General features: G+C 42.6%; 1 protein-coding gene across 2 annotated transcripts; it reads left to right on the top strand.

Annotated features, from left to right (window-relative positions):
- The first annotated feature begins 549712 nt into the window (after positions 1 to 549712).
- Positions 549713 to 1026375, top strand: LOC140732005 (synaptotagmin-6-like). 2 transcript variants are annotated; one of them, XM_073054069.1, is made up of 8 exons: positions 549713 to 549816; positions 816570 to 816915; positions 845549 to 846107; positions 963124 to 963244; positions 978379 to 978550; positions 1009419 to 1009548; positions 1015247 to 1015321; positions 1016946 to 1026375. In XM_073054069.1, the coding sequence occupies exons 2-8, from the start codon at positions 816746 to 816748 to the stop codon at positions 1017015 to 1017017; spliced, it is 1299 nt and encodes a 432-aa protein (XP_072910170.1). In that variant the 5' UTR covers positions 549713 to 549816; positions 816570 to 816745; the 3' UTR covers positions 1017018 to 1026375. The 2 variants fall into 2 exon arrangements, with proteins under 2 accessions (XP_072910170.1, XP_072910171.1); XM_073054070.1 differs by lacking the exon at positions 1015247 to 1015321.
- The last annotated feature ends 127058 nt before the right edge of the window (positions 1026376 to 1153433 follow it).

Here is a 1153433-nt window from a genome sequence, read left to right as displayed (position 1 = left end):
AAAACCAATACATAAGTACAGCAGTGCAAAAGGGAGGGATTCCGGGATTCCCAGGATGTGTGGAATACACAGGTGTTATATCCCAGCTGTTAAAGGAGGCCAAGGCAACCTGACGGTTGTGTGGTTGGATTTAGCCAATGCCTATGGTACAGTGCCGCACAAGCTCATCGAGACAGCACTGAAACACTACCATATCCCGCAGAAGGTCACCAAGATCCTGGCGAGCTATTTCGAGGGGATTCACCTAAGGTTCCGCGTGCAAGACTACGTAACATCATGGCAGCGAGTAGAGAAGGACATTGGGACTGGCTGCACTATATCAGTAGTCCTCTTCGTCATAGCCATGAATCTACTTATAGAGGCTGGGGAAAGAGACCAGAGGGCCAAAGACAAGCACCAATATCAGACAGCCGCCAAGCAGAGGATTTATGGATGACCTTACAATTACAACCACAACACATATCCAGGCCAGGTGGGTACTCCAGGCAATGGACGAGACAGCCCCGTAGGCGCAAATGAAATTTAACCCTGCCAAATCAAGGTGTTTGGTGATAAAGAAAGGCCAACTTGTCTAGAAGTTCTCTTTGAAGATCCAGGATGAAGAAACCCCATCTATCATAGGAAACCCCATCGAGAGCCTGGGGAAATGGTATGATGACAGCCTGAAGGATATCAACAACAGCAGGCGCCTGGAGCAACAAACAACAGAAAGGCTGGAAAAGATCGACAAATCAGGTTTACCAGGAAAGTTCAAGGCATGGATCTTCCAACATGGGCTCCCACCCAGACTAATGTGGCCAGTGATGCTGTATGACATCGCCCTGTCACCGATCGAGGGTGTGGAGAGGAAGATCAACCGGTATCTGAGAAGGTGGTTTGGAGTACCGCAGTGCTTCTCTTCAACAGGGCTCTACAACAAGTCAGCCAGGCTCCAGTTGCCCCTCTCCTCGGTTGTACAGGAACTTAAGGGAGGGAAAGCACGCCTCATCATGACCCTCAAAGACTCCAAGGACGACAAGGTCAGTGAAGCAGGAGTCAGGATACAGACAGAGAGCAAATGGAAGGAGGCAGGGGCAGTAGAAGAAGCAGAGTCCCGACTTCGCCACAGAGACGTTGTCGGAAGAGTGTGTAAGGGCAGACAGGGCCTGGGATGTGAGTCAACAACCAGGTGGAGGGAGGCCAACCCTAAGGACAGATGGCACTTGCTCCAGCAGGAGATAAGGAAGAAAGAGGAGGAGGCTAGATATGTGCAAGCAGTGGAGATGGGGAGTCAAGGGACCTGGACAAAGTGGGAAACAGAACAGAGAGTGTTGACATGGGTTAACATATGGAAATATACATCTTTCCAACTCCAGTTCTTACTGAGGGCTGTATACAATGTATTACCAACTCCAACAAACCTGTGGAACTGGGGAATAACAGAAGACCCAATGTGCCATCTGTGCCAGAAACCAGCCAGCCTTGAGCATATTCTTTCCTCATGCCAGGTTGCCCTTTCCCAGACGGTACAGATGGAGATATGACCAGGTTTTGAGAGCACTCGCCCACACTTTGGAGACAGAGAGGAAAAAGGATCACAAAGAGGGCAGCCAACCAAACTTCATCAACTTCATCAGGACCGGGGAACATGCTGCAGCAACAAACAAGCACAGAGACGGTATCCTGAGCAAGGCAAAGGACTGGGAGATGAAGGTCGATCTTGGAAAGAAGCTGGTGTTCCCACCAATCGTAGAGACGACACTTTGACCAGATGTTCTACTATTGTCAGAGCATGCATAGAGCCTCGTGGTGATAGAGCTAACAGTACCATGGGAGACCCGATGCCAAGGGGCTCACGAGAGGAAGCTTGCGAGGTATGAAGACCTGGTGGTGGACTGCAGACGGCAAGGCTGGCAGACGTGGAACTTCCCTGTCGAAGTGGGGGGCAAGAGGATTTCCCGCCATGTCATGCTGGAAGATGATGGCACCTTTAGGGATACAAGGGAGAACCAGGAAGAGAGCAATTAACACCACGGCCCAAGCAGCAGAGAGATGTCCAGTTGGCTTTGGCTGTGAAGGGACAATAGTAGCTGGATGTCTGACCGTCGGGAGGGTAGAAGACTGATCACCTTCTGCTGTCCCACCATCCTGAGGATGTTCCGGGTTAGGGGTTGAAACGTCTGGAGACAGATGGACCCGGCTGATGACTCGACGGTCCAGCAGCAGAAGCATCACAGCTGTTTAAGGTAATGTCATGAACTCAAAGGAACGGCAGAGACCGATACAATTTGGCACCAGTAGCATAGCAGGAGTTGTCAGTCAGCCTTGTACTCAATGTAGAACTGTTTTAGGGATTCCAGCTCCAGATTTTTCCCTTGGGGTTTGCTCCCAAAGACTACCTATAGACTTAGGCATAGCCGTAAGGCAGCAGAGGTTTGGGATCAGCGTTTTCCTTCTCCTAGATGAGTTGCCAGCCACGGCTGAGAAGCCCAGTCTGACTGGTGAGTACTTTTAAGGCACCAGTAACCTGCCTCTCCACTCCTTCTCCTCTCAGTCTGAACGGTTCCACTGGGCTTTGTAGCTAAGCCACACGTAAAGGCCAGGAACTGATCTTAGTTGTCAGGGTGATTTGGGTTTCATATGCTTGGAAGCATTTAATAGGCAGCGGAAGATTATCCCCCTTACCACCCCTGGGTATAACAACCTTAAGGAACCATAAGTGCTTTTATTCAATGGCTGATTCAGTATCAGCTTATTAGGTCTAATAAAATAAAATACTACCGTCAGAAATTACTGTAACTGTGCAGACAGTGGGGTATGGGGATGGGTGCTCCCTCTAGTCTATCCTTCCTCTGAAATTTGATCAGATTCGTTTTTAATACATGAGGTAAGCTAATCACATTAGAAGGTGAAGTTTGATTTAAAGTCTGACTTTACCACACTTGTGACTTTGCTCATAAATTATACATCCGCATTGACAAGTGTAACTAGGCCGCTTACATTAGCGATTTACAAAAATTGGAGTTGGTTTCACCATGAGATGATGGTGTTTATGGAATGCTTTCAACTTGCATTTTTTATTAACCATGTATATATATGTGTTCAAAGATTATTTCAGAATTGATGTCCAAATATAAATTCTGCAGTTCCTGAGATTTTGCTTCTGATTTTTATTTTAAAGCGTTGAATTAATTTGCAGTTTTTTTCATTTCCTTTGGTCCAATAAACTTTGAGAAGTTTCTCCCAAAGCACACAATATTTCTATCTTAATTTTATTTTAGCAGCCTCAGTTTGTTGTAGTGCTTCATCAGTTTTGAAGTGTCTCAATTTATGACTGACCTTTCTCCATCTCTGAGGTTGGTCATCTGAAGCCAGGTGAGCTTCCTTGTAGTTCTCTTAGACATATTTCAGTCCGCTTCTACTTCTGTTCAAAGTGCAATATAAAAAGGGGTATTCACGAGGGAGATACAGAAAGTCATTCATATCCCAAATTCATACACAGCCCCGAGAGCTTGAATATTTCAAACAAGTGCTTTCAATGGCCATGTTTGGAAATATATAGAACAATACCAAAGCCTCAAAGAAACTTGGTTTATTTCTCTGTTTATTTTGTACATAGAACTAGAAATGTCTAATAACTCACACCTAAAGTTTACTTTCACAACTATTTGTGTCAAATTATTTTCTGTTCTGCTTTAGTATGGGTATTCCATCTAGTGATGATTCGTTGTTCTATTGAAAGGGGAAGATTTGCCCAGACATGGTCGTTATGTGAGATCTCTCCATTATCTTCGGTCTGGTAGGCTCTGGTTATGCAATTATGATGACTTTCTATTCAGAAGCAATGGGTGACTCTCTTTGCCAGTGTTGTATATGAATCGCATAAAGTTAAAATAGTGATAATTTTATTGAAATGTAAAATCTTGAGATGGTTTGTCAAGACAGATGCAGAGAGGATTTCTACATAATGGAGAGAAGGAGAACTAGGAGACACTTGTTTTTTTTAAATCTCTTCAGGAAGGAGGAAAGAAGTTTTTTCTCTGAAGATCACAGATCTTTAGAATTCTCTGCTCCAGAGATCTAGGGAGCTGCAGCATTCAATATATTCAAGGCCATGATGGACATATTTTTATTTTCTTTAGGGAAACTGAGGGTTATAGAAAACAGATCAGAAAATGGAGCAGAAGCTGAGATCAGAACAGTCATAAGCTTACTGATGGCAGAACAGACTTCGAGACAATATTCTTTCCTTCTATTTCTATTATTTTTTGAATTAGCTGTAAGAGTGGTCTTGCTGAATTTTTAGTGGGATTTGCCCAAAGAACTATGTAGAGCTTTGATATTACCCAAAGGAAGAATGTACTAGCATTCCCTGGGGTCTTGCATGTAAGATCTTGAGAGACCTTAATTGGGTGGGTATGGAGAAGATACTTCCCTTGTGAGAGAGTCTAGTATGTGGGATCGCTGTTTAAAAAGAAGGCATCTCACATTTAAGAAATGGGAATTATTTTTCTCTGAGGATTGTCAGTCATTGCAAGGAAGTTAGATGCAGAATATTTTTCTTCTCTTCTTTGAAGGAAGTTAGATACAGAATCTTTGAATATTTTTAAGGCAGAACTGGATAAATTCATGATAATCCAGGGACTGATAGAGTGCCACAGGTAGGTGGTTCTTAAGTTCAAAGAAAATTTACCATCAATGTACGTATATACTATCTTGAGATTCATTTTCAAGTATTTACAGGAAAACTATATGCTGAAGAATCACCGTATTGATTTGCTCAACAGTAGTGGTGTCATCAGCAAACTTAAATATAACATTGGAGCTGTACTTAGCTTCACAATCATAGGCACAAAGTGAGTAGAACAGAGGCTAAGCACACAGCTTTATGGTGTAGCAGTGCTCCTCATAGTGATTGTGGAGGAGATGCTTTGCCAATCTGTACTGACTGAGATCTGCAAGTGAGGAAATTGTGGTTCCAGTTGCACAGGGAATTATTGAGGTCTAGGACTTGGAACTTAGTGATTAGTCTTGAGGGGATGATAGCATGGAATGCTGAACTGTTGTCATTAAAGGGAATCCTGACGTCTGCACCTTCATTGTCCAAATGTTCGAGAGCTGAGTGAAGAGCCAATGAAATGGTATCTGCTGTTGACCTGTTGTGATGGTTGGTAAATTGGAGTGGATCCAGGCCATATCTCAAGGAGGAGTTGATATGCTTCATCACCAAACTCTTCTGAAAACTCATCACTACAGTGGGTGTAAGCTCTACTGGATGATACTCATTGAGGCAGGTTAGTGTGGTCTTCTTGAGCACTGGTATGGTTGAAGCAGGTGGGTTGTTACCTTGGACTGCCAAAGTGAGAGATTAAAGTCTTTGTTAACAAAGTAAACATCTTTATTAAGATTAGCACGGGTCTTGAATACTTGGCCTTCATCCAGTTGCTTACTGTGGATTCATCCTACTGAAGGATGTTCTCACTTCAGCCTCGGAGACTGAAATCACAGGGTTGTTGGGGGCTTTGAAAGCTTGGTTAAGTGCCTCCCTGTCATGTTGGTCAAAGAGCTCATAAATGGCATTGAAATATGGCATTGGAACTGTACTTCCACACAATCATAGGTATAAAGTGAGTAAAGCAGGGGGCGAGGTGCACAGCCTTATGGTGAACTTGTGCTCATGATGAGTGTTAAGGAGATGCTGTTGCCAATCCATACTAACTGGGTCCTGCAGGTGAGGAAATCGAGGATCCAGTTGCACAGGATGGCACTGAGGCTCAGGTCTTAGAGCTCAGGGGATGATAGCGTTGAATGCTGAGCTGTAGTCAATGAAGAGTCTGCATCTTCATTGTTCAGGATATCCAGAGTTAGTAGAGTGAGGAGCCAATAAAATGGCAAATGCTGTTGACATGTTATGCTGGAAGGCAAATTGGAGTGGATCCAGGTAATTCCTCAGATAGGAGATAACATGCTTCATAACCAACCATTTGAAGCACTTTATCCCAGTGGACTGAAGTACTTCTGGATGATAGTCGTTGAGGTAGAGCACTTCGTTCTTCTTTGGCATTTGTATAATTGAAGCCTTCCTGAAGCAGATGGGTATCTCGGACTGCCAAAGGAAGAGGTTGAAGTTGTCCATAAGTCCATAAACACTCCATCCAGTTGATTTGCACAGGTATTCAGTACTTGGCCAGATACAGTCTGTGCCAGATGCTCCCTGTGGATCGAGCCTCCTAAAAGATGCTCTATGAGACTGAGATCATAGGGTCATCAGGGGCTTGGGGGTTCAGGTAGGTGGCTCCATGTTCGATCTGTCAAAGCAAGTATAAAAGGCACTGAGATCATCTGGGAGTGAAACCTTGTTGACACTGATGTGGCTCAGTTTTGCTTTGTCGGAGGTGATGGCATTCAAGCCCAGCTACAGTTGTTGAGCACCCCTGTGTGATTCAAATTTAGTCCAGAATTGCCAGAATGTGTGTGAGATGGCTTTCCAGAGGTAATATGTGGGCCTCTTGCACTTCCCTGGACTGCCAGTCCTGAACACCACCGATCTATCCATCAGCAGATTTCAAATCTCTTGGTTCCTTCAGGGCTTCTGATTGGAGTAGACTCTAGATGACTTTGTGGGTACACACTCGTACACGTGTCTTCATAATATCTGTGACAACAATGGCATATTCATTCAGGTCCTCGGAGTCCTTGAACCTCACCCAGTCCACCATAGCAGCTCCTCTGACCACCTCATTGTTGTCCTCCCCTTTGCAGCTTTGGTCTTTAAACTTTGCCTGTGTGTAGCCAGGAGGAGTTTGTAATCAGATCAGCCGTGATCATATTAAATGGCTGAGCTGATAGTAGGTGACCCTGACAAACCAAAAGGACTGTTTGTGGCCCTGAATGGAGATGAATGGACCGTTGTAGCACTTCCTCCACATGCAAGGATGAGTGCCAAGAAGGAGATTAGTGGTGAGGTACAAGTGGACATGGAAGTCATGGAGGGAGCAATCCCTGAGGGAAGTGAAGAGTGGGGTGGTGGGGGGAGTAGGTAAAGATGTACTTAGTGGCAGAGCCCCTTTGCAGGTGGTAGAGATTGCTGAGAATGCTGTATTGGATGTATGTGGAGGCTCATGGGGCGGTAGGTGAGAAGAACAAGAACTTTCCTGTTAAGGTGGCAGAAAGATGGAGCAAATGTGGATGCCTAGGAGATGGAGGAGATGCTAGTGAGGGCAACATCAGTGGTGGAGGAAGGGAAATAGAGACAGAGAGATCGAGAAAGGGAGAGAGGTGTCAGAAATGGACCAAGTAAATCTAATGGCGTGGTGGAAATGGAGGCAAAGCTAATGAAATTGATGAGCTCAGCATGGATGCATGAAGCAGCACCAGTGCAGTCATCAATATGGGCTGGAAGAGTGAGGGAGCATTACCGGGGAAGGATTGGAAGAGGGATTGTTCCACATAGCCAATGAAAAGGCAGAGATTGCCGGGGCCCATGGGGTGTCCATGGCTATACCTTGAGATTGGAGGAAGTGGAGCCAAAGGAGAAATTGTTGAGCGTGAGGACCAGTTCTGCCAGATGGAGGAGGGTTGTGGTGGAGGGGAACTGGTCAGGTCTGTGGTCAGGAAAGAAGAGCAGAGCTGTAAGGCCTTCTTGATGGGGTACAGAAGTGTATAAGTACTGGACATTCATGGTGAAAATAAGGTGATCAGGGTTAGCAAACTGAAACGTGTTGAAGAGATTGATAGCATGTGAAGTGTCACGGAAGAACCTGAAACAAGGGGGGTAGAGTGGAGTCAAGGTATGCAGACATGAGTTCAGTGGGGCAAGAGCAGGCGAGACAATGGGCGTATCCAGACAGTCAGGTTTGTAGCTCGTGGATAGGAAGCAGAAATGAGCAGTGTGGGGTTTATGGCAGTGGATGGGAGTTCTTCAGAGTTAGTGAGGTTTGTGATGGTGTCGGAGGCAATGTCCTGATGGTAGGGAGTGTGATCCTTTTCAAGGGATAAGTAAGAGGATGTGTCTGAGAGTTGTCACTTGGCCTCAGCAAGGTAGAGGTCAGTCTTCCACACTACAACTGCACCCACTTTCTTGGCAGGTTTGGTGGTGAGTTTAGGATCGGTGTGGGGAGAACTGATAGCGCTGAAGCAGATTACACATACTGTACATTCCATTAGGTTTTGGGATAAAGTTGATGACATTGAAACATTTGAAATCTTTATATGGTTATAAAAGATGGAAGTTGTTTTCTGTAACAGAATAATCCGGAATTAAGCATCCACATTGATATGTCTGTGGAAAATAGCAATAACAGGAAGCTTGATGAGAAGAGGAAGGACTCGAGCAATAATGGAGTGGAAGCCATTGCCAAATTTGGTGGATATGATCATCTCAGGAGACACAAAACCAGCAAGTGTAAGTTCCCTTTGCTGGACAACACGGCAGGGTCTTTGGTGCAGAATAATGTGTAGGTAGTTAGGAGAGATGTCCAGAAGGGGAAAAGGTGAACTCTGCTCGTGGTCACTGAAGAGGTTACATGCTCCCGATAGAATTCCTATCAGATAAATTGCTGCTTGGAGGTGTGTAAAAGATTGATGGAGATATAGTGTGCAAGATGTCCTTCTGGCCCTTCATTCCAAACTGCCCAGCAATTCCCCCAATCTAACCCTAGCCTAATCACAGGACAATTTACAATGACCAATTAACCTACCAACCAGTGTGTCATTGGACCATGGGAGGACACCAGAGGGTTCCCATGCAGCCATGGAGAGAGCATACAAACTCCCTCCAGGAAGTGGTGGGAATTGAACCCCAGTCCCCTGTACTGTAAAGTGTTGTGCTAACCACTAGGCTACCGTGCTGCTTGGAAGCGCTTTCTGATCCTACGTTTACTTGTTCAGAGAAAATGTGGGTGTAAAGCTGTGATTTGACATGAGGCAATAAATTCTGAAAGGGAACTTTGGCCCCCTGGCCAGCAGCCTTCCCTTTGTTCTGCGTGGAAATGATGATGTCTGGTTGCAAAGCTTCTCCTATACTGAGGAAGATGTGCATCTTGACACAACTTCAGTTTGAGAAAAGAACATCACATAGCAATAAAGAGAGTTAAACAGTAAGACAGCCAGTGTGCCTGAGGCTTATTCTATAGTGGCATTAGCAGAATATTCAGCATACTAATGACTCTTTAGTAATTAAACTAGGACAGGCAGCTGTTGTAAGGTGATGTCTAATTTTATTCCCATCAACGACCTGATCCATTGCCTAAAATTAGAGTTGTAAAGTGGCCCTCTCTTTTGCGAGAGCTGATGAAAAATAAACAACTCATTATTAGCAATGACCTACTAATCGGCAGGTTCATTCACGTCCTTCATGGGAGGAAGTCAGCCACGGTATCTTGTTCTTATCCACGTGATTCTGGATTCTGGTCCTGAAACAACAAGTCTTCCATTCATTAGATGCTGCCTGACCGGCTGAGTTCTTCCAGCATTTTGTGTGTGTTGTTCTGGATTTCCAGCATTTGCAGAATCTCCTGTGTTTATGGACACAGAATAATGTGGTTGACCCTTAAAATGTCAATTCAGATGCCCTCAGAAGCCATCCATTTGTACTTTAACTGCAAAAGAAAAAGAATGGTGTTACTGTTCAAGCTTGCTTTGGTCCTTGTTATAACAATGCAGGAAACCACTTATAAATAGGTCAAAGTGGGAATGGGATGGAGAATTAAAATGCCACTGTCAGGAACGTGGCCGGATGGACCCAAACGCAGGACGCAGACACTGAAGTACTAGGGGGAGGGCAGGATGGGGATGCCATGGCATTTAAAGGTAGAGCTGGGGTTCAGGTAGATAGAATGTCTGGCAGGCAGAGCGGAGCGGGCTCCCGGAGTTCGAGTTCAGGTAGACAGGCTCCCGGGGTTCAGGCAGACAGACAGGTCCCCGGGGTTCAGGCAGGCAGGCAGGTAGGGGAGATCTGATAGATGTTTCTAAGATTATAAGAGGCAAAGATAGAGTAAACAGGGAGTATCTTTTTCACAGGGTAGAAGTGTCTAATTCCAGAGGGTACGAATTGAAGGTGAGGGGGGCAAGTTCACGGGGATGTGAGGGGTAAGTTTCTTTACTCAGAGAATGGTGAATGACAGGAATGCACTGCCTGGTATGGTTGTAGAGGCAAATATGTTAGAGGCTTCTAAGGCACTTTTCGACAGGCACAAGAATATAAGGAAGATGGAGGGATATGGACATTATGTAGGTAGGAGGGATTAGCTTTGGGGCTTTTTTAAATTTACTTTTTAGCTGGTTGGGCATAACTGTGGGGCAAAGGGCCTGTTCCTGCACTGTACTGTTCTCTGTTTACAAGATCACTCAAATATTACTGAAATACCACATACACAACAAAAGCTTATTTACTTCAACATCTTTTCTGTTGAGGCCCTCTTGCTTTCAGCTCCATCCACATCCCTTGCCTACTAATTGGTTTTAAACAAAAAGGTAAACATCTCTTGCTGTCATCTTTTTCTGCTTGCTGGTCATTGGTAATTTCATGTAAGAGTTCTCCAGACTTTGTTGCAAATTTGACCTACTTTCATTTTTGATGCGGAATCATCGAATGATTGATAAGTTCTCTTTATAACCCTTTTCCTTGCCCATTGAACGAGCAATGAGCACTCAGCAAGAACATAAACATTTCACAAGAGTTACTTCAAGCGTGATAACATACAAAACATAATTTAAACACAGCTAGGAAATGAGTACTGTTGTTAAAAACCATTTCAGTTAAAAGACGTAAACCATGGGCTGCTTCTGTCAACTGCACGAGCTAATTAAAGGACAGACAGAGAATCCTATCTCTGGGGTAGGTGAAGCCAGTTTAAATTTAGGTCTGAACTATACATGCTGAATTGTTGACGGAATAAATAAGAAGTACAAAGAAATCAAACTAAGAGCAACTGTAAAAGGCCTCAAGGGGATTGATGTCTGTCAGCACCCAGTGATCTGATGGAGCCTGTTTCACACTTGTTGTCCAACAGACACTTATTCTGTTGACTGTTTTACTTACTTTCAGAAAACACCTTTTTTTCAAGCTCACATTTACTAACTGGTTGGATTTCACAATCCATTTCCTGAAGTGGAGAAGTTGAAGTCCAAGTTGTTATGTTTTGTAACTCCAAAAACTACGTGAAAGAGAAAAACCATGGGATCTTGGGATAGCATGTGTACTTCCTTCCTTTTTCTTCAGTGAGGCACTTACATGTGACGGGGTGGCATCATAAGACCATAAGATATAGGAGCAGAATTAGGCCATTTGGCCCATCGAGTCTGCTCCGTCATTTCATCATGGCTGGTCCATTTTTCCTCTCAGCCCCAATCTCCTGCCTTATCCTTGCAACCCTTCATGAACCGACAATCAAGAATCTATTAATCCCTGCCTTAAACATACAAAAAGACAGCCTCCACAGCTGCCTGTGGCAAAGAATTCCACTGATTCACTACAGTCTGGCTAAAGAAATTCCTCGTCATCTCCATTCTAAAAGGACCACGCTCAATCTGAGGCTGTGTCCTCTGGTCTTAGACTCTCCCACCACAGGAAACATCTTCTTCACATCCACTCTATCAAGGCCTTTCACCATTTCATAGGTTTCAATGAGGACACTCCTCAATCTTCTGAATTCTGGTGAATACAGGCCCAGAACCATCAAGCGCTCTTCATGTGACAAGCCATTCAATCCTGGTATAATTTTTTGTGACCCTCCTTTGAACCCTCTCCAATTTCAGTACATAATTTCTAAGATAAAGAACTAGAAACCCTGGATCAATAACTCCGCGTGAGCACACTTACAGCGCGACATCGAGCTTACATCGCTGGAGATCAACTAGAGCTCAAGAAAACCAGCTATGATCTGCGCAAAGCTATCAAGACTACGAAACAACAATATAGGGAGAAGACTGAGTCAAGATTCACAACAAATAGCACACGTGACTTGTGGTGAGGACTGCATACCATCGCAGACTTCAAAGCCAAAGGCTGTGGTGCCAGGTACTATTTGAAATGTTTTACACCCCAAACCAGACTCAAGGCCCCTCTGTCAATCTGAGAAGAATTTTTTTTTCCTGCAGCGGTAAAGGAACAAGACATAAACGCTATGGGGTGCTCACTTCCATCACTCATAACATGTGACATGACTGTACCTAGACCATAGGTGAGGTATCACAGGCAAGATTCACTGGACGATGTGGATTATAATGCATGAGTACAGTGGCTGGCATCACCATTCCCTTTACCTTTTGGAGAGCCATCTCACACTGCTTTCTCCATTGTCATTTCATCCCAATCTGTAGTAGGGAGTTCAAGAGGCAGAGCACAGTCGCCAGGTTTGGCAGGAACCTGTTACAGTACTTGAAAAATCCTGAAAAAGGACCACACTGTGACACATTTTTAGGTCTTCACACTTGCACCACTGCTTGAATTTTCTCAGCACACCTGCATAAATTCTTGTGTGTCAATGCTGATGCCTGGCTTAAAGAATTCAAGCTTGTTGCGTTGTGCTCTGAGCCCAGAGCACTGGACAACAAATTCTTTGAAGTGTCGCTTCCTCAGAATTTTTCTTGTTTATGACAGACTGCTTGAAACTGAACACAAACATAATTTCAGACTAATTGTATCACGTAGGAATGTGGAGAAACGGGAAAACAACTTTTATTGAATATGATATGTTTAATTGCATTACAGTGCTGCTTTGCAATAGTTCAACTAAGTTAAAATGTTTAGTTGATGGTTTTTATTTGTACTCAGTGTCTGAGGCTTCTCGCTTAAGTGTCTAACAATAATCAGCCAGCATTGATGGATTCCAGTTGCCCTGATACCATTTCTCCATGACCACAATGTACTGGTCAAACTTTTCACTATGCTTGTCACTGGCAGTGCCAAGATTTGCAGGGAGGAAGTCTAAATGGGAATGCAGTAAATGAATCTTTAGTGACATGTTGCACTTCATGGTTTTGTATGCTTGAAGCATGTTGTCAACCAGCTGCATGTAGTTTAATGCTCTGTAGTTGTCAAGAAAAATTTCAACATCCTTGAATGTTTTTCATGCAATTTTTTCCATTCCCACTAGAGGTTCTTCTAATTGCCTGCAGTTGATTATGTGTTTGATTTGTGGACCAACAAGAATGACTTCCTTGAAATTTGATAGGGAGAAAGTAAAGTCTGATGTAGCAGTATTTCAGTGGAGTAAGGGAAACTACAGCGGTATGAGAGAGGAGTTGGCCAAAGTAAATTGGAAGGAGCTGCTGGCAGGGATGACAGCAGAGCAGCAATGGTGTGCGTTTCTGTGAAAAAAGATGAGGAAGGTGCAGGACATGCGTATTCCAAAAATGAAGAAATACTCAAAAGGTAAAATGGTACAACCGTGGCTGACAAGGGAAGTCAAAGCTATTGTAAAAGCACAAGAAAGGGCATACAGCAAAGCAAAAATTAGTGGGAGGATAGAGAATTTGTAAGTTTTTAAAAACCTACAGAGAGCAACTAAAAAATCATTGGAAGGGAAAAGATGAAATATGAAAACAAATTAGCAAATAACATAAAAGTGGATAGTAAAAGATTTTTCAAGTATGTTAAAAATCAAAGGGAAATGAGAGTGTATATATGACCGCTAGAAAATGAGGCAGGAGAAATAATAATGGGGGGGGCAAGAAGATGGCTGATGAACTAAATGAGTATTTTGCATCAGTCTTCACTGTGGAAGACACTAGCGGTGTGCCTGATGTTGTGGTGTGTGAAGGAAGAGAAGTGGGTGCAGTTATTATTACAAGAGAGAATGTGCTCAAAAAGCTGAAAGACCCTAAGTCATCCGTGCCTGGGTTGAATGTCGAGCTAGCAACTCGACCTTGTAAAAAACAGCCTGGAGAGGGATGGGCTCCGGCAGGTATCAGGTGCCCAAGACACACCGTATGATGAGCAATCACCAAAAAAATCGGTGCAAGAAGCTTGTCATGACAGAGCTCCAACGACTCCACCAGGAGTTACGGGCGCATGTTCGTTTTCTCTCTCTCTCTCTCTCTCTCTCTCTCTCTCTCTCTCTCTCTCTCTCTCTCTCTCTCTCTCTCTCTCTCTCTCTCTCTCTCTCTCTCTCTCTCTCTCTCTCTCTCTTATACCCGGACTAGAGGAACTGCACCCTAGGGTTCTGTAGGAGGTAGTGTTAGAGATCGTGGTGGCATTAGAAATGATCGTTCAAATGTCATTAGACTCTGGCATAGTGCCAGAGGACTGAAAAATTGCAAATGTCACACCACTCCTTAAGAAATGAGGAAAGCAGCAAAAAGGAAATTATAGACCAGTTAGCATGACCTCCATGGTTGGGAAGATGTTAGAGTCAGTTGTTAAGGATGAGGTGATGGAGTACTTGATGACACAGGACAAGAGAGTACAAAGTCAGCATGGTTTCTTTCAGGGAAAATCCTGCCTGACGAACCTATAGGAATTCTTTAAAGAGATTACAAGTAGGATAGATAAAGGGGATTCAGTGGATATTGTCCATTTGGACTTTCAGAAGGCCTTTGACAAAGTGGCACACATGAGGCTGCTTACCAAGTTAAGAGCCCATGGTATTCCAGGAAAGTTACTATGATGGTTAGAGCATTGGATGATTGGTAGGAGGCAGCAAGTGGGAATAAAAGGATCCTTTTCTGGTTTGTTGCCAGTGACTAGTGGTGTTCTGCAGGGGTTGGTGTTGGACTACTTTTTTATGCTGTATACAAATGATTTAATTGATGGAATAGATGGCTTTGTTGCCAAGTTTGCAGATGATATGATGATTGGTGGAGGGGCAGGTAGTGTTGAAGATACAGGTAGGATGTAGAAGGACTTAGATTAGGAGAATGGGCAAAGAAAGTAGCAAATGAAATACAATGTTGGAAAATGCATGGTCATTCACTTTGGTAGTAGAAATAAATGTGCGGACTATTTTCGAAACAGAGTGAAAATCTAAGAATCTGAGATGCAGAGGGACTTGGGAGTCCTTGTGAAGGACACCCTGAAGGTCAACTTGCAGGTTGAGTTGGGGGTGAGGAAGGCAAATGCCATGTTAACATTCATTTCAAGGGGTCTAGAATACAAGAGCAGAGAAGTGATGTTGAGGCTTTATGAGACACTGGTGAGGCCTCTCCTTGAGTATTATGAACAGCTTTGGGCATTTCATCTTAGAAAGGATGTGCTGGCATTGAAGATGGTCCAGAGGAGTTTCACAAGGATGATTCCAGGAATGAAAGGGTTAGCATACAAGGAATGTTTGATGGCTCTGGGTCTGTACTCACTGGAATTCAGAAGTATGAGGGAGGATCTCATTGAAACCTTTTGAATGTTGAAAGGCCTAGATCAAGTAGATGTGGAGAAGATATTTCCCATGGTCGGAGAGTATAGGAGAAGAGGGCACAGACTCAGGATAGAGGGCGCCTATCAAAACAAAGATGCAGAGAAATTTCTTTAGCCAGAGGGTAGTGAATTTGTGGAATTTGTTGCCACATGCAGCTGTGGAGGCCAGGTCGCTGGATGTACTTAAGGCAGAGGTTGATAGGTTCTTGATTGGACATGGCATCAAAGGTTATGGAGAGAAGGCCAGGAAGTGGGGTTGAGGAGGAGATAAAAAAGGATCAGCCATGATTGAATGGCCTAATTCTGCTCCTAGGTCTTATGGTCTTAATCAGTTAATTTGGGAAACATCTATCTCAAATATCAAACTCCTTCACAGAAATTTAGAGCCTTTCTAAAACCTGCCTTGCCATGCAGCTTCCACCTTGCCTAAGCATGCCCAGAAGAAGAAAACTTGTCATCTTACATTGTGGGCAACATTTTAATTGACTTGAATTATGAATTCAAATAAGAAATACAGGTGATTTTTTAAAAAAGTGCACAATAGGGACATTTCATGGTGGTTTTCATGATCAGCAGCCCCAAATCCATGAGACATGCCCAAACGCATTCAGGAAGCAAAATCTTTGAGTCCAGTGTAACCTTCTACTCTTTTTTTAAACAGTCTTGAGATTTTTGAGATGTTCCTTGTCATCTTCACTGGTAACAATGATGTTATGCAGGCAATACTGTGTGCCTTGCAGCACCTGGTCCATGGCTTTCTGCCAGGGCACAGGGGCAGATGCTACACCAAAAAGTAAGCCTATTGTAGTGATAATGGACTACTGTAGTGTTTATGGTAAGAAACACGTCGGATTTTTCTTCCATCTTCATCTGTAGTTAGGTGTCAGCTAAATCCACTTTGCTGAAAGGTTTGCAAAGATATCCCCTATCCTGGGGAAAGGGTACTGATCTACCTTCGGTTGATGTTGACCTAAACTCTAACAAACCTATCCTTCTTGCCTCCTGGGACATTGGTGTTGTTCATGGACTCCACTCAACCTTCAGCCTCTACCTCATTGGCTACTTTATCATGGATGGTATAAGAAGCCAGATGGGCTTTGTAAACCTTGGGTGTGGCATTTTCATTTAACACCATTTTACCCTTGATATATTTGAGTTTTCCAATGCCATCCTTGAACACTGCCTTGAATACATCCAGTACCTGTCTTAATTCACTTTCAGTTGACTCTATTGCAGGGGATGTGGCATTCAAATTGTGGACAGATCTCCAATCAAGTTGTAGCCAATTATGGCACCACAATGCTGGCCCTCTTTTTTTTTAATCACGTACAAGGCCAATGTGGCTTGTTGGTGTTTGTATATCACTGTTATGGATGTCATTCCCACTGGAGTTATGTTTTCTTTAGTATAGGTTCTTAACTGAATTTCTGCAGGTGTCAGTTCAGTATCTTTGAAATGCCATTCTATCTCATTTTGGGGAATGACTGAAACAGTGTCCAATTCCATTTCAATTAATTTGCCATTAACTTCTGCTGTAAGCCATATTGCTCGTCTCTTGTTAGTTTTCACAAAGTAAATCTCGAGGCTCTTCAGTCCTGTGTCACTCACATCATTATCAGATTTTTCATCAATGACATGCAGATTGGTTCTCTTTTTGAAACTGTGACTTGACTTTTTATCTTCAACTTTTCCCCGTATAGTCCATTTATATGTGTCAGCCTGACAAGCTCTTTGAATGAGTCCTACTTGGTTACATTTTCTGAAACTATCACCTTGAAACCTGCATTGGCCTGGTGTATGTGAGCCCTTGCCACAACAGTAACACAATGTGTTTGGCCAGGTGGGTTTCTGTTTAAATGTTGAAATTTTGTTCACGTTCACTTTCGTTCTTGACTGTAAATCAATTGCGTCTCTGGCTGCTGTTTGCATTGATAAGAAATTTCAACTGCTCTTCTTAATGTGAGTTGGATTTCAGTGAGGAAACACATTTCAATGCTTTCTTATAAGATTCCCCAAACTAAACTATCTCTCAGTGCATCATTAAACCCATTACTGATAATTCTCAGATAATCTCTTCTATTCAGCCATGTATGCTGAAATGGACTTCCCTTCCTTTTGATTCTGCTTATGAAACCAAAAGCATTTTGCAATAACAATGGTTTTGGATTTAAGTGTTCCTGCATTACGTTCATGATATCAGTAAAGCTCATTTTGTCTGGTTTGTTTTGAGCAGTTGCATTTCGATGCTAAATGTATTCCTTTCCACCACTTGCACTTAGTAACACTGGCAGTCACTTTCCAGCTGCTATTTATGGCTATTTCAGTTGCTTCAAAATACTGTTCAATTTGTTCAGTTTACATCATCCATTTAGCTGCTATATATTCCAACGTTGCTATCTTTCTGATGTAGTGAGAAATTTCTGCTTTTTAAAAAAAAATTATTATTATTAGCCAGTACTCACTGTTTATGAACCCATGAATTTAAGAATTTTATCTTTCTGCCTTTTATTTTTAACACAAACATCTCTCTCTCTCTCACCTTTTGAAGAAACCCATGCTGTAGCTATCACTATCACTGTCACTCAGCCTCAACGACTTAATCTATTTAACTTCGGCTCTCGAATCAAATCAAGTTTAATTATCATTCAAACTATACACAGATAGAGCTAAATAAGACAGTGTTCCTCTGGGGCCAGGTTGCAAAACATTCAAAATAGCAAGCAAACATTCAAAAACTGTGAGAAATACAATTCAAAATAGTGAGCAAAGAAGCATATTCACTCAAGAAAAGCATATATAGTCCAAGAGTGACAATGTCCAGCAATCGATGGTACAGTCACCTAGCAGTGTGCAGATGCACGCAATCCAGCCTGTCATTCTACCACTTGAACACAGGAGGGCAGCACTGACTTGAGAGGCCAGGCCCCAACTGAGCTCAGATGCTATGCTCTAAATGGTTTTGCGTCTCTCATCTGGTCTGCAGCTGCAGGCAAGCCCGAGGCTTGAGGCCTAGTCCTCGCAACAACCAAGGCTACACAGCTCCCATGTTGTCTGTCTCTCCACCAGACGAGGGTAACAGGCCAACAGCAATTTAAATTACCAATGTGCTTAAATCAGCTGAATACCAGTTAATTTTTGGCTCTCGAGCCTGAAGCCTGCTGTTTCAATCTGACCCGAAGTTTCAATCGGCCCAAAATCTGCACCAGCAACGGCCACTGTAGTGTACCTACATTATCCAGAGGCCAGTTCAGAATACTGCAAAAACACCAGGTTGTACAGACAGTTCAAAAACACAATTCCTGAAGCAAAATTACAGGGTTGTAGTCCAGAAAGGAGTACATTTAGTCAATAGCTAGTAGTTTTGTTAGCTGACTACAAAATTTTGCCGTGTCCCGGCAGCTCCATCTTGGGCCATCTCATATAGAACAGGTCCAGTTTAATTCTGGTCCTTAACTATCATCAAACATGGCTGTGTGGTTCTACGCAGTTATCATTATGGCATCACTGAATTATCTATAGAATGCTGGCTGGTGGAGAGAGGCTTGCTTTGCTGTGAAAGGCAGAACACCCGTTCTGACCAAGTGGAACAGCACAGCAGCGTAGGGGTTAGCCCTACGCTTTACAGTACCAGTGCCCCGGGTTCAATTCCCACCGCTGCCTGTGAGGAATTTGTATGTTCTCCCCATGACTGTTCGGGTTTTCTCCAGGTGCTCCAGCTTCCTCCCACAGTCCCACAAATGGACAGCTTAGTCATTGTCAATTGTCCTGTCATTAGGCTAGGGTTAAATTGGGAGTCACTGAGTGGCACAGTTCAAAGGGCTGGAAGGGCCTACTTTATACTCCATCTCAAGAAAATGAATCTCAGCATTGTATATGGTGACATATATGTACCTCCATAATAAGCTTAATTTGAACTTTGATAATGTATTGATAGCTGTGAATTAAGGATACTTGGCTGCAGCTCTATCTTATTAAATTGAGCTATTAGGTAATATTAAAGAATGGAAACTAAGGGCGCTTTGCTTCTCTACAGTCAAACACACTTTCAGGGGGATGAGCCATCAAAGACACCTGTTTCCCTGAGAGGCAAGGTATAGTCCTAATTGGGTGCATGGTGTGAGGCAAAGTGGTCAGCATAGACGTGATGGGTGAAGGGCCCATTTCTGTGCTGTATATATATCGTGCGAGACCTTGCCCTCCCCTGGTGTGAAACCCTCCCTCTTGGGTGCTCCTGCAGTAATGAGTCACCCATGGATTGATGGGGAGAGACAGCTTCTGGAAACCAGCATTGAGCAGATATGGGTGAGCAATGTCAGAGCTAGGAGTTCTCTGCTCCTAGAGATGATGGAAGCCTCAGGGATGTGTGCTCTACTCTCTCTGCACCCATGACTAGGCACAGATTAAACATCATCTATAAATTTGCTGATGATGCAACCATTGTTTGCAGAATCTCGGATGGTGAGAGGGCGTACAGGAGTGAGGTATATCAGCTAGTTGTGTGGTGTCACAGCAACAACCTTGCACTCAATATCAGCATGACCAAAGAGCTGATTGTGGATTTCAGAAAGGGTAAGACGAGGCAATACACACCAGTCCTCATAAATGGATCAGAAGTGGAGAAAGTGAGCACTTTCAAGTTCCTGGGTGTCAATGTCTCAGAGGACCTGAGCTGGACTGAACATTCCAACAGAGCTATAAAGAAGGCAAGACATAACTATATTTCATTGGGAGTCTGAGGAGATTTGGTATGACACCAAAAACACTTGTATGTTTCCACAGGTGTACCATGGAGAGCATTCTAACTGTCTGCATCACTGTCTGGTATGTGGTGGAGGGGTTGGACTACTTCGAGCTTATCTATGAAAATAGCTGAATTTCTACCTTTAATGCCTCTCTTTTTCCTTTACAAGGTGGATGGGGTTCTGTCAAAGACCCTGACCTAGAGTTACACACAAACCTGGTTCTTTGTGGCAATGGGAGCCTCTCCCGGGGCTCACCGACCATTTCCCTTTTCGACGAGCGTGCCCTTGGGGTTCCAAGGCTTTGTGGCCCCGAGGAGGAGCTGATTCTATGCTGGTGCCACTGGCTGAAGCACCATGGGTAAAAATAGAGCATCAGGATCAGCTGTTGGAAGCTGTGAACTTGGATGTTGCTCTTTCTCTTGTTGGTGGGGGAAAGTTTGTTGCCGATTCTTGAGTAAGAGACCTTGGGGAAGAAAAGGCGACCAGCAGATTTTGTAAATCAGTGAGTTGTTTATTTTTGTTGACTTCCCCTCTCGCTGTGAAAGGGTGACACCTCTTTGTCGCTTTATGTGAGTGAGTGAGAGTGTGAAAGTGTGAGAGAGAGAGAGGGAGATATAGTTTCATGGATGTCTGTGAAGATCAAGACTTTCAGGTTGTATATTGTATACTTTCTCTGATATTACATGGAACTATTGAACTATTGAGTGGTGCCACAAAAAGGTGTCACCCATCACCCAGGACATGTCCTCTTCTCCTTGCTACCATCAGGAAGGAGGCACAGAAGCCTGAAGGCTTCTCAGCGATTCAGGAACAACTTCTTTCCCTCTGTCATCTGATTTCTGAATGGACATTGAACCCATGAACGCTGCTTCACCACTTCTTTTATTTCTATTTTTTGCACTACTTATTTAATTTAACTGTTTTAATATATGCAGTATATTCATACAGTGTTACGAAAACCCCGTAACCAGGTAACTTACCAGCAAAGATAGATGGGTCAGCTGAGTCGGATGCTACTATTTTCAAACGTTTTATTCAAAAAGGGGCACAAACGTATGGTTAATACAAAACATTCAGATCGTCAAAACTCAATCTAAAACACCGGTGTAACCATAATCAATCAGAAATAAGCTCTACAGTTGTCTAGGGGGTAATACTGAGTCCAACGGAAGTCTTAAGAGTCACTCAGAAGTTTGCAGGCTTTTTCCTTTATAATTTAGAAAAGATGCACACTTGCCCGTCATCTTGGCAGAGCAAATCCTTGGAATCAGGGGAGCAGACTTCCCCGTTGTTATTTTAAAAGCAGTCTTTCGTTGGTTTTAGCCACAGATTCAAATTCGGAATCTAGCGTACGTGGCTTCCTTCAAAATGGCGTCCCGCTCCCACGGGAATCGATCTCGTGTCTCCTGGGTGCATCTGAGGTGCATCTGAGGGTCCTCCCCTCAGACCCGCCTTTATACTTCTTCACGGGATCGCAGGTGTCAATCAAGTTGCAGGTAATGCGATCTCTCTCTCAACCAGCCCACTTTGCCCGAGGGCTTTTCAGGTGGTCTCCATGAGACAATAGTCAAAGTCATCTTTATTCTGCTTCTTGGGAGAACGTGGTCTTCCGCACGTCTCTCTCTCTTGGGTCAGTTGACCCCCCTTAACTAGAGTTCTTGCGATTTTCACAAAGGAGGGGGCCAACGGCATAACACCTCCCCCCATAATGGGTTTTTAACCAGCGGTTAAAAACAGGTTGACACAGGAATTTTTTTTTGAATCTACATACTACAAAAGCTTTTCTCTTCACAGAGTACTACTGTTATACATTCAAGTCAGTATCTAAACAGGTAACAAGTACAGTGCCCCTTTTCTTTAATACCTTAACCTCATGTGCCATACTAACGCCTGGTAGCATCAAACTTCAGCTCAATAACCACCTTATTTATTTGCTTTCTTCAGCAACATACATCTTAGCTTAGCTTAGCTTACATACATCTACAAAGGTTCATGCAAAAGACAAATTTTTATGTTACTTTCAAACTTAACAGTCAAGCTTCCATGGGTGTTGTCTTTATTATTCACATACTTTGTCAAAATCCCTTAAAACCGGCTTCTGCTATTTTAAAAATCGCGTCCCCATTAACCCTCACCTCTTTTCCGGTTAATTCCCTCGTGGCGATCTTGGGCACCCTGGCGAAATAGGCTTTCGCCCGCTCCTTTCATAGGAGTTATTTTATCAGCGTGTTCCAAACTTAGACCACCCAATTCCTTAATTTTAGGCAATTTGTCGTTTTTCTCTTCAGGACCCGTCATGCTATTAGTTTCCAATTTAAGATCCGCAAGCGATCCCGCTTTGTTCAGACAGCATTTCAAATTCTGCCTTTTCACACCACACTCTGGAATAACAATAGCGTGTGGGGCCCCTTGACCTTCCAACACAACCTGTAATTGATTCACAGGTTTTGTGGTACCAAGCCATTGTCTCTGTAGCCTGGTTGTTGCTTTTGATATCAGTCCAGCCTTTAAATTTTCTTCATTCAATTTGGGAACTACACATTCCCCTTTCCCTTGAGTTCCGTGACTAGGTTCAGCACCATGTGCATCCCCATCTTGGACACACTCAAACGGGACATTGGCCTCTTCCAGGCTTTCAACACCCGTACCTTTTTCAAATTCTAACGTCCCCCCCTCCTTCCAGTTACTCTCCAGGCAGCCCCCTGTTGGGGAAGGCGCAACCCTGCGAGCTGAAACAACCTCCTCGGCCATGTCAGCTGACTTCTCCACAGCAAGGATACCCTTCTCCTCTAAGACTGCCCTCATTTCACTCTCGGGACCATCGAGAACATCTTTAGAACTCTCAACTTCTCCAAACAATTCTGCCAAACCAGACAGATCAACCACGTCCAACTCTGGACGTTTTAACAGCTTTATCTGTTTCTCATCTTTATTTCCTACCTCTAGGACCTTTCTCTTCACTAAGGGGGGAGCTATCTCCTCGCCCTTACCCCCTTTTACTTTACTACCTTCCGTTTTACCACCCTCTGAACCCTCGTGGTGTAGGGTCGGTAAAAACGTCTGGGCCAATTTCAAACTGCGCGCTGTCCCAGCCGCCGCTCTCGACAGGCTGCGAGTGACCGCGCATGCGCGATAGCTCGGGGACTCCATGGGCGGGGCCTCAACTATCAGGGCGGTTCCGATCTTCCCACCCGCGAGGTCATTACCCAACAGGAGGTCCACGCCCTCCCCCGGTAACTCCGGCAGGACTCCTAGCTCCACAGGTCCCAACACCAACTCGCAATCGAGAAAGACCCTATGCAAAGGCACAACCGCGGTCTGGTTCCCGATTCCTCTCAGGGCAACCTCCCCTGTCCGAGGGCCGAAATTTAACACATTACGGCTAATTAACGATAGTTCCGCCCCCGTGTCTCTCCAAATTCGTACGGGAATTGGGGGGTCCCCTTCCTTCAAAGCCACGGTTCCTTCGGACCTAAATGTCTCCCGCCCCTCCTGTATTCCATCTGTCTGGGGCCTGCTTGTCGATTTTCGGATCGACGCAACACAGCCTATGGAAATAGCTGCTTTCCCTCGTTCCGACTCCTTCCTCGGAGCAGTGCATTTTGATGCAATATGTCCCACCTTTCCACAATTAAAACAGTTTAAACCAGGAGATCTCCAGGTTTCCTGTCTGTTATCCTCACTTTTTCTGCTAGCTCCCGGCGGAGTTTCTCCCTTAGCCGGCAGACTTTCCCTACCATTCCGACGGTCTCTCGGGTAACTTTTTGGCGAGGAAAACTTTGACTTGTGGGTTAGGGCATATTCATCTGCGACCCTAGCCATCTCTGAGATGGACTGATTCGTCCTCTCATTTAAATACATTCGGATCTCTTCCGGAACGCAACCTTTAAATTCCTCAATCAAAACTAACTCCCTGAGACGCCCATAGTTCTCGGCCACCTTTTCAGCTGTGCACCAACGGTCCAAGAGCACACCCTTCTCATGGGCTAGCTCGGTATACGTTTGATTCCACCCTCTTTTTAAATTTCGGAACCTTTGTCTATACGCCTCAGGTACTAACTCGTAACCTCGGAGAATGGCCTCCTTTACTTGAGCATAATTTCCGTCCCTTTCCGGGGGCAGCGCGGTATATACCCGCTGTGCTTTTCCTCGTAACACACTTTGTAACAACGCCACCCATTGCTCTCTGGGCCACTGCTGATTCCCTGCCACCTTTTCAAAAAGCAAGAAATAACTATCAACATCCGTCTCCTCGAACGGGGGGACCAACCTCAACGCCCGACTAATATCAAACCCCTCCTCTCTCTCTTCCCCTTGAGTTCTTCGCTCTTGCTTTCGCCTGTCCAGCTCCAATTCATGGCCCCTTTGTTTCTCTTTCTCTTCTGCTTCTAGCTGCTTTAGTTTGAACACATGCTCTCTTTCCACAGCCCTTTCCTTTGCGGCTCTCACTTTTTCCCTCTCAGCTCTCTCGGCTTCTTTTTCCCTCTCAGCTCTCTCGGCTTCTTTTTCCCTCTCAGCTCTCTCGGCTCTCTCTCTCTCTCTCTCTGCAGCCTTCTCAGCTGCTTCTACTTCTAGCTGCTTTATTTTAAACTCATGTTCCAGCCTTGCTTTCTCCAACTCTGCCTGATTTGTCCCACTCACTAATCTCCCTTCGGGAATATTTTCCAAATCCTCAGCTGCAAACACCTACTTCCCAACGTAATGCTGTTGTATGACCCTTCGCACTTCCTGCTTTTTCATTGCTGGCTTCACCGCTGTGAGGTCTAATGCCTGCGCCAAATTTACCAAGTCTGATTTTGTAGCCTTCCCTAGCGCCTCTACCGTCGGGTTTCTCCTAAATTCCGACACATCCATCTTTGCTGGTTTCCCGTCTGGCTACCTGCGTAACCAGATTTAAGTTTGGACTTACAGCCCGATTCACTGACCCTCCCGTTTGGTTTCAAATCCCGGACGAGCCCCCACTTGTTACGAAAACCCCGTAACCAGGTAACTTACCAGCGAAGATAGATGGGTCAGCTGAGTCGGATGCTACTATTTTCAAACGTTTTATTCAAAAAGGGGCACAAACGTATGGTTAATACAAAACATTCAGATCGTCAAAACTCAATCTAAAACACCGGTGTAACCATAATCAATCAGAAATAAGCTCTACAGTTGTCTAGGGGGTAATACTGAGTCCAACGGAAGTCTTAAGAGTCACTCAGAAGTTTGCAGGCTTTTTCCTTTATAATTTAGAAAAGATGCACACTTGCCCGTTGTCTTGGCAGAGCAAATCCTTGGAATCAGGGGAGCAGACTTCCCCGTTGTTATTTTAAAAGCAGTCTTTCGTTGGTTTTAGCCACAGATTCAAATTCGGAATCTAGCGTACGTGGCTTCCTTCAAAATGGCGTCCCGCTCCCACGGGAATCGATCTCGTGTCTCCTGGGTGCATCTGAGGTGCATCTGAGGGTCCTCCCCTCAGACCCGCCTTTATACTTCTTCACGGGATCGCAGGTGTCAATCAAGTTGCAGGTAATGCGATCTCTCTCTCAACCAGCCCACTTTGCCCGAGGGCTTTTCAGGTGGTCTCCATGAGACAATAGTCAAAGTCATCTTTATTCTGCTTCTTGGGAGAACGTGGTCTTCCGCACGTCTCTCTCTCTTGGGTCAGTTGACCCCCCTTAACTAGAGTTCTTGCGATTTTCACAAAGGAGGGGGCCAACGGCATAACAACAGTAATTCACAGTTTTCTCTATCATGTATTTCATAGTACTGCTGTCGTAACATTATCAAATTTCTCAACATATGGCAGTGATATTAACCCTGATTCTGATTCTGCAGTCTCCCACTACCCACCCCTTCGGTGCATTTGATTATAGGCACAGGTCTCCCATTCAGCTTGTACTGTGGAGAAATTTTTCACTTGGGGGAGCTATGCCAGCGAACAAAGGGAGGATGTTGGGATGACTGTAGGGTGATGAAGTGGGAGGGGTGGTTATCACCATTTGCAACAGATGCTGTCAGACCCAGTACTGGCCCATAGCCAATGATGCTGTCAATGGGCAGCCAGGGTGCTGCCCGGGCTGAGTGGTCACCCTAGGGCAAGCAGTATGACCACTCACTCTGGACATCACCCTGCTCCCAGTGATTATGCTACTCACCCTAGCCCTCATGGCAGTCCCTCCGTCCTAGTAGAGGTTCAAGACTGCCAGCAATGGACCAAGACTTCTCCCAGTCTCCAACAAATAGTTTCCCCACACATCAGTATGGAAAATAGTCCTTCACATCACATTTCTGGCTGCCAGGGTCCGAGATACACAGCAGCAGGGAGTGCAGGAGTTTGCACCTCATTCCTGATGCCCAAGCACCTGACACAGTGAAGGGAAGGACAGATATTTGCCCTAGCTTCCCATCACACAAGCACTGTTTGTCCGAGTGAGTATTCTTTTAACTGTACACATGTATACTGCCAAAGGAAACAATGTTTCTCCAGACCAGGGTGCACAACACAGTACATATAACTCACACACAAGTAATATTGCCACAAGTAAATTAGCAAATAATAAAATTTATTCCAGAAGATTAACATTTAACATAGAAGTACATTTGCAACACAAATTAAAAAGTAAACAGTATAGCACTATAACAGGATTAATACCATCCACAAGCCCATAAGGAAGCTCAAATCACAGCGTACGTGGGTCAAAGATGACTTGGGAGTCAGATCACCTGGGGTTTACAGGATTCCCTGTGAATGAGAAGCAGCGTTTGTCAGCCAGACAGGATGAACAGTGGAAACCCGCATCAAAGAGCACAGGAGGTATATCCGTTTGGGTTACCAAGGACAACTCAGCAGTGGTCATAGGAATCACTTCAACTGCACAAAACTAATATGCCATGCCAATGGCTTTTGGGACCACCTGGTGAAGGAAGCCATTGAAATAAAACCTGATGAAAAGAATTTTAACAAAGATGAAGGCCTCACTCCAAGTAAGAACTGGAATTCGATTGTAAACAAAGGAGAGTGGAAGCCTGATTGAATAAATTCTAACCAATCAGGAGGGATGGACGACAAGGGTATAAATACCACAGACTGGATATGCCCAAGCATTGTCACTGATGAAGATGGCAGAGCTTGTCATTGAAACAGCAGTTAAAATCAATACCTGTACCTGGCTGGAAGCCTGAGAAGAGTTTATTTGTCCTATACGCCGGGAAAGCACTAGACCCTTCTTCAGTATTACACTATTGGTGCTTCATACGTGGAGAGAACTGGGTGGAGGCAGGGAGTTCTCTAGTCTCACGACTTGGGGGAGGAAGCTGTTTCCCAGCCACACACACAAAATGGAAATGAATCAAGTGTTTCTCATGCTAACAGTCCTTGTGCTAATGCTACGGCATCTCCTGCCTGATGGTAGGGGGGACAAAGTGATTGCTGGATGGGTGGAAGGGATTGTTGACAATGCTAAGGGCCCTGTGTATGTAGTGCTCCTGATAAATACCTCTGATGGGTCTAAGAGAGACCTTGATGATCCTCTCAGCAGTCCTTGCAATCCTTTGTAGAGACTTGTAGTCAGATACCTTGGAATTTCCATACCGGATAGTGATGCAGCAAGTTAAAATACTCTCAATGGGTCTCCTATAAGGGCAGCATTTTCCAGGTCTGATAGGACAGAGTGGAGAGCAAAGGCTGTAGCATCATCAGAGGAGTCATTTGAGTGATAAGTGAACTGGAAAGGGTTCACTTATCAGTAACAGGAAGATGGGATTTAATGCGATCCATCACCAGCCACTCAAAGCATTTCATTATTGTTGAGGTCAGTGCCACTGGACAGTAATCGCTGAGGCAGTTACTCTCGCTCTTTTGGGCATCACAATAATGGTGCCTACCTTGAAGACTGTGGGCGGGCACAGTGAACTGCTCCAGAGAGATGCTGAAGATGCCAAGAATAATGATTTCTCTACATGCAACGTTTCCTTTCATGCTGACTCCATCAATATTCCTGTTCCTGGGAAGGCTAAACCAGACACCATAGTTGTAATTCTATAGTGACCAAGCTGTCTTGTGTCATCTACAGAGATTGATGGGGTCCTTTTCTGAACCTATCTATACTGAGAATCACTCCTTGCATTCATTCTACCTCCTGCCCACCCTGATGTCTCCCTCCCAGTTATCCTTTATAATTTAGGACTCAGTTTATATGTTTTATATATCCCCTCCCGATTTCACCAATTGCCTTATATTTTTTCCTGCCCTTCCCCCACCTTCTTACTCTGACTTCTCATCTTTTATCTCCAGTCCTGATGAAGAGCCTCGGCCTGAAACTTTTCCGTAGATGCTGCCTGGTCTGTTGAGTCCCTCCAGCATTTTGCTTATATATTTTCATATGATCCTATTACTCTCATCGCAATGTCATCGCCCCCCCCCCCCCAACTTTCCCTGGACAGCACCTTCTCTAACATGTTTATTAATTCTCCTGCCAACCGTCTCTGCAATGTTTTACAGTTGTCAATTAACCTGATAACAAGCGCGTCTTTGGGAGGTGAGCGGAGACAAGGGCATCCAAAGGAAACCCCGTTGGCTCCCAGAGAGAACGTGCAAACTCCACACAGGCAGTAGCAGAAATGCTCTGATTCTCCCCCTCCCTTCTGCCAGCTTTCTTTCATTCTATTCTCTCTGCTGACCCAAATACAGCAGCTTTGTTACATCTGCCCCTGTACATAAGGTGGCACTTACTATCTCCAAAACCTTAAGGTTCTGACAACCATTATTAACACGATACAACACGTTAATGATTCTGTTTTGCATTTGCTGTGCATATACATTATGCAGCAGAGGTCTGTGAATATAATACACATTCCTGCTGAAACGGAATGAATAAAAGCAAAAGCTAATTATCCTATTAAGTGTTTCACTGTAAGTGCAAACTGATTGCAAAGCAAGTTACATCAAGGATTAAGGATACACTTTAATTGCCAAATACATTTACATGTATTAAAAATTTGCTGTAGTGTATCATTGTGACTTGCAGAAAAAACAACATTCAACCAGTATAAGGTGAAAAATATTAAGAAAATATAAAGAATATAAAACTAAACCTTGAGGTTTAAGTACAGAACTGAAATAAAATGTGCATAAATACATAAATGTCAGCATGTATTTACAATGTAAATAACATTATAAAAACTGGTTTAAAGTATTTATGCTGCAGTGACTGGGGTTATAGACAAAGGAGGGTGGAGAGGGGCTAACTGCATTGGTTGATCAGATTTACTACCTCAGGGAAGAAATCTGTAAAAATGGCTTGAAGCCTTTGTTTTAATAGCCCAATAGTGCTTTCCAGAAGGGAGCTTTTGAAAAAGAGCAGTGTGCCGGGTGGGTAGTGTCTGCAATAATTAGATTGGAACTGAATTTCCTAAGTGAAATTGGATTTGCAAATATCACCATGCAGTGTAGTTGGTGTCACTAAGGGAGAGTGAATTCCTCAGCAATGGAGACAGAACTAAGATTCTCTCAACACACACAAAATGCTGGTGGAACACAGCAGGCCAGGCAGCATCTATAGGGAGAAGCGCTGTCGACTTTTCGGGCCGAGACCCTTCGTCAGTCCTGAATTGCCAGCATTTGCAGAATTCTTCGTGTTTGCTCTAAGATTCTCTCAACCTGGAAAAATGGGCAACAAATATAGGAATTGATGGGCTAAACTTCCCAGCATAACAATTGCTGTGGCTCATATACTGAAAGTGAAAACTAAAATCCATGTTTGGTTTATTTCCAAGCCCATAATGCATAGAAAATACTTTGGAACAAGAAGCGACTCTACCATTCTGTCTATATCAGAACCAACTACTGTACAAGGGGTGATTGATAAGTTTGTGGCCTAAAGTAGAAGGAGATGAATTATACAGTTCTTGTTAAATGCACATGCAGTTCAACTCTTTGAGTGATTATGCAGAAAGTTTGAAGTTAATAACTCATCTCCTTCAACTGTAGACAACAAACTTATCAATCACCCCTGCTGTGGACCACTTCTGGAGGTCCAAGACGCCAACTTCTACAAAGAAGGATCCGTATGCTCCACGACCGCTGGACTAAGTGTGTAAATGTAGGAGGGGACTATGTTGAAAAATAAATGTGTTAGGTTTTCCAAAATTGACTCCTTCTACCTCAGGCCACAAACTTATCAATCATCCCCCCCCCCCCCCATCGTATATCTATCAGTCATCCATCTGTGAATCCGCCCCAAGATTGGACAACAGTGCAGACACTGTGGAAGCGCTCCATGCAGTTCTGGAATGGGGCTTGGAATAGCAGCCAGTTTTCAGTGGGTGTCTTTGACTGGACTGCGGCACAGTTGCAGTAGGAGCATTCCCGCACAGGTCCAGAGAGGAGCTTGAAAATCTCCATTCTCCAGGTACCGACTAGCGGAGTGATCATCATCAGAGCGGTCATCATGGGAGTGGTCTGAGTCAGAGTAGTAAGGCTCAACAGGCAGAGGCGAGGTAAGTAGGTAAGTTTATTTCTTATTTAACTCTTGAACTCTTGAAAGAATAGAGGGCGTATCTGCAGGACCAGTGTTCTGTTCTGGGTGTCAGCTATGGGATTCCAGCCTCCCCGGTGTCCATGTCTGCACCAGGTACATTGAGATGCAGCTTCTTAGAGACTGTGTTAAGGAAATGGAGCTGCAGCTCGATGACCTTTGGCTTGTTAGGCAAAGTTAGGAGGTAACTGACAGGAGTTACAGGGAGGTAGTTACCTCAAGGCTCACCTCGAGATAGATAAATGGGTGACTGTCAAGAGAGGGAAAGGGAAAATGTTAGATAGTGGAGAGCACCCCTGTGGCTGTCCCCCTCAACAATAAGTACCTCATTTTGAGTATTGTTGGTGAGGGGGGGAACACAATCAACCTGGGGGAAGTGGTCGTGCCTCTGGTACTGAATCTGGTCCTGTGGCTCAGAAGGGTAGGGAATAGTAGAGGAAGGCAGCAGTGATAGGGGACTCTATAGTTAGGGGGTCAGACAGGCGATTCTGTGGACGCAAAAAAGAAACATGGATAGTAGTTTGCCTCGCAGGTGCCAGGATCTGTGATGTTTCTGAATGCGCCCACAATATCCTGAAATGCAGCCAGAGGTTGTGGTACATATTGGTTTCAATGACATAGGCAGTAAAAGGGAGGAGGTCCTGAAAACAGACTACAGGGAGTTCAGAAGGAAGTTGAGAAGCAGGATCTCAAAGGTAGTAATCTCGGGATTGCTGCCTGTGCCATGCCACAGTGAGGATAGGAGTAAGATGAGGTGGCAGATAAATGAGTGGCTGAGGGATGGAGCAGGGGGCAGGGATTCAGATTTCTGGATCATCGGGACCTCTTCTGGGGCAGGTGGGACCTGCACAAAAGGTATGGTTGTACTTAAATCTGAGGAGGACCAATATCCTTGTAGACAGGTTTTCTAAAGCTGTTGGGAGTGGATTAAACTAATATGCAGGGGGATGGGAACCAGTATGATGGAGCTGAGGATGAGCCAGCAGGTTTACAAGTAGATGATGGGTGTAACATGATTGTAAGGAAGGACAAGCGAATGATTGGGTACGAATGCAGACAGTGCAAAGAGTTAAATTGTACCACTGAGTCAAAATTCAAAAGGGCGCAGAATGGAGGACTGAACGTAGCATTCAGAATAAGATGGATGAACTTGTGGCCCAATTAGAGATTGGTTGGTATGATGTTGTGGGCATCACTGAGTCATGGCTGGATGAAGGTCATAGTTGGAAGCTTAACATCACAGAATATGCTTTGTATCGGAAGGACAGGCAATGTGGTGTGTCTTTGTTGGCAAGAGATGGTATTACATCTTTAGAAAGAGGTGACATAGGGTCAGAGAATGTCGAATCTTTGTGGATGGTGTGAAAAAACTGCAAGGGTGAAAAGAAACATTATGCAAATCATATGTAACCCTCAGGTTCAGCCAGCTGCATTAATCTAGGGGGAGACAACCTCCGGCCCAGCCAAATGAGAAATCTTGTTTCGGTGGATGCTGCGTGATGTGTTCCCCTGTTACAAATCAGTACCCTGAAATAACAGACAGTTTACAATATGCAGTTAAATGATTGAGCTTTATAATTCTTAATTTGACCAGAGGGTTAGTAAAGAAAACAAAAAGAAGAAGGGCCCATTTTCATGAAACAGTCTAATGTGCATGTTGGAGCTCGGCAACAGTGACTGACAGGGGAAGTTAAGGACTGCATAACAATCAAAGAAAGGGCATTTAAGGTAGCAAAAGAAAGTGGGAAGTTGGATGTTTGAGAAGATTTTAAAATCCAACAAAAAGCAAACTAAAAAAGCCACAAAATGGGAATAGATGAAAAATGAGGGCAAACCAGCCAATAATATAAAGCAGGATACTAAAAGTTTCTTCCGTTATATAAAGAGTAAAAGAGAGGTGAGAGTTGATATTGGACCACTTGAAAATGATGCTGGTGAGGTAGTAATGGGGGACAAAAAAATGGCAGATGGACTTACTAAGGACTTTGCATCAGTCTTCACTGTGGAAAACACGAGCAGTGTGCCAGTGGTCTGGAAGTGTCAGGGAGCAGGAGTGAGTGCCGTTGCTATTACAAAGGAAAACGTGCTAGGCAAACTCAAAGGTCTTAATGTGGACAAGTCACCTAGACCAGATGGACTACATCCCAGAGTTCTGAAAGAGATTGCTGAAGAGACAGCAGATGCTTTGGTTATGATCTCTAAAAAGTCACTTGATTCTAGCATAGTCCAAGAGGACTGGAAAATTGCAAATATCACTCTACTCTTTAAGAAGAGAGGAAGGCAAAAGAAAGGAAATGATTGGCCAGTTAGCCTAACTTCAGTGATTGAGAAAGTGTTGGAGTCTATTATTAAGGATGAGGGTTCAGGGTACTTGGAGACTAATGATAAAATAAGTTAAAGTCAGCATGGTTTCTGTTAAGGGAAATCTTGCCTGACAAATCTGTTGCCTGACAAATGAGTTCTTTGAGGAAGTAGTAACAGTGGTATGAGAGAGGAGTTGGCCAAAGTAAATTGGAAGGAGCTGCTGGCAGGGATGTCAGCAGAGCAGCAATGGTGTGTGTTTCTGGGAAAAATGAGGAAGATGCAGGACATGTGTATTCCAAAAATTGAAGAAATACTCAAATAGCAAAACAGTACAACCGTGGCTGACATGGGTAGTCAAAGCTAATATAATAACAAAAGAGAGGGCATACAACAAAGCAAAAATTAGAAGAAAGATAGAGGATTGGGCAGTTTTTAAAAACCTACAGAGAGCAACTAAAAGAATCGTTAGAAGGGAAAAGATGAAATATGAAAGCAAGCTAGCAAATAATATCAAAGTGGATAGTAAAAGCTTTATCAAGTAGGTAAAAAGTAAAAGAGAGATGAGAGTGGATATAGGACCGCTAGAAAATGAGACAGGAGAAATAATAATGGGGACAAGGAGAAGGCAGATGCATCAATCTTCATTGTGGAAGAGACTAGCAGCGTGCCGGATGCTGTGGTGTGTGAAGGAGGAGAAGTGGGTGCAGAAACTATTAAGGGAGAAGTGCTCAGAAAGCTGAAAAACCTAAAGGTACATAAGTCACCTGGACCAGATGAACTGCACCCTAGTGTGCTGAAAGGGGTGGCATTTGAGATTGTGGCAGCATGTGAAGTTGCTTAGCAAGAAGAAATCCCTTGGTGTTACAGGAAAGATACTGGCATGGATAGCAGAATTGCCGACTGGTAGGAGGCAGTGAGTGGAGAAAAAGAAGGCCATTTTTCGTTGGCTGCCAATGACTAGTGGTGTTCCTCAGGGGTCAATAATGGGACCGCTGCTTTTCACATTGTTTGTCAATGATTTAGATACCATATGGAATTGATGGTTTTGTGGCAAAGTTTGCGGATGATATGAAGATAGGTGGAAGGGCAGGTAGCGCTGAGGAAGCAATGTGATTGCAGAAGGAGTTAGACAAATTGGAAGAGTAGACAAAAATGTGTCAGATGGAATACAGTGAAAAAAGTATGCCCTGCAACTCTGTAATTACACAGACAAAAAAAGCATAATTTTCCTCTGACTCCACCTTAATCTATTTGGCCTATCAGGGCCATTTTCCTGCCCCATCCATCCATCCCTCCAACTCCTTAGCAATATAAAACTGTTCCCAGGTTATGACCATCTGATGATAGATATATGAACAAACTTCCATATTATTAAGTTTAAAAGTCTATGTTTGTGCATCTTTGTTCCAATTAATAGCAAAACCCTTTTTCTTTCTATACTCTTTAAATAATTGTTCTTATTAGTCTCTGATACTTATTAGTCATTCATTACAATTCTGGGGATGTGATTACCGTATCAGGCGATCTTTGTGTACTTCCCAACTTACGGATAAAATCAACTTAGAGATGTCTAAAATAACAACCTGCTTGTCAACTCAGGATGGCCAATGACTGGTTTTGTCCCTTTCCCAGTTATGATAAGGGGTTTCTGATCTGAAATGTGGGCTGTTTATCTCACCACAGACACTGACTCACCTACTGATCGTTTCCACAATTTTCTGTTTTTATTTATTTTCAGATTTCCAGGATCTGTAACTTCTGTTTTTAATGTTTGGAAACAGATTTATTATCACCTGCTTACATGATGTCAAATGTGTTGTATTTGCAGCAGCAGTATAATGTGAAGATTAAAAATCTCCATAAATTCTGAAAACAAACAGTACAAAAAAGGCAAGAAATAGTGAGGTAGTGTTCATGGATTGTTCAAAAATGCGATGGTGGAAGGGGAGAAGTTGTTTCTGAATTGTTGAGTGTAGCTATTGAGGCTCCTGTATCTTCTCCCCATTGGTACTGATGAGAAAAGGGAAAGCCCTAGATGCTGAGTGCCCAAGGTGATGGATGCTGATTTTGTCAGACACCACCTCTCGAAGATGTCCGTGATTGTGGGGAAGGTTGTGCTGTGATGGAGCTGGCTGAGTCTACCACCCTTAGCAGCCTCTTGTGATCCTTTGCATTTGAGGCTCCATACTAGGCTGTGATGGAACCTGTTAGAATGCTCTCCATCATACATCTTGAAAGATTTGTAAGAATCTTTGGTAACATAGACTTAACATAGGTAACATAGAACTTAACATGTGGTAACACAGACAGAGACTCCTCAAAATGCTACCAGAGTTAGGAAAGAAAGCTGGTGAGCTTTCCTTTATGGCAAAGGTACATTTAGTAAGTGGGAAGCCTTCAAAATTAAAGTTTGAAGAACAGGGTTTGTTCCTGTCAGAATAAAAGGCAAGAATAGCAGGCTTAGGGAACTTTGGATTTGGTCCTGGTTAAGATAAAGAAGGAGGTGCATAGCAGGTTTAGACCAGGAAAGAGCAATTAAGGTACTTGAGGCATATAAGAATTGCAAGAGAATACTTATGAAGGAAATCAGGTGGGCTAAAAGAAGGTATAGGTTGCTCTAGCAGACAAAATGAAGGAGAATCTCAAGGGTTTCTACAGATATACCAAGAGCAAAAAAGTTAGCAATGGACTGAATTGGTCCTCTGGAAAATCAGAGTGGTAATCTATGCCTAGGGCTAAAAGTGATGGGGAAATCTTAAATGGATTTTTTTTTTGCATCTGTTTTCACTCAGGAGACAGACACAGAGACTATATAAGTGAGGCAAAGCAGCAGTAAGGTCATGGCCCCTATACAGATTATGGAGGAGGAGGTGTATGTTGTCTTGAGATAAATCAGGGTGGATAAAACCCTAGGGCCTGACAAGGTGTTCCCTCAGACCTGGGGGGGGGGGGGTGTGGGGGAGGGTAGTGCGGAAATTGCAGGGGTAGTAGCAAATATATTTAAAATCCTCTTAGCCATGAGTGAGGTGCTAAAGAATTGGAGGATAGCTAAAGTTGTCCTGTTGTTTAAGAAAAGCTTTAAAAATAGGCCAAGAAATTGTGGGCTGGCGAGCCTGATATTAGTAGTGGGTAAGTAGTTGGAAGATACTCCAAGGAACTGGATATAGAAATATTTAGATAGACAGGGAATGGTTAAGGATAGTCAGCACAGCTTTGTGCATATAACCAATTTTATACATTTTTTTGAGGAAGTTTCCAGGAACGTTGATGAAGACAAGGCAGTGGATGCTGTATACATGGACTTTAGTAAGGCCTTTAACAAGGTCCTGTATGGAAGGTTAGTCAAGAAGGTTCAGTCACTTGGCATTCAAGGTGAGGTGTATAGGCCTCCATTAGTCTTGATAGATCATGGATTTGCGCCTTGGAAAGTTTCCAGGGCGCAAGCCTGGGCAAGGTTTTTTTTATAGAAGACTGGCAGTTGCCCAAGCTGCAAGTCTCTCTCTCCATGCTGCCGATGTTGTCCAAGGGAAGGGCATTAGGACCCATACAGCTTGGCACCGGTGTCGTCGCAGAGCAGTATGTGGTTAAGTGCCTTGCTCAAGGACACGCATGCAGCCTCAGCCAAGGCTCGAACTAGCGACCTTCAGATCACTAGACAAACACCTTAACCACTTGGCTACGCACCAACACCAAGGTGAGGTAACAAATTAGATTAGACATTGGCTTCATGGAAGAAGCCAGAGAGTGCTAATAGACGGTTGCCTCTCTGATTGGAAGCCTGTGGTGATGGATCAGTTGCTGTTTGTCATCTATATAAATGATCTGGATGTTAATATGGTAAATTGGATCATTGATGATTCCAAGATCAAGGTGTAGTGGACAACAAAGAAGATCAAAGTTTGCAGCATGATCTGGGCAAGTTGCAAAAATGGGCTAGAAAATGGCAGATAGAATTTAATGTAGTCAAGGTGTTGCATGTTAGGAGGACAAACCATGGTAGGACCTACATGGTAAGAGATAGGGCACTGACAAGAGTGGTAGAACAGAGGGATCTGGAGATGCAGATCCATAATTCCTTGAAAGTAGCATCACAGGTAGGTGGAGATCTAAAGAAAGCTTTTGGCACATTGGCCTTCATAAATCAAAGTATTGAGCACAAGAGTTGGGATATTATGTTGAAGTTCTATAAGACATTGGTGAGGCCTAATTTGAAGTGTTTTGTGCAATTTTAGTCACCTACCTACAGGAAAGATGTCAATAAGAATGAAAAAATATGGAGAAAATTTACAAGAACCTTGCCAGGACTTGAGGACCTGAGTTATAGGGGAAGATTAAATAGGTTAGAAGAATGTAATCTGCACCCTGTAATTTCTCTTTAAGCAGCATGCTTTTGAACTGTCTTAATAAACTTGCGATTTAACAATCCCTGAAGGACTCGCAGATTTACCTCTCAGGCATGCAGGTACAGCAGCTTTAAGCGGACGAAGGCACATCACCATGGCTGGAAGAGAATGAGGAGAGGAGGACTCTAAGCCTGGCTGAAATGCCAAGAAATGGAAGCTCCTCTACCCAGCATCTTGTTAACAAACGCACAGTCACCGGAAAACAAGACTGAGGACTTATGGGCCAGATTGCTGTATCAGAGAGAAATGAGGAATTGTTGTGTCTGTGGTTCATGGAGATGTGGATACACTGGATATGTCGATAAGACCCAGAGGCTTCTCGATATCAGGATGAATCGAACTGTTGATTCAGGAAGGCAAAAGGTGGGTGTCAATATCTGTGTTTCATGATAAACTCTTTGTGGTGCTTGAACGCGATGGTTTCATTATACACTTCTTCTCCCGACCTGGATATTAAGTGCCAACCTGTCTACTTAACAAGAGAGCTCCCCTCCACGTTCCTGACTGCAATTTACATACTGCTGAAAGCTAACATTAGCTAGGTACTTGAGATATTAAATGCTACCATCACCAAACAAGAAACAGCCCATTTGAACACATTTCAAATCATAGTTGGGAACTTCAATCAGGCTTATTTGAAGAAACCTCTGTCCAATTACCATCAGCATATAACCTGTAGCACCAGGGGTCCCAACACACTAGACTACTGCTGTAATGCATTGAGGAATATCTACCATTCCATGCCCAGACCACATTTTGGGAAATCCGATCACATGACTGCCCTACTCCTACTGCATACAGGCAGAGGCTAAAGAGCAAAGCTCCAGAGATAAGGACAACAAGGAGGTGGTCATAGGAGGCAGAGAAGTAGCTTTGGGTTTGCTTTGAGTTGGTAGACTAGGCCTCGTTCAAGGACTCATCAGAGTACACCACAGGGCTGTGTGCTTATCCCCCCGCTCTACTCACTTTACATTTATGACTGTATGGCTAAGCACAGCTCCAATGCCATATTTAAGTTTGCTGATGATACCACTGTCATTGGTTGAATCAAAAATGGTGATGAATCGGCAAATGGAAGAGAGTTTGAAAATCTGGTTGAGTAGTGCCATGACAACTTGTCACTCAATGTCGACTAGACCAGGGAGCCGATTATTGACTTCAGGTGGAGGAAACCAGAGGTCTATGAGCCAGTCCTCATCACGGGATCAGAGGAGGGGAGTTTAAATTCCTGAGTGTTTTCCTTCCAGAGGGTCTGTCCTGGATCCAGCACGCAAGTGCCATTACATAGAAAGCACAGCAGCTTCCTTAGAAGTTTGTGAATACTTGGCGTTGTTACGTACCCCGTAACTGGGTGTCTTACCAGCAAAAATAGAAGTATCCATTGGAGTCTGGTACTATTTTCAAAACAGTGTTTATTAATAAAATATACAAATCAATATCAACAATGCAAATATACAGATAATACACGTTAGCAATACTAAACCTAAAAGTGTGGGTATAATAATAATCAATAATAAACAAGCTCTATCGTTGTCTAGGGAATAATGAAGTATCATGGGAAAGTATAAAGTTCAGTTCAGTTCATACAGGCTGAGGTAGTTGTTGGTCGATGTGTTGTAATTGTTGGAGAGGGAGATAGAGAGAGCGAGCAAACAGTAACAGCTATTGTCTTGCAAACCTTCCTTTACTTTCTTGATCCATCGATGTGTTGTTGTGGCCATTCAGGTATGACCCCTCTGTCCTTTAGCTAGACCGTTCTTCTATGGTGGACTCGTCACCCGGGCAAGGATGGACACACACACAAGCCCCCACCGGCCTCGCTATAAACACTGTGAGTTAAAATTGACCGATCCTTCATTCGGTCTCCGATGCCCCCACACTTTATCGTGGGTTCCAACTCTTAAACAGTGCTCACTATTGTGTCTCTTGGTGCATTTCCTGGTGTGTCTGAGGGGTGTCTCCCCAGACCTCACTTTTATCCCTACTCACGGGGTCTTAGGGGTCAATCAGTTTTGAATGGCTTAGCCCATCAAACCAGCCCACTCCAACGGTCCACTGAGGAATTTTAATGAACAGAATAGTACCAAGTAAACAGCCCTCTCCGGAGCCATGAGTCTTACAGGAGTCATAATATGGTCTCTCCCTCCTGGTGTTATCTCACCCTTGTCTGAAGCAAATGTTCCAGTCCAAGTATGTGGTCTCTTTCTCTCTCATTAACAGCCTGGCAACAGTAATTGTTTGTAATTCTCCCAGGGGAGGGGGACATGGGCAACCTTGCACCCTTCTGCCCATCAGAGCTGTTCATCCTTCATAACACCCCCATCCTTCTAGGAATTTTCACCATAGGGGAAAATTAACTAGTACAGCGTTTTACAGGATTACAGAGTTTAGCAAAAAAAAATACAGAAGTGTTCTTAACTATAAAGGAATACAGATATACCTTCACTTAGCATCTAGATAAACAGTCAGCGATTACATTGTCACTTCCTTTAATATGGTGTATCTTAATATCTTGTATCTTAATAAATTCCTGTAGCATCAGACTCCAATTTAATAACCGCCTATTTTATTCCTTTTCGTCAGCAAAAAAAAACTAAAGGGTTGTGATCTTAGCTTAAAGGTATATTACAAAATGTGAACTAATACATGTGTGATTATACTATGGTACATTACAAAAGTTTGTGCAAATACTAATCTCTATTTTACTTTTAAACTTAACAGTCAATCTTCCATGGTGTTTACATCTTTCACATGCTTTGTCAAAATCCCTCAAAACCAGATCCTGTGGCATTTTGTGAACCTTTGGCCCTTTTCCATTTAACTCTCACATGGTTAGCTTGCTCACCAGTGTGGAATAGGCTTTCACATACTCCTTTCATAGGAGTTATCTTATCACCAATGTTTTCCAAACTTAGCCCATTTTCTGAACTTCCACACAATTCTTTATTTTTGAGCAAGTCATTAATTTTATCTTCAGGACCCTTCATTTTATTAGTTTTCAGTTTAACATCTGCAAGTGATCCCTCTTTGTCAAAACAACTCTTTTGATTCTGTCCCTCCAAATCACATCCTTGAATAACATCAGCGAATTGTTTACCTTTACATTCCAAAACAAACTGTAATTGATTCACAGGTACCTTGTTAACAAGCCATTGTTCCTTCAGCCTGGCTACTGTTTCTAAAACCAATTCAGACTTTAAATTTTCTTTATTCAATTTAGGAACAATACTTTTCCCTTCTCCTTCAATAATATTCACATCACCACCTTTCATCTTCTCACTAACTTTTAACACACCTTCTAACACAAACAACTGAGAATTCTCACTCTCCACTGGTACCAAGGTTAACCCTTTCTTCACTGAACCAAGTCCATCTGACCCAAAAGGCCTGCATTCCTTTTCAAATAAATCAGATACCTCAGACTTTTCCTGAGCTTCAATACTAGGTTCAGTACCCTGTGACTCCACACCCTTCACATCCTGAACACAAGCAAACGGGACATTTATCTCTTCCAGGCTTTCCATACCAGTCCCTTTTTCAACTTCTAAGTTCCCCTGATCCTCCCAGTTACTCTCTGGGCAACTCCCATCCGGAGTAAACTCAACCCTGCGGGTTAAAACAACTTCATCTGCTAACTCAGCAGACTCCTTCAAGGTAATGGCATCCTTTTCATCTAGGACTACCCTTATATCATTATCGGGAACACATTTAAATTCTTCAACTTCAAACTGCTCTGTCAAGCCAGACAAATCATCCATGTCCAACCCTGGACCTTCTAACTGCCTTATCTGTTTCTCATCTTTACTCTGTGCCTCTATAAATTCTCTCTTGGCGAAGGGCATGTCTACCTCCTCTCCTTTACTCTCTTTCACCTCCCTATTCTCCGCTTCACCATCCCCTAACCCCTCTTGGTACAGGGTCGGTAAAAACGTCTCAGCCAAATCAACAATGGATTCATTTAAACTGTCCTCTTTCTCAGCCGCCTTTCTTGACATGCTGCAAGTGATTGCACATGCGGGATAAATCTTAGAATCCAGGGGCGGGTCCTCAGCACTCACAGGCTTGCTCGTTAATTTCACTGCTGCACACATGTCACCACCTGCTAAATCATTACCAAGAAGGACGTTCATGCCGTCTCTCGGTAATTTTGACCGCACCCCTACTTTGACTGGTCCAGATACCAGGTCACATTTTAAAATGATCCCATGCAAAGGCACAGCTTCTGTCCCTTTTCCTATACCTCTTAAAAATACCTCTCCAGTCTCAGGACCAAAATCTAGCACCTTACTTAGGATCAGCCCCAGTATCTCTCCAGATTCTCACTGGAGCTGGGGTCTCTCCTTCTTTCACAGACACCATCCCTTCTGAAATAAATTTCTCATGCCCCTCTCGTACTCTATCTACCTTTGCCTTCCTCGTCGATTTGCTAATCGACTCAATACACCCTGTAGGGACTGCCGTTTTCCCTTTTCCTGTCTCCTTCTTCGGAGCAAAGCACTTAGATGCAATATGACCAACCTTTCCACAATTATAACAGGTCAAGCCAGGAATCTTCCTGTCAGCCTGCTTGTCTTCCTCCTTACCTTTACCACTAGCTCCTGGCTTATTCTCTACCTTAGCTGGTGGACTTCCTCTACCGTCCCTACTGCCTTTCTGATAACTCTTATTCGAGGAAAACTTTGTCTTGTGGGTTAGGGCATATTCATCTGCGAACCTGGCAAATTCCGATATAGACTTATTCGGCTTCTCGTTCAGATACATCCTGATATTATCTGATCAGAACCTTTAAATTACTCAATCAGAATTAACTCTCTGAAACGATGGAAATCCTCCTCCACCTTTTCTGCAGCACAACAGCGATCCAAGAGCACACCCTTTTCATAGGCAAACTCTGCATACGTCTGATTCCGCAGTTTCTTTAGATCTCTGAACTTTTGTCTATATGCCTCAGGTACCAACTCATAGGCCCGAAGGATAGCCTGCTTTATTTCCTCATAATCCTCAGACTCGTCTATGGACAATGCCGCAAATGCCCGTTGAGCCTTCCCTTTTAATGCACTTTGTAACAACGCCACCCACTGATCTCTGGGCCACTTCTGATTCACTGCCACCTTTTCAAAATGCAAGAAGTAACTATCAACATCTGTCTCCTCGAACGGAGGTACTAACCTAAACTCCCTACTAACATTAAACTTCTCCTCACTTGAGCCTTCCTCTCGGTCTTTTCCCTGTTGCTTTACCCTCTCTATTTCCAGCTCATGTTGCCTCTCTATCTCATTCTCCTCTGCTTCCAGCTGTTTTAACCTAAGTTCATGCTCCCTCTGTTTCTCTTTCTCCTCTGCTTCCAACCTTAATTTTTCCAACTCTAACTGAACCACCCTAACAACTGGTTTCTTTTCAGGGATAAGTTTCAATACCCCCGGCGTGAACACATCCTCAGATATATAATACTGGGCTATGGCCCTCTGTATCTCCCACTTTTTCATTGATGACTTCACCTCTGTGATATTTAAACCTTTCGCAATATTCACCAAGTCCGTCTTTGTGGCATCCTTTAGCGCCTTCAAAGTTGGGTTTTGTATAAATTCATCTACATCCATCTTTGCTGATTTCCCATCTGGTTACCCATGCAACCAGAACAAATAATGGACTTATAGCCCAATTCACTGGCCCCCCCCCCCAAATTTGGTATCAAATCCTGGATGAGCCCCCAATTTGTTACATACCCCGTAACTGGGTGTCTTACCAGCAAAAATAGAAGTATCCATTGGAGTCTGGTACTATTTTCAAAACAGTGTTTATTAGTAAAATATACAAATCAATATCAACAATGCAAATATACAGATAATACACGTTAGCAATTCTAAACCTAAAAGTGTGGGTATAATAATAATCAATAATAAACAAGCTCTATCGTTGTCTAGGGAATAATGAAGTATCATGGGAAAGTATAAAGTTCAGTTCAGTTCATACAGGCTGAGGTAGTTGTTGGTCGATGTGTTGTAATTGTTGGAGAGAGAGAGAGAGAGCGAGCAAACAGTAACAGCTATTGTCTTGCAAACCTTCCTTTACTTTCTTGATCCGTCGATGTGTTGTTGTGGCCATTCAGGTATGACCCCTCTGTCCTTTAGCTAGACCATTCTTCTATGGTGGACTCGTCACCCAGGCAAGGATGGACACACACACAAGCCCCCACCGGCCTCGCTATAAACACTGTGAGTTAAAATTGACCGATCCTTCATTCAGTCTCTGATGCCCCCACACTTTCTCATGGGTTCCAACACTTAAACAGTGCTCACTAGTGTGTCTCTTGGTGCAACTCCTGGAGTGTCTGAGGGGTGTCTCCCCAGACCTCACTTTTATCCCTACTCACGGGGTCTCAGGTGTCAATCAGTTTTGAATGGCTTAGCCCATCAAACCAGCCCACTCCGACGGTCCACTGAGGAATTTTAATGAACAGAATAGTACCAAGTAAACAGCCCTCTCTGGAGCCGTGAGTCTTACAGGAGTCATAATATGGTCTCTCTCCCCCGGTGTTATCTCACCCTTGTCTGAAGCAAATGTTCCAGTCCAAGTATGTTTTTGTTCCATCTCTTTCCCTCTCATTAGCAGCCTGGCAACAGTAACGGTTTGTAATTCTCCCAGGAGGGGGACATGGGCAACCTTGCACCCTTCTGCCCATCAGAGCTGTTCATCCTTCGTAACAGAGTGACATCTAAAACTTTGACAATCTTCTGTAGATGTGTGGTGGAGAGAATGCTGACTGGTTGCTTCACAGCCTGGTATGGACACACCGATGCCCTCGAATAGACAAGCCTACAAGATGTAGTGGATATGGCCCAGTCCACCACAAGCAAGGTCCTCCCCTCCATTAAGCACAGCCAAACAGAGTGCTGTCGCAGGAAAGCAGTATCCATCGCAAAGGACCCCCACAACTCAGGCCATGCTCACTTCTCACTGCTGCCATTAGGAAGAAGGTACAAGTGCCTCAGGGCCCACATGGCAGGTTGAGGATCAGTTATCAACAGTCCCCTCAAACATCTGGCTCAAGAACCAAAGGGGATTACTTCATTCGGCCCATCATTGAACTGTTCCCACAACCTTATGGACTCACTTCCCCAATGACTCCATCTCATGTTCTCGATATTTATTGCTTATTTATTTTTATCATTAATATTTTCTCTTCTGTATTTGCACAATTTGCTGTCCTTTGCACATTGGTTGTTTGTCCTGTTGGGTGCGGATTTTCATTGATTCTATTGTGATTCTTGGATTTACTGTCTATGCCTGCAAGAAAATGAGTCTCAGGATTGCATATGGTGACATATATGTACTTGATAATAAATTAATTTGAACTTTGAGAAATGAGGGGTAATATGGTAGAGGATTACAAAATTATGAAGGGTATAGATACAGTAAATGCAAACAGGCTTTTCCCAGTGATGTTGAAATATATTAGAACTAGATGTCACAGGCTAAGAGTGAAAGGTGAAATGCTTAAGGTGAACATGAGGGGGAATTTCTTCACTCAGAGGGTGGTAAGAGTGTGGAGCAAGCTGCCAGCTGAAGCAGGTTTGATTTCAACATCTAAGAGAAGTTTCAATGGGTACATGAATGGGAGGAATATGGAGGGCTATGATCCAGCTGCAGGTCAATTGGACTAGACTGGTAAATATTTTGGCATGGGACTAGATGGGCTGAAAGGTCTGTTTCTGTGCTGTAATGTTCCATGTCCCTATGACTCTTCATTATTGTATCAATGTTTCGGGCCCAGGATAAATCTTCCGAGATGTGTTGGGCCAAAGGACTTGAAGCTGCTCACTTTACTCTTTGCACCACTGACCCTTTAGTGAGGACTGGGATGTGTACTCCCAACTTTCCCTTCCTGAATCCATGATCAATTCCTTGGTCTTTCTGACACCGACATCACGCTGCAGCGGTCTCAAGATGGCGCTCATGGAGTAAACCGCTTCTAGGCTTTGCTCCAAACCTTTTACGTCTTTTTAACCTACAAACACCCCTTAAACTTATTCTAAAGGGGTCTAAACATACAGAATTTTTCTTTTTAACTATTTGAATTATTCTCAACTTGCTGAAATGTCTAAAGCAAAAGAATCGAAACAGACGAAAGAACCGATAACTTTAGAAACAGTTGTGAAGCTTATAGAAGTCAAATTTGAAGAACTGGAGAGAAAAATATTCGTAAAGTTTTTACAGTATGACGAACGTTTGAAATCACTTGAAGAAAAGTTCCAGACCCTTTCATTGGAATCACAAAAACAACAAGCAAGTATTTTGGCTCTTGAAGAAGCCGCTCTTAAAAAAGATCATATAATCGAAAAAATACAAGAAGAGCAAACTTCGACGTCCCAACAGATGGATCGCTATAAAGTTAAAATTACTGATTTGGAAAATCGCTCTCGAAGACAAAATCTTCGGCTAATTGGGATTCCGGAAAAATTTGAAAGCGGTGATCTTACCGTTTTCTTCTCTAAATTTCTAATGGAGGTCCTGGGTTCAGAGGTACTGGATATTCCCCCGGTAATTGATCAGGCACATCGGGTTTCCCGGTTTCAGGCGGATTCAAGTTTGAAACCACGACACGTAATTCTCCGGATCCATTATCCCCATATCAAAGAACATTTGATTCGGGCAGCTCATAAAAAAGGTATGATAACCCATCAAGATTTCAAGTTTCGCATTTTGGAAGATTATAGCCCTGAGGTTTTACGGGCTAGGCTGGCTTTTAGATCGGTTATGTCGAATTTTCACCAGAAAGGCTACAAGCAAGCGCTGTTATTTCCAGCACACTTGAGAGTCACTCTTCAGGATGGAACTTTTCGGCTGTTTAAATCGCCAGCGGATGCTCAAGGTTTCCTGGAACAATGACATTCTATCGGGCTGACCAATGTAATCTAGCCTATAGATTTGGATCTGTTATAGATTGACGTTTGGTTTTTTTTTTGGATACGGTTTACATGTATTTCTTACATACGGTTAAAGCTTTTTTTTTTGCTGGGTTTATTTTGACTTTATATTTTTTCATATTATTAATCTATTAGCGTTGAAAATAACTTAATAGGGTTTTTTCTTCCTTTTTGCTTTTCTTTTTTTAAATCGATATACGCTCTCTTTTATACTTTTAACATTTGAATATTAAGATTGGAAAAAAAATAAAATGGCGTTTCTTCTTCCCGACAGACTTCAGTGTTTGGAGCGTCATAACTGTTTGGATGTGTTTGAAAGTTTTAAACTTTCATTTATTGTTTTAATTCTTTTTTTAACCCTTTTGTTTATATACATTTATAACACTAATTTTATATTTTGTTATATCAACCCTTTTTTATAATGTGGGTTGTTTGTATTTTTTTTAACTTTGTTACGTTCGAGTTGCCGTCTTGAGACAAGGGGGTAATTCTAGTATTAGATCGCTTGCTTGCCTCTTTTTGGCTTTTTTCCTGGGGTTTTGAGAGTGGTGGGAGGGGGATTTTTCTTTTTTCTCTTTTTTTCACTTGCTTTTTGCTTAGTTTTATTTCATGGGCTTATATGAAACTACAAAAATGGCTGCAGTGCTGTGACTTCCGGTTTCCCCTTGAACTTACTTCCTTCCTTCTTCCGGGTTCATGAGTTCACTTTTCTTTCAAACTTATGTGTTAACTGTAATATATATTGTCAATATGGATAAGACTATTAACTTTGTTTCTTGGAATACTAATGGTTTAAATCATCCGATCAAACGGAAAAAAATATTCAAAGTATTCCATAGAATGAATGCTAATGTTATTTTTGTACAAGAGACTCATGTAAGGAAGGTGGATAGTCAGCGGTTGTTTAGGTTTTGGAAGGGCCAACAGTATCACTCAAATTCGCAAGCCAAAGTGAGAGGTGTTTCTATTTTTATAGACTCATCAACTGCTTTTATACATCATGAAACAATTTCAGATCCACAAGGTAGATTTTTGCTTATTACTGGTTTACTTTTTAATCAAAAAGTTGTTTTAGTTAATATTTATGCTCCAAATACTGATTGTCCTGAATTTTTTAAATGCTTATTTACATCCTTTTCCAATCTGAATCAATATAGATTGATAATGGGCGGGGATTTTAATTGTTGTCTAAACCCTTTGATGGATAGATCCAAGCCCACTCAAACTTTTCCGAATAAATCGGCTTCTCTTATTAATTCTTTTCTGATTGATTCAGCTATTTGTGAAATTTGGCGTTTTTTACACCCCAATGACAAAGAGTTCTCATACTTTTCCCATGTACATCATAATTACTCAAGAATTGATTACTTTTTCATTGATCAGCATTTACTTACAGATGTTATGGATTGTAAATATGACTCTATTACTATATCTGATCATGCACCTTTGAAGTTATCTATTAAGATGACAGATTCATATATTAGTACTAAAGGTTGGAGGTTTAATCCTGTTTTACTGCAGGACTCTGACTTTGTCAACTTTATTAAACAGCAAATTGATTTGTTTTTCTCAATAAATTCTACAGCAGAGATCTCTAGTGGAATTTTGTGGGATACTTTTAAGGCATATATTCGTGGACAGATTATTTCATATTCTGCTGGAGTTAGGAAACAAACTAATTCTAAAATATTAACATTAGTTGATAAAATTAAGGCAATTGACAAGATCTACTCATTGACCCCCAGTAAAGAACTTTATAAAGAAAGAGTGGAACTTCAAATGGAGCATAGTTTATTATTATCCTCCTCGATTGAAAGTCAGTTAATTAAATCGAAAGCTCAATTCTATACATATGGAGACAAGTCTGGTAAATTACTAGCTAACCAATTGAAAATTGCTTCGGATAAGCAACAGATTACTAGGATTCGCAAACAGGATGGTATTCTGACGATTGATCATAAAGAGATAAATAAAGCCTTTCAAGATTTTTATAATTCCTTATACCAATCAGAATGTACTAAGGACTCTTCTATAATGAATGAATTTTTAAGGAAATTGAATATTCCAAAAGTAACTGTTGAGGATAGTGTATTTTTGGATACACCTATTACGGAGTCTGAAATAGAAAAGACATCACGCTGCAGACAATTTGCCCACCGACTTCTTCATTAACTCTGTTTTACTGGTTGAAGAGTAAGGAACCTTTGCAACTGGAATTGCATTTGAATTTACTATTCAGAAGTGTCCAGAATTAAGAGAATCATATTTCTTTTTCTTTTAAAAACCATTTTATACATCTCATAAAGCTTGATCTGCAGAGTGACAAGTTGAAGAGATTTATTATCTGAAAGGCTACTTTCAGGACAATAAACTTATAAAGGTAGTGTGCTGATTCTACTTTTACCTAATTGAGTGATAGGACACAGATCCTTTCCTCCAAATGCAGGTTTTATGCCCAATGAAACAAATGAAATAAAATATACTGGGTAGAAAGCAGATATATCAGCTGGCTAGGAGTTTGTTGATAGCGCAGTTGGAAAGATAAACCCACATGGGCACTTTGACTTCACAACAAACAAAACCACTTAGCTCGTACCACTGCAGCAACAATGACTTGCATGCTCTGTAATGAAAGATGCTCCCAACAAGCTAAAAGAAAACAAACTTGTAAACAAATTTATTGCAAAATCCTAACCAAAGCATGTGGATTTCTACACAGAGTGCAGAAAGAGATAGATAATTTCATAAAGTCAGCCTAACTCACAACAATTCAGTGTTCAGTAGTACAGTAAGCGGAACATGCCTAGTTACTGCTAGTCTTACCATTAAATGTAATGTTACCATGCGTAATATTATCATCATTATGTGCCATGCCTTATGACATGGGCCATCGTGGTCCCATGACCGTGATCGTCCTGGGCAAATTTTTCTACAGAAGTGATTTGCCATTGCCTTCTTCTAGGCAGTGTCTTTACAAGATGGGTCATTATCAATACTTTTCAGAGATTGTCTGCCTGATGTCAATGGTTGCATAACCAGGACTTGTGCTATGCACCAGCTGCTCATACGACCAAACACCACCTGCTCCCGCGGCTTCATGTGATCCTGATCAGGGGGCTAAGCAGGTGCTGCACTTTGCCCAAGGGTGACCTGCAGGAGTGAAGGAGCATCTTACTCCTCTTTTAGTGGAGATGTATTTCCACCCCACCACTCATTACTATGTGTAGCCACGAGACTGAGTAAATTGCAGACAGTGCTTGTTGGTATAGGCTGGAATCTTAATTAACAATGCTGTTTTGGCTTTTGTAGAAATCCCTAGGGTCGAGAGTTAATTAAGAGTCAAGGCTATATTGTCTGGAGAAGACAAGGGATTGTCTGCACTGGGTGTGCCATACATCATTGAGAAAGTATTAATCCTGAGACTAGATGCTGGTGGAAATTTACTTATTCTCCATTAATGATGTTCATGACCTTCCTGAGAATAAATTCTTTAGGAGGATGTTTGGATTTGAGCGGAACAGGCTCATATTGTGTCTGGAAAGCATAGGGTGATTGATATGCAGTACTGAGAATATGAAATCAAAACTAATGTTCCTTGTTAGCTTCCAACACATGGTGCAGCCACATGACCGCATTCTGATGCTTCATTATGCCACTTACGAGTGATAACTTCGTAACGGATATGATCTTCATTTTCCTGACATTACAAACATGAACAGGCTGTGCAAACAGTTTTTTAGAGATTTTATTTTCATAAGATTTAGTTAACATCCACTTTGATGTATGTCAGTATTCATCTGCAGAGCATTACCTGGATTTTCTGCGCAATTATAATTAAGCAGAATAAACTGTTAAGGTGGTTTCTTGAATTAACCCAGCAGATACCTCAAGCACATGAAGCCATAAACCTTCACTGGTAAAGTAGTTTATTATTGTCATGTGTACCAAGGTACAGTAAAAAAAAAAACTGTGTTTTGTGTGTTATTTACACAGATAATTTTATCAGCTCATATAATACAAGGGAAAAGCAGCAACAGGATGCAGAAGACACTGTTACATTTACACAGAAAGTGCAGTGAGGGCAGACAATAATGTGTAAGACCATAGTAAGGTAGACAGTCCTTATTGTCGTAAAGGTACATTCAGTAGCCTTACAACAGGGGAGAGAAGCTGTCCTTGACCCTGGGGGTATATGCTTTTGAGCATTTATATCTTCTGTCTGATCTGAGGGGTGAAATGAGAGAATGTCCAGGGCTTCTCATTCTACAACACAAAGAGAAGTATAGACACAGATAATGACCTCAGTCTACCTACTTAAAATCAATACAAATCTGCCACCATCTCTTCACACTTGGAGTCTAACATGCTGCCACTGCATGACTGAAACCAACAGTGGCTTTCCCAGCAATGTCTTGCACCCCAGGATTTGGACAGCACATCACATCCATATTCCTGCATTAAGACATATTCTTACATTCAGTATTTCAGCCTGCCTCTAAGTGTGTCAGGAGATCCTGATTCTAACGTATTCATATGAAGAGGAAAGGAGCATGAAATCCTTCCTTGGGAAAAATATGTAATAACACTTAGGCTCTATCTTTCAATGGGAGTACATAGGTCAGTGAAGTCTGCGATGGAACTCTAAGTCAAGACTGGTGTTTATTTGTAATTCATTCCTAATTAAAAACTGGCAATGTTCCTGAAGAGAAGACGTGAGTGAGTCATAATTTGAAGCAGCGAGTGAGAGAACAAGATTGCTGCAGAGTGGGAGCCATTTAAAAACAATGAGTCTCATTGGGAGTGAGTTTTATTTGAACTAATAAAAGAAGTTAGGTTTAGGTGGAGTGGCAATTGTGGGAGTGGGCCAAGGTTAGAGTGGGAGGTTTTAGCTCAACAGGCCTGGGTGACAACAGGTGGAAGCTAAGGGTGCTGATTAATTTGGAATAATTTAATTGATTTTGGAAGCTAGAGCCAAAGGTATAAAAAAAACTCAGCAAGAAGAAGCTGAATAAGTGACCTAGGTAAAACTCAAAGTTTCAGAAAGAAGGCACGGTTAAGAACAGGTGAGGTATTTTTGGCTGTCTGTGAATCTTTGGTCCTTGATTCAATGTAGGTAGGATGGTAGTTAAGGTAGCGGAATGTTCCTCCTCTAAGATGTGAGTTTTCTGCATGCCTAACCATTTCTCTGATGACTACATCTGTAGGAATTGCCCCCATCTTCAGCTTCTGACCGACCAAGAACTGGAGATGGATTACTCAGGACCATATAGAAGGCTGAAAACCTCAAGAACTTAAGTGTTATTGAGATGGTCACACACAGAGTGCAGGCTTCTGTTAGGAGATGGGTGACCACAAGAAGAAATAAGGGGAGTAAGCAGTCAGTGTGACCATTCCCCTTACCTGCAAGTATACCCCTTTGGATACTACTGGGGGGGAATGACTTACCAGGGCTCAGCAGCAGCAATCAGGTCAGTGGCAATGTAGCCAGCTCTGAGGCTCGGCAGGGAAGGGTAAAGTTAAACAGAGTCATAGTGATAGGAGACACAATTGTTAAGGCGACAAACAGGAGAATCTGTGGCTGCAAAAGAGATGCCAGGATGGTGTGTCTCCCAGCTGCTAGGCTAGGCTCCAGGATGTCTCAGAATGGCCCTAGGAGACTCTAAAGAGGGAGAGTCAGCAGCCAGAAGTTCCGGCGCACATTGGCACCAGTAATATTGTTTGAAAAGAGGTATATGTCTTGTGCAGAGAGTATAGGCAGTTAAGAAAAAGACTGCAGAGCAGAACCTCCTCAGTAGTAATCCCTGGGTTACTCCTGGTGCCACATGCTGGTCAGGGCAAGAATAAGATGATGGTGCAGATGAATGGGTGACCGAGGAATGAGTGCAGGAGGCTGGGTTTCAGGTTTATGAATCATTGTAGCCTCCTCTGGGGCAGAGGTAACCTGTCAAGAGGGGTTGGTTGCACCTGAACTGGAGAGGAATTAATATCCTCCAGTTGGCAGGTTGGGAGGTTCAATAGTCATTCTCGGAAGGGTTTAAACTAGGTTGGCAGGGGAATGGGAACTAGAGAAACAGGTCAGAAAGTGGAGGGATGGAGAGGAAGGTCGATGTCAGGGCCAGTGAAAACAGGCAGGAGCAAAGTAATAGATACAAAGCACAGTTATTTTGAAGTGTGTGTATTTTAATGTTAGGAGTAATATGAGTAAAGGTAATGAACTCAGAGCATTGATCAGTACGTGTTGTGGCATTATGGAGATTTGGTTGAAAGAGGGTCAAGAATAGGTGCTGAATGTCCCAGGGTCTTGGTGTTTTTCAAAAAATAACGAGGGAGGTAAAAGAGGTGGGAGAGAGTTGCACTATTAATCAGGGACAACATCATAGAGGGGACATAATGGAGTGTTCATCCACTGAGTCTATATGGGTAGAGCTCAAAAATAGGAATGGTGCAATCACTCTGATGGGATTGTACAATAGACAGGATTGTACTGATAGCCACTGGACAGTGACAAACAGATATGTAGGCAGATTAAAGAAAGTTGTAAGAAATATAGGATGTCTTCATGAGGGACTTCAACTTCCTTAATATACTGTAAGCTCGAAGCTTCTTAGTGCCAGATGTTTAGATGGGTCAGAATTTATTAGGTGCATTTAGGAGGGTTTCTAAGATCACTAGGTAGATAATCTACGAAGGCAAGGGGCTATGCTGAACCTGCAGCTGGGTAGTGATTCCGGCCAGGTCACCAACTTTTCAATGGGTGAGCAGTTAGGGAGCAGTGACCACATCTCCTTAAGTTTTAAGATAGCTATAGATAAGGATAAGTACGGCACTGCAGGGGAGCATTAAATTGGAAAAGGGCAAATTTCAAGAGCATTAGGCAGGAACTAGAGAGAGTTAATTGGGAATAGCTGTTTTTGGGCAAGTTCACATCTGACATGTGGAGGGTGCTTAAAAGCCAAATGTACAGAGTACAAGACAGGTATGTTCCAGTCAGGAGGAAGAACATGGATGACAAGGTAAGAGAACCTCGGATATCGAGGGAGGTGAGGAATTTAGTCAAGTAGGAAAAGGAAAAGTTTGAAAAGCTTAGGAAGCTAGAATCGGAGTTATTGAGGAGTATAAAGAAACCAGAATAAATGCTAGAAGGGAATCAGGAAACTCAGGAGGAGCCATGAAAAGTCCTTAGCAAGAAGGATTAAAAAGAATCTCAAGGCATTCTGCACATCCATCAAAAACAAGAGTACAATTAGGGAGAGGATAGGATCACTCACTGATAAAGCAATGGGGGAGGGGGGACATCTTCTTGGATGCAGAGGATGTGGCTGAGGTCCTCTATGAGTACCTTACATCGGTCTTTACCAGGAGAAGGATCTGGAGGATAGCGAGATCAATGCTGAGAGTATTAATATTCTGCAGCATTTCAAAGTAAAGGAAGAGATACTGTTGGGTCTTTTAGAAAGCATTAAGATGGATAAGTCTCCAGGGCCTGATGGATATACACCAGGTTATTGAAAGAAGCAGCAGAAGAGATTTCTGGGACACTAACCAATATCTTTATGTCCTCTCTTGCTACAGACAAGGTCCCAGAGGACCAGTGAGTAGTTAATGTTGTTCTATTATTCAAGAAGGGAACAAGGATAATCCTTGAAACTATAGACTGGTGAGTCTCATGCCAGTGGTAGGGAAGTTACTGGAGAGAATTCTTAGATATAGGTTTTATGAGCATTTTGAAAACCATGGTTAATTAGGGAGAGCCAGGATGGCTTTGTGCGGGGCAAGTCATGACTTACTAAATTGATTGAGTTTTTTGACTAGGTGATGAAGGTGATTAATGAAGTTAGAGCCGTGAATGTTGTCTACATGGAATTTTTGTAAGGCACTTGGCAAGGTTCCTTATGAGAATCTTAAATAGAAGACTAAGATGTATGGTGAGTTGACAGTTTGGATTCAGAAATGCTCCATTGCACTCATCTTGTGTAGTGTCCTGTGTAGTGGAGATTGCTGAGAGATATCAGACCTGTCACTTGCACTAAGACCCTGTACTCTGGCAGGAACACACATAGCCTTTCACAGGAGACCCAAACTAACTCACAGAACAACTGAAACAAATTCATTGGGATGCTCTGATTCACATCTAGTTGAGTTAATAACTCAAATAAAAACAGAATGTGTTGGAAACACTCAGTTAATTGGATGGTATCTATGGAATTAGAAGCAGAATTAAGAATCTGAGATGAAGACGCTTCATGGTGGTTTTGATAATGTTTTTGGTTAAGATGCTGTGAAGTTCTTTGAGATGAAATATTAATTTACTTTCTTCACATATTCATCTCTATTTTAAGATTGATTTATAGTTAAAATACTATAACTTGTCTTAGACCCTTTCAGCCATTGACATTAATGGGAGGAACTCTTCACATCAGGTTTGACCTAGCACTAGTCATTTTAGCATACTCATCAATATACACAATTCCATAGGCCGTCATGATACTCCTTGAGGGGCTGGTAGTTGTAATGCAATTGACAAAAAGGACAAATAACGAGGCTTTAGTGTTTGTGGGGAATATCCAAAGTTGCAGCAGTTAATGTCAGTATTCACATGAGCAATATTTCTGTGGTTCAAGAGGTTAGGTTATGACCTTTCATAAGAACTTATTTAATTGCAAATGAATTTATTGAACCAGCACTCTTCTTTCCTTCCTCTATATTCTGAAGATTAGGCAATGAAATCAGGTTAATGACTTGGGACAGAGATTAATTAGGAGGGCATATTATGTTAAAATCAATGGATGTCTCAGATGCAATTACTTTTCATTTGGTCTGATAAGAAACTGATTCACTTGAAAATGATTTTCCAGATCAAGTTTCATAAGTTAATCTTTGTTCCTATCACTATTTCTACCTTCACACACAAAATGCTGAAGGAATTTAACAAGTTTGGCAGCATTTTTAGAGGGTCGCAAACCCCTGACATTTTGGGCCAAGGGTCTTCATCAAGACTCAGGAACTTCGTGTGTGTTGCTCAAGATTTGTAGAGTCTCTCGTGTCACTTTTTCTACTTTGATTCTTGTTCATTTATACTTACATTCTTTTGATTACATTTTCATTATAGTGTTCTGCAACCATTGTTTGTCCGTGCACCACTTAGTTTTATGCACCTTACACCCTGTACTCTAAACCTTTACCTTTCACATTAGGTGTTTGCTTGTGCACTCCTGCCTCATCTCACCCTCCTTCCCTGCATCTCAAGCTGATGCTCATCTTCCTTCCTTAGCTTAGACAAGGAGAGTTGGACCTGGAATTGGCCACTGAGATCAGAGAAGGCAGCTTATCACTCAGGTTTTCTAAATCTTGAGAATTCTCTACTCCAGAGGACGATGGCTGAACAATATTTTAAAGTATATGATTGAAAACTGAAGGATTGTCACCAAATAAATCAAAGAAAATGGGGAATAGGTATGAAATTATGTGAGATGCAAGAACTTTGGAGTTGTGAAGTAGGTGCAGGAGAGCGCAAAGTCTTGTCTTCTCATCCCATAGCCCTGCTGCTTCTTTCCAAGCTTTCTCCTTTCTTTCTTTTTCTCTTCCTCTCTTATCTCCTACCGTTCTACCATCATCTTCAGCTACTTTCCTGATATTTGACTTCTCAGTCTTACTATCTCATTCTGTTTGTTTCGCTAACTACCAAGAATGGATGAACACACAGAGTTAAATAAAACCAACGTTGTGAGCCAGTTCAGAGCTCAGACACACAGCCCAGCTCTGGTCCTATGTTCCATGGGTAGAGGAATAGTGGGTGCCTTTGGCTTGTCCAGGGGTGTGTTGACATGCTCAAGGTCAGGTCGTGGCATGGTAGTGGAATTCTCAAAGCCTTGGTGGGCCGGTTTAAGGCAATCTAGTGAAATGTATCAAGTTTCATCCTTCTGATCAATGATAAAAGTCTTTTCGCCCAGTTCCAAAACACGGAATGGGCCATCGTAAGGGGGCCCAAGGGGATATTGGTGTACATCATGGTGGACAAAAACAAAGGAAGCAGAATGTAGGGGACCAGGAACCCGAGGGTGCTGTATGCCATGACTGAAAGTAGGAACAGGTGCAAAGGAATTGAATTTGCTGAGGAGGGAGCAACATTGGCAAGAGGCCGACCAAGCCGTGATGACATGAGGAATAAAATCACCTGGCCGTCCATTCACCAACTCAGTCACGGTGGCTGCAGGTCCTCTTTTGGAGCTGTTCTGAGCAACCACGGTGACAAAGAATACCTCAACCACGTGTGCGGCTGTCATAGATACTAGAAGAATGACCTCTGGCCACCCGATGGATGGTCCAACATGGTAAGGTGGTCCATGAAACCTCAGGATGGGTGAAGAGGACCAACAAGGTCCACATTGACATGATCAAACTGTCATTAAAAAGGTGCCGATGGCACCTGAATATGATAGTTAATTTTTGCCCGTTGGCACTCCCCATGGGCTGCTGTCCAATCACACATGCCCTAAGGCCATGCCATGCTAACTTCAGTGCAACTAGTTTCTATGAGGTCTTCTGGCCCAGGTGTGAGAGGCCATGTATGGAGTTAAAAACAGGATGCTTCCAGTTTGCGGGCATGCTGGGGTGAGGACAATTAGTTGAAACATTGCAAAAGAGAGAAATCCCAGCTTCCTCAAACTTAATGTCAGCCAGCCGCTGTTTGGTACCCATGGACCTCTGGTTCAGTGACTTGGTCGGCTGCAATGCCAGCATAGTCAACATCTATTTGCATAGCCCCAATGGTTGGCTGTGAGAGGCAATCAGCCAAGGCATTATTTTTCCCTGTAATATATTATGCAACAGTTGTGAGCTCTGATAGGTAGGCCAGTTGGTGTTGCTGCTGTGCAGACCAAGGGTCTGATATTTTGGCCATTGGGTGCATGAGGGGTTTGTGGTCAATGAACGCTGTGAAATTGCAATCCTCTAGAAGAAAACAAAAATGGCAGACAGCCAGTTGGAGATTGTGAAGCTCACGGCCGAACATGTTGTACTTCTTTGTCGCAGGGATGTGGCTGCCGGCTGAAGGTGGAGATCAACTGCTTGTGCACAGCACTCACAGCATAGTCTGAAGCATCAGTGGTAATGACTCTGGGTGCATTGGGGAGCAGTTGCACCAATAGGGTTACGTTGGAAAGAGCTTGTTTGGTATCATGAAATGCCCTGGTCATGTCTGCTGACCAGTCAAGCAGGTGATTAGGGGTATTGCCTTTAAATGCACTATACAGGGGGAGCATAAGTTCAATAGCAGAATAATGTGGTGATAGAAATTAACCATACTTAAAAACTCTGGTAGTTATTTTTGTAGTGCGGGGCTGTGGAAAATCCATAATAGCAGCTACTTTTGATGGAAGGGGTTTCACACCTTCTGCGGAGATGCAATAGACAATAGGCAATAGGTGCAGAAGTAGACCATTCGGCCCTTCGAGCCTGCACCGCCATTTTGAGATCATGGCTGATCAACTACTATCAATACCCGGTTCCTGCCTTGTCCCCATATCCCTTGATTCCCCTACCCATAAGATACCTATCTAGCTCCTTCTTGAAAGCATCCAGAGAATTGGCCTCCACTATCTTCCGAGGCAGTGCATTCCAGACCCCCACAACTCTCTGGGAGAAGAAGTATTTCCTTAACTCTGTCCTAAATGACCTACCCCTTATTCTCAAACCATGCCCTCTGGTACTGGATTCTCCCAGCATCTGGAACATATTTCCTGCCTCTATCTTGTCCAATCCCTTAATAATCTTATATGTTTCAATCAGATCCCCTCTCAATCTCCTTAATTCCAGCGTGTACAAGCCCAGTCTCTCTACTCTCTCTGTGTAAGACAGTCCAGACATCCCAGGAATTAACCTTGTGAATCTACGCTGCACTTCCTCTACAGCCAGGATGTCCTTCTTTAACCCTGGAGACCAAAACTGTACACAATACTCCAGGTGTGGTCTCACCAGGGCTCTGTACAAATGCAAGAGGATTTCCTTGCTCTTGTACTCAATTCCCTTTGTAATAAAGGCCAACATTCCATTAGCCTTCTTCACTGCCTGCTGCACTTGCTCATTCACCTTCAGTGACTGATGAACAAGGACTCCTAGATCTCTTTGTATTTCTCCCTTACCTAACTCTACACCGTTCAGATAATAATCTGCCTTCCTGTTTTTACTCCCAAAGTGGATAACCTCACACTTACTCACATTAAATGTCATCTGCCAAGTATCTGCCCACTCATCCAGCCTATCCAAGTCACTCTGAATTCTCCTAACATCCTCATCACGTCACACTGCCACCCAGCTTAGTATCATCAGCAAATTTGCTGATGTTATTTTCAATGCCTTCATCCAAATCGTTGATGTAAATCGTAAACAGCTGTGGTCCCAATACCGAGCCCTGTGGCACCCCACTAGTCACCACCTGCCATTCCGAGAAACACCCATTCACTGCTACACTTTGCTTTCTATCTGCCAACCAGTTTTCTATCCATGCCAATGTCTTCCCCCCGATGCCCTGAGCTTTGATTTGACCCACCAATCTCCTATGTGGGACCTTATCAAATGCCTTCTGATAAATAGCTGAGAAAGTCAAAGGTCAACAACCCAGCCTAGCATTTTGCCGAGTTAATAATTAACCCGTGTTGGCATAAGTGTTCAAAAAGTGTGCAGAGATGAGATATGTGTTCGGGTTTGAATGCACTGGTGACAAGTATGTCATCCAGGCAAACAAAAAGAAAATGTAAGTCTTTTAATACAGAGTCCATCAGCCGTTGGAACATCTGTGCTACACTTTTCAATCCAAATGGCATGTGCAGAAACTCAGAGGGGCCAAATAGGGTTACCACAGCTGTACTGCAAATGTCCTCCATGCACATTGGCACCTAACTAGACTGACTTGGTAAATAATTTACTTTTCAGCTAAATGTGCTGAAAAGCCTAAGATGTGGGGGACTGGGTAAGAATCAGGGTTGGTGGCCTTGTTAAGGTGTCAGTAATCACCACATGGGTGACAGCCGCCATTATACTTACAGACCATATGGAGGGGTGAAGCCCGGGGACTAGTTGACCGGCGTACAATTCCAAGTCTTTTCATTTTGGCAAACTCAGCCTTCACGGTTGCCAGCTTATCTGGGTCCTGTCTACACATGCGGGCATGGACTGGTGGGCCAGTTGTGGGAATGTAGTGTTCGACCCCATGTTTTTGACTGTAGCAGAGAATGTGGGCTTGGTGAGGTTTGGGAATTCACCCAGCAGTCGAGTAAACTCACATGCAGTGATAGAGTCATTGTAGTAATTTACTGGGGGAACAGAGTAATGACGCAAAGTCCTTGATATCCTCAAGCCAGCAGCTTTTAAGATTGACTAATAGTCATTGGGCACACAGGACATCTGTACTGAGCAGAGGTCCAGCCACATTAGTCAGGACAAAATCCCTTGTGTAATGTCACCCATGGAAGCACAGCATCACCCATTGTGTCCCACAAGTTTGGATCCTGCTGCTGCCAGTAGTCTCCAGTGAGGTTTCAATGCTTCTTGCCTTCTCATTAATAGGCAATGCTGGCAGCACTGTCACTTGACCACTCGTGTCACACATGAACTGTTGCCCTGAAAAGTTGTCCGTAATGAACAATAGACAACGCTGGTGGCTGGAACCCATGGTATTCACAGACCTCTGATGTCCCTGTTGAAGCTGCAAGGCAGTTCCTAGCATTGTACCAAAGTGAGTGTGGTTAAAACACAGACCTAGTGTTGTCTGTTTTGCTGCATTAGTTAGTAGTCTGTTTTGTCTGCTAATGTTGGAGGACTTGCTGTCTGGACTTAGAGTCAGGGAAAAGAGGAATAATGCACCACTGCCTGCTTGAGTGTAGATAATCAGTCATTTTAACAAACTCCCCACAGTCCTTCACAGGCGCATTAGTGAGGGCTATGCAGACTTGATCAGGAATTTGCTGCATGAAGAATTCTGTAAAAATAAAACAAGGATGGTGATTTCCTAGGAGAGACAACATGTAGTCCATTAGCCCCGAAGGCCTAGCATCACCGGGTTCGGGCAAGGAGAGCAGCTGTCCGGTACTGGTGCTCAGGCTCTGACAGTACAAAATCTAAATGGTAAGATTTCAGCGATCGGTAATCATGTTCAGGCAAGTGTTCTAGAAGACTCACCACTCTCACAACCGTGGAGTTTCCAAGTGACGCTACCAAATAGTAGAATTTGGTGCTATCAGCGGTGATTTCTCACAGCGTGAACCGGGCCTCAGCTAGTACAAACCAAGCAGCGGCATTTTGCTCCTAAAAGTCTGGCAGTTTTAAAGCAACTAATTTGGTTGACATGTTCAATAACTCTGAAATCGTCCAATGCAGGTTTTTTCAGATAAAACAATGTGAGGCATTTTAAGTTGAAGAAAAAAAACGTAACAATTCATTTACTGAATTCCAAAAAAACTGAACACAAAGCACGGCTGAAGTCCTTTACATAATACACCGTCACGTCAGACTAACCTCTTGAAGTAAAACCACAACTCAATGTTGGTGGTTTTGAATTATGTACATTTCCACCAACTACATTACCCTTTAGCATGAAGCCATTGGAGCAGGTGGTGGATGGTTATATGAGCAGCTGGTGCATATCACAAGACTTGGTTATGCAACCACTGATGCCAGGCAGACAATCTTTGAAGGTTATTGATAATGGCTGGGGTCACCCGTGTTGTAAGGCACTGCCCAGAAGAAGGCAATGGTGCCAAGAACAATCATAGTCATGAGACCATGATCACTCATGTCAAAACAATGTAGCACATAATGATGATGATGACTAGTAAATACAGGTCTCTTATCATTTATCCTAGTTGTGCTATACTAATGGGTACTAGTCTATCACCTGATTACAAAACTGGAGGCCACAAGTTTGTCACAATATAACAGGTGGAAACAGGTACTTCACTACTTAATGCTAGTAATCACTACAGATTGCAGGCCTGTTACCATCATAATAATAGATACCAATATTACAGGGCACCAATCTAGAACAGCTGATAGGCACAGGTAGGCCACTATGTAGCAAATGGTACACTGTGAACTTGTTTAACCTTAGGGTATGGAACTGATGGGAACAGGTTTGTCACTGCTTAATATGGGTAGAGTATTTCTTGGATTCATAGAGTCATACAACATGGGAATATGTTCTAAAGCCCAACTCATCCAAGCTGTCTACTTGAGATGGTCCTAATTGCCAGCATTTACTGATTGAGATAGAGCATAAAATAGGCCCTTCCAGCCCTTTGAGCCTCACTGCCCAGTAATCCCTGATTTAATGCCAGCCTAATCACGGTTTACAATGACCAATTAACCTACTAGCTGATACGTCTTCCAGCTGTGAGAGGAAACTGGAATACCTGGAAGATATCCAGGCATTCTACTGGGAGGATGTGCAGATTCCTTACAGATGACTTTGGGATTCAACTCTGAGCTTCAATGCCCCAAGCTGTAAAAGTGTCTCAATAACCTCTACACTGCTGTGATGCCCTGGCCCATATCACTCTAAATCTTTCCTATATACATATCCAAATGTCTTTTAAGTGTAATTATATATGCTTCCACCACCTCCTCTAATAGCTTGTGTCATATACTTATTATCCTTTGTGTGAAAATTTGCCCTTTCTGGTACCCTTTAAACTTTTCCCTTCTCTTCTGTGTATTCTAATTTTAGAGACACCGCCCTATCCACCGCCCTGAGAAAAACATTATACTATCTATGTTTCTCAAAATTTTATAAACCTGTGTAAAGTTACACCCAGCCTCTTTCACTCCAAGGAAAACAATCCTAATTTATCCAATCACCTCCTATAACTCAAGATTTCCAGTCCAAATCAAATGGTTCAATTTAATATCAGAGAATATATACTGTATACAACTTGAAATTCTTACTCTTCACAGACATCCATGAAACAGGAAAAAAAATCCCGAAGGATAAATGATAGAAACATCAGAACCCCAAAGCATCCCTCTCCCCTCACACACACTTTTCTTCTTCGGCTGTCCATCGATTTTGATGTTGACTGAGGCCTGGTCAAGGTTGTATGGAAGATCGGCAGTTACCCATGCTGCAAGTCTCCCCTCTCCACGCCACCGATGTTGTTCAAGGGAAGGGCACTAGGCTGGTACAGCATGGCACCGGTGTAGATGCAGAGCAATGTGTGGTTAAGTGCCTTGCTCAAGGACACAACAGCTGAGTCTCGAACTAGCGACCTTCAGATCACTAGACCAACGCCTTAGCCGCTTGGCCACGCGCCAATGTACACGCCTCACATGCACAAGGAACAACGGAAGCATTGACCCTCCCCCTCCTCCTACTTGCACCAGAAGATTCACTGCCCCCCCCCCCCACCCGGCAACAATCCTGTGAATCTCTGTAGCTTAATTACATCCTCCCTGTCATGTGATGACAAGATATGCACACAAAACTCCAAATGCAACATAGCCAACCATTTGCACAGCTGTAGCATGACACCCAAATGTTTGGTGTCTCAGTGGGTGAAGTCAAGATTCTAGATACTTTCTTCACTACCTTTCATTACCTGGGTCACAACTTCCAGTGAACTCTGTACTTGTGCCCCAAACTCTTGCTAATCAATAACACTACCAAGGATCCAAATAACACTCGTATATATCCTGGCATGATTTGACTTTCCAAGTGGTATAAGAACAACAACCTCTGACTCAATGTCAATAGGACCAAGGCACTCATAGTAGATTTCAGGATAGGGAAACAAGAGGTCCATGAGCCAGTAATCATCAGAGGATCAGAGGTGAAGTGGGTCAGTAACTTTAAATTTCTGGGTGTCACTATCTCAGAGGACTTGTCCTGGACCCATCATATAAATATAATTGCAAAGAAAGCACAACAGTGTCTCTACTCCCTCAGGAGTTTGCAGAGATTTGGCATGTTGTCAAAAACCTCAGCAAACTTCTTTAGATGTGTGGTGGAAAGTGTGCTGACTGGTCGCATTATGGCCTGGTATGGGAACACCAATGCCTTTGAGTGGAAAATCCTACAAAAAGGTATTGGATTCGGCCCAGATCTACATGAATTATTGTTGTAGAAAAGGAGCATCCATCATCAAAGATCGTCACCACCCAGGCCATGCTCTTTTCTCACTGCTACCATCAGGAAGAACAGTTACTACCCCTCAACCGTCAGGCTCTTGAACAAAAGCTACACTCATTTAAGGATTCTTATCTTGTTATTTTATGGTCATTATTTATTGCTATGTATTTATTATCTGAATTTGCATAATTTGTTTACAGTTTACAGTTCCTGATGTTTACAGTTTACAGTCACTGTTCTTGATTTGCTAAGTATGCCACAGAAAAAGAATTTCAGTGTTGTATATGGTGACATGTATGTAGTCTTGACAATGAATTTTATTTTGAACTTTTACATTGGGTTTATCACTGTTTAACATGAGTACAGTATTTGAAAACATTGGGTTTATTGTTGTTTAACATGGATACAGTATTTGAGAACATGGGATTATCACTGTGTAACACTAGTACAGTGTGTGAGAAGATAGGTTCATCATTGTTTAACATGGGTATATTATTTGAGAACGTGGTTTATCATGGATACAGTATTTGAGAATATGGGTTTATCATTGTGTAAAATGGGTACAGTGTTTGAGAACATGGGTTTATCACTCTTAAACATGGGTCCAGTATCTGAGGACATGGGTTTGGACAGAGTACCTGGACGAATACTGAAGACCTGTGCTGACCAACATGGTGTATTCATGGATATCTTCAACTTCTCATTCCAGCAGTGTGTGGTGCCCACCTGCTTCAAGCAGGCTTCAACTTGTATTGGTGTCCAAAACGAGCATGGTAACTAGGTGTTTTGAGAGGCTGGTGTTGAAACATATTACCTTCTGTCTGAGTGGTGACTTGGATCTGCTCCAATTCGCCTACCAAAGCAACAGGTCTACAGTAGATGCTCTCTTGTTGGCTCTTACACAATCCTGGAACATCTGGACACCAAAGAAGCATACATCAGATGCTCTTTATCGATTATAGCTTGGCATTTAAAACCATCATCCCTTCAAAACTTATCAGTAAACTTCAAGACCTAGGCCTCAGTACCACCTTGTGTAAATGGATCCTGGATTTCTCCACTTGTCACCCTGGTTAGTTTGGATCAGCAAAAACAACTCCTCCACAATCTCCATCAGCACAGGAGCACTGCAGTGATGTGTACTTAGCCCCTGCTCTACTCGCATTACACCTATGACTGTGTGGCTATGTACAGCTCCAGCACCATATACAAGTTTGCTGATGACACCACTGTTGTGGGCATATAAAAGGACACGATCAAACAGCATACAGGAGAGATCAAAAATTTGGATGTGGTATAACAACAACCTCTCACTGAATGTCAATAAGAACAAGGAACAGATAGTAGACTTCAGGAGAGCGAAACCAGAGGTCCATGAGTCAGTAATCATCGAAAGGGTAGAGGTGGAGAGGGTCAGTAACTTTAAATTTCTGAGTGTCACTATCTCAGAGGATCTGTCCTGGACCCATCATCAAATATAATTCTGAAGAAAGCACGGCACCTCTACCTCCTCAGGAGTCTGTGGAGATTCAGCATGCCATCAAAAATCTTGGCAAGCTTCTATAGATGTGTGGTGGAAAGTGTGCTGACTGACTGCATTATGGCCTGGTATGGGAACACCAATGCTTTTCAGTGGAAATTGTACGAAAGGTATTGGATTCAGCCTAGTATATCATGGGAAAACTCTCCCAACCATTAAGCACATCTACATGAAACCCTGTTGTAAAAAAGCACCATTCATCATCAAAGATCCTCATTACCCAGGCCATGCTCGTTTCTTGCTGCTGGGATTAGGTTGAAGGTACAGGTGCCTCAGGACTCGCACCACCAGGTTCAAGAACAGTTACTACCCCTCAACCGTCAGGCTCCTGAACAAAAGGGGATAACCACCCTCATTGAAGGAGTCTTTTATCTTGCTATTTCATGCTTGGGGGTTAAATTTGTTTCTGCCCTCTCCGCCTCGGCCAACGCCTCATCCAGCCACGATGGTGATGTCAGGCGAGCATGCTGCTGAAGGCGCTCCGGTGTCAGTGCCTTTACTAAGGCATGGAGGGCAACCTCTTCCCGGGCCACGGGAGGGAACTGGGGGTAGCTATGCCGAGCACAGTGATGAAGATCAGCTGCCAGTGCCCCCAGGCCTTCTCCCATACGGCGCTGTCTGCTGCACCGTTCTTCCCTCATTGCTTCCACCAATGGCCTCTGCTCGAAACGCCACTCTGGCGCCACTACGAGGGCCCTGTAGTCATGCTGCTCTGCCGGCGTTAGGTCGAAAAGGGCCTGCAGGGCTTTTCCCTCTAGTACCAAGGCAAGGAGCACCACACTCTCGGTAGGGCTCCACCTGTTGTACCACACAGCAAGTTTGACTTGTGACAGGTAAGGCTTTAGGCGACTGGTACCGTTGTACCTGGGGAGCTTCATGGTAGACCTTGAGGCACAAATGGTCGAAACCCTTTGGTCTTCCAGTTGTTCCGGCGGCGTCTGCCATGGTGCCCATCCTCCAGTGGCTAAGGCATCTTGGGTTCTCCGGTGCGGGTTGCAACGGAGGTGAGTGATGCGCTCCGCTCTGTCCCCCGGTTATTACCCCTCAACCATAAGGCTCTTGAACCAAGGGGGATAACTTCACTCAGCTTCACTTCCCCATCATTGAAATGTGCCGACAACCTATGGACTTCCAAGGACTCTTCATCTTATGGTTTCGGTATTTATTGCTTATTTATTTTTGTTTTCGCACATTTTGTTCCCTTTTGCACACTGTTTGAACACCCAAGTTGGTGAGATCTTTCTTTGATTCTTTTATGATTAATCTCCTACGGATTTATTGAGTAAGCCTGAAAAAAATTAATTTCATATATGCATTTGATAATAAATTTGCCTTGAACTTTGAAGTCAGAAGTAGAGTGCCTGATAGATACTGTATTTCTACCAGAGCATCAAAACTTTAAATAGCCTGTAAAGTTCAAATGGAGTTCAGGCCCAAAATAAGTAAGGTTCCTGATGGACACTTAGAAAGGGCAACAGATCTACACTGTAAATCTGTGAGATCTGAGTGAAATAGGAATTAACTTCTTCTAAAGACCTGCTTTTAAAATAATATTTTCTTGAACTAATGCTTAAACAGTCACTTTGTACTTTGAAACTATGTACACTCAAAGATAAGATTTATGTCTTGAGTTTCTTTTATTTCAAAGCTCTCTCATCTTTATTGCAAATAGTTTCATATTCTGCTCTCTGCATGACAGTAATATAGAAATAACTTCTCATTTTTAAATCTCTGTAGAAGTGACTCTGAAAATTTGTATCTTTTGGTCTTGCTGACAGAAGTAGACAGGTGAGAACGTGTTTACAGTACTGAAACCCACTTTCTCTGATAATGGGCTGGTTCCATTATCAGCTCATTTATGTCTCTTGTTAACTCCATTTTCCTGTCTCTACAGATGCTGCCTAACCTGCTGGGTATTTCCAGTATCCTGTTTTATTTCAGATTTCCTACAGTTGCTGTATTCTGTATCACACAGTCCTATTGTTGCTATTAACCTCATTCTTCATCTCATCCTGCTCACACCTTCTCCATACAGCTCATGCCTTCGTCAACCTCACCCAGCCAGCACCAACACCAATGCGTTGTTTTTCTTGACCTAGTCCTTACCATGGACATTTCCTTTTAATTTCTGAAATCCTTTGGGCTCCTCCTGTCCATCATTCCTCACCGTTCCTTATTCCACCACTCACTGAACTGATACTTTGCTTTCTTCTTTCTGCACCCTGATGCAGGGCCTTGATCTGGAGTCTGGACGATTCCTTCGCACACCACAAAGATTTTCAACAAATCTTAAAATCTTAGGCCATTTTCTTGCTGCCTTAAAGTTCTGACCTGCTCTTTCATTCACATGAGTTCAAATTCTTGTGCTTGAAATACCCAACCTTCTCTCTCCTTCTGTAAATGGTCAAAAACTCTTATCCAGCTGTTATCCAGGTCCTGATGAAGGGTTTTGGCCCAAAACATCAACTTACTCTTTTCCATAGATCCTGCTATGGCCCGTTGAGTTCCTCCGGCATTTTGTGGGTGCTGCTTGGATTTCCAGCACCTGCAGATTTTCTCTTGTTTGTTTCCAGATGTCTTGTTCTTGGTTTACGTTCACAGTTTGTCCTCTTGTTCATTCACTGCATTAAACTCTCATCTGTCCCTCACTGATGTCTCTCTCTTGGTCTGCTCTTGCTCACTCAGTCTGTTAGTCTTCTACATTTTGATGCATTTTTACACATTTGTTTGTTTGCAGCTTTAATCAAGTTAATAATATTACCTGTATCTACATTGTTAACTGTAATTACACCCTTCTAATTGATCACTGTAGTTTAACCCACAATTGTTACACAAACGGGGAAAAATACTATTTCATTAACAGCACTCCTATAATCTATCTCTTTAACTTCTGGTTTAAGATGGTGCTACTGAAACTGGGTGACAGCTCACTGGTGGTTAATAAGGCAAGAACTATGACAAACTACTTTATTAGTAACAATTTTACTCTGATAAATTGTGGTAAACTATCACCATTAAACAATGAAGAGGCGACCAAAAGCGAGGCTGACTCAAGGGTTGGGTGTGCGGGTGTGATGCAAAGTTGGAGCATGGCTTGTTTGAGGAGAAGTGATGTTGAGGCATGTTCGAGATGGAATTGGAGTGAGCGAGTCAGAAAAGAGTCGGAGAAGAGGAGGTTCGAAGCCCGTCCACTTAAACTGAGAGCGAGGTTGGATTGGTCTAGGAGCCGAGCTGATTTGGAAAGATGAAGAACAACCTTAGGCTGTGTATCAGGGTAGAAGTCCAGAGTATATCGCTCCAGCAGGGGATGACCCAGTGTTTAAACATTGGACCAGATAGACGAAAAAGGCAGGTGTCAGGACCATAGGTAAGGTTCGGACCAATTCCACACGCTCTTCTGTGTTGTTTGCTCCTCTCCCCATGGTGCTGAGTCTGTCAGACTGCCCTGACTACAACGCGCTCCGTGTTTGTGAGCTGTTTGTGAGTGTGATGAACTCAGACTAAGGCTATGGGCCTACTCCGGGTCTATCGACTCAGTTTGGTACTAGATGCTGTTGATGCTTTTATAGTTTGCATGATCTGTGTTTTTTTCCCCTCATTCTCTGTGCATTGGGTGTTGGTCATTTTTTAAATTGGGTTCTATCAGGTTTCTTGCTTTGTGGCTGCCTGTAAGCAGGCAAATCTCAAAGTTGTATAATTTATACATTCTTTGATAATAAATATATTTGGAATTTTTGACCTAATCTTAATTTGACTTATTCTGACCCTCACTGCTTCAAAAGCTCATTGTTTCCGTATCAGTGAACTGTTCTCACAACCTATGGAATCACTTTCAAGGACTCTTCATCTCCTGTTCTCCATATTTATTGCTTATTTATTATTATTACTTTCTTTTTGTAGTTCATAGTTAGTTGTCTTTTGCACACTGGTTCAACATCCAAGTTGGTGCAGTCTTCCATTGATTCTGTAATGGTTATTATTCTATTATGAATTTATTGAGTATGTCCGCAAGAAAATGAATTTCAAGGTTGTATTTGGTGACATATATATATATACTTTGATAATAAATTTATTTTGAACTTTGAACTGTTCTCTCTTGATCTCTTGCTGGTTTAAAAACCCAAGCAACTTTCTTCTCTTTTTCCTTGTAAGAAATCTCAACTGGTTGCTTTCTCTAAATGGCTTACAATTCAAACACCATTTTTGCAAGTGTAACTCTCTCACGGGGCTGTGTACACCAACTTGGCTCATTAGTTAACTCTGCCAACAGCCACGTGACTTGGTGGTCACCTTTCATAAGCAATAGATATCTCGGGTCGATATGATTTGGGGTTCAACCAAACAGGAATGTTGCGATGTTCCAATTAAATGAGCCTTGATTTGAGCAAATGCTGTATAAGTACTGCCCATACATAGTTCTCAGTAGCCCAGAAATGACAGATCATTCACCAGCATAAAATTATAAAGAAAGTACATTTACCAAATTTAGAGTTACAGAAAAAAATTAAAAAATCAATGGGTCCATCACAGCTAAACCAGTCCAATGTGCACATAAACATAGGAGATTGTTTCTGGAGTAGTCACGGGGGCGGGGGGGGGGGGGGCGCGGTGTATCACTATACTCACACGCTAGACCCACAGTCTGTGGGAAAGCACCTGCCACAGTCCGAATTTCCCTCGAAGATCAGCTCGAACTGGGGCTCCCTGGAGCATTGGTCCTTCTTCCTTGGAGCCTGCATCTGTACAAAGCACACCTTGCAGCGGGGACTCACCTTCCAATGGCATTCTGCAGGATCTTCCCTTCTGCCTTGCTATGCAACTCCCATGCAAAAGGACCCCAAATCAGACTACTGTCCTTCAGAAATCTCTTCCTGCCCAGCTCTTTAGAACCTTCTCCACATCCCACAATCCAGAATGGTTGACTCAACAATCCTAAATTGGACAACGTGGCTCCTCATCTCTAGCCGAAGCTGAAACACTCTTACTAGCAGGACACGCTGCTTTTACAGAAAACTGCTAAAGTAAAGTAACTCACAGCTTATCAGTAGGAATCTTAACCAGGGCATTACACAAGAAAGAACATAATTAGAACAAACTAAAACAAAGTCTATTTCAGTGCAAACTCAACAGTGTTACAGAACTATAGTGATTAGGATTGTTCCACTTGGCTCAAGAACTGAGTGGTTGAAGGGAAGTAGATGTTCCTGAACCTGGAAGTGTGGGATTTCAGGCTTCTGTACCTCCTGCCTGATGGTAGCTAGGAGAAGATGGCTTGGTCTGGATAGTGGTAATCTTTGATGGTAGATGTTGACTTCTTGAGTCAGTACCACTTATGGGTATTTCCAATGGTGAGGAAGGATATGCCCATGACATATTCGGCAGAGTCCACAACTCTGTGCAGTTTCATAAGTATTCGAATTGCAGTACCAGGCTATGTTGCAATTAATTAGGATCCTTTCAGAAGACCTTTTGTGGAAGGTTATTAGGATCTTTGGTGACAAGATGAACTTCATTCTTATCATTTTGTTGTTCAAACTCTCAGACTCATCCCCTGTTCTCTCACTGTTATAATACTTGTCGTTCTTATTTAATCAGTGGTTTTCACCAGCTGTAACATTGTGCTTAATACGCACCTGACTCCACTTGTGAGGTTCCCATATAATTCACATTTTCAGAGGAAAGGGTGACTTCATCCCATGTACCAAGTGCAACAAGCTTCTTGTTTCAAAGTTATAGACACCTTTTTTCAAAGCGCTAATGCCTCGTGGAACTATACTAAAATGCAGAGGCTTTTAGGATGTGTTACAATTGATGGAGGTTTCAAATGGGAAACGAATGTTGGGTACAAGAATCTGAATTCCACCTTTAAGAGGTTCAATTTCAAGGATGCTCTGACTACCAGAAAAAAAATGCAAAATGTTGGTAATTAACAGTCCATAGAAGTTTAATCCATGACTGCTGGGTCAATGTTTATTTTGTTCCAAGGGTTAAGTCAAAGGCAGATGGAATGAAAACTGATGAGTGTTCCTGCTGGAAATCAATGCTCATTTCTAATGATGGGTCCCAGATCTGAAATATTAACTTCCTAAGCATGTCACCGGACCTGCAGAGTTTATCCAGCTGTATCAGCCTCTCACTGATTCATCTCCCAAATTTTCTGCTGGTCCAAAGGATCAACTACTCCTACATTCTCTTATGTTACGTACCCGTGACACATGACAGTGATACCCTTGTCACGTGACTGGGGTTGAAGTTATACTGGACTTGAGGTAATGGTCTTGTGATGGTGGAGTGATGTCATTTTCCCACCAGTAGAGGTCATGTGACAGTTTTTTTTTACAGGTTATAAAAGGAAGATCCCACCCTGTGAGGTGGGGCAGTTCGTGGCTGGATTTGCTATGTTGACTTCATGCCACTGCGTGATTTAATGTGATGACGCAGTTTAGTTGAAAGATGAAGTTTTATCTAATGCCTAAAGTTTAAAAGGTCATTGCCAGCAGTTTCTTTACAATACTGCTAGTTTAAGAATCAGTGGAGAGTGAAGATCGGTGTTCGGGAGTTAAAGATCGAGGAGAATCAAATTTCGACGGTGAAACGGGTTCGACCTTATTTGATCCTTATTCGAAAGGAATTCGTTGACTGTTCTCATGTTAATCTCTGCGGGATAGCAGAAGATTGAGGACAGTGTGATAAAGGAAAGGTCAGTGCCTTTAAGCCGTTTTGTTTCGTAAATTCTTCGTAGGAAAAGTTCGACGCCGGGGATCGAAGCAAAGCGACGTGAAAGAGAATTTAAATCGCCTTAAAAAGTCTCTCCTTTTAAATGGACTGTGAGCATTTTGAACTTTTGGCAATACCATTTTAAAGAACTGTTTTTGCAACATCGCTTTAAGAACTGTTTGAGCTGCATCGCTTTAAGAACTGTTAAGCTGCCGCACAGCAGCTGATTTCCGGTTACGTTAGTGTTTGTTTACTTTTGGGGGGTTTGTTTTCAGTGTTTAATAAAAGTGTTATTTGTTATAAAAACCCTTGCCTAACTCACATATATTTATTGTTGCCTGAATACGTAACACTTACTAGATTAATGTATCAACTAAATTCTCTTGCAACTTATCAACCCAGTTGCTTGGTCTCTTGCCAGTTAATACACTCTACCTGTTCCTTCAATCTTATAATTTTTTTGAAACATTGAACACCACATCCAGTTTGCCACTGGTTAAACCATCAACCAGTCCTCTAATTCCTATTTTTTCATTGATCAATCTATCTATTTACAGGCCCTTCTAGCCCAACAAGCTGCACTACTCAACAGCCCACCTATTTAATCCTAACCTAATTACAGGACAATTTACAATGACTGATTAACCTACTCAATTGGCCAACTCTCATTCCGTTGTTGATTTTTCAGACATCATCTCCACATTTTCAATTGTTAGGTATTGAATTACACCAGGGTTGCATTAACCCTCAAGATTCAGCCCCTCAACTCTATTCAAAAAATGGCCTGTAAATCATCTTCTCTAGTTCTTGATGGTATTTTTTCATTCGGGCTAATAATTTCAAAGTTCCGAATTCAAATTATTATCAAAGTATGCATACAGTGTACCACCCTGAGATTCATCTTTCCACAGACAGCCGTGAAACAAACAAACATCATGGAACCCGTTCAAAGTAGGCATCAAATTTAATGTAATAGCTGACACTACAACTTTCAAGAGACTGCAGATGCTGGAGTCTGCAGCAGAAAAATAGAAAACTGAAGGAACTCAATGCGTTAGGCAGCTTTTGTGGAGGGAAATGGAAGTTAGCATTTTGAATCGAGACCCTCCTTATGAACAGTCCTGACTCAGGATGCCAGCTGTCTATTTCCCTCCACCCATGCAGACTAACACATTGAGATTGTTCAGTGTTTTGTTTGTTACTACAACTTCGAACACCACCTCTACCCAAGTTCTGTGTGAAACCATGCACACTGGTGGTCAGTTTACACCCACTCCGGAAGGCAGTGTTGGTGGCTCATTATCAAGTCCTCATAGCTTCTTGTTATCCTCCATCTTGCTGGTTTAACCAGCTTTTTTGGTCCCTGGAGGGATGAAGCATTCAGCCAGATGACCAGCTTTCATGCAACCTTGGCCAGTGTACATAGAACATAGAAACATAGAAAACCTACAGCACAATACAGGCCCTTCAGCCCACAAAGTTGTCCCGAACATGTCCCTACCTTAGAAATTACTAGGCCTACTCATAGCCCTCTATTTTTCTAAGCTCCATGTACCTATCCAAAAGACCTCTTAAAAGACCCTATTGTATCTGCCTCCACCACCATTGCCAGCAGCCCCTTCCACGCACTTATGACTCTCTGAGTAAAAATCTTACCCCTGACATCTCCTCTGTACCTACTCCCAAGCACCTTAAACCTGTGTCCTCTTGTGGCAACCATATTAGCCCTGGGAAAAAGCCTCTGACTATCCACATGATCAGTGCCTCTCATCATCTTATACAACTCTATCAGGTCACCTCTCATCCTCCGTTGCTCCAAGGAGAAACGACCGAGTTCACTCAACCTATTCTCATGAGGCATGCTCCCCAATCCAGGCAACATCCTTGTAAATATTCTCTGCACCCTTTCTATGGCTTCCACATCCTTCCTGTAGTGAGGTGACCAGAATTGAGCACAATACTCTGAGTGGGGTCTGCAGCATAACATCTCACCTAAATTTAGTCAACCTGCTGTTACATACCTCGTGGGTATTTTGTGACTGTCTTATGAGCATGATATAATTGAATGTTTTGTGAGCATGATGTAATTGTCTTGTGTTGGTGGGGTGATGTAATTTTCCCGCCAGTGTGAGGTCACATGCTGTGATTTTCCCACCGGTGTTAGGACATGTGATGGCCTGCTCCAAAAGGTTTAAAATGGGAAAGCCCTGCTGTGATGTGTTGTGTTGGTTTGTCAGTTAATTCCTTAGTTTTTAGTTTTGCTGCATATTCGTCTCATGACACAGTTTTGTTTTAAAGTGGAGTTTTACTTTCTATTGTAAGATAAAATCGTTCTGCTGGCAGTTTGGCCAATCACTGCCAGTTTTGTTTGGGGTATTTTTGACTTACCTTTACAGTCCAGGATTGGAGAGTGAAGAAAGAAGTGGGGAAAGTTGGTGTCGTTCGACGGTTTTATAAAGGATCGACCTTATTGAATCTTCTTTCAAGAACAGTGGCTTGCATCTGAGATAACCTCTGTAGGAGCAGAAAGGCTTGGTGCAGTGTCTATCCTCCAGAATAAAAAGGTCAGTTCCTTTAAACCATTTTATTTCCTTCATCATGAATCCTTTTGGACAAAGCATATTTCAGCTGGAATCAGCAGTAACGTCACATCATCCAGGAATTCTTTACTTCAGGAAAGTCTTTCCTAATTGACTGTATAAATCACTTGGACTTTCGAATTTACCCCTTTAAGACTGTGTTTGCACTTACCACATTAAGAACACTTCCAGAGTTGCCGTATAGCAGTTAACTTACGGTTAAGTTAGTCATCTGAATACTTTTTGCTATTGTTGAGCAGAGTTTATTAAATGTTTATGTTTGTTTATAAAACCTGACAATTATATTTTCATTGTTGCTGGACACATGACAAAATTGGGGGCTCGTTCTTGATATGTTCCATTGTTGAGCTTAAGTTTCTGTTAATTATCAATCTGATTTGGAAGAGGGAAATACCCAATTCTTTCATTTGATTGATCAGTGGGTGGTATTCAGCAGCAATAAATATTGATGAGTTTATGGCATCGCCAGACCCGGAGATATTAGCGAAGGCAAATAGGGTGATGTATCTAAGATTGCTAGAAGGTTGGACCTTTAAGGAATTTTGAAGGTTACAACAAAGCCAGTAATTCAGAGAAAAATCACGTCAAACTATGTAGAGTCGGGTGATTATGGTGATGAAGTGTTAGATATGTTTCCAGTAAGTAATCTAGAGATGCAGTTACAAATCGAACAAATGAAGCTAGAGCAATATAAAGTGGACTTGGGACGATATCAGTTCAAAGATGAAAATAAAAAGAGAGAATTTGAAGCTAGCGAAGCAGATAGAAAGAGGGAGTTTGAGCTAACAGTCTGTCAAGAGCGGACATGGAATGGACCCAAATCCCAGATGTCAGGCAGGCAGGGCAGGATCCCAGAGTTCAGGCAAGGCAGGAGGATCCCAGAGTTCTGGTGAGGCAGATGGAGCAGGCAGGCAGAGCAGGATTCCAGATTTCAGGTGAGGCAGGAGGATCCCAGAGTTCAGGTGAGGCAGGAGGATCCCAGAGTTCATGGCAGGGCAGGAGGATCCCAGAGTTCATGGCAGGGCAGAAGGGTCCCAGGCAGGGCCACCTCCCAGGCAGAAACATGGATGCCTGGGCAAGGCGCGGACACCTGGGCAGGTGCGGGGCACAACCCATCGGAAATGAGGGGCAGAAAGTGTAGGAGTCCTCAGAGCGGGCCACATCCTTGGCAGGACTGCCTCCCAGGCGGAGACATGGAGGCCTGGGCAAGGCGCAGACAACTGGGCAGGTGTGGGGCATCTGAGGTGAGGGGTAGGAAGGGGACCGAGTCCCCCTGCCAGGCAACGGCAGACAGCCTGGCTTCCCCGATGGAGGAAAGGGACAGGAAGGGACAGGACCACCTGAGGGGTAATGGCGACGGCCTGGCTTACCCGACGGAGGCAAGGGACAGGAAGGAAGCTGGGTCCAGGGTGAGCAGCAGGACAACCGGGATACACTGGTAAATAGGGAGAAGCAAGCAGACAGCATGACAGCGCGGGCAAGGCAAATTCGGCGGAACAGCGGGACCAGTGCACATGAGAGAAGCAGGAAAACAAGACGAACCTGGACAGAACCGATACAGAGCAGGTCAGAACCCGGGAAGAACAGGATAGAAAGCAGGCCAGCAACCAGGGCAGAACTGGATTCAGAGCAGCTGGCAACCAGGGCAGAACAGGATTCGGAGCAGACAAACCAGGTACAGAACGGGTTAAACCGGCTTCAGAGCAGGACAACCCCCGCAACGAGGCTCAGTCCCCAGGCCCCTTATAAACACCTGCCCCCTAATAGGCGACAGGTGTTCCTCCTTAAGCCAAGATGATCCAATGGCTCCGGGTGACAGGAGGGCTGGCTGCAACGCCCAGAGTCCAGAGTCCGCGGACCGGAGCAAGACCCGGAAGGCGGGCTCCGGACTGGACCCCAACACGGTTGGAGAAATTAAAGTCCGAGAATCAGTCCTCTGGTTCTAGGAAACAGTTTGTTGCTAGTCTGGAAGTTATATTGGCTCCTCAATTTAATGAAACAGAAGTGGAGAAATACTTCCAACATTTTGAAACTGTTGCTCTGATTTCAGAGTGGTGGAAAAAGAAATGGCCGTTGATGTTACAAAGTGTAATTAAAGGTAAAGCACAACAAATTTATACTGTTTTAACTGCTGAGCAAGCACTTGATTATGATATTGTAACGCAGCATATACTGAAAGCATATGAACTGATTCCAGTAGCTTATAGAGAAAGATTCAGAAATTTGAAGAAATCCGTGGAAAAAACTTACGTGGACTTTGCCTACTAAAAACTGTGTGTTTTCAGAGATGAGTTTCCTCTAAAAATGTGAATGGGAAATGTGATAACTTAAAAGAGTTTTTTTTTAATGGAGGAATTTAAAAGGAGCATCCCTATTGAAGTAAGAACATACTTAAATGAGAGGGACACTGCTACATTGCAGGAGTCTGCTAAATTAGCAGATGAGTATGCGTTAATCCATAAGAGTAAATTTCCTCAGGGTAGAGCTTTTAAAAGGAAAAATAGCACAGAGAGTCAAAGTAAACCAGAAATTAAATCAGAACTTAGTGAGAAAGGCAAGGATGAAGAGAAACATGTGAAGGAAAGGCAGTTTGGTCCTATTTGTAATTATTGTAAGAACCCTGGTCACGTAATAGCTAACTGTTTCTGATTGAAGAAGAAGGAGAAGGAGGCTGTCCCAGATGCGTGTGTGCAACATACTGAAACATCTGTAAGTCCACAGGGTTCGATAAATACAGGTGAAGCTTTGTCAGAGTCTGACCAAGTTAAGAGGGAATATGATCATTTTATAACTGAAGGATTTGTATCCTTGAAAGAGGGATCCACTCCAGTGCCAATAAAAATCCTTAGGGATACTGGAGCAGCTCTGTCACTTATGTTAGACAGTGTTTTAAAGTTTACTGATGAGTCTGACACTGAGGAGGTAAACTATATACAAGGTGTTGGGAGTGCCCTTATGCCTGTACATTTGCATAAAATAAATTTAAGGTCAGGGTTAGTTACAAGACCTGCTAAAGTAGGACTAAAGCCCAGTTTACCCATGAATGATGTTTCTCTATTGTTAAGGAATGACTTAGCAGAAGGACAAGTTTTTCCTGAAGTGCATTTGACGAATAAGCCCATTTCTGATGAACCAAAGATGGATTCTAACATGGATTCCTCCTGTGTTGTAACCCAAGCTATGGCCAAAAAAGATGGATGAGGAGGATGGGTCTGTTACCCATATCTGTTTAACTTGGGACTCAAATTTTGAGGATGTTTCAGAAACATTTTTATCTTCATTGTTTGATCAAGATTCTTGTAGTAAGTATGACCATGAAGATTTGTCTCTGTCTCAGAAGGAGATGATAGCAGAGCAGAGTAGAGACCCTGAGATTAACAAATTAAAGGAACAAGCTCTTCCGGATAGTGAAATTGAGAAGATGCCAATAGGACATTATTTTGAGAAGGGACTATTAATGAAGAAGTGGAGATCACCTACAATTCCTGCAAGTGAGGAATGGAAGGTTTTTCACCAGGTAGTAGTTCCTAAAGTTTATCAGAATGAAATTTTAACTATGGCTCATAGAATGCTCTTGGGTGGCCATCAAGGTGTGAAGAAAACTGTGAGCAAGGTTTTTAAACATTTTTACTGGCCTAGTTTAAGAAAAGATGTGACGACATTTTGCAGAATGTGTCATACTTGCCAGATTGTGCGTAAACCTAATCAAGTTACTCCAGTGGCCCCACTGCAACCTATTCCTGCATTTGGTGAACTGTTTTCCAAAAGTATTGTAGATTGTGTAGGCTCATTGCCAAAAACAAAAACTGGCCATCAATATTTGCTGACCATCATGTGCACAGCGTCTAGTTTCCAGAGGCAATACCACTCAAGAATATAACGGCTAAAACTGTAATAAAGGCTTTTATAAAATTCTTTACTTATTTTGGGTTGCCTAAGGAAACACAATCCGATCAAGGTAGTAATTTTATGTCTGGATTGTTCCAGCAGATAGTTTATAAACTGGGAGTTAAACAGGTTAGTTCGTCTGCACACCATCCAGAATTGCAAGGAGCCTTGGAGAGGTTCCATTCTACCCTCAAAACTATGATTAGGACGTATTGTGTGGAAAATGAAAATGATTGGGATGAGGGGGTATATTTACATCTATTTGCAGTACGGGAGTCAGTGCAGGATCCCTACTTTTTAGTCCTTCTGAAATTGTGTTTGAGCATAGAGTTAGAGGACCTTTGGCCTTGTTAAAAGAACAGTGGATTAATAAAGAGGTACATACTAGTTTGCTGGATTATGTTTTAAAATTTAAGGAAAGATTGCATAAAGCTTGCAGATTAGCTAGGGAATAATTAAAATTGGCTCAGGAGAAAATGAAAACCTGGTATGATAAGGAAGCTAAATGAGGGCACTTAAGCCTGGAGATAAGGTGGTTTTTTCCCCCAGTGCAAACGAACCCTTTACAAGCTAAATTTCATGGTCCTTATGAGATTATATCTAAAGTTAATGATGTGGATTATGTGATAAAGATACTAGATTGAAGAAGGCCATCACAGCTTTGTCATATAAATATGATAAAACCATACTATGAGAAACAGTCTGCTACTATGACTGTTGTGGTTAATAATAATGAGACTGATCCCACTAGGAACTTAATGGATGATTTGTCTGAGTCTCAGTTTAAACCAAACATTATTTCTGCCAGATTACCAAACTCAACAATTCTGGAAAATATTGATGAGAAATTAGCTCATTTACAGCAAGAGCAGAGGCAGCAGATGAAGCAGTTAATTTTAAAATATAGGAATTTATTTCCAGATGTTCCTAAAAGAACCACAGTAGCTTCACATGATGTAGATGTTGGAGATGCCAAACCCATAAAGCAACATCCATATTGGATGAACATGAAAGAATGTAAACTTGCTGAGCAAGAAATTAAGTATATGTTAGAGGATAAAATTATTAGACTTTCTAATTCAAATTGGAGTTCACCTTGTGTTATGGTGCCTAAGTCAGATGGTAATATTCGGTTTTGTACTGATTACAGGAAGGTGAATGTTGTAACAAAAACAGATGCGTATCCAATCCTAGGGTAGATGATTGCATGGTTAAAGTCAGACAAGCAAAGTTCCTTACAAAGATTGAATTGTTAAAATGGTATTGGTCTGTTCCATTAATGGATAGAAGTAGAGAGATTTCTGCAGTTGTAACTCTATCTGGATTATATGAATATAATGTTCTTCCTTTTGGGATGAAGAATGCCCCAGGTGCTTTCCAGTGGATGATTAATTCTGTTATTCATGGGTTAAAAGATACAGATGCCTATATTGACGATTTAGTTACAGGAAATTATACTTGGGAAGCACATATTACTGCGGTGGAGAAACTATTCAAAAGGCTTTCAAAAGCTAACTTAACTATTAACTTAGGTAAAAGTGAATTTTGTCATGCTACACTGACTTACCTTGGTTATGTTGTGGGTCAAGGTAAGTTAGCTCCTGTTCAGGCAAAAGTTTGGGCAATTTTAGAGGTAACCATTCCAACTGGTAAAAAGACTCTCAGAAAATTCTTGGGAATGATAGGAAATGATATTACCGAAAATGTTGTAAGAATTTTGCTGACATTGCCCTTCCATTAACTAACCTCTTGAAGAAAAATAAAACGTTTCCATGGACAGTGCTTTGTCAGGAGACATTTGAGAAATTGAAAACCATGCTATGTCATCAACCTGTGCTCAGGGCACCTGATTTTGAAAAACCATTTTCATTAGCTGTAGATGCTAGTGATGAGGCTGCAGGAGCAGTATTACTTCAAAAGAATGAGAATGAGGATGACGAGGTTGAGCATCCAATAGCCTACTTTTCTAAGAAATTTAATGAGCATAAAAGAAACTATTCAACCATAGAAAAGGAATTTTTATCTCTTGTAACACACACAAAATGCTGGTGGAACACAGCAGGCCAGGCAGCATCTATAGGGAGAAGCGCTGTTGACGTTTTGGGCCGAGACCCTTCGTCTTGTTTTGGCTTTACAACATTTTGAGGTGTATTTGGGTACAACTCAGAAACCACTCATATTTTACACCAATCATAGTTGTTTTTGATTAAGATGAAAAACAAAAATGGAAGGTTACTAAATTGGAGTTTGATGTTACAGGAGTATAATATTTTGATAACTCATATTAAAGGCAATGATAATGTGATTGCTGATTGTCTATCTAGATGTTAAATGTACAATGTAATTTTTTTTACAGAGTGGTATTTTAACATTTGTAATAATCCTACTGTATATTAGTTTGCAAGGTTCTGTATGATAATACTGTGTATAGTATGTATGTTGTAGATTTTCTACATTTGTATTTTTTTTGTAAATAGCTGTTAAAATTTTGCTCATAAAAGAACAAAATTTTCTTTTTTTGGAGGGAGGTGTTACATACCTCGTGGGTATTTTCTTTCTTTCTTCTTTCTTTTCTTTCTTTCTTTTTCAATCTTTTTATTAATATCAACATGATAAGATTAGTACATAGATAATGGGATTACAAACTTACAAAATTAAAATGAACATAAAAGGATACACAAGCAATAAGTACAATATAGTTAAGTCTTCCCAAATCATGAATGATACAAATGTCATATAAACAAAACAAAAAAAACTAGGTAAATCATGATGAAAAAAAAACAGAAAAGAGAAAAAGAAAAAAAAATATTAATACCCTAAGAAAAACTAAACTAACAAACTAACCACTAACTATTAAAGAAAAAAAAGAAGAAAAAAATGGGCTGTTTATAGTATCTATAAAAAAAATTACAAAATCGTCAGTGTCCCCAACTCCGATCCTCTCAACATATATATATATAGATATATATAATCAAAACCGGAAAAACAAATAGGATTGGAACAGGGTCAAATTACATCATGTGAAAATATTGAATAAATGGCCTCCAAATCTTTTCAAATTTAATAGAAGGGTCATATATGACACTTCTAATTTTCTCCAAATTTAGACATAACATAGTTTGAGAAAACCAATGAAATATGGTAGGGGGATTAATTTCTTTCCAATTCAACAAAATAGATCTTCTAGCCATTAATGTAAGAAATGCAATCATCTGACAAGCAGAAGAAGATAAATGGATTGACTCCATCATTGGTAAACCAAAGATTGCAGTAATAGGATGAGGTTGTAAATCAATGTTCAATACCATGGAAATAATATCGAAAATGTCTTTCCAATATTTTTTCAAAAGTGGACATGACCAAAACATATGAGTTAAAGAAGCTATCTCAGAATGACATCTGTCACATATCGGATTTATATGGGAATAAAAATGAGCCAATTTATCCTTGGACATATGAGCCCTGTGCACAACTTTAAACTGTATCAATGAATGTTTAGCATATATAAAGGATAAATTAACTAATTGAAGAATTTTATCCCAATTCTCAATAGGGATAGTAAAGTTAAGTTCTCTTTCCCAATCATTTTTAATCTTATAAAAGGCTTCTGAATGTATTTTCATAATTATATTGTAAACATTTGATATTACACCTTTCTGAAAAGGATTTAGTTCTAACAATTTCTCCAAAATACCCGAAGAATCAAGATTTGGAAAGGTAGGAAGTACAGTGTTTAAGAAATTCCTAATCTGTAAATATCTAAAAAAATGAGATCTGGGCAAATTATATTTATTAGATAATTGTTCAAAAGACATAAAACAATTATCCAAAAATAAATCAGAAAATCGTAGTATTCCTTTAGTCTTCCAAGCTGAATAAGCTTGGTCCATAATAGAAGGATGAAAAAAGAAATTGGATACAATAGGAATAGTTAAAACAAATTGATTCAACCCAAAAAATTTCAGAAATTGAAACCATATATTAAAGTGTGTTTGACTATTGGATTGTCAATCCGTTTATGCAATTTAGAAAGAGCAAAGGGAAGAGAAGTCCCTAAAATAGAACCCAATGAAAATCCTTGTACAGATTTAGTTTCCAGATTTACCCAATGAGGGCTAGGCAATAAATCCCAATCCCTTAACCAACATTTCAAATATCGAATATTAATTGCCCAATAATAAAATCTAAAATTAGGCAATGCCAATCCACTTTCCTTCCTTGCCTTCTGTAAATATCTTTTACCTAATCTAGGATTTTTGTTCTGCCATATATATGAGGAAATTTTTGAATCAACATTGTCAAGAGAGGATTTTGGAATAAAAATTGGTACCGCTTGAAATATATATAAGAACTTAGGTAAAATAATCATCTTAATAGCATTTATCTGACCTATCAGAGATAAAGACAATGCTGACCATTTAGTGAGCAAACATTTAATCTGATCAATTAAGGGTAAAAACTTAACCTTGAATAACTCCTTATGATTTCTTATAATTTTAATCCCTAAGTATATAAAAAGTCATTTACTAATTTAAAAGGTAAATTTCCATAAATTGGAACCTGTCTATTTAAGGGGAACAATTCACTCTTATTAAGATTCAATTTATACCCGGAAAAATTACTAAACTGAGCCAACAATGATATAGCTGCAGGAATAGATTTCTCAGGATCAGAAATATATAATAACAAGTCATCTGCGTATAATAATAACTTATGTATATCCATCCCGCGAGTAATGCCAAAAATGTTAGGTGATTCTCTAATAGCAATTGCCAAAGGTTCTAAAGCAATATCAAATAATAATGGACTAAGAGGACAGCCTTGCCTGGTACCCCGAAATAAACGAAAAAAGGGAGATCTTTGATTGTTAGTAAAAACCGAGGCTACTGGAGTATGATATATCAACTTAATCCAGGATATAAATGTCAGACTAAAATTAAACTTCTCAAGCACAGTAAATAAATATGGCCATTCAACTCTATCAAATCCTTTCTCTGCATCAAATGAAATGACACATTCTGATGTGCTGTGTGAAGGAGTATAAACAATATTCAATAATCTCCTAATATTGAAAAAAGAATAGCGATTTTTAATAAAACCAATTTGATCTTCCGAGATAATTTAAGGTAATACCTTCTCCAGCCTGGTTGCCAGTAACTTGGAAAAGATCTTGGAATCTACATTCAATAAGGATATTGGTCTATAGGATGCACAGTCAGTAGGGTCTTTATCTTTTTTCAATATTAAAGAAATGGAAGCTCTATAAAAAGATTGTGGCAATTTACCTAGTCTAATTGCTTCTTCAAAAACCTTGCATAACCAAGGAGAAAGAGTAGAGGAAAAACACTTTAAAAATTCCACTGTATACCCATCTGGACCTGGTGCTTTCCCAGAATTCATAGAGGAAATAACACCTTTAATTTCTGCATCCGTAATAGGAGTTTCTAATATTAAAAGTTCTTCTGATGATAATTTTGGAAAATTCAATTTCCCAAGAAAATCATGCATGGTATTATGATCATGAGGAAATTCAGAATGATACAGGGAGGTATAAAAATCTTGAAAAGATTTGTTTATCTCATCATGGTTAACTGTCAGTTCACCATTCTGTTGATGAATCTTAATAGTTTGACGTTTAACCGAAGCATTTTTCAATTGGTTAGCTAACAGTTTACTTGATTTATCACTATGTATATAAAAATCAGTTCTGGTTTTCATTAATTGATTTTCAATTGAAGATGTAAGTAATAAACTGTGTTCCATTTGAAGCTCAACCCTTTGTTTGTAAAGCTCCTTACTAGGAGCAATCGAATATTTCTTGTCAATTTCTTTAATCATATCAACCAATAAAAGAGTTTCCTTCTTAATACATTTTCTCAAACCAACAGAATAGGAGATAATCTGTCCACGTATATATGCTTTAAAAGTGTCCCAAAGTATTCCGCAGGAAATTTCATTCATGGAATTAGTTGAAAAGAAGAAATCAATCTGTTCCTTCATAAATGTAATGAAATCCGGATCTTGCAGTAAGGTAGAATCAAATCGCCATTGCTTAGTACTAGAAGCTGTATCCATTAATTTAATAGGAAGTTTCATTGGAGCATGATCAGAGATGGCTATAATGTCATAATTACAACCAGTTACAGATGGGATAAAACGAGAGTCAATGAAAAAATAGTCAATTCTCGAGTAAGAATGATAAACATGTGAGGAAAATGAAAACTCTTTGTCCTTAGGATGCAGAAATCTCCAAATATCAAAAATTCCATTATCAGTCAAAAAAAGAATTGATGTAAGTGGCCGACTTATTTGGTAAAGTCTGAATGGATATAGATCTATCCAGCAAAGGATTTAAACAGTAATTGAAGTCACCACCCATTATTAACATATATTCATTTAGATTAGGTAGAGAAGTAAATAAAGACTTAAAGAAATCAGGATAATCCACATTTGGAGCACAAACATTAACCATAGCAACCTTCTTATTAAAAAGTAACCCAGTAATTAACAAAAATCTACCACTCAGATCTGAAATAATATCGTGTTGAACAAATGTAATAGAGGAGTCAATAAAAATTGAAACCCCTTTTACTTTAGCATTCAAATTCGAATGGTACTGTTGACCCCTCCAAAACCTAAAAATACTTTGATTATCCTCTTTCCTCACATGAGTTTCTTGTACAAAAATAATATGCACATTCAGTCTTTGGAATACTTGAAACATCTTTTTCCGTTTAATTGGATGGTTTAAGCCATTAGTATTCCAAGAGACAAAATTAATGGTCTGAGCCATATTTCTAAAATCAACCCTTTGGTATATAAAGAGTTAACCAAAGTATGAACTCATGCACCCAGACGAGGAACAAAAATAAGGGGAGGACCCGGAAATGACGACACGGAGGACATTTTAGTAGTTTGAAATCAGCCCAAATGACAAAACTAGAAAAACTAATAAAAAGAGCAATAGAATTAGAAAGGAACCCCCCGCCCACCATCCACAGAAAAGAGATCCTCCTGAGCCTAAAGGAGGCCAGGAAAAAAAAGTGTGAGACTAAATCTACACCCATGTCTCCAGAAGGCAACTCCAGATATATAAAGGAGAAAAAAAAGATCCACCCAAAATCCTAAAAAGTAATTAACACTATACTAAAACAGACTTCTTAATATAATTCCTAGTAAAAAAAACAAAAATAATATAAACACTGGTAACTTATAAATTGGGTTAAAACCCAAATAAATAAAAGTTAGGATGTGATAAGAAAGGCATTATAGGAAGAAGACGACAAAAAAATGGTGAAATTTTTTAAAAAAGCAAGAAATATTTTAGAAAAGAAACCGTCATCTTAGTTACACAAAAAATGAAAAAGATATATATCAAGATGTTAAAAAAAATTCACCTTCAAAGGATTAATAATAATGACCAAAAATAAAATACAATGGTTAAAGTAAGTAAATTAAAAAGATTAGTACGTCGATAAAGAAAAACTTTAATTGAATATAAAATGTAAAATAAACCTACACCAATAGTCAGAAACAAAATCTGGTTTTGGAAACAAAAACTATCTTGTAATGATCAAAACCATGCATTTATTAGAGACGAGAATCCGAAGCAGTAGGATAGTTCTCATCCAGAAAGCTTCGAGCATCAGATGTGGAGAGAAAAACACGTCGTGGTGCATTCAAAGGCGAGATTCTAAGTTTTGCAGGGTATAAAAGTGCTGGTTTTAGGTTTTTCTCATAACATTCGGACATCAAAGGTTTAAAAGTGAGCCGCGCCTTCATCACTTCTGGGCCGAAATCCTCCACAAGCTGAAATTGGAATTCTCTCAATTTAACCATCCCTAAACGCCGAGCCAAACGAATAAGGTGCTCTTTAACATGCACGTAATGAAATCGAACAATTACAACAGGTAATTTAGATGAAGAACTTGGTGATCAGCGCATAATTCTATGGGCACGATCAAGTAATGGAGGACTATCTGGGAATACAGAAGGGAATGCATCCTTTAAAAGTTGAGCGAAATACTTCGAGGGGTCCCCTTGTTCGATATCTTCCGGGAGACCAAGTATGCATAAGTTCTGTCTTCTAGACCGATTTTCAAAATCGACACTCTTGGCTTTAAGTATTTCCAACTATTTAATTGCCGAAGATAATTTCTGCTCCAGTTTCTCGATTTTCAAGTCTCGCTTCTGAGCGTCCTCTTGCAGAGTTGCGATTAGAGTTTGATGCTGTTTAACTTCATGATCAGTCTTATCCAGAGAATCCTGGAAAGCCTTTAAATCTGCTTTGAAAGTTTGTCATTGTTCTTCAAATTTTTCATTCAAGAGCTCCAATAACGTATCATAAGTCAATTCAGTACACTTAGGATCAGTCTTTTTTTTCTTTCCATTGCTGTTAGAATCTTTCCTAGGGTCTCGCCCTTTAGATCTTAAAGCCATTTCAATACTCATTTCTTCAAAATTCACAGTACCCTCTTAAAGATAAGTCCAAAGAAGTATCAAGAATCTTCTGGTGTAGGTAAAAATAAGTTAAATAAAGGTGATCATAGGTTAAAAAAGTAAAGGTTATGGAGCGAATCTAAAACAGTGCTCACTCCATGAGCATTTCCTGGTGACCTCCTTCACGTGGGTATTTTGTGACAGTCTTATGAGCATGATGTAATTGTGTTGTGTTGGTGGGGTGATGTAGTTTTCCCGCCAGTGTGAGGTCACATGATGTAATTTTCCCACCGGTGTGAGGTCATGTGATGACCTGTTCTGACAGGTGTAAAACGGGGATGCTCTGATGTGACACTGGAGTTTTTGTGTTAGTTGGTTTGTCAGTTACTTTGATAGTTTTTAGTTTTGCTGCATATTCGTCTCATGATGCAGTTTTGTTTTAAAGTGGAGTTTTACTTTCTATTGTAATGTAAAATCATTCTGCTGGCAGTTTTGCCAATTGCAGCCAGTTTTGTTTGGGGTACTTTTGATTTACCTTTACAGTCCAGGATTGGAGAGTGAAGAAAGAAAGAAGTGGGGAAAGTTGGTGTCGTTCGGCGGTTTTATAAAGGATCGACCTTATTGAATCTTCTTTCAAGAACAGTGGCTTACATCTGAGATAACCTCTGCAAGAGCAGGAAGGTTTGGTGCAGTGTCTATCCTCCAGAATAAAAAGGTCAGTTCCTTTAAACCATTTTATTTCCTTCGTCATGAATCCTTTTGGACAAGGCATATTTCGGCTGGGATCAGCAGTAACGTCACGTCGTCAAGGACTGCAAAATCACTTGGACTTTCAAATTTACCCCTTTAAGACTGTGTTTGCATTTACCACATTAAGAACTGTCCTAGGGTTGCCGTATAGCAGTTAACTTATGGTTAAGTCAGTCGTTTGAATACTTTTCACTATTGTTGAGCAGAGTTTAATAAATGTTTGTTTATTTATAAAACATGACTCAATTATATATTCATTGTTGCTGGACACGTGACACTGTGCAGCTGCATTGAGCATCCTATGGACTCGGACTCCAAGATCCTCCACACTGCCAGGAGTCTTACCATTAATACTATATTCTGCCATCATATTTGATGTACCAAAATGAACAACCTCACACTTATCTGGGTTGAACTCCATCTGCCATTTCTCAGCCCAGTTTTGCATCATATCAATGTCCCGCTGTAACCTCTGCCAGTCCTGCACACTATCCACAACATCTCCAACCTTTGTGTCATCAGCAAACTTATGAACCCATCCCTCCACTTCCTCATCCAAGTCAATTATAAAAATCACAAAGAGTAGGGGTCCCAGAACAGATCTCTGAGGCGCTCCACTGGTGACCGACCTCCATGCAGAATATGACCCGTCTACAACCACTCTTTGCCTTCTGTGGGTAAGCCAGTTCTGGATCCACAAAACAATGTCCCCTTGGATCCCATGCCTCCTTACTTTCTCAATAAGCCTTGCATGGGGTACCTTTTCAAATGCCTTGCTGAAATCCATATACACTACATCTAGTGCTCTTCCTTCATCAATGTGTTTAGTCACTTACTCAAAATATTCAATCAGGCTCGTATAGCATGACCTGCCCTTGACAAAGCTATGCTGACTATTCCTAATCATATTATACCTCTCCAAATATTCATAAATCCTGCCTCTCAGGATCTTCTCCATCAGCTTACCAACCACTGAGGTAAGACTCACTGGTCTATAATTTCCTGGGCTATCTCTATTTCCTTTCTTGAATAAAGGAACAACATTCGCAATCCTCCAATCCTCTGGGACCTCTCCCGTCCCCATTGATGATGCAAAGATTATTGCCAGAGTCTCAGCAATCTCCTCCCTCACCTCCCACGGTACCCTGGGGTACATCTCATGTGGGCCTGGTGACTTACCTACTTTGATGCTTTCCGAATGATCCTGCACATCCTCTTTCTTAATATCTACATGCTGAAGCTTTTCAGTCTGCTGCAAGTCATCACTACCATCACCAAGATCCTTTTCCATAGTGAATATTGAAGCAAAGTATTCATTAAGTACCTCTGCTATTTCCTTCGGTTCCATACACACTTTCTCACCGTCACACCTGACAGGTCCTATTCTTTCATGTATTGTCTTCATGCTCTTCACATACTTGTAGAATACCTTGGGGGCTTCCTTAATCCTGCCCGCCGAGCCCTTCTCATGGCCCCTTCTGGCTCTCCTAATTTTTCTTAAGCTCCTTTCTATTAGTCTTATAATCTTTTAGATCTCTAACATTACCTAGCTCTCTGAACCTTTTGTAAGCTTTTCTTTTCTTCTTGACTAGATTTATTACCGCGTTTGTACATCACGGTTCCTGTACCCTACCATAACTTCCCTGTCTCATTGGAACGTAGCTATACAGAACTCCACACAAATATCCCCTGAATATTTCTTCCGTAATTTTCCCTGAGAAAATGTTTCCAATTTAATTTCTAACTTGTCTGTTCCTATCTCTCTCCAATGCTATTGTAAAGGAGATAGAATTATGATCACTATCTCTAAATTGCTCTCCCACTGAGAGATCTGACACCTGACCAGGCTCATTTCCCAATACCAAATCAAGTACAGCCTCTCCTCTTGTAGGCTTATCTACATATTGTCTCAAGAAACCTTCCTGAACACACCTAACAAACTCTACCCCGTCTAAACCCCTCACTCTAGGGAGATGCCAAATGATATTTGAGAAATTAAAATCTCCCAGCACGACAACTGTGTTATTATTACAGCTTTCCAGGATCTGTTTCCCTCTCTGCTCCTCAATATCCCTGTTACTATTGGGCAGCCTATAAAAAACACCCAGTAAAGTTATTGACCCTTTCCTGTTCCTAACCTCCACCCACAGAGACTCCATAGACAATACCTCCATGGTGTCCAGCTTTTCTGCAGCTGTGACACTGTCTCTGATCAACAGTTCCATGCCCCACCTCTTTTGCCTCTCTCCCTGACCTTTCTGAAACATCTAAAACTTGATACTTGAAGTAACCATTCCTGTCCCTGAGCCATCCGAGTCTTTGTAATGGCCACCACATCATATCTCCAAGTCCTGATCCACGCTCTAAGCTCATCTGCTTTGTTCACAACATTCCTTGTATTAAAATAGACACATCTCAAACCTTTGGTCTGAGCACATCCCTTCTCTATCACCTGCCTATCCTCCCTCACACACTGTCTCCTAGCTTTCTCTATTTGTGAGCCAGCTGCCTTCTCTTCAGTTTGTTTTCAAACCCCCAACAATTCTAGTTTAAACTCTCCCCAGCATCCTTAGCAAATCTCCCTACCAGGATATTGGTCCCCCTGGGATTCAAGTGCAACCCGTCCTTTTACAGGTCACACCTGCCCCAAAAGAGGTCCCAGTGATCCAGAATTCTGAATCCCTGCTCCCTGCTCCAATCCCTCAGCCACGCATTTATCCTCCCCCTCATCCTATTCCTATTCTCACTGTCGCGTGGAACAGGCTGTAATCCTAAGATTACTACATTTGCGGTCCTGCTTCTCAACTTCCTTCTAACCTCTTGTAGTCTTTTTTCAGGACCTCTTCCCTTTTCCTACCTATGTTGTTGGTACCAATATGTACCATGACCTCTGGCTGTTCTCCCTCCCACTACAGGATACCTTGGACGTGATCTGAAACAACACAAACCCTGGTACCTGGGAGATCAGTCAGTCTGTTAGCTTTCATGCGAGCTGTAGTGTTCTTGCTCAGGTGTAAGAGAACTCTGAACTAAACACCGAGGTAAACCGTAGTCAATGCAAACAGGATCGCAGTAAGATTAACCGTTTACTGTTCACTCTTCCACATTAACGTATGGTGAAAACTGTTGATAAAACAATACAAAATTTGTACAGTATTTGTTTCCTTCTTGATATCACATTTACATCGTAAATACTTGCAAAAGTAAACTACAACAACTACATTACATTAAAATGCAGCATACAGTCAGAATCTACCTACGTCATTGACTGCTTTAAATACACTTCAACACAAACTATCCGCAACTCTTTAACTAACGAAAACATAAACCTTATCAACCGTCATTGCTTTTAACAGAATCAGTGTTAACATTTTAATTCAACATATCGATTATCTCATGAACATACGGCGTTGCTTCACTATGTTTCTAGTGCGTAGAAAGAAAACTTTTCTTGCGCTGATCCTGCACATGTGAGCCCCCTCCTTCCCGTTTCTCCAAACCGGTATTTTCCCACAAGATGCGGCGAAACCGGATGTGACGTCATCGCATGCCGCGATATATTGCAGACAACGAATTTACTTTAAACAATCCTACCTTTAACTAGAAAATGCTAACAAACGAATTACTAAAGCGAAAATATTATAAACTAAACAAATGCCATAAAGGCAACACACGAGCTTAGGGACAAGATTGTTCAGTCAGTCTGCCAGCTTTCATAGGACCCTGGGGCAGGGTGGTTCAGTCAGTATATCAGCTTTCATAGGACCTTGGGGCAGGGTGGTTCAGTGAGTCTATAAATCAGCTTTCATAGGACCCTGGGACAGGGTGGTTCAGTCAGTATATCAGCTTTCATAGGACCTTGGGGCAGGGTGGTTCAGTCAGTCTATAAATCAGCTTCCATAGGACCCTGGGACAGGGTGGTTCAGTCAGTCTATAAATCAGCTTTCATAGGACCTCAGGGACAGGGTGGTTCAGTCAGTCTATAAATCAGCTTTCATAGGACCCTGGGACAGGGTGGTTCAGTCAGTCTATAAATCAGCTTTCATAGGACCCTGGGACAGGGTGGTTCAGTCAGTCTATAAATCAGCTTTCATAGGACCCTGGGACAGGGTGGTTCAGTCAGTCTATAAATCAGCTTTCATAGGACCCTGGGACAGGGTGGTTCAGTCAGTCTATCAGCTTTCATAGGACCTCAGGGACAGGGTGGTTCAGTCAGTCTATAAATCAGCTTTCATAGGACCCTGGGACAGGGTGGTTCAGTCAGTCTATAAATCAGCTTTCATAGGACCTCAGGGGCAGGGTGGTTCAGTGAGTCTATCAGCTTTCATAGGACCTTGGGGCAGGGTGGTTCAGTGAGTCTATCAGCTTTCATAGGACCTCAGGGACAGGGTGGTTCAGTCAGTCTATAAATCAGCTTCCATAGGACACTGGGACAGGGTGGTTCAGTCAGTATATCAGCTTTCATAGGACCTCAGGGGCAGAGAGATTCAGTGAGTCTATCAGCTTTCATAGGACCCTGGGGCAGGGTGGTTCAGTCAGTATATCAGCTTTCATAGGACCTTGGGGCAGGGTGGTTCAGTGAGTCTATAAATCAGCTTTCATAGGACCCTGGGACAGGGTGGTTCAGTCAGTATATCAGCTTTCATAGGACCTTGGGGCAGGGTGGTTCAGTCAGTCTATAAATCAGCTTCCATAGGACCCTGGGACAGGGTGGTTCAGTCAGTCTATAAATCAGCTTTCATAGGACCCTGGGACAGGGTGGTTCAGTCAGTCTATAAATCAGCTTCCATAGGACCCTGGGACAGGGTGGTTCAGTCAGTCTATAAATCAGCTTCCATAGGACCCTGGGACAGGGTGGTTCAGTCAGTATATCAGCTTTCATAGGACCTCAGGGACAGGGTTGTTCAGTCAGTCTATAAATCAGCTTTCATAGGACCTCAGGGGCAGAGAGATTCCGTCAGTCTATCAGCTTTCATAGGACCTTGGGGCAGGGTCATTCAACCAGAACTTTCATGGGATTTCAGGGGCAGGGTAGTTCAGTCAATCTTATCGGCTCATCTCTTCTTTCTTTGATTGAAAATGTCTAACATATTTTCACACACATATAAAATATCAAACAGCACTATTGGTCTTTCATTGGCTCTTTTTTTCCTTCATAAATCCACCAACTCACATTATTGAATGATCAGTAATGGCAGTTACATAATATAATGAGCTAAAAATGAAGTCCAACAGCATCTCTGACAATCGTGCATTCTTTACTGGTGAGCTTAATGCATTACAGAAATGTTTTGAACAGAATGGGAATGCAATGTCACCAACTCACTCCAATAATCTCCAATGTACCAGAAACTACAGTCACCATCAGTCAAAATCAGTTTTCCAGAGAGTGAACCTGCTGAAAGTGAATCCCTTAGATCCTGCATAAATCAGCTGATGGGTATATTTTCAGATATTTTTAACCTCTCTCTACTTCATTCTGAGATCCCCACCTGCCCCAAGAAGACCATTATCATCCTTGTGTATCTAAGAAAGATAAGGTAACATGCCTTAAGGACTAGCACTGAGTTACTTTGAGATCCACCATCATGAAGTACTTCACGAAGCTCATTAAGGCACACAACTCCAGACAACCTCGCAAAGACCAATGAAACAGGTCCACTGCTTCTGGACAGTAATGACACCTATGTTCGTTAGACTATTTTTTATTGACTACAGCACTACCTTCAGTAAACAATAATTCCAACAATTTCATTTCCAAGCTCCTAACCCTGAGAATCAATGCCTCCCTTTGCAAATGAATCCTTGACGTTCGGACTAACATCATAATCAATAAGGATAGACAACAAGCATCTCTGCCACAATTTTCCTCAACGCTGATGCCCTACAGATTGCGCCCTCTACCCCCAGTCTACTTGTACACTCATGACTGTGTGGCTAGATTGTGCTCTAACTCCATCTACAAATTTGCAGATGATACAACCTTTCTGGACTGCACCTCTACAGGAAGGGGATGGAGAGCCTAGTGACATGGTGTGATTGACAACAGCTTTTCCCTCAATGTCAGTACAACAAAGGAGCTGGTCATTGACTTCAGGAATGGGGAATATATGCATATGATCCTGTTTGAAACAACTGCACTGATTCCAAGAAGATTGAGAGCTTCAGGTTGCCATGAGTGAACATCACAAATAACCTGCCCTGGACCAATGACATGGATGCCATGGCCAAGAAAGCCTACCAGCACCTCTACTTCCTCAAGAGGCAGAAGAAATTTGTCATGGTCCCTTGGACCCTCAGCAATTTGTATTGATGCACCATAGAAAGTGCTCTGTCTAGGTGCATCACGGCTTGGTATGATAATTGGTCTGCCCGAGGTGGCAAAAGCTACAGCATGTGTGAACACAGATCAGCACGTCATGGGGACTAGGCTTACCTCCGTGGATTCTCTCTACACTTGCTGTCTTGGTAAAGCAACCAATGTAATCAAATGCCAAAACCACCTTGGACATTGCCTCTTCTCCCCTTCTCATTGGGGAAGAAGGTACAAAAGCCCAAAAGCACATATCAAAGTGCACTGCCCTCACTGAGGTGTTGTAACATCAACTAGATTGTCAGCCAAACTCCATTCAAAAATGTCACGAGAGTCAGGATATAGACGCCTAGCTCTTTAGTTTTATTGCAGACTCAATAGCGTGACATAGTGAGTAAGAAATGAGACCGAAAAACAACAGAATACAGTACAATTACTGTGTTGTTTCATTCATACAAGTAAGCATGCACAGGTAAGTAATAACTTAGTTAAGTTTCCTGCAGGTAATTATAAGATTTTGACAAGTTAATTCTACAAGTATATAGTACGTTCAAGCCATTAGTGTCACGAATCCCATGACAAGTTGAAAAGGACCAGCAGAAATGGAACACACCTGGAGTCTGGTTTACTATAAATTAAGACTATATTTATCACTACTACAAATTAATATCATTAAAACCAGATAATACAATACAGGTTATAAACTATTTTATTTATATATATATCTCCGTAAATGTGTGTGTGTGTGGATACAAAGATAATAGTCCCGGAGGTAGATATCAGTCTTACGGTGTCAGGTAAATTTAACCAGTTCAGTTCACTTTGTGTTGCGTCGAGTTGAATTGATGGAGAGAGAAAGTTAATTGAGTTGATGTTTACGTTGGCAGCTTTAGTTGTTCTTGCTTTCGAAGTCTTTAGAGTCACTTCGTGTGAACCCCACACAGACACAGACAGATAGAGCCCCTTCTAGGGAACGGTCTACTAACCCACGGCATGGGTTCACCACCAGCAGACCCCCACAGGCAAGCTCTTACCTGCACTGGTAATCACGGGTCGAAATTAATCAGTCTGTGGCCTCCACCCTCATGGTGGTCTTAAATTCTACCAGTGGTTTCTCGGGTAGCTTCCGCAATTCTCCCGTGTCATGTCTCCTCTGTTGTTATCAGACCAAAAGCCTCAACTTTTTATAATCCATTCAAAATTCCAGCTGTCCATTAGCTCAACTGCTCTGATCTGTTACCATGGTGACTTCCCAGCTCGTGTCTCAGCTGGCGCCGTACTCTCTCTCTCTCTCTCAAGGTCACAATTAAAAGTGTTATCAAAACCAAGTCAGAGTCCTCTCTCTCTTTTAATTACCTCCTTGTTCATTAGACTGCTGAATTTTCTAGCAGTTTCTCACCTGCGTGACATTAGCATCCAGGTTGGTTTCTAATAAATTCAAAAATAACATTTTTTTTCAGCAAGATCTTATTGATACCTTTAGATTAACTTCTAAACAATATAAGGTCAATTTCTGCTGGGTAAATAGCAGAATCGTTTTAGATAGAGACTTCTTTTACTCCAAACATAAACCTATGACCTTCTGCCTGCCAATATGCTTTCCTACTTACTACTTCCTGACTGCACAGCAAGTGGACCTAATATAGACTGAAACTGCTAATTTCAAAATAAAAGCTGAATGCACTTAATTACATAGTAAACCACAAACCAATTGCCTGAAAGGCGGAAAACAAAGGCTCAATGACGGTGTCTATCCTGCAGTTATAACACTACTAAATGGTTTACATTAATATAGACTCTTGACATCACAATCTCTCTCATTCTGACTAATGCACCTTATTAGCTGCCTGCTCTTCACATTCTTTGTAATTGTGATACTTTATTCCACATCCTGTTCTTTCTTTCCTTACCTCTACCTCAATGCAATGAAATGATCTCCATGGATGGCATGCAAAAGTAAGTTTTTATACTGTGCTTCAAACTAACTAATTTGCCAATTTCTTGTCAAGTTAAACAATTCAGCAGCCCGTCAACTGCTGCCTTGATTTTAAGCATTGATTAGCTCTTTGTTCTTTGCTGGTTTGAACAATTAACACCAAGCTTTCCAATTCCCTGCCTGGCTTAAGTACTTAACTAACCCTTTCATTCTCTTGTTGTTTTAAGCAGTTGACTGACAGTCCCCTTTTCTTACAACTTCAAGTATGAATGGACATCTTTATTTTTTATATTGCTTTACAGTGTCAACGGGTTCTCTTATACTTTCTCCAGCTTCAAGAAATAAACAGCACTCTCAGGTTTGAATAACCCCACTTGGTAGCGCAATAATATCAGCACTGGACTCCGGAGCGAAGGTTCCCAAGTTCAAATCCAAGTCAGTTTGAGCATCGAGCTAGCAACTCAGCCTCGTAAAAACAAGAATAGCTTGCTACGGAAACACCGTCAAAAGATGGTGTCACGATAACTCCACTGCCAAGTTAAGGGCTATTCTTCTTCTTCTTCTTCTTCTTCTTCTTCTTCTTCTTCTTCTTCTTCTTCTTCTTCTTCTTCTTCTTCTTCTTCTTCTTCAGGTTTGAACAAATAACCAGTATTTGTATCTGTGGCAAAATATTGAACTAATTTTGCATTCAGCCACTTTGTCAATTGGCTTGATATCTGTTGGTTTAATTAGTTGCAAAGTTTCTATATTCTCTTGCTTATTCAAATGATTGATCAGTTTTCTTACTGATTAAATAATTCACCAGCTCCCTCGATTAGCTTGCTCATTCAATTTCTACACCGGCTGTCCATTTTCTTATTGATCTAAGATGTTGAGCAGTGCTCCTTCCCTCTTGCTGTTCAGAACCAGTCTACCAATCTTTCCTCCAGCACCCCCACCCCGACATAAGTACACAATTGTTTTTTTCTGAATGAACACTAAACTGGCAGGGTGTGGTGATTGAATCTGAAGGCGGTGTTGGTTGGAGAGTATCAAAGAGGATTTGGGGTCATTGGGTCTTTGGCAATCATGAAGGGGAGTGAGGACACTGATGTCAGACTGCATCAGTGGGGAGGTCCTGATTGGCTGCTGTGTGTCTACAGCTCCTGGGTTTGTTTCAATCACTTTCAGCATTAATATTCAAAAGAGAATTGGATAGCAACTTGAAGAGAAGGCAATTACAGGGCTGTGAGGAAGAGGTAAATAGGTTGCACTAACTGGGTAACGTTACCAAGGAGTCGGTGCAGGAGCAAGGGACCAAATAGCCTTTGGTGCAGCAACGTTCCAAGATACCTTGATTCTGTTGTTCATCAACTCCATCTCACACATCAACCACATGGTTTCTGATGCAATATATTTTTCCATCAGGAGCAACAAACAATCTGCTGGTGGAACACAGCATCTGTGGAAGGGAAAGGAATTGTCAACCTTTCAGGTTGTACCTCTGCTTCGGATCTGATTGCAGGGTTTCGAGCAGAAACATTGACAATTCGTTTCCACTCTTTGACTGCTGAATTCCTCCTCCTTTGTTGCCCCAAACTCCAGCCTCTGCAGTCTCCTGTTGTCCATCCTGGGCTGTGATGCACCACCCACCTCACTGAAAATGCCTCAGTGGTTGTGGAGTGCTCTGAGATACTCTCACATGGTGAAAGGTGCTAATAAAAATGCCAAGTTCTTCCTGTCACAAAATATTAATGCACTTCCCCAAGCCTGCAGAGTAAAATATGTTTGAACAAGTAATCCATCATTGTGACAACTACCTTGTTAGAAAAGGGGTTTGTCACCTTTGTAAATGATAATTAGACTAGTTAAATAAAAAAATCTAAACTTTGATAGTTATTTTTACCTTGATTTATTACTCCTAAGTTATTCACTGGGACACACAGATACAACCCAAGTATTACATGAGCACTAGAATACAGCTCTCTTTTGTAGGTCTCAGTGTAAGTGGAAGGTACAGTCCTGCTTGAAGTTTCCTTATGCCTTTTAAACTGGATATAGTCTGTGAAAAGAGTGTTAAGCAAAATAGTGAAGGTGAGTATGAATGAAAAGAATAAAGGTCAGATCATGTGGGAACTTAAACAGGCTGCTGAATTTGTGAAGCAAATTACTGAAGGAATTTACCTACTGTTTGACACCCTGGCTTATTTGCCTATTCAGTGAACTGTGTATTTTTTCAGGGTTTCAGTAAAGCTGTAAATATAGTAAATAAAGGACTATTTAGTGAAACATTTTTGACTGTTTAAAGTTAGGCCTCAGGCGAATGATGATCTTGCTATAGTACAGTTTATTCAGAGAGAGAGAACTAAAATTGTCCCAGACTCTGCTTGTGGAATCAGAATCATAACCAGGTTTAATATCTCTGGTATATGTTGTGCTTCTTAATGTTGTTTCTGAGGGGCTTGCCTTTGATATGCAGACTCTTGTCTCCAAACTGGACTCATTTGCACTTGTTTATTTTTTCTCTCTGCAACAGTGCTTGTTAATATTTCAACTTTCACCTCAAAAGCATTCTATCCCTAAAATTCAAAGTAAAAATATATTATCAGAGTATATACGTGTCACCACATGCAACCCTGAGATTCTTTGTGAGCGTGCTTAGCAAATCTATAGAACAGTAACTGTAAACAGGATCAATGAACAACAAACTGTGCAAATGCAAATATAATTAAATAACAAATAATAACAAGAGCATAAACAAGATCAGCAGTCCTTAAAGTGAGACCATTGGTTGTGGGAACACTAAAAATTCAATGAGTGTGGTTATCCCCTTTTGTTCAAGAGCCTGATGGTTGAGGGGTAGTAACTGTTTGGAACCTGGTGGTGAGTCCTGAGACACCTGTACCTTCTACCTGTTGGCTGCAGTGAGAAAAGAGCATGTCCTGGGTGGTGATGAACATTGACGGATGCTGCTTTTCTCTGGCAAGGTTTCATGTAGATGTGCTCAATGATTGGGAGTGCTTTACATATCATGTACTAGGCCAGATCCACTACATTTTGTAGGATTTTTCCACTCAGATGCATTGGTGTTCCCATACCAGGCTGTAATGTAGCCAGTCAGCACACTTTCCACCACACATCTATAGAAGTTTGTCAGTGTTTTTAACAACATGCCAAATCTCCACGGACTCCTCATGATGTAGAGACACTATTGTGCTTTCTTTGCAATAATATTTATATGCTGTGTCCAGGACGGGTCCTCTGAGATAGTGACACTCAGGAATTTAAAGTTACTGACTCTCTTCACCTCTGATCCTCTGATGATTACTGGCTCATGGACCTCTGCTTTCCTACCCTGAAGTCTACAATCAGTTCCTTGGTCTTATTGACATTGATTGAGAGGTTTTTGTTATTACATCACTCTGCCAAGTTTCCATTCTCCCTGCTGTATGCTGATTCATCACCACCTTTGATACAGCCCACGACAGTGGTGTCATCAGCAAACTTGTATATGGTGTTGGAGCTGTACTTAGCCACACAGTCATAGGTATAAAGTGAATAGAGCAGGGGCCTAAGCACACATTGCTGTGGTGCACCTATGCTGATGGACATTGTTGAGGAAATATTTATGTCAATTCGAACTTACTAGGATCTGCATGTGAGGAAATCCAGGGTCTATTTGCACAAAGGGGGTATTGAGGCCCAGGTGTTGAGTATTCCCATTGTTTTCTCTGTTCTTCCTACTTGCTACAAGATAAAATATGAGATCTTTTTTCTTAGTTTGCCGATCCTTCTAGTGAATTAATGACATGAACCATGAACTCTGTCTCTTTCTCCACAGATGCTGCCTGACTTTCTGAGTGTTTCCACTATTCTCTTTTCTAATGGAAAGTTTCCATCACTGAGTCCCAGAGATGGCAAAGGAACATCACTTGTGATTGGAAGGAGAATTTCCATCCACTGCAGCATTGGGTTTTTAATTCGAAACTAACATCCAGCTGCCCTGGTGAACATTACAAGTTCTGGACCAGGTAAGCTTGCCTAGGTAAACTACCTAGCTTCTCTCTTAATCCTTATGTTAGTCTCGGATTATGAAACTTCAACAAATGCCTTGGTCAGAATAATCACATGCTTGTAGTATCTTTCTTTGGGCAGTGCTATAACTGGTTATTCAATCCACCGTATACAAGCATTCCAGTAGATTTCAACCCAGAATCAAGGCTTTGAGTTTATATTTCTGTCAAAGGTGAGGTATATACAAGTGGTGTTGAGACAGTGAGAGTGCCATTGTAACACAGGCTTCCCTTCCTTATTTTTCTTTGTGGACTGCTCTCTATAAGTTTCCTGACAGTTGATCTAAATCAGGGAGTCCCAACTTTGGGTCCACGAACAACTTGAGTAATGTTAGGGGCCCATTGCAGAAAAAGGTCAAGTTATCCATGGTGCCAAAGTTGGGATCCTCTAATTTAGATCAACTATCAGGTTGGGAACCCTTGATCTAAATGGTTTTTGAGTGATAAGTCTTGTTCACGAGCCTGTTGCCTGCAAAGGCATATTGATGTACAGCTTTAAGCACATACATATAGCTGTGGTGCCTGAGACTTTTGCACAGTACTGTAGTAATTTTATGTATTGCACTGTACTGCTGCCACAAAACAAGACCAAATTTCATGACATATGCTATATGAGTGATGGTAAACCTGATTCTGATATGGGTCTCAATTGTGGACCGACAGTGGAAAGGGGGCAGGGAAAAGGGAGAAGGCAAAGGGGAAGCGAGGGGTGTGAGTGGGAAACTCAAGAGAGACATTCTGTAATGATCAATAAACTAATTGTTTGGAATCAAATGACCTTGCCTGGTGTCTCAGGGCTGGGTGTGTCTGCATCTGCACCAGCCCTGTATGTATATGTATGTGGTGGTTGTAGCAGTTGACTCTGGGACTGCAGGAAGTGGTTCTCACTGTTCTGGACACATCTCTTCTCTAACAATCGACTTTCCTCTTCTCATCTGATCAATGAGTTATCTGTAAATGATATCAGACACAATCTGCACTGTGTAGGAGAGTGGTCTGGTTCTGTCCTTAATCTTTCCAAGTTCCCATTTTTGATCATTTCTCGCCGGCACTGCTGGCGCAGGAGTGAATCATTAAACCTCCTTGTTTGAGGAACCGTCGGTTTGTCTCAGCTACTCCTTCGGAGGTTGAGTTTAAGGAGATCCAAGCATGAGTGCAAGGGTCGACCCAGGAACAGTATAGCTGGAGAGTTGTGGAGTGTACTGTAGATGTAGTATGTCTTATTCCACTTATTTCTTAGAATGACTGAAACTGTTCCACAACAAACTGTGGTCCATTGTCACTGACTAAGTGTTCTGGAACACCAGACCTTGAGAAGAGGCTTTGCAACTCATCAACAGTGTGTGAGGCTGTAGTGAAGGCTATTGGGAACACTTCTGGTCACTTTGTAGCTGCATCCACTATAACCAAGAAATTTGTGCCCATGAACATTCAGACAGAATTGACGTGAATCCTTTGCCAGACAATGCAGGCCACTCTGAGGGATGGAGACTACGGGATGTGTTAGCATACTGAACGCTGCATGGCAAGCTGCTTGATTTGCTGATCAAATTCGCAGGCCACCAGACAGAGCTTCAAGCCAATGCATTCATTTTGACCATGCCTAGATGACTGGCATGTATTTGTAGCTCCTTTGGCTCTCAGCTTGGACGATACAAAAATCTCAATCTCCACATAAAGCAACCCTTCTCAATGGCAGGTTTATCTCAGTGCTGGTAAAAAAGGGAAAACCGGAATTTCGGCTGCACATTTCAGCCATTTTGGGTTGCCATGTAGACCTGAGACAGTGTGGAGTCTTTCCTGATTTCCCTTTGGATCTTCTCTGCTATACTAGGGAGACTTATGATTTGCATTAGTAATTTGTAATTTTTTTATTGGCTTACCTCCATTTCGTCCTGTCTAAGTTTAGAGAAAATAAGAAGTCAAGCATTTGATAAATCCTTTAAATTTGAACAAACCTGGCAACCTTTTATTCAATATTTTCATATGGTTTGATTTATTGCTCTTCCAGTTACTTTCTCAAAACTTTGGATTTGATCAGAAAGTTTCTCTTTTTTCTTGTTTTTACTCTCAGTATGGGCTGCCCAGTTCTTTTTTTTTCTTTTTCTTTTTTTTAGTGGGTTTTTTATGTATATAAAAATTATAAAAGTTTCTTTATCTTTTTTCTTCTTTTCATGGAATGATAAGAGGAGAATTGATTCTTATTTTTTATTATATACTATTAGATTAATACTATGTATGTTCTTGATCATGTTTATTTTACCTTTTCTATGAATTATCGATATATGTACTTTTTTAATTAATAAAAAGATTGATAAAGAAAGGAAGTATTTGTAATTTTTTTCAGGTATTTTCTTTCCAAGGGTAAACTGGACAATCCACAAACACTTTTGAAAATCCGGACTCTAGCACCATCAACACGAGTTCCAACGACCGTGGACAGCTTCAAAGCGATTGTGCAACCACCGACTGCCACTCCAGCCTTGAACTCCAGGTCGGATCTTCACATGCTGCGATTGTGACTCCCGTCTCCCCTTCCCCCACCACCATTCTGCAATCCCCTCTCCCTCAGATCCCATCGTCAGCTCCTGGGCCCTCAGAGGCTCCATCTTCCTCTCACCCCAACCCTTCCCTCTCCACTGACACTACCAGCCTCCCTCCCCACTCTGCTCCCATCTCTCATCCGTGCCAGGTCTTTACCATTCCCTCCAACATTCAACTCTCTGAGGCAGAGTGCTCTGTCCTCAGTAAGGGCCTCAGCTTTGTCCCCCTTTGCCCACACCTCAGCGAGTTCCGCATACGCCATGACGCTGAACTCTTCTTCCGCCGGCACTGTCTCCGAGCTTACTTCTTGGACAAGGACTCTCCTACCCCCACCGATGACCCCTTCTCCCGTCTTCAACCCTCCTCCTCTTCATGGACACCCTGCTCTGGTTTTCTGCCTGCTTTGGATCTCTTTATTGCTAATTGCCGACGGGACATCAACCGTCTTGACTTCATCACACCCTGTTCCAATTCCAACCTCACTCCTTCCGAACGCTCTGCTCTCCGCTCCCTCCGCACCAATCCCAACCTCACTATAAAACCTGCTGATAAGGGGGGAAATTTTGTAAATTTTAGCAATGTGTTTCATTATGGCAATCAGCAATGTAGAGTCCTTTTGTTGGGTTAGTGCTCATGTGTTCTGTTAGTGTGATGCTAAACGTTAGGATAATTTATGTCTGTAAACTCAGTTTTGTCATCAGAATTCTGTGGACGCTCTGTATCTGTGTTGTTGCTATTACTATTAGGTTGTGGTGCAGTTGTTGAAGTAATTCAATTTTCATTAGTGCTTCAGGGGATGGTATCTTCATTATTTTATTGTATAGCATTGTCGTGGTCTTCAGGTTTGTTTCTTTACAGTTCGTACGCAACTTCATGTTTTATTAGGTTTAACATGTCTATGGGGATCACTCTATGTTGATCTGCTATTCATTGTACATTTACTTGCATGGAGGGATTTTGTGATATAAACTATTGAAGTTTGTCCCTGTATCTTGTTAAGTTAGTCTCAAATTCCGTTATTTGGCAATGTACAAACTTTATGAATGTGTTTACTTCTAATGATCCATGTCATATGGATCTTTCTTCTCTTAACTGCTTGAGTGTTCTCAGTTGTAAGTGGACTGCTCCCCTGAGAAAACCTCTGTTTGGTAGATTTTTGTAAGCCTTGAGGTAAATTCTGTTGAGAGTTTTCCCTTTATCAATGTATAATCTATTTTCTTTGCTTGTGGTTATTCCAGATACTTATGTTTCATACTTATCCATTGGTTGTATTGTGTCCTGCTGCTCTGTTTCATATTCTACTAGTTCTGTTGCATCTTTCTATATGCATAATGTTCTGCACTTATCTACTCCAACGTTCATGTTTATATCTTCCGAAAATAGTTCTATTATTTCAGCTAATCGCTTTAGCTTTACTGATGAAGGAGTGTAGCTTTTGTTGTTATACTCACTACTTTTTGGTAGTCAATTTAACAATGTGAAAGATTAATCAGAATTAATATTTTAACAGCCTTTGGCTTAAGGATACTGCCTTTTTTTTCTATAAGCTTGGGAAACTTAGGTGAGGAGTACAGATAGGGTGAATGCACACAGCCTTTTCCCCAGAGTTAGGGAATCAAGAATGTTTATGGTAGGCGGGGAGAGACTAATAGGAACCTAAGGGGCAACTTCTTCACCCAGAGGTGGTCCGTATATGGAATGAACTGCCAGAGGATGTGGTAGAGGCAGGTATTTTAACAATATTGAAAAGACATGTGAACAGGTTCAAAGTACATTTATTATCAAAGCATGTATATTATATATAGCCCTGAGATTAGTGTCCCTTACAGGTCACCACAAATTAAGAAACCCAACAGAACCCATTAAAAAAAACTGTCGAACACCCAATGCATGGATAGGAAAAATTTAGAAGGATATCCAACAAGTTGTTTCAATTACAACAAGCTTAGATAGGCATATTGGTCAGCATTGAGCTGAACAGGTAGTTTCTGTACAGTTCGCCTTATGAGTCAGCAAGTATACAGCATCTAGGTGAGAGAGAGTGAACCAGATTTAGATTTCAGGAATATATGAATGAACCAGCCTCTTTTACATTCATAACACACCTTAATGGGCCTAGAGCATCCCTGTTTAAACTGGAGGTGGACAGGTTTGATTACAGCTTCATTATAAAGGAAATTACAATGGCATGAGAGGGGAACTGGCTGAAGTTGACTGGAAAAAGACATTTGCAGGAAGGACAGCAGAGCAGCAATGGCTGGAGTTTCTGTGAAAAATGAGTGAAGTACAAGACAGATATATTCCAAATAAGAGGAAATTTTCGAAGGGAAGAAGGACACTACCATGGCTGGCAAGTGAAGTTAGAGCCAAAGCAGAAGCAAAAGAGAAAGCATACTAGGAAGCCAAAGCTAGTGGGAAGATAGAGGATTGGGAAGCTTTTAAATACTTGCAGAAGGTCAATAGTAAGGAAAAGATGAATTCTGAGACAAAGCTAGCAACTAATATCAAAGAAGATATAAAAGCTTTTTTAAGTATATAAAAGGTAAAAGATAGTCAAGGGTAGACATAGGATCAATACAAAATGATGCTGGAGATATTGAAAATGATGCTGGAGATATGGCCGAGGAACTGAATGCATATTTTGCATCAGTCTTCACAGTGGAAGATATTTGCAGTATACTGGACATTCAAGAATGTCAGGGAAGTGAAGTTTGTGCAATGAAAATTACTACTGAGAAGGTGCTCAGGAAGCTTAATGGTCTGAGGGTGGATAAATCTCCTGGACCTGATGGAATGCACCCTCAGGTTCTGAAGAAAGTAGCTGGAGAGTTTGCAGAGATCATTAACAATGATCTTTCATGAATTGATAGATTTTGGCATTGTACTGGATGACTGGAAAATTACAAATGTTACTCCACCATTTAAAAAGGATGGGAGACAGCAGAAAGGAAAATATAGACCTGTTAGCCTGACAACAGTGGTTGGGAAGTTGTTGGAATCCATTGTTACGGATGAGATTATGAAGTACCTGGAGGCACATGACAAGATAGGCCAAAACCAGATGATTTCCTGAAAGGAAAATCTTGCCTGACAAACCTACTGCAATTCTTTGAGGAAATTACAAGTTGGGTAAACAAAGGAGATGCAGTAGATGTGGTGTACTTGTATTTTCAGAAGGCATTTGATAAGGAACCGTACATGAGGCTGCTTAGCAAGATAAGAGTCCATGGAATTACAGGGAAGTTACTAGCATGGGTAGAGCATTGGCTGGTCAGCAGAAAACAGAGAGTGGGAATAAAGGCATCCTATTCTGGCTGGCTGCCGGTTACCAGTGGAGTTCCTCAGGATCAGTGTTGGGACCGTTGCTTTATATGATGTATGTCAATGATTTGGACCATGGTATTAATGGATTTGTGACTAAATTAGCTGATGGTACAAAGATAGGTGGAGGAGCGGGTAGTGTTGAGGAAACAAAGCCTACAGAGTGATTTAGATAGTTTCGGGAAATGGGCAAAGAAGTGGTAAATGAAATACAATGTTGGAAAGTGTATGGGCATGCACTTTGCTGGAAGAAATAAATGGACAGACTATTATTTAGATTGGGAGAGAACTCAAACTGCAGAGATGCAAAGGGACTCGGGAGTCCTTGTGCAAGATACCCTAAAGGTTAATCTCCTGGTTGAGTTGGTTGTGAAGAATGTGAATGCAATGTTGGCATTCATTTCTATGGGCTTAGAATATAAGAGCAGGGACGTGATTTTGAGGCTCTATAAGGCACTTGTGAGACCACACTTGAAGTATTGTGTGGAGTTTTGGGCTCCTTATTTTAGAAAGGATATACTGACATTAGAGAAGGTTCAGAGAAAATTCACGAGAATGATTCCAGGAATGAAAGGGTTACTGTATGAGGAATGTCCGGCAGCTCTTGGGCTGTATTCCTTGGAATTCAGGAGAATGAGGGGGATTTTCATAGAAACATTCCAAATGTTAAAAGGCCTGAACAGATTAGATATGGCAAAGTTATTTCCCATGGTAGGGGATCCTAGGACAAAAGGGCACGACTTCAGGATTGAAGGATGTCCTTTTAGAACTGAGATGTGGAGAAATTTATTTTAGCCAGAGGGTGGTAAATCTGTGTAATTTGTTGCCACTAGCGGATGTGGAGGCCAAGTCATTGGGTGTACATAGGGCTGAGATAGATAGGTTCTTGATTACGTACAAAAAAGCTGGATGAACTCAGCAGGTCGGGCAGCATCCGTTGAAGAAGTTACCTTGAAGAAGTTTAAATTGACTGCTCCTTTCAACGGATGCTGCCCGACCCGCTGAGTTCATCCAGCTTTTTTGTACGTCTTGATTTGAGCACAGCATCTGCAGTGCACTTTGTGTTTAGGTTCTTGATTAGCCAAGGCATCAAAAAGTATGGGGTGAAAGCAGGGGAGTGTGGATGACTGGATGAAGGGGATCAGCCCATGATTGAATGGTGGAACAGACATGATGGGCCAAATGGCCTTCTTCTATTCCTATATTTCATGGTCTTATATTATAATCTAACCTCAGCCAGGACCTTAATCACTGTTTTAGGATTCAAGATTTACCTTTTGGTGTTGTTCTGAATTGGGTTTCAAACTTTACCCCAACCAAGTTATAGAAACACGCAAAAAGTGCTGGAGGAGCTCAGCAGGCCAAGAAAAGAGTACAGTTGACGTTTCGGGTTGAAACATTTCAGTAGGACAGAAAAGCCCTTCTGCAGATTCTCTCTTGTTCCCAACATAGTTATGTTCTTTCTGTCAATCTAGGTACATATGGTCTGAATAAAATGAAGGCAGAAAAACCACAGAAATCAGTCAGCTGATGGAGTTTCACATTCATGGCATTTCATTAGCCCCATATGGAGCATCAGAACTAATGCAGAGAGCACTCGATAACTGGATGTAGACTGGGCAAAGTGAAGACACGAGGCGCAATGAACATGCACTCCAGTTTGGGTGAAGCAGGAAAAGCTGAGAAAGCAAAGCAAAGTGAGTTAGCTGTGGCGGGACAGAGGTAGCGAGTGGCAAAAAGAAGTGCAGGAGACAGCAGGCTGATCTGGAGTGCACCCAGCAAACTGAGTGTGGATCGGGCAAGGTGGAACCCTCATAGACCTGAAAGGGCGATGGTCTAGCAGACCACGTATGGTTAACAGAAGGACAGGGCCAAGGATGAAGATGGCAATGTGACCAAGGGTGACATCCTTCAGATGGTTCACAAGACTACTTTGTTCATTTTTCTTATGTCTTTTTCTTTCAAATGTACTTCTCCTACTGTTGGAGCCTGTGAGCTATAATTTGGTGGTGTGTTTTCAGGCTGCTTGAGCTTTGCTGTCTCCAAGGGAGTTCGGTGAGGTTTCAAGTGAAGTGTGCAGCCTTATGGTCAAGGAGCCTGGAGATGGGGCACAAGGCCATGAACGACTCCATTCCTCACTGACTAAAGCATTGGGGAAGATTGAAAATCATTGAGGACATGAACGGAAGGTGGGTGGATGTTCATTGCTGTCTCCCTACGTGTGTCCAGTCCCCCTCCTCGGTCTCCCCTGTTGCCCCTAGAGGTGGTTTTGAATGATCTCTCTCTCCCCCTCACTCAATGCTGCTGGAGTCCTGGGTCTTGGGCAAGGTTTACTCAACGTGGTTTGTGGATTGGGCTCTGTAGTTCACATTTTGATGTGCTTCTGGTTTCTGGTCACTCCTTTTCTTGCTACTTTGTGCGATTTTGATCGGGGCAAACTGGCCCTGCGGCCCAAAGTCAATGAACAACACAGCACTAGATTGAACTGAACAGACCTAATCTGAAGTTGCCTGGACTCTTTCAATGACTGCAGGTTGCTGTTTATATTCTGTGTTCTTCACTTTTTTTTTGCTGTTTGCGTCATTTGTTTTTTTTATGGTGTGATGCTTTTCTTTGAACAGGTTTTCTTTGTTTCATTGTTGTCTGCAGGAAGATGAATCTCAGGGTTGTATAGAGCATATAAACTTTGATAATAAGTGAACTTCGAATCTCGGACAACTAACAAAGGAAGGCAGAACAAAAGTCATTGGCAGAGTGGAGCTCAATCAGACCTAAATGAAACTGGTAGGGTGGATGCTGACCTGAAAGGGTGATAGTCAAGTGGGCCATGCAGGGTGAATCAGGAGCAGGGGCTGAAAGGGTAAAGGGGCAACTAACCAAGGAGTGTGCAACAGTAATTGGTCATAAAGTGAATCGGGAAGGCAGAGTCATTGGGACTCGAGTGACAGAGTGGAAACACATGGCTTGATACACCAGCGCATCAGGAAAGATGAAGCAGGAAAACGCCAGGAAGGCAGAGTGAAGAGAGAGTGAGAAGTGAAGGCACAGGGGTAGTGGGCAACAGGAAGAAGCGCAAAGGTAGCAGGCTGACCCAGAGTGGACCTGAAAGGACGATGGCCTAGTGGACCATATTGGGTGGACCCCACCAGAGACAGGAAGGGCAAAGGGGCAATTAAGCAAGGGATACGCAAGAAGAATTGGCTGCAGGGAGAGTGAGGTGATTGGAATTAGACCATGAAGTGCAAAGTCGGTGCAGACATGGCTGGGTGAATCAGGAACCGATGTGGGTAAATGGAATTAGAATAGATGGGTGCACAGATGGCATGATAGGGCCAAAGGCCTGTTTCTGTGCTGTGTGATACTGTAACTAAACTAAATACTAATGTCCCTCCAACATCTTTCAGGGCTTAAATGCATTTTGGTTCCATATTGTTCATGCGCAAAGTTGAATGATTTTATGTTGGTATCCCACTAGTGCACCAGTAGGTAGAGGTCCTCTCTCACGCCTGCAGTGGCTCAAGGTCTATACTGATTCTGATGCTGTCTGCATGGAGTTTGTGTATTCTTCCTGTGACCACATCTGGATTCTGCAGTTTATCATGTCTCAAAGTAAATTTATTATCAAAGAACTTACAGTATATGTCACCATATACAACACTGGGATTCATTTGCTTGCAGGCATATTCAATAAATCCATCAAATAATAACCCTAACAGAATCAATGAAAGACCACACCAACTGTTCAACTGCTGTGCAAAAAAAAACACCAAACAGTGTAAATACAAAATGAAGGAAATAATAATGAAAAGCAAATAAGTAAACAATAAATATTGGGAACATGAGATGAAGAGTCTTTGAAAGTGAGTCCATAGGTTGTGGGAACATTTTAATGTTGGGGTAAGTGAAGCTGAGAGAAGTTATCCCCATTGGTTCAAGAGCCTGATGGTAGCTGTTCCTGACACGAGGTACGAGAGATGTTGGAAATCTAGAGTAATACACAAAATGTGTTGGAGGAGCTCAGCAGGTCAGGTAGCATGTGTGGATTGAATAGACCATTGACATTTCAGGCTGAGACCCTTCATCAGGCCCAAAATATCACCTGTTATTCTCATCCATAGATGCTACCTGACCTGCTGGGCTCCTGTGTGTATAACTGTTCCTGAACCTACTGGTGGGAGTCCTGAGGCTCCTGTACCTTCTTCCTGATGGCAGCAGTAAGAAGAGAGCATGTCCTGGGTGCTGGAGATCCCTGACGATAAATTAAACTTTCCTGCGATAGCATTTGATGTAGTATATGTCTTAAGGTTAATTGGCCACTGTAAATTGCCGAGCTTATAAGAGATCCGTAGAATCTGGGGTATTAATGGGAGTACTGGGAGAATATAACAAGGGTTAGTGGTAGATTAGTGTAATGGGTGACTGATGCTTGGTATGGATTGGTGGGCTAAGTTTCTGACTTGTGTGCCTTAAGATTCAAATCCCAATGCATCTGATTAGAGGGATCTTGTTCAGCTCTATCTGCACACACTCTCAATAGTACAGAGGCTGAGCTGTCCATCCTAATGCACACTTTGAAACTTCCTTTTGTTTCACGAGAAATCTAACCTAACGCATGCTAGCCACAAAATCTTCGAAGTTCAAAGTACATTTGTTTTCAAAATATGTATGCATTATGCAGCCCCGAGATTCATCCTCTAGCAGAGAGCCGTGAAACAAAGAAACCCAAAGAACCCATAAAAAAGAGAAGTTTGTCAAACTCCCACTGTGTGGAGAAGACAGCAAAATAAAATAAAATCATGCAATCAATAAAAGTGAACAAAGAGCATTCTGAACTGAAATCCAAAGAGAGTCCTTCCCCAGACCCTGAGTTCAGCACAGAGTGGAGAAGCGAGCTGAACTGGCCCATCCCTCAATTTAGGTCCGACCCCCTGAGCTCCTCAATTTGGCCCCATGCAGGGATCATCGCCCAAATATCAGGCTGAGCCATTTCAATGCACACAGGGGCCTAGACAGCCCTGTCTTGATTCGGCCGGTACCTGTCCTTTCCAAATCGGCCCAGCACTTAGAACATTGTCGAAACATCAGGCTCAGTTACTTCAATATGCTCTTGGGCCTAGACTCTACTGCCTCGATTTGGCCTGTCTCTAACCTTTCCAATCCAGCCTGGTGCTTAGATTGTCATCCAAACATCAAGTTCAGTTTATTGTCGTCACCACAAACTTGGTGAGAAGCAGGTAAATCGAAAAGCTTATTTCCTCTCTTTGTGCCTCTCAGACGGCCCCTCCTGAATGAGGTTAACTCGCTTCCATTCTGCGGGTTCTAAGGTACCTGCTGACGGCAGTGTGGAGGATGCAGACTTTTCCTACAGAACCACCCACATGTTGTGAGAGTCCCAATGCTGGTGGTGTTGGCCTGAAGGAGGAGTCCGATGTTGGTTAGTTTATCTTGACAGTTGTTTTGGAGGATTTTGCAGATATGGCTCCTTTTGATCTACTGCCCAGTAGGTCTACTCTTCCTGGTTTTTGAACACAGCTGCTTCAACTGATGTGCCTTCAAACAATGAGCTGTGTCCAAACTAACCTTACAAAGTATTGAATGATTTAAACATTAAGGTGTGACCCTGCAGAAGAGATCACTGTGTGTTCCCATTGCATCTACACTACAATCGTTCAATCACGAAACCAGACCCTTCCAGCATGTACTGCCACCATCCATCAAACAGTGGAAGCCAGCTTCTCCAGAGGAAATCTCTTCAACTATATTCTGCTTAGTTACTAACAGTCTCCGAGGGCAGCTTTCTGTGGGTTCATTGACCAGGTTCACAATGCATTTGTAACCAAGTCTTGTATAGCTAAGTCAACAGTGGTTTAAACAAGATGTTAAACCTGGGCTCATTCTGCCTGTATAAAAGGTCCTATAAATCCTAGTTCTTAGTGTTAGGGAGCACTATAGCAGAGAAACAGGCTCTTCGTCCCATCCAGTTCTTGGTGAACTGTCAACCTGCCTTTAGTACCATTGACCCACACCTGGACCATGCCCTCCACACACCCCCATCCCTCACCATCCATGTATTTATCCAAGCTTCTCTGAAATGTTGAAATCGAACCCACACCCACTGGCAGCTCGTTCCATACCTTCACCACTTTCTGAATGAAGAAGTTCCCCTTCACGTTCCACTTGAGCATTTCACCTTTCATCCTTAACCCATGACCTCAGGTTCTAGTCTCACCAACCTCTCTCTTTAGTCCCTTCTTAAATATTCATTCCATCTTAACAAAGACTTCCTTGCATTTAGTAATTTCCTAGAAACAACTTTGAGACCTGATGTGTAGCTTTCAGTGCCCGAAGAGGTGTCTGTGGCTTGCCCCGACTTAAACATCGATGTTATTTTCCTGCTGCATGTGATTATAGTGTCCTGTTTGTCCAGCACACTTGCCAGTTGAAGCACGATCTGCCGAAAGCAGATGGCATTGACGTAGTGGGCCAAGGTGCACTAATGGCTTTGCTGGGAAGAGTGAGCCGGATGCATTGTGTTTTCTTGTGTTCTGGATCTCCACACAAGCACACCGCAGAGCGGAAGCATAGAATGTTCTGGAGGTCGCAGGCATTCCATGATGCCTGAAGTGAGTGCCTTAGATACTGTGTGTTGTGGCTGTACCACTACATATCAAATAAATAAAGGCGCACACTCGGAGGGGAAGTTAACTTGTATATTCACTTTGTAGAGAGAGGAACAAATCAATGTGCGTGGGCAAGATATTTGTCATTAATTAGTACTAAGGGGAGTCGTTGAACTAAAAGAAATAGATCTGTATACTACACTTCCTCCCCCTTTAGATTAATTAATGTAACATAAAACTGTATAGAAACATAGAAACATAGAAAATAGGTGCAGGAGTAGGCCATTCGGCACTTCGAGCCTGCACCGTCATTCAGTATGATCATGGCTGATCATCCAACTCAGAATCCTGTACCTGCTTTCTCTCTATACCCCCTGATCCCTTTAGCCACAAGGGCCATATCTAACTTCCTCTTAAATATAGCCAATGAATCGGCCTCAACTGTTTCCTGTGGCAGAGAATTCCACAGATTCACCACTGTCTGTGTGAAGAAGTTTTTCCTCATCTCGGTCCTAAAAGGCTTTCCCTTTATCCTTAAACTGTGACCCCTCATTCTGGACTTCCCCAACATCGGAAACAATCTTCCTGCATCTAGCCTGTCCAATCCCTTTAGAATTTTATACATTTCAATAAGATCCCCCCTTAATCTTCTAAATTCCAGTGAGTATAAGCCTAGTCGATCCAGTCTTTCTTCATATGAAAGTCCTGCCATCCCAGGAATCAATCTGGTGAACATTCTCTGTACTCACTCTATGGCAAGAATGTCTTTCCTCAGATTAGGGGACCAAAACTGCACTCAATACTCTAGGTGCGGTCTCACCAAGGCCTTGTACAACTGCAATAGAACCTCCCTGCTCCTGTACTCAAATCCTTTTGCTATGAATGCCAACATACCATTTGCCTTTTTCATTGCCTGCTGTACCTGCATGCCCACCTTCAATGACCGGTGTACAATGACACCCAGGTCTCATTGCATCTCCCCTTTTCCTAATCGGCCACCATTTAGATAATAATCTATTTTCCTGTTCTTGCAACTAAAGCGGATAACCTCACATTTATCCACATTAAATTGCATCTGCCATGAATTTGCCCACTCACCTAACCTATCCAAGTCACCCTGCATCCTCTTAGCATTCTCCTCACAGCTAACACCGCCGCCCAGCTTCGTGTCATCCGCAAACTTGGAGATGCTGCATTTAATTCCCTCGTCTAAATCATTAATATATATTGTAAACAACTGGGGTCCCAGCACTGAGTCTTGCAGTACCCCACTACTCACTGCCTGCCATTCTGAAAAGGTCCCGTTTACTCCCACTCTTTGCTTCCTGTCTGCCAACCAATTCTCTATCCACATCAATACCATACCCCCAATACTGTGTGCTTTAATTTTGCACGCTAATCTCCTGTGTGGGACATTGTCAAAAGCCTTTTGAAAATCTAAATATACCACATCCACTGGCTCTCCCCTATCCACTCTACTAGTTACATCTTCAAAAAATTCTATAAGGTTCATCAGACATGATTTTCCTTTCACAAATCCATGCTGACTTTGTCTGATGATTTCACTTCTTTCCAAGTGTGCTGTTATCACATCTTTGATAACCGACTCTAGCATTTTCCCCACCACCAATGTCAGACTAACCGGTCTATAATTCCCCGGTTTCTCTCTCCCTCCTTTTTTAAAAAGTGGGGTTACATTAGCCACCCTCCAATCCTCAGGAACTAATCCAGAATCTAAGGAGTTTTGAAAAAATATCAATAATGCATCCACTGTTTCTTGGGCTACTTCCTTAAGCGCTCTGGGATGCAGACCATCTGGCCCTGGGGATTTATCTGCCTTTAATCCCTTCAGTTTACCTAACACCACTTCCCTACTAACATGTATTTCCCTCAGTTCCTCCATCTCACTAGACCCTCAGTCCCTTAATATTTCCAGAAGATTATTTTTGTCCTCCTTAGTGAAGACAGAACCAAAGTAGTTATTCAATTGGTCTGCCATGTCTTTGTTTCCTATGATCAATTCACCGGTTTCTGACTGCAAAGGACCTACATTTGTCTTGACCAATCTTTTTCTTTTCACATATCTATAAAAGCTTTTACAGTCAGTTTTTATGTTCCCTGCTAGCTTTCTCTCATAATCTTTTTCCCCTCTCCTAATTAAGCCCTTTGTCCTCCTCTGCCGGTCTCCGAATTTCTCCCAGTCCTCAGGTGTGCTGCTTTTTTTTGCTAATTTATATGTTTCTTCTTTGGACTTGAACTATCCCTAATTTCCCTTGTCAGCCACGGGTGCACTACCTTCCCTGGTTTATTCTTTTGCCAAACTGGGATGAACAATTGTTGTAGTTCATCCATGCAATCTTTAAATGCTTGCCATTGCATATCCACCGTCAACCCTTTAAGTATCATTTGCCAGTCTATCTTAGCTAATTCACGTCTCATACCTTCAAAGTTACCCTTCTTTAAGTTCAGAACTTTTGTTTCTGAATTAACTATGTCACTCTCCATCTTAATGAAGAATTCCACCATATTATGGTCACTCTTACCCAAGGGGCCTCGCACAACAAGATTGCTAACTAACCCTTCCTCATTGCTCAATATCCAATCTAGAATGGCCTGCTCTCTAGTTGGTTCCTCGACATGTTGGTTCAGAAAACCATCCCGCATACATTCCAAGAAATCCTCTTCCTCAGCACCCTTACCAATTTGGTTCACCCAATCTATATGTAGATTGAAGTCACCCATTATAACTACTGTTCCTTTATTGCACGCATTTCTAATTTCCTGTTTAATGCCATCCCCAACCTCACTACTACTGTTAGGTGGCCTGTACACAACTCCCACCAGCGTTTTCTGCCCCTTAGTGTTATGCAGCTCTACCCATATTGATTCCACATCCTCCAGGCTAATGTCCTTCCTTTCTATTGCGTTAATCTCCTCTCTAACCAGCAATGCTACCCCACCTCCTTTTCTTTCCTGTCTATCCCTCCTGAATATTGAATATCCCTGGATGTTGAGCTCCCATCCTTGGTCACCCTGGAGCCATGTCTCTGTGATCCCAACTATATCATATTCATTAATAACTATCTGCACATTCAATTCATCCACCTTGTTACGAATGCTCCTTGCATTGACATACAAAGCCTTCAGGCTTGTTTTTACAACACTCTTAGCCCTTATACAATTATGTTTAAAAGTGGCTCTTTTTGCTTTTTGCCCTGGATTTGCCTGCCTGCCACTTTTACTTTTCACCTTACTACTTTTTGCTTCTACCCTCATTTTACACCCCTCTGTCTCTCTGCACTTGTTCCCATCCCCATGCCACATTAGTTTAAAGCTTCCTGAACACCAGTAGTAAACGCTCCCCCGGAACATTGGTTCCAGTCCAGCCCAGGTGCAGACCGTCCTGTTTATACCGGTCCCACCTCCCCCAGATCTGGTTCCAATGCCCCAGAAATTTGAATCCCTCCCCCTTGCACTATTTTTCAAGCCACGTATTCATCTGAAATAACCTCCTATTTCTACTCTGACTAGCACGTGGCACTGGTAGTAATCCAGAGATTATTACCTTTGTGGTCCTACTTTTTAGTTTATCTCCTAACTCCCTAAATTCACCTTGTAGGACCTCATCCCGTTTTTTACCTATATCGTTGGTACCTATGTGCACCGTGACCACTGGCTGTTCACCCTCCCATTCCAGAATGTCCTGCAGCTGCTCAGAGACATCCTTGACCCTTGCACCAGGGAGTCAACATACCATCCTGGAGTCTCATTTGTGGCCGCAGAAATGCCTATCTATTCCCCTTACAATCGAATCCCCTATCACTATAGCTCTCCCACTCCTTTTCCTTCCCTCCTGTGCCGCAGAGCCACCCATGGTGCAATGAACTCGGCTGCTGCTGCCTTCCCCTGATGAGACATCTCCCCCAACAGTATCCAAAGCAGTATATCTGTTTAGGAGGGAGATGACCTCAGGGGACTCCTGCACTACCTGCCTACTGCTACGCTGTCTAGTGGCCACCCCTTCCCTTTCTGCCTGTGGTGTGGCCAACTCACTGAATGTGCTATTCATGACTTTCTCAGCATCGCGGATGCTCCAGTATGAATCCAATCGCAGCTCCAGACGCTCAGTGTGGTCTGCCAGAAGCTGCAGTTGGACACACTTCCTGCACACATAGTCGTCAGGGACACTGGAAGTATCCCTGATTTCCCACATGCTGCAGGATGAACAAACCATGGGGCCGATCTCAGCTGCCATGACCTACCCAATACTTGCCTCAACTTTTGAAACTTTCTCCTTTGAAAGGAACTTACCCGGCCTTACCTCACTTGGAGTGAAGCTCATCCTCCGCCTCTTCTCGTTGAAGCTTCTTGAGTCAAAGCCTCAAATCTCCACTCCTTTTATGTAGCAAACATTCAATTTCCCTTTAACAGACCATGTTCAAATAAGCACAAAACAGCGTTTGCTTGATTTTTCAAAAACATAACAGTCCATGACTAACTTCACTATGTTAAAGATCCAGTCTTTTGGGTGGCACTCTGTTTCTTTCAGGATAGTGCCTCTGGACCTGTGGAGTGGAATCAGGTTTGGCCAGTGTCTTGTCAAAGACAACTTCCTCTGTTGCAGGTGTCATGTTGCTGTAGTGACATGATCATCACTGAGAGGTAAGTCCAGTGGATGCAATGTGTCTACTTTGTTGGATGCAGATGACTCAGGTGTGTTCTTCGGTTGAGCACGCAGTATCTGGTCCTCATGATATCTCCATGTATGATCTCCAACATCCACTGTGTACATCAGTGGATCTAATTTTTGTAGCTGTCCTACCAGGTGTCCAATGGACTCTTCAGTAATCATGCACTAGGATTTTCTGTCCAAACTCGAAGCTGCTCACTGATTCAGTTGGCAACTGGCTGAACTGTTTATTCTGCACTTCCCTCCATAGATCTGGTTCCAGAGGGTCTATGTGAGATTTCAGATTCCTGCCCATGAACAGGATTGTTGGTGCTTCATTTGTCATCAAATGAACAGAGTTCCGATACATGAAAAGGAAGTTGTACACCTAGTGCTGAAGAGGAATATCCTCCTTCCTCACCGCTTTAAAGAACTTTGTGAATGTTTAGATAAACCTTTCAGCTAACTCATTCATTGCTGGGTGGTGAGGAGCTGACTTGGAATGTCTGATGCCATTATTGATCATGAACAGTCTGAATTCTTCTGACATGTATTGTGGTCCATTGTCACTTACAATTTGTTCTGGTGAAGGTAGTCCTCAGAGCAGAGACAGTCTTTCCTGAGGTGGTTGACTTCATTGGTATACTCAGCCACTTTGAATGAACATCCACAGCAATCAGAAACATGGAGTCCACTCATGGCCCGGCAAAGTCAATATGCGTTTTTCCCATAGTGAAGATAGCCACTTCCATGGGTGTAACAGTGCCTGTGAGGGTACATTTTGAACTTTTTGGCATCCCGAACAGCTTTTGGCCAAGTCTTCAATCTGTTTATCTATTCCTGGCCACCACAGGTAGCTCTGGGCAAGACCCTTCATGTTGATTGTGCCCAAGTGTTCCTCATGCAGACTCTCTCACACTCTGGTGCGCATTTTAGAGAGAACCACTACACAAGATCCCATACATCAGGGTTCTTTGACATACAGACAAATGGTCTCGTCTCACTGAGAACTCTGGAAGCACAGGATTGCCATAAGCTGGCCATCCTTGTATGGTGATATCATAGAGTTCTAACAATGTCAGGTCATTCATTGTTTCTTTTTGTTCAGGCAGTCCCCGGGTTACATACGAGTTCCGTTCCTGAGTCCGTCTTCGAGTCGGATTTGTACGTAAGTCGGAACAAGTACATCCGGTATTATTTAGTGTCAGTTAGTCAAACGTTTGTCTTAGTATATAGTATATATTTTACCTTTCTATGCATATAAAACACTTAAGAAACGTATGTATTCCAATAATTAAACCACTGCATTGCTTAGTAATAATTGTAGCTTTCATCGGGGCAGGGCCTTTCACATGCTCCATTATTCCCACTTTATCCTTTAAAATTGTTCCGATCATTGACCGACTGTAGCCTAACACTTTTCCAATGACCGATGGCGTTTCAACTCTTTCCAAACCCTTTATTTTTTACATTTTATTTTCAATCGCGTTCGCTTCCCGTCAATGGAACAGAAACACTGCGGGCGGCGTGTCCTGATCTCCGCCGGCTCCCGAGGTCCACTGGGTCCTAAGGACCACCGCACTATAATACCCGGGTCCGAAAGTCCACCGCACTGAGACAGGTTAAATGGGACAAATGGGGGCTGTGCTGGGTTTGGGTACTGTATTTGATCCTCCACAATATTCCACATGGGAATTTAAACAGGAGGTGGCAGTGTTTTTTTTACAAGGTTGAGTTGCGCGCTCGATATTAACCCAGCATGGTTGGTACGGGAGTCACTGGATCGACATCAACCCGGCACAGGAGCAATTTATACTGGAACAGTCCTTGGTGAGTATTGATTGTGAGGAACTTCCTGCTTGACTCCTCCATCTCCATTTCCAGATAGGCTGTGACAAGTCAATCTTTGAAAACCTCTCTCCCCCACTCACCTGCCAAAGATTCAAAAATGTCTCTATTCACAGCAGGGGATACTGCACAGTACGCAGCATAGGGTTGATGATCACTTTGAAGTCCATGCAAATGTGTACAAATCCGGCAATCTGGCCTTTCCTTTCTTCATCACGGGGACAATGGGTGTGGCCCAATCGTGCCACTCATTCTTGGACAGAATGCCAGACACCTCCAAAGTCCAAAGTTTAACATCCACTTTAGGACATAGTGTGTAAGGAACTGGATGTGTTTTATGGAATCTTAGTGTTGCTGCTTCATCCAGTTCGATTCTGGCCTTCATGCCTTTGAGTTTACTTCTCATAAGCTCCTTAAACACCTTTTCATTCGCATTAAGCAGCTGACAGTCTCTGCTTAGTGTTATCACTTGCCTGTTGATGACACATTCAGAGCTTTGATTGTTTGCCAGTCTAGTTAGATTTAGCTCAACCATTCACATCCAAAAAGTGCTGGCCCTCCACTTTTCAATACATAAATCTCTAACTGCTGTATTAGCCTCCATTCATCACATTCACTTTCAGTTTGTCTTTGGGGAGACCCTTTTTCAGCTGTGTAGGTCTTTTAGCATCACCAAGGTCTTTTTTAATGATAGCTTAGTAAATAGTCTGTTGTACTCAGCAAGCAGCTGAAATTTCAAACAAAGCTGACCCTGCATCCAGCTCTACTTTTAGTTTTACACCAGACACATCTGTTGTGGTCCATATGATCTTTCCTCTCACTGTCTCTCTCCCTTCCTCCGAATTCTGTCTTCTCGTAACTTTCAGTGCAGTTGGTGATATTCACTGACATTCAGGTTCGTGCTCATCGCCAATCTGTTGTGTCTGTACAACTACATATCAAATAAATAAAGACACACATTCGGAGGTAAAGTTAACTTCTATATTCATTTTGCAGAGAGAGCATCAAGTCAACGTGTATGGGTAAGTTATTAGTGAATAATTAGTGCTAAGGGGAGTCACTGAGCCCAAATAAATAGACCTATACACTACAAGAAACACCTTATATCTGGCTTGAGCTTCACATGTCATAGCTGAGAGAGCTACCACTATTGTCATAGTAGTGTGATCACTTGAGTAAAATAAGCTGTTCATCCAGGAGGATCTCTATTGGTGGTCTTTAAGTGGCTATGGACACCGATGTGGGATCCACATATTCTGGAGCAGTGTGGATATGAGTAAGTGGTAGCTTGGTACTGTTTGGGTCTTTTGCTTGTTCAGTCTCTCCTTCTGCAGTTGGTCTTTGTACAGTGCAAGTCAACTCTCAAGTAACGTAGCTCCCTCTAGAGCAGATTTTCTCCAGGTGTATCTATTGAGAGCAATGTCTTCCCAGTTTTTAGATGAAATGTTGAAGATCTTCAGGCTGATTTTGATGTTATTTTTGAAGTGTTTCCTTTGCCCATCAGGGACTTGATGACCTTTCTTCAACTCGAAGTAAAGGATCTGTTTCTGGAGACGTGAGTTAGGTATGCAGATGACATGAACTAGCCATCGGAGTTGGTGTTGCTTTATCGTGGTGGAGATGCTGATCATGTTGGCCTCCTCCAATATGTCTGTGTTAGTGCATCTGTCCTTGCAGCTGATCCTCAAAATGTTTCCTAAGGCTGTTTGGTAGTATTGTTCCGGGGCTTTCTGATGTGTACTATAGGGGATCCATTATTCAGTTCCATTCAGTAATGTAGGATGATGACTGCTCTATAGACCAAAATTTTGTGGTCTTCTTTTTGTTAATCTTGCATAGGCTCCACTACCACTACTCAGGTGTACTGAGGCATAAGGTAAGCAGATGGATATTGTTAACTTCATTTTAAATAATGTTTGTGTTTCAATTAAATTAAACCAGTTAAAGGTGTTTTAGGAAAATTTGCCTTGATAATTAATCTTTTTTTCTAAATATACTGTATATTTCCCTGTTGTCTCTAGATGGCCTTGATCACCAGAAACTTTTGGAGGAAATCACAAGTCTTTTGACAAGACTAGGGAAGCCAAGGACACAAGAGATTCTGCAGATGCTAGAAATCTTGAGCAATACACACAGAATGCTGGAGGTCAGGCAGCAACTTTGGAGGGAAATGAACAGTTGGCATTTTGATCCTGAGACCTTTCATCTGGTCCTATCAAACCCAGGGGTTTTCTGCTTGTGGCCTAGTTGCCACTCTGTCTCATGTGACATCCACAGCAGTGCAAATAGAGCAATGTGACCAGAGAAGGTAAGTTCTATAATGGACTTCCCATATAAGAGTGGTCTGCATCCAATTTAATCCCTAAAGATTAATTTGCAGGTTCAGTCAGTGGTGAGGAATGCAAATGTGATTTTAGCATTCATTTTAAGAGGACTAGAATATAAAAGAAAGGATGTAATGTTGAAGAATTATGAGTATTGTGAGCAGGTTTGGACCCCTCAGAAAGGATGTGCTGAAACTGGAGAGTGTTCAAAAGAGGTTCACGAAAATGGTTCCAGGATTGTAAGACTTGTCATATAAAGAGTGTTTGATGGCTCTGGGACTCTACTCACTGGTATTCAGAAGAATGAGGGGTGCCCTAATTGAAACTTATTGCATTTTGAAATGCCTCCATAGAGTGGATGTGGAAAGGATACTTCATATGGTGGGACAGCCTAGGACCAAAGGATGCAGCCTCAGAATAGTGGGGCATCCTTTCAGAATGGAGCTAAGGAGAGTGGTGAATCTGTGGAATTCTTTGCCCCAACGTGGCTGTGGAGACCACATCTTTATACATATTGAAGGTAGAGGTTGATAGATTCTTGACTGGTCAGTGCATGAAGGGTTTCGGGGAGAGGGAAGAAGATTGGGGCTGAGAGGGAAATGGATCAGTCATGATGAAATGGTGGAGAAGACTCAATGGGCCAAATGACCTAATTCTGCTTCTATATCTTATGGAAACAACAGGACAATAGTAGGGAAGGGCTAGACACTTGCATTGTGTTCTCCCTGCCCTGTGCACTGCAGTGTGGAAGTGTGTAATGCTGTTTGCTCTCTGTATGGTATGGTGTAAACATAACTTAACTAGTACGTGGAATAATGATAACCTGAATTTAGTTTACAGGTTGAATATGGTGGATGAGGAAAATTGAAATAATACAATTAATGCTGAAATATCAGGCAGAGTAAAAAAAAATCCAATTTGCATTTGATATTACTAAGTTCATCAGAATTGGAGGTGCATTTTCATACCTTGCATGGATCTGTTTTCAAGAAGGGCAGCTAATTCTCTGAAATGTTTTATGCAAAAAATTAGAAGTGTTCTTGTCAATTTTCTGAAGCATGTCCTGGGCACCAAGGGGTTCATTAGCACAAGCTATGAAGATTCATTTTGCCAAATTTCCATTAGAGTTTGACACTTTCTTCCACAGTGTCATACTCATATCATATGCAGATTAAGATGAAAGGAACTAGACATCTTTACTTAGTGTGAACCTGCATCTATTTAAAAAAACCTGTCCTATTAACTGATCCACGCTTTCTTGTTTCAGTGTCACGTTGGTGGAAAATGGTGTTTCTGAAGAAGGAAATGTCCAAATTAAACAGAAGTAGACTGCAAGCTAGAAGTGACTGCTACTGGAGTCATTACCTGTCTGTCGCATGGCATGTTTTGTGTCTTCAAACCTCAGGAATAGCTACGCAAATGTGCTTGCTCCCTGTCTTACTGATAAGGGTCACAGCTAAAATGAGTTCCAGCTATTATGTCAGATCTCCGTCTGGGCACAAATTCAGAATTCAGCTGCCTGGGATTTGGTAATTACCAGCTGCCCAGTAATTCCAACACAATGGAAAATAGGTAATAGGTTTGGCCATCACCATATTGCAATATGAGGGACAATTATTGCACTCATAGGGCTGATAAATTAACCCTTGGTTCAAGGAATATTATTTCTGCATCAGAATCACTTTATAAATTAAGTGCAACCCTCTCACCAGGGCTCGTATCCAAACTTGGCTTATTAGCTAACTTCACTAACAGCCATGTGACTCAGGGGTGAGAAATCTACTTTTCATAAATAACATACATCAAAGGTCGATATGATTTGGGGTTCAGCTAAAGAGGAAAGTTAGGATGTTCCAATCAAGGAATATTTATTGCAGGGAATGCTGTATAACCACTGCTCATACACAATTATCAGTCACTAAGGAATGACAAATCGTACACTGGCATAAAATTATAAAGAAAGTATATTTATAAAGTTTTCAGCTTTATCAAACAGTCAAAAGGAAAAGAAAAGAAAGATAAAAGGGCCCATTACAGTTAAACCGCTCCAAATGTGCGCATAAACGTTGGAGCTTGTTTCTGAAGTCGTGGGGATACTTTGCTTACTCAGGTGCTGAACCCATGCTCTGCATGAAGGACACCTGCCACAGTTCGAACTTCTCTTGAAGATCATTTCAAATGAACTAGCGAACCCAGGAGTATTAGCACTCCCTTGTTTGAACCATTCATCTGCACAAGGCGCTATTTACAAAAGGGTCCAATCACAAACAGGAGAGAATCTGCAGACACTGGAAATCCAAGCCACATACACAATATGCTGGAGGAATTCAGCAGGCCAGGCAGCATCTATGGAAAAAAGTAGTGTCGACGTTATGTGCTGAGACACCGACTGTACTCTTACAATCCAGTCTCCCCTTCAGGTGGGGTCCTTCGAGCACCTTGCCCTGTGCTCTCTCCTCACCTCCTCACAAAAGTTATGACAGTTACCAAGCCAACCCCGATTGGCTTTTCAACTCAGGATATTCCTGAGTTGAACAACATGGCTCCTTATCTTTAGCTAAAGCCAAAACACTCTTGCTAGCAGGACACACTGCTTTAAAGAAAACTGCTAAAATAAAAATACTTCACAGCGTAGCAGTAGAATTCTTACGCAGGGCATTTCATGGGTAAATGGTGATGGTATATAAGGGGAAAGGAACGCTTTGAGGCTTAGTGATATATGTGAGAAGCAATGAGATGGAGATCAGTCCCATGTGTGTTACTTTTTTTCTAACATGAGATCTGAGAAAAGATTTGCTTTTGTATGATACCCTTTATGGTTTGTGGACAACAGATGCAATCTCACTCCTCTCCAATCAGTGTTGGACCATCTGGACAATAGCAACATCTGCATTAGGCTGCTGTGTATTGATTTCAGCTCAATGTTCAACACCTTCATACCCACAGCACCAAACAACAAGCTCCAAAATCTGAGCCTCTGCAACTGGATCCTTGACTTCCTCATTGAGAGATTACAGTCAGTGCAGATCAAAAATACCATCTCCTCCTTACTGAAAATCAACACTGGCACGCCTCAAGGACGTGTGCTTCGTCCACTAATCTATTCTCTCTTCACCCATTACTGTATGGCTAGGCACAATTCAAATGGCATCTATGTATTTGCCAATTATACAACCTTGTTGGCAGAATTTCAGATGGTGACCAGGAGGCGTTTAGGAGTGAGATAGATCAGCTGGTTGAGTGGTGTTGAAACAACAACTTCACAATCAGTGTCAGTAAGACCAAGGAATTAATTGTGGACTTAGGACAGGGTAACTTAAGGGAACAGCTACTAGCCTTTATCGAGAGATCACTTCTCTGAAAATCTATCCTGGGTCGAACATACTGATTCAGTTGCAAAGAATGCACAACAGTGGCTCTATATCATTTGGAGTTTGAAGAGATTTGTATGTCATCAAAGACTCTAGCAAAATTCTATAGATTTACTTTGGAAAGCATTCTAACTGGTTCCGTCACCCAACACAAGAGATTCTCCAGATGCCAGAAATCCAGAACAATACACATAAAATGCTGGAGGAACTCAGCAGGTCAGGCAGCATCTATGAAAATGAATAAACAGTTGTTATTTCGGACCAAGATCCTCCTTCAGGACTGGAAAGGAAGTAAGTCAGAATAAAATGGTGGGGGAAGGGGAAAGAGGACTAGCTAGAAGGTGTTAGGTGAATACAGGTCAGTAGGAGAGGTAAAGGGATTGAGAAGATGGAACTTGATAGGACAGAAGAGAGGGCAATAGGAGAAAGAGGAGGGGCAAGAGGGGGAGGTGAGAAGAGGTTAGATGCAGAGTGGGAAATGAAAGAAGAGGAATGCAGAGGGAATATTAGTTACCAGAAGAAAAAAATTGATGCTCATGTCAACAGGTTGGAGGCCACCCAGATGGAATATGAAGTATTGCATCACTTTCTGATATGGAGGGGCCACTATGCAGTATTGGAAAAAGCTGCAGAAAGCTGCTAACTCAGCCCAGCTTCACCATAGGTACTCACTTACCCAGCATCAAGGTCATCTTCAAAATGCAATGCCCTTGGTCAGGACAACAATTGGAACTGGACTCTTACAGTTAAATAGGTATGCTCCAGTATTCAATTGGATTATGCCCTGATATGCATCTCAATATTTATCCTTTTTATAGCTTCATCTTAACAAATCTAATGAGCTCTGATTTATAAACGAAAATTATTCAAGCATTAAACCTACTGAATTTTGTTATGCTTGCTTTCTTGAAGGCAAGCGTGTGCCATCCTACCCCTAGTATGTCAAAAGGAAAAGTTTGCTTCAGTACTGGTAAAACTGAAAGTGATCTGGAAACTCTTGGAGTTAAGAATTAGCATATCAAATCATTGTAGAGTACCAATTAATTAACACAGCAATGGATATCAGAATAAAGATTAGTGAAACTCTATATCTGTGGTAATACTTATTTGATGCAATTACTTTCAGTCTGTTAGTAAACATGCATCAGGTAAAGGGTTGCGAAGAAGTTCTTTCCTCCTAAACCGAGCAAACAGTTTATCAATTGTGGTAAGATGCATCAGTCTACCTCTACTTCCCTGTTGTAGGAAGTACAGTATACAGCTACTGTGTTAATAACTCAACAATCTGCTCTTGAAATTGTGATGAGAGATGAGCGTCAACCAGGACACCAGAGATAGCTCTCATTCTCTTCCTTACAGCAATTACATTTAAGAACTTGTTCATTGGTTGTCAAATGTTTTTGGACACTCTAAAACAGATGCAAAAGGTGCTAAATAAATAAAAATGTTTCTTTTAAAATTGAATGACATGAGGGTTATTCTCTTTGTTAAGATAGATTACTGCTGTAATATCAAGACCTTAAGGTATTTACTAATGACAGCCTTGCATCTCTATCTAAGAGGGCATACAAGAACCTTGGATTAGTATCTCATAGAAAGTATGGTACACCTGTCAACAGAGAACTGCCTCAGTATTGTCAGTCTGGATATTTGTGCATGGATTCCTGGAATGTGGCCTGAACCCAGGACCCTAATAGAAAGAGGGATTTTGAAGATCCGGCTATTGAGATCAGCACTAATCTTCTGGTCTATAAATCAAAAGTCCTCCCTTCCTTGCCAAATGGGGCAGAGTCATGGACGACATACAACAGGCATATAAAATCCCACAAAACTTGCTATCACAGATGTCTCTGAAAACTTCTGAGTTTTAGCTGGAAGGACAGGTATACTAACTCCACCATCCTGGAGGAATCTAACATTAACTCCATGGCCACAATCATGACTCAACACTAATTGCGATGGGTCAGCCACATCACCCAATACCTGACTCCCGCCTCCCTAAACAACTGCTGGAGGGAAGATAAAGCAGTTCAAAGACAATATCATGACCTACCTGAGGAAGTGCCACATCAACCTGAATGGATGGGAGAAATTAGCACAAGATAGGAAAAGCTGGAGAAGAACTATCTGTGAGAGGACAGCCCAACTTGAATAATACCTCCACTGTGTCACTGAGACTAAGTGGCTTCAACATAAGCGGAGACTGAGAAAGGCCCAATCAGCAACATCCACCACCACTTCTAGACCCACAAGTGAGCAGATCAACCACAAGGAGAAGAATCATACTTAACTATGGGTGATCGCTGCTGCTGCTGATGCTATAATCAGTGTGGTAATGAATGTACCTTCTTATCATATCTGTGCTGAGTCTCCATCAGGTACCTACCTTTCATTCTTCTGCGTCCCACTCTCTAGGACAACTATACCCCCAATCAAACCAACGTTGTCACAGGCTTCCAAGACCCAGGTCTCAAACTTAAACCATCCAAATCTCCACTGGACTTACCAGGTTATCTCCTTAAAATCCCCATGATCAATCTCTATGCCTGCCCCTTCAACACTTCCTACATCACTTCCTGATCATTAGTCCAATCCTATTCCCACTCTTCAGTCTTGTCCCAATCCCAATCTCTCCACCCAAGTCAGAACACATACCTGATTCCTTTGACCAGCTCTGTCCCAACCCGATCACGGCAGAGACGTGTCATGAATCCTGTGGGCCCGTACACCTGTATTTGTTCATTGCTGTGTCATCTAGAGTCGTTAATCTCTCATGCCTTTTGTTTAATCTTGTCAAGTTTATTTTAACTGGCTCAGGTTTTTGGTGTACTGTAATCCCAATTCGTGCTTATCACGGTGTCCTTGTGTGTTTGGAGAATGATTCATCTCGCAGTGTCGCTCAGTTGTGTCGCCAATGCTCTGCTGGAATTCTTATGAATAAACTCTTGTTTCTATCTCTATTGGGAGTCTGTCATTCATCCACACCTGGGTTCAGTCATCTGTAAGCACACACCGTGGTAAGATGCCTGAAAGAAGAGATTCTGCAGATACTGGAAATCTTGAGCAAAATGGATCAACACCCTTATGAATGGTCTTGGCCCAAAATGTAAGCTGCTTATTTCCACCCACAGATGCTGCCTGACCTGCTGAGCTCCCCCAGCACGTTGAGTGACAGACGCCTAAGCCCTCATTCAACTCGGTCTGCCAATCACTGTGCTGCTCCTGATCCCTGTTCACCTCCTCCCTGTGGCTTCCATCCACATGTTCATAAGGAGCGAAGATATGTGAACTACACACTGGCTGCACCGGAGCTCTGGATCGTCCAGCCATTGGGTCTGTGAGGTAATAGTATTACCCACTGCAGGCGCCATCCCGAAAAGCAGCACTCAGAAGGGATACGTAACTCCAAATGGGAAACTATCGGGGAGCTCAATGTTCCCAACTCTCAGCATCTTGGGTCCCTCAGAGTCTCCAGAGAGAGTGTTTATACTGCCTTTGAACCAGGTACTTTACCTTTCTGTGACAGACTATATCAGTCCAGTCCACAACATTATTTTCTCCAGAGTGTTCTTAAAAGATGTGATACATGAACAAAAAAAAATTGAATTCTCACATTATGCTTCATTAGCTCTGGAGATGTACCTTTAAATTCTGTGACACTCTGCTGAAGGTTGGTATTTTATCATGAACATTTGTTCATTCTGTGCTGTGTCATAGGACGTGGGCGATCATGGTCTATCCAAGATTTTTCTACAGGAGTGGTTTGCCATTGCCTTCTTCTGGGCAGTGTCTTTACAAGACGGGTGACTCCAGCCATTATCAACACTCTTCAGAGATTGTCTGTCTGGCGTCAATGGTTGCATAACCAGGACTTGTGATCTGCACCGGCTGCTCATACGACCATCCACCACCTGCTCCCATGGCTCTGATCGGGAAGCTAAGACCTTGCCCAAGGGTGACTTGCAGGCTACCAAGGGAAGGCGCACCTTACACCTCCTTAGGTAGAGACAAATCTCCACCCCTCCACCCAACTATGTTACCATGACAACAGTTTGGATTTCTGTGCAGAACAGTGAAATGCTGAAGAACTTTGGTTCTATTTCATGGATGTTGGCAAAATACAAAGTAAGCCTGTTAACTAGCAAATGAAATTTTATCATCCTGTCATTGTCAAGAGCATTAATGCTTTCCACACTTCTTCCTTAGATCATTAGTTTTGCTTCTCATCGAGATTTATGTCATGCTTTTCACTGTAGTCAGAAGCTGTAGCCAGAAAGCCATTTCAGGAAGACTGATCAACATGTAATGATCATTATTGGTGTGGCAGAAAAGAAGGTGCATATTGTTTGAAGCTGGGCAAAGATTATTTCGGAGAACCATGGGGGAATTGAAGGTTCAGATGTTACTTTTCATAACAGTGTTCATGGAGAAACTATCCCAAGATACCTAGACATCATCAGTCCATACCTAATTTATCATAGATTTGAGATAAAGGTCTCAACTGTCTATCTAATGCATTTAATTTTAACTGTATGGCTATAGGGTCTCATAGGTAATTTCTGCAGTAACTTCCATCACTTTCCAGACATCCATCTCGCGGCTCAGGTGCAGGTAACATCGATTCCTCTTCACCCTCTGCAGATGAGCACCCAATTGTTTTGAAGAAACTACTTTAGCCTTCCCCCATCTCAGTCAGCCTCTTGAAGGCTCATTGAAGATCGATGTTACAGCTTCATGTTGCCTTAGCAGTTGAATCCTGTCATTTCTCACTGTTGCTTCTTGTAATCCATTTTATGACGTGCTTTAGTAGTTCATGGTTTTGCTTTTTTTTATATATACTGAAATTTCTTTAGCTGTGAAATATGAATAGAAATATGTTTTCACATCAAAAATGTATGCTCATCTCACATTCATAGCCCATGGTTGCAGAAAGCACTTAGAAGTGTACAGTTAAGGAGCAATTTATCAGCTAGTTTCAGTGAAAGACGTTCCACTGCAGGGAATGTTACATGTCTTCATTGTACTTTTGACAGAAGCACTATATCCTGAACTTCCAAGAGTTTCAACAGAACAGGCAGAGCTTTAAGGGAATTCTTAGCTAAATGACTTTAAGCTGTATGTGGTGCTGAGCCAAGTGAAGAGGGAATTGAAAATGGAAAGTGTTACATATTGGCTGAGGAAAAACATCACAGATTTATATAGTGCTTACAAGTGGCAAAGCACAGTAAAATGATTTCTCAGGAGAGATATTAGACAAGATTACCCTTTGTTTAAAATTTCATTTATCTACTTCCTTCATTCAGGATTTTAGTCATTAGTTCAAAAATTAGTTACAAACTACGTTTGTATTAAAGAGTAATACAATCTGGAATATCACTGAGACCCAAGCAGGAATATTAACATATTAAAGGTGTTATGAAAATATTATAATGGACAGTGAAGATATTCCAAGCTAAGATAAATTTCTATCTTATACTGTGAATTACAAACACAGAATTTGTATTGCCATATATCCTTCCACAATTAAATTAACTAGATGGAATTCAGCAACACTTGCTAGCCTGTTCTTGAGTTTATGAGAAAAGGTATAGTGAAACACAGGAGATTCTGCATCTGCTGACAAATACAGAAACACACAATATGATGGCAGAACATAGGACTGATGAAAGGTCTCAGCCCGTGACATCAGCTACATAGATGCTGCCTGACCTGCTGAGTTCCTCCAGTTGGATGTTGCTTAAGGATACTTAATTTGTTTTGGCCTGGAGAAATTTATGTTCTTGCTGTTGAACATTTAAAGAGAGGTATCTTTGATAATCTACCTATTATCTCAAACTCTGAGATAAGAGTAGGCTGTTACTAGTTCACTGATGGGCCAAGATGGGTTTCACATTGGTTAATATATGTAAAATGATGCTGTGAAACAAGTGTGAGTGTGCAAATACAATGGTGGTAAGTTGGATAATGAGTATGTGAATACGCAAGAGGATTTTGCAGTGAACAGAGGGCCTCACACATGCATATTTTGTTATGATTTATTTAGCACAGTGGAAAGAGACTGTAAGACTGGACTAATAAAATCATCAAGGGCCTGATGTTCTGTAATGCAACTGATTTTGAACCATAATTCATGGGTAACTCATGGGTATCTTAGGGTTTCAGAAGAATGTAGATTTTAGATGGAGGACATTGAAGTCTAAGGTGAGATCATAGCTTAGCACAAGAATATTAGAAATAACATGTTTAGCCATTCCTTGCCCTGATGTTTACTCTGCCATTGAAATAAGATCATGACAGATCTTTAACCTCAGTACCCCTTTTCTTCATTAATCTCAGATTCCTTGGTTCCATTAATATCTACAACTCTTTTGATCTCTGTCTCTGAATATGATTAATGACTGAGCTTTCACAACCCATTTGGGAGGAAAATTACAAAGATTCACAACTCTATAGATGAAGATATTTCTCCTCCTCTCACTCTTGTGTGACTGATTCTACTTTGACACTTTGGTAACTCCATCCTGGATCTCCCTTGCCAACTCGATATACTTCAGTGAGTTCACATCTCATTCTTCTAAACTCCCTCTCGACTCAGCCTGCTTAACTTCTCATCTCACGATAACATGGCTTGGATGAATGTAGAGCATATAGCATAATGCAGCACAGGAACAGGCTCTTTGGCCCAAAGTGCTGTGCTGAACTAATTAAACCAGTAATTAAATACCTAACTAAGCTAATCCCTTCTGACTTCACGACACCCGTATCCCTCAACTCTCAGCACTTACCGAAGAATGTGCTGGAATTGGAGAGGGTCCAGAGGAGATTTATGAGAATATTCCTGGGAATTAAAAGATTAATGTATGGGGAATCTTTAAAGGTTTTGGGCCTGTACTCACTGGACTTTAGAAAAATAAGAGAGATCTCACTGAAGCCTATTGAATATGGAAATGCCGAGACAGAGTGCACATGGAGAGGTTATTTCCAGTAGTCAGAGAGTCTAAGACCAGAGTGCATGGCCTCAGAATAGAAGAACTTCAATTTAGAATAGAGATGAGGAGGAATTTCTTTATCCAGAGGATGGTAAATCCTTGGAATTCATTGCCACTGACGGCTGTGGTGGCAAAGTCATTGGATACTGTATATTTAAATCAGAGGTTCATAGGTTCTTGATTTGTAAGGTAATCTAAGGTTACAAGAGAAGGCAGGAGAATGGAGTTGAGGGGGCAGATAAATCAGCCATGATCGAATAGCAGAACTGACTCGATTTGCCAAATGGCCTAATTCTGATGGTCTTAGGGACATCATGTTGTTCACTTGAAATGTGTTTTAACTTACTGTGATCTGGGAAAATTTCCCCATGTTGGTCTTTGGCTTATAGATGATGATGATGCTTGGGAGCCAGTCACAAGGACCATGGATGGATTATTGATTGATAGATACAGCATGATAACAGGCCCTTCTAGCCCAATGGGCTGGTGCTGCCCAATTGCACCTATGTGACCAGTTAACTTACTAACCCAGATGTCTTTGGAATGTGGGTGGAAATCAGTGCACCAGGAGGAAATTCACACAGTCACAGGCAAAACGTACAAACTCTTTACAAAAAGCAGCAAAATGGAACCCCAGTTACTGCTGCGGTAACAGTGCTCCACTAACCACTATACTATGGTGCCATGTTGGGCAATGTAGAAAGAGGAGTGCTCTTGGGAGTTTAAAAACATTGAATTACTAAAAGTGGCTGGATATGAGATTACAAGTTAAACTACGGACAGTATTTACCATCGATTATGGACAGCCAGCTTGGAAAGTGATGCCCCACCTTTTGAGATTTCCTGTTTTGTTTGTGTTCTGCTGTCAATACTGTCCTGGGCCGTGTACCTTGGCAATTAGACATAAAGCAATGCAGAGGTGCTTCCAGCTGGCGTGAATGTGCAACAACCTTGACAATTGCTGCTTCTTGTTCAGTTCACACAATGACTGTGATTGCTCGAGAGCCAGAAAAAAATGCACATGGTTGTCTGATTTTTAAAAATGGGGTATCTCAATGAAGCCACCGGGAAAAGAATAGACTGGATGGATTAGTAGGGATTGTTTAGAGTCTGATAGGATTTTGAGGAGACACTGAGCACAGCTGAATTTATATCACTGCATGTAACAGGAGTGAATCAATCATCTGCTCCAAATGGCTCTATTATTCCATTGCATCAGACTTCAAGTAGGTTTTCTGTGTAATTGTGATATATTTATACAACAGTAAAGTTGTTATTAATAGAAAAAATGGATAATGTCTACATTAATGCCAATCCAACCCAAGCCTTTGGGGATGTTTTAATACACGGATTTGGGGTTAAACTGATCCTCCAGAAATTAACTCCAGTGCACCAACTTCCACACTTCAATGCGCTCCTCCTGCAGCTAAACCTATTGGAAAATGGACTGGCATTTCTGAAAGTTGTGTCATCTGGCCCATAATTAAAATAATCATTCCTAAAACAATTTCTTAAAAGATTCTATTTGTTATCCTTATTTTTTTTAATATGTGAGGCATTATTGGTTTTAAAAGAGGTATAAAAATGTGTAGTTGTCAGTGAATGCTGGGACATTTACAAATTAAAAGTCTAAAAGGCAGATTTATCTTTTTAGGCAACTCAAATGTCTGTGTATTCTTATTATTTGTGTTACACATCAAGAATTCAGCTGTCTCAAATTCCCTCTGCACACCATTAAGCAAGCTAAAAATACTCCAACTATTGCTGAAGTCCAACCTTTTATTCAATGTAAGCTGAGATCTCTTCTCAAGACATTTTTTTCTGCAACAGTAACATTGTTTCATGATTTCACTCATTCAAAAATGCAAAAGTAGAGAGAAGCTGAAAGATAAAAATAAATTTCTGGAAATTTAGAAGTTCCTTGAAACTAGGTAACATATTGCACAGTTTTGAACTGAACTTGAGATTTTTTTAGTTATAGGAGCACTTATTAAAATGGAAAAATAAGGTATTTTGTTTACTGTGGAATGGAATTCAAATGCATCCACTAGTTTCAATATTTGCACACGTTGGTTGGGAGGGAAAGTACTGAGATGTTTGATGTTATTGTCAAATTTGCATTTTGAAATATCATAGAAAGGTAATAGATATTAGGTTCTCAATTACATATTGTGAGTCAAAGGTTGTACTTCCAGAGAATGGGGACATCTACACAAGAGGGTAAAAATAAACAGCTGCTGCGTCTGAACTTGTGACCCATCACGAGATTCAATGTGTTTTCACACACTGCTTTCAATCATTCAGCTCAGAGCAGGCAGTGAGCTCTCAATCTATCCATTACAATATGAAGAGTGATAAGTTAATAATACTCGGGTACATCGAAACTATCATTAAGTTGCACTCTTACAGGCAGGACTGTGTGGCTGCCTTGATGCGTGTGGTTTGAGATATTGACAGTAATGGGAGGTTTGCTGAAGCATTTATCTGAGGGATGAAGTAACTTTTAAAAGCATTCATCCCATGTTGGACTGCGCTCACATTTATAGTGCTCACCACATTACAGCTAATATAAGGAGAAGGCTTCAGAGTAGTTTAGAAACACAATTCCTTTCTCTGGAGTGAAAACAATCATTCTTCTGTGACAGGCTTCAGACTTCTGTAGCTGCCTTTCCTCCACTTTCTACTTTCATTGTTCCTCTCATATCTGTCCCTCTCCCTCTTTCACTGTCTTCAAAGTTCAAAAGTTCAAAATTAAATTTATTATCAAAGTACAGTACATGCATGTCACTATGCACTACCCTGAAATTCTTCTTCTTCTGGGCACTCTTAGAAAATGGAAAGAAACAGAACAACGTCAGTGAAAAGCTACACACAACAGAGACAGGCAAACAAAGTGCAAATGACAACAGACGGCAAAAATACAAAAAGAAAAATAATAATGATAAGTAAACAAAAATAAATAAATAAGAAGTAAATAGCGAGAGCATGCGTGGAGAGTCCTTAAATGTGAGCCCATAGGTTGTGGAATCAGTTTAGTGTTGGAGTGAGTGAAATGATCTCCTCTGGTTCAAGAGCCTGATGGTTGAAGGGTAATAACCTGAACTTGGTGATGTGGAACCTGAAGCTTCTGTACCTTCTTCCAATGGCAACAATAAGAAGAGAATGTGTGCAAGGACTATTTCTGCATCCACTGATTTTCAAGGCCTTCATCTCCAGCTGGTTCTCATGCCTCTCACTCTGTTACTGATCTTGTCTCCAAATGAATTGTCTCAACCCGAAACATTGACTGTTCACTCCCCCCGCCACACACTGTCTGACCTGCTCACTACCTCCAGCAGTTCCTATTTTGCTCCAGATTCTAGCATACGTCGCCTCCTTTTATCTCCATCTTGATCTTGTGTCTCTCTCACTCACTGTCTCACACTTTCTGACTTGTCTTGCTTTTTTTTTCTTAAGCTCTGATATTTTGTCTTGTTCTCTCCTGATTCACTCCTGAATCAGTTTCACTTTGCCTCTTTTGTTATGAGATTTATGATTCTCTTTCTGCCTTCATCTATTTCTTTTATTCAGTATTTCCCTTTATCTCATGCACTAAGATGAGTAAATCCGGGAGAATTCTCCTTGCCTTCAGGAATCACTGGTCTAGCCACAATGAATAGTGTCTGCTAGCTGGACAAGTATAGTTGCTGCTGTGTCCCTGTGCCTTTAATGGCTAGTTGAGTAGTTCCTAGCTATATATCTAGGTACTGGTAGTGGTGAGAATCTCAACCAGAGTTTACAACACCATTTTTCAAACAGCATAATATGAAATGAGGGGTGATTGTTATGTTATTGAATTGCACAATAGTGCTTTGGAAATGCTGTCAGGACTTATCCAAAGATGCTTTAATGCTGAAAATAAAATGGTGCAAACAAATTTTCAGGACCTTATTTTCTGATACAACAGGAGATGCAATGTCCTTTGGTAATTTTTGTCCGCAGTTTTTACAATTAAGTTAATGCTTCACAGTTATACATTGTAAAATGAATCTAGAAATGGGACTCACTTTTGCATACTTTGGAAATAGATAATTACTCCTCACAGGACAACTCCACTACACTTGAAGAGGTTCATTTATGTGAAGACTGTGCCGATGAGCAATAGTTGCTTATTCAGTCAACAAGCTAAATTAAATCAGTTCAAGAAGGAATGAAGAGAATAAAATAGGTTTGGCATGAATGGATAATAGAGCTTTCGGTGCCGTTGCCAAGGATCTGACAAACCAATGAGCTCATCAAGCTTACCCTTCAATTGCTTTGAAATGTCAACAACAGACATTCTGATGAAGTTTTTCTCTGTCGTCAAAAAGTGAAATCTACGTAGAGATCTACGACAGTGGAAGTGATGGATAAGAATGGCATTTTATTTTCAATATTTCAATCATTTCCTGGTGAATCATAAAGGACCGCAGAGTGAATATGATATTTTGGTGTTGACGCCCTGCTGGGGATGAATTTACAATGATAATGATTATTTTGTTCCAACTTCCCCTGTGTTCTGCCTCTCTGTGTACTAATTAGCCAACAGGCTTGAAGTGATTGCTCTTCTCAAGTAGTTCACTGACTGCAAAGTTCTTTGGGGTAATTATGAATGGCACTACACAAAAGCAACTCTTTCCCTTCACTAATTGCATTTGTAACTTACATTCAGTAGCCACTTCAATAAAAGCAGATGTGGAACCTTTCACCGCTGTATTCATCCTCTTCAAGGTTCAACGTGTGTTGTGCATTCAGAGATGCTTTTCTGCACACCACTGTTGCAATGTGTGGTTATTTGAGTTACAGCCCCTTTTCTGTCAATGAACGGATTTGCCAATTCTCCTCTGACCTCTCTCATTAACGTGGTGTTATTGTCCACAGAACTGCCGTTCACTAGATGTTTTTTTTTTAACTTTTCGCACCATTCTCTGTAAACTCTAGAGACCTGTGCATGAAAATCCCTTGAGATCAGCAGCTTCTGAGATACTCAAACCATCCTGTCTGGTACCAATAATCATCTTCGCAATCAAATTCACTTAGATCACACTCTTCAGTATTCTGATGTTTGGACTGAACAACAAGTGAACTTTGTGACCGTACCTGCACCTTTTATGTATCGAGTTGCTGGTACATGATTGGCTGATTAGATATTTGCATTAATGATGCACAGGTGTACCTTATTAAGTGGCCACTGAGGTGTATTTGTGAAAGGCATCCTGTTGTCGATCATGATTTTTAATCCAAAATGCTTCTCATCTTTAGGACTGCAAGTTCTCCATATCTACCTGACCGGTTGCTGTCAGTTTTTGCATCGATGCCCCAGACAGAACCAAATGGTGTACTGACAGTATAGAATACAAATAACACCGGTGTTCAATATCACTGTGGTTGAAGAGAAATGGATATAATTTAACAAAGCTCTCTTGCTTGGCACAAGATTCAAAAACTCATTTTTGGACAAAGGATTGAAAATTGTCCAATGGCTCAGATTTATTGCTATTGCTATCAGAGGCTCCATTCCTGCCACATTGGACACTCACCAATATGCTTTCCAACAGAACCACTGTGCAACAGATGCCATAGCATCTGCAAAAACACCTGCCCCGACACACCTAGAAAACACTTATATCAGAATGCTGTATCTGAATTTCAGTTCGGCACTCAACACTATTGTCCCACAAACCTTGGTGAACAAACTTGGTCCAACCACTGCTCAACTGGATGTTGGATATCCAGTTGGAAGGTTGGAAGGTCAAAATGCACAATTACTCTTCCCTCCCCCCCCCCATCCTCAACACGGGTGCCCCCCCTACCCCCAGGGCTGGTGTCCATTGTTGTACACTCTGAACACACATGATGATGTGACCAAACACTCGAGTAACGTCATTGACAAGTTTGTCGATGATCCGACCGTGATGGGTCTCATCAGAAACGATCACCTACAGAAAGGAGTTGGAAGAGCTCGAGGGCTGGTGCCAGGCAAATATCCTCTCCCTAAATGCCGACAGGACAAAGGAGACGGCTTTCAGTTTCAGGAGGACTCACACCACTCACATCCCTCATTATATCGGTGGCAGAGCAGTGAAACCTGTGAGCAATTTCGAACTCCGGGGAGTGCACGTGCCACATAACCTCTCATGGTCCCAGAACACATTCTATACAATCAGGAAAGCTCACCAACCCCTCGACTTTCTGAGGAGGCTGAAGTGAGCTGCACATCTATGCTCACATTATTCTATAGATATGCAGTGGAGAGCAGCCAACATGCATCATCACTGCACGGTATGGAAACTGCACTGTGACGAAAAGGAAGGCTCTACAACAGGTAGTCAAAACTTCCCAATGAATCACTGGCACCAGCCTACCACCATCAAGGACATATATACAGAAAGGTGCGGGGAAAGGGCCAGCAACATCATAAGGGTTCCCACCCACCCAGCTCTTAGGCTGCTTGTCCCACTCCCAGTGAGGAGGAGGCGGCATAGCATCCACACTAGGACCACCAGACTCAAAAACAGTTACTTTCCCCAAGCAGTAAGGGTGATCAACACCTCCACCAATTAACCCACCCCTCCACAACCCAAACCACCAGTACTTTATCATTTCCTGTCAGAGTCACCTCATGTACAGACACTTCTGTGCTTAGTGTTGCTTTATGGTCATACAATCTATTTATGTATGTAAGCTATGTATTTATAGTGTTATGATACCAGCCCCCTCCTTTGCGAGAATCGCAAGAGCCCTAGTGAAGGGGGGGGTCAATGACCCAAGAGAGAGAGAGACGTGCTGAATAGACACCGGAAATGGGAGAGAGAGGGAGACATGCTGAATACCACGTCCGGGATGCAGAATAAAGCGACCCTGACCATTGTCTCATGAAGACCACGTGTAAAGCCCTCGGGCAAAGTGGGCTGGTTGAGAGAGAGATTGACACTGCGATCCTGTGAGGAAGTATAAAGGAGGGTCTGGGGGGGACGACCCCTTTAGACGTACCAGAAGACACGCTAGAAATCCTGCGACAGCGTTTAATAGCGACAGCCGGTGGTGGGGTTCGTGTGCGTCTTTTCCTTGCCTGGGATTGGCGACCTCACCATGAGAGAACGGCTTAGCTACAGGGGAGGCCACCAGCGAGCGTCCATTCCCCAATGAGACAAAAGACGGAATCGAACCCCTAAAGGTTGGACAAACCCGGTGGGTAACTGTTTCATTCAATCTCTCTCTCTCTCTCTCTTTCTAACAAAAGTGCACCAACGCGACACCACCAAAGACGGCAGCTGGTGGAACTGCAGTGACCGCAAGAGACTTTCAGATATACAGCGGACAATATATACATTACCCCTAGACAACGATAGAGTTTATTTCTTATTGGTTATTACTATACCTACGCTTCAGACTGAGTAGTGACGACTTATGGTATCTGAATGTTTGTATTAACCTTACTTTTGTGCCCCTTTATAAATAAAAACGTTTGAAAATGGTATCATCAGACTTCAGCGGACCTCTCTATCTTTGCTGGTAAGTGATCCAGTTATGGGATACGTAACAATAGTTATTGTGTTTTTTATTATTGTATTCTTTATCTTACTTTTTTGTATTGCGTCAGATTCAGAGTAATGATTATTTTGTTCTCTTTACTGGACATTACGTTAAACAATTTTGAAACTTGAATGTTGAAATAACATTAAGACAAGTGTTTCTGCAGATGCTGGAGATCTTGAGTGATACACAGAAATGCCAGGGGAGCTCAGCAGGTTAGGCAGCATCTATGGAGAGGAATAGAATGTCTTGGCCTGAAATATCACCTGCTTGCTTTTCACTATAGATACCGCCTAACCTGCTGAGTTCCTCTAGCATTTTTCTGTGTGTTGAGCAGAGCAACTGTTTCTGGTTTTTGAAAACTTGCAGATTCTGCTTTAACTCCATCTCCAAGTTTGCAGATGATACCACTGTAGTGGGCTGTACCTCAGATAACGATGAGCCAGAGTACAGGATAGAGATAGTGAGCTTAGTGGCAGGGTGTTATGACAACAACCTTTCCCTTAATGTCAACAAAACCAAACACCAGGTCATTGACTTCAAAAAGGGGGATGGTGCACATGGTCCTGCCTGTGAACATCTCCAATAGCCTGTTCTCGTTCAACCACACTGATGTCGCAGCCAAAAAAAGCTCACCAATGCCTCTGCTTCCTCAGGAGGATAAAAATGGGTCGATTTTTATTGATGTACCATAGATAGCATTCTATCTGGATGCATAATGGCTTCGTATGGCAACTGTTCTGCAAACAACATCAAGAAGCCACAGAGAGTTTTGGACACAGCTCAGCACATCACAGGAACCAGCCTCTCTTCTGTCTATACTTCTCACTGACTTAGTAAAGCAGCTAGCATAATGAAAGACCCCACCCTCCATGGACATTCTCTCTTCACCCCTCTCCCATCGGCCAGAAGGTACAAAAGCCTGGAAGCATGTACCACCAGGCTCAAGGACAGCTTCTATCCCACTGTAATCAGACCCTTGAATGGACCTCTTGTATGATAAGATGGACTCCTAGCCTCACAATCTCCATCGTTAAGATACTGCACTTTGTCTTTTACCTGTTCTGCACCTTTTTGACGGCTTCAACGCCTTTATTCTGCATTCTGTTATTGTTTTACCTCATTCTACCTCAATGTGTGTGTAACAATTTGATCATTATGAACAGTAAGCAAGAAAACCTTTTCACTGTATCTTGCTGTACGTGACAGAAATAAGCTAATAAAAATACCAATTTTTGTAATTGTTATTGGTACAACTGTTATCACTGGATACCCAAGAGAGATCCGTTTTATCAATCTGATGCCTTTCAGAAGAGTTTATCCAGGTAGAAAATTGCTAGACACCATCCTACCTTGTCGAGATTGTATTTGACTTTCAAATCTTCTCAGGGTTGAATCATTAAGCAAGCAAATTCCTCCCAGGCATTGGCTCTCAGAGTCTCATTGCACCCATAAAGATGCAGCTGGCCAGATTTTCCTGTCAGAAGAGCTCCTGAACAAGTCTCTGGAAAGAAATGGACTAAGTGAGAACTCTAACTAGTTATTGGAAACCATTAGCAATTGTGCACTCATTCCAATGTTGTGTTTTGCCTGAGGATCCTATATTCCATTTGGGTTGCTCAGTGAGTAAAACTGCAGCAACTTTATAGCATATTCCACACGAGCTCTGCTGAATATCTTACACATTAATCAGGCAAGATTTCTCATTTTCCTAATATGACCTCTGGTGCCTCTGTTTAAATTTGATTATGACAAAAAGGGGAAACAAAACACGTACCATAAATACATTTCAAACCTGCAGCATCATTCATTATTTTTAATGGTTTTCAGTCCTGCCACTGCGAAAATAATATAAGCTGAATAATTGATCAAAAATAGATCAAATCTCTTTGCTCCCAATCCACCAATGGACATGAAGATCATTTCAGAAAGACATGCTTCATCATAACATTGACAAAGCCGTGCTGCTTCAGCTTTAATTAGTTTCATTGCATTGGGATGATTGAATTACCTACAAAAATGAGTAAGATCAGCTGTGTTCAGAAGACACACAGAATCACTCAAATGTATTATCACAGGGAACATACACAGAACGGTACAGCACTGGACAAGCCATTCAGGCCATAGAATTAGGCCACTCCCCCCATCGAATCTGCTCTGTCATTTCATCATGGGTGATCCACTTCCCTCACAGCCCCACTCTCCTGCCTTCTCCCTGTATCTCTTCATGCCCTGACTAATCAAGAATCTATCAACTTTTGCCTTAACTATACCCAATGATTTGGCTTCCACAGCCGCCTGCAGCAATGAATTCCACAGATTCACCACTCTCTGGCTGTGAAATTCCTCTTCATCTTTGCTCCAAATGGATGAAACCAAACCCTATTCTGAGGTTGTGTCCTCTAGTCTTAGACACCCCACCACGAGAATAATGTTCTGACCTTGATGTTAATTTACTGTATATTAAATATTCTCTTCCTATTGTGTATATCATCCATATCCCTCCATTTCCTTTATACATTTCCTTTGTATCAAAAAGCCTCCTAAACTCCAAGCATCTTCTCAAACAACGGAAAATCTGCAGATGCTTGAAATCCAAGCAACACTCACAAAATGCTGGAGGAACAGGCAGCATCTATGGAAAAGAGTAAACAGTCGATGTTTCGGGCCAAGACCCTGCAGAGTCCTGATGAAGAGTCTCGGTCCGAAATGTCAACTGTATTCTTTTCCATAGATGCTGCTTGGCCTGATGAGATCCTCCAGCATTTTGTGTGTGTGCCTTAAACTCCAAGTTGCCTACTTCCACTACTATCCTTGGTAACTCATTCCAAGCATCTACCTGCAGCACAAAGCTGTGCTGAACATGTACTTACTTTAGAAGTTACCGAGGGTTACCCACAGCTTTCTACATGTACCTATCCAGGAGTCTCTTAAATAATCTATCGTATCTGCCTCCATCACCATTACTGGCAGCCTACTCCATGCACTCACCACTCTCCGCGTAAAAAACTTTACCCCTGACATTTCCTCTGTACCTACTTTAAAACACCTTAAAACTGTGCCCTCTCATGCTAGCCACTTCAGCCCTGGGAAAAAGCCTCTAACTATCCACATGATCAATGCCTCTCATCATCTTACACGACTCTATCAGGTCACCTCTCACCCTCTGCCACTCCAAGGAGAAAAGGCCGAGTTCACTCAACCTATTCACATAAGGCATGCTCCCCAATTAGGCAACAACCTGGTAAATCTCCTCTGCACCTTTTCTATAGTTTCCACATCCTTCATGTAGTAAGGTGAGCAGAAATGAGCACAATACTCCAAGTGGGGTCTGATCAGGGTCTGATATAGCTGTAACATTGCCTCTCGACTCTTAAACTCAATCCTTCGGTTGATGAAGGCCAACACACCGAATGCTTGCTTAACCCAGGATCAACCTGCACAGCAGCTTTTTGTGTCCTATGGGCTCGGACCCCAAGATCCCTCTGATCCTCCACACTTCCAAGAACCTTACCATTAATACTATTTTCTGCCATCATATTTGATTTACCAAAATGAACTACCTCACACTTATCTGGGTTGAACTCCATCTGCCACTTCTGAGCCCAGTTTTGCATCCTATTGATGTCCCATGGTAACCTCTGACAGCTATCCACACTGTCCACAACACCCCCAACCTTTGCATCATCAGTAAATTTACTAACCCATCTCTCCACTTCCTCATCTAGGTCATTTATAACAATCACAAAGAAAAGGAGTCCCAGAACAGATCCCTGAAGCACACCACTGGTCAGTGACCTCCATGCAGAATATGACCCGTCTACAACCATTCTGGATCCACAAAGCAAAGTCCCCTTGGATCCCATGCCTCTTTACTTTCTCAATAAGCCTTGTATGGGGTACCTTATCAAATGCCTTGCTGAAATCCATATACACTACATCTACTGCCCTACCTTCATCAACGTGTTTAGTCACATCCTCAAAAAATTCAATTAGGCCCGTAAGGCACAATCTGCCTTTGACAAAGCCATGCTGAAAATTCCTAATCATATTATGCCTCTCCAAATGTTCATAAATCCTGCCTCTCAAGATCTTTTCCATCAACTTACCAACTACTGAAGTAAGACTCATTGGTCTATAATTTCCTGGGTTATCTCTACTCCCTTTCTTGAATAAGGGAACAATATCTGCAATTCTCCAATCCTGTGGAACCTCTCCCGTCCCCATTGATGATGCAAAGATCATTGCCAGAGGCTCAGCAATCTCCTCCCTCGCCTTCCACAGTAGACTAGGGTACATCTCGTCCAGTCCTGAAGACTTATCCAACTTGATGCTTTCCAAAAGCTCCAGCACATCTTCTTTCTTAAAGTCTGTATGTTCAAGCTTTTCAATCCACTGTAAGTCATCCCTACAATCGCCAAGATTCTTCTCTGTAGTGAATACTAAAGCAAAGTATTCATTAAGTACCTCTACTATCTCCTCTGGTTCCACACACACTTTCCCACTGTCACACTTGATTTGTCCTATTCTGTCATGTCTTTTCCTCTTGCTCTTCACATACTTGTAGAATGCCTTGGGGTTTTCTTTAATCTTGCTTGCCAAGGCCTTCTCATGGCCCCTTCTGGCTCTCCTAATTTCATTCTTAAGCTCCTTCCTGCTAGCCTTATAATCTTCTAGATCGCTATCATTACCTAGTTTTTTGAACCTTCTTTTCTTCTTGACTAGATTTTCAACAGGCTTTGTACACCACGGTTCCTGTACCCAACTATCCTTTACCTGCCTCATTGGAACATACCCATGCAGAATGCCACGCGAATACCCCCTGAACATTTGCCACATTTCTGCCGTACATTTCCCTGAGAACATCTGTTCCCAATTTATACTTCCAAGTTCCTGCCTTCATATTTCCCCTTATTCCAATTAAACACTTTCCTAACTTGTCTCTTCCTATCCCTCGTCAATGCTATGATAAAGGAGATAGAATTGTGATCACTATCTCCAAAATGCTTTCCCACTGAGGGACCTGACACATGGCCAGGTTCATTTCCCAATACCAGATCAAATACAGCCTCTCCTCTTGTAGGCTTATCTACATATTGTGTCAGGAAACCTTCCTGAACACACCTAACAAACTTCACCCCATTTTCACCACTTGCTCTAGGGAGATGCCAATCAATATTTGGGAAATTAAAATTTTCCACCATGACAGCCCTGTTATTATTACACCTTTCCAGAATCTGTCTCCCTGTCTGTTCTGCGATGCCCTTGTTACTAATGGGTGGTCTATAAAAAACACCCAGTAGACTTCTTGATCCCTTTCTGTTCCTAAACTCCACCCACAGACACTCAGTAGACAATCCCTCCATGATTTCCTCCTTTTCTGCAGCCGTGACACTATCTCTGATCAACAGTGCCACACCCCCACCTCTTTTGCCTCCCTCCCTGTCCTTTCTGAAACATTTAAAGCCTGGCACTCTAAGTGACCATTCCTGCCCCTGAGCCATCCAAGTCTCTGTAATGGCCACAACATAGCTCCAAGTACTGATCCATGCTCTAAGCTCATCTGCTTTGTTCATAGTATTCCTCACATTAAAATAACTGCATCTCAAACCATCGGTCTGAGTGCATCCCTTTTCTATCACCTTTTTTATCCTCCCTCTCACACTGTCTCCTAGCTTTCTCTATATGTGAGCCAACCTCCCTTTCCTCTGTCACTTCAGTTCGATTCCCACCCCCCAGCGATTCTAATTTAATCTCTCCCCAATAGCCTTAGAAAACCTCCCCGCCAGGACGTTGGTCCCCCTCGGATTCAAATGCAACCCGTCCTTTTTGTACAGGTCACACCTGCCCCAAAGGAGGTCCCAATGATCCAGAAATCTGAATCCCTGACCTCTACTCCAATCCCTCAGCCACACATTCATCCTCCATCTCATTCTATTCCTATTCTCACTGTTGCGTGGCACAGTCAGTAATCCAGAGATTACTACCTTTGCGGTCCTGTTTCTCAATCCCTTCCTAACTCCCTGTAGTCTCTTTTCAGAACCTTCTCCCTTTTCCTACCTATGTCATTGGTACCAATATGTACCAAAACCTCTGGCTGTTCTCCTTCTCACTTCAGGATATTGTGGATGTGATTACAAACATTCTGGACCCTGGCACCTGGGAGGCAAACTACCATCCGTGTTTCTTTCCTACATCCAAAGAATCGCCTGTCTGACCCCTAACTATAGAGTTCCCTATCACTACTGCCTTTCTCTTCTTTTCCCTACCCTTCTGAGCCACAGGGCCAGACTCTGTGCCTGCTTCCCCCAGGTAGGCTGTCCCCCCGAACAGTACTCAAACAGGAGTACTTATTGTTAAGGGGGACAGCCACAGGGGTACTCTCTAGTGTCTGACTGTTGTCCTTCCCTCTCCTGACTGTTATCCCCTCATCTGTCTCCCCAGGTCCTGGTGTGATGACTTGCCTATAGCTCCTCTCTATCACCCCCTCACTCTCTCTGACCAGATGAAGGTCATCGAGCTGCATCTCCAGTTCCCTAACGTGGTCTCTAAAGAGGCTGGGAGTCTCCTGGACTTCCCACATCTGACACCCAGTACTGAACATCAGTCTCACAGGTAACTTACCTCGCCTCGACCCATTATCGCCGAAGCCCGAATGAGCCAAAGCCCTACCACCCTGCCTCAGCTCACTCCGTCAATGACCGCTCCACTAGGCAGTGCCTTCCTTTTATGCCTGAACCTTCCCTGCCATCTAACTCATGATTGGTGCTCCGGTTATAGCCACTGATCGGTCACGTACAATCTTATTTAAAGCCATTTATCCTGCCAGTCAAGCACATAGCAGCTGCTATTGAAAGGATATTTTGAATCTAAATAAAAACAAATTATATTTTTATCCATTTTCTTTTTAGCAATTCTAGAAGAAAATCCACTTTATGCAGATGCATAACGAAAGATTAAATACATTTATAAAAATAGCATTCTTTTACACTCATAACAAATACTCCCCAACAAGATCACAAGAAGGTTTGAGGGGAAACAACTCTTGAGCTCCTTCTGATCTTTCTGGCCGAAGGGATTTACCAGGTTGAAAAGTTTTCGTTAGGGGTAAATGTGGCAACAGGGAGAGTCTGGTTTTGCTGGTGAAGCACTCCAGCACATCAAAGTGTACTTACAGTGATTTTCCTCCTATTAAAGTCTGGAATTTATCTGGATCAATTCATTTTTCAGTTCACTTCATTATTCCAAACCTTGATGAAATCTGGCCATTTCTAGCCCTGAACTGTTGGCAGGTCCACACCGAGAAAGGAATGGGGGTTTATCACACTTTAAATTCAGGAACTGGATTATGAATCTCAGCGGATGACAATTTATAACCATAACAGGGGTATTTGATTGAGGAGCTTCTTTCGAAGGAATACCTTTCCTCTTGATGATTAAAGTGGTCGTGTACAATTGCACTAATCTATAATATTAAATTCCTTTATATTGGTCAGAGAGTTCCTTTCCCAGTCTGCTGACACTGGAGGTAACGTCTTTGACCTGTTATTCTCACCATTGCTGAGTACTTTCAGAATTTCTAGTTCTAAAAAGTTGGAAACGAGAAGGAGAAAGGCAGATCAGAAGACAGTGGAGCAGAAACAGATGAAAGCCACTCAAATCAGAAGTAGTGAGAAAATATGTAAAAAGTGGACTAAACTAACATTAAACTACTAAAATAATATATGTGAATGCAAGTGATACCCAAAGCTCCAACATCCACTAATTCAGCTAATTAAATAAATGAAATGCAACCTGAAATTAATATTACAATCAATTGCACTGAACAATTAGAATTCGTCCAAAAGACTAATCACAACCTCAGTTCTATATCCCCGAACTACCTGCAGTAACCTTTCACCCCTCTGTTAATCAGAAACAAATATTGAAATATTGAAAAAAAATGCTCCATTTATTTAAGGAGAGAGTTCAAAAGAGCACATCAGCTCCATCTGACAAAAGCAGAACTTCCCAATAGCCAAACATTTAAATTCCCATTCTCATTCCCATTTTGACATGTCAATCCATGACCTCCTCTTGTGCAACTTCAGGGTGGAGGTGCAGTATCTTATATTCTGTTGAGGCAGCCCCAAACCTGATGGCATGGTTATTGATTTCTCCTTCTGGAAGAAAAGCTTTTCCCTCCACCTTCCCTCTTCTATCCCCCACTCTGGCCTCTTACCTCTTCTCACCTGCCTGTCACCACCCCCTGGGTCCCCTCCTCCTTCCACTCTCCTCTGCAATCAGATTGCTTCCACTTCAGCTCTCTACCTCTCCTACCCACCTGGCTTCTCCTATCATCCTTCACCTCCCCTCACCTTTTTATTCTGGCATCCTCCCTCTACCATTCCAGACCTGAAGAAGGGTCTCAGCCCAAAACATCAACAGTTCATTCATTTCCATGGATGTTGCCTGGTCTGTTGAGTTCCTCCAGCATTTTGTGGGTGTTGCCTCAAAAGACTCATGATCCTTTGAGAGTGAGATAAACAAAAATGCCTAATGTTTGTCTTCAGTGGGTGTCCCTTATTTTTAACCAGTGACTCCTGATTCTAGATTCTGGCACAAGTGGAAACATCTCCATATCCACCATATCAAAACCCCTCGGGTTGCTAAATATTGCACTCACTCAGGCTTAGGCTGTCTCACACAACAATCAGATAATGTTAATTATTCTTTGACTGAATCTACTCTGAACAGCTTCCAAAGCGCTAATGTCCTTCTTTAAATGATGCAAAAACCAGATGTGGTCTCACCAATGTCTTACAATACCGAACCATGTTCTTTCCTCTTGTGTACTTATTTCCCAGCAACAGAAGATAAATCTATGGTAGCTTTCCTAATTTCTTGCTGCAACTGCATCTTTGATATTTTTTGTTCTTTGAACTTTGATGTCATTTATGTTTAAATTTTATGGCATCATGCACTTCCATACTATAAGAATAAATTGGAGGCATAGTGTTTAGCAGGAAGAAAATTGGTGGTCAGTCAAAGCAGACAACAAATAATTATTCAATAACTGAAGATAGATTTATTGAATTGGGCTTTTGTTTGAATCTTCAATTTTGCACAAAAATTAGCACAAAGTTCGGTATAACACTCACAGTGGCCACTGCATTATGATCAAACATGCCTGTTCATATATGGCGTTTACATTGTGGTCTGCTAATGAATTTATTACTCAGACTAGTGGACCAAAATCATAAGATTATTGGACTGGTACAGCTCAGAAAGATGTCATACCGGATTTATCCATGAACAATCCAACGGTCCCATGGAATCATAGAATCGTTGAACACAACAGCACAGAAACAGGCCTTTTGGCCCATCTAGTCTGTGCCAAATCATTAACCTGCCTAGTCCCAACAATGAGCACTGGACTATTGCCCTCTATATCTCTCCCATTCATGTACCTATCCAAATTTATCTTAAATGTTAAAATCGACTCCACGTCCACCATTTGCGCAGACAGCTCATTACACACTCTCCTCACCCTCTGAGTGAATGTTCCTGTTATGATACCAGCCCCCTCCTTTGTGAGAATTGCAAGAGCCCTAGAAAAAGGGGGGGTCAATGACCCGAGAGAGAGAGAGAGAGACAGGCTGAATGGACACAGGAAATGGAAAGACATTCCACTGGGACAAAAGCTGGAGACTGGCATTGTTCTCAGGAGACACCTGGGAACTGCAGACGTGCCAACTCGCAGGGACATTGTAAAGCCCTCGGGCAAAGTGGGCTGGTTGAGAGAGAGATTGCATCACCTGCAACCTGATTGACACCTGAGATCCCGTGAGGCAGTATAAAGAAGGGTCTGAAAGAGGACGACCCTCAGACGCACCAAGGAGACACCAAGAAGCACGATGCCGCTTCCCGTGGGAACGGGAAGCCATTTTGAAATAAGCCACGTGCGTTAAATTCCGAATGCGGGGTTTGTGGCTGGAACCAACGGAAAACCGCTTTTATTTAACACCAGGGAAGCCAAAGCCTCTGATGCTGAGGATTTGATTCATCAAGACAACGGCAAGTGTCTCTTTTCCTAACAATCTCTCTCTCTCTCTCCAACACGTGAAACCAAAAGAGAAAAGCCTGCAGACTTCAGAGTGACTCTTTATATTTCCAATTGGACTCAGTATTATATACCCTAGACAACGAAAGAGCTTATTTCTGATTGATTATGGTTACACCGGTGTTTTAGATTGAGTTTTGACGATTTGAATGTTTGTATTAACCATACGTTTGTGCCCTTATTGAATAAAACGTTTGAAAATAGTAGCATCCGACTCAGCTGATCCATCTATCTTTGCTGGTAAGTTACCTGGTTACGGGGTTTTCGTAACAAGTGGGGTTCTCGTCTCGGGATTTGACACCAAAAAGGGGGAGGTCAGTCAATCGGGATTGTAAGTCAAAACAAAATAATTTGGATCTGGTACGCAGGTAGCCAGACAGAAAAACCAGCAAGGATGGACGTGTGTGAATTTATGGAAAGCGCGACTGTGGCGGCGCTAGAGGTGAGCACCAAAGCAGACTTGTTAAATTTGGCGAAGGGGTTAGAGATGGAAAACGAGCAGAATCAAGCGGAGAGGCAAAGACAGCATGAAATTCGGATCAGAGAGTTAGCAGCAGCCGAGAGAGCGGCAGCGGGGAGAGAAAGAGAGAGGGAGGAGCTAAGGAGAGAGCGGTTTAATGTTAGTCGGGAGCTGAGAGTAGTACCTCCGTTCGAAGAGACGGATGTTGATAGTTATTTCTTGCTTTTTGAAAAGGTGGCAGTGAACCAGAAGTGGCCACAAGAGCAGTGGGTCGCGTTGTTACAAGGTGTGTTAGCAGGAGGGAGGATTTGGGCAGCCATGATGCCGACCCGCCGACCGGCGAGTGCGGTGGCCCCGCCCCTAGAGTCCCAAAGCTATCGCGCATGCGCGGTCACTCGCAGCCTGTCGGAAAAAGCGGCTGAGAAAGAGGACAGTTTAAATGAAGCCAGCGGTGATCTGGCCAAGATGTTTTTACCGACCCTATACCATGAGGGTTCCGAGGGTGGTAAAACAGAAAGCAGTAAAGTAAAAGGGGGTAAGGGAGAGGAAATAGCCCTGCCCTTAGTGAAGAGAAAGGTCCTAGAGGTAGGAACTAAAGTTGAGAAACGGATAAAGTTGTTAAAATGTCCAGAGTTGGACATGGTTAATCTGTCTGGTTTGGCAGAATTGTTTGAAGAAGTTCAGAGTTCTAAAGGTGTTCTCGATGGTCCCGAGAGTGAAATGAGGGCAGTCTTAGAGAGGAAGGGTATCCTTGCTGTGGAGAAGTCAGCTGAAATGGCCGAGGAGGTTGTTTCAGCTCGCAGGGTTGCGCCTTCCCCAACGGGGGACTGCCTAGAGAGTAACTGGAAGGATCGGGGGACGTTAGAATTTGAAAAAGGTACGGGTATTGAGAGCCTGGAAGGGGCCAATGTCCCGTTTGAGTGTGTCCAAGATGGGGGCGCACGTGGTGCTGAACCTGGTAACAGAGCTCAGGGGAAGTCTGAGGTGTTTGATTCAGGGGGACGGGGCGGCCGTCTTTGTGGATCAGATAGGGTTGGTTCAGTAGGAAAAGGGTTAACCTTGGTAACCGTGGGAAGTGTGAGTTCCACGGTGTTTGTGTTCGAGAGTGGGGCCAAGGTTAGTGCCGAATTTAAGGGGGGAATGAGGATTGTTACTGAAGGAAACGGAAAGTCTGTAGTTCCCAAGTCGAAGGAAGAAATTTTAAACCTGGCAGATCGCTCACAGAGTGAGTCGGGAAATAGCGGGGCCCCCCACTCTATTGTTACGCCAGGGTGGGGTGTGAAGAGGTTGCATTCGAAATGCTACCTGAAAGAGGAGTTGGAATTAAAAACAAATAGCCTGAAGGGTCTTGACAGTCTGGGGCATGGTGTTGGAAAAATAGCCCCGATGAACGAGGCGGGCGGGAGTTCACCACGCCAAATTACTCAAAGTCCCAACGGGGGGACTCGCCAGAAGAGAGGTGATGGTTAATGGGGATGCCATTTTTTTTTTAAAACAGCAAAGCAGGTTTTACGGGTTGCGCCAAAGCCTGTGAATAATAAAGACAGACCTTTGGAGACCTGCTGGCGAAGTAAACCGACCGAAACGATTAGTATTCGCATAAACTTTTGTAGATGCACCTAAGCTAAGATCACACCTCCGCAGTTTTGTGGCTGAAAACAATAAATAAATAAGCTGGTTATTGAGCTGAAGTCTGATGCTGCTAGGCGTTAGTAGGGCACATGAGGTTAAGGTATTAAAGGAAAGGGGCACTGTACTTGTTAACTGTTTAGATGCTGACTTGAATGTATAACTGTATTACTCTGTAGTGAAAAGAAAAGCTTCTGTATTGTATTAGATTCAAAATTTCTGTAAGACTGTACCACTCTGGGTTTTAACCGCTGGTAAAAACCTTTTTAAGAGGGGAGGTGTTATGATACCAGCCCCCTCCTTTGTGAGAATTGCAAGAGCCCTAGAAAAAGGGGGGGTCAATGACCCGAGAGAGAGAGAGAGACAGGCTGAATGGACACAGGAAATGGAAAGACATTCCACTGGGACAAAAGCTGGAGACTGGCATTGTTCTCAGGAGACACCTGGGAACTGCAGACGTGCCAACTCGCAGGGACATTGTAAAGCCCTCGGGCAAAGTGGGCTGGTTGAGAGAGAGATTGCATCACCTGCAACCTGATTGACACCTGAGATCCCGTGAGGCAGTATAAAGAAGGGTCTGAAAGAGGACGACCCTCAGACGCACCAAGGAGACACCAAGAAGCACGATGCCGCTTCCCGTGGGAACGGGAAGCCATTTTGAAATAAGCCACGTGCGTTAAATTCCGAATGCGGGGTTTGTGGCTGGAACCAACGGAAAACCGCTTTTATTTAACACCAGGGAAGCCAAAGCCTCTGATGCTGAGGATTTGATTCATCAAGACAACGGCAAGTGTCTCTTTTCCTAACAATCTCTCTCTCTCTCTCCAACACGTGAAACCAAAAGAGAAAAGCCTGCAGACTTCAGAGTGACTCTTTATATTTCCAATTGGACTCAGTATTATATACCCTAGACAACGAAAGAGCTTATTTCTGATTGATTATGGTTACACCGGTGTTTTAGATTGAGTTTTGACGATTTGAATGTTTGTATTAACCATACGTTTGTGCCCTTATTGAATAAAACGTTTGAAAATAGTAGCATCCGACTCAGCTGATCCATCTATCTTTGCTGGTAAGTTACCTGGTTACGGGGTTTTCGTAACAGTTCCTCTTAAACATTTTACCTTTCACCCTTGACCCATGACCTCTAGTTCTAGTTGCACCCAAACTCAGTGAGAAAAACCTGCTTGAATTTACTCTATCTATAGCTCTAATAAAATACTTCTATAAAATCTCCCCTTAGTCTTCTGGGTTCCATGGAATAAAGTCCTGACTTAGAAGCATAGAAACATAGAAAACCTACAGCACAATACAGGCCCTTCTGCCCACAAAGTTGTGCTGAACATGTCCCTACCTTAGAAATTACTAGGCTTACCTATAGCCCTCTATTTTACTAAGTTCCATGTACCTATCTAAAAGTCATATCATATCTGCCTCCACCACCATTGCCGGCAGCCCATTCCATGCACTCACCACTCTCTGAGAAAAAATCTTACCCCTGACATCTCCTCTGTACCTACTCCCCAGCACCTTAAACCTGTGTCCTCTTGTGGCAACCATTTAAACCCTGGGAAAAGGCATCTGACTATTCACACGATCAATGCCTCTCATCATTTTGTACACCTCTATCAGGTCACCTCTCATCCTTCATCACTCCAAGGAGAAAAGGCCGAGTTCACTCAATCTGTTCTCATAAGGCATGCTCCCATACCCAGGGAACATCCTTGTAAATCTCCTCCACACCCTTTCTTTGGCTTCCACATCTTTCCTGTAGTAAGGCGACCAGAACTGAGCACAGTACTCCAACTGGGGTTTGATCAGGGTCCTATATAGCTGCATCATTACCTCTCAGCTCCTAAATTCAATTCCACAGTTGATGAAGGCCAATAGTGTATTCTTAACCACAGAGTCAACCTGCGCAACTGCTTTGAGTGTCCTGAGGTCTCGACCCCAAGATCCCTCTGATCCTCCACACTGCCAAGAGTCTTCCCATTAATACTATATTCTGTCATCATAGTTGACCTACCAAAATGAACAACCTCACACTTATCTGGGTTGAACTCCAACTGCCATTTCTCAGCCCAGTTTTGCATCCTATCAATGTCCTGATGTAACCTCTGACAGCCCTCCACACTATCCACAACACCTCCAACCTTTGTGTCATCAGCAAACTTACTAACCTATCCCTCCACTTCCTCATCCAGGTCATTTATAAAAATCATGAAGAGTAAGGGTCCCAGAACAGATCCCTGAGGCACACCACTGGTGACCAACCTCCATGCAGAATATGACCTGTTTACAACCACTGTTTGCCTTCTGTGGGCAAGCCACTTCTGGATCCACAAAGTAATTTCCCCTTGGATCCCATGCCTCCTTACTTTCTCAATAAGCCTTGCATAGGGTACCTTACCAAATGTGTTGCTGAAATCCATATATACTACATCTACTACTCTTCCTTCATCAATGTGTTTAGTCACATCCTCAAAAAATTCAATTAGGCTCGTAAGGCACGACCTGCCCTTGACAAAGTCATGCTGACTACTCCTAATCATATTATACCTCTCCAAATGTTCATAAATCCTGCCTCTCAGGATATTCTCTATCAATTTACCAAACACTGAGGTAAGACTCGCTGGCCTATAATTTTCTGGACTATCTCTACTCCCTTTCTTGCAAAAAGGGGCAACATTCGCAACCCTCCAATCGTCCGGAACCTCTCCCATCCCCATTGATGATGCAAAGGTGATTACCAGAGGCTCAGCAATCTCCTCCCTCACCTCCCACAGTAGCCTGGGGTACATCTCATCCGATCCCAGTGACTTATCCAACTTGATGCTTTCCAAAAGCTCCAGCACATCCTCTCTCTTACTATCTACATGCTTAAGCTTTTCAGTCTGCTGAAAGTCATCACTACAATCACCAAGATCCTTTCCCATAGTGAATACTGAAGTAAAGTACTCATTAAGTACCTCTGCTCTCTCCTTTGGTTCCATACTCACTTTCCCACTATCGCACTTGATAGTTCCTATTCCTTCACGTCTTATCCTCTTGCTCTTCACATACTTGTAGAATGTCTTGGGGTTTTCCTTAATCCTGCCTGCCAAGGCTTTCTCATGGCCCATTCTGGCTCTCCTAATTTCCTTCTTAAGTTCCTTCCTATTAGCCTTATAATCTTCTAGATCTCTAGCATTACCTAGCTCTCTGAACCTTTTGTAAGCTTTTCTTTTCTTCTTGACTAGATTTATTACAGCATTTGTACACCACGGTTCCTGTACCCTACCATAACTTCCCTGTCTCATTGGAACGCACCTATACAGAACTCTACACAAATATCCCCTGAATATTTGCCACATTTATTCCATACTTTTCCCTGAGAACATCTGCTTCCATTTTGAGCCTCCAATTTGCTGCCTGATAGCCTCATAATCCCCCTTGCTCCAATTAAATGATTTTCTAACTTGTCTGTTCCTATCTCTCTCCAATGCTATTGTAAAGGAGACAGAATTATGATCACTATCTCCAAAATGCTATCCCACTGAGAGATCTGACACCTGACCAGGTTCATTTCCCAATACCAAATCCAGTACAGTACAGCCTCTCCTCTTGTGGGCTTGTCTACGTACTGTGTCAAGAAACCTTCCTGAACACACCTAACAAACTCCACCCCATCTAAACCCCTTGCCCTAGGGAGATGCCAATCAATATTTGGGAAAATAAATCACCCAGCATGACAACTCTGTTATTATTACACCTTTCCAGGATCTGTTGCCCTACCTGCTCCTCGATATCCCTGTTACTATTGGGTAGCCTATAAAAAACACCCAGTAAAGTTATTGACCCCTTCCTGTTTCTAACTTCCACCCACAGAGACTCAGTAAACAATCCCTCCATGATTTCCTCCTTTTCTGCAGCCGTGACACTATCACTGTCACACCCCCACCTGTTTTGCCTCCCTCCCTGTCCTTTCTGAAACATTTAAAGCCTGGCACTTTAAGTAGCCATTCCTGCCCCTGAGCCAGCCAAGTCTCTGTAATGGCCATCACATCATATCTCCAAGTTCTGATCCATGCTCTAAGCTCATCCGTTTTGTTCACAACACTCCTTGCATTAAAATAGACACATCTCAAACCTTCGGTCTAAGCTTGTCCCTTCTCTATCACCTGCCTATCCTCCCTCTCACACTGTCTACAAGCTTTCTCTATTTGTGTGTCAACCTCCTCTTCCCCAGTCTCTTCAGTTCCATTCCCACCCCTCAACAATTCTAGCTTAAACTGTCCCCAGTAGCCTTAGTAAACCTCCCCACCAGTATATTCGTCCCCCTGGGATTCAGGTGCGACCTGTCCTTTTTGTACAGGTCACACCTGCCCCAAAAGAGGTCCCAATGATCTAGAAATCTGAATCCCTGCCCTATGCTCCGATCCCTCAGCCATGTATTTATCCTCCACCTCATCTTATTTCTATTCTCACTGTTGCATGGCACAGGCAGTAATCCCGAGATTACTACCTTTGCGGTCCTGCTTCTCAACTTCCTTCCTAACCCCCTGTTGTCTTTTTTCAGGACCTCCTCCCTTTTCCTACCTATTTCATTGGTACCAATATGTACCATGACCTCTGGCTGTTCTCCCTCCCATCGCAGGATATCTTGGATGCAATCCGAAACATCCTGGAACCTGACATCTGGGAGGCAAACTATGATCCGAGTTTCTTTCCTGCATCCACAGATTTGCCTGTCTGACCCCTAACTGTAGGGTCCCCTAACACTACTGCCTTCCTCTTCCCTTCCCTACCCTTCTGAGCCACAGGGTTAGACTCTGCGCTGGAGGCTCGACCACTGTTGCTTCTCCTGGGTAGGATGTTCGCCCCCAACAGTACTCAAACAGGAGTACTTATTGTCAAGGGGTACAGCAACAGGAGTACTCTCTAGTACCTGACTCTTCCCGTTCCCTCTCCTGACTGTGACCCACCTGTCTGTCTCCCGTAGCCCCAGTGTGACCACCTGCCTGTAACTCCTCTCTATCACCTCCTTGCTCTCCCTGACCAGGCGAAGGTCATCGAGCTGCATCTCCAGTTCCCTAACTTGGTCCCTTAGGAGCTGCAGCTTGACACACCTGGTGCAGATGTGGCTGTCTGGGAGGCTTGGAGACTCCAGGACCCACCTCCCCCACATCTGACACCGAGCACAGAAAACTGGCCTTACACACATATTACCTCCTTTCCGCAATTAACACAGTTAAACCTACCTTGCCTCGTCCCATTGCTGCCTAAGCCCGTTGAGCCAAAGCCCTGTCACTCTGCTGCCTCTCACTTCGCTGCCCACTCCGACACTGCCTGCTGGATACAGTGGTCTTCTTTTTAAACCTTTCACGTGCAACTGGCTGATGTCACGTGCCTGCGCAGTCTCGCCTCTTTTTTACGCCAAGTAGTAAAAAAAAACTCCCTTCGCTCCAAAAAAACAGCCGGTCACTCGCAACCTTCTTGCTCTGAATCCTTACTCAGTCTTTCCCTGTAACTCACGTCCTCAAGTCTTAGCAGCATCTTTATAAATTTTCTCTGTATTTTTTCAGACATTGATATCTTTCCTATAGGTAGGTAAGCAAAACTACATACAATTATCAGAACTCCACATGGCAAATGATCCCCTTAGAGTCATTTGAACCTTCACGTCCACACTAAGCAGTGGACACCCATCTGTGTGTATTTTTCTTGTCAGTAGAGAGCCAAAAATGCACACAATATTCCAAATTAGGCCTCACCAATGTCTTATATAATTTCAACATAACATCCCAACTTCTGCACACAGTACTTTGATTTATGAAGGCCAACGTGCCAAAAGCTTTCTTCATGGCCCTATCTACCTGTTACACCACTTACAATGAACTATCTACCTGTATTCCTGGATCCTTTGTTCTACTGCACTCCTCAGTGCCCTACCACTCATCATGTCAGACCTATCCTGCTTGGTCTTCCTGAAGTTCAACACTTCACACCATATTCTATCTGCCATTTTTTAGCCCTTTTTTCAAGTTCGTTTAGATCCCACGCAAGCCTTGACAGTCTTATTCACTGTCCACTACACCCCCAATGTTGGTGTCATCCCGCAAATTTGCTGATCCACCTTACCACGTTATCATCCAGATTATTGAAATAGATGACAAATAACAATGGACCCATCACCTAATCCATGTGGCACTCCACTAATCACAGGCCTCCAGTCAGAACAGCAAACCTATACTACCACTGTCTACTTTTCCCACAAAGCCAATGTCTAATCCAATTTACTCCCTTATCTTGACTGCCAAGGAAATGAACCTCTTGATCAAACTCCTATGCAGGCCTTGCTAAAGTCCATGTAGTCAACATTCATTGCCTTGCCTTCATCAACTTTCTTGGAAACTTCTTCGAAAAACTCTATCAGATTGGTTGGACATGATGAACCTTGCACAAAGCTGTATTGATGATCCCTAATCAATCCCTGTCTATACAAATACTTATATAACTGGTCCCTCAAAACACCTTCCAATAACTTTCCCACTACTGATGTCAGACTCACTGGCCTATAATTTCCTGACTTATACTTGCGTTCTTTCTTAAGCAACAGAAAAATATTATCTATTCTCCAATCCTGTGGCACCTCAGCCGTGGCAGAGGATGTTTAAAATATCTCTGCTAAGGCCCCTGAAATTTATGGTCTGAGGGATCACCTTGTTCACCCTAATTTGCCTTGAGGCAGCAAACTTCTCCTTTGTAACCTGTACAGGGTCCATGACCTCGCTGCTGCATTGCCTCACATCCGTAGACTCTGCCTCCATCTCCCACGTCAACACAGATGCAAATGTATCACCCTCTCTTCTTACAGCTCTCATCAACAAAGACAAAGACCCAGCACTCTCCAGAACCTTCTCCCAATTCCACTATCCTGATCGGCTGACAGCACATTCTTAAGTTGAGTAACAAGCCTCTTATCTCAGTTCAAACCCAAGTCGGCTGAAAGCAGAACAGATTGCTCTTACAGAACTGCTAAAATGAAATACCGGTAAAAATAGTGGTAAAAATCTTAACCAAGCCATTTAAGATCTCTCCCATTATTTAGGCTCCTGCATAAATTACCATTCTAATCTTCCAGAGAAACAATTTTGTCCCTTGATCTCCTATTGCTCTTAACATATCTGTAGAAGCCCTTAGGATTCTTCTTCAGCTTATCTGCTGGAGCAATCTCACATCTTCTTTTAGCCCTCCTGATTTCCTTCTTAGGTGTTCACTGGCATCTCTTGTACTCCTCTATACCTCATTTGTTCCAACCAGCCTTTACCTGCTATGCACCTTATTCTTTTTCTTAATCAATATCTCTTGAAAACTAAACCTGTTATCCTTGCCTTTTATTCAGATAGGCACATACAAACTCTGTACTCTCGGAATTTCACTTTTGAAGGCTTCCCATGTACTAAGTATATCTTTGTCAGAAGACAACCTGTCCCAGTCCATACTTGTCAGGTCCTTTCTGATACCATTAAAATTGACCTTTTTTCCAATTTAGAATCTCAACCGAAGGACCAGACCAATCCTTTTCCATATTTACCTTTTACAGTATGGGAGTTTCAGTCAATATGTGGAAAGTCAAAATCACCTACTATCACAGCCTGATGTTTCTTCCAACAGTCTGTGATCTCTCTATAAATTTGCTTCACCACAATCTGTTGGGTGGTATATAATATAATCCCATTAACGCGGTGATGCACCATCAATAACTCTTGGAGACGTGAGATAGGCTTTTATTAGCTGGAAGAAAGCACTGTCAGCAGCAAGAGACCATCACACAACATCATGGAGACTGAGGGAGGAGCAGTGCCTCCAATCGCCTTTATACAGGGGTCTGTGGGAGGAGCCACAGGAGCAGTCAGCAGGGGGGCGTGTCCAGACAGGTATATGTAGTTCACCACATGTGGTCATTCCTTTCTAATCCACCTTTCTGACAACACTCCTTCCACTGAAATAAACACAGATCAGAACATTATTTTCTCCATGCTCTACCTTCCAATTCCTGACTTTGTATGCAGGATTAACAACGTCTTTCTCCACAACCACTTCACTATCTGTTGTGGTGCTCTGATTCCTATCTCCCGGCAACTCTAGTTTAACCTCTCTCCCTCAACTTGCAGCACTAGCAAAAGTTCCTGCTATATTAATCTCATTCTTCCACCCTTGTCTCATTGACTTTCTTGGTGAGGTAGCAGAGTTGATGAGGGTAATGTTGCTGATAGCCTCTGATTTGGTGCTATATTACTAATGGCGTGATTAAAGGTAAATAAACCCTCAAAACTAATCAACAAACTCATGATCTTGCCCTCGATATCTCTTTTTGCAATTGGATCCTGTGTCTCCTCACTCATAGACCACATAGTTCAGATCAGCAACAAAGCTGCAAATAGTGAAAGGGTGAGCAGTGGCAAGGCAAGTTTATGGGATGAGCCGAGTTCATGGGGTGTTGCAGATGGAGTTCCGATGCCTGCACCACTGGCCCGGGTGCGAGACTGGACTGCACTGGGCATCGAAAGAAGTCAAGGCCTGGGCAGAGAAGATCTAATGCTCTTTCAATTGGCCCAGGTGTGAGGTTGGGTCGCTCTGGGTGCTGAGCTGATCTGAAGAGCTTGAGAGTGGCTTCAGACTGGGCAATGGAATCTGGATCCTGAGCGAGCAGCTGGGTGGCGAAATCTGGGCCCGGAGCGAGCAGCTGGGTGGCGAAATCTCAGCCTGGAGCGAGTCAATGAATGGCATGGTCTAGGCCTGGACACTTCTGCTGCAGCTGGCTCCAAGTGCAAGGTACAATTCATTGTTTAGACAAGTTAAATGCCAGCCCAGATCGGAGGCGAGAGCTGATTTTGCTTGCTCTCATAGGAAAGGCAGAAAATAGTGCTGAAGATAAGGTAGCTGGTTTACAAACAGAAACAATGTGTAGTGAGGAGAGGCTGTTGATAGGGTAAAATTACAGTCAGTGGGATGAGTTGCAACGTAAAAGGTGGACAAAATCAAGAAGTGGGAATACAGAACTGAAGGTGTTATATTTGAATGCTGCAGTATATGGAATAAGGTAGCACAGTTGCAGATTGACTGGTATGATGTTGTAGGCATCACTGAATCATGGCTGAAAGAAGATTATAGCTGAGAACTTAATGTCCAAGGATACACCTTGTATCGTAAGGACAGACAAGAAGGCAGAGGGGGGCGGCATTGCTCTGTTGGTAAAAATTGAAATCAAATCATTAGAAAGAGGTGACACAGGGTTGGAAGGTATAGAATGATTCCGGATAGAGCTATGCAACTGCAAAGGTAAAGAGATCCTGATAAGTGCAGTATACAGACCGCCAAACAGTAGTAAAGACATGGCCTACAAATTACAATGATCGATAGAAAATGCATGCCAAAAGGGCAATGTTACAGTAGTCATGCGGGACTTCAATATGTTAGTAGATTGGGAAAATCAGGTTGGTGCTAGATTCCGGTGGGGGGACTTCTGGAGTGCCTACGAGATGACTTTTTAGAGCAGCTCATGGTTGAGCCCACTAGGGCATCAGCTATTTTGAATGAGGTGCTGTGCAATGAAGCAGAATTGATTAGAGAGCTTAATGTAAAACAACCCTTTGGAGAAAGTGATCATAATATGATCAAATTCACCCTGAAATTTGAGAAGGAGATGCTAGAGTCAGATGTATCAGTATTACAGTGGAGTAAAGGGAATTACAGAGGAATGAGAAAGGAGTTGGCCAGAATTGATTGGAAAAGAACCCTGGCAGGGATGATGGCAGCACAGCAATGCCTGAAATTCCTGTAAGAAATTCAAGAAGGCACACGATATATACACCCCAAAGAGGAAGAAGTATTCTAAAGGAAAGATGACACAACCATGGCAAACAAGAGAAGGTCAAAGTCAACGTAAAAGCCAAAGAGGGGGCATATAATAGAGGAGAAATTGGTAGGAAGTTAGAGGATTTGGAAGCTTTTAAAAACTAACAGAAGACAACAAAAAGCTCATTAAGAAGGTAAAGATGGAATATAAAATTAGTGTAAAAGAGAGGTGAGACTGGAAAACTATGCTGGAAAGGTTGTAATGGGGGACAACGAAATGGCAAACAAACTGAATTAGCATTTCATCAGACTTCACTATGGAAGACATTAGGAGTATGGTGGAAGTTCCAGGTGTCAGGGGTCATGAAGTGTATGAAGTTACAATAACTGGAGAGAAGGTTCTTGGGAAACAGAAAGGTCTAAAGATAGACAAGTCACCTGGACAGATGGTATACACCCCAGGGTTTTGAAAGAGGTGGCTGAAATGATTGTGGAGGCATTAGGAATAATCTTTCAAGAATCACTAGTTTCTGGAATGTTTCTGGAGGACTGGAAATTTGCAAATGTCCTCCATTCTTCAAGAAGGTAGAGAGGCAGAAAAAAGAAAACTTGGCCTTTTCTCCTTGGAGTGACAAAGGATGAAAAGTGACCTGATAGAGGTGTATAAGATGATGAGAGGCATCGATCATGTGGATGGTCAGAGGCTTTTCCCCAGGGCTGAATTTGCTAGCATGAGAGGGCACAGTTTTAAGGTGCTTGGAAGCAGGTACAGAGCATATCTCAGGGGTAAGTTTTTTACGCAGAGAGTGGTGAGCGTGTGGAATGGGCTGCCAGCGACGGTGGTGGAGGCAGATACAATAGGGTCTTTTAAGAGACTCCTGGACAGGTACATGGAGCTCAGAAAAATAGAGGGCTATGGGTAACCCTATGTAATTTTTAAGGTAAGGACATATTCGGTACAGCTTTGTGGGCTGTAGGTTTGTGCTGAAGGTTTTCTATGTTTCTAAAGGCCAGTTAGTCTGACCTCAGTGGTTAGGAAGACGTTGGAGTTGATGAGGTCTCAGCGTACTTGGTGGCACACGATAAAATAAGTCATAGTCTGCATGGTTTCCTTAAGGGAGAATCTTGCCTGACAAATCTGTTGGAATTCTTTGAAGAAGTATCAAGCAGGGTGGACAGAGGAGATTCAGTTGATGTTGTGTACTTGGAGTTTCAAAAGGTCTTTGACAAGGTGCCACACATGAGGCTGCTTAACAAGCTATGAGCCCTTGGGATTACAGAAAAGATTTTAAAATTGATAAAGCAATGGCTGATTGGTAGGAGGCAAAGAATGGGAATAAAGGGATCCTTTTCAGGTTGGCTAGTGGTGTTCCACAGGGTCTGTGTTGGAACTGATTATTTTTATGTTATATGTCAATGATTTGGATGATGAAATTGATGGCTTTGCTGCAAAGTTTGTAAACAATATGAAGATATGTGGAAGGGCAGGTAATTTTGAGGAAGTGGAGAGGCTACTGAAAGACAGGCAGATTAGGGGAATGGGCAAAAAAATGGCAGATGAAGTTGTTGTGAAAATGTTGTGAAGTGTATGGTCATACACATTTGATAGAAGAAATGAAGGGGTTGAATATTTCCTAAATGAAGAAAAATTACAAAAAAACTGAGGCACAAAGGAACTTGAAAGTTCTTGTGTAAGATTTCCTAAAGGTTAATATGAGTTTGAGTCTGTGGTGAGGAAGGCAAATGCAATGTTAACATTCATTTCAAGAGGACTAGAGTATAAAAAGGATGTAATGTTGAGACTTTATAAAGCATCGGTGAGGCCTCACTTGGAATATTGTGAGTAGTTTTGGATTCCTTATCTTAGAAAGAATATGCCGAAACTGGAGGGAGTCAAAGGAGGTTCACAAAAATGATTCCAGGATTGAGTGGCTTGCCATATGAAGAGCATTTGATGGCTCTAGGCCTGTATTCACTAGAAGAATGATCAGTAGAATAAGTAGTGACCTTATTGAAACTTTTCAATCGATTGTTGAAAGGCCTTGATAGGGTGGATGTGGAAAGGATGTTTCCTCAGAATAAAGGGGCATCCTTTTAGAATGGAGATGAGGAGGAGTTTCTTTAGCCAGACAGCGGTGAATCTGTGGAATTCTTTGCCGCACACCAGTAGAGGCCAAGTCTTTATGTATATTTAAGGCAGAGTTTGATAGATTTTTGTTTAGTCAGGGATGCAGGGAGAAGGCAGGAGACTGGGGCTGAGAAGAAAATAAAACAGCAATGATGAAATGGCGGAGCAGACTCAATGGGCCAAGTGAACAAATTCTGAATTCTGCTCCTATATATGGTCTCTCCACAATCTTCACTGCTTTTACCTGGCACTAGAGCCTTTTGCTGTTCCATTGTTGGGGCAATTCAAACACCAGCTCAGGTAGACTGCAAAGTCAGGATGTCGGTTGGGACAAGAGCCAATTTTACACACTGTCCGTGATGGTCACTCCTCTCCTCTCTCCATGGTGCTGAGGCTTTGAAGATTGCCCCAGCCGCTGTGCTCTGTGCCTGCTAACACAATTAGCAAAATTGAAGCCAGTGATAAAATCAGCATATAGCAGGGAGATTAAAAATCTGGCTGAGTGCTGTCATAACAACGACCTGTTACTCAATGTCAGCAAGACCAAGGAACTGATTCCAGACTTCAGGAGAAGGAAACCAGATGTCCATGAGTCAATCCTCATTGGAGAATCAGAGGAGAGAGTGAGTAACTTTAAATTTCTAGGTGTTATTATTTCAGAGAACCTGCCCTGGGCCCAGCAAGTAAGTTCAATTGCAAAGAAAGCATGGCAGAGTTTGCAAAGATTTGGCATGATATCTAAAACTTTGACAAATTTCTATAGATGTGTAGCAGAGAGTATATTGACTGACTGCATCATAGCCTGGTACAGAAATGCCAATGCCCTTGAATGGAACATCCTACAAAAAGTAGGGTATACTGCCCCGTCTATCATGTGTAAAGCTCACCCCTCCATTGAGTTTATCTAATATATCATGGGTAAATCCTTCCCGACCATTGAGCACATCTACAGGAAACGCTGTCACAGTAAACCAGCATCCATCATCAGGGATCCCCACCACCCAGAATATGCTCTCTTTTCACTGTTTCCATCAGGAAGAAGGTACAGGGGCCTCAGGACTCACACCACCAGGTTCAGGAACAGTTACTACCCCTCAACCATCAGCTCTTGGACCAAAGGAGATAACTTTACTCAACTTCACTCACCCCATCACTGAAATGTTCCCATAACCTATGGGCTCACTTTCAATGACTCTTCATCTCATGTTCGAGATATTTATGCTTATTTATTTATAATTATTAGTATTTCTGCTTTTTGTATTTGCACAGTTTGTTGTCTTCTGCATTCAAATTAAACACTGGAGTTGGGTGGTCATTAATTGAATCTGATATGGTCATTATTCTAAAGATTTATTGAGTATGCTCTCCAGAAAATGAATCTCATTGTCGTATATGGTGACATACTTGTATGTCAGTATCACAGTTCTTGAACTAAAGATGCTTTACTTGTGGATAAAATATTGTGATGTTTATAACAGATGTGGTGAATTGTACTGCTCAGACATCTATTGGTACTGAGAAAATTAAAAAGACAGTGAAAGTTGCAGAAATGTATCTTGGTATAACTGGCGTTATATGGGTAGTTGTAAATGAGCTCTGATGGGTGGGGTATCTGTATCCCAGTCTACATGTGAAGGTACATAATGGAATTAAGAATATTGCAGTGGAGTGCATGAACCCTGATTTCCAATGGTCTAGATTTTAAGAAGTTACTTCTGAATTGTCAAATTGTCTAGATGTTATATGTATTCAGTGTTGGCGCGTGGCCAAGTGGTTAAGGCATTCGTCTAACTATCTGAAGGTTGCTAGTTTGAGCCTTGGCTGAGGCTGCGTGTGTGTCCTTGAGCAAGGCACTTAACCACACTTTGCTTTGTGATGACACCGGTGCCAAGCCGTATGGGTCCAAATGCCCTTCCCTTGGACAACATTGGTGGCGTGGAGAGGGGAGACTTGCAGCTTGGGCAATTGCTGGTCTTCCATAAAAAAAAACCTTGCCCGGGCTTGCACCCTGGAAACTTTCCAAGGTGCAAATCCATGGTCTATCAAGACTAACAGAGGCCTACATACTACATATGTGTTCAGGTTATTACCACGTTTAAATTTTTCATTGCAGGATTATATTGTTATTAGGTTAGCTGGTAAAGAAGTTGGTGTTGCCAGTTTTAGAATCAGAATCAGGTTTATTATCACCGGCGTGCGATGTGAAATTTGTTAGCTTAGCATCAGTTCTATGCAGTACATAACCAAGAAGAGAAAAAATAATAAATAAAATAAAATAAATAATAAATGCAATAATAATAATTAATAAATTACAGTATACGTATATCGAATAGATTTTAAAAACCATGCAAAAAACAGAAATACTGTATATTAAAAAAAGAGGTAGTATCCAAGGGTTCAATGTCCATTTAGGAATCGGATGGCAGAGGGGGAAAAAGGTATTCCTGAATTGCTGAGTGAGTGCCTTCAGGCTCCTGTACCTCTTACCTGATGGTAACAGTGAGAAAAGGGCATGCCCTGGGTGCTGGAGGTTCTTAAGAATGGATGCAACGTTTCTGAGACACTGCTCCCTGAAGATGTCCTGGGTACTTTGTAGGCTAGTATACAAGATGGAGCTGACTAGATTTACAATCTTGCAGCTTCTTTCAGTCATGTTCAGCAGCAGCCCCCATACCAGACAGTGATGCAGCCTATCAGAATGCTGTCCAAGGTACGTCTATAGAAGTTTTTGAGTGTATTTGTTGACATGCCAAATCTCTTCAAACTCCTAATGAAGTATAGCTGCGGTCTTGCCTTTACAACTACATCGATATGTTGGGACCAGTTTAGATCCTCAAAGATCTTGACACCAAGCAACTTGAAACTGTTCACTCTCTCCACTTCTGATCTCTCTATGAGGATTAGTATGTGTTCCTTTGTCTTACCCTTCTTGAAGTCCACAACCAGCTCTTTTGTCTTCCTGATGCTGAATGCCAGGTAGTTGCTGTGGCACCACTCCAATAGTTGGCATATCTTACTCCTGTACGCTCTCTCATCTCCATCTGAGATTCTACCAACAATGGTATATCATCAGCAAATTTATAGATAGCATTTGAGCTATGCCTAGCCACACAGTCACGTGTATATAGAGAGTAGAGCAGTGGGCTAAGCACACACCCCTGAGGTGTGCCAGTGTTGATCGTCAGCAAGGAGGATATGTTATCACCAATCCACACAGATTGTGGTCTTTCGGTTAGGAAGTCGAGGATCCAATTGCAGACGGAGGTACTGAGGCCCAGGTTCTGCAACTTCTCAATCAGGATTGTGGGAATGATGGTATTAAATGCTGAGCTATAGTCGATGAACAGCATCCTGACTTAGGTGTTTGTGTTGTCTAGGTGGTCTAAAGCCGTATGAAGAGCCATTGAGATTGCATCTGTCATTGACCTATTGCGACAATAGGCAAATTGCAATGGATCCAGATCTTTGCTGAGGCAAGAGTTCAGACTAGTCATGACCAATCTCTCGAAGCATTTCATCACTGTAGATGTGAATGCTACTGGACAACAGTCGTTAAGGCAGCTCACATTCTTCTTCTTAGGCACTATAATTGTTGTTCTTTTGAAGCAAATGGGAACTTCCATTCATAGCAGTGAGAGGTTGAAAATGTCCTTGAATACTCTGCTAGTTGGTTGGCACAGGTTTTCAGAGACTTACAAGGTATTCCATCGCGACCTTCTGCCTTGTGAGGGTTCACTCTCTTTAAAGTCAGTCTAACTTCGGCCTCTGAGACGGAGATCACAGGGTCATCAGCAAGGATCTTCACAGCTCTACTTGTGTTCTCCCTTTCAAAGTGAGCATAGAAGGTGTTGAGTTCATCTGGTAGTGAAACATCGCTGCCATTCATACTATTGGGTTTTGCTTTGTAAGAAGTAATGTCTTGCAAACCCTGTCAGAGTTGCCATGCATCCGATGTGGCCTCCAACCTTGTTCAAAATTGTCTGTTCACCCTTGAAAAAGCCCTCCTTAAATCATACCTGTTCTTCTGGTACAGGCCTAGGTCGCCAGACTTGAATGCCACAGATCTGGCCTTCAGCAGATGATGTACCTCCTGGTTCATCCATGGGTTTTGGTTTGGGAATGTACAGTAAGTCTTTGTCGGCACACACTCATTCACACACGTTGTAATGAAGTCGGTAACAACGGCAGCATACTCATCCAGATTCGAAGATGAATCCCAGAATACAGTCCAGTCCACCGATTCAAAGCAGTCCTGCAGGCGCTGTTGTGCCTCCCTTTTCCAAACCTTCTTGGTCCTCATGACTGGTGCTACAGTCTTCAGTTTCTGCCTATACTCAGGAAGTAGAAGTACAGCCAGAAGTTCAGACTTCCCGAAGTGAGGGCGTGGAATAGCACGGTAGGCATTCTTGACGGTGGTGTAGCACTGGTCCAGTGTGTTGTTTCCTCTGGTATTGCAAGCGATCTGTTGATAGTAATTGCTTAGTGATTTTTTCAGATTGGCCTGGTTAAAATCTCCCAAAATGATGGTAAAGGCATTAGGGTACACTGTTTCATGCAAGTTGATCCCATTGCTCAGATCATCTCATTGACATTGACCTGAGGTGGAACGTATACTGCTACCGAAATGACCCCGGAGAACTCCTGTGGTAAGTAAAAAGGGTGGCACTTAACTGCTAGATATTCCAGGTCTGTTGAGCAGAATTGGGCCAGGACTCATATATTTGTGCACCAAGAAGAGTTGATCATGAGACATACTCCTCCACCTCTGCTTTTGACAGACTCTGTAGATCTCTATAGATGGTGTATAGTAAACCCATCAATTTGAATCACTGCATCAGGTTGGGAAGGGGTTCACCAGGATTTTGAAACAAAGGAAATATGTGGTCCTAATGTCCCTTTGATTCAGCACTCTAGCTCTGAGATCATCAATCTTATTCACCAGAGAATAAAATAAGGAAAGGGGTAGAGGTAGAGTGTGAATGATTATGAAACCTCTGAGGCATTGTAATAGAAATATTTGATTCAACAGGTGGGGGTATTAAAGTGATTTTTTTACAATTTTTGTGGAAAGTATATGTAGCTCTAGCTTACTAAGGCTTGTATGTTGGGGATTTTAACGCACATAGTTCATTGTGGGGTTGTTCAGAGAATGATGATAATGGCTTGATTATAGAAGAGTTTTTAGATATTTCTCATCTTGTGTGTCTTAATGATGGGAGGGGTATGAGATTTAATGTTCATAATAGCTTGAAAATGGCAATAGATTTAACTTTAGTTTTTGTTAGGGAAATTGATTTGCTAAGGAAATTCAATTAAAGTTGATCACAAATAAATTGGACAAGGACTTCAAAGAGACTAGAGAATGCCTTTATTCATGAAGAAGAGAAAAACGACCCGCTAACAGTGTGACAGTTAACAGCTAAGTCTTCCAAAGAACAATAGTCACAGTCTTTTTTTATACATGTGTACAGGAAGTCAATTGCATCAAAGTTAAAAAAATTAATCCTGTGTGATTTATCAATTCCCACACAAATGCCAGAGATGGTCCATTGTCTGCTCACAACACACAGAGATGGGGGGTTTTACATCCTTGAAAGTAAGATAGATTATTGCAAGGATATTGAGAACCAAGACCGAGCGGTGAATCTTTATTGTTAAATCTGTATAAATTTGTATTATACAGTTATACAATCTGTATTATATAGATCTGTATAATCTGTATAAATCGTTAAATCATTAGATCCAGTAAATCATCAAAGTACAAAGGTATAATTTGTTTTATATGTTTCTACCTGACAGGCGAAGGAGGACCTGTATACTTTTTTTAATTGTCAGAGATTTGATAGCCCACAGGGTCCTCCCTACAATTTATGACCTTCACTGTCTTCATCTTATTTACACAGCACTAAGGCCAGCACTAGGCATATTGCTAATTAAAGGATGGTGCAGGGTGTTAACAACTCATGCGTTTTAACCCTTTATTTAGAATTTTCTTCCACAGTTTTGAACATACTGGCTAGAGTGAGTGTGTGGGATATTACCGGTGATGAAACATTGGATGATGTGGGTTCTGGTGATGAAAGGTTATGTCACATTATTCATCAAACTGCACTGGAAGGGCTTCCTGTTAAAAAAGTTGAGAAGTATCATTCGCCAAGTGACTTTATAAAGTGTAAAAGGGCGCAGGCTGTGAGGAAAGTGGTGAAGATTATAAAAAAAGGTTTACTGGAGGTCATATTGTGATAATATTGAAAGAGATATTAAACTTGGAGATGCTGGGGAATGATTAAGAAAAGGGGGGTGCAGGCAGTGTTCATAGGGATAATAATATTCCAGAATTGATTGATGAGGGTAAAATAATTGTCACTGAAAAAGGGAAGGCTGGGTTACTGGCTGGGTCATTTGCTGCAAATCATAACAAAAATAATATAAGTGAAGAGGTTAAACGATACAGTGATAAGGTTCTAAGTGAATACCCTGATGGGCTGGAAGTCAGCTGTAGCAATGAAATTTTATTACTGATGTAGAGATTTCTTTGTATGCATTTAAGAAGGTTATTATTAATGCAGACTAGACGTCTCCAGGAAAGGATTAAAAATATTATGTATTAGGCATGCGACTGTAAACTCTCTTGAGTTAATATAACATTTTAAAATCATATTTGGACATTAGGCCATCTTCCTTCCTCATGGAAAATGGCAGTAGTAGTGCCTATTCAAAAACCTGGAAAACTCCTGTCGGATCCTTCTAGTTATAGGCCTATATCATTACTACCTCTTTATGTAAACTTATGGAACATATGGTAATAGAGCATTTGAATTATATTTTGGAAAAGAGAGGTGGTATACCATTTTATCAGAGTGGATTTTGGAAGGGTTGAATGACATTGGATTCAGTTTTATGTTTGAAAGATGATATTAAGAAACCACAGGCAAATAAATAAGTTGTATTAGCATATGATATGTTGTGGAAGGAAGGACTTCTGATTCAATTATGGAAAGTAGAAGTGAGTGGGAGAGTGTATTATTTTTTTCCTGAGGTATTTATTTGGCTGGTCCATACCCGGTAAGGGTGGGCAAGGTATATTCGGCTTTCTATGAGACAGAGTATGTCACACTACAAGGCAGTGTTTGTAGCCTTTTATTGTTTAATATTATGATTAATGATATTTTCTTTGAGATAGGTACTGGGGTGGGTAAATTAGCAAATACAGATGATGGAGCTTAAAAGATTAGGGGTATAAGTTGCAATTTTACTGCATATAGAATGCAATTAGCAATTAATATGGTCGAAGTGGGCAAGTAGACGGGGATTTAAGCTTTCAGTAGCTAAAACTCAAGTTATGTGTTTTCCAAAGAGGATTAATAGACCTGCAGTTGATGAGGTCAAATTCGTGAAGAAGTGTCGGTGGTAAGGTTTTGAGGCATGTGGATGGATAATAAGCTGACATGGAAGCACCATATCAGTAAAACAGTTGATAAATGTAAAGGAGCATTAAACAGTCTCAGGTGTCTATGTGGGTATTCTCGGGTGCTACACAAAAATCTTTGTTAACCATTTATATTTGTTTAATTAGGTCTGTTCTTGATTATGGCTGTGTGGCTTATGGATCAGTGTCATCTTCAACATTAAAATGTTTAGAAGGTGATTGAGGCATAGGCTTTAAGACTATGTGCTGCAGTAATGTCGTCCTCTGTTTCGGCTTTACTGGTTGAAATGGGACAATTGCCCATACAGTTGCGGAGGGTGAGGTTGACGTTAACATACTGGATTAGTTTACGGGGGCAAAGAAATAATCATCCTGTTAAAGGTGTGTTGGAAGATGATTGGGGACACCACAAGAAGAGTGCTTCTAGTTTTGGATGGCTGGGTTTTTATCATGCTAGGAATATTGGTTCAAACAAGCTGGAGGAACTCAGCAGGTTGGGCAGCATCCATGGAAATGAGCAGTCAACCTTTTGGGCCGAGACCCTTTGTCAGGACAAGCAGTCAACGTTTCGGGCCAGGACCCTTCATCAGGACTTCCTCCAACTTCTTTATACGTGTTGCTTTGACCACAGCATCTGCAGTGCACTTTCTGTTTAGGAGTATTGGTTTGTTGGATTATGAAATATGTCCCACAGTAGCTCACTGTAGCTTTTTCGGTCATCTCACCTTGTTATTTTCCAATGACTTTATCCAACGTTAAAGAAATGACTTACCAAACATTTTTCAGTATATACAGCAGAAAGTGTCACCATCATTTTATGCTTACAGTGGGTGGAAGCAATCTATCCATGTAAAGTTATAATTTGTTCAGATTACTTTTCAGTTCTGATAAGTCTTAAATCAGGTCATTCTGGCAGTAGATCAGATTTACTGTTGGAAGCTCATCAAACATTATTTCATATTCAAGGTATTGGTTTACATGTCTTCTTCTTATGGGTCCCTGCACAGAGAAGTCTTGGGGGGAATGAGCAGGTCGATTGTTCAGATTAAAAAGCTGTTAAAAGTTCAACAGTGGAAATAGACCTTCCACTCAGCAAATCAGAAGCAAGGGGTTGGTAGGGTTAAGAATTAGGTCGTTATGACCAAGACTTGTGGGATAATGGGCATAAGGGGAGATGCCTTTATAGAATACATGAAACTGTTGGGTTTATGGGAGACAGAGGTAAAATAAGAAGGGAAGGAATTAATTTGACGTAACTTAGAATTGGACATACTAGGCTTAATTATTCCTTATATCTTGTTGGAAAACATCATTCTGGGTTGTTCAGGTTTTGTCATCATTATGAAACAGTTGAATATATACAATTACGATGTGAATCATATGGGGTGGAAAGAAATCAAGTGTAGGCTGCATTATAGTCTTTAGGGTTGATAGTTTTCATTTAAAAATGTTGTTCAGTTATCAGAGTGACTTTAATTTAATTCACAGAATTGTCTTTCATTACTTACAACCTATAGGACTTGTTGGGATAACTTAGCTTTCATTTAAAAGAGAATTAAGTTTTTTTCCCCCAACTCTCTCCAGTCCAATTGGTGATGGTAATGCACCTTCTAAATCAAAGCAAACAGCAGAATGGGGAAGAAATATGACCTAAGTGACTTTGACTGTGGAATGATTATTAAAACCAGATTGTTTGAGAGTCTCAGAAACTGCTGACCTCCAGGGATTGATGCACGATGGTCTCTAGAGCTTACAGAGAATGGTATGAATAGCAAAAAACATCCATTGAGAGGCAGTTCTGTTGGCAAAAGTGCCTTGTTAATGAGAGCAGTCAGAGGAGAATGGCCAGAACGGTTCAAGCTGATAGCAAGGAGACAGTAACTCAAATAACCAACAGTGGTGCGCAGAAGAGCAATCTTCAAAGCACAACACATCGTAGCTTGAAGTGGATGGGCTACAGCAGCAGAAGGCCATGAACAGGATACAAGAGATACTTAACAAAGTGGTCATGAGCGTAGAATAGATGTACTGTTCTAAATGGGGTTCAATGGCAGAGTGACCTGGGGTTATGTGTGCAAAGTTTTGTGTGAGTGGCAGCGTTGATCTTTATTCACCACTTACATAAATAAAGTGGTTAATGGGGCACAATTCTGGGCTTTATTGATGGAGACAGAACAAGAACAGGGAAGTTATTCTGAACCTTTCTAAAATACTAATCCAGCCTCAACTGGAATAATTTTATACAGTTTTGAATGACATGTTATAGGAAGGATGTGGAGGCATTGAAGTGGATCCACGTGACACTTATGAAAACAGTTCCAGGGCTGAGGGACTGCAGATACAAGGATAGAATGTGGAGGCTGGGACTGTTTTCTTTGGAGAAGAGAAAACTATAAAATAGTGAGGAATTAGCACAGAATAGATGGAGGGAGGATGTTCCTCCTGATAGATGTTTTGAGGAATAGAGGACACAGGAATAAAACAAAGGGGAAGAGAATAATTAATAACACGAGGTAAGACTTTTATATAAAGTGTGTGGTTGGGATCTGGGATAAATTCAGTACAGATGTGGGGAATTTAGGTTCCATTCCAGTCTTTAGGAAGGAATTAGGTTAATATGATAGTGTTGAAAAAAAATACAAGGCTATGGAGAAAGAGTTGGGGATAGAGCTAGAGAATTGGTCCAGAAGAAAGCTATCATGGACTTTTTGGGCTAAATGATCTCCTTCTGGCTATAAACATTCTAAGATGAACACAAGAGATTCTGCAGATGCTGAAATCCAAATGAACACACACAAAATGCTGGAGAACCCTAGCAGGTCAGGCAGCATCTTTGGAAATGCATAAACAGTTGACTTTTCAGGCCGAGACCTTTCTTCAAGACTGAAAAGGAAGGGAGAAGATGCCAGAATAAAAAGAAGGCAGAACGGGAAGAGGATTATAAGAACATTCTAAGGTGCTAAGGCACTATGCACATCAAATATCCTTTTGATTACCATAACTGAATCATCCTTCAATAGCAGAAGATCTTATAAGACACCAGTATACTTTTTATGTAAACTGCTTTTCACTTTCTGACAATCCATTGACCTATCCCTTGAGATAGTTGCTATATCTGTTCTCTCTGTCAATGAAAGAGTGAGAAAGAGAGAGAGAGAGAGAGAGGGAGGGAGAGAGAGAGAGAGAGAGAGAGAGAGAGAGAGAGAGAGAGAGAGAGAGAGAGAGAGAGAGAGAGAGAGAGAGAGAGAGAGAGAGAGAAAGTGAGAGATTTTGCTGCTACTAGCATTCTGTGTTTTTATGTACATTTTGTGTCAAACAAAAACAATGAATGCTTTTATAAGATGGAGATATCCTGACAAGTCAGCTTCCCAGTAAAATGTACTCACAACCTGGAGCTCAGTGTCTATGAGGAGTTATAGACTCATAGCCATTTTACATCACTTTGCCATTTAGTGCTCTTTCAAAGTTCCTCAGTGGATCTCCTGAACAACTGCAATAGGAGAATATGGGCCCTGACAGAAGTTAGTCAATGATACACATTAAATGAAAGATAATGATATTCTCTGCATAAATCTAAGATGCCTTTTACATAATTTATCTCGTTATTTTACAGAGAATATTTCCATGCTCTTTTAGAAGGAAACTCAATGATCATTTTCTGGCATCTAGAATTAAAGTCAACTTGTAAAGTTTCAATCTTAACCATGTTTCCTTTGCTAAGTTACTGAAGATTTTATTTTGTATTACTAAAAGACTTCAGATTCCGAGCGGCATCCATCTTCTTTTGTACTTTGATCCCATGCCTCCTGTGTTTTAAAATTCCTAACCTTGTTCACTTCTTCAGCCTTCAAAAAACCTCATCATCATCATCATTGTGTGCTGTATCATATGACGTAGGCGATCATGGTCACCATGAATATTCTTGGGAAATTTTCTCTAGAAGAGGTTTGCTATTGGCTTCTTCTGGACAGTGTCTTTACAATACAGGTGACCCCAGCCATGATCAAGACCCTTCAGAGACTAGTTGCCTTGCGCTAGTGCTCGAATAACCTGGACTTGTGAAATGGACCAGCCGCTCAACTGACCTTCCACCATCTGCTCCCGTGGCTTCACGTGACCCCGATCGGTGGCTAAGCAGGTGCTACACTTTGCCCAAGGGTAACCTGCAGGCTAGCAGAGGGAGGAAGTACCCTACACCTCCTTTGAAAGGGGTGTTTCTCCAACCCTGCCACCTATTAGTAAGACTAATATCCCAGGGACCAAACATTTGGTTGGCAGTGAAAGTGCCACATAGTTAGCACATGGATGAAAGAAAAATGGAAGGTTATGTGGGTGGGAAGGGTTAAAATGATCTTGGAATAGGTTAAGAGTCTGGATAACATAGCGAGCTAGAAAGCCTGTACTATGCTGTTCTATATTCACCATTTGAGTTAGAATATGTCATGAAAATATCCAAAGTAAGAGGACTGTCTGTTGATTAAGGGGAGTGAAAATTCATAGGGAAATCTTCTTTACTTACTATAACACAGAAGGAGACCATCAAGTCTTTGTATTTCTTTCCTCTTTAGGCAGGGAAGCAGACTTGCAGTAGCTATTCATCAAGTGTTCTCAAAGTATTACACGTTTATAATGAGGAAGAACACAAATGCACACTTCTTGAACACCCAAGTTGGAGCAGTCTCTCATTGATTCAGTTATAGGTATTATTCTATTATGGGCTTATTGGGTATGCCTGCAAGAAAACAAATCTCATTGTTGTATATGGTGACATCAATGTATTTTGATTATAAATTTACTTTGAACTTTAATATTACATGAAGAGTTAAAGAAAGTACAGGGAACATAAATGTTGGAATGGACTATTTTTGAGGCTGAATAGCCTGTCTCTGTGTTGCACAATCTGTGTATGTCTACTTCTACAATAAAGGTCCATTTCGATTTTTGCAATCCAGATATCTGGATCTAAATTATGTTTACTCCAATTGACAGTAGAAGTTCTGTTGTCATCCACTCAAAGTCTACATCACTCTTAGTCTATATACATTGATCGGTAATATTTCAGAGTGAAACCTTGGCTAACAGCCCACTGCAGGATGATGGAAGATGTGCATCGTAAGAAAGAAAGAGGCTTAATATACTGATGTAGGAATTTTGCTTTCTTGTGATATCCAAAGCACTTCACAATCAATTAAATACTTCAGAAACGTGGTTATGTTGTAATATGCTTGGGAAAGCATAGCCCTGGGAATCTGGAAATGATTTCAAATTTTGTGAACTCTCATGCTTTCAGTCAAGCAAGAGAAGGTCTTCCTGATGAACACTTTTCCTCAGTTGATGAGTTAGGGCTACTCTTTGTTGACTTGCAACTTAGAATTGACAAACTTTTCCAGTTCATCTGCAATACTGTCACCAGTCAACAATGTGGAACTTGCCCGGTTCACAATAGTGCCAGAAACCCAATCCACTCCGTCTTCTCTCAATCATCAGTGAAGAGATGGATGGTATTTTTAACAGAGCTGCCAAGCCGCATTTTATTACAAATAACCTCCTCACTGCTGCCCACTATTCTGCACTAGCCTTTGTTCAGCACATATAAAGAGTAGAGTAACAGTGGGAAAGTAAGAGTGACAACCCTTGGTATTAAGGCAGCATTTTTCAGAGGATGACATATGGAGTTCTGGGTATCAGAAGGAAAACACTTCAAGAGTTGGAGTCCTAGCTTACAAAAAGGAGGAGTATTGTGGTTGCTGGAGGTCAATTGTCTCAGCCAGGCCATCTCTGCAGGATTTCTTTGGGCAGTATCTGAGATCTAGTTATCTTTGTCTGTTAGTTGAATGACTTTCCTTTCATTATATGATCAGAAATTGGGATATTCACTGATTTTTGCTCAATGCTCAACTTTCAAAACTCCAAAACAATTAAAGCCACCCTTTCTCAATTGTAGCAAAACAAAGTTTTTTTTAAAAACTTTTAAACTTTGTTTAAAAGTTGTTCATAACTCAAAACATCCCCCACTCTCTCTCTCTCTCTCTCTCTCTCTGCATCTTCACAAGTCTCTTTCTCAGTTCTGATAATGGTTTGCAACTTGAAACGTTACCCCTGTTCTGCTGATGCACCATGACCTGCTTAGTACCTCCTGCATTTCCTGTATTTATTTTATATTTCCAGCACCTGCAGATTTTGATCTGATTTTCACTAGTGTCATAATTCCTTTCATTACAAAGGTTTGGATTAGAATTTGAGCTTTCCATTTCTGAAGGTATTCTTGTCTTTTAGGAATAACATGTCACTTTCCATGCATAGGACTGCAATGAGTTCAAAAGCCTACTGTAATTAGGCTTTTTAATTCACCTATTTCAACTTAATGAAACATTTTTCAGAAATGCGGCCCTATTGTAAAATGGGGAATGGCTATGAAGTTCAGACCATAAAGTTACCAGGAAGGCCCACTTCATGATTAACTACCTTCACTCCCATCAGTAAAGGTAGCTCGAGATTCAATGTTGAATTTCCAAGATAGCAACCAAGATTGGAATTCAATAACTTGATGATGTTAAATATTTTCTTAATAGGGATAGTCCACCATTTATGTCTAGTTCCTGTGAATATCCCTTCTGCGTGCTCCTTATGCCAAACATGCTGTCTGTCCACAGAATGTATTGTTGCAGGTACTCTGTCTACTGGAATCTGGTGGTCTCAGAGGACTTAATTTGTACATTTGAATCAATAGCAGAAAGTGTTGACATCTGACATCTGTGTAAGATCTCCAAGGTTGAGCGAGGACCTGGACAAACAGAGGCAGGTGATACACAGGTTTATGATATTATCAATGTTATTGCATGAGTGACATAGATTTGGCAGCCAATGCAAGCAGAGCTTTGTGGAACTGTGGTAAGCAGTACAGACCAATTGGAAGACAGAGAGATGGTGGGCCAATGGCAGAACAAAACATAAAGGTTCGAGATAGTTGAAAAAGGGAGAGATGAAATTGCATTTCCATATCTCACCCTACATGAAATAATTATAATATACAATTTACAGATTACCTAAAACTTTCTTGTAGAGCATTACAGGCCATAGAATCACCAGATATCTATATGTTTATTGAGATTCAGCACAGAATAGGCTCTCCCGGCCCTTCAGGCCACACTGCCCAACAATCCCCTGATTCAATCCTAGCCTAATCACGGGGCACTTTACAATAGCCAATTAACCTACCAACTGGTATGTCTTTGGACTGTGGGAGGAAACCAGAGCAACTGGAGGAAACCTATGGGGTCACAGGGAGAACGTGCAAACTCCTTACAGACAGTGGTGGGAATTGAAACTGGGTCACTGGTACTGTAAAGCACTGTGCTAACCATGCCACCTCATGGAAGACATGATATCCCTGACTTTATACTGCTTTCAAAATTTATTGGAAATTCATAAATTAACAATCTGAAGGAAAGACTGCAGATATTCATTACTGAAAAAGCAAAAGGACTGATTTTATTGCCGGAGAATTTTACTGAAGTGTACAATATGGACAGTTACAAAGAACAATAAAATGTGAAAATGGAATGTAGTATCCTGATTCAGATTTCTACTGTTATGCTGTGGGGTAGTTTATATTAGCAGCTTTCTGTAAAAGCAGTGTGCCAAGCTGGGAAGTGTGTTTTGGCTTCAACTAAGATAAGGGACACATGCTGTCCAACTGAGGATTGTGAGTCAACCGATCAGGATGGTGGAATGGGGAGAAAGTTCTGGAAAGAGCAGGGCGGAGAGAGATTTGTGCCAGACAGCAGTCTGTTTCCAGGCTTTTGGCGGGAGCTGCAAGGGGAGACAGAAGGGAAGATGTCGCAGGATGCCGTGGGAAGGAGAATCCCCGTTGCAAGAAGTGTGCTTTATGCAGATGAATGGCTCCAAGGAAGAAGAGCCAGAACTCCCGAAAGGGAGCCTGCTTTTTTGAGATGGATTTCAAGTGAAGTTCGGAATGTGGTGTGTGCTTTAACGTAGACTGTGGGTCCAGCGTGTGAGTAAATGAAAACTCCAGGCTGAATTCCAACTTCATGTGCACATTGGATTGGTTAAACTGTAAAGGGCATTTTTTCTTTCTTTTCTCTTTCCTACCAACTGTCTGATAAAGCTGAAATTTGTAAATATACTTTCTTTATAATTTTATGTGGTGTATGATCTGTTATTTCTTGCCAAGAGACACTTGTGTATGGGTAGTATTTACACAGCATTTGCTCAAATTGAGGTTTCTTAATCAGAACATCACAGCGTTCCCATTTGTTTGAACCCCAAATCATACCGACCCTATTGTGTGTGAAAGGTGACCTTCTCACCACTGTAGCTGGTAGTGGAGCCAGCTAATGAGACAAGTTTGCATACAAGCTCGCTGAGAGGGTTATATTTGTGTGGATCATTGTCCTGGGAGTCTTGAATGCTGTGTGACTTGGTTTTAGAATTGATTAACCAGTTTGTGTGTCTTAGTCTGTGTTTAAACTGGTGGCAGGGAAAGTGACTAAGGTACTTTATTATGGACGCCACAGTGATTAAGGTTTGGTGTGATTCAAAGAGATGATCCACAAATAACGCTTGTGTTTTAAGTGGGGTGGATGTCCAAGTTCCAGATGAACTGTTACTCAGAGTGCTGAATTCCGTAGAAGTTTTGGGGAAAGTTAGACTGATTGAATGGTGTTTTGACCAATTGGCTGCTAAGGATGAACTGAATTGAATTGAATTTATTTCTTACATCTTTCACATATATGAGGAGTAAAAATCTTTATGTTAAGTCTCCATCTAAATGGGCAATGTGCAATCATAGTAATTTATGCTAATTTATAGTAAATAGAACAGTCAATGTAATGTAGAGTTCAAATCAGCGCGAGTTCATCAGTGTGATGGCCTGGTGGAAGAAGCTGTCCCGGAGCCTGTTGGTCCTGGTTTTTATGCTGCAGTACCACTTCCCGGATGGTAGCAGCTGGAATAGATTTAGGGTGAGGCAAGTTTGCAAACAAGCCTGGTGAGAGGGTTACAGGAACATGATAGAGAAACATATCAGAAGTTTGGGTTTAGCTGTCAAAGAGTAAACACTTATTGGACTTAAAAGAAAATTTTGAACTGCTAAAAATACTTGGAAAAGTCAATAATGTTTACGCCACTTAATGAACATTTGTGCATTAATGCTAGACGGTGTATGACAGGCAGGACGTGTCACTAACATGCTAATTAAGGTTTGCCACAAATAATATTCTAGCATTAGAAAATTGTACTTGTTTGTAGGATCCCCAGATGTTTTGCTCTGTAATTAATCTACAACTAATGAGACAGATTCAGTATGGAACGAGTTCTTGGTGAGGAGAGATCAGGAATTGTAAATTTTCTTATTCTTCAAGTGTGTGATATAAATCTTGTTAATTAGCACATGTAATGTTATTCTCAGAGAGAGTGTCTATGTTTGGTCTGTCTTTATTTGAAGTTTGTTTGGGAAAGGAATGACTAATGATCAAGCTTAGGAAAGATCACAACATGGTTAACTAAGGATCTGAAAATCCTAATCCTGTTTTTATTTGTTCCTTAGAGTGATTGAAACTCTAATAACATATGCCACAGAAAGCTGTTGCCACATTCTTTAATGAGTTGGCCAAACACTGTGGGATCACCATGGTATGCATAAATTACAGTTAAATTAATGAATTTCTGTCAGTTTCCAAATTACATCGTTGATGCCAAATACGTAGATATTCTCTTACAGCCACCGAAGTCAATGATGATGAATTCCTCATGTTCTACGTCTGTAGTTTGACTGGAAGAAGAGACCGCCCAGGGATTTGTTGCTGCTATTTCAAATTATGAAGAATTCCCATTGATGCATTATACCTTTATATTCTGAGGGGATACGCTTGTGCACTCACTTGTGACCATTTTCAATGACTAATTACAGACCACCACAACCTCCCAGTTACTTGACATCTCCCTTGGTTATTCTACAGTAATACTAAATGAATTCTGAACATTTACCAAACTGTTTGCTTCTGCAGACATGCATTTTCTGAACCCTTTATTCTTGCTTCATGTTTAGGATGACTTCTTTCTTTATTAGTTAGTACCTGGTATGCTGCTGGTAGTTAGGGCAGCAATAAAGCTCCTCTCCTGTCTGTCTTGGACTTGGTGATGTTTAGGGTTTCCTTCATTGTGCCAGTAGCTTCCCCTCGGTACTGTCAGTCATGTAAATCCTGGGTGTAGACTCAGTGATACCAAGAACTCACAGATATAGAAGGATACTTAATTGCTGTTTCAATAACAGTTCTTTTTAATTTGTCAGTGTCGTTAGCCCTGAGCTGAGCCTCTCAACCTGGAGGACCAATGGACCACTCTTGGTCTGACCTCTGCCCTTTGACCTTCTTGGCATGGGTGACCCTACCAAGAGTCAAAGCACAAGCCTTGAATTCAGCCAACATAGCTCTCCGGGTCATTGAGGTACACAAGCCTTCAAACCCCACAACAAGTTTGTGGCCCTCTTGGAAGATCTCTTCCTTAATTTTGCTTTTAATTTGTTTTGATTGTACTTGGTTAAACTTTTTTTTATCCTTGTGCTGGAGATCTACCATTAAAGATATTGTATTTATCTGCTGCAGATATACTGGCACACCAGCTCCAGCTACTTTAATACTTTAAGCACTCAGCAGATTAGGAATGAAGAGAGATATAGAGCCGATGTTACAGGTTGTTGCCATTTTACCAGACTGGAAAAGGTTAAAGATGAAGTGTGAAAGGATTGGGAGAACAGGAGGATTATCTTTGATAAGATGCAGAGCAAGGCAATGATTAAGTACGGTTAAATACAACAGGGTGGTGGAAATAAACAAAAGACAAACTGAAACTGAACTATGTAGAAAAATGAGCCGAATTACCTGCGATTATTGAATTCAATACCAAACACGAAGGGCTGCAACATTCCAAGAAAGAAGATGACCCCACAGGCAGATGGGATGTGCTTTTGCTGGTTAACACAGCTGGCATGGACAAATTTGGCCAGAGGGCCTATTTTTATGCTTCCTGATTATCACTCAATGAGGTATGAATACTCTAAACTTACACTGGGCATCATTGAAACAGTACAGAAGGCCAAATATTGAGAGAAAAACTGGAAATCCAACAGAGAATGAGAGAGAATAAAGTGACAGACAAATGAAAGCTCAGGGTCACCCTTACAGACTGACTCTAATCTGTTAGTCCCTAAGGCAATCCGACGCTGTCTTCATCCTCGTTCTGGCAACTCCTGTGACAACACTGGTGCCAAGCTGTATCAGCCCTTGCCCTTCCCTTGGACAACATCGGTGGCGTGGAGAGGGGAGACTTGTTGCATGGGCAACAGCCGGTCTCCCATACAACGTTGACCAGGCCTGCGCCCTAGAGAAAACTTACCAGGCACCGACCCATGGTCTTGCGAGATCAGCGGATGCCGTACATACATAATCTGTGTGAATTTTCTTTTCAGTGTAGGCTACTAAGATTAGTTTTGAATACCACAATTTTGTATAACACAATAGATTAGAGGAAGTACAGGTGAATCACTGCTTCATCTGGAAGGACAGTTTGAGTCCCTGGATTGTAGCAAGAGAGGAGGTAACAGGGCAGAGGTCACATCTCCTGTGGTTGTGTGAAGGAGTGTCTTGGGAAGGGGAGTGGTTGGTGGAGATCAAAGGGAATGGCTCGTTTGGAATACTGGAGAGAAGATGAGGGCAGAAGAAAATGAATCTAGAAGGTGACAGGAATTAGAAATGATCATTGAATGTGAAGTTGGTGGCCTGGAAGGTGAGGTTATGAGGAACCTTACTGGTGGGAAGGAGAGGGCTGAGAGCAGAAATGTGGGGTGTAGAGGAGATTTGACTGAGTTCCCTTTCAAATAGGTTGAATGGAAGCCATGGTTGAGGAAAAAGGATGACATACAAAGACTCTGGTACATTTTCTCATTACTGGAATAGATCCAACAGAGATGGCAGAATGAAACAAGGAGAGAGGAGGAGGAGTTGAGGCAGCTGCAACAGCCCATGGGATTGTTATGGATATTGGACACTAACCTATCCCATTTGTTGGAGATGGCGATGACAAGAAAAAGAAGGAAATGTCACATATGGATCATTAGAAATTGAAAGGAAATTGGAATTTGACATCATAGGATAGTTCTCTATGAGTACAGGACATAGATGCAAACATTAATGTTACTGAGTCCTGGGGAGCTTGTTCTTTCCCTCAGTTATTCCTTTGATTTGTAGAAAGTGAGAGGGTTACGGAAGAAGTTGTTCAGTGTGACGGAGAGTTCAGCCGTGTGAAGGAGTATGCTGGAGGAGGATGATTGGTTGTGCCTCTATTGAGGGAAGGAGGAAATATCCTCGAGGGTGCTGGAGTTGTATAAGAGATGAATCATCTCTGGGGAAAATGGACTGCCTGCAACTAGAGGACTCCAAACTGTCAAATTACAGGACCATCAGAGCTGCCATGGATGTTAGTGGAGGCTTCAACGGAGGAAATCTTTTATTTCCACCTGCTCAGGAGAAAAATTAATGGGAAATAACATTTATCTTTTTCTTTAAACCAATCCATTTCATGGTGTATAATGGCATTAAACCAGGGAAGTGAGAACAGTTTTACAGCAAAGGTTGATAGATTTAATTAGCACTGCACTCCAAAAGTTGCTCATGAGTAGAATATGGTCTGATTCGCATAGTCTCTTTAAATAAACAGTTGAAGATGTAATTATCACTACTAATCAAAATCAGTATAATTAGATTTTGAGACAAGGATTGTTGCAGTTCTATTGACTGTTCAAAATTATTCACAGAGTTCTTTCTTTTGATGTTTTGAATTATAAGAAATAAATTATTGGAAGGTTCCAGATTAGATTGCAACATCAATTCTTCAAGATTCAAGTTTGTTTATCATGTGTACATCGAAAATACAGTGAGATGCATCACTTGCATTAACAACTAACACACCTGAGTATGCGCTGGAGGCAGCCCACAAGGATTGTCAACATGGCATGCACACAGTGGCCAGCAAAACTATTAGGTTTATGTCTTCATACACTTCCATCACAGAGACAGCTACCTATAAATCAATAAGTGACTTTATAATGAATATACCGTGAAATGCAGCGTAGGTGCAGGAAGCGTTTGAAGGATCAGAGAAGAATGTTGACAGTTATTCACATCGAAAGTCACATATTCCTTTGAGTTGAAATATTTTTGACCTTGAGTTCACCAAGGTAAAAACGACTTCAGCACATAGGAGAGGGATTGAAAATCTGGCCGAATGGTAACACTACAACAACCTCTCATTTAGAGTCAGCTGAACTAAAGAGCCGATCATTGACTAGAGGAAAGGAAACTAGAGGTCCATGTGCCCGTGGTCATCAGGGAATAAGCAGTGGAGAGGGCCAGCAGCTTTAAGTTTCTTAACTTTATCATTTCAGAGCTCCTAGTTCCAGCACATAAGGGCCATTATGAAGGGAGCACAGCAACACCTCTACTTTCTTAGAAGTTAATAAAGATTTGATATTTTGTCTAAAACTTTGATAAAGTTCTATAGATGTGTAGTGGAAAGGATACAGACTATTTGCATCACAGCCTGATATGAAAACACCAATGCCCTTGAATGGTGTAGAAAAGTAATAGATACAGTTCATTCCATCATGGGTAAATCTCTCCCTATCACTGAGAACATCTACAGGGAGCATTTTCACAAGAAAGCAGGAACCCATTCACTCAGGTCATGCTTTTTCTCACTGCTGTCATCAGGAAGAAGGTACAGGAGCCTCAGGACCCACACTACCAGGTTCAGGAACAGTTGTTCCCCTCAACCATCAGGCTCTTGAACCAAAGGGGAAAATTTTACTCAACTTCACTCACCTCGACATTGAACTATTTCCACAACCTATAGACTCACTATCAAGGACACTTCACCTCATGTTCTCGATAGTATTTATTTGTTTTGTTTTTTTCTTTTTGTATTTGTACAGTCTGTTGTCTTTTGCACATTGGTTGTTTGTCCACCTTGCCTGCGGTTTCTCACTGATTCTATTGTGTTTCTTTGTATTTACTGTAAATGCTTGCAACAAAGTGAATCTCAGGGTAGAATATGGTGACATAGATGTACGTTGATAATAAATTTACTTTGAAAAAACTTCAGTAGATTGTTAACCCCTTCCAAAGTCAGCCGTGAAACCCACGTGGTAGGTGAAGTCAGCTCTGGCTGTGTTCATTGTCCGTTCTGACAAATGATTTCAGTGGACAACGAGCAGAGGCAAGGCTGCAGCTCCGAATGCAGCATCAGTGATTGTTTGTAATACCAGGAGCTTCCAGACATACTGATAGGAAAGAACTGGATCATCAAGTACTGCAAATCCAAGTGCAAACTCAGATAAGAGGTCGGCACAGTTTATTTGTTCAGGGCCACTTTGATACTTGTTATTGTTTACTGTCAGTTGTCTATTACTTAAGATATGTTTAAACTGTTTGGTTAAAAAATAAAAAAGGAGACGAAGCCCTCTTCTCACTGCTACCATCAGCGAGGAGGTACGGGAGCCTGAAGGAACAAAATCAGCAATTAAGGAACAGCTTCGTCCTCTTGGCCATCCTATTTCTGAATCCCTAAACACTACCTCACTACTTTTTTTTCTTTTTTTTTGTACCTACTTATTTGATTTAACATCTTAAATATATTTATACTTACTGTAATTTACAGTTTATGTATGGCATTGTACTGCTGCCGCACAACAACAAAGTTCATGGTATATGCCAGGGATAGTAAACCTGATTCTGAATAGTCATTTCATATGACATGTGATATGAAATTCTCATGCCATATTACATGACAATTTATCATGTTCTCCTTGAAAAGGTGATGGAAGTAGGCAGATTCAGTATCAACTTTTAAAAGAAAATTAGTCAGATACGTGAAAAGGAGTGATATGCAGAGTTGGGGAGAACTGATTTCAATGTTCAAAGTACATTTAGTATCAAAGTATGTATACATTATGCAACCTTAGGATTTGTTTTTTATAGCCAGCCACAAAAACAAGAAACCCAAAAGAACCCATTATAAAAAAGACCAAGAAACACCCAATGTGCAGAGATAGAAAGAAGACAAATCATGGAAACAATACAAGTAAGCAAATAACATTTAGAACAAAAGTGAGTTCATGGGCATGAAGCCCAGAGCAGCTGAAGCAGGCCCATAACCTCAGCCTCAGTTCATCACACAGTGGAGTAAAACATCACAGAGCCTGCAGACACGAAGCTCACAACAGCAGGACCAGGCCCGCAGCCTCAACCTCAGTATGGCAAAGAGTGGAGTAAATGTTGTGAAGCAGTGAGCAGGATCAGTGGAACCATCACCTCTGGTCCTGACACTCGGCCTTTTCAGTCCATCCGACCCAGCGCTTGAATCATCTGAATATCGGGTTGTTCCTCACTCTAAGGCCCAGGGCCAGTTGCATTGATATGCTCTTGGCCTGGACCCCATGGTCACATTTCAGCCCATACCTGAATTTTCCAATTTGGCCCAGCTCTTAGATCGATCAAACTTCACTCTCACTTTAGGTGAATGGGCTCCTAAACTCTTTTGTTCCGCTCGCTCAAACTCTCTCTCTAACTCCACCCATCCTGAATATGCCATTTTCTTGCCTCCCCCACACACACTCCGACCCTCAACTCAGCGTTGCCTTCATTGTTTGCAATGATTGCTTATCATAATCTTTACAGAAAATGTGTTATTAATAAAGTACTTAGTTGTAAATCTTGCTTTGAAAATCATCAGTCAGCTCTTAATCTTCAGTAATGCTATCTTAGACCAGAAGAGGAGGCAGAGCTAATTAAAATTGTTGTAACCTTTATAGAGTCAATGCAATCATCCTGTGTCACAGTCTTGTTGAAAGGCAGAACAGACCTAATGGTTGAATAAACCACTTCTCATCCTATAGTTTGCGTTCTTATGCTACTTTGAATAACAGGTTGGTAAGTGTACTCTGCTACTGCCTCCCTGAAAGGCTGTTGTCAGTCTTGCCATGAAATTTGGTACTTTCCAAGGAGGTCATGGTGGGCCATTCGTCAGCTGAAATCCACTTAATGAAGCTGTCCCACATTGGTGCTAGAGAAGATGTAACAGCTTTCTGACTCAATAATGAAGGAATGTCTATGTATATCAAAGTTAGGGCAACGTGCAACTTGGAACAGAACATGATATTCCCATCAATCTTTTGCCTTTTGATGGTCATCGGGGTTATGGGAACAGTACCATAAGAAGCCTTGGTAACTGTGGTGAACTACACATATCTGTCTGGCCACGCCCCCCCAACCCCCACTGACTGCTCCTGTGGCTCCTCCCACAGACCCCGGTATAAAGGCGATCGGTGTCACAGCCCCCTTCCTCAGGCTCCAGGATGTTGTGTGGTGGTCACTTGCTGCTTGTTCTTTCTTCCAGCCAATATAAGCCTATATCTCGCCTCACGTCTCCGAGAGTTATTGATAGTGCATCAGTAACCTTCTGTAAAATGCCTTGTCTCGAAGTACAAACTGTAGCCACAGTGCTGTGATACTGAGTTGACCTTTGCGTGGGTGAATATAAGGCTGGGGATCCCAACCCTTTTTCTACGCCATGAGCAGTACCATCAAGGAAAGGGTCCGTGGACCCCAGGTTGGGAACTGCTGATTTAAGGCTTATCATACGGATTGCTTTGCGACTCACAATGCAAGAGCAGCAGCACAAGGCCAGTGGGGGGAATTCATTTACACTCCTAATATATGGATTCAAGATGTAGTTCAGAGACACAGTAGATGAGCAGAATACTTCACTGCTGACTTGTCACAGCATTTCGTTAGTTGATGGTTATGATCCGGCCAATAATAAGAGAATTATACAAAGTTAAATGAACTGTGTTTCTGTAGTGTAAATCTTTTTTTCAGATTTAGTAATCTAAATAACGACTTTTTTTAGTCAGTGTAGCCATTTATATTTAACATTGTTTAAGAGCTAATTAAAGCATGGCAATTGCTTTATTCCATTTTAAGAGGCCCTGAAGAAAAATAACTTCTAAAATATGTCAGTAATGATGTGAGGCATAAAATGAAGGAGTGGTGATTATAATTTAGCAAGCATAGCCCAATCTACAGGCCCATTGCCCTCCTAGGTGGATATGCTGTGACAAGCGCAATTAACGGATATTATTAACAACCAAATGTTGAAAACTATTGGTTCAAAAGAAACATCCTGAATTACTGAAATTGCAATGATGATTAAAGTTTTCGATGTTTCAATCATTCAACACATTCACTAACATCAATAATTTCTTTCTCAGATTACTTTTTAAAATTTTTAATTACACTTGAGAATAAAAGTTTTGGTTCCTGAATGCTTTTAGATAGATAGATAGATAGATAGATACTTTATTCATCCCCATGGGGAAATTCAACTTTTTTTTCCAATGTCCCATACACTTGTTGTAGCAAAACTAATTACATACAATACTTAACTCAGTAAAAAATATGATATGCATCTAAATCACTATCTCAAAAAGCATTAATAATAGCTTTTAAAAAGTTCTTAAGTCCTGGCGGTTGAATTGTAAAGCCTAATGGCATTGGGGAGTATTGACCTCTTCATCCTGTCTGAGGAGCATTGCATCGATAGTAACCTGTCGCTGAAACTGCTTCTCTGTCTCTGGATGGTGCTATGTAGAGGATGTTCAGAGTTTTCCATAATTGACCGTAGCCTACTCAGCGCCCTTCGCTCAGCTACCGATGTTAAACTCTCCAGTACTTTGCCCACGACAGAGCCCGCCTTCCTTACCAGCTTATTAAGACGTGAGGCGTCCCTCTTCTTAATGCTTCCTCCCCAACACGCCACCACAAAGAAGAGGGCGCTCTCCACAACTGACCTATAGAACATCTTCAGCATCTCACTACAGACATTGAATGACGCCAACCTTCTAAGGAAGTACAGTCGATTCTGTGCCTTCCTGCACAAGGCATCTTTTGGGTGCATCTTATTGATTCTGGGCTGCTGATCATGAAAATCACTGTGAAATTTCCCTATCACTCACCATTTCTTTAAAATCACCTGTATTTGTTATTTGAATTAATAATTCAAGTCAGAATTACTGATGCCAGGATTAAAGAAGAAGAAAATCACATGGAAAGCATTCAAGGATATTACTGAAAATTTTCTTGGCAACTACAGAGCACCAAACTATGTGTAGCTGGTTGACAACATGCTTCAAGCATACAAAACCATGAAGTGCAATATGTTACTAACGATTCATTTTCTATATTCCCATTTAGACTTCCTCCCTACAAATCTTGGCACTGTCAGTGATGAGCATAGTGAAAAGATGCACCAGGACATTGTGATCATGGAGAAATGGTAACAGGGTAACTGGAATCCATCAATGCTGGCTGATTATTGTTGGACCCTTAAACAAGAAGCCTCAGACACTGAGTACAAATGAAAATCTTCAACAGAACACTTACAGCTTTGTTGAAGTTTTGCAAAGCATCAGCACCGTTATGCAATAGAAAGCATTACATTCAATAAAAGTTAATTTCTTATTTCCCCATATTTCTATGTGATAAAAGTATTCTGAAATTATATTTCTGTTCAGCTTCAAATGGTCTGTCATAAACAAAAACATAAACAGCCTACATTAATGCAGTCCTTCCAGTACACTGACATAACAGTAAACATTCTTTGGCTTTGCTTACAGTAAACCAAAATCAGGGGGTCATACCTTGTTGTATGGCAGTATACTGTACTGATGTGTCTCTCTTCTATTTTTAAGTGTCTCATTGTTGCTGTTGTTCGTCCTTCGGAGTCGAAGACAACCACGACTTCTGTCAGGTGGAGGGTTTGAGACTGTGGGTCCGGAGGTGACTGGTGATGCCAATCCGGGCCCTGAAAGCTCGCCCACATGTGGGACACATGAGGGTAGGTGCTGCAGTGGAAGTGGAGGTGGTTCGAGCCTTGCGCGCGGCGCGTTTCCTCTGAGCCTCTGCGGTGCGTCTGATTTCTGCTGCATACACTCCTTTAGTGGTCCTGCTCCACCAGGTTGGGCGGTCCAGAGCAAGCGATTCCCAGCTACTGGGATTGAGGTTGAGGTCTTTGAGGGACACTTTGAGGCAGTCTTTGAAACGTTTCTTCTGCCCTCCAACTGACCCTTGACCTGGCTCAGCTCTCCATACAGCAGCTGTTTTGGTAGTCGACTGTCAGACATCCTGACGACATGGCCAGCCCATCTAGCTTGGGCTTTCTGCAGGAGGGTGTAGACGCTGTGGGTGCTAGCCCGCTCCAGGACCTCCGTGTCTGGGACTTTGTCCTGGCATCGTACGTGGAGAAGTCTGCGGAGGCAGCTCAAGTGGAAGTGGTTGAGCTGTTTAGCGTGTCTGCTGTAGACAGTCCAGGTCTCGCTGGCATAGAGGAGGGTGGTGAGAACCACTGCTCGGTAGACCTTCAGCTTGGTGGTAAGGCTGAGTCCTCTCTGCTCCCATACACTCTCACGGAGTCTCCCAAAGGCGGCACTGGCTTTGGCAATTCTGTTGCTGATCTCTGCATCTATGTTCACCGCTCGTGATAGAGTACTGCCCAGATAAGTAAAGCTGTCGACTGCCAGTAGCTTCTGCCCCTTTACTGTGATGTGTGGTTCCTGGTAGGGCTTTCCGGGTGCGGGCTGGTACATAACTTCAGTCTTTTTGGTGCTGATAGTAAGTCCGAAGTTGTCACAGGCTCGTGAGAAGCAGTCCATTTCTCGCTGCATCTTCTGCTCTGTGCTGGCGTTGAGGGCACAATCATCAGCGAATAAGAGGTCTCTGACGACGGTCTCCTTTACCTTTGTAACAGCCTGTAGACACCGGAGGTTGAATAGCCCACCGCCAGTCCTGTATCTGACGTGTATACCATCCTGACAATCACGGAAGGCGTCATTCAGCATAGCAGAGAAGATCATGCTAAAGAGTGTAGGGGTGAGAATGCATCCTTGCTTCACACCGTTCGTCACTGGGAAGGCTTCTGACTCATCACCATCATCCAAAACTTTCATCATCATGCCATCGTGGAACTGCCGAACAATCGTGATGAACCTGCTAGGGCAGCCAAACTTCTCCATTATCTTCCATAAGCCATCTCTGCTGACCGTATCAAATGCCTTGGTCAGATCGACGAAGGTCATAAAGAGGTCGCTGTGCTGCTCTTGACATTTTTCCTGGAGTTGGCGTGCAGCAAATATCATGTCGACAGTTCCACGCTCTGCACGAAAGCCACACTGGCTTTCTGGGAGGAGACCTTGCTCAAGGTGTTGGAGAAGGCGATTAAGCAGGACGCGAGCCAAGATCTTCCCAGCTATGGACAGGAGGGAGATGCCTCGGTGATTGTCACAAGGCTGGCGGTTGCCTTTCCTCTTGTAGATGTGGACTATGCTGGCATCTTTCAACTGTTGCAGGACCTTTCCTTCGTTCCACATAGACGAAGAGTTCAGTCAGCTTCTGCATCATGAATGGGGCTCCTGCTTTGTAGACTTCAGCAGGATTGCATCTGATCCTGGTGCTTTGCTACAAGAAAGTTGCCTGATGGCTTTTCTGACTTCTTTCTCTGTGGGGAGGTTGTCAAGATCCAGGTTGATCTCCACCTGAGGTAGGCGAGCAATGGCCTCATCATTGATTTCGGCAGGGCGGTTGAGGACTTGGTTGAAGTGTTCAGCCCATCTCTCCAAAATCTGCTTTTTCTCTGTCAGCAGCCGAGTCCCATCTGCACTGAGGAGGGGGGAGGAGCCAGAGGACTGAGGTCCATACATAGCCTTCAAAGCGTCGTAGAAACGCTTGGTGTCGTGACTGTCTGCGTAGCCCTGGATCTCATCGACCTTATTGCTGAACCAGACATCCTGCATCTCTCAGAGTTTCATCTGCACTTTCGGTCTTGCACTGGCAAAGTCATCTATCTTTTCTTGTGAAGTGGGATCGATCTGGTGCGCTCTGAACAGTTGGCGTTTCTCTGACAACAGTGCCTGTATCTCCTCGTCGTTCTCATCGAACCAGTCTTGATGTTTACGGATTGCCGGTCCGAGGTGTTTGAGAGCGGTAGAGTAGACCACATCTCTGAAAGCCGTCCACTGCTCTTCAATGCTGGTGTGGTCATCCTGGGGTGTGTCAAGCAGCCTGCTATCTAGGTCTTCACGAAATTCTTCTGCAACTACGCTGCTCTTCAGCTTGGAGACATTGAGCCTCTTTGCATTCTTCTGACCTTGGGGTCTTCTCACAGGCAGGATGCGAAGTTTAAACGTGGACACTATGAGTCGATGATCCGTCCAGCAGTCGGCACCACACATGGCCTTTGTCACTCTCACGTCTTGCCAGTCCCTCTTTCTGGTGATGACATAGTCAATCAGATGCCAGTGCCTAGAGCGTGGATGCATCCAAGATGTCTTGTTACGGGTAGGGAGGCGGAATAGGGTATTGGTGATGACAAGGTCATGCGTAGCGCATGTCTTGAGGGACAGCAGGCCATTGCTGTTACACTTGCCAATACCATGTCTTCCAAGAATCCCTTCCCAGGTCTGGTAATCTCTCCCCATCCTGGCGTTAAAGTCCCCGAGGACAATAAGCTTCTCTGACTGTGGGACTGCTGCTATGAGGGTGTCAAGTTCTTTATAGAACTTATCTTTGATGTCATCTGGGTTGGTCATTGTTGGGCATATGCGCTGATCAGCGTTGCACTCCTCTTATTGCCAAGTGGGAGCCGAAGCGTCATCAGGCGATCATTGATGCCCTCTGGAAGCTTGGCAAGTTTACGATTGAGGTGGGATCAGATGGCAAATCCAATGCCAGCCTCTCGTCGTTCAGTGCTGCTGCGACCGCTCCAGAAGAAGGTGTACCCACCACCACGTTCTGTAAGCTAGCCCTTGTCTGCTAGGCGTGTTTCACTGAGTGCTGCAATGTCCACGTTATAGCGGGCTAGTTCTTTGGCAACCAGTGCTGTTCTTCTTTCTGGTCTGACAGCCTTGGTGATGTCAAGCAGAGTTTGCACGTTCCACGTGCTAAGGTTGAGCACCTTCACTTTCATCTTCTTTGTAGTTCGACCGCTGAGTGGGATCCCCGCCAGCCGCAGTGTGCTGGCCAGGGTAAGATGAAGCAGGCTATGTTTGAGGCACCTTTTCTAGCCCCTTCCTCCATGGAGGTGAGCAGAGCGATTCCTAAAGAGGACTGCTCAGACACCCAGGGGGCTGCTGAGCTCCACTGCTGCTTCATTCCAGCGGAGAACGACCCAATGCCCTGGGCTGCCTGTGTGCAGGTTTGTGACTACAGCTTCCAGTGTATCCACACCTGCTGCTTCACCACTCGCCCATCGCCACAGGACTTGACGTCTTTTTAGCGGAATGGGTTTGGAGTCGTGACTTGCGCTTGACTTGGATTAAAGTGAGGGAGAGTTGTGCAAATCGTCAGCCTTACTCTCTCGTCCCGACCTATCTGTATCCAGTTGCAAGACGGAGTCGAGACAGCTGGAGATAAGTCGGGATGCAGTGGATGGCCAGCAGTGTCCTACGTGTCTCACTGTGCCCTGATTGCGCTCCACAACGCTTTGCTGGGTCCGCCTTTCTACTCGTTGGACTGCCAAGTGGTGGTCTCCTCCGCGTAGTCCGCCGAATTCAGTCTTCGCATGCGAAGGTAGACAAGCCCTAACTCACCGAGGGTTTGAGGCCCATCGGCTACCCTCACCAGGTTTTGCCGGCCAGTCGAAGCCGTTGCCCGGGGTGTGGCCGCTGTTGCATGCAAACAGCTACGAGGAACCACTGGTGAGAACTGAGTGTCGGGTGAGGACCAATGTGGACGAACTACTCAGAAGAGTACGACATGTTCCCTGTCAGAGGTACTACCTCTCCCTGACACCCCATACACTCATTACAGTAACAATAATAGCAGCAATAACGGAGAACTGGAGAAGCCAAAAGGGTCTACCGATGCTAAAATCTAGAACTGAGCAGATCAGTCAGCACCCTTGGAGACAAATGATGTAAATCAAAACTTTTTCAGGTTGAGACGCCGCATCGGACTGCACATTAGTGATGCTATTGATAATGAGGATGATAGACTTTGGCTGCAGAAAAATATTGATGAACTGATAGATTGGGCAGGGCAGTGACAAAGAGAATTTAATCCTGATAAGAGCAAGGTGATACATTTTGGGAGGTCAAGTAAGGGTAGGATATACACAATAGGTCATAAGGCCCTAGGTGGGACTGAGGGACAGAATGATCTTAGTGTAGAAGTCAACATATCTTTAAAGGTCACACAGAGGTGGGCAAGGTGGTGAAGAAGCCATACAGGGTGCTTGTCTTTATCGCTCAAGGCAGAGAATGAAAGGGAAGAGAGTCCAAGGTGCAACTTTATAAAACTTTTGTTAGGCTACAGCTGGAATATCGCATGCAGTTCTACTCATTGCATTTATAGGGATTGCATTGGAGAAGGTGAGAGAGAAGGTTTACCAGGATGTTGCCTGGGATGGAATATTTCAGTGATGTGGAGGGAATGGATGGGTGGGGTTTGATTTCCTTGTAGTGGAGGAGGCTAAAGGGTGACCAGATAGAGGCATACAAAATTGTGAAGGGTAAATATCAGGTAGATAGTAGGAATCTTCTTCCCTTAAGAGAAGAGTCTAAAACTAGAGGACAAAGATTTAGAACAGGGCTTCTGAAAATTTTTATGCCAAGGACCAATACGTTAAGTAAGGGCTCTATAGATCCCAGGTTGGGAACCGTTGGTTTAGAGGTTATCCAAAGGAAGATTTTCTTCACCCAGAGGGTATTTGTAATCTAGAATACACCTGAGTGGCGTGTAGATGTTTTTAAGAAATTTCTGGATGAGAATTTGAATTGCCAAGGTATAGAAGGCCACAGACCAAGTCCTGGAAATTGGAATTGGTATAAATGAGTCCCTGTTGGACATTATTTCTGTGGTGGGCTGAAGGATCTGTTTTCCTGTTGTGTGGTTCTGTGGCATTTATGATATTTTATTGCACTCCTCACATTTGCACAGATCTCATTGTGTCCTTGAAGAGAGAATTCAGAGAGGACAGGAAAAGGTTTAAAAAGGGGCCAAGTGTGATGAGAAGAAAAACCTGTTGAAGGTACCAGCAGGTAAAGTTGAAAGGTGGCTGCATTGATGAAGGTTTTGAGATTGGTTTGCAAAGTCACTGATGGGTCACTGCTGTTGGTGGAGTAGGGACAGGAAGATAAACGTTCAGGTATAGGTACAGAACACAATCAACGTGAGGGATTGATTAAGGCCTTACTAAGGAGATAGCAACATTAAAGCCAATTCTGTCAATTCTGCTCCATTTCAGTTGACCATGAAAAATCCTCTTAATCCAACAGCTGTGGACTAGAATCCGAATTGGAAAAGCTTTTGCATAGTACATGGACTTGCAAAATGATGTCTTTCCACTGGTATCTGAGAGAGTATGTCCTCTAGAAATAGTATGCAGTGAAGGAGGAAAGGCACAGGAGTTTTTAGGAATACTCAACCAGTGCAGACCCACAGCAATGGAGTGGGTGTCTCATTCACTCACTCAGATAGAGTGCAATGCTTCAGCATCATACTGAGTCGTTGGACTCACGCTTGGTTCTTAGGTGTGTCCACTACTTTATTTTGGCTTTTGAGTGAATCAAATTGGCTGAAGTCTGGCCACTTCAGGAGGAAGCCAAAAAGTTCCTGGCCCGGGATAAGAGTAATGATGGGGCTGTATTACCAGCCCCTATCTCAAAGAGTCATAGGGGATTACGACACAGACAGAGGCTGTTTCGTCTTTGCATATGAATGCAAGTCAACTTTGTGTGTGCAGGTCACAAAATAAATTCTTGGTTCTAAAGCTTGGTATTGCTCCTCTTTTGACTCTCTATTTTCAGAAATCTGGTTAAAGGAAGGCAAAGCATGACAAATACTGTAAAGTATTTGATGACAGCAAAGTAATCCTCAAATCTGGAATGAAATCACATTAAAAGGTTTGTGCCAGATTTCAGAGCAGAATGCAAATTAATGTTCATTGGTTTATTAGAATAACTAGCCTGTAGCAAGATCATCCTGTTGACTAATGCTACTCCACAAAATATATTACTTTTTGTTTCGTCCATTTGTTGGAAACATTCATCACAAATAATTAGCCTAATGAGTTACAATACCAATGGGTCATTGAAGAGATAACAGGGGCTCATTAATTTCCTGAGCTGGCTTAATTTAAAGGACCATATCAGGATTACCTTTCCAGTGGGAACAGAAAGCAGAGACAGGCAAAATAATGTCTGTTCTTGATTCCTGCTTCTTTGACAATGGAAGTTTTGGCATTCAAGGAAATAAACGGATTAAATATAGGAATGAAGGGAATTGCAGCTATGGTAATAACACAAATAGGAATAAGCTTAAATTGATGAGATTCATGGAGTTCTGCTGAGAAGTCAGAAATATAGTGTGTAATGCAAAAACAGAGCAAAGTACACACACTGCCAATTTATCAGAATCACGTGTTACACAGACAAAAGTATTATAAACACCAGGGTGTATTAAATTCTTGACATGAAAGAAGTCACAAAATAGAGCTCAGTCATGGAGTCATTCAACATGGAAGTAAGCCTTTAAGCTTATCAAATCAGTGCTAACCATCAAACAGGCAATTACATCACTCCATTTTCCTTTGTTCCCTGTATTTCCCGTCAGCTCTCTCTAGATTCTGCCACTCTACACATTAGGGGCAATTTTCAGTGACCAATCAACCTCTCAACACAAGGCCTGTTTCCATGCAGTATAATTCCATTACTCGGAGCTTGGGGTGTGGTTAGAAACATGAGCCCCTCAGAAGAAATCCATGTGGTGTAAGAAGAACACACAAACTCTGCCATTCTGTCCTCAGTTGTGCAAAACTGCCCTTCACACAAGCAGATCATCCTGACCAATCTACACCGTCGATTCCTTCATTGGTTCCTTCAAGTCATTATAGTCCAGGATGGTAATGGGGCCAAGCTCCCACCACGTATAAATGGTCCCAATGACATAGGACTCAAATAGCCTTTGACAACCAAGTCTAGTTCTTGGCTTTCACATGTGGCTTAGCTACCAAGCCCGGCAAAACTATTTCTACTGATAGGAGAAGGGACAAAGGTGAGTTACTGGCACCTTAAAACCAGTTGCTTCGGGCAGATGGGGCTCATCAAATGTGGGTGGCAGCTCATTTAGAAGGAGGAGAACACTGATCTCAAACCTTGGCTGCCTTGTGGCTATACCCACTCATGGGTAAGGCTTTGGGACTAAACCCCAAGGGAAAAATCCAGACCTGGAGTCACTAAGGCAGTCCTATGTTAAGTTCAATGTCGAATGGCAACTCCTGTGATGCCACTGGTACCAAAATGTATAGGTTTCTGCTGTTATTTTGGGTTCATTAGATGCACAGAGAGAGGGAGCTTGCTACACGGGCAACAGCTTGCTCTTCATATCCTACTGCCCTGGCTTGTGTATCTAGGCAGCTAGGATGCAACAACCATGGTCCATCCTGACCAATGGAGACCTCCTCCTTCATCTAGGTTTCAATCATCTAGTCACAAATTCCTACAACCTTGTGGCATTGTGTTTTGAATAATTAAATATGTGGTTGTATGCAGTTCAAAGTCATTGAAACAATTATTCTATCCTAGTTCACTCCCTGTGATGCTCTTGTCATCAGCGGAAAACGACTCATTCACGGCTAGGATGTGATTCTTTGTCACAGTTCCATAAGGAGCAATGTTGTACTTCCCACTGATCAACTGAAACTACTGCTTAAGTCATAAGGTAATTAATCACCACACACAGAATGCATTGCTGTGTCAGTAGGCGTACTTTACAATAAGAATATATTTCTGAACCATTGTTCATAATATTATATTGATGCCCTTCGACCTTCATATCACAATACACTGGAGGAATGGACAATGTGGGCTTCCTCTGGGTATCTTCTTTCCAACCTCACTCCGAGCTCAGAGTCATGGAACTATATAGGATGAAAACAGGCCCTGCGTTAATAATTAGAGTCCAGAAGATCCCACTTGCAGGTGTGACAGTAATTATTTTGATGGGTTAAGGATCATGTCTATTTCAATATGACCAAGGCTTTCTATGCAGTCCTGTGTAATACAGAACTTCAAAAATAAAGTGAAAATACCAGTCTAAATTCATTGCTGTGTGTTTTTAGAGTATGTGATTAACCCAATTAAATTAAGTTTGCTACTGTATCCAGTTGAAATCATGCAATGGAAAATACAACTGTACACTCCATACTATAAGTCACCCTTGCGACCCTGATAGGAATCCCAAATCAGGACCACACTAAAAGTTTATGGTCATTATAAGGGAACCTAGATCACATTGCCCTGGGGATGTCTTTCAAAGGTGCTGTTGACAACTAATCTGGCTAGAATTCAATACTGAGGCTTTATAAGGTATTTGTCATACCATATTCGCAGTATTGCGAGCCTTTTATCTAAGAAAAGAACTGCTGGCTTTAGAAAGGGTCTAGAGGAGGTTCATGAGAAGTATTCCGGGAATGAAAGGGTTAACCTACGAGGAGCATCGGATGGCTCAGCGCCTGTCCTCACTGGAGTTTAGAGGAATGGGGGGGGGGGGGGGAATCTCATTGAAACCTGTTGAATATTGAAAGGTCTAGACAGAGTGGATGGAGAGGAATTTTTCCTATAGCAGGGCAATTCAGCACCAGAGGCCACAGTCTTAGAATAGAGTGACATCCAGTTAGAACAGAAAGGAAGAGGATTTTCTTTAGCCAGAGGCTGAAGAATCTGTGGAATTCACTGCCACAGACAACTGTTGAGGCCAAGTCACTGGATATATTAAAAGCGGAGGTTGATAGGTTCATGGTTAGTCAGAGCATCAAAGGTTATGGGGAGGAGGCAGGAAAATGGGATTGAGAGGGGTAATAAATCAGCCGTGATGGAATCATGGTGAAAACTTGACAAGTACAAGTGGCAGCTTGATAACTCCACCCCCTCCACTTCTGCCAGCCTGATATTCTCCCCAAACCTTGGACTATGGAGCAAGACACCATCACTGCTGTTAGACACATCAAAGATCATCTCCCCCAGCCCCTGATGAATTTCCAACCCAGATTCAGGAAGGGATATTCACAGGAAAACTTTACCAAGCAAAAATATACATTGTTCAGTCAACTGGAGATCCCTTGGTTACAGTTGGAATTGATAGGCTGAGGTCACAACCGATGACTATCACCTTTTCACCTCACCTATAGTATTTAAGCGTAACTTTTAAAACACACCGAGACTTCAAGGTATTGATTACACTTTATCATGGAGCAAAATTATTTATAAGTTATTGAGAAAATCACAAGCATCGGGGCATTCCTTTGTAAATCATCTCCTGTATCGTGCGTGATTAGAAGTTGTATTAAAGTTCAAAGTTCAAAATGCATTTATTATCAAAGTATGTGAACCACACACAACCTTAAGATTCATCCCCTTACAAGCAGCCAGAAACCAAAGAAACACAGTAGAACCCATTAAAATAGAAGACTGCCAAACACGCAAATGTGCAGAAAAAGAAACAGATCATGCAAACAATAAAAGTAAACAAATAGCATTCAGAACTGAATTTCATGAAAGTCCACGTCTCAGTTCAGTGCAGAGACAAGTAAACCTCTCGGAGCAGTGAGCTGAACAGGCCTATCCCTTCCCTCTGGTCCTGACACCCTGACCTTTTCAATCTATCCAGGTGTTTAAATCAGGTCATACCTTGCTCTTAGATCCGAGCCATGCCACTTCGATATGCTCTCAGGCTAGGGCCCACTGCTTTGACTTGGCTCACACCCACCTTTCCAATTTGGCCTGGTGCTTATACATTGATTAAACCTTGGGTCTTCCCTCGCTCTCGTGTGTCGCCTCGATTCTGCCTCACCTCCTCTCTCCTCGCCTCAGTTCTGCTGCTTAGAATCACCTCCAAGTTCACTCCAGCAAAGATCAAACATTGGCTCATTCCTCTCTCTCATGACGGGGCTAAGCCCAGGTGGTAAAATAATTGATGAAAGTTGCTTTCATCTGTGTGGAACCTAAGTGTTGATTAACCTTTTGGTCATCTGTCTCAATATAGAATAAAATGACTTAATAATGTTTTGAGAAATTCCTAAAACCATCTTACTACATTGAGGTGCTACATAGATTCAAGTTTTTTTCTGCTTTGTTGATTCTACGTTGCTAAAATGCTAATAATTTTACATATTGTTATCTACTTCTAATATGTTAAGATACACGTTATCTAACCTTTGAATATCAGTGGTAAGTATTCTTTTATTGGTATTTATTTTGTTCACTTTATTACAAAGACAATCAATGCAAGAGCAGGTGATGTAGCAGTATATAGCAGTTATTATTTTAGAAAGTTAATGTAATGTAACTTTCGTTGAAATTTGAAGCTTCTGCATTTGAGATATTAGCTTCTCGGTAGCAGATATTTATACAAAGGATTCAAGTTAAAAAGACGCCAAAACAATGGGTGAATAAAAAGTAGGTTTTCTGTGTGAGTGGATACTTAAATAGTTTACGTATTTAAACTTCAGAAAACTGATTGTTTCAGCAAACAGTGAAGCCCCCGATGTAAATTGTATCTTAAATCCACGAGAACATACTCCCTGGGATCAGAGCCAAAATAGGATAGGTTCAAGTGGGAAATAAAGGCAAATCTGAGTGTGCAGGCTTACTGGGCAGGTATTCCTTTGTGTCTTCCTTATCCATGGTAAACCTTGGAGATGGGCATCCAACCCATTGACCGAGTCCTAACACAGAGAAACAGGTCAGGTTGGGGCATATTTACAGGGATAGATATCCTGCCAAAATTCAAAAGACCAAGGCTGTTGCAGGAGTTCAGAATAATTCAGACAACCCAAATGGAAACAAGGAGAGTAATCAAAAAATCTTGTTCTATTTGGTCAAGATAACTACTTACCACCAAGCTGTCAGTACACTATAAGACCATGAGACCATAGGTGCAAAATTAGGCCATTCAGTCCATCGCGTCTGCTCTGCCATTCAATCATAACTGATTGATCTTCCCTCTCAATCATATTCTCCTGCCTTCTCCCTATAATCTTTGACATCCTTACTAATCAAGAATCTATCAACCTCCACTTTAAATATAATCAATGATTTGGCTCCACAGCCATCTGAAAGCAATGAATTCCACAGATTCCACAGCCCTCTGGCTAAAACAATTCCTCCTCATTTGTGTTTTGAATGGATGTCCCTCTATTTTAAGGCTGGTCTTACTCTCTCCACTGTGGGAAATGACCACCATGTTCACTCTATCTAAGCCTTTGAATATTCAGTATTCGGTAGGTTTCAATGAGATTCGGAGCAAGAAGGCTGCGAGAGAATGGCTGATTTCTGGAGTGAAGGGATTTTTTTACTACTCGGGGTAAAAGAGAGGCAAGACTGCGCAGGCACGTGACATCAGCCAGTAGAGCGCGAAAGGTTTAAAAAGAAGACAGCCGTATCCAGCGGGCAGCAGAGTGAGAGGGAGGCAGAGTGATAGGGGTTTGGCTCAATGGGCTTAGGTGGTAATGGAACAAGGTGAGGTAGGTTTACCAGTGTTATTTGCGGAAAGGAGGAAGTATGTGTGTGAGGCCAGTTTTCTGTGCTCGACGTCAGATGTGGGAGGTCCTGGAGTCTTCCAGCCCCCCAGACGGTCATATCTGCACCCAGTGTGTTGAGCTGCAGCTGAGGGAATTTCTCCAGTTAAGGAACTGGAGATGCAGCTCGATGACCTTTGCCTGGTCAGGGAGAGTGAGGAGGTGATAGAGAGGAGTTACAGGCAGGTGGTCACACTGGGGCCACGGGAGACAGGCAAGTGGGTCACAGTCTGGAGGGGGGAGGGGAAGAGTCAGGTACTAGGGAGTACACCTGTGGCTATACCCCTTGACAATAAGTACTCCTGTTTGAGTACTGTTGGGGGGGAACAGCCTACCTGGGGGAAGCAACAATGGCCATGCCTCTGGCACAGAGTCTGGCCCTGTGGCTCAGAAGGGTAGGAAAAGGAAGAGGAAGGCAGTAGTGATAGGGGACTCTATAGTTAGGGGGTCAGACAGGCGACTCTGTGGACGCAGAAAATAAACTTGGATGGTAGTTTGCCTCACAGGTGCCAGGGTCTAGGATGTTTCAGATTATGCCCACAATATCATGTAGTGGGAGGGAGAACAGCCAGAGGTCATGGTACCAATATCCTGGGAATGGGGTGGGGGGGGGGGTGAGGTTTGCTAAGGCTGCTGGGGAGAGTTTAAACTAGAATTATTGGGGGGTGGGAACTGAACTGAAGAGACTGGGGAAGAGGAGGTTGGCTCACAAGTACAGAAAGCTTGTAGACAGTGCGAGAGGGAGGATAGGCAGGTGATAGAGAAGGGACGGGCAGACTGAAGGTTTGAGATGTGTCTATTTTAAGGCAAGGAGTGTTGTGAACAAAACGGATGAGCTTAGAGCATGGATCTGTACTTGGACATACGATGTGGTGGCTATTACAGAGACTTGGATGGCTCAGGGGCAGGAATGGTTACTTCAAGTGCTGGGTTTTAGGTGTTTCAGAAAGGACAGGGAGGAAGGCAAAAGAGGTGGGAGCATGGCACTGTTGATCAGAGCTGCAGAAAAGGTGGACGCCATGAAGGGATTGTCTATGGAGTCTCTGTGGGTGGAGGTTAGGAACAGGAAGCGGTCAATAACTTTACTGGGTGTTTTTTATAGGCCATCCAATAGTAACAGGGATATTGAGGAGCAGATAGGGAAACAGATGCTGGAAACGTGTAGTAATAACAGAGTTGTTGTGATGGGAGAATTTAATTTCTCAAATATCGATTGGCATCTCCCTAGAGTAAGGGGTTTCAACGGGATAGAGTTTTTTGGTGTGTTCAGGAAGGTTTCTTGACACAGTATGTAGATAAGCCTGCAAGAGGAGAGGATGTATTAGATTTGGTATCGGGAAATGAACCTGTTCAGGTGTCAGATCTCTCAGTGGGAGAGCCTTTTGGAGATAGTGATAATCATTCTATCTCCTTTACAAAAATATTGGAGAGAGATAGGAACAGACAAGTTAGGAAAGCGTTTAATTGGATTAAGGGGAATTGTGAGGCTATCCGGCAGGAAGTTGGAAGTTTAACTTGGAAACAGATGTTCTCAGGGAAAAGTACAGAAGAAATGTGGCAAACGTTCAGGGTTTTTTTTGTGTGGAGTTCTGCATAGGTACGTTCCAATGAGACAGGGAAGTTATGGTAAGGTACAGGAACCGTGGTGTACAAGGCTGTAATAAATCTAGTCAAGAAGAAAAGAAAAGCTTACAAAAGGTTCAGAAAGCTAGGTAATGTTAAAGATCTAGAAGACTATAAGGCTAATAGGAAGGAGCTTAAGAAGGAAATTAGAAGAGCCAGAAGGAGCCAGGAGAAGGCCTTGGCAGGCAGGATTAAAGAAACCACCAAGATATTCTACAAGTATGTGAAGAGCAAGAGGATAAGACGTGAAAGAATAGGACCTATCAAGTGTGACAGTGGGAACGTGTGTATGGAACCGGAGGAAATAGCAGAGGTACTTAATGAATACTTTACTTCAGTATTCACTATGGAAAGGATCTTAGTGATTGTTGTGCAACAGACTGAAAAGCTTGAGCATGTAGATATTAAGAAAAAGAATGTGTTGGAGCTTTTGGAAAACATCAAATTGGATAAGTCGCCGGGACCGGATGAAATGTACCCCAGGCTGCTGTGTGAGGCAAGGGAGGAGATTGCTGAGCCTCTGGCGATGATCTTTGCCTCATTAATGGGGATGGGCGAGGTTCCGGAGGATTGGAGGGTTGCGGTTGTTGTTCCTTTATTCAAGAAAGAGAGAAGAGATACCCCAGGAAATTATAGACCAGTGAGCCTTACTTCAGTGGTTGGTAAGTTGATGGAGAAGATCCTGAGAGGCAGGATTTATGAACATTTGGAGAGGTATAATATGATTAGGAGTAGTCAGCATGACTTTGTCAAGGGCAGGTCATGCCTTATGAGCCTGATAGAATTTTTTGAGGATGTGACTAAACACATTGATGAAGGAAGAGTAGTAGATGTAGTGTATATGGATTTCAGCAAGGCTTTCAATAAGGCACCCTATGCATGGCTTATTGAGAAAGTAAGAAGGCATGGGTCCAAGGGGACATTGCTTTGTGGATCCAGAAGTGGCTTGCCCACAGAAGGCATAGAGTGGTTGTAGATGGGTCATATTCTGCATGGAGATTGGTCACCAGTGGAGTGCCTCAGGGATCTGTTCTGGGATCCTTACTCTTCATGATTTTTATAAAAGACCTGGATGAGGAAGCGGAGAGATGGGTAAGTAAATATGCTGACGACACAGAGGTTGGAGGTGTTGTGGATAGTGTGGAGGGCTGTCAGAGGTTACAGCAGGTCATTGATAGGATGCAAAAGTGGGCTGAGAAGTGGCAGATGGAATTCAACCCAGATAAGTGTGAAGTGGTTCATTTTATTAGGTCAAATATGATGGCAGAATATAGTATTAATGGTAAGACACTTGGCAGTGTGGAGGATCAGAGGGATCTTGGGGTTCAAGTCCATAGGATGCTCAAAGCAGCTGCACAGGTTGACTCTGTGGTTAAGAAGACGTATGATGTATTGGCCTTCATCAATCATGGAACTGAATTTCGGAGCCCAGAGGTAATGTTGCAGCTATATAGGACCCTGGTCAGACCCTACTTGGAGTACTGTGCTCAATTTTGGTTGCCTCAGTACAGGTAGGATTTGGAAGCCATAGAAAGGGTGCAGAGGAGAGTACAAAGATGTTGCCTGGATTGGGGATCATGCCTTATGAAAATAGGTTGAGTGAACTCGACCTTTTTTCCTTGGAGCAATGGGGGATGGGAGGTGACCCGATAGAGGTGTACAAGATGATGACAGACATTGATCCTATGGATAGTCAGAGGCTTTTCCCCAGGGCTGAAATGGTTGCCACAAGAGGACACAGGTTTAAGGTGCTGGGGAGTAGGTACAGAGGAGGTATCAGGGGTAAGTTTTTTGATCAGAGAGTCATGAGTGTGTGGAACGGGCTGCTGGTGACGGTGTTGGAGGCAGATACGATAGGGTCTTTTAAGAGACTTTTAGACAGGTACATAGAGCTTAGAAAAATAGAGGACTATAGGTAAGCCTAGTGATTTCTAAGGTAGGGACATGTTCAGCACAACTTTGTGGGCGGAAGGGCCTGTATTGTGCTGTAGGTTTTCTATGTTTCTATCTCCCCTCATTCTTCTAATCTCCAGTGAGTATCAAGCTTATATTTATACATTAACTCTTCATTCCCAGGGTCATTCTTATAAACCTCCTTTGGATCCACTCCTACACGAACACATTTGGATACAGTTCGCAAAACTACTCACAATACTCCAAATATTCTCTGACCAACCACTTATTAAGCCTCCACATTACATCCTTGTTTTTATATCTACAAGACACTCTGCAGATGCTGGACATCTTGAGCAGCACATACAAAATGCTGAAGGAACTCAGTAAGTCAGTCAGCATCTATGGAGGGGAATAAACAGTTGAAGTTTTGGGCTGAAACCTTTTACCAGGACTGGAAAGAAGCCAAATAAGAAGGTGCAGGGAGAGGAAGGAGTATAACTGGCAGATGATACCAAGAGAAGGGAGAGGGGATGAAGTGAGAAATTAAGAGGTGATAGGTGCAAGAAATAAAAAAACTGAAGATAAGGAATCTGATAGGAGTGTCACGATGTGCGCTGGTAATATTGCAGAGGAAAGACAGACTCCCAATATAGTGAGAGCAAGGAGAGTTTATTCATAATAATTCCAATAGAGCAGCGATGGCTCAGCCAAGCAACACTACAAGAAGTAACATTCTCAAAACTAGGGCCCCACGATTAGCACTAACCAGACATCCACTTAAACAATACAAGTAACATAGCATCCCCAGGCCTATCAAAATAAACTTAATAAACTTAACCAAGAAGCATCAGCAGACCGCATTACAAAGGAGTGAGTTGCTTGAGAAAAGCACAAGGAACTCTAACCAATTACCACTCTCATTAAGCAACAATTAACTGCTTCAGGTGCTCCAAAAACTTCAGAGCCCAAGACTCTCCAATGCCGCACACAGGGCCGAGAGCTCATTGTAAGGAGAGGACAGTGGACCAAGGAAGAAAGGGAATGAGGAGGGGGAGAACAAGGTGGTGATGGGTAGGTGAAGAAAAGAGAAGGGATGAGAGGAGAACCAGAATGGGGAATGGACCTAGAGAGAAGGGGGGCAGTGAGAACTGAGTGGAAATGAAAGAGACCAATGTTCATGCAACACAGAGTATGAATGTTGCTCCTCCAGCTTGAGTCTGGCCTCATTGTGGTAGTAGAAGAGGCCATAGACTGTCATGTTGGAATGGGGATGGGAAATCAAATTGAAATGCATGGCCACGGGGAAATTTCATCTTTTGTGGCCTATAGAGCGAAGATACTTGACAAAGCAGTCACCCAATCTGCAATCAGTGGCCACGTTACTCGGTACCTCCTGTACCTGATAAAGAGGCCCTGAGTCTATGTGTGTGTTCTTCTGCTGCAGCTCATCCTCTTTAAGGTTTGATTTGTGTTGTGCTTCCAAAGGTACTCTTCTGCACACTACTGATGTAATGTGTGGTTATTTGAGTTACTGTTGCCTTCCTGTCCACTTGAACCAGTCTGCCCATCTCGCTCTGACTTTTCTCATTAACAAAGCATTTTCACTCACAGAACTGCACATCTCTAGATTTTTGTTTCTCACATCACTCCCTATACACTCTAGAGACCGCTATGTGTGAAAATCCTGAGATCAGCAGTATCTGAGATACACAAACCCTCCCCATCTGGCACCAGCAATCATGCCATGGTCAAAGTGACTTAGACCATCATCCTTCCTCATTCTGATGTTTGGTCTGAACAACAACTTGACCATGTCTGCATGATCTTATGCATTGAGTTGCAGTCACATGATGGACTGATTAAAGATTTGTATTAGCATACGGGTGTACCTAATAAAGTAGTCAATGAGTGTATGCTGGCTCTTGCTGATGCAAAGGAGGCTGCACCAGGAGTATTGATATATCTGATGATAGAGATGATCTCAAGAGACTTACAGGTGAAGTGTTGCCTCACTATCTGGTGATTAGAAAGGTGGTGTAGGGGCAGATATAACACTTGCCACATTTGCAGGGATACGTGCCGGGGGGAGATCAGTGGGGAGGGACAAGTGAACAAGGGAGTCATGTAGAGACTGGTCCTTGCTGAAATCAGAGAGTGGTGTTGGGGGAGGGGGTTACGATGACTGGAGGATGGGGTGAGGGCAAATGTGTGGTAAATGGAGATGTGGGTGAGGGTAGCTTTAATAGTGGTGGAATGGAAACATGATTATTTGAAATTCTTTGTTTTATGTCCTAGTCACCTTGAAAGGAATGTTACTATACTCCAAATATGGCCTGACCAATACCTTACATCCTTGCATTTATGTTCTAGTCCTCTCAAAAAGAATTGAATGCTATTATTACATTTGCCTTTCTCACACCCACTCAACCTGCAAGTTAAACTTTAGTGAATCCAGCACGAGGACTTCCAGGACACTTTACACCTCTGATTTCCGAATTCACTCACCATTTAGAAAGTAGCCTATGGCTTCTACCACAGTGCATGAGCATATGCTGTATTCTTATACAGTATTACCAGTACTGTATACTGTCTGCCACTGCTTTGCCATTTTTCTAATCTGTCCAAGCTCTACTGCAGACCCCCTAATTCCTCAACGCTATCTGCCCCTGCATCTATCATCCTCTGGTACACAGTCAGTTCAAATTGCAGTCAGGACATCATATGAATTTGCAATAATAGTTGGTTTTGTCAATCACCAGCTGAGTAAGGAACCTTTGTCCTTGATGCTGTTTCTTCATTTTCAGGCACTGATTAATTGCCCTGGAACAGAGCCCGATCTGCTTTAAACAGGTTGTGAAGAATTCCACATGTCAGTGATTCTGTCGGAAGCTCATTAATGAGTAACGTTAGGAGTCGGGAGCTCTTATCAAAACTCACCCTTACTTTAATAAATAGTGTCTTATGAAATCTGCACGGAAGAGATTGAGCAGTTTAATGGTGTCTCCTACTGGAATATAGCCAGCAACCATTAGCATGGATGGAGCCCTCATTTGTTTCCTGTGACAAACATAAAGGTGAGGGAAAGGCGCATAAATATTATGATATGTTGCCAGCCATGGTGTCATGTCTAATTTTATATGTTCAAGAAGATATCATCAAGAAATGTGCTTCTTGCCTAAACCATAACCTGATTACTGTTCTCTGTGGAAAAGAAGCTAATGATTGATTTTTAGCTGTAGGCACATTCATGTTATATCTTTCCCTTTAAGGTTGCATTGTATATCTCTAGTGGTTTTTAAAACTTATATAATCAAATCTCATGAGGTTTTGTGAGCTTTGCGTGAGCAGATAACAAAATACTTGATGTCAATGGGAATCAAATTAACAAGGAGATGTAAACACCCTGGAGCCTAAATGTTTTAACAATAAACATGGTTATGCTTCTGTTATGTGTCTAATCCTCTCCCGGAGTGGGAGTTTGAAGCTCTGCTTTCTTTTACAGTTATTTATGCAAGGCTGGATGCTTTTATTATTGTTGCTCCTCAATGCAACCTATATATCTATCAACAAGAACTTCACAATTATTAGTAAGATGCATAATCAAGATCTTCACAATCAGCAATGGCTTTATGATCATAAACAGGAGATTCATAGTTCTTAACAAATGCTGTATCATCCTCAATATCTATACAGCTTTTAACAAGCTTTTCAAAAGTATCTTTAAACCTCACATAATCATCAAGATCTATGCAATACATTAACAAAATCTATACAATATTAAACCATTAAGTGCACATACATGAAATACTGTCGCAGGAAAGCAGCATCCATCATCAAGGACCCCGACTGTCCAGGACATGCTCTCTTCTTGCTGCTGCAAATAATAAAGAAGCTACAGGGATCCCAGGACTCACACCACCAGGTTCAGAAACAGCTATTACCCCTCAGCTATTAGACTCTTGAACCACAGGGGATAACTTCACTCAACTTCACTTGCCCAAACCAATGGACTCTTCATATCATAATCTTGATATTTATTTCTTGTTTATTTATTATTATGATTTCTTCATTTTTGTATTTGCTTTCTGTTATCTTCTGCACTCTGGTTGTACACGCAAGTTAGGTGGTCTTTCATTGATTCTGTTATGGTTATTATTCTATAGATTTATTGAGTATACCCACAAGAAAATGAATCTCAGTGTTGTATATGGTGACACATATGTTCTTTGATAATAAAATTTACTTTGAACTTGGAACAAGATATCAACATAAAAAGACTTACACAGCTATAACATAGAGTCAGAGAGCTTATGGAGCTATGTAGAATAGAATATAGAATAGAATAGAATACAACCCAACACATCAACATGAGCAACACAAACAAAATGCTGGAGGAACTCAGAACGTCAACCAGCAGCTACAGAGGGAAATAAACAGTTAACATTCTGGCCCAAGATGACGAATATTAATTTTCCTCCATAAATGCTGCCTGACCTGCTGAGTGCCTCCAGAATTTTGTGTGTGTTGATCAAAATTTCCAGCATCTGCATATTCTCTTGTGTCACATTGATCCTTATCAAATTGTCTAACTGAGCTAATCCAATTTCCCTGCTTTTGACCTATAACCCTTCTAAACTTCCCTATCCATAAGTCTGAAAATCAACAAAACTATTCCAATTCTTAGTAAGACCAATATAATTCAGAACAAGCTGTTACTTTTGACAAGGACTTCGAAATTTATGAGCACTTTCATGCTCATGATTAAATTCTTGAGTTTCACTAATTGCATTTTGACCATTTACAAAATGGAACAAAAGCTGAGCTTTACTAGAAACAGACTTTATGGCATGTTCCTGATAGTCATTTCTCTTTGTTCAATTAATTCATCTTTTCACTTTGCTCCTGTTTCAGTCAGAGATAAATGCATTATTGTTTTGAAGTTGTGTGAGGTTTGATATTCAGGTACTGTGATACTATGACCAATTCATAATTACCAGGAACATTTTACTGTAGGAATAAATTCAAGCAGAACTTAGTTTGGGTTGTCTATGTGACAACTTACACTTTTAAGGTCATTGACTGATTTTATGTAGATATATCTAACAACAATTGGGCATACATACATATTGCTTTAACATTAATAATGTGTATGAATGCTCGATGTTGCTTTGATGAAGTTGGTTCAGGAAGGGCTGCTAGTTGTAACCTGTCTTCAGGGTGGATTCTTAGCATTCTACTGAAGCACATGAGGAAGAAGATTGGATCTTGCTTTATCTGATTCCCCAAAGGATTTTACCCACATTTCTTTCTTTTAATACTATTGCAGTGAATGCTAGCCAAACATGCATCCATTTCCTGGATTGAATGAGAGCCACTGGTGCTTCAAAGTAAGCCAAGATAACCTTAATTATTGAAGAACCTTAAAGAAAAGATGTCATAGAAAAAGTCTTATCCACATTTCTCCCGAGATTATGGTGGTATTTAGTAGCATTTTCAGATCATTAACTGCAGAAATATCCTGCCAGATTTAATTATTGCAGAACTATTTTGCCCTAGTTACCTGAAGAAGTATTTGCAATTTGTTCTCAGGCTCTGGCAGAGCATGGGACACAAAAAAAAGATAGGTTAAATGCAAGTAGGCTTTTTCCACTGTGGTTGGGAGGAACTGCAACCAGAAGTCAATGGTTAAGGGTGAAAGGTGAGAAGTTTAAGGGGAAACATGAGGGGAAACTTCTTCATTGAGAGAGTGTGGAACAAGCTGCCAGTACATGGTTGATGAGAGTTCAATTTCAACATTTAAGAGAAGTTTGCTAGGTACATGGACAGTAGGGGTATGGAGGGCTATGGTCCCAATATAGGTCTATGAGAGTAAGCGGCTTATACAGTTCGGCACAGACTAGATGGATGGAATGGCCTGCTTCTGTGTTGTACTCTTCAATGACTCTTTGACTATCAAAGCTTGCAGCAGGATCTGGACCAACTGGGAAATGGGCTGAAATATGGCAGATGGAATTTAATGCGGACAATTATGAGGTGTTGCACAGACAGACAGACATACTTTATTGATCCCGGGGGAAATTGGGTTTTGGAGGACAAACCAGGGTAGAACTTTCACTGTGAGTGGTAGGCCACAGAGAAGTGCAATAGGTCAAAGGGATCTGGGAATACAGGTCCATAATTCATTGAAGGTAGCATCACAAGTGTATAGAGTCATAGAGTAAGTTTTTTGGCAATTGACCTTCAAAAATCAAAGAATTGGGTACAGGAGTTGGGATGTTATGTAGAAGTTATATAAGATATTGTTGAGGCCTTATTTGGAATATTGTGTGTAGTTTTCATCATCTGCTCTCTGCCAGGTCCTCTGAAATTATTTGATTTCTCTGAGGAATTTAAAGTTGCTGACCCTCCCTACCTGTCATCTTCCAATGAGAACTGATTTATGGATTTCTGAGTTCCTCGTCCTGAAGTCAATAATCAGCTCCTTATTCAATAGATTAATCTAATATCACCATCAGTTCACTATTGATGGATGCCAGTTGATATTATGCAAATAATACACAAATTATGGTTCCTTAAGGTAACTATAGCCAGGGATGGTAACGGGAACAATTCTCCACGGCCTATTAAATGCTCCCAATGACCTGCACCACTAATATACAAGTCCAGCCCCTGGTCTTCCCGTGTGGCTTAGTTGCTAAGTCTGGCGGAACTGTTTCTATTGAAAGGAGAAGGGGCAAAGGCAGGTTACTGGCACCTTAAAACCGTTCATTTCAGGTAGATGGGGCTCATGGTTGGCAGCTCATCTAGAAGGAAAACTTTGATCTCAAACCTCTGTTGCCTTGTGGCTATACCCACTCTCAGGAAAGTCTTCAGGAATAAACCCTGATGGAAAAATCCGGAACCGAAGTCCCCAAGGCAGTCCTACATTGAGTTCATTGCTGACTGGCAATTCCTGTGATGCTACTGGTGCTAAACTGTATGGGTTTCTGTCATTCCTTTGGGATAATTAGATGGATGGAGTAGGGAGCTTGCTACATGAGCAACAGCTTGCTCTCCATATTGTACTGCCCTGGCTTGCGTACCTAGACAGCTAGGACACCGTATCCAAAATTGACCCTAATTGATGGAGGCCTCAGATGCACAAATTTGTGGGGTCAGCTGAGAAGATCATCGGGGTCTCTCTTCCTGCCATTACAGATATTTACACCACACGCTGCATCTGCAAAGCAAACAGCATTATGAAGGACCCCATGCACCCCTCATACAAACTCTTCTCCCTCCTGTGATCTGGGAAAAGGCACCGAAGCATTTGGGCTCTCACAACCAGACTTTGTTTCTTCCCCCAAGCCATCAGACTCCTCAATACCCAGAGCCTGGACTGACACCAACTTACTGCCCTCTACTATGCCCATTGTCTTGTTTATTATTTATTGTAATGCCTGCACTGTTTTGGGCACTTCATGCAGTCCTGGGTAGATCTGTAGTCTAGTGTAGTTTTTTGTGTTGTTTTACATAGTTCAGTGTAGTTTTTGTATTGTTTCATGCAGCACCATGGTCCTGAAAAATGTTGTCTCGTTTTTACTGTGTACTGTATCAGCAGTTATGGTCGAAATGACAATAAAAGTGACTTGACTTGACTACTTTAAGGGAAGAAACATATTCTTGATTGAAGGTATCAAATATAAATTTACATACATAGCTTACACGTTTTATTCTAAACAGTAAAACAATACAACACTGACAGAAACATATCAGTTGTGGTAGTTATTTACAAGGAAAGGGAATCTAATTTAAAAACAAAATCAGTGTTCAGAGTTCAATTCTAACACCAGCTGTAAGGAGTTTGTATTTTCTTCCCATGACCTCTTGAGTTTCCTCCAGTTTTCTCCCACAAACCAAAGACATACTGGTTAGTACCTTAATTACTCATTGTAAATTGTCCCATGATTAGGCTGGGATTAAATCAGGGATTGCTGGTCACTTGGCTGAAAGGGCCACAAGGGTCTATTCTATGCTGTATTTCAATGAATAAATAAATTTACCTATGACCCCTACAGGTCGATGGCAGATGCAATCTCACTGGATCTCCACTCAGCCTTGGATCACTTGGACAAAAGCATTATCTATGTCAGGCTGCTGTTTATTGGTTACAGCTGAGTGTTCAACACAATCATGCCCTCAGTTCCTGTCAACAAGCTCAAAAACCTGGGCCTCTGTACCTCCCTCTGCAACCAGATCCTTGACATCCTCACCATGAAACCACAGCCAGTTCAGATCAGAACTAACATCTCCTCCTCGTTGACAATTAACACTGGTGCTTCTCAAGGATGTGTGCTTAGCTCACTGCTCTACTCTCTCTACATTCGTGACTGCGTGGCCAGGCACAGCTCAAGCACCATCTATAAATTTGCCAACGACACAACTGTTGTTGGCAGAATCTCAGATGGTGACGAGGGGGTGTGTAGGAGTGAGATTGATGGTTGAATACACTGGCACTTAACATCAGTAACCCAGGGAACTGATTGTGGACTTCAGGAAGAGGAAGTCAGTAGAACGTACCCCAGTCCTCACTGAGGTATCAGCAGTGGAAAGGGTGTGAAGCTTCAAGTTCCTGGGCGTTGCTATCTCTGACAACCTATCTTGTGTCCAACATATTCATCCAATTATGATGAAGGCATGCCAGCTGCTATATTCAGTTAGAAGTTTGAGGAGATTTGGTATGTCACCAAAGACTCCAGAAGTACAGTTGAAAGTTTTCTGACTGGTTCTTTCATTGTCTATATTGAGGAGCACTGCACAGAATTGTAAAAGGCTGCAAAGGGTTGTAATCTCAGCCATATCTATCATGGGGAGTACTCTTCGCACCACTGAGGACGTCTTCAAAAAGCAATGCCTCAAGGAAGCGGTATTCATCATTAAAGACCCTCACAATCCCGGACATGATCTCTTCTCATTACTACCATCATGGAGGATGTACAGGAGCCTTGAGGGCACACACTCAACATTTTTGGAACAGCTTCTTTCTCTGCACCATCAGATTTCTGAATGATCCATGAACACTACTTTACTATTTTTTTTCTTTATGCACAATTTAAATAAAAATTCCTACTGATCCTCTGATCCTCTGATCTCCAGTCGTCTGTCGATCACGAGCACTCCTTACTCCCGCTCCGCTGCCCGCTCCTGAAAGTGGACCGCTTTTTAAAGCCCGCACTCGCCGCTGACGTCACCCGTGCTTGCGCAGCTTTGCCTTCCTCCTCAGGTACTGTCCAGGTAGGTCCACCAAACAGTAGCATGGATATTGGGTGCAAGTTGAATAGGGAGTTAACATTGGCATGTGGCAAAGGTAATGTCGCAGTAGTTATGGGGGATTTCAACATGCACGTGAACTGGGAGAATCAGGTTGGTGCTAGACCACAGGATAGGGAGTTTGTAGAGTGCTTACGGGATGCATTCCTGGAACAGCTTGTACGAGAGCCGACCAGGGACAAGACTATTCTGGATTTAGTGTTATGTAATGAACAGGATTTGATAAGCGATCTTGCAGTAAAGGAGCCATTAGGAGGTAGTGACCATAATATGATAAGTTTTTATCTGCAATTTGAGAAGGGTAAGGGCAGCTTGGAGGTGGCAGTGTTGCAGTTCAACAAGGGAAACTATGGAGCCATGAGGGAGGAGCTGGCCAAAGTTGAATGGAAGGATAGCCTAGCAGAAAAGACAGTGGAACAGCAATGGCAGGTATTCTTGGGAATAATGCACAAGGTGCAAAATCAGTTTATCCCCCAGAGAAGGAAGGATTCAAAGGGGAGAAAGGGACCACAGTGGTTGACAAAGGAAGTCAGAGATTGCATAACATTAAAAAAAAAGGAAGTATGACAGAGCTAAGGTGAGTGGGAGGACAGATGATTGGGAAGTTTTTAAGGAACAACAGAACTTAACTAAAAAGACAATATGGGGAGAAAAAATGAGGTACGAACGCAAGCTAGCCAGGAATATAAAGGAAGCTGGCAAAAGCTTTTTTAGGTATGTGAAGAGAAAGAAGATAGCTAAGAACAATGTTGGGCCCTTGAAGAATGAATTGGGTGAAATTGTTATGGGAAACAGAGAAATGGCAGAAGAATTTAATGAGTCCTTTAGATCTGTTTTCACTAAGGAAGACACAAGCAATCTCCCAGATGTATGGATGGGCCAAGGACATAGGGTAACAGAGGAAATGAAACAGATTGACATTAGGAAGGAAACGGTGATGAGAAGACTGATGGGACTGAAGGCTGACAAATCCCCAGGTCCAGATGGTCTGAATCCTAGGGTACTAAAGGAGGTGGCCCTGGAAATTGCAGATGCATTGGTAATCATTTTCCAATGTTCCTTAGATTCAGGATCAGTTCCTGAGGATTGGAGAATGGCTAATGTTATCCCACTTTTTAGGAAAGGAGGGAGGGAGAAAACAGAGAACTATCGACCTGTCAGCCTGACATCGGTGGTGGGGAAGATGCTAGAGTCCATTATTAAGGATGAAATAGTGGCACATCTAGACAGCAGTGATAGGATTGGGCCGAGCCAGCATGGATTTACCAAGGGTAAATCATGCTTGACTAATCTGTTGGAGTTTTTTGAGGATGTAACCAGGAAGTTAGACGGGGGAGATCCAGTGGATGTAGTGTACCTCGATTTTCAGAAGGCATTTGATAAGGTCCCACATATAAGATTGGTGGGTAAAATCAAAGCTCAGGGCATCGGGGGGAAGACATTGGCATGGCTAGAAAACTGGTTGGCAGATAGAAAGCAAAGTGTAGCGGTGAATGGGTGTTTCTCGGAATGGCAGGTGGTGACTAGTGGGGTGCCACAGTGCTCGGTATTGGGACCACAGCTGTTTACAATTTACGTCAACAATTTGGATGAAGGCATTGAAAATAACATCAGCAAATTTGCTGATGATACTAAGCTGGGCGGCAGTGTGACATGTGATGAGGATGTTAGGAGAATTCAGGGTGACTTGGATAGGCTGGGTGAGTGGGCAGATACTTGGCAGATGACGTTTAATGTGAATAAGTGTGATGTTATCCACTTTGGGAGTAAAAACAGGAAGGCAGATTATTATCTGAACGGTGTAAAGTTAGGTAAGGGAGAAATACAAAGAGATCTAGGAGTCCTTGTTCATCAGTCACTGAAGGTGAATGAGCAAGTGCAGCAGGCAGTGAAGAAGGCTAATGGAATGTTGGCCTTTATTACAAAGGGAATTGAGTACAAGAGCAAGGAAGTCCTTTTGCATTTGTACAGAGCCCTGGTGAGACCACACCTGGAGTATTGTGTACAGTTTTGGTCTCCAGGGTTAAGGAAGGACATCCTGGCTGTAGAGGAAGTGCAGCGTAGATTCACGAGGTTAATTCCTGGGATGTCTGGACTGTCTTACGCAGAGAGGTTAGAGAGACTGGGCTTGTACACGCTGGAATTAAGGAGATTGAGAGGGGATCTGATTGAAACATATAAGATTATTAAGGGATTGGACAAGATAGAGGCAGGAAATATGTTCCAGATGCTGGGAGAGTCCAGTACCAGAGGGCATTGTTTGAGAATAGGGGGTAGGTCATTTAGGACAGAGTTAAGGAAAAACTTCTTCTCCCAGAGAGTTGTGGGGGTCTGGAATGCACTGCCTCGGAAGGTAGTGGAGGCCAATTCTCTGGATGCTTTCAAGAAGGAGCTAGATAGGTATCTTATGGATAGGGGAATCAAGGGATATGGGGACAAGGCAGGAACCGGGTATTGATAGTAGTTGATCAGCCATGATCTCAAAATGGCGGTGCAGGCTCGAAGGGCCGAATGGTCTACTTCTGTACCTATTGTCTATTGTCTATTGTAATTTTAGGTGGTGGGTTACGTGAAGCCATTGAGGCAGGTGGTGGATGGCCATATGAGCAGCTGGTGCAGATCATACGCTCTGATTATGCAACCACTGATTAGGCAATCTCTGAAGAGTATAGATAAAAGCTGGGGCCACCCGTCTTGTAAAGACACTGCCCAGAAGAGGGCAATGGAAAAACAGTTCTGTAGAATAATTTGCCAAGAACAATTATGGTCAAAGACCATCATTGTCTATGGCATATAACCTTAATGCACAGATTGATGATGGTGATGATTGCAATTTATAGTCATTTTAAAGTGTGTTCCAGTGTACTGTTGCTGCAAAGCAATACATTTTGTGACATATGCCAGAATCAGAATCAGAATTAGGTTTAATATTACCAGAATATGTCATGAAATTTGTTAACTTTACAGTAGAAGTACAATGCAATACATGATGAATATAGGAAAAACTGTAAATTACAGTAAGTATATATATGTATATTAAATAGTTAATTAAGTAGTGCAAAAACAGACATAAAAACGTAGTGAGGTAGTGTTCATGGGTTCAGTGTCCATTCAGAAATCGGATGGCTGAGGGGAAGAAGCTGTTCCTGAATCGCTGAGTGTGAGCCTTTAGGCTCCTGTACTTTCTTCCCGACGGTAACAATGAGAAGAAGAGATGAGTTATGAGTAATCACCAGCCATGAGCTGAAGAAATGTCTTCCTGCCCCTGACCTGATTGGTCAGCATTTTATTGTGATCCCTGGCTTTAGACACCATGTCCGTGGGAAGCATTATCTTCGCACTGACCCTGTCAAGCCTGATGATGAGGTCCTCAGTGATAGATGCTGCCTTTTTGAGGCATTGCTCCTTGCAGATGTCTTGGATACTATGGAGGCTAGTACCCATGACGGAGCTGACTGATTTTACAACTCTGAGCAGCTTTTTTGATCCTGTGCAGTGTCCCACACCCCATACCAGATGGTGATGCAGCCAGTAAGACCGCTTTGCATGGTACATCTGTAGAAATTTTCGAGTGTCAGTGATAATAAACCTGATTCTGATTCTTATTCTCACTGAGTGTAGAGTTTATGCAAGCATGCACCAGCAAAGCCTTTGCAAAAGAACTATAGAACCCATGTTCTGTCAATGGGGCATCTGGGGAAAGATGGGAGAATGTAAAATAACAGCAGCCACATTTAATTGTGTCTGAATATTATTTAAAAGTCACTGTCCACCCTTCTTCTTCACAACAAAACACCAGTGTATGATTGTAAGATCATTACTTTTAATCTGATCCTGTTATGAAGAATTGCAGAAGGTGCGAAGGACCTGGAGGTCATATGTGACTGAATGAAATGTGAAATCCCTGGAGTTGCATTTTATTTGTCTTTTATACTCTTTCTATCCAAAGAAGGACTTACAGAAATTGCATTTTGGAATGATTCGTCATAAATGCCCAGTGCAAGAAATTTAATTTTGTATTTCACCATAAGTCAGAGCTCTACCATCAGAAATAATGGTGAATTTGTGTCATATATATAATCCTCAATGAGACTGTACAAATAGTTTACTTGGAGAGGTGATTGATTTGGGAAGATGCAGCACATTCCAGAAATCTTTCACTGAAAATCAAATGTGTTTATATTCTCTTGTAATGGGAACAAGTGTAGCATTATTCAATGATGTTGTAACTAGGCTCACCTAAAGACCATCTAATTTGTCTGTGTTCTGACAGATTTCCATTAGTTGCCAACGTGGCTCCTGCTGATCTCCCTGTCATTTATTCTATTAATCCAGTGGAACAAGCATTGCATAAGAGCATCAAAACAAAAAAAAGAAAAGACTTAAAAGGCCATTCAGCTCCTTCATAGATTCTTCATCATTCAGTAAGATCACAGCTGACTTTTCACCTCTCCACCACTTCCTTTGCATTAACCCCTATATCTGCTGAGTCCCATAACATCTAAAAAACACATTAATGTTTGATTTGAATATACTCAACGACTAAACCTTCACAGTCTTCTTGAACAGATAGTTATGATGATTCACTACCATGAGCTGAAGAAATTTCTTCTTATCTCTAACCTGATTGGACAGCATCTTATTTTGATCGCTAGTTTTAGCCACTATGTCTGTGGGAAGCATTATATCCTTGCACCTCCCCTGTCAAGCCTGGTAGCAGTCCAGATGAAAGTCTCAACCTAAAAGGTCAACTATCCCTTTTCTTCACAGGTACTGACTGATCTATTGAGCTCTTGTTTTTTCTTTTGTCCTGGATTCCAGTGTCTGCAGTCTCTTGTGTCTTCTGAAAAACAAAAAAATCATAATCTTCTAAATGTAGGAGACAATGAACCACCTGCAAATCAAAGTTCAAAATTCAAAGTAAATTTTATTATCAAACTATGTATGTGTCACCATTTGTGTCACATTCCACATGTGTCAGGAATTTAAGTTGGGGAGTTATATGGGAGGCAGGCACAACATTGTGGGCCAAATGGCCTGTAATATGCTGTACTATTCTATGTTCTATGTTCTATGTTCTATATTCTACCCTGAGGTTCATTGTCTTGCAAGTATTCACAGTAGAACAAAGAAATACAGTAACATCAATGAAAAAGACTACACATAAAGACTGACAAACAACCAATGTGCAAAAGAAGTTAAACGGCGCAAATACAAAAAAAGTAAATAAATAACTACTTAGATAGATATGTAACCGTCAGGCTCCCCCAGCCCTTGTTCATCTAGGTGAAACAGCCTTTTGCCCCGCCAAACTGGGAAATCATGTTTGTGTGGGTGCTATGTAATGTACCACCCAGTTACAAACCCACAATGCAAAATATCAGACAACACACCCTATGCAATTAAGTGATTGAACTTTATGAATCTTAATCTGAATATAGGGTTAGTAAGGAAAATAAAAAAGGGCCCAATTCAAGGAAAAGTCAAAAGTTCACGTTGGAGCTCACTCAGTAGTCATCCTTCCACCATCGATCTCCTCCAAGCGTCACACACATCCAGACTCTCAGATCCCAGTCCACTCCGTCTGGTGGTCAACCAGCTCTCTCCACACACGTCTTCCCTCTTCATCTCTCCTCAACAAAGACCACAAAAAAAAAAAATCCTTCCAGATTCACAAGGCAGAGTAACAATCTCTTATTGGCTAACATGCATACCACATTCCTGTTATCTCCAGCCATAACCCAAACATTGCTGCTAGAGAGAAACCGTTATCTCAGCAGTAAACATTACAAGGAAGCCATTACATTAATAGTGGATCCTTACGGTGCGTTACAGATAGGTAGATAATACTCTGTGAACATGAGTTGTAGAGACTTTGAAAGGGAGTCCATAGGTCATGTTCAGTGATCAGTTCAGTGTTGTGGTGAAGTGAATGTCTCATCAAATGAGAGAACTGCCATCCCAGCACCTCATTTGGTGATCATCTGTCGCACCCTTTTTTTGTAAGGTCCTTCCTAATGTAGGCTCACCAGGTCTGTATATAATGGTCCAGATGCATCAACAAGGCCAGCTGTCTCAACTACTCTTTCAAAAAAACGGACACACTTCTGTTTAATGGATCTCTGTACCCTTCTGTGTGTGTCTCACCATGGCTATGGAATACTAAAGTCAATCTTAACACCATGAGACCAGAAGACATAGGAGCTGAGTTAAGCCATTTGGCCCATCAAGTCTGTTCTGCCATTCCAATATGGCTAATTTATGATCCCTCCAAACCCCATTCTCCTGCCTTCTCCCCGTAACTATTGCTGCTCTTACTAATCAAGAAGCTATCAACCTCCACTTTAAATGAATTGGCATCCATAGCCATCAGTGGCAATGAATTCCACGGATTCACCAAGCTCTGACTAAATAAATCCCTCCTTATCTCTGTTCAAAAGGGATGTCTTTCTGTTCTGGGGCTGTGCCCTCTGGTCCTAGACTCCTCCACTATAGGAGACATCCTCTCCATACCCACTCTATCTAAGCCTTTCAATATTCAACATTTTTCAATGGAATCCATTCTCATTCTTTTAATCTCCAGTGAGCAAAAACTCCTCATATATTAGCCCTTTCATTCCCGGGATCATTCTTGTGAACCTCCTGTGGACCCTCTCCAAGGCCTATTCTACCTTAGGTATAGTGCCCAAAATTGCTTACAATACCCAAACACAGTCTGACAAATGCCTTATAAAGCCTTAGCATTACATCTTTGCTTTTATATTCTAGTCCTCTTGAATGTACGTATTTGCTTTCCTTAGTACTGAGTCAACCTGCAAATAAACCTTTAGGGAATTCTGCACAAGGACTCATAAGTACCCTTACACCTCTAAATTCTGAATTTTATTCTCTTTTAGAAAATAGCATGTACATTTATTCCTTCTGTCCAGGTGCATGACCATACACTTCCCTATATTATATTCCATCTGCCACTTCTTTGCCCATTCTCCCAATCTGTCAAAGTCCCCCTATAGATTCCCTGCTTCCTCAACACTACCCGTACCCCCACTCCACCTACTTTTGCTTTGTCTGGAAACTTGGCCACAAAGCTATCAATTCCGTCATCCAGATCATTGACATATAACATGAAAAGGTGCAGCCCCAACGTCGATTACACAACTAGTCACTGCCAGCCAATCAGAAAAGCAACTTGTTTGAGCTCATCTGCGTAAACAGCTTACTTATACCTTTAATGTCTCTCTTTTCCCTTTTCAAGGTGGATGGGTTTCCGATCAAACTTTAGTTCTTCACGCTGTGGGTTCTGTCTCTTGGTGCTCACTAACCAGCTGTTTCTCAATATCACAAGGAGGCAGCCCAGGAGACAAGTACACCTTCAGGGTTCCAAGACTTTGTGGATGTGGGGATGAGCTGATCCTATGCTGGTACTGCTGACTGAAGCAACGTGGAAGAAAATGGAATATCGGGAACAGCAGATCAGCTGTTTGGGCTTCGCACTCAGATCACATTCTCCCTCTTTCTCTTGTTGGTGGGGGAGAGTTTGCTGCCAATTCTTGAGTTAGAGAACTCAGAAAAAAGCAACGTGGCAGGCTTCAACACCATAAATCAGCAAGTTGTTTTATTTATGTCTCCCCTCTTACTGAGTGATGCTTTTCCTTTTATTAGGGAGAGAGAGAGAGACAGAGAGGGAGAGATAGAGAGACGGTGGTATATCAAATTGTTGGATAAACAATTTTTGTTGTACTGCAGATCATGGTCTTTCTAGGGGGCTTTGCTATTGCTTGCTTGGTGAGTAGAAGGTGCTGATACTTTTTCCTGAAATAAAGGGGGGAGTGGAGGGTCAATGCTTTGCTATTGTTGGTGCATGGAAGGGGGAGTAGGGGGCATTGGGGTTCTTACATTTTTACTGTTACTCATTCTTTGGGGTACTCTTCTGTTTACATGGATGGCTGCAAAAAGAAAAGAATTTCAGGTTGTATATTATATAGATTCTCTGTTATTAGTCATTTTTACATGCCTTTTCTACTTTCCATTTTAATTTGTACCCTACATTCTAGCTATTGTCCGGAGGCTTGTAAATAGCTCCCATAAGAGCCTTTTAACCATTGCAGTTGATTTGAAGACCATATCAATAGAATTTCAGCTAAACGCATTTAGTGATGTGAAAGAAAATCCTGTAGGCACACTCAGCATGTGAGACAGCATTTGTGGATGGAGAACCAGAGTTAATGTTTTAGGGCTGAGAACTGGGAAAAATGAGACAGGGAAGGTAATAATAGATTGTACAGTAGATGGCAAGAGGGATCAATAAGATGACTAGAATACAATAGCTCTATTAGTACAATGTGAATGTCCCACACTCTTGATATTAGTAGCACGTAACACAGGAAAATAAGCATAATCAAACTGCCTCATCAACACATTTGACCTAAGTAACCATATCACAGATATTCCCTTTGTTCTGTCTTTCACAGCTGCTTTCATGCTCTGCAACTTAAAACAGTTTTTTTTTTAAACTTCTCTGCCTCACATCTGACAATGAATCTTTGACCTGAAATAGTAATGCTGTATCTCTTTCCTTGGGAGTTGTCTGCCCCCCTTGTTGTTTCCAACATTTTATGTCTTTGTTTCAAACTTCCAGCATTTGAGAGTTCTTTTCTAATTTTTCTCATTCCTGGCAACGTAGTTGGTAACTTAGGCTCAGCTGAAGTGCAATAAGTTCTTCATACCTATTTGTGGAGCTGGAGAACATTGGGCTCTGAGGTTTTTAGAGCACCTGAATTGGTTAATTGTTGTTTAATAAGAGTCGTTAATTATTTAGAGCTCCCTGTATTTTTCTCGAGCGACTTGCTCTTTATAATGTGGTCTCCTGGTGCCTTCTGTTTAAGCTTATTAATTTATTATTATTGGCTCAGGAAAACTGTGCTGCTTGTATTATTTAAGTGCACACCCAATTAGTGATAATCACAGGGTCCTGGTTTAGAGAATGTTACTTCTCGCGTTGTCGCTCAGCCGAGCCACCGACATTCTTTTGTAATTATTATGAATAAACTTATTGCCGTCCCTCCATTGGGGTCTGTCTGTCTTTCCTCCATGTTAGGGGTACAATATTGCCCGCAAACCAGCATCTATTGTCCCCTTTGTGTTGTGGCAGAGTGGAGTGACTTCCTCTAGTCAGATTCTTGGATTGGGCTGGCGTGGGGGTGACGCAGAATCATAGGGCCATTACTACAGCTATGGTTCTACTGCTAGGTCAGGTTGCCAGATTTGGACCACTGCGCAGCACCAGCACGTGGATTCTGGATTATCACTGAGTAAGATAAATGAGCATCTTTCGAAGGGCTTGGTCTAAAAATGACGATCACGTATTGGTTAGAATGCAGTCAGGAGAGATAATTTGTGCATTGGGACACAGTAACAAAAACAGTCCATAAGACCATTAGACAGAGGAGCAGAATTGGTCCATCGATTCTGCTCTGCCATTCCGTCATGCCTGATTGATTATCTCTCTCAACCCATTTCTCCTGCCTTCTCTCCATTACCTTTGATGCCCTGACTAATCAAGAACCTATCAACCTCTGTTTTATGTATACTCATTGGCGTGGTCTCCACTGCTATCTGTGGCAATGAATTCCACAAATTCACCAACATATTGTCATGTACCCCGTGACAGGTTAAAGAACCCGCAGAAATGGAAAACGCATTGGGGTCTGGTATTGCTGATAACTAATAGTGTTTATTAGTGACTACGCAATACAGTAATATAAATGCAGATATATTAAACCAGTTAGCAATGATATATATACACATAAGTGTGGAAATAGGATCAAAACTAGGCTCTTTCAAACCTAGGGGTGGATGGATAGAGTCTTACGATGATGAAGAGAGTTCAGTTCAGTTCGAGGTAGTTAGTTGAGTAATGTTGGAGAGAGAGAGAGAGGTGAGAGGTGAGCTGATGCCGTCGAACTTCCCGCTGTCTTCCGAAATCCTGCTGTCGTTACCGACTATGACCGTAACATGTATGACCGTTTTTCATTGATGGAATTATCACCCAGGCGAGGGTGGACACACAAATAATTCCCCACCGGTCACACCTTTTCACACTGCTAGGGCCGCTGATCGATTTCCCCGAATCAATCCTCCAAAACTCCACCTTCCTGTGGGTGCAACAAAGCTCATTCAGTGTCCGAAACCATGTGTCTGTCTGTTTCTCAGCAGGCCTGGTTTTTATCTCCACATGTTGGACACCAGCTGTTCATCATCCTGCTCCGCCCTCCTCTCTCTGCAAGAACTTTGCAAGCAGGCAAGTGTCTTTGGAAAGGTAAACAACTTGTAGAGAAACCATAACATCAATCTTTCGAGCAGTTTCTGTCTCTGTCTCTCTTAATAGCAACACAGTTCATAGGGTCAATTCTGGACCCCACCACAAACTAGGGTAATTTCTGAACCCCATCACAATATGGTTAAAAGAAATTCCTCCTCATTTTTGTTCCATGTGATCCCAGGTTCCTTAAGGTTGTTAGAGCTGGGGGTGGTAGTGGGGATAAGCTCTGACTGTTTGCTAAATGATTCCAATGGCATGTGTTTCAAGTAGCCTCTGACAACCAAGTCCAGCTCTCGGCCTTCACATGTGGCTTAGCTACTAAACCCTGTGGAACCATTTCTACTGACAGGAGAAGGGACAAATGTGGGTTACTGGTGCCATAAAACCAGTTACTTTGGACAGATGGGGCCCATCAGCCATGGTCACCTAGGAGAAGGAAAACTCTGATTTCAAACCTCCACTGCCTTGCCGCTGTACTCACTCATGGGAAAGGCTTCAGGAGTAAACCCCAAGGAGATATCTGGTGCTGAAGTTCCTAAGGCAGTCTAAATTTGAGTTCAACTCTGACGGGCAACTCCTGTGACGCTGCTGGTGCCAAAATGTATCGGTCTCTGCCTTTCCTTTGGATTCATCAGCCATGTGGGGAGAGGGAGCCTACTGCATGGGCAACAGCTTGCTCTCCATATCGTAATGCCTTGGCTTGCATAATTGCTTGTGTATTACATAGACAGCTAGGATGGAATATCCATGGTCAATTGCGACCAATTGAGGGACTCATTATGATCCAATATATTCATTTTCATTGTGAATAAGGGATGGTTTTTCCCTGATTTACCACACTTGACAGCACAGAAGCAATCACACACTAAAATTGGTGAAAGGATATTTTATTTGTTGTCATCTGTAGATTTATATAATGAGCATTAAGATTTCATGTGGAGATTTAGCCAAATCTTACATTTCCCAAACTGATTGACTACTTAAAAAACATACAGAATTCTGAATGAATCTGAAAATCAATGAACTGCATATGCAGCAAATCAGTTATAAAAACAGAAACACTCAGCATGTCAAGCAGCAGCTGTGATGAGCAAAATGTTAACATTTCCTGTCAGTGACTCATCACTGGAATTTCAACAATGAAACTATTAACAAAACTAGGAGATCTATGTAAATTTCTGTCCACTTAACTGGATACGAAATGACGATTATGTGTCTCCACCCTCTGTTGTGTATTTAATATTTCAGTAATTGAGTAATCTTTGTAAATGGTTGTTGATTAAGCATTCTTTGTTTGTTTAAATTTGATTTTGTCATTTGCAGGTTCGATTTTGTCATTAAAAAAAAAATTGGATAGGTATATGGACAGGAAAGGAATGGAGGGTTATGGGCTGAGTGCAGGTCGGTGGGACTAGGTGAGAGTAAGCATTCGGCACGGACTAGAAGGGCCGAGAGGGCCTGTTTCCATGCTGTAATTGTTATATGGTTATATGTTATATGGTTAAATAATTCATTATGGGTTATATGTATAAATACACTATCACTTAAAGCAAACTCAAAGTTAGACCTGCATCTTTGGACTCCCACGTCTTCTTTTGAATTAGTTTAATACTCTGAAGTTAAAAAACCTAAAACCCTCGAGATTCAATATGACAAGAGAGGGAGTTAACAAAATGTGTTGCATCATCTCCACACAATATGCACACTAACCAACATACAAGGGAGAATTGCTTTATGTACTGTGGATTTTTTCCAAATTCATTAAAAGAATGTGGATTTTGCAGCCTGAGCCAGTATTTAATTGCTCTTAGGAAGATGGTAGGTAGCTGCCTTCTTGAACTGCTGTAGGCCTAGAGATGCGGCTATACCCACAATGCTATTAGGGAAGAAGTTCAAGGATCTTGGCCAGAGAATGGTCTATTTCAAAGTCAGGGTGGTTTGCAACATCTAATATAGGAAGTTTGGATGCTTTTGCTGCCCTTATCTATCTTTTGAGGTCGTGGGTTTGGAAGGTGCTGTTTAAGGATTGATAAACAAGATGTCTTAGCTTATGAATTCTCATTCACATCTGGTCCCATGTGCTTCTGAGAGCAGAAGTAGGAGGCTCGGTCAGATGAATGCATGGCTGAGGGGATGGTGCAGGAGGGAGACCTTTAGATTTGTTTATCACTGGGCCAGGCCCCAGGAAAACTTGGACATAAATGAACCAAACAATTTCATCTGAGGATTTTGCAAGTGGCATTGTTAGAGCAGTTGAGCAAGGTTTAAAATAATCTTTTAGGGAAATAGGAAAATACAGATAAGTATCATAGGTGAAAATATGTAAACATAAAAAGACTCGGGTAATTCTTTTGGGGGAGCATACATAAGTTTGTTAAGATACATGGGAGGCTGGATCCCATGTACGGCATCACAAACATTCTGACAAATAAGGCAGATGAACTGAGGTAGTTGTTGTTGATGATATTACAAATAGGTGGTTCTAAATAGAATGCCAAACAATTAGATGCAATTTTACCTTTCACAAGAAAGAGGTGATCGACAGATACAGAACTGTGCAAAAGTCTCAGGCACTTATATATAGCTAGGGTGCCGAAAACTTTTGCACAGCACCTGGAAGGATTAGGTAGATAGAACACAGTGCAGGGAAGTGTATGCTTATGCACTATAGTAGAAGGAATTAATACATTGCACTAAGTTAAAAAAAATAGCCAAATTCAGAAATTGGAGGTACAAAGGGACAGGAATCCTAGGGCAGGATTTCCTAAAGACTAACTTGCAAGTTGAGTCAGTAGTAGGGAAGACAATGTTAGCTGTCAATTCAAAGGGATTAGAATATTTAAAAAAAATATGTAATACTGAGGTTTTATAACAATTTTGTCAAACCACATTTTGAGTATTGCGAATAGTTTTAGGCTTGTATTGGAGAAGATTTAGGCGAGGTTTTCGAGGATGGCCGTGGGAATGCAAGGGTTAACATATGATAAATGTTTAATGGCTTTGAGCCTGTTCTCATTAGAATTGAGAAGAATGAGGGGATCTGCTTGAAATCTACTGTATGTTGTAAAGTCTGGAGAGAGTAGATTGGGAGAGGAGAGGATGGTTCCAATAGTGGGAGACTCTGGGACTATAGGGTACAGCCTCAGAATAGAAAGACATGCCTTTAGAACAGAGATGAGGAGGGATTTCTTTAGCCAAAAGGAGATGAATCTGTGGATTTCATTGCCACAGAATGCTGTGGAGGCCAAGTCTTTGGGTATACTTAAAGTGGAGGTCGTTATGTTCTTGATTAATAAAGACATCTAAGATTATGGGGTGCGGGGGAGGCAGTAGAATGTGGTTGTGAGGGAAAATAAATCAGAATGATCAAATCGTGGAGCAGATTCAATAGGTTAAATGGCCTAAATCTGCTCCTTTCTCTCCCATTCAGTCCAGAAGCAATATCACACCAATTCAGACTGAGTTGTACAGTATTGCATAGTTACAGAGTAAAAGTCTAAGCTCCAGACTTTTGTTGACACCATCACATAAGTGAATGAGTAGAAGGGTCTTCACCAAGTTGATCCTACTGTACACCACCACTCCAAACTATAGTGATCAGGACTTATCAACACTGGATATCTCCCATATCTTGGGAGCTCAGCAAGGACATATATGAATGAAAATATCCACCAATGCCTTGAATGTACAACAATGCCTTTGTCTGGCTAGATGGAATGTTTGAAGAGCCATTCCTAATAATCATTATGAACTTCATGGTCCTTAAGGTAGCTGTGATTTTTATCATTGCATACTTTTGTGCATTGAAATCTTTCTGTAGAGATCTAAGAGAGAAGTATGACCCAAGACTGCTTCTACAAAATCAAACAATGTTACTTACAGGATAAGCCAATACTCTCCCAGGACACTTCCCACATATAATTTCCTGTTCGGACTTGTCGTCATTTTGAGATGACTACAGGCCCAGTCCTCTCCTGTGCCATTTCTATTGACACTTCGGAAGGTCAAAGTTGAAGGCAGAATACAGGGCTAATGGCAGGATTCTTAGCAGTGTGGAGGAATGGAAGGATCTTTGGGTCCATGTTGGTAGATCTCTCAAAGTTTCTGTGCAAGTTGATAGGGTTGCTAAGAAGGAGTATGATATGTTGGCCTTCATGAGTCAGGGGATTGAGTTCAAGATCTACAAGATAAAGTTGCAGCTCCATAAAATCCTGGTTGCCTCATTATACGAAGGGCGCGGAAGCTTTAAAGACGGTTTAGAGGAGATACACCATACCTGGGCTAGAGGGCATATCTTATCAAGATAGATTGAGCATGCCAGGGCTTTCCTCTTTGGAGTAATAGAGGATGAGAGGAGAATTGATAGTATACAAGATGATAAGAGGCATAGATCAAATAGATAGGCAGACGCTTTCTCCCTTGGGTGGAAATAACGGATACAAGGGAGCATTATTTTAAGATGATTGGAGGAAAGAAAGGAGGAATGTCAAAGGTAAGTTTTTTACACAGAGTGGTGAACACCCTACCACGGATGGTAATAAAGGCAGATACATTAGAGGTATTTAAGAAACTCTTAGATAGACACATGGAAAATGGGAAAAAGACACTGTCTGTCTACTCTATCTATGCCTCTCATAATCTTATAAACCACTATCAGATCTCTCCTCGCCTCCGCCGCTCCAAAGTAAGCAATCTATATTTATCTAACCTCTAATTATAGCACATGCCCTCTAAACCAGGCAGCATCCGGGTAAACCTCTTCTGCTCCCTCTCCAAAGCCTCAACATCCTTCCTGTAATGGGGTGACCAGAACTGTGTGCAGTACTCCAGATGTGCTCCAACTGGAATTTTATAAAGCTGCAACATAACTTCCTGACTTTTGAACTCAGTGCCTCGACTAGTAAAAGGAAGCATGCCATATGCCTTCTAAACCACCTTAAGAAGTGTAGCCACTTTCAGGGAGCTTTGAACTTGGGGCCCCAAGATCCCTCCGCTCATCAACACTGTTTAAGATCTTGCCCTTAACAGTGTACTGTCTCTTTACATTTGACCTACCAAGGTGCAACACTTCACATTTGGCCGAGGTTAACACCATCTGCCATTTCTCCTCCCATATTTGTAACTGATCCATATCCCACTATATTCTTTGACAGTCTTCTACACTAAGCACAACAAAATCAATCTTTGTATCATCTGCAAAGTTACTAACCTAACCATCTATATTTTCACCATGTCATTTCTATACATCACAAACAGCAGACGTGCAAGTACAGATCTCTGCAGAACACCACTAACCACAGACCTTCTGCTAGAATAATTCCCTTTGAACATATGAATATAAGAAATAAGAGCAGGAGGAGGCCAACTGGCCTGTCGAGCCTGCTCTGCCATTCAATACAATCATAGCTGATCTGACCATGGACTCATCTCCACCTACCTGCATTTTCCCCATAACCCTCAATTCCCCTACCATGCAAAAGTCTATCCAACCTTGTCTTAAATATATTTGCTGAAGTAGCCTCCACTGCTTCATTGGGCAGAAAATTCCACAGATTTACCACTCTCGGGGAAAAGCAGTTCCTCCTCATCTCCATCCTAAATCCACTCCCCTGAATCTTGAGGCTATGTCCCCTCATTCTAATCTCACATACCAGTGGAAACAACTTTCCTGCCTTTATCTTATTTATCCCTTTCATAATTTTATATGTTTCTGTAAGATCTCCTCTCATTCTTGTGAATTCCAGTGAGTACAGTCCCAGGCAATTCATCTTTCCTCAGTCTAACCCCTTCATCTCTGGAATCAACCAAGTGAACCTACTCTACATTGTCTCCAAAGCCAGTATACCATTCTTCAAGTAAGGAGGCCAGAACTGCATGCAGTACTCCAGGTGCAGCCTCATCAGTACCCTGTACAGTCGCAGCATAACCTCCCTGCTCTTAATTTCAATCCCTCTAGCAATGAAGGCCAACATTCAATTTACCTTCTTGATAGCCTGCTGCACCTGCAAATCAACCTTTTGTGATTCATGCACAAGCACTCCCAGTCCCTCTGCACAGCAGCAGTCCTACCCCACCCTGTATGCAATGTGGAGGAAGCTCTGTATGGAAAAGCAAGAAAGGGAGAATGCTGAGGGTGTAGGGTCTTTCTTCAGATCCTCTGCAGAGAAGGGTTCCTTTCATCCTTGGTCAGATTCCTCGCATTCCATTCGGCGTTCCCTGCAAAGGTGTAGCCATATGCATCAGTTTGCTTGCGTGTGGACTTTGCCTTCAAGCAGCTCTGTATATGTATTGGGTCCTGCTGGGAGGGAGCAGTCTATTCCAGCCAACCTCAACCCAGAGTATGGCTAAAGCCTTAAGCGATCTGAGACTCAATAGCCCTGGTGGAGTGAGTGCTTTAAGGGCTCATATTTCCCTATGTATCATTTGTTTAATTGGAAAGTCCTGACTCTTAAAGTGATTTCTCCATCTGACAGAGTGTTGGTGTAGATGGTACAAGGTGAAAGGTCGATGGCAAGTGTGAGCAGGGGCAGTCTGGGATGGCTGTGTCTATGCCAAATGGTGTTGTGAAGCTGGGAACTTGTTGGAAGCTGAATGGCACTTACTGGATATGCAGTTCCTAGGCTTACCTGTTGTCCTCACAGGGTGTTGTGGTTGATATGTGGTGCCATACGTATGCCACCCCAATCCCCTGGATGAGCACCTGGTTGGTAGGAGGGCTATTACAAAGGAGGAAGGTTTTGAATGATAGCTATTCTCAGCATGGTACAGCTAGACTGTCCTGGGAACTGATTTTGAAGGCCTTGGATTACCTGCTCACAAAGGAAGGTGACACTTGTACTGTTATTGGTCAAGAATGCTGCACCTACATTCCTGACGGGTTGGATAACATCACTCACCTGGTTGGTCACATCTCACAGTCAGTGTAGAAGATCAAGTGGGGGACCAGCTCATTGGCTATTACACTCTAGAGTGGGGCTGGTGGCCATTTGCAGCACAGGGAGGCTGGTGGATTACTGTGGTGTCCTGAGAGATGACTGTTTGGTTTAGTCACCCGAACCCAGTACTGGGTTTACAGTACTGGGTATTGCACTCTTATGATCTATGTATAAGTTAGTTGAGCGTTCATGAGAGTCATGCTAGTCAGAGGGCTGGATCATCATGCTCACAACTTTCGAGGGGTGGAGTGTCCTGCGTGGGATATGCCTTATTCTGATTGTCAAAAGTTGCTTCCATCATGATTAGTTAGTTTAGAAACTGCAGCTGCTTTTCCCATTGGGTAACTGTCTGGTGTCCAGTTTCAAATATCCTGGGTATATAAAATAGCATGTTGAAGGGGCTTGGTCTCTTCTTCCTGTGTTTAAGGCAAGACCATTGGGAAGGTATGCTTTGCATACACTTGTAACTATGTAAACTTGATGAATGTATGTCTGTCTGTTGAGTATTCAGCTCTGTAGTGTCTGTAACTTGGGGAACATGAATGTTTGGTCGAATTTTTACTGTTTGCAAATAAATGAGTAATATACCTATTTGAAGTCAGTGCATTTCCCCTCTCACTTGCCCGACCCGTGAACCCGGTTGAACATTACACTATGGTGTGAGTCTAAGACCAGAGGACACAGCCTCAGAATTGAAGGACTTCCTTTTAGAATGGAGATGAAGAGGAATTTCTTTAGCTTGAGAGTGATGAATCTATGGAATTTGTTTCCACAGGCAGTTGATTTAAGGCAGAGGCTGATTGATCAAGGTATGAAGGGATATTGGGGGAAAGCAGAAGATTGGGGCTATGAGGTAAAAAGGATCAGCCATGATTGAGTGGCAGAGCAGTTTTGATGGGCCAAATAGCCTAGTTCTGCTTCTATATCTTATGGTCTTATGCATTAAAATTTTTGATTGACAGATCTACACCACCCTTGCCTGTTTGCCTATGCTTTCATTACAATTTGTATCCTTAGACATTGAGCTCCCCACTAAGATTTCCTTTTAGCCACGACTCAACAATGTGCAGAACTTCATATCTGCCATATTCTACCTGCCCTACATATCATCTGTAGCCAGTGTGTATTCAAATATAACATCTTCAGTACTATATTCAAAATTATTTTCAACTTTGCCCCCATGTTGTACTTCAGCTCTGCCCACTGACTGCATTTTTGCCCAATGATCTGCTTGCCCTTCCTCACAATCTCACCTCACACAACAATGAGTCATATACAAACTGTCCCATCCTGAGCCCTATCACACCGATTCTCATCTCCTGCCAAATTAGTCTAAATCATCCCCAAAAGCACTAGCAAACCTGCCTGGAAGGGTATTGGTCCCCCTCGAGTTTAGGTATAACCCGTCCTTTTTGTACAGGTCATACATTCCCCAGAAGAGATCCCAATGATCCAGAAATCTGAAACAATTGGCCCCTGGCACCAATTCCTCAGCTGCACATTCACCAGCCAAATCATCCTATTCTCACCCTCACTGGTGCAAGGCAGAGATGGTGCTACCCAGAGATTATTACCCTGAAGGTCCTGTTTTTCAGCGCTCTATCTAACTCCCTATATTCCCTCTCCAGGCACTCATCACTTTTCCTATCTATGTCATTGATCACGATATGTACCACGACTTCTGGCTGTTCATCCTCCCCCTTTAGAATGCCATGGACATGATCTGAGACATCTTTGTCCCTGGAACCCAGGAGGCACCTACCATCCAGTTGACTCTTCCACATCCACACAATCTTCTGTCTGCTCCTCTCACTATAGAATTTCCTATCACTACTGTACTCCCCTTCTCCCTCCTTCTCTTCTCATCTACAGAGCCGGACTCAGCTGGAGACCCGGTCGCAGCAGCTGTATCCTCAGTAGTTTTTACTGAGGGGAAAAGCCACAGGGGTGCTTTGCACTGTCTGCCCATTCCCATTCCTTCTACTGACAGTCACCCAGCTATCTGCCCCCTGCAACTTCTGGGTGACTACCTCCCTGTAAGTCCCATCAGATCCAGCTCGAATGCTCACAGCGGTTTCTACAGGGTCAACTAAAGGTGCTACCGTTCTACTTAATTATCATGTTAAAAACTCAAGTACTGCAGGTCTAGACCATCAGCAAGTTGCTCACTGGCAGAGATAAAAAAGGAGGTGCTCAACGTGCTGCTGCCTGAATCGATGGAGGCTTACACTCAAATAGATTTAAAATGGGCAGAGAGGTCTGGACTATATACACATATATTTACCTAAGTGTGGTTCGGCTATGCAAAGACTGAGCCGCAAAGCCTTGGATTCACTTAGAGACCATTGGGGGCCAGTTGACAGATAATATCAGTGGGCTGGGTGTATGGACTATATATGTCTCATTTGGCTGTATTCATGATTATTCATGTATGGTTAAGTGACAATTAAACTGAATTGAATCCATCCCCATTTCATTTGCCTGTATGAGTTGAAGGTCATCGAGCTGCAGCTCCAATCCAAATATGGTACACAATCATGGGCACAAAGCCAGTAGAGTACAGGCCTAACCACACAGGCTTCTGGTATATCTGTGCTGATGGTGACTGTGGAGGAGATGTTTTACCAATCTATACTGACAGGAGTCTGCAGTTGGGGAAATCTATGATCCAGTTGCACAGGGAGTTATCAAGGTCTAGGTTTTGGAGCTTAGCAACCAGTTTCAAGGGGATCATAGTGTAGAATGCTAAGCTGCAGTCAATGAAGGGCATCCTGATGTCTACATCTTCATTGCCCAGATGTTTCAATATTAAATGAAGAGCCAATGAAATAATATCTGCTGTTGACCTGTTGTGATGGTAGGCAAATTGGAGCAGATCCAGTCACTCCTCAGGTAGGAGCTGAGGTATGTCATGACCAAACTTTCAAAACACATTATCACAGTGGATATAAGTGCTACTAGACGATAGTTAATAAGGCAAGTTAACATGTTCTTCTTGGACACAGGTAAGATTGAAGCCTGCTTGAAGCAGTTGGGTAGGAACCACAGACTGCTGAAGAGAGGTTGAAGATGTCCATAAACATCTTTGTTGTACAATTGATTAGCACAAGTCTTCAGTACTCGGCCAAGTACACCATCTGCATCCAGATGCTCTCTGTGGATTCACCCTACTGAAGAATGTTCTCATGCTGGCCTCAGAGACTGAAGTTACAGGGTCATCGGGGGCTTTGAGGGTTACATGTTCTATTGCTCAAAGTGAGCAAAAAAGGCATTGAGATCATCTGGCACTGCTCTTTCATTGTTGCCAACTCTACAAACAGTAACTTGGTTTCTGCCAAGAGGCAGTGATCTGCTCTCCTGTCTGACTTGAATACTTAAAAGTTTAGTCCATAGCTCTGTCAAATAAAACAATCCAATTTCTTCTTGCTGGTCCTGACTGACTGTTTCAAACCTATGGAAATTAAAGTTACATAAAAATATCTACAAACTTATCTAGTGACAGCTCCCCAACTGCATTAAACCACTTAACCCTTCAACTGTGCCTGGGTGGAATACCTATTGAATATTAAAGTGACTTCTCCATCACTGGCCACTGGAATATTAATGGACGAAGCTGTACCACTGAGAGCATTACCAGAGTACAACAGGATTGTGATGTCAGGGACACCAAGCCCATTGTCACAGGGAGCCTTTTAAGACAAGAAAAAGTTCTTTAATTGTCAGTTCCTAAGCTAACTGAACACTGCTCAGAGCCAGAGATTGACAAGGCCAGACATCACTAGAAAAACACATGTGGTGAGAAGCTGTCTCTGCCTTTAGTTTAAGGTGTCAAGATCAACAAAGGAAAAATGTTCATTTATATATTAAGCTTTTCCAGAACAAATTCAAGGACAATATCTGCAATTGTTATCTAAAATAAACATTGCTGCCAAGAAATTCTATTGCACTCGAATGGGTTGGGTATATGGTCTTTGTAACGTTGTCATGGTGGCTATCCTTCGCGGTCGAGGATGATGGTCTTTGTCTGGTGATCTGTCACAGAGCGAAGACGCCTGTGCGTGTATTTGTTTAACGCGTACTTGATATTGCACTCCAAGAAGCACACGATACTTCACAAATCAACCAACTGATTCCAATGGCATGGAAACCATGACGGCTGGAGCTGATGGATTTGTTGCAGCCTTCATCCACCTTCACAGCCGTTGAGTTTGAAGTAACTTCATCCGCCTCTTCCACCGTTGAGGTCTTGGTTGGATTGTTCTTTGTCAGGGACCTCACCCTCAACCTTACAGCCATGGGTGACCCTACCAGGAGCAGAGCTCCAGACGGCATCACTCTCGAGATCTCAGGACCACACAAACTTCTCCACCACAACAAGGTGACAATCCACGGAGAAGGGTCTTTGTTGCAGCATTATCAGGAACTGTTGAGATCTTGATTTAGTTTTCCAAACCACAACAGCTACAGAGATCAAGGCTTCTACTTACCAAAGGGTCTAACTATGTCCCAGCCAAAACTGAGGTCAGATCTAGGGACCAGAGGGTAGCAAATCAGCACCAATGGATCAAATTAGTGTGATCAGATCAATTCAGCAATTAATTTTGTAATATGGATTGCTGATGGACGAATAATTATCAATCGGGGCTAAGATGTGTGTCAGCGAATGATGAAGGGGAGATGGCCGAGAATTGAGGAAGTCCATAGGACAGAAGTCTTTGAGTCGTCATTGCACCAGGAAGGTCCTGTTTTCTTGAAATTGCCCAACAAGAGTCACTGATGAGACGTGCAAACACATTTCCATCTATAATTCTCTGGAAGAAGCCCTGCGTGGAGATAGAAGAACATTAATTCAAACCAACCCAAGCAAGATTTAAATAACCAGCTGTACTTCCAGATTAACACAGAAGGATCAGAAATGGTTGCTGGTGTATTTAATTATGTGATAAGTGTAGGTTGGATTATAGGGAGCAGAAATAATGTCTAATTTCCAAACCTACCTTCCTCTTTCCATCATCCAAAATATGAGACATCCAGGCTTAATTTGAATTACATGGATGGAACTGACAGTACCTAGACAATGTATGTCACCATCCTTTGACTGCACACTCTCCTGTGTCTTTGTCTAGAAGTCTGGCCTAGTAATAGTCAATCATGTGATAAAGATGAGGCCATCAGTCCATTAATGATTTGCTGTTTCTTTGAAAGTGATAGCTCATTAGTCCCATTATAAGTATATACTCAATTTCCAATTGGATGATTACACAAGGTCAGTGTCTGATCTTTGAGAAATAAGTCAGCCAAGTGGCTTCAAAGGGATTACAAGTAAGAAGAATATTCAGCCCTACTTTTCCACATGAGGGACCTAATACATTACCGGCCACTGTCCCTTTGGATGTAAAGTCACAGTAGATCTCTGTCAGTACCTCCAGCTGAACTCTGTCTTGTTGTGTGTTTTTCCCCCTAGCTGTCAGCCTGTGGTTTTGTATTGCCATGTGCTCCTGTCCCCAATCCTGCTCTACTCCGGCCCCTGTATCACTGAGTACTCCGTCTCTCATCTGTTTCTCATTATTACCTGTATTGCTGCCACCCGTGTCTCATTGTGCTCCACCTATCATCTGCCTTTCTGGTTATTGCTCTGTGTATTTCAGTCCTGTGCTTTCAGCTGTTTGTTGCCAGATTGTGTCGGTGATTTTTCTGAGTCTTTCCAGCATTTGTATCTGTACTCTGTCTGTCTGAATATCGACTCTGCCTGTTTCCTGATTCTGGTTTTTGGATTTCTCTGAATGTTTTGATCTCTGCCTGAACTTTGACGCCGACTTTGTTTGCACCTTGGGATTTGTTACCCAATTAATATCACAGTGTGCGCAGTACTGGGTCTGCAATTGGATACCTGCTTCAATGTCCTGATAGTCTCACAGTGCCAACAAGTGGAATGATTGCTCTGCTTCAGTGTTGTCCTTTGTTTCTCAATATTGAAGTAAAGATGAGTTTGAAGAAACAATTAACTAGTCTGTTTCTGTTCTAGCCTACATCCCCCTAGCTATTGCTTCATTACAGAATGGGCCTGTTCGGCTTGACCATTTGAACTTCAGTTGAGGACACCCACGGTTGTTTCCTTGCTAACGTACACAGGATGATGAAGCAACACAGCAGGTTATGTTGCATGAAGGCTCTCAGTCTGAAATGTAGAATGTTTATTCCTCTCCATAGATATTATATAATCTCCTGAGTTTCTCCAGCATTTTGTGTTTGCTGCTCTGCATCTCAGCATCTGCAGAATCTCTTCTGTTTGTTATTTACACTTTGTATTTCTTTGCCTTTTTCAAAACCTAGTTCCTACTTACGCCATTATACAGTATGATTGTCACTATCCACACATGCTCGTATATGTGATGCCTTTAATAGAGGACTCCAGCCCATGGCTGATGTAGCCCTGGGCTGACTCTGCACCATTTACATTGGTAGCTCAACTAGCCTCTCTCAAAGTCCAGGTCAAAAGCTAATCAGTACATCTAATATGTACTGGAGTGAGTTCAGTTTCAAGTATATAAACCTTTATTTTCAACAGGGACACTGGAGCAGATGGTTTAATTTCTCTATTCCTATGACAGCTGTAGAGCACTACAGTGGATATACAGAACTGTGCAAAAGTCTTAAGCTCCCTATATATTATTTTATATAAGGTTTCAAATGGAATGGCCTCCAGAGAGCTCTGATCTCAACATCATCGAGGCTGTCTGGAATTACCTGGCGAGGCAGAAGCAAGCAAGACAGCTAACGTCTGCAGAAAAACTGTGACAAGTTGCCCAGGATGCTTGGAACAACCCTACCAGCTGAGTTTGTTATAAATCTGTATGATTGTGTACCTGAGAGAATTGATGCAGTTTTAAAGGCAAAAGCCGGTCGCACCAAATATTGATATGATTTAGTTTCTTACTGTTTACTGCTCTTCATGATAAATTTTTGATGTTTAGAAGCTTTTCATTTCATTACTTTTGAAAGTATCTTTGCTTTACAGAATTTCTTCACATATACCAAGGACTTTTACACAGCACAGTAACTCACTGGATCATACACCTTACATTGACAGATGCAAATAGTGTTCCAGTTATCTGACGTTCAGCTCCATTCCTAAAGCAATGCAACTAGAATGTTCCAGATTACTCATGTGCACACCCTATACAGAATGGATAACTATCACCGTCATAGATACCAGAGATTCTGTTGATGCAGGAAAACTTGAGCAGCACACACAAAATGTTGGAAGCATTCAGCAATTCAGGATAGGAACCGGAGGGGAATAAACAGATGCAGTTCTGAGCTGAGATCCTTCTATTTACCATTGGTACAGTTTATCTTCCCTTGACTTAAACTGTACATTCACTTGCCTCCAATTTGCCCAGTTTACCATCTTACTGGTCCCACCATGAGTCAGTATGTGTGGGCGGCACTTGTCCTGTAATGTCATGCCTTCACCTTTGCTGTTAAAAATCCATTACGTTGATGAAATCAATTTCAGCAAAGTGTAAAATCGGAAAGAAATTTATCATAGCTTAATTATGCTAAATGTTTTTTCATCACCACAGCTCGTTAGATTTTATTGGCAATTAGTAGAGGATATTTGACAAAAGCCTCTATATTTTATGAAATAACGATATAAAGAACCAGATTCTGCGACATAGCAATAATAAACACAAAAGTACTGCTTAATTTAAAGACCCATCTATAATCAAACAAGCTCTTTAGGTGCATAATTCCAAAATGTTAATGCAGGTGGATCAAGTAATGGGGTCATCCAACAGAATGCTACCTGTAATCTCAGGGTGAACCGAAAACAGAAGTAGGAAAGTCCTCCTTCACTTATGTATCCCAGTGGTGAGAGCATATCTGAAGTACTGTAGAGCAATTGTCTTTATTTTCAGAAGGATATTAAAACACTAGCTGCGGTTGGCAGAAGGTTTACTAGACGAACAAATGGAAGGAATGGGTTGTATTATAAGCTAAAGGCTTGGGTCCACTGGAATGTGGAACTGAAAGATGACTTCATTGAAATCTGAGGAGTCATGATAAGGTAATTGTGGAAAGAATTTTTCCACATGAGGAAGACTTCAGAACAATAAGTCACTCTTTAAAAGTAAAGGATCATCACTTTAGACAGGCAGCAATCCATCCCCTCCCCTCCTCAGTAGCCCTTTGGGCTTCAAATTCACGTCCTCGAAGAGTGGTGCAAGGAGAGTCTTTGAATATTCAAGGAGGTGACAGACAGGTTCCTGAGGAGCAATGGAGTGAAAGGTGGACAGGAATGTACAGTTCAAGTTACATTTAGATCAATCAAACTTATTAAGTGATGGTGCAGTTTGAGGGACCAAGCAGCCTTCCCCTGAACTTAATTTATAAATTTAGCAGACTTAGAAATTCTGGTTTTAGTTTTTAATTATTTTGTCTGGGGAAAAATCCTTTTTTTTTTGGCTTTTCTTAATTTTATTGGTTAAAACTTTCAGTATTCCTCAAAATAATGGACAGATAGTCAATCAACAGTATATCATAAATGTCATTAAAATCCAACACCTGTTTCTGTGTGCTTAGCTATAATATGAAACAGGTTAGCTCAAAGTCTGTCACTTTGCAAAGAGAGCAGGATATTATCTGTCAGAGCTGGTTCCAATGCTAAGCTCCATTCCTACAGCACTGCTCTTTTGTTGCACTGTTCCATCCTTTCAGTCCCACCGCTTTACTAGCTATTTATGCAGCCCCCTGCTTCAAATCTATCCAGCTTACAAGAGCCATTCTGATGCCTTGGATCACTACGATGAATTATGTGTGCGTGTGGCTTGCTCTGCAATGCCACTGTTTGGCCAGTCCAGCTCAAAGTTACCCATAAAATCAAGTATAGCAAAAACAATCAGGCAAATATTTTCCATTAGGCAGTGCTATTAGTTGTGTATAGTTAACTAGTAGTAGACAACATATGAGCAGAGGCTTATCCTTGATACTTGCCTTAAGCAGTGAAAACATACCAGCTGTTTACCTTGTGTGGTTTAGAGGATTCATTTGTAAAATGTTAGGAGTACTGGTGAAGAAGGTTATTTGGATAAATATCATGGTACCATTTATCACAAGCAGAGTTAAGAAGTAGGAAGTTTAAGCCTCGGTTCTAGAGGCAATTCTTGGGACCATATCTGGAAAATGGTGTACAACACTGGTCATATTTAAGGAAGTCTGTGAGTACATTGGAAGATGTTCCGGGAAAGGATCACTGGGCTAATATTTGAAGTGTACAGGGATGTTGCCTTATGAGGAATGTTTGGGAGAGCTTTTCTTGAACTTAGTAGAGTTTAAATATTTCCTCTTCTGGGAAATTGAGAGCTAGAGGTCACTTTAAAAATCAGATGTCACAAACTTGAGAAGCACCTGGGGCACAAATCTTCTGCCAGAATGTTTGTCTATGGAACTCAATTTCTCAAATGTGTGGTAACTCTGTTTAAATATGTATATTTAAAGCAGGCAGAGGTAGATTCTGATAAGCAAGGGTGTGACGGGTTACAATGAGTGGGTGCGAATGCAAATCTGAAGTTGTGCATACAAGACGTATTTAATGATGGAGAAAGTTAAGGAACTGAACTGTCTTTTACTAATCCTTACCTGTACCATTGTTTGTCAGCATTAGAAACACTGTCTTTGTTTAATTATTGTGACTAAGAATATCAGTATTTATTTTCAGGCATTTATTTGTGTTTATTGATAGGAATTTTCAGAATTCCTCAGAATTATGGACAGATAATTAATCAATAACAGTGTACCTTAATTATAAAATTTACAATCCAAAATCTTAACTGTTCCAGTGTGCTTACCTGAAAATCGACACCGGTTAGCTCAAAGTTCACCACTTTGCAAAGAGAGCAGGGAAACAGCTGTCAGAGTTGGTTAAGTTCCATTCCTGCAGCAATGTTCTTTTGTGGCACTGTCTCATCAAATTCACTTCTACAAGAACAAAAAGTGATGCACAGTTGGTGTAGATTGTCCTCCCCTGTGCAAGCCTCCTGCTTTAAAAGTATCAATTTCACAAAAGGCCTTGTGATGCCTTGGATCCTGGTGATGTATAATGTGAGGGTGGGGCTTGCTCTGTAATGTCATTGCTTGATCTCTCCAGGTCAAAGTTGCTTATAGAATCAGGTTGAGGAAAAAAATGCATTAGGTAAATACTGTTCCGTTTGGTACTGCTATTAGTTGTGCATATTTAAGCAGTGGTAGAGAACATGTAAATAAAGGTTATCCTTGTTACTTGCCTAAAGCAATGAACATATAAAGAACAGAGCTTCGACAATAGGGCAATGCTGATCATGATGCTAACAGTTTTGGACAGGCTAATCTTGTATTTAGTACAGTTTAGAATCAGGTAAGAGGCAATTTAGCTGAACCGAAGAATTGTGAAAGGATACACGTGGAGAGGATATTTCATCTTCTGGGGAATCTGGAACTAGAGGTCACTTTAAATGTAAAGTGACAAACCGGAGACAAACCTGAAACACATATTTTACCGCAGCATATTTGTCTATGAAACTCTATTCCTCAAATGGCAATGGAGACTCTAGTTAAATATGTATAATGCATTTGGAAATAGCTTCTTAACAAGCAAGGGTAAGAAGGGTTACCACAGGTGGATGGGAATGCAAAGCTGAAGTTGAGTGAAGTTATCCCCTTTAGTTCAAGAGCCTGATGCTTGAGGGGTATTAACCATTCGTGAACTTGGTGGTACTGACTCCTGAAGATCTTGTACCTTCTTCCTGATGGCAGTAGTGAAAAGAAATCATGTTCTGGATGGTGGGCTCCCTGATGATGGATGCTGGTTTTCTAAAAAAGCATTTTATGTAGATGTGCTCAATGGTTGGGAAGGATTTACCCACGATATACTAGATAAGCTCAATGGTGGGGTGAGCTTTACCCATGATAGACTGGGCCATATCCACTACGTTTTGTAGGATTTTCCATTTAAGGACATTGGTGTTTCAGTACCAGGCCGTAATGCAGCCAGTAAATATACTCTCCAAAACACATCTATTGAAGTCTGTCAAAGTTTTAGATATCATGCTGAATTTCCTCAAACTCCTAAGAAAGTAGAGGCACTGTTGTGCTTTCATTGTAATTACACTTACATGCTGGGCCCAGGCTAAGTCTTTCAAAATAATAACATCTAAGGTGCTAACCCACTCCACTTTCTGATCCTCTGAGGACTGGCTCATGGACCTCTGTTTTCCTTCTCCTGAAGTCTATAACCAGCTCCTTAATCTTGCTGACATTGAGTCAGAGTTAATGAGTGAGTGAGTGTTCAGAGTGAGGGAATGTTATTGAGGTAGATGGAGAAAGTAATTGGGATAGTTATCATAATGTTATCAGGTATTACGAGCTGAATTAAATAAAGAAATAGGAATGTAAGGAGTTGTTGAATCCTGATCTGGAGTACAAGTGTGCATGGCTAGACTCATTTAATGAAGTTTGGAAGTGATTCAGGGAAGAGAACCCCTACAGTCCAAAAGCATATGGGTTGGTTGGTCATTGTAAATTGTCCCGTGATTAGGCTGGGATTAAATTAGGGGACTGCTGGGTGGTGCAGCTCAAAGTGCCGGAGAGGATTGTTCTGCACTGTGTCTCACTAAATAAATAGATAAAAGTGGACTGAGGGTTACATCTTGAGGATAAGTCGGCTTTATTCCATTGGAGTTTAAAATAGAGTGAGTGGCAACTTGATTGAAACATGTAACATCCTGAGCGATCTTAATAGGGTGCATGTGCTGAAGATGTTTCCTCTTTAAGATTCAAGATTGTTTGTCATTCTTCAGTAAACAAGTGTAAAGGAGAACAAGATGATTATTATTCTGGATCTGATACAGCATAGTAAAAAAACATCAAGGGGAGATTCCTCTTCCAGGGGAATTTATAGGGCCATTTTAAACTGAGGCGTAACTCAGTTAATGCAAACACGAGGCTCAACATATCCTTCAGTGGTTTGCGTGTCCTTGGAATTCTATTCCTCAAATGAAAGTACGATGAAAGTAAGGAGATACAGGAGCCTCAGGACCCACTCCACCAGGTTCAGGAACATTTATTACCCGTCAACCATCAAGCTCCAGAAGCAAAGGAGATACTTTCACTCAACTTCACTTGCCCTATCATTGAAATGTTCCCACAACCTATGAGCTCACTTTCAAGAACTCTTCATCTCATGTTCGCAATATTTATTGCTTACCTATTTACTATTATTGTTTCTTTTTGTATATGCAAATGCTATTGTCTTTTGCACACTTGTTGAATGCCCAAACTGGTGCTGTCTTTCATTGGTGCTATTATGGATTTATTGAGTATGCCTACAAGAAAACAAATCTCAGGGTTGTATATGGTTACATATACGTACTGTGATAATAAATCTACTTTGAACTTTGAAATCTATTTTGAATAACAAGGGTGAAAGTTTACCACAGGTGGAAGGGAATGTAGAGCTGAACTTGCAGTTAGGTCACCCAAATCCTATAAAACAGTAGAGCTCCTTGAGTGGCTGAACAACCTACTCCTGATCCTAGCCTGTAAATCTATGGGCAGCTATTGCAAAGTTCTGCTTTTCTTTTAATTATCATGACAGAAAATTAAAACTACTGTTTAGTTTAAAATTTTCTGTATTGTTCAAAATTGGGAAATTTATCAATGACAGTATAGCCATCAAATATAAAAAGTAAATATGCCCAATTCAATAAATCAGTAGTAAATCATACTTGCTTTGGTGTTTGTGTTAAAATTGACACTGTTTGCAAATCACTGAAACTGCTCATCACTCAATCACTCCAGCATTGCATCAGAACACATCTCACATGTACTCTCTGGGTGGGTTCAAAGCTCAATACATTGCAAGGAGTTCAGGAAGTAGAATTACAAATCCCGGCTGCTATTAGTGGTTCCATTTCTTGGCTCCATTCTTACAGCAACGCTCTTGTGACCTCTGTCTAATTACATTCGCTCCTACAAAGAACAGACAATCGTTCACTGCACTGCCACTTCATGCTTGCACTCCACACCTCATAGTTTCACTGACCTGCTGTTATCTAAAGACTTCCTCGTGCCGAGAGTCACTGTATCACTTCCTGTCAGTCACCTTATGTTCAGATATTCCTGTATTAGCGTCACTCTATATATGTACAATCAGTCTATGTATATAAACTCATCTTATTTATTAATCTTACAGCCACACTCAACACTTAGTTGTATAGTGTGCTTCATAGGAATATTTTTACATTCCTATTTATCGTGTTTTCATGCTTATTGTGGTTTTTTTTTGCACTGCATTTTATTTGGAGTAACAATCATTTCGCTCTCCTTTACACTTGAGTACTGAAGGATTACAATAAACAACCTTGAATCTGTACCTGGTGCAGGTTGCCTTCCCTAGACCAGCTGCTTGCGTTGCTCCCCGCTGTAAATTTATCCAGTTTACAAACTTTTGGTGGTGATTTACCTCATTGTGAGACATCGTGTGAGGACGCAGAGAGTTATGTGTATCATATCTTCACCTGTCCAGTGCAAAGTAACTCATAGAATTAAATTTAGCAAAAAATACAGTAACAAAGTTTTCTTCGGCCAAATATTATTATGTTAGACACTACTGCTAGTGGTGCAAATATCTCCTCGTCCATTAACAACAGTAAGGACCTCCACCAATCCAGAAAGCCCATATCCTTTGTCAAAGCTGGAGACCAACCACACCCTTGGCTCAGGTTACCAGCAGGCTTGCTCACCACGATGTTTGACTGGCAACTGAAAATCGATTTTGGCATGCAATTAAAGTTCCTGACTTAATCACATCATCATCACTGAGGCCTGACATGGTCACTCTGTCAGAAACCTTGAAGTATGTTTTGATGGTAGAATTGAAGTTCCTTGAGAAGACCGGATTGAGGAGGTGTTCGAACGTAGGAAGGCCATCTACTGTGAGTTGGTAGAGCAGTTCCAGCAACAGGGGTAGAAGGTACAATGCAAGTTGGTGAAGGTGGGTTTAGAGGTTTTTCTTGGAACTTACTCTACAGACCCTATTTTCTCCATGGGAGCTGCAATGAGAAGAGGCATCAGCACTATCTCTGAGGCCTCCAGTTGGCTACGGATCAAGAGGTGTGACCCATGGACCAATGCTGTTGGGATACAAGCTGTCTTCTGATCAACCCTAGCTCGGTCATCTGAGCTAGAGTGTCTGACATTGAAACACCTGAAACACCCATTGGCACCAAGTTACATCGCTGATGATGTGTCCCAGCACATCCTAAAATATATCTTAGCAACGGTGGGTGACTAAGAAAACTTAGATGTCAGCATGCCTGAGAATTGTTTGTGGGAAATGGAGCAGTCCCAATGTCCTGGAAATAGTTGAAATGGACATTGAACCCATGAGCACTACCTCACTTTTTTAATATGTATCATTTCTCTTTTTGCACAATTTTTAATCTATTCAATATATGTATACTGTAATTGATTGATTGATTTTTTCTTCTTCTATATTATGTATTGCATCGAACTGCTGCTAAGTCAACAAATTTCACGACACATGCCGGTGATAATAAAACTGATTCTGATTCTGAAACACAACCTTTAACTTAAATATGATGCTTACAAAGTATAAGGTAACTAATGGAGAGACAGTGGACAGCTCGGAAAGATGTCACCAGGGCAGGAAGGGCCAGCAATCCAAGCTGCAGCTTCGGAGAGGATGAAGCCCTACGTAGACCTGCAGAGACATACTTCCAGGGGAGCTCGAGAGGGGGTAGGACCTGCGTGGCCTAAAAATACATCAGGCCAAGATGAAATGCCTGGAGCAGGAGAGAGCAACGCCGTGCACCGGATTCACTCCTGGTGAGACACAGGAGGAGCACGGCCCAGAGTCACCCCACAGTGCCCAGAACTCCCACTCCATGCAGAGCAGCAGATCACCAAGTCCTGCCAAAGGGTTTCAGGCCGCTGTGTTGACTGTACTTTCTTCCCTAGATGCTGCCTGGCCTGCTGAGTTCCTTCAGCATTTTGTGTGTGTTTCTCAGATTTCCAGCATCTGCAGATTTTCTCTTGTGTGTAGCGGATCGCCGGTGGACTAAACCTGTGGAGGGAGTGGCTGCAGCTTGAGGAGGATCGAGTCCAAATCATTGAGGCAGTAGCTAAGGGAGATGTTGATAGAAGATAGCCAGACCATGCAGCTTTGCTACTGACAGATCAAAGTCCCTTACACGGTGAACCGTAGAGTGGCCTAAATACACCAGCTGCACCAAAAGCTCCGATCGTTGGCTAAACAGTAGAGGGAGGGTGAGTGAGCAAGAAAACCCACCACTAGCTGAGATCCATAACATCCTCAGTAGTAAACTAATGACTCTGCATAGGGCAGAATGGCATGGGAGGGAGGGAGGGAGGGAGGGAGAGAGGGAGAGAGATTCCAAACCACAGATGCATAGTTAGCACCTCACATCATCCAAATTAGAGATGGGCCTACACCTTCCGAACTCCTGCACTGACTCAGAGAGGGAGTGGAAGCTAGGAAATCATATAGCACCCTAGTAAATCCTCCCTTCCCGTGGCTGAGTTCAAAGGCACGGAGCCCAGCTGGAAGGAGATCCGGGAAAAAGAGCAGCCAGAGCTAGTTCTGCCCCTGGTCCCAGCGGGGTACCCAAGCACAGCCCTCAGCTCCTCCAGCTACCTCGGAAATTCCCTAGGGTTTTCTGACATCAGGGAAATATTGCAGACTAGCTGAGTGGTGCAGAGGGGGTGTGGATCCCCAAAGAGAAGAACCCCAAGGATATTGAGGAGGTTAGATTCATCTCGTTGCTTAGTATGGAATTGAAGGTATTTTTCAATATCGTTTCCCTTCAAAAACGGTTGAGTTTCTCTTCAAAAATTGCTACATTGATACATCTGAATAGAAAAGGGATTCCCAGAGTACCAGGGTGCCTGGAACACACAGATATGGTTTTCCAGCTGATCAGGGAAGCACACCATGGAAGGGGAGACCTACTCGTACTACGGCTAGACCTTGCCCGTATGCACGGGTCATCACCACATGAGCTGGGGGAGATTGAGGTGAACAGAAATCGTGTTCCAAGGAAGATGAAGGACCTCATCCTGGATTACTGTGGGAAACTCATACTGAGAGTCCCCTCAGGAATGAGCACATCAGGCTGGCAGTGGCTCGGAAAGGGAATTAAAACCAAATGTACAATTGTAGTGATCCTCTCCTCCCTGAGCATTAAGATGCTCCTTAAGGAAGCTGAAGTGGAGTGCAGAGGCCCTCTGCCTAAGACAGGCGTACGGCAGCTCCCAAGCAGTGTTCATGGATGACCTCACAGTGACAACTACATCAGTCTCCGGCAGTAGATGGACGCCCCAGGAGCTAGAGAGGCTCACTGTGTGGGAAAGGATGAGCTTCCAGCCAGAGAAATCCAGGTTTCTGGTGTTAAGTCAAGTCAAATTACGTTTATTGTCACTTAACTATATATGAACAAGTCTACTGTCAAACGAGACAACACTTCTCCAGAGCAGGGTGTAAAGCACTGGAGTACACATAACACATATACAACACATAATAACTTAGGAAAGTAATGATAAAATCTACAGGTGAATTGCACATAAATAAACAAAGTAAAGTGCATAAATTAAATATTGTCAGGTACAGAACAAATTAAACAGTGAGAATTCAGAAGCCTGATGGCCTGAGGGAAGAAACTGTTTCCCATCCTGACCACCCTAGTTTTTATGCATCATAGTCTCCTGCCTGATGGTAGAAAGTCAGAGAGGATGCTGGAAGGATGGGTGGGATCCTTGGTAACACTAAGGGCCCTGCGTACGCAGTGCTCCTGATAAACGTCCCTGATAGATGGTAGGGAGACCCCTATGATCCTCTTACTCATTCTCACAGTCCTTCATAGGGAATTCCGGTCCAATGCTCACAGATCCCACACCAGGTGGAGATGTAGCTTGTCAGAACACACTCAATTGTGCTCTATTAAAATTCAGTTAAGATGGTGGTTGGGGGGAGGGGGGGAAGCCTTGCTTGCTTCAATCTTCCTAGGAAGTGGAGGTGCTGCTCTGTCTTCTTGTTTAGGGAGATGACGTTGAGGGACCAGGTGATGTCATCTGTGATGTTAACTCCCAGGAACTTGGTGCACTTAACTCTGTCTACAAGGAACCATGTATTCACAGAGGGGATGGTTCATCTGCACCTTCCTGAAGTCCACAATGATTTTCTTTGTCTTCTCCATATTCAGGCTTATGTTGTTCTTCTAACACCAGTCCACCAGCCGCTCTACTTCCTCCCTGTACTCCAAATTGTCATCGTTATTGATAAAGCCAACCACTACTATGTCACCTGCAAACTTGATGACACGGTTTGACCTGGATCCTGCGATACAGTCATGCATCAGCAGTGGGTTGAGCACACGACCTTGGTGGACACAGGTGCTCAGAGTAATGGGACAAGAGATGTTGCTGCCCAGAGAAATCCAGGTCTCTGGTGTTAAGTCAAGTCAAGTTACATTTATTGTCACTTAACTATATATGAACAAGTCTACTGTCAAACGAGACAACATTTTTGGGTAAATTCAATTTCTACTTGGACGGTATTGTCTTCCTGTCCATCTCTGAGAAACCAGTCAAGAGCTTGCAGAAGGACTTTGACCACAGCCTCAGAGATACGGCTGCCATTCAGAAGACCACCAAGTTGTTAGAAGTCTGGCCCACCAATGTGGACAAGTCACATTCAAGGCCTGGAGCTACCAGCATGGCATCCTGCCATGAATGCTCTGGCCAGTGTTGGTATATGAGGTACCCATGTTAACAAATGAGGTGCCTGAAAGAGAGATCAATGGCTACCTTCAAAGATGGCTGAGGCTCCCATATAGCCTGGGCAGCATTGCTCTGCGCGGGAAGAGGAATAAACTGCAGCTTCATTTCAATGGGCCGTACAAGTAGTGTATGGTTTCTCATACAAGAAAATTGCTGCTGTAGAGAGATTCCAGTGGCCCCAAAGTCTCGACAGCAGGCTGGAGGACTGGACTGGCAGGAAGTGGAGGACCCGGGATGCAATGAAAATGGCTGAGTTTCGTCTGAGATCTGGTAGTGTCAATGGTGCCTGTGGTAACTTGCACTTTACAAAAGACCATTCGACAATTTTATGGTGAAAAGAGCATCTTTATCTGGGACGGCAAATGATATTTACAATACAGAGACTTCTAGGTACCTCGTGTGGTATGGGTGGTGGAACTATATACAATGCATACTGGGAGTAAAAAGAGTGGAAGTAAAAACCCCGCCAACTCCGGAACCCGCCTCTTGTTGCCAACAGCTTCCTGATTAGTATTAATTTACTTTTAATAATACTCACATTACAACACTTCTCCCCCTTTAAAATCCAACATTCCCCAAATATAGAAGAACTGGGAAATAAAAACAGTGGTATCATTAGCAACAGGTTACCAATACAAAACACCTAAAAAAAAATGGCAAATTCAATATCCAATCTAACAACAAAAAAACTATCCAACCAAAGATTCAGTCTGTCAGGAGGTTTGTGAGTGCGCTGTGATCTGCACACTACCCCTAGTGACCCAGCAGGCACCGCTGGTGAGGGTGTTTTGAGTGGATCTGGTGTTGGGGGCATGAGAGGGGTCTGTGTGTCTGCGTGAGAATGTCCATCCTCTTCAGGGGACTGCACCCTCTGCCAGCGTCTCTCTCTCTCTGGCAAAGTCACTGGTGGACGTGCTTTCCTGGTATGCAATATGTGGTCATTGCTCCTTAACGGTTTTGGACTACTGAGCTTCTTTGAAATCGGTGACAAGCTATTCTCAGCATTATTGGGATAAATGACATCTGCAGATTTGCCACCTGGCTTGGAACGCTCTGAAGAAGGAACTTCGGTTTTTGAATCATCGTCACGACCGTGGCTCAGAATAGACCCAATTGCAAATTTTTCATAGAGTTCTTTGTTATAACTTGGAACTATCTGGTGTTCAACAGCAGGAAATTGCAGTGCGTTTCCGAAAACCTCTTGTGCTTGAACAAAGGTCTTGTCTGTTAAATCACAGTCATTGATTTTAATGATACATTCATTCTCCTGGACCAGGTTCGCTTTTCTTGAACGGCTGTTCTTTTCAATACCACGAATACTCAGGCCAAGGAATCTTCCACTCACCATATGGATTCCCAGGGGGCTACCATCTCCAAAAAATTCTACCTTCTTTGTCAAATCACTTGGAGTGCTTTCTGAATGCTTGTCTGGTGGTCCTGGAGGCTCTGTCTGTGGGTGCCCTGTTTGCTACTGTTATGATTGGCTTCACATGCAGTTTCCTATTAGTGGGATCATCAGGCTGAGATGCACCTTGCTGTAACTGGGCAGGTGGTAACAAGAGATGGGTCACTGCTTCGCCGTACTAGAAGTGGCGTGCTGGCTTTCAGTGCCGAGGGGGTAACGTCAATTGCTCTTGTAATAGGCTGAAGAGCCGCAAGCTGCACTGTGAGCTCACCCTCAAATGTATCCGGACTATGTCTGTCGCTCACATTGCCATCGGCGACTTCATCTGCAAGTTGCACCTCTTGTTCTTCATATACTGCAACAAGCATTTTGTCTGCCCTCAAAACTGGAGCAATGGGAGCCGCCCACCTTGAAAACTGGACGGGCTCAATGATGCCCAGCCCCTGTAAATGTTCCAGCTCCTCCTCAACTTTGCCTTTCATGGCATAGGGCTTGGGCTTGGGCTTGGGCTTAAAAAAACGTGGTGTGGCTTCAGGGTCGATATAGGGTTTCAAGGTCACCCTCTTAAGTCTGCCCAGCTCATCCCTGAAAATGTCACTATACCACTGCAGAATGTCCCCCGTCGTGTGTGCATACTTAATTTCATGCCAGTTGAGCCGGATTTTGCAAAGCCAATCGCGGCCCAAAAGACTGGGCCCACTGCCCTTAGCTATCACCAGCCTGGCTTCAGCCTTCTGACCCCCGGCTGAAGTATCCACATATAACACCCCTAAATAAGGTATGGGCTGCCCCGAATAGGTCCTGAGTTTGAGCTTAGATGGTCTGATGGGAGGCAGGTTGGATCCCCATGTCCTCCTGTAGGTCTCATCACTAATGACCGATGCAGTAGCCCCTGAATCAATCTCAAACTTAATGTCCTTTCCCCTGACAGTAACTGTGGCATAATATGGTTCAGGTGGCTCCTCATCCGTTTCCACCCCAAACATGTTGTAGGCACACGCTGCCTCCTTGTCTGCTTCTCCTAGGTGGTGTGTGGCTGCCTGAGTCTGTTGAGCTTTCCCCTGCCCGGGCTTAACCTACCCCTTTAAGCTCCTGCACTTTTTAGCTAAATGTCCGTTTTTGCTACAAGCACGGCAGACATTATCTTTGAATTTGCAAACATCTGCATAGTGCGTCCCTCCACACTGAAAACATTCCACCCGCTTTGCCTGTTTACAAGTCTCCCTCCTCACTTGGTGCACTGCCGCCGACTGCGACCCCCATGTCCTTTCTGAATATCCTTGGCATTATTAGCAGCCATCTCCATGTCTTGGGAAATCTCTAGCGCTTTCTTGAAAGTCAACAGTGGGATTACCATCAGCAAACGGTGTTGTATGGCGTCATTTTCAGAAGGCATTTGATAAGGTCCCACATACGAGATTGGTGGGTAAAATCAAAGCTCATGGCATTGGGGGGAAGACATTGACATGGATAGAAAACTGGTTGGCAGATAGAAAGCAAAGGGTAGCGGTGAATGGGTGTTTCTCGGAATGGCAGGTGGTGACTAGTGGGGTGCCACAGGGCTCGGTATTGGGACCACAGCTGTTTATGATTTACATCAATGATTTAGATGAAGGCTTTGAGAATAACATCAGCAAATTTGCTGATGATACTAAGCTGGGTGGCAGTATGACATGTGATGAGGATGTTAGGAGAATTCAGGGTGACTTGGATAGGCTGGGTGAGTGGGCAGATACTTGGCAGATGACGTTTAATGTGAATAAGTATGAGGTTATCCACTTTGGGAGTAAGAACAGGAAGGCAGATTATTATCTGAATGGTGTAAAGTTATGTAAGGGAGAAATACAAAGAGATCTAGGAGTCCTTGTTCATCAGTCACTGAAGGTGAATGAGCAAGTGCAGCAGGCAGTGAAGAAGGCTAATGGAATGTTGGCCTTTATTACAAAGGGAATCCTTTTGCATTTGTACAGAGCCCTGGTGAGACCACACCTGGAGTATTGTGTACAGTTTTGGTCTCCAGGGTTAAGGAAGGACATCCTGGCTGTAGAAGAAGTGCAGCGTAGATTCACGAGGTTAATTCCTGGGATGTCCGGACTGTCTTACGCAGAGAGGTTAGAGAGACTGGGCTTGTACACGCTGGAATTAAGGAGATTGAGAGGGGATCTGATTGAAACATATAAGATTATTAAGGGATTGGACAAGATAGAGGCAGGAAATATGTTCCAGATGCTGGGAGAGTCCAGTACCAGAGGGCATGGTTTGAGAATAAGGGGTAGGTCATTTAGGACAGAGTTAAGGAAAAACTTCTTCTCCCAGAGAGTTGTGGGGGTGTGGAATGCACTGCCTCGGAAGGCAGTGGAGGCCAATTCTCTGGATGCTTTCAAGAAGGAGCTAGACAGGTATCTTATGGATAGGGGAATCAAGGGATATGGGGACAAGGCAGGAACCGGGTATTGATAGTAGATGATCAGCCATGATCTCAAAATGGCGGTGCAGGCTCGAAGGGCCGAATGGTCTACTTCTGCACCTATTGTCTATTGTCTATTATTGATGCCGCATAACAATCTATCACGGAGCATGTCATCCATCTCTGCTCCGAAATCACAATGCTCCGACAGCTGCCGAAGCTCGGCCACAAAATTGGCCACAGACTGACCCGGCTTCCTGAAATGTCTATGAAACTTACACTGTTGGAGTGTCACCGAAGGTTTCAGATTATGGTCGTTCCCCACGAGCTGGACCAGTTCATCACATGGAATTTCTCCCGGTTTCCATGGCGCGACTAAGTTCCTTAACAACTTGTAAGTGTTTGCCTCACACACACTCAGGAGAACAGAGCGCTTCTTAACTTCCTCAGTAATGTCATTAGCACAGAAAAAGTGTCCCAACCTTTTCTCATACTCCAGCCACTCCTCGGTTTGCTCTTCGGATTCACCAATAGACCCGAACGTAGCCATCTGCACGCGAGGCTCCTCGTCTGCTCAAAGCTCTGGACCGAAATGGGCCGACACGTCCACAAAACCAGTTCACCTCGTTGCCAAAAAATATGTGGTAACTTCTACTTTACAAAAGACCACTCGACAATTTGATGGCCAAAAGAACATCTTTATCTGGGACGGCAAATGATATTTACAACACAGAGGTTACCATGTATCTCGTGCAGCATGGGTGGAGGAACTATATACAATGCATACTGGGAGTGAAAAGAGCGGAAGTAAAAAACCTGCCAACACTGGAACCCGCCTCCTGTTACCAACAGCTTCTCGATTAGTATTAACTTACTTTTAATAATACTCACATTGCAACAGTACCTGCTCAGGCAGGACTTAGCAGCTTCCATTTGACCTACTTTGTCAGAGCTCAGGACAAGGATAGACACAAACTGGTCCAGGACAAGGTATGAATAGCTGTCGAAGAAGTGCGTACCACCAGGAAGGTAGGAATAGGACAGCATGGAGCTTGGACATTGTGGGAAATGGTACTGAAGCCAATGATCTCTCGGTCCATCTTCTGGAAGACAGAACCCCAGCACATCCATTTCATGATCCAGGTTCTATAGGGCGTCCTGCCTGGGGTAATGAAACTGAGGCATCCTCTTGTCCTCTCTGCCCTGGCAGAGGGACTCTGGAACACGTCCTCAGAAGCTACCCAAAAGCCCTGTGTGAAGGTCATGACCAGGCAGTGAAAACATCTCCTCGGTCGTTAACAACAGTAAGCACCTCCGCCAACTCACAAAACCCATAGCCTTTGTTAAAGCTGGAGACCAATCACAGCCTTAGCCCAGATCACCAGTAGGTTTGCTCACCGCGGTGTCTGACTGGAAACTGAAAGTCAATCTTGGCAAATAATTAATGTTCCCTAACTTCATCGCATTATCATTATCACTGACCTTCTCACTATGCCAGAAACCTTGAAGTAATTTTTGATAGTAGAACTGATAGTGCCTTTGGAAGACTGGATTCAGAAGGCACTCGTGTTTAAGAATGTAAAAGACCAGTAGATGGTAGAATAGTGCCAGAGATGGGTGGAGGGCACGATGCAAACTTATAGAGTTGGGCTGTAGAGGTATTTCTGGCTGTTCACTCCACAGAACTTACTCTCCTCCTGGTGTTACAGGGGCTGCAAGGAGAAGAGCCATCAGGACCGTCACAGAGGATGCTGAATGAGCCTCCAGATATCTGTGGGTCGAGAGCTGTGACCCGTGGACCAATACTGCTGGGACATAAGCCGGGGCCTGATCAGCCCTGGCTGGGTCCCTTGGGTAAGGATGTCTGATGTTGAAAGACCCGTAACATGCAATGACCCCAGGTTACATCACTGATGATGTATCCCAGCGCATTCTAGGATATCTTATCTTCAGCAGTGTATTCGAGCATTACAGCACAGGACAATCCCTTTGATGTGCCAAACTTTTAACCTACTCTAAGATCAATCTAACATTTCCCTCCTACATATCCCTCCATTTTCTATGATCCATGTGCCTATCTAAGAGTTGATCAAATACCTCTAATGTATCTAGCTCTACTACCACCCCTGGGAGGGTGGTCCATGCACTCACCAGTCTCTGTGTAAAAAAAAATTACCTCTGTCATTTCTCACATACTTGGCAACTTGAGTGGCAACTTTGAGGAATCTATAGACATGGAGCCCAAGAACCTTCTGTTCCTACCCACTGCTCAGAATTCTGCCATTCATTATTATCATTATTCGCCATGTCATATGACATAGGCGAACGTGATCTCATGACTATGATTACTTACTTACTGCCCATTACACCACTGGCGTTTAGGGCAGCAATGAAGGTCCTCCATCTCTGGCGGCATTCAGGGCTTCCTTCATCATGTCAGTAGCTTCCTCACTGCCAGTCATTCAAGTCCTGATTAGAGACTCCAGGAATACCGTCACACTCAGATGTAGACTGATTCTTCATTGCTGTTTCTGTAACAATTTTGTTTTACCAGTCAGAATTGTTAGCCCTGAGTTGAACCTCCAAACCTGTAGGACCATTGGTTCACCTTTTGTGGCCTCTTCCCTTTGACCTGTTTAGCATGGGTGATCATACCAAGAGCCAAAACATAAAGCCTTGCCTCAAGCCAACATTGCTCTCATTGAGATCATTGAGGCATGCAAGCCTTCTAACCCTGTGGTTCTCTTGGAGAATGACCATGACTGCTCTTGGCAAATTTTTCTATAGAAGTGGTTTGCCATTGCCTTATTCTGAGCAGTGTCTATAAGACAGGTGAACCCAGCCATTATCAATATTCTTCAGAGATTGTCTGCCTGGCATTAGTGGTCAGATAACCTTTCGAATGTTGAAAGGCCTAGACAGAGTCGATGTGGAAAGGATGTTTCGCACGGTGGGAAAGTCTAGGACAAAGGGTCACAGCCTCAGGATAGAGGGGCACCCTTTCAAAACAGAGATCTGGTGAAATTTCTTTAGCCAGAGGGTGGTGAATTTCTGGAATTTGTTGCCATATGCAGCTGTGGAGGCCAGGTCGCTGGATGTACTTAAGGCAGAGATTGATAGTCTTGACTGGACATGGCATCAAAGGTTACAGGGAGAAGGCCGGGAACTGGGGTTGAGGAGGAGAAGAATAGGATCAGCCATGATTGAATGGTGGAGCATACTCGATGGGCCAGATGGCCTAATTCTGCTCCTATGTCTTGTGGTCTTATGATCTTATAACCAGGACTTGTGATATGCACCAGCTGGTCACACGGCCATCTACCAGCTGCTTCCATGGCTTCACCTGATCCTGATCGGGGGGCTAAGCAAGTGCTACACTTTGCCCAAGGGTGACCTGAAGGCTAGCGATGGGAAGGAGTGCCTGACACGACCATTGATAGAGACATATCTTCACCCCACCACCCAAATGTTTGGATAGGCTCAGCATTTCGAAAAAAGTGTGAGGAGTCAACAAAACATCCAATATATGAACCTGTAGGATCTTAGCAGGGTGCAGGTGGAAAAGATGTTTCCTTGTGGGAGAATCTGGAACAAGGGGCCACTTTAAAAACTTTAAGTCACAGATTTAATACAAGCATGAGGCACAATTGTTTCTCTCAGCAAATAATGAGGCTTTGGAACTCTACTCCTGAAATAACAGTGGAGATGATCTTTGAATATTTTTAAGACAAGAGATAGATTCTTGGTAAGCAAGTGTGTAAAAGGTTACCCCTCAGATCATCAAGCTCTTATTAGGTTGAGTGGCTACTACTCCTGATCCTAACCTGTAAATTGGTTGAGAAACTAAGCATAATTTTTAATTACCTTGACAGAAAAAGAATCGGCATTTATTTTTAGGCAGTTATCATTGTACATTGATTGGAATTTTCAGTATTGCTCCAAACTGGGAACTGAGACAAAGTTCCAAGTACATATACAACCCCGAGATTTATTTTCTTGTGAGCATGCTCAGTAAATCCAGAGAGTAATAACCATAACAGAATCAATTAATAACCGCACCAACTTGGGCGTTCAACCAGTCTGCAAAAGACAACAAACTGTGCAATACAAAAAGAAATAAATAATAACAATAAATAAACAATAAGTATCGGGAACATAAGAAAGTGAGTCTTTGAAAGTGAGTCCATAGATTGTGGGAACATTTCAGAGATGGGGTGATTGAAGTTACCTCCTTTGGTCAAGAGCCTTATGGTTGAGGGCTAATAACTGTTCTTGAGCTTGGTGGCGTGAGACCTGAGGCTCCTGTACCACCTTCCTGAAGGCAACAATGAGAAGGGAGCATAACCTGAGTGGTGCTGTTCCCAAATGATGGATGATTTTTTGATCATCTATCATCTTGATGATTTATCAATGAGAGACCCATCAAAAGTAATATTATAAATATGTAGAAACCAATAAATTGGTAGATCATACCTGATTCAGCGAGCTCACGTTGTAACTCTCATTGGTTGAAGATTGCCATGTCAACAGCCTGCTTATTTCAGCCATATCACCTGTAACATCAGTGCACTTCCCACATGCACTCAGTGAGTCAGGTTGAAGTTTAACACTTTACTTAAGCTGGTCGTGCAGCCTCCTGCTTCAGGGTTGCTCAATTTACAAACTTATTGTGATATCTCTTCTTACTGTGACGCATGATGTATGAGAAGGCCTTGCTCTATGTCACAGGGGTTCCCATCCAGGGATGCATAGGCCCCTTGGTTCATGGTAGGGGGTCCATGGCATAAAAAAAGTTGGGGACCTCCTGCTTTATGGTGTAATGGCTTGGCTTATACATTTCAGTTTTCCTTAAATTGATGAAATCAAATCAAGTTAATTTATTGTCATAGTCATACATGCCCAAGGTATAAGTACCATGAAAATTAGCTTTTTGCAGGATTACAAACTTGTCAGGCATCAATTAACATAAATCTAAATTAACATAATTTATATAAAACTTAAATGACAAAATAAACATAATGACATTAGTGCAATTTGAGTTTCAATACAACAATAAAAAGGGAAATTATTGTTTAGTCTTAAAGCTAAATGAGTGTGTGATAATGCTGTAATACTCATCTCTTGCTTAATGGAGCAGCTGTAGTTTCTAATTCTTGGGTATAGATCAGCAATAAGCATTTATATTGCAGAATCTCACAGACTATCGCCTCCGCCCAGTCTGGCAGTATCTCCATTTTTAAATTTTTCCCGCTTCTTTGGTCTTTCAGCTTACTATTTTTCTGTAATGTGCTTTTCTTTCCTAAAATGCAACAGACCTTGCAAGAGTGTGTTCACTGTTAGTTATAGCAGTGGGAAATAAAGAGATGGTCTTTCTTCAGTGACTTTAATGTAGTGGCAGCATCAAACAGATTCTGCTCCTCAGCCCTATTTACTATCCAGGGGGAACAATTTCAAAGTTCAAAGTTCAAACTAAATTTATTATCAAAGTACATATATGTCACCATAAACAACCCTGAGATTCATATTCTTGTAGGAATACTCAATAAATCAAAGTTCAAAGGTGCAAAGTTCATGTTACTAAATGTGCCCACTTTATTTTAGTTCAATCCTACCGGCAGCTCTATGTTCAGAGTAGACCATTTTGTATACATATATGGTTTTACTTGGGGCCACACCCATCAAACTTCATCTTAGGCAAATCCTTTAAAGTCTGAATTGTAATAACACCTACACCCTCCTAATTTATACACTTATATTATTTTCTTGGTCATTTATACAACAGATGATATTTGTGGCATCATTTAAGCCTTCTTTGTCCATTCCTCATCATTAGTCCGAAATGTACTGATTCTGTTGTCTCCTAAGACTTACAGGATTTCACCAGTCGCTTTGCCAGTGCAGCCAAAAGCTTCGGACTGACAATCAGCCTGAAAAAGACGGAAGTTTTGTACCAATGGACTTCTGGCTCAAACTACGAAGAACCAACTGTCCTCATTGATGACACTCGTCTCAATGCTGTCAACAAGTTTTGCTACCTGGGCAGCATAATAACACCCTCAGCTTCTCTGGTTGTAGATATTGAGTCAAGAAACAGAAAAGCCTGCTTTGCCTTTGGTCAGCTGAAAGATCGAGTTTGGTCACGCGACATCAGGTTGGCCAGCAAGTGCAAGGTATGCAGTGCCGTTGTCATATCAACCTTGCTATATGGATGTGAGACGTGGTGCCCATACCAGAGTCACTTACACCAGCTTGACCAACTGCCGCAGCGTCACCTATATTCTCTGATGAAGATCACCTGGCGAGACAACGTCTCCAATACCGAGGTCCTCTCTTGAGCCGGAATGCCAGCAGTTTTGACCTTGGTGATGTCAGCCCAACTGCACTGGGCAGGACCTGTTGTCAGAATGCCTGACAGAAGACTGCCCAAGGACATCTTGTACGGCCAACGGTCCAGTGGTACCCGAAAACAAGGAGGCCAGCTACTATGGTACAAGGATGTTCTGCACAGGAGCCTCAAGAAAGCTGACATTGCCCCATCAACATGGGAGGATCAGGCTCAAGATCGCTGACAGTGGAGGGATGCCATCAGAAAAGGTGTGGACACTGCTGAGAACAAGCTCATAGAGGCAACAGAGGAAAGGCACAGGAAGAGCCACAACAGAGCTTCTGCCCCTGCTGCCCCTCCAGGCTTCACCTGCCAGGTATGTGGCAAGCCATGCCTGTCAAGGATCGGCCTGTACAGCCACTCCAGGACACGCATATCAAACCCCACTAACTGACTGAAAGGAGCCATCATCATCCTATGGGATGGATAGCCAGAAGAAGAAGAAGAAGAAGAAGAAGAAAAAGAAGACTTAGTTCCTGTGCCACTTGATGAAAATAGTTTTCATACAGTTCAAAATAGGTTACATTCAAATGGGTTTAACTAAATTCTTAAACTAAAAGCCTCTGTGTTACAAAACTTACCCATACCCTGGGTCCTTAGCTATTTGAAATCGCCACTCAGTTGAAGGGCACACAGGTAATATAAATCCTGGTCTTGCCAGTAAAATCCACAATCATAAACATATTTTCAAAATTAAACTAACTTCACATTAACTTATATAGAATAACTTACCCAAGATTGTCATGTTACACCAAAACTACTCAGGTCAAGCCTAGAGATATTTCCACTGTTGCAGGAGATTGTGGACATTATGGCCATTGATAGACCCATACATTTGAACAATTTACAATGACCAATTAACCTGTCAACCGGTAGCTCTTTGGACTGTGGGAGTAAACCAAGCCACCCAGAGAAGACCCATGCAGACACAGGGAGAACATATAAGCTCCTTACAGGACACGGTGGGAATTAAACCCGGGTCACCGGTACCGTAAAGCATTGTGCTATCCACTATGCTACCATGCCACCTCACATGCATGAGGTTCAGAGCAATGGAGATAACGTTTGCTGGAGCTGGAAGAATGTAAGGCTCTTCTCCTTCAGCTTAATGTAATAATGTATTTGTACCTGTCCAGCGATAATCTCCCCCTCCCTGGTACTGGGTCATGAGCTGGGGTCAGAGGTGGTTGTCAGGTGAAGATGAGGATTATTTCAAACTCTACACTAGCATAGCAGCTCTTTCCGGATCATCCCAGAATGTAGGTTAGAGTTCAATCACTGGCCTCGTTTCACAGCTGACACAATGAAAGCAAAGTAATAGCCCCTGACACACACAATAGTCCTCTGTGGATTGGATTCAAACATTAGAAAAAGTCCTGGCCTTATAGGAGGAGTCTCTGCTTGTTCTACATTTGGACAATGAGTATGCTTCAACAGGAACTCAGTGGCTTCAAGTTTTTTTCTCATGCCCTAATCCTAATGAACGATCTATGAATGCAACTTTATCTTTAAACCATAAAGCTAGTGAGATAAAGGCAGTATTAAAAGCACGGAACAGCAAATTTTTTTGAAAGTGCTGCTTCCTTCAGAATGTTTTATTTTTGGTTATGATAGACCACTTGCAATTGAACACAAGTATAATTTCAGCCTATTTGTATCACGCAGAAATTTGGAGAAACAAGAAATTAGCTTTCCCAGGAAACTTCCTGCAATTATGGACAGCAGCTCGGCAAAATTCACTGCTTCTTTAAGAGGTGCCAGCTAAGTGCTGGTCACCCATAAAATTGGTCACCAATCAAGAGCGCAGTCCACACTGGGTTGGCAGTGAAATGAGCAGAGGGTATGAAATTGGCATGCTGCCTAATTGCAATCAAGGGAAGCTGGCTAATCATGCATAGTAATTGTATTGTCTGTTATGGGAGCCCAAGGGATTTCCTGGATGATCATGTGTATTCTTCCCATCAAGGGAAGTAAAGTCTATTGAAAGATAGTCACAGTCAGGAATTAATCCTGATGTTTTAATTCCTTTATTTGAATATAGAAAGGTAAACATGCTTAAGAATACAGATACAGATACTTGTGATTACATTAGCTATAATCAGTTGAAAGCTGATTCAACAATCTTTAAATGCCCAATACCAGTCATCTCAATTTAAAAGTGCCCATTACGCTCCTGTTTGTCTAATTTAGATAAATTTGCATATGAGTTCTCATTGACTGCTGCATGGATTCCAAGAATCAAATGTATCTCCAGTTGTTTCTTCCTTGCATTGGAAGTCTGTGGTTATAAATTATTTGTGATAAATTTTTAAAACAACCTGAGTGCACTGGGTCTTCCTGTTTGCTGATGCACATTGGTTTTCAGAAGCTTTTAGTCTTTATCTTCTGAAGGTGTTTCTGATGAAACCTTTGAATGAAGTATCAGTTTATCTGCTGAAGGAGTGTGGTGAAAAGCCAGGACTTAGTATGCAAACCACATCTGAAGCAGAAGCAGGGGTTGAGTGGTAAACATCTTTGGAGCAATAATCTTGCGGAGTGTGGTCAGAAGAGAAAGATTTAAATGCATTTTTTCACTCGGAAATTGATGGATGCATGCAGTGAGGTGAGTATGATTATAATGTTTAACAGACATTTAGAGAGATACATGGATAGGAAAAGTTTAGAGGGAAATGGGCCAAACAGAGGCAAAGGGAAGAAATACATAGAAGGACATTTTGGTCAGTATTATTGAACTTGATCAATGGAGCTGTTCCCATGTTGTATAACTCTATCAATCTAGTATCAACAGGTGAACATTAAAAATAAACATCTTCCTTCCTCTTCTGTTGAAAAATTTGATATCTATAGCTAGATCATGGTACATCTTGGCATTTGTGCCATTGAACCTTGGCTGTGCTACGTTGGTAGAAATGCAAGCCTTCTCCTGACTTCAGATGACATTTCTATTTGATGATGTTCCAATCAAAGTAGACAGATAAATCTTCCGAAAATAATGAAGGAACTCAACAAGTCGGGTGACATGGAGGGAATAAGCAGTCAATGCTTCAGGCTGAGCCCTATCATCGGGACTGGGAAGGAAAAGGGCAAATGCCAGAGATTGAATTTTCAAATGGTGGTTGTGGGGGTGCTGAATCTTCCCTTTCCAAAATATAAATTCCTTTGTGAATATTCATGGCAGGAACTGGGTCTGGGAATTTTAATCTTGATAGTGTGGCATTTTACTCTATCAAATTGTGAGTCAATTTATATGCCATGGACCAATACCATTAAGCAAGGGGTCCATGGACCCAGGTTGGGATCCCCTGCCATTACAGGAGACAATTAAGGTTATTTTGAAGGAAGATGTCAACATGTTACATCAGGAGTGTTTGTACTTTGGTAGAAAACAAATGAACTTACATTGACATTTGGTTGCTGCAAAGCCAAGCCGTGTTCTATTCAGGTATTGATGTTGGAGACGCATTAACAAATTAATCTCCTGTTTAAAATCCGATTTTATTGACATACTGTAGATCATGCAGCCGCTGTCTTTGATGCTGAGGATTGCAAGATCAATGAGAGAACAAGGGCAAGCAGATGACAGTGGCTGGCTTCATTCTGAGGGCTTGAATAGAGTTAGATGGATGAAGCAGGGGGTGGGTGAGTTAGTGCTTTATCCTGACGGGACTAATTTACCTTGCTTGCTCTGAAGAGCGAGTGCAAAAAGGATATGTAAATAAATCTAATTTTCTATTCTTCAGGAGTCCATAATATTTTTCTCTTATGTACTGCCCTCCAATACTAAAGCAAATCTTAAAGGTGCCCAAGATTTAGGAATTTCTGACAGAGAGAGCTTCTCTGCTCCCTGAAGACATTAGGATTTAATGGGTGGCAGATGCGAATGGTACCTTATCCCAAATGTTATTTTCTATTTTACTGTCAGCTATAGATAACCCTAAAAATGATGCTTGATCCTTCTAACCTTCTTGTGTACAAGTTCCAGGGTGGAACACTGGGCAGCAATCTACAGGATCAGTGTCCAAATAAGAAATGTTGTAAATGATTAGCCAGCGTGAGACAAATTGTACAACATGAACTTGAGAAGCTGGATTTGATCTTTTAGGCTGCAAAAGCCAGGAGGAGAATTGATTTAGGCACTTAAAATGACAATGTTTACTGGGAGGAGAGCTCATACAGCTGTGGTGAGTGGGGGAGCAGATGGTGACTGGGTAACCATCTGGCCCAGACGCTCCTGATGGTGGTTGATAGGAATCTGATGGTGACAGAGGGGAATACATTATAGCTGGTGAAGCCTGCTTGTGGGTAAAGTGGGATTTGTGCTCCATGCAGAGCCTGTTGGACATTGAAGAGATCTGATAGTGTTCACTTATCAGGGATGTTCAAATGCCGGAAGTATTTCAGTGGTAAATGGTATGTTCAAATGGTGGCTGTGGGGCTGTGAACAAGGATGGAAAATGGTGGCCAGGAGTTGCTGATGGTGGTAAGTGGAAAGCAGGAAATTCCAGGGGAATATTGCTTTCTTGGTTCTAGAGGTGTTGCAACGAACGAGGTGAACCCAAACGCAGGACACAGGCACGGCATTGAGTTAGGATGCAGACGTGGGCGTGAGCGTTGAACGGCAAACAGAAGGGAGTGCAGGAAGGCAGGAGACAGGCAGAACTTGTCTTGACATGGAGCGTAGAAAGGGAAACAGCAGGCAAAACTTTTCTTAGCACGGGGAGACAGAGTTACACAGGTAAACCTCTGAACTGGAGTAAACTTAAAATCCTTATCTTGACATGGAGAGACAGAGTTTCACAGGTAAACCTCAGAACTGGAGTTGAACTTAGAAAACTTATCTTGACTCGGAGAGACTGAGTTGCACAGGTAAATCTCAGTACTGAAGCAAAACAGTACACACAATCCTAAGTGGCCGGGAAACGTTAATTACCACAATGGCAAAACCAACGATCTGGCAACTAGTGGGTGCAAAGCTGGAGTTCTTATGCTGCAGGTCTTGATGAAAACCAGGTGTGCCGCCATCAAAGGAAATTAGGAGTAAACGGGTAATTAACGGTTGGAACTGTGGCACAAACACAGGGAATTAGGAGAAAATGGGGAATTAATGGTTGGGACCATGACAAGAGGAAAGATTGATTTTTCACACGGCCTGGAAACAGCAGCAGAAATGTTCCTAACTCATATGTTCAAACTTCTAGATTTGCAGTTTTGATCTTTCCCAGAACCCAAGAAGCCCATGTACCCATAGAGAACCTTAAACTGATGAAGGAGGCCATAACATCAATGTTAAATGACCAGGCCACTTCCCACAAGGAAATTAACCAATGGCCTCTATTGACATTGGAAGACAGTAGAAAAGATGCGGGTGTAGGACTGGAAATGAACACAAGGTAGGAGCAGCACAAAAATCTGGAGGAACTCAGTGAGTCAGGCAGCATCAATAGAGGGAAACAGACCATCAACGTTTTCGATCAAGTCTCTTCATCTGGTTTACTAACAGCATTTTGTTAATACAGCCTCTCACAAAACCACCTATTCATCATTTCTTGGGATTCAAGCTTCAAAATCTTTGCAACCTTGGTCTTTTTCATCTTCCTTCAACATCATAAAAATTGCTTTAGATTGTGGCAGAACAACAAAACAAGTAGGTGTTAGAGCTCTTCATCGAGTGACAGGCTCGGAGTTATGTTATGTGAGTTAGTCCAAGTTGTGATGTCCATTTTTTTTCAGAAATGAGAGAAGATTCTATGGAGAGACACCTCAAAGATGTACATTAGTACATCAGTTTAAAGGGGAACTTGCTTTGGGAATTTGGACAAAAAAATAGAGTTAGGTTTGTTATGTTGCTTTGCACAAGACATAATTCAGTTAATATTTGCCATTCAATGAAGAAGCTGGATTTAACAGAAGGTTTCGCTGAACTTAAATATTTGATTCACAAGTAACAATATTTACAAGTATTTCTTGCACCACAAGTTCAAGTTTATTGGTTGTCTGACTTTACGTATATACAACCAAAAGAAACACTGTTCCTTTGGACCACGGCACACTCACAAAATGTATATCATACAAAACGCATAATACAAAATATTAGCACAAATAAGTTAATAAAATATAATTCAAAAAGCATGTGGTGAGTTGCACAGGTAAACCATAAATAATGCAGTAAAGAGTAAACAGTTTGCTGTCCTAGTGGCAAGACCGTGGTGGTGGCAGGGTATTCATTAGTCTCACAGCCTGGTCGAAAAAGCTATTACCCATTCTGGCAGTCCTGGTCCTGATTCTAGTGTACTTCCTTCATGTCAGTAGTGCATCAACGAGATTGCGGGATGGGTGGTAAGCATTCTCAACAATGCTTTGGGCCTTCGTATACAATGCTGCTCATAAATGTCACAAATAGAGGGGAGGGCAGTGATCCTCTGTTGGATATTGCAGTTCGATGCCTTGCAACTTCAATATAATATACCGCATATACCAATATACCACACATACCACATACACACTTCAATATACCACATAATGATGCAGCTAGCAAGACCCGCTGGATGGTTCTCCTGCAGAAATTTGTACGAATGGAGTCAGGGAGACTTGCACTTCTCAATCTCCTCAGAAAGTGTAGTCGCTGCTATGCCTTCCTGACTAGTAAGGTGGTGTCGTGCGTCTAGGTTACGTGCACACCAAGGAACTTCATGCTCTTCACTCTCTCAATAATAGAGCCATTGACATGCAATGGGGGGTGGTCGACCTGTGCCTTCCTGAAGTCCACAATCATGTCTTTTGCCTTGTCCACGTTGAGACTCAGGTTATTGTTCTCATAGCATTCAACAAGCCTCTGTACCTCCTCTCTGTATACTGTCTCATCACTGTTGCTGATGAGGCCATCCACTGTAGTATCATCAGTGAACTTGATGCGGTTTGAGCTGGACATGGCAGATCTGGCATGAGTCAGCAGCATCAACACCAGCGGACGGAGCACACAGCCCTGGGGGCCTCCAGTGCCCAGTGTGATGGAGCTCGAGCTGTTGCTGCTAACTTGGACAAAATAGCTTATTTCCATCAAGAAGTCCAAGATCCAGTTACAGAGGGAGGTGTAGAGTCCGAAGGACAGTTTACCCTCCAGCCTCTGAGGGATGATGATCATGTTAAGTGCTGAGCTGAAATTGATAATCAACATCCTGGTGTATGAATGGTTGTTTTCAAGGTGGGACAGGATGGAATGGGGGCCGAGCCTATGGTACCATCAGGGATTCAGTTTGAGTGGTAGGCGAATTGGAAAGGGTCCAATGTAGCTGCAAGGTTGGATTTTATATTACCAGCCACTCAAAGCACTTCATGATTGGTGATGGTCAGTGCCACTGGATGATAATCATTCGGGCCCATTAATGTCTCTCTCATTGTTAGTGGTGGCTGCCTTGAAGCCAGCAGGGGCGGTGGAGTGTTGCAAAGAGATATAAAAGATGTCCATTAAGACCTCCGTTAACTGGGCTGCATAGTCCCTCAGCACCTGACCAGGTATGTTGTACGGCCATGTAGCTTTGCATGGGTTTACCCTGGCTAGGAACCTCCTGACCTCGGCTGTGGCCAGACATGGTGCCTGTTCCTCAGGAAGAGTACGGGCTTTCATCAATGTCACACCTCATTCATTGCCTCAAATCGTGCATAGAAGGCACTCAGCCTATCTGGAACTGTCATTGATGAGCAAGGGGGACTTGCAATCAGTTATGCTTTGTATACCTTACCACATGTGCCACGTGTTACAAAAGTAGCTGTGAATTTTCTTTGAGTCCTGTCACTTTGCCTGTCTGATGGCACTAGAGAGTACAGGTCTTACTGACCTTAGAGTCATCTTATCCCCCGATTTGTAGGTAGTATCTGATATCTAGGCAGTGTCGAGACCTCTGCAGTCAGCCATGTTTAATGACAGTAATGTCCTCAGTACATTTCCTTGTGTAGCCTGTCACCAATCCCACATAATCATCAACGTTGTTGAGATGATCGTAGGGAGCTGCTTTCCTGAATGTGCACCAATCTGTGGTCTCGAAACAGTCCTGGAGCCCTGTGGTGGCACCTTCTGGCCGGGTCCTGATCTCCCGGTAAACTGGTTTGATTTGTTTAACTCCTGGTTTGTATGCAGAGATGAGCAAATTGGGTATGTGGTCTGAGTATTTGAGGTGGGGTCGGAAATCAGCCTTGAACGTTGGCATAAACCGAGTCTCTCTTCTTGGTTGTGAAGTTGACATCTGCTAGAACATTGGCTGGACTGTTTTGAAGGTGGTGTGATTGAAGTCACCAGCCACTATAAAGAAACCATCGGGGTGTGGTTTGGAGGTCACACTATAGAGCTCACACAGCCCTTCCCTAGCATTAGCACACAGGGGTGTGAATAGTAACAGTCACAATGCCAGTGAAATCCTTCATTGATTAGAAGGCTCTGCACTTTGCCATTAACAACTCTGCCTGCGGTGAGCTTTGGACCGTTACTCCCAGTTCTTATTGACGTAGACACACAGACTCTTCCGTGGGCCTTACTGGAGATCGTAGCATTTCTGTCTGCCCAAAAGGCCTTCTAGCTGGATGGTCAAGTCTGGAGTGATGGGCTGGAGTCACATTTCTGTCAGTTCGAGTGAACAGCAGTCCCTCATCTCCTGAACATGCAAAATGCAAATCGAGTCTTGTCTTGAGTTCCCCAATCTAACAAATTTCTGCATGGAAATTGGATCATACAATGCTGTAGTTTTTTAGTGCTGGATGATATAAAATCAGTTTAACTGATAGTGAATCGGGTTCATGGTCAGTGCAGATTACTGTCTTGACAAAAATAGATGTGGCTCTTCCAGTCCAAATTCAACCCTTATGCTTGACTCCACGCAGTTGAAACTTGTGACTTCTCATAACAAGCACTGTGCTTTGACCCTCTCCAGAGTGAAATTTAACATCCTACATCAAAACAACCAGCAGTCCGAAAAATACAAGAAATTCAAATTTTCAATGGGACACAAATAAAAGAATCTCCATTCTGACTCAATGTTTAGACCACAGCATTTTGTAAAATGTTATTCCAATGGTTAAAATATGCCTCAATCTGTTTTTCTTTGCACTGTTGCTGTTTGCAGACTTTATATTTAGTGCTTCCTGGCATAACATGCTTCACTGCACCTGCACATGGAAGGGGCATCAGGCCTCTTGTAGTAGGAAGACTCGATCTAGGAAGAACATTGTGTAAGAGAGGGTTACCAACCCCAGGAATGCACTGTCCATCCACACCATGTTTATCCTTACCTCCCTGTAGGCAGCTTGTTTGTGGCTGTCAATATGAATGAGTTCTTCCAGTTCTAATGATCTTCCCTATGCAGATCTAGCAGTCAAAATTACTCTTTTTAACTTCTCCTGTGGTAGTAGCAAAAACATGCTTTCAATTGTCCCTGGGAGACCTAATGTTTTGAAACCGTCCCAATGACTCTTAAACATATCTAATGAGACCCAATCTGATATCTAGCCATTTCATGTAATCCCTGGTATGTCCTGTCTTGGTTGAATGTCCTGTCAATAGCCATATAATTGTAGAATTTTGAGGGTGCTATGCTTTTGCAGTGCAAGAATAGATAGGTAGCTTTAGGAGAAATTTGGTGTATAAATATCTTGAATTGAAATATGTAATTTTGATGGCATTCCATACTCATACGCAAATGTTAAGATGGAAATTTTTAAAAGTAAATCCTCTAATTCTACTTCAGAAAAAATCATAATAAACAATTATAGGAGGGAAAAGAGTTGTACAACAGATTAATGCTTAATAAATGCACAGAGCCTGAATAAGTAAGACCAAATTTTTCGGGCTAAAAACTGCCAACACTTCTGTTCATTCCTGTTAAATACTATTTACAGGAAAGCAGTAGAGGTTCACTGAAGCAGTTGAGAGATGTAATATTCAGGTGTCAAGTTGTCTCTGATGTTCCAAAATTATTGGTATGGAGGTTTAACTCCTTACAATCCTGAAGTGCTTCATGTTGGCAAAAGCAATTAAATTATATTTGTGGTTTTCTCACCTGAAAGCTACGATCAGCTCTGAGCAATTTAGCAGTCCACACCTGAGTGCTGTGCAACCAAATTAATAATGCCCATCGTCACTACCTCTCCTTAACTCTACCTACCTGTCTGTCCCATGGCAGATCCCAGAGGAAGCCAGGATCCTTTCCTGGGCTGGCTTAAATCACTGATCCTGCACAAATTCACTTTTCATCTACAACACTTCCCTCACTCTGTATCCTAAGCACTGATCCTGTATGACAGGAAAAGCAATTAAGTTCTGCACTTGGGCAGTGGGAATTGGTTTTGCATTGCTGACTGCTCTCCGTGATGTATCCTGCATTGCAAACCAGTTAGAAGACAATGATTCACCCTCCATCTGTTCCCTGATTGGGTCCCAGAGCTAGAATCTAGGAAGGTGGCCAAAAGCAAACAGAGCCTGCCTCACAATACATTGGTAATTTGCAGATATAAAGTTTGGTGTCTCTGTCTTCGTCCTTTTTATGATGGAGCGTCTTGCAGGCAGTCCCTCAGATTCAGTGAGGCAGAAAGGAAGAGGTGGTGGGATACTCGCATCTTCCACTACACTGACTGGTATGGGAGTCTCTCAGCAGCTGCTCTGCCACATGACACGACATGGAAGGAAGATACTAACTTTCACTAGCATGCTCGGGTCTTTCCATGATGCTCTTTAATTGCCATTCCAAAATCCATGGATCTAAAATCTACAGACTGTTGAGAGATTAAAGTTAAAGAGGACAACAGGTTGCTACCAGAGGTGGAGGTGGATTGGATTTGGTTGGCTGAAGATGGTAGTTAAGATGGGCTGGATTTAACGTGCATAGCAGGAGTGGAGACAGGCAATAGCTTGTTGTGACGGACATGGAGAAAGGGGTTGTCAGGAGGATGCCAGATGTTAAGGAGTGGTGGAATGGACTTGTGGTTGACAGATGTTGACGTGAGGTGGGGTGGTGAGGTAGCTTGGGTGCAGAGGACAAATGTTTAGATGACTGGCTGGTGGTTGCCAAAAGAAAGCGAAACAGGACTGGGTGGAGATGACAGATGTAAAGGCTGGGATTGATTGAACATGACAGATGTTGATGTGCGGCAGGTGTGCTGTGGAGAACAGATGCGGTGGGGAGGGAATGGGTGTGGAAGACTGATGTTAAGCAGGGTGTCATGATTTGATCTGATCACCAGGGGGCGCCAGAGCCCTCCAGGTTCTGACACTCCTCCCCTAATTATTGGTTGATTATTTTCACCTGCACTTTGTTTTAATTATCAGTAATCTGTGCTGTGTTTTGTCTCACTATCTATGTCCCCTCTGTTTTGCTTGTTTTTGAGTTTTCTTACCCCATGTGTAGTGATTCCTGAACCCTAGCCTATGATCTCTACAAACCAATGCACAAGTAAAGATCACAGCCCTGGATGAAACCCGACCTGGCACTAATGTATGTGGCAGCTAGACCCAGCAGAGGAGGAGCATCTCTGAGGAATGCTAGCCAGCAAGGAAATCACAGTGCAAACACAAGAAAGTCTGCAAATGCTGGAATTCTAGAGCAACACATACAAAATGCTGGGGGAACTCATCAAGTCAGGCAGCATCAAAGGAAAAGAGTAAACAATGGATGTTTCGAGCTGAGATGTTGCTTCAGGGCTGGAGAAGCATTCTGAAGAAGGGTCTTGGCCCAAAGCATTCACTATTTACTTTGTTCCGTAGATGCTACCTCACCTGCTGAGTTCCCTCAGCATTTTATGTGAGTTGCTTAGGAAATCGCAGTGAGCAGACATGAGCACATGGTGCAGAAAACTTGATTGCCCTGCAGACACTCACTGAGATCATCCAGCAGAGCCAACAAACCCCTGCTGCCTCCCCAACTCCGGAGTCTCCAAACCTCCCAGTGCCCAAGGGATCTGATGGCAACCCAGGGACTTGGCAAAGTTTTCTTACTCTGTGTTCTCTGGTTTTTGAGCTGAAGCCTATCAAGTTCCCCTACAACTGCTGCAATGTGGTCTATATCTTCTCTCTCCTCTCTGGCAAAGCTCTTGCCTGGGATTTGGTGCCCTGGAAGATGAACTGTCCAAATGGTGCAGACATATTCTTCTTCACCAGGAAGATGAAGAAGGTTCTTGATCACCCAGTCAACAGACAAGAGGTGTCCAACTGACTCCTCCAATTTTGTGAGGGTACCCATAGCATAGCTGACAATTGAGTTCCACACCCTGGCGGTAGAGTGTGGTTGGAATACTGAAGTCCTAATGGCTATGTTTCACCAAGGGTTATCAGGTGAAATTAAAGTTGAATTGATAGCTAGAGATGCTGTTGAGAATCTCAAGACGCTCATCACCACCTCCATCTGGGTTGACAATTGTCTCCAGGAAAGGAGAAGAGAGTGCCCCAGTGAGTCCTCTTGGATGACCAATCTCCACACCTCTCCAGTCTAATTGTCCTCGATGCGATCATACATGCCCCCAGCTCCCCTCAACTTCCTACAGAGGGGTCAATGCAATTGGGCAGAACCCAACTTTCTCCAGAAAGAAGGGAAAATGCTACCTCTACTGTGGTGAGCCAGGCTATTTCCATTCTGCCTGTCCCGAGTCATTGGGAAAACATCCAGACCCTTCCAGGAAAGGGAGGTCTGTGACAGGTTTTACCTCCCAGGTCTGCTTCATCTAGGGTTGTGCTGTCTATCACTATCTCCTGGGGAAAAAAACAACTTCTCCTTGGAGTCTTCATGAATTGTGATCCAGCAGGCAACATCATGGATCTCAGGTTAGCAAGACTCCTAAGTTCTTCGACCAATCAGTCATGGCCATTTCCATGGGCAGCAGACATCTGGGCCCCAGAAGGATCTGCCACCTCACTGCTTCCATCTGTCTACATATAGAAGAGCATGCCAAGCCTGTCCAGTTTCGCCTTATTCATTCTCCTGACTTCCTGTTGATCCTAGGACACCACTGGTTAGCGCCCCATGACCCACAAATTGACTGGTCCACCATTGCAACTCCACGGATGGTCTTCTTGCTGCCAGGCCACCTGTCTGCAAACCTCTCCCAACCTGCCTTCTGCCACTCCTGAGTTGTACCAAGTTCCTCTTGAATATGCAGACCTGCTGGACATTTTTAGTAACTAAAGGGAAACAACAATCCCACCTTATCAAATCTTTGATTACACAATTGAATTGCTACCTGGCACCAGTCTTCCCTGAGGAAGACTCTTCGCCCTGTCAGCTCCAGAGTAGGGTGTCCATGGAGGAATACTTCCATGAAGCCCCAGTATCTGATTTCATCCGCTCCTCCACGTCTACAGTTAGTGCAGGGTTCTTCTTCCTGGCAATAAAGGATGGTGGACAATGACCAATATATGGATTATCGTGGCCTCACTAAGATCATAGTGAAGAACTAGTGCCCTTTGCCACTGATGAGCATGGTTGCAAGTGGCAACCATCTTTACTAAACTAGACCTCTGAAATGCACAGAGCCTGGTCCACATTTGGGGGGGGGGGGGGGGCGATGAATGGCAGACTGCTTTTAACACTCCCACAGGGAACTATGATTATTTTGCAATGCCATTCAGTTTAGTTAAGTCCCAGTGCCTTCCATGCCTTCATCAAAAATGTTCTCCAAGAAATGCTAAATCACTTTGTCTTCATTTACCTACATGATATACTCAGCTTCTCCATGACGTACAGTGAACACGTCCAGCATATTTGACGGGTGCCTCCATGATTACTCCAGAACCAATTATTTGTCATACTGGAGAGGCAATTTCCACATCTCCACAAACAAAGAGAAAATCTGCAAATGTTTCCTCGGGTTTACTGTCTCCAAGGGGGTTCTGTAGATGGACCCTACCAAGACTGAGGCCACCAGGGATTGGAAGGAACCCACCACGGTCAAGCAGCTCCAGTGGTTTCTGGGGATGCTTTTCAGCACCCTTTACTGTCCTGAATGGGGGAACCGCTGGTCCTTTTCCTTGGACCCCAGATACTGAGGGAGCTTTCTAGGAATTGAAACATCACCACAATAGTTCCTGTCCTTGTTCTCCCTGAACCAGAGTTGCCATGCATTATTCAAATAGATTCCTTAGACATTAGCTGCCCAGTAATCCCTCGATTTAATCATGGGACAATTTACAACGACCAATTAACCTACCAACTGGTACGCCTTTGGACTGTGGGAGGAAGCCGGAGCACCCAGAGGAAACCCATGCCTTCACAGGGAGAACGCACAATCCCCTTACAGGCAGCAGCAGGAATTGAACCTGTGTCACCTGTACTGCAAAGTGTTGTGCTAACCACTATGATACCATATATACAAGACAGTACCCAGCTTACGAGGGAGCAACATTTCTAAATCCTACTAGCTCATGCAACTGAGAAACACGATTGCTGGACAGAATTGGGCTCATGTTTTGTCTGTAACATTGGGTTTTGTTTTACCAGCTCCGTGTGAATGGTGCTTAAATGCCAAGAGACCATTGGGTAAACACAGTGAAACTCAAGGGCATTCAATGTGTGCTTTCGTTATATTTATTTGAATATTCTGCAAAGATGCAGAGTGTTGCACTGCATATTGAAGGGCCATCTGAATGAGGCCTATTTTGCTGTTCATTAAAGGGGTACAATCTTACCTGAAATGGTGCTGGGTCTGTCTGAGGTCTCCACCTTCTTTGAGGCAGATCCTGCATTAAGTGGTTTTCTTAGCATTGCTTCAATCCCACCGACCTTGCTGCAAATATCTTCAAACTTCTCAATCTTCTACACAACTGATTCACCTTCACTGAACCCTCCCAGTTTTCACTTCAACGATTCCCCCATTCACTCTGAATCTCTCTCTTTGGCAGCAACTCCTACCTAATTTCACTGACCAAATAGGCTTTTTCCATCTCTTCACCTTTATCTTTCTGTGAGTTTCTATCCCTAATGCTCTCTGCTCCTATTAACTTAACAATGTTTGTCCTTCTTGTATGGAGGGCTCTAGACCAAGAGCAGTTTGATGAGACCAGGCAGAGTAATGGTTCAGCATCGACTAGATGGGCTGAAGGTTCTGTTTCTGCGCTTTAGTGTTCTTTGATTCTTCCGTGCAACTCATTTTATTCCCTGCTAATGTGATCACATACCGAACCAGCATCCTCAGGAGCTTCATATTTGTAATAATGTCATTGAAAGCCCATGTACATCTGCAAGTTCTGTCCTTCCCTGCAGAATGCCTTGGGCTTCAGCCCCAGCTGACTGTCATCACCCAAGGGTCTCGCCTGAAACTGGTGAGGACCTCCACACGGTACTGTTTTAATGTGTCCATCCAGGCAGAATGCAGTCTTGATCCTTGACACTTGCCTCTCCGCACTGCAGGTTCCTGAGCCCCTGAAAGGTTTCCTGCATGCTAAGATAGGGCTTTCTTTCTTTCAAGTTAAGTGATGTGTACAATATTGCCTGCCCTGCAGAAGCAAAGCACTTCAGGAATTAAAGTAAAGGTCCCAGCGATGCTCAGATACATTCTACAATGCACTGAGACACATCATCAGTGACGTAATTTTGGATCATTTGGTGTTTCAGGTCTTGCAACATCAGACATGCTCACCTTGGTGACCCAGCCAGGCTTGATCAGGTCCTGGCTTGTGTCCCAGCAGCATCTGTCCACGGGTCACACTCCTTGATCCATGGCCATCTGGAGGCTCACTCAGCAGCCTCTGAGACAGTCCAGATGACTCTTTTCTTTGCAGCCCCGTAAAGCCAAAGAGAGAGTAAGTTCTGCAGAGTGAACAGTCAGCAAAACTTCTACACCCCACCTCGAGTGGCACTCAATGTGCCTTCACTCCTGCTCTTCTAACTCCTGATATTGCGCCCCCTTGTGCTCAAATGCCTCCTCAGTCTGGTCTTCCCAAGACACTGTCAGTTCTACCATGACCGTCTGCTTCGAGATTTCTGTTGGGCCTCAGTGATGATGCGATGAAGTCAGGGAACTTCAACTGCTTGCCAAGATCGACTTTCAGTTGCCAGTCAGACGCCGTGGTGAGCAAGCCTGCTGGTGATCTGGGCTAAGGCTGTGGTTGATCTCCATCTTTGACAGAGGCTATGGGCTTTCTGGGTCAGTAGACAATGATGGTTGCTCTCCATATGCATGGTTGCTCTCTAAGTTGAGTTTGTGAGACTTTCTCTCTGATAACCTGGGGTATTTGACATCTTGGAGCACTTTGAAGAAATCTTCAGCATTTCACTCAGTGCAGCTAAAAACCACCAAGAGATGATTCAGTTTTAGTACTCACCAGAAGGTTATGAGTTCAGAATTCACTCCAGAATCCCAAGCAACCAATTTAGCTCAACACAGCAGGCAGCACTGGCTCTGTTAGAGGTGTTATCACTTGGATTCGATGAACTGAGATCCCATATGCCCTCTCAGATATACATAAAAGATGTCTGGGCACTAATTAAAGAAAAGCAGGATGGCTTTCCTAGGGTCCTGACTAAAGTTTTCTCCCTCAGCAAGTATAACTTAAAGCAGATTAACCCGGCATTTATCTGTAAGGGAGGGGTGAATTGCTGCACACAAACTGGGTGCCACTTTATCCTTGATTATGGGAATGTGTGTTACTGGCAAATGGGTGGTGAGCTTGCTGTACATCTCTACTAAAGGAGGTGTAAGGGGCTCCTTCCCTCTGCTAGCCTTCAGGTCACCCTTGGGCAAGGTGTAGCACCTGCTTAGACCCCACCCCCCAGTCAGGGTCACATGAAACCATGGGAGCAGGTGGGGGATGGTCATATGAGCAGCTGGTGCATATCATAAGTCCTGGTTATGCAACCACTGATGCCAGGCAGACAACCTCTGAAGAGTATTGATAATGACTGGAGTCACCCATCTTGTAAAAACACTGCCCAAAAAAAGGTAATGGCAACCCACTTCTCCAGAAAAATATTGTCAAGAACAACCTTGGTCAAAGACCATGATTGCCCATGTTATATGACACGGGATGATTGGTGAGAAACTCTAATCACCTTTGGGTCTATTCAAGTTGATAAGAACACTAAATAAATGTGGATTATCCTTTCTTGCCCAGAAGACCCGATTTTAAATTTTATAAAGCAGGGTTTCAAAGTTTGCATCTGCCTTTAAGATTCTGTCAGTTCCAGTGTTTTAATATCCAGCTTCAGGTGTGAGATAAGAGAACCCTCCCCAGCTCTACCTCCACCAGTTATTGCCACAGATTTCTCCCATATAAGCTTCTCTCTTGTCCTAACAACGGCAAATGATACCCAGTCAACTGAGACCAGATACAAATTTTATTTCAGTCAGCTAGTGAATGCACAGAGTAAGAAATTCCACCTTGAGTCATTTACTTGAGAAACCCTCAGGAAGAACAAAAGAAATAACAAATCAAAGTTCAAAGTAAATTTTATTATCAGAGTACATATATATCGCCATATACAACCCTGAAATTCACTTTCCTGTGGGCACATTCAATAAATCTACAGAGTAATAATTACTATAGAATCAATGAAAGAACGCCCAACTAGAGCTTCCAACTAGTGTAAAAGACAAAAAACTGTGCAAAGACAAACAGAGGAAATAATAATAGTAAATAATATGCAATAAATATTGAGAACATGAGTTGAAGAGTCTTTGAAAGTGAGTCCATTGGTTGTGGGAACATTTCATTGATGGGGCAAGTGAAGTTCAGTGAAGTTCAAGTTGAGGAATAATAGCTGTTCCTGAACTGGGTGTTGTGAGTCCTGAGGCTCTTATGCTTTTTTCCTGAAGGCAGTAGCAAAAAGGGAGCACATCCTGGGTGGTGGGGGTTCCAAATAATGGATGCTGCTTTCCTGCAAGTGAATTTCATGTAAATGTGCTGGGGAGGGCTTTAACTGTGATGGACTGGGCTGTATTCGCTACATTTGTAGGATTTTCCATTCAAGGGCATTGTTTTTTTCCATACCAGGCTGTGATGTGACCAGTCAATATAAAATCATACTCGCCGTTAAAGGTTTCATGTTTCATTTGGTCAGCCTCTTTCTAACTGACAGCATCTTTATGAGTGCCTTTTTTCCCTGCAATGAACCCTTCATCCTGCCCATAACTTTCTTTCTGACTGATCTTGGGTAATTTTTATTGTGCTTTTCAAACATTCCACTTACATTAGAAGAGATCAAGGAGTGACTTTGATCATGGAGTTTCAAGTCATGAACTGTGGGACAGGGTTGGTGGAAATACATTATAATTGAAAACTCCGGGGCTGGAAAAGAGTTTGATGCCCAGAATGTTAATTATATGAAGTTACATCTAATCAGTAATGTGCAATCAAAGATCAATTGCCCCAGGATGATTTCAATCACAAACATTTCCCATTTCTGTGTTAGGACACATAGGGTGAGATCATTCATTTATAATGTCCTGGAGAGAAATGCACTTGGACAACATTGGCTTGGAAACACCTTCATTGGAGATACCTGGTATAAATAAGACCCCTCCATGGAAAATAGAACCGCAACTGTGGTCAATCATTCTGCTCCTGTTGACACTTCCTTCCATCTTGATGACGAACTGATTTCTTGATTTCCCCACACACAACTCCACAATCCCCTCAAGGCCCAAGCCCAACATAGCTGACTGAGTCCAACTAGAGATTCAGTGTTGGGGATTTGGATCTGGGAAAACAGACTTCCATTGTTCTTCCAGTGAATTTGGAGCTGTTTGCATATGCAATGTTAATGATTTTTTTTATCAACGGCTACGTTATTGTTGCCTGGTAGACTGTAGTTTCGTGCCAGGTCTGACGCCCTGAACTTCAAACTCTATTTTGCCTAATTGACTAATAACTGTACAGCACATTGAAGATGATGGTACATTAACTCTCCCTATAAAGATGTCTTCATCTCAGGAACCAATCTCAGTGAATCCACAGTGAAGTGGTTGCCTTAGGCTTTGCTTCATGTAGATTACACAACGCTTTGGCCTTCCCTCATAGCCCGCAGATTTTCTTTTCAATTATAAAACAGCAACTTAATAATGCTTGTTTTGTTTTCTGCAAACAGTAAAAAGGATCACAAAAGCTTCATATTATTGTTAATTAAGAAACACCAAAGTAAAACAAAGTAACCTTGCATTTCAGTCAGATTTTGTGGATTTATTTCTATGATCTTTGTTTAGAATGTTGTACTAAATCTTATTGCTAGTTGGGATTGTGTTATTTTAAAATTCTTTCTCTGTAAATTATTTAAATACATGCCTCCCTAGCGTTTCTGTGACATGAGGTTGACAACAGATTAAACTGCCCATTTGCTACACAGCGGTAAGCTTTGTAATATTTATGCATCAGCAAGTGACATTTCCCTCTGGTTTCTTTAACAAGGTTGTTTATTGCTATTGCCATTGAATTCCAATAAGATGAGCAAAGGATGCTGTAACTGCAGATTTCTGCTAATACAGAAAGTCCTGCAAATCCATCTCTGTTCGACATTGCCCACAGATCTCAGGATGGAATCAGAGTGGGAAGTAACATAGACCTACGGAACAGATGATTCAGATGAAGCCCCTCCAAAAGCACTTGTGATATCTCAAGCTTAAGAGTTTGTATGCTACAGGTCCTTATCAATCGATGCTATTGAAGAGCCTTTCACACGAAACTCAAAGAATTAAAAAAGATTCATTCAGGTAAATGGTAAGAAAGATCTGAAATGAAGGGGTGTAATCAAGTTTCACGCTTCAAGTTTATTTATCACATGCACATTGAAACATACAATGAAGTGCATCACTTACATTGACAATGAACACACCAGAGAGTGCGCTGGGGCAGCTCGTAAATGCTGACACACATTCCATCACTAGAAACAGCAACAACAAAGCACGCCCCTTTCCTCCCTCCCACTTATATACATACACTGCTCTTTAACCCCAGAACAGGCCTCCAGCAGGCTCAGATTTGGACCCGGGCTTGCAGACATTCAGCTTCCACTTCCCCAGTGAACTCGTAGAGATTCAGAGACCAGGGGCTCCGGCCAACGAGCCTCGGCTTCTGATTTGACCCTCGGGTCTCGATCCTCAGCATCGATCCCAGGACGTGCTGGTTACTGAACAGTAGACCTTGAATTCCGGACTCACTGATTCATGAACTTAGGGTGTCATTGGAACTTCTCCTCTTGACGGCATGAACACTGGCTCTGGAACTCACCAACAACTCACTGACCTGGGGGCCCTCATCTATTTTCTGACAGCCCAACATCTGGCATTCAACCTCTGACTATGGATGTCCCACGCCCACATTGCAGACCTCCAAACATGGAGCTGAGACTTAGACTCCAGCCTGACCTCTAATTCCCCCACACCCCTGACTGACTCCTAACTCCTCTCTCTGTCCCCAAAACCAATGTCAAGGCAGTGCTAAATGGGGACTCTCTTGCATGCATCTTCAGAAACAGCTCTATTTCTATCTTTGATATCTCTTTTTTTTCCTTTTGAAGGTTCTTTTGAAGACCCTGACCTGGAGTTACACTCTGACTTTGGTTCTTTGCGAGAATGGGACCCACTCTCAGGGCCTCATGACCAGCTGCTTTTTAATATCCCAAGGACGTGGCCTGGCAGATGAGCACGCCTTCAGGGTTTTGTATTTTCTCTGGCTCTGGAGATGGGCTGATTCAAAGCTGGTGCCCCTGACTGAGGCATCACAGGAGAACATGGAACATCAGAGCAACGGGTTAGCTGCCGTGCGTTGTGTGTTCAGAGATCTGCGCTTTTCTGGGGCCGTCTCTCTCTGGGTGCAATGCAACAGACTTTTAATGTAGTAAATAAGCGAGTGGTTTGTTATGTCTCACTCTCACTGTGAAACAGGGATACCTCTTTTTCCCTTATTAGAGAGAGAGAGAGAGAGAGAGAGAGAGCCTGTGATATGTCGAATTACTGGGTGAACGAGTAGTCTCTGGGATGTTGCAAATCTGTGTCCTTTTTGAAGCTTTGCTGCATGCTGGAGCGCTCAGTGGAGGGTACTGATGCTTTTTGCTGGTGGGAGTTGGGGTGGGGGGGTAGTTGCCTAGATGCTGCTTATGTGTAGGAGGGGGGATCTGGTGGGGGGGCTTGGGGTTCTAGCACTTGACTGTCATTCATTCTTTGATGCACTCCTCTGTTTTCATGGATGTCTGCAGAGAAAAAAAAATTCAGGATGTATATTATATACCTTTTTCTGACATCAAATGTACCTATTGAAAAGCATTCCTACGAACCTAAAAGACAATTTAAAAATAAATATTCTGAGCCATGACTCAATGGAAAATGGTAATAGAAGTTGGTCTTACAGGATTCAAGAAGCATGTTTATGCAGATTGGCAGCAGAGTTTGTTCCTCACTCCCTTCCTGAAAGACTATGACTCTTTTCAGACTAATCAATGAATCAGTCCAGAACTGTGCTCCTGAATTCACTGTGCCTCAAGCCAAGATGTTCCAATACAATTACAACAAATATAGAAAACTGTTCAACCATGTCCCATTCACAAAAATAGTAGGGAAACTTCATCTGCCCAATCAGAACAGTCCCTTTCGTTAGCAAAATGATGGAAGCTTTCAACAACAGTGTTATGTAATGCTTTCTCAGCAATAAATTATACACCGAAACCCAGGCTGGTTTCTTCCAAACTGCTCTCTTGCAGATCATCTTACAAACACGGTCCAATCACAGACCTAAGACCTGAATTTTGGAGGTGAGGTGCCAGTCATCACTATTGACATCCAGAGAGCATTTCATTTGAGAGTGGTATCAAGATGGTAAGAATGAAGTCAATGGGGATCAAAGGGGAAAACACTCCAGTGGCAGGAGCTATGCCTCACAGATAAGAAGATAGTTGAGATTTTCAGAGATGTAACATCTCATTAGAAGGACATCAATGTCAAAATGGTTGTTGTGACACATCTAGTGTGCTGGTGTAGTGGATAGTGCTTGTTGCTCTCACTTTCATCTGCCACCGGTAGCTAGCAGTTTTGAAAAAAGGAAGGATGAATGTGAAAGTCTCTCCCTGCCAGTACGTAGCCTCTCCAACAGCAAGCCTCATTCAGTGCCTCCTCACTGGTGACACACTGAAACTGAACTCCATTGGACTCGGGCTGAACTACAGAGGACGGGGAGCAGGTCTGGCCCCAGCTCACATAGCAGGCAGGCTGACCAGTGTGTGTTCATGAACCAAATCTCCGGCTACAGGCCTATAACTCCTTTACCTTGTGGGCAGCCTTGGGAGAGATGAAGGCTACAGGAGTAAACTCAGACAGCAAACCTGGAATGGAGCCCCTAAGGTGGCTGACATCATTGAAGATCCTTACAGCAGCTCCTGCAGCCAAGCTGCTAAATGTTTTACTTCATATTTTTCCTTTGGACTACCCTGGTGAGGTTGAGAGGGGGATCTTGATGACTGGGCATTCCATGACAAGTATCTCACTTCCTGACACACTAAGTCTTTTCAAAGTTGAAAGTAAATGCATTATCAAAGTGCATGTATGTCACCATTTAAAACCCCAAGATTCATTTTGTTGTGGGCATTCACAGTAAAATAAAGTCAATGAAAGACCATCCCCTGTGCAAAAGATGACAAACTGCTAATACAATTATTGAAGAAAAGAGAAATATCAATAATATCAAGAACAAGAGCTGAAGAGTCCTTGAAAGTGAGTCCATAGGTTGTGGGAACAGTTCAGTGATGGGATGAGTGAAGCCTCTGGTTCAAGTGCCTGATAGTTGAGGGGTTATTGCTATTCCTAAACCTGGTGCTGTGAGTCCTGACACTCCTATGCTTCCTTCCTGATGGCAGCAGTTAGGAGAGAGCATGGCTGGATGGTGGGTTAACTTCACGATGGATGCTGCTTTCCTGCAATAGTGTTTCACGTAAATGTGCTAAATGGTGGGGAGGGGTTTACCCGTGATGAAATAGGCTGTATCTGTTACTTCTTGTGGCTTTTCCATTCAAGAGCATTGATGTTTCTGTACAAGGCTGTGATGCACTTCTATAGCAACTAGTCGAAGTTTTAGATGACCTGCTGAATCTTTGCAAACTTCTAAGAAGTGTCATTATGCCTTCTTCATATTTGGCATTTATGCTGGACCCAGGGCAGATCCTCTGAAATGAATACACAGAGGAATTTAAAGCCATTTCAAACAAAAAACAGCCTATCCTGATGCCTTTCAAATCATTGTCGAGGATTTCAATCAGGCTTATTTGAAGAAATCTCTGCCCAATTATCATCAATATATAACCTGCAGCACCAGAGGACCCAACACACTTGACCACTGCTATACTACAATAGAGAATGCTGACCGTTCGATCCCTGGACTGCATTTATGGAAATCACTTGGCTGTCCTCTTCCTACCTGCATACAGGCAGTGGCTAAAGTGCAAGGCTCCAGGAGTAAGGACAATGAAGAGGTGGTCATGGGAGTAGAGAAGTGGCTATGGGTTTGCTTCAAGTTGGTGGACTGGGCCATGTTCAAGGACTCATCAGTGGAAGTCTTTTCCACCATCTATATGTCATGAGTATGATGGTTTACTCCCCACTTGCTTGTATGAGTGTGGCTTCAATGACTCTCTAGAAGTATGAGACAATTCAGAACAAAGCACAATCTTGATTGACAACGCACACAAAATATTGGAGGAACTCAGCAGGTTCAGGGAACATCTATGGAAATGAATAAATGGTTGATGGTAGTTCTTTTGCTCTCGATTTCCATCATCTGCAGAATCTCTTGTGTTCATAGTTTGGTGCTCTTGATTAGCTGTCAATCACCCCGAAAATCAATTCTCTCCACACTAGCACAATTGTGTTTGCTGTGTGCACTTTCTACAAAACGCACCGCTGTTACTCCCCTTGGCTAATCCAAAACCACCTCCCAGACATCCTCCCTCTACTACCAAGCAGCACAAGAGCAGAATCTGCAGGGAACACAATCACTTGCAGGTTCCTCTGAAGTTGTGCACCATCCTGACTTGGAACTAGTCACTGGTCCTTCATTATCACAGGATCTAAATCCTGACACAGCCTACCTAATAGCACCATGATAGTGCCTTCACCTGAAGGACTGCACTTGTTTAAGGCACCGCCTGCTACAAGAAAATTAGACATTGGCAATGAACAATGTGTTTTCTAGCAGGAAAATAGAAAAAAAAAAGGATTTCCCTGGAATGAAGGGTAATGGAGCCAAGGGAGATAACTGGAGCAGGGCTACCAGCCTGATTGAAAGGCAGGGCAGGCTGGTAGAGCTGAATGGTTCCATCCCATTCCTGTGCTTCCATAATAAACACTTGTCTGTGTGAGTCATTGATAGTAAAGAAAGATCATTCATTCTATTGCATACAGCACAACATCAAGATGTTCCAAAGTATTTTCCACTCATGAACTGTGATTGGTAATAGCTTTATTATTGTCACATGTAGTGGGGAACAGTGAAAAACTTTGTTTTGCATGCCATCCACATATGCAATAATGGAAGCCTTTAATGACCTCAGGAGGAGGACACATGAGCCAGTCCTCATCAGAGGATCAGTGACTTTATTTTGGAGGATCTGTCCTCAGCCCAGCGCTTAAATGCAACTACGAAGAAAACATGGCAGCGCCTCTACTTCCTTAGGAGTTTACAGAGATTTGGCAGGACGTCTAAAACTTTATCGACAAACTTCTATAGATGTGTAGTGGAGAGCATATTAACTGGTTGTATCACAGCCTAGTATGGAAACACCAATGCCCTAGAATGGAAAATTCTCCAAGATGTAATGGGTAAGGCCTAGTTCATCCCGGGTAAAACTGTCACCACCACAGAGCACATCGATAGGGTCTGCTGTTGCAGGAAAGCAACATCCATTATCAGAGATTTTCACCACCCAGGTCATGCTCGCTTCTTGCTGCTGCCATCAGGAAGAAGGTGCAGGAACCTCTAGACTTGCACCACCAGGGTCAGGAACAGTTATCACCCCTCAATCATCAGGACTCACACCACCAGGTTCAGGAACAGTTATCACCCCTCAACCATCAGGACTCACACCACCAGGTTCAGGAACAGTTATCACCCCTCAATCATCAGGACTCACACCACCAGGTTCAGGAACAGTTATCACCCCTCAATCATCAGGACTCACACCACCAGGTTCAGGAACAGTTATCACCGCTCAATCATCAGGACTCACACCACCAGGTTCAGGAACAGTTATCACCCCTCAATCATCAGGACTCACACCACCAGGTTCAGGAACAGTTATTACCCCTCAATCATCAGGACTCACACCACCAGGTTCAGGAACAGTTATCACCGCTCAATCATCAGGACTCACACCACCAGGTTCAGGAACAGTTATCACCCCTCAACCATCAGGACTCACACCACCAGGTTCAGGAACAGTTATTACCCCTCAATCATCAGGACTCACACCACCAGGTTCAGGAACAGTTATCACCCCTCAACCATCAGGACTCACACCACCAGGTTCAGGAACAGTTATCACCGCTCAACCATCAGGACTCACACCACCAGGTTCAGGAACAGTTATTACCCCTCAATCATCAGGACTCACACCACCTGGTTCAGGAACAGTTATTACCCCTCAACCACCAGGCTCCTGAACCAAAGGGAATAACTTCACTCAACTTCACTTCCTCTTCATTGAAGTGTTCGCACACCCAATGGACTCAGTTTCAAGGACTGTTCATTTCATGTTTTCAGTATATATTGCTTTTTTATTTATTATTCTTACTCATTCTTTTTCTATGTTCACATTTTGTTACCTTTTGCACAATGGTTGAACAATCTAGTTGGGCTGTATGTCATTGATTTTATTATGGTTATTATTCCATAGATCTACTATGTCCACAAGAAAATGAATCTCAAGATTGTATATGGTGACAAGTATGTATGTTGATAATAAATTTACTTTGAACTTTGAACTTTAAGGTAGTAGGCTGCTTCTGCTCCTAGTGGTGCTAGCTCAGCTCCTGTCTGCTGCTGATATCTGCTTTCCTTGCTGTTTTGCTCCTAATCTGAGATCCAAACTTACAGGACAAACAACAAGTATGTACTGATAGAAAGGTGGTCCATAGTGCACATCAAATGTACAAATCTCAGAGTAAAACAGAGAACAGTACAGAACAGGAATAGGCCTTTCGCCCTGACCATGATGCCAATTGAAAGAGATTCTGCAGATGTTGGAAACCTGGAGCAACACACACAAAATGCTGGAGGAACTCAGCAGGTCAGGCAGCATCTATGGAGAGAAATAAGCGGTAAATGCTTCGGGCTGACACACTTCTGTAGGATATGGCCCATATTCCATTAGCCCCTGCTTGCTCATGTGACTGTCTAAATGCTTCTTAGACATTGCAAAATAAATATGTCAAAGTAATCTCGTAGCACAAAATCATTAACAAAATGATAGCAGTGTACTTGGATACAGCAGCTTCTACGGGGTCAACCAAAGGTGTTATGGTCTTTTTGAAACATATTTTTTATCATTGCAAGACATAATGGACATTAAGAACTTAAAGCACTGCAGGTCTACTTTATTAGTGAGTTACTCTTTGGTGGAGAAATTGAAGGACCTGGACTTGATGTGGATCATATTGCCATCTGCGTTAGAAAGTTGGAGTCAATGCACATAGAATGTATGCAGTCTAACAGTGAGTTATAGTTTTAGCCGCTTTTCTTGTGATTGCAAGGCCCTGTTGGACATTGATGGGGTGGAATGCTGCAAGTCCAGTCCTTTGGTTTATTAGTGAACAGCAGGGGAGCTGGGTGGCTTTGGTCGCAGCGAGGAATAGACCTCAAGCTGCGATGTAGCTTGTTTGCAGCCCCCTCCTCACGACGGGGAGATATCAGAGTTGGGCACTCCACTGGAGTGCCCGAGTCAGTGTAGCATAACATCCAAGCTGGAGCCAGTACTGCCTCCTATTATTCACTCAGCAGAGCCAAAGTTGTGCTGTATTCGACTGCAGGTTGCTGCAACATTCACAGACTAGGGCAGGGGTGTCAAACTCATTTTAGGTCACGGGCCGGATTGAGCAAAATGCAGCTTCATGCGGGCCAGATCAGTCGGACGCGTGCGAACGCAGCTTTCGTTGCCTCCGTTTTTTCAGCCTGCTCTCATGTGTCTCAGTCTCTGCTATAACTACAAAGTGTTTCACTTTACAAATTCCGTTTCTTATGAAGAAGACTGCCGAGCAAGACTGCCGAATAAACACTAAAAACCCTGAAAACCTGGTACCTGAATAAACTCAGCATTAGCCATATCATACGCCATAGGCGCTTCGATTACTGGGGCCAGCTTTAATAGTAATTAGATATTATCTCGCGGGCCAAAGATAATTCCACCGCGGGCCTTGAGTTTGACATATATGGACTAGGGACGAGTTAGTTTTTTCATGTGACTGTATTTTACGGCTGTCTTATAAGTACTGTGTGTGACTGTTGGTACTGTGTTTCGCACACTTGCCTCAGGGTAATGTTGTCTCGTTTGTCTGTATTCATGTGTGGCTGAATGTCAATTAACCTTGAACTTGAACATGAACTTGACCTTAAATGTGAAACACTTCACAGGAGTAGCCAAGAAAGCAGCTGGGAGATATCTGCAATTATTGACATTGTTGCAGATGTATATTTGGTCCCTTCAATTGTCAATGTTCATATATTGCCAGGAGATTCATGAATCCCCAGACATCCATCCGGCACATGGATGAGAGACAAATGGAGGGCTATGTGGGAGGGAAGGGTTAGATTGATCTTAGAGCAGGTTAAAGGATCAACACAACACTGTGTTCTGTACTGTTCTATGTTGCAGAAGTTAATATCATTATTGTTGTGTAATTAACATACTGAATTTAACAACACGTCTCTCAGAATGATGCAGTGATGCTAATATTTACAATTTACAATTGAGCGTTTTGGACCTAGTTTCCCAACATACTGCAGCTTCCTGGGCTTTAACACTCCCGTCTGTTCCCTGATTCATAAACTCCTACCTTAAAAATCAGCTTGAATGGTCTGCACTGACTGATTTTAATGTTTGAACACACTGCCATTATATGGCTGAGACAAGCAGATTTTAGTATATATTTCTTCAATAGTCTTAGCAAATGCAGAAAGAAATTAATTTCCATAAATGCATTGTGCAGAGAATCAAACTAAATTCTTTAAAAATAAAATAGGGGCTTTTTTTCTAATATGACAGTTTGAATTTATTAGCAGGAAGTTTGCTCCTATAAATTTCAATTTATATTTATCATTAAGTTTTACCAAACTACTCAAAGAGGTTGAAGTATAATTTCTTTCACGCAACATACATCACAGACAGACAATTATTTATTCTCAGATAACACAAAGAAATATCAGAGACAGTTCTGCTTACAAGGGCCTGTGTAGGAGCTGGGCAAGGAGAGGTTATCTGTACAGGTCAATCAAAGACTCTATGAATCACAGGTCTAGTGCATTTGGAGTCATACATTAATACTACACTGAAAGAGTTCATTTAGCCCAACTGGTCCATGCTGAACACAGCATTCTTCCTGTTGATCCCAGTTGCCCACATTCAGCCCATGACCACCCCCCAAGCCCCTTCCCTCTGCGTACCAATCCAAATGCCTCTTAAGTGTTGCAGTTGTATCTTCCTCAGCCCCTGCCACTTGCAGCTCATTCAGGTACTCACTACCCTCTGTGTCGAGAACTTGCTTCTCAAGTCTCTTTGAAGTCCTTCCCTCTTTTATCTTGGATCCGTGTCCTCTAGTTTTGGACTACCAGCCCTGAAGAAAAGTCTATGACTGCCCATTTTATCCATAGCCTTCATGTTTTTTTTAAATTTCCATGAATTCACTTCTCATTTTCCTGTGCTCCAAAATACAAAGATACAGCCAACCTCTCCCTAACTCACTCCTTCGTGTCTATATGCAGCATCCTTGTGAATCACTTCTGCACCCTCTCCAGCTTGACAATGCTAGGTAATTAAACTGTACACAATGCTCCAAGTATAGCCTCACTAATGACATATGTAGCAAGAGAGTGTCACTACTCTGAAACTGATACCTTGACCGATAAAGACCAGCATGCTAAACACTGTCTACTTGCACGGTAATATTAAGTGAAATGTACATTGTCCCAAAGTCCCTCTGTTCCACAACACTCATCAGTGCCCTGCCATGCACTAAGTCCTACCTATTTTTGACTGTCCCTGCTTGCTTAGCCGACTGTCGTACTCTCGTAGACTCATAACTGTGTGGCAAAGCACAGTTCAAACAGGTTCATAAATTTGCAGATGACAGCACTGTTGCTGGTAAAATTTTAAATGGCGATGAGGAGGAGTGAGATAGATCATCTGATTGAGTGGTCTTGCAATAACAAACTTGCACTCAATATAAGCAAGACCACAGATTCGATTGCGGACTTCAGGAAGGGGAAGTTGGAACAACACCCACTGCCCACAGAGGAAAGGGTGGGCAGCCTTAATTTGCTGGGTGTCAACATCTCAGAGCATCTGATCTGGGCCCAACACACTGATGCATTCATGAAGAAGGCACAGAGTGGCTTTGCTTTGGTAAGAGTTTGAGGAGATTTGGTATGTCACCAAAGTCACTTGCAAAGATTTGACATTGTTGTATATTTAATATTTGAATAATATTATATATATATTATTTGATTAAGCATTCTTTCTTGTTTACCTAATTCATTGTGGGTAATATGTAGAAGTATGTAAATGGCATATGTCTTCATACCACCATGTTATACATATGGGCGTTGCTAAAACTAAAGCTAAGAATGTACATGAGTTATCCCCAGATCTGTGATTTTGCCTTTGATTAGTTTTATGTTTTGGGTTTGCAAAATATAACAGTAGCAATGAGGAAGTTTACAATGAACCTGAACTGACTATCGCCTTGTTGAAGAACAGCGAGAAATGGTTGAGTAAAACAAAAACGTGCAGCATGTGCTTCTTTGTGAGGAACAGATATTTGAAATTTAAAAAAGGCAGAAAATGGACAAATTCACAGGTTCGTTAACTGTGCAGGCCAAGTGATAATAATCATAAATTTAAAAAAAACACAGAAATGACTGGCTACATCAGAAGATAGACCAGTTTGATTGCAAAAGACATAACTGGATTGAACAGTACTTTAAAGCAAATGGAATAGCCAATGAAAAAAAAGTACCAATTTTAATGAGAGGATTGGATTGTAAGCAATACAGTTTTCTTACAACCAAAACATAGTTTGCTCCAACCAAAGCAACCAAAATGAGCTTTGCCGATTTCATGTAAGTAATGTAGGAACATTTAGAATCAAATTTATTGTTGATTGAAGAACACTTTAGGTTTTATAAGTGGAATCAAAAAGAAGGGAAGTCCATTTCAATGTGCATGGCTGAAATGAAGAGGTTGTTTGAGCGTTGTCAGTTCAGCAATGGGTTTAATAATGCACTTAGAGATTGTTTAGTTTGTGGAATTTTGACCATTCAAAAGTGGCTCCTAACTAAAAATCAACTTACATTTAAAAGAGCAGTTGAAGTAGCTGTATAAATGGAAACAGCACACAGAGATGCAACTGAGTTGCAGTCAGAAATGAAAATGAACATGAACAAAATTTCAACATCTAAACAGAAACCAGCCTGGCCAAAAAACTGTGTTATTGTTGTGGCAGGGGCTCACATACACCAGATCAATGAAGGTTTAAAGGTGTAACTTGCTGAAAATGCAACAAAGTAGGACATATACAAAAATTATACTGGGCAGACAAAAACAAATGGAATGCACAGGGAAGAGCTAAAGATAAAAGGTCAACTTGCAGATTCAAACAGAGCACTATTCTGCATGTTGTTGATGAAACATCTAATAATGATGAAAATGACACAGGATTGGATAGCCTTGAGATTTATATTGTGAAAACTAATATTAGACAATCAATGTGACTTACACCAGAAGTGAAAGGCAAATTAATTAAAATGGAATTGGATCTGGCTTGCCTATTGCAGTCATTCCACAAAATGTCATTTCAAAGATACTGAACTGATGCCTGCAGATATTCAACAAAGGACTTATAATGAAGAAAAGATAACTCAAGTGTGAACAATATTTGTAACTGAGATACAACAACCTAAAAACCACATTGGGCTTGTTTGTGGTTAAAACAGAGGGCCAGCATTGTCGCTGTTATTGACTGAGGCAACCACAACTTGATTGGAGATCCATCCACCATTTGCATCCCACATCCCCTGCAAAAGAGTCGACTGAAAGGAATTAAGAAAGGTACTGGATGATGCGACAGCAGTGTTCAAGGATAGCATTGGAAATTACAAACATATCAACAGTAATATAGAATTAATTAAAAATGCCACAACCAAGTTTTACAAAGCCCATCTCGTTCCTTGTACCCTCCTTGATAAAGTAGCCAGTGAGTTGGATCGCATGGAAACTGAAGGAATTCTTTTGGAGTTTGAGTGGAGCCTATGGGTAATGCCAGTTGTCCCAGTAGGTGAGAAGACGGTGTCTGTGGAGGTTTTAAGGTCACTATTAACCCAGTACTGAAAGTAGATCAGAAGCCTCTGCCCAGGGTAGAGGATGTGCACCTGCGCTCTGGCAGAAAGCTATGAACCAGGTGCTGCAAGACTGCCCTGGCACTCAGTGTTACCTGGATGAAATCACTGTTACTGGTAAGCATGACAAGGAACAGCCCCAAAATCGCAAGACAACTTTAAAAAGATTTGAAGATTATGGGGTCAGAGCATGACACAACAAATGTGAATTCTTTAAACCAAACATTGTTTTAACACACAAGTATTACATTAGTGTGCTGAGAAAGTTCAAGCAGTGGTGGATACCCAAGGCCAAAGGGTGTGTCAAAGTTTGGTCCTTTATAAGATTTGCCAAGTTACTATAACAGGTTCTTGCCAAACCTGCCCACTCTGCTCCACCCCTTGAACTCACTACTACAGACTGGGACGAAATGGCATTGGAGAAAGCAGTGTGAGATGGCTCTCCAATGCTGACGTCAGCCAGTGTACTCACACATTATGGTCTACATCATCCAGTGAAGCCTGCTATACCCTATTCAGGATACCAACACATCTAGAAGATATCAGAACTACAAACGTACTTCCATTAGTCCCTGAGTCAACGACCATGGAAGAGGCCCCAGAACCTGAGATTGCTTCATAGCCACAAATCCTGCCTAAACCTAACCCGAACTCCGAAACTCACACCTGTGTCAGGAAAGACATTAAACCACAATCCTGCACAACAATTAAAACTTTATGCCTGAATGGGACAATTTAGAAGTTACTGAGCTGCATATGTATATGTAGTATTTTTTATTATATAGTGTTCTGTGTACTATATATGTATATGTTGAGATACGTTCTATTTTGAGTTGGAATTTATATCTAAGCAGGGAGAAGTATTGTGTATTTAATGTTTCAGTAATATTTGAGTAACATTATAAATATATTCTTTGATTAAGACTTCTTTTTTGTTTATATAATGCAATGTGAATTATATGTACAAGTATGTAAATGACATATGACATCACACCACCACGCCATACGTATGCATCTCACTAAAAGTAAAACTACGAACATACATGAGTGATTCCCAGTTCTCTGTTTTTGCTGGGAATTAGTTTTATGTTTTGGAGCTACGAAGATGTGTGTCATGAAGATCACTTACAAAATTTCCACAGATGTTTGCTGCAGACCATTCTGACTGGTATGAAATGTCCTGGTATGGAATCTCCAATGCACAAGAGGCTGCAGATGGCTGCAGACTCGATCAGCTCCCTCAGAGGCACAATGTTCCTCACCATCAAGTATATTTCAAGAGATGGTGGCTCAAGAATGTGGCATCCATCATTAAGGACTGTGATTATCTGGGACATACCCTGAAAACCATTATTCAGTGCTATAGGAACAGCATCTTCCCCTTTGCCATTGGATTTATGAATGTTCCATAAACCCATGAACACCACCTGATTATTCTTTTTCTTTGCATTATATTGTTATTTAGTACTTTATAGTAACTTTATGTATTTGAACTGCACTGTTGCTGCAAAACAACAAATTTCATGTCCTATGAGAAAGAGAAATAAACATGATTTTGCTCCTATTCTGATGGAGGAGACTGAATACATTGCACTTTACTTTGTCCTACTAAAGAAACTTTGTCTCAAAATTTCTCACTTTGTCACCTCTGATAAGTGAGGTTGGCAAAGAGAAGGAAGACTGGGCAGGCTTGTTCGTAGTCTCTGGCTCATTGACAGCTCTGATCGACTGTAGACATTCATGGGAGGTGTGGAGCGATAATCTAGCAATGTTTAGTAGAGGTCCTTTGCCTTCTGGAGGAGAATCAACAGTTTGAACTGCTCTTTCCACTTCTTCCTTTGCTTGTGGGTACCGTGGACTGATTGTTCCTAGCAAAGGTTTTGGATTCTGAGCAGCTGAATTGTGGACTGTTGTCTGACACAAGTGACTCTGAAATTCCATGGTGAATGAATAAAGCTCTCAAGTGCTGTATAACCGATGCTGAGGATGTAGAGGGCAGCCTGGACACCTCAACATTATGTGAGTAGTAATCCACAGTGAGAAGATATTTACCCCTTTTCAGCTCGAAAATGTCTGTGCCTTCAATTTGCCATATGAAGTCTGGGAATTCTGTGGGAGAGAGAGGTTCAACATGATTTTTGTGCAGTTTTCTGCATGTTTCACATTGCTTTACATAATCTCCCAGCTGTGTGCACAGACCAGGTCACCACACGGATTGCCTTGCTCCCAGCTGACATTTTTTGATGCCTTGACGTCCTTGGTGTATTTGACTGATGATGTTGGCATGCAGAGAAGCAGGAATGATGTCCACAGCCCTCTATCAGCAAACCATCATGAATGCCTTTGCCTTTTGGTCTTCCTGTGGTCTTCATTTGAATTCTTCCATGTATCAAAATGTGTTACAGCCCTGGTCAAAGCCTACTTTTGAGATCTCCAATCCTCATTGATAACCGCAGAGTACAACACAGCCTGGTGGCCTATGGAGATAGGCATATTGGCAGGTTGCATCATCTTTCCACTGGCCTTCACCATGGCAATGCAAGTAAGAATGGAGCTTCTAAATGGGTAGTAGGAGAACGACTGAAGTTAGGACTACACCTACCACCAATCGGGCATTTATAAATGACTTAACCATCCTGGCAACTACCATCCCATGGACCAAACAGTGCTTGAAATGCTCCATTCAAACATCAAATGGGCCCAAATGACAATTAAAACAAAGTAGTCTAGGAGCATTTCTATAGTCAAGGGAAGGCTGGTCAACTACAAGTTCCATGTGGATGAAAAAGTAATTGCCACATTGTCAAAAATGCCAGTTAAAAGCTTGAGGCGTTGGTACGATGCAAACCTTAGTGATACAAATCAAGTGAAACTACTGAGAGAAGAAATCAAAGGGCTTTAAGCCATCGATAAGACCTTGCTGGCAAAAAACCTCAAGCTCTGGTGTCTTCAGTTTAGACTGCTTCTTCGTGTGTTGTGGCCACTGACTCTCTATCAGATCCCCATCATTCATGTCTCAGACAAACAGGGACAGTAGACAAGGTGGGAAAACATCGGGAAAAGAAAATTCAGCTGGAAATACATATGGGAAAAGGAAGGAAGATTAGATTCCTCATAAGAGCAGTTTATGATGTTCTTCCAACTCCCAAAAATCTGAACCAGTGGCTCAGTGAAGACCCAGCTTGTCCATTCTGTCAAAGAAGGGTGAACCTCAAGTATATCCTCTCATCTTGCAGAGTAAGCCTCACTCAAGGAAGATATACATGGAGGCACAACCAGGTCCTCAGATGTTTGAAATCCGTTGTGGAGAAGCAAAGGCTGACTAACAACTCCAAGCCCCATATGTCTGGAAGAACCATCATCCCCTTTGTCCAGCAAGGACAGACAGTGCCACCACAGTGACACGGTTGGTGTCAAGCATACTGGAGCCTGCTCATGACTGGAACATGGCTGTCTACCTTGACAAAATGTTAATATTTCCCCTGGAGATGGCTATAATCATCCTTAGACCAGACTTGGTCTGAAGGTCCAGCAGTCTGAAGGCTGTAGTAGTCTCAGAGATCACAGCCCTGGGAAGTAGCAGTCTGCGAGGCGTACGAGTGGAAGATACGCTGAGCTGGCCGCAGATGCTAAGCAGTGAGGATGGAAGGTGCCAATTTTCCCAGTACAGGTTGGCTGCAGAGGATTTGTGGCACTTCCATGATCAGATTGCTGAAGGGATTGGGAGTCTGAGGCCAGGGCCAGCGGCAAGCTACAAAAGACCTCTCGGAGGTAGCCGAGCGATGCATCCACTGGTTATGGATGAAGAGGAGTGACAGCAGCTGGGCCCTAAAATGACCCATGGGTGGCCAGATGTGAAGGGGGGGGGGCACCTGGGGTGCTGGGTCACACTGTTGAGCCCTCTGGAGATGTAGTGGGCTTAAATTGACTAAACATCTTAGAAATGGCGTGCCCACCTGATGACCCCTGGGAAACATCTGCTGCCTACCAAGCCCCACCTCAAGATCTTTGTGCTATGACCTGAGTTAGGATCTGCTTATCAAAGGGATTGAAACACCTAGTCCTATGAGCCCAGACTATTTATTTGGACCACAAAAGTCTTATTTTCTCTCCCTGAGGGTTTGACTGACTTCTCTGCTGTGTCTGTGCCTCTGTGCACTTCCCTAGGCTAGTGGGCCACAGATGATTGCAATGTATCCATTTTTGGGTGTAGCTTGGAGGCATTGTGGAGAAACCCAGGTCTGTTTCTCAGACTGTGCTCTACAGTTTAGGTGGATAAGCCTCTGGATATTTTTCATAGATATACGCGAACAAGAACTCTTACTGTAAATTCTTTCTTGTTGGGGATCTTACTTGGTGAATGGTAGAGTCGGTGGGGAGTGAAGGAGAATGTGGTAAAATGAGATTAATGCAGGATTAGTATAAAATGGGAGGCTGATGTGGGATCAATGGAATACAAGATGTTCTTCATTTCTCTTTGACTCGAAGCATTGATTGCAATTTCTGTGTTGTTTGGAGTCCCTATAACATCAGATTCCCTTTTAGTTTAAAATTCTGTTCTCCTCAGCGCTTAAATACACCATAAAGCACTAATTTGCTGAAACTCTGAAACAAAGAGAGTGCTGGACCTACTCAGCAGGCAAGACAGCATCACTGGAGAGAGAAAAGCTAAATTAATTTCCCAGGCTTTAGCCTTTAATAAAAGTTCTGAGGTTTCCTTATGGTAGCCAGCTCTGATAAAACAGGGAATGGTAGGTTATCAGCATTTTGTGAATTTCAAGCTGTCAGCTGTAACATGATCAGTCATAAAATAAGATGCTGTTGCCCCGGTTTATACTGGTGACAGTTGAACAAAGGGGAAATATCTGAGGTAGACTAGTTGGTGAGGGAACAGGATGGAAAATTGACATGTCAGCTACCTGGAAGATGAGAGTCAACCATGTGGAATGAGTAGTGGTGCTCTATAAAGTTTGAAGTACGATGTTTAAGATTAATGTTTCAAATTTAATGTTAAGATTTAATGCTTTAAAGTTTAAAGTTAACTATTTAAGGGGAACATGAGGGGGAACTTCTTCACTCAGACATTGGTGACAGTGTGGAACAATCTGCCAGAGGAAGTGGTGGATGTGGCTTCGATTTAAACATTTAAGAGAATTTTGGATAATTTCAATGATGGAGAGATATGGTCCAGGTGTGGGTTGATGGGACTAGGCAGAAAAATTGTTCAGCAAGGACTAGATGAGCCTAGGGGGTTGTTTCTGGGCTGTACTGCTCTATGACTCTATGACTATGACTAAGAGGTGACATATTCCTGGTTGTATATGAGACCAGATTGCGAAGACAGTGTGCAGAATGGAAGGATTGCTTGGATCCTGGTTGGTGGGAAGCGATGAGGTGAAAGGGCCTATGAGTAATTAACCAGAAGGGTTTACTTACTTACTGCCCACTACACCACTGGCATTTAGATCCTTCATTTCTGTCTGTCCTTGGTCACACACAGGTGTAGAAGGATTCTTCATTGTTGTTTCCCTAAATTTTTTTGACTAGTCAGTGTTGGTAGCCCTGACCTGAACCCCCGAACCTGGAGGACCAGTGGACCATGCTTAATCTGGCCTCTGCCCTTTGACCAGTTTAGCATGTGTGACTCTATCTAGAGTCAAAAGCACAAGGCCCTGACTCCATAGCTCTCCAGGTCATTGAAACATTCAAGCCTCCAAACCCTGTGACAAGGCTGTGGTCCACTTGGAGGAGAAGATTTTTCAATACACAAATAATGACTACACCTCTACATTGTTTAATTGATGATATGGTGCTTTGAGAATCAAGACGGGCATTATATTAATGCAAGCTTGTTCACTTTTTTCCTGTAATTATATTAGAAACAACTTTGTACTGTTTCAACAAGGGACCATTTTAATTGCCTGAAATTAAGATATTGTCCAGCAACACAATAGCTTCACGTTTCAGGTCAGCAACTTTCTATCAGGACAGTATTTGAAATGTGATTTGCTTTTGAGCACATATTCAGAACCGGGCAAACTGTGAGAGTTGTGCAGTGAGGAGTAAAGGGAATGCTCTGTAACAGTGTGAAGAGAGAAGTGATTAAACACAGGAACAATGGAGCAAGTATGAAACAACTATCACTGATACAAGTCCCACTGGGAGCGACATCAGACAGCTAGAAAGCCAGAACAGAAGAAGTCTCCTACTTGTTATGTGTATAAGACAGTATTCATTATCAACACCACAACTTAAGATTATTACATAGTAAGAAGGGAGCATTAGTGCAATCCATTTTTTTTCTCTTGCACAGGCAGCTTCTCATTGTATTCTCTTCATTAAAGATAGATGATTTAAAGTGTCTTTAGCCTTGATCAGTAAGTGAAAGGACAGTGTATAAAGTCACTAAATTGGACAGGAGGTGTTGCTGAAGTATTTTTATATCTATCATTAAAACCAGTCTCAGTACATCTCAGCTAAGGGCGGACATAATCAATCTTCTGAATCACAAAAGGCCTGAATACATACATAGGATTGAAGAATAATTTGGATCTGAGTATTATTAATTCCTACGTGACAAGAACGACCACCCTTCAAAATACTTATGTGGTTTCTAGCACTATGGGGCACAGTGAAAGATGCAAAATAAATGCATTGCTTTTCTCATCTTCAGAACCTGGTGATTTCTTTTTCCCCCTGTGGGCCCTGAACCTGAAATAATTTGCAAACTTTGCCATTCATGGCCACATCCTGACTTTTGTTTTATTCCCCACTGTCTCCTTTCTCCAAATTCTGCTGGTTTGAAACCCACCAGATTGGTTTCACTAGTTTGCCACTAGTTTGCTGGACATTTGCTGAGGTTATTGGCAGCAGGACCACCGTAATGCTACCACTGTACTTAGTGGGGCAGTATGCTAATGATACTGATTTCATCTTTAAAATGGATTTTGCTACAAGTGATAAGGAGGATTTTATTCACAGATAATATAAAAGATTTTTCATTGTATCTCGTGCTTAGCATACGTCACTGATTGAAGATCCAAAGTTTAGTCTGAATCCCCAGTCCATTGAAATAAGCAAGTTTAATAAAAGATGAGCTGTTGCCATTCTAATACCAGTGTACAATACGAGGACATAAACATGCTATAATTAGCCCTGGCTCATAATATGAGCTTAAGAGGGTCTTAATATGTTATTACTTGAAGATTATTTTTAATTAAGCCAATTATTGGGGCTAGGAAACAATTAATTTTATGCATTCATTCAAAAATAACTGTGAGCTGGATTACTTGAGTGTTTTTTTGACATTTGAACCAGTCAATTCAATTGCAGTCAATGAAAAGCAATTATATTTCACTGTTTGAAAGTCCATTGTGAGAATCCATGGATTCCTGAGAAATCCGTGGTGCACACAGTAGGTACAGAGCACAGACAAACATGCCCTGATGGGACTTAAGGTCAAATACTGTACACTCGGTGACCACATTTTTAGGTACATCTATACACCTCTCATTAATGTAAATACCTATAACCCAATCATGTGGCAACAACTCAATACATAAGAGTATCAAGGCAGGGTCATGGGGTTCAGTTGTTGTTCAGACCAAACTTCAGAATGGGGAAGAAATGCATTCTAAGTGAATCTGACTGTGGAACTGGAATTTCCTGGTGCCAGATTGGTTTGGGTAACTCAGAAACTGTTGATCTCCTGGGATTTTCATGTATAGCAATTTCTAGAGTTTATGTAAAACAATAAAACAACAAACATCCAGTGAGTGGCGGTTCTATTGGTGAAAAATCCTTGTTAATGGAAGAGATCAGAGGAGAATGGGCAGATCAGCTCAAGCTGACAGAAGGGTAACGGTAGTTCAAATAACCATGCGTTACAATAGTGGTGTGCAGAAGAGCACTTCTGACTGCTTAACATGTTGAATCTTGCAATGGATGGGCAACAGCAGCAGACCACTTTATTAGGAAAAATCAGTAGCTACTGAGTACATATTACAACAATGGTATATTGCCTCCCAGCTGCCAGGGCCAAGGTGTTTCTAATCGAGTCCATAGTATTTTTAAGGGGAGGTTCAGGAGGTTGAGGTTGTGGTACATATTGGTACCAAAAACAAGGATAACTAGGTTCTGCAAATGAACTTCAGGGAGTTAGGCACTAAATTATGAGACAAGGCCTCCAGGGTTGTGATTTCAAGATTGCTACCCATACCACATGCTAGTGATGCCAGAAATGGAAGGATAATCCAGATTATCCTGTGTTTAAAGGAGATGGTTGGATGGCAGGGTGGAGTTAAGTCCCTACCAAAGGAGGTGTGAGGTACTCCTTCACTCCGCTAGCCTGCAGGTACAGCAAGGTGTAGCATCCACGTAGCCCCTCAATCAGGGTCACGTGAAGCCATGGGATCAGGTAGCACATGGTCCGAGAGCAGCTGGTGCATATCACAAGTGCTCGTTAAGTGACCACTGACACCAGGCAGACGGTCTCTGAAGATATTGGTAATGGCTGGGGTCACCCTTCTTGTAAAGACACTGCCCAGAAGAAGACAATGGCAAGCCACTTTCAGAAAAAGTTGCCAAGAACAATCATGGTCATGGATAGAGAAAAGAATAAGAACAACAGCGTGAAGAGAGCCTATGGCATGATCACCCATGCCATAGGACACGGCACATAATGGTGATGAACATCAACATCAGGAGGGAGGACTTCAGATTTTTAGATCATAGGTTCTCTTCCAGGAAAGGTGAGACCTATACAAAGAGGAATGCTAGCACCTAAATTGGAGGGGAGCAATTATCCTTGCAGGAAGGTTTGCTAGTGCTGCTCCAGGGGTTTAAACTAGAGATGCAGGGAAGTAGTAACCAGAATGAAAGATCAGCAAGCTGAGTGGCTGTGGGAAAAGATTTTGTTTAGCTCACATAAAAAGACAGAAACTGAAAGGTTAAACAAGGTGAGACTAATGTTCTGAGTTTCATATATATATATATTGAAGTGTTTGCTGCATACATGATTGAGGGGGAGATATTAAAGGTGGAAGGGTTGCATTATTCATCAGGGAAAATGTCATGGTAGTCCTGAGAGAGAACATCTTGAAGGGCTTGCCTACAGAAGTAGTATTGGTAGAACTGAGGAATAAGAAAAGCATGATCATGTTAATAGTGCGATATTACAGACCTACCAGTAGTCAGCAGGATTTAGAGGAGTAAATTTGTAGAGGGAATATAGACAGTTGCAAGAAAAATATAGCTATGATAGTAGATGATTTTAACTTTCTGAATATTGACTGGGACTCCTATAATATAAAAAGACTAGGTGCGATAGAATTTGTAAGATGTGATCAGGAAAGTTTTCTTAATTTTATCTATAGATCCCATCTAGGGGGGGGTGCAATATGGGAAGTAGATAGGGTGAATGACAGAAATGTGTGTAGGGGTACACTTCTGTGCTAGTCCTGATGAGTCTCAATTAACCGGAATCTACTGTACAGGCAATTAATTTTAAAGCTATTGCACATGAAGTGCTTTGAGATGTTTTGGGGATACTGTATAAATGTGATTCTTTAATCTTGCTTCAAATTGGACTAAATATCCCAGGAACATTTACAGATAGTATTTAAAACCAATCAAATGGCCCCATCTCTGACAATGCATTTCTGAGGAAGAAAGTTTGCAGAACATTAGCTATAATTAAGTACTGCTACCATTCTATGGCACTGAACTCATTGTAGTGCCCTCATTTAAAAAGACCTGACATTAAGGCTGAAGTAATAGAAGCTATTGTAAAGGTACTTACTGAAAATAACTACTTCTTAAACAATACGAGTACAGACTACTGGCTCAAATTCGAAGATTCCTCATGACTTGAAAATAACTGGTAAACAATGGTGAAATTCCTATTTTTCCAATAATGTCAGCATATAAAAATACTTACTTTTGTGATAGACATTGGGTCAAATTTTTCATTCAAGTTAATAGGTTGATTGGAACAATCTGCTGGGCAGAATGGAGGGACCTCGGGAGCACATTGAGAAACATTATACTCGTGGTTAAATGACTAAGCCATAGTTGCCAAGGCTGAAAGACTAACTTCAAATCCCAGTAAGCCATTTGCAGACTGTAGAATGAGTTAATTACATAAATGTAGAATAAATTCTATTTTACTGATTGTAAATAGATTTTCGTAAAATCCTTAAGCAGATTCTGCAGTTGCTGGAAATTCAAAGCAACACACGGAATGTTGGAGGAACTCAGCATCTATGCAGGGGATTAAACAGACAACATTTTGAGCTGAGACCCTTCATTAGGACTGGAAAGGAAGGGGAAGTAAGAAGGTGGGGTGAGGGAGAAGAGTACAATTTAGCAAGTGATAGGTGACACCAGATGAGAGGAATGGTGTATGTGTTTGGAAGACGGATGGATTCAGAAGCCGGGAGGTGATAGGAGGAAAAGGAAAAGGTCGGAAGAGGAAGGGATCTTATCGGAGAGGAGAGTGGATCATTGGAGAAAGGGAAGAAGGAGGGGCACCAAAGAGAGAGGAAATGGGCATGTGAGCAGAAGAGAAGTGATAAGAGGGAAGCCAGGATGGAGATTTTTTAAAAAAGAGATGCTGAAGGGAGGAGAAATTACCGGATGTTATAGAAATCAATGTTCATGACATCAGGTTGGAGGCTGTTCAGACAGAATATGAGTTGTTTCACCCCCACCTTGAGAGTGGCCTCATCGTGGCAGTAGAGGAGGCCCTGAACCAACATATTGGAATAGGAATGGGAAGCAGGATTAAAATGCGTAGCCACCAGGATAATTCACCTGTTGTGGCGGACGGAGCAATAGTACTTGACAAAGCACCCTGTCCTCCAGACTACATCTGGTCTTATACAACTCAAACCTATCTGATTGGCACACGGAGAAAGGGATTGCAGCTTATTTACCATTTATGATCAAGTACTTTACATCAGACCTACTGACTTAACTGACTGCTGAGGTGTACCAGGAAGTCACTCGGTGATGGCAATTCTATCATACGGTGAAAGATTATCGAATGACCATTCACCCAGAGATGGTAAGGTTTTCTTTGCAAATATTTGGGGATATACTAAGGGTTGGGTGAAATGTGGAGGTAAGTCTCTACCAAAGGAGGTGTAACACTCACCTTCCCTCCGCTGGCTTGCAGGTCACCCTTGGGCAAGGTGTAGCACCTGCTTAGCCTCCTGATCAGGATCACGTGACAATGGGAGCAGGTGGTGGATGATCATATGAGCAGCTGGTGTATATCACCAGTCTTGGTCACGTGACCACGGATGCTGGGCAGACAATCTCTGAAGAGTATTGATAATGGCTAGGGTCACCCATCTTGTACAGTCACTGCCCAAAAGAAGGCAATGTCAAACCACTTGCCTTCTTGGCAAGAGAGACTTGCCAAGAACAATCATGGGTCATGGAAAAACCATGATCGGCCATGTTATATGACACAGCACATTACGAATGAAAGATACTAAAGGTAAGAGAGCTGTTCCATAAATGCATCAAGATTTTAGTGAACAGTTAAGAGGTTAAATTAGCAGTTGTGCCTTTCCTGTTCAATACAGTAAATCTACATTCTTTATCCAGTAGCACAACTGAGCCAATCTGCTCATACTGGTGCTTTCTTAGGTTCCTCAATGGTGGTTAAAACTATTCAGAACATTTTAAATCCTGTGCTATCCCTTAAGGAGGAGTTCATTGTCACCACTATAGTGTTGCCAAAATAATCTGAAGCTGCACGGGTGTGTGGGATGTTAAGAAGAGAAGCACCTGTGAGGGTCCAAAAGGATCAGAGCATTTTCAGGAAGCAGTCGGAGTTGACAGATGAAGCAATCAGTGCCAGAAAGACCTGGACACAATCCTACAGGAGGTTCAGTGACCTCTCACATGTAGCCAGGGTCAGTAAGCATCAACTCCCATCCTCTACCCCAGCAAAATGGCTCAACACTCAATTCACCCACCTACCAATGGTTTCCTACAGGTTAGGGTGACAATACACTCACCCACACTAGGCAATGCTGAAGGTTTGAGGGTCATGTGGCCTACTTTTGCTCCTGTCTGCTTATGTAACTGTCTTCTTGATGATTCAGCTCTAAAAGAAAATGTAGAAGCACAAATAATTATATTTTCTGATTCAAAAAGCCTTTGGATCTATCATTTGGAAAAGACTTGGAGGAATCTTCTCACATTACCTGCCTTCATAAATGTAACTCCATCTTACATGTGCTATATGTTAGCATTTAAGTCCCAAACTTAATGAACATGCCTGCAACAGACCCAGTTTCAGTCCAGCCTAGTGCCAGGGAATTGCCCTAACAATTTTCTGAATCTTTCTCTCCAAGTGGCTACACTTTACTGACAGTTCCCTGGTGGTGGAGTTAACCTGCAAGACAAAATAAAAGAATTGTTCAATCTTTGTCACCTCCACTCCAGCCAACTAGCCAACCAGTCATTTGCAGTGCCTAGTGTATATTCATTTTCCTTTTTCTTCAGCTTTTATTGCTGAGTTAGTAATCAACAGCACTTGATAAGGTCCTCCACACTGAGTGTTCAATGGCTCCTTATGTGTCTTTTAATCAGGACTATTCACCAGGAATCAAGATGAGTCCTCCTTCTGGATTACTCCAAGCAGCAGAAACCTGTTGAGAACCAGGTGAACATCTTGGCTTTGTTTTACACAATGCATGGTGTGGCTATTGGCATATAAGTACCAATGCTCCTGAAAGGAAAATCCTACAAAAACTAATAGATACTATGCAGTCCATCACAGGTAAATCCCTCCCCACTGTTGTGTACATCTACTTGAAATGAACTTAGAGCTTAGGAGGACATTGGCACCTAACGGTGTCTCCTTCGCTTGAATTTTTGGAAACAACTCAATTTCTATCATTGATATCTCTTTTTTTTTCTTCACAAGGTTTTTTTGAGGAGCCTGACCTGGAGTTACACTCTGACTTCAGTTCTTTGTGGGAATAGGAACTGCTTTCAGGGGCTCACAACCAGTCGCTCTTCAATATGCCAATAACACAGCCTGGAAGACTAGTGTGCCTTCAGGGTGCCGAATTGCTTCTGGAGGCAGGCAGATTCAAGCCCGGTGCCGCCACTGCCTGATGCATCGTGGGACATGGAAGATCATAAGTAGTAAGCTGGCTTCTGGCTGCATGCCCAGAGACCTAAGTTCTTTGGGCACAGAGCTCGGAAGAAGCGACACAACAGATTAGCACCATAAATCAGTGAGTTGCTTTGTTATGTCTCCCCTCTTGCTTTGAAATGGAGACACCTCTTTTTCCCTTATTAGGGAGAGAGAGCCTGTGGCATGTTGAATACATGTAGTCTTTGGGGTACTGCAAGTCTGTGTCTTTATTGATGATCTCTGCACGGTTGAGTGTTCGATGGGGGGTACCGATGCTTTTTACGCTGGTGGGGGAGGGGGGTTGTTGCTTTGCTGTGCCCATGCGTGGGAGGGGGAAACTGGGGGGGCTTTGGGGTTCTAACATTTAACTGTCATTCATTCTTTGGGGCACTCCTCTGTTTTCGTGAATGTTGGTGAAGATAAATTTCAGGGTGTATATTGTACACATTTCTCTGACATTAAATTGTACCGATTGTACCTACCTATTGAAAAGCTATCACAGGAAAACAGCATCCAACATCAGGGACCCTCACCACCCAGGACATGCTGTCTTCTCACTGCTGCCGTCAGGAAGAAGGTACAGGAGCCTCAGGACTCACACCACCAGGTTCAGGAACTGTTATTACCCCTCAGCCATCAAACTCCTGAACCAAAGGGAATAACTTCACTGATCTTCACTTGCCCCATCATTGAAATGTTCCCACAACCAATAGACTCACTTTCAAGGACTCTTCATCTCATGTTCTCAATATTTATTGCTTATTTATTAATTATTGCTATTTCTTTCTTTTTGTATTTGCAGTTTGTTGTCTCTTACTCATTAGTTGAACACCCAAGTCGAAGCAGTCTTTCAGTGATTCTATTGTGGATTTATTCAGTATGCCGACAAGAAAATTAATCTCAGGGTTGTCTATGGCAACTAGAATAAGAGGACTAGAATGTAAAAACAAGGATGTAATGCTGAGACTTTTTAGAGCTCTGGTGAGCCCTCACTTAGAGTATTGTGAGCAGTTTTGGGCCCCTTCTCTTCAAAAGGATGTGTTGAAAGTCAAGAGGATTCAAAGAAGGTTCACGAAAGCTATTCCAGAATTGAATGGTTTATCATGTGAAGAGTGTTTAGTGGCTCTGGGCCTGTATTCACTAGAACTCAGAAGAATGAGGAGTGACCTAATTGAAACCTATTGAATGATGAAAGGTCTTGATAGAGTGGATGTGGAGAAGATGTTTCCTATGGTGGGACAGTCTAAGAGCAGAGGACAGCCTCAGAATAGAAGGACATCCTTTTAGATTGCAGATGAGGAGGAATTTCTTTAGCCAGCGAGTACTTAATCTGTGGAATTCTTTGCCACAGGCAGCTGTGGAGGTTGATAGATTCTTGATTGAGCAGGGAACAAAGGGATACAAGGAAAAGACAGAGATTGAGGCTGACAGAAAAATTGAATCAGTCATGATGAAATAGCAGAGCAGGCTCAATGGGTCAAATGACCTAATTCTGCTCGTATATGTTATGGGTTTTTGGTCTTATATATATGTACTCGGATAATAAATCTACACTGAACTTTTAGAAATCTACACTGAACTTTTAGATAACTAAACGGTCCATGATAATCAGCCTATCTGAGTTCAATAGCTCTTGGCAGTGACACATGTATCCCTCAACACATGAAATGGGCTTAATCTGGTCTTTTTCTTTAAAATTGTTCTGATGCTACATAAGACCATGAGGAGGGTTTCAGGCCATGGTATTCCCTTTTTTGTCACACTTGGCCAGTTGTTACTTGGACATCCCACTTGTTCCAATGCCTGTGGATGCTGTGAACAATGGGAGGACCATTCAAGGTTCATCAGATGATATAATTCCTGACAAACACCTCCACTGAAGTGTTTCCCTTGGTCGCAGTCACTGCGACACAGCAGCCAGCACAATTCCCGATGATTCTAAGAACCGTCTTTAATCAGGATTTTGGTGCATCTGTTTGCAGTGGCTTTCCTTGCTGGGATAACTTCCAGACACCTTGAACGTTCTTTCACTATTACCAGTGCATCTGGGTAGCCTTGGCACTTTAGTAAAGCAATGTAATCTTCAAGTAAATGCAAAGACAGCCCTGGTGTGTCAGGAAAACTTCATTGTGATAGCATTTCTGCTGCACCAAGATTAGCTTTCTGGCATGTCGTGCATCTTTTCAATATTTCTTGACCTTGTGCTCTGAAATTTGGATCCTACTACCACTGGGAGAATCTGCTGATCATCTTTACCACTCCGAAATATCCTAAGGATTTTATCTGCTGCGCCTGACAAGGAAGCAGGGTGATTGGTACTATCTGTCTGTGACTAAAGCCATGCTCCATGCTCCATCACAGTTTAATTTCTTACTACTCTCCGTCCAGAACCAGCTTTCTTCACTGGAGTATTGAGCTTGCATTTCTCAAGAATTCTGCATGTTTATCTGTGATAGAGAGTTCAAGTAAGTTTCCACAACCTCAGATCTTGTATTCACTTTATGTATTCCTCGTATTTCTTCTACCTTTTTGAGCATGCCTTATGAGAATAGGTTGAGTGAACTTGGCCTTTTCTCCTTTGAGCGACGGAGGTTAAGAGGTGACATGATACGGTGTATAAGCTGATGAGAGGCATTGATCATGTTGATAGCCAGAGGCTTTTTCCCAAGGTTGAAATGGCTAACACAAGGAGGGATAGCTTTAAGGTGCTTGGAAATAGGTACAAGGGGGATGTCAGAGGTAAGTTTTTCACACAGAGTGGTGGGTACGTGGAATGCACAGCCAGTGAAGGTGCTAGAGGTGGATACAATAGGGTATTTCAAGAGACTTTTAGATTGGTACATGGAGCTTAGAAAAATAGAGGGCTATGCGCTAGGGAAATTCTTGGCAGCTTCTAGAGCAGGTTACATGGTTGGCACAATATTGTGGACTGAAGGGCCTGTAATGTGCTGTAGATTTCTATGTTCTATGTTCTGCTTTTGCCCTTTCATCCACAAATCAGGGGTTCCCAGACTCAGGTCCACGGACCCCTTGGTTAATACTAGGGTTCCATGGCAAAAAAAGGTGGGGAGCCCCTGTCCACAAATGCATTTCCACAGCATTCAATTGTGTTCACTTTGAATTGGCCTCTACATTGCGTTACGCTGCCTCTGACAACAATTATACAACTTACATAAATTCTTGTGCTAACTGCCATACTTGATTGATGTTTCTACAGCCATAAGAAATCTCTTTTGCCTCCATAAATTTCCGAAGACGTGAACTACTCCTAAAGCCTATCAATATTAGCTGACATTCCTTCTGCCATCTTACAGGGCTCCATTAGGGCTTTCAGTTCTGCCTGTTGTGCAAAGGTACCAGGAGCCATATTACCTGTGCCAGAACTTCAGTTTCAGAAACAGTCCATACAGCCATTTTAACATCTCCCTCAACTATTTGCTCATTCTACTTCTTACTGTCTCTGTTATACTGATTTCATAATTTGTCACAGTTCTCCTCTTTTCTATTTCACTTTCTCAGTTACCACACATAACTGCCCTTTATATTTTTCATCATATTGGTCTTATAACTGAACACGTTCCCTTATATTAGATGTTCATAACAAGAAATAACAGTCATCAATTCACTGTACTGCAATGAAGAGAGAGAACAAAGAAAGAAGAATGAACAAAGAAGCCTGGATCACCTTATGCTTAAAACAAGCCCAGGCTAGAAGATAAGAGACATTCCATTGACAAGGACTAACCGATGAGACAGTTGGGTTCAGTGACATTACACATGCTTCAGAGAAACAGCTGGAAAAATACAGAACCAGCTATACCAAAATTATTGAAACTTCACCAAACATGACAGATACTGTTGGTAAAAAAATGAAATTAAATCCTTAGAAATAGGTGACATACGAGCGGAAAATGTAGAAGCCTTGTGGACAGAGTTAAGAAACTACAAGGGTATAAAGACCCTTCGTCAGGACTAAAGAAGGAGGGGGCAGGGGCCCTATAAAGAAGGTGGGGGGAGGGTGGAAAACCAATCAGAGGAAAGATCAAGGGGTGGGAGAGGTGAAGAAGGAATCTAAGGGGAAAGCACTATGGGTAGTAGAAGAAGGCAGAATCATGAGAAGTGTTAGGCAGCTAGAAGAGGAGACAGAGTGAAACTGGGATGGGGGAAGGGAGAGGGAGGATGTTCATTGGAGGATTCGATGTTCATACCAAGGGGCTGGAGACTACCCAGATGGTATATGAGATGTTGTTCCTCCAACCGAAGTTTGGCCTCATCATGGCAGTAGAGGAGGCCATGTATGGGCATATCCGAATGGGAATGTGAAGCAGAGTTGAAGTGAGTGGTAACCGGGAGATCCTGTCTGTTGTGGTGGACGGAGTGTAGGTGCTCGACGAAGCAGTCCCCTGATCTGCGTTGGGTCTCGCCGATGAAGAGGAGGCCGCACCGGGAGCACCGGATGCAATAGATTACCCCAACAAACTGACAAGTGAAGTGTTGCCTCACCTGGAAGGACTATTTGGGGCTCTGAATGGTGGTAAGAGATGAGTTGTAGGGACAGGTGTAGCAGGGATAAGTGCCAGGGCATTTGGTGGTTGTGTAATGATCCATATTTGATTAGGGAGAATAAGGTAAAGGAACTATGAGGAGACAATGATCATTTCCACAATCCTGATTGAGAAGTTGCAGAACCAGGGCCTCTGTATCTCCCTCTGCAATTAGATCCTTGACTTCCTAACTGGAAGACCACAGTCTGTGCGGATTGGTGATAACATCTCCTCCCCGCTGACGATCAACACATCTCAGGGGTGTGTACTTAGCCCACTGCTCTACTCTCTGTATACACATGACTGTGTGTCTAGGCATAGCTCAAATACTGTCTATAAATTTGCTGATGATACAACCATTGTTGGTAGAATCTCAAGCGGTGACGAGAGGGCGTACAGGAGTGAGATATGTTAACTAGTGGAATGGTGCCACAGCAACAACCTGGCACTCAAAATCAGTAAGACAAAAGAGCTGATAGTGGACTTCAGGAAGGGTAAGACGAAGGAACACATCAATTCTCATAGAGGGATCAGAAGTGGAGAGAGTGAGCAGCTTCAAGTTCCTGAATGTCAAGATCTCTGAGGATCTAACCTGGTTCCCAACATATTGTCATAAAAAAGGCAAGACAGCAGCTATACTGTATTAGGAGTTTGAAGAGATTTGGCATGTCAACAAATACACTCAAAAATTTCTATAGTTGTACCGTGGAGAGCATTCTGACAGGCTGCATCATTGTCTGGTATGGAGCTGCTACTGCACAGGACTGAAAGAAGCAGAAGAAAATTGTAAATTTAGTCAGCTCCATCTTAGGCACTAGCCTACAAAGTACCCAGGACACCTTTAGAGAACAGTATCTCAGAAAGGCAGCGTCCATTATTAAGGACCTCCAGCACCCAGGGCATGCCCTTTTCTCACTGTTACCATCAGGTAGGAGATACCGAAGTTTGAAGGCACACACTCAGTGATTCAGGAACAGCTTCTTCCCCTCTGCCATCCGATTCCTAAATGGACATTGAATCTTTGGACACTACCTGACTTTTTTTAATATACAGTGTTACTGATTTTGCAATTTTTAAAATATCTATTCAATAATATGTAATTGATTTACTTGTTTATTTATTATTTTTTTCTTTCTCTGCTAGATTATATATGCATTGAACTGCTGCTGCTAAATTAACAAATTTCACGTCACATGCCAGTGAGATGCTGATGATGTTCTATAGGTCAGTTGTTGAGAGCGCCCTCTTCTTTGTGGTGGCGTGTTGGGGAGGAAGCATTAAGAAGAAGGACGCCTCACGTCTTAATAAGCTGATAAGGAAGGCGGGCTCTGTCGTGGGCAAAGTACTGGAGAGTTTAACATCGGTAGCTGAGCGAAGGGCGCTGAGTAGGCTACGGTCAATTATGGAAAACCCTGAACATCCTCTACATAGCACCATCCAGAGACAGAGAAGCAGTTTCAGCGACAGGTTACTGTCGATGCAATGCTCCTCAGACAGGATGAAGAGGTCAATACTCCCCAATGCCATTAGGCTTTACAATTCAACTGCCAGGACTTAAGAACTTTTTTTAAAGCTATTATTAATGCTTTTTGAGTTAGTGATTTAGATGCATATCATATTATTACTGAGTTAAGTATTGTATGTAATGAGTTTTTGCTACAACAAGTGTATGGGACATTGGAAAAAATGTTGAATTTCCCCATGGGGATGAATAAAGTATCTATCTATCTATCTATCTATCTATCTATCTAATAAACCTGATTCTGATTCTGATTCATAATATGATAGAACTTTCCCTGCAGTATGAGAGGGAGAAGCTAAAATCAGATGTTTCAGTATTACAGTGGGGTAAAGGGAATTACAGAGGCATGAGAGAGGAGCAGATCAAAGTTGATTGGAAGGGGACACCAGCAGGGCTGATGGCAGAACGGCAACAACTAGTTTCTGGGAGCAATTTGGAAGGAACAGGATAAATACATCCCAAAGAAGAAGTAATATTCTAAAGGCAGGATGACACAGCGTGGCTGACAAGAGAAGTCAAAGCCAACATTAAAACCAAAGAGAGGGGGTATATCATAGAGCAAAAATTAGTGGGAAGAGAGAGTATTGGGAAACTTTTAAAAACCAACAGAAGGCAACTAAAAAAGTCATAAAGTGGTTAAAGATGAAGCTAGTCTCTAATACAAAATGGATACAAAAAGTTTTATCAGATACTGTATATAAAGAGTAAAAGAAAGAGAGATGTGAGTGGATATCATACTGCTTGAAAATAATGCTGGAGAGGTAGTAATGGATGACAAGAATTGCAGAAGAAATTAATGTATTTTGCATCAGCTTCACTGTGGAAGACACTAGCAGAATACCAGAAATGTGAGAATGTCAGAGGGCAGAAGTAAGTATTTTGCTATTACTAACGAGAAGGTGTTTGGAAAGATGAAGAGTCTGAAGGTAGATAACCTGGACCAGATGGATTACACCCCAGGATTTTGAAAGAGGTGGCTGAAGAGCTTGTGGAGGCATTAGTAATGATCTTTCAAGAATCACCAGATGCTGGAACAGTTCTTGAGGACTGGAAATGTTGAAATGTTTCTCTACTCATTCAGTAGAGCAGGAGGGAGAATAAAGGAAATGATCGACCAGTTAACCTGACTTCAGTGGTTGGGAAGATGTTGGACTCCATTATTAAGGATGACGTTCTGGTACTTAGAGGCACATGTTAAAACAAGCCGAAGTCAGGTAGGTTCCCTTAGGGAAATCTTGCCTGACAAATCTGTTGAATTTTTTAAAGGAATAACAGGCGAGGGAGATAAAGGAGAGTCAGTGGATGTTGTTTACTTTGATTTTCAGAAGGTCTTTGACAAGTTGCCGTGGATGAGGCTACTTAACAAGGTGAGAGCTCAAGGTATTAAAGGAAAGGTACTAGCATGGATAGAAGATTGGCTGTTTGGCATGAGGCGAAGAGTCAGAATAAAGGCGGCCTATTCTGGTTGGTTGCTAGTGACTAGTGGTGTTCCACTGGAGTGTCTATTGGGATCACTTCTTTCCACAATACATGTCAATGATTTGGATGAAAGAATTGATGGCTTTGTGGATGATATAAAGATAGGTGAAGGGGAATGTAGTGTTGAGGAAGCAGGGTGTCTGCAGAAGGACTTAGATTAGAAGAATGGGGCAAAGAAGTGACAGTTGGAAAATAATGTAGGGAAGTGTGTGGTCATACACTTTTGCAGTAGGAATAAAGAAGTAGACTATTTTCTAAATGTGATAAAAAAATCAAAAATCAGAAATACTTTCATTGGGAGTCCTTGTGCAGGATTTCCCAATGATAACTTATATGGTTAAGTCAGTGGTAAGAAAGACAAATGCAATAAAAGACGATTTCATTTAGAAAGGACTAGAATACAAATACAGGATGAAATGCTGAAACTTTATAAGACATTTGCTTGGAGTATTGTGAGCAGTTTTGGGCCTCTTATCCAGGAAAGATGTGCTGGTATTGGAGAGGGTCCTGAGGAAGTTCATGAGAATGATCCCAGGAATGGAAGTGTGAAGGAACTTATGAAGTGTGTTTGATGTCTCTGGGGCTGTACTTGCTGGAATTGTAAGAATGAGAACAGATCTCATTGAAACTTCACAAATATTGAAAGACCTAGACAGAGTGGTCGTGGAGAGGATTTTTCTTCTAGTGGCAGCATCTAGGACCAGTGGGAACAGCCTGAGAATACAGGGACATCAACTTAGAACAGAGACGAAGAGAAATTTCTTTAGCCAGAGGGTGGTGAATCTGTGGAATTCATTGCCACATACGATGGCTGGGTATATTTAAGGGAGAGATTGATAGGTTCTTGATGGCTCAGCATGTGAAGTGTTACAGGGAGAAGATAGGAGAATGGGGTAGAGAGGGATAATAAATCAGCTATGATGAAATGGGGGAGCAGACTCAATGGGCCAAATTTCCTAATTCTGCTCCGATGTCTTATGGTCTTACAAATACATTATATATAAATACAGGCAAGCATAAAGAAAAATAAACTATATGGAAAATAGCAGTTTAGAATCTAATCCAACACTACAAAATTCCTCAGTAATATTAGATTTAATCAGCATTGTGCTCAGCCTCATAATTTACTTGCAAAGCTATGAAATCATATTTTTTACTGATGTGCTGTGCTGTTATCTCTATTCTATGTAGATAAGATTAAGTGCTCTTCTTCCATGTACAGAAGCAGACAGAACTTCACTTCAGCAATAGAAAGGCCAATCTAATTGGCTCCATACAGAGCTGAAAGCAGCATATCTGCCCTGAAGCTAAGGTTGCCAGGGGGTTCAGAGAGAGAGAGAGAGAGAGAGAGAAACTGACTATAGTTCACAGACTTTAATACTAACAAGATTTTAAGGGAAGGGAAAACAATAAATGCTAGGCCAGACAGGGCTGTTAACAAAAACTCTTTAATGGAAAACTAGATGCCAACACTGCGGATGAAAGGAGTATCTAAATGTAAAATGAACACTGCTAGTCTCCAGCATCAGTCGACTTGGATGTCCACTTTCTCAGACAAGGCTGAATGCGAGTAGGCAGCTTAACATTGCTGTGCTTTGCTCAAGTCTCGACAAGTGTTACAATGAAAAGAGGGAGTTAAATACCACCAAAGCAAGACAGTAATTAGCTGACCTGCATATTCGCAAGCACAATTGCCAAGTCTGTTGTGCACCCGCCTACGGGGGTGGGCGGGGGGGTTCATATCGATCCTGTAGCAGAGTCCGTGGTTGTGACACAGGGTTATGAGCTGACCAAAAAGGAGCAAAACCTGATTTATGCTCTGGACCAGCAGGTTATTCTAGCTTTAGGGTCTCACCATTCTTTGCTGCTTTTGTATCTCTTTAGTAGGATATCTGAACTTCATGCAGTAAAAGACAAATTGTCAATGGGAGATGTGCAGAGTGTGAGCATATGTAGAACTGGGGCAAAGCAAGAGCTGAAGTCAGATTAATGCTGAAGCAATGTTTTGTTCAGCTATTGGTTTTTTTAATGAAGCTCCCTAATTTTCTAGTCTTCATTTTGGGTTGTCAAGAACAATACAATTACTTTTTTATGCACGCTGTGCATCTAGTATGTAGCATTTATACCAGAGGTTAAATTTCACCACAGTGTTTCAAAACTAGATTTGTGAAATAATTGGTTCTGCAGAGATTTTATCCAAATATGTTAGAGCCCCATTCATCTTTGTGTATAACTAAATATTTCCATTAGTCACTCGTGGTAAGCAAATTCACACTAGGTGTGAGGATATTAGAAATAAACTGATTAACATAAGAATGCTTCTAAAACATATTCTTCATTCATAAGTTTCAATTGCAAGTGGGATTACTGACAATCTATTATATTAGATTAAATCCCATATGATTATGGCTTCAGTGTAATAGCTATATAAATCTCTAATGAGTTAGTTCTTACTTAGACTTCCTCTTATCAATAGAACTGACTGACTGATTAAAAATAATGTTGAAAGTGGGAATACAATTGGCCAATCCATTTCCTGTGTGCTTATATATATATATTAAGGCCCTGGTATTGAATTAGTGTCTGGTTTACCACTTAATCAGGAATGCTGCAAGTCTGGTTCACTGATCTGTTGGTGGGACCAACGCAAGAGGGCTGTGTGGCCTTGCTTGTGGGACAGACTACGACTCATGTTGCGGAGTGTTTGCAGCTGCCCTGGAGAGAGGTGTTGGGGTGGGTGCCTGGAGGCGCTGTGGTGTAGCACCTGTGCCGGTGTTGGGGCTGCTGTTCAGTGTTTGCTCGATGGAAGACAAGGTGGATTGCTTACATCTTCAGACTTATGCATACTGCTGCAGGCTTGCTCTTGCCAACAACACTCTTGTGCTTAAGAACTTGGGCTTTATTACATTTTTTTAGTGACTGTATGTTTACTGCTACCTTATATGTGCTATATGTGCCTTCTGCTGTGTATGACTGTTGAAGCAGTGTTATGCAATTTGGCTGCAGAGGAAAGCTGGTTCATTTGGCTGTATTCATGGGTATTCATATCAGCTGAACGACAATCAAACTTGAACTTGAATGGTGAAGCTTAGGGCTGCCGATATAAGAACATTTTTTTTTTGACAGAACTTGGAAATTATTCTGTTCTGTCAAATAATCTTGAACTATAGAAAGCAACATTAATTTAGGCCAACTTTTGCCAGTTTAATCTCTTTGAGAGGAGCGGTGAGGAGTATGTGGTCTGTTGTTGGGATGGAGCTTAAGAAGGTAACATCTATCATTGAAGATCCACACCATCTGGGCCATGCCATCTTCTTGCAGCTACTACTGAGCAGCAGGTACAGAAGCCTGAAGTCCTACACCACCAAGTTAAAGAATAATTGATTCCCTTTGAGCACTTGGCTCTAGAAACAACCAGCACAACACTTATCACAATCACAGCATCGCAACACATTGACAACTTTGAATTAAAGTAGAGTTCACTCAGTTTTAATTGCGTTATTTCTTGTAAGAATTGTTTATAATTTATATTTGTCTTGTGAACGTCGCATATCTGATACTATGTGCATGTGCTTTCTCTGTGTGTAAGTTTTTCATTGCACCTGTGCATATGACAATGTTCTTATCTTTGACTTCTGACTTTTAAATTCATCAGTGGATAGTGTGGAAAATGGAAAATGCTACTCCTGTGTTAGAGTGAAAGCTTATGGAGGGTGGATCTGACTCATGCCCTTGGAGAGGCCAAGTCTGCACAACTTGGAATTATACAGACACTGAGCTTCCAAAATAAAGCATTTCCCAGCATCCTTTTAGCAAAGCTCTCATTGGAAACAAAACTTAGCAATAATGAGTAATGTAGCAAATTATACAGACACCTGACGTCCCTTTCATTGGTCGGTCATCCATGGATCTTGTGCCCCAGCTGTCTGCGTCAAGGTCGATACACAAGCCAGTATGCAAGCTAGAGAATTAAGATATGGAGAGCAAGCTGTTGCCCTTGCTACAGGCTCCCCCTCTCCACGCAGCTGATGAATCTAAAGGAATGGCAGATCGATAAGAGTTTGGCACCAGCAGCGTTGCAGGAGTTGCCAGTTAGCATTGAACTCAATGTTGGACTGCTTTAGGGACTCCTGCTCAGGATTTTTCCTCAGAGTTTACTCCTAAAACTTCTGCTCAAGACAGCAGAGGCTTGAGATCAACCATTTCCTTCTCCAGACACCAGCACTTGCATTTATAATGCAATAAATACATACCCATATGCAGAAGATTATCAAACACCTTTTCACTATGCATTACAACAAGCAACAATTAACTCAGAGTGGATTAATCATCAATGCAGTTATTTTACCTACTGCAAGGGGGGACTATCACCACACAAGAGTCGGTGATAGCTTCATAAAAGCAAACGGCATGGTCAGTCTTTTCTACCCAAGTGTTATTTACCAGTGTCAATTCAGGGACAGGGTGTATTTTGTTAGTCTGCTTAATTAGTGTATGCAGACGTCTTTCTGCAGCTTGTCGTTTACTCAAGGTACATCAGCATAAAGATGCATGAACACTATTAGCAAAGCAACCTGGTACAATACAGGTTCCATTTTGTTACAGACAAAAATGCCATTTTGTTACTACAAGTAAAGTACATTTCCACATTCCCTCATTTTTGTCATTTCATGACAACATTACATTTCATCAAATATAGTAATTGAAGTATGCATATACCTGTATATAAAGCAATGATGCAGTTTCAGAGCCCTACACATAATTCCCTGTTCATCCATCCACTTCAATGAGTACCCATTCCTTTCCTTAATATCCTCCCCTTCATCCTATTATTTCACACAAAAATCATAAAAAGAAACAGGCATTCTCCAGTCCCTAGCACTTGTGTTTAGAGGTAGATACATACCCATATGCAGAACTTAACGCATACGGTTGTACCAGCTTCATGTGTACATGAATAAAGATACAGTGTTGGTAGGCTTCAACATGTCAGCTGACTCATCATCATATGGTCTGACTTTTTCAAAAAAAGGCTAAGCATGAAAATGATTTCTAAATTCCATGAACTTTAGAACAGTTGAAAAATTGACATTTTAACACTGGTGTAGTGAACAAATAGGGTGAAGGGTTTAAAACTGACATCACAGGTCTGAAGCAAAATTCACTAACCTCACAATCTGATGTTGGAAAATGATCATGGATACTTCTGAATTTATGCAAATATCTAATAGGATTACTGATATTGTTTTGAATGGAGTCCATTGTCCCTGACTGGTCTGTGTATTCAAATCCAGATTTTAATGCCCACTAAAGGGATTCTTTCATCAGAAGGCCGTCCACTATCGCCCCAGGCATGCAAGGGTGAATGCACAGTTTGGTAGTGCCAACATCAGTCTTGTGCAGAAAATAAAGTTGATAATTCTAACTGTATCAAGCAATGTTAGCTTTCAGTTAACCGGCCTGTGCTAGTCTCACCTGCTCAGCCCCTCATCTGTGACAAAAAATGAAAAAATAAAGCTCATTTATCTACCTCAACATTCTGCCAGCTGGTTTTGGTCTAACTGAGAGAAAAAAGGAGTTGAAAATGCAGCTGATGAACTGAAACTGTTTTATCAAGAAAGGATCTGTCTCTTTAAATTCTTGTGCCTTCAGCTGTGATAGTGCAGGTCAAAGATAAGGAGCACACAGGGGAAATGATTGTTTTAGCACCAAGAAGCAGCTGGGAAAGTGTTTGGATTCTCTCACTCACTTGGCTCTGTTCAGCAGAAAAATTCTCCTGTGTATAAATGTTTCTTCTTGCAAACTCAGTACTTCATTAAATCCAATATAATGGGCCCCCTTATCTTCTGCACAGGCTTCTGAATAAATGCATGATAAAATAGTTCAACCTTTGCAAATGCACAGTTGGGGTAATTCAGTTAGTGGCAGGGTGGAGGTACGTCTCTACCAAAGGAGGTGCAAGATGCACCTTCCTTCTGCTGGCCTGCAGGTTATCCTTGGACAAGGTGTAGCACCTGCACAGAACATCCCCCACTGTGATCAGGGTCACATGAAGCCATGGGAGCTTGTGATGAATGGTTGTATGAGTGGCTGTTGCATATGCGACCACTGATGCCAGGTAGACAATCTCAAGTATTGATAGTGGCTGAGGTCATTCATCTTGTAAAGACACTGTCCAGAAGAAGGCAATGGCAAACCACTTCTATAGAAAAATTTGCCTAGAACAATCATGATCATGAGACCATGATCTCCTATGCCGTATGACACGGCACAAAAGGATGATGATGTTGCGACAATTGCAGTATCTGTCCTTTAATACATCTAATATGTGCTCTTTATTAAAGTAAATGGAAAGACAACTCTAGCATTCAGAATATTAGCCAGAGTTTTCAGTCATTGAGACAAGGATAATGTTCATTATTAGAGTTTTGGTTTGGAAGCACATGGTTCCAAAGATACAGATTTGTAGGATCACATTGGATTTGTGTAGAAACAGGCCATTTGGTCCAATCCTGACTCTCTTCACCTAAGTCTATCAGGTAACCCTCTATTCCCTGATTCCTCTGTGTCTGTTCAGCTTTCACTGGAAAGTATTTGTCACCTCAACCACTCTTTGCAGTCATGAATACCACATATAAGCAAATAAGCAAATAAATAAGCAAGCAAACAAAAAATAAATAAACAGACAAACAAACAAACAAACAAACAAATAAATAAATAGGTGGAATATTAATTAAATATAAAATATTAGCTTTATTTGTCACAAGTACATTGAAACATAAAATGGAATGTGTCATTTGTGTCATATCAAATCAACAACTATATCCTTCCCATTATTTGTGTGTGAAAAACTTTACCCTTATGTTGTTGTTCCTTCTCATGCCTTGTGGTGCATTGGGCAGCATTTTTGCCATTCTCTTAACATTTGTCTGTTTTCATACGAGTTGCTAGCTTGATACTCAACCCAGCACAAGCTGAAAGCATACAAGAAGCTAGCTGGATTCAAACTCGAGACTATTTGCCTCAAAATCCAGAGCTGATGCCACTACACCACCAGCCAGCCAAGACTTATAGTGATAACATTTGACATACTCTTCTCCATGTGGAAACTGTCTCTGTGCCTGTTCCATCAACTTACCTTTATAGCATGCTAAAAAGTCTTTATTGCATTACCCCCAAACCCAGTTGTCCCTCCTAGCCTGGTTGAAATCAATCCTAATTCATTAATTAATCATAAGGACATTTTGGAAATCTAGCTAATTTATGATAATAGTTTGATTTACCATATTCTATGCTTTTTTTTTTACCTCCTTGAAGAATTCAGTATAATTGATCAAACAGGATTTGGAAACCAGTCCAATTTTCAGTATATTCTGCTTTATTTTCTAAAAATTCTGTCCCATAGCTATGATTCTATTGTGCATTCCGGAGGTAAAGTCATATTCTAGGGCATGTTCTTTCCCATCCTTAAAGTGTTATACTAGTTACCTACCAGTCCCCTGGCTCCATATTGCTTTTAAATAAATTACATGTATATCAACTGTGATGACTCTGCTAAAATCAGAGCTGATATTAATACATTATTGGACACTGAGGGAATGAATAGATTTAGAGATCAGGAGATCACACTGAGCTACGGCATCAGCCACAATTCTGTTGAAATGTTCTGCAGGATCAAGGGGTTATGTGGTTGGCTCCTTTATTCTTAAAGTACTCTGATTCACTCTGGTTAAAATTCCTCTATTGGACCAAAGATGGTCTGTTCCCTAAGCATAACAACATTTCCATTTACTTTGTCCTTAACTCACAAACATTTGAACTCTCCAAGAACTTGCACAAAGAGGAAGTCATACAGTGAAGTGCCTCCTGTTGAGATTTGCCTGCTACACGTTGCATCAGAGGAAAGAGTCGTCTGTGTAATGGACCTCAATCAAAAGGCTACACTGTCCACTATAACCATAGCAGGAAACTCCTCTCATGGGCAAATACACCACATTGAAATGAGGACAATTATATTAGCATCACCCTGGGTTCAGTGCTGTTGCCCATGATTAGTACAGGTCAGTGCCAAATTACCAGGTTAATTTCAAAACATATTGACAGTGTGCATTTGGAGGTTAGACTCTAACCTCTAGGTACACATTATCACCCATGTGTCCAAAACATTGAATGTTTATTCTTTTTCATAGATGCTGCCTGACCTGCCGAGTACCTCCAGCATTTTAAATGCACTTCTTTGGATGTTCAACATCTGCAAATCTTCTCATGTTTCCAGTGATTTATTTTTGATGAATTGTTCCTGTGCAACAAGTGGACAGGTTATTTCTGTCCATAATATGACCAAGGGCATATTACTCAGGAGGTTACTAGCTCTGTATTTCAAGCATTGAATAGTTATTGTATGTTGCCCTTACGGTGAATACACTGCAGAGGATATGATCAGAGTCTCGCATTGTGTGGTAGAAAGGATCTTGTGACACTTTGCCATGGTAACACATCCCAGCAGCCTGGAACAACTAATTCTTCAGTCACAATGAGCTCTGATTGGCAGATCCTTCTCAAATGGTCTGAACTCTCAGCAGAATTTAACGGTCCCTCCTCTTGGCTCTTGCACTTCCAACTACAAAAGCACATCCTCCTGAAAGGAGCTTTTCCCAGTCAGGACGTCTACTTTCCAAGATGTTTTTTCAACGTTTTTCCAAGATGTTGCTGAGCTGTCATCTCCATTGAGGGTGCAGTTCAGACTTAGTTGTGTTTGAATTTTTTTAGGTTGTAACAGATTATTTATGTGACAGATAATTTTAGGAGGAAGGAACAGGGCTGTTTTGTCGCTTGGCACATTCTGTTTAGTTGCATTCTGTGCTGTTCTGCCCGAGCATTGTATGCATGCTATGCTGGTGCTGAAGAGTGTGACAGCACTTGCAGGCGGCCCTCAGTACTTCCTTAGATGTGTTGGTTGTTAATGCAAATGGCACATTTCACCGTATGTTTTGAAGTACATGTGATAACTAAAACCTGAATTGAATTAAAAGGCATTTAAATGTTTACATATTTGTCATTTATTTCAGTTCCAACTCGGTTCCCACTAGAATATTTAATTTGATCAACAAATTGATTGTTTCAATATTTACTTTGATTTTCAATTGGGTAATTCATCTGTCATTTTTAGAACAGTTGTATAATTTTGTGGAGCTCATTTCTTCCACAGGTGATACATATTCACCAATCCTCAGTAGACCCTGGTACTTGGCTGCATCGAATCACGGTCCCCACCAAGTCGAACCCTACGACTGGTTCTCTCCAACATCTTCTCTCTTCATCTCCTGCTGAACAAAGGACCCCACCTCACACTGGTGTCAGGCACACATCACAAGAACACACTCCTTTCATTGGACGGCTCACATTCCAAAGCCCCCATTATCTCTAACTGTAAACAAACACGGCTCCTACAGGAAAGACCATTACGTCAGAAGTGAAACCTTTCCCAGGGCGTCTCTCTCTCTCACATACACACACACACACACACACACACACACAAATACATAAACACACACACACACACACACACACACACAAATACATAAACACACATATATATAAAACCACAAATAAATTAACAAATAATAGGGTGCATTTATGACACATGTTAAAAGAGCAAACTGGTGCTTCATACATGATGAGACCTGGGTGGTGGCAGGTAGTTCAGCAGCCTTACAGACTGAGGGAAGAAGCTCTTTCCCATCCTAACAGGTCCTGCCCTAATGCTATGGTACCTCCTGCCTGATGATAATAGACAATAGGTGCAGGAGTAGGCCATTCAGCCCTTTGAGCCAGCACTGCCATTCACTGTGATCATGGCTGATCATCCACAATCAGTACCCCGTTCCTGCCCTCTCCCCATATCCCTTGACCCCGCTATCTTTAAGAGCTCTATCTAATTTTTTTCTTGAAAGCCTCCAGAGAACTGGCCTCCACTGCCTTCTGAGGCAGAGCATTCCATAGATCCACAACTCTCTAGGTGAATGGGAGGGATCAATAGCAATGCCAAGGGTCCTGCGTACGCAGTGCTCCTGATAAATATCTCAGATGGGTGGCAAAGGATCTACGATGATCCTCTCAGCAGCCTTCACAATCCTTTGTATGGTGTTGTGGTCAGATGCCTTGCAATTCCTGTACCCTATGCTGATGCAGTGGTGAGGATGTTCTCGATGGAGCTCCTGTAAAAATTGGTTGTAATGGGGGGATGGGGGAGAACCACTTGCATGAATCTCATCAGGATATAGAGACACTGCTGTGCTTTATTGGCTTAATGAGCTGGTGTTGAGGGACCAGGTGAGATTGTCTCTTATGGCACTCCCAGGAACTTGGTGCTCCTAACTCTCGCCACTGAGGAGCCGATTATGTAAAGTGAGGAGTGGTCAGCCTGCAGCCTCCTGAAGTCCACAATCATCCCATTGGTCCTGGCCGAGCTGAGGCTCATGTTATTGTGCTCACACCATCCTACCAGCTGCTCTGCCTCCTCTCATATGCCATCTCGTCACCGTTGTTCATGAGGCCTGCCACTGTTGTGACATCAGTGAACTTGATTATTTGGTCTGTTGAAGATGCCTGTAAGACCTCTGTTAACTAGGCTGCACCATCACTCAGCCCCCAACCCGGAACGTTATCTGGCCCCACAGCTTTATGTGGGCTGACCCAGGCTGAGGCCTTCATCACATCAGTTACAGCCAGAGTTCTTGCTCCTGGTGGGGGTAGAGGGGATCCTTCCTCACTGGCATATCGTTTCATGCATGAAATTAAGAGCAACAAAGACACTCTACCTATCGGGAAGAGAGACGTCACTGTCGTCGATGTGCTGGGTGAACTTGTGGTCTGTTATGGTCTGAATGCCCTGCCACATGTGCCTCGTGTCTCTGGTGTCACAGAAATGGCTGTATATCCTCTGTGAATAATCCCATTTTGCCTTTCTGATGGTGCAGGAAAGCGCAGCTCTTATCCCCCCAGTCTGAAAGTATGTCTCAGATGTGTCTGGACCCCTGCTGTAAGCCATGGCTTCTGATTTGCCCTCACAGAGATGTGTTTAATAATGGTGAAGTCCTCAAAACACTTCTCTATGTAGCCAGCAACAGATCCGGCACATTCATCAATATTAACGTGACGGTAATAGGTAACCGACTCCCTGAACACACTTCAGTCTGTGTTTTCAACTTAGATAAGGGTGAGATGATGCATCTTGGACGTTTAATCTCAGGTAGGACCTATTAGCGATCTGCAGCACAGAGAGTGTTGTGGAACAGAGGAGGCTGGGAGTACCAGTGCAGAGTTTACTGGAAGCAGACAGGGTGGTGAAGAAGGCACTTGATGTGCTGACCTTCATCAGTCAGCATGTCAGATTTCACAGTAACGACATTATTTTGTTGTTATATAAGAAGCTGTTGAGACCACACTTGGAGTATCATGTACAGTTTTGGTCACCGTGTTATAGCAAAGAGATGGTCAATCTGGAGAGGATGCAGAAGAGATTTACAAGGATGCAGCCTGGGCCAGAGGTCTGAGTTGTAGGGAGAGGTTAGCCAGATTGGATCTTTTCTCTGGCGTGCAGAAGAATGAGTGGTGACCTCACAGAAGTTTATAAAATCATGAGGGGTTGGAGAAGATCTTTTCCCTAGGATTGGTAGTCCAAAACTAGAGAATCAGATACAAGAATATAAAGGAGAGGTTTATTTTCATTTTTAAAATCTTTTTATTGGTACATAATCTTCTACAGCTATAAAATGATACAAAACTTCAACAAATTAATATGTATACAATTAATAAAGCTGAAGGAAAAAAAGCTGATCGTAATATATAAAAATGGAAAAAAAAATATATATAGGAAAAAGAAGGAAAAAAAAGAAACCCGTCTAACAAGAAAAAAACCCCACTGACTACAAAAAAGGGGGAAAAAACCCATTAGGAATCAACCCCCCCAGAGCAATACGTTTAACCATCATCTAAAATATATAAAGAAAAAGAGTCATCAAGCGCCAATTTATGTTTATAAAAAAAAAAAAAATTGGAAGGAAACCATATGGAATAATTCAAATTAAATGGTAATATTTGGCAAAAGAGCCCCATCTTCTCTCAAAATCGAATTGGGAATCAAAAGTTCTACTTCTAATTTTTTCCAAACTGAAACATAACATTACTTGAGAAAACCATTCAATTAATGTAGGGGAAGAGATATCTTTCCATTTTAATAAAATAGCCCTTCTTGTCAATAATGTAACAAATGCAATTACATGTTGGTCTGAAGATGAAATACCCTGAATATGATGCAGAACTATTCCAAATAGAACAGTCAATCTATTAGGTTGTAAATTAATTTTCAGAGCTTTAGAAATTGTAGAAAATAAAGATTTCCAAAACAATTTTAATGAAGAACATGACCAGAACATATGTGACAAAGTAGATACTTCAGTTTTACATCTATCACAGTAGTTGTCTATACTAGGAAATATTTTAGACAGTTTCTCCTTTGTTAAATAATAACAGTGAACAATTTTAAATTGAATTAAATAGTGGTTGGCACATATAGAAGAAGAATTTATGTTTTTTAAAACTTGAAGCCTATCTTCATTAACAAAGGTCATATTAAGTTCTCTCTCCCAATCTTGTTTAATCTTTAGTGGTAGGTTCTCTTTTTGTAACAAAAATAAATAATAAATTCTGCTAATGGAACTTCTCACTAAAGGATTTAACTTCAAAATGGTATCCAACAAATCAGATTCTTGTAAATGTGGAAACTTAGGTAAATATTGTTGTAAAAAATGTCTAACCTGAAGATATTGCAGAAAATGTGTATGAGCGAGAGAATATTTGTTAATTAACTCTTCAAAAGTAATCAATTGACCATCACAAAATAAATCTGTAAAAGAACGGCTCCCTTTATTTCTCCATAGGAGAGAAGTGGGATCGGTTATTGAAGGTTTAAATGAAAAGTTTCGATATAAAAAACTAGACGGGAGAGGTTTAAAGAGACCTGCGGGGCATTTTCTTTATTTCAGAGACTAGTGACTAGCTTGAATGAGCTGCCAGGGGAAGTGGTTAAGTGAGTACAATTGCATTAGAGGCATTTTGAAAGGTTGAGTTCAACAGATTTTCACCTTTATCAGTCAGTAGCAGCAAGATATCATGGTCCATGGGTCATTTTAAAAAGGGTTAGCAATATGGAGATCAGGGATAGTGATTTGGTGTCCTGCAGATATCAAATGCACTGATTCATATCCATTCTCTTTCATTTGAGCACATGCAACTATAACAGGCCTAGTCATAGTTCCCCTCCCTCTCCACCTCACCTGCTCTTTAGACTGAGGCACAGACCCCGAAGGAGCCCTTTTGAAGCCAGTAGTTCCTGCCATCAGGCTGTCTAAATCGACTAAGAATTCTTGGTGGTGTAGGGTAACATAATTGTTGGAAATGTACATAATTCATAACCACCAACACTGAGTTGGGGTTTCACTTTAAGAAGCTGGTCTGATATGAAGACGTAATTACATAAACGATTTTTAGTGTGCTTTGTGTTCAGTTTTTTGGTGTTCAATAAATGAGCTATTACGGTTTTTTGAAATGTAAAATACCTCCGTGGTTTTATTTGCGAAAATCAACACTGGCGACTCCGATGTTCTCGGATGATTCCAGAGTTATTGAACATGTTGGCCAATTCAGTTGCTTTGAAACTGCCAAAGTTTTGGGAGCAAAATGCCACTGCTTGGCTTATACAAGCTGAGACTCAATTCGCGCTTCGACCGACAACACCAAATATTTCTATGTAGTCACATCACTCAGCAGCTCCACGGCTGTGGGAGTGGTGAGTCTGCTTGAACACCTACCTGAACTTGATAAATACCGATCGCTGAAAACTCACCTTTTATAGACTTCTGGTCTATAAGAGTCTGAGCGTACCAAACAGCTGCTCTACTTGTCCGGCCTTGGCAATGCTAAACCTTCAGAGCTAATGGACCACATGCTATCAATCCTAGGAAATCACTATCCTTGTTTTATTTTTAAAGAACTCTTCATGCAACAAATGCCTGATCCAGTTTGCAAAGCCCTCACTAATGTGTCTGTGAAGGACTATCGGGAGCTTGCTAAACTGGCTGAAGGTCTACACTCAGCCAGGCAGCGGTGCATCATTCCCCCTCCTTTCTCTTCCTCAGTAAGCCCAGTCAGCAAGGCCCCCACTATAAGGACACGTGCAGCTGCAAAATAGATGACGCAGGGCCTGTGCTTTTATCACACTCGCATTGGTAGGAATGCTCAAAAGTGCTGACTGCTTCGCAGATTCAACAGTGCCAGTCCATCAGGACATCAGAGGTCTGTGAACACCGTGGGTTTCAGCTGCCAGGGTTGTCTACTGTTGATCACAGACACCCTCTCAGGACAATGCTTGCTGTGTGAAATGGGTGCTCAAGTGAGTGTGCTGTCAGCATCACCTATTGATGAGAAGGCAGAGAGTGATGAAACCTTTCTGGAGGTCACCAATGACTGCAAGATCCAGACCTACGGAACACAACAAGTGATGCTCTGCTTCAGTGGGCGAAGTTACATTTGTCCTGGCTTAAGTGGTTAGACTCCTGTTTGGTGCAGATTTCCTGTGTGTCCAAAGACTGTTGGTTGATCTTAAGAACTGCCGGCTTGTGGATGTCAAGGACTTTGCGTCGTTACACTGTTCCCCCAGTAAGTTCCGCAAAATGACTCTAACAAGCGCATGCACCACAGCACTTTTCAAGCACTTAAGCCAAAACGGGTTGATTATTAACTTTGCTAAATGTCACTTTGGGTTGTCAACCATTGATTTTCTTGGCCATTGCATTTCTACAGAAGGTGCAGAACCCCTTCCATTAAAAGTTGCTGTTAATTATGGATTTCCCACCGCCCCACATAACTGAAAAACTACAGGAGGTTTTTCTATCGCCGCTTCATTCTGTGAGCTGCTGAACTTATGTTCTCCCTGCACAGAGCACTTAAAGGCAAAATCCCTAATCATGAGGTTGACTGGTCAACGGATATAACCAGGGTATTTGATGATAGCAAATGGGCTCTTTCTAAAACAATCCTACTGGCACACCCACCCTGCAATGCTCCCATAGCCATTACTACAAATGCTTCTGACTGTGCTGTGGGTGCTGTGCACAAACAGTTGCTATGACAGGTGCCATGACAGAAGCCACTTGCCTTCTTCAACCGGCAGCTCTGTCCCCTTGAGAAGTACAATGCGTTTGACTGTGATCTTCTTGGTCTCTAACTTGCTGTCTGTCATTTTCGTTTTCATCTAGAGGGTTGCCATTTCACAGCGTTCATTGACCACAAACCCCTCGTGCACACGATGGCCAAAATATCAAACCCTTGGTCTGCATGGCAGTAACACCACCTGGTCTACATATCCGAGTTCACAACTGATATACAATATGTCATGGGGGAAAATAACGCCATGGCTGATTGCCTCTCACAGGCAGCCATTGAGGCCATACACATAGGGGTTGACTATGCCAGCATGGTAGTTGATCCAGAGGTTCAGCCTTACCAAACAGCAGTCGTAGGCCTGTGGTTAGTTGATATTAAATTTGAGGAAGCTGAACTGTCTCTCCTGTGCAATGTCTCGGCTAGTTGCGCTCGCTCCATCGTGCCCACAAACTGGAAGCAGACTGCTTTTGCCTCCATGTATGGCCTCTCGCATCCGGGCTGGAAGGCCTCACAGAACTGGTTGCACTGAAATTTATGTGGAACGGCCTTAGAAAGGACGTGTGTGATTGGACTGCAGCCTGTGTGGATTGTCAGTGGGCAAAAATTAACTGTCATGTTCAGGCACCAGTGGCACCTTCTGAGGTCTCTGAGTGATGGTTTGACCATGTCAATGTGGACCTTGTTGGTCCTCTTCCCCCTTCCAACAGATTAATGCACCTCCTTACCGTGATCGTCTCTCTAACAAAGAAGATGTCTGCAGGTGTGGTTTGGCCATTCATCAGCACCTGGGTAACTCGGTTTGGCATCCCATCTGATATTTCATCTGATTGCCATCTCTAATTTATATCAAACCTATGGATACAATGGCCCAGAACTTCAGCATTAAGCTACATCACACCACAGTGTATCACCAACGGCCTATGCAAGCAGTTTCACCATTCCTTAAAGGCTGTTCTGAGGTCTTCCCTGATTGATGAGTGTTGGCATGATTGTCTCCCGTGTGTCCTGCTGGAGCTCAGAACAGCTCCAAAAGAGGACCTGCATACGGTCAGCTGTTACAAGTGCCAGGTGATTTTATTCCTGATGCCACGACTGCCTGGTTGGCCTCTCAACAGCTTTTCTGCCCTCCTCAGTAAATTCAATTCCTTTTCACCTATTCCTACCTCCCATCATGGTGTACAGCACCCTTGGGTTCCTGGTCACCTGTATTCTGCCTTGCTTGTTTTTGTCTGCTATGATGCACACCAGCATCCCCTGAGGCCCCTTTATGATGGGCCGTTCCATGTTCTGAAACGGGGAGAAAAAACTTTTATCATAGATAAGAGGTATAAACCTGAATGCATTTCCATAGATCGCCTTAAACCAGTCCACCAGGATTTGGAAGATTCTGCTACCATGCCTCTACCATCGTGACATGACCATGAGTATATCAACACACTTCTGGATGAGCCAGAGGAACCTGTTGTTACTCCACCCATGAACATAGGACCCGAGCCGGGGAGCTCCGCCGAGCTCTGGACTGGTTCCCAACGGCATGGTGAATTATGGGGGGGTGGCGCTATTAAAGGGTGATGTAATTAGGAGAAATGTACATAAATCACAACCCCGGACATTGAGTTGGGTATTCACTTTAAGAGGCTGGTCAGAAAGGATACCATAATTACACCGTGTTTTTAGTGTGCTTTGTGTTCAGTTTTTTGATGTTCAATAAAGGATTTGCTACAGCTTTTCTGAAACATAAGATGCCTCTGCCATTTTATTTGTGGAAACCTACAGTGGAATCTGGATATCTGATGGTAGAAGTCATGTCAACACAGACATTAGGATATCCCAGCTTACTGGCTCTCTTATCTACCTCAACTATAGCTCATCTCAGAGACACAAGAGCAACAGACACAAAATGTTTGAGAAACTCAGCAAGTCAGGCAGCAATATGATGTAGGGTCTCAGTCCAAAACGTTTATTTTCCTCCCTACAAGTACCAGGTGAAACGTCAACTGTTTATTTCCTCCTTAGATGTTGCCTGATCTGCTGAGTTCCTCCAGCATTTTTTGTGTGTTGCTCTAGTTTCTCTCATCCTGTCTCCTATATTGATGTCACTTTATTCCCTCAGTAATCCATCTCCATGTATTTGCTTCATTGGTAAAACTTTCCACAGGGAGTATCTTCCTTCAATCTCAGCCATCGTTTGCTATCTGTATCCTTGATCACATCACCTGTGTTTCTTTCATCTTTGTTCTCACCCATCACCCATTAATGACTCAGGTTGAAACTCTCTTTATCACACAGGAGTTCACTATAGTTGATTGGAGTCTTCACAACAAGGCTTAAAAGAATGTGAAAAGTGCCAAAACAAATAAAAAATAGGCAACCTTCAAGTTTACAGAGAAAAAAGAATTCCAAGCAATTTAGAATGAGAACTTATATTTATTTTCCCTTCAGTTATTTTTCATTATCATCATTATGTGCTGTGTCATGTGACGTGGGCAACGATGGTCTTTGACCATTATTGTGCTTGGCAAATTGTTCTACAGAAGTGGTTTGCCATTGATTTCTGGGCAGTGTCTTTATAAGGCAAGTGACCCCAGCCTTTATCAATACTCTTCAGAGATTGTCTGCCTGGAGTCAATGGTGGATTAACCGGCTACTCGTATGACCATCCACCTCCTGCTCCCATGGCTTCACGTGATCCTGATCAGTGGCTAAGCAGGTGCTACACATTGCCCAAGGGTGACCTGCAGGCTAGCGGAGGGAAGGAGCAATTTACGACCCTTTAGGTAGAGATTTATCTCCACCCTGACACCCATATTTGTTGCTTGGGTCCTTCAGATGCACCAAGTTAATGTGTAACACTTTAAGACATTCTTTTGGTGTTGGCACCATAGCAGTTGCTACAAAATTAAGTTGCAATGTAGGATAAAACATTCAGAATTAGTTGTTTAAAAATAACCAGGCAGCACACTAAAGTCAAATTTTTATCTATCTTTTTGCTCCAGGTAGTTAAAAGCATCCATTCTGAATTAGTTTCTTCAGTGGTTTTCAGGTTGGTAGCATAGAAATTTTGGGCAGGTGGGGCTTGTTCGTCCTGGTCGACTGCCCACCTAGGAGAAGGAAAACTCTGATTTTAAAACCTCCGCTGCCTTGCGACCACAGCCAATCATGGGAAAGGCTATGGGAGTAAACCCTGAGAAGAAATCCGGAGCCGGAGTCCCGTAGGCGGTCAATAGGGAGGACTTTATCAATCTATTGTCCGGCAACTCCTGCAGCCAAAGAGACCACCAGGTGTAACGATCTTCGTGCCAGTGGATCCTGACCTCTGAGGCCGAGAGAGTGGGACTGTCTCCATGCTAAGGCTTTTTCACTATAATATCTTTCACGCACAGGTCCTTGTGTTGTGCATCTTCGTCTTCTTTCTCTCTTCAAAAGTCCTCCGGTGATGGAAGAGCAGCGAATCAACAGGTGGAGGTGATCACTGAGTTGCAGTTGCAAACCTGCACGTAGGCGGCTCTTGGACAGATGGTCGTTCTCCTCTGAACCCAGGGCAGTAGGGGGGTCCGGCAGCATCCAGGGTGACTGGGCAGCCCTTTTTAGGACAGTGCTGCCCACCCTGTAATCAGGGAGGAGCCTAGAAAAGGTGGCCTGAACATCGCCTGCCCTAGATCATCCGGCCAGTTAACTGCAACTGACGGATTACCCAATCATTGCGGTCGAAATCAAAATCAAAAGAAAAGGATTCTCCGTATAGGAGCATGGAATGTTCACACCTTAATGGATAAGGAAAACACTGCAAGACCTGAAAGGAGAACAGCTCTCACTGGTAAAGAACTTGCTCACTACAACATTGACATCGCAGTGCTGAGTGAAACCAGGGTTGCAGATGAGGGATCCATCACTGAGCTTGCTAGCGGCTACGACTTCTTCTGGAGAGGAAGGGTGCAGAACAAAGACAGGATCCACGGAGTGGGCTTCGCCATAAGGAGTACCCTGATGAAACAGCTCCCCGACCTGCCTGTTGGCATCAGAGAAAGATTGATGAAGCTACGCCTGCCCCTCAGCCAAAATGGACCTGTAACTATTATTAGTGCCTATGCCCCCAATGTGACCAGCCCTACTGAAACCATAGAGCAGTTTTACGCCGACCTTGACTCCATCCTGCACTCAGTGCAGGCCAGTGATAAGCTGATCTTGCTGGGAGATTTTAATGCCCCAGTCGGCAAAGACCATGATCAGTGGAGTGGAGTGCTTGGCAGACACGGAGTCGGGAAGATGAACAGCAATGGCCTTCTGCTTCTCAGCAAATGTGAAGAGTATGACCCCACTATCACGAACACAGTGTTCAGAATGGCCAACAAATTCAAGACAACATGGATGCACCCTAGATCCAAACAATGGCATCTGATCGATTATGTCATTGTCCGTCAAAGTGACATACGAGACGTGGTCATCGCACGAGCCATGCGAGGAGCAGAGTGTTGGATGGACCACAGACTTCTCTGCACCACCCTCAAGCTATACATCGTTCAATCTCACAAAAAGCATCCAAAGGCAGTACGGCCATCCTTTAACACCTCCAAACTTCAGCACCCTCCATGTCTACGCAAATTTCGAAATACTCTTAAACAGAAACTATCAACAAACCAGCCATTCACGGGTAACCCAATCCAGAAATGGAGCCACTTCAAAAATGTTGTAACTGAAAGGGCAAAATCAACCCTAGGCCGCAGAAAGTGCACCCACCAAGATTGGTTCAATGAGAATAGCACCATCATCGATGACCTACTCACCCAGAAGAACAAGGCATTCAAAGAATGGCAGGACGACCCGAACTCCACCTGCGAAAAGGACAGATTCAGGTCCTATCAGGCACTCGCTCAAAGGGAAATCTGTATAATGCGCGACACATGGTGGAATAAGAAGGCGGATGAGGTTCAGCACTATGCTGACACAAACAACACCAAGCAGTTCTTCAATGCCATCAAGTCTGTCTTTAGTCCCTCAAGGTCAAGCATAACTCCTCTGCTTTCTGCAGATGGATCCTCACTTATCAAGGACAAAAAAGGCATCAACACCAGATGGAAGGAACACTTCAGTCAGCTCCTGAACCACCCCTCCACTGTTGACCAGTCAGTACTCGACCAGATTCCCCAGAGCCCAGTCCACGAGCACCTCAACAACCCCCCCTCCCTGACCGAGGTCAGCACAGCCATCAAACAGACGAGCTGTGTCAAAGCACCAGGCAAGGATGGCATTCCCGCAGAACTGTTCAAAGCCCTCAACCAGGAGTCACTCGAAGCATTCCAGGACATCCTGGTCAGTATCTGGGAAGAGGAAGTAATGCCCCCCGACCTTCGGGATGCTGCAATAGTCGCTCTATACTAAAACAAAGGCCCGTGCACAGACTGTGGGAACTACCGGGGCATCTCCCTACTTTCCATCGCCAGCAAAATCCTGGCTCGCATCATCCTCAATAGACTTATTTCAACAGTATCCGAAGGAAACCTCCCAGAATCGCAATGCAGTTTTCGGCCTAAACGCAGTACTGTGGATATGATCTTCACTGTTAGACAAATGCAGGAGAAATGCCTGGAGCAGAGCATGAACTTGTACTTTGTCTTCATTGATCTGACTAAAGTGTTTGATACCGTCAACAGAGAAGCCTCGTGGATCATCCTCGGGAAACTTGGCTGCCCTCCAAAGTTCATCAACCTCATACGCCTCTTCAAATGCAACATGACTGGAGAGATTCTCTCAGCTGACGAACTCTGAGAAATTTGACATCTCCAACGGCATTAAACAGGGCTCTGTGCTTGCACCAGTACTTTTCAACCTTTTCTTCACTCAAGTACTAATGCATGCCATCAATGACCTAAACCTGGGCACTTATATCAAATACCACCTGGACGGGTCACTCTTTGACCTATGTCGCCTTGCAGCACACACAAAGACCCTCCGAAAGCTGTTCATAGAAGCGCTCTTCGCAGATGACTGCGCACTCATGGCGCACCAAGAGGACCACCTACAAACAATGGTCAGCAGATTCTCCGCCGCATCTAAATTGTTCGGCTTGACAATCAGCCTCGGTAAAACAGAGGTCCTCCTGCAGCCTGCACCTAACAGTGCCTCCCCACAGCCATGCATCACCATCGATGACACACAACTACGGAACGTTGACAACTTCAAATACCTGGCGAGTACCATCTCCAGCGATGGTGCCCTCGATAAAGAAATCACGTCAAGGATCCAGAAAGCAAGCCAGGCACTCGGAAGGCTCTGGGTCAAAGTTCTGCAGCACAAAGACATTCGCCTCTCCACTAAACTGAGGGTTTACAGTTGTGGTCTCATCACTTCTATATGGCTGTGAAACCTGGACACTGTATCGCAGCCAAACAATTCCACAATTGCGTTCTGCGATCAATCATGCAAATCCGCTGGCAAGACCATATCTCCAACCTGACAGTCCTGGACCGAGCCAATTGCACAAGCATTGAAGCCAAGGTTTTGAAGGCTCAGCTCAGAAGGATCGGCCGTGTGATCCGCATGGATGAGTCCAGAATGCCGCGCCAGTTGTTCTACGGAGGACTGGAGCAGGGCAACCATGCCCAAGGTCGCCCAAGGAAGAGGTACAAGGACAACCTCAAGTCAAACCTTAAGTGGGCCAAACTCCAGCCCCGCAATCTCGAACACACTGCTACTGATCGGCCCAAGTGGCGCAATCTATGTTCCAAGGCAGCAAACAACTTCCAAGCCAGCTGGCGCATGCAGCGCCTCAAGGTGAGTCAAGAAAGACACAGGAAGGCGTCCGCTCCTGCCCCAACAGGCGGTGCTCCTTGCCCCATCGGCAACCGTATCTGCGCTTTGGACTTCGGCCAAAGAAGTCATATGCGTGCCCACAGACGTTGACTGCGCAACACATTCATCTTCCTCGGACTTCGAGAGACTACTACTATAGCATATAAATATTAATCATATTTTTGCCTGTGATTCTCTAACATGATGCATTGTGAGATTATAATTAAAGCTGTGAGCTACTGTGATATTGAGAGTTTATAAGAGGAGGTGGGTACATCCCTATGAATTTCAGCGGAATAAAAAATCAAGTTAATCATTTATTGCATTTATTTCTGTTCCTCTGATTCTTTGTAAATTTGTTAAGTTGTCCATTTAGAAAGGAAATTATGCAAGCTTTATAAATAATTTACAAACTTGGGAATGCAGCAAAATATAATTTTGTTCAACCTATCTACACAATCTGGGTCAATATAAATGGGTAGATGAAGGAATAGCAGGTAATACTGTAGATATTGTTAACTCAGCCAGTTGTGATTGACAAGAACCAATGATGTCATAGTTTGGATACGAGGATCATGATATATCTGCAATTGTAAGGAGAATGCGCCAGCATCTTCACTTTCTAAGGAGACAAAGGAGGCTTAGATTGTCACCCAATACCCTAACATACTTCTACAGAGGTACTGTTGAAAGTGTCCTGGCTAGTTGTATCATAATCTGATGTGTAGGAACATAAGAAACCATGGAGAGTAGTGGGCTGTGCCCAATTATATCACGGGCATATTCCTCCCCACTACTGATATTATCTAAATCCATCATCAAAGATCCCCCTGCCTGGGCCATACAATCTTCCTGCAATTACCATCAGGCAGGAGGTACAGAAGCCTGCAGTCCCATTCCAACAGTTTCAAGGACAACCACGTCCCTTCAACCGTTCAGTTCTTGAACGAACCTGTACAACTAGAGAAAGGATCTAGTGTTTTCCTGGCATACAGTATAAATAAACTCGTCTTGGGCTTCCAGCCAGGTACAAACAGTGATATTAGTCAACATTTCGATGACAAACTCTGCCACCTTCATCAGGGATGATGCCTGGGCATGTCTAGTCTGGTGGTATTTATACCCCCGCTGTACAACCCTCCTGATTGGGTATCCTCATCCAATCAGTTCCACTGTTCCACCTTGTTTACGATTGAATTCCATTTCTTACTTAGAGCGAGAGCTTTGTCTTCGTTAAAATCTTTTGCTCTAGCTTTATATCAGTGGCTTCCTTCACCAGGCCCGAAAGCCATTGGCATGGCATGTTAGTTTTGTGCTGTTGAAGTCAGTCATATGGCCATTGCGGATGCAGTGTTCTGCTACCACCGATTTCTCCAGGTAACCTAAACGGACACACTCCTTGAAGTGGGTTTCCACTGTGCTGATATACACTGTTCCGAATTTACAGGGAGTTCTGTAAATGCCAGCTGTCCTGAGTCACAGATCAACTTTGATCCGCCCAAGTTGAAAGTTGAACTTTCTTATGGGTTTGTGAATGGTATTAATATGATATTTCTTCAGAATCCTACTGATCCTTCCAGAAACACATGAAAGCATAGGGAAGACAGGTGGTAGTGATGGATTCCTCCTTGTTGTCAGGTTTCCTGGTTTCTCTGTTGGCTCTTTTAAGAGCCCACGAGATTCCCTTTACCTTGTAGTCATCCTGGAGGAATATCGTGCATAACCATTTTATTTCCTCGCAGAGACTCTCTGGGTCTGAAATAGTTTTTGCACAGTTAGTCAAAGAGACACGATGGTGGCTGTTGTTGTTGTGGCTATTGGGATAGCAGAAACCTAACTGGATGAGGACGAACCAATTAGGAAGGACGGATAACGGGGGTATATATATAAACCATCAAACTAGGCGTGTCCAGGCATCATCTGTGATAAAGATGGTAGAGTTTATCATCGAAATATTGTTTAAAATCAATACTTGTACCCGGCTGGAAGCCTGAGAGGAGTTTATTCGTCTTATCAATAGAGTCCAGCAACACTCTGACCACTTTGATCACTGTGCACAATGTGGACTGGTTTTTGTCCTAGTTGTGTTTTTTTTGTAAAAGGATTTTTTTTTGTTTACTTTCTGGTGAATGGTGCTCATATGATGCTACGTGCCTGTGATGATTCGGCAATATGATTTTTAATGCACCTGTGCACACTTGACAATAAACTCCACTTTGACTTTGGCTTTTCTATATATTTTCCTCCTCATCTGCAACTCTTCAGCACTATGTAGAATAAAGGGCTTAAAAGAGAACACTGGTTTGTAGTGTTGCAGACCAATTAGTTAAACAATCAGTGAGAGAGCTATAAATGTGGAATGTCACTTGTTTCTTCTTTGAACTTCATTGTTTATAATGAAGCAAAATGTGAATGCTTCCTTATATTGTTATCTATTATTTAAATGATTGCTCAGAAAAGCATCAAAATCTTAAGTAGGTTTTATCCTTGAATATTAATAACTAATATGAAAATATTTGCATTTGTTGTAATTTTCATAATTGAATTACTCTAAATATTTAATCACAACAAACCTGGTCTTCAGATTCTTAGTGTCATCCTGTGTCATCCAGAAGACCACGAGACCATAAAGACATAACAGCAGAATTAAACCAATTGCCCATGGAGTCTGCTCCATCATTTCATCATGGCTGCTCCAGTTCCCTCTCAACCCCATTCTCCTTGTTTCATGCCCCGACCAATCAAGACCTTATCAACCTCTACCCTAAGTACAGCTGGTGGTCTGGCATCCATAGCCGTCTATGTCAATGTATTCCACAGATTCCACACTCACTGGCTAAAGAAATTCCTCCTCATTTCATCTCTGTTCTAAATAGACCTCCCTCTATTCTGAGGCTGTGCCCTCTGGTCCTAGACTTCCCCACCCAAGGAAACATCCTCTTCACAACCATTCAACTAGGCCGTTCAATATTCAATAGGTTTCAATAAGATCCCCCCTCATTCTTCTAAATTCCAGCGAGCTGAGGCCCAGAGCCTTTAATTGCCGCTCATCTGATAACCCTTTCAGTCCCAGGATTGTTCTTGTGACCCTCCTCTGAACCCTCATCAATGTCAGCACATTATTTCCTACCCTTGCCCAGGACCTCACTCAGCCAGAGTTCCCCCACCACTCGGTACTGAAGGCACTTTGAAAGATCTTGGCAGAGCCTAGATTGCTGCCGGTGGAGATCACTGGTGGTGGTAAGACTGGCAGTCTCCCTGCTCCTAAATGATAGAGGGAAGAACCAGCTTTTCTGATGAATGTTGACGACAGGTCACCACTCTGTAAGTGTTGAGCCACGCCAGCTACCTGTTGATGTAAAAATAAGACAGGTCTGTCAGCATTTACTGTTAGGGTCCGGTCCGGAGCCCGCCTTCCGGGTGTTGTTCCGGTCCGCGGACTCCGGACTCTGGGCCTTGCAGCCAGCCCTCCTGTCACACGGAGCCATTGGATCATCTTGGCTTAAAGAGGTACACCTGTTGTCTATTAGGGGGCAGGTGTTTATAAGGGGCTCGGGGACTGAGCCTAGGTGTGGGGTTGTCCTGCTCTGAAGCTGGTTTAATCTGCTCTGTACCTGGACCACTGGCTCTGAATCCTGTCTGTACCTGTTTTGCCTGCTCTGGATCTGGTTCTACCCTGCTCTGTATCCTGCTCTGCTCTGCTCTGCTCTGGTTGCTTGGCCTGCTCTGTATCCTGTTCTGCCCTGGTTGCTTGGCCTGCTCTGTATCCTGTTCTGCCCTGGTAGTTGCCCTGCTTAGAATCCTGTTCTGCCCTGGTTGCTGGCCAGTTCTATATATGCTCTATCTGCTTGGTCTTTTTCCCCTGCCTCTCTCCTGTGCACTGGTCCTGCTGTTCTGCCTTATTTGCCTTGCCCACGCTGTCGGTTGCCTTTACCAATGTACCCGGTGTATCACGGTAGTCCTGCTGCTCACCCTGGACCCAGCTTCCTTCTGATCCCTTGCCTCCGTTGGGCAGGTCTGGCTGGACTGCTGCTGCCTGGCGGGGGTTCTGCCCTTTCCACCTATTGCTCCCTAAGGGTTGTGCCCCGCACCTGCCCAGGTGTCCGCGTCTTGCCCAGGCCTCCGTGTTTCTGCCTGGGAGGCGGCCCTGCCCGGGATCCATGCGGCCCGCCATGAGGAATCCTCCTGTCTGCCATGAACTCTGGGATCCTCCCACCTCGCCTGACCTCCGGGATCCAGCCCCGCCTACCTTACCCCTTGCATGCCATAGCACCCCCTTCCTGTTCTACCCCTAGTATTTCAGTGTCTGCGTCCTGCATTTGTGTCCAGTCCTGCCCCCGTCCCTGACAATTTACATAAGTGTGATTTAGCATATCAGCCTCTCTGGCCCACAGAATCTCATGTGCTGGCTGACAATGGACTGAATGGCAATCAGATCCCAAAGAGAAGTTAATCATTGGCAATGACCATTGGGGAGGGAGAGGTGGAAAGTGAAGGAGAGTAGGCCTGTATCTCAGCTGGAGGAAATCAGGGGACCAGAAGCTGCTTGCTGAAAATTGCAGGAGGTGGATGAAGGAGAGTAGGCCTGTATCTCGGCTGGAGGAAATCAGGGGACCAGAAGCTGCTTGCTGAAAATTGCAGGAGGTGGAGGCATACTGAGCTCCAGGAGAGTTGGACCCTGTGGAGCAGGAAAATTGCCTTTTCACTGGAGCATAACAGTTACTTCTCCAAATAGGATAGCGGTTCATGTAATGCTTTTACAGTGCCAGCAATCGCCGATCAGATTTAATTCCTGCCGCTGTCTATAGGGAGTTTGTGTTCCCCAAGATTGTGTGGATATTCTGACTTTCTCCTACATTCCAAAGATGTACCGTTATGTTCATGAGTTGTGGGTATGCTATGTTGACAATACTGTACAACTTTCAGTGTAATGGGATAAATAATATGTAACATGACATACAACACAGTATGGTCCCTCTGTGCCCTGACATATACAAACCTATTCCATGATCAATCTACTCCTTCCACCTACGTGGCCCATAACCCTACATTTTTCTTTCACTTATGTGCCTATCTCACAGGGTATTTCAAGGTTGGGAGATTAGAGCATGATTAGAAAGTCATCATCAACTTGGACCTTGCATACTTTGTGAGCAATGTCTTACCCATTCCAAGAATAACTCCTCAAAACCCAATTCTGCATCATTTTAAAGTGACATTTAGAATGTGAGCAGCAGATGAGGAAATTGTTGGCAATGGAACCATTTACTAAATCTCTCTCCTGTGATCTACATCATAAATGCCAATTATATAGATGGTAATCCATTAACATGCATAGAAGCTTTAATAATGATAGTTATGCATAAAGATGCTTATTTATGCCAGTTTATTACACTTAATGATCCTTCTGCATACTGTGTCAAATCTTAATGAAGCCAGAAGATGATAAATCAGACTCCTCATTGACGTATGTACACTCAGAGTCATCCAGACTGTTTGGTTGATTAACACAAGGTAAGAAAGCAATGCCTTCACCATTACATTTTCACAATTCCATGGTGAATCAGAATAGTTAGTCCTTTACTGGAACAAGAACAGCCATTGTAATAATTTACATCCAAGCTACTCAGAGCTTCAGCTGTGAAGTTGTCATTGCATGATGAAGCATTTGTAGACTAGATTGAGAAGTTTTCCAAATCACATTGTAAGGGATTACTAGTGAATTTTGCCTTTCAGACTCAAATGGTGTCAGAAGGGGCAACTAATGCTCCCTATAAGAGGAAGCCATAGTATACAGTATTGTCCTCAAGTGTTTCACTAGACAATGATATTTTTCTGATGGCACTTAGAGAGAGAGCAGTTTGTCTGCACCCTCCTCAGTCACCCCTTCCATCTCTTCCTCCTTGCTTTAATTATTCATATTTGTTTTTATTTAGAGGTGCAGGGCAGTATCAGGCCCTTCTGACCCAATGAGACTGCGTTGCCCAGTCGCACCGTGTGACCAATTAAATGTCTTTGGAAAGTGGGAGGAAACAGAATTACCCAGACGAAACCCACTTGGTCACGGGGAGACATACAAAACTCCTCACAGACAGTGGCTGGAATTGAATCCACTTTGCTGCCGTTGTAATAGCATTACACTAACCACTTAACTCATCTTCTTCCCACTGGTTAGCTTTAGGTAATCACCAAGATGTTCTGATTGTGAGGCTGTGCACCACGAGATCACAAGACAAAGGAACAGAAGTAGGCCATTCGGCCCATCGAGTCTGCTCCGCCACTCCACCATGAGCTAAACTATTCTCCCGTCTAGTTCCAATTTCTGGCTTTTTTTCCCATCTCCCTTGATACCCTGACTAATCAGATATTTGTCAATGTCCTCCTTAAAACCTCCAATGATTGGGCCTCCACAGCTGTATGTGGCAACAAATTCCATACCTCCACGACCCTCTGGCTAAAAGAATTTCTCCTCATCTCTGTTTTAAATGGGTACCCTCTAATTCTAAGACTGTGACCTCTTGTCCTGGACTCACCCACCAAGGGAAACAGCCTTTCCACATCTACTCTGTCCAGCCCTTTCAACATTCGAAATGTTTCTATGAGATCCCCTGTCATTCTTCTATACTGTAATGAATACAATCCAAGAGCCAACAAATGCTCCTCATATGTTAGTCCCTGCATTCCAGGAATCATCCTAGTGAATCTTCTCTGAACTCTCTCCAACATCAGTACATCCTTTCTAAGATAGGGGGCCCAAAACTGCACACAGTATTCCAAATGGATTCTCACCAGTGCCCCATAGTGCTTCATCAACACCTGCTTACTCTTATACACTATTCCTCTTGAAATGAATGCCAACATAGCATTCACTTTCCTTACTGTCGATCCAACCTGGTGGTTAAGCTTTAGGGTATCCTGTACTAGGACCCCCAAGTTCCTTTGCACTTCCGATTTTTGAATTTTCTCCCCATCTAAACAATAATCTGCCCAATTGTTTCTTCTTCCAAAATGTACAATCATACATTTCTCAACATTGTATCTCATCTGCCATTTCTTTGCCCACTCTCCTAAACTGACCAAGTCTCTCTGCAACCTTTCCGTTTCTTCAACACTTCCTGCTCCTCCACCCATCTTGATGTCATCTGCAAACTTAGCCACAAAACCATTTAATCCATAATCTAAATCATCGATATACAGTGTAAAAAGAGGAGGCCCCAACACCAACCTCGCAGAACGCCACTAGTGACCGGCAACCAACCAGAATAGGATCCCTCTATTCCCACCCTTTGCTTTCTGCCTGTCAGCCAATGCTCCACCCATTCCAATATCCTTCCTGTAATTCCATGGGCCCTCATCTTATTAAGCGGCCTCTTATGCGGCACCTTATCAAAGGTCTTTTGAAAATCCAAATACACAACATCCACAGCCTCTCCCTTGACAACTTATCTGAGATTACCTCAAAAAATTCCAATAGGTTGGTGAGGCAGGATCTTCCCTTCATGAAACCATGTTGGCTTGGGCCTATTTTGTCATGCACCTCGAGGTAATTCATAATCTCATCCTTAAGGATCAACAATAACTTTCCAACTACCGATGTCAGACTAATAGGTCTGTACTTTTCTTTTTGCTGCCTCCCCCCTTTCTTAAACAACAGAACTACATTTGCGACCTTCCAGTCCTCCGGAACCATGCCCGAGTCTACTGATTCCTGGAAGATTATTTCCAATGCCTCCACAATCTCCAAAGCCACCTCCTTCAGAACCCGTGGATGAACTTCATCCAGTCCGGGAGACTTATTTATCCTTAGTCCATTTAGCTTCTCAAGCACTTTCTCTCTAGTAATCTTGACTGTACCTAATTCTATTCCTTGAGACCTCTGGCTATCAGGGATGTTGCTAATGTCTTCCACTGTGAAGACTGATGCAAAATACTCATTTAGTTCCTCTGACATCTCTTTGTTACCCATTATAATTTCTCCAGCATCCTTTTCAATAAGTCCTATATCTACCCGTGTCACTCTTTTACTCGTCATATATTTTTAAAAATCTTTTAGTGTCCTTTTTTATGTTAATTGCAAATTACCTTTCATAATTCATCTTTTCTTTCCTAATGACTTTCTTAGTTTCCTTCTGTAAATTTTTAAAATTTGTCCAGTCCTCAGTTTTCCCACTAATTTTTGCTTCCTTGTATGCTGCCTCTTTTGCTTTTATTTTAGCCTTAACTTCTCTCGTTAGTCACATTTGTGTCATTTTTCCTTTAAGGATCTTCTTTTTCCTTGGAATATATTTTTCCTGCACTCTCCTTATTTCTTGTAGGAATTTCATCCAATTCTGCTCTACTGTCCCTTCATTTAGCTTACTTTTCCAATCAACTTGGGCCACTTCCTCTCTCACACCACTGTAATTTCCTTTGTTCCACTGAAATATTGATACACCTGATACCAGCCTCTCCTTTTCAAATTTGAAACTGAACTCGATCATATTATGATCACTACTTCCAAGGGGTTCCATTACCTCTAGCTCCCTAATCATCTCAGGCTCATTACACAGCACCCAATCCAAAACAGCTGATCCCCTGGTGGGCTTATGGACAAGCTGCTCCAGAAAGCCATCCCGTAGGCATTCTACAAACTCACTCTCCTGAGATCCAGTACCTTCCTGACTTTCCCAATCCACTTTCACATTAAAATCTCCTATAATTATCTTGACATTTTCCTTCTGACACACTTCTTCTATGTACTAGACATGTGTGGTGACCAAGTTTCCAACCATTCCTTGGGTGCTTTTCAGGCCTTTTCTAGAGTGGTGTAGTCATTCTGAGCTTGTCAGCATCATGGGCAGTAAAGGCAATCCCTTAAATCTTTCCTTTACATTGACAAAAAATCCATTTTTGAATGAGTATAGTCTTCATTTGAAGCTTTAAGGGAAGTGTAACAGAAACCTCATTGGTGCCTAAGCTATAAGTGGCATACACTTGAAGTTATGTACTGAAATGCTCTTGTTGGAGACAACGCTGGTAGTGAGTCTCACACTCCACTAACCTATCAACACTGAAGTTTTGTTTTTCTCCATTCAAGGGACATGGACTTTGGAGGCTGAGCCAAAGTTACTTAGTTACTCATCTCCAGCTGCTCTTGGAAAGAAGGTGGCGACTTCCCTTCTTGAACAGTTCTTGAAGTGTGGTTATACCCACATGCTGTTACAGGGAGACATCCAGAATGTTGACCCACTGACACGGGAGGAACGGCTCTGTATTTACCATTCAAGTTTTTGACTGCTCCATGAGCCCAGGAACACCACCCACTATTCTTCTTTATCACTGTTAACTTTTGTTATTTAGAGTGTTCTTTTTTAATTTTGCACTGTACTGCTGCCACAAAACAGACAATTTCATAACATATATCGATTATAATCAAATAGATTTTTATTCTTATTCTGAAGTCAGAATATTCTGTGACTAAGGGGAAAACATCCAGGTGGTGATATTCGCCTGTGGTTGTTCAAGGCTCAGAGCCAGGAATTAATGAATGTCAACCAAACCGAATTTCTTTCCCTGTGGTGGACATCTCTGTAATAGTTGACATAGCATTTCTCTTAGCTTCACTCTTCAACTTACGAGCTTAAGTCCACATTGGCAACCTGCTTTACTAGCTAATCTTCCAATGATATATTGGTTCTTTGCCTAGTGGTGTTCAACTTGGTCTTACACAGGGAGTGGTAGGGCACTGAGGAGTACTGTAGAACAAAGGCATCTGGGAATAGTGGTCTATAATTTATTGGAAGTAGCAGCACAGGTTGATGGGGGTCATAAAGAAAGCTTTTGGCACATTGGCCTTCATAAATCAAGGTATTGAGGACTGGTGTAGAGATGTTATGTTGAAGTTGTATAATATAAAGCATGCATTGATACCTGGAAATATGATGTTGTAGCTATTAGTGAAACATGGTTGCAGGAGGGGTGTGATTGGCAACTAATTATTCTGAAATTTCGTGGCTTCAGGTGTGATAGAATCGGAGGGGCAAGAGAAGGAGGTGTTGCGTTGCTTCTCAGAGAAAATATTACAGCGGTGCTTTGACAGGATAGATTAGAGGGCTCATCTAGGGAGACTATTTGGGTGGAATTGAGGAATGGAAAAGGTGTAGTAACACTTATAGGGGTGTATCATAGACCACCTAATGGGCAGCGAGAATTGGAGGAGCAAATTTGCAAGGACATAGCAGATATTTGTCGTAAGCACAAGGTTGTGATAGTGGGAGATTTTAATTTTCCACACATAGACTGGGAAGCCCATTCTGTAAAAGGGCTGGATGGTTTGAAGTTTGTAAAATGTGTGCAGGATAGTTTTTTGCAGCAATACATAGAGGTACCAACTAGAGAAGGGACAGTGTTGTTCTCCTGTTAGGGAATGAGATAGGTCAGGTGACGGAGGTATGTGCTGGGGAGCACTTCGGGTCTAGTGATCACAATGCCATTAGTTTCAATATAATTATGGAGAAGGATAGGACTGGACCCTGGGTTGAGATTTTTGATTGGAGAAAGACTAACTTTGAGGAGATGCAAAAGGATTTAGAAGGAGTGGATTGGTAAAATTTGTTTTATGGGAAGGATGTAATAGAGAAATGGAGGTCATTTAAAGGAGAAATTTTGAGGGTACAGTATCTTTATGTTCCTGTTAGGTTGAAAGGAAAGGTTAAAAGTTCAAGGGATATTGGAAATGGTTTGGAAAAAGAGAGATATCTACAATAAATATAGGCAGTATGGAGTAAGTGAGGTGCTCGAGGAATATAAAGAATGTGAATAGAATCTTAAGAAAGAAATTCGTAAAGCTAAAAGAAGATATGCGGTTGCTTTGGCAAGTAAGGTGAAAATAAATCCAAAGGGTTTCTGCAGTTATATTAATAGCAAAAGGATACTGAGGGATAAAATTGGTCCCTGAGAGAATCAGAGTGGACAGCTAGTGGCAAGTAAGGTGAAAATAAATTCGAAGGGTTTCTACAGTTATATTAATGGCAAAAGGATAGTGAGGGATAAAATTGGTCCCTTAGAGAATCGGAGGTGGACAGCTATGTGTGGAGCCAAAAGAGATGGGGGAGATTTTGAACAATTTCTTTTCTTTGGTATTCGCTAAGGAGAAGGATATTGAATTGTGTAAGGTAAAGGAAATAAGTAAGGTAGTTATAGAAAGTATGATGATGAAAGAAAAAGAAGTATTGGCGCTTTTAAGGAATATAAAAGTCTCTAGGTCCTGACAGGATATTCCCTAGGACCTTGAGGGAAGTTAGTATAGAAATAGCAGGGTCTCTGACAGAAATATTTCAAATGTCATTAGAAACAGGGATGGTGCCGGAGGATTGGCATATTGCTCATGTGGTTCCATTGTTTAAAAAGGGTTCAAAGAGTAAACCTAGCAATTATTGGCCTGTCAGTTTGACGTCAGTGGTGGGTAAATTAATGGAAAGAATTCTTAGAGTTGGTATATGTAATTATCTGGATTAACAGGGTCTGATTAGTAACAGTCAACATGGATTTGTGCGTGGAAGGTCATGTTTGACAAATCTTATTGGATTTTTTGAAAAGGTTACTAGGAAAGTTGACGAAGGTAAAGCAATGGATGTTGTCTATATGGACTTCAGTAAGGCTTCTGACAAGGTTCCACATGGAAGTTTAGTTAGGAAGGTTCAATCATTAAGTATTAATATTGAAGTAGTAAAATGGATTCAACAGTGGCTGGATGGGAGATGCCAGAGAGTAGTGGTGGATAACTGTTTATCAGGTTGGAGGCCAGTGACTAGTGGTGTGCCTCAGGGATCTGTACTGGGTCCAATGTTGTTTGTCATATACATTAATGATCTGGATGATGGGGTGGTAAATTGGATTAGTAAGTATGCAGATGATACTAAGATAGGTGGTGTTGTGGATAATGAAGTAGGTTTTCAAAGCTTGCAGAGAGATTTAGGCCAGTTAGAAGAGTGGGCTGAAAGATGGCAGATAGACTTTAATGCTGATAAGTGTGAGGTGCTACATTTTGGTAGGACTAATCAAAATAGGACATACGTGGTAAATGGTAGGGCATTGCGGAATGCAATAGAACAGGGTGATCTAGGAATAATGATGCATAGTTCCCTGAAGGTGGAATCTCATGTGGATAGAGTGGTGAAGAAAGCTTTTGGTATGCTGGCCTTTATAAATCAGAGCATTGAGTATAGGAGTTGGGATGTAATGTTAAAATTGTACAAGGCATTCGTGAGGCCAAATTTGGAGTATTGTGTACAGTTCTGGTCACCGAATTATAGGAAAGATGTCAACAAAATAGAGAGAATACAGAGGAATTTTACTAGAATATTACCTGGGTTTCAGCACCTAAGTTACAGAGAAAGTTTGAACAAGTTAGGTCTTTATTCTTCGGAGCGTAGAAGGTTGGGGGGGGGGGCACTTTATAGAGGTATTTAAAATTACGAGGGGGATAGATAGAGTTGACATGGATAGGCTTTTTCCATTGAGAGTAGGGAAGATTCAAACAACAGGACATGAGTTGAGATTTAGGGAATAAAAGTTTAGGGGTAACACGAGGGGGTACTTCTTTACTCAGAGACTGGTAGCTGTGTGGAATGAACTTCCAGTAGAAGTAGTAGAGGCAGGTTCGATATTGTCATTTTTTAAAAAATTGGATAGGTATATGGACAGGAAAGGAATGGAGGGTTATGGGCTGAGTGCAGGTCGGTGGGACTAGGTGAGAGTAAGCGTTCAGCATGGACTTGAAGGGCCGAGATGGCCTGTTTCCATGCTGTAATTGTTAAATGGTTATATGGTTATAATATGTTGGAGAGGCCTAATTTGGAGGATCACGTGCAGTTTTGGTCATCTACCTATAGGAAAAATGTAAACAAGGTTGAAAGAGTACAGTGAAAACTTGCAAGGATGTTGTTGGGCTGGAGGATTTGAGTTATAAGGAAAGACTGAATTGGTTAGGGTTTTATTCACTGGAACTCAAAAGGTTGAGGGGAGATTTTATAGAGCTATACAAAACTATGAGGGGAACATTTTCACTTAGAGGGTTGTGAGAGTGTGAAATGAGCTGCTGGTGTGGGTGGTGCATGGAAGCTTGATTTCCGTGTTTAAGAGAAGCTTGGATAGGCATATGGATAATAGGGGTATGGAGGGCTATGGTTTGATTGCAGATTGATTAGAGTAGACACCGATTAGATGAGGCAAAGGGTCTGCTTATCTGCCATACTTTTCTGTGAGTCTATTTTATGATTCTATTAGCATTTCCTAAGGTTTTGGTGATGAATTCACAGCAGTAACACACACAAAATGCTGGAGGAACTCAATAGGTCATACAGCATCCATGGAGATAATAAACAGTTGAAGGTGTCAGCCTCACATGTTGACTACTTATTTTTTCTGTTTCTGATGTGGTTTCTCCAGGATCACAGGGTGCTGGTGACACTTTTCGCCATGCTTGTCACTGACAGTGCTAAGATTGGCAGAGAAGTCTAAATGGTAATGTAGAAAATGAATCTTTAATGGTTCATGGTTTTGCATGCTTGAAGCATATTGTCAACCAACTGCACATAGTTTCATGCTCTGTGGCTTCCAAGAAAGTTTTCAACATCCATAAATGTGATTTTGTGATTTTCTCTCATCTCACTAGAAGGTCTTTGAATTGCCTGTCATTGAAGACCTATTTGATTCGTGGACCAACAAAAATAACTTCTTTAATCTTGGCATCAGATATTCTGACTTGAATTATGAATAGAGACAACAATTATTGGTGACTTTTTTTAAACAAAGGTGTGTGATTGGGAAATTTCATGGTGATTTCATGATCAGCAGCTCAAAATCCATAAGATACAGCCAAAAGTATTCAGGAAGTAAAATCTTTGTTGTCCAGTGTAATGTCTGAAGCTTAAAGGACAGATTTGCAAATAAACAGCACCGTCTGTAGAGCCCAGAAAGACTGCCTACAGCATGAGGCTGACTGCAAAAGAGCTCCAGTGTAAGACAGTTGGGTTATGTTAATTGACCGGTATCAAACCAGACAAAACTGCAAAAGTTATTTAGTTCAAGGAGGTTAGCAGATCAGATTGTTGCTATCACTTAGCACATTAAATAGCTGATCCATCAATAGTTGGATGATCTGTGAACTCAGAGAGTCAGCATTTGGAGCATTAACCTTGGGTATCTGATATCTCTGTCCCCAGAAGTTTTTAGACCATCTGTATAAAAAGGTATCTGAAAAAGTTATCACATGTATGAAGTCACATCAAATGGCAAAATAAAACAGTATAAACGTAAGAGAGCTGTCAGGTTTGTTAGGAATTTCAAGAAACAGTATAAAGAATGTCAGAAAGATGGCATGAACTAGAATCCATTCCATTGTCTTCGATTTTTGCTTCAGACAACTCATTTTTCTGTAACTTGTTGGCAAGTCTTTTCTGCTTATAGTGTTACGTACCCGTGACACGTGACAGTGGTACCCTTGTCACGTGACTGGGGTTGAAGTTATACTGGACATGAGGTAATGGTGGAGTGATGTCATTTTCCCGCCAGTAGAGGTCATGTGACAGGTTTTTTCTACAGGGTATAAAAGGAAGACCCACCCTGTCAGGTGGGGCAGTTCGTGGCTGGATTTGCCAAGATGACTTCATGTTACTGTGTGATTTAATGTGATGACGCAGTTTAGTTAAAAATGAAGTTTTATATAATGCCTAAAGTTTAAAAGGTCAGAGCCAACGGTTTCTTTGCTAAGGGAGAGTGAAGAAAAGTTTGGGAACTGGAGATCGAGAAGAATCGATTTTCGATGGATTGACTTCGACCTTGTTTGATCCTCATTCGGAAGGATTTCGTTGACTATTCTCGCTGTTGACCCCTGGGATGACCAGAAAGGGTTTGAGAATAGTGTGGAAGAGAGGTCAGTCACTTTAAGTTGTTATATTTAATAAAATTCGACGTGGGAGTTCGACGCTGGGAATCGAAGGACATCGACGTGGAAGAGAATTTACATCGCTTTAAAAAGTCTCTCCTTTTAAAAGTACCGTGAGCTTTTGAACTGTCGGCATATCATTCTTTGAACTGTTTTCATTCGGAAATTCGCTTTGGAGAACTGTTTTTTTCAATACTACTTTAAAGACTGTTTGAGACTGCAAAGCTATTAAGAACTGTCTGACCAGCTGTCAGCAGCTGAGCTCGGACCATTGTTTGGGTTTGTTTACATTTGAAGGGGGTTTGTTATCAGTGTTTAATAAACGTGTTATTCGTTATAAAACCCCTTGCCTAACTCATCTATATTATTGTTGCCCGAATACGTAACATAAATATGGGGGTACGTCCGGAATTGAATTATTTGAGTTTTAAAAAGTTTTTTGAATTTTGAATCGGTGTTTTGGTAACGGGGATTGCTCGATTTTTTTTGTTTGATTGGCTTGTGAGTGGTATTCGGCAACGATGAATATTGATGAGTTTCTGGATTCGCCAGTCGCGGATTTGTTAGCGAAGGCGAAAAAAACTGAAGTCTCTGAACTTGCTAATCGGTTGCATATTAAAGGGATTTTGCCAACTACATCAAAAGCTGTAATACAGAGAAAGATCGCATCACATTTTGTGGCTTCGGGTCATTTTGAAGAATCGATTTTAGAATCGTTTCCAATAAGTAATCTGGAGATGCAGTTGCAAATTGAACAAATGATGTTAGAAAGGTGTAAATTGGAATCTGAGCAGAAGCAAAGAGATTTTGAATATGCAATGGAGAAATTAAGGTCTGTAGAACAGTCTGCTGATTCTAAAAAACCATTTGTTGCTAGCCAAGAAATTAAATTGGTCCCTCCATTTAGTGAAACAGAAGTGGAGAGATATTTTCAACATTTTGAAACTATTGCTCGGATGTCAGAGTGGCCGAAAGATAAATGGTCAGTGTTATTACAGAGTGTAATCAAAGGCAAGGCACAACAGGTTTACACAGCTTTAACTGCTGCGCAAGCATTAGATTATGATATTGTGAAAGAAAATATTCTCAAATCGTATGAGTTGGTCCCAGAAGCGTACAGGGAAAGATTCAGGAGTTTGAAAAAGTCTGTGGAAAAGACTTATGTGGAATTTGCCTATGATAAAGCTATGTGTTTTGAGAGATGGGTTTCTTCTAAAAATGTAAATGAGGACTATGAGACTTTGAAAGAGCTGATTTTGATGGAGGAATTTAAAAGAAGCATTCCTGTTGAAGTAAGGACCTACTTAAATGAGAGGGATACTGAGAAATTGCAGGACTGTGCTAGATTAGCTGATGAGTATGTTTTAATCCATAAGAATAAATTTCCTCAGGGTAGAATTTTCAAGAGGAAAAATAATATGGAGACTCCAGGTAAATTAGAAATTAAATTAGAGGTTAATGAGAGAGGTAAGGAGGAAGGAAAACCTGTGAAGGAAAGACAGTTTGGTCTTATTTGTAACTATTGTAAGAAGCCTGGCCATGTAATAGCTAACTGTTTCAAATTGAAAAAGAAAGAGAAGGAAGCAGTTCCAGATGCTTGTGTGCAACATACTAAAGCACCTGTAAAGTTACAGGGTTTGGTAAACACAAATGAGGATTTGTTAGAGTCTGACAAAGTTAGAAAGGGATATGATCATTTTATAACTGAAGGGTTTGTATCCTTGAAAGAAGGATCTACTCTGGTGCCAATAAAAATTCTTAGGGATACTGGAGCTTCTCAATCACTGATGTTAGATAGTGTGTTGAAGTTTAATGAAGAGAGTGATACTGGTGAGGTAAATTACATAAGAGGTGTTGGAAGTGATTTTATGCCTGTACGTTTACATGAAGTAAATTTGAAGTCAGGGTTAGTTACAGGATTTGTTAAGGTAGGATTACAGCATAGATTACCTGTGAAGGGTATTTCTTTATTGTTAGGTAATGACTTGGCAGGTGGACAAGTTTTTCCTGAAGTGCATTTGACAATGGAATCAGAGGAACCAGAGGTGAATTCTAACACAGATTTTTCTTGTGTTGTGACTAGAGCTATGGCTAAAAAGATTGATGTGCAGAATGAGGTTGTTACTCATGACTGTTCAACTCAGGATTTGAGTTTTGAGGATGTGTCAGAAACTTTCTTATCTTCGTTGTTTGAACAAGATTCTGGGAGTAAGTCTGACTATGAAGATTTATCTCTGTCTCGGAAGGAGATGATAGCAGAGCAGAATAGAGATCCTGAGATTGTAAAATTAAGGGAACAAGCTTTACTAGGTAGTGAAATGGAGAAGGTGTCAGTAGGATATTACTTGGAAAAAGGAGTGTTGATGAGGAAGTGGAGGTCGCCTACAATTCCTGCAAGTGAGGAATGGAATGTTGTTTATCAGGTGGTTGTTCCTAAAGTTTATCGGAATGAGATTTTGACTTTAGCTCATAGTGTGCCTTTAGGTGGACATCAAGGGGTAAGGAAAACTGTGGACAAGATTTTAAAACATTTTTACTGGCCTGGTTTAAGAAAAGATGTGGCGATGTTTTGTAAGACGTGCCATACTTGTCAAATTGTGGGTAAACCAAATCAGGTTACACCAGTAGCTCCATTACAACCTATTCCAGCATTTGGTGAACCGTTTTCTAAAGTTATTGTAGATTGTGTTGGTCCATTACCAAAGACAAAAACTGGTTATCAGTATTTGTTGACTATCATGTGTACTTCGTTTAGGTTTCCAGAGGCAGTACCACTTAGGAATATAAAAGCTAAAACTGTGACGAAGGCTCTTATAAAATTCTTTACTTATTTTGGATTGCCTAAGGAAATACAAACTGATCAAGGTAGTAATTTTATGTCTGGATTGTTTCAACAGATAGTTTATAAATTGGGAGCTAAGCAAATTACTTCGTCTGCATACCATCCAGAATCGCAAGGTGCCTTGGAGAGGTTTCATTCTACTCTCAAGAATATGATTAGGACATATTGTGTGGAGAATGAAGGTGACTGGGATGAGAGTATAAACTTACTTTTATTTGCAGTAAGGGAATCGGTACAGGAATCTTTAGGGTTTAGTCCATTTGAACTTGTGTTTGGACATAGAGTTAGAGGACCTTTAGCTTTATTGAAGGAACAGTGGATTAGTAAGGAAGTGCATACTAATTTGTTGGACTATGTTTTGAAATTTAAGGACAGGTTACATAAAGCTTGTAGCTTAGCCAAGGAAAATTTGAAGTTGGCTCAGGAGAAAATGAAAACTTGGTATGATAAGGAAGCTAGGATGAGGATGTTTAAGCCTGGAGATAAGGTGTTGGTTTTTTTCCCAGTGCAGACAAATCCTTTACAAGCTAGATTTCATGGACCTTATGAAATTGTGTCTAGAGTTAATGATGTGGATTATGTAATAAAAACTCCAGATCGTAGAAGGTCAACACAACTTTGTCACATAAATATGATTAAACCATATTTTGAGAAACAATCTGATACTGTGACTGTTGTGGTTAGTGAGAATGAGTTGGATTTAACTGGGAACATGATAGATGATTCATCTGACTTTCATTCTAAATCTAACATTGTTTCTGTTAGGTTACCTAATTCGACTATTTTGGAAAATATGGATGAGAAATTAGCACATTTACAGCTAGAGCAGAAACAACAGATGAAGGAATTGATTTTTAAGTATAAGGATTTGTTTCCAGATGTTCCGAGAAGGACTACTATAGCTTCACATGATGTAGATGTTGGAGATGCCAAACCTATTAAACAACATCCATATAGAATGAACATGGAAAAATGTGAACTTGCTGAGAAAGAAATTGAATACATGTTAGAGAATGATATTATTAGACATTCTAACTCGAATTGGAGTTCGCCATGTGTTATGGTGCCAAAACCTGATGGTAGTATTAGGTTTTGTACGGACTATAGAAAGGTGAATGCTGTAACGAAAACAGATGCATATCCAATTCCTAGAGTAGATGATTGTGTAGATAAAGTTGGGAAAGCAAAGTTTCTTACAAAGATTGATTTATTGAAAGGGTATTGGTGTGTTCCATTAACGGACAGAGGTAGAGAGATTTCTGCATTTGTAACTCCATCTGGGTTATATGAGTATAATGTTCTTCCATTTGGGATGAAGAATGCCCCAAGTACTTTTCAGAGGATGATTAATTCTGTGATTCAGGGATTGAAAGATACTGATGCTTATATTGATGATTTAGTGACAGGAAATGATACTTGGGAAGCACACATTATTGCGGTGGAGAAATTGTTTGAAAAGCTTTCAAAAGCTAACTTGACTATTAATTTAGCCAAGAGTGAATTTGGACATGCTACTGTGACTTACCTTGGTTATGTTGTAGGTCAAGGTAAGGTAGCTCCTGTTCAGGCAAAAGTTCAGGCAATTTTAGAAATTCCCACTCCGACGGGGAAAAAAACTCTCAGAAGGTTTTTGGGAATGGTAGGATATTATCGAAAATTTTGTAAGAATTTTGCTAATGTTGCCCTTCCATTAACTAACCTTCTGCAGAAGAATGTTAAGTTTGTATGGACAGTGTTTTGTCAGGAAGCATTTGAAAAATTGAAAACAATGATATGTGAACAACCTGTGCTTAAGGCACCTGACTTTGAAAAACCTTTTTCATTAGCTGTGGATGCCAGTGATGAAGCTGCGGGAGCAGTATTGATGCAAAGGAATGAGGGTGATGAGGTTGATCATCCGGTAGCTTACTTTTCTAAGAAATTTAATAAGCATCAAAGAAACTATTCAACAATAGAAAAAGAATTGTTATCTCTTGTTTTAGCTTTGGAATATTTTGAGGTATATGTTGGTACAACTCAAAAACCACTTATTGTTTACACTGATCATAATCCGTTAGTTTTTCTGAGTAAGATGAAAAACAAAAACAGAAGATTGTTAAATTGGAGTTTGATGTTACAAGAGTACAATATTGTGATAACTCATATTAAAGGTAAAGATAATGTGGTTGCTGATTGTCTATCTCGATATTGAATGTACAATGTTTTTTTTTTGGAGTGGTTTTTTTTATTGTAACACTCCTACTGTATTGTGTATTGTGTATGTTATATGATTTATACATTTGTTTTTTTTCTTGTAAGTAATTGTTAAAAATTTTTGTTCTGGATAGACCAAAAATGTTTTTTTTTTGGAGGGAGGTGTTACGTACCCGTGACACGTGACAGTGGTACCCTTGTCACGTGACTGGGGTTGAAGTTATACTGGACATGAGGTAATGGTGGAGTGATGTCATTTTCCCGCCAGTAGAGGTCATGTGACAGGTTTTTTCTACAGGGTATAAAAGGAAGACCCACCCTGTCAGGTGGGGCAGTTCGTGGCTGGATTTGCCAAGATGACTTCATGTTACTGTGTGATTTAATGTGATGACGCAGTTTAGTTAAAAATGAAGTTTTATATAATGCCTAAAGTTTAAAAGGTCAGAGCCAACGGTTTCTTTGCTAAGGGAGAGTGAAGAAAAGTTTGGGAACTGGAGATCGAGAAGAATCGATTTTCGATGGATTGACTTCGACCTTGTTTGATCCTCATTCGGAAGGATTTCGTTGACTATTCTCGCTGTTGACCCCTGGGATGACCAGAAAGGGTTTGAGAATAGTGTGGAAGAGAGGTCAGTCACTTTAAGTTGTTATATTTAATAAAATTCGACGTGGGAGTTCGACGCTGGGAATCGAAGGACATCGACGTGGAAGAGAATTTACATCGCTTTAAAAAGTCTCTCCTTTTAAAAGTACCGTGAGCTTTTGAACTGTCGGCATATCATTCTTTGAACTGTTTTCATTCGGAAATTCGCTTTGGAGAACTGTTTTTTTCAATACTACTTTAAAGACTGTTTGAGACTGCAAAGCTATTAAGAACTGTCTGACCAGCTGTCAGCAGCTGAGCTCGGACCATTGTTTGGGTTTGTTTACATTTGAAGGGGGTTTGTTATCAGTGTTTAATAAACGTGTTATTCGTTATAAAACCCCTTGCCTAACTCATCTATATTATTGTTGCCCGAATACGTAACAATAGGAATTGGCCTTGTGCTTTGGAAGTCCTTTGTGCTTCAGAAATTAGTTATAGGTTGGAAATATTATATGATAGAAATCCTCTGTGAGTTTTAAATGTATTTTAAAAATTTTACCTAAATTTAAAATTGTATCTCTAAAAATAAATAAGCTGTGTTTAAACTACTTTGTTAGTTAGAAGTATCTCCTCCTTGGTAGGAAGGGGAGACCAGCGCTCAAACAGAGGGTATTGGCAGCTTTAATAGAGAATATATGGAGAAGTGATCTAGCTATTGAAAATAGGTGGCTACAGTATAACCTCACTTTAGAGATGATACCTGTAGCTGTATATATCTGATACGGCTTAACATCTTCATTTGAGTTAGGATTCGAACCACAAACCCAATGTCATCACATCCACAGATGCTGCCTGACCTGCTGAGTTCCTCTAGCATTTTTGGTGTATTGTTCTGAATTTCTGTAGAATCTCTTGTGTTTAAGACTCTCAGTGGATTTTTGAGTTTGTAAACATAACAATGTCTTCTTCATTCCTTTCAGCTCACAGCTTGTTATTTGCAAGTTTATGATAGAGACGTAGAATAATAAACCCTTTGGTCCATCTAGTCCATGCCAAAGCAATTAAGCAGCCTTGTTCCATCGACCTGCACCAGGACCATAGCCCTCCATTCCCCTACCATCCATGTACCTGCTCAAACTTCTCTTATATGCTGAAATCAAGATCACATGCACAACTTGCATTGGCAGCTCATTTCACACTCTCTTGACCCTATGAATGAAAAAATTCCCCTTCATGCTTTCCTTAAACATTTCACCTTTCACCCTTAAACCATGATGTCTAGCTGGGTAGTCCCACCTAATCTCTGTTCAATCAGCATGCTTCCATTTCCCCTATCTATACCCTTCGTAAATTTGTATATCTCTATCAAATCTCCCCTCAATCTTCTATGTTACCTAGAAACATAGAAAACCTACATCACAATAGAGGTCCTTCGGGCCACAGTGCTGTGCTGAACATGTACTTTAGAAATTACTTAGGGTTACCCATAGCCCTCTATTTTTCTAAGTTCCAGGTACCATTTTCCACGGTATGAAGTCCTAACCAATTTAACCTTTCTCTATGACTCAGTCCTCAAGTCCTGACAACATTGTCTTAAATTTTCTCTGCACTCTTTCAATCTTATTGACATCTTTCATGTAGGTTGGTGACCAAAATTGCACACAATACTCCAAAGCAGGCCTCACCAATATCTTATACAATTTCAACACCCCATCTCTTGTACTCAATACATTGATTTATGAAGGCCAATGTACCAAAAGCTTTCTTTACAACCCTATCTACCTGTGAGATCACTTTGAAGCAATTATGAATTTGTATTCCCAGATCCCTCTGTTCCACTTCCACCCTGCTTGCTCTTTGTTTGGCCTCCACTGATATCCAACATCTGCTCAAAGAACAGCCGATCCTCCGCTGCCTGGATACACTGCAGTCCTTGAGACTTCGTATTGAATTCAACAATTGCAGGTAACACAACTTTAGTTTCTTTCTCTGTAAACAGCCTTTTTGATTCAATTTACTTTTTTCCCCACTTCTGTCTCTGTCCATCGTTATAGTAATTGCTACCTTCTAGCTGTCGCAATCTTTTTGCTTGCTTCGTAATTCTTTCTCTCCATAACTAAAATTGAGCTAGTTTTCACATGATTTTCCAGTTCTGATGAAGTGTCCTTGACCTCAGATGTTAACTTGGTTTTTCTCCCCACAGATGAAGCCTGATTCAATGCCTTTGTTTTCAATTTGCAGCTTGGCAAGTATTATTTGCTGCAAAGAGTAAGATTACCGCTCAAAAGCAATATGTGTTAATCAAGCCCAACATGGCTGTACCTCAATGAGTGAGCAACAACATAACATAGATTATTCTGTTTTGTGTAATGGTGGTATCCAAACTTACAGAACACAATGGGAGGAGATATTCCTCTTTCTTCACTCACCATTAAGTCTCATGTTGTAAGACGTGGGCAGGAATGGTCTTTCCATGGCCATGATTGTTTTTGGCAATTTGTCTACAGAAAGGGTTTGTCACTGCCTTCCTCTAGGCAGTGTCTTTTACAAGACAGGTGGCACCAGCCATTATCAACATTCTTCAGAGATTGTCTTCCTGGCATCAGTGATCACATAACCAGGACCTGAGATGTGCACCAGCTGCTCGTACGACCAACCACCACCTGCTCCCGTGGCTTCACCTGACCCTGATCAGTGTGGCTAAGCAGGTGCTGCACTTTGCCCAGGCTAGTGGAGGGAAGGAGCGCCTTTGGTAGAGAAGTATCTCCAGCCTGCCTCCCAGTCACTTACACTAAATGCATGAAATAGTATCAGCCACTAGCTATACTCAGCTCTGTTAGCTTAGACTTCAGTGTATCTGTATCCATGCAGACATATACAGTCAGTAGGTATGAACTTCTCATCGACTCAGTTTTTAGTACGAGGAATATTCATGCCATTTTCGGGCATTATCAGTCACTCAACTAACAGTTATCCCACTTGTTTATAATATCCCTGTTATGGAAAGCATTTGGCAAACACGTTCCTTACAAACGTGCAATCACTCACATACAAACGTTACCTTGTCATTCTGCTGTTGTTGGGACAGTGTACACATTTCAATGTCTTCCCTGGTATATTCTCATAATTAACCCATTGTTTTCCCTCTGACATTCAGAGTCAGACAGCAAAGTTTAGCTGAATTTTATTCTTTATTTGTGCTTTACTAATGGCGTTGGGTGTTCTGCTGTTTCACACTGTTGTGTCCCAACAGTCACATGGCATCTGCTGGGTCCTAAACAGAGCTGATGCGCTCAGGGTAGTTTCATAGTGCCTTTCCTGCCATAAATGCTAGAATACTCCATTTCTTTAGTAAAGGGGATGTGCAAATATGTATATGTTGCTTGAACACTGTATTTAAGGTAGATACTTCTGTTTGTTTTGTAATATGATTGTAACAACATTGCGTGGTGCATCAGATTCTAATTCATGTGCAGTCTTCAGTTAACTTTGTGCGTAATTAAAGGTGGTCCTCAAAGTTCCTAATAAAAGGAACTCACTGCCCTCAGTTAGAGAACTAGGGGCTGCCAGGAGTTCACAGTGGACAAAAATAAGTTCAGAGATGTTATTGTGTGCTCTTGTTGACATTATTGTGCATTTTGTAAATATTGTCATTTTCCTTTTCACTATTTTCTGCAAAGTTTTGTAAGTTTGATTTGTGACACATGTAATAAACACTAAAATGCTATGAGACTCCAGCCATTTTTCCTTGGTCATAACCCACGTTTCTAACATTCTCTAAACATAAAATCTTGGACAAAAGAGAAGCTATCCCAGAAATTAATACTTTGTACATTAACTTCTGGGATGCAGATGGGGCTGTCAAGGCCAGCATTTATTGCCCATCCTTCACCTCCTGTAGAAATGGTGGACTATGCTTTAATAATTGAGCAGACCTTCTGCTCAATGTTGCTTCAGAATTTTCTTGGGTAGGAGTAATAATATTGACAATGGAGGAATAATAATATTGTAGGATTTTGTGAATAAAACACTTGAGAGTCGCTTTATGTGCTTAACAAAAGTGCCAGCCCGTTATTTCCGGTCGTGAACAAAACAAAAGTAATCACCATACACTGACATTATTGCATCAGACACCATCGGTTAAAGTTCAATTCAATGACGCCGTTTATGAATTATGTAGAACAATTTCGATAATGATGAATATGTGTCATCTGTCACTTAGTACATTATCAAGTTATTACTCATTTTCCCCACATAATTCCTGGTTTTCTAAAACTTGTTTACGTTTACAATTTATAATAATTTTATGTCATTGCACTCTACAAACCAACAACTGCTGCAAAAATCAAACTCTGTTCCCAGTCAGTCAGTGATAATAAATCTGGATCTGATTCTGAATCAAATGTCTTTCCTGTAAAATCTAATCCCTCTAGAACGCCAGCACATCGCATTAGCAGCTGACATCCAGAGAGCCTTTGAAGATTTATTGCAAAGCAGGAGTAATTTGTTTCATAGCATACTGTATGTTTCATATGAAAAGTGATACACAGCCTTGTCCCACTTTCCATCGCTCAGCCTGTAGCTCTGCGGTTCCTGGTTATTCATCTCCAAGACGGCACTAGGAAGTGGTGACTGTTTGCTGCAGCTCCGTTGTGAATCATCAAGTATTCCCATTTAAGACTGTTGCAGCTTAATTCCACGGTCACAGCCATGTGTACCTCAGTAAGCAACTTCGTTTTCAAATGATTAAGAAAGTCTATTGATCCTCAAAATTGACAGACCTTGGATGGCAGTCTAAGGTTACGAGTGCAGTTCCCCTGTAAGAAAATGGAAGTGTTGAAGGTGCACTGGTCTGCACGTGCAATTGAAATGCCAAAGCCTTAGACTCCCACTCCCAACTATCCTGCTGGTGAATGTAGTCTCCGGAAAATGAAATTGAAGACCCCAGAGTAAAATTGCTATACAGGAGGGACATCAGGGACTATTGTGCACTTTGCTTCATGGAAACATGGCTCACCCCTGCCATTTCAGATGCAGCGGTCCGCCTGAGGGCTTCACCATTCTCCAAGTACAAAGGTTAGTTGAGTCACTTAAAGGTAGAGGAGGGGAAATATCCTTCATTGTGGTGCAAATTGTTCTAGAACATCTAGTAGGTAGGTGTGGCCCATTTTATCTGCTGAGAGAGTTTTTTGCCCTCATCCTGGTAGCATTGTACATTTCACCTCAGGCTAATGTCAGTCAGGTATTAGAGTAGCTGAGCACTATGACCAATAGTTTAATGGTGTGTTTGCGAGCTAATTGAGTGATCTGGTGCCTTGCTATCTCCGAGAAGATTCCAGGAGATGAGCAGCCTTGAGTCTCTCTCTCAATGCAGTCAGAGGATGGTACTGAAATTCTGGGACTGTGGTTCACTTGCAATCTTCCAATTTTATTTTTTTATATTCTCTATTTTTGTCTATTCTTTCTTGTTGCTGTTTGTGTGATTTGCTTTTTGGCACATGGGGGGTTTGATGTTCTTGTTGCCGATGGTGCAAACTGCTTTTTGGATGGGGGCTGGGGGCTGGGGTAAAGTTCTTGTTTTCATTTGTGAAATTGCATGTCAATTTCACAAGCTTGGCGGGGCCAGGTATTGTCTTCAGTCGACGGAACCTGAGGGTTACATAAAAACTATAGGACTGAGAAAAAGTCCATATTCTAAGTCCATTTTCAGATCCATATCAAAAATATAGAAAATCTGGGTAACATTCTCCAGGCACAATGGCAGCCTCTTTCTTTTCCAGCAGTGGAACAATCACAGCAGCGATTAAAAGGCAGTCTCCCCTCTCCAGAAGGAGAGCAATTTCACCAGCAATCAGAAGGCAGTCTCCCTTTCCGATAGCAAAGCAATTCCGCCAATGATTGAAGGGCAGTCTCCCCTCTCCAGCAGCAGAGGGATCCCACCAGTGATCAAAAGGCAGGCAGTCTCCGCATTTGCCTTGACGTTTCACTCTCCTTTGTCACTTTAATTGGTGAACAATGGAAGCTTTAATCAGCAAAATTGAGTCAAACATTGGCTCGCAGCCTTCTCACCACGACGTCTGCACATGCTGCGTCGGCCTCCCAGAATCCTCAGCACAGCACAGAAATAACCAAACAATCTCCAAACGCCAAATCAAAGGCTCCAACAGTTCCAGAATCACAATCAGGATGAAACACAGACATAAAAGGGGTAAAAGAAGTGAAATACGTGGTTTCATGATCAATCCAGTAGATAAGATATATATGTATTTAATCGTAATTTATAGCTTTTTTAAAAAAAATTTAAGACCATAAGATACAGTGGCATGCAAAGGTTTGTGCACACCTGGTCAAAATTCCTGTTACTGTGAATAGTTAAGTGAGTAGAAGATGAATTGATCTCCAAAAGTCATAAAGTTAAAGATGAAACATTCTTTTCAACATTTTAAGTAAGATTAGTGTATTATTTTTGTTTTGTACAATTTTAGAGTGAAAAAAAGGAAAGGAGCACCATGCAAAGGTTTGGGCGCCCCAAGAGATTTGAGCTCTCAGTTAACTTTTACCAAGGTCTCAGACCTTAATTAGCTTGTTAGAGCTATGGCTTGTTCACAGTCATCATTAGGAAAGGCCAGGTGATGCAAATTTCAAAGCTTTATAAATACCCTGACTCCTCAAACCTTGTCTCAACAATCAGCAGTCATGGGCTCCTCTAAGCAGCTGCCTAGCACTTTGAAAATTAAAATAAATGATGCCCACAAAGCAGGAGAAGGCTATAAGAAGATGCAAAGAATTTTCAGGTGACTGTTCGTCAGTTTGTAATGTAGTTAAGAAATGGCAGTTAACAGGAACGGTAGAGGTCAAGTTGAGGTCTGGAAGACCAAGTAAACCTTCCAAAAGAACTGCTCGTAGGATTGCTAGAAAGGTAAATCAAAACCCCTGTTTGGCTGAAAAAGACCTTCAGGAAGATTTAGCAGACTCTGGAGTGGTGGCGCACTGTTCTACTGTGCAGTGACACCTGCACAAATATGACCTACATGGAAGAGTCATCAGAAGAAAACCTTTCCTGCATCATCACCAGAAAATTCAGCGTCAGAAGTTTGCAAAGGAACATCTAAACAAGTCCTGTGGACTGATGAGGTTAAAATAGAACTTTTTGGCTGCAATAAGCAAAGGTATGTTTGGAGAAAAAAGGTGCAGAATTTCATGAAAAGAACACCCCTCTGACTGTTAAGCACGGGGGTGGATCGAACATGCTTTGGACTTGTGTTGCAACCAGTGGCATGGGGAACATTTCACTGTTAGAGGGAAGAATGAATTCAATTAAATACCAGCAAATTCTGGAAGCAAACATCACACCATCTTTTAAAACAGCTGAAGATGAAAAGAGGTTGGCTTCTACAACAGGATAAGGATCCTAAACACACTTCAGAATCCACAATGGACTAGCTCAAGAGGCGCAAGCTGAAGGTTTTGCCATGGTCCTCACAGTCCCCCGACCTAAACATCATCAAAAATCTGTGGATAGACCTCAAAAGAGCAGTGTATTCAAGACGGCCCAAGAATCTCACAGAACTAGAAGCCTTTTGCAAGGAAGAATGGGCGAAAATCCCCCAAACAAGTATTGAAAGACTCTTAGCTGGCTATAGAAAGCGCTTACAAGCTGTGATACTTGCCAAAGGTGTTGTTTCTAAGTACTGATCATGCAGGGTGCCCAAACTTTTGCTTTGGGTCCTTTTCCTTTTTAGTTATTTTGAAACTGTAAAAGATGGAAATAAAAAAGTAATCTTGCTTAAAATATTAAAGAAATGTGTCATCTTTGACTTCATGCCTTTTAGAAATCAGGTCATCTTTTACTCACTTAGCTATTCACAGTAACAGAAATTTTGACCGGGGTGCCCAAACTTTTGCATGCCACTGTATAGGAACAGAATTAGACCATTTGGCCCATTGAGTCTGCACCACCATTTCATCATGGCTGATCCATTTTCCTCTCAGGCCCAATCTCCTGCCTTCTCCCCGTATCCCGTAATCCTGACTAATTAAGGATCTATCAACCTCTGCCTTATATATACATAAAGACTTGGCCTGTGGCAATGAATTCCACAGATTTGCCACCCTCTGGCTTAAAGAAATTCCTCCTCACCTCCATTCTAAAAGGATCCCCCTCTATTCTGAGTCTGTGTCCTTTGGTCTTAGATTCTCGCACCATAGGGAACAACTCCTCCACATCTACTGTATCAAGGCCTTTTATCATTGGATAGGTTTCAATTAGGTCACCCTTCATTCTTCTGAATTCTAGTGAATACAAGCCTAGCGCCATCAAATGCTGTTCATAAGACTGTTCAATCCTGGAATAATATTCATGAACCTCCTTTGAATTCTCTCCAGTTTCAGCACATCTTTTCTAAGATAAGGAGCCCAAAACCTGCTCACAATACTCCAAGTGAGGCCTCACCAGTGCTTTATAAAGTCTCAACATTACATCCTTGCTTTTGTGTTCTAGTCCTCTTGAAATGAATGTTAACATCGCACTTGCCTTCCTCCCCACAGACAAGGATGCACTTCTTGCAGTTGTAGTCGTCAGGAACGGAAGAGTTCTCCCTGCCTTCCCACACCCCGCAACAGAACATTCAACTATCCTGAATGACGGCTCTCCCTGAAAGGAGGGGAAAAAAGAACTTCTGCTTTCTCTGACTGAAGCCGCTCTTCGCAAAAGCCTCAAAGAGCTAAAGACCACCACTCTGACTCTGTTCACTCAGACGATGGCCCCCTGCCTCCCTTTAATTTGTTCTTGCTAATCAATCCCAAACACTGATGGTCATTGTCAAACTATTTCTCGCTGTAGCATCCTGCTGATGTCTTTTGTACTCGGGCAGTGGTTGAAGTCGCCTCCTCAAAACTTTTGATGTCTGTAAAGGCTGCTCATCAAAGCTCTGTTTTTTTTTTGCTGAAACAACCCATTTAACTGCTGCAAAATGAGATATTATATAATATAAGCCAGTGATATTAATCCTGATTCTAACGTACACATTCCTTTTAAAAGTGATGGGGCTTCTACCCTTACCACCTTTTCAGGCAATCGGCCCAAAACCTTCTATAGATCTGGTTGGAAACCTCATTTCGCCTCCTGTTGTAGACAAATTACTTCTTAATCCCTACAAGAAAACGTTTTAGACTTATACTACCGAAGGTTCTCATACTTGTCTACACCACCCCACCCTCTCTGTTCCAAAGAAACAACCTTAGCTTGTCCAGTCTTTCTTCACAGGTCTAATGTTCCAGTCCTGGCAATGTGCTCTCCTCTTCTTTTGCAGCATCTCCAAAACATCTTTTTAGTGATATGGTGACCAGAATGGTCAAAGTCACTTCGATCTCATTTCATATCCATTCTTATGTATGGTGGGTACAATAATTATTTGTATTTTTTTTTACTTTTTTTTATTGAGATACAGTGCAAATAGACCCTTCCAGTCCATTGAGCCACGCTGCCCAGCAACCTACATATTTAACCCTAGCCTAATCACAGGACAATTTACAATGACCAACTAATCTATTTACAGCACATTACAGGCTCTTTGGCCCACAATGTTGTACCAACCATGCAACCTACTCTAGAATTTCCCTAGCGCATAGCCCTCTATTTTTCTAAGCTCCATGTACCTATCTAAGAGGATCTTAACAGACCCTATTGTATCTGTTTACACTGCTGCCACCGGCAGTGCATTCCACGCACCACCACTCTGTGAAAAACTTATCCCTCACAACCCTTTGGTACCAATTTCCAAGCACCTTAAAACTATGGTCCCTCGTGTTAGCCATTTCAGCCCTGGGAGAAATCATCTGGCTATGCACACCATAAATGCCCCTCATTATCTTATACACCTCTATCAGGTCACCTCTCATCCTCTGTCACTCCAAGGAGAAAAGGCCAAGTACACTCAACCTATTTTCATAAGGTACACCCTCTAATCCAGGCAACATCCTTGTAAATCTCTTCTGCACTCTCTCTATAGTATTCACATCTTTCCTGTAGTGAGGTGACCAGAAATGAACACAATACTCCATGAGGTCTGACCAAGGGCTTATATCACTGTAAGATTACCTCACGGCTCTTGAACTCAATCCCATGGTTGATGAATGCCAACACACCATACACCTTCTTAACAACACTGTCAACCTGCACAGCAGCTTAGCGCGTCATATCCACATGGACCCCAAGATCTCTCAGATCCTCCACACTGCCAAGAATTTTACCATTTGTATTATATTCTGTCTTCAAATTGGATGAACCAAAATGAACCACTTCAAACTTATCTGGATTGAAGTCCGTCTGTCACTTCTCAGCCCAGTTTTTCATCCTATCAATGTCCCGCTGTTACCTCTGACGACCCTCCAGACTATCCACAACACCTCTAATCTTTGTGTCATAAGCAAACTTACTAACCCACACTTCAACATCTTCATCCAGGTCATTTATAAAAATCACAAAGCGGAGGGGTCCCAGAGCAGATCCCTGTGGAACACCACTGGTCACTGACCTCCATGCAGAATATGAACCATCTACAACCACCCTTTGCCTTCAGTGGGTGAGCCAGTTCTGGATCCACAAAGCAATGTCCACTTGGAGCCCATGCCTCCTTACTTTCTCAATAAGCCTTTCATGGGGACCTTATCAAACGTCTTACTGAAATCCATACATATTACATCCACTGCTCTACCTTCATCCAAGTGTTTTGATACATCCTCAAAGAATTCAATCAGGCTCGGAAGACACAACCTGACCTTTACAATGCCATGCTGACTATCCCGAATCATATTATGCCTCTCCAAATGCTCATAAATCCTGCCTCTCAGGATCTTCTCCATCATCTTGCCCACCAGTGAAGTAAGACTCACTGGTCTATAATTTCCTGGGTTAGCTACACTCCCTTTCTTGAACAAGAGAATAACACTTGTAACCCTTCAATCCTCTAGTACTTCACCTGTCCCTATTAATGATGCAAAGATCATCACAAGAGGCTCAGCAATCTTCTCCCTCACTTCCCACAACAGTCTGATGTTTATCTCATCTGGTCCCAGTGACTGATCTATCTTAATGCTTTTCAAAAACTCCAGTGCATCCTTTTTCTTAATGTCTATATGCTCCAGCATTTCAGTCTGCTATAAGTCATCCCCACAATTGCCAAGAATTTCTCCCTAGTGAACACTGAAGCAAAGTGGTTATTAAGTACCTCTGCTACCTCCTAGCAACCTTATAATTTTCTAGAGCTCTAACAGTACCTAGTTTCTTGAACCTCTTGTAAGCTTACTGGTATGCCTTTGGACTGTGGGAGGACATCAGAGCAAGTGTAGGAAACCCACGCGGTCAGTGGGAGAATGTCTAAACTCCTTACAGACAGTGGCAGGAGTTGAACTCCAGTCACTGGTACTGTAAAGAAGCCTTGTGCTAACCACTTCTCTACTGTGCCCACCCTCAAATGAACCTCTTGACCATGTCTGCATGATTTTATGCTGCCATCTGATTGGCTGATTGGCATTAACAAGCAGGCGTATGGGCATACCTAATAAAGTGGCCATTCAGTGTAGTTCCTACGAAACTGAATTGCCATCACTGGTCTCAATGGGAATGAAGCCATGGAGTGGTGCCTGACCTTCCCCAGTCTCAGTCCTCTTCTGCCTGAGTTGTGTAAACGCTCGCACAGGTTACAACTTTGCTGCAGGACTGTTGGCTGTCTAGAATCACTACCATGAAGCCAGAAATGGGGAGGGATGCTGCTGATGACAGAGCCAAATAAACTTAAGAGAAATCCAAGTCCCTCCAAATCTGCATATTTCTGTCATGGCGTTATCAAAGAACCAATTCAAAAATGCTGTTTAAATCTGACTATTAAATTTTACAGGGCAGATTTTGCTATAATTTTGCTCTTTATTCAATCCTCATCAGATTGTCTGAATGATTTAGATGTATTTGCCTTTCGCTTTACACACAATGTTTCTGTAAGTATGGGACTATCTATGGCTTCAATGTTTCTTGAGCATCTGTACTAACTGTTACCTTAACCGGAGCTGTTAAATCCTTGTGCTTTCGGTGTAATGTTGTCAAGTTAATTGTGACTGGCATGTGTTTCCTGCATTCCATGATTATTTAAAGGGGTCTCTAGTTAGCTCTTCAGCAGAAGCCAGCTGTGTTATAGAGAATGACTTGTCTCACATTATTGCTCAGTTGTCCCTCCCCAGCTCTGCTGGTACTCCTGTGCCTAACCTCTTCTTTTCATCTCTTCACGGAGATTCTGCTGTTCCTCTGCTCCTGGATCGAGTCGTGAGCCTGCCATCCATTGCTCCTGGGTTGAGCTGGCACCAGCGACCGTTGTGACAGAGGGAGCCTGCCGTTCCTCCACACTGTGACATGAGGCAATGGAAGGTATGAAGCATCTGAGATTTTGGTGAGCAACAGGACAACGATGAGCATAGAATACTGGGAAATAAACAGAAAGCTGGGCTGGACCTGACGTGAATTCTTATGGCCAAATCAGATACAAAAAGAGGAAATGAAGAGAGTGAAAGACAGCCAAGGTAAAGAGAGAGACAGTAAAGGGAAAAGATCATGAAAATCTCCCGAAATAAGTCCTGACAGAATGAGTCTCTGTATTATTGTCCACGTTCTTGTCATGGCAGATTAATTGAAACTAATTATACTGGACACAATTTTTTTTTCAGAAGTATTGCTGCCTCAGAATTTTTTTGTTATGATAGATCGCTTGAGGCTGAACACAAATATAATTTCAGACTACTTGTATCACGTAGGAATCTGGATAAACAGGAAATTAACTTTTATTGACTATAATACATTTAATGGAATAATGATGGTGATGTTTTGCAATTTTTCAACTAAGCTAAAAATGTTTTGTTGATGATTTTCATTTGTACTCAGTGTCTGAGGCTTCTCACTTAAGTGTCCAACAATAATCAGCCAACATTGATGGATTCCAGTTGCCCTGATACCGTTTCTCCATGAACACAATATCCTGGTGAAATCATTAAACATGTTCATCACTAACAGCGCAAGATTTGCAGGGAAGAAGTCTAAATGGGAATATAGAAAATAAATCTTCAGTGACATGTTGCACTTCATGGTGTTGTATGCTTGAAGCATGTTGTCAACCAGCTGCACATAGCTTGGTGCTCTGTAGCTGCCAAGAAAATTTTCAACATCTTTGAATGCCTTCCATGTGATTTTTTCCAGTTCCACTGCAAGTTCTTTGAATTGCCTGTCATTGATGGCCTGTTTGATTTGTGGATCAACAAAAATGCCTTCCTTAATCTTGACATCAGTTATTCTGACTTGAATTATGAATTGAAATAATAAATATAGGTGATTTTTAAAAAAATGTTGTGTGATAGGGAAATTTCCTGGTGATTGTCATGATCAGCAGCCCAAAATCCATAAGATACACCCAAAAGTATTTCGGAATCAAAATCTTTGTTGTCTAGTGTTATTAATGTCTAGTTTATCTATTGACTGATGTGAAATATTAATTCTGTTTTTCTTACCACAGCTTTTCATATTGGTTTTTCCAATGGTTAATGCCTCATTTCAGATTTGCCCGACACCAGCCCCCTAGGCCTGAGTCAACGTAGTAGTAGTCAGATATCCAGTGATTGTAGGCTTTTGCTTTTTAATTAAATGAGCTACACTACTTATAGTAGAACACATTTACATTGCTGATACCAAGTTTAAATGTTCCATAGATAGTTTAATAACTAGTTAATGTGAAAATGAAACAACAAGATTATAAACACATGGAGATTAAGAGTGGTTTATGTATTTTTTTTTTTGCAAATATAACAAGAGAACTGTTTTTGCCTGCAAAGTGTGGCTGCTAACAGCTCCCAGTACAAGTTCCTGGCTTATTTTAAAACAACACGTGTTGTTCACAGATGATTAATTTCCTTCATTAAACTTGTGTCTTTTAAGTTAGAGAAGTAGAAAGATGCTGGTGGATAGTGTGACTGTCTGCACGTGTAAAATAGATTACAACCACCTCCCGCCTTCAAACACCCTACAATGTTTATGTAATTCAATGAAAATAAAATGTAAGGGAAGCACAAACTAGGCTGTCAATTCCTTATCACTGACAATTGTCCAAAGGTCAATCACATACTTTGGCTATTGATTGGACTATTGGTTGTAAACTTATCTACAAAATACTTAATGAATCTTTCAATATCTGATGTCTCATTTGGTGTGGATTCACTACAGAAATCTGTGCACTCCCTGCTATTGTGTCAAATTAAATCAATAATATTACAAACACCCTAGATTGTAGTGGAAGAAGCAATGGTTATTGGTCCTTTAAATTAATTAGAAGAAACAGATAATATTTTCCTATTTAGTACTAGCAGTGAATATCTTCCCTCATCCCCCCCCCCCCACCCCCCATCATCCCCAGCAGCTGAAACAGGGAAGGCAGCAGAAACAGTGGGCAGGACTTTACCGAATACATTCTACTTCTCACACTTGCTGCAGGTATACCCAATTGACCCAGCAGGCTGAGCATGTTGCACTAGACCTCTTAAACTGATTAGCCTAGTGGGACCGCTGGGTGCTCCTAAACTGATCCTTTTGGCATCAGGACATGTGGGTGGATTGGAGCAAGCACCTCCTACAAAGTCTGCAGAGAAAACCTTCTCTCGATGCCGCATTCCCGACTATGCTGTGCGTCATGGCTAGCAAGCTTTTGGAATTCCTTGGGTTGTCCAGAAGTTACTGAACATGAAATAATTACTTTAAAAGGCAAGAAGAATTTTTGAAGAGCCACTATGGGTCTGTTGTCAAACTTCAGTGCTGGAGGGTTTCTTGTCTATAGTTTGCATGGACGTTGATAAAGGCTCCTTGTTGACCTCAAAAGCAAGCTGCCTATATTAGGGAGAAGTCTTGTCTCATACCAGGAGTCTCTAACTTTTGTTAGAAAACAGAATCACAAGGATCTGTGTTCCTATCTACGGTAGTGAAAGTATTTATTTTAGCTGTAGCAGAGTATTTATAACAAATCTTGACTCATATTGCATTTTGTTTTCTAGCGCTAGTGCTTCATCAGTGATTTCTTCCAAAGCCATTGCCCTGTTGGTTTTTCCAAGTCCCACTCCTCCCCAATGTCTCAGCTTTTTTATTCTCATTTAAGTATTTCTCTAACTCTCTTAGAGGCATACTACTTGAACTGTAGTTATTGCCCATCAAGTAATGTCTTTCAAATCCCAACCACACGATGCAACCCTTTTCCCTGGTGCATTTGCCAACTATTTGAAATCCGTTACCCATCCGCCGTTGATCCTGCTATGTGTGCACGGAACAGGAACGGCAGCAGAGTACTTGGATTAAATGTTTCTATTGAGTCATGTTAGCCACTGAAAATGCTGGGAAACTTACAGACCAGGAGTGATGAAGCGGGCCCACCAAAAAGAAAACATGCACATGTGAAAGCCCGTGCCAAAAGGTAGATAGGAGTCACAATCATTTCATTGCACGACTAATCGGCCACATGTACTCTTGCCATATTCTTGCAATTGATCTGATGAAGTTCATCCCTTCCCCCATTGATGAGAACCACAGAGGAAAGGAATAAGTGAGGTAAACTGAGGGAAAAGTTATAATGACTATTCTGCTTGGTACCTGATGCACCATCAATAACTCTCGGAGACGTGAGGTGAGAGATAGGCTTTTATTAGCTGGAAGAGAGCACTGTCAGCAGCAAGAGCCCATCACACAACATCCTAGAGACTGAGGGTGGAGCAGTGCCTCCAATCGCCTTTATACAGGGGTCTGTGGGAGGAGCCACAGGAGCAGTCAGCGGGAGGGGGGGGGGGGCGTGTCCAGACAGGTATATGTAGTTCACCACAGTACCAAACCATCAGCCGCATACATACTTGCATAATCCTTGTGGTCAATCTGATGCGGTTCATTTACTAGAAGGTATTTCCCTTTATTTACTCAATAGTAATTACCTGTCAAATGCCCATCTAGTGTCTCAACCATAATGAGAAGAAATACACCTCATCAAGCCATCCCCTGATGTTAATCTGTCAACAGTGGAACTAATCCAACAAACCTCCTCTGTATCTGTCTCATAAGACATGTCCTTCCGATAACCTGGTGTTGAACCAGTACAAGGGAAAGCCATTCACCCCAGTTGTCTTCTATTCCATTACCTAGTGTTGGGTAAGATTTCTACGCTAATCTTTGTGATGCTAATGAGCCAGCCCAGTATGTGCGTACTGTAATTTGTGCAAGAACATCTCACTATGAATGACATTGGTGAAAGCTAACCTTTGCATGAGATAGATATACATTGACTGACATTAGTTCCAGTGTATTTGAGGGGGATGTTTGCTTCACACTGTCCTTGGGAGCTTAACAGGCAGAACTGGGACAGTTTAACTGGTACCCAAGCCTCAACATTTGGAAGAGATTTGACAGATAGAGTAACTGACTATAAGTGACCTAACCAGTCTGATCTGTTACCTCATTAAAAGGCGCAGTCCAGTAGGTATACTTCCAAGTAATTTGGCCTTGGAAGTATAGCAAAGCTCTGTTCAAGGTTCTGGTAGTGCTGAATGAACTGCTAGGTTTTCTGAACAATTAGATTATTATTCATACAAATACTCTAACCCTATTTTAATTCTCCTTTTAAAGATTCTTTGCATAGTTGTAAAGTGAAGGGTTAGTTTACCCGCCGGTCGAAGGCCACTTCTACCATGCTGGTTGCTGATCGACCCATTCGAGGGATACAGAGCTCTTTCCCATAGGTTTCCTTGTGTTACAAAGGATGAACAACTCTGATGGGCAGAAGGGTGCAGAGTCACCCATGCCCCCTCCCCTTTTTGGAGAATCGCAAATTGCTACTATTTCGAGTCTGCTAACAAGGAAGTAAGAGAGACAAAAAGAAATCTGCCAGGGCAGTTGTTATTGATAACAGCTCATGAAAATTAATGAGAGAGAGGCACAGCTATGGTGGAATGTCTCCTACTAACAAAAGAGGAACAGAACCATTGATTACTGCTATTGTCTTTTGGAGAAGGATTGTTTACTTGGTACCAGAGTGGGCTGGTTTGATGGGTTACATCACCCTAACCTGATTGACACCTGAGACCCCGTGAGTGGGGATAAAAGTAAGGTCTGGGGTAACACCCCTTAGACACACCAGGAGGAACGCTAGTGAGCATCCGAAACCCACGAGACAGGGTGGGACATTGAAGACCGAACAAAGGGTCAGTAAATTTTAACTCACAGTGTTTATAGCGAGACCGGTGGGGGCTTGTGTGTGTGTCCACCCTTGCCTGGGTGACGAGTCCACCACGGAAGAATGGTCTAGCTAAAGGATGGAGGGGTCATACGTGAATGGCCACAACAATAACACATCGATGGATCAACATCATAAAGGAAAGTTGGCAAGATAATAGCTGTTACTGTTCACACGTTCTCTCTCTCTCTCTCTCTCTCTCTCTCTCTCTCTCTCTCTCTCTCTCTCTCTCTCTCTCTCTCTCTCTCTCTCTCTCTCTCTCTCCAACAATTGCAACACAGCGACAAGCAACTACCGCAGCCTGCATGAACTGAACTGAATTTTATATTTCCATCTGACAATTAATTATCCCCTAGACAATGATAGAGCTTGTTTCATTAGCGATTATTATTATACCAGCACTTTTAGGTTTAGTATTGCTAACGTATATTCTCTGTATATTCGCATTGATATTATTTTGTATATTTTTGCTAATAAATATTGTTTAAAATAGTATCACCAGACTCCAATGGACACTTCTATCTTTGCTGGTAAGACACCCAGTTACGGGGTTCGTAACACTTGTATGCCACGGCACCAGTGTCTCAGGAGTGTGAGAATACCTGTGAGAGACTTGCTGGCTTTTTCTTTGTCTCTGTAGGCTTATCTTTACTCTGAAGTCATGACCATTCCTCAAGAACTTCTGGGAAAGTATGCTGCAGATATAGGAAGCTCCACATGTTCTCTTGGCTGAGTATCTGCTGAATTTTTGATTTTGTAGTTGTGTTACCAGTGGAGACTTAACAAAGTACCTGTTGAGTTTGAAGTGTTTTTGTAACTTAGGGTGACTTTCATGAGTACTTGTCTGACTTAAATGTCTCATTGAAAGCTTTATTGTATGTCTGTACATAAATGGTTATGTGCTTATTCATAATCAGTATCTGTCTCACCTACCAAACCTGTGAATCTGCTTTCCGATAACAATAGTAATGTGTTAAATTCAAAGGAAGAGTTGGAAACAGAACAGGGCTTCAACAGAGTGTGGCCAACAGAAATGGGTGAGTTTAAAGCAAGCACAGGAACCAGGGTCCTGGCAGGTGGAAGGGAGATAGAAACCAGGGCTTCATTGGGTGTTTGGGGTGTACCAGCATCTGAGCCCTAGTCCATGTCAGTAAATGCCGGGACTCAGGAACAGTAAATGGTTGGGGAGCACAGAAACCTGGATTTAGTGAATAGGAAGAGAGCACAAAAACATTGAGCCGTTGAATGGAAATTGTAAATATCATCTGATAAAGCCAGCTACTGAAGCATCATGATTTCTAAGAGTTTGGATAATAATTCATCAGTTTTACTCCACAACTCTGAGCAGTGCTTTGTTAATCCCTGCTTATCCAATTGACAATAATTATATTTTTCTCTCAAATGTTTAAAGAAATTTCCCAACATTTGACACCACGTTATGATTTTCACATGATAATAGTGGCTATATTTCAAAAGTTCCTTTATGGACAATGTTCTGGCTGCACTGAGTTTGAAGTAGTTTTGTATAACAGTAAAGCTTTCTTTCCTTTTTGATTGATCTGCAATTGGCAAATGGATCTCTCCCCTGCTTTTTCATTATGGATGTAACATTTGCTGTTCTCCAGTTCTCTCTCAATTATACACCCTAGCCCTGCTTCTTTCGGCAAGCAGGATGTGTCCCAGCAGGACTAGACAACCTACCAACATTTAACACTGCCAACCTCTTGAGAACTTCCTCTCAGTCAGTTGCAAGTGCAGCCAGTTTCCTGGCAAATTCAATGTTTATCGTAGCTTTGGCAATCCTCTTCCTTGGTAAACGTTGATGCATTTTGTACCTCAGCCCTGCGTTTTGTCTCCACCATAAGATTTCTGTTTTGACTCCTGTGGTTGATCTCCAGTTTGCTCTGTTACTCACTCAGTGGGGAATCCCAGGAACCAAAAGGTATCCCCCAGTTTGACACCACTTTTACTATTGGGTATTTTGAGTTCATATTGTACCTTTGATTCTTCTATTCCATACTTCTTCTCTCGTCTGCAATTTGTATTCAGATGAATTTTCTTCTGTATTATAAAGGCTTGAGTGGTGGGGTGGTGGGGTGGAGTTACGTCTCTACCAAAGGAGGTGTGAGGCACTCCTACCCTCCACTAGCCTGCAGGGCACCCTTGTTCAAGGTGTAGCACCTGCTTAGAACCCCACCACCCCCGATCAGGGTCACGTGAAACTATGGGAGCAGATGGTGCACATCACAAGTCCTGGTTATCCACCACTGAAGCCAGGCAGAAGATCTTTGGAGAGTAGTGATAATAGCTGGGGTCACCAGTCTTGTAAAGACACTGCCCAGGAGAAGGCAATGTAGAAAAATTTACCAGGCACAATCATGGCCAAAAACCATGATTGCCCACATCATATGACAAAACACAAAATGATGTTGATGATTATGAAGGTTATATACAGATTTTTGTGACGGATCCTGTTCTCTCTTTCTTCATATCCGGTGGTTTGTGTTCTGAGAGGCATGGATTAGGTAGACAGTTGTAAACATCAGCACATCCACACTCTGCACACATACCACCCAACTATTCCACACACACCATGTTACCATCCTCCCACCCCCATGCATATCCCCTATACACACAGACACACACAACAACACACAAGTTAGTGCACGCATGCACGTACTTCACATACCTTACACAGCTCACTCCAATTTTCCCTTTAATAACACTGACAATTTTTCCTTGAGTTTTTGCTTAATGGTATGACAGTTTCCTTGCTTGTTCATGCAGGCTTTGTTTTAATGTTTTTTTGAAGGGGGGAACTGCTGATAGTTGTTTCTTAAAATGAGGATGTCCCAAGGTTATGATTTGGTTTCTGACAGTCATCCCTCTTTCTGACAGTGTAATATTTTCCCCAGTTGAAATTGTTTCTCCTTTATACTTCCCCTCCACCTCCACTGAATGTTGTTGATCTGCCCACAGGGATACTGGGCCAACAGTCTGTTTTGTGCAATCCAAATTGGACAGGTCATTCCTGCAGCAGAGCCTGTCCTAGCGTTCTAGCGCTCTGAACTGTCTCCTCCCATGTCTTCTGTCTCATGCAGTATCTATAGATTTCTCTCTTTGAGGTCCTGCTTTGCGACTTCTTCCCTAATTACCTCAGACCAAGGGCATGACCTCAATCCTCTTTCTTTCTTTTTGTCGGCACCATGTGAACCACAGTCCCTGTGTTTTTCTGTTGCCTCAGGTTTTGATGAAAGAATAACCCATTCCCAAAGGGAATTGCTTTTTCCAGTAATCCTTACGAGGCACGAGAATCAAAGCCATTCCGTCAGTCCCTCAGCCATACACCTCTCGACTACAGCATCGAACTATCATCTCTCATCTGGGATACTGTTGCTGAAAAATGAATGAAAATCCACAAGCTTACTAGATATCGAATATTCTATGCTGCATAATTGCAGAAGTGTATATAATAGATCTCATCTGACATACGGGGGAGGGGGGGGGGTGATTGATATGTTTGTGGCCTAAGGTAGAAGGAGTCAATTTTAGAAAACTTAAGCACATTTATTTTTCAACATAGCCCCCTCCTACATTTACACACTTAGTCCAGCGGTCATGGAGCATACGGATCTTGGACCTCCAGAAAGTGTCCACAGATGGGTGATTATGCAGAAAGTTTGAAGTTAATAACTCATCAGGGGTGATTGATAAGTTTGTGGCCTAAGGTAGAAGGAGACGAGTTAACTTCAAATTTCCTGCATAATCACTCAAAGCATTGACCTGCATGTGCATGTAATGAGAGCTGTATAACTCATCTCCTTCTACTTTAGGCCGTGAACTTAACAATCACCCATCTGTGGACATTTTCTGGAGGTCCAAGATCCGTATGCTCCATGACTGCTGGACTAAGTGTGTAAATGTAGGAGGGGACTGTGTGGAAAAATACATGTGCTAGGTTTTCTAAAATTGACTCCGTCTACCTAGGCCACGAACTTATCAATCACCCCTTGTACTAATGTTATATATTGTGAAATTCGTAGAAAACACCATTCTATTCATCGTACTCATTGAGTCATAGGGTACTAAAACAGCGAAACAAGTTCTTCAGCCCATCAAGTCCATGCTGTCTTGATCTGCCTAATCTCAGACTATATCCTTTGAAACCCCTCCCATTCATATACATATCAAAACTTCTCTTAAATTTTACAATTGAACACATACCTACCACTTCTGCTGGCAGCTCTCACACTCACCTTACCTCTGTAGTCACTGCAGCTTCTAACTGTCCCTCCAGAATGAGTGGCAGGGAGTTCAGTAGCCTTCTGGCCTGGGGGAAGAAGCTGTTTCCCTTCCTAACTGTATTTGTCCCAATGCTACAGTACTGACTGACTGATGGTAGTGGGTTGTTGCATAGATGAGAGGGATCACTGACAATGCTAAGGGCCCTGATAAATATCTCAGACGGGTGGCAGAGAGACTACTATGAACCTCTCACTGTCCTTGCAATCATTTGAGAATCTCACCTGGTTCCTCAACACCAGCTCCATAGCCAAGAAAGCCCAGCAGCATCTCTACATTCTGCGAAAGCTGAGGAAAGTCCATCTCCCACCCGCCCATCCTTACCACATTCTACAGAGGATGTATTGAGAGCATCCTGAGCAGCTGCATCGCTGCCTGGTTCGGAACTTTCACCATCTCGGATCGCAAGACTCTGCAGCGGATAGTGAGGTCAGCTGAGAAAATCACTGGGGTCTCTGTTCCCGACACTACAGACATTTACACCACACACTGCACCCACAAAGTTAACAGCATTGTGAAGGACCCCATGCACCCCTCATGCAAACTCTGCTCCCTCCTGCCATCTGGCAAAAGGTACCGAAGCATTCGGGCTCTCATGACCAGACTGTGTAACAGTTTCTTCCCCCAAGCCATCAGACTCCTCAATACCCAGAGCCTGGACTGACACCAACTTACTGCCCTCTACTGTGCCTATTGTCTTGTTTACTATTTGTTTATTTATTTATTAATTATTGTACTGCCTGAACTGTTTTGTGCACTTTATGTAGTCCTGTGTAGGTCTGTAGTCTAGTGTAGTTTTATGTAGTCTAGTGTAGCCTTGAGTTGTCTCACATAGTCTAGTGTAGTTGTGTGTTGTTTCATGTAGCACCATGGTCCTGGAGGAACGTTGTCTCATTTTTACTGTGTACTGTACCAGCAGTTTATGGTTGACTGCTGGTAAATGTGAGAATGGTAAAAATCAATGTGACTTGACTTGTATGGTTTTGTGGTCAGATGCCTCACAATTCCCGTACCAGATGGTGGTGCAGCTCCTCAGGACACGCCCAATGGTAATCCAGTAAAAGATTGGTTATAATGGAGGTGGAGATGGGATAAGGGAAGGTGGCCCTTCGGTACTACTAACTGGGATGTACTGCAAGGGGGGCTCTGTGGGGGCGTTGAGGAGGTCACTGAATGCACAACGGACTATATTAATTTTTGTGTGGATGCGGTTGTTCCTGTTAGAACTGTTCGCTGCTATCCCAATAATAAGCCCTGGATCACTAGTCACATCAAAGGCCTCCTAAACCAGAAGAAGAGGGCCTTTAAAGATGGTGATCGGTTGGAGCTTAAAAGAGTTCAGAAGGAACTCAGAGTACAGATAAGGGGGGCAAAGGAGCAGTATAGGAGAAAGTTAGAACAAAAGCTGCAGGAAAAAAGCATGAAGGAGGTGTGGGATGGGATGAAGATCATCACCGGATGTGGTGCAAAGCGGGGGGCAAACATAAGTGGAGATGTGGAGAAAGCGAACCAGCTGAACAACTTCTTCAATAGATTCGACAGCACAATCTCACCCTCACTGCAGAACTCCACACCAGGCTTACTTCCCTCACAGGAAAATATCCACTCACAGGAGACCTGGCCCACGCCCAGGTTTACGGCTGCACAGGTGGAAGGTCAACTGAGGAAGATCTGTACCAGCAAAGCGGCTGGACCGGATGGAGTTTCCCCACGATTACTGAGGGCCTGTGCGACTGAACTGGGAGAACCACTACAGCGCATCTTCAACATGAGTCTAGATCAGAGAAGAGTACCCAGACAGTGGAAAACATCTTGTATTGTCCCGGTACCGAAGAAACCACAACCAAAGGAGTTGAATGACTTCAGACCTGTTGCCTTGACGTCGCACGTGATGAAGACCATGGAGCGGCTGATAATACAGAATCTGAGGCCACAAACCAGGCACGCCCGGGATCCGCTTCAGTTTGCGTATAAGGAGAAGGTGGGAGTGGAGGATGCTATCACGTATTTGCTGCACAAATCACTCTCTCACCTAGATGGGGTCAGTTGTGCTGTGAGGATTACATTCCTTGACTTCTCTAGTGCCTTTAACACCATCCAGCCCAAGATCTTAAAGCACAAACTAACGGAGATGGGAGTAGACTCTCACATGGTGGATTGGATAGTGGACTACTTGACAGATAGACCTCAGTATGTGCGGTTGGGAGACTGTAGGTCTGACACAGTGGTCAGCAGCACAGGAGCGCCACAGGGAACCGTACTCTCTCCGGTCCTGTTCACCCTGTACACATCTGACTTCCAATATAACTCGGAGTCCTGCCATGTGCAGAAGTTCGCTGATGACACGGCCATAGTGGGGTGTGTCAGGAATGGACAGGAGGAGGAGTATAGGAAACTGATACAGGACTTTGTGATATGGTGCAACTCAAACTACCTGCGTCTCAATGTCACCAAGACCAAGGAGATGGTGGTGGACTTTAGGAGATCTAGGCCTCATATGGAGCCAGTGATCATTAATGGAGAATGTGTGGAGCAGGTTAAGACCTACAAGTATCTGGGAGTACAGTTGGACGAGAAGCTAGACTGGACTGCCAACACAGATGCCTTGTGCAGGAAGGCACAGAGTCGACTGTACTTCCTTAGAAGGTTGGCGTCATTCAATGTCTGCAGTGAGATGCTGAAGATGTTCTATAGGTCAGTTGTTGAGAGCGCCCTCTTCTTTGTGGTGGCGTGTTGGGGAGGAAGCATTAAGAAGAAGGACGCCTCACGTCTTAATAAGCTGATAAGGAAGGCGGGCTCTGTCGTGGGCAAAGTACTGGAGAGTTTAACATCGGTAGCTGAGCGAAGGGCGCTGAGTAGGCTACGGTCAATTATGGAAAACCCTGAACATCCTCTACATAGCACCATCCAGAGACAGAGAAGCAGTTTCAGCGACAGGTTACTGTCGATGCAATGCTCCTCAGACAGGATGAAGAGGTCAATACTCCCCAATGCCATTAGGCTTTACAATTCAACTGCCAGGACTTAAGAACTTTTTTTAAAGCTATTATTAATGCTTTTTGAGTTAGTGATTTAGATGCATATCATATTATTACTGAGTTAAGTATTGTATGTAATGAGTTTTTGCTACAACAAGTGTATGGGACATTGGAAAAAATGTTGAATTTCCCCATGGGGATGAATAAAGTATCTATCTATCTATCTATCTATCTATCTATCTATCTCAATCTCCACAGGAAGTGGCCACACTACTGTTCTTTCTTGACCAATGGGGTGTTGTGGAGGGACCAGGTGAGATTGTTATGTACACTCCCAGAAGCCTGGTGTTCCTAACTCCCTCCAGGGACCAATAATATGCAGTGAAGAGTGGTCAGTTTGCACCTTCCTAAAGTCCACACTCATCTCTTTTGTCTTGTCCACATAGACGCTCAAGATGATGTGTTTACACTGTTCTACCAGCCACTCTATCACCTCTCTATACACCGTCTTGTCATCATTGTTGATGAGGCCAACCGTTGTTGTGTTGATGACGCGGTTTGAATTGGATCCAACAGTGCAGTCATGTGTCAGCAACAGGCCGAGCGTGCAGCCCTGGAGGTGGCTACCAATGCTCGGCATGATGGAGCTAGAGTTGCTTCTGCCAACACGGACTGAATGCGGCCTTTCTGTCATGAAGTCCAAGATCTATTTACAGAGAGAGCTGTTAAGACCCAATGAGGACAGTTTACCCACCAGCTTCGGAGAGATGATCATATCAAACACTGAGCTGAAGCCAATCAACAACATTCTGGAGAATGTGGCACCATTTTCCAGACTGGGCAGTACGAGGTGGAGTACAAAGGCTATGGCATGATCAGTAGACTGATTTAAGCGATCAGCAAACTGGAAAGAGAAAGCTGTTATAGCTCTTGCTCATCTGTGAGCCATCTTGTTCCTCAGTCTAAAGACAACATCCAAATCTCTCAACTGTGCCCTGACCTCTGTTGACAGCGTTGGCTTCTGATAATGGCAACGTCCTCAGTGCACTTCTCAATACAGGCAATCACAGATCTAGCATATTCATTGATGTTATTGTGATGGTCGTAGGTAGCCATCTCCTTGAACATTTTCTGGTTTATATTTTCAAAACAGTCCTGCAATGCAGAGTTTGCTCTTTCTGGCCAGATCCTTATTTCTCTTTAAACTGTTTTAGTCAGTGGTCCGTGTGCGGGAATTAGCATAACGGAGAAGTGGTAAGAGTATCTGAGGTGGGGTTGGGGAACAGCTTCGTATGCACCAGGAGTGTTGGTATAAACCAGGTCTGATGTGTTCTCACCTTTGGTCGTAAAGTCAACATGCTGGTAGAACTTAGGCAGGTCTGTTTTCAAGTTAGCATGGTTGAAGTTTCAGTATCAATAAAGAAACCAGTGTGGTGTGTGGTTTGCAAGTCTCTAGTGCTGTAGACAGTGCTTCCCCAGAACTAGCAAATGGGGTGGGGAGGGGGAGGAAGATAGGTACAGCCACAATCACAATAGCAGTGAGCTCCCTCAGTAAATAGAAGAAAGAACACTTCACTGTTAAAAGACTCTACCAGAAGTAAGCAATGGGTTGTCACTGCATTTACACACCAGCTCTTATTATTCTGGATACAGGCACCTCCACCATAAGTCTACCCTATGAGCAACTTTTTTACATAGCTATCCGTTAGTCTCGCAAGACCATGGATTTGCGCCTTGGAAAGTTTCCGGGGTTCAGGCCTGGGCAGGGTTGTATGGGAGACCGGCAGTTGCCCACGCTGCAAGTCTCCCCTCTCCATGCCACCGATATTGTCCAAGGGAAGGGCAAGGGCTGATACGGCTTGGCACTGGTGTCGTCGCGGAGCAATGTGTTGTTAAGTGCCTTGCTCAAAGACACAACACGCTGCATTAGCGGAGGCTCGAGCTAGCGACCTTCAGATCACTAGACCAATGCCTTAACCACTTGGCCACGCACCAACTTATGGCATCAAATCATCATCACCCCTCTGTACCTATATGTCCAGCCTATCCAACCATAAGATCATCTCTCTCTCTTCCAATACATATCTCCAATTGTCTCCATCCCCAGATGCCAGAGCTCATCGATAGCCATTGTTTTATCTGATAATTGCCGGCCAGGTCATTAGTTTGATCAACCACTTTGTGAGAGTCACACAGAAATGCTGCCATTACCTCTGCCAGGATTTCTTTAGTGAGCTTGTTTGCTTTTTGGGTAATTTCAGCCAGCCATCCCTAAAACACCAGGATGCCATCAGTATCTGGATTTCCTGCTAAATCTCAGAAGTAACAACACAAGGCTGTTGTTTCTCATTAGTTGCTTGAGATGCCGTGCCATCAGCAAGAATCCATAGCTCGCAACGAACTAAAAATCAAGATTGGTTAAAATACCTATTTCAAGGTGCAGTTGAAGAGCTGAGTGTCAGTGCCGAGCTTTTCAGGCAAGTATTCATTTATACAAATACAAGCTTGAATCTGGATCCCTGCTATGTGACGATGTCAACAAGATTACAAGTTGTCACAGAGACAATAAGACAGCTTTGGTGGCTGGATCCTCATTCATCACTGTGGGTGTAAATTACAGCGTTAAATATGCAACTGGAACTTTTTAAACTACGAGTACACTCAATCCACTGTCCATCAAAACATCTTTGTTGTTCTAATGATCAGACATCAAAAATTCCCATTTCAGACAAACTGCATGGAGATGATACGTTGGTAGGGGAAGATGTTTTCAATCAAACTGTCATGGGTGTGATTTTTGAAAAAAAAAGTAAGGTAGCAGTTAGTATAACAATACTGTAACACTGTGACCTGGGCTCAATTCTGTTAACTCCTCCCACATTCCAACAGTAGGTCAACTGGAGACGTGGGTGCAATAGGGTGGCTGTTGGTCATGGAGGAATTAAAATACGGAAGGAAACATCAAACTTGAATGGGTCAAGGACAGTGGAAGCAGACAAACCAATTGTCTCTGTTCTTGCCATGAGGTTGAAGAAGAAGGAGGCTGCCATTTTGTGAAGCTGCTCTACATCTTCCATTTTGTGGATTGAAGTTGCTGGCATGGACCAGAGCCAATAAGAAGGTTTTAAATAATCAGATGATCATGGCCAGTAACACTGAAATGCAATATTTGAACTAGGAAGGATGAATATAAAAGTATAGATTTTCAGATACAAGATGGCAATAACTCTTCTCAGAGACCCACCATCGCAAGGAGGGACCCCCATGCCAGGGGCTGGGAGAAGAAGGACCCATTGTCTGGCCAACAGGAGATCCGCTATTTCAGTGTTATAAATTAGAAAAATGGTCTGAGTGAGTATTGGTACAGAGAGAAGAGTAGAATTCACGTTCCAAGTTGTCGGCCTGGGGTCAACATAGTTACATGTTTGCTTGTGCTGAGATAATAAAGTGCGAGCTTCGATTAATTAAGATTTACATAGTGGGTTTCCTAACCTGGTTCCATTAATGAATGGTCAGCATATTCTGGCGCCCTTGAGTGGGCTTGAAAAAACAGAATAGAGATCTGGGACCCTGATTTAAATAGGAAAATGGGAAAAAGAAAGGGCAAGAAGCACTTAGAGGGTTCAGAGGATTGGAGAGATTACTTTCTTAGTTACATATTAAAAATTGGTCTGATTATGAGGAGTAGATAGGAAAGATTGGGAGTGGAATGTAGGGGACTCTGGGGGTCCTGGATCCATTGTGGAAAGGGGCTAGTGAAAAGAAATCAAATAAATTACAAGAGATTAAAACCGCCGTTATAATTGGATGTAGACGGGAAGATCTAAATGAAGTGAAGAGAAAAAGAAACAAAATCAGATAGAGGAATTGTGCAAGTGTAGGGTGTGGTGAACCACATATACCTGTCTGGACACGCCCCCTGCTGACTGCTCCTGTGGCTCCTCCCACTGACCCCGGTATAAAGGCGATTGAGGCCTGAGCCCGGCCGTCAGTCTCCAGGATGTAGTATGGTGGTCAACTACTGCTTGTTCTTTCTTCCAGTCAATAAAAGCTGATATCTCGCCTTCACGTCTCAGAGAGAGTTATTGATGGTGCATCATAGGGAAGAGCTGGAGAGAGAGGGAAAAGGAGAAAACTAAAGAGGAGTATAAATACAGAAGTAGACAATTGAAAAATCAGTGTCAGGATTTATGCACAGCTTTGAATGTCACAAAGAAACTGGCAGCTGAGAGGAAAGGCAGGCCTGATCACCCCAATGTTTAAAACACTTTGAAAAGCTGCAGAGTCAACTCTCAGCTCAGAGGGGAGTGATATGTTCATCTGGTGCGAGGGCTGAGGATGATGGTGATGTAGCTTGAGGTAATTTATCATATGAGGCAACACACTGCAATAGCGAGGATGATTGAGGAAGTAGCCCTTCTTCCCATGGATTTCCAAGAAGGGAGTGGAACCTTCAATACCTCCTGCCCCAGTAGTGCCTGTGGTAATGGAGAGAGTTCAGGAGATGCCACAGCCAGGGGGACTGGTAGTGACATGGTATTCTACGCCGTTTGATGAGGCCCATTTAAGAGCTATAGCTGCAAATATATCGAGGTGTGGACCAGGAAATGATCCTTGGGAACTTTTCCAGTGCATTCAGCAGCACAGGATGATTCACATTTTAGATGTCCAACTTCAGTGTTCCACTCAGCCCTGTCGGTGGAACAGCCCTAAGGCTAGGGGACACTTGCTGATTTACTGGAGGCTATATTCGAAGCTGTAGGGGCTAATCGAGGTGACCCGGCAGAAGCTTTGCACCAAGTGCAGACAGCGGACAGGGGAGCACCCCTCTGCATTTGGGATGAGGTTAGGACTGGTTTTGACTGCTCTGTCATTGAGTCAAATTTTGTCTATCCCTACTTTGACACAACGACAGAGCAATAATTGGCTGAGGAACTTGGTATTGCAGAGTACTGAGGAGAGCAAAAGAGTGTTAGAACTGCTTTAGGTGTATAAGATGATGAGAGGTATTGATCATGTGGATAGTCAGAGGCTTTGTCCCAAGGCTGAAATGGCTAACACGAGAGGGCATATTTTTAAGGTGCTTGGAAGTAGGTACAGAGGAGATGTCAGGAGTAGGTACTGAGAGTGGTGAGTGTGTGGAACGGGCTGCTGGTGACGGTGGTGGAGGTGGATACAATAGGTACATGGAGCTTAGAAAATTACAGCGCTATGGGTAATTTCTAAAGTAAGTACATGCTTGGTACAACATTGTAGGCTGAAGGGCATGTATTGTGCTGTAGATTTTCTATGTTTCTATATCCAAGTGATCCCACACACACTGAGACATGGGTACTTAGGAAAATTATCAGGGCTTGGGAGAAGAACGAGGAGGAATTAGATTTTAATTTTAGCAATACTTCAGAGGCAACTAAACTGTTGTCCTTGAAAGATATTATGTACAACATTTGTAGGAAAATGCAAGTCAGGATAGAAGACAGCTTAGAGGTTGTGTGAACAAAGTAACATAGCTCTGGAGTTCACCTCCATCCAATTAGGGAAGCTGTTGTCAGGGGCAACCATCCCAATATAGTGCTTAAATCTGCTGTTTCAACTGCAGCAGTGTGGGTCATTATGTCCAGAACTATACAGCAAAAAGTTCATTTAAACTGAATCCTAATATAGATCAAAGGTTTGAGTTACAGACATGTAGGGACATGTTGGAGTTTTGGTTGTTGTGGAGATTTCATGCTTTAAACTTGTTTAATGTTCTTTACTTGTATATGATGAATAACTTACAGCATCTCTTTGTTTTTAAGTCTTAGAGTAACACATTTCCTCAGTTTTTTTTCAGAATTGTAACTGAATATCTTGGCAATAGTTTAACTCTTAAGAACAAGAGAGTTCCTGAAATTATTTGAAGTGTGAATGGTTTGTATGTTTTAATTATGCTTAGTGTGGCCACGTGTGAGTTCACTTGAGAGTGTGCATTTATCTGTGAGAGAAAACGAGTACAAAGGTTGTTCTGTGTTTACACAATCAATGCTGGGAGGAAGTTTCAGATCAAAAGGTGATTAATGGAAACAACACACACAAAATGCTGGTGGAGCACAGCAGGCCAAGCAGCATCTATAAGGAGAAGCACTGTCCACGTTTTGGGCCGAGACCCTTTTGGTACTTCTCCTTATAGATGCTGCCTGGCCTGCTGTGTTCCACCAGTATTTTGTGTGTGTTGTTTGAATTTCCAGCATCTGCAGATTTCCTTGTGTTTGGTGATTAATGGAGATATTTTCCTACTCTGGAGGGAATTTGCTCTTGTCTTTTAAGGAGCTGTGCCTTTAAGAGGTTGCATCCGTGTGTTAATGCATCCATCCAGCATTTATTTTTCTTCTCCTTGTTCTTTGGAAAACATGTGAAAGGATTTCATGGTGGGAATTAACTATTTATTCTACGTTTTGTAGTTACTTGTGGAAGGTTCTGAAGAAAGAATAGTACAAGCATGGATTTTGGTTTTGTCTTGTCTGTGTTTTTGGTTTGTATTTTGTTAGTTGTTTTCCATGGAATTGATATTAGAGAAACCCAGATTCCACACTGGCCATGTGTAATCTAGGAAATTTATGTATCTTTATTCCAGATATGGAATGCTCAAAATTCAGAGGGTATTGGGCACTTTGGGAAATTGCTTATTGGTAGACAGTTAAATTGGGAAATTGAAATTAATAATTCGTGGAAAATTAGAGTATTTGGGGAGAAATTCTAAAGTTGTTTTACTAACAAGACTGTTTTCTTTTACAGAACCTAAAAGATGTTGCTCAAGACTTTTGACATATTGACTTTGAGTTTCAGATTCCTTGGAAATAGTTTTGAAGCAATCAGCATTTTGTCATATAAATTGAAAATGCAAGTTCAATTTAAATATTGGAATCATCCAAACAACATTTCAGCATTAATTTTCTCATCATCTTAAAGCACACATTTTTCTAGCTACTGCTAGATGTTTGAATTAAGATGTCTTGGTCAGTCATTCTAGGCACTGCAGGGTTGGGATGTAGTTGAAAAGGGTATTATATTTTCTGCCTTCCTTGCAGATAATCTTCATTGTACTGGAGTGTCCAAGGGACTGTTTGTATCATTATCATAGTGGGGAAGTGGAAGGAGATCAGAAAGCAATATCCAAGAACAAAGACACAAACTAAGGGAAAACTTTTTTTGTTGTAATTGTTTCCTCATGAATACAGAAGAGGGGAGTCAACTGTGAGCTATAGGCAAAGATTAAAAAAAAAACAATTATAAAGGTGAAAGCTCACATCAACTATTCCAGAGGAATATAGTCAGTTTTTAGGTTCAATTACTGAGCACCCCTTAGGTAATAATGGCCATGGTAAGATTAAGAGTTCTGTGGTAGCATTCATATGAATGTGAGAAGGGCAGTAATTCACTCAAGGTATATCTACTGGGATGGTTACAGACAAGTATTTTCAAAGGATGCTTTGATCAATAACAGTTCACAGGAGAACTTTGTACAGGGGGCAAGGAGAGTGAAAAGGTTCACAATGTAAGCAAATATCATGAGAATCCTTGGATATCCTTAAGTAATCCACCAACACATGCTTTGTAATGCCTGATATTGGAAAAGGGATAGAGTTATCAAGATGCCATTAAAAGGGATACCACTGGGTTTTCCCAGAAGAAATGACAATGCAGAAACTTACAAGTTGTCTTATCCATACTTATGGACATTCTTAATTGTCTATATTACATATGAATAATCCGTTTTTCTTACACTGCATTAATGGAACAGACATTATTTATCAACAGTAACAATGCCCTTTGGAAAGTCACAATGTTGCAACTGAGAACATGATTTTAGATAATATAAAAGACATATAAACAGCAATAGTAAAAACAAAAAGTATATAATATCAAAATCAAATAAGTAAAATAGTATGCTGTTATATATACAATAGTAAAAAAAACTACAACTCCTCATAATAATCATAAAAAAAGATTGGAAATTTTATTGATAAGGGAAAAAACCCACTAACTAAACTGAAATAAAAAACAAAAAAAAGAAAGAGAAACAAAGGAAAGAAAAAGAAAGATTGGGCAGTCCAACTGAGGATGAAATTGGAAAAAAAAGAGAGAGATAAAAAACACATCCTTCCAGTCATCTCTGAACCTTCATGGATAAGGATTTTCCCCAAAGAAAATAAAGGAAAATAAATAAATAAAAATAAATTAAATCATGTGAAAATATTGAATAAAGGGTCGCCAGACTTGTTCAAAATTAAAGGATGTATCAAATGTCCAGCTTCTAATTTTCTCCAAGCTTAGACATGACATAATGGAGGAGAGCCAATAGAAAACAGTAGGTGGATTAGATTCTTTCCAGTGTAGCAAAATCGCTCTCCTAGGCAGTACAGTTGAAAAGGCTATCGCATGTTGGGAGGAAGCAGACACTTTGCTTGCTTCCTCTGGAATAATCCCATAAATTGCTGTAAGTGGATTAGGTTGAACATCCACATCTATAACTTTAGATAATATTCCAAACACATCCCTCCAAAAATTATTTAAACTTACACATGACCAAAACATATGAGTTAGAGTAGCCATTTCTGCGTTACATCTGTCACAAATAGGGCTTATATTCGGAAAAATATGCGCCAATTTATCTTTGGATATATGGGCCCTATGTACTATCTTAAACTGAATTAAGATATGGCATGCGCAGATAGATGAATTATTGACTAAATAATAAATTTTACTCCAATGATTATCTGAAAGTGAATGCTGAAGTTCTACTTCCCAGGTACATTGAACCTTATCATTAGGCAACATGCAAGCATTCATTAACTGTTTATAAATAATAGCTATTAATCGTTTTTGAAAAGGTTTGAACTGAAAAATAACATAAGCCAAATTTGAAGAGCAGGCCAAGGGGTAATTCAGTAAAAAATCATGTAAAAAAATTCCTAACCTGTAAATACCTGAAAAAATGTGTATTAGAGATATCATATTTATCCGTTAACTGTGAAAAAGACATTAAACAGTCGTGTAAAAACAAATCTAAAAAAGTTTTTATTCCGTTAATTTTCCATGTTAAAAAAGCCTTATCCAAAGTTGATGGTTTAAAAAAGAAATTAGAATAAATATTACTAGTAAGTAAAAAATCATTTAATTCAAAAAATCTACGAAATTGAAACCAAATTTTTGAAGTATGTTTAACAATAGGGTTAAGAGCTTGTCTACCTATTCTGGAGAGCGAAAACAGAAGAGGAGCTCCTAATAAAGAAGCTAACGAAAACCCCATTACTGAATTTTCCTCCAACTGTAACCATGAAGGGCGATCTTGGTCGTTTATATCATAATTCCAAAAAGTAATATAATGAATATTAATTGCCCAATAATAAATTCTAAAGTTTGGTAAAGCCAGTCCTCCATCTTTTTTTGATTTTTGCAATAAAAGTTTATTCACTCTAGAGCTTTTATTATTCCAAACATAAGATAAAATTAAAGAATCTATTTTATCAAAAAATGTTTTTGGAACAAAAGAGGGAACTGCTTGAAATATATATAAAAATTTCGGTAGAATAACCATTTTTATAGCATTTATTCGACCTATCAATGACATCGACATAGGTGACCATTTAGAAAGCACCTGTTGAGTATATTCAACTAAAGGGAAGAAATTATACCTATATAGGTCTTTAAAATTTTTTGTAATTTTGATACCAAGGTAAGTAAAATGATTTTTGGCAATATTAAAAGGTATTTGATCATAATAACCAGAATAATTATTAATAGGAAATAATTCACTTTTATGTAAATTAAGTTTCTATTCAGAAAAAGTACCAAATTCCATAAATATAGATAACATAGAAGAAATAGATTTCTTAGGATTTGAAATGTAAACTAATAAATCATCCGCTTATAACGAAACCTTATGTAATTTATCCCCTCTCCTAATACCCTGCACAGAATTAGAATCCCTATGAGCAATAGCAAGTGGTTCTAAAGCCAAATTAAATAATAAAGGGCTAAGGGGACAGCCCTGACGGGTACCTCTATATAATCTAAAATAAGGAGACTTTTGATTATTAGTTAAAACCGCAGCTACCAGGGCATGATAAATCAATTTAATCCAGGAAATAAATCCTGGACCAAAACTGAACCTCTTCAAAACCTGAAATAGGTAAGGCCACTCCACCCTATCAAAGGCTTTCTCTGCATCCAAAGATACAATACATTCAGATTCTTTGGCTGAGGGGGAATAAATGATATTTAATAATCTTCAAATATTAAAATGTGAGTACCTATTTTTAATAAATCCTGTTTGATCGTTTGAGATAACATTAGGCAAGATAGTCTCAAGCCTATTTGCTAGCGTCTTAGAGAGAATTTTAAAATTTACATTTAGTAAAGAAATAGGTCTATAGGATACACGTTCCAGTGGGTCTTTTCCTTTTTTTGGAATCAATGAAATTAGTGCTTCATAAAAAGTTTTAGGAAGGTTCCCAGAGGAGTCAGTAAACGTTTTATGAAGATGTGGTATAAGCATTTCATGAAAGGTCTTGTAAAATTCTACCGTATAACCATCAGGTCCCAGAGCTTTACCTAATTGCATAGAGGATATAGCCTTGGCTATCTCCTCTTGTTTAATAGGTGCATCTAACATATCGGCATCTTGAATCAAAATTTGGGGTATGTTTAACCTTTGCAAAAATTTATTCATAGTCATAGTACTATCAGAGAATTCAGATTTATTAAGATTAGAATAAAAGTCCATAAATATTAATTTCATAAGGATCTAAAGTTTCTGTTCTATCTGGTCGGTGAATTTTTAAAATCTGTCTTCTGACCATCCCAGCCTTTAACTGACCCGCTAAAAGTTTAGCAGATTTTTCCCCATGTATATAAAATAAACTTTTAGATTTAAAAATTTGCTGTTCAATGGGGAAAGGTCAGAAGTAAATCATACTGTGATTGAAGTTCGACCCTTTCTTTATATAGGTCTTCAGTAGGTTTAACTGAATACGCTTTATCTATCTGTTTAATTTTATTAATAAGCACTGACAATTCCGCTTTAGTTTTCTTTCTCAAGGCTGCTGAATATGAGATTATCTGTCCCCTAAGAAAAGATTTCAAGGTGTCCCTATCGACAAGGCCATATTCTAATAAAAAAGAGTTAATACAAGCTGCCGCTTTATTTGGAAGCAACGGATTGGTTGATGACCTGTCAATCGCTGGATTTAAACAACAATTAAAGTCACCACCCATGATCAGCTTATGTTCATTGAGATTCGGTAACTGAAAAAAGTTCCTTAAAAAAATCAGAATTATCTACATTAGGTGTGTATACACACACCAGAGCTACCTTTTGCTCACATAATAAACCAGTAACAATTAAGTATCTTCCAATTGAATTAGTAGTAGTATTAAGGTGTACAAAAGGGATTTTGGGACTAAGAAATATAGAAACGCCTCTTGTTTTACTATCCGACAGCGAGTGAAATAGAGGCCCTTTCCAGAAGCAGAAAAACCTGTCCTCGTCCTGTTTTCGTATATGATTTTCTTGCGCAAAAATAATATCAGCATTAAGTGTTTTTAATTTCTTAAAAATCTTTTTACGCTTCTTGGGATGATTGACACCGTTCCAATTCCAAGATATTATATTGATTTTATTAACATCCATTTTTAAAATTGAGTTTAATATTATATAAAAGAAATGTTGCACAAGTACAGATTAAACCAAAAGGCATGGGTACAACCAGAAGGAGTGACGCATTTACGAAAGAAAAATCCATCAAAAGAACTGTCCAATCAAGAAAAGAACCTACTCTAATAGACCCCTCCCCCCTCCCCCTGCCCAGTAGATAGAAAGGAAGGAACCAATAGGCTGGTCCCATGCTAACTAATAACCTTTGACCCTGTTCTCCATCTTGCAGCTCCGTATAATAAAAAAAAGCAAAAATCCCACAGAAAATAGCCATAATAAAAGGCACAAACAAAATTCAACTACTATAATGTTATGTCTAACATTAATAAAAACATAATCAACAACGGCCATCTTAGAATCAGCTAAGGTAGCGTAAACATATATTCAAAAGAAGGAATAAATCCAGGCAAATAATGTTACAAACAATATTTTTTCTCTCGAAAAAGAAAAGTAAATATATATATATATAACACACCTAAAACTATAAGTATTGAAGCAAATAAAAGAAATAAAAAGATTAATACACAACAGGTCCTACACGGACCACTAAAGTACAATACTATAAAGGTTCCCTACAAGACAGTTATATATGTACTAATTATTAATGATTAAAAAAATTAAAACGACCATGTCCCATACCAGAGAATGAAAAGGTATAACATGTACTTAACTCAAAAGCTCCATAAACAACTCATACAGCAGATACTTCAAAATTGCCTATTGAGTAATCAGAGTAACTTTAATATTTTATTCAGTAGGCTTAACTTTAAGGTTTTTAATATACTCCCATCCATCCTGAGGAGAGTAGATTCTCAATGATTGAGATTTTTCAGGAAAAGTTATCAGCTTTGCTGGAAAGTGAAGAGAGGGATTTAAATCTAATTTATATTAGATTTATAATCTAATCTATCAATGGGCTCAACACACTGGTGATTGGAAATGATTGGTGTTGGAATACTACTGATAAGTGACCTCATAATGGTCGAGGGTTACATGTACAATGAATGAATTTATGAAGAACTGAGTTGAGATTGTGTAAAGGAGAATTCCAGAGGATTTATTTAAGAATGATGTGACAGATTGTGGGTTTGTTCTTATGATAAATATTCTCTAGTTTGCTTGTCAATGATGGGGCATTCCTGAAATTTGCTTGGAGAATGATACTTATTACATCGCTACTTCAAGCCCACATTAGAAGAAGGGATTTGTGGTTTTCAATGTTCCAAGGGACTGAGTTTAGCTGGCAAGTATTACCCAAACCTGTTGTAAAACCACCTATTCAACTGTAATCACTGCTGAGGGATGACTTAGATGTGTACCTTTTGCTCTGGCACCTAGCTTATATTTTATGGCACAGTGGGATAGAGTTACATGCCATAATAAAGCTATTATTAAACAATGGGATAAATTGCCTAGTCTATGAACAATCATGTCAATTTAACTAATGATGTTTTGCAGATTCCATTCCTTTTAGAGCAGGAGTTCCCAACCTGGTGTGCCCGCACCCCCAGGGGGTGTGAGATGGAATTTCAGGGGGTGCGACAAAGAGTGGCTTGTGACCTTGAGTGACAAGTCACGAGTCACACTCAGCCAGTTGCCAGTGTGCCTTGAGAAGTGGTAGTAACGTTTGTCCCAAGCACACGCCAGTCTCCTGCTGCCCAAGTCAGTGTTGTGGATTCTCATCAGTGTTACCTGGGAAGTTACACCTTCTCAACTCTGAGTCTCATCAATGTTAGCTAGAAGGTTACATCTCAGAGTTAAAAATCATCTCATAATGCCAAAATCTTTATACATCCCGAATCAACCATCGAGTAACGTTAAAACCAAACCCGCAGACAGTAGGTAAATTATTCAATTATAACATTTTAAAAAGCTGCATTTTGATAAAAAGCAGCAGAAGTCATTCATTCGTATTTGTCTCAATGCATTAAAGCAGATTTTGAATTTCAAAGATTTTTTTTTCTCTTAAAAGGGTTTTTTCCTTGAATCGTTGATAATTTTGAATTGTGTTAGTTGAGGAAGTATCATGGTTAGCACCGAGGACTTTGAATAGTGTGATGGGAGTTCATATCTCCGGTAATCATCGGAAATAGGTGTGTAAATTCAGTAGACAGTAGCCTAATAAGTCATGTCGTGTCCCTGTAGCATTTCCACCTAACGATTTATCTTGACGTAACCGCAGATAATATTGTAATATAATATTCGAAAGTGTACTTCTCGCGATACTTTGCTATAGGCGTATCTGGTTGAGTAAAGTGGTCATCCCTGACTTAGTCAGATAGTTTTTCTCATATTAGCTCATATTTTTCTCTTTACCCTTAACCCTTCATTAACCCTTCATCATGTCAGAAAGAAGGAAATGGAATGATGACTATGTGTGCTTTGGTTTCACTTGCACAACAGGAAATGATGGCTTGCAAAAACCCCAGTGCATTCTTTGTAGCGTTGTGTTTTCCAACTCAAATCTGAAGCCATCCAAGCTTCAAGAGCACTTGAAGAACAAGCATGGCAGAGCTGGTGTTGAAGGACATGATGTTGGGTCATTGAAAATCAAAAGAGCTCATTTTGATTCACAAGGAACTCTTCCAAAATTGTTAAAAAACCACTACTTCTTGCTTCATACCAAGTGGCATACAAAGTGGCCAAATCCAAGAAGCCCCATACAATTGCAGAAGATCTCATCAAGCCATGTGCACTGGAAATGGCAACAATTATCCTGGGCAAAGAAGCAAGAAAAAAAATTTGAACAGGTGCCTATCAAATGTCATTCACAACCGAATCAGTGATTTGAGTTAAAATATTTTGGACCATGTCATCTCAGATGTCAGAGCTAGTCCTCTTAAAATCTCTATTCAGCTGGATGAATCAACTGATGTCTCCAGTTGTAGTCAACTCATCACATTAGTGAAGTATGTCAATGATGGTGCTGTGAAGGAAGATTTCCTGTTTTGTAAAGATCTGAAAACAAACACAACTGCAAAGGATGTGATACAGCTGGTGAAAGACTTCTTTGCCAAACATGATTTAGATATCAAAGTCATTAGTTCTGTGTGCACTGATGGGCACCTGCAATGTTTGGAAATAAATCTGGCTTTTCTGCATTGATGAAAAAGAAGATTCCAGACTTGCAAGTTACCCATTGTTTTCTTCATCGGCATGCTTTGGCATCAGAAACATTGCCTCCAAATTTGAAGAAAGTCCTTGATATTAGTGTGAAGATCATCAAATGGATCAGGGGGCGTGCTTTGAACCATCGGATCTTCAAATAATTTTGTAAGGATCTGGGAAGTGAGCATTCAGTTTTGCTTTTCCACATAGAAGTCCGTTGGTTGACACGAGGACAAGCTTTAACCCGCTTCTTTGAACTGCGGGAAGAAATCAAAGATTTTCTGGAGGACTGTGAATGTGATCTGGTTGGGGCAATGGAATCACAGGAATTCGCCCAAATGCTGGCTTACTTAGCTGATATTTTCACTCGTATAAATGACCTGAGTGTTTCTCTTCAAGGAAAAGGGATAAACATATTGAATGCCCTCAAAAAATTTACGTCTTTGGTGTCGAAGGATAGAAAGAGGCAGTCTCTCAAATTTTCCTTCACTAGAAGAGATGGTTGATGATGCTGGATCCATAACTCCTACTGTGCGTGAAGAAATTGTGGCTCATTTGGAAATGCTGTCAGAATTGTTTGATAGATATTTTGCTGCTGGAGACCTGAAGATTTCAGAAGAATGGATCATGAATCCATATTCTTACAATTTGCAGAAAATGTCAGATGATGAAGAGCTGAAGGAAGATCTTATTGATTTGCGGACAAATCGAGTTCTTGAAATGCAATTTGAAAGCAAGACTTTGGAGGAGTTTTAGTGTACAGCACTGGATATGTTCCCAAGACTTGGTGGAAAAGCACTCCGTGTCCTCATTCCATTTGCAACAACATACTTGTGTGAATCTGGATTCAGTTCTCTTTTGTCAATCAAGACAAAATGTAGGAATCACCTGAATCCACAGGCAGACCTGTGGATTGCAGTCAGCAAGAAAGTTCCACGTTTTGACAAAATCATGAATGAGAAGCAGGAGCAAAGAAGTCATTGAATTTTACGTTCACATTTGGAATTGATTTTACTGAATAAATTAGAATCTAATTCCTCAATTTATATTTGCATTTTATGCGCTGAGTTAAAAGCTTATTTTTTTAAGTTCAATTTGTTCACCGGCAGTATTGTATGTGGATCAATTTTTGGTTCAAAAATGAGAAATTAGACTTCTTCATCTTCAAATGTGATATTACTTTTGTCGGGGGTGCGAACATTAATCAAATATTTCCTGGGGTGTGGGGCATGGAAAAGGTTGGGAACCACTGTTTTAGACTAAAGTTTGGAACTGAGGTTTAAATGTTAATGCACATCCTTGGATGTGTATTATTTCATATTTTTATTGTTCTGCTCTTTATTATAATAGCTATCTGATTTCTTTTCCTCAGTAGTTCTTTATGGCAACATAAATAACATAGATTCTGTGGTGATATCACGTGTAAGAACGTGATTGGAGAGAGTCCTGTGCATCAAGACAAGTCAAGACAAGTCGCTTTTTATTGTCATTTTGACCTTAAACTGCTGGTACAGTACACAGTAAAAATGAAACAACGTTCCTCCAGGACCATTGTGCTACATGAAACAACACAAAACTACATTAGATGAAGCGAGACAACTCAGGGCTACACTAGACTACGTAAAACAACAGAAAAACTACACTAGACTACAGACCTACACAGGACTACATAAAGTACACAAAACCGTGCAGGGAAGTACAATAATTAATTAATAATAAACAAGATAATAGGCACAGTAGAGGACAAATTTCAATATGACAATATATTATAGACTCTGGGTATTGAGGAGTCTGATGGCTTGGATAGTCTGCTCATGAGAGCCCAAATGCTTCCATAACTTTTCCCAGATGGCAGGAGGGAGAAGAGTTTGTATGAGGGGTGCGAGGGGCCCTTCACAATGCTGTTAGCTTCGTATGTGCAGCGTGTGGTGTAAATGTCTGTAATGGTGGGAAGAAAGACCCCAATGATCTTGTCAGCTGACCTCACTATCCACTGAACCAGGCAGTGATGCAGCTGCTCAGGATGCTGTCAATACAACTCCTGTAGAATGCGGTGTGGATGGAGGGTGGGAGATGGACTTCTCAGCCTTCGCAGGAAGTAGAGACACTGCTGGGCTTTCTTGGCTATGAAGCTGGTGTTGAGGGACCAGGTGAGATTCTCTGCCAGATGAACACCAAGAAATTTGGTGCTCTCAATAGAGGAGCCGTCAATGCTCAGCAGAGAGTGGTCACTCCGTGCTCTCCTGAAGTCAACAATGATATCTTTTGTTTTGTTCGCATTCAGATACAGGTTGTTGGTTCTGCACCAGTCTAATAATTGCTGCACCTCCTCTCTGTAAGCTGACTCATCATTCTTGCTGATGAGACCCACCACGGTCGTGTCATCGGCGAACTTGATGATGTGGTTCGAGCTGTGTGTTGCAGCACAGTCATGGGTCACAGAGTGAACAGCAGTGGACTGAGCACACAGACCTGGGGGGCCCCCTGTGCTCAGTGTGATGGTGTTGGAGACACTGCTTCTGATCCGGACTGACTGAGGTCTCCCAGTCAGGAAGTCTAGGATCCAGTTGCAGAGGGAGGTGTTCAGGCCCAGCAGTTTCAGCTTTCCAATCAGGTGCTGAGGAATGATTGTGTTGAATGCTGAGCTGAAGTCTATGAACAGCATTTGAACGTATGTGTCTTTTTTGTCCAGGTGGGTTAGGGCCAGGTGGAGGGTGGTGGCGATGGCATCATCTGTTGAGTGGTTGGGACGATACACAAACCGCAGGGGGTCCAATGAGGGGGGCAGCAGGGTCTCGATGTGCCTCATGACGAGCCTCTTGAAACACTTCATGATGATGGATGTGAGTGCAACGGAACAATAGTCATTGAGGCAGGACATTGAAGACTTCTTCAGCACAGGGACAATGGTGGCGGCCTTGAAGCATGTTGGAACGGTGGCGCTGCTCAAGGAGATGTTGAAGATGTCGGTGAGAACATCTGCCAGCTGGTCTGCACATCCTTTGAGCACTCTACCAGGAATATTGTCTGGTCCAGCAGCTTTCTGTGGTTTGACCCTGCACAGAGTTTTCTTCACATCGGCCATGGTAAGACACAGCACCTGGTCATTGCGAGGAGGAGTGGTCTTCCTTGCCAACACATCAGTTTCCACCTTGAAATGAACGTAGAAGTTATTCAATGCATCTGAGAGTGAGGCATCACCAGCATGCGTTAAATGATAAAAAGATCGAAAAAGATCTGGAAGCATGGTGCTGTAAGACACGTGTGGTTGTTGTTGTTAAATAAAAGTTCTATTCCTTCCAGAATATGGTTCGTTATTAGAAACCCACAGAACGTAATAATATAAAGAACACAACATGGTGTCAGAATTCGGTCTGGAAGAATAATACGTTACCTAACACGGGAGAATTGAAGATAATGAAAAGAGTTCAAACTGTTTTGGTGTGCTAACAGTTTTACAAATGGAAGGGCTGCAACTGCCACTGGCACTTCAATTGTTTGGGAACGTAGCTGAGAACTGGAGAAAATTTAAGCAATGTTTTCAATTATATTTATTGGCGATTGAAGCAGATAGAAAACCGGAAAAAACGAAAACTGTGCTTCTACTCCATGTAATAGGTGACGACGCAATTGAGGTATATAATCATTTTACTCTTGAAAATGGAGATAATTTAAATCTAAAATTGATAATGGACAAATTTGAGGAATTTTGTATACCGAAGTATAATGTGATGTATGAGCGGTACAAATTTTTTACGTGTCGACAGAGAGCTGGTGAAACTATTGATCAATATGTTACTGCGTTGAGACACTGTAGTAAAACGTGTGAATTTGGAGAACTGACAGACTCTCTCATTAAAGACATAATTGTTTGTGGCATTCTGGATAATGGTCTGAGAGAAAGACTGTTAAGAGAACAAGACAGCTTTGGAAAAAGCTTTGATACTCTGCAAAGCTTCAGAAACAGTGATGTCACAGGCTAAAAAGCTTTTCATTGAGAGCTGCAATGTAGTTGCTGTGAAGAAGGGCGAACATATTAGAAAAAAATAATAAAATGACAACAAACCCGACAGAGAGCAAGACGTCATCTGAGAGAAAAAAGCTATGTGACCGCTGTGGGCAGCAGCAGAACAGTGTCCAGCGTATGGGAAAATGTGCAATGACTGCATTAAGAGTAATCATTTTTCACACTGTTGCAGAAGTAGAAAGAAAATAAAACAAATAAATGCAGTGCTTGAAAATGAACGTGAGGAGTTTTATATTGATGTGCTTTGTGAAAATAAACAAAGTAAGAATGACTGGACTATGCCATTGCAAGTGAACCAAAACAATTTTCTGTTTAAATTGGATACTGGAGCACAATTAAAGGTTCTTGCAGAATCTGAGTTTAATTCATTAAAACCAAGACCAAAGTTACATAAGACAAATATAAAAGTGACTGGGTATTCAGGTGCAGACATACCAGTTAAAGGAACATGTGTGGCAAAAGTATCACACAAAAACAATGTGCACACACTTTCATTTGTGGGTGTATCAATACTGGGTTTATCTGCCTGTGAGAGACTGAATTTGCTGAAAAAAGTCTTAGTCCTGGACAGTGACACAGAGTCAGAATACAGTGACTTGATGAAAAAGTATGAGGATTTGTTCAAAGGGCTTGGTAGTCTTCCAGGAGAGCACATGATTAAAATTAACAACACAGTGCCACCCGTAGTACATCCAAGTAGAAAAGTGCCTTTTGCATTATGTCATCAACTGAAAACAAAGCTTGACAGAATGGAATGGCTAGAAGTCATAAAGAAAGCTCCCAGATCCATCCCTTGGTTACCAGCATCCGACAAAGCATTGCCACCAAAACCAGGAGTTGCAATTTTGCCCTCTGGAAGTAACGCACATGCATCAATGGGCCATGCATTCCATCACAATCTCACCTCTGCAGGAGGACAGAGGCCAGACTTGCCAGTACAGTGCAATACTGATCTGAAGCCAAAGAATCAGGATCCAATTGAAGAAGTGAAAGCACAAGTGAAGGAATTGAGAAGTTTTATTGAAATGATGAAGTCTCAGCATAAAAAAGAGATTGCACAGTTAATGAATGAATTAGAAGAAGAAAAGAAGATATGTATTTCATTACAAATGGAAGTGGAATGCATTAAGAAAGCTACAGTACTTGAAGAAGTACAACCCAGACCATACATGGTCCAAACAGAAGGAGCAGTGTTAAGAATTCGTAAAGACCTCAAGAAAGAGCCAACTTCAGAGTTCCAGTTAACTGATGCAGACCAGACAAAACATGGAAATAACAATAAAACACAAGAACTGTGTGAACCACTGAGAAGGTCTACTCGTGTTCGTAAACCCCTAAAGAGACTGATAGAGACATGTTAAATTATGCATTTGTTATGGTCAATGTTGTTAATTGTTTTTCCTTTTAAGGAAAGGAAGATGTGGTGATGTCACGTGTAAGAATGTGATTGGAGAGAGTTCTGAGTATGCGCAGAAATGATAAAAAGATTGAGAAAGGTCTGGAAGCATGGGGCTATAAGACACGCGTGGTTGTTGCTGTTAAATAAAATTTCTATTTCTTCCAGAATATGGTTCATTATCAGAAACCCATGGTATGTATTAATATAAAGAATGCAACAGTTTCCATGCTAAATACCATTCCAAATCTCTTTTTGGTGACTTCTTTCTGTCTTCATACCATGATATTGTGTTTAAGTATTATTAATTGCCATTAAATGCCTTGACAAATGGTATGAAAGTGGGTATGTTTTTATCATGTTTATTTATGCTTTTGTACAGATAATATTTTAAAATACGTTTGTATTTATAGATATTATTTGATGTGGTCATGAATGCTGGTGTTCCTTTTGCGCTGTATTCACTTAGTCATGTCAACAGTAGTTGGCCATGGAGGAATCGAAATATGGAAGGAAACGTCAAACTTGAATGGGTCAAGGACAGTGGAAGCAGACGAACAAATTGTTTTTGTTCTTGCTATGAGATCGAAGGAGATGGAGGCTGCTATTTTGTGAAGCTGCTCTATATCCTCCATTTTGCAGACTGAAGTTGCTTAGCTTGATTACTGATTTAAAGTAGACACAATGATGCTCTGGGTAATCTGCTGAGCTAGAAATCATTTCCAAATAAGAAGATATTTGTGAGGTGCTCTTTGGTTGGATCTAACATGCACGTTTGTGAATGCTGGTGTCTGTGGCTTGAGCTGGTGCTGGTTTGGTAACTGATGTAAAACACAGAGCCATAAATTAGCAGTTGTCAGTTGTCACTTCCGGAAGTGGGACAATAAATGGATGTGGGTTGTACCAGAGCCAATAAGAAGTTGTTAAAGGTCAGTCAGATGACCTGTGGCCAATAACACTGAAATATTTGAACTAGGAAGGAATGAATATAAAAGCAGAGGTTTTAGAATACAAGATAGCGATAGCTCTTTCTAGAGACTCACCATTGCCTGGAGGAACTCCCACGCCAGGGACTGGGAGAAGAAGGATCAATTGTCTGGCCAACAGGAAGTCCCCTATTTCAGTGCTATAAATTTGACAACTGGTGGGAGTGAGTATTGATACAAAGGCAGCACTAGATTTCATGTTCTAAGTTGCTGGCCTGGGGTCAACATAGTTATGTGGTTGTTTGTGCAGAGAAAATAAAGTGCGAGCTTTGATTAATTAAGATTTGTGTAAGACCACAAGACCATAAGACATAGAAGCAGAAGTAGGCCATTTGGCCCATTGATTCTGCTCCACCATTCAATTGTGGGCTGATCCAATTCTTCCAGTCATCCCCACTGCCCTGCCTTCTCCCCATACCCTTTGATGCTTTGGCCAATCAATATAATTGATTATATTGATATAATTTCAATATAATTATGGAGAAGGATAGGACTGGACCCAGGGTTGAGATTTTTGATTGGAGAAGGGCTAACTTTAAGGAGATGCGAAAGGACTCAGAAGGAGTGGATTGGGACAATTTGTTTTATGGGAAGGATGTAATAGAGAAATGGGGTCATTTAATGTGAAATTTTGAGGGTACAGAATCTTTATGTTCCTGTTTGGTTGAAAGGAAAGGTTAAAGTTTGAGAGAGCCATGGTTTTCAAGGGATATTGGAAACTTGGTTAGGAAAAAGAGAGATATCTACAATAAATATAAGCAGCATGGAGTAAATGAGGTGCTCAATGAATATAAAGAATGTAAGAAGAATCTTAAGAAAGAAATTAGAAAAGCTAAAAGAAGATATGAGGTTGCTTTATCAAGTAAGGTGAAAATAAATCCGAAGGGTTTCTACAGTTATATCAATAGCAAAAGGATAGTGAGGGATAAAATTGATCACTTAGAGAATCAGAGTAGACAGCTATGTGTGGAGCTGAAAGAGATGGGGGAGATTTTGAACAATTTCTTTTCTTCGGTATTCACTAAGGAGAAGGATATTGAATTGTGTAAGGTAAGGGAAACAAGTAGGGAAGTTATGGAAACGATGACGATTAAAGAGGAGGAAGTACTCGCGCTTTTAAGGAATATAAAAGTGGATAAATCTCCGGATCCTGACAGGATTTTCCCTTGGACCTTGAGGGAGGTTAGTGTAGAAATAGCAGGGTCTTTGACAGAAATATTTCAAATGTCATTAGAAACAGGGATGGTGCCGGAGGATTGGCGTAATGCTCATGTGGTTCCATTGTTTAAAAAGGGTTCAAAGAGTAAACCTAGCAATTATAGGCCTGTCAGTTTGACGTCAGTGGTGGGTAAATTAATGGAAAGTATTCTTAGAGATGGTATATATAATTATCTGGATAGACAGAGTCAGATTAGGAATAGTCAACATGAATTTGTGCATTGGAAGGTCATGGATGACAAATCTTATTGAATTTTTTTGAAGAGGTTAGGAGGAAAGTTGACGAGGGTAAAGCAGTGGATGTTGTCTATATGGACTTCAGTAAGGCCTTTGACATGGTTCCACACGGAAGGTTAGTTAGGAAGGTTCAATCGTTAGGTACTAATAATGAAGTAGTAAAATGGATTCAACGGTGGCTGGATGAGAGATGCCAGAGAGTAGTGGTGGATAACTGTTTGTCATGTTGGAGGCCGGTGACCTGTGGTGTGCCTCAGGGATCTGTACTGGGTCCAATGTTGTTTGTCATATACATTAATGATCTGGATGATGGGATGGTAAATTGGTTTAGTAAGTATGCAGATGATACTATGGTAGGTGGCGTTGTGGATAATGAAGTAGGTTTTCAAAGTTTGCAGAGAGATTTAAGCCAGTTAGAAGAGTGGGCTGAACGATGGCAGATGGAGTTTAATCCTGATAAGTGTGAGGTGCTACATTTTGGTAGGAATAATCCAAATAGGACATACATGGTAAATGGTAGGGCATTGAAGAATATAGTAGAACAGAGTGATCTAGGAATAATGGTGCATAATTCCCTGAAGGTGGAATCTCATGTGGATAGGGTGGTGAAGAAAGCTTTTGCTATGTTGGTCTTTATAAATCAGAGCATTGAGTATAGGAGTTGGAATGTAATGTTAAAATTGTACAAGGCATTAGTAAGGCCGAATTTGGAGTATTGTGTACAGTTCTGGTCACCGGATTATAGGAAAGATGTCAACAAAATAGAGAGAATACAGGGAAGATTTATTAGAATGTTACCTGGGTTTCAGCACCTAAGTTACCGGGAAAGATTGAACAAGTTAGGTCTTTATTCTTTGGAGCATAGAAGGTTGAGGGGGGACTTGATAGAGGTATTTAAAATTATGAGGGCGATAGATAGAGTTGACATGGATAGGCTTTTTCCATTGAGAGTAGGGGAGATTCAAACAAGAGGACATGAGTTGAGAGTTAAGGGGTAAAAGTTTAAGGGTAACACGAGAGAGAATGTCTTTACTCAGAGACTGGTAGCTGTGTGGAACAAGCTTCCAGTAGAATTGGTAGAGGCAGGTTAGGTATTGTCATTTAAAGTAAAATTGGAGTGGTACATAGACAGGAAAGGAATGGAGGGTTATGGGCTGAGTGCAGGTCGGTGGGACTAGGTGAGAGTAAGCGTTCGGCATGGATTAGAAGGGCCGAAATGGCTTGTTTCCGTGCTGTAATTGTTATATGGTTATATTATCAAGAACCTATCTATCTCTGCCTTAAATACACCCAGCGACTTAGCCTCCACAGCCACTTGAGGCAACAAATTCCACAGATTTACCGCCCTCTGACTGAAGTAACTTTTCCACATCTCTGTTGTAAATGGACGTCCTTCAATCCAGAAGTCATACCCTCTTGTCCTGGACTCCCCTACCATGGGAAATAACTTTGCCTTATCTAATCTGTTCAAGCCTTTTAACATTTGAATTATCTCTATGAGATTCCTCCTCATTCTCCTGTATTCCAGGGAATACATGTCAAGCGTTACCAGACATTCCTCAGATGGTAACCATTTCATTCCTGGAATCTTCTGAATTGTGGATCTTCCCTGAACCCTCTCCAATGTCAGTATATCCTTTCTAATCTAAGGAGCCCTTTATTCCCACTCTCTGTTTTCTGCTGATTAGCCAATGCTTCACCCATGCTAGTAACTTCTCTGTAATTCCATGGGTAGCTAAGAACCCTAACCATCGATTCCAACAACTTCCCAACCACTGATGTCAGGCTAACAGGTCTATAGTTTCCTATATGCTGCCTCTCACCCTTCTTAAATAGCGGAGTAACATTTGCAATTTGCTAGTCATATGGTACAATGTCAGAATCCACTGATTCTTGAAAGATCATTGTTAATGCCTCCACAATCTCTCTAGCTACTTTCTTCAAAATCCGAGGGTGCATTCCATCAGGTCCAGGAGATTTATCCACTCTCAGACCATTAAGCTTCCTGAGCGCCTTCTGAGTCGTAATTTTCACTGCACATACTTTGTTTTCCCGACGCTCTTTAATGTCTGGAATACTGCAGATATCTTCCACTGTGAAGACTTATGCAAAATATGCATTCAGTTCCTCTGCCAGCTCTGTATCTCCCATTACAGTATCTCCAGGGTCACTTTCTGTTGGTCCTATATCTACCCTTGACTCTCTTTTACCCTTTATATACTTAAAAAAAAGCTTTTAGTATCTTTGATATTAGTCACCAGTTTCCTTTCATAATTCATTTTTTTCCATCCTAATAACCTTCTTGGTTTCCTTTTGCAAGTTTTTAGAATCTTCCCAAACCTCTATCTTCCCACAAGCTTTGATTTCCTTGTATGCCCTCTCTTTTGCTTTTACTTTGACTCTGACTTCACTTGTCAGCCACAGTAGTGTCCTTCTTCTATTTGAATATTTCTTCTTATTTCTTCCCTCATTTTTTCAGAAACTCAGTCTATTGCAGCTCTGCTGTCCTTCCTGCTAGTGTCTCTCTCCAGTCAACCTTGGCCAGTTCCCCTCTCATGCCATTGTAATTTCCTTTATTCCACTGAACTATCAACACATTAGATTTTAGTTTCTCCGTCTCAAATTTCAAAGTGAATTCGATCATACTGTAATCGCTGTTCCCTAAGGGTTCCTTAACCTTAAGCTCTCTTATCACCTCTGGATCATTGCACAACACCCAACCCAGCACAGCCGATCCCCTAATGGGCTCAACAACAAGCTGTTCTAAAAAGCCATTCCTTAGACATTCTACAAATTCTCTCTCTTGAGGTCCAGTAGTGACCTAGTTTTCCCAATCCACTTTCATTTAAAATCCCCAATGATTATCATGACATTCTTTTCTGACATGCCTTTTCTATCTCCTGCTGTAATTTGTAATCCACATCCCGGCTGCTGTTTGGAGGCCTGTGTACAACTGCCATTAGAGTCTTTTACACTTGCCATTTCTTAACTCAATCCATAGAGACCCTACACCTCCTGATCCTATGTCATCCCTTCCTAATGATTTAATATTATTTCCTATACACAGGGCCTGACCACCCCCTCTGCCTACTAACCTATCTTTCCGATACACTGTATATTCTTGGATGTTCATCTCCCAATGGCAGCCATCCTTTAGCCAAGTTTCAGAGATGGCCACAATGTCATACTTGCCAATCTGTAGCCGAATTTCAAGATCATCCATTTTATTTCTTATGCTGCGTGCATTCAAATATAACACTTACAGTCCAGTATTTGTTGCTTTCTGTTTTAACTGCACCATGCCTCTATTGCACTGTAACTCGTCGCACTGGCTATGATTATGCCTCATCTCCTGCCTGTCCTTTCTATAATCTCTGTTGCATGCTATCTTTGAGTTATTTCTGTTTTCCCCTTCCTCAGCCCTGTCACTCTGGTTCCCATCCCCCTGCCAAATGAGTGTTTCCTAACCTAATTCCGTTGATAAATGGCCGACACCACAGTGCGGGCTTGTTGTGCCAGTAAGGCCCGTTACCGTGCTGTATCTCTAAATAGAGTCCACTGAGAGAGTTGTGACAAATTGGAAGGAACTATAGGCTGAATATCCTGAGAGTTAAGATGGCAATTTCAGTCTATATATTTCTGTCTCCATATATATATATGTGGCGACCCACTTCCCAGCGCACTTGAACCGGCTCACAAAGTGGCGTGCGCCGGCATTGAGGCCGGTCCCAAAGAGGGCACCAAGCCTGCTTCACCAGCAAGGGGAAAAGCCCGCGCGCAGGACGGGACAGTGAATACGCAGGGGAGGGTGGGAACAGGAAGGCTTTAAAGCGAGGCCGCAAAGTTTGAATAAACCTCTTTTGCAACTGCAGTTCACCAACTGCATGTTGTTATTTCAGCGCTGTGTGTAGCACACCGCTACAATTGGTGATCCCGACAGCCCAAATGTTATTTGGACCGGTGATGAATGAACAATGGTGTTTCTACCACCAGTGGTGGGGCGCAGAAACCCGCTGCTGTAGCCCGTCCTGCAAGTTCCCGGGGAACGCCAGGGCCAGCCGCCGCTGGGCATGGCTGCCGTGAACTGCGGCGACAGAACCGATGGGAAATTCGCCAGGACTCTAGTGAAGTCATTGTCGGACAGCGTGATGGAGTCTAGGTGTGGGGCCGGCAAATGGGCTTCACCCAGGGAGAACGTTTGAAAGGTCTCGGCGTGGACCAGTCTCTTCCTTGGCAGGTTGACCAGTAGGCTGGTAGACCAGTAGACCAGCAGCCATGCCCAGACACAGCGTACAGCACCACATCCCGACACAAGGACCACCCATCCATGCTTTTGCTCGAAGGCTTCCCCCGGACAAGCTCCAACTGGTGAAGGAGGAGTTCAAGAGGATGGAGGAATTGGGGATCATACGGTGGTCCGACAGCCCATGGGCCTCCCCCCTGCACATGGTGCCCAAAGCGACAGGTGGCTGGAGACCATGCGGTGACTACCGCAGGCTGAACGAGGCTACAACACCGGACCACTACCCTGTGCCGCACATTCAGGACTTTGCAGCAAACCTGCACGGCGCACGGATCTTCTCCAAGGTGGACCTCGTCCGGGCATACCATCAAATTCCGATGCATCCGGACGATGTCTCCAAAACGGCACTCATCACCCCGTTTGGCCTTTTCGAGTTCTTCCGCATGCCATTCGGCCTAAAGAAAGCCGCACAGACGTTTCAGTGGTTAATGGATGCGGTGGGACGTGACCTGGACTTCATTTTCATCTATTTGCTCATGGGGAAATGTTGAATTTCCCCATGGGGATGAATAAAGTATCTATCTATCTATCTATCTATCTATTTGGATGACATCCTCATAGCCAGCAGCAGTCGTCAGGAGCATCTGTCCCACCTCCATCAACTCTAAGCCTGACTGACTGAATACAGCCTAACAATCAACCTGGCCAAATGCCAGTTCGGGCTCAACACCATCGACTTCCTGGGCCACAGGATTACTAAAGACGGGGCAACCCCTCTGTCTGCCAAGGTAGACGCGGTCCGCCATTTCCCCCGACCCAACACAAATAAAGGCCTTCAGGAATTCGTGGGTTTGGTAAATTTCTACCACCGCTTCCTCCCTTCAGCTGCCCGAATCATGCGCCCTCGTTTGCACTGATGTCGGGTAAGGGCAAGGACATTACCTGGGATGAGGAGTCCATCACTGCTTTCATTAAAACCAAAGAAGCCTTGGCAAATGCTGTGATGCTAGTGCACCCCAGAACGGACATCCCTACCACCCTCACAGCAGACGCATCTAACACGGCAGTCTGTGGAACAACTCATCGAGGGTCACTGGCAACCCCTGGCATTTTTCAGCAAACACCTACGACCACCCAAGCTCAAATACAGTGCTTTCGACCGGGAACTGTTGGCGCTATACCTGGCAATCCAGCATTTCAGGTACTTCTTAGAAGGTAGGTCCTTCACCGCGTTCACGGACCACAAACCTCTTACCTTTGCATTCAAGAAAGCATCTGACCCCTGGTCGTCCCGCCAACAGCAACATCTGTCCTACATCTCCGAATACACGACGGATGTCCAGCATGTCTCAGGAAAGGACAATGTCATGGCGGACGCCCTCTCCCACCCTAACATCGAAGCCCTGTCCCAGGGGGTAAACTATGAAGCACTGGCAGAGGCGCAGCAGGCAGACGAGGAGATCCCTAGTTACAGAACTGCAGTCTCTGGTTTGCAGCTCCAGGACCTCCCCGTAGGCCCAGGTGAGAGGACCCTACTCTATGACGTCATCACCAGCCAACCCCGTCCCGTCGTCCCGGCAGCCTGGCGGCGGCGCGTTTTCAACTCCATTCACAACTTAGCGCACCCCTCCATCAGGACAACCGTCCGGATGGTAGCCAACAGGTTCGTTTGGCTCGGACTCCACAAGCTGGTCAGTGAATTGGCCAAAACGTGCATGCACTGCCAGACAGCCAAGGTGCAGCGGCACACCAAAGCCCTGCCGCAGCAGTTCCACCCCACCCACCGGCGTTTCGACCACATTCATGTGGATATTGTGGGCCCCCTGCCAGTGTCACGAGGAGCGCGGCATCTCCTGACTATCGTGGACCGGTTCACAAGATGGCCAGAGGCAGTCCTGCTCACTGACACTACCTCCGAATCCTGCACCCGGGCACTGAATGCAACCTGGGTATCTCGCTTTGGTGTACCAGCCCACATTACCTCCGACAGTTCACCTCCAGCCTGTGGTCAGCTATGGCCAGCCTTTTGGGAACACAGCTACACCACACAACTGCCTACCACCCAGAGTCGAACGGAGTAGTGGAGCGTTTCCACCATCACCTGAAGTCGGCTCTCATGGCCCGCCTCAAAGGGCCTAACTGGGTGGACGAGCTTCCCTGGGTCCTGCTCGGAATCCGCACGGCGCCCAAAGAGGATCTGCACACCTCGTCGGCCGAGTTAGTGTACGGCGCACCCCTGGTCTTCCCAGGGGAGTTAATACCAGCTCCAAGGGGGCAAGAGGAAGAACCCGCAGCAGTCCTGGTCAGACTACGTGAGAGGCTCGGTAACCTGACCCCCGTACCGACTTCACAGCATGGGCAGAACCCGACCTGCGTACCCAAAGACCTGCAGAACTGTAAGTTTGGTTTTGTACGATGGGGCGGACACCGGACACCGCTACAACGGCCCTACGAGGGGCCATTTACGGTGATCAGAAATAACGGGTCCTCATTCGTGCTGGACATTGGGGGGAAGAGGAGGTTTTCACGGTGGACCGACTCAAACCAGCCCATGTGGACTTGGCGCAGCCGGTCAAGTTTCAGGCACCGCGGCGCAGAGACAGACCTCCCAAACAGAGGCTGATCCAGACTGTGGACATTGGGGGGTGTATCGCCGGTTCTGGGGGGGGGGTGGTTATGTGGCGACCCACTTCCCAGTGCACTCGAACCAGCTCACAAAGTGGCGCGCGTCGGCATTGAGGCCAGTCCCAAAGAGGGGACCAAGTCTGCTTCACCAGCAAGGGGAAAAGCCCGCGCGCAGGACGGGACTGTGAATATGTGCCACCTACAGCATTCCCGCCCGGGGAGGGCGGGAACAGGAAAGCTTTAAAGCGAGGCCGCGAAGTTTGAATAAACCTCTTTGCAACTGCAGCTCACCGACTCCGTGTCATTATTTCAGCGCTGCGTGTAGCACACCGCTACATATATATATCTGGAGGATAGAGATGTCATGTTTATCATTTACTTTTACCTGGAAAAGAAAATGCACACAGTAAGTCATACAGAACAGAAACAGACTTTTCTATCCAGTGTCCCTGGTGATGATCTATTTTAACTTATTTTTCCTCTCATGCCTTCATTTCATCCCCTCCCATTCACTTATGCCAGGGGTGATTTAATTACCAAGCAGTGCATCTTTGACCCATAGAAGGAAACTAGAGCATGCAGAGGAAACTCATGCAATCAGTAAGAGAATGTGAAAACTTCATACAAACATCAACCCAGGGCAAGTCCAAATCGTGGCCTCTGGACTGCCATCAGATGCGCCATCATGTGCATACTTTACCATGTCAATGCAGAATGCAGCTCAGGAAGAATCAGGCGTGACATCACTGGTTAAGCAATATGAGCAACAAGAGATTTTTATATACCTAATGAGAGATTTACTTAATTTAGATTTAAAGATTGAATTTTAAATATCCACTCAGTGGGAACTTTATTAGGTACACCATATACATGCTTGTTAATGCAAATATCAAATCAGCCAATCATGTGGCAGAAACTCAATGCATTACAGCACGCAGACATGGTTAAGAGGTTCAGTTCTTGTTAAGACTAAACATCAGAAGAAGGAGGAAATGTAATCTAAGTGACTTTGACTGTGGAATGATTGTTGGTGCCAGATGGGGTGGTTTGAGTATTTCAGAAACAGCTGATCGTGTGAAATTTTCATTAACAACAGTCTCTAGAGTTTCAAAGACTCAAAGTACATTTATTATGAAAGTATGTATACAGAATACAGCTCTGAAATTCATCCTCCTGTAGGCAGCCACGGAAAAAAGAAACACAGCAGAACCATTCAAGAAAACGTCAAATACCCAACACAAAAACAGAACAAATTGCATGTTGGCAAAATATGAGCGAAAAACATGTAGAATATCAAATACCAACCAGGAGCTCAGTAGTATTCAGTTTCGTTTAATTCAGTTCAGCAGCACGCTGCTAGCCCACTGCAGACCGCAGGGGCATTGCTCACAGAAACTCCATAGACCACATCGATCCCAGAGTAAATAGAATCTAGAAACAAATGCAACATGAGCCCCAAAGCCTTCAAGATGAGTCCACAGGCTTGATAATTGATCCTTGCAATGTTAATCCCAAGACTTCCCTCCAACAGCAGCTAGTGACAGGGATAGGAAGACCGGTGAAATGCTCGAAGATAGCACTGCACACCTGCCGTCCTCCACTCTCGTCCTCAACAAGCTCAACTTTGCTTGATGCCTCGTTCGGAGAGAAGCAGTGGAGTCAGTCAATGGAGTCTGCAGGCTTCTAGGGTTCCAGGTCACACACTCAGCTCCAGTCCTCACCAACCTCCCTCAGACACAGCAAAGCCTCAGATTGCTCATCTGGCCAAAAAGCACACTGTCAAAGTGCAAATCACATGTTCCAGTCACATGCAGCTTAGTAGTAGAATCATATTTGAAAGAAGAAGAACTAAAAGAAGTGAAAGAAGCAGTTTTGTGAACTGTACCAGGACGTCGCTGTTGGCCACATTGTTTGCTAGCACCATCTTTAATTTTACAAAGAATTGTGCAAAAAAAACAGAAACAAAATATCCAATGACCGGCAGCTCTATGAAGGAGAGAGGTCAGAAGAGACTGGCCAGACTGCTTCAAGCTGACAGGAAAGTGATGGTAACTCAGATAACCACATGCTACCACAGGGCGGTGCAGAAGATCATCCTTGAATGCTCAATCAGTTGAACTTTGGTGAGCTACGCTGGGCTCCATTCCTGTACCAAATAAAGTGGCTACTTTATAGTAGGAATAATTTGAAGAACAGTGTGATTCTGAGAACTGTTTTGCTGTTTGATGTTATCCATTTCCATTCTGAATGGGCTCACGTATTTGTTTAAGAAATTATATTTCCTATTGAGCGTTTTGAACTGCATTGAGGAGGTAATTTTACATCACTGCTCTCACCGACAAAACTATTTTCACTATCTCAACTTGATTTGAAACCCTTAGTTGCTATAAGGCAACTGATCTGTGATTGATGAATTGACCCCTACTCTGATTTATGGATAAAATGTGTTATTTCTTCTCAGAAATCTATGTTGCAAATTTCTCCCAACAGCAGGGTTCTCCTATCACCTTCTGCAACAAATGTTTTCACACACCTGATTAAATTAAAGGCAGTGGGTACTGCTTTAAAATTAAATGTGTTTCTTGACTGTTGTTTGCCTCGTAATCAGCACTAATGAAACAAACCAATTAGTTTTTTTTGTGTGTGTGGGAACTTGTCTTTGCTTGCAGGCTTACCATTATTTGCCTACAATGCAGTGGTAATGTTTGTGATCACCTCAAAGGTGCTGATGTACATCTGCATCCATCACTTCTGCTGACCGCTCATTCCACCCTCAGAGTTCCCCCTCATGCTCCCCTGAAGTGTTTCACCCTTAACCTATGACCTCTAGTTCTAGTCTCAACTAAACATAGGAAAAAGCCTGCTTGCTAATACCCCTCATAATGTTGTATATCTCTATCAAATCTCCCCTCATTCTCTTAAGGTCCAAGAGATAAAGTCCTAACTTCCTGAATCTTTCTCTATAAATCAGATCCTCAATTCCTGTCTGCACCCTTAGAAATTTCTCTGCACTCTTTGATTTTTCCTGTAGGTTGGTGCACACCAGAACTACAAGCAATACTCCAAAATTAAACCCATGAAACAGATCCCATCCATTGGACTGCAGTCTTCCCTTGATGCTGGACTTTGAACGGATTTGGAATAATGAGAAAGACAGATGGTTTGGAGATTTAAAAAAAAATCATTCCTTCTCTTTCAAAGAATGCATTTCTTCTGCTGTTTCAAACAGTGGTCATGGGTTGTTAGTCCTGACCGTCAGGCTGGTCGGGCAGCATTGGTTGGAAACAAACAGTCAACTTTTCAGACTGTGACCCTTCATCAGGACTGAAGAGGGAGGGGGCAGGGGCCTTATAAAGAAGGTGGGGGGGGGGAGGGTGGGAAGGAGAAGGCTGGAAAACCAGTAAGGGAAAAGATCAAGGGGTGGGGGAGGAGATGCATGGAGAGGATAGGCAGGAAAGGTGAAGGAGGAATGTAAGGGGAAAGTACTACGGGTAGTAGAAGGAGGCGGAACCATGAGGGAGGTGATAGGCAGCTGGAGGAGGAGGCAGATTGAAACTGGGATGGGAGAAGGGAGGGGGAGGGAATTACCGGAAGTTGGAGAATTCGATGTTCATGCCAAGGGGCTGGAGACTACCCAAACGGTATTTGAAGTGTTGCTCCTCCTACCTGAGTTTGGCCTCATCGTGGCAGTAGAGGAGGCCATGTATGGGCATACCTGATTGAGACCCAACGCAGATTGGGGTCCTCGCGTCCAAGTTCAATAATTGTACTTCAATGCCACATGCTTACATTTATAATATTTCTGTTTACAGATACTGTTCGGGTCATTAGTAGCATTTTTGTATACAGCAAATGTAAACCGTTGCTTTACCAGAGATCAAGGTAAGTAAACACAGCTGCCTTCTGTGGAAAACTTCATCTGTAATGAATCTTGCCTGTAATCTGATTTTGGCCCCCTTTGATCCAAGCTTCAACCATATCCAGATGTTTCCATTGCATTATGGAAGTCTACAGCTAATCCTTCGATTCAGCCAGGAATGCTTTAGGAAAGCTTCTCAAAATCAGACAGGGCTTAGGCATGTCCATTATGCAAACAAGATATTGAAACAGCACCTGCAAAACAAAGGGTCAGAATTTTATTTCAAAACACTATGAGTTCCACCAAAAATGTTAATCAGTAAGGAACAGAAACAAATAACCAACTGGGGCGGCATGGTAGCACAACGCTTTACAGTGCCAGCGACCCGGGTTCAATTCCCACCGCTGTCTGTAAGGTGGTTTTGCACCTTCTCCCTGTGGCCGCGTGGGTTTTCTTTGGGTGCTCCTGTTTCCCCCCCACAGTTCAAAAACATGCCAGCTTGTGGGTTAATTGGCCAATGCAAATTGTCCCATGAATAGGTTGGCATTAAACCAGGGGACTGCTGGCTAGTGTGGCTCGAAGGGTCAGCAGGACCTATCCCACACTGTTATCTTAACAAATAAATAAAAATAAAATTAACACAAACTATTCCACTGGATGGTACCAAATCATGAGTATTAATCTGTTTACTTTGGATGGGAACACAATTTTGTTCTTTTCAATATCTACTGTAAATGGTCCTAAAGTACTTCTCAGCCAATGAAGTACTCAGGCATTATTGTAATGTGGGAAACATAACAATCAATAGATGACAATTGCACTGAAGTTTCTATTTAAATATTGTGGCCAATATCTTGATATCTGGCTTGGCAACGAGCATTATGCAGGCTTGCATCCAAAGCTTAGATGCATGTACTGTATATACCATTGCAAATGAGTCATGGGTGTGTGATGTAAGCCTGTTTTGGCATCATCATTGTTGTTAGGCCTCGAGTCTATGTTATAGGGATGCCCAGTAATGAACATTTTATCTCACACCAATTGAAGAGTCAGAAATAGAAAGAGTGCCTTTAGCTCAGGAGCTGTGAATAGCCTGGCCCAGAAACATTGCTATCTCTCTTGTCCAGCAGCATCATAACAGATAGTAGGAGTCCTGAAGGCAGAGGATTATCAATACAGCTGTAAGACAGAAAAATTCCATTACTGAAGAAAAAAGGAAATTTCTCTCTGAAGGACAGTTGTCAGACAATACAAAGATAAGTTATGATTATATACCATGAAAGCATCGAAGTCTAAAATATTGCAACCAATAAATTGTAAATCTCCCTGAAAGTCAATCCTCAAAGCTGCTAAGTCCCACAGAACAGAACAGAATAATCTTCAAACCTTAATCCGTGTTCTTGTTATTGATCCAGTAATTTACCGCCATACCTCAGACTAGGGAAGAGAATAAACTTTACCCAGGGACACTGATACCTTTACTGTGCTGCAGATTTATGATGCATAGCTGACTGGTCTGCTCCTGATTCTGGGATTCATTGCCCATGGTCTCTCCAAATCTTGGAAAGATTTAAAGTCCTTACAGAGATCTCTGTGTTAAGAAGTCCAGCCATATACCCTGAATGACTTGGGCGACTCTAGATCAGCAATTCTTCCAAAGCTCTTTGACAGCCCGTGAGGCCGTAAAATATTCTTTGCTAGTGGTAAATGATGTGATTGACTTTAATGGTTTTTAAATATCTTGGACTTTCAGATATCCTTAAAAGGAATGATGATGAAACAAACCATTTGAAAAGTAGACAAAGTCAAAAACCTTATAACAGAACTTCCATTTCCAATAATTATTATCATAACTTCACTGACCTTAATGCTAAATTGGCTCACTTTCAAGGACTCTACAACTCATGTTCTTAGTATTATTTTTTTTAATTATTTACATGATTTGCCTCTTGCATATTGGCTGTCAGCTTTTATTTGTGTATAGCTTTTCATAAATTGTATTGTAATTCTTATGTTCCTGTAAATGCCTGCAAGCAAATGATTTTCAGTGTAAAAGATGGAGACACGTCAGTACTTTAATAATACATTTACTTTGCCTTGGAACTTGCCCTTGTCTCTCTTTATTGTTTACCTTCCAAACCCTGTTGAAATCTCTGGGACCCAGACTCTGTGATGAGGCTTATCTAAGTGCAGAAATAGAGGGATTGATTCTCAATGTTCCTTAAGAAGCTGGCACCAGTGTCAGGGGGCTGGCAGTAGCTGTCCAACCACTCAATATGTACGATCCCACCACTAAGCTAGCCCTCAACATAGATTAAGAGACAGGAAGCCTTGTGCACCATGGCAGGACTCAGCTAATTCACTAGGTCACATGGAAGATTCTTTAACTGTTTTAAAATTCAAAAGCACTATGTTGAGAAGATTTGGGGAAGGGGAGGGGAAGTAAGAGATCCATATTTTTAATGTGTGTATCTTGTAGCCCAGGAAAGGTTGTGGCTAGGGTGAATAGTTGGGTGTTTAAACATAGCATGCAATCATCTTTTGTCTCAGCATTACATCTCATTGCAGCTCAGGCATTAAAATGGCCAGTCATAGATGGCATTTTCTCCTCCAAAGTTTTAAACTACAAGAGGGGAATTTAATAGTTGAGCATTTTGAAATGTGTTTAGATAGCTGGCTTGCCATGCAGAATACAGGTTGGAGAGGTGTATTCTGACACATTAGGTCAGATAAGTGGAATGCTTGAATGGGGCTTAAAGGGGATTTTTATTAGTTAAGTAATGGAGTATTGTACTGAGCAGTGAGGAAAAGAGATTTATGTATTTACATATTGAGATACAGCGTGGAATAGGACTTTTCTAGCCTAATCATGGGACAATTTGCAATGCCCAACTAAACTATGAACCTGTACGCCTTTGGACTGTGGGTGGGGGGGGGGGGGTGGGATCCGGAGAACCTGGAGGAAATTTCGCGTGGTCATGGGAAGAATATACAAACTGCTTGCAGGCAAAGGTGGGAATTGACCCCAAGTCACGGTACTGTAAGCTCTGTGCTAACCAGTACATCACCATGCTGCCGAGGGTATGTCACTGATGTTTGTCGTTCATGGGTTGTCAAAAGTTCAGATATCTTCCTGTCTGTGGCACTCACTATATTGTAGTAGCTTCCGTAGCTTAATATGAATTTAGCCATGTATTTAAACTGTAAGCTAATGAAGATGGTTTTGAGTTACCTCTCACACTATTGCAGTCCTTCCATGAGCTATTGAGTCAGGTATTCCAAGGTTCGGACCAGCAATGAAGAAAGACAGTGTAATCAGAGTGGTATATGCTTGGGTTGTAAATGATTTGGATTAAGTTAGCAGGCTTGGGAAATATGGCTGAAGCTCCCACAGTGAATAACACCAATGCATTTTGTAGATGGTGTTCACAGTGCACAGGTGACAGAGAAAAAAAAGTGATAGACTCTAGAGCAGAGGTTCCCAACGTGCAGTCAATGGACCCCTTGCTTAAAGTTATTGGTCCTGGCATAAAAAAGTTTGGGAACCACTGCTCTAGAGTAATATAAATGGCTGTGAACTAGTCCATTGTTTTCTTCTTGATGATACTGACCTTCAGCTGCATTCACACAAGTATTCCATCACATTCATTAATGGAGCCTTGTAGATGTTGGAAAGGCATTGATATGAATTGAAGTGAATATTAGCTTTTAGTGGCTGCTGCATTTGTGGCTTGGATCAATAATAACTTTTGTTGCATTGATTGTACGGGCTCTGATGGCAATGAAGCTGAACAGTAAGGGAAGTTGGCTACACTTTCTCAGTTTCATCGCTTGTTTTTTGTGTTGTGTGAAGTTACTTATCAGCCAGTGTTTGAATGTTATCTGGGTCTTGCTGCATGGGCTGCTCCACTTTCTGAGCAGATCAAATGGAATTGAGCATCGTACAATCATCAGCAAAGCATCCCCACTTCTGACATAACGATGGAAGGAAGATCCATGATGACAAAACTGAAGATGGCTGGGACTCAGAACTCATTCAGTAATGTCCTGAGACTGAGTAGCTAACAACCAGAACCATCTATATTTTTAATTGGTATGGCGCAGTCCATGCAGTCTTTTCCCTTTGATCTTATTGATGTTACATTTACAGGGGGTTCTGGAAACCATGAAGTTCAAAGTTTAAAGTAAATTTATTATCAAAGTACATATATGTCATTTACAATCTTGAGACTCTTTTTCTTACAGGCGTACTCAATAAATCCATAATAGAATAATAACCACAAGAGGATCAGTGTAAGACTGCACCAACTTGCACATTCAACCCGTGCAAAAGACAACAAACTCTGCAAATAAACTAATAATAATAATAATAAATAAGAAAGTAATAAATATCAAAAACATGAACTGAAAGCGTTCTAGAAAGTGAGTCTAAATGGGAACATTTCAATAATGCAGCAAGTTAAACTATCCCCTCTGGTTCAAGAGCCTGATGATTGAGGGGTAACAGCTGTTCCTGAACCTGGTGGTGTGAGTCCTGAGGCTCCTGTACCTTCTTCCTGATGGAAGTAATGAGAAGAGAGCATAGCTTGGATGTTGCTTTCCTGCAACAACACTTTGTGTAGATGTACTCAGTGGTGGAGAGGACTTTACCCATGATGGAATTAATGAAAGACTGCACCAACTTATGCATTCAACCAGTGTGCAAAAGACAACAAACTGTGCAAATGCAAAAAGAAATAAATAATAGTAATAAATAAATAAGATATAAATCTCAAGAGCATGAGATGAATTCAATTACTCGAACATCAAGGACAATCACTTTGACTTCTCATCCCAAGTTCAGAATCTTACTGGGGTTTGACTCAAGGCTCAGTGTGGTGCTGAAGGTTGCTCATCTCAAAGGCTGCGGATGGTGATGGTACGTAATGCCTTGTGGATGGATGTTAAAATCAGTTCTAACTCTACAATGACGTTCACAAAAGCGATTTCCTCATTAAATTCACTGTGAGGTTTACCTCTAGCAAATAGATATGCAAGGACTAGTTGAACATGCACTTTTCTCTTCTATTCATTCCTTCACCATCTGCCTCAACTGGCAATTACATTCAACAACACACTTAGTCGTGGTACTGCTGAACCATTTTGAAGTCTCTTGCTGAGCACATTCTGTCTATGTAGACAGAGTGGCTGAGGGCTTTCATGCCACTTGTACATTTGAAAGTAATGGTTCACCAAGAGCTGATGAATGACCATTTGTGTATTTTGTGGGAACCAGGAAAGTAATACAGACCATAAAGATCAGGGAACAAAAATAGTACAAACAAAGAGAAACTGCAATTGAAAGAGCCTCCTCTATTCAAGAGGAGCATTTGCAATTTGGATTCAATGTACCAGATTATTGAAGATTTTGTTAAACAATTGTCGCAGAACAGTATTTCTGCCTAGCAGAAATGTTATCTGGATCTGTCATTGCAAAATGTAGCTTGTATCTGCTTTCATTCCAATAATGTCATTCAGCCTTCACTGAAGTAATCAATACCTTTTCTGGAACACTGATCACAGTTGAAAACTAATTAGCCAATATTTCCAAAACAGTAATTGAAAAGCAGAGAGAAAAAAAAATGAGGGTGATTGGTTTTACAGAACCACTTCTCTCAATTGTCTGTCAGTTTGAATTGGTAAACTGGTTTATTATTGTCACGTGTACTGAGAAACAGTGAAAAAAATTGTTTTGCATGCCATCCATGCAGGTCATTTCGTCACACATTGAAGTAGAACAAAGGAAACCTATAAGAGTGTAAAATGATGTATTACTGTTATGGAGAAAGTGTTTTTCTGGCGGTCAATAAGGTGCAAGGCTATAAGAATATTAATTGAGATCAACAGTCCACCTTGTTGTACTCGTAAGCATTCAACCTGGTGTAGAAGCTGTCCTTGAGCCTGCTGATGCCTGTTTTAGGCTTTTAAGACCATAAGACATAGGAAAAAATTAAGCCATTCAGCCCATTGTGCCTGCTCCACCATCTCATCATGGCTGAACTATTAACCCTCTCAACCCCATTCTTCTGCCTTCTCTCTGTAACCTTTGAAGCCCTATTTAATCAAGAACCTATCAACCTCTACTTCAAATATATTCAATGACTTGCCCTCCACAGCCAGCTGTGGCAATGAATTTCACAGATTCACCACACTCTGGTTTAAAAAAAAACTTTCTCATCTCTGTTCTAAAGGGATGTCCTTGTATTCTGAGGTGGTGCCCTTTAGTCCTAGACTTCAATCCTCTCCACATCCACTGTATCTCGAACTTTCAATTTTCAATAGGTTTCAACGAGATCCATTCTCATTCTTCTAAACTTCAGTGAGTACAGGCCCGAGCTATCAAATGCTCCTCATACACTAACCCTTTCATTCCTGGAATCATTCTCACGAACCTCCTCTAGACCCTCTCCAATGCCTTCCCTTCCTTTCTTAGATAAGGGGTCCAAACCTGCTCACAGTACACTAAGAGTGGTCCAACCAATGCCTTATAAAGCCTTAGCATTATTACATCCTTGTTTTTATATTCTAGTCCTCCTGAAATTAATGGTATCTTTATGTTTTCCTTGCTTACCACTGACTCAACCTGCAAGTTAGCCTTTAGGAAATCCTGCACGAGGACTCCCAAATCCCTTTGCACCTCTGAACTTTCTCCACATTTAGAAAATAGTTTGTACCTTTATTCCTTCTACCAATGTGTGCGACCATACACATCCCTACATTATATTCTATCTGCCACTTCTTTGCCCATTCTGCCAATCTGTCTAAGTCCTCTGTAGATTCCTGCTTCCTCAACACTGCCTGTCCCTCCACCTAGCTTCGAATCATTTGCAAACTTGGATACGAAGTCATCAACTCCATCAGCCAAATCACTGCAATATAACTTAAATAGAAGTAATCCCAAAACTAATCTGTGCAGATCACCACTAGTTACTGGCAGCCAACCAGAAAAGCCCCTTTTCTTCCTACTTTTTTGCCTTCTGCCAGTTGGTCTACCTGCTATCCATGTTAGTAACTTCCTACTCATGTTTCTTTGGCTCTAATCTTGTTTAGCCACCTCATGTGCAGCACGTTGACAAAGACTTTCTGAAAATCCAAGTCAACAACATCCACTGCCTCTCCTTTGTCTTTACCAACTGTGTATGACCCATGCCTTAAGGGAAGGGGGAGAAGAAACAACGTGTACATTGAGGGCATTCACTGTAGAACAAAGAAATATAATAGAATCGATGACAGACTACGCGCAAGCACAGACTGACAAATGACCAACATGTAAAGGATGGACTGCGCCAAAGTCAAATAATAATAATAACAATAATAATAAATAAATATTGCTGAGAATATAAGTTGTAGGAGTCCTCAAAAATGAGTCCATAGATTGAGGGCTAAGTTCATTGTTAAGATGAGTGACGTTATCTGTGCTGGTTCAGGAAGCTGTTGGTTGAAGGGTACAACTATACTGGTGCTGGGGGATGTAAGGACGTAAGAGAGCGTGGCCTGTGTGGTGAAAGTTTTTGATGCTGCTTGCTTGTGCTAGTGCTCCTTGTAGATCTGCTAAATGGTGGAAAGGGCTTTTCCTGTCATGGACTTGGGCTGTATCCACTAACTTTTGTGGTCTTTTCCATTTAGGATGATGGTGAAGATTGAGAACTCAGGTTGATGTATTTGAGCTTGTGGAGTTTGCCGAGCTTGGCAATTAACTTGCAGACATTTCATCACCATACAAGTTGACATTCTCAGTGAAGCAGAGAATGCATCAATCCCTCACTTCCCTCTGATACAGCAATCTTTCCCTTACATCCTCTATCTTGTTCTCCAGTTACTGTATATTTGCCAACAATGTGCTTGGAAGAAGCAATCTTATACATTGGCACTTTATTCTGGCCTGATGCCTGCCCTGTCACTCTCTCTTCTGGTGATGGTTGAGCTTTGTCCAATTCAAGGTGCCAAACCTGCAATTCTGAGATTTCAAGTTCACCGATTCCTTCAGGAGAGAGGAATACTCTTGTTCATTCAGAATGCTCAGAAGTATATTTCTTAAAGGGAAATTACAGGCTGCAGACTGCAGTGACTGTAGCTCAAAAGCAGTATATCTAGTAGTTTGGTGAGTTGCTGGCAATTGGTCGTCGTGTATCGCCAGCACCATCTTGGTTTCATTGTTGGGAGGTATAGTTCACAGTGGTTCATGAAGACATTTAACCAACAATTTCTTAGTGGTAATTTGGGATAGACAGTATATGCTGACCCTGTTACTTACTTGGGCCATTAGCTCCTACATGGGGCATAGACCATCAATGACTTTCTGTCTCCATCGTACTCTGAAGTCGATGGTATGGCTAGGGTTCTACAATGCGTCTACAATCCATTGCATCCACTGTACAGAGGATTGGCCTGTACAATGCTGGCCCTATACAAAAAATTAATAAACGAAACAATATTTTTTTCCCAGAACATTTCTTTGTAGTTTCCACATAATTATTACAGAGTATTCAATGAGACATTTCACAGTGTACGTGATAGATTATTGATGAATTATTTGGCAGAGGTATTGTTCACACATAATTCCTTAAAACTGCCAAAAGCTATCTGGAATTGAGCAAAAACTTTCAGTGGTCTTGCAACCATCTGTAGACCATACTCATAGCAGTCAAATAAGGGAATGCAAGGAATACAGTAAATTAGGAAATGATCTATTGTACTCATTGGTTTACAAATTTAAACTAAATAAAAAAGGAATATAGTTATCTAAATAGCAATAGGTAATGATGATGAGAAGCATTGATTGTGTGGATAGTCAGAGGCTTTTTCCCAGGGCTGAAATGGCTAAAGTGAGAGGGCACAATTTTAAGGTGTTTGGAAGTAGGTACAGAGGAGATGTCAGGGGTAAGTTTTATACGTAGAGAATGGTGAGTACATGGAATGTGTTGCCGACAACGGTGACAGATATGAAAGGGTCTTTGAAGAGACTCCTGGATAGGTACATGGATCTTAGAAAAATAAAGGTCTATGTTAACCCTGGGTAATTTCTAAAGTAAGTACATGTTTGGCACAGCATTGTGGGTCAAAGGGTTTTCTATCTTTCTATAAGTAATGGATGAAAAAAAACATAAATCTCACGATGATTTCTGAGGTTCTACACTTTCCAACATGATGTATCTTCCTTGTTCCTCACTTTAACATCAGGAGGAACTGCTCCCTCTCTGATATTCTGGCCCCTCTTCCATCTTCAAAAATACTCAACCCTAGTTTCATGGTACATTCCCCAGGGAACTGGACAATACTTGACATCTGCCCTTCTCCAACTCCCACCCCCCTCCCTGGTACCCAGGGACCCAGACAGTCCTTCTGGATGAAGCCATAATTCATTAACATTTCTTTCAGTATGATGCTGACAATGTAATGATCTCTGTATCGGAGGAACCAAATGCAGATTGAATAATGTTCTGTTCAGTATGCAAGTGATTTCTGAGTTGCTGGTTATTTATAACTTGACTTCCTTGTCCCATGCCCACTTTGATTTCTCTTCAGTAGCCCAAAATAAAGAAAATTGGAGCTCTCGGATTGCAAGCATGTCAGTGTTAAGGAAAGAGAAGCCAACTCATGAAGCTAAAATGAGATATGAGAGTAAAGTGTCAAGGAATACAAAAAATGATTGAGTTTCTATTGCTTTGAGTTTCGCATTTCTAAAAGAAATGTGGATCATTACAGGTTGAGATGGATGAATTAATAGAAATAAAGAAAAGACAAAGAAATCAAACAAATATTTTGTCTATCTTGGAAGAAGAACTGGAAAACCAAGGGTCCAGTGCTGATGTAGATGAAAAATAATTAGTATTAGTGAAGAAATACCGACAGAGGAGTTAATGTGTTTGAAAATTGACAAATCCCAAGAATCTGATTATATGCCAGATCATTGAAAGAATTGCCTCTAAAGTTAATGGATGATATGATTATCATCTTCTGAAATTCCATAGCACCTGGAATAGATTCAATTACAGATTTATTCAATAGTTTCAAGAGAGTCACTGTGATATCTTTATTTGGTAGGAATGAATGTGTTGAGGGAGCTTCTAGTGTGTCTGAAATTGGCCATTGAAAGGTCTTTTGGCTGTCATCAACCTAATGAATATTGACAGAATGCGTTCCTTACCTGTTGCAGAATTTCTGTCAATTGCTGTTGTCACATTAGCATAGATTATCGATGCCTGCTCTCAGGGGCAACAGATAAATACCCACACAGTCTATCTGCTGTTTCGAGCTGAGGCAGAAGTAGGAAACATCTTCTCATTGAGACAGAATCAATGCCAGTGGTGAACAGCGCAATATGAGATGTGGTTTATAGGACGATAAGAGTGAGGTGACCTTTGAGCTTGTCCTTAAGATCAGTGAAGACTGACTTGTGGAAGTGTAGGCTACACTGGGGCAGTTTTTAGACTTCTCAAAGGGGGCCATGCTCCACTTCTACAGTACAGTGCAAAAGTCTTAGACACAGATATATATAGTAGCTAAGGTGCCCAAGACTATTGCACAGTACTGCAGTAATTTTATGTATTGCACTGTACTGCTGCCACAAAAAAAAACAAATTTCATGGCATATGTGAGTGATGATAAATCTGCTTCTGATATGGATTTCTATTGTGGATGGAGTATGGGAAGGGGCCAGGGAGAGAGGAATCATGGTTGGGAAAGGGGGACGGGAGAGAGAAGCACCAGGGAGTCATTCTGTAATGATCAATAAACAAATTGCTTGGATTCAAATTACCTTGCATGGTGTCTCAAAGCTGGGTGTGTCTGCACCTGTACCACCACCACCACCTTCTCCCCTGCCCCAGCGCTCCTTCTCTGCCACCTGTTCCACACACCTCCCACGGTGCTCCACCCTCATTATTCCCAACATCCATTGCTCCCACCAGATTTACAAACTCACTCTCCGCTCCGCACTGACAAATGCAGTACTGTGCAAACGTCTAAGACACCCTAGCTACATTTAGGTGCCTAAGAAGATTGCACAGTACTCTATGAAGCATGAAAGGATAAGTTCTAGTGTGCTAAGCCTCAATCAGTTGTGGTTCTCATCGGCAGCTGGAAAGATCAGTTCCAATTCCATATCATCTAGGAGCCTTGGGACTTAATGAAACTGCTTTGTAGGTTTAATTTTACTGCACCAAAATGGTCACAGGCAAAAGTAAGGATCATTCTTCTGTCTGGAGAGCACCCATTTCCCTTGATAGTAGCATACAGCAGGCTGATTGTGGTTGGTGGATGAACCAGGAGATTTGCAGTCTGCTGAGGGTTGGATCTGTGATGTTCAAGTCTGATGATTCAGGACTACAAAAGGATGTGAGGTAGGACTTAGGGTGGAATATCTCAAGAACAAAAGAACAATTCCAATTGAGGTTGTTACCTGCTTCAAAAGGGCAACAGCCATACCAGTGCCCAAGAAGGACAGGGTGAGCTGCCTTAATGACTATTGTCCAGAAGCACTCGTATCTACGGTAATGAAATGCTTTGAGATGTTGGTTATGGCTAGAGTCAACTCCTACCTAAGCAAGGAACTGGACCCACTGCAACTTGCCGATTGGCACCACAGATCTAGAGTAGATGTGATCACGTTGTCTCTTCCTGTGTCCTTGGATCATAGGGACTATACTAATACTTACATCAGGATGCATTTAACACAATCATTGCTACTGTTCTGATCAAAAGACTCCAAGACCTGGGCCTCTGGACCTCCTTCTGCAATTGAATCCTCGTGGGGACTCCAGCATGAACACTAGCCTCCCCAGCATCGAGGGCATCTAGAAGAAGTGAGGCATCCATCATTAAGCCCCCCATCTCCTAGGTCATGCCTTGTTCTCATTGCTCCATCAAGGAGGAGGTACAAAAGCCTGAAGGCACACACTCAATAATTCATGGATGACTTCTTCCCCTCTTTCCAACCAATTTCTGAATGGACGTTGAACCCATGAACATTACCTCACTATTTTTTTCTCTTTCTGCACTACTTACTTAATGTAAAGTTTTGAATATGTCTGCCAGTGATATTAAACTTGATTCTAATTCTGATTTTTTAATATTTCTGAGAAAGCGGTCTTGGTAAAAGTCAGTTCCCCTGAGCGAATAACAAACAATGCAGTTGAAAATAACAACAATGATGGATGTTATGTGTTGGTGTCACTAGAGTGTGTTTGATTCCCGAAAGGCAGCACCAATGAATGCAAAATCTGTGCCACTGCAGTTGTTAATTAGCCCAACACAATTTTTCTGGCATTCTGTAGATGCAGCACCCTCGGTCACTATCTCTTAGGTAAAATGATTATCTGATTCTCTTCTTTGGGGCAGATGTAAAATTCCACAGTACTATTTGAAATAGGAGGAGTTTTCTGTCCAATTTTCTGAACAGAATTTTTTCATTCAATTTGCCTTCCAGAGCAACAGATCCACAGCAGATGCCATCTCATCAAATGTTCACTCAACCTGGGAACGTCTGGACAGTGAAGATGTGTACATCAGGATCCTCTTTATCGGCTACAGCATGGCATTCAATGCTATTATCTCCTCAAAAATAATCAATAAGCTTCAAGTCCTTGGCCTCAATACCTCCTTGTGCAATTGAATCCTTGATTTCCTTACCTGTAGACCACAGTCAGTCTGGATTGGCAACAACACCTCCTCCACAATCTCCATAAACACAGGTGCACAACAAGCCTGTATGTTTAACCAGAAACTCGAGGAAATCTGCAGATGTTAGAAATTCAAACAACACACGCAAAATGCTGGTGGAACGCAGCAGGCCAGGCAGTATCTGTAGGAAGAAGTACATTCGACGTTTCAGGCCGAGACCCTTCGTCAGGACTCTTTAAAAAATTAACAGCGCCCCCCTTATCAGCGGATTTTATAATAAGGTTGGGATTGGTGCAGAGGGAGTGGAGAACACAATGTTCAGAAGGAATGAGGTTGGAATTGGAATAAGGTGTGGTGAAGTCGAGACGGTTGATGTCCCGTCAGCAATTAGCAATAAAGCGATCCAGTGCAGGCAGAAGACCAGTGCAGGGTGTCCATGAAGAGGAGGAAGGTTGAAGATGGGAGAAGGGGTCATCGGTGGGGATAGGAAAGCCCTTGCCAAAGAAGTAAGGTCCATTACAAACGGCGAAGAAAGTGTCCCGGAGGCATGGAAGGGGCTTGGATAGGGACGCCAAGTATCTCCTCATGGCGGAGAGTGTTGCTCTCATAGCTCAACAGGAGAAACAATGGGAGGCAGAGTCAATTAAATGTGAGTACCTGGGATTCTCAGAAGGTCCAGGAACAGTTATTATCCCTCAGCCATCATAGTCTTGAACCAGTGGTGATAACTTCACTTAACTTCCCTTGTCCCATCGTTGAAATATTCCCACAACCAATGGACTCTTTTTCAAGGACTCTTCATTTCATGTTCTAAATATTTATTTATTCATTCATCTATCTATCTATCTATCTATTTATCAATTTAGAATTTCTTTCTTTTTGCATTTGTACAGTCTTATTGTCTTTTGTACACTGGTTGAACATCCAGATTTGTGAAGTCTTTCAATGATTCTGTTATAGTTATTACTCTGTTATGGAGTTATTGAGTATGCCCACAAGCAAATGAAACTCGGATTGTATATGGTTACATATATGTACTTTGGTACTAAATTTATTTTGAACTTTGACTTTTGAACTGAGCCACGCTAAGATTATGGAACAATTTGGTTTATTCATTTTTCAGTATTTGAGCATCTTTGGCTAGCAGTTATGGATTGCTAATTCCTCATTGCTCTAGGAAAGGTGGTGGTGAGCCACTCACCTTGACGGCTATTTTCCTTCCAGTCAAAATTCTCGCACATTATGCTGAGTAGAATTATGTAGTCCTAATCTGGGTTAATTAGTCCTAATGGTGGAACATTCCTAAACATAGATGACATATGACTTGTTGGGCAGTTTCAGGCAGTGTTCTTAAGTACTTTTCATTTTTGTTCTTCAATGGTTACATAGAGAAAAAATAAATTTAACATCAGGACCTTGAAGTTATTTCAGGATCCTCAATTTTAATGTTGCACAATTATCAGAAATGAAACAAAGGTTCAATGTTTAATTTTATTATCAAAGTATGTATGCAGAATACAGCTCTGAGATTTGTCTTCTCCAGATAGCCGTAAAATACAGAAAACATCTTGAAACAAAGAAGAAAAACTAACAGTTCATCCACATGGAGAAACAAAAAGAATATCAAGCGCCAAACCCCCAGCCCGCCAATCGGCAACAAGAAAGAATGGGCAAGAATGTTAAAAAAAACTTAAGAACTGAAAGCAGCCAAAATTAACTACAGCAAGCTCTTTCCTGACTGGGAATTGATCCCTGGCCACAGTGGGAAAGCACTGAATCCTAACCACTGATATATAATATTGCTAAGACTGGTTGTGGACATATGTTCTTACGCGTGTAGTGGTTGATGTAATCTAGAAAAGGTAATCAGCTCAAAGATCTCAAATGGTAGAATGTGAAGTTTTGAGAGAAGCTATAGGACTAGTTTCAATGAATTATTGAGTCCACTTTTTAGATTGTAGACCTCAACATCCACACATTGATGATGGTTTAGCGAATGAACAATTGAGATAATGAATGGAGTACTAATCCGGTGGACCAAGAATACCAAATATAAATGTAGATCTCTCGTTTTCCTTCAAGGTCCAGAAAAAATTGGAAGCTCACTGTGTCCTATTGATCAGACAAAGACACAAAAAAGACTACATTTTCCATCCAACTTTGCTGGAAAGGTGCCCTTGGTACTAAGAAAAGTAGGACGGCCTGGTTGTTGTTGAGAGGGGTTCTTTATGGAGCAGAAAGAAAAAGATTTAACAGTCTAATGGAATTCTAGAATGATTATAGAGTGGGAAAATGTTGCAACCATTTCTCAAAAAACAAGAGATTTATAAGAAACTAACTGCAGTGAAGCGTATTGCTCTCTTCAGTTCATGTGAATTTCTGGAGATTAGAAAGAGTTTTCCTGCTTTGGCACAAATTGATCCAGCTCTGCAGGAGCCAAAGCCAACATGCCATCTGCTGATCCAAACTAAATCTTTGTTTCCGAACACAAGAGACTGTGGATGTTGGAATTTGAAACGATACATCGGAGATCCCAGACATCGACAGCCCATTTTTCTCCCGAGCTGCTGAATTCCTCCAGCACCTTGTTTGAATCTTTTTGTATACTTTGGAAATGTTTAAACTGGTTTGCCTTTCCTGGCTTTCATTAAATACCTTGAACATATAAACACACCCAGCATGTGCATTTTTATACATGGGGTTATTTCTGCCAATACTTCAGTATTAATAAAACTGAGGATTCTGAAAAGGATTTAAGGTCCTGCCATTGCCTCAAACTTCCAGGCTTGCTCTACCAGACTATCATAGGATGAAGCCATATTGATGCAGCTATAAAGAAGGCAACACAGTGGCTATTTTCTATTAGGAGTTTGAAGATATTTAGTTTGTCACCTAAAACATTCAAAAACCTACAAATGTACTGTAGAGAGCATTCTGATACGCTGCATCACCGTCTGGTGGCAGGGGGTGTAGGGTGGTGGCAGTGGTGGGGGTGGGGAGGGCTCCTGCACAGGATTGAAGTAGGTTGCAGGAAGTTGTAAAATTAGTCATGGGTACTAGACTCCATAGTATCCAATACATCTTCAAGGAGTGGGAACTCAGGAAGGTAGTGTCCTTCATTAAGGACTCTGTCCACCCAGGACATGTCTTCTTCTCACTGTTACCATCAGGAAGGAGGTACAGGAGCCTGAAGGCACACACTCACAACTCAGGAACAGCTTCTCCCCCTCTGTCGTCTGATTTCTAAATGGACATTGAACCCATGAGCTCTACTTCACTACTTTTAAAAAATTATTTCTGTTTTTGTACTACTTATTTTAGCTTAGCTATTTAATACATATACATATTAATACACACACACACACACACACACACATATATATATATACACACACACACACTCTTAATGCAAAGTCAGTTTTTTTCCTACATTTATCATGTATTGCGTTGTACAGCTGCCACAAAGTTAACAAATTTCACAATATATGCAGGTGATATTAAACCTGATTCTGATTCTGATGATTCTGAATAATTATTTCCTAATCTGGTGGATTCTTACGTGGCAAAGTTTCTGACAATCCGACTGGAATTTGTTAAGTTGATGCAGTTGGGGTGCAAGCATGAAGCAGGAGTTTGGGATGAGGATACAATGTTCAGCTAGCATTGCTCAAACTATATTCTGCAGTTGGCTTTACCTGGTAATAGATATAGATTAGTGTAGGAGAGTGGTGCTGAGGTAAAAGATCAACCATAATGTTGCTCAGCGCAGACCAGGTGTGAGAAGCTATATGTATTCTTTGTGTTCCTACAGAATCCCTTAATGATTTGGCATGTATGTTATTGTTGATTGGAAAGTTAAATGACAACATAAATTTCACAACGTTGTTGACATATCAAGAAAAATAGGTTGAGTGCCAGATTGGACATTGATTACTTTTCCAATTAGAACCTACTGATGAAAAATTTGAAGTTGAATTTTGAATGTTAAAGTGAGTGCTCAGGTCAGAACTATTGGACTAACTTAATTCAATGTGCCCATAAACTCCTTTAATACCACAGTTAAGTCAAGCTGAAGCAAAACCAATATTTTCTTCACAATTTTAGTGAATGATGGACTTGCCCAAATTACAACGTGATTTAGTGGAATAACTGGCAAGAAATTGTTTCATCCTACAGAGAGGTAGATAACCAAAGGATAAAATTTGACAGTTTTATCCACTCTATTCTGAACTAGAATAAAATATTTGAAAGGAAGGCAGAAGAAATTAATAGGTATTTTTGAGAAGGAGTTTGACATATCCTTTTAAAGGGAAAACAATACAGGTCAAGAGGGAATTGCAAGAAAGTAAAACTAATTGAGGAGACTGTGCAAAGTAATCCCCCCCGGGCCTGATGAAACTCCGCTGTTGACAATTCGATGACTGCATGTGAACAGATATGGCAGGAGCATACAGACTGCTGGCAGACATTGAGCTGTAAGACAATTAGTTGATGTGAAAAATGCTGAGCAGAATTCAGGAAGTAATAACTTATCTGCGTTGTGGCCGTTTTGAATTGCGCATATGAATTAACTCTGCATTTGATTAGCATTCTTAAGTTTTAATTTATTCCTAGCCTTTAAAACGTTGACTTGATGCGAGGCTCCTGATTTTTGAACCTTGAATTGGATTCATTAAAATTGCGTTCATCAAATTTCATTTATTGCTTTCCAGCACACTTACAGTTCAGAAGGTAATTGAGCAATTTAGCAACATACATTCTGATGGGCGATGAACCTCTTGCCCTATAGTCATCATCAATAGTAATGAAGTGGAGCATCAAACTATGCCTTATACAACAAGGGCAGAGTTGCAGAAATATGCAAATATTTCTCATCACTACAACCTCCACAAAATTTTGTGAATCAGATGGCAGATCCGGCCTCTTTCATACCTCACTAAACAGAAATAATGGAGCAGTAACATCATTCTGGAACAGTTTAGGGTAATTGAAGGCTGGAGTTGAATGAATGATAGAAATGAGATTCAGGGTCATTAAGGAGCATAATGATTGAGCCAATTGATGGACTGTGTTTTGTTATTGAAAGTGCTAATTTCCTGAGGCTCTGAGCTTACTTTGTTTAATTTTTTTTCAAATTATCTGAACTGGTTTTGCAGTGACTGAGAAAATACACATCAGTATTTCAGTTTGTTGGAGGTGAGCTCTCAAAGTCTGTCAGGAAATGTAGAGGAGGCTTGACCTTAAGGATCAGTAGCAGAGACAATGGTATTTTACTAATAATCAACTGCAAAATAACAGCCACAAGGGGCCACAAAATAATAGAGAACTGATACTTAACACGACTGGACAACAATGTAACTGAAGGCTAGGAACAACTCATTCAGGCTGGCTGGTTTGATGAGTGAACAAAGGACAGTGGAAGAGAACTGGGTTTAAATAGGCTGCAGGTGATGAGTTGGAAATAACTGGCAGGTGACTCCTGTTGACTGGGGGTGCAGACTGGGAGATGTCTGTCTGTAGAGGTCTGAGAGGACTTCTCCCCTTCCTATAGCTAGCACCTGATGCCCCAGGATGATCTGGATGTGTCCAGTGGAATTCCTTGATGACAATGAATCCTAGACGAAACTGGATGGTAACAAAGGCCTTTTCTCTGGGCCATACACTTTCCAGTCAACCAGGTACTGCACACCCCAGCCACAGCGAAGTGAATCTATATACCAGCAAACTGTGTACACTGTTGGAGCTCACCTCCAACAAACTGAAATACTGATGTGTACTTTCTCAGTCACTGCAAAACCAGTTCAGATAATTTGAAAAATAATTAAACAAAGTAAGCTCAGAGCCTCAGGAAATTAGCACTTTCAATAACAAAACACAGTCCATCAATTGAACCTTCCATCATCCCAGGTTCTGGAGGTGGGCTGAGTGGTCCATGGACAACAGACATGGTAAGTGAATCAGTTGATGTGATGGGTGATGTGAAAGAACTAATGAACCAGGGAGAGCGCTTCTGGGAGTCGGTGCACAGGGGCAGATCTCAGTTGGACTTCCAGACATGGTCCCCAGGCTGGACAAGTCTGGCTGGGCACCAGTGGCAGTTAGCCTGGTGGCAGGAGACATGGTTGGCAGCTAGAATAGGTATCCATGCTCTTTTCCAAGCATTCTGTCATCAGAAAACCAGGGGTTGGCAGATGTGACATCCACCATTGTCTACTCAGTGGGGAACCACAGGTGGTGATAGCCGTGAAGTAATTCAAATGGTGACATGTCTGTGGCAGAGGAGATGTGTAGATAATGGGACTGTTCGACTCAGGGCAGATACTTCTTCCATGTGGAAGGATTAGAGGTGGGAAAGCATCACAGAAACTACTCCACCTGCTGATTGGCTCTCCCTGACTACCTGTTGGTCTGCAGATGACAGCCAGAGGACAAACTCACTGAGGTATGGAGGAGGGAGCAGAAGGCTCACTAAAGCTGAGAAATAAACTGTGGGCCCCAGTCCGACAATGTCTTGAGGAAAACCATGGAGACAAACTACATGTTGAGGAACCAGTTCTGCCGTCTCAGCAGCTGACGGAAGTTTTGGGAGGGAAATTAAGTGGGCTGCCTTGGAAAAGCAGTCCGCCAATGTTATGATCACTAAAAAGCAAACCTGTAAAGAAATCCACAGTAATGTGAGACTAAGGGCATCAGGAGAGGGCCGCTGGTTGCAGGAATTGCACTGGGCGTATTGAGGGCAGGCAGCGCAAATATGTGATCATGGTGGGCCACCAGAACTGGCGTTGCAGAAAATCTAGAGTCCATCGTGCACCTGGATGTCTGGAGTGAGTGAGGAGTAGGCCTACGGGAGAGCCTCAAAGCAAATGGCCATCAGTACATATGTGTGATTGCCAGGGGTGTCACTGGAACAAACTGTAGGGCCTAGCAGATATGGTTCTGAAGATTCCAGACAATTGGGGCAAGGATCTGCAAGGAAGGAATGATGGGCTGAGGATCAGTCTCCATTTCAGCTGGTTTGAACTACTGTGACAGGACATCACCTTCATGTTCTTGGAGTAGGTCAGTAAGAGAAGGTGAAGTTGAATTGCTTGAAGAAGAGGGGCTGATAACTCTGGTGTGGATTAAATTGGTAGATTACAGGCGACGTGTGCGCTGTGACTGTCCCAGACCTTGAGGGATGCTTGTCAACGACCATGATACAGAAGGGATGAGCGAAAGGCTCAGTAGAGAGTCCAGTCGTGAAAGTTGCCTGCTGCACTTTTCGTGTGTGTAGAGCCATGGGGGTGTAGAGGAGGAGGAGAGAGAGTGAGAATGATTCGGCCTGTAATGCTGGAATGACAGGCTGGTGGGAGCTTAGCAAATAGAAGGCCCGTCACCTCTACCTGGTGGTGCTGTTTTCCTGGATGCAGTGGACATTTGATGTGTGAGTGATCAGCAACTCTGCAGAAAGTGCACAAGTTGGTTTTTCACCGATGCTCATATTCCTGAGGGGAGGGGGTGTTAATGCAGCCCTCCCTACCAACAGGGTTCTGGAGGCGTTGATGAGGGCACTGGAGCCTGAACTGGTTCCGAGATCTGGTTCTCGCTGAAGATCTGGAGCATTGGTGTATAAGTCATGTCAATTCAGAGGGCCAGAGTGATGAGGGTTTGGAGGTCAGGTAGCATCTCCCAGCTAGAGAGCTCATCTTTCAAGCCCTCTAAGAGGCCATGATGGTAATGAGCCAGCAACACCTCTGTATTCCAACCACAGTGCACTGTGAGTGTCCTGAATACCACTGTGTAATCCCACCTTGGCGCAGGCAAAGTATCTGATCTGCTTCCCCCTTTTCATTTCCTGGATAGTCAAAAGCCCGGCATGTCTCAGTAAATTAATCATATTCATTGCAAACGGTAGTTTTATTCTCTCAGTTATCAGTGGCCCAGGTCAGAGTTTGCCCAGTCAGGAGAGAGATAATGAAAGCAATTCTGACACAGTCCTTAGGATGCACGGCTACCTAGAGCACCGAGTGTAAGATGCACCGAGTCAGCAAGTTGCGGCATCAGGTTGGAGATCTGTTGAAGTGTTAGGGCACTGGATTCCGGGCTCTGAGGGAGGAAGTTGACTGGCGTGGAGTTGCTGTATCAAGTCGGAGAGTAGGTTGAGAGTCGAACAGAAGGTCAGTGTTTTCCTGCTGCCACAGGATTGTAGGTTCCTGCCGATGCATGACTTCCTATTTAGGCCAGGCACTCTACTGGGTAAATCATTGACTCACCTAACCCGTCAGGAAATGTAGACGAGGCTTGACCCAAAAGCAGAGCATCAGAGATGGTTTAGCTGTAAATGATATTTTTCTAATAAACTGGGAAGTAACAAGCCATAAGGGGCCACAAGACAAGGGACCAGGCAACAAGGTAAATGTAGGCAAGGAGCAACTCATTGAGGCTGGCAGGTTTGATGGGTGAACAAGGTCTGTGGATGAGAGTTGGGTTTAAATAGGCTGCAGGTGATGATTTGGAAATGAGTGGCAGGTGACTCCTGTTAGCTTTCTGGAGACTGGGAGGTGCCTATCTGTGCAGATCAGGCAAAGTTTTGTTTTCCGAAGCAAATATATTTGTTTTAAGCATTTCATTTAAAATATGCCAAGAGCAGCATCAAGTAAGTGTGCCTCAAATAATTATGAGATTATAAGAATGCTAACGAAATATTGCTTTAGGAAATAGTTTTTAGAGAGCATCTTAGAGGAGAATTCAGAAGTCTTAGGGTGAGGATTGTGAACTGATTAGGTGAGATGCTGACCTTTGGAGTAGAGCAGCTTGGAGATCCCAGAATTTGAGGGTTTCAGAGGCAGGATATTTGCCTAATATCACTGAAGAGTCATGAGACAGAATCTGTGGACAGCAGTGACAATTATGGCTGTTGACTATTGTGGAATTCAATCAGCTTGTCTGCATGTAGCAATCAGTAGAGATTCAATCTTTTATTTAATAGTTTATTTGTGCATATACGAGGAAACGCCTTAGATACAGAGCTCAAAATAGCCATAACTCACACAATAGTAAAAATCTTATTGTATTAAAGGACCAAAGAATTTGGTTCATGAAGTAGACTTTGCCATATATAGGCCAGCTTTGCTCACACAAACTAAAGCACTGTTGTATGCTTTCACAGCCATGTTGACCAGCAGCCAGCCAGATACAGAACTTTGAGGAGACCTACAGACTCGTCCTGTGAGTAATAAGCAGAATCTTATGAGACCTGTATCTTCCAATTCCAAGTTTTCACAATGGAGATGAGATTTACTTGACCTGTATCGAATTGTCACTTCTTAACCTGTATTGAATTGTCACTTATTGACAAATCCAAGCTGAGATTCCTGCCCCTGTCAGTATTTGATTATAACAAAACATCTTTCTGATTCAACCAATGTCTCACTCCACTGAAGGTCATTTGTATCAGCAGGCCTGTTATTAGTGACTACATTTCCCCTGGTGATCACCAGTGTTCACAGACTTATCACTTCTCCATTGATTCCTGTGGAAACTAATTGCTTTAGCAACAAACTTCTGTTTTTACTTTTTTTAGCATTCAGAGTCTCTGACCAGCTGGAGATAACAGGACAATTATGTTTTTCCTATGCATTTCCATATGTAGGTGCTGATCCAAGCCATGGATATAATGACAAAGATTTCACGTTCCTCCAACATCCAACAAAAGAATGCTATATTGAAAGGAGTGATTCCAATAAAAATTAATTTGTTATTATTCAAACTGTCAAGCCTGATAGCTCAATTACATAAAACAAGGCAGAAAGGGTGAAAATATTCATTCTGCTTACATGTAGGATTTTCTTGGTACCGTTTTAAATTAAATCTCCCTCAAATTATATTGACAAGTGTAACCCTCAGGCTCACCCAGCTCATGTTTGTCTAGAGGAAACAGCATTCGTCCCCGTCAAACTGGGTAATCACATTTGTGTGGATGCTGTGTAATGTACCCCCAGTTACAAACCCACAATGCAAAATATCAGACAGTACACCATATGTAATTAACTGATTGAACTTCATGGATCTTAATCTGAATATAGGGTTAGTAAGGAAATTTTTTTAAAAAAGTACCCAATTCAAGTCAAAAGTTCACATTGGAGCTCACTCAGTAGTCATTCTTCCACCATCAGTCTCCTCCGAATGTTGCCGACCTTCAGACTCTCAATTCCCAGTCCACTCCGTCCGGTGGTCTACCAGCTCTCTCCACACGCGTCTTCCCTCTTCATCTCTCCTCAACAAAAAGACCGCAAAGAAACATCCGTCCAGATACACAAGACAAAGTAACAAATCTTCGACTGGCTAACGTGCATACCGCAGTCCTGTTATCTCCAGCCATAACCAAAACATTGCTGCTTCAGAGAAACCATTACCTCAGCAGTGAACATTACAGAGAAGCCAATACTTTAGCCTTAACAGTGAAACATTACAAAGAAGCCATTACACCAGCAGTGAATCCTTACAGTGCTGTACACAGGAATGCTGTGTGCAAAATGTACCTGCAGTTTCAATCACACTATCCTTGTTCCTAATGCAGAAATTTAATTAAACCGGGTTAGTAACACTCTTTAAAGGACAATAAGAACAACCATTGCTGAAGTCTGAGATCCGAGATTTTGGCTCAAAAGGCTTTGGCAAGCAGGAATAGGTAAGAATGGGGAAAGATTCTTATAGCAGTTAATTCGAAAGTAAACTAGTGGGGGGGGGGGGATGGACCTTCAACTTGTACAAGAGTAGATTAAGTAAAGGGAGGGCAGGAGAGGTTACACATGTCTCCAGAATAAAAATTGATACAATTTATAAAGGCTTATGAAATTAACTTAAGGCAACATGGAGACAAAATTAAACAGAAAGGTGGTGAATGTAGGAATGAAGGTGTCATATTTGGATGCACTCAAAACACAGATTAAGATAGGTGACCTTGTAGTGCAGTAAGAAAGTGGCAGATATGATGTTGTGTGCATCACAGAGTTGTGGTTCAAAGAGCTTAATCATATACGTCATATTAAAAGAACAGGACAAATGGGGAGGGGGTGACTCTGTTGATTAAAAATGATAAAATCAAATTCTTAGAAAGAGGTGTCATAGGGTCAGGAGATGTATAATCCTTCTGGGTAGAGTAAGAAACTACAATGGTAAAAAGACCATGATGGGATTTTATTTGATACACCTGGACACCTGCTTGTTAATGCAAATATTTAATCAGCCAATCATGTGATAGCAACTCGTTGCATAAAAACACGCAGATGTGGTCTAGAGGCTCAGTTGTTGTTCAGTTCAAACATCAGAGTGGAGAGGAAATATGAGCTAAGTGACTTTGACTGTTAAATGACTGTTGGTGTCAGATGAGGTGGTTTAAGTATCTCAGAAAATTCTGATTTCCTGGGATTTTTCATGCATATCAGTCTCTAGAGTTTCCAGTGACTGTCAGTTTTGTGGTTACAAATGCCTTGTTAATGAGAGAGGTCAGAGGAGAATGGCCAGAATGGTTTAACCTGACAGAAAAGCAACAGTAATTCAAATAATCACATGTTGCAACAGGGATGTGCAGAAGAGAATCTCTGAATGCACAACACTTCAAACCTTGAAGTGAATGGGCTATAGCAGCAGACGGCCATAACCACACAAATAATGGCCATATTTTTAGGTATAGGAGGTACCTGATAAAGTGGCCACTGAGTGAATATCGATCTCTGAACAGTAGCCAGAGTGTGGGGTATAAATTACAATGGGAGATAGAAATGCAGGATGGTCATGGGGGATTTCAGTATGCAAGTAGATTGGGAGAAATTAGTTGGGTGCCGGATTCCAAAAGAAAGAATTGGTTGAATGCCTATGAGATGGCTGTTTAGAGTAGCATCTGGTCCACTAAGAAAACAGCAATTTTGGATTAGCCATTGTGTAATTAACTAGATTTGTTTAGGGAGCTTAAGGCAAGGGAACCCTTAGGAGGAAGTAATCATAACCTAATGAAATTCATCCTGTAATTTGAGAGGGTGAAGCTAAAATCAGATGTATCAGTATTACTGTGAAATAAATGGAATTATAGAGGCATGAGACAGCAGCTCGCAGAAGTTAATCGGAAGGGGACACTAGCAGGGATGACAGTGTAGCAGCAATGGTAGAAGCTTCTGGGAGTAATTTGGAAGACACAGGATCAGTTCATCTCAAAGATGTGTTCAAAAGGGAGGATGAGGGAACCATGGCTGTCAAGGGAAGTCAAAGACAGCATAAAAACCTAAGTGAGGCCATACACTCGGTGGCCAATGAGTGTATGTTTTTGGTTTTTTGCTGCTGTATTGCATCCCCTTCAAGTTTGTAGGTTTAACAGACTGGCAGAACACAAGCAATGGGAACAAAGGAGCCCTTTTCTGGTTGGCTGCCAGTGCCTAGTAGTGTTCTGCAAGGTTTGGTGTTAGGACCGCTTCTTTTCACGTTATATGTCAATGACTTTTTGATGAAATTGATGGCTTAGCAGATTTTTGCAGACTATACAAAGAAAGGTGGAAGGGCGGGTAGTGTTGACACAGCAGGGGGTCTGCAGAAGAGCCTGGATAGATTAAGAGAGTGAGAAAAGAAGTGGTAGATGGATTATAGTATAGAGAAGTGCATGGTCACACACTTTGATGCAGACTATTCTGTAAATAGGGAGCGAGTTCATAAATTGGAGGTGCAAAGTGACTTGGGTGTCCTTGTGCAGGATTCCTGAAAGTTTAGCTTATAGGTTGAGTCAATGGTAAGGAAGGCAAATGCAATGCTAGTATTTATTTCAAGAAGACAAGATTATAAAAGCAAAGATGTAATATTGAGGGTTTATAAGGCATTGGCCAGACCGTATTTGGTGTATTGTGGGTAGTTCTGGGCTCCATATCTAAGAAAGGATGTGCTGGCATTGGGTAGGGTCCAGAGGAGGATCATGTGAATGATCCCATGTATTCAAAGTGCTGACATATCCCGTGCATTTGATTGCTCTGTGTTTGTGCTCTCTGGAGTTTAGGAGAATGGGGAGGAAGGGAGGAATCTCATTGAAACCTACTAAACATTGAAAGGCCCAGAAAGAGTGAATATTTCTAATAGTTGGAAAGTTTAAGACAGCCTCAGAATAGAAGAACGTCCTGTTAGAAACAGAAATGAAAGGAATTATTTAGCCAGAGGGTGGTGTATCTGTGGAATTAATTGCCTCCAAGGGCTGTTAGAACTCAATCATTCAGGATATTTAAAGTGGTGGTTGATAGATCTTTGATTAGTAAGGGTGTTAATGGTTAAGTTGAGAAGGCAGGAGAATGGTGTTGAGAGGGAAAATAAATCAGCTATGATCGAATAATAGATCACATTGGATGAGTTGAATGGCCTGATTCTATTTATGGTATCATAGTAACGTTCAAACTGCACTCTACAGCCTTGTAGAATGGTGAAGCTGATTACTGGGGATCTGTGACCTCAAACTCAACTTCATATGCCCCTTGAACTTATCTGTGGAGGTCAGTCTCCTGGTGTCAGGACATCCCAGGCTGTTTAATGTCTCAGTCTGCTGGCCTTTTCTCCACTGGGGGGGGGCATGGGGGGTGGTCACTGATCCCCACGCTCAAGGGGAGAGACTGCATTTAGATTTCCTGCAGTCCACAGAGCAGATGAGCGTTGATCTGCATTGCAGTCTTACCCACAGCGCAGGTATTCAGAGACTGCAGCTGTGCTATTGGAAACCTCCCTGGCAACTTTATGCCAAGATTACCTAACTGTATCTCTGGAGGATGCCCATGGCTCCCTATGCACAGTGATCTCTCCACCTTGAGCATTATTCTGCATCATATGTAGGTCCTTTTGGCTACCGGGGAACAACCTCCTCAGCAGCTTGTTTCTAAACAAAATATGCATTTATATGGTTAAAATTTGCATTCTCGGTGTGAACTGAAGGATTCTACAACAAACGAAATGCATTCTATCATTATTTCTACAGAACTGGAAGTGCAGCAATTTATAAACATCACCCATTGGCAGCAATGAGATCAGGTACCAGGTGATCTGTTTGTGATTTAAGTCGAGGACTAAACATGTCTTTGCTCTTTTTCTAAAACTGGGTATCTCCTGTTTCTGTAGGTTTGACGTGTTGTGCATTCAGAGATGTCCTTCTGCACACCACTGTTGTAACGTGTGGGTATTTGAGTTACTGCTGCCTTCCTGTCAGCTTGAATTATTCTGGCCATTCTCCTCTGACCCCTCTCATCAGGAATGCATTTTTTGCCCACAGAACGGCAGCTCGCTGGGTGTTTTGTTGTTTTTCGTACCATTCTCTGTTATCTCTAGAGCAGGGTTCTGAATCTTTTTAATGCCATGAATCCCTACCATAAACAAAGGGGTCCATGGACTGCAGATCAGGAACCAGTGCTCTAGAGATCATTGTGCATGAAAATCCCAGAGAATAGCATTTTATGAGATGCTACAACCAGCCCATCTAGCACCAGCAGTCATTCCATAGTCATAATCTCTTAGATTACATTTCTTGGAGGAGCTCAGCATGCCAGGCAGCATCTATCGAAAAGAGCAAACAGTCAACATTTTGGGCCGTGACCCTTCATCAGACCTGAAATGTTGACTGTTTACTCTTTAGCATAGATGCTGTCTGATCTGCAGTTCCTCCAGTATCTTGTGTGTGTTGCTTTAGATTTCCAGGAGCTGCAGATTTCTTCCCCATTCTGGTGTTTGGTCTGAACAGCAACTGAACCTCTTGACCATGTCTGCATGTTTTAATGCATTGAGCTGCTGTCACATGATTGGCTGATAAGATATTTGCATTAATAAGCAGATATATAGGTGTACCTATTAAAGTAGCCTCTGACTGTATTAGATCCAGGCTGTAGCTGTATGAAACATTGGTTAGACTGGCCTTGACATCTTCTGGGTATCACACTAGAGGAAAGATGTGGTTACAATAGAGAGAGTTCAGAAGAGATTCACAAGGGACTGCAAGGAATGGAGGGGTGTAGTTAAAAGGAGAGATTAGATAAATAGGGTTTATTATCACCAGAATATATGACACTGAGATGTAACCTTAAAGGTTCATAAAATTATGAGGGCAAGCTAGGAAAAATGATCAAAGATTCAAACACGTAAAGTACATTTATTGTCAAATCATGTGTAACATGCTGTAAGGTTTCACTGATAATGTAATGGTGTACAGTATACAACCCTGAGATTCGTCTTCCCTACAGACAGCCATAGAACTCTGGAACTCACTCACAGAAAAACAGCAACTCCACCCCACCCACGTGCAAAAGAAACGAACTGCACAAACAGCACCAAAACAATGAGTGTGAAGCACAGAATATAAAACACAGTATCAAAAGAGTCCAGGCATATTCGGTTCAGCTCAGTGTTCATTATCTGCAGGCTACCCTGATTCAAAATTGCCCGAAATAGCAATGAATAAAGGGGCAACCAGAAAGCAGGAACACATCATAATGTGAACTGCGGAGGCCAATCCACAAACCACTTCTCTTAAACCTTGCCCAGGACCCGAACTCCAGCACCATTCTCCAACAGCATCGAGAGAGAGAGAGAGATACTCTTCAAATGCAGGAACCTTCCTTCAGAAGCAGTGAGTAAGAGGGGGAGAGAGAGAGACAGTCACACACAGGCATCTTCCTCCAGCAGCGGTGAGCAAGAGGCTGGTAGACGGTGCTGAACACCCGCTCACTCTTCGCACTCGCGAGTCTTTTTCCCGGAACAGGGAAGCCTAATACTGGCGGGAACGGGCTTAAGATGTGGGGGAAAATATTTAAAAGGAGATCTGAGGGGCAAGATTTCCCACGCAGAGGATGGTGGGATAAAAATGCAACATTTGAAAGCCTTTTGGACAGATTCTGAGATAGGAAAGAGTTATGGGCCTAGTATGGGCAGGATAGGTTTGTGTAGATAGACAATATTGCTGCCATGTAAAGGATGGGTCAAAAGAGTCTATTTCTGTATTTTATGTTTCTCTGATTCACCTGATGTAGGAAACGGAAACAGATCTATCTTTTTCTGGAGACAATAAAGTAAATTAAATCTCTACTAAAGAGGAGAATGTGGTGAAAAATTGCATTGCTACATGGAATTTTGGGGGGCTGGTGTTTAAACTGAAATCATTTGTAATCTGAAATATTTTATTTGTAATCTGATTAACAGTGGCACTAAGGGATAAAATAGCAAAAAGGTTATACACAATGAAATGAGGATGTGTTCAAAGAAAGCATTAATTTAATAGTAAAGATAGCAGGAGGAATGGGTGTAGAGATGACCATCAGTCATTCAGTGAAGTGGTAATTAAGTCTTCTACTCACGTTCCAGGATGGATGTCATTGGATCCTGGTTATAAATTAAATCTTAGAAACTCCATAAATCATCGGGAGAGCAAGATTGGTAGTATTGTATGCTTTTCTGAGCATGTTATCATCAAGAAGACATAAATCATATGGGACCAAACAGGGTGAAGACTGGGAACCTAAAGATAACTTTCAATATCTTGTAATGAGCACCATGTTTTGTGTGATAATTGATTCAATTTCAATGAACTATTGAAATGTAAGGGAAATTGGTCTCTGACTTTGAGTTGGGGGTCTTCCTGTTTCTTTCTAGAGTTCGGGAATGCAGAGAGCCATCCAATGGAATGCAAATTTCACCTGGACACTACCTCCAAGATTTTTATTCACACAGCCCTGGCTTTCCATGCTTGTGAGCCTTTCTGCCCTACTTAAGGGGGATCTGTCAGAAATAGGACACAGCCCAAGGGGTAAGAGTTGAAGTCCCCTCAAAGCCAAGATGTGAAGTTTCCGGCTTTTGGCTGATTTCTGGTCTTCAAGAGTATTAAATCTTGGCCTTGACAATGGCTTTCAAGTTTTTGATCTGCTATTGGAGCAAAAAAGGCCCTGTGGGTTACTGCTGTTGTGGCTGGAGCTGCAAGCTGGTGATCTTCAGGGACATTGTGAAGGAAGCTGGAAAGTTTAGTGTTCAGGATTTGTGCTCATATGCTATAGGCTAATATAAACGTGACAACTGGAGCAACTCTATAAAACTGCAATGGACACTCAGCCTGAGTGGTAACTGGTGCCACAGACTTTGCCCTCAAATATACTTGATAATTATTCTCTTAGTACCTTTATTTCTCAATGTAATATCTTTATTGAGAATTATAAAATAGTTCCTTCATCTTGCCATTAGGTCCTGATTCTGTGACCTAATGTTCCTAGTCTCTTCAACATGTCATCCTATTCCCTCCTTTGAACTCCCCTCTTCCACCTGTCCTTGCCCACTGACTTCACCTCCAATTCCTGACTTGCCCCCGTTTTTTTTTCTCTTTTTCTGTCTCTGTCTGTCTGTCTCTCTCTCTGACCCCTGTAAACACCCCCTCCTCATAAACCCCAACCCTCGACTCATCCCTGGAATTATTTGGTTTATATCTATACTTTGGGTGCCAAGGTAGAGTTTTGTCTCTACCAACGGAAGTGTAAGGCACTCCTTCCCTCCGTTAGCCTGCAGGTCACCCTTGGGCAAGGTGTACCACCTGTTTATTGCCCCACTCCCCAATCAGGGTCACGTGAAGTCATGGGAGAAGGTGGTGGATGGTCATATGAGCAGCTGGTCCACATCACAAATCCTGGTTTTGTGACCATTGGCATCAGGCAGACAATCTCTGAAGAGTATTGATAATGGCTGGAGTCACCCATCTTGTAAGGACACTGCCCAGAAGAAGGCAATGACAATCCACTTCTGCAGAAAAATTTGCAAGAACAATCATGGTCATGGAACATGGCACATAATGAACAAACAATATCCATACTCTGTAAAGACATATTGAAAATAACGACATTCCCTGAAGAGCCAAGGCCCATTAAAAGGTGTAAGATGCTCAGAATTTCACAGTGGAGGGCCCAAAAAATGCCTTCATTGACCAATTGACAACAGTCTGAGGTGTCTAAACTAGCTCAGGCAAGTGAGCCCTGTGCAAGCAAACAGTGATATTTTTCTCAGAGCTGAATTAGATGAACGGAATGGATTCACAATTAATATTTCATAGACTATCAATATTTCATAGATTATTAAAATTTTAAACTGTTGGATGTAAATTTGAAATGTATACATTAAAACTATTTAGCTCCAGAAATGTTTGGAAATCCCAAGTGTTCAGAGGTTTTGCTGACTCATAAGTGATTAGTCTTTGTGTTTCTCCATTTGCAAGGTTGCCTGCTCATTGTTGAGAGTGTTGAATGGGTACGTGGTCAGGAGCACGGTTGAGAACAACAGCTTAGGAGTGTGTGCAGGTTCATAGTCAGACCCAGTGCCTACAGATGTCTGGTTTCTGTTTCCCACAATTCCAAACAAACCCACTGCACTCAATTTCCTACTCCCGTTAAATTCACTGAGTTCACTGCAAAATGTATTGAACTATTGGGTAACCCATAAAATAAACATTAGAGTAACCTTGGATAGTTCAGAAAATTTGCTAGTCTGCTTATGCCAAGGTCCATAAGGGGCCATATAAATGGAGTTTTACTGTGTTAACATGTATGTTAGGATAAGTTGGAACATCATTGTGATTCAGTTGGCAAGAGTCACATTTATGAGTCTGATACCAACAACTGAGACCAATGCAAGCAAGCAAAAACACACACACACACACACACACACACACACACACACACACAAACACACACACACACACACACACACACAAACACACACACACACACACACACACACACACACACTCACACACACACACACACACACACACACACACACACACACACTCACTCACACACACACACACATCCTAGCCACATGCCCACCTCACACTCTCAGCAATAAGCAGACATCCTTGCAAATGCAGCTTGATTCCATTGCCAGGGTTCATATATGGCGGTCAATATACCCTCAAGCTGCACATCCTAGAGAGATGGCAGAAAGCAGAGCACCTCAGGGACCCTGCACCTTGTGAAATACTCAGACAGCTCTGGAGACCAGTATTGAAATCTGTTCATTGGAGTTGTAAAGCAGGTCACAATACCTGCTGCTCCATTCAATGTTTAAAGTAAACTTATTATCAAAGTACATATGCTTCACTGTTTACAATCCTGAGATTCATTTCTTTGTGGGCATACTCAATAAATCCATCATAAAATAATAACCATTTTAGGATTAATAGGCATTAATAGTACAAAAGAGAACAAACTGTGAAAATACAAAACAAGAAATATCAGAAATAAATAAATAAGCAATAACTATTGGGAACATGAGATGGAGAGACCTCGAAAGTGAGTCCATAGGTTGTGGGAATGGTTCCATGATGGGGTGAGTGAAGTTATCCCCTTTGGTTCAAGAGCTTGATGTTTGAGGGGTAATGACTGTTCCTGAACCTGGAGGTGTGAGTCCTGAGGCTCCTGTTCCTTCTTCCTGGTGGCAAAAGCAAGAAGAGAGCATGACCTGGGTGGTGGGGATCCCTGATGATGGATGCTGCATCCTTGTGACAATACTTACTCTAGATGAACTCAATGGTGAAGAGGGTTTTACGCATAATGGACTGGGCTGTATCCATTACTTTTAGAAGGATTTTCCATTCAAGGGCATTGGGATTTCCATACCAAACTGTGATGCAGCTTGTCAATATCATCATCATCAGCGATCACTCTTAGTCAAGTATGACTCTTCTCCTGGTTCATCGGGTCTCTTGTGGATCTGGAGATTACTTCAGAGGCCGATCTGTGATCCACAAGTCCTACTGCAGTGTTGGCAGGTGTGGGTCATTGAAGTGGTGGTGAGTTAACAGTCTCTCCTTATGTTGAGTCTGAACGGCATGGTGGAGGTATTCTTCGAGCAATGCAGTCTTCTCATAGAGAGTCCTTCTTCATCCTTCCCTATCCCATGCTAATTCTTCCCATCCACTCAGGTTAATGTGAGACTTCCTCAGGTGGGTCTTGAATTTGTCCTTCAACTATCTTTTCTTCCCTCCAGGAGTGCGCTTTGCATCTTCCAGTTGGCTGAACAGGAGTTGTTTAGGGAGGCGGGAGTCAGGCACACAGGTGACATGGCCGACCCATTGCAACTGGTGTGGAGTCATGATTGTGGTTACGGAATTAATGTTAACTTCCTCCAGGATGCTGGAGTTAGTACGCCTGCTCTTCCAACTAACACTCAGAATTTTTCAGAGGCCTCTTTGATAGCAAGTTTCTAGGGATTTTATGTGCCTGCTGTATGACTCCGCTCCTTATTGCAAGGACAGGAGTGCCATAGCTTTATGGACCAGAAGTTCAGTGTTGGTCTTGATGTCCCATTCTTCAAAAACCCCCTTTCTCAGCCTGGTGAAAGCTCCACTCACACATCCTATTCTGCAATTTATTTCAAGGTTAACATTGGCTCTTGAAAGAAGGCTGCCAAGAGATAGGAAATGATCTGTGGGAATGTTGTCAACTTGGATGGTTGGCAGTTTAGGAGCTTGATCTGGAGCAGGTTGGTGCAGGACTTGGGCTTTCTTCATGTTTAGATCAAGTCCTAGGAGCTTCTACTCTCTGGCAAAAGCATCCATTATGAACTGCAGATCCTCCTCAGAGTGAGCTATGATGGTGTTGTCATCTGAATTTTGAAGCTCCATAATGGAAGTAATTGACACCTTGCTCTTTGCCTTGAACCTGTTGAGGTTAAAGAGCCCTCCATCTGTCCTATAGAGAATCTGAACTCCTTGTGGGAGGTCTTGGCCTCTGAGGTGAAGAATAGTTGCAATGAAAAAGGCGAACAGAGTTGGGGCAATGATGCACCCCTGTCTGACCCTGATATCAACCTTAAAATGAGCTGTTTCGAAGTCACTGTTGCTGATGACTGTTGCACTCATATCATTGTGTGAGAGCTGCAGGATCTTGAGGTATTTCTCCGGGCACATGATTTTAGACAGTACCCACCAAAGGGCAAGATCATTTACAGAGTCAAAAGCTTTTGAAAGGTCTATGAAGGCCATATAAAGTGAGAGATTTGGCAGATCTCTGGCCAGAGGTGAAAGCTGGTCACATAAAATTCAGTGAATACCTTTCCTGTTGTAGAGAGGAGGGAGGGAGAGCAGGGTCAGTTTTGTCACCACAAAGTGCACTGCAGATGCTGTGGTCAAATCAAGACGTACAAAAAAGCTGGATGAACTCAGCAGGTCAGGCAGCATCCGTTGAAAGGAGCAGTCAACGTTTCAGGTCAAGACCCTTCGTCAGGACTAAAGAAGGAGGGGGCAGGAGCCCTATAAAGAAGGTGGGGGGAGGGTGGAAAACCAATCAGAGGAAAGATCAAGGGGTGGGGGAGGGGAAGCAAGGTGGGGATAGACAGGAGAGGTGAAGGAATCTAAGGGGAAAGCACTATGGGTAGTAGAAGAAGGCAGAGTCATGAGAGGTGATAGGCAGATCCGGCCCCTTGGTATTCTCATATACCATCTGGGTAGTCTCCAGCCCCTTGGTATGTATGTCCATACATGGCCTCCTCTACTGCCATGATGCGGCCAAACTTCAGTTGGAGGAACAAGATCTCATATACCGTCTGAGTAGTCTCCAGCCCCTTGGTATGAACATTGAATTCTCCAAATTCCAGTAATTCCCTCCCTCTCCCTTCCCCCATCCCACCTTCACTCTGTCTCCTCTTCTAGCTGCCTATCACCTCTCATGACTCTGCCTTCTTCTACTACCCATAGTGCTTTCCCCTTACATTCCTCCTTCACCTCTCCTGCCTATCCACACCCTGCTTCTCCTCCCCCACCCCTTGATCTTTCCTCTGATTGGTTTTCCACCCTCCCCCCACCTTCTTTATAGGGCCCCTGCCCCCTCCTTCTTTACTCCTGACGAAGGGTCTCGACCCGAAACGTTGACTGCTCCTTTCAACGCATTCTGCCCGACCTGCTGAGTTCATCCAGCTTCTTTGTACGTCTCAGTTTTTTCACCCTGTTTGAAGAGACTGACAATCAGGGCATCCCTGAGTTCAGCTGGAATCTTCTCCTGGTCCCAGATCCCGATAAGCAGGTCAAGATTATCAATATATTCTTCACTACACATCTATATAAGTTTAAGCTGCCATGGAAGTTTTAGATGTCATGCTGAAACTTTGCAAACTCCTAAGGAAGCAGAGATGCTGCCGTGATTTCTTCCTAAATGCACATAAGTTCGGGGCCCTAAGACAAGTCCTCCAAAATGATAACATTAAGGAATTTAAAGTTGCTGATCCTCCAATGAGGACTGGCTCATGGACCTCTGGTTTCCTCCTCCTGATGTCAATAATTAGATCCTTGGTTTTGCTGACTTTGAGAGACCGATTGTTGTTGTGGCACCATTCAGCCGGATTTTCAATCTCCCTCCTACTGTATATGGCCTTATTGTACTGGAATGCCCTGTCCCAGGGCTTTATAAATAACAAAATGATTTATTTTATTCTATTGTGGCCATAGATGGACTAGATTATGTGATCTAGGCAGTAAAGTTGATTTCTGCAGAAGTTGCCCTCGCTGTTATGAAATACTGTGGAGCACAACTGGGAATCAATGAGAATATTGAAATAAAGCTGTTTCTGTGCCTGGTTCATCAGTCAGGATGCACCTGATGAAATCTTTCATGTGTAGCAGAATGAACACAAGCTTCTGTATGGAATGTTTGTTTCTTTCTGACCCAAATTAGCGCTCACTTGTCACTGTGGTGAGGCTTTGTGAGTCTCACTTAACCATGCATGTAATTGTTGTTCATTCTACATGGATCTACACAATGTAATTCAAGACAGGGTATCCTTTTCCTGTCAGCCAGATCAATCCATAGCAAAGTAGAATAACACAGACACGTAGACAAATAGCTTTCAACTCCCCTCTGATGCTACACTCTATTTCCTGTTTCTGACCTCAATGCATTCAGGGGAAGTTCAACTGGGCAAAGCTCACCAAAGCAGTTCACAGCACTGTAGTAATTTTATGCATTGCACTGTACTTCTGCCGCAAAAAAAAACACATTTCATGACATATTATATGTGAGTGATGATAAACCTGATTCTGATATGGGTCTCAATTGTGGACTAAGAGTAGGAAGGGAAGGGAGAGAGGTATCATGGTTGGGAAAAGGGGAAAGGAGGGTGGTGAGTGTGAAAAACCAGAGGGGCTTTCTGTAATGATCAATAAACTAACTAGAATCAAATGACCTTGCTTGGTGTCTCAGGGCTGGGTGCGTCAGCACCCCGTGGCCACTCTCCACCCATGACACTCCCACTCTGCCATCTGTCCCACAACTCTCCACCCTCACCACTCCCAACAATCTTTGCCTCTGGCAGAGAGTGGTGAATCTGTGGAATTGGTTGCCACAGTTGGATGTGGAGGCTAAGTCTTTGGGTATATTTAAGGCAGAAGTTGATAGGTTCTTGATTAGTCAGGACATGAAGGGATAAGAGGAGAAGGAAACAGATTGGAGCTGAGAGGGAAAGTGGATCTGCCATGATGAAATGGCAGAACAATCATGAGGGACCAAATGGCCTAATTCTGCTCCTATATCTGATGGTCTATCGTCTTACTGTACCTAAGACTTGCACAGTACTGTATGGACAGGTGATCTATCCTGTTTGTAGTTTCCTTAAAAGTTACTGAAGATTATCTTATACTCTCTTTGTTTAAAATAAAAAATCACTTCTATCTGCCCCACCACTTCTGTTTGATTGCAGTTCCTTTATTCTGCCTGTTTGCCACATGTTCATGTGCTCCTGTGAATTAGTTTATTTCCTCTATAGGAATGTTGTCCTTTTTGATGCTTTGAGCATTATTGAGCAAAGGTGCTTTGATGAAAAGGATTTGTGGCTCTTCAACATGTTGAAAGGCTGACGAGAAATCTGAATGGACACTGAACCCATGAAAACTACCTCCCTACTTTTTCTTATTTATTTTTCTTTTTGCACTGCTTATTTGAATTAAATATTATATATATATATATTTTATTTTGATTCACTCCTGGAATTATTTGGGTGTTAATATTCTCTAAGACAAGTTATTGGAGGAGTTCGGATTTGGTTGAATCATGATTGTTATTTATTGCCAGGCTTGCAAGTCTGGTGGACAGCCTGACCACAGGGATTCAGGGAAGATAGACGGACAATTTGACTTAAATAAACAGATGTCATTATGTGGTCCAAATTCTATTTCTTTACTCAGTGTGAGCTCAGTCCTGTCTGTGTCTTTATTTGACTACTTTCAGCAGTATTTCCTTAGGTTCTCAAACTATTTTAAAAGTTCATTTAAAAGCCAGTTGCTTCCTTATGAAATGCTGGGAAATGAAAGCATTAACTTCTCTGTATGAAGGCACCAAGTAATTTAGAAATACTTATCCTTGAGCTCTTTTCTTATTTAAAGGAATCTTTTCTACAGGTCTGGTTGCACTTTTTTTCAGGCAATGATGGAATTAACACTTTTTGTGTAATTCTAATTGCATTTAAGTCACAGTCATGTCAATTCCTGACTGTTCCATCACAGGGTCTCTGCTCAGCAGTGAAATTGGAGAGGCCACCCAATTGCCATTCGTGAAGAAATGTTTTCATCTGCTTTGATTTCAAGGAGGAGCAGGCACCATCTTGGGCATTGGGATTTACCAGCTTTGTTGGTTTCTGTATGTTGAAGCAGTCCTTAACTTCTCTGTTAGAGCCCACATTAATAACTTGTATCTTTTGTGCAAAAGAGAGAGGTTTCCATTCCTCTAGTGTGCAGGTATCTGTGGGTCACAGTTTGGCCTTCTTCAGCAAAGGTCATATTTCCAGGAAAAAGATATGATTCCTATATCTCAAAGGTGTTGGCACCGCATGGCAGGTAGAATGACTGCATCTGCCCGAGGTAGTGGTGGATCTCAGAAGTAATCTAGCTTCTTCTTCTCTGGCTCCTCACAACAGTGCTCGGAAAACATTGAAAGACCCGAATTACGACATTGGCATCTTTCACAGGAGATGTTGCCTGCATCAGTTTGTGGAGACACTTGGAGAAATGTGCAAGGCAGATGTAATATCTTTATCATTGCCCTCTGGGCTTTACGTAGCCTTTGAACATGAAGGTGGGTGTTGGAATGAAGGGAAGAGAGGCAGAAGGATTTGGAGGCTTAGGGCCATGAGATGGAACCTGGGAAGCAGCAGAAATAAGAGGAACAGGAGAAAGGCAGCAGCTGCCAATGCAATGGATTTGCTAATTGGGAACCGTTTTACCTCCCAGCTCAGAGGAAGAGACTAGCTGAATGGAGCACTATCATAGATAGACAATTTACATAAAGCATCTGCAGAGTAACATTAGCCAGTGCAAACCAAGAGACTGGAACCCTTAATGCTAACATAATGCACCAATAATCCCTTCCCATCATGCTGTGCAGAGCAATCAGCAGTAAATAAAACTTTCCAGAGTGTAATTCCCTGATTCAGTCCCATACATGGCTTAGTACAGGTTCTCTGTATTTCCTGATGAGTACACCTTGAACAAATAACCATTACCTCTGAACAAATTCCACTTTCCTCATGTCAGCCCAACTCCATCTGCTGCTTAACGTCAACATTGGACAGTTACTTTTGTAACAACAACAGTTGAGAGTCTTTCATGTGACAACATGGTGAGCCTAGTGGTACTGAATGCATCGAGAGGCTAGCAACTCAAGTAAAGGAAGCTCACTGCCATTCTGCAATGAGAAATCTCTCATGAGCTTCCAGTTTAGGCTGAAGCCATTGCACCAAATGACCATTTCAAGGTGCCCAGTGGGTCATGACTGACAGAGTCTCGGCATTAATAGCACAACACCTCACTCGGCTTGCAAGAGTTAGACCTGTTGTAGTGGAATGTCACACATTCCTCTGTGTGTCATCGCTTTTCACTCATAAGCGGCTCAGAAGAATCTGTTGCATTTGATCTCACTCATAAAGGGAGTTACAACAGAATGGGGCAACATATGGGAGTGGAAACAAATCCTCTGTTTTTCTCCCTCTTCGAGGAGACCCTCTCAGAGGTGGGCTTCTTGAGCACAGGCAGGGAAGAAAAGAAGTAAAATAAATAGGAAGTGTGAGGTCATGCATAATCCTTGACAAAATAAAGTGACAATTATGGAATGTGCACTTGTAAAATATGCACAAAATATCTGTAATTCTTCAACATTGTTGATTATGGAATGCTTAGTACTTTATAGCACGTACAAACCGTTTCAAAATATTTCTTGATGAACTTGTGACCTCTGTTTATAAGGGGTATGATTTGACATTGGGAGGTAAGTGAAGCAGCATTTAGCACATCATAAATAGTTGAAACCCAGTCTCAAGACAACAGCGCCCAGTGAATTTTCATTCTCTACAGTGGGGTATATTGTAGGGAATATGTCTTCCTTACCTCAAAGTACGCTAAGTTTATTCCGCTGTGGACAATGGCTTGGGCAGGATGCTTGATAAACTGTTGCAGCCTAATGCCTTCGCCCAAAAGTTGAGGTGGGCATTAAGACATATATTGACACAAAGCATAGTTTCTAGCCATCATCTGGTTATCAGTTCACAGCTTTGAGGAATTAATTCTCCCTTGTGGATCTTATTCAATATTAGGCATCATTTCAATCACCTCCTTGCTTGTTTTAGAGAGAATAAAAAAATGCCTGCTTCTAATCCTTTCTCATTCAAATTAGTCAGATATCTGAGAGGAGATGGCACTGACATGAGAATATTGCATCAAGCAATGGTCAGAATGATTAACAAAGTATCTTATCCCAGCATCACCTCAGTAACTTATGAAGCCAGCTTCAAATACTGCTTTTTAATCAGCTTTCTATTTCTGTTCATTAATTATTCTGCAATCAGCTTTGAAGTGCAAAGTTTCTGAACAATCTAGGCGGAGGTATCCTGGGGGAATGGTCTGCTGACTGGTTTAGTTTATTTTCAATATTTGATCTCTGCATTAAATTCTAACAAAGATGTAAAAAGATCTTTAGGTGCAGTGGCAGGCTGGCTGGATACTGTTTCAGTTCCTATGTATAATAAAGCATTTAATGAAACTTTAATTTAATTACAACACTGCCTACTGCTTCCACACTTGGCAAAATGCCTCAAAAATTTTCTTCTGTTAATGTTAGCCATAACTACTCACTGTTTTCCCTGTAGAATCCAGCACATAATGGTGTCAAGTATAGACTGAATAAGCCAAGGATTGTATTCCATGCAATCATTATTCAGTGGCTGTCAAGCAGGACAACTTTCTAATCTATTTGTAGTAAGGTCTCTCCAGTGGTGGCGTTGGAGGATTAAGTGGATGCAGAGTTTATGGCTAGAATTAATTTTAAACTACCTCTGTTCAGCAAGCTTGCAATTGGTTCAATCTTATTTTCCCCATTAAGTTTCTGTGAAGGTCATTTTCCTCAAATTTTACAACCCAGTGAGAAATCCCGAATGTTCTGGATGCGGGAGGAAAGTGGAGGACCCAGAGAGATTCAGTGGTCACATGGAGAATGCACAAGCACCACACGGACAGCACATAAGGTCAGGAATGAGCCTGGTTCGCCAACTGTGCTAGCTGTACTAACTCTGCTGCAAAATGTGTGTTGCTGTGGTAACAGCTTCTTCATTCACAGTATAGATGTATCATCTGCTTTATGAGCCCATAGGATATATTGGATTGCTGTAGTGGTTACTTGTCGTTGGACTCTATAGTACGGGAGCAAGCTGTTTGGCCCAACTCTACCTGAACTAGTCCAGCTGCCTGTGTTTGAACCATATCCTGCCAAACCTTTTCCATCCACGTACTTTGTAATTTTACCCACTTCTGCAGGTTCCTCTGGTAACGTTCCATATAACTGTCACTGTCTGTGTGGTTAAATGTCACCCTCGGGTCCCCTTTAAAACTAGCTGCTCTCAAAAACATATGTCCTCTAGTATTAGACTTCCCTTTCTTGAGAAAAAGGACAATAATCATTCAGATCAGATATGGTTTTATATCACTCTGTAGGTCATCCTTCAGCCTCCTGTGCTCAAGGGAAAATAGTCCCTGTCTATCCAGCTGCTTCTTATAATTCAATCACTCCAATCCCAGTAACATCCTCGTAACTCTTCTCTGCTTCATTCCCAGATTAAGTATATCCTTCCTGTAGCTCAGTGATGGGAATGCCACACAATACACCAAGTTTGGGCCCAGTGGCTTGGATCTATATTCTGACAGAATGTTAGATTGAATTCCAAAATGATTGAGAGTTTTATAAAATCTACAAGTTAAAAGCTGGTATCAGTAAAATTCTCTATTAAAATCTATTAAAATAAATTTACTGATGGTAAAGGCCCTGTTTCTTGATGTCCTTCCAACCTTATCTGATCCAGTCTATCTCAGACTCTGAACATAAACCAAAAAAATTGACTTTTGTCTCTTGACTTACTCTGGCAGCCAACTGAAAGCATTGTAGCAAGCTGTTATTGCAGAAGCCTGAAGGAGATTCATTGTCACTTTTCCAGGACAAGCAGCCCAAGGCGAAAAATGCCAATTTTGTATAGATTGCCCAGACCCTATAATGAAAAGGCAAAAATGTACACCCCAGGCTGAGTACTTAATTTGTTCAGTTCAATTTGCAGTAATGTAAGAAGTTGGCACATTCCTGGGAAGTTAAGCAACAAGGGGATGAAGCGGAAAATATCAAAGTAATCTACTTTACAGGAAGTAAAGGCAAATTTGATTAGAGTGTGATATGAAATGGATCTTAGAGATGGTGTTCAATGTGGGGCTACTTCTATGCTGTAGCTTTATAATGCAACCAACCAGGGATGTCATTAACTTCAGCAGCGAGGTGATTCTGTAGAGGGATGCACTGGCATAGGCATCATGTCTATCTTTTTAACATTCAGAAACTTCTCAATCCAACCAGATTTTAATTCTCTCTATGGATTCTCAACTGCTTTATTGAAGGTGTATCTATTAATTTTTCCATATGTATATATTAACAGATTTATTACACACACACACATATATATGTATATATACACACACACACACACACATATATATATACACATATAATATTATATAATATTGGGTGATGGGGTGGAGTTACATCTTTACCAAAGGAGGCATAATGTGCCCCTTTCCTCTGCAAGCCTGCAGGTCACCCTTGGGCAAGGTGTAGCAGCTACTTAGCCCCACGATCAGGGTATGTGAAGTCATGGAGGCAGGTGGTGGATGGTCATAAGAGTAGCTGGTGCATATCACAAGTCCTGGTTATGTGACTAGGCAGACAATCTCTGAAGAGTCTTGATAGTGGCTGAGGTCACCACTCTTGTAAAGACACTGTCCAAAAGAAGGCAATAGCAAATCACTTCTGCAGAAAAGGTTGCCAAGAGCTATCATGGTCAAAAGCCATGATTGTCCATGTCACACACATTGTGCATAATTATGATGATGAATTATATCATATAATAAATAAATAAGGCCAATGAATGACCCTCCTCTCCCTACCATCAGAAGCATTTCATAAGATCTTTTAAATGTTTGACTCACTTTCATTGTCAAGCTTTCCATAAGAGGCTTATCTGGGGTTGATGGGAGGAAGGGGAAGGGACGTTTAATGTCTCTTTAGATTCCCACCTCCAGTGCTGTCTTCGTGCGGTTTGCTTATTCTCCTTGTGACCACAGGTGTTTCTTCATTTCCTCTTGCATCCCACAGGCATGGGCTGTTAACTTAATTGGCTGACGTAAATTCTCTCTGGTATGGGTGAGTGGAAGAATTTGAGAAACAACTGAGAGAGATGTGGAGAAAGTAAAATAGGTTTAGTGTAAAGATTTGTGTAAATGGCCCACTCAGTTGTCAGATCACTTTCTGTGCTTATTCTGTGGGTTTTACCTTTTAGATTTCCCTTTCGTTGGGGGTTTAATGGTATTTTTCTTACCATCTGCAGTTAAACTGACTGGTTATTGAACTTGTTCAGTGCATCATTTGAAGTGATAGCTTTCCAATAATCCTCCGTGTCCATATCTGCATTTATGAGATATTAAATACTTGTAAAAATGCCTCCGGTATCCCCTTTTCTAAATCCTTTTCAAATTTGTAACGTAATCCATCTAGAGATCTTTCCATCTTTGTGTTTGATTACTTTATTTGAAAAATAGAGGAGTTTTGAATCATTTCATTTTCATTTGCAGTAAAGTTAATCATGTTGATGCAGTGCATCTTAAATCATCAGATTTCAAATCAAACAAGATGATTATCCATGTATAATTCATTTAGCAAAATAATTTTAGGATATTATGAATATTCTTAGGCATAGTTCTTTATATTGGCTAAAGAGAGGAAAGAAGATAATGCCAGATGTCAGATCTATGCACCATAAAGAAACTATTTGGAAAAATAATGTTGTCGAGGTGATTCTAGAAATGAGAACAGATTATGTGTATAAAGTGCTGAGTCTGTACTGAGTTTCTTTTTTTTAAGCTCTGCAGTATTGCCTGCCAATGTGCTGCTGTTGGCTCTGCTTATGGATACCTTGTCTGGAATAAGAAAAGGAAATGTGCAGCGAATACTAAAGTATGTGCTTGGCTGAGCCATTGGCTCTGTGTAAGCTGTGAGTTATGCATGAGTTTCAGAACAGTCATAAATGAATGGAGGAAAGGCAGAGCCAATGAATGACAGGTAACAGCTCTGAATGATTGTGTTAGTAAATGAGTTATGTTGGGCTAGTGCATTGCTCAGTGTTGGAAGCTCGAGCTGGTGATTGGTGGAATATACATTTGGAGCCAACTTGTTTTAACTTCCAAATGGAGTATAAGTGGGAAGAAAAATGAATAGAAACTAAAGTGCTTTAAAGGTTTGTTGAGATTGCAGTGGAACGCCCCCATTCTATTTTGGCTGGAGCACACAAACATTTCTGTAGCAGAGAGCAAAAGACTTTGACCATACCTACAAGATCCAGGAACAATTTATGACAATGCACCCATATTCCAGAGGGCAGCATCACTGCTCCAGTCTCTATTGCTCAAACCTCTTTCTACCAATTTACTGCCTGTCTAGTCCCTTTGTTTCCCAAGCAACTCTCATTTTCACAACCCCATTGATCCAATGCTGAGTTGGAAGATTATGGAACCCCTTTTGGCTGTGTGATGCTTCTCTCATATCACTGATGAATTACACTACCTGTTACAGTCACAATGCAACTCCACTTTAAGAATATTCTGTGTGGTCTAGTCAAGATGGAATGGGGACATTGCACCACAATCCCAGTGTATCTCTACAGCATAGTAGTCATTTTCTTCCTCTTCCTACTTATTCTTCATTTGCAAGTTGAAACAAGTTGGCTGGCACGGTGGTATAACCATGCGACTCCAGGGATCCAGTTTCAATCCTGACCTCTGACTACAGTCTGCAATGAGTTTGCCTCCTTTCCTTGTAAATGCATGCATTTTCTCCTGGTGTTCTGATTTCTTCTCTCATTCCAAAGTCATACTAGTAAATTACTTGGCTACCATATAAGTGCAGGCTACACCTCAAATAGGTGGGTGGCAGGGAAATCTCGGGAGCTTATGGCCACCTGGAACAAAATGTTTTTCATGTAAATATGGGAAGTTGGAAATGACAAGATTTCTCTTTGAGGAAGCTTAGACTCAATGGAACAATAGCTTCCTGCTATGGCATAAGGAGAGACAAGAAGAAAATTAATTAACATTTATTGAGAGCAATTCTAGATGGATAATATCTCTCAATCTCCATAACTCTGCTGCAGCTATGAATTACAAGATGAGAATTTGCTTTCTTTATAGTGAGAGATCTTCCTCCATACAATGCATGCTGTATTTTAGGGAGCTTAATTTAATCAATTATTTTAGGGAGATTAGTTTAATCCATCTGGATTTCTGTGCTAATGATCTGAGTTTGTTATACTGCAGCTGAATTCCTCGATACAATGTGCAATATGAACAGAACAGGTGGAAGTGATTTTCTCAATAACCATTTCATTTTCTGTGCTGGTGGACACAATAATGGCATTAGAATTTTCATGAGGAACATTGGGTCAACTAGACAAAGTGCTCAATAATATCAACTCTACTGGTCCATCATATCAACACATTGCTTCTCTCCCCAAGTACCCACTTATACTGAATTTTTTTTAAAATACATTTGACAGAAATTGAAAATGAAATCAAAAATACAGGAAATATTCAGCAGATCAGGTACAATTGTCAGATATAAAATATAATGATCAAGAGATAGAAACAGAAATGGGGTTTTTGGTCCATTCACTTTGCAATGAACATTAAACACTAATTTTTTGACATGAATCCTACTCTAACCTATTTCACCCACATTCTCACAATCTCTTTCCAGATTCTAATACTTACTTACACACTAGTGAAAATTAACCTGCCAACCTGTACACTGGATATGGGAAGAAACTGGAGCATCTGGAGAAAGCCCATGAAGTTGCCGCGAGAACATGCAAACTCCTCGCGGCACTGGAGTTTTGGGTTGACCCACCTCTGGAGCAGGGAGTGGGGGAGGGCAGTAGCTCTACCAGCTGCACTATTGTATCATTTAAGATTAATGACTTGAAATATTAGACTTGTTTCTCATTCTACAGCTGCTGCTTGACCTGCTGATTGTTCCAACACTTCTTGTACCCACTACTGTGCTCACGAGAAGCTAAATCTTGCTTCCTTAACCAGCTAGTTAATTCAACATTAAGAACAATCAGTGGGAAGATGGAAAATCTACAGCTGTCTTGGAAGTCATTGTATTGCCATGAACACTTGGGAATGTTTGTAAATATTTGAGAGCGCGGCATAGCTGCCCGCTCAGTGGAAATTCACGCCATCACACTTATTTGCATTATCGATGGCAACATTGTACTTCTTGTGAATATCATTGAGCACACATTCATGAACTGAGCTACAGTGACTACTTAATGTATATTAGAATTCTATGTAAATAAAAAGTGAATAGGTGTAATCAATATGATGGGTGTCATGATGTATGCTGGCAATACCAGAACCCAAGTGCAGAGGAAAGACAGACTTTGATGTAAAGGCAGTGGCTAGAGTTTATTATAATAATTCCAAAAGGACATCAATGGCTCGGCTGAGCGACACCATGAGGAGTAACATTCTCAAAACTATGATCCCATGATTAGCTCTAATCAGGCATCCCCTTAAATAATACAAGTAACACATAATCCCCGATTATGTCAAAATAATCTTAACAAGTTTAAACAGAAAGCACCAGGAGACCACATTACAAAAAGTGAGTCGCTTGAGAAAAACACAAGGAACTCTAACTGATTAATGACTCTCATTAAACAGCAATTAACCAGTTCTGGTGCTTTAAAAACTTTGGAAATTTGGAATGCTCTCTGGTGCCCCACACAAGCCTGAAGAGCTCATTACAATGATGTCAATATTCTGGGCATATTAATGGAAAGGCACACATCAATGATCTCAATCTACATTAATGTCCAAGTATATGTTGGTATATAAATGAGCATAAATTGCCCAGTTGTCCTGCCAAAGGGTTTCATCCGGACATGTCGACTGTGTGTTTTACCACAGATACTGCCTGGCCTGCTGAGTTCCTCCAGCATTTTGTGTGTGTTGCTCGGATTTCCAGCATCTGCAGATTTTCCCTTGTTTATAAATTGTCCAGTATTCATTTTGTGTCTGAGATACCTTAGTGGCACTGGTGGCATCTATTCTGAATCCATATAATGGCAAGTATCAACCTTTGCACGTTTCCATTGAAATAAATGCCAATCCCAATCTATCTCTAGTAATTAAGGAGAGAGACTACAGAAACTTGGATGTGGATGGAAATTTATTCTCAAATTGGGTACAGCACACTAATTCAATTCTGGACCAGCAGTATGAGCAAGAAGTAAGATATTGGTGTGTGGACTAAAGACAGGAGTTTCATCAACATGGTGGTTCATCTTTAGAGAAAGATGAGTCAGCATGTTGAGGTGAGGGTTGGGCCAGTTCTGCTCACTGCTCTGTGGCGTTTACTTGGCTCTGCGCTGAACTGAAGCTGAAGATGTGGCCTGCTCCGGCTACTCCAGGATCCATGTCTGTGGACTCACCTTCATTCTGAATGCTATTTGCTCACTTTTGTTATTTGGATGATTTGGTTTTTTTTTAATTCTCTCTGCATGCTGGGTGTTTGACAGTCTTCTTTTTTGTGGCATTAACATAAGAAAATCTGCAAATGCTGAAATCCAAGCCACACACACAAAATGCTCAGCAGGTCAGGCAGCATCTGGGGAGAAGAGTAAACAGTCGATGTTTACTGTTTTCCATTGATGCTCCCTGGCCTTCTTTCCTTACAGGCTCTTTTGGGTTTCTTCATTTTGTGGCTGCCTGTAAGGAGCTGAATCTCAAGGTTGTATAACATATACATACTTTGATAATAAGTGTACCTTGAACTTTGAACTTTGAAATATGCTAATGTCTGTGCAATAATTATTCTTGCCCTCTAACATAGTTACCTGCTAACCTGAATCAAGAGGAGATCTAAAGCAAAAGAGAAGGTATGAAGAAACTAAGGCACTTTAATTTTGGTTTTGTTGCCAATATTTATTTTGCTAACAATTTATCAAAAAGCCAAGATTTTGCCACCATTTGTATATTATATACATGTATTTCTTTAGATCTTGTGCTCAAATTCATTAGTGCTGGCCCAGCAGTGCCATTTCATTTAAAGCCAATGTATTCAATAAAACTGTAGTGTGTCTTACCTTTGGAAAGATTTACTGGACAGAAGTTAATTTACAGCTTTTTTTCTGTCTTTCTGGAATTAAGCACCTGATCTTACTTATTTCTAATTAACTGTGGAGAACAGCTGATGTATTAAGACACAATCTGGAGATGTACATCTTACATACAGTACGTACTGCAAAATGTGAACAATGCTTCTGTCTCTGAGAATCCTCTGTCCAAGTGAGCAAAACTTAATTAATTGTTCATCCATCATCCTAACAATATTTGGTGATATATCCAATACCCTAAAGGATCAGTTAATTTCTTTGCCTCGGTGCCGTGGACAGAAATGTGTTAATGTTTCTGGTTAATGACCTTTCTTCAGGGGCATCAGCCATGCCAGATATTCTTGCCTTCAAAGGTCTTGAAGACCTTAAAGGATCAGTTAGTTTCTTTGCCTCAGTGTAAAAATTATAATTAAATTAAATGCTTCATAACAGACATCTTCTTGCCAAAAGCAGTGCTTCAGGATGTCCTGGAGAACCAAACTTTCCGGCACGTCCAATTTCAAATTATTTTCTTCTTGCTCACTGTCACGCAGACTGCCTAGATTGTTGTCGATACCTACCTGTTATTGGGCCTTGTAGTCTATTCAGGTGCAACTTTGCTCAGACCCTTCTGATTCCAAATGTCTTCTTAACATATTGTCAAACTAAATATGAGTTTCATTGTGGAGATGGTTAGGAAATGTGGCAATCCATTTGCTTAACTTTAATTACATACAGTGCATGGCTTATACAGTATCTATCATTGTGTGTATATATAGAGTTAATCAGATCACACAGGTTCCTTAAAGTTGTCAAAGCCAGAGGTGGTAATGGGGCAAGCTCCCACTATTAAATTATTAAATGCTCTCAATGGCGTACATCTCAAATTGCCTCTGCCAACCGTCCAACTCCCAGCCTTCATGTCTGGCTTAACTGCTAAGCCTGGCAGAACTGTTTCTACTGACAGGAGAATGGGCAAATGTGAGTTACTGGTGCTTTAAAACCAGTCACTTTGGGCAGTTGAGGCTCATCAGTTGTGGTTGGCAGCTCTTCCAGGAGAAGAAAAACTCCCTCTGCAATTGGATCCTCGACTTCCTAACCAGAAGACCACAATTGGTACGGATTGGTGATAACATCTCCATCTCCAATCTCCAATAATGATCAACACCGGTGCACCTCAGGGGTGTCTGTTTAGCCCACTGCTCTACTCTCTATATACCCATGACGGTGTGACTAATAGTAGTGGGCATGTCACATCCGGAATTATTTCCGGGTAGCAGACGATTTCCTTCCACGCCGCTCTGACGTATTGGGAAATCGCGTACTAGGCAAGTTACAGTAGTGCTTTGCCATTGCCTTCTGCCGGGTGAGTTTTTTTTTAAAGAGATCACCAGCTCTTAATGGGAGCCGGCTGGATTCAAACTCAGGACCTCTTGCTCCAAGGTCCAGCACTTATGTCACTACGCCACCAGCCGGCTTGTGTGACTAGGTATAGCTCAAATACCATCTATAAATTTGCTGATGATGCAACCATTGTTGGCAGAATCTCAGATGGTGACAAGAGGGCGTACAGGAGCGAGATATGCCAACTAGTGGAGTGGTGTCGCAGCAACAACCTGACACTCAATGTCAGTAAGACAAAAGAGCTGATTGTGGACTTCAGGAAGGGTAAGACAAATGAACACATACCAATCCTCATAGAGGGATCAGAAGTGGAGAGATTGAGCAGCATCAAGTTCTTGGGTATTAAGATCTCTAAGGACCAAATGCGGTGCAACATCGATGCAGTTATAAAGGCAGGACAGCGGCTATACTTCATTAGAAGTTTGAAGTGATTTGGCATGTCAACAAATACACTCAAAATCTTTTATAGATGTACCGTGAAGAGTATTCTTCATCACTGTCTGGTATGGTGGTGGTGGGGGGGGGGGGGCGGGGGGGGAGGGTGGTGAGGTGCTGCTGCACAGGACAGAAAGAAGCTGCAGAGGGTTGTAAATCTAGTCAGCTCCATCTTGGGTACTAGCCTACAAAGTACCCAGGACATCTTCAGGGAGCAGTGTCTCTGAAAGGCAGCGTCCATTATGAAGGACCTCCAGCACCCAGGGAATGCCCTCTTCTCACTGTTACCATCAGGTAGGAGGTACAGAAGCCTGAAGGCACACACTCAGCGATTCAGGAACAGCTTCTCCCCCTCTGCCATCCGATTCCTAAATGGACATTGAACCCTTGGACACTACCTCAGTTTTTTAATATATATCCTTTTCTTTGCATGATTTTTAATCTATTCAATATATGTACGTATACTGTAATTGATTTGTTTATTTATTTATTATTATTTTTTTTCTGTTTACATTGCTTTACTGGAAAACAAATCCTCTCCCAAGTCACTGTTCTCTTGCAGACTGCATCAGGTTTCACTCCAGGATTTTCCTACCTTCACAAGCCTTCCAGGGCCTGCTGCAGTGAAGCTTCCCCACAGCATTGTGCAGTCACCACTATGCTTCACATTCTGGATGGTGTGGTTTTGATAATGTCCAGTGTTTGACTTAAGCCAAACATAGGGTTTAGTCTGATTTCCAGAAGGTTCAATTTTGGTTTCATCAGACCATAGGACTTTCCTCCAGCTGACTTCAGAATCTCCCACATGCCTTCTGGCAAACTCTAGCTGAGATTTCATGTGAATATTTTGCATCTGTGTCTTTCTCTTTGCCACTCTCCCATAAAGCAGTGACTGGTGAAGCACCTGGACAACAGTTGTTGTATGCACAGTCTCTCCCATCTCAGCCACTGAAGTTTGAAACTCCTCCAGAGATGTCATAGGTCTCTTGGTGGCCTTCCTCACTAGTCCCCTTCTTGCATGGTCATTCAGTTTCTGAGGATGGCTTGCTCTAGGCAGATATATAGCTGTACCATATCCTTTCCATTTCTTGATGCTTGACTTAACTACACTCCAATGAATATTCAGTGACTTGAAAATGTTCTTATATCCATCTCCTGACTTGTGCTTTTCAATAACCTTTCCATGGAGATCTTTAGAGTGTTTGTTTGTCTTTGTGGTGTAGTTTTTGCCGGGATACTGACTCACCAGCAGTTGGACCTTTTTTACTACAATCAGCTGAAACACCTTGGCTGTACACCAGTGGTCTCCATTTAATTAATTATGTGACTTCTGAAACCATTTGGCTGCACCAGTGGTGATTTGGGGTGTCGTATTAAAGGGGTTGAATACATATGCAATCAATTATGTTGTGCTTTATAGCTGTAATTAATTGAAATCTCTTTGTAGAGATCTGTATCACAAATAAGACAGAATTTGCAGAGGAAATCCAAGCAACACACACAAAATGCTGGAGGAACTCAGCAGGCCAGGCAGCATCTATGGGAAAGAGTACAGTTGACATTTCAGGCTGAGACCCTTCAGCAGGATGGAAGCGGCCTGTAGAGATCTGTTTTCACTCTGAGACAAAAAAGTCTTTTTCTGTTGATCAGTGTCAAAAAAGTCAAATTAAATCCACTGTGATTCAATGTTGTAAAACAATAAAACATGAAAACTTCCAAAGGGGGAGCTGAATACTTTTTATAACAGTAAGTTATCTTCTCTTGGGAGTGATTGCTGTCGGCAGTTAATGTTTCTATGTGATTTCATTTAATACCTCCTAAGTTTGTTAAAGTCAACAGATAGTGTGGTGCTTGGCAATTTCCTAAAAAAAAATTGTTTTGACTTCACATATTTTGCTCCAATTTTCCCAGATATGCATAAAATTATTGTGTGTGTGTGTGTGTGTGTGTGTGTGTGTGTGTGTGTGTGTGTGTGTGTGTGTGTGTGTGTGTGTGTGTGTGTGTGTGTGTGTGTTCGTGTTCATACCTTCACAGCTGGAAGTTCTGTAGGAGCAGCATGTTTTCAGCTTCTGTTTGGGTCATTGCTGAAGGTAAGAGATAAGAGATGAGGAGAATGCGTGTCATCTAATTAGGATGCTTGAATTTGGAGGAGGTTTCTCTGATGAGGAACACTAAGGTTGGACTTGGGGCTTTTGGTTCAAGAGGAGATGAGGAGGGAAGACACTGGAGAGAAGTAATCAAAGGATTGGACCCAGAGCGGGACTGTGATTTGATGAAGCTCAGGGTGAGATTGACTGAGATTTGGTGACTATGGAGAAACTGTGAACTCCAGCTTGTGCACATTAGACTGTTTCATTTCCTTTTTTTTGTTCTTTTCTTTACTAACCTGTTAGTCAAATTAAGAATCGTAAATATAATCTTTTAATCGTATGCAGTGTACTGTCTGTTGTTTCATGGCACTAATTTGTAACAGGGTAGCGAATTGCACAGCATCCACACAAACGGGGTTTGGGGCGGGCTTGCACCTCGATCTCACAAGTTTGGCAGGGCTGGAGGTCGTCTTCCCTAGACCTACGCAGCTGAGGAAAGCAGGGTGCTTCACATATAGAGAGGTAGAGGGAGAGAGATAGAGAGATGGAGAGGGATTGGGAGAGGAATGGGCAGAGGGAGAGAGAAAGATGAGATATTGAAGGAAATCATGTATGTGATTTTGTTACATCATGCATGCAATGTTTATACATGTGTTACTTGATACTAGTCTGCAGATAAATGCATGCTCCTGTTCTGAAGGTGTGTCCTAAATATGACCATAGTTTGCCTCACAGACCACTACTGAATAAATACACTACATGGGAGTTCCCATGGTTGGGAAACTAAGACAAACATTCAGCGTGTAGGACAAGGTGTTGGAAGAGGGTGAAGGACAAGAACATGAAGAGATGTTAGCAGGTGGATCTGAGGAATACAGAGTGAGCAGAAGTCGAATACTTACTGTAGCCAGAAATATAATTGCGCTGCTTCCAAAGAAATGCATCATTCGTGTCTGTTTAACTTAGAGATGGCCCTTAACTTCCATACATTGGAATTCCACTTGTAGATGAGTTATTTTAGATATTTTCAGTATTTTGCAGTCTGATGAACTTTGGCCAAGGAGCATTAGTGAGATCCTTTTGTACAAAAGGAGGTAATTGCATCTGATTGGCTCCTACTGCAGACAGAACAATCCCTTTGGCAAAGCTGGCAAGCTCATTCACAACATGATAACATGAGGTGCAATTGAATGCAATTGCTTTGCGGGTGCGTATTTCACCGCTATGCCCCAACAAGAAAGAACTCAACTTGATGTTTCATTGGGCTGAGACCATGCAGATGAACATTCAGTATCCTGGCAGCAATGAGGTACCTTCACTCCTGGGGAGATTACAGTGCCATTTGTACTTGGGTCACCAAGTTACACTGAGGGCAATTGACTGATGGAGGGATATCCAGTGATACCAATGTTTTCAATGCTCACAGATGTGAAGGGAGTTTCCATGGAATAGTGCAGTAATTCTAAATGAAAAGTTCTAGAGCAGGTGACTGATGTCTGAAACATCAGGGGGAGGTTAGTTTTATGACCAGGTACCAATGCGCTCTCTGGACTGCTGAGAGTTTGTTTCATGGCCATTTACCGGCTAAGTCACATGTTGCCTTATAATTACCTCTCACTCACTTCTCCATTTACCATCCATTCCAAAATCCACCTTCCTTCTGTGCTGATCAATTAGATCAATGAAAAACTAAAAGCCAACTTAAAAGAAACAATATTCCAAAGAAAATTTGCAAAGCAAACCAGGCCAATTTCCGTAGAAAGACCAAGTCATTATCCGTTCATTTTCCCTTACTGCCGAATAGTTTGCTGATGTCTCATAAATGGGTGGGAGTGCAGTCAGTGATAAGCATGATTGCCTGAAATAGAAATTGGGTACGTTAGATAGTTGGGCAAAAACATGGCATATGGAGCTTAATGAGGGAAACTAAGAGGCCATGCACTTTAAAAGTTCAAAGTTAAAAGTAAATTTATCATCAAAGTACGTACTGTATATATCATCATTTACAAAGCTGAGATTTATTTTCTTGTGGGCATAATCTAAAAATCTATTATAGACTAATAACCTTAACAGAATCAATGAAAGACCGCACCATCTTGGACATTCAACTCTGTGCAAAAGACAACAAATTGCACAAATACAAAAAGAAAAAGAAAGTAATACTACTACTACTACTAATAATAATAATAATTAAACAATAAACATCAAGAACGTGAGTCCATAGGTTGTGGGAACATTTCTGTAATGGGGCAAGTAAAGTTGGGTGAAACTATCCCCTTTGCTTCAAGAACCTGATGGTTGAAGGTAATAACTGTTCCTTACCCTGGATGGTGAGAGTCCCTGATGATGGATGCTGCTTTCGTGTATAAGTCCACAATGGTAAGAAGAGCTTTACCTGGGATGCCTTGACCATATCCGTTACTTTTTTAAAGATTTTCCATTCAAGGGCATTGGTGTTTCCATACCAGGTTGTGATGCAGTCAGTCAATATACTCTCCACTACACATCTGTACAATTTTGTCGAAATTTTAGATGTCATGGTGAATCTTTCCAAACTCCTATAGAAGGAGGAAGAAAGGATTCTTCAGTAAAGAGAATCAAAAGGAGGACAATTATCTTAATGGAGGGAGGTAGGAAATGAGTGGAATGCAGAAGGATCAAAGAGCTCTTGTGCATTAAAGTTAATATGCCAGTACAGAAAATAATTGAGAAGGCCAAGGAAATCTTTTGCCCTGTATTGCTAGAGGATTGAATATAGAGATGTGTTGTTTGAATTACATAGACCGGTGAGTCTGCACCTAGAATGCTGCATACACTTTTGATTCTCTTAATTAAAAGAATGTATACTAACAGTCAAGGAAGTGTAAAAATGATTCATTGGGCTAATTCCGAGTTTAATAGAGTCGCCCAATTATAAAGGGATTTAAAAAAACCGTTAATTCTAAATTATTTGGAGCTGAGATGAATGGATGGTAATATGATTGAACCATATGGGATCCTAAGAGTGTTTGACAGGATGGGTTAGAGTATGTCCTTGCAAGGGATTGAATAAATTCTCTACCCTGAAGATTTATTGAGGCTAGATCACCAGCAATATTTAAAGAGGAGGTAGATAATTTTTTGAAGGTTAGTGGCATTTTTGAGCCCTGTAGAATTAGCAGAGGCCTGAATTTTCACGCACAAATTCAGCCACAATCGCATTGAATGACATGGTAGACTTGAGGGATGGAGTGGCCTACACTTGCTCCTAATTCATATGTGCCTTCACCTGTCCTGCCGGCTGATGATCACTTAGACTGGTGGGAGGGTGTGGGGGATTGTTCTTAGAGGAGCTGCAAGTGGCCTAAGACATCTACATACAGCAGGACCATGAATAGGAAAGGTTCAAGGGCAATGGGCCAAGCACAGGCAAATGGGATTGTTTTGCTGGTCAACACAGATACATGGACTAATCGGTCTCTGGGGATTGTTTCCATGGTGTAGAAACTCTATGACTCTAACTATTCTCTTTGGACTGCACAGCATCAGCATGAGTGGCAACAGCCTGGGCTAGAGGCTGGGAACTAAGGTGGAATTATGAGTGCAATAATTGCAAAAGAAGACAGCTACATTTGTCACTTTGTGATGGCAAGTCCATGGAATGTTCTAGCAATCTACAACTTACTTAAACGTAGACATCAAAAACATTGACAAACTTCTATAGATGTGTGGTGGAGAATATATTCTTGCTTTGTGTAGAAGCACCAATGCCCTTGAATGAAAAATCCTTCAAAAAGTAGTGGATACGGCCCAGTCCATCACGGGTAAAGCCCTCCCAACCACTGAGCACGTCGACATGTAACGCTGTTGTAGGAAAACAGCATCCATCATCAGGGACCCCCAACACCCAGAACATCATCCCTTCTCGCTGCTGCCATCAGGAAGAAGGTACAGGAGCCTCAGGACTCACACCACCAGGTTCAGAAACAGTTATTACCCCTCAACCACCAGGCTCTTGAACCAGAGGGGATAACTTCACTCAACTTCACTTGCCCCATCACTGAACTGTTCCCACTGCACTGGATTCACTTTCAAGGACTCTTCATGTCACATTCTCAATATTTATTACTTATTTATTATCATTTCATTTTTTTTTGTATTTGCACAATTTGTTGCTTTCGCCACTCTGGTTAAACACCCATGTTGGGTGGCCTTTCATTGATCCTGTTAAAGTTGTTATTTTTTAAGTATGCCCACAAGAAAATGAATCTCGGGATTGTATACGGCGACATATCTGTACTTTGATAATAAATTTACTTCGAACTTAAAATAGCAGCCGTCTCAGTAGCATGATTGAAGTCAGAACTTCTACTGGCAATAAAACAGGTCTTGTTTGAGATCTGTTTGTGCTATGGTGGCAGCTAGCAGAAGCTGAATTATTGCTAATACACTGACTCTTTTGGTAGTGCACAGACAGCAGCCTTCTCCTATAGGCTGCTTCAACAACATTTTGTGCAGCAGAACCCGTGAACATGAAGGGATCTATGTGAAAATGAGGCAGAATTGTGCTGAAGAGCTGCAAACATTTTGCCTCCGCTGCTTGCTAAATGGAAGAGACTGTGGGAAGCAGGAAGTCAGATGTCAGTGGGAAGAGCAGATTTAAAGAAACAAAGTTATTATTTAATTATTTAGAGAGATAAAGTAGAACAGGCCCTTCCAGCCCAACGAGCTGTACCTCCCAGCACCCACAGATCTAACCCCAGTCTAATCACAGGACAATTTTACAATGATCAATTAATCTACTAATTAGTACACCTTTGCACTGCTAGAGGAAAGCAGAAGACCCAGAGGAAATGGGGATAATATACAAGCTCCTTCCAGCCAGTATCACAGTTGAACTCTGGACTCTGATGCCCTGTTCTGTGATAGTTTTGCACTAAGTGCTACGCGGGATGTTCTTTTGGTGGAATCCCCTCTGGGAGTAAGTTGATGCAACTACTTCTGCAGGAGAAATGATAATGTGTTGGCGTTGCTTGAGTGATGTGCTTGTCATAGTCATAAAGCTAATGGTGTAAGTAAGCTGTGAGATGGTGATATGAGGTTGGCTTGGATGTAATGGAATTTATGAACATTGGATATGATTCAAGTTTAATGGTTATTGTTGGTAGGTGTGATGGAATAAGCCAAGTCGGAGATGGTTAATGGGAGTGGAGGCCGTATTGTATCACCGGATGCAATGCAAAAAATCAGAAGAAATGAGAGTGAACTGCCTCTTCAACTGGATAAATAAGCTGCCATCTTTTTAATAATCTGCTCCACGTCCACCCGAACCTCCTTGTCCTCTGTCCCTACTTGGTCCCAGTGATAACCAAATTTAACTGGAAGGACGTCATCCCATCTTCCACCTGAATACAGTGTAAACGTAAGAACTAATGCCAAATTTAACAGCTTTGGGTATTTCTCCGCGATTCCATTCTTCTTTGTTGCTCTGGAGCTGAGGCTGTGAGCTTGCTCTGGGTGCTCCAGTTCCATGTCTGTGGGCTCTGCGATGTTTATTCCAGTATGTGCTGAACGGAGGCTGAGGCAGTGGGCCTCAGTGTGTTTCATGTCTGTGGACTCACTTTCGTTCTAAACGCCATTTGTTTACCTTTATCCTTTGCAATTTTTTCTTGTTTCTGCACATTGGGTGTTTTGTGAGTGTTCATTAAAACATTTTTTTTGGGGGTTTCTTGTTTTGCGTCTGCCTGCTAAGGGGCTGAATCTCAAAGTTGTATAATGATACATACTCGGATAATAAATATACTTTGAATTTTAAACTTTTATATTGTCTCTCTTCCAATTCCTAATGTTGATGTCGTAGCCCCGATAAAGGGATATGGCAAATGAAACATCGATATGCTATGTTCATGCATGAGTCACTTTATGGAACCAAAATAAGTTACAGCACATTTAACAATAGCAAGTGAGATGTACATTTCATCAAGTTTAAATCCTCTTCCCATTTATACTGTTCCTCATTTAACATTCAAGCCTCTGCCCCGCCCCAGGCCTACTGGCAGGCATGAGCAATCAATCACATGCTGAAAATCGAACACCAGACCTGACAAGTCAATGGCCGACAGTGCTCAATACTATAAAAGACTACCTTGCATACAAATTCACCTGTTTTCCAGTAATACCCTTTTCCTTTCTCAACATAAATGAGATTCACATGAAATAAATTATTTATAACTACATTGAACAGATTTCAACTTGTCACACTGAAATTCCAGCAAAGAATTGCTTTTTTTGTAATTCAGATATCTTAAATATTCCTTGTAAGTGCAGATGCTTTTGTTGTTGATGTAAACCAGAGCATGAAAATTCCTCTAGTAACTAAAACTGTGCAAGCTGAGATACTGAAATTAAATTCCTATCAGTGACATCTCTAAACTCTCCTCATTGATAGTAGCAAAGATTTTCAAATCAGTTGCTGTTTCTTTCTTTACCACTGCATGCCTGATAACAACAGCAACAAGCAAACAAATTTGCTTAATTTCTCTAGCATTTTACAACCTGAACCAATGGAATGTCTGTTTGCTGTAATAGTATTTTATGCAGTGCAGTGTTCCATAAATAGCAAGGCAAATTGACTAATCTTCTCAGTAGCATAAGTCAAATAATGAATTTTTACTAGAAGCTTGGAAAGAAAGCTCAGCCTTTTTAAAATAATATAATAGAGTTACTTATATTTACTTAAGCAGAAAAGCGAGTCCTCATTTTTACCTAACATGGTATATGTAGCATCTTTCACTCACAAAATCGAGGATCTATGTCATTCTATTCATCAAATCAAATCCCAACCATGGCACCAAAGTGTAAACATTATCAATTATCATCTCCATTCACTTAGTAACCAAGGCTAAACCTAAATCTTCCAAATCCCCTTCTGCAGTTTAAAAGAAAAGGCTGCTTATTTCCCAGTGTTGGCTTATTGAAGATGAGAACAAGAAGAGAAAGCAGAAATCAACTTGTCTTCAGAAATGAGACTGAATCCCTTCCAATGACATGCTAAATTAAAAAAGTGCAGAGCTTGTGTGACAATTTCAGGGATTTATTGTCAGGTGCTAAAAGCATTGAACCATTAGCACACAGTGCAGAGCTTGAGAAAGGAACACTTTTACTGTTTATTAACCTCTCTGAGGCACGTCAGATATTATGTTTAAAATCATCTAAACCTCCACCTGTCACTTCCTCTTGTCAAGTATTTCATCTTCATGTCTTTACGAGTGGTTACATCTCCAATCTATGTTTAGGTGAGAGAGAACGAAACAAGAAAGAAATTAAATATTGAAATCCTACAAGGACTGTTGAACCACTGGAGTAAATAGAGAGCTTTGTTATTTGGAACTGGAATTTATAGCACAAAAATAAACCATTTGGTTCCATTGGTCCATGTGTATAACCCTCTATTACTATAAAACAATTTCAAATTAAATTTATTATTAATGTACATAGATGTTACCATATACAACCCTGAGATTCATTTTCTTGTGGGCATACTCAATAAATCTATAGAGTAATAACCATAACAGAATCAATGAAAGGTCACCCAACTAAGGTGTTCAACCACAGTGTAGAAGACAACAAACTTTGCAAATACAAAAGAAAGATCATAGAACATAAAAAATCTACAGCATATTACAGACCCTTCAGTCCACAATGTTGTGCCGATCACGTAACCTACTCTAGAAACTGCCTATAATTTCCCTAGCTCATAGCCATCTATTTTGCTAAGCTCCATGTACCTCTCTAAGAGTCTGTTAAAAGACCCCATTGTATCTGTTTCCACCACCACCGCCTCCGGCAGCCCATTCCACACACCCACCACTCTCTGTGTGAAAAACTCACCCCTGACATCCCCTCAGTACCTGTTTCCATGCCCCTTCATGTTAGCCATTTCAACCCTGGGAAAAAGCCTCTGGCTATCCACACGATCAATGCCCCTCATCATCTTATACACCTCTATCAGGTCACCTCTCATCCTCTGTTGCTCCAAAGAAAAAAGGCCAAGTTCACACAATCTATTCTCACAAGGTATGCCCTCCAATCCAGGCAACATCCTTGTAAATCTCCTCTGCACCCTTTCCATAGTTTCCACATCCTTTCTGTAGTGAGGTGACCAGAACTGAACACAGTACTCCAGGTGGGCTCTGACCAAGATCTTATATAGCTGCAACATTACCTCACGGCTCTTGAACTCAATCCCATGGTTGACGAATGCCAACACACCATACGCCTTCTTAACAACATTGTCAACCTGCACCGCAGCTTTGAATATCCTAATGGCATGGACCCCGAGATCTCTCAGATCCTCCACACTGCCAAGAGTCTTCCCTTTAATATTATATTCTGCCTTCAAATTTAACCTACCGAAATGAACCACTTCTCACTTATCTGGGTTGAAGTCCATCTGCCACTTCTCAACCCAATTCTGCATCCTATAGATGTCCCACTGTAACCTCTGACAACCCTCCAGGCTATCCACAACACCCCCAACCTTTGTGTCATCAGCAAACTTACTAACCCATCTTTCAACATCTTCATCCAGGTCATTTATAAAAATGACAAAGAGGAGGGGTCCCAGAACAGATCCCTACAGAACACCTCTGGTCACTGACCTCTATGTTAAATACGAACCATTTACAACCACCCTTTGCCTTTAGGCAAGCCAATTCTTGATCTACAAAGCAAGGTCTCCTTGGATCCCATGCTTCCTTACTTTCTGAAGGGGCCTTGCATGGGTAACCTTATCAAATGCCTTACCGAAATCCATATACACTACATCCACTGCTCTACCTTCATCAATGTGTTTTGTTACATCCTCAAAGAATTCAATCAGGCTCGTAAGGCATGACCTGCCCTTGACAAGGCCATGCTGACTATCCCTAATCAGATTATGTCTCTCCAAATGCTCATAACTCCTGCCTCTCAGGATCTTCTCCAACAACCACCACAAAGTTAGACTTGCTGGGTCTATAATTTCAGGTTATTTCTACTCCCTTTTTTGAACAAGGGAACAACATTTGTAACCCTCCAGTCCTCTGGTACTTCTCCCACCCCTATTGATGACGCAAAGATCATTGCCAGAGGCTCAGCAATCTCCTCCCTCACTTCCCACAGTAGCCTGGTCATCTGGTCCTGGTGACTTATCCAACTTAATGCTTTTCAAACGTTGCAGCACAATCTCTTTCTTAATGTGTATATGCTCAGACATTTCAGTCCTCTGTAAATTATCCCCACCATTGCCAAGGTCCTTTTCCCTGGTGAATACTGAAGCAAAGTATTCATTAAGTACCTTTGCTACCTCCTATGACTCAGTGCACACATTTCCATTATCACCCCTGATTTATCCTATTCTCACGTGGATCACCTTCCTGCTCTTCACATACTTGTAGAATGCCTTGGGGTTTTCCTTAATCCTGCTCATCAAGGCCTTCTGATGTAATCTCTAACAGTACCAAGATTCTTGAACCTTTCGTAAGCTTTTCTTTTCTTCTTAACTAGATTTTCTACATCCTTTGTACACCATATTTCTTTAACCCTATTATCCTTTCCCTGTCTCAATGGAACATACCTATGCAGAACTCCAAGTAAATGTTCCTTGAACTTCTGCCACATTTCTGCCATGCACTTCCCTGAGAACATATGCTCCCAATTTATGTTCCCAAGTTCCTGCCTAATAGCTTCATATTTCCCTCTACCCTAATTAAATGCTTTCCCAAATTGTCAGCTCCTATCCCTCTCTAGTGCTATGGTGAAGGAGATAGAGTTGTGGTCAGTAGTTCCAAAATGCTCTCCCACTGAGAGATCTGATGCCTGACTAGGTTCATTTCCCAATACCAGATCAAGTACAGCCTCTCTTCTAGTTGGCTTATCTAAATATTGTGTCAGGAAACCTTCCTGAGCAGACCTAACAAACTCCACTCCATCTGAACCCAAGATGCCAATCAATATTAGTACAGTTAATATCTCCCATCACAACAGCCCTATTATTATTGCTCCATTCTAGAATCTGCCTCCCTATCTACTCCTCGATATCCCTGTTACTATCTGGGGGTCTATAAAAAACATGCAGTTGAGTTATTGCCGAATCCTGTTTCTGTCTTCCACCCACATTGACTCAGTAAACCATCCCTCCATGACTTCCTCCTTTTCTGCATCTACGACATTATCCCTAATTAGCAACACCATGTCCCCACCTCTTTTGTCTCCCTCTCTGTACTGTTTGAAACATCTAAAGCCTGAGACACTCAGCAACTATTCCTGCTCCTGAGACATCCAAGTCTCTGTAATGGCCACAACATCATAGTTCCATGTATTGATCCACACTTTACGTTCATCCACCTTGTTGATGATACTCATTGCATTAATATATACATATCTCAAACCATCAGGCTGAGTGCATCTTTGCTCTAACATCTGCTTATCCTCCCTCACAAGCTCCCTACAAGCTATCTCAATGTGCTCAACCTCCCCATCCTCTGCCTCTTCACTTTGGTTCCCAAATAATGATAAATAAATATAGAATAAATGTCAAGAACATAAAATGAAGAGTCTATGAAAGTGAGTCTATAGGTTGTGGGAACATTTCAGTAACGGGGTGAATGAAGTTGAGTGAAGTTATCCCATTTGGTTCAAGAGCCTGATGGCTGAGGACTAATAGCTGTTCCTGAACCTGGTGGTCTGAGTCCTGCGCAGGTAATAGCAGCAAGAAGACCATATGCACTGGGTGGTGGGAGTCCCTGATGATGGATGCTGCTTTCCTGTGACGATGTTTTAAGTAGATCTGCTCAATGGTTGAGAGGGCTTTACTGTGATGAAGGGCTTTACCCACTACTGTAATGAGGTTCACTTTTTAATCACTCACAAGAAGTTTGTTCTGAATTGCCTAGTAACATTCACTAAGAGAAATTACCCAGCAGCAATTTCATCTACCATAATTATGTGCTCCAGTGGTTGGGTGTGGCTGGTATTTATTCTTCCCTGAGTAAGGACCAGTAGCCACTGCAATTCATTTACCACTACAACAGGTCCATAGTAGACACAATCTCATTGGATCTCCACACTGCTAGTGGTACCTGAACAGCTCGACCTAATCTTCCCTCATTACTGATTACTAGGCTTTAAAACCTGGGCCTTTGTTCTTCCTTCTGCATCTGTATCCTTAACTTCTTCATTGAGAGTCCACAGTCAGTGTAGATTAGTAATTACATCTAATCCTCACTGATAACCAACACAGCTGCACTTTAAGGATTTGTGCTTAGCCCTCTGCTCTAATATCTCTACACTCTTGACTACCTGACTAAGCACAGTTCAAATGTGCAAAGCCTTTGAATTTCAGACTTGCCAACTTGTCAAACCATCTCAACATCTTCTCTGCTGCTTCCCCTTAGGGTTTTGTATACATCAATAAAATGTATCTAAAGCTAATTTTCAAATGTTAAAGCCATCAGTTGTCTTGATATCCAATAATTGTCTGTCTGATCTTCTGCAGATTTTCCCTCTGTTCAATAAAGAAGACTTCTTTCTCTCCAGTTTCCCATTTGGAATGAAAATTGCAACCATGGCACTAACTTGTTAGATTTTCTGATTTTGTTTCACATTTTCAGTGTGTACACTGATAAGTCCATTGTGTTCTATTCAGCGTTCCACCAAGGATGTCCAGGATGGTTTACGTGCACCAGAGAGAGCAAAACATATATGTAAAACTCCTGCAGTATTTTCATAGCTCCAATAAATAAATATGTGCTGCATGTCAAGCGTAGTGAGTTGGTGGTTTCCAATCACTCTTCCTGTAATGTTGCTTATCAGGAGTCCCTATCCAACAAAGGTTCATCTCAGAAGCGAAAGATGTTGGAAGCCTTGAACAACACACACAAAATTTTGGAGGAATTCAGCAAGTCAGGCAGCATTTATGAGGAAGAGCAAACAGTCAACATTTTGCGCCAACCCTAAATCGGGCTGGAAAGGAAGGGGACAGAAGCCAGAATAGAAAGGTAGGGGTGAGAGGAAGAAGAACAAGCTGGCAGGTGATAGGTGAAACCAGCTGCGGGGAAAGGTAGGTTGGTGGAGGAGGGGGAAGAAATAAGCTGCTGGGAGATGATAAGTGGAGGAGGAAAAGGGGCTGAAGAAGGAGGAATCTAATGGGAAAGGAGAGTGCCATGGTAGAAAAAGGAGAAGGGGCTCTAAAGGGGCAAGTAAAGAAAAGAGAAGGGGTGAGAGAGAAACGTGATGGGGAATGGAAAAAAAGAGAAGTGGGAGGTGAAAAAAATAACTGTAATTAGAGAAATCAATGTTCATGCCATCAGGTTGCAGGCTACCCAGATGGAATATGAGGTGTTGCTCCTCCAACCTGAGCATACCTTTATCACGGGACCATTCTCAGGTTGGGAAGAAAGCAATCCCCCAACCTACATCAGGTCTCGCCAGTGTAGAGGAGGCCACACCGTGAGCACCAGATAAAGTAGATGAGCTATTGCCACACCTGGAAGGACTGTTTGGAACCCTGATGGTGGTGAGAGAGGAGAAGTAGAGGCAGGTGTAGCATTTGTCCTACTTGCATGATTAAGTGCAGGTGGGAGATCAGTGTGGAGGGACGAGTGGACAAGGAAGTCACATAGAGAGCTATACCTATAGAAAGCAGAGTGTTGAGGGAGTGAAACATGTGCTATGTGGTATTGAAGTTAACCTAGTTAATAATAGGAAAGAGGAAGACAAGAGTTTTTTCAGATATACTGTATAAACAGTAGAAGAGAGGTGAGAGTGGATATTGGACCTCTGGAAAATGATGTGAGAGAGGTAATAATGGGGGATAAAGAAACAGTGGACAAACTCAATAAGTATGTTCCATCAATCTTCACTGTATGAGACACCAGCAGAATGCCAGAAATTCAAGAGAATCAGGGGGCAAAGTGAGCATCATTGCTCTTAATAAGCAGAAAGTGCTCGGGAAACTGAATGGACTGAAAGTTCAAAGTTCAAATTTCAATGGTCAATGTAAATTTATTAGCAAAGCACGCATCTGTTGCCACTTTTTCCTTTTTATTCTGGACATTGACAGTAAATACAAGGAAGCACAATAGAATAAAAAAAATTGTGCACAGGAAAGATGGACAAACAACCACTGTGCAAAAGACAACAAAGTATGCAAATACAAAGGATTGTAACTCACCACTTTTCACAACATCTTTAATATCACCAAGGGAAACACAACTCCAGTTCTTTCATTGCACACAAAATGGATGATGGGTGTGCTTATATTTGAATCGTTCTTTTGATGCTCCTTGTGTGTGTTCAGCAACATGTCTCTGAATTGAAATTTCACTTTTTGTGTTGCAGTGTTGTCCATAGACACCAAAGTTGCAACAAACTATTATGTGTCACAATATTCATTAAGGTTCCAAGAGCTGAGTGCCTTAAGGATCGGAGTAAAACCAGTGCACATTCCATCCAACTCTAATTAAGGTTCGTCATTTTTTTCCTTAACAGTGAGCACAAAGAAATTATTCTGACATGTTACCCGAGTGAGGACAGTTATAAATTACAAGTATTACAGGAAAGGTAGTAGCATGGGTAGAAGTTTGTCTGACTGGCAGGAGTCAAAGAATGAGAATAAAGGGGACTTTGGCTGGTTGGCTGCCTCTGACTATTGGTGTCAGTGTTGGGACCACTTTTTTCATGTTATATGCCTTGGGTGACAGAGTTGATGGCTCTGTGGCCAAGTTTGTGGATGATTCAAAGATAGGTGGAGGGGTTAGTTGTGTTCAGGAAGCCAGAAGTCTGCAGAAGGATTTAAATGGAGTAGAGGAACGGGCAAAGAAGTGGCAGATGGAGGTCGCAGAGAAATGTATGGTTATACATTTTGGTAGAAGGAATGAAGGCATAACTATTTTCTAAATGGGGAATAAATTCAGAAATCAGAGGTGCACAGGGACTTGGGAGACATTGTATGGGATTCCCTAAAGGTTAACTTGCAGGTTGAGTTGGTGGTAAGGAAGGCAAATGCAGTGTTGGCATTCATTTTGAGAGAACTGGAATATAAGAGCAAGGATGTAATGCTGAGGCTTTGTAAGGCACTAGCAGACTGCACTTGGAATAGTGAGAGCATTTTAGAGTCCATTATCTAAGAAAGAATGAGCTGGCAATGGAAAGGGTTCAGAGGATGATCTCAGAAATGGAAAGGTTAATGTATGAGGAGGCTTTGTTAGCTCTGGACCTATACTTGCTGGAATTTAGAAGAATGAGGGAAGATCTCATTGAAACCTCTTGAATATTGAAAGGTCTGGGTAGAGTGGCTGTGGAGAGGACGTTTCCTATAGTGGGGCAGGCTAGGACCAGAGAGCATAGGCTCAAAGGACATCTCTTTAGAATAGAGATGAGGAGGAATTTCTTTAGCCAGATGGTGGTGAAACTGTACATCCTCAGTGCCACAGATGGTTGTGCAGGTTGTGTTTATTAGATTTATATAAAGTGGAGGTTGATAGCCTCTTGGTTTTTAAGGGCATCAAAGGTTATGGTGAGAAAGCAGGAGAATAGGATTGAAAGGAATAATAAATCAGCTATGATGAAATGGTGGAGTAGACTCAATGCCATCAAATGGCCTATTTCTATTCCAGTCTTATGGTCTGCTATGGTGAACATTATAGAGAATGATGTATTGGATGTGAAGGCTCGTGGGCGGGCTGATAGTTAAGAACAAAGGCAACGTTATCCCTGTTATGGATGAAGGAAAATGTGCGGGTGAGGGTAACACCAGCAGTGCTGAAAGGGAAACCCTATTCTTTGGAGAAGAAGGACATTTCAGCTGTTCTGGAAAATAAAACCTTATCCTGAGAGCAGATATGGTGAAGATAGAAGAACTGAGAAAATGGAGTACCATTTTTACAATTGACAAGGTTTAGTCAAGATAACTGTGAGTCAGTAGATAGGTCATAAAAGATATCAGTAGATAGTTGGTCTCCAGAGATGGAGACAGTGAGATCTGGAAAGGGGATGGATGGATCTAGTAAATTTGAGGGCATGGTGGAAGTTGGGACAAAATTGATGAAATTGATGAACTCAGCATGGCTGCAAGAAACTGCAGCAATGCAGATGTTGATGTAACGGAGAAAGAGTTGGGGAGCATTACCAACATGCACCTGAAACATGGGCTGTTCTATGTAGCTGATTATAAGGCAGATGTAGCTAGCATCCATGCGGATGCCCAGCACTACACCCTTTGGTTTGGAGAAAGTGGGAGGAGATGTAAGAAGAATTGTTGAGTATGAGGATCAGTTCTACCAGCTGGAGGAGGCTGGTGGTGGATTAGTAATGGTAATTGGTAAAATCCAGAAAGAAGTAGAGAGCTTTACAGTCTTCCGGATGGGGGATAGAAGTCTATAGGGACCGAACATCCATTGTGAAATTGAGGTAATCAGGACCAGGGAACTGAAAGTGATTGAAACGATCAAGACTATGTAAAGCGTTGTGGATATAACTAGGAAGATAACTGAACCAATAGGAACAATATAGAGTCAATGTATGCGGACATGGGTTCAGTGGGGGAGGAGCAGGCAGCAAGAAAGGATCTACCCCATCTGACAGTCAGGTTCTTTTAAAAAAAGTAAGGTTTCCCTTCCACTAGATGTCGCCCTCACCTGCATCTCCTCCTTTTCCTGCACTCCTGCCCACACCCCAACCTTCTGCCACTATAACAGAGACAACATTCCCCTTGTCCTACCACAAAATGAGCCTTCATATTCAACACATCATTTTCCATAACTTCTAACAATGGGATCCTGCCACAAAACCCAACTTCCCCTTCCCTCATTCTCTGCTTTCTGTAGGGATCTCTCCTATCCACTTGTCTCTCCCCAATGATCTTCCTCCTGCCAATTTCTCTAACTTCCAGTAATTTGATCCCCCTACCACACTTTTTCCATTCCTCATTCTGGTTCCCCTTTCTCCCTCTTTTCTTCTCTCCTGCCCATCTCCTTCCATGCCCTCTTCCTTCCCTTTCGGTGTTCCTCTCCTATTGGGTTCCTTCTTCTTCATGCCCTTGCCTCTTTCACAAATCACCTCCTAGCTTCTGACTTCAACACCCCCCCCCCCCCACCCACCTCTGTGCCTCACCTGGTTTCAGCTATTACCCACTGGTGTATCTGCCTTCCCCTCCACCCCTCACCTGTTGACTGTTTACTCCTCTTCATAGATGCTGCCTGACTTGCTGACTTGTTGAGTTCCTCTAGTATTTTGTGTGCATTACCCAAAGGTTCAGCCTTGCTTGCCCATTGTTTACTGACCAATGAGTCAGTAACTTAACAATTAAGACAACTACTTCACAGAATAGTTACAGCACTGAAAGGAGAACACTTAGCTTATTTAGTGTATGCCAACTGTACCTAGGAATAATCTAGCCAGTCCCAATCAGCCCTCTCTTGTGAAAGCTCTGTAGATTTATTTCTTTTCAGAGACTTATCTGAATGTATTTTTTCTGGAATGTTATTCACTTATTGAGCTGCTGCATGGAATAAGCCCTACCCATTCTTCGAGCCGCACCACCCAGCAATCCCCCAATTTAATCCTAGCCTAACCACTGGACAATTTACAATGACCAATTAACCTACCAATCTGTACACCTTTTGACTGTGGGAGGAAATCAGAGCACTCGGAGGAAACCCACACAGTCAGGGGAAGAACAGACCAACTCCTTGCAGGCTGGAGCCCAGGCTGCTGGTACTGCGCTAAACACTGCACCACTGTGCTGCTCTACAATCGAAACTACCCTCACTGCTACTCCAACAGTACATTTCAGACTTTGCCATTTGCTAGCTGAAACTCTTCCTTGTATCCCCTTTGGCTCTTTGGACAATAATTTTATTTTCTTATCCCCTAGCTCTCTTTCCTTCTACCAGCAGGAGCAGTTTTGTTTCTACAACCAACTACCTTTGAGAGTACCTCTTGTGACCTTTACTGTTCCAAGGGTGTTTAGTCAATCTGCCCAGCTGGTTTTCCTAAGCCCCTCAAGTGTAGTAACATTAGATTGAGGAACAGCAGGAGATTTTGGGAAAGTGGTCAATGATTGGACAGCACAGGATAAAGAAAGAAAGAGTAGAGGAGAAGAGGTATAGGGAAGGGATTTCTGAACTTTGCTGATGAAGATCCAGCTTCCAAAGATCAAAGTATCTGTGGGAGAAGACATCAGCCTCATACTTAAAAGGCTGGAGGAGTGTCCAGACACACTGAGAGTCAAGACCATAGAGAGACTTCAAAGCAAGGATGAAGGTTTTAAAACTGGTTTCTAATTGAGCAACACTTCAGAGTGGATGAGGAATGATGGGGGAATGTAGCGTGGTAGGATTAGAAAATAGATTTTTTGGTGTTAGAGTGGCTCAGTTTGATGGAGGATAACAAGATTATATAGTATACTCAAATTAGAGCTAACAAAGGCACTGTTGAGGCTTTCAGCTGCAAATGGGGTGAGGCAGTATAGAGTGATGGAAGTGAAAATAAACTGTTGTCCCTCAAGTGTCAATAAAACTTGTCTGATTAGACCATACAGATGAAAAATAGGATCTGAAGTGACTTACTGCAATGGAAAATGAAAAGAAAAAGATTTAATAGTTGTTTATGTTTGGGAAAGAGTTTTGCCAGTCTTATCGGGCAAAACTCCAGTATACCCATTGGTAGGTTGGCTGCAACAGTGCATACAATTAATATTGTCACCAAGAAACAAAGTAGAAATGAGACAACCTGCATAGCCTCTGAGGTTTGTGAGAGTGTGAAAGCCCCACTAGAAACAAAGAAGCTAAGTTGATGCAGGCATCTTGAGAGAAAGTGAATTATTTTTTTGAATTAAAGTCATTACATTTAGCACCACCCCTGTGCACACTTAGAACAATCTGTAAGCCTTGCCTGTTCATTTAGGCTCATAGACTTGTAAATGTGAAGTTAATTCCTAGACGCACAGAGATCTCTATTTGACATATAACAGATTCATTTCTCACCAGTGTGAATAAGGGATACTTAAGCATAATCATTTTCTTCTTGTGATGGTGTAAAGCAGCGATTCCCAACAAGACGGAACATTACCCTAAGGGGGCGTTAGGGGAAGTAGATGTCATTGGGAGGGGTTCAAGATTCTTGGGGCAGGTGGTAAGCAGCACCCTAACTCAAGACATGAGGCCTGACCGGTCATTAGTAGAAAAGGCACTTCCAATAAAAAGAACGAGACCTCTGGAACACAGGAATACCATAGCTCTACCAGCAGTGAGAGCTCATCGTCACAACGTGTCCGAAACTCAGCAATCTCATCTGACCTGACCAACCAAACAGACATTAAAGGGGATGAATAAATTAGCAACCAGGTGCCCAACAGTTCTCCTTGACTTGTGGTACAGAACCACAGTTCGTGCAATTTAACAGTTGGTAAGTCAAGTACACCCTCTCAATTTCTCTACAGATCTATGGAAAACAGGTCACGTAATGATAGAGCACTGCCCAGAAACAAACGACGAAATAGAGCCAATCAGTGAACCTGTCAACCCAGAGCTTTCCTCTTCAGATGCTCAAAGTGACCTTGGCTTCATATGCGCAGTCAAGAAACAACTTTGTGGATTATGAGACCTTGCGTGATTGGTCAATCGCCCTAACTGGAATGATCAAAGGTAGCTTGTCGAACATCATCTCTAACCCTACTAACATTCAGATTCCAATCTGAAACATTCATAACACAATTGTTGTTGTTGTGATCATCTTCATCTTCACCCTGCCGTTTCTTTGTCTGCTGCTACCATCGTTCCATCTATGTCAACTCACTTCCATCAACAACATCCGATAGACATTCCCGGGTTGTGTTAATTTTTTATTTTAATTTAGCCCATTTAATGATAGACACACGTACGGCTCAATCTCCATGAGTCTGAAGGTGGTGAACTCTAATCCTGCTAAGAAACAGAAACTACAGAAAGTGCATTCATACAATGTTACATACCTGGAGTATGGTTTTATTTCATTCCCATCAGGTCAGCAACCTACCATGTGTCTTATTTGTAATACTGTACTGTCTGAGGAAGCCACGAACCTGTCAAGATTGCAGGAACACTTCCATAAAAGACACCCTGAAAAGGCTACTTATGTTCCAGAAGATGAAAAAAGCATTTGAAAAGTGTTGCACACAAATCATTTGCCAAGAATGCTAAAAATGACCTTGATAATGGGCTCATTGCTTCTTATAACATTTTCAAAATGATAGCAAAGTGTGGTAAATCTCATAATTGGTGAATGATTAATAATTCCTGCTGTATCAGAAGTGCTCACCACTGTTCTCAAAATGGATACGAGTATTTTAAAATCAATTTCTTTGAGTAATAACTGTAACTCATTGTATTGACAAAATGAGTGAAGACATTGAGTATCAGAGTATCTCTGATATTAAATGGAACTGTTGAACAATTGAACTACTTTTACGTTATGTATACCTTGCAACCCTATACAACACAGTGCAACGGCTATTTAATCCACTGCCTCACTGTTTCAGCAGCCCAGGTTTCAATACTGACATCCATTCTCTTTATGTGATGATTACATGTTCTTCCTATGATCACTTTTGTTTCGTCTCGGTTAACTCTTCCATCCCAAAGTCATGTAGTTTGGTAGGTTAACTGGCCATTGTAAGGTCCCCTGAGTGTGTGGGACAATGGTAGAAATCGGAGGGGAGCTTCTAGGTATGCAAGGAGGTTAAATGGGATTAATCCTCCATAATACTTTGGTCAACATAGCCTCAATGGGTTGAAGAGCCGGTTTCATTACAGCACTGGAATCAGAACCAGAATCGGAATCACGTTTAATATCATCGGCGTATGTCAGGAAAATTGTGGTTGCACTACATAATGAATAATAATAGAAAAAAAAGCTGTGAATTACAGTAAGTGCTGGAAAGATTGTGAACCCAGTAGAATGCTCTCTATTTCTGCATAAGTATGACCAAAAATGCAATCAGATCTTCTAGATAAAGAAAACCAAATTAAATAAATAACATAGAAACATAGAAAATAGGTTCAGGAGTAGGCCATTCAGCCCTTCGAGCCTGCACCACCATTCAGTATGATCATGGCTGATCATCCAACTCAGAACCCTGTACCTGCCTTCTCTCCATACCCCCGATCCCCTTAGCCACAAGGGCCATATCTAACTTCCTCTTAAATATAGCCAATGAACCGGCCTCAACTGTTTCCTGTGGCAGAGAATTCCACAGATTCACCACTCTCTGTGTGAAGAAGTTCTCCTCATCTCGGTCCTAAAAGGCTTCCCCTTTATCCTTAAACTGCGACCCTTTGTTCTGGACTTCCCCAACATCGGGAACAATCTTCCTGCATATAGCCTGTCCAATCCCTTTAGAATTTTATACATTTCAATAAGATCCCCCCTCAATCTTCTAAATTCCAGCAAGTATAAGCCCAGTCGATCCAGTCTTTCTTCATATGAAAGTCCTGACATCCCAGGAATCAATCTGGTGAACCTTCTTTGTACTCCCTCTATGGCAAGAATGTCTTTCCTCAGATTAGGGGACCAAAACTGCACACAATACTCCAGGTGCTGTCTCACCAAGGCCTTGTACAACTGCAGTAGAACCTCCCTGCACCTGTACTCGAATCCTCTTGCTATGAATGCCAACATACCATTCGCCTTCTTCACCACTTGCTGTACCTGCATGCCCACTTTCAATGACTGGTGTACAATGACAGCCAGGTCTCATTGCACCTCCCCTTTTTCTAATTGGCCACCATTCAGATAATAATCTGTTTTCCTGTTCTTGCCACCAAAGTGGATAACCTCACATTTATCCACATTAAATTGCATCTGCCATGAATTGGCCCACTCACCTAACCTATCCAAGTCACCCTGCATCCTCTTAGCATCCTCCTCGTAGCTAACACTGCCGCCCAGCTTCATGTCATCTGCAAACTTGGAGATGCTGCATTTAATTCCCTCATCTAAATCAATATTAATGGTTAATAATGCAAAAATTAATAACACAAAAATTATACTTATTCAGAATCAGAATCAGGTTTATTATCACCAGCATGTGACTTAGTAGCAGCAGTTCAATGTAATACATAATATAGAAGAAAAATATAAATAATTAAGTAAATCTTACTCAGTATACTTTATATAGTAAACATATTTTGAATAGATTAAAAATTGTGCAAAAAACAGAAATATTATATATTTTTAAAAAGTGATGTAATGTCCAATGGTTAAATGTCCATTTAGGAATCAGATGGCAGGGGGGATAAAGCTGTTCCTGAATCACTGAGTGTGTGCCTTCAGGCTTCTGTACCTCCTACCTGATGGTAACAGTGAGAAAAGAGTATGCCCTGGGTGCTGGAGGTCCTCAGTAATGGACGCTGCCTTTCTGAGACACCGCTCCTTGAAGATGTCCTGGGTACTTTGTAGGCTATTGCCCAAGATGGAGTTGACTAAATTTACAACCCTCTAAAGCTTCTTTCAGTTCTGTGCAGTACCCCCCGCAACCCCCCGCCCCCGTACCAGACAGTGATGCAGCCTGTCAGAATCCTCTCCACGGTACATTTATAAGAGTTTTTGAGTGTATTTGTTGACAGACCAAATCTCTTCAAATTCCTAATAAAGTATAGTATTTATACAGGAATCACTGCAAGCACTAAGGACAGCAAGAAGCAAGGCCCAGGAAACAGCCAGACGTTGTGCAAATGACTACCGGCTACAACTATGCGAAAGCATCCAGTCATCATTTGACACAGACAACATCCATGGTATGTACAAGGGGATCAAGAAAGCCATCAGTCCAACCCAGAGCAAGATAGTATCACTGAAGTCCATAACAGCTGAAACCATCAATGACAAAGGCAAGCAGATGAAGAGATGAGTGGAGCATTACTCTGAACTCTTCTCCAGAGAAAACAGTATTTCGGACAGTGCGCTAGAACTGAGTAAAGCCATCGACAGCCTGCCCTCTGGGAAGGCACTAGGATCAGATGGCATTCCACCAAAGGCCAACAAGTGAGCAAAGGGCAACCTGCTTAACCACCTGCACGAACTACTGTGCCGGTGCTGGATAGAGGGAGCAGTGCCGCAAGACATGAGAGACGGAAACATTGTCAGCCTTTATAAGAGCAATATATGCCTTTATAAGCCTTATAATGGCATTCGAGCTACGCCTAGCCACACAGTCACATGCAAGGTGTACAGAGAGTAGAGCAGTGAGCTAAGCACTCATTCCTGAGATGTGCCAGCATGATCGCACAACACACTTACGAAGAATTTACAGTGATCGTTTTCAAGAGTGTGTAGTTGTTGCTTGTAGATCTCACTGTGAAAAATTGCAGAAGGGCAGTTTTGGGGTTATTAAAGAAAGGTTATGAGCAATAATGGGCTCATGTACAAATAATTTTGGCCATATTTTCTTACAGTCTTGTTCAATGACCTAGTAAGCAACCTAGTAAAATTAAATCCTTAGGTTGCTGTTAAAATGTGTGGCTGTTTTTTTTTCTTACAGCTAATGTTATTAAATAAATTGGAAAATGTTACCCAGGGAATATCTAAATTTTAAATTTCTTTGAAATTATGAGGGGTGATTGATAAGTTCGTAGCCTAAGGTAGAAGGAGTGAATTTTATAAAACCTAGCACATTTATTTTTCAACATAGTCCCCTCCTACATTTACACACTCAGTCCAGCGGTCATGGAGCATACGGATCTTGGACCTCAAGAAAATGTCCACGGCAGGGGTGATCGATAAGTTCATGTCCTAAGGTAGAAGGAGATGAGTTATACAGCTCTCATTACATGCACATGCAGTTCAACTCTTTGAGTGATTATGCAGAAAGTTTAAGGTCAACAACTCATCAGTTAATAACTCATTGGGGTGATTGATAAGTTCGTAGCCTAAGGTAGAAGGAGATGAGTTATTAACTTCAAACTTTCTGCATAATCACCCAAAGAGTTGAACTGCATGTTCATGTAACGAAAGCTGTATAACTCATCCTCTTCTACCTTAGGCCACGAACGTATCAATCACCCATCTGTGGACGCTTTCTGGAGGTCCAAGATCCGTATGCTCCATGGTCACTGGACTAAGTGTGTAAATGTAGGACGGGACTATGTTGAAAAATAAATGTGCTAGGTTTACTAAAATTGACTCCTTCTACCTTAGGCCACAAACATATCAATCATCCCTCATAAGTCTATAAGTGATCAATAAGATAGATAAGTTTGAATTCCAATGAAATAATTTCATTGACAGTTGAAATGTTCAATTTAAATTTCAAGTGGTTTATGAAGGTGAAGGAAGTTTCTTCACTGCCTCATTTTTGTACATTTCCTTCATCCAGCATGCATTAATGAGAACTTGATCAACGTTAAACCTTTCCATCCTTCCCCGATATGTGGAGGAAAAGATGGATAGTTTTGTGAAGTTTGACTTTTGAAAGGGACAAATCAGGGGTTGCCAACCTTCGTTATACCTTTAACCAAGGGGCCCATGGACTCTAGGTTGGGACCCCTCAAGACCAATTTATCAGTTTGTCTACTTGTCAGAAATGAAGCCTTGCTTCTTTCATTTAACTTCGAATATTTGATCTCTCATAAGAGGATCTATAAAATTAATAAACCTTTGGGAGAAGGCCAGTTTCAAGAACGAAGAGTTCTAACATAAGTGGGAAAGACTTGAAGGTTATTCAGTGGGGAGGAATTCAAAGAGGAAAACGAGAGGATGAAAAGCAGATGTTCTCCCTCAGAATAACAGGTAGAGATGCTCCCTCCCTTTGGCTTAGAGCTGCATTGATACCAAACATTACACAAGGTAAAATAGCAATACAGACAACTTTAACTCTGTAAATCCATAAGATTAAATAGTAGTTCGATATATCCAAAAAACATGATGAGTACAGAAAAATATAGATATTAAACTAAAATTAAGAGGGCAAAGATAATGTTATAAAAGTTACAATGTTTTAGAAAGACACAATGAATATTGTGGTGGAGCAGCTGGTGCTATGAATCTCAGCTCCAGAAAACCTGTCATCACTCCTGCTCTTTGTATGGAGTTTGCACATACTCCTTGTAACTGCATGAGTGCTCCACTTTCCTTCCACATCTTAAAGATTTGATAAGTTACCTGTTGGCAGTAGCGCCAAATGGGAGTTGATGGACATATGCAAGAGGGAATTAGTTTCAGGAATACAGGGGAAAGAGAGGAGGAATGTTGTAATGCTGTCATACTTCAATGCTGTGATTAGTAATTAAACAATATAGCATGTCAGAGACCTAAAAAGCAATCTGTATATGGAGATAAAAATGGAAAATACTGAAAACACTCAAAAGGTCTGGCAACATCTTTCTTTGATGTAAATCCAATGGTCAGATTTTCAGATGGTCATCAGCCTGAACCATCCACTATCACTCCCTGACTCCATATTTTAATATTATTTTTTGTTTTTTTTTAAATTTCAGATTTGCAGCATCTGCACTATTTTGCTTTTAGATGGATGTAATCATTGTAGATCTGGGATTTAAGCAAGAACATTGAAAAATCTCAGGCTGGTGAAGTAAAAGTTCAATGAGACAAATAATTTCTAAAATTGGCACAGTGACAGGAACATAAGACACTGATAAATCTGCATTATTGTGGTTCAAAAGTTATATGAAATGGTTTAGTATTTTGCTTTACATGCCATATGCAATAAACAAAATGAAGAAGTTTTGAAATAGCATAAATATAACTACCGAATCCTGAAATTAACCAACAGATTGGTCAAATGGGCAGGAATGTTGTAAATTGAGTTGAACTAGGTTGGATACGCATTTGGGGTGGGCAAACACATGAAGGAAGTACAAAATGAATAGTGGAACATGTGGTGTAGAGGCACAGATGGAGATCTTGGAGTGGATTTCCAGTTCCTTGTAAGTAAAAAAGGAGAGGTAGACCAGGAAGGGTGCATGGATAATGGTTTATTTGCCTAGGCTTAGAATAAAAGAGAAGGAAGAGCATGCAGGAATTATATCATCTAGATAGTGTATAGCACCATTTCAACATTCAGGTTCCTGGGCATCATTATTCTTCAGGAGCTGATGGAAGAACCGTATCTCCTTCAATAGCAAAAAGGCTCAGCAGAGAATGTTCTTCTTGTGGGAGCTGGTAAAACTCTATTTTCTCTGGAACATACTGGTGCAATTCTATACTCTCATTCTCACATCAGCCATTACTGTCTGGTATGGTGCAACATCCTCTCACAATACACAAAAACCCACCCTCTCTATCTGTTACTTCAGTCACTGCACTATTATAAACACTTTAATCACTTTTTATCATGCTATTTTCATTGTAAACACATGCACATGAATTTATGCACATTTTTTTCTATATCCATACCTTAGCCTCTAATGTTATGTTTTTGTAGTTCTTTATTCTTTAGAATTGTTGAATGTTGTTTTGTTGCATGTCACGCCAACACACCACAACAAATTCCTAATACATGTACATTTATGGCAATTAATGTTGAGCTTTTATCCTTGATCCTTTAATGCACACAGACAAAATAGGTCAAATTGCCTTTTCCTCTGCTGTAAATTTCTATGGTTCCTCTGACATTTTTGGATGTAGATGATGGATTCATTTCCTCTGATCGCTCATTAGGAAAGATGGTCAGGCCCCAGACAGAGTGCAGAAATGATTTATTGAAATGTAACCAGGAATGGGGCACTTCACTTCTGTGGAAATATTAAAGGGATTTTCATTCCCTTTGGGATAGAAAAAATGTAATGGGCGCTTTAAAGGAGATCTGGAGTATGACAAGGGCTTTTGATAAATTGGGGTGGAGTGGGGGTGAAACTCTTTGCTCCCGTAGATGGATAAATAAAATCAATTGAACTAAATTAATTGGCAAAAGAACTGGGTGGGGCGAAGAGGAGAAACGTTTCCCACTCAGTAGACTCAAGTAACCTGGAATGCTCTCACAGAAAGTGGCAAATCAACGTCAACTTTCAATAGGTAATCCAATTCAGGTTCATAAGGAAATCTTAGTGAGCACATAGAGTATCTGCATAGCTCTAGGAAAGCAAACACTAAGATGATGAACCAAACGGCCTCCTTACATGCTGCATGATTACATGGTTCGATTACTCTTGAGATCGAAATTCTTTCCAGGTTTCATGTTTCCTGTTGACTCCGGGCATTTCATGCAAATCGTCATCTTCCATATGTGAACCCAGGCTCTGAGCACTACAGGTCGTTTCCCAACCTTGGGCTCTCATGATAAAATGGCAGAGCAGCAATGGCACATAAGAAAAGAGGGAAGGATAGGGCAAATCCAGTAGAAGGTTAAGCTGAATGTGAAATACTGCAAGTACAACGTAACACGCAAAATAAAAGCAAGAAATATTCCTCTAGACTGGCATTAATATTAGAGAAAGAGCTTTTGTTTCACAGTTCAGAATTACTGTAACAGAAACAACAGAATGGAAGTCAGATGAAGCTATGGATCACATTGGCATGGTAGCTGTTAAATGCACACCACTTTGGTATCCAAAGCACAAGGTGATTGCTGGAGACTGCACTGAGGCTGATCACTGCCCTGGGAGGTCAGTGATCTTTCGTTCTGAAGAAAATTAGCTTGCCTGGAGCAGTAACTCTGTTTCTCTCCCCAGTCAATGTTTCCAGCACTTTCTATTTCTATTTCAGGTGTCCAGTACCACAGCTTTTTGTCCTTAAGTTAAAAAGTGGTTTTGTTTTCCCAGAGAATATGCAAATCTGTCAACATTTTGCTTAAATGGGGCCATTGTACTGGGGTGTAGGGGAACCAGGCTGAATGAAAGCACCATAGTGAATTAAGCCTGTTCCCATTGCTGTAGAGGGATGGGTTCTCTTTACTCTGGGTATGTCTCTCTAAAGTGTGACGGTGCAAGCTTGTATTACTTTACAACATAAAGAGCAACAGTTTTTCCAGGCCCCAAAACAACCCTATTTTGCCACTGATTTTCCTGGTAACCTATTTTCCCCAGAATCCCATCAGCTCACTCGCACATCAGGAGTAAGATACCTACTAACCCATATGTTTTTTTGCAATGTGGAAGGGAACTGGAGCTCCCAGTGGAAATGTAGGTGGTCGTGGGGAGAACGTGAAAACTCTACACAAACAGCACCAGTGTTCAGGATTGAACTTGGTTGACAAGTGCCAAGAGGCAGTAGCCCAAATCACTGTGCCACTCTGGGAACATGTTATGCCCCCTGCTGGGAATAACAGACCAGGGTTGGTAGACTTTTAATGGGGAAAGGAGTAGTTGGCATTGGAGTTTCAATGGCAGGTATAACTCCATTGTAGATGTCATAATCTTTTTCCCTACGGACAGTCAACAACGCTTCATTACACAGTACATTAGGAGCTTGTAATCTTGTATTTGTGCAGTTGATATCCCTCTGCCACCTGAGAAGATTAAAGACAGGTTCGATAAGATTAACAGCTTTACATAGCTCACCTTGTCTCATCAGAGCATCAAACTGCCATGTAAGTGTTTTCTTAAAACCTGCAAGTCCACGTGCTGTGAATCATTTTCAGATTCACATAACAGAAACTGCAGACAGAAACAGCCGTCAGCACTTCCCTTGAATTTTGCTCTGCCTATCATATATATTTAGCACTTCAATATGTTCTGACAGGCCTGCTCCCTTAGAGGGTTTGAGATGAGCTGCAATTGCGCTAATTCACAGCAACGTTTATTCTAGGGTAGTCGTCAGTAGAGGAAGCGTAATCCAAATGAGTGGTGAATCATCATACAAATGGCAGAAAGCTTAATGCCACAGAAGTCAGTTGTAATTACTAAATGACATCCATTAAGTGGGAGATGATTAAAAATGACCTGAGGCTCCGATCCTCTGTTGCTATGGTTAGAGTGGAATTCTGGTCCATTCACTGTGACCCTTGACTTCTTAGCTTCTGGGCAAGTTGATGTTTTCCTGGAATTGTTCTGACTTTCTGAACATCAGTAATTAATAAAGGAGGAAGTTTGATTTCATGAATTGTCAATTAACCTTCAGTTTTTAGACAGGGAATGGAAAAATTGTAGAAGTACATTTACAGTTAGCACCATTAAGCTCTAGGGACCTGGACTTAATCCCAACTGGCTGTCTAATAGGCTGATGTTGGTGTGGAGTTTGCACATCATCTCATATGGTTGTCTGAGTTTCTGCTCTGATTTCATAGTGTTGTACAACTTCAGATCACCATGTCCATACCATTTAGTGTCCATCAATGGGTTCCCAACCTGAGGTCCATGGCCCCCTTGCTTAATAGTATTGATCCATGGCATAAAAATGATTGGGAACTCCTGATCTAAACTGATCTCATTTACCAGCATTTGAACCATAGCTTGATATGCTCTAGTGATTCAAGTCTTCATACAGATATCTAAAAGTGCGTTGTGAGTACCTACCTCCACCACCTCCTCAAGCAGTATATTCCATGTTCCATCCCACCCTAGATTTAAAAATATCCTTCTTTGGGTCCCCTCTAAATACTTGATTCCACCTCACTCTCAACCCATCACCTCTAGTTTTAGAGGAATGTGGGAATATTATCCTAATACCTACCCTATTAATGTCCGTCAGTTTGATCCCCTGAGCCTAGGAAAGCAAACATAACTTATCCAGTATCTTCAGCCCAGGTAGCAGCAGCCTGGAGAAATGAAGACACAAGAGTCTGCAGATGCAGGAATCTGGAGCCATATACAAACTCAGTGGGTCAGGCAGCATCCATGGAGGGAAACAGTCCAGATGAAGGATCTCAATCTGAGGCATCAGCTGTCCATTTCCCTCCAAGGCTGCTGCCTGTCCCACTGAGAACAATCTGCTGAAACAACTCTACACCCTCTGGAATGCAGTCATGTCTTTGCTATAGTGTGACTAACACATCTGCACATAGTACGCCAGCTATGGCTTTACTTGTGTTGTATAAAGATGTACCAAACCTTCCATCCCTTGTATTCAATGCCCATGCTAATGAGGAGAGTAGATGTGTGTGATCTTCCCTCTCCTGCAATGAGCCCTGCAGGGATCCTTGGAATTTTACATTATTTCCATTTCTCAATGCTTTTTAAGACTTCTTACCTTTAATTTTATCATTCATTACCTCCTTATTATTCCTCCCAAAGTGAATCACCAATCACTTATCAGGAAAAAAATTACATCCACTGCTGCTCTGTCCATCTTGCAGACTGACCATTCAATCTGTAGCCCTTGACTATCCTCACTATCAATCCAGGCAGACTGCATAAACTGTATTGCTCTCATTTTGGTACCATTACAAAAAATGAAATATGATTGCTCAGATAAAATAGCTCCTTAAAAATGCCAAGCTGCCTATCTTTGTTGAATTTTCATCTTTTTAAGTGTGGATTAATCCTGCCCCCTCAGATTCCACCCACCCTCCAATTAATTGTAAGATTCACAGGATTGTAATTTCCTGGTGTATTCCTCTTTTCTTCATGAATAAAGGTACACATTTACTGTCCATCTGTCACATGATAACTTACTTACTGCCCAATATGCCAATGGTGTTTAGGGCAGCAGTGAAGGTCCTCCATCTCTGGTGGTGTTCAGGGCTTCCTTTATCGTGTCAGTAGCTTCCTCTCGGTTTTCACTACTGTCGGTCATGCAAATCCCAGTGGAAGACTCTAGAATACATTTACGCTCAGATGTAGAGGAATTCTTTATTGCCATTTCCGAAATAATTTTGTTTTACTGGTCAGGGTTGTTAACCCTGAGCTGAATCTCCTAACCAGGAGGACTAGTGGACCATGTTCATTCTGGCCTCTACCCTTTGACCTGTTTGGCATGGATGACCCTAGCAAGAGCCAAAGCATAAAGACCTGGCTCAACCCAACACAGCTAACTGGAACATTAAGGCATGCAGGCCAACAAACCACGACAAGGTTGTGGTCTTCCTGGAGATCACACAATATGTTCATTAACTTTTTCACTTCTTCCTGATAATATACTGGTAAGCTATTTGACTATTGTAAGTTCAATCTTAGTTTGGTTAATGGTTCAAGAAAGAACAAAACAAAGCAGAGTATATGACCGCACGCGAAAGAGAATATATTGCAGAGCTGCAGAGAAATATTGCAAGGGAACGGGACTGATGGGAGCCAGCAAACCAGTTCACTACCTACTTCTTCTAACCCAGGTCACTGCTATTTAGATCATAGTTCATGCCTAATTGTCATTCAACTATACATAAATACCCATGAATATTAGCCAAACAGAACAGTGTTACTCCAAGGCTGAGGTGCAAAACATAGTGCCAAGAGATTGGTCAAAGCTGTTAGACATTTTTAATGTGGAAATCCACAAGTCTGATTCACTGATTTATATATGGTCAGCAGGGGAGCAGCATGGCCCTGCTCATAGTGAGAACTAGGACTCAAGCTGCGGTTTCACCTGTTCACAACATCCCAGGAGAGAGGTGTCAGAGTCCGTGCACTCCACTGGAGTCCAATATGGAGTTGGTGCTGCCCCTCCCAATAGTCGCTTGGCAGAGGACATGCCATATTGTGTTTGAATTGCAGATTTCTGCACCATTCATGACCTCAGGATCTTGGACTGTGTATATTTTTTAGTGTGACTGCGCTTTACTGATAGCTTGCAGGGTATAAGTGCTATATGTGCTTTGTGCTGTGTATGACTGTTGGTACTATGTTTTGCATCTTAGCCCCAGAGTAATGCTGCTTTGTTTGGCTGTATTCATGGGTATTCATGTATGGTTGAATGACAACTAAACTTGAACTATAAACTAAATAGTCACCACCTGGGTCACAAGCAGTAGCTAGTGAACTGATTTCTCACACTTCTAGTATGGGGAGAAAAGCATCTCCATTAAGTGTAGGGCCATGAGCTGGGGGCAATGGTGAGGCCTGTGGAACAGAATCAAGGCCAGTGAAGAGTAACTGCAAGTGATTATTGCTTAATGGTACCAACACACATAAGAAGCTGGAAGAACTCAGTGGGCAGTCAGCATCTGTGGAGGGAAATGGACAGTCAACATTCTGGGCAGACGCCCTTCATCAGAACTGGAAGGGAAAAGGGCAGAAGCCAGAATAAAAAGGTCTGGTGGTATGAGGAATGTGAATTGGCAAGTGATAGGTGAATCCAGGTGAGAGGAGGTGGAGATCAAAGGAATGGTATGAGAATGTAGGAGGTGATAGATGGAAGAAGCAAAGGGCTGACAAATAAGAAACCTTTTAGTAGAGGGCATTGGGTCATGGAATAAAGGGATAGGAGGTGATAGGAGGGAGTAGGAGATGAGCAAGATGTGAGGGTGGACAATGCAAAAGAGAAGGGTAAAGGGAATACAAAGAAGTGAGGTTACCAGAAGTCAGAGAATGGTGTGAGTTTGATGAGACAATAGATTATGAGAAGAGTAATACTGGACTGGGGAATGGTAACAGAGAGAGGATTAGATCATTGGTTGAATGGAAGGTCTGGACAGGCTCACAAACTGGGTTGGTTTTGGGGCACATGAAGAAGAGTAGTGAAGTAATTTAACTAAAGGGTGCCTACCTGAAGCAAACTCCCCTCACTGGGCAGGGCTCTGCTGCCATGGTATCATTAGCACAAAACATATTTATTCTTTGAGCACCCAGCAGTCAATCCATTTTGGAGCAACATAAAATTGTTTTATCCTGGCCATGGTCCACCTCAGTGTCATGTTTGGAATGAAGTTATTAAACGTGTGTGTTGCTTGGAAAGTATCCCACCTGTGTTCTCAGACGCCCACTTAGATTTCCTGAGTGGATGAGTGGAATGGTTATGTATAGAAAAACATTTTTGTTTTAGACTCAAGGTTTAACACTCCTTTAATGCACAAATCATGCATTAACCCTGTGAAAATCACGCAGTGATTATTTCTGGGTGGAATACTGTCAAAGAGGGTATTGGATCAACTATGATACACAGTGGCACACCTGACATTTCCCTGATATTAGATGTGCACCTAAGCAGATCATCATTCTGACCACACTCAGTTCTAGTCTTACCAACTTCAACTGGAGTATGGACCTTCAACTTATAACCATTATGGAAAAGCAATAAATCTACTGAAATATGCCCAGAGGCATCAACTTCAACAATTCCACTTCCACACACCGGTTCAGCCAGTCTCTCTTTACAATGCACAAGAGACTCGAAGCATCTTTCTATCTATTTCTCCATCCATTCTCTTTATATTAGGGCAGGCCATTGCTGAGGAGCTGGAATTGTGAAATGACTACAACTCCCCTCTCTTGTATTTCTTTATCTCAAAATCAGACCTTTTTATGTGGTTGTTCCATGGTTAGTTTCCTTCAAAGTCTGATGCATTTCCTATGGATCAATGTAGAAAAGGCACAGCACTTGGAAGCTTCCCATACTTTTGTCTCCAGGATCCATGCATGACCTGTTTGAGAGCATTATTCTAAATGGCCTTTCTGGCCAATTTCACAATGCTTCACTGGTTCTTTGATGTACCATTAAAGCTATATATAATGTTAGTTTAGCTTGATAAAAATGGGTCAGATCCAATTTCCAGTCAAGCTTACTTCAGCTAAACCAACCTTCCAGTACTGAGAAAAGCAAGGAAGATTGATCATTTATCATGTCCTTTTCAAGATGCCTTGAAAGCATTTACAGCCCATGAAACACTGAAAGGTAGTCACTGCTGTGATGTGGGAATGTGATTCCATAAACAGCAAAAAAACTGAACATATTACTTTTTTAAATATTAGATACCAAAGATTGACTAAAGGAATATGGAATTGTAATGAGCTCTTCGGGCTTGTGTGGGGTGCTGGACAGCATTGGGCTCTGAGGTTTTTAGAGCTCCTGATTTGGTTAGTTGTTGCTTAACGAGAGTCATTAATCATTTAGGGTGCCTTATGTTTTTCACAAGCGGCTCACTCTTTGTAATGCAGTCTCCTGGTGCTTTCTGTTTAAGTTTGTGAAGTTTATTTTGATAGGCTCAGGGATTCAGTGTACTTTTATTATTTAAGTGGACACTTGATTAGCACTAATCGCGGGGTACTAGTTTTGAGAATGTTACATCGCGTGGTGTTGCTCAAGCAAGCCACCGCTGTCCTTTAGGAATTATTATGAATAAACTCTCCTTGCAGTCTCTTCAATCGAGTCCATCTTTCCTCTACACTTGGTTCCGATATTGTCATCACACACTGTAACAGGAATGACTCTCTTGAAATAGTGGCACGAGATCTTTAATCTCTCCTAGTGATAATGAAGGAGGCTATTCTTTTAGCTTCTTCAGAACATGGCTGACAGTAAGCACACATCCATGTCTGCACTCTACTGCCATTTGGTTTGAAAGAGCAGACTGTCGGGACAAGACGCAAGGGTCTGCCTGGTTCTGCTCTCTGCTCCGTGATATTTACTCGGCTCTGCATGGAACTGAGGTTGAGGCTGTAGCCTGCTCTTTCTGTTCCGGGCCTCGTGTCTGTGGACTCTCTTTTGCTCTGAATGCTACTTGCTTACTTTTATTGTTTGCACAATTTTTTTTATTTCTTTCTACACATTGGGTGTTTGACAGCCTTGTATTTTTTAATGGGTTCTTTTGGACTGTTTTGTATTGTGGCTGCCTGTAAGGAGACAAATCACAAGGTTGCATAATGTATACATACTTTGATAATTAATGTATTTGAAATTTGAACCTAGAATTTTGTGCCTCTGTCGTTTAAGTTAATCCTTCAATATTCCATGCCACAGGCGATAGTACTGCCAAACAACTGACCTACCTGGCACTGTGTCACATTTGTTCAAAGTTCAAAATAAGCATACATCCCTGAGATACATTTTCTCATAGGCATACTCAATAAATCTATAGAATAATAACCAGAACAGGATCAATGAAATACTGCCCAACTTGTGCCTTCAGCCGGAGTGCAGTAAACAGCAAACTGTGCAAATACAAAAAAACAGAAATGGTAATAATAAATAAATATTGAGAACATGAGATGAGTCCTTGAAAGTGAGTGCATTGGTTGTGGGAACATTCCAATGGTGGGAAAGTGAATTTGAGTGAAGTCATCCTCTTTGGTTCAAGAGCCTGATGATTGAGGGTTAATAACTGTTCCTGAACCTAATGGTCTGAGTCCTGAGACTCCTGTACCTTGTTCCTGATAATAGCAGCAAGAAGAGCGCATGACCTGGGTGGTGGGAGTCCCTGATGATGGATGCTGCTTTCCTGTGACGATGTTTTAAGTAGATGTGCTCAATGGTTGAGAGGGCTTTACTGTGATGAAGGGCTTTACCCACTACTGTAATGAGGTTCACTTTTCATTCACTCACAAGAAGTTTGTCCAGAATTGCCTAGTATCATTCACTAACAGAAATTACCCTGCAGTAATCTCATCTAGCATCATTCCTAAACTTGGTGGTGTGATTCCTGAGGCTCCTGTACCTTATTTCTGTGAAGTGGCTCTGCCCATGTCGAGGGATGGGTGTCCGTTCACACATTGTGACTTTTTGTATGATGATGACATAGTTTTGGCACAAACATCTCTGCATAAATAAATGGGACCTCTGGTTTTCAAGCAGGCATAGTAGAGGAATGAAAATCGTTTTGAGTAGATTCCAAGCTTACACATTGAAGGCAATTTCACCCTGCGTGTCTAGGAGAAAAGCTGCAGTATCAGGTGGATACAACTGCAAGCCAGCCTCATTGCACCAGATTTCTCATAAGAACATAAGGAATAGGAGCAGGAGTAGGCCATCAGGCCTGTGAAGCCTGCTCTGCCCTTCAATCAGATCATAGCTGATCTGGCCATGGACGCACCTGCCTTTTCCCCATAACCCTTATTTCCCCTACTATGCCAAAATCTGTCCAACTTTGTCTTGTATATTTACTGACATAGCCTCTACTGCTTCATTGGGCAGAGAATTCCACAGATTCACCACTCTCTAGGAAAGACAGTTCCTCCTCATCTCCATCCTAAATCCACTCCCCCGAATCTTGAGGCTATGTCCCCTAGTTCTAGTCTCATCTACCAGTGGAAACCTCTTTCCTGCCTCTATCTTATCTATCCCATGGGATATCTGATGGGAGGGTTAGGTGAAAATCTCCACCAGAGAGCATTTACTGGAAACTAGTAACTTATTTGCCTTGCAGTTTTCCCATTCCCTGTCTTTAAAGAGGACCAGTATCAATCATCGTTATTTTTAAAGGAGGTATAAGTTTTCGCTGCAGAAGAAACACCTTTAACTTGCAGTCCAATCATGCCTTTGTTAAATGAACGAAATGAACAGAAGTTAGTTTTACATATCAGCACCAGTATATAAATTAGGCAAGTTGCCATTAAGGTTACTCAGCTGTATCATTCTCCTATTAAAAGCTAATAATGCTAGAACTAACACAATCAAAATGACATTCTCTAAATTCCCATTAAATACACAGCATTTCAGAGAAGTATGCCATTTTCGAATATTCCCCACATTTACATGATGAATGTCCATCTGCAAGGAATAATTCACAGGAAGTTCTGCAGCCATTTATCTTTGTGATGCATGTGAGTTGTAGAATTCTGCAACAATAATGATGAAGTATCAGTTGTAAAGGAACTGTTGCAACTCTTTTGCTCACATGAATGTAACTTATCGTTTCTGAAATGGCTGTTGTATAGTTAGTTTGCCATCATTCCACTTCTGTTTCAAGGACAGAGATTATTTTCGGACAAATGAAATGAATGGGAAAAGGCAGCACTGATTTAATAGCGCAGAGAGAGGTGGTTTAGCTTGTGGTTGTGTTAACTGGGGATTTATCTTAAATTGGTTGTGTCACATCCAATTTCCTTGCTGTTTATTAATGAAATGGAAAAAGGTTTAACATGCCCGCCAATCTGTGAGTTATAGATAGGAGGTCTGGCCTTATTGAATCCCGGACTGGGTTCAAGGTGCTGACTGGCTTTCTAATGTTCTTTCTAATGTTCTGTGTTGAAGCATGGTTGCTGGGGTCCAAGAGTTGTACAAGTAAAACTACCCATTAAGACAAACACGATATATATGATGGGGGTGCGGAGAGTGACCTGAGGAAGGTCTTCAATCATACTGCAAGCTTCTTCCTCCCAACCCAATGGAACACCATTCCTCTGTAGATCGATGCAGTCTCCAGCCCAACAAACCACGGATGTATCAAGTCTGCCCCAAAATCCAGTGATTCCTTGCCAGTGTCATGGTAGCAATTGAATCTAAGATGGCCTTGATGCATTGTCATCCATTTACCATCTCTGTTAGGTTGTTATCTTCGCCAGTAATCTATCACCAGCAATGTGCCTCCTAATAAGGGAGTTGAAACTAAGTATCACTGACCAAGCACATCTAAGCACGTTCAACAATAGTTCATTTGATAGGTCTGGGCCCGTACTCATTGAAGTTCAAACAAATGAGGGGTATCTTATTGAAACCTATCAAATATTGAAAGGCTTAGATAGAGTGGATGAGGAGAGGATGTTTTCAATAGTGGGAGAGTCTAGAACCAAAGGGCTCAGCCTCAGAATAGAAGGACATCCCATTAGAACAATGACGAGAAGATTTTTTTTTAGCCTGAAGGTGGAACTCATTGCGACAGATGGCTGTGGAGGGGAAGCCATTGGGTATATTTAAAGCAAAGATTGATTAGTACTTGATTAGCCAGGGCATCAGAAGTTACAGGAAGGAGGCAGGAGAATGGGATTGAGAGGAAAAATAAAGCAGCCATGATTTAGCCAATGGGCTGAATGGCCTAATTCAGCTCTCATGCTACATGGTCTAATGATCTGAAGGTCTGATTGGAAAGACAGAAAACATTGTTTGCGCCATAACCATGTTAGTATCTACATGAAATGTGTTGCAGAAAATGTATTGCCTGATACCCACTGACTGTATGCCCAGTCAGTACCAAAGAATCAATATAGTTAAAAATCCTGAAAAAAAATCGATAATGTTAACTGTTTATTTCCCTGCATAGATGCTGCTTGAAATGCTGAGTTCCTCCACCATTTTGTGTGGGTTGCTCAAGATCTTCAGCATCTGCAGAATCTTTAATAACTCTTTTACCTCTGTTTTCTTTCTCCATAAATACTGCCTGATCTGCTCTTTCCAACTGTAACACCCCGGTTAAGATTTCTACTGCTATGCTGTGAGGTATTTTTATTTCAGCAGTTTTTTGCAAAACAAGGGTATCCTGTTTTGGCTTCATTAAAGATAAGGAGCTATTTTGCCCATCTTAGGAATGTTATGTCAGCCAATCAAGATTGTACTGGTGCATGTTGTAACTTTCTGCCCAGTGGGAAGATTCAAGAGAGCTGGGCAGAATCAGATTCTGGAAGGCAGTAGTCTGATTTGGGATCTTTTGACGGGAGCTGGGCTCGAGGGAAGATGCCCGCAGAATGCTGCCCAAAGGAGAGACCCCATTGTAAGATGTACTTTGTGCAGATGAATGGTTCCAAGGAGAAAGTGCCAATACTCCTGAATTAGCCAGTTCTTTAAGATGATCTTCAAGGGAAGTTTGAACTGTTCTGGTGTCTTTCATGCAGAACATGGGTTCAGTGCATGAGTACAGCACAATGCCTGACAGCTTCAGAAATGAGCTCCAACATTTATGTGCATATCGGACTGGTTTAACTGCAATAGGCCCTTTTGACTTTCTTTTCCTGTTAACTGTTTGATAAAGTTAAAAACTGGTAAATGTACTTTCTTTATAATTGTATGCTGGTGTATGATCTGTATGGGGCAGTATTTACACAGCATTTACTACAATCTATGTTCCTTAACTGGAACATCCTAACTTTCCTGTTTGGTTAAACCCAAATCATACTAACTGCGATGTGTGTTACTTATGGAAGGTGACATTCTCACTGCTGAGTCATGTGGCAGATCAGGTGAAAAGGGATTGGAAATTTCTTTGTATTATCCATCCCTCTCCCTCAAACCCACTTTATCTGAAAACTAATCTGTTTCTTTCATTCCTTGTTCTAATGAACTCTGCCTCTCTCCTTGTTGATGATGCCTAACCTGCTGAATTTTCTGTATTCAGATTATTTTAAAATTTTGAATGTGATTTATATGCTAGATCAAATGTTTTGGTTTTTATAAGTAGAGGTGGGGATGTTTGTTATTAGTTCATTGAACTCTGAGCAGGGAGTCCTTGGATACAGTGGATTCTGGTGAATTAGTCCATCGGTTAATTGGGGTAGATGCTTATTTGGGACCTCTCGTAATGAACAAAATTTAATCAAGAAAATAACTAGGGTTTTCTTCATTTATTTGGGACATATTGCCACTTAATCGGAACAGGAGACTGTTGCTGTACAGTCTCTAACTAGTGTCAGCTGCGTGCACTTGCGTGCCATTGCACACTACATTGCACGCTTGGAGTGAATAGTTTCTAAATGGCATCAGTTCCAAAAACAATAATTTTTGTCACTGAGAGTTTTTATTTTATTTGAACCAACTTTAATTGTTTTAAATGTTGATGACATTTAAAGTGCGCTTTTTTCATCATTGTTTAAAATGCCCTCTGGCTTAAGCAGAAGTAAAACATTTCTCAAAGTTCAAAGATTCAAAGTGAATTTATTATCAAAGTACATTTATTTCACCGTATACAACCCCAGACTCATTTTCTTGTGGGCATACACAGTAAATCCAAGAAACACAATAGAAGCAATGAAAGACTTCACTCATCATGTCGGTAAAACAACCAGTGTGCAAAAGACAACAATCTGTGCAAATACGAAACAGAAAACAAACAATAAATAAATAATCATTAAATATCAAGAACATGAGATTAAGAGTCCTTTAAAGTAAGTCCATAGGTCATGGGAACATTTCCATTATAGGGTAAGTGAAGTTGAGTGAAGTTATCCCCTCTGGTTCAAGAGCCTGATGATTGAGGGGTAATAACTGTTCCTGAACCTGGTGGTATGAGTCCTGGGATCCTGTATCTTTGTCCTGATGGCACCAGTGATAAGAGAGCATGTTCTGGAAGTGGGGTGGGGGTGGTTCTGGATGACAGATGGTGGATGACGGTGAGAAATAAGCAGTAAGACAATGCCGGACTGTTTTACTCACCGCGGTTTCAAGCATTCAGATTTGTGATGCCGAAAATGGTAGGGGTGAAAATGAAATTATTTCAATATTTCAACAGGTTAGGACCTTTGAGCATTTTAGGGTATTGTCAATAATCTTAGATGTTGCAATAAAATTGACAATTTGGAGGATACAATCATTGTACGAAGGCAGTCCATTATCTGCACTAGGTGGCTGTGCCGATTTCGTTCATATACAGTTAATCAAAAGAACACGGCAGCGTTCACTGGAAGAATTTCTCCATTGATAGCTATTAGGATTTAATGCATAGTTTTATAGTACCATAGTAGCATTGGTGATATCCTAATTTGTGCTGCGTTTCTTTTAAATATGTACATTATTCTTTACTCAGTTAAATGGTAGTTTGTCTTTTTATACGTTTTAAAATATTTCCATAAAACTTCAGCTATTTGGGCCAATTAAACTGTCTGAGGAGTGTTTGATGCCTCTGGGCTGCCACTCATTGAAATTTAGAAGAATAACGGGGATGTTATTGAAACCTATTGAATATTGAAGGGCTTAGACACAATGGGTGTGGATAGGATAGTTTCTATAAGTGAGTGAATTTAGGACCAGACAGTAAAGCCTCATAATATAGGAATGTCCATTTAGAACAGAGATAGGGAGGAATTTCTTTACCCAGATTGTAGTGTATCTGTGGCAGTCACTGCCATGGATGGCTGTGGAAGCAGGTTATTGAGTGTACTTAAAGTACAGGTTGATAGGTTCTTGATTGGTCAGGGTGTCAAACATTATGGGGAGGAGGCAGGAAAATATGATTGAGAGGGATAATAAATCAGCCATGATGGAATAGTGGAGAAGACTTAATGGCTAAATGGCCTATTTCTGTTCCTATGTCTTTTGGTCAGCGGGTGATGAATCTGTGGAATTCATTGCTACAGATGACTGTGGAAGGCAAGTCATTTTGCATATTTAAAGTGGAGGTTGCTAGGTTCTTGACTAGTAAGTGGAATAGGCAAAAATAATGAGATTGAGAGGGATATAAATCAGCCATGATGGAATAGCAGAGCAGACTTGAGGGGCCAAGGCCGAATCCTGCTCCCATGTCATATGTGTTATGGTGTTATGGTCTAATGCCTGTCAGGGAAGGAAATCTGTAAACTTTCCATGGTCTGGCCTCTGCGTGACAAGCTTTCTCCCAATGTAATGGGCTGCTTTCTTCTTAGGTCAGGGGCAATGAATGATGGGCAATAAATGTTGATGCTTTCAGCAACATCTAGATATAACGGATAGCGTTTTTTAAAATCACCTCTTTGCATTGATGCATTTTGTGTGTAGTTTTTAACCCTTCTGGCTAGTAGTCATATCTGTTTTCCTGGTAATATGTGTCTTTGTACTTCCTCTGTCTTCCTGAACCTCACTGTTGTGATGTATCTAGGTAATGTGATCTTTGGTCAGAAGGAACAGCAGAAATATTTCAGTATGCTTCAGTATGAAGATGTTTCTATTGAACCTCACCAACAAATTATTTTTTAAAAAATCCCTTGAACCATACACCGGGGTGCTCTCTTCAGTTACCCGATGAGGTAACCATAGCCTTTGACCAGAAGCAGATGTTGTTAGGTGGTGCCCAACCTTCATGGAGGGTTTCACCCTTAACCACAACACTCTGCAGTTGGTGGGTCAGCAGTGGTGGCCAAGTCACTGTCCATCTGCTCCTGATTTCCAGCTCATCTCCTTTCACCTGCTCCCTATCCAACAAGAGGCTCGTTCTGCTTTCTCCCCCATCCTGCGAGCTGCTTGGTTCTTGCTCTTTTCATCAAGGCCCAGCGCAGACAACAACCTCCATGCCAACCTTGTCGGGAACCCTCTACAGCCGATCTCCACAGGGGATTAGCCACGTCTGCCATCCTTTGCCCCTGCACTCCTGGACTAAGGACTGGTACTTCAGGGCCTTCCTCTCATCATACTGTGAGCTCCACCAGGCTGATTTTCTTGTGTTTGGTGGACCACAGTACGATGTCTGGTCAAAGTGTGCTTTGCCCCACCTCCAGGAACTGCAGTTTCCTCCCCACATCAACCCTCATCTCCCATGATTTGGCAGTTTGCTGCAGACTGGATTTAGGCCTCCTTGTTATGACTGGTGTGGCCCTCTCCATGATGAAAATGACTACCCTGTTTGCCTCTCTACCAGGAAGTCCCTTTACACAGTTCTCCTGCTCCAGGGTGTCAGCAAGGGACAGCAGGACCTTGTTGTGACACCACTTACACCATCCTTGTGATAAAGCTGTTTTGCACCGTGACAGTATGTGTGCCAGTGAATCCTACTGACAACAAAGCTTGCAGTTAGGATCCTCTTTCAGCCCCCAGGAGTGTAGCAGCGATGGTGTAGGGAGTGTGTCATACTCAGGCTGCGGGAAGAAAGAAATGTGGAAAGGCTCCAATCTCCAAAGCTTTGCCCAGGTGATCTCATGTTTGGGAAGATCCCATTTTGTCCAGGCGACCTGTGACCCCAACTCCACTGCCTTCAATAACCGCCTTTCATCCTCGTGGTTTCGTACCTCTGCCTGGGCCATGTCAGGTCTATCCCTTGCACTTGCACTCCCCTATCATTGAAAGTATGCAGAGACGAGGCAAGCCATCCCAGGCATGGGTTGCCAATGATGTCTCTCAATTGCAGGTAGCTCACTGCCTGGTCTGTGGCCGAGTTGGTGGCCCACTTTCAGCCAGATCTTGTTGAGACCCCTGCTTGGATTATTAGCTTGTCATTAGAGCGCTTCAGTGTTAACACAACTCTACACTTTGCCACCTTGAACTCCTCCACTACTGATGACAACAGGAGCTGTAGGTACCTGATCTTATGTAGAGCCCCACTGAAGAAAACCTTGGGGAGATCTCCAGCCACTTTGCAGGTGCTGGCTGAATTTCCTCTCGATGCCTTCTATAGTAGTCATGTGGAACTTGTACACCGTGCAAAGCCAGAGCAGTCTTGATAGAAGACCATACTGGTACAACCATGTCTTAAATTTGCCAGGGAGTCTCATTTTGTCGATCTTCTTCAGCCACTCTTCAGTCTGCTTTACAGTGTCGGTGATGTTGGCGCTGTCCATCATTTCTGCATTAAACCACTTTCCCAGACACTTTACTGAGTTGTCGTCCTCTATGGATGGAATGGCTTCTCCCTGTACTTGAAGACTGAACTTTCTAGTAACCTTGTCCTTTTTGATCCAGATGGGTATTGGAACGTAGCTACCTGGGCTAGGATGACCTTCAGGGCCAGGAAGTCCAGAGGTCCAGACTTCTTGGCCCTGTAGGTCACCCTAGCCCAAGTAGTTACATTGTCCAGGATTTTTAAAACCCAACTTGCTTGGACATGGGTTACAGGGTTACTGTGATGTCATCCATGAACCCCCATATTGCGGGTTGTTGGATGCTGGGCTCCAACACTGGGCCTCGGGTTATGTCTGCTGCTGCTGTTATGAGGAGGTTCATACCCATGACAAATATGACGGGGGAGATGGTACAACCACTTGGAATCCCTTTTTGGAGGTCTTGTCACCTGGTTGTAAAGTGGGCTGAAGAGAAGCATAGTTTGAAGCCTCCTAGGTAGCTGGTGATCATATCTCACGTTACTGGTGGGATATGGTAGTGGTCCAGGCATTCTACAGGCATTGGCTAGGACTAACCAGATGACTGTTAGGTTGCCTCACATATCAATTAGCTGATTTTTTGAGGTGTATTCAAAGCATCCAGAAAAAGCCGGGATGCCACCTTTCTGGATGGATGTGTTGATATAGTGGTTCTCCATTAAGTAAGAGGTCAGCTTTCTTGCAAGCACTGAGAATAATAGCTTGCACACTAATACCCCATTTTTGCTGGCTGAGAAAAGCCCTGGTGAATCTGACTGAGTTTTTAACAAACTGTGCTCTCCCTCTCCCTTTTTCCCTTCTTCGCTTTCGCAGCTGCCCCACCCTCCTGAGCTTGCACAACTGTTCCTGCAGTTTGCTGGTTATATCCTTGACACCTTCTTTTTCATCAGGTGAACTGTTTTGAATTGCTTGTTCAGGGTTATTGCCTCACCTTTCAGGTGGTGAATCTCCCTTTCTCTCCGGTTTGGTTGTTGAGATGGTTTAAGATCCCCTTTCTTCTCCATTGGGCCAAACCTCTCTTCAGCAAAGTTGAACACAATGGCTGTGAGGGAGTCAACTTTCCTGTGGACAGGTCCTGCTAAGGCCAAGGTAGCTTTCAAGATATAATTCAGGTTGTCATCAAACTGCTTCCAGGATACATTTCCTGATGACCTAGACCATCTGATCCTCTCTTTCCTTGATAAATGGATTAGTGTGTCCGAGGGGGCACTCACCCAATCCCTTCTTTGACACTGGGGTGGCTCAGGTGCGGAGCGATTTTCAGCTCTGTGGACTGCTTCATGGCTGGAGTTCTCCGTCATCTCACTGGATGTTGTGTCCACTTGGTTCACCTTTGTGCCACAGCTCAACCTGCTTTTGTGTATCTTGAGACCTTTGATGTTTTTGCACATTTTGCTGTGATGGCACTTTGCAATGAATGCCTCTCCGGTCAATGTTGTCTGCTTGAGCCTTCTTGTTATCATATTTCCAGTCCTGGCCATTGCCGTTATGTCAGTCCTGTTGAGTCTCTCTGCCTCCTCCTCTCTCGGGAGACACTGGGGTTATTGCATATCTAGTTCATCCAAAGCTTGTACGGTTCCCTCTTGTGAGCACCGCACAAAAGGTTGCTAGCCTTGTGTTCCCATGACAGTCTTCCCTGAAGGTCAGCTGTCCTTCCAGCAACATCACCGTCCTTTCTCAGTTACCATCCTGTCTTTCCTGAAAGCCACCTGAAAAAGCAACTTTTTCTTTAACTAAAAGTTGCAGTTGGATCTATTAAGTTATCTCAGTGAACTGTTTTCACTGCTGTTTTTATTGTAGTGAACTGTTTTTAGTGTTTTTGGCAAAGTGAATAGTTTTCATTTTCTTTGCTTTGCAGCTACTACAAGTATCTTCTCAAATCCTTAGGTTCCAAAGCTAGGCTTTTGTGTGGGAAACGTCTGCTCCAGTGAAAATCTGTCTCCCACTTTTTTTGAAGAAGAAGATACAAGCTCACTCTGTTAGAGTAAGAAATGCACACACACACACATTAAATTAAGAAAGTAGTGCAAAAGGGGAAAACAACTAATGAGGTAATATTCATGAGTTCAATGTCCATTCCAAAATTTGATGGCGGAGGAGAAGACGCTATTCCTGAATCATTGAGTGTGAGTTTTCAGGCTTCTGTACCTTCCTCCTTATGGTAGCAATGAGACAAGTACATGACCTGAGTAATGTGGGTCCTTAATGATGGATGCTACCTATTTGAGGCATCACTCCTTGAAGATGCCTTGGGTGCTGGAGAGGCTGGTGTCCATGATAGAGCTGACAGAGTTTACAATTTTCTGCAGCTTATTTTGATCCTGTGCAGTGGACAAACCCCTACACCCCCATCACCCCCATACCAGACGGTGATGCAGCCAGGTAGAATGTTCTGCACAATGCATCCCCATGGTTCATCTAGTAGGAAAGGTAATGAGGATGTAGTAGGTGCGGTCAACTCCATCACAGGAATAAGCATCCTCACCATCAAGGACATTTTAAAAAGGTGGAGCTCAGGAAGGCAGCATCCATCTTTAAGGACATTTAACATTTGAGGATGTGCATTTTCCTCATTATTTCCATTGTGGAGAAGGTATAGAAGCCTGAAAACCTACACTTAATTATTCAAAATCAGCTTACTACCTCCCCCCACCCCACTGTCGGATTTCTGAAAGGTCCATGAAACCATGAAGCCTTTTTATTATTCATTTTTTGTATTATTTATTTATTTTATAACTCATAGTACCTAGGAATAGAAATACAGGTTATCCAGCCTACCATAGAACATTACAGCACAGAAACAGGCCTTTTGGCCCTTCTTGGCTGTGCCGAACCATTTTTCTGCCTAGTCCCACTGACCTGCACCTGGCCCATATCCCTCCATACACCTCTCATCCATGTACCTGTCCAAGTTTTTCTTAAATGTTAAAAGTGAGCCCGCATTTACCACTTCATCTGGCAGCTCATTCCACACTCATTCCACATGCTGTGGCTGACCCAGATGAAACTCTACAATTCCCTCCCACACAGTCCATTCCCCTCCATTTTACCTACATTCATGTGCCTATCGAAGAGTGAATTATTTGTCCCTATTTTATCAGCTTGTACCTCCACCCTGGCACTGCATTCCAGCCATGCTCTATTCGCTGTGTAAAAAGATACCCCTGACATCTCCCATAAACTTTCAGAGTAAACTATTAATTTTAACAGTGAGGGAATTTTATGTCCTGTACTTCACTGCTGCCACAAACGGCAGATTCCACAGTCAGCAAAGATATATCTGATACTGAATTAATTGCAAAATTTCCTGGTGAAGGTGAAGACTTTAAAAGGAACATGATGGGAATCCTTTTCACTCAGAGGGTGGTGAGAGTGTGGAATGAGCTGCCGGTGCAAGTGGTGCATGCAAGCTCGATTTCAACATTTAAGAGAAGTTTGGATGGTAGGGGAATGGAGGGCTATGGTCCGGGTGCAAGTCAATAGGAGTGGGCTGTTTAAATGGGTTAGCATATTCCAAATGGGCCGAAGGACCTGTTTCTGTACTCTGTTTTCCAGTGGCTCTATAACTGGCCATGCTGGAACCAATTTTCAGTTGGTTATTTTGGGATTAGTGAGAACAGCTTCGGAAAGTCAGGCTTGAATAGCATTTCACCTCTCTGCTACCATCGAAGCAAAGCGGTTACACTGTAAACCCAGCCTAAATCCAGATAAGTGGGCGTCTTCCCCCAGCAGATTAAGGCTTAATTTTAGCTTTTTGCTTGGAATTGACCCTAAAACCTGTTCGCCAGACAGTGTAGATAGAAGATAAAACTCCAATTTCACTGTTTAAATCACTTACCTCCATGGTTATAATTCAAGCAAAAACCACCCATAAAAGCTGTGATTTAGTGGACAGTGTGGAAAGTTACAAGTGGACAAGATTAAGATTTAATTAGTCCAGCATACATAATGAACAGAAAACGAAGACAAAGTGAAAAAGGATATAGGAGAAAACTGGTAACAAAAATATGATAATGGTAATAGAAAACAAGAATTCTGGCTCAGAAAATCAAGGAGATTCAAGAAATCATTGGTGGGTGCGGCCTACAGGTCCCAAACAGTAGTGGTAATGCAGGGGCAGACTATATGAGGAAATTAGGAGTGCCCGTAAGCAGGGTAATAAAACACTGTAATTGTAGAGCAACTTACATTGGACTGGGTGAAATAAATGGAGGATCCAGGATCAACTGATTTACAAGTATAATGGCTTCTGATTGATTGGGCCATCCACTAATCAGGGCAGCTGTTTATTTAGGACAACTCTTAAAGAACAGAAACAGAATTGAGAAAATAACTAGGATTCTCTTTGTTTATTTGGGACACGATATCATTTAATTAGGTCTGGAGATTGTTCCTGACCAGCTTCTAACTAGCATTAGTCACACGCACTTGTGTGGCCGTTACATACTACACTGTACTTAGAGTGAACAGTTTTTAAATAGCTTCAGTTTATATTTAGTGTGTCTTTTCTGACTGAAACTTAGAAATAAATAAGCAGTAAGAAAATTCAGAACTGTTTCGCTCACTGCAGCTTCAAGCATTCAGCCTTGGAGATGCCAGAAATGGACACAAAATTGTTTTAGTAGTTCTTCAACAAGTTAGGAACTATGAAGAATTTGAAGGCCTGAACGATTATCCTGAATGTTACAATGAAAAGAAAATTTGGAGGATGTAGTCAATGGTAGCATTGTATGAAGACACTCATTACCTACACCCAGTGTCTGTGCTGAATTCGGTCAGGAGGTTGTTGCCGAGCAGCTTTTAACTAATAAGTCACATGCACTTGTCTGGCTGTTAGATGCTACACCATGCCTAGAGCAAACAGTTCTTAAATAGAGTCTTAGAGCGTTAGTATCCAGCAAGCAGGGATTTTTGTCACTGATAGTTTGGGAGAAAAAAAGAAAGACAATTCAGCATTGTTTTGCTGAATTTTCTTCACTGCAGCTGCAAGCATTCGGGATTGGTGATGATGAAATGGATGGGGCTGGACATGAAACAATTTCACTGCTTCAACCAGTTAGGAACTAGGAAGAATTTGAATTGTCTTGAATGATAAAATAAAATTGAAGATTTGGAAGATGCAAGATGTAGGCATGCTGTGAAGGAACATATCTGCGCTGATTTTATTCATTTACAGTCGATCAAAAGAACACAACTGTGTGCACTAGATTAATCATTCCGTTCTATGCATTGCATCACATGTACACTGGCTTGCAATCACATTGATGTACATGGTCTACAAGCAGAGCATATTGTGTGTACTCATTATCATGAAGTATTTGCACTTTTAGGAATATTTATGATAGCGGATGTCTCACCAATATTGCAACCGCCATGATACTTCTTGTGAGATTTGTGGCAAGTATACGCTTAAATCTCAAAGATGGAGCATGACTCCTCTTATTAAGAAAGCCTATGAGCTCATTGACCAGAGAATCTGCAGATGCTGAAAATCTAAGTAACACACACAAAATGCTGGAGGAACTCAGCAGTCCAGGCAGCATCCATGGTAAAGAGTAAACAGCTGACGCTGAGACCCTTCATCAAGACTGCAGGAAGAAGTTACTTCACCAGTCCTAATGATGGCTCTCAGCCCGAAACATCAACTGTTTGTTCTTTTCCATAGATGCTGCCTGGCCTGCTGAGTTTCTCCAGCATTTTGTGTGTGTTGCTAAAAGCTCAACTTTGAGTGTGAAATTGTTGACCAAAACAAAGCCAGGGCACCTCACATTTGTCGCACAACATGCACTGTTGATCTTAGAGCTTGGAAGTCAATGCCATTCCCTTTCCCAATGACATGGTGAGAGTAGAAGGATCATGTGACAGGCTGCTACTTCTGTCTGACCAGCATGTTTGGCATCTCTGCTAAAAACAAGAAATCCATTGAATACCCAAATCTCCCCTCAGCCATGACACCTGAGCCACATGACAATAGTCTTCTAGTACTGAAGCCACCAGAGACATGAAACCGAGAGGAGGCAGACGAAGATGCCACGATGTATGAGCCAGGAATGGAAAATGACACTGATACTGATACAGATTTTGAACCTTTTATGTTGAGTGAGCTAACCTGATAATTCCATCTGAATTAAATGACCTAGTCAGAGACTTGGGTTTGTCAAAGGCAAAAGCAGAATTATTGGGTTCAAGACTGCAAGGATAAAATCTGCTGTCATCAGGCAGCAAAATTTCAATGGAAGATTTTGATATCTGAGACAGATGTCTCCCAGGATAATTGGTGTCAAGATTAAGGAAGGCATTTTTGTTGTTAGCAAATCAAATGGGTCATCAATGACAGGCAATTTGAAGAACTTCTAGTGGGACCAGAGAAATTTGAATGGAAAGCATTCAAGGTGGTTGTTGAAAATTTTCTTGGCAACTACAGAGCACCAGACTATGTGCAGCTGGTTGACAACATGCTTCAAGCATAGAAAACCGTGAAGTGCAACGTGTCGCTACAGATGCATTTTCTACATTCCCATTTAGACTTCTTCCTTGGAAGCCTTGGTGCTGTCAGTGATGAGTATGGTGAAAGATTTCACCAGAACATTGAGGTCATGGAGAAACAGTATCAGGGCAACAGGAATCCATCAGTGCTGGCTGACATTTTATTGAACACATAAGCGAGAAGCCTCAGACACTTGAGTACAAATGAAAATCATCAACAAAACATTAGCTTAATTGAACTATTGCAAAGCATCAGTACTGTTATGAAATTAAATATATCATATTCAATAAAAGTTAGCTTCTTATTCCCCAAATTTCTATGTGATACAAGTAACCTGAAATTAAATTTGTATTCAGCTTCAAGTGGTCTAACACAGCCACAAGGAATTTTTGAGGAGATAACACTGCCAAAAAAATGTGCTGTCCAGTGTAATTATTAGGATCTAATATACAATTGTATCATACTGCAGTGGTATTGGTATTGTTGCTATTTGTTCTATATTTCACTAAATACATTATTTGTTACTCAGTTAATTGGTTGTTTATCTTTTTGATACCTTTTTGACTATTTCCTGAAGCTGGCTGAATGGGGAAGCCTGTTAAATCAGTCCTGATTTGTCTTCAGTTAACTGCTTTAGCAGCATGTTTTAAATGAGCAACAATGAAGGATGAATATACGAGACTTAAGGCATTAGAAAGAGCACGGGCTTTTTTTTTCATACCACCAAGACCCTTCCATTACTATCTATCCAAGTTAACCCAAGCACTGATAGGATTCCTCTGCTCTACCCATTGCATTTGGACATTCCTTGAGCTGGTTGGGTTAAGTTGTTCTCTGATCTTGGCAATCTATTTACAAGAGTTTCGTCACCATACGAGGAAACATCATCAGTGCGCTGTTCACTTGAGTTATCTCTTCTGCATTTGGAAAGGAATTTTCCCTTCATATATTGCAGTTTGTGATTCATTTCCCGCGAGCCAAGGCTCTGAGACCAATTTTTACTTCTGGCCACAAACCCAATAAATGTGAATGAAATTAAAATAATCTAAACACCTAAATGAAAGAACAAAGCTGTATTTCAGTAAGCACAGTACACTAGCTGACAATTGCACTGCATGCATAAAGTTTTGTGGAAATATTGTTAGCTGATGTGAATGGTGTCTGTGTAAATTAAATGACATTTCAAAGGCAAACTTTTCAATATATCTGTCATTGAAACTAATACACATTCAATGTGCCGCATTCTATGAAATCTTAAGAAAATTCTATGAACATTTCATGAAAAGTGTGAAGTGATTTATTTTGGAAGGTCAGTTTTGAAGGCAGAATGTATGGTCAATGGCAGGATTCTGAGCAGTGAAGGAACATAATTCAAAGTTCAAAGTAAATTTATTATCAAAGTACATTTATTTTTTGTGGGCATACATAATAAATCCAAAAAACACATTAGAATCAATGAAAGACCGTAACAAGCAGAATGGACAACCAGCGTGCAGAAAACAACAGACTATGCAAATAAAAAAGAAAAAAAATAGTAATAAATATCAAGAACATGAGATGAAGAGTCCTTCGAAGTGAGCCAGTGGTTATAGGAACAGTTCAGTGATGGGGCAAGTGAAGTTATCCCCTCTGTTTCAGGAGCCTGATGGTTGAGGGATAATCAAGTACCTGTTGTAAAAGAATCTATAAAGCAAAGTAACTTGAGAACCTAAGTCAAGAATGGCTCGAGCATAAACACCTTCAACTTGAAAGGATACATCAGAGCTTGGTCCCACTAAACTTTCAGGAGTAGAGTTTTTCACTTTAGTATTTCCCTTGAGGCACTGACGGGAACATATCCTCTCCAAAACGCCAGCCCATTCCTTTACTGGGTCCCTCCGTAGTCTTACCTCTTTTCTTCTCTGTTTGATTTACCACTGATTTCAACAAAGCATTTGATAAGGTACCCCATGCAAGGCTTATTGAGAAAGTAAGGAGGCATGGGATCCAAGGGGACATTGTTTTGTGGATCCAGAACTGGCTTGCCCACAGAAGGCAAAGAGTGGTTGTAGACAGGTCATATTCTGCATGGAGGTCGGTCATCAGTGGGGTGCCTCAGGGATCTGTTCTGGGACACGTACTCTTCGTGATTTTTATAAATCACGATAAGCTGGATAAGGAAATGGAGGGATGGGTTAGTAAGTTTGCTGATGACACAAAGGTTGGAGGTGGTGTGGATAGTGTGGAGGGCTGTCAGAGGTTACAGCAAGACACTGATAGGATGCAAAACTGGGCTGAGAAGTGGCAGATGGAGTTCAACCCAGACAAGTGTGAAATGGTTCATTTTTGTAGGTCAAATATGATGGCAGAATGTAGTATTAATGATAAGACTCTTGGCAGTGTGGAGGATCAGAGGGATCTTGGGGTCCGAGTCCATAGGATGCTCAAAGCAGCTGCGCAGGTTGACTCTGTGGTTAAGAAAGCATATGGTGTATTGGCCTTCATCAATTGTGGGATTGAGTTTTAAGAGCTGAGAGGTAATGTTGCAGTTATATAGGACCCTGGTTAGACCCCACTTGGATTACTGTGCTCAGTTCTGGTTGCCTCACTACAGGAAGGACGTGGAAATCATAGAAAGGGTGCAGAGGAGATTTACAAGGATGTTGTCTGGATTGGGGAGCATGCCTTATGAGAATAGATTGAGTAAACTCATCCTTTTCTCCTTGGAGTGACGGAGGATGAGAGGTGACCTGATAGAGGTGTACAAGATGATGAGAGGCATTGATCATGTGGGTAGTCAGAGGCTTTTTTCCAGGGCTGAAATGGTTGCCACAAGAGGACACAGGTTTAAGGTGCTGGGGAGTAGGTACAGAGGAGATGTCAGGGGTATGTTTTTTGCTCAGAGAGTGGTGAATGCGTGGAATGGGCTGCCGGCAATGGCGGTGGACGCGGATACGATAGGGTCTTTTAAGATACTTTTAGATAGGTACATGGAGCTTAGTAAAATAGAGGGCTGTAGGTAAGCCTGGTAACTTCTAAGGTAAGGACATGTTCGGCACAACTTTGTGGGCCAAAGGGCCAGTGTTGTGCTGTAGGTTTTCTATGTTTCTGTGACTTACTTTTCAAAGATTCTCCTGTCCTTCATACACCCACTTAAAATGTCCATCTTCTCCACAGCTGTAACAGAAAATACCGGTCACTTCTTTGGTCAAGCGACCCCGTTCAGTAGCAGCCCTCGCATTGGTATGTTCCACAATGGGTCTGGCTTTCTATCAGCCTTGTCACACTTGGAGGCACCCAATATCATCCATGACCTGACAGGGTATTCCCTCAGACCTTGAAGGAGACTAGTGTTGAAATTGCAGGGGCCCTGGCAGATATATTTAAAATGTCAGTATCTACGGGTGAGGTGCCAGAGGATTGGAGGATAGCTCATGTTGTTCCATTGTTTAAACAAGGCTCTAAAAGTAATCTGGGAAATCATAGGCCAGTAAGTTTGACGTCAGTAGCAGGTAAATTATTGGAAGGAGTACTAAGAGATGGGATCTACAAGTATTTAGATAGACAGGGACTTATTAGGGAGAGTCAACACGGCTTTGTGCATGGTAGGTCATATTTAACCAATCTATTAGAGTTTGTCGAGGAGTTTACCAGGAAAGTGGATGACCTTTGACAAGATCCCGCATGGGAGGTTAGTTAGGAAGATTCAGTCACTAGGAATACATGATGAGGTAGTAAATTGGATTAGACATTGGCTCAATGGGAGAAGTCAGACAGTGATAGTGGAGGATTGCTTCTCTGAGTGGAGGCCTGTGACTAGCGGTGTGCCACAGGGATCATTGCTGGGTCCATTGTTATTTGTCATCTATATCAATGATCTGGATGATAAAGTGGTAAATTGGATCATCAAATTTGCTGATGATACTCGAATTGGAGGTGTAGTGGACAGTGAGGAAGGTTTTCAAAGCTTGCCGAGGGATTTGGACCAGCTGGAAAAATGGGCTGAAAAATGGCAGATGGAGTTTAATACAGACAAGTGTGAGGTATTGCACTTTGGAAGGACAAACCAAGGTAGAACATACAAGGTAAATTGTAGGGCACTGAGGAGTGCAGTAGAACAGAGAGATCTGGGAATACAGAAACAAAATTCCCTAAAAGTGGCGTCACAGGTAGACAGGGTCATAAAGAGAGCTTTTGGTATATTGGCCTTTATAAATCAAAGTATTGAGTATAAGAGTTGGAATGTTATGGTGAGGTTGTATAAGGCATTGGTGAGGCTGAATTTGGAGTATTGTGTGCAGTTTTGGTCACTGAGTTACAGGAAGGATATTAATAAGGTTGGAAGAGTGCAGAGAAGGTTTACAAGGATGTTGCCAGGACTCGAGAAACTGAGTTACAGAGAAAGGTTGAATAGGTTAGTACTTTATTCCCTGGAACATAGAAGAATGAGGGGAGATTTAATAGAAGTATATAAAATTCTGATTGGTATAGATAGCGTGAATGCAAGCAGGCTTTTTCCACTGAGGCTAGGGGAGAAAAAAACCAAACGACATGGGTTAAAGGTGAAGGGGAAAAAGTTTAAAGGGAATATTGGGGGGGGGGGCTTCTTCACACAGAGAGTGGTGGGAGTGTGAAATGAGCTGTCAGATGAAATGGTAAATGTGGGCTCTCTTTTAATATTTAAGAAAAACTTGAACAGGGACATGGATGAGAGGTGTATGGAGGGATATGGTCCAAGTGCAGGTCAGTGGGACTAGGCAGAAAAATGGTTTGGCACATCCAAGAAGGGCCAAAAGGCCTGTTTCTGTACTGTAATGTTCTATGGTTCTATATCTCAGCCTTCAGATCTTTCTCGGCATCCTACAAAATCCCCGCTTGTGTGGCCTCAAGGGTTGCTTCAGCAACAGAGTCCACCGCTGAAGAATGTGCCCTGCTGACAGCAGCCTCCTGCTCCTCCACTGCAATTTCCTCCCGTCTAATTTCAGTAAAAGATGGAGGAGGGCGCATCTTGTGGGTTATTCAATTACGTAGAGCAATCGCGTCATGTGACAGCGTGCTGTTCACAACTTGCTCCATCCTTAAGCAATTTCTCTCAGACAGTTGAATGCCCCCAGTGCAGCAGTTTCTCCAACCTGAAGTATAGGCAGACAGCTTCTCTCCTTCCCCCGGGAATGTGTACCTAAACTTCATCCTAAGATCAGCTGTACCTTCCGCAGTGCCAAGAGCATCTTCCAGAGCTCGCACGCAATTAGTTATCATGACTAATAGATTTTCTGCTTTCATTATATCAGCGGCTGGGCACTTTAAACTCTCTACCATTCTTAGTTTTTTCCATTATCTGAGCACTGCCATTCATCCAGTATCTGTGATGTCTGCTCAACCTAAGCCTCTATTCTTCATCCCCATTGGATGTGGACTTGACCCAGAGGACCCTACAATAACTTTGGCTCTCCACAAGTATACTTCTGCATTTATCAACCAATGACGTAACGGCCAAAATGAGCTCAGAATTTAAATCAACAGCTCAAGGACTCATTCAACCTTTCAGACAACTCCTTCCCTTCACTTTGCAGAAATGAGAGCAACCTGTCTTTAAAGCCGCCACCCTCAGTTAAAGGTAACTTGCCTCCCAATTCTTCACCCTTGCCTACACTCCCCCCTCTCTAAAAGCATGGATGGCCCATAGCCCTGTCTCTTGAGGCACCCCAGTTGTACCAGGCAGATCCATTCCCATCATGTCCTTGCTGGCCTGGAGTGACACAGCATCCTTACCAGCCAAATGATCAAAACGCCGTTTAATAAGGGTAACTTCCCCGAATACTTTAATAGCACTTAAAACCCTAATCAACAATTCATCTGGGCTGCAACTATCCACCCACTTAGAACACATGCATTAGTTATGGGTAATCTCTTTGAATCGCACTAAAGCTTAATCTCTGCCTCATCCATAACCACTTATCTTCATCATTTCCCTGGATAATAGTTTAACACAGGCTTAAACACACAAACTACTTAATCAGTTCTTACAGCAAGTACACAGTATTCAGGGAATCAAATCCCTGATAATAGCCCCCAAAATGAAACCCATTTTTACTGGGCATCTCTAGAGACACAGCGCCTTAGCCATCTTGCTAAAAGGTACAGGATTCAGTGGGGAGAAAGCCACCTTTTTCAAACTCCGTTTTATTGAACAGTTAGTAGGAAAAAGAAAATAAAATAAAAAGGGCCCATTACAGTTAACCCAGTCCAAATGTGCACTAAGTTGAAGCTCATCTTGAAGTTGTACTTAACTCATGCGTTGGACCCTCGGTCTGTGTGAAAGCACACACCACCTTCTGAATGTCACTCAAAACCCAACTCGAACAAATGGGCCACAGGCATATTGGTCCTTCCTCCTCGAAGCCGTTCATCTGCACAAAGCTCCTTGTGCAACTGGGACAGCATCTTCCATCCTTTCTTCTCCCAGCTCCCACAAAAAAGACCTCAACCCACGCCAATGTCCTTCACAAAAAACCTTTCTGCCCAGCGTTCTCTAGAACCTTCTCTCAATCCTAACATCCTGATTGGCTGACACTACATTCCTAAGTCGAACAGCATAGCCCCTTATCTTTAGCTCAAACCCAAACATGCTAAAAGCAGAACAGACAGCTCTTACAGAACTGCTAAAATGAAATACCTACAGCACAGCAGTAAAAATCTTAACTGTGTGTTATATATGCTCATACATCTGGAAATCTGAACAATATTAAATTTTGTTAATATTGAGATGTTAACAACTTAATCTATTGTCCTTACGGCTGCATTGAATTAGCACTGCATTGCTAAACAGGTGCATAGAAAGAGGCATTGGGCAGTCTATCAGATTCAGTAATAAAATTCTGTCCAGATCACCTCTGTTCTATTCTGTTATTATTGCGTTCCATGAAATAAACATTTCTCTTTATGCATAAGTATGGGCCCTTCTTCACTGAGAAGCAGAGGCTGTCTATTGACTCCATCATTCATTCTTTATATGCCATGTCATATGACATGGGAAATAATGGTCTTTCCATAACCATGATTGTTTCTGGCATATTTTTGTACAGAAGTGGTTTGCCTTTGTCTTCTCCTGGGCAGAGTCTATTCAAGACTGGTGATCCCAGCCATTATCAATATTTTTCAGAGATTGTCTGCCTCGTGTGCCACATCACCAGGACTTGTGATATCCACCAACTACTCATACGACCATCCACCACCTGCTCCCATGGCTTCTCGAAACCCTGATCAGGGGGCTAAGCAGGTGCTACACATTGCCCAAGGGTGACCTGCAGGCTAGCAGAGGTAACGGGAACCTTACACCTCCTTTGATAGAGATGTATCTCCAACCTGCCACCCGACTGTCTCCATAACATATCATGAAATAATTCTGGTCACATAACTGTTGTAAAATATAGAGAGAATTTGACCAAGCTTTGTCAAATTCCACAATAAAGACAGCAACTGGTGTTAAATTTCCAGATTTGTCCAAATGGAATAAGGATGATTAATAAAGAAAATAGAAACACCACTATAACATGTGAAGATTTAATACATGTTAGGAACACATTGGAAAGAAACGGCTCTGCTGCAATTTTATTGTATAATATAACTGGCCTTATTCTGAGCAGTCTCCTCCGTCTGATTGAGTACGTAATGGAGTCAAATCCTGCCATGTGCTTGACCAATTAATCTAAGGTGACGAATCATCACAGGAGGTGCTATCATTCAGATGAAATAGTAAATTTATGTGCTTTGATGGTGGGAAATGATCTTGTGATAAAATTTCATTAAAGAGGAGTGACATATTTTCCTTGCCAACATTGTTCCTTTGAATACAATATATCAGCAGAATGAATTAACTGGTCGCTGTTAGAAGGGAGAAGAGCATAAAATCAAATTTATGTGTGGAACATTCTAACAGAAGTATAAAAAGCTGGTTAATCATAAATAGATGACCTATCAGAATCAGAATCAGGTTTATTATCACCGGCATGTGACGTGAAATTTGTTAACTTAGCAGCAGCAGTTCAATGCAATACATAATCTAGCAGAGAGAAAAAATAAAATAATAATAAATTCATTTAAAAAATAATAAATAAATCAATTAGATATATTGAATAGATTAAAAATATGCAAAAACAGAAATACTGTATATTAAAAAGATGTGAGGTAGTGCCCAAAGATTCAATGTCCAATTAGGACATTGCAGAGGGACAGAAGCTGTTCCTGAATTGCTGTGTGTGTGTCTTCAGGCTTCTGTACCTCCTACCTGATGGTAACAGTGAGAAATTGGCATGCTCTGGGTGCTGGAGGTCCTTAATAATGGACGCTGCCTTTCTGAGACACCACTCCCTGTAGATGTCCGAGGTATTTATAGGCTAGTACCCAAGATGGAACTGTCTAAATTTATAATCTTCTGCAGCTTCGTTCGGTCCTGTACAGTAGCCCCTCCATACCAGACATTGAAGCAACCTGTCAGAATGCTCTCCATGGTACAACTTTAGAAGTTTTTGAGTGTATTTGTTTACATACCAAATCTCTTCAAACTCCTAATAAAGTATAACTGCGGTCTTGCCTTCTTTATAACTACATCGATATGTTGGAATCAGGTTTGTTCCTCAGAGATCTTGACACCCAGGAACTTGAAGTTGCTCACTCTCTCCACTTCTGATCCCTCTTTGAGGATTAGTATGTGTTCCTTTGTCTTATCTTTGCTGAAGTCTACAATCAGCTCTTTCATCTTACTGACGTTAAGTGCCAGGTTGTTGCTGCGGCACCACTCCACTAGTTGGCATATCTCACCCCTGTATGCCTTCTCATCTCCACCTGAGATTCTACCAACGATGGTTGCTTCGTCAGCAAATTTATGGATGGTATTTGATCTATGCGTAGCCACACAGTCATGTGTATATAGAGAGTAGAGCAGTGGGCTAAGCACACACACTCTTGAGGTTCACCAGTATTGATCATCAACTAGGAGGATATGTTATAACCAATCCACACAGATTGTGATCTTTGGGTTAGGAAGTTGAGGATCCAGTTACAGAGGGAGGTACAGAAGCCCAGGTTCTGTAACTTCTTGATCAGGATTGTGGGAATGATGGTAGTAAATGCTGAGCTATAGTCGATGAACGACATCCTGACATAGGTGTTTGTGCTGTCCAGGTGGTCTAAAGCCGTGTGGAGAGCCATTGAGATTGCATCAGCTGTTGACCTATTGTGACGATAGGCAAATTACAATGGGTCCAGGTCCTTGCTGAGGTAGGAGTTCAGTCTAGTCATGACTAACCTCTCAAAGCATTTCATCACTGTCAATGTGAGTGATACCGGGCGATAGTCATTAAGGCACCCCACATTATTCTTCTTAGGCACTGGTATAATTGTTGCCTTTTTGAAGCAAGTGGGAACTTCCACCCATTGCAGTGAGAGGTTGAAAATGTCCTTGAATACTCCCACTAGTTGGAGTATCTTGCTCTTTTTAAAACAGTGTATTGAATCTTTCAAGTATGCAAGAGCTGATTTACATTTTAAACCAAGTCTTCAGTTTAAGATGCATTCCAAAAGTAATCACATCTGTCATTGCAATTCTTCCTTTTTAATCTCGTCCCTTGACCGAGACTGAATCAAAGACTTCTGACCCAGTACCAATGACTATCATGGGGCAAAATTATTAGAAGGCCAGGCCCTATATTGGCTACTGCTGATCACCAGCTTCTGGATCTATCAAAGATGTATTCAAAAGACCAGAAGGTAAATCTCTTCATTGTCTCCAAGTGTTATTGGCCTCAGTCTCAGATTTTATATCAAATTATTCTTCCACATTTCATGAATAACACCCACATATGGAATCTTCAAGCTAGCCTGCTACATCCATCTCCCTCACCGTTGAGAGAGAGAGATTGATTACCAACTTCAGAGCCTCCGACAGCCACTCCTGCTGTCTTTGATGTTCCAACTCCTGCTACTCTTCAGCTCGTGACACCAGATTCAGATAGTGGTATACAAAATTATGAGGGGTATTGATAGGGTAAATACAAGCAGGCTTTTCTCTCAGAGATTGGATGGGACTTCAACCAGATGTCATGGGTTAGGGGTGAAAGGTGAGAAGTTTAAGGGGAACATGAGGGGAAACCTCTTCACTCAGAGGGTCCTGGGAGTGTGGAATGAGCTACCAGCACAAGTAGTGCATGCCAGCTCAATTTCAATGTTTAAGACAGGTTTGGATAGGTCCATAGATAGTAGGGATATGGAGGGCTATGGTTCTGATGCAGGTCAATGGGAATAGGCAGCTTAAATAGTTTAGCATAGACTAGAAGGGCTGAAGGTCCTGTTTCTGTGCTGTACTTTTCTATGACTCTGTGACACAATAGAATGTCTTACTCTGTCAAGTCAATTACCTCTTTTCACGTTAGAGTCTCCAATGACAATGAGGGGTGTCTAATTGTGTCAACTAGCTTAGGGCATCACCACTGTGGATGTTGCCTAGGATAGGACACTGGCATAAGTTCACTGCCGGTAGATTTCGAGGAATTTTCATAGATAATATTGATGGCATTTCCAGGTACCTTGAAGCACTACTATAGGTAGTACAAATTTCAGATGCAAGTAGGAGAGGGCAGGAGCCAATTGGCACACCAGACTATGGGTTTTGAGGGGTTAATCGCTAAGATGCCTACAGAAAGGTACTGACAGTCCTCTAGCTAATTTTTTTCCCTGGACATTGGGGCACAGGTTTGATTTTTTTAAATTTCATGCTGAAATGGTGTCATGTTCGCAATCTTATTTTCACTTACACATGAGGCCTCAGACTGCAAGTGATGGGTGCCTCTGGCAACAGAATAGCTAGCTTGGGTGAAGAGTAATTTTAACTCTTTATCTGCTCTCACCAACAACTCAAACTTGCAGCCTGCGTTGAATCACTAAACACAGGTTGAATTCAACTGTGCAGTAAAGGCTGAAGATTTGCTCTCTCTTCTCCCTCTCCCCACATCTTAAATTTCTCTTTCCCTCACTCTTCCCATTCCCCTCCCTCTGTCCCTCTCCCTCTCCCACTCTCCTTATCCCTCTCCCTCCACTGAGTGGCTGAAAGTGGCATTTGAAATTTTCATCTGGGGTACAGGGATCAAATCCTTGTTAAGACACTGACTTTATAGCTCAAATTCTACACTGTGCAGTATTTTTAGAGGTGGCATGGTATCAGAGCAGTTGCCACAATTGTTTTATGGTAAGGAGTTTCTACATTTTCCCCATGACTGCATGGATATCCTCCAGGTACTCTGGTTCCCTCCCAAATTCCAAAGATGTACAATTAGGATTAATAAGTCATGGGCATGCTATGTTGGTGTCGGAAGTGTGGATGTTCCCAGCACATTTTCACACTGTGCTGGGTTGTTAAACTAAAAACATCACATTTCACTATATGTTTCAATGCATGTGTGACAAATATAGTTAATCTTTATTTTGTCACTTTGCCCCTTGTTCATTCCTCTGATCACCACTTATTTTCTGCTTCTCTCCGTTTAGCAAACAATCCGCCTTTGATTGCTCTCACAGAAGTTCATGACCTCATGCTTCCCCATGTTAAAATTCCTTTTCCAAGTTGTCACCCAAGCTCTCTGTTGCAGAATTACATTGTCCTCATCAAATGTTCTTCCACCTATTTTTTGTATTAACCACAAGAGAAATAAGGGCAGTGAGAGATTTCACTGATCAATGTTGTTTTTGTGCTCTGTAGTTTTAGACAAAGGGTGCAATTCTTACTTGACACTGCATTCTTTATTCTGATTACATTACATTCTATTCAAGGTCAAGTTCTATCAACTTCCATTTTGAAAGGTTTGATTTGTTTGCAACATGATCATAAAATGAGATTTTTTCATCTATGGTTCTGTGTTCGTTACAGCGTGTTACACTTATACATATAGCTTGGGTGCTTTTGTATCTTCTGTCCATCGAAGGAGGGAGAACAGAGAATAGCTAGGGTGAGTAAAGTACCTGGTTATGTTGGCTGCTTTACCAAGGCAGCACAAAGTGTAGGAACAGCTCATGGAGGGAAGGCTGGTTTCTGTGATGTGGTGAGCTGTTTCTTGCGTCAGGGGCAGTGCAGTTGCTATGCTAATCCATAATGCATCTGAAAAGGATGCTTTCTATGGTGCATTGATAAAAACTGGTGTGGGTCAAAGAGGTCATGCCAACTTTCTTCAGCCTCCTGAGGAAGAAGAGGTGATAGAGAGCTTTCTTGGCAATGGTGTCAAAGTGGTTGGAATAGAACAGATCACTGGTGATGTTAGCTCCTAGGAACTTGAAACCCTTATCCCTTTTGACCTCAACATCATTGATGTAAACAGGAGCACACTCACGGCCCCCTCCCTGAGTTAATGACCAGTTATTTTGTTCTGTTTCCCATTGAGGGAAAGTTTGCTGTCATGATGCTATGTCACTAGGGTCTTTATCTCCTTCCTGTACTCTGACTCATTGTTATTTGAGATATGGCCCACTATGGTGGCATCATCTGCAAACTTGTAGGTAGAGTTAGAGCACAATCTGGCCACATAATCATGAATGTATAAGGAATAGAGTAGGAGGCATGTTCACAGTCAGGTTGGGCACTGTAAATGAGGATAATCATGGCGGAGCTGTTGCTGCCTCATTGTTGATGTGTTGAGCTCTGGGTTTAAGATTTTGGAGATGAATTTGCAATTGTAGTACTGAAGGCAGAGCTGCAGTTTAATACAGGTGTCTTGCATAAGTAGCAATTCCAGATTGAGTGTCCATGGGAGATGAAAGTTCTGCTGCAGGTAAAGTTGAAAGGTTTGGAAATTTTGCAAAAATAAACTGAAAGCTTGAATTTACATTTCCCTACCTCCTGTTTCTATTTAATTCCTTTTCCAATAAGAAACTTGCAGAGGAATGAAGTTGCTTTGAATCAGAATCAGAATCAGGTTCAATATCATCAGCTATATGTGGTGAAATTTGTTGTTATGCAGCAGCAGTACATTGCAATACAATAAAAACTGTAAATTACAGTAAGTATATGTGCAATAAAAAGTTAAATTAAATAAATAGTGCAAAGAGATTTTTAAAATGTGTCCATGGGTTCAACATCCATTCAGAAATCTTATGGCAGAGGGGAAATAGCTATTCCTGCATCGTTGAATTTGTACTTCCTCACTGATGGCAGCATTGAGAACAAGGCATGTCCTGGGTGATGGGGGTCCTTAATGATGGATGCCACCTTTTGAGGCATCATCCTTGAAGATATTCTGGATGCTGGAGAGGCTAGTGCCCATGATGGAACTGACCGAGTTTACAACTTTCTGCAGCTTATTTTTAGTCTGTGCCATGTCCCCTACCACACTAGTGGGCGATGTAGCCAGTTAGAACGCCCTTTGACAAGGCCAATCAGACTTTTGAGGTTCAGACCCACCATTTATCTCAGAACTATGAGGAAAGTAGTAATGATTACATGATTCAATACCTCCCATATCTAAAAAAAATTAAAATCCCATCATTCAAAAAGTAATAAACATACCAAAGCCAAAGAATCAGACAAATTACTCTACAATATTCCTTTCCAAATCAAGTGATATGCCTTTTGATCTCTGCCTGATTCTCCATTTATGTTTTTGCCCTTTTCTCATTTCTGTTTCTCTTTACTTGTATCTCTGTCTCTCTTGCCCTCCACCACCTCTTTTTAAGTCAAAGTCGTCCTTCAGCATGTTTCATCATCTTCAGAACTAAGTCCTCTATTCCTGAGACATTTTGTAGTGTAAAAAAATGGTAGGGGAAATATGGCTAAAGTAGGAGAGAATGTTTCAATCACTTTCAAAGATCTGCCTTGGAGAGCTGTAGAAATTGCTCCCTGACAAAGTAATTTTAAGCAATCTGAAAGTAGCCTATTATATATAGTTTTCTTAGAAATTTCACGCAGCTTGTTGGAGCTTTGAATTGAAAATGCATGTTAAATTGGTTAGAAGTAGAGAGACAAAGTGTGTTCTTCAAACATCCTGTGCTGGAAATGTTCTAATGCAAAGAACCCGAGGTTATAGTACATATGCAAAGGTAGATGGCAGATTTGAGTCTGGCTTCAGATCACAAGGATAAGTGAAGGTTTATCGCTGCCATGATAGGTCATTGATGAGGTTGGGTGAGGTTCAAGGAATCAGATGAGGAGAGGACAAGAGCTTAGAGTGTCAGGTGAGCAATGAGAGGCAAGGGTCTCAATGTCAGAGTCATAGTTGTTCCCAAGTTGGGTGCTTGCTTGAATAACAAGCTGACCCCTTACAGTGGCTGCTCTTTGGTCCCACAAATCCCTCGCACCCAAGTTGGGAACAACTATGACTCTGACATTGAGACCCTTGCCTCTCATTGCCCACCTGACACTCTAAGCTCTTGTCCTCTCTTCATCTGATTCCTTGAACCTCTGCTTTGATTAATGGGGGAGGGGGGCCTGCCAGAGTTATCACTGGGAATCTAATTCAGATTGAATAACAAGCTGACCCCTTACAGTGGCTGCTCTTTGGTCCCACAAATCCCTCCCCCATTAATCAAAGCAGAGGTAATCCTCACATAATTGAGGGCTTGTCTCTATTCCTCTCCATATCAAGTGATATGCCCTTTGATACAAAAATGCACACATACAATTAATCAGAGCAGCGTTTATTTGAGACAACTCTTAAAGAACTAAAACTAATTGGTAAATAGATGGGAGTCCCTTTGCATACTTGAGAAACTCTGCCTCCTAATTGGGGCAGAAGATTGATGCAGAACAGTTTCTAACTAGCATCAGATGCGTGATGTTATGTACACACTACACCATACTTAGAACGAACAGTTGTTAAATAGCATCAGTTGCATGTGCTTGTGTTCAAAAAGCAGTGATATATTTTTCTCACTGAAAGTAGGTGAGAAGTAAGCAGCAAGAAAATTCAGAACTGTTTTGCTCACTGCAGCTACAAGCATTCAGGTTTGCAGGTGCCGCAAATGGCCAGGAGTGAAAATGAAACAACTTTACTTCTTCAACAAGTTAGGTACTATGAAGAATTTAGAAGTGTCAACACTCATGTTGAATGCTACAATGAAAATGAAGATTGGCAGGATACAATCATTGATCATGTTGTATGAAGGCAGCTCATTATCTACGCTCAGTATCTGTGCTGATTTTGTTCATTTATAGTCAAGTATATGGCAGGTTTCACTGTTTCAGTATCTACATCAATAACTACTAGGAGCCAGTACACAGTTTTATAGTACCGTAGTAGTATTGATACTGTTCTAATCTTTTCTGTAGTTCATTTAATTACATAATTTGTTACTGAGTTGAATGATAGTTCTCCTTTTTTAATACCTTTTTAACCATTTCCATGAAATTTTGTCTAATTGGGGCAGCCGCTTAAATGGACCAAAATGTATTGGTCCCAACGTGTCCCAATTAATGAAGCCACTGCAAAGGGATAACTCAGGAGATTTTATTAGGTGTGCTTGTACACCTCCTCATTAATGCAAATATCTAATTAGCCAATTATGTAGATCAGCTTAATGTATTAAAGCATGGAGACATGATCAAGAGATTCATTTGTTGTTCAGACCAAACATCAGAATGGGGAAGAAATGTGATCCAAGTGTTGAAAGACAGGGTGGTTTGTGAATCTTAGAACTGTTGTGCTCCTATGATTCTCTTGCACAACAGTCTCCAGAGTTTCACAAATATGAAAAAATCTGCAGAAGCTGGAAATCTGATGCAACACACACGCTGTGAAAGACACTAGTAGTATGGTGGAAGTTCCAGGTGTCGGTGGGTATGGCGTGTGTGAAGTTACCATTACTAGAGAGAAGATTCTTAGGAAACTGAAAGGTCTAAAAGTAAATAAGTCACCTGGACTAGATAGTGTACACCCCAGAGTTCTGGGAGAAATGGCTGACAGATTGTGGAGGCTTTAGTAATGATCTTTCACGAATCACTAGATTCTGGAATGGTTCTGGAAGACTGAAAAATTGGAAATGTCACTCCACTCTTCAAGAAGGGAGAGAGGCAGAAGAAAAGAAACTATAGGCCAGTTAGTCTGACCTCAGTAGTTGGGAAGATGTTGGAATCGATTATTAAGGATGAGATCTCAGGGTACTTGGAAGCACATGATAAAATAGGCCATAGTCAGCATGGTTTCCTCAAAGGAATATCTTGCCTGATGAATCCGTTGAAATAACAAGCAGGATAGACAACGGAGAATCAGTTGATATTGTGTACCTGGATTTTCAGAAGGCCTTTGACAAGGTGCAATACGAGGCTGCCTAACAAGCTACAAGCCCATGGTATTACAGGAAAGATTCTAGCATGGATAAGGCAGTGCCTGATTGACAGGAGGCAAAGAGTGGGAATAAAAGGAGTCTTTTCTGATTTGCAGCTGGTGACTAGTGGTGTTCCACGGAGGTTCGCCTTGGGACCGATTCTTTGTATGTTATATGTCAATAATTTGGATGATGGAATTGATGGTTTTGTTGCAAAGTTTGTAGATAATCTGAAGATTTGAGATAGTTTGAAGAAGTAGAAAGGCTACAGAAGGACTTAGACAGATTAGGAGAATGGGCAAAGAAGTGGCAGATGAAATATGGTGTTGGGAAGTGTATGGCCATGCACTTTGGTAGAAGAAGTAAAATGGTTAACTATTTTCTAAATGGAGAGAAAATACAAAAATAAATTAATGTGCAAAGGGACTTGGGAATCCTTGTGTAGGATTCCCTAAGAGTTAATTTATGGGTTGAGTCAAGGCAAATAGTGAGGAAGGCAAATGCAATGTTAGCATTCATTTCAGGAGGACTAGAACATAAAAGCAAGGATGTAATGTTGAGACTTTATAAAGCACTGGTGAGCCCTCACTTGGAGTATTGTGAGCAGTTTTGGGCCCATTATCTTAGAAAGGGTGTGCTGAAACTGGAGAGGGTTCAAAGGATGTTCACAAAAATGATTTCAGGATTGCATGGCTTAATACTTGAAAAACATTTGATGGCTATGGGCCTGTATTCAGAAGAATGAGGGGTGACCTAATTTAAACCTATCGAATGGCGAAATGCATTGATCGAGTGGATATGGAGAGAATGCTTCCAATGGTGGGAGAGTGCCTCAGAATAGAGGGATGTCCCTTTAGAATGGAGGGAGGAATTTCTTTAGCTGAAGAGTGGTGAATCTGTGGAGGCCAAGTCTTTATGTACATTTAAGGCAGAAGTTGATAGATTCTTAATTGGTCAGTTCATGAAGGGATTCAGGGAGAAAGCAGGAGATTGGGGCTGACAAGAAAATTGGATCAGCCATGATGAAATAGCAGTGCAGACTCGATGGGCCAAATGGCCTAATTCAGCTCCTATAGCTTGTGGGCTTTTGGTCTTCTGGACCAAAACGTTGGAGGAACTCAGCAGCTTGGGCAGCATCCATGGAAAAATGTAAACAGTCAACGTCTTCATCAGGACTAGTCTCTAGAGTTTGCACACAATGGTGTGAAAATACAAAAAAAAAACATCCAGTGAGCTGCAGTTTTGTGGCTGAAAATGCTTTGTTACTGAGCGAGGTCAGAGGAGGACGGCCGGACTAGTTAAGCTGACAGGAAGAAGTAACTGCACATTACAACAGTAATGTTCTGAAGAGCATCTTGAACATCAACATATTGAAATTGAACATTGAAGTGGATGGGCTACAGCCCACACTCTGACTGGCCACTTTATTAGGTACAGGACGTATGCAATAATGTGGCCACTGGGTGTGTATACAGTATATCAGAAAGGTAGAGGGATTGAGGTAGATACATATTTGTTTTATACGTATTGAGATCCTTAAAACCAGTCACTTCAGGCAGATGGGGCTTGTCAGCCACAGCAGCTCATCCAGGAAAAGGAAAACTCTGACCTTGAACCTCTGTTGCCTCATGGCTATACCCAGTCATGGGAAAGCCTTTGGAAGTAAACCCTGAGGGAATATCTGGAGCTGGAGTCCCTACGGCAGTCCTACATTGAATTCAACACTGACTGGCAAGGTTCGTGACACCACTGGTGCCAAACTGTATCGGTCTCAGCCGTTCCTCTGGATTTATCAGCTGCACAGAGAGGATTAACCTGCTACATGAGCAACAGCCTGCTTTCCACATCATACTGCCTTGGCTTGCTTATCATGCAGACACAAAGCAAGAAAAGAAAATTGTGTTCAAATGAATCTAGGTAATAAGGAAAATTGGAAATTTACTTTTTGGTAGTGAAGAGTTAAAAAGTGTTGGAAAGTTTGTTATATTTGGATTGATATCTTGCAAGTTCCTTAAATCAAAATACCATGAAGCTTTAATATTCATGGTTACATACATCAATATAATTTATTCATTTCAAATGGGGTTGAGAAGATATCAAATCTGATTGGAAGAGAATTGACATTACAGAGTTGGATTAGATTAATACCATCTGTTACCAATCTAATCGAGTCTGAAGGACTACCGTCTGAAAGATGACAGGTGCACTGTGTTTTACCTAACTGGAGTTAGCTTTAGTGCAGAGCTGGGTCAATGATATGGATGAAGTGGAGTTGCTGATAGATTGGATTCTGTATGATTGGTTCTGTATAGAGGAATGTGTTTGTTAAACTGAATAGCTTTTTTATCATTATGTGTTTCACATCACTATTACTCATGTCTGTCTGGTCAGTGGCACATAGGGGCACACACTGGATGAAACGGTTAAAACTCACTGTATGCTTGAAAAGCAACGAATGGATAACATAAAGCACACACTTGTTCCAGTTCAGCTATATTTGTCTGAATCTGTGATTTTCTGGCTAATTGAAGATAAATGCTAGCATCTGGCTTCTATAACAGAATATTCACAAAACTGAACTTAATATCACACAAGGCAACCTCAGTGCAGCTGCAAGGATTGGTGCTGTTAAATAAGAAATGGAATTATGAAGATTCAATCTATTTTTTTTTATCTAGAGTGGGCTTGATTATGCTCCCAGAGGTATAACCATATCGTAGTACCTATTAAAGTAAAGACAGGAAATCAGTAGTATGATAAAACACAATGGAACATCTTTTGCTTTGTACAGAGAAGTACTCCAGACATGCTAAAATAGTATATGTCACTCTCTACAAGATTGAACCATGTTTTTGTAGCTCTTATTGTAATTTTTGACATAGTACTTTTCAGATTCTCTGAGCTGATTTCTCTCACTGTTTCTCATTTGCTATTGTTCAGTTGAGTACACTATTACACTTTGGGGATGTGGGGGTCCCCAGACATATTGACAATAGTGCCCTCAGCATTTTTGCTTAAGTCAGAATGAATAGAATTCTGCCCAATGAATCTATTCCAGCACATTCAATTCATTGTAGTTTCCACCTTTATCAAACTCTAGTAGCGTAATCCACTATTCCCATTTGTACTTCTCCACCCTCGGTTATCTGTACAATTGGCTTCAAGCATTCATTACACCCATGCTGAACCTGTCAATTTCATCAGCTTTGCCTCTAGCTTCCACCCAGTCCTTAAATTGACTTGGTCCTTTTCTGACAACTCCGTCCCCTATTTCGATTTATCATTTCCATCTTTGAAGACAAAGTGATGACATAGATCTTTTATAAACTTCCTGATTCCCACGGTTATCTCGACTAAACCTCTTCCCACCCTGTCTTCTATCTCCCAGGATCCAGCTTTCCCTTCCAGGACATTGGAAATGTCCTCTTTCTTCAAAGAACATGGTTTCTCATCCTCCAACATTGATGCTGCCTTCACCTACATCTCCTCCATTTATCAAACATCTGTGCCCACCCCATCTTCCAGCCACCTTGACAGTGAGAAAGTTTCTATTGTCCTTACCTACCAGCCCATGAGTCTCCACATCCAACACATCATCTTCCACATTGTGTGCCATCTTCAAAGTGATTTTACCACTAAACATATCTTTACCTCCTCCCCACCTCCACTCTCTGCTTTCTCCTGGGATCGCTCCCTCCAGAATTCACTTATCCATTCATCCCTCCCCACTAAACTCCCTTCTGGCCAAAGTCCTACACTTGCCCATTCACCTCCTCTCTCACCTCCATTCAGAGCCCCAATGAGTCCTTCCAGGTGAGGCCACACTTCACCTGCAAATCTGCTGGGGTTGTCTATTGCGTCTGGTGCTCTTGATCCAGCCTCCTCTATGTACATTGATGAGACCCATCGGAAGTTGAGGGACCACTTCTTCGAGCATCTCTACTCCATCCGCTAAAAGTGGAACTTTCTGGTGCCCAAATTATTAAATTCCGATTCCCATTCCAGTTCTGACATGTTGGTCCATAGAGCCCTCGTGTCAAGGTGAGGCCACCCTCATAGTGGAGGAGTAACACCTTATATTCATCAAGTTGACATGAATATTGATTTCTCCTTCCGGTAAAAAATAACTTCCCTCCCCCTCCCCACTTCTTCTATTCCCCACATTGGCATCTCACATCTTCTCACCTGTCTATCACTTCTCCATCCTTTTCTTTCTCCTATGGTCCACTCTCTTCCTATCAGATTCTTTTTTCTCCAGCCCTTTACCTTTCTATCCACCAGGCTTCACCTAATATCTTCTAGGTATCTTCCTTTCCTTCCCCTTCCCCCACCTTTTTATTCTGGCATCTTTCCCCTTCCTTTCCAGTCCTGAAGAAGGGTCTCAGCCGACTGTTTACTTTTTTTCATAGATGCTGCCTGATCGGCTGAGTTCATAAGACCATAAAAAATAGGAGCTGGAGTAGGCCATCCGGCCCATCGAGCCTGCCTCACCACTCAGTAAGATCATGACTGATCTGCCTGTAAACTCAGCTCCACCCACCTGCCTTTTCCCCATAACCTTTAACTCACCTACCATGTAAAAACCTATCTAACTGTATCTTAAATATATTTAGTGAAGAAGCCTCAACTGCTTCCCTGGGCAGAGAATTCCACAGATTCACCACTCTCTGGGAAAAACAGCTTCTCCTCATCTCCGTCCCAAATTTTCTCCCCTGAATCTTGAGGCAATGTCCCCTAGTTCCAGTCTCACCTACCAATGGAAACAACTTTTCTACTTCTATCTTATCTGTCCCTTTCAAAATTTTGTACATTTTTATAAGATCCCCTCTCATTCTTTAGAATTCCAGAGAGTATAGTCCCAGGAGACTCAATCTCTCCTCATAGGTTAACCCCTTCATCTCTGGAATCAACTCAGTGAACCTCCTCTGCACTGCCTCCAAAGCCAATATATCCTTCCTCAAGTATGGAAAACAGAACTGCACACAGTACTCCAGGTGTAGCCTCACCAGTACACTGTATTGTTGCAACATGACCTCCCAGCTCTTGAATTCAATCCCTCTAGCAATGAAGGCCAACATTCCATTTGCCTTCTTAATAACCTGTTGTACCTGCTAGCCAACTTTTTGCGATTCATGAACGAGCACTCACAAGTCCCTCTGCACAACAGCATACTGCAATCTTTCACCATTTAAATAATAATCTGCTCTTCTATTATTCCTTCCAAAGTGGATGATCTTGGATTTACCAAAGTTGTATTCCATCTGCCAGACCTTGGCCCACTCACTTAACCTTATCTATGTCCCTCTGTAGACTCTCCACATCCTCTGTACAATTTGCTTTTCCACTCAGTTTAGTGTCATCGGCAAATTTTACTATGCTACACTCAGTCCCCTCTTCCAAATCATCATTGTAAATGGTAAACAGCTGCAGGCCCAGCACCGACTCCTGTGGCACCCCACTCACCACTGACTGTCAATCAGAGAAACACCCATTTATACCAACTCTCTGCCTTCTATTGGTTAACCAATCCACTATCCATGCCAATACACTTCCTCTAATTCCATGAACCTGTATCTTATTTATAAGTCTCTTGTGCGGCACCTTATTGAACGCCTTCTGGAAATCCAAGTTTACGACATCCACCTGTTCCCCTCTATCCACTGCACTCATTATGTCCTCAATGAACTCCAGTAAATTTGTCAAACAGGACCTGCCCTTTCTGAATCCATGCTGCGTCTGTCTAATGGAACCACTCCTTTCTAAGTGTTTTGCTATTTCTTCCTTAGTGACAGCTTCAAGCATTTTCCCAACTACAGATGTTAAGCTAACTGGCCTATAGTTGCCCTTCTTTTGCCTACATCCTTTTTTAAAAAGGGGTGTGACATTTGCTGTCTTCCAGTCCAGCGGGACCTGCACAGAGTCTAGAGAACTTTGATAAATGATTACCAATGTGCCTACTATAACTTCCGCCAATTCCTTCAGCACTCTGGGATGCATCCCATCTGGACCAGGGGACTTATCTACCTTCAGGCCCTCTAGTTTGCTCATCACTATCTCTTTAGTGACAGTGATTTTATCTAGTCCTCACCTCCCATTTCGCCCATAACAATTGTTCTTTGGCATATTAGACATGTCCTCCACCATGAAGACCGATGCAAAATAGTCGTTCAATGCCTCAGCCATTTCCTTATCCCTCAATATCAATTTCCCCTGCTCATCTTCCAAGGGACCTACTTTAGCCACCGTCTTCTGCTTTATATATTTATAAAAACTTTTGCTATCTGTTTTTATATTTTGTGCTAATTGACTTTCATACTGTATCTTCCCTTTCCCTATTTCTTGTTTAGTTGTTCTCTGTTGCTTTTTAAAGTTTTCCCAATCCTCCAATTTCCCACTACTCTTTGTGATTTTGTACACATGAGCTTTTAATTTGATACTATCTTTTATTTCCTTAGTTATCCAAGGCTGGCTCTCCCCACACTTACTGTCCTTACTTTTGACTGGAATATACTTTTGTTGAGCACTGTGAAAAATCTCTTTGAAAGTATTCCACTGTTCCTCAACTGTCCTACCAAACAGCCTGTGCTCTCAGTCCACATTAGCCAACTCCTCCCTCATCCCGTTGTAGTCTCCTTTGTTTAAGCATAATACACTAGTTTTAGATCTAACTATTTCATCCTCCAGCTGTATGCAAAATACAATCATACTATGATCACACTTTCCAAGAGGATCCTTGGCTACAAGATCATTAATCTTACCTGTCCTCCAGCATTTTGTGTGTGTTGCTCCAGACTTCCAGCATTGACAGAATCTCATGTGTTTATACACTGCCTCTGTGCAAATGGATCTAAAAGTGCATTACAGGCTCACAAAGCACCCAGCAGCAGTTAGCACCTGTGAGTCGGCTGGTGTGGTATACTGCGTCCGGTATATTGGTGAGACCCAACGCAGACTGGGAGACCGTTTCGCTGAACACCTACGCTCAGTCCGCCAGAGAAAGCAGGATCTCCCAGTGGCCACACATTTTAATTCCATGTCCTATTCCCATTCTGATATGTCTATCCATGGCCGCCTCTACTGTCAAAATGAATCCAAACTCAGGTTGGAGGAACAGCACCTTATATACTGGCTGGGTAGCCTTCAACTTGATGGCATGAACATTGACTTCTCTAACTTCTGTTAATGCACCTCCTCCCCTTCTTACCCCATCCCTGACATAATTAGTTTTTTTTTACTCTCGCTTTGCCCATCACTCTGCCTGTCCTCCATCTCCCTTTTGTGCTTTCCCCCCTCCCCCTTTCTTTCTCCCAAGGCCTCCCGTCCCATGATCCTTTCCCTTCTCCAGCTCTTTATCACTTTCGCCAATCACCTTTCCAGCTCTTAGCTTCATCCCACCCCCTCCAGTCTTCTCCTATCATTTCGCATTTCCCCCTCCCCCCACTACTTTCAAATCTCTTATTGTCTTTCCTTTCAGTTAGTTCTAACGAAGGGTCTCGGCCCGAAATGTCGACAGTGTTTCTCCTTATAGGTGCTGCCTGGCCTGCTGTGTTCCACCAGCATTTTGTGTGTGTTGTTTCAATTTCCAACATCTGCAGATTTCCTCATGTTAGCAGTTAGCAACAAAGTTTTAATAAAATTGATACCGTGCTGTGTATGTTACCCAATCTTCAGAAACATCCTAGGCCCCGATGTTTCCATGAATCATACAGTCTGCTTTGTCAACTTCAATATTGTATTTATCTTCAGAACTTCACCTAAAGCATAAAGGTCTTTCACCTCAGAGCAGGCTCAAGGGTCTATAATACCACTGTCAGAGGTTGATCTTTTGAATGAGACCTTTCAGGAGAATGCAGAAAATCCCATGACATGATTCACAGAGCAGGGGAGCTCTGACTGGTTTTCTAGCAAATATTTATCCCACAACCAGGGGCAATAAATCGAGATCCAGGGATAATCAGGTTACTAAACTCCTTGGTGCTACTGAGACCTGAAAATTACTTTAAAACACTTCAGAAGGAATTGCATTCAGGCTTACTTTATTTTGAAATACAAATATATTTTGTCTCCCCTCCGATCTTAAATCAATGACAAAAAGAACTGTAAAATGTATTGCATAATTACAATATTTATCCAAACCAGCTGTATGAAATCTAGAGCATTTTAACAAATTAACAAATCATACCTCTTAATATGACCTGATATGTCTCTATAAAAGGTTTCAAAGGAGGTGTAAAGTGCCCCATCCCTCTGCTACCCTGCAGGTCACCCTTGGGCAAGGTGTATCACCATGTTAGCCTCCAATCAGGGTCATGTGAAGCCATGGGAGCAGGAGGTGGATGGTTGTATGAGCCGCTGGAGCATATCACAAAACCTGGTTATACCATCACTGACACCAAACAGACAATCTCTGAAGAGTATTGATAATGGCTGGGGTCACCCATCTTGTAAAGACACTGCCCAGAAGAAGGCAATGGCAAACCACTTCTGTAGAAAGATTTGGCAAGAACAATCATGGCCATAGATAAGTCCAGGGTTGCCTGCGTCTTTCGACATGGCACATAACGGTGATGATGAATGCTACATTAAAGTACTAAAACTACTAAGCAACAGTTGAGTTATTTACACATTACTTTCTTTTAACCCTAGATTTACTTAGCAATACTCCCACAGTGGAACCATTGTCCTTTCTGTTTGAACTACTTTGATGGAATATTCAGATTTACACCTTTCCTGCTTTGCTATTTTTTGCATCATGCTTCTGTGCACTTTGAATTCTGACTGTATCCAATGCATTTTCTCTGTTCCATTTGATTTTACCAACTCGAGTGAAAACTATCCATCTCTCAAATTAAACTTCTGTCCTTCAAATCAGACCCTGTAAAATAACAAGAAATATATTTAGATATTACCTAAAACACATTTCCGATATACCAAGAGTAGCAGTTGACATAAAAAAATCAATTGTACTCTGGAGTGTGCCTAACTGAGTGATACCTTTGTGATTTGTCACTTTTCTGCCGTGGTGATGTGACATATTTTTCATTTCCTGTCAGAACTTAGTACCTCTAACATACATTATAAAATTAGTCATGGTAGTAATATCTCTTCCGCTTGCCACACTCATTTCAGTAGAAATAACCCAAGCAAAATGGCTCTGGAGTTTTAAAGTAGATCCTTGTGTAAATACTGCACCTCCACAGGGAAGTATTGAGATGATATTTTACATTGTAAGTTTGCAACCTTTGCATTGAAGGTCCCACAGCCCATCTCCTTTCACATTGTTCTCCTATAGCTTTAAAGTCCTGTTAAGAAAGAGACATGCCTGCACCTCCCACAAGCTGGTAAGCCTTATTATTTACAGTTTGAATTCAGTTAGTGGTTAATCACAGTAATTGGTTTACTTTTACACTGAATCATTCCTGATCTACTTATTCTGTGACCCCTGGGTCAGTATCTGCAATATTCAGGAAGGAGACGGTGCTGCGTTATAGACCTGTGAGAGTCTACTGATCACATTTTGGGACATTTCACCTAATCAATTGAGCCAGGAAAGCTATACAGATGCCATGCAATCTCACACGTATGTGGTTTATAAACGGCTGCACTTTAAATGGATGAAAAACATTTTAATTGCAATTACAGGTTATAGTTATAGTTCTGCAGCGCTGTCTTGTGGCATGCTTCAGAAGTACATATTCTGGAACTGTTCACTCCCACGTGATAACGCCTTTAATAACTAGTGTCGGTGTATAAGATCTTTATGTAGTATGAGCAAAGGAGACGCAGTGTAAAATCTCCTGGACTTCAAAATACATTGATATATTTTAGGTACAATGGAAAGAGCAGGTGACTACATGCCATTTCAATACTTAAAAGGCAGGTGTGCCTCAGTGCGTTGGGGATCGACTAATGATTCCAAAGAACCATACATTGGCAAAGAAGAGCAAATTCTAATTGACAGGATGAACTCTAAATGTCCAAATCCTTTTGTGGAGAGGACATAGAACATGCCAATGTTCTAAATGATTTATGGGGATGAAAGAATACCCAGACAAACAAAAGGAGACCTTTTTTCACTTCAGCATTGTGAGGGATGGCTCTCTGGATACACAGCACTCCATTGCTGATTGACAGAGCAAAGGCGTTTGATATGCCAAGTGTCAAAATGGCATTATTAACCTTGTTCAGGGTTGTAGACACAGATCGCACTTTATCATTGTCACAATGGTGCTAAACATTTTAGCTCAAGATGTCTGTTGACAGTTCCAAAGCAAGAGTTGTATCTATATTTACCCCAGTGTCAGTGGGTATCTGACTTTGCCCTCAGTATATGAAAGTGCAGAGAATGGGGGGATATCAGCCTTATGTAGGGAGAAACAATTAGTTTAGTTAGACATTTAAGTAATAGCTTTACTAGTTTAGCACAGATTCCTGGACTGAAGGACTAGTTCCTGCTCTGTTCTGTTCTATGTAATCTGATATTTTCAATTTTTCCTGTAAATTAACCACACCAATATAGTGGAGATTGAAATTAGTCGCAATACAACAACTGGAAACCATTAATTGTTAGAAGATTTCCACAATAATTATTTTACTGTGCTGGTGGTTATTCAATATCTCACCATGCCCTATGCGGATCATTTTTAAGGATTATTTGATGCATCAAAACATTTAAATTATTGAGTAGACAATCTTCAGTGTGAGGTAAAGCTGAAAGAATAGAACCTTTAACGAATATAAAGCCTTTGAGTAATAACTTTAGTATGTAATATTAATCTTCTTACAATTCTAATAGTTCTGCAATTAAAAATAAATTCAATAATAAATGAGGAGATGTCATAATATTAGAAATCAAAGGAAAAGAATAGAGTGAGATTGCGCAACAGATTCAAGTAAGTTAATTATTCTGTAAGGAGCTCAAACCTGTACCATGAAGTGAAAGATGATGGTTACCACAATGTTTTTTGCTGTTATTAATTCAATGCAGAGAAGTCCCATCACTAAGCACACCTTCCCTCCCCCCTCCTCCCCACTGCTTTCCACTTTTGAAGGGATTCAACTCCCCACACAACTCCCTTTTCTACTCATCCCTCCCCACTGATCTCCCTCCTGGTACTTATTCTTGCAAGCAGAACAAGTGAAGACACCTTCAATGAGTGGTGTCTCAGGAAGGCGGTGTCCATCATTAAGGACCCCCCATCACCTAGGACACGCTGTCTTCTTATTGTTACCACCAAGAAGGAGGTACAGATGCCTAAAGGCACACACTCAGTGATTCAGGAAGCACTCTTTCACTCTGTCAGCTGATTCCTAAGTGGACATTGAACCCATGAACACTAGCTCACTTGTATTATTTCTGTTTTTTGCACTATTTTTATTGAACTATTTAACACACACAGACACACACACACACTCTCTTACTGCAATTGATTTACCTTTTTTTCCCTATATTATCATGTACAGCACTGTACTGCTGCTACTAAGGCAACATACTTCATGCCATATGATGGTGATATTAAACCTGATTCTGAAGAGCCACACTTGCCCCTACACCTCCACCCTCACTACAAATAGGGCCTCAAACAATCATTCCAACCGAGGCAACACTTCACCAATCAACTTTCCAGCTCTTTACTTCACCCCCTCCCAGTTTCACTTATCACCTGCCACCTTGTACTTCTTCCTCCTCTCCCCTCATCTCCTTACTCTGACTTATCCCTTTCCTTTCCAGTCCTGAAGAAGTCCAGAAATGTCGGCTGTTTACTCTTTTCCATAGGTGCAGCCTGGCCTGCTGAGTTCCTCCAGCATGTTGTGGGTGCTGCTTTAAAAATATGTTCACTTTTCTTTCCTCTTTTCAACCTCTTGTGTCCTTCTTTCAATATCTGCTACTTTAACAATTTTAGATGACGTCCAGCTGACAGACTACTTGGTACTTTAACTTCGCACTAACCTACTTAGATTTTTATAGATACAATGTGGAGTGGATCCTTCTAGCCCTTCAAGCTGCACCTCTCAGCAAGCCCCACTTTAGCACTAGCCTAGTCACGGGACAACTTATAGTCACCAATTAGCCTACTGACTGGTATGTCTTTGGACAGTGGGAGGAAACCGGCGTGGCTGGAGGAAACCCATGCTTTTGATGGGGAGGACGGACATGCTCCTTGCAGATCAATACTGATGGGTAAAAATATGTCTGTGGTCACCACTGTTTCTATCAGTTACATTCAACTTAATGAAGCAACAACTCCAAATGGTTGGTGTGAGTGTATCAGTGTGCAATATCAGACAATTCCATCTAGACCTCTACTTTTTGTGATTTTCATTAACGACCTGGATGTGGGGGTAGAAGGGTGGGTTGGCAAGTTTGCAGACGACACAAAGGTTGGTGGTGTTGTAGACAGTGTAGAGGATTTTCGAAGATTGCAGAGAGACATTGATAGGATGCAGAAGTGGGCTGAGAAGTGGCAGATGGAGTTCAACCCAGAGAAGTGTGAGGTGGTACACTTTGGAAGGACAAACTCCAAGGAAGAGTACAAAGTAAATGGCAGGATACTTGGTAGTGTGGAGGAGCAGAGGGATCTGGGGGTACATGTCCACAGATCCCTGAAAGTTGCCTCACAGGTAGATAGGGTAGTTAAGAAAGCTTATGGGGTGTTAGCTTTGATAAGTCGAGGGATAGAGTTTAAGAGAAGTGATGTAATGATGCAGCTCTATAAAACTCTAGTTAGGCCACACTTGGAGTACTGTGTCCAGTTCTGGTCACCTCAGTATAGGAAGGATGTGGAAGCATTGGAAAGGGTACAGAGGAGATTTACCAGGATGCTGCCTGGTTTAGAGAGTATGGATTATGATCAGAGATTAAGGGAGCTAGGGCTTTACTCTTTGAAGAGAAGGAGGATGAGAGGAGACATGATAGAGGTGTACAAGATATTAAGAGGAATAGACAGAGTGGACAGCCAGCGCCTTTTCCCCAGGGCACCACTGCTCAGTACAAGAGGACATGGCTTTAAGGTAAGGGGAGGGAAGTTCAAGGGGGATATTAGAGGAAGGTTTTTCACTCAGAGAGTGGTTGGTGCGTGGAATGCACTGCCTGAGTCAGTGGTGGAGGCAGATACACTAGCGAAGTTTAAGAGACTACTAGACAGGTATATGGAGGAATTTAAGTTGGGGGGTTATATGGAAGGCAGAGTTTGAGGGTCAGCACAACATTGTGGGCCGAAGGGCCTGTAATATGCTGTACTATTCTATGTTCTATGTTCTACCACTTGAGTTGCTTTCCCAAATGACTCCGAACAGATGTAAACATCTGCAAAAGTGAAGTTATATTTAATAAGTTAAGTTATATCATAAATGGAATGAAGTGGCTAGTAATTAATTTAAAGAACATGAGGAGACAGCAAGCAAAGAATGTGTGAGATATGCACTCAGACTTGTGCAACTGATGGAGACTGTGTTTAAGAGAATTAGTACATTGAGTCTATTAAATGTCATTAAGTGAAGGAAGACTAAATGTTTCCCTGAATCTTCAACACAGAACAAGCTAGGTGACAAAAGCAGATTATTGATATGCGATATTGGGATGGGGGTGAGATGGTGAGAGAAGGTAAATGTTTGGCGGGAGGTGGGCGGATGTGGGATAATAAAAATCAATAAAGTAAATGTGGAATTTAATAGAAATACATAGCAGGTGACAATTAGAATTATAGAGTAACAGACATTTACAGCTCCAAAACAGGCCCTTTGGCCCATCTTTTCTATGCTGAGCAATTTAAACTGCATATTCCCATCGACCTGCACTGGGTGCTTAGCCTGCCATACCCCTCCTATCCATGTACTTATCCACATTGCACTTAAACATTGAAATCGAGCTTGCATGCACCACTCGTGCTGGCAGCTCGTTCCACACTCTCGCGGCCTTCTGAGTGAAGAAATTTCTCCTCATGTTCCCTTTAAACTTTTCACTTTTTACCATCAACCTATGCCCTCTAGTTGTAGTTCTACCCAACCTCAGTGGAAAAAGCCTGCTTGCATTTACCCTATCTATACCCCTCATATTGTAGGTGAAGTTGATTCTTTATGGAGTACATTTGCATCAGTGGTGAAGAGCTTTATGTCATTAGTGTAAAAGTGATCGGTAATGTCTCAAGACACTTCAAGGTACCATCATGTCAATGGAGTACTTTTGAAATGTACTCTGTTGTGTAATCTTAGGCACTTTGAAATTGGCCTAATCAGTAATGCATTTATGAAAATTGAGCTGTGTTTTAGGATGAGTAGACCAGAGTGGAAGGATTTGACCTAGAGAGGTGATCAGAGAATCAAACGTTTTATTATCCACATGAAAAAAAATACATCTTGGCTAAATGAAACGCATTGGAATAAAAATGCATGATTGGATATTAATCCGCTGACTTTGCTGGTAATTAGTGGGACAGAAGTTTTTGATTTTATGAAGTGGAGGGATGTGGGATGACAAATTCCAATCCCCAACAAATGGGATTTGATTAGAAAATAGATGAAAGAGCTAAAAATATAAAATTCAATAATAACTAGATTAATCATATCCAAGGATGCCTATCGCAAACATGTCCCCCTCACATTTGAACAGAGATGATGCTGTGTGGATAATAAACCTGTTAACAAGAAGTGTGTTGGAATTTAAACATTAAATTGAGGTGTCATGTCTGTTCTTATTTAATTCTGGGATTACTGCAAGTAAAGAATCCCAACAACAATAGACAGGAAGGACCACCCCCCTCCCCACCGATCCCATAAGTGCAAATGTTTCCCTCTTCCAGGATGCCCACCAGATCACCTAAGCTACAATAGGAATGGGAATGCCAGCCATTTTTGCCTCCACCCAACATTATTGTCACACTGGCAATTGGCTTCTACCTAGTCCCAATTTGCAGCCTACTATTTCCTTTCCAATAAAGACCCAATCCAATAAAGCATTTCCTATCCAATAAATACCCTGATGCCAGGGCCATGTGACAGTTGGGGAAATAATGGCACTAGAGTGGGAGGTAGGTTGTAGACATGATGGTGGGAGTGAGGGAGAGAGAGAGACATCTGCTCAGGGGTTTAAATTCCACAGCATGGTAGACAGACCCTCACTGGTTCATTAAAGGGAAGGTTGATTGTAGGGAACATCAAGGAACAAAAATAATTAAAACTGATTGCCGAATGCTGGAACACGGCTCACTGAAATTACATTAGTACATTAGTTGCATTTAAACTGGATTTTATTACAGGGAAATGGGTGTTTAATGATTCATGTGCAGTTGATGGGCCAAAGAGCGTGTTTTTGTGCTGCATGTCTCTAACTCAATGAGTCTAGAACAGGTAAGTATGAATGAACAAGCTGTGTATTGTTGACTGAGCATAAGTTGCTATGCAGCTTAAAACACAGGAAATGCATCAAATGAATAATTAATATAAAAAAGTTCAAACGTAAATTTATTATCAATGTAAGTTACCATAAGCAACACCGAGATTCATTTTTTGCGGGCATACTCAATAAGTCCATAATAGAATTAGCATCAGAATCAAGTTATCACCAGCATGTGTCGTGAAATTTGTTAATTTAGCAGCAGCAGTTCAACGCAATACATAATATTAAAAAACAAGGAAAAATAATAAATTAATAATAATAATAAGTTAGTAAATCCATTACAGTCTATGTATATTGACTAGATTAAAAATCATGCAAAAACAGAAATAATATATATTTAAAAATGAGGTAGTGTTCACGGGTTCAATGTCCATTTAGGAATTGGATGGCAGAGGGGGAGAAGCTGTTTCTGAATCACTGAGTGTGTGCCTTCAGGCTTCTGTACCTCCTACCTGATGGTAACAGTGAGAAAAGGGCATGCCCTGGGTGCTGGAGGTCCTAAATAATGGACGCTACCTTTCTGAGACACTGCTTCCTGAAGATGTCCTGGGTATTTGTAGGCTAGAACCCAAGATGGAGCCAACTAGATTTACAACCCTCTGCAGCTTCTTTCAGTCCTGTGCAGTAGCCCCCCACCCCCCCCCCCCACCCACACCAGACAGTAATTCAGCCTGTCAATGAAAGATTGCACCAACTTGGGTATTCAACCACTGTGCAAAAGAAAACAAACTATGTAAATACAAAAATAAAGAAATAATGATAAATAAATATCAAGAATATAAGATGAAGAGTCCTTGAAAGTGAGTCCATAGATGGTGGGAACAGTTCAATGATGGGGCAAGTGAAGTGAGTGAAGTTATCCCCTTTGGTTCAAGAGCCTGATGGTTGACAGGTAATAACTGTTCCTAAACCTAGTGGTGTGAGTCCTGAGACTTCTCTACCTTCTTCCTAATGGCAGCAGTGAGAAGACAGCATGTCCTGGATGGTGGAGGTCCCTGATGTTGGGTTCTGCTTTCCTGCAATAACCTTTCATGTAAATGTGCTCAATGGTGGGTAGCGCTTTACCTGTCATGAATTTGGCTGCATTCACTACTTTTTGTAGGATTTTCCATTCAAAAGCATTGGTGTTTCTATGCCAGGCTGTGATGCAGCCAGTCATATACTCTCTATTACACATCTATAAAAGTTTGTTGAAGGTGTAGATGTCATTCCAAATCTTCACATGCTCCTAAGGAAGTAGAGGTGTTGCTGTGCTTTCATCATAATTTCACTTATGTATTGGGCCTAGGACAGGTCCTCCAAAATAATAACACAATTGAATTTAAAGTTGCGGACCTTCTCCACCTCTGATCCCCTGATATGGACTAGCTCACGGACCTCTAGTTTCCTTCTCCTGAAGTCAATAATCATCTCCCTGGTCTTTATCAGACAATCTTGCACCAGAATATGAACCCAGAAAATTATCTTATTGAGTAGATAATTCTGTTCAGTAGAAAAAAATGTACATTTATATGGCATTGTCTTTATTTGATATTGCAATGTTATAAAATGATCAAAGAAGTTCCAGCAAGCTATTTAAGTGGATATTTTGACAGGGATACAAATTTTAACCAAAGAATGGTGTGAAAGGAGAGGAAGGAAGAACAATTGTAAGGAAAGGACTCAAGTGCAAAAATCTGTTGGTGATGGAATGAAATGTTAACACCATAAACTACCATCAGTAAAACAGCAACACAGGAACAGCAGGGAACAGCTACTCTGGATCTAAGGTAGTTTAGAGTAAACTATCGTCAGTGTGCTTAGAATTAGAAGTGTTGAGGTGTAACTAAAGGATCAGTCAAGCTGTGAAAATGCTGAAATTATTGGCATTCCAGAAAGAAACTGCATAGGGAAGGGAAATTGATAAAGTGCATCAGCAAGATGAAATATCTGGGCAGGTGGAGCAGTGATCATTTATTATCAGTAATGTATTACTGCCTTTTGCTTATGTTTGATAATTTGCCAAATATCCAGGGAATTCAAAAGGCAGATGATAAGGATGACATAGATAATTTTGAGAACATAGATAATCCTATGCAAAAGCCTATCATTACCAGTCAACTTTTACTAGCCGTCAGTAAAGATCGATATGATTATATCAATAGATATAATGGAACATGTTCAACATTAAGATTTCAAGATTACAGGGTAAAGGTCAAGGGAGCTGTGAACACATAAGCAGTTCCACAAAGGCACATAATTATCACACAATCATCTTAAAAACCAGAAGAAAGAGAATACCATCTCTTCCCCATTTGAACCTCCCGATTTGCTGTACATGATGATTTCTTAATCAATGCTGGGTCAGAAGATGGAGTTCCCTACCTAGAAGAGATATGTGAATGTATTTGCCCCACTAGCTGCAAATTTTCAAGGAGCCACTCATCATTGCTTTTCCGAAGACAATCAGGGATAATCTATCCCAAGAAGGACTAAATAAAGAAATTTTTTTTCCTAATATATAGGGCAAATATTGTAAGGCAGACACTATATCAGCTTTAATACTTTATTGTATGTGAGTAACATTAAAAAACCCTGAAGTGATTCTGATGTAGTATAAAAACTATGAGAACTGCACAGTGGCTTAATCACCACTTTGGTTTACAAGCATGATTTGCATAGGGCCAGATGAAGAAGCCTAATTCTGAAAAGAGTCTGTTAGATTTCTCTATCTGTTCTCCATTGTGGAGATCATGAAGGTCAAATCATTATCTCTTGAACCATATTGCTAATGAACCACGTACAGTAGCTACACAACACTTTGGATATGCCACCAAGATTACGTGTAATTACAGTAAGACACCTTTATTCTTGAACTCAAATCCTCTTGTGATAAAGGTGAACAATTTACAGTAGTTGTCATTCCTCACTAGCTGCACCTGCACATTGGTTTTTGGGTACATGTGTACAAGGACATCCACATTTCTTTGAACATCAACACTACCCAATCTCTCACCACTTAAAATAGATGCTGTGCTTTTCACATTTCTTCCCATTATATCCTATTTGCATGCTCTCACCTTTTTACTTAGCTTGTCTATCTCCTTTTGCAGACTTTTACATCTTCCTGAGAATTCACAATCACATTTTATGTTGCATTGCTAGCACACTTGACACTTGGTGCACTCACTTAGATGTAATCATTGATATTATTTTCAACTGTAGACATCTGGGGTCCAAACATCAATCTGCATGGTACATTCAGCCAAAGTGCGAAAGATCAGTTTTCTCACACCTCTCTCCTCTTCCTTCAGATTCCTTTCTTTCCAGCCCTTTAGCTTTCCTACTCACCTGGCTTCACCTGTCACCTTCCCCGGCCATTTTATTCTGTCATCGTCCATCTTCATTTCCAGTCCTGAAGTAGGGTCTCCGCCCGAAACGTCATTTCCATAGATGCTGCCTGATCTGCTGAGATCCTCCCAAATTTTGTGTGTATTGCTTCTGTTTTCCCTCTGCTGGTCAATTCTCAATCATGTCACTATACTACCCCCAATCCATGATCCAATTTTTTTGACCAACCTGCTTCACGGGACCAATGGCCTGCTTCCACGCTGTATGACTTTATGACTCTAGATTAGTCAGACATCATTTCCCTTTCATAGTTCATGGCATCTGCTGAACTCAAGTATCATCTTTCTAGTGTTCTGTTACAAATTTCATCATTAGGGATTGCAGCATTTTCCTATCAAGGTTGGTTGTCCCCTATTTTCTGTCTCCCTCCTTTCTTAAATAGTGGAGTCACATTTGCCAAAGATAAAATGCCAGATACATGAGTTTAACCCTGACCCTTGGAGCTGTCCATGTGACATTAGCATGATCGCTGCATGGGTTGATATGTTAATTGACCACAGTAAATTGTCCTGAATATATATGGGTGAGTGGTAGGAGTTGTGTCAGTGTGGGTGGTGTGGGGAGGAGGGGGAAATGTGGTTTTTGTTGATGAGAATGTGGGGATAAAAAAAAACTGGAAACAGATGGCAGAGAGACACTCCTTCTACCAAATGTAAGTCTGCATTCCTCTATTCATTAACTCCCATCTGCAGGCACAATTTGTGTAAAACAGCAGAGTGGAAGTTTGATGTCAGTAACCTTTTATCAAAAGTGCCTTGGGTGCTGCTGATAAATGACATTAAGTGTGGGAGCAGGAAACTGAAACAGAGTCAGATCAGAGCAGATTCTCCAAAAAAAAAGAGCAAACTACTTAATTCATGAATTAGACTGTACAGGGATGATAGATTCAAATCAGGAATATGCATGAAGTAAAATTAGTTAATTATTTCCAGATAATGGTATACTTTTGAGAGACCTGGTTTCACTTTACTAAGTCCCAGAAAGAGATTGAAAAACAAAAAAAGGTACAATTTAGTGCAGCATCTTCCTTTGTATTTGTGGTGGAGTTCAAGTTCAATGTTAAATCGTTCTGATGTACAAGTAACTGAATCCGTGTAGGGTGGGGTACGGTCTCCAAATAAAAAGAGATGAAGTCAAAGCCAGTGGTGTTCACGAGGTAATCACTAGGTACTGCAGATGTCTTTACTAAGCCACCAATAATGTTGCGTAGGGTGGTGATATGCTATACTTAAGTGTTTTGTGTGGGGGATATTGGTGTAATGATTTAATGATTTATGACTTTATAATCCGACTTCGTCGTTAAATTGATGCAGATGTATGTGGAGTTAGTATTTTTTCGGTTAAGTAATGGCTCCTTTAAAAGGTAATGGCCATAATTGTATTACAACTGAATAAAAAGAGACAGGCAGACGTAATTCATTGAGATCCAACAATGTGGCCAAAAGATAAAATCAATGAAGCTGCGGTTTATTCAATGAAAAGTTCGTATTTCGTTGACTGATCTCATTTGCCTAGAATTTCTAATTAAATTTAGGAGGTTCTTGAAGGAAAGGCCACGCCTCATCGGCAAATCAAATATTACATCTCTCCAAACACTCCCAGCAAATCAGGAAGCTAGTAGGATTACAGGAATCAGTGGCTCGTGTAAAATAGCCCCCGGATTGATAAGCGTTGACATTAATGTTTCTTCGAATGAAAGGGGAGGTCTCGCATGGGTCTTCGCTCCCGCAAGTACAGTTGTGGGCGACGATGGACTGAGAGGGTCCTCTTGAATGCTTCGCAGGAGGAAGGATGCCTCTTAAGAGATGAGTGCCAACCAGGAGGACCATGTGATTCTGTGTCAAAAAGCGATCGGACTTGTCAATGAGTTGTGTAACAACAACGTCCTGGAGGATGAAAAGTGCCTGGAATTTGTGTTTGCCTCCTCGGGTCAAAGTCCCAGCATAACTGAGTCAGGTAATGTGAGTAGCAGTTGTTGTAACTTCCCTCATTTACAGGATGGACAATTAACAGACATTAAAATGGGTGCTACTGTAGGCTGTGAACAAAGTTGGGGAATAAATTGCCTCTCATTAAAGTTACACAACTAATACCACAATACCTCGCCAAAAACCCGAATAACACCGGAAGTTTGGGGTAAAAGTACATTCGCTTCGCTTGCTTAGAGCTGGGCAATAAGTGTGCGGGTTCACTAATACTTTACGTAAATTACGCTTAAAATGCAAAATATCCTGTGTTGGTTTCAGAAACTATAACATTATAACGTTTGATTCTAAAATACTACTCTATTTCCATTTAAAGTCTCCAAAAGTACCAAGAAGTGAAACTGAGAATTATCCTTTGTTTTTATTCAACTTGATTCTTCAACACGATAGTGAGAAATACAATCAGTTTGCGATGCAAGTTGTTCTCTGGCAGCCTGTTGGCACTAGAGGGAAACAGTGACCGGTTTCACCCAGGGCAGAAACCAGTTCTCCGCGAGACGAGGAAATCAACTACCTCACTTAAACTGGCGGTGCAGGGGAAAGGAGCGAGGCATAACACTTACAGCTCTCTTTGAGTGGCGAATGTTGACGGTTGCGAGAGTTCCTTTTAACAGAAAAAAATCTCTCCTTTTAACAATCTGAACGAAGACTGCCGCGAGTTCCGGGGAATCACATTAGATGGTAGGTCTGTTTTTGGGTTGACTTCGTAAAAAGAGAGACAAAATGTGTTGTCTGCATAGATTATCAGAATAGAGGAAAGCTCGATTTAAGCATCAGAAATGATCAGAATCGGTGGTACCGTCTCATGTTGGAGCAAGATCCAATGTGTGTGTCTGTAGAGGACAGGGTGCGTCGAGCAATTTCACAATATAACTGTATAAATCATCAAATCTCTGCCACATTCGGTGTCCTTTTATGTTACAATGAGCTGGGCTGGACTTAAAAGCTTTTCCGAACGCTATGGCGCGACTTCCCTTGATCCTTTCTCTTCGATTCGTTTGATGTTACTCGGTGCTTAAGTTACTCGTGAACTCCCAAGTCCAGGGCTGCGTGGACATTTAAAGTTGCGGGTGAAGTTGTGCAGGTACTGTGCCGAGTGAAGTTATCCCTGCAGCTGTTGATTCCCAGTCAATGCCTGGGCTGCGAACTGCGATTCGGCACTGTTCCATCTGGAGCAGTGTTGCAATCGTCTGCTAAGCCATGGGGTTGTGCCCTGGAGCTGTTCAGTGCTGAATCTTAGCGTGGACAGTAGATGTGTAAACCGCCAGCCCGTAATGGGGAGATATTCAGTTCCTTCACGATTTTGTTTTTTTTTTATGTAGACATTTACCTTCAGAAATACCTATAGAAAGCTGGATAATCTTAGGCTGTGACTTAATGTTTTGTTGGATTGACGAAACATTTTTTTAAAATGTTGATGCATAAGGATTTTTCAATCTCCAGAATGAATCTTCAAATATTATATAACTATTATTTTACCATGGCATGGAATTCGGATCGAGATGAATGCTGAATTATTTATTTTAATGACCTACATGTACAAACATCCGAGACACGGATCAGGACCCCAGGGAATGAGTTCAAATTTATTTTGCAAGTTACTCCTATCTTTTTGCTGGGCGCATGGATTTGTATTCTGCCAATAATTAAAGAACCGAACAGCCTTGACCGAGTTGGAGAAGCCATTTTCAACACAAGGGAGGAAATAACTTAGATTGAAGTTGAACTCGCTGTAAATTTAAATACCCCTTTAAATTCCACCTACGCGCAGTAGTTAGCGGGTTCTATATTTTTCTGTCTATCCAAACATATCGCCCTTTGGGGAGGCTTAGTTTGAGTAGAACGTGGATATTTAGGTTGAGTGAAACTTCCAGCACTCGTTTTTAGGTGAAAGACCTGCCTGTAACTGAAACTCAATCTACAGAAAGGCAAAGTTCATCGCTTAGCATTTTTAGCTGCCACTTTCCTAATGGAGGGCGATCCCACAGTAGACTGGAGGTAAATGCCAAATCTTGTGGGAGGTCCCGAATTCTTCACATCGCTTTCTTTCCAGAGCAGAATTCTTCATATCCGCAAAGGCAGTGACTTCCCTCGAAAACTGCGGAGAGACACCGAAGGTTGGAAACACCGCCTGCATATTTACCAATTGCTCCGTTCCGCAAGTCTTTCCAGTCTCGTGCACCAGAACGGCAGTAAATCACACATGAGACTTGGGGCATTTTCCGTTGTTGTTTTATTTTATCACTGCCCGATTTTATCGTTAGCCGAGGGTGTCACCAGGTTGAGGTTCCTGATTGACTCGCTTGGTGTTTTTTACTCCTATTTCTTACCGCACCTGAATTTTATCTTTCATCTTTCATTGATTGACTTCGCCACAAGCATTGGGGATGGAAGTGTTCCCCTGCGCCATGCACAAACCTTAAGATGCTAAGTAATAACTAACAGGTGCACACTTAGCTACCATGGGACTTTCGGTGCTGCCATTCAGAACCTTGCTCTGTTGCGGTGGGATCGCATTCAGGGAGATGTGATTGTCCAGGGTGTAGACATCAGACAGGGCCCTAGGGAACTACTTATTCCGGGATGATCCTATATATTATCCATTTTAATGCGAGTAGCAAGGCTGTGTTATTTGAGTCTAAATGGGGTGAGTGAAGAACAAATGGACCAATTAAACATTAATGGGAACTCTTCACAATTTGGTTCTAAATGGGCAGCCACGTGCATGGCTTCCAAAAATTATTTCTCCATCTTTAATAAAATTCTTTCCAATAGTGTATTTTCTCCTCCATAGGTTCATTTCAAACATGAGGAGATCACAAGCTATTTCTGTTTCTTTTATATATTATGAGTTTTTATAATAATGTTTGTAAGTTGGTTTAGATGTGTAAATCCAATATCCTTGGTGGGGTTAGAATAATGGGTACTTGCACTGAATGATGATTCAATTTTGCAAAATTCAATTTTGTGAGATATGATTTACTGTTTCATACATTAAGACATATTGCTGTTGTTTCTTCAGAATAGTGCATCCATTTAGTAAAACTGGGTACAGTTTGGAGTGGTAAATGATGCTTATTACAAACAAATCAGTAACCTAATCTAACACAGATGCAAAACATTGCAATAGATGGGAATCTAAGCAATATATACTGGAAATATTCACCAGGTCAGACCATTGAAAGGAAGACATGCAGCCAATATTTTAAATTAATGATCTTTAGAAATAACTGAATACTTTTTGGTGCAACAGGTTTCAAACATATCCCGATGCAGGAAATATGCAGGAATGGTGGTCAGCTGGGTACATCTGCAACTAAGTAGAAGATGGGGATGATTAAGTGTCCAAAGTGTTGATGGAATAAAGAAAGTATAGAGAGTCATGGGAAAAGTAAAGATATGGGAAACTGGTTACTGAAGTACTGTGTGGCACATGGCCAAGTGGTTAAGGCTTTGGGCTAGCGATCTGAAGGTTGTTAGTTTGAGCCTCAGCCAAGGCAGCCTGTGTGTCCTTGAGCAAGGCATTTAACCACACACTGCTCCTGCATGTTTATAGCCCAGTGGCAGCAGTTCATGCAGTGTAAAGGAAAAAAAAAAGCAGGGACATTGGCAATAGTTGAGCTCATTGTTAACTTTGAAAATATCAATGATACTGTAACATGCAAAAGGCAATCATATAGTTAGGGTGCCTAAGAATTTTGCACAGTACTGTATTTGTCAATGTGGAGCAGAGAGTGTGTTTGTAAATCTGGTGGGAGCAAAGGGATTTGGGAGTGAAGAAGGTGCGATACCAGTGGAGGGGTGTGGGACAGGTGGCAGAGAAGGAGTGCCGGGGTAGGGGGTGGTACAGGTGCAGCCACACACTGTCCTGAGACACCAGGCAAAGTCATTTGCTTCCAAACAATTGACCGTGAATGAATGCCTTTCTGGTACTTCCCATGCCTTTCCCTCTCCCTTCCCTTTTTCCCAACCATGATTCCCCTCTCCCTGTCCCCTTCCTATTCTCAGTCCGCAATAGAGACCTATATCAGAATCAGGTTTACCATCACTCACATATCTCATGAAATAAGTTTTCTTTTGCTGCAACAGGATGCAATATAAAATTACAACAGTACTGTGCAAAAGTCTAAGGCACCCTACCTATGTATATATGCCAAAGACTTGCACAGTACTGTACACAATTATTCATGACCTCTGAGTGACTGTTTTGCACAGGAACAGCCTAATTGGTAGATCCATTCAGTTCTGTTCATCATGACTAATGGGTAAGTGTTCTGACTGATACTTTGTTTAGTTTGCTCCATAAAGTTGTCAAGCACAAACCTAGGCATTTTCTATCCATCTAAGTTATCAAATAATGTTTTCCAGCTGTACAACTGGTCAAAATGTTACATTAAGGGGCTGAACATAAGGCAATATTAGTAACTGACATTCAAAATGAACACTTCTCTTCTGATTTTACAGTGTTTCCAAAGAAATATAATTTTACTGGGCACTCTGGTATTGATTTGTTTATTTGTTTATTTTGTGTCATGTCAAATGATGCAGGTGATCATGGCCTTTCCATGACCATGATTGCTCTTGGCAAATTTTTCTACAGAAGTACAAATTTTTCTACGATCTTATCTGTCTGGAGTCATTAGCCACACAACCAAAGCATGATATGTACCAGCTGCTCATACGACCATCCGCCACCTGCTCCAGTGGCCTCACGTGACCCTGATCGGGGGGCTAAGCAGGTGCTACACCTTGCCCAAGGATGGCCTACAGGGCAGCAAAGGGAAGGAGCGCCCTACACCTCCTTTGGTAGAGACATCTCCACTCCATCACCCTCTAGTATTAGATTTGTAGTAAACTTGCATGTTTTTGGTTTACACCCAAGTTTCACACTCTGGCAGAGTATAGTTTTGATCCTTCTGGTTAGTCTTCATTGACCCTATACAAGTCTTTTTTTGATTGATGAAAACAGGGTCGAGGCCAGGTAATTAATTAACAATAATGGTAATGATTATGTTTTTAATGATATTTTCAAACTTTAATGTGATACAGTAGACATGGCACACTTTCTTTAGGCACTTACAGAATGACTTCCTTGGAAGTCAAGGGTGCCAGCTCTTTCAGAATTTGAAAGCTTTCCCAGTAAGTCAGGAACTGAAAATAATGTTAATGAAATATCTAATACAATGAAAAGGAAATGCTTGTCTTTTCGCACATGTAAAAATGATTACACAAATTACACTTGCTTTGGAATTCATTATTTCTATTAAATTATTAATGGCAGAAATTATGCCAAGAAATTACTGACCCAATACATTACTCCTGTTTCAGTCTCCACAAATGCTGCCTGGTCTGATTAGTATTTCCAGTGCATTCAGTCTTAATTCCTGATGATTTGGAGTTGTGTTGTCAGGTTGAGACAATTTGCCGAGACTGCATGTCTGAAAAAGTTTACTTCTATAAATCCACTGCCCAGAAGTCTGGAATGGAGCAGCAGTGGAAAACCAGTCAATACCCTGCAAGCTCCTTAAAAGATTAGTCACACCCCTCTAGTTCTTTTTTCCCTTGAAGGTAGCAACATTTTAAAATTTGTATATCATTTGGATGTTTCAGCTTCCAATCCGATTAGAAGTTACCAATTAAGCTCCTTCACCATCCCTTTGTAGAATGCATGAATACTCATATTAAATCTGGTTCACATTAAATCTGTATCCTCAGTGTTACATTGAACAGATAAAAACAGGGATGTGAATGAAGTCTGTAAAATAAGTATTCTATACTACTTTCTGAAGGACAAAGAAATTAATAGCGTTAGCCCTGATAATGAATGGAGACCATTATCCATATCTATTTGCCCTCTCTCCTTGAAACATGCCATGGCTTCCCATTTTAATCTTAATTTACTGGAATTCCTTGTGATATTCCTCCCATACAGGCCTCTGACAAATCACACTGAGAAGCCAGTTGTTATCTAAAGCATTAATGAAGCCCCACGGGATTGTGAGGAAGTTAATCTCATTCTCTCCCGCTCATCAATTTTCTTGGAGTCATTGACAACAGTTAAGAATGTGGGTCTCCTATATCTTTTCATATTCATTTACATGAATTTCTCCCATCCTTATCTATTCTGTTAGAGACAGTTGTAAAGGCTTCTCTTGTTTCATGCCATTAACACTGGTACCTCTCACATCTCCCCCCACCACACAAAAAGATCAATCATTGACCCCTTCTTAATCATGTGCCATCTTTCATTTTCCTAATCTGAAAATAAGGTGCAATTTTCTGCAGTTAAACTGATATAACCTTGTCTCATCTTGCCAACATCTCTTATCTTTTTTACTTTATCTAAATCACTGGTTTGCTTGCCCAAACACCATTGTTGGATGAACAGAAATATTCTTTAAGTAACAATCATAAGGAAAGAACTTTTCTTTAGTTACCCAGTAAGCTGATGCTGATACCACAGTGTACGCTGGAAATATTAGAACCCAAGTGCAGAGGAAAGGCAGACTCTGATGTAGAGACAGTGTCAAAAGTTTATTCCTAATAATTTCAATAGAACATTGGTGGCTCTGCCGAGTGACTCTGCAGACTCTCCATATCTATTTGCCCTCTCTGCTTTATCCATGCTAGAATCTGTCCTGTTAATAGCATGGTCTTGTTAAGCAACCTCATTGTGGCACCTTGTCTAAGGCTTTCTGAAAGTCCAAGTACACAACATCAACCAATCCGCCTTTGTCTATCCTGCTTGTGATTTCTTCAAAGAATTCCAACAGATTTGTCAGGCTAGATTTTCCCTTGAGGAAAGCATGCTGACCACAGTCTATTTTATCATGTACCTCTAAGTACACTGACAGTTCATCCTTAATAATCGACTCTGACTTCCCAACAACTAAGGTCAAATGAACAGGTGTATAATTTCCTTTCTTCTGTCTCTCTGCCTTCTTGAAGAGTGGAGTGCTACTTGCAATTTTCCAGTCTTTTGGAACCATTCCAGGATCTAGTGATTCTTGAAAGATCATTACTAATACCTGCATAATCTCTTCAGCCTGCTCCTTCAGAACCCTGGGATGTGCGCCATCTGGCCCAGGTGACTTATCTACCCTCAGACCTCTCAGTCTCCCATTCTACTTGCATATTGAAGTCTCCCATGATTATTGTAACATTGCCCTTTTGGTATGCATTTTCTATCAATCATTGTAATTTGTAGGCCGCAACTTTACTATTATATTGGGATCTGTATACAACTCCAATCAGTGTCTTTTCACCCTTGCAGTTCCTTAGCTCTATCCACAATGATTTAACACCTTCCGATCCTATGTCACCTCTTTCTAATGATTTGATTTCATGTTTTACCAACAGAGCAACACTGTCCCCTCTGCCTTCCTTCCTTTCCTTTTGATACAATGTGTGTCCTTGGGCATTAAATTCCCAGCTATAACCTTTCAGCCATGGTTCAGTGATGCCTACAACATCATACCTGCCAATCAGCAAGCTCATCTACTTTATTCCATACACCGCATGTGTTCAAATGTTACACCTTCAGTCTTGTATTCACCCTTTTTGGTTTTATCTGCTTCTTACCTTGCATCTCATCCTGTTGACTGCAATTTTGCCCTATCAGCAGCCTCTCCTCACTACACCTTGCCTCCGTATGTAAACCAGCTGCCTCATCTTCAGCACTATCACCCACCTTTCCTATCATACTTCTTGCATTGAAAAGTAGGCAGTGCAGGACACGAGCTGCACCACGCTCAACCTTTTGATTCCTAACTTTGTCTGAGATCTTACCAACATCTGTGTCAACAACCTCTCCACTAACTGTTCTGATACCCTAGATCCCATTCCCCTGCAACTTTATTTAAACCCCACCATGCAACATCAATAAACATTCTCACTAAGATATTAGTTCTCCAGTTCATGTGCAAACGTCCCTTCTGTACAGGTCTCACCTTCCCAGGAGGGAGCTCAATGATCCAAAAACTTATACCCTCCCTCCTCCACCAACTCCTTAGCCACGTTTTAAACTGTGTAATCTTTCTAGATCTAGCCTCATTAGCACATCGCATGGGTAGCAATCCTGAGGTCGCAACCCTGGAAGTTCTGCTCTTTAACTTATCACCGAACTCTCTATACTCCCTATTGCAGAACCTCATCACTTTCCTACCTGTCATTGGTACCTACATGGACCATGACCTCTGGTCATTCATCCTTCCACTTAAAAATGCTGAGGACTCGATCCAAGATATCCTGGACCTGGCACCTGGGAGGCAAAATATAATCTGGGAATTCTCGTTCTCAACCACAGGACCTCCCGCCCATTCCTCTAACTAATTAATCCCCTTCCAGCACAGAGTGCCCTTTCTCCCCTTTTCCTTTCACAGTCATAGAGGTAGGCTCAGTGCCAGAGACCCAGCCACTGCAACTTTCCTCTGTTAGGTCATCCCCCAACAGTATCTAAAATGATAAACCTGATGTTGATGGGGATGGCCACAGAGGTACTACTCTGCACTGGCTCCTTAACCCCTTTCCCCTTCTCGACTGTTACCCAGTTTCCTGTGCCCCACACTATCTTGCTATATGTCCTATCACCCTTTCAGCCTTCCCGAATGATCAGGAGTTCACCCAGTTCCAGCTCCAACCCCTTAACGCAGACTGTTAGAAGCATCAGCTGGATGCACTTCTCACAGCTGTAGTCATCAGGGACAATGGCGGTCTCCCTGCCTTTCCACATCCTGCAACAGGAGCATTTCATTATTCTGCCCGGCATTTCTACTGTCCTAGATGAGCAGATATAAAAAAGAAAAACTTTAGCTTTTCTTTTATTTTGATTTCTCTGACTAAATTCTCTCTTTGCAGAAGCCTTGAGTCTCAAGATCACCACTATATCTACTCAGACAATGGTTGCTGCACTTACCCCCATCTTCCTCTAATTTGCTCTTGCTGATCAAGCCCAAACACCAATTGGTCACTGGTCAAAATTCTTTACTGCTGTAGCACCCACTGCTGGATTTTGTTCTTGGCCAGTGGACCTGATTGAAATCCCCTCCTCTCAAAATTTCTGATATCTGGATTAGCCACTGATCAAAGTCTTGTTGACCAGTGGCCAATCCAGAAGGGAAGCAGAAGAAAGCTGAACTGCCAACACCTGGTTCTACTTTTCCCGTTAGCTTGACTTCTCTGTGTGCTTTACAGTTAAGTATCAATAGTTGCTTGTGTGACCACTGCCATTCTCTTTTTTCCCAACATGATTTTATGAAAGGATATTTTATTTCACCAATTGAATAAGCTTTTTGAGGATTTAACCAATAGGGCAGATAATGGAACTGAAGGATGTTTTACAAAATAGACTATTCAATACAATACCAAACAAACATTGTTAAGCAAAGTCTGTTGTGGGTAACATATTGGCACAGTCAAAGGGTTGGTTATGGGGTCAAAATATATGGATTGGTTATGGGGTCAAAACTAAATGATTGGCTTGTCAGCTGTATAGCTGGGGGATTTCAGAATCTGTTCTATATTCACAGCTATCTATAATGACACAACAAAGGGAGTGATTACTGATGGGACAAAATTAGGTGGGGAAGTGAGTGATGTGGAAGCAAAAAAGGACACAGAGCTACAGATACTAAGTGAATGGGCATGAAGGTGGTAGATGAGATATTCGTAGTACATAGAACACTACAGCACAGGAACATGCCCTCTGGCCCATAATGTCTGTGCCAACCATGATAACAGCTTATAACTAGACATTGTCCTGCATATGATCTATATCTCTCAATTCCCTGTCCGCTTGAATGCCTCATATACGTTCCTCGCACCAACTCCTCTGCCAGCATGTTCTTGTCACCTAACACTCTCCTTGTAAGTAAAGAAACCTTGCCACATGAATATCCTTTGTAACGAATCTCCCATCTCGCCATAAAATTATATTGTTTAGTATTTGATATTTCCATTCTAGGAAAAGGAATCTGACTATTGACCCTACCCTTTCCTCTCATAATTTTATATATTTCTATCTGGGCAGCTCCCAGTCTCTGACATTACTGAGAAAACAATTCAAGTTTGTCCAACACTTCTCCAGGACTAATGCTCTATAATCCAGGCTACATCCCGGTGAATCTCTTCTGCACCTTCTCTGAAGCCTCCACATCTTAACCCAATAAATTCCTATGAGGACTGGATCAACCACTCACAGCAGCTCAGAAGTTTAGTGATCAGATTGTGATTTAGGGTGCTTTTGGAAAGGGATCAGTGACTCAAGTCCATTTGGAGTAATTTAATGAGAGAAGCATGCTTGAGTTACTTATGAATCCAGGCTGTGAGGGTGGGAGAGTTCATGAATTAGGATTATTTTGGTCAAGAGGATGATAGGTGGGTAACAAAGGTTTTAGTGAAGTTGTTGGATCTGGATCTGGTGATTACAGATTTCACCAAAAGTTCAAAGGTTCAAACTTTCAAACATTCCAAGGTTCATTTATTATTGAAGTATACAACTTGAAATTCTTCTTTTCTGGGTAGCCATGAAACCAAGAAAGAAAAGAAAGGCAGCACAAACATTAACCCCCAAACCCACCTCCCCGCATTAAAAATGAACAAAACCGGAGCTCCAATCCCTCCTCCCCACACACAAAAGCAAGAAAGATCGGGTGAAAAACAGAGAATATAAACTAATGTCTATAGTCCAAGACCACATCCAAAATGCAGAAAACCTGGGCAGCACTCTCCAGACCCAGCGGCAGACTCTCCAGTACAGGGCGATTAAAAGACACGCAGCCGATGTTCACCCTCAGCACTTGCCTTGCTACTTCAATCTCCCTTGTTGCTTTTATCAGCAAAATAGAGCCTTGCAATGGCTCATGCCCCATCCCACAGCCTTCCTGCTGTGAAGTCTGCGCATGCTGTCTCTGTCTCCCGGAATCCCCTTGGAGACTGCAGAGCGCTGAAACACCCAAACGATTCCAAGTATCCACATTCACCTTGTTTCAATCTCCCTCGTTGCTTTACTCAGTGACTAATGGAAGATTTAACTGGCAAGATGCAGTCGAACATCAGCTGACAGCTTGCCCCCTATGACATTCCCATGTACTGGCACTGCCTCCCAGAATCCTCTCAGGAACTGGAAAGCTTTGGAACACCCAAACGATCTTCAAACTGCAAATCACAGGTTCTAACAGTTCCAGAATTACATCCAAGATGAAAAACAAACATAAAAGGTATAATACAAGTGAAATATATAGTTTCATGATCTGTCCAGGAGATATCGACTGAGGGGATGTTGTATGCATGTGCCATCTTGACTGGAAAACCTTAACCAAACGTACACAAAAGGATTATAAATCAGGACTTCACATGTGGAAGCCCTTTTACTAAAAATTGCAATCAGATGCAAGTGGGAGTGGGTGTCACAGTAATATGGTCATGTAGGGAGGTAATTACAAAACTTTTCAAGTTCATTTTCTTATGCTGTGGTGAGCTGGGACCTACTCAATGAGAAACTGAACCCTTGGGTGCCAGAGGAAGTAAGGTCATAAGACCTAGGAACAGGATTAGGCTATTTGGCTCCTTGAGTCTGCTCTGCCATCTTATCATATCTGATCAATATCCACTCTAACCCTATTCTTCTGGCTTCTCCTCATTACCTTTCGCACCCTGACTAATCAAGAATCTATCAGCCTTTGCCTTAAATACACCCAATGACTTGCCCTCCACAGTCAATGAATTGCACATAGTCACCATTCTTGGCTAAATAAAGTCCTCCTCATCTCCGTTCTAAATAGATATGCCTCTATTCTGAATCTGTGTCTTTTGGCCCTAGACTCCACCACTATGAGAAACAATTGCTCCACAGCCACTCTATCTAGGCCTTTGAATATTTGATAGGTTTCAATGAGAACACCCCCCCCCCCTTCTAAATTCCTGCAAGGCCTTTAGCCATCATACAAAATCCCTTTTATTCCCAGAATTATTCTCATGCACCACCTCTGAAACCTCTGCCATGTTAAGACATCCTTTCTTAGAGAAGGGTCCCAAAATTGCTCACAATACTCCATGCGAGGCTTCACCAATGCCTTATAAAGCCTCAGCATTACATCCTTGCTTTTACTTTCTAGTCTTCTCGAAATGAATTCTAACATTCCATTTGTCTTCCTCACTACTGACTCAACCAGCAAATTAACCTACAGGGAATCCCGCACGAGGACTCCATTTGCACCTCAGATTTTTGAATTACCTCTCCATTTAGAAAATAGCCTATGCTTTAATTCCTTCTACCGAGATACATAATCATTCAATTTCCAACACTGCAACCTGTCTGGCATTTATCTGCTCAATCCTCTAATCCGTCCAAGACCTTCTGCAACCTCCCTACTTCCTCAATCCTATCTGCCCCTCCACTTGTCTTCACATGAGCCTTTAATTTTATTATCTAAATCATTGACATACACAAAAGAAGTGATTGGTGTGGGAGAAGTGGGTTTGAATTAATAGGAAACTGGCATCAGTATTGGGGAAGGAGGGAGCTGTTTCATTGGGACGGGCTCCACCTGAACCGTGATGGGACCTGGATCCTAGCAAAACTAGGGTTGTGGATGGGGGGGTGGGGGTGGGTTCAACAGATTGGAAAAGTATGGATAAAGTAAAAGGGAACAATGTCCATAAAATATAAGCAAAAGTTAAAGAAAGAGAAAAGTAAGAGTGGATTGCAAAAAAGTCGTGTATAAGAGACAAAGATTACTAGATTTTAAAGGCACCATGAGTGTAAGGGCACTTTATCTGAATGCCCGTAGTATTCATAACAAGATCGGTGAGCTTGTGGCATAACTCAGTATAAAGGGGTATGATTTAATAACCTTTACAGAAGCATGGTTACAGGGTGGAGAGGATTGGGAATTAAATATCCAAGGATATCAGGTAGTATGGAAGGATAGGCAGGAAAGCAATGGAGGTGGGGCAGCGCTCTTAATTAAAGATGATATCAGGGCAATAATGAGAGACAGTATAAGATCTAAGGTGCAGAATGTTGAATCCATCTAGATAGAGATTAGAATAGTAAAGGGAAAAAAAATCACTGGAGGGAGTTTCCATCGGCCACTGAATAACAACAGTACAGTAGCACAGGCAATAAACCGAGCAATATCTGAGGCATGTAAGAATGGAACAGCCGTTAACTTGGGGGACTTTAACTTACGTTTAGATTGGGTGAATCAAGTTGGTCAAGGCAGTCTTGAGGAGGACTTCACAGAATGCATACGTGATATCTTATTTGAACAGCATGTAACTGAATCTACAAGGGAACATGTTATCTTGAATCTGGTCCTGTGCAATGAGGCAGGTAAAATTAGCAACCTCATAGTTAGGGATCCACTTGGAAAGAGTGATCACAGCTTGACTGAGTTTCTCATACAAATGGAGGGTGCAATAGTTTGATCTAAAACTATTATGCCTAAACAAGGCAGGCTACAATGATATGAGGGAGGAGTTGGATAGGGTAGACTGGGAACACTGGTTATATGGTGGGATGGTTGAGGAACAGTGGAAGAATTTCAAAGAGATTTTTCATGGTGCTTAACCATGGTATATTCCAGTTGAAAGCAAGGCCGGTAAGAGTGGGGAGAGCCAGCCTTGGATAACAAAGGAAATAAAGGAAGGTATCAAGCTAAAAGCTCATGCATACAAAATTGCCATGAGTAGTGGGAAAATGGAAGATTGGGACAACTTTAAAAAGCAACAAAGAACCACTAAGCAAGCAATAAAGAAAGGGAAGATAGATAATGAAAATAAACTAGCACAAAATATAAAAATTGATAGTAAAAGTTTTATAATGATATAAAGTGGAAAAGGGTGGACAAAGTGAATGTAGATCCCTTGGAGGATGAGGAGGAGGAATTGATGTTGGGTATTGAGGAAATAGCCGAGGCTTTGAATGACTAGTTTGTGACAGTTTTCATGGTGGAGGACACATCTAACATGCTGAAGAGAAATGATGTGGATGCAATTGGAGGGGAGGAACTTGATACAATAGCTATCACTTTAGACGTGATGCTGATCAAATTTATGGGCCTAAAGATAGAGAAGTCCCCTTGGCCTGATGCATCCCAGGGACCTGACAGAAATGGCAGAGGCTATAGTTGAGGCTTTCATGATAAATTACTAAAATTCTCTGGACTTTGGGCAGGTCCTGGCAGATTGGAAGAAGGGGAATGTTACACCTCTGTTCAAAAAGGGATCTAGGCAAAATTCAGGTAACTATAGGCCAGTTGGGTCAACATCTCTAGTTGGGAAAATGCTTGAAGCTATCACTAAAGAAGAAATAGTGAAGCATTTAGAAAGAAATGGATCCATCAGGCAGACACAGCATGGATTCAGCAAAGGCAGGTCCTGTTTGACAAACCGACTGGAGTTCTTTGAAGATATAATGAGTGCAGTGGATACAGGCAAACAGATGGACATTATATCCTTGGATTTCCAGAAGGCATTTGATAAGGTGCCACATAAAAGACTTATCCGTAAGATAAGGATGCATAGAGTTGTGGGTGATGTACTAGCATGGATAGAGAATTAGTTAACCAATAGAAAGCAGAGAGCTGGGATATATGAGTGCTTCTTTGGTTGGCATCAGTGATGAGCAGTGTGCTGCAGTGGTCGGTACTGGGCCTGCAAATGTTCACGATATACATTAATGATCTGGAAGAGGGGACCGAGTGTAGTGTATCGAAGTTTTCTGATGACACTAAATTGAATGGAAAAGCTAATTGTGCAGAAGATATGGAGAGTCTGCAGAGAGATATAAATAGGTGAAGTGAATGGGCAAAGGTCTGGCTGATGGAGTACAATGTTGGTAAATGTGAGGTCATCCACTTTGGAAGGGAAAATGGAAGAACAGTTTATTATTTAAATGTTAAAAGGTTGCAGCACGCTGCTGTGACTTGGGAGTGCTTGTGCATGAATCACTAAAGGTTGGTTTGCAGGTGCAACAGGCTATCAAGAAGGCAAATGGAATGTTGGCCTTCATTGCTAGGGGGATTGAATTGAAGAGCAGGGAAGTTATGCTGCGACTGTACAGGGTACTGGTGAGGCTGCATCTGGAGTACTGTGTGCAGTTCTGGTTTCCTTACTTGAGGAAGTTTATACTGGCTTTGGAAGCGGTGCAGTGGAGGTTCACCAGGTTGATTCCGGAGATGGGGGATTACACTACGAGGAGAGATTGAGTTTCTCGGGACTGTACTCACTGGAACTCAAAAGTATGAGAGGAGATATTTATAGAAACATATAACATTATGAAAGTGATAGATAAGATAGAAGCAGGCAAGTTGTTCCCACTAGTAGGCGAGACTAGAACTAGGGGACATAGCTGCAAGATTCCGGGGAGTAAATTTAGGACAGAAACGAAGAGGAACTGCTTTTCCCAAACAGTGGTAAATCTGTGGAATTCTCTGTCCAATGAAGCAGTGGAGGCTACCTCAGTAAGTATATTTAAGACAAAGTTGGATAGATTATTGCATAGTAGGGGAATTAAGGGTTATGAGGAAAAGGCAGGTAGGTGGAGATGAGTCCATGGCCAGATCAGCCATAATCTTATTGAATGGTGGAGCAGGCTCATTGGGCCAGACCCCAGATGGCCTACCCCACCCCAATTTCTTGTGTTCTAATGTTCTTCTACAACGCTGACCCCTGCAGAACACCACTGGTCAGTGGCAGCCAACCAGAAAAGGCTCCCTTTATTCCTACTCTTTGCTTCCTTCCAGTCAGCAAATTCTCTATCCATGCTAGTAATTTTCCTGTATTAAAATGGGCTCTTATCTTGTTTAGCAGCTTCATTTGTGGCACCCTGTCAAAGGCCTTCTTAAATACCAAATACACAACATCCACTGATTCTCATTTATTTATCCTGTTATTTCTTCAAAGAATTCCAACAGATTTGTCAGGCACGATTTTCCCTCAAGGCAACCATGCTGACTTTCACAGATTTTAATATGTGCCTCCAAGTACCCAGGGACCTCATCCTTACCAATCAATAACTACGTCTTCCCAACTGCTGAGGTCCAGCTGACTGGCCTTTCTTCTGCCTCCCTCTTTCTTGAAGAGCCCTCTGGAACCATGCCAGAATTTGGTGATTCATGTAAGGTCATTACTAATGCCTTCACTATCTCTCCAGCTACCTCGATAAGAATCCTGGGATGTAGTCCAACTGGTCAATGTGACTTATCTGACTCCAAACATTTCAGCTTCCAACACCTTTTCCCTAGTAATAGCATCTGTACTCACTTCTGCACCGTGACAGTACTTGGCATACTACTGGTGTCTTCCACAGTGAAAACCCATGAAAAATTCTGATTCAATTCATCCACCATTTCCTTGTCCTCCATTACTACCTCTCCAGTGTCATTTTACAATGGTCTGATATTTACTCACTACTCTACTCATTATATATCTGAAAAATCTTTGATATTGTTATCCACCTTACAGACATATTTTATCTTTTCCATCCTTATGACTTTTTGGTTGCCTTTTTTTGTTTTTTAAAAAATTCCCATCCTCTAACTTCCCATTAATTGGTGTTCTATTTTATGTCCTTTCTTTTAATTTTATTTGGTCTTTCAACTCATTTGTCAACCACGGTTGCATAGTTCTGCTTTTAGAATCCTGTTGCCTTTTGAACTTCCTCCAGAAATTCCGGCCATTGCTGTTCTGCCGGTCATCCCTGCCAGTGTCCCTTCCAATTACCTTTGGCCAGCTCCACTCTCGTGCCTCTATAGTTGTCTTTACTCTTCTGTTACACTGAAGCATCTGACTTTATCTTCACCCTCTCAAATTGCAGGGCGAATTCTATCATATTGTAATCACTGTTTCCTAAGGGTCCTTTACCGTAAGCTCCCTAATCAAATCTGTTTCATTGCGCAGTACTCAATCCAGAAACACCTTTCCTCGAGTGAACTCAACCACAAGCTGCTCTAAAAGGCCATCTTATAGGCATTCTGCAAATTCCCTTCCTTGGGATCCAACACCGACTATACCCAATCTGTCTGCATCTTGATATCCTCCATGACTATTGCAACATTGTCCTTTTGACATGCCTTTTCTATTTCCCATTGTAATTTGTAATACACATCCTGGCTACTGTTCAGAGGCCTGTAAATCACTCCCATCAGGGTCTGTTTACCCGTGGACTTTCTTAACTCTACCCATAGGATTTTACCTCTTCCAATCCTATGTCAACACTTTTTAAGGATTTAATTTCATTATTTATCAGCAGAGTTATGGTAACCCCTCTACCTACGTGTGTGTCCTTTCAGTATAATATGTATCCTTGGATGTTAAGCTCCTAACTATAATCTTCTTTGAGCTACAAGATGCCCACAACATCTACCTGCCAATCTCTAACTGTGGTATGAGCTCATCTCCCTTATTCTATATATTGTGTACATTCAGATATAACACCTTTAGTTCTGCACTCATCACCCTTTTCAATTTTGTCCACATGTTACAATGCAAGTCATCCCACTGTCTGCAATTTTGCCTTATCATCTGTCTGTCCTTCCTGATAGAATCACAACACACTGCAACTAGTTGTATATTAACTGCCCCATCCCGACCCCTATCACTCTGGTTCCCAGCCCTCGGCTAAATTAGTTTAACCCGCCCACAAGGATATTGGAAGTAGTGCTTCAAAAAATACATTCCTTCATCCTTTACCCAAGTGTGGCCAACAACAAGCATACCTTATTTTGTGAAGGAATATTGCATCAGAATGATGTAATGATGTGCGACTTTAATACAGAAATCAGGCCACTTATGCCAGTTTGATTTGACTCAGAAATCATTGCAATCAAGTCTGAATTTCTCAAGTCTGAAAACATTGTAACGTTTTTTGAAATGATGGGAGATATTAAAACAACTCAACTGATATTTGTGGAGGGAGAAATAAGGTTTGCATTTCAGCCCAATTATCTTTCATAAGAAATGGCAAAAGATCAGACAGTTTTAAGAAGCATAGAAATGATTCAAGTAATTTGCGATAAATGGGAAATGGACAGATTTAAATAACATAAAGGATGATGTGCGTTGTGAGGAAGGTTACTCTCCCTATCACAGGAGTTCCCTTTGTTCTTTCCTTTCTTATGCTGTGCTAAATCCTCTTTCTCTTTCATTTCTGATGAAGAATCATAGAGCTGAGCCAGCTGTCCTTTTCTTTCACAATCGTTCACTATATATATGTTAGTTAAGTTTAAAGTAAGTAGTACAAAGAAAACAAATAAAAAAAAGTGAGGTAGTGTTCACGAGTTCAATGTCCATTTAGAAATTGGATGGCAGAGGGGAAGAAGCTGTTCCTGAATCATTGAATGTGTGCATTCAGTCTTTTGTTCCACCTTTCTGGTGGTAACAATATGAAAAGAGCATGTCCTGGGTGGTGAGGATCCTTAATGATGAACACTGCCGTCCTAAGGTACCACTCCTTGAAGATGTCTGGGATACTGTGGAGGCTAATACCCTTGATGGAACTGACTAATTTTACAACTTTCTGCAACTTACTTAAATCCTTTGCAGTACCACCACCACCCCTAACCCCACATACCAAATAGAGATGCAGCCAGTCAGAATGCTCTCTGCAGTATTTTTGTAGAAGTTTTTGAGTGTTTTAGATGACAAACCAACTCTCCTCAAACACCTAATGAAATTTAGTCACTGTCTTGCCTTCTTTATAACTGCATCAAATGTTGCATCCAGCTTAGGTCCTCAGAGATATTGACAGCTCAGAGCTTGAAATTTCTCATTCTCTCTACTTTTGATCCCTCCATGAGGACTGGTTTACGTTCCCTTATTTTACCCTTCTGGAGTCCACAAATAGTTCTTTCTGTATGATGTGCTGATAATTCACTCTATGTAATTCTCATAGTTAAGATATCCACTGCCTGTGCAGTATTTAGCTTTTGTAGGAGGTGAATGTTAGTGTTCAGCAAGACCTGGATAGACAAAGGCTAATATTAAGGGCTGGGAAGCAATTAGGAAGACTTTGACATTCATTGAAAGGAAGTTGATGTTCAAGCGTAAAGAAAATTTTTAAAAACACTTTTTTGAGTCCACAACTGGAGAGTTGTGCACAATTTTGATTTCTGTCTTTAGGGATGTGCTTGTTTTAGAAGTGTTGCATCAAATGTTTGCGAGGTTGATTCCTGGAATGAATGGTCTATAAAATGAGATTGAGTAGGACATGTCCACATTCTGGAGTTTTGGAAGCAAAACAGGAGATTTCAAATTGTTGTTGATTTTCAGGACAGATGTTGAAAACTAGGCAGTATAGCTTCAGGATAGATGGCATACATTTGAGGCTGAGATTTGGAGAACTGTGCTATGTTTTGTAACTCCAGAAACTAATCGAAAGAAAAACACAGGAGCCTGGGGATACTTGTGTCTGCTTAATTTCTTTAGTCAGGTGCTCACATATGTTGTGGTGCTGTAAAGATATATTCCACCCGCATACTTCTTACATATAATAATCATGAATTATGTGAACATTTAGGAATGCATAATCAAACCATATGTTTACAGTGTTACTCAAATATTCCTGAAATATTAAGTACACAGCACTCCTCTCTGCTTAACTATAAACTCCAACAATATAGAATGCATCTCAACTCAAATATAGATAGATAGATAGATAGATAGATAGATAGATAGATAGATAGATAGATAGATAGATAGATAGATAGATACTTTATTCATCCCCATGGGGAAATTCAACTTTTTTTCCAATGTCCCATACACTTGTTGTAGCAAAACTAATTACATATGTAACATATTGTTCTCTAGTCTAGTCTATATAGACTATATGATACAAATACCATATAGATATCCACAGCATAGTACAGTCGGCCCTCCTTATCCGTGGGTTCCACATGCGCGGATTCAACCAACTGCGGATTGGGAAAATCCAGAAGTTCTCTCTCCAGCACTTATTGTTTGAGCATGTACGGACTATTTTTTCTTGTCATTATTCCCTAAACAGTATAACAACTATTTACATAGCATTTACATTGTATTAGGTAATATAAGTAATCTGGAGATGATTTTAAAACACAGGCAGTCCCCAGATTATGAACAAGTTCCGTTCCTGAGTCCATCTTTAAGTCGGATTTGAAGTCGGAACAGATACATTCAGTATTATTTAGCGTCAGTTAGTCACATGTTTGTGTTAGTATATGGTATATATTTTACCTCTCTATGCACATAAAACACTTAAGAAACATATGTATTTCAATAATTAAACCATTGTGTTGCTTAGTAATAATTGTAGCTTTCATCGGGGCAGGGCTTTTCACATGCTCCATTAAAATTGTTCCGATCTTTGACCGACTGTAGCCTAACGCTTTTCCAATGACCGATGGAATTTTACCTTTTTCCAATCTCTTTATCATTTCCACTTTATTTTCAATCGTGATCATGATTATTTTTGTGAACAGAAACACTGCGGATTCAGAGCGGCGCTGGGTCCTAAAGACCACCGCACTGAGACAGGTTAAATAAGGTCCGGGGTTCCGCTGGGTCCTGAAGACCACAGTACTCATCAGGCTAAATAAGGGACTTGACCATCTGCGTTTTTTGGTATCCATGGGGGATTGGCTCTGAGACTAAGTAGGGCCGGCTGTAAATTTTAAATTCTCCCATTTGGGGCTAAAGATTTAATTGCTATGGAGTATATTTTACTCTTGTGGGAATGAAGTATTTTCTGACAAGAGGCAGGTCACTCTGCTGGGCAGGTGAAACTTGTGACTGTGAAACAATCTCAGGTTCTTGGGCCTCCTCTGTAGTGTTTGTAGGAGTTGAGTCTGGGACTGCTGGAAGTGCTTCTGACAACTCTGGACAGCTTTCTTCTCTAACAATTGACTCTCATCTCCTCAACTGCTCAGTGTGTCGCCTCCAGATGATATTAGATGCAATCTCCACCATGTAGGAGAGTGATCCAGTTCTGTCTTTAATCTTTCTAAGTACCCATTTTTGATCACCTCCGTAGTCCCTCAGCAGGACTGCTCTCTTTGAGTGAAACATCAAACCTCCTTGATTGAGGAGCCCTCAATTTGTCTCGGCTGTTTGTCCTGCATAATCCTTCTGAGATTGGGTTTGAGGAGATCCAAGGAGAAGCACAGCTGATGAGTTGTTGGCTGTGGAGTGTACTGCATTGTGATATGCGAGGAGAAAATTGGAGAGCATCTGACTCAGTTCTGCTGACTTTGATCGCAGTGTGTTCTTTAGACTCTGGACAAACCTTTCCACTAGGTCATTTGTAGATGGGTGGTACAGTACAGATATAATATATTATTTCATACATTTACAGGAATGACTGAAACTGTTCGATAACAAACTGTGGTCCTCTTTCGCTGACTAAGTGTTCTGGAACACCAGATCATGAGAAGAGGCTGTTCAACATATCAACAGTGTGTAAAGGTTTAGTAGCATCTTTTGGGAACTCTTCTGGCAATTTTGTAGCTGCATCCACTACTCACAATAAATTTGTGCCCATGAATGAATGGCCTGGCAAAATCCACATGAAACTTCTTCCAGGAAAATGCAGGCCATCCTCAGGGATGGAAAAGCTCTACTCTTGGCATCTTCTGGACATGATAGCAAGCTGCTCAATCTGCTAACCTATTCCAAGCCACCGGACAAAGTTCTGAGCCAATGCTTTCATTTTTACCATGCCAAGATGGCTAGCATAAGGCTCCTTCTATACTTTCGCTCTCAGCTTGGATGGTACAACAACTCTCAATCTCCACATAAAGTAACCTGCATCAAGGGCAAATTCATCCTGGCACTGGTAGTAATGGGGGAACTGGAATTTCTGCTGCACATTCCAGCCATTTTGGGTTGACCTGAGACAGTGATGGCTCTATTCTTGTTTCCCTTTTGATCATCTCTGCGGTAACAGGGAGATTTTCAATTTGTATTAGGGAGGGGTGATCTCTTTTGTAATTTTTTTCCAGGTATTTCCTTTTCCAAGAGTAAACAGGACAGCCCATCAGCATTCCCATGACATGTTGTCCTCTTCAATTCTATTTTGTATCATGTCCTCCCTTGTAACATCCTTCTGTGGATTGAAAATGAGTATTAATGGTTGATGATAGGTAACAAGGGTAAACTTTCTCCCATGCAAGTACTGATTGAAACGTTTACAGCCCAAAACAGACTCAAGGCTTCTTTTTCAATCTGTGCATAATTGACCTCTGCAGCAGTAAGGGGACAAGATGCTAAGGGAATGAGATGATCACTTTCACCACTCATCACATGTGACCTGACTGCACCTATACCATAATGCAGGACATCACAGGAAATCTTCGCTGGATGTTGTAGATCATAATGTGTGAGTGCAGTGTCTGACATGACCGTTTTCTTTGCCTTTTGAAAAACCTCCTCATACGGCTTTCTTCATTGCCATTTCTTTCCCATCTGTAATAATGAGTTGAAAGGGTAGAGCACATTAGCCAGGTTTGGCAGGAACCTGTTATAGTAACTGACAAATCCTAAAACAGGCCAAAATTGTGACATGTCCTTTGGCCTTGGGACATTCACCACTTCTTGAATTGTCTCAGCAAAGTTGTGTAAATTCTTGTCTGTCAGTGGTGTAACCACAATAAATGTTGCTTGGTTTAAAGGATTCACACTTAATGCATTGTGCTCTGAGCCCATAATCTTCTAAGCTTTTTAACACTGTCTTGAGATGTCAGAGATGCTCATTGCCATCCTCACTGGTAACAATGATGTCATCCAGGTAACACTGATTGTAGCTCCTGGTCCATAGCTTTCTGCCAGAGTGCAGGTACAAGTCTATTATAATGATAAAGCCCTTTGTGTTTATGCTGAGAAACAGTTTTGAACTCCTCTTCCATCTCCAATTGTAGGTAGGCCTCAGCTAAGTCCACTTTACTGAAGTGTTTCCCTGCAGAAAGCTTTGCAAAGAGGGTAATAATCTACTTTCAGTACTGGGTTGATGGTGACCTTAAAATCACCAGAGATCCTGACAGACCCATCCTGTTTGGCTACTGGCATGACTGTTGTTGCCCATTTGCTCCACTCAACCTTGGAAAGACTTCCTTCAGGCTCCATGTGCTCTAGGTCACTGGATGCTTTATTGTGGAAGGAGAAAGGAACTGGATGAGCTTTTTAAAAATATGGGTGTGGCCTTTTCATTTAACGCCATCTTAAGCTTGTTATGTTTTTGTTTTCCAATGTCATCCTTCACCTCTGCTGTGGCATCATCCAGTAGCTTTCTTTATTCACTTTCAGTTGACTCTATTGCTGGGGATCTGGTATGCAAATGTTAGATAGATCTCCAATTGAATTGTGGTTGTTCCAGCCAATCACAGCCTCACAATGTTGACTCTCCTGCTGTTTTTACCACATACAGGCTCAATGTGACTTGCTAGTTGTTGTATTTCACGAATGTCGTTCCCACAGGGGTTACCTTTTCTCCAGTTTAAGTTCGTAGTTCGTAGTTGGATATCTGGAGCCTTCAGTTCAGCATCTTTGAAATTCTGTTCAAACTCATTTTGGAATGATGGAAATAGCTGAGCCAGTGTCCAAATTCATTTTAATTACTTTGACTTTCACTTCTGATGTATGCCACATTGCTTGCCTCTTGTTTGTTTTCAAATTGTAGATCTTAAGGCTACACTGTCCAGTTTCACTCTTATGATTATCAAAGTATTCATCATCAACATGCATATTAGAGCACTTTATAAAACGGAGAATTATTTTTTTTTATCTTTTTCTCTCCTCTGTATAGTTGTCTGCCTGACATGTTATTTGTATGTGTCTTACTTTGTTACATTTTCTGCAAGTTTCCTCTTCAAAGCTGCATTGGTCTGGTATACATGAGTCTCTGCCACAATGGTAACATAATTTGTTTGGTCAGGTAGGTTTCTCGTTAGACGTTGCAATTTTGTTCGCAGCCGATTTCATTCTCGACTGCAATTCAACTGCTTCTCTGGCTGCTGTTTCTATTGATACATCAATTTCAACTGATCTTTTAAATGTGAGTTTAGCTTCAGTTAGGATCCATTTTTGAATGTTTTCTTGTAAGATTCCAGAAATTGAACTGACAATATTTAGACAATCTCTTCAATTCAGCCAAGTGTGCTGAAATGGACTCCCTTTCCTTATGATTCCACTCATGAAACCTAAAACATTCTGCAATTAACAATTGTTTTGGTTTTAAATGTTCCTGTGTTACATCCATGATATCAACAAAGCTCTTTTTTTCTGGTTTAGTTGAAGTAGACCAACTTCGAAGTAGACTGCTTGCCTCTCCACCTATTGCACTCAGTAACACTGGCACGTGTTTTTCAAAATCTGTTTAGTATACACCATCCAGTTACCGGTTGTGCAATTGAATTCATCTATCCTCTGATGTCTTTTTATTTATGATTATTATTACCAGGTACTTACTGTTTATGAAACTGTGGTTGGAACCATTGCTTGTTAACTTAGTCCATTTTCTGCTTGTTTTTTTTAAACCTCACCATTTCTGTCCCCTTCCCAAAAAAAACACATGCTGCACTTGTTTTTTAACACTCAACTGTCTTTCTCCACTGCTGAAAAAAAAGTGCTGCACTTCAACAGGTAGGTAGCCATCTCAGGTCCATTCTAAAACTACCTTGTCACCACTGTTAGGTTTTGGAACTAATCTAAAGTATAACATGGAAACCTACAGGTGCTCCTGTCTGCTTAGTTTCTTTCCTTTTCTTCAGTGACACGCTCACATGTGCCATCGTGGCATGATGACGTATGCCATTCATGTACTTTTTACATATATCCTGTAATAAATTATGTAAACAACAAAGAAATCTTAATCAAACAACATATTTACAATATTACTCAAATATTACTAAACTGTCATCTAGTAGTGCTTACATCCACATTGACAAAGTGCTTAGAGAGGTTGGTGAAGAAACATATCAGCTCCTGCCTAATAGCAACTTGGATCTGCTCTGATTTGTTTACCAGTGCAACAAGTCCACAGCAGATGCCACCTTACTGGCCCTTCACTCCATTCTGGGACACCTGGGCAGCAAAGATGCTTACATGAGGATGCTCATTATTGATTAAGTTCAGCATTCAATACCATTATCCTCTCAAAACAATCAATAAGCTTCAAGACATTGGCTTCATTACCTGCTTGTGTAATTAGATTCTCGATTTTCACACTTATAGACCCCAGTCAGTTTCTCCATAATCTCCATCAGCATGGGTGCACCACAAGGCTGTGTGCTTAGTCCCCTATTCCACTCACAATACATTTATGACTGTGCGGCTAAGCACAACTCCAACACCATATTCAAGTTTGCTAACATCACCTCTGTCAAAGGCCAAATCAAAGGTGGTGACAAATCTGCATATAGGAAAGAGATTGAAAATCTGGCTCTGTAGTGTCACAAGAACAACATCTCACTCAATGTCAGCAAGACCAAGGAGCTGCTTATTGACTTCAGGAGGAGGAAACCAGAGATCCATGAGCCAGTCCTCATCGAATGATCAGAGATGGAAAGGATCAGCAACTTTAAAATCCTCAGTGTTATCATTTCATAGGACCTGTCCTGGGCCCAGCATGTCAGTGCAATTACGAAGGAAGCACAACAGCAACTATAATTCCTTAGGAGTTTGCAAAGAGCTGGCATGGCATTCAAAACTTTGACAATCTTCTATAGATGTGTAGTGCAGATTATATTGACTGGCTATGCCACAGCCTGGTATGGAAACACCGTGGCCCTTGGAAAGAAAATCCTCCAAAATGTAGTGGATATGGCCCACCTATCAGAGGTAAAGTGCTCACCACCATTTAGAACATCTACATGAAATATTGTTGTAGGAAGGTAGAATCCATCATCGGGGACATACCACGCTGGGCATGCTCTCTGCTCACCGCTGCCATCAGAAAAAAAGATACCGGAACCTCAGGACACACACCACCAGGTCAGGAACAGTTATTGCCCCTCTACCATCAAGTTCTTGAATCAGAGGGGATAACTTCACTTGCCCCATTATTGATATGTTCCCACAACCTATGAACTCACTTCCAAGGACTCTTCATCTCATGTTCTTGATATTTATTGCTAATTTATTTATTATTATTAATTCTTTCTTTTTGTACTTGTACTGTTTGTTGTCTTTTGCACACTGGTTGAACGCTCAAGTTAGTGAAGCCTTTCATTGATTCTGTTATGGTTATTATTCTATTATAGATTTATTGAGTATGCCCACAAGTAAATGAATCCCAGGTTTGTACATGGTGACATGTATGTACTTCAATAATAAATTTATTTTGAACTTTGAACTCTGTTTTTGTTCAGTAGTTTGTGAAGTTTTAGAATTTTCTACCTCTGGTGGCAGTGGATATTCAGTGGCTAAGTGTCAACACTGATATCAATAGATCCTTGGATTCCAAAGGAATCAGAAGGTGTAGAAACTGAGTGAGTAATGAGTTAAAGTTGAGAAATTAATCATTATCATATTGGAAGGCAGTCCAGAATAATGGAACTCAATTGACCTATACCCTTATTATTTGTTACGTTCTTATCTTCTGTTGACATTCCTGCTTTTGAAGATGGTCAGTCAGCATTCAGACATTATATTGGATTATTTATGATATTTGATGCTGATCCAAAAGTCTTAGGTATAGTTTATGTTTAATTTTTATATTGTATTGTAGAGGGATGTTGAGATTTGCACTTGGTTGGACACAAATTCTTTGTGCAGAAATATTTTAAGAATATTCATGACAATTTGAAAAAGCAAGGTTGAACTGGCTCAGATTGTAATTCTGGAAACATTAATACCTTCATACCTCTTAAGAATAATGTAATTTGTGCCTCTCATTGTCTGATTAAGAATAGTCAGCAGATGGTCTGATTAGAGATAGTTGGCATGGTTTTATGCAGGTCAGGTCACATCTCACAAGCCTGACTGAGTACTTTGAGGATGTGATGAAGCTCATAGGTAAAGGTAGAGCAATGAAGTGGGCTGCTTTGAAGAAATCCACCAAGTGGTGGGACCAGGGGCAGTGAGGCACATGCAGTGTGCAGAGCAGACCAGTATGGTGCTGACATTATATCTTGTTTTGGGCACATGTGAGACTGGCTGAGACAAAGACGTGGATATCTTGAGACATAGACGGCCACCAAAATTATCTCTCTATGAATTCCAGGGTCCGTTGAATCCCCGGGTGGCCTGCCAGATGGGAAGAGTGACCCCACTCCAACACTCTGAAGTTCACAGTGGCAGGGACAACCAGCCGATTGGGAGGTCTCCAGCTGTGCCCAGATCCAACCCTTCGGCTGCCCTCCCCTGTTTCGATACTACAAACCACTAGAGCAGCATGTGCAGGGAAGGATGGGCTCTGGACTGACGTTGTCCTCAGAAATGTCAGAAGAGAGCATTGGCCTTGGTATTCTTGAAGCCAGGACACAAGATGAGAGTGAAATTAAACTGGGTGATGAAGAGAACTCAATAGGTTTGACAGAAGTTGATTCTGTTGGCATCACAAACGTAGGAAAGGTTTTAGTGGTCTTGTGTCTGTATGTTGCAGCAAGTGGTGAAGTGCCGTTTTAGCTCTGAGAATGCTTTATCTGCTTTACTTGACCGTTGAAATTCTGCAGAGGTCTTCTTGGTGAATGCTTTTATAGGAGCCATGATGGAATTGAAGTTTATGCTGAAGCAGCGATAACAGTTTGTAAACCCCTCACCTGACCTTAGATGGTTTGGGCCACTCTGTGACTGCCTGAACTGCACATGGCTCCATTTGAACACTGGAAGGGGTGAGAATGTAACCCAACAATGACACCTGTTCTTAATGGGACTCACACTTCCCTGGCTTGGCATAAAGGTGATTCTCAAGGTGTCGTTTCTCATTCAACATGTCCTTGAGCACATTGTTGACCAGCGTCTGAAAAATAGCAGGGGCACTGGCCAAACAAAATGACATCACAATGACCATTAGGGGTGTGTTGAGTATTGCTTTCCACTCATTCTCCTCTAATGCAAGCTAGGTTGTAGGCATTGTGCAGATCTATTTTAGAGAATTTGGCTGCTTCCTAGCAAGATTCAAATACGGAGTCATGTGAGAGAAAGTGTAGCGGTGCTTCACCATAATGTTGAGGAGCTGATAATCAAAGCGGGGAACAGGGCTGGTCATCGTTCTTGCTCACAAAAAAATAGATGCCGCACCTGATGGGTGGATAAATCCTAAGGTCAATGTCTCCTTGAGGTATTCTTTCAGGGTAAGAGAGGGAAAAAGTTGATCCCTTGAAGGGCTAGAGCTTGCTAAGAGGTCAAAGGTGCTGCTGTATGGTCAGTGTGGAGGCAGGGTGGTGGCCACCTTCTTACTAAAGACCTGAAGAAGGCCAGCACATTTAACTGGAACCTCAGGCAGTTCTACACTAGGAGTAGGCACAGAAGTGGATATGCTGGCAGGGGCTTGAGATGGACGCTGACAGACATACCAGCCCCACTTTTGGATTGCCAAGGGACCAATCAATCCGTGATTGCATCAGTGGCCATTCAGATGAATCAACAAGATAGAAGGGGAGCTGTTCCCTGTGGTTGCCCTCTAGCACAAGTTGGAGGGGTGCTGTGGAAAGGTAGACTTTACTGGTATGCAGAGGCCCACCATCCAGAACCTTTATCCATATTCTCTCTCAGTTGTTGAGTGGGAACTCCCCACCTTTGAGCCTGAGAGATGTCAAGGTTCTTGGCTGCCCCTGAGTCAATAAATGCCAGAAGCTCATGGGTTTGTGACCCTCACAACAGGGAAGCTGGGAGCATTACTTGCTGAGGGGAAGATGCTTGCAAAGAGAATCAACACATTGGAATTCCACGTCTTCAACTGGTTCCAATGGTTCTGTTTATTATCAGAGAAGTTACACAGTAAACAACCTGAGATACTTATCTTCACAGGCATTCACAAAAAATGTTCACAGGTGAACTCGAAGAGTAAGTCATTTAGTGCCATCTGAACTCCACCCTTTACTGATGGGAATCCTCTTTTACTGGGCACTTAGGTCTTGATGCCCGTAAGTGTCATGGAGAGCCACAGTAGAGGCTGCAACCTGTTCCTCCGCACTGATCTTGTTCCTCTCATGATAGGTGCAGGTTCCGCCCCCCCCCCCCCCATTTGCATGAGGTTCTCCAATGGATGGTGTGAAGACAGGCAGTGATCTGATGAGTTAGGAGGCTTGGGGAATTCTCTCTGGTCGCCACTCAGCTGTCTAATCGAAAGGTCAGATTTATGAGGTCATCTAGGCTGCCCTGTTCACCAGGCACTGCAATTTTGTGCTGACCTCTGTGCTCAACCCAGGCAGTGATCTCTCGTTCCATCCCGACTCAACTGCAAGAGTGCAGAACTTAATGAGTACTCTCCCACTCACTCTGTCCCTCAGTGGATGTCCAGATGTCGGTGGGCAGTCTCCTGCCCCTGTACTGGAGGGTCAAACATTCTCCTGAACTCGAGTTCAAGTTGTTAGAAAGGTAGAGCTGTGGGGGAATCTTGTTCCCTTAGAATGTTGAATAGCTGAGTGGGGGGTCATCCTAAGTATACACATGCATCATCACTGAACTGAACCAGCTGGGCCTTTTGCATCCATCTATGTCTCTGGAGTCCCTGCCCAGTGGAGGAATGCTTTGTTCAGGTCTAGAAGCAGCCAAGGGAATTGGGACATTTATGGCTGAGGCTGATGAAACTCCACAGAGGTGTTTGCCGGTGCTGCAAGTGGGTCTGTCTGTGTTGGCGGAGAGCTGCTGTATAATGGCAGTGAGAACAATCATGGTTGCCACCTGATGCTGGCTGTCTGTTGTGAGTTGCTGAACCATTGTTGTGAATGATGATACCTGTTCTTCCGGCTTGGACTGGGCTTGCTGCTCTGAGAGTAGTTGTCGGACTGCGAGAGCCATTTCTGGCAACCCTGCCCCCACTGACTTTAACTTCTCCCTCACCTGACCAATGTAATTCAGGGCCAGTTTGAGCTGTTCTGTCCCTGCTGGGTATATTTGGTGATTAAGACTTGCTGACAGGAGCTCAATAATGGGCCAAGTGCAGAGGGAGAGACACAGGCATGGCATGAGCAGTTCACTGAGATTTAATAAGAACTGTACAGAGCCAAGGAAAATAAAGGGTAGGCCAAAAAGGCTGCAAACTAAAAGCTCAAAGTTCAAAGTAAATTTATTATTGAAGTGCATATACTGTATGTCATCATATAAAACCTTGAGATTCATTTTCTTATGGGCATACTCAGTAAATCCAAGAAGCATAATAGAATCAATGAAAAACCACAGCCAACTGGATGGGCAAACAAGCAATGTGCAAATACAGCAGTGTCCAAATACAAAAGAAAAAATATAATAATGAATAAGTAAGCAATGAATATTGAGAACATGAGATGAAAAGTCCTTGAAAGTGAGTCCATATGTTGAGGGGACAGTTCAGTGATGGGATGAGTGAAGTTGAGAGAAGTTATTACCACTAGTTCATGAACCTGATGGTTGAAGAGTAGTAACTGTTCCTGAACATGGTGGTGTAGATCCTGAGGCTCCTGGACCTTCTTCCTGATGGCAGCAGCAAGAAGAGAGCATGGCCTGGGTGGTGGCGGTCCCTGATGATGGATGCTGCTTTCCTGTGACAGTGCTCCTTGTAGATGTGCACAGTGGTGGAGAGGGCTTTAGCCATGATGGACTGGGTCATATCCACTACTCTTTCTGGTATTTTCTGTTCAAGGGCATTGATGTTTCTATGCCAGGCCATAATGCAACCAGTTACTATACTTTCCACCATGTATCTATAGATGTTTAACCAAGTTTTAGATGTTATTCCAATTATTCACAAACTTCAAGGATGTAGAGGCACTGCCATGTTTTCTTTGTAATTGCACTTATGTTCTGAAACCAGGACAGATGCCCTGAAATGATGACACTGAAGACTTACAGTTACTGACCCTCTCCAAGTTCCAAGGTTGTCAAGCCGAGGAGTGGTAGTGGGGACAAGCTCCCACTACCTAAAAGTGCTTCTCAGGGCATGCGCCTCAAATAGCCTCTGACAACCAAGTCCAGCTGCTCGCCTTCTCATGTGCTTTAGCCTCTGAGCCCAGCGGAACTGTTTCTACTGACAGGAGAAGGGGCGAAGGCGGGTACTGGTGCTTTAAAACCAATGCTTCTGGTAGATGGAGCTCGTCAGCCTGGGAAGACAGTCCATCTAAGAGAGGAAAAACACTGTTTCCAAACCTCCGCTGCCTTGCGGCCATACCCACTCATAGAAAAGGCTTTGGGAGTAATCCCTGAAGACAAATCCGGAGCTGGAGTCCCTAAGGCAATCCGACGTTGCCTTCAACCTCGTTCTGGCAACTCCTGTGACGACACTGGTGCCAATCTGTATCGGCCCTTGCCCTTGGACAAAATCGGTGGCATGGAGAGGGGAGACTCGCTGCATAGGCAACAGCCGGTCTCCCATAAAACCTTGCCCAGGCCTGCATCCTGGAGAGAGTGCAGATCTATGGTCTCACAAGACTAACGGATACCACACACCACCTCTGATACCCCGATGATCACTGGCACTTGGACCTTTGGCTTCCTCCTCCTGAAATCAGTAATCAGCTCCTTGGTCTCAAAGCAACTGAAAAATAACACTGTTACTGCAGTTCAAAAGCAGTGACCTGGAACTAAGTTAATACCTCTCCTTTACAGCAACGATCTAAATCGCTAATCTTTCTGGAACGTGGACTAAGGTAAAAAATGGAGTGGTGTTGCTGCTGTGCTTCAATCAAGACTTGACAAGACAGAAATGAAAAGAAAAACATAATTACAAAGAAACCTTAATTTGCTGGAGTATATGCTTTCTCACGTGAATGAGTGCTGTCTTCTTTCAGCTGCCTGCCTGTGCGAGAACACCAACTCTGTGGCAGTGTCTGTAGTTGTGACAGCACGTAGTGTATATAGATTTTAGCAAAGTTTGATAAAGTTCATTCAGAAAGTCAAGAGACATGGGATCCAGGGAACTTTGGCTTTGTGTGCATTCAGTAATGGTTTTCCCATGGGAGGCAGAGTGGAGTTATAGATGGAGTGTATTCTTCCTGATTTTCGGTGACCTGTGCCATTTTGCACACTTAGTTCTTGGACCCCTGCTCTTTGTGACTTTTATAAATGATTTGAACGAGGAAGTGGAAGAGTGGGTTAGAAAGTTTGCAGATGGCACAAAAGTTCGTGGGGTTGTTGACAGCATAGGAGGTTGTCGTAGGTTAAAATTCACAGGATGCAAAGCTGGGCAGAAAAGTGGCAGGTAGAGTTCAACCCAGAAAAGTACAAAATGATTCAATTTGAATATTCGAATTTGAAGGCAGAATACAGGGTTAATGGCAGGATTCTTAAAAGAGTGGAAAAACAGAAGAATCTATGAACAGCTACATCCACAGATACCTCAAATTTGCTGTGCAAGTTGATAGAATTGTTAAGAAGGTGAATACTATGTTGGCCTTTAGTTAGTGGATTGAATTTAAGAACTGCGAGGTAATGTTGAAGAGCCGTATAACTGGTTAGACACACACTTGGAGTATTATATTCAGTTTTGGTTATCTCATTATAGAAAGGATATGAAAGCTTTAGAAAGGGTGCAGAAGAGGTTTATCAAGATATTGCCTGGATAGGAGAGCATGTTTTATCAGGATAGGTAAAACGAGCTAGGGATCTTTGCAGCAAAGGAGGAGGAGAGGTGACTTGACAGAAGTGTACAAGATGATAAGAGGCATAGATTAAGTAGACTGCCAGAGACTTTTTCTCGGGTTGAAGGTGGGCGTAATTTTAAGGTGATTGGAGAAAAGTATAGTGGGGGGATGTCAGAAGTAAGCTTTTACACAGAGCTGTGGGTATATGGAATTGATTGGCAGGGATGATGGTAAAAGCAGATATATTAGGGACACTAGCTACTCTTAGTTAGGCACATGGATGATAGAAAATGGAAGGCCATGTAGGAAAGAAGGGTTAGATTGATCTTAAAGTTGGGTAAAGGGTCAGCACAACATTGTGGGCAGAAGGGCTGTAATGTTCTATGGTCTCACATAAACTCTATCCACCAGGGCTATTTTCCACTCATTATTAACAGCCTCATAAATTCTACTGGGGGGGGGGGTGAGCATCATGAGCCTCACCGAACCCATCATTTCCCTCATGTGACTACAGGATGCTGACTGAATCAGAGCCTTTTTGAACAAAATATTAAAGTATTAATGTGCTGCTGCTTTTTCCATTATCTTTGTGTGATCCCATTTTGATTCGGTAAACTGCTGAGAGTTGATGTCAAAAGATCTGTTCTTTCTAGTGTAATCTTGAAATCCAAGATAGAAAATGATTCTTTATATAAATCAATTATTTTAAAAGCTGTGTGACTAATTTACCGGGCATTTCTCACTGCATATTAATAGGAAGTTGAAATTCTTTTTTTTCTAGGAAAATTATGTTGCTACAGCAAGTACTGAGACCCAGACTGCCATAAGTGTTTTCAGTGTGCCTTATACCAGAAATGTCTTGGAATTAAATGTTCAGCTTATTGTTACTCTTTGTAAATTAAACAAGCGCACATGAAATATTGGGTCTACACTGTAGCTGAGATTCTTGGTGTATTTTTATATGGATTGTAGATTTGGTGCAAAGAAGAATGCTCTGCAGAGCAGCCAGTGATATATCATAAAATGGACAAGTCCTGAGGTCCAGAATCCTTGTAATCAAAGCATCTGAACATGATCTCCTGCTGTGTTGCCTGTGAATAATCCGAACAGTGCAGTAAAATGCCCTTATTATTTCATTAGTAAAACACAAAAAGACTGCAGTAACTCAGTAGAATCCATAGAGGGGAGTGGACCTTTGGTTTCAATGGATGCCCATTTCCCTCTACAGATGTGGCCTGAGCTGTTGAGTTTCTCCACATTTTTTGGGTGTTGCTTCAGATTCCAGCATCTTCTGTATCTTGTGTCCCCACCTTTTACCAGTTCTGGTCTTAAAGTACCAATGAACACCAGAAAATGTTAATGATGGCTGAAGAGACTGATGTTAACTTGCCTTTCACCCTTTTGTTTGCACCTGTTTTTTTTTTGTCAGTGTGTGTTATTCTGTCAGTCTTTCATTGAGTTTTATTGCAGCTCCTTCTACTCGGCTGCTGTCGAGTGCCGTGCGTCCTGTAATCCCGCGAGATCTCAGTTTAGTTGTCTAGATGCCGCAGCCCAAGCAAGGATCGTAGTCCAGAAGTTTCTGGAATTTGATATTTTGTAGGAACCCTGTGAAATGTTTTAGTTTACATTATGTTTGTGATGAAATTATCAAAAACGAGAATTGATAACGTTGCCAGCAGTTACAGGATTTGCATTCAATGTTCAGTCATCTAAACATACACCCTTCAGGGACAAAGAAAGAAACAGTGAGCACTGGGAATTAATCTAAAGTGAATTGATAGTGAGATAAATATAGGGGCAGAAAATGCATTGCTTAAGGAGAAACGTGGACTTAAAGATAGAAATAAAAAAATGCCTCAAAATCCGATTGCGTGAATTTGTGATGTGGTAAATATGTGCTAAGTTAGCACCGATACCAAATCAAAAGCTATCAAAAATAATTGTATAATTGAGATCCCCTTGTTTTATAAAGTGCTGGCATGATATGAAAGCTTGAAGTGATGTTAAAATGAGTGGTGCGAGTATGCGAAGGTATGATCAAGGGAGATGGAGGAATGTTTACAGGACGCAGTGGACTAGACCATATTCAGGAATTCAGCTTTGGTTACTGACTTCATCAAATAGCTATATTTCATATGAACTTTGTGGAGATTTGGATTGGCATCAAAAACTCAAGCAAATTTCTACAGATGTACCGTGGAGATGGTGGTCAGATAGCGATGCATTCGGATGCTGAGGCCTCTTGGGGGTGAAACAAAATAGTTTTTTTATTTCTTTGTTAAATGCCGTTTTTACAATTCTGGACTCCAAGAACTTCGGGTACTCCAGGTATACCCCATCAGCAAACAGATCATTGGTGGAGATGTTGGAATGGGTGCAGGCTGTGTCACTGCCTGCTACAGGAAGCCATCAAAGTCCTCGGAGTTGGGGTGTGAAGGTGGCGTGAGGTGTAACTATGGGTGATTGTTTTGGATGTTTCTCTTGCGGTTGCAATACCCTGTTGGACATTGTTAATTAAAGATGCTTCAGATCTCTTTCTCTTGTTTGGTGGGGCAACTGATGGTGAGGCAGCTGCATGACCTCAGTTGTAGAGAAGACTAGGCCTCAAGCAGTGGGCTTGCCTGTTAATACAGTCCAGGAGAGGAGACTCTGGAGGAAATGTAGTGTGGCAGCGTTAGGGGCTTGCCTCTCCCATCAGTGCTGCCCTCCAGTATTAGATTGGTGGAATGAATAGAGTGCATTTGCGCACTGCTGGGAACAGCACCATCAATTTGTGGGACATGTTGCTCAGGGACATGGTCTATACAGTAACATAGAAACATAGAAAAAAACATAGAAAAACTAAGGTGCAATACAGGCCCTTCAGCCCACAATGCCGTACCGAACATGTGCTTACTTTAGAAATTACCTAGGGTTACCCATAGCTCTCTATTTTTCTAAGCGCCATGTACAATGTCCTTTTTTTGCTCAAGAAACTTGGTCTATACTGTTACGTTCCCCAGTAACCGGGTAATTTTCCAGCAAAGATAGATGGATCCACCGAAGCCTGATGCTACTATTTTCAAACGTTTTTATTTATAAAGGGGCACAAACGTATGGTTAATACAAAACATTCAGATCATATACGTCGTCACAACTCAATCTAAAGCACAGGTATAGTAATAATCAATCAGAAATAAGCTCTATCATTGTCTAGGGGTAATGTAGATATATATCGTTTGTTGGATATCTAAAAGTCTTTTAGATCACTGCAGTTCCACCAGCCGCCGTCGGTTGTGGTGTCGCGTTGGTGCACTTTTGTTAGAAAGTGAGAGAGAGAGAGATGTCATTAAACAGCTTCACCTGCCCGGGTCCCTACGGAGCACCGCCGTGGAATCAGAAGAGCAGGCTTCCCGGTTGTTAGTTAAAAGCGATTGTCAGTGATTCCAGCCACAGACTCCCGATCCGGAATCTAACGCACGTGGCTTCCTTCAGAATGGCGTCCCGCTCCGACGGGAAGCACTATCGTGTCTTCTTCGTGTGTCTCCTTGGTGCATCTGAGGCCCCGCCTCGGCAGCCCACCTTTTATCTGGACTGGCAGGGTTGTAGATGTCAATCAGGGTGGGGGTGAGGCGATCTTTCCCCCATCACCCAGCCCACGTTGCCCTAGGGCTTTACACGTGGTCTTCATGAGACAATAGTCAGAGTCACTTTATTCTGCTTCTCGGGAGAACGTGGTCTTCTGCACGTCTCCCTCTCTTTCTCCCATTTCCTGTGTCTATTCAGCACGTCTCTCCCCCTCTTGGGTCAGTTGACCCCCCCTTGACTAGGGCTCTTGCGATTCTCACAAAGGAGGGGGCTGAGGTCATAACAATACAGACTATAGTTCTTGCTCGCTACTTCAAACATGCTGTATATGTTTTGCAGAGGAATGCTGTTTTGTTCAACTGTATTCATGTATAGCTGAATGATATTTAAACATTTGAATTTGAGAGCATTCTGACTAGTGGCATCATCGTCTGGTATGGAGGAGTCCCTGCACGGGATCAGAAAAAAAAATCTGCAGAGGGTTGTAGACACATCCAGCTCCATCATGAGCACTAGCCTCCCCACCTTTGAGGACATCTTCAAAAAGTGATGCCTCAAGAATGCAGCATCTATCTTTAAGGACACTCACCATCCATAACAGGCCCTCTATTGTCTATCATCAAGGAGAAGGTACAGGAGCCTGAAGACACACACTCAATGTTTTAGTAACCACTTCTTCCTCTCCATCGTCATATTTCTGAAAGGTGCATGAACCTATGAACACCACCTCACTACTTTGCTCTGTTTTTCCACCACTCATTTAGTTTTAATATTTCTCAATGTAACCTATAGTATTTTTAATATATTGTACACTGCTGCCACAAAACCAAAACAAAACTTGTGTCTGCACCATTAAAGTACTTACTTCATGGTAGTAGCCTCGTGTAAAAAGGGTGATGACAGAAACCAGAAGTGAGGAGAATACAGTATCAACTGAACATGGATTATCGCCAACTAAACAGAAGTGTTTCAAACTGCAATTGCAAAGGTCTGGTATTGTGAGCAAACCAAAGGGCCCAAGGAATGAGCTGGAGGAAGCCCCAGACAGAACTGTGAATGATCCCAGTGTACTGTAGTTTGCTGTCATTTCCATATATATTCAGATGAAACAGTTCCATTAAAATATATATTCAGCTGTTCCTTTTAACAGTTCCTTTTATATTAGCAAATATAAACATTATGTCACTGCAATGTTCCTATGAATCACAGATTTCATGGTTTTCACCCTGACAAACCTCTTGTTAAGCTGTGTGTTAAAATTAAAGGTTGTAAATAATATTTTTTAAAAAAATCTGTTTGTTGTCATTGAGTAAAAGAAATACACAGTGTATGTTTAAAACCCACTTTGTGCATCAGTATTGTGGGGAATGATTTCAATGTTGGGGAAAAGGGCATTGCGTTCAACACAATTACACAAAGGGTAGGAATTTCCCAACAAATATGTACAAACACTGCAACATGTTCCTAAATTCATGTGTTACTTATTCTAAATGTCTAAAAAATGGGCTCAAATATCTTATCCTGTACCTAGGAGAAAGGAAGTGGTAAATGGAAGATTATGAAAAGCAATTTTAAAAAGATAAATTTAAAAGAGATTTATGTATTAACTGGAAGCATGAGTCTGTGCATTTCAATGTTGCTTTCCTCTCCAAGGCAAAGTTTCTTGTCAGGATCATAAATCATGTCAGTAACATAAAATACGAATTCTAAATAGCTGCAGTGAAAATCCTTTGGACTCACAATGCAAATCACCAATTTCCTGAAGCTGACAGGAAGGCTGTTGTTCAGCTTTAATGTAGGATAATAGCAAAGTGGCAAAAAAATCATAAAAATTGCATTGATTTAACTCTCAAGAATGCAATGTACTTTGCTGAACCAGAATATTCAATGAAATAATTTTTGATTAACACTGTGAAAAACCACTCTCTGTCTCCCCTCCTCAAAACTAGTAGTTTCTCCTGTCTACCTAACAAAATTCAGGACAGGAGGCACCCTTGCTGAAATTACTTCCACACACACCTTCTACTCCCAAAAGCATCTTAGAAAAAAATGGTTGATCATTTCCAGGAGCAACGGAAAATGACAATAGACAATAGGTGCAGAAGTAGAGCAGTGGAGAAGAGAGTCAGACTTAACAGCAGTACGTCCTGCAGTGATCTACCCTTGAGCTTGTTGTTGCTCATAAAGATGCAGTTGTGTATTGCTGCTTTCAACATCTGTAGCTGGCACAGAATGGCCTAGTATTAAACACATCTAGTTTTCTTTGTTTTAGATCAATGCTTGCTCATTTGCAATCAGTTGTTATTATTTTGGGGTGGTGGGGTGGAGATAAATCATTACCAAAGGAGCTTTGAGGTGTTCCTTCCTTCTGCTAGACTACAGGTCACCCGTGGGCAAGATGTAGCACCTGCTTAGCCCCTGATCAGGGTCACATTGAAGCCATGGGAGCTGGTGGTGGATGGTCAGATGAGCTGCGGGTGCATATCACAAGTCCTGGTTACGCGACCACTGACGCCAGGCAGACAATCTCTGAAGAGTACGGATAATGGCTGGGGATGCCTATCTTGTAAAGACACTGCCCAGAAGAAGGCAATGGCAAAGCAATTCCGTAGAAAAAAATTGCCAAGAAGAATCATGGTCATCCAACCATAATCAACCACAGTATACGACAAGGCACATAATGATGATGATTGTATTATTATTTCAAGGAAAGATTTTGATTAACTAGATCAGTTCCTGAGGTTGTGGTTGAAGATTTTGCTCCATGTCAGTAACATAATCTCACGGGAATGTCCAGAAATCCATTGTTAGTGAATAACACAAAATACAAGTAGCTTCACCATTCTGCTCTGAAGTTCAATCTATTGAGGTTGTTTATTCATTATGCATCATGTTGCATGACGTGGGCAATCATGGTTTTTCCACGACCGTGATTGTTCTTGGCAAATTTTCCTGCAGAAATGGTTTGCCATTGCCTTCATCTGGGCAGTGTCTTTACAAGATGGGTGACCTCTAGCCATTACCAATACTCTTCAGAGATTGTCTGCCTGGTGTCAGTGGTCACATAACCAGGACTTGTGATGTGCTCCTGCTACACATACAACCATCCACCATCTGCTCCCATGGCTTCATGTGACCCTAATTAAGGGGGCTAAGCAGGTGCTGCACTTTGCTCAAGGATAACCTGCAGGCTAGCTGAGGGAAGGACTGCCTTACACCTCCTTTGATAGAGACTTATCTCCTCCCTGCTTAGCCTTTATTAATATCAATGGTATACATTTACAGAGTGTAATGATGACAGACCCTGGTGGGGGTTATATACAGAACCCCAAACAGTAGTAAGGATGTGGTCCACAAATTACAGTGGGAAGTAGAAAATGCATACTAAAAGGACAACATTACTATAGTCATGGGGGACTTCAATATGCAGGAAGATAGGGAAAATTAGTTTAGTGCTGGATCGCAAGAGGGGGAATTCCTAGAATGTCTACAAGATCAGCTATTCTAGATGGAGTGTTATGCAATGAACAGGAATTGGCTAAAGACCTTAAGATAGGGAAAGTAGACACTCAGGTTCTGTCGGCTGTGTAAGTGTAGGGGAGACAATCTCTGGCCCCACCAAACGTGTGAGATTGAGGTGTGGGCTCATCCGAAACCCCCTGTTTGGGTGGATGCTGTATGATTCATTACTCTGTTACACCATACACAATTAAATGATTTAGCTTTATAATTCTTAATTTGACTTAAGGTTAGTAAAGAAGAAGTTAAAAAAAAAGAAAAGGGGCAATTTTAATGGAACAGTCTAATGTGCACAAGTTGGAGCTCAGGGTTTCCCCTTCACCGATCCTCCTTCACATCGGATCATGGCCTTGCTCCAGCTCGAGCACTATGAGCTCTCCACTCTGGCGTCTTCTCCCTTCATCTCCTGCCAAACAAAGACTCAGCTCACTCTGGTGTCAGGCACGTGGCACGAAGCGCATTCCCTTCATTGGTCAGCTCACATTACAAAACACCTACTGTCTCTAATCATAACCAAAAAAAAACTGCGTCTACAGAAAGACCATTACACTAGCAGTGAAACCTTTCCCAGGGTGTTACACTCTCTTCCCAACAAAATTAGTCATGTCCTCATGACATTGAGATAATTTGCCACTCCTTCAGACAAAGCAGAAAGTCCAAACCAAGTGTAAATGTCAGTGACATAGCTCACCACGGCGATAGGTGCCACAGTCTGTTCCCCAAGTATTACCTAGGCCAGCCTATCAGGTGGTCTCCTGATTCTATGAGACTTCCGTACCCTGTCATCTACTTCTTCAGGTTCAGTCACTCCTAGGGATACTTCTAGTCTATCTGGCGAGGCCTCCCCTGGTCTATCACTCGTGCCCTCCTGCAACTCAGACCCCTCTGCCACTTGGTTGAGTACCACTTCATTCCTTTCAGGATCCTGCTGAAACCCGGTCTGTCCAAAGATAGCCCTCCAGTTACACCTGACTCAGCATGATAAGGGTTGGGAATCTCTTCCTCAGTCAGTGGGGAGTTAGCAAAAGGCAGCATATACCACAGCCCCATTTTGTCATCCTCCGAGTCCATATCCCATTCAGGGGCAGGGACCAATCTAACCTCTCCTGCTCTTGGTCCTTCAGTTGCTCTGCATCATCGCAGAGTCCTCTCATGAGGTGCAGGCTCCAGGTCAGGCTCTGGGTCAACTCACACCTCTTGTCCCAGAGGCAGAAGGTGGTTCCGATAGAGAATCTTGACAGGCCCATTCCCATCCTCTGGTTTCACCCAGAAACTGGTATGTTTGGCATCTTACTCTCCACTACCTGGGGTGTAGTTGCCCAGCAGTCGGTCAACTTATGCTTCCCAATTAGCCCCAAATTCCTTATGAGGACTCAATCTCGGTATCTGTTGGGAGAACCTAACCTCTTGATCATACCTCCTCTTATTTCCTTGATTCTGCTTGGCAGCCGTGACCTCAGCTAATTCATAAGCCTTTTTCAGCTCCCTTTCATATCAGACACATACTTCAGATAAGTGAAGAGAATACGTACACAACGCTGGAAGAACTCTGATGAAGGGTCTCGGCCCGAAACGTTGGCTACTCTTTTCTCACGGATGCTGCCTGACCTGCTGAGTTCTTCCAGCGTCGTGTACTTATTCTTTGATGCACAGCATCTGCAGTTGTATTTTTGTGTTTTTCTTCAGATAAGTCTTTGGTGGTAGGTCTTCCTCGTCAGTCCCAAAACAAAGGTCAATGGGCAACCTGGCCTTGTGCCCAAACATCAGATAATATGGCGAGTACCTGGTAGATTCATTCCGTGTATAGTTGTAGCAGTGGACGAGATGTCTAATAAGTTGACTCCACTTGTTCTTCTTGCTGATTCCTAAGGTTCTGAGCATGTCTAGCAAGGTCCAATAAAACCTCTCGGGCTGAGGATGAGGCGTAGTCCTTGACTTCTCAACTCTGAGCATGCCTAGTAATTTGTGTATGAGCCTACTCTTGAAATCCCATCCCTGATCATTATGTATCCACCTGGGGAGGCCATAATAAATGAAATACTTCTCCCAAAACCCTTTGGCCACTGTAGACACCCTCTGGTCCTTGGTAGGGCAAGCCTGCGCATATCTGGTGTAGTGATCGGTGATGACTAAGACATTTGCCATGTTGCTGGCATCTGGCTCTATTGACAAGAAATCCATACACAACAGGTCAAGGGGACCCGTACTTTGCAAGTGGGACAATGAAGCGGCCTTCGTAGGCAGCATCTTCCTCCATATGTATCAAATGCACGACCTGCAGTACTCTTCGACCTCTGGCTTCATTCGGGGCCAGTAGAACTGAATTCTGAGCAATCCATAGTTCTTTTCCACCCCCAAACGTCCAGAATCATCATGAAGTGACTTCATCACAATCTTCCGCTACTTCTCAGGCGGAACCAGCTGAGAACACTGAGGCCACTCTGGAGGTGATGTGACCTGGTATAGGATCTGGTTCCTCAACTCCAACCAGGGCCATTCTCTCAGTAATGAAGGCACCGCAGTGTGTTTTGTCTTCTCCGCTTGGGCCATGTCTCCCTTTTTGACCGCAAATGGTACCGGTGCCCGGGTCATCTCGCTGAGCAGCAGCCACTTCCCCGGGACTCAGTTCCGATAACTGGTTTGTCTTCAGAGCAGTCAGGCTACAGTAAACTTGTGGAATGGCACCATCAGAAGCTCCTGATTGATCGACTGCTCGATACTGTCCTTGCCTTCCTTCTGTCTTCACCATGATGGAAAACTAGCACATGGCTTTCACTTCTGGGGCAGGAATGCTCTCCCACTCTTTGTTCCTGTCCAGCCCTTTATGCACACGTCGGGACAAAGCATCAGCAGCAACGTTCCTGCTTCCCGGCTGGTACTTTAGGCTGAAATCATAGGCAGACAGCAGTGCCAACCACCGATGGCCTGTGGCATCCAATTTCACCAAGGTCAGGCTATAAGTTAGGGGATTGTTGTCCGTCGTCACCTCAAACTCGGCACCAAAGAGGTTGTCACTCAACTTATCCACCACTGCCCATTTCGATGCCAGAAACTCCAACTTGTGCGTGGGATAGTTTATCTCAGAGGGCTCTGGCAGACAAACACAACAGGTCTCAACCTGGTGCCCTGATCCTGATACAGGACACCCCCTAAGCCCTCTCTGCTAGCATTCGTATGCAATACATGGGCTAAGATACTCTTCACTCTCCTCTTCTTTCGTCCTCCTCCCTCTCTTCCCCAAGGGAGGGTAATCACACAGAAGCTGATATAAAAGGTGACTCACGTTCATGTACCCCTTCACGAACCTCCGATCATAACCACAGAACCCAAGGAATGAGCACAAAGCGCTCAAAGTCTTGGGCCTTGGCCATGTGGTCACCACCTGTATCTTAGACAGATCGTAGCTACTCCATTCTGTTAGACTATGTACCCAACATAGTTGACAGATGTCTTGCAGAATTGGCACATGTCGAGGGAAAGTTTTAACCCTTCAACTTTCAGGCAGCCCAGCACCTTCAGTAGCCTCCAAACACAATGAGGTCATCCAGATACACCAATACCTCAGGCAAGTTCATATCCTCCACTGTCTTCTCCATGACACACTGGAAGGTCGCAGGAGCTGCAGATATGCCCTAGTGCATCCTTTCGAACTGGAAGAATCCCAGTAGACATATAAATGTGGTCTTTTCTTCGTTGGCCTCACTCACGGGGATCTGGTAATATCCACCCTTGAAATCCAGCACACTGAACCACTTCGCACCACTCAGACAGGCCAGGGCGTCTTCGATCCTCAGGCCATAACTGGTCAGAGACGGTACGCCTGTTCAGAGTCCTATTGTCCACGCACATCCATACATTCCCATTCTTCTTCCTGGCCACTCCTATTGGGGACACATAGGGGCTTCTGGACTCAGTGATGATCCCAGCTTTCTTCAACTTTCACAAATGCTGCTGAGTATCTTCCATCTCTGCAGGAGCCAGTCACTGCGACTTTTCTCTGAACAGGTTGTCCTCAGTCTCCCAGATACTGTGGCAAATGCTCTTGGAACAACTCGCATCAAACTCGTCAGTAGAAAAGACACCTTCCAGTTTCAACATCTTCTCTATCAAACTCCTCTTCCAACCCGCAGGCACTGGGGAGTCCCCAAAGTTGAATGACTCAGCGGTCAACTTTTACCCCCTAGTTTTTCCCTAGCTTGTCTCACAGGGACACTAGACAATACCGTCACCGGGAAAAGATGCAACAGAGTATCCCCCACTTGAAGGTGACCTCCCTCTATGTCATGTTCCTGATAATCACTGCCAACCAAGGACTTCTGCAGCTTGGGCCTCACCAGTACCACTGCAGGTATGCCCGACTCCTCTTCATGGTCTTCCAGTGCATACATCAAGAGGTTTCGACCTCAGGCATTCTGGGAAATTTGGGGTTTTCCATCACTCTCATTACTTCCCCAGGCTGTAACATGATTGGCTTTGACTGGGTGAACTACACAGTCACTCGTCTAAGCTCATTATCTAGCCCAGTGTGACCACGTACTTCCTGAAAAGCAGCTCAAAACACTGGGTGAACAGACAATGTCTTCAGAAAACTTTTTCCAGCTCTCTTCTTGCAGGTTTGCATGAGCCTCCTCACAGTAGGAGTGTTGGTCCCCACAAGAATTGAAGTGTCGCCCTTCTCAACAGGGTCTGGGCAAACCAGTGTTAATGTATCAAGGACCTCAGCCATTCCCACATCTGCCTCCGAAAACTCTAGCTTCACTAACAAATAGCCATCATACAGATAATACCCTGCACTAAGACCCCAGATCTCGTGCACTGTATGCTAAATGTTTTAAATACTGATTGTAAAATGAACGATACACCAAGGTGACCTGCGACCCTGCGTCAAGTATGACTTTAGTATAAATACTCTCTATCTGTAGCGATGCATTGGAACATGGCCTCGCTAAGCCTTTAGGAATTGGGTTTTTGCTTTAGGGTGTTCCTTGATATATTGCTGGGAATGTGCTCCCCCCGTGACGCCACGCTGTCCCCTCACTGGGTCTCTTTTACATTTTCCCGATGTCTCTCTCTATTTAAGTACTGGGGGGCTCACTCTTTGAGGTGCTTCCCATCGTTCACGCTCCTGCCTGAAGTGTCCCTCTTCACCATAGTTATAACAGACAATACTGCCCCCCCCACTTCTCGTGGGACCCAGCTGTTAGCAGCCCTCAGCATAGTCTGTCCCCTATCAGCTCCATAACATGGGGGAGCCACACCAGCTGGTAACAACCGGGACCCCCGGTGGGGCTATATGTGGTCACTTCAACACAGGGGGCTACTACCGAGGATGATACCCTCCGACACATTCTCCTGCTCTCGTACCTCTCTGATCAGCTTAACAAATGAAGGAGGGGGTGCCTCTTACAAGGCAGTCGGAGGCCCCGAGCGATCAGGTTCTGGGACTAGGTGCCTTTTGCTATCTGGTCCATTCTTAACTGATCCACCTCAACCGTCTGAATGACCCTCTATGCCATAAGCAATTTAGCCGCCTCTCTAACTGAAAGATGTGGGCAGAAAGCTTCTCCCCCTTCTCCTGACACATGTACTGAAACCCCGTCATGAGCTCCATTGGGCTTCCCGTCGCACCAAACCCCTTTTCTAGTGTTTGCACGTAGGCCGCAGAAGTGGCAAGGGGGTTCTGTGCCTTTATGGCTCTCACTACATCAGCAGCCCGACTGCTCAAACTTTCAACCAATCTCTGTCGCTTTACGTCATCAGAGCACTGCCACTCATCTAACAACTGAGAGGTCTGCTCCACCCAAGTCTTATACTTCTCTTCCCCTTTAGGGGTGAGCTTCATTCCTGAGAATAGGCGGAGCCTACGATAGCTGGGACTTTGAACCTGGGCATGTTTCCGTTTACTCCCCAGCGCGGTAAGGGCTGATACTAACTCAGACTTCTCACTCTTCACTGGAGGGCTCATTAGACCACTCCTTCACCTTGCTCTGCAGAAATGAGAGATCTCTGTCTTTGAAGTGTACGCCCCCCAGCTACGGGAGATTCAAAACTGCTTCCCTACACTCTCCTCCTCCTGGAAAGTATGGACAGTCATCCGCCCACCCCTTTCCTGGGGCCCCAGTAGTACCAGGCAGTTCCGCTGCCATTATGTCAGCACGAGTCTAAACTAAAACAAAGTCTGTGCCCGCCATTTTATCAAACCTCCGCCCCACAATGGTAACATTGCCTACAGCTTTAACAGTACTTAAAAGTCGAATTAACAATTCATCAAGAATACAAATGTCTACCCCACTGAACACGCCCCCATTCGTTACCAGTAACCCCATGGATTCACAACACCACTTAACCCCAACAGGATCTATACCCTCGTATCGCAATCACTTTACTGGACAATAGTTTAGCACAGACTTAAACACACAACCCACTGAGTCAATGCTCAGGGCAATCACACAGTATCCAGTGAAGTCTATCCTGGACAATACCCCAACAATTGTAACCCACATGTTCTGTTGTCTGCTTAAGTGTAGGGAAGACAATCTCTGGCCCTGCCAAACATGTGAGATTGAGGTGCAGGCTCACCTGAAACTCCCGTTTGGGTAGATGCTGCGTGATTTGTTACCCTGTCACAAATCAGTATCATGAAATAACAGACAGTATACCATACTGAATTAAACAACTTAGCTTTATAATTCTTAATTTGACTAAAGGGTTAGTAAAGAAAAAGGAAAAAAAAAAGAAAGGGGCCCATCTTAATGAAACAATCTAATGTGCACAAGTTGGAGCTCACGGTTTCCCTGTCGCCGATCCTCCTTCGATCTCCCCGGCCTTCATCAGATTATGGCACCACTCCAGGTCAAGTATTACGACTTCTCCACTCTGGCGTCTTCTCCCTTCATCTCCCGCAGAACAAAGACCCAGATCGCACAGCATGAAACCCACTCCCTTCATTGGATGACACACCTTCTAAAGCACCCATTATCTCTAACCATAACCCAAACACTGCTTCTACAGAAAGACCACTACATTAACAATAAAACCTTTCCCGGGGTGTCACAATGTTATTATTGAAGTCACCCTGAAATTTGAGAAGGAGAAGCTAAAGTCAGATGTATCCATATTACAGTGGAGTAAAGGGAATTACAGAGACATGAGAGAGGAGTTGACCGAAGTTGATTGGAAAAGGACATGGGCAGGGATGACAGCACAGCAGCAGTGGCTGGAATTACTGGAAGCAATGCAGAAGGCACAGGATATATACATGCCAAAGAAGAAGACAAGATGACATAACTGTGGCTGACAAAAGAAGTCAAAGCCACCATAAAAGCCAAAGAGAGGGCATATAATAGAGTGAAAATTAGTGGGAAGTTAAAGGTTCGAGATGCTTTTAAAAACCAACAGAATGCAACTAAAAATGCCATTATGTGGTGAACTACATATACCTGTCTGGACACGCCCCCTGCTGACTGCTCCTGTGGCTCCTCCCACAGACCCCGGTATAAAGGCGATTGAGGCCTGAGCCCGGCCTCTCTGTCTCCAGGATGTAGTATGGTGGTCAACCACTGCTTGTTCCTTCTTCCAGTCAATAAAAGCCAATACCTCGCCTTTACGTCTCAGAGAGAGTTATTGATGGTGCATCAATTTTATTGACTGGAAGTTTTAAAACATGGAAACCGTTTTACGTCTAGAAAGATTGGATTTGGACCCCCAAGCCCCTGAAGCAGCTCTTGCCTTTGAACTCTGGCTTGCATGCTTCCAATCATACTTGGAGGAGGTTCATGCAACTGACCCCGCTGTCATGCAAAGAATTCACCTCTCGAGGATCACCCCAAAAGTTTACTCATTTATCAGGGACCTGTCGACCTACGAAGGGGCTCTGGACGCCCTCAGAAGACAGTACCTGTGGCCGGTGAGCACCGTCTATGCAAGACATCGCTTAGCTACCTGACGGCAGCAGCCTGCAGAGTCGAGTGCCCAATTTCTCTAAGCCCTACAGACACTTGTCCGAACTTGTGACTACAAAACACTCACAGTGGAACAGCATGCGGAGCTGCTAGTACGAGATGCCTTCATTACAGGAATTAGGTCAGTGTACGTGTGCCAGCGGCTGCGGGAAAATGCCGATCTTACCTTATGCTCGGCGATCGAGACGGCCAACACGCTGGAGGCTGCTCTGCACAACACTGATGCTGTCCAGCTGTGTGATCCCCCGCCAGTTCCGTGGACACCTCAGACCCCGCCGCCGCCGGTTCCTGTGAGTGAATTCGCCAACGCCGCTGCCAGTCATGATTTCACGAACTCCCCGAACCTGACCACGGCTGCGGCCAGGTGAAAGCCCGAGCTGTGTTACTTCTGCGGACACGAAAAGCACCCCCGAAAACACTGCCTGGCCAGAGAAGCGACCTGCTCCAGCTGCGGTAAGAAGGGCCATTTCACCAAGGTCTGTAAGTCTAAACCACAAGCGAGGTCGGGCAGCGCTGCATGTGAGACATGGGGGCCGCCATCTTGCATGCCCGGATGTGGGCGGCCATCTTTGTCGGCGTCAACATGCCCCACCCCCGACCCACCGCTGTTTACCGGGCACCAAGACGGCTCAACTCTGGCCTCCATAACCCTTGACCAAAGCGCTCCGCACCAGCTTGCAAGGTCAATGATGGACATCCTGGTGGGGGGACACAGGACTAGCTGCCTGTTTGACACGGGCAGCACTGAGAGTTTCATTGACCCGGACACTGTGCAACGCTGCAGACTCGTGACACGGCTGGTAAGCCAGAGGGTCACCATGGCTTCTGGGTTGTATTCCACAGACATCCGGGTGGGTTGTGTAGCAACATTGGTGGTGCAGGGCACAGAATATCGGAACTTTGTGCTACTGGTCATGCCTCAACTGTGCGCGCCTGTGCTATTGGGGCTGGACTTCCAGAGCCACCTCGAAAGTGTGACTATGGCATATGATGGGCTCCTCCCACCACTCACTGTCAGGAATCCTCAGTTTGGTGGGACTTCGTCATATACCCCGCTACTGACCACACACACACACCGACCCACACGTCCCGCCCAGCACCATGCCGACAGCTGTGCTACTGACACCACTTGCAGCCTCTCCACCCTCAAGATCCCTCCCCCACCGCAGTTCGCCAACCTGACCTCCAACTGTAAACCTGTGGGAACTAAAAGCAGGAGGTACAGCGTGGGGGACAGGGCCTTCATTCAGTCATAGGTGCAGCGGCTGCTCGGGGAGGGGATCATTGAGCCAAGCACAAGCCCTTGGAGGGCCCAGGTGGTTGTTGTTTGGACTGGGCAGAAAAATAGGATGGTCGTGGACTATAGCCAGACCATCAATAGGTTCACGCAGCTTGACGCGTACCCCCTACCCTGCATCGTGGATATGGTCAACCAGATAGCTCAGTACAAGGTGTACTCGACAATAGATCTGAAATCCGCTTATCACCAGCTCCCCATCCGCCCAGAGGACCGCCCCTACACTGCCTTCGAGGCGGGCGGCAGGCTCTATCACTTCCTGCGTATCCAATTCGGTTTCACAAATGGTGTCTCGGTCTTCCAGAGGGAAATGGACCGGATGGTGGACCAGTGCCAACTGAAGGCCACATTTCCCTATCTGGATAACATCACCATCTGTGGTCACAACTGGCCGGATCACAACACCAACCTCCAACGATTTTTCCAAGTGACCGAAGCCCTGAACCTTACTTATAATAGGGACAAGTGTGTGTTCGGAACCACCCAACTTGCTATCCTTGGGTATGTCGTGGAGAACGGGGTCATTGGCCCTGATTCCGACCGTATGCGCCCCCTGTTAGAACTCCCTCTTCCCACCACTCTCAAAGCCCTCAGACAGTGTCTGGGCTTCTTTTCCTATTACACCCAATGGGTCCCCCATTATGCAGACAAGGCCCGCCCCCTGGTCAAGTCCACTGCATTTCCCCTCTCTGCCGAGGCCCGCGCAGCCTTCTGCCGCATTAAAGGGGACATTGCCAAAGCAACGATGCATGCGGTGGATGAGAACATTCCCTTCCAAGTAGAGAGTGACACCTCTGATTTCGTGCTTGCTGCTACCCTCAATCAGGCAGGCAGGCCAGTAGCATTCTTTTCTCGTACCCTTCAAGGCTCTGAAATTCGGCACTCCGCGGTGGAGAAAGAAGCCCAGGCCATAGTGGAAGCTATTAGGCACTGGAGGCACTATCTCGCCGGCAAAAGGTTCACCTTGCTGACTGACCAGCGCTCAGTTGCGTTCATGTTCAGCAACCAACAGCAGGGCAAAATCAAAAATGATAAAATTTTGTGGTGGAGAATAGAACTCTCCACCTACAACTATGATATCCTGTACCAGCCTGGCAGACTCTATGAGCCCCTTGATGCCCTATCCCGGGGAACATGTGCTAGCGTGCAGCTCGACCAGCTATACGCCCTCCATGCACATCTTTGTCATCCGGGGGTCACCTGATTTTACCATTTCATGAAAGCCCGGAACCTGCCGTACTCCCTGGAGGACATCAGGACGATGACCAGGGACTATCAAATCTGCGCTGTGCAAACCGCACTTCTACCGTACTGAAACGGCACAACTTGTCAAGGCCACCTGCCTTTTTGAGTGACTGATTGTTGACTTTAAGGACCCCCTTCCCTCCACCGACCGCAATGTCTATTTTCTCAATATTATCGACGAGTACTCGCGGTTCCCCTTTGCCATTCCCTGCCCTGACACCACTACCACGTCCGTCATAAAAGCCCTGCGCCAGCTCTTCACTCTGTTCGGATATCCTTGCTATATCCACAGTGATAGAGGGTCCCCCTTTATGAGTGACGAGCTGCGCCGGTACCTGCTAGCTAGGGGCATTGCTACTAGTCGGACCACGAGTTATAATCCCTGGGGAAATGGACAGGTGAAGAGGGAGAATGCCACAGTGTGGAAGGCCACACTTTTAGCCCTTAAGTCAAAAGGGTTGCCGGTCTCTCGATGGCAGGAGGTCCTCCCTGAGGCACTCCACTCTATCCGCTCCCTGTTATGTACGTCCACCAATGCCACCCCTATTCTCTTTTCCCAGGAAGTCTGTCACTGGGACCACCCTACCAGTTTGGCTGACATCCCCAGGGCCAGTGCTGCTCCGGAAACATGTGAGGAGCAATAAATACTCCCCGCTGGTCGAGCGGGTTTACCTTCTACATGCGAACCCCCAGTATGCCTACGTGGTCTTACCTGATGGGCGGGAGGACACGGTCTCCATCCGCGACCTGGCGCCTGCAGGAGCAGCAGACCACTACCCCGAACACTCCACGGTAACTATGAACCCTGTACCCGAGGTGACACCGCGCACACCAAGCCCTACACAGACTCCTCATGACACTCATATAGCAGGAGTCTCGTACGCGTATATTCCAGGCACCTCGCTCACGCGTGAGGGATCACTGACGCCTAGTGGGCTGACACCTCCAGTTAGGCCGGAACCAGCACAACCACCGTCTCTGGTGCAATCACCACCGGCACCTGTGCAATCACCACCACCGGCACCTGTGCAATCACCACCACCGGCACCTGTGCAATCACCACCGGCACCTGTGCAATCACCACCACCGGCACCTGTGCAATCACCACCACCAGCACCTGTGCAATCACCACCGGCACCTGTGCAATCACCACCACCGGCACCTGTGCAATCACCACCACCGGCAACTGTGCAATCACCACCACCGGCACCTGTGCAATCACCACCTCCGGCACCTGTGCAATCACCACCACCGGCATCTGTGCAATCACCACCACCGGCACCTGTGCAATCACCACCGGCACCTGTGCAATCACCACCTCCGGCACCTGTGCAATCACCACCACCGGCATCTGTGCAATCACCACCACCAGCACCTGTGCAATCACCACCGGCACCTGTGCAATCACCACCGGCACCTGTGCAATCACCACCACCAGCACCTGTGCAATCACCACCGCACCTGTGCAATCACCACCACCGGCACCTGTGCAATCACCACCTCCGGCACCTGTGCAATCACCACCTCCGGCATCTGTGCAATCACCACCACCAGCACCTGTGCAATCACCACCACCAGCACCTGTGCAATTACCACCGGCACCTGTGCAATCACCACCACCGGCACCTGTGCAATCACCACCACCGGCAACTGTGCAATCACCACCGGCACCTGTGCAATCACCACCACCGGCAACTGTGCAATCACCACCTCCGGCACCTGTACAATCACCACCACCGGCACCTGTACAATCACCACCACCGGCAACTGTGCAATCACCACCGGCACCTGTGCAATCACCACCACCGGCACCTGTGCAATCACCACCACCGGCATCTGTGCAATCACCACCACCGGCACCTGTGCAATCCCCACCACCGGCAACTGTGCAATCACCACCACCGGCACCTGTGCAATCACCACCTCCGGCACCTGTGCAATCACCACCACCGGCATCTGTGCAATCACCACCACCAGCACCTGTGCAATCACCACCGGCACCTGTGCAATCACCACCGGCACCTGTGCAATCACCACCACCGGCATCTGTGCAATCACCACCACCGGCACCTGTGCAATCACAGCCGGTGCTACGTAGATCGCAGCGACAGATTCGACCACCTGATAGACTTAACCTGTAAATATACTTGTAAGAAACTTCGCCACCTGGGGACTCTCTTTTAAAACAAAGGGGGGGGGGTGAATGTGGTGAACTACATATACCTGTCTGGACACGCCCCCTGCTGACTGCTCCTGTGGCTCCTCCCACAGAACCCTGTATAAAGGCGATTGAGGTCTGAGCCCGGCCTCTCAGTCTCCAGGATGTAGTATGGTGGTCAACCACTGCTTGTTCCTTCTTCCAGTCAATAAAAGCCGATACCTCGCCTTTACGTCTCAGAGAGAGTTATTGATGGTGCATCACATTAAGAAGGAAAAGATGGAAAACAAAAGTAAGCTAGCCAATAATATTAAAGAGGATAACAAAAGTTTCTTCAGAGACAAAGAGTGGATATCAGTCATTGGAAAACAGTGCTGGAGAAGTAGTAATAGAGAACAAGGAAATGGTGGCCAAACAGAATTAGTATTTTGCATCAGTCTTCACTGTGGAAGGCACTAGCAGTATGCCAGAAGTTTGAGAGGGTCAGAGGGCAGAAATGAGAGAGGTTGCCATTACTAGGGAGAAGATTCTTGGGAAACTGAAAGGACTGAAGTCACCTGGGCCAGATGGTTTACAACCAAGTGTTTTGATTATGGAGGCATTAGAAATGATCTTTCATAAATCACTAGATTCTGGAATGGTTCCAGAAGGATGGAAAATTGCAAGTGTCAATCTTCAAGAAGGGAGAGAGGCAGAAGAAAGAAAATTATAGGCTAGATATTGGAGTCAATTGTTGAAGATGTGGTTTTGAGGTAGTAGGAGACACATGATAAAATGGTGCATAGTCTGCATTGTTACCTCATGAAAAATTCTTGCCTGATAAACCTGTTGGAATTCTTTGAGAAATAACAAGCAAGGTAAACAAAGAAGAATTAGTTGATGTTATTTACTTGGATTTTCAGAAGGCCTTTGACAAGATGCCTCACATAAGGCTGCTAAACAAGTTAAGATCCCATGGTATTTCAGGAAATTTTCTAGCATAGATAAAGTAGTGGCTGATTGGCAGGAAGCAGAAAGTGGAAATATAGAGGGCCTTTTCTAGTTGGCTGCTGGTGATTAGTGGTGTTCCACAGGGGTTTGTGTTGGGACTGCTTCTTTTTGTGTTATATGTTAATGACTTTTATGACAGAATTGATGGCTTCGTGCAAAGTTTGTGAACGATACAAAAATACTTGGAGGGGCAGGTAGTATTGAGGAGACAGATTAGGAGAATGGGCAAAGTAGTGGAAGATGGACTATAGTGTTAGAAAGTGTGTGGTAAGGCATTTTGTCAAGAAATAAAAGGGTAAACTAGTTTCTAAAATACAAAATTTCAAAAATCTGAGGCTCAAACTGACCTGGGAAACTTTTGGAGGATTCCCTGAAGGTTAATTTGCAAATTGATTCTGTGCTGAGGAAGGCAAATGCAATGTTAGCATTCATTTCAAGAGGAGTGCAATATAAAAGCAAGGATGTGATGTTGAGGCTTTATAAAGCACTAGTGAGGCATCACTTGGAGTACCGTGCGTAATTTGGGTCCCTTACCTGAGAAAGGATGTGCTAACACCGGAGAAGGTTACACAGGAGTTCACAAAAATGATTGCAGGATTGAACAGTTTGTCATATGAAGAGTGTTTGATGGTCTTGGGCCTATATTCACTAGAACTCAGAAGAATGAGGGGTGACCTAATTGAAACCTATCAAATGTTGAAAGGCCTTGAATGAATGGATATGGAAAGGATGTTCCCTGGAGGGATAGGAATTTCTTTACCAGATGGTGGTGAAAATACAGAATTAATTGCCACAGGTGACTGTGATGGCCAAGTTTTTATGTAGACTTAAGGCAGACATTGATAGATTCTTGATTGGTCAGGACATGAAGGGATATGAGGAGAAGTCAGGACATTAGGTCTGAGAGGAAAAATGGATCAGCCATGATGAAATGGTGGAGCAGATTCGATAGGCCACATGGCCTAATTCTGCTCCTATAACATTTGACAAGTTTCTACATGGTAGGCTTATTCAGAAAGTCAGAAGGCAAGGGATCCAGGGAAGTGTGGCCAGGTGGATTCAGAATTGGCTTGCCTGCAGAAAGCAGAGGGTTGTGGTGGAGGGAGTACATTTGGATTGGAGAGTTGTGACTAGTGGTGTCCCACAAGGATCTGTTCTGGGACTTCTACTTTTTGTTATTTTTGTTAACGACCTGGATGTGGGGGTAGAAGGGTGGGTTGGCAAGTTTGCATATGACACAAGGTTGGTGGTGTTGTGGATAGTGTAGAGGGTTGTTGAAGATTGCAGAGAGACATTGATAGGATGCAGAAGTGGGCAGAGAAGTGGCAGATGGAGTTCAACCCGGAGAAGCGTGAGGTGGTACACTTTGGAATGACAAACTCCAAGGCAGGGTACAAAGTAAATGGCAGGATACTTGGTAATGTGGAGGAGCAGAGGGATCTGGGGGTATATGTCCACAGATCTCTGAAAGTTGCCTCACAGGTAGATAGGGTAGTTAAGAAACCTTATGGGGTGTTAGCTTTCATAAGTCAAGGGATAGAGTTTAAAAGTCGTGAGGTAATGATGCAGCTCTATAAAACTCTGGTTAGCCCATACTTGGAGTACTGTGTCCATTTCTGGTCGCCTCACCATAGGAAGTATGTGGACGCATTGGAAAGGGTACAGAGGAGATTTACCAGGATGCTGCATGGTTTAGAGAGTATGGATTATGTTCAGAGATTAAGGGAGCTAGGGCTTTAGTCTTTGGAGAGAAGGAGGATGAGAGGAGACATGATAGAGGTGTACAAGATATTAAGAGGAATAGACAGAGTGGACAGCCAGCGCCTCTTCCCCAGGGCACCACTGCTCAGTACAAGAGGACATGGCTTTAAGGTAAGGGGAGAGAAGTTCAAGGGGGATATTAGAGGAAGGTTTTTCACTCAGAGAGTGGTTGGTGCGTGAAATGTACTGCCTGAGTCAGTGGTGGAGGCAGACACACTAGTGAAATTTAAGAGACTACTGGACAGGTGTATGGAGCAATTTAAGGTGGGGGATTATAACGGGAGGCAGGGTTTAAGGGTTGGCACAACATTGTGGGCTGAAGGGCCTGTACTGTGCTGTACTATTCTGTGTTCTATGTTCTATATCTTATTGTCTTACGGCCTTATGCTTCCCTGCCAGGGATCCCCCACAAGATTCAGATTCAGATTCAGATTCAGTTTATTATCATTTAGAAACCACAAATGCAATGCAGTTAAAAAATGAGACAACGTTCCTCCAGAATGATATCACAAAAGCATATGACAAAACAGACTACACCAGAAAATCCATATAACGTTTGGCAATCCCCAATCCAGAGTCCGGAGAGGCTGCTGCATATTAATATCGCGCTACTATCTTAGCGCGTTCCCCTGGAAAGGAGCTCCAATTCCACCAGACAAAACAAGACCAAAAACTAAAGCTACAAGACCTGCACAAAACCACATAGTTACAACATATAGTTACAACAGTGCAAACAATAGCATAATTGATAAAAAAAAACACCATGGGCACAGTAAAAATAGTCCAAAGATGTTAAAGGACCATAAGTTCAAAAGAAATCACCACACAGTTTCCACAAGTCCCCAGGGTCCCGACAGACTCGCCATCCCACGCCGGCGACAGAAAGGAGTGCCCCCGCTATGGATTTCCATGGTGCCGCCGGACTCAGCCTCGCAGACGCAGCACACAATGGAAGCTCCGTCGAAACCAGCCTCACAGACACAGCACACACCGAAAGCGACCTGACCACAGCGGACTCCAAGTCCTTCAAACCTCCAAGCCGACGACCATCCCCTCCGGCACTGCTTCTCCGAGCACCATCCTCTGCCAAGCGTATTAAGACGGCCCAACCAACGGCCATCGGCAACGTGACCCCGAAGACTGGGTGCCTATTCTTCCCAGCAGAGTCCTGGACCTCTCAGCAGCAGCAATGAAGAAGGTCTTCCTGGAGATTTCCTGATGTTCCTCCGTGCTCCCATGTCCATTTTCAATCGATTATGATTGCGCACAGCACCCCACTTCACAAATAACAGATAATCAGTTCTGGAGTGCCCGCTGCAAGCTGCGTCGCACCGCCATCTTGGATCTTCAAGCCTAAGATGGTTCCATTATTACAATATTTTTCAGGGAAGCTGTAAGGATGTCTTTGAAATATTATTCTGAATATTACTTGCTGTGATGGAACTTGGAGAAGAGTTTTTCCTTAAGGGTTAGGAGTCAGACATGCCTACCCTTAGTCATCAATTTAACCAAAGTCCTGATTTTGAGCTGTGAAAGAATGCTAACATTGGTTCTCCTATCCTGCAAATGATTTGGAGGATTCTGCAGAAACAATGTTGGTGATACTTCTCATTGGAGAACAATCACCCAGTAACCTGGTCCTATCTCCAATGCATTCTAAAAGGCCAAGATCACTGCTTCTCAGGAGACCATAAGCATGGAGCTGGGTGTGAGACTTTAACCTATAAATTCTGCTGTTTGAAGCCTATGATGTTCCTTTGGTGGACTTTGTCATTGATTCCTCAGTCAATGAGTACACCAGCCTCAGAAGTTAATCTTCAAACCATCATTAATTCTTTCATCAAAGAGTCTATGAAGATAAAACTTCCCAAAACAACTGGAAAATAAAAGTCCAATCTGTCTACACCACAGAACATTACTCTGGTATTCATGTCCTATGACAACATCCTAATGACTTAGCTGACTCAGGAGGCTCCTTTCAGAGTTTATCCCCATTGAGAGGGAATGATTTTCTAGACATTTAAAAATCCCTATGAAGTATTAAGTGCAATAAAAGTTATTTATTTAACTTATGGTATAATGGCTTTAGAGACAAAACTGCTGTCTAATCCAAATTGCTCTCATGAGGATCATAATAAGTTCTCCTTCTGAACAACTGAAATCAATCCAACATGACTATGAAGAGGATGTTGAGATATACATACTGGACAAACGTTTTTGGCACAGACAGTGCCTATAAAAAGTATTCACCCCCTCTGGAAATTTTCATGTTTTATTGTTTGACAACATTGAATCACAATGCTTTTAATTTGCCATTTTTGACACTGTTCAGCACAAAAAGAGTCTTCATCTCAAAGTGAAAACAAATCTCTTTATTATAAATAGGAAACACAAAATAATTGAGGTTACCTCAGTAAATATATTTAAGACAAAGTTCGATAGGTTTTTGGATAGTAGGGAAATTAAAGGTTATGGGGAAAAGACAGGTGGGTAGGGATGAGTCCATGGCCAGATCAGCCATGATCTTATTGAATGTTAGAGCAGGTTTGATGGGCCAAATGGCCTAGTCTTCTTCCTATTTCTTATGCTTTTATGTTCAATTGATCGTAAAAAAAGCACACCAAGTTCACACTGATGGTGAGTCAATATCGTGGCAAAAACTACACCACAAAGTCAAAAGAACACACCAAGTAACTCCTCGAAATGACTATTGAAAAGAAACAAAAAAAGTGAAGGACCTATTCTCATGCAACAGTCTAATGTGCAAACCTTGGCATTTACTGTGTCATCCATTTGTTCCTGTCGTCCTCTGAGTGTAGCCGACCCTCGGACCCTCACTCCTTAGTCCACTCCATTCAGTGGTCAAGCAACTCCCTCCATTTGCGTCCTCTCTCTTCATCTCTCCCTGACAAAAGACCGCGAAAATCCCTCTTCCAGACCCACAAGAAAGAACAACACTCCTCTCATTGGCTAACATACATTGCAAAGTCCCTGTTATCTCTAGTCATAACCCAAACATTGCTGCTATAGAGAAATCATTACCTCAGCCTTAGCAGTGAATCCTTACAGAGATGCCAATACATTAGCAGTGAAATCTTACAGCATGTTACATAAAGAAGAATGGGGAAAAGTTGTAGTATCCAGATGTGCGAAGCTGATAAAGATCTATCTACACAGAGTCAAGGCAGTAATTGATGTCAAAAGTGCATCTACTAAATACTGAATTGAAGACGGTGAATACTTAAGGAATGAATTTTTTTTTGTTTTATATTTGTAATTAATTTAGATCTCTTTGTAGAGGTCTGTTTTCACTTTGACACAAGAGTTTTATTTTCTGTTGACCAGTGTCTAAAAAGGCAAATTAAATCCACTGTGATCCAATGTTGTAAAACAATAAACCATAAAAACTTCCCAGGGGGATGAATACTTTTTATAGGCACTGTATCTGGGGAGCCTAAGACTTTTGCACAGTGCTGTAGTCATTTTATGTATTTCACTGTACTGCTGTTGCCAAAAAGTAACCCAATTTCATGACAAATTTGAGTGATGATAAAATAAATTTTGATATGGGTCTCTATTGTGAACTGAGCATGGGAAAGGGCAAGGGAGAGGGGAGGGAGCAGGAAACACCAGAGAGGCATTCTGTAATCATCAGTAAATCAATGTTAGGAATCAAACGACCTTGCATTGTATCTCAGGGCTGGATCTGTTGGCACCAACACCCCCCTTGCCCATGGTAGTCCTTCCCTGCTGCCTCTACCACACCCCTCCTGCAGCACTCCATCCTCACTATTCCCATCATACTTTGCTTCTGTCAGATTTACAAACTTGCTCTTCACTCCATGTTGGCATAATGTGCAAAAGTCGTAGGCACCCTAGCCATTAGTATGTGCCTAAGACTTTTGCACAATACTGTAAATGATAGACAGGAAGAAGGTACTTCGTATAAATTGCTGTGTAGATTTGCACAACATTGTGGGACAATTGCCTCTTCTAAATCTATGTTCTGTCTCTTAAACCTTCTTTCATAAAAGGTTCAGTTAGGAATTCCAGAATTTTACCCCAACAGCAAAGAGGGCAGGGCAGTATACTTATAAGACATTTGGAATATTACATGCAAGAAGCCTGCAAATCAGACTTCTATGCACCTACTGCCCTTGGCAGTAAAAGTTATGAGTTTTGGAGTTGTTGTCAGGATAGTCAAGATATGAAACTGCAGTCTGTTTTGTATATGGTTTGCAGTAAAGTAATGAATTGTTAGTGTTGGAAAAAGTGAATATGCTGGGTGGACTACCAATCAAGTACTCTGGATGAGGACAAGCTCTTTAATCGGGGTAGTGCTTATCCAGGAAAGCATTTAGCAGTCAATTTCACTTCTAATTTGACTCGTAAATGGGGAAAAGGTTTAGGGGAAAGTCAGAATATGGGTAACTCTTAGCACAGTGCCTGGCCTCTGATCTCACAATATTATTAAGGCTGGTCGCATTAACTTTTCCAGTCAATGGTGACTCCCATGATGTTGAGGGCAAGAACTTCATATGGATTGGACATATTCATTGCCTGGATCTTGCCTGACCTGAATTTGACCTGGTAATTCTCCGCCTAAACTTTGCTGAGGTGTTGTCGTGTTCACTCATGCACCACAGTTTCTAAGGTGTTACACATGGGATTGAACAAAGCAGGCATTCCCTTCTCTGACTTAATAATGAGAGGTTGGTCATTATCAAAGCTGCTGAAAGCACTTGATCTGAGGATACTGCCTTGAGAAAGCCCGTCAGTGGAAATGCTTAACTCGTACAGTCACAATCAGTTATTTTTATGTGAAATATGACTGTCACCGGTAGCTCCAGCTTCCAGCATCTGCAGCCCCTTGTGGCCCAATCATCATCATTCCATCTTCATCTTCGGGGCTCTGACTTTCTTTCTCTTAACCAATCTCTACCTGAAACAGACCCTTTGGTCCATCTAGCCTATAACAAATGTAAACAATACATTTACATTAATCCTACACTAACTTGTTTCATTCTTCCCACATTCCCGTCAAATTCACCCCACCCCCAGGATCTACCTCTCTCCTACATACTAGAGGATAAATTACAGTGGCCAATTAATCCACTGCACAATTATCTTTGATGTGGAGTAGCAACTGGCTAAAGGGAGAACTTGCAAACTCCACACAGACAGGATAGGGTGGTGTTCAGGAACTATCTCAGACCACTGGAGCTGTAAGATGGCAGCTCTGCATAGTCTGTCACTGTACAGTTCTGCAATGGAAATTAACTTCCGGATTACAAGGGTTTCAACTATTCATCTAGCAAGCAGATTTCCTATACAGAGGTCTGGTAACAATCTCTGTAGACTAATATATTAAAAAATACAAACCCCACTTGTCAATTGCCATGCAACATTGACATTGTGTAAGAGGTGGGCTTGTCCTTATATTGACTTGATGCAGATCTCCTAGAGGCAAAGGGGGAATATGCTGATGTGTTACTTGTTTTCTGATCTCTCATTATTTGATGAAAGTATTTGATATAATCTGAAGAGTGGTGAATTGAAATCGACTGCGTCCTTGTAATTGACTGATTTTCTCTCCTTTTACATATTATGCAGCATTAATGGACAGTTTTAGATGTGGGAGATTCAAGATTATTTATGTCATTTAGGTATAAATCTCTCATATTAATTATTTATGTTTCAATCTTCATTTGGCAAGAGAATTGGACTGTCTTGTAAGCGTCTTCAATAAATCCTCTCAGACCCAGTTTTGTGCATGTGTCACCAGTGAATCCAGAAGCAGAACAATTAACAATATCAATATGATTCTAGTTTGGTAAAAAGTGAAAGACATATATATTACTTACTATATGTTTGTGGCATGTAATAATTTCTGGTGGTAATATAGCAGTGAATGAAATTATTAATTGGTTCAATAATGTGTTCACTACAAAATTACTTTCCACTAATCACAAATGCCACAATTACTTCATCTAGTCTCCATGGGCTGCAACAATGTTCATTCTTTCTACAGCAGTGCCCAGTCTATGCCCCTACATCAGGACTTCTCTGTGACTGGTTCCATTATCTTTGCCCCTTCGATCGAATCCATTAGTTTTGATTAGCAAAGGTCATAGACTTCTCCGCCATGAGAAACAACTTCCCTACATTGAGCCTGACAAGGCTTTTAAGAATTTTGATTAAATCTCTCAAGTAATAAATGCTAGGGAATTCAATCCCAGTGTATATGATCTCTCTTCATATAAACAAACCCATATACACTTTTTCACCCTTATTTATTCCGTCACATTCTCAGTGACCTCCAGCATAATAGTTAAACATAACTTCCTTTTCATAAGGCCACGTTAATTTTGTTCGGTCCTGTTATGTTTTTCAAGGTATTTAGTTATTACATGCAACACGACATGTCATGTTGAAAGTGTACGGATAAAATTTACAAGACCTGAGTTATAAGGAAAGATTGAAAATATTCAGTTATTTTGAGTGTAGACTATTCCTTCGAACGTAGAAGACTGAGAGGAGATTTGTAGAGGTATGCAAAATTGTGAGGGGTATAGAGAGGGTAAATGCAAGCAGGCTTTTTCCACTGAGGTTGGGGGTGGCTGCAACCATAGGTCATGGGTTAAGGGTGAAAGGTGAGAAGTTTAAAGGGAACATGAGGAGAAACTTGTTCGTTCAGAGGGTCGTGAGAATGTGGAATGAGCTGCCAGCACAAGTTACTCACTCAGAGTGCTTAAATGGTTCAGCCTGGACTAAACAGGCCACAAGGCCTGTTACTCAGCTGTGATTTTCTATGACTTTATCTATTTCATCCACGTGCAGCTCATTGCTCATTTTTCAAAGGGACAGTCATCCACCAATTTCAGCTCATCATCCTATTAAAAACAAGATTAATTTTCCAGACGTCTACTATCAATGATCATGATTGATTTCTAATAGCTGATTATTTAAATAGCATGACTGGACTAATCCCTAGGTCAGTTACTGACTGGGACTTTCTGAATTATGCAAAATGCAATTTATTCAACACGTTGGATATGCTCACTGATGAGGTTACTGTGGTTTGGAAATTAGACTCTGTAATATTATAAAACAAATGTTTAATGCATTTAGTGCTTCAACTGAGGTATTGGCACATTTATTTTTAATAAATTAACATTATCATCAAAATAATGAAGGTATTAAATACGAATATGTCGAGCTGTTTAATGTCCAACGTACGAATGCTTAATTTCTAGGTTATATATCCCCAGAGTACCAACATTCATCTACAATATTAAACAGTTCACACAGGGTCTATGTAGTACGGATAAGGCAAGTTTAAACACTGTCCCTTTGTTTGCAGAGCATTGGATAAAACTCATCAAACTGTCGGGAGTAACCCTTCCCTCAGCATGTTGAATGGTTCTGGGCAGACTCTATTTGACTCCGTGTGGATGACATACCAGCAGAATTAAACTGCGTATTACATTTCTGCTAAAAATCATTTTCTTTAAAATATAATGATTGGCCAGAGTGGGAGATGGAAATGGAAACAAGGCACTGGAGGAGGTTACACTGGGGGTTTACTATCTGAGAGGAAGCAGAGCCATACAAGGTATCTTTTCCTTGATGATGGAGGGAATGTTCGCAACCCTCCCAGTATGGCCTCCTGTACATCAGTGAGACCCGACATAGATTAGGAATCTGTTCCACTGAGCACCTTCGCTCCATCCGCCACAAAAAGTGGGATATCCCTGTGGCCACCCATTTCAATTCTACTTCTCATTCCCATTCCAACATGTCAGTTTGTGCCCTCCTCCATTGCCACTATGAGGCCACACTCAGGTTGGATGAACAACATGTTATATTCCATCTGGATAGCCTCCAACCTGATGGCATGAACATTGATTTCTCGAACTTCTGGTAATTGACCCCCTTCACCTCCTCCACCATTCTCCATGCTTGTCTCTCTCTCACACCTTCTCTTCTTACCTACCCATCATCTCCCTTTGGTGCTCCTCCCCTTCCCTTTCTTGCATGGTCTTCTGTCCTGCCCAATCAGATTTCCCCTTCTCTAGCCCTTTATCTCTTATACCAAATCACTTCCCAGCTCATTACTTCACCCCTCCCTCTCTTCCGGTTTCACTTATCACCTGCCACCTTGTACTTCCTCTTCCCCTTATTCTGACCTCTTCCCCTTTCCTTTCCAGTCCTAATGAAGGATCTTGGCCTGAAACATCAACTGTTTATTCCCATCCATAGACGCTGCTTGTCCTACTGATTTCCTCCAGCACACAGTGTGTGTGACCCTCATCAAATGTTTGTTACCTTCAGTAAATGTGGACAAGGTACAACCTAGGAATTTTGATCCCTCTTCAAAATGGACCTAAAACAATTGATGCAATTAGTGAAATGTTCGACTTCAGTCTGATTTACTATTCATGTTGTGACTGATGTCAAGGTGATGGTACAACCCTCATGCACCTTGCCCAGCTGTCATTACCACACACATTCTAGATGATATGAAGTTAAAGACATCACAATCTTGATCCTGTCTAATGTCCATTCAGTTCTTGCTGTAGATGATACTTAATATTCTAGGAGATATTCCAGCTAATTATCTTTGAATACTTTAAGACCATAATATATGTGAGCAGAATTAAGCCATTGGGCCCATTGAGTCTGCTCCACCATTTTGTCATGGCTGATCCATTTCAATCTCAGCCTCAGTCTCCTGCCTTCTCTCCCTATCCCTTTATGCCCTGACTAATCAAGAATCTATCAACGTCTGCCTTAAATATACCCAATGAATTGATCTCCACAACTGCCTGTGGCAAAAAAATCCACCACTCATGGGCTAATTTCTCAATGCACAAACAGTCACATGCAATCCTACCATTTCCTCAGTTATCTTCCTTTCCCTCTTGACTCTCTTTCAATTTTGCTAACACTCTTATATCATCCCAACAATCATTTAATCCAAGGTCAGTTAATTGAATCCAAGTGAATGGGACACTTGTCTCCCGAGCTCAGAAACAAATGCTTGAGTGTAGTTAACTATTGAGCTGTGAACTGGGATTTTCTCAAAATCATCAAGGTTATTGTTTTAGCTAATAATTTGATATAAGCACAGCAATCATTATTACACGCAAGAGATATTAATTTATAATGCTGCCTGACCTAACTGCCAAAGATATTCCTTTCCCACTGGAGGATGTGGGCTGCCTAACAGAGCCACTTTTGATACTGATTGAGATGTGTTCACTTTGCAGTTATGATAAGGAACTTTGGAGGGCGAAGTTCAAATAATTGATAAAATTGAAATGAATTTAAATGATTTTATTTCTTACATTTTTCACATATGTGAGTAGTAAAAATCTTTAAGTTACATCTCCGTCAAAATGTGCACTGGCCAATCATAGTAATTTATAATAATTTACAATAAATAGAACAGTCAATGTAACATAGAAATGCACTCAAATCAGTGTGAGTTCATCAGTCTAATGGCCTGGTGGAAGAAGCTGTCCCAGAGCCTGTTGGTCCCAGCTTTTATGCTGTGGTATTGCATCTCGGGTGGTAGCAGTTGGAATAGATTATGGTTGGGGTGACTCGAGTCCCCAATGATCCTTCGGGCCCTATTTACACACCTGTCTTTGTAAATGTCCTGAATCATAGGAAATTTACAACTACAGATGCGCTGGGCTGTGTACACCACTCTCTGCAGAATCCTGTGATTAAAGGAGGTACTGTTCCCATACCAGGCAGTGATGCGGCCAGTCAGGATGCTCTCAATTGTGCCCTTGTAGAAAGTTCTTACGATTTGGGGGCCCATACCAAACTTACTCAACCGACAGAAGTGAAAGAGGAACTGTTGTGCCTTTTTCACCACACAGCTGGTGTGTACAGACCACGTGAGGTCCTCGATGATGTGGATGCTGAGGAACTTAAAGTTGTTCACCCTCTCAACCCCAGATCCATTGATGTCAATAGGGGTTAGCTCATCTCCATTCCTCCTGTAGTCCACAACCAGCTTCTTTGTTTTTGCGACATTGAGGGAGAGGTTGTTTTCTTGACACCACTGTGTCATAGAGATGACTTCTTCCCTGTAGGCCACCTCATTATTGTTTGAGATTAGGCCTATCAATGTAGTGTTGTCGGCAAATTTGATTAGCAGATTAGAGCTGTGGGTGGCGATACAGTCACGAATATACATAGAGTAAAGGAGGGCACAGTACACAGCCCTGAGGGGCTCCTGTGTTGAGAGTCAGAGAGTTGGAGGTGAGGGAGCCCACTCTTACCACCTGCTGGCAATCTGACAGGAAGTCCAGGATCCAGCTACACAGAGCAGGGTCAAGGCCGAGGTCTCTGAGCTTCTTGTTGAGCCTGGATGAAACTATGGTGTTGAAGGCTGAACTGTAGTCCAAGAACAGCATTCTCACAAAAGCATCCTTCTTCTCCAGATGTGTACGGATGGTATGTAGAGTAGTGCCTATTGTCTGTCAATCGGTTGTGTCGCTAAGTGAATTGTAGGGGGGTCCAGTGTAGTTGGTAGCATGCTGCGGATGTAATCCTTCACCAGCCTCTCAGAGCATTTGCTTATTATTGAGGTGAGTGTGACAGGACGCCAGTTGTTCTGGCTCTTTTTTGGTCCAGGGACAATGGCGGATAATTTGAAGCAGGAACACTCTACACTGGGGGAGTGAGAGATTAAAAATGTCTGTAAGCGCACCTGCCAGTTGTGCTGCGCACATCCTGAGTACTCGCCCAGGGATGTCACCTGGTCCCACAGCCTTGCGACCATCCATGTACATCAGCCTCAGAGATGACCAGGAATGCAGGGTGAAGTAGTGGCTTTCCTTGGAGGCTCAGAGTTAGCGACATCAAACTGAGTGTAAGAGCACACTGTGTGACGAAGAATGATATTTTAATATATCTCCTGCTGATAGTTACTGAATCACTGGAAAATACCCATGAAACCCTATGCTGCTGGTTACCAGTTTATATCTAGAAGCATTATCATCCTGAACTGGCAGATGATCAATTTTATCAGCAGTATTGTGGCTTGTAGTTCAGTAGGGATGGATCAGAACAGAATGCAGGATTTCAGCACATGTCATATGCATTAATTTGACAAATTTAGTACTTGTCAATCATTCAATCATCAGCTGTTCAGAGTAGAATAATCCTTTAGTAGGGAAAGATTCCTCTGATGCAGATTCCTGAAATTTGACTGGCGGTTTGGGTACTTCATAGACAATCAACAAGCTTAAACTGTGGGTGGCACAATAGCGTAGTGTTTATCACGGTGCTTTACAGAACCAGCGACCCGGGTTCAATTCCCGATACTGTACTTTCTCCTCATGCATGTGTGGGTTTCCTCTGGGTGTTCCGGTTTCCTCCAACCAAAAAAAACTTACGGATCAATAGGTTAATTGGTTACCGTAAATTGTCATATGAATAGGCTAGGGTTAAAATGGGCGTTGCTCGGCAGTGTGGCTTGAAGGTCTGAAAGGGCCTATTCCACGTTGTGTCTCAAAAAATAAATACGTACCTAAACACATAAACTGATGTCACTGCATATCACGGATAATGTGTGTAACCATACACTAAACCAGGGACTGAATGCTGCCCCACAGGAACTAACCAGATTACCACAGTACTGATTGGTAATAATAACAATCGTCAGTCCGGATGAGGCGTCTCGACACGAAATATCAACTGTTTATTCATTTCCATAGATGCTGCCTGACCTGCTGAGCTCCTCCAGCGTTTTGTGAGTGTCGCTCTGGATTTCCAGCATCTGCAGGATTTCTCATGCTAATGAAAGTAATAACTTTATTTATATAGCACCTTTCATACATTAAGAGGCAGGCTCAAAGTGTTTTACATACATTGTAAAAATAAATCAAGTCATAAAAATATGAGACAAAATTAAAAATCATAAGACAAACATTAGATAGAATAAATTTAATCAAATATACCAAATTATATAAATATAATCAACAGCAACAGTCATTAAGTAGTCCTAGAAGTAAGCCAAATTTAAAAGGTATGTTTTTAGGAGAGATTTTAAATGTTTCACAGTATTAGCCTGGCGTATCTCAATCGGCAGAGTATTCCAGATTTTTGGTGCATAAGAGCAAAGGGCCACATCACCAGTTCTTATATGCCTGACTCTAGGAACACTAAGCAAACCAGTATTTGTGAATCTAAGATTATGATTAGGGATGTAAGGGGATAGACACTCCAAAATAAATTGAGGAATTCAATTGTTCAGAGCATTACATGCAATTAGGAGTATTTTTAAAGGTCACAGGCGGTCAGCGTGCTGATGCCAAAACCAGTGATCAGATTTTCTTGTTTTGGTTAAGTTTCCTGCTGCTGCATTCTGAACAAGCTGCAGCTGATTTATATCTCTCTTAGGCAGTCCTGACACGAGTGCACTACAGTAGTCCAATCGGCTAAAAACAAAAGCGTGTATCAATTTTTCCGCATCTTCAGATGTTTTCTCAAAGAGACTGAACAGATTACCACAGTAGCAAATGATGGGCTGATCTTATCTCCATGGTAGCACCGTGGTTAGCACTAATGCTTTACAGTACCAGCGACCCCGGTTCAATTCCCACCACTGCCTGCAAGAAGTTTGTACGTTCTCCCCGTGACCGCATGGGTTTCCTCCAGGTGCTCTGGTTTCCTCCCACAGTCCAAAGAGGTTCCAGTTGGTAGGTTAATTGGGGTTGCTGAGCAGCACAGCTCGAAGGGCTGGAAGGGCCTATTTCACACTGTATAAACAAGCAAATAATAAATAAATCAATAGATAAGTAAATAAATAAATAACCCAAAGGTTAACCACATTACCATGGCACCAAGCCAAGGATTTGAGCACAACAACACAGAACATGGACATGGACTGATCATGGACTAAACATGGTCTCGAAACCATTGGCTGTCTAAATGACCACAACAGCTAACCAATGATTAACTTTTTTTCAACCAGATCATGGAGACTAAAAGAGAGTCTGGCTTTACCTGATTACTTACCAAACGATTGCCAATAGATGTTACAGGGGTAGGTACTTAACTATTTAAAACCTAAGTTAATGACCTGGATGATGGGACCACCTGAATGCTGCAACCAAGATTGTTAATGACACAAAGGTAGGTGGGTTATGAGAAGGACCCTACAAGGCTGAAAACAGATATGGAAAGGTTAACTGGAGGAGCTTTTGGATGGAATCTAATGTGAGGATATCTACTTTAGAAGGAAACATGAAAAAAACAGCAAACCATTACTTAAACCTAGTGCAACTATAAAATGTATGCCAAAGGGATTGAGGGACCTTGTGTAGATGCACCAAAAAAAAAGCTTGCTTGTATAGCAAGTAATAATGGAAGCTGATTCCTTGGCCTTTATTGTATATGAAGTAAAAAAGAAAGTAAAGTAGTTTGAATGAAGTTTTACAGGATATTGTGGAGTTTTGGTCATCATATTTAAGGAATTAAATTTTTGTAGCACAGGCAATGCAGAGAAGGTTGACTGGGTTGATTCCTGGGCTGAAGACATTGATGTATGAAGAACAATTGAACAGTCTGAATTGATATTTTTTGAAGTCTAGAAATCCAAGATGTGATCTTATAGAAAAATACAAGCTTAGACCATAAGAAATAGGAGCAGAATTAGGCCATTTGGCCAATAAGTCTGTTCTGACATTCCATCATGGCTGATTTATTAACCCTCTCAACCCTTTTCTCCTACCTTCTTCCCAAAATATTTGATACCCTGACTGATCAAAAACCTATCAAACTCTGCTTTAAATATCCTCAGTGACTTGGACTCCACAGTTGCCTGTGGCATTGAATTCCACAGATTCACTACCCTCTGCCTAAAGAACTTCCTTCTCATCTCTGTTCTAAAGGGATGTCCCTCTGTTCTGAGGCTATGCCCTTTGGTCCTAGATGCACCAGCTGTAGGAAACATTATCTCCATCTCCACTCTATCTAGGCCTTTCAATATTCAATAAGTTTCAATAACATCCCCCTCATTCTTCTAAACTCCAGCAAGTACTGGGCCCTAGCCATCAAACGCTCCTCATATGTTAACCCTTTCATAGCCATAATCATTCTCGTGAACCTCCTCTGGAGCCTTTCCAACGCCAGCACATCTTGTCTTCGATAAAAGGCCCAAAACTGCTCACAGTGCATGACCATACACTTCCTGACACTGTTCCATCTGCTATTTTTTTTTGCCAATTCTCCCAATCTGTCTGAGTCCTTTTGCAGATTGTGTCCTTAACACTACCTGCCCCTCCAAGTATCTTCGTATCGTCTGTAAACTTGGCACAATGCTATCAATTCTGTCATCCAAATCATTGACATATAGTGTGAAAAGAAACGGTCCCAATACCGATCCCTGCTGAACAACATTAGTCAGTGGCAGACAACCAGAAAAGGCCCCATTTATTCCCATTCTTGGCCTCCTGCTATTCAGACCATTCTATTCCATCCATACTCGCATCTTTCCAGAAATACCATGTGTTCTTTTCTTGTTAAGGAACCACCTGGTCAAAGGCCTTTTGAAAATACAGGTAAGTAATATCCATTGACTTTCTTGTGTCTGTCTCGCTTGTTATTTCCTCAAAGAATTCCGAGAGATTTGACAGGGCTAACTTGGGCCTATTTTATCAAGTGCCTCCAAGTACCCTGAAATCTCATCCTTAATAATGGACTCTAATATCTTCCCAACCACTGAAGTCAGGCTAACTGGCCTACAATTTCCTTTCTTTTGCCTCCTTCCCTTCTTAAATAGTGCAGTGACATTTGTGATTTTCCAGTCCCCACCCCCCCCAAACCATTCCAAGATCTAGTGATTCTTGAAAGATTACTACTAATGCCTCCATAATCTCTTGAGCTACCTCTTTCAGAACCCCCAGGGTGTTGTCCATCTTGTCCAGGTGACTTATTTACTTTTAACCTTTCAGCTTCCCAAGCATCTTTCCTTAGTAATAGCAACTACACTTCTACCCCCAGCACTCTTGAATTTCTATCATACAGCTAGTGCCTTCCACAGTGAAGATTGAAACAAAATACCTATTATGTTCATCTGCCATTTATTAGTCCTCCAGTATTACCTTTCCACCATCATCTTTCAGTGGTCCGATATCCACTCCGTCCTCACTTTTACTGCTTGTACATCTGAACAAGCTTCTAATGTCTTCTTTTATATTATTGGCTAGCTTACCTTAATATTTCATCTTCCCTCTCCTTATGGCTTTTAGGTTGACATTTGTTGGTTTTTGAAAGCTTCCTGGTGCTCCCATTGAGTTTTACTCTTTTATATGCCTTCTATTTTGCTTTTATGTTGTTTTTGACTTCCCTTGTCGGACAAGGTTACGTCATCCTCTCTTTAGAAAATGTCTTCATCTTTTGATGTATCTATCCTGCACCTTCTGCTCAAAACATTGACCATTCTGTAGAGCCTCTACAGGTGTTGATAGAACTACTGAGTTCCTCCAGCAGCTTGTTTTATGAAGTCAAAGCTGCTGCATAACCACATCATTAAAACTGAGTTAGGCTATTGACTACCTGGTATGGGAACTATACCTCCCTTAATTGCAGGACCCTGTAGAGAGTGGTGCGGACAGCCCAGCCACCAGATTTGAATATGGAGAGCTTCCCAAAGCACAATATCAATGGATAACCACTATATCAGCATGACATACTGGTGGCTAACAACATTAGCACAACAGTGAACCAAGCGTGGGTAAATTACTGTAGCATTATACTGGCCATTGGCTCAGGTGGCTCTAATCCAATGTTTGGCTACATTACCAACATATTACTTTGATGTAACCGTCTTCTGAAAATTATCTCTGAGATAACCTGATAAGCCACTTAGTTCAAAGTTCAAAGTAAATTTATCATCAAGGTACAGATATGTCACCAACTACAATACTACAATTTCCTTGCAGGCATACTCAATAAATCCATAATGGAATAATAACCATAATAGAAGCAATAGGCTGCACCAACTCAAACATTCAACCAGTGTACAACAGGCAACAAACTATGCAAATACAAAAAGGGAAAAGAGCAATAATAAATAAATAAACAATAAATATTGACAACATGAGACAAAGAGTCCTTGAAAGTGAGTCTATTGGTTGTGGGAACATTCCAGTGATGAGGCAAAGGAAACTGAGTGAAATTATCCCATTTGGTTCAAGAGCCTGATAGCTGGGGTGTATTAACTGTTTCTGAACCTGGTGGTGTGAGTCCGGAAGCTCCTGTGCCTTCTCTCTGATAGCACAGTGTGGTGAAAAAGGCACTACAGTACCTCTTTCGCCTCAGAAGGTTGAGGAAGTTTGGTATGGGCCCCCAGATCCTATGAACTTTCTACAGGGGCAACATTGAGAGCATCCTGTCTGGCTACATCACTGCCTGGTATGGGAACTGTACCTCCCTTAATCACAGGATTCAGCAGAGAGTGGTGCGGACAGCCCAGCTCATCTGTGGTTGTGAACTTCCCATGGTTCAGGACGTTTACAAGGTCAGGTGTGTAAAAAAGGACCCGTAAGATCATCGGGGACCCAAGCCATCCCAACCACAATCTATTCCAGCTGCTACCATCCAGGAAGCGGTATTACAGCATAAAAGCCAGGACCAACAGGCTCTGGTACGGCTTCTTCCACCAGGCCATCAGACTGATGAACTCACACTGACTTGAGTGTACTCCACATTGACTGTTCTATTTATTATAAATTATTGTAAATGACTGTGATTGCACATTGCACATTTAGCTGGAGACATAACGGAAAGATTTTTACTCATGTATGTGAAAGATGTAAGAAATGAAATCAGTTCAATTCAATTCAGTAGTGAGAATAAAGTATAATCTGGGTCGTGGGGATCCCTGATGATGGATGCTACTTTCCTGCAATTAAGCTTCATGTAGATGTGCTCAATGGTGGCGAGGGCTTTACCTGTCATGGATTGGGTGGTATCCACTACTTTTTGCAGGCCTTTCTGTTCAAGGGCATTGGTGTTTCCATACCAGGCTGTGATATATCAAGTCAATATACTCTCTATCTTTTACAAGATGGCACTGGTGAACCATGGCAGCCTTCTGCTGCTTTCATCCAGTTCTCCTTAGTTGTACTATTAGTGCTGCACTGAGCCAGAGAAAGAGTAATATCGGGCAGATCTGCTCTCTGTTTCCCAGTTTAAGTTTCAGAAGAGTCACTCAGTTTCAGACCTGATCATGGGGTTGGTCCAAGCATAGACTGAAATGTGGAATACCAGAAGTGAGATGAGAGTGACAGTGAGGCAGCAGTTATCTAAGAGTGTGGCATCAAAACCCTGATAAAACTGGTCAATGCCCAGAAATTAGAGCCATGCGATGTTGAAACCAGTGTTTTACAACAAGAAGGTGTTTCTTAAGTGCACTGTTTTTATATACAAATTATTATGAATTAATTTCCATCTTCATTAAAAGACCATGTCACAGAGCAAAAAAGGGTCTCCTTCCCCACTCTATCAACTCATTGGAACCTTATATGATATTAAAAGAATCCAAAGGAAACTTGGCCCTTAACACCTGTAGGCAAACTATTAAATTCCAGATGATCAAATGTTCAGTTCCACAATACCAGTCCAGAAAAATTACATTCAGCGGCCAATTTATTAGATGCACTTGTACTTCAGCTCATGAATGCAAATATCTAATCTGCCAATCATGTGGCAGCAATTTAATGCATAAAAGCATGCAGATGTGGTCAAGAGGTTCAGTTGTTGTTCATACCAAACATCAGAGCAGGGAAGAAATGTCATCTAAGTGATTTGACCATGGAATGATTGTCCCGCCAAATAGGGTGATTTGAGTACCTCGGAAACTGCTGATGTCCTGGGATTTTCATGCTCAAAAGTCCCTAGAGATTACAGAGAACGGTGTGAAAACCAAAAATAATAACATCCAGTGCCTTGTTAACGAGGGAGGTCAGAGGAGAATGGCTAGACTGGTTCAAACTGACAGGAAGGTGACAATAACTCAACACCCACACATTACACCAGTGGTGTGCAGAAGAGCATCTCTGAATGCACAACACATTGAGCCTGGAAGTGGATGGGCCACAGCAGCAGAAGACCATGAACATACAGTCAGTGACTTCTTTATCAGTTACAGGAGGTATGTCATAAAGAAGCCACTGAGTCTATAGGAGGTAGTTCATTGTTAATTCTCGTAGAAAAGCTTTGTCACAGAATTTAAAAAATTGCTCACTCTTCAAAGGTTGTTATTGTGCAGACACAACACCTGCCTCTAGCTGTGAATAGATTTTTTTAAATTTAATGATGTGAGTGATTTTGTATGTAAATATTACAGTTTGAATAACTGAGAGAGTTATCATAGGAGGTCTTTATTGAATGATTTTTGAAAACCATAGTTATAATTAGGTTAAATTATACCCTCTTAATAGGAATCATTGTCCTAGTGCCAATTCAGGCATAATGTTTCTGGGAGTGATTTATTCAGTCTGCTGTACAGCCATTGCTGGATTTAAAATTTACAGAAGCCCTGATACGAAACTGATTAAAAAGATGTTTCGGTTATGTTCCAATTTAATTTTTCTGCACTAATGATCTCTTTAAGCATTAACCTCAGTGACTGATGGAACAGACAGGCAACTTGCAAGCAAGCTGTGAGGTGTTGTGCAGGAGACCTCTATGGATGCCTTTCTCTTCAAGCAGCCATCTGGTCTCCCTGTGATGCCTTCCTGTTGTGGCACATCTGACGTTAGGACAGTAGTGGTGAGGAGGAGTCAGCCTCTTCCTATGTCACTGTGTTTCATCCAGGCTCCAAAATACGGTGCTATGGTGCATGCCCAAGACTGAACACCATTGGAAATGAGCCCAGGATGAGGGGAATAAGATGATTAGGTGTCTCAATTTTAATTTCTCAATTTTCCTTGTGTTATAGATGATCTTTCAAAACAGATAAAGGCAGTTGTTTATGGTTTGTAATTCTTTCCAAAACAATTTGTTGTCTCCACTCAGCTCCTGCCCTCCTCTTGTTATTACCATTTGGGAGGATGTTCAGGAACTGAAGACTCACACTCAATATTTTGGGAACAGCGCTTTCCCCCCTGTCATCAGATTAATCAACAATCCACCAACCAACCAGCACTATCACAGTATTCCTCTTTTGTATTAGTTATTTTATATGGTTTATTGTATTGACAGACAACTTGATTGAGATGTAGATGACGTCACATGATGGCAATAGTTAAAACAAGAGGAAGTACCTTTAAAGTAATTGGATGAAAGTTTAGGTGTGATGTCAGAAGAATGATTTTTACACAGAGAGTGGTGAGTGCAAGGAGTGCACTGCCGATGGTGGTGGTGATGGAGGCGGGTGGATTGGTGGCATTTAAGAGCCGTGTCTGTACATGCATGAAAGAAAAATGGACGGCTGTGTGGGAGGTTAAAAGGTCAGCACAATATCATGGGCCTCAGGCTCTATGTTCTATAGAACTTTTAGTCATCTTTTCTACCTTGCACAGCTACAAAAAAGCTACGCATTTCACGAGATATGTCAGTAATAATAAATCTGCCCAGTTGTGTGTGTAGACCGCAGCCTGGACATCACATGGTTTGAGGATGTTTCAGCATTGTCTGAAATAATCAGAAGCAGCTACTAGGGCAGTTTGCACAAAATGAATCCTAGTGTTTGCCGGGAGTGCTGTGAGATCGGGGGAGCTTGAACCCGAGTGCCGATAAATAAGGTTGTAAAGAATTGATGGCCGGATGCTCTTTTGCTGATGTGATTCAATTGGATTAGTTCTGTACTTCCCACAGTAAGGTCAACATTCCAGAATAATTTCTTTATCTCCATAAATAATGCTGAGAATAAAAGAGCCAATGCAAGCCTTTGTCATAGCGATCTCCTGCAGGCCCTCTCTATGGATGCAGATCAGTAATGTACAGCTGCTGCCAGGCTTGTGCTGAAGTGTGGAGTTCTGGCTTAAACATGAGTGACATTTGCAATGTTCCACTTATTACCTGTCTTCTGGAGGTCTGACAGTTTGCTGCTATCTGCCTTCTGTTAAATCCTACGGTAACTTCATGAAGCTTTCTAATTTTAATTGATTCTTGTCTCTAATGATTCAAGTGGCAGGGGCTGGTGCCAAACATCATTTCATCAGGCAGTGAGTGTGCACACCACTGGAGGAACTAATCTGTAGTAAATACATTGCAACCATTTATAACAGAGAGAATCTTTGCATTAGAAAAAGAAAGACTTGAAATAATAAATCATTTTTCACAATTGCATGCTGTTCCAAATGAAACAATAAATTCAGTACTTGTACATCAAGGGATGCATTTTAGCATCCTTATTCAAACTGGAGTCATACTATTATTTATATCTGTCTGATGGACATATGAACCTTTTTAGTTGTGGGGGCACATCTGATGGGGCAGTACTCTCCTTATCTGTTGCGATTGAAACCTGTAATTTACATGCTGATGCTGTGTTTTTCGGCCAGCTGAGTAATCTAGCACTTTGATGGAGGGATTGGTGTAGAGTGTGTAGCCTGGAGGCCTAGAGACCTGGAGACGGGGCATAAGCCCAGGATCAACTCTGTTGCCTCTCTCCGATTGCACCACCGAGCAAGGCTGAAGTCAGCAATGATGAGAGCGGAGATCAGGTGAGGGTTCAGTGCCGTCTGTCTGCATTTGGCCGGTCTTCCTCTACATCTCACTAGCTCCCTTCAGAGGATAGTACTGGAGTCTTGAGATCCATGTTGTCCAGGTTGATTGGTGAGGATGTGGACTCATTTTGGGGGATTTTGAAGTTCATGTTGCATGTGTTCCTGGATTTTGGTTACTCTTTTTTTTGCTGTTTTTGATCGATGAGGACGGGGTGCTCTGCCGAAGCTGGACATGCAGGGCTTGCATTGGCAAGCTGAGTGGTGCTGAACTGAACGGAAATGAACACCTGCACACCTAGTTTGATGTCTGATATGCTACATATTCTCTGCGCTTTTTGACGTTTGCGCAATTTGTTCTTTTATTTGCGTGTTGGGTGTTTGAAGTTTCCTTGAATGGGTTCCATGGTGTTTTTTTTGGTTTACGGCTGCCTGCAGGATCTCAGAGTTGCATTCTGTACACATACTTTGATAATAAATGTACTTTATATCTTTGAGCCTTTGTTTCTTTATTATTCTCAAGGAGGGTGAGTCGCATGAAGCCTGCAAAATTGTTTTATCTTCACACTGTAGTTCACCTACGATGGGATCCTGGGTGCTCCTGATGAACGGACATGCTGCTATCATGAATGCTCTTTCTCAGCCAGGGCCAGGGATATCCTTCAATCAGCTGGAATGTTGCACATCCTGCCAGACAGTTTTGAAACCTTTTCTGAGAGTCTGGTGCCAGCTGAACGATGTGGACTAGTCAGCAAAGCTAAGCCTCAGTTCTGGGGAATTTGGCCTGCTAAAGGACATGGTGGTCATTGGTTTCATGAACCTGTTAATGGTTTTGAAAAACTTTGATAAGGCAGCTTTGATAATCTTTTCACTGTTTTGCATTACCTAGTGTTCAAGTTTCAGGGGCACAGAATCAGAATCATTAATATCATTGGCATATGTCATGAAACTTGCTGTCAGCAGTGGTACAATGCAATACATAATAATAAAAAAACTTGAATTACAGTAAATATGGACATATAATAGTTAAATTAAATAAGTAGCACAGAAACAGAAATTGAAAAAGTAGTGAGGTAGTGTTCATGGGTTCAATGTCCATTCAGAAATTGGATGGCAGAGGGCAAGAAGCTTTTCCTGAATCACTGAGTGTGTGCCTTTAGGCTCCTGTATCTCCTTCCTGACAATAGCAATGAGAACAAGGCATGACCTGATGATGGGGGTCCTTAATGATGGATGCTACCTTTTTGAGAGATTGATGTTTGAAGATATCCTGGGTACTCTGAAGGGCAGGGATCACAGCTGTCCAGCTGCTCATGAGGTTTCTGCAGTCTATACTGAAGGATATGGAGCACTTCATCATCATTGTCAACCTTCACTGAGATACTGGATGTTCTTCATGTTTTTCAAGACCTCGCTGATGACCTTTCTTGTTGGAGAGATGTGTTTTACAGTGGGATTCTGGGTGGAAGGGGATGGTGGTAGGTTGGTAAACAACAACTGCTTCCTGAAATAAATAATTAAACATTTAACTAAACAAAACAGTTCTGCCTACACAATGTCCATGTCTCTTCATTTTCTACATACCCATTTGCCTACCTGAGCCTCTTTCACATCACTACCAGTCCTGCCAGCAATTTCCAGGAAAGCATAGATTTCTCTGTTAAAAAAATCTTATCCAACACATTGAACTTCCTCCCTGTCACCTTTAATGCATGCTTTCCAGTATTAATATGACAAAGATGTTCCAAACACTCTTAGATAGGCATACAGACATGCAAGGTATAGAGAGATATGGATACTGTGTAGGCAGAACTGATAATCTTACAAATTTCTACCAAGTCTCCCTTTATCTTATGCCTTTCCAAGAAAACAACACAAGTTTATCCGACCTTCCTTTATAAGACATACCCATTTACCAGGCAGTATCCTGGTAAATATTTTCTGCACCCTCTCCAAAGCCTTCACATCCTTCTGAAAATGGGGCAATCAGAATTGAATACCTAACCAGAGTTAAATACAGGAGCAACAATGACCAGCACACACAAAATATTGAAGGAACTCAGCAGGTGAGGTGGCATCTATGGGATTGAGCAAACAGTCAACTTTTCAGGTTGAGATCCTTCTTCAGGACTGAAAAGAATAGGGGAAGACACCAGAATAAAGAGGTGGTGGGAGGGGAAGGAGGATAGCTAGAAGGTGGCAGGTGAAGACAGGTGGGTGGGAAAGGTAAAAGGCAGGAGAAGAAGGAACCAAGGAGAGGACAGTGGACCACAGGAGAATGGGAAGGAGGACGGGACCCAGGTGGAAGTGATAGACAGGTGAGAGGAAGTGAAAGGTCAGAATGGGAATCAGAAGAAGTGAGGGGGGGATGAATTTACTCATTGGAAGGTGAAATTGATGTTCATGCCATCAGGGTGGAGGGTATCCAGATGGAATACGAGATGTTGTTCCTCCACCCTGAGGGTGGTGACCAAAGATGTCTTCACATTGATGACCAAAGATCACTTTAATATTCAAAGAAAGGGCAGGTATTGCTCTAATTCCTTGGTCAAAGGTCCTCCAATAAAATTCAGCATGTCATTTACCTCATTGCTGTCATTTTTATACAGGGTATAGTTCTCAGCAGAACATTGTGGCTGCAATTGACTATGTCAAGATGTTATAAGTTTATTTTCTAATTTGATTGCTTCCATTGAAATGAGTGTCTCGCTGACGTTGCCATCTCTCCCTCTGTGGGTGGCACTAATCTTGTTTCTTCCAAATTATTCACCTCGAATAGCTCATCTGGTCATATTCTATATCGGGTATTAATTAATCTTTTCCTTTCGTCATGTTCTACAGTGCCTTGAAAAAGTATTCAGCCCCCACAACTATTTTCACATTTTGCTGACTCATTTTCTAAATTTAAAATTGTATTGAGTTAGGAATTTTTGAGCTAGTCTACAAAACATTTTACAACATGTTAAATCAAAAGAAAAGTCCCAAAACCTATCAACAATTTTTTAAAAAATTAACAAAACAAAAATGTGTCTAATTATTCATCCCCTTTGTAATTACTATGCTAATTTCCCTACCTTACCAACTCATCCAATTTGTTGTTGTAAAAAATTGATCTCCTCCTTTCAATGAATTCATAAGAATTAACACCCCCTCTCTCTATAAGGTCCAACAGTATGGTAGATTTTCAACAGACCAACCAAAGTGAAGACAAAAGTGTATTCAAGACAAGTCAGGGAAATGATAACAGAGAAGCACAAATCTGGGGAAGGGTACAAGATCATGTCAAAGGCACTAAAAGTACCTTAGAACTCAGTGTGGTCCATTATGAAAAAGTGGAAAAAATATGAAACCACTGCCATACTGCCTAGGTCAGGCTGCCCCTCTAAACTTCATTGCCGGAGAAGAATGGCATTTGTAAGAGAGACTACTGTGATCCCAATAGTCACTCTGAGTGAGCTGTAGAAGTCAGTGGCTACAACTGGAGATGAATCTCTTGACTCAACAATCTCTTTCACAAAAGGCCTTGCACAAAAACGGTATTTATGGAAGAGTGGCAAGGAAGAAGCCCTGGCTAAAAAAAAAAGTATATCCTTGCCTGTAAAGACTTTGCAAAGTGTCATATAGAAGATACTGTAAAGATGTGGAAGAAGGTCTTGTGTTCGGATGAGACTAAAGTGGAACTTCTTTGGCCTCAACACTAAGTGGTACGTGTGGTGTAAATCTAATACCGCACATCAGCCAATTAACACCATCCCTACTGTAAAGTATGGTGAAAGTAGCATTATGCTATTGGGATGCTTTTCAGCAGCAGAGGCTAGAAACCTGGTCAGGAATGGTGGGAAGATGAATGCTACTAAATGCAGAAATCCTAGATAAAAACCTACGGGCCTCTGCCAGAAAGCTTAAACTGGAGAGAAAGTTTGTCTTTCAGCAGGACACGACCCAAAGCACACTGCCAGGGCAACCGTGGAACTTCCCGGAAAATGTCGGTGCGTTTGATTACAGCAACTTCAACGGGGTCAACCAAAGGTATTATTGTCCTTTTTGAATCTCTCTTTTATGATCACAAGATCCTGATGGACATTAAGAGCTCAAAGTACTGCAGGAGCCCATCAGCGAGTTTTTTATTAGGGGACAAACTGAAGGAATTGGACTTGATGTGGAACGTGCTGCTGCCTGCATCAGAGAGGTTTTGGAGGCATTGGTGCACCAAGGAGGTGTGGAGTCTAAGAGTGAGTAAATGTCTTATTCACTTTTCGTGTGTTGGACATTGTTAATGTAGAATGCTACAACCGATCAGCGGTGGACAGTGGGGGAGCTGTGTGGCCTTGGTCATAGTGGAGAATTGGCCTCAGGCTGCAGTGCTGCCTGTTTACAGCTGCCCTGGTGAGAGCCATGAGAGTTGGCGTGCTCCACCGGGGGCTGTGTAGCACAGCATCCGAAGTGGAGTCAGTGCTGCCCCTAGTGTTCGAGTGAGGATTTCTGAAATTCAGGGTTTTAGATTATATTTTTTGTGTGACTGTATTCTACTGAAATCTTATAAATGGTTGCTATCTTATTTGTGTTATATGCACTTTGTGATGAGTGACACAGTTGGTACCATGTGTTGCACGTTGGCCTCACTGTTTGGCTGTATTCGTGTATGGTTGAATGACAATTAAACTTGAATTTGAACTGTGGAGTTGTACAATTAAAGAAAACCAATGTTCTTTAGTGCTCTAGCCAGAGACTTGACCTTAACCCAATTGAACTTCTCTGGCAAGATTGCTGTTCACCACCGCTCCCCAAATAACCTGGCACAGCTTGAACAATTTTGCAAGGAGGAGTGGGCAAATCTTGCTCCATTACATTGCGTAAAGCTAATAGACACTTATCCAAAAAAGACTACTGGCTGTAAAAGCTGCAAGAGATGGTTTAGCTAAGTACTGAGCATAGTGGGATGAATACTTTTGAACTGCTGGCTTTTCAGTTTTACAGGCTTTACGATTTCCCTGGTTTTCAGCTCTACTATGATTCATAACTAAACATTTCCAGTTAAATTGATTGAAATCCCTGGTTGTAACACTCCTATGTGAACAGAGGGATGGTGGGGGGGGGGGGGTCTGAATATTTTTACAGGGCACTGTATCTGTTGAATGGTGATTATTCAGGAACATTAAGAAGATGCCATTCTGCAGTGGCTAATCTAAACATTCACTTTGCTGATATTGAAAGGAATGAGGACACTTCTATGGCCTAGTGTCCCTCTCTGAAAGTATAATGGGATATTTCCATGTATTTTGGGGAAAAAAGTTGTATTATCAACCTTTTGCAGAGATGGTGAAACAAAAGAAAGGAAATATTTTGAAAAAAATGAATGGAAGTTAATTCTCCCTCGATGAGCCTTAACTACAAAATCCCATATTTCTGTGTGCTGTCTTGCATTATATTGTGTTTGTTGGAAAAAAGAAATCACCCTTCTGTTACTTGATTAATATTCATACTTTACAGGATGGACCAAGGCTAGAAGTCCTCATAGCACCTTAGGTTGTTATCCCTGAATGTTACTCTTGTAAAGGTGCCAGGGAACCATCTTTTTGAACCACTGCAGTCTTTTTGGTGAGGGTGCTCCCATGGTGCTGTAGGTAGGTGGTGACGCACATGGACTCAGTGGCTTCAATGGGATAAAGCAAAGGTGATATTGTCTTCTTTTAATGCCATTTTTACAATCGCAAGACCTAGTTGGATGTTTAGAAGTATAGTAGGTCTAACCGAACAGCGAGTTGCTAGTTGGCAGAGAAACTGAAGGAGCTAGACCTGGTGCAGATTGTGCATGGAGGTATGCAGTCTAACAATGAGTGATAGACTTAGTCACCTCTCTTGTGATTGCAAGGCCCGGTTGGACATTCGTGTCCAAGTCCAGTTCATGGATTCGTTGGTGAACAGTGGGGGAGCTATGGGGCCTCGGTTATATTGAAGTCTACGCCTCAGCCCACAGAGTTCCAGAGGCAGTGTGGTGTGGCATCTATGTTGGAGTTGGTGCTGCCCACCCCAGCCCCCGTGTTCACTCAACAGGCGTTAAGCTGGATTGTGTTCAAATGCAGACTGTTGCAACATTCTTGGACTCAGGGACTTGGATTTTTTTTTAGTGTCTGTATTTTACTGCTATCCTATAATCTGGCAGAAGAGATCTAATGGGCCAAGTGGTTTAATTCTGCTCCTATAGCTTATGGCCTTATGTGTGCTATATGTGCTTTGTGCTGTGTATGACTGTTGCTACTGTGTTTTGCACATTGGCCCCAGAGTGACACTATTTTATTTGGCTGTATTCACAGGTTTGAATGGTATGCATGGTTGAATGACAATTAAACTTGAACTTGAACTGAAGAGTTCCAGGACTTGGACATAATGTCACAGGAGGATAGGTAATGCATTTTCAGGTGGTGTGTGACCCAGGTGAAAAATGAGGTGGTGGTAATGTTGTAATGTGCCTACTGTCCTTGTTTACTTTAGACGTGGAAGTCACATTTCAGAGGTCATTGTTGAAGTAAAGGTCATGCCTTTGTGGATGACATGTACCGCACACACTGTGCTTTGGTCATGGTGAGAGAGTGAATGGTGGTGGATGGTTCCTATTATATGACCACTTTTCTCCTTGATTGTGTCGAGCTTCCTGAATGCATTCATTCGGCCAAGTGGAGCATGTTTCATTTTGCCCTTGGCTTATAGCTTTTAGATGCCGAAAAAGGGTTATTGTGAAAAGAATGGATCGTATCTACTCTCTGACCCACATTTGTAGCTACATAATTTATGTGACTAGAAAAGCTGTGCTTTGGGATAATGGTGAGCCCAGGATAGTGCAGAAATTGGAGATGGTAATGCCATTGAACATCAAAGACAAGTGTTCTTTTTATGTTCCTTTTGTGGTGATAGCCACTGACTGGTGCTTTCATGGCATGAAGCTTATTGGTCTGCATATTGTCCATGTTTTGTGGAATGCTTGACTTCCCAAGGATTTGAAAAAGGGATTGAACATAGAATGCCCATCGGTAAGCATCCTGACTATGATTATGAAAGGAGAGCAACTGGTGAATGTAGCTGAAGATAGGTACAGGGTATTGGAGGTGTCTTAGGGCTGGGGTGTTTGACCTCTACAACTGCACCCTCTGTGAATGGTATACCTCCAACTATTTCTTTATTAATATGCATTGATTATAGTTTTACCAGTGTTTTCAGGCACCACACTTGGTTAGATTTTCCTTGTTGTCAAGAACAGTCATTTTTCTATAAAATTCAACTCTTTGGTTCTGCCAGTCTGAACCTGAGTGGTTCAGATGATATCCATATGGGGCATCAATGAGCAATATTACCTTTGTTTGTGTGTTTTCTGTTTGTGCATGTGTGTTCTGTATGCCTGTGTATGTCTGTGTGTGTGCATGTGTTTTGTGTGTGAGTGTTCAGTGTGTGTGTGTCTACATATCCCAAATGGTGGTAGGAAGTGGTATCTCAAGATGGGTTCATTCACCTTGAGCACTTGTCTGAAGTCATTAACTTTGCAGCATTTTTCACAGTTTTGATATCAAGTACTGCCCTTGAGTCCATGGATATACATCCCCATTGCTTCCATCTTGTACCATGACCAGCCAAGGGCTCACCCAACCTCCAGTAATAAGATCATATAGAATGAAAAGGGCCCACCCAGTTGGTGCCCACCATCCACATGCGCCCATTTACACAGTCCCATCACTTGTTTCACTGCTTTGTAGGATTCTGACAATTTAAAATCATTGTGAATGCTTGCCCAAATGGTGGCAATGTGCTTATTTGCATTCATTTGCATATATCATCAAGCCCAATACCACTGGGCATATAGGCAGATGCAATATAAATTAAGTATTTTTGTAAATCATTGCTATGCAGGAAACAATGAAGCACGCTGAATGTTAATGAAATTAGTGGACTGTGTATTGAACACCGGCAATTCATTACCAATAGAAATCATAGAATTCCTCTTCACTGAGAAAACAATGGTTTCTGTAGAAGTATTTGGAAGCAGTTGAAAGTATTGAAACTGCGTGGTAGCATTACGGTTAGTGTAACGGTATTACAGCACCAGCAACCTGGGTTCAATTCCGCCACTATCGTAAAGGATTCTGTACACTCTCCTTGTGACCATATGTGTTTCCTTTTAGTGCTCTGGTTGACTTCCAGGTACAAATGTTGTACAGGTTAGACTTTTATTTGGTCACATAAGTGTAATTTAGGTGGTGTGGGCTTGTTGGGCTAGAAGGGCCTGTTACAGAGCTGTATTGCTAAAATAAAATAATATAGTTACAATTCTGTGATAATGTGAAGAGTGAATACTGTGGTTGAACTGAGCTGTTAATGGAAAATTGATGAATCATAGTGGCTGGAATTTGGATGACTGTACTCTGGTATATGCATTATGTGTTTGGTTTCTATGAAAAACAGGAAGTTACTTAATATTGATGAGTATATTGTCTCAGTTGTGTATTTAATATTTTGGTAGTATTTGAGTAATATTGTAAATATATTGTTTGATTAAACATTCTTTGTTTCTTTACATAGTTCATTAGGGGTTATATGTAAGAGGTACATGAATGGTATATGTCATGATAGAGAGAGACGTTCAAGTTAAAAAAAATATTCGGCACGTCTTTTCAGAAGAGGGAGAGAGATAGTTGAGTTAAATGAAGGCAGAAAACAAATGGAATCCACGGGTTCATCAGCAGTGAGTACCAGGTAATAAAAAAAAAAAGCAGAAATGGAGGACCACATTGGAAAGATAGATACATTCAATTGCACAACAGATAACAGGGTGATGTATACTGAACAAATTGAGCAGTATTTTGAGGCAAATGAAAAGTGAGTGCCTGTTTTGCTGAGTGTAATAGCTGGAAAAAGCATACAGTTTTCTTAGAAGTGTGATTGCTCTAATGCAAGAGCATTTAGAACTGAAACCATTGCTGATCATGAGATGTTTTAGGTTTCATAAGCGGAATCAAAAAGGATGTGGAGTCTATTTCAGCATTCATGGCTGAACTGAAATGATCCAAGCATTGTCAGTTTAGTAATGGTCTTAAAGATTCACTGAGGGATCATTTAGTGTGTGGAAACTTACAACAAAGCATCCAAAAACAGCTCCTAACTGGAGCATACTCACATTTAAAAGAGCTTTTGAAATCACTGTATTAATGGAAACAGCAGCCAGAGACACAATTGAGTTGTAGTCAGTAATGAAAGTGAGTGTGAACACAATTGCAACATCACAACCAAAACTTACCTGGCAAAACAAATTGTTTTACCATTGTGATAGGGGCTCGCATACACCAGACCAATGCAGTTGTAAAGACAAAACTTGTAAAAAAGGCAACAAAGTATGGCATATACAAAGAGCATGTCAGGCAGACAAAAATTATTATCACCTACACAGAAGAGAAAAAAAGATAAAAAGTCAAGTTGCTGTTTCAAAAAGAGCATTAATCTGCATGCTGTTGATGAAAATTCTGATAATGAAGAATGTGACACAGGACTGAATTGAGATTTGCAGTGTGAAAGCTTACAACAGATATCCAACTAAGAATTTATACTGGAGAAAAGATTACTCTTGTGGGAATAACATTTGTACAGTGAAATACAACAACCAACAAGCCACATTGGGCTTGTATGTGGTAAAAACAGAAGGCCCAGCAGTCTGGGGCCAGAACTGGGTGGGACAACTACAACTTGATTGGAGATCCATCCATCATTTGCATGCCACATCTACTGTTATAGAGTCAACCGAAAGTGAATTAAGAACGATACTAGTTAATGCCACAAGAATGACTCAAGCATATCAAGGGTAAAATAGTGTTAAATAAGAATGCCACACCCAAGTTTTAAAGTAGCCAGTGAGCTAGATCACATGGAGCTGAAGGAATTCTTTCCAAGGTTGAGTGAAGCCCACGGATTACACCAGTGGTTCCAATAGCTAACAAAAATGGGTCTGTCTGGATATGTGGTGATTTTAAGATTGCCATCACCCAGTACTGAACGTAGATCAATACCCTCTGCCCAGGATAGAGGATATCTTTGCAAACCTTTCTGGAGGAAAACACCAGTAAAGTGGACTTAGCTGAGGCCTACCTACAGATGGAGATGGAAGAAGAGTTCAAAGTGTTTCTCACCATAAACAATCACAAAGGGCTTCATTGAACAGAGAACATAGAAATTTACAGCGCATTACAGGACTTTTGGCCCACAATATTGTGCCAACCATATAACGTACTCTAGAGACTGCCGAGAATTTCCCTAGTGCATAACCCTCTATTTTTCTAAGCTGTATGTACCTATCTAAGTGGCTCTTAAAAGAGCCTTTTGTATCCATCGCTATAATAGGGGTATTTTTGGAGTAGGATCTGCACCTGCCAGTAAGCAATGGACCAGGTACTGCAAGACTGCCTAGGAACTTAATGTTACCTGTAAGACATCATTGTTAGCAGTGAAGATGACAAGGAACATCTCCCAAATCTCAAGTTATTGTTAAAAATATTAGAAGATTATGGGTTTAGAGCATGAAGCAACAAGTGTGAATTCTTTAAACCAAGCATCACGGTGTGTTCACACCATTGACACACAAGATTTACACGTGTGCTGAGAAAATTCAAGCAGTGGTAGATACCCCAAGGTCAAAGGTCATGTCACAGTTCCAGTCCTTTTTAGGATTTGTCAATTGCTCTAAAGGGTTCCTACAAAATCTAGGGCTACAATGCTCCACCTCCTGAACTCATTACTACAGATTGGGAAGAAATGGCAATGGACAAAGCAGTGTGAGCTGGCTTTCCTAAAGGTAAAGGAAATAATGACGTCATACGCTGTACTCACACATTATGATCTACATCATCCAGTGAAGCTTGCCTGTTGGTATAGGAGTACTCATGTCACATGTTATGAGTTATGTTCCTGAACCACCATAGCCTCTGTGTCACATTCCCTTAACCGTTGCAGAGAAAAATTAGGCACACATTGACAAAAAGGCCTTGTGTATGGTTTGGGGTGTAAAACATTTCAACCAGTATTTATCTGGGAAAAGTTTACCTTTATTACTGATCATCAATGGCTGGTGTCCATTTTCAATCCACGGAAGGATGTTCCACTAAAAGCAGTGTGAATGCAGAGATGGACTCTGTTTGTTAGAGGTCACAGCTACATGATTGAAATAAACAGGATATCTAATAATGAAAATGCTGACGGATTGTCATGTTTACCTTGAAAAAGGGAATGCCTGAAAAACTCACAAAAGAAGACATTCCTCAATATATTCTCCCGGATGCAAATCAAAGGTCTCCCTATTACGGCAGGCATGGTCCAAAGGAAAACCAGTAAAGATCCCACACCGTCTCAGGTCTACATGACAATACCTAATGGGCAGAATGTGCAGCAGTGTTTTCATTTCCCTTATTTTTACCAGTGCAGGGGTTCACATGTGGGGATTGACAATTGTCATACCATCCAGGCTGAGAGCTGAAGTGTTGGAATTGTGACATACCAGTCATCTAGGCATGGTCAAAATGGAATTGTTGGCTGAAGCTCTGTCTGATTGCCTGGAATAGATCAACAGATTTGTCAGCTCTCTGGGCACTTCTCTGGATATAAACACATCCAGAAGATGTCAAGAGCAGTGTCCCTCCATCCCTGGGAACAGCCTGCGTTGCGCTAGCAGTGGATACATGGGGATTTTGCTGGACCATTCATCTGCATAAGTTTCTTGGTTGTAATGGATGCAGCTACAAAGTGGCCAGAGGTGTTCCCAATAGCCTCACACACTATTGATGTGTTGGGAAACCTTTTTCTCAGGGACTGGTGTTCCAGAACACTTAGTCAGCGTGAACGGACCAGAGTTTGCTGCAGAACCGTTTCAGTCATTCCTGAAAATGAATGAAATAAGACATATTATATCTGTACTATACCACCCAGCTACAAATGGCCTGGTGGAAAGGTTTGTCCAGAGTTTAAAGAATACTCGGTGAGCAAGGTAAGTTGAGCACTCTACACTGACACTGAATCAGAAGCTTACCAATTTTCTTCTTGCACACCGCATGGCAGTGCACTCAGATATTAAACTAATCAAAAGAAAAACACAAAGCCAGGAATAACGTGCATACTCTCAGTTTTACTTTTAGTGAGGCATGCATTTATGACATGGTGGTATAATGAATTATGCCATTTACATAGTTCTTCCATATAATCCGTAATGAATAATGTAAATAAACAAACAGTATATTACTCAAATGTTATTGAAATAGTAAATACACTTCACTCCTTCCTGCTAAGCTAGACACTCCAATTCAACAGAGAATGCATTTCAACTATAGACACAGTTTACTATATAATGCAACTACTATATGGATGTCAACAGCATAGTAAATCTTATAGTATCACATTCAGGCCTAAAGATTTAATCACTGCGGAGGATTTCTTACTCTTGTAGGTGTGGTGAACTACATATACCTGTCTGGACACGCCACTCTGCTGACTGCTCCTGTGGCTCCTCCCACAGACCCCTGTATAAAGGTAATTGGAGGCACTGCTCCCCCCTCAGTCTCAGAGATACTGTGCTCCATTTTGATGCTAATAAAAGCCTATCGTTTGCCTCCAGTCTCCGAGAGTTATTGATGGTGCATCAATTTTATTAGCAGCGATTTTAAAACATGGAGAGCATTTTACTACCGGACAGATTGGATATTGACCCTCAATCTCTTGAAGCCGACATCACTTTTGAACTCTGGCTTGCATGCTTCCAATCGTACCTGGAGGAGATTCGTGTGACGGAGCCTGTCATGATGCACAGAGTTCTCCTCTCCAGGGTCAGTCCGCGAGTCTACTCCCTGATCAGGGACCTGCCGACCAACCAAGGGGCAATGGACACCCTCAAAAGACAATACCTGTGGCCGGTGAACACCGTCTACGCAAGACATCGCTTATTGACATGGCGGCAGTGGGCCGGAGAGTCGAGTGTTGAGTTTGTCCAGGCCCTACAGACACTCGTGCGGGCCTGCGACTGCAGGGGACTGAAGGCAGAGCAGCATGCGGAGCTGCTAGTAAGAGACGCCTTCATTACGGAGATCAGGTCAGTGTACGTGCACCAGCGGCTGTTGGAACACACCGATCTTACCTTACTTTCGGCGATCTAGTTGGCCAACATGCTGGAGGCCACTGTGCATGATGCTGACGCTGTCCAGGCACGCGATCTCCCGCCGGCCGCGTGGAAGCTGCAGACCCCACAACCTGCCGGCGAATCGACCTCGGCTGCTGACAGTCGCGAGTCTGCACAGTGTTACTTCTGCGGACTCGAAAAGCACCCCCGAAAATGCTGCCCAGCCCGAGAAGCTACCTGCTCCAGCTGCGGAAAGAAGGGCCACTTCGCCAAGGGCTGTGAGTCCAAACCACGAGCAGGGTCGAGCAGCACCGCGTGCGAGGCATGGGAGTCACCATCTTGGTCGCCGCCATCTTCCCCGCCCGCCTCGTGCGAGGCATGGGGGCGGCCATCTTGGTCACCGCCATCTTGCCTGCCTGCCGTGTGTGAGGCATGAGGACGGCCATCTTGGTCGCCACCATCTTTCCTGCCCGCCGCGTGTGAGGCATCGGGGTGGCCATCTTTGTCGACATTATCTCGCCCCACCTCCGACCCACGGGTGCTTACCGGGCACCAAGACGGTGATGCAACTCTGGTCTCCGTGACCCTTGACCAAAGCGCTCCACACCAGCTCGCAAGGTCAATGATGGACATCCTGGTGGAGGGGCACAGGACTAGCTGCCTGTTTGACACTGGCAGCACTGAGAGTTTTATTCACCCGGACACAGTGCAACGCTGCAGACTCGTGACACAGCCGGTAAACCAGAAGGTCACCATGGCTTCTGGATCACATTCCACAGACATCTGGGGGGGTTGTGTAGTGACATTGGTGGTACAGGGCACAGAATATCGAGATTTTGCGTTACTGGTCATGCCTCAACTGTGCGCACCTGTGCTATTGGGGCTCGACTTCCAGAGCCACCTGAAAAGTGTGACAATGGAGTATGATGGTCCCCTCCCACCAATCACTGTCAGAAATCCTCAGTTTTGTGGAACTTCATCATATAACCCGCTACTGACCATGCACACACACCGACCAACACATCCCACCCAGCACCATGCCGACAGCTGCGCTACTGACACCACTTGCAGCCTCTCCACCTTCAAGATCCCTCCCCCATCGCTGTTCGCCAACCTGACCCCCGACTGTAAACCTGTGGCATCTAAAAGCAGGAGGTACAGCGCGGGGGACAGGGCCTTCATTCAGTCGGAGGTGCAGTGGCTGCTCAGGGAGGGGATCATTGAGCCAAGCACGTCCTTGGAGGGCCCAGGTGGTTGTTGTTTGGACTGAGCAGAAAAATAGGATGGTTGTGGACTATAGCCAGACCATCAATAGGTTCACGCAGCTTGACGTGTACCCCCTACCCCGCATCGCGGATATGGTCAATCAGATAGCTCAGTACAAGGTGTACTCAACCATAGACCTGAAATCCTCTTACCATCAGCTCCCCATCCGCCCGGAGGACCGCCCCTACACTGCCTCTGAGGCGGGCGGCAGGCTCTATCACTTCCTGCGCGTCCCCTTCGGTGTCATGAATGATGTCTCTGTCTTCCAGAGGGAAATGGACCGGATGGTGGACCAGTGCCAACTGAAGGCCACGTTCCCATATTTGGATAACATCACCATCTGCGGTCACGACTGGCAGGATCACGACACCAACCTCCAATGATTTTTCCAAGCGGCCAAAGCTCTTAACCTCACCTATAACAGGGACAAGTGTGTGTTCGCAACCACCCGACTTGCTATCCTTGGGTATGTCGTGGAGAACGGGGTCATTGGCCCTGACCCTGACTGTATGCGCCCCCTGTTGGAACTCCCTCTTCCCACCACCCTCAGAGCCCTCAAATGGTGCCTGGGCTTCTTTTCCTATTACGCCCAATGGGTCCCTCACTACGCAGACAAGGCTCGCCCCCTGGTCAAGTCTACCACCTTTCCCCTCTCAGCCGAGGCCCGCGCGGCCTTCAGCCACATTAAAGGGGACATTGCCAAAGCAACAATGCATGCGGTGGACGAGACCATTCCCTTTCAAGTAGAGAGTGACGCCTCCGACTTCGCGCTGGCTGCTACCCTCAATCAGGCAGGAAGGCCGGTAGCATTCTTCTCTCGTACCCTTCAGGGCCCTGAAATTCAGCACGCCGTGGTGGAGAAAGAAGCCCAGGCCATAGTGGAAGCTATTAGGCACTGGAGGCACTATCTCGCCAGCAGAAGGTTCACCTTGCTGACCAACCAGCGCTCAGTTGCGTTCATGTTCAGCAACAAACAGCGGGGAAAAATCAAAAATGATAAAATTTTGCGGTGGAGAATCAAACTCTCCACCTACAACTATGACATCCTGTACTGGCCTGGCAGACTCAATGAGCCCCCTGATGCCCTATCACGGGGAGCGTGTGCCAGCGCGCAGCTCAACTGGCTATACGCCCTCCATGCAGATCTTTGCCAACCGAGGGTCACCCAACTTTACCATTTCGCGAATGCCGGAACCTGCCGTACTCCCTTGAGGAAATCAGGACAATGACCAGGGACTGTCAAGTCTGCGCTGAGTGCAAACCGCACTTCTACCGTCCTGAAAAGGCACAACTTATCAAGGCTACCTGCCCCTTTGAGCGACTGAGTGTCGACTTTAAGGGCCCCCTTCCCTCCACCGACCGCAATGTCTACTTTCTCAACATAATCGACGAGTACTCACGATTCCCCTTTGCCATCCTCTGCCCCAATACCACTGCCACGTCCATCATAAAAGCCCTGCGCCAGCTCTTCACTCTGTTCGGGTATCCCTGCGATATCCACAGTGATAGGGGGTCCTTGTTTATGAGTGACGAGCTGCGCCAGTACTTGCTGGCTAGTGGTATTGCTACTAGTAGGACCATGAGCTATAATCCCCGGGGAAATGGACAGGTGGAGAGGGAGAATGCCACTGTGCGGAAGGCCACACTCTTAGCCCTTAGGTCAAAGGGATTGCCGGTCTCTCTCTGGCAGGAGGTCCTCCCCGAGGCACTCCACTCTATCCGCTCCCTGTTATGCACATCCACCAATGCCACCCCTCATAAGCGATTCTTTTCTTTTCCCAGGAAGTCTGTCACTGGGACCACCCTACCGGCTTGGCTGACGTCCCCAGGGCCAGTGCTGCTCCAGAAACATGCGAGGAGCAATAAATACTCCCCGCTGGTCGAGAGGGTTCACCTACTTCATGAAAAACCCCCAGTATGCCTACGTGGTCTTACCTGATGGGCGGGAGGACACGGCCTCCATCCGCGACCTGGCGCCCGCAGGAGCAGCAGACCCCTACCCCGAACACTCCACAGTGACTATGAACCCCGTACCCACCGAGGGGTATACCCACGAGACACCGCGCACACCAAGCCCTACACAGACTCCTCACGACACTCCCATACCGGGCTCCAGGCACACGCATGAGGGATTACTGATGCCTAATGGGCTGGCACCTCAAGTCAGGCCGGAGCCAGTACAACCACCGTCTCTGGTGCAATCACCACCGGCACCTGTGCAATCACCACCGGTGCTACATAGATCACAGCGACAGATTCGACCACCTGATAGACTTAACCTGTAAATATACTTGTGAGAAACTTCGCCCCATGGGGACTCTCTTTTAAAACAATGGGGGGGGGTGAATGTGGTAAACTATGTATACCTGTCTGGACACGCCCCTCTGCTGACTGCTCCTGTGGCTCCTCCCACAGACCCCTGGATAAAGGCGATTGGGGCACTGCTCCTCCCTCAGTCTCCAAGATGCTGTGCTCCATTTTGCTGCTAATACAAGCCTATTATTTGCCTCCCGTCTCTGAGAGTTATTGATGGTGCATCAGTAGGATAATGTATTTCCTGACAAGGGGGATCACTCTGCTTGGCAGGTGAGATTTGTGGCTCTGGAACAATCTCAGGTTTTGGGGCATCCTCTGTGGTGGTTGTAGGAGTTGACTCTGGAGTGTCAGAAAGTGTTTCTGACTGATCTGTACACCTTTCTTCTCTAAAAATTGATTCTGCTCTCCTCAACTGATTGATATGCTGTCTCCATGTGACATCAGGCACCGTGGAATCAACATCTTTCTTTCGGACAACATCTCACCAGATATTCTATACCTGACTTATCCCTTACACTCACGCTTGGATCTCCTCAAACTCATTTTCAGAAGAACAAACAGCTGAGACAAACTGAGAGCTTCTCAAACAAGGAGGGTCAATGTTTCACTCCTGGGCAAGCAGTCCTGGTGAGGGACGACAGAGGTGATCAGAAGTGGTCACTCTGAAATATCAAGGACAGAGCTGAACCACTCTCCTACACAAGGGAAATTGTGCCTGATGTCACATGGATTATATGGAAGAACTATGTAAATGGCATAATTCATTATACCACCATGTCATAAATGCATGCCTCACTAAAAGTAAAACTGAGAGTACGCATGTTATTCCTGGCTTTGTGTTTTTCTTTTGACTAGTTTTATGTTTTGGGGTTACAAGATATAACTCTGTTTTACATTCCGGAACCATTGTACATCTTGTACACTAAACCAGAATATGGGCTTGCACAGTGGTAACCAATGATGTGCTATGAAAGGAACTATCTTCTGTAACTTTCACTCATGCAGGCATGCCTCATGCCAATCACTTGCTATTTCTTACAGGAGTTGTGAAGCCTGTCTCTAGGCAAGAGAAAGGGACACTCCCTCAATATGTCCCTGGCTGGTGTTGAGACCCTTCGATAGGTGTAACCTTGTTAGGTAACCCATTAGCTGACTCTCCCTCACCTGAACACACCCCATCACCATGGTGGTCCACCAAGCTCACAACCTACAACTGAACTCCACCTGACACAGAGATCTTTTGTGCATTCCACCCCAACAGCATCTCAACAATTGACAGTACTACCTACGGTCTCAGCTGTATATACTGCCCTGTCCACCAATCATAACCCTTGACTATTCATCCTCAGCCTACCACAACTATAGAACCTGCATCCTCCTAATGATTGCAGCTACAATTTCAACTATGACCCCTACCCCAATCCTAGCCAGAATATGAGTCCTGATTGAACCAGAACCTCTACTTTATAGCCAATTACCATCCACCCCTCCCTTCAACAGATATTTCACTCCACTTTCAGCCTTCTGTCCCTTGATTTCACAAACCTGAAAGTTTCCAGTCTCCTTTGCACACTCCATACATGTGTGAAGTGTGCAAAGATGTTTGCTCAGGTACATGGGTAGGAAAAGATTAAAGAGGTATGAGCCAAACACAGGCAAATGGGACAAGCCCATTTGGGGATCTTGGTCAGGACAAAGGGCATGTCTTTGTGCTATATAACTGTATGACCCTATCATGACAGACAGACATACTTTATTGATCCCGAGGGAAATTGGGTTTCACTACAGCCACACCAACCAAGACTAGTGAAGAAATATAGCAATATAAAACCATAAATAATTAAATAATAATAAGTTAATCATGCCCAGTGGAAATAAGTCCAGGACCATTGGCTCAGGGTGTCTGACACTCCAAGGGAGGAGTTGTAAAGTTTGATGGCCACAGTTAGGAATGACTTCCTATGACGCTCAGTGTTACATCTCGGTGGAATGAGTCTCTGGCTGAATGTACTCCTGTGCCCTACCAGGACATTATGGAGTGGATGGAAGTCATTGTCCAAGATGGCATGCAACTTGGATAGCATCCTCTTTTCAGACACCACCGTCAGAGAGTCCAGTTCCATCCCACAACATCACTGGCCTTACGAATGAGTTTGTTGATTCTGTTGGTGTCTGCTACCCTCAGCCTGCTGCCCAGCACACAACAGCAAACATGATAGCACTGGCCACCACAGTCTCGTAGAACATCCTCAGCATTGTCCGACAGATGTTAAAGGACCTCAGTCTCCTCAGGAAATAGAGACGGCTCTGACCTTTCTTGTAGACAGCCTCAGTGTTCTTTGACCAATCCAGTTTATTGTCTATTTGTATCCCCAGGTATTTGTAATCCTCCACCATGTCCACACTGACCCCTTGGATGGAAACAGGGGTCACCGGTGCCTTAGCCCTCCTCAGGTCCACCACCAGCTCCTTAGTCTTTTTCACATTAAGCTGCAGATGATTCTGCTCACACCATGTGACAAAGTTTCCCACCGTAGCCCTGTACTCAGCCTCATCTCCCTTGCTGATGCATCCAGCTATGGCAGAGTCATCAGAAAACTTCTGAAGATGGCAAGACTCTGTACAGTAGTTGAAGTCCGAGGTGTAGATGGTGAAGAGAAAGGGAGACAGGACAGTCCCCTGTGGAGCCCCAGTGTTGCTGACCACTCTGTCTGACACACAGTGTTGCAAGCGCACATACTGTGGTCTGCCAGTCAGGTAATCAATGATCCATGACACCAGGGAAACATCCACCTGAATCACTGTCAGCTTCTCACCCAGCAGTAAATGCTCCTTACAGCATTTATTATCTGAAGACAGCAATCAATCTACATCAGATTAGGTTTTCCTTCTAGAAGTAGAATTTCTGATTTCTACTGAGACCTTTTAACAACATAAAGGACAGAGTATCTGCCAACTTCCCAGAAAAGTCACTTTGGTGCAAAGGGGAAGGTATCTGAAGATCTGCCATTGACTACCCCCTGGACAATATCTGAATCAAAACCACACCAAACAAAAGCTGTTCATTTCCCAGACCTTGATTTGGCCTACCCTCTTGCTGGGTCAGAGTATGGTTAGGTGCTGTTCTGCAACACCCACAAACAAATGCCTTGTTTGTCTTAGCTTCACTGAGGTGTCCAGGAGCTATGAGCAGGTCACACCACAGAGGAGTGTAATATTTGTTAGATGCTGTATCAACTAGAACAGTAATGGAAGCTTGTAGAACAGGGGTTCCCAACCTGGGATCCAGGAACCCCTCAGTTAATGGTAAGTCTCCATAGCATAAAAACAGTGGGAAACCCCTGTTTTAGAGGGTCATTTACCTGCAAGCCATCTTGGGAGTGCTAGTGTGGGAAAATTGGATAAACCTGCTCTCATTTATGTCATGTTAGTTATGAACAATAATAATTTAAGCCTGATACCTTTCTATTGGTTTTGGTTCAATATGGTCACATGTTCCGAGATACACTGGAAAACTTGTCTTGCATGTTGTTCATACTGATCAAATCATTACACAGTGCATTGAGCTACAGACCTTCAGCACTGGGTCAAAATCCTGAAATTCCCTTCCTATTGGAGCACCTTCATTACAGGACTGCAGCTATTCAGGAAGGTCTTCCATCATTGGCTTTGCAAGCTCAATTAGCGATGGACGTGAATGCTACTGATGCTTGGATCATGGTAGTTAAAATCAAATATGTGTCCATGCCTTTGCCCTTTCTGTCTTAAAGTAGCAGGTTGTAGATGGTTCTGTAAGCAGCTGGTGCATATCGCAAGTCCTGGTTATGCGACCACTGACGCCAGGCAGACAATCTCTGAAGAGTATTGATAATGGCTGGGATCACCTATCTTGTAAAGACACTGTCCAGAAGAAGGCAATAACAAACCACTTCAGCAGAAAAAATTGCCAAGAAAATCATGGTTATGGAAAGACCACAATCACCTATGTCATATGACTGGTACATAATGAACAAACTGTTCTGACTTAGTTTTTCACAAGCTTGGATGTTATTCAATGAGAAATGCTACCACCAAGGAAGGGATTCGCGTCCAATCAACCCACTCTCATTCACCTTCATTGTGACATTGCTAAGTGAGAAGCAATGCTCCCAGCTCCTGGGTGAATGATACAGAGATTCAGCAGGTAGAACTGCTCCCTCACATTTCATTGTCCAGTGCTATCAGTGGGCAGTTTGCACATTCTCCCTATGAGTGTATGCGTTGCCTCTGGATGCTTTAGTTTCCTCACACATCACAAAGACAAGTAAGTCTTTTTAAGTAAATTTACTTCCATAAATTACTTTGGGTTGTAGTGAGTGCTGGAGCTTGGGAGCTATTAATGGAGATGTGGGATAATAGATTGCAAAAAAAAGTAGTGGGGAAATGGGTTTACTTTATGAACAATGACTGAAGATGACTCTTTCTACATCATTAGAAAATATGGAATACAGTGAATTGTACATCCCAATACATTTTGGTCCAATTAAGCAGCTGCACCAATTAGCCAAGGTTTCATAGAAATAGTCAAAAAGGTATCAAAAAAGGCAACCCATCATTTAACCGAGTAACAAATTCTGTATTTAAATGAAATACAGAATAAATGAGAACACTATCAAATCTATTACAGTACCATAAAACTGTGTATTAATTCTTAATATTTATCAAGGAGGAATTAACCTGGTGTACGCTGCCTTGTTGTTTTGATTGATAGTAAATGAACCAAGTCAGCTCATACACCTAGTGCAGATAATGGGCTGCCTTCATGCAATGCGTCCTCCAAATCTTCATTTTCATTGTAACGTTCAAAATGGTTGTCAATATTTTCAAAGTCTTCATAGTCCCTAACGTGTTGAAGCAGAGAAATTGTTTTATTTTCACTCCCAGCTGTTTCTGGCATCTTCCAAGCCTGAATGCTTGAAACCACAGTCAGCAAAACAGTTCTGAATTGTCTTCCTGCTTATTTCTTGCCAACTATCAGTGACAAAAATCACTGCTTTTTTGAACATAAACACACACAACTGATGCTATTTAAAAACAGTTTGCTCTAAGCAGTGTAGCGTTTAATGGCCACACGACTGTACGTGACTGACACTACTTAGAAACTGTTTGGTACTAGTCTTCTGTCCCAATTAAGTGGCATAATGTCTAAACAAAGGGAATCCTTGCTATTTTCTCAATTAGTTTTTGTTCTTTAAGAGTTCTCCCAATTAAGCAGCTGTCTCAATTAATTAATTGCCCAATTAACTGGAATCCTTTGTATTTTATTTTAAAGCATGTCTAGAAACAAAGGGAAACAAAAGAGATGATGTTAGCTGAAATGTGGAGCAACAAACTTCAGGAAGAAATCAACATGCTGAGCAGCATCTGTGGGGGAAAGAACAGTTGATGCTTCAGGTCCTGATGAAGGGAGGGTTTTGATCCAAAACACCGATGATTCATTCCTACCCCACCCACAGCTGCTGCTCAACTCACTGAGATCCTCCAGCACATTACTGGCCTTTCATTTCTTCATGGCATCCTAGAGAGTGCTTTCAGGTCCCATACCTACAAGCAGTAAAAAGATACAGCAAACAATTAGTGCCCAGTATGGCTCAAGAAGTGACACGAGAGATTGTGTCAAGGCTGGAAATCTTGAGCAACTTTGGAAGGAAATGAACATTTGACATTTCAAGTGCAAAACATCAACTGATTACTTCCCCCCATGGATGCTGCCTGCTTGCAGACCTCCACCATCGTTTTGTGTGCATAGCTTAAGAAGTATTTGTGTGATCAAATGGATTGATGATTGTTGAGATTAAATGATATATGGGGAACTAACATACTTTCTTGCCCTTCTTTAAATAATGCCATGAAAACAATTGTATTCATTTGAGAAAACAGCTAGAATTCTGGTTTAAAAGGTGCCACTCTGTTGGAGATGAAGAACCAACTGAGCTTAAATGTTCTCACGTTTGGAATGGACTTGAATTTATACCTAGCCAACTATGCCGTCCAGGAAGCAATAGTATAGATGGCAGCAGACATTTGTAAAGGGACGTTGATAGATTAAATGTGTTACTAGAAACGAGGTGATCTAGCAATGCCTTTCACAGCAGCATCAAAAACGTGAGATTAGTTGGGCCACTCAAGCCATGGGAGGGAGTGCAACAGCAATTAACCAAAAGTTTTGGATATAAGTAGGGATACAGATGGCTGAAGATTTCATCAAGAAAGGCAGAAGTTAAGCAACATATAAGGGAGGTGAGAGAGAATGCAGGAGAGATATAAGGAGAGAATTCAACAACTAAAAGTCTCGATATGGTCATCAACTAATCAAAAATTAGTGATGAGCAAAAACCCAAAATTGGTAGAGAACATCTAATTCTACCATCCATAGCCTTACCAGTGCACACACCTTGAAAGTAATCCAGTCCTTATCATTGAGTTTTTCTTCTGTTATATCCCCTTAAGGTCTTGAAACTTACTGCAAACACTCAACTCTTTATCACTCATTCCAGATATGTAGATGAACACCATGTGTGGTGCAATCTTCTGAGTCACAGTTCAAGGGTACAAAGTAGGATTAGGCCTAAAGAATCATTTTAACAGCATGTAGCCTTTGGGCTGAATGGCCTCTCTCTGTATCATAAGGTTTTGTGATTCAAGAGAAGTTAATTTCTACCTGTTTTCTTCTACCACTCTAATTATCTGCCTCTGTCGAATGCTATCCAAGCCATTGGCACTAGAGCGACATAATACCATTCCAGGGTTGCAATGTCAGTTGTAGAATTACCTTCTAACTCCGGACTGCCAAGTCCCACTTAATTATTGCAGTGCTACATTTCTCTCATAGCACAGTAAGCTACAGTCCCATGAATTGTTGCCTCCCTTAACACTGCTCAGTATTCAAGGCTGGGTTGGCAGACTAGTGAGGATGATGGTGGGCTGGTGGTGGGGGGGGGGGACACACTAAGAAAGCAAGTCAGCGAGGCTTGGAATTCACGGCCTCATCCAGGTTCCTTATACATCGTCATTGATGAGTCATGGGTTGATAGTGAAGATTGTAGCCCGAAGGTCATTTGGAAGTCCCGAAGTCAAGGCCCAATGGCCAGAGCCCTGAATCTGCAAATCTCTGAGAGTCCACAGGGCATGTCGAAGGCCCAATGTCTGTGAATCCCCGACTCTGCAGGACAAGTCGAAGGCCTAGTGTCTGTAAATCCCTGAGTCTGCTTGGATATGTGCTCCATCAGATCTTCAGCCTCCTATATGCCTTACAAATGAATCAACCTACTCCTTGTATTTGTGTTTGACCAACGGGTGTCACATATTACAGATGAACTGAATGGAGACATTGCCTTGGAATGACTCTCCACTCCAACAAAGCGAGACTAAAACTGTCATTCCACTTCATCACTCATTTCTCCAGGCTTCATGTACACACTGGATAATCTTTATCTGTTCAGTGGCATTCAAGTCATGAGTTCAGCCAGAAGTAATGTGGGTTGTTTCAGATGTGCATCTACTCAAAAATCCTAGGAGTATATACTTAAATTTTTATTTTTATTTATTTATTGAAATACAGTGCAGAATAGGCCCTTCTGGCCCTTTGGGCCGTATCGCCCAGCAATCCCCCAATTTAACCCCTAGCCTAATCACGGAACAGTTTACAATGACCAATTAACCTATCAACCTGTATGCCTTTGAACTGTGAGAGGAAACCTGAGAAACCAAAGGAAACCCATACGGCCATGGGGGGTACAAACTCCTTACAGGCAGAGGTGGGATTTGAACCTGATTGCCTGCATTGTAAAATGTTGTGCTAACCACTATGCTACTCTGCCATCCCTATCTTATAACCAATTATTATTTATGTAGGTTGTGCTTTGGTTCTCATACCATATCTTGGGATAAAACTTTGAAGAAGCCTCTAGAGCAATGAATACATAACAATAAACTGGAGGGCAATACATCATTAGACTAATTTCATGTCAAAGTTGTGGATAAAGCTGAAATGATTTATGTAAATCCTTTGTACAGAACCGTTGACCTATGCAGAATTGTAGATACTATAAAGCAGCTTTGTTTTGATATCTATTCTACCTTCATACTGTAGTTGGGTAATTGTTGTCCACTTGCACTTGACACTTCTTCAGCTACACCTATCAAAGCCACATCAGAAAGGCTAAAGGCAGCAGATGCATGAGACATTTGTAGTTTACCACACACAAAATGCTGGAGGAACTCAGCAGATCAGGTAGCATCTAAGCATCTATGGAAAGGAATAAGCAGTTGATGTTTCAGGCCAAGATTCAAGACTAAACATCAGCTCCAGCCCTACTGAACTCATGTCCACATACCTCAACTGCATTTTACCCTCCTTGGTTCAGTCCCTTCCCACCTACATCCACAACACTTTGTATGCTCCTGATATCCTCAATAACTTTCAATTCCTTGGCTCTGATCAGCTCATTTTAACTATGGCTGTCCAGTCCCTATACACTGAAGAAGAAAGTGCCAATGAACTACTTGACTAAAGAAGACATCTTTCAGAAAGTTCATGAAGCTACTTCATTTTTTTCTTCTTCTGTTACTTCTTCTTCATTCAAATATGGTTCTGCTGCCATTGGAACCTGTTATTTACTTTTTGATGGTGTGTTTTCTGGCCGATTGAGCTATCTGGTGCTTTACTGTATACAAGGAGTTTGGTGAGGTTTGGAGTGGAGTGGGTGGCCTAGAGGCCAAGCAGCCTGGAGACAGAGCATGAGCCCATTATCAGCTCCTTTCCCTGCTGACCTCACTGCTTAAAGCATCAAGCAAGATTAAAATCAATGAGGACAAGACTGGAAGGCAAGCGGGTGGTCTGTGCCATCTGCCTGCATTTTGGCAGGCTCTTTATTTTCTTTCTCCCTTTCTCTCGCTGCTGCCCGAGGAAGGTGGCTCCATTTGACCAGTCTCTCCCTCTCCATCTCACTCGATACTAAGCATCTAAGCATCCGGAGATGCTTGCCGGAGACTTGGGTCTTGGACACGATTTGTGGATTGGACTCGGCAGTTCATGATGAATGTGTTTCTGGTTTCTGGTCACTCCTTATTTTATTGCTAGTTTGTGCAATTTTGATCAGGACAGACTGGTTTGCGGCCTGCAGTCAACAAACGAGGCAGTGCTAAATTGAACTGAGCTGAACTAAACTAATCATTCCTGGACTGTTTCAATGACTCTGTGGTTCAATGCTTTATATTCTATATTTTTCTCTCTTTTTTTTGCGATTTGTGAGATTTGTTCTTTCTTTGCACAGAGGGTGCTTGATGTTTTCTTTGATCGCATTCCATGCTGTTTCTTTGTTTCGTGACTGTCTGTGAGAAGACGAATCTCAGGGTTGTATACTGTTTATATATTTTGATCATAAATGTACTTTGAACTAACCTCTATTCCCCGTTCATAAGCCCTTAAAGCTTTCTGTGTCTTTCTTGACAGCACACCCGATTAGTTCATCTCCACCATCAGCCTCCTCCATCTTCTGGAACTGGTCCTCACACTCAACAATTTCTCTTTCGGCTTCACCCACTTTCTCCTAACCAAAGGTAGCCATTGGCACATGCATGGGCCCCAGCTATGCCTGCCTTTTTGTTCTAAGTCCATGTTCCAAGGCTTCACTGGTAATGCTCCATAACTCTTTCTGTGCTACATTGACAACTGCATTGGTGCTGCTTCATGCACCCATGCCGAACTCATCAATTTCATCAACTTTGCCTTCTACCCTGTCCTTAAATTCACTTGGTCCATTTCTGACACCTCTCTCCCCTTTCTCAATCTCTCTGACTCCATCCACGGGGACATACTGTCGATCAATATCTTTTATAAGCCTCCCACAGCTGCCTTGACGATACCTTTTCCTACCCTGTCTCCTGGAGTCCTGATGAAGGGTCTCAGCCCAAAATATTGACCATTTGTTCATTTCCATAGATGCTGCCTGACCTGTTGAGTTCCTCCAGCATTATGTGTGTGTTGTTCTGGATTTCTGACATCTGCAGAATCTCCTGTTTATCACCATTGGGTTGAACGCCCGGATCTCAGCATCCACCTGCACTTCTACCACATATAGCTGAATGTCTCAGGAGGGCAGGCCAGTAGTAGCTCCTCAAGGAAAATCAGGGGTGATTAGAGACAGTGACAATCCCCAATAAATACTTTCAATAAGTAATTACGGGAAAGAATGATATTGAGGGCAAATTGGAGGGCACCATTTGGATGTCACAGTGATGAGGCAGTCTAAATAATAAAAGGTAATACTGTTGAATGTGGTTGATTGTATTGCTTATGATGGTATATGTCTAATGTGGTGAGCTAAGTAACCACATTAAATTGTTTAGTTAAAGAAGGAGCTTAAGTGAATTAGATGTCATTTAAAGTAGATGTCCAACTGAACAATGTCACAGCCGCAATTGAGGAGGGGAAAGAATGGCTCCAATTAACTCTAGCTAAGAATAGATACTCTTCCAAATCACAATATTTTTGCACAACATGTTTATATTTCTAAATGTTGGTCAACAAAATAGGGATAAATACATTGAGATGGTTCTTGTAACGGGGAATGAACCAGCTTACACTTAACCGGAACATTCCTTTGAGTTTCTGCAAACAAATTTGTTATGCTTTGTGACTTCAAAACATTAAAAACTAATTCAAAGGAAGATGCAGAAGTCCAAGAATGGGGGTCTAACTTCATGTTTGCTTTAAGTGAAGTGTGCACGTATCACGTGGTAGTGTGATGACGTATGCAATTCATGTATTTATACATATAAGTCATAATGAATTATTGAAATGAACAAGAATGCTCTATCAACCAATCAACCAAGCAATACAAGATTATTCAAATGTTACTGAAATATTAAATACACAACAAAATTCCTTTCACTCCATATCAACAAAGCACTGCTGGAGGGACAGGCCTGGGTGAACTGGGCCAGCAACTGTTTTGTTGCATGTGTGCCGTCTCTGTGCAATTTTCGCCACAGTCACAGTCAGTGCTGCTCACTTCATCATCATGTCATGGCATTTTACATCCATCAGGATTTCAATTTTTGCACAGCAATTCGTATTTGTGTGAAATTTTTGCCTTCTCTGTAATTCTCCCCAACAACCTTCACTGCTCTGAAAATCCAGCTTGCTCAATATCAGAGCCATTGTAGTAAAACTGCTATCAAACTAAGAACTGGTGAGCAAAGGTATAAAGCTCAGATATAGAACAACAACACACACAAAATGCTGGTGGAACACAGCAGGCCAGGCAGCATCGATAGGGAGAAGCGCTGTCGACGTTTCAGGCCGAGACCCTTCGCTTCGTAGGTAAGGCCTTTCTAAAGAGCCATTGCGGATGCTACAATTTTAGGCTTCTGGCCAAGTCAATCCATCCAATTCCCATTGTCAGGGTGTCTGACATCCACCCGTGCAGTCACAGACCCAGACTGACCTGCTTCCTCAACAAACTGAGTGAACTAAATTTCCCAGATTGACGCAGTGAGCTGTAGTGCTCTGAGGGATGCCTATTTGAAGAAAATTATGGTAAGACAATCCGCATGCATAATCTTATCAAATAACCTAAACGTTTTGCATAAGTACAAAATGTGCTTATGTACCTAAAACTTTTTCCCTTCCAGAAACAAATATGCCAACTGATAATTAATAAAAGAAAATATTATTTTTCTGCTATGTCATCAATTTATCTTGTAATTTAGGTGAGTCTTTGAGTATAGTTCCTGTAAATGAACCTTGACTGGTCAATGAAAGGATGAACTGGGCCATAGATGGCCAGTTGTGATTGGTACTGATTTCCACCAATCTTAATTTTACTCTTTAATTGCATGTTGAACATAAAACAAAGAATTTCATCACGCTTTGATTTAATGCTCCAATAATAATGACCTAATTTCTACTACCATCCACACTACTTCTCTCTGACTCAAATTCCATTTCTCAATATCTTTCTGAAGGCTGTCCTGCTAAAACTCTACATGCTAGTAACATCACTGAGGAACTACGCAAGTAATAATCTGCAGTCACGATTGCTAAAATGTGATTACAATAGACCCAGATCCTGTGGTCAGGTACTCTGTTTTTCACACCTGTGTAGACCAACCATTGCTCCGACCAGGAAACTTTTATGCAGCCTGAAAACTGCAAGGCACTTTAAATTATATAAAAGAAAATTCCATCTGTGTGGGCACGCACTTGTGCAGCTTACAGGGACAATGGTGATAGTCCTGCGAATGACAATTAGCATAAAACACCATTTAACAGATAGCAGTGAGCCTCAAAGGTAATATTATTATCTGCTTCAGCTTCTCTACCTGTAAGACATCAGATGGGATGAGCCACAGTACAAGCCTCTCCTGATGAAACCTGCCTTGGAAGACGTCAATGAGTGTTATTCTCATGTCAGCTTCAGGCTGATGTGAACTCACTATTAACTGAAGAAGTTATCGTGTTGTCTGTTGATAGTTGATTTTGCTCGGCTGACTTTGTCACTGTTCCCCCTTTACCGGTTTACACCTGTGTTTGTCATAATCAACACCCGTTAACATAATAAATCATCCTTGTCTATGTTCTCAAACAAAAGATGATACTGACTTCTCTCAGGAGATATAGGAACTGAGTAATCCACCATGATGTCTGCTAACTTACTTATGTTTGACTCTTAGTGAGAAACAATGTGCCCATTGAGCTTCCAACCATGACATAACCACACTACCTGCTGCTGAAGCCGGGAATGGGACATCACATGGCTTGTTCTTCAAGGCACTGATGATATGAGTATTAAAGCTGCATCCTCTCAAACTTGTCTATCAACTTCTGATGAGCTCATTAATAGAGTTTTATAACTGGACCAACAGCATCATTTTGCAATTTCTTTGGTTCTTTCTATATCAACAGAGTGAGTGGCAGGGTAGTGTTAAGTCTCTACCGAAGGAGGTGTAAGGAGCTCCTTCACTCCACTAACCTGCAGGTCACCCTTGGGCAAGGTGTAGCAACTGTTTAGCCACACTGATCCGGGTCACGTGAGCCATGGGATCAGGTGGTGGATCGTCATATTTGAGCAGCCGGTGCAGATCACAAGTCCTGGTTATGCGACCACAGACGCCAGGCAGACAATCTCTGAAGAGTATTGATAATGGTTGGGGTCACCTGTCTTGTAAAGAATCTGCCAGAAGAAGGCAAACCACTTCTGCAGAATAATTTACCAAGAATGATCATGGTCATAGAAAGACCATGATCACGCACATCATATGAGATGACACATAATGACGATGATGATGATATCAATAGAAAGAGCAGACTCGATGGGCTGAATGGCCTTTTTCTGTCCCTACGCCCTATGCCTTATGGGCTAAGAAAGAAATTCCCCTGGCATAGAATGAAGAACACAGTGCAATGAGCCAAAACAAAATGAGAAGGATTGATTCCACAGCGTGGCTCAAAATAAAGTAAGACATGCTTGTTAATATGATTATTTTGAAAGAATGACAGAGTCGGAACATAACTTTGCAGTCTTAGAAGTGTAACAGCCAGAACTGCCAGGCCCAGGGTAGGTTATGGTTCTAGCCATTCATTATTATTGGATGTACAGAAGGTTCAAAATCTGCCTGAGCTTTATTTTCTCTGATAATTAAATCCCATCAGAATAATTATTTACAATAAATGGCTCCAAGGAAAATAGAAATTATTCTGGTTATACTGTTGAACAAATAAGGCAGCAGTCAAGTGCAAGTAGTATGTAATGTTATGTGGTTATTTTCTCTGACTCTTTCTGATTTGAAGTTATCTTGTAATCTTGAAATTGTAATCTTGGAATTTTTATATAGTTATTGTTATTCCTAGGGCTCAATTTGCACAAGTAGCAAAGAAATAAATTTCACAATGGAACGTTCTTCCATTGCCGAGCCAGATTTACGGCTAACCAAGATTCAGTTTGCGTTGGATCTCCTAGCCCCGTGGGACGCGCTAACCTTTGCAGCTGGGCGACTGCACACAGCCTCAGGGCCTTAGTGCTGCAGCCATTCTGCGAAGCGGAAAGGGGCTGAGCCTCAGGCAGGAGGGAACTGGAGCCATGCCCACAGGCTGCCTCTGACAACTTGCACCATTTTCTGCCCTTCCCACGTATCATGAGTGATTGCAAACTTTTGGAAACACTTGGGGAAAATAAATCTTAAAAATTGTAAAGTTAATTACTGGAAACAAATTAAAAATCTTTGCACATTAAGTTGTTTAAAATTAATTAAAGCTTACATTTGAAGTGAAATTAAGGCAACTAAAAATCTTATCTAAACTTTCCCATTTGATCAGTTAAGATGAACCCATGAAATGTAGGGGGATGAAGTAAGGCTTGGGGAAATGGGATCAATTGATAAGGTTAGCGACTTAGAGAATGTCCCAGGACATATTGATCAGTTCAGGGTCAGTGCTAGTGGACTGATATTGACCACTAGTATACTCTTCTGCATTACAATGCTGGGGCATAGGAATCATAATCTCAGAGATGTCCTCAGTGAAACCAGCTGGCTATTCCCTACCAAACTGGAGGTAGTCATCATTGCATTCCAGTTTAAGGTAATTTCAATCTAACAGATCAAATTTGGCCATTGTCTGCAAGGAAGAGTCACTTAACCAATGTACAGTACTGTCCAAAGTCTTAGACACATATACTACAGTATATAGCTAGCATGTCTAGGACTTTTGCACAGTATTTGTTAATTTGGAGTGGACAACAAATATGTAAATCTGGCAGGAGCAAAGGATGTTGGCAATGGCGAGGATGGAGCACTGCAGGAGGGGCGTGGGACAGGTGGCAAAGAGGGAGTACCAGGGGTGAGGGATGACACACCCAGTCATAAGACACCAGACAAGGTCATTTGATTCTAAACACTTGGTTTATTGATCATTACAGAATGTCTCAGTGGTGCTTCCCATTCCCACAACTTTTCCTTCCCTTTTTCCCAACCATGATTCCTCTATCCCTTCCCTTTTTCCCAACCATGATTCCTCTATCCCTTCCTCTTTCCCACTCTCAGTCCACAGAAGAGACCCATATCAGAATCAGGTTGATCATCAATCACATATGTCATGAAATTTGTTTGTTTTGTTTTACAGCAGCAGTACAGCACAGTGCAACACATAAAATTACTACAGTACTGTGCAAAAGTCTTGGGCACCCGAGCTGTATATATGGGGTAGTTGCTTTATAATTATTAAAAATCTGTCTTGCCATCCAACGTAGATACAAAATGGCTGAATATTGCAAGATACACAAAATACTGAAAGCACTTAGTATCTGTGGAGAGAAAAACGGGATTAATGTTTTAGGTTGATGGTCTGTCAGCAGACTGGAAAGGTGAGTAGGAAATGGTATTTTGAACTTCAGGTTGTTGGAGCAGAAATTGTATGATAAGGCAGAGACCACGATTGTCAAAGTGACGGAAAACCAGCTGATGCTATCGAAGAGAGGGTGATTAATGCTTGTTAATCACAACTATTCTGTCTGTAAGACAAAGCGATCAATGAGGACAGGGGAAATATAAAGCTGTTGCTGAACATCAGGAATAATAAAAAAGTGGAAATACTTAGCAGATCAGGAGGAAGGTACAGGAGCCTCAAGACTCACATCACCAGGTTCAGGAACAGTTATTACCCCTGATCCATCAAGCTCTTTAACCAAAGGGGATAACTTCACTCAACTTCACTTTGCGCCATCTTTAAAATGTTCCCACAACTAATGGGCTCACTTTCAAGGACCGTTCATCTCATGTTCTTGATATTTATTGCTTTTTTTTCTCAGTTCAAGCTGATAAAACCAGAGGTATGGGCATCACCAAGCACACTCATTTATCAATTGCTAGGAACTTCTCCAGTATTCTAGTGACGATGAGTATTAGGCTTTCTGAAGATATACATAAATATTGTTGTGTAGGCCTAATTGGTCTGATACTGGTTGTAGATGTTACTATTGGGACAATGTATACTCTGTTCATGTTCCATCGTCTTTCAAATTCCTCTTTTAATTCAGCATATTTCTTGTGTTTTTCAGTTATTGATTTCTCTATGCTATGTGTGTTTGGAATGGCTAGTTGTTCTTGCTTCTTTGTCCTGTAATATTATATCAGGGTGGATATCATGGATTCTCCAGTCTGTAATAAAGAATTCATCATAATATAATTTGTAGGACTCTGACTCTAAAACTGGACCAGGTTTGTAGTTATAGTAAGGTATGGTGTCTTTTATAAGAACAACACACACAAAATGCTGATGGAACACAGCAGGTCAGGCAGCAGCTATAAGGAGAAGCACTGTCGACGTTTCAGGCCGAGACCCTTCGTCTGTCCTGACGAAGGGTCTTAGCCCGAAATGTCGACAGTGCTTCTCCTTATAGATGCTACCTGACCTGCTGTGTTCCACCAGCATTTTGTGTGTGTTGTTTGAATTTCCAGCATCTGCAGATTTCCTCGTGTTTGTGTCTTTTATAAGTTTGCATTTTAAAGCAAGATTTTGGTGAATGATGTTTGCCACTTGATTGTGCCTGTGTAAGTAATCAGATTGAGTTAAACTGCTACAGGATCCTGTAATGTGTTGAACTGTTTCTGGTTTGTCTTGACACTCTCTGCATTTATTGTCTTGAACTTGTTGGTTTTTTACTATATATTTTTGATTTTTTTTGTGTTAACCACCTGGTCCTGTATTGCCACAAGGAACCCTTCTGCTTCTGGGGATTGGTCTCCAACTCTGAGCCAGACATTGGACACTTCCTTGTCAACGTCTAGTCTGTTTAGATCATAAGGATGTCTCCTATGGAGGGCCATGCTCTTCCACTGATTAACTTTTTCTTCTGTAGTGATTTTTTCATTTTTCTGGGTTGTGCTCTCATTTAAGTTCAGTGGTGTGTACTTCTTACTAGAATTGCATATGCTCGGCAGAGTACTGAATCCTGTTTTAATTGATGAAAATATATCCTTAAAAGTTTTATCTGACCGCAGTGTACTTTTTTATGTCTGTTATTTCTCTTCCTCCTCCTGTCCTAGGTAGTGTTAATCTAAGCAAATTCAAGTGTACATTGTGTTTTCTGAAATTTATCAATTCAGTTTGGACCACAATATTATGCCAAAAGAATACATTAATATGGGTATAGAAAAAGTGTTTGTTGCCTTGAATATATTTTTACTATAGAGCTGTTTGGCAGATTTTCTTAAACCTTGAAGTAAATTTTATTAAAATGTTCCCCTTTATCACACTACAATCTATTTTCTTTGCTTGTTGATATCCCAAATACTTAATACTAAAATAGAGATGAATATCATCCTAGATCTCCTTACTCCCCTGTTCTTCACAATTGAAATTTAGTATGCTCTTTATTACTCAAAGTCCTAACTTCTTGGATCATATCTTTCCAACAGTGCTGCCTTTCACCATGGTGTTTCACTGTGTTAAACAAAAATGATACCTGCTCTGGGTTAAAGTTTTGGTGGATTAGAGTATTATATGAAACCACCAAATGACAATCCATTTGTAACCATTTGTTTGTAAGGTTGCATTTCATATCTTTAGAAAGCTCCTTCAAATAGAAGCTCTATTTTTATTCTTAATCATCATGTAGCTCTCATGAAACACAGAAAGATGCCAAGGTATTATCATTCCAACAGTTGGGAGTATCAAATGTATTTGTTTGAGAAGGTAATTTAACAGAATGTCCTTTCTTAGCTGCTGTTTATTTGCCAAGAAAATATTTGGGAGGTTTACTGACAGAATTGCAGAGAAGGTTTGAAAACAATCATCATGCAAGTCAACCATGGAAAATGGCAAAGGGGAGATGAGCTCATACTGACTTTATATTTTCTTTAATAAGGACAGCTGTTAAATCTGCTGACAAAAAAAATTCTAAAGTGCATTAGTTTCTTTCTACCATCCAGATAATAGCATCATACAGTGATCTTCTTCGACAGACATTTGGGATATGGGTGACTCATATCACTCTTGCTTCACTCTGAGGTAGATGCTGAGGTCAACATGAGAACCACGCATTCTTACACAACACACACAAAATGCTGGTGGAACGCAGCAGGCCAGGCAGCATCTATAGGGAGAAGCACTGTCGACGTTTCGGACCGAGACCCTTCGTCAGGATTAACTGAAAGAAAAGATAGTAAGAGATTTGAAAGTAGGAGGGGGAGGGGGAAATGCAAAATGATAGGAGAAGACTGGAGGGGGTGAGGTGAAGCTAAGAGCTGGAAAGGTAATTGGCAAAATGGATACAGAGCTGCAGAAGGGAAAGGATTATGGGAACGTAAGGCCTAGTGAGAAAGAAAGGAGGAGGGGAGTACCAGAGGGAAATAGAGAACAGGCAGAGTGATGGGTAGAGAGAGAAAAAAAGAGGAGGGGGGAAAAAAACTAAATATATCAGGGATAGGGTAAGAAGGGAGGAGGGGCATTAACGGAAGTTAGAAAAGTCAGTGTTCATACCATCAGGTTGGAGGCTACCCAGACGGTATATAAGGTGTTGTTCCTCCAACCTGAGTGTGGCTTCATCTTGACAGTAGAGGAGGCCATGGATAGACATATCAGAATGGAAATGGGATGTGGAATTAAAATGTGTGGCCACTGGGAGATCCTGCTTTCTCTAGCGGACAGAGCATAGGTGTTCAGCGAAACGGTCTCCCAGTCTACGTCGGGTCTCACCAATATACAAAAGGCCACACCGGGAGCACCGGACGCAGTATACCACACCAGCCGACTCTGTCCCCTTTTCTTTCTCCCTACGCCTCCTGTCCCATGATCCTTTCCCTTCTCCAGCTCTGTATCCCTTTTGCCAATCACCTTTCCAGCTCTCAGCTTCACTCCACCCCCTCCCGTCTTCTCCTATCATTTTGCATGTCCCCCTCCCCCTCCTACTTTCAAATCTCTTACTATCTTTCCTTTCAGTTAGTCCTGACGAAGGGTCTCAGACCGAAACATTGACAGCGCTTCTTCCTGTAGATGCTGCCTGGCCTGCTGTGTTCCACCAGCATTTTGTGTGTGTTGCTTGAATTTCCAGCATCTGCAGATTTTCTCGTGATTGCTTCTTACACAGATGGGATGGGAGTTGACTGGTGGGCCAGCAGGAGGATAGGTTGTAATGTGCTATATTCTTTCTACCCTTTGCATCATGTTTCCGTGCTCCCCACCCGTGTTGTCAATGTTGTCTAAACCATCCTGAATGCCCCTTCTCCACTTTCAGCAGTCACTGCTCAGGGGTTGCCAGGAATCAGAGAGGAGGTGTCGCTTTCTTAGAGGAAGCTGTGAACACATTCTTGAAACTCTTCCACTGAAAAAGCAAAAGCTTTGAATACACTATTTCATTAGACAGGTGTCAACCATATGAATAACATGCCTTCTCAGCATGCCTGATTGAGTGTAACTATCACCTCAATATGGGGACACTGGCCTTAGAAAGATGCTGACTTTGGCTTCCTTATCCTTGCAGGATTTGGAGAATTTTGCAGAGACAGTGCTGGTGTTAGGATTGAGCATCTATTGTGAGTAGTCTAGGTCTCAGAAGCAACAAGAGGGCAAGGAGCACTACTGTCCAGTACTGATCTTTAGTTATACTTTTGTCAAGATTTTGTTGGCATATAGAAGGTACTAGTAAATGATATCTGCAATTTGCCTGCCACAGGCTCCTGCATCATTATCCCTGGCAATGAACTATTGCAACAATAATTCTACCAGAAATGGAATTTCCTTTACATTGACTCTGGCCTTTATGAACTCCCATGGCATCATGACAAACACAGACATGGAAGCTACTCATGGTCTTAGCTGGTGAACATTCCATCTTTCAATTCTTCACAATGAGCAGCACTTAGAGCATAACAACATAGGAACATTACTGGTGAGACTTTACTTGGAGTATTATGATCAGTTTTAGGCCCCTTATCTAAGTAAGGATATACTGCCATCGGAGAGGGTTCAAAGCACAGAAATGATCGTGGGATTGAAAGATTTATCATATGAGGAGCATTGGATGGCTTTGGGCCTGTACTCACTAGAACTCAGAAGAGTAATGGGGGATCTCATTGAAGCCTATTGAATGTTGAAAGGCCTCAGCAGAGTGGATGTGGAAAGGATGTTTCCTGTGGTGAGGGAGTCTAAGACCGAACAACACAACCTCAGGATAGAGGGATATCCATTTAGAATGGAGATGAGGAGGGATTTCTTTAGCCAGAGAGTGGTGAATCTGTGGATCTGTTGCCATGGGTGACTGTTGAGGCCAAATCATTGGGTATATTTAAGGTAGAGATTGGTAGATCCTTGAATGGTCAGGGCATTAACAGATGCAGGGAGAAGGCAGGGGATTGGGGCTGAGAAGAAAATGGGATCTGCCATGACGAAACAACAGAACAGACTTGATGGGCCAAATGGCCTATTTCTGCTCCTATCTCTTATGATCTTATGGAAATAGAGCAGGAATAGGCCAACTGTCCCATTGAGACTGCTCCAGCATTCAGTACGATCATGGCTGATCAGGCCATGGACTCAGATCCATCCACTTGCCTTATCCCTGATAGGCAAAGATCTCTCTCACAGTGTCTTAAGTATATTTAATAAGAGAATTCTACAGATTCATTACTTTCTAGGAAAAGCTGTTCCTCCAATTCACCCCTTAAACCTGTTCCCCAGTCCCTAGTTCTAGTCTCACTGCCCAGTAGAAACAATTTTCTTATCTATCCATTTGATAGTTCTTTATTTCTATAAGATCCTCCTTATTCTCCTAAATGTCACTAAGTATACTCTCAGATGCCTTAGTCTTTTAGAAGTAACCCAGAATGTAGCAAGGGTATAGAAGATACTCGAGGCAGAAGAGTCCATTTTTCATCAGTATCATGCTCAAAGAGTAGATCCTCTGACAGAGCTGGCTGAGACTGAAAGGAGATCTGTAGCAGATGATGAAAGAAGCAATAGCAGAAGAAACTAACCCTGACCAAGTCCTTATCTTTCCAACTGTTGCAGATGCACAGTGGCGTGAGAAAGTTTTGTGAACCCTGCAGCATTTTCTCTATTTCTGCATAAATATAACCTAAAATTTGATTAGATATTCACATAAGTTCTAAAACTAGATAATAAGAACTCAGTTACATAAGTAACACCAAAAAGCATTATACTTGTTCCTTCAATTATTGAGAAAAATTATCCAATAATACATGTACTTGTTGGAAAAGGTACGTGAACCTCTGAGGTAATGCTTTCTGCAAAAGCTATTTGGAGTCAGGAGTTCCAATCAATGAGATGAGATTGGAGGTGGGGGTTGTAGAGGTGCCCTGCCATCCCAAAAAAAAAGACTCACAAAGTCAGAGCCCGCTCTTCTCAAAGCAACTTTCAGAGACCATAAAAGAAGAATTGTAAAGAAGCATGAAGCTGGAAAAGGCTAGAAAAGTCTTTCCAAAGACCTGAGTGTTCATCAGTCTGTAGTAAGAGAGACTGTCTGCAAATGGAGGAAGCTCAATACTGTTGCTATTCTCCCTAGGAGTGGGCATCCTGCAAAGACCACACCAAGAGCACAACATCCAATGCTGAAGGAGGTGAAAAAGAACCCAAGGGTACAACAAAACACCTGCAAGAATCTCTAGAACTTGCTGAAAATTTCTGTTCAGGTGTCCACTATAAGAAAATCAATGAACAAGAATGGGGTTCATGGAAGGACATCATGGAGGAAATGACCACTCTCCCAAAAAAGACATAGCTGCACATCTCAAGTTTGCAAAAGACCACTGGGATGTTCTACAAAGATTCTGGGACAATGTTCTGGGGACCGATGAGACAAAAGTTGAACTTTTAGCAGACATGCGCTTTGCTATGTTTGGAAAATAAAGGGCTGGGAACACCAACACCAAAACCTCATCCCAGCTGTGAAGCATGGTGGAAGGAGCATCATGGTTTGGAGTGGATTTGCAGCCTCACGGCCTGGACAGCTTGCAATCATCGAAGGAATAATGAATTGAAAACTGTATCAACCCATTTTATAGGAGAATGTTGGGACTGCAGTCCTTCACCTGAAGCTTGCTAGAAGCTGGATAATACAGAAAGACGATGATCCAAATGACAAGAGTAAATCAACAACACAATTGTTTAAAAAGAAGAAAATTTGTGTTTAGGAGTGGTCAGTCCAGACTTTAATCCTATAGAAATGTTGTGGAAGGACGGACCTGAATCAAGCAGTTCATGCAAGAAAGCCCACCAACATCCCAGAGTTGAAGCAGTTTTGTAAAGAGGAATGGCCTAAAATTCCTCCAAGCCGATGTGCAGGATTGATCAACAGTTACCGGAAACATTTGGTTGAAGCTATTGCTGAACAAGGTGGGGGGGCACAACAGTTACTAGAAGCAAAGGCTCACATACTTCTCCCAACAAATACATATAATATTGGATTAGTTTTCTCAATAAATAAATGAACAAGTATAATGTTTTTTTGCCGTGCACATCTTTCCCTCCCTCCACTTTCTGCTTTCCACAGGGACTGCTCCCTATGCGAATCCCTTGTGCATTCGTCCCTCCTGGCACTTATTCTTGCAAGCAGAACAAGTGCTACAACTTCCCCTATACCTCCTCCCTCACTACCATTCAGAGCCCTAAATAATCCTTCCAGTTGAGGCGACACTTCACCTCTGAGTTTGTTGGGGTCATATACTGTGCCCAATGCTCTTGGTGCGGCCTTCTGTATATCGGTGAGACCCGACGTAGATTGGGAGGCTGCTTCACCAAGGACCTATGCTCCGCCTGTCAGAAAAAGTGGAATCTCCCGGCAGCAATCCATTTTAATTCCACTTCCCATTGCTATTCTGATATGTCTATCCGTGGTCTCCTCCACTGTCATGATGAGGCCACACTCAGGCTGGAGGAACAACAACTTGTATTCCGTTTGGGTAGCCTCCAACCTGATGGCATAAACATTGATTTCTCAAACATCCGAAAATGCCCTCCAACCCCCCTCACTATTTCCCATCCCATTTCCTTCTCTCACATTATCTCCTTGCCCACCCACTGCCTCCCTCTGGTGCTCCTCACTCCTTTTCCATCTTCCATGGCCTTCTGTCTCTTTCACCAATTTACTTCCCAGCTCTTTACTTCACCACACCCCTCCAGGTTTCACCTATCACCTTGTGTTTTTCTCTCTCTCCTCCCCCACCTTTAAATCTGCTCCTCAGCTTTTTCTCTCCAGTCCTGCCAAAGGGTTTCAGCCCGAAACGTCAACTGTACTCTTCCTAAATGTTACCTAGCCTGCTGAGTTCCTCCAGCATTTTGTGTGTTTTGCTCAACTTCACTTGTCCCATCACTGAAATGTTTCCACAACCTGTAGACTCATCCAAGGACTTTCCATCTCATGTTCTCAATATTTATTGCTTATTTATTATTATCATTTGTTCTCTCTTTTTGCATTTGCACAGTTTGCTGTCTTTTGAACGCTAGTTGTACACGCAGTTGGTGTGGCCCTTTATTGATTCTATTGTGGTGTTTGGATTTATCAAGTATGCCTGCAAGAAAATGAATCTCAGAGTTGTATATGATGACATATATGTACCTGTACTTTGATAATAAGTTTACTTTGAATATCGATATGGAAGCATAACTGAGGTTCCTGTACATGTCAAAGACTTCGGGACCTGAAACATCCTCAAGGTGAGGTTCACTTTGGAGCTAGTCATCACATCAAAAAACATTGTAACAGCAATTCATCAAAACTGCATTGGTCCCAACTAATCTCTAGACTACTGTAGCCTCTTGCAAGAGTAAGGAACTCAATGTGAAATAAATACAGACTGCTGAATCAAACAAGTTGCACAAATCTTATGAATGATCATTATTATTATCGTCATCATCATTATGTGCCGTGTTGTATGGTATCATAATCATTATGTGTTGTGTTGTATGACTTGGGTGATCATGGTCTTTCCATGACCATAATTGCTCTAGGCACATTTTTCTACAGAAGTGGTTTGCCATTGCCTTCCTTGGGCAGTGTCTTTATAAGAAGTGTGATTCCAGCCATTATCAATACTCTTCAGAGATTGTCTGCCTGGCGTCAGAGGCCGCATAAGCAGGACTTGTGATGTGCACCAGCTGCCCATACGACTATCTACCAACTGCCCCCATGGCTTCATGTGACCCTGATTGGGGGCATTAAGCAGGTGTTGCACCTTGCCCAAAGGTGACCTGCAGGCTAGTGGTGGAGGGAAGGAGTGCCTTACACCTCCTTTGGTAGAGACATATCTCCACCATGATGAAGGACCATCCACCTGAAATAATAACCCTCTTTTCTTCTCTACAGATGATGCCTGACTTACTGAGCATTTTCATCACTTTTTGGGTTTTTAATTCAGATTTCTGGCATCTACAGCTTTACTACGATTACAGTTAATACTTGCATTCACCACATATAGCTATTTTGATAATTTTTCTAAAGAAAAACGGATTAATCCTCTAAAATTCACAGCAAAAGCCTAACTGGGCCACACTGGAAAGAAGAGATTGATTTTGAACAAAATGGAGATGGAGTTCACTTTATGACAAATTGAACCAAACAAGAATATGTTGAAGTCCCTGTGGAGTCTCCAAATGTGATGTAGGTCAGAAGAAACGTGCACGGCATTGAAGAGTGAATAAGCATAGTGTGGAGCCGGGCGTGATCTAATTTCACTTGCACTCAGTCTGACTATCAGCTAGCCTAGTTTACAGGAGTTATGATAAAGTGAAGCTAGAGCATGCAGAACTACACTTTTTTTTTACTGTGTCAGGCAGCACCTGTGGAGCAAACATAGAACATAGAATAGTACAGCACAGGGACAGGCACTTTGACGTATCTTTAACTTTATACTTTAAAGTATAATGTTGTGCTGATCCAATTAAATTAGTAATCCAATGGCCAGCTAAACTAATCCCTTCTGCCTACACAATGTCCATATCCTTCCGTTTTCCTCACATTCATGTACCTATTTAAACATATCTTAATGTATCTGCCTCGACCACTGTGGTGAACTACATATACCTGTCTGGACACGCCCCTCTGCTGACTGCTCCTGTGGCTCCTCCCACAGACCCCTGTATAAAGGCGATTGGGGCACTGCTCCTCCTTCAGTCTCCGAGATGTAGTGGGCTCCCATTTTTGCTGCTAATAAAAGCCTATCGTTCACTTCCTGCCTCCGAGAGTTATTGATGGTGCATCAATTTTATTAGCAGCAATTTAAAAACATGGAGAGCATTTTATGACCCAACAGATTGGATCTCCACCCTCAATCCCAGGGAGTCGGCGACGCTTTCGAACTCTGGCTAGCATGCTTCGAATTGTACCTGGAGGAGATTCATGTGAGCGATCCTGCCATGATGCACAGGGTTCTACTCTACAGAATCAGTCCGAGGGTCTACTCCATGATCAGAGACCAAACGGACTACCGGGGTGCGGTGAATGCCCTCAAAAGGCAATACCGGCGGCCGGGGAACACCGTCTACGCAAGACATCGCTTAGCGACATGGCGGCAGCGGGCTGAAGAGTCGAGCGCTGAGTTTGTCCGGGCCCTACAGACACTCGTGCGGGCCTGCGACTGCAGGGGACTGACGGCGGAACAGCATGCGGAGCTGCTAGTAAGAGACGCCTTTGTTACGGGGATCAGGTCAGTGGACGTGTGCCAGCGGCTGCTGGAACACGCCGATTTTACCTTACATTCGGCAATCGAGCTGGCCGACACGCTGGAGGCTGCTCTGCACAATGCTGACGCTGTCTAGGCACGCGATCTCCCGCCGGTCTCATGGATGCTGCAGACCCCGCAACCCGCCAGCGAGTCGACCACGGCTGCTGCCAGTCACAAGTCCGCGCAGTGTTACTTCTGCAGACTCGAAAAGCACCCCCGAAAATGCTGCCCAGCCCGAGAAGCTACCTGCTCCAGCTGCAGAAAGAAAGGCCTCTTCGCCAAGGCCTGTAAGTCCAAACCACGAGCGGGGTCGAGCAGCGCTGCGTGCGAGGCATGGGGGTCGCCGTCTTGGTTGCCGCCATCTTGCCTGCCCGTCACGTGAGAGGCATGGGGCGGCCATCTTTGTCGGTGCCACCTCGACCCGCCTCCGACCCACGGGTGCTTACCGGGCACCAAAACGGCAATGCAACTCTGGCATCCGTGACCCTCGACCAAAGCGCCCCACACCAGCTCGCAAGGTCAATGATGGACATCCTGGTGGAGGGGCACAGGACTAGCTGCCTGTTTGACACTGGCAGCACTGAGAGTTTTATTGACCCGGACACAGAGCAACGCTGCGGACTCGTGACACGGCCGGTAAACCAGAAGGTCACCATGGCTTCTGGATCGCATTCCACAGACATCTGGGGGGGTTGTGTAGTGACATTGGTGGTACAGGGCACAGAATATCGAGACTTTGCGTTACTGGTCATGCCTTAACTGTGTGCCCCTGTGCTATTGGGGCTCGACTTCCAGAGCCACCTGAAAAGTGTGACGATGGAATATGACGGGCCCCTCCCACCAATCACTGTCCGGAGTCCTCAGTTTTGTGGGGTTTCGTCACATAACCCGCTACTGACCACACACACACACCGACCTGCACATCCCACCCAGCACCATGCCTACAGCCGCGCTACTGACACCACTTGCAGCCTCTCCACCCTCAAGATCCCTCCCCCACCGCTGTTCGCCAACCTGACCCCTGACTGTAAGCCTGTGGCAACTAAAAGCAGGAGGTACAGCGCAGGGGACAGGGCCTTCATTCAGTCAGAGGTGCAGCGGCTGATCAGGGAGGGGATCATTGAGCCAAGCACAAGTCCTTGGAGGGCCCAGGTGGTCATTGTTCTGACCGGGCAGAAAAATAGGATGGTCGTGGACTATAGCCAGACCATCAATAGGTTCACGCAGCTTGATGCGTACCCCCTACCCCGCATCGCGGATATGGTCAATCAGATAGCTCAGTACAAGGTGTACTCGACCATAGACCTGAAATCCGTTTACCATCAGCTCCCCATCTGCCCGAAGGACCGCCCCTACACTGCCTTCGAGGCGTGCGGCAGGCTCTATCACTTCCTGCGCGTCCCCTTCGGTGTCACGAATGGTGTCTCTGTCTTCCAGAGGGAAATGGACCGGATGGTGGACCAGTGCCAACTGAAGGCCACGTTCCCATATCTGGATAACATCACCATCTGCGGTCACGACTGGCAGGATCACGACACCAACCTCCAACGATCTTTCCAAGCAGCCAAAGCTCTTAACCTTACCTATAACAGGGACAAGTGTGTGTTCGGTACCACCCGACTTGCTATCCTTGGGTATGTCGTGGAGAACGGGGTCATTGGCCCTGACCCTGACTGTATGCGCCCCCTGTTGGAACTCCCTCTTCCCACCACCCTCAGAGCCCTCAAATGGTGCCTGGGCTTCTTTTCCTATTACGCCCAATGGGTCCCCCATTACGCAGACAAGGCCCGCCCCCTGGTCAAGTCCACCACATTTCCCCTCTCAGCCGAGGCCCGCGCAGCCTTCAGCTGCATTAAAGGGGACATTGCCAAAGCAGCAATGCATGTGGTGGACGAGACCATTCCCTTCCAAGTAGAGAGTGACGCCTCCGACTTTGTGCTGGCTGCTACCCTCAATCAGGCAGGAAGGCCAGTAGCATTCTTCTCTCGTACCCTTCAAGGCCCTGAAATTCGGCACTCCGCGGTGGAGAAAGAAGCCCAGGCCATAGTGGAAGCTATTAGGCACTGGAGGCACTATCTCACCGGCAAAAGGTTCACCTTGCTGACCAACCAGAGCTCAGTTGCGTTCATGTTCAGCAACCAACAGCGGGGCAAAATCAAAAATGATAAAATAGAACTCTCCACCTACAACTATGACATCCTGTACCGGCCCGGAAGGCCACACTCTTAGCCCTTAGTTCAAAGGGACTGCTGGTCTCTCGCTGGCAGGAGGTCCTCCCCGAGAGACTCCACTCCATCCGATCCCTGTTATGCACGTCCACCAATGCCACCCATGAGCGACTCTTCTTTTCCCAGGAAGTCTGCCACTGGGACCACCCTACCGGCTTGGCTGACATCCCCAGGGCCAGTGCTGCTCCAGAAACATGCGAGGAGCAATAAATACACCCCGCTGATCGAGAGGGTTGACCTACTTCATGTGAACCCCCAGTATGCCTACGTGGTCTTACCTGATGGGCGGGAGAACACATTCTCCGTCCGCGACCTGGCGCCTGCAGGAGCACCAGGCCCCTACCCCGAACACTCCACGGTGACTAGGAACCCTGTACCCACCAATGTATATACCCACGAGACACCGCGCACACCAAGCCCTACACAGACTCCTCACGACACTCCCATACCGGGCACCAGGCACACGCATGAGGGATTACTGACGCCTAACGGGCTGGCACCTCAAGTCAGGCCGGAGCCAGCACAACCACCGTCACTGGTGCAATCACCACCGGTGCTACGTAGATCGCAGCGACGGACTCAGCCGCCTGATAGACTTGACCTGTAAATATACTTGTAAGAAACTTCGCCCGTGGGGACTCTGTTTTAAAACAAAGGGGGAGTGAATGTGGTAAACTATGTATACCTGTCTGGACACGCCCCTCTGCTGACTGCTCCTGTGGCTCCTCCCACAGACCCTTGTATAAAGGCGATTGGGGCACTGCTCCTCCCTCAGTCTCTGAGATGTAGTGGGCTCCCTGTTTTGCTGCTAATAAAAGCCTATCGTTCACTTTCTGCCTCCGAGAGTTATTGATGGTGCATCAACCACCACCCCAGGCAGTGCACTTCGGGCACCTACCACTCTCTGTGTAAAAAAAACCTGCCCTCATAGCTCCATCGAAATTACCGCCTTCTCCCTGTATCCCTTCATACCCTGACTAATGAAGAAACGATCAGCCTCTGCCTTAAGTAAACCCAATGACTTGGCCTCCACAGCTACCTGTGGCAATGAATTCCACAGATTCACCACCTTCTGGCTCAAAAATTCCTCCTCATTTCCATTCCAAAAGGATGCTTTTCTATTCTGAGTTTGTGTCCCCTTGTTTCAGACTCTCCCACCACAGATCCACTCAATCAAGGCCTTTCAACCTTCAATAGGTTTCAATGAGCACTTCCTTCATTCTTCTGAATGCAAGCCAGTACGGGCCCAGAGCCATCAAACGCTCCTTGTATGACAAGCTTCTCAATCCCTGTATCCTTCAATTCCCCTAATAGCTGAAATAAAAACTATCAAATTGTCCTTTACTTAAAAGCAATGACTCATCCCTTCCATTGGGTAGTGAATTTCAAAGATTCGCTGGCCTTTGGGTGTAGAGATGTTGTGACCCCTCTTTTTCGACACCTCAGCCATGGAAGTATCATCCCCTGTCAATCTTATGAAAACCTGTATGAAAGCGGGAGATTGGGACTGAGAGGGAAAATGGATGAACCATGATGAAATGGCGGAGCAGAATCATTGGCCAAATGGGTCTAATTCTGCTCCTATATCTTACAGTTTTATGGTCTTAAGGACATTGCTATTGCTCTAAATGGTCAGCCATGATTTAACTGAATCTGGCACAAGTCTGACACGTCAGTTTTTTAAATAATTCTTCTGTTCTTATTTTCAATTGATTCAAGAAATTGACTGAATAGCTTTTTTGTGTGACAGTATTTTACTAATATCTTATATGTTTGCTATCTTATATGTGCTGTATGTGTTTTGTGTTGTGTATGACTGTTGGTACTGTGTTTTGCACTTTGACCCTGGAGTAACATTGTTTCATTTGGCTGTATTCATGTGTGGTTGCATGGTAATTAAACTTGAACTAAATGGCATTGGGAGCCAGTAGGGATCTATAAGGGAAGCGATTGACTGGGGCCACAGATAAAATGTGCTTTGGGATGATTGTGCGTGTGTTGGGGAGATGATCAAGGAGCCTTGGGGACTGGCAGTGAAATGGTTTGAGAGGGCAGACTATGAAGAGTAGTATCAGTAACTGTCAGATTTAATAATAAGTCAAATTGGAAGAAGATGGCCCATAAATGGTCCTATCAGCAGTTAGATTAGGCCTCAACCAATCTGGTTTAAACCTGCTTCATTGTGTGAGGCTTGGCATTCACTGCCTCTTATGAGCAGTGCACGAGGTTCAAGTGACATTGTACAACATTGGACATTGTGATACATATCGAGCATCTTTGTGTATCTGCATGCAGCACACCAAAAGTTTGGGACCCATATCAGGAAGTGCATTAAGGCTTACAAAACATCCAGATGGGTTTTAAAGAACCTCCACTGCATGGCACACAGAACATTGCAGCATCAATTTCTGGAGCCCCAAACCCTGTTCTCCTACACTGTCTAGTGAAGACCTTGCATTCTGGTTCCCTAACATCCTTGATGTGTAAAAAGCTATGAGCAGTAGCCCAAAGAAATGAGAGCAACCCGAGGAATCTTAGTATCTTAAAGTTCAAAATCTAATGTGGGAGAAAATACATAACAGTGGTCTCATTTTAAACTACACTTCTAACCTTATCAGAGATTTACATGTTTTTTCTGTATCAGTGATTGTGTGTGAAAACCTGTTGGGTGGAAACAAGGGAGGAAACAAACCAGAAATGAAGAACTTTTATTTGCATGGCACCTTCCACTTTCCAAGATGTGCCAATATTTTTCATAATCAAAGGTTCAGTTTTTTCATCCACTAATAATAATCTGATAGGTATGTGAGGCAGCCAATTTACAGAGAATATGTCCTCAAACAACAAATAATCAGTTTCCTTTCTCATTAGTCATGTTGGCCAGCAAGTTCCCCATTATTAGTTGAAAGGATGCATGGAGATCTCTTAACTCCTCTCTAAGTTGGGAAACAACCTTGATTTATTGTCTCTGTCAGAATGCGGTGCGTATAGTAATGCAGAACATGCATTTTTATTGTTCCCTCATTAGGAGTACCATGTCATAAATGACGCTTTATCTGTTTGACTCTATCTCCTTTGGCATCTGGAGAGGTTTACACATAAACTGCGATGATTGCTTCCATTAAGAAATCAGCCCCATTACTGGATTTATGATGGTCTTGCTTCAACGGTGAACATCCAGTTGCCGACCTTATTGTCAGTAAGAGAGGGTCTGAAAATGACCTGGCAGTAAGAACAGTTGATTTAATGCTCTGCAGCAAAACATGAAGGACACTACGTTGTTGCTGCTGACAGTCGCTTGGAGTCTGGGCTCCAGCTGTCCCAGCCTTTTGCAGCTTAGCACAGGGTGATCTAGAATAGAACAGGCCAGGTTAGAAGCTGCTGACCCTGACAGTGAATGCTAGTATGATACACATATACATCATCAGAACGACCATATATAACGCATGCATGCACGTACCACACAGATAAATACACACACCACATACCTGCACACTATAAACACATAAACATGTGTACACATTCTGCATCCATGCACATATGACACACGCACATCACAGACACATATTGCACATGTACACATTCACTGCATGCACATATGTGTTAACTGCAACACATGCTCACTATGCACAACACAGATACACTGTACATACATGGATCACACCCATACACATAGTACATACTCATAACAGATACATCAGATGCTATTATTTCACAGACATCACAGATGTGCACATAAATGCAGACCTATTATACATGCCTCTCACACACACACACACACACACACACACACACACACACACACACACACACACACACACACACACACACACACACACACACACACACACACACACACACACACACACACACACACACACACACACACACACACACTGATTAATATCCATGTGGTCCCGCTATTATCTCTCTTAGTCCTGCAAGTACATATCCTCCCTATAGATGAATATTTACTGCAGCTGGAAAGTACTGGATCAACATGAAAGCCCACTGCACCTTAAGTAAATCATTCAGTAGATGTTGTTTATGTTTGGAGGCAATTACACTGCAATTTTATGTTATATCATTAAGTAAGGATAGCCAGCTGAAAGCAAGTCATTTTAATGCTGGACCACACATCAAACAGATGGGTTTATGATAAATATATTTCTCTGGATATCAGTGTGAGTTTCTTATTTATGAGGGACTACAGATACATTGTTTTAAATGACCCTCTCCAGCAAGATATTGCAATTAATTATCAAGACTCATTTTGTATGGTAAAATCACTGATACTTCAGTAGGAAAACGATTACTGACGATGAAGGTCTGCCAAAAGAGCAGGTCTATCAATGTAACAATCTGCTGGAGGAATTCAATGGACCAAGCAGCATTTGTGGGAGAAAAGGAATTGCTGATGTTTTGGGTTGAAGACCTGCATCCAATATCTGAAGTTGCTTGTTATGCCAAAGCTATTGATGTATTTAGTTATGATCGATGCTCATCGTGCAGCTCTCTCCTCAACGTAACACATCAGCTTGGAATGAATTTTATCATCCAAGCTTTCCAGTTGTCTCCAGCTTTCCCACGTTTGGATGTAGCTCATGTGGAAGAGGTTCTGGGCAGCCAAACAACCCTCATGAGACTCAGTCAAGGAGCTGAAGAGAGGCACTGACCAAAAAATGGAAAGGCGGCAATAAAGGAATATGGAAATTGATAGTGTGTGCAGACAAGCTTTTCACATGTTAATTGCTTAATTTAAATTCCAAAAAAATTGAAATTGGGTCACTGTGCGCATTATCAGAGGTGTTCAGAAAATCTAACAAAATCATATAGATGCATGTTGAGGTGTTTCAGCTCCATCTCTTTCAAGAGAAATTGCAGGAAGTTGTCAAACAAATTTAAAATCTGAATCTGTGTGCTGTTGCCCCTGGTCAAGTCTCCAGTTTACACTTGGATTTGTCATCATGGGATTCTGGGTGTTCCTGATGCTGATGTTGTCTTGGGTCTAGATCCTGTTCCCGGTCCTGGTGTATGTCTGCTTTCTGGTCATGACCGTAGTGTGGACCTTAGTGTGATCTTAGTCCTGGTGTGGGCATGGAGCTGATCCCGATTCTTGTGTGGACCTGGTTCCTGATCCTGATCCTAGTGTAGTCCAGGTTCCTGCTCCTGATATTAATGTGGTCCTCACCTCTGTTGTGACACTAACATAGGTTTCAAGCTGCACATAATGTGAGCCAAGTTTCTGGTCCTGATCCTGCTGGTGGTCTGTTTACTGGTCCTAATTCTATTGTGGCCCCTGACTCTGATTTATTTTCCTTAACTTTCAATAAGTGTATTTAAGACAAGGTTGGATAGATTTTTGCATAGTTGGGGAATTAAGGGGTATAGGGAAAAGGCAGATAGGTGGAGATGAGTCCATGGCCAGATCAGCCATGATCTTATTTAATGGCTCGACAGGCCAGATGGCCTACTCCTGCTCATATTTCTTATTTTCTTATGTTATTTTCCAACATCCACTGACCCTCATTGAAAAACTGTGGATTTAAAATAGTGCATATTTATGTATTTATAGACCGATCCAGCAAGGTTCTCCCTACAGATTTAAGTATTGATTCCATTTTGGAAGCAACTCGTAATTAATTAATTGTGCTAAAATCTAATAATATTATATTTCAACCCCAGTTTCTACAATAATGTCAGTTCAGGGAATAAAGTGTGAAGTAACAGGAGTGCATGTTACCTTTGCAGAACAGGGAGCCTGCTTTGCCATTCAATAAGGCTATAGTGTATCATGGCAGGAATTCCACCTTCGTGCCAGATCTCCATGACTCTTGAATCTCCCAATGTCTACAAAAGAAATTGCTTCATTCATGAGTGCATGTAATAACACAGGCTTCACAGTCCTCTGAGAAATAGAACGTTCTGTGAAAGAATGAATTTTTCTTCCGCTCAGGCCAATGTATTAACCCCAGTAATCAGTCAACAGGTTGCTGTAGAGTCATAGAATAATTCAGCACGGAAACGAGAGCTTCAATCCAACACACCCACGCCAAACATGGTGTCAATCTAAGCAGGGCTCACATTTGACCCATATGCCTCTGGACCTTTCCTATCAATGTTCTTATCCCAATGCTTTTTAAAGGTTATTATTAGGCTACCTGAAGTACTTCCTCTGGCAGCTTGCTCCATAAATGCACCACCCTGTGTGTGAAGAAATTGCCCCTCAAGTCCCATTTAGATCATTCCACTCTGACCTTCAAATTTTGGTTCCCCTCTCCTCAGGAAAAAGACTGTCTGCATTTACCCTAATTATTCTCCTCTTGATTTTATGCACCTCTGTATAAGATCACTCCTCACTATCTAACTTCCCAAGAAATGAAGTCTGCCCAACCTCTCCAAGTAACACAGTCCCCTGAGTTCTGGAATCATTCTTGTAAACATGGATTTGCTGAAATTGGAGAGGTTTCAAAGGAGGTTCATGAAAATGATTCCAGGATTGAAAGGCTCATCATATGAGGAGTGTTTGATGGCTCAGCACCCGTACTCACTGGAATTCAGAAGAATGGTGGGGGGAGAGGGGTGGAGAATCACATCGAAACCTATCAACTGTTGAAAGGCCTTGATAGAGTTGGTGGAGAAGATGCTTCCTATCATGGGAGAGTCTAAGACCAGAGGCCACAGCCTCATAATAGAGCAACATCCATTTAGAATGGAGATGAGGAGGAGTTTCTTTAGCCAAGGAGTAGTGAATCTGTGGCCAAGTCATTGGGTATATTTAAGGCAGGGTGTCAGGGTGTGAAAGGTTACAGGGAGAAGGCATGAGATCAGGGTTGAGAGTGAAATAGGATCAGTCATGATGAAATGGCGAAGCAGACTCAATGGGCCAAAGAGCTTAATTCTATTCCTATATATTATAGTATTACAGTCTTATGTTCTAAATCTTCATAGCACTCTTTCCAGCTTAATGACATCTTTCCTAGAACGGGATGATCAAATGCTGAGGGTCTGTAAAGTTGACTCTTAAAGCCAACCAGATTCTCTTCTTGTAGAAAGAATAGAGTAACTATTAAGCAAATTAAATATACTCCAAATCATTATGTGATGACCGGTGCCATACTTGCATTGCTGTCTTCCCAAGAAGCTCCATCTCATGTCACACACCGAATGTATTACAGCTCAGTCCCTGCTGACTCCAATCTAACATAATCTCTCCCACATGCCCATCAACACCCCTTTGATTCTTTTGCCACCTACCTACATTAAAGAGTAATTTACCACAGCCAATTAACCTATCAGCATGACATGGGATGTAGGAGGGAACTGGAAATATCAGCGAAAACTGAGACAATCAAGCTCAGGTTTATTCTTGTCATAGGCATGGGATATAAATGCCATTATAATGAGCTCTGTGCCACTGCAGCACAATACCTTACAAAGCGTGGAGAAACATCCATTAACCTAAACTTAAATTAACATATCTTATATATACTCAGTGGCCACTATATTAGGTAGCTCCTGTGTATATATAAATCTTTTTTAATGATGGGTGAGGTGCTAGAAGACTGGAAGATAGCTAATATTGTTGTGTTGTTTAAGAAACATTCTAAGATTAAGCCAGAAAATTATAGGCCGGTAAACGTGACATCAGCAGTGGGTAAGTTATTTGAAGGTGTTCTAAGGGACCAGATATATAAGTATTTGGATAGACAGGGGCTGATTATGAATAATCAACATAGCTTTCAAGTGGTAGGTCATGTGTAACCAGCCTGACAGAATTTTTCCAGGAAGTTACCAGGAAAGTTGATGGACTGTAGCAAGCCAGAGAGTGGTAGTAGATGGTTACACCTCTGACTGTATCTAATGAAATGCCACTGGGATCAGTGCTGGACTTGTTAGTGTTTGTCATCTTAACTAATGATGTGGATGATAATGCAATTAACTGGATCATCAAATCTGCAGACGACACCAAGATTAGCGGTGAAGTGGACAGTGAGGAAGATATTCAAAGTTTGCAGCAGGATCTGGACAAGCTGGAAAAATGGTTTGAAAAAGGCAGTTGGAATTTGATGCGGACAAGTGTGAGGTGTTGCACTTTGGGGGGGAGAAACCAGGGTAAGGCTTACACTGTGAGCGGTAGGGCACTAAGGAGTGGTAAAACAAATCGATCCAGGAATATATCTCCACAACCCCTTGAAAGTGACGGAAAAAAATAGATAGGTTCGTAAAGAAATCTTTTGGCACACTGTCCTTCATAAATCAAAGTATTGTGTACAGGAGTTGGGATGTTATTTTGAAGTTATGTAAGACATTGGTGAGGCTTAATTTGGAGTATTCTGTGCAGTTTTGGTCCCCTACCTACGGGAAAGGTATCAATAAGATTGAAAAGGTGCAGAGAAAGTTTACAAGGATGTTGCCAGGACTGGAGGACCTAAGTTATAAGGAAAGATTGAATAGGTTAGGAATTTACTTTTTTGGAATGTAAAAGAATGAGGGACGAATTGATAGAGGTATTCAAAATAATGAGGAGTATAGATAGGGTAAATACAAGCAGGCTTTTTCTATGAGGTGGGTGAGAAAAGAACTGGAAGTCATGGGTTAAAGGTGAAAGGTGAATTGTTTAAGGGGACCATGAGAGGGGGTAAATTCAAGGAGGATGTGATGGGCAAGTTTTTTACTCAGAGAGTGGCAGATGCCTGGAATGTGCTGCCTGGTATGGTGGTAGAGGTAAACACAGTAGAGGTTTTTAAGAGGTATTTGGATAGGCACATGGATCAAGTCAAATCATGTGAAGTTTATTGTCATTTATCTATTCAAAAGTATATAATGTATATAGAAATGAGACAATGTTTCTTAGAACCAGAGTGTAAAGTACAGTTGTGCACAAAACACACATAACACATGATAACTGAAGGTACGGATACAATCTACAGATGAATCACATATAAACAACAAACTAAAGTGGATTAATATTAGATGTTGTGAGATACGGAACAGATCAAACAGGGACACTTCAAATATGATGCAGCCGGGAGTTCAGAAGCCTAATGGCCTGGGGGAAGGAACTGTTTCTCATCCTGACTATTCTTGTTTATATGGATCATAGTCTCCTGCCTGACAGCAGAATGTCAAAGTGAATGGGTGGGATCCTTAAACAATCCAAAAGATAACAAAGCATGTTCATGGGGCATTCAGAAATCTGGGGGTGGTTGTGAAGAAACTGTTCTTAAAATATTGAATGTGGGTCTTCAGGCCCCTGTACCTCTTTCTCTATGGCAGTAGTGTGAAGAAGGCATGGATCCTGCCTTTTTGAGGTATTGCCTCTTGAAGATGTCCTCAATGGAGTGCGTGTTGTTTAAGATGGATTGGCTGAGCCTACAATCCTCTACAGCCTCTTGCAATGATATCAGAGCGTTCTCCACCATACGTCTATAGAAATTTACAAGAGTCTCTGATGACCAACCAAACCTTCTCAACTCCTAATGAATTAGAGCCACTGTCATTCAAAGTTCAAAGTTCAAAGTACATAGATGTCACTATATACTACCCTGAGATTCATTTCCTAGGAGACAATCACAGCAGAGCAAAAGAATACAATCAAATCAATGAAAAACTATGCACAGACAAAGACTGAAAAACCAATGTACAGAAGATGTAATTCCATTCAGTAAGTTTATGGCTCATAATTTATTGCAGTGCCACATTTCATGTGAATAAAGTAAAAATATGCAAAGCATTCAAACCCAAAATGCAAGATAAAACAGGCAATGACAGAAACTCAAAATGCTGGCAGAACTCAGCAGCCCAGACAGCATCTATGGGAGGAGGTAGTGACGATGTTTCGGGCCGAAATCCTTCATCAGGGAGTTTCATCACTCCTGATGAAGGGTTTCGGCCCAAAACATCGACACTACCTCCTCCCATAGATGCTGTCTGGCCTGCTGAGTTTTGCCAGCATTTTGTGTTTTTATTTATTTCCAGCATCTGCAGATTCACTCGTGTTGCCAATGATAGAAACTCATCAAGCAACATCTGTGGAGAAAACAAGCAGTATATTTGTGTATCACTCCTTTCTTGGTGGCTTTCTGGCTTCAAAGGTCAGCACAAAGGCTAATTCCCCTCAGAGGAGAGAAACCTTTCTGTTTTGTCAGTGCTGGTAAAAGGAAGGATTAATAAAGACACTGTAAAGTTCGCAGCTTCTCTTGAAAATGTGCTTTATAGAGGAGGATTTTGATGACAATTATTAACAACTATAGTTGAAATTTTGGAATGCATTGCCATGTCAGTGGAAACAAATTTTCTGAGGGGGAATGTATATCTTCTTGAAGCCCAAAAATGTGCAGACATTGGGGAAAGAGTGAAATAGAGGGACTAATTCACAATGTGCTTCTCTCCATCTGGTGGAACTATGGAAACTCATTTTTCCATGCCTTTGCTTGGTTTAATGACTATAATTAAGCACATTCTAACTGCTCAGCTTCTAGTCTAGTTGGGCCCATTAGCTTTCTGTTTCATGAGGCAAGAACTGAGGCAAGAACTGAGATTTCTGTTATGTTGGCACTGAGTCAATTCCTGTATCAGGACCTTGTAAAGTGGCCCTGAGAGAGTGGAAATAGTTCTCCACTTGCATCAAAACCAGCGAAGGTAGGACATTGTCAAGTAAAGGGAGAAATCCAATGGTACTTTTTTTCTTGCACGGTACACTCATCAGTTCTTTTTTAGAATTTTAGGTCATAGTCTGAAGTCTCTGATTCAACAAGATACTTTTTTAGAAGTAGGAAATGAAACTGAAGGTAAGGCTTTGACAAATTAATTATTTGTGTTCTCGAAAGCAAAATTCTGCAGGTGCTATAAATCTCAAATGAGGGGGGGGTGGGGGAAGATTAGTTAATGCTTCAATGGCTATTCAGCTCCCTCTATGAATGCTGATTGTCATGTTAAGAAACACCATCAATTTCTGACTTATTCTGAAAGGTACCAGAGACTTTTTACAGAAACACAAGAGACTGCATTTGCTGGAATCAAGGGCAACCAATAATCTGCTTGAGAAACTCAGTGAGTCAGGCATTATCAATGGGAGAAAAAAAATGGCTTTGTTTTGGGTGGAACCACTCCCCCACCCCTCACCAACAGGGCTTTGATCTGAAATAACAACAGTTTGTTTCCTTCTACAGATGCTGCTTGATTGAATTACTTCAGCAAGTTCTTTGTTGCTAATGATTTACCACTGTTAAATTGGAATCAATATAGTCCTTTCTTAAGACAAAGATAGGTAGTCAGGGAAAGTAAGTATGGATTTGTTAAGGGAAGGTATTGGCTAATATTGGAGTGATAACAAGGCTGTTTTATTGATGAGTCCAACACCAGACTTTAGATTACCACAATCTGTTCCTGACTTATTATAGGCAAAGTTGACCGATTCAGGAGTGATCTCTAAACTTTCTAAAAATTGCAACTTCCCCACCGACTCCTGGGATTCCCCACTTGCTCACAGTGGACAAGGAGCATCAGGAATGGCACTAAGAATTTAGAGTCCATGCATTGTGAACACATGGGAGTGCAGTGTGAATGACGGAGTAAGTTATCTGCTCACCAATCCCACTGGGAAGCACTTTCTCCATCAGTGCAAGGGTCTGCAGCCCTCTGCTGGTCTTATCAGTCACCTCAGGACACGCAGAACTGAATTGCCTCCACCTCAAGAAGGGTTATTGAAGATGGTGATGTCCAAACAAATTTTAGCAAGGCCTTTAATTGTTGTTCCAAATGTCTGGCTGGCCAAAAAGTGCTTAATAGGATACAAGGGAGAGTGGCAAATTAGATTCAAAAGCGATTTAATGGCAGAAAGCAAAAAATAATATCTGTTTGGAAAGAGTCTTCAGTCTGGCTCCTATAGGCTCAAACCCCAATCCCATCCTTTTGTAACATATTAATGATCTCAATTTAAATATGGGGGCTGTAGCTGTCTTTAATGGTGTTATTCCAGTGCTGCTCAGCTAGCCACTCCCACATGGGAGGAGCTCACATATTGCACAAACAGAGTTATCAGTAAAGTTCAGTAGAATATCCTGCATACAGGTGTCCTGGTGTGCTCTGCACTGTCCCTCAATATCCAACATAACAGGGATGGGGGTCAGTGGGACAATAAAAAGTTTTCAGATGACATAAAAATTGTCTATGTGATTGATAATGCAGAGGAAAACTTTGGACAGCAGAAAGATATCAGTAATCTGGTTGGTTGGACAGAAAAATACCAGATGGAATTTGGTGTGAGGAATGAGGTCTTGTGTTTCATCAGATGCAACAAGACATATGGAATATGGAATAAATAGAAGCATGAGGGACTGCAACAGGTTAGGCAGCTTCTGTGCAGGTATGGGGATGGTTAAAGTTTTGGTGTGACACCCTGCATTGGGACCTTCAGTTGTCTGGAGAAAAAAGGGGTCCATGGAATGTATATTTGCAGATTTTTCATGCTAATAAATAACTAACTGGTTACAGGAACATGCAAAGAGACTTCCCTTAATAGGGTGATGCCAGACAATTAGATTATAGTAGATTGCTTTCAGCATTTCTCAGCCACAGCTTAAGTATAGCTGACATTTTTGGTCACAAGCAATGGTGAGGAAGCAAAACCATTTACAAGGATGTTGCCTGGACTAGAAAATTGTTGTTATGATAAGGGATTAGATGCACTAGGGATGTTTTCTTTGGAAGGGAGGGAGTTAGGTCAAGACTTAATTCAGGTATTTAGATTTTGAAAGGCTAGAGTGAACTTGACTCATCACATAATGAACAAGTGAGAGGAAATTTATAAGAGCAAAACGCAGCATTTTTTTAGCAGAGAAATCAAAATCGAGGGGGCAGTGATTTAAAGTAGAGAGGAGATCAGTGAAATAATTTCTCTCAGAAAGTGGATGGGATCTGAAACTCACTGCCTGAATAGGTGGTAGAGCCAGTGACCATCACAGTGTATTTAAAAGTACATTGGTACATATTTGAAAATTCATAACCTACAAGGCACAGATCAAGTACTCTAAAAGAAGATTAGGCAAGGTGGCTCTTTGCCAAATGAAGTGAGCATAAGGATTTGGATGACCTGTTCCTGTACCATAAATTTGCTATGATACTATGATTTCTTTGATTGTTTTCAATCAAGGAGGATTTAACATAAACATTAGATTTTCATCTCCTTTACAGTACCTTGAAGATAATTCTGCTTATCTCAACTGAAAGCAAATTAAAATTCTCAGTTCTAAGAGACCGCTAACCTCAGGAGAGAGATGAAGCTTGATTGGGCAGCATAGTAGTGCAGTGGTTGGCACAATCCTTTATGGTATAGACGATCTGGATCCAATTCCTTCCACATTCTCCCCATGACTGCGTGGGTTTCCTCCAGATTCTCTGGTTTCCTCCCACAGTCCAAAGACATACTGGCTGGTAGGATAATTGAATTGTAACTTGTCCCATGATGAGGCTAGGATTAAATCGGGGGATTGCTGGGTGGTGTGGCTCAAAGGGACAGAAGGGATTATTCTGCACTGTATCACAATAAATAAATAAATAAATTATAAAACATGCAGATTTGTGACTTTACTCTTTCAAACACATTACAGATTATATGGATGTGCATGTTCATATGCATTTGTTTCTTATTTTGCCCTATTTTCCCATGTAAGTCAGACACCAGATGGCATCAAATTATCAGCCTACAGATTTTGTTGACATAAAATGAATAATGGCTTGATTAGGCAGTCTCCTACCAGTTCAGTTTGAATTTCTTTGCCTCTCAGCAGACCTAAGATCTTAGTGCCTTCAAAGCTCCCCAGTCAAGTAGCCTTGAGATTGACAATATGATGTGTAACATTGTATGAAGTCATATCTATTAGAGGATGTGAGGATAATGTGTCCTCTCCTTCCTAGCTTATTTCAACTTAGCTCATACCCCAAATCCCATGCCCATGCCATCTTTAAATCAGGAAATTAGATTCCCTCTTTGTTTCTGCACTACTTTCCCAATACCCTCTCTCTTCCTCCCTGTGTAGCTATTTTCTTATGTAGATCTTATTCCCTTTTCAGATAACTGGAAGTGGATGTAATACCTGCTCTTTTGGTTGTGGTAGACTAGAAAGTGGGATGTAGAGACTTGAACAGGGATGAAATCTGCTTGAGAATTTTATTGAACTACAGGAGAAGGCTGGAGCCTGATCAAGGAGCCAAAGGCTGAGAGGTGACTAAATCTGAAGTTTGACAGAAAAGGCAAAATGATCGTTAAGGCACAAAAGCAGCATACCAAACAGAAAGGAATGGCAGAGAGAATTCTTGATCAGAATCACAATCAGAATCAGGTTTATTATCATCGGCATGTGACGTGAAATTGGTTAACTTAGCAGCTGCAGTTCAATGCAATACATAATCTAGCAGAGAGGGAAAAAAATAATAAATAAAATAAAACATAATAATAAATAAACAAGTAAATCAATTATGTATATTGAATAGATTATTAAAAAGTGTGCAAAAACAGAAATACTGTATACTGTATTAAAAAAAGTGAGGTAGTGTCCAAAGCTTCAAAGTCCATTTTGGAATCGGATGGCAGAGGGGAAGAAGTTGTTCCTGAGTCGCTGAGTGTGTGCCTTCAGGCTTCTGTATCTCCTACCTGATGGTAACAGTGAGAAAAAGGCATGCCCTGGGTGCCGGAAGTCTTTAATAATGGACACTGCCTTTCTGAGACATTGCTCCCTAAAGATGTCCTGGGTACTTTGCAGGCTAGTGCCCAAGATGGAGCCGACTAGATTTACAACCTTCTGCAGTTTCTTTCACTCCTATGCAGTTGCTCCTCCATACCAGACAGTGATGCAGCCTGTCAGAATGCTCTCCATGGTACAACTATAGAAGGTTCGAGTGTATTTGTTGACATGCCAAATCGCTTCAAACTCCTAATAAAGTATAGCCGCTGTCTTGCCTTCTTTATGACTACAACGATATGTTGGGACCAGGTTAGATCCTCAGAGATCTTGACACCCAGGAACTTGAAGCTGCTCACTCTCTCCACTTCTGACCCCTCTATGAGGATTGGTATGTGTTCCTTCATCTTACCCTTCCTGAAGTCCACAATCAGCTCTTTCATCTTACTGACATTGAGTGTCAGGTTGTTGTTGCGGCACCATTCCAATAGTTGGCATATCTCACTCCTGTACACCCTCTTGTCACCACCTGAGATTCTACCAACAATAGATGTATCATCAGCAAGATGGTATTTGAGCTATGCCTAGCCACGCTGTCATGTGTATACAGAGATTAGAGCAGTGGACTAAGCACACACCTCTGCAGTGCATCAGTGTTGATCATTAGCAAGGAGGATATGTTATCGCCAATCTGCACAGATTCTGGTCTTCCGGCTAGGAAGTTGAGGATCCAATTATGATGGAAGTACACAGGTCCAGGTTCTGCGATTTCATGATCAGGATTGTGGGAATGATGGTACTAAATGCTGAGCTATAGTCGATGAAAAACATCTTGTCATAGGTGTTTGTGTTGTCTAGGTGGATCTAAAGCCGTGTGAAGAGCCATGGAGATTGTGTCTGCCATTGATCTGTTGTGATGATAGGCAAATTGAAATGGGCCCATTTCAAGAACTGAGGCAGGAGTTCAGTCTAGTCATAACCAGCCTCTCAAAGCATTTCATCACTGTCGATGTGAGTGCTACCGGGCAATAGTCGTTAAGTCAGCCCACATTATTCTTCTTAGGCACTGGTATAGTTGTTGCCTTTTGAAGCAAGTGGGAACTTCCACCCATTGCAGTGAGAGGTTGAAAATGTCCTTGAATACTCCCGCTTGTTGGTTGGCACAGGTTTTCAGAGCCTTACCAGGTATTCCATCCGGACCTTCTGCCTTGCGAGCCTTCACTGTCTTTAAAAACAGTCTAGCATCGGTCTCTGAGACACAGATCACAAGGTCATCAGGTGCAGCAGGGATTTTCACAGTTGTAGTTGGGTTCTCCCTTTCAGCGTGAGCATAGAAGGCATTAAATTCATCTGGTAGTGAAGCATCACTGCCATTCATACTTTTGGGTTTCGCTTTGTAGGAAGTAATGTCACTCCAATTTACTGCATAATATGCAATCCTTCAGGTTTTTATTGAAGGGTTATTGTAATAACTTGTAAAATGTCATGTTGTTGAATAGATAGAATTATATTGAAAGGATGTGTAACTAAACATTGTGTGACATTTATTTGGTCAGTTACCATCTAAAAAATTTAATTAATCAAAATGCAACATAATGTTTCTTTATTTTGGTAGGCACTGGTAACAAATCAATATGCTCTCCCGATGTTTTTATTTTTGTTTAGTTGGAGTGAAATCGGGAGATTGTTGCTGTGTATTCGTCAGTGCATTACAAAGGGGAATGTGAATTCTCATTGTTTTGAAGGAATGGCTCAGCAGTGAAGGTGCCCAGTTTTGCCACTTTATTTGTTGGCAGTTCACTTGCTATATTCCATATTTCTCAATTTTGTTTTCATAAATCTTTCTACACATGATTTATTCCTTTATTCTTCTAACAGAATACCATAACAGATTGGTACAAGGAATAAAGAAAACAGATTATTCTTCTAAAGGGGAGCTAATTCAGGAAATGGTGTCACGAGGGATGGCTGCCAGACTTGGTTTCATCCAGGGTTGCTCTGTATCTTCATCCACTGGAGAGGCTTAGACAAGGTGGACCCGAGTGCAGAGGAGACCAGAGACAAGGATGAAATTAAACAAGGAATCTTTGCTTGAGGATTGGATTGTCGAGCACATTGGCCTGGTCTCTGTAATCACTACACACAGGGTAGGGAAACTCAAGACAGAGCAAAGACAAAAACAGAAGGAACTTAAATAGAGAAACAAAACAAGGCACAATTGGACTGAAGTTAAAATGAGACACAGGTGAAAATAATTGACTAATAATCAGGGGAGGTGGAGCATCAGAGCCTGGAGGACTTGGGCACCCCCTGATGATCAGACTGAAGCATGGTAATTGGAGGTACAAAGGGATTTAGGAGTCCTAGTGCAGGAATCCCTTAGGGTTAACTATCAAGTTGAGTCGGTAGCAAAGAAGGCAATTATTTTGAGAGGGACACAGTATAAAAGCAAGGATGTAATGTGAGGCTTTATAAGGCATTGGTCAGACCATGCTTGTAGAATGGTAAGCAGTTTGGGCCCCATATCTAAGGAAGTATTGGAGAGGGTCTAGTGGAGGATGACAGAAAATATCCGGGTTTGAAAAAGTTTACGCACAAAGTGTGTTTTATGGCTCTGGCCTGTACTCACTAGCGTTCAGGAGAATGATGGAGAATTTCATTGAAACCTACCAAATATTAAAAGGCCTAGATAGAAGTGGATGTGGATTGAGAGGATGTCTTCAACAGTGAGAGAGATTAGGACCAGAGGTATTCCGACCCGCCTTAGAATAGAAGGATGCCCCTTTAGTACAGTCGCCGACGCAGGCTGGGAGACCGTTTCGCTGAACACCTACGCTCGGTCCGCCAGAGAAAGCAGGATCTCCCAGTGACCAAACATTTTAACTCCACGTCCCATTCCCATTCTGATATGTCTATCCATGGCCTCCTCTACTGTTAAGATTAAGCCACACTCAGGTTGGAGGAACAACACCTTATATACCGGCTGGGTGGCCTCCAACCTGATGGCATGAACATTGACTTCTCTAACTTCCGTTAATGCCCCTTCTTCCTTTCTTACCCCATCCCTGACATATTTAGTTGTTTGTTTTTTTTTCTCTCTCTCTGCCCATCACCCTGCCTGTTCTCCATCTCCCTCTGGTGCTAGCACCCTCCCCCTTTCTTTCTCCCGAGGCCTCCCATCCCATGATCCTTTCCCTTCTCCAGCTCCGTATCACTTTCACCAATCACCTTTCCAGCTCTTAGCTTCATCCCACCCCCTCCGGTCTTCTCCTATCATTTCACATTTCCCCCTCCCCAAACTACTTACAAATTTCTTAGTATCTCTCCTTTCAGTTAGTCTCGACCCGAAACATTGACAGTGCTTCTTCCTATAGATGCTGCCTGGCCTGCTGTGTTCCACCAGCATTTTGTGTATGTTGTTTGAATTTCCAGCATCTGCAGATTTCCTCGTGTTTGCACCATCATTCCAGTGCCCAAGAGAGTAACAATAACTAGCCTTTACTGCCCAGTGGCACTGACATCAACAATTGTGAAGTGCTTTGAGCATCTGGTAATAGATCATAATCATTCAAACTGGTCCCCTGACGATGCCATCGCCACAGCCATCCACTTTGCCCTGTCCCACCTATAATACGATGTCTCATCTGCCAGCAAGTTGTTCATTGCCTTCAGCTCGGTGTTTAAACACAATCATCTCTCAGAGGCCGCTGGGTAAATTGTCCTTGTTGGGACTCAACAACCCTCTCTGTAACTGGATCTTGGACTTTCTGGTGGAGAAACTCCACTCAGTCCAAGTTGGCAGCAACAGCTCAAACTCCATCATGCTGGGCACTGGAGACCCCCGAGGTTTATGCTCAGTCCGCTGCTGACTCATGTCTGCACTGCCAGATCTAGCTCAAACTGTATCATCAAGTTCGCTGATTGTTGTCCTCATCAGCAACAATGATGAGTCAGCATACAGAGAGGAGGAAGAGAGGCCTGTCAGATGGTGCGAGAAAAACCTTAGTCTCAATGTGGACAAGACAAAACAGATGATTGTGGACTTCAGGAAGGCGCAGGTCAACGACAGTCCATTGGAGAGAGTGAAGTGCAGAAATTTCCTTGGTGTGACATAATGGACAATCTAAACTGGACCAGTGACACCTCCTCACTGGTCAAGAAGGCCCAGCAGTATCTACATTTTCTGAGGAGATTGAGGTGTGCTAAGCTCCTCGCTACCCTCATTCTATCAACGTTCTATAGGAGCAACATCAAGAGTGTCCTATCTGGCTGCATCATTGTGATATGGAATCTGCAAGACCCTACAGAGGACAGTAAAAACCCCAAGAGGATCATGGGTGTCTTTCTCCCCTCTATTTGTGACATTTACTAGAAGTGTTGCAGACAAAGGGCCTGAAGCCCATCCTACAATCTCTTTGACCACTACTATCAGAGAGGAGGTATAGTGGCATCAGGACTAGGACTGTGTAACAACATCTTCCCTCAGGCTGGGAGACTAATAAGTACATCACCATCACCGAGGTCTCGTCACTAGGATAGCATGCTGTTTACTGTTTACTGTACTGGTTGCTGTTTATCCGTGCTGTGTGCTACATACATTTTGAATTATATTTCATTAACTTAGTTGTGGTACTATTTTATTCTATGTGTTGTGTATGATATATGCTTTGTGGATGCACCATATGATTTGTCAAGATTTCAGGCCATGATTTTGAATCCTGAAGAAGGGTCTCGGCCCGAACGATTGACTGCTTATATTCATCTCCATAGATGCTACCTGACCTGCTGAGTTCCTCTAGCATTTTGTGTGTATGTATGTGGAGATTATTTATCTTATTTTTTTTTATTTTGAGATAAAGTGCAGAATAGACCCTTTTGAGCTGCATTGCCCAGCAACACCAGAAAACTGCAGTTTAACCCGAACCTTATCATGGGACAATTTACAATGCTCAATTAACCTACAAACTTGGACTATGGGAATAAACCAGAGCATTCGAGAAAACCCACGCATTCGATGGGAAGGATGTAGAGAGACTCCTTGAAGAGGATGCCAGGATTTAACTCTGAACTCCAAAGTCCTGAGTCGTAATAGCTTTGAGCTACGCTACTACAGCACCCAGTCTTGGGAGTAAGGCTGCCGACGGAGATCAGTGGAAGGAGGCCTAGACATTATTGAGTAATAAGGAAGGGGTTAGCAGAAATTAGAGGGCCTTGCATTATTATTGAAGGGAAACTTAGATCACAAGGATCAGAATAAATCAGCAAGGGGTGGCACAGTAGCATAGGGTTAGCATAACATTTTACAGTATCAGCGATCTGGGTTCATTACCCACTGCTGTCTGTAAGAAGTTTGTACAATGTTCCTTGCTTAGTCCAAAGATGTACCAGTTGGTGATTAATTGGTTTATGCAAATTGTCCTGTGATTAGGGTGGGGTTAAATCGAAGGTTGCTGGGTGGCACAACTCGAAGGGCAAGAAGGGCCTACTCTATGTTGTATCTCAATGAATAAATAAATTAAAATAAGTTTTAGGGGTAGGGGAATGATGGTGTGTTGGGACTAACATTATGGAACTGCACTATAGCATTACAAGAGTAGGAGATTGAATATGCTGGGAGGTTGGGAAATTGGTGATATTTATTGGTGATGGAAGATAAAGAGAATTCACAGGGCAGGAGAATGTAGAATACTGGGAGGACTGAGATCAAGGTTACTGTCTGGGAGATCAGAGATTTGGGGTGGCAAAGTAAATTGATGAGTCCTTCGATGTGTGATGTGTAGGTATGGCGAGGAACAATTTAAATACGCTATTCACTTGGCTGTAGATTAATGATATGCAATGAAGACGATGTTGTCCCATGTACTCTATGATGACCTGCTCAATGAGGACCATGTTGACCCATGTACTCAATGATGACAAGTTTAATGAAGACCAATGTTGACCCATGTACTCTATGATGATTAGGTCAATCAGGACCATATTGAGCTATAAGCTCTATGATGATCTGCTCAATGGTGACTGCATTAACGCATGTATTCTATGATGTCTAGATAAATGAGGACCATGTTGACCCATGTACTCCATGATGACTAGATCAATGAGGACTGTGTTGAGCCATGTACTCCATGATGATTAGATCAGTGATGACCACAGTCACACATGTGCTCTAGGATGACCAGCTCAATGAGGACCATGTTGACCCATATGCTCCATGATGACAAACTCAATAAGGATCATGTTGACTCATGTATTCAAATGTTATTAATGTTGTCCAAGCTTCTCCTGTTATTATGAACGCCTACACTATGCATGTTGGAGAAGCGGACATTACAGCCAAACCCCAAACTTCCACATATAGTGTCCACACTTCTACATTCAGAAATGGTCCGGATTGGGATTTTTAATCATCTCTCATCTAAGAAAACATATGTCAATTTTAGTGCACTTTTGCACTGCTCATAGAATATAGAACATAGAACAGTACAGAACAGCAACAGGCCCCTTGGCCCACAATGTTCTGCTGAATCAGCTAAAATGTAAATCACAAACACCCAAACACTAATCTCTCCTACCTACATAATATCCATGTCCTTCCATCTTCTTCATGTTTATGTGCCTATCTAAACGTGTCTTAAAAGCCTTTAGTGTATTTGCCTCTATCACCATATCAGGCAGCGCATTCCAGGCATCAACCGCTCTCTGAGTGAAAAGCTTACCCCTCACAACTGCTTTTAACCCTACCCTTCTCACCTTTAATGTATGCCCTCTAGTTTTAGAAATTTCTACCCTGGGGAACAGATACTCCCTGTCTATGCTATCTATGCTTCTTGTAATCTTAGAAACCTTTATCAGATCTTCCCTCAGCCTCTGCTCCTCCAGAGAAAACAATCCATGTTTATCCAGCCTCTCATGACAGCACATTCCCTCTAAACCAGGCAGCATCCTGGTAAAACCTCTTCTGCACCCTATCCAAAGCCTCAATATTCTTCCTATAGTGGGGCAACCAGAAATGTATGCAATGCAGCTGTATGCCCACTTGAAATTATTTAAAATATGGACTCAAAACACTGCAGATGCTGGAATTGGGGGTAACAAGGAATTTGCTGGATGAACTGAAAAGTTCGAACAATGTCTCAAAGGAATTGTTGATCTTTTGGGTCAAAACCCTACATTAGGACTCATAAAAATGAATCCCTAAGTCTACATTTGTATCCACTTAGAAAATTCCTGACTGTTCAAGGACATATTCTAGTTGAAATGATAATTTATATGTTAAGTAATAGTCACAAGGAATGATCTATTACTAAATTAAGATAAAAGAATATAGCGAAGACAAGAATAAAAGTGTAAAATTAGCTTTCATCTTGAGCTTTTAGTGTTTTTTTTCCCAACCTTAAAATTCCAAAATCCTTTGAGAAGTGTAACTTAGTTCTTCATTTTCAATTCTCGTTCTTTCAAATGAAATTTACAATTCCTTTGACTTTGCCTGTTTCTGATAACAGTCAATAGTATTTAGGATATACAAAAGCTATTTATGTTACTTGAAAGATTACATCTTTCTGCTACTAAGACCTTGCACCAAAACAAAGTTACTCCTTAACTACAGTACAATACAGTAACACTTGTCTTGATATGTTGTCTTGTTTACATGCCTGAATAGACATCAGTGGAAAGAAAATGTGCATGAGATGAGGTTACAAAATGGACAATTAATCTGATGGAAGTCATACAGGTAACTGTGTACTGGAACTCTGACACTGACTAAGGCAATTGATTTTTCAAACTACAAGGTAGTTTTTTTTTAAGCAGGGTTTCTTTACTTAAGGGCTTATTTAATATTGATGATGAATGTTTCTTGCAATACTGGCAAGGATAGAGATAAGCCATCAGAAATTGTTATTTTCCAATGTGCAGGAAGGCACATCTATAAGGTCAGAATCTAGTTTGAAGAATTACACTGAGAAACTACAGATGAAAAAGAACTGCTGCCAAAAGTTGCCAGAAATACGTGATCAAATATGGATTCTGTTAAAGATCTTCTTTGAATAACATATATTATCATACCATAAGATATAGGAGCAGAATTAGGTCCTTTGGCCCAAGCATCTGCGTTGCCATTTCATCATTGCTGATCCATTTCCCTCTCAGCTCTAATCTTCTGCCTTCTCCACGTATCCCTTGATGCCCTGACTAATCAAGAATATATGCACCTCTGCCTTAAATATACTCAATGACTTAGCCTCCACAGCTGCCTATGGCAACAGGTTCCACAGATTCACTACTCTCTGGCTAAAGAAATTCCTCCTCACATTCATTCTAAATGAACGTCCCTCTACTCTGAGGCTGGTTCTAGCCACTCCCTCCACAGGAAACATCCTCGGCACACCCATTCCATCAATGAGGTCCCCTCTCATTCTTCTGAATTGCAGTGAGTACCATCAAACAGTCCTCTTAAGATAAGCCTTTCAATTGCAGTCATTTCTGTGAACCTCCTTCGAACCCTCTCCAAAGTCAGCAGCCGTTCTTAGATAAAGGGACCCAAAAATGCTCACAATACCCTAACTGAGGTTTCACCAGTGTCTTATAAAGCCTCAAGTTACATCCTTGTTTTTCTATTCTAGTCCACTAAAAATGAATGCTAATATTGCATTTGCCTTCCTCACCGGGGCAAAATGAGTGGCAAGGTGATGCTGCTGAGCTGTTTAATCATTTGTGTATCCCAGACTCCCATATGAAGCTATTCCCCATGCTAAAACTGAAGCAACTCCAAGAGAAATGAATAAACCAATTTCATCATGTAGTTTGGCAGCTTCTATTATAAAGGATTCTTGAAGCAAGTATTATGATTAACTTGAAAACCAGTCATTAATATTGATAAAAGCCCATGTTCTTGGAAACTGTTTAACAGCTTAAAAATGGTAACTGTAAATTCTCCACTGATTGGCTCCTGCAATCGAGGAAAAAAGGTCACAGAGGAGGATGCGTGATGTTCATTCTTTTAAAAATTACAATGCTGATCAGTAGGATGGATGGGCATGGGCCCTGGTGAGATAATTATAAGCTCAGGAAGCAGCAATCTAAACACGATTTATTAAGAAACTGAGGATTTGAACTTATGAATCAACTGCTACTGTGTGTGCTTTCAATTCATGCACTTGTGTACAGGGCTTTTTGTTTGTCTGCAAAATCAGAATCAGAATTAAGTTTAATATCACAGGCATATATCATGGAAATTGTTATGTAGCAGCAGTATGTTGCAATACATAATATTAAAAGCTGTGAACATATATATATATATATCAGTTAAATTAACTAAGTAGTGCTAAAAAGTAGTGTGGTAGTGTTCAAGGGTTCAATGTCGATTCAGAAATCAGATGGTAGAGGGGAAGAAACTATTCCTGAATTACTGACTGTGTGCCGTCAGGCTCCTGTTCCTCCTGCCTGATGGTAGCAGTGGGAAAAAAGCCTATCTTGGGTGACAGCGGTCTTTAATAATGGGTGCTGCTTTCCTGAGGCATCGCTCCCTGAAGATGTCCTCGATGCTGGGGAGGCTAGTGCCCATGGTGGAGCTGACTGAGTTTGCAAGTTTCTGCAGCGTATTTCGATCCTGTAAACTTCACTTGTCAGTTCCCACAGACAAGTGCACTACATGTACTTTGAATTATATTTTAGTGTCTTACTTGTGGTAATACAGTGGATTCTGGTTAATTGGGACACATCAGGACCAGTACATTGTGTCCCAATTAAGCAGCTACCACAATTAGTAAAGTTTCATGGAAGTAGCTTAAAAAAGGCAACCTACTGTTTAACTATGTAGCAAATCATATATTTAAATAAAATACAGAACAAATTAGAACTCTATCACTATTACCACAGTACTACAAAACTGTGTATTAGTTACTAATTGTTATCAACAGAGGAAGTCATACAGCATTGGCTGCCATATTCTTTTGGTTGCCTGTAAATGAACAAAATTAGTGCAGACTCCAAGTGCAGATACTGGACAGTCCTCATTTCTTTCTGCATGAAGTAGTATCACAAATCACTGCTTATTAGTTTGATGTCAGTTGGCCCAAATGAAGAACATAATACAAGCATGGTGCTATTTAAAAACTGTTCGCTCTAAGTGCAGTGTAGTGTCTAACAGCCACATAAAGAATGCACGTCTGACACTGGTTAGAAATTGTTGCATCCTCAAAATCTTCATTTTCATGGTAACATGCAAGATGATTGTCATGCCTTCAAGTTCTTTGTAGTTCTGAACTTGCTGAAGTCGTGAACTAATTTTATTTTCATTCCCGGCTGTTTCTAGCTTCTCCAGGCCTGAATGCTTGAAACCACAGTGAGCAAAGTAGTTCTGAATTGTCTTGCTGCTTATTTCTTACCAACTATCCATGACAAAAATACTACTTTTTGTACATAAACACACACAGCTGATGTCACTTAACTGTATGCAAGTGTGCTGGTTAGAAACTATTCAACATAAGTCTCTGTTCCAATTAAACAGCATAGTGTCCCAAATAAATGAAGGAAATCCCAGATATATAAAAGTTGTCCTAATGAGCTGCTGCCTTGATTAACCAAGGGGTTAATTCACCAGAATCCACTGTACTTTTTTCTGTGCATGCATATTGATTTTTATTAACTTAATTATGGTAATTTTGTTTCAGGTGTTGTGTGTGATATATGTTTTGTGGGTGCACCATGGTCTGGTGGAATGTTGTTTCATTTGATTGTGTATAGGTACAATTAAATGACAATAAACTTGAAAGTGAACTTCAAAGTTCAAAGTACATTTATTATCAAACTATGTGTACTATATATAGCCTTGAGATTTGTTTCCATACAGGCAGTCACAAAACAAAGAAACTCCATAGAACCCTTTGAGAAAAAGGACCATTGCACACACAATGTGCAGAAATAAAGAAATTGTGCAAACAATAAAAGTATGCAAATAACATTCAGAACAGAAGTTCATGAAAGTGAGTCCACAGCCACAAAACCTGGCATCACTGCAGGCTGATCCAGGAGCCTGCTAGCTGCGGGCCACAGCCTCAGTTCGGAGCAGAAATGAGTGAGCCTCACAGAGCAGTGAGCTGAACACTGGCCTGTCTCTCACCTCCGGCCCTGAAATCGTGACCTTTTGAATCTGGTCCGTCGCTTGAATTAACTAAACTTTGCATAGTTCCATACTGTCGGACCTGGGCCCTGCTACTTCGATATACTCTTAGTCCTGGGCCCAGCTGCCACTTGAAGTGGAGCATGGATAGCCACCATTTCACACACCTTCATATCAAAGGAAAACTTTGGTAATATGTTAATATTTTATCCTGGGCAGCTAAAGTAGACAAAAAAAGTCTCAAGATAAAGAAGCTGTGCAAAGCAAGATAATTAAACTCCAAACAAGGAAGGGTCATGGAGATTACACTTTTACTGTAAGTTTTTGAATGAAGAAATGGCATTTGGTTTCACAAGCAGGTTTTGCTCTTTGTGAAAATGGAGTCAGGTGCTCTAATATAGAGAGTAACATGAAAGGGGGTGTGAGAGTATGTCTGTGGGGGCAGGGGTGGGGTGTACAATGCCAAGAATGTGGGTGCCATGGCAAAATGAGCAGTAAGAACATATTAGTATTAATTTTACTCTGTTTCCATGATGGCTTCTTAACATTTAGACCCTGATCTATCTTTGGCTGGATGTATCCAGGAGCAGTTTCTATATACTGTAGGAGGTCGGGGAGGGTTTTGTGAGGGGTGTGTGAAAGGAGATCGAGCACCAGAGATTGTTATGGGTTTGGATGATTGAGGATGGAAGGGTGGAGGATGCTGGTTGATCAGAGCTTCATGGCAAACAAAAGATGCAAGGCCAAACAAGTAACAGCCCTGCTCTTCCTGATCCAAATGTGATGGATCCAACAACTTCTGCCAGGTTTTCTCAAGCAGTTATCCTCCAGATCATGCAAGTTGGATGGAGTTCACAAAATTCCAGTGTCACCCAACTTCCAACCTTATAATGAGAAATCGGAAGTGAGAACTCCCATATAGAGTTAGTTCCTTCACTCCACAGCCCATCATATGCTCCTCAGTGTTGGAGTGAATGTGCAAATGAAAAGCCAATGGGTGAGGGGAGAGGGAAATATGACACAAAGGTTGGGGTTGTTGTGGACACAAAGGTTGGGATTGTTGTGGATAGTGTGGAGGGCTGTCAGAGGTTACAGCAGGATAGTGACAGGATGCAAAACTGGGCTGAGAAGAGGCAGATGGCGTTCAACCCAGATAAGTGTGAAGTGGTTCATTTTGGTAGGTGAAATATGATGGCAGAGTATAGCATTAATGGTAAGACTCTTAGCACTGTGGAGGATCAGAGGGATCTTGGGGTCTGAGTCCATAGGACACTCAAAGCTGCTGCGCAGGTTGACTCTGTGGTTAAGAAAGCATATGGTGTATTTGCCTTCATCAATCATGGGATTGAGCTTAAGAGCTGAGAGGTAACGTTATAGCTATATAGGACCCTGGTCAGACCCCAGTTGGAGTACTGTGCTCAATTCTGGTCGCCTCACTATAGGAAGGATGTGGAAACCATAGAAAGGGTGCAGAGGAGATTTACAGGGATGTTGCCTGGATTGGGGAGCATTCCTTATGAGTATAGGTTGAGTGAACTTGGCCTTTTCTCTTTGGAGTGACAGAGGATGAGACTGACTTGATTGATAGAGGAGTTCAAGCTAAAGAGAGGCATTGATTGTGTGGATAGTCAGAGGCTTTCCCCCAGGCCTGTAATGGCTTGCATGAGAGGGCGTAGTTTTAAGGTGCTTGGAAGTAGGTACAGAGGAGATGTCAGGGGCAGGTGGTGAGGGTGTGGAATGGGCTGCCAGCAGCGGTGGTGGAGGCAGAAACAATAGGGTCTTTTAAGAGCCTCCTGGATGGCTACATGGAGTTAGAAGAATAGAGGGCTATGTGTAAAGCCTAGGTAGTTTAAAGGTAGGGACATGTTTAGCACAGCTTTGTGGGCCAAAAGGCGTGTATTGTGCTGTAGGTTTTCTATGTTTCTATGCTTCTATGAATTGAGATCCTATCCTTAAACATACTGTTTCATCTAACCTTCATTATGACATCCCCATCATTTAAGAGCATTCCCTACTTTCCATTTGGATCTCCTTTTAAAAAATGCTTTCAAGTAAAATTACTTTACCTTTAAAGTAAAATTTAAAAAATAAAAATAACTTTTCACTGACTTTCTTTATCACTGCCTCTTTAATTTTCATTGTTTATTTTGTACAGGAAAACCTCTAAAAATTCTTTTGTTGACTGTAACACTTAGTTTCTCTTGAATCCCTTTTCTAATAACAGACTAGTTCAGTTTTTTTTGACGAGATCACAGACTCTTTTCAGAACCAAAACATTATTGAATTAAATACTAAAGCTGAAACCTCATCATTGTTCAAAATATAATGGAAAAAAAGCTAAGCCAAATCTTCAAGAAATTGCCTTCTTTGTTTAGCCTGAATGAATATTTAATCTGTAGCTGATTCATTAACTTGAAAACAATGTTAGATTCAAACAGTGCCTCAAACTGGTATGCTTAAGTATATTATGAAATTTAGTGTCTAGCTAACTTGTTTCTATGGGTATCGTATACTCACTGGCCACCTTTGTACGTAGCACATCCACTTCAAGATTCAACATGCTGCTCATTCAGGGATGTTCTCCTGCACACCGTTGTTGTAATGCATGTTTATTTACTATCACTTTCCTGTGAACTTGAACCAGTCTGGCCATTTTCATTTGCTGTGCAGTGTAGGGGGCTCTGGATAGAGGCAGTACCATTTCTTGTCTGGCAGCTGCACTCTACCTGGTAGGGTGGACGGGCATCACTGGTCCCTGCCCATTTCCTGAATCTCGCAAGTCTGCCTCCAAGTAACATGTTTGTTTCAGCTGGTGAGCTAAATGACGTGAGGGGGTGGTGTTAACGTGGCACCGCTGGGCGAAGGACCTTGTCAATGAAGTCACCGTCCGGGGTGGATGAGCTCCACGAAGAACTACAATGGCCACATGTTCAAGACCGGTGGGGGGGAGGGGCGAGCAACCGAGTTGGAGGACATCCAGAATGATTCCAGGAATGAAAGGGTTACCGTAGGAGGAATGTCTGGGATCTCTTGGGCTGTATTCCCTAGAGACCAGGAGAATGAGGGGGGATCTCATAGAAACATTCTGAATTTTAAAAGGCCTGAACAGACTAAATATGGCAAAGTTATTTCCCATGGTAGGTGAGTCTAGGACAAAAGGGCATGACTTTAAGATTGAAGGACATCCATTTAGAACAGAGATGTGGAGAAATTACTTTAGACAGAGGGTGATGAATCTGTGTGAATTTGTTGCCACGAGTGGCTGTGGAGCCCAAGTCATTGGGTGCATTTAAGGCAGAGACAGATAGGTATTTGATTAGCCAGGGCATCAAAGGGTATGGGGAGAAGGCAGGGCAGTGGGAATGACTGAAAAAATTGGATCAACCTATGGTTGAATGGCGGAGCAGACTTGATGGGCTGAATAGCCTAATTCTGCTCCTATATCTTATGGTGTTACATCGGCTGTGGGCTGGTCTGGAGAGAGATGGGTGCCTCCAGGAATCACCAGCCCCAAAACATGCAGCATGATGGACACTGCCACAGACCCCGTATTGGAATGGTCAATGCCGGGATCACCAAGGGCCAGGCCGCCCATTGCACACCAGGGCGGAGGTGTTGAGTAGGCTACTGGTGTAACCTCTGCACAGAAGATCCATGGGAGAGACCACACCTCATTAGCACATGGAACGTGAGAGCACCTGCCAGGCAGGGAAACTGCAGGAGTTCGCACATGAGTTAGAGACGTCTACCTGGCACATTGTGGGACTCTGTGAAGGCAGGTGCAAAAACCTCAGAGAACATCTTACTGAGGAAGGCCATGTACTATACTAAAGTAGAGAATTTGACAAACATGCCAATGGTGTAGGATTTCTTGTCAACAAGAGCATCGGGAACTCAGTACTTGGGTGCTGCCCATTATCCAGTTGGCTTATTTCCACCTGCCTCAGAGCAGCACCTTTCCACATCACAGTAACACAGGCTACGCACCAACAACTGACCATGAAGGTGACCAAGTGGAGGAATTCTACACCCAACCCCAGGGTATCATTGACAAGGTAGACAAAAAGGACGTTCCAGTGATCCAGGAGTATTGGAATGCCAAGGTGGGTGCAGACACACCGAAAGACTGGAAGGAATTCTACGGTCCCTCCTGTAACCCTGTAACCAACAAGTAAGGATAATGCCTACTTGAGTTTTCCAGCTACAACGACATGGTGCCTGTGAACACTCTTAGAGAGCCCAATGCATCAGGATGCTGGACCTGGAATACACCATAGACAGATTGATTTCATACTGGTATGAAAATGGTTTCAGTCTGGGATCAAAAGTCACAACAAGGACATTTCCAGATATTGGAAATGACCAGGAGAGTGGTTCCACATGTTGGAGTCTGACAAGTCTGCTTCCATTCACTGACACTGTTCAACATCTTCCTGGAGCAAATAATGACAGATGCCCATATCGGCACAGTCAGCATTGGAGGACAGATCATAACCAACCTCAGGTTTGCTGCTGGGCTGGCAGGAAGTGAGGATGAATTGGCCTGCTTGGGAACCATCTGGATGATACATCCACCAGATATGGCACGGGTATCAGCATAGAGAAAACCAAGCTGATGAGGAACAGTGAGGAGCCAATCATGACAAAATCACAGTCAGTGGACAAAGACTAGCGACTGTCAAACGGTTCAAGTATCTTGACGCCATCATCAACCAAGAAGGATCAAAGCCTGAGGTTCTTGCAAGGACAGCCCAAACAACAACAATGCTGGCTAAACTAAAACCAGTCTGGAGAGACACCAGCATCACTCTCAGATCCAAGTTGGAACTCCTGCATGGACTTGTGCTTTCCATCTTCTTGTATGTGTGAATCATGGACTTTGACAGCAGACCTGCAAAAGAAGTTGCAGGCAGTAGAAATGAGATGCTCCTTGGCATCTCCTATACAGACCATGTCTCAAACGACGATGTATGAAGAGCCATCACCCAGCACAGGAGACACAATGAGGATCCACTGTCCACGGTAAAGTAGAGGAACTGAGATGGTATGGCCACATAACAAGATCAAGTGGTGCAGGGGAATATAAAATGAGGCAGACAGGAAGAAATTGACAGGCAACTGGAGAGAGCTTTGGTACAGCCCAGGCACTTGCTCACAACCATGAGAGATGGAGACAACCGATGCAGCACTCATCTGTACAACACCCCTCTGAACCAGTGGGTTTCAGGATCCATAACCGTAACTGTATAAATAAGATTTAGGAATCTTGTGAAGAAATAATACAAATAAGAGCAAAATACCAATATACAAAGACAAATCCAAATAAAATATACTTGAGATGCCAATCAAAAGTGTGTGGCAAAAATAAGTGAACCAGAAATGAATTACTGTCCATTTTCTTTGTATGAATGTGTGCTAGGGGAATGGAATGAGAAACTTATCTAAAAATTCTTAGATAAAGCTTTTATTGAATTACAGTCCAATCAAATAGCATTACATTTGGCAAATGATTCAGTTGTAAATTTGTACACCTATTTTCCGTATCAGGAATTTTCAAATACGTCAATTATCTTTTGCAGATTATGCCTAGAGAATGAATGGTATAGAATCATTGATATGTTTAATCTCATCTTCATAAGTTTGTGAAACCTTGTATCAATCATTAAACTAATTGTATCTATCATCTTTAATTGTTCTTTGATATGCATAATATGTACCCCATTTGACTGGTGACTACTACATTATCTCATATCTCTGTCCTAGTGTAATTATCCATCCATTAACTTTGGATAGAATGGATCCATATGCTCGACAGAGTTAATCAATTGTTGTCAGCTATTCTGTTGAGACTGAACACACTGTTTTCCATTTTGCTTATTATTTTATCCCCTGAATAATATTGGCTTAATTGAGGGTCCCAGGAGAAAGCTACAATTGCTAGAAAAAACAACAATGTTCAGTTTCATTATAGCCAAAGCAGAGCAAGGAGTCTGTCGTGTTTCTTATTTTCTCTTTCATTTCAGCTGACTCCTTACTGTCAGTATCATCACAATATTCAAAATCCATATGGACATTTCTGCATTTGTACACCTAGCAAAAAAAGAACTAAAAAAGCAAGCAGAAGAATTTGCTTGCTAGACTAATCATTCACTATAGCCCACCCTCTGGTCCATAAGACAATCATGTTCATGCCAGTTGTCATGTCACATCCCAGCAAATGGAATTTATGTCTTAGTAATTAAAGTACTTGTCCAAATTCTTAAATGTTGCAAGTCTCTGCCTACAGCCCCCTACTCAGAGAACATGTTCCAGATTCCAGCTGCTCTATCTGTGAAATTGGTTATTTTTCAGATCCTGTCAAAATCTCCCATGAACCACTCTAATCCAACAGTCACTCTAGTTTTAGACAAACATACTGTGATGTAAAGTTTTTGTCTGCAACAAGATCGTTTGAAATTTGATATGACTGTTCATGGGTCTGTTTCCTTTATTGGTCAAATCATAAAATATAAACCCAGGCAGGAGCTGCTAGAAATGTATAATCTCGCTCTGATAGCTTGAGATCTATGATATGGTTCAGCACATTAGAAGATGATTCATTGTATTCTGTATTGAGTTGGAGTCTATAGCTAAGCAGTGAGGTATTATATTTGAGTAATATTGTAAATATATATTGTTTGATTAGGCATTCTGGTACATTTAAATAATTTATTATGGGTTATATATGAAAATACATGAATGACAGAGTCACCATGCCACCATGGTCATACAAGTGTGCCTCTCTTAAATTAAACAGGAAACTGAGATGTGCATTTTCAGCCTCATGTTTCCTTTCAATTTGCTTCATGTTTTTGGAGTTACAAAACATAGCATTGCAACAACAAAGAATTTAAAACTTGAAAAAAAGTCTACTAAACAGAAATGTTGCTGTAGAACAGAGTATGCTGATGGGAGATTTAATTGAGGTGTATAAAATTATGAAAGCCTTCAGCAGAGTGGATAATTTGATATCCATTCGCAGGGGCTAGTAACTTAATTGGTGAGATTGAAGGTAACCGGAAGGTGCGTAGGAAGGGAGTTTCATTTCTTTTTGTTAACCAGAGATCTGTAGGGGTTTGAGTTTCACTGTGTGATAGTGTCATGGAAGTGATGACCTTCATTATATTAAAGAAGTACTTAGAACAACAATTGATGCTCTGTAATCTACAAGATTTATTATTCCTCTCTCAACCCCATTCTCTTGCCTTCTCCCTGTAAACTTTGTGCTTTTACTAATCAAGAAAATATCAACCTCCACATTAAATATACCCAATGATTTGCATCCACAGCTGTCTGTGGCAATAATTCCATAGATTCATCACCATCTGGCTAAAGAAATTTCTGCTCATCTCTGCTCTTAAGCAATGGCCTTATATTCTGAGGCTGTGCCCTCTGGTCTTAGACTCCCATTTGCTTTATGGGGGAAAGCCTGAAACTCACGGAAAGATTAAAAACCAAAAAAAAAACACCAGATGTTTAACATAGCAGTTTGGTGGAACTGAAAGGAAGGCAAGTAAATTAGAGAGGCCAAGACATCCAGAGCCTGAATGGAACACTGTACTCACATTCTTTATTCTGGAACAGCCCATTTCATGCAGAGAAGAAGTAAAGTTACCAAGACTTCGTTTCTGATTTGATTAAAAAGACAGCTATCCTGAAAAGCTATGGTTCCTATCTGACTAAGCTGCTGATACTGAGTGATATATTGTCTCTGCCTTAAATGTTTAATGTAACAGCATGAAGCTGTTAATTATCTATTTTACTGAATATAGTGCAGACAGAGTGTTCTTCCAGGCAATATTGTTTCCTGAGACTTTCCTGGACCCTACTTAATTATTCTATTTGCTATAACTAGAGAAGACAGCTCAATGGATTTGTAAATGGAAAAAAAGAAGATAATTTTTAATTAAGGTTTATTTCTTGCAAAAAAAATCCACAAAGTCTTTTTGTATAACCACAGCTGACATTCTTTGAGCTGAAGAGTCTCTAGTGAAAATATTTAATTCCTGTTATGAAACAAAGCTCAGTGTGGGTGCTATTAGCAAAGACAACACTTGTAATCCATCTCTAATAGCCTTTGAACTAAGAGACTTACTTAACCATTTCCAAAGAGCATTTAATATTCAACAATGTGTGTGGATCTGGAATGAAAACTAGGCCAGAGTAGGTAAGGGCAGTAGATGATCTGTTTGGAAGAACACTAGTGAAGCAGATGTAACAAATTGCTAGTTTTGTGGTTGATTTTACTCATAATTATTTTTAAAATATATATTCTATGTTAATCACAGAACTTAAATTTCATAGTTTCTATGATGGAATGTTTGAAATTGTGTATCTCCATTATTCTAGGACTTCTGATTGGTAGTCCTGTATTTTTGCTATACATTCACCATATTATAAAATATGCCATACCAAAAGACCTGGCAGGCTGGATGTTACAAACAAGGCATTCCTGTCCAGAAGATCCATGCTTTCCTCTGGCATCTACATTTTCATCAAATCTAAGGCAATATCAGTAAATTGTGATATTGTAGAAAATGTGGATCCCTCACATTCAGACAATTCAACATTAAGTTGCATCACACAGCCTTCTGAGATCTTTGTTTTAGTTCCATTCAGGGCCCCTGTCCTCCATCTTGGTTAGTCCAGTGGATTGCCATCTGCCCCTCCAATCCCAGACCTCAGGTCCTACTGAACCAATCCCTTAGCTGCCCACCGTCATTATAAGATATGGCAGTGTAAAAAAAAAAGTTAATATGCTAAAATGCTCTTCAAATATGATTCAATGACATGATATAAATGTTGTCTCAAAATATCATGGAGTTAAGTGATTCCCCCCTCCCCCAGAAATGCCTGGTAACATTTCTAAGTGACTGCTGTTAATAAGATTAAAAGTCCCCTTCCGCAATATTGTTTTTCTTGTATACATCTCCTGTGTAATTTTTTTTGAAGTACATCCCACGAATTGGGTAGGCATGCATTCAAGAACAGTTTTATTGTTTCTAGTTCTGAGTGTCGCACCTATTGCAAGACTGAGGCTGCTCTCTGATGAGCTGCGGTTTTTTGTTCCTCTCTGTACCTTACGGTACATCAGGTTGCAACCTTGTTCTTTCTTTAGCATTTGTCTGTTTTTTTTATATGAGACTGAGTTTGCTAGCTCGACGCTCAACCTAGCACGGATGGAAAATGTGCAAGGAGCTGGCCGGATTCGAACCACTCGCTTTGAAGTCTGTTGCCGACGGCACTACACTACCCGTCGGCTTCACTGATGAGTATCAGATCAGTAATTAATTGTCAGCTATTTTGTCATTCCTTAGTTGATGATTTTCAGAATTGATGGAGCAACAGGAGAATTTTTCAAAGGACATTAGATGCATGCTATCATTGAATCAAAATGGCTGAGCTTGAAATGATAGTGAGGAACGTATTTGCAAAATTCTTCCACATGCTTGAATGGCTACATGGTGTCTGCACCCATTTTAGAATTGGATTTCTGATGTTCAGGTTGTCATGGGTCAGAACTTCGAATTGTCCTTCATTACAAACCAATGCCCAGAGGTTCAGTCAAACCCCAAACCATCTGATGTTCCACTGTTGTTTGGATTTCTCCCATTGACTTCCGTAGGAGGATGTGAGGCAACTTTACAGAAATGTACAAGATGGTAAAAGGCACAGATAGAGTGGATCACTGGAGACCTTTTCCCAGAGTGGAAATAACTAATACAAGGGGGCATAATCTTAAGGTGATGGAGGAAATTATAGGGGAGAGTCAGGGGTAAATTATTTACACAGAGAGTGGTGGGTCCATGCTAGAGGCAAATACAGATGGGGCATTTAAGAAACTCTTCGATAGGCACATGGATGATAAAAAAAATGTATGGCTACATAGGATGGGAAGGTTAAAATGTCAGCACAATATCAGGAGCTGAAGGGTCTGTAGTGTTCTATGTGTGAAGGGATAAACTAGCTTTGCTCTGGTTTACAAATTATAATCTGATAAGCGTAAGCTTCATGCATATCTTGGAATAATAATACAAAATGATGAGCTTGTCTTCCACTCTTAGACCCCATTGCCATCTTCTACCCTCTCCTTCCCCTTATCAATCGCAGACATGTTACATCCTCCTGTTAATCTCTTGTACTCTCTACCCTCCCTTATTCCATCTCCAGTTCTCTCAGATTCCCTGGTCTCCAGCGTTGCATACTTTGGGATGGTCCTTAAACTCTGTTTTTCAGCTAAACTGCTCACAATTCTAGTACAGATTATCAGTTTGTTGACTGTGTTTCCACACACCCATAACTTGTTGAACCGAGATCAAAGTAGCTGAAATCAGTTCTATTTGTTGCCAAATGCCTCAGTGTATTGATGGCAGAGTATGCATCTGGCATTGTAGCTGTATGCACGCTCTTTGTGGTTAACAGGAAGCCAATGCTAAAGTGCCTCGGTGTACAGGGTAGCAACATTTGTTCAAATGCGCCATATCGTATGCCATAAGTGATCATGGCCTTTTCACAACCATAACTGTTCTTGGCAGATTTTTCTCTAGGACTGGGTTGCCACTGCCTTCTGCTGGGCAGTGGCTTTCCAAGATGGATGACCGCAGCCATTATCAATAATCTTCAGAGATTGTCTGCCAGGCATCAGTGGTCACAAAACCAGGACTTGTGATATGTACTAGCTGCTCATACGACTGTCCATCACCTTCTCACATGGCTTCACATGACCCTAATCGGAGGGACTAAGCAGGTGCTACACCTTGCCCAAGGGCGACCTGCTGGCTCGTGGATGGAAAGAGTGCCTTACACCTTGTTTGGTAGAGACGTATCTCCACCCTGCCACTCCCAGGGTAGCAGCAGTGTAAAATAACCATGTGACAAGGTACAATACCTTCTAAGATCATGGGGGAGAGAAAGACAATTCCTAGAAATTGATGCCACCAATGGAAATTATTGGATTGAACAAAAAGGCCAGTCTCTGGTGAGGCTGATTTAAATATTCAGTGGTACTTCAATAAAAATCCTTGAATAGGTAATCCATCCACAATGAGTGGTTAAATCAACATGCCTTCCATTTTAATAAGTGCTTTTATGTCAGAACATACAGCAATAGTATGCAGAAGGCATCAGAGTGGTGCATCATCAGAGGCCCCAGTTCAATCCTGACCTTAGTTGTTGTCGGAGTGGAAGTTACACATCTTCCCTGACCACTTGGGCTCCCAGAGTTGCTCCGGTTTCTTCCCACATCCTGAGGATGTGCAGGTTATTTGACCACTGTAAGTTGTCCCTAGCATGCAGTGTGCTGTGTGGGTGAGTGATAGAATCTGGGGAGATTTGATAAGGAACACACCCAAAATGCTGAAGGAACTCAGCAGGTCGGGCAGCGTCTGTGGTGGGAGATGAACGATCTGCATTTTTGAATGAAAGATTTTGCTTGGCCTGCTGAGTTCCTTTGGGGGGGGGGGGGGGGGGTGTGTGTGTGTGTGTGTGTGTGTGTGTGTGTGTGTGTGTGTGTGTGTGTGTGTGTGTGTGTGTGTGTGTGTGTGTGTGTGTGTGTGTGTGTGTGTGTGTGTGTGTGTGTGTCTCAAGATTTCCAGCATCTGCAGAACCTCTTGTGTGACAGTATTAATCAGGACTTTGGCAGAATAAAACATGGGCTTATTATAAGATTGGTGTAAATGGGTGGCTGATGGTTAGAACAGATCTGATGGGTAGTAGGGTCTGTTTTCATTCTGCATTTCTCTTTTACTCCATGAAAAAGAGTCTGCATAATGTTTAGCTGTTCTCTGAAGTCCACAAGGACCATCGTGATCTTCATAATATGAATCCCAGCTTCTGTCTCGGACATAATTACACACTTGTGCAGCAGCTTTCACTCTCTCTTTATGTATATATCTTCTCGCGTCGCTACCCCTTTGTACTGGCAGTTCATCAAACGCCAATCTCACACAGCCAATGATGGCTGTGCTGATGCTCACATCTGGGAAAAGCTTTGCTAATTTCAAAGCTTTAAACTTTAGTTGTTGGTAATTACATGGCTGAGAATTCCAGCGGCTAAGTTCAAATCCCACCTGGAAAGTATGGAATTGATTTCAAAATTTCGGTAGCATACAAAATAGTTCCACTTGACCCAAGCTGTTGTATTCTTGCAAAAAACATAATTATCTTATTAATATAATGCAGAGTGGTTACTCTGCCATCTGCATTGTCAGTTTATATGATTTCAGCTGCACATTTAGGGCAGGAATTTGTCCCTGGTTATAAGCTCACGTGCAGACTGAAATCAACATCAGAAACTGAGCTGCATCAAAGTTAGTACAATAGCATATCAGAAATGTATTGCAACAAACTTTTGCTCTGTGCTCTATGTTTAGTAACATAAACCAACTTCCATAGTGAACGCCTAAGGATGTGTGAGCAGACATGTGTCTCTATGTGTGTATACATATACACTTGGTGACTATTTTATTAGATTCACCAATACACTTGCCTATTAATGCAAGTATCTAGTCAGCCAATCATGTGGCAGCAACTCAATGCATAAAAGCATGCAGACATGGTCAAGAGGTTCAGTTGTTGTTCAGACTGTAACACTTACCCAACAGGCTGGTATATGTCTAGGGGAAAAGGAGATCCAGCCACTCACCAACCCCACCTCCCGTACACGCAGGTTCTGTGGGAATCAAGTTTATGCCGCGTGCACACACCATATCAAACTCACACCAGATACCGTTATGGAATACACTTTAAAGATTTTACTAAAACTAAAAGAGTACTATGCAATACAATATATATGAAGGAAAAGAAAATAAAGTAAAAGGCGCCAACTTATCAAAGTTCAGTCAGTTTAGTGCACATCGTTGGCGCTCAACTATCGAACCATTCGACCCCTCGTCACTTTCCTCCGACCTCCACGTCCTCGCACCTGGGACCACCCTGGTGGTCGACTGAGCAGTGCAGTGCACGTCCACCTTCCTCGGCGTCTTCTTCCCAACTCCCCTGAAAAGACCGCAAACCCCCACTCCCAGACCCACAAGACAAAGTAACATTCCCCATTGGTCAACAAATGAATACAATCCCGATATCAGCAAGTCTAAAGCTAAACAACTGCGAGAGAAAGCACTTATCTTTCAAAGAAGCATTCCTACTCTTAACAAAACAAAGAAGCCATTTTGATTAACATACACAGTACATTGTACAAGACCAAACATCAAAGTGAGGAAACAATGTGATCTAACTTTGACTGTGGAATGATTGCTGGTGTCCGATAGGGCGGTTTGTGTATCTCGGAAACTGCTGATTTCCTGGGATTTCACGCACAACTGTCTCTAGAGTTTACAGAGAAACAAAAAATATGCAATGAGCAGCAGTTCTGTGGGCGAAAAAGCCTTGTTAATGAGAGAGGTCAGAGGAGAATGGCCAGGCTGGTTCAAGCTGACAGGAGGGTGACAGTAACTCAAATAACCACACATTACAACAGTGGTGTGCAGAAGAGCATCACTGAATGCCCAACACATCAAACCTTGAAGTGGTTGGGCTACAGCAGCAGAAGACCAGAAACATACAGTCAGTGGCCACTTTATTAGGTACAGGAGTTACCAAATAAAGTGGTCATTGAGTGTCTATTCACTGCCTCCCACCCTTCCAAAATGTCTTTCCCCTTCATTTTATCTCTGTCTCTGCCTGCTTCTTTTCCGCTCCCCTGCCCAGATCGGAAACTGTCACAACTTTGGTTTTTAAAATTAAATTGGCAAGCGCTGAATAATTCCTTTGATAACATGTTCTGGTGAAATGAAAACCGGTGTCAAACATCTACTGGTAGAAATGAAAACATTGGCATGGCTTTGAAGCTGCATTCACATCAGCTGTATGTCTGAAGAATATTTTAAAATTAATCCTTTGTTGACAGAATGCAGCTATGGTCCTGTTGTCAGATATTTTCAATTATTGTACTAGAAGGCAAGTTGAATTGATTTTTTTTTGTTGTGCAAAACATCCATAGCTCCGTTGGTGTAAATGCAATATGAGAGACTATTGCTACTTGACATGACTTGATAATCCACAAATGAACAGCTAATTATAGCTAAAGGAAACTATCTTCGAATGTCACACAGTAAAAGACCATTCAGCCCAGCTGGTCTACATAGGCTACGTAAGAGATTTGCCTCCAAATCATAGAACATAGAACAGTACAGCACAGGAACAGGCCCTTTCACCCACATTGTCTGCACTGAACATGATGCTGTATTAAACTAAATTTCAACTCTCTCTACATGACTCACACCCTTCCATTCCCTCCTTGTCCACATGCCTCCCTTATGGTAAACCATGTACACCTGACTGGACATGCCCCTCTGCTGATTGCTCCTGTGGCTCCTCCCACAGACCCCTGTATAAAGGTGATTGGGGCGCTGCTCCTCCCTCAGTCATCCAACATGGTCGTGCTCCATTTTTGCTGTTAATAAAAGCCTATCATTATTTACTCTACTTCCAGTCTCCTAGAGTTATTGATAGAGCATCATCCCTACCTGTCTCCCCTGTTCTGCCTCCACTACTGCTCCCCTGACTGACCGTTTCAGGCCTCCATCACTCTGTGAAAAAAGATCTCTTTTAAACTTTCCTCACTTACTTTAAATATGTGCCCTTTGGTACTTGATATTTCCACCCTGGTAAAAAATAATATTCTGGATGCCTATCCAACCTTTGCCCCCCCAGAACATTATAAACTTCGATTATGGCTGCACCTCCGATGCTCCAGAGCATAAGAAGAACGGATGCTGCCCGACCTGCTGAGTTCATCCAGCTTTTGTACATGTTGATTTGACCACAGCATCTGCAGTGTACTTTGTGTTTAAAAGAAGAACGAGTCTGTTCAGCCCCTCCTTATTTCATATACCCTCAAACCCAGGCAGTGTCCTGGTAAGCCTCTTCTGTAACTTTTCTAAAGCTGCCACATGCTTCTTGTAATGGGGTGCCACAGTGGCATAGTGGTTAGTACAACGCTATTGTAGCTCGGGGCGTCAGATTTAAGAGTTCAATCCCTGAATATCTTCTGCTAAAATAGTCTCTCCTAAATTTCCTATTGATTTTATTGCTTGCTTATTTACGGACTATGGGTGGAGATACGTCTCTAACAAAGGAGGGGTAAAGTGGTTCCTACCTTCCGCTAGCCTGCAGCTCACCCTTGGGCCAGGTGTAGCACCTGTTTAGCACCCTGATCAGGGTCACGTGAAGCCATGGGATCTGGTGGTGAATGGTCGTATGAGCAGCTGGTGCATATCATGAGTCCTGGTTTTATGACCACTGATGCCAGCCGGGCAATCTCTGAAGAGTATTGATAATGGCTGGGTTCACCTGTTTTGTAAAGACACTGTCCAGAGGAAGGTAATGGCAAACCACTTCTGTAGAAGAATTTGCCAAGAACAATCATGGTCATGATTGCCCACATGATACAACATGGCGCATGATGATGATAATGATTTATGGCCTGCAATTTTGAGTTCATCACTAAATAGCAAAGTCTATTCTATCTCTGTGATGCCAGGTCCAGGTCAGCAACAAAACCAAAAATTGATTTATGAAAGATACAGCATGCAGAGGAAGTCTTCTCATTTAATCCATAACAGGGTAGACTTCATTGATCATGTCACATAGGAAAACTGTTGAGAAGGTCAGAGACATTGGCAATTATTTCAGCTATTAACAGCCACTAATGGATGAGTGGGTACCAAGGAGGGTGGATGTTAGCTACCGATGGAATTGTGGTCAGTTTTGATAAGTCTGTTCATACCCTAACTAGGATTGGCATACTATTGGCTCTCTGTATCTCTATCTGCATAAGTGTTGTCTGTATGAGATGCTGCAGTAAGGAATGGCACATGGACCATAAGTCCTAACAAAAATCAGAGTTAGCATGAAGAACCCAAAGAAAGCAATGACTGATAAGGTCTGTTTTATCATCAATGAGGTGACCACATTAACTAAGGAAAACAGGACACTGCTCTACGTTACCACCATAACACTTGGGAATCTGCACATGCATTAATGACAATTAAAGAATATGATTTGGATTTTGTTTTCTTTGTTCCCTCTTTGATGAGCCTTCAAACACTGAAAAGTTGGCTGTACTAGTAAAAGGAGTAAATTTATGTGATTCAGCCTTTCAAACTTACTCCACCATTCAATAAGATGGTGGCTGAAACATGCTTTGGCCATAACTATATTTCCTGCCAAATCCTTGTAACTTTTGATTCTCTTCAATCCAGGGATTCCCAAACTGAAGTCCATGGACGCCTCAGTTAACAGTAGGGCTGCATGGCATAAAAAAGGTTGGGAACCCTGTTCAATCCAGTGATTCTCAACTGTTTTTTTGGCCACAGCCCCGTTAGGAGCTCTTCTCAGGTTCCGCCCCCCCCCCCTTCAAACAGGGATACAACACGAACAGATAGACAGAAAATCATTTACTATTGAACACCAAGAAAACTTGAAGATTCCGACATACTGGACAAAACTTTAAAAAAAAAGACTGTATGAAATTAAACATCTATCAAGCCTAATGCGATCCTTGAGCTTGGAGCTTCTCTGCAAGTTTCATGATATCGGGCTCGAAATTAGACAATGACAGTCGGAGGTCACCTCTTGTTGCGACATCAATTCTGTTCCTGGATTTTGTCGAGGGAACTACCTTGCAGAATCCTCTCTCAATCAAATATGTTGAGGGAAAGTCAATAAGAAATCTTTGGGCTTTTTCCCACAGTGTTGTAAATTTATTCGGCAGATCACTCTTTATCCAAAATTCTTTTTGAAACTGACTGAACTGATGATGTGCAGTTATATCACTCTGAAGACCAACCAAACACTCTTGAACTTCTGCCTCAACTTGGGTGGGTTGTATTTCAAATGGATTCAAAATCCAATCCGGGATACCGAGGTTCAACAGGTCATTAAACCTTTCTTGCATATCCTTGTGTTCTGCTTGAGATGTTTCACATAAACAGTAAGCTCATCATCCTTCAGTGCCTCTGTGATCATCTTCAGGTTTGGAAATTGAAAAAATTCCTGACGTCCCATATTGTGGCAATAGACTTCGAGTTTCTTAAGGAAAGAAACAATGACTTCCTTACAATCTACCAGGTTACTGTTTTTGCCCTGTAAGGTCTTGTTTAACAAATTAAGTTTCTGAAAGACATCTGCCAGATGAAATAAGTCTGCCTTAGCATCAACAAGTCTTCCTCCATGCTCTTTATCAGAAATGAGGGAAACTGTGGTGTCCCAGAGTGTAACAAAACATTGAAGACAGTTTCACAACGTACCTTAATGTATAATATATCCAAACACATATACTTTAAAGTTACTAGGCTAAAAAAGACCTAGCAAAGCACGCCGATCTTCAGAGAATGAAGTATGGTGATAATGGATGCGAGAACCCTAGATCGAATACATTGACCCGGTGCAGTCTGATTCCTGACTGACTCTGAAGTGAGGCTGTGTGGGAGGAGCTTAAGCAATGAATTTACCAGATACGCTGAACTCAAACGGTGTGTTTGAAAAATATTATAAGTAGGAGGGAAACTATTGACTCCAATGAAGGTTCCTGCTTGGGCATTTCATCGGTTCAGTTATCAGGGCCCCCATAAACCCTTGGGGCTCTCCTCACAGTTTTCAGTCAGTGGCCTCCTTCAAAAGTGCCAGGGCCCCCAGTTGAGAATGGCTGGTTTAATCCACCTCAGCTTTGCATATGAGAAGAATGGAAGAGGAATTAACTGAAACAACAGTGGCATGGAGAGGGTGGAAGCTGAGATGATGTTTTTCCCAGGAGACATAGAGCTGAGGAGGGTTTTTTTTCCAGAGGGTTTTGCAAGCTTTGGAACTCTTCATCTCAGAGAGCTGTGGAGGCAGAGTTGAAGAATATTTAAGGAAGGAGCTGAGACATTTGAATTGCAAGGATTAAAGGAGCATGGAAGAAAAAGTGAAGTATGTTGCGGCCAAGACTGGATTATTCATCAACTCAATGAATGTCGGATCAAGCTCGAATGGCCCGTTCTAGCATTCATATAGGTTTATGTTACTTTGATGGTGAACACTTTATTTCATGAACTCCATCCCAGCAGGAAACCTAACAGGCAAGAGGACAGGTCAGAGCTGCAACGCAAAGATTTGGCATAACTCCTGGGTTTTCAGTGCAGATCAATCCTTTCTCATTGAAAGCAATGAGTACTCAGACTGATTTTTATTCTGCACATTGTATTGGGAGGTTTGATGATGTTAAAGGTACTTTATGAATGCAAGGTAGGTGCTTCATGAGAACTCTTTGAAATGTAGTCTGCACACAGTGCCCTCAAAGGACTCTGAAAATGAAAGTGAAAACACCTCCACTCTCAATCATGAAAAGCAGTCTGAAATCACAGGCTGGCTGCTTGAAGCAGAGCATAAATAATGAGAAGCAGATGTTTGTTGATTAGAAACAGCAGTAAAGTAAAAGCTGATGTGATATGGTGATGCAGAGTGCATCAGATTCAGGGACACTTGTGGGATTGAAAGCAGAAATTGAGAGTAAATAAGGAGAAAATGATACAGAAACTAGCTTTGATTTGCCCGGTTTCTCCAGGTGAAGACCAATCTATTTACTTACTACTTCCATATCTTCGACTGTTTAATTCCTAACTAAACCATAAGACCATAAGATATAGGATATTAGGCCATTTAGCCCATCGAGTCTGCTCTGCCATTTCATTTTGGCTGATCCAGTCCCTCTCAGCCGCAATCTCCTGTCTTCTCCCCGTATCCCTTCATGCCCTGACTAATCAAGAATCTATCAACCGTTGCCTTAAATATACCTCATGACTTGGCCTCTACAGTCGACTGTGACAATGAATTCCACAGATTTACCACTCTCTGGCTAAAGAAATTCGTCCTCATCTGCATCTTAAGTGGATGTCCAACTACTCTGAGGCTGTGCCCACTGGTCCTAGACTCCCCCACCAAAGGAAACATCTTCTCCAGATCTACACTACCGAGCCTTTCAACATTCGAAAGGTTTCAATGAGATCCCCCCATAAAGATGTTCTTCTGAATTCCAGTAAGTACAGGCCCAGAGCCATCAAATGCTCCTCATATGAAAGCATTTTTGTGAACCCTCTCCAATGTCAGCACATCCTTAGTGCTTTCTGTGGAGTCTTAATTGATCTTATCATGCAGGAGCCTAACTGAGGGAGTAAGAGTCTTTTGACAAAGCCAAATAGATAATCTTCCACTAGTGCTGGGAGGAAGGGGCATTTTATCTATTTCTTCATCTTCAACTTCCATATGTTTTAGCAAGCACTTCTGAGTAGCACAGCTCTTAATTCCAAAATAGTGCTCCAGTATAAGAAATAAATAATTTCATTGTAATTATTATGACTTGCTGCCCTTTTAATTATTATGTCACAAGCAATTTTTATGCACCCTGTCGTCTCAGTTTAACCCTCTAAAGCCTGTGATCTCTTTGGCTCCATCCAGAGACGCACAATCTGGAAGTGGATTGGCATGTGAATAACATGGGCTCTGATTGAGTCTCTGTACAAGTTTATGTCCCGGCTCTGCCCAGCAAGCTGCCGGCATTGCATTAGCCATTTGCTGTCCACCTGTTAAACTGCTCTCCTTAGTGACTTCTGCACCTAGATACCAAAGTATCTCTCATTTACTACACTGACCCTGGAGATGACTTTTCAATTGTTGTTCCAGAACTCCATGGTAAACAGTTTGCTCTATACACAAACGAGCTCACTATGATTTCTTGCTCCTAACTCCTACTTTCTGCCTCCTAATTTAGTGTTGTCTGCAAACCTGGGTGTACAGGTTGCATTTTCTTAACTTTGGTGCATGAAATCCAGAAACTGTTATCTTCTATGCATTCTTTGTTACCTGTAGTTAAAGATGTTCCTTTATCCCTGGTCCCTGTCTCTTATTCCGAGTAAGTTACTAGAGATGGCACTGCTGGTGGTGGTGGTTGTTCCTCATGTCCAACAATGACAGGAGATCTGTGAGGGAGAGTTTGTAAAGTGGAAAAGCCCTGGCACTGGGGCAGTTGCACTCTTTCAACCTCAGAAATCCGGGTCCAGTGGTATGAATAAATATCACAAACTGTTAAGCTGAATTACACTCCACCAAAAATATTGATGAAGCAAGTTTTGAATTGCGATTAAACATGCAAATGGGTTAAAAGGTAAAATAGCACTTATAGATGGAGAAACTGTGTTAATGTTTCACGTCAAATGCATTGTTTCTTAATTAGGAAATATAGAAAAAATATATATGTAATTTATATATGTATAATTTTAAATAATATAATAATATTAATTATATTATATATAATATATTATATACATATATAATATATAATAATATATAATTTTAATTTGAAGAAAGTTTAAGAGAGGAATAAGCAGGACTAAAGTCCCAAGACCCAAAGTAATATTTCTGAAGGGTTGAAGCTGTCCTGTTAGGCAATATGCTATCTGGTTGATAGGTTAATGTTTACTTACTTACGGCCCATTGCACCGCTGGTGTTTAGGGCAGAAATGTAGGTCCTCCATCTCTGGCAGTTTTCAGGGCTTCCTTCATCATGTCTGAAGCTTCCTCTCGGTTTTCACTACTGCAAGTCCGGCATTGGGTGGAGACACAGGAATACCATTGCACTCAGATGCAGAAGTCTTCTTCATTACTGTTTCCATAACATCTTTGTTTTACCACTTAGTGTTGTTAGCTCTGAGCTGAACATCGAACCTCGAGGTCCAGTGGCACTCTTGTCCTCTACCCTTTGACCTGTTTGGTATGGGGGAACCTTCCCAAGATCCAAAGCATAAAGCCGTGACTCCAGCCAACATAGCTCTCCGGGTGATTAAACAAGGCTGTAAACCATGACAACAAGGTTTTAGTCCTCTTGAGGGATAGCTTAATAAGGGAAGTTTAAAAAAATGTACAACAGGAATGTATAAAAGCTCTGAAGTATGAATTAGAACTATAAGAAATGCTCAGCAGTGGGGGTGGGGGGAGAGAGAGAGAGAGAGAGAAATAGAGTCGATATTACAGATGAAACACCTATTGTCTAATAGAGAGGTAAACAGAGAGAGTGAATTATCTAAAATTATTGAATTTGATATGTCGTGAAACTGCAATATACCTACCTGGAAAACAGCTAGTATTTTTCATCATTCATTTTTTGGGTGGCAAGGTGCAGATATGTCTCCAAAAGTGGTGTAAGGAACTCCTTCCCTCTGCTAGCCTGCAGTTCCCCCTTGGGCAAGATGTAACAATGCTTAATTTCCCTCCCCCCACCCCCCCAATCAGGGTCACTTGAACCCATGGGAGCAGGTGGTGGACGGTCGTATGAGCAGCCGGTGCAGATCACAAGTCCTGGTTATACGACCATTGACGGCAGGCAGACAATCTCTGAAGGGTATCGATAATACCCTTGTTAAGGCACTGCCCAGAAGAAGACATTATAGAAAGATTTGCCAAGAATGATCCTAATCATGAGAGCAGGATCACCCACATCATACAACACAACGATAATGGTGATATTCTTTGGGAAGGCAGATTAATGGTGCAGATCAATGTTGTACCCTTTCTGTGAAAGTGCCAATGCTTGAGCTCTGCTCAGTACTTCCATTATCATGGCCTGGAATGATAAGTCCCCATAAAAGGACTAGTGGCTGCAAGAATAATTACTCTGCTGGAAGGAAACACAAGAGACTGGAGTGCAGAGCAACAAACAAGATTCATTCTGGAAGAGCTCAGCAAATCAGACAGCATCAGTGGAGAGAAATAGACAGTAATGTTTCTGGATGTGACTGCTCCTCTTGTCTTTACCTGTTCAGATGAAGGATCTCAAACCAAACTGTTGAGAGTCAATTCCCTCATAGACACGGCCTGACCAATTGTGTTCCTCCAGCTACAAGTTTGTCACACTGGTACACTGTGCTTTGCACTAATTTGAAATGGCTACAATTAAAGAAGATCTGCTACTTTATCCCCATCTCGGACTTTTGGACAATATTAAAGCATGTCAACAGGGCAACAGATCTCTAGAGGACAGATTCAAGCCATTTCACCCATTGTTCTTGTGCTAGCCTTCAAAAGGCATCACCCAGTAGTTTCATTTGCTTGCTTTCTCATCAAAGTCCTTCAGATTTTGTCCTGTCAAATATACATCCAATGGTCCTCTGACAGAGAGACAGACAGACAGACATACTTTATTGATCCCGAGGGAAATTGGGTTTCGTTACAGTCGCACCAACCAAGAATATTGAAGAAATATAGCAATATAAAACCATAAATAATTAAATAATAATAAGTAAATTATTCCAAGTGGAAATAAGTCCAGGACCAGCCTATTGGCTCAGGTTGTCTGGCATTCCGAGGGAGGAGTTGTAAAGTTTGATGGCCACAGGCAGGAATGACTTCCTATGACGCTCAGTGTTGCATCTCGGTGGAACGAGTCTCTGGCTGAATGTACTACTGTGCCTAACCAGTACATTATGGAGTGGATGGGAGACATTGTCCAAGATGGCATGTAACTTGGACAGCATCCTCTTTTCAGACACCACCGTCAGAAAGTCCAGTTCCACCCCCACAACATCACTGGCCTTACAAATGAGTTTGTTGATTCTGTTGGTGTCTGCTACCCTCAGCCATGCATACTTCTCCAATATCTGCAGTACTGTGCAAAAATCCTGAGTGTGAAGCCAAGCATATTTCTCCAACGTCTACTCACTGTATAAAAGTTTTAGGCACACGTAAAACAATTCTGTAAAGTGAAGATGCTTTAAAAATAATCAAATGCAAGTTTCTAAATATCAAAAAAAAACTACAAAGAGCAGCAAAAAACTGAATCAAATCAATCTTTAGTGTGACCACGTTTTTCCTTTAAAACTGCACTCTCTTTGGCACACTTGTGCAGTTTTAATGAGAAAATCAGCTGATAGGTTGTTCCAAGCAACTTGGAGAACTTGCCACAGTGCTTCTGCAGACTCTTGCTGTTTCATTTGCTTCTGTCTCTCATGGTAATCCCAGAAAGCTCTGATGATGTTGAGATCATGACTCTGTGGAGCATACCATCTGAAACCACATAAAAAATCTAGGATGCACAGTACACAGTACCTTTGCACAGTACTGCAACTTGGGATATTGTCTTCCAAAGTAATATTGCACCTCCACTTCCACCATCAGACCACCATGCCCCAGGAAGTACCAAATGAGCTGAAGCAGTTCAGTCACAGAATTAAGTAGCACAGAAACGCCTTGTCAGTGCTGACTATCAAGTACTTAACTGTGCTAATCCCAGCTACCAGTACATGACCCATACCCTTCAAAGCTCTTGTAATCCTTAAAAGTTGAGAATCCATCTTACACAAATGCATTTCAAGAAGATAGAGAGTGAAGATGTTTTATTCTGGAGCAAAAACCAGATCTCTAGAAGAATTCACTGGCTCAAGCAGCATCTGAGACTCCTGTTCCTCCAAGCCCCTGATGTTGTTTTTCTCTTTGCTATCACAGACATCGCCAGACCTGCTGAACTGTCCCAGCAGCTAGGCTCAGTAAGACCCAGCAGCTGTTCAGTAAGACTACTCACAGTTGCCATCACAAGGGGTTGATAAGAAATGCCACTTTTGTTATTGTTGGAATGATTTTTTTTCATATTTGATTACTCTTTTCCTGATGGCCTCCAACTATGCTCTGTTGTTCTGCCCTTAAATGGTTGATTGTTCCTCAGGCACTCAGCATAATTTTCCATTATTATGTACACCAAAAGAAAAATAACTCTTGATTATCCAAAAGTTCTTTCAAACATTTTGTCATCTAGCTCTGAGCTCACAATGCAAACGATATATTTTGTGTACATGGCAACATTCAGAGATCTGGATTAAGCATATTTTTCAAATCTTTGGTCCCAGTCATGCAAATCCATCTCAAGAGGTGTGATCCACAGTCTATAATTCAACTTGTTTTAGAAGTCAAATAATTCCAAAATTATTCTATGATCCTTGCTTCAAAAAACCTAGTCAAATCTGTTCAAAGTGTCTCCATGTGCAGCCTTCTAAACAAAAATCATCAAAGTCTGATTTAACTTTCATTATTCTTACTCCACTGTCCAGAATAGATGAACTCACATCTATAACTTCCTTTATAATAGTAACAGCTCAACATTTGGAGACATAGAGTCATTGAAAATTACAGCACAGAAACAGGCTCTTCGACCAATCTAGTCTATGCCAAACCATTTAAACTGCCTAGTCCCATTGACCTGCACCCGGGATCATAGCCCTCCATAGCCCTTCCATACATTACCTATCCAAATTTATCTCAAATGTTAAAATCAATCCTGTATCCACTGATTGCACTGGCAGCCTGTTCCATACTCGTTCCATGATTGTGAAGATATTTTCTAGCATGTTCCCCTTAAACAGTTCACCTTTCACCCGTAATCTATGACCTCTAGTTGTAATCTCTCCCAACCTCAGTGGAAAAAGTTTGCTTGCATTTACCCTGTCTATACCCCTCATCATTTGGTATACCGCTATCAAATCTCTGCTCGATCTTCTACATTCTAAGGAATAAAGTTCTAATCTATTCAGTCTTTCCTTACAACTCAGGTCCTCCAGTCCCAGCAACATCTTTGTAAATTTTCTCTACTCTTTCAAACTTATTTACATATTCCCTGTAGATAGGTGACCAAAACTGCACACAATGCTCCGAATTAGACTTCCTAGGTCATTTTAATCTATTGTGCTTCCCTGTGCCCTACTGCTCAGTGTATAAGACCTACCCTGGTTTGTCTTCCCAAAGTGTGACACCTCACACTTGACTGCATTAAATTCCATCTGCCATTTTCAGCCCAGTTCTCCAGCTTCTGCAGATTCCTCTGCAAGGTTACATAGCCTTGCTTGCTGGCCACTGCACCCCAAATCTTGCCATCTGTAAATCTGATGATCCAAAGAACCACATTATCATCCAGACCATTGATATAGATGACAAACAACAATGGACCCAGAACTGATCCCTGTGGCACTCCACTAGTCACAGGTCTCCAGTCAGAGATGCAACCATTTACTACCACTTTGGTTTCTCGCACAAAGCCAATTTACCTCATACATTGCTAGCAAACATTCACTATCAATAAAAACAAAGCAATATAACAGAGGCAGAAGAGATTCCACAGATGCTGGAGATCTCGAAGAACACATGCAGATTGCTGGAGGAACTCAGTACCTGAGGCAACATCTATGGAGGGAAATAAACAGTCAATGATCTTGGCCCATATTTGGATTCAGAATTACCCTAGCTTGCCCATTGAAGGCAAAGGGTGGTAGAAGATCTACTGTTTGTAGGTTGGTGACCAGTGGTGTTCCACAGGAATCCTGCTCCTTGTGAATTTTATAAATGACTTGGATAAGGAAGTGAAGGGATGGGTTAATAAGTTTCAAATGACTCCAAGGTTGGTAGAGTTCTGGATATTGTAGAGGGTTGTTGTAGGACGTGACTGGACATTGACTGGACGTGGGACTGGGCTGAGAAGTGGCAGAAAAGTATGACATAATTCAATTTTAAGATCGATTTTAAAGGCAGAATACAGGGTTAATGGCAGGATTCTTAGCAGTGTAGAGAAACAGAGGGATCTTGGGGTCCATGTCCATAGATCCCTCAAAGCTGACGAGGTCATTAAGAAGGTGTATAGTGTGTTGGAATTCATTAGTCAGGGGACTGAGTTCAAGAGCTGTAAGGTAATGTCTCAGTCCTATAAAATCCTGGTTAGACCACACATAGAATATTGTGTTCAGTTCTGCTCCTTCATTAGAGGAAGGAGGTGGAAGCTTTAGAGAAGGTGCACAAGAAATTCATCAGCATTCTCCCTGGATTAGAGAGCATATCTAATGAGGATAGGTTGAGAGAGCTTGGGCTTTTCTCTTTGGAGCAAAGGAGAATGAGAGGTGACATTTAAGAGGTGTACAAGATGATAAGAGGCATAGATCGAGTGGATAACCAGTGACCGTTTCCCCAGGGTACAAATGACTAATGCGAGGGAGCACAATTTTAATGTGATTAGAGGAAAGTATAGGAGAGATGTCAGAGAATGGTGGATATGTGGAACACCCTGCCAGGATTGATGCTAGAGGCAGTTACTTTAGGAACATTCAAGCAACTCTTAGATAGGCACATGGATGATAGAGAAATTGAAGGCTTTATGTAGGGGGGAAGAGTTAGACAGATCTTTGTATAGGTAATAATGTCAACTGCAGAGCTTACAGTGTACAGTAGTGCTCTGTGCTCTATGTTCTATGAACAGTTGACTGTTCATTTCCCTCCATGACTGCTGCCTCATCTTCTAAGTTCCTCCAACAATTTGTATGTATTGCTCTGTTTTTTAAAAAACATATCTTTTCAGAGCATGGACATCATTTATAGTTTACAAAGTTCAGTGTTCAAAATAAATTTATTATCAAAGTACATATATGTCTTCATATACAACACTGAGATTCATTTTCTTGTGGGCATACACAATAAATCTATGGAATAATAACCATAACAGAATCAATGAAAGACCGCCCAACTTGGTTGTTCAACCAGAGTACAGAAGACAACAAACTCTGCAAATACAAAAAGAAATTAGTAATAAATAAATAAGCAATATTTTAAATATTGAGAACATGAGATGAAGATTCTTTGAAAGTGAGTCCATAGGCCGTGGGAACATTTCAGTGACGGGGCAAGCAGTTGAGTGAAGTTATCTCCTTTGGCTTAAGAGCCTGATGGTTGAGGGGTAATAACAGTTCCAAAAATGGGGGTGTGGGTCCTGAAGCTCCTGTACCTTCTTCCTGATGGCAGCAGTGAGAAGAGAGCATAGCCTGGGCGGTGGAGGATCCTGATGATGGATGCTTTTTTCCTGCAACAGTGTTTCATGTCGATGTGCTTAATGTCTGGGAGAGCTTTACCTGTGCTGGACTGGGCAGTATCCACTACTGTTTGTCAGAATTTTCATTGGAGGGCATTGGTGTTTCCATTCAAGGCTGTGATGCAGTCAGTCAACACAATCTGCATCACATATCTATACAAGCTTGTTAAAGTTTTAGCTGTTGTGCCATATATTTGCCAGCTCCTAAGGAAGTAGAGGCACTTCCATTCTTACTTCATGATTGTACTTACGTGCTGAGCTCAGGAAAGGTCATCCAAAATAATGATCACACTGAGGAATTTAAAGTTGCTGTCCTTCTCCACCTCTGATCCTGCAGTGAGGACTGGCTCATGGACCTCTGATTTCCTCCTCCTGAAGTCAATAATCAGCTCCTTGGTCTTGCTGACATTGAGTAAGAGGTTGTTGTTGTGGCATCACTCAGCCAGAGTTTTTATCTCCCTCCTACACGCTGATTCACTACCAGCTTTGATTGGACCTACGACAGTGGTGACATCAGCAGACCTCAATATGGCATTGGAGCTGTGCTTAGCCACACAGGCATAAGTGTAAATCAAGTAGATCAGGGGGCTAAGCACACAGCTTTGTGGTACACCTGTGCTGATTGAGATTGTGGAGGAGATGTTGTTGCCAATATGAGCTGACTAGTGTCTGCAAGTGAGGAAATCAAGGATTCAGTTGCAGAAGGCCAACATCTTGGAGCTTATTTATCAGTTTTGAGGAGATGACAGCATTGAATGCTGAGCTGTAGTCAATAAAGAGCATCCTGATGTAATGCATCTTTGCTGTCCTGATGTTCCAGGTTTGAATGAAGAGCCAATTAAATGGCATATGCTATGGACATGGTACTCTGGTATGAAAATTGGAGTGGATCTAAGTCAATTCTCAGGCAGGGGGTTGATATGTTTCATCACCAGCCTCTCAAAGTACTTCATCACTATGGATGTAAGTGTGACTGGATAATAGTCATTGAGGTATGGGCACCTATTGAATTGAAGCCTGCTTGAAGCAGGTACATACCTCAGACTGCCAAAAGAGGAGGTTAAAGATATCAGTGAACACTCCAGCCAACTGATCAGCACAGTTCTTTAGTACTTGGCCAGATACACTGTCTGGGCCAGATGTTTTTCATAGTTTTGCCCTTGCGAGTCGGCCTCAAATACTGAAAGCATATGATCACCGGGAATTGTGATAGGTCTTCCATATTTTCCAGTTTCTAGTTGCAAAGTTTTGCAGTCGTTACTCAACATGCAGACTTTGAAGTTTATCCACCAGTAGATAAAGAAAAGTACTTCGGTTTATGGGGTTTAGTTAGCTTGAATTTGCAGTCTGAGCATAAATGCAAGAGTTTGTTATTGAAGCACATAAAATTGAACATTTTTTTTATGTTGAAAGAGCTATAGTACATTTTACATGACTCGTTAATTATCGGGTTTTTTTATAGGGAAAGCAGAGTGGCTTGGTGAATTAATTGTCTGTTGTAAATTGACTCTAGTGTATTGGTGAGTGGTGGAGATGACTTATAGGGAGAATTAAGAAAGGGATTAGTGTAACTGAATATTTGATGGTCAACACAGACCCAGTGATTGAAGAGGCTGGTTTCCATGGTGTGCGACTATAGTCTTCCACTCTTAGTATGAAGTGGAACACCAATGTGAAGAGTAAGTCCATAATACATAGGACCTGGATTAGGCCATTTAGCCCGTCGATCCACTCTGCCATTCCATCATGGCTGATTTATTATCTCTCTCAATCCCATTCTCCTACCTTCTGCCCGTAACTTTTAACTGATCGAGAACCTATGGACTTCTGCTTTAAAAATACCCAATCACTTGCCCCCCACAGTCGTCTGTGGCAATGAATTCCACAGATTCATCACCCGGGAACAGAAGGGCATAGCAGTGTATGCTTTTGAAAATAGCAGCACCAATTTTGATCTTTGGCGTTATTAATAAAGCAATAAAGAATGTAAACAAGTTTTTGCCAAAGTTTTGTAAAACTTTGGATGGGCATCAGCTGGATGTCTGACACCAAGTATGAGAAATATTCCATCGGAAGGGCATTAAATGTTGATGGAGGTGTAAATGACATTGATGCCAGGGATATTGAGATATTAAGGGTATCACAGGAGTAATGGTGCAGGGAAATGATGCTGAAGTAAAAGGAAACAATCATTTTGATGAATAATGAAGTAGCTACAAGGAGCTGAATAACCCATTTTGTTTATGTTCTGATTCATAGCTTTCATCAATCAGCACCATCAGACAGGTGTCATTGCATCTCCCTGGGTTTCTAACCAATCGTAAACTTTCCTTCAATACCACCCCCTCCTCAGTAAACATGTCTGTGCTCTAACTTTTCCTAGTTCTGATCAGACTGAAGCATTACCTCTGTTCTTTTCTGCATGGATACCGCAGGGCTTGCTGGGTATTTCCAGAAATTTCTGTTTTCATCTAGCAAAGGTCTTGATGCACCAGAAAGAAGTTTATAGGTCAGATACCAAAGGACCTTTGGTGAAACAACCAAAGGTGCAATGAGGAATTCTTTCTAAAAACAGAAATTATTGGCCTAGATTCAGCAGTCAATGACACAGTGATAATAACAAGATTCAAGATTGATAGACATATGTGGTTTCTGGGGCCTTTCTGATCATTAACTCCAACATTCAGTACTGCTGGTACAACTTGTCACCTACCATGCCATCCATATTTCAGACTGAAGATTGAAGATTCAGATTGTTTAATATCATTTCCTGTACACAAATATACAGGAGAACGAAATAATGGTTAGTGCGGATCTGATGCGGCAGAAAAAAGCAGAAAAGATGTAAGACACAATAATAAAAAGCCACAATACATATGAATGTATAAGATAGCTTATGTTAATAGATTAATTGTATGCCTATAAGGCTTTACATATTGTGACTGACAAGAATTAATAAATTAGTGGTGAGTTAGTGGGTGAGTGGGAGGTGTTGATCAGCCTTATTGCTTGGGGAAAGTAAATGTTTTTTGAGTCTGGTGGTCCTGGTGTGGAAGCTAAGTAGCCAACTCCCTGATGGGAGTGGGACAAACAGTCTATGAACAGGGTGTGTGGGATCCTTCATGATGTTACTGTCCATATCCTGGCAGCTTTCTGTATTTGTATCTCCTTGACGGTGAGTAAACTGGAGCCAGTGATGCATTGGTTAGTTTTGACTATTCATTGTGGAGCCATCCAGCCTGACATTTCTGCAGCAAGCGGTGATGCAGTTTGTCAGGATGCGGTCCACTGCACTACGTAAGTACTGATGCAGAAAGTCCAGCTCTCTTCGGCCTCCTCAGAACGTAGAGGCATTGGTCACAGAATTTGGCTAATTATGTATGCTAAACTTCAGCATTATAATAATCAGGAGCACCTGTCTCCATTTTCTGCTGTTTCAGGAAATTCTTTATAATAATCAAGCATTGAGGGAAAACCAGTTTTAAAACAGTTGGGAAGAAACAGTTGTCCGTAAAGTGATGCTAGGCACAGCAGTGTCTGTATATAAGATGACTAATTGTCTATAATCATCCTTATATACATCTTATGCACTTATACTGTATGTATAGCTAGGGTGCTGAAGACTTAAACAGTACCGAATTTGTTAACATGGAGCTGAGAGGGAATTTGTAAATTTTGCATGAGCAAAGGATGTTGGGAATGGTGAGGGTGGAACACCCCGGGAGGTGTGTAGGGGGAGCCGGGGGAGGGGTTGGTGCTGCGGGTGCTGACACACCCAGCTCTAAGACACCAGGCAAGATAATTTGATTCCAAATAATTTGTTTATTAATCATTACAGAATGTGTCCCCCCCCAACTTTCCCAACCATGATTCCCCTCTCCCTGTCTCCTTCCCACTCTCAGTCCACAATAGAGATCCATATCAAAATCAGGTTTATCATCACTTACTTATGCCATGATTTTTTTTGGCAGCAGTACAGTGAAATAGATAAAACTACTCCAGTACTGTGCAGGAGTCTTAGGCACCCTAGCTATATATCTGTATATCTGTCTAAGACCTTTGCACAGTACTGTATAATGATCTTTATTTCATGAATACATCTTTGGGACTGTTACCATCAGGTAGTTCAAGAGAATCAATGGAATCTAGCTTCTGTGATGTCGTCAGTCTGACTGAATAACCAATCAAACTTAATAATCTTCACAAGCAACAAAGTGTGCACAATTTTTAAGTAATAGTTTAAGCATTTTACAGAATGTGAAATAATGTTTGGAATGTGCATAAGAATGCAAAATTAGTATCAAAAATAACATAAAGTTATAAACATCCTTTAAAATATTTTATATTAAACAATTCCTTTGAAATATTTGTATAATAAATAGGGATTATATCATCATCATCATATGCCATGTCGAATGACGTGGGCAGTAATGGTTTCTGAGTGACCAGGATTTTCCTTGGCAAATTTTGCTCCGGAAGTGGTTTTCTGTTGCCTTCTCCTTGGCAGCGTCTTTACAAGATGGGTGACACTAGCCATTGTCAATACCCTTTGGAGATTGTCTGCCTGGTGTCAGTGGACACATAACCAGGACTTGTGAGTGATATGCACCAGCTACCCATACAACCATCCACCACCTGCTCCCATGGCTTCAAATGACCCTGATCAGGGGGCTAAGCAGGTGCCTCACCTCGCCCAAGGGTGACGTGCAGGCTAGCGGAAGAAAGAAGCACCTCACACCTCTTTTGGCAGAGACGTATCTCCACCCCACATACGCAGGGATTATATATTCTTTTTATTTTTTAGTACCTTGGAACATGCTAGGCAACAAATATGCCATTAAAAACTCAGTTGATTTAAGAAAGTAGATCGACTCCAGCATATGTTATGACAAAGATAGTTTTTAAATATTCTGCCTTGTTCATATGTGATTTTTCTTAAATTACAATGGCATGTGGGGGGCAGATGGGAGGGCTCATTATCAATGTATCTTAACCATGCTTCCTAATATTCACTTGCAAATTTCACAGGACACAGCCACAGAATAGTGGGGCGTCCATTTAGAATGGAGATGAGGAGACATTTCTTTAGCCAGAGAATGGTAAATCTGTGGAATTCATTGCTACAGGCGGCAGTGGAGTCCAAGTCACTGGGTATATTTAAGGTAGAGTTGATAGATTCTTCATTAGTCAGGGCATGAAGGGTTATGAGGAGAAGACAGGAGATTGGGGCTAAGAGTGAAATAGACCAGCCATGATTAAATGGTGGAACAGACTCAATGCTCCAAATGGCCTAATTCTGCTCCTATATCTTATGGTCTTATATACTGAAAACAACACTGATATATTTCACTGGGGTTACAGCAGTTAAATCGAGGGACGACTGCCCAAGAGTGTGGACGTCATCAAGTTAGACCAGCTCGAAGAGTTTAAAAGGAGACAGCTTTATAGAGCGGGTGTCAGAATAGAGGTAGACAGAGTAGGAGGGCTTCGGCAATAATGGGAAGAGATGAGGTAGGTTACCTGTGTAGAATAGAAACAGGAATTATGTCTGAGAGGCCAGTGTTCGGTACTGCGTGTCAGATGTGGGAGGTCCTGGAGACACTCAGCCTCTCGGAAGGCCACATCTGCACCAGGTGCATCAAGCTGTAGCTCTTTAGGGACTGGGTTAGGGACCTGGAACTGCAGCTCGATGACCTTTGTCTGGTCAGAGAAAGTGAGGAGGTGATAGAGAGTAGTCACACCAGGGCCTCAGGAGACAGATCGGTGTGTCACAGTCAGGAGCGGGAAGGGCAAGAGTCAGATACTAGAGAGTATCCCTGTGGCTGTACCCCTTGACAATATGTACTCCTGTTTGAGTACTGTTAGAGGGGACGACCTACCTGGGGGAAGCAACAGTGCCATGCCTCTGGCACAGAGTCTGGCCCTGTGGTTCAGATGCGTAGAGAAAGGAAAAGGACAGCAGTGATAGGGGATTCTATAGTTAGGGGGTCAGACAGGCGATTCTGTGGACGCAAGAAAGAAACTCGGATGGTAATTTTCCTCCCAGGTGCCAGGGTCCAGGATGTTTCTGATCATGTCCACGATATCCTGAAGTGGGAAAGTGAACAGCCAGAGGTCATGGTACATATTAGTACCAATGACATAGGTAGGAAAAGGGAAGAGGTCCTGAAAACAGACTACAGGGAGTTAAGAAGGAAGTTGAAAAGCAGGACCACAAAGCTAGTTATATCCAGATTACTGCCTGTGCCACATGACAGTGAGTATAGGAATAGAGTGAGGTGGAGGATACATGCATGACTGAGGGTTTGGAGCAAGGGGCAGGGATTCAGATTTCTGGATCATCAGGATCTTTTTTGGGGCAGGCGTGACCTGGACAGAATGGACAGGTTGCTCTTGAATCACAAGGGGACCAATATCCTGGCAGGGAGGTTTGCTAAGGCTATTGGGGAGAGTTTAAACTAGAATTGCTGGGGGGTGGGAACCGAACTGAAGAGACGGAGGAAGTGGTGGTTGGCTCACAAATAGAGAAAGCTTGGAGACAGTGCGAGAGGGAGGATAGGCAGGTGATAGAGAAGGGATGCGCTCAGACCGATGGTTGAGACGTGTCTGTTTTAATGCAAGAAGCATCATGAACAAAGCTGATGAGCTTAGAGCATGTATCAGTACTGTGAGCTATGATGCTATAGCCATTACAGAGACTTGGATGGCTCAGGGGAAAGATGGTTGCTTATAGTGCCAGACTGTAGATGTTTCAGAAAGGATAGTGAAGGAGGCAAAAGAGGTGGGAGCGTGGAGGAAGTCATGGAGCGATTGTCTACTGAGTCTGGGTGGAAGTTAGAAACAGGAAGAGGTCAAGAAGTCTGCTGGGTGTTTATTATCGATCACCCAATAGCAGCAGGCACATCAAGGAGCAGATAGGGAGACAGATTCTGGAAAGCCGTAACAATAACAAGATTGTCATGGTGGGAGATTTTAATTTCCCAAACATTGATTGGCATCTCCTTAGAGCAAAGGGTTTAGATGGGTTGGAGTTTGTTAGGTGTGTTCAGGAAGGTTTCTTGACACAATGTTCAGATAAGCCTACAAGAGGAGAGGCGGTACTTGATCTAGTATTGGAAAGTGAACCTGGTCAGGTGTCAGGTCTCTCAATGGGAGAGCATTTTGGAGATAGTGATCACAATTTACCTCCTTTACCATAGCATTGGAGAGGGATAGGAACAGGAAAGTTAGGAAAGTGTTTAATTGGAGTAAGGGGAAATATGAGGCTATCAGGCAGGAATTTGGAAGCATTAATTGGGAACCGATGTTCTCAGGGAAATGTACAGCAGAAGTGCAGGATTAAGGAAAACCCCAAGGTATTCTATAACTATGTGAAGAGCAAGAGAGTAAGACGTGAGAGAATAGGAACAATCAAGTGTGACAGTGGAAAAACGTGTATGGAACCAGAGAAGATAGTGGAGAGACTTAATGAATACTCTGCTTCAGTATTCACTATGGAAAAGGATCTTGGCGATTGTAGGGACGACTTACAGCAGATTGAAAAGCTTGAGCATATGGACATTAAGAAAGTGGATGTGCTGAAGCTTTTGGAAAGCATCAAGTTAGATAAGTGTCCGGGACCAGATGAGATGTACCCCAGGCTACTTTGGGAGGAGAGGAAGGAGATTGCTGAACCTCTGGTGATAATCTCTGCATCATCAATGCAAATAGTGGAGGTTCCAGAGGATTGGAGGGTTTCAGATGTTGTTCCCTTATTCTAGAAAGGAAGTAGAGATAGCCCAGGAAACTATAGACCAGAGAGTCTTAATTCAGTGGTTGGTAAGTTGATGGAAGGAAGATCCTGACGGGTAGGATTTATGAACATTTGGAGAGGCATAATATGATTAGAAATAGTTGGCATGGTTTCGTCAAAGGCAGGTTGTACCTTACGAGCCTGATTGAATTTTTTGAGGATGTGACTAAACACATTGATGAAGGTAGAATGGTAGATGTTGTGTATATGGATTTCAGCAAGGCATTTGATAAAGTACCCCATGCAAGGCTTATTGAGAAAGTAAGGAGGCATGGAATCCAAGGGAATCTTGCTTTGTGGATCCAGAATTGGCTAGTAAAGGAGCAGTATAGGAGAAAGTTAGAACAAAAGCTGCAGAAAAAAAGCATGAAGGAGGTGTGGGATGGGATGAAGATCATCACCGGATGTGGTGCAAAGCGGGGGGCAAACATAAGTGGAGATGTGGAGAAAGCGAACCAGCTGAACAACTTCTTCAATAGGTTCGACAGCACAATCTCACCCTCACTGCAGAACTCCACACCAGGCTTAATTCCCTCACAGGAAAATAGCCACTCACAGGAGACCTGGCCCACGCCCAGGTTTACGGCTGCACAGGTGGAAGGTCAACTGAGGAAGATCTGTACCAGCAAGGCGGCTGGACCGGATGGAGTTTCCCCACGATTACTGAGGGCCTGTGCGACTGAACTGGGAGAACCACTACAGCGCATCTTCAACATGAGTCTAGATCAGAGAAGAGTACCCAGACAGTGGAAAACATCTTGTATTGTCCTGGTACCGAAGAAACCACAACCAAAGGAGTTGAATGACTTCAGACCTGTTGCCTTGACGTCGCACGTGATGAAGACCATGGAGCGGCTGATAATACAGAATCTGAGGCCACAAACCAGGCACGCCCGGGATCCGCTTCAGTTTGCGTATAAGGAGAAGGTGGGAGTGGAGGATGCTATCACGTATTTGCTGCACAAATCACTCTCTCACCTAGATGGGGTCAGTTGTGCTGTGAGGATTACATTCCTTGACTTCTCTAGTGCCTTTAACACCATCCAGCCCAAGATCTTAAAGCACTAACGGAGATGGGAGTAGACTCTCACATGGTGGATTGGATAGTGGACTACTTGACAGATAGACCTCAGTATGTGCGGTTGGGAGACTGTAGGTCTGACACAGTGGTCAGCAGCACAGGAGCGCCACAGGGAACCGTACTCTCTCCGGTCCTGTTCACCCTGTACACATCTGACTTCCAATATAACTCGGAGTCCTGCCATGTGCAGAAGTTCGCTGATGACATGGCCATAGTGGCGTGTGTCAGGAATGGACAGGAGGAGGAGTATAGGAAACTGATACAGGACTTTGTGATATGGTGCAACTCAAACTACCTGCGTCTCAATGTCACCAAGACCAAGGAGATGGTGGTGGACTTTAGGAGATCTAGGCCTCATATGGAGCCAGTGATCATTAATGGAGAATGTGTGGAGCAGGTTAAGACCTACAAGTATCTGGGAGTACAGTTGGACGAGAAGCTAGACTGGACTGCCAACACAGATGCCTTGTGCAGGAAGGCACAGAGTCGACTGTACTTCCTTAGAAGGTTGGCGTCATTCAATGTCTGCAGTGAGATGCTGAAGATGTTCTATAGGTCAGTTGTTGAGAGCGCCCTCTTCTTTGTGGTGGCGTGTTGGGGAGGAAGCATTAAAAAGAAGGACGCCTCACGTCTTAATAAGCTGATAAGGAAGGCGGGCTCTGTCGTGGGCAAAGTACTGGAGAGTTTAACATCGGTAGCTGAGCGAAGGGCGCTGAGTAGGCTACGGTCAATTATGGAAAACCCTGAACATCCTCTACATAGCACCATCCAGAGACAGAGAAGCAGTTTCAGCGACAGGTTACTGTCGATGCAATGCTCCTCAGACAGGATGAAGAGGTCAATACTCCCCAGTGCCATTAGGCTTTACAATTCAACTGCCAGGACTTAAGAACTTTTTTTAAAGCTATTATTAATGCTTTTGAGTTAGTGATTTAGATGCATATCATATTATTACTGAGTTAAGTATTGTATGTAATGAGTTTTTGCTACAACAAGTGTATGGGACATTGGAAAAATGTTGAATTTCCCCATGGGGATGAATAAAGTATCTATCTATCTATCTATCTATCTATCTATCTAGTCATGGAATGCAAAAAGTGGTTGTAGATGGGTCATATTCTTCATGGAGGCTGGTGACCAGTGGTGTGCCTTAGGGATCTGTTCTAAGACCCCTTATCTTTGTGATATTTATAAATTACCTGGATGAGGAAGTGGAGGGATGGGTTAGTAAATTTGCTGATGACACAATGGTTGGGGGTGTTGTGGATAGTGTAGAGGGCTGTCAGAGGTTACAGTGGAACATTGATTGGATGCAAAACTGGGCTGAGAAGTGGCAGATGGAGTTCAACCCAGATAAGTGTGCAGTGGTTCATTTTGTAGGTCAAATATGATGGCAAAATATAGTATTAATGGTAAAACTCTTGGCAGTGTGGAGGATCAGAGGGATCTTGGGATTAAAGCTGCTACACAGGTTGACTCTGGAGTTAAGAAGGCATATGGTGCATTGGCCTTCATCAACCATGAGATTTAGTTTAAGAACCGAGAGGTAATTTTACAGCTATATAGGATCCTTGTTAGACCCCACTTGTAGTACTGTGCTCAGTTCTGGTCACCTCACTACAGGAAGGATGTGGAAACTATAGGTTTACAAGAATGTTGCTTGGATTGGGGAAAAAGCCTTCTGAGAATAGGTTGAGTGAACTCGGCCTTTTCTCCTTGGAGCGACGGAGGATGAGAGATGATTTGATAGACGTGTATAAGATGATGAGAGGCATTGATCATGTGGATAGCTAGAGGTTTTTTTCCCAGGGCTGAAATGGCTAGCACAAGAGCACACAGTTCTAATGTGCTTGGAAGTAGGTGCAGGGGAGATGTCAGGGGTAAGTTTTCTATCCAAAGTGGTGACTGCATGGAATGGGCTGCTGGTGACAGTAATGGAGGTGGATACAATAGGGTCTTTTAAGAGACTCCTGGACAGGTAGATGGAGCTTAGGAATATAGATGGCTATGCGTAACCCTAGGTAGTTTCTAAAGTAAGTACATCTTCAGCACAGCATTGTGGGTCAAAGGGATTGTATTGTGCTGTAGGATTTCTATGTTTCTAAGTTTCTATGTAATTCCAGAAATTGTGCTGTAGAGGTAAACTGCCAGAAAGATTGGTGGTCATGTATTCAACAATATTTTACAGAGGAGTTAGACACTTAATGTTGAAGCAAATCACTGTGTTGTGCAGAAGGAACATGAGTGTGGTTCGAACTATACAGCTTTTTCACAGAGTAGGCGCAAGCACAATAGAACTGCCCTACTCTCTGCTGTAAGATTCAATGAGTTGAATTGTAACTCCCAGAATATCAGTGGGTTACTGTCATGTTTACTTTGAAATGCAGAAAAAAAAACTAACCGAAAATAAATAGAAAATGTGGATTCCGGCCTTAACAGATAAATGTCAAAAAGCAGAAGGCTTCACTAGACGCACTGAATCATAGACACTGCAGCAGAAAAGGAAGTCACGCAAACTCATTATTATCACCCACTGAACTCTCCCTTGGTTGATAAATATGATACAGCAGAAGATGACATACACATTGTGTCTGTGCAGGGACTTTGACCATTAGCATCAATCTGCCATTGTTTCTTCAATGTCTTGATGCTCTTTTGTCCTCCAATGACCCATTCAATTTATGTCTGAATGACATTATTAAATATCTATAATCCAGCCTTTCCCCTCCCTGCACCAATCCACAGGAACAAAGTGCAAGGAAGTATTCAGAATACCATAGGGATTCAGGTAGGCAGCATGTGCTAAACCTGAAGTGGAACAAGAATCGTGAAGTTATCCAACAGAGAAAGAGGCCCCTTGGACAAACTCATCCATACCATCAAGGTATCTAATTGAACCATTTATCTATTATCTATTTCCAACATTTGGCCTATTTCCTTCTAATATTTTCCTATCTGTGTACCTATATAAGAACATAAGAAATAGGAGCAGGAGTAGGCCTACTGGCCCTTCGAGCCTGCTCCGCCATTCAATAAAGTCATGGCTGATCTGGCCATGGACTCATCTCCACCTAACTGCCTTTCCCCACAACCCTTAATTCCCCTCCTATGCAAAAACCTATCCAACCTTGTCTTAGATATATTTACTGAGGCAGCCTCCACTGCTTCCTTGGGCAGAGAATTCCACAGATTCACCAGACTTTGGGAAAAGCATTTCCTCTTCATCTCTGTCCTAAATATACTCCCCTGAAGTTTGAGCTTATGTCCCCTGTTCTAGTCTCACCCACCAGTGGAAACAACTTCCCTGCCTCTATCTTATCTATCCCTTTCACAATTTTTAAATGTTTCTGTAAGATCTCCCCTCATTCTACTGAATTCCAATGAGTACAGCCCCAGATAACTCAATCTCTCCTCATAGACTAACCACCCTCATCTCTGAAATCAACCTAGTGAACCTTCTCTGAACCGCTTCCAAAGCCAGTATATCCTTCCTCAAGTAAGGAGACCAGAACTGCATGCAGTACTCCAGATGCAGCCTCACCAGTACCCTGTACAGTTGCAGCATGACCTCCCTGCTCTTAGATTCAATCCCTCTAGTAATGAAGGCCAACATTCCATTTGCCTTCTTGATAGCCTGCTGCACCTGCAAACCAACCTGTTGGGATTCATGCACAAGCAGTCCCAAGTCCCTCTACACAGTCATATGCTGCAAACTTTTACCATTTACATAATACTCTGATCTCCCATTTTCCTTCCAAAGTGGATGACGTCACAATTACCAACATTATACTCCATCTGCCAGGTACTTGTCTACTCACTTAATTTGTCAATATCTCTCTGCAAACTCACCATATCCTCTGCACAATTTGCTATTCCACTCAATTTAATGTCATCAGCAATCTTAGATACACTACACTTACTCCCCTTTTCCAGATCGTTAATGTATACAGGTAGTCCCTGAGTTACGAACGTCCAACTTACGTACAACTCGTACTTATGAACCGAGGAAGGAGAATGCCGTCTGCCATTTTAAGTCGGATCACAACACTGTCCGCCATTTCAAAATAATTGCCGTTGACACCGTGTTGAGTGTGTAACTTTATATTTGGCTTAAATTTTTCTTAGCAAGATTCACCCTGACCCCGCCCCCCCCCCCCCCCCCCCCATTCCGGTCGGCTGGTGGCGCAGTGGGATCAGTGCTGTGCTGGAGAACGGAGGTTCCCGAGTTCAATCCAGTCACAGATCGCTCTTGTGTCGGGTTGATGTCGATCCAGTGACCCCCCTACCAACCGTGCTGGGTTGATGTCGAGCTCACAACTCGACCTCATAAAAAAAACTCTGCCACCTCCAGTTTAAATTCCCACGCGGAATATTGTGGAGGATCAAATACCCAAACCCAGCACATGCCCAACTTGTCCCATTTAACCTGTCTCAGTGCGGTGAATTTTAGGCCCTGGGGAATTAGGTGCAGTGGTCCTTAGGACCCAGTGGACCTCGGGACCTGCCACCCGTTGATGGGAAGCGATCGTGATTGAAAATAAAGTGGAAATAATAAAGCGTTTGGAAAGAGTTGAAACGTCATTGGTCATTGGAAAAGCGTCAGGCTACAGTTGGTCAATGATCAGAACAATTTTAAAGGATAAAGTGAGAATAGTGGAGCATGTGAAAGGCCCTGCCCTGATGAAAGCTACAATTATTACTAAGCAATTCAGCGGTTTAATTACTGGAATACATACGTTTCTTAAGTGTTTTATATGCATAGAAAGGTAAAATATATACTAAGACAAACGTTTGACTAACTGATGCTAAATAATACCAGATGTGCTTGTTACGTACAAATCCGACTTAAAGACAGACTCAGGAACGATACCCACTCGTAACCCAGGGACTGCCTGTATCATGAACAGTTGCGGGCCCAGCACCAACCGCTGCGGCACACTGCTCACTATTGATTGCCAACCAGAGAAACACTCATGTAGCTCTACTCTCTGCTTTTTATTGGTTAACCAATCCTCTATCCATGCTAATACATCACCCCTGACTCTATGTATCCATATCTTGTGGATAAGTCTTTTATGCGGCACCTTATCAACTGCCTTCTGTAAATCAAAGTAAATAACATGCATTTGATCCTCTCTATCTACTGAGCTCATTATATCTTCAAAGAACTGCAGACAGTTTGTTAAACAAGACCTGCCTTTGCTGAATCCATGCTGTGTCTGCCTGATAGATCCATTTCTTTCCAGATGACTTGCTATTTCTTCTTTAATGATAGCTTCCAGCATTTTCCCAACTACAGATGTTAAACCAACTGGCCTATAGTTACCTGCCTTTTGCCTACAATCCTTTTCTGAACAGTGGCGTGACATTCACCTTCTTCCAATTTGCTGTGACCTGCCCAGAATCCAGAGAATTTTGGTAAATTATCAGTAAATCTCATCTATAGCCTCTGCCATTTTTTTCAGTACCCTGTGATGCAGGGGACTTGTCTATCTTTAGACCCACTAGTTTGCTCAGCACTACCTCTTTTGTGATAGTTATGATATTGAGGTCCTCACCTCCCATCGCAACCATATCATCTCTTTTCGGTATGTTAGACGTGTCCAAAACCGTGAAGATCGACACAAAATAGTCATTCAAACCCTCTGCCATTTCCTCATTACCCAACATCAATCTTGCCTTCTCATCCTCCAAAGGACCTCCATTCACTTTAACCACTTTTTACCGCTTTACATAATTATAAAACTTTTACTATCAATTTTTATAGTTTACTCTAGTTTATTTTCATAAACTATCTTCTCTTTCTTTATTGCTCGCTAAATGGTTCTTCATTGCTTTTTGAATTCTTCTCAACCTTCCAGTTTCCCACTTCTCTTCATGCCTTTGTATGCATGAGCATTTAGTTTGATGCCTTCCTTTATTTCCTTAGTTATCCAAGGCTGGCTCTCCCCACCCTTACTGTCCTTGCTTTCAACTGGAATATACTTTTGTTGAGCACTGTGAAAAATCTCTTTGGAAGTCTTCCACTGTCCTCAACCGTCTCACCATATAGCCTGTGTTCCCAGTCTACCCTATCCAACTCCTTCCTCATCCCATTGTAGTCTCCCTTTTTTAGGCATAATAGTTTTAGATAAAACTATTGCACCCTCCATTTGTATGAGACACTCAATAGTACTGTGATCACTCTTTCCAAGAGGATCCCTAACTACAAGGTTGCTAATTTTACATGTCTCATTGAATAGGACCAGATCCAAGATAGCACGTTCCCTTGTAGGTTCAGTAACATGCTATTCAGGAAAGCTACCACGCATGCATTCTACGAAATCCTCTTGAAGATTGCCTGGACCAACTTGATTCACCCAAATACCTGTCTAAATATTTTTTTCAATTTTGCGCTTATACCCACCTTCTCCTTTTCCATGTACCCACCATCCTTTCTGTGAACCCTCGGCTTGCATCTTCTGCCTCTTTCCACCAAGCCAATTTTATATCCAATTGATTAGCTCACCCTGGATCCTGTGTGATCGCACCTTCCAGACCATTCTGCCATGTGGGACCTTGACAAAAAATCCCTGTAGACAATGTCTACTGTCCTGACCTTGTCAGTCCTCTTGGTCACTCTTTAAAAAGCTTAATTACATTCACGATTTCCCACTCATGAAACCATGCTGACTGTTCGGAATCAGTTCTTGCATTTTCTAAGTGCAGGTATATCTTGCTTCTCAGAATTCCTTCCAGCAACTTTCCCACCAGTGACCTTAGGCTCATTAACCTGCTTGTCCTTACAGCCCTTCTTAAAAAGGGGCACAGCATTGGACTTCTTGTATCTCACCCATGACTAAGGAAGATACAAATATCTCTGACTGGCCCCACTAGGATTCATTTGGTCAGGCTCTGGGGACATATCCGCCATTATGCACCTCAAAGCTGCCAGCAGCTCATTGTTAGTACATCAACATGTTTCAGGCCATTATCATTCCCTTCTCTGAATTCCTCAGCTTCCCACACCAACCATTTCCCTGGCAAATACAGGTGACAAGTACTCATTTAAGACCTTGCTCATCACCCATTGCTCCACACATATTCAACCATGAGGCCCCTTTCTCTCCCTAGTTACCCTTTTGCTCTTGTAAAGTCTTTCAGGATTCACTTTTACCTTATCTGTCAAGGGTAGCTCATGCTCTCTTTTTATCCCCCAGATTACCTTCTTAACGCTTACATACTGTTCATATTCTATACCTACACAGTATGGTCCAGGTCAATTCTGACCCGGCCCAAGAATCCCCTCATAACAAGTGTCTATACCAAATTTTTGAAACACAGATCTATTTAAAATGTATAAATAGCCTATCTGACATTAATAAATGGGTGATTAATCCTTAATTAATGTTTCAGAGATCTAAAATCCATTTCAATAGATACGGGTCAAATTTGACCCAGAACAGCCTCAATGTACAAAAATTTGTAGCAGTTGTACAAAAATATAAAATTTTAAAATATTTTCATTTTTGCGCATGTTGGGTCACTTTAGGAAAAGTCATCAAATTTTGGCTAAAAAAATGGCATTTCGGGTGTTTTTACTGCTGTCAAATGTCAAAATGGGTCAAATTTGACCCAAACAGTACGTAAGGGTTAAGTGTATTCTTATCTACTCCTCAAAGTATTCACTTGATCCCAGCTGGCAAAACCTACCTCCACAGTTTTCCTGACCAGGGTGTCGAAGTTACCCTTGAACCCGGGCTCCCTAATCCCACCAGAACTCGTTCTCTTTCTAACAAGAACATGGTGGCCTGAACTCTGCTTATCTCATTTTTAAAACCCTCTTACTCACCAGACATCCCTTTACCAGTTACAGCCTCTTCCAATCAAACTTTGTAAGTCCCTGTCCAATCCTTTCAAAACTAGTCTTGTTCCAATTTAAGAAATTAACTTGTGGAGCAGTCAGAAAAGGATCTAATGCTTTCCTGGCATATATGACAAATAAGTTCTTCTTGGGCTTCCAGCCAGGTACAGGTATCAACTATAACCAATGTTTTAATGACAAACTCTGCCATGTTCTTCAGGGATAATCGATTCATGTTCCTGGCTGGAAGGGTTCTATTTTGTTTCCACAAGTGCTTTAAAACTAATAGAATTATGGTCACTGGTTCCAAACTGCTCCTCGACTAACACATCAGTTACTTGCCCAACCACATTTCTAAAGAGGAGGTCAAGTGTAGTCCCTTCTGTCAAAGGTCTATCTACAGATTCCTTGGCCTACTTACAAGTCCTGTCCTCGCTAAATCCTTATCACTTTTGTCTGTCTCTGTAAATATTAAGGAAGTTAGTATAATCCACAGTACTATGCACAATACTATACTGCTGTTACAAAATATAATAATATTTCATGGCATATGTGAGTGATGATAAACCTGATTATGATATGGGTCTCTATTGTGGACTGAGAGTGGTAAAGGGGCAAGGAGAGGGGGATCATGGTTGGGAAAAGGGGAAGGGAGAGGGGGTGATGCTGGAAGTACCAGAGAGACATTCTGTAATAATCAATAAACTACTTGTTTGGAATCAAATGACCTTGCCTGGTGCCTCAGAGCTAGGTACATCTGCACCTGTGTCACCCCCAATCCTGGTGTCCCTTCTCTGCCACCTGCTCTACACCCCTCCCGCGGCACTCCACCCTCACCATTCCCAACGTCCTTTGTTCCTGACAGACTCATCACTGTGTGTGTGTGTGTGTGTGTGTGTGTGTGTGTGTGTGTGTGTGTGTGTGTGTGTGTGTGTGTGTGTGTGTGTGTCTAAGACTTATTCCTATAGATAACTGTGATCTGTTGACAATTTTTGCTCCTCTAACCCCTGCTGACTATTGGACAACCTGTAAGAGAATTTCATTAAAATGATCACTTAATTATTATTTATACACTCTACCCATATACAGTAGTCCCATTGAATATTCCCCCAGGAATATCCTTTCTACATACTGCCATGATATTCTCCCTAATCAAAGCACAACTTCACATCTTTTGTATCCAGCTCTATTACAGCCAGAACATACAGTATGTGTCCCTGTACTTTGAGCTGTCGGTTCTGCCCATCGCTCAACCATGTTTCTCAATTATCTATGAGATCATAAGCCTATGTGTATACCCATTCCCTGAGCTCATCGCTCATACTTGTCAAGCTTCTTGCATTCAAAGAACTGCAATTTAGCTTCCTTGTTCCCTTTCCTGTCACTACCTGTCCACTAGATGCTTGCTTCAATTTCTCTATCTGCCTCAAATTTCTCCTTACTACGACTTTGCGTGTCTCCCCGCTGCCACACTAGTTTGAATCATCCTGAGTCGATCTAACAAATCACTCTGCCAGAAGATTGGTTCCCTCTTGTCTAAATGCAACCTACCACTCTCAAGGGCTGTTGAGATTGACCAGAAAGCTGCACAGCCACTGATGGAATACAGTTGTCACATCTTAAATAGGCTGTGTTTGAAATAAATGCTGACCTATTTCTGTTCAAATGCAAGAACTATCAATCATTTCTATTAATGTCCATTTCAATGATTCCCCTATTTCACTTATTTCAGACAGAAACAGTTTAATAATATATTTAAATCTCATTAAGATGAACTGCTCAAAGGAAATGTGAATAACATGCAAATTACATTTATCTAGTTAAACACACCTGATCCCTTGTAAATGTGGTGAGGTTATAGTTTACATTCAGGTTTTACAAAGTATATATAATACATAAACAGTTCATTTTACACTGGAGCTGACGGTCCGTGGGAATAGTCACCCAGCCTCCTTTATTTACCCTTCTACTGTATTCCGTTCTTTCTGATTTTGGTATCTTGTCACTCATTGAATCCTTCTTACCACTCATCTCAACTACACCATGTGCCAGCAAACTCCAGATTCTGGCCATTCTCTGGTCAAATAGTCTCTTCCTATTAGTGAATATTTCATGCTGGCAGATTTTAGTTGATCTTCTGGTGCTGACCACTGAATGCGTTCAGACTGGAGGTTCATGTCAGTGTGGAGTTTGACGTAACTGTGTAGAGGGTTGCTGCAAAGAAGGAGTATGTATTCCTCAGCACAGCAGCCTTTTGTCAAGGCTTAGAGATTCATTCGCATGCAGTATTCTGCAAAAAGTCTTAGGCACCCTAGTTTTTTTATATGGTGGCAGATGTATGGACTCCACTCAGCCCTGATCTCTACATTATTGAGGCTGTCTGGGATTACCTGGAGAGACAGAAGCAAGCGAGACAGCCAAAGTCTGCAGAAGTGTGGCAAGCTCTCTGAGATGCTTCGAGCAATCTACCAGCCAATTTCCTTCTAAAACTGCATGACAATGTGCCTAAGAGAATTGATGCAGTTTTAAAGACAAGGAGTGGTCATGTCAAATATTGATTTGATTTTGTTTTTTTGTTATTGTTTACTGTTCCTTACAGTATTTTTTGATAGTAAAACTGCACTGTGCTGTTAGAAACTGGCTTAATCTGAAGTGCGCATTTTCACATTTCTGCTCGTCTTAAAACTCAGTGGAAATTTAATTCCTTTGTATAAATTTTGCTCAACCAAGCACTTTTTTTCCCTCTGGCAAATGATGTCAACAGTAGTGCATCAAGTTCCCCTGCAGAGAAAATTCCACTAGTCTAAAAATCAGTAGAGCTTATTTTCTTACAGAAGAATCAGCTTTTGTGAACTCCCGAAACCTGCTCAGACTAACACTCAGTGTGACATGGGACTTCCTGCAAGCTCAGGCACAATCTTTCAGGTTTAGTTGGAATGGTTGATCAAGGAAGTCAAGGTCATGGGCACTCTTGGCTTCTGAGTCTCAGAATTATTCCAGGCTACTGTTCTGCCACATCTCAGTCGGCTGCTCTAAGTGTAATGAGAGAGCTCTGGATACTCTACCCGAGTGTAGAGTAAGATCTAGTGTAGACTCAGACTGAACAAACAAAATCCAAAGGCAAAATCACAAAGAGTAGTACTAGAAATGTAACTCATATGATTGAGCACAGAGTGCTCAGCATGAGGCCTTGAAGTACAGACTTTCCATAAGGAAGGTAGCAGGCAAAAATTGGCAGAGTCTTAAAGGGACAGCAGGAGCAACCCATACTGCTGGGAATTGGAGGGCTTAAACTTGAATGCCTGCCACTGTTCAGTCAGGTTTAGCACACAGGAATAACATGATCAAACATGGGCAATTGGAAGAATTGGAAGAATGTTCTTCGTGTCCTTTCCAAGACCTGGCTTCAGAGATCGCTCCTACTGGATCAACTGCGGAGAACATCAAGAACTTGCAACACATCAGTCAGAAATGCTACACTAAATCCAATATCAGTTTCAGCACAGAATTACCCTGGTCCTGTTCTCTCAAGCTCACACCTGAGGTCCTTGTTCTTTTCGTGACTTTTACAAGTCCATGGAGTCAATTTGCCAAGACACATCCCAAAGAAAGAGATGTATACTAAACACGAGAAAATCTCCAGTTACTGGAGAAACTCAAAATGTTGGAGAAACTCATCCGGGCAGGCAAAACCTATGGAAAAGAATACAAACAACATTTCAGGCCAAGACTCTACATCAAGACTGGCAAAAAAAGATAAAAGGCCAGAGTAAGAAGATGGAGGGAGGGGAGGAATAAGTACAAGGTGGTAGGTGATAGGTTAAACCAGGAGAGCTGAAGTAAAGAGGTGGAAAGTTGATTGGTGAAAGAGATAAAGCGCTGGAGAAGGGAGAATCCGATAGAAGATCATGGGAGAAAGGGAAGAGGGTGGAGCAGCAGAGGAAGGTGATAAACAGGTTAGGAGATAAGGTGAGATGGAAACAGGAGTGGGGAATGGCAAAGGAGAGGTCAGAGCAATCACCAGAAGTTTGAGAAGTTTAGACATATTCTAAATGCAGGATGATGAAACAATGGCTGACAAGGGAAGTCAAACCCAACATATAAGCCAAAGAAATGGCATATACTAGAACAAAAATTAGTGGGAAGGTTAGGGAAGCTTTTGATAACCATCGGAAGACAACTAAAACAAACCATAAGAGGAAAAAGTAGGAACATGAAGGTATGCTATCCAATAGTATCGAAGGGGATACTAAATGTGTTTTTCAGATATATAAAGAGGCAAGAGTATGCTTGTAAATATGGGACTGCTGGAAAATGATGCTGAAGAGATAGCAATGGGGACAACAAAATAGTGGATGAACTGAATAAGTAGTTTGCATTTGTTTTCACGATAGAAGACACTAGCAGTGTGCCTCAAGTTTGAAGGTGTCAGGTGGCAGAAGTGACTGCAATTGCTGTTACTAGGGAGAATGTGGTTGGGCAGGTAAAAGGTCTGAAGGTAGATAAGTCACCTCTACTAGATGGACTACACCCTAGGGTTTTAAAAGTAGCTGAAGAGATTGTGGAGACATTAGTAATGATCCTTCAAGAATTACTAGATTCTGGCATGGTACCGGAGGAATGGAAAATTGAAAATATAACTCCACTCATCAAGAAGAGAGAGAGAGGCAGAAGAAAGGAAACTATGGGCCAGTTAGCCTGGCTTCAGTGGTTGGGAAGATGTTGGAGTTGATTGTTAAGGATGAGGTCTCAGCTATTTGGAGGCACATGATGAAGTAGGCCAAAGTCAGCATAGTTTCCTTAAGGGAAAATCTTATCGAGAGATCTGTTAGAATTCCTTAAGACAAAGGTGAATCAATAGATGCTGTGTACTTGAATTTTCAGAAGGACTTTGAGAAGGTGTTGCACATGAAGCTACTTATCAAGATAAGAACCCATGGCATTACAGGAAAGATACTAGCATGGATAGAGGCAAACACCAGGAAATCTGAAGGTGCTGGAAATTCGAGCAACACACACAAAATGATGGTGGAACGCAGCAGGCCAGGCAGCATCTATAGGAAGAAGCACTGTCGACGTTTCGGGCCGACGTCCTGACGAAGGGTTTCGGCCCGAAACGTCGACAGTGCTTCTTCCTATAGATGCTGCCTGGCCTGCTGCATTCCACCAGCATTTTGTATGTGTAGCATGGATAGAGGACTGGCTGATGGGCAGGAGACAAAGACTGGGAATAAAGGGAGCCTTTTTGCAGTTGGTTGCCAGTGACTAGTGGTGTTCCACAGAGGGTCAGAAATGGGACCAATTCTTTTAAAGTTATACATTGGTCAATGATTTGGATGGCAAAATTGAGGCCACGTTTGTGGATGATACAAAGCTAGATGGATGGGCAGTTAGTGTTGAAGAAGCAAGAAGGCTACAGAATGACTTAGCCAGATTAGGTGGGTAGGCAAAAAATTGCAGATAGAATGCAATGTCAGGAAGTGTATGGTCATGCACTTCAGTAAAAGGATCAAAAGTGTAGCCTATTTTCTAAATGGGCTGAAAATTCAAAAATCTGAGGTGCAAAGGGACTTGGGAATCCTCATGCAGGATTATCTAAATGTTAACTTGCTGATGAGTCAGTGGTGAAGAAGGAAAATATGACGTTAGCATTCAATTCACGAAGACCAGAATATAAAAGCAAGGATGTAATGTTGAGGCTTTATAAGGCATTGGTGAGGCCTCACTTGGAATATTGTGAACTGTTTTGGGCCCTTCATCTAAGAAAGGATATGGTGACCTTGGAGAGGACTCCGAGGAGATTCACAAAAATGATTCCAAGAATGAAAGGCTTATTATATGAGGAACATTTGCTGGCTCTGGGCCTGTATTCACTGGAATTCAGAGGGATGAGAGGAGATGGTATTTAAACCTATCAAATGTTGAAAGGACCAGATAGAATAATGGTGGAAAGGATGTTTCCTATGATAGTGGAGTCCAGGACAAGAGGGCACAACCTCAGTATAGAGGGATGTCCATTTAGACTGAAGATGAGGGAGAGTTTATTTTGCCAGGGGGTGGTGAATCTATGGAATTCATTGCCACAGGCAGCTGTGGAAGCCAGGTCATTAGGTGCATTTAAGGTGGAGGTTGATAAGTTCTTGATTAGCCAGGGCGTGAAATGTTTTGGGAGAAGTCTGGAGAATGGGTTAAGAGGGAAAATGGATCAGCTGTGGTGAAATGGTGGAACAGACTCAATGAGCCAAATCGCCTAATTCTGTTCCTGTGTCGTATGGTCTTATAATGGATACTAGAGATGGTCTTATCTCCAAAAGTCTTATGGGCCTATGGTTAATAAGCAGATCTGCAATTTCCTAGTTTGACTCATTTGATATTATGGAAGGACAGAACAGAAAAGCAAGCTGGCCAGAGATTGTGGAGACTTGCAGTATTAAATGTAAGAATTTAAAACTAGGTAAGCTAAAATATAAATAGCTCACTGGAAAACATAATTCCAAAGTAAACAAAGTAAATTGTGAGAAGTATAGCAAAGACAGTGATGTGGGTGCAGAACGTGATGATGTTGGGCACCACCTACAATATACACAAAGGAGCAATACCACCTTGTCCTTCAAGCCTGCCCTGGGATTTATAATGACTTATATGTCTGCAATAAAGATCTGTTGCTCAGCTTCAGATAATGATTGCATCAGGGAGAGTGAATATTAGTGGACACTTCATTCCAAGAGGCAGACACACTCTTAGCATTAAGGTCCAAGGGCTTACTATGAGCACATATAACCCAGGTATGTGCACCCAGGAGACAGTGCTGGAGGGACTTCAGTCCTTAAATTTGACCACAGGTATGAGGTTCTTGAAGCCTATCAAGAGAGATTCCGAGAAATAAGAGAACTAACACAGCACCTTGGTTTAAGCAAATTGGGAAATGAAAAGTGATGTGAGCTTGGGGGCTGTACAGTAAGAGCCAGAATAAATGGGTCATTCTCAGGTCAGGCAATTGTAATTAGTGACATGCCACAGGGATCACTGCAGGAGCATTAACTATTGAGATTCTATACTAGTGACACTGATAAAGAGTCCGGGTGTATTGCAGCCAAATGTGCTGATAATGCAGAGAGAGCTGGGAAAGTAATTTATGAGGAGGTGGCTAATAATAAACAAAGAGAAATTAATAGGCCAAGTGAGTGGGTAATAATTTGACAACTGAAGAAAAATGTGGGATAATATAGGTAATCCACTTGATACAAAGAACGGAGAAGCTGAACATTGTTCAAATGGTAGTTAGTGAGCAGACATAGCAGGCTATCACTGAAACTGCACACAGCAATGGACGTGGAACTTTGCCCCATATCGCATAAGGGTGGAGTACAAAATAGGGACATCTTGCACAAAATGTAAATAAAACTATCCCAGAGACACCTGGTTTTTTCTTATATAAGGATGGATGTTACAACACTGGAGGAAGCTTAGAGAAAGTTCACTAGATTCATTTATGGATAAAGTGGTTGACTAATTTATTTGTTTATTTATTTGTTTGTTTATTAATTGGTGGATTGATTGAGATATAGTCATAGAGACGTACAGCTCAGAAAATGGCCATTCATCCCATCTAGTCCATGCCAAACCCATTTAAGCTGACTACTCCCATCAACCATAGCTCTCCATATGTTACTATTCTTGTTTATTATAGCTTTCCATGTACCTATCCAACGTTGAATTAGACATTGAAATCGAGCTCACAATATAAATAGCCCAGTTGGTGCTTCTGACCCTTTGACCCACGCTGCCCAGCAACCTTGACTTTGATCCTAGCCTAATCACAGGACAATAAACCTACCAACCGATACATCTTTGCACAGTGGGAGGAAACCGGAGCATCCGGAGGAAACATATGCGATCATGGGAAAACATACGAACCCCTTACAGGCAGTGGTGGGAATTGAACCTTGGTGCCTGGTTCAATAAAGTATTGTGCTAAACAATAATGAGGAAAGATTGGATTGGTTGGGACTATGCTTATTAAGATTATATACATTATACAACTTCGGGTGGTGTTGAAGAGAGTTAGTTGTGAACCTTTGGAATTATCAGCCTTAGGAAATTGTGAAGACTGGATCACTGGATATATTTTAGGAGGATATTTTACTTCCTTAGGGGAATGGCCGGAAGAGTGGAGCTGAAGCCAAGATCAGATCAGTAAAGATCAGATTCAATTGCAGATTTAAGGAGCCATGCGGCCTATTACAATTTCTGTTTATTATGTTCTAATGAAACACTATGTTTCAGTGCTTATTATCAGAATGAGTGCCCAAAGCATGCACAATTTGAACAGATATGTGTAGGAGACTGAAGAAAGGGAAATAAATATTGGACAAGTGTTGTCATCTGGAATTACAGCTGCTCAAGTTGCAGAAAGTATCAAAATGGAAAATCATTGAAATGTGTCAGGCAATTTGATGTCACATAGATGCCATACATCATCCTCATTTTCATTGCAATGAAACTTCTCATTAAATTTTGAAACGTAAATGCCATATCAAGCAGTAGAAATAGATCGGATTTTGCACAAATTAGCATATGTATCAGGTGTTAGCGCCCCATAACCCTTTATTCTCCTGTGGATCAAAAGCAGTGGTCTGAAACTTGATGCTTTTAGATGTTTATCAATGGTACAAAACTAACCTGTTGCGAATTTCTTCCAACTTCCCCTTGTTCAAGCCAGCGCACAATCTGCTCAAATGACTCCAGTTGCCAATGTCAATGACTTGTGTAATCAAAACAAAATCCTAATTACCAAGTGTAAAGCTGTATATCACAGAGAGCCACACAGTTTTATCCGTTTCCATTCTCAATATTTTTCCATTTATTCACTTGATCAAAGCGGTTATTTTTTGTTGGGTAAAACCGATTAAATGAATAACAAATCATTACGGCCCTCAACTCAATATATGCAGCTGGTCCTTTGTAAATTCAGGATTATTATCGGGTAGCCCATGATAGAACTAGTATATAATTAAATTTTATGAGGTTTTCTGTAGGAGGCGTTTTCTATACTGACACTAATAAGCCTGGTTAATTGTTGGGTTCTAAATCAAAGTGATTTTGTTCCTTTTGTAATGACGCAGACATGTTGATTACACAGAAAGCATACTATCAGTACAAACCACAAATCACTGTAAACTGGTGATATTAAGCAGGGCATAGAAGCAACAGTAGGCTATCCATTTCCACTACTCAGTCCAGCTCAACTCTATCTCCTTGCCTTGCTTACATAAACTTGTAGCATGCTTAAATAAAATATGAAAACCTTGGAGAAACTCAGGTCAGGCACATCTGGAAAGAGAAGCAGATTTAATGATGGCTTTTCACAACAACTGAGATCACTTGGAATCGGCTTAAGCTGCAAGGAAAGTGGGGGGAGGGCCAGGTCAGAGAATAAAGGAAGGTGTTTCCGATGGCATGGTGACAAAGAGAGTGGTGTGGAGAGGGTGCCAGGTGAGGTACTGTGATGAAAATTTGTGAATTGCAGAATATAAGGATAAATATTAGCTTTATTTGTCACATATACTTTGAAACATATGGTGAAATGTGTCGTTTGAATTTATTTATCCTAATTAATAAGGATTGTGCTGAGCAGCCTACAAGTGTTGCCATGTTTCTGGCTTGAACAGAGCATGCCACTTGACTTACTATCATTTAACTGGACTTTATTGGAACGTGGGAGGAAACTGGAGCACGTGGAGGAAATCCTCTCCTCATGGGGAGAATGCAGAAATTCCTTATAGGCAATGGAGGGAATTGAACCCCATCCTTACAGCTGGCACAGTGAAACGTTACATCAGTACCAATGGCATGGATAGGACGGGTGATGAGGTCCTGCAATGTAGGTGCTAAGTGAAAGATCAGGCCCACCAGGGTTGTGTTCTCAGGATTGCTACCCATGCCATGTGTGTTGAGGTCAGAAACAGGAAGATCATACAGCTTAACACATAGCTAAGGAGTTGGTGCAGGAGATGGGCTTTAGATTGTTTGATTATTGGGCTCTCTTCCAAGGAATGTGAGACCTGCACAGAAGGGACAGATTGTACCTGAACTGGTGGGGAGGGGGGACTAATATATGAGTGGGAAGGTTTGTTAGTGTTGCATGGGTGAGGGGGGGAGAGTTTAAACTAGAGTTGCAGGGAATGGGAATCAGAGCACCAGAACAGATAGTGGAGTGGTTGTGGAGAAAGATGATGTTAAGACCATATACTAAGTAAGGAATTAAAAGGCCAAGCACAGTGGGACTAATGTTCTGTGCTGCTTATATTTCAATGCACGGAGTATTGTAGGAAAGACACATGAGTTTAGGGCATGGATCAGCATGTGGAATTATGACATTGTAGGCATTAGTGAGACTTGGTTGCAAGAGGGCAACCAACTGGGTTCCATTGCTTGTGATGTGATAGAATAGGAGAGAGTAAAGAGGGAGGGAAGGCATTACTAGTCAGGGAAAATGTCACAGAAGTGCTCAGTCAGAAACTTTCTGCATATTGACTGGAAATCCCATACTGTAAAAGGACTGGGTGGGAATGAGATTGTCAAATTTGTTCAAGAAAGCTTCCTTTATTAGTTCATAAAAATCCCAACGAGAGAGACTGCGATGCTAGATTCGGTCTTACAGAATGAGACAGGGCAGGTGACAGAAGTTTGTGTAGGGTAACACCTTGCATTTAGTGATCATAATGCTATTAGTTTCAAGTTAATTATGGAAGAAAGATAGAACACTAAACAGTACAGCACACAAACAGGCCCTTTGGCCCATGATGTTGTGCCAAACTAATTAAATTAGTAACCACATTGATCTGGTTGGCCCATGGAGATGTCATCAGGGCAGGCCGAAGGCTGACCCGGGGATCCGCCCAAGGACCACCGACCAGGACGAACCAGGGCAGCAGGAGCCAGTCTGTACACGAATGAGCAATTGTAGCAATGAGTAACTAATCTCTGCACAACAATGCCTACACAATTCCATATCCTTCCATTTTCCTCATATTCATGTGCCAATCTAAATGGCTCTTAAAAGTCTCTAGTGTATCTGTCTCTACCACCACCCCAGGCAGTGCATTCCAGGCAGGTTCCTCTGAAATTACCCCCTCTCACTTTAAATGCATGCCCTCTGGTATTAGACGTTTCAACACCTGGAAAAAGATACTGTTTGTCTACTCTATCTATGCCTCTCATAATCTTATAAACCTCGATCAGATTTCCCGTCAGCCTCTGCTGAGAATTCATGGTCCTCGGTTTGAGATTATAAATTGGTGAAAGGCCACTTTTGATGTCACCAGAAGGATATGGCAGGTGTGGACTGGGACAGCTTGTTTTCTGGCAAAGGTGTTCTTGGTAAGTGAGAGGCCTTCAAAAGTGAATTTTTGAGAGTACAGAGTTTTTATGTAACGGTGAGAATAAAAGGCAAGGATAACAGGTTTAGGAAACTTTGGTGTTTGAGAGATATTGAGGCTGTGGTTAAGAGACAGAAGAAGGTGCATATCAGGTATAGGCAGGAAGGAACAAAGGACCCTATACAGGTTACAGAGGAAGAGGAGTTTGCTGTCTTGAGAGAAATTAGGATGAATAAATACCCAAGGCCTGATAATGTGTTCCCTTTAACCTTGTGGAGTCTAGGGCAGAAACTGCAAAGACCCCAGAAGAGATATTTAAAACATCCTTAATCATGGGTGAGATGTTAGTGGATTGGAGGATAGCTAATGTTGTTCTGTAATCTAAGAAAGGCTCTATGATAAGATAGGAAATTATAGACCAGTGAGCCTGACATCAGTAGTTGGAAACTTACTGGAAGGCATTCTAAGGAATGGATATTAAAGTATTTGGACAGACAAGGACTGATTATGGAGCCAACATGGAAGTTATGTTGAGATTATAAGACATTGGTGAGGCCTAATTTGGAGTATTGTGTGCCTACAGGAAAGATGTAAACAAGATTGAAAGAGTGAAGAGAAAATTTATAAGGATGTTGCTAGTAGTTGAGGATTGGAGTTACAGGGAAAGGTTGACTCGATTAGGAATTTATTCTGTAGAACATAGAAGACTGAGGGGAGATTTAATAGAGGCATATCAAATAAGGATGAAAGGGTACAAAGAAAATTTACAAGGATGTTCCAGTTTGGGAGCACAGGAGGTACAACGAAAGATTGAATAGGTTAGGAACGTTTTTCCTTGGAATGTGGAAGATTGAGGGGAGATTTGATAGAGGTATGCAAAATTATGAGAGGTATAGATAGGGTAAATGCAATTAGGCTTTTCTCCTGAGGCTGGGTGAGACTAGAACTAGAGGTTATTTGTTATGTGTGAAAGATGAAATGTTTAAGGGGAACATGAGGGGAGAATCTTCTTCACTCTGTCATGGTGCACTCATGAAGGATTGGACCCAGGTGTGGAAGAATAACAGGATCTCCAGGAAGGGATGGAAAAAGAGGTTAAACATCGGAATCAGAGCCTCAGAAGAGCAACTGAGAGACACCATGAGAATTCATCCTTTCCGACACAAACCTACTTATCCCAAGAGCTGCAACTGGCAGGCTCACAATTCGAACCAAGAGCAGAGGAACAGAAGGAAGAGATGGAAACGAGACCTTAGACATTGGAATACCAACAGAGCCTCAGAGGGGCAACTGAGCAACACAACAAGACAATTCATCCTCGCCAACACAATGACCCAACTCTGGCACTGAATGGGGATCCCTTTAAATAACCATTGAATCCAGGAACTCTGTGCTAGTTACAATCAACTTGACAGGATTAAACTGAAAACACATGGGTTTTAACAGCCCTTGTTAAGATACAGATTGGTAAATACCAATGCTCAAAAAACCCTAGAAGCTCAACATTTTCTGGCAAGCTGTGGGGCTCATGACACATTTAGAGTGTGTTATGTGCTGCCAATGCAATTACATAGTTTGGGTTTGATTTCAATGTTTAAGAGAAATTTGGGTAGGTACATAGATAAGAGGGGTATAGGGGCAATGGTCTGGGTGCAGTTTGATGGGACTAAGCGGATTAATGCTTAGGCATGGACTAGATGGGTCATTGGATCTGTGTCTGTGCTGTAGTGTTCTATGACTACAGGAAGAGTGAGAATAAAGGGAGCTTTTTTGGTTGATTTCCAGTGAATAGTGGTATTCCTCAGGAGTCTCTGTTGGGACTGCTTCTTTTTGCATTATATGTCAGTAATTTAGATGATGGAATTGATGGCTTTGTTGCCAAGTTTGCAGAAGATATAAAAATAGATAGGGGTAGATAGTATTGAGGAAGCATGGGGTGCTGATGGAGGACTTAGACAGATTAGGAGAATGAATGAAGATGTAGCAGCTGAAGTATGGTGTTGGGAAGTGTTCATTCATGCACTTTGTTAGAGGTAAAAGAAGTGTGGACCATTTTCTAAATGGAGAGAAAATTCAAAAATCCAAGATGCAAATGAATTTAGGAGTCCTTGTGCAGGATTCCATAAAAGTTAATTTGCAGCTTGGGTCTGTGGTGAGAAAGGCACATGCAATGTCAGCATTCATTTCAAGAGGACTAGAATATAAAAGCAAGGATGCAATGTTGACCTTGATAAGGCACTGGTGAGGCCTCACCTGGAGGTTTATGAGCAGCTTTGGGGCTCTTATTTAAGAGGGGATGTGCTGACATTGTAGAAGCTTCAGAGGAGGTTCAGGAAAATTATTCCAGGAATGAAAGGCTTATGAGGAACAATTGATGGCTCTGACGCTGTACTCACTGGAATTCAGAAGAATGAGGGTGGGGTGAAATTTCATTGAAACCTATCGAGTGGTCTGAGTAATGGGATCAACATGCACGAAACAGTGTACCCTAATGCCTTCACCATCATTTTGGGAAATTTTAACCAGGCCAGTCTGAAAAAATCACTAAGCAACTACCATCAACAGATCACTTGCTATACCAGAGGAAACAACACACTGGACCATTGTTACACCACCATCAAGAATGCCTACCGTGCTATTCCACACCCTCACTTCAGGAAGTCTGATCACCTGGCTGTACTTCTACACCCTGAGTATAGGCAGAGACTGAAGACTGTAGCACCAGTCATGAGGACCAAGAAGGTTTGGAAAAGGGAGGCACAACAGCGCCTGCAGGACTGCTTTGAATCAGTGGACTGGACTGTATTCTGGGATTCATCTTCGAATCTGGATGAGTATGCTGCAGTTGCTACCAACCTCATTAAAACCTGTGTGAATGAGTGTGAGCCTACAAAGACTTACTGTACATTCCCAAACCAAAAGCCATGGATGAACCAGGAGGTACGTGGTCTGCTGAAGGCTAGATCTGTGGCATTCAAGTCTGGCGACCCAGACCTGTACCAGAAAACCAGGTATGATTTGCAGAGGGCTATTTCAAGGTCGAAGAGACAATTTTGAATGAAGTTGGAAGTGACATCAGATGCATGGCAACTCTGACAGGGTCTGCAAGACTTTATTTCCTACAAAGCGAAACCCAATAGCACGAATGGCAGTGATGCTTCACTACCAGATGAACTTAATGCCTTCTATGCATGCTTTGAAAGGGAGGACACAATTATAGCTGTGAAGATTCTTGCTGCACCTGATGACCCTGTGATCTCCATCTCAGAGGCCAATGTTTTTAAAGAGAGTGAAACCTCGCAAGACAGCAGGTCCCAATGGAGTACCTGGTAAGGCTCTGAAAACCTGTGCCAACCAACTAGCAAGAGAATTCAGGGACATTTTCAACCTCTCACTGCTATGGGCAGAAGTTCCCACTTGCTTTTAAAAGGCAACAATTATACCAGTGCCTAAGAAGAATAATGTGGGCTGCCTTAATGACCATTGTCCGGTAGCACTCACATTGACTGTGATGAAATGCTTTGAGAGGTTGGTTATAGCTAAACTGAATTCTGCCTCAGCAAGGACCTGGACCCATTGCAATTTGCCTATCGCCACAATAGTTCAACGGCAGATGCAATATCAATGGCTCTCCACACGGCTTTAGACCACCTGGACAACACAAACATCTATGTCAGGACGCTGTTCATCGACTATAGCACAACATTTAATACCATCATTCCCACAGTCCTGATTGAGAAATTGCAGAATCTGGGCCTTTGTACCTCCCTCTGCAATAGGATCCTCAACTTCCTAACTGGAAGACCACAGTCTGTGTGGATTGGTGATAACATCTCCTCCTCGCTGACGATCAACAGTGGCACACCTCGGGTGTATGCTTAGCCCACTGCTCTACTCTCTATATACACAAGACTGTGTGGCTAGGCATAGCTCAAATACCATCTACAAATTTACAAATACCATCTACAAATACAACTAATGTTGGTAGAATCTCAGGTGTTGATGAGAGGGCATACCAGAGTGAGTTTTACCAACTAGTGGAATGGTGTTGCAGCAACAACCTGGCACTCAATGTCAGTAAGACAAAAGAGCTGATTGTGGACTTCAGAAAGGGTGAGATAAAGGAATACAAACTAATCCTTCTAGAGGGATCAGAAGTGGAGAGAATGAGCAGCTTCAAGTTCCTGGGTGTCAAGATCTGAGGATCTAACCTGGTCCCAACATATCAATGTAGTCATAAAGAAGGCAAGCCATTGGGAGTTTGAAGAGATTTGGCATGTTAACAAATGCACTCAAAAACTTCTATAGTTGTACCATGGAGAGCATTCTGACAGGCTGCATCACTGTCTGGTATGGAGGGGCTACTGCACAGGACTGAAAGAGGCTGCAGAAGGTTATAAATCTAGTCAGCTCCATCCTGGGCATTAGCCTACAAAGTACCCAGGACGTCTTTAGGGAGCGGTGTCTCAGAAAGGCAGCATCCATTATTAAAGACCTCCAGCACCCAGGGTATGCCCTTTTCTCACTGTTACCATCAGGTAGGAGGTACAGAAGCCTGAAGACACACACTCAGTGATTCAGAAACAGCTTCTTCCCTTCTGCCATCTGATTCCTAAATGGACATTGAAGCTTTGGACACTACCTCACTTTTTTTTTAATATACAATATTTCTGTTTTTGCACATTTTTAATCTATTCAATACATGTAATTCATTTATTATTATTCTGTTTTATGTTTTATTTTTTTTCTCTGCTAGATTGTGTATTGCATTGAACTGCTGCTGCTATGTCAAAAAATTTCACGACACATGCCAATGATAATAAACCTGATTTTGATGGTGAAAGGCCTTGCTAGAGTGGGTGTGGAGAAGATGTCTCCTGTGGTGGGCGAGTCTAAGACCAGAGGGCACAACCTTGGAGCAGGATTACATTTGGAATGTAGATGAGGGATTTCTTTAGCCAGAAGGTGGTCAATTTGTGGAATTTGTTGCCACAGTCATTGGGTATATTTAAGGCAGAGTTTGATAGATCATTGTTTTTTCAGGGCATGAAGGGTTACGGAGAGAAGGCAACACATTGGGACTGGAGGGGAAATGGATCAGTCATGATGAAATAGTGGAGCAGACTCAATGGGCCAAATGGTCTAATTCTGTTCCTGTGTCTTATGGTCATGTGGTCTAATGACTCTCTCTGAAGTGTTTGAATTTAATACCAAATCCCAAGTATGTCTGTATGTCAAATCTGAAGATGAGACTCAGTTCCTCAAGCTTGGGTTTTATTTTTTTAAAGAACTGTAAGAGTCCTAAGACAGAATAGTGAAGATGGAATGAGAATTAAAATAACATGCAACCTGCAAGCACAGAATCATCATTGTGGACTGAGTGGCATTCTGTCAGGTGACTCCCCCCCCCCCCCCACTTCCCCGGCCCCCTATTCTCTCCATGGTTCCACAATACAAGCATTAACTGCAGTTGTGTAAAGTGAAAAAGGTGAAAGTGAATCAATGCATTGTCTTGTTTCAAGTTTGTTTTTCCCTTCATATAATTGTCTAACAAAGCTCCATCGATCTCAATTTCAAAAATTTTAATCAGTCTAATCTCTATGGCTTTTTATGAGTGGAATTTCAATTTTTTGCTGTTTGATTAAACAATTAACTGATAATGCCTGCAGCTACTGCAGATGGTTCACAAGCTCAGCAGCAGCAGTTCGATTCTGAACTCCAGTGCAGTCTCTGTGTAGTTTGCACATTCTTCCTGTGACCACCTGGATATCTTCCTAATGCTCACATTTCCTCCCACATCCCAAAGATGAGTGAAATGGTCATGAATTTACACAAGGAAATTACTCATGTAATTTAATCCTAGTGCAAGAAGGCGGGAAAGAATTGTGGAGAGAGAGAGTGTATAGTAATGGACAATCATGAAAGAAGTTATAGGGAAATGAGAGAGGGAATGGGATTACTCTGAAGCATCTGCACAGGCTTCTGAAGAGAAGAACTAGCAGAAAATATGATCATTCTGCAAGGGGGCCTCAGAACCTGCAGTCCTCTTTAGAGCTGTGACCACTGGCACTTTGGCGAGGCCTGCAATGCAGCTAATTTCCTGTGCTGGCTTCTCTTGCTCCAATGAGCTCAGTAAAGATAATGGATACAGTATGAGTACTGGTCCTTTACATAAAGTAGCCGTTTCCAGCTAATTAGTTATTGTGAAAGCTAGTTGTCCTGTAAGTAAATAAGAACACCATTTTTCAGGACAATGTCATTGAAATCCCTGCTGGAGACACATTTTCACTGATACACTGTTATTGACTTCATTTGAGGAAGCTTTATAAGAATGAGGTGCTGGTACTAATAGCAATCCTGTGTAAGAGTCTGGCGTGATATTTTCCTAATGGCAATAAGGGCCTAAAAGAGGGTACAGAAATTGGTCTTCTCCCGAGTGACCCTAGCTTCAGCTGCACAGCACCGTCTTTGGAGTTAATGCATACAGATGCCATGAAGAGCAATATTTACAATCTGAAAGGGTGGAGTTTGAGAGTTAAGGTTAGTAGGTATTGTGTTATGGCATTAGTTAATACAGGGACTTCTAACTTAGAATAGCAGTGATAATCAGTAGTCCCAGGTGGTAATGCATCTCACATTTATTGTTTGTTTTTATGTTAGTAGTTACCAATAAAAGCCCTAATTCTAATCGCAGTATTTCCAGTTCACATACTAGTCACCATCATCATCATGTGCTGAGTCATATGATGTGGGCAATCTTGGTCATATCCTTGATTGTTCTTTGCAATTTTTTCCTTTACCTTCTTCTGGGTAGTGTCTTTACAAGATGGTGACCCCAGCCATTATCAATACTCTTCAGAGATTGTCTGCCTGGCTTCAGCGGTTGTGTAACCAGGACTTGTGACCTGCACAAGCTGCTCATTCGACCATCCACCGCCTTCTCCCATGGCTTCACATGACACTGACTGGGGGTTTAAGCAGGTGCTACCCCTTTCCAATGGTGACCTATAGGCTAGGGGAGGGGAGGAGTGTTTCCACCTCCTTTGGTAGAGGTGTATTTCCCCCACCACCCTCACGCATTAGGATATGTACGTCACAAGAATAAAATTAAGATGGGTGACAGCAGTAGGGATGGTAACTGAAAGAATCCTGTTTTATTTTTATTTAGAGATACAGTGTGGAAGAGACCCTTTTGATCCTTCAAGCAGCCACTGATTTTACAATGACCACATAAGCTACAAACCAGTGCATTTTTAGATAGTGGGAGGAAACTGGCGCCCCCAGAGAAAATCCATGTACAAAATTCTTCCATAGGACTCCAGGATTGAACTCAGGGCTCTGACGCTCCGACCTATAATAGTATCACACTAATCACCATGACACTATCTTCTAATATATTATCTGTGTCCAGCTTGTTTAAATAAATAATTGAAAACTTCGTTTGGTGCAAGTCAAAAAACTGTGGCCAGTGTACGATGATTACAAAGCTGTGTCCACAAGTACTCAAACCCAAGTAGCACAGTGAAAGAATAGTTTGCACCAGGACTGCAGCCCTGTTTAACACAGTGACAGACTTGTCACCACTGGCAAACTACCTTGTGAAACATCATCCTGTCATTGTCGTCGTTATGTGCTGTGTCGTTTCGTATGATGTGGGCGATCGTGGTCCCATGACCATGATTGCTCTTGGCAAATTTTTATACAGAAGTGGTTTGCCATTGCCTTCTTCAGGTCAGTGTCTTTACAAGATGGTGATCATCAATACTCTTCAGAGATTGTCTGCCTGGCGTCAGTTGTTGCATAACCAGGACTTGTGATATTCCATCCACCACCAGTTCCCATGGCTTCACATGACCCTGATCGGGGGTGGTGAGGTTCTTGCCTTGCCCAAGGGTGCGCTGCGGGCTAGCGGAGGGTAGGAGTGCCTCACGCCTCCTTTAGTAGAGACGAATCTCCACTCCGCCACCCAAGCCTGCACAATACAAAAGAAAATTTGTCTGAATACAAATTACAGATGAGACAACTGAAGGACAGAATAGAGGAATCTAAGGCACAATATTAATTCAAAATATCCAATAGTAAAAGTGGTGTCAAATTGGGGGATAGTTTTTGGCTCCTGGGATTCCCCACTGAGTAAGTAGCTGAGCAAACTGGAGATCAACCACAGGAGTCAAAACAGAAATCTTATATCTACTAAATACTGACTTGTAGGAGGTGAGTAATCAAGTCAAGTCAAGTCAATTTAATTGTCATTTCGACCATAACTGCTATGTACAGTACATAGTAAAAATGAGACAATGTTTTTCAGGACCATGGTGTTACATGACACTGTACAAAAACTAGACAGAACTATGTAAAAAACAACACAGAAAGAAAAAAAATGCAATCTGTTATTTTGTGTTTAATAATTGTAATAAACTTAGTCCAATTTGTAGAAATTTTTTTTCACTTTGACATGACAGTCTTTTCTGTTGATCAGTGTCATAAAAGCCAAATTAAATCCATGGTGATTCAATGTTATAAAACAATAAAACATAAAGACTTCTGGGGGAGTGAATACTTTTTATAGGTAATGTATTTGTAGGAGCTATGTATCTATTATCTGTCTGTCTGTGTTGTATTTTGTGTTGTGTGTTTTCTTTATAGCTTATGGTAATCTGTCATGTGGGTTGGGGCACAGTAGGAGTAAATGAGTATAGTTACATATTCACTCTGTGAGAGAGAGAGAGAGAGAGAGAGAGAGAGAGAGAGAGAGAGAGAGAGAGACTTAGTAGGAGATATGGATAGTTTTTGGCCACTAATTTGATTGCTAACTTCGTTTATTTCACTTATTTCACTATCACTACCTAGTTTTATTAATTTTTTATCACTATGATATCATTTGTCTTTGCTGATTTCATAATAAAGGATCAAGCATACTTTTTGCAACTTGGAACTCAGTTTATTTGGAAGCGGGTCACATAGTGTTAAGTCTCTCAATCAGTTTCTCAGCGATTTTGTATTGTTACAATATTGTAAAGTGTGTCCAAGGCCAGGCAATACTTTCCATTTAAGGAAATAATATGCAAGTTGCAAAATAAATATTCTTTTATTGTATGAAATCCCACAGTATAAGTGAGTTATCTGTGGCTCAAGAGAAACTACCAGCACGCTTAAGGATTATAGAACTAAGCAAAGAAATTGATAAAGAAAAACAAGGCAGAATATCAGAGCAAGAGACCAGTAGTGAACAGATGAAATGATTCAAGGATTTTTTCATTTTCTCATTTTCCTCATTGATTTATGAGAATTTCTAGCTGATAACCTCTTAAATTGAAGGAGTGTTTCAGGATGATAGTGAGAGCTTCAATCCATTGTTTGGAAACTCAGCAGAAATGTGGATGTAGGTTCAAATGACAAATGATAAAAATTCATATATGTCACCACATACAACCCTGAGATTTATTTTATTGTGGGCATTGTCAGCAAATCCATAGAATAGTAACTATAACAGGATCAATGAAAGATCAAACAGGGTTCAGAGGACAACAAACTGTTCAAATCCAAATATAAATAAATAGCAATAAATAACATAGAACATAGACTAGTACAGCACAGTACAGGCCCTTCGGCCCACAATGTTGTGCCGAACCTTAAACCCTGCTTCCCATATAATCCCCCACCTTAAATTCCTCCATATACAGTGTCTATTTGTCTCTTAAATTTCACTAGTGTACCTACTTCCACCACTGACTCAGGCAGTGCATTCCACACACCAACCACTCTCTGAGTAAAAAACCTTCCTCTAATATCCCCCTTGAACTTCCCGCCCCTTACCTTAAAGTCATGTCCTCTTGTATTGATCAGTGGTGCTCTGGGGAAGAGGCGCTGGCTGTCCACTCTATCTATTCCTCTTAATATCTTGTATATCTCTATCATGTCTCCTCTCATCCTCCTTCTTTCCAAAGAGTTAAGCCCTAGCTCCCTTAATCTCTGATCATAATGCATACTCTTTAAACCGGGCAGTATCCTGATAAATCTCCCCTGTACCCTTTCCAATGCTTCCACATCCTGGTTGTGAGGTGACCAGAACTGGACACAATACTCCAAGTGTGGCCTAACCAGAGTTTTATAGAGCTGCATCATTACCTTGAGACTCTTAAACTCTATCCCTCGACTTATGAAAGCTAACACCCCATAAGGTTTCTTAACTACCCTATCTACCCATGAGGCAACTTTCAGGGATCTGTGGACATGTACCCCCAGATCCCTCTGCTCCTCCACACTACCATGTACCCTGCCATTTATTTTGTACTTGGCCTTGGAGTTTGTCCTTCCAAAGTGTACCACCTCACACTTCTCCGGGTTGAACTCCATCTGCCACTTCTCAGCCCACTTCTGCATTCGATCAGTGCCTCACTGCAATCTTCGACAGTCCTCTACACTATCCACAACACCACCAACCTTTGTGTCATCTGAAAACTTGCCAACTCACCCTTCTATCCCCACATCCAGGTCATAAATAAAAATCATGAAAAGTAGAGGTCACAGAACCGATCTTTGTGGGACACCACCAGTCACAACCCTCCAATCTGAATGTACTCCCTTCACCGTGACACTCTGCCTTCTGCAGGCAAGCCAATTCTGAATCCACCTGGCCAAACATCCCTGGATCCCATGCCTTCTTACTTTCTGAATAAGCCTACCATGTGGAATCTCGTCAAATGCCTTACGAAAATCCATTTAGATCACATCCACTGCACTACCCTCATCTATATGCTTGGTCACCTCCTCAAATAACTCTATGAGGCTTGTTAGACATGATCTGCCCTTCACAAAGCCATGCTGACTGTCCCTGATCAGACCATGATTCCCTAAATACCCATAAATCCTATCTCTGAGAATCTTTTCCAACAGCTTTCCCACCACAGACGTAAGGCTCACTGGTCTATAATTACCCAAACTATCCCTAATACCTTTTTTGAACAAGGGGACAACATTCGTCTCCCTCCATTCCTCCGGTACCATTCCCGTGGACAACAAGAACATAAAGATCCTAGCCAGAGGCTCTGCAATCTCTTCCCTTGCCTCGTGGAGCAGCCTGGGGAATATTCTGTCAGGTCTCATAGATTTATCCATCCTAATGTATTTTAACAACTCCAACACTCCCTCCCTTAATATCAACATGCTCTAGAACATCAACCTCACTCATATTGTCCTCACCATCATCAAGTTCCCTCTCATTGGTGAATATCGAAAAGCAGTATTTATTTAGGACCTTGTTCACTTCCACAGGTTCCAGGCACATCTTCCCACCTTTATCTCTAATTGGTCCTACCTTCACTCCTGTCATCCTGTCATCAACAAGCTAATGAGATAAGTCAGATCTCTAAAGTCAGATCATTGGTTGTGGGAACCATTTCAATGATGGGACAAGTGAGTGTAGTTATACCTATTTATTCAAGGGCCTGATGGTTGAGGGGCAGTAATTGTTCTTGAACTTGGTGTTGTGAGTCCAGAGGTTCTTGTACTTTCTAATGGGTTGGTAGCAGTGACCTGGGTGGTGGGAATCTCTGATGACAGATGCTGCTTTCCTATGCCAGCATTTCATGTAAATGTGCTCAATGGTTGGGCGAGCTTTACCAGTGATGTGCTTGGCCGAATCCACTACCTTTTGTAGGATTTTCTATTCAAAGGCATTGTGATATGAAATTAAATGTGATTTGAATCACAAAATATTTCAGAATATGCACTGGAAAGTGCATGTGATCTGATATAGAGGAGGACAAACTGAGTAACTGTGTAATTAGGGAAACCTAATGCAAAAAGACATTATTGACTGGCCACTTGTATAAGTCACCTAGTCAGATCTGTAGTAACACACACAAAATGCTGGAGGGACTCGCAGGTCAGGCGAAGTCTATGGGAATAAATAAATAGTTGATGCTTTGGGCCAAGACCCTTCTTCAGGCCTCAAGTTTTTCCATCTGAGTGTGACTCTGGTCCACAGTTCAATTGTCCTATGAATTATTTACTCAATGACATCAAAATTCGGCAAAGGATTCCCGTAATCTTTGCCACAGTTCATGAGAAAGGTCTATTGCTCAACAATAAGAATGGGCAATAAATTCTGAATTTACAAGTGATCTGCATCCCCTGAAAAGTAATTTGATAAAATACACCCAACAAAACTGTTACAAAAAAAGAGAAAACTTTAGAGATTAAACTCCGGACATTCAGATCAGAAAAAAACTGGTGAACTGCATGTAGGGAGGGCTGGTGCAAATTTTTCCAGAGTAGACAGTGTGGATTCACAAGCTTCACAAACCACCCTGAATTCCCTTTACCTCATAGGTATGCTGTTGATTGGCACTTACAAAGTAACTGATACTAGACCCGGGTGAATTGCAAATTGTTACTGTGAGGAACAATTGTGCGATGTCCTGCCCAATATTATTAAAACGGACCTGTTACAAAGGTCAATGCCAGACCTGAGTGGAAGATATAACATTCCTTTACAAAGTGATTTCAGCAGGCCTGCATGGAGCAAGCTTATTTTTTAATTTATTTTTACTTAGAGATACAGCAGGGTAACAGACCTAAAAAGCCCACCCTGCCCAATTACACCTGCATGACTGATGTGTCTGTCTTTGGACTGTAGATGGAAACTGGAGCACCTGGAGGAAACTCAAGCAGCTATGAGTACAAACTCCTTACAGACTACAGCAGAATTGAACCCAAGTCACCAGCACTGTAATAGCTTTACGCAAATTGCCACACGCCAGTGCCATCCTGTTCTTTAACCCTTCATCGTATTTCAAACCCAGCTCAAGTAAACGGATTGGAAGGAAGAAAATAAAAAATGGATTGCTCTAATGGAAGTTCATCTGTCTGATTGAGTGCAGTGCATCTGTCTCTTTTTCCATGTCTGTCATCTTGTCATAAGTATTGTGTGAAATGTTTGTACATCAGAGTGCTCTGTGTAATCAGAAATGAGAGGGAATAAAGCAAGAAATAGTGAAGGGTTAGTGTACATCAGATATATTCTGACTGGTCATTATCATCTTCTAGCCTAAATGGAGACCTATGCAAAGAGGTTCTGCAAACAATAAGACAAAAATTGAAGTCTTAAAATGCAGCTACCTGCTTCATTTCTGGTTCCCATTTTCTATTAATTATTTAGCAGCACCGCTCTATTATTTCAATTCCAAATTACTCTGTTTTAAGATGATGTTTTAGAATGGGCGTTTTCTTCCTTTCTCTTTTTGAAATCTAAAGTAGTTGTACCATCTCCTGCACTAAAGTATAAACTTTCACAAGGGGGCTTTCAAATCCCTTTTCCTTCTCAGTCTTCTCGTCCTCCAGTATGTAAGCTTTTAAATCAATGTTTCATGCTGTCAAATTACTTATCTGATCTTGTAAGAGTTCTCTAAGTCCTATGGTTTGTGCATCTTTTGAAAATTTTGTTGAAACCTTGCCTCAGGACTCCTGCAACTTTTCCACAATAGACACAGTCTGGAGCTTTTGACTCTATTTTGGGTCAGTATTAGTGGAAACCGGTGCTATGTTAATAATAACGTCATTAGGTACACACTCAATCAATGGGACATATAGGGTGAATAACAAGGAGTTGTTGAACAGAGAGTTTCTGGGGTACAAGAGCATAGTTTCCTGAAAGTGGCAGCATAGCTAGACAGGGTGGCAAGAAGGGCAGATGACATACTTGCTTTCAACTGCTGTGGTATCATAGAATAGAGTCATAGAAAAGTACAGCATAGAAACAGGCTGTTCAGCCCATCTAGTCTGTGCAGAAACATTTAAACTGCCTACTATCGTTGACCTGCTGCAGGACCATAGCCCTCCATATACCTACCATCCATACACCCCTATCCAAACTTCTCTTAAATTTTGAAATTAAGCTCTCATGCACCACTTGCATAGGCAGTTCGCCCCACACTCTCGTGACCCTTTGAGTGAAGAAGTTTCCTCTCAGGTTCCCCCTAAACATCACTTTTCACTCTTAACCCATGACCTCTGTTTGTAGTCCTACTGAACCTCGGTGAAAAAAGCTTGCTTACATTTACCCTATCTATATCCCTCAGAATTTTTTATACCTCTATCAAATCTCTTCTCAATATTCTGTATGCCAAGCAAAAAGTCCAAACCTATTCAATCTTTCCTTATAACTCACGTCCTCCGGACACGGCAGCATCCTTGTAAATTTTCTCTGTACTCTTTCAACCTTATTTACATTTTTCCTGTAGGTAGGTGACCAAAAACACGCACAATACTCCATATTAGGCTTCACCAATGTCTTACACAACTTCAATTTAACGTTCCATCTCTGTACTCAAAACTCTAGTTTATGAAGGCCAATGTGCCAAAAGCTTTCTTTACAACCCTATCCAACTGTAATGCTATGTTTAATGAATTCCCAGATCCCCTTGGTCCACCACACTCCTCAGTTCTCTATCATTCACTATGGAAGACCTACCATGGAAGGTCCTACTGAACTGTAACACCTCACACTTGTCTGCATTAAATTCCATCTGCCATTTTTCAGGTTATTTTTTCAGTTGGTTCAGATTCCTCTGTAAACCATGATAATCTGCCTCATTGTTCACTACACCCCCAATCTTGGTGTTATATGCAAATCTGTTGATCCAACTAACCACATTATCTAGATTCTTGATTTAGATAACAAACAACAATTGACTCAGAACTGACCCCTGCAGCACTCCACTAGTCATAGGCCTCCAGTCAGAGAGGCAACTGCCTACTACAACTCTCTTTCTTTTTACAATATTTTTATTCAGAAAAAAACAAGATTTACAGAGTGCAACACATAGATACATCTCAACATAGCTTGTGTACATTCTTATATTGTAATAAAATTGATCAAAATGTTATAGCATAACACATAAAGGTATACCACTCTGTAATCAAAAATTTAAAGATAAGTCATACATCATAAAATAAATTTTTATATAAAAAAAAGTCAACCTCCTACCAACTACCAAAGAAAAAAGCTGATGGATGATAATGGATAATTAGAAAAAAAAAGACATATTCACTTAAGAAGAGAAGATAAAAATATACATACAAGTCTGTGCACTGTTAAACTTTATAAATTGGAAAAGTAATTTAGGAAAGGTCCCCAGATATCATAAAAAGATTGTTTCGAATTTAAGACTGAGCAGCGGATCTTTTCTAAATTTAAATAAGACATAATATCACGTAGCCATTGAAGATGTGTAGGAGGGGTAGACTCCTTCTATTTAAGCAAGATTGCTCTCCTTGCTAAAAGAGAGGTAAAAACTAAAACCTGTAGGTTAGGAGTATTTAAAGTTATATCTTCATTTGCAATAATAACAAACAAGACAGTAAGGGGATTTGGGTCAAATTGAACCCTAAAAAGTTGTGAGAAGGTATGAAATACTTCCTGCCAAAACTTTTCAATTTTAGGGCAAAACCAAAACATATGAACTAAAGAGGCATCAACAGAGTTGCATTTATTACAAAGTGGAGAAACATTCAGGTAAAAACTGGACAGCTTCTGTTTAGAAATGTAAGCTGTATGAACCACTTTAAATTGTAGAAGAGAATGACGAGCACAGAAAGATGATTTATTAACCCGTTTAAGAATTTTATTCCATCTATCATCAGAAATCTGACAATTTAGGTCATCCTTTTTTTATTTTATCTAAAAAGTCTTGTCTAGAATCAATCAGCAGGTTATAGATACCAGTAATAGAACCATTAACAAAAGGTTTTAAATTTAAAAGATCATCCAGTAAATTTTTATCAGAAGCTATAGGAAAAGTAATTAAATGTAAACGTAGAAAATCTCTAATTTGAAGATATCTGTAAAAATGTGTTTTTGGGAGTGCAAATTTATTTGACAATTGGTCAAATGAAGCAAGAGATGCTGAGATAAACAGGTCCCAAAAACACTTAATACCTAGTTCATCCCAATCTTTAAAGACTTTATCAGTCATGGAAGGGATAAAAAAATAATTAAGGAGAATGGGAGATGATAATGAAAAATTCGCTAAACCAAAAAATTTCCTAAATTGAGCCCAAATCCTTAAAGTTTGCTTAACAATTATGTTATCTGTTATTTTATTTGTTGAAAAAGAAGAGTATGATCCAAGAAGAGAGACAATAGAGGAATTTTTTACAGAATTAACTTCTAAGGAGACCCATGGTAGGCAATCTTTACGATAAATATAATAGGACCAGAAAGTAATATTCTTTATATTGGCAGCCCAATAGTAAAACCTAAAATTGGGTAGGGCTCGTCCACCCATCTCTTTATTTCTTTGTAGGTAAACCTTACTTAAATGAACTTGTTTATTATTCCAAATATAAGATGTTAAAACTGAATCTAAAGAATCAAAATAGGTCTTAGGAATAAAAATAGGTAAGGCCTGAAAAAGATATAAAAATTTAGGAAGAATCTTCATTTTAATCAAATTAATTCGGCCAATTAGGGATAAAGAAAGAGGGGACCATTTAGAAATCTAGCGTCTTTTTCACATAATTCAATAAGGGGTTTAAGTTTTCTTTAAATAAATTCTTGAAGTTTTTAGTAATTGTTACGTCTAAATATGTAAATTGACTTGTAACAACTTGGAACGGAAATTTGGCATTTGATGACATTAGGTCATTTAAAGAAAATAGCTCACTTTTATGTAGGTTCAGCTTATATCCTGAAAAAGAACTAAACTGGGAAATTAAAGAAAGAACCAAAGGTAAAGAAGTTTCAGTGTTAGAGATAAAAAGTAAAATATCATCAGCGTATAATGAAATTTTATGAGTCATACCTTCCCTTAGTATACCAGAAATGTCCTTAGATTCTTGAAATGCTATTGCTAAGGGTTCTATAGATAAAGCAAAAAGTAAAGGACTAAGAGGGCAACCTTGTCTAGTTCCCCGCTGTAACTTAAAGGGCTTAGAAATTTGTGAGTTAGTAATAACCTGAGCAGTAGGAGACAAGTAGATTAATTTAACCCAACAAATAAAATTAGGCTGAAAATTAATCTTTTCTAAGGTCTTAAAAAGATAATTCTGCTAAATCCTATCGAAGGCTTTTTCTGCATCTAAGGATACTATACACTCTGATATTTTTTTGGATGGTGAATATATCACATTCAATAAACAACGTATATTAAAATGTGAGTAACGATTTTTAATAAATCCTGTCTGGTCATGTGATATAATAGATGGTAAAATATTTTCAAGTCCTCGAGCTAAGATTTTGGATAAAATTTTTGCATCAACATTTAATAAAGAAATCGGTCTGTATGAAGAACATTCAGCTGGATTTTTATTTTTTTTTAAGAATAAGAGAAATAAAAGCTTCATAAAAAGATTAAGGGAGTTTACCTGATTTAAAGGACTCTGATTAAACAGAGGATAAATAAGGTGTAAGTAATGTAGTGAAAGTTTTATAAAACTCCCCAGGAAAGCCATCAGGTCCTGGGGTCTTACCAGAATGTAAAGCACGTATAGCCTCAGCCACTTCTTCATTGGAAATAGGCTGATCTAACTGTGTTAGACTATCAGCAGACAATGTAGGAATGTTGATATTACTGAAAAAAGCATTCATATAGGTATCATCTAAAGAAGAGTCAGACTGATACAATTTAAGGTAAAAGTCTTTAAATACGTTGTTAATTTCAGAATGGTCGGATATCTTAGTTCCATTATCTTTAAAAATTTCTGTGATTTGACGATTAACTGTAAAAGATTTTAAGTGATTGGCTAATAAACTACCAGTTCTATCCCCGTGAATGTAAAATTGAGTTTTATCTCTCAACAGCTGTCTTTCAATTGGGTAAGTCAGCAGAAGATTATACTTGGATTGGATTTCAATACGATTATTATATATACTTGGATCTGGAGATAGGGCATACTTTCGATCAAGATCTTTTAATATCGCTGCTAGGTCAGACTTTTCTTTGTCAGCTTTTTTCTTTATATAGGTAGAGTAAGAGATAATTTCTCCACAAATATATGCTTTAAAAGTATCCCAGACTATATTACCAGCAGTATCTCCTTTAAAATTTTCTTTAAAGAAAAAAGTAATACGGTTTTCCAAAAACTTTAGAAAATTTTTATCAGATAACAATGATAAGTTAAAATACCAACTTCTATTTGGTGCAGAGTAAACAGGTAGTCTTAAAGCCAGAAGTACAGGTGCATGATCAGACAAAGCAATCCCCTTACAATCACAGGATCGTACCAGTGGAAGCAAGTTTCTATCTTTAAAAAAATAATCAATCCGAGAGTATATATGATGAACCTGAGAGAAATATGAATATTCTTTTTCTTGGGGGTGTAAAAAATGCCACACGTCAAGAATACCACATTGAAATAGAAAAGATTAAAAAAGTAGGACTGATTTATTAGTGACAGGGGTTTTACTTGAAGAGCGATGTAATATAGGTTCAAGCCTAAAATTAAAATCTCCACCCATCACTAAGGAATACCAATTCAAATCAGGCAGAAAAGAGAAAAGGCGTTCAAAGATCAAGGAGTCATCTGTATTTGGAGCATATACATTCGCAAATACAATTAGTTTATTCTCAAGACTACCCGAAACAATAACAAAGCGCCCATTTGTATCAGAAATTACATTATGTTGAATAAAGGATACATTCTGATCAAATAGGATAGAGACGCCTCTCGATCTAGATTGAGAGGGTGAGTGAAAATGTATACCCTTCCATCCTTTGAAAGAACGTGAAATATCATCTTTATGAATATAGGTTTCTTGGAGAAAGATTATACAAGTTTTAAGTTTCCGGATATAAGAGAAAATCTTATTTCATTTAACAGGGTTATTTAGACATTTCACATTAAAACTGAGTATATTAATAAAATAGTCCATCAAGTATCCTTTAGTAATGTATAAAAGGTAATCACAGACATGTAGATAGTGAATAAATAAAACAGTAAAAACATCCAATCAGCTTTCTGGAAGAACCTATTTCCCCCCTTCCTCCCCCCAAAGAGAGAAATCAGCCAAGGGAGGCTGAAGACTAAATCTAGCGTTCCCAACCCAAAACTCCGGAGGCTCCAGAAAATATATATGTATAGCTGTGCTGAATAAATGATTGTAAATATATAAATACAAAAACAAAATATCAAGGTAAATAAGTTCGCTATTTATGAAAAAAAAACCATGGGAAAATATAAGTATTAGTCTCGGTAAAAAAGGAAAGACAGATAAGGAAAATCAAATAAGGAAATCAATAAGTAAAACAACAGATACTCGCGGGTGCAAAAAAGAGTAAAGAAACAAATAGAAGATAATTAGAAAGGGAAGCGGTTTAGATAGCTTCCTATATGACTAATTTAAGGCATACAAGGGAGAGAAAAAAACAAAATGACAAAATGCCAAAATAATGAAAAAACCAAAAACCAACAATAAGAAATATAGAATATTGCATACTATTGAAAAACAGTAAAAGACCGAAAGGTATATAAATAATCAAAAGATAGGAAAAATCTGAGTGAATTTAAGCTAAAGCAAAACACCCTATAGTTTCATTCCTCAGTAATTACTACATGTACACCCTACATAATTACTTTCAGTCAAATTACTAAAAGGCAGGTAAAAATCAACATAACTGAGAGAATATAACATATTGTTTAAAAAGAGCTGCGAAAAAGTAACATTACAGGACCCATATAAAGGCAGAAAACAGCAAAAGAGAAAATGGATGCAGTCTGCCTGCATGTTTTGCATAGTTTGAAAGATAACAAGGCGCCAGTTACCTAATCAAACAAATGATTAAGACTTCATAAAACCAAGAAACCTTGTTATCAACAAAGTGCCAATTACTTGATTGAACACCTGAAATTAAAACACTTAGCATTAAGCAACTCAAGGTTGAATTTAAGCATGGAGACTATGTAAACATTTTTTAGCTTCTTCAGGCTTCTTAAAACAAGAAACCTTATTATCAGAAGTAGTAACCTTGAGTTTACATGGATCTTTGAGAGAAAGGCGACAGCCAAGCTTAAAAAGATCAGACATGACCTCTTTAATAGCCTGTCTAGCTCTTAGAACTTCCGGTGGATAATCTTGAATGATCCGAAACTGTTGCGTTTCTTCCTTGATTCACGAAGGATCTGTTCTTTAATCTGATAGTCATAAAAGTGAATGATAATAGAGCGAGGTTTGGCAGGATCCCAATTAGGCGGGGTAACTCGATGAACGCGTTCAAATTTTGGTAGTTCCAATAATATATCAGGGAATAAATCTTTCAGCATGTGAGCACAAAAATCGATAGGTTGATTACCCTCCAGTTTTTCAGGAAGCCCAAGAATTCTGATATTGCACCTTCGGTTGCTGGACTCCAAATCTGTCAGTTTCTTCAGTAACGCGTCGTATTTTTTAAGTTGTTCCTTAGAAATTTTCTTGAAACCTTCCATATCCTTCTGCAACACCGGCAGAGATTCTTCGTGTAGCTTAATACAAATTTCGTGGTCATTCACAGTCTGCTGTATACTTCCAAGATTCCGATTAAGCGTTTTCAGTTCAGATTTAACCAGGTCAAAGGAATTCTGTAACAAGTCAAACTTGGATTCCAAGTCATCCAGTTTATCCAATTTTTCAAGTTTCTCTGACATTTGTTGAAACATTTCAGTCAAAGTCTCTAAAGTAGTCTCTTTTTTTGAGTGTTTTCTACTCATGGTGCTCTCACCGAGATAAGTTTAAACAGCAAAGTAAGCGAATAATTTCAGAGCACGTAGCTACTGCAACCTACTCCATTACAGCCACTGGAAGTCTCCCTACTACCACTCTCTGGCTTCTCCCACAAAGCCAATGTCTAACCCAATTCACTACTTCATCTTGAATGCCGAGCGATTGACCCTTCCTGACCAACGTCCTATGCGAGACCTTGTCAAATGCCTTGCTAAAAGTCCATGTAGGCAGCATCCACTGCCTTGCCTTCATCTACTTTCCTGACAACTTCTTCAATAAATGCTATAAGATTGATTAGACAGGACCTACCATGCACAAAGCCATATTGACTATCCTTAATCACTCCATGCCCATCCAAATACTCATATATCCGGTATCTTAGAACACCTTCCAATAACCTTCCCACTATAGATGTCAGGCTTACTGGCCTAAAATTTCTTGGTTTATCTTTAGAGCCTTTCTTAAGTAACAGAACAACATTGGCTATCCTCCTATCCTCTGGTACCTGACCTGTTGAGTACAGCAGTTGGGATATCATGATACAGTTATCCAGACATTGATTAGACAATACTTGGAGTAATATGTTCAGTTCTGGTCATCGGACAATAGGAACGATGTGATTAAGTTGGAGAAAGTGCAGAAAAGATTCACAGGAATGTTACCTGGTCAAGAGAGCTTAAGTCATAGAAGGGATTGGATAGACCTGGACTGTTTTTCCTGGAGCTAGGAGTTGACACATATTCCTATAAAGGCTTATGAAATCTGGAGGAATAGATAAGGTGGGTAGAAACAGTTTTTTCCCTGTTTAGAGAGGTCTAAAATTAAAGTGTAGTGCATTAAGGTGAGAGGGGAAAAGGTTTAAAGAAAATCAGAAGGATAAGCTTTTCACACAGATGGGTATATGGAATGAGCTGCCGGGGAAGTGGTAGAGACAAGTAAAATCACAATACTTAAAATGCATTTCAACAGGAACATGGACAGGAAGGTTTTAGAAGGAAATTTGATTACCGATTTTGATGAGTATAGATGAACTAGTCTGAACGGCCTGTTTCCATGCAGAGTAACTCTGTGAGTCAGTGAGGCAGCACTAACTTGGATTATACACCAAAGGAGCCAGCCAAACTTTTTATCTGATGCACTTTCTCTTGGAAAATGTTCAGTGGTGTGATCTACTTGGGTGAAATCAAATTATGGTTGGTGCCTAAAGAATTTGTGCTTAATAATGCAACTCCTGTAACCTCTTGGCACGTTTCCTTCCTCTCCTCAGCAGATCTGGATCCAGCCAGGATACTCTATTCCCCACAGAGTCAGAAATTTGCAGAACACTACAGCACAGAAACAGGACCTTCGGTCCATTTAACCTGTGCCGAAATATTAATCTGCCTAGTCCCATTGACCTGCACTCGGACCATACACCTCCATATCCCTCCATTCATGCACCTTTCCAATCTTTTCTTAAATGATGAAATTGACCCTGCATCCGCCACTTGCATTGGCAACTCATTCACACATAATTTTGTATACCTCTATCAAATCTCCCCTCAGTCTTCTATGTTCTAGGGAATAAAGTACTAATCTATTTAATCTTTCCTTATAACTCAGGTCCCGGCAACAGCCTTGTAAATTTTCTCTGTACTCTTTCAATCTTATTTATTTCTTTCCTGTATGTAGGTGATTAAAATCGCACTCTATACTCTTAATTAGGCCCCACACAATTCTTACACGCTTTCAACATAACATCCCATCTCCTGTAGACAATACTTTGTTTTATGAAGGGCAAATGTGCCAAAAGCTTTCTTTATCACCCTGTCTACTGTGCAATCATTTTCAAGAAATTATGGATCTGTATTCCCAGATCTTTTTGGCCTACCACACTACTCAGTGTCCTACCACTCACCATGTAAGACTTACCCAGGTTGGTCCTTCCAAAGTGCAATGCCTGACAATTGTCTGTATTAAATTTCATTGGCCATCTTTCAGCCCATTTCACCATCTGGTCCGATCTCACTGCAAGCTTCAATAGCCTTCCTCACTGTCCACTACTCTTCCAATCTCCGTGTTATCCACAAATGTTCTGGTCGACTTTACCACAGTATCATCCAGATCATTGATGCAGATGACAAGCAACAACAGACCCAGCATTGATCCCTACTGCACACCACTAGTTACAGGCCTCCAGTCAGAGCAGCAACAATCTGCAACCACTTTCTGGCTTCTTCAGCGAAGCTAATGTGTAATCCAATTTACTACCTTATCTTGAATGCCAAGTGACCAAAAGTCCAAATTTCAAAGTAAATTTATTACCAAAGTACATATATGTCACCATATACAATCCTGAGATTCATTTTCTTGTGGGCATACTCAATGAATCGATAATTGAATAATAACCATCATAGAATCTGTGAAGACCACACCATCTGGACATCATCCACTGTGCAAAAGACAATAAACTGTGAATATACAAAAAGATTGAAATAATAATTAATAAATAAGCAATAAATATCAAGAACATGAGATGAAGAATTCTTGGAGTCCATAGGTTGTGGAAACATTTCAATGATGGGGCAAGTGAAGTTGAGTGAAATTAACCCCTTTGGTTCAAGAGCCTGATGAGTGAAGGGTAATAACTGTTCCTGAACCTGGTGGTGTGGATTAGGTTCTTGACCAACTTCCCATCTAGGACCTTATCAAAGGCCTTACTAAAGTCCAGGTAGACAACATCCACCACCTTGCCTTCATCAACATTCCATCTAACCTCCTTAAAAAAATATATTAGATTGGTTAGTCATGAGGTACCACGCAGAAAGCCATGTTGACTATCCCTAATCGGCCCCTGTCCATCCAAATACTTGTATACCTGGTCCGTTAGAATACCTTCCAGTATCTTACCCACAACTGATGTCAGGTTCACTGGCCTATAATTTCCTGGCTTATTCTTAAAACCTTTCTTAAACAGCAGAACAACATTAGCTCTCCTCTAATCCTCCAACACCTGTCCCTTGGCTAAGGATGATTTAAGTATCACTGCTAGGGCCCCTGCAAATTCTGTCCTAGCCTTCCGAAGGGTCTGAGGGAACACCTTGTCAGATCCTGGTGGTTTATTCACCCTAGTTTGTCTCAAGGCAAGCACCTCCTTCTCTGTAATGTGTATAGGGTCCATGACCTCACCGCTGCATTGCTTCACATCTGTCGACTCTGTCTCCATTTCTCGAGTAAATACAGATGCAAAAAATCCATCTAAGATCTCCCCCATCTCTTTCAGCTCTATACATAGATTACCACTCTGTTCTTCCCATGGACCAATTTTGTCCCCTGCTTTCCTTTTGCTCTTAATATATCTGTAGAAGCCCTTAGGATTCTCCTTCACCTTGTCTGCTAGAGGAGCCTCATGTGTTTCTTTAGCCCTCCAGGTTTCCTTCTTAAGTGGTCTCTTGCATTTCTAATATTAAAGTATCTTGTTTGTTCCTGCCTGTCTATACCTGCTATGCACCCCCTTCTTTCTAACCAGGGCCTCAATATCTCTTGATCCCTATACCTGTTATCCTTACCTTTTATTCTGACAGGACCATACAAACTCCCTACTCTAAAAATTTCACATTTAAAGACCTCCCACTTACCAAGCACACTTCTGCCAGAAAACAACTTTTTTGAAACCACACTTGCCAGATCCTAAAACCATTAAAATTGACCTTTCTCCAATTTAGAATCTTATTCCAAGGACCAGGCCTATCCTTTTCCAAAATTACCTTGAAACTAATGGCATTATGATCACTAGACGCAAGTACGGCCCTACACAAACTTCTTTCAGCTGCCCTGTGTCATTCCCTAATAGGAAATCTAACATCACATTCTCTGTAGTTAGGACTTCTATGTATTGATTATGGAAACTTTCCTAAACAGATTTAACAAACTCTGTCCCATCTAGTCCTTTTACAGCATGGGATTTCCAGTCAATATGTGGAAAGTTAAATTCACCTACTATCACAACATTATGCTTTTGCAACAATCTGTGACCTCGCCACAAATTTGCTTCTCTAAATCTTGCGGACTGTTGGAAGGTCTATAATGTGATTTCATTAACGGGGCCATACCATTTTTATTCTTCAGTTCTCCTATAAAGCCTCAGTACACTCACTAGATGAGCTCTCCAGTCTGTTGTGACGGAGAACTGCTGTGACTTTTTCTCTGAAAAGTACAAGAGGTGATTGATAAGTTCGTGGCCTATGGTAAAAGGAGTCAATTTTAGAAAACCTAGCACATTTATTTTTCAACATAGTCCCCTCCTACATTTACACACTTAGTCCAGCGGTCATGGAACATACAGATCTTGGATCTCCAGAAAGTGTCCACAGCAGGGGTGATTGATAAGTTAACGGCCTAAGGTAGAAAGAAATGAGTTATTAACTTCAAACTTTCTGTATGATCACTCAAAGAGTCGACCTGCATGGGCATGTAACGAGAGCTGTATAACTCAACTATACATCTCCCTCCTGGCACTTATCCTTGTAAACGGAACAAGTGCTACACCTGCCCTTACACTTCCTCCCTCACTACCATTCACGGCCCCAGACAGTCCTTCCAGGTGAGGCGACACTTCACCTGTGAGTCAGCTGGTGTGGTATACTACGTCCGGTATTCCCGGTGTGGCCTTTTATATATTGGTGAGACCCGATGCAGAATGGGAGACCATTTCGGTGAACACCTACGCTCGGTCCGCCAGAGGAAGCATAATCTCCCAGTGGCCACACATTTTAATTCCACGTCCCATTCCCATTCTGATATGTCTATCCATGGCCTCCTCTATTGTCAAAATGAATCCAAACTCAGGTTGGAGGAACAACACCTTATATACCAGCTGGGTAGCCTCCAACCTGATGGCATGAACATTGACTTCTCTAACTTCCGTTAATGCCCCTCCTCCCCTTCTTACCCCATCCCTGACATATTTAGTTGTTTGCCTGTTGTCCATCTCCCTCTGGTGCTTCCCCCCCCCCCCTCCTTTCTTTCTCCTGAGGCCTCCTGTCCCATGATCCTTTCTCTTCTCCAGCTCTGTATCCCTTTTGCCAATCACCTTTCCAGCTCTTAGCTTCATCCCACCCCCTCCGGTTTTCTCCTATCATTTCGCATTTCCCCCTCCCCCCACTACTTTCAAATCTCTTACTATCTTTCCTTCCGGTTAGTCCTGACGAAGGGTCTCGGCCCGAAACGTTGACAGCGCTTCTCCCTATAGATGCTGCCTGGCCTGCTGTGTTCCACCAGCATTTTGTGTGTGTTGTTGTTTGAATTTCCAGCATCTGCAGATTTCCTCGTGTTTGCCCAATATACACCAGTTCCTTCTGATGGGAACATACCTGTCCTGTATTCTGTGCAGTTGCTCTATAAACACCCTCCACGCCTCCATTGTGGACTTGCCCAAAAACAGCTGTTTCCAATTAACTCTCCCTACTTCCTGTTTAATGCTCTTGTAATTTGCCCTTCTCCAATTTAATACTCTCCCGCAGTGCCCGAGCTTACCCTTATCTATAACTACCTTAAAAAGTAAGGAGTTGTGGTCACTTTTCCCTGACTGATCACCCTCTGAACGGTCGGTCACTTGGCAAGGCTCATTACCCAACACCAGGTCTGTCCTCTTGTTGGACTATCTAATTATTGATTCAATAAACCATCCTGGAAACACTTAATGAATTCTACCCCATCTAATCCATTTAGACTTAGAAGGTCCCAGTTTATATTTGGGTAGTTGAAGTTCTGCATGACAGCAACCCTATTTTTAAACTTTTCCTTAATCTGCTTGCTTTTCTGTCCCTCAGTGTCTCAATGGCTATTGGTGGGGGGGGGTGGGTTAGGGGAAGGGGGGAGGATCTGTAGTACAATCCCATCAGAATAATTGCAGCTTTCCTTTTTTTTGAGTTCCACCCTATAAACTCAGGATAGGTCTGAGCGCAGTAGTGATATTCTCCCTGATTAGTAGTGCAATTTCACCCCTCCCCCAATTTTTACCCCTATCTCCATCTTTTATAAAACATCAAAACTCTGAGACATTAAGCACCTATTTCTGTCCCAATCTCAACCAAGTCCCTGTAATAGCCACATTGTAGTTTCATGTACTGATCCATGCTTTGTTCATTACCTTTACCCACAACACTCCTAGCATTAAAATACACACACTTCAAACTATCCATTCCATTGTATCTATTACTTTGCTCCTGCTGGTACTGATGTCCACCTTCCTGTTCATCCCTCCACTTTCTGACCTGGTGCTGTGGTCCACATCCCCCTGTCCGACTAGTTTAAACCCTCCCGAGTGAGACTAGTGAACTTCCCAGCCGGGATATTGGATCCCCTTCAGTGCAGGAGCAACTCATGCTCGGCAGCCTCTTTCCTCACTCCCTATACTCACTGCACAGGATCTCCTCCCCTTTCCTACCTGTGCTGTTGGAGTCAATATGAACCACAGCCTCTGGCTCTTCACCCTTCCCCTTGCGAGAATCCTGCAGCCGCTCCAATACATCCTGGACCCCAGCACCCTGAAGGCAAAACACCATGCTGGTGTCTCTCTCTTGGCCACAGAATCTCCCAAACCATCGACTCTCTTATCACCAGTGCTCGAATTTTCAATATTCTTCGCAGAGCCTCAGAGCTGGCATGATTCCTGTGCCCTGGGAAGTCGTTCCTCCCCTCAGCCCACAGCAGTACACAAAGGAGGGGAAGGGCCACAGGGGAAGCCTGAACTGACTGATTACTTCCCCTGGCGACCACCCATCTACTCTCTGAAGCCTGCGCTCTGGGAGTGGCCATGGCAGTAAAAGTATAATCTCAGCTTATCAGCCTTCCAGATGGTCCGGAATACACCCAGCTCCAGTTCCATCCTGAGTACATCCAGTCCAGCTCCAGTTCCATCCTGAGTACATCAAGTCCAGCTCCAGTTCCATCCTCAGTACATCCAGTCCAGCTCCAGTTCCATCCTGGGTACATCCAGTCCAGCTCCAGTTCCATCCTCAGTACGTCCAGCGCAGCTCCAGTTCCATCCTGAGTACATCCAGTCCAGCTCCAGTTCCATCCTGAGTACATCCAGTCCAGCTCCAATTCCATCCTCAGTACATCCAGTCCAGCTCCAGTTCCATCCTCAGTACATCCAGTCCAGCTCCAGTTCCATCCTGAATACGTCCAATCCAGCTCCAGTTCCATCCTGAATACATCCAGTCCAGCTCCAGTTCCATCCTGAATACGTCCAGTCCAGCTCCAGTTCCATCCTGAGTACATCCAGTCCAGCTCCAGTTCCATCCTGAGTACGTCCAGTCCAGCTCCAGTTCCATCCTCAGTACATCCAGTCCAGCTCTAGTTCCATCCTGAGTATATTCAGTCCAGCTCCAGTTCCATCCTCAGTACATCCAGTCCAGCTCCAGTTCCATCCTCAGTACATCCAGTCCAGCTCCAGTTCCATCCTCAGTACGTCCAGTCCAGCTCCAGTTCCATCCTGAGTACATCCAGTCCATCTCCAGTTCCATCCTGAATTCATCCAGTCCAGCTCCAGTTCCACCCTCAGTACGTCCAGTCCAGCTCCAGTTCCATCCTGAGTACGTCCAGTCCAGCTCCAGTTCCATCCTGAATACATTCAGTCCAGCTCCAGTTCCATCCTCAGTACATCCAGTCCAGCTCCAGTTCCATCCTGAGCACATCCAGTCCAGCTCCAGTTCCCACCTGAATACGTCCAATCCAGCTCCAGTTCCATCCTCAGTACATCCAGTCCAGCTCCAGTTCCATCCTGAGTACATCCAGTCCAGCTCCAGTTCCATCCTCAGTACGTCCAGCCCAGCTCCAGTTCCATCCTGAATACATTCAGTCCAGCTCCAGTTCCAACCTCAGTACATCCAGTCCAGCTCCAGTTCCATCCTGAGTACATCCAGTCCAGCTCCAGTTCCCTCCTGAATACGTCCAATCCAGCTCCAGTTCCATCCTCAGTACATCCAGTCCAGCTCCAGTTCCATCCTGAGTACATCCAGTCCAGCTCCAGTTCCATCCTGAATACGTCCAGTCCAGTTCCAGTTCTATCCTGAATACGTCCAGTCCAGCTCCAGTTCCATCCTGAGTACATCCAGTCCAGCTCCAGTTCCATCCTGAGTACATCCAGTCCATCTCCAGTTCCATCCTGAGTACATCCAGTCCAGCTCCAGTTCCATCCTGAGTACGTCCAGCCCAGCTCCAGTTCCATCCTGAATACATCCAGTCCAGCTCCAGTTCCATCCTGAGTACGTCCAGCCCAGCTCCAGTTCCATCCTGAATACATCCAGTCCAGCTCCAGTTCCATCCTGAGTACGTCCAGTCCAGCTCCAGTTCCATCCTCAGTACGTCCAGTCCAGCTCCAGTTCCATCCTGAGTACATCCAGTCCAGCTCCAGTTCCATCCTGAATTCATCCAGTCCAGCTCCAGTTCCATCCTGAGTACGTCCAGTCCAGCTCCAGTTCCATCCTCAGTACATCCAGTCCAGCTCCAGTTCCATCCTGAGTATATTCAGTCCAGCTCCAGTTCCATCCTGAGTACATCCAGTCCAGCTCCAGTTCCATCCTGAGTACATCCAGTCCAGCTCCAGTTCCATCCTGAGTACGTCCAGTCCAGCTCCAGTTCCATCCTCAGTACGTCCAGTCCAGCTCCAGTTCCATCCGGAGTACATCCAGTCCAGCTCCAGTTCCACCCTCAGTACGTCCAATCCAGCTCCAGTTCCATCCTGAGTACATCCAGTCCAGCTCCAGTTCCATCCTGAATTCATCCAGTCCAGCTCCAGTTCCATCCTGAGTACATCCAGTCCAGCTCCAGTTCCATCCTCAGTACGTCCAGTCCAGCTCCAGTTCCATCCTGAGTACGTCCAGTCCAGCTCCAGTTCCATCCTCAGTACGTCCAGTCCAGCTCCAGTTCCATCCTGAGTACATCCAGTCCAGCTCCAGTTCCACCCTCAGTACATCCAATCCAGCTCCAGTTCCATCCTGAGTACATCCAGTCCAGCTCCAGTTCCATCCTGAATTCATCCAGTCCAGCTCCAGTTCCTTGACTTTGTCAGTTAGGAGCTGAAGCTGGGTAAACTTTTTGCAGATGTGGTCATCAGTTGTCAGTTACACTGAAATCCCACATCTCACAGGAGGAGCATTAACCACCCTACGTACACAGAACTAAGGACTGAGGATTTATAGACAATAAAAAAACTTACCTGTTCTTTCTTGTGCCTTCTCTCTGAAACCTTTGAGCTTCGCAGTTACCGTGGTCACTTACTCAACCCCTTCCTGCCAAGCTTGTTATATCTTTGGCTCCAACTTCTCAAGCCGAAGTTCCACAATCCAAACAAATGATAACAAATGACTCTGCACCCTAAGCCTCCATCTCTGTTCTCGCCGAACTTTACTGAGCTAAAGCCTGACCACTCTGATCTGTTTAATGCATTCCAATTTACTTTATAATTACATCTGCTGTTTTAACTCCAAACTACATCCCATTTTGCATGCATGGTAATATCTGCTATCATTCTGCCAGCTGATTTACGTTTTGAATTTCTTGTTTCATATTTTTTGGTTTTCAGATGTCTGAGTGTCATGGTATGCACTTCACTATGCAAAAAGCCCTAAATTCAAAAGATGATTTTAAGCCCTATCCGATACAGATATCTACGGGTACCCTCACTATCTGGAGGCTATTCTGTATCCACCAGCTCTTCAAGGATTAGTTTGCTTCCCCGTCTGGTCTCTATGGCATAGTTTAGTTGCCAATATCCATTGCTTGAGTGGTGGTAACCCCCTCCCTACCAAGGAGGAGGTGCTTCCAGCTAACAAAGTAGTCTAAACATCGTTATTTTATTTTTCATAATACATGTTTAAATTTAAATAAGACATTTTTGACCCACATTTAACACTCATTGAGGATTTCTGATTTTTAAAAAAATTATGAATTTCAAAAGATTTATAAAGTACAAAACATTTCCAAACACAGGTATAATACTTATGAACTAAAAAACATACCAACAAGTTGCAAATGAATGAATTGTCCCATCACAGATGCTAAAAATTGAGGAATGCTGTGCTGTTCACTTCCAATTGAATTCTGCTTGGAACTTATATTAAGAACTGAAGACTAGTTCCCATTTACAACAAACAGCTAAGCAAGGAATATTGGCTGGAAGTTTAAGTTTGTCACAACAACTCTGGCTCTTTAAAAAGATCAAGCTATATGTTCTAGAAAGCTAAGGCTAGCAATCGGTCTCTCAGGCCCTGGAAAATGAATATCCATTGCATGAGGCGCTGGTTTCCTCTGGTCAAATATTTGTATTTTTTTACTGTCCACCTAATGAGTCTGTTATTCTGTTTACAACTTTGTACAATAGAGTTTGCATGAGATGTAAGTGGGTGAGCATTAGTATGTCACTGCAACCTGATTTGTATCTTGATGACTGTAATTTGGGTCACCTGATTCTTCCCTTTCCCAAAAATGCTCCCAATTTATTGCAATATTGTTATAAAAATCTGCAGTCACTTCCCACAGTGCTTCATTCCCAGTTCAATCCAGTGTAGAAAACATGGTATCCTAGCAACAATTTTTGGGGTCTCTCTCATCTATGAATGGCTCTAAGATCTCATATTTTCACTGTATCCCTTCCAATCAAAGTTGTTCCATTCGAGTTCCATATTCTTCAACTTTAGTGGAACGTAATAAAATCTGGTTGTGAAAACCAGTCAGTGGCCATCCACCAGCCAGTAGGTACCAAAGTTTAAGCAAGTTACTTAGACAAGGGTAGCCCGTGGTAAGCTCTTCTCACCCTACAGTTTCATCTGCTTTATCCCTGACCAACAACTCTGGGATCAGTGTACAGTTTACTATAGTTAAGCCTTCTCTTTATTGAAACTTTTGAAGCAATGAGCTGGGAAAGATTGTATTAAACTCTCCTCAATTTCATTGTGTTACATTGAAGTCCTTGGTAGAAGCAATGAACCATTGTCACGTTATATAATTAGATAGAAATTTTAAAAAATAGCAGAGACTGCCCAATGACACTTAGAGGTGTTCTTGTACCAAATGAATCTCTTTATTCCTTGCTTTATCTGACAAGGTCAATTTAACTATTCCCTTCCACCTCTCACATTTATGAAGTTTTCCTTAAATACAGTTATGCAGGCAGAACTTCTCAGTGGCCAAACATTTTAATTCTGATTCCCACTCCCGTTCTGACATGTTAGTCCGTGACCTCCTCTTGTGCCAAGATGAGGCCTCTCTCAGGGTGGAGGAGCAACACCTTATATTCCATCTGTGTATCCTCCAGCCTGATGACATGAATATCAATTTCTCCTTACAGTTAAAAAAATTCCCTTTCCCTCCCCTCTTCTTCTATTCCTGACTCTGGCCTCTTACCTCTTCTCATCTGTCTATCACTTCTCCCTGGATCTCTTCCTCCTTCCCTTTCTCCTGTGGTGCACTCTCCTCTCCTATTAGCTTCCTTCCTCTCCAGGCTTTTACCTTTCCCACCCACCTGGCTTCACCTATCACCTTCTAGTTATCCTTCCCCCCACCTTTTTATTCTGGCATCTTCCCCCTTCCTTTTCAGTCCTGATAAGGGTCTCAGCCCAAAATAGCAACTGTTTATTCATCTCCATAGATGCTGCCTGACCTGCTGAGTTGCTCCAATGTTTTGTGTGTGTTGCTTTGGATTTCCAGCATCTGCAGAATCTCGTGTGTTTATAATTATGCAATTCATGTTAGCAGTCCCCTATAATATTGTGTTCCATTTTCTCAAGAAGTTTAGATTAGGAAATTTCTTGTGATTTACTGACTAGATTTACCAGTGACCATCTTATATTAATGGTTGCTATTCTTGAATTAAGGCAATAGTTCAGTGCCTATGGTTTTATTCAATGGGCATGACAGGAGCGTAGTGGTTAGCATAACTCTATTACAGCTCAGCATGTTGAAGTTCAGAGTTCAGTCTTGATGTCCTCTGTAAGGAGTCTGTCTGTTCTCAATGTGGAATGTGTGAGCTTTCCCTGGTTTCCTCCCACAATCCGAAGGTGTGTCGGGTAAGTTAATATTAAATTGTCCTATGGTTAGGCTAGGGTTAAATCAGGATTGCTGAGCGTTGCTGGATGGTGCAGCTCCAAGGGCGAGGAAGGCCTATTTTGCACTGTATCTCTAGCTAAGTAAATAAATAGATCAATAAAATCTAAAGTATGCTCATTCTAAATAACTGCTGTGATATTTTTCCCAATGCTATTGCCACCCTTGGCCTTTCCTCACTGGGAGGTTGCGCTTCCACAATGGAGATTCGCTCTATCTTTTACCATGATCGCTCCTTGACCTGTTGTTCAACTAATGATTGTTCAGTCTGGCTTGGCATATTTCTGGAGATTTATTCTTGTGGCATTTGATTGTTCGCCATTCACTTTCAACTCAGCTAATGCTTTGTTAGAGTGGCATTTGCCCACTGTTTGCAAACAATATTACATGCACAGTACTGTGGAAAAGTCTCAGGCACACACACACACACACATATATATATATATAGCTAGGGTGCCTAAGAATTTTGCACAGGACAGTCGGCCCTCCTCCTCAGCGAGTTCTGCATACGCGAATTCAACCAACCGTGAATCAAGAAAACCCGGAAGTTCTCTCTCCAGCACTCGTTGTTCGAGCATGTACAGACTTTTTTTTCTTGTCATTATTCCCTAAACAATGCAGTATAACAACTATTTTACATAGCATTTACATTTATTAGGTATTATAAGTAATCTAGAGATGATTTAAAGTATACGGGAGGATGTGCGTGGGTTATCATGAATTGGGATCGAAAAAAATCAGAAGTTCTCTTAGTAAGTAAGTCGGAGCAGGTACTTCTGGTATTATTTAGTCAAACGTTTGTCTTAGTATATAGTATATATTTTACCTTTCTATGCATATAAAACACTTACTGAACCACTGTGTTGCTTAGTAATAATTGTAGCTTTCATCGGGGCATTAAATTTAACTTTCTGACTTTGACAATACAATAAGCGATTAGAATCACAGTCAAAGCTAACTGAAGTTATGACACGTGGGCTGGCTTCAGAGATGTGGGGCTAAGTCAGAAGGGAAATAACTGGTGCAAAATGACTGGGAATTAAAGAGACATTGATTCTGTCAGTAGTACAGAGGAGAGATTTCTGAAGAGAATTAAGATGGAAGCCACAGATATGAATTTTAAACATAATTAAGAAACAGTGCTCTGGGAAATATGAAGATATAACATTGTTCCAGCAGTGGACTAAGGAACATTCCATTCCACAGAAATGCTATAAACTTTAACCTAATGATGTAAAAAAGAACAATTAACATCATCATGTCCCAATTGTGTGTGTTGAGTACATGAAAGGCAACTGTTTGATGAACCTTCCCTGATTATTGGGGCGGCACGGTAGCTAGAGGCTCGCAGGGGCAGGTGCCCCAGGTTCAATTCCCACTGATGTCTGTGAGGAGTGGGGTTGGGTGATTTGATGATTTTGAATGTTACATCACTTAAGATATCCAAGAGACATCCAAATGTGTTGAAGTGAAAATTAGCAAAAGGAACTGCAAGACATGGTGGAGCAGAAAGTGGGTTCCAGCTAAAGTCAGCATTTGGCTGGAAATATGGAACCCCAAGGAATTTTTGACAATATCTATCAGAGAGTTAGAATCACTCAGTGAAAAGAAAACAACAGCCATCTACAACTCTGGAAAAAATGACACCAGTACTAGCATAGTATTAGCAAACTTTATACTAAAGTGATCGAAGGGATGCAAGACCAGTTGAGGAACTTTTCCTGTTGACATTCAACATGTCATTTGGATAATTTAAGTTCCACTTTCTGTGATTGACCTTAGAATAAGCCAGGACATGTTTCAGTGAAAAGAAGGTGAGACTTTTAGAGGGCATAAGAGAATAATGGACACAGAAGGCAACTTCCAGGTCTGTGAATTGGCCAACAATGCCCAGGACTGTCATCTCCACAAGGTGACACAAAGATCCAGACAACACGAGCTGCAGACAAAAATATCATAAAGAAGAAAGATGCCAGTTAGGGAGAAGCAAAGCCCTGTAAAGTCACAGAAATGGCTGAGGTGAAAACTTCAAAAGGCAAGAAAGGGTAAGCGAAGTTTCTTGGGCCCAATTCAATACAACTTCCTTTAAATTACACAGTAAATGTGAGAGAGCTAACAAAAGGAGATACTAAATCTCAGTAGTTCTCATTGTTGCAGGATAATACTTTAACTGCTCATTCATCAGAACAATGGAAAATCTGAAAGCCACAGCAATTAACATTTTTAATCCTATTTGCTCAAGGAGAGATTCCTGAGAAATTGGTGTGTGGTTACAAAAGTGAATTCACCTCTAGAGAACTCAGAGATACATGTATTCACTATTATGACCATTTACCTACCTTATCTCAGAGGACATGGTTTCATAAAGGGGCATGTTAAAACGTTGCAGAGGATCCTTGTTAAAATGCAGGGTGTTGGAAGAAAAGCCATGACTTGCTCTCTCTGACATAAGCTTCTTAAAAGCAATCAGAATTTGCCAGATGAATGACAAAAAGTAAAAGACAATTGTGCCAAACACATATATACTCTGCAGACTAACAAAGTGAATGACTGACACAGTTTACGGAAGGAAGCCGGTGCTACAATGCCTATATTGAATTCTTCACTGAGTTGTTGAGAGGGCAATCAATTTGGGCATCTATAGGATCCAGTTAGCCGGGAACCCAGCTAAAGTTATGGGAAAATAACTGATAATACAAGGTTATTGAAACAGATGAAACAGACCAGAATCCAGCTCCCGACTGTACTACCAAGTATCAGCAACAATTGCATATATTTGTATTTGCACAGTTTCTTGCCTTTTGCACACTTGCTGAGCATCTAGGTTGGTGCAGTCTTTCATAGATTCTATTATGGTTATTATTCTATAGATTTATTGAGAATGCACATAAGAAAATGAATCTCAAGGTTCAGTATGGTGACATATACAAGGCATCCGTTAGTCTCGCGAGAACATGGATTTGCGCCTTGGAAAGTTTCCAGGGCACAAGCCTGGGCAGGGTTGTATGGGAGACCGGCAGTTGCCCACGCTGCAAATCTCCCCTCTTGGCCACTGATACTGTCCAAGGGAACAGCAAGGGCTGATACAGCTTGGCACCAGTGTCATCACAGAGCAATGTGTGGTTAAGTGCCTTGCTCAAGGACACAACACATTGCCTTAGCTGAGGCTCAAACTAGCAACCTTCAGATCACTAGACCAACACCTTAACCACTTGGCCACACGCCAACACACGGTGACATATATGTACTTTGATAATGAATTTACTTTGAACTTTGAACTTTGATCATCAACAACAAAAGTTACACATTACCTATCCATCACGACAACTCAAATCAGTGAGAGATGACTGGATCCATAACCAAAATATAGAGATGTGTCATCTTACCCCTCTCAGCAACATCATGAATGATGCCTTAGAAGCATGATGAAAAATATTATTTTTAATTCAGATCTTTAACATATCATTCAAATTAAAGATTTGAAGGTGCTTTAAAAAGAGACATAACATTTCAAAACCGAAAAAGAAATATTTCATTGTTGGCACAAGAATATTATTTGTACATTTTGTGTTGCAGTTTGTGCTATTATTTGCCTGTAAACAATATTATCACATCAACAGAAATTGATAATTACCTCATAACCCCAAGAATATTTCAATACACATAGGTGCCTCAAATCTATTTTTGAAAGTATTTGAAGATGATTTCAATGTTAATGATAACTTAGCTACAGTTGGAGAAGACTGTTAAAAATAATCCCTTTGCATTCAATTTCTTACACATTAGTTAGGAGAAAGCAGCATCGGCTCCACGGTATGCATACAGAGGCTCTGCTGTGAAGTTAGATCACAGGTTTTTTTTCCCAGGAAGAATGTTTGCAAACAACTTCCTCGTGTAATTAATCACTCATAAGAGTCAGCCCATTATACCTAGGATTGCTTTTCAAAGACTAACAGAAGCAAAATTATGTGGATGCTAGATGCATGCGAATTATTTCAATGGGACCATTTGAACCTGGTAGGTTACACTTCGTATCATTTGACTGCTTCTTCTGGTTTAGAAAGGGGCTAAAAGCACAGAAGTCTCAGGGCTACATATGATTAACCTTATCAGTATTAATTCCTTATTCCTTGTTGCCTTTGGGAAGGCGGTGGCGGGTGAGTATCTCGCAATGCTGCTGTCAGTGTTGTGAAGAAATCCCCACAGCACATTTCATGGACAGGATGTGGGTACAGAGGTGATGAATGGACAGTACGTTGTCTCCCTTGGATGTTGTGCAACAGGGAATCTTCAGAACATGGGTTCCCAGCCTGGGGTCCATGCACCCCTTGCTTAATGGCATTGGTCTAAAGCATAAATAAAGGTTGGAAACCCCTGCTCCAGACCATTTTTATTGCAATTCTCCTTTGAGAAGTAAATTATGGGTATGTCAATTAACATTTTTTAAAAATACCAGCGAAATGATAGAATATGAAGTTAATTTAGCAATATCCTTTTATATGTTATAATTAGCCTCCTGCTTATAATGACCAGGTAGCATGTTTAAACTGCCATCTCTAAGAAAGAAAATAAATCAAATCTTGTTTACCTTCTGTATGAGTCTAATTAATCAAATTAGCAGTTGTGCTATGATATTGCAGATACCTCCTTATTTATCAGTGTTGTCCATAACAGGAAGGTCAGGGGAAAACACAATCAAACCCCACCTTCCCCAACATGTCAGTGTAAAAGCTGGAGAGGAACAGAGTTACAATGCACTTGGGTTTTGTAGATCTGCGGGGATTTTCAATCTCTCTTGAATGAGTGAGATTGAAAATCTAATGAACATTGCCACAACAGTCTCTCACTCAGCGTCAGCTAAGCTGAAGAGCTGATTATGGACTACAGGAGGAAGATCTCAGAGGTCAATGCACCTGCCTTCACAGAGGAAACAGGGGTGGAGAGGGTCATTAGCTTTAAATCCCTTGGCATTAACGTATCAAAGGATCAGTCTTGGGACCAAGACATAAGTGTCATAGTAAAGAAGGCATGATAGCAGCTCTACTTTCTTAGAAAGTTTGTGTAGATTTAGCATGTCTTCAAGAACTTTGACCAACTTTTATAAATGCAGAGTTGAGACTATCATGACTGGTGACATCATGACCTGATGTGGAAACACCAATGCCCAGGAATGGTAATGGCCACAAAAAGTGGTGGATTTGGCCCGGTCCATCACAGACAAAGACATTCCCACACTAGAGTACAGCTATAAGGTGCACTGCCACAAGAAAGCAGCATCCATTAGCAAAGACCCCCACCATCCAGACCATGCCTTCCTCTCACTACTACCAGTGGGCAGAAGGAATGTTCTGCCGAATGGTAGTAATGGAATGTTCTTAGGTTCCAAACTACAAGGTTCAGGAACAGTTGTTTCTCTACAACCATCAAGCTCCTGAACAAGCATGGAAAACATCAATCACCTCTACTCTGAACTGATTCTATAATTAATAAAACAACTTAGAAGGTGTTTTTATTAACAAATTATACTCTCAGTATTATTTTTATGTGCACAGTTTGTCTCCTTGTTCACATTGGCTGTCTGTCAGTCTTTGTTTATGAAACACTCTAGTTCCATCGGCTGTGTAAGTCTAGGGAAGACAATCTGTGGCCCTGCCAAATGTGCAATATTGAAGCACAAGACCCCCCCCCCCCCCATTTGTGTGGATGCTGCATGATTCATTACCCTGTTACAAATAACAGACAGTACACCGCATACAATTGAACGATTTAGCTTTACGATTCTTAATTTGACTAAAGGGTTAGTAAAGAAAAAGCAAAAAAAGGGCCCATTTTAACAAAGCAGTCTAACGTGCACAAGTTGGAGCTCACGGTTTCCCCTTCTCTGATCTTCCTTCGATCTCCCTGAGCTTCGTCTAATCATGACCCCGCTCCAGGTCGAATCCTATGACTTCTTCTCACAAGAGTCTCCTCCCTTCATCTCCCACTGGACAAGATGAAGGTTTCAGGCACAGAAGATGAAAATGCTCTCCTTTCATTGAATGGTTCACATTCCAAAGCACCTGTTATCTCTAACCATAGCCCAAACACTGCTTCTACAGATATTACAGTAGCAGTGAAACCTTTCCCAGGGTGTTACAGTTATATATCGTTTTTTCTTCAATTTCTGTTTTTTCTTGCCTTTATCCTGTAAATATCATCAAGTAAATACATTTCAGGGTGGTATATAGTAATATATACATACTTTAATAATAGGTATACTTTGGACTTTTGGATAAGATTCTAAAGTAAGAAGAGTAGGGCTTGGGAAATTTTTGAGCACCTTTCAACCTTTCATGTGGGCTCTGCAGCTTTGAATACATTCTCAGAAACAGCAATTCTTCCCAGAGTGGAGATGTACTTTTCCACGTCCCACATGGTGTGTCTTAGGATTTTCTTTCTTCCTTTAGTTAGGTTGTACCTTTTCAATACCATTGCAAACAGAAATTAATTCAACATCTTATGACAGGAAGATCAACTCCTGATTGCCGGTGTACTTTATCAGCAGAAGAGTGAAACAAAAGGCAACTGAGTTAGATTGGTGCTCTTTAGAGTGTATTGTATACAGCTGGTGCACTCTGAATTCCCAGGCACTCAGGAGCTCCCATGAGAGGAATATCAATAGAGGAAAACAACCAACTAACAATTGGCTTCCAAGGTGTTGTTTTGAGAACAATGCTTCAGAAGTTAAACCATGATAAATACTTTTATTTTTGGAATTATATATGTCTCTGAATTTACAGTGGTAAAACTCCAGGTGAAGTCTTGTTATTGCAGGAATGCAAGTAGAATTTTTCACAGGGAAAGTGAAACAACCCAGTAGGCAACAGAAATCAATGTTATTTTTCCATGTGTGGTTCAGCAGTAGCCTTGGCAAAGGAATACACTGCAACACAAATAGCATGTACTGGTTTTAATCTTCCTCAGACTCTAGGGTGAAAGTTAATCAATTATTTCTTTCCAGTGAATTCATAACATTCACAGTTATGTCTGGGTTTCCTTGGCTGGTGCTGAAAGGTAAACCAATCAATTGGACAATCCAAAAGTCAATGAGTGAGTGCTGTGAGTTGTGCTTCATGCTGGATAAATAGTAATTGGAATATGTTAAACTTCTAGGAGCCTAAATCCCAGACCTTTCATTGTTTCCAAACCACAAGAGTTTCAATAGCATGAAGTAACAACCAAAGTGCAGGCTTCTCATTGTTTGTACAGCTTCACAGGATTAGTCAGTTGGTGATCAAAGACATAGACCTCAAAGCATTAAGCTCTTGGGGGTTTGAACTGAAACCTGTGTCTGAGATTGTCTATCAAGGTCAATTGGCTGTAGTCCTTGTTGGGCTGTGGTTCGGGAGTCTGTAGGCTATCTATCCAACTCATCTTTCTCTGATCTACCATCAGCAGACAGTGTGGGTTAGTTTGACAGACTGGAAGGTAACAAATCCAGTTCCATTGACAGAGGCTCTTGAAATGATCAGTTTTATCAGTGACTGTAATATATTTAGGTAATTGGATTCAGGCTGTGCTACAAGTGAAAATGTCTCAATTCTATTTTCTGAAACACCTACCTTATTTTGAATACCACTATTGGTATCAGGCTTCCCCTTTGACATTCTTAGCCAGCGGCTAGGGTGCTCAGTGCACATTATAGCACCAAAGTGATAATGCTGAACCACAATAGAAAATGTGAGCTTCTTACAGTAAGAAGCAACTGATGAGACATTACACCACATAAACACAGTGAAATGCTGAAAAAGAGGAAAATGGATTATCACAAAAAAAAAACAATTTGATCTGGGTCATCAACCAGCTTTCTCCTTGTCCCCCACCATCTAGTAACCTACATGAGAAGTCATCTTCGTCATCATTATGTGTCGCATGGCGTCACGTGAGCAATTATGGTCTTTCCGTGATCATGATTGTTCTTGGCAAATTTTACTACTGAAGTGGTTTGCCATTGCCTTTTTTGAGGCAGTGTCTTCACAAGATGGGTGACCCCAGCCATTATCAATACTCTTCAGAGATTGTCTGCCTGGCATCAGTGGTCGTGTAACCAGGACTTGTGATATGTACCGGCTGCTCATATAACCACCCACCACCTGCTCCCATGGCTTCATGTAACCCTGTTCAGGGGGCTAAGCAGTGCTACACTTGCAGGCTGGCAGATAATTGAGGCGCCTCACACCTCCTTTGGTAGAGACGTATCTCCACTCTGCCACCCAACTTAAGAAGTGAATCGAAAATAGAAAGTGTTGGAAAAAGACTTAAGAGGTCAGGCAGCATCTATGAAAAGAGAAACAGTTTGACTTTAGAAATGAAACCACAATTCAGGTTTGTGATGGATTTCGAACTGATAGATCTGCTTTTATTTACATTTCGATAAGGAGAACAAATGGACCATTTGACCCGAGGAAATGAAGATCAGTTCCATCCATTTTGTCTGTTTAAGAATAGCTTCTCTCTAGTGTCAGTTTATAAATTGTCACACCAAGCCGAAGCATGTGTCTAAATGCTGTCATGGTGGCATAGCGGTTAATGCCATGTTAGTGCAGCCTGGGGTGTTCTGGAGTTCAGAGTTCAATTCTGGTGCCATCTGTAAGGAGCTCCCCGTGATTGTCTGGGTTTCCTCTGGGTGCTCTGGTTTCCTCCATAGTGTCAATGACATATTGATAAGAAGGTTAATCGCTCATTGTAAATTGACCTGTGATTAGGTTAGGGTTAAATAGGTGGGTAGCTGGGCTGTGTGGAAGGGCCTGTTCCACACAATATCTCTAAATAAGTAAATATAAATAAGTTTGGTTCTACAAATTCGATTTCTGGATTTCGGTACAATACTCATTTTATTGATAGCTTCTCTAAGGACAAGCTAACATGTTAACAGCCAAGAACTTCGTTTAAAATGCTTTGCTCACACTTCTTCACTGTCAACACAGTAATGGCCTTATTTGCATGGGAAGCTTCCTTTGAACCCTCAGCCAGGCAAGCGGCTCTAAGAAACTTCTGGGCCATCTCTCTCTCAGTTTTACCACAGGTTACATAGAATTAGTCTATCATTGCTCTATGGTAACGGTTGTTCTTTGAAAATTGAATGATTGCAGGCTGGTGGTTAGGGTCTGCTGTGGTTGGACATTTACCACTTGAGGAGTGGCTCATGCCTGGCTATAATTGTTAAGTTTCCCACTCTGCTTTTCCAAGCATTGTAAACAGCAAATAAATACGTGAGTATTTGGGTGCAAATCCAGATTCAGATTTGGATTCACACTCCCATTTACATTTCCCATGTACATCGAGTCAAACAATGAAGTGCATTACTTGTAATAACAACCAACACACCTAAGAATGTGCGGGGGGCAGCCTGCAAGTGTCACCATACTGTTCAGTGCCAACGTAACATGCCCACAATGCTCAGCAGAATGGGATGCAACACGACTAAATGGAACACAACAGCAGGAACAAAGCAAGCCAGTGAGTGAGTGGGCCTGTGAAGGAGTGGAGATTTGAGGCTTTGACTCCAGAGGCTTCGGCGAGCAGATGCTGAGGACGAGCTTCACTCCAAGTGAGGTAAGGCCGGGTAAGTTCCTTTCAAAGGAGAAAGTTTCAAAAGTTGAGGCAAGTATTGGGTAGGTCATGGCAGCTGAGATCGGCCCCGTGGTTTGTTCATCCTGCAGCATGTGGGAAATCAGGGATACTTCCAGTGTCCCTGACGACTATGTGTGCAGGAAGTGTGTCCAACTGCAGCTTCTGGCAGACCACATTGAGCGTCTGGAGCTGCAATTGGATTCATACTGGAGCATCCGCGATGCTGAGAAAGTCGTGAATAGCACATTCAGTGAGTTGGCCACACCACAGGTAAAGGCTACACAGGCAGAAAGGGAAGGGGTGGCCACTAGACAGCGCAGCAGTAGGCAGGTAGTGCAGGAGTCCCCTGAGGTCATCTCCCTCCTGAACAGATATACTGCTTTGGATACTGTTGGGGGAGATGTCTCAAAATGGGAAGGCAGCAGCAGCCAAGTTCATTGCACCATGGGTGGCTCTGTGGCACAGGAGCGAAGGAAAAGGAGTGGGAGAGCTATAGAGATAGGGGATTTGATTGTAAGGGGAATAGATAGGCATTTCTGTGGCTGCAAACGAGACTCCAGGATGGTATGTTGCCTCCCTGGTGCAAGGGTCAAGGATGTCTCTGGGCGGCTGCAGGACATTCTGGAATGGGAGGGTGAACAGCCAGTGGTCGTGGTGCACATAGGTACCAACGATATAGGTAAAAAATGGGATGAGGTCCTACAAGGTGAATTTAAGGAGTTAGGAGATAAACTAAAAAGTAGCACCACAAAGGTAATAATCTCTGGATTACTACCAGTGCCACGTGCTAGTCAGAGTAGAAATAGGAGGATATTTCAGTTGAATATGTGGCTTGAAAAATGGTGCAAGGGGGAGGGATTCAAATTTCTGGGGCATTGGAACCAGTTCTGGGGGAGGTGGGACCGGTATAAACAGGATGGTCTGCACCTGGGCTGGACTGGAACCAATGTCCTAGGGGGAGCGTTTGCTACTGCTGTTCAGGAGGATTTAAACTAACGTGGCAGGGGGATGGGAACAAGTGTAGAGAGACAGAGGGTTGTAAAATGAGGGTAGAAGCAAAAAGTAGTAAGGTGAAAAGTAAAAGTGGCAGGCAGGCAAATCCAGGGCAAAAAGCAAAAAGAGCCACTTTTCAACATAATTGTATAAGGGCTAAGAGTGTTGTAAAAACAAGCCTGAAGGCTTTGTGTGTCAATGCGAGGAGCATTCGTAACAAGGTGGATGAATTGAATGTGCAGATAGTTATTAATGAATATGATATAGTTGGGATCACAGAGACATGGCTCCAGGGTGACCAAGGATGGGAGCTCAACATCCAGGGATATTCAATATTCAGGAGGGATAGACAGGAAAGAAAAGGAGGTGGGGTAGCATTGCTGGTTAGAGAGGAGATTAACGTAATAGAAAGGAAGGACATTAGCCTGGAGGATGTGGAATCGATATGGGTAGAGCTGCATAACACTAAGGGGCAGAAGACGCTGGTGGGAGTTGTGTACAGGCCACCTAACAGTAGTAGTGAGCTTGGGGATGGCATTAAACAGGAAATTAGAAATGTGTGCAATAGAGGAACAGTAGTTATAATGGGTGACTTCAATCTACATATAGATTGGGTGAACCAAATTGGTAAGGATGCTGAGGAAGAGGATTTCTTGGAATGTATGCGGGATGGTTTTCTGAACCAACATGTCGAGGAACCAACTAGAGAGCAGGCCATTCTAGATTGGGTATTGAGCAATGAGGAAGGGTTAGTTAGCAATCTTGTCGTGCGAGGCCTCTTGGGTAAGAGTGACCATAATATGGTGGAATTCTTCATTAAGATGGAGAGTGACATAGTTAATTCAGAAACAAAGGTTCTGAACTTAAAGAAGGGTAACTTTGAAGGTATGAGATGTGAATTAGCTAAGATAGACTGGCAAATGATACTTAAAGGGTTGACGGTGGATATGCAATGGCAAGCATTTAAAGATCGCATGGATGAACTACAACAATTGTTCATCCCAGGTGGGCAAAAGAATAAACCAGGGAAGGTAGTGCACCCGTGGCTGACAAGGGAAATTAGGGATAGTATCAAGTCCAAAGAAGAAACATATAAATTAGCAAAAAAAAAGTGGCACACCTGAGGACTGGGAGAAATTCAGAGACCAGCAGGAGGACAAAGGGCTTAATTAGGAAAGGGAAAAAAGATTATGAGAGAAAGCTGGCAGGGAACATAAAAATTGACTGTAAAAGCTTTTAATAGATATGTGAAAAGAAAAAGATTGGTCAAGACAAATGTAGGTCCTTTACAGTCAGAAACAGGTGAATTGATCATAGGAACAAAGACATGGCAGACCAATTGAATAACTACTTTGGTTCTGTCTTCACTAAGGAGGACATAAATAATCTTCCGGAAATAGTAAGGGACCGAGGGTCTAGTGAGATGGAGGAACTGAGGGAAATACATGTTAGTAGGGAAGTGGTGTTAGGTAAATTGAAGGGATTAAAGGCAGATAAATCCCCAGGGCCAGATGGTCTGCATCCCAGAGTGCTTAAGGAAGTAGCCCAAGAAATAGTGGACGCATTAGTGATAATTTTTCAAAACTCCTTAGATTCTGGATTATTTCCTGAGGATTGGAGGGTGGCTAATGTAACCCCACTTTTTAGTCTGACATCGGTGGTAGGGAAGATGCTAGAGTCAGTTATCAAAGATGTGATAACAGCACATTTGGAAAGAGGTGAAATCATCGGACAAAGTCAGCATGGATTTGTGAAAGGAATATCATGTCTGACGAATCTTATAGAATTTTTTGAAGATGTAACTAGTAGAGTGGATAGGGGCGAGCCAGTGGATGTGGTATATTTAGATTTTCAAAAGGCTTTTGACAAGGTCCCACACAAGAGATTAGTGTGCAAACTTAAAGCACACGGTATTGGGGGTATGGTATTGATGTGGATAGAGAATTGGGTGGCAGACAGGAAGCAAAGACTGGGAGTAAACGGGACCTTTTCAGAATGGCAGGCAGTGACTAGCGGGCTACCGCAAGGCTCAGTGCTGGGACCCCAGTTGTTTACAATATATATTAATGATTTAGACGAGGGAATTAAATGCAGCATCTCCAAGTTTGCGGATGATACGAAGCTGGACAGCGGTGTTAGCTGTGAGGAGGATGCTAAGAGGATGCAGGGTGACTTGGATAGGTTAGGTGAGTGGGCAAGTTCATGGCAGATGCAATTTAATGTGGATAAATGTGAGGTTATCCACTTTGGTTGCAAGAACAGGAAAACAGATTATTATCTGAATGGTGGCCGATTAGGAAAAGGGGAGGTGCAACGAGACCTGGGTGTCATTGTACACCAGTCATTAAAGGTGGGCATGCAGGTACAGCAGGCGGTGAAAAAGGCGAATGGTATGTTGGCATTCATAGCAAAAGGATTTGAGTACAGGAGCAGGGAGGTTCTACTGCAGTTGTACAAGGCCTTGGTGAGACCGCAGCTAGAATATTGTGTGCAGTTTTGGTCCCCTAATCTGAGGAAAGACATTCTTGCCATAGAGGGAGTACAGAGAAGTTCACCAGATTGATTCCTGGGATGGCAGGACTTTCATATGAAGAAAGACTGGATCGACTAGGCTTATACTCACTGGAATTTAGAAGATTGAGGGGGTATCTTATTGAAACATATAAAATTCTAAAGGGATTGGACAGGCTAGATGCAGGAAGATTGTTTCCGATGTTGGGGATGTCCAGAATGAGGGGTCACAGTTTAAGGATAAAGGGGAAGCCTTTTAGGATTGAGATGAGGAATAACTTCTTCACACAGAGAGTGGTGAATCTGTGGAATTCTCTGCCACAGGAAACAGTTGAGGCCAGTTCATTGGCTTTATTTAAGAGGAAGTTAGATATGGCCCTTGTGGCTAAAGGGATCAGGGGGTATGGAGAGAAAGCAGGTATAGGGTTCTGAGTTGGATGATCAGCGATGATCATACTGAATGGCGGTGCAGGCTCGAAGGGCCAAATGGCCTACTCCTGCACCTATTTTCTATGCTTCTATGTTTCTAAGCCCCTTTCTTCTCTCCCACCCACAACACCGACAGTCCTGGAATTCTAGGACAGATTTCCAGGCCTCAGCCACCAGGCTACAATATCAGGGCATCTGATCAGCCTTTGGGTTTTCAGTGTTCAGTATTGACCCCCTGGCTGGCCGATAACTGGCACGCCAGTTACCAGTCCTCGTGTCTCCTTGCATGGACATACACAGACCTGGGATAGCACGACAATCAAAAATGTTTCACCTCCTTGTCTATATCAGTTGTCAAACACTGTAGCCTCTGACAACCAAGTCCAGCTCCTGGTCTTCACATTTGGCTTAGTTACTAAGTCCAGCGGAACTGTTTCTACTGACAGGAGAAGGGGCAAAGGTGGGTTACTGATGCCTTAAAACCAGTTGTTTTGGGCACATGGGGCTCATCAGCCGTAGTTGGCAGCTCATCTAGGAGAGGGAAATCTCCATTGCCTTGCGGCTATACCCACTCATGGGGAAGGCTTCAGGAGTAAACTCCAAGGGCAAAATCCAGAACTGGAGTCCCTAAGGCAGTCCTACATTGACTTCAATGCTGACCGGCAACTCCTGCGGTGCTGCTGATGCCAAACTGTAGCTGTCTCTGCTGTTTTGTTGGGTCTATCAGCAGGGTGGAGAGGGGGAGCTTGCTACATGGGCAACAGCTCGCTCTCCATATTGTACTGCCCAGGCTTGCATACCTAGACAGGTAGGATGCAACATCCATGGTCAACCCTGACAGACGGAGGCCTCAATCAGTCACATCGGTAGCCTTCAAGCACAAAGCGGAGGTCTGGAATCCCAATATCCTTCATCTACATTGTTGGCCTTTCAAGCATTGCGCACAGGTTTGGACACCAGATGTCCTTTGTCCTATGTAACTATTGTCGGCCATTCGAGCACAGAGTGGAAGCAACAACTCCGGGTGTTCTTTGTCACCCATCTGATGCTGCTGGCCTTCAGAGAATGGAACATGGAGTGGAGACCTGACCTCTATCTCCTCCACATCCTTATTCTTAAACCATAATCCGACTCCTAACTCTCCACGTCACTGTTCCTAAATCCTAACCTGACCTCTAATCCTCCTCCCTGTCCCCAAAACCATGCCTATAAACTTGTAAAAAACAACTAAATCTGAGCCATAACCTCGACGGAGACCGCAGCTCAGCTCCATCTTCAACCCGGAGAAGTGTGAGGTGGTACACTTTGGAAGGACAAACTCCAAGGCAGAGTACAAAATAAATGGCAGGTTACTTGGGAGTGTGGAGGAGCAGAGGGATCTGGGGGTACATGTCCACAGATCCCTGAAAGTTGCCTCACAGGTAGATAGGGTAGTTAAGAAAGCTTGTGGAGTGATAGCTTTCATAAGTCAAGGGATAGAGTTTAAGAGTCGCGAGGTAATGATGCAGCTCTATAAAACTCTGGTTAGGCCACACTTGGAGTACTGTGTCCAGTTTTGGTCGCCTTACCATAGGAAGGATGTGGAAGCATTGGAAAGGGTACAGGGGAGATTTATCAGGATACTGCCTGGTTTAGAGAGTATGCATTATGATCAGAGATTAAGGGAGCGAGGGCTTTACTCTCTGGAGAGAAGGAAGATGAGAGGAGACATGATATAGGTATACAAGATATTAAGAGGAATAGACAGAGTGGACAGCCAGCACCTCTTCCCCAGGGCACCACTGCTCAATACAAGAGGACATGGCTTTAAGGTAAGGGGAGGGAAGTTCAAGGGGGATATTAGAGGAAGGTTTTTTACTCCGAGAGTGGTTGGTGCGTGGAATGCACTGCCTGAGTCAGTGGTGGAGGCAGATACACTAGAGAAATTTAAGAGACTACTGGACAGGTATATTGAGGAATTTAAGGTGGAGGGTTATATGAGAGGCAGGGTTTAAGGGTTGGCACAATATTGCGGGCCAAAAGGCCTGTACTGTGCTGTTTTGTTCTATGTTCTATGTTAAATCTGTTGCTATCTGAACCCCATCCCTACATAATCACTGAAGAATATACCCTGCAGTCTTCCAGGGTAACACTAACATTCTCAGAAGACGAGGAGCAAAAATAGATGTGAAAACAAGGAGTTAAGGTGAAAATTTCCCATTATATAGTTGAATTGCGGTCCAGTCCCAAGAGAGAGGATGGCCTACTAATATTCCATTTTTCAGAGATTCAGACCCACTCTTCAATCATATAGGTTATCTTAGTTTCCAAATGAATCCACGTGCAGGTCATTAATGAACTCTAGAGTGAATGAAGGAGACTTCTGCTAGCTTCATTGGGATTTTAGTATAAATTAAAATTCTTCCATCCACAGTTCAGCTGTCAGTTTCAAGTAGGAAACAGATGTTGTCACTTCTCCTATTGTCAAATTAAACAGCTAGGTAGGAAAAGGTTATGATACATCGTTATATAAAACACATCAAAACCCTATGCAAATGGACTAGTGAATGTAGACAGTGATCTATTGTGAGCATTTATTTATCCACTACGTGTCCTCTTCTTTACATTCAGAATGTGCCTTGTTTACTATTGACTTCATATCACTGCCTTGAAATAAATGGACCATTTCTGCTTTTCTGAACATTTTAACGAACACTGTTGCTGTTTTATGTAAAATGAAACTTCCAAGTTCTGTGAACAGGTGAATTAATGTCAGATGGCCACATTTTAAGAAAGGATATTTAAGAGTGGATTTATGATACAAATCTAATACTAGGGCAGAGCCATTTCCTTTCTGTGATTATAGTGTATACCCTGAGGCAGAAATTCATATGCATTCTATTCGTTGTACAAATAAAACTCAAGACCCATTTCTTAAGGATTGTATCGACCATGTAAATTAACTGTCAGACTTGGACATATAAATTAGAGTGCTCTAGCCTATTCAGAGGACCCTTTAGAGCAGGGGTTCTCAACCTGAAATCCATGGACCCTGCAGTTAACAGTGAGGGTCCATGGTATAAAAAAGCTTGGGAACCCCTGCTTTAGGGAGACTTAAGAGTGGTGCAGGTGCCACATCTATTCTGCTTTGGTTATTTAGTGACTTAAGATATGTTTCACCATGAACACAAGAGATTCTGCAGACACTAGGGATCCAGAGCAACACCCATAAAATGCTGGAGAAACAGAGCAGGTCAGGCAGCATCTTTGGAGGGGTATAAACAGTTGACCATTTGGGCCAAGACCCTTCATCAAGACTGGAAAGGAAAGGGAAATAAGGCAGAATAAGGAGCTGGATAGTACAAGCTGGCAGGTGATAGGTAAAGCCAGGTGAGTGGGTATAAAGTTAGTAACTGGGAGGTGATAGGTAAAAATGGTGATAATGATATCAATTATTATATTCACCCCCCCCCCCAATAGTTACAGCCCCAGACGTTCTCAAAATCATAACAGTGAGGAGGGCCAACCAAGTTTGTTTGTTGTTTGAGGCAAGTCAATCTTAACTTTGAAAATGAAGCTCAAGGAGAATTTCCTTATCTACCCTGGGAAGCAGTGGGGAGGATGCCTTTTGTCTTTCCTTGGTTCACGTACCTCTGAAAATGAGTTCAAAATTATGTCCATCACATTGAACCCTGCGCCAGGCCCTGTGACTGGCTTCAGAGTCAACTGGCACTGTGTTTTGCCCCAGCCAGTTCATTTTCCGTACCTCCTGCACGTGCTAACTTTGACACTGGCGTTTTGGACTTAGACCAAGACCAGGAACAGTGAGATGTCACAAAGTTCAGTACCGGCAGGAGGGAGGTTCAGTAACAGCAGTGAGAACTACCATTAGCTTTCAATCCCTCGATCTGTCAATGCGAGTTAGGTTGCTCTGTATGGACTGTTGTTGCAAAAAAAATGGAAATGACAAATAATTAATGAAGATTTGTTTTCCATTATGTCTAAAATGTAACAATGCAGTGGTGGAACACTTACATCAGCAAACAATTGGTATCTTTCAGCATTCTTCCCTGTGTCAATTTTATTATTGGAGTTGCTCCCATTTCAGCTTCAACATTAATGTGGATGGATTAAAATGTCAATTGATAAGCAAGTGTTGTTCCATCGAAAATTTCTACATATCTACTTTTGTTTTTTCTCTGTCTCCCCCCTCTGAGACGCTCTGCCTCTCTCTCTTTAACTCTTTCTCATGCATGTCTTATTCCTGTTTTGTTTTCTCTTTATTGCAAAGTAGTAAGTGCAGGAGGTGGTCATCTAGCTCCTTGATCGAAACCTTTCATTTATCGTGATCTTGGCTTATCTCCTGCCTCAACACTACTTATCTGCACTATCACCTGCTGATAATGCACTTTAAAACTGAGCTCCCATAGCCAACAGGAGCGAATCATCCTTAATATTTGCCACGTTCTGTGTGAAGGGATGTCTCCTCATCTTTGTCCTGTTGCCATCGTGGGCAGCATAGACATTGAGGGCAGAAAGGCCTGTTCCTATGTATTCTATTCTACCTTTTATGTTCTAAATGACATACTCCTTTTCTCAGAGACCAAAACCCTTGATTCTCAACTCTACACCTAGGGGAAAACTTGTCTCAGCATCCAACCTGTGGAGCCTTGTCTCTTCTCATTCTTCTAAGCAGTGGAGAGTGCCAGACTCAGTCTCCCCTCATTTGGCTCCATCCTTACACACATTTCCTTGACCCTTTCTCAATACTCAGTGGAATGTGGGCCAACATTCAATTAACATGAGAAGAAAGAGAAAAGATCAACTTACTTCTGGGTCTTGAGCAGGCAGAGATGGGATGGGAGTGATGCTTCTGCTGGCTGGTAAGTCATCGCAGTTTCAAAATAAGAGTTGCTCATGCTGGATGGAGATGAGAAGGAACTTCTTCACCCAGAGTAATATTTGGATTTAATTTTATCGAACATATCTACGGAGACTTCTGTTGGTAAACAAACAATACCAGACAGATTGATTTTCACATGTTAATAGAATCCCAAGGTACAGGGTTGGAGTGAGAAAGAGATACTGATGAAGGAGATATAATTGACTAACAGCACAGATTTGAAGGGCTGCAGAGACTATACTGGTTTTATTTGGTATCATTCTTATGAGAGAAGAAAGGTTTTGTGTCAGAAGGCTTGCTCTGTGCTCAGAAGTAAGGGGTGGAACTGCAAGAGTAGGGTGGGGTGTTGCTGATGGGAGGATGACAGGGGTCTTTGCAGTGCTCAGGGGGCAGGTGAGATGGGGTGCAGTGGTATGGTCACAGCCAGAGATCTGCTCAATGCAAAGCCTGGCAGAGGGATTGGAATCTCAAAGGGTAATTAGAAAGGGGAAGTAAAAAATAGTAAACAGAATAATTGAATAACTTAACTATGTTGATGCAGAGTTTTGACTCGAAATGCCAGCAGTTCCTCTCCTACACCAGATGCTGTTTAGTCCATTGAGTTCCGTCTGCAAATTATTTGTTGCTCCAGATTCCAGCATCTGGAGACTCTTGTGTCTCCAAGCAAAATAAATAAGTTGTTAAAACAAAGTCATTCAATCAGTGGTCAATATATACACCTGATAAAATGAGTGCATTTCAGGTTCTGCATCTGATGCTCGGAGCATTCTCAAGGCAAATGAATTAATAGCACAAATAGAAACATACGGATATGATCTAACTGCCATTACAGAAATGTGGCTGGTAACAAATACTCTAGAATATCTAACATTTAGAAAGGACTGAAATTATGCCAAGGAGGGGCATAGGGAGAAGATCAGTGCAGTGAGGAGAAATGATCTTGGCTTGACTGATCCACAACAAAGAGCTAGAATCTAGTTGGGTCAAGCGAAGAAACTGCAAGTGTAAGCATTGATCAGATTTATTAATGGATTATAACTTTGGGCATTGCATAAATTAGGAATGAGCGGTGCACGGATCTGGGGCAACGTAGTAATGATGGCAGTCTAATGTACAGGACTGTGGTAAAGGCCTCAGGAACAGATGTACAGTGATGGTACCTAGGACTTTTGCACAGTACTGTAGTAGTTTTATGTGTTGCAATGTACTGCTGCAGCAACAAAAAAAAACAAATTTCATGAGATACAGACTCATAACGTCATAGAGAAGTACAGCAAATACACAGGATCTTCAGCCCATCTAGACCATGCTGGAACCATTTAAACTGCCTACTCCCATCGACCTGCACCGGAACCATAGTTCTCCATACTCCTATTATCTATAACTCGATCCAAAACCTCTCTTAAATATTGAAATCGAGTTTACATGCACCACTTGTGCTGGCAGCTCATTCCACACTCCCAGGACCCTTTGACTGAAAAAGTACCTCTCATGTTCTCCTTAAACTTCTCACCTTTCACTCTTAACCCATGACCTCACCTAACCACAGTAGAAAAAGCCTGCTTGCATTTACCCTATCTATACCACTCATAATTTTGTATTCCTCTGTCAAATCTCCTCTCAGTCTTCTACATTCTAAAGAATACAGTCCTAACCTATTGAGGAATACAGTCCTTATAACTGTGAAGAATACAGTCCTGAAAACTTCCGTCCCCCAGACCCAGCAACATTCTTGTAAATTTTTTCTATACTTTTTCAACCTTATTTACATCCTTCCTGTAGGTAGGTGACCAAAGCTGCACCCAATACTCCATACTGGACCTCACCAACGTCTTAATCAACTTTAACATAACATCCCATCTTCTGTACTTAATACACTGATTTATGAAGGACAATGTGCCAAAAGCTCTCTTCATGATGCTATCTACTTGAGACACCACGTTCAACAAATTACGGACCTGTATTCCTAGCTCCCTTTGTCCACCACACTCCTGAGTGCCCTATCATACACTGTGTAAGACCTATCCTGGTTGGTCCTACTGAATTTCTCAACCTCTGCATTATATTCCATCTGCCATTTTTCAGTACATTTTTCTAACTGATGCTGATCCCTGTGCAAGCCATGATAGCCTTCCTCACTGTCCAGTACATCCCCAATTTTGGTGTCATTTGCAAATTTGCTGATCCAGTTAACTACATTGTCATCCAGATCATTGATATAAATGACAAACATCAACGGACCCAGTACCGATCCATGTGGCACTCCACTAGTCACAGGCTTCGATTCAGAGAGGCAAACCTCTACTATCACTCTCTGGGTTCTCCCACAAAGCCAATGGCTAATCCAACTTACTACCTATCCTGAATGCTGAGTGACTGAACCATCTTGACCATCCTCCCATGAGAAACCTTGTCGAATACCTTACTAAAGTGGGAGATGATAAACCTAATTCTGATATGGGTCTCTATTGTGGACTGAGAGTAGGAAGGGAACAGGGAGAGGGGAATCATGGTTGGGAAAAGGGGAAAGGAGAAGAAAGGGAACAGAAGCACCAGAGAGACATTCTGTAATAAATAATAAACCAATTGTTCGGAATAAAATCAACCTGGTGTCTCTGGGCTGGGTGTGTCCTACAGCACTCCACCCTCGTCATTCCCAACATCTTTCACTCCCACCAGAATTACAAACTTGCTCTCTGCTCCATGTTCATAAATATTGTACTCTGTAAATGTCTTAGGCACACTATCTTGAGGGTTCAACACAGTATCCTTGCTGCCCTAGTAGTGTGCTCTTCTGGATCAAGATCTTAGATGTCGTTCCCAGGATTTGTTGAAGCTGCTCTCCCAGTCCAGGTGTCACAGCTCCAAGTGCTCCTATCACCACCGGGATTACTCTGGCTTTAACCTTCCACATCCTTTCTATTTGCTCTTTCAAGCTCTGGTATTTCTCCAGCTTCTCATATTCTTTCTTCCTGATGTTACTGTCATTCAGGGTTGACAGATCTATTACGATTACTTTCTTCTGTTCCTTGTCCAGTACTACTACGTCTGGTTGGTTGGACAGTAACTGCTTATCAGTCTATTTTTGGAAGTCCCAAAGGATCTTTGCTCTGTCATTCTCTACTACTTTCTCAGCCAAACCTTAACCCACATCACGGATCCAGTCATCCTCTCTACCTCATGGGCTTCTGTCATCACATATACCTCAATCACAGCAAATTGTCCTGACTATCCTCTCCAGCATGACAATAGCACAGGTTTTACCCTAGACCACCCCAACCATAATACTATCATCCTCCAGCACGATTCAAAGTACAAGTCCCAAATATCTTCCAGAATATCACACACACACACACACACACACACACACACACACACACACACACACACACACACACACACACACACACACACACACACACACACACACACACACACACACACACACCACCACGACCACCACCACCACCACCACCACCACCACCACCACCACCTCCGCCTCCTTCTCCACCACCAAAAATTGGGTATGTTTCAGTAAGATCTTTTATCCTAAATATTAAAGCAAACAGTCTTGCTCTGCGTAATCTTTTCTCATTGTTTAGATGTTGAACTCTAGTTTCACATTGAAGAAAGTCTCTTTCAAACTCAAGATTATATTCAATTATGTTATGGTTGCACATCTCCAAAGGAGTCTTGGCAATAGGATTATCAATAAACTCACTTCACTAAATCAAAAACAGCCTTGTTCCTCGTTGGTTCCTCATTAATCGAGCAAAACTTTGTGTAGACATTCTATAAAGTCATCTTCCACCTTATTACAACAAGTTTGATTCATCCAATCTACATGTACAGTATTGTATAAAAGTCTTAGACACATATATAAATGTGGCAGGATAAGCCACTGCACAGGATTGGAGGTGGTTGACACAGGAAAGTCCTACCAATGGCTGGAAGTGGCAGGGCTGAGGGACACCTCTGAGGCGCTGCTCATGGCTGCACAAGAACAGGCACTGAGCACAAGAGCAATGGAAGCAGGGGTCAATCACACCAGACAAGACCCAAGACGCAGACAGTGGAAGAAACCCACTGAAACCATCCAGCACATCATAGTAAGGTGCAAGATGCAGGCTGAGACAGCATACACTGAAAGACAACACAACCAGGTTGCAGGAATTGTGCTGCAGGAACATCTGCGCTGAACATGGAGTGGACATTCCCAAGTCCAAATAAATCAGCCATGATTGAATACAGAGGAGCTCTGCTGTTCCTATATTCTATATACTGTAAATCTGCTCCTGTACCTTATGGTCTTTAGGTCAAAAATAAAATACCTTGAGTCATGCAATACAAAAAAGAACTTGCATTATGTGATCTAAGTTCCAATCCCCTCCGTCCTGACCCAGTGTATATGTGATTAGGCACCAAAGGGATCAGGCATTCAAGTATAGAGTTTTGCTACATGTTTAATCAATATGATGTGCATTGAGTGGTTCACTATTGCTGAAAACAGCAGTCATGCCCCTTGCTTGTCTGTGGAAAGAAATCGATGGTGAACGGCACTCTGTTCTCTATCCCTCCAGTTATCATTTTTTTTTTGTTTCCATCAATTCAGTTGTTACCCTGAACTAAATAACCACTTGCTCCAGGGTCCACTTGCCATACCCTGCAGCGGATAGTGAGGTCAGCTGAGAAGATCATCGGGGTCTCTCTTCCCGACACTACAGACATTTACACCACACGCTGCACTCACAAAGCAAACAACATTGTGAAGGACCCCATGCACCCCTCATACAAACTCTTCTCCCTCCTGCCATCTGGAAAAAAGTACTGAAGCATTCAGGCTCTCACGACCAGACTGCACAACAGTTTCTTCCCCCAAGCCATCAGACTCCTCAATACCCAGAGTCTAGACTGACATCTACATCATTATTATTTTATTGGAATTTGTCCTCCACTGTGCCTATTGTCTTGTTTATTAATTAATTAATTATTGTGATGCCTGCCTGTTTTGTGTACTTTATGTAGTCCTGTCAAGGTCTGTAGTCTAGTGTAGATTTTGTGTTGTTTTACTTAGTCTAGTGTAGCCTTGAGTTGTCTCACATAGTGTAGTGTAGTTTTGTGTTGTTTCATGTAGCACCATGGTCCTGGAGGAACGTTGCCTCATTTTTACTGTGTACTGTACCAGCAGTTTATGGTCAAAATGACAATAAAAAGCGACTTGACTTGCTGGGATGAGAAAACGATTCATATTGGGCACAAAGAGTTGGTGAAAGCTCACGTGGAGCATTGTGTGCAGGTCTGGTCACCCGAGTGACATTGTCGAAAAGCTTGCAGAAAGAATCATGGGAATGTTACTGGAGCTGAAGGGTTTGAGTTATAAGAGGGGGCTGGAGAGGCTGGGACTTATTCCCTGCAGTGCTGGAGGCTGAGGTGTGAGAATGTTTGAAGTACATTAAATCTTGAAGGGCGCAGGTAAGTTGGCAATCCATATTCGTCCTGGGTTTAGGGGAGTACAGGACATAGATATAAAGAGGGAAGAGACAAACTGAAAAGGGTTCTAAGGGGAAGGTGGTGTATTTGTGGAATGTGCTGCCAGAGGAAGCTGCAAAGCCGGGGACAGTTGCAATGTTTAAAATACAGGGATAGAAAAGTTTCAGAGTGATATGGGCAATGGAACTAGCTCAAATAGACATTGTGGTGGGCATGGGTGAGTTGGTCTGAAGGGCCCATCTCCACACTGTATAACTGTAAATTAATATCATTCCTTGATGAGTAGTGTCTGACCATAATGTTTCTCACACTGGTATCCTATCTACTCAGAACAGTCTGAATATTTACACGTAGGGGCCAACCTGTACTTCAAAGATCAAAGCACATTTATTATCAAAGCATGCAGACTATGTACAGCCTTCAGATTCGTCCCATTACAGGCAGCCTTACAACAAAGAAACCACAACAGAACCCATTAAAAAAACCATCAAACACCCAATGCACTGAAAAAAAAGACAAACCGTGCAAACAATAAAAGTTTGCACAAATAAACAATAACATTTAGAACTGAAGGTCAGAAAAGTGAGTCCTCAGCCACGAGGACAGTCATAGCCGATCCAGAAGCCTGTTAGACGCACAACACCACCTCAGTTCAGTGAGAGGTGGGTAAACCTCACAGTGTTCTGAGCTGAACACTGGCCCATCCCTCGCCTCCGGCCCCAACACCCTGACCTCCTCAATCTGTCCCGGTGCTTAAATTGGCCAAACTCGGACATTCCGCACTCTCGAACCAGCTTCGATATGCTCTCGGACCTGAACTCTGGCACTTCACTTCACTTGGGCCATACATTTCTCTGTCAGGATCATGGCATGAATCTCCCCAGCCCCCACCCCTTCTCTCCGCTCCCTGCTCTGCAGCACTGAGGTGGTGATCTCTTCACTACAGGGCAGGGTGTGAAGTGGGCTGGGAAGACAACATGCAGAGGCTGCCGGTGAGGATGGGAGCTGGGGGAGTGGTGCGACCCTCACTGCTGAGATGTAGGGTTGGCGATGGCTGGCATGGTGAGTGGGCCATGGCAGACAGCCAGAGGCCAGAGGCCACTATTATGCTTGCTCCCAAAGAGAAGTATCAGGCTGGAGGGACACAGACAACAAAGGAGGAGAGGGGAGGGAGGTAACAGCTTCCATCTTATCCAACAGAAGGAGGCAGCAGGATCCTGATGATCAATCGACACAAAGAACAGTGCAGTCAGCAACGTTACACACTCACCCCTCTGACACCAGAGAGTACCCCTCTGCGCTGAGCTACTACCTTGCTTACGCTGGTGCATCCAATGCTATCCTTCACAGGTGTCCACTGTGCGATGTCCAATCCACATTGAGTTCATTTTAACCCTTTCATTGCTGAAGGGGCACTAGCAGAGAGCAGGATCCCTGACTCCCTTTGGCACTGATTCCAGTCGTACTCTCAGTCCTGGGAACATACCGCATCCTGAGTACCAGGCACGCAGCATGCTGGAGGAACTCAGCACATCGAGCAGCATCTATCCAGGGATGCAAACAATCCTGATATCAAGAGACACCAAGAGGCCTGATGAAGGGTCTCGGCTGAAACGTCGAAACCCTTATTCCCTCCAGAGATTCTGCCTGACTTGCAGAGTTCCTCCAGAATTTTGTGTGTGTTTCTCAAGATTTCAGGCATCTGCAGAATCCCTTGCATCCTGAGAGCTCAGTACGGTTCCACTGTATTAGCTCGGAGTACAAGTTTTGGCTTCTGTTCCAGCCGTCTCTCTCCATCCTTCCTTCCACAGCCGCCATCTGTGCAATCAGATTTATTGTTTTTTTTGGAACCTTGCATCTTGTAAGACAGATTTAGTTTACAACTAGCTATCTTCCTCTTGGAGTAAATGATATTTAAAAAATGCCAGATAAATTTCTACCAATAACTGACCCAGTCCGTAAATAGTGTGAAAACAACATAGGTAAACCAGTTTAAACTTGTAATTGATTTCAAATCCCAGCTGCGTGCACGGCTCACTCCCAGGAATATTTTCTGCCTTGCTTCTCTGGCCTTGATGGAATTGATGGCTTTGGACACTTTTGTGGGGGATGACCTCCTGGGAGAATGCCATGGCAACCGGGTTACAGGCACTGAGCATGGGTCCGGGGTGCAGAAGGGAAAGAGAGAGGAGATAGTGGACTCCATAGTGAGGGGAACAGACAGGAGATTCTGTGGATGTGAATAGGACACTCGAATTGTATGTTGCCTTCCAGGTGCTAGGGTCAGGGATGTCTCAGATCATGTCAACAATATTTTGGAGAAAGAGGGAGAGCAGCCAGATGTCCCGGTACATATTGGTACCAATGACATAGAAAGGAACAGCAATGAGGTCATGAAAAGACAATTTAGAGAGCTAGGCGGAAAGCTGAGAAGCAGGATCTCCCAGGTAATAATTTCTGGATTGCTGCCTGTGCCAGGCTCCGGTGAGGGCAGAAACAGGATGATTTGGCAGATAAATGCACGGCTGAGAAGCTGGTGCAGGGGTCAGGGCTTCAGGTTCTTGGATAATTGGGATCTGTTCCGGGGGAGGTATGACCTGTTCAAGTGACAGGTTGCACTTGAACCCAAGGGTGAGCATATTCTCATGGGCAGGTTTGTTGGAACTGTTGGGGAGGGTTTAAACTAACCCTCAGGGGGGTGGGAACTGGAGTGAAGGAACTCAGGATAGATGGATGGTAAAAAAGTAAAGATAGCGTGCAGTCAGACTGCCAGGAAGGGCAGGCAGGTGATGGGACTTAGTTGCAGCCAACAGGCTGAGTATCAAATCATTAAGAGATGCAGAAACAGAAAGGATAGCAAATATGGTACTCTAGGTGTTGTATCTAAATGCGCGTAGTATGAGAAATAAGGTGGATGAATTTGATAGGGAGAAAGTAAAGTCTGATGCAGTAGTATTTCAGTGGAGTAAGGGAAATTACAGCGGTATGAGAGAGGAGTTGGCCAAAGTAAATTGGAAGGAGCTGCTGGCAGGGATGTCAGCAGAGCAGCAATGGTGGGCGTTTCTGGGAAAAAGAGGAAGTTCCAGGACTTGTGTATTCCAGAAATGAAGAAATAATCAAATGGTAAAATAGTACAACCATGGCTGACAAGGGAAGTCAAAGTTATTGTAAAAGCAAAGGAAAGGGCATACAACAAAGCAAAAATTGGTGGGAAGATAGAGGATTGGGAAGTTTTAAAAACCTACAGAGAGCAACTGAAAAAATCATTAGAAGAGAAAAGATAAAATATGAAAGCAAGCTAGAAAATAATATCAAAGTGGATTGTAAAAGTTTTTTCAAGGATGTTAAAAATAATAGAGAAATTAGAGTGGATATAGGACTGCTAGAAAGTGAGGCAGGAGAATTAATAATGGGGACAAGAAGATGGCTGATGAACTAATTGAGTATTTTGCATCAGTCTTCACTGTGGAAGACACTAGCAGTGTGCCTGATGTTATAGTGTGTGAAGGAAGAGGCGTGAGTGCAGTTACTGTTACAAGAGAGAAGGTGCTCAAAAAGCTGAAAGACCTAAAAGTACATAAGTCACCCAGACCAGAGGACCTGCACCCTACGGTTCTGAAAGAGATAGGGTTAGAGATTGTGGTGGCATTAGAAATGATCTTCAAAGATCATTGAACTCTGGCGTGGTGCCAGGGTACTGGAAAATTGCAAATGTTACTCCACACTTTAAGAAAGGAGGAAGGCAGCAGAAAGAAAATTATAGACCAGTTAGCCTGACTTCAGGATTGGGAAGATGTTAGAGTCAATTGTTAAGGTTGAGGTGATGGACTACTTGGTGATACCAGACAACATAGTCCAAAGTTAGCATGGTTTCCTTCAGGGAAAATCCTGTCTGACAAACCTGTTGGAATTCTTTTTGTGTGGCTTCCGTCGATCATGGTTGACCATGGGTACTGCGCCTCTGTAGTCACTGGGAGTGGCCTCTTCAGGGCACAAGCCAGGGCAGTGTTGATAATGAGATCCGTCAGTTGCCCATGCAGTGGGACCCCCCTCTCCATGCTGGTGACAGGTCCAAAGGAACGACGAAAGTCGATACAGTTTGGTGCCAGCAGCATCACAGGAGTTGCCGTGCCGGTGCAGTCAGCCGTCTTCGGGACTCCGACTCCGGATTTTTCCTCGGGGTTTACTCCCGAAGCCTTTCCCGTGAAGGGGTATAGCTGCAACGCAATGGAGGTTTGAAATCGGAGTTTTCTCTCTCCTAGATGAGCTACCACCCATGGTTAATGAGCCCCAACTGCCCGGAAGAACTGGTTTTAAAGGGGCTAGTGGTCTGCCTTTGCCCCTTCTCCTGTCAGTGAGAACAGCTCTGCCGGGCATAAGAACTATGCCACATGTGAAGGCCAGGATGGACTTGTTTGTCAGAGACTGTTTGAGACACACACCATTCTTTGAGGAGATGACAAGTAGGATAGATATAGGAGATGCAGTGGATGTTGTATATTTGGACTTTTAGAAGGCCTTTGACAAGGTGCCACACATGAGGCTGCTTACCAAGTTTAGAGCCCATGGAATTACATGAAAGTATGGTTAGAACATTGGCTGATTGGTAGGAGGCAGTGAGCGGAATAAAAGGATCCTTTTCTGGGTGGCTGCCAGTGACTAGTGGTGTTCCACAGGGGTTAGTGTTGGGACCACTTCTTTGTATGCTGTATATAAATGATTTAGATGATGGAATAGATGGCTTTGTTTCTAAGCCTGCAGATGATTTGAAGAGTGGTGGAGGGGTAGATCATGTTAAGGAAACAGGTAGGATGCAGAAGGACTTAGACAGATTTGGAGAATGGGCAAGAGAGTGCCAAATGAAATACAATGTTGGAAAATGCATGGTCATGCACTTTGGTAGAATGAAATGTGTGGATTATTTTTTAAACTGGGAGAAAATCCAGGAATCTGAGATGCAGAGGGACTTGGGAGTTCTTGTGCAGAACACCCCGAAGGTTAACTTGCAGGTTGAGTTGGTGGTGAGTAAGGCAAATGCCATGTTAGCATTCAAATCAAGAGGTCTAGAATACAAAAGCACGGATGCGATGCTGAGGCTTTATAAGGCACTGGTGAGGCCTCACCTTGAGTATTGTGAACCGTTTTGGACACCTCATCTTAGAAAAGATGTGCTGGCATTGGAGAGAGTCCAGAGGAGGCTCAAGGATGATTCCAGGAATGAAAGGGTTATTATATGAGGAACATTTGATGGCTCAGGGTCTGTACTGACTGGAATTCAGAAGAATGAGGAGGGATTTCACTGAAACCTTTCGTATGTTGAAAGGCCTAGACAGAGTAGATGTTGGAAGGATATTTCCCATGGTGGGAGAATCTAAGACAAGAGGGGTGCCCTTTCAAAACAGAGATATGGAGAAATTGTTTAGCCAAAGGGTGGTGAATTTGTGGAATTTGTTGCCACAAGCAGCTGTGGAGGCCAGGTCATTGGGTGTATTTAAGGCAGAGATTGATAGGTTCTTGATTCGACATGGCATCAAAGGTTACGGGGAGAAGGTTGGGAACTGTGGTTGAGGAGGAGATTAAAAAAAAGGATCAGCCAGGATTGAATGACAGAGCAGACTTGATGGGCCAGATGGCCTAATTCTGCTCCTGTGTCTTATGGTTTTTGCGGCGAAGTTTGTGGATGATACAAAGATAGATGGAGGGGTAGGTAGTTCTGAGGAAACAATGCGATTGCAGCAGGACTTGGACAAATTGGAAGAATGGGCAAAAATGTAGCAGATGAAATACAGTGTTGGGAAAAAGCATGAAAATGCATTTTGGTAAAAGGAATAATAGTACGGGCTATTATCGAAATGGAGAGAAGGTTCAAACATCAGAGGTGCAGAGGGACTTAGGAATCCTCGTGCAAGACTCCCTAAATGTTAATTTACAGTTAGAGCCCATGGTAAAGAAGGCAAATGCTTTGTTGGCATTTATTTCAAGGGGAACAGATAGAAAAACAAGGACATAATGCTGAGCCTTTATAATATACTTGTCAGGCTGCACTTGGAGTATTGTCAACAGTTTTGGGGCCCATATCTCAGAAAGAACGTGTTGTCATTGGAGAGAGTCCAGAGGAGGTTTATGAGGTGATTCCAGTAACGAAAGGGTTAACATATGAGGAGATTTTGGCAGCTTTGGACCTGTACTCACTGGAATTTTGAAGAATGTGTGGGGATCTCATTGAATCCTACCTGTTATGATCCAGCAACAATGAATATATAATCGAGACAGGTTTTTTTTATAACAAATAAAACATTTATTAAACACTGCTAAAAAAAACCCAAAAGTAAACAAAGGACTAACTTAACCGGAATTCAGCTGTGATACGGCAGCTCGAACAGTTCTTAAAGCGAGAAATGTGAACTCTGTTCTATAAAGTAGTATTGCAAAAAATCCAAAATGATTTACAGTCAGTTAAAGGAGAGACTTTCCTTCAATTAAATCCTCTTTCACGACGTTACTCCTGATCCCAGCCGAAGAATGTTTTGCCAAGGGATTTACGATTGAAGAAAATGAAACGGCTTAAAGGCACTGACCTTTCCTTGGCGAAACTCTGCACCCAGTCCTTTCTGCTCTTACAGCAGGGACTAACATGGGCACAACTGACAAATTCCTTCCAAATGAGGATCAAACAAGGTCAAACCTGTTTCACCGTCAAAATCAACTTTTCTCGATCCTTTAGCTTCTCGAACTTCGACGAATCTTTACTCTTCGACTTGATTTGAACTGGTAGTATTGTAGCAAAACTGCCAGCAATAACCTTTGACTTTGACTTAAGACAGAAAGTAAAACTCCACTTTTTTAACGAAACTGCGTCACAACAGCGAAATACGCAGCAAAACGGGAGTACCTGGCAAATTCAACCACGGACTGCCCCACCTCACAGGGAGGGGTTCTCCTTTTATACCCTGTTGAAAAAAACTATCACATGACCTCTCACTGGCGGGAAAATGACGTCACTCCACCATCACAGGACCGTTATCTCATGCCCAGCATAGCCTCAATTACATCATGGTCATGTGACAGGCACAAGATACCCACAGGTAAGTAACATACCAAACGTTGAACGATCTAGATAGGGTGTTTTCTATGGTGGGGATATCCAGAACTAGAGAGCGCAGCCTCAAAACTGAGGGGCAACCTTTTAGGGCAGACATAAGGAGGAATGTTTTTTTAGCCAGAGTGTAGTGAATCTCTGGAATGCTGTGCCACAGACTGCTGTGGAGGCCAAGACCTTGTGTATATTTAAGGCAGCAATTGACCGTTTCCTGATTGGTCAGGGCATCAAAGGATATGACAAGAAGGCAGGTGTATGGGGTTGAGTGGGATCCAGGATCAACCATGATGGAATGGAGGAGCAGAGTCAATGAGCTGAATGGCCTAATTCTGCTCCTATGTCTTATGGTCTTGTAGTCTTATGGCCTCTGTAGGGTCTCCTTCTAGTTCCCTCTTTGGTCTGGGCTTGGCAGCTAATATATCAAAGTTCATCTGATTCTGGCATGAGTGACTCATGTGCACAGGCAAATGGGGAGAAAGCAGGTGAGATGCTTGAAAAGGTGGCTGCACAGTAAGTCCATGACAGTGAACGTGGTCTGCTTTCTCTTCCGTGTAGAAAGTACTGAGACTAATTTCTACTGTCTTTTCTGTAGTTCATGTTATGTTATGTTTCTGGTTTCTGATTGCTGCCTATTTTTTTTGCTATTTTGTACAATTTTGATTGGGATAATTGACTCTGTAGCCTGCAGTCAACGAACACAGAGCTAGATTGAAATGAAATGAACTGACACTGAACATTCCGGAAATGTTTTAATGACAATGTGGTTTGATGTTTTCCATTCCGTGTTTTTCGCACTTTTTTGCCATTTGCATGATTTGATCATTTTTTGCGTGTTGGGGGTTTGATGCTTTCATTTGAACGGGTTCCATGGTTTCTTTGCTTCGTGGCTGTCTGTGGGGAAAGACAAATCTCAGGGTTCTATACTGCATACATGTTTGATAAATAAATGTACTTTCAATCTTTGATTTTAGTTAAGCCTTAGCACACAGAAGCAAGAAAACATTGAGATTTGCACTCAAAAACTGATTTGCTTGACTTTGTTTGTTGGTACAATTAAACAATAGAGAGGATTTTTCCTAGGGCTGAAATGGCTAAGATGAGAGGGCACAGATTTAAGGTGCTTGGAAGTACGTACAGAGGGGATGTCAGGGTTAAGTTTTTTTGTGCAGAGAGTGGTGAGTGAGTGGAATAGGCTACCAGTGACGGTGGTGGAGGTGGATATGATAGGGTCATTTAAGAGTCTCCTGGATAGGTACATGGAGCTTAGAAAAATAGAGGACTATGTGTAATTACCTAGGTAATTTCTAAAGTAAGTACATGTTCGGCACAGCATTGTGGGTCAAAGGGCCTGTATTGTGCTGTAGTTTTTCTATGTTTCTATGTTTTAAAAATGGAGTTCAGTCTATTACAGAATAGGTACCATGGCAACCAATTGACCTGGCTTCACAGGACCATCCACTTATCATTATAAGTCATGTGTAAATTATGTGGGGCATAAAATAGGCATAAAATAATACCTCCTGTACCTCATAAAGTGACCACTGAGTGTATGTCCGTGGTCCTCGGCTACTGTATCCTGTCCACTTCAGGGTTGATGTGTTGTGCATTCAGAGAAGTTTCTTCTGCAAATCATTGTTGTAACACATGGTTATTTGAGTTTCTGTCATCTTCTTGTCAGCTTGAACCAGTCTGACCCATTCCCCCCCACCCCGACCTCTCTCATTAAATAAGGTATTTTTGCCCATAGAACTGCCACTCACTGGATGTTTTAATTTCATTTTTTACACCTTTCTCTGTAAACACTAGAGACTGCTGTATGTGGAAAAACCCCAGGAGATCAGCAGTTTCTGAGATACTCAAACCACCCTGTCTGGCACCAACACTCATTCTATGGTCAAAATCACTTAGATGACTTTTCTTCCCCATTTTGATGTTTGGCGTGAACAGCAACTGAATCTCTTGACCATGTCTGCATGCTTTGATGCATTGAGTTGCTGCCACATGATTGGCTGATTAGATATTTAGTAGATGTAACTAATAAAGTGGCCACCGCATGTCATTTCGTGACCAGCGCAAAGAGAGTGGGTCAAAGAGTCATGTTGTTTGATCCTCTGATAATTGATAATAGGTTATTGAAAAGTAAACCAGACTTTGCTCATGGGCTTTCTCTCTTTGTTTTCCCGCCCTCTTGTCCCCATGCCCGCCCCATTCTGTTTGCAGATATCTCGGTCAGCTTGCTTGCTGTGATACTTATTTTCTGTGGACTAGTCCTGGTGGCAGTCTTTCTCTTTGTGTTCTGGAAGCTCTGCTGGGTGCCCTGGAAAAACAAGGTTCTCACTAACACCTCCGTTCCTGGGGACACAGTCAACATCGCAGCCGCTGACCACAGCAAGGAGATGACGGACAAACCCAAGGAGTCCCCATCCATGAGCATCTTGGAAGCAGCCATGAAGATCAGCCACACATCTCCTGATATTCCAGCGGAAGTCCAGATGTCAATGAAGGATCACATCCTGCGCCACGCACGAATACAGAGACAGACAACAGAGCCAGCCTCATCTTCCAGGTCAGTCTCTCATCTCAGAGGTAGATAACACATGTCCTTTCTTGTCTGGTTAATGTCTCTGGAATCAGCATTCCAGTTTTAAAAGGACTTCAAGTCTTTGGCTGAATTGCTCGTGAAACTTCTGCAAGTGCAGCTGAATTCAATCAAGTGATTTGGTACTAAATGTCTGAAACCTGTTTGCTATCAGAGTGGAATAGCAGCTTTTAAAAGATACTTGGATAAGAATAGTTTGGAAAGTTATGGGTCAAATACAGGCAAATGGGACCAGCTTAGGTGGATATCTTAGTCAGCATGGATCAGATGGTCAGAATGGCCTGCTTCTGTGCTGTATAACTCTAGGGAATGTGATTCTGGTCATTTCTAGATCAAGAAGCTCCACTCTGGAAATGTCATTGGGAATTTTCAACTGGGGCTTGCTCTCGTGGTCTGAGCCATGTCTACGTCATAAACATGGGGTATTCTGCAGACACTGGAAACCCAAAGCAACGCACACAAAACGCTGGAGGAACTCAGCAGATCAGGCAGCATCTATGGAAATGAATAAAAAGTCGACATTTCGGACCCTGCTTCAGTCCTGACAAAGAGTCTCGACTGTTAGCTCATTTCCATAGATGCGGCCTGAACTGCCCATTTCCACGTAAGCTGTCCACAGGGTGTGGCCATTCACTGTCTCATGCTCCTTTTGAAGGATAGTTGGGGAAATGAGTAGGTTGTCCTGGGAGCACTCATTGCTGGTTCTCTTAAGTACTCACAATGTAAGATTGTATGTCCATACGTGTGTTCCCTGGACCCCGCACCTCCATATCCCTTCACTGCCCTGAAGCCCACATGTCATTGATCTCCTGGCACTCTCCTATCCCCCTCCTGACCCATCCCGCTCTCCCTGCTTTCCCACCTAACACATTAATTCCTAATCTTGCTTGTCAGACAATGCCGATGATGGAGGTAACGACATTTGCCCCGACACTTTCCGCAACTTACCACATGACACTTGGCCCTGATCTCCCCCCCCCCCCCACCCCTTCTCCTGAGGTCAGTCTCATGGGAAGTGACCAGCTTTCCTGAAGGATACACTTCAGTCTTGGGTGCTGTTGAAATTTGCAGTGCTGGGCAAAGAGCTGAGACGTGCATTGTTGTATCACTGTTACACCATTGCCCTACTGAGTAGTGTAGTACGCACCAGCAGATGAATGGCCTCTCCTCCTTCTCATGGTCAAACCAATGTACCAATTAGTGCCAGAATTTTCAGGATGTCCTCATTGATGCTATTTATTTCCAAGCTGGCAATGATGGGAAGGTTGTCAAAGACTAGGGCAAGTGATGGTACAATTCTTTGTTATTACAAGCTTGCTTTTTTAAGATATTCATTCATTATGTGCAATGTTGTATGATGTGGGTGATCATGGTCTTTCCATGATCATGATTGCTCTAGGCAATTTTTTTACAGAAGTGGTTTGCCATTGCCTTCTTCTGGGCAGTGTCTTTACAAGACAGGTGACTCCAGCCATTATTAATACCCTTCAGTGTTCACATAACAAGGACTTGTGATGTGCACTGGCTACTCGTACGACCTGCTCCCATGGCTTCACGTGACCCTCATCGGTGGGGGGTGGGGGGGCTAAGCAGGAGCTACACCTTGCCCAAGGGTGAAGTGTAGGCTAGTGGAGTGAAGGATTACCTTGCATCTCATTTGATAAAGACTTATCTCCACTCCACCTGTGTGATCATCAACTCTTTCAACTAAAAGTATTACCATTGAAATTCCACATTTGATAACACTCTGTCAACACAGAGCAATACATACGATAGTACATTTTGAAGATATATAAAATTTAGTGGTTTAATGAATCCACAGAGTTGCAAATCACTGATGTTATAAATTAACTATCCTCCACCTAGGTTCACAAACATGTCACCAGCTGTGGAAAATACGACCTACACAAAGTGTGTTTTTGTCCAGTTTTAAACTTTCTTGAACAATGTGTTACTGACATCCATTGGAGAGACTGTTGTGTAGTTTGCTCTAGTTTATTTTTTCAAAGGTGTAAAATAAAATTGAAAAACAAAAAACAGGTACTTCAATTTTTTTCGAACGTGTTGTGTCTAAGGGGTTGATATTTTTCTGACAGGGTATCATCCTTGGAGCTCTCAAATTTTTATAAATGACTGTCCCAGTTTTTTTCTTAACTTTTAGAGATGCCTAAAAATATGATGCCAGATGGTTATTTTCTTTCATCTGCTTTGACACCACTGTCTTATACAAAAGGCTCTGTCAAGACAATTGTCACTCCATAACTAACTTGAATCAACTGCATCAACAGCGCCACCTTTGGGCACACCATGGAAAGGCAAAGAGTGAATCCAGAGACACGAGGAGATACTTATATCCCACTGTGTCCACACAGACACCTTCACGCTAATACTACATTAATCCAATTTTTTAAAATTCCCCATGTTCTCATTGAATCTCCCCAAATCTAACACTCTTACGCTTGTAATGGTGGGAGGGTTGTAATTTCATTCATTTATAATGTATGATCAGAGTCTTGACAATGATTATTCTTGGCAAATTTTACTACAGATGTGGTTTGCCATTGCCTTTTTCTAGGCAGTGTCTTTACAAGACGGGTGACCTCCAGACATTATCAGTACACTTCAGAGATTGTCTGCCCGGTGTCAGTGGTCGTATAACCAGGACTTGTGCTATGCACCAGCTGCTCATACGACCAAACACCACCTGCTCCCATGGCTTCACGTGATACTGATGGGGGGGGGGGGGGGGGCGGGGAATAATCAGGTGCTACACCTTACCCAAGGGTGACCTGCAGACTATTGGAGGGAAGGAGTGCCTTACACCTCCTTTGGTAGAGACGTATATCCATCCCGCCAGCAAAGAGGGCAATTTACTGTAGCTGATTAATTCACCAACCTTTGGAACGTGGAGGAAAGCAGCGGACCCAGATTTGGGAGGTTTTGGAAGAATTTGCCTAGAAACGGATTCACAATACACTATTCTTTTCTATAACATGCAGTTGAAATTATGCTATTCTCAACGTGAAGTGTAATTAAGCCCTATTTCTGTGTTATTTTGGCCCAGTGTGATGATGTGACTCTACGTTTGCAGCATTGTAATGGAACTCAAAGCATGCTGATACTTGCCTGCCTTCTCTTTCCGTCAGATGTGTAGAGCTTGCACCTCTCTTTGTGATCTTGTGGGTTTCCTGTGAGTGCTCCATATATTCTCATATCCCAAGGATATGAGAGTTGATAGGTGAATTGGTCACCTGTGGCTGGTGAACTTACTCCTGATTTGGGAAGGGATGACCAGGCGGACTAGGTGGGTCACGGTGTATTTTGTGTTGACGTCAGGTTTTCAGCTGGGAGGTCTCAAGTCTCACTGCACTGCGTGGTCCCTTTAAGATTTCATTGTAAGTCACTTTTTAATTTTGCTGTTTATAAAACCTCTTCCACAACATCTGTGCAAATGGAAATAAAGTGGGTGCAATTTATGAAAATTACTTTGAATCAGAATCAGGTTTATTATCACTGGCATGTGACGTGAAATTTGTTAACCTAGCAAATGTTCCCAGCAGCAAGCACTTTTATGGAAGAACATGTGACTGTGGATTGCAGTCCTTTCTTGCAGACATCCCAATGCTGAAAGAAGCATTAGCAGAGCAGGATGAAAGGTCTTGGAACACCATTCACTTTGACATTCCAAGGATATAATACTGAGTTTTATAAGACACTAGTGAGGCCTCACTTGGAATATTGCGAGAAGTTTTGGGCCCTTATTTAAGAAAGGATGTGCTGACATTGAAGATGGTTCAGAAGTGGTTCACGAGAAAGATTCCAGGTATAAAAGGCTTATTGTATGAGGAGAGATTGATGGCTCTAGATGTTTACTCACTGGAATTTTGACAAATGGGGGGGGGGATCTTATAGAAACCCAAAAAATATTGAGAGGTCTAAATAGAGTGGATATGGAAAGAAAGTTTCCTATGGTGAGGAGTCTAGGACCAGAGAAAACAGACTTAGTATAGAGGGATATTCATTTACAATGGATGTGAGAAGAAATTTCATTAGCAGGAAGTTTATGAAGCTGTGGAAATCATTGCCACAGGCTGCTGTGAAGGCCAGGACATTGAGTGTATTCAAGGGAGAGGTGAACAGGTTCTTGATTAGTCAAGGCATGAAAGGTCACGGGGAGGTGGCAGGACATTGGGTTGAGAGGGAAATAGGTTAGATGTGATGAAATGACAGAGCAGACTCAATGAGTCAAATGGCCGAGTTCTGCTCCTATGTGTTATGCTCTAACAATGGATGCCAGAATTTAACCTAGATTCTAGACTTAACATCTGGATTACAATTATCTTGGTTAATTGTAACACAAGCAACACATGATAGGTTACTTGGTCTCTGTAACTTGTCTTCTTGTGCAGGTCAAAAGCAAAAGAATTAATGGATATGTGTGAGAGAGATTAAGTTTCAGGGATACAGAGACATTCAGAGAGAAAGACTGGGATGGATGATACTGTCATCCTGCAAATAGCATTGAATTCAAAGGATTGAATGGTCTCTTTCTGATCATCATAAATATGCCATCTGATAAAACAAGTTGGGCCCTCACAAAAGGATCCTGAAACAGACTGCAATAAAAATATGCAATGTTGTTGGCGAGAATTCCACTCAAAAGGTGAGCTAAAATGTCAGTTCCATCAGGCCCAGAAGGGTCCACACTAACTCTAATGCAGCTGTCAGCAATAAGAGGAGGGTGCCAGCTCTTAAAGGCACACTCCCTGTGATAACCAGACAGAAGCAGCATACATCAGGGCTGAAGTGGAGGGAAGGGGGTCATCTTTTCACACAGAGGGAAGTGAATATTTCAAGTAAGCTGCCAGAGAAGTTTATGAACCCAACATTATTCCAGTCAACACACACAAAATGCTGGAGGATCTCAGCAGGCCAGGCAGCAGCTATGGAAAAAAGTACAGTTGACATTTTGGGCTGAGATCCTTCAGCAGGACTAGAGAAAAAAAGATGAGGAGTAAATTTAAAAGGTGAGGGAGGGGAGAGAGAAACACAAGATGATAGGTGAAACTGGGAGGGGGAGGTATGAAGTAGAGAGCAGGAAGGTTGATTGGTGAAAGAGATACAAGGCTGGAGAAGGGGGAGTCTGATAGGCTATGGAAGAAAGAAAAGTGGTGGGGAGGAGCACCAGAGGGAGGCGATGGATGGGCAAGGCGATGAAGTGAGAGAGGGAAAAGGGGATGAGGAATGGTGAAGGAGAGTTGGAGGGAGGCCATTTCCAGAAGTTCGAGAAATCAATGTTCATGCCATCACATTGGAAGCTACCCAGATGGAATACAAGGTGTTGTTCCTCCAACCTGAGTGTGGCCTCATCGCTACAGTGGAGGACACCATGGGTAGACATATCAGAATGGAAATAGGAAGTGGCATTAAAATGAGTGGTCACTGGGAAGCCCACTTCTTCTGGTGGAAGGTGCTTAGCGAAGCTGTCTCCCAATCTACGTTGGGACTCACCGATATACAGGAGGGAACACTGGGAACACTGGACACAATAGATGATCCTAACAGACTCACAGGTGAAATGTCACTTCATCTGGAAGAACTGTTTAGGGCCTGAGTGGTGATGAGGGAGGAGATGTAGGGGCAGGTGTAGCACCTTGTTCTGCATGCAAGGGTAAGTACCAGGAGGGAGATATCAGTGGGGAAGGACAAATGGACAAGGGAATTCTCTGTGAAAAGCAGAAAGTTGGGGGGGGGGGGGGAGGTGGGTGGGCGGAGTGGGAAAGATGTGTTTGATGGTGGGATCCTGTTGGAGATGGTGGAAGTTACGAAGAATTACATGTTGGACATGAAGGGTGGGTGGGTTGATAGGTTAGGATAAGATGAACCCTATCCTTGGTAGAGCGGTGGGAGGATGGGGTGAGAGTAGACATGCGTGAAGTGGAAGATATGCGGTTGAAGGTAGCATTGATGGTTAAGGAAGAGAAGCCCCTCCTTTGAAAAAGGAGGACATTCCCTTCATTCTAGAATGAAGAACCTCATCCTGGGAGCAGTTGCAGCAGAGACGGAGGCATTGAGAGAAGGGTGTGGCTATTCCAGTATTTGACAGACGGTGTTTGGAGAGGTACTTGGGTAGGAAAAGGAAAGAAGGATGCAGGCTTAATGCAGAGAAATGTGATTATCATAGATGAGCAATGTGAACAACATGGAGAATATGGACCATTTCTGTGCTGTGCAACCTTTGATTCTATAAATTCAGAACATCCAGTGAAATGAAAAATATATTCAGTAAAGCTAGTGTACAATTTTAATCGTGACTGAGTACATGCAGATTCATTAAAGTAAGCAGTACAGCGAGCATTTGGCAATTGATCATGATCATTTCTTTATGACATGTCACTTTTACACCAATTTGGAACAAATTTTTCTCCTTAAATTCTTTGTCCATGTGAGTAAAGGCTCAGGTGGCTTTACATCTTGATTACAATCGTGATGTAATTTTCACTGGGAGCAAATAAAGATTTCATGTTGTTCACTGGAGTATGTGGAGAACATTAGATCAAAAGGAAATTATGTTTTAATTGTTTACAATAGTTCAACGTGAGCCCTCAGGCACATATCCCATACATCTTGTCATGGTGAGTGCTTCAAAACCCACTCTCCTCTTTTTTAGTCTTATTTTGGATCATCTGTATTCTGCCCCCTCTCAGAGTTGAAACCCAGACACCCACAGCCTGTTTGTCTGTAATCATAATTAACCTTTCATTCTTTATCTTGCAAGTTCCAGAGAGGACGGCTGAAGGTATAATAGTAGGTCATGTTTGGCATCTAGCGATCAATGCTAAGGTGGAAAGCTTCTCTCTGAACAGTCTAATGACTTATTCAATGCACACTCCCTTGATTGTTGCAGGAAATAATGAGACCACTGTGTAAGCAGGCATTTAATGACATTCTATAAAAATAATCGTTGGTTGCCTGGGTGACCTGCCTCTTTGCCTGTTTTGGAAACAGCCTAATGTCCACTCTATTGAACTCAATATATGGCTGGAAATTGCTGATTAGGGCTGCAGCTCCAATCACAACTCCCATTGACCCAAGATTACCAGGCCCAAGCCTGCATGGAGGCAAACAGTCAGGTCCTTTTGCTGCACAGACCTCCAGCAAAGCAGTTGTGTTATGTGGGTGATGCAGACAAGCCCCCAGCCATTACCTTCTTCTGGAAAATCCTGGCAGATGGCCAATGCTATGAACACTTTTAAATGTTCCTGACCATCAGAAATGTTGAGAAGCATATCAAAACTGGTGGAAATTAAATAAGCAATTAAAACATTAAAAGCTGTGAAAAAAAATTTAAAAAACTAGCTGAGGAATTTGAATAATAAAAAAATTAAACACAAATAATTTAAAAAAGCACAATTCCTTGCTGACAGCCATACACTTGCTATTCAGCTGAATGGATGTGGAGCCCTGATGCCTGTTCTAACCTGCCACAGGATCTTCAGCCTCAGCTCCACCAAATTCTGCTTTGCCTTGGATTCTAAATGGAGCCCAGGGAAAGACTACATGCCATTGCAGTATTTGCAGCATTCAGGCTTTGGCTATACACTGCATATGGGCTAGGAACAAAAAACTTATCCAGCCAGCATATTTCCCATATTTCCCAGGGCATTGGAAAGCATCAGACGGAATTTTCAAGAGTCAACTGCAATCTAAAACACTGCAGATGCTGTAAACCTGACATAAAAACCAGAACTGCTGGAAGCACACAGCAGGGCAAGCAGCGTCTGTGAAAACAAGAAGAGATTTAAAGTCTCAGGTTGAAGACCCTTTGTCAGAGCTTGGGAAAAACGGTGAAGTCTGCAACTGAAAAGTAATTTGTTTACTCTTAAGAAAATTGTGGTGGGGTGGAGATTTGTCTCTGCCAAAGGAGGTGTAAGGCGCTCCTTCCCTCCGCTAGCCTGCAGGTCACCCCTGGGCAAGGAGTAGCACCTGCTTAGTCCCTGATCAGGGTCACGTGAAGCCATGGGAGCAGCTGGTGGATGGTCGTACAAGCATCTGGTGCATATCACAAGTCCTGGTTATGTGACCGCTAACACCAGGCAGACAATCTCTGAAGAATATTACATTAGTCCTGCACTAATCACATTCAATCATTCTAATGTTCTAAGTTCAAAGTAAACTTATTATCAAAGTACATATGCTGTATATTGCAATATACCACCCTGATATTTATTTCCTTGCGGGCATAGTCAATACAACCAAAATAGAATAATAACCATTGTGACAGAACAGGAGGGCAATGCTTATTCTCCCGCTGACCTTGCCCCTTTTCCCAGTTAATCACTTTTCCTCATTCAGTCCCTGGTCTAGTTTCCCAGTAGTTCACACACTTTACCCTCCCATTCTGCAGTCCTTAGGAGTACACCATCTGCACACCCCAGCAGTAAAACAATCGCTAGCTTGGCTAATCAAACTAATCCCTTCAGTTAATGTGCTCTACTGGTTTATAGCTCATAAAAATAAGGATTCTAGACACAGCCTTTCCAAACAGTTTCATTTATATTTACTCAACACATTACATCGGTTTGTAGACTGCAGAACAGCCCCAAAAGACTTGACGAACAGTTTGGGGCATCCTAAAATAATGCCTGGGTTAGTGGGAGCAGGCACACCACACCCTACACAGGCAACCCCACTGGTAGGAGGGCATTATTCTTTTATATTCTATATATTCTTTTATAGGTAGGAAAAGGGAGGAGGTCCTGAAAGTCCAGGGAGTTAGGAAGGAAGCTGAGAAGCAGGACCTCAAAGGTAGTAATCTCGGGATTACTGCCTGTGCCACGTGACAGTGAGTACAGGAAAAGAGTGAGGTGGATGATAAATGCGTGACTGAGGGATTGGAGTGGGGGCAAGGATTCAGATTTCTGGATCATTGGAACCTCTTTTGGGGCAGGTGTGACCTGTACTGAGGGGGACCAATATCCTGGCAGGGAGTTTGCTAAGGCTTTTGGGGAGGGTTTAAACTAGAATTGCTGGGGACAGGGGAACTGAACCGAAGTGATAGAGGAAGGGGCAGTTGGCTCACATATAGAGAAAGCTTGGAGACAGTGCAAGAGGGAGGATTGGTAGGTGCTAGAGAAGAAATATACTCAGACTGATGGTGTGAGATGTGTCTATTTTAATGCAAGAAGCATCATGAACAAAGTGGATGAGCTTAGAGCATGGATCAGCACTTGGAGCTATGATGTTGTGGCCATTACAGAGACTTGGATGGCTCAGGGGCAGGAATGGTTACTTAGAGTGCCAGGCTTTAGATGTTTTAGAAAGGACAGGGAGGGAGGCAAAAGAGGTGGGGACGTGGCACTGTTGACCAGAGATAGTGTCACGGCTACAGGAAAGAAGGAAGTCATGGAGGGATTGTCTACTGAGTCTCTGTGTGTGGAAGTTAGAAACAGGAAGGGGTCAATAACTCTACTGGGTGTTTTTTATAGACAACCCAATAGTAACAGGGACATCGAAGAGCAGATAGGGAGACAGATTCTGGAAAGGTGTCGTACTGGGAGATTTTACTTTCCCAAATATTGATTGGCATATTCCTAGAGCAAGGGATTTACATTGGGTGGAGTTTGTTGGGTGTTTTCAGGAAGGTTTGCTGACACAACCTGTAGATAAGCCTACAAGAGGAGAGGCTGTACTTGATCTGGTATTGGGAAATGAACCTGGTCAGGTGTCAGGTCTCTCAATGGGAGAGTATTTTGGAGCTAGTGATCACAATTCTATCTCCTTTACCATAGCATTGGGGAAGAGTAGGAACAGACAAGTTAGAAAAGCATTTAATTGAAGTAAGGGGAAATATGAGGTTATCAGGCAGGAACTTGGAAGCATTAATTGGGAACAGATATTCTCAAGGAAATGTATGGCAGAAATGTGGCGAATGTTTAATTGATATTTGTGTGGCATTCTGCATAGTTACACTCCAATGGTAGGATACAGGAACCGTGGTATACAAAGGCTGTTGAAAATCTGGTCAAGAAGAAAAGAAAAGCTTACAAAAGATTCAAAAAAACTAAGTAATGGTAAAGATCTAGGAGATCTAGCAGGAAGGAGCTTAAGAATGAAATTAGGAGAGCCAGAAGGGGCCATAAGGAGGTCTTGGTGAGCAGGTTAAAGAAAACCCCAAGGCATTCTACAAGGATGTGACGAGCAAGAGGATAAGACATGAGAGAATAGGACCAATCAAGTGTGACAGTGGAAAAGTGTGTATGGAACTTGAGGAGATAGCAAAGATACTTAGTGAATACTTTTCTTCAGTATTCACTACAGAAAAGGATCTTGGTGATTGTAGGGATGACATGGCAGATTGAAAAGCTTGAACATACAGGCATTAAGAAAGAGGATTTGCTGGAGATTTTGGAAAGCATCATGTTGGATAAGTCACCGGGACTGGACAGGATGTACCCTAGGCTACTGTGGGAGGTGAGGGAGAAGATTGCTGAGCCTCTGGCAATGATCTTTGCATCATCAATAAGGACGAGAGAGGTTCCAGAGGATTGGAGGGTTGCAGATGTTGTTCCCATATTCAAGGGAGTAGAGATAGCCCATGAAATTATAGACTAGTGAGTCTTACATCAGTGGTTGGTAATTTGATGGAAAATATCCAGAGAGGCAGGATTTATGAACATTTGGAGAGGTATAGTCAGCATGGCTTTGTGAAAGGCAGGTCATGCCTTACGAGCCTGATTGAATTTTTTCAGGATGTGACTAAACAGGTTGATGAAGGTAGAGTAGTAGATGTAGTGTATATAAGTTACCTCATGCAAGGCTTATTGAGAAAGTAAGGAGGCATGGGATCCAAGGGGACCTTACTTTGTGGATCCAGAATTGGCTTGCCCACAGAAGGCAAAGAGTGGTTGTAGATGGATTATATTCTGCATGGAGGTCAGTCACCAGTGGTGTGCATCAGTGATCTGTTCTGGGACCCGTTTTCTTTGTGATTTTTATAAATGACCTGGATGAAAAAGTGGAGGGAATGGTTACTAAACTTGCTAATGACACAAAGGTTGGAGGTGTTGTGGATAGTGAGGAGGGCTGTCAGAGGTTCCAGCGGGACATCAATAGGATGCAAAACTGGGCTGAGAAGTGGCAGATAGGGCTCAATCCAGAAAAGAGTGAAGTGGTTCATTTTGGTAGGTCAAATATGATGGCAGAATATAGTATTAATGGTAAGATTCTTGGCAGTGTGGAGGATCAGAGGGATCTTGGGGTCTGAGTCCATAGGATACTCAAAGCTGCTGTGCAAGTTGACTCTGTGGTTAAGAAGGCATACGGTGTATTGGCCTTCATCAATCATTGGATTGAGTTTAGGAGCCGAGAGGTAATGTTGCAGCTATATAGAACCCTGGTTAGACCCCACTTGGAGTACTGTGCTCAATTCTGGTCATCTCACTACAGGAAGGATGTGGAAACAATAGAAAGGGTGCAGAGCAGATTTACAAGGATGTCACCTGGATTGGGGAGCATGCCTTATGAGAATATGTTGAGTGAACTCAGCCTTTTCTCCTTGGAGTGACGGAGGATGAGAGGTGACCTGATAGAGGAGTATAAGATGATGAGAGGCATTGATCATGTGGATAGACAGAGGCTTTTTCTCAGGGCTGAAATGGCTATCATGAGAGGGTACATTTTTAAAGTGCTTGGAAGTAGGCACACAGGAGATGTCAGAGGTAAGTTTCTTACACAGAGAGTTGTGAGTGTGTGGAATGGGCTGCTGGCGATTGTGGTGGAGGTGGATACAATAGGGTCTTTTAAGAGACTTTTGGATAGATACATGGAGCTTAGAAAAGTAGAGTGCTGTGGATAACTCTAGGTAATTTCTAAAGTAAGTACATATTTGGCACAGCATTATGGGCCGATGGGCCTTTATTGTGCTGTTATTTTTCTATATTTCTATATCCATCTGAGCATGTGGATATTGATCTATGGGCTTAACTAAGGCATTTGTTATGGAATAAGACTGTAGTATGTTAGAATCCCTGTTTAAAATGTTCCAATATTATGTTCTGGTCAGGTCTGGTCTGGTTTTGATTACACCCCTCTCCCCTCCCCCCGCCCAAACCAATAATAGAATTTCCTGGTCTTTCCTGATCTGAAATAACTATTATGGTCTGGTCATGTAGTTTCCCCCACTCCCCACTACCTCTGATCAACAGTAGAATTTCCTGTTCCTTCTGGGCCAGGCAGAGGCAGATTTAAACCCTCAGTCTGGTTTTGCTTGAGAGGGGTGGAGGTTGAAGTTGATGGTTGAGGAATAGTTATATTGTATTGGGAAGTTAACGGCAAAGCGTGTCATGGAGAATGCCTCTGCATATTTGTAAATTTTTTTTACCTAATAAGTTTGTTTTCATTTGTCTATTTGTAAGTACTTTATTTCTTCTAAATTTTTGGGCTGCTTTTGCAATTTTTCCACTTGTCACTAAATAAAACCCATTGTAATAATGTGCTGTTACAGCTTACCATCTGTTTTTTTTAAACTGTGCCCCTCATCAGGCATGCCTACCCAAACCTGATAGTGATGTATGGCAACTATGATAGAATCAATGAAAGGCCTTGCCTACTTGTACATCCAACCAGTGCGCAAAACACAACAAACTGTGGAAATAGATAGATAGATAGATAGATAGATAGATAGATAGATAGATACTTTATTCATCCCCATGGGGAAATTCAACATTTTTTCCAATGTCCCATACACTTGTTGTAGCAAAAACTCATTACATACAATACAATACTTAACTCAGTAATAATATGATATGCATCTAAATCACTAGCTCAAAAAGCATTAATAATAGCTTTAAAAAGTTCTTAAGTCCTGGCAGTTGAATTGTAAAGCCTAATGGCATTGGGGAGTATTGACCTCTTCATCCTGTCTGAGGAGCATTGCATCGACAGTAACCTGTCGCTGAAACTGCTTCTCTGTCTCTGGATGGTGCTATGTAGAGGATGTTCAGGGTTTTCCATAATTGACCGTAGCCTATTCAGCGCCCTTCGCTCAGCTACCGATGTTAAACTCTCCAGTACTTTGCCCACGACAGAGCCCGCCTTCCTTATCAGCTTATTAAGACGTGAGGCGTCCTTCTTCTTAATGCTTCCTCCCCAACACGCCACCACAAAGAAGAGGGCGCTCTCAACAACTGACCTATAGAACATCTTCAGCATCTCACTGCAGACATTGAATGACGCCAACCTTCTAAGGAAGTACAGTCGACTCTGTGCCTTCCTGCACAAGGCATCTGTGTTGGCAGTCCAGTCTAGCTTCTCGTCCAACTGTACTCCCAGATACTTGTAGGTCTTAACCTGCTCCACACATTCTCCATTAATGATCACTGGCTCCATATGAGTCCTAGATCTCCTAAAGTCCACCACCATCTCCTTGGTCTTGGTGACATTGAGACGCAGGTAGTTTGAGTTGCACCATATCACAAAGTCCTGTATCAGTTTCCTATACTCCTCCTCCTGTCCATTCCTGACACACCCCACTATGGCCGTGTCATCAGCGAACTTCTGCACATGGCAGGACTCCGAGTTATATTGGAAGTCAGATGTGTACAGGATGAACAGGACCGGAGAGAGTACGGTTCCCTGTGGCGCTCCTGTGCTGCTGACCACTGTGTCAGACCTACAGTCTCCCAACCGCACATACTGAGGTCTATCTGTCAAGTAGTCCACTATCCAATCCACCATGTAAGAGTCTACTCCCATCTCCGTTAGTTTGTGCTTTAAGATCTTGGGCTGGATGGTGTTAAAGGCACTAGAGAAGTCAAGGAATGTAATCCTCACAGCACAACTGACCCCATCTAGGTGAGAGAGTGATTTGTGCAGCAAATACGTGATAGCATCCTCCACTCCCACCTTCTCCTTATACGCAAACTGGAGCGGATCCCGGGCGTGCCTGGTTTGTGGCCTCAGATTCTGTATTATCAGCCGCTCCATGGTCTTCATCACGTGCGACGTCAAGGCAACAGGTCTGAAGTCATTCAACTCCTTTGGTTGTGGTTTCTTCGGTACCGGGACAATACAAGATGTTTTCCACTGTCTGGGTACTCTTCTCTGATCTAGACTCATGTTGAAGATGCGCTGTAGTGGTTCTCCCAGTTCAGTCGCACAGGCCCTCAGTAATCGTGGGGAAACTCCATCCGGTCCAGCCGCCTTGCTGGTACAGATCTTCCTCAGTTGACCTTCCACCTGTGCAGCCGTAAACCTGGACGTGGGCCAGGTCTCCTGTGAGTGGATATTTTCCTGTGAGGGAAGTAAGCCTGGTGTGGAGTTCTGCAGTGAGGGTGAGATTGTGCTGTCGAACCTATTGAAGAAGTTGTTCAGCTGGTTCGCTTTCTCCACATCTCCACTTATGTTTGCCCCCCGCTTTGCACCACATCCGGTGATGATCTTCATCCCATCCCACACCTCCTTCATGCTTTTTTCCTGCAGCTTTTGTTCTAACTTTCTCCTATACTGCTCCTTTGCCCCCCTTATCTGTACTCTGAGTTCCTTCTGAACTCTTTTAAGCTCCAACCGATCACCATCTTTAAAGGCCCTCTTCTTCTGGTTTAGGAGGCCTTTGATGTGACTAGTGATCCAGGGCTTATTATTGGGATAGCAGCGAACAGTTCTAACAGGAACAACCGCATCCACACAAAAATTAATATAGTCCGTTGTGCATTCGGTGACCTCTTCAACGCCCCCACAGAGCCCCCCTTGCAGTACATCCCAGTTCGTAGTACCGAAGCAATCTCTCAGGGCCTGTTCAGCTTCAGGAGTCCACTTTCTAAAAGAGCGTGTGGTAGTGGGATGCCTCATCACAATTGATTTATATCTTGACTGTAACAAAACCAGGTTGTGATCAGCTTTCCCCAGTGCAGGCAGCGGGGATGCACTATATGCATCCTGTACGTTTGCATACAGCAGGTCAATAGTCCTGTTACCCCTGGTGTAACAATCCACGTACTGGGAGAAAGCAGGTAGTGTCTTGTCCAAAGTCACATGGTTGAAGTCCCCTGTAATTAACACCAGTGCCTCAGGGTGTTGTGTCTGAAGCTTAGCAACGGCGGAGCTGATGACGTCACACGCTACCGTTGCGTCGGCACGCGGCGGGACATACACAATCACCGCAATGATGCTGGCGAATTCTCGAGGCAGGTAATATGGCCTCATACTCACAGCGATCATCTCAATATCCTTTTCACAAACGGAGATCTTTGTACTCACATGCCCGGGGTTACACCATCTTACGTTAATGTAGAGAGCGAGTCCCCCTCCTTTCTTCTTCCCACACTTTTTGGCATCTCTGTCAAATCTTACCGTAGTAAAACCAGGTAATTCTACATTTACATCCGGGATGTTAGCCGTCAGCCATGTTTCGGAAAAGCACATTAAACTGCATTCCTTGTATGCTTTAACATTCCTTACTAATGAGGCTAGAAATAAAGAAATAATAATAATATTAATAAAGAAGTATTGAGAACATGAGATGAAGTGTGTTTGAAAGTAAGTACATGGGAACATTTTAATGATGGGCAAGTGAAGTTGAATGAAGTTTTCCCGTTGGTTCAAGAGCCTGATGGTTGAGGGGTAATAACTGTTCCTGAACCTGGCTTGTGTGTCCTGAGGCTCCTGCACCTCCTTCCTGATGGCAGCAGTGAGAAGACAGCATGGCCTGCGGTGTGGGGCTCCCTGATGGTGGATACTGCTTTCCTGTGTCAGTGCTCCATGTAGATATGCTCAATATCGGGGAGGGACTTACCTTTTCACTTACACAATAGGAAGGGTTTTATCCAGCCAATTTACCAACCGTTTGGCATTTGTTTTAGATATGGGAGGGACCTGAAGAATCCTGGTGAAGACCACGTTGTCACAGAAAGAAATTGTAAACCCCCTTGTGAGGTTAGGACTAAATCCTATTCATTGGAGATGTGAGCCAGCAGCTCTACTATCTGTGCTACTAATCCGCCTCTCTTTCCCAGTTCTGGTGACCTGAAGTGTTAAGCTCTGTTACTCTTTCCACAGATGCTGCCTGATCTGCTGAGTCTTCTCCATTTATTTTTTAATTTTAGCGGGCCTTACTATCAGTTGTCAGCCATGGCCACAAAAACATATAGGTTTAGCTATGGAGCGAGGGAAGCAGGGACTGGAGAAAGGAGGGAGCGGACAAACCCAGAACCTTAATTGTGTCAGGATATTCATTGCCTGTGACCAATAACAATTACACAAACACATTTTCCCTTTTTCAGCAGCAACCCCATACTTTACTGTATCTATTGTCTACACAACAAGATCACGTGAAGCTCTCTGTTGGTGAAGGTCAACCATGGTTATTGCACCCCAGCTGTCCATGTGACATGCAAGCCCGTACACATTCCAGAGCAGTTCGGTACAGAGAGAAGCTGTTGGCCACGTAGCAGGCTCCCACTCTCCCTGCAGCGGATGGATCCTAAAGAAGGGCAGAGACCGATACAGTTTGGCAACTGCGGCGTCACAGGAGTAGCCAGTCAGCAGTGAACTCAGCTTAGGACTGCCTTAGGGATTCCGGCTTCATATTTTTCCCTTGAGGTTTAGTCCCAAAGCCTTCCACACAACCGGGTACGGGCAGGAGGCAACGGAGGTTTGAGATCAGTGTTTTCCTTTTTCTAGGTGAGCCCCATCTGCCCAAAGGAAATGGTTTTACAGTGCCATTAACTTCCTTTGCCCCTTCTCCTGTCAGTAAAAGTATTTCTGCCATGCTTAGTAGCTAATGAAGGCCAGGAGATGGACTTAATTGTCACAATCTATCTGAGATGCACACCATTGGAAGCATTTACTAGGTAGTGGGAGCTTATCCCTACTGCCACTCCCAGCTATAACAACCTTAAGGAACCACAAGTGTTGTGTATTTAATACTAGATAGTCAGGTACTAGAGAGTACCCCTGTGGCTGTCCCCCTTGACATTAAGTACTCCTGTTTGAGTACTGTTTGGGGGGACAGCCTACCTGGGGGAAGCGGCAGTGGCCGTGCCTCGGGCACAGAGTCTGACCCTGTGGCACAGAAGGGAAGGGAAAAGCAGAGGATGGTAGCAATGAAAGGGGACTCTATAGTTAGGGAGTCAGACATGCGATTCTGTGGATGCAGGAAAGAAACTTGGATGGTAGTTTGCCTCCCAGGTGTCAGGGTCTGAAATGTTTTGGATCACGTCCAAGATATCCTGCAGTAGGAGGGAGAACAGCCAGAGGTTGTGGTACATATTGGTACCAATGACATAGGTAGGAAAAGGGAAGAGGTCCTGAAAAAAGGCTACAGAGAATTAAGAAAGAAGTTGAGAAACAGGACCGCAAAGTTAGTAATCTCAGGATTACTGCCTGTGCCACGTGACAGTGAGAATAGGAATAGGATGAGGTGGAGGATAAATGCGTGTCTGAGGGAGTGGAGCAGGGCGCAGGGATTCAGATTTCTGGATCATTGGGACCTCTTTTGGGGCAGGTGTGACCTGTACAAAAAGGATGGGTTGCACTTGAATCCTAGGGGGACCCAGTATCCTGGCGGGGAGGTTTGCTAAGGCTACTGGGGACAGTTTAAACTGGAATTATTGGGGGGTGGGAACCGAACTGAAGAGACTGGGGAAGAGGCAGTTGGCTCCCAAATAAAGAAAGCTTGTAGACAGTGTGAGAGGGAGGGTAGGCAGGTGATAGAGAAGGGACGCGCTCAGACCGAAGGCTTGAGAAGTGTCTATTTTAATGCAAGGAGTGTTGTGAACAAAGAGGATGAGCTTAGAGCATGGATCAATACTTGGAGCTATGATGAGGCCATTACAGAGACTTGGATGGCTCTGGGATAGGATTAATTACTTCAAGTGCCGGGTTTTAGATGTTTCAGAAAAGACAGGAAGGGAGGCAAAAGCGGTGGGGGTGTGGCACTGTTGATCAGAGATAGTGTCATGGCTGCAGAAAAGGTGGACAACATGGAGGGGTTCTCTACGGAGTCTCTGTGGGTGGAGGTTAGGAACAGGAAGGGGTCAATAACTTTACTGGGTGTTTTTTATAGGCCACCTAATAGTAACAGAGATATCGAGGAGCAGATAGGGAAACAGATCCTGGAAAAGTGTAATAATAACAGAGTTGTTGTGATGAGAGATTTTAATTTCCCAAATATTGATTGGCATCTCCCTAGAACAAGGGGTTTAGATGTGGCGGAGTTTGTTAGGTGTGCTCAGGAAGGTTTCTTGACACAGTATGTAGATAAGCCTGCAAGAGGAGAGGATGTACTAGATTTGGTATTGAGAAATGTATCTGGTCAGGTGTCAGATCTCTCAGTGGGAGAGCATTTTGGAGATAGTGATCATAATTCTATCTCCTTCACATTAGCATTGGACAGGGATAGGAACAGACAAGCTAGAAAAGCGTTTATTTGGAGTAAGGGGAATTATGAGGCTATCAGGCAGGAAATTGGAGGCTTAAATTGGAAACAGATGTTCTCAGGGAAAAGTAGGAAAAAATGTGACAAATATTCAGGGAATATTTGTGTAGAGCTCTGCACAGGCACATTCCAATGAGACGGGCAAGTTATGGTAGGGTAGAGAAACCATGGTGTACAAAGGTTGTAATAAATCTAGTCAAGAAGAAAAGAAAAGCTTACAAAAGTTCAGAGAGCTAGGTAATGTTAGAGATCTAGAAGATTATAAGGCTACTAGGAAGGTGCTTAAGAAGGAAATTAGGAGAGCCAGAAGGGGCCATGAGAAGGCCTTGGTGGGCAGAATTAAGGAAAACCCCAAGGCATTCTACAAGTATGTGAAGAGCAAGAGGATAAGACATGAAAGAATAGGACATATCAAATGTGACCGTGGTGAAGTGTGTATGGAACCGGAGGAAATAGCAGAGGTATTTAATGAATACTTCAGTATTCACTGTGGAAGAGGATCTTAGTGATTGTAGTGATGATTTGCAGCAGACTGAAAAACTTGAAAAGCTGGATAAGTCGTCAGGACTGGACAAAATGTACCCCAGGCTACTATGGGAGGCAAGGGAGGAGATTGCTGAGCATCTGGCAATGATCTTTGCATCATCAATAGGGACAGGGGAGGTTCCCAAGGATTGGAGGGTTGCCTATGTTGTTCCTTTATTCAAGAAAGAGAGAAGAGATAGCCCAGGAAATTATAGACCAGTGAGTCTTACCTCAGTGGTTGATAAGTTGATGGAGAATATCCTAAGAGGCAGGATTTATGAACATTTGGAGAGGTATAATATGATTAGGAGTAGTCAGCGTGGCTTTGTAAAGGGCAGGTCCTGCCTTACGAGCCTGATTGAATTTTTTGAGGATATGACTAAACACATTGATGAAGGAAGAGCTGTAGATGTAGTGTATATAGATTTCAGCAAGGCATTTGATAAGGTACCGCATGCAAGGCTTATTGAGAAAGTAAGGAGGCATGGGATCCAAGGAGACATTGTTTTGTGGATCCAGCACTGGAGAGTGGTTGTACACGGGTCAAATTCTGCATGGAGGTCGGTGACCAGTGGAGTGCCTCAGGGATTTCTTCTGGGACACTTACTCTCCATGATTTTAATAAATGACTTGGATGAGGAAGTGGAGGGATGGGTTAGTAAGTTTGCTGATGACACAAAGGTTGGAGTTGTTGTGGATAGTGTGGAGGGCTGTCAGAGGTTCCAGCGGGACATTAATAGGATGCAAAACTGGGCTGAGGATTGGCAGATGGAGTTCAACCCAGATAAATGTGAAGTGGTTCATTTTGGTCGGTCAAATATGATGGCAGAATATAGTATTAATGGTAAGACTCTTGGCAGTGTGGAGGATCAAAGGGATCTTGGGGTCCGAGTCCATAGGACGTTCAAAGCAGCTGCGCAGGTTGACTCTGTGATTAAAAAGGCATATGGTGTATTGGCCTTCATCAATCTTGGAATTGAACTTAGGAGCCGAGAGTTAATGTTGCAGCTATATAGGACCCTGGTCAGACCCCACTTGGAGTACTCTGCTCAGTTCTGGTCGCCTCACTACAGGAAGGATGTGGAAGCCATAGAAAGAGTGCAGAGGAGATTTACAAGGATGTTGCCTGGATTGGGGAGCATGCCTTATGAGAATAGGTTGAGTGAACTCGGCCTTTTCTCCTTGGAGTGAAGGAGGATGAGAGGTGACCTGACAGAGGTGTATAAGATGATGAGAGGCATTGATCATGTGTATGGACTCTTTGCCAGGGCTGAAATGGTTGCCACAAGAGGACACAGGTTTACGGTGCTGGGAGGTAGGTACAGAGGAGATGTCAGGGGTAAGTTTTTTACTCAGAGAGTGGTGAGTGCGTGGAATGGGCTGCTGGCAACGGTGGTGGAGGCGGATACGATAGGGTCTTTTAAGAGGCTTTTAGATAGGTACGTGGAGCTGAGTAAAATAGAGGGCTATAGGTAAGCCTAGTTATTTCTAAGGTAGGGATGTGTTCGGCACACTTAGTGGGCTGAAGGGCCTGTATTGAGCTGTATGTTTTCTATGTTTCTATATTTTTAATATTTCAGTAATATTTGAGTAATATTGTAAATATTGTGGCAAGCATTTAATGCATAATGACAGACAAGGAAGCTCGTTAGCTCAACAGCCATTTTATTGTGATAAACACAAAATAGACCAGGCACCATGACCCGGAGAGTGAACCCCACCCGTCTTACACCAACGGGGGAGGTGACCATCACACACCGTGGTTACAGTCAATGTGACCCACAACTACACAAGCCAATAACTGTATAACCTAAGCTAAAATATAACAATAAATGAACTGGAAGTTCACACGATAATCCCACAAAAGCATTTTAGCACAAACAATAAACAGTACTGGTCATTAGAAATACAGTGGTAGGCTGTTGACCATGCTGATATTGTTTGATTGTTTAAGTAATTCATTGTGTGTTATATGTAAGAAACACGTGAATGGCAGATGTCATTACACCACCACATCATATGTGTGCACCTCAAGTAAGAATGAGGTAGACACATTAATCACAGTTCTATTTTTTTTCTTTTATTGAGTTTTATGTTTTGGAGTTACAAAACATAACGGTGGTGACGAGTAAGATTTAAAACCCTAACCTGTGCAGCACATTTTTTTTCTTCAGAAGAGGAAACGCTCAAGTTTTAAAACAAAAAAACACAGCACCTGTTCTTCAGAAGTGGAGAGAATGTCAATTTTAAAAAAGCAGAAAGCAGATGAAATTCATGGGTTCATATACAGTTTACCTACTGATGATGATAATAATAAATAAATAAAAAGCAGAAATACCAGTTTACCTCTGAAAGATAGATGCATCCAATTGCAAGACACACAACTGGGTGATGTATACTGAACAAATTGAGCAGTATTTTATAGCAAATGGAATAGCTAATGAGAAATGAATGCCCGCTTTGCTGAGTGCAATTGGTGAAAGAGCATACAATTTCCTTCAAAGTTTAACCAAGCCAGCTGAAATGAGCTTGCTGATATCATGAAAGTAATGCAGGAACATTTAGAAGCAAAACTATTGTTGATCGACGAATGCTTTAGGTTTCATAAACAGGACCAAAAGGAAGTAAAGTCCATTTCTGTGTATGTGGCTGAATTGAAGAAATTGTCTTAGCTTTGTCAGTTCAGAAATGGGCTTAAATGATATACTGAGAGATTGTTTAGTTTATGGAATCTTACAAGAAAACATTCAGAAACTGCTCCTAACTGAAGAACAACTCACATTTAAAAGAGCAGTATCAATAGAAACCACAGCCAGAGACACAATTGAGTTGCAGTCAGGGATGAAAGTGAGCGTGAACAAAATTGCAGCAGCTGAGCAGAAACCTGCCCAGCTGAGCAAATTGTGTTAGCATTGTGACAGGAGTTCACTGCAGGTTTAATGGGGAAACTAGGAGAAAATGCAACAAAGTAGGACAACTACAAAGAGCATGTTGGGCAGACAGGGAAATGAAAAAGATAAAAAGTCAAGTTGCTGTTTCAAAAAGAGCACTAGTCTACATTCTGTTGATTAAAAATCTAATAATGATGAGAATGACACTGGACTGAGCAGCCTTGAGATTTGCATAGTGTAAAATAACATGTGACAAGCAATACGGCTTACTATAGAAGTGAACAGCAAATTAATTTAAATGGAATTGGACACTGGCTTGGCTGTTTTAGTCATTCAACAAAATGAATTTGAATGGCATTTCACAGATTCTGAACTGAAGCCTGCAGATATCCAATTAACAACTTATACTGGAGAAAAGATAACTCCTATGGGAATGACATTCATAACAGTGAAATACAACAACCAACAAGCCACATTGGACTTATATGTAGTAATAACAGGAGAGCCAGCATTGTGGAATCGTGAGTGGCCAAGACAACTACAACTTGACAAAAGATCGATCCACCATCTGCACGACATATCACTTGCAATAGAGAATTAAGAAAGGTACTGGAAGATGCCACAATAGTTTTCAAAGTTCATGTTGGAGAACTCAGGCCTTTCTCGGGTAAAATAGTGTTAAGTGAAAATATCACACACAAGTTTTACATATCTATCCAGTTCCTTGTATCATCCATGATAATGTAGCCAGCGATAGATCACATGGAGGCTGAAGGAATTCTTTCTAAGATTAAGAGGAGCCTGTGGGCAACACCAGTGGCCCAAATAGCCACGCAGAACGGCTCTGCCAGGCTTCGCTGTGATTTTAAGGTCACCATCAACCCAGTACTGAAAGTAGATCAATACGCTTTGCCCAGTATAGTGCATACCTTTGCAAAGCTTTCTGAAGAGAAACACTTCAGCAAAGTGGACTTGGCTGAGGCCTATATACAGACAGAAGAAATATCCAAAGTTTTTTCACCATAAACACTCACAAAGGGCTTTATTGCTATAATAGGCTTATTTTTTGGAGTAGCATCTGCACCTGTACTGTGGCAGAAAGCTATGGACCAGATGCTGCAAAGCTACCCAAGCATTCAGTGTTACCTGGGTGACATAATTGTTACTGGTATGGATGGCAAGACACTTGTCCAAAATCTCAAGACAATGTTAAGGAGATTAGAAGAATATTGGCTCAGTTCATGTTGCAACAACTGTAAATTCTTTAAACCAAGTATCACTTACTGCGGTCACACCATTGATGCACAAGTATCATCAAGTGTGCTGAGAAAATTCCAGCAGTGGTGGATACCCCAAGGCCAAAGAATGTTTCACAGTTGAGGTCATTTTTTTAGGATTTGTCAATTACTAGAACAAGTTCTTGACAGACTTGGCTTCTATGCTCCACTTTTTGAAATCATTACTAAAGATTAGGATGAAATCTCAATGGAGGAAGTAGTGTGAGGTAGCCTTCCAAAAAAACAAAGGAAATGGTGACATCAGACACTATTCACACAATTCAATCCACATCATCTAGTGAAGCTTGCTTGTGATGCCTTGCCTTATGATGTAGGTGCACTCATGTCACATGTTGTGAGTGACAGAAGTGAATGCCCCATAGCCTTTGCATCACGTTCCCTTACCGCGACAGAGAAAAATTCTGCACAGATTGACAGAGAATACTTAAGTCTGGTTTGGGGTGTAAAACATTTCAACCAGTTTTTGTACTGGAGAGAGTTTACCCTTGTTACAGATCATCAACCACTGGTGTCCATTTTCAATCCACAGAAGGCTGTTCCACTAACAGCAGCAGCACAAATGCAGAGATGGGCTCTGTTTCTTGGAGGACACAATTAGATGATCGAATTCAAGAGGACAACTAATCGTGGAAATGCTGATGGATTATCCTGTTTACCCTTGGAAATGGACATACCTGAAAAATATACAAGGGAGGACACTCCTCTTGATGTATTTCTAATGCAAATTGAAACCAGAAAAGACCCCACACTGTCTTAGGTTTACATGGCAAACAAAAATGAATGAAATGTGCAGCACAATCTGCAGCTCCTCCATGTTTATCTGCACTGGGATGAAACTGCCCTTGATTGGGGGTTGCCTTATATGGGGATTGATAATTATTCTACCATCCAAGCAGAGAGCTGAACTGTTGGAGAAGATATACGTCAGTCATCTAGGCATGCTCAAAATGAAATCATTGGCTCAAAGCTTTGTCTGGTGGTCTGGGATAGGTCAGCAGATTGAGCGGTTTGCCGTGCACTGTCTGGGTTACCAACATGTTCCAAAGATGCCAAATGCAGTACCTTTGTGTCTCTGAGAATGGCCTGCATTTCCATGACAGAAGATTCGTTTGCATTTTACCAGACCATTTCTGAGCACAAGTTTTTTGGTAGTTGTGGATGCAGCTATAAAGAAGCCAGAAATGTTCCCAGTCGTCTGCACTGCAGCTTTGTTCACTGCTGATGTGTTGTGAAGCCTCCTCTCAAGGATAGGTGTTCCAGAACATTTAGTGACAATTGACTAGCTTGTTCAGTCATTCCTGTCAACGGAATAAGACATGGTACATTTGCACTGTAGCACCCAACTACAAATGCCTTTGTGGAAAGGTTTGTCCAGAGTCTAAAGAACTCACTGCGAGCTATGTCAGCAGAACACTCTACACTGACACTGAATCAGAAGCTCACCTCCTTACTTATCACAGTGTAGCACACTCCACAACCAACAACTCACCATCTATGCTGTTCCTGAGTTGTCCCTTGTACTTCTACTTGGATCTCCTCAAACCCAATCTCAAAAGCAGTATTCAGGGAAAAGAGCTGAGACAAATTGATGGCTCCTCAAACAAAGAGTTTTGATGTTTCACGCTCGGACAAGCAGTCCTGGAGAGGAACTACAGAGCTGGTCAAAAGTGGGCACTTAGATTAAGGACAGAACTGTACCACTCTCCTACACAGTGGAGATGTCTTCTGGAGATGACATGTTGATCAGTTCATGGGAGCAGAAAAGTGTCCAGAGCTGTTAGAACCACTTCCTATAGTCCCAGCGTTAACTCCTATAATTACCACAGAGGAGGCCCCAAAACCTGGGATTGTTTCAAAGCCACTAGTCTCACCTGGGCAAGTAGAGTGATAAACGGAGGAATGGGCGTTGTGTACTTAATATTTCACTAATACTTGAGTAATATTTATTAAGTATTCTTTGCTTAAAAAAATAACTATGGGTTATATATGTAAACGTATGTGAATGGCATATGTCATTAAGTCACCACATCGTAAGTGTGTGCCTCATTAAAGTGAAAACAAAGTAGACATACAAAACATAACAACAAGTTGATGCAAAATTTACATTTCCAGCAAAGTTTACAGATTGCAACACAGTACATCACTTTGCACAAAGAATGTCTCTCTCCTTGTATGCCACTGCTAGTCCGTGTGCAGGCCTCCGTTAGTCTTGCTAGACCATGGATTTGCACCTTGGAAAGTTTCCAGGGCACAAGCCTGGGCAAGGTCTTTTTTTTATGGAAGCCTGGCAGTTGCCCAAGCTGCAAGTCTCCCCTCTCCATGCCACCAATGTGTCCAAGGGAAGGGCATTAGGACCCATACAGCTTGGCACCGGTTCCAAGCAATGTGTGATTAAGTGCCTTGCTCAAGGACACACACGCAGCTTCAGTCAAGGCTCGAACTAGCGACCTTCAGATAATTAGACGAACACCTTAACCACTTGGCCACGCACCGACACCAGCCTGTGTTGCTCCTACCACAGAATGGTAGATGGGAAACAGCCTATCTCTATTGTGGAAAACTATAAATTAACTTTCTCAAACATTATTAAGACATGACTTTCTGTAATAGGTGTTCCCTTTTGAACATGCACAACTGAGAAAATTAACAGAGGTGACAAATTATTTAATGAAAGAGGTAGAGAATTGGGGGCAGTTGCTGTGAATATGTTTCTCAATATGACCTCCAGCTATGACATAAAGCAAACAGTTCTCAGGATCTACAGTAAGGAATACTGCACAGCTTAAACTTCCCATCACAGATTTTTGTATTGAAGTTTTTTTTTGCTAATGGTTCAGTGGTGAGGTTCCCTGAACATACGCAGTAGAACTACTTATAGCTCCAGATTTGTTCATTTCAGTTCTATTTATTTTTCAGCCCACAGCTGGCCTTATGCTCCTTCCCCTCCGTTTTCACATTTTACCTCCTTCTAATATTTAACATTTTTAACTCTGTATTTTATATTTGCTAGCTATTCACCTGAAAATAGAACATTAGCTTTTCTAATTTGAAGTTAGCTGCACCTTCCTGTCTCCAAGTTTGTAGGTGTGACTGAGCATGTGCTGTCGCTGCTGCAGCATTGAGTACGCTGCACAACTGGTGCCGATTATTCTTTTGAATAAGAAATTAAGTTGGGTTTTTCCTTCTATATATATAGTGCCATATTCTATCCCTGATATCACTGTTCCTTTTTCAAAACCTATCAGCTCTTGTCTGCAAGGCAGACTACAGATGGTCCAGAAACGCAAATGCCGGCCCCATTTTCCCATTGCGTTATCTACCACTGGGAGATAAAGTGGGGCAGCAGCCGATTAATGTATTCGAGTACCTCTAGCTTATCTCGGTGTCCACAATTATTCCTCATTCGTCTTACCTGTGAGGCTCTTTGCATGGAAGTAAATGCAGTTAAATTTATCAACCTCTTATACTTCCCTTCATATCTCTGCCTATTCTTTGCTCTGATCCTGCCAATTCTATTTTTTACAATTGAATCAGACTTTCTACCTGCTGCACAGTCATTCTGGCTATTCATTCCTATTTTAAATCCTCCTGGGTAGCACTAACAAAATTCCCTGAGAGAACATTGGTCCCCCTCCAATTCAGGTGCAACCCACCTTCTTGTCCTTGACACCAATGGTACACGTAACCTGGTTTGCACCAGTGAAGAAGCTTGGATTCTTTTCCTCATGAAAGAAAAGGCAAATAAAAACCTAACAGAAAAAAATTAAATCTGACAAGATATATTGAGGAGAATTATTTCTACAGTTGTTAAAGGTTGTACATTTAAGGTAAAAGCTGTTTCAATATTACATTCCAAAAAGTAATTGGACAGATAGTGAAAGTCAAAGTGACAGAGCAAGGGGCAGTGCCGACGATTTGGGCTAATGGGGTGGCACCCTGACAGTTAGCGCAATGCTATTACAGTCACATAGCTGTTAGCATAATGCTATTACAGTGCCAGTAATCTGGGTTTAATTCCCACTGCCTGTGAGGAGTTTGTAAGTTCTCCCTGTGACTCTGTGTGCTTCCTCCAGGTGCTCTGGTTTCCTCCCAAATCCCAAAGACATACAGGTTAGTAGGCTAATTGGTCACATGGGTGTAATTGAGTGGCAAGGGCACGTTTGGCCTGAAGGAAATGAAAAAAGAATTAAAAATAGTTAGCTTACACTTCTGAAAGATTAGCAAAGGCCTGAAGATTGTAAGACTGCTTCCTCTTGTCTCAACTTGTGATTACATTTCACATATTTTTCTCAAATTCCTTGTGTAAAATTCCTCATGTCTCTATATTCCATAAGCATTTCTAATATCATTATTATTGGTGTGCTTTGGAATATTTTCAATATAACTTCAGGCAGGAGGTTGGGTGTCTGTACTAGAACAGGGCACAAGGTGAAGAAGGGAGAAGGGATATTTCCATGTATGGCAATACTACTTTAGCCAGTGTTGCTGAAAATGTACCCACTGTCCTCTCCTCTCTAATACCCATTTCTGGTTGATTGCCATGGCTATCACATCTGTCTATGTAAAATTTTCTGGACTTCAGAATTAATCTATTATGCACGCAGCGATTTAAGATGTTTCACTGCAGTAAGATGGCACATACATCTAAAAGGTTTATTTTTGACTAGACTTGGTTTCTTCTGCAGTGTTCTTGGACTAAATGATTTATGAATGTAGAAGCAGAGAAACTGACCTCATACCATCTTTCTCTGTAAAGGCAACACAGCTCTGCCATGCAATAATATGCCTCAGGTTTCATCTTCTGAAATATTATGCGCCATCCTGTTTACTTTCCATAAACTCAAGGCATCAAAGCCCTTCTGTAGATTAATTCAATAACAACAATAACTTCATGGAGCAGAATCAATGTGTTAAAATCTCCAAAATGTTTGCAGGAACACACTCAAAGAAAATTAGACTCTAAGCGCATCAAGCCAGGTGATTGATTAAAAGATAAGTTTAAAAGAACGCCTTGAAGGAAGCAGGGTCTAGAGCAAGAGTTCCAAACCTGGGGTCCACGAACCCATTAGTTAATGGTAGGGTTCTATAGCATACAAAAGGTTGGGACCCCTGATCTAGAGTGTTGCTTTTCAGATAAGATGTTAAGTCGCCAAGGATCTATGGCTCTTATTTCAAAGAAGCCCCTGTAAATCTCCCCAATTTATTTACCAATATGTTTCTCTGAACCAGTATCAGGAAAATCCATTTTCTGATTATCTCCTCTTTGCAGTTTGTGAGGTTTTGCTGTGCTCCTATTGGCTGCTGCAGTTCTGAGAATGAGAAGGCAACAACATTCAAAGTTTGTTTTATCACCTGTAGAATCCCTTAAATTGTGAAAGCTGTGATATAAATGCAAATCTTTTAATCTTGCCCTTACCACTGAGTGATTTTATTTTCGTTATTTTCTCTAGGCACAGCTCTTTTAAGCGACACTTGCCAAGGCAGATGCATGTGTCCAGCGTTGATTTCAGCACTGACTCCTTACCATACAAAGAACAGGCCACAAGCATTGGACGGATCAAACCAGAGCTCTACAAACAGAAATCTATGGACTCTGAAGATACAAAGAAAGAAGCTGGGAAAACCTGCGGGAAAATCAACTTCACGCTAAAATACGACTATGAGAATGAAATGCTGATTGTTACAATCCTCAAGGCTTTTGACCTGCCTGCAAAGGACTTTTGTGGAAGCTCGGACCCATATGTAAAAATTTACCTTCTACCCGATCGGAAAAGGAAGTTCCAGACTCGAGTTCACAGAAAGACACTCAATCCTACATTCGACGAAAGTTTCCAGTTTCCAGTGTCATACGAGGAACTCACCAACAGAAAGCTACACTTGAGCGTGTATGACTTTGACAGGTTCTCCAGACATGACATGATTGGGGAGGTGATTTTAGAGAACCTGTTTGAGGCCTCTGATCTCTCCAGGGATACCTCCATCTGGAAGGACATTCAGTATGCCACAACTGTGAGTACTGGAGACCCTTTTCCTATGCCGTTTGCAGAAATGTTCTGAGAAGAATAAACTTGCCACCAGGTCAGGAAGGTGTAAGTGAAGTACTTGTGGTACAAAGTGAAGTAGAAAGTTCCTTGATAGGTGGCACAGCACAGGTGGTTACAAACTAGAAACTCATTCTGCACACTGCCTAGCTTCATTTGCATATATAGATACCCCTGAATGTCGAATCAGACTCAGACCACAGCCTGAAAGGTAAAGTTAGTAAATTGGTTTATCATTGTCACCCTTGCAGTGAAAAAGACTTGCTTCGCATGCTATCTAAACGGCATGGTACCTTTGTAGTCAGCACAACACTTTCCAGTACGAGCAACCCGGGAGTTTGTACATTCTCCCTGAGACTAAGTAGTTTTTCTTCAGGCGCTCCGGTTTCCTTTCATGATCCAAAGACCTCCCGGTTGGTAGGCTAATTGGTCATTGTAAATTGACCCATAATTAAGCTAGGATTAAATCAGCGTGTTGCTGAGCAGCGTGGTGCAAAGGGCCAGAAGGGCCTATATCCTGCTGTGTCTCAGTAAATTAATTAATTAATCATACCTGTAGATTGAGACCTTATAAGAGTAAACAGTAACAGAATGCAGAATGAAGGATCACAGTTACAGAGAAAGTGCAGTGTAGCAGACAATAAGGTGCAAGGCCTTTGTGGGATAGATTGTGAGGTCAAGAGTGTTTTTTATTGTACTAAGACATCCCTTGATGGTCGTATAACAGCAGAATAAACGTAGTCCTTGAACCTGGTGGTATGTGTCTTCTGCTCAATGGGAGGGGGGGTAAGAACTAAGGATATTTGAGAGATTCAACGTGAAGAGCAAAACTGAATCAATGTCGCAGGGTGAAAGATGCCCCGTGTCCTGCCACAGACTGGAGTTGAAGCTGTGGGTGCTGAGGATTAGTAGGCAAGAGGTGGCACTGAGTGATAATTGGGTGGGAGCAGAGATCAACTACCAGAGGTCAGTGGGAGGAGTGGGAAAAAGAGCTGAGTGAGCTGGGAGCTGTTGGTATTTAGAGGATCAGAAGGGAAATCAAGTGTGGGTTGCGGCCTGTTTGGCAAGTTAGTGCAGGAGGTGCTGCTGTCACTGAAGGTGGAGGCAGAGGAGGGGAAAGGTGCCGACCATGAGTAAGTATGCCTGGGGTATTGCCTGATAATGATTGTAGTTACAGGAGATCTAGCTGAACCAGGCTGTCAGTACGGGACTAGGGACTCCTCTTTAAGTGTTGCTGAAGCATGCATAAACATGAGCAGTGCTGTGCCAATTTAGTTCAGCACAAGTGGCCTGCATATATGACAGGCCATGGATGTGTCTGGGGCATTATGATCAGATGTGTAATGGAGAATATTGTGCAAATCTTCTGTGCTTTACTGCACAGAGAGAAAATTGCAGATTTCAGGAGGTTTATTTTGCAATAAATTTGAAAAGTGTGCTGCAATGTAATTTTACAATCTGATTTCTGTGAAATTGTTACTCTGATCTTACAGTAGGTACGCTTACTTACCACTTTTACTTGATCAAGTACTTCAGTTGCAGGGTTGAGTTGGACAGCTATTGTTCCCTTTTTTTAGTATCTCATAAAATTATACTGAGGACCCAAGTAGAAGATGATCATTGAGAAAAAGGCATGTAAAATAGAGGAAACTTTAAACTGATTACCTTGCTTTAACATGATTGCTTCACTTCCTCTCATCACCGCTACTGCTTTATTTCAGATTTTACATGGTTTGTGAAGTTCTAGTTATGAGCTGGGCATTCAAATACTGGAAAATGTTTGAATGCGTTGTAAATTTCCAACATCAGAAGAGCACTTCAGCTCCCCCCCCCACCCCGCCCCCCAGCCAAATGACATTGTCAATTAGCTATCATTTCCTTGATTATCTTTTGGCTATGTTCTTCAGCATTATACTTGTATTAATATATGGAAATAGTGAGGAGTTATGTTCTCCTATCAACATCAGTATCTCTTGCAACTTAATGACATGTTGATGGGTAAGTACTTTTGGTGTTTTAGGTTCAAGTTAACTTCAGTTGGCCAAGTAATTACATTAGAGCAGTTTTGAACTGACAAATGGGCACAAGGAAAGAAACCTCCTCTTGAAAAGAAATGCCATTGAGAGAACCAGTTTGATCCTTAAGCCTATCCTCGTTCATTCATTATGTGCGCTGTTGAATGATATGGCTAAAGTCTTGTAGAGTCACTGCCTAGCTGATGCATATCACAAGTCCTGGTTTTACAACCTTTATCACCAGACAGACAATCTCTGAAGAGTATTGATAATGTCTGGAATCACCCATCTTGTAAAGACACTGCCCGGAAGAAGGTAATGGCAAATCATTTCTGTAGAAAAATTTGCCAAGAACAATCTTGGTCATGGAAAGAACATATGACATGGCACATAACAAACAAATGAATGAGCATAGATGATGCCTGACTTACTGAGTTCCCTGAGCATTTTATGTGTGTTCCTTTAATTAATTACTCCTTTGAAAATGTAGTGCAAGGTTCTTATAGGTTTTTTTTTGTGTGTGATTGTCCAATAGAGACTCTGAATTGCAGTCAGATGTTTTAGTTTGTACTGTTAAAGGAGAGCAAATTGAAGCATTATTAAGCATGTGTCTGATGCTGGAAAATTAATAAAAACAGGAAGATAAATAATGAACAGAAATGTCTAAGGTAATTACCTGAAGGATGTGATTTCACCTATAATCTAATCAGTTTAAAATTGCTTTTGTGAGCAGTTTAAAGATGAAAAATGGGCATTAATGTATCTTCTCAGCTACAGTGTTTGTTTGGTGATAGCTTGTTGGGCTGTAGTCATGACCAGAAAACTTCAGTGTCCCAAGCTGGTGACACTATTACAGCTCCATTAGACAACGCACTGCACTCTATTTCAGTGTGTCCCAACAGGTACAGTGCAATATCGAATTTGTAGCAGTTTTCTTGTGCAAAGGTATAATACAGGACTGTGCTTAAGTCTTAGGCACATGTATATAGCTGAGTGCCGAAGGCTTTTGCATGGTACTGTAGTAATTTTATGTATTGCTGCCACAAGAAAAACATATTTCATCACGTGTGTGAGCGACGATAAACCTGATTCAGTCATGGGTCTCTATTATGTGCTGAGTGGATGGGGGTAGGGAAACGGAAGCACCAGAGAGCCATCCTGTAAGGATCAATAACCCAATTGTTTGGAATCAAATGACTTTGCCTCGTGTCTCAGGGCTGGGTGTGTCTGATCCGCGCCATGCCATGCCATGCCTCTGATACTCCTTCTCTACCACCTGTCCCGCACCTTTCTGCTAGTGCACCACCTTCTCCATTCCCAACGTCCTTTGCTCCTGCCAGATTTACAAACTCACTCTCCACTCCACATTGACAAATACAGTGCTGTGCAAAAGTCCCAGGCACCTTATATATATATACCTATCACTTTTGCACAGTACTGTACAAATAAAGTTTACACATACGATTACTCAGACATAAATCTTCTTGAATGAAACATTCAGAGTTGCATGCTAGATTGATTTACATAATGACTTCACACGTCAATCATTGCTGTCATTAGTTCTACACCTGCACATTTCTGGAATGCTGCTTTCCGCCCACAGATTGTCAGTGTTTGATCACAACTCTCTTAAACACCTTGCTGCTTTTTACTGCCGTGATAGGCTATGTAAATAGAAGCTGCTGTTTACCTCTGCAATTAATGTCTGCTGCTAATCAACTTTGCCTATTTCAGCTGGTTATGTTCTCACACTTCAGAAAAGACTTGTGATGACATACTGGTGCAGGTGATAGATATATGGTTCCAAGGCTGTGACAGCAAACACAAATTACAGGAGCAGTTTGATCCAAACCCTGTAACTGATACAGAACGAGGTAAATTATCTTTCAGCACAGTTAGGTACTGGCAGGTAAGACTCTGTGAGAATCGCTGAGTCGTGGCCAAAAGAAAATCATAATTGGGAGCTTAACATCCAAGGATTCACATTTTATCAAACGCCAGGCAGGTAGGCTGAGGGGGTGGGGTGGTGAGGTGGCTCTATTGGTAAAAACATAAAATCAAATTGCCAGAAAATCATTAGAAAGAGGTGACCCTTTTGCTTGTTTTTTCTTTCCAGTCATTTCTTTAAGTGCATACCTCAGATAAATACTTTGTGGAGATTTGTGATATATATGATTATATGATATATATGTACAATGTCTGAAATACATCTGATGGAAATGTTTGTTTGATGAACTTCAATAAAAAAATAAATTACAGAGAAGGAGGTGACATACTTTTGGAAGATTTAGAATCCTTGTGGGCAGAGTAAGAAACTGCAGGGGTAAAAGACACTGATGTGGGTCCCATACAAGTCTCCGAACATCAGCCAGAATGTGGACTACAAATTACAATGGGAAATATAAGAAGCACGTAAAAAGGTCAATGTTACGATAATCATGGGGGATTTCAAATTGCAGATAGATTGGGATATCAGGTTGGTGCTGGATCCCATGAGAGGAAGCTTGTTGAATGTCTTCAAGATGGCTTTTTAGAGCAGCTTGTCGTTGAGTCCACAATTCTGGATTGGATGTGTTTAATGAACTAGATTTGATTAGGGAGCTTAGGGTAAAGGAACTCTTTGGAGAGAGTGATCACAATATGATTGAACTCAGCCAGCAGTTTCTGTATCACAGTTGAGTAAAAGGGATTACAGAGGCATGAGAGAGAAACTGGCTAAAATTGATTGTAGGGGGACAAGAGCAAAGATGACGGCAGAACATCAGTGACTGGAGTTTCTGGGGGCAATTCAAAAGGAGCAGTTTGGAGACATTCCAAAGATAAAGAAACATTCTAACAGGAGGATGAGGCAACCATGGTTGACAAAGAAAGTCAAAGGCGGCATAAAAGCAAAAGAGAGGATATATAATATAGCAAAATTAATGGGAAGTTAGAGGATTGGGAAGCTTTTAAAAACCAACAGAAAGCAACTAAAGAGCCATAAGGAGACAAAAGATGAAATACAAAGGTAAGCTAGCTGCAAAAGGTTTTACCAAAATTTTTTCCAATATATATACTAAGAGTAAAAGAGAGGCGAGAGTGGATATTGGATTAATGGAAAATGATGCTGGAGAGGTAGTAATGGGGCACAAAGAAATAGTGGACAAACTTAATAGGTATAGTGCAAAAGTGTTCACTGTTGAAGACAGTAACAGTATATCAAAAATTCAAGAGTATCTGGGGGTAGAAGTGTGTTAGTTGCTCTTACTAATGAAAAGGTCCTTTGGAAGTTGAAAGGTCAGAAAGTAGAAAGGTCCCCTGAACCAGATGGACCAGATGGTCAGAAGGCCTGAACAGATTAGATAAGGCAAAGTTATTTCCCATAGTAAGTGTTTCTAGGACAAGAGGGCACGACTTTAGGATTGAAGGACGTCCATTTAGAACTGAGATGTGGAGAAATTACTTTAGTCAGAGGGTGGTAAATCTGTGGAATTTGTTGCCATGGGTGGCTGTGGAGGCCAACTCATTGGATGCATTTAAGGCAGAGATAGATAGGTTCTTGATTAGTCAGGGCATCAAAGGCTATGGGGAAAAGGCTGGAGAGTGGGGATGTCTAAGAGTTGAATCAGCCCATGATTGAATGGCGGAGCAGACTCGATGGGCCGAATGGCCTACTTCTGCTCCTATATCTTAGATCTTATGACCACACCGTGGGATGAAAGAGGTGGCTGAAGAGATTGTGGAGGCATTATTAATGATCTTTCAAGAATCATTGGGTTCTGCAATGGTTCTGGAGGACAGTAAAATTGCAAATATCACTCCACTCTTTAAGAAAGGAGGGAAGTAGAAGAAAATAAATTATAGATTAGTTTGCCTGAATCAGTAATTGGTTAGATATTGGCGCTCATGAGGTTTTGGAGTATTTGGAGGCACATGATAATGTAGGGCAAAGTCAGCAAGGGGAAATTTTGACTGACAAACCGGTTGGAGCACTTTGAGGAAACAACAAGCGGGAAAGGCAAAGGAGAATCGGTGGATGCTGCTTACGTGGATTATCAGAAGGCCTTTGACAAGGTGCCACTCATAAAACTACTTAATATGGCAAGAGCCCATGATATTCCAGGCAAGATACAGGCATGGACAGAAGATTGGCTGAATGTCCGAAGGCAAAGACTGGGAACAAAGGGGGCCTATTCAGATTGGCTGCTGGTGATTAATGGCCTATTGGGACAGCTTCTTCACATATTCTGTGTCAACAGCATGAATGATGGATTTGATAGCTTTATGGCCACGTTTGCAGATGACACAAAGATAGCTGAAGAAGCAGGTACTCTTGACAAAGCAGGGAGTCTACACAAGGACCTGGACAGATTGAGAGAATGGCAATGGAGTAGCAGGTGGAATATAGTGTAGGGAAGTGCATGGTCATGCACGTTGGTAAAAGGAATAAACACATAGACTATTTTCTAAAGTAGGGGAAAATGCAAAAATTAGAGTCGCAAAGGAGCATAAGAGTCCCTATGGAGGATTCACTAAAGGTTAACTTGGATAGATAGATAGATAGATAGATACTTTATTCATCCCCATGGGGAAATTCAACATTTTTTCCAATGTCCCACACACTTGTTGTAGCAAAAACTCATTACATACAATACTTAACTCAGTAATAATATGATATGCATCTAAATCACTAACTCAAAAAGCATTAATAATAGCTTTAAAAAAAGTTCTTAAGTCCTGGCAGTTGAATTGTAAAGCCTAATGGCATTGGGGAGTATTGACCTCTTCATCCTGTCTGAGGAGCATTGCATCGACAGTAACCTGTCGCTGAAACTGCTTCTCTGTCTCTGGATGGTGCTATGTAGAGGATGTTCAGGGTTTTCCATAATTGACCGTAGCCTACTCAGCGCCCTTCGCTCAGCTACCGATGTTAAACTCTCCAGTACTTTGCCCACGACAGAGCCCGCCTTCCTTATCAGCTTATTAAGACGTGAGGCGTCCTTCTTCTTAATGCTTCCTCCCCAACACGCCACCACAAAGAAGAGGGCGCTCTCAACAACTGACCTATAGAACATCTTCAGCATCTCACTGCAGACATTGATAAGGCAGGAAGGCAAATGCAATATAAGCTTTCATGTTGAGAGAACTAGAATATAAGAGCAAGGATGTGATGCTGAGGCTTTATAAGACATTGGCCAGACTGCCTTAGAATGTTGTAAACAGTTTTGGGCCCCTTCTCTATGAAAAGACATGGTGGCATTGGAGAGGGTACAGAGGAATTTCATGAGAATGGTTCCAAGAATGAAAGTGCTGCCTGGAGCTTAGAAGAGTGAGGGGAGATCTTATTGAAACCTATCGAATATTGTAAGGTGTAGAAAGAGTGGATGTGGAGAGGATGTTTCCTCCAGTAGGTAATTCTAGGACCAGAAGGTACAGGCTCAGAATAGAGGGTTGTCCACTTAGAACAGAGATGAGGATGAATAGCCAGAGGGTGGTGATTTGTTGCCACAGATAGCTATGAAGGCCAAGTCATTCAATGTTTTTAAAGCAGAGGTTGATAGACCCTTGATTATTCAGAGCATCAAAAGTTATGTGGAGAAGGCAAAAGAAAAGGGTTGAGAGGGATAATGAGTCAGCGATGATGTTGGAATGGCAGAGCACAACTGATTGACTGAATGGCCAAATTCTGTTCCTACGTCTTATGGTCCTGGTGAGCAGAAAGCTTCTCTCCAGGAAGTGATGATGAGCAAGGAATTTCTCTTTTCTCTCTGTGCTTTAGATAAAGTCAATAACGCACAAAGGTTGAAAGCAAGCCAACACAAATATACTGTACTGTTGGTGTAGAAATGAGCATAAACTGATTAAACTATATGTTTAACAAGTTGGTTGCAGTGTGTTTGACACACTAATAGTTTATTGGTCAAAAAGGTGAACAACTATATAATGAATCCCGGTTACATCTGGAAATTTTCACATACTTCACATTAGTACCTCCTCAGAATTGAAACAAAACAGTTAAAGCATAGTGGATATTTGAAAATAAAGAGGGGTATTTGAAATGCAGAGTGCTTGAAATGGAATAAGTGAATCAGCATACCCTTCATCAGTTTCAATATCCTGGGAGATATGTGACGGCAGCACCATGAATCATTCGTCCACATAACACTGTCCACCCATACACATAGAAATGCATCAATATATTACTTCTTATAGTAACATTTGCTTAAAAATGAATATCTTGCTGTTTATATACACATTGGTTTGTTATGCCAGGAAGGAAAAGCTTACCAACAGGGAAAGTTTATGATGAAGATACTATGTTCCTAAGTGATAAAGATCCTATGCCCTCTTCCCATTGCTACCATTAGGGAGGAAGTACTGGAGTCTGAAGGCACACAGTTAACAATTCAGGGGCAGCTTCTTCCCCTCTGCTATCAAATTTCTGAATGGACATTGAACCCATGAACACTACCTCCCTATTTTTTTCTCTCTTTGCAATGCTTACTTAATTTAACTTTTTAAGTATACACACAAGCACACACTTTTTACTGTAAATTATGATTTTTATTATTATGTATTGCATTGTACCACTGCTGCAAAAACGACGAATTTCATGACATATGCCAGTAATATTAAACCTGATTCTGGCTTTGATTCTAAGCCCATTTTCTTTAGATTGTTAGACATGAGACTTACCTGAAGTTGGATAGCCACACTCCAAGAAAAAATGTTGACTCACTTTTCCTGTACTGAATGCTGTAAATCTGCGTGGTATCGATGACAACACAGGTGATTCAGAAATACCTGTACACAGTGTGCATCATTAACCTCGGGGCTACATCAAGATTATCTCAGAAGTGACAGCTCGACTGCTCGAACCTCACAGCATCACGATCGTTCACAAACCAACAGCGACTTGTCTCAAGACCAACGTACCAGTGAAGACAACTGACAAAAGCAATGTGGTGCACAGGGTCACCTGTGGAGATTGCAACAAGAACCACGTCGGCCAGACAGGACATAGACTCTCAACTCACTTACAGGAACACAAACTGGCGGTACAGAGACATGACCCACTGTTGCTGATCATGGTACATGAAGACTGAGGGGGACACCATTTTAACTGGGACATGTCTGAAGTTCTGGCACAGGCTAACATGAAGCAGCCACAAGAATTTTTAGAAGTGTGGTTCTCTTCTGATAATTCCATCAACAAACATATCAAAATAGGCACCACCTACAAACTCCCAACAGTCAAAGAAATGCAGGCCAATAGAATTCAAAGGTCAACTGAAGGAGTAGCCAATCAAGACTGAGGCAAGTGAACAGGGACCTACATGAAGGTGAGCACTTCCAGACAGAAACACCAACAACTATGCACTTTGACTGGTCATGAAATAACTGCAAGCTAATTGCCTGGCTTGGCAAACACCACAACATCAAATGTGCATCACCATAAAAGCACAATACATTATAGTAAAAGTCTATTGCCTCTCAGGGACTGAACCACTGCTAGGAGTTGTACATGATGAATACTGCAAGCTCTGAGTAGACCATCTTCAGTACCGTATGCCTTCTAAAACTTTTATGGCTGGCATATGTGGTCATCCGCTCCACTAGAGTCATGCTGTTGAGCCTTAAGGTGCAGGGCCTCGCTACAAGAAATGAAGACAAACTGCGCTAAATAAATAAACAAACAAACAAGTAAGTAAATAATAGTGAGAATATAAGTTGTAGAATCTTGAAAGTGAGTCCACGGGTTGGGGAATTGGTTCAGAGTTGAGGTGAATGAAGTTATACACAGTGGTTTAGGAACCTGATGGTTGAAGGGTAATAACTATTCCCAGACCTGGAGGTGTGGGACCTCAGGCTGCTGTACTTTCTTCCCGATGGTAGTAGTGAGAAGAGAGCTTCGCCTGGATGGTGAGGGTCATTGATGATTGATTCTGCTTTCATGTGGTAGTGTTCCTCGTAGATATGCTTGATGGTGCGGAGAGACTTTCCTGTGATGGACTAGGCTGTGTCCACCACCTTTTGTAGATGTTTGCAAATTGTAAGCTGTCCTGTGACTGTGTCCTGAATCTAATAGACTCAAAAGCTTCTTGGGTAGGCATTTGCTCCAGGGTTTGTATGGCTGGCACAAAGAGCAACACATTTACTTTCTGAGCAGGCTAAAGGGAGCTGGACTATGCTCAGCTTTACTCATGATCTTCTACAGACGTGTGGCAGAGGGACTCCTAACATGTAGAATCACTGCTTGGTATGGAAACTGCACTGTTGCAGACAGAAAGGCTCTACAATAGGTAGTCAAAACTGCCCAAAGCATCACTGGCATCAAGGACAAATATACAGAAAGTGCCAGAAAAAAAGGTTGGCAATATCGTGAAGGATCCCACCCACCCTGCTCATGGACTGTTTGTCCTACTCTCATCAGGGAGGAGGTTACATGCAATAGTATCTATGCCAGGACCACCAGGCTCAAAAACAGTTACATCCCCAAACAGCAAGGCTGGTCAATATCTCCACCCACTAACCCAACCCTCCACACCCACAACCAACACTACTTTATCATTTCCTGCCAGAGTCACCTTATGTACAGACAATTCTATGCCTCAAATCACTTTATGGACATTCAATCAGTCTATGTATATAAGCCATCTTATGTACTTATGTTTATTGTGTGTTTTATCGCTTACTTTATCATATTGAATTTTTTATGCTGCGTCAGATCTGGAATAACAATTATTTCATTCCTATACATGACATTAAACAAACTTGAATTTAAGTCAGAATATTGCACAGGCAACCTTTAGAGATGTCAGCACTTGGAATTCGATCAACTCTATTGATTCGAAAATGATCCTTGGAACCATAAAAATTGACTCAATAAGAACCATTCAAAGTCTCCTGTAGAGTTGACAATAATAGCCATTGATTTCTATGTAATTTTGCAGGAAACAGGAACATTGTCAGATGTCCTGAGTGAATCCTGCTCTGGATGTGACCTGCGCTCATTGTCCATCTTTAGTTGCAGGAAAGGAAATGCTGGCATTGTGATGGATATTCACTTTCCAGGGCCAAAGAAGCTTCTTGCTAACCTCAGCTTTCTAGAACAGCAGCATGACACTTCCAAAGGGTCAGAGATGTTTGTGATGAAGTTGAACCTCTAACAAATACTCCTTACTCAGCTTCCTGTTGTAAACAAGTAAACAATGAGGTCTTATAGGCCCATGTTTAAACAATGTACTGTATCAGAATCAGGTTTAATATCACTGGCAAATGTTGTGAAATTTGTTATTCTGCTTCAGCAGTACATTGTAATACATAATAATAAAAACTGTACTATGAGAAATATATATTTATATAAAAGCAAATGAAATAAATTAAGTAGTGCATCAAAAGAATGAATTATATATATGCCAAGGTGATGTTTACTGGTTCAATGTCCATTTAGAAATCTGATAGCAGAGTGAAATAAGCTGTCTCTAAATTGTTGAGGGTGTGCCTTCAGGCCCCTGTATATCCTCCTTGATGGTAGCAATTAGAAGAGGGCATGCCCTGGGTGGTAGTGGTCCTCAATGATGGATGCCTCTTTTTTGAGGCATCGCTTTTTGAAAGTGTTCTGGAAGCTGGGGAGGTTAGTGTCCATGACCAAGCTGTTTGAGTATACAACTTTCTGCAGCTTTTTCTGATCCCGTGCCATGGCTCCTTCATTCCAGACAGTGATGAAACCAGTTAGAATGTTCTCCATGGTACTTCTGTAGAAATTTGCAAGTGTCCTTTGTAACATACCATTTCCCCACAAACTCCTAATGAAATATACAACAGCTGCTGCAGTGCCTTCTTTGTAATTACATCAACATGTTGGGCCCAGGATAAATCTTCAGAGATGTTGACACCCAGGAGCTTGAAACTTCCTATCCTTTCCGCATCTGATCCTTGATGAGGAATGGTGTGTTTTCCCTCAACTTCATCTTCCTGAAGTCCACAATCAATTCCATGGTATTACAGATGTTGAGTGTAAGGTGGTTGCTGTGACACCACTCCACCAGCTGATCTACCTTTCTCCTGTACGCCCCCACATCACCATCTAAAATTCTGCCAACAATAGTTGTGTCCTTGGCAAACTAATAGATGGCATTTGAGCGGTGTCCAGCCTCACAATCATGGTTGTAGCCAGGTAGAGCAGAGGGCTAAGCACGCATCCTTGAGATGTGCCACTCTTGATTGGCAGTGAGATGGAGATATTATTTCCAATCCACCCAGACTCTAGTTTACTGATGAGGAGGTCAAGGATCCAGCTGCAGAGGGCAGTACAGAGGCCCAGGTTTTGGAGCTTGTTGGTTGGAAATGTGTTGAAGGCTGAGCTGAAAACAATAAACAGCAGCCTGATGTACTTTTGTCCAAGTGATCCAGGGCTGAGTGGAGAACCAGTGAGATTACATCCACTGCAGACCTATTGTGGCGATAGGAAAATTGCAGTGCATCAAGGTCCTTGCTTAGGCCTGAGTTGATTCTAATCATGACCGGCCTCTCAAAGCACCTCATTATAGTCAAGGCATACAAAAAAGCTGGATGAACTCAGCAGGTCGGGCAGCATCCATTTGAAAGGAGCAGTCAACATTTTGGGTCGAGACCCTTCGTCAGAACGTTGACTGCTCCTTTCAATGGATGCTGCCCGACCTGCTGAGTTCACCCAGCTTTTTTGTACGTCTTGATTTGACCACAGCATCTGCAGTGTACTTTGTGTTTACCTCATTATAGTATTTGTGAGTATCTCTGGGTGACGGACATTGAGGCAGCTCACCCTGCTCTCCTTGGGCACTGGTATGATTGTTGCCCTTTTGAAGCAGGTGGGAACTTTCAGCAGTGGGAGATTAAAGATGTCCTTGAACACTCCTGCTAGTTGGTTGGCACAGGATTTCAGAGCCCTACAAGGCACACCATCAGGTCCTGAGCACTGCGAGGGTTCACCCTGTTGAAACACTTTCTGATGCCAGCCTCTGAGACAGAGATTACAGGGTCACCAGATGCTGCCAGGATTCACACAGGTATCGTTTTATACTCCTTTGCATATCATTCATCTTAAAAGGTGTTGAGCTCATCTGGGAGTGAAGCACCACTGCCATTCATGATGTTAGGTTTTGGTTGGTGGGAAGTAATAGCCTACAACCCCTGTCACAGCTGAAGAGCATCCAATTCTGTCTCTAACCTAAAATAGCATGCCATAGGTCATACCTGGAATTCTTGTATAGCTCTGGATCTTAAATGCCACAGATCGAGCTCTTAGCAAGCTATGAATTTCCTAGTTTATCTGTGGCTTTTGGTTTGAGTATGTTCAGTATGTTCTTGAAGGCGCACACTTATCCTCACAGGTTTTGCTGAAGTTGGAATATCCATTCAGTCCTAAAAATGAATCCCTGAATATTGTCCAGTCGACTCACTCAAAGCAGTCTTGTAAGCACTCTTCCACCGCCCCTTAACCATACAATCTTGGTCCTCACCACTGGTACTTTAGTCTCTGCCTATATGCCAGGAGTAGATGTACAGCCAGGTGTTCAGACTTCCCAATGTGTGGATGTGGAATGGCACGGTAACCATCCTTGTTAATAGTATACAATGGTCAAGTGTGTTGGCTCCTCTTGTAGTGCAGATGTTATGTTGGTCAAAGACTTCTTCTAGCTGGGCTGGTTGAAATCTCCCACACTGAAAAAGAAGACATCACGGTGCACAGTTGGTGCCTGCTGATCACATTCCTCAACTCCTCTAGTGCCAGCCTGACATTGGTCTGCGGTGGAACGTACACCACTACTGGGATGATGATGGAAAACTCACTTGGCAGATAAACTGGGATGACATTTGACTGGTAGATGTTCTGGGTCAGGTGAGCAGGACTGCGACATCGCATCAGTGCATCATGATGAATTAATTATAAAAGATACCTCTGCTTTTAAATGTAAGACAATGCAGTTATGTTAATTGGCCTGCATCAAACCAAACAACACTGTCTATTGTGAGACTACCCATAGGTGCTTATATCAGACAGGGCTTAAAATCTCCTTTTGAATACAAGGTTTGGTTGACAGTGAACCCAAGGCCATCACAGCCCCTCGTTGTGATGAAGCTTTTGAGCTGCTGTGAAGGAATTGGTTTGGGACTGTGAGTATGTGATGGAAAGAGAATGCTGTACTCTGAGGAATTAATGAACCAGAATGTACTTGGCAACCAATCACTATTCATACTGAGCACCTGATTTAAATAATTCAGATTCACTATCTATATGTGGTGAGGTTTGCATTTTTGGATACTAACTCATTGTTAATAGCCTCATTAAAACTATGTTCTCATAATAGCTGAACAAAATGATTTTGTGACATTTCTTAAAGGAGAACAAGTAACTAAGGTGATATTTCACTTATAATCATCCCATCAGAAGCAGAAAACATATGTGTCTAGCTATTGTGTGATTTACAAATGATTATGTCAATGGCTTGCCTCAAAATATTTATCAACTTTGTACCTCATTAAGGTTTTTATTTCCTATGACCCCACCACCTCCAGAGAAACGAACCAAACAGAGATTATCATTATGTAGTCAGTACTCCTCTGATACCAGCGATCTAATGAAATGGTGAAAATTCAACCATTATTTGCCACCAACCATTTAATTATTTCTAACTTACCTGCAAATTTGTGAAAGTTGATGTTCAACACAGACTATAAATGTTCAGTTTTGCAGGTCACTAAATTGCAGTAAAGTGGCTATTTTCTATCAGATATCTATTGCACAGGGACCAACATGAAGATTACTGACTTCAATGCAGTTGATGAGTAATGGCATTAACCTGAACTGTACATTTGGAAAACATTTCTAAGGCTTCTGTTAGATGTTGTAAATGGTGAAGATTAATGAATAGATTATATCAAAAGGAGCTAACAAGCCTTTGAAGCTCAAGCAAATTATGAGCGAAAATAGTTACTCCTTGCAGAATAGATTGGTCATTATTGGCTTGAGGATAAAACTTTCCTGACTGAGTCAATACGAGAAAATTACAAATGATCTGCACAATTACTTTAAATCTAGTAAAGTCGTAAATTACTTTACTAGAGTAATTTAATAATGATAGATAATTTCCAGTGCAGGAACCATTAGGACAGGGATTGCATTGATCTCCAAAAGGTTTACTGTATTTCTTTTAGTAGCACATACAAAATGCCAGAGGAACACAGCAGATCAGGCAACATCTATGGAATGGAGTCAACCATTGACATTTCGGGCCAAGTACTGACAAAGGATCTCAGCCCAAATATTCAACCATTTATTCTTTTCCATTTTCAAGATGTATGCTGCCTGACCTAATGGATTCTTCAGTCTGGTATCTGTCATTCGAGATTTTCAGTATTTGCAAGATCTCCTGTGCTTACTATATTTTTTTATCTCTCAGAAACCTTTATGAAGATACAAATGACCAATAGTGCCTTTCCCTCTCCCTTTCCCTCTTCCCCTCCTCTTTCCTTTCCCTCTCTCCTCTCTCTCTCCATCTCCCCGTGCCTTCCTCCCTCACCACTCTCTCTCCCCCTTTTTCCTCCTTTCGCCCTCCTCCCCTCTCCACCTCTCCACTCCCCCTTCCCCTTGTCCCTTCCACCATTCCCCTCCCCCTCTCTCCCCTCTCTTTCCCCCCATTTCTCCCGCTCTCTCTCCTTTCTTGATGGGTGGTGAGAGTCTGTTGGTCCCCAAGTTGAGTTGGGAGGGGGCGCTTTACAGAAGCAACGCAGGAGATTGTAACATCAGAACAGCAAGGTTCTGGTCTTCTGTTCTCATTGTCACTTGGGCAACTTCTCTCTCCCTCACTGGAGGGACAGCCCTGCTGAGATACCAGAATGATGGGTTATGGACTGTAGTTTTTGATGGACTCTAGATCAAGATGTTTTTGGTGGCTTTTCTATTGCTTGTATGGTGGTGTGGGGTGGGGGTGGGTGATTCTGCTGGTGCAAGTGCTAAAAGGGGAGGGGGAGTGGGCTTGGGGGTTCTAATGTGTTATCGCTCATTCTATGGGGTTTCTTGTTTTGTGGGTATCTCTGCGATGAGTAAGATTTACAAGTTATACATTATCTAATATTAAATTGAACCATTTGAAGCATGTTTACAAACTAATCATAGTTTTCTGCATAGGGTTCCAATGCCAATTACTAACTTATAATAGCATGCTTCAAATGTTCATAGTTTGCTTTCCCTTTGTGTTAATTTCAACACAGCACTCTTCTGTTAACCCATTACAGGCTCTGCATTTGCCAGCATTTACCTCAGCAAGTAAGATCTCTGCATTCTGAGACACATCACGATCAAGGATACACAAATCTAGTTCCAGCAGAATCCCTTCTACTTATTGTATTGATCCTGCAATGATGAAAGAAGGGTGGAACACCATTCCAGGGGTTAGAATGATTTGGAAAAAATGGCAAAGAACATATCTCCACCTGGCTATTGGATGGTGGAGTGGAGATCCGTCTTTACCAAAGGAGGTGTAAGGAGCTCTTTCTCTCCACTAGCCTGCAGGTCACCCTTGAGCAAGGTGAGGCACCTGCTTAACCCCCCGATCAGGGTCGCGTGACCATGGGAGCAGTGGATGGTGGATGGTCGTATGAGTAGCTGGTGCATATCACAAGTCCTGGTTGTTTGACCATTGATGCTTGGTAGACAATCCCCGAAGAGTATTGATAATGGCTGCGATGTCTCGCCTTGTAAAGACATTGCCCAGAAGAAGACAATGGCAAACTACTTCTGTAGAAAAATTCACTAAGAGCTATCATGCTCGTGGGTAGAGCATAATCGCCCATGTCACACAACACAACACATAATGATGATGATGACATTGTATGTCTAGTCAGTACGATGGCTGTTAGAGTTGTCAAATCCAGATTGTGTTTATGTCCACATGTGTTGTTGTGCTGACACCCCTTCTGGGTTGTCAGAAGACTGCAATGATAGATATTTATATTTGGTATCTCAGTACTATTATTATGGGTCACTGACGCTACTTGGATATTATAAAAATATCACTGCCGCACTGTTTGTGTTCATCCAGCTTCATCCCACATACTCATGGCAGAGGTTATTTGGGCCTTTGTGTGTCTCATAGACAAATAACCTGACATTTGTTTTCAGAACACAACTCTCACCAGTAGGTACTATTTGACAGAATTGTCCTCAGTGATGACAAGTACAACTGTCTGTGTCGGCCCTGTGAAGAGGTAACCCTGATATTGGTGTTGATCTTCATGTATGTATACTTAGTATTGATATTAATGTTCCTATCAATCCCAAAGAGCAAATTTGAGCGAGAGGCATCAACATTCAGATTCTGAAATTTATTACAGGGATGAAGACCACTTCAGTCATTGTGTCCATGTTACTGATGTCCACTCTTCTCAGTGTACTGTTTAGGTGGACTGTGTGAGGAGCTTTGAGTTTGAAGATTATGGAAAGTTCAAGGATTGTCAATGCAGATTTAAAAAAAAAAATCATAGAATTTTTTCAGTTGTCATTTTCTTCCACAAACTGCTGGCTGAATGTTCCTGTTTCCTCACATATACCAATGGTGTGCTGGTTGGGAAGATAAAGGGCCACTGTATGTGGTAGGTGAATCAAAGTGGAGTTGGTCTGATATGTGAGAGGAATAAGTGTGCAGGGATATAAGTAAGAGAGCGAGACCAATGAGAAAGGTCTTGTGAGCCAGCTGAGGCGCAAAGGGCCAAATTAACTAAAATATCTGAGAAATACGTGAAAACAATGAGAATATTTTGTTTATCATGAGGTACCAGGACAAGCACTTGAAGAGACATAATGGACAACAGTATCAGAGTAACCTACTGAACTCCATTTATATGGATGTGTGATTATACTGTGATCAGTACAGTAGAAGGTTAGGGTCTTGTAAGTTACTGAATCATCAGGCAGTGGATACAAGAGCAAAATTTATCAATGGACCATGCGCTAATTGCTTTGCACACCTAAAAGAGAATATTTTCAATTTCTAGATGACAACAATGATAAAACACTAATGTTGACACCAATGATGGATTCTTCATCCAGAGTTACTCTTATTCCCATTTGAGTGGAGGAGATGCAATAGGTATTTGTGTAGATTTCTAAAGCAACATCATTTTCTTGAGTACCTTACTATCTATAAATCTCCTTAGTCCTTTGAATCTCATCCCTGCAGCCTGAGGCAGCTTGTACATTCTGGAGTACTTGTTTATTAATAAGTATATCATTCATTATGTGAATAATCAATCCATGCAGGAGTGACATGTCTGCTTACTCTGGTGGAATAAATAATATTTTAAAAAGCCCTGGAAACACTTTCCGAATAAAAACTAACACAGCCATAGTCATATTACAAACAGTTTATAGTCAGAGAAGATAACCCACTCATGGGAAAGGTACTTCCAACAAATCAGCCATTTAACATATGTTAAATCCTGGTTATGTTTGGTCAACAGGATGTACTTTGTCTTTTAAGACTGTTTTGCATTCCCCTGGAGGGTGATGGGGAAGAAGCCTGTAAAAAAATTTATATTTTTTATATAATTGCATATATTTGATCTTTCCCAACATACCCATTTGTTGTGCTTTTATGTAATTCAAGATACAGCAATCCTCTTTGCAGGCTATTGAAAACAGACTTTTCACAAACCAATGATCAGCACATCACTTAGTCAGCCAGAATTCCCACTGTGGGTTTTTAAAGTGATTTCTGTATTTTTATTCAACAGGGCAGAGTGAGGATTCCATGTAATTATTTATATTAAAGTTGTATTAGGTTGGAAACAGGTTGAGGTGATTTGAGTTGTTCATTGACAATAGTCAAAAAATAAATAGTACTTATAAATTTTACCTCTCGATATCCTGATTATTTGGTCCAAGTTGAAGTGCAGTTGAGTTATCGTCTGTGTATAACCCAAGTGACCATAGAGAAGAATGATAGCTGATCACTTAATGTGCTTCAGACTGCAATAGTTCTGCAAATCAAAGTAAACTTGGAGACATGTTTGGCACTGAAATATTAAAGAGTGTTGATGCCTCACAGCTCATGGGACCCAATTTCAATCGTGTCCTCGGCTGCTGTCTGTGTGGAGCTTTTATATTCTCCCCCAGACCTTTTCGGTTTCTGCTGGATACACTGGTTTCTCCTGCACCCTCAAAGCAGGCTTGTATAGCATGTAGCATTGACTATTGTAAATTAGCCCTTAGAAGAGGTAAATTGCAAAAGGAGAGTTGATGGGCATATATAAAAGTGTCTGAGTTGCTGACGTGCAGGGAAGTATGGATAAGGGTAATGGAAGTGATGATATTTTTCTGCAGGAAGCTGGCATAGATCCATTTAGGTGGAACAACCTCTTTCTCTGTGTTGTATGTAAGTGAGAGCATAGTGATATTGATGCAGAGACCATAAGGCCATTAGATATAGGAGCAGAATTGGGCCATTCGACCGATCTGCTCTACCAATGATTGAGTGGAGGTCGATACTTTTGTCTGAAACTAGCTCAGATTTATCTACTTTATTACAGTTCAGGTATTTAGCAGTGTAAAGCACACCTTACAAAGTGTATAAAACATCTTTCACTTTATAAATTTGGAGTTTTTAAATGCTACCAAATGTGACTGGTAAACATTTACATTTTAGTGGTTAAGAGCAATCCAGATCACAAGGCTCACTCCTGGGTCTGGCAGTCCAATTGACAGTAATCAGTCACCCAAATCGCACTGTCAATCTGAAACAAAAATTGTAACGCAGCTGTCAATCAGAGCTACTGTGTGACTGTTCCCTTATCTTGCTGTAGCCACCATGTTCATTGCTGCACATTTTGAAAAGAACAACAGCTTTATGATGCTTTAGTTGAATGAACAAACCAGGTATTTGTAGTTTTGATATCACAGCGAAACATTGAAGGGCAATCAAATTTCCTTAAAATCCAAAGCTATAATTTATTGCAAAGAAGATAGCAGCATGCCTACTGCTACCTCAAACTTCTTTCCTTCACCTGTGCCTAAGAAATGGTTTTATGCCTAAGTAGGAGCAAGAAACCTTTATGGTTACTTTTACCTTATCCCTGCTGCTACTAATGTCATATCCCATTTTGTAGCTGTTGAGTGTGCCTGTCTGCATTTGAGTACGTGTCATTGCCTTTATGATCATAAGGCCATAAGACCTTAAAATATAGGAGCAGAATTAGATCAATTGGCCCATTGCATCTGCTGCTTCACTTTGTCACGTTTGATCAATTTTCCTCTCTGCTGCAGTCTCCTTCCTTCTTCCCGCATCCCTTCATGCCTTGACTAACCAAGAATTTATCAATGTCTGTCTTAAATATATCCAATGTTCTGGCCTCCTCAGCTGCCTGTGGTAACAAATTCCACAGATTCACCACCCTCTGGCTAAAGAAATTCCTGCTTATCTCCATTCTAAATGGATGTCCCTCTATTCTGAGGCCGTGTCCTCTGATCCTAGACTCTCCCACAACAGGAAATATCTTCTCCACATCCACTCCATTGAGACCTTTCAACATTCGGCAGGTTTCGATAAGATCCCAGCTCGTTCTTCTGAATTCTGTTGAGTACAGGCCCAGAATCGTCGATCTGTCCTCTTCCTGTAACCCTTTCCATCCAGGAGGGATTCTTGTGAACATCCTTGCTTAGTTAAGAGGCTCAAAACTACTCCCAATACTGCAAGTGAGGCATCACCACTGCTTTTTAAAGCTTCAACATTGCCCAGCAACAGTAGGTTACAGTCCTTCTCATCAAAAGCTTTATGTTGGCTTTGCCAAATGTAATTGTGCCCTTTAGTTCACTTACATTCCCTTCACTGTACTGAAAGACCAATAAGGTGCTGGCAGACCAAAGTGTGTCATTTCCCTGAATCGATCAGCTCACAGCAGTGATTGATGTTCTTCTCAGTGTGCATACCTGAAGAAGGGCACATAGATCAGAAGGTCTCCTGTTATCCAGATACTCAACACGGAGCGATGCATCCTTTTCCAGACCTTTTCTGCAAAGGGGTGCACCACCATTTCAAGGGAAGCATGGGTTGGTGTCAGAGAGCGTGCCACTCTCACTGCCAGCCAAACAAGGCAGCAAGGTGGGCGTTACATTTTACACAAGTGGAAAACCAGGAAGGATACCTGGTCTCAAGTTTCCTCTCCTTGCCATTAAACAGTGGTGACCACTCCTCTCAAAGTAAGCGGCAGGAGAGCAGTTTAAATGAACTAACAATACCTATAGGTAAAAAGATTGTGCTCAGCACATAGAGATCAATGCTGAACAGAAGAGCAGAGTGATGATATTGAAGCCTATAAAAAGCTGGTCACATAAAAGACAAATGAAGCTGCCACTTTAAGCATCTCATTAGTTCTTTATATCCAAAGAGAGGCCAAGGATAAATTACCATTGAAACTTGCAACTAAGGTCGGTCAAGAAGCATTATGTTGGTCTTGCAGTATTGACCTGAGGGAGATCCATCAAATATCAAGAAAAATATTGGCCACAGTAATGCTGGCACTATGTGTGTTAGGAATGTGGATATGCTCTTGACCAAGGGTACAATTCAGTGGGACTTTTCCTGTTCCAGATCAATAGTGCAGAGAACTACCTGGTTACAATGGCACTGGATACACTGGTGATTCATGCTGATGAGAATGAGCAGGACTGAATGTAGATTCTAGATTTAAGACTTAAAGCAGCTGAGTCTTTGCCACAATGGCAATGCTATAGATTCCATAATGACCTGCGCTGCCAGGACTCAATAAAATTAAACATTGACACATTCAAACCGCATCGAAGATGCTGAAGACTTCAGAACACAATTTCGAACATATTGCATGAAATTGATTTGTTTAGACGAAGCACAAATAGTGATTGAAGCAGGAAGTATGAGATACTCTGGACGCCAGTGAAAAGATGTGCAAGCTCTGGAGAGGATCCAGAGGAGGTTCACAAGTATGACCCCAGGAATGAATCGATTAACCTATGAGGAACATTTGAGTGCTTTGGACTTCATCTTGATGGAGTTCAGAAGGATTAGAAGACATCTCAGTGAAAGCTATTGAATATTGAAAGGCTTGAGTAGGGTAGATGCTGAAAGGATGTCAATAGGTCAAAAGGTCAATAGGTTAATCGGTACATTTAATGTCAGAGAAAAGTATTCAATATACATCCTGAAGTTCTTTTTCTTCACAAACATCCATGAAAACAGAGGAGTGCCCCAAAGAACAGTTAAATGTTAGAACCCCAAAGCCCCCCTCCAGCTTCCCCCACCCATGCACAAACAGCAGCAAGGCAACAACACTCCCACCCACACCAGCAACAAATTATCAGCAACCCCCCCCCCCACCGAGCCCTCCAGCATGCAGCAAAACATCAATAAAGACCCAGGCTTGCTGTATCCCAAAGACTACTTGTTCACCCAGTAACTCAACATAGCACAGGCTCTCTGTCTCTCTCCCTAATAAGAGAAAAATAAATATCCCTGATTCACAGTGGGAGGGAGACATAACAAACAACTGCAAGGAAATCTGCAGATGCTGGAAGTTCAAGCAACAACACACACAAAATGCTGGTGGAACACAGCAGGCCAGGCAGCATCTATAGGGAGAAGCACTGTCAACGTTTTGGGCCGAGACCCTTTGTCAGGACAACTCGATAACAAACAACTTGCTGATTTATGATGTTGAAAGTCTGTTGCATGCGCCTGGAGAGTGGGTCCCAGAGCTCAGGTCTCTGGACACAAAGCCGGCAACTAACCCACTGCTCTCAATCTTCCGTGTTCTCCTATGACGCCTCAATCAGGGGCACCAGCCTTGAAAAAGCACGTCCCCGGAGTCAAGAAAATCTGGCACCCTGAAGGTATACTGGTCTTCCAGGCCGCATCCTTGGGAAATCAAAAAGCAGCTGGTCGTGAGGCCCTGAGAGAGGGTCCCATTCTCGCAAAGAACTGAAGTCAGAGTGTAACTCCAGGTCAGGGTCTTCAAAAGAACCTTGAAAAGGAAAAAAAGAGATATCAAAGATAGAAATAGAGCTGTTTCCAAAGATGCAAGGAGTCGCCGTTTAGCACCATCTTTACTTCGCTCCGCCCTCCACTTCAGGATGTTCTTAGTAACAGGAGAATTTTGAATCCAAGAGCACAGCCTCAGAATAAAGGGATGTTCTTTTAAAGCTGAAATGATGAAGCATTTCTTCAGTCAGAGGCTGGTGAGTCTATGGAATTCATTTCCACGGGACGCAGAGGAGACCAAGTCATTGTGTAGAGATAGAACGATTAATGAGTGATGAAGGGTTAAAAGTTATAGGGATAAGGCAAGAGAAGGGATTAGGAATAAAAGATCACCCATGAATGAATAGTGGAGCAGGCTTGATTGATGGGTGCATTAACCCAAGTTTCAGAACCAGGTTCAGACTCATTTATTTATCACCTGTACATTGAAACACACAGTGAGATGCATTGTGTGTGTCAACAACCAACACAACCCAAATGTGGGAATAAAGCGATGGTCAATGTGGAACGGGTATGCTGAAGAGCCTGTTTCTAGGCTGTGTATCTCTAAGACTGCATGTTTCCCTACTGCTAAATTGTGTGCACCTCACCTGAGAAAGGAACAAGTGACTACACTGGTGTAGAAAACATTCACGGGACTGAGAAATTCTTATCTCTCCCAAAAACTCCTTCCTGCAGCTGCCTGTAAGAAGTTTGTATGCTGTCCCCGTGACCATGTGGCTTTCCTCCAGGTGCTCCAGTTTCCGCCCACAGTCCATAGACATACCCGTTGGTAGGTAGGTTGGTTAATGTAAATTGTTCTGTAATCAGGTTGGGGTTAAATCAGGGGTTGCTGTGTGGTGAGGCTGGAAGGCCGGCAGCGCCTATTCTGGGCTGTATCTCAATAAGTAAATAAATCTTTGCTGCATCTCTGTGGTGGTAGTGGGGGCTGGCCTCATTAAAATGTTGTACCTTTTCTACTCCCTTACAGAGTGCAGCTTCCTTGTTCTGGCATCATTTTCCATTCCTCATAGAAAAATACTGATTCTGTTAAGCAGAAAGTGGCCTATCCTTGCTATTGGATGAAACTCTCTTCGTTATTTGCTAAAATCTACACATTTTACTTTGTAGATATTGCTCAGCTAATGTTTTTATGCATTCATAACTCATTCTAACCTGATACTTTGTTCTAACAATGGGCTACAGAATACGACAGAGTGTGCTATCAAGAGACAATATAACATATTGTGAGGGGGAGGCTGAAACCTCTTTAGACCGAATCTCCATTGTCAGATCAGGCTCTAGAAATGTCAAGGGTTATTATTCAAGTTTTCTGCTTTATACTTAAGTACTGCCAAATCTTTCGTAACAGATGGAGAACATGTCAGCCTCAAAATTGGACATACCTGAGAAGGCATGTTAATGTGGCATTGGATTATGCCTGTGTCTGCTTTTTGTGGCGACACGAGGCAAAGAAACTCTGCAGCTTTTAGGAGTAGTTTGCATAGTAGTTAATCCAGTTAGTCCTCAAACACTATTGAAAACAGACATTGGTGTGGGAGTGATTGAGGGGAGATGATTGAAGGATGTGGGCTGACTAGAGGAATGTTCTGAAATAGTGAAGACTGGAAGAGATGATTGGGGCTATTGTCAGAAAGTAGGAGCTGCGTGAGAGTGATTACAAGGAAAACAAAAAGTAAAAAATATATATAGATGCCATACTCAGTGGCAGTGACCTGGGTCAGAATGTGCTTCTAAGTAATAGTGAAATAAGTTTGAAGCCTCTGATCAAGACCTGGTTCATCATGCAGGTCCCACTTTGTGCATGGTTACCTCTATGTTACAAATTGTACCAGCTGAAAAACCAGTTTGCCAAGGTGCTTGACAAGCTTGAGCATATCTGAGAAGCTGAGCATACATTTTACAGAAGTTACTTCGGGAATAACATGTAGCACTCAGATCTTTAAAAAAAATGCCATTGCAAAATACCAAAAATATTCTGCAAAGAGATATCAATTCTGTGCTACCCTGACATGCTACCTGAGGTATAATCAATAATTAATGATGAAGAAAGTGTTTCAGAAATGGTGTATTTTTACAGGTAAATGGAAACATAGGAAATTCCTTTAATATCCTGTGATCTGAAGAAGGAACTCTGCTTAAAATGTCAACTGTTTATTCATTTCTATAGATGCGGCCTGACCTACTGAGTTCCTCCAGCATTTTGTATGTTTTGCTTTGTAGACCTTCAGCAAGATTTAGCACTACAGTCAAACTCTGATAATCCCCATTTGACAATTTGTAAATCTGGCTGATCAAGCTGACATTTGCTATTAACCCTTCAACTCACTGCAACTCCAGTCCCCACTCCATTCCCACACACTGGAATTCCAGTTCCCACTCCATTCCCACTCACTGGGATTGCAGTTCCCACTCCATTCCAACTCACTGGGACTCCAGTTCCCACTCCACTCCAACTCACTGGGATTCCAGTTCCCACTCCATTCCAACTCACTGGGATTGCAGTTCCCACTCCATTCCCATTCACTGGTATTGCAGTTCCCACTCCATTCCCACTCACTGGGATTGCAGTTCCCACTCCATTCCCACTCACTGGGATTCCAGTTCTCACTCCATTCCAACTCACTGGGATTGCAGTTCCCACTCCATTCCAACTCACTGGAATTGCAGTTCCCACTCCATTCCCACTCACTGGGATTCCAGTTCCCACTCCATTCCAAATCACTGGGATTGCAGTTCCCACTCCATTCCCACTCACTGGGATTGCAGTTCCCACTCCATTCCCACTCACTGGGATTCCAGTTCTCACTCCATTCCCACTCACTGGGATTCCAGTTCCCACTCCATTCCCACTCACTGGGATTCCAGTTCCCACTCCATTCCCACTCACTGGGATTCCAGTTCTCACTCCATTTGCACTCACTGGGATTCCAGTTCCCACTCCATTCCAACTCACTGGAATTCCAGTTCCCACTCCATTCCCACTCACTGGGACTCCTGTTCCCACTCCATTCCCACTCACTGGGATTGCAGTTTCCACTCCATTCCAACTCACTGGGATTCCAGTTCCCACTCCATTCCCACTCACTGGAACTCCAGTTCCCACTCCATTCCAACTCACTGGGATTCCAGTTCCCACTCCATTCCAAATCACTGGAATTCCAGTTCCCACTCCATTCCCACTCACTAGGATTGCAGTTCCCACTCCATTCCAACTCACTGGAATTCCAGTTCCCACTCCATTCCCACTCACTGGGACTCCTGTTCCCACTCCATTCCCACTCACTGGGATTCCAGTTCCCACTCCATTCCCACTCACTGGGATTCCAGTTCCCACTCCATTCCAACTCACTAGAATTCCAGTTCCCACTCCATTCCCACTCACTGGGACTCCTGTTCCCACTCTATTCCCACTCACTGGGATTGCAGTTTCCGCTCCATTCCAACTCACTGGGATTCCAGTTTCCACTCCATTCCCACTCACTGGGATTGCAGTTCCCACTCCATTCCCACTCACTGGGACTCCTGTTCCCACTCCATTCCCACTCACTGGGATTCCAGTTCCCACTCCATTCCCACTCACTGGGATTCCAGTTCCCACTCCATTCCCACTCACTGGGATTCCAGTTCTCACTCCATTTGCACTCACTGGGATTCCAGTTCCCACTCCATTCCCACTCACTGGGATTCCAGTTCCCACTCCATTCCCACTCACTGGGATTCCAGTTCCCACCCCATTCCAACTCACTGGGATTCCAGTTCCCACTCCATTCCAAATCACTGGAATTCCAGTTCCCACTCCATTCCCACTCACTGGGATTGCAGTTCCCACTCCATTCCAACTCACTGGAATTCCAGTTCCCACTCCATTCCCACTCACTGGGACTCCTGTTCCCACTCCATTCCCACTCACTGGGATTGCAGTTCCCACTCCATTCCCACTCACTGGGATTCCAGTTCCCACTCCATTCCCACTCACTGGGATTCCAGTTCCCACTCCATTCCAACTCACTAGAATTCCAGTTCCCACTCCATTCCCACTCACTGGGACTCCTGTTCCCACTCTATTCCCACTCACTGGGATTGCAGTTTCCGCTCCATTCCAACTCACTGGGATTCCAGTTTCCACTCCATTCCCACTCACTGGGATTGCAGTTCCCACTCCATTCCCACTCACTGGGATTGCAGTTCCCACTCCATTCCAAATCACTGGGATTCCAGTTGCCACTCCATTCCAACTCACTGGGATTCCAGTTCCCACTCCATTCCAAATCACTGGGATTCCAGTTCTCACTCCATTTGCACTCACTGGGATTCCAGTTCCCACTCCATTCCCACTCACTGGGATTCCAGTTCCCACTCCATTCCAAATCACTGGGATTCCAGTTCTCACTCCATTCCAACTCACTGGGATTCCAGTTCTCACTCCATTCCCACTCACTGGGATTGCAGTTCCCACTCCATTCCAAATCACTGGGATTGCAGTTCCCACTTCATTCCCACTCACTGGGATTGCAGTTCCCACTCCATTTCCACTCACTGGGATTCCAGATTCTCACTCCATTCCCACTCACTGGGATTCCAGTTCCCACTCCATTCCAACTCACTGGGATTCCAGTTCTCACTCCATTCCCACTCACTGGGATTCCAGTTCCCACTCCATTCCCACACACTGGGATTCCAGTTCCCACTCCATTCCCACTCACTGGGATTCCAGTTCCCACTCCATTCCCACTCACTGGGATTCCAGTTCTCACTACATTTGCACTCACTGGGATTCCAGTTCCCACTCCATTCCAAATCACTGGGATTCCAGTTCCCACTCCATTCCAAATCACTGGGATTCCAGTTCTCACTCCATTCCAACTCACTGGGATTCCAGTTCTCACTCCATTCCCACTCACTGGGATTGCAGTTCCCACTCCATTCCAAATCACTGGGATTGCAGTTCCCACTTCATTCCCACTCACTGGGATTGCAGTTCCCACTCCATTTCCACTCACTGGGATTCCAGATTCTCACTCCATTCCCACTCACTGGGATTCCAGTTCCCACTCCATTCCAACTCACTGGGATTCCAGTTCTCACTCCATTCCCACTCACTGGGATTCCAGTTCCCACTCCATTCCCACACACTGGGATTCCAGTTCCCACTCCATTCCCACTCACTGGGATTCCAGTTCCCACTCCATTCCCACTCACTGGGATTCCAGTTCTCACTACATTTGCACTCACTGGGATTCCAGTTCCCACTCCATTCCAAATCACTGGGATTCCAGTTCCCACTCCATTCCAACTCACTGGAATTGCAGTTCCCACTCCATTCCCACTCACTGGGACTCCTGTTCCCACTCCATTCCCACTCACTGGGATTGCAGTTTCCACTCCATTCCAACTCACTGGGATTCCAGTTCCCACTCCATTCCCACTCACTGGGATTCCAGTTCCCACTCCATTCCCACTCACTGGAATTCCAGTTCCCACTCCATTCCAGCTCAGTGGGATTCCAGTTCCCACTCCATTCCCACTCACTGGAATTCCAGTTCCCACTCCATTCCAACTCACTGGGGTTGCAGTTCCCACCCCATTCCAACTCACTGGGATTCCAGTTCCCACTCCATTCCAAATCACTGGAATTCCAGTTCCCACTCCATTCCCACTCACTGGGATTGCAGTTCCCACTCCATTCCAACTCACTGGAATTCCAGTTCCCACTCCATTCCCACTCACTGGGACTCCTGTTCCCACTCCATTCCCACTCACTGGGATTGCAGTTCCCACTCCATTCCCACTCACTGGGATTCCAGTTCCCACTCCATTCCCACTCACTGGGATTCCAGTTCCCACTCCATTCCAACTCACTAGAATTCCAGTTCCCACTCCATTCCCACTCACTGGGACTCCTGTTCCCACTCTATTTCCACTCACTGGGATTGCAGTTTCCGCTCCATTCCAACTCACTGGGATTCCAGTTTCCACTCCATTCCCACTCACTGGGATTGCAGTTCCCACTCCATTCCCACTCACTGGGACTCCTGTTCCCACTCCATTCCCACTCACTGGGATTCCAGTTCCCACTCCATTCCCACTCACTGGGATTCCAGTTCCCACTCCATTCCAACTCACTGGGATTCCAGTTCCCACTCCATTCCAACTCACTAGAATTCCAGTTCCCACTCCATTCCCACTCACTGGGACTCCTGTTCCCACTCTATTCCCACTCACTGGGATTGCAGTTTCCGCTCCATTCCAACTCACTGGGATTCCAGTTTCCACTCCATTCCCACTCACTGGGATTGCAGTTCCCACTCCATTCCCACTCACTGGGACTCCTGTTCCCACTCCATTCCCACTCACTGGGATTCCAGTTCCCACTCCATTCCCACTCACTGGGATTCCAGTTCCCACTCCATTCCCACTCACTGGGATTCCAGTTCCCACTCCATTCCCACACACTGGAATTCCAGTTCTCACTCCATTCCAACCCACTGGGACTCCAGTTCCCAATCAGCCTTGAAACTTCAGTGAACTGTGTTCACTGGAAATCTGATAATACTCTGTAATATCAGAAAAAAACAGGAAATAAAATTGTTTTGGAATAATAATAGGAATAACATCCAAAAGTCCAGATAATCTTCCAGTATTTCGCTGTATCCTAAGCACACTGGGATACATGCAAGTTCTCATTCTGGACAAAGAAGAAGAAATTAAATTTTTGGTTTTAATAACTGTTTTGTTCATCATTTTTTTGTGCTATGTCATATGACCTGGGCGTTCATGGACTTTCCATGACAATGATTGTTCTGGCAAAGTTTTCTACAGAAGTAGTTTGCCATTGCTTTCTTCTGGGAAGTGTCTTTACAAGGCGGGTGACATCAGAAATTGTCTATCTGGTGTAATTGGTTGTATAACCAGGACTTGTGATCTGCACCATCCACCACCTGCTTCCATGGCTTCATGTGACTCTGATCAGGGAGGATAAGATGGTTCTACACTTTCCTCATGGTGATCTGCAGCCTAGTGGAGTCGAGGAGTGCCTTACACCTCCTTTGGTAGAGGCATATCTCCCCCACCCCCACGCCAACCAATGAATGTTTATTATTCCTCTTTTTTATTGTAATTTATATTTTTATATATAATTTCATCATCAAACAAACATTTCCATAAGATGTATTTCAGACATTGTACATATATATCATATAATCATTTATTTTACCACCCTTGATCTTTGGTTTCAAAACTATAACACCTGTTTGACACACAGCAAGTTCACATTGCTGCTGTGAAGTGTCTCTTTAGTAAACTTTACGATATTTCTTTTGTTCAGGATTTAGATGAGTTTATATTAAAGATTTCCACTGGCACTGTTTCATAACTCAAACATCATTAAATTTGTTTTAGATAAATATCATAAAGGTGATTACACAGAGTGGAAATGAGTGAAGAGGAACAATTGTTGCTGACTACTTGATAACATCTCAATCAAACATGTTCTTCCTTGCAGTCGATAATCTGAGGGAAAATTGTACCATCAGAGTTTATTGCTGAAGCTAAACACACAGAATTTATGTAAGCTCCTACTGGCCAATGACAGTATCTTTTCAGATTTAGCTACCAGTGCCTGGATCCATTAAAATTAAAACCCATTCTTCCCTTTCTAGTGGCACTTCCAGTGACTCATTAATAAATATTCTTTTAGCATCTGGTGTAATAAGTACTGCTAGATGACAATGTAGAAGTATGGAATACATTAACTATGCTCTGTAATAGAAAGTTGCCAACTCAGAATTTGTGGTATCATTGGGGCATGGAAACAGTGAAAGGCAGATGGACTGATTGAAGCTGGTTTCAAAAAGCTAAGGGAAGTCAGTCTCCAGTTTTCAAAATGTGAGATAAACTTAATTACTGAAGTGTGAACAACATAACTCTTGTATTTACAGTATATTCTCCATAGAACCAACCAACCCAGCACATTGTCCAGATGCATACATATCACGTTCAGCACCTCCTGGGTTATAATCAAAGAGTAAGGAGAGTAGAACATTCCAGCGGGAAGTTTTCCTCATGTGGTAGTTGCTAATCCTGAAAATATAAATCTGACACAAGCATTTCAATCTTTACAGTATGTGGTAAGCAACACATTTGGGAAAAAGAATGAAAAGCAAGATGGTTTTATTGATTAAAGTCTGCTAGCAGGACTGTTCATGTAGGTCTGTTCCCACACACACCCAGGACTCCCAAGAAAGTGGAAGAACTGAAGTGAGTAAATTAATACTTAAGGTAAAGAAAGTGATCCAAGCAAATGTCTGTCATATATCGATCTAACTTAAGCTTCACTGAGTTATAGATACAGATTCAAATTCAGATTCAGATTTATTCATGACACGTACATCAAAACACACAGTGAAATGCATCATTTGCATTAACCACCGACACACCCAAGGATGTGATGGGGAAGCCCGCAAATGTCACTCTGCACACCGATGCTAATTTAGATTGCCCACAATGCTCAGCAGAACAACAGAGAACCTATCAAGTGGAAAAGCAACAACTGTGAGCCAAGCCCTGTTCCTCTCTCCCACCCACAGACAAGGGGCGTGCAGATATGGCCCAAGTGCAGGGGTAGAGATACTGAAGCAGTTGAACAGTTCGTTGACTTATAACAAGAACTGTTCAGAATTAAAGGAAAAACAATAAACACTAGGGCAACAGGGCCTTTTTATTAAAACTGTCAAACTCAAAGCTAATCACAAACAAGAGAAAATCTGCAGATGCTGGAATTCTGAGCAACACACACAAAATGCTGGAGAAACTCAGCAGGCCAAGCAGCATATATGGAAAAGAGTACAGTCGACGTTTAGGGCTGAGACCCTTCAGCAGGACTGGAAAAAAGAAGATGAGGAGGCGATTTAAAAGGTGGGGGGAGTGGAGGGAAAAACACAAGGTGATAGGTGAAATCGGGAAGGGAGAGGTGAGGTAAAGAGCTGGGAAGTTGATTGGTGAAAGAGATAAAGGGCTGGAGAACGGGGGGGGGGGGGGGGGATCTAATAAGAGAAGACAGAAGGGTATGGAATAAAGAAAAATTGGGGGGCGCCGGACAGAAGTACCAGAGAGAGGTGATGAGTAGGCAAGGAGATAAGTTAAGAGAGAGAAAAGGGCAAAGGGAATGGTGAAAGGGTGACAGGGCTGCCTGGTGGCATTACTGGAAGTTTGAGACATTGGTGTTCATGGCATCAGATTGGAGGCTACCCAGACGGAATATAACCTTCACTCCACCCACCAGAAGAAGCAGGATCTCCCAGTGGCCACCCATTTTATTGCCACTTCCCATTCCCATTGCAATGTGTCAATCCATGGCCTCTTCTACTGTCACGATGAGGCCACACTCAAGCTGGAGAAACAATACCTTTTATTCTGTTTGGGAGCTTCCAACCTGATGGTGTCAACATCAATTTCTCGAACTTCCAGTAATGCCCCCCCCTTGACCATTCCCCATCCCCTTTTCCCTCCCTCACCTTATCTCCCTAACTGCCCGTTGCCTCCCTCTGGTGTTTCTCCTCCTCCTTTTCTTTCATCCATGGCCTTCTGTCCTCTCCTATTAGATTCCCCCCTTCTCCTGCCCTGTATCTCTTCTCAGCGCTTTACTTCATCCCTCCCCTTCCTGGTTTTACCTATCATTGTGTGTTTCTCTCTCCCCTCCCCCCTCCTTTTAACTCTACTCCTCAGCTTTTTTCTCCCATTCCGCCAAAGGGTCTCAGCCTGAAAAGTCAACTGTACTCTTTTGCATTGATGTTGATGAGTACCTCCAGAGTTGTGAGTGTGTAAGCTCAAATCTAATGCCAACACTCCAACTTGGAACCATTAACTTAATAGTGAGTAGATACCACTCCGTTGCAGCTTCAATCTAAATGGTGATCTTCTTTCCCAGAACAAGGACAAAGGTATGCAGGGAGTGTTGATGCTGCTGTGCTTTTAATTCAGGCTCAACAAGACTGAACAAGAGAAAGAGAGTTAAGTATCACCACAATGAAACAATAATTGGTCAGGAACGACCATACTCACAAGCTTGATTGCTGACTCCTTTTGATAGCCCGTCTATGAGGGAACCCTGCCTCACTACCAAGTCTGTGGTTGTGAAGTACACAGTCATCTAACCATTGGGACAGCAGGGAGAGGGTAAGTAGTAGACAGGTGAAGACTAACTGAATGTTAGAGTGAGTGTGAGAAATGTTGGGGAAAGTGTAAGGACTGAGAATTGGGAGAGGTACAAACATCTCTTCAAAATGCCATTCCATTAGTTAATGAGTGTGATGGTGGCAAGGAGACAGATTATATACTTCTGCTCAGAAGCATCACAATGTGAGATCAAGCAATGTTTTACAGTGGAAATAAAACTGCTTTATTTGAGAAAAGCACTGTCAAGTAGTGAGATGTTAAACCTTGGACAAATCTGCACTGTAAACTGGACACAAAACATCCCAAGGCTCTATTAGAAGATGAGCTGCTGAATTCTTCCACCATGCTGGACAATACTTATCTCCTAACCAACACCTCATGTCAGGTAGGTGGTCACTTATAAAGGTGCTTTTGATTGAGGAAACTTGCTGTCAACAGACTAGAGTTGCTCCCATCCATTCAACAGTAACTGGAATCCAACGTTTGTCAAAAGGCATCCTGGTACTTTTAAGGTTATGAAAATACTTTAGAAATGGAATTGTGTCTTTATAATGAATCTCCTGCTGTTTTGTAACCAGTAAATTATAAATAATCTTTAAGTGATTATCGTAATACTAAGCTAAGCACCCAGATATTGGCCTGAAGATAACTGTGGAGAAGCTCCTGTAAACAAGGAAAACCTGAAAAAATATCTTTCAGAATCAAACTCCAAGCTTCTCCGGGGAAAATTCAGAGGAAGCCCCCTTCTGCAGGGCAGTTATAAGTGATTCTGTTTGAAGATCAAGGGGGTGTATAAGTGTAATTGGATGTCTCTGTTGTAAGTGAGGTCCAACAATGATTTGGGCAGAGCGGTTCTGATTGAGCAGAGTTAATGATTTTTGGATGCGGTCTTATGTTGGTCAGGGTTTCTCTGGAAGATATTGAGTTACCAAAGGGATTGCATTGGAAAGTTAGCTGTTGGTGGGGTTCAAATGTTTGAGTCTGCTGCTATAAGCCATCAAGTAATGCTCTGAAGGTACTTTAAGGATTCAAGCTTGATCATCTATTTTTAGTTGTTTGGTATTCATGGTAACAAAATAAAATGTTGGAAAAACTCAGCAGGTCAGGCAGCATCTATGGAGAGAAACGGTCGACATTTTGGGCCAAGCCTCTTCGTCAGGACTTGCGCTACCTGTCCATGGTCTTAGAAACCCTAATACCTGATGTTAAAAATTGTCACTGTTAATGTGTATATATAAAAAAGCATCCCACTTTCAGTAGATTAATTAGTTGTTTCTCCCTAATACCAACTCCATCAAAAGAGGACACACATTCAAGGCAGTTTGAGTTCTTGCTCCTGATGATCTGCTTTCTACCCTCTGACTGTCCAGCTACCTTTTTAAGAAATGAAAATGCAGTCCAAAAGATCATAACTGAGTCTCATTTATGTATTTGGCAAATTATCTCAAAATACGGGACATCTTGAACTCAGCCATATGACACAGAAGACAATAGATGATAGGTGCAGGAGTAGGCCATTTGGCCCTTTGAGCCAGCACTGCCATTCAATGTGATCATGGCTGATCATTCACAATCAGTACCCCTTTCCAGCCTTCTCCTCATGTTCCTTGACTCCGCTATCTTTAAGAGCTCTATCTAACTCTTTCTTGAAAGCATCCAGAGAACTGGCCTCCACTGCCTTCTGAGGCAGAGCATTCCATAGATCCACAACTCTCTGGGTGAAAAAGTTTTTCCTCAACTCCATTCTAGATGGCCTACCCTTATTCTTAAACTGTGGCCTCTGGTTCTGGACTCCCCCAACATCGGGAACATGTTTCCTGCCTCTAGCATGTCCAATCCCTTAATAATCTTATATGTTTCATCATATCCCCTCTCATCCTTCTAAATTCCAGTGCACACCAGCCTAGTCGCTCCAATCTTTCAACGTATGACAGTCCCACCATTCCGGGAATCAACCTCGTGAACCTATGCTGCACTCCCTCAATAGCAAGAATGTCCTTCCTCAAATTTGGAGACAAAAACTGAAATACTCCAGGTGTGGTCTCACCAGGGCCCTGTACAACTGCAGAAGGATCTCTTTGCTCCCATACTCAATTCCTTATTCTTTACTATCTCCAGTTCACCACAGAGAAGGCATCTCAGTAAACAAGGTAATTGTCTTTTAATATATAGCTACATTTCGTATCCAGCCAAGTGTGAACTGCTGCACTTTGGTGGGTCAAATGGAAAGAGACATATGACAATGGGCAGATGGGCAAGAACCTAAACAATGTTGCTGAGCAGAGAGATCTTGGGGTCCAAGTTCATAGCTCCCCGAAAGTGGCTACGGTTACACAGGTTGACAGGGTTAAGAAGGCAGATGGTTTGCTTGCCTTTATTAGTAAAGGCACTGAGTTAAAATGTCAGGAAGTTATGCTGTAGCTTTACAAAACTTGCTAATTCACATCTGGAGTGTTGCATACAGTTCTGGTCACCTTACTGTAGGAAGGATGTCGAGACTTTGGAGAGGATGCAGAAGAGGTTTTCCAGGATGCTGCCTGGATTAGAGGGCATATGTTATAATAAACTTGGATTGTATTCTCTAGAGTGACAGATCTGATAGAGGTTTATAAGATTATGAGAGGCATAGATAAACAGATGGTACTTTTTCCCCAGAGTTGAAATGACTAATATCAGAGAGCATCATTTAAAGTGAGAGGGGATAATTGCAAAGTAGATATGAGGGGCAAGTATTTTTACACTTAGAGTGGTGGGTGCCTGGAATTTGCTCCCTGGGGTGGTGATAGACACAGATACAAGAGGGAATTTAAAGAGATATTTAGATGGGCACGTGAACGTGAGGAAAATAGAAGGATATGGACATTGTGTTGGCAGAATGATGAGTTTGCCAATTGATTACCAATATAATTGGATCAGCACAACATTGTGGGCTGAAGGGCCTTTTCCTGCGTGTACTGTTCTACGTTCTGTGTTCTATACTTGACGTTCGGTCAGGAATATTCACTAAAAGGACAATGTGGGAAGACTGTCAGTGACTTAATTACAGTACGTTTTACAAACTAAGTCATCAGTGCACATCTTTTTTATTGAGAACAACTATTTTGATTGCAAATGAAACCTTTTGTAGCTGGATCCTAGACTTCCTGTCAGATCGCTGGCAGGTGATAAGAGTGGGCTCCCTCACCTCTGCTCCTCTGACCCTCAACACGGGTGTCCCTCAGGGCTGTGTAGTTAGCCCCCTCTTTTACTCCTTGTATACCCATGACTGTATCGCCACCCACAGCTCCAATCTGCTAATTAAATTTGCTGACAACAGTACACTAATTGGCCTAATCTCAAATAATAATGAGGCAGCCTGCAGAGAGGAAGTCATCACCCTGACACAGTGGTGTCAAGAAAATCTCTTCCCCCAATGTCGCAAGAACAAAGGAGCTGGTTGTGAATTACAGAAGGAATGGAGACAGGCTAACCCTGTCAATGGATCTAGGGTTGAGAGGGTGAACAGTTTTAAGGTCCACGGCACAAACATCACCGAGGATCTCACGTGGCTTGAACGTACCGGCTGTGTGGTGATAAAAGCACAACAGACCTCTTTCACCTCAGACGGTTGAAGAAGTTTGGTATGCTCCCTTCCCCTCCCCCACTCCAGTTCTAAGAACTTACTATAGGGGCACGATTGAGAGCATCCTGACCGGCTGCATCATTACAGAATGGGAACTGTACTTCCCTCAATCGCAGGTCTCTGAAGAGAGTGGTGCGGACAGCCCAGCGCATCTGTAGATGTGAACTTTCCACTATTCAGGACATTTACAAAGATGATGTGTAAAAAAGGGCCCAAAGGATCATTGGAGACCTGAGTTCCCCCAACCACAATCTGTTCCAGCTAATACCATCTGGGAAACTGTACCACAGCATTAGATCTGGGATCAATGGACTCCAGCATAGCTCTTCCACCTGGCCATCAGACTGCTTATTTGATGCTGGTGCTACTGTGTTTATATGTTGTATTGACTATCCTGCTGTACATAATATTTATTATAAATTACTATAATTTCACATCGCACATTTGAACGGAGATGTAACGAAAAGATTTTTACTCCTGATGTATTTGAAGGATGTAAGTAATAAAGTCAATCCAATTCAATTCAATTTATTGCATTTCAGAGTAAAACTTGACTGAGTGACAATGTTTGCACTGTTATGAATCACGACTTCTACTCCCTCCATCAATCTAAGAGCAATGAGTTTTAACATTAGCAACTACATCAGAAATATCAAGTGGAGTCTCAAAGGTGTCTAAGGTCTCCACTGATCCATTCTTCCCTTTCAGGAGTTTTCAACATCACCAAGAGCACCAAAAGCATCGTTGTTTGAGTTGATGCTAGGAGATTGTATTGAACATATGCATTATTATATTATCTTTGTGGCAGGTTGAAATACATCTCGACCAAAGGAAGAGTAAGGCTTTCCTTGCCTCTGCTAGCATGCAGCTCACTCTTGGGCAAGGTGTAGCACCTGCTGATCTCTGATCAAGGTCACATGAAGCCATGGGAGCAGGGGGTCGATGGTCGTAGGAGCAGCTAGTGCATATCGCTAGTCTTGGTTTTGTGGCCACTGACATCAGGCAGACAATCTCTGAAGAGTATTAATAATGATTGGGGTCACCCGTCTTGTAAAGACATTGCCCAGAAGGCAATGGCAAACCATTTCTGTAGAAAAAAATTGCCAAGCACATTCATGGTCATGGAAAGATCATGATCACCCACGTCATATGACATGGTACATAATGAAAAAACTATTGCATTTAACACATTTTTATTCAACAGATTTCCAATACAAATCCTTAAAAATAAGAAAAAAAGAAGTCAAAATTGAATGTTTTTATTTGGGATGAACCTATTGGCATGCAATTAGGAATAAATATTGATCATTTCCAGCTTATGTGGTGCATTAGCAGATAAAACAGAGCATTTATTCATAATCAAAAAGACAAGGAAGCCCAGAAATTTCTCTGTTCGTCTTTGAAGGATAAAACAGCTTTACAAGCCACCTTACCACAGAAGATCTTGTAAAAGTCAATACTTCAAATAGCAATGTTGACAGAACTGTTACTTGTTTCCCTCTGTATTAATTTCAGCACAGTACTCTTATATTAACCTGTTACAGACTCTGTAATTGCCAGCATTTAACTCAGCAAGTAAGATCTCTGCATTCTGAGACACATCATGATACACAAATCTAGCTCCAGCAGAACCCCTTCTACAGCAATGATGACAGAAGGGTGGGACACCGTTCCAGGGGTCAGAGGGATTTGGTAAAGATGGCAAAGAACCTATCTCCAACTGGCCGTTTGCTGGTGGGATGGAGATACATCTCTACCAAAGGAGGTGTAGGAGCTCTTTCTCTCTGTCTGCAGGTCACCCTTGGGCAAGGTGAGGCACTTGTTTAGCCCTGCAGGTCAGGATCACATGAAGCCATGGGAGCAGGTAGGTGGTGGATGGTTGTAAGAGCAGCTGGTGCATATCACAAGTCCTGGTTATTCATCCACTGATGCCAGGCAGACAATCTCTGATCAGTATTGATAATGGCTATGGTCACCATCTTATAAAGGCATTGCCAAGGAGATGGCAATGGCAAACCACTTCAGTAGAAAATTTGCCAAGAACTATCATAGTCATAAGACCATGATCGCTCATGTCATACAACACAGCACATACTGTACTGTCATTTGAAGATTCAAAGTACATTTATTCTTAAAGAATATATAAATTATACAGCCGTGTGATTTGTTTGCTCATAGGAGGTGATGAGCAGGTGAAGATGAGGAGGTGAAGAACAGTAGCCTCAGGAAGCAATTTTTTGTGTAAGTCGAAGTAAATTTTATTATTAGTGTACATATTTGCCACCACGTACAGCCCTGAGATTCATTTTCCTGCGGGCATACTCAGCAAATCTATAGAGTAGTAACTATTACAAGATCAATGAAAGATCAACCAGAGTGTGAAAGGCAACAATCTGTGCAAATGCAAAAATAAATAAGTAGCAATAAATAATGAGAATGAGATAATGAGATAACTAGTCTTTCAACTGAGATCATTGGTTGTGGGAACATCTCAATGGATGGGCAAGTTCTTACACCTTCTACCTGGTGGCAGCAGTGAGAAAAGAGCGTGGCCTGGGAGGTGAAGATCTCTGATGATGGGTGTAGCATTCCTATGATAGTATTTCATACAGAGGTGCTCAATGGTTAGGAGGGCTTTACCTGTGATGTACTGGGCCGAATCCACTACTTTTTGTAGGATTTTCCATTCAAGGGCACTGGTGTTTCCATGCCAGGCCATGATCCAGCCAGTCAATATACAATCCACCACACACCTATAGAAGTTTGTCAAAGCTTTTGATGTCATGTAGAATCTCCACAGACTCCTATGGATGTAGAGGCACTGCAGTCTTTCTTCACAATTTCATTTATGTGCTGGATCCAGGATCTGGAAAGTAACACCCAGAAATTTAAAGTTGCTGACTCTCTCCACCTCTGATCCTTAGACAAGGACTGACTCATGGACCTTTGGTTTCCCTCTCCTGAAGTCTACAATCAGTTATTTGGTCTTGCTGACGCTGAGTGAGAGGTTGTTACTGTGACACCACGAACACCAGTCAGAGATACAAACAAAAACTTGCCCAGGTGGCTGCACTGTGGGAAAGCTTGCAATGCAAACACATGTGTGTGCCCACTCTACCTCCTCTTTTCTGGTGTAGGAAATTGAGATGAAGTGTTTTATCCTTAAGTCTGTTGTTTGGCAGTCCAGAGGCAAACAGCCTACAGAAACTCTAAGGGTAGCCGAGGCACTGATTCGCACCAACAAAGCAGGCCAGGTGAGATTGTCTTTGAGGCCACAGGATATGAAAGATCTCACTGAGAATGAAACAGTTTGAGTGCTGGCTCTTTACTCTGACAGAAACAGGGTGACTGATACTTGATTGTTCTTGGAATAAGTTAGAACCCTTGCTCCTCAGTCCCGTGAGGATGAAAATCTCACTGCAGCCAAACCATCTGCTGAAGGAAGTCAGCAAGTTGAGTAGCGTCTGAGGGAGGAAAAGAACTACTGACATTTTCTTTACTCGACCAGCTGCAGCTTGACCCATTGTCCTTCAACAGCATGTTGCTCCAGATTCCAATGTGTGCACTTCCTTATGTCTCCACTTCAAACAAATTTAGATGAACTCTTCACAGAAGTAAAAGTGCTAACATCAATAAAAATTTCAGTGATAAAGACTTGATGTCTCAAGGGACACGAACATACTTAGAAATGGACCCATTATTGATCCATGCTGTGGAATTTTAGGGATGTGCAAAGGACTGTTTAGGGTTGATCCAGTTTGAGTAACATAGAGCTAGAGGCCTCCATCTGGTCTGCAGAAGTCTCCCTGACTATGATATTTGACCACACATTAGGCCCATAACATTGTAGTAGGCTTAGTCTAGGGAACTCTCAGAAAGATCTTTCCTCCTTGACCTCCTGCCTTTGCTTACAGTGCAGATTGCGGAGGAAACTCAGGAGTGACTTGAGGTGGTGAGAAAGAGGATTGGGAAGACGGGAGGGGCGAGAGGAGAACATGGCAGATGCGCAAGAGAGAAGCCCATGGTCAGGGGCTGGAGAGAGTGCTGCAATGACAATAGGGTGATCAAAAGTGGGGGTGGTTTACAGGTCAAGACTGTCTGGCGACTGGCTATGAAAGATTAGCTTTATTTATCACAAGTAGATTCAAACAGTGACACATATAGGGAATTGTTTGCATAAAATCTAATCAACAAGGATTCTGCTTGGGGCAGCCTGCATGTGTCACCATGCTTCCAACCCCAACATAACGTGCCCGGAACTCATTAACCCTAACCGTACATCAGTGGAATGTGGAAGGACTGGGAGGAAACCCATGCAGTCACAGGGAAGACCTACAAACTCCTTGCAGACGGTGGTGGGAAATGAACAGCAATCAGTGATCGCTGGTGCTGTATTGTGATCGCATTAATAGCTATGCTACTGTGACAATATCTTGGAGGCCATGGCTGGCTTTAGTGAAGACTTGAGGAGCAGTGGGGTACGTGACTGAGGGGAGTTTGTCTTCGAGTCAGTCAGCTGGATGGAGTGGTTCCAGCCGGATGGTTAGTGGTGGGGAGGTTCAGGGAGATAAATTAGGAGATCTGAGCCTGTGAAGTGGGAAGGTGGCTGGATTGTGGTGATGAGATCAGTAACAATGTGCGCTATTGGAAAGGTAAGCCTATTCCGGTAGGCTCTCATGTTATAGGTAACATAACCATTTAACATCACCTGTTGTATGCAGAGAAGAGCCAGAATGGTAAACTGATGGAGACACTCAAGGCTGCAGGTGCTTGAATCTGGAGCAACCAGAGGAACTCAGCAGCTGAAGCGGCAGGGATGGAGGAGGTGGAGGGGATGGAGGAATTGTTGACATTTCAGTTTGAAACACTGCATATAATCAAAAGAGATTCTGATGCATCAGGAAACCATTTCTGATGTTTCTCAATAAAATTGCACCCTGAGGCACTCAAAAGTGTTGCAAGAGGCAGTGGAATTTAGAAGCGCTCGTGGCTTTTTCCAGACCCTAACTGCACCTCAGAAGAACAGCTATAATAAGAAGCTTCACAACCACAAGTCACCTTTGAGTCCCCGTCCATTAGCAGAGATTTATTCTGTGCTGAGTCAGTGATCTCACTTGACAGATGTAAAGGATAGCAAATATTGGTGTCAATAGCTCTGCAAGAATCAAAAAAATGCCAGTCAGAACCCCTGCTTCTCACCGTTAAGTTGGCTGGAGTGTGGTTACTGAAAATTTTTGGTGTGATCTTTGAAAGAGAGGATAGATTTTGGCATTTGCTGACACTCGAGTTAATTTAATCTGAGGTGCTGTGGTTACAATGAGCACCAGAACTGTTCCCTCACCATGTTTCCTTGCAGCGAGAGGTGTCACTGTTCACTGAACAGGGGCCAAGATTTACACCCACCGCCCTCAACAATTTATCTTCTGATAGTGACCGAGAATCGCCGGGATTGGTTACTTTATCATGGGACCATTAATTTTTTGACATCACAATGTAAAGTGAGTAAAACCTGTGAAGTAATCACGAAATGGATCCTGGATTTCCTCAACTTGCAGACCCCAGTCTGTTCAGATTGACAACTTCTCCTCCATGGTTTCTATCGGTACAGGGGCACCACAAGCTTTTGTGCTTAGCCCCTGCTCTAAAATCACTGTGAGACGAAGCACAGCTCCAATGCCATATTCAAGTTTGCTGATGACATCACATTTGTAGACTGAATCAATGGTGCTGAGAAATCAGCTTATAGGAGTGAGGTTGAAAACCTGGCTGAGTGGTGCCATTACAGCCTCTTGCTATTAAGGATTTATTGAATATGCCCACAGCAAAATGAATCTCAGGGTTGTATATGGTGATGTATATGCACTTTGATAATAAGTTTACTTTCAACTTTAACCCACAGTAACGCATACAAACAGCTGGAGGAACTCATCAGGCCAGGGTGCATCATGAGAGAGAAATAATGTCACACCACTCTTTGCAAATGTCACTCCACTCTTTAAGAAAGGAGGAAGGCACCAAAAAGGAAATTATAGACCAGTTAGCCTGACCTCAGTGGTTGGGAAGATGTCAGAGTTAATTGTTAAGGATGAGGTTATGGACACAGGATAGGATAGGACAAAGTCAGCATGGTTTCCTTCCGTGAAAATCTGCCCTATGAATCTGTTGAAATTCTGTGAGGAGATTACAAGCAGGTTAAAGAAAGGGAGTGCAGTGGATGTTGTATATTTGGACTTTCTGAACGTCTTTAACAAGGTGCCACACATGAGGCTGCCTACCAAGTTAAGAGCCCATGGTATTACAGGAACGTTACTAACATGGTTGGAGCATTGGTTGATTAGTAGGAGACAGTTAGTGGGAATAGAAGGCTCCCTTTATAGTTGGCTACCAGTGACTAGTGGTGCTCCACAGGAGTCAGTGTTGGGACGGCTTCTTTTTATGCTGCATATCAATGACTTTGATGAAGAAATAGATGGTTGTGGGGCTGAGTGGGGCTGAGGAGAGGAAAAGAAGGATCAGCTTTGATTCAGTGGAGGAGCAGACTTGGTGGGTCAAATGGCCTAATTCTGCTCCTATTTCTTATGGTCTTATAAACTGTTGACATTTTGAGTTGAGACCCTTTATCAGGATTGATGTACAACTTGCATTATCCCCTTTAAAGCCACATAGTGTCAGATGCTATTGAGCAGATTTTTGCCGGAAAGATCTCCACACAATGCTACTTCTAGATTTTGTTGAGATCCTGCAGAGATACAAGACTCAACCATGCATATTACAAATAGGCTTCCATCTGAAGTATTCATACACATAGCAAAAATAGAAATACCAAATGCTGGAAAAAGTCGACAGTATCTATAGTTAATATCTACAAAAAGAATAGCATCATTATTGTCTCAGTTTGAACACTTTTCATAAGAACACATCAGGTAAAGCACTCCACCACAAGACTATCAAAGCAATCTTTTATCTTGACAGTTTCTGACTTGTGCACTTAAGCATTCTTTTGTAATTAAATGTTCCCTTCTGTGGATTGAACCACATATCTGACAGTTGTTTCTTACGCTTGGAATAGTTGTGTAAGAATATCAATTATGCTGCTGGGCCTGTTTTGAAGCTCTCAATTTGCCCATCAATAATTACATTAATTAGAGGAGGGGGCTGGTTTTAAATGTCCCATGATTTTGAAGGCTTTAATTTTGGTGACCAATTCGAGCACTCTCCCTTTGTTCAAAGTTATGAATTAAATTAGATAATTTATTTCATTATGTGCATAGGAAGTCAACAGATTGTGAATGTTATCAGCAGGTGATTCTTTGTGGTCGTGCTGTAGCTCTCTGGAGTTCCTCTGTCTCATACACTTTACCTATTTCTTAACCCTTGAAGAACTTGATTGTGCTTTTTTCCAAAGATCGACAATCTCACTATCACTTAGATCTGGTGCAACTCTGCATTGCTCCTAGAACAGTGAGCATTAGGAATCACATTTATCACACTGCTAGCATATTTTTTGGAACTCTGACTTTTGGAAGTTATCCTTCCAGGATCGTTCCACAGTACAGCCAGCACTCTTTCATTTACTGGGAATATTGGCAAGGAAAGGTGAGGTTGGGTGGTAGGAGGATAGAGAGGGTGTGGCAGAGACTCCTAAGGGGCAATAGAAACCCATGAATGCACTTAGATATCCAAAATTAGAATCAGAAATCAGAATCAGCTTGATTATCACTGATTAGAATGGACATTAATTTTTTAGAAAGTGTTGCTTCCTTAGAAGTGTTTGTGGTTATGATATAATGCTTGAAGCTGAGTACAAATACGATTTCAGAGTATTTGTATCACATAAAAACTTGGGGAAACAAGAAATGAACTTCTACAGAATATAATACCTTTTAATTGCATAATGGCACTGGCGTGTTGCAATAGCTCAACTAAGCTAAAAATGTTTTATTGATGATTTTTGTTTATACTTTGTGTCTGAGGCTTCTGGCTTAAGGGTCCTCCAACAATCAGCCAGCATTGCTGGATTTAAAGTTGCCCTGGTATTGTTTCTCAATGAACTGGTGAAACATTTCACCATGCTTGTCACTGACAACACCAAGATATGCAGGGAAGAAGTATAAATGGGAATGCAACAAATGTGAGCAGCCCAGGCTATGCCTTGGTCACCAATTTTACACCAAGTAGAGCTCATAGGCTTTCTTAATAAGAGGAGTCATGCTCCATCTTTGAGATTTAAGCGTATACAAATATATCAGAACATATCATGGCTGTGGCAACATTGGTGAGACATTTTGCTATCACAAGTACTTCCAAAAATACAATTACTTTATTATGATGAATCCACACAATATACTATGCGTGTAGAGCACGGGCATCAACATGCTTGCAAACTGATATAAATGTCAATGCAATGCACAGAACAGTGTGTGCATAACACTTTTATAGACTTTCCACAACCTGTCCTGCCATGCAGCATCCACCCCACCACATGCCCAGGCATGCCTGGACAAGATAGAAAACATTTCACATAATGTTGTGGGTAACAGTTTAATTGAATTAATTGATTATGAATTGAAATAACTATTGGCAATTTCAAACAAAATGGTGCACGTTGGGAAAGTCTCATGGTAATTTTCATGATCACCAGCCCAAAGTCCACAAGATGTACCCAAAAGTATACATGAAGCAAAATCTTTCTTGTCCAGTGTTATGTTATGTGAAATGTATCACTTTGCAACAGCAGTTTGGTGCAAAGGTATAAAAGTTACTATAAATTACAAAATGTAATAATAAGTGCAAAAAAAAAAGCCCTACAAGGGTACTGTTCATAGTCTATTCAGCGATCTGATGGCAGGGGATAAGAAGCTGTTTCTTTTTCATGATTGCATCAATGTGTTGAGCCTAGGATAGATCCTCAGGTCCCTGGAGATGAGGGACAGCAGCACTAACTCCTGCACCATTAGGACACCATGGATTGAATGAGAAAACCATGACATGCGAGGCTGCAGATCTAGTGCTGGAAAGAAGGATCAGATTGGGGAGCTCTTTTGATGATGAGCACGGACACGGTAATTCAAAGAGCTTTCGTCTCTGTTCCAAAATATCCTACTATTACCATTGTTTGCCTGAAACAAGAGTCAGATCTTTTAGATGAAGTATACCCAAATCCAAACCACCAAACTATGTCCTCAATAAAATTAGGCTAAAAGTTGCAACAGTGTCCTCAAAGAGCTTATACTGACAGAACCACCACGTTAATGCACAGTTTCTGCTCCACCAGGATGACTTAGCTCCAGACATTATAACTTAGTCTAAACATGATAATGAAAGCAAACTGCAGAGGCAAGAAAGAAGTGACTGCCCTGTCCATCAAAACAGCACATACCAGTAGCAATATCAAAGAGCCTTTGTGGAATTAAAGGTCATAGGAATCATTAAAAAGTCTCTGCAATGCCTGGAGTTATACCTTATGTAAAGGTTGGCAGGAACTCATTGGAGGCACTCTTATCAACACCAGGATAAGCACAATGAATATTATTCCCTGAATATTTATAAAGGAGTTCCTCAGGGCTCTGTCTAGATCCATCTATCTTTAGCGGCTCCATTAATTATCTGAAAAAGTAAGATATAGGATTATTTGCCAAAGAGGTCTGCTCTCTACAGTGTACTATTCCACTTGCAGTTTCTCATTGAGTCCATTGAGGAATATTAAGGGTGCAAAGCATTATTTACGGAAGAAATTAAGAGGCCAAAAAGAGGCCTCCAGCGATTTGAGCCTTGTTCCAGATTCCATCATCCACAATTTTTTGTGTCTTTGAGAAATATCCCCAGCAGATAGGATGCAAGAGAAACCTTGCTTATTCTTTAAGTTTATCACAAGCAAGAAGGTTAATAAGGAAAGAGAGGCTCCCTTTAAGGACCAAAGGAGTAATCTATGTGTGAACCCAGCAAATGTGAGTGAGATTCTAAATGAATACTTGTTTTCACCGAGGAGAGCGATGTGCAGGATAGTGAGTTCAGAAAGTCTGGAACATGTCAGTTTTAAGAAGGTGCAGATATTAGATGTCTTGGAATGCAGAAAAGTGGATAAATCCTCCAGACCAAATGAGGTGAACTCGGAATGCTTTGGAAAGCTAGGGAAGAAATTACCTTGGCACTGATGGAGATTATTGTATCTTCATTAACCACAGGTGAGCTACCAGAAAACTGAAGGTTTGCTGATAATGTTCCTTTACTTAAGAAGGGCAGCAAGAAAAAGTTAGGCAACCACAGGCTGATGAGATTTGTATCAGTGTAGGAAAATTATTGGGTAATGTTTAAAGGATGGGATTTACAGAAAGGCAATGACTGATTAGGGATTCTCCACAAAGACAGAATCAGATTAGTTATCACTGATATATAATGCAAAATGTGTTGTTTTGTGGAAGCAGTTGAGAGCAGAGGTATTAAATAAATAAATAAATGTCAGAGGTTCAATTGTACAGAGATACAATTTAATCCCAAGGGAATAAGCAGATTCAAAGATCAAAGATCATTCAGATATCTGATGATGGAGAGGATGAAGCAGTTACTAAAGCATTGAGTTTGGCTCTTCAGTCTCCAGTATCTGCTCCTTGATGGTAGTACTGAGAAGAGGGCATGCCCCAGATGGTGAGGGTTGTTAGTGATGGTTGCCACCTTCTTGAGTCAACACCTCTTCAAGACATCCTTCATGGTGGGGAAGGTTGCACCAGTGATGTTGCTGGCTAAATCTACAAACATGTGCAGCCTCTTGTGATCCTATGCATTGGAGCCTCCATACCAGGCTCTAATGCAACCAGTATAATACATTCCACAAGACATCTACAGAAATTTGTAAGAATCTTTGGTGACATACCAAATCTCCTCAGACTCCGAATGAAGTAGAGATATGCCTTCTTCATGATTGTATCAATGTGTTGGTCCCAGAATAGATCCTCTGCAATGTTGATGCCCAGGAACTTCAAGCTGCTTACCATTTCCATCACTGACCCCTCAATGAGTACAGATATGTGTTCTCCTGACTTCTCCTTCCTGATGACCATGGTCAGTTCCTTGACCTTGCTGTTCTTAAGTGTGAAACTTAGAGTTGGGGAAATCCTGTCTCTCTAATTTGCTTGAAATTTTTGAAGTCGTGACAAAGGAAATTGAAGAAAATAGAGAGGCAGACATCAGTAAGGAAATTTCTAGGTCCTTCACCACATTATCCACTTGTGGAAGACATGTGGAATCCATGACTACTTGACCGATTGGATACAAAATTACTTAGTGAAAGGAGGCAAAGGATAATGGTAGAAGGTTGCTTTTTTATTAGAAGTTCTGGTACTTTTGCTGTTTGTGAATACATTAACAACTTGTGTGTGTGAATACAGGAGATATGAATAGTGAGTTTGTTGATGTAATAGAAATTGATGGTGTTTGGATAGCAAGGAAGGTTCTATAACGCTGCAGTAGATATGCTTTAGATTGTGGAAAAGCATTGTGTGATGCAATTTAAACCCAATAATTATGAAGTGATGCATTTTGGTAAGTCAAATAGGGGTAAGGTATATAGAGTAAATGGTAGGGCAGTAAGAAAGATTGATGAACAGAGGGTGCAATTCCATTGTTGCCTGATGGTGCCAGCACCAATGAATAATGTGGTGAAGGCACATCTTTGTAAGTTGGGGTACATGAGACTCGGGGTGTTATGTCACAACTTTACAGAACACTGTTCAAGCCACAGTTGGAACCTTGTGTGAAGTTCTGGTGTGAAGGTGCTGGAGTGAGTGCAGAGATGGTTCACCAGGACTTCAGCTTTTGGGAGGGATTGGAAAGACTAAGCTTGTTTCCTCAGGAATAAAAGAAACTGATGCTCTATCAGAAGTATATACAGTAAAATTATATGAGTCATACACAGGAAAGAGTCAAATTCTTTTCCTATGGTAGAGGTGTTCAAAACAAGATGTAATCGATTTGAAAGAGGTTGAAAGAGGCAATAGATTTGAGAGAAGAGGTTCTAAGGGTTAGGTTTTGTATTACACTGTCATAATCAGGTCAATTTTAAAAGATAGAGAATTTTCTTGGTATAACCTCATGGGTATACAGTATCCTTGGACTGTTTACCTATGATGTCCAATTGTTTGTCTTTGGACTAGCTCTGGCTTTTCACTTTGTTCTGCTGGTGCCTCATTTGGTATCATGGGGATTGGTAAGGTCCCGTTGTATTTATCAATTTAATTCATTTTGGGATAATTAGCACTTTATTTCAGTGACTTGCAGTGTAGTTGTTGTCTTTGGGGATTATTGCTTTGTCTGGAGGTTGGATCTGTCTGATTGGTCCTGAATTCCTATGAGCTCCAGGGTATATCTCAGGGAGTCTTGCCAACTGCTTTGCTCGGTCATTGTGGGTCCTTGTCAGGGGAAAATCTGACTGAGTTCATCTGTGTATCCTGAGCGATTTCAGTGCCTGAGTTCTTCTTAGTTTTGCCAGTTAGTTTCTGCAATAAAGCTTTTGTTCTGTTTGAATTACCAAAATCTCTGTGCTTTCTGCACTTGAGTTCACTAGTGACCCTGAGATACTCAGAGAATGACTGCTATCTGAAACTCATTGCCAGAGCAGGTGATGGGATCCAATACAATGAGGCACTTAGACAGACACTTAACTAGGCAAGACACAGAAGGATACAGTCCTATTGGGGGTAAATGGCATTAGTATAGAAATTGCAACAATATCAGCATGGACATAGTAGCTGAATGGTCTGTTCTGCACTATAAGATGATGACATGCTATCTGTTGTGCAGCAAGGCCTGGTTTGATCCATGCCAAAAAACAACTCTTCTCCAAAAAAATCTAGATATTCCTTTACATTCCATGCCAATGTCAAAATCCTTCCATCAACACCTTGAGGCTCATCATAACCTAAAATCTAAAAAAAAACAGAAGTGGCATAAATAGAACATGGAACATAGAGCACAGGATGTATTGATCGTTTAAACTGCTCTAAGATCAATTGCTTCCCTCCTACATAGCACTTCACTTTTCTTTCATTCAAATGCCTATCTAGGAGTCTTTGAAATGTGCCTATTGTATCTGCCCCTACCATCACATCCAGTAGCATGTTTCATGAACCAACCCCTTTGTGTAAAAAAACACCCCTATACTTTCCTCCAATCACCTTACAACTATGCCCCTTCATATTCAGCATTGCTGCTCTGGGAAAAAGCTTGTAGCTATCCCCTCTATCTATGCCTCTTAACACCTTTTATACCTCTATCATATCACATTGCAGCCTCCTTTGCACCAAAGGGAAAAGCTCCAGTTCACTCAACCTATCCTTATAAAACATGCTTACTAATCGAGGCAGCATCTTGGTAAATTTCCTCTGCACCCTCTCTAAATCTTCTATATTCTTCCTGTAATGAATCGGCCAGAACTGAACACAGTATTCCAAGTGTGGAGTAACCAGAGCTTTATAGAGAAAAAACATTATCTCATGGCTTTTAAATTCAATCCCCAACTAATGAATGAACTAATGAACTAATCAGCTTATCAATTTGTGCAGTGAATTTGAGGGATCTATGAATGTAGTTCCCAAGAACCCTGTGTTCCACCAGACTGCTAAGAATCCTGCCATTGACACTGTTCTCCATCTTCAAGTTTGACCTCCCAAAGTGAATCACTTCACACTTTGCTGGATTGAACTCATATGACACTTCTCAGCCCAGTTCGGCATCCTATCAATGCTCCATTGTAACCAATGACAACCACCTACACTATCCAAAATATCATCAACTTCTGTGTCCTCTGCACACTTACTAAACCACCCTTCCACTTCTTCATCCAAGTCTTTTTTAAGCATCACAAAGCACAGGGGTTCCCGGACAGATCCCTGCGGAATGCTACTGGCCACTGACACCCATGCAGAAAGTGCTCCATCTACAACCAAACTCTGCCTTCTGTAAGTAAGCCAATTCTATGTCCACAAAGGCAGTTTTCCCAGGATATCATTACTCCTGACCTTCTGAATGAGCTTCTGACAGAATTCTTGTCAACATCTTACTAAAATCCAAATTCTCCACATCAACTACTCTACCTTCATAAAATTGTTCTGTCACTTCCTCAGAGAATTCAGTCAGGCTTGGGAGGCATGGGAAGCCCCTCACAAAGCCATGCTGACGATCCCTAATCAGACTATACTTTAACTCCTGTCTCTAAGAATCTTCTCAAATAGTTTGCCACCACTGAAGTAAGACTCACTGGTCTATAATTCCCAGGATTATATTTTCTTGAACAAAGGAACAAACATTTGCCACTCTGCAATCATCTGGTACTACTGTTGTGACTAGTAAGGACACAATGCTATGGTACAGCAATCTCTTCTCTCACTTCTCATAGTGACCGAGGGTATATCCCATCCAGCCCTAGGGACTTAGCCATCTTAGTAATTTTCCAATGCTCCAGCACATACTTTTTCTTAACATTGACATGTTATAGCTTATTAGCCTATTCTATGCTGTCCTCACATTGGTCAAAGTCCCTGTCACTGCTGAACACAGAAGCAATGTATTCATTAAGACATCCCCTATCTCCTCTTTTATCCATGATCTGTCATACTGTCCGAGTAATCCTTCTGTTCTTCACATATAGTATGTGTAGAACGCCTTGTGGTTTTCCTTAATACTACATGCCAAGGCCTTCTCATGTCCCCTTCTGATTCATAGCTCCTTCCTAGTTACCTTTTTAATTCTCTAGAGCCCTGTTTGATCTTTGTTTCCTTCTTTCTTTTTACAATATGTGCTTGGTTTCTTCAAACTGTCATTCTTTCCTTACCTCAAAGGGACAAACCTATCCAGAACCCTAACCATCAAACATCCTCCACATTTCCGTTGTACATTTTTCTGAGTACATCTGTTCCCAATTTGAGCTCTCAACTATGATGCCTAATAGCATCATACTTCACCCTCCCCAAACAAATACTTCCCCATACCATCTGCTCATATCTCTGACTAAGGCTATGATAAAGATCACAGAGTTGAGGTCAATCAATGTCTCAGAAATGCTCACTCACCATTGAGAGATCTCTCACCTGCCCAGGTTCATTGCCTAGTACCTGATCCAGACTGGGGTCCCCTCTAGTCCGGCTGTCTACATATTGTGTCAGGAATCCTTTCTGTAGACACCTAACAAATTCTACCCTATCTAAACCTTCTGTATTAAGTAGGTGCCAAACAATATTAGAGATGTTAAAGCCATTCATCAAAACAACAATGTTATCTTTGCACCTTATGCACCATCAATAACTCTTGGTGACTGGAAGTGAACGATAGGCTTTTATTAACAGCAAAAGGGAGTACGACATCTCAAAGACTGAGGGAGGAGCAGTGCCCCAATCGCTTTTATACAGGGGTCTGTGGGAGGAGCCACAGGAGCAGTCAGCAGAGGGGCGTGTCCAGACAGGTATGCATAGTTTACCACAGCACCTTTCCAAAATCTGCCTCCCAATCTGTTCCTCAGTGATTGTTGCTGTTGGGAGGGGGGTTTGGAAGGGGTCCCAATTGAATGATTATTCCCTTTCTGTTTCTGACTGCCACACTGTGTCGTTAGACAATCCCTCCTTTTCAGCCACTGTGATACTATCTCTGATTATCAATGCCACTCCCCACCTCTTTTACCTCCCTCCCTGTCCCTTTTGAACCATCTAAATCCCGGAACCTCCAGCAGATATTCCTGCCCTAGTGACAGCAAAGTCTTTGTAATGGCCATAGCAGCAGAGCTCCATGCATTGATCCATGATCTAAGTTCATCACCCTTGTCCTAGACACCACTGACTGCCATTAAAACTTGTCCTCTGCCTACCCTCCCTCGCAGTATCTCTACACACTGTAGCTACCTTCACACCAAATGCTTCATTGTCGAACTTTAGCACTCTAGTCCCATTCCCTTGCCAACTAGTTTAAACCATCTCAACAGCTCTAGCAAACCTGGCCACAGGGTATTAGTCCTTCTCGATTTCAGGTGTAACCTATATCTTGTGTACAGGTTATAGCTTCCCCTGAAGATATACCAGTGATTCACAAATCTGAACCCCTGCCTCTTGCACCAATTCTTCAGCCACACATTCAACTGTTAGATCAACCTATTCCTATCCTCATGTACTGCAATCCTCTCTCTTCAGGACATCAACCCTTTTCCTACCTATCTCGCAGGTGCCAATATATACTACGACTCTGGCTGCATACCATCCTTGTCTAGAATGCTGTAGACTAGATCGGAAATGTCCCTGACCCTGGCACCTGGAAGGCAACATACCAGCCAGATGTCTCTTTCATGTCCATAAATACTTCTGTCTCGTCCCCTGACTGTAGAATCAACTGTGCATTCATCTTCTCCCCCACTTTTCTTTCTAAGCCACAGAGCCACACTCAGTCCCTAGCCACAGACCTAGCCATTGTTGCTTTCCCCTTGTTGGTCCTTCTGCCCCCACCCCACCTAACAGTATCCAAAGTGGTATACTTGTTATTAACAGAAACGGCCACAGAGGTACTCTGCACCATCTGCCTATTTCCTTTCACTCTCCAGGTACCTGCCTCCTACAACTGAGTTCCTATCTATTACCTCTTCATTCTCCTGCATGATTCATCCAGCTCCAGTTTCACTTACCTAACACAGTCTGTAAGGAGCTAGACCCAGCGGTACTTGCGGATGTAGCAGTCAGGGAGAATGGAGATCCATTCTCACTACTCTAGTGAGGCACTGATAAAGAGAGAAATAGAAATCTGACAGAAATTTCAACCTGGCCTCCACCTCTTCTTGCCAAAGCCTCATTTCCTCACTCTAACTCTGTTCCACTCTACCAATGGCCATACCCACAATGTCCATTCCACTCAAACCTACTGGCCCTTTCTAAGTGTCCAATTACCCAAATAATCTCAATCTCCACAGAAATACTATGATAACAAGAGCAGATCAGAGAATGGATATTCTGATATTAATACCTGACTTCCCAATGATTTCACACCTCATACAAGATATAGCTCAGGAGTGCGTTGGAAGGCTATTCCTTTTCCTGATATGGCTGCACCCGTAATACTTGATAAGAAAACTTTATAGAAGACATGGCAATTTGCTTGATCAGGATCCTGTTAGTTCTTACACTTATGTTGATAAAACTAACACATTAGGCATCTCAGTCACTTGTAAAATCTTCTATGAGAACCTCCCAAGCTCATAAACTCTGCTGTCTAGTAATTATTAACCCCCATTCTTATCCAAAGCACAAATTATTCTAACTTGTAAATAATTCATTGTTTGTTTGTTCCTTATGTATCGTGACATATGAAGTGGCAGATCAAGGTCTTCCCTGACCATGATTCATCTGGGCAAATTTTTCTACAGATGTCATTTGCCATTGCCTTCTTCTGAGTAGATTATTTACGAGATGGGTGACCCCAGCCATTATCAATACTCTTCAGAGATTGTCTTCCTGGCATCAGTGGTTGCATTACCAGGGCTTGCAATATGCACCAGCTGCTCATATGACCCTCCACCATCTGCTTCCATGGCTTCATGTGACCCTGATCATGGGTGGGGGGGGGGGGGAACAGCTAAGCAGATGATACACCTTGACCTGCAAGCTAGCAATGGAAGAAGCACCTTACACCTCCTTTGGTAGAGATTTACCGCCACCCCACCACCTAAAATTCATTGTTACTGGGTTTAAATCCTAGAACTCTCCATCTGAAAAACTGGAATAAAGCTCACCACAAGGGCTTGCAGCAAGTCATGAAGATTGTTCACCACTTCTATCCCTTGGGAAACTGGGGAAAGAAACTAAATTTTGAACTTGCAGCAATGTCCACATCCAATTAAAATTTCTCCTTCTTCTCTTTCTCCTGTGGTCTTCTTTCCTCTCTAATCATATTCCTTTCTCTCCAGCCCTTTACTTTTCCTACCCACCTGGATCTACCTATCACTGTCTAGCTATCCCCATTCCCCTCCCCCCATCTTTTTTATTCTGGTATCGTCCTCCTTCCCTGCCAGTCCTGAAGAAGGGTCTCAGCGGGAAACACTGACTGTTTATTCATTTCCATAGATGCTGTCTGACAGGCATCATTTTGTGTGTGTTGATTTGGATTTCCGGTATCTGTAGAATTTCTCATGTTTAGAAATTAAAACTGGCTGTGGTCTCCCATTCTAGATCACATGACACCGTGAATCTTTAATCTCTGTTTCAGAGGGCAGATGGGCTCTCAGTTCAAAGGTCGCCTGAAAGACAATGACAGTATTCCTCAGGACATCACTGATGTATACTGGACTGACAAAGATTGTACTGTTGGGATTTAATGGGAGATAGGGACCATCACCAATGTTCTGCATTATCCACAGTTCACAGATTTAATTTCTCCTTCCTCCCTTACTTCAATTTAACCAGATTGCTGCTGTATTAGTTGGATGAGACAGGAGTGTTGCAACCTTATTTTCAATAGCCTCTGACAATGTAGATATTCCCCACATCAGCTCCAGAATGCAATTATTTTATGTACAAGAAAATGACAGATTTATCAGAAGAGAATATTTGATTTCAAATGGATTGAAGTAATCGGGTCATTTTTTTATTATATCCTCAGCTACTTATCAATCTGTGTCTCTCTCTACCCAAAATTTATCACATAATGTAATACAGCTACATTATTCATGGTAATTAACTGTAGCATAGTGATTGCTGGCTCAACTTCTGCCTGTCATGTTCATGGTTGCTGACAAAGAATTACCCAGTTAATTTCATTTTCCTGATCTTGGTCAATAATTGTAAGTCAGGGCAAAACACGTATGTATCAAAATGTTTTGAGTGCAGCAAATTTTTCTGCCTCCACTATCTTTTCAGTCAATGTTTTATGCCCCTCTGCCTCTCCACCCCTCCATACCTTGGGTGAAAAACTCACTCAGGAACTTTCCTCTAAGGCAGGGGTTCCTAGTCTGGGGTCCATGGACCCCTCGGTTAATGGTAGGGATCCATGGTGTAAAAAAAGTTGAGAACCACTGCTCTAGGGGTTCTGAGTTAAGCTGAGCAGGGCCACAGAGTCATACAGCATGAAATCGAGTCCTTTCAGCTCAGCTCGTGCCTGCTCATCATAGTGCCCACCAAGCTAGTCCCATTTACCTGCATTTGGACAATGTCCCTCCAGCCCCCTCCTGTCTGTGTACGTATACAACTGTCTTTGAAATGATCCTATTGTACCTGCCTCAACCACTTTCTCTGCTAGCTCATTCTTTATACAGAGCACCCTCTGCGTGAAGAAGTTGCCCTTAGATCTTCCACCTCTCACCTTAAATCTATGCCCTCAAGGTTTTAGTTCCCCTTTCCTGGAAAAAATTATGTCAGTTCACCCTATCTACATTCCTAATGATTTGATACATTTCTGTTAGGTTACAACCCCCCCCCCCCCATCCCCATCCCCTTCAAGCCAAAAATAAAGTCCTAGCCTCATAACTCAAGCACTGAGTTATGGCAGCATCTTTCTAAACTTCTCCATATTCCTTCTATTTCAGTGAAGACATTACAGCAAGAACAAAACCACACACAATAGATACTTTTTATCGACTACCTCAGCTGCTTTTGATCATAAACGGGTGTATACAATACATTGGCTTTCTAGATTTGGTATAGAACTTTAAATATTTGTTGCACATTCCCTATAAAAATCTCATTTAAATGGCTTGGTGCAGTGCAGCGACCAGAATTCCATGTGTTCTGCAAAGCTGAAATCTGTCTGTGATTTGATGTACAGTAGTTCTGTCCTGAGAATGTGGAGAGAATAAAACAAACGTAGTACTAGTGTAAATGGTGTGATGGCGTTTGGCACAGACTCAACACTGCGCTTCCATCCAGTATTGTTCTATGTCTTGGTGATTTTATGACCTTCCTGCACATAAAGCTGCCACACAATAAAAGAACATATCTCACATTCCGTACCCTAATGCTTCAATTAAGTGTGAATGTATTACACCATCTTTGTCCTAATCCTGTTGAAGGGTCTTGGCCTGAAATATCAAACTGTTTATTCCTCTCTCCATATGTGCTGCCTAACCTGCTGATTTCCTCCAGCATTTAGTGTGTGTTGGTCTTAATTTCCAGCATCTGTAAAATCTGTGTTTACACTACCTTGCAGTTCCTTTACACTTCTAAGTATCCAAGTACACCATAAAACATGGGACAGAATTAGGCCATTCGGCCCATGGAGTCTGCTCCGCTATTTCATCATGGCTGACCCATTTCCTCTCAACCCCATTATCCTAACCTTTGACACCCTTAATTATCAAGAACCTATTAACCTCCGCTTTAAATACTGTATGCCCAGTCATTGGACCCCACAGCTGTCCGTGGTAATGAATCTCAGATTCGCCATCCTCCGGCTAAAGAAATTCCTCCTTAACTGAATTCTAAATGGACATCCATTTAAAGTAAGGCTGTGCCCTCTTGTCCTAGACTCCCCCACTATAGGAAACATCTCCACACCCACACTATCTAGGCCTTTTAGCATTCGACAGGTTTCAATGGGATCCCACCCTCAAACTCTAGTGCGAACAGGGCCAGAGCCATCAAAAGCTATTAATAAATTAACCTTTCCATTTCCAGAATCATTCTCATGAACCTCCTTTGGGCCCACGCCAATGCCAGTCCATCTTTTCTTAGAAAAGGGGCCGAGAACTGCTCATTGTACTTCAAGCACAGTCTGACCAATTCCTTATAAAGCCTTAGCATTACATCTTTGCTCTTATATTCTAGTCCTCTTGAAATGAATGCTAAAATTACTTTTACCTTCCTTACCACTGACTCAAACTGCAAATTAACCTTTAAGGAATCCATAAAAGGACTCCCAAATCCCTTTGCACCTCAGATTTTTGAATTTGCTCTCTGGTTAGAAAGTAATCTACAATTTTATTCCTTCTGTGAAGGCACATGATCATATACTTCCCTACACTATATTCCATCTGCCAGTTCTTAGACCAGTCAAACAATCTGCCTAAGTTCTACTAGAGCCTCCTGTTTCCTCAACACTACCTGTCCATCATCCACCTATCTTCATATTACCCACAAATTTGGCCACAAAGCCTTCACCTCTGTCATCCAAATCATTGACATATAATGTGAAAAGAAACAGTCCCAATGTTGACCCCTGTGGAACACCAATAGTCACCGACATCCAACCAAAAAACACCCCCTTTATTCCAATTCTTTGACTCCTGTCAGTCAAGCAATCTTTTATCCATGCTAGTATCTTTCCTGTAATACCATGGGCTTTTATCTTGTTAAGCAGCCTCATGTGCAGGACCTTGTCAAAGGTCCTCTGAAAATACAAATAAACAACTTCTACTGACTCTCCTTTGTTTATCTACCTGCTATTTCTTCAAGGAGTTCCAACAGATTTGTCAGGCATGATCTCTCTTTAAGGAAACCATGCTGACTTTGGCCTATTTTTCATGTGCCTCCTAGTACCCTGAAAACTCATCCTTCACCATGGACTCCAACACCTTCCCAGTCATTGAAGTCAGGATTACTGGCCTATCATTTTCTTTATTTGCCTACCTCACTTCTTAAAGATTGGAGCGACATTTGTAATTTTCCAGTCCTCCTGAACCATTCCAAAATCTAGTAATTTTTGAAAGATTATTCCTAATGTCTCCACAATCTCTTCACCTGCCTCTTTTTGAACCCTGGGATGTAGTTCATCTAGTCCAGGTGACTTACTTACCTTCAGACCTCTCAGTTTCCCAAGCACCTTTTCACAAGTAATAGCAACTGCACTCACTTCTTCCCCCTGACACTCTCAATTTTCTGACATTCTGTTAGTGTCTTCCACAGTGTGGACTGATGCAAATTGCTTATTAAGTTCATTCACAATTTCTTAGTCCCCGATTATTACTCTGCAGTATCATATTTCAGTTCTCTACTATCTAGTCTCACCTCTTTTTTAGTCTTTATATATCTGAAAAAACTTTTGGTATCCCATTTTATATTATTGGCTAGTGTACCTTCATATTTCATTTTTTTCTCTCCTTATGGCTTTTTTAATTGCCTTGTTGGTTTTCAAAAGCTTCCCAATCCTCTACCTTCCCACTAATATTTGTCACATTATATGTCCACGCATTCTTTTCTGTTGTCTGTGACTTCCCTTGTCAGCCATGGTTGCCTCATCCTGCCTTTAGAATACTTCTCCATCTTTGGCATGTATAGTATCTATCCTGCATCTTCCAAATTGCTCCCAGAAACTCCAGCCATTGCTATTCTGCTGTCATCCCTGCGAGTGTTCCCTTCCAAACAACTTTTGTCAGCTCCTTTGTATTGCCTCTTTTATTTCCTTTACTTCACTGTAATGCCAATACGTATGATTTTATCATCTCTCCCTCTCAAAATGCAGGATGATTTTATTTGTTTGTTTGTTTGTTTGTTTATTTATTTATTTATTATAATTCATTTAGAAATTCAACACGGAACAGACCCTTCCTGCTCAATGAGCAACTCGCCTATTTAACCCTAGCCTAATCACAGACCAATTTACAATCACCAGTTGACCTACTAACCAGTACTTCTTTGGACTAGGGAAGGAAACCCAAGCGTTCATGGGGACAGTGTACAAACTCCTTACAGAGGATCTTGCACATGTTGTCTATCTACGTTGCACTTCCTCTGTGGCTGCTACACTTTATTCTGCAATGTTTTACCCACCCTATAACAGGGAGGACATACAGACATCTTACAGATGGCAGCAGAATTGAACTCTGAACTCTGATACCAATCTGTAGCCGCAACGCTGTTGTGGTGCCCAATTGGAAGTTTCAGTTCCGTAATGGGCTTCTCAGGTTAAAAGAGAAGCTGTGTTCAGGAGGCCACAGTCTCAATATCAAAACCACTAGGTCCATGGTACCAAACAGATTCAAATTTATTTCAAATGTGTACATCAAACACAGAGCAAGTGAAATGTGTCATTTGTGTTAGCAACCAACACACCCAAGAATGTGCTGGGGGCAGCCCACAAGTGTTGACACACACACCTTCGGACACCAACAGATAGATGCCCACGTTGCTTGGTAGAGCGACACAGAACATACCAAACAACAAAACATGCACCTCGCACTTTATGTCAACCTGTCACTCTCCAGGCCGTGCCACTCAGGGACTTGTGCTGATATTATTTTGTGACTGTATGTGCTGTGTGTGACTACATGTACTGTGTTTTGCACCTTCTGGTCCCGGAGGAATGATGTTTCATTTAGCTGTATACTGGCATGATGAGCTTGAACTTGAAACTGAATCTGACAAAGCAATAAACACCAAGAAAAACAAACCCAGTTCCTCCCTCTCACCCACCCATGCACACACCCAGTCCTCTAACCCCAGGACAGGCTGTCTTCTTTGTCCTCCAGTCTCCAGCAGCCTGGTGGATTTGCAAACGTTGATCGGGCCTTTGAGGCCAGGTGGAGGCAATTTAAACCTTCAATCTGGCTTTGCTAGAGAGAGGTGTGGAGGTAGATATGATGGTTGGTGAATAATAGTTATATTAGAAAGTTAATGACAAAAGTGTGTCATGGAGAAAGCCTCTGTATATTTGTAAATTTTTGTACATACATGTTAGTTTTCATTTGTCTATTTGTAAATACTGTACTTTTTATCTTCACAACTCTTAGGCTAGTGTTTTTATACACTAGGCACAAAATAAAAACCCATATACTAACTTGCTGTTGTGGCTTAGCATCTGTTATTTTTGTCAACTGGTGACCCTCATCGGACACGCTTACCCACAGCTGATCTTGAGCTGTGACACGGGATCGTAAGCTGAAAAGGGGGTGCAGATGTCGGAATGAGTTGGGCTGTGCTTACAGGACACCGGAGTTCAGCCAGGAGCTCCAGGGATGGAGTCTCATGAGGATGGATGATGGGACAGGATAGAGTATGTGGCCCATGTCATGGGATGGCTGTGTAAATGTGCTGTACTGTATCTGCTCTATGATATGCTGTGCTGCTTTGTAAAATAAGAATAAATAATAATAAAAATTTGAATTACAAAAAAAAGCCAATTCTCTAGAATTTTACAGTTGCAAAAATGACAATTGAACATTACTTTTTGCTTCCTGGTGCTGATAGAATTTTAGATTAAATTTTCCACTTCAGCTTAAATAAACTAACATCTAAATCTGATGAATAACAGGTCCAGATAAAGATAACCAAATTGCTGCACTATTTTTCAAAGCATATCAGTAAATATTTCATTCTGATTTCAGTCTTGAGTTATTATGTTCCTGAGATTCTATTAACTGGGCAAATGTGGTGGCTACTTTGATCACTTCTGCCAAGATGCAGCTGCTGATTTATTTCTAAATAAGGATATGGTGCTACATGTGCTCTTTAGACCTTTCCACTCTGTGGAAATATGAAATATCAGATATGCCGAACCCAATGTCTGAAGATGTTCATTAAAACAACCTTCTTTTGTCTTTATTTGTAATGATAAAGTCACAAGCGATGCAAAATTTAAAGTCAAGTATACCAAGAACTCCAGCTGAAGTTGTGTGGACGGTAGAGAATTGGTATTGTTATGCATTCAGAATACCAGTGCAGTACCATGACACCGGCAGCAGAATCACTGTTTCACAGATTTGGTGTCCTGTATGGTACTCTGCAAAAGTCTTATGTGTATATATATATATAGCTAGGGTGTCTACGACTTTTGCACAGTACTGTAATAATTTTATGTATTGCACTTAACGGCTGCCGCAAAAAAAATAAATTTCATGACGTGTGTGAGTGATGATAAACCTGATTCTGATATGGGTCTCTATTGTGGACTCAGTGTGGGAAGAGGGCAGGGAGAGGGGAATCTTGGTTGAGAAAGGGAGGAAGGAGAAGGGAGGGAACAGGAAGTACCAGAGAGACATTCTGTAATGATCAATAAACCAAATGTTTGGAATCAAGTGAGCTTGTCTGGTGTCTCAGGGCTAGGTGTGACTACACCTGCACCCCCCTCCCCTGCACTGGCACTCCTTCTCTGCCACCTGTTCCACACTCTACCCTCATCATTCCCAACATCCTTGGCTTCCGCCAAATTGACAAACTCACTCTCTAATCCACGTTGATAAATACAGTGCTGTACAGCAAACGTTTTAGGCACACTAGCTATATATAATGTGCCTAAGAGTTTTGGACAGGACTGGATGTGTGGAGGACCATACAACAAATACGGGAGGAATTCAGCAGGTCAGGCAGCACCCATAGAGGGCAATTAACAGTTGATGTTTTGGGCCTCTCCATAGATGTTGCTTAATCTGCTGGGTTTCACCAGTGGTTTGAGTGTGGTACTGTGGATTTCCAACACCTGCAGAATCTCTTGTGCTTATGATTTTCTGACTTTGCAATGTCAGAGTTTCCCCAGGATGCCCTGGTTTACTCCCACACTGATATGCGGGTGAGTGAGTTCATCATTTACTATCCTTTTCATTTTTAGTTATGTCAATGTCACTGGGGAGCGGGTGGTGCTGCTGGCTTGGCCAGCCACAGATTGACTAGGCTCACTCCACTGTCAGGTGTGGGTAAGCGTGCCTGACGAGGGTCACTGGTTTTTAAAAAAAGCAGATGGTAAGCTGCAACAGCACGTCAGAGCAAAGGGGTTTGATTTACTGCCAGGTGAAGAAAAAAGAGCAAAAGCTGCCCAAAAGATGTGAAGAATAAAGTATTTATAAATAGACACATGAAAACAAACACGTATGCACAAAAATTTGCAAATATATGGAGGTTTGCTCCATGACACACTTTGTCTTTAACTTTCCAATATAACTATTCAACAACCATCAACTACAGCTCTCAGCAAAGCCAGACTGAAGGTTTTAAATCTACCCCCGCCTGGCCTAAAGGACCAGGAAATTCTACCTTTGCAGGGGGTAATCACCTGGCCAGATCATAATAATTATTATGGATGCAGAATTGTAACATTTGAGACAGGGATTCTAACATCTTACAGTTTTCCTCCACAACAAATGCCTTAGTTAAACCCATAGATCAGTGTCTTCATAGTCGGATGAATATAAAAGAATAATGCCCATTTTATGGCAAGAGCTTCCTTCTCAACAGTGGAATACCTGGTCTCCTGGGGTAGCAGCTTTTGGCTAAGGTACAATACCGGCTGTTCTTCTCCCACTTTCCACTGGGCCAGGACTGCTCCAATCATTACTGCTGAGGCATCGATTAGATGGTGAATGGTTTGGAGGAGTCTCATCCGATGAGGACCGGCCGGGAACGCCAAACCTCTTTCAGAGTCACAAAGGCTTCCTCACATTCCTTAGTCCACCGGACTAGCTGCTTTGTAGATTTCAGCGTCAGTTCTGTTAAAGGAACTGCCAAGGTGGCAAACTGAGGGATAAAATGGTGATGCTACCTGATTAACCCCAGTAAGGACCAGCCCTGAGTCTTCGTGCAGGGCCGGAGAATATTTCCAATGGCCTCGACCTTGTCAACCAGTGGTTGAACTAGTCCTTGCCCTAGCTGGTAGCCCAGGTACCGTGTCTCACACTTCTGATGTTCAGTGTCAAGCCAGCAGCTGCAATATTTTTCAGGACATCCTCAAGGTGTTTTGAGGTCTCCTTTGGTGATCCTCACAGGCACAAACATCCAACGTTCCACCAGTCAGGAGAGGGATGTGTCAATATTGCCACTCCTCTATGGGCCTCCAACATCTTTTTGGCCAGCTGTTTGAACCGCAGGAGATAATTCTCCATATCCTCTCCCTCTTGGAAGACTGGCACCTTGGGTTCTCACTGGTAGGCAAAGTCTCGACGTGTTGACTCAGCTGTGGGAGAGGGGGCAGGCACCGGTTGCCGGGAAGGCTGTGAGGCTGGTCCTGCACACCTGGAGGCCCAGATGACAGAGAGCACCAGGTGCTGGTGGTGAAGCAGCGTTCCTGGGCTTCTGAGCTCTGAGTGAACCCTGGAGTCCCTGACACAGTGGGTACTGCTGGGTCAAATGGTAGAGGGGCTCTGCTCAGGCTGGTTCATAGCTCTCAGATCTCCTGCAGAACTATTTCTTCCCAGGACTGCCGCGTGGAGATGAACTGGCCAAGAAGAACTGCCAGCTCAGACGTCCCCGGCTCCTCAGCAGGACCCTGATAGACCGTGCACCATGGGCCATGTACTCTTCCTTGGACTCCATCTTGTCCCACCGCCCATCCTCAGGAGACTCCATCCCTGGAGCTCCTGGCTGAACTCCAGTGTCTCGTGAGCTCAGCCCAGCTCTTTCCGACATCTGCACCCCCTTTTCAGCTTACCATCCCGTGTCACACCTCAAGATCAGCTGTGGGTAAGCGTGTCCGATGAGGGTCACCAGTTGACAAAAAGAACAGGTGGCAAGCCACAACAGCAGGTTAGTACGTGGGTTTTTATTTTGTGCCTAGTGTATAAAAACACTAAAGCTACCTAAGAGTTGTGAAGATAAAAAGTATTTACAAATAGACAAATGAAAACTAACATGTACAAAAATTTACAAATATACAGAGGCTTTCTCCATGACACACTTTTGTTGTTAACTTTCCAATATAACTATTCACCAACCATCATATCTAACCTCCACACCTCTCTAGGAAAGCCAGACTGAGAGTTTAAATTGCCTCCACCTGGCCTCGAAGGACCAGGAAATTCTGCTGCTGTTCTGGCACACTGGGCGCGGGGGGGTGGGGGGGGGGGCGGTGTGTAAGCCAGATCATTATAATCATTTCAGATGCACAATTGGAATATTTTAAACAGGGATTCTGATATCCTACAGTTTTATCCCACAACAAATGCCTAGGTTAAACCCATAGATCAGGGTCCACATGCTCAGCTGAATATAAAAGAATAATGCCCCCCCCCCCCGGTGGTGTTGCCTGAATAGGGTGTAGTGTGCCTGCTCCCACTAACCCAGGCATTATTTTAGGAGGCCCCAAGCTGTCCCTTGGGTCTTTTGGGGCCGTTCTGCTGTCTACAAACTGATGTTGAGTGAAAATAAATTAAACTGTTTGGAATGCCCGTGTCTAGAATCGTTATTCTTATGAGTTTTGATAGAGTAGAGCATATTAACTGAAGGGATTATTTTGATTAGCCAGGTTAGTGATTGTTTTACTGCTGGGGTGTGCAAATGGTGTACTCCCAAGAACTGCAGAATGGAAGGGTAAAGTGTGTGTACTACTGGGGAAACTAGACCAGGGACAGAATGAGGAGGAGTGACTAACCAGGTAAAGGGGCAAGGTTAGCGGTAGAATTATAATCGCCGACCTCTTCTGTCAAAGCTATGCTGAGGCTTTATAAGGCATTGGTCAGACCACACTGGCATTGGTGAGGTTCCAGAGGAAGTGCATGAGAATGATCCTGGGAATTAAAAGGTTAATGTATGAGGGACATTTGATGGCTCTTGGCCTGTACTCACTGGAGTTTAGAAGAATGAAGGTGTATCTTATTGAAACCATTTGAATATTGAAAAGCCTAGATGGAGTGGATGTTTGCTATAGTGCGGGAGTCTAGGACTGGGGACACAGTCTTAGTATACAACAATGTCCCTTTTGAACAGAGATAAGGAGGAAGTTTTTTTAGCCAGAGTGTGGTGAATTTGTGCCACAATTTATTACGATGGTTAGCTGTGGAGGCCAAGTCATTGTGAATATTTAAAGCGGAGGTTGATAATTTCTTTTTTAGTAAGGGCATCAAAGGTTGCAGGGAGAAGGCAGGAGAATAGGATTGAGAGGGATAATAAATTTGCCATTGGAACGGAGGAGCAGATTCCATGGGCTGAATGGCCTAATTCTGCACCTATGTCTTATTAAAGGTACTATAAGAATCCCAAAGCCTGGGTACTCCAACATTTAAAGTACGCTGGACCGCATTCAGCGTGAAGCACTACCCTGATAACAGGAAACTTGTCTGCAAGGACAGTATAACAGATCCAGATACCCTGTGTTCCAATTATAAATTCCACCCAACTGCTGCAAGTTTTCAGAATCAGCAGGCTTTTAATATTCTTGAAAAGATCACTGCAGGAGATGTACAGACACTACACCACTGAACATTAATATTGGTAACACTTCACAAAACGTTTCATAATTACTCTGTCCAGGGAAATAACATAGGAAGATTGCAACTGTACATCTTTCAATTTTAATACCATTAAGCAAGAGAAGAGAAACAGCCACTGAAAATGGGAACATTTTTCCAACTTCCACTGAAGGGCGTCTATTGTTGAAACTAGGTGTCACATGCATAAAACATCTTGCAATTATTTCCATTGTTGTCTTTTTTTTATTTCTGATTAAGTAATTCTCAAGTCCTGAGAGTGAATAAGGATCTCTTTGAAGTAGATGGCACTCTACTTGAAAAAATTAAAAATGTGAAATAAAACTGAAAACGTTATTCTGACGAGGTCCAATGGCAACTCTTCTTCCCACAGAACATCTTAGAGTCCTCAGCACTAAATTCAAAAATTGTGAATAAACAGCTTTTCTAGTTTGGAACAGAACTGACGAGCTCAAGCATTCGCTTTTCTCCAGAGTTCCAGCAACTGCTGTGTTTTATATCTTTGTCCCAGATTTATTTGTTTTCTCAAAGCTATTTTCTCTGTTAATTATGTTTCCTGTGCAGCAGGGATTCCCAACTTGGGGTCTATGAACACCTCCGTTAAAGGTAGCAGACAATAGCATCATAAAAGGGTGGAAACCTCTGCTTTAAAGAGATAAAGAGCAATTTATTAACATTCAGCTGGTAGTAATGTATCTCCTAGTTTGTATCCTATCACAGACATTCTCTGATTTGGTGGGAATTTGAACTCATTTCTCTTGATCAATAGTCCAGGTCCTTGGATTTTCATCTGCTGTCTTTTTGCGTCAGAACACTCAATTGCAATTAGATTGCCAGCTCTTCACTCCTTGTATAAAATCAATGGCTCGGAAACCTTCCTGCCAATCACTATCAGTTTTGTACCAATCACCGTATCATGAAATAGTTATAGTGCACAAAGCTGATTGATCTGTTCAGTCTGTTCTGAATTTTAAAAATAATTTTGATAGTTCCATTCTCCTACCCTCTCCCTGCAAGCACTTAATTAGTTAACACAGTGGTCATGGATTATGGGTCAGAGGTGAGAAGCTGAAAGGGAACATGAGGGAAACTTTTTCTCTCAGAGGCTTGTGAGAGCGTGGAACCAGCTGCCAGTCAAGTGGTGCATGCGAGTTCGATATCAATGTTTAAGAGGAATTTGGATAGGTACATGGATCGGAGGGGTTTGAGGGCTATGGTCTGGGTGCAAGTTGATGTGACTAGACAGTTTAAATGGTTCAGCGCAGACGAGAAGAGCTGACAGGACTGTCTCCATGCTGTATTGCTCTAAGACTCTCTGAGCCTATGGCTTTAATTCTGAAATTATATATATATATATAACATCCCTATCCCTTTCTGCACTCTAGCCACTTGTTGTGCAAACTTTTTTTTTAGCATGTCCCTTTTCAGGTAAGCTGGCAATACTCACACCCTTCTTCACAGCGGTAGCACAGCAGACCTCAAGGTCCCAGAAATCATGTTCCACAGTCAAGTAAGCTCAGGGATGCCTTAACCTTCTGAGGAGCTGAATAGAGCTGATCTATGTCCACCGATACCTACGGCCTTTTACAGATAAGCAGTAGAGAATGTCCTAACATGCTGCATCACTGCGTGGTATGGAAACTGCACTGCGGCAGACAGGAGGGCTCTACCATGGGTAGTTCAAACTGTCCAAAGGATAATCAGCATCAGGCTACCCACCATTAAAGGCAAATATAAAGAAAAGTGCTGGAGAAAATGCCACCAATATCATGAAGGATTCCCCCCCCCCCCCCACTAATGGACTATTTGTCTCACTCCCATCAGGGAAGAAACTGCATAGCATCCAATCCAAGACCACTAGACTCAAATACAGTTACTTCATGTATATAACAGTTACTTATATATAGTGTTTTATAGCATTGCTTTTTTATGTGCTTGTAGTGATTTTTATTGTTCTTTATGCTTATTGTGTTTTTTTTAATCCCACATTGGATCTGGAGTAACAATCATTTTGTTCTCCTTTCCACACAAGTACTGGAGAATGACAAAAAGTAGTCTTGAATCTTGAATCATTTTTTTTTACCAATACCTTCATTCTATGTCACCTAATTCCTGAGCTTCAGCCACTGTGACAACTTTCTCTCCATGAACCATCTAGAAGCACAGCATAGTTTTATCACAGTGCCCTCTAAGTACGGCCTCAGCGGAGTGTACCATTTGGTGAATGAGGAAATTGATTAAATATACATTTTAAGGCAGGTCAGGTGATGGGCTACAGTTGTAGTAAACAGGAGATGGAAATGACTGGGATCCATAGCAACTGTATCTGCAATAAGAGTCTGCTGGCAAGAAAGATCAAAACAGATTCTGAAAGCTGCTGCAGATAGATAAAAAGGAGACATGTATCAAAAGTTAACGTGGGTCCCTTACTGGCTGAGGTTCTAGTGACAAAAAAAGCAGAGAAATGAAAGAAATATTTTAATACATGACTTTATGGAAGAAGACATAGAAAACCTCCCAGAAATAATAATAAACTAAAGTCAAGAGTAAATGAGGAGCTTCAAAAATATCTGTACTAATTAAATACTGATATTTGAGAAATTAATGGGCCTAAATTTGCAGGATAAAATAGCGTGTCCTGAAGGTTTGAGAGAGGTAGTTATGGAGATTTATTTATTGAAATACAGCCCTTCGAGCTACACTGCCCAGCAACCCAATGATTTAATCCTAGCCTAATCACAGGACAATTTACAATGATGAATTAACCCACAAACCGGTATGTCTTTGGACTGTATGTGGAAACTCATGGGGTCATGGGGAGAATGTCCAAACTCCTTACAAGCAGTTTTGGGAATTGAACTTCACCATACAGGACAGCCAGGTTCAATTCCCAATACCTCTTACAGAATTTTGAAAAAATGTCAGAGGGCATGCACTGAGAGGCTACCGTGCCCAGACAATAGATGCCCTCTGACATTTTTTAAAAATTCCATAAACATTTGTCAGCAGTTCTCTTCACTCACCTATAGGAGAGTTGTTATTAAGCTGGAAAGGTTGCAGAAAAGACTCTTGAGGATGTTACTAGCACTGGAGGGCTTTAAAGGATGGATAGATTGGTACTTTCTATCCCTAGAACATTGGAAGGTGATTTCCATTTCCTTCCTGAAAACAATGTAGTGCTATACAGTAAATCATCGGGGCATTGATAAGATGGGTGGCCACAGTGTTTTACCGGGGGAAGAAAGTATGAAACTAAAGGATTAGATTTAATGTGAAAGGGGCAAGAACTAAAACTGACTTTTTCACACAGATAGTAGTAGGTATGTGGGTGTATAATAATTTCCCTCTTCAAATAAGCACAATTTCTCCATTTACAAGAATACTTAAACTCATTTTCCAAAATCTCCTCTATACAGCCTCTTAAGCCTTTTGAGCTTTCCCAAAGGATGGTGTCTAGGACACAGTTCCCCAGCTGTGGCCAACCCATGACGTCCTTGTTTCTGTACTCAAATATCATAGCATTCTCAATTGTCTTTACAAAATAGTCAGTTAGGACTGATGCAAGCAGCACATTGTTCATCATCAAATGAATCTAAAACCTTTAGGTTGTTCTTACACAAGCCTTTGTGATTGTGTAAAAGTAGCAAAGCAACAAGGAGATTGCCAGCTTGCAAGGTTTTCCTTATTGATTATTCATTCATTATATGCCATGTCGTATGACATGAAGAATCATTGCCTTTGACCAGGATTGTTCATGGCATCTTTTTCTACACAAGCAGTCTTCTTCTAGGCAGTGTCTTTACCAGACAGGTGACCACAGCCATTATCAATAATTTTCAGAGATTGTCTGCCTGGCGTCAGGGGTCACATAACCAGGACTTGTGATATGCACCAGCTTCTCATACAACCATCCACCACTTGCTCCCATGGCTTCACATGACCCTGATCGGAGGCTAGGCAGGAGATACACCTTGATCAAGGGTGACCTGCAGGCCAGCGCAGGGAAGGAGTACATTAAATCTCCTTTGGTAAAGACGTATATCCACTCCCCCACCCATTTCCTTATTGAGGGAGAAGGACAAAGCCTTTTTCCACTTCTCTTGGAAAATATAGATATGGTCATCAAAGAAGGGCAGCTATGATTGTTTCCAGATGTAGGATGCCAAAGCTGGATGCTTAAGTGCTCAAATTATGAACAGATATTTAAATAAGGGATCAGACATGAAGGAAAATGAAATCAGGTAAACCTTATGGATTTCTGAGTATGGGATCCCCTGTCCTACCAATGAAAGGAACATTGAGATCCTTCCCAGAAAATGGGGGAAGAACACAAATCACTTTAGCACATCAAGTTCCTTGGGAATTAATTTAATCACTCTCCATATGTTGTTACATCTAATTATCTTACTCCTTTCTAATGATCCATATCCATCAGTGTTATCTTTTTGGTCATAATGTTCTATCTTTCTTATTGTAATTCATTTCTTATATTGGGTTGTAGAGCAAATAAATATCTTATGTGATTTTATTGTTTTGAGTGATTGTTCTATGAAAAATATTTTGTGTCTTCCTTTGCCTCCACCTGTCAAAGAAGGCATGAATTGATAATATTTTATTCCATGATTCCAAGAATTAATTTTATCCGCTTTGTGAAATATATTTCACTGATTTCATTGTTTAATGTTCTACTTTGAAATGGCTGCATTTCAAATCTAATTGAATTTCAGACCTTGGATGTTCACTATGCCTGCTAGCTATAGTTTATCTCTTGGGAGAGAAAGTTTAGCTTAAGTCAGTCAGTTCAAGTAGAAACTTTTCTAAAGTTAAAAGCAGATTTATTTTTGGAAAAGGACATTTTCAAAAGGGAGTATTTACCCATGGAGATTTGGCATGTTCAGCAATATGTGGGGAGGCCTTGATATTCATGGACACAGTGGTGAGGTTAAAGGACTAAAACTGATCAAAATGCTCAGCGAGTCAGGCAGCATTTTTGGAAAGAGAAACAGTTGTTTGTGAGCCTTCATCAAAACTAGGAAAGAAAGCGATGCAAGCTAGTTTTCTATTGGAAAGAAAGAAAGGGAGGAATGCGTAGAACTAGGAAAATGGCTGTGATAGGATGAGCTGATATGGCTTAATGTGGACAGTTATCAGCACGTTAGCAGCTAGCTCTGAATAACAAGTTGTTAGTGGTGAGTTTTACCCAGATGACTAGACTTATCATATAGGACTATATAAATCAGAAAATAGGAAATGCTGAAAAAACTCAGCAAGTTTTCCTTCTGCAATAGCATTTACTGAAAGAGAAGATCGTTATTTTTTTATATGAGGAACCCTTTATGAGATCTGAGAAGGAGAGAAATAGCTTAGTTTGGATTTCAACAAAATGTGGTGAAGCTAAAGGAAATTTCTTCAATAGAGAGAAGATATATATTGGTTTATTGTTGTACTATGCACTAAGATACAATTGTAAAACTTTTGTTTATCTGCCATCCAGCCAGATGTACAACAAAGTAGTAGAAAGAAAAATAGAATACAAAATATAGTGTTGCAGTTATAGAGAAAATACAGCATAGGTGGATAAATAAAATGTAAGGACCACAACAAAATAGACTGGGAGATTGATTTCATCTTGTAGCATGTGAGAGAACCATTGAAGAGTCTGATAACAGCGGGATTGAAGCTGTACTTGAGCCTGGTGCAACATGCTCACAGTTTTATGTATCTTATGTCTAATTGGACAGGGAAGAAGGAAGATTGACTGGCATGGGAGGATCCTTCATTCGGATGGTCGCTGTCTCAAGAACTTAGTCAATGAGAGGGAGGACTGCTTGCGTGATAAGCATGTGCTAGATGAGAATAGTACAATGGTGTGTTAATAATCTTCAACTCTGATTGAATTTGACTTGGTAAAGCAGTAATCAAGCCACCACTGTCAGGTGAAATAAGTTGCTGGATTGTAAATTTTTAAAAGTTAATCACTCAATTCAGTTTAACTCTAGCTCAGTGATTCCCCGCAGGGACAGTACTGCCCTCCCAAGAGGATGGTTACAAGTCCTAAGGGGAAATAGAAGTCATCAGGGGCGTTCAAGATTCTTGGAGAGGAGGGTGGTAAGCTAACGTGAGGCACAAGACCTGAGCAAGGATTAGTAAAGCAGGAATTTCCAAAAAAAGGATGAGTCACTGGAACACAGGAAGATCCATAGGCTTGCAGGTCATGAGCACTCGTCGTCACAGCACATCTGAAACTCGGCAATCCCATCTGATCTTACCAACCAAACAGATGTTATTGGGGATGCATAAATTAGCAATCAGAGTGCCCAACAGTTGCCCTTGATTCACGGCACAGAACAAGTTCATGCAATTTAACAGGTGGTACGTCAAGTACACCCTCTCAACTTTCTCTACAGATCTACAGAAAACAGGTCACACAATGATACAGTGCTGGCCAGAACCAAGTGTTGAAACAGAGCCAATCAGTGAACCTACCAACCCTGAGGATTCCTCTTGAGGTGTTCAAAGCAACCTCGGCTTCATATGTGTGGTCCAGAACCACTTTTAGGGATTATGAGAACTTACGTGATTGGTCAATCAGGATAACTGGAGTAGTCTAAGGGTAGCTTGCCAAGCACCAGCTCTAACCTGCCGAAAACTCAGATTCCAATCTGAATCCTTGTCAACGTAAATTTCACTGTTATGATAATCTTCATCTTCGCCTCAGCATTCCTTTCTGTGTTGCTATCATCATTCCATCTGTGTCGACTCGCTGCCGTCATCAACATCCGATAGGTATTCCCAGTTCGTGTTCTTTTTTATTTTAATTTTCCCCATTAATAATGGATAAATACGTACTGCGTGATCTGAAGGCATGAAGTCAACTGGATGAGTCAATTGTGCAAGACAACAAGGCATTGCTAAACCATATGTAAACCATATGTACAGTTTATCAAAAGTAGAAAAGTTTGTGAAGAGATTACATTTTTGTAAAAAGTTGAAAACAATTATCAACAGAGAATCAACCTTTGACAAGCTCAAAATGTGTAGTGAAGATAAGAATATTCTAATAAGGAACATCATTTCTTGTGCAACATATACCACTGGTCACTGTGCTGGTTTAGTGACATTTATGAAAAAAGAAATTCCAGTCTGTTTGTAATCCATTGTGTAATTCATCATCAAAATCTCAGCCAGCAACATTTTTTCAACTATGACTCTAGTTGTATCTGCTATCAACAAAATTAAAGCTCATTCATTATATAGCTGCACATTTTGCCTGTTATGCCAAGATAATGATGAAGAGTTTGAATGCTTGCTTCTTCACACTGTTGGCTATCAAAAGGCTGCTGCTCAAAACATTCTTTGGTCTTTTTAACACTGTGGTTGAATCTTTACTCAAAGTTGACAAGAGCTTGGGAAACAAGATTGAACTTCTACATGGAGATGTGGCATACCTAGCCGATCTATATGACAAAATGAACATTCTAAATATGAAGCTGAAGTGTGAGAATTTCAATTTAATCCAGGCAAAAAGTACAGAGAATTGGAAATATATAAGCAAAACATTGAGAGAAGAATGTTCTCAAAGTTTCCCTGCATGGAAAGTATGGCACTCTCTTTCACAGACAGTGATTTGTAAGAGTACTGCTTACACCTGTAGTAAATGAAGAAGGATTTTCAGAATCAGTTCAAGGATTTGAATGACCTGGAAGCTCCGGACTGAGTAATTAACCAATTTCTTTGCAAAGTGGAAGAACAGGAAGAGAGCTTGCAAGAAGAAATGATCAAAATTCAGAAGGATGAAGAAGCAAAAAATGCTTTTCAAAAATGACAGTTTTTGTGGTATGTGGTTACACTGTCATACAAAGTTTCCTGGTCTTTGGAGAAGAGCCAAACTGGTTTTCACTGCATTTCCATCCTCCTGCCTTGTTGGAAGAGAGTTCAATGCAGTGAATTGCAGACTCAAAAAAAAACAGAAGCCGCTTGGACATTGTTACACGTGGAGACCTGAGGCTTTTGCTGTCACAACTTGAACCAAATATTCCAACTCTTGCTAAAAGCCATCAAACTCAAGGATCACATTGATATTGAAGCTGCTGTACAGTGCGCAGGTACTGCGTAAGCTAGGTTTAATGGCAAATAAAAATTCAAAGCAGAATCATTTTTCTCATGTTAGCGTATGGTAGACATGTTTTTACACTACGGGGGCACTATTGTACCTAAGAGGGGCATTGGCAAGTAAGAAGATGCTTTACAGGGCATTGGGCTAAAAAAAGTTGGGAAACAATGCTCTAGCTGAACAGGTTCCCCAAGGTCTGTGAAACTCAGCACTGAAACCCAGGAGAGAGTACAGCAGCAGTAATGAAGGCCGGGGAGCTGGCAACCTGACAAGAACTGCAGCTTCCCTGCTGCTGTCTTAGTATCTTGGTGAAAGGTTTCTTCACAGTACGTTCTTTGGTTCTTTCCAAAGCAAAATGTGGGCAAAGCTGAGAGACGGATCCCATGGGGTGGGAGAGGAATGAATGATCTGGTTTACTGCAGGTGGAATCTGTCATGGTTTTCCTACTATTTAGCGTGCTTGTAGCTCTGGGCATAGCTTCACCATTCTCTCAATGCTACTGCTTCCAGTATGCTGTTCTGTACTTGGTGATGATGTCCAAGTGAAGATTATGCCAGGCAGGTTATGATGGAATACCCTTCTGCTACGACTGTTGGTGGACTGCTGCTCATTGTTGAGCTGCCTGACCCATCCTGAATCAGCCCTCTTTAACAGATTGTTGGGGCCACACTATGAAGGTGGTCATTAAATATTCTATCAAAGTACTGAAAGTAGAAGATCCACAATCCATTCTTCGCCCTCACTGACCTCAGTCCTTTTATATGCAGCTTACGTGAAAGAGAACAGAGGAGTTGACCGAGGAAGGGTAATGGCTAGTAATCAGCAGTTCACTGAAGCTGTGGAACTGAAAGAAATGTTACAGAGAATGCAGGTTAAATGGAACGGTGTTTGAACAGATTGTAAGTTTTGAAAATTTGTAAGAATGGGGCTTGCTGCAATGTTATTCCAAATTTTAGAACATAGAACATCAGAAGAGAGTACAGGCCCTAAGATCAATCTAACCATAGTCCTCCATTTTGCTATCATCTATATGCCAATTTAAAACCTTTTAAATGCCCCCAATGTACCTGCCTCTACCACCATCCCCGGCAGGGCATTCTACACACCTAACACTCGGTGTAAAAAAACTTACTTCTGACATCCCCCTCTACTTTCTTCCAATCACATTAAAACTATGCTCCCCTTGTATAGTTTAGATTTTATTTTAGAATTTAACTTCATTTGGGGATAATACTAGCCTATACAGTATATTTAAACCTTGCTTCCTGCTTGCTCTGTGTCCAGTTATTAGATTAAAATCTTATATAAGTTTAAAAGGACAATAGAATTAGTACAGAGAAGATAATTTTATTAGCTAGTTAGTTTAAAAACAAGTAAATGGAGTTTCAAACTCTTGGAAGTGTACATCTCACATGACCTCTACTGGTCCCAGAAAACATCCTATACAGTCAAGAAAGCTCAGTAAGACCTCTACTTTCAGAGGAGGCTGAAGAGAGCTGGACTTTGCACATCCACACTCACGTCATTCTGCAGATGTGCGGTAGAGAGCATCCTGACAAGCTGCGTCACTGCCCGGTGTGGAAACTGCACTGCAGCAGACAGGAAGGCTCAACAACGGGTAGCCAAAGCTGCCCAATGCATCATTGGCACCAGCCTACCCACCATCAAGGACATATATACAGAAAAATGCAGAAAAAGACCAGTGACATCATAAAGGATCCCACTCACCCTGCTTATGGACTGTTTATCCCACTCCCATCAGGGAGGAGACTACGTAATGTCCACGCCAGGGCTAGCAGACTCAAAAACGTTCACTTTCCCCAAGCAGTAAAGGTGATCACAACACCTTCACCCACTAACCCATCGCACCACTACTACTTTATCATCTCCTGGCAGTGTCACCTTATGTACAGGCACACCTGTACCTAGCATCACTTTAGAATCAATCGGTGTATTAAAGCTATCTTATGTACTCATATTTATTGTGGGTTTTTTTTAGTAAAGTGTTCATTCTTTTCTGTGCTGCATCAGATCCGGAGTACCAATTAACCTACTCTCCTTTTTCACTTGTGTATTGGAAATGACATTAAAAATCTTGAATTTTGAATCTTAAATAGGGATGACATGGTTATACCTGTAGTATTGTATGTGGAAGTTGACCATCAGCGACCATCAGGCCCCAGAAACCAAATAAGCAGAAAGGGGCTGCTTCCTGAGAAATTCCAGCTCAGGGCTGTTGGGCTGCAGTCTGATTTGAAGAAAATTGAGTGTTCTAGCAAAAGAGAGATTCGCCTTAAGTTTGATTGAGAGAGCAGCTGCACTCAGTAAGTTGGATGAATTTTGGAAAGATATTGACTGGGGAATGTGGCTGCAAGTTAGACAGATTTGAGGCCTAAGAGTGTCATTATACAGCAGTCTCTACCTTTAAATTTGCCCAGCAGTCACGGTACTTGGTCTCGAAACTGAACTGAAGGAAAGGCAGTCAGGGTATGGGCACTCCGACCATGTCGAGAAAGGAGGGGTGGCAAGGGATCTGGTAGCGACACCCTGCTATATGCTCATGTGTAGAGATGCACTTCTCCAAAACTACAAGTGTGAAGGCCCTGTTGTTTGTTTAAGGACATATTGTCATTGCGCTGTGGTCCAAATGGGAACCCTCCATTTTGGAAATGTTCCAACTAATGCAGTACTGCCATTCAAAAGGCGGTTTGAGTGAGAAAATAATGCAACTGTAGGCCAGTTAGCCATGCATTCATGGTAGTGATCACACCGGTTATTCTTCCAGCCCTTTGAACTGCGCCCCCAGCAATCTCTGCTTTAACCCTAGCTTAATCACAGGACGATTTACAGTGACTAATTAACCTACCAACCAGTACATCTTTGGATCAGAGCACCCAGAGGGAATCCACAAGGTCACAGGGGAGAATGTACCAATCCTTTACAGACAGCAATGGGAATTGAATCTGTGTCGCTGGTATTGTAAGACATGGCGCTAACCACTACACTACCATGCCACCCAATTTTCTAGTGTTCCCTACATCCTGGAATACTGTGGACTCTATTCAAGGAAAGACGTAGATACATTGGAGGAACTCCAAAGAAGGTTTACAAGGAGGGGAAGAGGATGTTGTGTTCCACAATCTGGAATTTGTGAGATCTTACTATTAGGAGAACTGACAGGATAGATACTGTGAGGGTGGAGACCTCTGCTGGAGAGTCTAGAAATAGGGAGTTTAGTCCCAGAATAATAAACCGATCAGACTGACTGACTGAAGAGGAAATTATTCTGTGAGTGTTGTGATTGTTAATATTCTCAGCCCAGAGAGATACAGGTACTGAATCATTTTGGCTTCATGGATAAACAGGAGTTGTGAGGGACCAGAGAAAATGGGGAACCACTGTTCTGCCTAAGCGGTGTGGGTGCGCGGTCACATAGTAATAAAAAATGTTCCCACACACATAGCCTTTGTTACCACACAGCTGGAATTTTATTTTATACAATGTGTTGCACAGTTTTTGAGCCACAGAGCAATGGCTTGTCTGTGCAGCTGTAAAAAAAGTTAGAGGGAACATTGGGGGGGGGGGGGGGTAGCTGGGCAAAAGGGCATTTAAAATGAGGCACCATTCCTCTTTCTTATTTTACATTCTCAGATTAGAGGCACTGTTAAGTTCTTTCTCTGACCAAGGTTCATTGTGTTGCTGACCTTAGTGGGTCAGTTCTGCTGGTGGGATAGATTTGGCGAATGAGGAGCCTGGGACTTTCATTGAAAAATACAACTCTGTGAATGCACCCAGGTCGGCCAACTGCTTGTCAGTTTGGACCTGAACTCAGTTGTTGATGAAGAGCACTCAAGAGGGCTGGCTGAACTAAGCTTCCTTTTATTTCATCTGAATCTGCTGCCTGGGCCAATAGTAAATGGTCAGTTCATTTCTATTCTGTCGTATTTTGTCCTCAAGATTTTGATACAATTGACTGGTTTAATTGGGTATTGTGGGTAGTGGGGTGGAGTCCTATCTTTACCAAGGGAAGTGTAAGGTGCTCCTTCCCTCTGGTAGCTGCAGGTCATCCCTTGGGCAAGGTGCAGCGTCGATCAGGGTCACATGAAGTCATGGGAGCAGGTGGTGGATGGTCGTATGAGCAGGTGGTGCATATCACCAAGTTCTGGTTATGCGACCACTGACGCCAGGCAGACAATCTCTGAAGAGTATTGATGATCACCATCTTGTAAAGACACTGACCTGAAGAACCACTTCTGTAGAAAAATCTGCCAAGAATAATAATGGTCATGGAGAGACCATGATCGCCCATGTCATACAACATGGCATGTAACAAGGCTAATGATTCGGCTACTGCAGAGGGCAGTCATGTGCCTGTTGTTACTTTTTTATTTATTTACTCACTCTTTCAGAGATACAGCACTGTAACAGGCCTTTCCTGCCCAATGAGTCCATGCACCCAATTACACCCACTTGACCAATTAGCCTTCCAACCCGTACGTCCTTGAAAGTGGGAGGAAATAGATCACCAACACATGGTCACGTGGAGAATGTACAAACTCCTTACAGACAATGGCAGAAATGTTGCTATGGGCTCAGAGTCAAGTATTGGAGAAAAGTGACATTAGATTTGCTTCTCCAAGAACATTAGGGAGCCGGAAAGTGTTTTAGATAACTCTGGTATCTGTTCCCAAATTATTTAACTACATTTAAATCCCCTGTCACTATGACTGGACTGAAGCTCAGGTCAAAGAGGAAAAAAATTTAAAGGATCTTCACAGAGCAAGTTGTTTACACAGTGAATGGTCAGCACTTGAAACAGACTGCCAGGCGTAGCAATGGAAGCAGATACAATAGTGGCATTTAAGAGGCTTCAAGACAGCACATGAATATACTGTGAATGTGGGGACATACATATAAAGACCTCTTTATGAGATACACCTGTACACCTGCTTGTTAATGCAAATATCTAATCAGCCACTCGTGCGGCAGCAACTCAATGCATAAAAGTTTGCAGATATGGTCAACAGGTTCAATTGGTGTTCAGAGTAAACATCTGAATAGGAAAGAAATGTGATCTGACTGACTCCTACGATTTTCATGCACAACACTCTCAAGAGGTTACAGAGAATGGGGAGTAAAAGAAGAATAGACAGTGAGTGGCAGCTCAAAGGGGAAAAACAACTTGTTAATGAGAGAACACGAGGAAATCTGCAGATGCTGGAAATCCAAGCAAGTTAGTCCTGATGAAGGGTCTCGGCCCAAAATGTCGACAGTGCTTCTCCTTATAGATGCTGCCTGGCCTGCTGTGTTCCACCAGCATTTTGTGTGTGTTGTTAATGAGAGAGTTAGAGGAGAATGTCCAGATTAGTTCAAGCTGCCATGAAGGCAACATTAACTCAAATACCCATTCTTCTTTTCTCAACGAGTATTGGCTGACCTGTCTTAGTGACATTTTCTGTCCATTTTAAATTTAGCTTTGCAATCAATAATTTCTTGGGCAGTAGAACAACCTTAAAATTTATCTTTAATATTGAGTTTTTCAATCATTTTCCATTTTCTGTTCATTTTATCCTATGTGACTAAGTTAAATCTACCAGGCAAGTCCAATCCCCTTCCCATAAACAATTTATTACACAGATCTACAACACACACAAAATGCTGGTGGAACACAGCAGGCCAGGCAGCATCTATAAGGAGAAGCGTTGTCGACGTTTCAGGCCGAGACCCTTTGTCAGGACTAACCGAAAGGAAAGATAGTAGGAGATTTGAAAGTAGTGGGGGGGAGGGGGAATGCGAAATGATAGGAGAAGACCGGAGGGGGTGGGATGAAGCTAAGAGCTGGAAAGGTGATTGGCGAAAGTGATACAGAGCTGGAGAAGGGAAAGGATCATGGGACGGGAGGCCTCAGGAGAAAGAAAGGGGGAGGGGAAGCACCAGAGGGAGATGGAGAACAGGCAAACAACTAAATATGTCAGGGATGGGTTAAGAAGGGGAGGAGGGGCATTAATGGAAGTTAGAGAAGTCAATGTTCATGCCATCAGGTTGGAGGCTACCCAGCCGGTATATAAGGTGTTGTTCCTCCAACCTGAGTTTGGATTCATTTTGACAATAGAGGAGGCCATGGATAGACATATCAGAATGGGAATGGGACGTGGAATTAAAATGTGTGGCCACTGGGAGATCCTGCTTTTTCTGGCGGACCGAGCATAGGTGTTCAGCGAAACGGTCTCCCAGTCTGCGTCGGGTCTCACCAATATATAAAAGGCCACACCAGGAGTACCAGACGCAGTATACCACACCAGCCGACTCACAGGTGAAGTGTCGCCTCACCTGGAAGGACTGTCTGGGGCCCTGAATGATGGTGAGGGAGGAAGTGTAAGGGCAGGTGTAGCACTTGTTCCATTTACAAGGATAAGTGCCAGGAGGGAGATCGGTGGGAAGGGATGGGGGAGACGAGTGGACAAGGGAGTCGCGTAGGGAGCGATCCCTGCGAAAAACAGAAGGGGGGGGGAGGGAAAAATGTGTTTGGTAGTGGGATCCCGTTGGAGGTGGCGGAAGATACGGAGAATTATATGTTGGACCTGGAGGCTGGTGGGGTGGTAGGTAAGGACAAGGGGAACCCTATCCCGAGTGGGGTGGCGGGTGGATGGGGTGAGGGCAGATGTGCGGGAAATGGGAGAGATGCATTTGAGAGCAGAGTTGATAGTGGACGAAGGGAAGCCCCTTTGTTTAAAAAAAGAAGACACCTCCTTCGTCCTGGAATGAAAAGCCTCATCCTGAGAGCAGATGCGGCGGAGACGGAGGAATTGTGAGAAGGGGATAGCATTTTTGCAAGAGACAGGGTGGGAAGAGGAATAGTCTAGGTAGCTGTGAGAGTCTGTAGGCTTATAGTAGATATCAGTAGATAGGCCGTCTCCAGAGATGGAGACAGAAAGATCAAGAAAGGGGAGGGAGGTGTCGGAAGTGGACCAGGTAAATTTGAGGTCAGGGTGAAAGGTGGAGGCAAAGTTAATGAAGTCCTCACCCCATCCACCCGCCACCCCACTCGGGATAGGATTCCCCTTGTCCTTACCCCACCAGGCATTTGGCCGGGTTGATCGTGAGGCAGAAATCACTCAGGCGGGAGTAGAGCTGGCGGAGGTGGGACAGATGCTCCTGACGACTACTGCTGGCTATGAGGATGTCGTCCAAATAGATGAACGCAAAGTCCAGGTCGCGTCCCACCACGTCCATGAGCCGCTGGAATGTCTGTGCGGCATTAAGGCTGAACGGCATTTGGAGGAATTCGAACAGGCCGAACGGGGTGATGATTGCTGTTTTGGGGATGTCTTCAGGGTGTACCGGGATTTGATGGTATCCCCACTCCACCAGCCTGCAGGTCTAACATATAATTCTCCATAACCTCCGCCACCTCCAGCGGGATCCCACTACCAAACACATTTTTCCCTCCCCCCCCTTCTGCTTTTCGCACGAATCGCTCCCTACACGACTCCCTTGTCCACTCGTCTCCCCCATCCCTTCCCACCGATCTCCCTCCTGGCACTTATCCTTGTAAGTGGAACAAGTGCTACACCTGCCCTTACACTTCCTCCCTCACCACCATTCATGGCCCCAGACAGTCCTTCCAGGTGAGGCGACACTTCACCTGTGAGTCGGCTAGTGTGGTATACTGCGTCCGGTACTCCCGGTGTGGCCTTTTGTATATTGGTGAGACCCGATGCAGACTGGGAGACCGTTTCGCTGAACACCTGCGCTCAATCCGCCAGAAAAAGCAGGATCTCCCAGTGGCCACACATTTTAATTCCACGTCCCATTCCTATTCTGATATGTCTATCCATGGCCTCCTCTATTGTCAAAATGAATCCAAACTCAGGTTGGAGGAACAACACCTTATATACCGGCTGGGTAGCCTCCAACCTGATGGCATAAACATTGACTTCTCTAACTTCCATTAATGCCCCTCCTCCCCTTCTTACCCCATTCCTGACATATTTAGTTGTTTGCCTGTTCTCCATCTCCCTCTGGTGCTTCCCCCCCTCCTTTCTTTCTCCTGAGGCCTCCCGTCCCATGATCCTTTCCCTTCTCCAGCTCTGTATCACTTTCGCCAATCACCTTTCCAGCTCTTAGCTTCATCCCACCCCCTCCGGTCTTCTCCTATCATTTCGCATTTCCCCCTCCCCCCACTACTTTCAAATCTCTTACTATCTTTCCTTTCGGTTAGTCCTGACAAAGGGTCTCAGCCCGAAACGTCGACAGCGCTTCTCCCTATAGATGCTGCCTGGCCTGCTGTGTTCCACCTGCATTTTGTGTGTGTTGTTGTTTGAATTTCCAGCATCTGCAGATTTCCTTGTATTACACAGACCTCATAGCTTAATGTGCTAATATCTTGCTACATTAAGTTAAGTCAAGTCACTTTTATTGTCATTTCGACCATAACTGCTGGTACTGTACATAGTAAAAATGAGACAATGTTTTTCAGGACCATGGTGTTACATGACACAAGTACAAAAACTAGACTGAACTACGTAAAAAAAAACAACATAGAGAAAGCTACACTAGACTACAGACCTACACTGGACTGCATAAAGTGCACAAAATCAGTGCAGGCATTACAATAAATAATAAACAGGACAGTAGGGCAAGGTGTCAGTCCAGGCTTCAGGTATTGAGGAGTCTGATAACTTGGGGGAAGAAACTGTTACATAGTCTGGTCGTGAGAGCCCGAGTGCTTCAGAGCCTTTTCCCAGTTGGCAGGAGGGAGAAGAGTTTGTATGAGGGGTGCATGGGGCCCTTCATAATGCTGTTTCCTTTGTGGATGCAGTGTGTAGTGTAAATGTCCGTGATGGCGGGAAGAGAGACCCCGATGATTTTCTCAGCTGACCTCACTATCCGCTGCAGGGTCTTGCGATCCGAGATGGTGCAATTTCCGAACCAGGCAGTGATGCAGCTGCTCAGGATGCTCTCAATATAACCCCTGTAGAATGTGATGAGGATGGGGGGTGGGAGATGGACTTTCCTTAGCCTCCGCAGAATGTAGAGACGCTGCTGGGCTTTCTTTGCTATGGAGCTGGTGTTGAGGGTCCAGGTGAGATTCTCTGTCATGCGAACACCAAGAAATTTGGTGCTCTTTATGATCTTTACCGAGGAGCCGTCGATGTTCAGCGGGGAGTGGTCACTCCATGCCCTCCTGAAGTCAACAACCATCTCTTTTGTTTTGTTCACTTTAAGAAACAGGTTGTTGGCTCTGCACCAGTCCATTAGCCGCTGCACCTCCTCTCTGTAAGCTGACTCGTCGTTCTCGCTGATGAGACCCACCACGGTCGTATCATCGGCGAACTTGATGATATGGTTCGAGCTGTGTGTTGCAGCACAGTCATGGGTCACAGAGTGAACAGCAGTGGACTGAGCACGCAACCCTGGGGGGTCCCCAGGCTCAGTGTGATGGTGTTGGAGATGCTGCTCCCTATCCAGACTGACTGAGGTCTCCCAGTCAGGAAGTCTAGGATCCAGTTGCAGAGGGAGGTGTTCAGGCCTAGTAGGCTCAGCTTTCCAATCAGTTTCTGAGGGATGATTGTGTTGAATGCTGAACTGAAGTCTATGAACAGCATCCGAGCGTATGTGTCTTTTTTTTCCAGGTGGGTTAGGGCCAGGTGGAGGGTGATGGCAATGGTGTCGTCTGTTGTGCAGTTGGGACAGTAGGCAAACTGCAGGGGGTCTAGTGAGGGGGCAGCAGGGTCTCGATATGCCTCATGCCGAGCCTCTCGAAACACTTCATGATGATGGATGTGAGTAGTCATTGAGGCAGGACACTGAAGACTTCTTCAGCACGGGGACGATGGTGGCGGCCTTGAAGCACGTTGGAACGGTGGCGCTGCTCAGGGAGATGTTGAAGATGTCAGTGAGAACATCTGCTAGCTGGTCTGCACATCCTCTGAGCACTCTACCAGGGATGTTGTCTGGTCCAGCAGCCTTCCGTAAGCTATTTCAATGCATCCTATCACATATACTTGCCTTGCACCACAGCTCTCCCTCTCCTTCCCTCATACTGGAAACCAATGGGAACCTCTCTCCTTCCCAGTTCTCATGAAGGGTTCCGGATTGGAGATATTAGCCATTTTTTTCTTTCCACAGATGTTGCCTAATCTATATAAACTCATAACAGAGATAGAAAGGGTGAGCAGTCTTTTTCTCCAAGGTTGCAGTATCAAAAAACTAGATTTAAGGTTTAATAAGAATTTGAGAAGCAACTTCTTTTCACAGTGAGTGGTAGATAGATGCCTGAGGTTGAGGTGGTGCTTAGAAACATTTAAGTATGTGGACAGGGACAGGTATTTTACATGGATGACCAGAATTTAGAAGGGTTGGGATCAAATGTGGGAAATGGCACAAACTTGACTATACATCTTTGTCATCTTCTGCTTCTTCTTGCGCCTTTAACTGCTGATGGAGCCATCGGGGCGCCGTCATGACTAGTTATACACCAGTCTGTTCCAACTATCACCGTTGTGTGCCAGGGCCTGGGTCACCGCAAATGTTTTCCCTGTGCATTCTTTAATGTTGTCCATCCATCTTTCCCTCTGTTTGCCTCTCCTTCTTTTCCCCTCCACAGTTCCTTGTAGAACAGTCTTTGCAAGGCCACTGGATCCTGTTACGTGGCCGTGCCATCTCAGCTTTTGTTTCTTCACCATTGTGGGAAGGTCTTCATGGGGGCCAATATGGTGCTGGATGGTCTTGCGGACCTGCTCGTTTGTGATGTGGTCCAAGTACAGGCATCTTTGTATGCCTGGTTAAATAGGACCTTTTTCCATGCTGAATGCTATGACTCTATGAACTTGTCTTTCAAAATGTTCTGTTTATTTTGCAGATTTCCAGAGCCTATAGTTGCTTAGGATTTTTAATGTTAATCTCAGTGTCTTTAAGGTCAGGCTATTTTAAACTCTTTCAACCCATCCTGTCCAGTACTGGCAGTAAGGAGGTATTGATCAGTCTTAATGCTTGGTAAAAGTAACTGTTTTTGTGTCTGGTGGGTCCTGGTGTAGATGTTATGTAGCCTCCTCTCTGATGGGAGTGGAGGTGTTGGTGTCAAATGAAAATGCAGAATACGCAAACATTCAAGTGCTTTTGGGAAAAGTACATACTGAAATTACATAAATTTCTTCAAATTCAAGAGAATTGAAGATTGTTTAATGTCACTTCCTGTCCACAAGTTTAAGGAGAATGGAATATATGTTACTCTGGATCTGATGCAGCACAAAAATGACAAAAGATAAAGAACACAATGATAATAATAATAGTAATAATGATGATGATAAAAGTATCAATACAAAAACATGAGGTGGCTCATACACATAGATTGATTGCATGTCCAAAACGTTACACCAGGCTGTCCAAAAGGTGACTGATAGGAAATAATAAAGTAGTGGTGGAGTTAGTGGGTGGAGGCTTTGATCAGTTTTACTGCTTGGGGAAAGTAACTGTTTTGGAGTCTGGTGTGGATGCTATCCAGCCTCCTCTCTAATGGGAGTGGGACAAACAATCCATGAGCAGGGTGCGTAGGATCCTTCATGATGTTACTGGCCATTTCCCAGCTCCTTACTGTATTTATATCCTTGATGGCGGGCAGTGTGGTGCCAGTAATGGATTAGGCAGTTCTGGCTTCCCTTTGTAAGGACTTCCTGTCTGCCGCAGTGCAGTTTCTGTACCATACAGTGATGCAGCTTGTCAGGATGCTCTCTGCTACACATCTGCAGAATAATGTGAGCATGGATGTGCAAAGTCCAGCTCTCTTTAGCCTCCTCAGAAAGTAAAGGCACTGGTGAGATTCCCTGACTGTGCAGGATGTGTTCTGGGAACATGAGAGGCTGTGTGCAATGTGCTCTTAGAATACAAACATAATGTAAGGAAACAACATGATTATTATGATCATAAAAGCTACCATGAAATAGTATTATTCAGAAAGAAAATATCAGTGAAGCGGACAATGAAGGTGTTGAATATACTTTCCAGATTTGTATGAGGAGCTAATGGAGCAGGAGAAAAATTGTGAAGCACAAACTGTGGAAGCCTGAAGGGAATTGATAAGTTAAAATAAATTGGTAATATGAATTCAGTTCTTGAAATCAAACTTTACATCATCAAGTATGAGATATTGAACAGGAAAAAGTGAGACTTCCTCTGAAGGTGACAGTGTTTGTTTTGAAAGTCAGAGTGAGAATGTACAGTCTTCTGCACATATATAGTGCTAGGGTGCTGGACTTGTACACAACTACAGTAATTTTATGCATTGCATACTGCTGCAAACAAAAACAAATTTCATGATAAACATAAGTGATGATAAACCTGATTCTAATATGGGTCTCTATTGTGGACTGAGAGTGGGAAGGGATTAGGGAGAGGGGAATCATGGTTAGGAAAAGCAGAAGAGAGAGGGGAGGGGTGGGAAGCAGCAGAGAGACATTCTTGTGATGATCAATAAAACCATTTATTTGGTATCAAATGGCCTTACCTGGTGTCTCAGGTCTGGGTGTGCCTGTACCTGTGCCAACCCCCCCCCCCACCCCTGGCACTTCTCTGCCAGCTGCCCTACAACCCCCCCCCCCCATGGCGCTCCACCCTCACTATTCCTAACATCCTTTGCTCCCATCAAATTTACAAACTCGTTCTCTAGCAGGAACCCCTGCTAGATAAACTGGTGCTGTATGCCTGAGTGTATTTACTATGATTCAGTTCCATTGCATTTGGAGTATATAGAGAGGACTGTACTTACTGCTTTATTGTCCTAGTGAAAGGGTTACATCAAAAATTAGTTACTTTCTCGATAAATTAAAAACATTTCTGTGAACTTCTCAGAATTCCATGTGATGAATAATTATTTGGCAATCGCTGATGATTAATTGCTTTCTTTATTGCATTAAGTCCAGTTCATTGTAAGAGAGTCTTCTGGCCACGCTGCAGCTATTGGGACACAGTATTCCAGATCTTTGAACTTTCATGTCTGTGTCAGAACTAGACAGTTTGGTTTTTAATTTACTGAGTTAACAGCTCAGAAGAGGCCCTTACAGCTTCTGAGCCGTGCCACCTAGCAACCCCCCTTGACTGAACCGTAGCCTAATTTACAATGACCAATTAACCGAGCTGCCGATACATCTTTGGGAGAGGAAACCGGAGCACAGAGGAAACCCACACAGTCACGAGGAGAAAGTACAAACTGGTTACAGTATAGGCACTTACATGATTGCAAATTTACAAGGTTGACATGCTCTCCCAAATGATATTTTTTTTGGGGGGGGGGAATGGGAGGACTCAGCAATCAGATTGAACTTCTCTATACAGATATCCAAAGTGCAGTTCAAATCAGTGGGTGGGAAACAGAGTCTGGAATTAGACAGGGTATTCTACTCTGCCCTGCCTTGTTATAGCAAACCCTTGCTGAACCCATCAAGGACAGAGACATAAAAAGGGTGAGCGTGCAAATCAAAACCTCCTGTACTTGGATGATGCCATTGTCTTCTGCTCAGATCCAAGGTCCAAGACTGATTAACACTTGTAACCAGTTTGAGTTTGCAGAGTCAACCATAGGAAGAATGGGGCCATCCTCCTTCGCAACTGGCCTCTTTGTTCCAATGTCCCCCTCAGAGCCAGGTCTGAAGATGCTGAGGATCTGGTTCACAGAGGTTTGAGACATGTGACAAGAACCGGCTGGATCAGAGTGGGAGCTTCGGTCTGTGGAAATGGCATCCTCTGCCAATAACTGGGAAGAGCTGGTGTGAAATGTTCTCAGGGATGCTGTACCTGGCGGAGGTGCCATGGGGAAGGTATAGCCACCTGCCTCTGCAGACTGTGGATTTGCTAAGTAGTTGAGGAGATGTCTTCCAGTTCATCCCCAGCAGCTACATAAGAGAGGAGTCTCTGAACTACAGGCAGTTCCCAGGAATACACATAAAGGCAACATCAGTTGCCACTGGAAGGTCATCAGCTCAGGGAAGGACATCCTTTAGTCTGCCCCCAAAATAATTGGTCTGCAAGCACATCAAGATGTCTGTAAGGAAATGCTGCAGGTTGGCACAGTCCAGGCTGCAGGACTGCATACTGGGGGATACACTGAAGCTTGGAGTGAACAATGAGGTTCCGTGGGGAAGGACCACAGTCTCAGCTCCTTCTATTCCTGCACATAGAGGGATGGAGTTGGGTGGGGCAGTCCCTCAGACAGTGAAAAGGTTAACATCTCAGTGAGCCACCTGAAAGGCAATGGGGCTACGTATGCTTTTTGTTTGCTTTAAAGTTTACTCTACTGACTGTAACCAGGAATGTTAGAGTTTTGTTTCTCACTGTTTCCTCCCTTTTAAGTATACTTTATCATGAATAATGTCTATTTTTGAAGAAAAGAAAAAATATTTTTACAATAGCTTATTTCCCTAAACCTTTCCTAACCATGAAGTTGTCCATATATATTTTAAGTGTTACTGATTTTATTTTTCTCACGGTTCTGGAAGTGTCATTGATGTGAAACATTAGCTCTTGTTTCTATTTTCACTGATGAAGCCAAATTGGCTGAGTACTTCCAGCACTTTGTAGTTGCAAATATCAGTATCTGAATTTTTAAAACTTTTCTGTCTACCATCTCTATTGTACAATTGACTCCAGTTTTCTGATCTTCCAATCTAACAGGTTAGTGTTTGCTTTCCTAAACTTGACTTTAATCCATTTAGTAACTCACCATAAAATAGTGTGTGTATATATATTCAGATTCAGATTCAGATCCTATTTCAAGGGGGTGATAAACACACTTCCAAACCTCAGTGAAGGATGAGAGCAGGTATGAAGTCTGAAAATCTGAATAAAACAGCAGATGCTGATATCGAGCAAAAATATAGAAGACACTACAAATGGTATAACATGATATAATTTCACAATCAGTTTGTGGATAATGTGAAAGTTAAAATCCTACATATAAATAGTAAGTGTCAGAAACAAGATTTGGAAATTAGATTGAAAGCTTGATAAAACATGGCAGACCTATTAAGACACGACTTACATTATAAAAAAGGAAGACCTGTATTTCTCTGTAAGAAATACAGTTTCTTGGTAAGTGTGGTCCATTTGAGTTAACTAAAATGGTCTTAAAAGGAAAAGATTATACACACATAAAATGCTAGAGGAGCTCAGCAAGTCAGACAGTGTTTATGGAAGGGAAAAAACAGTCTACACCTGGATGAGACCCTTTCTCAGGGTGAGAAGTGTGAAGGCAGAAACCAGAATGAGAAGGTAGACTGAATCTTGTAGGTCATGATGTACAAGTGCCCAGAGAATGTGGGCCACACTGTCTCCAGCTCTGGCATCCAGCTCTGGTACCAACTTTCACCTGAGTTACCTCCAACCCCAGCTCTGGCTCCTGCTCCATCTCCAATATCTGCCTCAACCACCTCCAGGCCAAGACCTTTCTCACTGCTTCAGGATCCTACAGACCTCTTCTTGCACTAATACTCCCCACCCACACTTGGTCTCTCCATCACCCCTCTATCCCTTGTATCCACTTCATTGTTTTGAGAACCCTTCTTCCTGACCCCTCACTTTCAATGAACATCCCAACCTTCCACTCTCTCCTGACACCGATTCCAATCTTCACTGTGTCTTCCCACCTTGAGGTAGAATGTCCTGTCCTCAGCAAAGGCCTTATCTTTTTCCATCTCTGCCTACACTTCAGCGACTTCTGCACCTACCATGATGCCAAGGTCTTCTTCTGTCTCCTCCGTTTTCCCAACCTAATTCTTTGGCAAGGATTCCTCACCACCCACCCTCCATCCAATAACCCCATTCTCCTACCTTCAACCCTCCTCCTCTTCTTGGCCTTCTACTCACTCTTTTTTCTTCTCTGACTGCTGACAGTTATCAACCATCTCAACTTCACCACTCCTCTCCCCTATTTAAACCTCACACCCTCGAAATGCACTTCCATCCACTCTCTTCATACCAATCTCAAGCTCACCATCAAACACACTGACAATGGAGTATTATTGGTGTCTGGCGGACTGACCTCTAGCTTGCTGAGAGCAGACAGACACCTCCTTTTACGTTCTGCTTGAACAGGACCCCATTAAGGAGCATGAGGCCATTGTCTCTCACACCATGACCAACCTCATCAACTCCAGAGATTTCCCATACACTGCTACCAACCTCATTGTTCCCATACCCCACACTGCTCCCTGCCACCTCCAACTAAATGATCCACAAGCCTAATTGTCCTGGTAAGCCCATTGCTTCTGTGTACACCTGCCCCACTGAACCTATGCTCTGCAAACCCTAACTCCATGTTGTCTCTTCCTACCTATATCTGAGACACTTCACACAGCCTCCTTCAATTCAATCTCTTCTATGGCCCTGATCACTTTATTTTCACTACAGACATTGATTCCTTTCCATTTTTGTCCCTCATTAGCAAGGCCATAAGGTTTTCCACTTCTTTCTGGTCAACAGATCTAACCATTTCCCCTAGACCATCACCTCCCCTGTCAGGCAGAACTTGTTCTCACCCTCAAATAGCTTCTCCTTCGGCTCCTCCCATGTTCTTCAATCCAACCGTGTAGCCATGGCCACTCATATGGGACCCAGCTATGCCTGCCATTTTGTTGGCTACATGAAGTAGTCCCTGTTCCAAGCTTACACTGGTAATGCTTCCCAATTCTTCCTTCACTACATCAATGTCTGCATTAAGTGCTGCTTCCTGCACCCATAAGACCATAAGACATAGGAGCAGAAGTAAGCCATTCGGCCCATCAAGTCTGCTTCACCACTCAACCATGGGCTGATCCAATTCTTCCAGTCATCCTCATTCCTGTTCCTTCTCCTCATACCCTTTGATGCCCTGGCTAATCAAAAACCTATCTATCCCTGCCTTAAATGCACCCAATCACTTGGTCTCCACAACCACTTGTGGCAAGAAATTCCAGACTTATCACCCTCTGACTAAAGTAATTTCTCCACATCTCTGTTTTAAATGGACGTCCTTCAATCCTGAACTCATGCCCTCTTGTCCTAGAATCCCCTACCATGGGAAATAACCTTGCCATAACTAATCTATTCAGGTCTTTTATGATTTGGAATGTTTCTATGAGATCCCTGCATATTCTTCTGAAGAAGGAATATAGCCCAAGAGCTGCCAGATGTTCCTCATACATTAACCCATTCATTCTCCAAAGTCAGCACAGCCTTTCTAAAATAAGGAGCCCAAAATTGCACACAATACTCCAAGTGTGGTCTCACAAGTGCCTTATAGAGCCTCAACATCACATCCCTGGTCTTATATTCTATACCTCTAGAAATGAATGCCAACATTGCATTCGCGTTCTTCACCATTGACTAAACCTGGAGGTTAACCTTTAGGGTATCCTGCACAAAGACTCCCAAGTCCTTTTGTATCTCTGCATTTTGAATATTCTCCGCATTTAGATAATGGTCTGCCTATTTATTTCTTCCACTAAAGTGCATGACCATACACTTTCCAACATTGTATTTCATTTGCCACTTCTTTGCCCATTCCCCTAAACTATCTAAGTCTCTATTTCCTCAACACTACACGCTCCTCCACCTATCTTTGTATCATTGGCAAATTTAGCCACAAATCCATTAATCCCATAGTCCAAATCATTGACATACATCATAAAAAGCAGCGGTCCCAACGCTGACCCCTGTGGAACTCTACCGGTAACCGGCAGCCAGCCAGAATAGAATCCCTTTATTCCCATTTTGTTTTCTGCTGATCAGCCAATGCTTCTTCCTTGCTAGTAACTTCCCTGTAATTCCATTGGCTCTTACCCTGCTAAGCAGCTTCATGTGCGGCACATTGTCAAAGGCCTTCTGAAGCTCACCCATGCTGAGCTTGTCAATTTCATCAAATTTGTCTCCAACTTTCACTCCTGCTTTGAATTTATTTGGCTCATCTGACACTTCTGTTCTCTTTCTTGATCTCTGTCTCCATCTCTGGAGACTGACTATCCACTAATGTACAAATCTACTGACTCTCACAGTTATCTCTCTTCCCAGCCTGTCTCTTGTAAGATTGCTATTCCCCTTTTGGAATTCCACCGGCTCCACTACACGAGTTCCCAGGTTGCAGCTTTCCATTCCAATACATCTAAAATGTCCTCTTTTTTATCCCTAGAGAACAGGGGATCCACCAGCATTGATGCTGCCTTCATTCACATCTCCTCCATTTTCCACACATCTGCCCTCACCCCAACCTCTGACACCATAACAGGAGTAGACTTTTTACCTTATGCACCATCCCATAACCATGTCTCTATAATCAATACATCATTCTCTATAAGCTCTGCAATCTGCAATGGGATCCTACCACTAAGCATATCATTCACTTCCCCGTCTCTGCTGCTTGCTGTAGGTATAGCTCTCTATGTGACTCCATTGTCCACTCATCCCTTCCCATTGATCTCCCTCTTGGCATTTATCCCTGCAAGACAAGTGCTACATCTGCCCCTATACCTCCTCCCTCACTGCCATTCTGGTCCCTAAACGGCCCTTTCCAGGTGAGACGACACATCACCTGCGAGTCTGTTGGGGTCACCCATTGTATCCATTGCTCCAGGTGCAGCCTCCTCTACATCGGTGGGACCCATCACTGACTGGGGACTACTCTGTTGAGCACCTTCACTCTGTCTGCCGCCTCCAGGTGGTACCTGCTTCAATTTAATATCCCAACCCCATTCTGTCCATGGCCTGCTCTGATGAAATCAGTCTCAAGTGAAAGAAGCAAAACCTCCTATTCTGTCTGAGTAGTCTCCTACCTGATAGCACGACCATTAATTTCCCTAACTTCTGTTAATTTTGTCCCTTCTTCTCCCTTTCACATTCTTGTTACCCTTTCATGCATTCCCTTTTCCTCAACTTCCCATCACCTCCCTTCTCCTTTCTTCCATAGTCTACTGGTTCCTCCTATTAGGTTCATTCTTTGTCAGCTCTTTTCTTCTTCCTCCTATCACCTCTGAGCTTCTTACTTCATCCACTCTCCAATTCACTTTTCTTTTCAACTGGTCTCACATATTACCTGCCAGCTTATGCTCTTTTCCCTCCTCCAGCCACTTCATTCCAGCTTCTGGCTCCTTTCTTTCCAAATCCTGATGAAGGGTTTCAGCCTGAAACATCAACTTTTTAGTCCCCTTCACAAATGCTACTGGCATGCTGGGTTCCTCCAGCATTTTGTGTGTGTGTGTTGCTCCAGATTTCCAGCATCTGCAGAATCTTTTTGTGTTTATAACTAAGAGCTTTATGATTGGGAGACTAGTTTCCCAATTCACAAAGGATGACAAAGTTGCAAATAAACAATCCAATGATAAATGATCACTCCTACAGTAAAGTCAACAAGGCAGCATTGGGAAGCAAAACTGAGTTCATAGTATACATAGATCAAAGCCAATTCATCTGAACTGGGAAGGTGATAAAACTGTAGGCATGATGTCCAAAGTGGGAGAGAACGAATGTTTAAGATGGGAGTTTCAGGAGTGACAAATAGGCTAGTTGTTCCAGATGGCTTCAAGTATTTTGTGCCAGTATCCAACTACAGGAAAGGCAGAGAAGGAACAGGTATATCAAAGGGGTGTTCTCTGTGTGCAAGTGAAACATTTACTTTGTAGAGAATACAGTTAAATTTAGTCACAGCTGGTTACGCTCTGAATGAATAACTTTTTAAAAGCTATTATTAATGCTTTTTGAGATAGTGATTTAGATGCATATCATATTTTTTACTGAGTTAAGTATTGTATGTAATTAGTTTTGCTACAACAAGTGTATGGGACATAGGAAAAAAAGTTGAATTTCCCCATGGGGATGAATAAAGTATCTATCTATCTATCTATCTATCTGAATACACTTTGGCCACTTTATTGGGTACACCTTAACACCTGTTCTTTAATGCAAATACCTAACCAGCCTATCATGTGACAACAACTCAATGCATAAAAGCATGCAGGCAAGGTCAAAAGGTTCAGACCAAACATCAGAATAGGGAAGAAATGTGATCTAAGTGACTTTGACGTGAAATAATTGTTGTTGCCAGATGGGGTAATTTGAGTATCTCTGAAACTGCTGCGCTCCTGGGAATTTCATGCACAGCAGTATCTGGGGCAAAGGTTCCCAACCTTTATTATGCCATGGACCTCCACCATTAACCGAGGTGGTCTGGACCCCAGGTTGGGAATCACATCCATTTACAGAGAAAGGTATGAAAAACAAAAAAAAAAATCAGTTGAGTGGCAGTTCTGTGGGTGAAATTCCTTGTTAATGAGAAAGGTCAGAGGAGGATGTCCAGGCTGGCTCAAGCTGAGTGGAAGGGAGCAGGAACCAAATAACCACATGGTGCAACAGTGGTGAGCAAAAGAGCATCTGAGTGTACAACATGTTGAAATGGGAAGTGGAGGGGCTACAGAAGCAGAGGCTACTTCATTAGGTACCTAATAAAGTGGCCACTGAGTGTATAGTCATTCAACAGCTGCAGGCTGTCAATACAGCAAAATCACTAGGGGCAGTTTTCATATGGCACTTGATGGTTTCTGCAAAGTTTACAACTATTGTTAACCAAATATTCTGCAAGAGAAGTTCCCACCCATTTCCTATTGACTTCAATTGAGGATCAGGAGAAGTAGAGTCTGTGTGGATAGAACTGAGGAACAGTAAGGGCAAAAGGACCCAAATGGGTGTTGTCTACAGGCCACCAAACAGTAGCATGGATATTGGGTGCAAGTTGAATAGGGAGTTAACATTGGCATGTGGCAAAGGTAATGTCGCAGTAGTTATGGGGGAGTTCAACTTGCAGGTGAACTGGGAGGATCAGGTTGGTGCTGGACCCCAGGATAGGGAGTTTGTAGAGTGCCTACGGGATGCATTCCTGGAACAGCTTGTACGAGAGTCGACCAGGGACAAGACTATTCTGGATTTAGTGTTATGTAATGAACAGGATTTGATAAGCGATCTTGCAGTAAAGGAGCCATTAGGAGGTAGTGATCATAATATGATAAGTTTTTATCTGCAATTTGAGAAGGATAAGGGCAGCTCGGAGGTGTCAGTGTTGCAGTTGAACAGGGGAAACTATGGAGCCATGAGGGGGGAGCTGGCCAAAGTTGACTGGACGGATAGCCTAGCAGAAAAGACAGTGGAACAGCAATGGCAGGTATTCTTGGGAATAACGCACAAGATGCAAAATCAGTTCATCCCCCAGAGAAGGAAGGATTCAAAGGGGGGAAAGGGGCCACAGTGGTTGACAAAGGAAGTCAGAGATTGCATAGCATTAACAAAAAAGAAGTATGACAGAGCTAAGGTGAGCGGGAGGACAGATGATTGGGAAGTTTTTAAGGAACAACAGAACTTAACTAAAAAGACAATACGGGGAGAAAAAATGAGGTACGAACGCAAGCTAGCCAGGAATATAAAGGAAGATAGCAAAAGCTTTTTTAGGTATGTGAAGAGAAAGATGATAGTTAAGAACAATGTTGGGCCCTTGAAGAATGAATTGGGTGAAATTGTTATGGGAAACAGAGAAATGGCAGAAGAATTTAATGAGTACTTTAGAACTGTTTTTACTAAGGAAGACACAAGCAATCTCCCAGATGTATGGATGGGCCAAGGACATAGGGTAACAGAGGAAATGAAACAGATTGGCATTAGGAAGGAAACGGTGATGAGAAGACTGATGGGACTGAAGGCTGACAAATCCCCAGGTCCAGATGGTCTGCATCCTAGGGTACTAAAGGAGGTGGCCCTGGAAATTGCGGATGCATCTATAATCATTTTCCAATGTTCCTTAGATTCAGGATCAGTTCCTGAGGATTGGAGAATGGCTAATGTTATCCCACTTTTTAAGAAAGGAGGGAGGGAGAAAACAGAGAACTATCGACCTGTCAGCCTAACATCGGTGGTGGGGAAGATGCCAGAGTCCATTATTAAGGATGAAATAGTGGCATATCTAGATAGCAGTGATAGGATTGGGCTGAGCCAGCATGGATTTACCAAGGGTAAATCATGCTTGACTAATTTGTTGGAGTTTTTCGAGGATGTAACCAGGAAGTTAGACGGGGGAGATCCAGTGGATATAGTGTACCTCGATTTTCGGAAGGCATTTGATAAGGTCCCACATAGGAGATCGGTGGGTAAAATCAAAGCTCAGGGCATCGAGGGGAAGACATTGACATGGATAGAAAACTGGTTGGCAGATAGAAAGCAAAGGGTAGCGGTGAATGGGTGTTTCTCGGAATGGCAGGTGGTGACTAGTGGGGTGCCACAGGGCTCGGTATTGGGACCACAGCTGTTTACAATTTACATCAACGATTTAGATGAAGGCTTTGAGAATAACATCAGCAAATTTGCTGATGATACTAAGCTGGGTGGCAGTATGACATGTGATGAGGATGTTAGGAGAATTCAGGGTGACTTGAATAGGCTGGGTGAGTGGGCAGATACTTTGCAGATGACGTTTAATGTGAATAAGTGTGAGGTTATCCACTTTGGGGGTAAGAACAGGAAGGCAGATTATTATCTGAACGGTGTAGAGTTAGGTAAGGGAGAAATACAAAGAGATCTAGGAGTCCTTGTTCATCAGTCACTGAAGGTGAATGAGCAAGTGCAGCAGGCAGTGAAGAAGGCTAATGGAATGTTGGCCTTTATTACAAAGGGAATTGAGTACAAGAGCAAGGAAATCCTCTTGCATTTGTACAGAGCCCTGGTGAGACCACACCTGGAGTATTGTGTACAATTGTGGTCTCCAGGGTTAAGGAAGGACATCCCGGCTGTAGAGGAAGTGCAGCGTAGATTCACGAGGTTAATTCCTGGGATGTCTGGACTGTCTTACACAGAGAGGTTAGAGAGACTGGGCTTGTACATACTGGAATTAAGGAGATTGAGAGGGGATCTGATTGAAACATATAAGATTATTAAGGAATTGGACAAGATAGAGGCAGGAAATATGTTCCAGATGCTGGGAGAGTCCAGTACCAGAGGGCATGGTTTGAGAATAAGGGGTAGGTCATTTAGGACAGAGTTAAGGAAAAACTTCTTCTCCCAGAGAGTTGTGGGGGTCTGGAATACACTGCCTCGGAAGGTAGTGGAGGCCAATTCTCTGGATGTTTTCAAGAAGGAGCTAGATAGGTATCTTATGGATAGGGGAATCGAGGGATATGGGGACAAGGCAGGAACTGGGTATTGATAGTAGTTGATGAGCCATGATCTCAAAATGGCGGTGCAGGCTCGAAGGGCCGAATGGTCTACTTCTGCACCTATTGTCTAATTGAACCAGGGCTCTTGGATCCAATTAGGCAAAAGTTGTCTTCTGGAATAATAATTTCAGCTCAGATACTATTCACGTGTTTTATATAAAATGGCAAGGTTATTTCACTACATAATGATATAACTGATTAAGGACTAGATAGGGTTTCCTGGTTCTATCTTTAAAATAACTACAATCAATTCCAGGCTCCCCATTCAATGCAGTTTACTTTCTATTCAACTGAGAAATGAAAGTGAAGAATGTTAATAACATGAAAGGGAACTGGGTATATCTCGAGGTTATGATTAGTTGATGATCTTATGTTTTGAAGGCTCATACAAACCAGTCAAGAATGTGTCAGAGTGCTGAAACAGGGACCCAATCGCAGACCAATTACTGTACACACTGATATTTACTGAGTAGCAAAACAGAGTTGGCATCAATGTTCAGGCAGAGATCAAAAATTCCAGAGAAATCCAAACAGGCAGAGTTGATATTCAGACAGACAAAGTTCAGATACGAATGCTAAAAAGGCTCAGGAAAATTCATTGGCACAATCTGGCAACAAACAGGTGAAAACACAGCACTGAAATACACTGAGCAATAACCAGAGAGGCAGATGATAGGTGGAGCACAATGAGACACAGGTGGCAGCAATACAGGTAATAATGAGAAGCAGATGAGAGGCGGAGTACTCAGTGATACAGGGGCCAGAGTAGAGCAGGAGCGGGGACAGGAGCACATGGCAATATAAAACCACAGACTGACAGCTAGGGGGAGACACACAAGAAGACAGTTTAACTGGAAGTACTGACAATACACCCCCACCCACGGACACTTCCTGGTGTCACGGCAGGTAGAGTTGGGTGCTGGTGATGGAAGTCCCTGATGAGAGAGAGGTCCAGGATGTTACAGGCGGGGACCCAGCACCTCTTCTCAGGACCGTAGCCACAGCTCCATCAATGAATTTCCAGCAGTTGACACACCGTGAAGGCCTCTGACCCATCGACGAGCCATGGGATGGTGGGGGGGGGGGGGTTGGCGACAGGACACAGGGGGTGGCTCATGAGAGGCTTGATGAGGGACACAAGGAAGGTGGGATGAAAGTGGCGTAGAGTGGAGGGGAGCAGGGCTGATGACTTTAGCAATGGGAAAGGGGCCGATGAAGCAGGGGGTGAGCTTGCGGGAATCCACCTTGAGGGGCATGGGGCATGTCTTGGGTTGAAAGCCACACATGGTGTCCCTGATGGTAATGTGGAGCCTTGGAGTAATGGCGGTCAGCTTGATGCTTGATCCTAGCAGAGGCATGGAGAAGGGCAGAGCGAGTGCACCTCCACATCCGCTGACAATGGCAGATAAATGCCTCCTCCTGGGCAGGAAACAGTGGAGGTTGGTAGCCAAGGCAGCACTTGAAGGGGGACAGACCAGTGAATGAGGACAGATGAAAGTTTATGGCATACTTGGCCCAGGGTAGCTGCTGACTCCATGCGGAGGGGTTCTGGGAGACAAGACACCACAATACTGTCTCTAGCTGTTGGTTGGCCCACTCGGTCTGGCCATTGGTCTGTGGGTGGAATCCCGGAGACAGACTCATAAAGACACCTAGAGGATTACAGAATGCTCTCCAGAAGTTGGATGTGAATTGAAAGCCCCTGTCTGACACAACATCTACAGGTAAACCTTGTAATTTAAAAACATGCAGTACTAGTAGTTTGGCTGTTTCTTTGGCCAAGGGGAGTTTAGGTAAAGGAGTGAAGTGTACAGACTTGGAGAAACAATCAACTACTATAAAAATGGTGGTTTTACCATCTGATAGGGGAAGACTGGTGACAAAATCCAGGGCAATGTGGGACCAAGGTCTCTTGGGGATAGACAGGGGTTGTAACAGACCAGCGGGTGCACGGTTAGAGTTCTTGCCTTGAGCACAGACCGAGCAGGTTGGGACAAAGTTGTGGATGTCATCTCCCATGGAGGGCCACCAGAACCGCTGACTGATGATGGCCTGAGTATGCCTGGTTCCAGGGTGACAGGATAATTGGGAAGAATGACCCCACTGCAATCCCTGTGTGCAGACAGAGCTGGGAACGGTTAGTGGGGCATTGACTAGGGGCTGCCTTGCTCTGTTGAGCTGCTTGCATCATGGCTTCAATGTCCCATTGCGCTGCACCCACGAGACAGTGAGCAGGGAGGATGACATCGGGGACCTCAGGGGTCTCAAGAGGAGGGAAATCTTCGGGAGAGGGCATCAGGTTTTCCATTCTGGGAACCAGGGCAGAAGCACAGAGTAAAATTGAATCTTGAGGAAAACCGGGACCAATGGGCTTGACGGGAGTTGAGATGCTTGGCAGTACGGGTATATTCCAGATTCTTGTGATCAGTCCAGACCAAGAATGGTACCTTTGCTCCCCCCAGCTGATGCCTCCACTCCTCCAGAGCTAACTTCACAGCCAGCAGCTCCCGGTTTCTGACATCGTAATTCCGCTCTGTGGGAGTGAGACAGTGATAGAAGAAGGCACAGGGGTGTATCTTCTCTCTCAGCGCTTGGCCAAGGATGAGAACCGTTCCTACGCCAATGTCAGATGCATCCACCTCCATAATGAACTGCCGGTTGGTGTCGGGTTGAATCAGGATGGGGGCAGAGGTGAAACGTTCCTTCAGGACAGAGAATGCTTTTTCAGCAGCAGGGGACCAGGAGAATCTGACAGCCGATGAGGTAAGAGCAGTGAGTGGTGCAGCCAGTGTACTGTCGTTTCTGCTGAAGCAGCGATAGAAGTTAGCGAAGGCCAAGAAATATTGCAACTGATGGTTGCTGGATAAACTGAGACTCACCAGGGCCGTGACGTGGGTGATGATAGCCAGTCTCTGGCTGTTCAAGGCGTTGGCCATCAAGGGTGACTGGAGAGCAGACGTGGGTAATCCCCACGGGGCAGCCAAGCTAGAATCGATAAAACACCCCTTCGCACCAGAATCGACCAGGATGGAGGCTGCTCGCTGTTGGACGTCCCACTCCAGTGAAGCAGGTATGAGAGTGAGTGGTGTCAAGGAGGGCCGGACAGGGGTCACACTCACCAATACTCCTCGTCCTACTGGTGAGCGCTTGGCTCTTGCTGGGTGGGTGGAGATGAAGTGGTCTGGTTGGCCACAGTACAGACAGCAACGGGTGCTGATTCTCTATTGTCTTTCAGTCTGTGTCAGGCGGGTACATTCAGCATGCATAGCCTCAGGCTCTGGAGTGGGAGTTATAGATGGGGACAAATGGCAGGGTAATGGAGACGAATGAGGAGCTTGAAACTCACTCATTGCCCCCAGAGACCCTCTGGAACCCCTCCCTCTGCGGCGCTGCTGAAGGCGAACATCAATATGGATGGCCAAATCCACCAGGGCTTCAAAGGTGGCAGGAAGGTCCTGGGTGACCAGCTCATCTTTGATGTCTTCGGAGAGGCCGTTCAGGAAGATGTCGTACCGTGCCTCCGAGTACCAGCCGCTGGAGGTGGCTAGGGTCCGGAACTCTATGGAGTAATCTGACACAGATCTGCACCCCTGGTGCATGTGCAGCATTTCACAGGCAGCCTCTCTCCCACGTTTGGAGTGATCAAACACTTTTCTCTTCAGAAAATAACTGAAAACTCATGCAGAAAGTAGAGCCTCCCTCCCAGATGGCTGTTCCCCATTCTCTCGCCCGACCGGACAGTTGGGTGATGACGTAGGCCACCTTGGCTTGATCAGTCGGAAATGTTGTTGGTTGTAATTCAAAAATGAGGGTGCACTGGGAAAGAAAAGAGCAGCAGGTACCGAGCTCACCTGAGTACATTTCTGGAGGAGCAAACATGAAGAAATCTGCAGATGCTGGAAATTCAAACAACACACACAAAAGGCTGGTGGAACACAGCAGGCCAGGCAGCATCTATAGGAAGAAGCACTGTCGACATTTCGGGCCGAGACCCTTCATCAGTCCTGACGAAGGGTCTCGGCCTGAAACGTCGACAATGCTTCTTTCTATAGATGCTGCCTGGCCTGCTGTGTTTCACCAGCATTTTGTGTGTGACATTTCTGGAGGAGGCAGATGGGATTCTTGGATGGGGGCAGTAAGCGAGAATGTGGAGGGCAGGGCAGAAGATGCAGTTGCAGAATATTGATGGGCATTCTGGGAAAGCTGGAGTGACTGAGACTGGGCCACAATGTCAGTTACGCTGGCAGAAAGTGATTCCACTGCCCTGAACACGGAGTCCAGCTGGTTCTGGTGTCTCCCCAGCATCACTCCCTCTTGTTCTAGGACAGCTCTCAGACAACCGGGGTATGCTGGATCCATTCTGGCCAGATTGTACTGTCAGGACACTGAAGCAGTGACCCAATCACGGACAAAGTACCATGCGCACTGTGATATTTACTGAGTAGCAAATCCAGAAGGGCAACAAAGACAGAGTCAAAGTTCAGGCAGAGATCAAAACTTCCAGACAAATCCAAAAACCAGAATTGTGAAACAGGCAGAGTTGATATTCAGGCAGACAGAGTACAGATATAAATGCTGGAAAGACTCAGGGAAACTGACTGGCACAAGCTGGAAACAAACAGGTGAAAACACAGGACTGAAATACACTGAGCAATAAACAGAGAGGCAGATGATAGGTGAAATACAATGAAACACAGGTGGCAGTAATACGGGTAATAATGAGAAGCAGATGAGAGATGGAGTACTCAGTGATACAGGGGCCGGAGTAGAGCAGGAGCGGGGACAGGAGCACATGGCAATACAAAACCACAGACTGACAGCTAGGAGGAAACACACAAAAAGACAGAGTTCAACTGGAGGTACTGACAGAATATAATGGTAGCCAATTTAGAACTTGGTGAAAATCTTGATGATTCTTTTCAATTCTTGATGCCATCAGAAAGAGTCTAACCAGAGCTTTTGATGTAAAGTTGCACCTCGTCACCTGTCAGAAATTGAGAACAACATTTTCCATTGATGCCTTTTGAGATCTATCTTCTCACGGGAAGAAAGAGTCTCTATAAGGAAATAGGTACTTTGCTCTTGGCCCCAACCATCACGTTCTGGAAGTTCATCCTTAAGTATCTTAATCTTGTTAAATTTCCTACTTTCATTATCCAACTATCAATAAAGGATCGAATTAGACTCAGGTTGCACTGCTCTCTTGTTATGACACACTTCCCTTTGAAAACTAACTCCTTTGGATATTCCAAGAACCTGGACCAGGACTAGATCCTCTTGGCATTCCCCTTTTGATCCTACACAAGAAGGTGGCATCTTTGAAAATGTTGCTCCATTACTCCTGTAAAGAATGGGTGAGCAAAGTTGTTTCTATGGCTCTTCATTTTGTTGATAAGATTTTAAAATCATCTGCCCATCATAGATAGGAAATAGAAGTCTGGTTAGTTATTCAGCCATTATGTTAACCTAATGTGCAGAGTGAAAACTCAGGGAAAGGTGCTTGATACGTTTGAATTATGTAATCTCAGATAGCTTCCAAGTTAAATTTTCCTGTTCCCCTTAGTGCTAACACACAGGATGACATGGCCTTTGTTCTTAATCAATTTCAGGTGATCTCTGCCAATAAAATATATTTTTAAAAGTGCCTTTGATTTGCGCTGTTAATGCAAATAAACTTTCCACCAGCTTACTTCAGTTATGTTTCTACCAACCATATCTGACACCATTCAAAACATCTTCCAACCAATAATCCTGGATCCCCCAACCCCCCCATTATCCCTGACATCCTCACCAAACATCAGTGTAATCTGACTCCAATCCCCCAAAGCTGTCGTTCCTGAATCCCTTGGATTTCCTATTCTCCCTGAAACACTCTGAGCCTGACTTCCTCCAGTTATTCCTCCCAACATCAACCCTGCGTTTGTCATTCTGTCCGACTGGTGAGATTCTGTTGTGTCCCTCCACAAGACTCTACTGCTCCCCAGGCTTGCAAAAGCCATTCATTTATCAGAGTCTGTCTTCATTGCCCCATGGACTACGGTGCCAAACGTGAGGTTGGCAGTGAGTGCTGACAACTGAGGTGATCATTGGCAGAGAGCTGGAACTCCAATCCCCCCCGAGCTGCCCAGGTTTGTCAGCACTGCAGGGCAGTGTTTTATTGAACTGAATACATTGAATGAATTAATCCATCGATTAAACACTTACAACAGAGTCTAATTAACCCCTATCAATCTATTCTGTTTCTTCCTCTGGCACACTCTGTAATTTCTCAAACGTTCAGAATGGGAAGGAAAAGAATGAAACAGAATTACAATCGATTAGTTGGTAGTAAAGCAATATAGTATATATGGATGGCTCTAAATTGCTCATCTAAATCCCATTGTGCCCTCAATTGTTAATAAACGGTTAAGTTTACACGTGATAGTCATACCAATGAGTTGTTTAGAGCCAAAACTTCCAGCTCCATTTCCCCATTCTTACTTCCCATTACTTCTCCAGATTATTTTCAATCACATCTGCCCATCAAATCTTTGTTCAATTTTTTGCATTTATCAACATTAAAGGGTAGTTTTTGTGTGGGGGGGAGGCATACATCCCTATCAAAGGAGGTGTAAGGTGCTCCTTCCCCCTGCTAGCCTGAAGGTCATCCTTGGGCAAGGTGTAGCACCTGATTAGCCCCTTGATCAGGGTCATATGAAGCCATGGGAGCAGTGGTTGGTGTCGTAGGAGCAGCTGGTGCATATCACAAGTCCTGGTTTGACGACCACTGTCTCCTGGCAGACAATCTCTAATGAGCATTGATAATGGCTGGGATTATCCATCTTTTGAGGATACAGGCTCTGAATAGAGGTGCATCCTTTCAGAACGGAGTTGGGGAGGAATTTTTTAGCCAAGAAGTGGCGAATCTGTGGAATTCTTTACCACAGGAAGCTGTGGAAGCCAAGTCTTTATGTATCTTTAGGGAAGCAGCTGATAGATTCTTGTTTGGTCAGGGCATGAAGGAATACCGGGAGAAGGCAGGAGATTGGGGCTGAGAGGAAAAATGGATCAGCCATGGTGCAATGGCAGAGCCGACTCAAAAGACCAAATGGCCTAATTCTGCTCCTATTTCCATGGTCTTGTGGTCTTGTAAAGGCATTGCCCAGAAGAAGGCAATGGAAAACCACTCCTGGAGAAAAACTTGCCAAGAACAATCAAGGTCATAGGCCTTGATCGCCCATGTCATACAACACAGCATATAATGATGATGATGGGGAATTTTACAGAAGCCATTTAAACTACCAGCCCATTGGAAAAAAAATCATGTAGTCAATGGGAGGTCACATCAACACCACACTAACAGTGGTCAAAGTTTCCAAAGCTCTGAGACAGCAGTGTTGTCTGCTGTACGTCCATATTACCCAAAGAGAAGGCTCACTCCCTGTGTAATCATGCAATTGTCAATGTCACCCTTAGAGACTGATACAGTAGGAATCAGGGCACTCCCTGTGTAATCGTGCAATTGTCAATGTCACCCTTAGTCAGAAACTGATAGCTAGAAACAGGCCTTTTAGTCTAGCAAGCCCATACCAACAAATAAGCGGACACTTAACATTAATCCAATGCTCAATTGATGTATTCTCTTCATATTCCCTTCAGCAAGGCCACAGATTCTACCACTGGCCTACACAGCGGCAATTAACTATCCATCCTGCACATTTAGCATTGTGGGAGGAAACCTACAGGGACACAAGCAGAACATGCAAAGCACCTGAGGTCAGGATTGAATCTTAGTCACTGGTGCTGCAAGTTCTACTCACTGTGCCAACTGTGCCTCCCTTGATCTGGGATTGTTGGATAAGGAGACTGCAGGGAAAAATGGGAATCTATTCCTGTTCCCAGTGATTGTGCTATTTTTAAGGTTTAAAAAGGTTGTGCGTCCTGTCTTCCTACACAAGCATGCACTGTTAAGTCCACTATGGGCTGTTAATAGCCTTCAGGAAACACAATCTCTTCAGTTAATAAATGTTTCCAGAGAATGCATCTTACTTCAGACTAAGATGATTTCAATCCTCGAGCCTTACTTCTGGAATATTTCACATCACTAGTTAAGAGAGAATGGGAATATGATCTAAAGTTCATTTTTAAATACTAGACAACTCAACTATTGTGATAGTTAAGGAGAATTTTAAACCTAGGCTCAATGTTGAGTTACAACACATGCGGATCCCTTTAATGAATTTTGCAATAACAGGGAGTATTCATTTTTTGCCACAATGATAGCATGGAGGTTGTTTTAAACAAATTCCCTGCAGGAAGTTCTGGCAAACTGAGAGAAAGTCTCTCCTGTATTCATGGGCAGTGTACAATGGGAACATCTGTATTTTCGTAAATATCTCGAAAATGGTAATATCCCTTCCTCCCCATCCACGCTTTCAAAATCAAGCAACCACCAGACAATGTTTTAAACAACAATAATTTTAAATGTTCACTGCCACCATACAACAGATCCTTTCATGTCCACAGGTTACAGGTTTCAGCTGCTCTGCCTCATGTGCAGGAGACCATTGCCAGTGTCGTCCAGCCCCCCAGACCTTTGCCAGTACTTTCTCCATACAGCAGGCCTCTCCCAGTTTTGTCTCCAAATTTTGGGTCGCAGCCAGTGTCGTCTCCGGGTCTCAGGTGTCGGCTTGTACAGTCTCTGTCCTCTTGGCATCCGATGGTGCTGCCTCCACACTCTGGGTCTCTGCCAGCATTGCTTCTGTTCCCTCCATTTCTGCAACGTTTCCTCGGTGTCCAAGACCTTGGACTCCATGGAGCTGCTGGCCTTCCACTGTCGTACCTCGGTGCTCCAAGCCTGTATCATGGTTTCTTCTCTGCTCCAAGCCTCTGTTTGTGCTGCCTCTGTACTCCCAGACTCTCCTAACATCACCTTTACTCTCCAGGCCTCTGCTAGTTTTGCCCTGATTCTCCAGGACTCTGCTATGGCTGCCTCCCTTTTCAAGGCGTCAGACAGAATTGCTACTCTTCTCCAGGCCTCTGCCAGCATAGCCTTTGTCCTGCTAACCTCCTCTTGTGTTGTTTCAACTGCACAGGAGTGTTCTTGTGTTGTAATGTTGTCCCAGTAACCTCGCTGCACTGTTTCGGTTCTCCAGGTCTCTTCTGATATTGACTCTGTGTCAAAGGGAGCTGTTATCGTCTCCCTGCACTGGGTTTCTTCCAGATGTGCTTCAGAGACCCAAGACCCTATCTTTGTATTCCAGGACTCCTTCTCTGAAACCTCAGACACCCAGGACTCAGTCTCTGTTGACTCATTGTCCCAGACATCTTCTGATGCTGTTGGTGTATGCCTGCCTTCCTCCAGTGTTGCCTCAATCTCCCAGGCTGTGTTTTGTAAGGTCTCAGTCTCCCAGCCTGAATTTTGTAAGATCTCGGTCTCCCAACCTGCATTTTGTAAGATCTCGGTCTCCCTACCTGCATTTTGTAAGTTAGTCTCCCAGAATGCATTTTGTAAGGTCTCGGTCTCAGTCTCCCAGCCTGAATTTTGTAAGGTGTCAGTCTCCCAACCTGCATTTTGTAAGATCTCGGTCTCCCAACCTGCATTTTGTAAGATCTCAGTCTCCCAACCTGCATTTTGTAAGTTAGTCTCCCAGACTGCATTTTGTAAGGTCTCGGTCTCGGTCTCCCGGCCTGAATTTTGTAAGGTATTGCTGTCCCAGCCTGCATTTTGTGAGGTCTTGAAGTTCCAAGCTTCTGGCACTGTTCTCTCTATGCACCTTGACTCTTCCAGCACATTCTCAGTGTCCCAGGACTCTACTGCTGAGACAATGGCCCATGTATCTGTCAGGGTTGTTTTTAAATTCCAATACTCTTCCAAAGTTTCCCCAGAGCCACAGAAGGTTTCTGATATTGCCTCAGAGTTCCAGGACTCTGCTAATGTTGCCTGCATACTGCTAGATTCTTCCAGCATTGTCACTGTGCCATGGGCATCTTCCATTTCTGTTTCTGTGTCCCAGCTTTCTTCCACCATTTTTTCTGTTCTCCAGTTCTCTGCCAAGGCCATTTTGCTGGTGCGGTCCCCTGCTAGTGCTCCTGTGGTGTTCCAAGCATCGACCAGTGTTGCTGCAGGTGAACCTTCCAGCATTGCTTGCTTTCTCAAGGCTTCATTGCCCCAGGACCCTTCCAAAATTTTTTCTATGTTCCAGCCCTCTGCAAGTATTGCCTTATTCTTCTGGGCCTTTCCTAACATTACCTGAATATCCCAGATCTTTCCAAGTCTTGGCTGAGTGTCTAACATCTCTTCAGGTGCAACCTCAGTATCCCAGGACTTTTCTAATCTTTCCATGGTGCCCAAGTTCCTTTTCAATGTAGCCTCAATATCCCTGGTCTTTTCTAATCTTGTCTTGGTGCCTAATGTCTTTTTTTGCACAGACTCAATACTCCAGGCTCTTTCCAGACTTGCCTTGGTGCCTAAAGTCTTTTCTGGTGAAGCCTCAATATCCAAGGCCCTTTCTAGACTTGACTTGGTGCCTAAGTGCTGCTCTTGTGTAGCTTCAATATCCCAGGTATTTTCAAGGCTTGACTGGGTGCTCTTGCTCTTTTCCAATGCACCCTCAATCTCGCAAGCTTTCTTCATTGCTGCCTTGGCACACCAAACATCGGCCAATGTGACATTAGCATTCCGGGCATCACCCAGTGCTGCCTTGGCACTCCGGGCTTTTTCCAGTATGACATAGAGCATTCCCTCGATTCCCAGAGCTGGTCCTGATGCTGCCTCTGCATTCCAGTTCTTATCCAGTGTTGTCTCCATTTTCTGGGAATATAAATCCTTCCTTCAGTAATTCAGCTTCTGAGCTGGTCTGTGTGAATCTAATATGAATGTTATTTTTTGTGAATCACAATTTATCTCTTAGATTAAATCATTTTACTCATATTATTTTGTTTTTACAATAAAAAGAGATTTGTATATAAATTTATCTTATCAGTGACCATTGATTCCTCTAAATAAAATTAAATCACCTCTACACATTAAACATTAAAGGAATCTCCTGCAATTCCTGACTGAGATTTGGGTGTGTGACAGTCCTGATGTTGATTATATTCTGTATTATCACTATAATTATGACTATCAACAAAGAAATAGCCATCAAACTAAAATTGCAGGTATTGCATTATCTAACAGAAGCACCTAGGAGTCTCTCCATCCTTTAGTATTGAACAGGGTTTTAGGCCGTAAGACCATAATACACAGCAGCAGAATTGGATCATTCAGCCCATAAAGTCAGCACCACTATTCAATCCCTCTCAACCCTGTTCTCCTACCTACTCCCTGTAATTATTGACGCCCTTACTCAAGAATCCAACAGCTTTCGCTTTGAATGTATCCAAATGCCTTGAACTCCACAGCCATCTGTGGTAATAAATTCCATAGATTCACCAACCTCTGGCTAAAGAAATTCCTCCTCGTCTCTGTTCTAAATGATTGTCTCTCTATTCTGAGGTGAAAGAGAAGAACTAGGAAAAGCATTATCTTATCCTGCTCTCTGGCATCACAAAGTAGACTTGCATAGCCAGGAATTAGGGACAGGATATTTATTTTGATGGACAAGGCCAGATTGGGACAGTCAACATAACTTTGTTGGTGGTAGGTCACATCTAACAATCTTAAAGAGTTTTTTTTAAGGAGGTTACCAGGAAGGTTGATGAAGTAAAGGAAGTGGATATTGTCTATGTGGCCTTTGACAAAGTCCTGCATAGGAGGTTATTCCAGAAGATTAAGCTGCTTGGCATTCAAGATGAAGTAATACATTGGATTCAATATTGGCTTAGAAGGAGAAGACAGAATGGTAATAGATAGTTGACTGGAGACCCGTGACCACTAGTATGCCACAAGGGTTGGTACTGAGTCTATTATTGTTTGTCATCTATATTAAAGATTTAGATCAGCTAGAAAAATAGGCTGAAAAATGGCAGAAGGAATTTAATACAGGCAAGCGTGAGGTAGCGTACTTTGTCAGGAAAAAGACAAACTTACACAGTAAACAGTCGGGCACTGTGGAGTGCAATAGAACGGGGGGATCTGGGAGTACAGATCTATAACTCCTTGGGAATGTCTCATGGTGTCTCTTGCCCCAGGATCCCTACCCCTTCTCCCATTGTAACTGCTCCAAGGTGTTTTTCACTCTCCTTGGACCATTCCTCTGGAGATCCAACAGCTTTAAATCCTGCTTCCAGACGCTTGGTTATCCCATTGGGAATCTGATACACATCCTGGAACCACAGTAATTTGTGCCTTGCAGACTAGGAGTAATCACGGACAATTTGATTCCTCTACCCTCACTCACCCCTCCACTGAATGCACGCTCGCACACACACTCTCTCTCTCTCTCTCTCTCTCTCTCCCTCTCCCTCTCCCTCCCTCCCTCCGTCAGCTGAAAACCCAGGTTTTAAGTACTTTCCAAGAGGCTGATGTCTATCCACAAGTAAGATGTGGTGAGCAAATTACGGAAATAAACTGTGCTGCTGCTTTAATGGTCAAGAGTATGAGTGAATAGATGATAAATTAGCTGTCAGTTTTGTGATCTGTTTTAGTCAGTAAATTACTCTCAATTGATGTGATTATCAGATTAATGCCTTGATCCTACAGTTATTGTTTGTCATTATTGTACCAAGTCTCCTGGCCCGATGGATCTGCCCTTAATCTCGTTGGTTAAGTGTCCTCAGAAACCTACTTGAGCACCTGGGTGCAGCTTTCGATATCACACCCTGGGACACTGGGAATGAAGATGCATGAAGCTTTCTAGAAATAACTCCAGGTGCTTTAATGGCTTGATCCATGTGGTAATCATTCATTAGTCCTTCTCTTCCTTGGGGTTTGAGAAGGCAGCAGTCTTTGAGACAACTGTTCTATCATTATGCACTAACGGTCAACACAAATAGCTTCCCATAAGGGCTGAGAATTAAAACTTAGGAAAGAGAACAGCAGAGAGAAGCTGTGCAGTGATGAATGTTGTGAGGAAAAATTAAAGTGAGAAGATTAAATAATGACAAATATCACTTGCCTGGCAGGGCACCTGCAGAAGGCATGTTTTTTTTCCTTCTGTTCAAGGGATAAAGTGAAACAATCTATGTTGGGCAGTACTAATGTAATAACCATCCATCTCCAACTAACCTGAGAAGTAGTAGAACAAAACTGGGTAAAAATAATTAGCATATCAACTCACTGCTGGTTGTCCTCCTGTTCCAGTTTGTGGGCAGACATCAACTTAATCTGGTTCCTAACAGTATCACCCCTGGTATTAGCATGGGATCATAATCAGAATCAGCAGCATATGTTGTAAAAATTGTTGTTATGTGGCAGCAGTACATTGCAATACATAATAGCAACATCTGTAAATTACAGTAAGATAAAAAGTTAAATTAAATAAGTAGAGCAAAAAGAGAAAAAATTAGTGAAGTAGAGTTCATAGGTTCAGACATTCAGAAATCTGACAGCAGAGGGGAAGAAACTATTCCCATTTTGTTGTGTGTGACTTTAGGCTCCTTTACCATCTCCTTGATAGCTGCAATGAGAAGAGGGCATGGTGTCAGGAAGGCTAATGCCCATGATAGAGCTGAGTGAGTTTACTTTGATCCTGTGCAGTGCCCCCACATTCTGATTTGTCCCCACATTCCAAAGGCAAGCTGGTTAATTGGCCTTTGTAAGCTTCCCTGGGGTATAAATGATGGGTAGAATTTGAAGGGAGTTGACTGGAACATGAGCATAAAATGAAAGTGTGTGCTCAACACTCTGAAGAGCTTGTTATCGTGCTGTATCACAATGGCTTTCTCTTTTCCATTCTCACATTGGAAAGAAAGGGAAAGCAAGAAGCAGAAGGAATAGATAAACTGCATGTGCCTGGTGATCAAATAGAGGAAGACTATCCTCACCTTCTAGCTCAGACATAGGCGAGCACTGTACAGTTTAATTCCCAGCTACCACAACACTGAAAGAATTTGCATTTATTGTACAAGAGCAAATCCTTAAGAGTATGCAATACTCTCAAAGAAAACATTGGATTTATCCTGCACCAAGAATGGCCAAGGACCAATGAAGAATCTTTGAAGCCAGCTTTGTGATATGAGAGATTGTGGCCACCATTTTGCTGATGAAGGATAATTATTATCCAGAAAGTCTGGGGCAAAGTCCTTTGCTGTTTCAACTATCATCATGGGACTAACAACCACCTGAGAAGAATTTGAGTTTACACTTTATCATAATGGTGGCCTTGAAATAATGGAGTACGTTCTAAAAGGTCACCTTGTTGGCTCCTTCCCAAGACCCCTATTCCTTTAGGAATCCCAAAAACGTCTATTGTACAGATATGTGACTGGTCTACTCACTGGTGTTGCTGGTATGACACACTGAGGGTTCTCTGCTCTGACCTGAGCTAAAAGTAACTTCTGTTCTTTCCCCAATCCCAGCCTTCCACTCTAGAAAAATACTTGTATATCAGCTCTTGATAGAACATAGAACACTACAGCACAGTACAGGCCCTTCAGCCCTCCATGTTGTGCCAACCCATATAATCCTTTAAAAAAAGTACTAAACCACTACCCCATAACCCTCTATTTTTCTTTCATCCATGTTTCATGCCTGTCCAAAAGGCTTTTAAATTCCCCTAATGTTTTAGCCTCACCACCATCCCTGGCAAGTCATTCCAGGCACTCACAACCCTCTGTGTAAAAAGCTTACCCCTGATGTCTCCGCTAAACTTCCCTCCCTTAATTTTGTACATATGCCCTCTGGTGTTTGCGATTGGTGCCCTGGGGAACAGGTACTGACTATCCACCCTATCTATGCCTCTCATAATCTTGTAGACCTCTATCAAGTCCCCTCTCATTCTTCTACACTCCAAAGAGAAAAGTCCCAGTTATGCTAACCTTGCTTCATATGACTTGTTCTCCAAACCAGGCAACATCCTGGTAAATCTCCTCTGCACCCTCTCCATAGCTTCCACATCCTTCCTATAATGAGGTTGACCAGAATTGAACACAATTCTCTAAGTGAGGTCTCACCAGAGATTTGTAGAGTTGCAACATGATCTCTCTACTCTCGAACTCAATCCCCCAGTTAATGAAGCCTAGCATCCCATAGGCCTTCTTAACTACCCTATCAACCTGTGCAGTGACCTTGAGGGATGTATGTATTTGAACCCCAAGGTCCCTTTGTTCATCCACACTCTTAAGTAACTGACCATTAATCCTGTACTCAGTCTTCTGGTTTGTCCTTCCAAAATGCATCACCTCACACTTATCCGGATTGAACTCCATCTGCCATTTTCTGCCCAACTCTGCAGCCTGTCTATATCCTCTTGTAACTTTCGACAACCTGCAGCTCCATCCACAACTCCAACATTTGTGTCACCCGCAAACTTACTCACCCATCCTTCTGCCTCCACATCCACGTCATTTATAAAAATCACAAAGAGCAGGGGTCCCAGGACAGATCCCTGTGGCACTCAACTAGTCACCGACCTCCAGGCAGAATACTTTCCTTCCACAACTACCCTCTGCTTTCTTCCTTTAAGCCAATTCTTTTATCCAAACAGCCAAGGTTCCACTTATCCCATGTCTCATGACTTACTGGATGAGTCTCTCATGAGGGACCTTGTCAAATGCTTTGCTAAAGTCCATGTAGACCACATCCACTGCCCTACCCTCATCAATTTTTTTTGTTACCTCTTCAAAAAACTCAATCAGGCTCGTGAGACACGGCCTTCCCTTCACAAAGCCATGTTGACTATCCCTGAGTAGACTGTACTTCTCCAAATGCTCGTAGATCCTATCTTTAAGAATCCTTTCCAGTAGTTTGCAGAACACCGACGCAAGACTCAAAGTGTTAGATATTGTGGTCAACTAACACTTTGGGATTCACAGAGAAGGCACAGGACTGCAGGTGCTGGAATCTGGAGCAAAAAGCAATCTAGGGGTGGAACTCAGTGAGTAGATCAGCATCTGCAGGGGGAAAGGAGTGGTCATCAACCAAAGCTCAATTCCCACTGCTGCCTGTAAGGAGATTGTGCGTTCTGCCTCTGACCGCTTGGGTTTCCTCCAGGTAGTCCTCTTTCCTCCCACAGCCCAAAGACTGACCAGCTGGTAGGTTAATTGGTCTGTGTAAATTGTCCCATGATTAGGCTGGGGTTAAATCGGGGATTGTTGGGCTGTGCAGCTTGAAGGGCCAGAAGGGCCTATCTCACATTGTATCTCAATAAATAAAATATAAGCCTATGCCCATAGGTAAAAGGGACTTCTGCTAAGGAAGTTTTTCACCATCTACCCTATCCACTATATGTCTTCCATAGTTCCACATGCACTAATCCGTTCCTCCTTCAGCCTCCTCTACTCCAGTGAAAACAAACCTGGCCTATGCAGTCTCTCTGAATAGCCAAGTATTTAATTCCTGGCAACATACTAGTGAATCTGCTCTGCACCTTCTCCAGGGCAATGTTAGTGTGGCAACCATACCATGTTTTATGTAGCTGTATCCTCCTCATTGAATTTACTCCTGTACCTTGGTTACACTTTACAAATTGTCCTGCTCTCCAATGCTTTATTCATACTACTCTTACTTTTCTCTCCTGGTTTAATTGCTTTTAAAGTTTTAGTTTACCACTTAATCACAAAATGTGTGATTATTTCTACTCCTTTTCCTTCCATTTGTTTTGAACCATCACTTACAACCAATTTTCTCTCCATATTTATCCTTAAAATTCTCCCAAAGAATCACTGGAGCAGGGTGGTAAATTTGCATATATCATCACACAAATATCATCTAATCACATACAGATGCCTTTCTCTCTGCATCAGCTAACATTCTCTATAGTGGAGTTTGTCTGGCTTCCTTCCACTCCAGAGGTTACTGCAGCAGTACTGGTGGTTAACCCATTCTGGTATCCATCGTTTGTAGCTTACTGTGTGAGTGTCAGCGGGTGTATGACCTTTCAGATCCAACGTATTCAATCCTAGTGTTGTCCTTGCTCAGAGGTCAAACAGGCATGGTTCCCACTTGGAGAAGATGGTAGCTCTGGAGTGGATTCCTTCCTTTATTTTCTATTTCTTGCACTAGACGAGTTGCTGTGAAGTTGTCAGCAGGAAGAGGAACTGTTTCTATATCCCAGTACCAGACTGAGTGAACTATTTCTTTTAAAGGCATGAACAGAGGTACATGGGGTTGGTTAATGTGAATTGAGAAATTGTTGATGTGGGGGTGGGGGGGAGCATTCAGTGATGATGATGATGATGGTGATGATGATGGATGCTGATGACGTGGGTAGCCAAGCCTGTGGTTTCCTCCTGTGATGTCACAATCCCCTGCTAACCTCCTCAGTCTGCCTGGAGCTGAGGCTGTTTTCCCACTATCTTTCTGTATTCAGTGCTATTGGGAAAGAACACCAGTCTCTGGGTCACAACGAAATGAGTACAAGAACCCCAAACATACACCTGAGCAGATCGTTTTGGCTGATGTTCCAGAACAGTACCTGCTGAAGTGTCTCAGCCCAAAACGTCGACTGTATTCTTTACCAGAAATGCTGCCTGGCCTTTCAAGTTCCTTCAGCATTTTCTGTGTGTTGCTTGGATTTCTAGCATCTACAGGTTTTCTCTTATTTGTGAGGGAATACGGTGCTGGCTTTTTTCAATTTTTCTTATTACGTATTGTACTGTTCAAAAGTTTTGGGCATATATATGTATGTACATATACACGCACACGCACACACACACACACACACACACCTGTTTGATAAGTTCGTGGCCTCAGGTAGAAGGAGTTGATTTTAGAAAACCTAGCACATTTATTTTTCAACATAGTCCCCTCCTACATTTACACACTTAGTCCAGGGGTCGTGGAGCATACGGATCTTGGTCCTCCAGAAAGTGTCCACAGATGGCTGATTGATAAGTTTGTAGCCTAATGTAGAAGGAGATGAGTTATTAACTTCAAACTTTCTGCATAATCACTCAAAGAGTTGACCTGCATGTGCATGTAATGAGAGCTGTATAACTCATCTCCTTCTACCTTAGGCCATGGACTTATCATCACCCTGCTGTGGACACTTTCTGGAGGTCCAGGATCCGTATGCTCCATGACCGCTGGACTAAGTGTGTAAATATAGGAGGGGACTATGTTGAAAAATAAATGTTCTAGGTTTTCTAAAATTGACTCCTTCTACCTTAGGCCATGAACTTATTAATCACCCCTTGTAGCTAGGGTGCCTAAGACATGTACACAGCACTGTAGTAATTGTATGTATTGGACTGTACTGATGCCACAAGAAAAAAGTCATGACATACATGAGTGATGATAAACCTGATTCTGATACGGGTCTCCATTGTGGACTGAGAGTGGGAAGGGGGCAGGGAGAGGGGAATCATGGTTGGCACAGAGAAAGGGAGAAAGGAACAAGCAGGAAGCACCAGAAAGACATTCTGTAATGATCAATCAACCAATTGTTTGTAATCGAATGACTTTGCTTGGTGTCTCAGGGCCGGGTATGCCTGCTCCTGTGGTTATCCCCCTATCACTTCCCTGCCACCTGTCCCACACTCCTTCTGCAGAGCTCCACCCTCACCATTCTTAACTTCCTTTGCTTCAGCCAGGCTTACGCAGTATATTCATACTGGCTTACAAAGCAATCCCATTTCTCTAATGATATTTCTCCAAAATTTCTTCTCTCCTCAGTCCCATCAGTGGCCCTCAGGTTCTGCCATTCATCTACACACTAGGGCCAATTACTTTGGGGAATTTGGGGAATGGGAAGCAACATGAAGCAGCCAAATGGTCAAAGAGGGAACATGCAATTCCACAATCTGCCTTCTTAGCCAGAGTGGATATGAATATCAGATTTCCCCCACTTCTGTCATCAGCCTGACCCTCGGTGTGTGTTAAAGTGACAGTGCCGACATTTATAGCTGTGCAAGTGCATTTTATTCGTGCCCTGGCCAACATTTATCATTCCACCTTGCCACTTAACTCTTTGTTGCCAGAGCAATCTTGCTGTGCACAAAATGAAGGTCATTTTGCCAGCACTACCAGCACAAATATAATTCAGAAGTACCCAAATGGCTCTGAAATACTTTGTGATGTGTTGAGTTTTTGAGCAGAATTACGTCAATGCTTTTGATTTACTTTTCAATAATAGCTCCCAATTCAATCTTGACAGATTTATCTGTTACCTCTCACTCCGAACTCCTCGATCAGCCTTGCCTCTTTTTCCTAATATTAGGACAGCTGGGCCTGTCTGGTATTTGCATCATATCCCGTATTTAGCCAATTCGAAGGTAGTAAAGGACAATGATGGCAGGTGGTAATGGGAAAAAGAATGGGGATGGCTGAAGGGAAGATGGTGACTTCATTTCACTCTGCTTGATTGACCTTCATCATTTGACATTCAAATGATCAACTTGTGGCTTCCATTTGTCTCCAGGACTTAACTAAAGCTGACATTTTCAGTACATAAATAGTGTGTGAACACATGTTGCACTGGGTGTGCTTAGCTGCAATTAATCCAGAGCTCATTACCTGAAGGTGTAAAAGTTAAAACATGGCCATGTGCAGGGCTGACTAACAATTAAAATGGACACCTGCAGTGAGTGCCGGGAACTTGATTAATCAGTCTAGTGCCTTTTTCCAGAGATTTGGGCTGTTTACTCAGTATAGATTCTATGATCCATGTCTTTTAAATGCATGACATGTTGTTATTTTCCTTTGCTATTTAAAGGAAAGTGTGGACTTGGGGGAAATCATGTTTTCTCTCTGCTACTTGCCTACTGCTGGGCGCCTGACGTTAACAGTCATCAAATGCAGGAATCTCAAAGCCATGGACATCACTGGATATTCCGGTGAGTGCATTTATTTCTTCTAATTCTGCATCCATCAACACTCAGCCTGAAAAAAAAACCTTATAAGACAGACTCATTCAGACAAAATAAATCAACAGGGATAAAACCAGAAAACTATGAAAACATACAAGTATGTTGAGGAGAAAGAAAACTGTTAATGCCCCCTGAATGAAGAACAAAAGATACATTTCTATGGCTTCAGGCTTCAGGACTGGTTATAAACGTAAAACTACCATGATTTCTCTTTTCACTTTTCAAACACTGAGTGATCTATTGAAACCTCTGCTGTCTTGAAGAAGGGTCTTGGCCCAAAACATTGACTATTCATTCATTTCCATAGATGCTACCTGACCTGCTGAGATGATCCAGCATTTTGAGTGGGTTGCATTGGATTTCCAGCATCTGCAGAATCTCTCGTGTTAATGATTTTCTACTATTCTCATTGTTTTAATCCATATATTCACCATTTACTTCCCTGTTTCTTCTATCAATCGGCTGTTAACTGACTGGCTTTTAACATAAACATTTTTTTACAATATATTTAAAGTACAAATTAAATTTATTTTCAAAGCACATATGATTCACAATACACAACCCTGAGATTCATTTTCTTGCGAGCACACTCAATAAATCCATAATAAAATAATAACCATAACAGAATCGATGGAAGACCCCACTGACCAATGTGCAAAAGACAACAAAGTTTTTAAATACAATAATAATAATTATAATAATAATAATAATAATAATAATTATTATTATTATTGTTACTATTATTATTATTATTATTATTATTAATCAATAAATATCAAGAACATGGAGATGAAATGTCCTTGAAAGTGATTTTGTAGGTTGTGGGAACAGTTCATGATGAGGCAAGTGAAGTTGAGTGAAGTTATCCCCTTTGGTTCAAGAGCCTGATGGTTGAGGGGTTATAACTGTTCCAGAACCAGGTGGTGCAAGTCCTGAAGCTCCTGTATCTACTTGCTAATTGCAGCAGTGGGAAGAGAGCATGTCCTGAGTGCCCGGATAATGGATGCTGCTTTCCCACAACAATGTTTTGTGTAGATGTTCTCAATGTGGGGAGGGCTTTACCTGTGGTAGATTGGGCCATATCTCCTACTTTTTGTAGGATTTTCCATTCAAAGGCATTAGTGTTTCCATACCAGGCTGTGTGGCAGCCAGTCAATATACTCTCCACCACACAGTTATAGAAGTTTGTCAAAGTTTTAGATGTCATGCCAAATCTTTGGAAACTCCTAAGGAAGTAGAGGCACTGCCGTGGTTTCTTCACAACTGAACCTCCGTGCTGGGTCCAGACATGTCCTACAAAGTAACAACAGCGAGGAATTTAAAGTTACTTTATTAACTTTATTATTACTGAAGGAGCATTTTAAATAATATATCACCAGACAATGGGATCAGTACAATGTTATGATTCAGCAACAATGAATGTATAATTGAGACAGGTTTTTTATAAACAAATAAAACATTTATTTATAATAAGTTTATAAAACTGCTAAAAAAAAACCTAAAAGTAAACAAACGACTAACCTAACGGGAAGTTGGCTGCTATACGGCAGATTGAACAGTTCATAAAGCGATAATGCGAAAACAGTTTTTAAAGCGATAATGCAAAAACAGTTCTTAAAGCGATAATGTAAAAACAGTTCTTAAAGTGATAATGCAAAAACAGTTCTTAGAAGTAGTAATGCAAAAGTCCAAACGATTTACACAGTCATTTAGGAGAGACTTTCCTTGAAGTAATAAATTCTCTTTCGTGACACTACTGCTGATCCCAGCCAAAGTATGCCTTCCCCGAAGGATTTACGATTGAAGGAAATGAAACGGCTTAAAGGCACTGACCTTTCCTTGGTGAAACCCTGCATCCAACTCCTTCTGCTTTCAGAAGGCAGGAGCTATCTCGGATTGCAGGTTACTAATCCCTTCTGAAAGAGGATCAAATAAGGTCGAACCTGTTTCACCGCCGACTACAATTTTCCTCAATTCTTCGGTTTCCCAAACTTTGATAATTCTTCATTCTCCAACTGGACTTTAACTGGCAATGATTTTCAGAACTGCAGGCACAACAATTCTTACAGTAGAAATTAAAACTCCACTTTTAAAACGAAATTGCGTCATAAGATCAAACACGCAGCAGAACGGAGTCACTGACAAATTCAACCACGAACTGAACCAGCGTCACAGGGAGTGGTTCTCCTTTAATACCCTGTTGATAGAAACTATCACATGACCTCTCACTGGCGGGAAAATTACATCACTCCACCATCACAAGACCATTACATTATGCCCAGCAGAGCCTCGATTACATCCTGGTCATGTGACAGTCACAAGATACCCACGGGTACATAACAGAAAATAGTGGAGTACTCAGGTAATTGTTGGACTTATTTTTCCTGGTTGTAGAGATTGAAACAACTCCTTAGTGTCAACACAGCCTTGGACCACCTGGACAATGTAGCTACTATGTCGGGATGCTGTTTGTTGACTATAGCTTAGCATTTAACAACATCATTCCTACAGTCCTGATCGAAAAGCCATCGAACCTGGGTCATGTGTACCTGCCTCTGCAACTGGATCCTCAGCTTCCTAACCAGAAGACCAAAACCTGTGCAGATGGAAATAACATCTCCACCTCACTGACAATTAACACTGGTGCTCCACAGAGATGTGATAGATAGATAGGCACAGGCCCTCAGTAATCGTGGGGAAACTCCATCCGGTCCAGCCGCCTTGCTGGTACAGATCTTCCTTAGTTGACCTTCCACCTGTGCAGCCGTAAACCTGGGCGTGGGCCAGGTCTCCTGTGAGCTTAGCCCACTGCTCTACTCTCTCAACACCCACAACTGTCTGGCTAGGCACAGCTCACACAGCGTCTATAATTTTGCTGATGATACAACAATTGTTGGCAGAATTTCAGATAGTGACACAAGGGCATACAGGAGTGAGATGTACCAATTAGTGGAGTGGTGTCTCAGCAACAACATTGCACTCAGATGAAGAGCTGATAACAGACTTCAGGAAGGGTAAGATGAAGGAACACATACCAATCTGCAAAAAGGGATCAGAAGTGGAGAGAGTGAGCAGTTTTAAGTTCCTGGGTGTCAATATCTCTGAGGACCTAACCAGGGGGGAAGCATATCAACGCAGCTATAAAGAAGGCAAGACAGCGACTATATTTCATTAGGAGTTTGAGGAGATTTGGTTTGTCAACTAAAACACTTGAAAAGTTCTATACATGTACCGTGGAGTGTATTCTGACTGGCTGCAATACTGTCTGGTATGGAGGGGCTACTGCACAAGAATGAAGTAAGTTTCAAAAATCTTGTAAAATTAGTCAGCTCAATCATGGATACCAACTTCCATAGTATCCAAGATGTGTTCAAGGAGTGGTGCTTCAGGAAGGCAGCGTCCATCATTAAGGATCCCCACCACCCAGGACATACCCTCTTCTCACTGTTACCATCGGGAAGCAGATATAGAAGCCTAAACGCACATACTCAATTATCCAGGAACAGCTTCTTCACTTCTGCCATCTGATTTCTAAATGGACATTGAACCCATGAACATGACCTTACTACTTTTTATTTCTGTTACTTTGCACTACTTACTTTAACTTAACAAATTCCATGACATGTGCCTGTGATATTAAATGATGCTGATTCTGATTATACTACTCAAGTGATGAGTTCCACCCATACTTTACAAAGGATGCTATACTGATGGGATGGGAATTCATATTCGCATTTCTTCCACAGCACAGTGAAAATGAATACACACAAAATGCTGGAGAAACACGGCAGGCCAGGCAGCATATAGGGAATTGACCAAACTGTCGACATTTTGAGCTGAGGCCCTTCATCAGGACTGGAAAAAATAGACTAGAATGCAGAGTAAGAAGGTTGCAGGAGGAGAGCAAGAGGTACAAGATGGTAAGTGATGGGTGAAACCAGGAGAGGGAAGAGCTGGAATGTCGATTGGTGAAAGAGATAAAGGGCTAGAGAAGGGGGAATCTGAAAGGACTGGACAGAAGGCCATGGAAGAAAGGGAAGGGAGGATCAGGAAGGAGAGTGGAGAGAGGAGCACCAGATGGAGGTGATGGGTGGGTAAGGAGATAAGTGATACAGGGAAACAGGAATGGGGACAATGAAGGAGAGGGGTAGGGGCAAATACCGGAAGTTTGAGAAATCGATGTTCATGCCATCAGGTTGGAGGCTACCCAGATGGAATATCAATTGTTGCACCTTCTTACACTGACTCCTCATCTTTTTTCTCATGTCCTGGTGAAGAGTCTCGGCCTGAAACATCGACTGTACTCTTTTCCATAGATGCTGCCTGGCCTGCTGAGTTCCTCCAGCATTTTGTGTGTGCGTCCCTTTAGGATTCTTCATCGCAATCCCTGTGGAAAGTGGCAAGTGGGGGGAGGGGGGGAAGGGAAAGACACGCTCACTGGTGGGATCCTATCATCATTTCCCATTTCTCATTTCTCAAACTTCCGGTATTTGCCCCTACCCCTCTCCTTCATTGTCCCCATTCCTGTTTCCCTCTCTCACCTTATCTCCTTACCTGCCCATCACCTCCACCTGTTGTTCCTCCCTCTTCTCTCCTCCCCCTTCCCTTTCTTCCATGGCCTTCTGCCCTCTCCTTTCAGACTCCCCCTTCCCTGACCCTTTGTCTCTTTCACCAATCGACCTCCCAGCTCTTTATTGGGAAGTTCTCCCTCTCCTGGTTTCATCTATCATCTACTTCCCCCTTGTACCTTTCTCTCCTCCCCCCACCTTCTTACTCAGACTTCAGCTCTTTTTTTTCCAGATCTGATGAAGGGTCTTGGCCCAAAATATCAACTGTTTACTTTTTTCCACAGATGCTGCCTGGCCTACTAAGTTCCTGCAGCATTTTGTGGGTATCACTTTGATTTCCAGCATCTGCAGATTTTCTCTTGTTTGACAGTGAACAGGAAGTCATGTGGTGCAGCTTCATTCCTGCAATTTTCACTTAACAATTGGTAGGAATTGATTCTCCACTAATTTTATTGGTGTCACTTTGTCTTGCCTCTTACTTTATATACCCAAGACTGGGGTTTTAATTTCAGATAAAATATGAGTTAAAATTACTCAGGTTCAAGTTTTATCATTTGGGGATATAAAGGCAAAGTGTTCCCTTTATGTAGAATCATCAAACTCATTACCTTCTACAATACTCCTAATGTATGGACGTACAGTATATCAGCTGCAAAGTCCTCTCACTTGTAAGGGAGATGAAGGTAGAGTTTTCACTCCCAATTTATTTGGTGCAGAACATTCTGGAAAGCGTCTGCGCAGGGATTTGTCAGTTATGGAAATGCAGACCCCGCAGGGTGAGTCATTAATTAACGTCAGTCCCAGAATATCATGCCTTCTGTTCTGTTCCTCCAACACACTGCAATCTGAATCTTTTGGACAATCCTCTCCCAAACTGAAGTATTCCAGTCTCTCTCAGTTGTTTGCAGCACCCTTGAAGAGAACTGGATGCTTAAAGATGAAGGTTTAAATATCTCATTATGCAGGCTTGAACAGAGGAAGAAGTTGAGCTGTTAGTGAAGCTATGAAACCACCAGTGGATAACTGGGTTTTCTGTCCTCAGATCTCAATCACCACCTCCCTGTCCCACAAGCCCTTCTCCCACCAAAATTACGAAACTTTAAACGTTTTTATGGCATTTTTATCATTCAAGATGCCATTCTATAGAATTATATATTTTATATGGGTGCAAACTATAATCTATATTCTCATAATTAATGAACCAAGTTCTTTTATAATTCTGAGAGAGAAAAGGACTTCACAATAAGAGAGAATAAGGGGCCTGGCCACAACACACACACACACACACACACACACACACACACACACACACACACACACACACACACACACACACACACACACACACACACACACACACACACACACACACACACACACACACACACACACACACACACACATCATCATAAGCCTGAATGGTAACAAGTTTCATCATGAAAACGGGGAAAAATGGGTCCACCTACAGTATAATGTGCTGGTGTTAGGCATATGTCAGTGGCAGTCAAAAGTTTGCTAGAATAATTCAAGTTAGAGCTTTTACTCTTTGGAATGACAGAAGTTGAGAGTTGAGTTGACTGATGTGTAAAAAAAAGATTATGAAAGATGTAGGCAGAGCGGAGAGCCAACACCTTTATCCCAGGGCAGCAAAGAACAATACCAGAAGACGCCTATTTAAGGTGAGAGTGGGACGTATCAGAGACAGGTTTTATACACAGAGAGTAGTGAGTACCTGGAACACATTGCCAGGGGTTGGCAGTAGAGATTGACACAATCATCCTCATCGTTATGCACTGTCTCATATGACATGGCGACCATAATCTTTGACCAAAACTGCTTTTGGCTAAATGTTCTACAGTAGTGGTTTGCCACTGCAACCTTCTAGGGAGTGTCTTTACAAGACGGGTGACCCCAGCCATTATCAATACTCTTCAGGGATTGTCCGTCTGGCGTCAGTGGTGACATAACCAGGGCTTGTGATTTGCACCGGCTGCTCATAGGCCATCCACCACCAGTTCCCGCGGCTTTACATAACCCTGATCAGGGGTTATCAGCAGGTGCTACACCTTGCCTGAGTGACCTGCAGGCTAGCAGAGGGAAGGAGAATCTTACACTTTATTTGGTAGAGATGTATCTCCACCTATCCACCCATCTGATACAATAAGCGCATTTAAAAGACTCTTAGATAGACACATGGATAAAAGAAAAATAGAGACTTATAAGCTGTGTAGGTGAGAGGAGCTTGATTGATTGTGGAGTAGATTTACTGACACACTTTGTGGGCTGAATGGTCCAAGCTGTTGTCTTGTTGTACATTCTTCTTCAGTGCATGCATGAGCAGATACTCATGGCTAAAAGACCAGGCACATTCTAAAATGGTAGTTGGTATTATATAAATGCAAATACAATTTATCTATTTCCTTCATTTCTTATGAAAGGAGGCCATTTTGTTTCTTTCTTTTCAAATCCTTTTATTGAATTATAATCAGTTAAATGAACATAACAATAATAACAATATCAAGAGAACAGGATTACAATAACAGCTATAACACATACAAACATCAGTTCCAAATATCATATCCAGACACGTCCACCCGATCTCTTGATAATTGAAGCAGGAAAAAGTTCAAACGATTTGTTCAGAAGAAGAAAAAAACAAAAAAAAAAACAAAAATCCCCCAAACTAAACAGAAAACAAAACAAAAAAAGGAGGCCATTTTGATCCACTGGCTATGTTGTTGAAAGCAGGAGCAGAGTATATCTAAATCTAAATTAATTTATATTGCATTGATGAGACACGTAACAGATATAAGGAAGTGTGGTTAAAAGTTCTGTAAAGACAACTCACAAATGTTAAAACCATATTAAAATGAGAAAGGGTGCCAGAAATGGGCTAAATTTCTTCCTCTCCAGCTGCGCCTCAACAAGACCTAGTAGTATAGAGAGCAGATAACAGTAAAGAAGTTACCCACAATTCCACATACATTGCCAGCCTTGTCTGGTGTAATTTCTAATGTTGTTACAAAACATTAAATTAAGTTGCAGTTTTATCTGGGGAAATTAACAACACGGAGTGAAAGGGCACTTATGAGTAATGACTATTTAGTGAGTGGGTTAGAGCTAATGAACAGAGAATTGTTTCTACTGGCATTAAACATTGTTTGTAAAGAGCTATTAGCCCCTAAATATACTGCTGCATGATGAGAGTTGGAATTATATTTTAGTCACATCAGTTAGACAATTGTTTACAAGAAAATGAGATGCAACTTCCATGAAGCTGTCAGGGATGCCAAGAGACAACACCAGTTCAAAATCAAGTCCCAGACCAGCCATCAGATGCAACAGGCTACAACACAAAGTCAGGCAGTATCCCCAACAATGGCACACTCCTTCCTGATGAACTTAATGCTTTCTAGACATGTTTTGAACAGAAGGAGATCAGAATGTCACCGCCCACTCCGACAGCCTCCAATGCAAATGAACCCACAATCACCGTTGCAGACATAAGATGAGTCTTTCGGAAAGTGAACCCATGGTAATCATCTGGACTGGATTGTGTTCCTAGCCGTGCACTTAAATCAAGTGCAGATCAGTGCTGGGGATATTTGCAAACAGTTTTAACCTCTGCCTACTTTAATCTGAGGTTCACTGCTGCTTTAAGAAGACTACTATCATCCTAGTGTCTAGGCAAAACATGATAACATGCCAGCATGACTTCTGCCTGTTGGTTCTGACATCCACCTTCATGAAGTTCTTTGAGAGGGTAGTCATGCCACACATTAACTCCAGCCTCCCAGGCAACCTCAGTCAACTGCATTTCACTGACCAGCAAAACAGATCTACAGCAGATGCTGTCTCCCTGATCTTAAACCATTTCTGATTGAATGTACGTTAAACTATTACTTTTTTTCCTCTAGTTTCACTTTTAATACTATAATGCAAGCAAATTCATATCCAGACTCGTAGTCCTGGGAGTCCATGCCTCACGTTGCAATCAGATCCTTGACTTCCTGACCAACAGAGTACAATGAGTAGTGACAGTCAGCAACACTTCTGCCACAATTATCCTCAGTACCCAAGCCCCACAAGAGTGCATCCTCAGCCCCCTACTCTACTCCTTGTACACTCACAGTTGCAATGACAGAGTCTGCTCCCATTCCATCTACAAGTTTGCAGATGATACCATCACAGTGGGTCATATCTCAAATAACGATGAGTTAGTGTCCACAAGACCAAAGAGCTGTTCACTGATATCAGCAAGGGGGCAGTGCGCATGATCCTGTTTGCATCAACAGTGTCGAGGTTGAGAGCTTCAAGTTCCTAGGAGTAAACATCATCGGTAGCTGTCCTGGTCCAATCACATTGAAGCCTTAGCCAAGAAAAGGCACCAGCACCACGACTTCATCACCAAGCAAAAAGAATTTGGCATGTTCTCTCTGATGCTCACCGATTGTTATTGATGCACCCGAGAAGGCATCTTATCTCGATGCATTTTGTCTTGGTGTGACAACTGCTCTGTCTGTGACTGCAACAGCCACAGGGAGTTGTGGACACAGCTCCCAGCACGTCACGGAAAAGCAGCCTCCTCTCGCTGGACCCTCTCTATACTTCTCTCTGCCTTGGTAAAGCAGACAGCATAATCAGAGACCGTACCCACCCCGGCTATTCTTTCTTCATCCCCTCCCATCGCACAGAAGATACAAAACCCTGAAAGAACGTGTGGCCAGGCTCAGGAACAGCTTCAAAGTGGCTGTGAAAAGACTATTGAATGGTTCCCCAGTACAATCAGATGGATTCTTGATTGCGCAGTCTAGCTCGTTATGACCTTTCATTTTATTGTTTGCCTGCAGTGCACTTTCTGTGTAACTATAACACTTCATTCTATAGTTTGACCTTGTACTAACTCAGTGCACTGATGTGATGAAATGATCTGTATAAACAATATACAAGTTTTACACTGTTCCTTGGTATGTGTGACAATAATAAACCAATTTATCATTTTTCAGATTTCCTTCAGTGTTTGAATATATCAATACACGTGACAATAATTTATTTATTATTTAGCAATAAAAATAGTTTGCTTTTTATTCTTGAGCCTCAGATACAAAGCCTGTTCAAATTGATCTTGGCCTCTTCTCTCGACCCTACACGTTCGAAATCCTTTGGTGTAGAACCGGGCACAGTCTCCAGGATAGCAAGGCCAGTCACATATTTATAAAATTACAGCTGGGAATGGCACACTGGTGCAGGAGGGAGTACTGCTGCCCCATTCTCCAGTGGCATGGGATCAATTATGCTCTCTGCTTGATGCTGCTTGTTTCACTCGGTACTTCGGTTTCCTCCTACCTGCCACGGACGTGCTGGCTGGTCGGGGAATGAGTCCAAAAGAAGAGAAGATGCCAAGGGCAGGTCAGCCGCAATCAGGCTTGAGGGGCCTACTTCTGCTCCTAATTTCTTATGTTCTTACGTTTGCACATTTTGTTGTCTTTTGTACACTGGTTGAAAGCCCAAGTTGGTGCGGTCTTTCATTGATTCTACTATGGTTATTTTCTATTATGAATTTATTGAGTATTCCCACAAGAAAATTAATCTCCATGTTGTATATGGTGAGATATCTGTACTTTGCCAATAAATTTACTTTGAACTTTAATTGATTGCTGTAATTTACCCCAGTGTGTTTGGCTGGAGAAGAATTATGGGAGAGTTAATGACAGGGTAGGGGAATAGGATTAATGGGATTGCTCTGAGCGGCAGTATAGATTCACTGGGCAAATAGACTCCTTCCTCTATGTTGGAAGGAAATATGTGTTCTATATGAGGAGCTCCCATAATGATATACAACCCTTGAATTAGCCTCTTCCCCAAAACAACCAGGCTTATCATTTGCCTATTTGCAGACTGCCTATGAATAGCTTCAGGCAGGCCTTGTTGTCCAAATGATATGCAGCTGTGTTCTCATCAAGAAAAACCAGCATTCATCTAATTCACCTTCCATCATTTTGGTAGCTGAAAGTACAGCAACAATAGAGCTGTGGACCAATGGGGGCACTACTTTTCTGGCAAGTTGATGAGGTCCATAAGATAGTATTGATATGGAGTGTTGGACTTCATTAAGCAGGGGCCAGGTCCAAGAGCTGCACTGTTAATGCTCTATAGCACAGTAATGCTACAGCTCTCAAAATCCTGGTTAGACCACACTTGGAATATTGTGTTCACTTCTGGTCACCTCATTATAAAAAGGATGTGGAAGCTTTAGAGAGGGAGCAGAGAAGATTTACCAGGATGCTGCCTGGATGACAGAGAATAGGTTGAGTAAGCTATAGCTTTTCTCTTTGGAACGAAGGTGGATGAGAGGTGACTTAGTAGAGGGGTACAAGATGATAAGAGATATCCACCAAGTGGATAGCCAGAGACATTTTTTTCCCAGGGCAGAAATGGCTAAAACAGGGAGGCATAATTTTAAGGTGATTTGCGAAAAATATAGGAGGAATGTCATAGGTGAGATTTTTTTTTACGCACAGAGTGATCTGTGTGTTTCCACTGCTGAGGTGATGGTTGAGACAGACATAGGGACATTTAAGAGACTCTTCAACAGGCATGTGGATGATAGAAAAATGGATGTCAGAGGGAAAGGTTAGACTAACCTTAGAGTAGGTTATAATGTCAGCATTATACTGTGGGCTAAAGAGCCTGTACAGTTCTGTACTGTTCAGTGTTCTAAACAACTTGTTCCTTTGAAAGCAATGTCCCTTTTTCAGATGGCTAAATCCCTCTACATCCGTACAGCATGATCTGGCTGGGTGGCAGTGAAGCAAAACTTTTTCTCTCTATCTTGGTCCCCATGACAATAATGTTCATCATAACCAGCATGAACTTCAGCAAGGCCTTTGACAAAGTCCCGCACGGGGAAGCTGGCAAAGATGGTTCAGCCACCTAGCATTCAGGATGAAGTAGTAAAATTGGATTCAGCAGTGGCTTTGTGGGAAAAGGCAGCGTGTGGCAGTAGATGGTTGCCTTTCTGACTGCTATGCCGCAGGGATTGGTCCTGCGTCCATTGTTGGTTGTCATTTTATTAATAATTTGGATGATAATATGGTAACTGGACGAGCACATTTACCAACGACACCAAAATTGGGGGCATTATGGATTGTCAGGAAGTCTATCAAAGCTTGCAGCAGGATGTGTACCAGCTGGGAAAATGAGCTGATGGAATTTAATGCAGAAAACTATGAGGTGTTGCACATGGGAAGGACATACAGGTCATGTAGTCATGTAGTGACTTGGGAACAGCATGGTTTGATTAGTGGTTAGTACAACACTTTACCGTACAGGTGACCTAGATTCAACTCCTGCCACTGCCTGTAAAGAGTTTGTACATTCTCCCTGTGACCACAGGGTTTCCTCCTGGTGCTCCTGTTTCTTCCCACAGTCCAAACACACACCGGTTGATAGGTTAATTGGCCATTGCAAACTGTTGTGTGGTTAGTTTGGGGTTAAATTGGGGGTTGCTGGGAAGTGTGGATCAAAGGCTAGAAGCACCTATTCTGTGCTGTATCTCAATAAATAAATAAGGTGCTGTCACAGGTAGTTAAGGCCATAAAGAGTTTTGGCACATTGGCCTTCAAAAATCAAGATTAGAGAACTAAGTACAAGAGATTCATATTCAGATTCAGGTTTAATTACTTTACTTTACTTTATTGTCACCAAACAATTGATACTAGAGTGTACAATCATCACAGTGATATTTGTTTCTGCACTTCGCGCTCCCTGAAGTACAAATCGAAGTAAATATAATAGAAATTTAAATTATAAATGATAATTAGAAAATAGAAAAGGGAAAGTATGGTAGTGCAAGTCAGGTCCAGATATTTGGAAGGTACGGCCCAGATCTGGGTCAGGATCTGTTCTGCAGTTTTATCACAGTTGGAAAGAAGCTGTTCCCAAATCTGGACGTATGAATCTTCATGCTCCTGAACCTTCTCCCGGAGGGAAGTGGGACAAAAAGTGTGTTGGCTGGGTGGGTCTTGTCCTTGTTTATCCTGGCAGCACTGCTCCGACAGCGTGTGGTGTAAAGTGAGTCCAAGGATGGAAGATTGGTTTGTGTGATGTGCTGGGCTAGGTTCACGATCTTCTGCAGCTTCTTCCGGTCTTGGACAGGACAACTTCCATACCAGGTTGTGATGCACCCTAGAAGAATGCTTTCTACGGTGCATCTATAAAAATTAGTGAGGGTTTTAGGGGACAGGCCAAATTTCTTCAGCTTTCTCAGGAAGTAAAGGCGCTGGTGAGCCTTCTTGGCAGTGGACTCTGCTTGATTAGACCAAGTTAGGTCATTTGTTATATTCACCCTGAGAAACTTAAAGCTTTTGACCTGTTCCACCTGCGCACCACAGATGTAGATGGGGTCGTGCGGTCTGCTACTCCTTCTGAAGTCAACAACTAATTCCTTCATCTTGCTGACATTGAGGGATAGGTTATGGTGTTCGCACCATGCCACCAGGTTCTTAATTTCCTCTCTGTACTCCAACTCATCATTACCTAAGATACGGCCTACAATTATCACATATACATCAAAACATACAGTGAAATGTGTTGTCTACATTAACTACCAGCACACCCAAAGATGTGCAAATATTACCACACATTCTAGCACTAACATAACAATGTCTCCAGTGATTAACGCAAAGACAAAACACAGAATAACAGACAGTTGTTGTGAGAATCAGCTCATAACATGGAACACAATAGACCTTCGGGGAATAAACCATGGACAAAAATTTCAGTGATGGAGAAACAGAAGTAGGAACAAGGGCAGGGAATGTCCCTTAGTTATGCATTTCCATGGCATTCTATATATCCACATCGATCCTTCTGGGTGCCTTTTGTTGATTCAATTAATTTGAAGCAACTTTAAGCAATGGAATATGAAAAACCTTTACTACTTTACTAAACTGGAGAACAATAACAACAATGACAGAGCTAAGCAACAGCAAAACCAGCCTCTTTTCTACCAACCCACCCATCCACCCCCTCGCACTCAGGCAGGCCTCCAGTTGGAGTTGGGATGTTAAAGTTGTATAAGACTTTGGTGGGGCCAATTTGGCTGTATTGTGTGTAGTTCTGGTCACCTACAATAGCAATAAGATTGAAAGAGCACAGAGAAAATTTGCAAGGATGTTGTCAGGTCTTGAGGACCTGAATTATAGGGAATGGTTGAATAGGTTAGGACTTTTTTTTAACACAGAGGGGTAAGTTTTTACACAGAGAGTGGCGAGTGCGTGTAATGGGCTGCCAGCAATAGTGGTGGAGCTTAGAAAAATAGAGGGCTATGGGTAACCTTAGGTAATTTCTAAGTAAGTACATGTTTGGCACAGCATTGTGGGCCAAAGGGCCTGTGTTGTGCTGTATTTAATAGGAACCTGAGGTGGGACCCCTTCATTCAGAGGTTGGTGAGAGTATGGAATGACCTGCCAGCTGAAGCCGTGAGTGCAAGTACGATTGCAACATTTAAGAGAGGTTTGGATGAGATCATGGATGGAAGGGGTATGGGCGGGCTGCAGTCCAAGTGTGGGTTGATGGGACTAGGCATAACTGTTCTGCAAAAGGCCTACTTCTGTGTTGTAATCCTCTTCATCTCTGGGACTTACCGTCAAACCTCCTTCCTCTGATCTATCTATCCTGATGGGTTTCAATTGTGTAATTTTTCTAAATATACATTGCCAGTGGAAAATTTCACAGCCAGACCTATATAGCAGATACTTATTCACTACAAGTCACTGCATAAGACTCCTTGTCAAAATTACTGAAATTGCAAAGCAGTATCAATCTGCATTCCCTGGAAACAACAACAGAGGGGAGCAATGGGAAAATATATTATCTTTCTTCTACAAGCAGACTCGGAATTGAACATTCTTCAGTTTAGTAAAGTAGTAAAGATTTTTCATATTCCATTGCTTAAAGTTGCTTCAAATTAATTGAGTCAACAAAAGGCACCCAGAAGGAACAATGTGGATATATAGAATGCCATGGAAATGCATAACTAAGGGACATTCCCTGCCCTTGTTCCGACCTCTGTTTCTCCATCACTGAAATTTTTGCCCATAGTTTATTCCCCGGAGGTCTATTGTGTTCCATGTTATGAGCTGATTCTCACAAACTTCATTACTGAGGACTATATGTACCAAATTACTTTCCTTTCTCAGTACTGCAAAGTTCCCAATGCACAGCTTTGCCTACTGCTGGGTATAGAGTTCAGCACATTCTTTTTCATTTCTGCTGAGTAATTAGATTGATCAGAAACCTAAGAAACAATGAACTATGTCTGATTTTTCTCTGAACATGGAAAATGCAATTTGCTGTCTTACCAACACTTTGGATAAAATGCCTCTGTTGAAAGAACAAGAGTGGTAATGTTAATATTGAAAATAAATTATCTATGGGAAGAATCCACAGTTTTGTTTGGATTCTTTACAACCCTGCTTCCTCCATCCATAATGTAAGCTCATTGTATCAAGCCTTTACTTTCTTTTCTAGATCCATATGTTAAGGTTTCTTTGCTATGTGAAGGACGGCGACTAAAAAAGAAGAAAACAACCATAAAGAAAAACACATTAAATCCTACTTACAACGAGGCAATTATCTTCGACATTCCTCCTGAGAACATGGATCAGGTCAGCCTTCTCATCTCAGTCATGGACTATGATCGGTAAGTAATGGAACTCGCTATCTGCATGAGATCAAAGTTCAAAGTAAATTTATTATCAAAGTACATATCTGTCACTATATATAACCCTGAGATTCATCTTCTTGTGGACTCGCTCAATAAATGTATAGAGTAATAACCATAACAGAATCAATGAAAGACCACACCAACTTATACATTCAACCAATGTGCAAAAGACAACAAACTATGCAAATACAAAAGAAAGAAATAATAATAATAAAAAACAAATAAGCAATAAATATCGAGGACATAAAATGAAGAGTTCTTGAGAATGAGTCCATTGGTTGTGGGAATATTTCAGTCAGCACATAGAAAATGCTGGAGGAACTCTGTAGGTTAGGCTGCATATATGGAAAACAGTAAACAGTCGACTTTTGGGCAAAGACCCTTCATCAGGATTGCAAAAAAATAGAAGGTTGGGGAAGGGGAGGAAGGAGTACAAGGTGGTAGATGATAGGTGAAACCGGGAAAGGGGAAGGGATGAAGAAGTAGAGAGCTGAGAAGTTGATTGGTGAAAGAGATAAAGGGATGGAGAAGGGGGATTATGATAGGAGAGGATAGAAGACCATGGAAGAAAGGGAAGGGGGAGGAGCATCAGAGGGAGGTGATGGGCAGGTAAAGAGATAAAGTGAGAGAGGGAAATGGGAATGGGGATTGGTGAAGGAGAAGGGGGCAATTACCAAAAGTTTGAGAATTTGATGTTCATTCTGTCAGGTTGGAGGCTACCCAAATGGAATATAAGGTGTTCCTCCTTCAACCTGAGTGTGGCCTCATCACAACATGAACTAACTGTCAGTAGGTGCAAGGTAAAACATCCTCCCAGTCTACATCGGTCTCACTGATATACAGGAAGCCACATCAGGAGCACCGGATACAGTAGATGACCCCAACAGATTCACAGGTGAAGTGTTGCCTCATCTGGAAGGACTGTTTGGGGCTCTGAATGGTGGTGAGGGAGGAAGTGTAAGGGCAGGTGTAGCACTTGTTCCGCTTGCAAGGATAAGTGCCAGGAGGGAGATCAGTGGGGAGGGATGACTGGACAAGGGAGTTAGTTAGGGAATGATCCCCTCAGAAAGCAGAAAGTGGGGGCGGGGAAGGGAAAGATGTGCTTGGTGGTGGGATCCCTTTGGAGATGGTGGAAGTTATGGAGAATTACATGCTGGACGTGGAGGCTAGCTGGGTGGAAAGTGAGGACAAGAGCAACCCTATTCCTGGTAGGGTGGCAGGAGGATGAAGTGAGGGCAGGTGTGCACAAAATGGAAGAGATACAGTTGAGAGCAGCATTGATAATGAAGGAAGGGAACCTGAAGTTGGAGGCAAAGTTGATAAAGTCAACAAGCTCAGCACAGGTGCAAGAAAATGTTAGGGAGTGATACTAATGTATGCCTGGAACTGTTCCGTGTAGCCAACTAAAAGGCAGGCATAGCTGGGACCCATGTGAGTGCCGATGGCTACACCTTTGGTTTGAAGGAAGTGGAAGGAGCCATAGGAGAAATTATTGAGAGTGAGGACCAGCTCTGTCAGGTGGAGGAGAGTGGTGGTGGAAGGAAACAGGTTGAGTCTGTTGTCTAAAAAGCAGCAGAGAGCTTTAAGCCCTCCTGTTGGGGGATAGAGGTGTATAGAGTCTGGACATTCATGGTGAAAATGAGTCGATCGGTGCTAGAGAACTTGAAGTCATTGAAAAGATCTAGAGAGTGTGAAGTGTCATGGATGTAGTTAGAAAGGGACTGAACCGGTGGGGGTGTTAAAACAGGGTCGAGGTATGCATGTATGATCAGAAGGGCAGAAACAAGCGGAAACAATGGATCTACCTGGACAGGCAGGTTTGTGGATCTTGGGTAAGAGGTAGAAATGGGAGGCGCCAGGTAAGGAAACTATGCAGTTGGTGGCAGTGAATGGGAGATCCCCAAATGATGTGGGTGACAATGACCTGGTTCTCCTTAATGGGGTCCTGTTTGAGGGTTAAGTAAGAGGAGGTGTCTGAGAGTTAATACAGTACCCTCCTTAATCTGCAGGGGTGATGGTGAGGTTAGCATTAGTGCAGAGATAGGTAGATACTTTATTGATCCCAAAGCAAATTACAATGCAACAGTAGCACATAGTAGCATTACAAATGCACAGTTACACAGTGCGTTTGGAAGGGGTGAGGATAGAATTGGAGAGAGGAGTGGTAAAATCAAGACACTAGATGTCTCATCAGCAGTTGGCGATGAAAAGGTCCAGAGCAGACAGAACCAGGGTGGGATGTCCAAGAAGAGGAGGAGGGTTGAAGGTGGGAGGAGGAGTTATCGGTGCAGAGAAGAGAGTCCTTGTCAAAGAAGTAGGCTCAGAGAAGAAGGCGGCAGAAGAAGAGCTCAGCGTCGTGGCAGGTGCAGAATTCATTGAGGTGGGGGACAGCGTGACAAAGATAAGGCTCTTGCTGAGGACTGAATGTTCGGCCTCATAGAGGGGAAGGTGTGAGGGGATGGTGAAGACCCAGCATGGTTGATAGCTGCAATCAGAGAGGTGAAGGGGGTTGACAGTCAGAAGAGAGGGGTGGAATCGGGTGTTCAGGGAAAGTGGGGGAGAAGGGTGGGTTGAGGTGTTCAGGGAAAGTGGGGGAGAAGGGTGAGTTGGGGTGTTCAGGGAAAGTGGGGGAGAAGGGTGGGTTGGGTGTTCAGGGAAAGTGGGAGAGAAGGGTGGGTTGGGGTGTTCAGGGGAAATGGGGTAGAAAGGTGGGTTGGGTGTTCAGGGAAAGTGGGTGAGAAGGGTGGGTTGGGTGTTCAGGGAAAGTGGGGGAGAAGGGTGGGTTGGGTGTTCAGGGAAAGTGGGGTAGAAGGGTGGGTTGGGGTGTTCAGGGGAAATGGGGTAGAAGGGTGGGTTGGGTGTTCAGGGAAAGTGGGTGAGAAGGGTGGGTTGGGTGTTCAGGGAAAGTGGGGGAGAAGGGTGGGTTGGGTGTTCAGGGAAAGTGGGGTAGAAGGGTGGGTTGGGTGTTCAGGGAAAGTGGGGGAGAAGGGTGGGTTGGGGTGTTCAGGGAAAGTGGGGGAGAAGGGTGGGTTGGGGTGTTCAGGGAAAGTGGGGTAGAAGGGTGGGTTGGGTGTTCAGGGAAAGTGGGGGAGAAGGGTGAGTTGGGTGTTTAGGGAAAATGGGGGAGAAGGGTGGGTTGGGTGTTCAGGGAAAGTGGGGTAGAGGAGTGGGTTGGGTGTTCAGGGAAAGTGGGGGAGAAGGGAGGGTTGGGTGTCCAGGGAAAGTGGGGTAGAGGAGTGGGTTGGGTGTTCAGGGAAAGTGGGGAGAAGGGTGGGTTGGGTGTTCAGGGAAAGTGGGGGAGAGGGGTGGGTTGGGTGTTCAGGGAAAGTGGGAGAGAAGGGTGGTTTGGGGTGTTCAGGGAAAGTGGGGGAGAAGGGTGGATTGGGTGTTCAGGGGAAATGGGGAGAAGGGTGAGTTGGGGTGTTCAGGGGAAATGGGGTAGAAGGGTGGGTTGGGTGTTCAGGGAAAGTGGGGAGAAGTGTGAGTTGGGTGTTTAGGGAAAATGGGGGAGAAGGGTGGGTTGGGTGTTCAGGGAAAGTGGGGTAGAGGAGTGGGTTGGGTGTTCAGGGAAAGTGGGGAGAAGGGTGGATTGGGTGTTCAGGGAATGGGGGAGAAGGGTGGGTTGGGTGTTCAGGGAAAGCGGGGTAGAGGAGTGGGTTGGGTGTTCAGGGAAAGTGGGGAGAAGGGTGGATTGGGTGTTCAGGGAAAGTGGGTGAGAAGGGTGGGTTGGGTGTTCAGGGAAAGTGGGGGAGAAGGGTGGGTTGGGTGTTCAGGGAAAGTGGGGTAGAAGGGTGGGTTGGGTGTTCAGGGAAAGTGGGGGAGAAGGGTGGGTTGGGGTGTTCATGGAAAGTGGGGGAGAAGGGTGGGTTGGGGTGTTCAGGGAAAGTGGGGTAGAAGGGTGGGTTGGGTGTTCAGGGAAAGTGGGGGAGAAGGGTGAGTTGGGTGTTTAGGGAAAATGGGGGAGAAGGGTGGGTTGGGTGTTCAGGGAAAGTGGGGTAGAGGAGTGGGTTGGGTGTTCAGGGAAAGTGGGGGAGAAGGGTGGGTTGGGTGTCCAGGGAAAGTGGGGTAGAGGAGTGGGTTGAGTGTTCAGGGAAAGTGGGGAGAAGGGTGGGTTGGGTGTTCAGGGAAAGTGGGGGAGAGGGGTGGGTTGGGTGTTCAGGGAAAGTGGGAGAGAAGGGTGGTTTGGGGTGTTCAGGGAAAGTGGGGGAGAAGGGTGGATTGGGTGTTCAGGGGAAATGGGGAGAAGGGTGAGTTGGGGTGTTCAGGGGAAATGGGGTAGAAGGGTGGGTTGGGTGTTCAGGGAAAGTGGGGAGAAGGGTGAGTTGGGTGTTTAGGGAAAATGGGGGAGAAGGGTGGGTTGGGTGTTCAGGGAAAGTGGGGTAGAGGAGTGGGTTGGGTGTTCAGGGAAAGTGGGGAGAAGGGTGGATTGGGTGTTCAGGGAATGGGGGAGAAGGGTGGGTTGGGTGTTCAGGGAAAGTGGGGTAGAGGAGTGGGTTGGGTGTTCAGGGAAAGTGGGGAGAAGGGTGGATTGGGTGTTCAGGGAAAGTGGGGGAGAAGGGTGGGTTGGGTGTTCAGGGAAGGTGGGGAGAAGGGTGGGTTGGGTGTTCAGGGAAAGTGGGGGAGAAGGGTGGGTCGGGTGTTCAGGGAAAGTGGGGTAGAAGGGTGGATTGGGTGTTCAGGGAAAGTGGGGGAGAAGGGTGGGTTGGGTGTTCAGGGAAAGTAGGGGAGAAGGGTGGGTTGGGGTGTTCAGGGAAAGTGGGGGAGAAGGGTGGGTCAGGTGTTCAGGGAAAGTGGGGTAGAAGAGTGGATTGGGTGTTCAGGGAAATTGTGGGAGAAGGGTGGGTTGGGTGTTCAGGGAAAGTGTGGGAGAAGGGTGGGTTGGGTGTTCAGGGAAAGTGGGGTAGAAGGGTGGGTTGGGTGTTCAGGGAAAGTGGGGGAGAAGGGTGGGTTGGGGTGTTCAGGGAAAGTGGGGCAGAAGGGTGGGTTGCGGTGTTCAGGGAAATGGGGGAGAATGGTGGTTTGGGGTGTTCAGGGAACATGGGGTAGAAGGGTGGGTTGGGGTGTTCAGGGAAATGGGGAGAAGGATGAGTTGGGGTGTTCAGGGGAAATGGGGGAGAAGGGTGTGTTGGGTGTTCAGGGAAAGTGGGGGAGAGGGGTGGGATGGGTGTTCAGGGAAAGTGGGGTAGAAGGGTGGGTTGGGGTGTTCAGGAGAAATGGGGAGAAGGGCGGATTGGGTGTTCAGGGAAAGTGGGGGAGAAGGGTGGGTTGGGGTGTTCAGGGAAAGTGGGTGAGAAGGGTGGGTTGGGTGTTCAGGGAAAGTGGGGGAGAAGGGTGGGTTGGGTGTTCAGGGAAAGTGGGGGAGAAGGGTGAGTTGGGGTGTTCAGGGAAAGTGCGGGAGAAGGGTGGGCTGGGTGTTCAGGGAAAGTGGGGGAGAAGTGTGGGTCGGGTGTTCAGGGAAAGTGGGGGTGGGTTGAGGTGTTCAGGGAAAGTGGGGGAGAAGGGTGGGTTGGGTGTTCAGGGAAAGTGGGGTAGAAAGGTGGGTTGGGTGTACAGGGAAAGTGGGGGAGAAGGGTGGGTTGGGGTGTTCAGGGAAAGTGGGGGAGAAGTGTGGGTCGGGTGTTCAGGGAAAGTGGGGTAGAAGGGTGGGTTGGGGTGTTCAGGGAAATGGGGGAGAATGGTGGATTGGGGTGTTCAGGGAAAGTGGGGGAGAAGGGTGGGTTGGGGTGTTCAGGGAAAGTGGTGGAGAAGGGTGGGCTGGGTGTTCAGGGAAAGTGGGGTAGAAGGGTGGATTGGGTGTTCAGGGAAAGTGTGGGAGAAGGGTGGGTTGGGTGTTCAGGGAAAGTGGGGTAGAATGGTGGGTTGGGGTGTTCAGGGAAAGTGGGGTAGAAGGGTGGGTTGGGTGTTCAGGGAAAGTAGGGGAGAAGGGTGGGTTGGGGTGTTCAGGGAAAGTGGGGGAGAATGTTGGGTCAGGTGTTCAGGGAAAGTGGGGTAGAAGAGTGGATTGGGTGTTCAGGGAAATTGTGGGAGAAGGGTGTGTTGGGTGTTCAGGGAAAGTGTGGGAGAAGGGTGGGTTGGGTGTTCAGGGAAAGTGGGGCAGAAGGGTGGGTTGGGGTGTTCAGGGAAATGGGGGAGAATGGTGGGTTGGAGTGTTCAGGGAACATGGGGTCGAAGGGTGGGTTGGGGTGTTCAGGGGAAATGGGGGAGAAGGGTGTGTTGGGTGTTCAGGGAAAGTGGGGGAGAAGGGTGGGTTGGGTGTTCAGGGAAATAGGGGAGAATGGTGTGTTGGGGTGTTCAGGGAAAGTGGGGAGAATGGTGGGTTGGGGTGTTCAGGGAAAGTGGGGTAGAAGGGTGGGTTGGGTGTTCAGGGAAAGTGGGGGAGAAGGGTGAGTTGGGGTGTTCAGGGAAAGTGGGGGAGAAGGGTGGGCTGGGTGTTCAGGGAAAGTGGGGGAGAAGTGTGGGTCGGGTGTTCAGGGAAAGTGGGGTAGAAGGGTGGGTTGTGGAGTTCAGGGAAAGTGGGGGAGAAGGGTAGGTTGGGTGTTCAGGGAAAGTGGGGTAGAAAGGTGGGTTGGGTGTTCAGGGAAAGTGGGGGAGAAGGGTGGGTTGGGTGTTCAGGGAAAGTGGGGTAGAAGGGTGGGTTGGGGTGTTCAGGGAAATGGGGGAGAATGGTGGGTTGGGGTGTTCAGAGAAAGTGGGGGAGAAGTGAGGGTCGGGTGTTCAGGGAAAGTTGGGTAGAAGGGTGGGTTGGGGTGTTCAGGGAAATGGGGGAGAATGGTGGGTTGGGGTGTTCAGGGAAAGTGGGGGAGAAGGGTGGGTTGGGGTGTTCAGGGAAAGTGGTGGAGAAGGGTGGGCTGGGTGTTCAGGGAAAGTGGGGTAGAAGGGTGGATTGGGTGTTCAGGGAAAGTGGGGGAGAAGGGTGGGTTGGGTGTTCAGGGAAAGTGGGGGAGAAGGGTGGGTTGGGTGTTCAGGGAAAGTAGGGGAGAAGGGTGGGTTGGGGTGTTCAGGGAAAGTGGGGGAGAATGTTGGGTCAGGTGTTCAGGGAAAGTGGGGTAGAAGAGTGGATTGGGTGTTCAGGGAAATTGTGGGAGAAGGGTGTGTTGGGTGTTCAGGGAAAGTGTGGGAGAAGGGTGGGTTGGGTGTTCAGGGAAAGTGGGGCAGAAGGGTGGGTTGGGGTGTTCAGTGAAATGGGGGAGAATGGTGGGTTGGAGTGTTCAGGGAACATGGGGTCGAAGGGTGGGTTGTGGTGTTCAGGGGAAATGGGGGAGAAGGGTGTGTTGGGTGTTCAGGGAAAGTGGGGTAGAAGGGTGGGTTGGGGAGTTCAGGGAAAGTGGGGGAGAAGGGTAGGTTGGGTGTTCAGGGAAAGTGGGGTAGAAAGGTGGGTTGGGGTGTTCAGGGAAAGTGGGGGAGAAGTGTGGGTTGGGTGTTCAGGGAAAGTGGGGTAGAAGGGTGGGTTGGGGTGTTCAGGGAAAGTGGGGGAGAAGGGTGGGTTGGGTGTTCAGGGAAAGTGGGGTAGAAAGGTGGGTTGGGTGTTCAGGGAAAGTGGGGGAGAAGGGTGGGTTGGGTGTTCAGGGAAAGTGGGGTAGAAGGGTGGGTTGGGGTGTTCAGGGAAATGGGGGAGAATGGTGGGTGGGGTGTTCAGGGAAAGTGGGGGAGAAGTGTGGGTCGGGTGTTCAGGGAAAGTGGGGTAGAAGGGTGTGTTGGGGTGTTCAGTGAAATAGGGGAGAATGGTGGGTTGGGGTGTTCAGGGAAAGTGGGGGAGAAGGGTGGGTTGGGTGTTCAGGGAATGTGGGTAGAAGGGTGTGTTAGGTGTTCAGGGAAAGTGGGGGAGAAGGGTGGGTTGGATGTTCAGGGAAAGTGGGTGAGAAGGGTGGGTTGGGTGTTCAGGGAAAGTAGGGGAGAAGTGTGGGTTGGGGTGTTCAGGGAAAGTGGGGGAGAAGGGTGGGTCAGGTGTTCAGGGAAAGTGGTGTAGAAGAGTGGATTGGGTGTTCAGGGAAAGTGGGGTAGAAGGGTGGGTTGGGGTGTTCAGGGAAATGGGGGAGAATGGTGGGTTGGGGTGTTCAGGGAAAGTGGGGTAGAAGGGTGGGTTGGGTGTTCAGGGAAAGTGGGGGAGAAGGGTGGGTTGGGTGTTCAGGGAAAGTGGGGTAGAAGGGTGGGTTGGGGAGCTCAGGGAAATGGGGAGACGGGTGAGTTGGGGTGTTCTGGGGAAATGGGTGAGAAGGGTGGGTTGGGGTGTTCAGGGAAAGTGGGGTTGAAGAGTGGGTTGGGGTGTTCAGGGGAAATGGGTGAGAAGGGTGGGTTGGGTGTTCAGGGAAAGTGGGGGAGAGGGGTGGATTGGGTTGTTCAGGGAAAGTGGGGGAGAAGGGTGAGTTGGGGTGTTCAGGGGAAATGGGGGAGTAGGGTGGGTCGGGTGTTCAGGGAAAGTGGGGTAGAAGGGTGGATTGGGTGTTCAGGGAAAGTGGGGGAGAATGGTGGGTTGGGTGTTCAGGGAAAGTAGGGGAGAAGGGTGGGTTGGGGTGTTCAGGGAAAGTGGGGGAGAAGGGTGGGTCAGGTGTTCAGGGAAAGTGGGGTAGAAGAGTGGATTGGGTGTTCAGGGAAATTGTGGGAAAAGGGTGGGTTGGGTGTTCAGGGAAAGTGTGGGAGAAGGGTGGGTTGGGTGTTCAGGGAAAGTGGGGTAGAATGGTGGGTTGGGGTGTTCAGGGAAAGTGGGGTAGAAGGGTGGGTTGGGTGTTCAGGGAAAGTGGGGGAGAAGGGTGGGTCGGGTGTTCAGGGAAAGTGGGGTAGAAGGGTGGGTTGGGGAGCTCAGGGAAATGGGGAGACGGGTGAGTTGGGGTGTTCTGGGGAAATGGGTGAGAAGGGTGGGTTGGGGTGTTCAGGGAAAGTGGGGTTGAAGAGTGGGTTGGGGTGTTCAGGGGAAATGGGTGAGAAGGGTGGGTTGGGTGTTCAGGGAAAGTGGGGGAGAGGGGTGGATTGGGTTGTTCAGGGAAAGTGGGGGAGAAGGGTGGGTTGGGGTGTTCAGGGAAAGTGGGGCAGAAGGGTGGGTTGGGGTGTTCAGGGAAATGGGGGAGAATGGTGGGTTGGGGTGTTCAGGGAACATGGGGTAGAAGGGTGGGTTGGGGTGTTCAGGGAAATGGGGAGAAGGATGAGTTGGGGTGTTCAGGGGAAATGGGGGAGAAGGGTGTGTTGGGTGTTCAGGGAAAGTGGGGGTGGGTTGAGGTGTTCAGGGAAAGTGGGGGAGAAGGGTGGGTTGGGTGTTCAGGGAAAGTGGGGTAGAAAGGTGGGTTGGGTGTACAGGGAAAGTGGGGGAGAAGGGTGGGTTGGGGTGTTCAGGGAAAGTGGGGGAGAAGTGTGGGTCGGGTGTTCAGGGAAAGTGGCGTAGAAGGGTGGGTTGGGGTGTTCAGGGAAATGGGGGAGAATGGTGGATTGGGGTGTTCAGGGAAAGTGGGGGAGAAGGGTGGGTTGGGGTGTTCAGGGAAAGTGGTGGAGAAGGGTGGGCTGGGTGTTCAGGGAAAGTGGGGTAGAAGGGTGGATTGGGTGTTCAGGGAAAGTGGGGGAGAAGGGTGGGTTGGGTGTTCAGGGAAAGTGGGGGAGAAGGGTGGGTTGGGTGTTCAGGGAAAGTAGGGGAGAAGGGTGGGTTGGGGTGTTCAGGGAAAGTGGGGGAGAATGTTGGGTCAGGTGTTCAGGGAAAGTGGGGTAGAAGAGTGGATTGGGTGTTCAGGGAAATTGTGGGAGAAGGGTGTGTTGGGTGTTCAGGGAAAGTGTGGGAGAAGGGTGGGTTGGGTGTTCAGGGAAAGTGGGGCAGAAGGGTGGGTTGGGGTGTTCAGGGAAATGGGGGAGAATGGTGGGTTGGAGTGTTCAGGGAACATGGGGTCGAAGGGTGGGTTGGGGTGTTCAGGGGAAATGGGGGAGAAGGGTGTGTTGGGTGTTCAGGGAAAGTGGGGGAGAAGGGTGGGTTGGGTGTTCAGGGAAATAGGGGAGAATGGTGGGTTGGGGTGTTCAGGGAAAGTGGGGAGAATGGTGGGTTGGGGTGTTCAGGGAAAGTGGGGTAGAAGGGTGGGTTGGGTGTTCAGGGAAAGTGGGGGAGAAGGGTGGGTTGGGGTGTTCAGGGAAAGTGGGTGAGAAGGGTGGGTTGGGTGTTAAGGGAAAGTGGGGGAGAAGGGTGGGTTGGGTGTTCAGGGAAAGTGGGGGAGAAGGGTGAGTTGGGGTGTTCAGGGAAAGTGCGGGAGAAGGGTGGGCTGGGTGTTCAGGGAAAGTGGGGGAGAAGTGTGGGTCGGGTGTTCAGGGAAAGTGGGGGTGGGTTGAGGTGTTCAGGGAAAGTGGGGGAGAAGGGTGGGTTGGGTGTTCAGGGAAAGTGGGGTAGAAAGGTGGGTTGGGTGTACAGGGAAAGTGGGGGAGAAGGGTGGGTTGGGGTGTTCAGGGAAAGTGGGGGAGAAGTGTGGGTCGGGTGTTCAGGGAAAGTGGCGTAGAAGGGTGGGTTGGGGTGTTCAGGGAAATGGGGGAGAATGGTGGATTGGGGTGTTCAGGGAAAGTGGGGGAGAAGGGTGGGTTGGGGTGTTCAGGGAAAGTGGTGGAGAAGGGTGGGCTGGGTGTTCAGGGAAAGTGGGGTAGAAGGGTGGATTGGGTGTTCAGGGAAAGTGGGGGAGAAGGGTGGGTTGGGTGTTCAGGGAAAGTGGGGTAGAATGGTGGGTTGGGGTGTTCAGGGAAAGTGGGGTAGAAGGGTGGGTTGGGTGTTAAGGGAAAGTGGGGGAGAAGGGTGGGTTGGGTGTTCAGGGAAAGTGGGGGAGAAGGGTGAGTTGGGGTGTTCAGGGAAAGTGCGGGAGAAGGGTGGGCTGGGTGTTCAGGGAAAGTGGGGGAGAAGTGTGGGTCGGGTGTTCAGGGAAAGTGGGGGTGGGTTGAGGTGTTCAGGGAAAGTGGGGGAGAAGGGTGGGTTGGGTGTTCAGGGAAAGTGGGGTAGAAAGGTGGGTTGGGTGTACAGGGAAAGTGGGGGAGAAGGGTGGGTTGGGGTGTTCAGGGAAAGTGGGGGAGAAGTGTGGGTCGGGTGTTCAGGGAAAGTGGCGTAGAAGGGTGGGTTGGGGTGTTCAGGGAAATGGGGGAGAATGGTGGATTGGGGTGTTCAGGGAAAGTGGGGGAGAAGGGTGGGTTGGGGTGTTCAGGGAAAGTGGTGGAGAAGGGTGGGCTGGGTGTTCAGGGAAAGTGGGGTAGAAGGGTGGATTGGGTGTTCAGGGAAAGTGTGGGAGAAGGGTGGGTTGGGTGTTCAGGGAAAGTGGGGTAGAATGGTGGGTTGGGGTGTTCAGGGAAAGTGGGGTAGAAGGGTGGGTTGGGTGTTCAGGGAAAGTAGGGGAGAAGGGTGGGTTGGGGTGTTCAGGGAAAGTGGGGGAGAATGTTGGGTCAGGTGTTCAGGGAAAGTGGGGTAGAAGAGTGGATTGGGTGTTCAGGGAAATTGTGGGAGAAGGGTGTGTTGGGTGTTCAGGGAAAGTGTGGGAGAAGGGTGGGTTGGGTGTTCAGGGAAAGTGGGGCAGAAGGGTGGGTTGGGGTGTTCAGGGAAATGGGGGAGAATGGTGGGTTGGAGTGTTCAGGGAACATGGGGTCGAAGGGTGGGTTGGGGTGTTCAGGGGAAATGGGGGAGAAGGGTGTGTTGGGTGTTCAGGGAAAGTGGGGGAGAAGGGTGGGTTGGGTGTTCAGGGAAATAGGGGAGAATGGTGGGTTGGGGTGTTCAGGGAAAGTGGGGAGAATGGTGGGTTGGGGTGTTCAGGGAAAGTGGGGTAGAAGGGTGGGTTGGGTGTTCAGGGAAAGTGGGGGAGAAGGGTGAGTTGGGGTGTTCAGGGAAAGTGGGGGAGAAGGGTGGGCTGGGTGTTCAGGGAAAGTGGGGGAGAAGTGTGGGTCGGGTGTTCAGGGAAAGTGGGGTAGAAGGGTGGGTTGGGGAGTTCAGGGAAAGTGGGGGAGAAGGGTAGGTTGGGTGTTCAGGGAAAGTGGGGTAGAAAGGTGGGTTGGGTGTTCAGGGAAAGTGGGGGAGAAGGGTGGGTTGGGTGTTCAGGGAAAGTGGGGTAGAAGGGTGGGTTGGGGTGTTCAGGGAAATGGGGGAGAATGGTGGGTTGGGGTGTTCAGAGAAAGTGGGGGAGAAGTGAGGGTCGGGTGTTCAGGGAAAGTGGCGTAGAAGGGTGGGTTGGGGTGTTCAGGGAAATGGGGGAGAATGGTGGGTTGGGGTGTTCAGGGAAAGTGGGGGAGAAGGGTGGGTTGGGGTGTTCAGGGAAAGTGGTGGAGAAGGGTGGGCTGGGTGTTCAGGGAAAGTGGGATAGAAGGGTGGATTGGGTGTTCAGGGAAAGTGGGGGAGAAGGGTGGGTTGGGTGTTCAGGGAAAGTGGGGGAGAAGGGTGGGTTGGGTGTTCAGGGAAAGTAGGGGAGAAGGGTGGGTTGGGGTGTTCAGCAAAAGTGGGGGAGAATGTTGGGTCAGGTGTTCAGGGAAAGTGGGGTAGAAGAGTGGATTGGGTGTTCAGGGAAATTGTGGGAGAAGGGTGTGTTGGGTGTTCAGGGAAAGTGTGGGAGAAGGGTGGGTTGGGTGTTCAGGGAAAGTGGGGCAGAAGGGTGGGTTGGGGTGTTCAGGGAAATGGGGGAGAATGGTGGGTTGGAGTGTTCAGGGAACATGGGGTCGAAGGGTGGGTTGTGGTGTTCAGGGGAAATGGGGGAGAAGGGTGTGTTGGGTGTTCAGGGAAAGTGGGGTAGAAGGGTGGGTTGGGGAGTTCAGGGAAAGTGGGGGAGAAGGGTAGGTTGGGTGTTCAGGGAAAGTGGGGTAGAAAGGTGGGTTGGGGTGTTCAGGGAAAGTGGGGGAGAAGTGTGGGTAGGGTGTTCAGGGAAAGTGGGGTAGAAGGGTGGGTTGGGGTGTTCAGGGAAAGTGGGGGAGAAGGGTGGGTTGGGTGTTCAGGGAAAGTGGGGTAGAAAGGTGGGTTGGGTGTTCAGGGAAAGTGGGGGAGAAGGGTGGGTTGGGTGTTCAGGGAAAGTGGGGTAGAAGGGTGGGTTGGGGTGTTCAGGGAAATGGGGGAGAATGGTGGGTGGGGTGTTCAGGGAAAGTGGGGGAGAAGTGTGGGTCGGGTGTTCAGGGAAAGTGGGGTAGAAGGGTGTGTTGGGGTGTTCAGGGAAATAGGGGAGAATGGTGGGTTGGGGTGTTCAGGGAAAGTGGGGGAGAAGGGTGGGTTGGGTGTTCAGGGAATGTGGGTAGAAGGGTGTGTTAGGTGTTCAGGGAAAGTGGGGGAGAAGGGTGGGTTGGATGTTCAGGGAAAGTGGGTGAGAAGGGTGGGTTGGGTGTTCAGGGAAAGTAGGGGAGAAGTGTGGGTTGGGGTGTTCAGGGAAAGTGGGGGAGAAGGGTGGGTCAGGTGTTCAGGGAAAGTGGTGTAGAAGAGTGGATTGGGTGTTCAGGGAAAGTGGGGTAGAAGGGTGGGTTGGGGTGTTCAGGGAAATAGGGGAGAATGGTGGGTTGGGGTGTTCAGGGAAAGTGGGGTAGAAGGGTGGGTTGGGTGTTCAGGGAAAGTGGGGGAGAAGGGTGGGTCGGGTGTTCAGGGAAAGTGGGGTAGAAGGGTGGGTTGGGGAGCTCAGGGAAATGGGGAGACGGGTGAGTTGGGGTGTTCTGGGGAAATGGGTGAGAAGGGTGGGTTGGGGTGTTCAGGGAAAGTGGGGTTGAAGAGTGGGTTGGGGTGTTCAGGGGAAATGGGTGAGAAGGGTGGGTTGGGTGTTCAGGGAAAGTGGGGGAGAGGGGTGGATTGGGTTGTTCAGGGAAAGTGGGGGAGAAGGGTGAGTTGGGGTGTTCAGGGGAAATGGGGGAGAAGGGTGGGTCGGGTGTTCAGGGAAAGTGGGGTAGAAGGGTGGATTGGGTGTTCAGGGAAAGTGGGGGAGAAGGGTGGGTTGGGTGTTCAGGGAAAGTAGGGGAGAAGGGTGGGTTTGGGTGTTCAGGGAAAGTGGGGGAGAAGGGTGGGTCAGGTGTTCAGGGAAAGTGGGGTAGAAGAGTGGATTGGGTGTTCAGGGAAATTGTGGGAAAAGGGTGGGTTGGGTGTTCAGGGAAAGTGTGGGAGAAGGGTGGGTTGGGTGTTCAGGGCAAGTGGGGTAGAAGGGTGGGTTGGGTGTTCAGGGAAAGTGGGGGAGAAGGGTGGGTTGGGGTGTTCAGGGAAAGTGGGGCAGAAGGGTGGGTTGGGGTGTTCAGGGAAATGGGGGAGAATGGTGGGTTGGGGTGTTCAGGGAACATGGGGTAGAAGGGTGGGTTGGGGTGTTCAGGGAAATGGGGAGAAGGATGAGTTGGGGTGTTCAGGGGAAATGGGGGAGAAGGGTGTGTTGGGTGTTCAGGGAAAGTGGGGGAGAGGGGTGGGATGGGTGTTCAGGGAAAGTGGGGTAGAAGGGTGGGTTGGGGTGTTCAGGAGAAATGGGGAGAAGGGCGGATTGGGTGTTCAGGGAAAGTGGGGGAGAAGGGTGGGTTGGGGTGTTCAGGGAAAGTGGGTGAGAAGGGTGGGTTGGGTGTTAAGGGAAAGTGGGGGAGAAGGGTGGGTTGGGTGTTCAGGGAAAGTGGGGGAGAAGGGTGAGTTGGGGTGTTCAGGGAAAGTGCGGGAGAAGGGTGGGCTGGGTGTTCAGGGAAAGTGGGGGAGAAGTGTGGGTCGGGTGTTCAGGGAAAGTGGGGGTGGGTTGAGGTGTTCAGGGAAAGTGGGGGAGAAGGGTGGGTTGGGTGTTCAGGGAAAGTGGGGTAGAAAGGTGGGTTGGGTGTACAGGGAAAGTGGGGGAGAAGGGTGGGTTGGGGTGTTCAGGGAAAGTGGGGGAGAAGTGTGGGTCGGGTGTTCAGGGAAAGTGGCGTAGAAGGGTGGGTTGGGGTGTTCAGGGAAATGGGGGAGAATGGTGGATTGGGGTGTTCAGGGAAAGTGGGGGAGAAGGGTGGGTTGGGGTGTTCAGGGAAAGTGGTGGAGAAGGGTGGGCTGGGTGTTCAGGGAAAGTGGGGTAGAAGGGTGGATTGGGTGTTCAGGGAAAGTGGGGGAGAAGGGTGGGTTGGGTGTTCAGGGAAAGTAGGGGAGAAGGGTGGGTTGGGTGTTCAGGGAAAGTAGGGGAGAAGGGTGGGTTGGGGTGTTCAGGGAAAGTGGGGGAGAATGTTGGGTCAGGTGTTCAGGGAAAGTGGGGTAGAAGAGTGGATTGGGTGTTCAGGGAAATTGTGGGAGAAGGGTGTGTTGGGTGTTCAGGGAAAGTGTGGGAGAAGGGTGGGTTGGGTGTTCAGGGAAAGTGGGGCAGAAGGGTGGGTTGGGGTGTTCAGGGAAATGGGGGAGAATGGTGGGTTGGAGTGTTCAGGGAACATGGGGTCGAAGGGTGGGTTGGGGTGTTCAGGGGAAATGGGGGAGAAGGGTGTGTTGGGTGTTCAGGGAAAGTGGGGGAGAAGGGTGGGTTGGGTGTTCAGGGAAATAGGGGAGAATGGTGGGTTGGGGTGTTCAGGGAAAGTGGGGAGAATGGTGGGTTGGGGTGTTCAGGGAAAGTGGGGTAGAAGGGTGGGTTGGGTGTTCAGGGAAAGTGGGGGAGAAGGGTGAGTTGGGGTGTTCAGGGAAAGTGGGGGAGAAGGGTGGGCTGGGTGTTCAGGGAAAGTGGGGGAGAAGTGTGGGTCGGGTGTTCAGGGAAAGTGGGGTAGAAGGGTGGGTTGGGGAGTTCAGGGAAAGTGGGGGAGAAGGGTAGGTTGGGTGTTCAGGGAAAGTGGGGTAGAAAGGTGGGTTGGGTGTTCAGGGAAAGTGGGGGAGAAGGGTGGGTTGGGTGTTCAGGGAAAGTGGGGTAGAAGGGTGGGTTGGGGTGTTCAGGGAAATGGGGGAGAATGGTGGGTTGGGGTGTTCAGAGAAAGTGGGGGAGAAGAGAGGGTCGGGTGTTCAGGGAAAGTGGGGTAGAAGGGTGGGTTGGGGTGTTCAGGGAAATGGGGGAGAATGGTGGGTTGGGGTGTTCAGGGAAAGTGGGGGAGAAGGGTGGGTTGGGGTGTTCAGGGAAATGGGGGAGAATGGTGGGTTGGGGTGTTCAGGGAAAGTGGGGTAGAAGGGTGGGTTGGGTGTTCAGGGAAAGTGGGGGAGAAGGGTGGGTTGGGGTGTTCAGGGAAAGTGGGGGAGAAGGGTGGGTTGGGTGTTCCGGGAATGTGGGGTAGCAGGGTGGGTTGGGTGTTCAGGGAAAGTGGGGTAGAAGGTTGGGTTGGGTGTTCAGGGAAAGTGGGGTAGAAGGGTGGGTTGGGGTGTTCAGGGAAATGGGGGAGAATGGTGGATTGGGGTGTTCAGGGAAAGTGGGGGAGAAGTGTGGGTCGGGTGTTCAGTGAAAGTGGGGTAGAAGGGTGGGTTGGGGTGTTCAGGGAAATGGGGGAGAATGGTGGGTTGGGGTGTTCAGGGAAAGTGGGGGAGAAGGGTGGGTTGGGTGTTCAGGGAATGTGGGGGAGAATGGTGGGTTGGGTGTTCAGGGAAAGTAGGGGAGAAGGGTGGGTTGGGGTGTTCAGGGAAAGTGGGGGAGAAGGGTGGGTCAGGTGTTCAGGGAAAGTGGGGTAGAAGAGTGGATTGGGTGTTCAGGGAAATTGTGGGAAAAGGGTGGGTTGGGTGTTCAGGGAAAGTGTGGGAGAAGGGTGGGTTGGGTGTTCAGGGAAAGTGGGGTAGAATGGTGGGTTGGGGTGTTCAGGGAAAGTGGGGTAGAAGGGTGGGTTGGGTGTTCAGGGAAAGTGGGGGAGAAGGGTGGGTCGGGTGTTCAGGGAAAGTGGGGTAGAAGGGTGGGTTGGGGAGCTCAGGGAAATGGGGAGACGGGTGAGTTGGGGTGTTCTGGGGAAATGGGTGAGAAGGGTGGGTTGGGGTGTTCAGGGAAAGTGGGGTTGAAGAGTGGGTTGGGGTGTTCAGGGGAAATGGGTGAGAAGGGTGGGTTGGGTGTTCAGGGAAAGTGGGGGAGAGGGGTGGATTGGGTTGTTCAGGGAAAGTGGGGGAGAAGGGTGGGTTGGGGTGTTCAGGGAAAGTGGGGCAGAAGGGTGGGTTGGGGTGTTCAGGGAAATGGGGGAGAATGGTGGGTTGGGGTGTTCAGGGAACATGGGGTAGAAGGGTGGGTTGGGGTGTTCAGGGAAATGGGGAGAAGGATGAGTTGGGGTGTTCAGGGGAAATGGGGGAGAAGGGTGTGTTGGGTGTTCAGGGAAAGTGGGGGAGAGGGGTGGGATGGGTGTTCAGGGAAAGTGGGGTAGAAGGGTGGGTTGGGGTGTTCAGGAGAAATGGGGAGAAGGGCGGATTGGGTGTTCAGGGAAAGTGGGGGAGAAGGGTGGGTTGGGGTGTTCAGGGAAAGTGGGTGAGAAGGGTGGGTTGGGTGTTAAGGGAAAGTGGGGGAGAAGGGTGGGTTGGGTGTTCAGGGAAAGTGGGGGAGAAGGGTGAGTTGGGGTGTTCAGGGAAAGTGCGGGAGAAGGGTGGGCTGGGTGTTCAGGGAAAGTGGGGGAGAAGTGTGGGTCGGGTGTTCAGGGAAAGTGGGGGTGGGTTGAGGTGTTCAGGGAAAGTGGGGGAGAAGGGTGGGTTGGGTGTTCAGGGAAAGTGGGGTAGAAAGGTGGGTTGGGTGTACAGGGAAAGTGGGGGAGAAGGGTGGGTTGGGGTGTTCAGGGAAAGTGGGGGAGAAGTGTGGGTCGGGTGTTCAGGGAAAGTGGCGTAGAAGGGTGGGTTGGGGTGTTCAGGGAAATGGGGGAGAATGGTGGATTGGGGTGTTCAGGGAAAGTGGGGGAGAAGGGTGGGTTGGGGTGTTCAGGGAAAGTGGTGGAGAAGGGTGGGCTGGGTGTTCAGGGAAAGTGGGGTAGAAGGGTGGATTGGGTGTTCAGGGAAAGTGGGGGAGAAGGGTGGGTTGGGTGTTCAGGGAAAGTGGGGGAGAAGGGTGGGTTGGGTGTTCAGGGAAAGTAGGGGAGAAGGGTGGGTTGGGGTGTTCAGGGAAAGTGGGGGAGAATGTTGGGTCAGGTGTTCAGGGAAAGTGGGGTAGAAGAGTGGATTGGGTGTTCAGGGAAATTGTGGGAGAAGGGTGTGTTGGGTGTTCAGGGAAAGTGTGGGAGAAGGGTGGGTTGGGTGTTCAGGGAAAGTGGGGCAGAAGGGTGGGTTGGGGTGTTCAGGGAAATGGGGGAGAATGGTGGGTTGGAGTGTTCAGGGAACATGGGGTCGAAGGGTGGGTTGGGGTGTTCAGGGGAAATGGGGGAGAAGGGTGTGTTGGGTGTTCAGGGAAAGTGGGGGAGAAGGGTGGGTTGGGTGTTCAGGGAAATAGGGGAGAATGGTGGGTTGGGGTGTTCAGGGAAAGTGGGGAGAATGGTGGGTTGGGGTGTTCAGGGAAAGTGGGGTAGAAGGGTGGGTTGGGTGTTCAGGGAAAGTGGGGGAGAAGGGTGAGTTGGGGTGTTCAGGGAAAGTGGGGGAGAAGGGTGGGCTGGGTGTTCAGGGAAAGTGGGGGAGAAGTGTGGGTCGGGTGTTCAGGGAAAGTGGGGTAGAAGGGTGGGTTGGGGAGTTCAGGGAAAGTGGGGGAGAAGGGTAGGTTGGGTGTTCAGGGAAAGTGGGGTAGAAAGGTGGGTTGGGTGTTCAGGGAAAGTGGGGGAGAAGGGTGGGTTGGGTGTTCAGGGAAAGTGGGGTAGAAGGGTGGGTTGGGGTGTTCAGGGAAATGGGGGAGAATGGTGGGTTGGGGTGTTCAGAGAAAGTGGGGGAGAAGTGAGGGTCGGGTGTTCAGGGAAAGTGGCGTAGAAGGGTGGGTTGGGGTGTTCAGGGAAATGGGGGAGAATGGTGGGTTGGGGTGTTCAGGGAAAGTGGGTGAGAAGGGTGGGTTGGGGTGTTCAGGGAAAGTGGTGGAGAAGGGTGGGCTGGGTGTTCAGGGAAAGTGGGATAGAAGGGTGGATTGGGTGTTCAGGGAAAGTGGGGGAGAAGGGTGGGTTGGGTGTTCAGGGAAAGTGGGGGAGAAGGGTGGGTTGGGTGTTCAGGGAAAGTAGGGGAGAAGGGTGGGTTGGGGTGTTCAGCAAAAGTGGGGGAGAATGTTGGGTCAGGTGTTCAGGGAAAGTGGGGTAGAAGAGTGGATTGTGTGTTCAGGGAAATTGTGGGAGAAGGGTGTGTTGGGTGTTCAGGGAAAGTGTGGGAGAAGGGTGGGTTGGGTGTTCAGGGAAAGTGGGGCAGAAGGGTGGGTTGGGGTGTTCAGGGAAATGGGGGAGAATGGTGGGTTGGAGTGTTCAGGGAACATGGGGTCGAAGGGTGGGTTGTGGTGTTCAGGGGAAATGGGGGAGAAGGGTGTGTTGGGTGTTCAGGGAAAGTGGGGTAGAAGGGTGGGTTGGGGAGTTCAGGGAAAGTGGGGGAGAAGGGTAGGTTGGGTGTTCAGGGAAAGTGGGGTAGAAAGGTGGGTTGGGGTGTTCAGGGAAAGTGGGGGAGAAGTGTGGGTAGGGTGTTCAGGGAAAGTGGGGTAGAAGGGTGGGTTGGGGTGTTCAGGGAAAGTGGGGGAGAAGGGTGGGTTGGGTGTTCAGGGAAAGTGGGGTAGAAAGGTGGGTTGGGTGTTCAGGGAAAGTGGGGGAGAAGGGTGGGTTGGGTGTTCAGGGAAAGTGGGGTAGAAGGGTGGGTTGGGGTGTTCAGGGAAATGGGGGAGAATGGTGGGTGGGGTGTTCAGGGAAAGTGGGGGAGAAGTGTGGGTCGGGTGTTCAGGGAAAGTGGGGTAGAAGGGTGTGTTGGGGTGTTCAGGGAAATAGGGGAGAATGGTGGGTTGGGGTGTTCAGGGAAAGTGGGGGAGAAGGGTGGGTTGGGTGTTCAGGGAATGTGGGTAGAAGGGTGTGTTAGGTGTTCAGGGAAAGTGGGGGAGAAGGGTGGGTTGGATGTTCAGGGAAAGTGGGTGAGAAGGGTGGGTTGGGTGTTCAGGGAAAGTAGGGGAGAAGTGTGGGTTGGGGTGTTCAGGGAAAGTGGGGGAGAAGGGTGGGTCAGGTGTTCAGGGAAAGTGGTGTAGAAGAGTGGATTGGGTGTTCAGGGAAAGTGGGGTAGAAGGGTGGGTTGGGGTGTTCAGGGAAATAGGGGAGAATGGTGGGTTGGGGTGTTCAGGGAAAGTGGGGTAGAAGGGTGGGTTGGGTGTTCAGGGAAAGTGGGGGAGAAGGGTGGGTCGGGTGTTCAGGGAAAGTGGGGTAGAAGGGTGGGTTGGGGAGCTCAGGGAAATGGGGAGACGGGTGAGTTGGGGTGTTCTGGGGAAATGGGTGAGAAGGGTGGGTTGGGGTGTTCAGGGAAAGTGGGGTTGAAGAGTGGGTTGGGGTGTTCAGGGGAAATGGGTGAGAAGGGTGGGTTGGGTGTTCAGGGAAAGTGGGGGAGAGGGGTGGATTGGGTTGTTCAGGGAAAGTGGGGGAGAAGGGTGAGTTGGGGTGTTCAGGGGAAATGGGGGAGAAGGGTGGGTCGGGTGTTCAGGGAAAGTGGGGTAGAAGGGTGGATTGGGTGTTCAGGGAAAGTGGGGGAGAAGGGTGCGTTGGGTGTTCAGGGAAAGTAGGGGAGAAGGGTGGGTTTGGGTGTTCAGGGAAAGTGGGGGAGAAGGGTGGGTCAGGTGTTCAGGGAAAGTGGGGTAGAAGAGTGGATTGGGTGTTCAGGGAAATTGTGGGAAAAGGGTGGGTTGGGTGTTCAGGGAAAGTGTGGGAGAAGGGTGGGTTGGGTGTTCAGGGCAAGTGGGGTAGAAGGGTGGGTTGGGTGTTCAGGGAAAGTGGGGGAGAAGGGTGGGTTGGGGTGTTCAGGGAAAGTGGGGCAGAAGGGTGGGTTGGGGTGTTCAGGGAAATGGGGGAGAATGGTGGGTTGGGGTGTTCAGGGAACATGGGGTAGAAGGGTGGGTTGGGGTGTTCAGGGAAATGGGGAGAAGGATGAGTTGGGGTGTTCAGGGGAAATGGGGGAGAAGGGTGTGTTGGGTGTTCAGGGAAAGTGGGGGAGAGGGGTGGGATTGGTGTTCAGGGAAAGTGGGGTAGAAGGGTGGGTTGGGGTGTTCAGGAGAAATGGGGAGAAGGGCGGATTGGGTGTTCAGGGAAAGTGGGGGAGAAGGGTGGGTTGGGGTGTTCAGGGAAAGTGGGTGAGAAGGGTGGGTTGGGTGTTAAGGGCAAGTGGGGGAGAAGGGTGGGTTGGGTGTTCAGGGAAAGTGGGGGAGAAGGGTGAGTTGGGGTGTTCAGGGAAAGTGCGGGAGAAGGGTGGGCTGGGTGTTCAGGGAAAGTGGGGGAGAAGTGTGGGTCGGGTGTTCAGGGAAAGTGGGGGTGGGTTGAGGTGTTCAGGGAAAGTGGGGGAGAAGGGTGGGTTGGGTGTTCAGGGAAAGTGGGGTAGAAAGGTGGGTTGGGTGTACAGGGAAAGTGGGGGAGAAGGGTGGGTTGGGGTGTTCAGGGAAAGTGGGGGAGAAGTGTGGGTCGGGTGTTCAGGGAAAGTGGCGTAGAAGGGTGGGTTGGGGTGTTCAGGGAAATGGGGGAGAATGGTGGATTGGGGTGTTCAGGGAAAGTGGGGGAGAAGGGTGGGTTGGGGTGTTCAGGGAAAGTGGTGGAGAAGGGTGGGCTGGGTGTTCAGGGAAAGTGTGGGAGAAGGGTGGGTTGGGTGTTCAGGGAAAGTGGGGCAGAAGGGTGGGTTGGGGTGTTCAGGGAAATGGGGGAGAATGGTGGGTTGGAGTGTTCAGGGAACATGGGGTCGAAGGGTGGGTTGGGGTGTTCAGGGGAAATGGGGGAGAAGGGTGTGTTGGGTGTTCAGGGAAAGTGGGGGAGAAGGGTGGGTTGGGTGTTCAGGGAAATAGGGGAGAATGGTGGGTTGGGGTGTTCAGGGAAAGTGGGGAGAATGGTGGGTTGGGGTGTTCAGGGAAAGTGGGGTAGAAGGGTGGGTTGGGTGTTCAGGGAAAGTGGGGGAGAAGGGTGAGTTGGGGTGTTCAGGGAAAGTGGGGGAGAAGGGTGGGCTGGGTGTTCAGGGAAAGTGGGGGAGAAGTGTGGGTCGGGTGTTCAGGGAAAGTGGGGTAGAAGGGTGGGTTGGGGAGTTCAGGGAAAGTGGGGGAGAAGGGTAGGTTGGGTGTTCAGGGAAAGTGGGGTAGAAAGGTGGGTTGGGTGTTCAGGGAAAGTGGGGGAGAAGGGTGGGTTGGGTGTTCAGGGAAAGTGGGGTAGAAGGGTGGGTTGGGGTGTTCAGGGAAATGGGGGAGAATGGTGGGTTGGGGTGTTCAGAGAAAGTGGGGGAGAAGAGAGGGTCGGGTGTTCAGGGAAAGTGGGGTAGAAGGGTGGGTTGGGGTGTTCAGGGAAATGGGGGAGAATGGTGGGTTGGGGTGTTCAGGGAAAGTGGGGGAGAAGGGTGGGTTGGGGTGTTCAGGGAAATGGGGGAGAATGGTGGGTTGGGGTGTTCAGGGAAAGTGGGGTAGAAGGGTGGGTTGGGTGTTCAGGGAAAGTGGGGGAGAAGGGTGGGTTGGGGTGTTCAGGGAAAGTGGGGGAGAAGGGTGGGTTGGGTGTTCCGGGAATGTGGGGTAGCAGGGTGGGTTGGGTGTTCAGGGAAAGTGGGGTAGAAGGTTGGGTTGGGTGTTCAGGGAAAGTGGGGTAGAAGGGTGGGTTGGGGTGTTCAGGGAAATGGGGGAGAATGGTGGATTGGGGTGTTCAGGGAAAGTGGGGGAGAAGTGTGGGTCGGGTGTTCAGTGAAAGTGGGGTAGAAGGGTGGGTTGGGGTGTTCAGGGAAATGGGGGAGAATGGTGGGTTGGGGTGTTCAGGGAAAGTGGGGGAGAAGGGTGGGTTGGGGTGTTCAGGGAAAGTGGTGGAGAAGGGTGGGCTGGGTGTTCAGGGAACGTGGGGTAGAAGGGTGGATTGGGTGTTCAGGGAAAGTGGGGGAGAAGGGTGGGTTGGATGTTCAGGGAAAGTGGGGGAGAAGGGTGGGTTGGGTGTTCAGGAAAAGTAGGGGAGAAGGGTGGGTTGGGGTGTTCAGGGAAAGTGGGGGAGAAGGGTGGGTCAGGTGTTCAGGGAAAATGGGGTAGAAGAGTGGATTGGGTGTTCAGGGAAATTGTGGGAGAAGGGTGTGTTGGGTGTTCAGGGAAAGTGTGGGAGAAGGGTGGGTTGGGTGTTCAGGGAAAGTGGGGTAGAAGGGTGGGTTGGGTGTTCACGGAAAGTGGGGGAGAAGGGTGGGTTGGGGTGTTCAGGGAAAGTGGGTGAGAAGGGTGGGTTGGGTGATCAGGGAAAGTGGGGGAGAAGGGTGGGTTGGGTGTTCAGGGAAAGTGGGGGAGAAGGGTGAGTTGGGGTGTACAGGGAAAGTGGGGGAGAAGGGTGGGCTGGGTGTTCAGGGAAAGTGGGGTAGAAGGGTGGGTTGGGGTGTTCAGGGAAATGGGGGAGAATGGTGGGTTGGGGTGTTCAGGGAAAGTGGGGGAGAAGGGTGGGTTGGGTGTTCAGGGAATGTGGGTAGAAGGGTGTGTTAGGTGTTCAGGGAAAGTGGGGGAGAAGGGTGGGTTGGATGTTCAGGGAAAGTGGGTGAGAAGGGTGGGTTGGGTGTTCAGGGAAAGTAGGGGAGAAGTGTGGGTTGGGGTGTTCAGGGAAAGTGGGGGAGAAGGGTGGGTCAGGTGTTCAGGGAAAGTGGTGTAGAAGAGTGGATTGGGTGTTCAGGGAAAGTGGGGTAGAAGGGTGTGTTGGGGTGTTCGGGGAAATGGGGGAGAATGGTGGGTTGGGGTGTTCAGGGAAAGTGGGGTAGAAGGGTGGGTTGGGTGTTCAGGGAAAGTGGGGGAGAAGGGTGGGTCGGGTGTTCAGGGAAAGTGGGGTAGAAGGGTGGGTTGGGGAGCTCAGGGAAATGGGGAGACGGGTGAGTTGGGGTGTTCTGGGGAAATGGGTGAGAAGGGTGGGTTGGGGTGTTCAGGGAAAGTGGGGTTGAAGAGTGGGTTGGGGTGTTCAGGGGAAATGGGTGAGAAGGGTGGGTTGGGTGTTCAGGGAAAGTGGGGGAGAGGGGTGGATTGGGTTGTTCAGGGAAAGTGGGGGAGAAGGGTGAGTTGGGGTGTTCAGGGAAAATGGGGGAGAAGGGTGGGTTGGGTGTTCAGGGAAAGTGGGGTAGAAGGGTGGGTTGGGGTGTTCAGGGAAATGTGGGAGAAGGGTGAGTTGGGGTGTTCATGGGAAATGGGGGAGAAGGGTGGGTTGGGGTGTTCAGGGAAAGTGGGGGAGAAGGGTGGGTTGGGTGTTCCGGGAAAGTGGGGTAGAAGGGTGGATTGGGTGTTCAGGGAAAGTGGGTAGAAGGGTGTGTTAGGTGTTCAGGGAAAGTGGGGGAGAAGGGTGGGTTGGATGTTCAGGGAAAGTGGGGGAGAAGGGTGGGTTGGGTGTTCAGTGAAAGTAGGGGAGAAGGGTGGGTTAGGGTGTTCAGGGAAAGTGGGGGAGAAGGGTGGGTCAGGTGTTCAGGGAAAGTGGGGTAGAAGAGTGGATTGGGTGTTCAGGGAAATTGTGGGAGAAGGGTGGGTTGGGTGTTCAGGGAAAGTGTGGGAGAAGGGTGGGTTGGGTGTTCAGGGAAAGTGGGGTAGAAGGGTGGGTTGGGTGTTCAGGGAAAGTGTGGGAGAAGGGTGGGTTGGGTGTTCATGGAAACTTGGCTAGAAGGGTTGGTTGGGGTGTTCAGGGAAATGGGGAGAATGGTGGGTTGGGGTGTTCAGGGAAAGTGGGTGAGAAGGGTGGGTTGGGTGTTCAGGGAAAGTGGGCGAGAAGGGTGGGTTGGGTGTTCAGGGAAAGTGGGGGAGAAGGGTGAGTTGGGGTGTTCAGGGAAAGTGGGGGAGAAGGGTGGGCTGGGTGTTCAGGGAAAGTGGGGGAGAAGTGTGGGTCGGGTGTTCAGGGTAAGTGGGGTAGAAGGGTGGGTTGGGGTGTTCAGGGAATGTGGGGGAGAAGGGTGGGTTGGGTGTTCAGGGAAAGTGGGGTAGAAAGGTGGGTTGGGTGTTCAGGGAAAGTGGGGGAGAAGGGTGGGTTGGGTGTTCAGGGAAAGTGGGGTAGAAGGGTGGGTTGGGGTGTTCAGGGAAATGGGGGAGAAGGGTGGGTTGGGGTGTTCAGGGAAAGTAGTGGAGAAGGGTGGGCTGGTTGTTCAGGGAAAGTGGGGGAGAAGTGTGGGTCGGGTGTTCAGGGAAAGTGGGGTAGAAGGGTGGGTTGGGGTCTTCAGGGAAATGGGGGAGAATGGTGGGTTGGGGTGTTCAGGGAAAGTGGGGTAGAAGGGTGGGTTGGGTGTTCAGGGAAAGTGGGGGAGAAGGGTGGGTCGGGTGTTCAGGGAAAGTGGGGTAGAAGGGTGGGTTGGGGTGCTCAGGGAAATGGGGATACGGGTGAGTTGGGGTGTTCAGGGGAAATGGGTGAGAAGGGTGGGTTGGGTGTTCAGTGAAAGTGGGGGAGAGGGGTGGATTGGGTTGTTCAGGGAAAGTGGGGGAGAAGGGTGAGTTGGGGTGTTCAGGGGAAATGGGGGAGAAGGGTGGGTTGGGTGTTCAGGGAAAGTGGGGTAGAAGGGTGGGTTGGGGTGTTCAGGGAAATGTGGGAGAAGGGTGAGTTGGGGTGTTCAGGGGAAATGGGGGAGAAGGGTGGGTTGGGGTGTTCAGGGAAAGTGGGGGAGAATGGTGGGTTGGGTGTTCCGGGAAAGTGGGGTAGAAGGCTGGATTGGGTGTTCAGGAAAAGTGGGTAGAAGGGTGTGTTAGGTGTTCAGGGAAAGTGGGGGAGAAGGGTGGGTTGGATGTTCAGGGAAAGTGGGGGAGAAGGGTGGGTTGGGTGTTCAGGGAAAGTAGGGGAGAAGGGTGGGTTGGGGTGTTCAGGGAAAGTGGGGGAGAAGGGTGGGTCAGGTGTTCAGGGAAAGTGGGGTAGAAGAGTGGATTGGGTGTTCAGGGAAATTGTGGGTGAAGGGTGTGTTGGGTGTTCAGGGAAAGTGTGGGAGAAGGGTGGGTTGGGTGTTCAGGGAAAGTGGGGTAGAAGGGTGGGTTGGGTGTTCAGGGAAAGTGGGGGAGAAGGGTGGGTTGGGGTGTTCAGGGAAATTGGGGCAGATGGGTGGGTTGGGGTGTTCAGGGAAATGGGGTAGAAGGGTGGGTTGGGGTGTTCAGGGTAATGAGGGAGAAGGATGAGTTGGGGTGTTCAGGGGAAATGGGGGAGATGGGTGTGTTGGGTGTTCAGGGAAAGTGGGGGAGAAGGGTGGATTGGGGTGTTCAGGGGAAATGGGGAGAAGGGCGGATTGGGTGTTCAGGGAAATAGGGGAGAATGGTGGGTTGGGGTGTTCAGGGAAAGTGGGGTAGAAGGGTGGGTTGGGGTGTTCAGGGAAATGGGGAGAATGGTGGGTTGGGGTGTTCAGGGAAAGTGGGGGAGAAGGGTGGGTTGGGGTGTTCAGGGAAAGTGGGGGAGAAGGGTGGGCTGGGTGTTCAGGGAAAGTGGGGGAGAAGTGTGGGTCGGGTGTTCAGGGAAAGTGGGGTAGAAGGGTGGGTTGGGGTGTTCAGGGAAAGTGGGGGAGAAAGGTGGGTTGGGTGTTCAGGGAAAGTGGGGTAGAAGGGTGGGTTGGGGTGTTCAGGGAAATGGGGGAGAATGGTGGGTTGGGGTGTTCAGGGAAAGTGGGGGAGAAGTGTGGGTCGGGTGTTCAGGGAAAGTGGGGTAGAAGGGTGGGTTGGGGTGTTCAGAGAAATGGGCGAGAATGGTGGGTTGGGGTGTTCAGGGAAAGTGGGGTAGATGGGTGGGTTGGGGTGTTCAGGGAAAGTGGTGGAGAAGGGTGGGCTGGGTGTTCAGGGAAAGTGGGGGAGGAGTGTGGGTCGGGTGTTCAGGGAAAGTGGGGTAGAAGGGTGGGTTGGGGTGTTCAGGGAAATGGGGGAGAATGGTGGGTTGGGGTGTTCAGGGAAAGTGGGGTAGAAGGGTGGGTTGGGTGTTCAGGGAAAGTGGGGGAGAAGGGTGGGTCGGGTGTTCAGGGAAAGTGGGGTAGAAGGGTGGGTTGGGGTGTTCAGGTAAATGTGGGAGAAGGGTGAGTTGGGGTGTTCAGGGGAAATCGGGGAGAAGGGTGGGTTGTGGTGTTCAGGGAAAGTGGGGGAGAAGGGTGGGTTGGGTGTTCCGGGAAAGTGGGGTAGAAGGGTGGATTGGGTGTTCAGGGAAAGTGGGTAGAAGGGTGTGTTAGGTGTTCAGGGAAAGTGGGGGAGAAGAGTGGGTTAGGTGTTCAGGGAAAGTGGGGGAGAAGGGTGGATTGGGGTGTTCAGGGAAAGTGGGGGAGAAGGGTGGATTGGGGTGTTCAGGGAAAGTGGGGGAGAAGGGTGGTTTGGGGTGTTTAGGGAAAGTTGGGGAGAAGGGTGGATTGGGGTGTTCAGGGAAAGTGGGGGAGAAGGGTGGATTGGGGTGTTCAGGGAAAGTGGGGGAGAAGGGTGGTTTGGGGTGTTTAGGGAAAGTTGGGGAGAAGGGTGGATTGGGGTGTTCAGGGGAAATGGGGAGAAGGGTGGGTTGGGTGTTCAGGGAAAGTGGGGGAGAAGGGTGGGTTGGGGTGTTCAGGTGAAATGGGGGAGAAGGGTTGGTTGGGTGTTCAAGGGAAATGGGGGACCAGAAGCTGCTGTTGAGACCTGAGAGACACAGGATTGCAGAAAGGCAATGGGGGAAGGGAAGACGGGGCTTCAGTGGCAGTAAGTAAAGTTCAGGCCTGGAGGTGCTGTCAGAGCAAGGTCCAGGATTGAGTTGGAGTTGGTGGTTGCACAATAAACTCTTCGAAAGTGGACGGGGTTTTTAGAGCCATCAAGGTCAGCAACAGCAGGGATCATGGTCTGGGATGATCCATGGCTGCTGGCGTTGAAGTCTATAGACAAGAAATCTTCCAATCCATTCAATGATGAGGCAAGTGATGTTGAGTGAAGTTATTCCCATTGGTTCAAGAGCCTGACGGCTGAGGCGTAATAACTTTCCTTGAACTTGGTGGTGTGAGTCCTGAAACTTCTGTACCTTCTTCCTGAAGATAGCAGTGAGAAGAGAGCAAGTCCTGGGTGGTTGGGGTCACTGATGATGGATCTGCTTTCCTGCGACAGCATCACATGAAGATGTGCTCGGGGAGTGGGGGGGAGGGGGTGGGAAAGGGCTTTATCCGTGATGAACTAAGCCACATCCATTACTTTTTGTAGAGTTCTCCATTCAATTCCACCTCAAAGCAGCCTCGAGTCAGCAGCAATTCTCTGGATAAGAAGCTGAATGATTCCTTATATAAGCTTTTATTCTGCTGGTGTACCTTTAATTTGAGTTATTGTTTTAGAGTGAAAGTCACCGCAAATGCGATTAATCTTTCTTGAATGCTCACTCTGTACATTGTTTTCACATTCATAACTAATACACTAACAAGCTGAGACAATTAGTCGTGCATCAGCTACTCTGCCAGACATTGCTGGCCCTCACTCCACTTCCTCCCATTCTTCACCTCCCCTACTTTCTAAATGCTGCACATTTGGAGCAGGACACAGAACCCAGAGCAAGCTCACGTTGTGAGTAGGTGGGTTGTAAGCAGATTAGAAGTCGAGAATCAGGGAATTCGGTGTGGAGGATTAAAGGCCCATCTTGTTCAGCCCTTAATATCTTGTCAAAGATATCATTTGAAAACTGAAATCTATAACTGATACCTATTCTACTTAATGAGATTAAGAACTAAAATTAATCAAGTGAATTAATTAGACGAACCTTTAATTCATTACATACACTCGGAGACCACCTTATTTAAGTTACTATCATCTTCCTCTCGGCTTGAACCAGTCTGGCCATTCTTCTCTGACCTCTCTCATTAACCCAGTGTTTTCACTCACAGAACTGCCACTCACTGGATGTTTTCTGTATTTCGCACCAGTCTCTGTAAACTTCAGTGACTGGTGTGTGTGAAATTCCCAGGAAATATTCTGTTTCTGAAATTCTCAAACCACCCTTTCTGGCACCAACAATCATTCCACAGACAAAGTCACTGAGATCATATTTCTTCCTCACTCCGTTGTTCAGTCTGAACAACAACTGAGTCTCTTGACCATGTCTGCATGCTTTTATGCACTGAGTTGCTGTCACATGATTGGCTGATTAGATATTGGTATTAATGAGCAGGTGTACAGGTGTACCTAATAAAGTGGCCACTGTGTGTAAAAGGTACACACTGTACCATTCTGTAACGTGTAGGAGATGGGGCTGAGGAGGTTTATCTGAGAGCTGTTGAGCTGCAAATCACCATGGACAATCTATTGCAGGTGATTTTACTGGGGTTCTGCTAAAGGAAGATCCAATAAGCACACAGGCAGTGTTGGAGCAGTGTCTGTCTTCACAGTGAGTCATAAATCACAGAAAGGTTAGAGCACAGAAGGAGGACATTCCCCTCATAGGATCTGTACTGGCTTTTGTTCAAACAATATGGCTAAACCCTCTCCTTTGATGTCTCCTCATGGCCCCGCACTTGCTCTCCTTCCAAGAATCTATCCCATTCCATTTTGAGCAGTGTGATTGAATTTAATTCCACTACATCATCCAAACATTGCATTCTGGACACTGGGTGGGTAAGTTTTACTTCATGTCACTTGTCGTTCTTCTGGCAAGCACTTTCATTCTATGACCTCAAGTTCCCGGCCCTTCCACAAATGGGAACAGTTAGTTACTTTCCATTTTGATTGTCTAGACCAGGGGTTCCCTATCGGGGGCCCTTGGACCCCTCGGTTAACGGTAAGAATCCCCGGGCCTGGACCCCTCATAGTTTTAAATAGAGTTGGAATGCTTTGTTCCCAAGGAGAATAACTCCAGTTTCCCCAGTCTTACCGCATAAGTGAAGTCTCTCGTCCCTTGAATCATTTTGATAGAATTAGTGTTGATGGATACTTAAGAATCAGTATGGACTACCTGTTAAGTAATCAACAGGCCTATTTCTGTGATGTATGACCAAAGAGAAAGCTTTACTGTTTGTTTCTATACCACACGACAGTTCTCTCTCAAAATTCCTTTTCTCCCTTCCTTTGAGCTTTATATTCTTCCGCTCCTGGATTCCAATCTTACTGTGCTGACCACTTCAGAGGATCTTTACCCACATCATCTCTTATTGACCTTCCCTCTTACTTTAGACTAACCTAAAATGGTGGATAGCAGAAATTCCTAATACTGAGAGCCCAGTCCCAGTCACCTTGCAAACTCATTTCTGTATTAGCTGTCACATCACAATCATTGATATTGTCTGTGCTGTATGCTCATTTATCTTGTTTTAATACTATGTGCATTCAAAATTTCAAAAAGTATAGAGCTTTGCTTTTTTAGTTATTTACAACTCTGGATTTGCTTTGTTTTCCAAATTTTCATTTACATCTCTGCCCTGGCCTATGTAAATATCTTCCTTGCTCTCCTGTGTCACTATCTTTGCATTAAGTATTGGTTAAACATTCTGTTGTGGAACCGCCTCTCCTCCTACTTAAGTTAAGGTCCTGCCTACTGTCCTAGTTATGCAGTTCACCAGGATGCTTGTCCCAGCACAGTTCATGCGAAGTCCATCCCAATGGAAGAGGTCTCTCTCCATTTCCAGTGCCAGAATCTTTTCCTCCCACACCAAGCTTTGAGGCACGTATGTACCTGTCCATTCCTATTTATCCTTCCCCAATTTGTGCATGGCTTAAATAATAATCCAGTGATTATCATCTTTATTGTTCTGTTTTTTAAATTTTGCCCAAGTTCCTCATAAACCTTCAGCAGAACCTCCTTCCTCTCCCTCCTGGTGCTGCTGTTAATTTCTACATGGAACTTCACCATTCATCTCAATGCTGCCCTCAGAACACAACACAGGTCCTGGGTTTGAAACATTGCCTTTCCACAATGGGAAACTAATCACACAATTATGTGTCAGATATTCTCTTCTTGGTGTGAGATGTCACTATTCTGTACTTTCTACTGTGGATCACAGAAAATGTATAAATAGAATTCTTGTTAATGGGCATCTGTTTCTCTTCACATTTGTCAGTGTTGGACATAATGAGATCATTGGAGTTTGTCGTGTGGGTGTCAATGCTGAAGGCTTGGGGAGGGACCATTGGAACGAGATGCTGGCATATCCACGCAAGCCAATTGCACATTGGCACCCGTTGGTTGAGGTAAGGGAACATTGTAGTAAATGGATGATATATGCATGCCATTGATAGTTTGTGCTCCAACAGCACTGAGTCACTATTCTTTAAGTAGATTTTTAGCTGAATCCAAATTACAAATATGTTATGGTTAAGTAGACTAATGTGTCACTATTAATGAATTCTATTAAGTTCTAATGAGCATACCGTACAATGGGACTGACTGTTTGTGAGTTCCAAAGTGTTGGTGGAATGCGTTCAGTGTAAGTATGCTGCAGTCATTCTTACATACGCCATCTGGGCAAGAAGTTACCTATGCATATGCAGTTATTTTATCTCTGCCATTTGCTGAAACTGTGCTGAGAATGAAAATTATTCATCTTTGTTTCCCCTGAATCTCTATTTCTTTCAATTCTTCAAATCTATTCCCATATCCTGGGACTTAGTGAGTGACCTGCCTTCACCTCCAGATAAGGGTCAACAAATTCTTTGTCTGATTTTCCCCTCATTTGTTTATCAATTTCTCGCCATATCACAAATTTCTTTCTCTCAGTTTAACTGGATTTAGCTCTCAGGTGCGCTTTCATTATCTGAGGGACATGTATCCTATTGTACAAGGCGGCCAACTCCCTGCTGAGATTGTGACAATTGTTCACTTCTGTCTCTCTCCACTTGATCCTTGTGACCTGTAAACCATCAAGCTCATCATCACCTGATCAATTCTCTTCAGCCTTTAAAATGAAGGATAGCATCATGCACAGTATGCTTCATCCCATCTGCTTTCCTACATTTTTAAAGTTTCCTGGCATCATATTTTGGAGAACTCGGTTCTTTATCGATGTTCCTCGGTTATCATTCCTGATGTGAATTGTGAAACGTTAGTCAACTTCTTCTCCAAAGACGAACCACCTCACTTGCATGTGAAGAAGTGGCTGGATGTTATCAGATATTCCGTCTTCGGACATGATATTGGTTGGGGTGGCCATGCCACCTCTTTGTGGATCTTGGGAAATTCCATTGGATTCACTGGACTCAATTTCCATCTGGGGTAGCAATGGTAGTGTAGCGCTTAGCTAATGCTATTACAATGCCGCTGACCTGAGTTCAGTTCCTGCTGCTGCCTGTAAGGAATTTATATATTCTCCCCATGGCTGAGTGGGTCCTCTCCGAACGCTCTGGCTTTCTCCCACATTTCAAAGATGTACAGGTTAGTAGGTTAATTGGTCCCTTGGTGTAATTGAGTGGTGTGGGTTCATTGGGTCAGAAGGGCCTGTTAACGTGCTGTATTTCTAAATAAAATAAATGAGGGGACAACGTTACATATCCAGAACAGGACCAGAAGATGGTTAACCATATTTGCACTTCAAGTACCGAACGTGGTTTGGCCTTAAGTTTTTGATTTATATTTGTGTTTTTTAAAGAAAGTAATAATTTTTCAAATAATTAGGATATTAATGCTTAATCTCGGTAGCAGTGCATCAAAATATATGAAACTCCTTTTTGCTGGGCATCTCTGGAAACACAGAGGGTTAGCCCTTTCCTAACAAGCCAATGAACTCAGTGGTGAGGAAATCACCTTTCTCGAATTCCATATGTTTAGGGTCAATATGGCGAGCGTCCCACCTGACCAGGAGAGCTGGGATATTTCGACCACCCGCACCCCAATCTGAGGGAATTCTGTGTAAATGCTGTCCACTTGCAAATGCCCGTCAGCAAGAAATAACAGATCATAATTTACACATTTCAGCTTTATTAAACAGTTAGTAGGAAAAGGAAAATAATAAAACGGGCCCATTGCAGTTAACCCAGTTCAAATGTGTACATAAGTTGAAGCTCATCTTGAAGTTGCCTTTAACTCACGTGCTGGACCCACGATCTGCACGAAAACACGCACCACCTTACGGATGTTGTTTGAAATCCATCTTGAACAAACAGGCTCCCCCACAAGGTATTAGGACACAGGAGCAGAATTAGGCCATTCAGTCCATCGAGTCTGCTCTAACATTCCAGCATGGCTGATCCTGGGTCCCACTGAACGCCATACACCTGTCCTTCCTCCTTGAAGCCGTCATTTGTACAAAGCACCTCGTGCGACCGGGAGAGCATCCTCAGCCATCTTCCCTTCCATTTTCTCCTAGCTCCTGCCCACACCAGTGTCTGTCACAAGAAACCTCTCCGACCAGTATTCACTAGAACCTTCTCCCAAATCCTCCATCCTGAATAGATGACAATATGTTCCTAAGCGTGAGCATCACAGCCCCTTATCTTTAGCTCAAATCCAAACATGCTGAAAGCGGAACAGACTGCTCTCACAGACCTGCTAAAATGCAATACCTACAGCTTAGCGGTAAAAATCTCAACCAGGGCATGACATATAAATGAAATAATCCATCTTCTCTCTGTCGATATGATAATAATTAAAAATATTACAATGTTTTAGAAAAATACATTAATTCTACAACCAATTATCTTAAAGTGGAAGAAATCCTGCAAATGAACTTGAAGCACGTGTGCTAGGGTAACGGTTGTCTACAAAATTCAATGACGTTTCATCAAAACCATTCTTTCTCAGAGGAAAGTCTATGTAATGCATTGGGCAAACAGGTGTCCCAGACTAGATTTGGTCTCTATCAAGCCTTCTTTCAAGGTTTGATTTTAATATCCTATCCTACATTTGGGGTGGCAGGGTTGAGATACATTTCTACCAAATAAGGTGTAAGGCACTCCTTCCCTCTGCTAGCCTGCTGGTCATCTTCAGGAAAAGTGTAGCATCTGCTTAGCCCCTCAATTAGGATCATATGGGAACAGGTGGTGGATGGTCATATGAGCAGCTTGTCCATATCACAAGTCCTGGTTTATACAACCACTGATGCCAGGCAGACAGTCTCTGAAGAGTATTGATAATGGCTGGGGTCACCCATCTTGTAATGACGCTGCCCAGAAGAAGGCAGTGGCAAACTATATCTGTTGACAAAATCTGCCAAGAACAATCATTGTTATGGGAAGGTCATTCATACTCCACATTCTTCCATCCTGATCCAACCGCATACAAATTAATATTTCCAGTGGAGAAGTCCAGTTAGCAGTTCCTCTTTAAGTATGTGCATTGATCTCCAACTCTCTCCATTCTGCTGCTTCAGCTGCAACATCTTTTGGCATTATAATGAAACAGATGTGCAGCACCCATCACTCTGTTGCTAAGGCGCATTTTCCTCTCCCTATCTCTGTCACTGGAAGAGTTTCGCCACTACTTTTTTGTATACCTGAAACTCTAAAGTGTTGAGCTTCCTTGTTTGTGACCAGTTTCTTGTGTGCTTCCCTCAAATATCAATGATTCAAAAAATTGCAGGGTGCTTTTTTGCAACAATCCCAATACACTTCTGTACTCTGTTCTAAGTGAATGCATATGCAAAACCTGAAAAGAGAAATTAGTCATGATGCACCACACATAATGCCAACCTTTATGCAAATTAGTTTGGTTTATTGAAACCCCTCAAATGGCATAAAGCTTGTACAGTGACTTAACTTGAACATTCAACCTTGTTTCCATTGGTAAAAATCTTACCTTTTAATACCCCTCACCTGCTAATATCTACAAAGCTGCCCTAACAGCAAATCCAGGACTAACCTTGGCTTCTTTCTTCAGTCTCCAGCAGCCAATGGAGTCTGTAAAGGTGCCCAATTTCCTCAAAGCCAATGACCATTCCAAGTGACTCAGAGCTTACATTTCCCTCTTACTGACCACTCCTCCCGATCCAGATAAATCTTCACTACCCACCTTACTGATCGTCCACCACAGGGGCTTTGAACCAGAGGTGCATGGACCCTCATTTACTGGTAAGGTTCCATAGCATAAAAAAGATTGGAAACACCTGCTCGTACATATTCTTCCAATTGCTAATATCTACAAACCACCCCAGTGTAGACCAGTGGGTGTCCTCTGCGAGTTATGTGGTGGCAGAGACTTGTGGTTGGAAGTTACAACTTCAAGACATCTTGAAGTTACAAGGTCTGTTCAATCCTGGATTGTATCTGCAGTCTTGTGCATTATGACATATTGCTAGTCAGATATGTGTGTGGAACAAGGATGAGTCTTCCGATATAGCCTTGCTTTAAAAACATATATTAAAACATAGGCCCCCTAATTATGGAGCTGAGTGATTCAAGTCTCAGTTGTGTGAATGAACTCTGAAATAAATGCCATTCTACCTGGTCCTTCATCATAACCTTCTTATATATTTATTGAGAAACAACTTAGAATAGGCCCTTCTGGCCCTTTGAGTTGTACTGCCCGGCGACCCCCTATTTAACCCCAGCCTAGTTACGGAATAATTTACAATGACCAACTAGCCTACTAACCGGTGCATCTTTGGACTGTGCACCCAGAGGAAATCCCCATGGTCGAACTTCTTACAGACAGCGGCAGGGAATGAACCCAGGTCACCTGCACTATCAAGTGCCGTGCTAACCACCACACTGCTGGATATGTGTGTTTATCCAACGCACATCCAATTTGCATTCAAAAGCTGCAAATCCTCCTTCGATAAGGCCAGAAGGCAGTTCAGGGTTACTTGATGAACTGAAGGGGATATAGTTTTTTTACAGACACACATAGCGCACTGTTCTCCACTCTGGTACACAGGGTGCTCAGTGGGATAATCCAATTCTGATTCTTCAAATCTTCTTGGAATGCTTCTGTTACAATAATCACACATTTTATATTTGAGTGGACATAGTAGATCAACTACTCTTAAAAAGACATCCCATGCAAATAATCTGGGATACCAATCCCACTCTAATCTTGAATTTATTCACAAGCATTATCTACAGGAACATTACCAGGAAAATGTGGAATGCAGAGCTGTTCTACGATCGAAGATGTCTTCAGAAGCTACACATTTGACCTTCATTTCCAACTCCTTGTGCAGGTCAAATTTCAGGATTTACTCTGCCTCACCACTGGAGAGTTTCTTGAAAGGGGATGAGAACAATTGGCCATAGATTATAGGACTCAAATGCAAGACCAAGATCATCACATTCAACATTTCTGGCTTGCTGACTGCTCACATAAAGAGAGTGAAACTGCATAGGGTCTATTTAACATCCAATTCCAGGAATCTAGGTATTATTGTTCTGGAAGTTTCTTATTTCTGCCCTTTGCATAAAGTGAACCTGTATGAGAGAGAGGTCCCCCACAATCACCAAACATGGATAGTCAATTGGATACTGGCTAAATTACGAAGCCAGAACACTGCTCTCTAATGTGAATGTTGTGTGGAAAATGGTTCAATCCTGATACATTCTCACTTTGAGAAAGGAATGCCACTACACGTCAAAATACTCATTTTATAATGTTTATCAATGAAAGTTATGGCTGTCCTGCAGGGGCTGAAGAGAGTAAAATCCATGATTTGTGTGATCAACATCTATCTGTTTCCACCCCTCTTTCCTTTGTGTCTCAGATTCCTTGTCCTGTTTTCCTACCCAAGTCGTCTAATTTCCTCCTTGTGTGGAATAAAAGTTGGGGGTACATTTTTCACTGTTCTCTGACATTGTTGGACTTCATATTCTCCTTAACCAATAGAGTAAATTTTGCAGAAGGCTTTGTTGTACATAACGTTAGATAGCTGCCTTAATCATTCCTGAATGGGGCGGGGGGTGATAATGAGTGCAGGAATTCAGCAACTATATATCATGAGGCTTTTACTACTTCCCTTTGTCTTAGGCTGTGAGTGAAGGCACACTTGCAGGGGAAGGAAGCGGTTGTGAAGGGTATAGTGGTACCTCCTGTCCATTGCTGGTAAGTTGTAGGTGGTGTTCAATACTATGAAGACAAGATGGGTGGAAATAAGAAGCCTGTTCATGACAGTGTGACTGTCTTTGCATTCCTTGGTTACCCTGTAAAATCATTGAACTTTTCCCTTCACTGTGCTGTGTGGAGGTGACAGAAACTACCCAAAAACTGTCCCTTTCCACTCTACTGGAACCTTTCTTTCATTTGCCTCTTCTTGGCTCCAGAGACTTCCTGCACGCAGTGAACCTTCTTGGGAGATCACTTCCTTTGCACTTTGCTGTTTGAGTACTTACTTCCAAATTCTAAATGTTTGGTCTGCTTTTTTAAGTGGCAGCCATTTAAATGCCACAGAAGTGCTAGACTTTGATAGGTAGTGTAGATAATGCAGGGAATTATCTCTTATTACAACAAAGAGCACCTCACAAGGTGCTGCTGGGGCAGGTGTAGAACAGGCCAGTGAGTGAAAACCCCAACCCCAAATAATTCTGGGAGGACCCCTAGTGAAATGGAAACTCCAGCCTTAATTGGGCAACCATGACCTCAAGAAAGGAAGAAGAGTATTATGTCTGTAGGATAGTATCAGGTAAATTAGTAATATTTTACTTAAAACATCTGCAATTTTGGGCAAGTAAAGGAGGAGCTAGTGGGCAGAGATTGTGGGTGACAGCAGTCTATGTTCTGCATTATCTGGGGTTCGGTTACAGGAACATTGATTCCTTAGCTCATCGTCAATAGATGAAGAGGCAAACATCGTTAGTCGCTGCTTGTGAGAAATCAAAGGATGTGGGTTTTCACTGTCTCATTGATCACTGTGCCTGAACGTTGATTACAATAAAAACCTACAACAAAATAAAGACAGGAATGTTATTGATACTTTTTATTATTGTCATGAAAATGGCTTATTTTGACTAACACCATCTGTGTTTTCAATTTGATTGTTCTTCAGTGATCTATAAATTGGAGACAATATCTCAGGTTATATAAATTGTCACCATTAACTCCATTTTCATACCTTGTGAGGTTCAGCAAGGTAGCTTGTATCCTCAATCCTTGAGCCGTGTTTCTGATTCCATACATACTTCCTCAAAAAAAAACTAATTCTCCTTCCATCCCAGTCTCCCCCAGCCCCCTTCACTGCTGAAGCCTCAGACATATCATCAGCTACCCCACATTATGCCATAGCATCAACTCCTCTTGGCAGATCCCATCATCTGCAGAATCATCTTTGACCTGGATACTCCTAGCCCATCACATCTTTAGTAATCTATTGGGCTCTCAACCCTCTGTCGGTGTCAGTGACTAAAGTCTCCATTAGCCATATGTCTCTAATTTATGACCTGCTTTCAGTCCTACCTTCCGCTTTCTCTTAACCATATTTCATCCCATTTTTTTTCACTGTCATCTAAACAAGGGCCCACATTCTCTTGATGGTTGCTTTAAAGTATCTTCTTCCTCCTCTCCACTGAAAATTTCAAGAAACCTTTAATTAATCTTTCCCCTGCTCCAGTGTCCATTTTCCATACATCTTTCATGGGCAGTCTTGGGATGTTTTTATTTGTTAAATTAATTATATAAATACATCTTGTTCTAAAAGAGTGTAACACAAGGATCTTCTATCTTTTCTTTTCAGTGGCAAGGCCGCACTGCCAGCTTTGACAGCCAAGGGTCTTGTCCATCTCCTAAACCTCCATCAACACCATGAATTCCAGTGCAGAGAGTTCTGTGGATCGTTTGGTGTTCTGAACATAATGTAATGTTAGTAGTTCAGTCTCTTTCCTCACAGGAAAATTGCATTATACTCAGCAAAATGACACAAGTATCACGGAGATAGATTGTCCCTACTTGGATAGAAGGCAAATCCAAAATTTGGGGGACTTTCATAAGTTGTGTATGAAGGAGACAGGATTATGATAGTGGTGGTGTAAATAAGAGAAAGGCTCAAGGGACACTGTGTTTGCAGCAAGGAAGATAAATTTGAACCAAATGTTTGCCAGTTTACGAGTGAAAATTTAACTCATCTGTGTATCAGCAGCTTAAACCAATTCACAATTAAGAAAAAGCTGCCTGAAGCCGGCCTGTGTTAAAACGTGCATTCATATTTTTCTTGTTCTGCATTCATTACAGTTTCTCAGTTCTAAAAGAGACCAAGCTGAAGACTTATGATATCAAAACTTGTAATAGTTCACCAACTTCAGGCTATGAAAATATTTGTCAGGCAACTAAATTTTCAATGCCTTTATTGTCTAGATAAACACCTGATTTAAAAAAATAACTATCACAATTTTCATTTGGCAAAATCATACCTAAAAGATGACACTTTCCAAGTACAACATCAAAGAAAGCAAAGAGACGCACTTTAATGAAATACTGGTATTCTGGAAGAATTGTGCACCTTTGATGAAACAAACCTGGATAAGGACCTGATATAATTAGCAAATTAAGAAATTAAAGGAATATTTCTTCAGGGGTAGTATGGTCCTTATCTCCTTAGCCTTTGCCCATCTCCAAGTAAGGTGGAACAGGCTGCTGTGTGTCAATCAATGTCATGAGTTTGTTCAATGAAGAGGGGTTGCTCGTTACCATTGATTTGAGTCCACAGGCTGGGATCCTGCCATGTGAAAACTGGTGTGATGTCCTAAAGCAGAGGTTAGAGCCAAAGAGTCATAGAGTCAAAGAAAAATACAGCACAGAAGCAAGCCTTTCAACCCATCTAGTCCATGCTGAACCATTTAAGCTGACTACTCCCATCAACCTGCACCCAGAACACAGCCCTCCATACTTCAACCATCCATGGACTTATCCAAACTTCTCATAAACTTTGAAATCGAGCTTGCATGCAGCACTTGCGCTGGCAGCTCATTCCACAGGCTCACAACCCTCCAAGTGAAGAAGTTTCCCTTAGTGTTCCCCTTAAAATTCTCACCTTTCACCCTTAACTCATGACCTCTAGTTGTAATCCTACCTAACCTCCTAACCATTTTTATGCCATGAAGCCCTACCATAAAGCGAGGGTCCATGGACCCCAGTTTGGGAACCCCTGCCCTAAAGTTTAAGTTCAGGGAAGGTAGCGGGAACGGTGCAACATTCTTTATCTGAGTCTTCATACCTATAATTTGAATCAATCTAATTAGATCGGATGTATTTGCCTTGCACCGAGCAAGAGCTCTTTCTAAAACAGCTTAATTATGACAAAACTTCTTAGATTTGTCTTAGTCTTCATTGGTGCAAATTATATTTATCATATTTTCTTCTTCAGTGTTCTGCAAAACGTGAATGAGGTTTATAACTCCTGAAAGATGCAGATTCCTTGCATTTTGCCAAAAAAATGTTTTCAGCAGGTGTAAACGATCTTGTCCCATAGCCTCAGTAAAACATTCTCCCATATATACAACTGCAAATTCACAATGTAATCTCAGCTCTGTCACTATCTCATAAAGACTTTTTTTCCTAAAGTGCTCCATCAAGTTCCTGTGATTGATGTCTCCAATTAATGCAAGACAGTAATTTTGTAATTTGCATCAGAATTGGACAGGGTTTTCTTCCCTAACTTAGATATATTTACTGTGAATTGAATACCGGCAATGTGTTCCATTTACATCATTAATATGTTCTGCAGTCAGTTCTGTTTTCTAGCTTGTACCAGACCTGATAATTCCAGGTAGACTGCAGGACTATCACATAGTTGCAGGTATGGATCCTATTATAAATAGCGAAATGTCATAAATTGGAGTGGAAAACTGTTCCAACGTGGGCAGTTTGTAAACAATACTTGCAACCATGAGTAATGCAGGTTTTGATCTATAGTAGGGATTTAAGTTTTTGATCTTTGGTCTTGCTTCTCTTGCATTAGTTGGGTGAGCCTTTAGTGATCTACGCATTATCACTGAAAGAACACCTATTACAAGCATACTGGTTCTCACTCTATACAAAATACAAAGTATATTTATTATCAAATATGTATACTTTATACAACCTTGGGATTCATCTCCTTACAGGCAGCCAAAAAACAAAGAACCCATTGAAACAAAAAGAAGACTGTCGAACAGCTGATGTGCAAGAAAACAAATTGTGCAATCAATAAAAGTAAGCAAATAACATTCAAAACTGAAGTTCACGTAGCCCATCAGTTGCAGGCCACAGCCTCATTTCAGTACAGAGACAAGTATTCTTCACAGAAATGCCAGCTGAACCAGTCGGGCCCTCACCTCCAGCCCTGACACCCAATTTCCAATTTGGCCTGATGTTAAAATCAATCAAGCCTCGAGTCCTTCCTTGTTCTCGGACCGAGGCGCCACTTTGAGTCAGTCTCACCTCTGCTGGAGGCAGGCTGCTGTACCCAGGATTCTGAAAGTGGCAAAAACTTAAATCTTATTACACAGAGGTAGTCGGATGTGTCAAACAAAAAAGACCTTGTTTCACTGTCAAGTAACAGATTTTTCCTGCATTATGCACTTAGTGTAAAGCATTTATTGGTGATATAAAGTGCTAGAACCATAAGGGCTAGATATTCTTTCAAATGGCCCAGAGCTTTTACGTACTACATGAAGGAATTTAGTCTCAAAGACAGTTCATGGGATTTTGAGAGCAGGCCTTGCAGTTTTATGGATGTGTGCATGATAAGGCCCCAGTGTACACACAGTGACAGCTAAACATCCACCTGTGAATCTCAGTTCCCTGAGAGGGCCAGGTCACTGAACTGAAGAGATCAGACTTGCCTCTAAAAGTGACAAGCTTTGGCTAATCTGTGGCTGGTGAATCTGAACTATCAAGCTTCCTTTAGCTAAGTTCTCTCAAAGAATTTTGTTTGGTGATTAGACTGATATCCTTTCTGCCTTCACTTCCTTGTCCACATTGTTCCTGATCACACCTGTTGGCTTCCTTTGGCCTTTGATAATTTTGACAAATGCAAGATCAAATCTGTCACCCACAATATTCCAGTCCTTGTACACAACTTTGCTGCTGTGGGGCATCACAAAATTATGGTGCTGCTTCCTTTCTCGAGGCGCTTTTATGGGCTTTTGCAACCATTGAAGAGCGTGTAGGTCAGTTGGTTTTATTCTGTGACTTTGATGAGTAGTATTCACACTCTGAAAATGTTTAAAATAAATAATCAAATAGATGTCGTTAGCTTTCAAAGCCAAAGCAGGTAGACAGCTAATCCATCTGAAACAAATAGGTCATAAATATTGCCCACAGTTTTCCACATATAATCTGTTTGCTAAATGTACATAGGAACAAGAACTTTGTACAAGCTGAGCAGTTTGTTTATGCCTTCCATTACTTAATTCTCATTCCCAAAGTGCACAAAATCACAATTTTAGGGCTTAGGACAACTCAATAATGTAAAAACGAAATTGATACACTGTAAGCTTTTAATTATACCACCAAATACTGATCTTTTATTCCCCTGAAGGACTCATGCTTATCATATCCAGAAGATATTCTTGAAGTTGACCAAACAGCTTCAAGAAGGAGTAATATGCTGATAGATGAGTTAATTCTTATAGGATTCTTTTGTTAAACTTATCAGATGTGGAAATTCTGGATTTACTCTTTATCAATTGTGCATAAAAGTTGCCTTGTCTATTGTGTTCTTTGACACTGAGCTATCTTAAGATCTGCATGTGATGCCAATTCAATATTGCTGTGGTAAAGATTGCTGAATAATCTCTTAAAGTTGTCCATGTCACTGGGAGGCTGTAAAAGGAGCTGGTTAAATCTTAAGCTCAAAGTTCGGGATAATGAGAGCAATGGGAAACAAAGATTTAATAATTTGCAAGTATATGTTTCCTTTCTCAACCAAGACCTTCCTTTCAGAATATATCATTAAAGTAAGTTTGAATAAATTACTTTTCAAACAACCAAAAGCTGAGAGGTAAAATGGACTCTGAAGAAATTTGAGCATTTGGGATTTTACAAAATCTCCATTTTACAAGATGTTCAGTATTCATCCAAATTTCAATGAGTTTTCCAGGCGAATTCGAATTTCCAGACCAAAGAGTGATCGTTGACACACTTCATTGAAAATCATCCAAAGAAAACCTTCAAGGCCTAAGGATTTGTATCTTCTGGCTAAACTTTCGTCAGTATGAGTTCATATCTTTAATGGTCGAATGTAGCAAACACTAGGAGGGTAACAATACAATATAGTTGATAACTATATCATTCTGATACATTGCAATGACTTGTGCTCTGTAGAGTAATTCACAGATTCAGCTGGGTATCTAACCTCAACAGTTATAAAGTACACACACTCCACTGTTCTAATCACTTACCCCAATTGATGTTGCAAGAAATATCATTATGAAATTCACTTCAAATACTGGCTTAAATGGTTAAATTTACAGTATAACCATTAAGCTTTTGGTTTCTCATTGGCATTGCCCAATTTCTTTCTTAATGAGATGGTTCCATTTGGATAATTGACAGTGATTCTGCCAACAGACAGAACTTAATGATGTTTCAGACAATCCTTACATTGTAATAATACATAAAGTTTTATCTGCATTTGGTTATAAACGTATGCCTAAGAGGAAAGGGTTTTAACAAAATTCAAGCACAACAACTGGGATGGTCTTTAAGTACTCTGAGCATTTTTCAGTGTTTATCCTAACTTGAATGTTATGCTTTGGTGGCTGCAGTACTTGGTCACACCATACAGGTAATCTCTTTGTACTAGTTAGGTACAAAGTTAGAGTTAAACGTGCACAGGAAGCAACCCTCAGGTATTGGTACTAAGAACCACAAACTACAAACTACAGCCATCTTGGCAGTAATCCAGCACTGTTACCGTATGTTACAACCAGCCACTCTTCCTGCAAGCACTAAACGCATGGAGGGAACCAATCAACCAGATATATGAAATGCATTGCTACATGATTCATACTGCACAGTTAGCCTTGTTTTCCCACCTATGGTTATTTGGGTAATTAGACTGCTGAAGAACATGTCAACTCCTTCATATTCAAACAGTATTTTTCATTAAGAAGCTGCGGCAAGCTGTAATTAAAAGTGTTTTCCATTGCACTCCTGAACCCAAATAACATACACTTAATGATTCTTGAATGTACAGAGTACCAATAAACAAATTGGCAATAATGTATCTTTCTTCCTGGCCTTTCACCACAATTGTAAATAGGCTTTATTGAATCAAATAATCTGGCTGCGAAGTACAGTAACTCCAAAGTCAATTATTTAAATAAATCATTAATGCGCCTTTAGATTTCCTGTATTTCGTTAAATTATTTATTTTCCCATTTCACTTTACACCTTTAACCTCACTGGCCATAAGTGAAAGAGCATTGAGACAAGGAGACGGATCTCTAGTGCATTTAATATGAAAATGACTGCAAACAAGCATAACTACGCCTGTTTTCGCTAGTGTTTATTAAAAAAATAGAGGAAATCCTACTGAGACATACAGGTGCTTCCCCAGTCTGGGGAAACTAAAATGTAAGGTCATAAACTCAGCATATGGAGTCACATGTTCAGGGCTGAGAAGAGAAGAAATGTTTTCGCTCACTGAGTGTGAACTTGTGGGATTTCGCGTTGCAGGGGAGCGTGAATACCAAATCACTATAAGAAAGAAATAGATTTCTAATCACAAAAGGTTTCCAATGATTTGCAGAGAGGGTGAAAATCTGGTATTGAGGTAATGAATCAGCCCTGATTGTATTGACTGGCAGATCAGGCTGAGAAGGATAAATCCATTACTCCTGCTCCTATTTTTGTGTTTTGTACCTCTATCACGCTCAACTCCCAACCATCTTTTTTCATTTTTAGATTTAGATTTATTAGAAGGTTTGTGCTGTTATTCAGCCTAAAATTATGTTGATGCTCTGATGGTTTAAATTGCAGTTTTAATTGAATTGGGAGGTAACTTCACCAGTACCACCTTTGACTTATATCATGTGGGAGAATCGTTCAAACGTAGCACAGGAGGAAGTCCTTTGCTCCGTCATGTCTGTGTTTTCTCAGTGAAAGTGACACCCACTCCCTGGTCTTTCCTTCTCAAATATCGCCTATTGAAAACTGAAATTAAATCATATTTCACCATCAATTCAACTAGTGGATTCCAAATTATAGAAACTCGCTAGAGGAAAAATATTACAGCCAGTCCTGCTTTTTAGATCATTCCCTTATAAACCCTGCTTACCTTCTTGCCTCTAGAAACACTAAATGAATTAAATGTGTCATAACCTGAACACCTATATTGAATCTCCCAAAATTTAATGGGAAATAATCCTTTCTCTACTAATCTATCCACCAACAGGAATTCCTTATCTCCAGTAGCATTCTATTAACAGATTAATTCTCATTATTAAAATTAACAGAAATGGAATTTCAGATTCCATCCACCTTTTTCAAATAATTTAACTTTATAAAGCCAAAGAGAGACACGGTGCAGAGAGAGACACGGTGCAGAAAGAGACCCCCAAGTTGATGCTTTCAACCTCCCACTTATAGGAACCGTACACTAATTCCATTTTACTTTCTACATTCCCATTCACCTACCCTAAACTCTATCCCTGATCCACAGAATAGGAACAATTTAAACTGCCCAATTCACCAACTAAATCATCTGTCATTGGGAAGTGAGAGGGAAAAAATTCCTTGAGGGAACTACTTGTTTTAACAGACAGAGTGTGCAGACTCCACACAGACAGCATCCGAGGTCAGTTCAGGGCCCAAGTCTCAGCTGCTATGAGGCAGTGGCTTCATGATCTCCACCACTGCGATCCCCTACATCCTTATTAACGTATTTGTCCCTTTTTGGTAAACAACCTCCACTTGAGCAATGCCTGAGCTATGTTAAGCTAAGCCTCTGCACAGTCTTCAAAGTTTATCCTAATGACTTTACGCTCAATGTGACACTTTAATTTCCAACAGTTTTTATGCTATGGACCTCTGGACCTCAGGTTGGGACCCCTTGCTTTAAAAGGATGTTACCATAAGGATTATGGATATTGATGGGTTAAAATGCTGGGTTCAAAACTGGAAAAAAGGGAATGAGGAACAATACGACCAGCATGATTGAATAATTGTGATTCGGCTGAGAGAAGACAAGATCAAGATCATTAGTATTGTGGAGCTTGCTGAAAGAGAGGAAGAATGTAAGGAATGTTCTCAATGCACCCTGAGCGCCCACTCCAGAACTAACTCATACTCAAACAAGTGTCATTGAGAGGGCCAATGCTGCACAGAAGAACCCACCATTTAATTAGTATCTTACCATAGAAATATCTCTGATGATGGTTCATGCAATTAATTTGTCACTGGTACCCATTGTCCTCACAGACTTGATATTATAGGCCGGCTGTTAATTCATTAAGATGGCTTCACTAATCTGCATATTTTCCCTGTTAACTCCAACACTGAAAATTTAACACAATCAAGCTGACTATCCGGTTTTAGGATAAGGTAATTTACAGCTGAGTAGATTCATTAAATGCACTAGATTGATTAACTACTCATTTTTAAGTGAGGTTCAGACTAAAGAACATTTTTAATAAAGTCAATTTAATACATTCAAACTTCCTGCCATGAAATGTGTACTTTGATATTTTATTATTGATTTTAAATTCCTCATATGGACCATAGAAATTTCAAATTCAAAGAGGAAAGAAATAATGAGAGAGAAAAAAAATACGAAACTTGTTTTGTATGATTTATGTGCACTTGTGGCCAAAGTGTTAAATTGTAGTTTGATGTTCTGTCACCAAACAACTGCAGCTTACCTGGAGTTGTTTTTAGCTAGGACAAATTTTGAATGGACAAGGAGGAAGTACGAGATACAAAATGCAAAAAGTGCAAGGGGCAAGGCCTGGGCTACTATTACTCTGGCTTTAAATAAATGCTATTGATATAATTCTCACTCGGGGAAATTCTCTACGTGGGGAAATGAGGAGCGAAGAACGTTGTGCTGAAGGAAAAGTTCCCATATTTTTGTTCCTGCTATTTCCAGGTGTTCATCGAGGGAAGGGTTCAAGTTCCAGGCAGGGAAGGCCTCAACTTTCTTTTTGGTGCCTGTAAAAGTGCTCTTGGAAAAAAAAAGAAGCATGTCTTAGACCTGCCAGAGGTCCTGGTTAATACTTAGTCAGAGTTCAATGATTGCATTCCAGTTTGCATTATTCTGAGGCTCCATCCTCCTTTAATAGGTACTCCATCAACCTCCAAAGCCTGTTAGTTAACATCACCAGGAGTAAATCAGGATGGAGCATTTCAACATTATATAGACCAAATTCAACATAAACACACACGTGGTAGGAAGCTAAAATTAATTTTTCTTACTAATGTTAATGCAATAAACAAAATTAGATAAAATTTCTTGTGAAACTGGTGCAAGAAAAGTGATCATTACATCTTTGTTTCTGCATTAGTTAGTATTACAGGTTTTGGCTCTTTGACTATACATAGCACTCTAATCACATAATCACTATTTCCAATGTTTAAAGTCAGGTTGGATAAATTAGTTAAAATAGTCAACATTTCATATCCTCACTCATGCAGTAACCTTCTTTGTCTTTCTCCGGATTCCAGTTAGACTGTATACTTGGTTGAAAGCTATAGTGTACTGTGTGATTCTGCTTCCAATAATATTCCAGACATTGCCCTTTGGAATGTCGACATCCATACATTGCTTTAACTGAGTATTTTCCTGTCAAGTAACAAAGGTTGTTCTATTGGTATCTGGTCCACAGAAATGTCTCTCTGATGTAAATGAAGAATGAATCTTACTCTTTCCCAATATGGATATCTGGGAGATTATGTAGATGAATGAGATGTTTTTTTCCAAACTGTAAAATGTGCACTGTTTTTACTCCCATTTTGATCTGCCATTTTAACTAGGATTTCCCTCGTTGTTGATTTTGTTCTTGGATAGTGTAACCTTATTGGCCTTTTCATCTAAGAATTACTTGGCTTGTGTGAACCTTGTGTGTTGACTCTTTTAGAAGCAAATCCATTTATGGCCATTTATGAAAGAAATTGAGAATTTTGTACTAAAGCAATGATTGTATTTGTAATATGAATGTTTTGGTCTGTATTTTAAATAAAATGAATACAAGTGTTAGTTCTTCAATTACATCTTCCTGAACTGAGTCAGCTGTTTTATTCAAAGCTTTCAAAAGGCATTTGTATAAACACCAGAAATAAAATTATTGCAATGACACTGGGAATAAGAGGAAACCGGAGAAAGAAATAAAGCAGTTGATGTGGGTTCAAAGGACTAAATGATTCCTACTCTCCATGATTCTTTAATCTTGATGCTGATATACATGGGACTTATTGTCAATGATGTAACCTGAGGTCATCGGGTGTTTCAGGTCTTTCAGGATCAGACACCCTCACCCAGGCGACCCAGCCAGGGTTGATCGGACCCCAGCTTGCGTCCCAGCAACTTTGGTCCATGGGTCACACCTCTTGATCCATGGCCATCTGGAGGCTGACTTAGTTGCCTCTGAGACGGTCCTGATGGATCTTTTCTTTGCAGCCCCCGTTATGCCAAGCAAAGAGCAGGTTCTGCAGAGCCAGCATCCAACAACACCTCTATAGGCTTGCTTTGTGCCCTCTGGAACTGCTCTACCAGCTCCTGGTGTTCACTCAAATGTCTCCACTGTCCAGTTTTCCCAAGGACATTTCAGTTCTTAAAATTCTACAGCATTTGGAATTTTACAATAAAGGCCTTCTCACGGTGTCCCTCCCAATGCAGATTTGTGTCACAGTGATTAATTGGTCATGGTAATAGTGAATGGGTTCTCTTCTCCCCACCCACCTCCTTCTTCCAATAATGTTAAAAAAAAATCCACCGCCACCATTTAGTGGTTGTGCAGGCAAGGGACTGTGGAAGCAACTTGGGGAGCAGTTGTGAAAAGGTGTGGTGTCAGCTTGATTTATTGCCAGTGTCATAATCTTGGGTAAGAAATTAGTCAGCTTCATGTTTTTATAATAGTGTCATAGAGTCATAGAGAAGTACAGCACAGAAACAGACCCTTCGGTCCGTCTAATCCATGGCGAACTACTTAAAGCTGCCTACACCCATTGACCTGCACCAGGACCAAAGCTGTCTATACCCCTACCATCCATGTATCAATCCAAACTTCTCTTTAATGTTGAAACCAAGCTTGCATGTACTACTCCACCTGGCAGCTCATTCCACACTCTCTTAACCCTCCCAGTGAAGACGGTTCCCCTCAGGTTTCCCTTGAACTTTTCACCTTTCACCCTTTACCCATGACCAACCCATCATTAGTGGAAAAAACCTACCTGCATTTACCCTATCTATACCCCTCATAATTTTGTGTGCCCCTATGAAATCTCCCCTCAGTCTTCTACAGTCCTAACCTATTCATTCTTTCCTTATGACCCAGGTCCTCCAGTTAGGCAACGTCTTTGTAAATTTTCTCTGTACCCTTTCAGTCTTTTTTACATCTTTCCTGACCAAAACAGCAAGACAAAACTCCAAATCAGGCCTCACCAACATCTTACACAATACGGAACTCTTCGTAAGAGCTGTATGATTACTCTTCTCCCCTATGTCCTTGCAGGTATTTTCTCCTGTAAAGTTCTTAAGAACATAGAAATTTACAGCACATTACAGGCCCTTCAGCCCAGACTGTTGTGCCAACCACCTACTCTAGAGATTGTCCAGAATTTCCCTACCGCACAGCCCTCTATTTTTCTAAGCTCCATGTACCTATCTGTTAAAAGACCCTAAAGTATCCACTTGCATCACCACCGCCAGCAGTGCATTCTATGCACCCACCACTCTCTCCGTGAAAAACTCACCCCTGACATCCCCTCAGTACCTATTTCCAAGCACCTTCAAACTATGCCCTTATCCAATTTCTCTAAGCAAGTTAACATTGTATCTGCTTTTGGCATTCTCTACAGGAAGTGTATTACAAATTGTAAAAAAAATCATTCTGTAAACTTCAACTTCCCTCTTTGTTCATTTACGAACCATCTTAAGTCTGTAATATCAGGGCTTTGTATTCCTGTGTTAATGTGTGAGTTATGTGTATATATGCATTTTTATGTGTGTATGCCTGTGTATGTGTTTGGATAGATAAATCTATGCACACACAAGATTCCAACCAATTAACACACATTTGTCTGCATGTGTATTTATATCTCCTAATGACTTTCACTTTATTTTCAGTTTTGGTCCTTTTTAAATGGTATTCATCCCCTGCATATTAAGCATTTCAATCTGATATTTCAACATCTTAAAGAGATGTCCCTTTGGAACTGAGATTTGAAGAGTTTCATCAGCCAGAAAGATGACATAATCTGGTGATATTAAACCTGATTCTGATTAACCAATGCAATTCATTACAATGGAGGCCTGTGGAGGCCAAACCATCGGGTGTATTTAATGCAGAGATGGATTTAGGGTGATGAGGAGAAGGCGAAAGAATGGAGTTGAGAAGCAAAAAATCAGCCATGATCAGCCAAGGAGCAGACTCGAGGGGCTGAATGGCCCGATTCTGCTCTATAGCTTATGATATTGAACTGTGCTTCTTCGTAAGTGCTCCCTGACTGAACTATAGTTAATTCCCATCCTTGTTTGCTTTTTAAAATTCTGCTTTGGATTGCAGCAGCCCGGTTTTCTTAATTTAAGGCTGGGAATTCAAACACAACTTTGAAACACTGTGGTGGGAGATTGATGAAATATACTATGTGTTATTTTTAAACTTCAGCTGGAAGAAGTAAACTTGACCAAAAGTAATGCTTACTTGTGAACTTGGATTTATTTAATACATTCCAAAGGAATTCTCACTTACACCTGACTATGATATGGATTCAAACAAATTTATCTGAAATACAACACTTCTGACTGCAATGCATATCTTGGGACTTCATTACAATCTCATCTAACGTTATGTGATTGAACCTCTGAAGCCAAATTTCAATTTACAGACTTCTAGCTTCTAGCCAATAGTATAATCACCAAAGTATCATTCATCTGCTGCTTCCTACATGACTGTGGTGCTGAATGTGCAAGTCCCACTGCTCCTGGACACACAGACTGCTGTGTCAACAGTTCTGAAAACTCTCCTCCCCTGTCCTTTATAAGTCACTGCTTTTCACTGAGAAGTGAAGACAGCTTTGACAAATAAAGGCAGTTAACATGTTATGCCTGGCTGAAAGAGTCTTAGGCACTTATATATAGCCGAGACTTCTGCACAGTACAGTGCTAATTTTATGTATTGCACTGTACTGCTGCAAAAAGAAAAAACAAATTTCATGACATATGTGAGTGCTTGGGGAAGTCCTGAAGACACACACTCAGTGATTCAGGAACAGCTCCTTCCCCTCTGCCATCAGATTTCTGAATGGACAATGAACCCATAAACACTACCTCACTACTTCTTTATTTTCTCTTTTTGCAGTACTTATTGAATGTAACATTTTAAATATAATTACTGAAATTTATAGATTTTATATATTGCTATGTACTGCTGTTAAGTAACAACAAATCTCATGACATATGACAGTGATATTAAACCTGATTCTGATATGGGTCTCTATTGCAGACTGAGAGTGGCAAGGCGGCAGGGAGAGGGGAATCATGTTTGGGAAAAGGAGTAGGGAGAGGGGAGGGAGCAGGAAGCACCAGCAAGACATTCTGTAATGATCAATAAACCGTATGTTTGGAATCAAGTTACCTTGTGTGGTGTCCCAGGACTAGGTGTGACTACACCCACACCAAACCTGCTACCTGGTAGTAGGTGAGGACAAGATGAACCCTATCCCTGATGTATCAGAGGAAGGATAGGGTGAGGGCAGACATGTGCGAAATGGAAGATATGTGGGTGAGGGCTGCCATGATGATGGAAGAAGGGATGCCCCTTTCTTTGAAGAAGGAGGACATCTCAGTTCTGGAATGAGAAGCCTCATCCTGAGAACAGATGTGGTGGAGATGGAGGAACTGAGAGAAGGGGATGCTATTTTTATAAGTGAAAAGGTAGGAAGAGGTATAGTCCAGAGAATCAGTGGATTTATAAAAGCTATCAGTAGATAGACCGTCTCCAGAGATGGAAACAGAGAAATGGACCAGGTAAATTTGAGGGCAGGGTAGAAGTTGGAGGTAAACCTGATGAAGTTGACAAGCTCAGCATGGGTGCAGGAAGCAGCTGAAGGAAAAATTTTTGAGGGTGAGGACTAGTTCGGCCAGACAGAGGAGAGTGGTGGTGGAGGGGAACTGGTTGGGTCTGATGTCTAGAAGGAAGTGGAGAGCATTAAGGCCCTCCTGATGGGAGATGGAGGTGTATAGGGACTGGACATCCATAGTGAAAATGAGGTGATCAGGACCAGTCTATTGTCCAGAAAGAAGCCAACAGCTTTAAAGCCCTCCTGATGGGGTCCAGAAAGAAGTAAAGATACAAATCGTTTTATCACATGAGTGCATTGAGTTAGTACAAGGTAAAACAAAAAGAGAATGCAGAATGAAGTGTTACAGTTACACAGAGAGTGCAGTTCAGGCAAACAATAAGATTCAAGGTTATAACGAATTACCTTGTAAAGTCAAGAGTCCATCTTATTCTGCTAGGAACCATTCAATAGTCTTCTAACAGCGACGTGGAAGCTGTTCTTGAGTCTGGTGGTATGTGCTTTCAGGTTTTGTATCTCCAGTCCAATGGGAGGGAGTGGGGAGAGAATGTCCAGGGTGGATGGAGTCTTTGATTAAGCTGGCTGGTTTACCAAGATATCGCAAGGAGTGTAGGCAGGGTCCGTAGAGGTGATGCTGGCAGGGTGCTTTCTGTAGGACATTGATAAAAATTGGAGAAGGTCAAAGGGGACATGCCAAATTCCATTAGCTTCCTGAGGAAGTGGAGACTCTGCTGAGCTATCTTAGTCATGGTGACTACACATCTGGACCAGAACATGCTACTGGTAATGCTCGCTCTGAGGAACTTCAAACTCTTAACCACTTGACCTCAGCGCTGTCGATGTGGACAGAAACAGCACTGCAGAAGTTCCTTAGGGACATGTTGTAGATTCAACTGTTCCTTCAACTTTATGGTCGAGGTGTGAATGTTCATTGATGCTTGCAGCATGTTACATTTTCAACAACTCATTATGACAAAGCAATCCATGTTTGCATGCAATAAGTTGTAGACAAACTGCAGATGTAGTTTGAGTAATGCAAATAACATTCATGGCTCAAAAGTGCCAGAAAATGAACTTTTACCAACAAGAGAGAGACTTTTTCCCAGTACAGGAAAGGCTAATACAAGGGGGCATCATTGGAGTAGAGTATGGGGGGATGTCAGAATTTTTTACACAGAAAGTGTGTATGGACGGCCGGAGTGCCTGTACTATGCTGTAATGCTCTATGACTGTTCATAAGAGAGAGTATAACAACAATGATTTGCTTGGATCTGTGCAACACCAAGAAATTTCAAGAAGATCCAGGAATAAGCTTGTTTAATTTTTGCAGTGACCTAAAGATTCACTTCTTCCATCATTGGTACATTTTGGCTATTTGTGTACCACATACAAAGTGAAATGCATTTACTCATCAAAGCTACTCCAACTGCACATTTCCAGCCTGCTGCCTCTGGCAGCAGATACATGAGATCACCATAGCTTTCTTGTTTTCCTCCGTCACATACCATCCTGACTAGGGAATACAAGTTCATTTCTTCATCATTATTGCATCTGAATCTAGGAACTTCCTACCCATCAGTGATATTTTTATATTTTTTTACTAAATGAATTCAATAAATGAATAAATTAAATAAATGCATTAACTTACTAAATGTTTATTTATTGGGATAAAGCATGGAATAGGCTCTTCCTGTAGAGGACAGGAAAGAGACATAGTGTCTGGTGACATGGAACCATTGGTAACAACCTTTCCCTTAATATCAGCGAAACAGAAGAGGTGGTCATTGACTTCAGGAAGGGGGTCAGTGCACATGCTGCTGCTTACATCAATAACGCTGATGTTAAGAACTTCAAGTTCCCAGGAGTGAATATTACCAACAGTCTGTCCTGGTCGAACCATCTTAGACACCATGACCAAGAAAGGTCACCAGTGCCTCTAGGTCCTCAGGAGACTAAAGAAATTCAGCACGTCCGCTTTGACCCCACCAATTGTTATTAATGCACCATAGAACAGTATATCTCAGAAACAGGTCCTTTGGCTCATGTTGTTGTGCTGAACCAGTTAAACTAGTAATCAAGTGGCCAGCTAAACTAATCACTTCTGTTCACTCAGTGTTCATATCCCTCTGTTCCCCTCACTTTCAGGCACCAATTTAAACATTTCTTAAAGGTTCTTAATGTACCTGCCTCTACCATCATTCCAGGCAGCCATCACTCTGTGTGTAAAAGAGCTTGCCCCTCTCATCTCCTTCAAACTTACCCCCTCTCAATTTAAACGTATGCCCTTTGATATTAGACATTTCATACCATAGATAAAAGAGACTCCCTGTCTACTCTATCTATGCCTCTCATAATCTTACAAAAATCTATCAGAGCTCCCCTCAGCCTCTGCTACTCCAGAGAAAACAAGACAAGTTCGTCCAGCCTCTCATTACAGCAGATGCCCTCTAATCTGGACAGCAGCCTGGTAAACCTCTTCTGTACTCCCCACGACCTTGACATCCATCCTATAATGGGGTGACCAGAACTGTGTGCGGTACTCCAGATGCAGCCTAACTGGTTTTATAAAGCAGCAACATAATATCCCAACATTTTAACTCATGCCTCGACAAATGAAAGGTCTCAGCCTGAAACACTGACCGCTTATTCATTTCCATAGCAGCTACCTGACCTGCTGAGTTTCTCCAGCATTTTGTATGTGTAGGTTTGGCTTTCCAGCATCTACAGAATCTCTCGTGTTTATAAAGCATGCCATATGCCTTATTAATCACCCTGTAACCCGTGTAGCCACTTCCAGGAGTTATGAACTTGAACCCCAAGATCCCTCTGCTCATCAACATTGTTAAGGGTCTTGCCCTGAACAGCATACTATCTCTTTGCATTTCATCTACCAAGGTACAGCACCTCATATTGGGCTGGGTGAAGTGCCATCTGCCGTTTCTCCTTTCCTGTCTGCAACTGATCTGTACGAGGCCTATCAGCAGCGTCAACAGAGCTTTACCAAGAGGGATTTCTCACAGGTCAGCGGTGGTTATTTAAAAAGGGAGCTTCAAGAATGGTTGTCCATTGTACATAGCCTATCAGCGACTTCAGGGGAGCTTTACCAAGAGGGATATCTCATTCTTCGGTGGAGGTTATTTAAAAAGGGAACTTCGAGAGCATTTGTCCATTGTATCTGGCCTATCAGTGGCTATGACCGGAGGACGAGTCATGAGTTAGATAGCAGGGAAGGTTCAGGCATAAAAGGGAGACACTGCTTAGCGGAGTGGACAAAGGAGTGGTCATCGACGGAGTGATCTGAGGCAGAGTAGTAGGTCTTTGGCTCATTCGGGCTTTGGCGAGGTAAGTGGGAGAGCGGCTTCATTTTTTCTTCTTTCCATTATTTTTTAGAGAAATACAGAGCATGTCTGTAGGGTTACTACTTTGCTCTGGGCATCAGATGTGGGAATCCTGGGAATCTTCCAGTCTCCCAGATGGCCACATCTGTACCAGGTGCACCGAGATGCAGCTCCTGAGAGACCGTATTAGGGATCTGGAGTTGCGGCTCAATGATGTACAGCGTGTTAGGGAGAGTGACCAGGAGATAGAGAGGAGTTACAGGGAGGCTGCAGGAGTTAGATAAGTGGGTGACTGTCAGGGAAGGGAAGGGAAGGGAAGAGCTCAGATAGTAGAGAGCTCCCCTGTGGCCATCTCCTCAGTAATCGGTATCTCGTTTTGGATACAGTTGAGGGGGATGACCTGCCAGAGGACGGCCTCGGCGATCAGGTCTCCGGCACTGAGCCTGGTTCCGTGGTGCAGAAGGGAAAGAGGAAGATGAGGAATGCAGTAGTCATAGGGGATTCCATAGAGAGGGAAGCAGACAGGAGGTTCTGTCAGCCTGATAGAGATACACACATGGTGTGTTGCCTCCCAGGTGCCAGGGTATGGGATGTCTCAGATCGGGTGCAGAGTATTCTAAGGGAGAGGGTGAACAGCTGGAAGTCTTGGTACATGTTGGCACCAATGACATAAGTAGATAAAGGGAGGAGGTCCTGAAGAGAGAATTCAGGGAGTTGGGTAGGAAGATGAAAAGCAGGATTGCTGCCTATGCCACGTGCTAACAAGCACAAGAATAGCATGATCAGGCATATTAATGTGTGGCAGAGAGACTGAGAGGGCTTCAGATTCCTGGATCATTGGGGCCTCTTCTTGGGGAGGTAAGACTTGTACAAAAAAGACGGGTTACACATGAACCCAAAGGGGTCCAATATCCTAGCAAGCAGTTTTAATAGAGCAGTTAGGGAGGGTTTAAATTAGTTTGGCAGGGGGATGGGAACCAGAGTGATAGGGCTGAGGATGGGGAAAACAGAAATAAATCAAAGATAGAGTGCAACAGAGGTGATAGAAGGGACTGGCAGGAGATGAGGCATAACCACAACCAGTGGGATGAGTTACTGGGCAATAGAGGCATGGTGCAGTTAAAACAGAAAGCAACAAATACTGGACTGAAAGTGTTATATTTGAATGCACACAGCATAAGAAATAAAATGGACGATCTAGAAATTCAGCTACAGATTGGCAGTAAGACGTTGTGACCATCTCTGAAACTTGGGCTGCCTTTGGGAGTTGAACATCCAAGGAGATACGGTGTATCAGAAAGATAAGTTAGTAGGCAGAGGGAGTGGTGTGGCCCTGTGTATTAGAAATAATATTAAATCTCCTAACAAACCACGTTAGGGAACTGGAGCAGGAGCTGGATGACCTCCGGATCATTCCGGAGAATGAGGATTTTATAGATAGTAGTTTCAGAGAGGTAGCTATGCCAAAGGAGCAGGGCACAGGTAATTGAGTCACCGTTAGGCGAGGGAAGGGGAAAGGGCAGGCAGAGCAGGGTTCCCCTGTGGCCATTCCCCTCAGCAACAAGTATACCAATTTGAATACTGTTAAGGGGGATGACTTACCTGGGACAAGCTGTGGCAGCCAGATCTCTGGCACTGTGTCTGGTTCTGCAGTGCAGAAGGGAGGGTGGAAGAAGAGGAGAGTGGTAGTGATAGGGGACTTGATAGTTAGAGGTACAGACAGGTGGTTCTGTGGTCGTGACAAAGGCTCCTGGATGGTTTGTTGCCTCCCGGGTGCCAGGGTCAGGGATGTCTGATCACGTGCACAGCATTCTGAAATGGGAGGGTATTCAGCTGGTTGTCATGGTACACATTGGTACCAATGATGCAGGAAGAAAGAGTGAGGAGGTCCTGAAGAGTGAGTATAGAGAGCTTGGTAGGAAGTTAAAAAGCAGAACCTCGAGGGTGGTAATCTCAGGATTGCTACCTGTGCCACGTGCCAGTGAGGGTAATAATGGGATGCTCTGGAGGATGAACACGTGGCTGACCAACTAGTGTAGGGGGAAGGGTTTCAGATTTCTTGATCATTGAGACCTCTTCTGGGGCAGGTGGGACCTGTACAGGAGAGACGTGTTACACCTGAACTACAGGGGGAACAATATCCTTGTAGGGAGGTTTGTTAGTGCTATTGGTGGGGTGGGGTTTAAACTAGATATGCAGGGGGATGGGAACCAGAGTGCCAGAGTAGATAGTGGAGCGGGGATGAAAATAAATGATGTTAAAGGTTCATGCAAAGTCACAAATAGAAGGGTTGTGTGTGGTGGCAATAATCTTCTGAGGTGTGTCTATTTCAATGTGAGGAGTATTGTGGGGAAGGCTGATGAGCTGAGCACATGGTTTGACACATGGAATTATGACATTGTAGCCATTAGTGAAACTTGGCTACAGGAGGGGCAGGACTGGCAGCTTAATGTTCCAGGGTTCCGATGTTTCAGATGTGATAGAGGCAGAGGGATGAAGGGTGGGGGGGGGGGGGGGTGGCATTGCTAGTTAGGGAAAATGTTACAGCAGTGCTCAGGCAGGACAGATTAGAGGGCTTGTCTACCGAGGCCATATGGGTGGAGCTGAGAAACAGGAAAGGTATGACCACATTAATGGGGTTGTATTATGGACCACCCAATAGTCAGCGAGAATTGGAGGAGCAAATCTGCAGAGACATAGCAGACAACAGCAGGAAACATAAAGTTGTGATAGTAGGGGATTTTAATTTTCCACATATTCATTGGGACTCCCATACTGTTAAGGGTCTAGACAAGTTAGAGTTTGTAAAATGTGTTAGGAAACATTTCTAAATCAATATATAGAAGTACAGATTAGAGAGGATGCAATATTAAATCTCTATTAGGAAACGAGTTAGGACAGGTGACGGAAGTGTGTGTAGGGGAACACTTCGGTTCGAGTGATCATAACACCATTAGTTTCAACTTAATCATGGATAAAGATAGATCTGGTCCTCGGGTTGAGGTTCTAAACTGGAAAAAGGCCAAATTTGAAGAAATGAGAAAGGACCTAAAAAACATGGATAGGGATAGGTTGTTCTCTGGCAAGGATGTCGTTGGTAAGTGGGAGGCCTTCAAAGGAGAAATTTTGAGAGTGCAGAGTTTGTATGTTCCTGTCAGGATTAAGGGCAAAGTGAATAAGAATAAGGAACCTTGGTTCTCAGGGGATATTGGAACTCTGATAAAGAAGAAAAGAGAGATGTATGACATGTATAGGAAACAGGGAGCAAATAAGGTGCTTCAGGAGTATAAAAAGTGCAAAAAATACTTAAGAAAGAAATCAGAAGGGCTAAAAGAAGACATGAGGTAGCTTTGGCATTCAAGATGAAGGATAATCCAAAGAGCTTCTACAGGTATATTAAGAGCAAAAGGATAGTAAGTGATAAAATTGGTCCTTTTGACGATCAGAGTGGTTGGCTATGTATGGAACCAAAAGAAATGGGGAAGATCTTAAATGGGTTTTTTGCATCTGCAATTACTAAGGAAACTGGCATTGAGTCAATGGAAATAAGGCAAACTTGTAGTGAGGTCATGGAACCTATACTGATTGAAGAGGAGGAGGTGCTTACTGTCTTGAGGCAAATCAGAGTAGATAAATCTCCAGGTCCTAACAGGGTATACACTCGAACCTTGAAGGAGACTAGTGTTGAAATTGCAGGGGCCCTGGCAGATATATTTAAAATGTCGGTATCTATGAGTGAGGTGCCGGAGGATTGGAGGATATCTCATGTTGTTCCATTGTTTAAAAAAGGCTCTAAAAGTAATCTGGGAAATTATAGGTCGTTAAGTTTGGCATCGGTAGTCAGTAAATTATTGGAAGGAGTACTAAGAGATAGGATCTACAGGTATTTAGATAGACTGACTTATTAGGGAGAGTCAACACGGCTTTGTGCATGGTAGGTCATGTTTAACAAATTTATTAGAGTTTTTCGAGGAGGTTACAAGGAAAGTGGATGAAGGGAAGGCAGTGGATGTTGTCTACATGGACTTCAGTAAGGCCTTTGACAAGGTCCCATGTGAAAAGTTAGTTAAGAAGGTTTAGTGGCTAGGTATACATGGTGAGGTAGCAAATTGGATTAGACATTGGCTCAATGGGAGAACTCAGACAGTGGTAGTGGAGGATTGCTTCTCTGAGTGGAGGCCTGTGACTAGGTGACTAGTGGTGTGCCACAGGGATCAGTGCTGGGTCCATTGTTATTTGTCATCTATATCAATGATCTGGGTGATAATGTGGTAAATTGGATCAGCAAATTTGCTGATGATACAAAGATTGGAGGTGTAGTGGACAGTGAGGAAGGTTCTCAAAGCTTGCAAGGGATCTGGACCAGCTGGAAAAGTGGGCTGAAAAATGGCAGATGGAGTTTAATACAGACAAGTGTGAGGTATTGCCCTCTGGAAGAAAAAAAAACAAGGTAGAACATACAAGGTAAATGGTAGGGCAATGAGGAGTGCAGTAGAACAGAGGGATCTGGGAATACAGATACAAATTTCCCTAAAAGTGGTGTCACAGGTAGATAGGGTCGTAAAGAGAGCTTTTGGTACATTGGCCTTTATAAATCAAAGTATTGAGTATAAGAGTTGGAATGTTATGGTGAGGTTGTATAAGGCATTGGTGAGGCTGAATTTGGAGTATTGTGTGCAGTTTTGGTCACCTAATTACAGGAAGGATATTAATAAGGTTGAAAGAGTGCAGAGAAGGTTTACAAGGATGTTGCCGGGACTTGAGAAACTGAGTTACAGAGAAAGGTTGAATAGGTTAGGACTTTATTCCCTGGAGCGTAGAAGAATGAGGGGAGATTTGATAGAGGTATATAAAATAATGATGGGTATAGATAGAGTGAATGCAAGCAGGCTTTTTCCACTGAGGCTAGGGAAGAAAAAAACCAGAGGTCATGGGTTAAGGGTAAAGGGGGAAAAGTTTAAAAGGAACATTTGGGAACAGGGCTTCTTCACACAGAGAGTGGTAGGAGTGTGGAATGAGCTGCCAGATGAAGTGGTAAATGCAGGCTCACTTTTAACATTTAAGAAAAACTTGGACAGGTACATGGATGAGAGGTCTATGGAGGGACATGGTCCAGGTGCAGGTCAGTGGAACTAGGCAGAAAAGTAGTTCTGTACAGCCAAGAAGAGCCAAAAGGCCTGTTTCTGTGCTGTTATATTCTATGGTTCTAAATCATTAGAAAGGGATGACATAGGATTGGAAGATGTAGAGTCTGTACAGGTTGAGTTAAGAAATGGCAAGGGTAATAGGACCCTAATGGCAGTTGTATACTGGCCTCCAAACAGCAGCCGGGGTGTGGATTACAAGTTACAGCAGGAGATAGAAAAAACATGTCAAAAGGGCAATGTCATGATAATCGTTGGGGATTTTAACATGAAAGTGGATTGGGGAAAACTAGGCCAGTACTGGACCTCAAGAGAGAGAATTTGTAGTATGTCTAAGGGATAGTTTTTTAGAACAGCTTGTTGCTGAACCACTAGGGGATTGGCTGTGCTGGACTGGGTGTTGTGCAATGATCCGGAGCTGATAAGAGAGCTTAAGGTTAAGGAACCCTTCGGGAACAGTGATCAGAGTTCATGTTGAAATTTGGGAAGGAGAAACTAAATTCCTATCTGTCAGTATTTTGAGTGGAATAAAGGAAATTACAATGGCATGGAAGGGGAACTGGCCAAGGTTGGTGGTGAAGAGACTCTAGCAGAAAGGGCAGCAGAGCAGCAATGGCTGGAGTTTCTGCAAAAAAATGAGGGAAGTGCAAGACAGATATATTTTCAAATTGAAGAAGGACACTACCGTGCTTAACAAGTGACGTTAGAGCCAAAGTAAAAGCAAAAGAGAGGGCATAAAAGAAAGCCAAAGCTAGTGGGAAGTTAGAGGATTGGAAAACTTTTTAAAACTTGCAGAAGGAAACTAAGAAGGTTTCATTAAGAAGTAAAAGATGAATTATGAAAGTAAGCTGATGACTAATATCAAAGAAGATACAGAAAGCTTTTTTCAAGTATATAAAGGGTAAAAGAGAGTTCAGGGTAGATATAGGACCAATAGAAAATGACACTGGAGGTATTGTAATGAGAGTCATAGAGATGGCAGAGGAACTGAATGAGTATTTTGTATCGGTCTTCACAGTGGAAGACACCTTCAGTATACCGGGCATTGAAGAATGTCAGGAAAGTGAAGATGTGCAGTAAAAATGACGAATGAGAAGGAGCTCAGGAAGCTAATGGTCTGAGGGTGGATAAATCTCCTGGCCCTGATGGAATGCAGCCTTGGTTTCTGAAGGAAGTAGCTGGAGAGATTGTGGAGGCATTGACAATGATCTTTCAAGAATCAATAGATTCTGGCTTTGTACCAGATGACTGGAAAATTGCAAATGTTTCTCTGCAATTTAAAAAGGGTGAGAGGCAGCAGTAAGGAAATGATAGACCTGTTAGCTTGACATCAGTGGTTGGGAAGCTGTTGGAATCTATTTTTCAGGATGAGATTACATAATACCTGGAGGCACATGACAATATACGCCAAAGCCAGCATGGTTTCCTAAAAGGAAATTCCTACCTGACTAACCTACTGCAATTACAAGCAGGGTAGACAGAGATGCAGTAGATGTGGTGTACTTGGATTCTCAGAATGCCTTTGACAAGGGGCCGCACATAAGGCTGCTTAGCAAGATAAGAGCTCATGGAATTACAGGGAAGTTACTAGCATGGGTGGAGCATTGGCTGGTCAGCAGAAAAAAGAGATTGGGAATAAAGGAATCCTATTCTGGCTGGATGCTGGTTATGAGTGGAGTTCCACAGGGGCCAGTGTTGGGACCGCTGCTTTTTACGATGTATGTCAATGATTTGGATGGTGGGATTAATGGATTTGAGGCTAAATTTGCCAATGACGCAAAGATTGGTGGAGGAGCGGGTAGTGTTGAGGAAACAAAGAGTACAGAGACTTAGATCGGTAAGAGGAATGGGCAAAGAAGTGGCAAATGAAATACAATGTTGGAAAGTGTATGGTCATGCACTTTGGTGCAAGAAATAAATGAGCAGACTATTATTTAGATGGGGAGGGAATTCAAAATGCAGAGATGCAAAGGGACTTGGGAGTCCTTGTGCAGGATACCCTAAAGGTTAACCTCCAGGTTGAGTCGGTGATGAAGAAGGTGAATGCAATGATGGCATTCATTTCTAGAAGTATGTAATACAAGAGCAGGAATGTGATGTTGAGGCTCGATAAGGCACTCATGAGACCACACTTGGAGTATTGTGTGCAGTTTTGGCCTCCTTATTTTAGGAAGGATATACTGACATGGGAGAGGGTTCAGAGAAAATTCACGGGAATGTTTCTGCATGAGGAACATCTGACAGCTCTTGGGCTGTATTCCCTGGAGTTCAGGAGAATGAGGGAGGATCTCATAGAAACATTCCAAATGTTAAAAGGCCTGAACAGATTAGACATGGAAAAGTTATTTCCCATGGTAAGGGAGTCTAGGACAAGTGGGTACAACTTCAGAATTGAAGGACGTCCATTTAGAACAAAGATGCAGAGAAATTACTTTAGTCAGAGGGTAGTAAATCTATGGAATTTGTTGCCAAGAGCCACATCAAAATTACAGAGGCATGATTGCCAAATTGACCAATGTTGATTGGAAGGATGACAACAGAACTACAATTGCTGGAATCCCTGGGGGCAATTCACAAGGCACAGGATAAAGAAGTATTCTAAAAGGAGGAAAGACAACATTGATGACAAGGTCTAAGGCAGCATAAAAGCAAACAAGATGGCATATAACAAATTGCAGTGGGAAGTTAGGGGATTGGGAAGCTTTTAAAAACCAACAGAAGACAAATATAAAAAGGCATATGGAGAGAAAAGATGAAACATGAAGGTAAACAAGCCAATAATATCATAGAGGATACCAAAAGTTTTTAAGAAATATAAAGAGTAAAAGAGAGGTGAGAGTGGATATTGAATCACTGGAAAATGACACTGGAGAGGGACAGCAAAGAATAGGCAGATGAACTTTGCAACGGTCTTCACGGTGGAAGACACTGGCTGAATGCCAGAAATTCAAGAATGTCAGGGAGCAGAAGTGAGAGTACTGTAGTTGCTATTACTAATGAGAAGGTGCTTGGGAAGCTGAAGGTCTGAAGGTAGATATGTCACCTGGACCAGATGTTCCAAATGAGGTAACTGAGGAGATTGTGCAGCCATTAGTAATAATAATCTTTCAAGAATCAATAGATTATGGAATTGTTCTGAAGGACTAGAAAATGGCAAATATCACTCCACTCTTTAAGAAGGGAGGGAGACAGAAGAATGGAAATTATAAGCCAATTAGCCTCACTTCAGTGGTTGGGAAGATATTGATGTCCATTCTTAAGCATGAGTTTTTGAGGTATTTGGAGGCACATAAGGGGAAATCATGCTTGACAAATCTGATGGACTTCTTTGAGAAAATAACAGGTAGGACAGATAGAGAGTCAGTGGATATTGTTTACTTGGATTTTCAGAAGCCCTTTGACAAAATGATGTACATGCGGCATCTTAGCAAGATAAGAGCTTATGGTATTAATAGAATTATTTTAACATGGATAGAAGATTGGCTGATTGACAGGACGCAAAGAGTGGGAATAAAGGGAGCCTTTTTCTGGTTGGCTGCCAATGATTAGTGGTGCTCTGCAGGGTGTGGAGTTGTGACTGCTTCGTTTCACATTATATATTAATAATTTGGATGATAGAATTGATGGCTTTTTGGCTAGACTGAATGTAAAAATATTGGTCAAGGCCCCATCTCTTGCCTCTCTCAATAACTTTGTGTATATCCCATCAGGCCCTGTTGACGTTCTTCTTAAAGCTCTTTAAGAGACCCCACAATATCTCCTTCTTTACATTGGAATGCCCTAGAATATTCACATGCTCAGCACTGATCTCCCTCTCCCTGGAAAATACTGATATAAAGTACTCATTAAGGATGTTACTCACATCCTCTGCATCCAAGGAATTGTACCCTACTTTATTCTTGGGTTGTCCTACCCTGTCATTAGTTGTTCTCTTCCCTTGATGTATGTATAGTATGCCTTGTTAATCTCTTTAATCCTAATGCCTGAGGACTTTACATGGCTGCTCCTGGCTTTTCTAATCCCCTTCTTTCATTCTTTTTTGGCGTCTTTATAATCCTCAAGGGTTCTGTTTGATTCTAGCTTCCTAAGGTTTACATACTGTACTTTTTCTTCATGACTAAGTTCATCACCTCTCTCAACACCTGAAGTTCTATTTCCTTGCTATATCTGTCCTTCCTTCTGATTGGAACATACCTGCCCTGTACTCTGTGCAGTTGGTCAGTTGGTCTTTAAACACCCTCCACATGTCTGATATGGTCTGGCCAGAAAAATAGGTGTTCCCAATTCACACTTTTTAGTTCCTGCAAAGTTCCCTTGTAATTTACCTTGCTTCACATTAAATCTCTCCCACAAGGACCATACCTATCCTTACCTATAGCTATCTTAAGACATAAGGAGTTGTGGTTACTCAACCATTGAAAGGTCGGTCACCTGTCCAGGCTCATTACCTAACACCAGGTCCAGTACAGCCCCTCCTCTTTTTGAACTCTCTCCATATTGATTTAAGAAACCATGCTGGAACCACTTAACAATTTCTGCCCTATCTAGTCCTCTTGGACGAAGTTTATATCTTCCCACTTTAGATCAGGGATGTTGAAGTCCCCTATTGTTTTTACACCTTTCCTTAATCTGCCTGCATACCTGTTTCTCAATATCCCAGTGGTTAATGAGGGATTTGTAGTACAATCCCATTAGTGTGACTGCATGCTTACTATTTTTGTGGGCAACCCATATAAACTCAGTGGATGAGACCTCCAGTATGTTCCCTCGGATTGAAGCTCACCCATTGCTGTCCCTCACACAAGCTAGCCTCCTCAATGGACACAACATCATAGTGTCAATGGTATCAAAGGTAATTTAATGTCAGAGAAATATATTCAATATACGTCCTAAAATGCTTTTTCTTCACAACCATCCATGAACACAGAGGAGCCCCCCACCAAAGAATGAATGACAGTTAAATGTTAGAACCCCAAAGTCCTCCCCAGCTTCCCTCCCTCCCGCACATAAGCAGTAGAAAGCAACGATCCCCGCTCCCCCCACCAGCAAAAAAAAAAGCATTGGCACCCACCACCAAACACTCGAGTGTGCAGCAAAGCAACAGCAAAGACACAAACTTGCAGTATCCCAAAGATGACTCGTTCACCCAGTATTCGACATACCACAGGCTCTCTCTCCCTAACAAGGGAGAAAGAGGTGTCTCTGTTTCACAGCACGAGGGGAGACATAACAAACAACTTGCTGGTTTATGATGTTAAAAGCCTATGGCATTGCTTTTTCAGAGCTCTGTGCCCAAAAATCTCAGGTCTCTAAGCACACAGCCATAGATCTTCTGACTCCCACAACACACCAGTCTTCTGCCCGGACACAGACCTTCGATCCACCTGTCTCCACAGCCATGAAATCTCGGACCTCCAAAGGTGATTGAAGCTCTTAGTCCACGCCCTTGGCATGTTGAATAACGGCCAGCCGCGAAAACCCAAGAACAGTCCCATTCTCACAAAAAACCAAAGTCAGTGTGAAACTCCAGGTCCGGGTCTTCAAAAGAACCCTGAAAGGGCAAAATAGAGATATTAAAGATAGAAGTAGATCTGTTTCCGAAGATGCAAGCAAAGGAGTCACTGTCAGGCCCCATTGACTCTCCTAAGCTCCTCCTATCGGGAGCATAACTACCTGCGTCTCAATATCACCAAGACCAAGGAGATGGTAGTGGACTTTAGGAGATCTAGGCCTCATATGGAGCCAGTGATCATTAATGGAGAATGTGTGGAGCAGGTTAAGACCTACAAGTATCTGGGAGTACAGTTAGATGAGAAGCTAGACTGGACTGCCAACACAGATGCCTTGTGCAGGAAGGCACAGAGTCGAATGTACTTCCTAAGAAGGTTGGCGTCATTCAATGTCTGTAGTGAGATGCTGAAGATGTTCTATAGGTCAGTTGTGGAGAGCGCCCTCTTCTTTGTGGTGGCGTGTTGGGGAGGAAGCATTAAGAAGAGGGACGCCTCACGTCTTAATAAGCTGGTAAGGAAGGCGGGCTCTGTCGTGGGCAAAGTACTGGAGAGTTTAACATCGGTAGCTGAGCGAAGGGCGCTGAGTAGGCTACGGTCAATTATGGAAAACCCTGAACATCCTCTACATAGCACCATCCAGAGACAGAGAAGCAGTTTCAGCGACAGGTTACTATCGATGCAATGCTCCTCAGACAGGATGAAGAGGTCAATACTCCCCAATGCCATTAGGCTTTACAATTCTACCGCCAGGACTTAAGAACTTTTTAAAGCTATTATTAATGCTTTTTGAGATAGTGATTTAGATGCATATCACATTTTTTTTTACTGAGTTAAGTATTGTATGTAATTAGTTTTGCTACAACAAGTGTATGGGACATTGGAAAAAAGTTGAATTTCCCCATGGGGATGAATAAAGTATCTATCTATCTATCTATCTATCTATCTATCTATCTATCTATCTATCTATCTATCTATCTATCATATAATAATTCATGCTCTATATTCATCACCTTTATCCAGAATATGCCCAGTATTAAAATACACACACTTCAATCTATCTGCTCCATCATTTCTGTTACTTTGCTCCTGGCTGTTTCTAATTACCCTGACACCTCCCTTGCTCTACATCCCTCCATTTTTTGACCTGGTGCTCTGGTTCCCATCCCCCTGCCAAACTGCCCTCCTGAGTAGCACTAGCAAACTTCTTAACCAGGATATTGGATATAGAGAGGGGATGACAGAATATATAGAGAGCATCCTATCTGGATGCATCATGGCTTACTCTGGCAACTGCTCTGCATGTGGCCATAGGAGTTGTTCCACACAGCTCAGCACATCACGGAAACCAGCCTCCCCTCCATGAACTCTGTCTATACTTCTTGCTGCCGAAGTAAGGCAGCCAACATCATCGAAGACCTCACCTACCCTGGACAATCTCTCCTTTGAACTCTCCCTTCAGGCAGAGGATGCAAAAGTCTGAAAGTATGTACCACAAGCTCAAGGACAGTTTTTACCACACTGTTCCAAGACTATTGAACGGTTTCCTAGTACAGTATGACGACTCTTGAGCTCGCAATCTAATTCATGTTAAACTAAAATTATATTTTCTTCTTGCACTGAGCTTTCTCTGTAGCTGGTACACTTTACTCAGCATTCTGTTATTGTTTTACCTTGTAATACCGCAATGCGCTGTGTAGTGGATTGATCTGCAGAACAGTATTCAAGACAAGCTTTTCACTCTATCTTGGTCTGTGAGAATAATAAACTAACTCCAAAGCCATGCAAAAAAGGGAAGGGGCGCGGAAAAGGGGCTTTCAGCAGGAGGCTATTTCTGCTAGGCAATTCTCCTTGCTGAACTAAAACAAGGAACAATGTTTGAGATTAATGTATTTAAATGAGGACATCTTCAATGAACCCAGCCCACTGCTGCAGCTGTAATTGTGACCCTAGAGCAGGGCAAGAAATGGGACAGGCACAGCTGTGATATTGATCATGGCTATGAAATAGCTGAAGGTGGAAATCCGCTCAGCTTCCCACAGTGTCCATAAAGGAGGCTGGTCAAGAGAACAGCATCCTCAAGGAACTCCCTCTTCAAGGGAAGCCAACAACTTTGGGTGCCATAGTAGCATGGAAGTGACGACAATGCTATTACAGCTTGGAACCTCAAGAATTTGGAGTTCAATTTTACCACATTCTGTAAGGAGCTTGTACGTTCTCTCCATGAAATTAATGGGTTTCAGGGGAGGGTAGGAACCAGGGCTTTGGTGAGTTTCAAGGGAGGGTGGCAACCAATACCAGTGAGTTTCTGGGGAGGTTTGTAACCAGGGATCTGGTGAGTTTGAGGGAAGGGTGGAAACCAGGGCCTCAGTAAGTTTCAGAAGATGGTTACAACCAGAGCTCTGGAGAGTGGCAGGGAATATTTGAATCAGGACCCCAGAGAGTTTCAGGAGAGGATAGTACCAGATTGCTGGTGAGTTTCAGGGGAGAGTGGGAACCAAGGCCCTGATGAGTTTAACCAAAATACAGGAAATGTCACCCAGTGACCCATATATTGAGCAATGAATTTCCTAGTAGTTGGATAGCTGATTATTAGAGTTTTACTCTACATCTAGAAAATATTGTATTTACTTCAAAAGCTACAATCTATGTAAAATTCTGGAGGTTAAGATGGCGCTAAATGGTGACCCCTGTTAGGGTTAATGTTAGGGTTAATTTGAGACTGCCATTACAGGTCAGGAGTGGCTCACGTAATGAGAGGGAGGGGGGAGCGAAACTGGGGACCCCGCTACATCGAAACTACTAGTGTCACGCGATTCAGTAAACAAAAGAAACAGGTAACTCGTGAGCATATGGCTGCGGGCCAATAAGATGGACACAAGTGCCCGATATTACCTAATATGTAGCGGGGGGTTGTGCTGGGGGGAAAAAGGGATATAAATAAGAGAAGATTGTAAGGGGAAGTCGGAAAGCGCGCCTTCTCCAGCGACTCCGACGATTCGCTGTGCCAGTTACGATTCTGCCAATAAAGCCACGTTTTGCTATATTCCGATGTTGGTTGTCTCTCTTCCAAACGAACACAGGGCATAACTTGAGCCCAACACCCCTTTGCTTGCATCTTTGAAAACAGCTTTATTTCTGTGGTGAACTACATAATACTGTCTGGACATGCACCCCCCCCCCCCCCCCCCGCTGACTGCTCCTGTGGCTCCTCCCACTGACCGTGGCTCCTCCCACGGACCCCGGTATAAAGGCGATTGGAGCCTGAGCTCCGGCCTCAGTCTCCAGGATGTAGTGTGGTGGTCAATTGCTGCTTGCTCTTTCTTCCAGCCAATAAAAGCCTATATCTTGCCTCACGTCTCCAAGAGTTATTGATGGTGCATCAATTTCCATCTTTAATATCTTTATCTTTCCCTTTCAGAGTTTTTTTGAAGAATTACACGCTGACTTCAGCTCTTTGGGGGAATGGGACCCGTTGTTCAGCACGCCAGGTATTCGGCCTGAGACCCCGGCCTGAAATCAGAAGTCTAAGATCTCGGGGCTCTGGAGATGGACGGATCGAGGGTCGGTGTCACGACAAGAGACCTGTGTGTTGTCGGGACAGTCAGGATATCTGCCGTGGACCCAAAGACCCGGAATCTTTGCGATCTTCGGGCACGAAGCTCAGAAAAAGCAACGTAATGGATTTTTAGCATCATAAACCAGTGAGTTGTTTGTAATGTCTCCCCACTCGCTGGTGCAAAAAGGAGACTCCTTTTTCTCCCTTATTAGGGAGAGAGAGAGTCTGCGGTATGTTGAATGCTGGGTATAACACGATGTCTTTGGGGAACTGCAAATCTGTATCTTTGCTATTGCTTTGCTCACGCTGAGAGCTGGGTGGTGGTACTGATGCTTGCTTTTCTTGCCAGTGGGGGGAGGGGGGATTGTTGCTCGTGACCACTTAGGCACGGGAGGGAGGAAGGGGAGCTGGGGGAGGTAGTTTGGAGTTCGTATGTTTACCTGTCATGCGTTCTTTGGGGCACTACTCTGTTTTTGTGGATGTTTGTGAAGAAAAAGCATCTCAGGATGTATATTGTATACATTTCTGTGACTTTAAGTTGGACCTTTGAACCTTTGAAGTTACAATACAGATTCAGATACAACAAAGTTACATTTAATAGACAATGCCAATGTGGACATAATTTCTCCTGCTTACCTTGGTAACAGTATTGGACCCAGGATTAATTCTCAGTTGGTATAAGTTCTCTATAGCACTCAGTTCTATATTTAAGCTCTGTGTTTCTTTCCCTTTCAATTGTCCTGAAGTTCCGTTAAGTTCTGTGATTGCAAATATTATCCATTGGTTTTACAAATGGGAGTGTAATGCCTTGATATCTTAAAATACCAACCCACATTGCTGAATCAAGGCAACTTCCCTTCATTGCACTATTTTCAATGAACATTTCTGAGATCCAGCCTTCTGTGTAATTCACAGTACCTCACTACAAGTATTGTACATTATCTCAGCATCAAATCACATTTCAGAGTTAGAATCAGGATTAATATCACGGGTATATGTTGTGAAAGTTGTTATCTTTGTGGCAGCAGTACAGACCTATACATAATAATAGGGAAAAAAACAACTAATAAAACTAATAAACTAAATAAGTAGTGCAAAAAATAGAAATTTTAATAAGTAGTGAGGTAGTGTTCATGGGTTCATTGTCCATTCAGAAGGGAAGAAGCTGTTTCTGAATCACTGAGTGTGTGTCTTCAGGCTTCTATACCTCCTACCTGATGGTAACAATATGAAGTCCTGGGTGGGGTGGTCCTTTTTGATCAATGCCCCATTTTTGAGGCATTACTCCTTGAAGATGTCCTGGATACTATGGAGGCCTGCTGCCCATGCGGGAGCTGACTAAGTTTACAACCCTCTGCAGCTGAGTTTGACCTTGTGCAGAATCCCACCCCCATACCAGACGGTGATGTAGCCAGTTAGAATGCTCACCACAGCACGTCTGTAGAAATTTGCCTCCCAACATGCAATCTTTCTGATCCTAGAGGATCTCACAGAAGAATGATAGCGAGTCTCGATATCTTCTTGTCTTATTTTCTTGGTCCCAATGCATCAATAATGAATAACCATATAACCATATAACAATCACAGCACGGAAACAGGCCATTCCGGCCCTCCTAGTCCGTGCCGAACTCTTAATCTCACCTAGTCCCACCTACCCGCACTCAGCCCATAACCCTCCACTCCTTTCCTGTCCATATACCTATCCAATTTTACCTTAAATGACACAACTGAACTGGCCTCTGCTACTTCTACAGGAAGCTCATTCCACACAGCTATCACTCTCTGAGTAAAGAAATACCCCCTCGTGTTTCCCTTAAACTTTTGCCCCTAACTCTCAAATCATGTCCTCTCGTTTGAATCTCCCCTACTCTCAATGGAAACAGCCTATTCACGTCAACTCTATCTATCCCTCTCAACATTTTAAATACCTCGATCAAATCCCCCTTCAACCTTCTACGCTCCAATAAATAGAGACCTAACTTGTTCAACCTTTCTCTGTAACTTAAGTGCTGAAACCCAGGTAACATCCTAGTAAATCGTCTCTGCACTCTCTCTAATTTATTGATATCTTTCCTATAATTCGATGACCAGAACTGTACACAATATTCCAAATTTGGCCTTACCAATGCCTTGTACAATTTTAACATTACATCCCAACTTCTGTACTCAATGCTCTGATTTATAAAGGCCAGCGTTCCAAAAGCCTTCTTCACCACCCTATCTACATGAGACTCCACCTTCAGGGAACTATGCACTGTTATTCCTAGATCTCTCTGTTCCACTGCATTCCTCAATGCCCTACCATTTACCCTGTATGTTCTATTTGGATTATTCCTGCCAAAATGTAGAACCTCACACTTCTCAGCATTAAACTCCATCTGCCAACGTTCAGCCCATTCTTCTAACCGGCATAAATCTCCCTGCAAGCTTTGAAAACCCACCTCATTATCCACAACACCTCCTACCTTAGTATCATCAGCATACTTACTAATCCAATTTACCACCCCATCATCCAGATCATTTATGTATATTACAAACAACATTGGGCCCAAAAACAGATGCCTGAGGCACCCCGCTAGTCACCGGCTTCCATCCCGATAAACAATTATCCACCACTACTCTCTGGCATCTCCCATCTAGCCGCTGTTGAATCCATTTTATTACTCCAGCATTAATACCTAACGACTGAACCTTCTTAACTAACCTTCCACGTGGAACTTTGTCAAAGGCCTTGCTGAAGTCTATATAGACTACATCCACTGCCTTACCCTCGGCAACATTCCTCGTAACTACTTCAAAAAACTTCAATAAACTTCAATAAGGTTTGTCAAACATGACCTTCCACGCACAAATCCATGCTGGCTACTCCTAATCAGATCCTGTCTATCCAGATAATTATAAATACTATCTCTAAGAATACTTTCCATTAATTTACCCACCACTGATGTCAAACTGACAGGTCTATAATTGCCAGGCTTACTTCTAGAACCCTTTTTAAACAATGGAACCACATGAGCAATACGCCAGTCCTCCGGCACAATCCCCGTTTCTAATGATATCTGAAAGATCTCCGTCAGAGCTCCTGCTATCTCTACACAAACTTCCCTCAAGGTCCTGGGGAATATCCTGTCAGGACCCAGAGATTTATCCACTTTTAAATTTCTTAAAAGCACCAGTACTTCCACCTCTTTAATTGTCATAGGTTCCATAACTTCCTTACTTGTTTCCCACACCTTACACCATTCAATATCCTTCTCCTTAGTGAATACCGAAGAGAAGAAATCGTTCAAAATCTCTCCCATCTCCCTCGGCTCCACACATAGCTGACCACCCTGATTCTCTAAGGGACCAATTTTACCCCTCACTATCCTCTTGCTTTTAATATAACTGTAGAAGCCTTTCGGATTTACTTCCACCTTATTTGCCAAACCAAACTCGTAACTTCTTTTAGCTTTTCTAATCTCTTTCTTAAGTTTCCTTTTACATTCTTTATATTCCTCGAGCAATTCCTTTACTCCATGCTGCCTATATCTATTGTAGACATCCCTCTTTTTTCAAACCAAGTTTCTAATATCCCTTGAAAACCATGGCACTTTCAAACCTTTAACCTTTCCTTTCAACCGAACAGGAACATAAAGATTCTGTACCCTCATAATTTCACCCTTAAATGACCTCCATTTCTCTATTACATCCTTCCCATAAAACAACTTGACCCAATCCACTCTCTCTAAATCCCTGCGCATCTCCTCAAAGTTAGCCTTTCTCCAATCAAAAATCTCAACTCTAGGTCCAGTCCTGTCCTTCTCCATAATTATATTGAAGCTAATGCTATTGTGATCACTGGACCCGAAGTGCTCCCCAACACATACATCTGTCAGCTGACCTATCGCATTCCCTAACAGGAGATCCAACACTGCCCCATCTCTAGTCGGTACTTCTATGTATTGTTGCAAAAAACTATCCTGCACACATTTCACAAACTCTAAACCATCCAGCCCTTTTACAAAATGAGCTTCCCAATCTATGTGTGGAAAATTAAAATCTCCCACAATCACCACCTTGTGTTTACTACAAATATCTGCTATCTCCTTACACATTTGCTCTTCCAACTCACGCTCCCCATTAGGTGGCCTATAATACACTCCTATCAGTGTTACTACACCTTTCCCATTCCTCAATTCCACCCAAATAGCCTCCCTAGAGGAGCTCTCTAATCTATCCTTCCAAAGCACCGCCATAAGATTTTCTCGGACAAGCAATGCAACACCTCCTCCTCTGGCCCCTCCTACTCTATCACACCTGAAGCAACTAAATCCAGGAATATTTAGTTGCCAATCACACCCTTCCTGTAACCATGTTTCACTAATAGCTACAACATCATAATTCCAGGTATCAATCCACACTTTAAGCTCATCCACCTTTCTTACAATGCTCCTAGCATTAAAATAGATACATTTAAGATACTCTCCACCTCCTCCTCTCTTTTCATCCCTAGCAATGCATTCAAATTTATTATCCTTTTCTTTCTTCTCCCCTACATCTTCGGGCTGAGTGCATCCCTTCTCCATCACCTGCCTTTCCTCCCTCACACACTGTCTACTTACTTGCTCTACTGGTGAATTAACCTCCGCTCCCATAGTTTCCTCAAATTGATTTCCGCCCCCCCATCTTACTAGTTTAAAGTCTGCCCTGTAGCCCTAGCAAACCTCCCCGCTAGGATATTGGTCCCCCCAGGATTCAAGTGTAACCCGTCCTTCTTGAACAGGTCACTCCTGCCCCAGAAGAGGTCCCAATGATCCAGAAACTTAAATCCCTGCCCCCTGCTCCAGTCCCTCAGCCACTCATTCATCCTCCACCTAATTCCATTCCTACTCTCACTGTCACGTGGCACAGGCAGTAATCCCGAGATTACTACCTTTGCGGTCCTTCTTCTTAACTGCCTTCCTAACTCCCTATACTCTCGTTTCAGGACCTCTTCCCCTTTCCTACCTATGTCATTGGTACCACATGTACCACGACCTCTGGCTCCTCACCCTCCCACTTCAGGATATCTTGGACGCGATCAGAAATGTCCCGGACCCTGGCACCAGGGAGGCAAACTACCATCCGGGACTCCCGATCACCTCCACAGAACCGCCTGTCTGAACCCCTGACTATCGAGTCCCCTATTACTATGGTCCTCTTTCTTCTATCCCTACCCTTCTGAGCAACAGGACCATCCTCTGTGCCGGAGGCCCGGCCACTGTCACTTCCTCCAGGTAGGCTGTCCCCCCCAACAGTACTCAAACATGAGTACTTATTGTCAAGGGGTACTCTCTAGTACCTGCCCCTTCCCCTTCCTGACCGTGACCCACCTATCTGCCTCCCGTGGCCCCGGAGTGACCACCTGCCTGTAACTCCTCTCTATCACCTCCTCACTCTCCCTGACCAGGCGAAGGTCATCGAGCTGCAGCTCCAGTTCCCTAACTCGGTCCCTCAGGAGCTGCAGTTCGACACACCTGGAGCAGATGTGGACGTCCAGGAGGCTCGGAGACTCCAGGATCTCCCACATCCGACACCGAGAACAACAAGCTGCCCTCACACTCATACTTCCTGAATAACTGAAAATAACAAGGAGAACTAAAAGATAAACCTACTGTGCCCTCTTCCGCCTAAGCCCTACACTCTGCTCCCGGCTCACTCCGCTGCCCGCAAATGAAGCTGCCCGCTGCTTAAGGCTGCGTTCTTTTTATATCTTCCCTCCTTACCAGGCCTCCTCCACGTGCCTGCGCAGTCCCACCTCTCAGAACTCCGATCTGAGAAGCAATTTGAAAATGGCCGCCGCCGCACTTCTTCTCAAAGCCTCGCTGTCCTCTTCCAAAAGAGCGCTATTAAATGCAGCTGTCTTAAATAAAACTGTTCATTGCAGGAATACTGCATTCCCAGGAGAAAGTTGTCAATTACTGTTCTTAATTAAGCCTTTTTCATCTTCTTTAGGATGCACTGGGCTGTGGACATAAGCTATCTTCCAATTCAGATAACGATCGTCAGCATCGGAGTAGAGCAAATGTTAAAGCCTGTCGTCACTCAAGGTGATTTAGGGTGGCGGATTGAAGATACGTCTCTACCAAAGGAGGTGCAAGGTACTTCTCCCCTCTGTTAACCTGTCGTCACCCTTGGGCAAGGTGTAGTACCTGCCTAGCCTGCCCGGTCAGTCTCGTGAACCCATGGGAGCAGGTGCTGGCTGGTTGTATGAGCAGCTGGTGCATATCACAAGTCCTGGTTATGTGATTGTTGATGCTAGGCAGACAATCTCAGAAGAGTGTTGATAACAGGTCGAGTCACCAGTCTGGTAATAAATCTGTCCAGAAGAAAGCAATGGCAAACCACTTTTGTAGAAAGATTTGCCAAGAGCGGTCATCATCATGGGAAGAACATGATCGCCTATGTCATTGACATGATACATAACAAACAAACGAACAACATGACTCTAAGTACACGATAGATGCAGATCAAGCTACGGGACAGTATGAAGGAATTCATCTGTGCCATTAGCAATGTGAAGACATGGTTGTATTCACCTCTCATCCTTCCATCACATTCACTCTCTTTCACACTAGTTACTGGAATTTTTGTTCTCTTTTTTAACACGTTGCATCAATTGGGGTTTGAATTTCTGGATAGGACTGTCTGTTGGATCAGGATCTAAGTTGTTAGTTTTCTTGAAATTTAACTTTCTTTATGCTTGCTTATATGTTTATAGTGGATTTTCAGAAAATTGTGGTATAACTGATTCTTATCTTCTGTAGTTTCTTTGTGACCCTGAGATGTCATGGCAGCATATATAAAGACTGTCCTCCTTTCACAGGCTGCTCTCATCTGAGAAGATTCCTTCATCTATCCAGTTTGAACCAGCTTTCTAAAGAAAAAAATGACCATGTGGCATCAAGCAGTAGCAAATCAAGGCAACTGGACTTGCTGTGTTGTCTAGAAGGTGTTTCTCCACTCATCCGAGAGGCTTCTTTAGTTCTGATCTATGGTGGGTAGTTTTCTGGCTGATAAACTCTGTGAGTTATTTAAAGGTATAGCAATCACATGACGGTCATTGGGAGTCAGAGATGTAGTGAGAGGGTCAGTAGGCCTATCTTCACATGAATGGAGGTGTGAACTGTTGTGGAGATGGCAGGGTAGAGATGTCATTCTCCACGTCTTGGTGCATTGGATGGAAACCTGCCATTTCTTTGGCATTTGCCTGCTTTTCTTTTCTGAGGACAAGTTGTTAGCTCAGTGCACAACATGCAAGGAGCGGGCCTGATTCAAACCTGGGACCGCTCACCTCGGAGTCTGGTGCAGATGCCACTACACTACCGGCCGGCTTAGTGAGCATCATTACTCTCTAAGAATTCCTGTTTCAAATGCTGAAGACTTCTTCACCCCCTGGATGATGTGAATCAACACTGCCAACTTCAAAGCTAGGAAACTCTCTCTTCCTTTCAACACCTTAAGACCCCCAGGCATTCCCATGTAACACACGGATTATTTTGTAAACTCTATTCTGTTAATCTGAACCATTTGCTCAAGGCACAGCTCCTGTGACCTATCATTACATTGATGTAAACTGGCATTCTGTCCTGTTTGATAATGTTGACATATTTGAATATTGCGCAACAGTGATGACATTAAAAGGCAACAGCTTAAATGTCATTGTCCAGTGTAGCAGTGGTCAGGAAATACCATAATATTTATTTGTAAATCCACATGCTGATGTGTACTGCAGAGAATAAAATATCAAGCATTTTACCTAACCTTAGAGTTAATCAGAGTGGCTTATAGGTTCCTGGTGTATTTTGCTTGCAATTTTCTAAAGCTTCTGGAATACGGGAACTTGATGTGAAATCTAAACATTTCAATTCACCAAAGATTAGAACAAAACAGCAAAATCTCATCAACTACAGCACTCTGTAAAAACTTCAGGCAGACTTTTGCATAGTACTGAATTTGTCAACCTGGAGTGGACAGCGAGTTTGTAAATCTGGCAGGAGCAAGGGATGTTGGGAATGACAAGGGCAGAGTGCTGCGGGAGGGGCGTGGGACAGGAGCCAGAGAAGAAGTGCCAGCAGTGGGAAGGGGGTGGCAGGGGTGCAGGAACACCCAGTCCTGAGACAGCAGGTAAGGTCATTTGTTTTCAATTGGTTTATTGATCATTACGGAATGTCTCTCTAATGTTTCCCTCTCCCTTCCCCCTTTTCAAACCATGATTCCCCTTTCTCTGCCCCCTGCCCACTCTTAGACTACAATAGAGACCCAGGTTTCAGGTTTATCATCACTCACATATGTTATGAAATTTGTGGGTGTTTTTGCGGCAGAAATACGGTGCAGTACATAAAATTACTACAGCATTGAGTAAGAGTATAAGGCACTCTAGCTATATATACACTATGTGCCCAAGACCTTTGCTCGGTGCTGTACATCTCAATAAAGTTTTAATGTGTCTGTTTTAATATTGAAATGATACATTGTGATAATTAAAATCAAATAAGAGAGATTTATATCATTCGCTGATTCACAGCATAATTTTATATATGAAATAGTTAAGAATTCATTCAGCAGTATTTACTGAGGAAATCTTCCATGTAATGATCTGAACTAAGGATTGCATACATCCACTTTTGACCACAATGCAGTCTAATCCTAACAGGGAGCATGTATTACTGAGAATTTCTTCTCAGTCAAATTGTGCCAGGTACAAAACTTAACTACTCACAGCAATATGCTTTCCTCATTAACTATTAACTAGATGGTTTCACCAACAGCTTATCTTCACAGCAGCATTGGCTTCTTCCTATATTTCCATCCCCATGCATCCCTCCAGACCATCTCAGCAGTATACAATGTGCTGCGTGTTCTGTGACTGGAGCGTCAACTCTCTTTCACTTTCCAGATACTACCTGAGCTGCTGTGTTCCTAGCATTTTCTGTTTTACTTTAAAACTCCTGACTTTCGATATTCAGATCTCCATTTTCTAAACATTATTTGTTCAGAGTGACATCTAAAACTTTGACAAGTTTCGATAGATGCGTAGTGGAGAGTGTGGAAACACTAATGCCCTTGAACGGAAAACCTCACAAAAACTGGTGGATATGGCACAGTCTATCACTCCCCACCATTGAGCACATTTACACAAAGCATTATTGCAGGAAAGCAGCATCCACCATAGAAACATAGAAAACCTACAGCACAATACAGGCCCTTTGGCTCACAATGCTGTGCCGAATATGTCCTTACATCAGAAACTACCTAGGGTTACCCATAGCTCTCTATTTTTCTAGGCTCTATGTATCCATCCAGGAGTCTCTTAAAAGACCCTATCGTATCTGCCTCCACCAGCGTCACTGGCAGCCCATTTCACACACTCACCACTCTCTGGTAAAAACTTACCCTTGACATCTCCTCTGTACCTTGACATCTCCAAGCACCTTAAAACTGTGCCCTCTCATGTTAGCCATTTTAGCCCTGGGAAAAAGCCTCTGACTATCCACCTCTATCAGGACACCTCTCATCCTCAGTTGCTCCAAGGAGAAAAGGCCAAGTTCACTCAATCTATTCTCATAAGGCATGCTCCCCAATCATGGCAACAGCCTTGTAAATCTCCTCTGCACCCTTTCTATGGTTTCCACATTCTTCCTGTAGTGAGGTGACCAGAACTGAGCACAGTACTCCAAGTGGGGTCTGACTAGGGTCCTGTATAGCTGCAACATTACCTCTTGGCTCTTAAACTCAATCCCCCGATTGATGAAGGTCAATGCATCATATGCCTTCTTAACCACAGAGTCAACCTGCACAGCAGCTTTGCGTGCACTGTGGACTCGGAACACAAGATCCCTCTGATCCTCAACACTGCCATTAGTCTTAACATTAGTACTATATTCTCCCATCATATTTGACCTACCCAAAATGAACCATCTCACACTTACATGGGTTGAAATCCATCTGCCACTTCTCAGCCCAGTTTCCTATCCTATCGATGTCCCACTCTATCATGGTTATTGTTCTATTATGGATTTGTTGAGTATGCCCACAAGAAAATGAATCTCAGCATTGTAGTTTAATAATAAATTTACTTTGAACTTTGAGTTATAATCCATAGATTCTCCTAAAAGCATGCTCATCACTTCCAGAACTCTATGCTTGATTTGCTTTGTGATTTCACCCGCTTTTTCTGAGGAGTCCTGAAGAGAATATAACATTGCAAACATCAACAAACAGCCCCTCTTCTCACTTTATGACTGAAGGGATGTTATCACTGAGGTAGAAGATGGTTAGGTCTTGGACACTAACCTGAGGAACCTTGACAAAGATTTCCTATGGCTGGGGGTCAAATTCAAGTTTACCATACAGCCAAATGAAACAGCATTCCTCTGGGGCCAAGGTGTAAAACATACACAGCACATTTAAAATAGCAGGCAAAAAAAACATAGTCATGCAGCCACGTGCCCCTCAAATGGAAGGCACAATTCACTGCAGTGCACAGACATGCGCAACTCAGCCTGCCTTTCTACCAATTGAACTCTGGGGGGCAGCACCCAAATGAGCATGGATGCCACACTACAGAGCCTCTGGCACCCCATCTCCCAGACGGCAACAGCAGGCAAGCCCTCAGCTTTAGGTCTAGTCCTCACTACAACCAAGGCCACACAGCTCCCCCTGCCAAACTACCAAACAAGGGAACAGACCTGTGGCATCTTACGTTATCAATGTCCAACAAGATCTTGTGATCACAAGAAAAATAACCAACACAACCACTCATGGTTACACTGTGCGGTGTCTTCACACACCAGCTCCGATGCCTTTGATGCAGTAACTTTTTCAGCAACCAGTCCAGCACTTCCGATCGACCAGCAGCTCATTGATGAGGTAATCCTCCAGTACCTGAAGTTCTTGGAGTCCAGCATTGTGTTGCTATCATAAAAAAGGCATTTAATAAAGGGGAAAAAACACCTTTGGTTGGCTCCTGGGAGGCCACCGCATCTGAACATGCCACGATCTTACTGCAAGCTAAGCTCATTAACATATTTGTATATTTACAAGGAGCACGTCCACAGGAAAGCAGCATCCATCATCAAATACCCCCTCCATCCAGGACGTGCTCTCTTCTCACTTCTACCATCGAGCCGGAGTTGCACATCACCAGCATCAGGAACAGTGATTACCCTACAACCATCAGACTCCTGAACCAGCAAGGATAATAACTTCACTCTTCACAACTCTGAACTGATTATTTGACCTACTGACTCACTTTCAAGGACACTTTACAGCTCATTTTCTCTGTAATTTTTAAAAAAATGCTCAGTTTGTCTTTTTTGACACTGTTTGATTAACAGTTTTTGTTTATATTGGTTTTTTCATAAATTCCACTGTATTTCTTCATTTTTCCTGTAAATCCTGTACATGCAAGGAAATGTGTCTCAAGGTAGTTTAAGCTGTGACAATAAATGTACTTTAACTTTGGTTTGAGTGTGAGTGAACCCTTACACTAGCTGTTTGGGCTGAATGGCATTTTCTACATACAATGCCCTTGTTACGTTTTGAAGATGAAATGGAAAAAAAGGCTGAATTCTGTGGCTGAAGGGACTTATTCGAGCTGGAGGTCTGTAATTCGTGGTGTTCCACAGAGATCTGTGCTGGGACCTCTGCTGTTTGTGATGTATACAATGACCTGGATGAAAAAGTAGATGGGTTGCTTAGTAAGTTTGTGGATGATACCAAGGTCGGTGGAGTTGTGGACAGTGCAGAAGACTTGCAAAAAATACAGCACGATATAGATCAGTTGCAGATCTGGGCTGAGAAATGGTAGATGGAATTTATCCCGGATAAGTGTGAGGTGTTTCACCTTGGTAGGGCAAATGCAAGGAGACAGTACACTGTTAAGGGCAAAATCCCTAAGAGTGATCTCAGGGCTCAAGTTTATAGCTCCTTGAAAGTGGCTACCCAGGTCAATAGGGTGGTTAAGAAGGCTTATTGCTTTTATTAGTCGAGGCATTCAGTTGAAAAGTCAAGAGGTTATGTTGCAACTTTATAAAACTCTGGTTGGTCCACGTCTGGTGTATTGCATACAGTTCTGGTCACCCCATTACAGGAAGGATGTTGAGGTTTTGGAGAGGGTGCAGAAGAGGTTTACCAGGATGCTGCCTGGTTTAGAGTCTGTACAAACTTGGGTTGTTTTCTTTGGACTGGTGGAGGCTGAGGAGAGTTCTGATAGAGGTTTATACGATTACAAAAGGCATAGATATAGTAGACAGGGAATATCTTTTTCCCAGGGTAGAAATGTCTAATACCAGAGGACATGCATTGATATTGAGACGGGGTAGGTTCAAAGGGGATGTGAGGGGTAAGTTTTTTACTCAGAGAGTGGTGGATGCCTGGAATGTTTTGCCTGGTATGGTGGTAACGGCAAATACATTAGAGGCATTTAAGAATTGTTCAGATAGTCATGCCAACGTGAGGAAGATAGGGTGGAGGGAATTTTTGGGTTATTTTAAATTTTATTTTTAGCTGGCTTGGCACAACCTTGAGGCCCGAACAGCCTGTTCCTGTGCGGTACTGTTCTATGTTCTGTGTTGTACGGCAGAAAGGCGAAATTTCAGGCAATTAATTATTTTACTGTGTGTAGATTAGAGATTACCATGATATGGTATGAAATAATAAGACATATGAATGACCAGGTTAGTTCACGTAGCTCCTTGATAGAAGTTTTTGTTGTTTAAGTATTCTATATTCCCTCACAAAATGGTATAAATTCAGATTGAATCTGTACAGTTAATAAACAATGAATTATATTGCTAGCACACTGCTCTCTAAACATATGGCTTGTCCAGTTACTTAACTTAGTACAGCTGTCTTGATTTACTTGTTTTTCAATTTATCCTACCAGTGTCTTGACATTGAGAACAAGGAAGGTGTTTGTGCTGAGATGAAATTTAATCGGTAATGTCCACTAATGATCTAATGAAACATTTTTCAGCAGTAGAAATTGAAATTGATTGAACATAGAACATAGAACAATACAGCACAGTACAGGCCCTTCAGCCCACAATGTTGTGCTGACCCTTAAACCCTGATTCCCATATAACCTTCCACCTTAAATTCCTCCATATACCTATTTAGTAGTCTCTTAAATTTCACTAGTGTATCTGCCTCCACCACTGACTCAGGCAGTGCATTCCACGCACCAACCACTCTCTGAGTGAAAACCTTCCTCTAATATCCCCCTTGAACTTCCCTCCCCTTACCTTAAAGCCATGTCCTCTTGTATTGAGCAGTGGTGCCCTGGGGAAGAGGCGCTGGCTGTCCACTCTGTCTATTCCTCTTAATATCTTGTATATCTCTATCATGTCTCCTCTCATCCTCCTTCTCTCCAAAGAGTAAAGCCCTAGCTCCCTTAATCTCTGATCATAATGCACACTCTCTAAACCAGGCAGCATCCTGCTAAACCTCCTCTGTACCCTTTCCAATGCGTCCACATCCTTCCTATAGTGAGGCGACCAGAACTGGACACTGTACTCCAAATGTGGCCTAACCAGAGTTTTATAGAACTGCATAATTACACCACGACTCTTAAACTCTATCCCTTGACTCCATAAGCTTTCTTAACTACCCTATCTACCTGTGAGGCAACTTTCAGCGATCTGTGGACATGTACCCCCAGATCACTCTGCTCCTCCATACTCCCAAAGTATCCTGCCATTTACTTTGTTAAAAATGATATGTTTCACACTATTTATTTAAAATATAATCAGGATGGAGGCAAACGCAGTAATTTCTATTTCTGGGTTGTTTTATTTCATTTGAAAATTCAAGTGAGTACAACCTGACACATTTGTTGGGAAAATTATGTCACATTATCCTGAGAATGACCATTGAACTTCTTTCCCAGGACAGACACGTTCAGAGCTTTTAATAATTAATACTTCAAGTTCAAGTTTAATTGTCATTCACCCACACATGAATACAGCCAAACAAAACAGCGTTCCTCCAAGGTCAAGGTGAAAAACACAGTACTAACAGTCACACAACACAAGGCACATATAGCACATATATGATGTAAAATACAGTCACACAAGAAAATATATAGTCCAAGACCCTGAGTCCATGAATATTGCAGCAGTCTGCAACTAAACACACTATGGCTTGTCACAAAGAACGTCAGGATGCTAGAAATCCAGGTAACGCACACAAAATGCTGGAGGAACTCAACAGGCCAGGCAGCATCTATGGAAAAGAGTAAACAGTCAATGTTTCAGGCTGAGACCCTTCAACAGGACTGGCTTGTCTTCTGCTGAGCAAACACTGGAGGGTCAGCACCAACTCCAGCTTGGACGGCACACCATCTGCAGCACTCCAGTGCCTCTCTCCTGACCAACGGTAAACAGGCAACACCATGGTTTGAAGCATAGTGTTGGCTACAACCGAGGCCTCACAGCTCCCATTGCTGTCCACCCCTGCAATCTGCCAATAAGTCAGTGAATCGGATTTGCAGCATTTCACACCTCCTTGTTTTCTCCCCCTCTAACCCACCAATATTTTTATTCTTGAGACAGTAGGCTTTCATACCTTAACATTAATCACTAGGGCTCACTGCGCTGAACTTCATTTTCTTGCGGGCATTCATAGTAAATAGAAAGAAGCACAATAGAATCAATGAAAAGATGCACATGACAAAGATGGACAAAGAACCAAAGCAGCATCCTCAGCCCATATACCCCTACACCTTCCCCCCATCATCTACTCCACACAACTGATGAACATGTTGGGACCTTACTGTTGCAGATTTGATTAGGGAGCTTAAGGTAAAGGAACCATTGGGAGGCAGTGAACATAACATAATAGAATTCACCCTGCAGTTTGAGAAGGAGAAGATAAAAAACAGGTATATCAGTATAGAGTGGAGTAAAGGCAATTACAGAGGCATGAGCGAGAAGCTGAGCAAATTTGATTGGAAGGGGGAAATCTAGCAGGGGTGATGGCAGGACAGGAATGGCTGGAGTTTCTGGGGGCAATTCAGAAGGCTCAAGTAATACATCACAAAGATGATGAAGTATTCTAAAAGGAGGATGAGGCAACTGTGGTTGACAAGGGAAGTCAAAGACAACACAAAAGTAAAAGAGAGGGCATATAATACAGCAAAAAATAGTGGGAAGTTAAACATCGAACATAGACATTGAAATCTACAGCATATTACAGGCCCTTCAGCCCACAACGTTGTGCCGACCATATAACCCGCTCTAGAAACTGCCTAGAATTTCCATACCGCATAACCCTCTATTTTTCTAAGCTCCATGTACCTATCTAAGAGTCTCTTAAAGGACCCTGTTATATCCCCCTCCACTACCTTCACATTCCATGTGCATTCGCTGTGCATTCCATGCATCCACCACTCTGTGTGAAAAACTTACCCCTGACATCTCCTTTTAACCTGCTTCCAAGCACATTAAAACTATATCCCCTCGTGTTAGCCATTTCAACCCTGGGAAGAGCTTCCAACTATCCACACAATCTATGCTTCTCATCATCTTATACTTCTCTATCAGGTCACCTCTCATTCTCCATCATTCCAAGGAGAAAAGGCCAAATTCACTCAACTTATTCTCATAAGACACACTCTCCAATTCAGCCAATATCCTTGTAAATCTCCTCTGCACTCTCTCTTTTGTACCCATATCTTTCCTATAGTGAGGTGACCAGAAAGAACACATTCTCCAAGTGGGGTCTAACTAAGGTCTTATATAGCTGTAACATTACCTCACAGCTCTTGAACTCAATCCCATGGTTGATGAAGACCAACACATCATAGGCCTTCTTAACAACACTGTTAACCTGTGCAAGAGCTTCAAGTGTCCTCTGGATACGGATCCCAAGATCTCGCTGATCCTCCACGTTGCCAAGAATCTTACCATTAATATTATATTCTATCTTCAAATCTGACCTACTGAAATGAATCACTTCACACTTATCTGGGTAGAATTCCATCTGCCACTTCTTAGCCCAGTTCTGCGTCCTATCAATGCCGTGTTGTAACCTCTGACAACCCTCCAGACTATCCACAACACCCCCAACTTTTCTGTTATCAGCAAACTTAGTAACCCACCATTCAACTGACTCATCCAGGTCATTTATAAAAATGACAAAAAGGAGGGGTCCCAGAACGGATTCCTGCAGAACACCACTGATCACCGTCCTCCATGTAGAATACGAACCATCTACAACTATCCTTTGCCTCCTATGGCAAGCCAATTCTAGATCCACAAAGCAAGGTCTCCTTGGATCCCATGCCTCATTACTTTCTGAATGAGCCTCGCATGGTGAAACATATCCAATGCTTCACTGAAATCCATATACGCTACATCCACTGCACTACTTTCATCAAGGTGATTTGATACATCCTCGAAGAATTCAATCAGGTTCATAAGGCATGATCTGTCCTTGACAAAGCCCCACTGACTATCCCTAATCAGATTATGATCAGATTAAAGGATTGGGAAGCTTTATAAAAACAACAGGAGACAACTAAAAAGACCATAAGGAGAGAAAAGATGAAATATGAAGGTAAACTAGCCAAAAATATCAAAGAGGATATCAAAAATATTTTCAGATACAGTATATAAAGTGTAAAAGAGAGGCAAGAGTGGATATCGGATCACTGGAGAATGAGACTGGAGAGCTTGTAATGGGGGATCCAAAAATGGTGGTGGTACTTAATAAGTATTTTGTATTACTATTCATTGTGGAAGAGACTAGCAGAATGATAGGAATTCAAGAGTGTCAGGGACCAAAAGTGAGTGAAGTTGCTATTACTAAGAAGAAGGTGTTTGGGAAGCTGAAAGGTTTGAAGGTAGTTAAATCACTTGGACCAGATGGACTACACCACAGGGTTCTGAAGGAGGGAGGTGATGAGACAGTGGAGGCATTGGTAATGAGCTTTCAAAATTCACTAAATCCTGGACTGGTTTGGATGAATCAAAATTGCTAATGTCATTCCACTCCTTAGGAAGGCCGAAGGCAGAAGAAAATAAGTTATAGGTGAGTTAGCCTGACTTCAGTGGTTGGAAAGGTGTTGGAGCCCATTATTAAGGATGAGATTTCATGGTACTTGGAAGTGCATGATAAAGTTGGCCAAAGTCAGTGTGGTTTCCTTAGGGGAGATCTTGCACAACAGAACTGTTGGAATTTATCGATGAAATAACGGGCAAGATAAATGAAGGGATGTCAATGGCTATTGTTTACCTGGATTTTCAGAAGGCCTTCTATAAGGTGCAACAAATGAAGCTGCTTAAGAAAATAAGAGCCCATGGTATTACATGAAAGATACTAGCATGGATAGAAGATTGGCTGTTTGGCAGGAGGTTGGATTTGGGAGTTGATGATCGTGCTGCCTTTATTTTTTCTTTCTTGGTTTCATAGCTTCCTGGAGAATTGAAGAATTTCAGAGTTGTATACTTTGATAATAAAAATAACCTTTTTTGAAACTTTGATATGAAGATAGATGGAAGAGCAGGTTGAAGAAGCAGGAAGTATACAGAAGGACCTGGACAGGTTGGGAGAATGGGCAAACTAGTGGCAAGTGGCCCCTTATCTACAAAAAGACATACAGGCATTCAGAGAGTCCAGAGGAGGTTAACGAGAACGATTCCAAAATGAAAGGGTTAATGTATGAGGAGCATTTGATACTCTGGTTCTAGACTCACTGGAATTTAAAACAAGGAAGTATCTCATTGAAATCTGTTGAATGTTGAAAAGCCTGGATACAGTGGACATAGAGAGACTGTTTCCGACAGTGGGGGAGTTTAAGACCACATTACACAGTCTCAGAATAGAGGGATGTCAATTTAGAACAGAGATTGGAAGGAATTTCTTTAGACAGAAGGTGGTGAATCTGTGGAATTCATTACCACAGATGGCTGCAGAGGCCATGTCATTGAGTGTATTTAAAGAAGAGCTTGATAGGTTATTGGTTAGTCAAGGCATCAAAGGTTTTTGGAAGAAGGCAGGAGAATGGGGTTGAGAGGGATAATAAATTAATCATGATGGAATGGCACAGCAGACTCAATAGGCTGAATGACCTAATTCTGTTTCTATGTCATATGGACATAGAATGTCAAAGTTCAGGGATTAAGTTCAGGGAACAAGTAGAGGTTTGTTTTTTTTTGTGCTCCATCAGGTATATCAAAAGGATCAAACTTGTTAGGAATAGTACCTCAGGGAATCAGACCTCAAGGGTGTCCAGGACTTCGGCCATTGTAGAATAATGGCCTGGGATCATCAGCAATGTTCCCTCTAGTGTGTGTGCATGCACGCACACACATCTTTTGCTACTAGTGCACAAAGGAATTTAAACTGTGCACAAAAGATTGTCACCCTCTACCTCGTTGGCATGATAAGTATATTTCACAATCGTACACAATCACATCTCCTTTTCTGGTTTCTGATGGGCACAGTATTGACAACGTGGAGCTTGCAATGATTCATCTGCCGATTTTAGAACTGTCCTTTTTATACTGTTTTAATGGAAGAAGTTATTGATTCACTATTTTGAATTCCAAAGAAGTAAAGGGCATGAAGTGCGAAAGAACTGCTAGCTCATTTAAAGTGGAATGGCTTAATATTGTGACATGCTGTCGTATAGTATAAGATAAATAAGACTCATCGATGTGTATTATTTTATTTCTCTTAAACAATGAATAACAAACTGGACTTGATAGTTTATTGTTGTTAGAATAGCTTCAGGTTTACTTCCACGTAAAAATTCAGTGCACACATTTTGTAGTCACTGGACCAAAAAAATTGCACAACACAAGATTTTTGCACACACTGGTCATTACAAATTCGAGGGAACATTAGTCACCTGTGTATTGGGAGGGATGAGAGTCAAGTGATCAGTGAATGAAATCTTGGGGCCTGGGCCAATTAGTAGCTGTAGGTGAGATCACTTGGCAGAGAGATTGGTAGAGTGGTTCAGGAAACCTGAGAATAGAAACGAAGTATAACAGACAGAGTCATTATCCGTACCAAGGCATGAAAGCTCATTTGATTGTGAAATGGGTAACTTATGTTACTTCAGAATAATATGATCTGCTTTTTCCACCAATGCCCCTAAAGAAAACATTACTTAGTGTATGGCATTCCACTGTGTCATGTTATTTTGAAATCAAATCAATTCAGTCAAGCTATAAAAAACCCAGCCTGGAATAGTCATCAGTCCATTGTGTGTGAATTTCTGTCATATAACACTGATTTGGAATTGATCAGTGATTGAGTTGAATTCTGATTGAATTGTGACTGAATTCTCAGACATGTATGTGGAATTTAACCCCAGAATAGGAGCTACTTTAATATTGTTGCACAATGATCAATAGAAGAGACAAATATCCTTTTCAAGTTCAGCAGCAGTAACATCAAAGGAATAATCTTTGATAATCATTCAGCTCACCTGGACTATCCCTTGTGGAAGTTATGAATCAGAGAATAGCTTGATGAGGGCTTTTGATACAAAACATTAATAGTTCTCCTTCCCCCCACCACATATGCACACAGATATGGCTCGACCCTCCAACAGAGTGTATCTCCAGATACCAGCATCTACAGTCTCTCATGTCTCCACGACCCTGCTATCTCTGACACTCTCAAGCGCACCTAAGTTCACTCCGCTAAAAGTGCCTATCAAAACAGTTCTTCTCTGATGAAGAGTACAAAATTCAGAATAGAGGAGCTTAGAACCTGGATTCCAGCATTTCTATTGCATGTGAAAATTACACAGCAGAAATTTTACCCAGGAGATGTTGTGCCAACAATCATTCATAATCACATCACAGCCAACTGGCCCAGGCTGTTCTGTGCTTGGCTGATATTGTCCTAGCACCCCTCATGTACCTAATGACATCAGTAGCTGGGCATCCTTACTGACATACTCTGGACTTTATTGGTACAAGCTAAGACCTTTGTTGACCACACATACACACACAACACACTAAGAGAGCTTCCTGTTGAAATTGGGAACAAGACATTAATTAAATGCTTTCCACACTGGATGCAGCATCTGCATCAGTTTACAATGCTCAGGACAGTAGAAACTGTAACCCAGGCTGTCCCTTCGGTGCCTGCAACCTTTTGTATAAAACACAGCTGAGTGATCTCTGTTCCCCAGGTCATCCAGCACCTTACAGTAGCACAGGGCTACTTGTGATATTGGACATGATCAGAACGGAAAATCACATGAAGTTTACAAGAATGAGGTAGTGATCTATTTTAAACTTATAACATCTTTAGGAGACGACACAGGGTAGAAGTTCAAAGTTCAAAGTAAATTTATTATCTTAGTGCATATATTGTAGTCACACCATATACAACCCTGATATTCATTTTCTTCTAGGCATACTTAATAAATCCAATAATCATAATGGAATCAATGAAAGACCACACAGATAGGGCAAACAAAAGACAACAAACTGTGTAAATGTGAAAAAAGTAAATAAGCAATTAATATCGCTAACATGTAATGACGAGTCCTTGGAAGAGAGTCCATAGATTGTGCAAACATTTCAGTGATGGGGAGGTGAAGCTGGGTGAAGTTATCCTCTTTGGTGCAAGAGCCTGATAGTTGAGGGGTAGGAACTATTCCTGATCCTGGTGATGTGAGTCCTGAGGCTCCTGTGCCTTTTACCTGATGGCAGCAGTGAGAAGAGAGCATGCCCTGGGTAGTGGGGGGTTGGGAGGTGTCCCTGATAATAGATGTTGCTTTCCTGCAACGATGCTATTACAGCTCAGAGTGTCAGAGTTCAGAGTTCAGTTCCAGCATCTACTGTAAAGAGTAAACTCCACAGGGGAGCCACTTACGTGTAGTGAAGAGTGGTTAGCCTGCACCTTCCTAAAGTCAGCAATCATCTCTTTAGTCTTGGCCACACTGTTGTGTTGTTCACACCTTCGACAGGCCACACTACTTCGTGTCTGTACTCTGTCTCATCGTTGTGATCAGTTTGATGATTCGGTTTGAACTGGATGCAGCAGTACGGTCAGGGGTCAGCAGCAAGCAGAGCACACTGCCCTTGGTTTTGGGGGGTGGGGATGGTGCAACCATCTGATGACTGTACTGCTGCACCCAGTTCTCCAAAGTCCAGGGGAAAGGTGTTGAGACCCAGTGGGTACAGTTTAGCCTCCAGCTTCTCAGGGAGGATTGCGTTAAACACTGAGCTGAAGTCAATAAGCAGCATATAAGGCACTGTTTTTCAAATGGGACAGGACGGAGTGCAGTACAAGGACTATGGCACCATCAGTGTACCGATTTGAGCGATAAGCAAACTGGAAAGGGTCTGATGTAGTAGGAAGATGAGATTTAATGCAATTCATAACCTGTCAGTCAAAAAGCTTTTGGCCTTGATCTTGAAACTTAGTACTTTTCCCTTGATCAGTTATATGTCAGTTGTTCCAAAAGTGAAAATAAAAATAACCCTTGCATTTTTACACTGGATTCATAAGACAGAAATCAAGTGTATTCTGAAAGAGTTTAACATTTAAATCAAATAAATGTACACATTATGCAGCGGTACATACCTACTTATTAATAGTAATTTTTGAATACATTTATATTCAGTGTGGATGTTTTTATTTGTAACTTCAATTAAACTATAATTTTAACCTGCTAATTATATAACTAAAGGAATAATTATATATTTAAGTTAGATTTTATTTCATTTACAAGGAGCATTATAAAAGTTAATTCATGGAAATAATGCAATCAGTATGTTTGCCAGCATAATAACTTAAGCAATGGTTGGTATAACACCCAATCATTTATATATAAAAAACCCAGCATACACTTGCTATTTTCTTCCTTTCACTAAAGTCCATTAAGAAAACAATGGAATGCAAGTCAAATCAAGTCACTTTTTATTGTCATATTGACCATAACTGCTGGTACAGTACATAATAGGAATGAGACAACGTTTTTCAGGACCATGGTGTGATGTGTGATGAGCAAACCAGGCTGAGATGGGGTCCAGATTTGACCCCCCTGTGAACTATGCTGCCAACGAGAGAGAGAGAGAAGAAGAGGGGGGAGGCATCTTGCTGCAGATGCTGATAATGAGAGTGAGAGAGATGATTTAGTATTATGGCTTCTTCGCTAATTGTTTACTTTGCTCCAAGGACACTTTCTTTGCCTGCTCGTGTGGATTCCTGCTGAGACAGCAAGGTGGTACCAGGTGATGGACAGTTCATGGATGGCTGGTACCCCATCAGGGGAGATAAAAAGCAAGTCTGCTGAGACACAATCAGACACACCACGGGACACTGAAAGAGCATTGTCCACCCACGCTAAGGTGGGGGTTTGGAGGATCGATTCGGGGGAATCGATCAGAGGCTCACAGTGTGTGAAGGCAGACCGGTGGGGGCTTGTGTGTGTGTCCACCCTCGCCTGGGTGACAGGCTTACCACTGAAGAACGGTCTGGCCTGGTACGGAGAGGTCACAGTCGGTGACCACAATAGGACAAGAAGACAACAGGTTTGCCTGCAACTGCATCACCTATCGCTCTCTCTCACTCTCTCCAACGGTACAACAGCAACTACCTCAACTCAAACTAAACTGAACTGAACTGAACTCTGCACCTTCATAAGACTATTCATTTACCCCTAGACTTCGATAGAGCTTGGTTTTGATTCTTATTTCTACACTTCTGTATATATCATTGCTAACCTGTTTCATAAATTTGCATTTTATAGTACTGTATTACTTAGTTTACCAATAAACACTTTTAGTTACAGTAATACCAGACTCCAACGTATTATTCCATTTCTGCTGGTTTGGTAACCCAGTCACGGGGTACGTGAAACAGTACAGAAACTAGACTGAACTACATAAAAAACAATACAGAAAAAAACTACACTAGACTACAGACCTACCCAGGACTGCATAAAGTGCACAAAACAGTGCAGGCATTACAATAATTAATAAACAAGACAATAGGGCAGTAAGGTGTCAGTCCAGGCTCTGGGTATTGAGGAGTCTGATAGCTTGGGGGAAGAAACTGTTACATAGTCTGGCCATGAGAGCCCGAATGCTTCGGTGCCTTTTCCCAGACGGCAGGAGGGAGAAGAGATTGTATGACGGGTGCGTGGGGTCCTTCATAATGCTGTTTGCTTTGCAGATACAGTGTGTAGTGTAAATGTCCATAACAGTGGGAAGAGAGACCCCGATGATCCTGTCAGCTGACCTCACTATCCACTGCAGGGTCTTGCGATCCGAGATGGTACAATTTCTGAACCAGGCAGTGATGCAGCTGCTCAGGATGCTCTCAATACAACCCCATTGTATTGATGCTCTCAATACAATGTGATGAGGATGGGGGGTGGGAGATGGACTTTCCTCAGCCTTTACAGAAAGTAGAGACACTTCTGAGCTTTCTTTGCTATGGAGCTGGTGTTGAGGGACCAGGTGAGGTTCTCCACCAGGTGATCACCTAGAAATTTGGTGCTCTTAACAATCTGTATCAAGGAGCCGTCGATGTTCAGTGGGGAGTGGTCGCTCCGTGCTTCCTGAAGTCAAATACAATCTCCTTTGTTTTGTTCACATTCAGAGACAGGTTGTTGGCTCTGAACCAGTCTGTTAGCCGCTACACCTCCTCTCTGTAAGCTGACTCATCTTTCTTGCTGATGAGACCCACCACGGTCGTGTCATCGGCGAACTTGATGATGTGGTTGGAACTGTGTGTTCCAGCACAGTCGTGGGTCAGCAGAGTGAACAGCAGTGGACTGAGCACATAACCCTGGGGAACCCCCGTGCTCAGTGTGATGGTGTTGGAGATGCTGCTCCCGATCCGGACTGACTGAGGCCTCCCAATCAGGAAGTCTAGGATCTAGTTGCAGAGGGAGGTGTTCAGGCCCAGTAGGCTCAGCTTTCCAATCAGTTTCTGAGAGATGATTATGTTGAATGCTGAACTGAGATCTATGAACAGCATTCGAATATGAGGGTCTTTTTTTTCCATGTGGGTTAGGGCCAGGTGGAGGGTGATGGCAATGGCGTTGTCTGTTGAGCGGTTGGGACGGTATGCAAACTGCATGGGATCCAGTGACGGGGGCAGCAGGGTCTTGATATGCCTCTCGAAACACTTCATGATGATGGATGTGAGTGCAACAGGACAGTAGTCATTTAGGCAGGACACTGAAGACTTCTTTGGCACGGGAACGATGGTGGCAGCCTTGAAGCACATTGGAATGGTGACGCTGCTCAGGGAGATGTTGAAGATGTCAGTGAGAACATCTGCAAGCTGGTCTGCACATCCTCTGAGCACTCTACCAGGGATGTTGTCTGTTCCAGCAGCCTTCCATGGGTTGACCCGGCACAGGGTTCTTCTCACATGGGCCACGGTGAGACACAGCACCTGGTCATTCGCAGGAGGGGTGGACTTCCTCACTGCTACGTCATTTTCCATCTCAAAACAGGCGTAGAAGTTATTCAGTGCATCTGGGAGGGAGGCATCACCTGCACAGTCAGGTGATGTTGTCCTGTAATTGGTGATATCCTGTATGCCCTTCCACGTGTGCCTTGTGTCGCCGCTGTCCTGGAAGTGGTTGTGGATTCGCTGGGCATGTGCACGCTTTGCGCCTCTGATAGCCCGGGATAGTTTGACCCTTGCTGTTGTCAGGGCTGCCTTGTCACCTGCTCTGAAGGCGGAGTCCAGATCTAACCTTGTGAGCGTTACATGGGGGTGACAGAGGAGAACCCAAGTGCAGGACACTGGCACGTCGACTCAGTTGGGGAGGCTGGCGTAGATCTGAACGTAGAGCAGGAAACCAGGGGGATCTTGACAAGGAGACGGGATTCACAGAGACTCTCTAGAACTAGGGCGGAACTTAGAATTACCGGTTCTAATCAGAACATGGAACCAAGTATCACACAAGAATTGACCAATGAACTGGCAACCTGTGATACGATCGTCCTCGTTTTTATTTCCCAGTCTCTGATTGAAAGCCAGGTGTACGGTAATTGGGTAACTAGCAGCAATTGACTGAAATTGGGGCATGATCAGGGAGAAAGAAGTGTTAAAGGGGAACGGCTGACTGGAATCATGACAGTGAGTCTGCCTGTTTGATTTGATTTTGTTCTAAAACTTCTCACTTGTAAAATTAAGAGTACAGTATCCACACCAAGGTGAAGCTATGCCAGAGATGTGTTCTGTCCACACCCTTGTATGGGTCAGAATGTTGGTGTATGGCAGAGATCAACCTTGGCAAGCTGCCGTCATTCCACACCAGGAACCTCCAGACAACCCTCCACATTTTCTGACCAAGAAAGATCTCCAAGCACACCCTACTCTTTCAGTGTCATCAAGCGGACTTGGCCACAATCATCATGAGGAAACGTTGGAGGTGGATTGGGCATGTGATGAGAAGAGAGGCCAACTCCATCATCAAGACAGCACTTCATTGGACCCCTGATGGGTAGTGGAGTCATGAGACCAAAGACAACTTAGTGCCATATGGTAGAGGTTAGAAATGAGGATCCTGAACCAAACCTGGGGCACAATAGAGAAGATGGCCAAGGATAGACAGAGATGGAGGACATTCATTGCTGCCCTATACATCATTGTGGTAATGGTCAGTAAGTAAGTAAGAGATTCCTCTTTAACTAACTGCACTCCTGCACTCTGTTTTCATCCTGCCAGAACCAAGTTTTATATCCATTCGTTAGTCCACCTCTTGTCTCCCAGGTGAATCAGGCTTCTTGAAGAGCCCATATCAGGAAGTTCACTATTCCACTTATATCCTACATGCACCTAAGGATAACTAAGGAGTTCACATTCTCAGCTGAGGAGGCAAAAAGAAATTGTTCTTCTGCTGAATTTTCCATTTAGGATTACATCTTGCACAGAGGGTGCCATTGCTGACAATGTAACACATTGTCTCTTGTTGTGATAAACCACCAGCTCCAGTCAGCAGCAAGTACTAGCACAGGATCTGAATTCACAACCTGTTGGCCAAGTCGAAGACTGGTTCACGAAATGGAAAATAAGTATTAGAAATGGAAGTTTAGAAGAACAGTGTTGAGAAAAATAAACACTAAAAGTACCGAGGAGAGACTGCTAAATTGGAAGGATGCCAAGCAAAAGAATCAGATAGTATAACATATCATCAAATCCTGATTTATATTGGGTCTGATCATATCATTCTGTCAGTTGAACCGAGTCCTCTTGCATTTCCTTTAACTGCAGTGGACTGACCAACCCTACTGAGTGATCATGCACTGACACTGATGCACTGATCAAGGGACAGGCAGTGGAGCACTTAGGACCAGTTCTCTGACTGTACCCCACTCTCAAAGCAATATGCCTTAGGCAGTAGAGCACTGAGGACTGCTTCACACACATAAAGGCTGTTTTAGGATGTATAGGAGTTATATAAATATGTTTAAAAGTTTTAAAATTATTTTAAACAAGTTTAATCTCAACACTAATAAAAATTAAATTACTAAAAAATTATTGGAAGATGAAGTAAGATAACTGGGAGCAATTACCTTTTCTTACTGAGTCAGGAATCCTATTCACAACACTGAGATTGCATTTTATATGCCAGACCTCCAGTGCAGCCTTTCTGATTAACAGTGAGTCCAACGATAGAGTGGGAGGTTGTACATACTGATATCTGAACTGTGGGATGGTAGTGGACCTCTGGATTCACCCAGGAATTCACTGAATTCTGAGGGGAGCTGGTCTCTATCAGATGGCTCCCTGTACAGGCGATAGCTGTCTGTCAACTCAATCCAGTGCAATCATTTAAATACTGAAGACGTTGAATGCAATAACCATTAGTTACATTGAGAAGAATTTATACATGCATGTCTAATGCTATACTAGAGCAAGTGTACAGAATAAAGTTACTATTAATGTGCTGGGATTTTTATGGTTTTCAAAGCTGGGAGCATTTGGCCTGATTCCAACAATTTAGCAATTAGGCCAGAACTAAGAACTGCTGTGAATTTAAAAGAAGCAAGGGTCTCAAAAGATTAGAAAATAATGAATGTTATTTCAAAGTTGAGATGCATGATTCCAGAAAAAATGTTTCATTGTAAGATTGATAGCTGGAGGGTGGGGAATATTGGAATCTATTATGAATGAAGAGAATAAAGCAGTAATTTGAGCTTCACAGCCAACACATTTATTGGACATTTTTAAGTTCACTTTGAAGTTCACTTTATTGTCATCCAACTGTATAAATGTATATCACCAAACGAATTAACGTTCCTCTGGACCAAAGTGCACAACAAAGCACATACAACTCATGCACACAACACATAAAGTAATATTACCACAAAAAGATTAACAAATAATGTGTATTTAGTTCACAAGTTAAAATGTAAACAGTATCAATACTATCGGCACTTCATATGTGACAAGACAGTTTCAGTTCTAGGTCAGTATGTCTACAAATTCAAATTCAACACCAAAAAATATATATCTATATGTACAATGTACTGTGTATGTTAATCAAAATGGCTTCTTTGTTTTGTTAAGAGTAGGAATGCTTCTTTGTATGATAAGTGCTTTCTCTCGCAGTTGTTTAGCTTTAGACTTGCTGATATCGGGATTGTATTCATTTGTTGACCAATGGAGAATGTTATTTTGTCTTGTGGGTCTGGGAGCGGGGGTATCGCGGTCTTTTCAAGAGAGTCAGGAAGAAGACGCCGAGGAAGGTGGACGTGTGCTGCACTGCTCGGTCGACCACCCGGGTGGTCCCAGGTGCAAGGACATGGAGGTCAGAGGCAAGCGACGAGGGGTCGAATGGTTCTATGGTTGAGCTCCAATGATGTGAACTAAACTGACTGAACTTTGATAAGTTAGCGCCTTTTACTTTATTTTCTTTTCCTTCATATATATTGTATTGCATAGTACTCTTTTAGTTGTAGTAAAATCTTTAAAGTGTATATAACGGTATCTGGTGTGAGTTTGATATTGTGTGTGCGCGCGGCATAAACTTGATTCCCACAGAACCTGCGTGTACGGGAGGTGGGGTTGGTGAGTGGCTGGATCTCGTTTTCCCCTAGACATATATCAGCCGGTTGGGTAATTGTTACATTTATAGACATACAATTTTGACACCTTTCATGATAACTGTCCAGCATCATAACTTTTAAACAGAGTAAATCTCATTTAGTAACTTTATAAAAATAATCAGTTCTTGCAGAAAATCAAATTCGGATCCTTTGAATGAAAAATAAACCTACGCATTAAATCCTCTACATCATGAAACATTATGTTCCCGTGCTTTAATTAACCTGGGTTACGCAATCATCAACAAATATGCCCCCTTCTGACACTTAGCATGAATAGAAATAAATTGCTGAATTGCTGCTTTGATGACCTGTCGAACGTTCGCAGACTCCTAAGGAAGTAGAGGTGCTGCTATATGTAACCTTTTTTTCTTTTTGTCTAGATGTTCTACATCTCATGGTTCCTTCACTCTACCGCATTTTCCTTGCCTCGATGAGACAAATCTACCTAGAACCCTATGCAAGTGTTCGCTAAACAATCTCCCCATTTTCATTGTGCTTTTAGACCATATGGCCATAAGACATAGGAACAGAATTAGGTCATTCAGCCCATTGAATCAGCTTCACCATTCCATCATGTCTTCTCTATTTCCCTCGCAACCCCATTCTCCTGCCTTCTCCTTATAATCTTCCAAATCCTGACTAATCAAGGATCCATCAAACTCGGTCTTAAATATATCAAATGATCTGGCCTCCACTGCCTCCTGTAGCAACAAGTTCTGCAGGTTCACCACCCTCTAGCTAAAGAAATTCCTCATCTCTGTTCTAAATGAACATTCCTCTTGGCTTTCCCTGAGTACATCTGTTCCTAATTTACACTCACACCTTCTTGCCTAATAGTCTCATTATTCCCTCTCCTTTCCCATACAATCTGTTCCTATCCTTCTCCAAGACTATGGTAACATCAGGGAACAGTTGTCACTGTTTGCAAAATGCTCTCCCATGGAGTGATCTGACACATGACCAGGTTCATTGCCTAGGACCAATTACAGTATGGCCTCTCTACATAGTTGTCTTGTCTATATTGTGTCAGGACACATAGAACATAAAAGAGTACAACACAGGAACAGGCCCTTTCGCTCATAGTGCTGTGCTGAACCAGCTAAAAAGTTATTAAAAAAAAACTCCAAAAACTAATCCTTCCTACCTACTCAATCTCGGTATCCCTTTATCGTCCTTATACTCATGTGCCTATTTATATTTGTCTTAAAGCCTCTAACATATTTGCCTCTACCACTATATCAGGCTGTGCACTCCAGGCAACCACCACTCGCTGAGTAAAAAACTTACTCCTCACCTCCACTTTGAACCTATGCCAGCTCACCTTCAATGCATACCCTCTGGTATTAGACTTTTCCACCCTGGGAAAAAGATACTCCCTGTCAACTCTACTTATGCCTCTTGTTATTGTATAAACCTCTATCAGAACTCTCCTCAGCTTCTGCCATTCAAGAGAAAACAACTCAAGTTCGTCCAGCCATTCATGATAGCACATGCCTTCTAATCCAAGCAGTATCCTGCTAAACCTCTTCCGCACCCTCTCCAAAGCCTCAATGTCCTTCCTACAGTGGGGCAACCAGAACTGTATGCAATACTCCAGATGTGGCCTAACCTGAGTTTTATAAAGTTGCAACATAGTTTGAGCTCAATGCCTCGACTAATAACAGCAAGCATTCCATGAGTCTTCTTAATCACCTTATTGACTTTAATCCTAGTTACCATGGATTTTCATTAGTCCTCCTGGCTTTCTTAATTCCCTTCTTGAGTTCTTTTCCGGCTTTTTTATACTCCTCATGTTCTTTGTTTGAACCTGACTTCTGAACCTTTACATTCCTTCCTTTTTCTTCTTGACAAAATTCATCGCCTTTCTGGACATCCAACGTTCTCTCATCTTTCCATCCCCGTAATTCTTTCTAACAGGAACACACCTTTCCTGTACTCTGTACAATTGATCTTTAAACACTTCCACACGTCTGATGTGGACTTGCCAGTAAAAAAGGTGTTCCCAATTAACTCTCCTTAGTTCCTGCCTAATGCCCTCATAATTTGCCCTAGTCCAATTTAAAACTCTCCTGCAAGGACCATACCTATCCTTATCGAGATGTATCCTGAAATTTAAGGTTTTTTGGTCAGTGTTCCCAAACTGCTCACCTAGTGAAAGTTCAGTCACCTGGCCAGGCTCATTACTCAACACCAGTTCTAGTACAGCCCCTCCTCTTGTTGGACTATCTATATATTGACTTAAGAAACACTCCTGGATGCAGCTAACAAATTCTTCCCAATCTAAACCACTTGCACTAAGAAGGTCTCAGTTTATATTAGGGAAGTTGAAATCCTCCATGACAACAACCCTATTATTTTTGTACATTTCCTTAATCTGTTTACATATCTGTCCTCTATGTCCCAGTGGCTATCAGGGGTGGGGGTGGGTTTGTATTACAATCCCATCAGATCGCACCCTTCCTATTCCTGAGTTCCACGCAAATGGACTTAAGTGTCTGTACCCTTCGTTATGTCTCTCCTGAATCCAGCTATGATATTGCTCCTGATTAGTAATGCAACTCTCCTCTCCCACTTTAACACCCTTCGAAAACCTGGTACAATAATCACCCATTCCTGCCCCTCTCTCAACCAAATCTCTGCAATAGCCACAACATTGCATTTCCATGCACTGATCCATGCTCTGTCCGTCACCTTTACCATACCATTAAAATACAGACACTTCAAACTATCTGTCCCATTGTGCCTATTATTTCAATTTTGCCTATCAATACTTTCCTTGATATCCGATCCTCCACTGACTGACTTAATGCTCCGATTCACTACTTTGGTTTTGCCTTTCAGTACTTTCCCTGACATTTACCTTCTGGTCTGATCCTTCCCTTACTGACCTAAGGCTCCGATTTCAATTTCCCTGCAAAACTAGTTTAAAGTCGCCCGAGTTCCATTAACAAATCTCTTGGCCAAGATATTGGCTGCCTTCCAGTTCAGGTTCAACCTGTCCCCCTTGTACAGGTCATCCCTTCCCCAGAAAAGGTTCCAATGATCCAAGATCCAGGGAGAAATCTACCATACCGGTGTCTTTTTTGCAGCCACAGAATCTCAATCCGTCCCTCTAACTATCAATCCCTTATCACTACTACACTGCCGTCCCTGCTGAGCCTCAGAGCCAGCCACAGTACCACTGGCATGACTGCTGCTGCTGTGCCCTAACGGGTCATCCTTCCCGGCAATATCCAGATTCACTCCATCTGAACATTTTACACTAAGGAAGTGCCAATCAATGATAGCAAAGTTAAAGTCACCCATGACAGCTCTGTTATTTTTGCACCTTTTCAAAATTTGCCTCGATACGTTCCTCAATGTCTCTATTGCTATTGGGGGAGTCTATAGACCCAATATAGAGTCTTCTCCTCCCATCAAGGCCAAAGACATGGACTTATCCAGCATCATTTGGTAGGATGCTGGGACCAAGGATGTCATCCAGTACAGACTCGGCAAAGTTAGAAATGTTTTCAGATCAATGAGCAACATATCAACCAGGTACAGTGTCTACACCAAGGTGAATCTGTACCAGAACTGTTATTTGTTCACACTCCTGTATGGTTCAAAATGCTGGTGGCTGATAGACAGTGACCTTGCCAAGCTGTCGTCATTCCACAGCATGAGCCTCCAGACTATCCTCCATATTTTCTGACCAAGAAAGATCTCCAATCGCATCCTACTCCTTCTGTGTCATTGAGAGGACATGGCCATAATCATCATGAGGAAACATTAGAGATGATTTGGGCACCTGATGAGAAGAGAGGCCAACTCCATCATCAAGACATCACCTCACTGGACCCCTGTAGTTTGGAGGAAATGCAGGAGACCAAAGACAATTGTAGAGGCAGAAATGAGGACTCTGAACCACATCTGTGGAACAATAGAGAAGATGGCCAAGGACAGACGGCGATGGAAGACTTTCCTTGCTGCCCTAAGTGCCATCGTGGTAATGGGCAATAAGTGACTAACTTCCTGAAATAGTTTGAGTAGCCAGTATCTTCATCTTGCTGCTAAGTACTGGGTTCCATGTACAAAGTGAGTACTTTGCATTAGCTGAACTGCAGTTCACTTCTACAGTACAGTCGTCTCATTGGAGTCTGCCTGCCCTGCTTACCTCGAGCATGCAAAAGCATGTGTCACAGCCTTCCAGTATAAAGCAAGTACACATGCTTAAGGAACCTAAATCAAGTAGTATCATCACCCTGTCAACCTGCACCTGAAAGCCAATTTGCAGCCCTACCTTGGAGCACATTTTATGAAGGAAATACAAGAGTGCTGTATTCTGTCATTGCTGGAAGCATGCCACCATCAGGGTTCTGCAGTGTAAAAACAATAGGTATGCTATGTTGGCCCTGGTACATGGCGACACATGTGAGACTCATTGATTTATCTGATGCAAGTGATGCATTTCACTATATTTTGATGTGTAGTACTGTGCAAAAGTCTTAGACACACATAGATAGCTAAGGTGCCTAAGACCTTTGCACAGTACTGTAGTAATTTTATGTATTGCACTGTACTGCTGCCACAAAAAGAAACAAATTTCATGACATATCTGAATGATGATAAAGATGATTCTGATTTGGGTCTCTTTTGTGGACTGAGAGTGGGAAGGGGGCAGGGAGATGGGAATCATGGTTGGGAAAAGGGGAAGGGGGAGGGGACAGAGTGGGAAGCATCAGAGAGCGATTCTGTAATGATCAATAACCCAATTGCTTAGAATCAAATGACCTTGTCTGGTGCCTCAGGGATGAGAGTGTCTGCAACTATGCCACTGTCCCACCCCGGCACTCCTTCTCTGCCGGCTGTCCTACACCTCTCCCGAGGCACTCTGCCTTCGCCATTCCCAACATCTTTTGCTCCCAACACACCAGATTTACAAACTTGCTCTACACTCCATGTTGACAAATATAGCACTGTGCAAAAGTCTTAGACACATATATACTATATAGCTAGGGTGCCTAAGACTTTTTGCACAGTATTGTATATGTGACAAATAAAGCTAATCTTTAAAAATTCTTTGATGTACTAATGAAAGATTTTCTCTTATAATTTTTGAAAAGAAATTTGCTCAGGTGGCTTCATCTCATGAGTCCCAGAATATTAATTTGAAGTTATATTACTCATTTGTAAAATTAAACATGGAAGTCTAGAAGACTTGAATTGGTCCCTACTGGATAATGGTAGGTATTAAGTTCCAAAGATGCTGAGTTTGTGACTAGTCACAGTGAGGCATCTCAGAAGGAAAATAAAACAGGGTCTGCATTACCCAACCTAGGCAGTTTCCATCAATCTGCCTGTGGGAGTTCTTGCATGAGCTTTCTGGATAATAATCAGATTCCAACTCTGTCTTTAAGCACTGAAGAGTCAAAGATGGCCAACTAGGAGCTGTGTCAGTCATAGAATCATTTGACAATGAAGAAAGAAACAATTTAGTCCATCACTTCCGTGGTGTTTCTCTAATGAGTTAATTGGCCTCAACTCCCTGTCCATTTCACCTAACTTATCTTTTAAGCAGAGATTGAATTCCCTTTTAATTCTGTTTCTACTACCCATTACCCGTCAATGAACTCCATACCATAACAGCTCATTAATATAAAAAATAATTGTACCCAGCTTTTCTGACAATTATTTTTAATATGTGTCCTCCTGCTACTTGATCCTTCTGCCAATTTAATCAGCTACTAACTTTATGTTACAAATCCAATCCTATGCACGTGGTTCTTTCAGGGTTATCTTTACAAAGATGTCAAAATTTATACCACCAGGTTAAACAAGGCTTGCATGCAGCAACCTGTCTTCAACTCTAAATATCCTTTTGTAATTTTCATAAACTTCACCAAATAAACTATCAAATGCAGTAATTAGCTGCATCTGAGACTGAGGATCAGCCACCTCCACACAAAACAATATGTTTTTAATGGAATCGTCATTATGTGCCATATCGAGTGATGTGGGTGATCCTGGTCTTTCCTTGACCATGATTATTCTTGGCAAATTTTTCTACAGAAGTGGTTTACTATTGTCTTCTTCTGGGCAATGTCTTTATAAGTTGAATGATCCCAGCTATTATCAATACTCTTCAGAGATTGTCCACCTGATGTCAGTGGTCACATAATCAGGACTTGTGATGTGCACCATCTGCTCATACGACCATCCACCACTTGCTCCATGGCTTCATGAGACTCTGATTGTGGAGAGGGGCCTAAACAGGTGCTACACCTTGTCCAAGAGTGATCTACAGATCAATGGAGGGAAGGAGCACCTTACATCTCCTTTGCTAGAGACATATCTCCACCCTTCCACCCATTTTACATGGAAGAAGACATATAAAATGTTTGCTTTCATTCTTCAGCTTGACATTATTAATTACCTGTATTCTCTCCTGTTCACCGAAGACTTACTTTGAAACTTTCTAAAAATAGCAACCAAGAGATGTCCACAAATAGCTTGGTCTGCATTCTTTTTTGCTTCTGCTTTCTTTTTTTCCTGTCAGAAGTGTTTCAATCATGTCAGCACATGACAAATTGAAGATAGAATCATGACATATTGATCTAATGAAATATATTAGTCTTTCACCATTCTGCCACAATCCATGGGAAGGATTTTTCTACTCATCTGACAGAAGAAATTTTTTGCTCAACAACAAAATATACATCTTACTCGGGCTGCACAACATTAGCATGGCTTTATTTGTTAATGTAAGTGGGATTACATCAGATTGAGAGGAAATGCTGAGTGAAGCCCAAAAAGAGTAGTCCTCCTGGGTCTTTCCATGGTGCAATGAATGAGTGAATCCTGAAACTACTCACATTTGTTGATAAATCAAATTAAATGCCTGCGAATGTAGAATAGCATAAGACCTTTCTGTCCAATATTTCTCCTCAGCTAATATCAAGATGTGTAGCCCTCTCACTTTACGCTTGTAATGAGTTAAGTATTACTATGAATACAAGTTAATTCTACAATGCATGGGGAATAACAATGAAAGGGGCATTTCCAGTAAATAAACATTTATGGTAGATATGATTCGGATAAACACAAAACACACAAGTTTGTATGTTCCTTTAAGGGAAAAAAGTCTATTACTTATATGAACACTAACACACGCATGCAAATTTACTGTTCACCAGGAAATAATAATTTAGCTCACACCACTTAGATTAAATTGTATTGACAAAATATTTTAAACTATAACAAATAAAGTAAAGAAAAGAGCCCATGATATATATATTAATCTATATCATGCACTTAATCGTTGGAGCTCATGGTCATATAATCAATCCAGTTTTCTTCACTTTGTTTACTGTGGTACTGAAACAGTTCTCCATTAAAGAACCAGTCCAAGCAAAACATAAATAAATATCCATGCAATATCCAAGGAAAAAGGTGTTGAACTTTCTCCAATGTTGTGTACTAGCTATCTAACTGAAAGTTATTTGCAGACTCTCCATGAAAGGAGAATGTCTGAGGAGATTCTGACATTGGTATCAGCCCATCCAAATGGGTTCTACGAGCATTTCACCATGTTCTTCCACTATATTTGTTGTCCTTTTCCATTCTCTATCTTTCTCCTTCTTTCTTCAAACCTCTTCTATCCTGCACTCTTTGCAGAAAACGGCCCCCATTCTTTTCTCCACATGCTCTCTAGAATGTCTCCGAGACAAATCCTATTGGCTAATTCCACAGTTTAACTTAATAAACAACTGATTTTTTTTATTTTAAGCAGCAAAAACAATGAAATACCTAACTGTTTAATGTAAATGAAGGAAACTTATTGTGTTTTGAGAAAATCTGCAGAAAATAAAATAGCAAACAGCATAACTGTATTAATAAAATAAAGTATGGTCTTAAACCAGAGTATTACACATGGTTTGAATTAGCTTTCAAATTTGATTACATTACATATGTGACAAAGTTTGAAAATAAAAATTCTTTTACTTTAAAGTATCCTAGCATCTTGCAATCATGATAGATGCTACATGAATTTCTCTTTAATGAAAAGCACTGTACATCAGTCAAAATAATAAGGGTATACAATTCTTGTTATCAACTACTGTCCAATACAATGAAAAAGATTAATAAAAACATTAAAGCGAAAACTAAACAATCAACATAAGCTTGTACAGCAACATCTCATCTTTCATTGGACACCTTGCAACATTAAATTCAACAATTTCAGACAACCAGTCTTTAAAGTTTTGTCAGGACAAGGTAGTTTTGATGAAAAGTCACCAGCCAACACAATAACTCATGCTCTCTCTCTCCATAACTGTTCCCTGAACTGCTGGAAATTCTTTTATTTATTCAGATATCCAGCAAGCACCACATTCTATTTCTCATGGATCAAATGTTGCTTCTTTTCAGTTTTTTTTCACTTCCCTATTCTCATTCATCTTCTTCAATTTACACCTTCTCAAGACCATTAGTTGCAATTAACATTATATCACTATCTTCTCTCAACCAGCACCATCACAACAGTCAAGTTTGATTTCTGTTGGTCTCCATCCTATCACTACCACTCCCCTTGCTCTCACCCCCTTCTCTGTTTCTGTAACAGTTTTTTGACCAGGCAGGGTTGTTAGAACTGAGCTGAACCCCTGAATCTGGAAGACTGGCAGACTACACTTAATCTGGCCTCTACTCTTTGACCTGTTTGGCATAGGTGACCCTACCAAGAGCCAAAGCACAAAGCTCTGACTCCAGCCAACAGAGTTCTCTGAGTCATTGAGGCAGGCATCCCTCCAATACCTACAACAAGACTAAGGTCCTCTTGGAGGAAATGTTGGAGATGGATTGGACACATGATGAGAAAAGAGGCCAACTCCATCATCAAGACAGTACATCATTGGACCCCTGAAGTGTGGCAACGTGGCAGACCAAAGACAACTTGTCATGTAGAGGCAGAAATGAGGACCCTCAACCACACCTGGGGTACAGTAGAGAAGATGGCCAATGACAGACAGAGATGGAGGACCTTCATTGCTGCCCTAAACATTTGCAGTGGGATGGGCAGTAAGTAAGTCTGCAACTTAAACCGTGTTTTATGCTTTATAACTTCTCCCAGTTCTGATGAAAGCCTATTGACTTGAGACATTAACTCTACTTCTTTCCCACATCACCCAAAAAAGGAGAGTAGGAAGGATACTCTCCTACCTGCTATGTATTCCAACATTTTCTGTTTATACAATAGAGAAAAGCTTCCTATCTCAAAGAATAATAGTAATTGTAATAAATCACTTAATTTATGATGGTTTCAGAGGTTTTTAGAAAGTAAATGCAGGCTTCTAGTGTTCATGGTGCATTTTATTTATTGCACTGTGCTCTATTTTAATGTTTTAAAATTACACCAAATCAATCTACATGAGTTTTCTGTGGTACATGAACAACATAAGCAGCAGTCATTAAAATGAAAATAAAAGATTTTAAAGTAAATATCACATTTTTTGCTTTAATTATACAAGCTTTATGAACAGGCACAACCTTCATACTAAGAATTCTCATTTTCTACACTTTTCTAAATTCATTCTAATCTCTTCAAATTTTTGTCCTTTCGACATAAACAAGAATTTCCATTTAGAAAGTATCTTTTTAAAATTCCTGAATTCCTGCTTTGAATGATCATTTGGAAAAAGAGAATTAAAAGAAAAGGTGTAAGGTGTTCCTTCCCATTGCTATTCTGCAGGTCATCCTTGGGCAAGGTGTGGCACCTGCTTAGCCCCTGAGATCAGGATCACATGATCACATGAAGCCATGGGAGCAGGTGGTGGATGGTCACATGAGCTACCGGTGCATGTTACAAGTCCCGTTATGCGACCACAAATACCAGGTACTTCATGATGATGATGATGATGAAGTTTCAGAAAGGAAAATCCATTTCTTGGAAAATAAGAGCAGGCGTCCAGTAACAGGAAAAGACAACGACTGGATGTGTTAAAGGGATAACATGTCATGTGTAGCACAGTCACAACATGGGTACTTCGGTAAGTAACATCACTTAAAGACATTTTAAAAATCTATTAATACCCGAAGTCAGTGTATCCCAGACTGCAGACTCAGGTCACAAGTGTACTTTCCCTTTAAGAAAAAGAAAGCAAGGAAAGTGTGCTGGGTTGCAACCAAGCTTGAAATGTAAAATCTTCAGACCTCCATTCCTAACTATCCTGCTGGCGAATGTACAGTCTCTGGAAAACAAAACTGAAAACCTCAGAGCAAGATTGATGCTCCAGAGGCTGATGAGGGACTGCTGTGTACTTTGCTTCACAGAAACATGGCTATCCTCCGCCATTTCAAAAGCAGCACTGCAGCCTGAGGGCTTCATCATTCACCATAAAGACAGGACAGCTCAATCTTCTAAAGGCAGGGGAGGTGGAGTATGCTTTAGAATTAACTCATCTTGGTACCCAGATGTGATGGTTCTGTCTCAGTCCTGCTCAGCTGACTTGAAACATCTAGCAATCAAATGTTGTCCATTTTATTTGCTGAGTAAGTTTTCTGCCGTCATCCTGGTCGCAGTGTACATTCCACCTCAAGCCAGTGTCAAGCAGACACTGGAGTTGCTGAGCATTGTGATCAGCAGGCATGAAACAGCACACCATGACCCTTCTCTATCATTGTGGGGGATTTCAACCAGGCCATATTCAAGAAGTCTCCGAACAACTACCACCAGCATATCACCAGTGAAACCAGAGGACCAACACTCTTGACCAATGTTAAACCACCATCAAGAGTGCTTACTGTGCCATCCCACATCCACGTGTTGGAAGGTCCACTCTTCTGGCTGTACTTCTACTCCCAGCATATAGGCAGAGACTAAGGACTATAGCACACATGGTGAGGACCAAGAAGGCATGGTCAAAGGAGCTGGAGGAGTGCTTACAGGACTGGACAATATTCAGGGATTTATCTTTAAGTCTGAATGAATATGCCACAGTTGTCACTGACTTCATCAAAACCTGTGTGGATGAGTACCTTCAAGAACATATCAGACATATCCAAATCGAGATTCAGGGATGAACCAAGGGATTCATAATTTGCTGGGGGACAGATCTGTGGCATTCAAAACCCGTGATACAGAAATATACAAGAAGTCTAGGTATGACCTACGGAAGGTCACTTAAGAGTTAAAGAAACAATTCTGATTGAGGTTGAGTAGGAATTGGATGGAAGTCAGCTCTGGTAAGATCTGCAGACCATTACTTCATACAAAGCAAATCATCATGAATCACGGTGATGCTTCACTCCCAGATGAGTTCAATTTTTTTTTTGCACACTTTGAAAGGTAGAATAAAACTATGCAGGTCCCTGCAACATCTAGTGACTCTGTGATCTCTGCATCAGAGGCTAACATCAGAAAAATTTTCAAGTGGGTGAACCTTCATAAGGCATCAGACCCTGATGGTATACCTGGTAGGGCTCTGTGCCAGCTGTGCCAAGCAACTGGTGCGAGTGTTCAAGGACATCTTCAATCTTTAACTGCTGCAGTTGGAGGTTCTCACTTGCTTCAAAATATTCAATCATACCAGTGCTCAAGAAGAGCAGAAAGAGCTGCCTCAATGACTATCATCTAGTACCACTCATGGCTACTGTGATGAAGTTCTTTCTGAGGTTGGTCATGGCTAGAGTCAATCCTGCCTAAGCAAGGCCCTGAACCTCTTGCAATTTGCCTATCACCACTATAGGTCTATAGTGGATGCAATCTCACTGGCTCTCTACTCGGCCTTGCATCACTGGGTCAATATCAATACCTACATCAGGCTGTTTTATTAACCACAGCTCAGTGTTCAACACAATCATACCCAAAGTTTTAATCAAAAAAACTCTAAAATCGACCTCTGTACCTTCCTCTGCAACTGGATCCTGACTTCCTCACTGGGAGACCACAGTCTTTGTGGATCAGAAATAACATCTCTGTTGACAATCAATACTGACACACTTCAAGGATGCGTGCTTAGCCCACTGCTCTACTCTGTCTACACCTACTACTGTTGGCTAGGCACAGCTCAAACATCATTTATAAATTTACTGAAAACACAACTATTATTGGCAGAATTTCAGATGGTGGCAAGAGGGCGTACAGGAGCAAGATAGATCAGCTGGCTGAGTGGTGTCATGCAACAAACTTGCATTCAATGTCTGTAAGACCAAGGAATTGCTTGTGGACCTCAGGAAGGGGAATTTGAAGGAACAGACATCAGCCCTCATTGAAGGATCAGATGTGGAAATACGTACACAACGCTGGAAGAACTCAGCAGATGTGGAAATGGTGAGCAGTTATATAATCCTGAAAACACACACTCAACGATTCAGGAACAGCAGATTTTTGAATAGACAATAATCGAATGAAAACTTCCTCACATTATTTATCCATCGCCTTTTGCACTTCTTTTTTTTGTATATATTTCTTACTGTAATTTACATTTTTTATTATTATGTATTGCAATGTACTGCTGACGCAAACCAACAAATTTCACGATATATGTTAATGATTTTAAACTTGATTCCGATTCTGATCCCAAGATAAAATATACAAGCAAACATAATTTTTAAATAACTTGAAGTTCAATATAGATCATTTAGATTCATATTTTTTATCCAGCTATTTGATCTATATTTCAAAAAATACGCTCATTTTCAAAAGAATTGATCTGAATGCATTGCTCCTAGTACATTCCACTGCCAACGTGACAGACTATAATATCTCTGTCATGTTAGGGAGTAGAATATAAATTTTTTTCCATTTATTCTGACAGTGTTCTTGAAAGTAATTGATTTTGTAAAAACAATCAACTGAAGTCAGACCTGCGGAGATGGCTGGACATTGCTGGTTCTGTTATATATTGAACTGTGCTATCTAGAACAGAAAATTGGCTTCCCTTTCAATGGTATCTTACAGCTCCTTGAATGGATAGAGGTTCAATTATATCAATTGTCCTCTATTAGTCCAGACTAATTTTTAACCCTTGAATCTTCTTGCATTTATCAATTGCATCAATGTTGCAACTTAATTCCTTAGGAGATTGTGACAATTTGGCATGACATCTATAACTTTAACAAACTTCTATAGGTGTGTGGTGGACAGTATAGTCACAGCCTGCCTTTGAATGAAAAATCCTACGAAAAGCCAAGTCCTTTGCAAGTAAAGCACTGCACCACCTCCCCCACCCCATTCCCCCACCATTGAGCACATTTCCTCAGAGCCTTGTCTCAAGAAAGTAACATAGATTATCAGGGACTCCCACCACCTACAACATGCTCAGGTCTCGCTGCTGCCATCAGGAAGAAGGTACAAGAGCCTTAGGACTCACACCAGCAGGTTCAGGAACAGTTATTACTCCCAACCATCATATTCTTGAACCAAAGGGGATAACTTCACTCAACTTCACTTGACCTATCATTGAAATGTTCCCACAACCTATGGACTCACTTTGAGGGACCCTTCACCTCATATTTTTGATATTTATTGCTTATTTTTTATTAATTTTTTTTAGTACTTGCACAGTTTGCTGTCTTTTGCACACTGTTTGAATGCCAAATTGGTGCAGTCTTTCATTGATTTTATAATGGTTATTATTCTATTATGGATTTATTGAGTATGCTCACAAGAAAATTAATTTCTGCGATGTACATGGTGGCATATATGCGCTTTGATAACAAATTTAATTTAGACTTTGAACTTAGAATTTTCAATAGCAAGATATTACTTAACACCCCTATCTCAAATAAAATGTATTATTTTAAATACAATGTGGATGTTAATTGTTGAAAAGAGGAACAAAAGGTCCTGTTTAGCTCAAACTAAATCACAATACATTTAGTTATTTAGTGAATTGAGATTAATCATTTCAATAGGAATAAATGAGGATTACAAATTGGAAATTAAAACAAACGAACAGAAATGTTCCATTAGATAGATTTAATTGCTTCAAGTGACTCCACTTGAAAATAGGACTGGTAGGTAGGTAAACTCTTAGAGCAGACATCAAAAGTCTAACATAGATTACATGTAAGTTTAACAGCTCTTCCACTGACAGCTTTGTAGAAATAGATAAAATAACAGAAACCGTTCAGTTTACGTTTGTACCAAGTGTGGTGAAGGGTTTTCTGCCCTTCCCATTGATTTCTCTGTGGTTCCAAAGCAGATGAATAAGTCCATTTGTGATTCCACTTGTTGTGTTCCTTCTTTTCTTCAAGCTCCTGTCCTAAATCCTTTCCAAAGGCTTTTATTGTGGCTACTCAAACAGAACAACATGATTTAAATTTAAAGAATAAGTGGGAGGAGGGGATGTGTTAATCCTGTATAATACGCCTTCTAGTCCAATCCAATAATAAGGCTCTGAAGTCAAAGAATATGTTATATCTTTTATTAAGAAGCGAGCAAAATAAACAATCTTGAATCAATAAAGTTAATGAAACTGAAACTAGCAAAATAATAAAATAAACAGTTTTAGCATATGAAACGTATTCAAGCTTTCTTCAATATAACCAAATGTAATTAAGATAACATAAATAGGCTTAAGCAAAGTTATGGGATTTTAAATGTAATTAGATAAGGATATCACCTCTAGCTCAACTGAAATAAAGACAAAAGCATGAAGATGTAATTAATACTCTGTTTCTACCATGCTTCCACCTACGTGACTAACTACCATAGTAAACATAATAAACAAAATAGAAAATAGATACATGGCTCATACAACATTTATTCCCACTTCCTCAGGGATAATGTGGAGTCTTCGATGTCTTTCTTAAACTAATATCTTTGTTAGTTCCCTATCTTCTTATAAGTCATGAAGTAATGTGGCAGGGATAAAGATCCTTCCACTCACTAAGTTAAGCATCCGTTGGCATTAACTGGGCACTGATTTCATTTTACTCTGCCCACTGGTCTATGAACAATTCCCAGATTCACTCACTCACTCTAAGGGAAATTTACAGTGGCTAATCTACTGACAAACCTTCACTAACTAGCGATCTGGGAAGAAACCAGACCACCCAGAGGAACTCACATGGTCACAGGGAGAATCAAAATATGAGGCATCAGCTCTACAAGGTGTGCCACTGAATTGCCCTGGAGTTGTAGGAGATGTGGAACGGACCAAGGCTAGTTGTTCCGGTTGTTAGTTCAGGTGCTGTTAGAGACAATGATACCGTATTATAACTTTATGAATCCAGAAAGCTAATGATTTTACTATTTGCTGTACTAAATGTAAGTGAAGATGCCATTTGAGAGGGTCTAGTCTTTTCAGCTAGCATCCCGTGTACCATGGGTCAGCAGTCCCATCCCATACCTCATCAGAGATTGACATTCATTTTAGAGTCAACACATGAGCACAAAAAAAGAAGCAAGATGAGGCCACTAATTAAATTTGGCTATTTAATGATTTTATGGTTCATCATTACCTCAACATTTCTTTGCTGTACAAGTCTCATTTCCATTAGTTACCTCAACAACATTGTAAAAATTACTGAAATTATAAAATTAAAATGCCTTAGCATTGTGGAGTAGAGGACAATACCTAACAGAACATAGAACAGTTCCAGTGACGAAAAATCTATCAGGCTGACTTGAATATTCATCAGCTATGTTCCCACTGTTTGAATGAGTTCCCAAACTAGGGATGAATGGTGGATTGTTTTGTTCTGACAACACCAGAGCCACTCATGATCCAACTATTGGAACTAGCAAAGAACCAGCACAGAAATTCTCTATCCAGCAGGCCAGACTGATATAGGCCAAGCTTCACTGGTGCTTCCTGCCTTACCATCAAAATGTTATTGCTATTCTCTCTTGTACTTCCACCTCAGTAACACAGTACCGTGCAAAAGTTTAGGGTGCCTACATGGGAACATAGCTGCGACTTTGTTAGTCTGATGGGAACTAAGGATGTTGAGAATGGCAATGGCGGAGCACCATGGGACAGGTGTGGGGCAGGTGGCAGAGAAATGCCAGGGCAGGGGAGTGACATGGGTGCAGACATACCCAGCCTTGAGACACCAGACAAGGTCATTTGATTCCAAATAATTGGTTTATTGATCATTACAGAATGTCTCTCGGCTGCTTTCCAACCCCTCCCTTCTCCCTTCCCATTTTCTCAACCATAATTACCCTCTCCCTGCCACCCTTCCCACTCTCAGTCCACAATAGAGACCCAAATCAGAATCAGGTTTATCATCACTCACATATGTCATGAAATCAGATCTCATTTGCAGCAGCAGTAGAGTACAATACATAAAATTACAATAGTACTTTGCAAAGCTCTTAGGCAATGTACCTATATATAAGTGTCTAATATTTTTGCACAATACTACACACCACTTTTAAACTTTGTAAAATATGCACAACCTTTCTGTGATCCCATTTCCTCAAAGATAAACATTCAAAATTCCCACTTGTTAATTTTATATGGAAATTAAATTGATGTTCAAAGGCAAATTTTATTGATCTTTTTTATGAGATAGGATTACACATTTAACCACACTGCAGACATGACTAAGTATACTTGATCAAAAATGTAACGAAACCAGCCACATAATTACTGCGATGACAAGAACCAAGGCTTTTTTGTGTGTTTGAAAATGAGTTACTCATTTTCTAATATATCAAAAACGTAACAAGCACATAAAGTACAACTAAGAAGAGTGAGAACTGAATGTGATGAATTTGAATGCATCAATATACGGAGTAAGGTAAATGATCTTTTAGTGTAGTTAAAGTTGGCAGGTATGACATTGTAGGCATCACTATGTCTTGTCTGAAAGAAGATCATTGTTGAAAGCTTAACATCCAAGGATACACATTGCATTGAAAGGACAGGCAGGTAAGCAGAGGGGTTGAGGTGGCTTTGTTGGTAAAAAATGAAATCAATTCCTTAGAAAGAGATCACTGTAATGAGATCCTTGGGCCAATACAGGGAGCTGGAGAACACTGGACTCTAATACTTTTAGAGCATCTGAGTTAGGTAATAGTTGTATTGCAAGAGTCATTAATCATTTAGAATCCCTTGAGCAACTCCCTCTTTGTAATGTGATCTCCTGATGCTCTTTGCTTAAATTGCTGTTTATTTTGATAGGCTTGGGGATTCTGTGTTACTTGTGTTATTTAAGCAGATGCCCGATTAGCACTTGTCATGGGGTCCTAGTTTTCAGACTGTTACATCTCACAGCGTCACTTGGCCAGGCCACCTATATTCTTTTTGAGGTCTTATGAATAAACTCTGATCACCATCTAAAATCAGCATCTGCATCTGTCTTCCCTTTGCACTTGTGTTCCAACATTGCTAGTGCACATCATGACAGGTGACATAGGATGAAGAATCCTTGTGGGTAGAGTTAAGAAACTGCAAGGTTAAAAAGACCCCAATGGGTACAACAGTATGTACAGGACTCTGAACAGTAGCCAGAATGTGGGATTCAAATCTCAAAGGGAAATAGAACAGGCAATGGGGACTTTCAATATGCTGGTAAATTGGGAAAATTTGGTTGGTGCTGGACCCCATGAAAGGTGATTTGTAGAATGCCTACAAGATGGCTGTTTGCAGCAGCTTGTGTTTGAGCCCACTAAGGAAAAGGCAATTCGAGCTTGGTGTTGTGTAGTGAACCAGATTTGATTAGTGAGTTTAGGGTAAAAGATCCCCTTTAGGAGACTGTGATCATAATATGATAGAATCCATCTTGCAATTTGAGAGGGAGAAGATAAAACCAGATGTATCTGTATTACAGTGGAGTAAAGGGAATTACAGAGGCATGAGAGGGGCTGGCCAAAGTTGGTTGGAAGTGGACACTAGTAGGGATGATGACAGAACAACAATGGCTACAGTTTCTGGGCGCAATTCAGAAGGAATATAATAGATATGTCCAAAAGAAGAAGTATTTTAAATGGAAGATGAGGCAACTGTGGCTGATAAGGAAAATCAAAGATAGGATAAAAGCAAACAAGAGGGTATATGATATTGCAAATATTAATGGGAAGTTCAGGGTTTAGGAATTAAAAAACAATGGAAGTTAGCTAAAAAAAAGATGGAGAAAAAAGATGAAATATGAAGGTAAGCTAGCCAATAAAATCAAAGAGGATACCAGAAGTATCCTTGAAGCATTGATCGTGTGAATAGTCAGAGGCTTTTTCCCAGGGCTGAAATGGCTGGCACGAGAGGACACAGGTTTAAGGTGCTGGGGAGAAGGTACAGAGGAGATGTCAAGGGTAAGGTTTTTACTCAGAGAATGGTGAGTGCGTGGAATAGTCTGCCGGCAACAGTGGTGGAGGTGGAAATGATAGGGTCTTTTAAGAGGCTTTTAGATAGGTACATGAGCTTAGTAAAATAGAGGGCTATAGGTAAGCCTAGTAATTTCTGAGGTAGGGACATGTTTGGCACAACTTTGTGGGCTGAAGGGCCTGTAATGTGCTGTAGGTTTTCTATGTTTCTAAGTATTCTTCCGATATATAAAGAGTAAAAGTGAGACAAGTGTGGATATTGACTTGGTGGAAAATAATGTCAGTTAGGTACTAATGGGTGACAAAGAAATGGCAGATGAACTTAATAAGTTTATTTTCTCAGTCCTCACTGTGGAAGACGTTAGCAGTATTCCAAAAATGCTAGAGTGTCAGGGGGCAGAAGTGAGAGTAGTTGCTTTTATTAAGGAGAAGGTGCTTGGGAAGCTGAAAGGTCTGAAGGTGGTTAAGTCACCTGGACCAGATCGACTCCAGCACAGGGTTCTTAAAGAGGGAGCTGAAGAGATTATAGAGGCAGTAGTAATGATACTTCAAGAATTACTAATTCTTGAATGATTCTGGAAAGCTTGAAAGTTGTAAATTTAACTCCATTCTTTAAAGGGGGCAGAGCTTAGGAAGAATGATGGCCACAACTCCTTTGTTTGTATCTTCGGAAACAGCTCTATTTCTATCTTTAATATTTTTATTTTTCCCTTTCAAGGTTCTTTTGAAGATCCTGACCTGGAGTTACATGCAGGCTTCAGTTCTTTGCGGGAATGGGACCCGTTCTCGGGGTCCCACAACTGGCCGTTATTTGACATGCCAAGGGTTTGGCCTGAGAGTCTCAATTATGTTCAGAAGCCTATGATCTTGAGGCTCTGGAGACGGGCGGATCGAGGATTGGTATCATGGCAGCAGACTCGTGTGTCATCGGGGAGGCCGGAAAATCTTTTGCTGTGGGCCCGAAGACCCAAAGTCTTTGTGATCTTTGGACACAGAGCTCGAAAAAAGCAATGATATAGACTTTTAACATTGTAAACCAGCGGGTTGTTGTTATGTCTCCGGCTTGCTGTGAAAATGGGGGACTCCTCCCTCTCCCTTGCCAGGGAGAGAGAGAACCTGTGGTTTGTCAAATATCAAATGAAATGAGAAGACTTTGGGGTAACTTTGGTCCTTGTCTTTGCTATTGCTTAGCACATGCTTTTGCTGAGACCCCAGCTGCCATTCACTCTTTCTACTATCACTGCACCATTGTTGTAGTTGGAACATTTCCTTGGCTCACTGCAGAAACTTGTCAATATTTCCTTGAGAACGCCTGACTAACTGGATAAACTCTGCTTTCTGGAAGGACAAGGATATGATGGACTCTCCACCACCTCCAAGTTTATCTCCAAGAGCCACACCACCTTGGCTTGAAAAACTTTTCAGACATGAAGCTCCACAGAGCCATAGAGCAATATAGCACTGAACAGTAAACACAAAGTACACTGCAGATGCTGTAGTCAAATCAAGACATACAAAAAAGCTGGATGAACTCAGCAGGTCGGGCAGCATCTGTTGAAAGAAGCAGTCAACGTTTCGGTTCGAGACCCTTTGTACGTCTTAATATAGCACTGAGTCTTTCTGCCCATCAGTCGGTACTGATCATCAAGCATCTCATTATATCTTCACAATATCCCCAGTAATAATTTCCCCCATAGATTCCACAACTCACCTATATTCTAGAAAGCATTAAAGTGGAAAATTTCTCTACAATCCCACACATTTTTAAGATGTGGAAGGAACTGGACCACCGAAGGAAAACAATGTGATCTCAGAAGAAACATGCAGGCTCTACACACAGAACATGATTGAGGTCATGACTCAATTGGCATCACTGAGCAAATGTGTCAGCATTTCTGTGCAGCAGTTGAAGAAGATGGTTCATCCCTCTCTATTCACTGAGGTTGAGCAAAAAATGCCTGTGATTCCCATATATCCTGCAATGGGATACGGGTGAGTAGAGAGAAAGTGTTTTCATTGAAGGGGTGGATGTGTAAATTGTGCAACTATCATTTCATTATGAACCCAATCATGTTATATAGTATGAGATAATCACTTATAATGATTCATTTGATATGCTCTCACCTGGAAATGTCAGACCTGGAACATGATGCTGCCGTTAAACTGTTCAGATGAGGCATGCATTTTGGAGAACAGATCTGAATAGACAGATCCAATTAACTGTGGCTGCTCACTGCGTGTACAACAGATGACACCTGCATGGCTCATTCCTGCTCAATCAGAAGTTGTGCTGCTCCAAGCAGATTCCTGTGTTACTACATTCAGAATCAGAACCAGGTATATTATCACAGACATATGTCATGGGGCTTATTGTTTATCTGCGGCAGTACAGTGCAATACGTCTGTGTTTTGGCACCAATGCTCTTTGCCATCTTGTTCAGTGTCATGGTATGGGAAGTGAAAGAGACCACTTCGGAGAGCATCTATATTCGGTTTCACACTGACGGAAATATCTTCAACCTCTGCCACCTTCTCACCCGAAGAAAAACCATGCAAGAGTCCATTCTCGAGTGGACAACTGTGCTCTTCTCTCTCTCTCACACACACACACACAAACACACACACACACTCTCACACACACACATACACACACATACACACAGACACAAACACACACACACAAACACACACAGACACACACAAACACACACAGACACACACTCACACTCACACACACAAACACACACACACACTCACACACACACACACACACACACATACACACACACATACACAGACATACACACAGACACACATATACACACACACACACACAGACACACACACACACACACATACACATACACACAAACACACACAGACACACACGCAGACACACACTCACAGTCACACACACACTCACACACACTCTCACACACACACATACACAGACACACATACAGACACACATATACACACACACTCACACATACACACACACAGACACACACACACACACACAGACACACACACAGACACACATACACACACACACACTCACACATACACAGACACACACACAGACACACATATACACACACACACACTCACACATACACACACACACAGACACACACACACACACACAATGCTACAGGCTGCAGTCTCTCAGTTTACTAAGGCTGAACGAGTACCCTGCAGAAAACAATGATCCTCCATCAGACGCCCCCTTGTGGCATGAACAACCCACTTCGAATCACCATTGATGACCGCCATCTCACCACGGTGGAGCAGTTCACCTACCTGGGCAGCATCATCTCGAATGATGCTATGGTGGTAAGGGACGTCGACGATCATCTCGCCAGAGCCAGCAGTGCCTTTGGGCACCTCCAGAAACATGTGTGGAAGAACGACCAGCTGTGCCTGTCCACAGAAATCCAGGTGCTGCCATCATCAGAACACTGCTATATGGCTTTGAAGCCTTGGTCTTGTAATGCAAGTGAATCTGGTTGCTTCAACTCTTCCATCAGCACAGGCTCTGCTCCATCATGGGTGTCACTTGCCAAGATCCAACAGTGAGGTGCTGGAGAAGGCTCAACTTTCAAGCACTGAAGCCACTTTGCTGCTGAAGCAGCTTCGCTGGTCATGCCACGTGTCTCCTATCAACAACTCCGGGTTACCAACGGCAGTACTCTACAGAGAACTGTCTCAAGGCAAGAGAGACCGCGGTGCCCCAAGCAGCAGCTCCCTCTGGCAAATATCAAAGTTAATGAATTGCAGTAGCTGGCTTGTTTCAGAGATCGCAGGCGAATACTAATCCATGGAGCAGCCAAGAATTCTGAGGAATCGAGAAGAGTGACTGCTGAAGAGAGGAGAAAATACAAGAAGGATCCTACTACCCAAGCACCCATATCCCAGGTGCTGCAATGTCCCTAAAACTCCAGAGTCTGCAGATCCAAAATTGGCCTCTACAGTCACCAACAATTGTGTCGTTGCTCCTGAGGACTCTTCTTCCCTCCTGATCTTCACAAGTGAAGAACCAGCCATCATCATCATCACAGTGCAATACATAAAAAAATTACTATGTTACAATAACAAATATAAATCATACAAAAAGTTCAGAGCAAGATTGCTGTATCAGAGGGATATCAGGAACTGTTGTCTACTTTGATTCACCACCATTTCAGACAACAGTGCTGCAGTTTGATAGCTTCACAAATCTTTGCAAAGACAGGACAGCTGTGTTTTTTAAAGGCAGAGGAAGTGCAGTACGCTTTATCATTAACTCATTGTGGTGCACAGACGTGAAGGTTCTGTTTCAGTCTTGCTCGGCCATTCTGGAACATCTAGCATTCAAATGTCATCCATTTTATCTGCCAAGAGAGTTTTCTGCCATCATCTTGGTAACTGTTTGAATTCCACTGCAGGCCAACGTGAGGCAGGCACTGGAGGAACTGAGTAACATAATCAGTAGTAACGAAGCAGTGCACCGTGATGCCTTCCTTATGATTGCACAAGATTTCAACCAGGCCAGCTTGAAGAAATCCCTGAACAACTACCACCTGTAGAGCCAGAGGAGTCAACATATTTGACCATTGTTATACCACCATCGTCAACGTTTACCATGCCATCCCCCAACCACACTCTGAAAAGTCCGATCATCTGGCTGTATTTCTACCGCCAGTACGTAGGCAGAGACCAAACACTGCAGCATCAGTAACGATGACCAAGAAGTAATGGTCAATGAAGGCAGAGGTGCGCTTACAGAACTGTTTAGAGACAGTAGAATGGACAATATTCAGGGATTCATCTCTGAGGCTGAATAAATATACCACAATTGTCACCGACTTCATCAAGACTTCTGTGAATGTGTGTGTGCTTTTGAGAACATACCAGACATACCCAAATCAAAAGGCATGGACGAACCAGGAGATTCGTAATCAACAAGCTCCAAAACCTGGGCCTTTGTAACTCCCTCTGCAACTGGATCCTTGACTTCCTCACTGGGAAACCACAGTCAGTGCGGATCGGAAATAACATCTCCACCTCACTGACAATCATCACTGAAGCACCTCAAAGAGGTATCCTTAGCCCACTGCTCTATTCTGCTCTACTCTCTCTAATGTGTGGCCAGGCACAGCTCAAACACTCTTTATAACTTTGCTGATGACAAAACTTGTTGGCAGAATTTCAGATGGTGATGAGGAAGTGTACAGGAGAAAGATGGATCAGCTGGTTGAGTGGTATCACAGCAACAACCTTGCACTCAATGTCTGTAGACCAAGGAATTGATCATGGACTTCAGTAAGTCGAGGGACTACACATCAGTCCTTATTGTGGGATCAGCAGTGGAAAGAGTGAACAGTTTCAAGTTCCTGGGTGTCAACATCTCTGAGGACCTGTCCTGGGTCAAACAAATTGATGCAATTAGAAAGAAGGCATAGACATTGCCTTTACTTCATTAGGAGTTTAAGGAGTATGTCACCAAAAACACTAGTAATTTTCTATAGATTATCGTGGAGAGAATTCTATTGGGTTGCATCACCTTATGGTATGGAGGGGTGACTGCACAGGATTAGAAAAAGCTGCAGAAAGTTGTAAACTCAGCCAAGAAGAGGGATGTCTTCAAAATGCAATGCCTCAAAAAGGCAGTGTCTGTCATTAAGGATCTCCATCACCCAGGACATGACCTCTTCTCATTTTAACTGTCAAGGGGGAGGTACAGGAGCCTGAAGATGCACACTCAATGACTCAGCTTCTTCCCCTCTAACATCAAATTTCAGAATGGACAACAAACACATTAACACTACTTCAGTGTTTTCCCTCTCTTTTTGCACGGCTTATACAATTTATATCTACTTCTCTTCATAATTTATAGTTGTTATTATTATGGATTGGACTGTACTGCTGCCACAAAACAACAAATGTCACAACATATGCCAGTGATATTAAACCTGATTCTGATTCCAGCTCTATGCTGCTTTTTCCAATTCTGCACATTGCCGCTCCCATACTAGACGCTAATGCAACCAGTCAGAATGTTCTTCACAGTGCAAATGTCGGAATTTGCTAGAGTCTTTGGTGACATATCAAATCTCCCTAGACTCGTAATGAATGTAGACACTGGCATACCTTCTTCATAATTGCATCAACATGTTGGACCCAGGACAAATCTTTAGGGATGTTAGCAGCCAGGAAATTGAAAGTGCTTACTCATTCCACTGCTGTTCTCTCGATGTGTGTGTTCCCTCAACTTTCATTTCCTGAAGTCCACAATCAATCCCCCATCACCATCTGAGATTCTGCCAACAGCAGTTGTGTCATCGGCACATTTATAGACGATGTTGTATCTGTGCCTAACCACCCTGGCATGTGTATAGAGCGAAGAGAGCAGTGGACTAGGCATACATATTTGAGGTGTGCCTGTGCTGATTGTCAGCGAGGAGGCGATGTTATTTCTAATCTGCCAATGAGGAAGTCAAGGATCCAGTTACAGAGGGAGGTACAAAGGTCCATGTTTTGTAGCTTGTTGATTAGCACTGAAGGGATGACAATACTGACACTGAGTTATAATCAGTATACAGCAGCCTAACCTCAGTATTGCTGTCTGCTAGATGGTCTAAGGCTGAGTGGAGAGGCAGAGAGATTGCATCCTCTGTAGACCTATTGTGGAGGAGGCAAATTGCAGTGGATCCTCGCATTTGCTTAAGCAGGAGTTAATTTTAACCATGACCAATCTCTCAAAGCACGTCACACAGTAAACATGAATACAACTGGGCAAAAGTCGTCGAGGCAGCTCATCCTGCTTTTCTTGGGCATTGGGATGTTTGACGTCCTTTTGAAGCAAATGAGAACCTCCAATTAAAGCAGCGAGGGATTGAAGCCATCCTTGAATACTCCTGTTGTTCAGCACAGGTTTTCAGCACCCTGTCAGGTACACCATTGGGACCTGACGCCTTTTGAGAATTTACCTGCATGAAAGATGTTCTGACATTAGCAGGGATGCCAGATGCTGCAGAGATTCACACAGGTATAGTTTTATTTTCACTTTTCAAAGCATTTATAAATGGCATTCAACTTACTGGGGAGTGAAGCACCACTGTTATTTCTGATGCTAGGTTTTGCCTTCTAGGAAGTGAGAACCTGCAAACTCTGCCATTGGCAGTGAGTAATTGATTCTGTCTCTATCTTTACACAGAAATGCTTTTTTCCTCTTAAGCTAGCATTCCACAGGTCATCCCTAGACTTCTTGGAGAGTTCTGGATCACCGGTCTTGAATATTACTGATCCAGCAAATCCCCTGATTCATCCATGGCTTCTGGTTTGGGTATGTCTGGCATGTTCTTGAAAGCACAAATTCATCCACACAGTTCTTGTCGAAGTGGTGACAAATGAGATATATTCATACAGATCCAAAGATGAATCCCTGAATATGGACCATTAAAGTGATTCAAAGCTTTACTAAGTGCTTCTACACGTCCGTTGACTATACCTTCGTGGTCATCATGACCAGTGCTGTGGTCCTCTGTCTCTGCCTGTATGTTGGGAGTAGAAGTACAGCAGGGTGATCAGACCTGCCATAAGGGAGGGCCTGGGATGGCACAGGAAGTGTTCTTGATGGTGGTGTAACAGTAGTCAAGTGTGTTGATCCTGAATAGATGAGTCCATGGCCAGATCTCCGCCTACCTGCCTTTTCCCCATAACCCTACTATGCAAAAATCTATCCAACTTTGTCTTAATTATACTTAGTGAAGTAGCCTCCACTACTTCATTGGACAGAGAATTCCACAGATTCACCACTCTCTAGGAAAAGTAGATCCTCCTCATCTATGACCTAACTCTACTCCCCTGAAACTTGAGGCTATGTCTTACCTACCAGTGAACTTTCCTGTGAACTGCTTTGGGAAGTTCCAAGGTGGTAAAAGGTACCAGATACAGTAAATGTCTATTTATCATTCTTCAGCTGTCTAGGCTACTATTCATCCATTAGCTTTGACAATGGGTGTCATTAGATTCTTTGACCAAGGTTGCATTATAACAGAATGAAAACTTGTTTCCAACCAAATGGCTATCAAGCTCCCTGGAAAGCAATCTACTCAGGAATCTCTGATCAATTGTCCTCTTCCTAACAGAGACCAAATATCGGAAAACAGACAAATCAGTAAGAAATGAAAAATCTGAAAGGTCAACATGTAGACTAACTTAATCAAAAGGACTGAGATTAATAAATTATACACATTACATTCCAATCAATACAACAGATTTTCTCTAACATGACTTCTCCCTGTGCACTGCAGATTGCAAAAGCATCACACACAAAATGCTGGAGGAACTCAGCTCAGCATCTATGGAAATGAAAAATCAGACAACTCTGTGGGCTGAGACGCTTCTTCAGGATTGGAAAAGAAGGGAGAAGATGACAGGATAATAAGATGGGGGAGTAAGAGTACAAGCTAGAAGGTGAAAGGTCAAGACAGGTGGGTGAGAGAGGATGGATGAAGTAAGAAGCTGGGAGGTGATAGGTCGAAAATGTAAAGAGTTGAAGAAGAAGAAGAAGGAATCTGATAGGAGAGGAGAGCGAACCATGAATAAAAGGGAAAGAGGGGCACCAGGGGGAGGTGATAGGCAGGTAAGGAGAAGACGTAGGTGGCAAACGTGGGGAATTGAAAAAGAGGGAGCAGGAGAGGGAAAAAATTATCTGAAGTTGGAGAAATTGATGTCCGTGCAATCAGGTTGAAGGCTACCTAGACGAAGGTGTTCTTCCTCCAACCTGAGAGTGGCAGAAGGGGAGGCCATGGACTGACACGTCAGAATGAGAAAGAGGATAGGAATTTAAATGGTTGGCTCCAGGAAATTCTGCTCTTTGTAGATGGAGCAGAGGTACTTGACAAAGCAGTTCCCCAATCTATGTCTTGTCTGACCAATGTAGAGGAGGCCGCATCAAGAGCACCGGACACAATATATGACCCCAACAGATCTGCAGGTGAAGTGTTGCCTCACCAGGAAGGGCTGTTTGGGGCCCTGAATAGAGGTGTAGGAGGAGGTAAATTGGAAAGTGTAGCACTTTGGTCACTTACAGGGATAAGTGCCAAGAGGGAGATTAGTGGAGGGGGATAAATGGACAAGGGAACCACAAAGGGAGCAAGCACTGAGAAAAGTGGAGAGTGGAGCTGGAGAGGTAAAAATCTGTTTGGAGGCAGGGTCCCGTTGATGGCTAAAGTTGCAGAGATAGATATGTTGGATCTGGAGGGTCATAGGGTGGTAGCTGAGGGCAGGAGGAACTCTATTCCTGTTAAAGCTGGGGGAAGGAGGGATGAATGCAGATGTCTGGGAAATGGAGGAGATGCGGTAAGAGCAGCATCAATGATGAAGGAAGAGAAACCCTGTTCTTTGAAGAAGGAGGACATCTCTGATGTCCTAGAAAGGAAAGCCTCATCCTAGGAATGGATGAGGCAGAGGCAAAGAAACTGAGAAAATGGAATGGCATTTTTTCAGGAGAGAGGGTGATAAGAGGTATAATTAAGCTAACCATGAGAATTAGTAGGTTTATAGAAGATATCAGTGGATAGATAATCTCCAGAGATGGAGATAGAGAGATTGAGGAAGAGGAGAGAGATGTCAGAAATTTACTGTAAATTTAAGGGCAGGGTGGAAGTTGCATGACGCAGCACCAATGCAATCTCAGTGAGATGCTGAAAGAGTTGGAGACCATTCCCAGAAAAGGCTTGGAACATGGACTGATCCAAGCAGCCAACAGAAAGGCAGGCATTGCTGGGGCGCATGCTGGTGCCCATGGCTACGCCTGGATTTTGGAGAAAGTAGGAGGAGCCAAAAGAGAAATTATTGAGGAAGAGGAACAATTCTTTCAGACAAAAGAGGGTGGTCATGAATGGGAACTTGCTGGGTCTGTTGTCAAGAAGGAAGTGGAGAGCTTTAAGGTTTTCATGATGGAGGATGGGTTTATATAGGGACTGGATATCAAGGGTGAAAATGAGGCGATCAGAGCCAAGGAAGAGGAGGTTGTAGAGGAGACTGAAAGAATGTGAAGTGTTGTGGGTGATGGTGGGAAGGGACTGCACCAAGAAGGATAAAACGGTGTTGAGGTTTGCAGACATGTGTTCAGTGGGGCAGGAGCGGACAGAAGCAATGGACCTACCCAGATAATCAGAATTGTGAATCTTGGATGAAATCAGTCTGTGCTCACAAGTCTTAACCTTGCATAGATTTCAGATATCTGTCTCCTACAGAATGATAAAGGCACAACAGAGCTCCCAGTTCCATAAGCCTTTCACAGTATCCCGCCACTACTTGCACTGAAGATAGACCTTGGCATTGCAGCAGAGCTTTGAGCTGGATTTGGTTCAAGGATCTCCTCGTTCACTGCAACAACCACTCTTCAATCATTTTGCTTTGCCATTTATGTAAAGCGTAATGTGGATTAATTACAAAATAATGGAATAGTGCTTTGTCCTAGACATGGGGTTGATAGAACTGCAGGTGGGGTTTGTTGTCACTACACATGCTGTTCTAACATGGGATTTGAAATTCTGTGTATACTCTGAACTTGGCTCTAATAGAATTGTGCTTTGTCTGTATCAGATAACAGAATGAAATTCCCCATGTAGAGAACTTCATTGTGATGCTGTGAGGTTATAGCTTGACAGGATCAGATTATACATTTCCCCAGCTAAATGTTATATGATAACTCTTCTGTCATACCCTGGCAAAATCTTATTACTTACACCAGGTCAGTAACTCGGTGCTTGACCTGCTGAATATTTCAACTCTACTGGTTTTTTAATGATGCTTTTTTTCATGTATGACTTTTGGAAAAGTGCAGACATTTTCTTTTTATCTATGAACAGAAAAGTTTGTTTCAAAATAAACTAGGAGGCAGAACATGCAACCACTCTCTGCAGTGGTGTAAGAGAGCAGAGGTTGTACATGGACATGCAGAGTGAAAGCAAAGTGCAGAGAGTGAGCAGCTTCAGGTTCTGAGTTGTCAACCTCTCAGAGGCTCTATCCTGAGCCCAACACATTGATATAATCACAAAGAAGGCAAGCCAGCTTGCCTTCATTATCAAGAGAAAATCTGCAGATGCTGCAAATCCAAGCAATTTTACCGTACTTTTTTCTCATAGATGCTGCCTGGCCTGCTGAGTTCCTCCAGCGTTTTGTGTGTGTAGCTATACTTCAGTAGGAGTTTGAGGAGATTTGGTAGACTTAAGCATTTTGACAGGGTGCATCACCGCCTGAAGCTCCAAATTACAAGATCAAAAAAAGCTGTAGGAGGTTGTAGTTTCAGCCAGCTCCATCATGAGCTCTAGTCTCCCAACATTGAGGCCATCTTCAAAAGGCGGTGCCTCCATCGTTAAGGACCCTCACCATCCAAAACATGCCCTTTTCCCATTTCTGCCATCTGGAATAGGTACAGAAGCCTGAAGGTGTGCACTCAGCTTCTTCTCCTCCACCATCAGATGTCTGAGTGGTCCATGAACCCGTGAATGATAACTTGGTGCCTCGCCCTCTTTTTGCACTACTCAGTTCTTTTTTTATATATATCTGATTTTGTAATTTATAATCATTTTTAATGGATTCCACTGTACTGCTGCTGCAGAGCCACAAAATTCACAATGTATGAGGGATGATTGATAAGTTCATGGCCTAAGGTAGAAGGAGTCAATTTTAGAAAACCTAGCTCATTTATTTTACAACACAGTCCCCTCCTACATTTACACACTTAGTCCAGCGGTCATGGAGCATACGGATCTTGGACCTCCAGAAAATGTCCACGGCAGGGGTGATTGATAAGTTTGTGGCCTAAGGTAGAAGGAGATGAGTTATACAGCTCTCGTTACATGCACATGCAGGTCGACTCTTTGAGTGATTATGCAGACAGTTTGAAGTTAATAACTCATCTGCTTCTACTGTAAGCCACAAACTTATCAGTCACCCCAATGAGTTATTAACTAATGAGTTATTAACTCCAAACTTTCTGCATAATCACTCAAAGAGTTGAACTACACGTGCATGTAACGAGAGCTGTATAACTCATCTTCTTCTACCTTAGGCCACAAACTTATCAATCACCCCTCGTGCAGCATGTCAGTGATAATAAACCTGATTCTGATTCTGATTAAGGCAAGCATGGACCAGGTATCTCTCATGCACAGTATTTGCCAAGCAAAATATTGTTTGCATTTCCTGGTCTGCGGAGTAAATCATGAAATGTAAATACATTTCAGTTTGACCACGAGTTAAAATGAAGAGCACATCATGAGAAAGGTAGAGTGGGGGACGTGGGGCAGTGAGAGAAGTATAATATTAAACATGAATGGACTTAGGGGGAACAGCAGAGCAGGCTTCTCTTCCCATGTCTTCAGAAATGCTTCGTTGGTTTCCGAAGCACGTTGGATCAAAGTGAGGTGATGAAAGGAGCAGCAGGTGTTACAGTGGCACTGCAGGAAGTGCAAGTCCAATAACATAGGTTCATTTCTGAACTCTACTTCTGCCTGTGTAGAGCTCATACACACTGCCTATGTAACTCCTCCTGGCTTTCTCTCACATCCTAAAGGCACGCTACTTGGCAGAATAATTTAGTGAAATTATCCCGCAGTTTATGTGGCTGATGGAGAATAGAGAGGTGTTAAAGGAAAGGTTACAGAGAAATAAATAGGGGAAATGGCCCAGGCCTGATGGGCTGATTGTATGCGTCAGAGGGAAAAATGTGAAATATGAAAATTGCAAGCTCGTTCTAGAAAAGGTGAAGCCCAGCTGGCTAACCCCTCAATCACTCCATGACCTTTGGAGTCCTGGCAACTTCACACATGTGGGATGAAGTATGAACAGGACTTTTTGCCGGTGGTCGTGTTGAAACTATGAACAGTTCCTGACCAATGTTCAAAATGTGGAGGTTGGATCCACACTGGAGGTCAGATGGTGGAACATTTAGATCTCATTATTGGCATCATTTACAATCAGTTCCATTGGCTACAGAACACTCCTTGGGGAATGGTTTCAGGATCTGATGCATGGTGATGCATGGAATCCTTTCTGTCTCAAAAGACACCTTTGGATGGGTCAGCATTCAGTCAGGTCTCGGTATCCAGTACAGGAGAGCAGAGAGCTCAAGTCATGGGGTGAGTCATCTGGCCCCGTATTTAAGAGTGGTATAGTGTTATGACTAGTATACCTGTTGCATCACAACACTACAGACCTACGTTCAGTCTTGGTATCTGTCTGTGTGGAGTTTGCATTTTCTCCCCACGACCCACACAGCACTTGTCTTTCCTCCTGCATCACAAAGACGGGCCAGTTCATAGGTTTATTTATTTATTTGTTTATTATATAACAATGCAGCGCCAAGTAGGCCTTTCCGGCCACTCGAGCAGCGCTGCTCCAGCAAACGCCCAACAACCCCAATTCAACCCTGGCCAGGTCCCGAGGCAACCTACAACAACCAATTAACCTCCCCAGTATGCCTTTGGACTGTGGGAGGAAATCTGAGCCCCCGGGTCCCCGGGGGAAACCCACACATTCCATGTGGAGGACGTAAGACTCCTTACAGAGGACACTGGGATTGAACTCCGAACTCCGACACCCCAAGCTGTCAAAGTGTCGCACTAACCGATATGCTACTGTGGCACTCTACTGTAACTGGCCACTATAAGTTGCCCTTGGTGTGCAGGTGAGTGATGAAATTGCAGGGATTAATGCACAATCAATGTGAATGGATGATTTTTGATTAGCAGAGACTTGGTGAGCTGAAGAGCCTGTTTTCAGGGCATGTCTCTCTATGTCCACGTCTGTATTTATTTATCACATAGGCTGACAATTGTGGTACTAAATCACAAGCTGAAAGCAAACCTTCATAGCAAAAACAATGAAATTCAACTTTTAGAGCTTAAATCAAAAGGAAACGTAAATGCAGATTAAGCAGGCCATGAGTTTGATAGATATGGTTTTGACTGCAGTGATCATTTTCGCTGTTATGCTTTTGAATTTTCAAAGCACAAAGAATATCCATAATTTATCTGACATAACCTGATATATGTCAAAGCTCAGAATGCAAGAAATCATCCATACAATCTTTTCCGTTAATAGTGGCCTTGTGGGTTTTAGTCCAGTTAGCAGCTGCTTTGGGATTAATTATCCTTATGTCCTATTCTTTCATCAAATTCAGTAACCAAGGCCGTAAAAAGAGACCATAAAGACCTGTCTCAATGCTGACAACTTTATGTGCAAATTCTCCTGGAAAGTCATTACTGTACGTTACAGAGATCTGCAGATAATGGAGATATCACTCTCTGCATCCCATTTCCACATTCTCCAGTGACAATGGGTGTGAAGCAATTTTTTTGCTCTTGTATCCCTTCTCCAGTAGTTCTTCAGTTTAATAGTGGTTTATTACCGTTTTAAATTAGTGCTTAAAATAACAGATCTTATGTGACTGCATAGAGTAGAATGAGAGACTAATCATTAAACAGTATTAATAACACTAGCTTGTCAAAAATTAGTCCAGAAGTAGTCTGGTCATTTTAGTCTCTGGATGTGAAAACATTCATTGTAAGGGATAATATTTTTTTTCTGGAAGTAAATTGAATAAAGAAAGTACTTTTACCTAATTTATTCTTATTTATCTCAGGACGTTCCAGGATAATGAATTATTGCTGTTGTGCTATAACCAACAATCAGAGTCAGTATCAGGTTTAATATCATTGACATATGCTGTGAAATTTGTTGCTCTGTGGCAGCAGCACAATGTAGTACATAATGAAAGAGAAAAAACTGTGTACTAGAGTAAGAGTGTGTGTGTGTGTGTGTGTATATATATATAAAATAGTTAAATTAGTGTGAAAATAAAAATAAAAAATAAGAAGTAGTGAGATAGCATTCATGGATTCAGTGTCCATTCAGAAATTGGATGGCAGTCATTCTGGGCTTTCTGGGTGAGATTCAAATGGATGGAAAGTTTTATCAATACCAGACAATCACTGTGGGTACCCACTCTGCATTCAAAGAATCATTGAAGTTAATGGTTCAGATGAGCGTCATGTGCGATACTAACTGAAAACTGGGACCAATGTAAAACCAATTTGGGAGATTTCTTATACCTTGGAGAGTCATGTTATCATACAGCACACAAACCAGCCCTTCAGCCCACCCTCTCCATGCTAGCCCTAAAGTGCCTATCTGTATTAATCCCAGTTACCAGTATTTGGTCTATTGCCTCTGTTAGGAGGAAGCGAGGCAGAAGACACACATTAATTATTTATTTAGAGAAACAGTAAAACGATCAACCAATTATCTAAGCCACCCTAACTTACACAAACTATGATACTAAAGTTCCACAAGCAGAGGGTGTATTGGCTCCTTTACATGTGCAGCATACTTTCCCCAGGGGTTCTTCAGCACTGGTCTCAACCTCAGCCTGAAGCGGGCCGTGGGGAAGAAAGGAAAGAGGCTGAGCCTCCCGCATGTGCTGTTCTTATACCACTGAGGAGTCTGAAACCAGACACCAGTGCCGTGGCACTCAAGGCAACTAATGTGTAAGAGCAGCTGCATTCTTCAAACAGGCCACTCAATGACTGGTGCGGTAGAACTGGCTTTTGACTGCCCCACCACATGACAGGCCCCTATGCCTTGGCGGTTCAAGTGTCCGTCTATATAGATGATGTACCGTTTTACACTTGTACTTCAAGCTAAAGTCTCCCTTACAGTTTGGGTACATTGATATATATATACACATACATACATGTTTATATGCAAACAAGGAAATTACATATTTCAAAAAGACTTGGAGAATCAGAGATACCTTCATACCATGAAGCCAGTCATCACAGGTGATTGACTTAATGAGAACAGTGAGGAAGTATTCTTCTCTGGCATAACTTCCCCCAGATATTAAGAGAAAACTAAAAGAGAATACTATCACATAATCTCTAACACTTTAGAGATAAAAGAGAAATCCAAAACTCCCTAAAGTGACAGGATATTGTTTCATGTGGAGACCTTTTCATAGAGATCAAAGCTAGAAACTGAGTAAATTTCTTTAAAACAGTCAGTGAGAATAAAGAAATACACTGAACAAGATGCCAAGATCTGTAGTCAAATATATTAATTACAGGTAGATAGTGGAAGATTTAATAGTTGGTGAATAAAGCTATAAAATTTTGGAAGATTAAAATAACACTCCTCAGACAGGTTCTTTGAAAGATTTTTCCATGTACAATCTTCATAGTTTATTTCTCAGGCTCTGGGTGTTGTAGGCAAAGTTATTTTGCAGTTCACAGTATGATGTTTCCATACAATTGGATTATTACCACTCTATCAACTGCTAGATCCAGTACAAAAACAAAAGACTGTAATATATATAACATAATATAAATATAAAAGACTGGCCCTTTGCAAATAAGCAGATATAAAATTGGCTGCAGAAGCCCAACAGAGACATTCTTCAAATGCAGCTAGAAACTGCAAGCTATTCTATACTGAGAGTAATATCTGATAAAGCTGTGTCTTCATATGGATGCACTGACTTGGACGAGAGATGTGAATCATAAGAGGTATAAGTGTAGAGTAACATAAATGGTGGAAATGTACATAATTCACAATCACCGAAATTGAGTTAGGGTTTCGTATGAAGAGACTGTCTGACATGATGACGTATCATACTTTGGTAAAGGTTTGGTGATAAACTTTCTACCAAACCTTGTGTTCAGTGTTTGGAGTACAATAAAGGAGCCTATGGCTTTTTTAAAACATTGAACTCCTCTTCCATTTAATTTGCAGAAATCTATATTTGTGACTCTGATCCTCTAGGACTATTCCAGAGTTATTGAAAATGTTGGCCAATGCAGTCACTTTGAAACTGATGGAGTTTTGGGAGCAAAATGCTGGTGCTTGGTTTGTGCAGGCCAGGGACCAATTCATGCTGTGAGAAGGACTATAGGGAGTTTGCTAAACTGGCTGATGATCTACACTCAGCCAGGCAGTGGTGCATCATTCCTCATCCTTTCTCTTCCTCAATAAGCTTGGTCAACAAGTCCCCCAACATAAGGACGTAAACAGATGACCCACGGTCTGTGTTCTTTCCACACTCACATTGGTACAAACACTAGGAACTGCTTTAACAGTTCCAATGCACTGGGATATCAGAGGTCTGTGAACAGCGTGGATTCCAGCTGCCAGGGCCATCCACTGGTATTATGGACAGCCTCCCAGGGTGACGCTTCCTGTGTGACACAGGTGCCCAAGTGAGTGTGCTGCCAGCATCGCCTATTGATGCGAAGGCAAAGAGCAATAAAGCCTCTTGTCCCTCATTGTATGTCGATCGAGCAGCTGCTGGGCTTTGCCCTTCTATATGGTCCCTAAGTCCGATGGGTGTTGCTGCCCATGTGGTTATTACCGAAGCCTTAACGAGGCCACCACTGCCCATCATTCCCCAGCCCCACACATCCGTGGCTTTTCGGTACGTGTAGTCAGAAAGTTAAATTTTTCTAAAGTTGATCTAGTTAGGGGCTACTATCAGGTGCATGTGTCCTCTGAGGACATTCCCAAAACAGCTGTGATAACCCCATTTGACCTCTTTGAGTTTCTGTGCATGCTGTTTAGGCTGAAAAATGCAGCACAGATTTTGCAGCAGCTGATGGACTCTGCATAAAAAGACTTAGATTTTCTTTTTATTTACCTGGATGACAGACTGGTCATCAGTGCGTCCAAATCCAAACCAGTATCTCATCCCTGAAAATGTCTGCTAAATACCAGTTTGGGTTGTCAACTTGACTTTCTCAGCTATCCCATGGTAGATGCAAAACCCCTCCCATCAAAATTAACCACTATTATCAATTTCCATCACCCCGCACTACTAAAAAACTATAGTACTCTTAAGGCGTGGCCAATTTTTATCACCGATTCATTCCATGAGCTGCTGTGCTTATGCTCTCCATGTATAGTGTGCTTAAAGACAAAACACCTAATCACATGATTGACCGGTCAGCAGATGATCAGGGAATATGATGATACTAAACAAGCTCTTGCAATACGACACCCACTCCCCAATGCCCCAATAGACATTACTACTGATGCCTCAGACTATGCTGTGGGTGCTGTGCATGAACTGTTGGTCGGAGGCCTGTGGCAGCCACTCACCTTCTTCATTCAACAGCTCCGTCCTGCTGAAACAAGTACAGTACATTTGACTGTGAGCTTCTCGGTCTCTATCTGGCTGTCCACCATTTTCATTTTCTTCCAGAGGGTCACCATTTCAGAGTGCTCGTTTGCCACAAACCCCTTTTGCATACAATGGCCAAAACATCAGACCCTTGGTTTGCATGGTAGCAATCCCACCTGGCCTACGTATCAGAGTTCACAGCTAAGCCTGAAGGCAAACACTCAGCAATTCAGGAACAGCTTCTTCCCCTCTGCCAGCCGATTCCTAAATGGACATTGAACACTTGGACAATACCTCACTTTAATATACACTATTTCGGGTTTTTTGCATGTTTTTTAATCTATTCAATATATGTATACAGTGATTGATTATTTATTTATTTATTTATTTAAATTTTATTTACTATTATTTTTTTCTCTCTCCGCTAGATTATGTATTGCATTGAACAGCTGCTGCTAAGTTAACACATTTCACGTTACACGCTGGTGATAATAAACCTGCTTCTACAAGGGGTGATTGACAAGCTCGTGACCTGAGGTAGAAGGAGATGAGTGCTACAGCTCTTGGTACTTGCAAATACAGTTCAACTCTTTGAGTGATTATGCAGAAAGTTTGAAGATAATAACTCATTAGAGGTGATTGATAAGTTCGTGGCCTAAGGTAGAAGGCGATGTTGTTAACTTCAAACTTTCTGCATAATCGCTCAAAGAGTTGAACTGCATGTGCATGTGATGAGAGCTGTATAACTCATCTCCTTCTACCTTAGGCCACAAACTTATCAATCACCCTTCGTAATTCTGATTTTGATTAATATACAACATATCTTGGGGAAAAGTAATGTCATGACTGATTGCCTCTCACAGCCAGCCATTGAGGTCATACACATAGGGGTTGTCTATGCTGGCAGGCAGCTGTCCAAGCTAGTGGCCCAGCAGTCTAGGCTTACGGAACATCAGTTATGGGCCAGTGGTTGGCTTACGTTAAGTTCAGGAAAGCTGGGGTTTCCCTCCTGTGCAGATGCCCTCACCCCATACTGGAGACGAACTGTTTTTGTCTCCACACATGGTCTCTCATACCCGGGCTAGAAGGCCTCACAGAAACCGATTGCACTAAAGTTTGTGTGGCACGGCCTTAGAAGGGATGAGTGTGATTGGACTGCAGCCTGTGGGGAGTGCCAGTGGGCAAAAATTAACCCTCATGTTCGGGTGCAATTGGCACCTTTTGAGGTCCCCGAGCGATGATTTGACCATGTCCTTGTGGAACTTGTTGTTCCACCCCTGCATATTAACATACCTCCTTACTAAGGTCGACGGTACCACCCGGGAGCCAGAGTTTATCCCTCTAGCAACAGCCACAGACATGGCTCAAGCATTCATCACCTCCTGGGCTGCTCAGTTTGACACCCCATCTCACATTTCCTCTGACTGTGGTTCCCAATTTGTATCAGACCTTTGGGTTGCGACGGCCCAGAGCCTTAGCATTAGGCTACATCACATCATGGCGTATCATCCGCAGTCGAATGGCCTACGTGGCTGGCTTCACCATTCCTTAAAGGCAGCTCTGAGGGCTTCCCTGACTGATGAGTGTTGGCATGATCATCTCTGGTGAGTCTTGCAGTCAACCATGTCTGAGTTAGTATGAGTGCCAGATGATTTTATTCCTGATGCCACAACTGCCCGGTCAGCCTTTCGATAGCGTTCCTCCAAGCTCAGTAAATTCAATTCCTTTTCACTTGATCCTGCCTCCCACTATGGTGTACAGCAGGCTTGGGTCCCTGTTCACCCACATTCCACCTTGTTTGTATTTGTCCACCATGACACACGCCAACATCCCCGAAGGTCACCTGACGATGGCCTGTTCCACATTTTAGAATGGGGAGAAAAGTCTGTGATCATAGATATAAAGGTAAACCTGAATGTTTTTCAGTGAATCATCTTAACCAGGCCACCAAAATCTGGAGGATTCCACTACCATGTCCCCAGTGTCATGACATGATCATGAGTGTGTCAGCTCACCTCTGGATAAGCCAGGAACCTCCTGTTACTCTATCTATGAAACATAGGACCCAAGCGAGACCACTCGTCTGATCTCCAGACAGGTTCACAATGCCAGTTTCAGTGAATTCTGGGGGGGAGGGGTGGCTTTGCAGGGTGACGTAATGGGAGAAATTTACATAGTTCACAACCACCAACATTGAGTTGGGGTTTCACTTTGAGAGGCTGGTCTGATGTGATGAGGTAATTATGTACAGTTTGCAACCATGCATTGTTTTCAGTGTTTGGAGTACAATAAATGAGTTCTTAAGGCATTCCTTAAACATAAAATGCCTCTGCTGTTTTTTATTTGTGAAAATCTACGCAGGTGATATCAACACTATGTTGCTGATGAAAGTCCCATGCACTACTGCAATTGGCTCATGAGAGAGAAGGAGGAGAGGCATATGAGATGAGGCCAGCTGACAGGCAACAAGGAATGGGGAGAAAAGGTGTTCCAAATTTGTTCTTTTCAATGTCAGCTAATCAGAAACAAATGATGCAAGTAATTGAAGCTGTCTTTTCAAGCTATATGAGCATAGGCTGTTATTGTGTACTGCCAAACAAAGTGGATATAGATTTTGAAGTAAAATGACATAAAATAATACTCACAGTGACAGAGAACGATACTTGGAAAAGTGATTCCCTTTTGCACACAGCTTCCATCAGTCTTCAGTGTGAGATGTCTTCTTCACCAAATGCACAACACTCAACACTGCTCACAAATAGTTTCTGATGCATTCAGCTAACGCAGGGAGCAGAAATAGGTTATGTCTGCTATGTCTCAGCCTGATCTAGTAAATCTCACTTGACACAAAGGACGGTAGCAATGAAGATAAAGCACAGTCAGCTTGAGTGAGAACGCTCACACACGGCAATCAGTGTGAGTGGAAAAGTGGCTCCCAAGGCTGATTAAACAGGGATAGTGGGTGTGGATGATCCATTGGAATATGGGTGGATGGTGGAATTGTGACTGTGGATGGTCACATATTTGGATTCATGTCAGAACCGAGGCTGGGAGCATAAATTAACATATGTAAATATTGGACATTTGATGTCCGGATGATCGTGTATGTTGGTACATGAGAGTGTCTGTGACTGTCTGCCTGTCTCTGTCTTCCTTTCTGTTCCTCTCTCTGTCTTGAGAGTGGAAGGTCCGCTATGAATGTTTGCATGCTGATTCAGGACAGTTAGTGTAATTGATCTGATTGACGTATTCCTTTTTATCCGTTACCCCTCTGAGCTACAATGTAAACACACAATGGTTGGAAACACACTTTGGCAGGAATCTAAGTTGATTGAAGTCAACACTAAAGGACAACAGGTGCAATTGTTTGAAGCAATTGAATATGTCTAAGTAAATTCAATTTATTAAATCTTTGCAATGACTTTGTACATGCCTTTCTATTGTGTAACCATTCCTCTCCATTCCTGTGGCTGGCTGCACCATACCAAAACTAGCTAACATCAGACCCTAAGGCAATAAGAGCAGATTCAGGTTTATCCGCATGCCAGCAGTTCTGCAGATATGTTCCCTTGAAATGGCTTGCAGTGTTTTGTGCTCTGCCTCCTGATTCCAACAGCTGTGAAACTTGCCCCTGAGGATTGCCCAGAAGGTTTGGTGCTCTTTCACTTTAGCTGCAATCCTGGTGCTTAAGGTGAGTAGCAATGCAGAGACCAGTCGCAGGCAGCTTGCTGCTTTATGGGACTGAAAATATTTCTTGCTTCTTTCTCATTTGTAAACAATGAAACAAAATTCCTACCAATTTCCTCCTATCCATTACTTTTTTCTCTCAGGCGTATCATCTCCCATAGTAACCTTGGTTCAAAGCAGAATCCACACCTTTAGAATTCCCTTACATTTATTTATTTGCTTCCTGTTCCGATCATTGTGAAGGTGATTAGTCTCTTTTTCATATCTTTGATCTTTTCTCCCAGCTTCCTCGCAAAATTATATGCATGCTATTTTTCTCTGCTAATGCCTCACCTCTATTTTCTCTTTGATCTCTAACTATATTGATCCTCACTGCGCTTTCCTTTTATGTCTTCACAGCATGCTTTTCCTTACTTTCCTTTCCTCCATTCTTATGAATTCAGCTCTTCCTATAAATAACAAAACCTAATAACTTTCCCTCCTGCCTAGTTTGCAGCTGGAAATTTGCTGCTGCTCAAAAATCAATTGCTTCCTGTGATAGAATTGCTGTTAAATCTCCAGTTTAACTTCCACATTCTCCGCATTGCAATAAATGAATTTTATGGATTTTTGGTTGCTATTTAAAACTATCTCATTTCCTTTGATTTTTATTTCATACAATTTGTCACATCCTTTCATCATTGTTTTTATCTGCTTAGAAATTTCAAATTAATTTTTCTCCTTTGCTTTCTCTATTGCTTGCTCATGCAATGGTGCACTTCTATCTTGCTAATAGTTATTTATGTTAAATCTGAGTGATTTTATGTTTGTCGCCTCTTTTTTCATTCAATTGACACTTCTTTCTTATTTGTATATTTTTCCCAGCTGATTAGCTCCAGATAACTACTTCATGTTTATACATCATCATCATGTCATGCGTAGGGAGTCATGGTGGCCACGATTGTTCTTGGAAAATTTTTCTACGTAAATGGTTTGTCATTGTTTCTTCTGGGCAGTGTCTTTACAAGATGGGTGACTGCAGCCATTATCAATACTCTTCAGAGATTGTCTGCAGGCGTCAGTGGTCACATAACCAGGACTTGTGATATGAACCAGCTGCTCATACGACCATCCACCACCTGCTCCCGTGGCTTCATGTGACCCTGATCTGGTGAGCTGGGCAGGGGGTGCTAAGCAGGTGCTACACCTTGCCCAAGGGTGACCTGCAGGGCTAGCAGACACAAGGAGCGCCTTACACCTCCTTTGCTACATACGCTTCCCCACTCAGCCACCCACATGTTTTTACAGGCTACACATTATCGCAGCCTCTACCTATTTATCTGCAACCATGAGGTAGCTAGCAGGTTCACACAGCCAATCACATCCATGCAAAGGGTTTCTAATAATAAGTTTACAATATTTAAATATATTTTAGATCAGTATTTTGCATCAAGTGTGCAGTTAGTCCAGGACACCAGGGAGAGTGGGTGGTTTTTGTTGTAAAGATTCCCCAGATGGTATTCACTTGGATGTTCCAGATTATATTCTTGGCTATTTATTTTTCACTCTGTCTGATGCCGCCATGGAAGACCCTTGAAGTGGTCTATTATGCAAAAGATGGCATGTAATGCTAATGCCATAGCAAGCCACACGACAGTGATTGGGAAATACTCTGGGCAACTGAGCTCAATAACCAAACGACTGTAGATGCCGGAACTGATGTTAGGCACATAATGCAAAATGTAATTATCCTCTGCAGTGCAGAGGGTAATCTGAGCTGATCTGTTCTTACTGGAAATACTATTCTAGTTTCTAAATAAAGTACTTTCTAAACAAATTGGCCATTCTATCTGTACTATGTCACCATGCGCATCGGAAACCAAGCTTGGAGCATTTTGTTGGCTTATCGGTTGTCTGGTAAAAAGCAGCAAGGTGCATGCAGCATGTTTGCATTTTGAAACTGAACCATATCTGCTTAAAGACCTGAGTTTGCCTGCTTGAATCTTGTGGACATTTGGCAAGAAAACTGTGGTCTGTATCAGCCTGTAAATTGCTTTTGTGGGGTTGCTTTTAGCTCACTTATACCAGATGAATGAAATTAGGTATGGCACAACCAGCCTTTGTTCCCATCTTACTGCAGTGACTTTTCACTCTTTATTTCTGACTAAGAACAACTCAAACAGCACTGGGAATCTATGGTATATTTGTATCTACTATACTGTACAAAAGAGTTAGGCACATATATTGTATATAGCTAAAATGCCTAAGACTTTTACACAGTACTGTAATAATTTTATGTATTGCACTGTACAGCTACTGCAAAAATAAACAAATTTCATGACATATTTGACTGATTCTGACAGGGTTCTCTATTGTGGACCGAGTGTGGGAAGGAGCAGGGAGCGGGGAGGGAGCAGGAATCACTGGTTCGACATTCTGTAATGATCAACAAACCAATTGTTTGGAATCGAATTGCCTTGCCTGGTGTCCCAGGGCTGGGTGTGTCTGCACCCGTTCTATCCCTCGTCCCAGCGCTCCTTCTCTACCACCCGTCCCACACTCCTCCTATGGTGCTTCACTCTCACCATTCCCAAAACCCTTTACACCACCATATTTACAAACTCACTCTCTGTTCCACATTGACAAATGCAGTACTGAACAAAAATCTTAGCCACCTTAGCTATATATCTATCTATCTAAGACTTTTGCACAGTCTTGTACACATGTAAATCATGTGTATAAGAGAGATAATGATGTCATCATGTAACATGAGCATACTTGTTGATTTCTGTATTTAGAAATAAAGTACTCAGATATGGAAGATATGTCAGATATGTCCTCTTTTGGAAGAGGACAGCGAGGCTGAGAAGAAGTGCGGCGGCGGCCATTTTCAAATTGCTTCTCAGATCGGAGTTCTGAGAGGCGGGACTGCGCAGGCGCGTGAAGGAGGCCTGGGAAGGAGGGAAGATATAAAAAGGAGAGAAGGAGTGAGGCAGTTCTCTTTTGGAAGAGGACAGCGAGGCTGAGAAGAAGTGCGGCGGCGGCCATTTTCAAATTGCTTCTCAGATCGGAGTTCTGAGAGGCGGGACTGCGCAGGCGCGTGAAGGAGGCCTGGGAAGGAGGGAAGATATAAAAAGGAGAGAAGGAGTGAGGCAGTTCTCTTTTGGAAGAGGACAGCGAGGCTGAGAAGAAGTGCGGCGGCGGCCATTTTCAAATTGCTTCTCAGATCGGAGTTCTGAGAGGCGGGACTGCGCAGGCGCGTGAAGGAGGCCTGGGAAGGAGGGAAGATATAAAAAGGAGAGAAGGAGTGAGGCAGTTCTCTTTTGGAAGAGGACAGCGAGGCTGAGAAGAAGTGCGGCGGCGGCCATTTTCAAATTGCTTCTCAGATCGGAGTTCTGAGAGGCGGGACTGCGCAGGCGCGTGAAGGAGGCCTGGGAAGGAGGGAAGATATAAAAAGGAGAGAAGGAGTGAGGCAGTTCTCTTTTGGAAGAGGACAGCGAGGCTGAGAAGAAGTGCGGCGGCGGCCATTTTCAAATTGCTTCTCAGATCGGAGTTCTGAGAGGCGGGACTGCGCAGGCGCGTGAAGGAGGCCTGGGAAGGAGGGAAGATATAAAAAGAACGCAGCCTTAAGCAGCGGGCAGCTTCGTTTGCGGGCAGCGGAGTGAGCCGGGAGCAGAGTGTAGGGCTTGGGCTCAGAGGGCTTAGGCGGAAGAGGGCACAGTAGGCTTATCTTTTAGTTCTTGTTATTTTCAGTTATTCGGGAGGTATGAGTGTGAGGGCAGCTTGTTGTTCTCGGTGTCGGATGTGGGAGATCCTGGAGTCTCCGAGCCTCCCGGACGTCCACATCTGCGCCAGGTGCGCCGAACTGCAGCTCCTGAGGGACCGAATTAGGGAACTGGAGCTGCAGCTCGATGACCTTCGCCTGGTCAGGGAGAGTGAGGAGGTGATAGAGAGGAGTTACAGGCAGGTGGTCACTCCGGGGCCACGGGAGGCAGATAGGTGGGTCACGATCAGGAAGGGGAAGGGGCAGGTACTAGAGAGTACCCCAGTGGCTGTACCCCTTGACAATAAGTACTCATGTTTGAGTACTGTTGGGGGGGACAGCCTACCTGGAGGAAGTGACAGTGGCCGGGCCTCCGGCACAGAGGACGGCCCTGTAGCTCAGAAGGGTAGGGATAGAAGAAAGAGGACCATAGTAATAGGGGACTCGATAGTCAGGGGTTCAGACAGGCGGTTCTGTGGAGGTGATCGGGAGTCCCGGATGGTAGTTTGCCTCCCTGGTGCCAGGGTCCGGGACGTTTCTGATCGCGTCCAAGATATCCTGAAGTGGGAGGGTGAGGAGCCAGAGGTCGTGGTACATGTAGGTACCAATGACATAGGTAGGAAAGGGGAAGAGGTCCTGAAACGAGAGTATAGGGAGTTAGGAAGGCAGTTAAGAAGAAGGACCGCAAAGGTAGTAATCTCGGGATTACTGCCTGTACCACGCGACAGTGAGAGTAGGAATGGAATTAGGTGGAGGATGAATGCGTGGTTGAGGGATTGGAGCAGGGGGCAGGGATTCAAGTTTCTGGATCATTGGGACCTCTTCTGGGGCAGGCGTGACCTGTTCAAGAAGGACGGGTTACACTTGAATCCTGGGGGGACCAATATCCTAGCGGGGAGGTTTGCTAGGGCTACGGGGCAGACTTTAAACTAGTAAGATGGGGGGGCGGAAATCAATTTGAGGAAACTATGGGAGAGGAGGTTAGTTCACCAGTAGAGCAAGTAAGTAGACCGTGTGTGAGGGAGGACAGGCAGGTGATGGAGGAGGGATGCGCTCAGCCCGAAGTTGTAGGGGAGAAGAAAGAAAAGGATAATAAATTTGAATGCATTGCTAGGGATGAAAAGAGAGGAGGAGGTGGAGAGTATCTTAAATGTATCTATTTTAATGCTAGGAGCATTGTAAGAAAGGTGGATGAGCTTAAAGTGTGGATTGATACATGGAATTATGATGTTGTAGCTATTAGTGAAACATGGTTGCAGGAAGGGTGTGATTGGCAACTAAATATTCCTGGATTTAGTTGCTTCAGGTGTGATAGAGTAGGAGGGGCCAGAGGAGGAGGTGTTGCATTGCTTGTCCGAGAAAATCTTATGGCGGTGCTTTGGAAGGATAGATTACAGAGCTCCTCTAGGGAGGCTATTTGGGTGGAATTGAGGAATGGGAAAGGTGTAGTAACACTGATAGGAGTGTATTATAGGCCACCTAATGGGGAGCGTGAGTTGGAAGAGCAAATGTGTAAGGAGATAGCAGATATTTGTAGTAAACACAAGGTGGTGATTGTGGGAGATTTTAATTTTCCACACATAGATTGGGAAGCTCATTCTGTAAAAGGGCTGGATGGTTTAGAGTTTGTGAAATGTGTGCAGGATAGCTTTTTGCAACAATACATAGAAGTACCGACTAGAGATGGGGCAGTGTTGGATCTCCTGTTAGGGAATGCGATAGGTCAGCTGACAGATGTATGTGTTGGGGAGCACTTCGGGTCCAGTGATCACAATAGCATTAGCTTCAATATAATTATGGAGAAGGACAGGACTGGACCTAGAGTTGAGATTTTTGATTGGAGAAAGGCTAACTTTGAGGAGATGCGCAGGGATTTAGAGAGAGTGGAATGGGTCAAGTTGTTTTATGGGAAGGATGTAATAGAGAAATGGAGGTCATTTAAGGGTGAAATTATGAGGGTACAGAATCTTTATGTTCCTGTTCGGTTGAAAGGAAAGATTAAAGGTTTGAAAGCGCCATGGTTTTCAAGGGATATTAGAAACTTGGTTCGAAAAAAGAGGGATGTCTACAATAGATATAGGCAGCATGGAGTAAAGGAATTGCTCGAGGAATATAAAGAATGTAAAAGGAAACTTAAGAAAGAGATTAGAAAAGCTAAAAGAAGTTACGAGTTTGGTTTGGCAAATAAGGTGGAAGTAAATCCGAAAGGCTTCTACAGTTATATTAAAAGCAAGAGGATAGTGAGGGATAAAATTGGTCCCTTAGAGAATCAGGGTGGTCAGCTATGTGTGGAGCCGAGGGAGATGGGAGAGATTTTGAACGATTTCTTCTCTTCGGTATTCACTAAGGAGAAGGATATCGAATGGTGTAAGGTGTGGGAAACAAGTAAGGAAGTTATGGAACCTATGACAATTAAAGAGGTGGAAGTACTGGCGCTTTTAAGAAATTTAAAAGTGGATAAATCTCCGGGTCCTGACCGGATATTCCCCAGGACCTTGAGGGAAGTTTGTGTAGAGATAGCAGGAGCTCTGACGGAGATCTTTCAGATGTCATTAGAAACAGGGATTGTGCCGGAGGATTGGCGTATTGCTCATGTGGTTCCATTGTTTAAAAAGGGTTCTAGAAGTAAGCCTGGCAATTATAGACCTGTCAGTTTGACATCAGTGGTGGGTAAATTAATGGAAAGTATTCTTAGAGATAGTATTTATAATTATCTGGATAGACAGGATCTGATTAGGAGTAGCCAGCATGGATTTGTGCGTGGAAGGTCATGTTTGACAAACCTTATTGAATTTTTTGAAGTAGTTACGAGGAATGTTGACGAGGGTAAGGCAGTGGATGTAGTCTATATGGACTTCAGCAAGGCCTTTGACAAAGTTCCACATGGAAGGTTAGTTAAGAAGGTTCAGTCGTTAGGTATTAGTGCTGGAGTAATAAAATGGATTCAACAGTGGCTAGATGGGAGATGCCAGAGAGTAGTGGTGGATAATTGTTTATCGGGATGGAGGCCGGTGACTAGCGGGGTGCCTCAGGGATCTGTTTTGGGCCCAATGTTGTTTGTAATATACATAAATGATCTGGATGATGGGGTGGTAAATTGGATTAGTAAGTATGCTGATGATACTAAGGTAGGAGGTGTTGTGGATAATGAGGTGGGTTTTCAAAGCTTGCAGGGAGATTTATGCCGGTTAGAAGAATGGGCTGAACGTTGGCAGATGGAGTTTAATGCTGAGAAGTGTGAGGTTCTACATTTTGGCAGGAATAATCCAAATAGAACATACAGGGTAAATGGTAGGGCATTGAGGAATGCAGTGGAACAGAGAGATCTAGGAATAACAGTGCATAGTTCCCTGAAGGTGGAGTCTCATGTAGATAGGGTGGTGAAGAAGGCTTTTGGAACGCTGGCCTTTATAAATCAGAGCATTGAGTACAGAAGTTGGGATGTAATGTTAAAATTGTACAAGGCATTGGTAAGGCCAAATTTGGAATATTGTGTACAGTTCTGGTCACCGAATTATAGGAAAGATATCAATAAATTAGAGAGAGTGCAGAGACGATTTACTAGGATGTTACCAGGGTTTCAGCACTTAAGTTACAGAGAAAGGTTGAACAAGTTAGGTCTCTATTCATTGGAGCGTAGAAGGTTGAGGGGGGATTTGATCGAGGTATTTAAAATGTTGAGAGGGATAGATAGAGTTGACGTGAATAGGCTGTTTCCATTGAGAGTAGGGGAGATTCAAACGAGAGGACATGATTTGAGAGTTAGGGGGCAAAAGTTTAAGGGAAACACGAGGGGGTATTTCTTTACTCAGAGAGTGATAGCTGTGTGGAATGAGCTTCCTGTAGAAGTAGTAGAGGCCAGATCAGTTGTGTCATTTAAGGTAAAATTGGATAGGTATATGGATAGGAAAGGAGTGGAGGGTTATGGGCTGAGTGCGGGTAGGTGGGACTAGGTGAGATTAAGAGTTCGGCACGGACTAGGAGGGCCGGAATGGCCTGTTTCCGTGCTGTGATTGTTATATGGTTATATGTTATATGGTTATATGTTTTTAAGCCTCCAGAATCACCTTGAGATTGTTATAGATATTACTTGCTGACAACATAAGATTGACTAAATAGGTCAGCACTAAATAGGCTACAAGTTCCTATATGATCCATTCCATCTAGGAATGATCTGTGGGCTTTTGGCTAGCACCTTTATCAACTTTACTATTGGGCATAACTAGCCCGAAGAGCTTGATGTTTCTGCTGAAATAATGCACTACAAAGCATGTACACACAAGGGCAAGTATGTGACCAGACCCCTCATCAAACTAGATAGATCAACCTACAGTAGAGCCATTAATCACAGCTTCCTTCTATCTCAAAACTAAGTTAACTAATTTCCGTTAGCCAGATAACAAGTCACCTCAAGTCGACAATTTTCTGTCTGTAAAGAGCTCAGGTATGTTCAGTAGTATCCATTGCCATGCAGTGAAATGCCCAACTAAGTACCTGATACAATATGCCAAACTTTATTCACTAACTGAGTATAGCGACACACACACAAAATGCTGCCGGAACTCAGCAGGACAGGCTGCATTTGTGGAAATGAATAAACAGTCAGCGTTTTGGACTGAGACCCTTCTTCAGGACCCTTCTTGAGTTCTGAAGAAGGGTCTTGACCTGAAATGTCAACTGTTTATTCATTTCCATAGATGTTGCCTGACCTGCTGAGTTCCTCTGGTATTTTGAGCGTGTTGCTTTGGATGTCAAACATCTGCAGACTTCCTCCGGTTTCTGAGTATTGCAACACTACGACCATTTGGAGCACTTTCCACTACAATGCACTTCTTTCTCATTCAAAGTGTGCTCTTTCCGGTATAATTTATGTTTGACCTGTGAAAATTGTATATGATGTCACGTACCTGAGATGCAGCTGCAAGTAAGTTTTTCATTGCACCTGTGCGTACAAATGACAATAAAGTCCACTTTGGCTTTGACATTGAAAAGAGAAAAAATAGATTAGAAAGTTGTTCAATGCTTTCACATTCAGTGAATGATTGGGTGTTTATAGAGCACAGGTTCTGGTTGCAGTGTGGTTACACTAAAGACAGCATGAACCCAATGAAGAATCATATGTTCACTTACCAATTGAACCAGCAGGGTGGGGGGGGGGGGAAGAGGTAGGTGTTATCTTCTGTCACAAGTTAAAGTGAATGAAATGAATTGAAAAGCACCCCCTTTCTTGAAAGGTTATAGGGCTAGCTGAGACTACAGAGCTAGAGAGAGCAGCAGACTCAGAGGGTTTTGGAAACAAGTATAAGAATATGAATATCAAACGTTGCTGAGCAGAAACCAGCATGAGCTAAGGGGAACTGCCTGAACTTAACTGGGGATGGGTATTGACAGCAGAGCTTTGGATAAGATGCACCATATGCAATTAGTGTATGTACTGCATATGTTACATGTAATATACATTATATACAGTTACTAGCTCTCTCCTCTGCTTATGACCCAACCCAATAGGTTTTGAGAAATGGCTGAACAGTATATATGATAGAGGAACTGTAGATCCAGTGTATAACTCCTTACAACTTGTTTATCATGTTGTTCCCATTTATCACTAACGTTGGCCATGAAGACTTTGTCTGGCTTGAAACCAAGGTTTATAAAACTAGCTTTCATTGATCGGTCGCACCTTTCCCCACTGCATATTATTTCCATATTCTTGGGCTATGTCAGATAAAAAAAGTAAGTTCAAAAAGTCAAGGCATACATTGTTTACTGTTTCAAATGCCCAGAGGGGATGAAGTAGGACAGTTTTAGCCACTTGTGAAGGTAATTTATCCTCTGCCTTTGAAGTGGGGATTAGTATGCAGAAACAAATCCAATATTTATAAACCTAGGCATGAAAATAGTTCTAAATATAAAAATCTGTGCTGCTGAAAGACTGTTCATATTCTACGGCAGTTGTCAGTGTCCAACCATCTCAGACACAAGACTTCATTAGATTTTGATTTAAATCACTTCATGTTCTTGTCCTCATTGCAAGGTCAGAGGAGCGGAGTTTAATTGATGGTTTTGGCTTTCAGTTACACTTGAAACAAAGCATGAACAACATTTGGACGAGTAAATAACCTCCAGCAAGACAAATGCAGGCACCTTCTGATGAGCTGAAACACGAACTGTTTCTCAAACCACAGATGCGTCCTGACTCACTGGGTGTTTCCAGCATTTTCTGCTTCAAATTCAGGCTTCCAGGATCTTTAGTTTCTTTGTTTTTTCATGAAACTTCCTCTTGGCATTGACAGGCAATTCAATCATTAGAATCAGAGTCAGATTTAATGTCACTAGCATATTTTGTGAAATCTGTTGTTTTGCTTCACTGGTACATTGCAATACATAATAATAAAATAACTATAAATTACAATAACTATATATATATAAATAAAATAAAATAAGTAGAGCTTAATGAGAGGGATAAAATACTAAGTTAGTGCCCATGGGTTCATTGTCCATTCAGAGATCTGATGGCTGAGGGGAAGAAGCTGCTTCTGAAAGACTGAGTGTGTGTCTTCATGCTCCTGTACCTCCTGCTTGATGGTAGCAACGAGAAGAAGGCACATCCTAGGTGATGGGGGTCCTGAATATTGGATGCTTTTTTGAGGCATTGCCTTTTGATTAAATCTTCATATACAAAATGCTGGGGCTACTCAGCAGGTCAGGCAGCATCAAAGGAGGAAAATGAACAATCAACATTGTTAACTGAAATCCTTCACCGGGATTTCACTTTCTCGATGCACTGCACCCCGTTCTCTCTGGACTAATCCCAATCTCACCACTAAGTCCTCATCTCAGCCGGAAGTCTCAACTATTCACTTTCCTCCTGACCTTCTGAGTTCCTCCAGCACTTTATGTGTGCTGATCCAGATTTCCTGCGTCTGCAGTCTCTCTTGTTTCACTGAATCTTCATAATTGACCTTCCGGGAGTGACTGTCAAATAGAGACTTAACTAGGCCAACTAGATAAACACATCAAGTTCGAGATTGGATATTCTATGGCAAGTGACATATCCTCTCACTCTGCCACCTACAAGACACAGGCCAGGCCAGAGGATAATGGAATAGTCCCCATTTGCAAGGATCCGTAAAAATCGAAGCAGTCAAAAGGTTTAATAGCATGCTGATAAGTCAACACAGCTGTCGGGCATAACACACTTGCTCTCATCACCTTGGTGCGTATTGCCTAAGGGCCTTTTGACAGCTTGTTCAAAATTCGTAACTTCTCCAATTTCAATGGACCATGGGAACACCATTACCTCTGCACATCTCTTCGCATCACATTGTATTCTGATGTGGACAGATACTGTTGATAATCATGGGTTACTGTTGATGTGAACCTACAAAACTGACCACCCAACAACACTGTCTATGTAGCTTCACCACAAGGGCAGTAGCATATAGAAAGGCTGCTCATCACGGCTTCCTCAAGGACACTAAGAGAGGCTTTTGACAGCAAAATCGTGGACATGATTAAATAAGGAAAAGAGTTTCAAAGCACATCTCCCAAAGAATATCATGCTTTCAATCATTAATGTTTAAATAGCGTACAACACTAATCAAGTAATTAATTTAAAAAGTGAAATAAATTAGTAAGAAAGATCTGTCCTGGATACATTCTATACGTCAATTTTACTTCAGATGTTAAATACGAATCATGGATCACCTGCTAAGATTTTGAAGCCAACACGCAATTCATTTCCATGATTTTAGTCAGTGTTTTCCAAAGTTTGTTATTAAATGTGCTGTCTGAAGTAAATCGGAGGATTTGATGTACTAAAAGATCAATATTTAGTGAAAATAAAACACCCATCTTTTATGGCAGTTTCAGCATTCTCAGTTACAGCAATCTCAGCAAATATTTGCAGATGCTGAAAATCTGAAATAAACCTGAAAATATTGGACCAGCTCAGAAAGTCAGGCAGAGCCTATAGGGAGAGAAAACAATGACGAAAATGGACAAAATTCATGAACTTATGAACAGTAAGTATCGGGTGATAATAATAATGAATTTTAAAAGAAAAGAACATCAGAATGATAGACACGTACAGTTGTACAAAAGATAACTAGTTGTTGTATACCAAGCAAATTGGGCAGTGCTTTGAAGCAAAAATAGAATAACCAATGAAAAGTGAGTGCCAGATTTTCTGAGTACAAAGGTGGAAGAGCAGACAGTTTGCTCCAACCAAACCAGCTGAGAGAAGCTTTGCTGATATCGTAAAAGTAATGCAGGACCATTTAGAATTGAAACCATTGTTGATTACGCAATGGTTTAGGTTTCATAAGTGGAATCAAAATGAAGAGGAGTCCATTTCAATGTAAGTGACTGAATTGAAGCAATTGTCTTAGCATTGTGAGTTCAGTGATAGGCTTAATGATACACAGAGATGTATTTACTTTGTGGAGTCTTGCAAGAATGCATTCAAAAATAGCTCCTAATTGAGGCACAGCTCACATTTAACAGAACAGTTGAAATCGCTGTAACAGTGGAAGCAGCAGTCAGAAACACAATTGAGTTGCAGTCAATTATTATTATTATCATCATATTATTATGATTTAATTATTTATGGTTTTATATTGCTATATTTCTTCCCTATTCTTGGTTGGTGCAGCTGTAACGAAACCCAATTTCCCTTGGGATCAATAAAGTATGTCTGTCTGTCTGTCTGTCTGTCTGTCAGGAATGAGAGTATGAACAAAATTGTAACATCTAAACCAAGAGTTCCCAACCAAGGATCCACGGACCCCTTGCTTAATGGAATATGTAGGTAACAAAACCTGCCTGGCCTAACACATTATGTTACTGTTATGGCAGAGGCTCACATACACCAGCCCAATGCAGGTTTAAAGGCAAAACTTGCAGAAATGCAACACAGTAGGGCACATAAAGAGAGCATATTGAGCAGACAAAATTAGATGGATTGTACAGGAAAGAGAAAGTGATGAAAGGTCAATTTGCAGTAAAAAAAAAAAGTACTAATCTGCATGCTGTTGATGAAATATCTGATAATGATGACATTGGCACAGGACAGGGTAGCTTTGAGATTTACAATGTGAAAACAAGCAATATGGCTTACACCAGAAGTGACAACGGCTCAGCTGTTTCAGTCGTTGCACAAAATGAGTTTGAAAAATATTTCAAACATACTGAACTGAAGCCTATAGATATCCACCCAAGAACTTACACTGGAGAAAAGATACAGTAATTTCTGCGGGAATGACATTTGCAGCAGTGAAATACAATAACTAACAAGCAACTTTGGGCTTGTATGTGTCTAAAAACAGGAGGACCAGCCTTGTGGAGGTAGATTTATTAAGATGATTATAACTTCAATGGCAATCCATCCACTGTTTGCATACGACACTTCCTGCTCTCAAATCAACTAAAAGCAAAATAGGAAAGGAACTGGATGATGCCACAGCAGTGTTCAAGGACGGGACTGGAAAACTCAAACATATCAAGGGTAAAATAGTGTTAAATGAAATGCCACACCCATGTTTTACAAAGCCCCTCTTTACGACCCTCTGCAGCTTCTTTCGGTCCTCTGCAGTAGCCCCCACCCACCCACCCCCCTCCCCATACCAGACAGTGATGAAGCCCGTCAGAATGCTCTCCACGGTACATCTATAGAAGTTTTTGAGTATTTTGCATTATAAGGTCTCATAGACTTGAGGTTACTGACCCAAAGAGGCTGACCTGATCAGTCAATAGAAATCTTACTTCATTGAATCAATGGTGAATTGCCTGTTAAAAGTGACCTGGCTATTTTACCGCAATTATACATCATCGAATCAATAATGAATAGAATCCCAGAATTGTCTTGAGTACACTTGGAAAAAAAAGCATAGAGTGAAAGAAAAAGATATTAAAATATAAGTTTTCATATTAAATGCACTGTAATCTTCTGACCTCAATAAAACCATAAGACCAATGTGAGAGCAGAATTAGGCCATTTGGCCCGTTTCTGAGTCTGATTCGCCGTTTCATCATGGCAGTATATTTCCAAATAATAAGGAATTCATCATTCATTATTCCTTGGTCAGGACTTCTGCACAAGCTGCTGTAATTCAATTGCTCTCCCATTGCAATGTAAATGTGCAGGGGATGATACAAGCTTTCCACTGCCTTTCTCTGTTTCCTTTTATCCACAACTACAGCACATATTGCTTTCCAAATGCGGCTCTTGTGCTATTTTGTAGAGTCCCACTGACTTTGTTTGCCAGCAATGCCCATATCACAAAGATGAATAAAAAAGATATTAATGGCCTTGATGCTTCACTATCAAGACAAGCTCAACGCCTTGTATGCACACTTTGAAAGGGAGAATAAAATTACAGCTATGAGGATCCCTGCAGTACCTGGTGAACCGGTGATCTGTGTCTTGGAAGTTGACTTCAGGCTGCCTTTCAAGAGGTTGAACCCTCGTAAGGTGACAGGCCCTGATGGATTACCTGGTAAGGCTCTGAAAACCTGTGCCAACCTACTGGTAGGGCTGTTCAAAGGCATTTTTTTAATCTTTCATTGTTACAGTTGGAAGTTCCCACGTGCTCCTAAAGGGCAACAATTATGTCAGTGCCCAAGAAGTGCAGGGTGAGCTGCCTTAACAACTATTGTCCAGTGGCACTCACCTCTGTGGTGATGAAGTGCTTTGAGAGGTTGGTTATTGCTGAAATCAACTCCTGCCTCAGCAAGGACCTGGACCCATTGCAATTTACCTTTTGCCACAATAGGTCAATGGTAGATACAATCTCAATGTCTCCTCACACTGCCTTAGACTACCTGGACAACACAAACACCTATGTCAGGGTGTTGTTCATCGACTATAGCTTAGTGTTTAACACCATCATTCCCAGAATACTGATTGAGAAGTTACAGAACCCGGGCCTCTGTACCTCAATTTGAGGCAATTGGATCCTCAAATTCCTAACCAGAAAACCACAAACTGTGCAGATTGGTGATAGTCTCCTCCTTGGTGATGATCAACACTCATGCACCTCAGGGGTGTGTGCTTAGCCCACTGCTCTACTCTCTCTATACCAATGACTACATGGCTAGCCACAGCTCAAATACTATCTATAAATTTGCTGCTGACACAACCATTGTTGATAGAATCTCAGATGGAGACAACAGGGCGTATGGGAGCGAGGTATGCCAACTAGTGGAGTGGTGTCGCAGCAACAGCCTTGCACTCAACGTCAGTAAGACGAAAGAGCTGATTACGGACTTCAGGAAGGGAAATACGAAGGAACATGTACCAATCCTCATAGAGGATCAGAAGTGGAGAGAGTGAGCAGTTTCAAGTTCCTGGGCATCAAGATCTCTGTGGACCTAACCTGGTCCCAACATATTCATGCAGGTATAAAGAAGGTAAGACAGCGAAGATACCTCATTAGGAGTTTGAAAAGATTTGGTAGCACTTGCTCCGTTTACAAGGATAAGTGCCAGGAGGGAGATCAGTGGGAAGGGATGGGGGGAACGAGTGAACGAGGGAGTCGTGTAGGGAGCGATCCCTGTGAAAAGCAGAAAGAGCAGGGGAAGGAAAAATGTGCTTGGTAGTGGGATCCTGTTGGAGGTGGTGGAAGTTACGGAGAATTATACGTTGGACCTGGAGGCTGGTGGGGTGGTAAGTATGGACAAGGGGAACCCTATCCCGAGTGGGGTGGCGGGCAGATGGGGTGGGGGCAGATGTACGGGAAATGGGAGAGATGCGTTTGAGAGCAGAGTTGATGGTGGACTAAGGGAAGCCCCTTTGTTTAAAAAAGGAAGACATCTCCTTCATCCTGGAATGAAAAGCCTCATCCTGAGAGCAGATGCGGCAGAGATGGAGGAATTGTGAGAAGGGGATAGCATTTTTGCAAGAGACAGGGATCCACCGATCTCCCTCCTGGCACTTATCCTTGCAAGCGGAACAAGTGCTACACCTGTCCTTACACTTCCTCCCTCACCACCATTCAAGGCCCCAGACAGTCCTTCCAGGTGAGGCAACACTTCACCTGTGAGTCGGCTGGTGTGGTATACAGCGCCCCCGGTGCTCCCGGTGTGGCTTTTATATATTGGTGAGACCCGACACAGACTGGGAGACCGTTTTGCTGAAAACCTACGCTTGGTCCGCCAGAAAAAGCAGGATCTCCCAGTGGCCAGACATTTTAATTCCATATCCCATTCCCATTCTGATATGTCTATCCATGGCCTCCTCTATTGTCAAAATGAATCCAAACTCAGGTTGGAGGAACAACACCTTATATATCGGCTGGGTAGCCTCCAACCTGATGGCATGAACATTGACTTCTCTAACTTCTGTTAATGCCCCTCCTCTCCTTCTTACCCCATCCCTGACATATTTAATTGTTTGCCTGTTGTCCATCTCCCTCTGGTGCTTCCGCCCTCCCCCCTTCTTTCTCCCGAGGCCTCCTGTCCCATGATTCTTTCCCTTCTCCAGCTCTGTATCACTTTCGCCAATCACCTTTCCAGCTCTTAGCTTCATCCCACCCCCTCCGGTCCTCTCCTATCATTTCGCATTTCCCCCTCCCCCCACTACTTTCAAATCTCTTGTTATCTTTCCTTTCGGTTAGTCCTGACGAAGGGTCTCGGCCCGAAACGTGGTCAGCGCTTCTCCCTATAGATGCTGTCTGGCCTGCTGTGTTCCACCAGCATTTTGTGTGTGTTGTCTGAATTTCCAGCATCTGCAGATTTCCTCATGTTTGTCATTAAGTGTAATTTTTGCAGCAGTACAGTACATAAAATTAATACAGTACTGTGCAAAAATCTGTGCCTAAGATGACTAATTTCAAATGGGCTTGTCTAGAAATCTGAATGGACCATGAGGGTGGGTTAGCATGTTACAGATGCTGGTGCCATTTTGGTTGTTGGTTCACCTCTTGAAACAATGGGAATGTGTTGGAAATGGTCCTATGCTTCTTGGTTCTCCTTTCCCATCACTGAGGTCGCCAGCCACATACCCAGCCAGGCCTGTAGTCATGGTGGGGACTCTCAGGTGGGCTGGAATCAGATTGGGAGCTAGCCTGGAAGTGAAAGGGTGCTGGTAGGTCTCTGGAGATGAGTCCAAGGATGAATGCAAGCTCCGCATTACCCTGCAAGTCTCCCACAGTGGTTTGAAGATATCAGACACACTCCGAGTCCTGTCATCACACGTACCCCTAACTGCAATAAAAACATGCCGGTGTCACAAAGGTGACAGACAACAGGAACTGTGAGGCTAATTTTTTCAAGTGATGCCAAACAATTTGGAAATCATCATTATTGCCTTTCACTCTAGAATAAAAATCAATATTCCTTTTCACTGAAAGTAAAAGTATCTTTATGCAGGTACTGCAGATGTCTAGGTTGCCATGTGGGAAATTTAGAAGGACTGGTTGACCTTAGGTCTGTATCACAGAGCTCTCCACACCTCTGTTAGTTTCGGCATCGCATGGCTGTGTCTCTATGTAGACTGTGAGTCATTATTCTCATGAAGGCAGTAATCCCATTGCCATTGTGCTGTGATGAAGAATGAATAAAGTAAAGCTGGATTATATACGACTAACAGTTCCTGAACAAAGTAAAGCCTGATATTGTTAGGATGCTGGAGCAGGGATTCAATCGCAGACCCAGTACTCTATACACAGTGATATTAATGGAGTAACAAATCCAAAGGTGCAAACAAAGTCAGCGTTAAAGTTCATGCAGAGATCAAAACATCCAGAGAAATCCAAAAACCAGAATCAGGAAACAGGCAGAGTTAATATTCAGACAGACAGACAGAGTACAGATACCAATGCTGGAAAGGTTCAGGAAAATTCATTGGCACAAACAGGTGAAAACACAGGACTGAAATACACTGAGCAATAAACAGAGAGGCAGATGATAGGTGGAGCACAATGAGACTCGGGTGGCAGCAATACAGGTAATAATGAGAAACAGATGAGAGATGGAGTACTCAGTAATACAGGGGCCGGAGTAGGGCAGGTGTGGGGACAGGAGCACATGGCAATACAAAACCACAGACTGACAGCTAGGGGGGAAACACACAAAAAGACAGTTTAACTGGAGGTACTGACAGCAGCCCCCACCCCTACAGACGCCTCCTGGTGTCACGGCAGATGGAGCTGGGTGCTGGTGATGCAAGTCACTGATGAGAGAGGGGTCCAGGAGTTTATGGGCAGGGACCCAGCACCTCTCCTCAGGACCATAGCCCTCCCAGTCCACAAGGTACCGGAGGTTATGGCCCCAGTGACGAATGTCCAGCAGTCGACGCACTGTGAGGGCCTCTGACTCATCGATGAACTGTGGGGGAGGGGAGGGTTGGGGACAGGACACAAGGAGTGGTTCATGAAAGGCTTGATGCAGGACACATGGAAGGTGTGATGAATGCGGCGGAGAGTGGAGGGGAGCTTGAGAGGGACAGCAGGGCTGATGACTTTAGCAATGGGGAAGTGGGGCGGGGGGTAGTTTGCGGGCATCCACCTTGAGGGGCAGGTCTCGGTTTGAAAGCCACACACACTGTCCCTGGCGGTAACGTGGGGCCTTGGAGCAATGACGGTCAGCTTGACGCTTAATCCTAGCAGAGGCACGGAGAAGCGCAGAGCGAATGCGCCTCCATGTCCGTTGACAATGATGGATGAATGCCTCAGCAGATGGAAAGCCAAACTCCTCCTCCTGGGCAGGAAACAGTGGAGGATGGTAGCCAAGGCAGCACTCGAAAGGCGACAGACTGGTGGATGAGAGTTTATGGCATACTCAGCCCAGGGTAGCAGCTGACTCCACGCAGAGGGGTTCTGGGAGACCAGACACCGCAATACTGTCTCTAGCTGTTGGTTGGCCCACTCGGTCTGGCCATTGGTCTGTGGGTGGAATCCTGAAGACAGACTCACCAAGGTACCTAGAAGATTACAGGATGCCCTCCAGAAGTTGGATATGAATTGAGAGCTGCTGTCTGACACAACATCTACAGGTAAACCATGTAATTTAAAAACATGCAGTACTAGTAGTTTGGCTGTTTCTTTGGCCAAGGGGAGTTTAGGTAAAGGAGTGATGTGTACAGACTTGGAGAAACAATCAACTACTGTAAAAATGGTGGTTTTACCATCTGATGGGGGAAGACCAGTGACAAAATCCAGGGCAATGCGGGACCAGGGTCTCTTGGGGATAGACAGGGGTTGTAACAGACCAGCGGGTGCACAGTTAGAATTCTTGCATTGAGCACAGACCGAGCAGGCTGAGACAAAGTCGCGGATATTATCTCCCATGCAGAGCCACCAGAACCGCCAACTGATGACGGCTTGAGTACGCCTGGTTCCAGGGTGACAGGATAATTGGGAAGAATGACCCCACTGCAATCCCTGTGTGCAGACAGAGCTGGGAACGGTTAGTGGGGCATTGACTAGGGGCTGCCTTGCTCTGTTGAGCAGCTTGCATCATGGCTTCAATGTTCCATTGCGCTGCACCCACGAGACAGTGAGCAGGGAGGATGACATCAGATACCTCAGGGGTCTCAGAGGAGGGAAATCTTCATGGGAGGGCATCAGGTTTTCCATTCTGGGAACTGTGTCAGAAGGACAAAGTAAAATTGAATCTTGGAAAAAAAAGGGACCAACGAGCTTGATGGCAGTTGAGACACTTGGTAGTATGGATATATTCCAGATTCTTGTGATCAGTCCAGACCAAGAATGGTACCTGGCTCCCTCCAACCAATGCTTCCACTCCTCCACAGCTAGCTTCACAGCCCATGATTTCTGACATCGTAATTCCGCTCTGTGGGAGTGAGACAGTGATAGAAGAAGGCACAGGGGTGTATCTTCTCTCTCAGTGCTTGGCCAAGGATGAGAACAGTTCCTACGCCAATGTCAGATGCATCCACCTCCATAATGAACTGCTGGTCGGTGTCGGGTTGAGTCAGGATGGGGGCAGAGGTGAAACGTTCCTTCAGGACAGAGAATGCTTTTTCAGCAGCAGGGGACCAGGAGAATCTGACAGCCGATGAGGTGAGAGCAGTGAGTGGTGCAGCCAGTGTACTGTAATTTCTGATGAAACAGCGATTGAAGTTAGCAAAGCCCAAGAAGCATTGCAACTTACAATGAGTCGAGGATTGGGGCCATTCAACCACAGCCTTGACCTTTCCCTGGTCCATCTGAGTGGAACCGTCTCAAATTACATACCCCAGGAAGGAAATGGTACTGCGATGAAACTCACATTTCTCAGCCTTCACAAACAGCTGGTTCTCTAGAAGGTGCTTCTGGAGCAGATGCGGACAAGGTGGTAGGCGTTATGGAGATAGAGCTTGGTGAAAGCTGAGGATCCATACAGTAGTTCAAATGCTGAGGTCATGAGCAGAAGAGGGTAATGGTTCTTAACAGTGACTTCATTCAGTCCCCAGTAGTCAATGCATGGACGTAAGGAGACATGCTTCTTTCCAAGAAAGTAAAAACCAGCACCAGCAGGAGAGGAAGATGGCCGAATGATGCCTGCAGCCAGAGACTCTTGAATGTACTTATTCATGGCTTCTGTTTCAGGTACAGACACAGAATCCTTGGGGGAGATGTGCCAGGCAAGAGGTCAATGGCACAACCATATGGACAATGAGGTGGCTGGGAAGTGGCCCGGGACTTGCTGAACACAGCCTTAAGGTCCATGTGTTCAGGAGGGATGGCACTAAGGTCCGGAAATTCCTCGGGGGGATCTGGGCTTGGAGACGAGGGGATCTGAGCATGGCAGAGGCAGTGGGAGTGACAGAATGGGCTCCAGCCTACAATCTTGCAACTGAATCAGTCAATGTGGGGGTTGTGTGACTAACCAGGGATGGCCCAGGACAATGGAAGCTTGAAGAGAGTCAATAACATGAAGGGTTAACTGTTCATGATAGCTGCTGGATAGACTGAGACTCACCGGGGCCATGACGTGGGTGATGTTAGCCAGTCTCTGACTGTTCAAGGCACTGGCCATCAATAGTGACTGGAGAGCAGACGTGGGTAACTCCCCCACTGTGCAGCCAAGCTAGAATCGATAAAACACCCCTTCGCACCAGAATCGACCAGGATGGAGGCTGCTCGCTGTTGGACACCCCACTCCAGTGAAGCAGGTATGAGAGTGAGTGGTGTCAAGGAGGGCCGGACAGGGGTCGCACTCACCAGTACTCCTCGTCCTACTGGTGAGCGCTTGGCTCTTACTGGGCAGGTGGAGATGAAATGGTCTGGTTGGCCACAGTACAGACAGGAACGGGTGCTGATTCTCCTTTGTCTTTCAGTCGGTGTCAGGCAGGTACAGTCAACATGCATAGCCTCGGGCTCTGGAGTAGCAATTATAGATGGGGGCAATTCGCAGAGCAATGGGGACCGACGAGGAGCATGGAACTCACCCATTGCCCCCAGCGACCCTCTGGAACCCTTCCCTCTGCATCACTGCTGAAGGCAAACATCAATATGGATGGCCAAATCCACCAGGGCTTTAAAGTTGGCAGGAAGGTCTTAGGTGACCAGCTGATCTTTGATGTCTTCAGAGAGGCCACTTAGGAAGGTGTCGTACCGTGCCTCCGAGTACCAGCCGCTGGAGGTGGTTAGGGTCCGGAACTCTATGGAGTAATCTGACCCAGTCTGCGCTCCTGGTGCATGTGCAGCATTTCACAGGCAGCTTCTCTCCCATGTTTGGAGCGATCAAACACCTTTCTCATCTCCTTAGAAAATAACTGAAAACTGATGCAAAAAGTTGGAACTGCCTCCCTGACAGCTGTGCCCCATTCTCTCACCCAGCGGACAGTTGGGTGATGAAGTTGGCTAACTTGGCTCAATCAGACAGAAATGTTGTTGGTTGTAATTCAAAAATGAGGGTGCACTGGGAAAGAAAAGAGTGGCAGGTACCGAGCTCACCTGAGTACTTTTCTGGAGGAGGCAGATGGGGCTCTTGGGCAGGAGGAGCATTCGAGGACGCAGAGGGTGGGGCGGAAGATGCAGTCACAGAATATTGATGGGCGCTCTGGGACAGCTGGAGTGACTGAGTCTGGGTCACAAGATCTGCTACATTGGCAGAAAGCAACTCTGCTGCCCTGAACATGGAGTCCAGCTGGTTCTGGTGCCTTCCCAGCATCACTCCCTGTGGATCCAGGACAGCTCTCAGACAATCGGGGTCTGCTGGATCCATTCTGGCCAGATTGTACTGTCAGGGAGCAGGGATCCAATTACAGACCAAGTACTGTGCACAAAGTGATATTAATTGAGTAACAAATCTCAAGGTGCAAACAAAGTTGGCATCAAAGTTCAGACAGAGATCAAAACATCCAGAGAAATCCAAAAACCAGAATTGGGAAACATGCAGAGTCGATATTCAGATGGACAGAGTACAGATACGAACGCTGGAAAGACTCAGGAAAACTCACTGGCACAATCTGGCAACAAACAGGTGAAAACACAGGACTGAAATACACTGAGCAATAAACAGAGAGGCAGATGATAGGTGGAGCACAATGAGACAGATGACAGCAAAACAGGTAATAATGAGAAACAGGTGAGAGACGGAGTACTCAGTGATACAGGGGCCGGAGTAGAGCAGGAACAGGGACAGGAGCACATGGCAATATAAAACCACAGCCTGACAGCTAGGGGGAAACATACAAAAGGACAGAGTTCAACTGGAGGTACTGACAGATATATACAACTAGCAGTTCCTAAGTTTGCTGGAACACTGAATATCCACGTCTAATTTTAAATTATAAAAATGCATTTGTCCAATCATGGTAATTTCTTGTCAATTCTCTATAACCTTTTATGAGGAAAAATAAAGGATTTTGTATGATTGAGAGTGGAATTATGAATTCCCCCAATAGGCATCTTCTCATCATCACTGTTTCCCCCTAAGCAATCCCTGACAGAAAAATAGCGCATATACCAGATCAGCTTTTTCAACCTTTTCGCCTTGCAGGAGCCCTTGAAATCATTTTCAGGTCTCAGGGAACCCCTGTATAATAAATATTATATCTAGAGCTCACAGTACATTAGTGTGATCAGAAAGTTATAGATATAATAATGCAAAAATAATTGTCAATGCTCGTTTGAATTGGGAATGAACTTTTAGCCAACCTTTCTTGAAAAAAACAGATAGTTAAGTTCAGCTTACCTTTCTTGAAATTACTCTTTCTATCTCTTTCATAAATTTTAGAAACTCATCAAGCAAACATAATAAGTTTCTCAATTCTGGGTTGTACCTGAGATAAGCACACACAGATTTCACCTTCAACTGAAATGAGGCAATTTTTATCCTTGCTTGTGATACTTGTTAAACAAGAAAAAGCTTGCTCACACATGTAAGAAGTTGAAAACTCTAGCAAAATGTTCATTGCTTTCCTATGAATGGTAGGATACTCTTCTTTCACAGAAATCCAGAACCTGTCCAGAGGCAGGTGAGAAAATTTCATCTTGAGTGCACGATCAGACTGCAGCTCACAAAGTTCTTCCTCTTGTCTCAAAATCAAGGTCTCAGGCTAAGCAGAAGATTCAGAGAAAGGGTCCCTCACCCAGTCATACACTTGTGTTGAAAGGAGGAAAAATACTTTTGAATTTCATTCTGCAGTTCTTCCAGGTGGTTTTCAATAAGGCTCAAAACTTTCTGATATCCTTCCTCACTCCCAAGCCCAAGAAGCAGTAAAAACATTTCAAGATTTCCTTTTGTAGCATGATTTCTCCAAAGATTTAATTTCCTTTTAAATCCAAAAATCTTGTCACTTGAAGTCAAAACATTCTTCCAGGGCCTTGAAAGACTGGTTCATATGTTGAAAAGTGCCTGTTAAATAGCCTAGTTTCTGCAGCCATTCTTCATCTTTGAATCACTGAGCATAATTTGGCCTACTATTTTCTTGAAAGTACCCCTGCAATTCCCCTTTCGGTACAAACACCCTGTTGAGAACTCTTCCTCTGGGAGCCTGGAGATTGGTGTGCTCTTTGTCCAGGTTTTCACACTTTTTTTAAACATTCTCAAGTGAACTGGTCTTATAGCTACTAAATAATCTGCTTCTCCAGCCTTTTACTGACTGTGACTTTATTTTCAAAAGCTTTAATCTGTTAGTTTTGAGATTCCAATAGTTTTTTTTAAAATAATCAGCACTTTTATGTGTCATATGGCTGTGATATCGATAGACATATCAGAATGGGAATGGGATGTGGAATTAAAATGTGTGGCCACTGGGAGATCCTGCTTTCTCTGGCAGACAGAGCGTATGTATTTAGTGAAATGGTCTCCCAGTCTGCATCGGGTCTCACCCATATATAGAAGGCCGCACTGGGAGCACCCGACACGATATATCTCACCAGCCGACTCACAGGTGAAGTGTTGCCTCACCTGGAAGGACAATCTGGGACCCTGAATGGTGGGGAGGGAGGAAGTGAAAGGGTAGGTGTAGCATTTGTTCCGCTTACAAGGATAAGTGCCAGGAGGGAGATCGGTGAGAAGGGATCGGCATGGATGAATCCATGGCCCCCTCTACTGTCAAGATGAAGCCACACTCAGGTTGGAGGAACAACACCTTATATTCCTTCTGGGTAGCGTCCAACCTGATGGCATGAACATTGATTCCTCTAACTTCTGCTAATGCCCCTCCTCCCCTCATACCCCATCCCTTATTTATTTATTATTTTGCCCCCCTTTTTCTCTCTCTGCCCCTCTCACAATCACTCTTTGCCTGCTCTCTATCTCCCTCTGGTGCTCCCCTCCCCCTTTCTTTCTCCCTAGGCCTCCCGTCCCATGATCCTCTTCCTTCTCCAGCTGCGTATCCCTTTTGTCAATCAACTTTCCAGCTCAGTTTCATCCCTCCCCCTCCGGTCTTCTCCTATCATTTTGGATCTCCCCCTCCCCCTCCCACTTTCAAATCTCTTACTATCTTTTCTTTCAGTTAGTCCTGATGAAGAGTCTTGGCCCAAAACATCGACTGTACTTCTTCCTATAGATGCTGCCTGGCCTGCTGCGTTCCACTAGCATTTTGTGTGTGTTCCATCAAACTAAGTGACAGCGATGAATACAAACAACTTGATGAGACAATAAAAAGAAAATGCAGAGAAGCTAAAGACAGATGGCTAACTGAGAAATGCTCAGAGATAGAAATGCCACAAACCCATAACTCTGGAACAAAGACAATGCACAGTAAGGTTAAACAACTAACGGGGAAATTACCTTGCTCAGTAAGTGTAATGTATCAAGGCAAAAGATGGCAACTTAATTATGAGAAAAGAGGAAATCCTAAACAGATGGACATAATATATAAAAGAACTTTTTGAAGACGAAAGAGAAAAACCAAACATAAAGAAGAATCTTGAAGGACCTAACATTGTAAAATTAGAATTGCGAACAGCCATAAATAAAACAAAACATAACAGAGCAACTGGTCCAGACAACATCGCTGCTGAAATGATACTGGCCTTAGACGATTTTGGAATAGAGAAAAGAACAGAAATAGAAAATGAAATCTATGATCATGGGGAAATACCTGATGATTTAAGTAAATCAGTGTTCCTCACACTTCCAAAGAAAGAGGGAGCAACGGAATGTGAGTTACATCATACAATAAACTTGATGAGCCATGTGGCAAAAATTATTCTCAGAGTAATCATGATGAGAACAAGACGCTGTATAAAACCAGAAACCAGTAAAGAACAATACGGCTTTGTGGAAAACACTGGAAACAGAAATGCAATTTTCATGCTACAGATGATCTGTGAATGAGCCATCCAGGTACAAAAAGACATCTATCTATGTTTCATCGACTACAAAAGTTTTTTACACTGTCAGACACCAAGATCTCCTGGAAATGCTTCAAGATCTTGACATAGATGGGAAAGATTACATTTCTCAAGAAACTTAGACTGGGACCAGACAGCATCCATCAGAACAGATGAGGTGAATATGTGAATATACACATGATATAATCACATATACACATGATTAGTGTATATCTGTATAGTGAAATGACTCACAATTGGAGGCCATAGTATAAATAACATCAGATATGCTGATGACATCGTATTAATACCTGTCTCAGAAATAAAACTTCAAGAACTACTCACTATAGCGGCAGCAGAAAGAAATCGCAGAGGCCCCTCAATCAACACCAAGAAGACAGAAAGCATGGTCACCTCCAGAAAGACAAACATCCCACAATGTGTGATCAAGATCGGAAATAACAAAAAAGATTTTTTTAAATCGTAGCAAGAGGCTGAGAGTGAAGGAGTAAGGAATCTCGGAGAGAAGCCTTTTTTTTATCTCTGCTCGGGGAAAAGAGGCTGGACTGCGCAGGTGCGTGATGTCAGCCAGTAGAGTGCCAAAGGTTTAAAAAGGGGAGGAATTTTCAACGGTCTTTTTTAAATCGGAGCAAGAGGCTGAGAGTGAAGGGGTAAGGAATCTCGGAGAGAAGCCATTTTTTTTACATTGCTCGGGGAAAAGAGGCTGGACTGCACAGGCGCATGATGTCAGCCAGGAGAGCACCAAATGGTTAAAAAGGTGACCACCATATCCAGCGGGCAGCGGAGTGAGAGGGAGCAGAGTGGGATGGCTTTGGCTCAACAGGCTTTGGCATGAACTGGCAAAGGCGAGGGTAGGTTCTGGTAAGTTTTGTTTTGTTAATTTAGAATAGAGGGAATGCCAGGCAGGATGTTAGAATGCTCCTCTTGCGGGATGTGGGAAGTCAGGGAGCCCTCCGGTGTCCCTGATAACAACACCTGCAAGAAGTGCATCCAGCTGCAGCTCCTAAAAAAACACATTAGGGAACTGGAGCAGGAGCTGGATGACCTCCGGATCATACGGGAGAATGAGGAGTTTATAGATAGTAGTTTCAGAGAGGTAGCTACTCCAAAGGGGCAGGGCACAGGTAATTGGGTTACCGTCAGGCGAGGGAAGGGGAAAGGGCAGGCAGAGCAGGGTTCCCCTGTGGCCATTCCCCTGAACAACAAGTATACCGATTTGGAAACTGTTGGGGGGGTGACTTATCTGGGACAAGCTGCGGCCACCGGATCTCTGGCACTGAGTCTGGTAAAGTAGTGCAGAAGGGAGGGAGGAAGAAGCGGAGAGTGGTAGTGATAGGGGACTCGATAGTTAGAGGTACAGACAGGAGGTTCTGTGGTTGTGACAGAGACTCCCGGATGGTTTGTTGCCTCTCGGGTACCAGGGTCAGGGATGTCTCTGATTGCGTGCAGAGCATTCTGAAGTGGGAGTGTGATCAGCCAGATGTCATGGTACACATCGATACCAATGACGCAGGAAGAAAGAGTGAGGAGGTCCTGAAGAGTGAGTATAGAGAGCTTGGTAGGAAGTTGAAAAGCTAACCCCCCCGGTAATCGATCGGGCACATCGGGTATCACGATTTCAGGCAGATTCAAGTCTGAAACCACGACACGTAATCCTCAGAATCCATTATCCTCACATCAAAGAACGTCTGATTCGTGTGGCTCGTAAAAAAGGCATGATAACCTATCAAAAATTCAATTTTTTGCATTCTGGAGGACTATAGCCCAGAGGTATTACGGGCTAGGCTGGCTTTTAGATCGGTTATGTCGAATTTTCACCAGAAAGGCCACAAGCAAGCGCTGCTATTTCCAGCACACCTGAGAGTCACCCTCCAAGATGGAACTATTCAGCTGTTTAAATCGCCAGTGGATGCTCAAGGTTTCCTGGAACAATGACATTTTATCGGGCTGACCAATGTAATTTAGCCTATAGATTTGGATCTGTTATAGATTGACGTTTGGGTTTTTTTTTGATACGGTTTACATGTATTTCTTACATACGGTTAAAGCTCACTTTTTTTGCTGGGTTTATTCTGACTTTATATTTTTTCATATTATTAATCTATTAGCGTTGAAAATGACCTATTAGGGTTTTTTCTTCTTTTTTGTTTTTCTTTTTTTTTAAATCGATATACGCTCTTTTTTACACTTTTAACATTTGAATATTAAGATTGGGGAAAAAAAAATAAAATGGCGTTTCTTCTTCCCGACAGACTCTAGGGTTTGCAGCGTCATAACTGTTTTGATGTGTTTGAAAGTTTTAAACTTTCATTTATTGTTTTAATTCTTTTTTTTAACCCTTTTGTTTATATACATTTATAACACTAATTTTATATTTTAACTTTTGCTATATCAACCTTTTTTTATAATGTGGGTTGTTTGTATTTTTTTAACTTTGTTACGTTCGAGTTGCCGTCTTGAGACAAGGGGGTAATTTTAGTATTAGATCGCTCGCTTGCCTCTTTTTGGCTTTTTTCCTGGGGTTTTGAGGGTGGTGGGAGGGGGTTTTTTCTTTTTTTTCTTTTTTTCGCTTGCTTTTTGCTTAGTTTTATTTCATGGGCTTATATGAAACTACAAAAATGGCTGCAGTGCTGTGACTTCCGGTTTCCCTTTGAACTTACTTCCTTCTTCCGGGTTCATGAGTTCACTTTTCTTTCAAGCCTATATGTTAACTGTAATATATATTGTCAATATGGATAAGACTATTAATTTTGTTTCTTGGAATACTAATGGTTTAAATCATCCGATCAAACGGAAAAAAGTATTCAAAGTATTCCATAGAATGAATGCTAATGTTATTTTTGTACAAGAGACTCATGTAAGGAAGGTGGATAGTCAGCGGTTGTTTAGGTTTTGGAAGGGCCAACAGTATCACTCAAATTCGCAAGCCAAAGTGAGAGGTGTTTCTATTTTTATAGACTCATCAACTGCTTTTATACATCATGAAACAATTTCAGATCCGCAAGGTAGATTTTTGCTTATTACTGGTTTACTTTTTAATCAAAAAGTTGTTTTAGTTAATGTTTATGCTCCAAATACTGACTGTCCTGAATTTTTTAAATGCTTATTTACATCCTTTCCTAATCTGAATCAATATAGATTGATAATGGGCGGGGATTTTAATTGTTGTCTAAACCCTTTGATGGATAGATCCAAGCCCACTCAAACTTTTCCGAACAAATCGGCTTCTCTTATTAATTCTTTTATGATTGATTCAGCTATTTGTGAAATTTGGTGTTTTCTACACCCTAATGACAAAGAGTTCTCATATTTTTCCCATGTGCATCATAATTACTCAAGAATTGATTACTTTTTCATTGATCAGCATTTACTTATAGATGTTATGGATTGCAAATGACTCTATTGCTATATCTGATCATGCACCTTTGAAGTTATCTATTAAGGTGACGGATTCATATATTAGTACTAAAGGTTGGAGGTTTAATCCTGTTTTACTGCAGGACTCTGACTTTGTTAACTTTATTAAACAGCAAATTGATTTGTTTTTCTCAATAAATTCTACAGCAGAGATCTCTAGTGGAATTTTGTGGGATACTTTTAAGGCATATATTCGTGGACAGATTATTTCATATTCTGCTGGAGTTAGGAAACGAACTAATTCTAAAATATTAACATTAGTTGATAAAATTAAGGCAATTGACAAGATCTACTCATTGACTCCTAGTAAAGAACTTTATAAAGAAAGGGTGGAACTTCAAATGGAGCATAGTTTATTATTAACCTCCTCGATTGAAAGTCAGTTAATTAAATTGAAAGCTCAATTCTATACATATGGAGATAAGTCTGGTAAACTACTAGCTAACCAATTGAAAATTGTTTCGGATAAGCGACAAATTACTAAGATTCGCAAACAAGATGGTACTTTGACGATTGATCATAAAGAGATAAATAAAGCCTTCCAAGATTTTTATAATTCTTTATGTCAATCAGAATGTACTAAGGACTCTTCTATAATGAATGAATTCTTAAGGAAATTGAATATTCCAAAAGTAACTGTTGAGGATAGTGTATTTTTGGACACACCTATTACGGAGTCTGAAATAGAAAAGGCTATTTTCTCAATGAACTCGGGTAAAGCTTCGGGTCCAGATGGTTTTTCTGCAGAATTTTTTAAATCCTTTTCTTCCATACTTTCTCCTTGGCTTTGTAAAATTTTTAAAGATGCATTAAGTATAGGTAAACTACCACAATCTTTTTATGAAGCTTCTATTTCCTTAATTCTTAAAAAAGATAAAGACCCTACTGAATGTGCATCCTATCGGCCTATATCTTTGCTGAATACGGATTTTAAGATTTTTAGTAAAATTTTGGCTATTAGATTAGAAAATATATTGCCTCGGATTATTTCTGAGGATCAGACTGGATTTATTAAAAATTGCTATTCATCTTTTAACATTAGAAAATTAATTAATATTGTTTATACCTCTTCATCTAAAATCCCAGAATGTGTCATTTCTTTAGATGCCGAAAAAGCATTTGATAGAGTCGAATGGTCATATTTATTTAATACTTTGCAACATTTTAATTTTAGTTCAAAATTTATATCATGGATTAAATTAATATATCAGAAACCTTTAGCTTCGGTCTTCACCAATAATCAAAGATCCCCTTTTTTCAGTTATTTCGGGGCACAAGGCAAGGTTGTCCTTTAAGCCCTTTATTATTTGACATTGCTTTAGAACCCTTGGCTATAGCTATTCGTGAATCACCCAATATTTTAGGTATTACCCGTGGGGAGACGATGTATAAGGTATCATTATATGCGGATGATTTGTTATTATATATATCTGACCCTGAAAGATCTATTCCTGCTATTTCTTCTTTGCTTGCTCAATTTAGTAATTTTTCTGGATATAAATTGAATTTTAATAAGAGTGAACTTTTTCCATTAAATATGCATACTTCAATTTATAATCAGGTACTATATAGAATTGTTACAGACTATTTTACTTATTTAGGTATTAAAATTATTAAAAAACATAAAGATTTATTTAAAACTAATTTTTTGCCTTTAATAGATCAAATTAAGCAACTTGCTAATAGGTGGTCCCCACTATCTTTGTCTTTGGTAGGCAGAATTAATGCCATTAAGATGATGATACTACCTAAATTTCTATATCTATTTCAAGCATTACCAATTTTTATTCCTAAATCTTTTTTTGATATAGTTGACTCTAAAATATCTTCGTATTTGTGGCAGAACAAAAATCCTAGGCTAGGTAAAAAATATTTACAGAAGCCTAAGAAGGAGGACGGCTTGGCTCTACCAAATTTAAGATTTTACTATTGGGCAGTTAATATACGGTATTTGATATTTTGGACACAAGAACAGACTACAGTTGCTGGCCCACAATGGGTAAATTTGGAATGTAAATCTGTGCAAGATTTCTCATTGATCTCAATCTTAGGATCTTCACTTCCTTTTTCGTTATTCAAAACGAATAAACAGATAACTAATCCTATAGTCAAGTATACATTACGAATCTGGTTTCAATTTCGTAAATTTTTTGGTTTGAATAAGTTTATGCTGTCAAGTCCTACAATATCTAACTACTTTTTCCGACCATCATCTATAGATCAAGCTTTTCTTTTATGGAAAACAAAAGGTATAATATGTTTTCGTGATCTGTTTTTGGATCATAACATTATGTCCTTTGAACAGTTATCTAATAAATATAATTTATCTAAAACCCATTTTTTTAGATATTTACAAGTTAGAAATTTTCTATATAATGAACTAAAGTCTTTTTCGAAAGAATGTCCATTGGACATTACAGAAAGAATTTTAGCTCTTAATCCTTGTCAAAAGGGCTTAGTAGCTATCATTTATAATATGATTATGAATGTACAACCAGATATATCAGAAAAAATTAAGAAGGAATGGCAGGAAGAATTGCATTGCCCTATATCTACTGAGCAATGGGAAAAAATGTTATCATTGGTAAACTCATCCTCTATCTGTGCTAAACATGCTCTAATACAATTTAAGGTTGTACATAGAGCTCACATGTCTAAAGATAAACTTGTTCGATTTTATTCTTATGTTAATCCAACCTGTGATAGATGTCATTCTGATATTGCTTCGTTGACCCATATGTTTTGGTCTTGTCCTTGTTTACAAAACTACTGGAAAGATATTTTTAATATTATTTCAAGAGTCTTAAATATTAATCTCCAACCACATCCTTTTACCGCAATTTTTGGTCTACCAATGATAGATAAGCGTTTATCCGCTTCATCCCAATGAATGATTGCATTTGTTACACTAATGGCTAGAAGATCTATTTTACTGAATTGGAAAGAAATTAACCCTCCAACTGTATTTCAGTGGTTTTCTCAAACTATTTCCTGTTTGAGTTTAGAAAAAATTAGAAGTGTGGTTTTTGATTCTTCAGTTAAATTTGAGGAAACTTGGAGACCATTTATTCAACATTTTCATATGAATTAAATGGTCTGATCCTGAACCTTATTGTTACTATCCTGAATTGTGTGGATGGAGGTTGGGAGTCATCGGCACTACTGTATGTATTTAACATTATGCAATTGCCCATGTTGGTTAGTTTTTTTTTTAGTTGTTTTTTTTGGGGGGGGTTTCTTTTCTTTTTTTTTCTTAATTCCTTTACATTATACTATGAGTTTGGGAGACTTTATGTATTGATTAATACATATTTGATTGTTAATTAATCTATTATGTACTCTCAAATGTTTTGTACTTATATTTTACTTATGTTTTTCTTAAAAATTAATAAAAAGATTTGAAAAGGAAGTTGAAAAGCAGGACCTCGAGGGTGGTAATCTCAGGATTGCTACCTGTGCCACGTGCCAGTGAGGGTAAGTGTAGGATGCTCTGGAGGATGAACACATGGCTGAGGAACTGGTGTAGAGGGCACGGTTTCAGATTTCAGATCATTGGGACCTCTTCTAGCGCAGGTGGGACCTGTACAAGAGAGACGGGTTACACCTGAACTACAGGGGGACCAATATCCTTGCAGGAAGGTTTGTTAGTGCTGTTGGGGAGGGTTTAAACTAGATTTGCACGGGGATGGGAATCAGAGTGTCAGAGCAGATAATGGAGCGGGTGTGAAAATAAATGATGTTAAAAGTTCATGCAAATTCACAAATAGAAGGGTTGTGTGTGGTGGTAATAATCTTCTGAGGTGTGTCTATGTCAATGCGAGGAGTATTGTGGGGAAGGCTGACGAGCTGAGGGCATGGACTAACACGTGGAATTATGACACTGTAGCCATTAGTGAAACTTGGCTACAGGAGGGGCAGACTGGCAGCTTAATGTTCCAGGGTTCTGATGTTTCAGACGTGATAGAGGCAGAGGGATGAAGGGTGGAGTGGTGGCATTGCTAGTCAGGGAAAATGTTACAGCAGTGCTCAGGCAGGACAGACTAGAGGGCTTGTCTACCGAGGCCATATGGGTGGAGCTGAGAAACAGGAAAGGTATGACCACAATAATGGGGTTGTATTATGGACCACCCAATAGTTAGCGAGAATTGGAGGAGCAAATTTGCAGAGAGATAGCAGACAACTGCAAGAAACATAAAGTTCTGATAGTAGGGGATTTTAATTTTCCACTTATTGATTGGGACTCCCATACTGTTAAAGGTCTAGACAGGTTAGAGTTTGTAAAATGTGTTCAGGAAAGTTCTCTAAATCAATATATAGAGGTACCGACTAGAGAGGATACAATATTAGATCTCCTATTAGGAAACGAGTTAGGACAGGTGACGGAAGTGTGTGCAGGGGAATACTTTGGTTCTAGTGAGCATAACACCATTAGTTTCAACTTGATCATGGATAAAGATAGATCTGGTCCTCAGGTTGAGGTTCTAAACTGGAAAAAGGCCAAATCTGAAGAAATGAGAAAGGACCTAAAAAACATGGATTGGGACAGGTTGTTCTCTGGCACGGATGTCATTAGTAAGTGGGAGGCCTTCAAAGGAGAAATTTTGAGAGTGCAGAGTTTGTATGTTCCTGTCAGGATTAAAGGCAAAGTGAATAAGAATAAGAAACCTTGGTTCTCGAGGGATATTGGAACTCTGATAAAGAAGAAGTTAGAGATGTATAACATGTATAGGCAACAGGGAGCTAATAAGGTGCTTGAGGAGTATAAAAAGTGCAAAAAAATACTTAAGAAAGAAATCAGGAGGGCTAAAAGAAGACATGAGGTAGCTTTGGCAGTCAAGGTAAAGGATAATCCTAAGAACTTCTACAGGTATATTAAGAACAGAAGGATAGTAAGGAATAAAATTGGTCCTCTTGAATATCAGAGTGGTTGGCTACGTATGGAACCAAAAGAAATGGGGGAGATCTTAGATGGTTTTCTTGCATCTGTATTTACTAAGAAAACTGGCATGGAGTCTATGGAATAAGGCAAACAAGTAGTGAGGTCATGGAACCTATACAGATTGAAGAGCAGGAGGTGCTTGCTGTCTTGAGGCAAATCAGAGCAAATAAATCCCCAGGACCTGACAGGGTATTCTCTCGGACCTTGAAAGAGACTAGTGTTGAAATTTCAGGGGCCCTGGCAGATATATTTAATATGTTGGTATCTACGGGTGAGGTGCCAGAGGATTGGAGGATAGCTCATGTTGTTCCTTTGTTTAAAAAAGGCTCCAAAAGTAATCTGGGAAATTATAGGCCTGTAAGTTTGACGTCAGTAGTAGGTAAATTATTGGAGGGAGTACTAAGAAATAGAATCTTCATGTATTTGGATAGACAATGACTTAATAGGGAGAGTCAACATTGCTTTGTGTGTGGTAGGTCATGTTTAACCAATCTATTAATGTTTTTCAAGGAGTTTACCAGGAAAGTGGATGAAGGGAAGGCAGTGGATGTTGTCTACATGGACTTCAGTAAGGCCTTTGACAAGGTCCCGCATGGGAAGTTAGTTAGGAATATTCAGTCGCTAGGTATACGTGGTGAAGTAGTAAATTGGATTAGACAGTGGCTCAATGGGAGAAGTCAGAGAGTGGTAGTGGAGGGTTGCTTCTCTGATTGGAGGCCTGTGACTAGTGGTGTGCCACAGGGATCAGTGCTGGTCCATTATTATTTGTCATCTGTATCAATGCTCTGGATGATAATGTGGTAAATTAGATCAGCAAATTTGCTGATGTTACAAAGATTGGAGGTGTAGTGGACAGTGAGGAAGGTTTTTAAAGCTTACAAAGGTACTTGGACCACCTGTAAAAATGGGCTGAAAAATGGCAGATGGAGTTTAATACAGACAAGTGTGAGGTATTGCACTTTGGAAGGACAAACCAAGGTAGAACATACAAGGTAAATAGAAGGACACTGAGGAGTGCAGTGTAACAGAGGGATCTGGGAATACAGATACAAAATTCCCTAAAAGTGGCCTCACAGATAGATCGGGTTGTAAAGAGAGCTTTTGGTACATTGGTCTTTATAAATCTAAGTATTGAGTATAAGAGTTAGAATGTTATGGGTGAGGATGTATAAGACATTGTTGACGCCGAATTTGGAGTATTGTGAGCAGTTTTGGTCACCTAATTACAGGAAGAATATTAATAAGGTTGAAAGGCTGCAGAGAAGGTTCACAAGGATGTTACAAGGACTTGAGAAACTGAGTTACAGAGAAAGGTTGAATAGGTTTGGACTTTACTCCCTGGAGCGTAAAAGAATGAGGGGGGATTTGATAGAGGTATATAAAATTATGATGGGTATAGATAGAGTGAATGCAAGCAGGCTTTTTCCACTGAGGCTAGGGGAGAGAAAAAACAGAGGACGTGGGTTAAGGGTGAAGGGGGAAATGTTTAAAGGGAACATTAGGGGGAGCTTCTTCACGCAGAGAGTGGTGGGAGTGTGGAATGAGCTGCCAGATGAAGTGGTAAATGCAGGCTCACTTTTAACATTTAAAAAAAGATTGGACAGGTACATGGATGAGAGGTGTATGGAGGGATAATGTCCAGGTGCAGGTCAGTGGGACTAGGCAGAAAAATTATTCGGCACAACCAAGAAGGGCCAAAAGGCCTGTTTCTGTGCTGTAATGTTCTATGGTTCTCTGGTTCTAAGTCAACAAATTCAGGTATCTTGGCTGCCAAATAACAAGTGATGGCAGGTGCAACACAGATATCAAATACAGAAAAGCAATGATGAAAAAGGCTTTTCAGAAAATGAAGACCATATTAACAGACAGAAAGATGAGCATGTACACTACAAACAGAGAACTGCAGTGCTACATTTACTCTATTGTGACTTATGGAAGTGAATGCTGGACCATTCCCCAACAATGGAACAGAGACGAGAAGCAGATGAATTATGGTTCTACAGGAGAATGTTGAAAATATCATGGACCACACACACATCAAATGAAGAAGTTCTCAGAAGAGCCCAAGCAGTTAGATCACTCGTACCAACGATAGGAGAAATACAACTCAGATTCCTCGGACACATCATGCGGAAAGATGAACTAGAAAAACTCGCACTCTCTGGAAAGATCAAGGGGAGCAAACTGAGAGGAAGACCTCGGCTTGTGTACATCAAAAGCCTGGCCAGGTGGCTACACATCGAGGAAATGGAAGTCATCCAAACAACAAGGGATAGATCTGTCTGGAAAACCATGGTCACCAACGTCTGCTTCGGATATGGCACCTAGACAGACAGACAGTAATCATATTTTAATTTGAATTTATTCACTATCTTGTAAATACTTAATGTTTGTCCTTTGTATATTTGTTGTGTAAATAATCTTATATAGTTTTGTTAAAAAACTGACTTTTTTGTGCCCGTTGTTGCACTAGTTCTGTGAAATGACTCAGAAAAGAATAATTCATCATTAACCTTATAGAAGGAATCCTGCCTTCCATTTCACATCTTCTCTTCAAAAATTGCCATACTGAACTATCTTTAGAATGAAAATGTCCCTCCAATTTCCTACTACATTGGTAGAATTTGTTCGCTCTGATAAGTCAGTCAGTGGTGCGTTAGGGGAAGTTGGTGGAGGTAATTCAGAAGGGAGAAGCTGACGTCACAGCTAAATTTTTTGGTGAGTCCATTCAATGCTTTGAAAATGCACTTCACTCTCCTCATCAGCCTACTGTCCTCTTCTCCATTCAATACAGCACTCACCAATTATCAGCCTTCCGTACCCCGTCTGAACAATACAGCCCTCACCAATTATCAGCCTACCATCCTCCCCTCCATGCAATACATCACTCACCAATTATCAGCCTACCATCCTCCCCTCTGTGCAATACAGCGCTCACCAATTATCAGCCTACCATCCTCCCCTCTGTGCAATACAGTGCTCACCAATTATCAGCCAACTGTCCTCCCCTCCGTGCAATACAGCTCTCACCAATTATCAGCGCCCTTCCCTATATTGCATTAAAAACTGAGAATAAACATGGTCCTGCTGTGCACTGCTGTACTGGGCTGAGGGACCTCCAATGAGATTGCTCACAGGGCTGCTCAGTCACTGCCCACCACTGCAAGAGCTAGCATTGCACGTTACACGAATTTAAAAAATATTGTTTATTTTTTTAATCACGATCTCTCATGGAACCCCGGTTGAGAAACCCTGTACTAGATAGTCTGTTACATGGGAGATAGAATGATATTAGCTTTGTTTCCAATCCACATTAAGCTAACAGAACTCCTCTGGAATTTTCTGGCATATAATTTTAAACTTTAGTGCTGATAGCTTTGTCTGCTGACCACTGCTACAGGAAGTGTTGAGTGAGGCT

This window comes from Hemitrygon akajei, chromosome 8, assembly GCF_048418815.1.
Source record: "Hemitrygon akajei chromosome 8, sHemAka1.3, whole genome shotgun sequence".
In the NCBI taxonomy this organism is placed as follows: domain Eukaryota; kingdom Metazoa; phylum Chordata; class Chondrichthyes; order Myliobatiformes; family Dasyatidae; genus Hemitrygon; species Hemitrygon akajei.
This window is presented reverse-complemented; position numbering and strand designations above follow the sequence as displayed.

Bases quoted from the DNA above. Each gene is read 5' to 3' on its own strand.
- LOC140732005 (XM_073054069.1), top strand. From the start codon at position 816,746: ATGACGGACAAACCCAAGGAGTCCCCATCCATGAGCATCTTGGAAGCA. The intron at 816,916-845,548 runs GTCAGTCTCTCA...TATTTTCTCTAG, and splicing joins GAGCCAGCCTCATCTTCCAG to GCACAGCTCTTTTAAGCGAC. The intron at 846,108-963,123 runs GTGAGTACTGGA...TGCTATTTAAAG, and splicing joins ACATTCAGTATGCCACAACT to GAAAGTGTGGACTTGGGGGA.